General features: G+C 44.6%; 2 protein-coding genes, 4 long non-coding RNA genes, 4 other non-coding genes and 1 pseudogene across 16 annotated transcripts; 5 read left to right on the top strand and 6 right to left on the bottom strand.

The window, feature by feature from the left end:
- Positions 1-78,260: 78,260 nt before the first annotated feature.
- On the bottom strand, positions 78,261-78,425 carry LOC116661796. The gene has a single exon (XR_004317760.1). It is a non-coding gene; the product is annotated as a U1 spliceosomal RNA (small nuclear RNA).
- A 54,783-nt stretch (positions 78,426-133,208) lies between these two features.
- LOC102518678 lies at positions 133,209-134,228 on the bottom strand (annotated as a pseudogene).
- A 50,343-nt stretch (positions 134,229-184,571) lies between these two features.
- Positions 184,572-1,129,412, top strand: CTNNA2 (catenin alpha 2). Of its 5 annotated transcripts, XM_032474172.1 has the most exons (19): positions 184,572-184,753; positions 294,752-294,858; positions 366,004-366,199; positions 444,192-444,358; positions 455,205-455,324; positions 459,489-459,755; positions 484,408-484,611; positions 895,143-895,223; positions 918,861-919,013; positions 1,035,452-1,035,544; positions 1,036,133-1,036,289; positions 1,043,444-1,043,644; positions 1,061,382-1,061,533; positions 1,069,597-1,069,710; positions 1,078,221-1,078,402; positions 1,087,497-1,087,602; positions 1,091,100-1,091,234; positions 1,125,131-1,125,247; positions 1,128,203-1,129,412. In XM_032474172.1, the coding sequence occupies exons 2-19, from the start codon at positions 294,757-294,759 to the stop codon at positions 1,128,488-1,128,490; spliced, it is 2,835 nt and encodes a 944-aa protein (XP_032330063.1). In that variant the 5' UTR covers positions 184,572-184,753; positions 294,752-294,756; the 3' UTR covers positions 1,128,491-1,129,412. The 5 variants fall into 5 exon arrangements, with proteins under 5 accessions (XP_032330063.1, XP_032330061.1, XP_032330062.1 ...); XM_032474170.1 differs by lacking the exon at positions 1,125,131-1,125,247; XM_032474171.1 differs by lacking the exons at positions 184,572-184,753; positions 294,752-294,858; positions 366,004-366,199; ... (2 more) ...; positions 459,489-459,755; positions 1,125,131-1,125,247 and adding an exon at positions 477,132-477,143.
- On the bottom strand, positions 283,219-283,321 carry LOC116661801. The gene has a single exon (XR_004317764.1). It is a non-coding gene; the product is annotated as a U6 spliceosomal RNA (small nuclear RNA).
- On the bottom strand, positions 382,530-382,636 carry LOC116661800. The gene has a single exon (XR_004317763.1). It is a non-coding gene; the product is annotated as a U6 spliceosomal RNA (small nuclear RNA).
- LOC116661667 lies at positions 529,421-550,247 on the bottom strand. The gene is made up of 3 exons (XR_004317596.1): positions 550,045-550,247; positions 541,242-541,246; positions 529,421-529,432 (listed from the first exon to the last, which is right to left on the bottom strand). It is a non-coding gene; the product is annotated as an uncharacterized LOC116661667 (long non-coding RNA).
- On the top strand, positions 531,659-534,136 carry LOC116661669. The gene is made up of 2 exons (XR_004317598.1): positions 531,659-532,935; positions 533,853-534,136. It is a non-coding gene; the product is annotated as an uncharacterized LOC116661669 (long non-coding RNA).
- LOC116661670 lies at positions 642,059-659,381 on the top strand. The gene is made up of 3 exons (XR_004317599.1): positions 642,059-642,290; positions 644,747-644,755; positions 659,371-659,381. It is a non-coding gene; the product is annotated as an uncharacterized LOC116661670 (long non-coding RNA).
- TRNAA-CGC lies at positions 657,463-657,534 on the top strand. The gene has a single exon. It is a non-coding gene; the product is annotated as a tRNA-Ala (tRNA).
- On the bottom strand, positions 809,396-812,269 carry LRRTM1 (leucine rich repeat transmembrane neuronal 1). Of its 3 annotated transcripts, none has more exons than XM_006195995.3 (2): positions 811,678-812,269; positions 809,396-811,404 (listed from the first exon to the last, which is right to left on the bottom strand). In XM_006195995.3, exon 2 carries the CDS (start codon positions 811,343-811,345, stop codon positions 809,777-809,779), a length of 1,569 nt encoding a protein of 522 aa, XP_006196057.3. In that variant the 5' UTR covers positions 811,346-811,404; positions 811,678-812,269; the 3' UTR covers positions 809,396-809,776. The 3 variants fall into 3 exon arrangements, with proteins under 3 accessions (XP_006196057.3, XP_032330064.1, XP_032330065.1); XM_032474173.1 differs by having other exon boundaries at positions 811,523-812,096; XM_032474174.1 differs by having other exon boundaries at positions 811,674-812,096.
- Positions 1,103,585-1,117,726, top strand: LOC116661668. The gene is made up of 3 exons (XR_004317597.1): positions 1,103,585-1,103,594; positions 1,104,953-1,104,956; positions 1,117,040-1,117,726. It is a non-coding gene; the product is annotated as an uncharacterized LOC116661668 (long non-coding RNA).
- Positions 1,129,413-1,153,433: the final 24,021 nt, after the last annotated feature.

Genomic DNA, 1,153,433 nt, shown 5'->3' with positions numbered 1-1,153,433 from the left:
ATAAAGATGGAATTAAATAATGAATACAGAGAGCTTAAAGTATTGTGGTCCCAGTGTCCTCTTCATGTGCCTTTTTAACCGTGTCTTCTCTCACACTTCAAGCTTCCAAGGCGTCCCCACTCTTCTTGCCTACTTCTCTGCCATTTTGATTGTCCCCCGAATATCCACTTCTTCCTCTTCTTTCTGTAGCAAATTTGCTACATAAATGGCGATAATAATGCCTCCAGCTTCAAGGGGACTCTAACTGAACTAAATTAGCCACAGCAATTGAATCTTCCAGACACAGTGATAAATTCAGTGGATACTGGAGGAAGCATTCTTGTCTCCAAAAGTGTGAGCAAGGAAAACTAGTACCACTTACTTTTAGCACCCATCTCATAAAGCTGGCTGGAAGATGAGGCCAACACACTGAAAAGAGCAAAGTTAAGAAAATAAGAGAGAACAAAGACAGGGTCCTCGTCAAACTAGCCTTGAAGGCTACCCTAGTCCCTGGGTTTTTCAGTTATGTGATCACTCACTGAGTATGTTAGTAAGAGTTGTACCTTCTTTTCCTAGCAACCAAAAGTATCCTCGGAGTCAGTGATGGTGTCACATCTCTCCCCTTGCAAGGTGCACGTGGGTTCCAGTCTGGTAACACGACACAGCACGTTGTTGGAACCAACCCTCTGACAGAAAACAACTAAAAATGGCAAATAATATATTAAAAATATCTTTCTAAAAGCATCAAGCAGATTACAAAATAATTTTTTTAAATCATTAGGACAAAATCTAAGTGAAATCTGAAACCTGAGCATTAAGCCGTTTTTGTCCTGAAAGCATTTGCAAAACAGGGAAAACACAGAATGCACTTTGAATACTTCTTTGGGCCTCTGGGCATGACCACAAAATTCATGAAGGTCGAATAAGCTCTTCAAAGTCAAGGGCCCCTTCCAGGTGGGGGTCTAAGAGGAGATTCAATTCTTCAGTGATGGAGCCCCATACACCTACCCCTTAAGGTAAAAGAGAGCCATAAGTCAACCCTCAGTCCCTTTCCACCCTGCGGAAATTGCAACAATAAAAAATAAATTAAAAAAAAAGTTCTTTAGCATTGAACAGAATGGGAATATGCCATTTGCTGAGAAGCTGGGAACGGAGTCGGCCCTCATTTGGATCTGCAGCCCAAATTTCTCATCACTGGGGTTACCCCCTCCCAAAGAAACCGAGACAACTTCCCACAGCTTTCTAGACTAGAACGAGCTAGTAGGGAAGACAGCTAAGCAGGAACACTGGTGAAGAAAGTGGCTTCTGACCTGGGCACGAAGAACAAGTCGTGGTGGCCGGGGCCTCTTACAGAAAAATGGCTCTAGCAGAGCAGACCTGGTGTGGTCGGTCAGTGTGTGACGGGCAAACTTCCCGTTCTTGTCCAACTTGCAGGCCGCTGCACCTCTCTGATGTCTCAGCGAGCGTGGGAAACGACTGGCCGTGAGGACCAGTCTGCCCCGACATGTTCCAAGGTGAGACCAGCCTTCGCTCTCCATCCATGCTCACGCCCATGAATTTGTGGATGACACGAACGACTCCCTTGTGCCCAACCTCTGTAAACCTTCAGGTCCCTTTCCTCTTGTTTAAAATGCTCGTCAGTAATGACCTTTCCTCCTCTCCCAATAACCTGAATAAAATAATCTTTTTGATTATGCAGTGCATCCTGTCTTTCACAAGTGGCAAGCAGACTGTCTCTACCATAGATGCAAATAAAAGGTATTTGGATTTTTGAAACATACTGTAAGATTCTCAAAAAGATGGGCTCATAGCTGGGAATGAAGTGGATCTTGCCTGGATGGGAAAGGACATGCTTGCTAGAGGTGGACTGACCTGATCAGGACGACAAGTCTTTCAACAAAACCTGCATTCCAGTGGGTGTGAAATGAAAGAGGGGGGACAGAGTGCAAGAGATGAACTGGGACGTGCGTGCACTTGGGATCAGGCCAGCTTCTGAAGCCAGGCTCCGCAGCTGCCCAGCGTGCTTTTCTTCATCTGGTTGAATCCTGGCTGTCAGCCGAGGCACACGTCTCCTCCTTTTAGGCTCTTTCTGTGTCAGTGGGTGAATCTGGTTGCAGTCCAGACCCTCTCCGTTTCTCCTTCTCGGTGCGGCTGTGAGTAAGCTGTCATGATCTGCCGCTGAAACCCGTGCTGTGACAGTGAATTATTTCAAGTTTAATTCGTGAACGCAGGGAAGCGGAAACACACGGTCTTCTTGGGAGTGAGTGACCTTATATGAGTCTTGCTCTTTTCCTTGACAGAGAGATGAGATGGGTAAACAGAGACATGTGGCAAAAACAGGGGCCTCGCCCTCATTAAGGTATTTGGCCATGATACCGTGGGCGTGATGGAAATGCACAGGATGGGTGGGGATAAACTTAAGTAGACGTGAACTAACAGTAAACATCCTGAAAAGATACTAATATAAGATGTGTTTCGATTGAAAGCTAGGCAATGTCTACACATGGCACATCTGTGTTATCCACAAGTGATAAAACCCTTCTGGGTTATCAGGCTGTCCTGTCTTCAGGCCATTTTATCGCTCTTTATAAGTGGCTGGGCATGCAAGTTCTGTCTTCTCCAGCAGAATTTTGACTGACTTCCCTTCTTCTGGTGGAAAAGAACAGTTTTGCCTCCGCTTACAACTCAGTTCCTTCACTCCATATGCATTTGCCCTTTTTATCTTTTCCTCTGGACTGATTATAACATCTGTCTGGTTCTCGCTCATTAAATTAGTAAAATATTAGCTTTCAGTACGTGTTCATTTTTATATCAGGTTGAACGTCGTGATTTTGCCTTTTTCTGAAAATTATCTTTTAACACTAATGAGAACTAAAACCAATGATATTATTATTAAATATTATTGGAACCAAGAAATATTTTCTTGTGTCTGTGGTCAATGAGCTATGTCCGAAAATACCTGTTCCTGGAATATAATTAATATTGCTTATTTATCAAGGCTCACAGACTTCTTTAAGCATCTCCGTTGAAGACCCCCGACCCACCAGCCCACCAATTTATACTGTCCAACTACGTCAGCTCCCTGCCCTTCTAGACGTTTGACTGCAGAAAATCCAGCCTTAAAAATCTCATAAGCACCCTTTCCTACATTCTTCCTTTTGAGAAACCACTGGTTCTGCTAAAGAGATGCTCTCCCTTGCCACAGCAGGTTTTAAACCTCTCTTTTGCCTACTTAACAGATTTTCTTTGTAGTCCGCGTGCATGCATGTGTGTGGCAGGGTGGAGGAGACTGACAACAGGAATTACAACCATCAGCTGCTTCTTCCAGATGACACGTGCTAGTGCCCACTTTGGGGTTATGGCGTCAACTTGCCTCTTTTTTATTTACTCATTTATTTTTCAAGCAGAAGTCGTGTCCGGTCTACACTCCGCGCTGGAGATCCAGATCAGGATTTGTCCACATGGCGGGAAGTGCTGCACCTACATTAGGTGCCCCCAAATGTAATTAGTTGTTTGAAAGTAATTTGAGAACAAGTTGAAATAAAAGAAAACAATCAGAGGCACAGTGTTGCAGGAATACAAAATAGATATGTGTTAGAGTCGCAAATGTATTCAGTGCATTTAAACGTGCAGAGGAAAGAGAGTTCTTTCACGTCTTTCTAACTGAAATGATTTGATCTTTCTCTTGAGTGCCCCCCGCCACGGGGTGCAGGAAAGAGGTGGGGAGAGAGACTGGGCTTGATGCGTTCACCTTAGTCCAGCCCCATAAACTGAACCTCGTCTTTAAAGTAACTCAGTCCCTTTGGGGTTGGTGTTTACGGGATGGGAGGAGAGGGATTCTGTTTCTGTGGCAGCAGTTCTGTGTCTCCCTTGCAGAGTGGCTAGCCTTGGCGACGCGACGAGACAGGCACCACGTTTGCCGCTCCAGCTCCCATCACCGAGAGCCAGGGGTCACATGCAACCTCTCCCCTCAAGGCCCCGGGAAGCGCCCCCCACCTCGCCCCCCAGTATTCTTGGGGGAAAAGCCACTTGCCCCCAAGCTCTCTTCCCTCCGATGCTAACCCTAGGTCCTCTGTCTGCGCTTTGAGGGTCCTGGCTGAAGAGGAGGGGAGGGGTCCGCAGCTTTGCCTCCTCAGCCCTTCCATTTTCTTCCCCAGTTAGCAGCGCTCAGGAGGCTCTGCTTCCACTTCCCATCAACCCAGGACTCCCCTGATGGGAAATCTAAGAACAAATTTAAAACTGGGGGTGTGCAAAGGCTTTTCCAGAGCACACGGAGGCAGAGTCTTTGAGAGAATAAATTTCTCTCTTTTAGGTAATCTTGTCACATGTGACCTGCCTAAGGATGTGCCAATGATTTTTTTTTTTCATCTCATCCAATGCACTTTCTTCTCTCATTTCAGTCAAGAAAACCATTCATTTCCCCACCAATAACCTTACCATTGCTTTCTATGTGAAAGTCTCCAACACACTGAACTAAGAGTGGGTTACAACCGACTGGGCTGAGACAGACTCTATTTCAGAAGGTGTTTGTAGGGTAATCAGAAGATAAAAAGGGAAAGAAAAAGACCTTAGAGGACCCGACACCTAGAGCTACACAATATTAAACACAGCCTAGTTCCTGGCCAGATAACATGAAATCTCCCACGTGCTCGCGGAAAGGAGAAGAAAGACGATTATGTGTTGATTAAATGAACATCTGCGTAAAAGCCACTGAAAAAAACCAACTTTCTTCCATGATTCAGGTGCTTTACATAAATTACTGTAATCCCACAGCAGTCTGCCCCATGTACCCCTTATTTTAGAAATCAGAAAACTGAAGCCAGGGAACACAGGGCAGAAGATGAGAAGTCGGAAGGGCTCTGAGCCCAGGCAAGCTGGCCGGCTCCGCCTAAGCAAGCTGCCCCCATGGTCTGAGGCCTCTCTCCCCCAGCCTGATGGGGGGCGTGGGGGGACAGAAGTGAGGGCAGGCGAGTCTGAGCTTCCTGCTCTAAACCGGATACCGGAGTCTTTGTGAATCTCAACCAGTTTCTGTAAGCGCCAGTGAGAATGTTTACAATTAAGGAGCAGCCACAGGGACCCAGAGAGGTTAGTTCTCATTCAGAACATTCCTGACCCACGTGAAGTGCTTTACTGATTCGCTTCCTTCCATGAATGAATGAATGTAACACTGAGTTCAGCTGTTAAACAGGTGCAAGACTTCAGGGAGAACCCGGAGAGCACTCAGCTGCCCCCTTAGACCTGAGCAACATGGTGCAAACTGTGGATCTCAAAACGGCCTCGGTGACCAGAAGTATGTGAATGGTTTACGGGTATGAGTGTTTATATGCATGTACAAAACTTCCTAAGAGCAAACACTTTAAAGTTTTTTTTTTTTAAATTGAACTCCCTGAGTCTTCCTATTCATTTTAGATTTTGCTCAAGTTTAAAAAGTTCTACATTATTATTTTTGTTTTTTAATTGAAGTAGAGTTGATTTACAATATTAAATTAGTTTCAGGTGCACAACATAGTGATTCAACATTTTCACAGATTATACTCCGTTTAACGTTCCTGTAAAATGTTGTCTTTATTGTCTGTTATGCACAATATACCCCTGTAGCTTATTTATCTTATACATAGTAACTCTCAGCAATCTACCCTCATTTCACCCCTCTCCCTTTCCCTTGCCTTACTGGTAACCACTAGTAGCCACTAGCTTGTTCTCTTTGTGAGTCTGTTTCTGTTTTGTTATATTCATTCTTTTCTTTTTCTTTTTTTTTTTTGACACCACATAGAAGTGATAACATACAGACAGACTACCTTCACTAAGCAGAATGCCCTCGAGGGCCATCCCTGTTGTTACAAATGGCAAAACTGAGTTCTTCTCATGGCTGAGTCTCACGCGTGTGTATCACGTCTTCTCTGTCCAGTCATCTGTTGGTGGACACTTAGTCCTACCAACAAAGCACGAGGGGTCCCTTTCCCCCACGTCCTCGCCAGCCTTTGTTGCTTGTGGCCTTTTTCACGGTAGCCATCCCCACGTGAGCAAGGTGACACCTCACTGCGTTGTTAACAAGCGTTTCCCTGATGCTTAGTGAGGCTGAGCATCTTTCGTGTGCCAGTTGGCCATCCGTCTGTCTTCTTTGGAAAAACGCCTATTCAGGTCCTCTGGCCCCTTTTTAATCAGGTTGTTTGTTTCTTTGATACTGAGTTGTGTGAGCTGTTTATGTATTTTGAAGCTATAATGCTTACATATCCCTTATCAATCATATCGCTTAGAAATATTTTCTCCCATTCCACAGGTTGTCTTTTCATTTTCTCAGTGGTTTCCTTTGCTGTGCAAAAGCTTTTAAATTTAAGTAGATCCCACTGGTTTATTTTTAACTTTGTTCCTTTTGTCTAAGGAGACAGATCCAAAAAATATTGTTACTATTTATGTCAAAGAGTGTCCTGCTTATGGGAAACATTTTCAGGTCTTACATTTAGGTCTTTAATCCATTTTGAGTTTAGAAATATACATGTGTATACACAGACAGACAGACACACACACACACACACACTTTCCCTTTTTATTTCTTTAAAATTATACCATAAGCATTCTCCCACACTGTAAGAAAATACTGTTTTTAATGACTGTGTAGTATTTCAGGATACATTTATATCTCAATTCAGATGACCAAAATTTGCTAGACATTTAAAAAATTTCACCCTTGTTTGGCGTTATAAATAATGGGAAGAATCATCATTCTCTAAAACTTCCTAATTTTTGAATTGAAAAAAAAACTAATTTTAAAAATTATAGAAAAAAAATTCTTGATAATGGAAATGTGGCATTCTGCACTGTCCAGTAGCGTATCCACGAGCCACATGTGGCTGCTGGATTCTCAGTATGTGATTGATGCCACTGAGGAACTGGAGTCCTCATTTTACTGAATTTTAAGAAGTTTACGTTGAAGTCCCCATTGTGACCTTCGTGGTCAAAGCAGACCTTGAGGAGTTCAAACGCCACCTTATTTGTTTGTGTGCAGGAAGACCGCCATCTGGTGGCCTTGAAGAATACTGCCTGTGAACGTTTTTTGAAACCAAGTTGTTTTCGCAACTGTAAGCACACTTTGTAGTTGGAATGGCATGATGCCCCCCCGGTAGTTTATATAAAGTGCCTGCAGGTTTCTATTGGTGTGGCTAAAACATAGTCAACTGAATTCACAGGGCTGAGAATGAGCACCTTTGGGATGCTCACCCTTGTGGCTGGTCCCTTAATAGACAACTGACATCTCTAGGAGTTACTGACTCCAGAACTAGGCCCTCCGTTTGCTCTGCTGATCAAAGCTCTCTTGGTTTTAAAACGTGTTTCAAAATGTTTATTCTTTCAGGAGCTCCCTCTATTTGTCATCACATATGCCCCCTGACAGCGCTTGCTCTCAGCATTTTTGTTCTAAAATTCATATTGTAGATTCTTGTATATTTGTCCTATAACCACCCCCCGATTCGGCTCTTACCCCTTCCCTCACATCTAGCATGTAATTCCCAAAATTGGTTTGAAATGTGCGTACATCTTTTGAATATATACATTAGCTATCAGTGACTTAAAGGGGGGCAAAATTAGATTCCTCCTTTACCCAACTAAGTTTGTAAGTAAGTAACAGATGGACAGTGGTGGGAAACGCGTGAAGACCAACATGTCAGCTTTATTACTGAAAGAACTGTTTTAAAATGCGGCTTTGTGGTACAGCAATGTTGAGAATTCTAATATTGAGCCGCAGAATTAAACTTTTCTACCGACGCACCAGCAGGTCCAGAAAACCCACTAATGAAAGATTCCTGTGAAAATTCAGGACATCCAGTCAGACCAGAGGGGTACATACTCTGGGCAGCGGGCCCGAGAGGGAAGAGGTGGGTGGAGGCTGGAGGCCGGAGGCTGGAGAGAGGATGGGTGGAGGGGGTCTGCTATGAGCAGGGTGGGTATCCCACATCCTCTAAGTTATAATTTATTCCTCTTCGGTAGAAAGACTTCAAGGATGTGCAGATTGTTTCGGGGAACTCCCTCCGCAAAGAAACCGGAAGACCGAGGCAAAGTGTTCACACGAATGGAAATGAGTAAGTGATACTCCAGCACGATGTCAGCGAAAACCTGAGCTGTTTGACAAAGTAATTTCAGCGTCACCTGAAAGCCGTTTGGGAAGAACAGGTACTTAGTCATCTTTGCACGACTCCGCACATGGCTGTTCATCTTTTTCAACCCGAAGCGATCAAAAATTAGGTGACTGCAGTCAATGGCTCTAAAACGGAGACAAACTGATGACAGATTCACTCCTCTTAAAATGCTGCTTCCGTTTGTCTGGGCGACTTTGAAAACTCACCGGTGTCTTCCAGCTCGAAAACAAAAGAACTAGTTCAAAAACCATTATATTATAAAGTTGTTCAAACGGCCTTCAGTTACAATCAGAAGAGTAAACCTCAATCACTGTGCGAACAGCACTGCAGCAACCTACGACATGCAATAAAATCTCTCGTTCACAATAGCAATAAAAACAGAAAATGCTCACTGTAGGAATTCACCCTAAGGGCATATACTTGCATTTGAACCTAACAGTTTATCGTGGGAATATTCGTCGCAGAAGTGTTGACAATCATTCATATAAAATGATGGTGATAGTCGCTGTTTCTAAATGTGCTGACTTGGCAGCATTTTAAAACGCTCCGGCACCTGTGCGTTGTCCCCGACGCCGAAGACTCACCAGTCCAGGAAACAATAAATCCGCAAACAACCCTGGTTCGAGCTGTGTCTGCTAAGTCACCCTAGGAGCCGGCATCGGGGTAACAGTTCGCATCTACGTGGGCAGCAGGCAACCGAGCAGGGAGTCCCCCCTGGTGAGCAGGGGCGTCAAGGGACGCCCTCCGCCTGGAGCCCCCGCGGGACAGCCCCTCCCGGGCCCCGTCGTCGCCGAGGACGGCGCTTCGGGGTGCGGGGCGGGGGGGCGGGGGGCGGCCGCGGCTCACAGAGGGGCTGAGCAGGCCTCTCCGGGCCGAGGGGCTGCGCCGGGCAGGCGGGGGCGCCCCTTCCGGGGAGGGATCTGGGGCCGCGCGCCGGGTCGGGGCTGCTCCGGCCAGGCAGGCGTGTGCCGGGCTGGCTGCACACCGGGGGGCAGTGCTGGCCGCGAGGCGCGCGGGCGCCAAGCAAAGCGCTCGGGGGGGGCCCGGGCTTGGCCCGCCGCCGCCCGCCCGCCCTGCGGCCCCAGGCTGCTCGGTGCGGCGCGTTCGCCCTGCCCCGAGGGGTCACGCCGGCAGCAGGCGGGGCCTGCGCCCCACGGGCCGGCTCCGCGCGCGGCGAGCCCGGCGCCGACAGCGACGCCACGCGGCGGTGAGGCGCGGTGCAGCGTGACTCGGTGCGGCTCCAGCAGGTGCAGGAATGTCTACGGAGGCAGCAGGTGGGGGACCTGGAAACTAACCAGGAAAACGCTAGAGAGAGCGATGTGCAGTGTGGGTGTGCAGCACCCATATCGCTTCCAGCTGTTCCTTTCACCTCCTCTCTCTCCCTCCCTCCTCTTCCCCTCCCTCCTCCCTCCCTCCCTCCCTTAATCTCTCTCTCTCTCCCTCCCTCCCTTCCTCCCTCCATTTCTCTCCCTCCCTCTCTCCCTCTCTCTGTCTCTGTCTCTCTCTCGCTCTCTCTCTCTCCCCTTTCCCCCTCATCAGTTTGTGAACTTTCACAGGGTACGTTATACCTCCCTTCTCAGACTGGAGATTCAGCAGCGTGGACACAAAGTAGTTAATAAGTGTGGGAATTCCGTCTCTCTCGTGTTTCTAAATTACTTCCCACAGGCACATGCTATTCAGCACATCCATGGATCAGAAAACACTCCAAGGACAGAACTCTTTCTGCAAACTGCCCCTGTGTCCACCCGTTTCTCTCCGTTCTATTTCCATGGCCCATTTTCCCACACCCAGAGATATAAATACAGTATTATTGACTGGTACATGAGCTACGCTGACAGTTGGTGGCACTGCTTCTCAACCAAAATTCAAAATTCCTAATGCGTAAGCATAAGAAATTGTATCTCTTTATTTGCCGTCAGAAGTGATCTAAGCTCTAAGGACAAAGAATTGCTAGGGAAACAGATTTCTGAACCCAACGCCTTAGAGACAAACGGAGTACGTCTTGGAATCTGCAGGTTTAGTGCTGCAAATGATTCCAACTCAGTTCCTAAATCATGTTATGGGAAGTGGAGACACGGGATGGCAGGGCTTCAAACTCAAGAAAAGGAGGGGATCAAGTTTCCTCCAACATGTCCTTCTTATCCGGGGGGCTTGCCAAAGTCTGCAGTGACACCGTGCTGCTTTCAGCGTCATGCGCACTCACATATGTTACAATGTACATCTGTATTATATATATTTATATCATAAGGGGTTATTGATCATCAATCTCAATTCTCTTTAAGATTCCTTCCCCATTCACAAGCAAGATCAAAAGTAATCTGTTAACTCCACCAAACTAATGAATAGCTGAGATTTTTTTCTTGTATCTGTGTTTACTGACTTTCTAACACTTAATTATGAGCACTCTAAATCACAGAAAAACTGAGACAATTTTATCATGAAGACCCAAATGCCTGTCACCTGGACTCTGCAGTTCATATTTTACTACCCTGGTTTCACCAGTTATCTCTGCATGTATGCATCCCTCTGTTATCCATCAGTGCATTCTATTGTTTTGATACAGCTTATTTCAATGCAGGTTGGAGGCACTAGTCAGTCTGCATCTTATTAACTAGAGCTCAAGATTTGTTTACGGTTTTCGTGTAAAATTAACGTACAAAGAAATGCATATATCTTTGGAATATCATTCAGTGAGTTCAGACAATCACATTCACCTGGGGTTCATAGGTGATAAGGTTTTGGGGGACTGCCAGAGTTCTGTCCAAAATTGTCCTAAATCTGGGGAAGCTTCCAATGACCCAGATGCACCTGTCCCCACATGAGGATGACACTGGAGGTTGGAACACTTTGGATCTCGCATTCTTTGTTTCTCCCCCAGTCATCCTCTCTAGGAACCCTGGCTCTGCCATCCAACTCCTTCTGTTTTGACCTTCTGTCTTGTTGTCCTGCCAGCTTTCCTGTTCTTAAATTTTCTGGGCTTCAGCCAGCTTAGTCCCATTTGGTAAGGCATTTTTTGCACCCAGACAATTTAATAATAAGAGTTGTTCCTCATTCCCAGTAGGATTTTAGAATTTCCATACTCCGTGAACTACTCTCACGGGAAACTCAGCTTGATCAATATTTTCTGTCACCTTTAATAATAGCTCCTGTAATTGAATACTTTTTAAACACCGGGCACCATGCTCAGATTTTCACAAAATATTGCATTTATTTCTTAACAGCAATAACAGCCTGAGATAAATGTCAGAATTTATTAGACCCGTATGTCCATTGAGGAAACCAAAGCAGGGGTGACAATGGGATGAGAGGCAGTGTGGGGAGGGTGTCACAGTTAGGGGATTATGATTAAGTCTGATAACAGACTGACAGTCAAAAAAAAATAACAACAATTAAACTTACGTAGGCAGAATGCTGTCAACATGGAATGAGTTCCAGAGAGGAAGAATCAAGTTGGTAAAAGGACCTAAAAATCAATGTATGTAAAGAAAAGTAAAAGAACAAAGAATAGATAACCTGGAAGATTCAGGAGAAAGTAGGTCTCTGTTTCCCAGTAATGAAGGGGTTATCATATGATGGGAAAGATTCCATTCAACTGTATTCTGGAATGTGGGTCAGGACCTAAAAGTTACAGGGAGGTAGTTTTCAATCCAATATAATAAAAAAAAAAAAAGTTTCTAATCAATTGAACTGTCTGAAGATGGACTATTCTGCTCCATCAATGTATGTTACTAAAGGTACTCGAGAAATGACTATATGACCACTTATCCGAAATTTGTAGACCAGATTCTTGCATGGGGTGGAAAATTGCATCAGTTCTGCTACTAGCAAAGCTAGGGTTAGGGTTACGACCGAATGACACCTAGTAAAGTAGCACTGAATCCCTGCATGTGATTTCGTTTTTCTTTTTCTTCTAGTCTTTTCCATTCCTGCCAGGCAGAATCTCTAACTGGTACTGATGTACCTCAAATCCACCTATTTTATATTTATTCCAGATTATTACATAATTTTTTAATTTCTCAAGATCCTAAATTCTCTGCTTGTTGCAGCTACTAACTCTTCTTCATGAAGTTTATTTCCTTATGCAGTCTACAGGTTTTTTGTGTTTTTTTTAATACGAAGTCAGCTTTAGGGAGACACAGTCTCGCAGAGATATGATCGTGTCTCCACAAGAATGCCTTGGGAAAGCTTTCTGCAGGTGAGCTAAGGATTCCTCTGGCTCAGGCTTTGGGATTTTTGGTTGTTTCATTGTTTTTTGTCCACTTGTTGGTAAACTTATGAACTTACGCTTCACGGACCACGCAGTACTATAACTCGGACTGGGATTATAATTTCTTTCTGGCATTAGTTTTTCCTCAGGTGAAGGCAAGTTTCCTGCCGCCGAACCACGCAAAGCTTGGGGATTTTTTTTCAAGTGTGTGAGACTAGGAAACTATCTGAAATTGCAGCCTTTAAACTGGTCATTGACTTCTGGGCTTCCGTTTTCTTAGATGCCAGCCTGGTTCCTAGAGGTTAGATCTTGCAAACCCGCAATGCCAGTCCCTTTTACGTCTCCAGCTGTGACTTTTCTCTCTGATTCTCACACATGGAGACTTTCTTTTCTTTTCTTGAGCTGGCCACATAATCAATGTGTTCAGGTACCCTTTACCCGGTATTCCTACGTGTTTTTCAAGGGAAGAAGGGAGGTGCTCACTGATCTGTCATTAATACACCTCTATTTTTTAAAAGAGGGTACAGCTTAGGGTCACACACTTTGGCGTGGAATCGCTTCTCGCTAAAATTTCATAACTTTGTTTTCATTTTCATTTATCGTTACAATATCTTTTGATTTGTGAACTATGTCGGTTTTTTGTTGTTGTTATAGCAGTTTTATTGAAATCCAGTTCCCATCCCAGACAATTTGCCCATTTAAAATACACAATTCAATGGTTTTTAATATATTCCGAGTTACTCATCTACCACCACAATCAATTTTAGAACTTTTTCATCACTCCAGAAAGAGGCTCTGAACACATTAGTACAGCCCCCTTGTCTTCTCATTCTCTCCCCCACAGCCTTAAGCAGCCACAGAACTGCCTTCTGCCTCGCTAGATTTGCCTACTCTGTTTATTTCAAATAAAGGGACCTGTATCATGTGTGCTTTTTTGTGACTGGCTGCTTTCACTGAGCATAAGATTTTCAAGGCTCACCCGTGTTGTAGCGTGGATGGACACTTTATTCCTTGTCATGGCCTAATTGTATTCCATTATATGACTAGACCACGTGTTCGTTCATTCATCAGCTGATGGACATCTGGAACCGCTTCCACCTTTTGGCTACTATGAGTAATGCTGCTGTAAACACTCATGTACAGGTTTTCTTGAAAACATATGTGTTCCTTTCTCTTGGAGATATACATAGAGAGAGAGAGAGGGAGTGGAATTGTCAGGTCAAACGGTAACTCTGTGTTTAATCATTTGAGGAACGGGCAGATTGTCTTCCAAAGCAGCGGTGCTGTTTTAAATTGTCACCAGTAGTGTAAAAGGGTCCCATTTGTCCACGCCCTCGCCAGCGCTTGCTAGCGTCTGTCCCGAGGGCAGCTGTGCTGATGGCTGTGACGTGGTATTTCACTGGGGTTTTGGTTTGTGTTTACCTGATGGTCAATGAATTGAGTCTCTTTTTTGTGCTTATTGGCCTTTTGTATGTTTTCCTTAAAGAAATGTTTAATCCAATCCTTTGTCCATTCTTAAACGGGGCCGTTTACTTTTGTTGTTGGGTTTACCTGTTTTCCATGTGTCCTGGATGAAGTTCTTAATCAGATACACGATTTACAGATATTCCCTCCCATGCTGTGGGTAAGTTATCTTTCCTCTCTGTTGATAATATCCTTTGATGCATCAAAGTTTTCAGTTCTGATAAAGTCTAACTGTCTGTTTCTTTTTGTTGCTTGTGCTTTTGGCGTCATATTATGAAATCATCGTCAAATCCAAGCTCACAAAATTTACCCCTTTGTTTTCTTCTAAGAGCTGTAGAGTTTTATCTCCTGAATTTAGGTCTATGACTTGTTTTGAGTTAATTTTTGTATACGGCATGAGGAAGAGGTGTGTTGGTAGTTTTAAATGACAATAGCATTAGAGAGATTGTTTTTAAAATTAACTTACGTAAGTAAAAATGTGGCATATTTAAAGGAAAATATGAAGTATATAATAACGCATGCTTATGTGAATATGGCAAAAATTGTGAAGTGATGTGTGGCTAATTGAACTAATGACCCTGAGATCCCGCCTCACATTGATAAATAGTAAATTATACTCTGAATGGGAACAGAGTAATCATCAAAACATTTCTTTTTCCACAAATTTTTATTCTGAAAATTTTCAAACCTCCCAAAACTAATACCTCAATGAATATTCGACTTCTTTCACCTGAGTTCACCAGCGACTTACCTTTTATCCATTCTCTTTATCCTCCCGCGGGGCAAGGCAGCTGACCTCATGCAAAGAGAAGTCTGGTCTTTGTCAGGACCCCTGGGACTTAACCGTAAAGCGTCTGGAGTTTCCTGAGGGATGGAAATGTCTTTGCTATTCGTGGCAGGCCCCCAGGATCATACCCACAGTTTGTGCTAGTAAGTTGGCTCCCTATCGGGGTGTCCACCCCAGAAAGGCCGGCTGCGTCGTGGAGGCGTGGGGGACTGGAGCTTCCGGCCATGTAGCACCAGCCCCACACCTGGCAGGTGAGGCGGGCAGGGAAGGTGGGAAACAGGGTGGGAGGTGTCGCCAAAGATGAAGCTCAACCGTATGAGCAATAAGTCATCAATCTTGACGATGTAATGCAGTCTCAGTAAACATGCTTGGCATTTAAGCCTGGACGAGCTTCTCTGGTTGGCAGTAACGTATGCATAATGGCGTATGTTAACACCAGGAGGTAATAAGTCCCAAGAATGATGGGAGCTTCGCTTCCGGAACCCGCCCAGACCAAGCCCCGTGCTTCTCTCCCTTTGGTTGCACCCAGTGTGTACCCTCCTCATATGAAACTCTGATCATATTACAGGGTTCTCCTGAGTTCTGTGAGTCTTTCCAGTGAATTATCAAACCTGGGGCGGTTTGGGGAAAACTGCTAACTTTCAGTTGTAAAATGAGGGCCGTCATGTGGGGCCTATTCTGGGTGCTCTCTGAAAATAAAACACCAACATCCCTCACTTCTCTCCTCTCTTGCAAGCAAGACGAGAAAGTCCTCCGTAACCACGATAATAAAAAAACATATATTACCCAACATGAAATCTTTTGTGGATTTTTGTTGTTGTGTGAAGTACGACGTGTTCGTTTCCGGTGCACAGCACAACGCCCCAGTCATGCATATACACACACATGCTTCTTTTCATGTTCGTTTTCATTAAAGGTTACTACAGGATATTGAATATAGTTCCCTGTGCTGTGCAGAAGAAAGGTTTTTAGTCTATTTTTATATATAGTGGCTAACATTTGCAAATCTCAAAATCTATATTCAAATTTCCCCAATTTTCCATAAAGATATTTTAGAAGCAATTCTGTTTGGTTTCCAAGATGTTAATATTAATGATCAAATTGAGGCTCAGAAATAACCTTCTGCCTTCTTTTTTATTCTCTGTCTGATCTGATGAGAAAACTCCCAGACAAAAGACATGCAGGCAAGAGACCCAAAAATTATCAGTTTGGAGCACAGTTTTGAGGAAGAAAACATTGTGAGAATCCTTGCAGTCGGAGCCGCTGACCGTAGGTGGGTTGTGGGTGAAAAAGCTGCTCATTAAGGCAGAGGAAACCATGATGAAGGGAAACCACGGAACCGCGGCGTGAGCTTTTGAATGTGAATGGTCTCAGCTTGTAATAAAAGATTCCTTTTCCACGCAGCTCACTTTACCGTAGCGGGCTCGCCGTGGGCTAGTGAAACTCAACAAAAAGCTACAGATTTGTTGTCCTGATACGACAGAAAGGGACTGGCGCTGTCTAGAGGGAGGGACGGTGGGACCTGTTTCTTCCCTTCACCTGTCTTGTCATTTAACCATTTTATGCAACCGATTTTGTTGAGCCCTCATCATGTGCCAGACACTGGCAGGCGTCAGAGTTGTGGTAAAAACACAGAGAAGGTTCTTCTTGAAAATCACATTCAAGCAAAGGAAAAAGATGCTGACTAGGTAATTAGAACTATCAATAGTTGTTTGAAAGAGAAACACGGAGAACTATAGTTGCTTTTAACCAAGATCTTAATGAGGACCAGAGCAAGGCTTCCCAGGGAAGCAACCCTTAAGCTGAAGCCCCGAAAGTTAAGACGAACCTGGAGAAGGAAGGAGGGGTAAGGAACAGAAAACGGGAAGAGGGAACAGCATAAGAGAAAAACAAGATGAGGCGGGAAAGAACCTTTTCCCGGAGGAGGACAGATGTTTGAAATGGTCAGTTTCTTCTTTGTTGCTCACATGTCTGCTTCCCTTTGTCAGTTTGCTGCGTATCTCCCTTTCCTATTTTTTTCCTTCCAAATTAACTCTTTTCCTTGTTTCTGAAATCTTAGGCAAGTGAGGAGATCAGAAAGCAAGGTCTGATATTTCAGGGAAAGACTTAGGTATAACCAACCGCCTACCACCCCCACCGACCCAGGACTACCTTAATCTCAGATCTACGCCCACTCTTCGCTCCGCTGAGTCTGTCCCTGCCTTTCTCCACTTTGGAGAATGATTCATCGGCTCTGGGTCTCATCTTCTGTGTGGGCTTTGCAGACTCTGTCTTGCCTTTGTTTCTCCTCCTGAGAACTTCCACCCAGAACGTCATCTTCCATTTAACACCCTCTCTCCTGGGCTCCATCAGTCTCGTTTCTGTTGTGTGGGCGAGGGTTTCATGATGTGCGTACACACCCAAACAATGTTTTTGGTGCAGCGTTTGCTCCAACACTGTGAGAGCCTCCCTGGGATGCTAGTCACACACATACACAAATAACTGGCTTGGCTTTTATTTTGGTTCTGGTTTTCCCTATGTGGTTTGGCTCTGGCTTCATTTGGCTAGTTTGATTCAGGCACAGGACCCAGTTCATGTAAATTCGTTTTCAGGATGTTTGTACAGCTACCCAGGTAAGCTCTGGGGAGGAAAGGAGGAGGTCCTAGCACAGTAACTCTGCAGAAAAACAGTTATTGCATTCACAGGGCTCATGCAAAGCTGAACAACCTGTTAATTTTAACAACAGACTGCAGACCTTTCCAACGCAAGCTCCAGGATAGCAGGAAGTTTGTCGATTTTGTTCACGGCCGACTCTTGCAAACATAGCAGTGTCCACCACGTTGTAGTAACTTAGTGACTTTCTGCAGACAATCTGCAAAGAAATCCGTGTACAAACTATGCAGGGTTTCTTCTCCTAAAGAGATTCATTAGATTTTAGCATATGTGATTATTTATTTACAATGGGTCATGAGCTCTGCAGCTTCCCAAGGACGGATCTGGACTCAGACCCTCCCAGGACAGTGGTGTCTGGGGATTGTTCAAGAACCAGCGTTAACTCTGAGGTGGTGCGTTTGGTGTCAGAATCAAACTGCTTGAATTCGGTGTCAGACTCATCACTGGGCATGAAGTTTGGGGGGCTTTTTTCTGTGCCTTTGGCTTCTGTCCTTGGAATTGTTGTGGAAATGTTCGTTGATTGCACTGACCTGCTAAGTGACTTTTTAGTGTGGGGTGAACTCAGCTGGGTTGGTTGGTTGGTCTCAGCCCCAAATGTCTTTCCTAAAGTGCTGGGCTCCATGCTGTGTCTCTTCTCCCTGCAGCGAGTGTGGCACAGGGAGTAAGCAAAAAGAAACAGGTGAAATGATTGTTGATAATATATTTTATATAACTTAATATACTCAAGTATTATCATTTTGATACACCCAAAACATTGACAAGTGATCAATCTAAAGATAATTAATGAGACACTTTACATCCTTTTTCTCATAAATCTTAGAAATCTGGTGGCATTTGCACTTCCAGCACATTTCGCTTGGGACCAACCGCCTTTCCCGTGCTCAGTAGTGACACAGCAAGGTCTAGAAAGCGCCGGGTCGGGTTCTGATCCAGGGTCAGTGCTCAGTGAGTAAATACTGGCTGCTATGTACAAACCTGGGACAACCCCACTGACTTCACAGGCTTGTTGCCCACAATAAATGAGATGATGCACGAAAGGACTTGACGGAGCGGCTCCTGGTACATGATCAGCGAATAGCGGTCATCATCATCAGAGACACTGTGAATTCCTACCACCGTGTCTGAAACTCTGTGTTTTAAGGGGCTCAAAACTCCAGCTTCCCCTTGCTCTTGTCCGACCTGGAGCCCAATGCCTGTTGCCAGGGGCGATGTTGTAACAGAAGAATTAGCCCGGTGGGAAGCGACAGAAGACACGCACTCGGGGGATCAGAAAAGACGGGTTTGTTCTGCACCGCCGCTGGCCCAGCGGGGTCACCCCCAAAGGCTGGGCCCCGAGCCTGGGGTCTGATTGTCTCCTAAGCTTGTAACACTTCCGGGTGCGTGGGACTTTCCAGCTTAGGAGCAGTCCGTTTCCACTCGACTGTCGCAGGAAGCAGTGGCTTACACGAGCAGAAGTCAGCTAAGGTGGCAGGGGCCGCGGGGAGGGGTGCCTTGTCTGAGGTTTTCCTCCTCAGCGTTACCCTCTCTCATCAGGCGCTGCATGTCTCCCACAGCATCGGCATCTCCTGGCTGGCCTTTCCCGTCCCCAGCCTCAGCTCCACTAGCCGGGACCACGGTGGGCTCATCTCATTCCAGGTGTGAATTAGGGCTGGCCTTCCGTTTACTGCCCATGAGCCCTGGCAATGCTAGACAATGACCGATTGATTCAGGAAGCTGGGTTCCACTGACTGCTTTGTACAAATCGAGCAAGAATGCGGCTATATGAAGGAGACACTTACACCAAGGTTTGTCTTTTTCTTGTCGCCTTAAATTTTTTAGAATGATTTTAGCACCTTGTTGTCTACTGTTTCCAAACCAGTTCTCCAACAGAGTCACCTTGACAGGCCTAAGACTGGAACGTCTGGAAATAACACAGGGACCAATCAGGCCTGTGTTCCAATGTGACTCTGTTAATTCCATAGACTTTGGAGCCAGACAGACCTAATTCAAAGCCTCAGCTTTTCTGTTCACTAGCTACGAATCATTGGAAAAGTTACTTAATCTTTCCAAGATTAAATTTCTGCATCTTTAAAATAGCAAATAATGAGACAGGGGAATTAAATAATGAATGCAAACTGCCTACACACATTCAGTGTATGTCTAATAAAATTAGCTATCATTGCAAGTTTTTTTTTAATGAACGAATCTGATTTTTGATTCCTGTATTCCTAAGATTTCAATTTCCACCACCTCTACCATTTCCCCCAACGTGCTAGGAACCTGGCATCATTTGGAATTTTTGTCCGTGGGGCTGGTTTTAGTTCTTGGACTATAAACTTGGGGTCAGTTTCCACTGGAGCCAAGTAAGTTCTCACATGACCTCAGAATGTATCAAATCAACTAGACGTTGTCGACTGAAATGAAATCCCACAATGTGAGAGTCGTGGGTTAAGTTTTATTTGGGGCAAAATGAGGACAAAAGCCCTGGAGACAGCGTCCCGGAAAGCGCTGAGGGGCTGCTCCAGAGAGGCAGGGGGGACACTCAGCATTATACGTCATTTTAGTGAAGGGGGGCCCGTGCGGTCAGGCACGCAGTTAGGCAGAGGCTGCTGCTGGCCACGAGGAGCAGACGTCCCTGCTAATGATTTCAGTGCTTTTCTAGATAGGAGGAGATGCAAGAATTTGGGCTCATAAAATCTTCCCTTGAAAATATCTAACTGTCTAAAAGCCTGTTCTGCCAGTTTTCCCAGAACAGAGTGCCTCACTCCTGACCTCCGTCCTGAACTCCTCTCAGGGTGCGCTGAAGGTCAGTGGCTGCGGCAACCCATGATTTAATCCAAGCAGAGGTAGCTGGCAAGCGCCGACGTGATCCGGTCCTTGTAGCCGCAGGTGCCAAGTGCCAGTTTTTAGCAGCTTTGATCAAGTGATGTAATTTCGTGACTCAATATTGTAACTCAAATCTTTAGGAAGATTTCCAACCTTCCTTGGGCATGCCTTTGGAGAAGCTAGAATGGAATGGGACTCCTACCTGAGCCGCCTCCTCGGCCTAACCTTGAGCCTCCTCCAGCCCTCACCCCTCTGCCAGTCCCTTCCTCTGGCGCAAGGATGCTTTGACCTTGCACAGCAACTTAGTAAAACCCATTGGAGCTGGAGCATTTGTTTGTAGAAGAGCTTGGAGTTACAGAGAGTCTGTGTATCTCTGGAGTAGAGAGTCCTCTCTCTGCACAGGGCTTTTTCCCCATTTTATTTATTACACCATTGGAGCATTAGCTCTTCCTCTTCCATGGCTTCCGACAGCTTTTCCCTTAGATGTCTGGCCCCTCTGCAGGACAAGGCTCTCACCTCTGCCTTCTGCCTGGTGCTCTGTGCCCCTGATACCCCTCTAACGTTTGCCTTCCCTTCCCTGTTAGGTCGCTGCTTTGTCCCACGCCTGGCCTTCTGGCTGCAAATCCGCACGTGCGCATGTATCGCTGGGAACCACCAGTGCCCGGCACCTAAGTTTTCCCTATCAGCTGCGTTTGCCGCTGCTCTCCTCCACTTCCCCAGGCCAATTACTGAAGTTTTCTTGAGCGGGCGGCATCGTGTTGACAGCACTGATGGCAGCCAGCCAGCCAGCGCTGCCGAGGACTGCCCGCCATCGTCTCCTTGGCGCTCTGTGTGGGCGCTCTGTGATGGAGGCAAAGCGCGTCGCAGCCCCGAGCCCATCGAAGCCATTTTAGCAGGGAACGGCGTGCTGTCTGCAGCCTATTTAAGCTCCTTCACTGTGCGGGCGGCTTTTAAGGGGCCTAAGGAAAACCTCAAAAAGCAAACGCCTTCCTAGTCGGGCTGCAGCACATCCTCGGCCAGGAGGCCCTGGACAGCCTGCTGGTCTGGTCCTCCTATGTCCAGGCCGCCCTGATATACATGCACGGGAGGCTGCCTGGCCCACCGCAGACGCACAAACCTCCTGCCCTAGGTTGTCACTGCTGAGGTTCACTCCCAGAGGGCTCGGCCAGCAGAGGCGCTAGGATGAGCAATGATACCGACATTTCAGGCTTCTTTTACGCAAAGAGACTTGGACTCAGAGTTCGGGGGCCTGAGTTCCAGCCACAGCCCAGCTGTAGCCTTGAGCAAGGCCTGCGTCTCCTCTGGACCTGCAATCGGCCGCCTTGTCTGGAAGCTCTGTTGGAGGGTCGCTTGATACACGGTTTATGAATTTCGTTCTGCCTCCCGGTCTGCAGGCTCGCATTTTGACAGTCCCCAGACAGAACTCACCTCACAGCCGTGTTTCCGTTGGCATGCACAGGCTTTGTTCTGAATTGAATTCAGGTGTCTAATTTCCAACACCACAAGCAGTTTTGCAATGCCAGCTGGGTATCCTACAGTTTAACTTGTTTCCGATACAATCTACCTGACGATGGTGTTAGATTCCACAGACTAAGGGTCCATCTTACAAGGCCCCCCTCCTCCACTCCCACCCCTTCAGAGGCCAATCACAAGGCCAGGCTGTTACCCATACTTTGGATCAATCAGCTGTATATCAGAGGTTCCCTTAACTCCTCAGGTCCAGTTAATTTGCAGGAGCCACTCACAGAACTCAAGAGAACATTTACTCACTAGATTACCAGTTCATTACAAAAGGACATAACTCAGGAAGAGCCGGGTGGGAGAGGTGCAGAGGGCGAGGTATATGAAAAGGGGCACAGAGCTCCCGTGCTCTCTCTCAGCATGCTGCGGTCCTCGCACCGCCACAGTTTCATCACCTCAGAAGCCCTCTGAACCCTGCCCTTTTGGGTTTCATCACCTGGGCAAGACTGGGGATCACTGGGCCCTGGTGATTGACAATCTCCCGCCCCTCTCCTTTCCTCAAGGTCCGGGGATGGAGCTGAAAGTTCCAGCCCTCCCACCACAGGGACTGTCCAAAAGTCACTTCATTAACATCAAGTCAGGTGTGGTCGAAAGGGGCTGGTTATGACTTAAAAAAACATTCTTTACACCTTTATTACTCTTATCACTTCGGAAATGGCAAGGGTTTTAGGAGCTCTGTGCCAGAAAAGATCGAACACATATTTCTTATTACAAATCCAAGATCACAGGGTGCCTCAGCCAACCGTCCCTCCCTGCACCCACAGCCCTACCACCCCGCCTTGTCGTCCGCCTGGCCCAGTTCGCACACTTGGTCCTGGAGGCACCTGAATGTTTGCCTTTCGGGTCCAGCCTGTGTGGACATTGCCCCCCAGGGTTTGTGAAAAGTGAAACAATCACCCCAGACTCATTTCCCAAGTGAAAGTGGACATATTAGGGGAAGAAATGATTCTCTCTGAAATTGAAGAAATACGTCTGTGTAGCAACGGTTAAAGTCAGGCAATTCTTACAATCTCTGTGCGCTGCCGTCCGCTTTACGACAGCGAGCCAACAGCCCAGCTCAGCTCTGCTCCTCGGCAAAGCCACCCAGACCCCGGAAGCCAGTTGCTGGGATGTGGTCAGTGCGAAAATGCTGAGATTTACATAACTGCATTTTACCTGCAGCTCAGAGGCAGGCTGACGCCAGCTCCTGGTTATGCTCGGTTACTGGTCTGTGACGCGAAGAGCCTCCTCTTTCTTCTGCAGGGCCTCCCTGCCCGCCTGGGAGCAGGTGGGCACAGCGTGGGCCAGAGAGAGCACGGTGGGAGGGGTGCTCAGAGGACAAGGACTGTGGCAGCAAATAGCCTCTAAGGTGGCCCCTCGCATCCCAGTTCCTGGTACGGACGCCCATGTGCGATCCCCATGCCTCTAAGTCGGGGCTGGATTTAGTAACTCAGCAGTAAACAGCAAAAGGGATAGACTGTCACTTCACAGACTAAGTCACAAGGAAACGTTGGGCTCTCAGATTCCTTGCTCTGGGGAAAGCCAGCGGCCATACTGAGATCAACCCAAGCCCATGGCCAGGAACTGATGAAACTCTGAGGTCTGAACAGCCCTGCCCACAGCTTGGAAGCGGGCCCCCCGCCCCCTGAGGCCCTGAGACGACTACAGCTCTGGCCACACCGCAGCAGAGAGAGAGACGCGGGCGGAGCGTGTCAGCTTTAAGACAACGCATATTATAATGCCTTTCCTTGGTGCCCCTGTCACAGGAGGACATTCTTCCTTGGTGATTCCTGAGGTGCGGATTCTGGGACTGTGACTTAGGGCCATTTACTGAGCTTACCTGTCCCAGCTTCCCAAGCTGCAAACCAAGGTGGTTGGTCAGATGGTTTACAAGGTCCCACACGTGTCTGGTGACTCCTCTAATATCAGTGTATTAGAAACAGACGTCTGAGACACAGTGTGCTCCTTGGGTTTGGCTGGGTCAAAGGGGGAGAGTCAATCCGTGTGCAGCGTGGGAATATTTACCAAAGTTAGCAAGAAATGAGCTTCGAACACATTGAGGAACACACAGGGTTTTTATGTATTTATGCAAATCGGGCTCATTAGCGTGGGCAAACAAGGAAGAGCGGTCCAGGGAAGGCCCGTGTTTCTTTTCTCTCACTGGTGCGTGTTAATGATCTAACTAAGATTTGCAAATTGGCCTGCATCTGCTTTCCAAGGTTAATACTGTAATTTGGTGAGCTTTCAAGCAGCTTGACTTGTATCTCTGCGCTGGCAGGCCGCCAGAACCCCAGATCAGCTCACCAATGTCTAGGCATTTCGTACATGACGGATGGACTTGGTTGCCCACGGGGCATTCTGATCAAGGGAAAGAGAGAGACAGAAGGGCGGGAGACGCTCTCTTCCCTTCACGTTGCAGATTTTAACTTTGTTTAAGTCCGTTTTTTTCAAACTCTCTTATGGCAGAGGTGGTATCCGCTTTTACTGGGAGCTCTCATGAGCAGAGGTAACAAGCATCCCCGACCATTTTGCTACTTGGCTGTCTTGGAAGAGCAGAAGCCTATGTGTGTTTATTATGGAGTTTGGAGCTGAGGTTGACAAAGAGTTTGCTGTCGGTTGTCAATGCCTGCTTGGCTGTCCTGTGGGAGAAGGAGCACATTTTTAGTTTGTGGCTCCTTTAGGGGGTTGACTAGGACCAAGAGATGGAAGTTTCAGAGAAGACAGGCTCTTGGCTTAACTTCAGTAAACGCGATCAAGCAGCTGGTGGGTGACCACTCGCTGTAAATGCCAAAGAGGACCCTCTCAAGGTTCACAAAGGGGCCTTCCAGACCAGACCCTGTGTGACTGTCTCACTCCCTGTCCTACAGGGAGTGAGCTGCACTTGGACTGACTCTGTGAGGTGCTGTGTCAGTGCCCTGGAGCAAGGAGTGTCTGCTGCAGAAACAAGGGCAGGGAGCGGGCCAGTGGCCAAATCCACGTGGAGCCCTAAAGGCAAAGTTATTCATCAGGACATAGTAAGACCGCCTACCTTTACTAAAGTGACTAGTGCCTGTAAAGACGGGGGAATTCTTTGCAGTTTCACAACTCCTAGAAAGAGTTCCCAGTCTAGAAGGGAACCTCGTAGGATGCAGGGCGGGGGTGAGGAAATTGCGTTAGACCCGTGACTCCTTAACAGTGGTCCAAGGCTCGGCTGAAGTACAGTCACCCCGGCGTATCCTGAGGCCTTACCAGGACCTAAGAGAAGAATATTGGCATTCATATGCTGAATAAACTTCCCAAGGGATTTCATGTCTACCCAGTTTTAGGAACCTCTGTTTTAGATGGCCTCAAATTTTCTTAAAACTCTTAAAACCCAAGATAATTTTAAGTAGAAAACATTTTGTCTTTTATACAGGTAGCATTTCACTATAGGAGCTCCGTTTAAAATGCGACTTTTTATAATCAACCCGTTAGAATTAGCTGAGCATCTTCATTCGTAATAAGGATGATTTTCACTCAGGGCTTTGCAAATGGTTCGTAGCTACTTGCCATAACTCGGCACTGACTGCATACTTAGATGCCAACTCAGAGCTCCCAACTCTAAACTCCCTAAGTGGAAGGTAAATTGTAGGTGACACATTATTGGTACCTCTGAGAGGATGGAATTGTGACATCGGCTTTCCGATGTCACATTTTCACAGAGTAAACAAAAATGAAGCAAATAAGGACAACACAGCTGGGCAGAGTTATGACTCGGGCACGTGTACTGGGCTGGGCACAAGGAGAGGGCAGACTGCAAGTTGTCGTGGTCAGTGTGTCCAGGAACAAGAGAGCTGGGCATTGAAAGAGTGGGTGCATGACAAAAGAAGGGAGGTGGGAAGATTAATCCTGGAAAAGGGGAAACTGCAGGGAGAGGCTGGAACAGCCTGCCCCAAGCTGGAGTCTGCAAAGGAGTCTAACTGCTACAATATCTTACATAAAGGAGCTGTGTTTAAATCCTCCGTTGCTCAACATCAAACATACATAAATATCGTGGGAATTGACAAGCGATCATGTCCACATGATTGATTGAAGGTTGTTACTCAGCTTCATCCCACCCTCCACCTAGTCTGGGACCTAACGCTGGTCAAAGTTAAGAGCAAATTAATTTTCCAGACAAGCCTGTTGTAGGAGCTAAGAAGGAAGGCTCTGGAGACAAATGGCTGAGCCCCATATTCCGTTGTTTTCAATTTTCTCTACTTGAGTCCCATAAATTGTAAAATGGAGATAATGCATCCAGTTACTTCAACAGAGTTATTATGAGGATTAAATAAGTAAGCTGAGACAAGCGACTGCCGCGTCGGCGCCTTGTCCTCGGGGCTGGTGTTGTGAAGGGAGACGAACGAGGTGAGGGATGGAGGAGACCTGCTGGGACACTGCATGTCCGACGGTGCAGGGACCCTGGGCGAGGGAGATGCAGCTGGTCTAGGTGAGGCTCTTTCCAACCACTTCACCCTCTCACTGTAACTAGTGAATATGCACGTTTCTCTGCCTTCAGTGTTCAGCCACGGACAAGTTTTAAGTAAATGTACAACTCAGTCCCTCTTCCAAGTCAAGGGCTGTCCTGTATGTCTGTGTCCCCAGTGCCTGCCTCATAGCAGACAGCCAGTAATGACCATGGAGTGAATGAAGGAGCAAATGGATGAGTGAAAAGACGATGAAGCACCGCGATTAAGCCAAATTATTTTACCTACGAATGCTGTCTTCTGATGTTAGCTATTAGGGTGCATTTGACCTGGAAGTAACATTGCAACAAGTTGTTACAGACTTCGTCCAACACATGCTCAGGAAGGCATCTCTGTCCGAGCTCCCCCGGGAGCAGCTGAGCCGACACTCAGTGTGGAGTTCTGGAAGGAGCCTGGCACCCAGAGGCAGCAACCTGGGCTCTAGAAACGCCTCTGTCACTGCCCACCTCTTCAACCCTGGGCGAGAAGTCAGTCTGTCTGAACTCCGGTTCCCTCATTCATAAAATAGGGATGATAATAATAAGAATTTTTTTAAAGTTTGAGGATAAAATGAGCTATAGTGCTTAGCACTTAGTGCTCAGCACAGAGTGTGTGCTTAGAAAATATTATTGTATTGCATTTTTTTATAATTATCATTTTTAACTATCATTCATATGAAAAAGCACACAAACTACAAAAAATTTAAAAAAAGAAGCACTTATGAAATAAGGGACATTTTAAACACTGTCTGGATAGTTGATGACATAAGAAATTTCTGTTTATTTATTTATTTATTTAGCCTGAACAACAGAATTCTATTTCCTAATAGTCCTAGAGGTTAAAAGTCTGAGATGAAGGTATTAGCAGTTTTGGTTTTATCTGATGCCTCTCTCTTTGGCTTGGAGGTGGCTGCCTTCTCCCTGTGTTCTCACATGATTGCCCCTAAATTTTTTTGTCCAGTGTTCTTTTTTTTTTAAATTGAATTATAGTCAATTTACAATGTTGTGTCAATTTCTGGTGTACAGCATACTGTTTCAGTTATACATGCATATATCATTTTATATTCTTTTTCATTATGTTACAAGAAGATATTGAATATAGTTCCCTGTGCTCTACAGTTTAAACCTGTTTTATTACTTTAGATGTGGTGATGATACTGTACTTAAATCTTTACAGAGAAGCCCTTATTTGATAGAGATACAAGCTGACAAATTTACTGATGGAATAATAGGGATCTACTTCAAAATAATCTGGGCTGGGGACAAGAAGGGTCAAAGATGACACAAGACTGGTCATAAAGTAACAACTGACTGTTCTAGCAACTCCGATATGAGTATTCACTTTACTACCCTCTTCACTTTTGCATATGTTTGAACACTTCCATTATAAAAGTTAAAAAATAACCAGTGTTACACACACATCTAGGAAGACAATGATAGCCCGCTGAAATTTCTGGTTCCTAAGCAAACCGATCCTCTTGGTCTGCACTTTGCTCTGCTGGTTCCTCACCAGGCACTTTACTCAACGCCAGAAGATACATACAGAACGTGTTTCAACAGTAGCCCAGCTTCTGTTACTTTGTTCACTGGTTGGTTTCTTTTGAGAAGGTAGGGGCTCACAGCTAATGTTTGAGTACAGTTCCCGTCATGATCATCGTAAGTGCCTTGACAGTGGGACACATGACAAGAAGGGGCAGAGCAGGGGAGAGGCAGTCAGAGAAACCTAAAGGGGAAGGGGGAAATTTAAATAGGGTATTGAGAAATAGGTAGGGTTTCAAAAGAAGTCATAGAGGGGAGGAAAAGGTGGATGAAACACACCACGCCAAGAACATCTCAAAGCGAGCCTGCGCCAAAAGGTAAAAAGGGATTTAAGAAGATTAAAGGGACAAGTGACTTAGAAAAAGAAGAACTATGTAGTGGTTCGAATTATTCTGAACCATCACAGGGAGGATCTTGTACGATGCCTGGTCAGGTTCCTAGGGCTGCCGTTATAAAGCACACAACGGGTTGGCTTACAACAACAGAAATTTATTTTCTCGCAGGTCAAGGGGCTAGAAGGTCAAAGTCAAGGTGTCGGAAGAGACACGCTCCCTCTGAAACCCGCAGTGAAACCCCTCTCTGCCTCGTCATAGCTTCTGATGACTTCCTGGCACTCTTGCATCCCTTGGCTCCCAGCTGTGGACGCCAGTCTCTGCCGTCATCATCATGTGGCCTTCTCTGTGAGTCCCCGTCTACACGTGGCCATGTTCTTACAAGGACACCAGTCATACTGAATTAGGGGCCATCCCGACAACAGTGTAGCCTCATCATGACTTAGCTAATTGCATCTGCAATGACTCTGTTTCCACGTAAGATCACATTTTGAAGCAATGGAGTGAGGGTTTCAATATATCCTTCTTTGGGTAGGGGAGAGGGAATAATTCAACCCATAACCACACCAAAACGGGGACCTTTCTGAGAGTAAGAGTGTGTTCTAGAACTGGTCTCCTGAAGCACTGGGGATATTTGGGTTCTAGTCTTGATTTGTCTATTTCTTACCCACGTGACCTTGGGCAGTTTCCCTCAAGTTCTCTGAACGTGTGGACTAGGGCTGCCTACTTCATACAACTGACAGTGTTCTTGGAAGGTGAAGTAAAGGGATGGTGTAAAAGCACTTCGGAAATCTCAGAGCCCTGGACCTGAACTCTGTTATTACTGGTCCTTCCATCCATACGTCATTCACTAGCCCCGTACAGATGAGACTGGAAATCCCGACAATTGGGACCATTTTCTCTGCATGAAAGCTTTGTCTCTAGAGCATCCTTGGTAAAGTAGAAGACTGCTGTTTCAAAGAGGGAGGCTCGATCGCTTGATGGAAGGTACCAAGCAGTGGCAGTCCAGGAGGTTTGAAGAAATAGTAAAATCAAGTACAATGCTGTCGAGAAAAGGCCATTATTCCTCCTCCAAGACCTCCAATTTCCATGAAGAAGGGCCTTGTGCAGCTTTGCCCGCAAGAGGGGAAGTCCAGACGGCTCCCTTAGTGCCCAGCTCAACTCCACTACACACAGCGACCATTAACTTGAGTGGTTAGAATTTCAGATGGTCAATGACTTTCATTTTTCCTAACCAGTGATAACTTAGCTCTATATTTTGATCCTTTGTTCCCTTTATCATGCCAGTTAGAGGTGTAGAAAGGCAGGCTGATGACGCTGACAGCTTGCCACGCAGCGCAGGGTTCTCCAGACAACCCCGCTATCTAAATAGGGTAAGTCTTAAGTTTGGGAGATGGGGGAAGAAGGGTCAGATCCCTGCTTCTAGAAAGTCAGCCGTGCCAGAGCGCGTGCATCCTGTCAGTCACGAGCACTTGCCGGGCCAATAAATAAACCTAGTGCATCGATACCCTTTGACCATACGCTCTTTGTTCTTATTCTATCGCTTAGATTTCTGTGCAGAGGCGGGGTGAGCATCAGCCGGCTTCACTCCCCCAGCTCCTCGCAGTACACACTCACCTCCTCAACATCCAAATAATGAAGACTGAGCTGAGCTAGACAAGGAAAGCTTTACAAGATCACAGCACTCAGGGCAACTAGGGACAGAGCCCGTCTCAAGAAGGACTCAGTAGAAAGAACGAGTTTTGGGATGGCCAGGAGAATGGGTCCAAGGCGAGTCAGCTCTGGCGTGGTGGGTTGCCTTTAAAGAAGCAGCGATCCCACCAGCCAGGAGCTTGGAAGGCACCCACAGCTGGAAATGCGCTTATTGCCAGAATGCCCAGGAGTCTGAAGGGGGTGGGATGTGGGGCAAGAATGAGTCGGGGGCCAGGGTGTGAGTTGGAGGATGCAGGGCCTGGGAGCAGGGCTATGAGGATGCTGTGCAAGCTGTGTGCCTGCAGCATCTCCCACCCCACTGACTGTCAGGGTGACATAGTGAAGGGCAGCCGCTGTGAGAGACTGGGAGGAAACACGGGGACGCACGAAAACACCGAAATGCTCTGGGAACAGACCGGGCGCTTTCAACAAGCGATGGTCTGGGCCCGCGGTTTACACGCGGAGGCAGGAGATAGAGCTGTGATGAAAAGCCTTTATTTGGTCAATTTTGAGGCCAGAAATAATCAAATTAGGATTAGACATATTTTGCAAAGTGAGAAAGTAAAGATATAAAGAAAGAGGGGATGACACCTAGGAATTTCTCCATTTGCCAATATTCCTGGTGGATTTCCTCACCTAGTCATTCTGCCTTATTAATGTGAGGTTCCCCCAGATAAACCACAGAACAAGACGAGCCATTCACCAGAGCCTCTCTTCCCCTTAGGCTGGCCTGGCAGCCATGGGTGTTGCATGGAAATCTTCCGAGTGCAAATTTGGTCAAGCCTGGTAACCAAGGGAGGCATTGCCTGCCTCTCAGCTCAAGAAAAGGTGCTCCCATGATCTCCCTCCACTCAGAGGCCCCCTCCTTCCTTCCTCCCTCTGCAAGATGAAGCGAATCTGTCGGTTGTCTGGTAGGGGCCACAACACATGAGCCATTCGGTAAAAAGAGTGGGTGTTGTCTTCAAGCGAAGTAAACTCTTCTGTCTCTGCTGGAGATCAGTCTAAAATTACTCCAGCAGTGTCTGAGCAAATCTGGGTTTTCTCTCTGCCTTGGTTACTCATTGCTTCTTTTCTTAGTCACTTGGACCTATTGAGCTGAGAAAAGTTGCTAAGTAGAAAGACAGGCTGGAACTATGATAAGATTTTTTTTTTAATTTATCCAAGATGATCCCAGAGTCACAGGATTATGAAACAATTTTGCAACTTTTTTTTTTTTTTTGGTGATGCTGGCTGTTTCGTTTTGTTTTTGTTTTTGTTTTTGTTTTTCACTGAACATCATATTCATCGAAAAGCCCAGAAAGTTTGTCTCCAGGGTCTCACATTCTGACTCTGATTAAAGGAATTTCTGGTGCCCTGAGTGATTAGAGTCAAACTGACGGGGTCAGATGCACCGTGCGTTGTGCTGATAAGCAGTACTGGCCAGAAACTTCCCCAAAATCCAGTTACAGGGTGAGCTCCAACCTCAGTCCCCACCGTGGTTGTAACCGAGCCTTAGTGCCCCCACAAGACTGAACCTCAAGCCAAGTCGCAGAGAGTGGGCAGACATTCAAATTATGATGGCGGTGCTGTACGTGTGTCTAATTTATTCTCCCCGACATTTCCCTGTAGAGCCTGTGAAGACTTGGCAAGGAGCAGTGATAATGCCAATCTGCGGGAAAATTTGCTCTAACTACATCTCGACAGCAGGACCGAGGGAAAAGGTAGTTCGTTAAATATCTAGACTTGTCAGTGTAGAGGCAGGAATGGGCTTCAATCAAGCCTGTTGTAGGTCCTGATAAAGTCTCCAGAGACGCCACCACTCAGGTCCTCTACAGCCCGCCACCACAGGCAGAGCCACGCTCCAGGGCACTCGGGGCTGTGGACTCCTCATCCACACCCCTGATCCCACCAACACTTTTTGGTTTTCGTCCATCTGGAAAACCAGCTCTCAGAAGCACGACAGTGCGGAGGAAGGTGATAGAAGGGCACGGGTCGTGCGGCAGGATGTGTGGTTCCCAGGAGATAAAGGGGAGAAGTCAGCGATATTCCCCCTGCCTGATGATTCCCAGGCTCAGGAGCGTGGCTGCCCTGGACCTGAGTAGGCGTCACTCCAGTTTAGGATTAGCTACAGGGGTTTTAAAATCACTCAGGTAATCGAAGAGAAAAAGCACTCTCACTCAGCATCCGTGGGCCTGCGTAGAGGGAGGTGTCCTCGCCGGAATGTGGAAAAAAGGGAAACAGAAAACAAACATGAGGTCTGTGGGACGATTCCTCCGTGCGGAAGAATGACCTCTACACGCAGGGGGACAGCACAGCCACGCAAAGGATTTTAGAATGAAACTGGTTTTCTCGGTGAAATTCTGGAAAACATGGGCTAGAACAGGAAAGAGATCGACAAACACCAGGTTGAAATTTTAACTTTAAATTAAATCGTGTCAATAATGTGGATCTAAAACCTCAAAGATTAAAAAAAAAAAGTAGCAGGATGAGAGAACTTTAGATTCTACACAACTTTCCCTTTAAATATGCAGAAATCAAGTTATGACCTTATTCTTAAATCTGAAAAGTCCAGAAAAAAATATCTAGGCCTGGGAATTTTACAAAACCTACAGACAACCTTCAGCCCAGCAGTTCTTAACGTGCGGGCTCCAGACCATCAGCACCAGCATCACGGGGGATCCGGTTAAAAATGCAGCTTCTCAGGTCCTGCTGCAGGGCTACGGAATAAGAAACCTGAGAGTGGGGCCCGGCAACCTGCAGTCAAGGAGCCCTCCAGGTGATTCCGATGCATCTTGAGATTTGAGAACCACTGCTCTAGTAGAATGTGTAGCGCCTTCAAATTCACCAGGTAAATTCAACCTAAAAAAAAAATAAGCCGTAGCAGAGAAGGTATTCATTACTCCATTCAGTCACTCAACAAACATTTACGAGTTAAAGCCCATGTCCATCCATACCACAGTTCTAGGTGCTGGAAATACAACAGTCAGCACTCCGGGCACAGTGTAGTCTATAAGCTATATGGAAACATTTAAACAATGAAAGACCAAGGGCATATGAAAGATACAATACATGAAACAGACAGCACACACATAAACAAATTATTACAATAAATATAAATAGCCTACAGTTAAAAAAATTGGAACACAGTGATTCTCAGATCGGATAAAAACAAAATGTAACGTTCACTATTTAAGAAGGCTATGCCTGATATCAGGAAGTCTCTAATAATAATAATAGTATGATAATAATAATAATAATATAATTGTTATGATTATGATTAAAGATTTTATAGGCAAACGCAATGAAAAATAGTGGATGGAACATTAATTATTTCAGAGAAAATATAACTCAGGACCAAAATAACACATGTGGAATACAGAAAGGAAACAGAGGTCACACTTGGAATAGTCAGTGTGGTACAGAGTTGGCTTTCAGGGCTTATGGCGTGTGATGTGATGGGGTGAGGGCCGGTTTCATCTAAAGGGCTAAGGACCATGTCAGGAGAACTAAATACACTGTGTCTTTCATACTGCTGCAGGTAGATGTAGCTGGTGTCCAGGTTCTTGTCCCGTCCTAGAAAGAATTCAGAGATAAGACCCGGAGGTTGAGAAAGTAAGGTGGGGGTTTATTAAGGGGTGGACAGGACACCCTCAAGGGGAGGGCGGGCAGGCTCAGGGGAGCGGCCGCCCTGAGTTTCTTTGGCAAGTTGGTCACATAGGGTGTAAAAATGAATGGGTGGAATATTCACTGGGGAGGGATGGGTTTGGGGTCATATTCCCTGATTTTGACCCAAACACCACCTTCCTGAAGGGAGGAGAGATTTTTGTCCTCATTAAGTCTGGATCAGAAGTGTCAGTGCATGATGGGTACTTCTGATCTGCAAGGCTAATTTTATTGAAATGAGGGCAGAATGAGCAAAAGATTACATTTGGACCCTGGAGATCCCTGCCTTTTCCCTTTTCTTTTCTTTTTTTTTTTTTTTTTTTTTTTTTTTTTGTGAGCCTCCAGGCTGCTTGTCACCCCCAAAAGGTGTGACCACTTATCAGCCCAGAGGTTCCTGATTTTCTTCCTCTGCCCAGGGACCCCTGGTGCTTATATGATGTGTGGTTTCCTGCATTTGGCCTGGGCCCCTCCTTTCTGCCCAGGTCCTGCCACGTGGCCTGTGTCCCCCTTCCTCTGCTCACGTCTAGCTCTCTGCCTGCTCTGACAATACCACTGGTAGAACAAATGATCATTTAAATGGTACATGCAAAGTATTTTAAAAATATGCATTTACTTTAATGGAAAGATAATTAGCTCAGACAGCCTGTGGTTTGATGACTATTATTGTTTAGAATAAGGCAAAAATTTTTTAAAAGTTAAAGAAATTATTGATAAAATGATATATTCGTATAACTCCTTCTGAATATAAGAGATAATCAAATATGAAAGTGATGCATTAAAAAAAAAAAAACCCTGGAGTTTAGGTAGTAGTGTGATAATTGAGGTAAAATCACCCCCATTGAATAGAATTTATCCATTACTGATCACTCAGTTCTTTAAAGGCATAGAACAAAATTTTCCATTATTATCTCCTCAGGAGTCAGAACAGTGAATTTTTTCAGATCCTTTAGGACTGAAGGAGCCCTGGGCCTCATACTCCCTGCTTTACTGCCACTTAATTTTGCTTTGAAATTAGCACTGTGTTGTGTTCTGTGATTGCCTGCATGGTAACACCATTGCAAAGAGAGAGTGTTTCTGAAGAACCTGCTAGAACCTATCCCACCAATTCAAGTTCAGTGCAGTTAAGCAAGGAAAAGGAGTTCCAAACAGCTCTCCATCAGATACTGCCTCCTCGCCTGTGAAAGGCCCTCTTTTGCATACAGTGCAGCAGCTCCATCCCTGGTCCTCTGGCCCGTCTGCTCTGCTCCTACCCAGCCCTCACGCTGCACTTTGCATTAGCTTTTTAAAGAATCTACAATAACAGGATAGGGAAGGCTTGTCCTCCCACCCATATGAAAATGCTCCAGGCATAGCATTATTGAACTTTGGGGAATTGTTCTAAGAATCACAACCCCAATTTTAATCAGAACTCCTTAAATCTCTGCCCTAAATTGCCAGTTGGAGGCAAATTGACCAGTCACCAGAAATATTAGCAGCAGATAACACACAACATATGGAGGAGAGCCAGACTATTTCGCAAATCTGAGTCAGGCGGCTCCAGTAATTAGTGAAGCATAATATATTTTCACCCCCAGAGCTGAACTGGAATGAGATGCTCAAGGAGGGAACTAGAAAACAGCTCCATATGGTGCGAAGATAGCCTGTGGGGACTGCTGGAGAGATGGAAATTCTCTGTCTATTGCTGCCCCAAAATCATTGAATTAAGGAATGTTATCCCTCCAAAGTATCTTAGATGCATCTTGAAAATGAGAACACTGTGATAAATGCCTTGTTAAAGTTAAGACAAGCCTAGATCCAGGATTTGTGAGGCTTTTTTCATCTTCCTACCAAATGCTACTACTCTTTCGGAGAAGAGCGACATGAATACAAACGTCAAAGAGACTCGAAGCAGACAGATTTTATCCCAAAGCTAAGGATCTCGTTGAATATATATGATTACAGAATTTTAAGTGTTCAGATTAAATGTGACCATATAGAGATAGTGAGGGAAAATAATTTCAGTAGTTATGATGAGACAAGAGGGAAGGGGACAGCGCACAACCATTGAAGCAATTAAGGAGAGAAAGCGAACTGGTTAGAACCAAGATGGCAGAAGATTTGACCTCTAGCAGACCTTGAGCCTCATGGCACACCCACGGGCGCCATGACAGTTCCCAGGAGGACCATAAATGGTCCAAAAGTGGGCGGGCCCAACTCCTGGAAATCTCCACCCCTTCTGTGACATAGTTGGAAATAATCTCCCCACTCATTAGCATGCGAAATTACCAGGCCCATGAAAACTAACCACCCCCACGCCTTCTGGCCGCTCTCTCTTCTGAGTGAGAGGGACTGCGTTCTGTCCGTGGCACGTGTACCTCCTAGGGCCTCTTTGCCTCCTGAGATGGAGCACACTCTGCCTATGGAGTGCGTATCTCCCCAGTTAGACTGACTTGCACTTCACTGTGCCCAGCTCTTGAATTCTCTCCTGTGCAAGACAAGAGCATGTTCTCCAGCAACAATGATGAATACGACTTTTGTTTTTTATTGTATGACTCCTGGAGTTGTACATCAGAGAGATTTTTAAGATAGTCTGTCCAGACTTTAGCAGTTTCTTAGGAGATCCTTATAACAACAACAACAAAGATTAAAAATAGAATAGGCGTTGTGCTGCACACCAGAAACTGACACAACATGGTAAACTGACTATAACTCGATAAAAACAAATAAATAGAAGTCAAGTTCCAAACAAACCAAAAAAAAAAAAAAACATTTTTATGAGTTGACAATTTTCCAGAATATGGTTATAGAAAAGCACAACTCTAACTTTATAGTTATGTTTTAGAAAGAACCCATTTTAAAATACAAATGTAAGAATTTTTTTTTAAATAGAATAGATATGAAAGGGAGCAGGACCCTGTGCCCTACCCCCCACCCCCCACCTCTTGTTTATAGAAAACCTGACGTCTCCCCGGCCTCCCTGAGTCACAGAAGAGCAGCCTCCAGCCGTTGGTTAGGACAAGCCTGCAGGCGCTGAGGGATGGCAATGACTCGGACCCCCTATCTCAATGATTAACTGAAATTATTCCTTCATTTCCCTTTAAAACTTTCATGGCTGAAAAGAATCTTTGGAGATAGTTTTTAGGGGGAGGATGCTGGGTCCGTTAAATTGCAGGCATTCCGATTAAAAGCAACTTTCCTTTTTGTTACTTGTGGGACACAGTGGCAGCCAGTTGGTGACATGGTGACACATTGGTTGGTAAAAGAATTTACCGGAGATAAAGTATGAGAGTAGAAGAGGAGTTGACTAGGGTTGTGCTGCCCAGACAGCAGGGGGCCACGCAGATGAGGGTGCCTGTGTGGGCACCGAGGGCCGGGTGGTGGCGTCTTCTATAAGGTCGGCTCACAAGGTGCCTGATCGGCTTGTGAGCAAGTCTCTGGTTGGTTGTAGGTGAGGTAGGAGGTTTAGGGCCCATGAGGGGTGGTGGGGTTTATGACTGATAAGGGGGGGCTGAAACAAGCCAGCCAGGGCTATTGTGAGATTAGACGTTTCCCAGAGCTGTTAGCTCGTTGCTGGGCAAGCAAGCCCAGTCAGGAATGTTGAGGGATCACAGGCAGACATCTGAGAGCCCAGGAATGGGGGTCGCTGGCTTTTGGAGGCCATCAGATGGCCCCACAGTTACCAAGGCTGTTGTGCCCCAGATCACACCCCTGCCCCTCCCTCAGATAGAAACCAACTAATCTTATTTAAGTCTCAGGGGGATCAGCTACTGAGAAGAAACAAGAACTGGTTAGAACAGAGTCCAAGATGGTGGAGGGTTTGACTTCCAGGAGACCTTGCCCCTCCTTATAGGCCCTCACACTGTAATGCGTCACCATGCTTAATGACACACCCACCAGCGCCATGACAGTTGGTGGTTGCCATGATGACAGCCGGAAGCATCTATACAAGGGCTGAAAACCTCGAACAAGGACTGACTGGCTCCATCACACCCGGAAGGAGGACATGATGGCAGAACCCCCCATAGAAGTCGACGTGGCCCGACCCGGGATGGAGCTGTCTCTACCGACGGCCCCCTGCTCGGACACCTTTTCCTTGCTCAAGCTTTTTTTCTCTCTTCTCCTGCTTGAGCATTTCCCTTCCGTTTCCCCTTCAGAGCAACAAAGTGGCTGTTTACTTTGTCCCTCTGCCTCTTCCACAGGCGGCAGCAAGAACCCACACATTGGTGGGCCTCCTAGTTTAAGGTGCACCTCCATCTGCCAACAGGTCCACGTACAGTCAGTGAGAGCAATTTTTATTTTGTTTTGTGTGTGTGTATTTGTTGTGCAACTGAAGTTCCTGTGCCCAATGCACCTGAAGCCAAAGAAACCAAAATGCCAGACTCTGGAGCAGAGAAAGGTTTGTTTTGCAAGGGTCAAGCCAGGAGAACGGTCACCTCATGCTCAAAAGACTCAAACTCCCCGGTGGTTTTCAGTGAAGAGCTTCTAATGGCGACATTTGGGGTGAGGGCTGCAGGGTGTGTGACTTTCTTCTGATTGGTTGGTGATGAGGTAACAGGGTAGCGTCCCAGGAATCTCAAACATCAGCCTTCTGGTTCCCACCAGGCTAGGTTCTCAGCACGTGCTCACCCTCCTCCACCTGAGTGCGAGCCTTCGTTCAACTTAAAGATCTGCGTCAGATTACATGTAACCCACGAGGTGGAACTAAGGCTCTGTTTTCCCGCTGTCCTACTGTTTCTTGACTGCTTCTCCTTTGTTTCTTTCATATAGATCACAGGATTCCAGACTGAGATGGACCTGGTGGCCACTCTTAACTGTCAAAGGTGAAGAACACATTATCGCTATGGCAGAGGGCAAAGTCAGGACGGCTGACAGGCGTCTCTGCTCCACAGGGATCTGTGGCAGCGGCGCGTAGGCTTGGCGTTCCCAGCAATGAGATCGATGGGCAGCCAGAGTCTTGGGTGACTCGTTCATCCAAAAAAAGATCAATATCTGTTGAGTCGAAGGTGAATGTTGGCTGCCAACAGGACAAGTCACAATTCCTCGCCTGGTTTCCAGTCCCCAGACTCAGAGTCTACCGATTAAAGGGTCCTCTGAGTCTCCTTGAGAAACGACCCTCTAACGGCACGGAAATAATGCAACAGAGATTCTCACAATACTTTCCCAAACAGACTCCCAGCCATTCAGCAGCATAACAGCTTCCTGGGAAAGGGGGGGAGATTCAGCTCTTCCAAAGGCTGTTGGACATACAACCTAATTTGACATTTGTGTCAGAGGATGTACATGGTACAAGGTAATAAATACAGTCCAGTGAAAAGGCTGGTCCATGGCACCCGACTTCATGGATATCACAGGGCCCAAGGCGTCCTCACGTCCCTCGTCATTCAACGAGATAAGACATGAGACAATGATGGGGCAGGGAGGAGCATGTCTGGAACATGTAGAATTCCTTGGGATACCCTTTTGATGTTTCCTTGTTCATTGGTAACTGGAAATGGGCAATTGCCATAATCACAACCTAATACAAGTGTCAGAGCCCGCAGGGTTATCTCGACAAGTCTGGGTTATCCTGAACAAGCAACAGAAACCAGCAGACGTACGGTCTAAGCATAAGGGAGAGAAGGGAATTCAAAAATGGTCTGTGGAAGAGTCGTATGAGAAACGTCGATTATGACTTTGGGGCAGCAGGAAATTAGCTTGTCCCATTAATCATGAACATGTAACTAATCTGCCATGGCTAATATATGACATCTTTATATGTAGGTTTATACAGAAAGATGTCAACCACATGACAACAAGCAGAATCTACCTTGAAGAGTCAGGGACAAGACAGATCTACGTTATTGAAAAGCGTGAGTGGACAGAGCGAGACGTCTCCTCCTCAGCGCTCCTGGCTGTCTCTTCACTCTCTCACCTTTGCTCACCCCTAATCTTGGCCTGATTTGGCATCTTTGCCCCGTTTTTGTTTTCGTATTGAAAAGAGACAATTTTCGCATTAAGGAAATAAGTTCCAAGTTAGCAATACCCAGACAAGGGAGAGAGCAACTGAACTGGCTCCTGGTGCCCCTAGAGAAGGACAGCTGCAAACCCCGAGGCCCTGATGCGCCCGCTCCGCTGCCCAGGGGCTTTTGCCGGGCGGTTGGAGTACATTTACCCGTGGCAGAAGTGGACGTCCAGCCAACGCGGCCCGGTAGTTTAAGCTCCACTGTGCGCGGGCTTGTCCCTCACCTCCTTACGTGTTGAACCTGAGCATCTCCAGCCGCCTCGGGAGACCACGTCTTGACTGCGGCGCCGCCCATGCGCTGTGTTAGAAGTGCCTGCTGGACGGCTCGGGACAAAAACACTCTTTCTGAGCTTCCTCCAGCTCGAATGTGTCACAAAGGGAGCCACAGCCTCCTGGCTACCCACAGCGGGAGGCCGGCGGAGAGCTTCGGCCCCTGAGCAGTGCGCGCAGATCCCACAGCAAAGGCTGTGAGAGCGGCCAGCCCAGGCCTGGGGCTCAGCGGCGGTCACGGCTGACAGCTGGCGGTTGCAGGACCAGGCGGAAGCAGGCCCCAGTCCGTAAGGAAGGACGGCTGAGCCTGACCAAACTGAAGGAAGCCCCACCATGCTCACCAGCTACAGGCCTCGGCCTCAGCCATCAGCCACGCTCCCCGTGACCAGTCGAGAAGGGACATTTCCCAGAGGCCGGCGGGACCTTTCCCTCCTTGTAAAACCTACTGTGTGCCACCTTCTGCCCGAGTTCTGCAGTTGCATCTTCCTGGGCCTCATTCTGCTTTGCTGGCTCCTGAAAGGTTTTCCAAGGGTGCTTCCTCATCCCACCTGCAGGGGGCAGCCTCACCTGGGGTACCTGGTAGAATGCAGACTCTGAGGCCCCCTTCCACATACCTACAGGCAGAATATCCGAAGGGGCAGCCTTGGCACCTGTACTTTTGAAAACAAGATGCTCCGTGAACGGTAACTATATTCTCCTTTGTTTATTCTTCTAGTAAGAAATAAACCACTCCCCGGTTAGCTTGGCTATTAGACTTTTTCTTATTACACCATCACGGTAACAGAGCCACGAGAGGGGGGACCTCTGCATGGATTATAGGAGCATAACTGGATCCTGCAGCTGCTGCTCCCCGGAGATGGTTTTCTCCTGCTGGGCACGGGGAGGTCGGAACCCAAGCACCAGAGCTTTCGTGACATAACAGGTGAGGGCATCAGGGAGTTCCTGGAGAGACGGATAGCGAGCAAGCCGTTTACTGACCACAGCACAGGGAGAGGAGAGGGGGAGTCAAAGCAGAGAGGAAGTAACAATTTATTCCTCAGAAGTGCTTAATGTGATTAGCTTCTCCGTCTGTGTGTGCGGAGAGGCGAGCAGCTGGAGAGGCTTTTGATCTCCGGCAGCCTGGCGGGAGAATCACAACAGTGGGTGGAGGCAGCCCTCAGATCTCCCGCTCCGGGCACGGAGCCTGGAGCTTTGAAGTGCCCCCCTTTCCACCTTTCCTGCTAACTGACGGGCAAGAAGGAGGCCATGTCCCCAGAGCAGCGGGCAGGCCTTGAAGTTTCCCAAGTCTCGGAGTGAACAGAGATGAGCCAAGTTGCCAGTGATTCAGCCTGAATTTCAATGTCTCTCCATCCCTCCTTGGCACCATCTCCATCCCAGGCAAATAGCACAGATGTTTATCTGCTCTTCCAGGGAGCCCTCAAAAACCCGGATCATACTCTATGCCATAGCTGTCCTCCCCCATCAAAACTGGCCTGAACCAATTTTCTCAGGACCTTCGTGTTAAATGAATTCATCCTGGGCACCAATAACGTACAATAATAATACCTAACACTGTCAAAACCTCCTACACTGCTGGTGGGAATGCAGGTTGGTGCAGCCACTGTGGAAAACAGTATGGAGATTCCTCAAAAGACTAGGTATAGACTTACCATATGTCCCAGGAATCCCACTCCTGGGCTTATATCCAGAAGGAACCCTACTTCAGGATGACACCTGCACCCCAATGTTCATAGCAGCACTATTTACAATAGCCAAGACATGGAAGCAGCCTAGATGCCCATCAACAGATGACTGGATAAAGAAGATGTGCTATATTTACACAATGGAATACTATTCGGGCATAAAAATGACAATATAATGCCATTTTCAGCAACTTGGATGTTCCTGGAGAATGTCATTCTAAGTGAAGTAATACAGAAGGAGAAAGAAAAATGCCATATGAGGTCACGCAAATGTGGAATCTAAAAAAAAAAACAAATACAAAATAGAAACAGACTCATAGACATAGAATACAAACTTGTGGTTGCCAAGGGGGCGGGGGGTGGGAAGGGACAGACTGGGATTTCAAAATGTAGAATAGATAAACAAGATTATACTGTATAGCACAGGGAAATATACACAAGATCTTGTGGTGGCTCACAGTGAAAAAGAATGCGACAATGAATATATGTACGTTCCTGTATAACTGAAAAGTTGTGCTCTACACTGGAACTTGACACATTGTAAGCTGACTATAACCCAATAAAAAAATTAATAGCAATAATATCTAACACTATCAAGGACAGCTGCCTGATACTCATAGTAACCCTGTTACAGGGTTGACAGTCTTACTTGTTCAAATCATCTAATGGAAGCAACTTACTACTTTGCTAAAGGATAACTCATTTGGTGGCCAAGAGAATTATAATAATTATCTGAAAATGCCAGCCTCGCTTTCCCCATCTGAGATCTCTTTCCAGAACTTTCTTAAATTGTCCTTGTTTATGTGTTTATAAAAAAAAAAGAGTGAAATTTAAAAAACAATTATATTAGCTCCCTCTTGAAAACTTTGATAAATCAAAAATCATAACAACACAAAACAAAAACAAAATACAGTTGATAATTCAAAATTATTTCTGTATAGTACATAACACAATGTCCCTACTTCAGTTTGGCTTCTTTTTATCCAAAGATTTTTTTCAGAGCAAGAAGAAACATACCACCAATGATATTTATTGTTGTTGTGCTAGACCCAGTCCTGGGGCCGGGGTAGACAATGGATGGCCAAGGCAGCCTCGGTGTCTGCCCTCAAGGAACTTACAATGTAGGTAAGACAGCTTTGAGAGGACTTGATAATTCCTTTGCTATTTTTTCACTGAGGAATCAGTGACGGGTAACATGATGTCAGTTTCAAGTGCACAGCATAGTGGGTCCACATTGGTGTATGTTGTCAAATGGTTATCACCAGTTTCATTAACATCTCTCACCATACGGTTACAAAATATTTTCCTTGCGATAAAAGTTAGATCTACTCTTTTAGCAACTTTCAAACGTGCAAGAGGGTGTTATTAACTGCAGTCGTCATGCTGCACATTCACCCCCAAGACTTCTTGACAGTATAACTGGAAGTTTGTACTTTTGGGCCCCCTTCACCAGTTTTGCCCACCCCCACCCCAGCCTCTGGCAACCACTAATATGGGTCTATGACCTCTTTTTTTTTTTTTTAAGATTCTGCACATAAGTGAAATTATATGGTATTTGTCTTTCTCTGTCTGACTTACTTCGTGTAGCACAGTGCCCACGAGGTCCAACCGTGCTGCAAATGGCAAGCTATTCCTCATCTTGCACGGCTGAATGATTGTGCATTGTACACATATGTACCACATTGTCTTTATAGCTTCAGCCCTCAGCGGACACTTAGGTTGTTTCCGTATCCTGCTGCTGTGAATGATGTTGGAATGAACACGGATTGCTGGCTCACGTGGCAGTTCCATTTTCAGTATCTTGAGGAAACGTCATACTGTTTTCCATGTGGTTGCACCAATTTGCATCCCTATCAGGCGTGCACAAGGGCTCCCTTTTCTCCCCATCCCCCTCGACATTTGTTCTCTCTTGTTCTTCGAACGGTGGCTCTTCTAACACGGGTGAGGTGCTATCTCATTGTGGCTGGGATTCACGTTTCTCTGATAGGCAGTGGTGTTGGGCACCTTTTCATGTACCTATTGGCTATTTTTTTGTCTTCTTTGGAAAAATGTCTATTCCGTTTCTCTGCCAGTTCTTAATTGGATAATTTTTTTGCTATGAAGTTGTACCAGTTCTTTGTTTACTTTGAACATAGACCCCTTATCAAGTATGTGATTTACACATTTTCCCCCCATTTTATAGGCTGCCTTTTCATTTGTTGATGCAGTCTCACTTGTTGATCTTAGCTTTTGTTGCCTTTGTTTTGGGTGCCAGACACAGTATAAGGGGCCCCTGAGACAGTATCAGAGTGACATTCACATTATACAGGTCCCAGACGAAGAAAAGAGAGAGAGAGATAGAGAAAAGGGCCGAAATATACCTGATGAAAGCAGGGCTGAAACTTCCTGAAACTGAAGGAGGAAACAGATATCCAGGTCCAGGAAACACAGAGGTCTCCAAACAAGATGAGTCCAAACAGACCCACACCAAGACGCAGCCTAATTAAAATGGCACAAGTTAAAGACAAAGAGAGAATTCTACAGGCAACTGGAGCAAAACAAACAGTCATGTACAGGGAACCCTGACCACACTTCAATAGAAAAAAAAAAGGAAAAGGAGAAAATATCTCGTCCCACCTGTCTTTCCCTATCAGTAAGAGAGAATGCCATCTATGAAGGATAAGATTTTTTCCCTGTTTTAACTTTTTCACTGTGGTCATCACAAACCGTATTCATACACTTACCATCTGAGCCTATGTATTCACACACATGCATGCACATGTGTGGACGCACACACACACACACACACACACACACACACACACACTGCTCGCGTCTGCTGTTTTACACAGCTAGAGTTTAACCCACCCTCCCAGTTCTTTGCTTTGGTAAGAGTGGGTCTTTGGGTCTCAGACCAGACAATCAGGGAGGAGACTGCTCAAAAGACAAACAGCAGGGTCCCTCCAAAATCCTCTGTTCCTGGGATGACTCAAAGCTAAGCTCGCTCTTCCCGCCTCAGCTTGCAACAAGACTGCAACAGTAGCAGCCCAGAGAGATGTCGGGCGCTTTAAAGGAAATTGTATGCAGTCGAATATTCCTTTTTTTTTTTATTAAAGCTCTTTATCATTCTTATCTTGTTGAACATGTGGGCTGCTTCTGGCTTGCCTTTTTGAATCCACACGGTTGATAGGATCTCCATCTCACTGTGCTTGCTTATTATTAAAAGCCCACCCCCAGCATCAGCCACGGTGATGCTCGCAGTGGAAGTCCGAGTCCTGCATGGAAGTCACGTGAGGAGGTCAGGACAGGGTCTGAGGAGAGCCACGCACCGTGAGGTCCCGGGTGCCTGGGACCCCTCGTTAGCAGCTTTCTCAAGGAGACCAGAGCTTCCTCTCTCTCTCTCCACCAAGCTCTGTCCTATTTATATTATTTAATCTTTGCAAAAGCCCTGTGGCATAGACATTATCATCCTCATTTACACATAAGACAGTGAGTCTCAAAGATGCCCCATTCGAGTCAGCTACAGGCAGAGCCAGGATCCAGACCTACGTAGGTCTGACCTCAAAACTTGCTCCCTTCCCTAATGAGGCTTTTAAGAACAGGAGAAAAAATTAGTGGACTGGGGCCATCACCATTCAGTAGCTACAGACATTCTGCTTTTGAGCTTCCATGACCTCAGGATGACTTTTTTCACCCCAGCACGGTCCTTCATCCCCATCTGAAATAAGAAGTTCGCTGGATTTGGAATTGGAAGACCAGGCCTCTATAACGCGGAAGCTCTGTGATTTTTGAGCAAGTTACCAAGACCTGTACTTTCTTTGTCTGTGAAATGGAAGGTTTGGCCCAATCAGTGGTTTCCTATCCGTAGACCTCTGGAGGCTGGAGGTGTGGATGAGAGGCAGCTCAGATGGCAACTACTTAAATAAGCTTGCGCGGAGATTAAAACACACACACACACAAACGCAGAATCAACTGCAACTACAGTAAACAGTGAAGGGATAAACATAAAGATGCAAAACACGACATCGAAACCACAAAACGTGGGGGAGGAAAAAAGAAGTCTGTCTTTTAGAATGTGTTGAAATTAAATGGCTACCAGTTTAAAACAAACATATATAATTATAGATCTATATATATATATATATATAACCTACGGTAATGACAAATCAAAACCCACAATAAAGAAAAAAAAACCCCTGCAATAGACACACAAAAACTAGAGGGAAAGTGACACTAGTGTGTCACTAAGGATGTCAGCAAACCCGAAGGGCAGAAACTAAAAGAAAACCAAGACAGAGAGCGACAACTACAAGAAAACAAAACAAAAACAAAAAAAACAAGTAACAAGATGGCAATAAGCAGATACTGATCAATAATCACGTCACACGTCAGTGTACGAAATGCTCCAGACAAAAGACATAGGGTGGCTTATTGAATTAAAAAAAAAAGACCCAACGTATATTGCCTACAAGGGACTCACTTTAGAGCTAAAGAAACACAGACTGAGAGTGAGGGGACAGAAGAAGATATTTCATGCAAATAAAAATGACAAGACAGCTGGGTGGCAATCCTCATACCAGGCAAAATAGACTCTAAAGAAAAGTGTATAACAAAATACAGAGAAGGATGTGATTTAATGATAGAGAAGCCAATACAAGAAGAGGAGGTAATGCTGGTTTTCATTCAGGCACCGAATACAGGAGCACCCAAACTAGACAACACAAATATTAAGGGACATAAAGGGAGCAAATGACACTCACACAACAGGCCGTGGGGGAGTCAGCACCCCGCTTACATCAGTGGACAGAGAGTCAGTCGGGAAACAGTCGTCTCAGAAGAAGTCCTGACTGTGTACAAACAAAGAGAACTTAAAGGAACATTTAAACGGGGTGCACTGAGTCCCTCCAAACGAAATGACTGCCTCCGGGCCATTCCGGTCCCTCGATTCTCTGACGTTCTCACTGGCGTCCCTGCCACCCTGAAGGCGGTGAAACTGGTGGTCGCCCGCGTAGAGGACGTGCACTGAGCATGAGCCGAGGTCACTGCACCAGGACCTGGTGGCATAAAAGTGACACCGTATGCGGCGAAACTCACCCGTCAGCTCAAGGCTTCCTCTTCAGGCCGTGACCGCCCACTGATAAGCAGCCACGCAGCCCCCTCCTCCACACCCGCTGCAGTGACTGCTCTCTGAAGCGAATTTGTTCAATTCTCTTACCCACAGAATGGGAACACCAGGAGGCAGGGCTCTGTCTGCCTTAAGCCCCACACATCAACCATTCCTGTTTCAGAGGGGGTCCCTGGATTCGTTTGCAAGGCCGCCGTGACAAAGTACCGCGAGCTGGGTGGCCTAACCAGCTGAAATGCGCCTCCCCCGGCTCTGCAGGTGGGAAGCCCAGGTCCACAGGGTCAGCAGGGCTGGCTCCTTCTCTCCTTGGCTTGAGGTGGTCTTCGCCCTTTGTCGTCCCACGGTCTTCCTTCCATATGTGTCTGTTCAAATTTTCTCTTCTTACAAGGACACCAGTCATGCCGTATTAGGACCCACTCTAACCATCTCTTTTTAACATAACTGCCTCTTGATAGACCCTGTCTTCAAAGACAGTCCCATTCAGAGGTGCTAGAGGTTAGAGCTTCAATGTATGAGTCTGGCGGGGACACAACCCAGCCCAGAAAAGTCCCCAATAAATATTTGTTAAATAATCAATGAACGCATGGAGAGACGGGTGAGGTGTCCTGAAGGGACTCGAGAAGAAGATGATAATGCCTTCTCTAAATCTCCTTTAAAATGACCTAAGAGGACGATGACAGAGGGAAGGAGGTGTCAACGCTAGTCAAGGAGGCCAGTCAGCACCAGCCTCTCACGTCTCAGGCCAGCCCTGCAGGAGGCACAGAAGGAACCACAGACCTCCTGTGAGGCCGAGTCCAGCTTGTCATGGGAAGGGGCCACACCCACACACGGGCTCAGGCTCAGACTGAGAGGTTTCAGCTCCGTTGTCACCTTTGTCTGTCACTTCTTCCTCTTTCTCGCTCTCTAGATTTTTTTCTAAGGAGAGTTTCATTTTCATAAAGCTGAACTAATTAGGGAAAAGAAATGGCTAAATACCGGTGAACAGAGACCTGGTCCTTTAGGTTGGTTGTCAGGGTTTGATCAGAGACCAAGAAAGAGAGAAAGAAAGAGAGAAGGAGAGAAAGAGAGGGAGAAAGAGAGGAAGAAAGAAAGGAAGGAAGGAGGGAAGGAGGGAAGGAGGGAGGGAAGGAAGGAAGGAAGGAAGGAAGGAAGGAAGGAAGGAAGGAAGGAAGGAAGAAAGAAAGAAAGAAAGAAAGAAAGAAAGAAAGAAAGAAAGAAAGAAAGAGACCAAAAACTTTAAATTGGAAAAAGCAACCTATTTCCCTGCATTTGACAACTTTCCTCCTGTACTTCTCATTGAAATAACAAAAGAAATATAAAAATAGGGGAAAACCATGAAATGGTGCTTCACACACGTAGGAAACTGCAGAGATGGTTACAAGATAAAGGAGGAGAGACAAGACCGAGAGAACTGCTGGATTTACCAGCACGGTGGAAGAGACCACCTGGAGAGTGGTGCCCCCGTACCCTGGGGGACCCCCTCTATAAACCGTTGGAGCCCCAGGGGTACAGACAAGGGTGACCTACAGAGCAACTGATGGAGGATAAATTCAGGTCACATAACTGCACCAAGGAAACGGAGGGAGGTTTTATTTCCTGTCCCTCACAGATCAGATTTATTTATGTTTCTGTCATGTGGACCAATTTTATCCCTGTCTGACTCGTAACTTCACTCCTGTCACCCAGCAAGTAACAGAGGGACTTCAGCTGCCCGCAGAGCCCGACTCATGATCGTCTCTCTTTCCCGCACACAGGGCCGGCTCCAGGGGCATGGAACCCGTGCTGTCCCGGCTCAGATGGGCCCCACACTTGGAAGTTAATGCTCTGCATTCACTAGCTTGAAATTCTCAACAATTTTATTTTTAAACTTGAGGATTGTGAGCAAATCCAACTAGACCAGGAATCACATCGTGGGACCTTGGGGCAGTGGCTTACATGCAGCCCCTCTTCCAGCCACCTCCCCACCTTCCCAGGACAGGTTCTCAGCTGCCAGTTCCTCTGTCCCCAGTGCCCTGCCTGGTCACCCCCCCCCCCACCATTGCCATGTCCAGCAATGATTGCAGACATTTGTCTCTGGTGGGAGGTTTCCCGTGCAGGTACAGAGGGGATCAGGGGCGAGCATACACGGCATCTCTAGGTGGGGCATGACAATGACTGTCCCGCCCTGGGCTGGCAGTTCCCTGGTGCCTCAGGCAGATCTGGCAGAAGGAAACTTCCCTCCACCACTGATGCACATATCAGCGCTTTCTGGGGCTGACGATGCAACCCCTTGAGGGCGGCCTCTCTGCAGTGGTGCCCCCTCTGGAGCACAGTGCATTGTTCTGGCAACTGGCTGGCAGGAGAGGAAGCCCCTGAGTCAGGGGCGGAGCCTCGGGTGCCGGTGAAGAAGTCCTGCGCTCATCTCGCTGGGACTTGCTGCAGGTGTGCGCTTAAGTAGCAAATAAACCCATGTGACCGGCTGAGATGGAGACCTCGGAAGAAAGGCACCTTCACCAGCACCGTTTTTCCTGCTTTTTGAACAAAAGGCCCCACACTTTCATTTTGCGCTAAGGTGGGCAATTATGTACCCAGTTCCACCTGCAGGTGTGTGGAATTTATGGGAAGAAAAAATACGATGTTTCCTTTTGTTTGGGAACCCCTGTTTCCTTTCCTTCCCCAAGACTCTCCTGTGAGCCCACTTTCCCAGAGTATTTCCTCGAATGACAATCTGTCAGGACATGAAACGCTCAAGGTTAATTCTCCTTCTTTGCTGTTTTCCCTCCTTAAAGTGTATTTAACTCTGCTAAGAATGTGATGTTAAAATTTTGCACGCTCTTTTCACGCATCTGTTTTTTGCACTAAAACCATCATTTGAAACTGGTCTGTACTGCACCGAAGGTTACGATTTCCCAAACTTTTCCTTCCTCCCCCCATCAGTATTCTAAGGCTAAAAATTTTCCCCAAGGTGACCAAAAACTACAGACATTCAGTTATAAAATAAATAAGTCCTAGGGGTGTAATGGACAGCATGGTGACTACAGTTAATAATCCTGTATTTTTTATTTGAAAGTTGTTGGGAGTAGATCTTAAAAGTTCTCATCACAAGGAAAAAAACCTTTGGTACTGGATGCTTTCCAGACTGGTTGTGGTGATCACAATATATAATATTGTGCAACTGAAACTTATATAATGTTAAATGTCAACTAGATCTCAATAAAAAAGAACAAAAAAAACCTTCACTGCCACTTGTTTCAAGAAGGGTGAAAGAATGGCCCATTTCTCCTTCTCATGTATCCATACGTATCTGCCTCTTGTGGTAAGATTTACGCCCATTGTTTTTTTAACTGAAGTACAGTCAGTTACAATGTGTCAATTTCTGGTGCGCAGCACAATGTGCCTGTCATACATATATGTACATATGTTCATCTTCATATTCATTTTTCATTAAAGGTTATTACAAGATATTGAATATAGTTCCCTATGCTTTACAGAAGAAATTCGCTTTTTATCTATTTTTATACATAGTGATTAACCTTTGCAAATCTCAAACTCCCAAATTTATCCCTTCCCACCCTGTTTTCCTCCAGTAATGAAATTGTTTACTGTGTCTGCGAGTCTGCTTCTGTTTTGTAGATGAGTTCATTAGTGTCCTTTTTTTCTTTTCTTTTTTTTTTTTTAGATTCTGGAAAAACACCACACGACATCACTCATATGCCCCACCTTAAACAGCTTCTTGGATCCCACCTGGGACCCGTACTCTCATTCTTGCCGTGCGGGAGCCACCAGCCGCGTGGAGGGTGGAAGGTTGCTCCTCGCTCTTTAGAAGAATCTGACAGCTGGAATGTGTTGTCAGAACGTAGCAGTGTCTACCCTACAGCACAGGCTTGACTGCCCTCGGCCAGAACAACTAGGCATTTCTGTGAACAAAAGACAAATTAAATATACAATCAGCCAAGCCAGTTGCTTTGAGATATAATGAAAAAAAAATCACTGGACCAGCAGGTCCTGGTCCCGTCATTAGACCAATGACAAGATACTGAAAAATCCCTGGGCTTGACCTGGGGTGATAAAGATCGTAATCTCATAAAGCAGTTCAAGTGTTACAGTGGACATGTCACTGCATTTAGCTGCCTGACTTCTGTCCCTTGTGTTTTAATTTTCCTTTGAAGGGGTGTAGCTTCCACATCAGACCACATTTTATCCTTTCTTGGGCTTCACTCCATGCCCCCTTGTGCAGCTCTTTGAATGACTGCCCTTGCTCTATGGGTCCAGCAGCACCCTCTGCCTCACACACCCACACGGGGGAACGTGCCTGCAGATGTACAAGCCCCCTTCCCAGAGAAAGCCCATAGCCCATGAGGACAGGTACAGAGCTGTGGAAGCCCGCTGGGGTCACTGGGAGACCCCACGGACGTCCCGGGGCTCCCCTGCGGGGCCAGGCGGAAGCCACCCTGGGCGTGATTTCCTCGGGCTCCCAGTCCTGGCTGACCTTCCCCCTCCTCACATCCCTGTGCGTTGCCCCCCGGGAGACCTGAAAGCATCATCTGCTCACAAATCCCCACCCTCCATCCGTGCTCGTAGGATGTCTTGCTGCAGCAGCCGGGTGCTCTGTGCTCCACCGGCCACAGGCAGCCTGTGAGCCGAAGGGCCCCTCAGATCCTCTCACCTGGGAATCTGCATCTTGCTCGGGTGACTCCGAACAAGAAGTTGGTCATGCAAAGACACTAGCCCCTTATCCCTACTTCCACGTCTCCAGACTGCGCTGACCCCCGTCCTGTCACAAGCTCCCTTTTCCCCAGCGTTCTCCATTTCTGTGAGCTGACCTATATTCTTAGAATAAATTATTTTTTTGTATTGCATTACCGAGAGTTGCTTGTGATTAAATAACCCTGACACAGAAATCAAACAAAATACAAAGCACTGCTCTGTCAACGGTGAGTACTGCTCTGAAGTCACCCGCTGCTATCGCGTGAGCAGCCCCACTTCGTGCTCTTCGGTGGCTCACCGCGTTGCTTACTTGACGTCAACCCGGAACACCTGTATTTGACGTTTCCCGGCTTTTGTTGTGCGTCCCAGCGTCAGTAGTTGACAACAGAACTTTCCGAAACTGCCGAACACAACAGCACACACTCGGTCAGCATTTTTATTTCTACCCAGTCAGTATTAGCATCTCCTAGAAACAGAATAAGGTAATTTCAGACATCTGTGCTTTCTGTCTGTGAATTTGTCTATTTTTGGCGTCGTTTCCAGGAACACTTTGGTTCTCAAAGCAGAGACGACTGATACAACTTGGTAGCTATATATCCAGGGAGTCACAATGACCTATTTCCTAACTATTTCCACAAACCAAGCCCAACTTCTGGCTTTGCAAACAAGTGCAATTTACAGCAGGCATCTGTCAATAAAAACATGGGTGGTAAATTACGGGTGCTTTGAAGCTTACCGTCTGATTTTTAGGCTGATCCCTGAGGAAGCTTTGTGAGATTAGCTTTAATTGAGATTTTTTCAGATGAGAAAAATAGGCTAAGAAAACTTAAGTCATTTTTAAATGCTCTGCCGTTATCAACTGACACCATGTTTTCACCTTCTCCGCCCTTCCTGGGTGTACCATCTATCCGTGCCATCTCTTCCCGCATAAAGCACAACTCCAAACCTAAAGCTTAAAACTAAGATGTGTCAGGATCCCGCACGGTTCTGCGATGCTCCCCACGTGGAGCCTCCCCCGTGGCTGCCGTCAGACGGCGGCTTTAGGGCTCTGCCTGCGTCAGCTCAGGCTCCTGTGGTGGAATACCGCACGCTGAGTGCTTTAAACAACGGACACTTACTTCCTCTGGTTCCGAAGGTGGAGACATCCGGGATCAAGGAGCTGGCAGATCTGGACCTTGATGGGAACCCCCTTCCTGGCTTGTAGACGGCCACCTTCGCTTCGGCCTGTGTGCTCACAGGCTCCTCCCTTGGTGCAGGAATACGGGGCCAGAGGGAGCTCTTTTCTTCTTAGAAGGACCCCACCCGTAAACTAATTAACTTAATCCATCACCTGGATTAGCCCAGCCTTAATTACGTCCAAAATGTCCACCTCCGATTGTCATCACCCTGGGAGCTGGGGCTTCAGCGCATGAGTTTGGGGAGCTCACGAACACCGTTTGCAGCAGGTTCCAAGCGCTAGTGTTCTCAGGCAGAAGAAGGGGAAGCTTCTGGTCTCTTGGTCTTGAGCCTGGAACGGGACCCAGTGCGACCACCACTGCATTCTGTTTGTCAGAACAGTCGCAGCGTTTGCCCGGGTTCAAAGCCCAAGGATCTAGGTGCCGTCTCTGAGTGGGAGGAGGCTCAACAGTCTGCAGCTTTCCTTAATCGGACACATTATCTCAGACTCCATCACTGGGATTTAAACTCAGGCAGCAGTTTCACAAGAATATGGCAAAGCTAAACATGAATTGATAAATTTTGCAAAACTGAAACAGAAAAGAGGAAGTAATTCATTTCTCTGAAAATCACTTTTTTGTTTTTCCTGCTGTAGGTAGTGTGTCTTTCGTCCTGACACAGCAAAATACCAGTTAATGGATTTTCTTTCCGTTTTCCTGTAGGGTGTTAGGGTGTGGTCTACAAACGACGTGGCTCTAGCCGATGTAGTGAGTCAGAAACTCGGGCTGACTCACACTTCCCTGGGATGGCATGTGGCGTCTGAAGCATCAAGGGAATCTGTTTGCTTCCACATCAGGCCTCTGCCTCTCAGTGTCTGTCATGACTGCCGATGTGATGCAGGAGGCTGGACGGACGATGCATCCCACCTCCTCAGCCTCACGGAGCTGCACTGGGGAGGTGATTTCCCAGAGTCAAGTCGCTGTTTCCCCTCCTGTTCCTCTTTGGGGGGCTGTTTCATTTTGCTTTGTTTCTGTGAGCAGCTGGCATAATTTCCATAAGGCAAATACAGATTTCATGATGAAGATGATAAAGGACGTGGGTTGGTTAATAAGAATGGAAATTACACTCTCTGTCTAGTTTCCTATCGATAAATGGGACACGTGGTGAGCTAAGGAGTTGATCAGAATTCAGCCAAAGTTATTCGTTTAACTCCTTAGTGATCCTGATCCAGGAAAACGTGGGGCAAGAGAAGGGCCGTGTCCCAGGTCTCGGCTGAGCCCCTGGGATGCCCCCCGCCAAGCGTGGGTCCTTGGCTTCGCGCAGGAAAGAATTCAAGAGCGAGCCGCAGTTGAGTGACGGTGGATTTATCCGGAGATATACACACGCCATAGAGTGCAGGCTGTTTTAGAAGGCAAGAGAAAGGCCACGAGGAGTGGGGGTTGGATGCTTCGTTTAAAATAAAAGTAGTTACACACTCCACGGTCCACCTCACTCAGAAGGGAGAGCGGCCACGGGGCCCAGCGTTGCTCGTTTTTATGGGCTCGGTAGCTTCACACTGCTAACAAATGGGACAATTATTCCGACTACTCTGGGGAAGGGGGTGGGATGCCCAGGAATTGGGCCATCTCCTACTTTTTGATCTTTTATGGCCAGCCTGGAAACGGTATGGCACTTGTGGGCATGCCAGTTACCATGCTAACATCTTACAATGAGCATATAATGAAGGTCAAGGTCCACTGGAAGTCAAATCTCCTGCCATCTTGGACTTCAAGGTCTACGGGGAGTTGAATCTTCCATCATCTTGGTGTTAATTGCTGTGTCCTTCTTTGCATGGCCGTGCCCTGCCCCCTCCTTCCTGTCTCAGTCCTGTTGGTTGAAGGGGCTATTGTAGCATTAAACACAACGCGTGAGTTAGGAGTGAGGGCTCGAGAGCCAGACTGCTGTCTGATTGCACTGCTTGCTAGCTGTGTATCCAGCCTCTCTGTGCCTCTGTTTCCTCTTCTGCAAAGTGGAGCTATGCAGTACCTCTGTCAGAGGTCATAAGATTAAATATGGTGCCCCACGTAGGATGCTCAGAGAAATGCAGTGCTTTCGTAAGCCCTCAGGAAACATCAGCAGGTATTTGAGTTGACAATCATTCTGTCCCCTGGCTTCAGGCTTCCCCTAACTCCTTCCGTATATTGATGACTGACTTCCTTCAAAGGCTAAACTCTGACCTGACTAGAAGCTGATCGCCGACTGAAAGATTAGTCACAGGAAAACCAGGTGAGTGTAAGGGTGGACCAGAGGTGTCTTTGTCATGCAGGAGGCACAGTTCAGTGGAACCTTCCTGAGCCTGGAAGGAGAGTGGAGGTAACTCCTCAACACTTCAGCCTTAATCAGTCATTGATCTGGCTTTAGGATGACCCAACTCTCCTTGGCCAATAATGCAATAGAATCTATTTAAGCTCTATCTCCCACTAAGTGGAATTGTTTTTGAGACTAGAAAGGGTCTGGTGTCTATCACAGATTCGGAGTCTGAAAAAGATTTAATGATCCCTCCGTATCAACCAGCCACTTCTGTTTGGTTTTGACTTCCCCTTGGTTTTCCTTTTGTTGGGAAATGTCAATACAAGTGGCACCTTTCATTTGTCGAGCCCGCAAGTTTAATTCCGGGCCAGGCGTATGACAGAGATGAAGTGAACACCCCATCCATGAGCTGGTGGAGGCTCTGACTTGTCCCCTCTGCCCTGTGTCCTAAGGACAGCAGCAAACGTTGCCGGGGAGGACAGAAGTTATTTCAATCAAGCACAATCTTAGGCTTCTTTTGGTAAACAACAGCAGACACCAGGAAGAGTCTGAGACAGGCGAAGACGAGCTGCTCGCCTGCTCCCTGCTAGCTTATACCAGCATGCCCCCCAACCTTGCCATCTGATTATTAAAAAAAAAAAATGAAAGCTCAGACAAAAACCTAACAGCATACAGACATGTATGCAGGCACAGAACAGTTCATAGAAACTGACCCCTACATTGGATGGGGTTCCAATTCCATGTCCTTCCAAATGTTCTGGCCCCATGTTACTTGAAGGATTCAACTGTAGCAGACACAACAACTTCCCAGAGACAGGACTTGGTGCCTTAGAGCAGCATCAGACAGACAGGAAGACTTCTAAGCAAATGGCTGACCAGGCTAGGGACCAGGGTGAGGCAAGCCAGGCACGTATAGGGAGTCACTCACTCTCAGGTGCCCGCCCTGCACTTCCAAGACCCTGAGGGTGAGCATCTCCTTAAGTTTTGCACCCTGGTCTCTTGGCTTGCCCAGATGTGAGACAGGAGGGGAGAGGGCAGGGCACAACCATTCAAAGAATGACTCAGCATTTAGCACCAAGATGGCGGAACACTCAACTCCCAGGAGACCTTGCACTTCATTATACGCTCACTGTAACACAGTAGCACGCTAGAGGGCTCTCCCACTGGTGCCATGATGGTCCTGAGGCTGACCATAAAAGGTCAGAAAGTGGTCTACTTCCTGGGAATCCCAGCCCTTTCCCCCAAGTGGTTGGGATAATCTTCCCACTTGTTAGCATATGAAGTTACTGAGCCCATAAAAACTAAGGACCCCTACACTTTGTGGCCAATCTGATCTCATTTTTCCTAGCTGACCCAATGCTCTCAGGCCCCTGCTCCCTTTTCTGAGTGATACAGACCACACTCTGCCTATGGGTTGTGAATCACTTCTACTTTAACCACCACCACCCCCTGGGGCCACTCTACCTTCTGAGATGGACCACATTCTGTCTATGGAATGCATTCTCTCTCTATATAGACCTGCTTCCACTTCACTATGGCTCGCTCTTGAGTTCTTTCCTGTGCGAAGTCAAGAACCCTCACTCGGTGGGGCACGTCCCAGGGACTCAACTGAGATCAGGACATGGCCATCCCGTTGAACCCCATTTTCCTGTATCAGAACCACAGGTTTAAGAAAGCCTTTCCCATTACAGACTGTAAATGACTTGCGCCCTAAGATTTGAAAACCCCCCACTTCCTTAGATGTGTGGCTACCAGCCCCTTCTTTTGCCCTTAATTCCAATCTTTCTCCCAAGGAAGTAAACACACAAAGGCTCACTAATTTGTCAAGTGGTCTGACTGTATCATTTGTGACTATTTCCCTCCCAAGTCAGTGACTTGGACACCAGGGGGGAGCTGGCCCGTGAGTCATCTGCATTTCTTTTCATGTCCTTACACACTTTTTCAAAGAGAAAACTGTTTACCTGCGCACTGCCATGGTTTCCATTGCCATGGCAGCCGAGATCTTGTATTGCAAAGACTACAGACAGAAAGAGGAGAGAGGCGGAGAGAGAGGAAGAGATGAACCAGAGAGACAAAGAAAGAGAGAGAAACAAGAGGGAGAGAAGAGAGTTGATTAGCAACAGAATTGAAGAGGAAATTCACGGGCCCCCGAACAACATTTCAGATAACCAGGGCTTTTGGTAGACAGAGCTCACCTGCGGGGGCGGTGGATTGGCTCAGTGTCTCAGCTCATCTTGAAGAGAAACAAGGAGACAAGATTAAAATCTGGAAAAGGTAATTAGTGTTCAACAGGAGTTCGGCTCTCATCTTTCTTGGTTGGTGCCCTTTAAAAAAAATTATGGTTCTCTATGTGTTTAATTAAAGCTTAGGAGTGGCTGTTCGCCTCCATAAATCATTTCCGTTGCCCAAGGAATCAATGGTTGTGATGGCGGTGAGGGGTAACTAGGGGTACACTGAATTCCCTGGGGCTGAAAATGAAAAGCTATTTATTGGAGCAGTGGAAGAACATTTTCTGTGCTGAGAGCTGTATTTCACTCACTCTGCAGTGGCTGAGAGCTGAGAGCTCCAGCCGACACTTTAACTGGCGGTTTCCTTTGAAAGGCGAGCTGGCAGGCATGCGCACGCAGAGACCAAGGAGTCATCACCTGGGCGATCGGCTGTGATTCCAGGTTGTCCCTGAGGGACTGAAAGACGATGCTCTTTTAAATTTCCCTGTGAATTTTCCCAGTGTGTCTTTAGAAGCAGGGGTGTGGTACGTACAAGCACCCCATTTCCCAGGGCAGGTCACTGAGGCCTCGATGCAAAGGGATGTTTTCAGAATTACATGGAAAATGAATGATGGAAACGAAAAGAAAAAATGTCCTGAATTGTGGATGAATTGAGGATCAGAGTTAACAAACTGAGCTTTTATTCCCTGAGCAACTCTGGCTTCAGTGCAAGAATTTAACAAAAACCTATTGGCTCCCGTAATCAGTTCCCTTTGTGCCGCTGGAACATTTCTGAGCGGGGACAATGCCCTCGGCCTGGTCAGTATCACACTGGGCTGAGCAGTGGCTTCTCTTTGGAACTCTCTAGTACAATAAGCTTTGCTTTTCTCTCACAGAGGTGGTGGAATATTAAGGCCCCACAACATTGCCTGCTTTCTGCAACAACTCAAATGTCACCACTTACCTGCCTGAGCTCTTTGTCACCTTCCTTCCCACTTTGATGGATCCCCCAAAGCTTTCTCCCAGGCCACTTGGCAGCGTTCCCTCACTCACCGAAATCTGGTGGGCCTTTCCCGAGTGAGTTCTCGGAGCTGACCTCCTTTTCGAGACGTCTATTTGCATGCATGAGGCCACCGATGACATCAGTGGCTTTGCAGCATTCGGCCACATTTGGGGTTTTACCTAGAAGACGCGCAGAATATAGATGTTTTCGCGAGGTGCGTGAGCCGATTTCTGATTCAGGAAGTGAAAAGTTGCAAATGAAAAAAATTGAGGGACATAAACTGGCTGCTTGGTTTCTGTGGGCATTTTCATTCTTTTATTTAATGTGAACGTGTTAAAACAAAATGTGAAAAACAGTTTTGGTGCTGAGCAGACAACTCTACAGTCCCTCTCCACCGGAAGCTTACTCTCCAGCGAGGAGGAAAAGCAATTTGGGGCAAATACAGTATGAGTCAAATAAGTAATACGGACAGGAAAGGAGTCTATACAGGAGATCAAAGGCGCAGAGAGTGGAAAGGTTGGTGAAGACTTTGTAGAGCGAATTGCCATCCGCTGAAGGTAAACTCAAAGGACATAGAATTAACATAGGCCATTTATGTAAATTAAAATCACACCTACAAAATGACACTATTTTTCAAGGACACACGGATTTAGTCACTCACAACAACAAACGTGTTAGCAGGGGTGCCTTTGCGTGGGGAGAAAACAGAGCAGAGCTGAGGGGTAGATGGAAAACAAAGGAAAAGGAAGGCTTGGCTCAACTCGGCGATTATAATGTGCTATGAAATGCAAATAACTCACTTCCCCGCTTCATTTTCATTTCAATAGGACGAAGAAAGGGAAGATGGAAAAATAAATAAATAAACCCTGAAAGTCCTGGAGCAAAGAGTCTTTGAAGGAGTGAACAGTGCTTTGTATAAACGTGATCTGGGGGACTGACTGGAGAGGGTCACCGCAGCCTTCAAATGGCCCGTGGTCCGAGGCCGTTGTTCTAGAACAAAGTGTCCAGTTGAAGCAGCGCTTTATTTCACTGGATGACTATGTTCTGAGCGTAATGAAATTCCTCCAAGACCCTGTGGAGGGGATCATTAACGAAACCAGGCACGTGTGTTGTGTCCCAAAGACACGAAGAGGGAAACACCTGGCTTGTACACGGATGCCTTCCAACTGGGTCTGATGGGGAAAGAGCTGCCTCCTCAAGGCGGCTGCCCTGTCTGTGTCTTCAGAGCCCCCAAGGGTCTCGTGCTCACCACAGTGGACGAAACTTCCTAAAGCAGCCGTCTGATCAGAAGGCGAAGTACTTGCCCGCTTTCGTGAGGCCAAGAAATACTGAGGAGGCTTACTGATGTCTTACAGGCCAGAAGAAGACAGGCGTGAAAAGCAAACGCCCTGGTTGAGAAAATGCACAAGTAATTCATAGAAACATCAGTGGGGCTACTTTCAGAGCCCTTCGTAAAGGTACCTCTTGATTAGACGAGGGAAAATTCTCCAGAGAAGCAGAACCAACTGGATGGATGGATGGATGGATAGATAGACAGATAGATAGATAGATAATTGATTGATAGATAATTGATAGGTAGGTAGATAGATAATTGATAGATAGTTATATAATAGATAATTGATAGGTAGGTAGGTAGGTAGGTAGGTAGGTAGCTAGATAGATAGATAGATAGATAGATAGATAGATAGATAGATAGATAATTGATAGAGATAGATAATAGATAGATGATAGATAGACAAACATCTATGCATCTGTGTTTATATGTGTGTGTGTATACATATGTATATGTATATGTGTATATATATTCATTAATTATAAGGAATTGGTTCACCCAGTTATGGAGGCTGACTGATCCCAAGATCTGCAGTTGGAAAGCTGAAAACCCAGGAGAACTGAGGGCCCAGCTCCAGTCCAAGTCTTCAGGACTGAGATTCAGAAGAGATGATTCAGTCCAAATGCCAGAGGCTTAAGGCCAAGGAGAAGCTAGTGTTTCCTTTGAAGCCCGAAGACAGGAGGAAACCGATGTCCCAGCCCAAGGCAGTCAGGCAGGAGGAGCTCTCCCTTGCCCCCAGGAGTCAGCCTTTTTGTTCTGTTGAGACCTTCAACTGATTGGATGAGACCCACCCACAGGAGGGAAAGCAATCTGCTTTACTCGGGGGGGGGGGGGGGAGGGTGCTGATTCAAATGTTAATCTCACCCAGAAACACCCCCACAGACTCATTCAGAATAATGTTTGGCTAAATGTCTGCGCATTCCATGGCCCAGTCAAGTTGGCACAGGAAACAAACCATAACAAGTCCATTCCTTGTCAACCTGGTTCTTATGAGCATCTCCTTAAATCATCCTTAATCTCCAAGTAAAAAATGCTAACAGTGTCATCACAAAAGAGAAAAAAAAGGGCATTTAAGGACTAGGTAATCAAAAGATATGGGAAATTCAAAGGGAAATGTATTAAAAGGTAAAAAAGAGGTCAAGGAGGACCTGAAATAACGTATGAATTATTCTGCTAAAGACAGGCAAATCTGTTGGAGGCCACCAGTGCCCAAAGAAGGCACATCTCTGGGAAGTCCTGCCTTTTACTGTGGGTCAGCTTAGAAAGAGCTTGATCTTAGAGACTCATGGACCTGGGTGTCAAACTCACCTTCAGCCTTTATCAGGAATGTGACTTGGGAGAAGTCTGTACATCATTGCCTTCGGTACAGAACCATGGTCTCATCTGTACAATGAGAATAATCATATGTTCCTTTCAGAGTTGTTTGCAGAGCTGAATGAAGCAATGTATGAAAAATACTGTCTTATTCCGCTTGGGCTGTCATAACAAAATGCCCTAGACCAAGCGGCTTACACAACAGAAATGTCTTTCTCACAGTTCTGGAGGCCGGGAGCTCCAAGACCAAGATGCTGTCTCTCTTTCTGGCTGTCAGATGGCTGCCTTCTAACTGTACCTTAACAGGGTGGAGAGAGAGGAGGAGATCGGGGTGGTGGGGAGAGGGACAGACAGACAGACAGATGCCAGCTCTCCGGTTCTCCTCTAATAAGGATACTCACACTGTCATCAAGGTCTCACCTTTATGAGCTTGTTTAACCGTAATTGCCTTGTAAGCCCCATCTCTGAATGCAGTCACACTGGGGGTTAGGATTTGAACACACTATTTTAGGGGGAGACATAATTCAGTCCACAGCAAAGGCTTAGCACAGCTCTGAAAAGAGAGCAAATACTCAGTGTGTTCTCTGTTCCCCAAAGTATCCGTTTCCTATGCTGGCTCTTTTTTTCCATAGTATTAAGCCAGGAACAGGATATCAAATAGAGACCTCGAATTTAAAAGGTAGCTGACAATACTTATTTTATAGACTATTGGAAGGATTCAGTTTGGTAACGTGTTTGAAAGTTGCATAAAATTTCACTTAACGTTTACACTTTGCTCACAACCTGCATTTTTTATTCAACATGTTGTCAGTCACTTCCTGTTTCATTAAACGTAAGACTAGATAACTGTCGTTGGTGCGTATTATTGTAATCTATTTCAGGGTTATTCTGTAATTAGTTTAACTGCTCCCTCTTCAAGGACATGCCACGTATCTTTCGTTGCTGTATACAACGCCGTGATGAACAACCTCATACCCTTGCCCTTGTCCACCTGTCTTTGCTCACATTCATCTTCAGGTTTGATGCAACTGACTAAAAGGCCACCCCAAAAATTAATTGGGCTCAATATTTTGACAGTTCTCAATTTATTTTGTTTCATGTTCTTTACTGTTCAATTCTTGCTTCCTTCTCAGGGCAGAGCCCACGTGCACTCTCTCCCCGGCATTTATTTCTGCAGACAACCTTGGTGTTTACCTCGCCATATTCTGCAAAGCCACTTATTCAACTTGCAAGCTTTCTTTTTTTTTAATTAAACACCCTGAATTGGGAGAATCAGGTTGCAGCATTAGATTTCATGTACTAATAAAATTCAAATTAAATGCCAGCTCTGGGCCAGAAGTAAAAGGCCACGGACACAAGAAATGGTGCCAATTTTCTCTTTCAATCAATGGAAAATGTGCTTTTCTCCACTAGGCTGGCTTTTGTGTCTTTGGGTTCCAGCCTCTACACACACACACACACACACACACACACACACACGCCTTTTTTTCTAACTGTATCTTTTTTCTACTCCTTCCCAGGTGTTGCACAAAGTGACTTCTTAAAAAGCTCTTAAACAAGGAAATGCTGAGGAATGGAATTAAACAACAAATAATGGACTTTAGAGAATATTATGGGGAAACGACCCTCCATCCCCACTACCAATTTTTTTGACGATATCCTTTCAAGCATCACTCTTCCTCCTCCGTTGTACCCCTGAGGTGCTACCTGGACTGCTAAGGTGCAAACTGAGTATTTGGTTATAGACTTTGCTGAACGTTTCCAGGATGGGAATCTTGTTTCCTCCAACAAAACAGCAAGTTTCCTAAGGCAGGAATTTTGACTTCTCTCTTGTTCTGCCTCCCCTTGTACTACACTTAAAAATAGTAAACAGTGCAACTTCCATAAACACTTGTTAATAGGTTGCTGGCCATAGTGGGGAGCTAGAGAGGAAAGTGTTGACCCAGGTTCCCTAAATTCATCCCCAGATTCTGTAAAATCAAACAGGGGATTCAAGATCCAAACACATACAACTTCAAAGAACATTCACCAAAACAGAGACAAGTAATCAAACTGTCTGTATGTAGCTACAGAAAGGAGACTCCGAATTACCTGGCTTCCTGAATCCCTGTGCTCATCCCTCTGAACTTTTTTAATTTATACAGCACTGTTACCTTTTCAAACTTTCGAAGCATTTCCAGCAGCACACATTACGGGTCAAGAAAGAATTAAGGACTTTAAAAGTCCTTTCTTCTGGGATCACAGAGGCTCAGTGGGAGCTGTGAGACGTGCTTAACAAGCACAGTTGCTCTTCTTCATTTACAGCTCTTACGTGTTCTTACATTTATCTAACGTGCGCCTGAGCACCTACTAGGTGCCAGATACTGTGCTAGGCATTGAGGACACTGCAATAAGGCAGACAGACCAGGTGGGAGGGTGTAGCTCAGAGGCAGAGCACATGCTTGGCATGCATGAGGTCCTGGGTTCAATCCCCAGGACATCCATTAAAATGTATTTTTTTTTTAAAAGACAGACGAGAAATTTACGTTCTTGGAGCTCTTTGCGCTGGAAAGTTGAATGATAAATGGGAAGCACGTATGAAAGTAAGGACTTCCTCTCCGCCCCCCACTCCCCGCTGGGTAAAGTAATACTTCCTTTGCAGCTCTTTGTTCAGAGGGGTTTTCCAAGCCACAGGACCAAGCGACTCCTGGAGGCTTGCAAAGCATTAACCTCTTAAGTCCCAAACCAGTACTAACAGTGTCTCTCAATTTGCTTTCTGTTTTGTCTTCTCAGTTGGTGTCTGTTCAAAATTCCTCCTCCCATGAGCCTCAGAGGCATGGGTAGGTCTCTTACCTCCTTCTTGCTCAGCATTGCTACTTCCAAAACAAGGTTTTAATCACGCCTTGAACATCTGCTTTGCTGTATGCCATTCAACCGTTTCCTTTTCTGCCCGCAGTTCTCACTTGGCATCGGTCTCTGCCCCTTTTCCCCCCCTCACTGAGGATGTGGGCGTCCAGTGCTTGGAAATCCCCTCTTCCCCTAATCCTGCCTTCTCCTGAATGTGTTCGGTGTTTTCGAGGACAACCTGTCCTCAGTCCCATCTTAAAAATGCTTTGAGGGACCTTTGTCACCTGTCTACTGCAGCCACCCACGTCCATTGTATTTTGGATCTGGTCATCGCCTAGAAACTTTTCACGTCTGAAATCTCAACCCTACTACCACCTTCTGCCCCTTTTATGTCTAAACAAGAATTCTGGAGGAAATTCCTGAAACACCAACTTTGCAACCCTATCAGGACCTGCAGGTTCCAGATTACTTCAGTGTCCCATCCAACATCACTTTCTCTTGTCTTCCACTAGACCTCATGGTTCGTTTCATTATTCCTTCTCCTCTACCCTTAAAGCCCTCTGTCACCTGTCCTGCCACCACGACTTGAGTTAATACAACCATTTAGTTTCTCCACACCTGTTTCCACACTGCCGAGGAGATTCATTCAACCATGTAGCTCAGAGACAGTACAAATTCATCCGCTCCCCAAATCAATCAACCGATCTCCCTATCTCCCTATCTGTCTATCTATCTCTCCCTCTATCTATCTCTCTATCTACCTATCTGTCTTTTATCTACTTATTGCTTTACAATAACCCCTTTCTCTGATTTTCACTCTTCCTTTCACTTTTCCCCCCCTTATAACCAAATCCTGAGACAGACTGTCCACACTTACTGGAAACAAATAAGTAACTGGACGTACTCACTCATCCGTTTTCCATTTGGTCTCCAAATCGCTACAATCTGTTTTCAGCACCTTTCACTTCACGCAACTACTTCCCCCGAAGTTACTCACACTCACGATCCCCATTCTCCCCAAGCCAGTCTGTCATCATCGTTCTTGTGCTGCTACAACATTTGATCACTCCGCCCGCCCCTCCGAAAGAAAGAGTCTGCCTTACTTGATGTCGCTCCTCTGTTCCCCCTAACTCTGGCTGTTCCGTCTCAGTTTCTCCTCAGGGTCTTTTTCCTGTTCTTCCTCTGATTATCTTCCCAACATAAGTGCTCCCCAAGTTCCCCCTCTGCTCATTCTTCTCCTCTCTGTACAGAGTCTCTCTTTCACGTGCAAAGGCCCAACTCCCCTTTAGATGCTGACGTTCCCAAACCCTGTATCTAAGTCAAAACTCTCCCCAGAGCTTCAGCCCCGTCTGCCTGCTGGGCATCCCCACCGAGATATACTATCAGCATTTCAAGCTCCAAACATCCCAAACCAAATACACCTTCTCTTCCTTCAAATGCCCTCTCCACAAATCTGTGCCTGGTGCACAGTTGGTGGAACAAAGATATTGCAGGTGAGTAGAGAGAACTCTGGACTTGGAATCACTGGGTGACTTATCCAACGTAACATCTCCTGACCACCTACAGATCTCAGAAGCTAGATCTTCCTGTGAAGAGCCATTCATCGTTCATTCTTTAACAGCTTCTTAAAGGTTTAGGACTTAAAGGGTTAACGGCTCTGCAACCTTCATTCTTAGTCATTCCGTCCCCTTCTTTAGCAGCTTCTCCAGCAGCTTTGTTGACAAGCCTGCCTCTGAGATGGGGTTTGTGGTGCAGGGTCTCCAGGCTGGAGCGCAAGAATATGGCGACGTCCCCACGTGAACCCAGGAAGGCAGGTGTGGAGCAGGCGACACAGCTGATCTGAGGACTCAGGCGTCCCGCAGGGCGTGACGGCCAGTCTACACCGCCCTCCAGCCTTGCTTCTGGCCCTCGCAGGTCGGGTTAATTGGGATGTCCTTAGCAAGTGACGGGAGGAGCCAGTCCTTGGATGTTCCCCGTTAGTTTGTTCAGCCCGTCAGCATGAGTTTGATTGTTTAGTGCCGTCGTCACAGGTTGCAAGAGGCCAAACAGGCGAAGCGGCTAATAAGTTAAGAACACTTTGAGTTCCATGAGGATGCAACGCGCATTGTGCAGGTTAATTGAATTTTTATAGATTAGTTCGCTTTTCTGGATTCTAAGAGGCTGCTCTGTTTCAGAGCCGGCTGCCAAACCAGTGATGGGAGAAATTAGAAATCCTAAACTAAATAAATTGCCCCTGCTTTTCACCGTGGGGGTCATTATGCACAAAGCAGCAAACGTGAAATGAGCAGGGAAGAAGTTACAACGGAATTCTCGGGGACAGGGGACGTGTCAACAGCAATGCGAGGAAAACTTGTGATCGTACAGTAAACGATCAGACGGAGGGACTTGCTCGCTGCAATGTTTGGAGTTTCCCACAACTGAAGCAAAATGCCAGATAATCGGCGCTGTCCGCGTCCCCAGTCAGCACATGGCGAGGCAGCGCCCCGAAGAGCTCAGTCGCGCTGGGTAGCTGAGGCTGCTCTACGCTAAAGGCTTTCAGAAAGTACGTATCTTTTCATGAATAGACTTTGGGTTTCAGAGTAAGTGTGGGCTTATGGAAACTTGAGCAGAAAGTATAGAGAGTTATATGCCCCTCCTCACTCCCTGCCCCGCCACACACACACACACACACACACAGTTTACACTAATAGCAACACCTTGCATTGGTGTTGTACACTTGTTACAACTTGTTGAGCCACTGTTGATATATAATTATTAAGCGAAGCCCACAGTTTGTACTCGGGTTGACTCTGTGCTGTGCCTTCTACGGGTTTTAACACATGCGCAACAGCATCCCTCTACCACTGCAGTGTCATACATAATAGTTCCACTGTCCTCAGATTCTCTTGTGTCCCACCGATTTACCTCTTCCTCCCTCCGCCCGGCCCCTGGCAACCACTGAACTTTTCACTGCATCCGTAGTTGTGCCTTTTCCAGAACGCCATGAAGCTACAGTCATGCAGGCACGCAGCCTTTGCTACATGCTGATGCGTGACTTACCTCGCTTAAGGTCACTCCGAGAATTTTGATGGCTCGATAGCACGTTTCTGTTTACTGTTGAATAAGATTCCATTTTATGGATGTCGAAATATGTATTTTTAACAACAGACCATAGAACCCCCCAGAGCTCGGGAGCTGAATCCAGGAAGTCGCCCCTCTTTCTGTCTCCAGTGGGAAAGGACCGTGTAGAATTCACTCGTCGTGGGAAGACGGAATTGTATGTGGCAACCACATCAGGAGATGGTCAGAGTCCTTTCTGTGTTCCCTACTTCAGCTGAAGTGCCATTGCAAACCCCTTCCAACCAGTTACCCCAAGCCTGAAGAGTTTCCCTCTTAAATGCCTTAAGTTTTATTAGTCATTCAGGGCTTCCCCATCTTTCAAATTCTCCTACCTACAACTTGTTCAGAACTTCCTCGTTCTCCACGAACTCCTGCAATAACCTGCCCGTTCTCTCTGCTTTCCGTCTGTGCTCTCCCTCCTTCCCCTTCTGCGCAACCGTGTTAAGTCCTCTGTTCTGAGTTGCAATACACCTCGCGCGTATTTCTCGTTGTGTGCCTGCCTTATTGTGGCTTATAAGGTTATCTGTTTCCATATTGGCATTCCACACTAGACTGTAAGATTCGTGAGGACAAGGAATCAGCCATAAATCCACTACCCCTGGCATAGAGGTTGGTGCATAACACAGTTTATAGATGTTATTTAAATGAATGAACGAGTAGGTGCCCTACGCCAAGCTGACTCCTGGCCGGGCGCTGAGTAGAGCCCTTGAGGACAGCATCACAGAAGATGGTCAGAGCTGACCCAGCCCACAGTCCTGGGCAGGAGAGCCTGGAATGGACCACAGGAGCCCGGATAAGGATCCGAATGTTCTCGGTTCCTTTTTCTTCCTGCTAATGTCTTTGAACTCCACTGCCACACCTAGAGGTTAATTCTCTCTCTGCTCTGAGCTCTGAGCGTGGCAGAGACAACATTGTCCCACTGCTCCGTCCCGTCTCCCCAGGTCCCCCTTTACAGTCAGGATGTAATGCCTGTTTAGCTGCTGGCTGGCAGGAGACACCTGGGGTCATCCTTCAGTGGGATGTCTTGGGAGTCAGGGGAGCAAGGTGTGGACTTTCTCATCAATTAATAATTAATAATTAGCTTTCCTTTGACCGGGGAACTGATTGGAAAAGACTTAGTGAGATCAAAGCCTAACCCACCTCTGAGCGCATCATCATGACAACACCCACCTCTTGTGTTCCCCCGTCCTCTCCACCCTCCCCCGCTGGCTCCAGGCCCTCCTATTCATTGGCTCCTGAGCAACGAGCAACGCAGAGGGGACCGCGGCTCCTCTTTCTCTGGGAGAGGCTGTCTGCTCTTCTCAGCGTTTAAGGTCAAGCCAGGCTGGGCTGTGTTCCCCCCTGAAACAAAATATCAGACTCCTCTTTCCCCTCTGCCACTAGACTGAAGGGTGTCTGCAGGGGTGTGGACCGAGCAGAGGACGGCTCTGATGTGCGTATCTCGTTCTTCAGTCTCGTTGGAGAGTCAGGGTCATCTTTCTCGTGTCAGGGAATATTAGCTGTCTTCTCACGGAAGATGGATGAGACGTCTGTCTAAAAAAATTTCTGACCAAAGTGTTTATGCAATTCCTCAGGACAAGCGAACTGTCGCTGCTTTGTTTTGCTTTGTTTGTGATAGCTCCCTTTCAAGACCTGTGCAAATTAGACCCGCCTTTACTGGATGCCAAGAAAAGAAGTGGACTCATATTAACTGAGTGTCTACCCGAATCTAGACATAAAGCTCAGGGACTTGCATAAACAGCTATCATTTCAATTTTCACAACAACCATAATAATAATTTTGCCAACATTTATGGAGCTCTAATTATGTGTCAGGCCCTCTGTTAACAAGTTTATTTGAGCTATCTCATTTCAGCCTCACAATCGCGCATTAATACAGGCATTTGTAAATTACCCTTGCTTTGCAGATAAGAATAAAACATAAAGAGAGGTGAATCAACTTGTCCAGGACAACATAATAAAGCAGGTCTGAGAAATGACTCCAGGACCAAGCAAATCTGTGCCCAAACTCGTAGATACGGCGCTGCAGGGCTGTTCTGGCCACGTAAGGTAAGAATTATTATTACAGCGCAAGAATGCAACTTGAAAACAGAGGGAAAGCCAGGCTGGAAAATCGGTTTGGTCTCACCATCGACTCCAGCTCTTGTGTTAGAGACTAGAGGTCCTGATCCGGAATGGGGTCCTGTTCATACAGGACTTTGTGGATGAGATGTAGGAGGGGAGGCAGGAGGGCAGGCTCTCCCGCTTCCCCCCTCCCCAGGCCACTTCACGTCTTCACAGTAGATGCTAGTCCAGAAAACAGGTAGGGAAACTGGCACCGCCATCCCACAACAGAATGCAGATCCTCTAAATTTGTTTGGATAACAGAAAAAGAAAGTGGGTTTCAATGCAGGTTGCACTGTGATGTTTCCACTCACATGAAGGGGTTACATTTCCCAGGCTTGCTGAGGTGAGGCAGGCTGCTGCTTCCCGAGGAAGACATCCGCGGTGGGAACAGCTTACCCAGGTGGACAGGTGTGCTTTGATCGAGGATTCATAAACCTAAAGGATTCAGCACCTCCTATAAAAAAGGGAAATGATTTTCCCCCCAGTGGTTCTTTTTTCAATAGATGGCATTATTTTAAGAACTCAAAAAAAAAAAAAAACCTGTATTAAGAAGTCACTAAAATATATTGCAGTTATAAATATCAAAGATTGAACCAAACCCAGTTAAGGACAAACTTTGAGTCAGAAGTTGTCAGAGCTTCATCTGCAGGGAAGATCTGTAAACGAAACAGATACAGGCGTTTTTTAAGGTGGCCCCTGAGCTCACGGGCAGTCTGAGCAGGGAGGCACTGAGAAGTGAGCGGCTGGCTGAGTGTAGGTTCCGCCGAAGTATCGACTGGTCTTATCTGAGATCCACACAAGTGAACGGTGGAGTAAAACGCTCAGTGAGACCGCCAGCTTGGCAGAGAAGCTCAGAGCATCCTGAGCAGGACAAGCCACGCTGACAAGGAACGGCGACACCAGGATGTTGTTGTGCTGAGTGTGTGAGACTGGGGCACACCGGTACCCGGGAGCGTCCATGTGGGCAGGTGCAGAGCAGAAGGACTGAGGGAGAAAATGTGAAATCATTTTAAAACAAAAACAGAAGTAGATTTAATTGAAAAATGAACCCATCCTTATGTGACACAATATCTACACATGCAGGGATGTATGTAAATTCAGATGTGCAGATGTGGGTTTACGCCTGGTCCTCAGTTTCGGTGACTCATCTTAGCTGGTCTGCGCTTGGTCTCTCGTCTGTGTTTTGCTACATTCTCCACTCTTTCTGTTTTCAGTCTCACCCCCCATAAGTACTCACTCTTACGTCATTACCTTATTGGTATTGAGCTACACAATGAATTGTACTTTTAAGGTTTCAAAGTGACAATTTTCCTGAGATCTATACACGTTGCTACTATCTATGTAAGACCAATTTATAGCTGGACAGAAATCTGTAACTTTTTTTAGCTTATGCATAACACTCCATACCTCCCAGATAACACACTTTTGATGGACACTTGAGCGGTTTCAGATTTTTAGCGCCTGCAAGCAATGCTGCGATGAATAGCCTTGCCCTTTCATTCACATTTCTGTGCGTCTGTGTGAGAAATTATCCAAGTTCCATATCCAGGCTTAGATACGCACATACTTAATCTGATCAAGTGCTTCCAACTCATTTCAGAGCAGCTGGACTGGTTTACAGCTCCTGCTTTCACGTCCTCACCAGAACATGATTTTATCTGACTTTGATTTTTGCCAATCAGATGGGTAGAAGGTAGTGTCATCACTGTTGCTTTAATTTGCATTTATCTGGTAACTATGAGATTGGGCATCTCTTTACACGCGCATTGGCAATTTTGGGTTTTGCCTTTTGTGCATGGCCTATTCATATTTTGAATATTCAATTTCCTATTGCGATCACTATCTCTTTTCTGCTGATTTGCAGATATCCTATATATTCATCCCTTATTATCTGTATACATTAGCTAAGGTTAATCCTTCATTAGTTACATATACACACATGAATATTTATTCTCTCATGCTGTCATAAATTTACAACCTAATCTTGACATATTCAGATCCATTAAACATTTCCTCTCATTGTGTTTGCTTTTGGAGTCATTTAAGAAAGTTTTGCCTTTTCTTATCCTATCACGTCACCAATGGTTTTCTAGATTTACTCATAATGTTTTCACTTTTAATCTACATGGAAATTACTTCGGTTTACTATTTGAAGTGTAACGCAGTCTTATTTTGCTTCACGTTGTAAACAAAGTTCTCCATGTCATTTTTCAAACAGTCCCTCCCCCCTGCTGCTCCATGTTGTCTCAATTATGAAAATGGGAAGTTTTATATATACACATATAGGTATAATTTCTGAACATTCCAGACTGCTCTCTCAGTCTGTTGTTTTTCTTGAGTCATTCCTACACTGTCTTATTGCTCCGGCTTTGTAACACAGTGCAGTGTAACACGGCGTTCATTCCTTTGAGAACTTTTTTTTCTCTCTCTTCTTCAAACTTCATTTTTCCCATGTGCATTTGGTAACCAGATTACCTACTGTCACCTCAATGTCCAGATTTCAACTGGAACTGCATTATATTTTTGTATTAACTCAGGGAAAACTGACATCTTTACAATATTAAATCCTCATTTCCCCAGATCTGGTGCATCTCTCCATTCTTTCAGCTTTTTCTGTTCTTCAATAACATTTGATAATTTAATTCATAAAATGTGCACACTTCCATGGCCTGAGTCCTTTATGCTCCACATTTTTATTGTTGTAAATGCTCTCTTCTTCCTCAGTTACATTTTCTGATCAGTAATTGCCAGTTTAAATATTATCATTGATTTGTATATGTTGGTCTTTTACCTGATAATCTTTTATCTAACACACCTAATAGTCTGCTGATGCTCTTGAGTTTTCCGTGTGAAGGGTCATAATATATGTAAAGCACAAGAGTTTTGTTCCTTCCTTTCAAATGCTGTTTGTCATTTTTAGGAGGTCATACTGTGTTGGTCAGAAATGGCAACATTATGCTTTAGCACAGTGGTGATTGAACGGTTGTCTTCTTGTTCATCTTAAGGAAAGTCTCTAAGTTTCCTTTTATGATGTTTGCTGTTGGTTTTTGCAACCGTTTTCGGACTAGTAAGTTTACTTCTAAGATTTTCAGAGCGCTTTTGTTTTGAAATCACAAATAAGCACTGAATTATATCGTGTGCTTTTTCTACATGTGTTTAAACCATCCTTGCATTTCTGCCATAAATGCAAATCATTGTGTAACGTAAGATGCTTCTCAGGTTACTGAGGAAATACTGTCCGTGCTTGTGCATTTAGTGGGTCTTGCTGGCCGTGTGGGAAATGAGAGGTGAGGAAAACCATCTAAAGAAGCCTGGATAATGGAATTCATTCTTATAAAAGATTTCTTTTTTCCCTCTAAAGAGAAAAATCAATACATACAGTGAGAAACTTGAGATGGTAAAGACCAACCTAGCCTGGGGCCAAAGGAGATTAGAGACAGAGGAGGAGACGTGGGAGTGGGGATGGGGGGCAGGTGCACCGTGATAAGTGAGACTTTGAGAAAAGTACTCTTAGAAAGATGGTCTGACTGGGACAAGGGTCTTTTCCTGAATAACTGACAAATATCAGTTGTTGATCACTTCCCTCTGGTTTTTAGGCCTGTGTGCTCCTTTAGAGCGGCCGTCTGTGCTGAGACTGGCCACGGGCAGCTCAGGCTCCCGTAGCTGACCCCTCAGCTTGGAAATACTCAGTTTCATACCTGTGGATTTGGGGGATTAAAGCAGGCAGAGGAATTCTAACTTGGATAAGCGGGTTCATCGACAAAGCCCTTCAGCAGGGGGTTCTGTCCATCAGCTACGTGTGTATGACGTGATCCAATGACTTACTGCGGCTGTGAAATGATGTGGTTCATTTAGATAATCCCCAGGGACTTGTGTGGCGCTGAGTTCTATAATTACCTCTCATTAGTCTTCAGAAGGTGGAATGGTGACACCAGATGAAGACTCGTTGTACCTGAAGGCAAGACTCTGTCCCAGCTGGCTGTGAGTCATTAAGAAGCCAGCAACCTCCTCCACACGTCTGATCTCCATTTCAGTCACTCCCCTCTCCTCTTTGGGACCTTGTTGCCCGCACGCTGTCCTTGAGCTGCTACAAGCCCCCACTCAGTGCTCCGCCTGTTAAGTCCTCCCACCTAGACCCCACGGTGGGCATCCCGTCGCCCTTCCTCCAGCAAATCTGCTCTGTGAGCTTTCCCCTTTGCAGAAGCAGCCTTCAGCCCCTTGGCATGCGGAGTAAGTCTGGTAAGTCTTTTCCCATAGAGGTATTTACACCTGAGTTACATCCATGCGTTATTTCCCAAGGGCAGCGTTATTCTAACCAGACATAAGGTTTTAATCAAAATGTAAAGCTTTAGTCAATTGAAAGAAATACGAGTAGAAATATGCATTTGGCCAACCCTCCTTCTGGAGAATTTTCAAATAATATGACATGCTCAGTTCTTCTTTGCTTACCTAGGAGCTGGATTCTGCAGGCTTTCGTTCTTGTGTGAAATCTACCTTCCGATCCTTCTTAGAATATACGCTTTGTTTTCCCCCAGCAGCACAGGTCCAGGCTGAGAGCTACGCTCCATTTGTCTCCTTCATTCATTCAACAAGGATTCATGCAACAGGAATTAAGCTAAGCAACTTGTAGGGGTTAGACTCTGTTGAAAATTCAAACAATAGTTAAGGTGAGGAAATTGTTTTCTTTTTCGGTTGTCGGGTTTTGTTTGTTTGTTTACTAGATTTGAGGGGGTCCATATGTGAAGGTCAGATCAGGGTGGAAGCTGAAATCCAAAAATTATAGTTAAAGCCTTTGGCAAAATCCATGTTTCTCACCCAGCTTAAATCTAACTCTTGACCTTCATCCATGGTGCAGAGTAGTTGGCTGGATGTCTGTCACAATTCTAATATCACTGCAAAGATGAAATGCAGGAATCATGTAGAAATCTCATCAAAAGCTAACGAAACAAGGGTATGTTTTTATCCTGATGGATTTTCCTAGCTTAAACCCTATCACCCTCATTCCTTCATCCTCCTTTCTAAGAAATGAGTTCCTTCTTTTTTTTTCCTTCTGTTCAAAGCTAGCTGGCTTCTTAACATGCCATGAATAGCTAGTATTAAACACTATCTCTCTGTAATTAGTGTTTGTGCATAGAGCAATCAATTAGCTTACAGTATTAGCCACGTTTCTCCCGCACTCAAGGAACTGAAGGGCCAAAATGCTGATGTCTAGAGAAAAATTACTTCAATGGCTTTGATTAATTTTCAATACACCATCCTCAAGCACTTCAACAGAGGCAATACTTTATGCCTTCACCTCTCTTCTGCATTTTGTAGCTGGGGCGGGGCCTGGGCAGGCGTCATGTGTGTGTATAATTGCTTCTGAGCGGAGGGACCAGTGTCACCATTTGGCCTGACCACTCCAGTCTGGTTTCAGAGCTTCCTATAAATGTATCAGTCCAGTTACTTACCACCATATCTGTGTGTGTGTGTGTGTGTGTGTGTGTGTGTGTGTGTTTATTTTCAGCTGCTGATCTTTTAAGTTCAGTTGCATTTTAACAACCCTGCTTTTTCACTCATCCAGAGTGTTTTATAGATTGGTTTATAGTCGTTCTGGTGCTAACAATTGCAAAGAGGTCTCCAGTCACAGAGCATCTCATGTTGGGTTTTTCTGGGACACAAATTAACATGGAAATAAGCATGCCCTCTTGGGAGCTGAGTATTCACCCTGTGCCCAAGGATAGACTGATTATAACCAGACCAAATGTCTCCCCTGTGCCAAGCCAGGCAATGGTCCATAAATACTCCCCAAGGTGCCAGTCCTGTGCCTCTGCCTTCGTGTTAAGCACACCTGCAGTATCTTTTCCTTCTGTGGGTGTCAACACCGTTATGGAGGGAAATTTGGCAATTTATGTCCTAACAGGATTCACTTGTTTAGACCTGCTAATTCTAAGAATTTATCCTGGGAAAATAAATATACACCCAGATTGATGTACAAGGTGGTTCATTACAGTATGTTCACATTTATTTTACAACTTAAATTTATTGCAAATGAATATAGAATAAATTATGATAACCTATAATGACACAGCAGTCACTAAAATTATGTATTTGAAAAAATTAATGACAGAAAATTCTTCTAATGCAATATAAATGGAGAAAAAATAGGTATATGTAATCGTAAGTGTTAAAAAGAAATACACCTTTAAGCATAAAATATGACATACCCATGAATATGATGTATGTAGGGAAAGATAATGAACTTTTTCACTTCAGGTGTGGAAAGTGTCCAACCTGCAGAGAAACCCTGTGGGCTGGACTCTGTTCTAAAGGAACAAAGTACTGCCTGCAGGGATAAAATTGTACAATCCAAGGTGGATTGTTTCATGTGCCCTGTATTTTTACAACTTCTGGAAATAGCATATCGATTTTCCTGTCCCAGATACAACTTCCCCACTGTGGGCAATCCTGATAGGTACCCACTTCTTCCTGGTCAAGGCGGCAGGCACATGACCCAGTCCAGACCAGACTGGATTCGCTGTCTCTCAGGGATATGAATCAAGGAAACAGGAATAAAAAGTATTAATATTGACCTGACCCCTGTAACAGTGACCTGAAGAGATAGACCGTTATTTATTATGACTAAAATCCCTGTTGCCACTCTCTCTCCATTTTTTCTGAACTTAATTCTCAGCTGTTCCTTTAATTCTCAACCTGCTATTTAAGCTTCTGATAAATGTATTTTTGTTAAAGTTAACCAGAGTTGGAATATGTGTCTTATAACCAAAGAATCATAAATTAATACAGTAAAAATAAAATCATGTGCTCTTTAAAAGGGAACCCTCCAACACTGCTGGTGGGAATGATTGGTGTAGCCGTTATAGAAAGCAGTATGGAAATTCCTCAAAAGACTAGGAATAGACTTACCATATGACCCAGGAATCCCACTCCTGGGCATATATCCAGAAGGAATTATTCAAAATGACACCAGCACCCCAATGTTCATAGCAGCACTATTTACAATAGCCAAGACATGGAAGCAGCCTAAATGTCCATCAACGGATGACTGGATAAAGAAGATGTGGTATATTTATACGGTGGAATACTACTCAGCCATAAAAACTGACAACATAACACCATTTGCAGCAACATGGATGTCCCTGGAGAATGTCATTCTAAGTAAAGTAAGCCAGAAAGAAAGAAAAATACCATATGAGATCGCTCATACGTGGAATCTAAAAAAAAAAAAGAAAAAAAAAAAAGAAGTCAGATGAACTTAAATATAAAAGAGAAACAGACTCACAGACATAGAATACAAACTTGTGGTTGCCAAGAGGAGGAAGGGGTGGGAAGGGGCAGACTGGGAGTTCAAAATTTGTAGATACTGACAGGCATATGCAGAATAGATAAACAAGATTACACTGTGTAGCACAGGGAAATATATACAAGATCTGTGGTAGCTCACGGTGAAAAAGAATGTGACAATGAATATATGTATGTTCATATATGACTGAAAAATTGTGCTCTACACTGGAAATTGGCACAACATCGTAAACTGACTATAACTCAATAAAATAATTTTTTTTAAAAAAACCGTGTGCTCTTTATGTGGTTGGGATCCCAGATCCAAGGCCTGCGAGGTTCCTGAGCACATCCCAGTATGTGACCTCCCTTGCCTCTGGGTCTACAAGCCCCCTCTTCATTCCTTGTTGCAAGTGGCCGATGCTGAGATGCTGTTGGTGAAATTCAGCTGCCTTGTACTTGTTTTCTAGCAGGTACACTGTCCGGAGGGGCAGTCCTTTCCCAGAGAGCTGGCAAAGGGACCCCGTCTGCACGGCTCTGTGTGGCAGCCTCCCAGATGCCCCTGCGCTGATGGCCTGCAGTGGGTGGCGTTGCCATCAGAAAGCCAGGGAATGGTCTTCTGGAATTCTTTTTTTTTTTTTTTTTTATTTCAGTGCAAGAATCATTTGATGCTCATGTAAGATGAATTGATTTTTTTTTTCCTGGTGGCAATTATTGCTCCAGTGGTTGGCATTTTCTACTCACGTGGCTTAAATTCAGGGATATTACAATCTCTGAATAACCGGAAGTCTCAGCTTGACTTTTGTAATTTTTTTCCCCTGTGGAAAAGTTTGCCACAATAGGTCTTAAATTATACAAGAGCACGTTGAAGCAGTAATGAAACACTATAGGATCCTACCAGGTGAAGGTGTTACAAGGTAACTAAATGCTCCCTCAATGCTTCTGCCAGGAATGTTTCCCCTCAGCCTTCCCTTCCATGCTTACTCTAAACCTAGCTCAAAATTCAGCCCTTCTAGATTAAATCTGACCCAGGATAACGTTTAAAAAAAATCATCTTGTTTCAGGTAGACAGAACCAGAGTGGATATTTGCTCAGTCTCTTGCAAACTGTGTGATTTTTATCAAGTTGTATGATCTCTCTGAGAATCGCTTTTCAGGCATCTAAGTATCTATCGACCTATTTATTGACATATCTGTATAGAGCCATGTAAATTTCTGTGAAAATTAAATATGGTAATGTGTGTAAAGTACCCGGTATATGGAAAGGTGTGCAAGTATCCTGCCCCTAATGACACCCACCTGTCTGGTGGGGCCGTTATTCTGGACAGGATACTTGCCACAGCCCATCCCAGCCAGGGTCCACACACGGAACAGTGGTCACTGGGAGGACTTTGTGTATGAAGCCGGGAAGCAAGGGGAGGAGAAAGGCAGGGCTGCCTCAGGACACCGCCGAGATACAGTCAGGAGGGAGAAAATGTCACAGGCAACATGGAATGAACCCCGTTGGCAGAACCAATAAACGAAAATGCAGAACTACTCACTTTGGGCCCCTATAAAAATAGGGACTCTGTTAACGAGTGCTCCATTTTTTTAGCCGCTATGCTTACTGTTTCACGAGCATCGCCTCATTTATTCTTCATAAAAATCCTATGCGGTAGATATTGGTCCATTTTTCAGATGGGGGAACTGAGGCTTGGAATGGCTCAATTGTCCAGTCAAATTCTCAGTGTTCAGAAGTGGCTGAGTTGTTACGGGAAACCAGTTGCCTGATCTAAAATACACAGAGATCAAAACCTGAGGCTGGAGTCCCTCGGAGAACTCCCTGAAACCTAAATTTTCAGGAAAAAAAGGAGACCGCTGGAGCCGGAGAGACCTGGGGGGCTGCAAGATGTGAAGGCAGTAACAAGGGGGCCTTGAGTGTGCCTCCTCTCAGCATTTCCAATAGCGTGGCCCGAGCCGAAACCCGTGGGGACGCGCCGGGTTTCCACCCAATGTGAACTAGGGCACAGAGTTAACTACTTGGGTCCCAAATATTTCCATTTAAATATTCGGATAAGTGAGGGAAAAGTACTTCTGTGTGCGTTACTCCGATAACGATTTCCATTTGCCTCTAGCCTCTCCAGACAGGGGTCTTCCCTTGGTCCTTTTTTTAAGGGAATCTCTGTACTCTGAACACTTCATTTGCTTCTCACCCTGCTTCTCACTCTCCTTAACTTGGTCTTGGTTAGTACGAGGCAGCTGCTACCTGTGACCCTGCCACTCCCCTCACTGTGCGGCACATTGGGTTTCTGTAGGTCACCAATACAACTGGCACTGGCAGAGGCAAATCACTTGTCAAAGATCACTGAGTGTCAGTGCAGTATTGACACAAAAGTACGACACGCAAAACGGAAACTCCGTTTGGCAGTGTTAACCGATGGCCTTGTCCACAGGTGGATGCATCGCGCATACTGACGGTGTAGGCTCTTCTGCTTAGTCTGGCTGAACAGTGGGTGGAACAGAAGGAACACACAGGGCGTTGCATCAACAGGGAATGAGTTTGGGAAGAGCACATCAAAGGAGTTCATTCAATCAGGTGTGTAGTCATTCGCCTCTCAACAAATATTTACTAAGTACCTCTAATATTAACAGTGTTCAGCAGTGTTTCTTCAAGTTCTGTAGCTCATGGCTTTCAGACACCGTGGCATTTGTTAAACGCACTTTTCTTGGTTTCAACCTAGAATTTTTTTTTCCCCAGGGTTAAGCGTGAACACAGTCCCCCACGACCACAAATTACTTGCAGTCACGTTTCCCACGTTTGGGGAGATCACAGGGGTCAGCACACCCAGAGTGCAACAGGTGAGCCTCGCCCTGGGAAAGCCACCTTCGTGATCATGGCATCTCCCTGCCAGGTGATCAGCCTGGAATTTTTATCAAGAGTCTCTGGGGTTAGAGCCGGTGAATTACCTTAGGTGATTCTGACTCACTCTTCATCATTGTGCGACGTGCTGGAGGCAAGAAAAGCAAACTGTTCTGACTGTGAAGGAGGAGTTGAGCTGATTAAAGACACAAGCTATTTACAAGTCCAAAGATGATTAAAATTCTACGGATGTGAGTGTAACAGTCAACAACAGCTCTTGGAAATCGGAGCAAGGAGGTTAGCAGAAAGTTTGACTAAATCAGGAAAGCACCAAATCTGGACAAAATATAACCAAAAAAAAAAAAAAAAAAACCACACATATGTTTGAAGACATCTGAGTTCTGATAAAGGAGCCAAGAAGTGAGGAATCAAATTCTAGAAAGAAGGGAAGCCCGCTGAGGTGTGGCATGCAGCTTCCCTGTTGCTTTTATCACCGAGATAGTTGCTGAATCTTTTTCAAATTGAGGTCAGATTTATAGAACCTAAAATTAATTAACCCTTTTAAAGGGTACAATTCAGTGGAATTTAGTATGTTTACAATGTTATGGGACTGTCATTTATATTGAATTCCAAAATATTTCCATCATTGCCAGACAGATCTTGTACAAATTCCTCACTCCCCAGCCCCAGCCCCAGCCCCTGGCAACCACTAAGCTACTCTCTGTCTGTATAGATTTTACTTATCATGGATATTTTAAGTTAATGGACTCATACAGCATGTGTCCTTTTTGTGTCTGGCTTCTTTTACTGAGCAGAACGTTTTTAAGGTTATCCATGTTGTAACACGTATCAGTACATCTTTCCTTTTGTAACTGGATACTGTTTCATCATATGGATACAGCGCATTTTGTTTATCCATTCCCCAGGTGGGTATCTGGGTTGTTTCTACCTCTTTTGACTATTGTCGGTAGCGCTGCTGTAAACATTTGTACACAAGTATTTCTTTTAATACCTGTTTTCAATTACTTGGGGGTTTATACCTCAGAGAGGAGTTGCTGGGCCATATGGTAATCTTCTATTTTACTTTTTGTTGAACTACCAAACTGTCTTCCAAAGTGGCTGCACCATTTTACATCCCCACTAACAACTTCTCCACATCCTTACCAGCATTTGTTATTTTTCTTTTTTGATTAATAGCCATAATGATGGGTGTTATGTGGTAATTGTGGTTTTCATTGCATTCCCCTAATGACTAATGATCTCGAGCTTCGTTTCATGTGCTTATTGGTCATTTATATATCTTCTTTGGAGAATGACTTATTCAAGTACTCTGCCCATTTTTTAAAATATATTTTTATTGAAGTATATTCAGTTTACAATGTTGTGTCAATTTCTGGTGTGCAGCACAGTGCACCAGTCACACAGGAACATACATATATTTGTTCTCACGTTCTTCTTCACCATAAGTTACTGCAAGATATTGAATATGGTTCCCTGAGCTCTACAGTATAAACTTGCTGTTTATCAGATTTTGTGAGAATCCTCCTATATTTCAAAATGAGAGATACTCTGCCAGAGTTCAGTAGGTGTTCTGTGTGATTCAGTGGGTTTGTAGATGTAATTCTCAGTGTATTTGTGGGAGAGGGCGAGCTGTGAGTCTCTCTACTCCACCATCTTGGCTCTGCCCCCCTCTGCCCATTTTTTAGTTGAGCTTTTTATCTTTTTCTTGCCGAATTGTAATAATTATACATTCTGGATACTAGACCCTTTCAGATAGATGAATTGCAGATATGTTCTCCTGTTCCATAGTTACATTTTCACTTTCTTAATAGTATCCTTTGATGCACAAATATTTTTATTTTGATGATGTTCAATTTTTTCTTTTGTGGATGGTTTCTGGTGTCTCCCGTGTGTTCATTCTTAACATAAGGCAAGTGGCTGGGATGCAAGGTAAAAGCAGCTGAAAAAGTGAAGCTGAGGTTTTGTGTTCTTGCTGCTCGAGAGAAAAAAAGCTAAAAGAAGAACCCCCACGAAGGAAGTTATTAATTTGGGGCCAAAAAAAAAAAAAAAAGAATTAGATCAAGATAGACAAAGACAGCCTCTAGTCAGCTCCAGCCCTGACTGGCTAAGGTGAGGAGCCCCACTGGGGCCGCCGGAATCCTGTCTCCAGGAAGGTACTGCCACACAGAATGCCACCTCCCACCCGGGACAAGCAGACTGTAGAAAATTGCCATGAATTCTGAGAAACAGAACCAGAAGTTAAAAACCAAAAATAGAACCGACCCATGGATATTCTAGGTAAACGCTATTAGATAGAGAGTTGAACATGATTGTGATGAAACATTCAAGAAATTGGGTGACAAGATGGAGAGTTTCACTGGAGAACTAGAATCTAATTTTTAAAAATCAAATGGAAATTCTACACAGACATAGAATACAGACTTGTGGTTGCCAAGGGGGCGGAGGGTGGGAACGGATAGATGGGATTTCAAAACTGTAGAAAAGATAAACAAGATTATACTGTACAGCACAGGGAAATATACACAAGATCTTGTGGGAGCTCACAGAGAGAAAAATGTGACAATGAATATATATATGTTCATGTATAACTGAAAAATTGTGCTCTACACTGGAATTTGACACAACATTGTAAAATGATTATAAGTCAATAAAAAATGGTAAAAAGTGAAAATTCTAGAACTAAAGAACATGAAAGCTGTAACTAAGAACTCAACAGATTCATAGAAAAAGCAGATTGAATGCAACTAAGAACACAATCTGTGAACTAGAAGACAGGTCAGTCGAACATTCTCAGACTGAATCATAACAAAAAATTATGGAAAATTCAGAAAAGAGCATAAAAGACATTTAGGACAACGTGAAACAATCTTAACGTAAAGGTGATTAGCGTCTCAGATGAGAAAGAGAGAGGATGGGCAGGGGCAATGTTTGAGGAGATAATGACCAAGAATTTCCCCCAAGTTGAACAACATCAAATCAGAGTCAAGAGTCAGTATAAACCTAAGCAGAATAACAGACCAAGAAAACCGCCCCAGGCTCATCAGAGCGAATCTGCAGAGAAGCAGAGACAAAAGAGCAATCTTAGAAGCATCCAGAAACCAAAGAGATATCTGCTCTCCCACGTTCACTCCAAGTTATCCTCAAAAGCCAAATAAGGAAAGAACGTTAAGTGTCCATTAATGGATGCACGGATAAAGAAAATAGATAGACGGGCAGACAGATAGATAATCATAAATATTCTCACCCAAAAAGGTAAGCGTGTGAGGTAAAGGGTATGACAATTAACTAGATGGGGAAAACCCTTTCACAATGTATACTTATCTCCAATCATCATGATACACTCTTTAAATATCTTAAAATTTTGTCACTATGCCTCAATAAAGCTGAAAAAGAAAGCAACCAGAGGGAAAATGCACAATGTCATCAAAAGAGCAAGAACAGGACTGACAGTTAATTTCTGAAAAAAAAAGGAAGTCAGGAAAAAGGAAGTGTGAACACCATAAAATTGGAAGTCTGCGATCCAGCAAGAAGATCCTTAGAAAGAGTCGATTTGAAACCCCCTGGAACTGCCTGCACAGATACAGTTTCTCCTTTGCTGCAACGCGGAACCCTGCCCTTTGTCTTGATGACAGATCAAGACCCTTCTTTTATTTCCTCTTCCACTGGGTGTCATTATCGTGGAGACATAATACTCCCAAGGAGCAAAGACAGAACTAAATTTAATGAGGGCAAAACACGTTTTTCTTCCCCTCAAGAGATAACCTTTGAAATTGTCAATTCTGTATTAAATACTCCAACCTGGAGTATGATCTTACTCCAAAATAGCTGGAAGTTCTTTGTGTCTGGAGGGGAGGGGGCAGAAAGCACTTTGTTGAAAATTTTCTCTTAAAAAAACAAACAAACAGGTAAAAGGAGGAGATGTCACATAGGATTGGTAGAGAACTTAAACAGAAAGCTTTGAAGGCCAAGGGCCAAAGCATTCATTTCATGAGATCAAAGTGGTAGCACATTTATATCTAAATACTCTACAATATGACTATAAACAGCTTCGTTTTATAGATGAGTAAACAGAAGCTCAGAGAATTTCAATAACATATTCGAGGTCATTCCGCTATGAAGCAGCAGAAGAGGAGTGGCAGGGAAAACCAAGGATGTGAGATGAGATCGTGAGAATGACCATGAGGGTTCATTGCACAGATGAGAGAAAAAATGAAACTTCACTCTATAGCAACTAGAAATTTTTAACAAGCCATCAAATTTGTAGAGTCTTCTCTAGTTACAGAAATAATTTGGGGCATGAGTAAAGATTTTTAAGGGAATGTATAAAAAGTCGTAGGGAAATGCAGAAAGGGGAATTAAGAAATACCCCCAAGAACTAAGAGTCAAGCTCCGTCTCTGATCCTGACCAGCTGTCGGACCCTAAACGAGTATCTGTCCCTCCCTGGATGTCGGATGGCCATAATGCCCACCTAATTCCCAAAGCTGCTTTGAAAATAAAGTGAGTGGGTAAGCAGCAGTCAAGCTTTGAACATTATAAGGTGATGTATAAAGGTGCAGGATGTTCAGCTGCCAGAGTCTGGGGTGTCAGTCTCAGGAAAGGCGCTGACATAACTTGAGACGATGGAAGCCAATATAAACATGCACGGACCTGAGGAAACCACAAGACCCTTTTTGCTTTTCCAGGGGAGACAGGGGAACAACCTTTCTGAACATCATGACTTCCTTGGGAAGATCTTGGTTTAAATATATATATATATTTTTATATATCTGACTTGTCTAGACCCTATATTGAGATCTACAGCAGAATGAGTAGCTTTGCCCCTTAAGAAATCCCTCCCTCTAATTTTACTTTGTTAATTGGCTATTTTTAATCGATGAAACACACACATGGGGATGATTTAGATAAGCAAACAAAGAGTATGTCATTAAAAGTATTATTAATTCAAGGGTAAATCTAATTTGGTAGAGAAGTTACACTTTATCAGAATGAAATCCAATGAGAAGTCTCCTCTTGGGCAGAACGAAAGGTCACAACATGAGAGGGAGGAAGGGCAAACGTACATGGAACTATGGTCACGGTTCACGGAGACCTTCCAACATCTCTTCATGGGATGACTTCTTCCTGCCTTTGTCGAGGAAGGATCGTAGGATACGGAATTTGGAAAGAAGTTAGCTGGTCATACTCAAGGTGTTCCCTGACTACCCAAAGGGACCTTTAAGAACCAAAAACTGCACGCAGAATGGCAGCATGGGGGTCAGCAGATGTCGCATTCCGAGCTTGCTCGAGCCTCTCAAACTAAGCAACGACTACAGCAGGCCTTCCATGGTCCAGCCAGGTCCTGCATTCTCCTCCTTGACGGAACCCATGACCTAGTCTTGGCAAAGTCATCCAACATCTGTTGCCAAATGCGCCCACAAATATTTCAAATCACAGTCATAGCTTTTGAGCATCCAGTGATCACCTAACTATTCTGATAAATTTTCCAAGATCAAATATCAGTCAAAGCGGACTGAGGGGTTGCAGCCAGCAGCAGGTGAATTCACCTTTGTCATTCTAGACTTAGAAGCTCCATGGGGTTTTTCATGCCGCCAGAGAATTGTAGTCATCACCAGTGCTTCTTACCAACTATCCCCAGTATTTTTTCCTATGTGATGGTAAGAGTGCACCCCCCACGTCCTAGGCATGGCCGTGAAATGTGAGCCAGAGATGCATGGATTCATTCTGGGCAAAAGCTGTCAAGCCACGTGTGTGACGTAGCACAGCTCTTCCCCCCTCTGCCGTGGTGGGTACCAAATTCCACACGGTGGTAGCACCACCAGCCTGGATCCTTGACTAAGGATGACGGAGCACAACGTCCAGCTGGTAGGTCAGCATCAACATGAGCTTGTGGAGAAATAAGTCTGTTCACTGACTGTTACCACAGCATAGCCTAGCTTGGCCTGTCAGACTGACGGGGCGGGGGTGGGGGGGAGGGCAGGAGGCAAAGGCATTGCCGGGGGAAAGCAGAACAAGAATGGCTACGGTCAAGTGGGAAAATAACCCAGGACTTGGCATCAGACAAACTTAAGTTTCCTGGCTGTGTGACCTTGGGAATGCTGCTTAACCCCTCTGAGCCTGTTTCTTCATCAGTTGCTTTAATAAATGAATTAATATAAATACAGTGCTTGGCCCAGTATCGATCACATTGCCAGTATTCATTACATTTAATTGAACCTTCTATGCCCTCTCCTGCCAACCCACACGCACCCTAAGATGACACCACAACAAAATGGAACCCTCCGCTATTGTTTGTAACTGGCCATGGTTGAAATTCCCCCTCTGGCTGGGTGAGGAACCATCTCTGGAATAAGGATTCTCCTTTGCTGTTCACAATGCTTTAGAGCCTAGGTATCTAGACAGATAGCTGTGTGCACTCTGTAAGCCAAGCCGTCACAAGCCTAGCGCGCAGAAGAATGTTACAGTACAGCGTTGCCCCTGAGCCAGCCCCAAGCGACACGCGGCCCTGGACAGGCACGCCCTCTCCTCGGGCCGGGCGAGGGTGCCAATGAGGGGCGGAGCGGCAGGTCAAAGAGCACTGAGTGGCGCTGAGAAAGTCGTTGAAATCAGCCGACTCCTCACCAGATCAGAGTTTCAACTCCTCATGTGACTTTGAACCGGAAAGGAAGCATGAAGTCGTCGGGCACCTTGAACGTGCATGGGCACCACCCCGCCACGACGAATCATGGACGTTGAAGTCTTTCATAGAGTAAGGTCTTGGGGAAGAAAAGGAAAAGAAACTACCAGGAAACAGTTATTAAGGGAGGCGGATGAGCTAAGCTGACTGGTAATAAAGAAGCGTGCATAGGGCGTGTCCCAGCCATTCCACAGGGAGACGATTAGACGCCCACCAAGACAGGGGTTTCTGATGGTTCATAGCTGTGTGTTCCCTTAGGCTTGCAGAGTAACGGATGAGATGCTTTTTTTATTCCCAAACATAGATTCAATGACAGTAACTTGTAATACGTTTGCTTTAAGTTCCTGCAAGTCTGCTGTCACTACTAGGGCCAGTCTTGTATGTAGGGGGTCTGCAGACATGTTGTAATTTGTAGGATTCTAGCAAAGCCTGCTAGTTCAGAATATACACTTTATCTTTTGTTACTCAGCCTAGTGTTAGTTTATGAACATCTTTGGGTGAAATAATGTTCTTTTCACCCTGCAAGGAAGTGATACATTAAACCAAGTCACCACCTTGGTGGGAAATTTGGGTTGCCTTTTGGAGAGACGCTGCAAAACTCTCAGTTGCTTTAAGTTAAATGAAATCTGGAGGTAAAAATTTCAGACACTTCACTTCACTAGGACCCAGCTACGACTGAGAGGATGTAGCCTCACCTCCATCAACCTCATTTTATGTCACATGTAAACTAACAAGTGAACTTGTTTCATTTCGTTGCTTGCAAAGTACACGACTGTAGCCTTTCTCTTCAAAATCACCTTGACGTCTTGAAACTTGTGTCGGGTTTATATTGCAACATTCCTTGGTGTGGGGAAAATGAAGGTTTGCCGCCTGCAAATGAGAGCTCAGAAAATGAGAAAATGATTCCAGTTCTTTTGCAATTGGAAGTAAGAAAGAAAATGAGATGGCTCCTTTGTGGTTCTTTCAGCCATAGCTGTGTTTTGCTTTGTCCCCACTGTCCCCACTGTCCCCTACCAAGAGGGCCCAGGGAAGGTAATGTTTCCTGGGTCCTGTGAAACGTTTCAGTAATGGCCGCTGTAATTCACACGTTGATTTGTCCTGGGTCACTGGCAAGTGTGATGGATTGTGATGGCTGTACATTCAAAGGCTTTCCCAAGGTTGCCTCGTGAGGGCTAATGCTCTGTTCAACCCCAGCACTTATGCGGCGGAGCAGGAAGCATCTATGAGGTGTTCTGCAGCCTTAACCACAGTGAAGACAGCCTGTGATCTCAGGAGAAGCCCTGTAATCTGCTGGAGGGCAGGGGCTACGTTTGGCTTATACATGGTCAGTGTCCCAGGGAGGGCAGGCAAGGGAATTCCTCAAACCCTTGACTTACTTAAGAGCTATGCAACGTGGGCAGAAGCTGTGCCATCTGCAAAAAAAAAAAAGGGGGGGGGGACAGATTTCTAAAAGGCACACATCTTCCCACAATGTTCAGAATTAAATTAATTCAATTAATTATGATGTTTTTACACTCATGGATCACAGCCTGGCTAGAAACAGGGAACTTCTTCCTTATAGGAGGAACAATGACCTAGTTTTCTGTGTTGGTGTGGCCTGTCATTTCCTAATTATGCTCTTTTGTTGGGTTTTTCTCTGCCAGAGCCCAGTGAATGCCAAAGGGGAGGAGAAGACGGGAGGGCTGCTCCTCAGCGGGAGCAGAATTTATAACTCATGTTCATTTTGGCCATAGGCTGGCTGGTTCTGGCTTGTCTAATTTGTGGAGGGTTTCTGAAGGGAAACTGGAAGCAGTACGTTGCCCTTCAGTACAGGGATATGATTCTAGTGTCGTGGAGGAGCCATTAGAAGTCAAAGCACATGAAGGGTTCATTCATTCAACATTCAACACTGATTGGGAGAACTCAGTACGGACTGGGTACAGAGAAGGACACTCTGCCTTGGCATAAAACCTCTATCAGGGAGGGGAGATGAACAGCAAGGTTTTCTCGTCCATGTGAAATACATAGTATGTCACAATGAGAAGGGTGAGTCATGTTGGGCAAGCGGGGATGGTCTGGGAAGGTCTCGTTGAGACGTTTAAGCAAAAAGTCCTAACAGAAATGAGAGAAAAGAACACGCAAATAAAGAGAAAGTGTTCCTGGCAGAGGCAATGGCAAGTGCAAAGGCCCTGAGGTGACAATGTGCTCCATTTTCAAGTGACTTGCAGGGGGGGGTCTCCAGATTTGTTGGCACAAAGTACGAGATGACTTCGAAACCTACTGGGGCAGGGAGGTTATGCCAGGCTGTGTAAACCACTGCACACCTGTGGCAGAAGAGTGCCAGGGTCTGACTTCTGTAACTGCTCAGCCGAGCATCCACCAGAAGAGGGCACAGGGATGCAGAGCAACTTCTACAAGACCGTTTCCACAATCCAGGCAAGAGACAGGTGGGCACTGCTCTGGCCATTAGAATTTAGGGGCAGTGGGCAAGAGCACAGAGAGGACAAGCAGTTTGCATGAATTATCTCAACTATACTGCTATTATAATCGGCAGCGTTGCTTCTGAGCTGCTTTTTTTGTTGAATTGTAGTCAGTTACACTGTGTCGATTTCTGGTGTGTAGCATAATGTTTCAGTCATACATACACATGCATATGTTTTCATATTTGTTTTTATTACAGGCTACTGCAAGATACTGAATACAGTGCTTACATAGGTACTGAGAAAAATAATACTGCCCACCTTGCAGAGCTGTGGTGAAGACAAAGTACAATAACTCTGACGCAGGGCGTGTGCTCCGTAAGGAATGACGATGGTAATTAGCGTAGGGTTCAATTAGGAGAGGCAAAATTTTGTCCACACCTTACCTACCTGCGAATGTAGATTGATGAAGCTGGTGCTCTCCATCATCCACTTCGTTTAATTTCTTTTTCATAACCAAGCTATTGGTTTATTCTGGCATTATTCTTTTCACTTAAAAAATGAAGTTTGGATAGAGTTTTTTTTGTTTCTGTTTTCTTTTTCATATTCTTTTTCATTATAGGTTACTACAAGATATTGAATATAGTTCCCCATGCTATACAGTGGAAACTGGTTGGTTTTAAATCAAGGTTCTCTAATCAGGAGAAAGAATTAACACAAATCTGAAAAGCAGACTTTCTATGTTAAATAAAAGACTCCTTTTGACAAGTCTTTCCATGGCCCTTGCCGAGAGCGGCTCGCACGTACATTTATCTGTCCTGGCATTTTTCTCCTATTCTTATTTCTTGCCCAGGGCTGTTTCTTTCCAATCCAAATCCTGTTTCTTCTCATTCTTCTGGGGTAAATTTTATGGTCTTTCCACACTGCTCAGAATTCTCTCCTGCAGTAAAGCCTTTTTGTGGTATCAGCCCATCTTGTCCAGGGCACCATCCCAGCATCCCCAGTCCTTAGCTGCTCCCTAGCTGGGCACTGTCAAGATTTCCTTTTTTCTTTTTTTTTTTTTTTTTTCGTATTTGTTGATATATTTAGAATGGGCTCCATATTTTTGTAGAAGAGATTGATTCTCCTTCCACACTGCAACGGGCTCCCTGAACTTGGCAATGAGGAGACATCTGAGACCCACCGCAGGCTCGTAGGCAGGGAGGCAGCTCACCCACAGAGCTGCCAGGAATGAAGCTCCACACCCTCCCCTCCACCCTGAAATGGGGCGCGGTGCTGATGGACCCTCCAGGTAAAGCAGTCTGCTTAGAAAAATCTCACCATTCAGCGCCTCCTTAACAACAACAACTAAAGCTGTTGTGTATGCAGCCACGTGTGCCACGGGTACAGGCAAGCTAGAGCTTCTGTTTAGATAAGTTTCTTATGAACTAAGGGCAAAATGTTTTGTTTGATTTTGGCTTTTTGCTTTTCCTCTAAAAAGGCTGGGGGACATTACACTTGAAAACTAAAATCCTTTCCTGCCAGTTTCTTCCCTAATCTCAGGTGGGGGTGACCTCTAACCCTGCCTATTGAAGTTCCAGCACGGAGGCTGGCTGGCCTCTAATGCACCCGCAGCGCAGCCAAAGAGTCTTCCTTAATGACGGGGCGCCTCCGTTAGATGTCGGTGGGAATTAGGGAGTCAGAAGAAAGAATGAGGTGGCTCTCCGCCAGCCACTCCTCTGGTCATCAGCCCTACAAATAGATAAAATACAGGGATCAGGAGCGTCTTTAGATTCAGGATCTCCTCGGGGAGAGCAGAGATTCCAACTGCAAACTTCAGACATCAGCAGAGAACAGTGCCCCCTTAAGGTTCGTCAACAGCACGCACCATGAGCTTTCTCCCCCGTCCCCAAGCATTGCCGGCCGCTGCTACAGCAAATTCCAGCGTGTTTCGGCCTCTTCCCTCTGTTCCTGATGCTCTCTGGGTCTTGATCAAGGCCCACTCACATGACTACAGCAGCATCCGAGCCTCGGGTCCACATGGACACTGCGCTCCGTCCTTGCCTCTCCCTGCTCAATAGTCTAAAACAGCAGTTTCCCCAGGCAAGTGGACCTGCTGCCATGGACGTTCCCCGACTCCCCCAGAGGACCCTCTGCTCTTGTCAGCCAGGCCAGTCTGTCCTCCTCCTAACGGTCTCCTCAGCCCCACCTCCAACCTTTGTCCATATCGCTCCCATCCACCTGCACTTGGGGGTGCCTTCCATTCACCACTCTTTAAATTCAGGACACAGTTTAAGTCCCGCCTCCTCCACGCAGCCTCTGGGCTCACTCCAGTCCTCAGGGTTACTACAGTCGCACTCTGTACCGTATGGACATGGTGTAATTATAATTGCTACCTTGCAGTTTAGCAATTAACTGCCTCCTCCTTGTCTGAATCTTATCTAAAAGCTTGTCAGATACTTGAGGGGAAAACACAGGCATTTTGCTACTGCTGAGCTCAATTCTGGGCACAGAACAGATGCCCGACTTTGTGGCCGTACAATTGGGCCAATCAATACCTTAGACAGCACAAACCAGAGAGCAGGCTCTTGGCCTCAGTGTTACAGAACCCAGAGACATTCTGCGGTCCTCCTCCCATCCTTCTGAGAGTCCGGATTCCCTCCACAGAAAGAAAGAATTCGGCTCTCTAGTTTTGTTAGTTAGAATTACGGAAGAATCCTGACTCTGCTCTGTGTGAGGTACAGGCTGCGTGGGTTTCAGAACTGAACAATGGTTCAGAGGTTATAAACTGCAGACTGGAGAGAACCAGGTCCGAGGCCTTTAGAATTCCCAGCTGGAATTCCTGGGTGAGTCTCCACACATTGGCCCTTCCCGTTTCTGCCTTTGGAGTCCGGGTGGTAACAGGAGGAAATAGTTCGAAAAGTGCTCTGTGAGTGTTTTCTACACCCGGGCTCTGTACTAGGGCTTGTGAGACCAAAGAGAAAAGGAGAGAAAAATAACATGAATTCAACTTTATACTCAGAACTCCAGGGCTCTTTGCATTCTTTTCTGAAGCAATGTCCTTACCCTTTTTGTGTGTGTGTGTGTGTTTTTGAGTCATAGAATCCACTATGATGAGAGAATTAAGTCCCAGTCTTAGGAAAATGCATATACGTGCAAACCAACTACATTGTACCTAATTTCATGGTTTTTCAGTGCCTTGGACCTCTGGGTAATAGCCCCTTTTCTTAAAACGTGGAAAGAGTTCTCTCAGCACCTTAAAGGCAGAGTCATGGTTTTATAATTTTGTCATTTACAGAGTTCAGGCGCTAAGCCTCGCCTGTGCCTCCCAGGTTTGGGGAGCGGAGGGAAGTCTGCGATCACAGCCTCACCTCCTCCCTAAATGCATGAGCAATTCCCTGAGCATCGCACCCCCGGTACTCCAGACGCTGCACTAGGTGGATGGCTCGCCCGGGTCCAGCTCGGCGCTGACCAGCTTCTCTGTGCCTTGCCCTCGCCACTCAGAGTCCCCTCCTCACCACTCTGCCTGTCCACACTCCAACGAGGGACCTGAGAGCAAAATAAGTTCTTGCATCCTTTGGGCAGGGCTGGAGAGGAGAGGAGGGGGCCGGTCCTCAGATAACGGTGCCAAGCACCTTGGGGGTTTAAATGGCGGCTCTGGACTGAGACATGGGATGGAAGGAGCGTCTCTCTCCGCAGCCATCTATCATGGAACGTCTCCAAGCAGAAGAAAGTGAGAAACAGATGGCGATGAACAGGCAAATGAACCTCAGGGACGGAGCTTGAGTGGGAGGGTGTGAGGAGGCAGCAGCCGACAGAGGGGAAAGGCTGCACCGTGGAACCCGCACACGGAGAGTCAGAGTGGGAGACAGCAGAGGGACCACATGGCACGGGGCCAGTGCTCAGGACACGTGCAGCCGAGGGCAGGGCCAGCCTCCTCCCCGGGCAGACGGGAGAACTCCTCCCCCATCTCCCTGCTGGAGGCTCGTTTGTGCACCTGAGAAGATGAGGCCTTCTAGAAAGGTTAACGTAGTAGTTTCCACCCACACTGTGCATAATAATCACATGAGAAACATGATAAAAAAAAAAACAAAAAACCTAGGGTCTTCCTGGAGTGACCAAATGTCCTGGGTTGCCCAGGACTTTCCTGGTCTTAACACTGAAATTCCTAAAATAATTGCCCCTCAGTCCCGGGCAAACTGGAACAACCAGGGGCCCTGTGGCACCTCCAGTTATTCGGATTCTTTAGTCCGGGAGGAGACCTCGGACTCTGACTCTCTACCCAGCACCTACTTCTGGGTGATTCTGACGCTGGGGCACCAGGAGGTCGGTGCCCTGACATAAGCGGCCAAGTAGGTCTGTAAGAGAGAAGAATTAAAAAGAGGAAGGAAAGCAAACAGCTGACTGTTTCTGAAAATTCTCAACCAGATGTTCTCAGTCCTTTGAATCACATGGAAAACGTATAAAGCCACTGATGCCTGTCCGGACAACGGCGTCAGGTTCTACGAGGGAGGGAGGACCACTGTACGGAGTGGCTCTGTGATTTCCTGATTGATGGCATCTGGTGCCAGGCAGGACGGAGAACTACTGAGTGCCACCTGGACAGCACGGCACTGCTCCCCAGCTGACGGGAGGCGGGAGGTCCCTCTTAAGTGCAATGTCTGCTCCTTGGGGTCACTGCCCAGGAAAGAAGCCATTAATTGATGGGAACCATCCCAGATAATATTAAATATACCTTTAACCCTCTCCTCCAAGAATTACCCCAAAACTGAGGCCCATTTGAGTGGTCTGCAGGGAGTGTGTCCAGGTCCCCTCCATGCCTGAGGTAGTTGCATACCATGGGTATAACCTACCCATGCTTCCATCATCGAGAAAAACCAGAAAAATCAGGCATCCACTTCTTTCCCTTCTGTGGCTAATAAGAGAAGAAAAAAAAAGTCATTTCTGGAAAGAGAGGAAAGAAATAAGAGATTCTGAGGCAGGAAAGGGGAATCCAAACTAGCGACAGACTATGACAAGGAAGAGAAGGAAAAGGGAGGGTCAAATTGGCAACAGGAAGGGTGCATTTCAGGGCCAAGCCTATCAACCAAGACCGCCTTACAACATGAAGAGTTTCAAACGCAAAACCCCGGAAAATGACAGAACTGTTATTTTGCCCAGAATAAATGGACGTATTATCTGGTGTTGATTTTAGCCAAAGTCCGTGAGGCAATTGAATCCTAAACTGTCAGAGGCCAAGAGAAAGCGTCCCGTCTTCTCGAGGGGCCTGCGTGGGAAAGATGGAGAGGCCAAAACTTAAACTTGCACTTCATCCACTTCCAAAGGTTTTCAGAAGACGAATGACCCGTCAGTTGAAACAACCGGGAAAGGCAGATCCTTGCAAATGGACAACCACATGGCATAGAAACTTAATAAGGAAGAATAAAGAGAATACAAAGCACAGGGTGGTCCTTGGAAAACTCTATAGCAATGCGAAATGCTTTATAATAAATGGTTGGCACTTGGAATTAGAATAGCAAATGCTTTGTTATTGAGTACCTGCATTTTATTTTTTAATCTATCAGCATATCAAAACCAAATCTAGGCTTGAGACTTTTATGGCACCTTCTGGCTAAGAGATTTCACCCTCAGTATCGGAGCGATTTTTATCAGATTTTTTTATTACGTCTTTATCTGTAGTTGGCTCTGCACAATGTACAGACTTAAATAAATAAAACGTCTTTAAAGAAGTTCTTCCTCAAAGGCGTTACACGGCTTGGTACGTACATAGTCCTACTGAAACACACAGAATGCAGTTAAGGTTAGTGATTCGTACGTGAAGAAGACAAATATGGCCGCGTCAGCAGCAGGAAGATACCCGCATGATGATGGACCTGGAATCGATTACCATTAACATCAGCCTGCATTTCTCAAGCACCCAGTGAGCACAGGGCAGAAAGGGACAGGAAACAAGTACAAAAGTTGGACCCTTCCCTAAATGAGCCTGCGATCTAGTTGGAGGGAGAGGAGGCAAACCCACCCAAAAAGGTGCATAATTCCTACCTATCATCTTTCTAAGTGGGCAGTGAGTGGCCCAGACCCTAAATGCAGCGGTAGCTTGGAGGAGGCTGCAATCACCGAAGCAGAGCTTTTTGGCAAAGTAAGTGATGTACATTAAACCTTACAGGGATGACTTAGTAATAACGAGCTTTTGCATTTGCTTTATAGTGTCCAACCACACCCATTATTGAATTTACCTCTTAGAGTGCCCTGTTGACATGAACGTAATAATCTCCATCTTTCAGATGAAGAAGCCGAGACTCAGAGAAGTTAAGCAGCTTCCCTGAGGCCACACAGCTTTAAATCTCAGAGCCAGGACTCAGGGTCAGTACCAGCGGAAACACACTTTAATAGTGAAGTCCAGAATGAACATCTTCAGAAGCAGCCTGGCCACAGCAGGATACTGTCTGTAAATATCTCCTGGCTGAACCTAAAGGCGAGACTCTTTGAGTTTATCTTGCTTCAACCTTGTTCTTCATCTTGTTTTGCTAAGATCATTGGGATGATCTATTGCTCATAATAAGATTTGCCACTTTCCCTACTTGCCAAGTCCCCGATGATTCAGCTGCAGCAAAAAAAATATTGGGAAGACTACTTGTCAAATAAAATTTTATGGGGAAGCCCAATGCATAAAGTTGCATGCCTTCTCCTGTCTCCAGCCCTTCTGTTTTCTGGGATTAACGTTTCTGAAAGAGTATAAAAAGATGTGCAAAGAGGGATCCATTCAGTATTTTGGCTCCTACAAAATGAGCACACACACAGTAAAGGGGTGATTGCACACTTACTTTGGTTGTTGCAAAGTCTGACGCTCTGATGTACAGACTGAGTGCAGGGAGGAATAAAGCATTTTCGTATCCCAGTTCCAGGAGAAAGGCTTCCTCAGTTTCCTGGGAGCAAGCATTGTTAGACTAACAATATTTTTTTTCTATTGTGCTTTATTGGTCCTACATTGAGTCAGCATCCTCTGATTCTGGCAGTAGGTTCTTTTCAGGTTTTTGTTTCTGGAGATGATGTGTGTTTTTGTCTTTTTCTGTGTCTTCATTGAGATTTTATTAGAAATTTGGGAGGTGATGCTCAGCGGCAACTAGCCAAGCAAGATTTCAAACCAGAATCCAATGGAAATGGCATTTGATTGCACCACAGATGCCAACTGCATGCGATTTTTTTTTCCTCCCATCAAGTGCCTCTCTCCTCCCAATTAGGCAGTATTTGGGTAGTACAAATGAGTGGCTTGACTAGAAGCAGAAAGACATTCATTCCATTCCAATTTTGAATATGACAGTTGTGAAGTCAGACTCCGGACCTGTGTGCCAATTTGCAACCCAATAAAAATTTAAATGCTTGAATTATTAACAGAGAGTGAGGGATGGAGGCTGGAATGGAGACGTCTATAATGAGGCGGCGAGTCCCAGCATAACAGAGTTGCTGGCTTTAGCATCATCCTGCATGCGTACTCCCTGTAGCTTTCCTGGCCTGTGCATTGTTTGTTGCTGGGACTCATTCTGAATTCTCTTTACTATTTCATTCTCATCTGCATCAGCAGTCAGGGCAGCTATGGATAGCCCCATAGTGTGATTTAAAAATAAAAGAAAGAAACTCAAGTAAAGCTTAAGCTCTAGAGTCAGACACACCCAGATACAAATTCCAGAACTGACTTTTCCTTACATTGTGAGAGTTGAAGCAGCCAGCCCACAGCAACAGAATTACTTAGGTTGAGCAGATACTACATTGCTCACCTTCTAGCATCCAAAACCCACTTGCTTTCCTGTCCTGGTTGTTTCATTCTGTAAGCATCCTTTTCTTTGTTTTGAATTACAGAAGTAATACAGATTAAAGTTATGTATATTTAACTACAGATAAGCCAAAAGGGAGAAGGGCCAAGGATGGCTACAGTTAATCTGAGAATTTTTCTATATATATTTAACTATACATGAATATGTTCTATAATGTATAAAAATGAATCCTACTGCACGGACTTTGTGATGGTTTGATTTTTTTTTCACTTAATATATTATGAACACTGTTCCGTGAGAATAGATAAATGGTTACTTGCATCATGGTTGCATAATATTCCATGATATGAACACACAATCATTTTATTTGTTAGTTATTTAATGTAAAACATATCTGGAAATCACGTAAAAGCCTTAAGGTTCTGGACCCAATTCCAATGTATGTGTTTGGGGAGAGGCTCCCCACACCAACAGTTCTCCAACACCACCTGCTTGTCCTACACTTCAACTCAATTATGATGCTCTTTGCCCAGAGGTAACGTCAGATCCCATGGGTTAAGTGTTCGGTCACGCAAGACTGCCCCCACGCGCAACTTCAGAGGCCAGTCACAAGTCCAGCTTGTCACCTGTGTTTCTGACCCACTGGCTATAGATTGGAGGTTCCAACGACCCCTTCTTCGGGTTTGATTAATTCCCTCAAGCAGCTCACAGAACTCAGAAAAATATTTTACTTACTAGATCCCCAGTTTATTCTAAAAGGATTGTTTAAAAGCAAGACAAAAGGCCCAAGATGCAGTTGCTGTGCAAAGCCCCAAATCACCAAACCAATGGAGACTTCAGCACAGTTTCTGATCCCCCAGAAATGGGATCTTAAGCCAGTCAGTCAGGAGTCGCCTGATCAGCCCTCGTTGGGTAATCTGCCCGTGGACCCCTGCCATCCTCTAGAGGAAAGTAACCTTGCAACAGCCAACCAGCATGTGCCTAGTGCAACTTCCTTGTCCCTGCCCCCTCTGCCCACAGGAGTCTCCGTCTTGCACCACTGCTTGGAATGCCTTGCTTTCTGCTAAATGGGGCGCTGCCCAATTTAAATCAATTTTTGCTCCAAGAAACTCTTGACTCTTTTTGTTTGGCATTTCTTTTTTTTTTTAATTGAAGTACAGTCAGTTACAATGTGTCAGTTTCTGGTGTACAGCATCATATCCTACATTTTCATATACATTTTCATTAAGGCTTATTGTAATATATTGAATATAGTTCCTTCTGCTATACAGAAGAATTTTGCTTTTTATCTATTTTTATATAGAGATGTTATCATTTGCAAATCTCAGACTCCCAAATGTATCCCTTCCCATCCCCTTTCCCCTGGTAACCGTAAGATTGTTTACTATGTCTGCAAATCTGTTTCTGTTTTGCAGGTGAGTTCATAAGTGTCCTCTTTTTTTTTTTTTTTTTTAGATTCCACATATAAGTGACATCATATGGTGTTTTTCTTTCTCTTTCTGGCTTACTTCACTTAGAATGACAATCTCTATGTCCATCCATGTTGCTGCAAATGGCATTATTTTATTATTTTTTGTGGCTGAGTAGAATTCCATTGTATAACTATAACACAGCTTCTTTATCCAGTCATCTGTTGATGGACATTTAGGTTGCTTCCATGTCTTGGCTATTGTGTACAATGTTGCTATGAACAGTTGGGGTGCATGTATCTTTTTGAATTAGAGTTCCCTCTGGATATATGCCCAGGAGTGGGATTGCTGGATCATATGGTAAGTCTATTTTTAGTTTTTTGAGGAATCTCCATACTGTTTTCCATAATGGCTGCACCAAACTCCATTAAACTCTTAACATTTTTAATATGCCTTAGCTTATCTTTTAACAGGACATAACTTAGGAACAGCCAGATGGGAGAGATTTACAGGGCAAGGTAAACCAGAAGGGCACAGAGCTCCTAGACCATCTCTGAGCACACAGTCCTTCTAGCACCCTCGTGTATTCATCAACCCAGTAGCTCCTCTTCCAGCCCCATCCTTTTTCTATGGAGAATTCATTAGCCACTGGTGATTGATGAAGCCTCCAGCCCCACTCCCCTCTCTCAAAGGTCAAGGGAGTAAGATTGAAAATTCCAACTCTCTAATTATTGGTTGTCTCCACAGGCAACCAGCCCTCAGATTCAGTGCCTTCCAGAAGTCACCTCATTAACATAACAAAAGACACCTTTATCTTCTCTCATCATTTAGGAAATCCCAAAGGTTTTGGGAGTTCTGTGCCAAAAAAAGGAGACAAAGACCAAACACATGTGTCTGATTGTAAGTCAGAACATCTCCAAGCCTTTATGGTACACTCAACCTTGGTCTTTGCCAAGTGGCCATTCTCCGAGTCCCCGTCGTACCTCAAGGGCGTCCATCACAGCGCTTGTGCTCTGTGATCACCTAGCCCTTGCTTCCTTACACCTGTGTCTTCTTAGCTTACTTAAAAAACAAATTCCAATACCTAGCCAGTTAATGACACACAGAGGATTTTTTTTTAACATATTTGTTGAGCTGAATTGAACAACGTGGCTGCGGTTAAGATCCTCGTACACACACTGTTTTCACGCTTGGCAAGCAGTCTACTTGAGCCGGCTCCTTGGAGTGGAGCAGCTGAGTCACACCCGTGCAAACAGTGAAGGCTCCGACTCACAGAACGTGCTCGTTCATGTCGCTCTTTCTGGGCAGGATGAACCATCCCTGGTTTCTCTGCTGAGAAAAAAAGAAAAGATGCATCTGAGAAAGGAAATAGATAGCTTCCTACAGTCCCATTCTCAGCTCTACGTCCACAGTAAACATAAACTCAATCCTGTAAGTTAGAAACACTCGTCCTCGAAACACCCAGCTTTACAGACCCCCCCCCAGGGTCCCTTAATTTCCACACCTGGGACAGCTCTGCTAATGGCGTTTATAAATGTGTGCTGTTGCAATTTTATTGCATCATTTTGTTTTGTCCAGGGAGAGATTACTAAAAAGCTTCTCATAATCTCAGAACTGGACAGAAAGTTTGCTGTAAAATGATAGAGAGTGGAAATACTATACAGCACCTCCCAGGCACTCGTGCCGGAGAGTCTTGTTGAGAGAAATGGGTATTGCAGGAAATAAAACTGCAATCAGGCTGAAAACTTTCTGTTATTTTCGCCTTTTTTTCCCCCCTTTTTTTTCCATGACTGAGGATGAACAAGCTGCCCCAGGTTGCTCAGGGACAAGAGGTTTCACTGTTACAATAGTGATGCAACCCTGAAGGCAGCAGCGTTCCTCTGCCTTTTATGCCCCTGCCTCTTCCACTTTATGAAAATGGAAAATTTTGTGTCTTTGGCACGCATTTGCCTGTCACACTAACTGGGGCCTAAAGAGAGACAATCGCATGTGGCGGCTTCTTCCGACCCAAAATCATACAGCACAGAACATGTGATGGGCCAGTAATTAGTTTGCTGAATTCAGTTGCTCTAAGCAGTCTAAGTGCGTGTTTCCAGCTTTGATTACCCCTCCATCAAGGGTTTTATCTTTTCTTCCCTTTAATTAGGCAAGCAACTATTTTTAAAAAAGCAGGATTTTAAAGGTTCCTAACACCTGGATAATGGCGATGAGACGTGGCGTCAGAGAGAGAGAGATGGGTGTCCATGGTAAGAACTCTGGTACATAGAACAAGTAAATTGGAAGATGGTTTTAACATTAACAAAGAATTCACTGTTTTGTAAAAACTATTCACTGTTTTGCATTGTTTAGTGGTGGTTTAGCAGAAGAAATTCTGAACTAGAACTCAGTATATCTGATGTATGCGATAAGGGAGTTGCAATGTTCAAGGCTCCTTTGAATTTAAATTATATGTGAAATACACTACACAGAGGCTGACACAGGAATTGAGTCAAATCTGGGGGAGATTCTAGTAATTGGGAAACCTCAGAATTTGGGAAAAACAAGTAAGCATTGAAGTTAGCCGATCACAGTAAGTTTATTTTATTTGGTTTTCATAGAATTTTTCTGGGACAGATTGATAATATCAATTAAGGCAACAATCGACATGTTGCTTTATTTTTTCAACAAGATGTTGGAGAACTTTTCTAAGAAACCAGAGGGAGTAAATAGAAGATCTCAGAAGAGTGCTCAGTGATGGAAAATGCTAGAGCTGCAGGCAGCTTTGGTGGTCACCCACTCCAGCGTCCTCACTTTATAACTGAATAAACTCAGACCCACACGCCCAGTAACTTACACAGGTTAATAGCAAACCAAGCCTGGAGACCAGCTCTGGCCAGACGTCAGGGCCATGCTCTTTCCCGCTCGATACGTCCTTAGTCAATGAAAACGGTTTTTACCTCCGGTAAGATTTGCACTGTAGTTTTCACAGTCTTCGCTGATGCATTTTCTCCTTCACAGCACTGACTCCATTGGCCAAAAGCCATCGAGTCAACTTTAAATACACTTGGGTTCCATCTAACCATTTAATGCCAAGGCTTTATAACAGCGCCTGCTGGTTAAATCCAGGCAACTGCTGCTCATGCATCAGTGAAGATTTCCAGGTCGAGTAGAGAAGACTACACTGGGGACATTTTACAGAAGTTCATACCTCAGTAGAGAAATAGGCCAAGGTTTTTTCCTGAGAGGTTCCTCTTTATCCTGGAGCTCCAGCACTATGTGACTCCCCTCTGACTACAGAACAGTTGACACTCCAGGGTTCCCCGCTATCTGCAGCCTTAAAGGCTGCTCAACAAGCATCTTTTGGTTTGAGCTGAAGTTCTTGTTTGATGGAGGTGTTGAGTTGGAGTCACCTGATTGCAAAGATAATTGCTTCTTCCTCAGCTGGTAGGTTCCATTCTGAATAAACTGACGATGCATGCGTCTTTGCGTACAAATATGTCAAAGAGTGTTACAAAGAAGAAAGACTCAACCTATGTCATTTCTGAAAGCAGAATTAGGCCAATGAATGGAAGTTACCGGAGAATAGCTTACGCCATCATTAGGAAGAATTGTATAACATTTAAAGCTGTCCAAAAATGCAATGAACTGTTCTGATGTCTAATAAACTCTTTTTCTTTGGAAACGTTGAAGCAGTGCCTGGAGGCCCACCTGTCAGGGATGTTGTAGAGATGGAAAGAGAAGTAACAGATTAATTGAGAGATCCCACTCAACTTCCTAACTCTGATATGCTAGCATTCTATGAGTTTTTCTATTTTTGAAAAGTTGCATACCAAAATATCAAGTCTTTTCACAAGCATCTGTGACCTTCCTTTGGTGAGTCTACCTACAGGAGTAAACACAGCAGAAGACAGAGTTGGTTTCAGAGCAGAGCTTTTGTTAATACTTAGGAGACACGGAAAACTCGCCTAAAATTCTATATTATCTATAAATTATCTATATCCATTACCTATAATTATCTGTGTATTATCCATAAATTCTAGAAGATCTGGGGAAGCAGGGAAATAATTGAATGGAGAGGTTGGGTTTTAGGATCAACCAAAAGAATGGATAGAATTTAAATTTAGAGGGAATTATTGGGGGACATTAAAGATAAGAAAGGAGGCATGAACTGCTGCACAGAAACTAGGATCTGCATGCAGAAAGAGGATTTGGGGGCAGGACAAGTTTACTTTCTAATGTTTTATCACATAACATGAAACACAGAAAATGGATGTTAAAAAAAAAAATTCCTGAGCTAGTTTGCCCTGCTGTCTTTTTTTTTTTTTTCTCTTACTTTATTGAGGAATAATTGACAAATCCAACCGAATATATTTAAAGTGTACAAGGCGGTGACTTGACGTACACACACACTTGGAATGATTATAACACACCCGTCCGCCCGCCCTGCGATGTCAGGTCCTCAGTGCCGCCTTGGGCTTTAACATGTGGTGCAAGTAAGTGGATTCGGCAGCCATAGCAACGTCGTACTCACTTCGGTGCCGGGAACCGTCTCTTGGATTCCATCTGATTTGAAAAACAGTCTCTGGTCAATCAAATACCGCCAGTCCCTTGCTGAAGGCGGGCGCGTGGGGGCTGTCTGCCTTTCTGGGTGCAGCCAGAGGCACACAGAAAAGCTTTCTTGTGTCTGCACGGCGCCCCTGCTTTCGGTGGTAACAAGCAACTGTTACCTTTTAAAGTAGGACAGAGAGGGAGAGGCGAGACCAGGCACTGTCGTCCGGGCCTGTTCATAATCGCGGCCGTCCTGGGAGTGGGAAGGACACAGAGGAACCGGATGGCTCTCAGAGGCGACGCGTGACAACGACCGGGAAACACTGAGCACCGAGATCGGCCCCGGGAACGGAGCGCTTGTCTCCGCAGCCTCCCCAGGGATTACGGGAGTTGGGAATGAGTCAGTGACGGAAACAATCAGAGAAAATTACCCAGCCGTCTTCCGCGCTGCTTTAATTAAAAAGCCTTTCATTGTCTTCAGCTTAAACGTCTCTTTCCTCAGTCTCAAAAGTAACTACGGAATCTTCTAGTGCTTTTTCGCATTGGTAGTTGGGAGAATTTGGGTTTTGTTTCCAGGCATCACAAGGAAAGCAGTTCATACACTTTCCCCGGCTATTTGAATGAATACTTCTCCTTCCTCTTTTACCTCTTTCTGTAGTAACGCACGTCAGTTTGGGTTATTCAAAACCAGCTAGAATGTCAAACACTTTGAAATAAAGGTTATAAGGAACGTGGATGTCAGAGAGTCTCTGACAGACACCAAACGAGATGAATATAAACAATGGATGCACTAGGAGGCACGTAGGGTGTTAGGTGCTCAAGACAACTGAGAGGAAAGTACTTTGATGTCCTTAAAGGCAGAGTCAGTGTGACTGCAAGGCTGTGCACTCTCTCCACTCGCTCCTGTATCCTCTTGGTGCATTTGCCTGAACTAACCCCACTGCTCACAATCCGTCCTTCCCGACCTCTCCTTGTCAAAATCCTACTGAGTTTCAAGTCCAGCCACCTTGTCTCTGCGATCTCTAACCTCGCTACTCACCAAAGACCAGACCAGATGACATGCGTACAGGTTTGTGTCCTAAGTGTGGTCCAGTGTCACATAAAAGCCACACGAAAAAGCCTTTGTTATCAAAAAGAATAAGGATGTTGGTGCCACAAAGGTCACAGGGCGATCTCATTTCCTGGGTCTCAGATGCAATTATGGGGGAGTGTTCATCACATAAAGGGACTTTGGGATAAGGTAGCAGTTATTTGCACAGGCATGGGGTTTCTATTACCTGTTTATATTGTGCTTTTTTTTTTTTTAACCACGATTTGCTCATTTTATGGAAACTCATTATGTTTCCATCTTCCTTCACGAGATAGGAGGTGTGCGGGAAAGCTGAGCTCGTGGTATGTTGGTGCTGGGTCTCGGGGCCAGTGTCGCCGTGTAGCTCTGCACGGCTCCCTGATGAACATCAAGGAGACACTACGAGGGGAGGCCTGAGCCAGGCTACTTGTGGGCTGCTACCAGCCATGAAGGCTGCCCTCTCACTTCAGAGCAACTGATACACGTAATTCACCTTTCCCCTCACGCCCCCTCTCCTAGCTGTGTTCCAGCCACAAATAGGCTGCTCGGGTGAAAACCAAATATCAGAAACTGCTCCTCTGGAGGAGCCGGCATGCGTATCCTGGTCCCTAAAGCTGGCTGTCTGGCAGCATCCTGTGATGAGTCTGGTTGCCCCATGTCTGAGCGTTCTTCCCCTGACTAGGGATGACCTTTGCTGGAGCACAGACATTCTGGTTAACACAGAAGAGTCAAAGTGAGATGCTTATGTTCTCAGCCTCCCTTGCTGCCAGCCACCACACCCACCCTAGACTGAATCTGGGTTTTTGAGAAGGAAGGAAGAAAGGGATGTTTGGAGTGCCCCGGGTGTCAGTGAGAGGCATGGGGCTCATGGTCTGTGGTGTCACGGCAAAGGAGCAGCGGGGACAGTTCTGAGCTACGGTTCAGGGTGTTTTTGCAGCCGCCCTCTGAGCTGCAATGTTACGAGCACACAGTGTATTTTTTAAACTACTTTTTGAGGTATAATTTACAAACCATATAAGGTTTATGGAGTCGTGTGTTCACCACCTGAATGCACATTTCCATCACCTGAGATAATCTCTTATGCCCGTTGGCAGCTCACCCTGGTTCTAACTTCCAGCCTTAGGCAGCTATTAAGTTCCAGCCCATCTTTATAGATTTGCCTTTTCCGGATATTTCCCATAAATGCAATCTTGCAATATGTGGTGTTTTGCCTCCGACCTTTTTCACTGACTAATCACGTTTGAAGTCTATCTGTGTGTGTGTCAGAACCTTGATTCTTTTACTGTTAAGTGGTATCCCACTGATGGCTTTCGTGTGTTCATACGATAGGTTTTGGACATTCGGGGTGCTTTTACTTTGGGGCTGCTATGAATGACGCTGCCTTTACACAGGGCTTCCAATCACATGTCTTCTTTGTGCCTCTGGAGGAGATTTCGTTCCTTGCAACGAGATTCCTAATGGGTTGGGGAAACTTTCAAAAGTGCGATTCCCTGGAATCCACTGGAACTGCTAAACCACAATCTTCACGTCTGAGACCCAGGAATCGTTTAATAAGCAGCGCGCGTGACCCGACTGTGTGAGACAACGTCTGAGAGCCGCTGGTGGAAGAGAGAGGCTTTTCCCTGCCTGTGTGCTTTTGATTATACTTTTCCTCCACCCAGAATACCTTTCCACAATATCCTTCTCCTAAAAGCTCAGGACCTTAAATGTTCCTTTAAATAAAAGTAGCATATTCCCTTAATTTGAAATAAGAATTCCCTCTCCGCAGTCCCATCTCACGCTCCGTCTTAGTTACCAAAGCTTGACTTATTTAATGTTTTCTCACATTTGACATTTTCCCCCTCCTTTCATGTTGAAACCTAAAAGCTTCAAGACAAAGCGTGCTCCCAGAGAAATATTTTCGCCTTTAAATGTGCTGTACACTCGATTCCCACCTGCGTGTTCGCTAACCTCAATTTATCTAATCACTTCTTGTGTTTCTTTCTGTCTCCCCTGTTTGGTTTTAGGCTTCTTGACAAAGGGGACCATATCTTTCTTAGTGGGCAGTAAAATTGTCTGGGTTTTTTTTTATTTAAGAGATCCATTTATTCATATTGCCAGCACCCCTCCCCTGCTGACACTGAGGCAACCGATGTGTGGTTAACACTGGGAGAAACACTGGTCTCAAGAAAATGGTGGGGTCAAAAATCACATGCTTCCTGAAAGGCTGTCTCTGTTTTAGTTTTTATTTTTAATTTTCCTTTCAAAATAATTCACCTGCTTTTATCTTGAGGCCTTCCCTGAGTTCCCTGGAGGTCTGAAGAATCGAGTCTTAGCTCCTACCCGAGTGTTCCAAGCGCCTACACCTGTCCTGGGTTACCTTGCTGGGCTCTGGGCAAGGGGTTTGGTCAACCTCCCTCTTAATTCTGAGCATTTAAAGCCTGAGGTTTTTGTTCTCTTTTTCTCTTCTGACCTTGTTATTAATGCTCTTCTGTTGAGCTACTTAATAAGCTCTCTACCTGCCGTTCTGCTCATCAGGGGTTCCCGTCTCCATTCTGAACTTGCTTCTGAGTCACCGTGGGTCACGTTTTAACCATAAGGAGCCAGCGTGAGAGAAGAGAGAGCCAAGAGCCAAGATCCCACCCAGAGCGGAGCACCACGGTGAAGTCAGCGTTTGGAAAACGGATGTCGCTTCAGCACTTGGGTCTAGAGGCACAGCTGCAAGGGCCAGATGTCAAGGCCAAGGGGGCACCAGCTTCACGGTCTGGGCTGCAGCACGCGTGGTGGGCACGGATGCTTCCAACCAGGCGTGTGGCCCAGCCAAGAATCAGACAGGCCGCCAGTGGTAAGGTTGGAACCTCTGTCCAAAGGAAGCAGAACTTCAAAGACCTGGACTGATGAGATGGGTCGAGGTCTAGACCGGCCGTGGTGAAGGCAGCCAGTGGGGCTCACTGATGTTGGAGTAGACTTTCTGGGAAGGCGCTGGTTCCAGAAAAGAGCTGGGCTGGTAGAACACCACTGGAAACTAAAGATCGTAGCAAATCTGCAGAAGGAGCCACAGCCAGGTATGGGGTGGGGGGAGAGAACATAAGTACCTGCTATAACCAGAAAGCCAAGTGGAACAGACATTGCAGGTGGCGACAATAAGCCATCAGATTCCCCATCTTCCTTTTTTTTTTTTTCGTTTTTTTTAAAGTCCCCAAACCTAGGGAGCTGGGTCTTTCTTTCTTTCTTATTTACAATGTTGTATTCGTTTCTGGTGTACAGCATAGTGATTCAGTTACATACACACACACACACACACACACACACACACACATTCTTTTCCATATTCTTTTTATTATGAGTTACTACAAGCCACTGAATATAGTTCTCTGTGCTACACAATAGGACTCTGTTGTTGTCTATTCTTTACATAATAGTTTACGTCAGCCAATCTTGAAACTCCCAGTTTATCCCTCCCTCTCCCCTTTTCCCCAGTAATGACGTTTGTTTTCTATCCATATCTTGAAGCAGGACTTAATACCTCACTCTTTTGGAAGGGAGAATGAGGCTGTTAAAATCATGTTCCAACTCAGGTCAGAACTGGCCTAGAAAGTTGAAAACCCAAAAACATAATTGAGGTGTGTATTTCATGCTTGATGACAAAGGTTATGCTGGTAGACACCGACCCCAAGACCTCAGTAGTTTAGATCTCACAGAGATTTATTTGTAATTCACACCACATATCGGCTGCATTTTGGAGGGAGGCTGGTGATCTTGCTGCCTCAGGAGCCCAGCCCAGTGGAGCAGGTCGCCGTTTCGGAGGGGAGGAGACTTCCAGGAGGCCTTGAATTAGCAATTAATGGCCCCATCTAGAATGTACAGCAATTCTCCCCTTTATGACTTACTGGCCAGAACTGGTTCCATAGCCTCATTCCAACTGCAAGGAAACCAGAACTTGCACAGAAGGTTTAGAACCAGAAATATTTGCTGAAGAGCATTATTGATTACATATGTCTTTCATTTTTGGAAATTACTTGTAGATTAAAAAAATAATGAATATGAACCAAGGCTTCAAATACAAACAAATACGATGCATCTCTTCTTTCGGTCACGTCAGGGTATCTGCGTGTAACCCCACTGCACCACGGTGCCCAGTCTACATCCTCGCCCTGCCCTACTCCCACGCCATGTCACTGGGCTCTGGTCTGTCGGCAAAGATTCGATTAGGGCAGAGGCAGCTCATAACTGCTTCATTTCCTGATCTCATCAGCTCACAGCTGGGTCCACAGTCGCTCTCCTTCCTCCCCTCCCCTCATTCCTTTGCTACCTCCTCCCCATCTCTAACCACTATCATACAAACACTTCATAATTTGGGCTTCATCTCAACAATACTTCTTCCTGCAAAATAAAAAAGTGCACCTGCATTTAATCGTAAGTAATGATTGGCTCCAGACAGGCTGGACACTACCAAATTTAACCTTGTTTATAGCGCAGGGGGTTATACAATACATAGATGCACAGAAAGACCAGAATTAAAAGAATAATCTTACTTGGAAATTCTCCAGTTTATTACATAGAAATGTCTTAAAACCGTTCTATTTTAAAGAAGAATTTACGAGAACATATGGATACCAAAGTAATACAAAAGTGTGTATTTTGTTTAAAAAAAATCACCATAATGGTTAACATTATTTATCTTAAGTACAAATCTGACTTGCCATATAAGCTTTCCAATTGGATATACAATTTTTGTTCATCATATAACTCAAAGAAATAGAAAAATAAGCCAAAATTTGATAGATCCAGGGGCTGTGTACAGCCTGATAGAAACAGAAATAAAATAGAAAATCACACACTTAGGTCCTGTACCCTTAAATTTTCATGAGACAAGAAATATGCAAATGAGCCACCGCACTTCACAGGTAAAAAACCTGGGGGAGGACCTGCAGTGCTAAGGAGTGTTCAGAAACAAGACAAAAGAGACTTTTGCACATTTTATAAATGAAAAACACAGTTCTGCCTGGTAAGTGTATGTTTTGTTAAAGGTGAATTCTTGTCATCTTCCGTCTCATAGAGAAAAAGCAAGGGTAAATTTATTCAATAGAAGTTCTGTTTCCTCCCACACGTGTGTGTGTCATACACAGAAAATGAGAAAGCTGACCTTGGTCGACGTCATCACTTACACAATGTGAAGGAGCTGGCTTGGGGATTTTTTCAACATCAGAGAAAGTGTGGCATGAATTAAAATGTTTCCAGCCTTTCGTTGGGGTTCAGTGATGTGTCTCGTGTTCCCTTGTGTTTTGTATGAAGCTAACTTAGAAAAAGGCATGTTTTATCATCCACAGAGTAATAATCAAGGGTACGCTTTCTATTATTACACAATTATATCGTCAACTGATAATCACTGTGTAAAGCAGTTAATTCTTTTCGTGATTACCTCCAAGTCAACATTCTAGGAAACTGCAGCCACTCCAACCACTTCCTTAAAATGCATCAAAGTCTAACTTGGTAAACTATCAACAAAACCTCTTCTTTTTTCTCTAAACTCTGGGAAGTTCACCTGTTCGTCTTTGCCCTCTGAGGACCTGCTTCAACTTAGTCGTCCCCCATTCTTCACACTGACGGGGGCCGTAAAGAAAGGCAGCCGGAGACCTGAGTGAGAGGTGTCTGCCTGGGAACTAATTAAGCTTGATTTATCCCCTTTGGCATCACTCTGCATTTCTCTTTCCATGTTTTATTTAAACTTTGATGGTTTAAATAGCAATAAACAAGCCACTAAGCAGAGCCCAGCTGATAATTAGATTGATTTTCATCCATTTATAAGCAACTGGAAACATTAGCCCCGGCACCCTGAACCTGACTATCCTTTAAATGTCATTTAAATTTCCTTCCTGGCACCAGACGTAGGAGACGCCTGCTTTTCAGATTAGGGAAACAAAATTAGAGTTCTCTTCTCTTCCTTCAAATTATAGTTTCAATCCCACCTCCTCCATTAAGCTTTCTGTGATTACTTCATTCAGATGAGATTTTTTTTCTCTCTACCTTAAACCCCAGCAAGGAGTTTAGAGCTTTCTCGTAGCAGTGGCACACGTGGCTTAATATGGCCACTGCTTGGGTAACACTTGGACGCGGTTCAGTGGAGTCAGAGTAAGTCACCACCCAAGAAACCCCTGCCAGTGTTTATGTGGTTAGCCGTGGTCCTCTGCTATGGCAAGTGGGATGATAGCAGTTTTGTGTATCTTCCAGGACTGTTGTGCCATCCGAACATGATGATGCACACAACAGACCTTCCTACCACTGGATGCTCGTGCAGAGACCATTCTTGTGTCTTTACCGTATCATCCCTGTCTCCTCCAAGGAAACTGGTGCATCAGAAACTTTAATGAATAAGTGAAAGAACATATGATTGAGCTAATTGCTTGATGAATTCATCGATGAAAGAAACAGAAGTTGCTAAGGAGTGGGTGAGAGAGGAAACCAGTGACTAAAAGAGTAGAAGAAAGAGAGGGAAATGGAAGTGCAGAGGAAGAGAGCCCTGATTCCCCACATGAGTCCTCGCCGCTGCGCACATGTCCCACTCCTCTCCCTCCCTTCAGCGCCTGCTACCTTTTCTACAGATGCTGTAGGCATCTCTGCCTGGCATCGCTGTTGTCATTTCTGCCAACCTTTCCCAAGTCTTTACAATGGGTTCTTTTATTCAACTGTCTCAATATATATAATAAACTTGCCAAAAGTTGTCAAGTAGAACGCGGGTTTCCAATGCCAGCAACCTGACACAAGACCCCACATTCCTGTCTCTGCCACTCCTCTGCACCTACCACGCCCTGCCTTGCTTCGTCATGAACTTTGCACATGGCTGGACCTTTTCGGACACTACGCTCTCATCTTCCTAAAGGATGGATCTGCGTTTTCTCGCACAGTTTGTATTAGTTTGTGAGGGCTGCTGTAACAAGACACCACAGAGTGTGTGGCTTAAACGACAGGAATTTCTTCCCTCACAATTCTGGAGGTTAGAAGTCCAAGATCAAAGTGTCAGCAGGTTTGCTTTTCCCGAGGCCTCTCTCCTTGGCTTGCAACGGCCGTCTGCTGTTTGTGTCCTCACGTGCTCCTTCCTGTGTGCACGCATATCCGGAGCATCCCTCTGCATGTCCAAACTTCCTCTTCTTACAAGATTGCATTAGAGCCCATGCCTATGACCTTCTTGAACCTCGATCACCACTTTAAAGGCTACATTAACTTTGAAGTTAGGGTTTTCACGTGTGAATTTGGCATGAGGGGAGGCAGGCAATTCAATCCATGGCAGTGCCTTTTCCAGAAGGGTTGCTGAGCAACACTTGCTCAGGGGATGGAGGAAGGTTTTGGTCAGGGGAATGGGAGTGGTTCTCACTGCTTCAGTGTGGCTGAGATGCACTAAAGTGTCCATAAACATCACAGATGTCCAAGTTCCCACACCTCAGAATCCTAATCCAGTAGCTCTAGAGTGAAGCAGAAGACTACATGATTTTTAAGAAGCATCCCCAAGGCAGGGGATCTTCAAAAAAGCTCAAAACTACAATAAAGCAGAGGAGAGGTAAAATCTGAGAAAAGGCTTCACCTCTTGTCTGAAATCCTGGTTTACTATTTTTTGAGTCGCTGTTTCAGTTTGCTTAAGTAAACCAGGACATCTTGCTAAGCGATCTGTCATCATTTGACCAGATGTCAGGCCTTTTTGTTTGCTTGTTAATTGACTTGCCCCAAATGTAAACAGAAATATTTTTTATCTTTATTTTCCTAAATTTTTAGTTCCTCTTTTCATATTTTTCCCCTTTGGAAAGAAATCTGCTTTCCCAGGTGATTTTCCTGATTCCATCCAATTGTTCTAGAACACGGTGGAAATCTCAGATGATGGTGACCTTTCCGCTCATATTTCCAATCCTTTCTTTCCTTATTATCTTTAATGATAGTCTAGGCAGCAGAACTTCACTTTCATAACTTTCTGAAAGATGAAATCATCAGTAATGCAGATCAGTTTTTTATCCAAATAAACACCTTTTCGTTAAATGGCATTTTGAGGAATTTCCAGATGATTGAAACCCACTCTGAATTCATTTCATCTCTTTTTGAGCTTTGTAAATTTAAACAGGAAAACCTCACATACTTCTTACAGATCTCTTAATGAAAATCCTGACCCTACCTTTGAAATACAGGAGAGCAATTTGGATATGGATATGATCAAAACTTGGGAAAGCCTTGTTCTAGGTCAAAAGCTCACTGAGGAAAACTTACTTTTAAGGGTGGGACCAGTAAGAAGGTAGTACTGGTCACAAGCTTGCCTGAAGCACAACCCGGTCCCAGTTAGGTGAGTCAAAGGAGGCCACTCATGAGACGAGAGCACCAGATTGTAGCATCAATATCAAAAAATCTCAATGGATTTTATTCTATGTCCTGTCATTGTCAGCAGAAAAAGACCTGGAAACCAAAACTAGAGCAGAGATCTGCAATCTAGAGCCTAGGGGACCCAATTCAGACTATTACCTGTGTTTTAAATAAAGTATAATCAGACACAATTCATTTGTTCATGTATTGCCCGTGTCCTCCTCTCATGCTACAGCAGCGACACTGAGTCGCCATGCGGAAACTGTACAAACACAGGGCCTAAACCATGCACTTCCCGGCCCTTTACAGAAAAAGTTTGGCAGCCCCTCATCTAGCGTAAGTTCCTCCGACAGTATGAAATGTGCACCTGGGCAGTGGTGGGGCGGGAGGAGATGCTCACTGATGAGGAGAAGCTGCTCCTCCAGGCTCTGGATTTCCAGTAATACGCTAGAGGGGGCGACCAGCAGGGAGCACGGACGTACCTTGTGGTTTTCCTTTGCTGAAGGAACTGCGATTCTCCCACCCATGGGACTGGCTGTTTTAGATCAGAAACTGGTTTAAATGAACGTAAAGCCCTGCTCCCTGCAGGGCTACCTCCCATGTCGTGCTTTTTCCTTTAATTCCCCGACTTCTGTCCGACCCTGCTGGGCTGCCCGGACTCCCAGGCACCGCCTTCTCTGCTCAGGGCTGTTCACCCCCTCTTGGCTCCAGTCCTAACGAAGGGGAAACGCTGACCTGTGTCATGCGGCTCAGCTGCTGACCAAAATCTCCTTACCCTAGTGCCGCTTTCCATTGTGGTCTCGACATGCAGGCGCACAGCTTTGCGCCCACGATCACCATGGCGGCCGGGCCGTCACGGCCACTCACGCGTGGGGAGCTCCGCTGGAGGTATAACCCTCACGTGCATGATGCCTGCACCCAGGGCCGGGCTCTGGACACATTATCCGTTCTGGGTTTGGGTTTTTGCATTTCCCTCTGACAGTCGCTGTGCGTCTTCTGTGCTCGTTCACTGTGGCCTGAAGGGGGACCTCAGGCAGAGGGCCCGCGCCTCGCAGCTGGCTGCCCTGCGTTTCACATCAGCAGTGAATTTTCAATGACGTAAAATGATGAGAGCTCCTTCTAAGGTAAACTCTTAAAAACAAGGCCCATCTGCTGTCAAACCAGCTAATGTTTGCTGATTGAACAGGTGACAGAAACCTAACAAGCTACATCATTAAAAAGTGTGGGGAAGGAACACACGCTTTGAAAAGTGTCTCGGCCTTGCATTGGTTCAGGAAAACCTAAACCTAGAGGTGGCGTTCATGCCTCACACGGGGATCAAGCACACCCTCTGCCGAGGGGCGGAGACTGGGGAACCAGACCCCTTACCTCACTCTCCCTGGCACGACACCCAGCAGCACGCACATCCTGCCCCTGCGGTCAGAGACTGCCCGTCTGCGCAGCTCATCAAACGTCTGGGTTAGCACAGAAGACTGAACAAGACTCTCTGGCCTCGAACCTCAGTCCAAATACGCACCGCCCGCCACTCGTTTCAGTAACGCCCAAACGGGCACTGTGAGCGGGTGAGGGTCACTGTGGGCCACGTGTGAAGGTTGTATGTGTTTGTGCATAAAATCCTGTGATGAAGATGATGACGACAGCACTGATGCCATGACGGTCACCGGTGACTGACCGTTCGCCTCTGTGTGCTGCCTACTGTGGTACTCACCATCCCCTCAATGTAGGTAATGTCAATAACTCCCAAATTACAGAACGCTGCATCCTTCCTTGTATACTTTTTTTATCCTTTTCCACAGCTTTCCTTTGCAGATAAAATATCGACCGTTGCATTCAAAGTGCCAGAAGAAGAGATTTTTCCAGTGATACCTTAATATCTCAGAAAAATTAGAATCTCGTACGTCACTTCTCTGCTTATATTCCAAGTGCATTCCAGGAGTAAGACTCTTGGCGCATCCAGAGAAAAAGTCCACCGTCTCTCTCCAGCTATGCTGTTAATAATAATAAAGAGGCGTTAAAAGGAAAAGGCCAGCCGCTCTGGAAAGGTGGAAGCATGGCTATCTGAGGGACTAGAAATATGTCCTCCTACGAGCGCTAATAAGACACAGTAAGGGGTTTGTGCTGTTTCAATATACAGGCTTCTACCATGTATATACACCAAAAATAAAAATTTCAGAAACCAAGTGTATCACGATTCTAAAGCCTTCAGATCTTTGGTAGTGTAATCATAAATTACATAGGCTGTGATATAAGGCAAAATAAGGTGGAGTCCTGACACTAGACTACTTGCTCCCCAATGGCCTTGGGTAAACCTGTGATCTCCCTGATTCTCAGTCTTCCCATCTGTGAAATGGGTGACATCTACCTGCCATGCTTCCATGTGCTAACACGAGTAACAGCCTTAACACAAGCCCCAGCATATAGTAGGGACTCACTTAACTGTGGTCATTAATTTAACCAAGAGTTATTATTATGCTTCATATTTGCAATCTACCTTAACATTGTTCGTTTGTTTTCTGTTTTCTAAAATGTCATATTACGTATGCATGAATTTTTAGTTTAACCAGATTAGAGTTTGTTGCGTGTTGTTTTGCTTTTTTGTTTAACGTCATTCTGAAATATCCGAGGTCTTTTTCTGCCCGAGTGAGTTTTTCAGCCTCAGTACATAATTTAATCTTCCTTTGATCACTGACTTTCTCACAGTTCCCTGGGGACATTCATTTGAGCTTCATTTCTCATTCTTGCACACTGGAGAACGCTGTCGTGGATACAGAAGATTACGTTTGATTAGTTTCCAACCTAACACAAAATCACTGAATTTTACTCCTCTAGTTAAAACCTCAAAGTAGACTTGTTGTCACTTGAACCAATTCAGCAAGTATTTGAAGAGTGTTTCGTATGTCTTTAGGCCATCCCAGTGCCATGACTAGTAAGAATAACAATAAATATTATATATAATTTCTGCCTGGAAGAACTCTGAGTTTAGGTTGATATGTTTTCCCTCAATTGATGAGAGTGAACATTCATAACAAACCACTGAATCATCTCATCCTCATTAAGGAGGTTATTCTGCACGAGGTCACAAGATTCCCCGTGGATGACCTCTGTGAGCCTAGGGGTGGAATTCATTATAACCATGCTTCTCCATCTTGAGTGTGTATCAGAATCCCCTGGAGGGCTTGTTAAAAATCGTACTTCTGGGCCTCACCCCCAGACTTCTGATTCACTAGATTATGGTAAGAATTTCTATCCCTAACAAGTCCCCAGATACGCTGAAATTGCTGGTCCAGGACCACATTTCGAGAACATCCCCATTCTCTGAAGAGATGACGTGGTCTCAGCCCTGCAGGATGTATCTTCCACAAGAACTACCCCTTTAACCCCCAGGTGGGGTTTTGCTTTTCAATAGAATCTGTTCTTTATCCTCTGAAGTGTGAGCGTTCCCTGGGGCTCATTCTTTGTATCTTCTTACTTCCCTTCTCTCTTGCAGGGCAGCGTCCCGTCTTCCGTGTACATCTCGATGCAATTGGCTCTCCAGTCTCTTTCCAATTCCCCCATCTCCTTTGAGATCTCGGCTCAGAACTCCACATGTTCTTTTCCAACAAGAATTGATGGAACAAGTGAATGAAAGGATGGATGCGTGAGTATGCAACGCCTCAGAGCTAACTAAAGAAACAGAATGCGTCGGCGTGACGTCCTCGTGGCTCTAAATCCCTGCCACTCATTCCAAATTAACTGTAGAAAGATGTACTTTAGAATTCTCTATGATATTTAATGGAAATAAGGAGATGGAGAAATAGTTGGGGAAGACTGAAGCTGAGCTGTAGTTGCTGTAATTGCAATGAAGATTTGGAAAACAAGCAGGCCTGTGACATTGAAAAAGTGCCACAGTGGGGAAATGGGTGAACTATAGGAAGTTCTGATCGGTCTCTGCCTTTTCCCAGCAATTACTTTGACTTCCCGCAGCAGCTGAAGTTTGTATGAACCGTTTGCCTCAAAACACACTTTTTCTCATTTCTGTTACTTCCTGGAGGAATTAACAAGGATTACTGCTATTATTAAAAATTTTTTAATGTGGGTCTGATGGTTCATATCACATGCCCATTAAATTCGTTCTTCACATCTCTCCTTTGTGCCTCAGAGTTATATTAACTTACCTGGCCTCAGTCATAATATAGTTCTAAAGGACCCTGATGGCTTTTTTTGGGTTTTTTTTTAATATATTTTTATTGAAGTATAGCAGTTTACAATATTGTGTTAATTTCTGGTGCACAGCACAATACTTCAGTCATATAGGAACATACATATATTCGTTTCATATTCTTTTCACCATAAGTTACTACAAGACATTAAATATGGTTGCCTGTGCTGTACAGTATAAACTTGTTTATCTATTTTATATATATATTAGTTAGTATCTGCAGATCTCAAACTCCCAATTTATCCCTTCCCACCCTCTTCCCCCTCTATTAATCATGAGTTCATTTTCTATGTCTGTGAGTCTGTTTCTGTTTCATATATAAGTTCATTTGTCTTTTTTTTTTTTTCAAGATTCTACATGTAAGTGATCTCATATGGTATTTTTTCTTTCTCTTTCTGGCTTACTTCACTTAGAATGACAGTCTCCATCCATGTTGCTACAAATGGCATTATTTTATTATTTTTTATGGCTGAGTAGTACTCCATTGTGTAAATATACCACAGCTGCTTTATCCAGTCATCTGTCAATGGACATTTACTTGTTTCCATGTTTTGATTACTGTAAATAGTGCTGCTGTGAACATTGGGGTGCATGTGTCTTTTTGAATTAAGGTTCCCTCTGGATGTATGCCCAGGAGTAGGATTACTGGATCATATAGTAAGTCTATTTTTAGTTTTTTGAGGAATCTTCATACTGTTTTCCATAATGGCTGCACCAGACTACATTAAAGTCTTAACATTTTTAACATGCCTTAGCTTATCTTTTAATAAGACATAACTCAGGAACAGCCAGAGGGGAGAGGTTTACAGGTATACCACGACTGGGGCCTTCCATGACATTTAAGCCAGAAGTGATAATAAAATAGGAAACTCACCTTAAATAGGTCACGTATCCAACTTTTGACTCCTGTGTACAATTCATCCGTTTTGTTGAGCGTTCTCAGGTCCTTATTTTTCCTGTTTTATAGAGAGTTTTTCATTTTAATAAGTAAGGGAAACACACTTTATAGGCCAACTCCAGCTTGGTCAGAACTGGAGGCTATAAGTATTTTTTTTTATATAGCATTTTAAGGAATCAATTATCTTTTCACCTGTGATTTGTTGAGAGTTAAGTGGAGATGTTTATCTAAAACCTTTTTGATTGGTCAGTGGGCGTCGGAAAGGACGAGAAGAAAATTCATTTGATTCATGGAATTGCAGCCATGTGTATGTGCATTTAATTTAAGTTTAGTACCTTCCACCTCAGGAATGAGAACTTAATGGAAGCTTCTACTGGACAGCCATCTTTGAAGTGGTGAGAAGTGTGAGGCAGCTGTAAACTAGAGGCATCAGTCGGTTCTGGGGGCATCAGGAGGACACTAAACAAGGAGCTATGGAAGAGTTATCACATGTAATCTTCCCCTGGCCGTGGGCGCTGGGAACCAGGCTGCGTACAAAGTAGTGACCCAGAGTGCGTAGGAATCTGGTCTTGCTATGTTAAGCACTGAAGCTTCTGCTTTCCTGCGTCAGGGGTTTACACGAGTTCTATATCTCCACCCAGGAGGAGAATTTGTTTTTTCATCTTGAATTCTAATCAAGGAGTTACTACCTTTGCTAAAGCAGAGGCTCTAACAAGGGATGACAGTGTCCCTAGACACATTGCACAGCATCTAAACACACCAGGCACAACGGGAGAGGGGAGTTCTGCCCACACCTAGTGTGGAGAGCCCAGCGATGCAGCTAAACATGTTGCAATGCCCAGGACAACGCTGCACAAAAATCTTCATCCAGCCCAAAATGTTAATAATGTCAAGATGGAGAAAACTTCTGCTCGCGTGAACAGCATTCAATCTCCACAGACACAGCTGTCAGAGAACCAACAAAATAAAATACATAAGATAGTCTAGAAAAGACAAAGCTACAGAGACAATGAAAGATCTGTGGTTTCCCGGGGTTATGGGCCAAGATGAATAGGCAGAGTGTAGAGAAATTTTAGGGCAGTAAAGATAGTCTGTAAGATATTATGATGATGGATATATGCCATTATACACGTCTCCAAATCCAGAAGGTGTGCAATATCAAAAGTGGATCCTAACATAAACTATGGACTTTGGGCGATGATGGTGAGCCAATGTTTGCCCATTCTTGGTAAAAAATGTACCATTCTGGTGAGTGATGTTGATAGTGTGAAAGGTTACATATACGTAGGGACAGGAGGTAGATGGGAAATTTCTGTGCCTTTCTCTCAATTTTGTTGTAAACCTAAAATTGCCCTCAAAAGTAAAATCTTGAAACACAAAAGAACAAAGTAGGAAGCATATAACTTAAAGAGCTCCAATAAGAACAGATAAGGGCAGAATTCCCAGGAACTCAAAGCGGGAAGCCAGCACAGAGTGTGTTGGAAAGAAACAAAATCTCTGCAGAAAGTACTGTAATTACTGTAAGGTGAATGTCGAGCACATGTAAAGGATAATTTTAATTTTCTGCAAAACATAAAGACAGCATGACACAAAAGTGACATCCTATAATAAGTAGGTGTGAAACAGGTGCCACATGGGGAGAAAAACCTGCAGAATTTGACAGATCAGGAAGAGGACACATGGCCAGCCAAATCATCATTTTTCTGTAGGAGGATGGGACTGACAGTGAGAGCTGCAGTTTATTGTATGTATTTTTGTGTGCGTTCCCATAGACTTCCACTGTGGAAGATTAAAGATGATCACAAATTCTTCGACGCTCCTTCCATGTAGAGGTGGGCTCATGTCAGTTCCACCGGAAATTCAGAGGCCTCTGTGATTGTTTGACCAGTGAAATACAGCTTTTGGGTCCAGCCCGTCAAAGACTGGCCGCTTCCACTTCCTTCATCCTGGAACACTCTTTCTGAGAGACTGAAACAGCCATGAACAAATTCTAATTTACCCTGAGACGGCCATACTGAAAAAGGCACAGGCAGGTACTCTGGTCGATGTCTCTGAATGAGCCAGTCTTCCGCCCATCCCTGCCAGGTGGCAGAGATGAGAATGGAGCCATCTTGGTCCCTCAAGACCAACGTGTCTGTCAGTTGGCACCAGGCAGTGACCTTTGTAGACACCACACGGAAAGAATTGCTCAGATGAGCACTGCCCAAATTCCTGATCTACAAAACTGGGGGGCTACAATAAAATACGTATATGTTAAGCCATTAGGCTTTGGGGTGTTTGTTATGCAGCCATAAATAAATAGAAAATTCCTTTTGGTATATTTATACAATAGCATGTTGAAGAGTCCCTCTGAAGGCATCGATACAGACAGATACAAACATTGAAAGGACTCTACCTGTAAGAAAGCTTTGTGCTGAGAAAGCAAAGGACAGGTAAACATTCCACCTTTTAGGTTATTTCGACTGAGGGGGGCCGGGGACTGTAGAATGGCAGCATGGCTTGTGGCAAGGGAGATAGCTCTGACTTTCACAAATGACTGGAAAAGAGAGTTAACTACCCACCAAGTACAGAAACACTGCAAGCTTAAGTCAGTTTGGGGTTAGAATCCTTTGTATCTCTCTCTCTCTTTATTTTAATGAAAATGTAGTTGCTGTGCAGTATTATGTTAGTTTCAGGTGTGCTGCGTAGCGCTGTGACATTTGCATCCATTATTAAATGATCGCCGTGGCAAGTCTAGCAAGCATCTGCTCACCATGCGACGTTGTGAGTGTCATCGACCACATTCCTCACGCTGTCTGTCGGCGGCCTCGCTGCGGCTTATTTATTTCATAACCGGCAGTTTGTATCTCTAAACCCACTTTGCCTGCTCTGCCCTCCTAATCCCCTCCCCTCGGGCAAAAACGCATTCGTTCCTTGTATCTATTGATGCTGAGTATTTTTTCATGAGTTGGTTGGCCCTCTGTATGTCTTCTTGGAAAAACATCTTTTCAGATCCTCTGTCCATTTGCTCCTCAGGTTGTTTTTGTTTTATGTTGAGTTACATGAGTTCTTTTTGTATTTTGGATATTAACCTCTTAACAGATATAGTGTTTGCAAATGTCTTGTCCCATTCAGTTGGATGCCTTCATTTAGTTTGTTGAGAGTGTTCCCTCCTCTTTAATTTTTTGGAATAGTTTGGAAAGGAGGCATGTTGACTCTTCTTTCAGCATTTGGTGGAATTCACCTCTGATGACATACGGTCCTGGACTTGTGTTTGTTGGGAGGTTTTTCTTTTTAATTACTGATTCAATTTTGACTAGCAACTGGTCGGTTTATATTTTCTATTTCTTCCTGATTCAGTCTTGGGAGAGTGTATATGCTCCTAGGAATTAATCTATTTGTCCCAGGTTGTCCATTTTGTTGGCATATAATTGTCCATACCAGTCTCATATGAGCCTTTATATTCATGCGGTGTCATTTGTAACGTCTCCTCTTTCATATCTGACTTTATTTATTCGGTCCCTCTCTCTTTTTTTTCTCGATGAATCTGGCTGAAAGCTTGTTGATCTTGTTTACCTTCTCAAAGATTTAGCTTTTAGTTTCATTGATGTTTTCTGTCATATTTTTTTTTTCTTTTTGCCTCTATTTCATTTATTTCTGCTCTGATATTTATGGTTTCTTTCCATGTGTTAACTTTGGGTTTTGTTTGTCCTTCTTTTTCAAGTTCCTTTAGGTGTCAATTTAGACTGTTTATTTGAGATTTTTCTTGTCTTCTGAGGTTGGCTTGCATCACTAAACTTCTCTCTTAAAACTGCCTTTGCTGCTTCCCAGGGATTTTAGATCACTTTGTTTCTGTTTTCATTTGTCTCTGGGTGTTTTTTTCTTTCCTCTTTGATTTCTTCAGTGACCCAACTAGTAGTTTAATTTAGTAGCATATGTTTTAGCCTCTACTTGTTTGTGTTTGCGTAGGTTTTTTTCTTTTACTTGATTTCTAGTCTTATAGCATCATGACCAGAAAAGATGTTTGATATCATTTCAATCTTCCTAAATTTATTGAGACTGGTTTTGTGACCTAGCATGTGATATATCCTGGAGTATGTTCCATGTACACATGAAAAAAAAATGTATATTCTACAGTTTTTTGATAAAATGTTTTTTATATACAGTTGACCCATGAATAACATGGGTTAGAACTGTGCAGGTTTCAGTAAACATATAGGAAAAATATTTGGAGATTTGCAGCAATTTGAAAACACAGACAAACTGAGTAACCAAGAAATAGCAAAAAATATTAATAACTGGTTAGGTATGTTATGAATGCATAAAAATATATAGGTACTAGTCTATCATTTAATACATTAAAATATACACAAATCTATTATAAGACGTTAAAATCATCAAAATATACACATTCAAACACTTATCATAATGACACCATTTACAGCAGAAAGAAATGCAAACAAACTTAAAAATGCAGTATTAAATCATACCCGCATAAAATAAACCGCAGCACATGCTGTGCTATTGTAAATTTTTAGCAGCCTCCTGCTGCTGTTGTGTGAGTATCCACTTAACGTGCGTGTGACGCTGATCATCTGCACACGAGGAGTTCATCTCTCCTGTAAATCGCGGATCTCAGTAAAAAACGATCTTCTGCAATTCTCACATTACTTTTCGCCATGTTTAGCGCGATACCATAAATGTTGAATAACACCATGGGACCCATACAAAGTGTCACCAGTGATGCTGGAAGTGCTCTGAAGAAGCAGAGAAAATTCATGACGCCACAAGAGAAAGCTGAATTGCTATATACATACCGTAGATTGAGGTCTGCAACTCTGGTGCCTGCAGCTCTGGTTGCCTGCCACTGCAAGATAAATGAATGCAGCATGAAGACTGTCATGGAAAAAGGAAAGGAAATGTGTGAAGCCATCACTGCAGCTCTGCCCACAGGTGCAAAACCCGTGCAGAGAAGAATCAGCCAACTCCACTCTTCTGTTCAAACGCAGTCAGTTTTATGATGAGTTCTGCTCCTACCTATAAGCTGCTAACCCCCTCACCTGACTGCAACGAAACAAAGCAGAACAAACAAAACCTGTCTTTTTATACATTCCCGGGGGTTGTGATTTATTCAAAAAAGTGGTGTTTTCCTAGCTTGTCTGTGCTGATGAGGGACTCGACTGTACTCTGGGATAGCAAGAAGGAGCCGATGACGGAGCCCGGGGCGAGGTGAGGAGGCTGGGGCAGCTAGAGAGGCAGAGCTGTGAAGCCACTCAGGGCTGCTAGTCTTTTCTGGCTTTGGTCTGCCCCTTGCATTAACCCCATGTCTGTAACATAGTCTACTTTAACCCACTGTGGACGTCCAGAGTAAGTGTATTCTCTTTTCTTCCTATAAGATGTTCGGAATCGTATTCTCCCTAGATTTTCTCTCTCTAGGCAAAACATTCTTGGTTCCTTGAATTATTCTTTATGTACCTTAATATTTCAATTATCATTTTATTTTTTAAGCATGAAGTTCAGTACTAAATTGATCAGTATACAGCAGAGCAGTATTTCCATTTTCAATGTTTTTGGCCACAATACACTGTTTAATGCAATGTAAAATTACACTTTATATTGAATGAGCGACTCTTAACCAATAATAAATGAAAGTTACCATATGCCTTTATGCTCATTATATTTTCCTTCAATACATATGCAGGAACCTGAAAAAATATTTGGGTAAGTGAGTACTTTGTTCCGAGAAGTGTTTTTGGAGGCCAGTGTGTAGGGGGAAAGACCAAATTCAATCCTCGACACTCAGTTCTGAGGAAAAGATCTGACTGCTTCAAGCAGGATAGTTCTTTCTGCACCATGACTGTCAGGTGAGTCAAAGATACAAAACGAATAAATAAAAATAGAATTAGCATCCATGTGATCTTAAGTAGCCATGTCTAGTGGCAGCTAGATTTTTGCTTAATTAATGTAGAATTCAGTTTGCAGAAAAAGAAATGGAGAAATGTATAGGTTGGCTTTAGTGACATGTGTTCTTTATAGACCCAAACATGTCAGCATCCAGACAAAATGAGGACTTCTTGCCTTAGTAAAGTGAGAAGTTGATTGTAAAATGAAATCTTATTTCTCTTGCCATGTTTAGATCTGTTAAGCAGAGGGAGGGAAGAAAAAGCAGACTTACTCTTTATACACACACACACACACACACACACACACACACACGTATATGTATGTGTATATTTATGTGTGTATATATATGAATTTATTACTATGTATATGATAAGAAATTCTGTTGCTGCCACTTTAACTCCTAAGCCAAATATGGAAGAAAAAATTTTAAATGAAACTGTAGGCTAACATGGATAGGAATGGATGACTGATCAGCAATTGTCTAAAAGGACCCAAAGGCTCTTTAACCAGCAGGACGGCGAAGAAGGACAGTTTCTTTGTGTACCTACATATGCATGTATGTTAATTGTTGGTGTCCACCAGGAATTGAAAACATTTGTTGAAATTCCACCATCATGAGTGAAAATCCTCTAACACTGGGAACTTACTTGCACAATTGTCTTCTCTACGAAATCTTGCTGCATCTACAGAGTATCGTTGCCTTTTAAAACCACCCCTGCAATATCACTATTGAAATGAGGAATAAAGACATTTTCCTTCCTCAAGAGCCTTCACTGAACTGTTTCTAGCTTCTAATAGAAACTGTAGGTCCCCATTAAAGGAACAATACATTCGTGGATTGACAACAGACAAATTAGCACAGGGAAAACTGATGGAATGGTTATAATGTATATATGGGAGAGTTTTAATTTTGGTCTTTTAACGAACATTGTAAAACTAAAAACTTCAAATGGATGTTAAGCCTTTCAACAGTAACCAAGTGTATCCAGTGAGGCCACCGTGTCCTAACACATTTTGTGAAATATACTCATAAAATATTAAGAGTCTTCTGGACAACCTCAATGGAATCCCACTACTTTTGAAGGGGCGAAAAGTCTTTGGAGCTTATTTGAGTAAATATAATGGTTATCAGCTTGAGTTGTGATGCTTGGGGTGTAGACCCTGAAGAAGTTTAATTCTGTGTGACTATTTAACTGATTTTAAAGGCAACTCAAAGAGAGACATTCAAAATATACTTGAACAATGGTGACATCATTTGAACGTGTCTTGCTTTCATGGACTAACAATTTATGTGGCTATATTCTGAACGTCTGAAAAATTGCCATTATTTTCGAGCAGTTTCTAAGTATACTTCAGACTCATAATTGTCAAAGCCCAACCCATATATTTCTATTAAAAACCCTGTAGTGCCAGATGGCACAGACAGTTAGGAACAGGCAGTCCATTAAACATGCATTAAGGAAAATAATCTCTATGTTCAATGAATAAACCACTGCATTATCAGCCTTGATGCCAGGTTACGGATATCTGCTCCTGTGTGGTGCAATTATTTTCCCTTTCTGTTGCCTGTAACGTTATTTTGTCTCTCTTGTTCCATTAAGTAACACGTCTTAAGGTCTGTAACTTCTGTAGCTTTATAATTTCATTCATCCAGGTCAATGACTTTTTATAGAGCATGTGCTGTCAGTCACTGCTGTGGTTTCCAGACACATAGCAATGAGCTATACGTATATAAGGTCTTGCCCTTAAGGAGATTAAGTGTTAGCAGTAGGATTCAGTCAACAGGCAACTGAGCAAGGCAACCTCATACTATGAAAAGTGCATGAAAGAAATAAACATTATGCCCTTAAAGAGAATAACGGTGGATGCCAACCACTCAGTGCTCTGTGTGTGATGTTACATGAATGTTGAATTCCTACGCCCTGTCCTGGGGGTATATCATCCTGCTGGAAATTCGCTCTCAGCAATAGCATAAATGGGAGGTTGTGGGGTTTTTTGTAATCTGTCTTCAAGTCTTCGGATGTATTGCTAAAATCTCACTCATTTCCTTTAATACATTTTAATACCTTTTAATAACACTTACTAACTTCTGATTGATATTCTCTGAATGAATCTACTCCATCTGTGTACTTCCTGATCGTCACTCTATCTGAAGCCCTTTTTCTTTCTGTTCTCTATCAGATCGGTGATCTATGAAAGCCAGATAACCTCAGGTCCTTCAGCCTTCTGAGAACATGGTTTTCTTTAATACTTTTTTTTAAATGAGTCCAGTCCCCTAATAACCGACCCCGTGGGGAACCTGAGTCTCCTCCCAGACCTTCTCATTATCCCCAGGAGGTCTTAGGTGCCCTCGTTGTCATTTGCCTGCTCATCCTCTGCGTTCCAGAGTTCTCTCCATCTTCTGCCATCTTTCCATTCCCTTCTTTTCATCTTTCACCTTGTCTGCAAGGGTGGGTGGTCTGCTTTTCCCCATAACAGAGTCCTTTTCTTATTCCTAAAGGAAGAGCTAACCCAGAGCTGATACTGGCACTGATTAGTAAGTCATTGCTGGATTGTTGAGAAGGAAACGAAGGGAAATTACAGAGCAGGGTAGCTGTCAATCCGACGTCATTGGCCTTAAGTGCTGTCAGCCTCACCCTGCCAATTTTTTTTTTAATACACTGCCTTTCCAGCTCTTCCTTCCTCAAAAATTATGAGAACTCCTTCATAGTTTTGCTTTTTCTTAGACTTAAATTCCTCTTAAGGCAGAGTGTTTCTGGTCTGTCCTCAAAACCCCAAGGATCATTTTCTATCAGGTCAAACTCTGCTTTGTTATGCAGAACAGTTTAGTTTCCTTTGCTTTCCTTGATCAAAAACCTTCACAAATGTTTTCCTCAATAAGAGAGTAAACTGAGCTGATGTAAGTTCTGGAGCTTCCCTGGAATATGAAAATGTCACCAGTTAATTGTTTTTATCATTTCAAATAGTGATTTTTTTTTTCCTGCTACATACTTGAGAATGCTTCTCTGCTTTAGACACCTCTGTGGTCTTTTCTTCTAGTGCTTCCCCCAGGAGGTGAGAAAACAAGGGGCGAGCCAGAAAGTGAGCTGGGACCTCTGGCAGTCGCTGCGGCCACACCCCAGACACTCCCGTTTAGCAGGGCTCCAGCTGCGGTCACAGATCGCGCTCCAGCCACGGAACCTCTGTCCTGGGGCCACAGATTGGAAAGCACAGGTCGAAACAGTAGAGTCATTCCAAAAGGGTCTGAGACGAGAGAGCAACATGCAGACAAAGGGCCACGCCCTGGGCAAGTGGAGTCCAGAGGGACGACAGGAGAGCACGCCCCAGCATGGCACGCAGCTGGTCCCCCCCCCCCCCCAGATGGCACAGCCGGGAGAGGAGTTGGGGAAAAAATACCCGCTAGACCTGTCCATAAGCAGGTTAGTGGGTAACTATCCCCCCACAGGGACCGTCTGCACGTACCTGCAGTGCTCAGCAGACAAAAACGCCACCCCTGAATGTGCTGGGGGCGGCCGTGCCCGAGCCTGCCCGTTAGTGGAGTGTGAGTGGGTGAGCGAGCCAGCCCTTCACGGGCCCCAGGGAGAGAGGGGGCCAGCGGCAGGGGCCAGATGCTCCCACTGAGCAGCTAGGGCCGGGGCTCACTTAGGTAAACTCCTGACCTTCCGTCCCGCCTGAGAGGTCTAATTGTTTCCAGCTGTTTTCACTCAGTTGCCTCCGAGGGTCCTTGCTCATGATTCCTAATCACAATAGACTCTCAAGGTTGAGCAATCATTCCTTTCCTCAGATTGGCCCTTTGAGACTTCGAGGGATGCTTCATTGTCTATACAGTCAAAGCAAAACATTTTAAGTGGCTATTAGGTTTGGGATGTTTTAAGCAAAAAGCAATGTAGGCATGTGGACGTTTTTAATCTATTAACTTGCTGAAGAGCCTGATTTTTCCAGGTTTTGGATCTGTGACTATTGTAAATAGACCTCAGTGCCCTCATCTATAAGATATGGACACAATCGTATCCAGCTCAGAAGGCTTTGGTGAAAATAAATAAGATAAAATGTTTAAACTGACAGCCAGCCCAGTGCTGACATGTAGTTCGTAGTCAATAAATATTAGCTTTCATCAGAATCGTCCTACTGTGTCGCTTTTACTGTTGTTCATTTAATTTAACTAGACACCCCTGGTCTTCCCCAGTGAAAAACTAGAAATAATCATTCATTCTGCAATGACACAAGGATTCCAAATTAAATAGAATAGTAAACTGTTCACTGTGGATGAAACCATCCTTGTAAAACTCAAGGATATTAGGAAGCCACAGGCATAGATTTTGGGCAGTGGGAAATACGCAGATTTAAATTAAACAAGAGATTTCAAGTAAAACATCAAGGCCAAATGTGATTTTATCCCAGAGGAAGACCTGAAAAATTAAATCATAATCCAATAATAAAGCTGGATCAGTAAAAAGAAAATTGAGTATCTGAAGTTCAACAAAACAGGCATTAAAATGGGCATCTTACAACCAGGCCTGCATGCCTTAAAATTACACCTAACGTCTATTTAGAAATCCAAGTCATTTTTATTCCAAAAAGTATTATTTAACCTCTTTAAGAATGCTATTACTTGCAGAAGGCTTTACACTATTTTTCTACATTTTTCTCAAACAGCAAATACAAGAGGAAGAAAACGTGATTTTTCATCAAAGGAAATGTAAGGAGAGGGAGGTCAAGTGACACCCACGGGGTCACAGGGCTGGAGAAAGGCAAGATTTGAAGCCCCCAAGGCTGGGACATCATTAGCTCATGTCTTCATCCTATAAGTCATAGTCTCCGCCTCTGTGAGTGATGATGATTTAAACTACACACAAAGGGCTGCAATTCAGGGAGGTTGTCCAAGTGCTCTTGCTTCAAAGGCTCGGGGGATAAAGGGAAAATAATTTTTTCTGAAACTGAAATGCATCACACATCAGGGCTTCTTATCACTGTCCAATCATTTACAAGCTCTCATTTTTCAAGAGTTGGTAAATTTGCTGGAGAAATCCAGGACATTCTGTCAGAAGAGAAAATTTGTTATTATACCTGGAAGGGCTGGTCTTAAGAGAAGGCAAAAACTGGTAATGGTCTGAGCTTAAGACAGCACCTTCAAAAACCAAACGAAAACTGTGCAGCAATCAAAGCAACACCACCAGCTACAACTTCACCATTAGAGGCTCATTTATTTGGGTTTTAGATATTTGTGGCTGTATTGAGTGTCAACTATATGCCAAGTGTTTTTCTAGAACTTTTGAATATGCTACCGTCACATTTCCATTTTATATATGGAGAAAATGAGGCAAGGAGAGGTTACTTGGTTCGCCTAAGGCCACAAAAATCCCTACGCTTATAAAAATGCCCATAAATGTACTATTCCTTCTTAACTAACTCAGTAATTATGCCCACACTACTTACCAAGATTCAAAGGATAGGCATGTTCCGGGAAAGAAAGGCTGTAAAGGAATTGACTCCATTATACTGTGTATGATACTTTACTGTAAATAAAGAACATTGCCAGCCATGTCAGTAAACAAAGGGTGCTGTGGCCATCAAGTCATCAGCTGCTGCCACCAACCCCCTGACAGTGAGTGGAGGGAACTCAGGACGCAGACCAGCAGGCAGCCCGGCCTCTGCCGCCACCCCCAGCGGTGCCCCTGCGGGAACTCAGGCTGTGAAAGAACAGGCAACTGGCCCCAGACGGCTGGGTGCACATCACAGGAAAGATTCCAGCGAGCCCAGACCTTTGCACCTTCCCACACACAGAAAAATGCTAAATTCCTTAATTTGAGCTATCTGGTTTTTTTAATTAGCAGTAATCTTTTGATGTTCCGACTACCGGGTCTTTGTTGCAAAAACTCCTGTGTATCCCGGCTTCTACCTCGTTGCTTTGCAGCAACCTGAGAGGCTGCACCCCGGGCTCGAGTCCCCAGAAAGCCCACCGACCATAACATAACTCTCAGCCTTTAGGCTGCGCTCTTTATTCCAGTTGGCATTACACGTGTGTTCGATGCATTAAAATGGGAAACTTAAATTGCTATGCTCGTTATCCTATTTTTATCATTTGTGTGACTATTTCTGTGTTTTCACCTCTGTGGAAAGGAAGGCAAAGACGGCTCGAAGGTTGAGACTGTCCTTAGCATGAATGACCAGGGACACGAGTGCCCAGGCAGGACACTGGAATTATGAGGAGAGTGCTGTGCAGGTGGGAGCGCAGACTGAGCCTCTTTGAGGATGGACTTTGGGGAGTTCGAGTAAGTAGGTACATACTCTCTACTTTGTAGGCTGAAACTCGCACCCACCACTTTGACCTAACACACATTACTGAGCCCGCATTGTGTGTCAGACACGGTTCTAGAAACTGCCGAATGATGCTGTCTTGTCTGATGTGCAGGGTAGCCTCAATTACTGTTATCACTCAGCTTAATCATTGAGGTAGGAAAAAAAAAACCAATTTAGTAACATATAACAATAAAGCTTTCTTTTTTATTCTGCTGTGGACCTGCTGCAGATCAGCTGTAGCTCTGGCCCGTGTTTTTTGTTGCTGTTCTGGAATCTAGACTGAGTGTTCTAGAATGGAGGCAGAGAGAACTGCTTCTGGCCAGAAAACCGCAGAGGAGACAGAGGCATGGGAAATATGCGTTGGTTCTTAAACTGCTGCTCATACAGGACATGTTACTTCTGCCTTCATTTCAGGGGGCAAATAAGTCAGGCAGTCTCTCCTAAGTCCTGTAGGGAGAAGCATGACCCTTCTGCAGGGAAGGCCAGAGAGGGGGAAATGGAGTCCATGGTCAACAGAAGGACAACCGGCAGCGCACTCAGTACTTGGCTCCCCCCCACCCCCCGCCACAAGCAAGACACGCCTCTCTCCCTAGGAGACAGCCTGGAAGTCCCACGCTGGCACCACTACCAGCTTAAAGCACAGGACATCTCTGTGATGCACAAGTTTCTCACCACAGTTTCCTTTCGTGAATATTATCTTTCCTTACACACACAATACGCAATGATGGGACAAAGAGAGATTGACTGCAACAAAACCTCCCATGAGAAAAGGTGAAAATGTAAGGCTCGTAGAATTAACTGGTTCGTCAGTGATGCCGACACAGCTCTAGGACGTTGTTGTGAGGGAACTTTAACGTGGAGATGTGAAATGTTCTTGAGTAGGTCTGCCTCCGAACTCAAGTTCGACTGTCCACCGCTCAAAAATCAAAAATCAGTACTCGAGAGGGGCAACATTGATAGAAAGGAAAGTTGCTTTTATTCAGAATGACAGCAATCTGGGGAGACGGCGGACTCAGTGTCCCCCAAAGACCGTCTTCGAAGATTCTGTTCAGTCATGAAAGCTTTGAAGGGCAAACAGGAAGTAATCTCAGTTATCCATTGAGACAGCAGGTCAGAGTCATCACCATCCTCCACTGCACGCAGGCTTGCCGACCTCTTGAGATCTGCTCTCCGGATTCTGTCTTGTTCACACAGTTTGTCCGTGATAATACAGAAGGGGAAGCCAGGGAAGAGACCTGGCCATCTGTTAACTGCTTATTCTTCATTCCTACTTCTTTGATCTACAGAAAGAACCAACAGGTTAGGCGAGGTGTTGTGTGATCAAAAGATTGGGAAGATGTGCTGAGACCAGAGATGAGTGGAGCATGGGGCTGCCTGGTTTCAGGTTGGTGACAAGACAAAAGTGACCTCCCACAGAGAGCTCTTTCCTGCCAAAAGCTGCTCACAGGTCCTGATTCCATATTTTAGCACTTTTATTTTTGTTAGCAGCCCCAACGTCTCTTACGCATTTCTCTCTTTGCACTATGGACTATTTTTTGCTCTGGTAATAGCTTCAAAGGTCTCCAGAGATGGCTTGTAACGCTGGGTATGGAACAGAATGCCAAGTGGAATGCTTGACGAATAGGACGGTGATCCACCACAGCTGAAATATAGTACAAATTGTTATCATGACCAAGCGAGGCTGAGAACTGGCTGTGAACTACGCCCTTTAAGGTTAGACCAGAACCAGTGTTCCAGCCCTAATCTGCCCGGCCCCAAACTCTGGGTCTGTTCCACAACGTAATGTTTCACCTGCAGGGACAAATGGCAACAGTTACAAGGGGAGAAGTTCCTTGGCGCCCTCTGGAGTGAGCCGCCAGTTGGCTGTGGGCTCCTTCATGGTGCTTGTTGGAGTTAGTCTTCTAAATTTATGTCATTGTTCCTTTTTTATCCCCTCGTTCTTTGGTGATGTGTTGTTTGAATGCTTTGACCTCACCTTAGTGATATTTTCATGGTATTTCTGTGGGTTTGTTTTTTTTTTCACGTACCTGTTTTTGTGCCAGAGCATTAAAAAACAAGCATTGTATCCTCCCCAAGGGGAGGAGACTGGAAGCCATACTCAGTGAGAGTTCACAAAGGGTAAGTCTGGGAACGTCTCAGAGGCAAAGGTCAGCTGCACCCCTCCGCCACAGGTTCCCATTTTGGTGCCAGCTTTGGATGTCTGCAGGTTTATTTTCACTTGGGAAGGCTGCGCGGCTGCCAGAAAGTCATCAAAGAGACACTTCTCTGTCATCGTTTTATCAGGGGCAGCTCTGATACTCACTCAGAGGTTTTCCTCACTTTCATCTAGGCCCCAGAGAGAGAGGCTCTCTTGGACCGATTTAATCTTCAGCAGAAAAATCATATGCCTGTTTAAGCGGGCCTCCAAGCCAACCTAATTGGTCTATGAGAAACAAATGGCAAAGTTGGATAAAGACAACCTGGATTGTTCCTTTTTGTCAGCAAGGCTGTTTTCAAAGAGTCATTGGAGTAAATGCTTCAGCTGCAGCTTCCACAGAGGCCGATGCCAGCATGTGACAGCCGGGAACTGGAGCCAGCTTTCCCGGGACTGTTCCAATGGCTGGGTTCCATCCCCCCGCTCACAGCTCAGCCTCCTGAGCACCAGCCTGATGTTTTCAAAGAGCTTTCTGCTTGCTTCTCACTTTGATAGAATTTCCAAATCTAGAAACTCTTTCTGATCATTGTTTCAGTTTCAGAAAAGCAATGTGTCCTTAGTAGATCTAACTTCTTTCCTTTATATTCAGGGGAACAGGAACAAGTCTGGAAGGAACTGTTCCTGAGTCTCCCATGGAAGGTTCACTCACAGAGTAAGATTTTGGCTCCAGCAGATAATACGCAGGGCCCCCTCGAAGCTCACTCCTACTTTGCACCTAACAGAGAAGGCTAATTAGGGGCTGATGTTTGCTGCTTTGTTTATTCTGAAACTGCTTATAGACCTTCAGGCCTGTGATAAAAAGCTTCCTATGGTGCTGTTTGAGCCCAGTGAGCCAAACGTTGTACTTCTGTGGCTTGTTCCATTCCTCTGTACTGGAAAATCATTGCCAAAATGAGCTCACTCTACGCCTCAGAAGGAAAAAAAAAAAAAAAAAAAAAACACTTGCCCCAAGAAGAGAACAAAAATTGATGCCAGAAGAAAAAAAAAATCGATGCCAGAACATAGAAAACTTGCAACCAGAAACTTGTACTATTATTGGGGAAACAAGAAAACCATTAAAAAGCAAACAAAACTTTGAGAGCCAACAGAAGGTAGGTGTTTTAACCCGGTGAGCCTGACTGTCCCTAGTAACAACAAATACTGCAGGGACCTGGGGCCGGAAGTAGCACCCAGCAAGTCTGTTTGAGGGGACGCGCAGCCGTGAAGAAGGCGGAGGGTTGCCTCGGGCCTCGGCTTTTGCCCGGGCAGCGCAGATCACTCTCTCTCGTCTCTTCTGAGTCAGCTGACAACACACTCCGCTTACCTGTTCTTGTGCCAGAGCGTTGACAGGAAAGCTCTGACTCCTCCCCAAGGGGAGGAGCTCGGAGGCACTGATCAGTGAGAGTTCACAAAGGTGAGGCTGGGGACGTTTCAGAGGCAAAGATGAACTGCCCCGCCCCCCCCAGCAGTAGGTCCCCATTTTAATGCACAGCCCTTGCTTCATGTGCTTGAGAAGAACATTTCCTAGGTACTAAGTTCACTACAGGTTCAGTAAGGCTGGGGGAGAGGACAGAGGTATTCCAGGTCTAGGTCGGAGGTGCCCTGTCACGCGCATCACAGCATCACAGGTTCCTGAGCACACCCAAAAGTTCCTGGTTCACTCGGTCTGTGGTGGCGTCTGGAGTCCACGCTTTTAAGAAGCACCACACGTGATTCTGAAGTGGCCCAGCCTCCAGTCGGATTCACGCTGGTCATGGATGTTAAAGGTGACGCTGCCTTCCACCTGCCTTGAAACCAAGAAAGCAGACTTGGAGGAGAGTTTAAGGAGCCAGAGCAGATTATCAAACAGGAGGGAGGCAGATGGTGTGACTCAAAGTTCGAAACAAGTGGTTGGAAATCTGGACCAGAAGCAAGACGACTGGTGGAGGAGCTGAGCAGATTTTCCTGGCAGAGAACCTTAAGTTGGCTGGTGGTGCCTGTGTCTTGAAGGTTAAATGTGTTGGGGGGGGGGGTTGACTGTATTTAAAACAACCTGGGGGGTTCAAAACATGGCCACCTAGAGATTCCAAAAACACTGCGTCCTAACAGCAGAGGTTCTGGTTTAATCAGCCTGGAGTGTGTCCTGGGGAGGGGTGTTACTGGAGAGTAGGTTCTCATCTTGTCACAGAAAGGATCCATAGACAAGACCCAAAGGTCAAGAAAATAAAGTGGGGATTTATTAAATAATAGTAAGCTCTTAAGGGGTGAGCGGGCAGACTCATGTGTGTAGCTGCAATGAGTTTCTGTGCCAGGCTGATTACATGGGCTGCAAATGTGAGCGAGTGGGATATTCACTGGGGAGGGAGTGGTTTGATGCTGTATTTCGTGATTTTTATCCCAGGTCCACCTTCCTGAGGGAAGAGGGATTTGGGGTCCTTAGTTAGACTTTTTTTAAGGCCAAACAATTTTTATTTTCAAAAATGACTTTATTTATGACACATTTAAAAATAAAAATAAAAACCTCCCACCCCCTGCAAATGAGCTAAAAAATAAACAACATCCACCTCTCACATCCTTGTTCCCATTTCCTCACATTCCCTCCAAATAAAAGGATAAGAAAAGACAAAGGAAAACAAAACAAAAAACTGAAAAATGAAAAACTGCCCCCAAACCACCCGTCAAAAACAAGGTAGTGCATTTCCCCAGGGGGGAGGGGAGGTGACCCCACAGCCACGGGGAGGAGAACAGAGATCAGCCAGCGACAGAAACTGCAAAGAAAGACACTCGGAACAGAGCGAGAAACACAAAAGGAAGCCAAATAGATCACCGGGCAACCCGGAGGTTCCAGGAGCCAGGAAGGAGGGGCGGGGTGGCTGGTAGGCCTGGCAGGACGGGAGCCGGCAGGAGGGGACTGTGAAAGTTAGGGAGAAGCTGCAGAACGGCTTGGTGTCCTTGCACAGCCCTCGGTTAGGGGCAAGAAACCCTCCCACCTGCCCTTGAGCAGCACCCCGAGAGGGGAGGAGGAAACGGGAGCAGCTTGAGCAGCTGAGGCACACTCGCGGCGAGTCCCCAGGGTGAGGGAGCAGCCCCTGCCCACTCTCCGGGCCCCCCCGGGCCCCCAAGCAGGTCGCTCCTCACCCGTTAGTCATGGGATTCTCCCCCCTTCCACAGCGTATCTTTTTTTTTTAGTTTTTTCCCATCAAGGGTATCTTCTGTTTTCATTTTCTTTTAGTTCTTATTTTACCCCTTCTTTCCTCTTTTTTTTTTTCCCTCTCTCTCCTCTACTTTTTTCTTAGTAAGGGGAATACCTTGTTGGTCTAGCCCGGCCCCTGAAGACCCGGCCCTAGGGCCTGCTGTCTAAACCAGTGTAGACCTGAGAGCAGGAACTGTTGAAGCTGGCGGTCTGGGCACAGTGTCAGGCCTGTGGGAAGCCCCAGCCTGTGGTGCTGGTGCCTGCCTGGTCTGTCGGGTCGTGTTGGGATCACCTTGATTTGTCTTCCTCTATATAGGGGCTCATCTAAGGACCAAGAAGTCCTCACCGGCTCTTTGTCTGAGAACTCGATACATGCCAACCCTTCGGGATGGCCACTAAATTTGTCACAGAGTGTCTAGTGACCTGGCTGACTGAACTCCAGCCAGGAAAGCATGCTTCCAGCTCTTCTGCTGTTGCACCATAGTCCACTTCGCCGACACAAAGGGGCCAGGCGTCAGCCTCCGTGTCCTCCTCAATGGATGTGATCCTGGACCAGCGTTGCTGGGGGCGGACTCACGTTCATCTCTAGCTCCTGTAGCTTCCCAGCTTCTTCCTCCATCTCCCTGACTCAAGCTTTGATCGCTGCTAGCTCTGGTCCTCAGTGGTGCCATCTCCCGGGTCACCCTCAACCAGTCCTGGCTTCTCCTCTTCCTCCTGGCTGCCAGGGGCCCCTGAGCCAGGCTCTGGTCCCATGAGATGGTGGGGGGAGGGGGCTGCGGGCTGGGAAACTTCCCCGTCAGGCGCCAGCCTCATCTTCTCAGGCTCCAGGTCCTCAGACTCCAAGCTGTTCTCGTAGTTCCCTCCCCCCAACCCCACCTGGGGCCCCCTACTCCCTATTTAGCTTTGATCGGAAGTGTCATGGCATTGGTGCATGATGGGCACTTCTCATCTGCAAGGCTCATTTCACTGTAATTAGGGCAGAATGAGCAAACGGTTACAGTTGGGCACCAGAGAGTCTCGCCCTTCCCCACATTTCTTTATGAGTCTCCAGGTTGCTTGTCCACCCAAAATTTCTCTCAGTCTGGTGGTTTCTGCTTTTCTTTATCTGCCCAAGGACCCCTGTGACCCAAGATGCATGGCTTCCTGCCATCTGGCCCGCTTCCCCCTTCTCCGCTCATGTCTGCTTGCTCTAACAGGAGGACTTCCCAGATCAGATAATTCTAAAGTGTATCCACCTTTGGTTTAGAGGGTCAGCAGGAGTAAGGGCACCTGGATCAAATAATCTTGCCAGCACTTCTGAAATGTTAAAGCACACGCAGTTCCGTCGGGGTATTGTCAGAATGCAGGTTCTGTTTCAGCCGGCCCGAGAGTCTTCACTCCTCTCAGCTCCCGGGCAGCGTTACTGCCGCTGGCCTGGGCTCCACACTCTGAGCAGCAAGCATCGGGAAGGCCAGAGGCTCTCACTCTGCTCCAGGGCTGGGAACCTGTTAGAAATGTAATTCTCAGCTTTCACCCTCCATCCAAGGCGTCCGAAGCCTGGAGGGCGGCGCTGTGTTTGAACAAGTCCGGCAGCTGGTTCTGCTCCACGCTCAAGGTCAAGAACCCGCGCTCTGTTCCAAAACAGAACCGTCTGTCGCTGTTGAACCTGGCCGAGCTGGGTCACGCACACTGCGTTCTCTAAATGTGACTGGGCCTTCCCCAGTGGGGCACCTCGGATTTACAAGCAGAAGGTTTTTGTTTCTCTTTCTCCATCCTGATGACTAAAGGGCATTATCCTCATGTGACCCACACATGGTAACGACTCCAGCACGCTGCTCTCTATTCAAGCACCCGGTCGCACAGGCTCTAAGAAATGAGGGGTTGAACATGACCTCCAGGATCTGTTCTGCTTCTGACAGTCGGTGACCCTGCCCTTCTCCAAGCAGAGAGGCTGTGACGGTTTCCATGCCTGTGTCCCTGGACTCCACTCAGCCAACCAGTGCTGTACTGTTTCTATTATTATACTTCTTTTTAAAGAAAGAAGGAAAGGAGCAAAGCCGTCAGCGAGTCTCCAACGTGGGCAGCAGCCATGAGGCTCCTGTGAAGCCGGTAACTGCTGACAGTGGGGCCCCGCTCACGGTACACGCAGACACAGAGGCAGGAGTCTCTGCAAAGCCCTGCCTCCCTGCCGGGCCCTGGCTGGGAGGAAGCACCCTGAGACTTAGAGTGTGCCTTTCCAGCTCCCCTGCCTGTATTGCAGCTCTCTTGCATCCAACAGTGTTAAAATCTGAGAGCCGAGAATGACCACAGCCCTGGGAGGCAGGGTGGCCAGCCATCCTGGTTTGCCAGCAGTGGTCCCATGTTTAGCACTGAAAGCCTCACATCTTGGGAAACACCTCAGTCCCTGGCAAAGGGGATGGTGGGCTACCTTAGATCAAGGTTTGTTTGTTTGTTTTAATGTCACTATTTACTTTTTTGGTTTGGATAATTCTTTCTTGTGAGGGTCCATCCTGTGTGTTGCAGGATGGTTAGTAGCCTCTCTGGCCTCTCTCCACTTGTTGACAGTGGGATCCCCCAGTTGTGACAACAAAAAATGTCTCTTGAAGTTGCCAAATGTCCCCTGCGGGGGGTGGGGGGTGCATAAAATCATCCCCTGTTGAGAGCCACTGTCCTAGATGTAAGTGACTGTTTAATCTGAAGCACCTCCCAGGGGAGCATTTCGCAAATGTTAATGCACATGAGAATCACTTGGGGTTTAAATAGACATTTCCCCAAAGAATACATAAAATGGCTAGAAAAAACATAAAAAGATGCCCAAACTCATAGATATTTAGGGAAATGTAAATTAAAACCAAAATGAGATACTGCTTCACATGTACTAGCATGGCTAAAATGAAAAAGACAGACAATTATAAATGTTGATAAAGATGTAAAGAAATTGCAACACTTATGCATTCTTAATAGGATTGTTAACTAGTGGAGCCAATTTGGAAAATAGTTTGGAAGGTTCTCAAAATGTTAAACACAGAGGTATCATATGACCCAGCAATCCCACTCCTAGGTACGTACCCAAAATAATTGAAAACAAACGTCCAGACAAAATCTGTAAACAAATGCTCATAGCAGTATTACTTATAGCAGCCAAAAGTGGAAATAATCCTTAAGTCCATCAGCAGATAAACAAAGGTGGTATTTCCATACAATGGAATATTATGCGCCCATAAAAAGGAATGAAGTATTTGATACATGATACGGCATGGATTCACCTTTAAAACATTAATATAAGAGATAGAAACCAGATACAAAAGACCCCATAATGAATGATTTCATTTATATGAAATGCCCACAATAGGCAAATTCATAAAAACAGAGTAAATCTTTGATTTCCAGATTTACTGGTCTAGGAGGGGGAGATGGGGTATGGTGTGTGGCTGGTGTTGGGTATGAGGTTTCCTTTGAGAATTATGAAAGTGTTCTAAAATTAGATAGCGGTAATAGTTGCACATTTCTGTAAATATACTAAAACCCACTGAATTATACATTTTTGAATGGATGAATTGTATGGCATATGAATTATCAACCAAGCTGTTATATTTTAAAAAGAATTACTTTATTGTCTTGTTAAAATATGCATTCTGATTTTCTGGGGAACACATTTTGAGAAACCAATCCCAAGATCAAGGGTTCTTAAAGCATGTTCCCTGACTGGCAGGATCACGTTTATACTTACTAGAAATATAGATCCTCAGACTTTACCCCAAACCTACTACATCAGAAGCTGTGGAGGTAGAGTCCAGCAGTTGGTCTTAATATGCTATCTAGGATATTTTGATGTATGCTAATATTCGAAAACCACTCCCCACACCATCCCCACCCTGGCTGGCTCTCTTCACGTTGTATGCAAACATACTTTGGGGTAAATATTTGATTTTTACTGAGAAAAAATATTATTTAAATAAATCATTAAGTTTAGTAAAAGTCATATTACTTGAAAGAAATAAGCCTCATAACTGAAGAAACTTTAGTATAAAGGTATTTTAACTTTGTTGTTTGGGGATCCCAGGCTGGACCCGTAACACTCTGGGTTTTTTATGTAGTATAAGGATCCATTAAAAGCTACAACTACCTTGCTTCAAATGTGCTAACTGAGAAAGCATGCTTGACTTCCTCTTTGCATGTTTGTATGCATGTTCTAACACCACACATGTGATATCCATCTATGACAGGCTGCTTGGCATGAAGAGGGAAAAAGAAATGGATGGAGAGGGAGTGCACCAAGGAAGAGAGAGGAGTGCGAATCTTTGGGGAGACGAGTGAGAGACTGAGACCCTGATCTCTCTCTGGGACACATTCCCAGCTCTGGAGCCTGGGAACTGGAGAGTCTTACCTCTTTGCCAGATTATCTTTTCTGTGTGGGATGGCTTAGTACTAGATTGTTCCTTTCTTGGGAGGAAAAAAAAATTCTATTTCTATTGTTCGATACACTGTCATTTTCATTACAAGAAGAAAAAACATTGTGTCTGTTTGTTATCTGTCTGTTTTCCTATTTGGGGCTGTTACACAATTAGCGAGTACACGGGGATTCAATTCTACAGAGCCTAAAACACCTGGAATCTCAATAACAGTCATCCGCGCACCCAAGTGCCCTCACAGCTTAAACAAGGCGTGCACTTCATTAAGTCATCCTGAGTTCTTTATTCACTAAAGATGCTTCTCCTGCTCTGGAGAGTGGATCTGCTCCCCTGCATCCCTAATTTGTTGCCAGAGAAGAGCTTGAGTCTTGGGAAGATTCAGACCTTTCCACTGATCACTGACTGACAGCCCCCCAAATTGGATGGAACTCCGTGACACACGGCCAGTTGTCTCCGGCAGCCAGCTTCATGCCTTGTCTGCCCCTCCTAGTCTCTTGGATTTCCTTGAAAGCATCATAATGAGATTCATATTTTCCACCTCATTGAAACACAAACTGCCATCCTTTAATTCATTCAGACAAACTATTTGTACAAGTTACGGCGAGAAGTGGTGTAGAGCCAAGCAGTGCTCTCCTTAGAACCATCTCTGAAGAAAGGACTCCAGGGACTGACTGTTGTAAAAGCATTCACGCACCCCAGAAGGGGTCAGTTCACTTCCTGAGAAATGCTTGCTCGTCCAGTGAGCTGAATAACTTAAATATACGTATTAGATTGTCCCACACAAGGAATGTTACTCCTCCTGTTGCCCGTGAGGCATCTATGACTAAGACCACTTCCTTCAGAAACTCAGCCAGGTTCAACTTTGCCAATTATCTGATATGTATGACCTCTGCAACTCAAAACACTTCCATGATTCTTGTGTCTTTATGGCTTTATGCAGAGTGGAATATTTATATTGTAAAATCATTGCCCATTATCTGATATGTATGACCTCTGCAACTCAAAACACTTCCATGATTCTTGTGTCTTTATAGCCTTATGCAGAGTGGAATATTTATATTGTAAAGTCATTAACATAATAGATCTAAACTCCTAATATTCCTCCACCGTACACGTAGCTCCATCTCGGCAAATGGTGCTCATACACCGAGGTACTAAAGCGTAAAACCTGGGAACAAGGTTTTGACTTTTTCCTTTGCATCATTCATAACACCACCCAGTCTTATTAGTTCTACTTCTGAACAAATTTTGGATCTATCCCTGCTCTTTCTTCCACAGCCACCATCACCACCTAATCTAAACCACCTGCCATCTTTTGCCTGGACACCTTCTGTGGCCAGGTACATGATCCTCCTTCTTGGTCCCCTTTTAATCTGTTTTCTGCACAAAGAATGAAGTTATCTTTTTAAAATATACATCAGGTAGCTCTGACTTACCACTGTACTTGGAGTAAAATTCAAAATATTTAATACGACCTGAAAGACAACGTCAGAGCTGTCTCTAACCATGGTCTCCTGCTAATTGTGGATCTAAAGGTCACACTGGTCTTCTTTTCCATTCCTAGAACAAGTCAACTGTTGCCCATACAAGCGTCTACCTTCACTGTTCCATCTCCATTAAACACCATTCCCATCATTCTCATATGGCTTCTCATCTTTCAGTGCTCAGCCTAAAAGTCAGCCCTTCAAGATGTCAAATAAAGCTGTAAATCGGTTTTGAAGATACTAGACAGGCACAGCTAACAGATGCATCAGATGTATGGTGCTTTGTATCACTTCAATTTCCAGCATGATTCTTTAATACCCCCTCCCCCACCTCCCAGGTCTTTTGGAGATTAAGGAGTTTCCAAAGAGTCTGAAATACAAGCCAGAAAGTTTTGACTTGCAAAGGACACGGGGAGTTTACCAAGGAGCCTGGCTTTTCCAACTGGGTCAATTTACAAGATGCACTATCCTCAAAGTACAGAAGTCAGAAGGATCTAAGTTTGCAGAGCTCTGATCTCGCCTCTGACACTGACGCTTTACCTGGCCTGGGGCCAGATGTGAAACCTCCCGCGGTTCTTCGCCTACTTACCTGTGAAATGGAGATGAAGATTCTGAGCTTCAGAGGGATTCGGTGGGAATTAAACAGTATGTCAAAGCGCTTTGAAAGAGTGACGTGGTAAGTGTGGCCTTCTAGCTTCCCTCAGATGTTACACAATTTCCCAAGTAGATGAAAATTAACTTCAATGTCATACTTCAGTTCTGACCTGATCATCTGTTGACTAGTGGTCCTAAAAATTCAACTGCGAGGCGTCTGAAACAGCAGAGGTGAGTGACCACAGTACTATCCTGAGCATCCTGGGGTAAAACTGATAAGACTGGACTCTGATGGCATCCTCTCCCAGAGTCCTTTGCACAGCTCCCGTCCTCCCGAGCAGATGTCACACGGAGCTTGACAGAAATTTAAAATATCATCCTCCTTGTAATTTGATTGCTTCTAGGCAAATATAGAATATTGATTTTGACGTTTCCATTAACAACATAAAATAAAAGAAGAGCAATTATGTCTCCTCATAGCCTTTTTTCTTCAAATAATTATTTTTATTTACGTTGTTGAATAATTAATTCCTGCCCAGCGGGACAAGGAAATTTGTTAAATGCCTGAGAACAGCCCACAGGCAAACTCACAAAGGAGCTTAGAAGGGCTTCCGGAGAAGGTGAAGCTCTGACATCACTTGAAAACAGCATGGCGGAGCAGGCAAGCGTTCGCTTCCTGAGGTCAGGCTCAGACCGAGCGTCGTTCCCGGGTCAGTCAGTTACAGGCCAAGTTACATGGACAAAGGAGTCTTGGGTTTTTATTTTCTTCCTTTCTATAGAGAGTTTCCTGAGGTCAGTAACATGTGTTATCTGCTGTTATATTTGAAGCACGTGATATAACACATATTTGAGGCTTGATAAATATTTGAAGTATATATTAGATCAGTAAATTAAAGACTGGGCTGCTTGACAATATTCTTAGAAAAGAGTGGGCCAACTTGAACCCCCAGAAGAGTGCCCTATGGTGACCCCACGTTGAAGGTTGGAAAAGGGAAAGACGGCTCTCCGAGGGTTTTCCCCAAATTCCACAGGGAGTTTTCTAAGCAATTGTGTCACCAGATTTAGAAGAAGCTTCTATTCAGAAGGCCCACTAGTGACAGGTGCAGAAGTGCTGCTGAGGAAATCCTGTGCCCCAGCAGAGGACGCCACGGCGGTCTCCTGCAAGCCAGCTTGCTTAGGGAAGCGCGGATCTCTCACACAGGAACAGAGGTACATGATCCTCCTTCTCACGCAAAACTTACGTATCAGCCAAGGCTGCCCAGCGCTCTTGCTGGCCTGTTCCTTTCAGTGATGGAGACTGGGTTCAACGTACCCACAGGCTGATGTAATATAACGTGACACTGACTTCCAGTGCTCAAAGGGACCCCAGCGCTCAGCCCCAAGAATGAGCTAAGTTAGAAAGGACAGTGTTACCTGGAAAACAAACCCAAAGCTGCGGTGCTCTGGCTGCTATAAAAAGTGAACTGGAATTTTGACCAATTAATCGTAAAGCTGTGGCAAAACCTCTAACACCAAATAAGCCCCATGCCGATAAGCAGACAGTGCTGTTAGATTTCCTTTAGTGTACTTTTTAAGCTACTGTTTTTTTTTCCTCCAAGTGAGATAAAAGAAAATCATCTGCTTGGTTACATGCTATCAAATCTATGTTTCAGCTCTGCAGTGGCTTTGAGAAATAATTGCCTGAAAATGTAGACGCTCGATTTTAAATAGGTGAGCCAACATAATCCTAGGAATCCACTTACACAAAGAGCAACGTGGGGTCAAGAAACCGAGGTTTGGGTCCTTGCATTGTTATTACCCAGTTAGACGGCTTTAGGGACTTCACTGCCCTTCTTCGGGCTTTGATTTTTCTCACGGGAAAAATGAAAAGGCTGCCCTAAGCTGACCAGATTATCATCACTGCTTCCTCCCAGCTATTCTTATAAACCCTCACCTGCCAAGGGGACATGTGCTTCATGCTGTAAAAGCAATTTTCCAGAGAAGTCTGCCTTCCGTCTCCATGCTCATTTCTGAAGGAAGGCAACTTCAGGAATGGTATTCCTGCCGTCTCCCCAAACACAAGGTAGTTCAACAGTAAGTATGTGGAGAAAGAAAACCAAACATGTGTTGGGCAGGGGGCCAGCGAAGAAACCGCCCCACGTACCAGGGCTAGAAAGCGGTCTAAAGTTAAGTGCATCGCCTTCTAATTAGTTCCTCAAATACCAAAATGGAGATGAGCAGTCAGTAATCGGCAGCTTTGGGTCATGATGATGACTATTCTGACACATCAAAGACAAGTATGGCTACCTCTTTTTAATTGAAGTACAGTTAATTACAACGTGTAAAATTCTGGTGTGCAGCACAATGTCCCAGTCACGCATATACATACATATATTCATTTCCATATTTTTTTCATTAAAGCTATTACAAAATATTGAATATAGTTCCCTGTGCTCTACAGAAGAAACTTTTTAAAATCCATTTTTACATATAGTAGCTAACAGTTGCAAATCTCAAGCTCCCAAATTTATCCCTTCCCACCCCCTTTCCCCGGTAACCATGAGATTGTTTACTATGTCTGCGAGTCTGTTTCTGTTTTGTAGATGAGTTCATTAGTGTCTTCTTTTTTCTTTTTCTTTTTGTTTTAGATTCCATATAAGAGTGATATCATATGGTATTTTTCTTTCTCTTTCTGGCTTACTTCACTTAGAATGACAATCTCTAGGTCCATCCATGTTGCTGCAAATGGTGTTATTTTATTCTTTTTATGGCTGAGTAGGATTCCATTGTATAAATATACCACAACTTCTTTATCCAGTCATCTGTCGATGAACATTTAGGTTGTTTCCATGTCTTGGCTGTTGTATATAGTGCTACTGTGAACACTGGGGTGCATGTATGTTTTCAAATTAGAGTTCCCTCCAGATATACGCCCAGGAAGTGGGATTGCTGGATCATACGGCAACTTTATTTTTAGGTTTTTGAGGAATCTCCATACTGTTTTCCATAATCACTGCACCAAACTGCATTCCCACCAGCAGTGTAGGAGGGCTCCCTTTTCTCCACAGCCTCTCCAGCATTTATTGTTTGTGGACTTTTGAATGATGGCCATTCTGACTGTTGTGAGGTGATACCTCATTGCAGTTTTGATGTGCACTTCTCTGATAATTAGTGATGCTGAGCATGTTTTCATGTGCCTGTTGGTCGTGTGCATGCCTTCCTTGGAGAACCGCTTGCCTAGGTCTTCTGTCTGTTTTGGGATGGGGTTGTCTGTCATATGGCTAACTTCTTGTGTTATGAGGAGTTGATATCCAAATGGTTCCTTGGAAATCATGACTTGAGCTTGAGAGCTCAAGTTCTATAAACTGTGTGGAGTCAGACTTGTCTGTTCACACTTTAAACAAAGTATTGAAGTGAGCCAAGTAGAAGTGTATATGTATCAATAATGGAAGGGCCTTGTGGGAATATATCCTAATGGAAGAAAGGCAAAAACATACTGTTTGACTCGCTGTCAGTTGACTCTGCTTGAAGCAGAGGGGCCACTTTTGAAACCAAATGATTCATTCTACTCACGTTGGCCCTCAAGATAGTTCCTGTGGCTCAGTGTCTCAGTATTTTGAGAAGACTACCAACAAAAACAAAGAAGAAGAAGAAAAATTTTAGAATGGAAGGTCCAGCACACAAAAACCTCTACAGAAAATCGGGGGTACAAGACAGCAGGATTTTGTGAGCCTTTCACTCAAGTGAAAGATCATTTTTGTCCCACTTCAGTGCAAGAGAACGGAAGCAATACAAAACTGAAAAGTACATCGCTCTTTGGAGTAGAAAAAAGGCAGAAGATCTTCTGTGTACCGGTAACAACATTCCCCAGGGAGCTTGGATAGAATGAGCCACGTGCCAACATCGGAAGCAAATTGGCGGTTCTGCGGACACCACCAGCAGGCTGAGATGACCTTATCCTCCGGCAGATGAGAACTGCGGTTGGTGAATCAAGTCTTTTTCTGTTGTAAGCGGGAGACATCCATTCAGACAAGCACAGGCAAGAGGAGGGGTGCATTGGCTGCTGCAAAGATAACCCATGAAAGGTAAGCAGAGGAAGTGCCACCGACATTTCCCGGATCGGGAAAGTGAAGGAGTTCAGAGGACAGTTCTCTTGTTTTTGCATTTCTTCCTCTCACTATGCTATGCTCTCATTGTCTCTGCAAGCCGGCCATTTCTGTTTCACCCAGAGCATTGTGGGAAGTGAGGACCACCTCCACATCAACATCACTTCCAGAGCCAATGATGCACCAGCATCCCAGTGGCCCCAGGTGAACATTCCTAGAAAACCTACCTGCGAGCGCAGACACTCCAACAAGTATCCACCCTATTTCCTATACTGGTTTCTTCTAATACCAGTTCAGAGAAAATTAAGGAGGAGGGAAAAAATCAGAGGCTTTGCAGTTCTGTGGGAGGTGTCTGACACTGAACACTAACTACCGTGACACTCTCATGCTGCCTGGAATGACAGTGCTTCAGAACACATGCCACAGAGCTTAGGGTCCAATGGAGGCAGAGATATTATCAAAATGTTCCCTTTTTATTATCATAAGTCAAAAAAGAAATTTGATACCTGTCTTGAAAAAGTCTAATATTTAGATATTAAAAGGTTACAGAAAGGAATGATTATCCAGTTCAACATTGAAGAATCATGCCACATTCCACTTGTGTGCAAGCCATACGTCATCAAGGGATTGCTCATGGACACCTGAGCAGCCCTCCCGTACTCTAGACGCCACTCCCCTGTACTTCTCGGGTCACCCATTATACATGTGACAGACCATGGTCTATTGTGGAACATAGTCATTCCCGTAGTGGCAAAAAAAGGTTCAGATTTTAAGTCTGAGAGAATGTGTATCACACAGCTGTTTCACAAAAGATAGCTCAGTTTTGCCAGATTGACTTTTCATTTGAATCAAGTTGAGGTAGAAATAATGAAGTTATCCTCAAATCGTGGAATACCATGTTGGAAGTGACTTGAAAGACAATATCTTCAAGTAATTGTCAAACTTGTTCGAATGCTCCTTTCTAAGATTAAAACAAAAAAGCCTTCTGGATGAGCAGATGCCGACCGCTTCAATTGACTGAGAAATTACATTATGAGAAATAGCCACTAAACACCAAGAAAAGCTTTTTGAGAATTTTTATTATATGAAATACACTGAGTATTTTGTTTAAGTGAGTAAATCACTAGACACTATAAATAAAACTTGGAATTCCTATTTGGAATTGAAGCCTTTTAAAAGTAACTTCACAGCTCTCAGGAACTCATGGCCCACAGGTTAGTAATCACTAGTGGGCTTTTTGTTTGTTTGTTATTTTTAATTGAGTAACAACTGTTTTTCACACACCTCATTTTTATAAATAAAGGAACTAGAGTAAAGAAAATGAAAAGATTTTCCTAAGGTCAAAAATTTGCATCATCAGTGGAAGAACCAGGCTTTGAATTCAATTCAATGGGCAAGATCTTGCCCATTGTTCAAGACTCTTCTATCTGATTCAAAGAATCAATTACTTCAATTCATTTTATCTTTAAATATCACTATTTGACTTGCATTGAAGAAGAAGGAGGAGGAGGAGAAGAAGGAGAGGAAGGAGAGGAAGGGGAGGAAAGGGAGGAGGAAGAGGAAGAAGACTTGCATCTCAAATACATACATTTCTAAGTTATCTATGTCAAATATATGTCAAACATATTTTTTCCACAATCCAAAACCACATAAGCATTTTCCAGTGAACAATATCCTAGTTCTCTGATAGCAAAATAGTTACATGAATAAAGCCTCAAACTTTAGAAGTGTTATTTCTTCTACTCCATATGGGGGCCCTTGGAAAACCCTCAGAACTGACTCCAAAGACGTAGCCCAACATTGTCAGAGTATTTCAACTTATTTTTTCTTAACATATTTTTCTGGCTAGCTGGATAACATTAAAAACATTTTATAAGACAATAAGAAAGCAAGTAAGAAAAAATCATGAATACCCTTATCACTCCCCCAGTGAGGTGAATGGGCAGTGAGACGTCAAAAGTGCTTTCCATCGAGACCTGAGTTTCATGTCAGTCTCTAAAATGAAGACCGACAGCCACAGTTCGGACAAACACACTTCGGTTGCTCCTCCAAACCTCAACCACTAGGTGTAATCCTCCAGCGAGATGCCACGGTTCCAACATCTCCAGCTTCCGCCTGCAGAAAAGAAATACCTCAGCCCAAAGCAATTTTTTTCCCTAGTGTTTATGGCCAAGGCACCTACACGCTGGTAAAATCAAACTATGACACATAATTTATCTCTGTAATGGAAATAATCGCCCGACTATGGTAACTGGAAGGACTTGCGTTTTTCTCTCCTTGCAAAATGAAAGTCAACATCTTGCGCCAATATTTTTAACCCCTCGTTACTAGTTGAACCAATTTTGCAAAAAGTCACGTCATCCTAGTCATTCACCGTTTGGTGAGCTGCACTCGTCTCTGCAGCCTCTTTTAAATGATAAGCCCCGTTCATGGCCTGTGTGAAGTGTCGCAGGGCCTTCAGACACCCGAAGGGCCGCGTGGCGAGGCTCGGCAGACTGAACGTCCTGTTGGTAAAGCTTCTGGCGCCTCGTTCATTATCATTCCAGTCACTCTTTGAGGTCGAGTATAACTCATATTGATTCCATTTCCTGAAGACAGACAAGTAATTAAGCAGTTTTTCAAAGGAGAAGCACTGTCACCAAAAATCGTTAAAGAAGAATAAGACACTTACCCTCCTCTCCCGGATCCAAACGAATTTGTAACTGACTCAAGAGTCAGCTTCCTGAAGGCATCAAAACTTGGAAAATTGGGAGAATTTGGAAATACATGAGTAACTGAAAGTGTTCTAAGGGTTGCCTGTATGTAGTCGTGATTTGGTGTGAATTCACGTCTGTCCTGGATACCAGCTACGTTCCAGAAATAAAGCTGCAGCTCTGTCATATCATTGAAAACGTGTACTTTAAAAATTAATGTCCTCTGTATATACTCGACTCACTGTGGGTGTGTTCTTACGGCAAAGGCACTGCTTTGTAGAAAACTGATGTTAGTGCTAAAGCTTTCAAACAACGTTGACTCGGGGGAGCCAGGAAAAAAAAAAGAGAGAGAGAGAGAGAAGAAGAAAAGGAAAGGAAAAGGAAAATATTTAGCTCCGTCTAAAAGGAATGGTGAGGTGGGCAGTGTGTTTTAAACAGAACGTTCAAATACAACCCCTGGCTCTGGAGTTTTAATTCAAGTAATTGGCATGCTATGACTGTGGCAAGGAAATGTGTAAACAGGAGCAGTAAAAATTTACAAGCTGCTAAGAACGTGTAGCGACAGATAAGCTAAAAATTATCCACCCTCTGTAGTCAGAGAACCCGACTGACCCAGAAGCAAACCCGCTGAGAGCAAGTCACATGTGACTCTAACAGATTAAGAACGACTGGCTTTCTATAAGTGGTAGGGGTTCGGGTGTTTCCCTTCTTCAGCTGTGGGCAGTAGTTTACAAGACTGATAACACCCTTTTTTAAAAAAAAAAAAAAAAAAAAAAACAAGAGGAAGGTGGGTCTCTAAGCAGGACGGAAGGCAAGCTTTCCAGTTAGTCAAGCCATTCTTGCTTTATCTCAAGAATCTTATACTGAAAAAATTTCTCAGATCATGGTTCAGTGATTTTCAAACTGTAATCTTTGGATGTTTATCCAGAGGCCATGGAAGCAGGGACAGGAGACTAGAGATAGTTAGAATAGGTAACTGCACCATGATTCAAAGAAGGTCAGTCGCCCATAAAGAGAGCAGAGGCAAACACAGGTTTGCAAATCGATTTTTATTCTCTCATGATAGACGAAACGTCACAGTTCTACAGGAAAGAAGCTGCACGAGGTCTATTCAATTATAAGAAACAGGATCAGGCACAGAGTCCAATGCTGAGTCATACAGGATGACGGAGATGGTGCAAGGCAGGCCTGTTACCTTTCAAGATCCTGTTAGTCCTTCATGACTAGAATACTCCTAGGAGGCAGTGATTTCCACCCAAATTCTCCCACGGCTCACAGTTTTCTTTGTTGTATTTTACATTTTGTCCTGTGAACAATTTCAATCTCATGTTCTGGTTTATGACTGAATTATGATTTATCATCCACAGTTTATGTCCTGAATGTCATGACACTGGGCATGTCTTAGCACATTTCCAGGACTTCTAATCTCCCTCTCCCCACTCCCTGCCTTTCTCTCTTACACACACACAAACACACACACACATTTTATAAGTTCATAACTCTCCTGTGCCTCCTTTCACTTTTCAAAGAACTCAGTTTTCATACTCCATCAGCCTCCTGCTGGACCCTGATGGACCACTGAAGGGTCAAGAAGGTAATTACACAAAAAGTCTTGCGTGCAGGTAATGGTCATCACAACTTCGGCCATTTCCTTGTATGGGCCCATAAAGATGCTCAAGGTTTGGGGCGACTGCTTTGCGTGTATAATATTTTACACTCTTAGATACTGTGACCCATGTTCTCACTATTGAACTTTGAAGTTTGGGGAAGTCAGGACACTCGGGGTACAGATTATGGATGTGTTAGGGATAATAGCCAGGGATTACTTCAAAATATAACAATTCAGGCTTGGAAATATTTGACAAAGCTTAAGGATATCTTGGTAAGGAATTACAATTTAAAAAGTAACTTTTTCCTTTTAAGGTCACAAAAATCACAATATTAGTCAGCCCACAACATCCCCTAAAACTGAAATTGTCTTTTGCTCACTGAAGACCCCTCTACAATGGCTAAAGAGAAGTTGAAATTCTGTGTCTAGTACAAAAGCTGTTCTTTTTTCTTCTATTAACAGTAATTAAACTTCTATAAAGTCAGAAGTGAATGTAATCCTTAAGTCCAGTGATTCATATTCTTGCAATAATTAAATACATAAACATTAAATGCAACTCTAAACCAATCAGAGTTGTTTTATGTGGTTGTGTTTTAAGAAGGTTTAAAACTTTACATCTCATTTGGTGTTGTATTAAAACAGAGGGAAGTTGGATATTGTTTGATAAGTTGACTTTAGTCTCTCCAAGGCCAATTGGCATCCGATTCTGTTGTATCTTACAAGAGGGACTCACTATTGTCCCAAATTCTGGCATATGTTTTGGGAAAGAGTTTTTGCCACTCTTGCAACAACGGCAATCTACAGAGTAGAAGGACACTTGCTTGGAAACGCTGAAATTGCTAACGCTGTGATCCCAGCACCAGAGGTCTGTCTACAAGAGAGCCATCTCACGTTTGGTCCCCCACCCTCAAACCACGGGGAAAGACGGAAAAGAAAAATCTAAATGTATGGTATGCAGATGGACAAAAAGCAGCTGGAGAGCTTCAAAGGGTTAAATAATAAGAATTCAAAGTGCACAGTTTAAACAAATGATTTTAGATTCACCGCATTCAAGGAGGAATAAGAGATGCCAAGAAATTTTGTCTCCCCCAAACCTGTAGCAAACACGTATGCGTAAGGTGTTTGTTTAAATTCTTACACTTATGAGGCCCATGGTTCACAGTGAAGAAAGATTGGATATATTTTTCTAACAGAAGAAAAGTGACCTTGATTTTCAAACATGAAAAGATGACTATAAATACAGGGAACTCAAATCCTGTGTGGAATAAAAAAGTTCACTGTATTTCATTGCAACTCTTGAACCACATGTCCAATTAAACCAAAGACAAGTATAAGGTTCTTAGGGGGAAAAAAAATGTGTGTTGAAGAAATGTGTGTTCTCCTGGAGAAATCACAAAACTTTTTTCCTATCTAACCTGTTTACTGAAGTGCTCTCACTGTTTTCTTAATGTAAAAAAAAAAAAAAGGAAAGAAAGAGAATGCAGTGGGTTGACCAAGTTTAAGAATATTATATTGTCCGTTGGGTTAGTGGAGAGAGAATTGATGCTATGAAAGCAAAACTTATAAACCCACGTGCTGGTTCTCTCCCTCCCTCTCTCGCACCCCTCCCTCCTTACACTGCCCACCAGCCGCTAATCTCGGAGCTGCGACCCTGACCTAAAAGCACCTGCAGTGCAAGGCCCAGACTAGATCCTGGCAAACAGGCTGTTTCTGGCACCAGTGCCCTTTCCTCACACTGAGGAGGAACCATGTAAAATTGGGTGGTAGGCTTGTGCTGGAAATTTCCGGAGCAAACCTTAAGCTCAGGAAACCCACTCTTAGCCACCACTGGTACCTAAGCCCTCCATGAGGTCTGAGCATCTCATTAGGGACTGGTTTTGAAGATCAGGACCAAAGCCTCAGCAGAAAACACAGGCTTCCTTTGCCCCATTATAGACGGTCCCTCCCAGATCCTCCGCGCTTTTGGATGTTGGGAATTGCTCGTGTCTTCACGTAATTTGAATATTCCTGTGTCCCCTGGAAAAATACTGAAACAGTATCATTTTATTTCTTATAATAGTCATGCTGTCTTCGCTTTAATGAAATGAGTGAATTTTGAAGGAAAGAAAAATAATTTCCCCAGTATAGCTTAACAGGGATGAATAGAGTGAACAGGTGTGAGTGGTCCGGCCCTTTCCTGGGCAGTGATTTGCTAGATAGCCGTTACCTGCATAAATGAGTGAGCTTCTTGTTAGAAAGCTCTTGAGGTGACATAACGAAATTCTTCTATTCACTTATTTTTTTTTCGTCACCGTAGTATTGTTCTAGTTCAACCTGGCGCAAACCCATCAAAAGGCACTTGACAAAGTGGAGAGCCGGCGTCCTCAAAAGTTCAAAAGGAAAAAAGATAAAGTTTATTGTACATTTTGCATGGCTTTATAGTCAAAACTTTCTAGGGAAAATGAATTGGGGCTATAAATTTACCCATTTTATTTTCCATCTCACACTGTGCAACAAATCCAAAAATTGTTTAGGCTTTCCTCCTGCTGAACTAAATTCTTTATCTATTGCACTGTGCTCAGAAAAAGATTAATAATCATGTTTTCAAAGTGATGCTGCCCACTGTGAAATTTGTTCCACTGCCATTTCTGAAAAAAAAAAAATGCATGTCACAGTAAAACTTCTGCCTGGCTTACAGCTAACTCAGAAAATAGCTATTCTGACACTATAATTCTTGCCTGTGAAAAAGAAATGGATGGAAGAGATTTGGCCTTAGTGCACACACAGACGCATTAACAGTATGAGTAAAACCTGACAGGATTTGAAATATAATTACATCTGAAGCGCATTCAAGATGAAAACATCTCACACTGATTCTATTCGAAGCTTCACAGAAAGGCAACTGGCTAATGAAAAATGAATCTGAGGCAAAAAATTACGAAGCTCAAATAATCTTCAAGATATCACATTCAACATTTAAGACAAGCAACTACGTTGTAAATAAAAATAATTCGGTGCCGTGAACTCCTGCTCATAGTTTCAGGAACAAAGTATAACCTCGTTTACTTTTAAGATTGTCCCAAGTGTACAGACAAATATTACTTTCTGTAGTTACAAAGAGAGGCATACCTAAGGATTGTGAGAAATAAAAAAAAAAATGTTCTTGTTTACACAGAGTGACATCGGAATGTATCCATTTTCATCGACGTGGCTTGAGGGACGAAGGCTTTCTTTGCCTGAGAAATGAGGTAGCTACGTTAACTTGAACAAAGAACATATGATTTTGAATCCCTTTAGAATGACTCAGTTTTACTCCCGGGGACATTTTGGGGAAGAAAGGTCAGAAGCGTGGTGAGATTTGTTTTAGAATCAGCAATCGGAGCGGCAAAGCCAGCCTTGCAGTGCTCACTCTGGCAGCTCTGATGGAAGCTGGGCAGAGCCGTGGCCCCTTGGACGGAATCGAGCGGAAAACTCACCGGTCGCTGGTGCCTTTAGTGCTGGTCCTTCCGCACACGCCGCCTTGACACTCGGATGCCTTCCGGCCCTTCATTTCCTTCAGTTACTTGGAGCTACTTCTCTTTCTTGGCTCCTTGCAAATGATTTTTCTCTGTTCATTCAACTTTTAAACGTTAGCATTTTTTTTTTAGGGAGTCTATTCTTGGCCTTTTTCACAACTTTCTGAAATTACATTACTCACACGTTTGTCTGTTTGGTTATTACTGGTTGATACGTCAGCTCCGTCAGAGTAAGAACCTGGCCTGTCTTTCCACTGTTACCTCCAATGCATGCAGGACAGCGCCTGGCATCTTCTGGTGGCTCTTTTCCAGATGTTACTAAGTCTATATCTTCACTTTAATCCTCTCTCTTAGACTCCAGAGGCTTGTATCTAATCTCCAACTGGATACCCCTGCCCGGGAGTCCTGTGTTTGTTTTGAACACACAGTGTCCAGAGAGAGTTTATTTTATTCCACATTCAGCCCTTCTTTCAACTTACTGCCTCAGTGACTTCCTTTTTTTTTCCCCGTATCTCTTTTGATTTTAATATCTGCTCTATCACATAGGCCAGAAACCAGAGGTCATTGTAAAATCACTTCATCTATTTCTCCTACAATCAGTTGGCTGCTGAAAAGTAAAACTAAGCAAATTAGACTACACCCAATAAAACGTTTCTGCACAACAGAGGTAACGATTACAGAACACAAAGGCCACCCACGGAGTGGGAGGAAATAGTTGTCAGCCGTATATGTGATAGGGGATTTTATCTACTAACCTTGTAAGGAACTTGGCATGGCGAGAATAGGTAATAATAAAGTATTCTATACCTGAAATTTGCCAAAAGAGCAGGAGACTCGGGCTCAGTATTCTTGCCCCCCCCCCCCCGGCCCACCACACACACGCAAGGGTAACTGCGGAAGAAGACGGGGTTGTCAGTTTGTGGTAATCATTTGACAATGGATAAATATATCAAAACACCCCATTTTTTAGAAAATACAATTTTTATTTGCCAGAAGTAAATAAATATATAAAAAGAAATTATGTGTGCCCGAAAACAATAGAGCAATACCATTACAATGATGAAAGGGAAAATAAAAATTTGCAACTAAGAATACTACACACAGCAAAACTATCTGTCAATAACGAAAACAAAGCAAAGACTTTTTCAGTAAAACAGGAACTGAGGAGATGTTTTGTCTGTGTAGTTGATTTGCGCTCCAAAAAAATGTTGAAGGTGAATCATCAGGCAGAAGCAATACAATATTAAATGAAAACTTGGATCCACTGAAAGAAATGACATGAAAGAAACGAAGTGTAAATCCTTTATTTTTCTTAATTTAAGGCTCAAAACAAACCCTATCCGGTAGAAGTTCCCAGAACGATGAGCTGTTTATTTCGGTGTTGTCATTAAGATTCGCCACATGTGGCTTTCGAACAACTGAAACGTGGTGAGCGTTACCGAGGCACTGAATTTTAAGTTTCATTGAACTTCTGCTAATTTAAATGTAGTCACATGTGGCTAGTGGCTACTTTATTAAACTTTGCAGTTTTAAAAAACTAGCATTGTCTAAAGCAAAAAAAGGAGCAAGACATACTATAGCATATATTAAACACCTGGTAACTAGCACAAATGATAGTTGGGAAAAATGGAAAATATAAAATTTGAAAAAAAAATGGAAACAATTCAAATGTTCCCTCAACTGGGCAATGAATAAACAAATGTAGTGCTTTTATACAATGGAATAGTGCTCAGCCATAAAAAAAGAATGCACTACTGAAGCAAACAATATCAGGATAATTCTCAAATACAACATACTAAATGGAATAAACCAAGTCAAAGGCTGCATATTATATGCTTCCATTTATATGCCATTCTGGAAAAGACAAAGTGTATGTACAGGAAAAAAAGTCTGTAGTTGCTCGGGGTGGTAGATGGGGAGGGCTTGAATACAAAGGGACACGGAGTTATATACAATTTACCAAAAGGTAAATATCATTGTACCTTAGTTATACTTTAGTTTAAAATGTGAAAAACCCTACTATCGCCAAAGTAGTAAGATTTATAGAATAGAATAACCATTACATTTAAATTTTAACGTATTTTAATGAAATGCCTTTTTAACGTCTTTAGTGTCTAAGATATAGTTCATTTCCAGAAGAAATTATTATGAATTGAGAATCAGGAGTATGGCTTAAAAACATTATTTTACATTTCCAGTTAAGGGATCCATCAGTCCCTTTTAGGTCGGCAAGCTATCCGCTCCTTCTCTTGCTGGTCTGTTCTTTCCCCCTTTTCTCCGCACCTTCCTTTTCTCCAGTTACTCTTCCCTGTCCCCAGCTCTTTCCAGTAGAGGGGCTGAGATTCCTGCAGCTCTCGGTGAGGAACGACACAGGAAGGAAAACCACATGCAGGCATATTCGGCCTCAAGGGGCCTCCTCTGTTTACCGGCAGGGATGAAAGCGTGTGAATGCAGCGCTGAGCAGAGGTGACCGCTACATCCAGCACAAACAAAGACTTCTAGGATTTCTTCTGTAAAGAAACATTTTTTATTTGGTTTGTCTCAGAGTTTCCCATAAACTTTTTCACGTTCAAATCTTTCCTCCAGCCAGCTTTTTTTTCCCTAAAGACTCTGTGGCACACATTCTAGGACATGCTTGTCCAAGTTGTGTTCTTTCCGTAAGTTGTGAGAAGAAAAACTCCAACTGGGGGAAAAGCAGGGCTGGAAAACTGTCTCCTGGATAGAGATGAGATTTTTTTCCCTTTGTCCTAAATACAAGTCCACAAAAAAAAAGGTAAGTGGGGCAGGAGGTGACAGCAATCTTTTTCTTTTTACCTTTAGGAAGGACATACTCAGTATTTCTTTTTTTATATATATTCAGTGTTTCTAATGAACTTTCACTTTGTGAGAGCATTGAATAAAGCCGATATGGTGCCTTCCTTTATGGAGCTTCCAGTTTAATTGGAAGCATTAAAGGAGAGGGACAAATCAAAATTGCAAATAAATATATACCACAAAACATCGTCAATATTATAAAAACTGTCCTTTGGTAAGAATATTGCCAATACCTTCCAAATGCTCTGATTTTGAACGTGCCTCATTTTTACAGTTGAGTATGTTTACTTTGCGTATCTTTAATTATATTCAGCAAAACCTCCTGCTTGTTCTAATTATTCGTCATTATGTACGTCAGTCAAAAAGCACCCGGAATGAGAGTGAATGCTAACAGTCCGTGATCTACCCTGCTGGCCCATTAGTAGGCTAGGTAATATATCTTTGAGGATACTGAGGTTCAAAAAGGAAAAGCTAAAATAAGATCGATGAAGGACGCTTGCCTAACCCTGAGCTGAATGCATTTTCTGAGTGCCACGTGGTGGCAAATTCATCTCTGTGAGGAAAAGCTTAATAGTTTAATTCAACAGCAATCGAGATTTCTGGAATGATGCCATTTATATTTATGGAATTAATATCAATCATTTTACCATAATTTCCAAATGTGCAGAGGGAATCAATGAGTGGGAACGAAGTCCAAGATGGCCCCGTTTCAAATGAGAAGTGAAGAAGCAAAGGTAATATGTTTTGGAAAAGTCAAGACCAAGATATGGAGTGGAGATGGCACGGAGGAGGAGTATGTTCAGGGCCAGAAGTACCATCCAGACCGTGCAAAGGTAACCAAGAAGAGGTCTCAGTTTTTCAGGAATACAAGACAGGAAGCTGGTAGACCCAGAAACCTGGACTATGGGTCCAGGCTTCTCCTCTGGTTGGATTTCTCTGTTCCTGCAGGAGAACTGGGCAGAGGAGAGCCTACGTCACAGCATGGGAGCCATTCGCCCATGTTTTTGTGAAAGCAGGCTGTCCCATTCATTTGGGCTCCTGTAACAAATACACCGTAGACGGGGTAGCTTGAACAGCAAACATTTGTTTCTCACAGGTCTGAAGGTCCAACACCAAGGTACTGGCAAATTCAGTGTCTGGTGAGGACCTGCCCCCTGTTCCTAGACACCTGTCTTCTCACTGGGTCTTCATGAGGCAGGAGGGGCAAGAGAACTCTCTGGTGTCTCTCACATAAGGCCACTAATCTTACTCAAGAGGGCTCCACCCTCATGAGCAAATAACCTCCCAAAGGCCCCACCTCCAAATACCATCATGTTGGGGATGAAGTTTCAATATGCGAACTCAGGGGAAACACAGCCATCCAGTCTATCCCAGGCTTTAGCCATTCACCAGCAGTAGCAATGAATTTTTTTTAGAACTCTGCTGATAAATTACACTTAAACCTAGGTGCCATACAAGGGCTAGAGAACTGGAGCAGGGGGTGTGGCTGGTCTACAGTGTTCTCATCTCTGTAAGGAAGTACATTATGCACACTTTTCCTTTGACCACCGCCGATTTGACTCTTGCCTCAGTTCTCTAGATCTTATCATTTCCTGAGAGCTCAGCCCATAGTCACGTCCCTGCTTTCAGCTTGTCCCCTCCCCTCCCTGAAGTTTCTGCTGCTAGAATCTCCTTGTCTTACCCTGTGACAGTGTTTTCTGGCTACTGGCAGTTTTCCTCAGTTACCTTCACATCAGTACACTCATCTGTACTTGACAAAACGCAGTGCCCCAGGACATAGCCGGCTGATCATGCCTAGAAACCCCACGAAGATGCCTTTACCAACTTCCCTATGACCTTGGCCATGGGTTCTTCTGCTAATCTGTTGCCTTCAACGTATGCCACATGAGAATACAGAACAAATGTTTTCTTTAAACTCATATCCCCTAAATATCAAAGGAAAATCTATCAGGATGTCCCCTTGACAGATTAATTATGGTGAGAAAACAGAGTTCCCTGAATTACTTCCAACTCCTTTTCTCACCTCCCAAATATCTGGTGTGCATGCGTGTGTGTGTGTGTGTGTGTGTGTGTGTGTGAAGGAGGAAAGAAAAAGAATGTCTTAGAAACGTGTTCTGCTTGTTTGCATTTCCGAGGCGTTCTTTGCTGTCTCACCGCTGGATAGTTCCTTTGGTGGCCCAGAAGTCAAGAATCTGTCATCTTTGATCATTGGCCTGTGGGCTTACAAGTCCCCCTGGAGTTAATTGAAGCCTGGGGCCTCCAGAAATGAATGGGCGTAGGCACAGGGAGAGGAGCAAGGTATGCCAGTCACTGTTCCAAGTGAATGAACAAGGATTTATGTAACCAGTACGCTAAACTAGCCCAACTCGTGGGATGCAGTCACCAGGCAATTTAATTTCGCTTTTTTTACTCTTCTTTAATTGCTCAGTGGGACTAGTTTTGCCCCAGCAATGAAAAGTCTGGCAGTTATGTATCTTTTATAGTTATTGGAAAGACTTGTAAATCCCTGACATTATTTCAAGACACAAATCATAATCTCAAATTGCTGCTTAGAATGCCCAATCCCATAAGTAAATATTCCAAATTCATTTAACGTTGCAGTTACTCTCTCGTCTTCAACTCAAGACTGCTGCAAGTGGAAAAAAAAAAGAAAGAAAGAAAGACAGGTTTCCACTCTAATTCCAAATTCCTCCTCTTCCAGTTTCCAACACTTTCAGCGCTAGGGCTTGGAGGCTATAGGTTAGAAGAAGCCAGCCAGATGCTCATGAAACCCATTTCTTCATCCTGGGCATCCTGCAGTGCCAACTGGTGCCTGGCGAGGCCCTGCGGCCCCCAAACTTCCAGTCCTTAGGAATCTGCCTGCTCCTCGTCAGAAGATAAACTCCTGATGGGTGTTTGCTGTAGCAGAACTAACAGCCCTGGGAAGTGACCGGCCTCACCACGGCTCAGGCAGACTTGTCTCAGCCCATGTTTCCTCTTCATTGGAATCATAAATTCCACTACCTTGATTGTGTCAGCTCATGTCTCCATCTTACTGGGGTCATAAATCCACTGTCCCCCTGTATACCAAAGCCCCGTACCTTACTTCTAGCCAATCAGAAATCTGTTCCCCCATCCTTTGTGTTCACAGCCCCTTCCTCATTAAAGACCCTGCATGTTCCCGCTGGTGGACATGCAGGCACCCCTTGCCTACGTGGCCCACTGTTGCCTCTAGCAGCATAACCATTAAACTTTCCTTTGTTCTTAAACTTTCCCTCGCCTTTGGTAAATTCTTCTTACCAACCCGCGTCACCGGCCCTGCCAGTGTCCCCCAACCCATGGCAATTCCCTTCATCTAGGTTGAGCCACGTGACTAGTGTTCCCTCATGGAATGCAAGTGGAGGTGATGGATCATTAGCAGTCTGGGGCAGACAAGATAGGAGTGTATTGGATGTATCTTCTCCACAATTTTCATCATCTCTTGGCCAGATGTAAAGAACCCAATGGGGCACTCCAAGGCAGAGCCATAAATTGAAAGGAGGCTGATTTTGGCAATCACCAGATGGAAGGCTGCAAACCTAACAACTCAACTGTGATAGGAATGAGAAATATGACATTGTGGTATTAAACCATTTAGGTTGGTAGTCATTTTTTATAATATCTAGGGTAACCTACCCTAATTAATACTTGAAGGGAGTAACAATAAAAAAGGAAGGGATATTTACATGCAGCTAGAAGAAATACGGTAGTTCATAGAACATACCCCTGCAACATTGCCTTATACTTCTCACTGGCAGTTTTCTTGACTTAGATGATACATTCTCATCTTCCTGATAACTTCCTTTGTCTACAGATTTTGGGAATCTGGCTTCACATTTAGCTTCTCCCTTCTTATCTTAGCCTTGTTATCTAAGAAAATGCCCATGCAGTTCTGTTTCATGCATGGTCCTTATCTGATCCAGTTGAAACATTCACACATCCTTTGCTCCAAAAAAGTCTGAGAGCACGGGTCGTCAGACAGCACGATCTTGCTTCCACTACCTTCATCCCCATCTTCAAAGCATCTTTCCAGCCTGCTTTTTCCTTTTGGATTTTCCAGGTAATAGTCAGACACTAGCTTAATTAATTCACATTAATGAACATATGGATTATGCATATGTAATATGTGTGTATGTATTTGTTTTAACAATATTTTTTGTACTGAGAACCCTTGGTCTTTAATTTCTCTTTTATCATGAGTGTCTGGTCATATTTCATTGATGCTATCTTCCTGAAGTTCATTGAAAAAATGCATGTAAAATATTACACATGACTTGTTTTCTGCATTCACTCTGTGTTCAGTGGTTTGTTGACCCTTCTCACTAGATTTGAGCTGAGGGACAGGATGCCATGGCCCAGGGCCCTTGAGGAGTGGGACTCACAGCACCTAAGGAGCTCCCTCCAAAAGGTCCTCTTCCTTTCACCATGCACCCTTACCCTCTTTAACTCGACATGAGGTGTTCAAGGGTTGTGGAAATATTTTTCTAGCTAAGTAATTTGAAAATTTCATTCCTAGTGATCAGTTTGTTCAAGTGGTCAGTTTCTTCCATTTGGATCTGGTATCTTTCTTTGGAATGTTCTATCTATTGTGTTTTACTACCTCAGAAGAAATTTCAGATATAAGCCATGACATTTACCAGTGTGTAGAACTCTAGAGCTTCCAGGGGGTTCACTCTCGGAACTTTTTAGACGTTGCTGGATTATTTTCCACCATTTTGTTTTGCAGATACGAAAACATGTTCCTGGTTGATTTTGAATCTTCTCTCTCTCTCCCCCTCTATTTCTATCTCTTTTCTCTTTTTCTCACTATGCGCATTTAATAGATTTATTTTTTTCCATAAAGATTCATAGACCTAATCTGAGTTTTCAACCCATCTTTCTTCAATTCAAGGAAGTTATCCTCTATTAAACTCTTTAAATTATTGATTCCATTGTATTCACGTTGTGCTGTCTTTCTGGAAATTCTTATACATGGATATCAAGACACTCAGATATATCTTCCATATTTCTTTTCTTTGTTTTTTACTTCATTTTATTATTCTTTTTGCATTCTTAGATAATTGCTCAAGTTAATTTACTAATCTCTTTGTTAGCAGCATCCATTCTGTTCATTGTGTGTGTTTCTGGTTAATTTCAGCAATAATGCTTCATACTAAACACTCTGATACTCCATTTCCTCCTTTTCTCATAGCAATTTGGTCTCTTCTAATGCAACAACCTCTTAAATTTCATTGAGAAAATGATTTTCAATTTTCTTGAAGTTTATCCTAGTTTATTGTGTTAATCCTGTCTTTCTGAGGGTCACTTGAACTTAGTGTTACATTGATCTCCTTTCGGCTGATAATTCTTTTCACTCTTATGATAAATATTTAATTCTCTGATTATACATCAACCTCCAAATTAATGTTTTTAATGCAGTTTTTTTCAAAAGCAGACCCAAGGCAAGTGGCTATCATCTTTTATTTCAATGGAAATATTATAACTAATTCCCAGAACTTCAAAAGTCATGCTAATTTTTCCCATGAATAAAAAATTTTTTAACTTAATTACAAATAAAGTGAACATTAAAGAGCACTTCCACCAGTCCCTAATTGAAATGCAATTATAATTCTATAATTGGAAAAAATTAGGTGAGCCGCACGAAATCATCCTGGGTAAAGTGCTTCTGAATGTTCCCTCGAGCAAAGTACATCCTACAAGTATGTTTTCTCTAATTGTATGCTAATGAAAAAACAACAACAAAAAATGCTCTGCTCCTCCTTAGTCCCTGTCCCTCTCCCTCTTGCTTTGTCATTTTCCAATGATGATGTGCTTTCAAAATGATGATAATCTGGAGTGGGCAACTTTTGCTTAGTCATGAAGAGACAAATCTAGGTGTACTGAGTCAGCAAGAGGAGACTGCGGGAAAAGTCTCTTTCCCTGAGATGATATAAGAGGTGAAAGAGTAGGCTAAGAACACTGTATTATGCACTTAAAAATTTGATAAGAAGATAGATCTTATGTTAAATGTTCTTACAATACACACATAGTTGCACACACTCACGAGGGCATGAGGAAATTTTTGGAGGTAATGGACATATTTATCACCTTGAGTGTGGGGATGTTTTCCTGGTGTCTGCATACACTCAAACTCATCAAATTGTATACATTAAATATGTGGGGGGGTGTATATCAGTTATACCTCAATAAAATTTTTGTAGATAGATAGACAGACAGACAGACAGACTTCATAAAACATAAAAAAGAAAAAAGAGGAGAAGGCTAAGTGGAAGAGGCAAGCAGTGAAGCTACTACTAACTCTGTCCTCTGAATACACCCTAGGGCTGTCTGTTGGATATGATAGATAGAAAGTTTAGAAGAGGAGGAGAAGGAACTGAAAAGTAGGCTGGTGTTTATTAAATGGAAAAGGCCAGATATACATATACAGATATACAGATAAATATAGATACAGACATAGAGATTTAGATATATAGATATATCGATAGAGATAGAGATGTATCTGGCAAAAAGATCGTACACACACACTTGACTAAACCCAACGTAAAAGGGACGCTTTCAGTGAGCTGAGATAAGTAGGTCTTGTTGTGGCATAGATTCAAGAGTATGATTTTCATTATTCTGCACAATTGAAAAATATTATATACTTATTAGGAAAGTGATAAGCTGCTATAGTAGATGCTATAGTGGATTTACATTTATGTTGCTTTTAGTTGAAGATTAAAAACAAAGAGACTATTTCCTAAATGGGAAGGTCATCAGGATTTTTAAATGAAGTGAACAAAAACTTGTCTTGTGATATTAGTGTCTCGCTGACATCAAAGTGTTACAGAACCAAACTTGGGTCCGCCTGCCCGTGAGCAGGAAAGCCGATCTACCAACACCAGGTTGTAGTGAAGGAAAGTACAGCGTTTATTGCAGGGTGCCAAGTAAGGAGTCCAGGGAAGCTAGTGTTTAAAAGGCTCAAATGCCCTGCAGGCTTTCAAGGAAAGGATTTTAAAGACAGGGAGAGAGACAGGGGCTGTGGGCTGTGTGATCACCTCATGGACATTCTTCTGATTGGTGGGTGGTGAGGTCATCAGGAGTCAACATCATCAACCTTCTGGTTCCAACCAGTCTGGGGTCTACATGCTTGTGGGCAGCATACAGTTAACTTCTTCCACCTGGTGGGGGTTTCAGGATCTGCAAAACAGCTCAAAGGGTTTGGCTCAGAATCTTACCTATAGCCCTTGAGGAGGCATTAAAGGTCCTTGACTTTGTTTAATGAATAAACTATTATTATTTTATCTTTCTTGACTGTTTTCTTTTCTTTCTGCATTTTCTCACTCCTCTGATTAAGTATGCTCTTTGGCATTGGGAGAAGCCTGGGAGATTAAAGGATGTCTACAGACAAGAGGCAGGTGAAGGACATGGGGTGGGGATCTGTCCAGGGAAGGCCCTATAGGGTCCTGCTTGGTTAAAAAAGGTCTCAAAGGCTTCGGAGCTGAAGATTAAAGGAGAAGTACATTTTGTGGGAGAGACGGCCTCACTTCCCTCCCCTACACGCAGCAGGTTGGAGGGTGCTTCCTCCTAATCTCAGATCTAGTGGGAAGTGATTCAGCTACAGCTCTCAGAGAGTTTGAACTGTGTACGAGGGAGGTGGAAACAGTAGGCTGGTTTTGTCTCAAGCCTGAGAAATGGAAAGGGTCAGGGATTGTGGCTGCTCAGCTGCTCTGGTGTTGGCGTGTTGAGATCACCCTGAACTACCAAATTTTACCCAAGCAAAATTGTTTCCTCTGAATCACATGTGGGTCACATGCTCAAGAACGCTAGCATCAAATTGTTCCAGTAGTCTCAGAGCTCTACTTGGAGACATAGAAAGACTGTGATGGAAAAAGAGCTTAAGAAGGAGTCATCAGCAACCAGCCAGAACAAATGGATTCATTGATGCCCAGAGAACTTCAGACATGGGGATCCTTGTCAGTCAGGATAGACTAGAACAGTAGCTCTCATCCAGGGAAGATTTCATCCCCCAGGGATATTAGGCCATGTCTGAAGGCAGGTGTGGTCATCACAGTTTTGGGAGATCAAGAAGTATGTGGGCAGTGCTGCTGGCATCCAGTGACCAGAGGCCAGGGATGCTGCTAAACGCCATGCACTGTACAGGACAGCCCCTTACAACAGAGAATCCAGCAAAATGCCAAGAATGCCAAGGTTGAGCAACCTGGGCTGGAGCATGCTGACTTAACAAGCAATCCCCAAATCTTAGCGGTCGATGACGAAAAGATTTATTTTCCATTTGTACTGCATGTCCATTGCAGACTGGCTGTGGCTCTGCCCCACGGATCTTCATGGTAGACACCAGCCTCCATCTGGAACGTCACCAGCCAACGTGGTAAAGCAAAAAGAGATGGATTAGCAACATACTAACTTTTAGAGCTTCTGGTCGAAAGGACAAACATCTTGCCGGAGCAAGTCCCCTTGCCCGCTGGCTATCTTTCACTGGGTAACAAATTACCCCTGAATTCAGTAGCTTAAAGCAACACACAATTACTGTCTGCTAGGTTTTGTAGGTCAGTAATCAAACACAGCTTAGCTAATTCCTCTTCATCAGGATCTCTTAAAAGCTCGGTCAACGTGATGTCAACTGGGACAGGAGCTGCTCTGGCGCTCACTTGGTGGTTCCTGGCAGGGATCAGCTCCTCGTGGGCTGTAGGACTGAAGATCTCTGTCCCTTGCTGACCAGCAGCTGGAGGTTGTCCTCAGTTCCTAGCCAGGTGCCCCAATCCACCAGAATAAGCATGAATGAAGAGCCGTAGAGAGAGTGCCAGCAAGCAGAAGCTTCCTTCATAACCTCATAATGGAGTAGCAGGGTGGGACACAGGCCTCTCACAGGAAGGGGCACCCCAGATGACCAACCTAAGAACGAGTAACACAACCTGCCTTTCTGAACATTTTCCTCTTTCTGACTTCATCAAGCTCCAACTGGGGAGAGGTGAAGTTCTACCTTTAAATCATGGCATGGCATTTTTTAATATTACATTGAACTGGATATATGAATTTCTGAACTGAGAGATAAAATGATGCTTTATGACTCGAGAGTAACCAGAGGACCTTTTATCACCTAAGAGTCATCTGAAGGGTTATAGGGGCCCCCACAAATTTCACTCAAGGGAATGAAATAAACCTACTCCGAGGGAGAAATTTATAGACGCAGTGGAAGGCAAGCATAAAGTTGCATCCTATCCCATGAGCCCACCTGTTCATTCCTTTACTCAACACTCTCTATTGGTCACCTACGATGTGCCAGGCTTATCTTAGGCATGAAAAAAAAAAACAAATAAATGAAAATTCCTGTCTTCATTGAGCTTACGTTCAAATGGAGTTGGGGAAGGTGATAGACAAAAGAAATAGTTTAGGTTTATAGTATTTTAGGTGATGGTTCATCCTTAGAGATACATGAAAGAGGGAAGGAGATGGGAAATGCTAAAATTTTCAGAAATAAAGAAAGTCTTCCCTAAAAAAGGTGACACCATGAGCCACGTGAATATCTGAAAAAAGGTCGTTCAATGTAATATTTATATGTTCTTCAGAGGAGCTGCAATAGAACAGGACCCTGTGGTGTCTTCCTGAGACAGACCCCGCCCCCATATCCTCCACTGCGGCTTCTTTCTGAAGGACCCGGATGATAGTATCTCATAGGTATTTCCTGAGTTTTTCAGATGCTAAAAACCACCACCACAGGGAAGAAACTGACTACTTGATGATCAGGAGCACAGGGCCCCCAGACCTCGTGGTGCCCAAGGGTTGATAGTGTTGATGGACCTGTCCTCCTGTCATCAACCAGTCAGAGGTTGTGCACGAGCTGATCATGTACCCCGTGACCCCTTTCCCTCACCTGGCCTCTAAATATGCTTTGCTGAAACTCTTCAGGGAGTTCGGGGTTTTCCCCATCCTCTTTGCTCAGTCATGCAATTAAACCTTTCTCTGCTCCAAACTCCAACGATTTGGTTTCTTTGGCCTCTCAGAGCATCGGGCACATGGACCTGCACTCGGTAACAGCCATTCTGAACATGTACATTAAACACCACAATGGTAGGTCCAGAAAGCAAGAGACTTGTGCATTTTAACGCAGACGTGCGGTTTGTTTGGAAACAGTGGCTGATCTGGTCTTCACGAGCAGTTAGATAGATTGCTGATACCTTTTTGCAGACCTCACCTTGACCTCAGAGCACAATGAGGTGGGGTCAGTGGTCTGACTCCTACCCCGAACCATGGAAGTTAAATACAGAATTCTTCCCTGAGTAGAGCTCAGAGCAATGAAGCTGTTTGTTTGTTTCTTTGTTTTAATGTTCCTTTTTTGGTTTCAACAGGACTAATCTTCCTCTCAGGGCACCAGCTAGAAGTAGGTGATCCATCTGGACTTCCTCTGAGAGAGTCAGCTGCCTAAGACAGAGCATGGAGAGACTTGCCCGCAGGTGTGTCGGGCAGGAACGCTCTCAGGGGCGTGCCCCCCGAGGCAGCTGGGGGCCGTGGGCTGTCCTCTGCCGCGCAGTCCACGGGAAGATTCTCTGGAGCCTGGCAGGCAGCGGTGGGTCTGTGGCACATCGCTTCCCCCTCCTCACCCCTCTTGGGTCATTCTTGCTTGAAAACCCTTTAAGATTTCCACGAGTTGCATACTAACCTTTATAGCTTCTACTAAAGAGAACAACATTTTTCTATTACCTGAGCTATGTTGTCAGGAATTTGCAGCATGAGGGAATTCTAACCCCTGCATAGTCCACACGCTGTCTCCAGAGCATGTTATGTTGCTGTATGAAAAGAGCTGGAGGTAAACCACATGCTGTGCGTCTCCGTCTCTGTCCCTGTCTGTGTGAAGATTCTAGACGGACACACAGAGAAACAGACCAAATGGCTAACCGTTGTTACTGTGTGTACTGAACTAACATGCTTCCTTTTTAGAAACTACTTGTACCTTTAAATGTTCCTACTAAGGTCAAGCAAGGTTTTTTATACTAAGAAAAAAACAACAAAATTTTTTCTTTTAACTCAAACAAATGATAGAATCTCAGCATGCAGCTTATCCAGGGACGGTGTAGCTAATTGAGGAGCTGTTTTAAACGAAGGGATAACAAGAACCCGGTAGCTATTGAAGATTCACGTTAAAGTGTTGCCATTCATGCTTAACAAAAAGGTTCCTATCTAGCAAATTAACACACAATGCACTGTGCACAATACAAATTTATTCACGGACAATCATAAGAAACTACATTTTTATAGTGCACTTAAGTTTGCCAACTGCCTTGACATTTTATTTCACTTGATTTCCTAATGACCACATTAAAACCAAGTCAGGTTTTATTAATCCCGTCTAGATGAGGGAAAAGAGACACAGAGCTTCCCATGAGGCACGTTGACAATAGCAAAGATCGACTACGAAGCCGTTGCTTTCTCTGCCTGATGACTTTGGCTTTTATGCCTGAGTGAGCTGGGTGATAGCGCTGGAGGAGGCAAAACTCCCCAGTAACACAGGTGGGGTCTCATCGCTCAGTACAGCCAGCATTCTTACCTTTATTTCAGTTTCAGGAATCTCTCTTCGGGGTCTGAAATGTGATTTTTACTGGAGAAGCGTCAGGCACAGTCCTCTCTCTAAATAAGAAATTCATCACTTTTTCATCCTGTATATCTCATAAACTATTTCCTAGAGGAAATAAATATTAAACTTAGAGAACCTGATGACTTTTGTTTTCGGTGACCCTGAGACAAGTAGAAAGTAGGGTAATTCTTGGTCATGGAAAACTAACGAATGGATTTAGAATCATTAACACTCAAAAGAAAAGCGCTTTTTAAAATAATCTGATTGTATGAATAGGCTGAAAATTCAGTCAAGCCTGACTTTATAATCGTGTTTACTATCAGTATGGTATTTAGGATTTCGAAGCTAGTATAAAACTTAAATAGCAATATTTTAAGCCTCATTTGTAGCACACTTTTCAAGAAAAGTATTTTAGCCAATCAAGCCAAAGCAAATCAAATACATGGGCAGCTATATATTTATATTGATACAGATTTATTTCATGGAGCTTCGGCTTAATTATCTAGGTTAATTGGAGGAAAATATATACATACATATACTACTATTTTTTTTCATTTTAGCCAAAATAATTAACAAATACACTAACATGGAACCAACTATCTTAACTCTTTGGGGACTTAACCAGTTTCTGTTTTCATGATTTGATGATTAATGTGAAATCAGCAAGAGGCCGACAGCAAGTCTAGAGGGAAGAAGGATCTGGAATAGTCTACACATTGCAAAGTTACTGTCTTTAGTACTTTAGTCTTAAGTCGTTGTCCCGAGAGGGACTCCATCAGGGCCTTCTTTCCCATACACACATGCTGCCTCTCACATAAGAAGCAGAGACTAATTCCATTAGCCCTGAATCAAGGGTGGCCTGAGTGGTTTGCTTGATGAGTAAACGCAGTGGGCGTTCTGGGACTCCTAAGTGTGGCTATCAAGAGGTCTCGTGGCTCCTTCTGGAGCCCCTTGGACCACTTACTTGTCACACTCCATCTAGGCACCCAGGTGACATGCTGGGAGAGGCTCAAACCACCCAGAGAGACAGTGTGCTCTGGAGGTCAGCCCCAGCTGAACTTTTAGCCCTCAGCCGGCATCACGTGAGTTGACCATCTTGGACGGTCTACCCATTTGGACCTTCAGATGACTCCAGCCGCAGCCACCCTCTCATGACAACTGCATGGACAAACCCTGAGTGAGAACTAACCAGCTGGGCTCAGTTAACCCAGAAAACCATGAGACGATAATAAATGGCTAATATGTCACCACGTTTGGGGGGTAAATTGTTATATAGAAATAAATGACTAAATGTGGTTTGAATGTTAACTAAATAACAAGTTAAAAACAAGAGCAACATCCTCATTTACCTGAGTGTCTACCAAGATTGTTAGGCCAGTAAACGATAGCATGTGTCAATGTAGACATTGCTCATTTGTAACAATTAGGTCGTTCAGAATCGTGTTGGATTCCACTACAGTTTTTGCATAATTATGATATTTTTACTGGCTGCTGCTTCTCAAACAATTCCTTGAAAGTCATTTTATTCCTATAATGTTCTTTCTTTGAGCCTACACTCATGCTATTGTTTTCATTACTTTCTTGTCCCTCCTCAAAAAATTTCTCCCTTTTCTTCTCCCACCAGTTTTTGGCCTCCATTTTCTTGTTTCAGTTCTGGTTATTACCTATTGTTTAAGCTTCCGTCATTCGACTGAAGTTCCATGCCCCAATTTATCCGCAACACTTTAGTGAAGGTGGGGAGGGTATGGCTCAGTGGTAGAGCACATGCCTAGCATAACGCTTCAGTTGCTAATCTAATTGGTCTTTCCTCTGTGTGCCTCTCCACTTTGCCTCTGTAGCGTGTAACCGAGTTGGCAGCTTCTTTATTCTTTATTCTCTCCTTTATTGATTTCCATGGTTCCTTGGGGCCCCTCTGCTTGTTCTGACTGGTTCTATTCCATTTTGTGCTCTGTCTCCTACTGCCCCCTTAAATGTTAGCATGTCTTCACGGTCTCCCTCTTTCTCTTATTCTCAGTCTGCTCTCTTTCCTGTTATTCGTTCTCATGATTTCCTTTATAAGGATCATGTTCCAGCTGAGATCATCTCCTGTCCACTTTCCTGATCTTTAGGCACAAAATATGTCCTGAAGTTACGTTTGACCACAAAAGATGAAGCCCTGTTATATGGTATTAATATGGTATCATTACCATCAGGACCCTGAGATGCCTGATTCTCTTTTTCATCTTAACCATCCTTCCTCTCCACGATTTCATAGGTTAAAGATATATTTATACAGGAGTAATGGCAAATGAGAAATAAGACATCACTTATCATGATCTCTCCTTGTACCCAGAGTCAGTGCAGTGCTTTCTGATAAAAAAGGCTTAGGGCTAAGGTCTAAGATAACACTAAATTTTAACATCCATCGATACCACCCATAAACAACGTTTTGTTTTGTTTTATTACAGAAGAGAAAATGTAAGACAGCTACATCTACTCCAAGGAGATAGATTTTGTCCCTGACTCTGTTGCGTGAATGAAAAGAAATGCCAGAAGCACAGGGAATTATATTCAATATCCTGTAACAACCTTAATGAAAAAGAATATGAAAATGAATATATGTTTGTATATGTAGGACGGGGGCATTGTGCTGTGCACCAGAAATTGACACACTGTAACTGACAGTACTTCAAAAAAAATTTTTAAAAAAGAAATTTGCAAAAAAAGAAAAGAAAAGAAAAGAAATGCCAGAGAATTAGAGGAAGAAAGGAAAACAGAGTGAGGCATGCCTACTTTTATGGACTTCTGAGGCACTGTGACCCAGTTTATAAGTAACTATAGCAAAATCATTATTCTGTCATCTGACCCAACTAGGTCCCTTTACCCAGAAGTGGGGGCATGTGGAGAGTGGGCAAGAGTAAGAAAGCAAGATCTTTTCCTGCCTCCTGGGCTTAGTTTCTTCTACAAGGGAGGCCCAGGTCTGCCCATCTCAGCAAGATCACAAGTTTCATTTTATGTGTTCACCCCTGCTCTGTACTCTGCCGTTCGCTTGCTCACTATTCTAGGACTGGAGAACAGCTCACTCATCTGGTGGCCTAGTTCTCGCCAATTTCATCAATGAAATATGCTCTGTCTCGTCTCCAACATTTCTAGCCACTCTTGGAGAGACATGCCTTGACATTCCCACATGTCAGTACTGCTCTGAATAACCACATATGGTATATTTACTTCTCACAACTCCTTGCTCTCTTACCCCTCCTAGAGAATCAGAATTCAGGCTGGCATGAAAATGCCAAAATTCGGCAAATTCATTAATCTTGTGTATTGAAACCCTTGTTTATCTTTGCTGTAGGTAATTCTGCACCTGGGTTGGGCTTTTGACTCTTCTCTGGAGAGCGGGGCTCTGCGACTTCTCCTTAGCCACCTGTCATCAGATGCCTCACGTCCAATCCTGAGTCAATGTGAGTCAGCAGGCCTGTGGGGACTCCCAGCAAAGAGCTTTTACCTTAAACTGCGTCAATATGTTACATGTTTAATATTTTGAGATTTTAGTCTCTCCCGCTTTCTACAATTTCTGCTGAAAACAGGACCATGCACACTTAGACAGCTAAGCAATGAAGCATCTATTGTCATATAGAAGGGCTATCACAACAAAATACAGGAGGAGGGAAAGACTACGGCCTTTGGTTATTGATATTACAGATATGCGAAGATTTAAAATTTTGGAGCTTCTTACACTTGGGCCTTAGGCTTTTTTAAAGTTCACGTCAGAAATAATACATTTTGAAAAAGACGTATCTATTCAATGTCTTTTATATTTCTGTAGGTCTTGAGAAAGGAGAAAAAGATGGCAGGAGAACCAAGATGATTAGGGAGTCCTTTAAGCGCAGGGGTTGGGGATGCGCTTCCCAGCAGAGTCCAGGAGAAAATAACTCCTGTGCGCCCCAACGCCCCAGTATGACAGGAGGACAGAGTGGTAGAAATGGGTGTATGAATTACCATGGCACACAGAACTTCTGTAAAACTGTACATAATTATTATCTCAGAGAGAGCTTCCCACCAAAGCACAGAAATAGGTGACGAAATTCCCAAAAGTGATAAAGGCAGGAGAAGGGATGTGGCAAAAATTTGGAGTTCACTAGCTCATCTTTCAGTAACATTTGTTATGTGCCTGGTCTGTGCACAGGTCAGAACTTCGCTTCTCATAAGTCTATTTTTTTATTCCAATTAGTACGGGTTTTATTTGTAGTTCAGTTTGCTGTTTTGAACCCCATGACAAAATGACTATAAAGAGGGATCGGTGTGACAATCTGGACCGTAGAAGAATTGTTCTGGTGTTCGCCATTCCAGGTCTCATATGCATCTGACATCCTTGGTTGTTAGTAATCAGGTAATTTGAACAGTATGTGCCATCTTTTTTGGGAAAACATCTTCGAAAACCAAGAAGATTTAGATTTGTGTAGCCACAGGTAACAGAACTCGAGTGTTAGAAACAGAAATTATGTTAAGCAAAAAAGGGATTTATTCCTACAGATTGAGCCTTTACGCCTCTTAGGCTTCATTGTCAGTGAGCAATACTGTTTTGAAAGGAATATTTGTTTTTGAGCAGTGGGTCACAAGAGGAAGGAAACTTCTCATCAAAATCCCGAGTCCCAGAGTTTATCACAAATCCAAAGTTCTGGCAATGCCAGCCACAGGTCCGCATGGATGGAGCCTGCGGGAGCTGAGGGGGCGGCCGTTTCTTTAACGAGTATGAGTTCTCCCTTTAGCATAGCCCTCAGCTCCTCTTTGTTTCCCCCAATCCATGGCTGGGTGTCAGGTGCCAGTTGCCATTTATCATCTTGCATTTCCTGCTTTGTTGATCCAGCTCCCCCCGGGCTTTTGGCCGTGTGTCCTGAGCGCTGGGCTCATCGCGTTGCTCTATCGGTTGCCACGTTGACGCTGACCCACTAAGATAGCTTTTGTTCTGCTGCTGCCACGTTCTGTATTACCTGTCATCCAGACTCACCAAATGGTTATTAGTTCTCTGTCTCTCCAATTCTCTGTTCTGCACAGAATGATGTCACATCAGATGATGTCAACCAAACTTTGCTTGACTTTAGATTTCTCAATGCCTTGTAAACTCACTCCCCTCAATGTCCCAAAGCTAACCTAGGCACACCCATGGCCTCTGATTCTTCTCTCACTGAAGTGGCATTAGGCTATGTTCCACTAGAAGACCCCACACTAAGTAAGGGAATGTAAGTATTCCAAATACTATTTAGTCTGCCTACAGTTCCTCATCCTTATCTTTGGCAAAGGACCACTTTACTTTCAGTTTCATCTCAGGAGGCATCTCTTCCAGGAAGTACACTCTGTAATAATCTGTATTTGCATGACATCCAGTTCTTAGCCTTGTATATCACTGTCAGGGCAAATTTGGATACAAGTAACAGAAAACCCACTCCAAACCTTCTTAAAGAACGAAGTAATGTATTGGCTTATACAAAACTACAGAGTGGGAAGTTTCCTTCGGTGGCCCTAGTTTTTTTTTGTTATTTTTGTTCTTTCAATCATTAAACTATGCTCCCTTTTTCTTTGACTTTGTCCTAAGGAGGTACTCCTCGTAGGGGCAAAATAGCCATAACAATTTCTGGTTTCACCTTCATCTACCATCACATCCATTAGAAGAAAACTAACACTTGAAAGTTAGAAAAAAATTTCCCCCAAATATCCGGCAAACCTCCACTTGTTCTCAAAGCTTGAATTGAGACACATGACCTTTTTTTTTAATTTTTGTGGCTAGAGGAAAGCTACATCTTTGTTATTACACCTAAGGATTTAAATCAATTGCTGTGGGAAGAGAGTAGAAATTACTCTTCTTTCGGTGATGACTACCTGGAGTTTGGGATGGAGATCACAGGTAGCGTATGGGCAGGGATGGACCCCTGAATGAAAATAGTCAGTGCTGTTAGGAAGAGAGAAGGGGAGACTGATAAACAGTAAGCACTCAGCAATATTAAAAACAACCCAATGTTTAACCACGAAATGTTCCCACATACCCTTCCTTCCATATATACACTTGCAAGAGTGTACATGCCCAAAGAGGACAACTGAAAATTCACCTGTTCTCTTGCCTTATATTCAGATGTAGCTTTTCATGGCTTGCTGATAGCATGCATTCCAGCATACTGTGGTGGTAAGGGAACTGGACGTCATTATTAAAACAAACAACAAAAACAACAAAAAATAAAACAAAATAAAGCTCTATTGAGAAAAGGGAATGGGTGGGGTAAGAAACACTGGTGCCACAGGCTGACAGCAGACATCTTGTGCTCTTTGACAGGAACACCAAGTGTCTCATGACCAGCAAGGGACGTGGGACCCCTGGTCAGGCAAAGTGACAGCACCTAGTTCCACCGGGGATGGGCTTCCTTTGCCCATTTTCCTCCTGAGGCATATTTAAAATGGACCTGGAAGAAAATGTCCTTTGTAATGACAGTGTGGTGTTTGCAGTCCCAGGTGATACAAATCTGTGGATCTGGAGATTATTCTGGTTTCGAAAAATTAAGGACTGCTTTTAATAGATACACTTTGCTACATGTAAAATAGATAAACCACAAGGACCTACTGTATAGCACAGGGAACTACATTCAATGTTTTGAATGAACTATAATGGAAAAGAGTCTGAAGAAAAAATATACATGTATATATATGTATAGCTGAATCACTTTGTTGTACACATGAAACTAGCATCATAAATTGACTGCCCATCAATAAAAATATAAGAATTAAATTTAAAAGACTGGTTTTAGCCTGGTCTGGAATTTCTTTAGCAGTACAGTTCCCTTAAAAAGTTAGTAATTTTTCATCTTTTGCTTGCAAAAATTTGCAAGCAAGGTAACTACACACAGTAATTTACTGGGTCAAAGTCTGATTCTGAACATTTCATTATCTTAGAAGCAGGCCTGTGTGCAATGCCCTTTCCCTTGGAAATTGAATGACACTTTCATTCTTGGCCTCTGTCTCACAGCAATTTACAAAGTAAACCGTACGAAAAAGGGCACCAAAACTTTCACAATTACCCCAGATTAAATTCCCACCTGTATCTTCACAATAACATGATTAACCACTTCATCAGTTGAAAATGCTCAGCAGAATTTGCTTGAGAGGGGTGTGAGGACTTAGGCTCATCTTGTCTCAATCTCGTCACCTCCTAGGTCTCCCACCTTCCTATTCTGTTATTCTATTAGCAAAAACCTTAGCTTGGGGGTGGAGACTTGGCATTCCCAGCCTTACCATGCTCCAGACTAATTGGCTTTGAAATAGTTCTACTTTTAGTCCACAGGCAGAAAAGAATGAAGTTTTCTTCCATTCTTACTCGCCTCTATTTTCAGAAAGTTCAATTTAAAGTAAGCCAGTATCTACCTGGTAGACCTCACTGGAGGCTGGATTACCCAATACAGCTTGAAATTCTGATTTTTTTTTTTTTTTTGCCTCAATCACCTTATATTTCACCCTCTGTGAGTAGATGGTCTTTTCCTAAGGTAGAAGAAGTATCATTTTAGTCAACTTGTTTCTATAATTGCATAACTAATATCACCAACTTCCTAGTCCAAGAGAGGGAGATTTTTGTTCATTGACCTCTTACCTTGATTCAGCATCATACACTTGGTACCAAATTTTGCATCAGCCAGAATCACCGTAGCTGCAAGTAACAGAAAATTCAGGTCAAGCTATCTTTAAAACACCACACAAAAAAATCAGATCATGTAACTCAAAGTCCAGAGGCAGGATGGACCTCACAAAGCAGCATATCTTGCCCAGACTGATACAATATCCTACCTTGTGTCTGTGCTTCTGAGTGAGCCCCCTAAGTCAATTCTCTATTTAGAACTTATAAGTGGACCTACTGAAAATAAAAATCAGGTTCTGTCACTCCCCTGACCGAAACACTTCAGGGGCTTCCCATCAAAATAAGAATAAAATCCTTAATCCTTTCCATAGCCTCAGGTGCTCTGTGCCATACGGCCTCACTGGACCTCTCCAGCTCTGTCTCCCGTTGCCTTTTTTCTAACTCACTCCACTCCTGCCATACACAATTCCATCTCTATGCTCTTTCGATGTGACAAGTGTGTCCCTACCTTAGGACCTTGGCATTTGCTACATCTTATGCCCAAAATGACTTGTAAGCATCGTTCATTGTATTGGTGAGGGTTCTCCAGAGAAATAGGACCAACAGGAGATATAAATATTATAGAGCATTGGCTCACACAATTTTGGTGGCTGGCAAGTCCAAAATCGGTAGTGTGGGGCAGCCAACAATCTGTTGGAGAATTTCTTCTTTCTCTGGGAAGCTGTTCTTTTTATTCTATTCATGTCTTCATTTGATAGGATGAGGCCCCCACACATGATGAAGGGCAATATTTTCTACTCAGAGTTCACCAGTTTAAATGTTAATCTCATCCTACAGCACCTTTCATGCTGATACATAAAGTTAACCATCACACTTAACAGACTTTTTCAGATCTGCGATCATCCATCACCTTCTCAGACAGAAATTCCCTGATGCTCCCATTAAAAGCCTCTGCCAATTCCTGTTTCTCTCCGTCCCTTTACCACACTTTACTTTTCTCTATGGCTTTTATCAAGACTGAAACGTGTACTACGTATTTATTCCTTATGTGCTTTCCACCAATCGCCATTTCTAGAGTGTCAATATTATTCTGATTTGTCACAGTTTCCAGGCAACTACAGACAACGGGTCCTATGTAATAGATGCGTAACAAACTTGAGTTCGATTTTTACATTCATGAGGACAAACCAGTCTTCCTTACCCAAAAGATGACTTATACACAGAAATAATTGTAAGATTTTTCTAAATCATATTGGTTGCGCAGTGTAGTGGTAATTATTCAAGCTAATAATGGATTCATTATACTATTCCTCTTACTTTGCATATTTTTGGACGTACCCATAATAAAATGAAAGAAAATAAGTTTTGGGGTGGCTGTCCTTTGTTCTCTGGGGTTGACGTTACAAAAAGCCAACTTTGAAATAAGCTCCCTGAGTTCAGTAGAAATAATGGGACTCCTGTGTGGCAGAAGCCAAGAGACACCTTGTGTACCTTGATGCTGCTTGATGGTCTGGTCTGTGGATGTCACCCACAGCCTCTCCAATGTTTAATCAATGGGCTTGTTTGCAAAGTAGCAGAGAGGTTTTGCAAGGGCTCAACGATATGGCCCTTCTTTTACAAAGACATCCCTGCTGAGTGCCCAGGAGTTTTTATACAGGGTCAGACTTAGACCCTGAAATGGCGTCATTCCTTGGAGAGACCAGCCAACTACCTGGTACCAGATTGATTGCTTTGGACTTCTTCCAGCTTGAAAGGGTGGATGACTTTGTCCTCAGTGGAGCAGAAACTTATTCTCGACATTGGATCTGCTTCTCCAGCTTCCAGTGCTCTTTCAGCACCAGTATCAGGACGCTTTTGGAGGGCCTAACTCCCCATCGAGATATTCCATACAATACTGCTTCCGACCAAAGAACTTATTTCAAAGCAAAAGGAAGCCAGCTATGGGGTCATAAAATTCACTGACTTTACCATATACTTCTTGGCTCAGAAGCAGCTGCCTTAACAGAAAAATAGAGTGTCTTGCTGGATTATTGGATATACGGTGCCAGGTGAGAGAGAATAATTTTTACATTGGGGTATTTTCCTACAGCATGTAGTATCAGCTTCTACTGGACACCACATATAAAATTGTTTTACTCTTAATCCATCAATTAAGAAGGGAAGTGGACCTCACTAATTATTTGCCCATACACACAACTTTGAGTTCTGTTGGTTAGAGATCTTAATTCCATAATGAAAATTGTCTTAACCAGGGGACATAATTCTTTCAATGGAATGGAAGTGAAGCCTGCCACCTGGAATACTGGGCTACTGTGATCTATGGCGTGATCACCAAGGAGATGTTGAGGTCCCCCCTCTAGAGGAGACAGGAAGATTATGTCTGGAACCAGGGCAGTTTCCGCCTTAGTACTTCAGTATCCAGTAGAAAAATTAATGGGAGTGTACACAACCCAAAGAAACAGCTCCGCTAAAAACACAGACCCTCAGGAATGAAACTTTGACTCACCTTCACCAGGCAAAGGAGCATATTAGCTGAGATGCTGTCTGCAGGCAAAGTAAACATGGAATAGGCAGTAGATAAAAGAAGCCACTTGTTATGTGAGCGCAGCCTACATGTGCATACTTTTCAACGTTAACTGATTTCCTTATTCTCTCCCTTTTAATGATGGAGTAATGATAGCGTCTACATTTATGACTAAATTTGAATTTAATATTTAATATTTAGGGAACAGACTATCCAAGTGGACTTGCGACTCTGAATGAAAGCTCACAAATCAGTCTGTAAGTGGTAGGATTTTGTGTTTTCCATTTTTAGGGAAAAGGAGAGTGAGCGTATCCCTCATTATGCAAAGAGTAGTTGCATCTCGATAAGGAGAAGCAGCACGCGATTGTCATTTTCTTCTTCTTCTTCCTTTTTTTTTTTTTTTCAGTTTTGATAAAACAACCTCTTCCCTGACTGTCCCTGCTCTGGCAATAGCAGATGCTTCCTGAAGTTGCTAAATCTTTGGTTTACTTCATTTTTTTTTTTTCTTCCACTATCTCAATCTTTCCAACACCTGTGTAATCAATTCCCTAAATTAAATACTCTCTGTTTGAACTATTTTTAGTGGTTTATTTTTCCTTCCTATACCTAAAAAGACTGTCGTTTCCTTACTTTACACCCATATGCCACTTAAAATCCAAAGAATAGTAGACATTTCTTCTATTGACTCTCTTGAAAGCAAAGTTATTTCTTGAAAGCCATTGGAAACTTCCTTTTGGTCCCATATGCACAAGTTCCGTCATGTGTTAGTTCCCAAATCAGACTCGATGGTCAGGGAACGAAATGGGACACTGAGCTTAGTCCTGGACTTTTGAACTAATGTCAGTGACAAGGTCAGCGGATTTCTCCGCTGGTCTCGGAGCCAGAGGTGAGGTTAACCTCAGCCTAAAGCACGTGGGCTGCACGGTGGAGGGGTATAGAGCTGTGGGAATGGAAACAGACTGGGATGGATACCAGGCAACCACAAAGAGTGTGCTCTGTAAGCTCTCAGTCCATTATACCGCACTCACCTCTTTGTCAGGTTGCTTCATTAAACTACGAGACCATTGATGGCTCAAACTGTGTCCTTCATCTAAAAACTCTACATTGAGAATTGTGACTGTCTCTTCACAGGCATGTGTCAAAAGTTCCTTGAATGGGTGAATAAATCAATGTGCCAAAGCTTTCGAATATTCGTTTTTTACAAAGATGAGTCTGAACCTTCAGTTAGAACATCATAATAATACACCCTTCAAACAGGCACTTGGAATAGCAGGATTTGTAGAATTGGAGGTCTGCTTGTTCCCTGGCCTTTATCGTTCTGATTGGCAGGGAACTTTTTCAAACAAAACAGGAAAAGTCACGTGTGCATGGGTGAGTGTGTTGGTATATTGAATAAGGTCTGCAGACTTTCCTCAGACAGTTTAAGTATTCTGTTTGATGGAGTATTTGTCATTTTATTTCTAAATTCCTAAAGCCCCTTTATAACATATTTTGGTGCATGTGTTACAAGTTAAAAAAAGAAATGAATCTGTTGCGGCCACCTTATCACTGAGCTAAGAACTTGGTGCTTTGAATTGTAGGAAGGAGGTTTTTTTTTTTCCTCCCATCAGTGGGGAGGGAGCAGAGCTTGTGAAGAGCGTTGTGGGCCCTGGAGCAAGACTGCATGGACGAAAAACTCACTTCCACCGCCTACCAACTCAATGACCTGGTGCAAGAATTCCACCCAGAGCCTTAAACATATGAGGCACCTTTCACGTCGCAGTCAGGGGGCAGCGCTTATTTAAAACATCCTGTGTCGCTGACTCCTCATCGGAAAAGTGTGGATAATATTAGTGATCTCCTCATAAGTCGACATGTGGGAAGTCCTCAACACAGCCCTCAGCGCGAGCACTGTCTGTAAGGGGTATCGTCCCGCATCATCAAACTACACTTGGAAATCAAAAGGGGGAAAGAGAAGTGAAGTCAGAGAATCCTGCTCCAACATGGTTCCCTCTGTGGCAATTAGGATTGTCTACCACGTATTCAGCTTCGTTGTCTTTGCAGGTTCGCGGTACTTTTGCACTACAGAGTCCCTTGCGGTGATGTGGGTAATGTGACAAGTCTCGGTCCAATGCACAAGTTATTCTTGGGTCAGACCAAATAATTGTTTTCTTTCCCAGTGTAATGATGCTGAATTAGAATCCAGGTAGTGGTTGTGCAGTTAGCTTGGGTCTCAAAAGGACAATTACACAAAACAGAGCTATCACGTGGCCCTCCAAGGGCTATTTGTTACCTCAGTGTAACCTAGTCCAGACGATTCATACAGTGATTGACCAGCTCCATGATTATGGGGGGGAAAGCACACTGAGTCTCAGTTTCTCCATCTGCAAAACATGGAAGCCGGAGAAGAAGAATTGTCACTAAAGTCCCTTTGAGTTTTAAAACTATATGTTCCTTGACAAGAATAAAAATGGCATTGATGATCAGACTTTTTAAAATCAAGGAAGAACAGAAATAAGCTCATTAAGAAGCTGTGAGAGTCAAAGAACCACAGAGCGAGGCGAAACCTAAGGTCAGCTTTTCCTGACGTGTATTTCTCAGAACCTCTAATCACAAGAGATGCTTTGGGTCAGGGTTCCCTGATCAAGTAAGTATGGGAAACACTACATATGATATCCTTCTCCTAAGTGAGCTTCATGCCCATTATCATATTCTAAGGATTCACAGAGGAAACCTTAAAAGTGCATTTTACCCAGCATCTACCAATAAAATATAACTGTGGAGATCACTGTAAAATAGCTTCCCAAGGCTGTGCTGGGCAGCGACACTTTTGGTTCATGAGGGAAGCTTCCCCACGCTGTTCCTCAAGGTCTTCTTGGTGTTTCTCCACCTGCACACAATCGCCGGAGTGGGCACGGGAACCGGGGGGTCCCACTCCTCTGGTCACAGTCATTGGTTCATAGATGAGCACAAGGCCAATCAGAGCCTTTGCCATGATTAGTATTTTTGATGAGCCCCCCCGAGTCACACCCTGGACTTCGCAGATACATGAGCCAGAATTTCCCTTTGGCTCAAACTAGTTGAAGTTGGATTGCAGTCATTTGCTATTGAAAGAATTCAGACTGAGACTCTTCCTCTTAGAACAGAATTTAGAAAAATGCTCTTGCAGGGTAACAGTGAACAGTAAGATGAGACAATTTTTGAAACTTATTAAGCAGTTGCCACAGCTTTCTCTAAGGGAACGTGTGTCTGTTACGGAATCTGAAGATGGGAGTGATGTATTTAGTTTAAGACTTATTACAGGCTATTTTTTTTTCCCTTTTAAATGATCATTTGGAAATAAAAGATGATGGAAACAGATCCAAAGTGGTCAAAATGTACCAAGGAGTAGTCTTATTTTAATGTCTGATTCATTTCCTCACTCATGTTAGGAATATTAATTAAAGAAAGAGCACATCTATTTATGGACAGTTATTTCTCACAGCAAAGTCAGGAGCACAGATAAAAATGGCCATCGTTTTCAGACTGTGGAACTAAGCTTGACCGACATTAAGCAACTTTGCCCAACATCACAAACTAAAATGTGGTTATGCTGCAACTTACAGGTACTAGTAAGTGCCATCCAATGAAGTTTCTTTCTCTCTCTCTTTTTTTTCTGCAGATAAAGTGGTTATAGAATCTTTCTGTATTAGTTTTCTATCTATTCTTTCTATTTCTATCAAATTCCTTAACAAATTCCCCCAAATTTAGCTGCTTAAGACACATTCATCTCACACGTCTGCAGTTCCGAAGTGAAGAGAGGTAGCTGATTCCTCCGCTTAGAGTCTCACAAGACCAATATCGAAGCTTTGGCAGGTCTGTGTTCCCTCCTGGAGGCCCTGATGAACAGTGATTGATTTCTAGGCTTGCTCAGGTTGCTGGCAGAATTCATTTCCCTGGGGTTGTAGGACTGAGGTCTGTTTCGTTGCCAGGTTGCTGTCCAGGGGTCGTTCTCAGCTTCCAGAAGCTGCCCTCAGTTCCTGGTTGACAGCCCCTTCAAATCCAGCAAAGCCGTTCAAGTTACTTTCATGCTTGGAATCTCTCTGATGTTTCGGCCCCATCTCCCATACCTTTTGACTCTAGCCAAGGAAATGTCCACTTTTAAGAGCACATGTGATTATATGGAACTCATCCAAAGAATCCTGGACCATCTCCCGTTGTTAAATCCCCTGACCTTAATAATATCTGTAAAGTTCCCTTTGCCATGTAATGTAACAGCTCACAGGTTCAAGGGAGCGGTGCGGGGAGATCTTCAGGGGTCCATCATTCTGCTTACCACATTCTATCTATATAATATTGCAGCTGAAAAGTTTCAAAATGCGAAAGGAAGAAATTTTATGCACGTGATTCCTAAAACACCCTTTGTATTTATTTGCAAACATAAAACATGCACACACAATTGCCTAGTGATATGAATAATAAATATGCTTGGAAAAAGGGAGTGGATAGAGTAGGTAGAAAACAAGGATTCTAAGACAAGTTATTTAGTGTTGTTGCTTTTTTTAATGAAAGGAGTAGATAAAAACAACAAAAGTGAGAGTTTCGCTGGCTAATATATTTTAGGCAAGAGAAGAAATCTGTGGCAAGGTTTGTGAGAACAGGCTGAATCATCTAAGAAGTTCTGGGGTGCTAATCACATGCAACAAGTACCACGACAAAGTCTGACGTACTTAGGAAGGTTATCAAAAAGGTAAAATTTCTATATTATTTTTATTCATAATTGCCAGCATTTGGAAGCATCCAAGATTTCCTTGAGTAGGTGAATGGATTAACAAACTGTGGTATATCCAGACAATGGAATATTATTATTCAGCACTAAAAAGAAATGAGCTATGAAGCCACGAAGACATGGAGGGAACTCAGATGAATATTGCTAAGTGGGGGAAGGCAATCTGAAAAGACGACATGCTGTATGCTTCCCACTATCTGCCACTCAGGAAAAGAGAAAATGGTGGATACAGCAAAAAGACCAGAGGTCACCAGGCCCTGGGGGGAGGGAAGGATGAAAAGACAGAGCATAGAAGATTTTTCGGGAAGTGAAATGATTCTGGGAAACACTGGTGGATACATGTCATTTATACATTTGTCGAAACCCACAGCAAGTTCAAGAGTGAACCATTGTGTAAACTGTGGACTTTGAGTGATAATGATATGTTAACGTAGGTTCATTGTTTGGTGTTTTAGTTTTTTTGTTGGGGGGGAGGTAACTAGGTTTATTAATTTTTACAGGAGGGACTGGGGATTGAACCCAGGACCTTGTGCACGCCAAGCACGTCCTCTACCACTTAAGCTGCACTACCACTTGAGCTATAGCCTCCCCACAGATTCACTGGTCTTCACAAGTGTAACACTGTGGCGCAGGATGTCAGCAGCGGGGGGAGGGTTGGTCTGGGTGGCTGCAGGACGTAAATGGACACTCTCTGTACCTTCTGCTCGATTTTGCTGTGAATTTAAACCACTGTAAAATATAAAGTCTATTAAAAAGTGAATTGCTCAGGAGGATTTGATAGAGAAATTTCAGGAACTGACAGACTGAATGAGGGGCCCAGTGTGTAGAGGCCTGATATTTAAATGTGTGAGCGCTGGGGAAAATTTTACCTAGGATTGCATATATTCGTTTGGAGTCTGTTCTAAAAATCTACATATGTCATATTATTGCAGGTTAAATAGTGTTTTAATTACATATAGTATTTTCCCCCACTGGTACAATAATGTACTTTTAACAATACTCTTTTTGTTTGTTATTTACCTTGGTGTAAATCCTTAATATGAATGGGGGAAGGGAAAAGCTGCTTGTTTTTCTTAGGGCTGTGTATGTTTGTGTCATTGAAATGAAGGACAACACTTAAATCAAGAAAATTGAAAACAGTCAGACTCACAAGCAGTCTCAAAACAAAAGAAATAAGGTTAAAAAATTATCCTCTTGGTTTGGAATGGGGACAAATAAAATTATAGCTTTTCAGTATCAAATGATAGCCATTATTTACACAAGAATGTTTAGACTCTTATCAGACAGAAATAAGTATGGCTAAAGTAATACCCAAATCGGATGTTTCCATAGGGTAGGTAGGGTTGGAGATTCCCCCTTCACTCAAAATATAAAAGTTAGCAAATTTTGGGAGGCAGAGAACAAAATTTTCAGCTGCCCATTTGCCTGCTGGTGACTTACATGCATCGCCTGAGTAATTTCTTATCATTATCTGACTCACAGACAATAGTTTGGTGCATTTTGAAGGAACAGTGAGGGAGACCAGGGTTCTGAGAAATAAGGGATAGCTTTTATGCGTTTTATTATTATTATTATTATTATTATTATTATTATTATTATTATTAACTCTAATTTAAAGTAACTGCATGGACAAACCCTTATAAATATCTTACAAATGACTTTTAAAGTTCTCTCAGTAATATCTAATCGTTTTGAAAGTCACTATGAAACAAGAACGAGGTGCATCTCATTTTGACAAGATAGCACCCTGTCTACGTTGGTTTTCTTCTTTCTCTGTCTGTCTACTGCCAATTAAAATATAGAATTAGAAATTCAGGCCCAATTCAAAACAATGCACAAAGCTATAAATGCATGCTCTCGACATTTAAAGAGAGGTCTGATAACCCTTCGGCCTGTATATTTTTTTAGTGTGTCCCCCACCAGCCTGACTAGATAATGAAGAAATCACAGTTAACAACAACAAAAACCTCCCTGAGAGAGTATTCTACTTCATGTACATAGAACCACTCTTACCCTTTCTATATGCTTGGACCGTTTAAAGTCAGAGGTGGCCTCCACCTGCAGGAAGATACTGTGTTGCAGTAGCATGAAGTATCCCCATTTTTATTCAAGCACATCCTTGGCTAAACTAACCCCAATCTTACCCATTCTTTATTCAAAGACTAGCGGGGCCTGCTTGCTTCCTACTTGCTCCAGTCCACGGTATGCTTTTTCCGTTTTCCACTCTGTTCCTATCTTTTGTCACATATCACTTGGCACTCGGCAATTACTTCCTGAAGCACTTCCTGTACCTTCTTTAGCATCCTTCTCATGATTCCATAGGCTGAGCCAAAGGGTAAAGCTCGCTGGGAGGAGCACGCGACAACGCTGTCCATGGTCCTGAAATATCTTTCTAGGCTAGTGGGTTTTTAAAGCCTGCATCTGGTGACTCTTGTCCACTTTCTCTCTGGAATTTTTAAATTGGCAAAGTGCTGGTGACAAGGACAAAGAAAGGCAAAAAGGTATTGGGAGAGAAAGAGTAACGGACAGAGATACTGGTCTATAGTCACTGGCTAGAGTGAATAAGACACATGAGTTTGACACAATCTTAAAACAATTGCAGATACCAGTTTGGGAATGAGACGGGGATGTAACAGCTGACGTTGCCAATAAGAATAAGTGTAAAAAATGCGTGTACCATGTGTCACAAAGCCGTGCAACTGTCAGCGTGACAAACACACTGATGCCGGTGGGGCGGAGGCCAGTTTGCATGTTGTGAATGTAGTATCACTTGTCATACCAAATTGCCAGAGGTTTGTTTGTTTTTATTTTTCTCTCTTGAAATTAAAAAAAAATTCACTTGGCACTGTGGCAGAACAAAGGTAACTGTCTCTTACGTTTCACATCTGATACAGCTGTGCTCCTTTTTCGGATCTAACACTTTTGTAACACTTACATTCCACCACCATCAAACCCCATTTGATGGTGGTAAACAGAGGATTCGCTCCCTGAAATCCCGGTGTAAGTTCCGTAACTGACATATAACCCCCGCGAGGACAAACGCCGTATACTAAACATTTCGGATATCTCAAAATGCCCGAGTGGAGTACCTGGTACAAATTAGGGGCTCAGCTATATTCCTTGATATAAACCACAATGCCCCCTACAGAGACAGCACTCAGTAAAGGCTTGCGAAACGAGCAAATGTTTCATTTGTTTTAACACTTCCATACCCTTCTAGGTCCTTTTTAAGTCCAACCCCCCTCCTCTCGGCGCCCCAGGTCCCAACAAACCTCCCTCCTCCGTCAGTCACCACCTCGGCTGCGCCAGGGCCCTGCCCTCCTCCTGCCACGCGCCCTCTTGGGCTCACCCTTTCTTCCTGCTCTGCAGCCCACGTCCCCTTCCCGCCCAGGACCGCTCCCGCTCTGGGTGTCCGGTCCTCGGGCGGCTCACCGCGGGCCCGCCCGCAGGGCAACGCGGTTGTCATGGACACGGCACCTGCGCCCTCCGGCCAGGCCCCTCCGCCGCCGGCCCCTCCCCCCACCTGCGGCGCGGCCGGCCTCGCCTCCCCAGCCCCGCCCCGCCCCGCCGGCTCCGAGCTCCCCAGGCCGCGTGCGCCCCCGCCCGCCCCCACCCCGGGCCTCCCCCAGCCCCGCGGAGCCGCGGGGGCCGCGGGGGCGCGCGAGCGAGCCGGCGGCCGCGCCTGCGCACTGGCTGCTTCCCCTAGCGGCGATCCGGGCCGCTGCCGCTCGCGCTTGGGCAGGACGCGGGGCGGGCGGGGGGAGGGGGGAGCGGCTGGCTCCCAGCCCTGAGTGAGGCGGAGACCCGGGCCGGCGGGCGGAGCAGGCGACGCCGCACCTCGGCCAGAGGCGGCTGCAGCAGCTGCTGCCCTCGTCCCCGCCGCCGCCTCGCCAGTCGCTTCTGTGGCTGCCCCTCCAGCTGCGGGGAACGGGCGAGAGAGAGGAGGAGAACGAGAAACTCCCACCGACCCACAGAGGTGAGTCCCGGGCAGAGCATCCTCCATCCTTGCCTGCCTGCCTCCCTCCCTCCCTCCCATCCTCGCCGTCCTCCCCTCCCTCTCCGCTCCCCAGCCCTCCCGCCCTCATCCTTCCCAACATCCCTCTCTCCTCTCCCCTCCTTTCTCCCTTGCAGCCTTTCTTTCATCCCTTTCTTCCTCTCTCCCAGCCCCACTTCCTTCCCACCCTTTCTTTCTTCCCTGTCTTCCTTGCATCCCCTTGCCTGAGAGCGCAGCAGCTCTGGCTCCCTTTCCTCTGGTCTCCATCTCTCTTTTCCCCCCTTTCTTTACCCTTTCCCCGGTAGGAGATCCCTTGCCTGGTACAATTGTCCGGATTCAGGGGCTTCCCCCTCCAAATTGGGCACAAATACTGAGAGACACACTCTTGTACAGTGGATGCCCTGTGGATCTCCGTGTTATTTGGATTAAGGGTCAAGTTGGACAGAGTACTGGGAACTGGAAGGAGAAGAGGGTCGAGGAAGAATCTATGGGTTGGTGCTGTATTAGGGTGGGGGCGGGGAGGGTTGTTACTTAGACATGTTGCCAGACCGCCCCCGCCCCCGCCCCATGCCCCTCTGTAGCAGTTTCCTTTTTTCCTTCCGGGAATTACATATTCCCAGTGTCTGTCTCACAAATTTAAAACCCAGCTTTCCCTGCTTTGATTGTCTCTGTGAGAAGCCACCAGGAAAAAAGAGAGGAAGAGAACAAGAGAGGAAGAGGGGAGGGGACGGAGGGCGGTGGCAGTGGACGCTTGTGTCCTTTCCCCCTAGGCCTCTTTGGGTTGATATTTTCAAACCACCCGCCTCACGTTTGGCTTGGGGTTGAACCTTTGTGTCCTTAGTCCTGTCACTGCCTACTTCGGAGGCGGAAACTCCCCAAACTTTAATGTGTGTGCACCACGGCATTATTTATGGAATGTTTTGGTCAGCATACAAAACACTAGGGTGGACTGACTTGGGAAAACAGAGAGCAGAAGGGTGGAGGGGACGCACCTTTGTTCATCGTGAGTTAACTTCTAGAGGAGGACAGTAGACAGTCTGGAGTGATGAGGTGATACTCCGCAGGCTTATAAATAGCCCATTTTGGTAGCATTCGCTGCATGGTAGCTGTCAACGGATACCCTTACCCCTTCTCTTCCACCTGACGGAAATCGGGAAGCTGTCTGAAGAGAAGCACACGGTGTGACTCTGTGGTTTGCATCAGTGGAGAAGCTGAATGAGCCCTGCGACCATTATTAACAATTTCAAGTTCCTGTTGGGTTTGCCCCACTTATTTTCACCAAAGGATGTAGTTCGCTTTGCTCTCTTTCGCTTGCCCTCTAGCCCCTTCTATTATATGTAAATGATAGTTTGACAGTGTTCCTTTTTTGCAAGCCTTGCTGCTGAAAACTTTATCCGTCCACGGCGGGACAGCCATGCCTCAGAGTGTTTAGTGTGTTCGTCATTTCTGAAAGATCTGAGAAACGGTATTACTCAGACACGGAGTATTTAGAAGCCTGTATTTTGTTCTATCTATAGGATCCTTTAAAAAAAAACAAAAAATGAGAAAAACCCTTCATATTTGTAGAATAGCTGTGTTTTATGTTTGATGAGTGTGTGGGGAGGGACAGAAATTAATGGCAGATTCAGTGAAGCTGCCAGTAAAAAAAACTATGCTGTGGGGTAAATTATTGATTTTTTTTCTCTTCATTTAAATTATTAGTATGCCAGCAGAGCAATATGCACGTTTGCGTTTTATGGGAATGTAAAGCAGGAGTTGAGATGAAGAGAATTACCTTCCAAAGTGATTGAGTGCTGATTTGATGAAGAGCTGACACAGTTAATCATCTGAATCAGTTGTGGGGAAGTGTGTGGTGTTAAGCATGATGGATCCACCCCCTGCCCCAACTGCCCTTGGTAGGGATGCAATTCCATTAATGGCCTGGCTGACGCTTAAGCCATGTGGCAGAGGCTTGGTTGAATTATCAGGGTTACCAACATCCGGATGCAGAATTACAGTCAACCGTGCCGTGTGTGGGTGGTTACATGGCTTAACAGTTGTCGGGGGGAGTGCTTTTTCGTGGTGGTGGTGGTGGTGGTCATTTACCTGGAACGCCATGAAGCCAGTGAAAGACGTTGGTAGTGATTGTATGTGAATATAATAGGATAGGTTTATACTCACTTCCTTTCACATGACTCTTCCCCAACACCTCTACTGCTTTTTCCTGGTGGCGCATCATGGTTGTGCGTGTGGGGAGGAGGCAGCCCCACAGTCAGCCCTGCTCCTCTTTGACTGCAGTTTGCTACACAGAGCCATGTGGGTGTATGCCTCTGTTTTTAATACTGTGCTTACTATGAAAAGTAAGATACTTTTCATTTGCCTTCTTTGTAAACATTCATCCACTTAGTGAAAACAAAATTTACGAGGTTATTAAAGAAGAGAAAGGAAGATAGCATTTGTTTACAGCAAGATCTTGGGAGAGACTTGAGTAAAATATGAAACAGAAGAAGAACCAGTGTCTTGAAAACACAGCCTGCTACTCTGATCATTATCCAGTTCACCGATTAAGACCGACTTCCTCTGAAGAATTTAAGTTCTAGAGGCTTCTGCCTTTAGTTGACTGGACCTTAAAGAATGTGTGGTACAGATAAAGACCCAATAGAACATCTTACAGACCCTGAAGGAAATATTTGGGGACATTCTCTGTGCCTTTTTCAGAGCTCTTAAAACTGCTCAACCTGAAGCTAAGTGTATGAAGTAGCCAAAGGAAGTACAAGACTCTCTCTTTGACCTTCGCTGACAGCCTAGTGGAGGAGAACAGGTATTTGTGTGAGGTCGTATTCCACAGTGGCAAAGAACAAGACCTTTGAAGAGAGGTTTAGATTCAGGTACCAGCCCTCCTTAAGGTGTAGAATGTTCTGCCCTTGTGTAGTATGTGAGTCTTTGAACTCATCTACAAAGTGGGAATTACGGTAGACCCCGATGCGTGGGATTGCTTCAAGGGTTAAATGCGTTCAGCACGGTAATTGGAGTAAGCAAAGGATGTATCAAGCATTATTATGATTAGGAGAAATGGCTTAGAAACAGCCCAAGACTGTATATGGTATTTAATGGAAAGACATGAAAAGTGAGCTAAGTGGTTAGGGGGATGCTGAAGAGGCAGATGTGTACGTAGCCAGAGGAAGACTGTCCTCAGGAGCAGCACCAGGGCTCAGACACGGCCTCCTGGGAGGGACTGCACGGGGTGTGGGTTCCACGGCTGGAACTGTCGCCGAAAGGGAAGAAGCACCACGTGTCTGGGAAGACGAATCACTGGAATCCTGGGGGGGGGGTGTTAAAGGCATGATACATGTACAGTTGGAATAATTACACTGTCACTTGGGACGAGACCACCTGTGTTGGAGGATCCACTTCATCATGGAGTGTGCAGCCACCTCGGGGACCTTGTTTGAGCTCTTTGTCTCACCCAAAGCCCCACATCAAGACACGGAATTCAGAGCCTGTGTCACCGTGAGGACCCAGAGCATTCTTTCTACCTTTTCTTCAAACTTCAAGACAAAGAGAAACTTGACCTTTCTAAACAATAAATGTTTAATATTATGATTGTCATGACCTTCTCTTGTTTTGCTTGAACCCATGAGTATTCCAGGACCGTATCTTGGAGAATAGTAACCAGGATGATTTTGTTTTGTTATATAGAAATCCAGTCATCGTTAGGACAATTGTATTTCCAGGGACTTTATTTTTGCTTCATTGTTGACTTTGCCTTGTTCCCGCAGTCTCTCTCTCTCTCTTTTTTTTTTTTTTGGTTGGTGTTCAAGATTATTAATGATTCCAAGAGTGTTATGCTCTTCCAGGTGTTACCAGGAGGCTAGAGCATGGTGACAACAGAGAATCTGTCTAGGATTGTGCGCTGAGCAAGTTAAATGTCTGCTCAGCGTGGGGTGATAGTTGCTCACTGGCTACGTCTGTTGATGTGCCTTTATTTATGGTTGGTGTTCGTTATCTATTTTGAAATGTATATCCATCAAATATTTATCCAGCAGCATAAATTATATTTGAATTGGGTTATTTTTATCAAAAAAGGATTTCCAGAAAAACCAACCTGCAAGTTACAAGAGTGTCTGTGGTGCTCACGTTTAATCCATTTTTTATAGATACACACAATTTCATTCCTTCCTCCAAAATAATAAAAATCCTCTTATAATTATATTGTAGTTCTAATGCTACACAAAGTTGGTCTCTTGAATATTATCTTAAGATGTATAATTGTGAACAATGGGTGTTTTTCCAGAAGCTAGAAGTTTAACAGACAATAGACTATAGCATTTTAATTTTCTGTTTTGAGAGTTTTCTCAATTTCTGATGTTTTTAAAGATGCAGCATATCTAAATAAAACATTTTCAAATGTCTCACTTCTAGTCAGTTTCATATGAAAGCATCAGTGATCTTTGACAGACTACTTTTAGACATTTTACTTTTCCTCATAAGTGAATTTTTACCTTGGAGATGAATTCTAACTCACCACAGATCTGCATTCTGCAATCTGTTTGAGATTATTACTTGTAATGCTTTATAAAAAACACAGTGATAGTCTGAACTTACAAAGCTTCGTTTTATAGGGCTTTTATTCCTTCTTATTTAAAGGCTGTATCTGTGTATACAATTCTTAGACTAATATTTTTCGGATGTGAAGACAATGTGCATTAACAGGAGTGAAAAATAAGCAATTGTATTTTCTATAAGTTAAGGTGATGACCTAAGGGAGAGGTAGAGTAAGGATGAGAGAAAATTAATTAATTTTGTTTCATCTATAGAGTTGAAACAGTTTTTAAAATATTCTATGTATGTATGTATGTATGTTTGGGGGGAGGTAATTAGGTTTATTTATTTATTTTTAATGGAGGTACTGGGGATTGAACCCAGGACCTCGTGCATGCTAAGCCTGCACTCAACTCCTGAGATATACCCTCCCCTCTGAGCTGAAAATATTAACTGCCCGTTCAATTACTAGGATACGTTTAACATTTTCATATGTATAAACATTTTTATGTTGTTCATTACACATCTGCAGTAAATCCAAGGATCTTTTTTTTTTGTTTTTAATGGTGCCTTGATATCTCACAACTGAAGCCAGGAATTCTTGATTAGGGGTATGTCAGTTCGCCCACAAACTACTCAGAAACCACAACGGCTCCATAAGTGACCAGAGGCTTTGATGTTCCCATAACCTAGCAAGTGGGCTTGCTGCCTGCTGTGCAACAGAAAGGCCAAATGCCAAGGCAATGGACTTGTTCAGAGAGAAGAGGCTTTATCGCAGGGTGGCCCACTAAGAAGATAGGAAGCAAAGATCAGATCCGTCTCCCCATCAACCTTTGAATTTTTCTTTTTTTTTTTTTTTGGAAATAGTGAGCAAGAGGGTGGGGAGAGGGTGTGGGAGGTGGGTGTAGATTTCAATGTAAGGTTCAGGAGTTCTCTGTGCAGCCCCTGTCCTTGATGCCTCTTCCTGGGTTGCACGTGTAAATTCCAGTGTCGGGGGAGTGGGGTTTCAGTACGTGACCTCTGGTGGGTTTTTGACCTGTGACATCCAAAGTTCGCTCTCAGGCGTTCTAGTCCTTCAGTGCGCCCGTGGGAGGGAGGGGCTGTTGGCAAGCTGTTCCCATATCTACGGTTTCTCTGACACATTGCCAAACGGTCTTGGTGTTCTCCGTGTGTCATTTTGTTTCTATCTTGTTTCTGCCTTATGAGCTTTGAGCTGTAAGGTACAGGATCCAGTTCATTCTCATCTGATTTTTATTGTGGCTAGACAATAGTTTGGTGAGAATCCAGTCTTCCGACTTTATCTTAAATTCATAGGGCTGGAAGCAGTTGTTAAACATCATTAGTGCATTTTTCAGTAAGGAGGTAGAAATGTCCCTTAACTACCTCGGAAAGAGCTAATTGTCCTCAGCTGTTTCTAGGAAGGGCGTCCCTCAATCCTTGAGAGTTAACCACTTGTCCTCCATACCCTTCTTCAGGCATTGATGCCTCCCCAGAGTCATTTCACAAAATATGTTTTTCCCCCTCTCTAAAATGCAGAAATGGCATAAAAAGTACATACAGAACTCATTGGGAAAAGTGCCTGCAACTAAATTTATCCCTCTATTCACTTACGCTTCTGTGTATTTTTAAAATCACATTACCTAACATGAATTCATTCAACAGGCTTTTTTTTTTTTTTTTAAATGCCTGCTCCATGCAGAGCATTGGGCTAGAAAGTATAAGTTTATAACAGAACTGAATGAGAAATCAGGACACCTGGGTCCTTTCGCAAGGTTTTTACCCCCCTAATTATATGACTAAACAAGCCTCCAAGGCTTATTTATTTAATCAGTATTTTAATTGACTTGGACTAGATGATTCAGTGTCTTCTAGCTATAAAATCCTATAATTCTGCTTGTGTTACTGTGTCCAAACTCGTTCTGCCTGCTGCCCGACAGGCCAATAAATCCGGAGACGAGGTGTTGGGGCAAGGAATAGCAACTTTATTTGGAAAGCTGGCAGACCGAGAAGATAGCAGACTAATGTCCTGGAGAACCATCTTCCCCAAGTCAGAAATGCAGGCTCCTTTATAGCTAAAAAGGGGGAGGGTGTGTGGTCGGCTGTTGCAAACTTCTTGCTGTAGGAATTCTTTGTTCCTGCAGCTGTCCACGTGGGTCAGGTCATGGTGCCCCTGTAAAACCTCCAACAAAACAAATGTTATTTTCTGTTCTGCAACTTGTCATCTTTTTATAAGTGCAAAAGTGTTCATAGCCTTTAAGGTCAGAGTCTTGAGAACAGGCTCTCCTGTCTAGTTTCAGGCTAAAGGCAACATTATTTTACAGAAGGTGCAGGACCAGCAAGACTGAGCCTAGAAAACAGGGCGCAGGGTTGAAGCCAAAGGAACGGATCTAATGTGGAGTCAGATTTGTTCTTTTCTGTTACACTTGTGAGTTTTCCTTAAAATTTCAGGGTATAATGATTTATTTCTTACAGTGTCCCATTTTTTTTTTTTTCTTTTGAGACATAAACTACTGCTGCATGAGGAGAACCTTCACCTTCAGTGGCATGTGCTTTCCCTTCTCCAAGAAACCTGCAAATTTAGTTTCACTGAGTCTCTGGGCCAAGGGGGAACTAAAGAACCCATCCCTTTCTTACCTCCCCAGCCTCACCTCTCTCTTCTTTTTAAAATCATTCCTGGACGGGGGATAAAGTCAGTGGCTACCTCCATGTAGGGACTAGCCCAGCATACGTTTGTCTTGTTTGAATAATGCTACTGTCTTTGAAACACTATGTGGCACTAATGAATTTGGAATTAGGCAATGTATATTTATTTAAGAAGTTATACATACTTGAAGGTTAAGAATGTCTTGCTTATTCCCTAAATCTCATCCCATAGGACTGTGCAGGCACCTGTCTTACACCCAATCCAGCTCCAGATTCCCATTACATTTTTAATAAACAAGTTTGTTGAGGTGTATTTCATATGTATCATAAAGTACACGCATTTTAAATACTGTTGTGTTGGTAAATGTACCTGTGTAACCACCACTGTAATCAAGGTACAGAGTATTTCCATTTTCCTAAAAAATGCCCTTCTACTTAATCTGTTTCTTGCCTCTGGAGGTTAGTTTTTCCTGTTCCTGAAGTGATTATAGATTGAATCATAGAAGTGTACTCATTTTTGTCTCCTTTTTTCCTTGTGTATGTGTTTGAGATTTGTCTGTAAATTTTGAGTATATAAACTTCTAAAAGAAATTATAGGAGGAAATCTTTGTGATTTGGGGTTAGGCAAAGATGTCTTAAATAGTACCCAGCAAGCACTAATCATGCAATTAAAAGCGAAAGATAAACTAGACTTTATCAAAATTAAAAAAAAAAAACTTTTGTTCTTCAGAAGACACAGGATTTGCTGCATTTGTGTATCTATCTCTATATAGCTGCGAACGGACTAATTGTTCTAATTGTGCAGAGAATTCTTGCATCTCAATAAGGCAAACAATCCAACTGAAAAATGAATAAAAGATCTGAAGAAATATTTAATGAAAGATATATGAATAGCCAATAAGCACATGAAAAGGTGATTAAATCTATTATTCACCCAAATAATGAAATTTAAAACCCCCCAAATGATGCGATGGCACAAACACTAAAATGGCTAAGTTTTAAAAGACTGACAGTATCGAGGGAACTGAAGCCCTCACACGTTGCTGGTGGGAATATAACGTTTTTCTCCTAATGTTAAAACTACTTCTGCTGTACAAACCTGAAATTCCACTGCCAGGTGAAGTGAAAACACAAAGACATTTATGTGAACATTTAGCAGCTTTACTCAAAGTAGCTTCAAACTAAAAACAACCCAAATATCCCATGAAGCCCTATCTTAAAATTGCTTTTTTGAAGTAGGAAGCAAAGGTGCTGTAATCGTTTATTCAGACACGTGCTGTTCGTTCTGTGTAACCTGGCAGCAGAGCAGAGGAGATGCGTTCAGAAAGATTTGTAACAGTGACAGGAAGTCCAGAGGGTGGGCGGCTCCAGGTGTCCGACCTCAGCTCAGCCTCCCCTGTCTGTCCTTCTCTCTCCCCGCTTCTGTGTCCGGACCTCATGCTCAGCGTGTCTGGGGTGGCTGCTGCAGTTCTGAGCACCCCATCATGCAGCAGTGACGTCCCTTCCAGAAAAACAAACAAACAAACAAACAAAAAAGAGGAAACTTCTGCTGAAAGTCCTCCATCACGACTGATGTCACTGGCCAGCATTAGGTCCCCAGTCCCTCAGCAGAAGAAGGAAAGGAGTGCCGTGTATGACAGGTGTAGACTGAGGCAGATCCCCTGCTGGGCTGGGCTGGGGTCAGCATCCCCTGAAGCCCCTGGCTGTGTGGAGGGGACTTAGCACATAGCTGGGCTGAGTGGCAGTTCAGTGAAGGAAAAGGGCAACGGATGTTGGTCAGCAGGCAGCAGTGTTTTGTTATGATTTGTTTAGAGGCCTCCATGATGTTCTCTGATGTTCTCAGTCTTGAGAACGTGGGGAAGAGGCTGAAGCAGAAAACTAAGACCGTAGTCACCGTTTCTGTTGCTGTGGGGATGTGTGCAAGCACAGGTGACAGACGTATCCCAGGAAAAGAGGGAGGAGGAACTCGGATCCTAGCTCACAGCGCGAATGGAAAGGCAGGGAGTCTAGATCCGAGGGAGTCGTTTGCAGTGGGCGAGCACACCCACAGCGGCGGGCAGAGCCAGGCACACCGGGGCCCGCGGAGCTGGGACAGGAGGCAGAATCAGTGCTGGCAGTAGTCTGGAATCCAGGCAGGCAGACTCGACTGCAGTTTGCCCATCTGTGAAGTCAGGGCCTCCGGCAAGAAGATTTTTCATGTTTTGCTTGTTAAGGCAGAAGCTAAAACAGTAATTATTGTCCATTTTTTCTTAAAGGTGTTCCCAGCCTCTTTAGATTCTGTGTCAAGGATAGGAGCTACGCCTTGGTTTTATTTTATTTTTTTCTAATATTTCCTCCCTGTTACAAACCTGGGCCCCCATTAGGGCCTGACTAAATGCTCACTGATTGAATTAAGTCCCCAAACTCACTCTGTCTTTGAACGAATCCTACAGGATTCTGTTTAACAAAATGTTGCAGTCACTCATCAGATACTTTCTTACAAATTATTCAGAATGCTCTTCTGGGGTCCACAGTCCTGGGTCCATATGTAAGTAAGATACAGTACTTGGCCCTGTGAGTTGACAGTCTAGTAAAGGGGTGAAAAGCACCTGAATGGGTTTACTTCCAGAGTGTGACAGCGTGTGCATTACAGTGCGGTACTGACTTCTCGGCGGCTTGGGCCAGAAGCCCAGGCAGACGCACGACTGGAAACGTTGCTGGAGTGAGGGATGGGAGACGGGTGGAGGAGGGGGTGACCTTGCATTCATGCTTTTAAATCAGTCCTGCCTTGCTCTGGGAACTGGGACAGGGGCTGAGCCAGCAGGGAGATGGGATCGAAGAGCACAGCAGAAGGAGAGGGGAAGTCACGTCCAGGAGAACGGGAACTGGGGTGCTGGTCACCGCTGAGTTTGGCAGCTGGGAAGTGGGACTGAAGTGAGGAGGAGGGGCTGGGGGTCGAGAAATATTTTGGCATTATCTGTGTAAAAGTATCTCAAGAATGTGATAACAGAGGATACAGTTTCAAAAAGAACTTGTTTTGCCATTGACACTTCAACAATACACGCCTATTGTAGAACACTTAGAAAGCAGCCAGAAAAAAAAACTTGAAAATAAAAATTACTGCCGTCCAACTATCTAGTGAACATTTGGTGAAGTTCTAGTTTTTTTTTTTTCCCTGTTGAGTATATCTGAATTTATCGCACAGAGGTCTTTTTAAAGCATAGCTGAAATCTAATTTTGTGTTCTAATTTTTTTTAACTAAGCCTATCTAAGTATTTACTGGGATAATACAGATTGTCCCTCCGCATTAATTTCTATGTGATGGTGTACTGGAATTTAAGTCTTCAGTTTTGGGCTATCAGCCGAGGTGAAATGTTTGCATCAATCTGCCTTCAGACATGGGCCGTGTCATGGGCAGGAGGCTGACTTGGGGAGTCATGAAAGTGCCTTGAAGATATAGATGGTCAGCGTCTGTGTAGTGAGAGAGATGTGTATTTTATACTTACTTAAATGGTCACATGATACTGTACACCTCATTTTTACTTCACATACAGCTTAGCTGGTAATATGAATTATCACCATTTTTTTTCTCTGCTGCGTACTATTTTGTAGTGTGATTATGCCGTGCTTTATTGAATCCTTATGTTTTCATAGGCATTTCCTTTGTTCCTGCTATTTTGCTATTTCAGACAATGCTGGGGTGAACATCCTTATATCAGTTTCTTGCCCACGTAAACTAGTGTTTATTTTTCCGAAGGACAGATTGATAACTGTAATTTTGGGTCATGAGATATGTGTCTTGTCGATTTTAATAGTGGGTGCCTAACTGCTCTTCAAAATAGTACTAATTTATTTTCCATCAGCAGATATGAAAGTGCGTATTTCCTGCTCTTTGACTAATACATGATAATTTTAAACTTGGAAACACTTATCAATGAATAGGAAAGAGTGGTAGCTCTTTGTCATGTGAGTTTGCTTCGCTGATTTCTAGGAAGGTTGTTTATCTTTTGTTTTTTGGACTAATGGCCTCCTGTTTTGCTTCTGCTGTGACGAGTGTGTTCATATCTCTGCCTGTGTTTTTCTCGTGGATTATTTACCTTATTTTAATTTATAAGGCTTGTTTATTCTCGGGGTATAAAAACTTCTATTGTTGTTAAGCTGTTATAACTACTCTTGCTTAGAATATGTTGTGATAGCCATTAAGTGATGGTTTTCTGTTTTCCAAAGTTCCTCATCTTTTTTTTTGATGGGAGGGGTAATTAGATAGATAGATTGATTGGTTGATTGATTTTAATGAAGGTACCGGGGACTGAACCCAGGAACTCCTGCATGCTAAGCATGCACTCTACCACTGAGCTACGTCCTACCCCCCCCCTTATCTATTTTTGTATATTTTCTTCAGAAGGATGTAATAACCAGGTTTTCAAGTTTCTAAATAACATCTTTGCTATTTAAATGGATATTGTATTTAATTTAAGTCAATTTGAAGGGGAAGTGACAACTGTCTAATTCAGTCTTTCTTTTGCCATGCCTCTTCATTTGTCACAGTCTTCTTTTGTGTGTCCCACAGTATTACAGATTGTTTTCTTTGTAGGGAAAAGTCTTTCTCATTCTGTCCTATGTTTATTGCCATCTTGTTTGTAGTTTCTCTTGTTGTTGGGGAAAGTTTTCTTTTCCTTTTTCATTTCCTGAAAGAGTGGTGTAGAAATTACCCCTTTTGCTTTTTGTAATTGGCTTTAAATCCAGTCGCCTTATTGAAACACTTTATTAGTTCAAGAAATTTGTTCTTTGTCTTGTGTTTTTCTTACCAATTTGTATGACCTTTTTATATGTTATGATAGCAGTTTATGGTTCACATATATATATATGAAAATTAAAACATATTAATACTCACAATTTTCTTTTAGTTTTTTTCCTAATTTTAAATAAAAATACCTTTTAAAGCTAGATTTAGTATGAATGAGTCGTTCTTCATATATGAAATACTTTGCACTGTAGTCTAAACACCCTTTTTTGTTTTTAAAATTATTCTCAACATTTGTATCTTCCATAGTAACCCAGATACATTATTATATTTACACCACCATCAGTATATTTTTTTAACCTTCCTGTACATGTAAAGTGTATACATGGATGTCATGTACTCACTTCCAAACATTCACTTAGTAATTTTCTAGGTCTTTGTGAGTATTTCTGTGTGTGACCCTTCAAATACATCAGTTACGTCTTTTCCAGATCTTAGACTAGGTCGAGTGAGCCGTGTTCTGGTGATGATAACACGCTTATGAGATTGCTCACGATATTGAACTTTTAGAAATGTGTCAAAATGACTGTTCTTTGGCTGTCTGATATCTTAAAGACCATCTTGCCAGCATTTCCACATTGAAGCTTCATGCTGCACACCACAGCCATCCTGCAATCAGCATTGCTTTCTTAGAAATGCGTTAAGTATTAAGACAGTGGCCGGTTCAGTAACACTAAGGAGCTTTGGAAGTCTCTAATTCTTGCCCAGAATTTAATTTTTTGGCACTGGATCTTTTTCAAACCTCAGGGGAAGCTTAACTTTGGTTTTATTTTCATGATCTTCTTTTATGGTGAAAAATTACTGTTTTGAATGGAAACACTTCACTGATTCTGCAAATTGAGAAAATGGGCAAATTGCCTTGGATTGTAATTATTCATCTGGTCTAGGCTTTATGCATACATATCAGTATTGACTTATCATTAAAGAACCCATCACCTAAAATCCTGTGGGCCACACTGAGATACTGTAAATAGATGAGGTAACTTTACTGTTGAAAACTGGGACTTTTCTCTGTAGAGTGTGGAGTACAGATGTGAAATTAGGAGCAAGTGCCAGTTGATTCACAGAGTTGTAAGATATTTGTATTAATGCTAAATCACTAAACCTAGTTCTCAGAAATGTCATTAACTTTATAATAGTTCTGTTTGTTCCTAAAGAATTACACAAGAAGTGTGCGTTACAGTGTAATTAGTATCATAGGTTTGAATAAAGATATCACTGAACAGAATATACCTGTTCTGTGTTCTAGCCTGCTTGAGTAATTTGAGATAGATCTGTTTCTCTGGTGAAATTTTCTTGCTGCCTGGCTGCCTGTGGAAAGAATTTTGTGTTTCTGTTATGAATAGCTAATCTCTGAAATCCAGATATATTATGTTTTACTTTTGCTCACCTTAACAGTTGCAGAATTGTCCTTAACAAAACGAGTTAATGTACAAAAGTAAATACTTCTTTTTGAGCATTTATTTAACATATTTTATATCCAAATTGTAAATATGTGACATCATTAAAAGTTGTATTAGGTAGAATGTTAACTTTGAACAGATTTCATTTCTATATTAACTATAGCTATAAAAGCAACTTATACTGTTACTATTTTGCCTTTTATTCAAGCAAGTGCAAACATGTGGTAATATGAAAATATCAAAGACTTGTAGACTGAAAATTCTAACCCCTAAACTAAAAGAACATGAAAACCTAAATAAATGGAAAGGCATCCACGTTCACAGATCGGAAGACTTAATATGGTAGTGTTCCCCAAATTCATCTACAGAGTCAATGCTGTTGCTGTCGAAATCCCAGCTGCCTTTTTTCCTGAAATCTACAGACAATCCTAAAATTCAAGGGGAAAACAAGAACAGCCAAAAATAGTTTTTAAAAGGAGGAACGAAATTTGGGGACTCACTCTTCTCAATTTCCAAACCGACTGTAAAGCTGCAGTCATGCAGGCGGAGTGGCGCTGGTGTGAGCGTTGGGCGTGCAGATCCGTGGACTGTACCCAAGAGAAAGGAAACGTCAGTCCACACAGAGCCCTGTACACCGACATTCGTAGCGTTATCTGTTACAGCCAGAAAGCGGAACACACTGATGGGCATCAGCTGAAGGATGGATAAACGAGGTAGTATGTCCAGGCACTGGGATGATGCTCAGTCATGAGCAGGAGTAATACTGATGTGTGTGAAAATGTGAAGAACCTTGAAGACATTATGTTAAGTGAAACAGAACATCACATACTATATGATTCCATTGAAATGAAATGTCCAGAACAGACAAATCTCTATGGACAAGAAATAAGAGTAGTGGTTACCAGGGCTAGGGAAGGGAGGAGTTCTGAGTGAATACCAATGGGTGTGAGTTTTCTTTTTGAGCTGATGGAAGTTCTGGATGGCTTCACCTACTGGTTGTGCATACACCAAAACAAAACAAAACAAAACAGAAAAAGCCCTGACTTTTACACTTTAAAATGGTGAACATTATGGCATGTGAATTATGTGTCAATAAAAAATGTAAGGCTAACATGTCAAATAATTATTTGTGTTTTTTTTTTCCATTTGGAAATTAGAAAGTACTCCTTGTCATAATTTTAAATCATACATTTTTCACAAGAGATGAACTGAAAGCTAATACACATCATAGAATCGAATGTTATTGTTTTCCTGTAATGAGGAGAAGGAAAGTTTGGCTTTGAAAGTGGTATTTAACTACTACGCTCACATTGAGCCATAACATAGCTGAAAAAGCATTTTTAACTTGCCTTTCTTAGATAAGACACCCCGTTTAGAATACCAAGATGAATAAGACATGGCTTCAACCCTTAGGACACCCAATGGTATAGCACGACAGAGGCCATAAATAAATAGCCAGAGAATGTGGCAAGGAGTAGAGGTGTGGGCAGCACTCTGGATTGAAATAATGAAGGAGTATTTAAGGTCAAACAAAATTAGAAAAAAGGTGAAGAAGTTTCACATTTGAACGGGAACTTGGCAGAACGTGTAGACGTTTCTCAGAAAAATCAGGAAGTATCATCCAGGCTAAAGAGAAAGGATGAGGTAGGATTGCAGTTTTAGGGACCAACAAATAATATGGTTGCCGGGTGCTTAGGTGCTTAGAGGTGATGGGAAAGGTGGGGAGAACAGCCCTGGTTGTATAGGCGTCAGAGGGCTTAGGAGCCATCAGGATGCGAGAGACTGAGGGCAAAGGCAAAGGTAAAGGTAACTCAGATTTTTATCGCTTGTCCTCCTGGTCTAAAACATAGCTTGGGAGTCCGCTGATGTTTGGTTTGGGTGCCGTTAAATTGGAGGAGCTTACAGATGCGAGTTTTCAGTAGACATTTATGTGTAAGGTACTGGACTTCTGAGTTGTGGGCATTCAAGTTAGAAATTTTGGAGCGAAGACGGAGGTGGCAGTTTAAAGAAGTCGGCGACGTGTCCAGAGGTTGTCCAAGTGCTGTGAGAAGGTGGACTCTGCATCCCCCAGGACGCCAGTCACTTCAGGGAAGATCAAAGAATGAAAAGCATTTGATGAGAAAGAAAGTGAAGCATCCTGTGATGGTGTTGACAAGGAAGTCAAGAAATCAGCAAAGTGCAGGGTGAAACAAAAGCACGGCAGAGAGAGAAACGTTACTCTCCCTTCAAACGCTTGGTTCTGTTTTTCACCCAGAACGTACAGCGGCGAGGAGAGGCAGATCGTAAAATCAGATCTTGTTTCTGTTCGTTGCTTCCACCCCTGAGGTGTCTGGGTTTGACAGCCAGTGGAAGGAAGGAGGGGATGGGATGGCGCAGCCGGCTGGGAGGCTCTGCTGTGGCCAGAGCTGTGGCCGCCCTGCCGCCCGGTCTGCGGGGTGCCCGGAGCTCAGTGGTGATGACAGGAGGCAGGAGGAAGTGGCCAGCTCAGCGGCCAGACCGTGACCCCGTGCCCAGTGCACAGTCAGCTTCGAAGGCCGCCTGTGCCGTTGGAGTTGGTTTCCCTTCATCCTGATTTCTGATACTTAAGCCGGCAGGATTTTCCTTCTAGTTGCGTTTTCATCACCACACTCAACTGGTCGATTATTGGCACGGGTAACGTTTTAAAAATGCAGCTTGCTAAATGAAACTGTAACTCTCACGAGTTTATTGGTTTGTGCAAAATATGCTTTCAGTAAAGGAGGGAAGAGCCGTATCTCTCGTTTACCAGTGTGCCTTGGGGCTCCAGCAAAAAAAATTAAAATAGTATTTTACTAATGGTGCCCGTGTAACTAGCAGAAATACTTTTATTGGCAAAGAGGAAACATGTTTCAGGATATGTGGCCTCTGCCAAGTTGTTTTCACACCGTTGTTCTGTGCGCAGACAGAGTGGTCATGATTTTAGTGTCGGAGGAGGTGGAGGTGAGCCCTCCGTGAACTGGTTTTCTCAACTTTTTCTCAGATGGGAAGAAAGAGGTTCCCAAGTGTGCCGTGTTTCCAGGGGGGAAGGGTAATGAGATGCTGTCCCGAGACCAGGGAGGGTCAGGACTAAACAGAGGCTGCTGTATTTGTTCAGTAAGAAGTGGATCCCATGTTGACCTTTGCCAAAGTAGTTTCAGGAAAATGACCCGCTGAGAAATCGGAAACAGCGCTGAACTGAAGAATGACCGAGAAGAGCGGAGCTGGAAGTTCTGCTTCTCGAGCTGTTTGACAGCGTTGGGCGCTGAACGGCAGGGGAGGAGGGGAGGTGTAGAGGGAAAGTTCAGTTTAGTTTGTTGGTTTTAAATGGAGCAGCTGGAGCATGGGAAGACATCCTGGTAGGGGCTTCACTGGCAAAGCAGTGTCCTAACGTAGGTGAAGAGCAGAGAGTTGGAGAGTGTTGCCACTTTTTCAAAATGTTGTGCTTTATCCGCACAATGTCTGTTATTGCTGCCTGATTGCAAAGCCCAGAACTTGGTGGAGGGTTAGAATGAAGCTGTTAGTTTTGCTTTGCTTTATGTGACAGAGAAATTGCTGCAGTTTAGTTTTGTGATTATCATCCCCTTCTGTCAATCATAGCCATGAAGGAGGTTTATGATTTAAAGAAATCCTTTTGTAAAGTTAATGCCACGACTTGTGGCATTTCTACTTGCTAGTAAATAGACATTTTCCTGCAGTTGAAGGAGAAGTCTTGATGACTTACATATGCTTTTTGTTCCATTCTCTCATTTCTCTTGTGTGTAACAAATCAATTTATAAACACTAAATGTAAGACAAGCTGAGTTCTTAATTCGTACTTTTAAAAAAAGTGTTGAAAGCATTAGGAGTTGGTCCTCAGACATGAGCAATAGACTTATCAAACTTGGAAAATAATCAAATGTTATGGTTTTGCATTTATATACCTACTAATTAGGAAATTAAATGGCATTTCCATAGCAACAGAAGCAGTCTCCTTGCACACTTGTTTTATGCCTGCAGTGACGCACCACAGGGGGCCCAGGAACAGCAGCTGAAGAGCCTAGACAGGCGAGGTGTGTAGGTACTGATACAGGAGTGCACACGCAAGGGAGTGTTACTGCATTTCTGAAAGATAATGTTTGAGTTGCTAAAATCATGTCAGCAAATGTTCTCCATGTCAACCCACCAAATGGGCACTGACACTGAAAAGACCTAAAGGACGTTTCTGAAATGTGTCATGTACACAGGGATTTGGGAAGTACTTTCTCCAGAATTGTCAAGAATTCTACAGCCAGGTCACGGTGTGCTTGAAGATGCTGAAGTGACTAGTTTCTGTTCCACGTCCTTGAAATGGACACGGTTAATGGGTGAACCAGTGTTGCCCTCTCAGCCTACTTTGTCTCAGGAAGCGAAGTGACAGAGGTGGACCCAGACCCCAGTCCCTAGGGAGTGATTCCGCCCTAGGGCTTTGGGAGTGACTTCACAGGTGCTTAAATAAGCTTTTTGAGGCTCTCTGACCCCAGGGAATTTAGGCAGGTGAGAAAGAATGCTCTCTTGTCTTACTTCCTTGTAGCCTTTGTCCCAGATGTGTATGATGAGTGTGTTATTTTGCAATAGTACTATTGTGATAGAACTAAATTTAAAGATGATGATAGATGGATTCGTGAGTGTACTTCAGTCCTTTGAAAGTTTCCTTCCTGACCACATCCCTCTGGTTAAGTAATTGATTTCTTTTCACCATCATTTGACTGTTCTTGACATATGAACTTTCTAAACTCCCTTCTCTTGCTGGTTTCCGATAACAGATTTTGAACCACCCCAAAACCTCCAGGCTTAATTCTGTACCGTCTGCCTGTCACATAATTTCATCTCCTCTCTTTCTCCCTCCCCGCCAACCCTCTCTTTCTCTCTCTTTTCCTGAGTGTCACATCGCCCAGTCTTGATACACACCTGCACCAGATTAGTTTTTCATAGTTCGAATTTTCCTCGCTGAAAAATATTTGGTGCGTTTCTGTGGCTACCAAATTAAATCTGAGTACCTCCGCCTGCCGCTCAGAGCTCCCATGATCCAAGGGCAAGCTCATATTCCAGAAAGAAGTTCTCTGCTCCTCCCTGTGAACCCACTGCGCTCGTTACTCTCCCATGTGCCCCTTTTCTCCATCGCGGGCCCCTCAGACCCATTTTCTACCCAGGAGACATCCTGTGTGTTCTGTAGGTCCATCTAGTATGCATCCTCCCCTCCTATGGCCTTGTGTCTGAGGCCTTCCGTGATTCCGTCTCGCTCTCCTCCTTTCTGGTGCCCCACTTGGGTTGTACCTTGCTGCCCTGGATCCGTCCACATCCCACTGCACAGCCCACACACTAGGCTGTAAGTGTCTTTTAAGCTGGGACAACTTATATTCATCTAAGGATCCTTTGCAATCTGTGTCAACAACTTAGTATATGTTCAGTAAATGTGGGAGTAATTCAGTAGACTTATTCAACTTAAATATATTTATCCTTTTCAGACGTGAAGTGGATGGAAGGTTGTATCCATTTGAGGGTCTTTGGAAATGTCAACTTACAATATCTAAAAGGTTGACGGTTATTTCTTTGAGAATTAGGAAAAAAAAAAAAAACTCAGTGAGTTCCCGTGAGCTATTGTGTTGTGGAGTCTTAGATAATTTTTCTAAGATCATAACCTTTGCATTTTGTCAATCAGTATATTAAAGAATACACAATTTGGTAATTATGGTATAGATTATGCGTGACAGAAGGAGCCCCTAAAATGATTAGTATCTTAATAATGTCATATGTTTGTAATGGCTTGGGAGTGCCTGGAGGAGCATGAAGAATGTGTCTTCTGTGCGAGACTAGTCCTTAACAATGCTTCATTCAAAGCAAGTTCCGTAGGCCAGGAAACTTGGAAGTGATTTGTTTATTCATTTGTTTGTTTGTTTTAATAGTGTTTGAGAGTTTCTGTCATTAAGCAAGCAAACAGACCCAAAAACAAACAACAAAACATCTTTGGACTGCATTTAAATATCAGACATCCGGACACCTATATGCATTTGGCTAAATACCCCAAAAAACTAAAAAAAAAACCAAAAAACAACCCTCTAAATCCTGCCTTTCTCTGCACAGTCCTGCTGTAGTAACTGGCACCCTGCAGAATACACCAGAGGAAGTACTGATCAGAGGCATTTACAAAGCTTTCTATTAATTATTTTTATTGCACAAGTAATATTATAGTCAGGGAACGTTTTCTGGAAAGAGAAATTGTAACCCTTGTGTGCCACCACTGTGGCAAATGTTGTTTGCACCTCTGTGTTGCCCTTCAGGCTTGTGTGTGTGCATTTTCAGCATGATTGTAACCATAGTAGGCGTGTGGTTTTGTGTTACTTCTAAAATTGACAAGTAGTTTCCAATTGTGATATACATTTTGTAATTATCTTGTAATGGCCACATACTTCATTGCATTTGAAAAATATTGAGATGATTTCTGATTCTCATTTGCAGACATTTTAGAGACGAACACCTCTGTGTGCATACCTGTCTATTTAGAAAATCAGCGTGAAGATTTCAGGGCTACGTAGACTGAGTTGAAGGCTCGAGTGGGTGCGGCCGTGTTGTTTGCTGCAACTGTTGGGTCATTTCTGAAGCCTCCTGCCGCGTCTGGCCGTGCCCACGCCCTCTGCCGTCATGCTACCAACAGACACTCCATTCAGTTACTTCTGTTTAAGAAGTAATTCTAATTCAAGATACTTCTATTTAATCGACATGAAATAGAAGTTTGTGAACAGGCATTATGATTCTACAAGCTGATACAGGTGAAAATCGGTTTATTATAAAAGTAATTCACGGGTAACTTTTTGCTGCTCTTAACTCATGACCCTCTAGATGAAGATGTGCTTGTTTTAGTGCTAACAGTGCTTTTGGCCTGAGCTGCTCTTTTTCATTGTTGACATCCTGCTTGTTTCCTCCGGTTTCTCAAATACAGCATTGTTCCCGGCTTTGTGATAACGTCTCAATTGTATTCTAGGTAGCTTTACATTTGTGTCATTACTGGCTCCTCTTTAAAAAAACTATCAAGTTTTGGGAGAATGCTTTTTTTCCATTTCTGGATTGTTTCTGTTACCTCATTATAGGCAGTTCATTGGTAAGAATTAGTTGAAAAAAACAATTTGTGAAAAATTCCTACAAGAATAACTTAGGAAGAAATATATATGACTGTTTATTTGATAGGAAGTAGGGAAGAAAGACCTTTCTAAGGATAAAAAAGGAAAGAATTTAAAAGTAAACAATTGATAGATTAAATATGACATTCATTTTTAAATAGTAAAAAAAAACATAAAGTAGTAAACTGCCTGTGCAAAAATTTTGAAGTATATGATGCACAAAGTCTTAATCTGTTTCACAGTTAATGACCTCTTACAGATCAGTAAGTTAAAAGCCTCAAATAATTCTCGCGGAAAAAAGATAAGCTTTTTCTTCCCAGTGAGCATGTTTTGCCTTTATAATCAGGAAAAAAGCAAATTTATAATCAGGAAAATGTTATGATAAATAAATAAACATGAAGCTGGGCATTTTGCAGCTGTGCACCTTTCTAAGTCATTTATTCTTACTGTATCATGACGCAATCTTATGTATATTTATTTTTTAAAACAATCGCATCAGATATGAATGCTAGCAGAGTTTGAGTTTCAAGAGATTGATCAAATATTGTCACTGAGTCCAGACTCGTTCTGCTCACCACACAACAGGCTAATAAATCGGGAGATAAGCTGTTGGGGCAAGGAATAATGACTATTCGGAAGCCAGCAGACTGAAAAGGTGGCAGACTAATGTCCTGGAGAACCATCTTCCCCAAGTCAGAAATGAGGCTCCTTTTATACTAAAAAGGGGGTGGGGGTGTGGTTGGCTGTTGCAAACTTCTTGGTGTTGGAATCCTTTGTTCCTGCAGCTGTCCACGTGGGTCAGGCCATGGTGTCCCTATAAACCTCCAACAAAACAAATGACATTTTCTGTTCTGCGAGGTTTTATCTTTATATAAATGGAAAGATGTTAATACTCCTAAAGGCCAGAGCCCCGACAACAGGCTCTCCTGTATATTTCAGGCTGTAGGCAACCTTCTTTTACAGAAGGTTCAGAGCCAGTCCAGGCAACAAAGCACAGGGTTAGAGCCAGAGGAGCAGATCTAACGTGGAGTCAGATTTGTTCTTTTCTGTTACGCTTTGTCATCGTTGGCTCAACTGGCCATTCTTCCCTGCAGTGTCTTTCCCTTTTCATGTGTTGAGGGCTCAACTCTTCCCCCCCCACCAAACATGGTTGTGTTGGTGAATTGGGAAAGTAATTCCTCACCAAGTGATTTGATCTGCTTGACCCACCAACCTGCCTTGCCATGAAATGACCACCATTTCTGGAAATTAGAGTCCAGTGCAGAGAAGCGTCCTTTGTTTCTCAATGCTTTCCTCCAGATTTTTGTCATCTCGTCTCTCGGAAAGCCCTGCCCGTGCTCTGTTCTTGCCTCCTTGTCACTTCCTGCTGTTTCTTACGTCTGTGTATTGCGTTTAATCCTTTTATCCTTTTGTTCTTCGGGTTCCAATGTCTATATTTGGGATTTTTTCCTACATTTTCCAGTAGTGAGAGGAGTCACATATCTGACCTTAGGAGAACCCAACTTGAGTAGAAGGGAACTGGCTTCCTGGTGGGGCAACTTGAAGTGTTTTTCCGTTACGAACCAAATCCGTCTTGGTCACTGGGAATCATTCTTGCTCAAATTCAAGACTTCCCCCAGCAGCACAGACTATTTGCTACCCACGCGGCTTGAAAATAGAACTTGGGAACCATCAGAACCGCTTTTTTCCTTTTATACCATAAATATCACGTCATTACATTTACATCCTAGAAGAATATCATTTTGTTCAACACGTTTATTGAATAACCCGCTGTGTCTCTTTTTTCCTCTCAAGAGGAAGTTATGTACGCATCTTATTTGGACACCACTAAGGTTTTAGATTATAGGGTTTTGTAATTTTATAACCCAAATTTTAAATCTAGGTCCACTTTACATATGCATGGTTTCGTTCAGCTTCATTTAATGACTCAACTTTTGGTAGAAAAATGGGTAACCATGTTCATGCTAAGAGAGAGGATTGCTATTTGAACTCTGTTTATTCCGTATACAGGTAGAAGACTGGGGTCACAAACGCATCCTTTAAACCACCAAGATAATTGGAAAACAACCTAATAAGGGAGAATGCAAATTAAAAAAATTTTTTCAAACTCTGTAACCTAAAAATTGCGGCCATATCAGCTTCTGGAAGGATGGAGGTGCAGCAGTAGTTACTGAACAATTAATGTCACTTAGGGGAAAAAAAACCCAATTCCTGTGTACTTTTCACCACAATGTGTCAAAAAGAGGTATCTTTGCGAACCTTATATTTACTAGGTATAAAAGTACTTACTTTACTTTTATATGGTCTGAACTTCTATGTTTTCCCCTAACCCCAACCCCCCTTTTTCTAGAACTTGAACAAGCTGGTCCTGGTTCTTCCAGACCTGGCATTCAGCGAGCCTTAGACTTCTTGAGAAACTACTGGGTTTTCCGACAGTGGTACGAAATATTGTGGAGGCACAGTGGATGGGAGGAAGACACGCTGAATGGGGTGAATTTGAGAAAATATGGGATATGGCCTTAATAGTGAGAAGCTTTTGAGAGTAGAAATAGGAGGTGGGGTGGGAATGGTGGAGAGCTCCGGACAAATGGAGGGTGTGGACAGGCCCTGAGGAGGTCAGGGAATGTTGTGGAGAGGTGAGGCGTCTTGTGTGCATGGCACTTAGGTCACAGGAGGTCAGAGCTTGGTGGGGAAGAGGTTGGGAGCAGACTGTAGAGGTTTCTGAACACTATCCTAAGGGATTTGGGCTTCGCTTTTCTGCAAGGGGAAGCTGTCTAATTAATGTGTTCTAATGTCTGAAGTATGATATGATGACTGTGGAAAGAGAGGATCTCAGCTGGGAAAGGTGATGGCAGAGAAATCAACCAGGTGGCTGGGCAGTAAGTCACGTGAAGCCTTCTGGGGACGCGAAGGAGGACCACGGGCTTGAGAAAGGCGTCATCCGGAGACGTGGTCCGCTAAAACCAAACTCAGGATCGGTAAGGAGAAATCCAGGCTTCTTGTAGGCATGAAAACACCCAAATAATTGCGCAGATCACGGTTAAGAAAAGACTAACCAGGCAGGCACAAGTACAGCAGTCAGAGACCTGGGAGTCCAGGAGGACCATATGGTGGATGTGAGTCAGCAGTGTTATGCTGTTATTAAAAAACCAGAACCCACACTATTGGGGAATATATTAATAGGAGTGAGGCATGCGAATGGCAGGAGGTGGCCTGTCTGCCGTATGCAGAATTGTTCAAGCTTCTACTTTTCATGTGGACTCTGTTGGTCTTCACATGTCTAGGGGGTGTTTAGGAAGAGTGTGGAGGCCTGGAGAAGGCCATTTCAAATGCTAGAGGTGACAGAAGGTTCTGGGTCCTTGGGCTAAAGTTTGTAAAAGCTAATTCACAGTAAACCCTTTTTTTTTTTTTTTTTTGCCTCAAGAGACGCATTGGTGCCATGGAAGTCGTCAGTGTGAATTCTAACACTTGAAAGAATTAAGCTCTCATGAAAGGCTCTCTTCCGGACACAGCGTTATTCACAATTGCCTCCCATTTTTATCCCTGTCATCATAGATTGGGGCTTTATTAGGAGAGGCAGAGGCGAGGTCTCGAGGTGCTACGTTTATTCCCACCTGGAACTATGATTGCCCTCGGTTGTCTGATCCTGTCACCTCCTCATAGTTTCATGGACCCATCAGCTAGGCAGGCCTTGGAAGCCCCTGCAATGGGGGTTGGAGCTCCCTGTCCTCTCACTCCCGATCAGTGAACCCCTCAGCTGGCCTCAGCTGCATGGAAATTAGCGGGACTGTACATTTCCAGCTCCCCCACTTCTTCATCGGGTTAATGACGGCCTACTTCGAGCTCCTGCCTAGTGTCACTTTTCAGGGAAACCTTCTCTGACTGCCCAGGCTGTCTCAGGTTCCTTGTCACACGCTTTGAGAGAACCTGGCCTTTTTCTCATGGCACTTACCCTAATTAGCAATTACACACTCATTGATGTAATGATTCTGAAATGCCCATCGTCCCCACCGGGTTCCATGAGAACAGAAACAATGCCTCTGTCACAAAAGGGCGTGAGGAAGACAAGGAGAGAATGCACAGATGCACTCACATCTTCGGGGCAGGTTTGGACCATTCACAGGGAAGCAGTACCTCTCAGTGGTCACAGTTGTGGACTCTGGGTCCAAATCCTGGGTCAGACACTTATTTTCTTGGGCTGATTACTGAACCTCTCTGTGCGCAATTGTCTCGTGTGTAAAACGGAGGTGATAATATTACTCACCTTTTGAGAGTTGCTGTGAGAGTCAAAAGCTTGATATTTGTAAAGCACCTAAAACAGTGCTTGGCTCAGAGGAAGTGTGATGTATGTCCCTAAAATGAATAGAACAGAAGCAAAGTTTCGCTGCTTGAGCTGACTCCATCTCTGTTTGGACTATCTGCTCTCTAAAGTCTCCCCACCCGAAGTTACAAGAGTATTCATTGCATTCTTTTTTTTATAAACATTATTTATTATTATTATTATTATTTTAATGGAAGCATAGTTACAGAGTGTCAGCAACAATAGGTCCGTTTCTGGTGCATAGCATAGTGTTTCAGTCATACAAAAGCATACATATATTTATTTTCATATACTTTTTCACTGTAAGTTACTATATGATATTGAATATAGTTCCCTGTCTATACACTATGAACTTGTTGTTTATCTGTTTTATATATATATACATAATAATTAGTATGTGCAAATCTTGAACTCCCAGTTTATCTCTTTCCTCCCAGGTAACCATAAGTTTGTTTTCTACGTCTATGAGTCTGTTTCTGTTTTGTAAATAAGTTTGTTTGTATTTTTTTTTTTAGAATTCACATATAAGTGATGTCATATGGTATTTTCCTTTCTCTTTCTGGCTTACTTCACTTAGAATGACAATCTCCAGGTCAATTCATGTTGCTGCCAATGGCATTATTTTATTCTTTTTTATGGCTGAGTAGTATTCCATTGTATAAATATACCACAACTTCTTTATCCAGTCCTCTGTTGATGGATATTTAGGTTGTTTCCATGTCTTGGCTTTTGTAAATAGTGCTGCTATGAACATTTGTGCATGTATCTTTTTGAATTAAGGTTCCCTCTGGATATATGCCCAGGAGTGGGATTACTGGATTATATGGTAAGTCTATTTTTAGTCTTTTAAGGAATTCCGTACTGTTTTCTATAACGGCTGCACCAAACTGCATTCCCACCAGCAGTGTAGGAGGGTTCCCTTTTCTCCACACCCTCTCCAGCATTTATCATTTGTGGACTTTTGAATGATGGCCGTTCTGACTGGTGTGAGGTGATACCTCATTGTAGTTTTGATTTGCATTTCTCTGATAATTAGTGATACTGAGCATTTTTTCATGTGCCTGTGGACATACTACTTGTATGTCTTCAATGGAGAATTGCTTGCTTAGGCCTTCTGCCCATTTTTGGATTGGGTGGTTTGTTTTTTTCTTACTAAGTTGCATGAGCTATTTATATATTCTGGAAATGAAGTCCTTGTCAGCCTCATCTTTTGCAAATATTTTCTCCCATTCGGTAGGTTGTCTTTTAATTTTGCTTATGGTTTCCTTTGCTGTGCAAAAGCTTGTAAGTATAATTAGGTCCCATTTGTTAATTTTTGCTTTTACTTCTACTGCCTGGGTAGACTGCCCTAGGAGAACATTGCTAAGATTTATGGCAGATAATGTTTTGCCTCTGTTTTCTCCTAAGAGATTTAGAGTATCTTTTGTTATAATACTGATTACTACAACATATTGAATATAGCTCCCTGTGTATATAAAACAAATTTTTTGTCTATTTTTATATATAACAGTTAATATTAGTTCAAACTCCCAATTTGTCCCTTCCCACACCTTTTCCCCCCAGTAACCTTAAGATTGCTTACGATATCTGTGAGTCTGTTGCTGTTTTGTAGATGAGTTCATCAGTGTCATCTTTTTTTCCCAATGCATTCTTGTTGTAATCTTTTACCTTGGAGTCTCCTAACGTATGTCACGAATGCCACTTGCTTTATACAGTGCAGCTTTCCATTATTTTAACTAATCCATAGGATAAAAACATTTTAAAATAATAGGTATGTGTTCATAGCTAGTACATTAAATAGATGATTTCATTACAGTGAAGCTAAAGTAAATATTTTTTGTGCTAAATATATAAATGAGTCAAATGGGACTCGATTTTCTTAAATATTAATGAAGTCACTTCAAATTAGAAAAAGAAGAGATTTGATTCTGCGAGGTTGCTTTGTGTAGTTCCTGGACATCATTTAAGTTGTCAAGGATTTATTTATTTTTCTGAATATTTTTTAGTATTGACAGTTTGTCCTGCTTACCACAGGTTTGACCAAAGAAGCATCTTAATGCTGTCTGGAGAGTAGGAATTTGGTGCTTGTTACTCAGTAGCTTTCTGATTGGTGTGATTAAATGTGTAATTTTAATGTTGTATTGATCAAAGGGTTTTGGATTGTTTGCTGTAATTCGGCGTTTTGTACATTGTCAAGTGCTCATGTGACATGGCCTAAGGGAATATTTCTTTGTTAGGTTTTGAATCTAAAATGGTAATTGCGTTTACCTATGTGTGTTTTCTCAACACTTTCAACTTTGGGAGTTTACGCCAGACAGTATGCTTGGTAACAGAGTGGATGTGTGCCTAGTCCAAACTCCTAGGGCTTATGAGTCCATTAAACAGGTAATTTACAGTCCTTAGTGCCTGCTTACTAGAACGGTACCTTTGAGAACATCTGAAGTTTGCGTTTTCCCAGTCTTCATCATTTTTATGGAATATTTGACCTGATCTTTGTGGTGATAGTTTTTAAATGTTAGAAAACTAATAATGCTATGCAACTGAAAGCTTTCTGGCCTTCTAATTTCTTTTTTACTTAGCTAGGGGGAAAAAAAAAAGAATGTTTTATATTTCTCCAACTGAAATGCACCGAGCCTTTTAGACTCAAAGAACTCTATATTGTGTGAGCATTCTCAGGGCTGTGGGACACGCCTTGAGGACCGGAAGGGCTTTCTTTCTAGCTGCTGTCATTTCCTGCTGCCAGCGTTAGCGCCCATTTTTCATCCCCCCTGTATGGGGTGTTGTCATCAGCCTTTTAATGTTGAAAGAAAGAAATTTTGCATTACAAAATGTACTCTCATGTTATCTGACATTAAAAGGAAAAGATTCATTCAAAAATCACTGTTCTGTGTAGAATTCTCTATGTTGAGTTTTGCAAACTTAAGCAGCAGAACTTTTCCTGTTTGTGTTTATTCTTTGAGGGTTGTTGTTGTTGTTGTTGTTGTTGTTCCTGTGAATTAAATGTTTGAAATTAAGTTGCACACTTTTAAACAGAATATCTCCATTTTTTTTTGTATGTGTTGAGCTTTGGACCAAAACTCCTAGACTCAAATCTTATCTCTGTTGTGCAGTAGCCCTGGGTAAATTTAATGAGCATTTCTGAGCCCCAGTGACTTATCTGTAGAATGAGGTAATCGTGCCCACCTGCAGAGTTGTAAGGATTAGGGATAATGCATATAAAATTCATAGCATAGCGGTGAGGGTACAGCTCAAGTGGTAGAGCACATACTTAGCAGGCACGAGGTCCCAGGTTCAGTCCCCAGTACTGTCTCTAAAAATGAATAAATCAATAAACCTAATTACCCCCCCCAGATTAAATAAATAAATAATTTAAAAATTAAATTAAAAAGAATTTTAAAAATAAATAAAATTCATAGCATAGTACTTGAAGCATTATTATAAATTATTCATAAATTACTGTCTTACGTATGTTAGAATAGAATAGGGCTGTTTTAACTTTGAATATCTTACACACACACATTAATTCTAAAAAGGCAATTTCACTATCTGCTAGTGAATTGGTCAAAACTCAAAAAGGAACATTTCTTTTATAATTTATTGTCTTTTTTACCATGATAAACACTTAATGCAATATGCTATTAAGAAATGTTAACAAATAGTCAAAATTTAGAGGAGTTTAGTAAATTTAATGAATATCAAAATAGTTTTATGTGTCTTCTACCATTTTAAGTATAGAATTTTTTTTCTTAATTTCTAATTCCTTTTCAACCATTTATAAATGTCCTTTTTAAATTTATGGGCCATTATTTTGGCCACCTTGTATTGACCGTTTTCGCTCTGCCAACTTTTCTTCAATAATTCAACTGCTTCTGTCAACCTGGTTGGACTTGTTTTTAAATGCAGTGGTTTTATATTTGACTAGCAAATAAACATCACTTTATTGATGACCATATTTGAACATGGGATTTTATTTTTTTAATTTTTTTATTGAAGTATAGTCAGTTTACGGTGTGTCATTTTCTGGTGCACAGCACAATGTCCCAGTCATGCATATACACACATATTTTTGTTTTCATATTCTTTTTCATTAAAGGTTATTGCAAGACATTGAATTTGGTTCCCTGTGCTGTATAGAAGAAACTTTTTTTAAAAATCCATTATTATATATAGTGACTAACATTTGCAAATCTCAAACTCCCAAATTTATCCCTTCCTACTCCATTTCCCTGGTAACCATAAGATTGTTTACTATGTCTTTGAGTCTTTATTTTGTAGATGAGTTCATGGTGGCCTTTTTTCTTTTCTTTTAGATTCTGCATATGAGTGATATTATATGGTATTTTTCTTTCTCTTTCTGGCTTACTTCACTTAGAATGACAATCTTCAGGTCCATCCATGTTGCTGTTAATGGCATTATTCTTTTTTATGGCTGAGTAGTATTCCATTGTATAAATACACCACAACTTCTTTATCCAGTCCTCTGTTGATGGACATTTAGGTTGCTTCCATGAACATGGGATTTTATAACACAGATCATTTCATAAGCTACACAACAGTGCAGAACTGTCTGGAAACAGTCCATGGTATCTATCTGCTTTACCAAGTCGAGTCCATACCTTCATCATGAAATGAGAATTTCATTAACATCAATTTGGAGATAGTAAGGAATAAAGAAAAGACTTCTTGATTTAAATTTCTTGCTATAAAATTATTAGAGTAGAAAATGGCTGTAGTCATTGTAGAACATCAGGTGAGTTTGTAGGTCGAGTCCAGAAAAGTCAGTCCATAACCTCCTGAGACGGAGACCTAGCACACAGTGACTTTCTTTGCATGAGAACCTGTACATATTACCTCCTTTCCTGTAAGCGAAGCAGTTGAAACAAATTCGTTTGGATAAAGGGAATGGGTTAAAGTTGAATTTAGCATTTCCATCAAGTAGGGAGATTTCTGATGTTAGAAGGTAACTCCACTGGTTTGTATATTGGACGCCAGGACAAAGTCCTTCTCTGGCCCAGCAGATTCAGACAAGGTCCACTGGCTTTGCTGGTGAGCAGTTTTGGACAGTTCAGGGACGCAGCTGGACTAGGCTTCAGTGACTTGGTAGGAACATACAATAACGCCAGAGCTATTTCATGGTGACACCAAGAAGGTGGATTTGTCATGGGGTGCAGGCTGGAGATGGGTCCCTTCTTAGATTCTGTCGGTCACACAAGGAAGATGCTTATCAAGTATTTAGAGTCCACGTGGCCTTACAGAAATATCTCCTTGGCTTTCTTCTTGCCTTGAGTTCTGAGGCTCCCAAGCTCACAGGGGCAGACACTGGAATAGGAAGCAAGTAGCTGTCAAATAGAAGACTGCATTCAGGAACATCAGTTTGCTCTACAGGGTGGGGCCAAAAGATAGAACCATGATCTTATGCTCCAACTGGAGTGTAAATGGCTAAGGTAACTCAGCTAGTTAGGGGAAGAGGTGGAGTTTTAACCTGGATAGTCAGGCTCAAGTCTCTACTCTTAATTATGTTTTTTTTTTCAATAAAGATAAAAGACTAACTTGAGAATGATGGGGGAGGAGGGGTGGAAGCCTATACAATGTTGTGTTTATCACATGAGCACAATTACTGTACATACTATCCAGGTACATATTCCAAGTCAAGCGACACCTTTCCCTGAACTCCCATTGTTTCTTCTGGGTCCCAAGTTACATCGAATTCCTGGGTTCTTAAATTCTCAGGAGTTTTCAAACTATGTCTCGAGGAGTAGCACTCTGACTCCTATGAAATGTCTCAAGGCGGGAGCAGTCCAGCGAACCATTGCATGTTAACTCTGTGGAATGTTAGCTTCCTTCCTGTATTGCAAGAACTGTGTACAATTCTTGGTCTTCTCAGCAACAGCACTCCCCATAGTAGCATTTTTATTTATTTATCTTCCTGAAGAAGATAATGAACCTGGGTCATCTCTCAACAATAACTTGCCTACGGAATAGTTCCTTTTCAGATTTAAGCCTTAAGGCTTGATCAAGAATGCTTCTAGGCCAGCAGCCTGAAGTGTCTATCAACAGAGGACTGGATAAAGAAGGTATCTGTGTGTGACTGAGGGCATAGGAAAGAATGCAATCTTGCCACTTGTAGCAACGTGGCTGGACTTGGAGGGTCTTATGCTAAGTGAAATAGATCAGATAGAGAAAGACAAGTAGCACATGATCTCACTCATATGTGGAATGTAACAGAAAAAGCAAAACAGACAAGCAAACAAAACCAAACAGAAGCAGACTTAACAGCAAGTCAACTGGTGGTTGCCAGAGAGAAGAAGGTGAACGGTTGGGCATTTATGTGAAAGGGATTAAGAGGTACCAAATTCCAGTTATAAAATAAGTAAGTCATGAGAATGTGGTATGCAGAATGAGGAATATAGTTAATACTACTGTAATAATTTTGTGTGATGACAGGTGATCACTAAACTTAATGTGGTGATCATTTCTCAATGTCGTTAAATGCTGAATCGCTATGTTGTACGCCTGAAATTAACATAACACATGTCAACTGTGCATCAGCTAAAAAATCTTCCAGCCCAATTACTTTTGTATAAATTAATGGAATTTTTGAAAAGAAGGAAATCCAATGTATGTGTTTACTGACATGTAGTGTTTGTATGTGTGTGTGTGTGTACGTGTGTGTGTGTGTGCGCGTGCGCCGGGGGTGGGGGGTTCTCCCCAGGACCATGCACAGAAGGGTTAATAACATGATTTATTGATTTAAATATTTCTCCAAAGCTGAGATTTACAGAGCTTCTCTCCAAAATAATTTCTTTGATACAAAACAAAGTAAAGTGATTGGTGACTCATTTTTTATATTTGTTCAATTAATAAGTTTTCTTTAATATGACTCTTCTGATACCCTAATAACATTAAAGCCATTAATGAGAGTAAACAAAATAGGGCGTTCTGGCTGAAGATAATTCCGCAGTGATTACATGTTCTTTCAGTGTACGTTCTGTGATGCTTAATAAGGTTTTCTTATGGATGCAGTCTTTCTAACATTGACATCATTCATATAGCTGCTCTCCATATGAATTTTATGGTGCAAAGTAAAGGCAGAAACTCTGGCTGAAGAATTTTCCACGATGATGGCATTCATTTAATTTCTCTCCTGCATGGCTTCTCTGATGTGAAAAAAGGTGACAGTTTCAACCATACTATTTCCCATAATCTTTTCACTCATGGTCCGTTCAGTTGTGAATTCTGTCATGCATAATGAGATGAGATCTCTGGCTTTAAGACCTTCTACATTCAGTTCATTCATAGAGGCCTTTCTTATATAGGGGTTCTCTGATACACAGTGAGGTGGATGTTCTGTCTGAAAGATTTTCCACACTCCAGGCTTCCATAGGGTTTCTCTCCGGTATGAGTTATTCTATGTCTGAGAAACCTGTAGTCATGAAAGAAATGTCTTCCTACACTGAGTACATGTATGCAGTTTGTCGCCAGTATGAATTCTCCAATGTGCAAAAAAAAAAAGAAAGAAAAATATTGATAAAAGCAACTAAAAATTTGTCTACATTATTTACATTCATAGGTTCCTCACCACTATGATTGATGTGACGTCAGCGTAGTGAGAATTCTAGCAGCGTATGGGCATTCCTCATTTTTTCATGCTTCTCTGTGTTGTGGTTTTTTGTTTTGTTTTGTTTTTGTTTTTACAAATTGAACATGTGTGGCAACCCTGCGTCGAGGAAGTCTGTCAGTGCTATCTTTCCAACAGCATTTGCTCACTTCCTGTCTCTGTGTCACATGTTGGTTAATTTTCAAAATATTTCAGACCCTCCACCAGCAAGAAAAAAATATGACTTCCTGAAGCCTCAGATGGTGCTTAGCGCTTTAAGCAATAAAATATTTTTTAATTAAGCTATGTCTGTTGTTTTTCAGACAAAATGCTATCACGCACTTAATAGACACAGTCTGTTACTATCACGTAAACGTGACTTTCATACGCACTGGGAAACCAAAAAAAAAATGTGACTTGCATGTGGTGACATTTGCTTGTTTGCAGTGGTCTGGAGCTAAACCTGTAAAGTCTCTGAGGTGTGTATCTCTGTATTCTTTACATTCAAGGGGCTTGTGTTTTTGTTTATACACTCAGATGTACCAACGGATGTACCATGAGTTAGAGAGTTATCACTCTTTTGTACAATTAACTCCTGCGGGAGTTCTCGCAAATTGAGCAGAGTGGCAGTTCTAATGAAAAGTTTGTATTTATCTTACTAACGTAGCCTTCCCGTTGTACATAGCTTTCCTGATGTCCGCTAAACTTAATTGTGCTTTAAACTTTTAACACATGAGTCATATTTACAGACCTACTCCGTACGCATAGCGAAGCAGGAGGAATGTGATCTCAGTACTTACCATTTCCACAGTGACTTTGCTTGGAGTGAATGCAGCCTGCATCACATATTTCTCCCCATTCTCCCGATAATTGCTCAGCTCGCCTGTACACGTCCAGACTCTCAGTGACAGTTACCAGAAATTGCTTCCCACCACGTCTCCCGTTGAAACGTCCCAGAACTGTTTACCTTCAGAAGTGTTCCTGTTGAAACTTGATGATTTAGTTTCAACTGCAGTCCGTGAACCCGGCCAGGTCTGTGGGTGACTTTGTCCACCAGCCTCCGTGGTTATGCATTTTCCAAATGGAGGACTTACATCTGTTTGGAAAGCTGGTGCCCCAAGGAGAGCAGGTTTTATAGTTCTCAAGCATCGCATTTTTGTGCACAACCAGCTGAGCGTGTGCGGCAGTTTTTGCTCTGCTGGGTGGAGTTCCCAGCCACGTCCCTGAGGGTCACCTATCTCTGCAACTGGACAGCTAATAATTCAGCTTCTGTGCCCCTCCTCTTTCTTGATGGAGATTTCTTGAAGAAAAGTGGGGAGACCAGAATGGGGCACATTTCCCATCAGGCAGGTGCACTTTGTCTTGGCCGGTACCTGCGGCGCCGCCGCCTCTCGACCCGACTCACGTGTACCATGACCCAGCTAGTCTATGTCCCCTCCCTACCCCCCTCCCAGGTGCTGGGAGTGTTGGGCTGACCCATGCCCAGTGCTGCATCCTGCATAGAAATGCCTCTTAAAGAAAGGGCTCTACATTCTGATGAAGGTCTGTTGTAATATAAAGATTCTGTGTCCACAGGGCACGTAAAATATAATATTTTAGAACTCAGGTCTGCTTCTGATTATCCATATAAACTAGTGATTTAAAATTTTCCCCTTTAGTATCTGTTTACTAATTTAAAAAATAGGACATTGTAACATAAGGATTAGAAGTCTGCGTCAGCCCACAGAGTGGTTTGAAACACAGTGACCTTACATGTCTTTGTGTGGAGTTTTATTAACTGGTTTCTCTGGTTGCCACAGCTACCATGCCGCGTGACACGTGGGTCAGGGCAGGATTGGTAAGCGTGGAATACGCTGCCTGTAGAGCGCAAAGCATTCTTCTTCCTGCTCATCTGGTCTGATTAACTTAATTTCAGTGACACAGGGGACAAACGTCATGCTTTTCAGAACATTGAGATGGTTCAGATGTCTTCAGACTTTTCTCTGTGACAGAGGACAGGAGAGTTAATGTAACCCCAGTGCAAGACCATAAATGCACGGTGTTTTTCCTTCCCACGTAGATACGAATGGCTTCTCAACAGACTTTTTAATGCAGTTAGAAAAGGATCGATTCACTAGTTCAATGCATACATGAGTCTGCGTTAATCTAGTCTAGTAAAAAAGCCCACATTCCGCCCTGCAGCTGCAGCTGAGGCTACATCTTGAGTGTATCTGTGGCCGTTTACGGCCCTCCTCCAGGACCACATGGTTTTTGCAGAGGTTGCTCTGGTAAAAACCAGAGGTAGGGACAAGATGGGGACCACCGCCCGGGGTCCTTTAGGTCTTAATGGTTCGCACTAAGTTTTGCTGTTCCCCCTTCAGTGGACGCTGTGTTTTTTATATACTATCTGGGAAGGACGAGGTAGAGAGTGGTATCTGAGACTTCTCCTGGGCCTTTCCTTGTCTGATGTTTTATTTTAAAGGACAATGAACCAAACTGGGAGCTGTGCTTGTTCAGTTAGGGTTTCAGGGACCGCTGACCCTGACCCCTGGCTGGGTCCCTAGACCCAGTGGACCTGCCGGGGCCCAGACTTGGGCTGGAACCTGACGCCCGTACATCCCCCCTCTAATGGGGGCAGGGTGTAGTGATGCCTCCAGTCCCTGGGTAGCAATGTCAGTTCATACGCTGCGTCTAGAACTTCTCAAAATGTCTAGTTTCCCCCTTTGTATGCGGTGTGGTTGCCTTTATAAATGACGGATCGTCGGCTGATCCCACCGGGGGTTCTGAAGTTGGAACGGTCCCTCAGAGCTGTTCGGTTTGCGGTCAGAGGACCCCATCCTTGGACTCCTAGGTGGACCAGTCACTGAAAGCAGTCTTTCTCTGGGGAGAAGGCACAACCTTGGCGAGGCATCTTCCTACAGGCAAAGGCAATTTCCAGAGAGGGACTCAGGTGTAAGCCACCGATAGACGTCTCTCCTGCTTTCTGAAGAAATGAGTATTTTGGCCCTGAGAAGGGGATCTCGGCAGCACAGCACAGTGTGCACTCCGAAACCGTGGCCAAATCAAGTAGCAGAATGCGATGGAATGTAAGAAAAGAAATACAAGGTAGTTAGGAAGACCAGCTATCCAGGTGTTCAGGATTCACCCTCTAGTGTTGCCATGACATCTTCGAACACGATATCCGCTCATTCAGTAACCGTTCACGCCAAATCCCGCACGTGTGCGCAAGGCTGGGCATCCTCGCGTTGTTGGGTCCTGACTGTGTCCTAGGGAAGAGCCCTTAGTCCTCACAGCGTGAGTCAAATGAGGCGCATCCAGGGGAGCTGCCCACAGCCACGGGCCTGTAGGTGGGAGTGACGGCTAGAGCCCGGGTCTGCTCCCAAGGGCTGTGGTCCCCACTAAACCCACAGCTCTTTATAGGGTAACTCCCAAAAAGCGGGGAAACTGAGTGCACTGGATCTGTGACAGCGAGATGATTCAAGTCAGGAGGGGATGTTTCAATAAACAGGAATTACGGTTACTTGGGGAAGTGAGGACAGTTTGCAGCTTGTTCGTATGGTTGTGTGTGTGTGTGAGAATATTATACGCTGTCTGTCAATGCATGTCTTCAAATAGATTTTGGCTGTTGAATGGTTATACTGGATCTGCTGTCTTATTCTCCAGTGTGACACACTGTCTTGGTTTTTTTTTTTAATTCTTTTTTTTCCTTTTTCAGTTTTATTATGTGGAATTATTACCGTCCGACTGCACATACACGTTATATTGAGTGTAAATACATATATACAGTATACGGCACATTTTTTTTAGTTTACATGTATGCACTGATCATTGTTTCTAAGAACAGATCAGAGCCTCAGCTTTTTAAACTGACATTGTTATCAAAGGAATAAAGCCAGCCACCAAATAAGAAGCAACAGAATGTGGTGATCCAATCAGAAAGGACAGGCAGGTGTGCTGACGCGTACTGAGGAGCACACTGTTAATGGAAAGCTTTTGCCGCGTTTAGCCAAGGTGGATGCAGGCTGGCTTGTCACTCATAAGCTGGGCCTTCTTCATAAACAGCGCTGTCTGATGGGACAGGAAATTTCGTTGGCTTGAATGGCTGAGAATCTATATTAGATACAGTATTAGTAGCTTCCGCTATGTTGAAGTGAACCATTGCAGCATCATTTGAGGAAAATCACTCAGCATTAGTTTGCATTAATTGCTGGAAATACCTCCTTTAAGATTGTGTAGGGGAAAAAGTTTTGGGTTTTTCTGGGTTATTTTTTTGGGGGGGGGAGCGTAATTAGGTTTATTTACTTCCTTATTTTTAATGGAGGTGCTGGGGATTGAACCCAGGACCTTATGCTTGCTAAGCATGGGCTCTGCCACTGAGCTCTACCCTCCCGCCCAGGGCAAAGAGTATGTATGGAGAGCCTTAACATTTTGAGAGGACACATGCCACATAATGTTAAAATATACTTTTGTGCACTGTATTTCAGAGAGCACTGCAGTCAGCCCGGCGGTGATTCTAGATGGTGCCTTCCAGTGGGACTGACACATTTAGTTATTGAGGTAGTTTCAATACCCCAGAATCAAACAGCCCAGTGCTTCTGGATCCAACTTCTGCTAAGGTGTCAAGGTTTCTCTGTAAAAAATAAAAATAGGTCATTAGGGAAGGAGGCTCGGCTCATAGAAAGCGTCAGATTGCACTAGACATTCTATTTCTCGAAAGGAATGCTCTTCTCAAAACGGCCCCACAAAAAAGAGGTTATGGTTCTTACTTCATAACTGAGGAAAATGGTGATATTTCCATGGTCTTGGTTTCCTTCATCTTTTTTTTTTTTTTTCCTCTTGTGGCTTTGCCTTGACCTGTTTTAAAGAGGAAAGAAAAAGAAAATCCAGAGAACAGCCAACTTACTGATATTTGGTATCAGGGTGTTTTAAAGACCACTTAAAAATCCCATGCAGCTGACCCTTGAGCAGCACAGGTTTGGACTGCGTGGGCTCCCTTACACGTGGACTTATGTTGGCACATTCATACCGTGGTGCCACGAGATGGACGGTCAGCTGAATCCTCGGGTGTGGAGCTGCGGATAGGGGGGCTGGCTCCGAAGTTACACAGAGGTGTTCACTGCGTTGGTGGGGGCGGGTTGGGTCCGTGCTCCCAACCCCTGCACCGTTCCTGGGTCAGCTGTGGTTGCCTTTCCTCATTTTAAAGCTGGAACCCAGAGGGGCCCTGCAGAGGCCGAGGCCGGGTGTCGCTCGGCTGCTTAGGAGCTGAGTGTAGCGGTCTTGCAGACTTCGCGCCCGTTCCTTTGTGGGTTGTATTTTTGCGTGCAAGTTGGACTGCCGAGTAAGACAGTGCTTTACTCTATGTAGATGACGAAAAAAGAAAACAAATAAAAAATCCCCAAAGCTGTTTCTCTTTTCTTCTTTTTTGGCAAATTTACTCTTGCCTTTTCAGGAGCAAAATGAGAAAACCGTTATTCACGGGCATGCTTTGCAGTGTAGATTGGCTGAGCAAGCCGCCAGCACCCTCACCCCGGGGCCCCTCCCTCCAGTGTGCCCCCCTGAATGCGGAGGTGAGTCCTGGGAGGGCGAGGTGAAGCTGAAACCAGCGTCACACGAAGCAATGAAAGAGAGTTTTAGGTCAACGCTCCCATTCATCTTGGAAGCTTCAATAATTAATATGGGTTTATTACTGATTTAGGAAAGGCAATCAGCCGTCTCATTTAAGAAGTTACTTGTTTTAACCTTTCATCTGCTCTGTTTCGTGTGAATTGTGTCTGAATATATAATTTTATTTTGATACCTTCAATAGTATTTCTTTCCATGTAAGAAAACAGATTTGTATCAAACCATGTTTTCTATTATGGACAGAATTCTGACCAGAGCATTGACTCTCATTGTTGATTATGTGTCGTTTCCACTTGGCAACAGTGTTTCACATTAGGCTTTGCCAAGGTCAACTAATACAATAATATAATAATCACTCAGAAGGTAAGAGAATCGCACGTTCTTCAAGCGCAGCTCACTGGCCTTGACTAAGGAAAGACTTGGTACATTTCCTTTCAAAGAGTGACTCAGTAGGTAAACAGATGTGAGAAATGTAAACGTTTTCATTGACTGTTCTGAGGATTTACTTTCTCGTTGAAATTTAAGAAATCCACTTGCTCTGACACCTCTCTGAGTCTGTAAATTTGGTCCATTACAATTTTTGCGAAGGCCTCTTTTTTTTTAAATCCAATTATTGTCAAAATGCGTTAACCTCAAGTTTCAAAGAAAATCGGCCTGGGGTCCTTGTCGTTTTATTGACCATCGCCTTATTATTCTGATTAAGTAGAGCAGTGTCCTTTATATAAATGAGAAACTCTCCTGACTTCATCATTAACAGGACAGGTTCTAAGGGTTAATTTTCTAAAAGTCATGGTAGATGCTCTGGTCTGAAGGTTTGTGTCCCCCTAAAATGCCTGTGTTGACATCCTAAAGCCCAGTGTAGTAGCATTAGAGGGTGGGGGCCTTTGGGAGGGGATTAGGTCAGGAGTGCAGAGTCCTCTTGAATGAGATTCATGTCCTCATGAGAGAGGCTCCAGAAAGCTGGCATGTACGTCCCATCGTGTGAGGACACAGAGGGACGCCAGCAGCCTGTGACCCAGAGGAGGCCTTCGCCAGAACCCGACCACGCTGACTCCCTGATCTCGGGCGTCCAGCCTCCAGAACCGTGAGAACTAAATCTCCATCGTCGATAAGCTACCCGGGCTGTGATGTTTGTTACAGCATCCTGAGTGGACTGAGACGCTAGGCTGCTGTGGGGTTGTCCCAGGTCCCTCATTTAATGTGACCCGCCCCCACTGATGGGGTTTTATGCGTTTGCTTAGAAACTGGGCAGGGTTGCAGATGAGCCCATGGCTCATAGATTAGAGAGAGCTTCGTCCGTGTAATTCTGTCCAGTTCACAGCAGATCTGCAGGGGCAACCTTGACCTCCCCGGCAGGATGTACCACTGTGTGTGCTGACCCGACTCGTCATTTTATTCTTGGTTCACCGTGCATCGGAAAAGTACGAGGCGTGGCTGACATTTTGGTTTAGAGCACCTTCGAACAGACATGATAATGATGGCTTCTTGTGCTTGAAATCAAACCAGCCTCCTGATATATTCCTAGTTCCACTGCTGTGTGTAGACGGCACTCAGATGATGTGTGATGGGTCCGTGTTCTCCAGTGCTCACACCTGCCCCTCTGAAACGCAGCCTTTGACACCCTAGCTATTTGCCAACGCAAAAGAAGCCAAGTGCTAACATCCCCTGTTCTCTTCCGGATAGGGAAGTGCAGTGACATGGGATTTGAAGCCAGACAAACCTGGCTTGAAATACTGACTCCACTAATTATGTTAATTATGTAACTTCGCTTTGAGTTTCAGTTTTTGAATCTGTAAATAGGATTATATATACATTTATATGTATATATGTATGCATATCTCATAGATTTGGTCTTAAGGATTAAATGATAAAGCAAGTATTTGGAAACATTTTTATTGGAGGAAGTCAAAAGAGTTTTCTTGACCTAGTTTTTCAAACTATAAAATAAAATCAGAAGGACCTCCAGGGAGTCACTGAATTTACCTATCTTTATCTTCTGGGTTAAGTCGCCTTGTCTCCATGTATTGTCCTCGGCTGATTGTCAGTGAGAAGCACTTTGTTTCAGAAACTGGGAGCGGAATGTGTTGGGTGAGGTCTCAATGTTGGAAGGTGTCAGTATCCAGGAGAGAGATCTTGGGGAGCTAGTAGCAATGCATGTTTGAAAATTAAATGTAATTCAATTTTTAGGTTGCCTTAGTTCAAAAAAAATGACCTATGTTTTCAACTGCCTGTTTAGTTTTCAACTCATTGCCTTTTCTAATGATCTCATTTGTATCTTATTACCTAACATTTGAACCTCTTCTTCTCTGGGTTTGAAAGGCTCTTTTAGGACATATTAAGCCCTTGGAAGTTTATGTTAGGTTCTGTAGTTTGGCCATCGTTTTGTGTTTAAAATGGTGGTTCCCAATGTGGTGCCATATTCCACGTGAACTTGTTTGACCATAAAATCCATCATGGAATTGATTTCTTGTCACCCTGTGTTCATATGTGCAGGTTAACTGGCTGCCCTGTGTGGGGTTCTCTTCCTCAGAAGGCATTCACACCTTTTATTTTTGTCAGTGCACGCCTGCGGTATGAACTTCATTAAGTAAAAACTTTCTGTTCAGTAGAATTACCTGTTTAGCTGTGCGTAGAATTTTCCTGCTGAGGCTTGGACTGGATTTTGTTTTATTTTGTTTTGAAGCATGAAGCTCTGTTTGCAGCACTGCACGGAAGCACCAGAGTGTTTACGCATATACAGATGTACACACACGTCAACATTCACACAGACACTCCCACATCTCAGGCCAGAATATAACTATTAGCATATTCTGGTTTTGTATAGGTTTTCCTTAAGAAGTTTAGATAATGTTCTTGGTATGTTTAGATAGTTTCTTAGGTTAGTAAAAGCTTAGCTTGCAATCAGACATGCACGTAATTGTTACTCACTCACTGCTCAACATGGCAACATTATGCAGAGTGATCCAGCCATTTAATGATGAGAAAATGATTCTATCTATGTCATTATTAACTGTAACTTAATCAGCTATGATTTTCCATTGATAATGTCACTTTAGTGAGTTCTTTCTCTTCTGTTAAGCCTCTGCATAGGTACCAGAGTTCAGTTTGTTAATTAAAATGTATTTCTGGGTTACAGTAGGATTCAATGAAAGATCCAGTATGAATCCTGCCCTAAAGTGGCTTTTGATGTCACAGGAAAGACAATAGATAGGAAATACCTGTGATACAGGGTGGGAGGTGCTCCGCACCACACAGAGCTGTAGGAGCTTGGGGTGACAGGCAGAACGGATTTCCTGTTTGGGGCGTCAGCAAGGGCCCAGCTGGGACAGAAAGGATGACAGAGTGGGGCACAGTGAAATGGAGTAGTGTGGGGAGACGCTCAACCAAAGAGCAAACTGGAAGCTGAAGTCTGTATGCAGTTTTTGTGGAAACTGTGGGAGCGCTTCATTTTGACTGGAGCTTGGGAAAGTGATCAGTAAGCTTGATGCCTGACAGTGGAGGCTGTGGACGTGACGCTACGAAGTCGGAGAATTAGGTACAATTGCAGGTTCTTTGCTTAGCACGTTGGGAGTATGGAATAGACGCCTGTATACTTTGTCTCTCTCTGTCCTCCCACCCCAGCCTCTACCTCTGTCTCTCTGCCTTTAGACTGTTAGATCCTCAGAGGTTTAATCTTTGTTTTGATAGGTGCAATGATAGCTCTGCACCTATCATTGGAGACGCTGAAACATTTTGATGAGTGAATGTTGAGTAATTAAGAGGGAACTTTGTAGAAAGTCAAGAGAGAGAGCATGTTTTAGGCTAGTACTTTGGGAAGCACAAAATCTGAGAAAAATAAAAGCTGGCATGATTGGGTAAGAAGAAACGTTGGAAAGAGCTGATGCTGGAGTCAGACGGTCAGAGGCTGCTTCCCCAGTACACGCCACTAACTTCCACATCTGGCGGTTTACGCTAATCAGCTGGAGACCGTTCAGCCTGATCAATTTCTAAGCTCTACTCTCTGGAGGTTATGACTTGGTAGGTGTGGGGTGGTGCCAAGGATCTGGATTTGGTCGTGATATTTTGCCAGGTCTGGGAACCACTGATAATAGGTGGCATATAATGAGGGCCTGGCCTCATTTCCCTGTGGAAGTTGAGGATGGGGATGTACTGAGGAAATGTCACAGAAATGCAGTTGAGTAAACTTGGGAACAGACACTTTGTTTGGAAGAAAGGACAGTACAGATATGGGGATGGTGAGGTTAAAGTTGATTCTTAAAGAAGTGTGGAATAATAGTGATTATGCTAATAATGAAAATATAAATGCTGCTAATCATGTTTTTTCCTTTTTCAGTTTAATTATGTAGAACCATTACAGTTCGACTGCACATACACATTGTATTGCATGTAAATACACATATACAGCATACTTTTTTTAGTTTACGTATATGTACTGATTATTGTTTCTAAGAACAGATTAGATCTTTAGCTTTTTAAACACATAGTTACCAAAGGAATAAAGCCAACCACAAAATAAGAATCAACAGATTATTAAAATTACCACTCTTGTAGCAGGCTCTGGCTAAGAAATTTATGTACAGCGTCTGATATCGTCCTGGCAAAAACTCTGGCAATCCTCAATTTACAGAAAAAAACAATTGGGACTTGGAGAATTTAGTTTGTCTCTGATCAAACAACTAGTGATTGTGTGACATACATGTTTTTATGACTCCAAAAAAAAAAAAAATCTTCGTGCCAAAGCAACAAAATAGTGAAGGAAAATCAGCTACAGAATTCTTTTGGACTTACTTGAAAGAGAAAATGACAGTTTAGAGAAAGTGGTTTTTTAAACAGCAGTTGCTACCGAGAAGTAAATTTGTGTCGGAACTTGAGAAAATCTGCTGGCTTTGGCAATTTGGAGATCGTTAGCAACCTCTGGGGTTAGAGGCATAGAGGCTGAAGGAGACAGATGACAAGGTTTAGAAGTCTGTCTTCTGAGACCAGGACAGGTTGACTGCAGTTGCTCCATCAGCGTGTTGGCGTTTATGGAAGAGAAAGGAGAGAGACTCTGTTCGATGTTCAGGGTGAACATGTTCTTGCACTTTTAAAATACAGAAATAGACTCGGAGGAATCTGACTGTTGTGTAACTGTGAAAGTGTCATTGAGATTGGCTTTAATTCAGGCTGCTGGCTTCTAAGAGCAGGAAAAATAATTGGAGACTGTTGAGAGTGTGGATAGCTGGATGGATAATGATGTGAATTTGTCTTTTATACTTTTGCTTTTAAGAAGAAAAAGAGGATGGGTATTGGAAAGGCAAAAAGAATGCCTTTTCCTAGAAAAGGCAGCTCTCTTAAGCTTCTTGGTACCAGGGAATAGAATTTGAATATGGTGGAAAAACAAAAAAACAAAAACAGTTGGCACAAAATTGTCCGAAGAGGTATGGACAGAAGCTGAGTTGTGCCCGTGCCCCCAAAGTGATTGAGATGGAAGGAAATGCTCACAACGAGCGTTTACTCAGTCTTTATTCCATCCCAAGGCTGCACAGTCATGGAGAAAGATCCCAGATTTCACCTCCTGTATTTTTTCTCCAAATTTTACCGTTTTTATACTACTTTTTTCTCATTTTTAATTAAAGTATATAACTACCAAACCATAAAATTCACCCTTTTAAAATGTACAGTAAAGCAGTGTTGGAATCTTAGCAAAGTTTCAGAACCATCACCACTGTCTAATTCCAGAACATCTTCGTCATCCCCAGAAGAGACCGCATTCTCACTCACAGTCACGGTCCAGTTCTCCTCCATTCAGCCCCACTCGTGTTTCCATAGATTTGCCTGTTCGAGACATTGTATTTAAATGGGGTCATACAACATGTGACCTCTAGTGTCAGACGCCTTTTCCTTCCCACGCTGTTTTCAAGGTTCATCCATGTTGTATCATTTATCTGCACTTCATTCCTATTGATGGATGAACAGTGTTCTATTTTATGGAGATACTACATTTTATTTATCCATTTTTCAGTTGATGGACATTTGGGTTATTTCCACTTAAAGGTTTATTATGAATAATGCTACTATGAACATTTGTCTCTGCTCACTGACATATTTTAATAGAGGTTCCTTAGGAGATAGACAGAATATTTTAAGCTAGGAGAAGTGAAGATGTTGAATTTTATTTTTAATTTTTTAAAATTTTTTAATAATTTTTTTTTATTGAGGTATAGTCAGTTTACCATGTGCCAATTTCTGGTGCACAGCACAGTGCCCCAGCCATACATGAACATACATATATTTGTTTTCATACTCTTTTCCACTGCAAAGCTACTATAAGATACCAAATTTAGTTCCCTGTGCTATGGGGTGGGAGGGGACAAACTGGGAGTTCGAGATTTGCAGACACTGACCAGTATATACAAAATAGATAAACAAGCTGATACTGAATTTTATTTTTAAATGGGGGAGTGTTCACATTCTCAGCTTAGTTTAGAGACGCTACTCGGCAGACTGTGCATATCTGCATTGATTTTCGTGGGACAAAAGTGAAATTGGTTCACACCCCATTGCGTTAGTGTAATTTATAACACCTTTGTATTTATTGCACATTAAGGTTTTTTTAAAATGGTGAGCTTACATTTTTTTCACAAGTGTGCCTAAATTTTGTTTACTCTGTGGGGCAAAGAGTAGAAAGGATGGCCTGTCCTTACTTCTTTGTTCCTTAAAATTTAGACTAATTTTTTTTTTCTCTTTTGCTCTGGGGTTCAAGCATCACGCTGGTGATATTAACAGGTGGCATCCTTCCTTCCAGCTCTTCATGTGTTTATTTGAGTTGAGAGGTTTTGATCAAGTGCTATTTTATTTGCTTGTTTTTTGTTTGTCTTCTGCGTCTCCCACTAAAATAGCAAACTCCACATGGACAGGGACTTACAGTGATCACAAAGGACCTGGCAGATCATACTAAAGTGTAAACCTTCATCTTGTGGGCAGTGGGAGAGAGCAAGGGTTTAAGCGGGGGAATGACTTAAGCCGATTTGCATCTTAGTTTAAAAACAGCTAGAGTTCAGAGCAGGATCATGGTGGCCTGGTGGTGGGAGCACGTCTGGAGGTGGGGAGAGGACTTGAGCTGACGCTGTAAGAGATGACGATGGCCTGATTTAAGATATCGGTAGTGATTGGAAAGTCATGGAATAACGGAAGTGATTGATTGATGTGCTTGGTGAGGGGAAGGGAGAGTCCAGGATCGTCCTCAGGACTTCTTTTTGGGCAAGCAGTGGAGTCATGCGTGGCGACAAAGAAGTATTTTTTATAAAACACAAGGAGTTTGTGTCATGTGAAGTACCTGAAGACCTTCAAGAAGAAATAGCCAGTTGATTCTTGGCGATAAGAATCTAGAACTCATGGAAGAGATTTGTGCTGTGGGTAACAGAGTTTTAGTTCATCTAAGCGTATAAGTGGCTATTGAAGCTGTCATTAGGGAAATTTTCCAGAAAAAATATAAAAAGAAGAATGGAGGACTGGGGGTTGAGCTCTGTGGGTTATTGACGTTTATTCCATCCCGGAGCCCAAGGAGACAGAATGAGTAGCAGCCAGAGAAGTAAGTAGAGAACCAGACGTGTGATGCGCCATGAAAAGAACATTATCGGGGAGTTTGTGGGGAAATCTATTAGACATTTATTGAAACAGCATTTATCGGGGACCTAAAAATGTGAGTATGGTCTTCAGACAATCCCAGTTAATGCTTGCCACCAGCTTGCAAAGTATTTTATTTTTAAAAAATTGCCACAATTAATTCTTGATAATCTCATACAGGTTGTGCCTTCTGACTGTTTCCACCCCTTTTTTATTTTAATTTTTCTAATTTTTCTTTTTTATTGAATTACAGTTGATTTACAAAGTTGTGTTAATTTCCGGTGTACAGTATGGTGATTCAGTTATGTGTTTCTACGTTCTTTTTTATAGTCCTTTTCATTATAGGTTATTACAAGATATTGGGACTAGCAGATACAAACTACTGTACATAAAATAGACTGTTTCCATCCTTAAAAGGCCTTTCCCATGTTGCAAGGAAAAAAGAAAAAGATAAATGAAGGGCCATCTTTTCTGAATTCGGGTCCAAGTGTATGATTCATGTGAAAACACATTCTTTCCGATGAAGAATAATTTCATTCATTAAGAGAAAAATGGAAATGTTCATAATGTTGCCAGAGTGGTTTTCCACTTTTGTTTTCAGTGAAGCCAAATCTGCTGCCTATTGGAATTGTATCTTGATATGCCGATGAGAGATGAAATGCTGACACGCTTAACTGGTTTCTTTCATTTCACTTTCTTGATGTTGGCTGTGCCCATAGACAGGCAGACAGTCACATGAGATAGTTATGATCATTTGGATGAAAGAAAATGTAATATTTTACATAAAATGATGAGAAACTGTAACTGGGAAAACTGTAGGGTAAAGTGGAAATCCAGTCCTAGGGTTATTTCCTTCTCTTTAGTTTGTTATTCAGTGTACAGTTCATACCTGTCCCCTGTGATGACACGAAATACTTCTAAGTTGCGTTGTATTTGGAAATCGAACTTCACTTTTAATTTCTTACCATGAGAATTCTTTCTGTACTTCTTACCCAAATGATACGTTAAAAACTGAATAGCACATTTATGATTTGTTTCAGTCAACGAAACACATAATAAAATGTCAAATGCTTAATATTGACAAGGATTTGAATGAAAAGAAGATGCTATACCCAACGGACATTTGGATAAACATGTAAAAAAGGCGTAACAAATTCAATAAAGTAGATAATTTTTGAACTAGAATTTAGGGAGAAAGTGACTCATTTTGTAGACAAGAAAGCTGAGTTGGAGGAAGGAAATCTATTTGACTAAAGGTACCTTGACACGTAACTCAAATAGGCTTGAAATTGCATGAGGCCAATTTCAGGAAGCCCTGCAGCTCCTTTTCCCTTAAGTTGTTATCATTTGTAACGCATTCTCTTTGCCAAATGGATGTCATCTCTTTTCTCTAAAAGGAGGAATTTTCCTTGATTTTCTTATAAACTTTAATCTGGCACTCGTGGACATCTTACAGCATGTTTAATGTTTCCACACTTATGGGATATGTGATCGAGTGTGGCGACAGCAGGTAACCCTGCTTGACTTTACCTGCACAGCCCTTCGGCTTCTTGTTTTATACCAGTGCTCAAGCAGAAAGGCCCGTCTACCGTCTTTACCTTACTTTTTCCACCTGCCCCAGAACGTTTAAGAACCAATCAGTTGCTGTGGTCTCTGTATAGCCTTCACTCTCATCCTAGTCAGACTGAGTTATGCCTTCCTCTTCATTCTGGCTTGACGAGTCCGCCTTCCCAGTCCAGCACAGGCAGAGCTGTTGCATGAACTCCTGGGAATTGTGATCTGCTCAGCTGGCCATTGCTTATAGGGAGGCTCGAGAGGTGAAACACGAATGTGTTTTACAAGACAGCATCCTGGGAAGAAGCCCAAATCAGGCAATGACTCATCAAGCCCGCATGGTTAGGCTTCGAGGGTTGGTGCAAACTGGAGGCTCCAATCAGAACAGGACACATGGTTTGAAACTGAGCAGAGAGATGGCACCTGAAAAAAAAAATCAGTGAACCAGAGAATACTGGACTGTTTTTAGAAGACGCCTGCAGACTTGGTGGGCCAGAAGGTAGGCATTAAAGACACTGACCTGAGGAGGACATCAGATCTTTTTTTCAGGCATCATATAACACTCATAATATATACCATTTACATATAGTAGGTTGGTAAATTATTATCTCATCTGATAAATGTACATGCCTTCATAGTCATGTTTCTGTCATATTCTTTATGTCTGTTGTTCACTAAGTACAATGTCTGACACATTATATGTGCTTAAGTAAATATTTGTTTCATTTATTGAGTTAATTGTTGAACCCATTGTGTATTTAAGTATGACATGTTGACATTTCCAATTTTATGCCCATTCATTTAATCATTCATTCATTTAAAAAAAAAACCTACTAACTGTATCTTGGGAATTTATTTGGAGAGGCAACATTATTGCTTATTTCCCCATCTAAGGGAAAAAGCAAACAGTAAATGGTTACAGAGTTGCATTAGGTGTGGGGACAGGTTACTGCATGGGCATTAAAGGAGCCCTTCTGGAATTAGCTGTACTCTCAGGGAGAGGTTAAGGAGTCCGTTTCAGCCCTATGGGTGAATGAGCAGGAGTCAGCCAGGAGGGTCATAGGGCATGGATACCTGTGGATGGAGGGAAATGGTTCAGTAGGTAAGGGTACTGGGGATTGGAAAAAGATAGGAGAGGGCAAATGCAAAGAGAGGTCAGCTCATGGAGTCATTCTATATTAACAGGCACATCAAAAAATACTCAACATGGCTAATTATGAGAGAAATGCAAATCAAAACTACAATGAAGTATCACCTCACAGTAGGCAGATGGCCGTCATTTGGAAGTCTACAAAGGATAAATGTTGGAGAGGGTGTGGAGAAAAGGGAACCCTCCTACACCGTTGGTGGGAATGTAGTTTGGAGCAGCCACTGTGGAAAACAGTATGGATACTGTTTAGACTTTCAAAAGACTAAAAATAGACTTACCATATGATCCAGCACCCCCACTCCTGGGCATGTATCTTGAAGAAACTCTAATTTGAAAAGATACATGCACCCCAATGTTCACAGCATACAATAGCCAAGATGTGGAAGCTACCTAAATGTCCATCGACAGATGACTGGATAAAGAAGTTGTGGTATATGTATATAATGGAATACTACTCAGCCATAAAAAGAACAAAATAATGGCATTTGCAGCAACATGGATGGGCTTGGAGATCGTCATTCTAAGTGAAGTAAGCCAGACAGAGAAAGAAAAATACCATATGGTATCACTTATATGTGGAATCTAAAAAAAGAAAAAGGAAGATACTAATGAACTCATCTACAGAGAATAGAAACAGACTTGCAGACACAGTAAATAAACTTACAGTTATTGGGGGGAAAAGGGGTGGGAAGGGATAGATTTGGGAGTTCAAAATTTACAGATATTAATTACTATATATAAAAATAGATTTAAAAAATCCAAACTTCTTCTTTATAGCAAGGGAACCGTATTCAATATCTTGTAGTAACTTTTAGTGAAAAAATCTGAAAACAAATATATGTATATTTATGTATGACTGGGACATTATACTGTATACCAGAAACTGACACACTGTAACTGACTATAGTTCAATTAAAAAAAAAAAAGAAAAAAAATCTGAACTTTATTCTGTCTTAAGCACTGAAGGACAATAAAGGGATTCAAAGTGCATTTCTTTTGTTCTCCTCTGCTTCAGTTGCCACCTAATTGTTGATGTTCTATGTCACATGTGCTTCTAGGCATCCATTAGGTCTTAGAACATTAAGCCATCCAGGAATTGACGGAGGACTTGATACCACTGTCACAAATATAATCACCAAAGTCGCTTAATGGTGGTGTCTGCACTGGAAACACCACTTCCCTATTTAATCCCGTCCTTAGCAAAATTTAAATTCACTACCAGGCTGAAGCAACATATGTAGACTGAGACTTAAGAAAAAAATCTATTAAGGTACAAATAAAACATTACAATTACTTCTCAAGCCAAAGCTCTTTTGGAATTGAATGTATTGATATTTATTGTGGGGATAACCAGGCCATAAATTCTAGGAACACATTTTATTACTTTCTAAATTAACACAGCTGAACTAAAATGAGACCATGGTTTATAATGACTGGTTAAATTGCAATAATGTCCTCTTGAACCCAGTAAATTGGAATCATTATGTACAATCCTCACATTATAGCAGCATTACCTTAAATACTGAGAGAATTTATTCTATTTCTTGACTTGTAAATGTATTAAACCAGGGCTTTCAAGTGATGGATGAATTTAAATCCTCATGTGTCAATGATACTGCTGTTTATAGACAAAGGAGAGAACTTCAGGAAGGATCATTTTCACAGCTATCATTTGCTCCTAAAGCCAAAGAAAGATGACCTTACTCTACTATTCATTGGTATTCTGCAGATTTTATTCTTCAGAAGTTTTTAATGAGCTAGAATTATATAATAAACCTTGATATATTTGTTTTAAATGATAACAGATAGATGTCCAAGTAACCCAGAGCAGAGTTGTCTGTCCTAAAATATTACTTCTTTATGTGTGTGTGTGTGTGTGTATATATATACACATATATGTGCATGTGTATTTTTTATTGAAGTACAGTCAGTGTACAATGTTGTGTCAATTTCTGGTGCACAGCACAGTGCTTCAGTCATATAGGAACATACATATATGCATATTCGTTTTCATACTCTTTTCCAACAGAGGTTACTATAAGAAATCGAATATAGTTCCCTGTGTTACTCATATAAACTTGTCGTTTATCTGATTTGATGGGACTCCTCCCGTATTCCGAAAAGAGAGACACTCTGCGAGCGTTCAGCAGGTGTCCTGTGGGATTCAGTGGGCTTGCAGAGGTAACTCTCGGTGTATTTGTGGGAGAGGGCGAGCTGTGAGTCTCTCTACTTTGCCATCTTGGCTCGACCCTAAATTATTATTTCCTGAAAGATCTTCAGGAATGTAGCTCCAGCACTCTGTTCAGTGGATCAGTTCAGTGTTGTTGTCTCCTAGTAGTCAGTTTTATTTCTGACGAGATGATAATTAGGATCTCTTAAGTATCCTTGGGCAAGGTCTTAAGCTCACAATCCCAGTGTTTAGCAGATCCTAGGAGTAACTTTTTTCGTCTACACATTTCTGAGCGATAAGTTGAGACACTCTTGTTGGAGCCTTTGTTAACCTGGAAAAGAATTTCTTACAAATAACTGTTGTTTAAAAACTGGACAACCCAGTTTAGATAAAGGAATTCAGAACCTGACGATGAACTTTGCTGATGGTAACCTGTCAGCGTAGGAGAGGGTGACCGCACTTGAAGGTCACGCTGGGAATACTTGAGGCTAGATGTAGAATTCAAGGCACTTTTATAAATTAAAAAAGAGATGAGAAAATGTGATAGTAAATTTCACTGGGGGCATGCTCAGGGACCTACACTTCGGAATAATAAGAAGCTATAAAATGTGTAAGATGAGAATGACTCACTTTAAGTCTAATAAGTGAAAAAAGATCTGGAGATAATAGTGGACTGAAATCGAACATGAATTAGTCACTCTTGCATAGAATTGTAGATTAGGAGCTCTGCAGAGTTACAGAGAAAATGAAGCAACAGAAGGCTGCCCTCCGGAGACCGATGAACTAATGAAAAAATAAATAAACGTGAAAAAGCCGAAGTACAAAGTGTGTATGTTGTTCTCATTCATACTCAGAGGTAATTTGCCTACTGTTGAGAGCCTCTGCGACGGGTGGAAAGGAGCAAATGTTAAATGATTTTGCACTATTTTCTGTCGGCACTGGTAACAAGCCAGTTCACTTTCTTCTGAGCTGTGTCCTTGACGTCTGTAGCCTGGGAAAATGCGGGTCATTAAATCATTAGGAGCACTTGACTCTAGAAGATTAGGTACTTGCATTTTTTGGCTGCAGTTATTTCAGCCTTTTAAAAGGGGTGGGCTGCTTTTTATTTCTCTTCTGGAACGGTCAGTAAGAGATGTCTCACCTTGGAAGTGATAGCCATCATTCCTGCCGTCACCCAAGCCTTGAACTTTTAGTTTGTGTTTGGCTCCCAACCACCCCGACTCCTTATCAGCGTGTTCAGTGTGTCGCATAGAATTGTAGTTTCAGGACTGGAGGGGGACCTCAGATGTCCTACAGTTCAGTCATCATCTGAGATACGGATCCTCTTTGCAGGATCTCTGATAAAATATCCAGACTGTGTTTCCAGTATTTGGAATGACAGGTAACCTTCTAATTCCATTCAAACCTTCCTTCGTGATCTTATCATCTTTTTTTGTTCTTTCAGCTTTTAACTCGGTTTTGATCGTTGTCATGCCTGGATGTCTGCAAATAGCCTCCTAACTGATCTTTCTCTAATTTTTCTTTCTGACAATGGCTTTGCACCCCTGTTAAGAGGAAAATTCCTGAAATACTTTGATCATCTTGCTACCTTGGCTCAGAAATGTTCAGCAATTCCCTGTAGCCTGCAGGATGAAGTCAGAACTCATTAACTTGAAATAACCCAACTCAACATGTATTTCTGGCTTCCGCGTCACCTTTCTCAGCTTCCTCAGCCCCCTGGTCTCCTTACTCACGTGGGCTGAAATTGTGTGTTCTTTCCCGTCCAGTGCAGCTCTGGTGCTCCTTCCTTCACCTCTTCCTGTTCCACTCCTACTCTCTTATTATTTCAATACCACTCATGTTTTTTAAAATTTTACTTTATTTTATTGACTTATAGTCAGTTTACAATGTTGTGTCAATTTCCAGTGTAGAGCACAGTTTCTCAGTCATGCATGAAAATATGTATATATTCATTGTCACATTCTTTTTCACCGTGAGCGACCCCAAGATCTTGTATATATGTCCCTGTGCTGTACAGTATAACCGTGTTTATCTATTCTGTGTATAACTGTCAGTATCTACAAATTCCAGACTCCCAGTCTGTCCCTTCCCACTCCTCTCCCCTCCTGGCAACCACATGTTTGTATTCTATGTCTATGAGTATGTTTCTGTTTTATATTTAAGTTCATTATCTTCTTTTTTTTTTTTTTTTAGATTCCACACATGAGCGATCTCATATGGTATTTTTCTTTCTCTTTCTGGCTTACTTCACTTAGAATGACATTCTCCAGGGACATCCATGTTGCTGCAAATGGCATTATGTTGTCAGTTTTTATGGCTGAGTAGTATTCCATTGTATAAATATACCACCTGTTCTTTGTCCAGTCATCTGTTGATGGACATTTAGGCTGCTTCCATGTCTTGGCTATTGTAAATAGTGCTGCTGTGAACATTGGGGTGCAGGTATCATCCTGAAGTAGGGTTCCTTCTGGATATATGCCCAGGAGCAGGATTCCTGGGTCATATGGTAAGTGTATTCCTAGTCTTTTGAGGAATCTCCATCTACTGTTTTCCACAGTGGTTGCACCAAACTGCATTCCCACCAGCAGTGTCGGAGGGTCCCCCTTTTCTCCACAGCCTCTCCAGCATTTGTCATTTGTGGATTTTTGCATGATGGCCGTTCTGACTGACACCACTCATATTTTAACCCCCAAGGCAGTCCTTCTCTTTGGTACTGACTCCGGCCCGCCGCCAGCATACTGTGATGCTCCTTCTCTGAGCTGCAAGAGGGCCCATTTCAGCCTCAGCCGTTTGGTGCTTAATCACAGGCTAGCTTGTGACAGTTCTTCATTTTGTTCTATTGAACCGTAATTTGTCTTTTGTGTCGATGTTTAAATGCTTTCACATTTTAAAACTTGGCTTTCTTCCAGATTTATTTTATGAGTTGACATGGTGTAGAGATAATGGCTTTCAAACTGTATTCCACCGAACCTTAGGGATTCCTGAAAACGTGACAGCGGAGGGAGGGTGAGCAGCCTGGGACTTGTGGTTCCCTGACAGCTTCCGTCCAGACACCTCTGGTTTGATTGTTTTTATATCGAATTTCTGCATTTGATTACTTTTGGGAAAAGCATCAAGACTAAAGATATTTGAAAACTGTGGATGAGTTTTCCCAGAAAACTTGGAGAGGAACCCAGACTCAGAGGAAAGAGAGTGGATTTGATGCCCAGTTTTAACTCCTTAGTGTCCTCTGCTTTAGTTTCCTCATGAAAAAAACTAAGGTCAATATACATAAGCTTATATCTCTTCTACTGTAAGTCTCTGATGCTAAGAAAATTGGCTTTGTTAAAATAGAATGACTTATTTTTATTTTTAAAAAACGTTTATGGGGAGTGTCTATTTAGATCTGTTATGGTGTTACTTGCAGTGTTTAGTTACTGTTATGGCCAGAATATTCCACATATGGCACATTCATTACAGGCTAATTAAATGCAAAAAAGGCAAATTATTTTTTTACTCTTTCCTTTTGATCAAAACATTATGTATGACATCCACATGCCTTTTGCTCCTTGGCACTACTTGCAAAGACCAGAAATCCTCATGTAAACTTTAAAACTTTAAGAACATTATCTTCAGAAACTAGGGAATTAAAAAAAAAAGATGACTGTTGAATGTACAAGCAGTTTAAAAAGCATGAAGGCTTGAAGGCGAAATCTGTGTATATTTACGGAATGCCATTCCTTAGATCAGTCTTCTTTTCCAGTATCTCTTTCAAAGTAGGAGTCCACCATGAAGATAGGAAACAGGTGTAAGGCAGAGGAAAGATACCTCAGTCTTGCTTGTTTTGCTTATCCTGAACCTCATACCTACAAGTATTTAAGGACACCAACAGTAGGCATCACCAGAGTATTCAGTTTGAAAAGTGGACAGATTTCAAGCCTGCAATTCACCTAGTCTGAGGTCTTGCCAAGAGGTTACCGCTTAACTCAAATCACAGCCACGGTCAAGCAGGTCAAAGCCTGACACGTGCAGATACTGGCGTTGTGTTAACTCGGTAAGTTTCAGCCCCAAACCAAAGTCTGTGGACGAGGGACTAAGATTTCCAAGAAGTGAAGCGTAGAACCAGGATTTTTCTAATTCTTGTTTTAAGCCTCTATTTTAAGGAATGAAACAGAAAGCGATTAAAAACACAACACGATGCTAGAAAAGCAAGTCCTCCGTGCATCACGGTAGCGTAAGGTGCTTAGCACCGTCATGAACGCCTCGCAAAGCAAGGTGGGTGTTCCGCGCTGATGGTCCGGGAAGCACTAGTGTAGGGGCTTCTGCGGCTGGTCCTGGAGTTTGTCAGCAGCAGAAGAAGGTACTGAACTCCGCTGGGAGTTTTTGGATGTCTCTTAAGCAGTGAGGATCCCTTTCAAATTCTAAGAAGTCATCTATGGTGCTCACCCATTTGCACTTTCTCCTCAAGCAAGTCTGTCTTGTTTCGGAAGAGAATTAGGGCAGCATTGCTGAAAACCCGATCACTGACAGTTGTTTCAAAAAGGCTCGCAGATTCTGTAAGGAACTGGTCACCTATCTTCCATACCATCTGGTCAGACCCACCCGAGGAAGTAAAGGGACCTTGATGTCATGCTCTGAAAGGAAACCTTCAAGCCAACATTTTCTTTTTGATCTGTGACCACCTACCTGAGACATTTTGCAGGAAACACATGGAGTTGCAAAATTGTATTTAGGAATATTTTGCCGGGTGTTCTAGAAAGCAAAATATCTACTTGTGATGGAAGGTACCTGGCTCTTTGAGCTTATCTCTTCTCAAGGAAATACTTTACAGATTCACCCAGCTGAAATTGTCCATGCTTGTCGTATGCCCATCTGCCCATTGTGATCTCACAGCAGAAAAATAATGAAAAAACAAATTCAGAAACCAGCATTCTCAGGATTCCTTGGGCTGCCACGGGTGGCTGGGTGTCAGCTGTCATCGTCTAGGCTTCACTGAGTTGGTTGAATTACCTCCTCAGGGAATATGAAGCTTCTCTTGAAATCTAACAGCACCTGTGTCCCTTTGCTCATGTTGCTGGAGACAGTGGGGTGGAAATCCTCACGGGCGCTGCTTAAAGTCCTGCCCACGGATAACCCGCGTTGGCTTCAGGAAGGTGGGCCGGCTGCCCTGGTCGGCTCCCGATGTCAGGATTCCTCACCAGCTGCTTCACGTGGGCCTGACCTTTCCCAGGACGGACACTTGTCCGTCCCCTTGGACTTCTGCTGCTGCCTGGCCTGGCCTGCATCTCCGCACCACTGGGTGGGTGTCCTGACAGCAGAGACACAGGGAGAGGAAGTCCTGCTGTTCCGGTTTTCACTCTAAATGATGTCAACCACCGCACAGCGTCTGCTTGGGGCGTCGTACCAGAGCCTCTGCTTTGGAGTCAAAGAGCTGAACTTGAATCCTGGATCTACAAATGCGGGAACCTGGCCACATGACTTGACTTGACTGAATCTCGATTTCCTCATTTCCAAAATAAAGATAACCATAACCGTTATCTCAGGGTTGCTGTGAACAGCAAGTGAACACAAATGGGCCTGCAGTGGTTAGCCCAGGGCCTGGCGCTTAGGTATCTGGACTGGTAGCTCCCTGTTCTGTAACTACCTGTTTTTAAGACTTACTTATAAGTGAGTTGAGTCTTTTTTCCTCAATAATCAAACACTTATAAGTTTGTCACTATTCAGGCTCTGAAAACATTCATAAATTAGATTAAAAATTTATTAGTAGTGGCAATTTCAATGCAACAAATTGCCAGTTGAGATGTTTAGATGTCTGGTTCTACTTGCGTTGTTGAAAAAAAAAATCAACCGTATTTACCTGGCGTGGGGAGGAGAGGAATTTATTAGGAAGAGGTGAAAGGGGTTTATGGGAGATGGAATTTCTCTCCATTTTTAAGTATTTTGTTTTGGGTGGCAGTTACATCAGTGTATACAGTTTTCAAAACAAAATATGCTAAATGTATCTGTGCTCTGTTTGTTATACCTAAGTTTTAAAAGGCACCCACATTAATTATATAGTATCCAACAATGTTCTACTTCGGCGTGACTCCATCTAAAGAGGCCGGAGCAAGGATCTCATCACCTTGTTAGTCAAGGCCCATGTGTTTGCGTGTCGCCCGTAAGGTTGGGTATGAGTATGTCTGGGGTGAAGTTTATGGGGCCCGCACGCTCCTGGGCGGATGGCGTCATTCATTTTTAGCGTTCGCCTTCGCTAGCTCTTGAACCTACAGCTTCACTGGGCTTTGCGCCTGTTGCGAAGTACGTGGGCCGGTTACTTACAGGGCTTAAATTAATTGCCTTATGCATTTGAACCTGGCATTAAAATACAGTATTTCATTCATAAATGAAGAAAGTCAGAGCTTTCCTTGTTTTCTGAAATGGTGTTCTTTCATGACGCATCATTTAGGAAAGAAATATCTTCTAAAAACGATTAAAATAATTTCCACTTTAACATTAATTCATTTTTCTTGTTCACTCATCTGAAAATGTGCGCATGTGAGTTTGCAGCCATGTTTGTCATGTAGGTTTTACATCTTAAGCCTTCTTTCAGTTTGATTTCATGAATTTTCTCTTTGATCTTAGTGTGTTTCAAATGTTCGTATGAGAACCATGATTCAAACACATAAGGACTGTGTTTTAGATGGTGTTAAGATACCATGGCCACCTGTGAGTTCTTATATTTTGACTTCATTGTAGGATTGTTGCTTCCCACCCCAAGGAGTTCAGAATGTTTAATGCTTTCTTCATTCTTTGAAGCAGTGGTGCATTTTTAATTTAATTCCATTTTTTCAGATAAAATTTTCCAATATTACACTAAATGATATTTAACTACATTCAAAATATATTTAGAAAAAAATTTTGATTCATATCCGACAAAGACATAGTCCTCATTTAGAAGTGTTATTTTGGGTCATTTTGCAGTGATAATGACAAGTTACTAGAAAATCAGTGACATTGCCCTTTCAAGCTGTAGGAAGATGGTTACAAATTATTTCAGGCTTCAAGAAGTTACAAAAGATAAATTATTTAATATTTTGATTGGCAGGAGAATTCCCTTCATCCTTTATAAATCATGTATTGTAAATAGCCTAACATTTGTTTAAAAACATTAGTTAGTTTGGTGCTTCAAAATAACACTGACTTTTTCCCCACAATTTTGAAATCCAATTAGGTCAAGTGTACGAAAGTCAGTGGTACTTTGAGGCGTTACCAAGTCAATAGAGCTGGAACTCCGCCGGTGTTTATGATGGTTTTGCTTCATGCAGTCCCTCAGAGCTGAAAACATTTGCTGTTCTGAAAATGAGGGAATCTAAGTTTAATTTAGTCCCTACATTTGGGAAGGTGGTATTGTGTCCTTTTTAATCTGATCCTTTGATGTAAATAACGTTTTATGAATTCACTTGATAAAGGTAAGTGGAAATGGATGATTTAAATGAAGCTCGGCGTCCAGCCTCAGCACTGCCTCTAATCGGTAGCCGTTGAGGTATGAGTAGCTACCGTGTGGAAATCCTCCTGTGGACCCGTGAGCCCGGCCGCCCAGCATCTGAAGGGGGGCTGTAAATGAGGGACGGCTACCCCAGCCCTTAGCAGCAGCATCGCAGTAGTTCCATAATTAGAAGTGCGAATTTTATTACGTATTTTGCTTGTTAAATGTCCTGTTTGGATATTTTGGCCTTTTTTCTCTTTTCATTTGTCCTTTTCTTATTAATATGTGGAATTTCATTCTATTTTCAAGATAATATTCCTTTGTCTGTTGTACAAAGTTCAAATATCTTCTCCCAGCGAGGAGCCTGCCGCTTTATTATTTCATGGGGCCTTTTGGCGCTAATACTTTTAAGACAGGTCGTTTGTCATGGTTTTAACTTACGCTTTGTGGGTTTTTCAGGGGAGGGCATCCTAGTTTAAGAATTCTTTCCTAATCTGAAGGACAGAAAAATACTCTCCTATATTTTCTTCTTAGCGTTTAAAAATTTTCATATTATACTCAAATCTATCATTCATCTAGAAGGCATTTTTTATGTATGGGTCAGGTGAGAATCTCATTACGGTTTTCGCTATGTGGATAAGTGACCAGTTCCCCCAGCAGTATTTGTAGTCATTTGTAGTCTTGTGTTCTCTAGGCGCACCTGCCAGGCACCCTGTCTGGACTGACCTTCCGTATAGCAGCGGGCTGCTCAGGGTGCTCAGCTCCGTCCTAGTCTGTTGGAGCATCTCCAGGCAGTACATTTTGTCTTAATTGCCAGTTTATATGCAGCCCTACTATCTAGCCAGATAAGTATTGGACCTGATCTTCCACATGGTGTATGTTTTCCTTCCTTTCAGTCTCTTTGTGCTTTAAATATATTTCCTGTCAGTGCCATGTGTCTGTGCACTGGCTTGCTTGGCTTTTTCGTTATTGCCGTCGTCCGCTTTCATTTTGTTCAGGGTTCCTGTCGTGTTTGACGTTACTGCTTGTATCCTATGCTATACTTGTCTTTGATGCCGTCTTTTTTTATTTTCGCCCTTTTAATTTTCTCTAGAATTCCATTTGTTTTGTAATCAGGCACCAGGCCAGGTTCTAAGCCAAATGTAGAAATGCTGCTATGTCTCCCTCGTGGCCATGGATCACTGCTTTTTCAAGGTCTCATCAAAGATTTAATCCTGTGTTTAAAGGGGCTCACAGGGCCTCTGAGGCACCTGAACTCTCTCCAGCAGTGGGTCTGTTTAATACAATCCTTCCTCACGCCTCCTTTTGTCATCACATTAAATATGGGTAATACCTGGGCTTTTAAAATAGAGCCCTGTTTACTTGGGGTGAAGTCAGGACAATGTGGTTTAGCCCCCAGGTCTTTGGCTCATCTCAGCACAAAGGACAGATACTTCTTCTGAACAGAGTTCCCACAGACTTGCGAGCGGTTTGACACTGAACACAGAAAATTTAATGACAAATGTTCTGCTCTCAAATGTTACTATAAATGTTAACCATTATTTCAGGAAAGGCAAGTAGGTCTGAATTGGACCTTTTGTCAAGAGATGCCCATCTTAGCTACCCTGTCTGCTGATTAGATTTGGGAAACCTGTGTTTTTAGGATCTGCTTCTTGATGTTAAAAATGGAGAAATTTCAGAAACCCAACAGATCATCTGTTACCTTTCTTTCAAGGTATCCGTGAATTATCTTTATTTTGTCTTTGAGTTTATCAAATCCCGATATCCAGAAGTATGCCTGGCTCCCAGGAGTCATTAAATAAATGTTTGTTGAAAAAGTAAAAAGGGAAGTGGGATGGAATGCTAACTGGAAGACATCTAAGTGACAAAAATTAGGCAGAACTGAAAATAATTTTACCCTTCCACCTTTAGAGGGAGAAAAGTACCACCACGATAATGGAATTTTATACATAACTACGTTGGTAATTTCCCAGTGATGTTAATTTTAGGAACACACACCTACTTTAATTGTTGGCTGCTGTTCGTCTCATAGAAGAGGTTCATTTAGAAACTGATGTTTCAATTTGCAGGAATGCCAGAGAGATGGAACTCTGGCAGCTGTGAAATAACTTTCCATACCAGTTCATGAGAATCTTAGCAGGCAGTGAATTAAGTGATAATTTCAATGTTTCAAGAAAGGTAGTGGCAGCTGTGCCTTTCCGTAGCATAGACTTATGAGGATCAACTAAAGCAACATTCTTCTTTGTATTTGCATGAAATTTTGTAATACTTAACATTTTATGGTGATCAGAAGTCTGGAATTGACCACAATCGCCTATCTCTTTGGTTACTTTTTAAAGAGAAGTAATGCAGGTGAAAAGATTCGGAAAAAATTCAGTGATTGAAGCTGGCTCCACCATCCACTGCCTTGGTTACCTGCTCTCTGTATTTATTACCAGTTGCTTGATGAATGTAGCCGAGGCAAGGATGTCTGAAAATTTATACTGAGGAAGCAGAAAGTTAACTCAAATTTGGGTGTTGTGTTATCAGAGGGTGTGCTAAGCAGTTTAACCATCTCTCAAGACGTCCGCAGTCTCATGCCCAGAACCTGTGAGTACGTTCTCTTACACGGCAGAGGGGACCTTGCAGATGCGATCAAGGTTAGAGACCGTGAGTTGGGGAAATAATCCTGGATGATATGGGTGGATCCAGTCTAATCACGGGAGCCCTGAAAAGCAGAGAAGCTTTCCTGGTTGTCCTTAGAAATGTAGTGAGAGAAAAGGGGGCAAAGAGGTGGATGCAATGTGAACGGAGTCCAGCTGCAGTTCTGGCTTAGAAAACGGAGGAAAGGAGCAGTGAACCAAGGACGCAGTGGCACCTGACGCTGGGAGCGGCCCTCAGCAGACAGCCGGCGAGAAGATGCAGACAGTTCTGCGACCTCCAGGAACTGAATGCAGGCGACAGCCCCGAAGAGCAGGGGTACGGGTTCTTATCTAGAGCCTTTTGAAGGATGCAGCTCTGCTGACACCTTGATTTTTGTCTTTCGAGACTCATTTTGGACTTCTGACCTGCCACTCTTCAAGATTATAAATTTGTGTTTGCTTAACCCGCTACATTGGTGGCCATCTGTGACAGCAGTGATAGAAAAATGAATCCGAAGGGTGACGGAGTTTTCCCTTAAAAATGGTCATGGATACAAAGGAGAAATCTTATAAAATTTATGAAGACAGCTGGTTCTTAAATAAAACATTTTTCTTAACTGAAAAAGGACAAAGTGTTGGCTAATTTATGTAATATGAACTAAATAATTTTTTTTTCCTGGAGTGTATTTCCTGATGAGTGGATAATGTTGACACATTGCTACTTGGTATATAAACATAGGGGGAGAAAACATCAGAGCCCTCCATTCAAATCAAAATTCATTTATAGTCAGTTTTGTTGCTGAGTGACTTGATTTTACCACTACGGTTCCTTTCAAAAAGGAGTTGTATTTAACTTCCCAAAGTGTTAATTGGGAACTTTTTGATAGCCGCTCTGAAAAGCAAAGTGCTGTTAGGATCACCCCACATTATTGCCTAGATCAGGGCATCTTGGCTAAACTTCATGTGCAAGTTAAATCCCTCCACAGTCTTGTTTTTAAATATTCCTCTTGGAGATGTACCTCAAAGAAGGATCACACATACAACCCTGTGGTTATTTTTAACTTCCCGTCGGTGGAGAGAAATCCAGAAAGGAAAACATTAGTCTTTGCTATGGCTTTGATTTTGCTAGACTTTAGAGTTTAATTTTTCCCAAGGATGAAAAAGACGAGAGGAAATGAGAGTCCGTGGATCGACAAGTTCTTTGCCATTTTCCCTTTCTTCACCGGACAGCGATGAGCCGTATCTCTACTAAAACATGTCACTAAATGCTCACGAGCCTGTTCAGGGTAGTTCTGTGGTGCACTGTACCTCCTAGTTTCAGTAACAGAAGAAGAAGGCGGATGGAAAAATGGAATTGCAGGTGTACGTATGAAACTGGAAAGGGACCAGCGGAGTAAGCAGCTTTATCATTTACTAAATCATTCTCCTGGCAAAAACACATACAGTGGTGCAAATGGATTTATCTTATTCCAAATTATGTACTGAATTAACGTTCACATTTTGTTTCTTCTATAATCTAACTAGGTCTGTTGTTACAATTTAGAGAATTGCAGATGGCATGGTTTCTCTACTTTGGTGTGAAATTACAGGATTCAAACAAATTATGAGCATGATGCTATCCCGTGAGATCATCCCGTCTCTTCTAATTCTCGTGTCTCCAGGTGCTTTGTCCTAACTGTGTTGGATCGCGCTCCCAAGGCGATGTTAAGTGTGTCGTGGCGGTGATAGTGGACGTGTATTTCTTATTCCCGAGTCTGCTGGCGATATTTCTGGCTTTTCCCCGTTAAGTGAGAGTCGGCTTTTAATGTTGCATTACTATAATGTGTGAAGAATGGAAACGGGGCTTGCTTTATTACATGGTGCCGGCTCAGGCCTGGCCGGCGGCTACAAATGGCATTTTAATGAGGATCTGTGTCAGTGATGTGGTTTGTTCCTTCTGGGCTCCTGGTGCAGCAGGGGTGCACCGGCACGGCTGCGCTCTGTGCGCCCCCCGGCCCCTGCTCCGTCGGGCAGCAGGGCCGCCCCCGCCTTAGGGGTCAGTCCTCATCATCCCTTCCCCTCAGCCTACCTCCTGGTTTTCTTGCCCTAAAAGAGACTCAGAAAACAGCACATGGAAGTGCATCTGTGAGGGAAGCTCATGCCCAAACAAAACCCCTCAGCTTTCAGAGTAAAGCAGAGCCCTGGATGGGAATGGAACCCCTGCAGTGATCGCTGGCCCTTGGGCATCCCGTGTCCCCACTTTCTCGCTCACTGTCGTCGGCGTGGGGTGCTGCGATGTGGCGGCCCTCTGCACAGCCCTGCCTTCTCCGCTCCTCTGCTGTGTAATAAATCTTCACGTGTTACCTGACTGTCAAGAGGACAGCATTCCTTTAATTATTTTCTGTCAAGAATGTCACCTCCTAAAACCATGGCCTTCCTTCTTATTTATGATCGTCAGTGCTGTCAGCCTTGTGGTCAGACGTCTTCTGTCTTGGAGCCTGGCCTCTGCTTCCTGCCAGTGGCCAGTTCCCTATTTTTCTTTTTAAATGGAGTTACTGGAGATTGAACCCAGGACCTCATGCTTGCTAAGCACACACTCTACCACTGAGCTATCCCTTCCCCCAAGTTCCCTATTTTTTCACCATATAACATAATGGTGTTTTATCCCTTCTTTTCAATGTTTATAGTTTTTGTTTTCCACAAACTCTTCCCCTTTTTAGTTTTTTTTTTTCCCAGCACTTTCCTTTTTTGTTAATTTTCAAAAATTTAAATATGAATGCTCACTCGGACAAGCCTTTATTATCTTGTTCATCATCTTTTATAATTTCACTTCTTACCACTAAATTCGTGTAAGCAGATTTTTAGCTTTGGTTTGAGCTTCCTAGTTAAAGATATCTTTGCATTTTATCTTTGCATCTTTGTATTCATTTTTATCAGAAAATCTATCTTGAGTTCCTGCTGTTCTCAATTATCTTGCAATTAAAGGGAAACTTTGAAGTCGATAATCCTTTCCAAAAATTGACAAAAATATGGCCTCTTATAGGAATGGGAAAAAAATGTTTTCTGATACGGATTTTATGCAATAAGTAATGGTACAGAAAATGTACTGAGAAAAAAAGTTGTGTAGCTATCCTGAAAGGGTATGAGATGGTTACCACCATCCTATTCAACAAATATTTAGTTTCCTGTACTGTGGAACACTCTGGATGCACAAGGCCAGAATGCTCTTGGGGCAACAGTATACTTAAGGCTGACACACAAAATATTGGAAAATAATAATAAATGCCACCTGAGAGGTACAGAGAATAACATACATAAAACCTTTTAGCCTTGGATGATTCAGATATGTTAATAAGAAGAAAGTAACAGTACTTTCCTCATGGGGTGTTTGGAGGGCTCAGTGGGCCGTGGGTGGAGGGCTCAGCAAACGGAGAGCCCATAGTGATGGCTCGATAAGTGTTAGCGGTCCGTATCGCTAAGGATCAGTGGGTCTGAAATACCCCAAGCTCTGTGTTACTAGCTCTGCATTTTAAAGTGTTAGCTGGAAGGAATGACATTCTGCCCCCAAAACTGAAGCACCTGAGCAGGACACATGCCTGAGTAGAAGGCCATTGTATTTTCTTCCAGAGTGAGCCACGGCCATGCCTCCAGCTAGCCAGGGTCACTCTCTGGAAGCAGCTGTAGGTCTGTGCCACTGCTTGGAACGGCGACGACAGAGTCATTGACTAATAAAATATACCTTATATAATTTTAGCCTGGAAAAAAAATCTTTTTTTAGTTTAAAAAGAAATAATTGCTTGGCTTTCCTCATCGCAATATCCATTGGCTTATAAATTAGAAGTGTGTGTGTTTTCTGTCCTAAATCCTATCTTTGTATACTCAGTGAAATGGTCTGAATTGTCCCCACTATTGTCCACTTTTTTCCCCATAGTGAAGTTCATTAACACCCATTACCGTTAGAAGGTAGGAGACACGTCATTGGGAATAACCATGTTTAAGACTTTTCCTAGACCAAATGCAGCCAAGAAAATGAAAAGTTGGGAACTCGACTTGACATTATAAAGACGGAAGCGAAATGTATACTAAACAGCACCCTTGTCGATTACGGAGAGAGTGATGTTCATCCCGAGTCACGGTGGTTTCTCTGCAGCAATTTCCATGCTTTTCCCTGAGAAACCGGCTCACTCCTCAGAGTATCAGGGAAGCGTGGAGACAACGTGATGACGATTGAAGGCTTAAATCAAATTGACAGAGTTCCCTGTCTCACTGAGCTGCGGGTGTCTTCTGATGTCTCTCTAGGAATTTGAAGACTGATCTTGGCAAGAACAAAAACGGGTTCAGTCTTCAAATTTAATTAGGAAGCACAGCTTGTAAGTCCCTCTTGTAGGTCCACACTATCAGAGGCAGTATTCTCATTACAGATGACACTTCGTTATCTATAATGTCTGAGTGCTTAACTCGACGTTCCCCTCACCCCCGGTGGTTACAAGTTCGACTGCAAAGGAATCAGAAGGTAAAGGTTTCGTTCAGTCCTGGTGAAAACAGGTTTCACGTTACACCTGCTCTAACTGCTCCTTTGAGGAGACTTGTGAGCGTTTTTCCCAGATACCTTCTGAAACATGTATGTTTAATCATGCTATGCTGTGTGCGTATTTTGCAAACCTGTAGGTGTGTGTGAAAGGACTTATATTTTTGTCTCTAGGTTTCCTTGTAGTACTTCTCAGGGAACACAGAGACTATTGTATTTTAAGTTAGTTTGTCAGTTCCCGTCCTTATTTATTGAAACCTACTGCAGCTTCGTTTATTGAATGTCTTCACATATTCAGGAGCCGGGCGGTATTTTCTAACCAACGGGGGAGATGCTTCATATAATATATTGATGTGAACTTTGCATTCCAGAGGAATTACTGGGTGGCAAAGTATCTGTCCTTTATCCTTTTCTACCATTTTCTTAATCTGAGATGTTTTCATAAACACATTATACTTCTGTTTTAAAACTTACGCTTTTGTTCCTTAAAAACAAACAAACAAACTCCAACATTCCATTGGCTCATTCAGGACAAGACTTTCTATAGCTGATAGAGGTTTGTTTGTCTGGAGTGTGTGACCCTTTCACTTTTTTCTTGATACAGAATAATTAGGGCTACAATAAACATTATTTTCTTGCAGTGTCAGTAGTTTGCTTTTTAAAACCTTACCAGAGGAAGGGAAAGCTGTATTTTATTTGAAAAGTAAATGGAAGATGAACTACTGTCTAAACCTTTTAATGTGCAAAGTGGCTGAATTTTTGGTCATTTCAGATGGAATCGGCTCTTCCTGAGGAGTCAGTTGCACCGTTTGGTTTTGCTCTAAGCACAGGGACTGAACACAGTGTGTTGTTTTATCTTCTCCTTCTCTGTGCTCCTGTAGTGTGTTTGTATTGCTCTGGGAGATTTATGCTGGTGTATAAATTCAAAATGGTGTATAAATACAAATTTAGCGTAAGAATTAAATGTAATAACTGAGGCTCTTCTTGTTTAAAAGAAGCAAACTGTTATAAAATTCTGCCATGGATAAATGTGGTCATTTGACTTTTTCCCATGAAACTTTAATTTGAATCACCTCGCGTTGGATCACTGGACCAGTTTATAAACCAGAACACTATTTGGGAATGACTGGATCACATGAGACAAGTGATGTGACAGTGGCTTGTCAATAGGATGTGTTTATAAATGTTATTTTGAGGAAATTTTCACCATGACTTAGAAAAACACCTTGAAAGGGGTGGTTTGATGGGACGTTTCCGACGTTTATGGAGCCCTCACCCCCAGTGGCACGGCTGACTGTCTGTTAGGCACGTTTGTCAAGAAGGACACCCGGCAGGGGGCAGAACAGCAGAGTGTGTCATAAGACTCAGCTTTAATTATTTGAGCGTCACATCGTATTTGCTCTGCATTTATTTGTACAGACACCTTCCAGCGCCGTTTCTTTGTACAGGCTCCCCTGCCATCCGCACGTAGAGTGTCGCTGTGAACTCTTTGACAAGCCAAAGCGGCATAAAGCAAAGAAGCAATTACTTTAGGACACAACTTACTGTGACCTGTTTAGCTTTTCGCTTTTGTTCGTGAAAGCGAGAACCCTCCTCAGAGCTCTTCCCGTTAGCAAAGGTGGGAGCTGGCGGAGGCCGTCCGCGAGCGTCCGGTGGCGGGAAGCGGGCCTTCGGAAAGCGGGGGGGACCTGAAGCGAGGCTGCGGGAAGCGGGGGGGACCCGCGCCGTGCTCCTCCGCGTCGGGTCGCGGGCAGGCAGCCCTCTGCGCGGACAGCTCGCCGGCGGGTCCGGCTTCCGTCTTGTCCTGACTCCGCCGATCCTTCTGCGCGTGAGAGACCAGCAGTTCTGCGTGGATCCCGACCTCCGGACGGAGACTTTTAGATGCTAGTGTGGCTTTATGAAGACGTACCTGCATTTGACACACGAGTGGCCTGTTCTCTCGGGATGTTGAATAGAAAGGGTTTCTTTTATTGGTTGTTTCTTTCAATGTTGGGTAACTTGTTTGTTTCCTTTTTAACCTCCTTTACTTCTTCCTTCCTTCCTTCCTTCCTTCCTTCCTTCTTCCTTCCTTCCTTCCTTCCTTCTTCTCTTTCTTTCCTCCTTCCTTTCCTCCTTCCTTTCCTTCCTTCCTTTCCTTCCTTCCCTTTCTTTCTTTCTTTCTTTCTTTCTTCTTTCTTTCTTTCTTTCTTCTTTCTTTCTTCTTTCCTTCTTTCCTTTCTTCCTCTTTCTTTCTTTCTTCTCTTTCTTTCTTTCTTTCTTTCTTTCTTTCTTTCCTTCTTTCTTTCTTCCTCTTTCTTTCTTTCTCTTTCTTTCTTTCTTTCTTTCTTTCTTTTCTTTCTTTCTTTCTTTCTTTCTTTCTTCTTTCTTTCTTTCTTTCTTTCTTTCTCTTCCTTCCTTCCTTCCTTCCTTCCTTCCTTCCTCTCTCTCTCTTTCTTTCTTTTCTTTCTTTCTCCCCAAAGGTGGTCATTAGAGCTGGTTTTAACATATTTCTTCTCTGGATTAGAAAAGTTAAATCGTTTCTCTTTCTCCCTCTCAATCACTCATTTCTCTTTTCTGCTCTCTCTGGAAGGAGTGAGAACCAGTGAGCTGCTTTTTGCAGCAGTGCCAGGCGAGCAGTGGGTCATCTGCTTGGGGAAGTTCCTTTTTCATGTGGGAGACAGTTTTGAGATTAGAGTTGTTTGACTTTTTTAAAGTTTGTTTAATTTCCTGATCTTCCATGTTTCCAAAAAATAACATCACACACACACATACCACGCAAACTCTTGCCTTTATAAGTCAACAGTGCTTTTTTTTTTTTTAATGCAAAAAAGGGATTTTTGTTAGCTTTTGTATCCACAGTGGCCAAGGGCTGCGTGGCTTTGAACATGGCTGAACCCAGGTCTGTTTCCACCTCTTGGCCTTGCTTTCTTCTCTGTTGCCTTCATTCTCAGGCTCTCTTCTCAACCCATCATTCCGCTCCTGGTTCTCTTCCTTCCTCGCTCCCGGATGACCCTCCCTCTGGCAGTTCAGCTGAACTGCTGACTCAACATCTTCCTGGTGTCCCTTACCTCCCCTGCTTTACAGCACAACTCCAACACCTAACAGTGCTTCCTCTCCCTGGCCTCTGGTACCCGCATGACCAGCACTTCTGAGGAAATACACAGCAATACAGGTTGGCTTCCCCGCAAGTTCACGGTCATCCGCTGCAGCTGAGGTCCACTGCTGCCCTTCTTTATTATTATTTTGCTGCCTTTTTTTTTCCTGTCCTGAGACCTATTTGTTTCATTCAAAATTTAATTTAATTTAAATTTAATTTAATTTTGGTAAGAGCACAGAATGAGATACGTTCTCAAAATGTTAAGTGTGCGTCGTTGTTGACTGTGGGTACCGTGTTGTACAGCAGATCTACAGAGGTTGTTCATCTTGCTTGACTGACACTTGATGCCCATTGATTTAGTTACTCTCCATGTCTCCCTCCTCCTGCTCTGACACCACCATTTCACTCTTTGATCCTGTGAATCTGACTGTTTCAGATTTCTCTGATGCGTAGAATCGTGCAGTATTTGTCTTGCAATGACTGGCTTATTTAACATAATGTCCTCAGGGTTAATCCATGTTGCCACATTTTGCAGAATGTCCTTCTTTTTAAAGGATGAATAGTGTTCTATTGGGTGTATATATTTTCTTTATCTATTCATTTCTCAGTGGCCATTTAGGTTGTTCCTTCATCTTGGCTCTTGTGAATAATGCTTCAGTGAACGTAAGAGTGCTAATATCTCTTTGAGATCCTGATTTCAGGGATTTTTTTCTTTTTGCATAAACACCCAGAAGTGGGACTGATGGGTCATATGGTAGTTCTAGTTTTAATATCTTGAGGAACCTCCACACTGTTTCCCATAGCGGCTGCAGCATTTTGCTATTCCATCAACAGGGCACAAGGGTTCCAATTTTCCCACATCTTTGACAGCACCTGCTGTCTTTTGTTTTTTGGTAACAGTTATTCTGACAGGTGTGATATGTTACCTCATCGCGATTTTGACTTGCATTGCCCTGGTGATTAGTATTGAGCACTTTTCATATACCTGTTTGTCATTTGTGTATCTTCTTTGCAGACATGTTCAAGTCCTTATTCCATTTTTAATCAGGTTATTATTATTATTTTTACTGTTGAGTTATAGGGGTTCTTTATATATTGTGGATATTAAGCCCTTACCAGTTACATGGTTTGCACCTATTTCCTTCCATTCTGTAGGTAGTTTTTTCATTCTTTGAAATGATTGTTTCCTTTATTGTGTAGAAGCTTCTTTATGTTTTTAACCCCCTGACATGATTTGAAATTAATTTTTTTCTCTTGAATCTACCTTTGGACTTGCTATGTAAACCCTTAATGATACTAGAATCCTACAATCAAAGAGAGGAAGCAGTAATTTTTTTTAAAAGAGAAGGTTAAGCAAATAGAGGGAGAGGTACAAATTAGGGCTTAATCCGTGACTTAGGGGGATGTTTCCAAGTTGGTTTGAGTGAAACACCCTCTTGGTAATAGTTGTGGCCTCAGAGCTGTTGGGGCGATTAAGCAGCTTTTCAGCCTGATGTGGTCCCAGCTGCTCACTTTTGCTGTCGTTGCTCTTGCTTTTGGATCATTTTCACAAAATCTTTGCCAAGACCGATGTGGTAACACTTTCTCTCTGCGTTTTTTCCTAGGAGTTTTACGGTTTCAGGTTTTTATGCTTTAGTCTTTAATCCATTTCTCTCTCTCTCTCTCTTATTTGTTGCTTATTGGTCTGTGCCAGCTCATTTCCTGTGGCTTTTCCCCTCCAATCCTTCTACCGATCTCCGTCTCCTCCCACTTGCTACCTGATTGTTCAGAGCAGCGGGGTAGGAGAGAGGCTAGGAGCAGGGACTCACCACCTAGACGGGGCTCACGTCCTGGGTAAATAATTTGACGTCTCTTTGCTCTTTTTCTTCAGCTGTAAAATGGGGATAATAATGGCATCCATCTGCTAGAGTTGTTAGAAGGATCAAATGCGTTAATGTTGGTAAAAAGCACTTAAACCAGGAACTATGCGAGTGTTGGTTATTTACCACTGGTTACATGGAGGCTTTGAAGCCTCGTATCTGTGTTTCCATCCTCCATACCTATGATTTTTGTCAACAGCACGTCCACTCTTATTGCATTTTCTTCATTCTCAGAAATAGCGCATTAAAAGATCATCCTTCTCGTTTCTTCCTGCCTCTGGCCTAGGTTTCATGTTTATCTCTCTCTTTTTTCCACATCTTAAATCTATTCCTTGATGCCAAATCCATATCCTCAGCCTATAAGTTTACTAAAATCCCTCCCATTCTGAAAACAATAAAAACTTTATCACTATCATCATCACCATCTGTATCAGAAAAAAAAATGATAAATAAAAGGCGTCTTCCTCTGATAATTCCTCGTATTCCCAGGGCCTTTCTTCTTCTCTTCTGTCACATAGATTTGGGGGAAAAGACGAATCTTTCCCTCCTCACTGCCCTGCCTTCTGGCTCTAACTGCAATTTGCTGATACTGACAAGGAAGCCGATGATTAGCTGTTTGTCACATTCAAAGATTCACTCTCGATCCTTGGTCTACTCTGACCCTCTTGTGGATGTCACGCTGTTAGCCAGTTTTGACTTTCATGTCATAAGCTCTCAGGCTCAGCCGTCCCAGCCTCACCTGGTTCTGCTCCAGGTCTGACTCCCTCCTTGTCTCTTTTCTCTGGTCTTTCTCACGCTTCCTAAATATACGCTTTCCCCCACGCCCCATTTCTCACCCTGATCCTTACTCTCTGTGTGTTCCCCAGGCAATTTAACCTGTTCCATGATTTATATACTGCTTACCGGATATGCTGGTGACCCTCAAATCTCTATTTCTAGCCCCAAACTCTTTCCTGAGCTTTCAGACCTTTTCCCAGCTACTTCATAGATGTGAACACCCCTGGGCATCCCAAATTCAGTACATCTAAAATTCAAGTCTTCATGTTCCCGACTGGGACATTGTTCCTGTGCTTCTGTCTTAGAGGACGGCTTCGCCATCAACCCTGAAGAGCCCGGGCCAGAACCCAGGTGCTGCTCTTACAGTCCTTCCCCTCCGTATATTCGGCGTACAAGCCCCTATTTATGTCATGATACTTAAAGCTGTGTCTCATGTGTCTCTTTCTCAGTCTTGCCAGAGGCCTTCATTCTCCTTTGCCGAGTTATTTGAGAGTCTTTGAATGGCTTTTTCTCCTGATGTCACCTGCTGTCTAATCTCTCCTACGTGCAGTTGACAGTCATACATCTAGAACATTCACCTGACCGTGTGCTGCTTGGCTTACATGTCTTAGATGGTTCCCCATTGCCTGTGTTTTAGGATCTAGCTCTTGTGATAGTCTTCACCGTCCAGCCCCACCCTTTCTCCCCGAGGTCAGTTCCGGTCAGAACCCCGTAATGAACAGGTGGAACAGATCCGTTCCTCCGTATGCGGCTCTCTCTGAAATGCCCATATTCCTTGTCTTTGACTATGCTAGGCTTACCTCTGGAAACCTTTATTCTTCCGGAGCAAACCCAGTTGCTGTCTTTGGGGAGACCTTTTGCAAATCATTCATGCATTGCAAACATTAATTGACTCTCTTTTACTTTTCATAGTGTTTTGTAGATGGCAGTCAGCACACTGTCCTGGAACTCTTTGAGTTCCCAAAGGGTTCTGTGCCTGTATTGTTAACAGCCAGGACACTCCCTGGAACTTAGTAGGTGCTTCGTGAATGTTTAAATGAAATTTAAAACTAAGTACCTTACAAAGATGAAGGAGATAATTTGTCTCTGTAGCTCAGAGTGTAGATAGAAAAAATGGCAGCGTGAGAAGGGTGTCCAAGGAAGACACCCTTGGTAAAGGGTGGTAAAGGTTCCTCGTGGAGAAGAAAAGAAGAAGGTATGAAGAAACAGATCTCAGGAACAGGAGGACAACGGGGATGAATCTACAAAGGGAAGAAAGGGAGACCATTGAAGTGCTGCAGACCGGTCCACCAGGAGAATAATGGGGAAGGAACGGCAGCAGAAGGAAAAGGGCGGCCTTGTAGGAGAGAGACCTCAGCGGCAGAAGCATCAGAGAGCACCTGGGGATGAAAGGAGCCTTCCCTGCAGCTGCTTGGTGTGCCTCTGCTGACTAATGATGCTTAGAGGCCAGAGACTTCCCTAGTGCTCTCCAAAACACACGATCAAAGAGCCCTGAGCTCAGGCTGCATCCTTTGTGGCCTGCTCTTGGCTGCCTGGAAAGCATTCTTGACCTCCAGCCAGTCTTCAGTGCTCTGTTCTTCAAGGCTTTTCTTGCAGAAAACAAATGGACAAACAAAACCGAAGTGATGTTTTATGGAATTGTGGAGCGTTCTTGTTTCCTGAAGGATACTTGGGAGTGTAAGTCTCGGAGGATCATGACAGTCCCTCTGCCCGGGGTCTGTAAAGTGTAGCTGGGCAGTCCTGTTCAGCACGGTGTGGCAGAGGACGCCACTGTTCCACAAACGTGGCCTCCGAGGTACGGGTCAGTTACAAACAGCATTAACTATTCATAAAATAAACTACATGTATGTATACATACATGTTTGTGTGTGTCTGTGTATGTGTGAGGAAGACTGAAAACCTATATTTAAATCGAACAGAAGTTTTATAAGACCTTCATGAAAAACATTTTGAAACCTTATTAAAAGAGATAGAGGAAGAGATAAAGAAGCAAGGAATTTACATAATGTTTGGGAATGAGAGGAATAGTTTAGCAATTATATCAGTTCTCCAAGGATTAATCCATAAATTCAATGTTGTTTCAATAAAAACCCCAAACAGATGGTTCATCGAATGTGGTAAATTGACCCAGAAATTCCCGTAGAAGTGACAGTTCCCCAGATCGTCAAGATTTGCTCTTCTAGTGCTGGAACTTTATTTTAATGCTTTAGTAGTTGAGGCAGTGGGACACTAGTGTAGGAGTTAGTCAAACAGACTAAATGGGAAAAAGAGCCAAGGAACGGATCAGCTATGAATGTGTGACATTACATGGGATGGAAAACGTGCTTGAGTAAATGATCCAGGGACTTTTGGCCGTCCTTACGGAAAAGACAGTTTAGCTCTGCCACACATCAAAAGTTGATTGTAGATGGATTAAAGACCTAACACTAAATGTAAACATTTTTGTGCTTTATTTTTAAATTTTAAAATATTTTAAATAAAGTGTAGTTGACTTACAATATTATATTAGTTTCAGGTGTACCGCATAGTGATTCAATATTTTTATAAATCATGTACCGTATGGAGTTATTACAACTTTACTGATTATATTTACTGATTATATTTACTGATTATATTAAATTATATTATATTTACTGTACATTACATCCCTGTGACATATTTATTTTATAAATGGTTGTAACACTTTTCCTATTTTGCGCATCCCTTCACCCCGTTCCCTCTGCAAACCACTAGTTTGTTCTTTACATCTGTGAGACTGTTTCAGTTTTTTTTATATTTATTTGTTTGTTTTGTTTTTTAGGTTCCACATGTAAGTTTTGGTCTTTCTCTGACTTATTTCACTTAGCATAATACCCTCCAGGTCCATCTGTGTGGTCACAAATGGTAAGATTTTATTGTTTTTTTTTATGGCTGAGCAATAGTTCATTCTATGTGTATATATATGTGTGTGTATATATATATATACACACACACACACACATTTACACATACACACACTTATACACACACATATATATACACACACATATATATATACACATACATATATATACACACACACATATATACACACACATATATATACACACACATACACACACAGACACACACACACGTATGGTGTGTGTATATCATATCTTCTTTATCCATTCGTTAAACAGAAACACTAACTTAGATAGACAGATGCACCTTAATGTTCATTGCAGCATTACTTACAAAAGTAAACATTTTAAAGAAACCTTTGAAGATGGCCTTCAGGTCCTGAACTAGGGAAAGATTTCTTACAGAAGACAAAACAAAATTATAAAGGAGAAAATGATGTATTAAAGTATTTTAAAATTTAAAACTTCCAAATGACAAAAACTGCAATTCAAAAATTAAGTGAGAAAAAAAGCTTCAGGTACGGAGAAGATATTTGAAAAACATACAACTCACAATGGATTATCAATCATCTTGTATGAAGAATTCCAAATGATCCTGGAAGCAATCTAAAAAAAAATAGGCTAAGGTTTTAAATAGGCAACTTTCAGAGGAAGAAATCCCAATATATATTAAACCAACTGAAAATCTGGACAATGCAGATTGCAAATTAGTATAAACTAATAAGAATGTTGATGACAAGTTGATGAACATGTTGGGAACATTGATTTCCTTAAGTTAGTAGTGGCAACGTAGATGTACAGCTGACTTGGAGAACAGTTTTTCAGTAGACTGAAGATGTATGGACCCTATGATCCTAAAATTCAAGTCTTAGTCATGTACGAACGAGACAGGAGCCAGAAAGACACATATATGCATGTTGATTGCCAGCACCATTTTTTTGTTTTGTTTTTTTGCAGCACCATTTTTAGCAGTGAAAATAAACCATGTTCTCATTTGGCAGAACTGGAGGATTACCCAGTAGGGATTGCCACTTCTGTTCAAGATGGAGTGACAGAGACCAGATTTAGCTCTGGCTTTAAAATATGCAAAACAGCAGATTTCAAGGCAGTGGCCATTAGGCATCAGGGTACGGTGATCCTTGAGAGATGGGCAGTCAAAAAGAATGAGCCATAACATTGTCCATATGTCTGCATCGGCAGGGGGTTTTTTTCAGAGCACAGTGGAGGAAGATGAAACCAGTCACGCCTTGGTGGGTTTCCAGAGCTGAGGAACCCGAGCTGTGATTATGAGGAACCTGAGGTGCCTTGAGTTTGTAGGACAGAATGAGGAGAGAGCAGCAGAGAGAAAACTCTGGAAATCTTCAGAGAGTTCCTTTCTTGAAATCAGCTGAGTCCTGATGCGTAAATGCATGTGAGGAAAAGACCTGAGGCTGGAGGGAGAACCACCAGAAGGATGAGAAGGAAGTGTGTTTAGAACTCACACACATTCAGGGGTGGCAGGTGGTTTACAGCCCGACTGGAAAAGTCTCGTGAGCTGTGAAGCACTGGTTGTAGAACTCAAGAGGGACTTACCTCAGGATTGAGGAATAATGAATTGATCACAATTTGGGACTGCCTAATAACTCTTGAAAGCAAGACCCAAAAAAGGCTGAGATGGTTTCAAGGAACTTAAATGTGTCCCAGTACAAAGCCCAAGAACGTATGTACAGATACGGAAACAGCCAGCACCCAGCAAGGTAGAGTTCACAGTGTCTGACGTGTAATCGCAAATCAAAAGGCGAGCAGAGAATTAGGGGTAGAAAAATAGAGCTCTTAATGGGGTCAAAAATTCATCAACCAAAACTGACTTAGGACTAAATTCGTTGAATTAAAACTGATATTAGAAGCAGCAGACACAGGTGTGCCTAACAGTACTTCAGATGCTGAAATAGTTAAGTAGACAGAGTGAAGAAATTGAAAACTTCTAGAGGTGAGAACTCTGGTGAATGAGATGAAAAATACACTGAACGGTATGAATGGTAGATTAGCCATGACAGGAAAAAAAGCTTTGTGAACTTCAAGACAGAGCAATAGAAACGTTTTATAATGGAACAGGAAAAAAGTGGTCAGAGGAAAGAAAGACACATGACATGCAGTGTGACAAAGACAAGGATGACAGCATATTTCTCATTTGAAACAACACAGAAGACAGTGCAATGATGCCTTTAAAGTGATAATAGGGGAAAAAAAAGAATTCAACCTAGACTTTTATACCCTTCTTCTATACGTCTTCTTCTTAGAAGAAACATGCTTTAAGACAAAATAGTTTTTTAAATGAGGGCAAAAAAAAAAAAAAGCCGTTTTTGTTTACAGATGTACAAAGCTGAAAGAAATCAACATTTGGCTCGTCACTAAAGACATGTCAAATATATACTCAGCATGAAGGGAAAAACACCAGAAAAAATTATGCACCAGCACAAATAAAGGACATGGAAAATGATAGCTCTAAGGGTGATTATGTAAGAAGTTTTTCTTATTAAATCTCTTCAAAATATTATTGAATGTTTAAGAAATGATTGAAACAATGTAGTATAATTATTAAATATGTAAAAGTAAAATGTATGCCAATTGCATAGAGTCCCTGAGAATTGAAATATGTAGTGTTTTATATATATATAATATATATATGTATATGTGTGTGTGTGTGTGTGTGTGTGTGTGTGTGTGTATATATATATATATATATACTATTGTAAGATTCTAATCCTATGTGCGGAATTATGTAGTATCTCTTGCATGTGGACTGTGATAAGTTAAAAGAGAGATACCAAATATCCTGAAACAGTCATTCAGATAATCAAACAGTGCTAACAAGCCAATGAAGAAAATAAAGTAGAATCATAAACAGTAGTTATTCAGTGCAGAAAAAAGTCTTAAAAATAACTTCTGAGGGGGAAAGGAACAAAGAATGAATGGGACAAAAAAGAAAACAAATGGCCAGAAGACAGACTAAATTTAATCATATCAACAATGACACTGAATAGAAATAGTTTTATATTCCCCAATTAAAAGGGGAAAACTATCAGATTATATATTAAAATAAGACTTAATTTGCTTCATACAAGAAACATACTTTAAAGACACAGCTATTGGGAGACGAAATATAAATCTAAATAATCTATATGTCTTATGGACGTTGAAAAAATGTTTTAAAGTGAATAAAATGAAAGCACAACATAGGAAAATGTGTGGCATTCCTCTAAAATCATACTTAGAGGGTGAATTCACAGCGCTCCACACATATCAGAGCAGTATCTCAAATTAATGTCCTCAGTTTGCAATTTAAGGAACTAAGGAAAAGGCGCAAAGTAAACCCAGTGTAGGCAAAAGACACGAAATAAGAAAGATCAGAATGCATGTCAGTGAAACGGAGAACAAAAGTAATAGAGAAAACCAATGGAAGCAAAAGCAGGTTCTTTGAAAAGTTTGATAAACGTGCAGATCTCCAGCCAGGCTTAACAGGAAAAATACAAACGATGTAAATTCGTATAGCAGGCATTAGAGTGGCTTCACTGCTAATGGATTTATAGGTATAAAATGATACTTAGGAAATATTTCGAACAATTTCATGCCAATACGTTGGACAACTTAGATCAAATGGATGAATTCCCTGAAGGACACAAACTACCAAAGCTCACTTAATTAAGAAGAAACGGATAACTTGAAAAGCCTTCTATTAAAAATTTTAATTTATAACTAGAGATTTTTCCACAAAATATCTCCAGGCCCTCTGGCTTTGTTCTTGAAACCTAGCACACATGGAAGGAAGAAATGTGCACCAGTTCTGCACACCTCTCCCAGAAAGTTGAAGGGCAGCAGCTCTTTGGAGAATGGACAGTCTTTTCAAAAAATGGTGCCAGAACATTTAGAAATTTGCATACCAAAATATCTTCAGTCCGTGGAACATGCACCATGTAACAAAATTAACTCAAAATGGAATAGAGCCTGAATGTAAAACTCAAAACTCTAAGACTTCTAGAAGGAAACCAGAGAAAATCTTTGTGAACTTAGATACAACACAAAAAGTGCAGCCCATGCAAAGATCAATAAATTGGGAATTCGTCAAAAGTAACATTTTTAAGAAGAAATTGTCATGACTGCCAGCCATATACTGGAAGAAAATCTTTGCAAAGTACATGTCTGACAATGGATATGGACCCCAGATATATTAGGAACTCTCGATTATAAGAAATAATAGTGAAACAAATCGATTTAAAATACAGACAAAAAAATGTGAACAGACTTCGCCAAAGAAGATGTAAGAATGGCAGATAAGCACATGAAAATAAATTCAACATTTTTGTCATGAGGGATGTACTAATCAGAATCACAATGTGATACATACTGTTCAGGTAGGTGAAATAAAAACACTGATCATACGGAGTTTTTGTAAAGATGTGGAAGACTGGAACTCTTATGCACTGCTGCTGGGAAAGTAAAATGGTAAAAATATTTCAAAAAATGTTGGCCAGCTTCTTAAAAAGTTAAACATACATTTACCATGTGTATGCAAAGACTTGCACATGAATGTGTATTGCAGATTTTTCTGTAATGGCCCAAATTGGAAATAACCTCAATGTCCATCAATAGGGGAACGGTCAGACCAACTGCGGTCTATGCCTGTGATGGAGTACTACTCAGCAGTGATTATGCAGGAACCAAGGTGCAGACACCACGGATGAAGCTCAGGATAATCGTGCAGCATGAAAAGACTGAAAAGAACACACTGTGTGCTGCCGTGTACATAAGATTCTAGAAATTGTAAAGTAACATTTGACAGAACATGTGCCAGTGATGGTCTCCGTAGAGGGACGGGAATGCAAGTAGGAGGGAGGGAGGAAGTTACAAAGGCACTGAAGAACGTTGGGGAGGTGATGGCTGTGTTTACAATCTTGCTTGTGGTTATGGTTTCACACATGCCACAACTTAGCAAATTATACACTTTGAACATTTATACCTGAATAAAGCTGTTAAAAATAAAATAACATGAAAAATGGTGAATAGAGTGTGATTCTCAAGAACCAAAGGCACCTGCCCATGAAACAATAAACTGGATTTATACGTATCCAACACAGATAGATCTGCAAAATAGAATAAATGCAAATGAATACTTATGGTCTACCATGTATGTAAGTGTCAGTTAAGCAGCATGCCTAGTGAGTACGTGTCTGTTGTGTTCTGGAAATCATTTGCCATAAAACATGGGGTTGATACGCACCAGCTGAAGAGGCTGGTCACTCTTGGGAAGGAGTGAGAAGAGATGGGATGAAGCTTTATTTGTTTGGAAATAATTCTTTCTAAAAAAATACATTAAAAATTTTGGATTGCTGTTTATTGCTGTTCAGAGGGGGGGAACGTAGATAAGCTTCTATTATGTTAACGTCCATTCTTTTTGTAAGCCTGGTTTGGTTCACAGTTTATAGTCATCCAACAGCTTAGATGGGGACCTGTGGGAGGAGGGTCCCTTTGCCGGGAGAGCTGGTACCCAGTGAAGAAAGGAGGTGCTCTTCTAGGGAGGGGAAAGACACTAGGCACAGACTTAAACACATCTATTGCATTAAACTTGTGAAACGTGCTATGAAAGTGAAGTACAGGTGTCACGAGATTACATGTTGGGGGTAGCTAATGTCCAGAGGTCAGAAAATCTGTGAAATGGCAGGAGGTCCACAGTGAGATAAGGCGGAAGAGGCTTAGGTGGTGGGGCTGCAGTGAGATACGCGGCCCGAAGTCCAGGAGAGAGTTTACAGAGGGAATTGCAGCGTGTGTTCATGCACAGAACCGTTTCCATGGTTAGCATTTTTTTTTCAATCATTTAATTGACTGTGGTAGAAGCATAAACCTTGATGTTACTAAGAATGTATTTTCCATTTTTTTTTCAGTTGAATTGTATAAATCAATGATCTAAATAACTATTCACACTTTTAGGTCAATTCAGGTTTTTGTCATTATGAATTAGTCTTGGGTTAAGAGTCAGTGTATTGAACAGTTTGTAGCCTTTTCAGACTGGCTTCTTTCATTTAGTAATACGTCTTTTAAGTGCAAACTGTACGATTGCAACCGAATGACATTCTGGAAAAGGCACAGCTACAGGAACAATAAAAAGATCGTGGCTTCCAGGGGTCTGGGGGGAGGGAGGGAGGGAGGGATGAACAGATGGAGCACAAGGAATTTTTAGGGCAGTGAAATTACTCTGTAGGATACTATAGTGGTGGCTGCGTGCCATTATGCATTTGTCAAACCCCATAGAACATCAAGAGTGAACCCTAACGTAAACTATGGACTTTGGCTGATAATAATGTGTCCATGTTCGTTCATCGATGGCACCAAATATGCCACACTGATGAGGGATGCTGAGGGGAGGAGAGTGTATATGTGTGCGTGGGGAGGGCTATGTGCGAACTCTCTATTTTCTGCTCAATTCTGCTGTAAACCTGAAACTGCTCTAAAAAAATAAAGTCTATTAAAAAATTAAAATTAAAAAAAAATCAGTATATTGACATGGGAAGGCTGTTGGTTTAAGTGTCACTTCTCTGCCATCTGGTAGACCTTTTAGACACCAACGTTTAAACGGGTTGCTTGAACCCTGCAGAGCCAGTGACGTTTTTGCCTACAATGCAGGAAATGTTGTTCTGGAATGTTCTGCAGTCAGCATATTTTCCACTGTGCCGATGTGGTGATTTAAGCAACTCTTTGATTATTTCAGAAACATGTTTATGGTTGAGTAGACACTACTGGTAGGAGAGCTGAGTCCTGAGTGCAGTATTCCATATGTCAGGCTGGCCCCAGTGGGCATTGTGCCCTGTATGCCTTCTGGATAATCCACTGCAGACCAAGGTATACAGTGTAGCACGCAATTCGAATTTGCTTTACTGGTCGCTCACGGGAAGCTATTTGAATTTTAATAAATGCTGACCTCAAATACTTTTGGACAGCAGTTTCTCAGTCAGAATGCCTGGCTTGTTCTTGTGGGGGATACAGATTTTTTTTTACTGTTAGTAGACTATTTTAAAAAACCAGCGTATGAGCACCTGCTTTATAAATCTTCCCTCATTAATATAGAAGCAACCCACACTTTGTAGTACCAGTGATTCACTATTAGAATACAATACAGTATACATTCTTTAAAAAGATGTTTCTTTTGCATGAGTGAGGATTGCGCATTGAGTGTTAACCTACAGTTGTTTTAGGGAAAAAAATTTAGATTACTCTCCAACAAGTCCTGTTGCTTGACTTCAGTTAGTGGGGATGAGAGCACGGAAGAAAGAAAGCGTTTGCTTGATTTTTAGAAATAGTTTAGCCCTAATATCAATAGAGAAATAACTTTGCTATTCAAAGAATGAATCAAATTTGGAAAATGTCCAGAAAACCTGATAGATTGTAAGTGTCACCACAGAAAATTGTGATTTAAGTTTTCTTTTGTTACATTTGCTGTGAAGCATTTAAATTGAAGTCATGGATCTAGGATTTAAAAGTGAACATTTAAATCCTTGGGTCAGAGAAGTTAATCTTCATATTGTTAAAGGTTTGTGAGAATGGCAGATTTCTATTTGTAGGGTTTGTGTAGTATTGTTCTCCTAAATTTGTAAGGATAGCCAAAGAATGAAAAATATCCATATTTAAGAAACATTCTTACCTAAAAATTAATAAATTTCATTGGACTACAATGGCATTTGTTAGTGATTCAAATTAATTTTGCATGGTTTTGCACCTTTAAACCATTTACCATATATTACTCTTTTGCTTGGGCGTTGATTTTGATAGATTTTGTCAAAACTAAATTCTGAAAGCTATTTTGGCAATGCCAGTTTTGCTCATTGGTCAGCCAGTTTTGCTAAGGTGGAAGCGTCCACCATCAGGCTAACACCGTCTGATATTTAGAGCAAAAAAATGCTTAATTACACACATGCTGAGCCATCTCTCCTTGACTCAGCATTAGGAATTGCAAGTTAAAATGCGTAGTCAAGCTTCAGCCTAAGGGAGGTCTATCAGTCTTACAAATCTGGGGCTTAATTATCACATTGCTGTTTGCAGTAAGACTATCAACAAACTTTCAGAATGTGTGCATAACATAGTCTTTGTTTGAGGTGTCACCATCGTTTTTTTTTCTAAACAGGAAGAGACAGCTACAAGTTTTAGAGGTAATTCTAATACCCTTAGTCAACAGCCTGTAATTCTTGGTGTAAAAAAAAAAATAATATGATAATAGTTGAATCAAATCTACTGTGTTCAAAGCAAACTTTCTGTTCTTGCTTCCCTATGTTGCAGATAATGCATCATGTGGTTGGCTTTTTACTTTAAATGCTTTAGGTAACAATTAAATACCAGATGATAGAGAGGGATTATGACTGATAATAGCAAGTGTTAATATTTATCAGGGGTTTACTAGGCACCCTATCAGTTTTTAAGCGATACACTTGGATTACCCGATTGGATCTCCACACCGCCTCATGAAATTGGCAGTATTACTTCCACTCTTATTTTATCATCAGGAAATGAAACATAGTCAGGTTAAAAATTTGCTCTAGATTGGCGAGCTTGCACATGCAGGACATGGATTCAAACCAGAGCAGGCAGGCTGATTGCACAGCCTACCCACTTACACTGGGACGTGCTGCTGCTGACCAGCACCTTGGTTTTATGAAGCTCTAGTACTGAGCAAACTGAGATGTTCTCTTTAAAATACACTGAGTTCATTAAATAGACATTATTGTAATCGAGACGACTGGGAGGCTAGATGTACGCTCTAGCCCACTTTTTGCCGATCCGTATTTTTGCATTTTCATGGGAAGTATAGGATAGAGAATCCCATTTACTCAAAATCTTATGAGAATAGAATGAACAAAATAGAGAGCTACTAAATTCAATTTAGCAAGCAATCTGCTCTTGAAATTGCTGTTTTGGGAGACTTAGGAATTCTTCCAGAAGATCTGACCAAAGAGGAAATGCACAGAGATTGAAAATGAAATATATGATTGTGTAGTTGTGAGGCTGACGGTGGATGTATAGCATTAAAAAGTAGGCTGATCGCTAAAAGTGATGTCTTTTCTACTCATCTTTTATGTGTAGTATTATTTATTTTTACTGAGTCATAAAATATAAGGATAACCTGATATTAAAAAACAAGATAATCTCCCTCAACTATTTCATTCCTCCTCCCACTCTCTTCCCCACTGGCAACCCCGTTTGTTCTCTGTATCTATACCTGTTTCTGTTCTGGGTGTTTGTTCATTTGTTTTGTTTTGTTTTGTTTTTAGATTCCACATATAAGTGAAATGATGTAGTCTTTATGTTTTTCTGACTTATTTCACTTAGCATCATACCCTCTAGATACATCCATGTTGTAGAAAATGGGAAATTTTCATCCTTTTTTATGGCTGAATAATATTCCATTATATATGTATATATGTGTATAATGTATGTATATATAATGAATATATATATACACATATATAATGCACCACATCTTCTTTATCCATTTATTAATGGGCACTTAGTCTTAACTATTGTTAATAAACTAACCATTGTATATAACACTGCAATGAACATAGGAGTGCATAGATCTTTTTGAATTAGTGTTTATGTTTTCTGCCAGTAAATCCCCAGGAGTGGAATTGCTGGATCATGAGTTAGTTTTATTTTTGATTTTTTGAGGACTCTCCATACTGTCGTCCCTAGTGGCTGCACCAGTTTGCATTCCCATCAGCAGTGCACAAGGGTTCCGTTTTTCTCCACATCCTCTCCAGCGCTTGTTATTTGTTGTCTCTTTGGTAATAGCCATTCTTACAGGTGTGAGGTGGTAATCTCATTGTGGTTCTGATTTGCGTTTCCCTGATCATTAGTGATGTTGAGCATCTTTTCATGTGCCTGTTGCCCCTCTATATGTCTCCTTCAGAAAATGTCAGTTCAGATCCTCTGCCCATTTTTTAGTAGGGTTGTGTGTTCATTTGAAGGTGAGTTCTATGAGTTCTATGTACACTTTGGATATTAACCTGTTACTGGATACATCATTTGCAGATACTTTATCCCATTCAGTAGGTTTTGCCTTTTTGTTTTATTGATAGTTGCCTTCCCTGTGCAAAAGCGTTTTAGCTTCCTGAGTCCCATTCGTTCACGTTTGCTTTTGCTTCCCTTGCCTGAAGAGACATATCCAAAAAAATGTATTACTAAGTCTGATGCCAAAGGGTTTACGGCCTGTGTTTTCTTCTACAAGTTTTATGATTCCGGGTCTTCTGTTTAAGTTTTTAATCCATTTTGAATTTATTTTTGTGCATCCAGTTTGATTCTCTTGCATGTAGCTGTCCAGTTTTCCCAACACCATTTGCTAAAGAGTTTGTCTTTTCCTCATCGTGTGTTCTCATCTCTGTTGTCATAGATTAGTTGCCTGTGTACGTGTGCATTCGTTTTTGGGCTCAGAGGTATTTTTGCGTGTCTGTTAACTGACCCGACTAGACAGCACTATGCATTATACTACAGATATTCATTGTTCTGAAATGTCGTCAAAACCTCTTAGTCCAAAGATGTAAAAATCCCGTTTTAATACTTGCAAGCCTTTTTTCTAGGAAGTGATTGGTTAAAACCAATTCTCTCTCTGGGAAAGATCCAGGTTGTGTGGGTCCTGGAAAATACTCAATTTGGGGCCCTCATTACTCAAGAAAATGAGTAAGCATTAGGAATATGAAAACAGATAGAAGTGTGAATATTTATTTAGAATGAGAAGAAGCCATCCCCTAATACAAATTTTAAAAGACTGATGTATTTATCACAATGTCACAAAATTCAGCCAGCTTAAGTATTCTTGTTAACTACCTAACTGATTAATATTTTACTTTTCTCTACATTTTTTCGCTGCATACTCTTTGACAACCTCTTCATGTGCACAATTTTATAATATTTTCTATAGAAAAAATACAGCGAAAATTCAGTCTTTCTTCCAATATGGTTGATTTTGTGTGTGTGTGTGTGTGTAATTATTAGCAGTTTAGAAAGGTATCTTTTAGCTCTATGACTAATTATTGATAATGTTACATGTAAATTTATGAGATTGTTCTCAAATTTGGGTAAACCTCTATCAGGTTTATTTCACGTGTGAGCTCTTAGATTTCAGGAGATTTCAGTGACTCATCCTAAAAACTGATTGTATGACACTCATTAGCCAGCTTGTGGCTGAAGAGAAAGAGTGTTTAGTGTTTTCTATAATATTTGTTGATGTCAATATTTTGTGTAAAATTATCGAGACATTTAATGTTTTTCCAGCATAGTTCAGTCCTCTTCTTTGATTGGATTCTCTGATAATCAAAGTACCTAGTAATTTCTTTTTTTGAATCTTTCTATTAGTTTTGCTCAGTATTTTCTTTACTGAAGTATAGTTGATTTACCATGTTGTGTTAAGTTCTGGTGTGCAGCATATTGTTATACAAATATATATACATTCCTTTCCATAATCTTAGTCGGGAGTGGGTATAGCTCAAGTGGTGGAGCGCATGCTTAGCATGCATAAGGTTCTGGGTTCAATCCCCAGCACCTCCTCTAAGAATAAATAAAACAAATAAGCTAATTATCTCTCCCCACCAAAAAAGCCCTTTCATATCCTTTTAAATTATAGGCTATTACAAGGTATTAAGTATAATTCCCTGTGCTATCCAGGAGGACTTTGTAGCTTATCTATTTTATATATAGTAGTTAGTATTAGTTTTTATTTGAAATTTTTTTCTCAGAATAAATTCAGCTTACGATAATCTGACCAAGTTTGATATAATTTATTTCTAAATGTCAGGATAATTTTTGACTTGATTGCTTTGCTTATGTTTATCTCATTTGTCTCATACCCATTTGGTTTTTTCCTGAAAATTCTTTCAGTTTTTCAAAAAAACGCATCTAAAGATGACTTCAAGAGTTGACTGTTCTCTACAAATGAGTTGAGCCCACATGGTCCTCTGGCTTTACTGAAATATTCCAGAATTTAATTTACAATGGAATACTTGGGCTTTGTTAAATATTTTATTTCTGTCAAAAAGTAACACAAACATAGTGCATTTTCAATTGTACGTGCTATGTTATAGACTATGTTCCTGACACTCCGCCCTTGACAGGAGGCAGAAGTGAAAACTGGTCCTCTGCACACGGTTTTACACATCTGACGTCTGGAGGAATGGCACATTATGAACTTTGTTTTCCCTCCATTATACACATATGCCCACTTCTAGGCGCTAGGTGTACACACTTCTGGGCACGGTGCACATGCTTCCGTAAAGGCAAGTCCGTTATCACTTCAGGACCTCTGGCCTTGTGCCCTTCTTGTCCCAGCACCGTTGAGCTCACCAGGTGGGTGGGAGAATTCCTCGCCTCTGCACCGGGAACAGGGACGTGCAGTGATGCCTCACAGTCACGCGGTGGGACATGCCGGTGACGCTGAACCGTGCAAATATATCCTGTGACCCCCAAACTCACTTCATCCCCGCCCCAACCTCCCTTGCCCACGTGCCGAGACACCTGGCCTTGCCCTGCCCGCCCCTGCTGAGAAGGGAAGAGGGACAGAGGGGAGGGGACAGCTGGGTGCAAAGAGACAAACGGACGGACTGTGGTTGCATTTGTGCTATGGTGTCACGGGCGACAAGTTGCAATAGAGACTGTGTCTCACAAAGTCAGAAGAATTTACCACCTGGACCTTGACAGAAAGAGCTGGGTGACCCTGCCCTGCACTATGCACTCATTCCAAAATGGTAAGCTAGAACAGCAACTTAGACTTGTGGACTTGTCTTTGCTATCTTGTTACACTAAGGACCATCATTAGTTGTGCAGTACGCATAATGGCGATGTTTTGGAATACCCTCTTCATCCCCAAATCAGGGTGTATTATTTACGACTGGGTAAGGAGAGCCAGGTCTGGGAGTGCGTACAGCGGAACGCTAACAGTTTGATGATGCGCGTGAGATTTCAAGAATGGCAGGTACGTTTTTATTAACTCTTTAGTTTCTGAATGCAATGTCCATTGTGTTCAGTGGTTGATTTTTGCTTCAATGAATGTACATTAGTATTAGAGTTTAAAGTGAGTTAGAATTGATTAAAAATAAACTCCTGCAATTGTTAAAAAGCCACAACAAAACTATTACTGTCTGTCTTCTCTGCAATCTCTACCCAGTGTCTACTTGCCCACCTGTTTCTGTCTACCCGCATTTCATAGTTTCCTGCATCCCAAACCCTTCTCTCGATTCTGAATACGTCAGTGAGAGTCTTTGTGCTTCCAGAAAGGCCTTAGTTTTTCTGTCACTCCAGAATGAGAAGTTAATGCATTAGTGGAATTCTAGACGGTGGTTAATCCCCAGTGTAATTTGTAGTCGTTCTGTTGTCCTGTGGAATGTGGTGATTCCTCCTGCTTCCTTCCAAACAGCGTCGAGTATTTTTTCTGTTTTCCTTGATACTCTGAGGTTCCCACGTCCTCTGTCCGTGAGTGAAAACGTTCTCGTTCTCATCTGTCACAGTGAGTCAGTAACCTTCTCCGCCATTGTCTCTTCAGGAAGTGCTCCACCCGTATTTCCTTCTTAGCTGTTGGAACACCTGCGAGGGTTATACTGGAGCTACTTCATGCATTGTTTTTATAATTTCTCTATCTTATTTTCCATAGGTTGAGCTTTCTGAGCTTTTTTTCTTCGTTGACATTCTCTTTAGTTTGGTGTTTATCCAGTCCACTTCCTTAAGGTTTACATTTTTCACATTGAGACTCCTGTTTGCTTATGTTCAGTGCATACCTGCATCTGATTCATATTAACCAGCCTGCTACCTTTCTGACGGCTTTACACACGCTGTGTAAGTTGGGGTGCGTTTACAGGTAACAGAGACCTTGACCAATGGTGACAAGATTGCGAAGCTTTATTGTCTGCAGGTGAGGAGTCTGAAGACCCGCAGGTCACTTCAGAGCGGTGGTTCCTCTCAGGGTCCAAAAATGCGTGTTACAGCTCCTCTCCTGCTCGCGTAGGAAAGTTGGTGCCAAGCAGTCAGTCAGGAGGCTGGTGGCAAAAAGTGTGATTTTTTCTCCAGCCAGAGAGGACAGTCTCTCCAGTTTTAGGCCCCAGTAAATCCACTGTCATATCCCGTTGATCAGAGCAAGGCCTGCACACTCACACACACACACACACACACAAAACCTTAGACCAGTGATTGGCAAGCAGGAAGGGGTTAAGCCTGGAGAGATGTATGGAGTCTGGGCAGCTAGTGTCCTGGATGGACGGGGAGGCAAGGGGTGTGCTCTTGGGGCAGCAGCAATATGCCTGCCATGTGCTTGCTTTAAAATCTTTTTCAGAAGACCCTCTTTCGTTTGCATTTCCTCCGAGGTGAGTTTTCCCAACATGTATTACAGTTTTGGCTTAGGTCTTGTCATATTTGCTTTCCCTGCCAGCATTCCTCTCTGTTTGATGATTCAAGGGTTGCCTCTGTCTGGCCTCATGTTTAGACCCAGTTCTTAGGGTGATGGTTTGAGGTTATTTTGGAGGTATTAAAATTTAATTCCTATGCCAGTGGGAGGTTTCCTTTGCTGAGGACAAAAAAGAAAGAGAGAGAGAAAAAAAACAAAAAAGCCTGCGATAATCCTCTTAAACCTTGAAGACAGCGCCTGCTCTTAAATGTTCTCTAAAGTAAGTTCTGTAACATATGTTGCCTGATTGGGTCCCTCAGCTTCTTGTTTTTCTTCCCCAAGTCTCTAGGACACCTCTCTCCCTCTCTCTCTCTCCCTCTCTCTGTCTCTCTGTCTCTCTGTCTCTCCCTCTCTCTGTCTCTCTGTCTCTCTGTCTCTCCCTCTCTCTCTCTCTCTGTCTCTCTCTCTCTCTCCCCTCTTACTTCTGGAATCCGAAGTCGCCATTCAGCAAATGAAGCTGTGAAGGAAATTGGAGCAAGATATGTATCAGGGCCCATGCCTGTGTCGAACACTGTGGAAGGCCCCGAGTGCTGCCATCAGGGGCTAGGCTCCCAGAGGTTTTGCTTTCCCTTGGAGATAAAGGATGTGCACACAGACCCAGGCGTGTGAGCATCCGGTTCAGAGCGCCGGCTGCTGTGGTCCCTCAGCTCTGAGGAGCGTGAGCCCATTCTCCCCGCGCCGGGGGTGGGAATTACAGAAGCAGGAGACCCCTGCAGTGCCCGGTCCCACACCGAGGGGTAACTGGGTGCCAGCTCCGGCCGTCCAGGGTTGCGCCCACGCCAGCAGTGCTGGCGGGACGTCTGATCCCACGGCCTTAGTACTTCCTCAAGGACGGACCGTTTAACCTTGGGTGCGGTGGCCCTGCCGACATTATTTACTGCGGTTTTCTAATTTTATTACTTCTTCTACCTTCCCAGTCGTGATTTCTGCTCTACACCTGGACTTGTTTTGACACAAGATTTGAATCTCCAGATTTTAAAACAACCTCCCTTGAGGCGCCTTGATGTTGGGAGTGAGTGGTTGTCATTAAGAACGTGTCTGCATGTCGCATCACATTTCAAGAGGTGTGTCGTGAAAAATAACCCTGCAGCCGCTGCCTGCCCCACTGATATGAAGTGGCTCGGACAGATTCTGCATCTCATAATCTCACTAACTTACAAGCGAATGCATCTTATGTGAGAGCCAGAAAATCTGCAGAGCAGCAGAGCATTTAAAGGCACACTTGAGCATTTTCTCTGTTACAGACAGGAAGTCTCCTTATAAAGAAAGGAACATAAAATTGTCTTTTTTACTGACACTTGATTTTCAGATTTTTTAAAGCTCTTTTTTATTTTTGCAATTTGAATTGTAACAATGCACAATAAGTAACATGAGTATGACACTATACTATGGTTTTTTTTTTTTCTTTTGCCTAGTAAGTAAAAAAAATTTTTTTTTGCAGTGTTCTAAGTTGGCTACGTCGTGGTCAGTAACCACAGCAGCAAAATGTCTATAGCCGGGATTTGCAGAAAATCTCCTTATGTCATTGCGTGGCTGTTTTCACCGTAGCTTCCGTCACCCATTGGTAATTTACACAGTCCTGGTCGCAGCTGCCAAGCCCGTTCATCCCAGCCCCCTCTGGCTCTCTAACTTGTCTCGGTTGAGCCGAGGTCATGGCTGTGCCTTTGTCCCTGACCCAGGCCCTCCCTGAAAGCTGTGACGTGAGGCCACTGAAGTACACCGCTGCTGGCCGTGCCTACCAAAAATACATTGTCTGCCTGTTGCGTTGCAGTGCACGAGAGGAATATGGAATATTTACATCACTAGATTTTTTTTCTCATGTTAGACTTGAGTTATGGGTTTGGGTGAGGAAGGCCACAGATGGATAAGAGTTAGTCTAAAATCATGTCTATTTAATATAGATGAAGGTGGTTCCATATAGAAATGGTTATGGACATGTGTTAATACCCGGGTTAGTATGCACGTGCCCTTTGCCACGTCCTGACAGCTGAGAGGGCTTAGAAACAGTGAACACACCTAGCGTTCAGAACTTGATTTCTAACACCATCCTTCATACCACCCTCCAGTCAAAGGAACCAGACGTCCTTGGAGAAGTGGCTGATTCTAGGTTTCAGCCAGAAATAGGCAACGTGAGCCAAGATTATCTTAAAGTGCCAGAAAGTAGAGGAAAAACTCAAACAAGAACACAGTGATGGGGACACACGTGACAGGGACACAGGAGCCAACTGAACGGACTGCCTGTGGCCACGTTGGGACAGCTGGAGCTACAGAGTAGTAGAGTGTTGTCGTATAACACGAAGTATAAAATGCCCACGAGTCCACACCGATGTAAGTACACAATTGGATAAATAAATACATGGAGGAGAACAGACAGATTTCCCACGCAGGAAGATTTCCAACAATTTACGTAGCGCAACTCTCCACTCCTTAAGCGTGGGCTGCACGCAGAGAGCTCCTTAGAGACTGCAGCACGGAAGAGGGGCGGGCTTGTGCAGTGGGGAAAATGACCAGATACCACCTCAGCCAGGTGACCAAGTTCAGCGTAAATGGTGATGTCGTGTTGATGGCTTATGCGATGAGAATGGCACATTACATCCAGGGTCATCTCCAAAACCCCTAACCCCAGTCTAATCATGAGAAGATATCAGAAAGACCTTAGATGAGGGGCAATCTGCAACATTCCCGGCCGGTACTCAAAAGTGTCCAAGTCACCAAAGAACAAGGCGTATCTGAGAAGCTGTCATGGCCCGGAAAACCCTAAGGAGATACGACAACTAAATGTAGTGTGCTCTCCTGGGTGGGATCTGGGAACTGAAGGGCGGCATTAGGTCAAAACTGAAGAAATCTGAATAAAGTATGTTTTTAGTTAAAACAAACAAACAAAAAAGGCTCCTTAAACCTGGAAAGTCTTTTTTAATTCTCTCTAATCTTCACGAATGTTTAGTATGAATTTGAAGAATGAATCTACCTCAGTATTTAAGAAATTATTAGTTGACCCAGTGGCTAGAATTTATTTCATTTTCTTAAATTTTCTGCTTTGTTTATGACATTTCCCTGTGTATTACTCCTTTTTTTGGCTGAAACCTCCAGACTTTCCAGGCTGGATGCGTTCAGCTCTGAAAACAAGATACATCAATTACGTAACAGCTCTTCAGGGAAGGAGAAAGCATTTGTTACCTGATCATTTAAACTGGGATGAATATATGGATGTTTGATAAATGACATTTTCAACATCCCTCCTAGCAAAGAAAACAAACAAACAAAAAACACATTTATCCTAATAACAATGATAAGAAAACATTGTTTTTCACCTGGCCTATTAGGGAAAGCTAAATGCTTAACAAACACTCCCCACTCCTTGTTTCAGTGTGTTTCACTGCGGGCAGAGTTCAGCACAAGCGTTTGGGTTTGGATGACTGTTTATCAGGGTGATTCAGAGACCTCGACACTTTCAGTGTCATGGCTGGGGAGTCCAGCCTGACTGAGAAAGACAGAGACAGAGAAGAGGGGAGGTGGGGGAGGCATGAGAGAGACTTTTGGTAGCCAGGTCTGTAGGAAACACCTCACTACCACGCACATAAACTAAAAAAATAGTTCTTTGAATAATAGACGGAAACTAATTTTTAATGAGACATTATCCTTTCTTGGAGTAGCATCTTTTTATGTCTGCCCACTAATTCTGTAACTCACAAGAGCTAGGACTAACACTGGAGTTCAGTAAATATTGTTGCAAAACCCTCTTCGTAGGTTTTTATTGTTTCAAAATAAACAGGCTTTTAGGGGTAATTGTTAGGAGAGCGATGTTCATGAATCATAGTCTGTCAGCGTTTTGTTTTTGTTGTTCCAAGAGAAGCCTTGGTTGTCCTTGAGCTGATAATGGCGTGCTAGCTGTTACGGGCAGAAAGGATGCTCTGAACCTTGTGTGTGTGCTGGACACTTCCCTGATGAGCGTGGGAAACGTGTGCTCGCCCGTTTTCCGTGCAGTTGTGATGGCTGCATTTCCCGGGAGGCAGGCCGGTGCTCTCTGCAGACTTGAGCGCGTAGTGTACCTGCAAGGGCCAGCAGCCCATGAAGACTTTAAACCAGGGTCTTGGGAAAGGAAACAATAAGCCAGACTAATCAGCCGTCGGTGCTTCCAGGCGCTTGTAAGAGTCGCTCCCATCACAGCCCATCCATTCCTTACAATCCAAGTAAATGCTCATGAGCGTATCGTTCTGAAATTCCATAAGCCTGAAATTTGCGTGAATCTGGACCTAAGATGTCTTACAGTCGTTACGGATTAAACAGGCTCTTTTATATGTGCCTCTTAGACTCAACATGGGGTTAGAGAAATTATGAAAACGATTAGAATGTAGACCTTCAATCTTAAATAACTCAGTTCAACCACTGCAGACAACCATGCAAAAAAAAAAAATCAGATGCATGTATATGTTCTATAAATAAACATTGTTTTTATGCAAGAAGTTGAATTTTTCATGACTGACAATAAACGGAAGGAAAGGAAATTCAGTCTAGGTTGAAAGAGATAGAAGATTCATTTCACCATGTTTTTACTTCGTTTCCAATTTTGCTATAAAGGTTATTAGAGCTTTGGAAGAAACTGGCCAGTCCTTTATCTCCGGCACATTCTTAGTAGCATCTCCATAATTGGACGTTCATCAGACTTTCCTGAGCCACGTGGGCGCGATCTCTCTCCCTCTCCCCCCTTCTCCCCTCACCCGCCCCCTTCTTGCTTTCCTTATTTTTCTTCCACTCCTTTTCAGGGGAACTCCCAAAATATGTTTTAGTAATTTTTTTTTTCATAACAAATGTGAGGGAAGCTCTAGGCAAATCTGGTTTAAAAAAAGAAAGATTATTTCTTGATTTCCAGGGGCGGAAAGATAGTTTTAAACAGAAACAAGAAAAGAGATCAGGGATTCAGCTGGATATGAAAATAGCTGTATTCATTAAGTAGAGCCATGCAAACAGCTGTAAATTTGGATAATAAGCAAGGAAAGATATTTGAATTTCATTAGGCTCTTTTCCTCTATAGTTAGCAAATGTCTCACCTTCTAAAATTACTTCAATTGTGATTCACCACAATAAGCGTGTCATTGACACTGAAGAGTGTTCACCAGGTGAGAGAAGTTGATGAAACAAGCCAGGAGAGGGGACTGGAAAGTGTGAGAAGGAACACATTCCAATTGGGAAGGTATTTTCGGAGACGTAATATGGGGGAGGATTTCAATCGATGAGGTGATGCGGGTTCAAGTCTCGCGTGCGGAAGCGAAGTCACCAGGATGTTTTTCAGTCATGGACATTCATCCATTAATTAAATCATTATTGATTGGACACCTGTTGTGTTTTGGCTTCTGGACCAGATCCTGGGAGAATTGTTGCTCGGAACGCAGTTTCTGGATTCAAACATTACATACTCTAGAAGGTGAGAGAAGAATAAAATGTAATGAGCTCTAATTACAGGGAGAAGTAGAGGTACTGTGGGCATTGCTGTGTAGGGCGTGGGGTGGGGGAAGGGGTCTGTGACCCAGGCTGGGCATAGGCTCAGCTCCATGGCCTTTGTTCTTGCTTGGGTTGCTGGCTCTGCAAGCAGTTACAGTGGAGCATAATTATGGCCCTTATGGCAAGATGTGCCGAATACTCTGCTCCATGGGGTGTACACCAGGCACGTTTATTCATTCTAAATGGATGTGCCAGGGAAGGCGCAAGGAAGGAGAACTAGAAACCAAGTCCAGAACAGTTAGCGGGGGTCTGCAAGTTGAAATATTTAGGGAGACCGTCCGTGATTCTTCTGAGTAGAGTGTCAAAAGGTGGGAAAGAAATTTAGGTGAACTGAGCATTGCTGGAGCTGAACTGTTGGTGGAGTCGTGTTATAAAATGAGATACAGAGAAACAGAGAGGATGATCAACAGAGGGTCCTTTGGATCCTACATAGAGGCTCAATGAATATTTGATGAATGAGTCTTAGATTGTGATGCGGTAATTGCTGTAACTGAGAACTAGATCATGGCTGTTAATAGTTGTAAGTGAGATATTTACACCTCTTTAATGAAGTATCAGTGTTTTTCCACCTGAGGGGGTATATCCATGTCACTGGGCTGTGCAGTCACTATCCTGGAGCCTGGTGAGTGATTGAAAAATACAGTGAAGTGGAAAAGAGCATCTGACAAAGAGCGTGAAAGCAAAGAGTAAACTGGGGCAATATTTGCAACACATGAAGCCGGGGCACGCTAGTGCCTTCCTGTTACTGCCTTATATTCTGCAAAGCAGAAAAAAAAAATCGGTTGGCTCAAATCTGAAAAGCTGAAGTGCTGTTTGCTGGTTTACTAGATGTCTACACCACTTATTCCATCATCCTCCTGGTCTCGCTGGAGCAGCTCCTCGGCCTGACTGTCCCCGTTGTTAGTTTTGCAACGTATTGACTGAAAGAACACTTTCAGGTGAGTTACGCGTCCTAGGACCTAGGGTAGGTTCCAGTGAGGGTAGATTTGTTTATGTCCTCTGAATTGTTTTTATGAATGCAATTCCCTGTATTTTCAGGCCCCTGCAGTTTTCATGCTCTGCTGACTGTAGAGTCAAGGGCAGAGAGAGTCCTTGATTGTTAAACAGCTTGTGGTTTCAGATGCATAGACATTTCCTTCAAATTCAGATCTTCATACTGAGGCTAATTTAGTTCCCTACAATAAAATATTTTAAGGTCTTTTTTTTTTCATTAGAGCAGGAGTTAGAATAATTATCATTGTTTAGAAAATACTGCTTAATATAAAAGGAACTCCAAAGAAATTATAATCACTCTGTAAAATGGAAAGTAGAAAGCACTAAAAAATTCATGAATATGAGAAAAATATGCTTCAATAAAAATGTGTGTGGAGCCAAGTTGTGTTTTAGAATAGAACTTGGAGTGTTGTGTTTGCATCAAAATGAGCCCCCAAAATAGAAAATTCTGATTAGAAAAAATCCTCTAAAGTAATGATAAATATATTTCCTATAATTGAACAGCAAATTCCTAATATGGATCAATAGTGTGTATGGTACCAGATTCTCGTTTGCTGTTTGCCTACGCTGGTGAACGTAGCCCCACTTCTAGGTATAATGTAAAAAGTTCATGTGCCCCAAGCCATGGCGTAGAGTGAAGGTTATTACAGCTGTGAGTAGTGTTTCTCAACAGGATCATTTTTGGTATTTTGGGTGGGGGTGCCCTTTGTAGCGTGGGATTTTAACACTGCACGACGTTAATCAGCCCTGGCCCCACAGAACTTCACGATGATCGGAACATCCGAACTGGCCTCTAGAAAAGATTATCTAGTGATACAGCTTTCCGCTCAGATCAACTGATGTGGAATAGGGGCTGGCGACCTTTTTCTGTGAAGAGCCAGGTACTAAATACTTTCAGGTCTGTGAGCCAAGCACTCTCTGTTACAACTACTCAGTATTACTATTGGAGCAAGAAAGCAACCATAAGCAACAGGAAAAAGAGTGGCTGTGTTTCAATAAAACTTTCTTTACAAAAGCAGCTGGTTGACGGGATTCACCTGTGGGCTGCAGTTTGCCAGCCCCGCTGTATGTGCTGCAAGTCTGCCAATTTCAACATCAGGGAAGTTACTTGGAAACAAGTAGTAATAGGTCAGTTAGGAGGGTTTTGAGCTGCAAGTAATATGAAATCGTATCTACCATTTCTAAAGGCAGGGTGGTTTCAGTCTTGGCCAGCGGAATGTATTACCGTCATGAAAGACCCAAGGGCCTTCCTTCTTTCTGCTTTGTTATTCTCAGCTGTTGGAGGCTACCAAGTGGACGCAGCAGTGTCCCGTGCTGTTACAGCAGTGCACAGGGAGGAATAACGTGCCTGTCTGTCCCCTAGGAAAACCTTCCCCAGAAGTCCTTAGCTGACCTGCTGTCAGATCCCAACTTAAGCTAAAAGGGCAAAGTGGAAATTCCAGTTATGTGGAATTCCACTTAATTGAGCAGGACCCAGCCCTGACCCAAAGCTGTGGATACACAGTATTTGGGTGAACTGAGATTGTATTTAAGAGGAAGAGCCCCAGGCTTTGTGGGGTTAGTGGAGGACCATGTCTGAGATGCAGTATTTTCCTTGCCAGTTACATTATAGTTTAAACCTAATCTGTACTCAGTGCTGTTTGAGGCCCTTTGTTTTCCGTTGTTCCTCATCTGTTCAGAGGGAGGGTTCATGCATGCCTGTTTGGGGGCAGAGGAGAGAGAGGAGGCTGGGTCAAGGTTCTACCCACTGATTGTGGGTAATTTCTCTCTAATACTGAAGAGCCACCTGTCGTGAGGTCAGAAACACCAGTGTGTGACAGACCACGTTTAAATTTGGTTAACAAAGATTACTTGGTGGTCCTTGCAGAATATTTTAAATAAGCCCCAGATAATCACACGTAGTTACCATATCATTTGGTTTGCATTATAAGAACTGAATATCATTGGTTGAAAGGCACTCCCACTGAAATGTTGTAAGAGTGCACTTCAGTGTCAAATGCGAATGCAGAAGACCATCTGGTTCTTCCAGGCTCATCAAGGTTCTGCCCTGTAATTTCAGATAAAGCGGGTGACTTGCTTGCCGAGAGAGTCACTTCGGTGTCTGAAAAATACAGATATAAGCAAAGACTGGTTTTCCCACTGCGTGTGCTGTGTTCCCTGCGTTATGTCCTGACCCTCCTGGAGCGGAGTGCCTTCTCAGAAGACCAGAAGCTTGTCAGTAGGGATGGCTCTAATTCGAGTTCTAAATTTTTTCCTGGAGTTGCTCCAGAATCTTGAGCTCTTGAAGCTGTCGGCATTGGGGTTGAACAACTTCCTTTAGATGCGCCCGTGTTTACTTTAGTGAAGAATGACACTGTCTTGTGGGTAGATTTGTTCAGGAGGCCTTGTTTTGCATCCTTTTGATGTCTTCGCATTACATCAGCCTCTTTTATGCTAATTGTTTATGTATGTGTTTATTAAAAATACTGAATTCGCAGTATTGTCCTCAAGGATTCCAACATTCCAGCGTGATGGAGACAAATGAGTGAACAATTGAAATGGAGTGTGACTGGGGCTCACTGAGAGGAAGCAGGGTGTGCTCTGAGAGCAAGGCTGGGTCTAAGACGTTCAAGAAATGACGTGTTTCAGAGGATAATGGAGAGTAAGGCAAGTGAAGAAAACAGGGAGACGCTCCCCTGTGGGAGGAAAGACACGGTCAGAGGCTGAGAGGTGCCAGGATGTGGCGTGTTCCGAGGACAAGGCGCGCTGCGCTAAATCTTGAGTTCACGGAGACTTGAGATGCGAGCCGGATGGATGCTACGTAATGAATCAATACTGAAGGCCAGCAGATATAATTGGAACTTTATTCTTCTGCCGTGGAAGTCAGCAGAGGCTTTTCAACAGAGAGTGACATGGTGTAGTTTTTACTTTGGGGGAAAAATTAAAGCCCTGCAGCACAGAGGAGGAATCAGAGCAGGGGCTAAGACCGAAGGCAACATGACTGGTCCAGAGACTTTTCAATAATCCGAGGAAGAAATAATGACAGCCTTGATTAAGGCAGTAGTGATAGAGAAAAAAAAAAAGTGATGCTTATGAAATATCAGAGAATTTTTTTGACCTAATGAACATTTTGATGCAGGAGGTAAGGGAAAGGAAAGGAATTGAAATGACTCCTACATTTCAGACGGGGCTTGACGGATACACAGTGGTTCTGCTCAGATGACACAGGAGTTGGACCAATTTGGAGGAAAAGGTGATGAGTTCACTCTTACGCAGGTTTACTTTGAAGGGTTTGGAAAACTAGTAAATGATTGCTTCCAGGGGGCTGGAACCCAGGCGGGAGCCCTGAGCTGGAGAAATAGATTTGGGAGTTTTCAACAGAATATAAGCTACAGACATGAATGGCACCAGCCAGATACTGTGTTTAGGGCAGGGAAGGACTGAGAACAGGATGCCAGGAGGGTAGAGGAAGAGCAGGAGAGAATGGTGTCTTTGAAACCATGGACAGAGCACCATATTAATATTGTCAAATACTGCTGAGAATTCAAGTTAAATAACTGAAAAGGAGGCCACTGGCTATTTTGAGGTGATAGATTTATCTATATTTAAATAAGGTATATGTGATCATTATATAAGTTGAATATATATATATGTTGACTATATATATTTAACTTACATAATGATCTATATATAGTGAAAATATGTGTTTAGTGAAAAGTATATATAATAATGTATAATTTAAGAATTTCCATAAATCCCACCACCCAGCATAACTATTGTTAACATTTTGATGCGTATTTTTCCAGAGTTTTTCTATATGTAAATGTATTCTCTATCTAGCTATATCTAGATATATGTCTATATGTAACAGAAGAGTTCCTACTCTAAAAATATGAGACGCTGCATGAATTTGCTTGTCATTCTTGCCCAAAGACCACGATCACCTTCTCCACATCCTTCCAGTTTTAGTATATAAGCTGGGGAAGCACATGGCGTCCACTGCATCAAGCAACTAGGAGACCATTTGTAACTTTGCAAGGCTAATTTCGGTGGAATGGTGAGGGTGGGAGCCAGATTGTGTGGGGTGGGGAACGGGTAGGCAGCGAGGAAACAGAACAAACATTAGAGCCTGCCCTCTCAAAGAAACAGGCTGTGAAGGGAAAGAGAAAAAGAAGATGTCAAGAAAGGAGTAGGATGGAGAGCGTTTATTTTTTCTTTTATATTTTCGTTGTTTAGTTGGACAGGACTTCCCACTGACTAGAAGGAGCCAGCAAAGGGAGATGAAATGAGGATACAATGGAGAGGCTGTGATTGATGGATCTGGGAGTCAGGAAGGGATGGGGCAGAGGAAACAGAACCAAATTCCATCTTCCAAGAAGGCCAGTAGGAAGGAGGTGAAGATGGGAAGAGATGCTGCTACGTTTGGGGATGGGTCACCTGAGGTGATTCCGGTCACCTCAGAACGAAGACGGCTGGTACCCACATGTAGTCAGTTGTTTGATGAAGTCTTTCTGAACGTGTGTGAAACAAAGGGCTGCCATATTTGATACGATCCATTATCTGTCCCCTCGTATTCTGAGAGTGGTGCCAAGAGACGTATGTTAGAAAGGTCTAGCCTTCTCTGACAAAATGAAACCTCGGGAACGGTCCCCAAATGCTTTGGTTACCTTAAATAACCCACGAAGGAGTTATTGTCCACCTATTTCTGTCAAGCTACATGAAGCTGTGTGTTTTGTTTTTGTTTTTGTTTTTGTTTTTGTTTTTGTTTTTACTTGTCTTCCCTCCAAGACATACTAACCATGAAGTAAATGGTTAAGTAACCATTTAACCAAGGGAAGTTGCATTGTACAGTGAGGAAAACGGATTTGAAACAAATCTGGTTGAATTCCATTCACTTTGAGGAAATAACGTCCCTGTGCTTTGGTTGTCTTCTCTTGTGAGATTGGGATCCTGTCGTGTTGACCTCGTAGCAGACAGGAGGTAGCATAAGGTAATGACGGTGTTAGTGTCCCCACAGGTGGCTGTCCCATACGCATCTTGTCACTCCGTGTTTGAAGGCTCCCTTTCAGTCCTGCACACCAGGACTTGCTGATAGAAGCAGGGAGCTCATAATAATGATAATAAACTGGCCAGTGACCAAGAAAATCTTTGTTGTTGTGAATATGATGAACCAGGTGGAAAGGACTACCCCCTGGACACGCAGACTTCGCAGAGCCCGTCTGCATGTCCTGAGGGCCGTGGTACGTTTCATGTTTGTATTTTACAAAAGCGTTGTCACCTAAGGTACCTTTTGTCTCCTAAGCACCAAGTTAAATGCCACAGAGGACCAGAAGGAAACCTGGGTTATTGTTTCTCTTTTCACATGTGAATTTCCATGACAACACGCTTAATAAGGTGATTTACCAGCAGGCATGTATGGCTGGGTAGCGCTGGTGCTAAAATGTCAGTCCTCCCCACAAAAGACTCCGAAGCAAATATAATTGCTATAATGTGTTATGACTTTTCAAGGCTAGTCATTCAATTGAAAGGGGCGAGGGTAACACAAGGCAGGTGAATTATCTCCCGTTTACTAAGCTGCCACCAGACGGCCAGCTGCACCTGCACGTTCTACCCGGTGAACGAGCCACTTTAAAATGGGAGAGGGGCGCTCAGAGAGGCAGCGGTGTTCGGCTTAAATCAGTTCTCGAGTTTCTGCAGCTTAACTCCTTGTTAACTTGCCAGAACCTGTATGGATTTAACTTTGACTTTAAAGATAAGAACTTGCTTAAAAGAATCCAAATCCCTTTGTAGTCCGGCGGCCTCAGAAGCGGGTGTGCAGGGTACCCACTGGGTCCGTGGCTTGGCGGCAAAACGCGCTTGGGAGGTCGAGGGGCGAAGGGTAGGGCCAGGCTGGGGGCGCCCTTATCCGTGTACAGCGATGATGACGGCCACCGCGAGGATGGTCCCGAGCACACGGCTGCTGTGCCCACCGCCAGGGAGATGGAGGAGAAGTTCCGGGCCTCGAGTGAAGCGGGGTCCCGGCTGACACCAGGTCTCCGCGGGCCAAGGCCGCGGGTACCTGAGCGGGAGGGTGAGAGAGAGCGGGTCAGAGAGCTGCGTCCTCGGCCACAGGCCTCAGCCTTCCTCTAAGATGCTCCCCAAACGTCCAGCATTCCCTGGGCATAAGAAGGACTCCTCTGCACACCCCGCCTCCATTCCCTCCCCCAGCCCCCCAGCCCTGCACCTCCTTGAGGATGGCAATGATGCCCGCGGGCCACAAGCGGCAGCCGGAGGGCCGCACCGCGATGCGCACGAGGCGGTGCAGCGCGCGCCGGGGCTCCAGCAGGGCCGGCCCGGGGCCCCGGGAGGCCGGCGGAGCCTGGACTTCCCTCGGGTTCCCCCCGGGGGCCAGTCTGCACAGGGCTGTGGAAGGAGGGTGGTGGGGAGAGGCCGTCACTCTTAGGCTCGCTGAGCCCACCAGCTTCACATGTCTGGCCGAGACAAAGCTGTTTCCTTCTTCCAAACCTCCTCTGGGCTTGCAGGGCCTGATCTTCGACGCCGACGGACCGCTGGACACTGCCCTCCCCCTCCCGAGGCCTTTCCCCTCGTCCCTCCCTCCCCGTGGCCCCAGAATGGCGCCTGGCCCCCTACCCCGCCAGCCCACAGCGCGTCCCCATTTCCCCTCCACTCCTCGGCCAGGCCCGTCTGCCGGCGCGCGGCGGGGGGGGGGGTCCAGCGGGGACCCGGCAGGTGGGCGGGGCCGGGCGGCAGCCGTGGGCGGGGTCTGCAGCCCCCAGCGCAGCGCGCCCCGCGCAGCGTGTGCGTGGGGCGGGCCGAGCACTGTGCGGCGTGGGGGGCAGGGGCAGGGGCAGGGGCGGGCCGGGGCTTGAGCCGGCGGGTTGGTCCCTGGCAGCGAGTCTCCTGCAGGTGAGGGTCGGGTGGCCTGCCGGGCAGGACGAGGTAGCCGCCGGGCGGGGTCGGGCGTGGTGTGGGGGGCTCGGCAAGGTGGCGGGGACCGGGGACCCATACTCAGCGGTGGCCCCCGAAGCCAGGCCCTGTGCCCCTCAGCGCAGGCGGGTGGCGGTGGTGGCAGTGGTGGTGGCGGCAGTAAGGGTGCAAAGAAGGGGCTGCCTGTTGGGGCAGCGTGGGAGGTTGGGCTGGGGGGCATTGTAGAAAAAAAACCTAAAACAAAAAATGAAACAAATGAATAGAGTAAGACACAGACTCATAAATACAGAGAACAAATCAGTGGTTACCTGTGGGGAGAGGGGTGTGGGGAAGGGCAAGATAGGGCAAGGGGCATAAGAGGCACACACTGCTAGGTATAAAATAAGAAAGATGCGGCGATGTAATGTACAGCACCGGGAATATGGCCAATGTCGTATAACTTTGAATGGAATATAATGAATAAAATACCAAGTCACTATGTTGTACACCTGAACTATTCTTCAATATAAATACAGTTAATTTTTTCACTGCTGTATACTGTTTCATGATATCAGTAGAATATTATTTATTTATCATTCATTGTTGACAGATGTTTGCATGTTTACGTTTTTTATCTACAGTGAGCAGTGCCCCCATAACCATTCTTTCCTGCTGTTAAATCGCACGTGCAGGAGTGTTTCTAGGTTGTGTACGTACCATTGGAATCACCAGATCATAGGTTATGCCCAAGTTCAACTTTGCTAGGTGGTCCCAACTCGGGTTTCTTTTTATTTCTTTTTTTTTCCAAATTAGTTTGACCAGTTGATAGCTGCTTCTGTAGTGTGCGAACGTTTCCATTGCTCCTCGTGCTCACCAATACTTGCTGTTAACTTGAAACGCCTGCTGACATGGTCTGTGTGAAATGGCATGTCTTTGTGCTTTTAGTCTACATTTCCCTAATAACTGAGATTGAAGCTATTTTAATATGTTTGGGAGCCATCTGGGCCGGTTCTTTGGTTAAAATTTTTTTGTTTCTTTTGCCGATCTTGAGTTATCTTTTCATATCGATTTATAAGTGTTGTTTATATAATCTTGGTATTAAGTCTTTATCATTAGTATGCATTTCCTAGCTTATAGTTTGTCTATGTTGCTTTTGGATAACATATTTTATACTTTTTAATATAGTTGAATGCCAATCTTGGGTTTTGCTTTGTGAGATTTGATTTTTTATTTTTTCCGCTTTATGGAATTATAATTGACAAATAAAATTGTAATGTATTTTTAAAAATACAGATCCTTTAGTACTAATTAACTAAATATTCTTACAGTCACTTAATTTAAAACAGGTCTTACATAAATAGCTGCATTTATTTCTTTAAATTATATCTTAATACTCTGACTACTTTGTCTTCTTGACTCTCCATCGTGGGGTTACTTGAATGCTTTTTCATACTCACTTTTGTTTTTGGCCTTTTTCTGGCAGCAATTCAAAAGGGCATTGAATATTTCTTTGTCATTCTGCTGCACAAACTGCTCACTATCACTCCACCAGTGCATGTGAAATTTGAAGGTATTCTTGGTTACCTATCACTTGACCTAAACACCCTGGTGAAATGAAAGGATACTGGCCCCACAGATGCCCCTGCCTGGCTGAGCTCACTCTCTGAACTCTCCTCCCTCACTGAATGGTTCTTGCTTTTGCAGTCTGATGAGTCAGAGGCGGTCTCATCTCGCCAGTCAGCATTAACAAGTCTGATACACCTCGATGTTTCATACAGCGCCTGCCTGGGCCTCGCATGCTTTGCGTGGTCAGTGCATTTGCCCTGATTAACTGGATGGATGGATAAATGAAGGAAGGAAGGAAAGAAGAAATGGAACATACAGTATTCGACTTTTCTGTTAGAATATTGAAGGCATTCTGTGGGAGGAAAACCACTTTTTGTTTTGTTTTTTCAGATAAATGGCATCGAAAGTGGTTCATTCTGATTTAAAAATCTCCTTTTTGCATAAGAGTCTTAGTATTGTATTTTTTTATTGAGTTATAGTCAGTTTATAATGTGTCAATTTCCAGTGTACAGCATGATTTTTCAGTTATACTTGAACGTACATATATTCGTTGTCACATTCTTTTTCACCATGAGCTACCACAAGATCTTATATATATTTCCCTGTGCTGTACAGTATAATCTTGTTTATCTATTCTATATATACCTGTCAGTATCTACAAATTTCAAACTCCCTGTCTTTCCCTTCCCACCCCCCTCCCCCAAGGCAACCACAAGCTTGTAATCTATGTCTATGAGTCTGTTTAGTATTTATGTTCATTTGTCTCTTTCTTTCTTTCTTTCTTTTTAGATCCACATATGAGCGATCTCGTATGATATTTTTCTTTCTCTTTCTGGCTTACTTCACTTAGAATGACATTCTCCAGGGACATCCATGTTGCTGCAAATGGCATGTTGTCATTTTTATGGCTGAATAGTATTCCATTATATAAATATACCACATCTTTATCCATTCATCTGCTGATGGACATTTAGGCTGTTTCCATGTCTTGGGTATTGTAAATAGTGCTGCTGTGAACATTGGGGTGTAGGTGTCTTTTTGAAGTAGGGTTCCTTCTGGATATATGCCCAGGAGCGGGATTCCTGGGTCATATGGTAATTCTATTCATAATCTTTTGAGGAATCTTCATACTGTTTTCCACAGTTGGTGTTGTATTTTAACTGTATGTGTGTGTGTGTGTGATTGTGAGACTTGAATGTGGCAAAGAATGAAGTTCACAAATGCTCGTAACATTTTTGTTAAATGCTCAGTACTGTGCTAATCACTGCGAAGAGGGCCGAGTCCCTGTCCCTGAGTGTATTTGAGAGGACAAAATTTATATAAAGCAAACAGAGAGCAACAGAAGACGATTTGTATTCAAATTAAATGTTATGTGGTACTTGTTCTAATTAGTGGGATAGCGATGGAATTCAGAGAAAGGAGGAGTCATTGGGCCTTGGGGACAAAAGGCAATTTGGGTCACTGAGGAGAAGGAAGACACTTCCCAGAGGGCGTTGTGGGCCAACTTGTAGCTTACACTGTTCTTCACAAAGAGACCCTCGTGTGGGTCTCAGCAGTGAGTCAGATACCAAGGCAGACCTCACTAGTTTGCTGAAGGAAGCCCCGAGGTTACTTTTTTCCTGAACAAAAATGACACCCAGATTTAACACATTAAATAAAAACTAATGATCCAGTTAAAATACATAGTGAAACTACATATTTTTAAAACATGTGAATAAAAAGAAACCTAAATATAAATTGTGTTCTCTGAGCCATACCAAGGTATCCTTTGTTTTAGGTCTCTAGGAAGTAACGACCAAAGAATATGTCTAAACAATATGTCCGAAAGATATTTTTAAAATTATTCCTCTCTAGGAGATGGATTCTACTATTGAAAAGATGAAAAGTTGATACTTGAAAAAAATCAGATAAATATTTGGATCATGTTTTATGTATGCATACGTAAAACATTTATGACAGACCTACTAACCTATTATAATGATTATAGACAAAGATAAAAAAACTTGATTTGTGCCCTAATGAGTTTGTAATCTGGTGGGTTATCTAAAACTAATGTCAATTTCTCAACAATGAGCCAGTTTAAAAAAAATTAAGATCATCCGTTACTGACTGTAAATCCGTAGCAATGCAAGGTGTGTGGAGAAGCTGCAATGGGAAGATGTCAGCAGTTGGATTTTGGGGGATGCGGAGGACTGTGTTCCAGGTGGGGACTTTGGGAAGTGACATGAACCCTCTGTTATGAGGTGGTCCGTACCTGATTGGAACAGAAGACATATTAAAGAAATAAGATCCAGGGGACCATGGTCAGAAAGTGGAGTGACAGCCTTGTTACAAAGACTTGGGACTTGGCTGGAGAAGAGAGTTAAGCAGTTACTTTGTCCTAGAAAAAGGCATGTTTCAGAAAATTAGTTGGGCTGAATTATACAGCAGGATGAAAGATAAGGAGAGCAGTTTGTGGTTATTTTGCTGTAATCTGAATATGAAATGTTGAGATCCTCGTGAGGATTAAAGTTATATAATCATTGCATGTGGAATTCTAATTTACAGAAGGTTAGAAGGACACAGAATAAATTCATTGCCAATTAAATAATGCCTTCCTCTTACATAATCTGAGATTGCTTTTGGGCTATAAAGATAACTTCTCAAAATACGTTGTCTGAAATACTAACGGTTCTTATTTTCGGTTTTTGGAATCTGTTGCACAAATCAGAATTGCAATGCTGCTGAAGGATGTTAGGTAGAACAGGGTTAACCTTTGGTCAGATACACTTTGTTTAGGAAAACTGAGTCCTTGATGGGACTTTGGAGACGTAACTTCGCAAATGGAGTAGGCACGGCTCACCTGGATATCACACACGCTCAAATCCAAATGGAAGACAAGCCATAATTTAGGAGTAGATTGAGCCTGTTTATGCTCCAAAATGAATTTAAATGATGAGGCTATGAATGTAGTGAGAAGCAAGGAAATGAAATTGACAGATAGTAGCTTTCATTTTGAATTTCAGATCACTGGCTTTCTATTCGCATACTCCGGGAGTAGCAAATTTCTATTAAGTTGGCACATAGATTTAGATTTTATGAATATGCTATTGTAGGTATAAAAACTCATTTCAGTGAGCTATGGACATAGTGATTTCTTTCCTAAATCAGGAAGCTGTAGGCTATATATTATTAGTCTAAACTTGTCACCCTGAAAGCCTGCAGGCTGTGGAACTTTCTTCATATATTCTTTTTGTTTTTGTTGATTTGGGTAGAACAACTGAGCGGCTCTAAAGAGAATATAATCGTTTAATTCTTATTTAATATGTGTTTAAAAATATTAAAGTATTTTAGTAGACATTTATGCCTAGACATGAAGTGTTGTTACAACCTTTTGAAATGACGAGAATGACAGTTCTGTCCCGCAGCTGTCCTCGGGGTGTTTGGCTAGAAGGCCTGGGCTCGCCGCGGCTAGAGGTCTCACAGGTCCTGTAGCACGTGAGGGCGGCGGGCACTTTGCTCTGACAGCCACATGGAGAGCTGCCCCGCCCACCTCTGCTGCAAATAGCAGAGAACAGGTGGACATTAATCGCTTCAGCTCTGAATCTAAACGGCGATGCATCCTCTGATTGCAGCGGCGACGTGCATCGTGGGCCCATGGTCAGTTCCCTGAGCCGGAGCTTTGGATGGTTCTGTAGGGGACAGGGATGGGCGATACGCTGCCTCCTTATAGTCAAAGGAAGAGAAAGTGAGCTTAAAGTGAGTGACGTTGATGGAGAAAAATCAACAGCAGGACTTTCCCATCGCTAGGCCATGAGGCCAGGCCATCTCCAAACCCAGGGTACCACCAGGAAGAGAGCCGAATCTCCCTCACCCTTTTTAGACCTGGTGCGGGTGCAGGTGCCAACCAGGGTGCCTTTTACTTTCTAGGGATGTTTGAAGTGTAATCAGATGCCTCCTCTGTTTTTATATCTCAGCCTCTACTCCTGCCTGTGATGCACATACACACGTCAAGTTCTCGACTCCCTAGAAAAGCCCCTCTCCCAGGAGGGGGCCTGAATATTAGAGGTTCCTTCCTTTATTAACAGCAGAAAATTAGGACACTTACCCCTTGGCGGCTCGTAAGGAAGCTCGTGTTACTCTGGAATGTCTTTTTGTCAGGTTTTGCTTTTTCTGTCGTGAGTGACGAATGGCTCTGGCAGATCCTGGCGCATGTCTCTTCCTCACCTCCCTGAAGAGTCTGAATTTGTGAGGTATTACCGTGTAGGATGTTTTGTCACCTTCCCTGGATATGCAGCTTGATACCTTTCAAGAAGAAAGTCTTCTCAGAAATTAAGTAAATTGCTAAGAGCTTGTTCTTAGACTTGTGCAGTTACGATGCATGGAGGAAGACAACCGGTTATCTTCCATTTTTTTACAGCCCCTGTTTTTCTCTTTCATTGTGTCTAGTCAGCATTCTAAGTTTCTACCAAAAGCAAGTGAAATATGTACTTTTTCCTTTGAACTTAAATCATTGACCAAAAAGATGTATTTTCTTTATGCAGAATTCTTTGTGGGCACCGCAGACTGCGTTCATTGTGCAGATGTGCAGTGTGGATTTGAGAGCTGTTCCTTCGACACGTGAGAGGCCGGTGTGTGTGACTACACACTTCACTTGTTCTCCCGGCCTCTTGTCTGAGTCAGTTTGCTTGTTCCACACGGAGGAGCATGTCTCTATGACTGGGTTTTTCCCTTCAAGAAATTAATACCGTACGACCTTGCCTTGCCTTTTGCCATTGACTTTTACCTGTGTCCTCAGAAGTGGCTGAAAAGATTGATCCCCAAAGGAATGAATTAAGTCAAGTGATTTGCTCGGTGACTCTTGTCCTTCCATTTTTAGTTTTATAAGTTCCCTGTGACCTTCAGGATGCAAGGCCCTGTTCCATCTAACTCTGCTTGTTGGCTCATAGTTGGGTTGAGGTCTTTGTTCAAGGTCTCCCATTTCTTCTTTTTTTTTTTATAATTTTTATGGGGGAAGGGAATTAGGTTTATTCATTTATTTTTAGCGGTGGTAACTGAGGATTGAACCCAGGACCTCGTGCACGCTAGGCATGCACTCTCCCATTTCTTCTTGATGTAGGCTGGATTCGTGTCTCTGTTACGGTTGTCCCAGCATTCTTGTTTCTCACCTCAGCATTGTTTGAGTGCCATTTCTGTACATCAGTGGGTGGGAACATCAGTAAAAGAGTTTGTGTGCCTGCCTTGGTGGGCCGGCTTCGCCTGCGTAACAGGGGTGATTCTGTTCACAGTCCAACTCAGTACCTTTCACTGGTGATTCTGTTCACAGTCCAACTCAGTACCTTTCACTGCCGTGTGAAAATGACCTCACTGCCTGACTGTTCGTTACCCAGCTTGCTTCCCTCCGGGGCCTCCCTGTGCATCATTGTTACTGTGCCACTCGCTAGTCCGTCAGAGCTTGACAAGGGTGCTCAGAGTTCGCAACCATTGTGTCCTCAGTGCTGGGTTACTGAGGCGGGTCTGGCTCCAGCAGGGATGCAGGCGGCCTGTGTGGAGAGAAAGCATCTGGTCTCTCCATCCTGCCACAGCGCGGGAAGGTGTGTTGCCTGGCGGCAGAGTTCTGCGCACGTCGGAGCTGCTGGCGGCAGTTGGCGGTGTGAACGGGAGATGCGTAAAGTGTTTTCAGGTTTTTGGAGGACAGGCAGCATATCCTTGCCAAGTATTGTTGTTGTGAAGGAACCCAAATCTAAATCGCGCTGTGTGGCTGGATCGCTGAGCTTCGTTTATTTAAAACACGGCATTTGGAGAGAGTTAAATACCAGCACACTGTGTCTTCGCCTGGTTTTTTTTTTTTTTTTTTTTTCCTCTGAAGCAAATTTGTTGGGTGTGTTTGCCAAAGGCTTAGCAGGAGCAGGGCAGTGAAGGAGCATGTGCCTAATGTGATAGGCCTTCTTGGCCGGGTTAATTCTAACAGAAGTAATCATCTACATTGATTTATAAGAGTGGAATTGAGTGGGGACATTGATTCAAAATAAGAGAACGGCTGTGAACAGTTTGATTTATGAGGGTATTAAAGCAGATGATTCAGATTTCACTTTGTACGATCTAAGGTGGCTGGCCCAGTGGTTAGTTGTCAAAGTACATTCAGCAAAGAGCAGTCGGTTTCGCAATGAGAAACACACCCCTGATAGAATGTATAATTTACTCCTTTGAGGCCAGGACCACATTGTGTGCTTATACGGGCATGCGAGGCTGTTACCTACGTATCTGTGGGAGAAGATTGCTTCAGAGTGAGATAAATAACCTTATCAGACGCTCACGGAACAAGAATATGAGTGCAGGGAGTGATCAGAGGGCTTGCAAATAGCTGCAAGCTGATTTTCAGAGCCGTGGCCACTCGTTTTGCAAGGTACCTTTCCCGTTTAAGAGAATGAAACTTGGCTCTCCTGGGGAGCGGAGTGTCCTCAGGGCTCAGTTATGATGGGGGAAAAAAAACCAAAGAAGCCTTTTTTGTTGGGACGTGCGGCCCCTCCTCCGGTGATCATGAGGGGTTTGCTGTGCTTCCTGGAAGCCATTGTTGGGCTCCCCAGAACCCTTCGGTGTTTTCCCCTCGGGTCTCCCAAACCCCTCTCTGATTCCGTGATCACAGCACGGGTCCTGAAACCGTCAGCTACTCAAGGCCACGGTCCAAGTCCTTCCCAGCAGGTAGCAGCTGGATACAGACACCACACACTGAGTAAGCGATGTATTTCAGTGTCAGTTGGGTCCCAAGAGTTTGCTAAGGAATACAGGTGCCCTCAGGAAACATCCATTTTTTTAATCTGATCCGTCATCACCAACTCAGTTCTGCTTCTGATTTCCCCGTCTCTGACTTGACGAGGCTGGACCAGGCTTGGTGACATGTTTGTTTTGAGCCCCCAAGCTCACAGACTGTTTCCATTATTTCTGACTGACGATGTGTGTCTCTGCAGGGAGCATGACCTCGGCAACTTCGCCTATCATATTAAAATGGGACCCCAAAAGTTTGGAAATCCGGACGCTGACCGTGGAGAGGCTCTTGGAGCCGCTTGTCACACAGGTAAGAGCTGCTTTGAAATGCTTTGTGACATGTGTGTTTCTACTGGGATTGTATCATGACTTTCCAGAGAACTTAGAAATCCTTCAGAGTGAGTAAATCCCGTTATAACGCTGATTACTGAGTATGCTTTCCTGCCTGAGCTGTGGACAGTTTTTTTTTTTTTTCGCCCAGTAAGGTTTGCAGTGCCTTTGAAGAAAACTCTTCATGGGACTTTTGAAATTAAGTTGATGAGATAATTAAAGGGGGTGCTTTGGTGAAGGGCACTCTCATTTGCAGTAATGGATTCGCAGTCTAAATAAACCGTTCCACCTTACTTTCAGATGCTAATGCAGTCAGGAAGAACTGCACTGACGATTTAAGAGCAAAGTGTATTTATTGAGTTACTTTTTTTCTTTGGTTTACAAGGGGAAATCCATCATTTTGAAATGATGAAAGGTTCCACTTTTATGTTGTCACAGTTGTCACATTTCCGCAAGACGACTGTTAGCAGGGAAACACTCTTAGGATTTTTAAAGTTGTAAAACCTAATTTTTGCATCTTGTGAAGCATATTCTTTGCTGTATTAACTAAGAATTTCATGGAATGTGAAAATTCAAGATTTTTTTATGGCGTATGTATAGAGAAGTATGATGTCAAATTAAGTAGGGGGCACCGAGGTTGGTTTCTTCCAGCTGCTGTGGCAAATTACTGTAAACGTAGTGGCTGGAAGCCTCCCCGATTTATTACCTCGTGGTTCTAGAGGTCAGAACTTCTGACGTCAGGGTGTTGGCAGAGGTGTGCTCGTTTTGGAGGCTTTCGCAGAAAATCCTTTTTTTTTTTTTTTTTTTTTTAATTTGCTTTTCCATGTTCTAAAGGCTGCTCCCTTCTCGGCCCCTTCCTCCATGTTGGAAGCCAGCAGTGTGGTGTCCTCAGATCTCTCTCTGACTCTGCCCTCTGCTCCTGCCCTCGCATCACCCTGTCTCCCTCTTATAAGGACCCTTAGGATTACATTGCGCCCACTCGGATACTTGAGAATAATCTGATCTCGAGAGCCATGGCCAGATCACATCTGAAGAGGCTCTTCTGGCATTTAAGGGGACATACTGAGTTTCCAGGAATTAGAACATGGACGTCTCTGGGGGTCATTGTTAGCCTGCCATAGTCCCCCCTCCGGCCACCCTCCCCTACAGTTCACATCCTTCCTATACAAAACACATTCACTACGTCTCTAGAGCCTCAGTAGACTCAACCCATTACAGTATCATCTCAAGACCAAAACCCCGCCTGGAATTCATCAGTTTTTAAACTCCAGGTTTTTAAATTCCAAATCTCATCCTCTAAACCGTCTAAATTAGGTATGGGTAAGATTCTAGTTATAAGCCATCCTCAAGCAGAATTTCTCACCATCCATGTACCTGTGAAAATAAGAAAATAAACATTATGTTCTCAAAATGCATTAGTGGCCCAGGCATAAGGTAACATTTCTAGGCATTTCTGTTTAAAAGGTGAGACGGGAAGGAAAAAAGAGTTACTGACCTCAAGCAATTTAGAGAGCCAGCGAGGCACTCGGACTTCAGTGCCCGGGAATAAACTGTGGTTCGAGGCTCTTCTGCCCTCCAGGCCTGGTTCTTCACCCAAGAAATCCCTTTTTCATGAAGGACAGCACATATTCTCAGCTGAATCTTTTTTTTAATCAGCCCTGCCTGTATAATTTTGAGAGTCCAACAGTTTATTTGAATTTCATCTTTCTCTGGGTTTTTTTCACTCCACATTGGCAGTGTTTGTACTGATAACAACAGTCTTGAGAAACTTGTGGTTCTCTCTTGTAATGTCTCTGGGGCTCCCCCTGTGAGAACACAGGCTGCTTCTCCGGTCTTTCCTGGGTAAGTCGTCTCTGTGCTTGGCCTCTGTGAAACGACTGAGGGGTCCATGAACCCCATGCCTGATCTCATCAAGGGCTCCCTGGGTCTCCATCCTCCCAGGGCACGAGCTGAAGGTTTCACAGGCACACGGTTGACTTTTTCTCCAGAGCACACTTTCCTGAGAGCAAGTCTTCTAATTGTAGCATCTCTTATAGTCTGCTAGGCAAGTCATCACGTCCTCTTTTTTTTTTTTTTTTAGCTTAACAGTTCTATCTCCATTTGCTTCATTTCTCTCACACGTTGCTGTAAGCAAGAAACCGGGCCACGTCTTCAGCACTTGGCTTGGAAATTTCCTCAGTTGAATATCCATCACTTATGATTCTGATTTCTGCGTAACTGTAGGAAACAATTCAGCCAAGCTTCCTGCCAGCCGATAGCAAACACACCTTTTCCTCCAATTTCCAACAACACATTCCTCGTGTCCTTCTGAGCCCTCACCAGCATCTCCTTTCACAGTCTGTTCGTAATGATTGATATTCTCAAAGACGATAAAGGATTTCTCTGCCACGCTCCTCTCCTCCTTCTGAGTCCCCACCAGCTGGGCCTTCAACATCCATATTTTTGGTAGCAGTCTGTTCAAAGCAGTCTAGGCCTTTCCTATTATAGTCCTCAAAATTTTTCCAGCCTCTGTCCATTATTAGTTCCAAAGCAACTTCCACATTTTTAGGTATTTGTTACAGCAGCACTGCACCCTGGAACCCAAATCTGTGTTTCCAGTTGCTGCTGTAACAAATTACCACAATCTCAGTTGCTTGAAACAGCACACATTTATCATCAGATGATTCTTAGGGTCAGAAGCCCTGAAATCAAAGTGCTGGCAGGGCTGTGCTCCTTAGGGAGGAAGGTCCTTCTCGCTGTTAGCATCTGGAGGGCGCCTGCATTCCCTGCTTTTGGCGGTTTCCCGTCTGCGAAGCCAGCAGCAGAGCACCCTCACATCTCCCCCTCTGATTGCAGCCTCTTCCAGCACATCTCCTCTGACTTCAGCCCTCCTGCCTCACTCTTAAAAGAACCTCTGGTGATTGTATTGGGGCCAGCCAGATACTCTAAAATAACCTCTCCATCTTGAGATCTTTAACCTCATCCCGTCTGCAGAGTCCCTTCGGCCGTATGAGACGGCACATCCACAAGTCCTAGGATTGGGATGCAGACGTCTTTGTTTGGGGCTGTTGAAACGTTTTGTGAGATGTAAGCCCCCTTTCCACTGGGCCATGCTTGTTAGCACCGTGCAGCTTTCTTCAGGAAACACCTCATACGGACAGGCTTTTAGATTTGGGAGCACGTTGGCTGCTGAGATTGTGGTCTGTGGACGAAGGCTGATGCATGAATTATTTGTTCCTGGTCTGCAGTAAGCGCAGAAATGGAGAGTTAAGTGCTTTGAGAAATTCATGGCCACTTTACGGGGTCACGTTATGTCTGTGGAATCTAATAAGAACTTGGGGCTCATTGAATATTTAAAGGTTTTTGAATTATTAATTTTGTTGTACTGTACAAAAGCGTTGGTTTGTGACCCTTTGGAGTAACAAATACGTGGCCTGTTATCACAGATAGCTTGAGAAGGGCTGGTTTAGGAGACGTCTTGGAGTCAGTCTGCTTGGAATGCAGTTCTCTCAGCTGAGATATAAAACGCAGGTCGCCTTTTCCAAGCCTTGGAGTTTGTACTTCTGGGTACATATCGATACATTTAACCCTTATCGTACGGATGAAGTGAAACAGTAATTAGAACATGGTGCCTGGTGTAAAGGAAATGTTGGTGAAATGCAGTCGCCATTTTTCTTTTTTTGATGGAAAATACATTCAGGCTCATACTAGCCATTAACCAGTACGGTATAAGCCAGTGAGAAGGACGTGGGTGAATCCAGCATGGACAGACACAGTAATAGACATAAACTGTCTTTTATTTCTTAAATTTTTCAGATCTTTACATTTTGCACCTGTATTTGGCTTATCTGAAGAATACCACTTCTACGATTACCATTAAAAATGGGCTTTTCCACATATCTTTCAGTCCAGTTATTTAGAATTCTGTCAGATAAAGGCAACGGATTATTTACTAAAAATACAGTCAACTGCTTATTCTTATTTGTTCACTTAATACATTTGAACACTTAAAACGCTTGTGGAATTTCACACAATGATGTAGCGCTGTAACTAATCTTAACATCCTTCTAGTGTCTCCTCGTGTCTAAACAGTTACCCTTTCTTGCTAATGTTCTTACTCTGATTTAAAAAAAAAAAAGATTCTCTCAAAAAACGTGACTTTTAAGACAGGCTTTTCTATATTTTTTTGCCGTGATATTACGGCTGTGTCGTCAGGACTCACCGTCGCCTCCCTTGGAGTGAAACCTTAATGATCGGACTGATGTGACGTGTGAGGAGGGCATGTGGATAAGTAAGGAGATGAGGAAATGTCAGGTATAAACTCAGCCTCTACAGCAAAAGGCAGAGCTAAGCGAGAAAACTACACAAAGGCCCCATGTGAGTCCAGCACACACAGCTTTATGACTTGAATAAAATTCATCGCAAATATGCAGTGAAACAGTCTGCCCTACAGTTTCTGATGAGGGTGGACAGGGACGAGAGAAACAGCAGGAGTCAAGGAGTTTTCAGTAAAATTCATTCCCTGTCATAAGAAAATGACATTAGGAACTTACTGTTGATAAGTATTTAAGTCGGTCAACAAAACTTCACCTCATTTCAGTCATCATGTGTATGAGGTGGCATATCTATCTTCCAGTGTTGAAATGGCAAGATTTTTTTTGGAGAATTCTTACATTATGTAAATCATGCCATTTCGAATGAAAAGACTCGTCTTAGCAAGTTTAGACCTTGAAAAAGATGCCTGAACTTTTTATAAATTCAGGAAAACAGATCTTTAATAGGCCCCATTCTGTGGTACTAAGCTTTATTAGGAAACAAAACAACTATATTAGGCAAGTTTATTAGGAAAGTAAAAAAATTATTAGGAAATTAAACACTCCTAGATAACTCTTAAAACCAAAGGGAAGTTACAAACTATATATATGAGATAATGAAAAAGATGATCCCTTCTTAATAAAATTTACACATGTAGTAAAAGCTGTGCTGAGTGAAGAATTTTAGCATTAAATGTTTTTTTTTATTAAAGGAAATTATAAAAATAAACTAAGTGCTGATCTTAAGAAATTAGAAAAAGAACATCAAAAGAAACTAGGAATACAGAATTTAATACCAATAAAAAGCTAGAATCACTAAAATAGGATACAAAAGTTAAAGGGTTAAATGAATTTAAAATTTCATTTTTCTTTGAAATGGTCAAGGGTAAAATCCCTCAAGGCACAAATTACAGAAAATACGCAGAGAAAGGATCTATAAGGTAATGAATGAGGAAGCAGAAAGAACTCCAGGGTCAGGAGAGGTTAAGAAGCATAGCAGAGTATTACATGCATCTCCAATGCCTCTGAAACCTGAAAGCCTGGGAGAAGGGAATACGTTCCTAGAAAGACTTAAATTAACAAAATTAATCCAAGAGGAAGTGGAGACCTAGAACAAGCCAGGTAAATCCTGGAAAGCGGCTTCCAGATCTAAGCAGAACCGGTGGGTGCCTGCCTGAGTGCCGGCAGGTGTTTAAAGAAAGAAAAGATGAACAACTCTTCAATAATTAAAAAAATTTTTAATGTTAAAAATCCAAGACACTTTAAAATAACTTTTTTTTTTTAAAAAAAAGGGCAATGGTAATTTTATCTTATTTCTGAATTTAAGTGCAAAAAACAAACCTACATGAAGTACAGAAAGTAACATCTAGCAGCATATCAGATCTGCATAAGTGTAACAGAATTGGGCTTTTTTAGGAAAACAACAGCCTATTATCAGGAAACAAATAAAAACTAACAGTAGCTCAATAGATTATACCCTGAGACACCGAAAAGACATCTGATACAATTTTACAGTTATTTCTAATAAAAACTCTGAAAAGGAATAAGAGCAAGCTTTTAAAATAAAGGAATGCACCATGTGAACATAGGAATAGGGCAGATAAAAAGACCCTTCCTTTTCCTGTATGGCTGTGTACCGTCACAGGTGATATGACCATAGGGCTAGGTGGCTAGATATAGGATAAATATACAAAAATAACTAGTTTTATCTGTTCACAACACCTGAAAATCAAAACAGGACCATGTTCTGTGTATAATTAAAAATCTATAAGGCCAGTTGCTGTTCCTGTTTGAAATGCACATTAACTTTGTAGATGTACGATTTTGCACCTATTTTCACACCACTGAAGTCGTGAGTATGTGCACACAGGCTTGCCTGCGAGTCTGGTATATATATCTATATTTTGGTATACATGTTAATACCTTGAATAAATTACTCTCTCCTCAAACATCAATTACAGATCAAAGTAATTCGTACCTCTAGGACTATGAAAGTGATGCATGAAGTGGTTGGTGAAGTGTCTGATGGCATTCTAGTAGGAATACGGATTTACTTTCAGTGATAAGTTCTTTGCTACTTGATGGTAATGGCTTCCCAGCTACTAGAAAATGTGCCAGTACAAAATAGGGATTCACTGGATCTTTTCTTTAGAAAAAATACTTTCTTGTAGATTTAGAAGAAGAACGATTCGTGCCTTGCATTTAGTCAGAGATAATGGAAGCAGAAACCTCTGAAATTATTGGAAACGCAGCCTTCCCCATTTCAGGAAGCGAATGAAGCGCAGGCCATCACAGTGGGACAGACTGGAATTTGCTGGGTGGTGTTCCCTGCTTCTCTGTAGAGAGATTCATATGCGGCTTGAAGAAGCTAATGGTATGAAAGAGTGCCACTGATGCTTAAGGAGCTCTTCTGCACCGGCCTGATCGGGAGGGAGCCTCCTGGGAAGAGGCGTGCTCCTTAATCGTCACCAGCGTTATTTTCAGGAGCATCCACGGGGCCCTGTTCGGTCAAGCTCCAGTGCCTTCTCTAGGTCTTTTTCAGTTCTACTCAAAAAGTTAATACTTTCCTCAAGAGCTAAACAATTAGAATATCATGTACTTAAAATATTGCTTCAAAATTTAAAAATTTCAGTTTTACACCTAAAAAAATACTTGAGGGGGAGGGTATAGCTCAGTGGTAGAGCGCATGCTGAGCATTCCCAAGGTCCTGGGTTCAATCCCCAGCACCTCCATTAAAACAAGCAAACAAACAAACAAACAAACTGAATCATCTCCCCCTGCCCCCCCCCCCCCCCACAAATACTTGATTTTCTCGCCTTTTTGATACGAAGCCCTTACAGGGGAGTTGCCTCTGCGTGGCTCACAGCAATAGTTAAACTCGTTGGTGCGTTTAAAATCACAGGCTTTAAAGCTGAAAGTGATTCCGGAAATGAGCCGACACCCAGACATGAAGTATCTTTTGAGAATTCAGCCAGCGAGTGCCTTGTCATGGTACGCCGTGCACTCTCTTACACCGTTGACAACGTGCTTTGTGTATGAATTTACCTGAAGAATCAAAATATAAAATGAAGTCTCACTGTGCCCTTTTCCATCTGTTCAGAGAATATCACTAATGAAAGCTACCTTAATTCATGGTTTATTCATGAGATTCAAGGATTAATACATTTGGGTGGTTTCCATGGTGATACTACAATGTTGCAACAAGTTGCTCATTCATCTTTGTCAGAGGATTAACATTGTGTGAACAGTAAAAGATGTACTAAAAGCAAATGATGGTAAATCCAAAAAGCTTGTTTATTTGATCAGTTTTAGGTATAGTATGGTTAACTTGTTCCCAAGTATTTTTCTTTTTTTATTTTTGTTACATTCATACCAATCCCCATTTTAACTTTTGTATGATATTTTTCTTGCCTTGAAAAATGTTTCAGTTTATCTGTCTATAATAGAAGTTTTTGATGGTGAAAAATGACCTGAAACACCATAACTTTATTTAGAACCTCTGTATCTTTCCTTGTGAAAGACAAAAGTAACACATATTAAAAACAGAATTTGAATACAATGAAGTTATGATTTGGGAATTTACCTTTATGACATTACTTGAAAGACTATAAAATATTGTTTTACAAATATGATTTTATCCCCTAATATTAACATTTCTTGAATTCTGCGGGTTTTTTTTTTATGTTTGATGTGCATGTACCCAAAATAGTTAATTATGTTGGAAGTACTTCTTTGAATTGATGGTGGATTACTTGGCAGTTACTGTGTTTGCCACTTCTGAAATCGGAGTTTAATAGACTAGTATATAGTCTGGAGTTAGGTTAGTTTCTGCTTTGGGATGATGTGTAACATTTTGATGTCTGCCACCAGATGGGAGCGATGTTCTTTTTGTTGTGAAGCCAGCTGTGTTGGCCAAATTTTGAAACTTGAGTAATGTTTGGAGCCCTTTTAAACCCAAAACCCAAACCCAGAACAAACAAACAAAATCCTCCCAAATCCTAGAATGGACGTAGTATGAATGTGGAATTATGTACACACGTTTTTATTCATAAACACATTTACAAAGTAAGTAGCAAAACATAAAAACACAAAATTAAAACTGACAGTAATTGAATGGATGGTGTTTTGCTGACATGAAATCATTGCACATGGCATGTATGTGGTGGTGACGGCTCCAGCTCAGGGTCTTCTGTGTTTGGCAGACACTCACACCGTGTGCCGTGTGATGACATGATAACGTCAGCCCCCTCCACACCTGGGACCGGTTACTGCAAATCACAACTATGAGTGCACCCTGGCATCATTTCAGCTTTCTCTCTCTTTTTTTTTTAGCATAAATATACTCACAGTTAACAGGAGGCGTCTGCCTCTGGTCCCTTCTCCTTTGCCTGGCGTAATGCAAGTTAAGTAGTAAGACATGGTGATGCTTTTAGAACCGGCCCTAACTATGTTGAGATGTTAAGAATGACACAGCTGACTTGTCTTCCATCAAAAATACTCACTTTCAAAAATTTCCAGTTTAAACCCAGTGATTATTGTATGAATGCTAATGAAAGAAATCCCATTTGGTAGAAGAGAAGAGGGAAGTTTTAGGGACTATGAAGTGGGTGCTGTACAGGCTGCCTCAGTTTATTAATTTCTTGTTCTTAATGGAAAGGAGCTTTGAGGCTTCTTCTCGCTGCTCACCAGTCGTGGCTCCTTCTACGTGCAGTTCTTTGGGGGTCACCGTAAAGGTGGTCCGAGCAGTTGAACTAAACTTTCCCAACTACTTTCATTAGAACCTTCTTTGCTTGGAACAACCCTCACTGCTCTGGTCTTAGTCAAAGCCTTTCTCCATTAGAATGGAAGTGACCACAGATAATAATCCAGAACCTCTAACAAGAAAGGGGGAAAGGCTCTAATGTGTCTTGAGTGGTTACCGTGTGCCTGACGCCATCCTGGCTGTTTCCAGGAGACTTCATGGCTCCTTGTGCCAGCGTGGTCAAGTCAGTATTACTTTCTGCACCTTGCAGATAAAGGGGAGACTTAGACCACATCATAAAAGACCTAAGGTGAAGTAAACAGGCCGTGTGAATCCGCAGCTCCTGAGGGAAACATTAGCTGAAGATACTGAAATGTAAACTGCTCGTCCATCAGCCAGCCACGAAGAATGTGCAGAGCGAAAAGGGAGGAGAGGGAAGGAATAAACTGAAGGTGTGGGAAGGGAAGAAGAACTCCCAACATTAGACAGACAGAGGGAAAGGAGCAGGCAGAAGATAACTGAATACACGTTTACAGTCAGGCATTTGTTCCTTTGTTCCTGAACTGCATCAGCTGATTCTTCCCTGTACCAGCTGTTTCCTGACCCGCAAGAACGACGCAGACAAATTCCTGAACGCTGCAGTGAATACGTGAAACTAAAGCCCATTTTCCCTCTTAAGTGGTTAATGCGTGTGACAGCCTAAACTTACTAATAATTCTTTTATTTTGTTTGGCCATAACCTCAAGCCTTAAAAGAATTTTTTTTTTCTTGAGTTTTCCATTTCAGTGAATACTCACAGCCATGTTAAATGGGAAAATGGAAATTAAAGCTAAATTTAAAAAGTAATGTCATGGAAGAATAATGATTTTTATGTTCTTGAAACAGGACAATTAATGAAATCTTATGCATATTAATTCAAGGAGAAATTGTAGGAGGGAAAGATGGCAGGAGGCTAACTAACAAAATTACTCATGACTAGTTCGAACACAGTGGAATTGCTATCTAAGCTGGAGACCGAAGAAACCAACTGCACCCAAGGACGGGCGCTCCTGTGAGGTCCCAGAACTGCATTTGCTCAGGAAGCCCTCAATGAGCAAACTGATCACAGCTTGTCAGGGAGCTGAGGTGAAGGATTGGGGCGTGTGAACACACCTGCTTTTCCATTTCTTGTCGTCCTGTTGACAGCACAGAAGGTGTGCTTCGTTTCCACACAATTGAGAAGCAAGAAGGCTGTCCTCAGACCTGCCTCCCTCTCTCCAGCTCTTGCTGCTGAAGTCCTGATTCCAAACCCACGTCCCTTCTCACGAGGACCAGTGTAGTCACTTCCTGAATAATCCACGAGTCCCACTTCTGCTCAATCCCTCTGTACCCTCTAAACAACAATCAGAGTGATCATTGAGAGTGATGTAGGATCTGAACATAATATTCCCCTGCGTAAGAATGTGCCATTGTTTCCATAGCATTGTAGCGTAAAATTAAAACTTCTTACCATGTCTTTACATGCCCCCCGCTACAAGCTAGTGCTGTAAACTGCTGTATCTAGTACCGGTGGACCTCTAATTACCGTGCTCAAGCCATGGAGCCCTTCTTTCAGCTGCTTGGAGGGCCTGAGTTCTCCTTGGCCTCAGGGCCTTTGCACACGCTGTTCCTTCCCCATAGGATGACGCCAACCTTCTGACGCTCCAACTGGCTTCCTTGCATCTTTCAGCTCCTGTTTTATCATTTCTCTGATGTTGCAGAGGACTTTCCTATCTTTTTTTTTTTTTTAAAGTACATGCCTCTTGCCCTACCTTCTCTGTGCTTTATCTGTTCCTTCCCAGAGCATTTACCACTATTTCTGATCGTCTTACGTGTTTATTTGTGTGTGTTTTGTCTGACTCCTCCGCTAGGTGGGACACTCCATGACAATGGGGATGATGTCCGTCTGGTTCACACATACAATCCCAGTACCTTGGAAATAGAAAATACTTGATAAATATTTGTTGAATGACTAAACAAACACTCCTCCTTCAAAAGAAATGCACTTTGTGTATATTTTTTGCCTGCCTTATTCTTCTAACTGAAATTAGTTATTAGTGAAATGTAATTATGTGTTGCAGGGGTTTTATGAAGATGTTGACAACTATAACAATTATTATTATGGGATTATTATTATGGATGAAAATACGCATTAGCTTTTTAACAATATGTATCAATGTTTTGATACCTAGTGACCAAATTAAGAAACAATGTTTTGTTTTTTTGTATTGAAATTTATAATATTTTATCTTTATAATAAAAGGCATAGTGTAAATATATATAACTTATATATTGTAATGTGTATTTATATATGTACCTGTAGAGAAAATGACTGTCTTTCACGTGTACTAGAAATGAATTTTTGTATTTTCTTTAGCAAAATAATTTTTCTTGACCTTTTATTCAGGTTAAACCCACCGTTTCAGTTATCAGTGTTCAGACAGATTCAGGGGCTTTAAATATAATGTCGCGCAAAATGGTCTTTATTAGAATTTCTCAAAACATTGCAAACTTCCTGTTATTCAAACTGGCCTGGAATGTAGGTGCTGCACACAGCCAGCATCATTCTTGGGCCGCTTTAAGTTGACTTTCCACGTAAGTCGTCCCTTGACCACCTGCTGACCATGGCTGCCCACTTTAATAAATAAAAGTTTAAGACACCCAGGTCAGTTTGAGTTTCAGATAAACAACAAATCATTGTGTAGTCTTATGTCCCATGAAATACTTGAGACATGCTTAAGCTAAAAATGTTTGTTGTTGTTATTCTGAAACAAGAATCGATTTCACTGCTTATTTGTAAATTCTAGATGAGGTCAGTCTTAGTGCCTCAAGTTACGACGTTAGCAGTGTAGGAAAGAGTGAGCAGAGTTGGTCAGTCCTGTTTCCTAGAGCAGGTTTTGACCCCTTCACTTTGGATTAAGTACAGATTCTTCTACAAGACCTTTTCTTGTTTGTCTTTTTTGTTTCCTTCCTCATCCCTCCTGTCTCTGTTTCTACCTGCCGTCCACAAAGACCTCCTCTCAATCTCTAGAACTCCGTGGCGTCTCATGTCACGTGTGCTTGGACAGTCTCTTCCCTTGGACGGGCTGGTACCCATGCGTCGTTCAGTTCGTGTGCTAGAGGTTGCCTTCTTCAGCGTTTTGGTTACACACCAGACTGAGCTCAGTCTCCTTCCCAGAGCATCCTCTCCTCCCCCTGCCGCGGGCCATCCTGCAGTGTTGCAATCCCTGGTTGTGTGTGTGTGTGTGTGTGTGTGTGTGTGTGTGTGTGTGTGTGTGTGTGTGTGTGTGTGTGTGTGTGTGTTTTAGCATGCACGCGTGCTTGCGTGGGTTATATTTGTCACTCACAAGACCGTAAGTCCCGTTCTCTGCGTATCCTCGTCTTGGCCTGGCGTGCGGCGGTGATTTGGTAAATTTGTGTTGAGTGACTGGAAGAGCGATGGTCTCTTGGCTGACGCAGTGGGGGCCCTCCTTCCTGACTGAGACTCTCTTCCTCTCTCACTCTTCACTAAGACACGACTCCAGGCTGAGGGGAGCTAGACACAGTTTTCTGGAGCAACTCAGTTGTAATTGTGCATTAGCTTATACTGTCTTTTGAAAGTATAGTTTACAAAACGAATGGGCTGGGGGAGGGTGCAGCTCAAATGGTCGAGCACAGGCTCAGCATGCACAAGGCCCTGGGCTCAGTCCTCGGCACCTCCATGAATAATAACAGTGATAAATGAGCAGACCTAATGACTCCTCCCCCCAAACTTTTTTTTTAAAAACATGAATAGGCTTAGAAGAATGGTATTTCTACTGGTCCGTCTATTTCTAGTAATTGTGTGCTTTATCATTCTAAGAGTATTGGTAACTGTGGCCGTATTATTTTCTGGGCTTTGAAAAATGAATGGGAAGGTAGAAAATATGCTTGATTTTTTTAAAGATCTGCAGCATGGTAGTTCAGTTTAAAAAAAAAGTATGAATTACTTCAATATGGTGTTATTACAAAACATAGCCGTTGTAAGTGTTCTGTGGGACCCTGTGGTAGTGGCTGAAATGGTCCCTTCACCCCAATCTGAGGCTTTCAATGGCTAATTTAACAAGAATTTACACTGTGGACTGAAACTTTTCCAGCTTGTTTCCATCCCCGAGGGGAATTTTATAAAGAGATGAGACCACATTCCCTTCAGCTGACTCGTTCAGGCGTGGTAAAGCACGGTAACACTGCCTTTCTCCCACGTATTAAACCTTTCAGAGTTTCTTGGTGGCTAGAGCATGTTTATGTGGTTCCCAAACTTTACCCTGCACAGAGAGCATGTTTCCTTGGAAAGGACAGGGGCAGTTGGTAGGCAGGCAGTTTAATGAAGCATTCTGAGATTTAAAGCCGGGGAGCATCGGAGGGAGCGGAAATGTTAGCTGCGCCGCATCCATCGCGCCTGACGCCCGCCGCCCTGGTAGGCGGGCGCCGGCAGGTGGCAGGTCTGCTTTGCTTTCCTCTGTCAGCGGCTCTGTTGTCAGTCGGCGGGGAGCTAATACCAGAACTAGGGACTGACTTTGACTTCACAGGCTGCTCTTAATACTCGAATTTCTGTATTTTTTGTCTTCGTTCTGCTCATCATCAGCTTCCCCCTGGTCTCTTGGATTCCTGTGAACCATGAGCACCTGCTGTCGCCCTTTGTCGGCTTCCTGGACTTGTCATCGCTGTCCAGAAGGGCGTGAATGATTGACAGCACGCGCAGGATGGTGCTCAGTGACTGCTGAGACGGAGGGTTGTTGGGTGTTGCTTTAAAATTCTTTACTCAGGGGACTAGCAAGGGGGCCGATTAAAGGATATTCCAAGATCTGGCTGGGGGTGAGGTGCCTTCAGGAGTCAGAAATACTAGATAATAGAATTAAAAAAAGTCTACTTTGCTAAGATGTCTTTAAAACAGGTCCTGTGTGATTGGGATGTTGTGGAAGATCGCAGGGCGCTGTCCACACACCTGTGCTTCTCCTCTCTGCTCGCCTTGACCCCCCCCCCCAGGCTCACTGGGACGGGGCGTAGCGTGGAATGTGAGTGGAGGGGCTCGTGCCTCTCCAGTCCTGCCCGGTACAGCCTCCCCGGTGTCTCCGTGGCTCTTCCCCTTTGTGAGGCTGGACGCAGGTGAGTCCACTGACCGTGGAGACCACGTGGGGAAGCTGGAGAACCTGGGAGATGGAAGGATGCTAGAGCTCCAGATGGCTGCTTGGAGTGCCCACGCCAGACAGGGACCTGGATGGGAGCAGGGAGGGGCGGCCACTTCAGACCTGCCATTCAAAATTCTATCGTGTTAAGCTGCCACAGTGTGGAATATATTTGTTACAGCAGCTGCATTCGCTGCCCTAGCTTCTTCAGTGCTATAACGTACAGCTTAATAACCATCTCGTACTTGAGGCAGATACTTACTTCTTACTTACGTGAAAGTCTGAAGCTGACCACCCAGGAGGTGCGGATGCAGGGAGCTACCGTGTTGCTCAGACATCCTGCCAGCCACCTGTCATTCCCTGGGGTTTGTTCCTTGTGGAGCGCCCGTCGCCACCATGGCCATGTTTCGGCTAATCAAGGAGGGGGTGGGGAAGGAGTACAGAGCGTGTTCTTACGTTTAGGGTGGGATCTCGCTATCGCATGCACCTTGTCCACGCGCGTCTCAGCAGGGACGCAGTCGCGTAGCTTCCAGAACGGCGTGCACTTGATGGTTCTGTCCCCCCGTGGAGGAAGGCAGAACGGGTGGCGTGGGGCTTTTAGCCACGTCTGTTGCATCCGTGCTTGCAACTGGTATCTGAGGACGTGACACCTGTGGGCTGATGGCATCAAACTTTTCTTTGGCCGCTCAACCCCGAGGCCCATCCAGCAGTGCTCAGTACCTCATTAGCCACATTCACTTCCTGCGTGTTCCGTCTAGACCTCACTCCCATCCTGAGAGTCTCAGTGACCTGGTTGTGGCTGTGCGGTGAAAGCAAATGTCACCACTGATTTTAAAGTGCACACGTGGGGAAAACTGTTTGCCCCAGATCGGACACACACATACAACCTGTAAGAGTATTTTCTTGTGGTTGCCCTTTACGTGTTCATCTGTCTCCTGAAATGAGCTGAAGCAGCTTTGAAAGGCTCTGAGGATAAGAATTGTTTTTGGAGGGGACACTCCAACATTAGGCTTTTTTCTGTTAAGAATATTTATTAATTTCATGTAATTCATAACGGCCAAAGAAAAAAATGAGGAGTTGCAATCTCTCCAGATTAAAATCTTCTGGTATGCTGACCACCTTGGATTTAGGCTTCCTGCATTTGGATGAAAAAGGATGGTTCATTTATTTCTTTTATTCTGCCAGTAATTCTAAAAGATTGGAAGGTGGTAAAGTGATGAGTAGCCTGGGACTGGTCGTAAGGAAATGCTGTGGGAACACAGGAGGGGAGGTTAACATTTGTTGCAGGCTTAGATTTAAAGCAGAAGAGAATTTTAAGGCTGTCTTTTCTCGTGTGCTCTGATAGTTTGATGGGCCTTATTTCATCCAGCAGAAATATTTTATCACAGGTTAGGACTGATGGTGGAGAATATTTTATTCTTAAAGTCGGCACCTGTGAATTAGAATTATAACTCCCCATTTTTTGAAAAAGCACCCGTGTGAACATCTGTGCAGCCTTTCTTTCCTGCTCTTTGTGTCTGACCAGGCTTGCTTCGCTTCATTCAGTTTGCCTTTCTTTTCCCCAGGCCTGGCTTACAACGCAGCGCACTTCAGAACCCCGTCCGTAGGGGTGGGTTCTTAACCGCCACCCAGGTTCTGATGACCAGTTGTGCTGGGATTTCCCCAAAGCACAGTCCTGCCGTCCTGTTCTAACCCCACCGGTGTTCCACACACAGCCACGGCGAGACGCTAGAGTTCGCTGAGTCCGCTCTCATGGGAAGTAACTGTTTCTCTGAAATGTACTTGTGTAGATAAGATGATGAACTGGGTACCAAACGTGGTCCATGAGCTGGAGGCATCACAAACCAGGGCACAGAACGTTCTGGAGAGGCGCCCTCCGCAGGAGGGGTGTGCATCACGGTCTCTGTGTTTACTCTCTGCTAATCAACTTGTGACCTTTGGAAAGTTACTCAGGCTTTTTTAATATGAAATGAGAGTATTACATATTTCCCATATAGTGTCTGATGATTTCCACAGTGGTGTAGCTCAAAACGTGCTAACTCTAATGGTCGCTTTTGTGTTTTAGAGTAGTTCCTCTTGGGCCTTTATAAATGTTTTTGGCCTTTTGTATACTTGTGGGAGATTATTAACGCAGGAACATTTGACTTTTTCTTCCCTTTTTCTTTTTAAATTTAAAAAAATTTTCCTGCTGTGTCTTTATGTTCATACTCAGAGAATGAGAGTTTATGTTTCAAGTGAATTTCCAATAGTTTGCCTTTTCCTAGAGGGTTTTTATTTTTTTTTCTTCTCGTCATTTAGCATTTATTTGGAGTTCTTTTGAATAAATAGTCCTTCCTTTGAAACCCTGGGATGGGAGCTTGTTGACTTGTAACTGAGAACCTATAGTTCTGTACCTAATAGAATCTGGCGGAAATGGGTTCAGTGCATCCCAGGAAGGGATACAAAAGGTAAATTCTCAGGGTGGATCTACAGTTTCCCATATATGCCATGTTCTTCTGTAACATGAGTTGCACCCTTGTGTGCGAATAGCAAGCTCTTTTATTACCAGCTATTTGTGTGGAAGTGCAGTCAGTCTTAGCATACTGAGTGGTTCCTGGATGTTGAGTTATTTCCAGAAGACACAGATGAATGTACTCAGGTTTGCACAGCAAATTAAGCACATCCATGAAAACCGTAGAAGGGAGGGATTAAACTTTTATGCATGATTTGTAGAATTTCAACTCACCATACGTTATTCTGAAATTCTTCACTGACTAAAATTCATATTAGTAAAACTTTGAATGTCTTTCTCTTTTCTCTCAGTTTAGAAAAACATGGACCCTCTTTCCCTTGTTCGTTTCTAGCCAGGTGGACTTTTAGCAGTTTAGTGATACAAGCCATTTCAGATGAGCTTTTTAAATTGTCTGTTAGTTAGAAAAGGTTCCTAACTTCTATTTATGCTCCTACATCAGTGAATAAGAGTGTCAGGTTTCTCACTGACATTCAGCCACGACTTTGAATCCAGGTCCCAGGGAGTAAGAACCAACTCCTTGAATGTTCCTTTATTTACTCATTAAAATGTTCCACTTAGTCTTCTCACGAAGGACATGCATCTTTTGGAGCTAGTGAGCCTTCCCATTGTTACCATGTTCCCCTCCCGTGACCTCACCTTCTCATCAAAAATAAATAAACAAAAACATTTGCCATTGACAATAAACAACACAGTGTTACCAGGTTGAGTGACAGAAATACAGACACAGTATATAGCTGTTTCAGAACATAGATGCAGCCACAATCTGCACATGGAGCGTTTGTTTTTGGAGCATGAGACGTGGCACCTTGGTACCACCATTTGTTGTGATGTTCTATATCTGTGCATAGCGCCGTATTGTCATTTAAGCCGAAGTCCCCAGCGAGGTGGTGGGAGGGGCGCAGGAGCTCTGACCGTGGGGACTAGGTCGTCACATCGAGGCGGGGGTGGGGTGCAGCGGTGTGTGACCCCGGCCTTCAGCCCCCGTCTGGTGATCTCAGCACACCGGCCGCGATGCGCAGGTGGTACCTGACACTGGGGTCTGCAGGCAGATCCTGATGCCATTTGGAAGTACTGATACATTCTGAAATAGTTAATACTTTCATCTTATCTTAGATACAAGCCCACTTGCAGAATATTGTTAAGCATGGCATAACGAGACCACTATGATAATAATTCTTAAGCTTGTTAAAAGGACAGCAACAGAAGAATATTTGGTTAGCAGAGTCAAATATCTAGTAGTTGAAACCATCAAGTGCAAATGTTTTATGTGCCCCTCTCTTACCTTCCACTCTACTGTAGTTCGTTGGAAGAAAACAGAATGTGGTCTTTTGAGTTGGTCTCATCTCTTAGTGGTCCGTATAAATACATCAATGAACATAGTGCCTTCGCAGTAACTGTGTCTCCCCGGTTCTGGGGCCTTACTTTTCCCACCTGTGAGTGCTGTAGTAGATATTTTAAAATTTCTCAGTATCTATATAATCTTAATTTTAAAAATAGTAATTAATATCTGTATTTTTGGTAAAAATGATTTGACACAACGGATTTTTTTCCTCCTTTTTCAGTTTTATTAGGTAGAATTCCCACAGTCTGACTGCACATACGCATTATATTACATGTAAATACATATAGACAGTGTATGGCCCTTTTTTTTTGTTTACATATATGACACAGTGGTTTTTGACAATTTGAATTTGGTTAATCAGAGCCAAGATTTGCGGTTAGTGCTTTTGGCCTCAAATCTTCTATTTATTTGGGACTTCATCATGTTCTGTCTGCTTATATTTTGAGATTAATTTTGATTTCAAGATGTCTCATGTTTACTTCCTGCCTTAGTTTGTAGTTCCTGTTTCTTTTTCTACACCAACATGAAGACTGTAAACAAGGATTTTTTTTTTCGTATTTTTTGGCAACATTTTAAACGACACAGCAATAGATGCAGCTGAAAATGGAATCGTGTGTAATTGCGACCTGCTCCCCCCTGCTCGCACCCCCTGAGAAGTAGAAACTTCACTGCTGGCCGCTCACAGCACAGACTGAGGTGGTGAATGAACAGGGCTGCGGCGAAGCCTGTGGGAGAGATGGTGCCTTGAGAGGTGCTGCCCCGTGAGGTCTGTCCTCTGGGAGCGGGTGTTGTTGCCCGGGTGATAAGCACGTCTTTATACTGTTGACCTGAAATAATAATAAACTGCCAGACACTGCTCTAGCGAAGATGAGGTCAGCAGAGAAGTGCATTGGGGTCTGCAGCCATGGCAGGCCAAGTGGAAGTCCCCCCAGGGCAGGGGAGGGAGAACCCTTTTATACGGGGGGGAAGGCAGTCGGGAGGGCGGCAGTGAACTGTCTTTGCCAGGGGTTAGAAAGGGGTCTTTCTCCTTCCTGCTGGGCTGTGTTACCATCACAGGTAACTAGAGCTCCCCCTTCTGGTCTCCCGACTCTATTAAACTGATGTTTCTGTTTATTAATTTTACAGCATTTACTGTGTTAAAATGCCATGTCAGGGAGAAGGAGATTTTCCTCCACCCTTTAGGTTCGCTTGGCTGGTCTAAGAATGAAAATGACGCGAGACAGATTAACCGGAGAAAATCAAACAAAAGTTTAATAACATATACACACGGCAGAGACCCAGGAGTACTGGGACTCAGGAGTAACTTGCCCAGATGGCCAAAACCCTTGCCATAAACACCAGCTTCCGCTGAAAACGAAAGAGGATGTTGGGGGTAGTAGTTTGAGACTTCAGAGGGGAGGAAGGCAGTTCACGTGGAGATGGAAAAGCAGCTGTCCCATGAGCAGATGTTTGCTGGGCCGAGCAGAGTCGAGGGGACACAGAGTGGTCTCTGGTCTTCAGCGGCCACCCAGAGCTTCCCCCAGCACGCCCAGCCCACGTTCTCTGCAGATGTCTCTGGCGACAGCCCCATTCCAGGAACAGGCCTTCCGTCTGAATTCCTCTAGGCCGTCGGGGACGGTCAGAGTTTCTGCCTGAGTCTTTTGAGCCTTGACTGTTTTTACCTCAAAATAATCCACACGCCAGAGAGATGTTTTGGGGTGGCAAATTCTGTTCCCCTAAAGCCGCAAGGAGCAGGAAGCCGAATGCAGTGCAGCCCCCATGGGGGCCAAGGCTAGATTACATGGTCAATATTTTTATTATGTTCAGCTCGGTGTAGCTCTGACAAGCGATGGCCTGGAGAGCATTCTGTACTTTCACACTAGTCCCATGTTCAAGTCCCTGAGCGCTAGAACCTGAAAAGAAATATATATAAATATGTACATGTATGTGGGTGTATATCTGAATCACTAAGCTGTACACTAGAAACTAACACGTTATAAACCGACCTACTTCAATTAAAAAAAAAGTCAGAGTCCTTTTTTCCCATTCGCTGTGCCAGTGGAGACGCCTTTCCACTCATGTGTCTGTCTTGAAAAACGTCTGAGAAGATGACAAGAAGCTCTGGTCAATAAAGCACGTGGTTTTGAGTTAGATATTTTCAGAGAAGAAAGAAGAGACAAAATTCTGAAGAAAGCAGGAAGTCAAGGTTAAACTTTAAAATTTATCTTTGAAAAAGGAACGGGTTTGCAGCCCTTTTGAGTGCCAGGAGAAGCAGTGGGAAACAAGCGTGGTGATGGCTTGGAACCTCGTAGTGCTTGGCACGTGGTGAATGCGTGCTGCAGCTTTGCTGCTGTCAGGAGAAGAAATGCGTGTGATTTCTAGTGTGCGTTTAGGATAAATGAGATCCAAGGGCAACGTGAGAGGCACCAGGTTTTCACAAACCTGATTCCTGGACGACTCTCCTCTTAGGCACTGAGAGATGGAACTTCGTGTAGTGTGTAGGGGTCACATGTGAGGTAGATGATTCTGTCATATAAAGAGAAGATGCTTTCATTTTTGTGGGCAAACTAACCACACATGTGTGCATAGCGGGCGATAAATGAGCACAAAGCTGCAGAGTTAATTTACAGCTCAAAAGAGCAAATTCAGTTTTCTCTACATGCACATTTTATGAGCTGAGCAAATAGTTATTTTCTACAACAAGCAAAACATGTTTTACAAGGTGATGGGCATCAGAAGCCTCTGGCCAAGATTATACTCCTCGGAGGTTAATAAAATCCTTGGCCCCTGTTGGGTTCTTGAGGTAAGCAGTTAATGTATCCGTTAGCCCTGGTGCGGTGAAAAGTTGGTAGGAAATATATTTCTGCAGAAAAAAACCAAACCAGAGTTTTAGAAACCATTCCTGAACATTAACAATAATCACCAAAATTAAACCAAATGTGGTCAAGTTAAATAGAACAGAATAGGAACAGAAAAGGCCTTTTTACTTCATTCTAAGAAAACGGCCATTTTTATAGATACAGCATGAGTAAAGAAAAAAAGGCCTCATGATGGAAAATGAACTTTTTGAAAAATAGAAGCAGAACATTATTATCCTGTATTTTTATATATTTGTTTTCATCATTATTAGTAAATACACATTTGAAAAAGTTGAAAATCCAAAACAATTCATTAAGAATAGGAAATAAGGTAACTAATTGAAATTTGATTCATCCTAGTGTTTTCTTACATAAAACTTCAGTGTGACTGAGGTGAAAAATTCTGCTTTATGTCATCTGTATTTACCCATGCCATTAAACATTCTTCTGTCTGACTTTTCATGGCTTCATGTTCCCGTGTTGGGTTGGTCTTTGAAGATTTTGCCTAACTAGCTTTTTATTGTTCGTGTCTTTAGGTTTTTTCCCAGTCTTTCTCTACTACAAATTGTTACTACTGTTTTAACAGCATATCGTAAAAGGTTACCTGTATCCTTTTTCCTTAGTGTAAGCCTAGATTTGCATGTATTTGCATGGCTTAAAGAACACAAACACATGGTAGCTCTTTAAGGGGACTCACGTTGAATGTACTGCATCAGGGGTATAAGGCATGTCGGGGAAATGCAGATCAAAACCACAGTGGATGTCGCCTCACACACGTTAGGACGGCTGTTACCAAAAAAAAACCCCCAAAAACAAAAGATGACATCTTTTGGCCCAGAAGTGGAGAAAGGGGCACCCTTGTACCTTGTTGGTGGGACCACTGTGGCAGACAGTGTGGAGGGTCCTCAAGAAAATTGAAAGTAGAATTACCGTATGACCCAGCAGTTCCTCGTGTGGGTGTATATACAGAGGAAGTGAAGTCAGTGCCTCAAAGAGAGCACCCCTCCCATGTTCACTGCAGCTTTATTCACAGTAGCCGAGATACGGAAACAACCCAAGTGTTCACGGATGATGGATAAAGAAGATGTGGGGTGTGTGTGTGTGTGTGTGTGTTTGTGTGTGTGTGTATATGACTCAGCCTTAAAAAGAAGGCTGTGTGAGTAACAACCCCTGTGAGCCTGGAGGATATTCTGCCAAGTGAAATAAACCGGGGAGAAGAAAAATGCTCCCTGACCTCACTCAGTTATGTGGAATCTAAAAGGCTGAGCACGTAGAGGCAGAACTTGAAATGGTGCTCAGCAGGGGCAGGGAGGTGGGGAGACTTTGGTCAAAGGGTGCAAAGGTGCAGTTACATTAAATAAGTAGGTTCTAGGAGTTAAATGTGGAGCATGATGATTATAATTAATACTATATTTTATACTGGAAATTTGCCAGAAGAGTAGATTTCAGGTGCTCTTGAAACACACACACACACACACACACACACACATTAACTATGAGGAGACAGATTCCATTAGCTTGACTGCAGTGACCATTATGCAGAGGTGTGTATATGGAAATCCAAGCATCGTGTCCTGTACCTTACATATATATAACTTTTTATTATAAAAAAATAAAAGAAAGGCTGTCAGGTGAAAAAATTCTGGGGATTTAGTTCTTTAAAAAGTTGACCTTGGCTGGAAAGGACTGTTTTGTTTGTTTTCCTTGGCGGGTACAAAATATGAAAACGTTCTCTTCAACTGTCCTTTTCAACATTTTTTAGGCAGAATGTTTGTGAACTTGTTAAAATAAAGGAATGACTCTTTGCCTTTTGTGATAGAAAACACTCATCTTTTATCTTAACAGTTAATCATTTCTGTGTGTTGCGGCAGTCTCTCTGAGCATCTGGTCACTTCTGTGGTCCTGTTTTTGGTTTGCTTGCCATCATTTCGTTCTTCTGTGTTCACTTGCTCTGTTCCCTGAGACCGCGTCTACCTCTGTTCAGTGTTTCGTTTCCTCATAAGCCACGTTCACACTTCATGTTCGTGTTTTCCCTTCTGAATATATTCTTCTGTCCTGTGGCCCCAAATTAGACTCAGTCCCTGTTTGCTGAACTGCGCATAGAGCTGTGTTGGAAGCTGTGGGCAGCGGTTCATAAGCTTTAGTCTGCAAGGAGATCACTCTGCAAACTCATTTAAATTGCAGGGCACCATGTCTTGAGTTTCAGATTTGGAAGGTCTGGGGCGATACCTGGGAACTTGTGTTTTCACAAATTGACCTGATGCACGTGATTCCTGAATCGCGCCCTGACAGACGGTGCGGATCCTCCTTGACTTGCGATGGAGTTACGCCCGTAAACGCGTTACACGTCGAAAGCGCACTGAACACACCCAGCCTGCCACGCAGCGTCGCTTCGTGGCCTGCCTTACACACGCCCAGAGCACTTCCGTTAGCCTGCAGGTGGGCGAAGGCATTCAACACAAAGCCTGTTTTGTAGTGAAGCGCTCCCTGTCTCGTGTACTTTATTGAAAACTGCGCTGACAGTGAAGAAAGGCGTGGTGGTTTTAAGCATATGGGGGGTTTCACCTGCTGATGGCGGGGTCACGGGCTGACCAGGAGCTCTGATCGCCGTCCAACCACGAGAGCAGAGTTCAAAGCACGGTTTCTAACTGAGCGTGTATCACTTCGCACCATCGTAAAGTTGAAAAACCCCAAGTCGAGCCCTCGTGAGGTGGGGGCTGTCAGTGCTCTCAGTGAGCCAGACGCCAGGCTTCCACGTGGTTTTCGGAAATGTCAGCGCCCTGTTTGGGGGGAGCTTCTTGAAGGAAGTGAATGTTGAGCAGGCACCTGAGAATTTGGTTGGTCCGAGAGGCGGCAGTTCATTTCAAGGAGAGACACAGGCTGCGTTCCAGACCCTCTCACCTGCCATCCTCCCCGCCTGCTGCCACCTGTGCAGCTTTATGTGCGTCGTATTGTCTGCCTTGTCTGCTGTCGCCTGGCCCAAGATTGTGACACTCTTCGAAAAACTCACAGGATGAGGAATTGCTAAGTGACACAGCCCCATAGTAAGCTGTCATAAAAAACAAGAACAGCACGTTGGATGGTGTTCTGTGTAGCCAGTGGTTGTACCCACTTCTGACTCACCATGATCTCCTGTTTACTTCGAATATATATATATATACACACACATATATATGTGTATATGTATGTATGTGTGTGTATATATATATGAAGCAGCTAATGAAATAAGACTTGAAGTTGGTTAAGGCCACCAGAATACTCGTTAAGTACACTAAGCCATTTTCACGTGACACTTGTTTTTATTATCGGCAACCTCAACTGAAATTCAGGAAAAATCCCCCATCTCTAAAAGCACTTGCTTCTGAACGCGGTTTTCTGGGCTTCCTGTATTTCATTGCCAATTGAATTTAAGTTCCATCTCGAATTGCCCTGGGAAACGTTGACCAGGTGCCCTCTGCTAACGCTGTTGTGGATAATTCTGCTTGTTGACAGGGTGTATTGGCACTGGTTCTCCAGTTTTTAATTATCTTGTATGGGACAGTAGTTGTATGTTTAAAAAATAAGTTGGGACACCATTAGTGAATTGTTTTTAGTTGTGTATCCTTTGGATTGGCTGACGTAAGGAGCACCTGTTCTGTGATGGGAAGTGTGGGAATCGGATACCTGTCGGGAGTGAAAGCACCCAGACTGAACTGACGTCCTCACAGTTGACGTCCAGCTGAAGAAACATGGGAGCAGTGGGTACCTAATGCTTGACTGGGAGCCACTGTAATAAAGAAGACCTGTAGGTGTATAATTGGTATTGATTCGAGCTGTGAGAAACCAGTGCCACCTAATTTTATGGCTGTGGATAATGCATAGTTTTTCTTAAAATAGTAAAAGGCTTAGGATTCTGGTCAAGAGGGTAAAGAAAGCACTAGGTAAAGTTGAAATAAGGCACTCAGTCTTCTGTTAGGAAAAGACACGTTCTGTATCTGACTTGGAAAAGCTGTTTGGGACTCAGGGATTGTATCATTGCTTTGTGGCTGATAAAAAACAAGTATGTAGCTTTTATCTGATTGCTGAAACAGATGCATAGAATGCAGCTTTGACTAGATCCAGTTTTGTTTTCAGATTGTTTTTAAGCATTGAGTACTTCTTATTGGTAAAAACATTCAATTACGTTATGAAAGGTGCGGCACATCTTGAGATTCGTTGGTGCAGACGCTGGGTGGACGTCAGCAGACTTGGATGTGTGGTTGATTTCGTCCCACTGTCTTTAGTGACTTTGGCACACAGTAGTTAATAAGAATTTCTAAGAAGAATGAATGAATGAATATTTATGATTCTGCTACTTTTGTAAGGATATGAAAAATGCAACCTCGTTTTTCTGTAACTAAATTTAACTTCAGTTTTAAGCCCTTACTCTGTTCGGGAGAAAGAAACGTATTCTCAGTCAATTTCTAGGACCCTCCTCTATGTTCCCTTGGACCCAGGTTCTGGGGGGAGGGGTGGTTATGTAGTTTACTGCCAGCACACGGGGCCCGCTGTCTAACCCTCCTGGTCACTTGTACGTGAGCCCCAGACCCCGACCCTGTGCGGGACCCGCTGGCCAGCTGCTCTCCAGCTCTTGGCACGGACAGGTCCCTGCCAAGTTGGATCTTGGCTTTCATTTCACATTGGCAGGTTGAGCACGTGCTACAGCCTCTGTCTCCTGCATCAAAATCCTGGAAGTGATAGAAAAGGTATTTTAACTGAATAAATCACAGGGATTATTAAATAGCTGAGCTCAGAGGCATGTTTGAAAACTTTCGGTGGAGCCAGAATTAGGAAGAATCCACAAAAGACAGGACTGGCTGAAGGAAACCACAGCTCAGGACTTCTGTGGATGCCTCCTGCCGGAGAACACGGTCGTGGTACTAAATTCCCATCCAAAAGTGGACGGAACCGAGAGCAGAGGTGGTTGGCCCAGGCCAGGGGCGGCGAGGGGCCCCTTCGTGGGAGTAGGAAGCCAGTTCATACTGCATATCTCACACCCGTCCTTTGACCCTACGTACGAACTGTGGTTCCTGTGTCCATTTAAGAGCATCAAGTCCGGGAACCTGGTTTCAGGGAGCCAGGGGGGTCTCCAGGGTGGGCGGACGCAGCCTGCAGGGACTAGGAGACACCCAGTCCGGTGGGAAGCCGGGGAGTGCCTGCCCGCGTCAGCGCTCCGCCGTCCTCACTGAGGGTCTTCAGGTGCCGGCTCAGGTGCACAGACAGACGCGGCGCCTGTGGCAAAAGGGGATTTCAGCTCTGAATCTGAGCACGCAGTCGAGACTCAGCGGACATTTGAGGGAAACCTACACTATAAACAGATAAACATGGTGAAGTATAAAATACCAGACCCAGTGCCATTTCAGGGTGGAAAGGATTCATTCCAACTACACCCACTCCCCAGGCTCACTGTTTCTTTTTTTTTTTTAAACCCCTTGGTTGTGCTATGGTTCCTGTACAGTAAACTACACATGTTTCAGATGAACAATGTGATGAGTTTTGATAGATGTAGACACCATGAAACCACCACCACAATCAAGACAGCTGACATTCCATCCCTCCCCAAGAGGTGCGGAGTTGGAACTCCCAGTTCATCCCTTCCCACCCTCCTTGCCCACCTGGTAACCCCAGGGCTTTGCTGAGGAATGAGCACCGCTGTCTTCTGCCTTTTCAGGAAGGTTCTCTTGCCCTCTCGTCCCCAAAGCCAGGGTGATCCTCCCTCGGCTTTGCCCAGGACAGTCTGTTCCCACCTGTTTTTATGTAATTATTTACGGTGTCCCTTGGATAGATGTGATTTTTTTCACTCTTCTCAAGGATTATCTGGGGAGCAGGGGACAGGATCTAGGGTCTGTCTCCTCAGGGTCCTGAGGTTGTCTGCCTACCCACTGCTTCCTCCCCAGACACTCCTCCTCCCTCCAGACTGTGGTCTCCTGTGTAGGGGCTGGTGAGGCATGTGCCAGTGACCTAGTTCTTCTTCGTCAGGTCATCTGCCACGTCTGCTCTCTGTTTTGCGAAGTCCTGTCCTGGGGCTCTTTTTTCCCCCTATGTTTTCTGCTAAAGCTTCCCTAATCCTAAGCAAGAAAATCCAAATGGTGTCAGTGGTCAAATGAGGGGGAACAAGTAGATAAAAACAAGAGTGTAACATACACACAACTCTCTGTCTCTCACACACACACAGGTTAGTATTTTAACGCTGTCCCACGACGTCACAGAATACCCCTGTGGTCTTTGGGAAAATGACTTAAATGCCCTGAGCCTTTGTGTCCTAATCTGAAAAGTGCCAGAACGTTGAGATTTCTTCTAATTCCCATGACAAAATCACCAAGCTTAGAATTGGTCGGAGCTTTGGGCATCAATTAGCCCAGCTCTCCACCATCCAGACCTTCTCTGCACGTATCTCTGCCATGTGATTATCCAGCCACCGTAAGAATACTTTAAGGAATGAAATAAATAGAGGAGATAAAAATAGCCCTAATTGCTAAAAGTTAAAATTGTGAGGTGTGTTTGACAGAAAAGAAACGAATTCAGAAGCCACTGAAGGCTGCGGAAAATGACAAGGTGCCCCCGAGTGGCCAGACTTTTGGACTGTTTATAACATGGGCGTATCCAGTCCCCAGGAAAGGCAGTTAAGATCTGGTGTCGCTCAGTGAAGAATACACAACATTAAAAACACTGCCAATGACAAAAAGCTTGACCTGGCGCCGGGCTCACCGTAAGTTCATAGCAGATGGTGGCTTGTTTTTAGTTTGGCTGCAGTGGTCACAGTTGGGATGGTTCTTGGGGATCAGGGAAGGGGATAGTTTACATAAAGCAAATCATACAGAGAAGGCAGAGAGGTATTGTCAGAGTCTGCTGCGTTGTACGCAGAGCTGTCCCCTGGCTCTCCTGGCGATGGACGGCGGTCCCCAGCTGATCGGCGCCCAGAGTGAACGCTCCACTTTCAAGCCTCATCACGCTTGAAGGTAGAAGAGCCTCATTCTCTGTAGCTTTCCCCTCCTCAGGCCCCAGCAGTAGGACGTGTCCCTGTGAGTCCCCTTCGTTCCTGTGTCCACCTCCTCCAGCTGCAGACCCGTCATGTCTGACCGGTTCACCTCCTGGGCTCCTTGCATTTTTACTTATTTATTAGTTTTTTTTACAGAAGTGTAGTCAGTTACAGTGTCAGTTTCTGGTGCACAGCACAGTGTACCAGTCATGCATATGTATACATATATTTGTTTTCTATTCTTTTTCATTAAAGGTTCTTACAAAATATTGAATATAGTTCCCTGTGCTATACAGAGAAAAAATTGTTTTTTATCTGTTTTTATATAGTGGTCAAACTTAGCAAATCTCAGACTCCCAGATTTATCCCTTCCCTCCCCGTTTCCCCCACCGGCAACCGATAATGCTGTTGACTGTGTCGGTGAGTCTGTTTCTGTTTTTCTAGATGAGCTCATTAGTGTCCTCTTTTTCCTTTTTTCTTTCTGCTTGCATCTTCCAAAGCAGAATTGCGGCCTCAGTTGTCTTGGGGGGTCGTGTTGAATCCCATTCTCCAGATTTTCCAAACTTCCTATTTTTCTTAGACTTTTCGGGTCCTCTTGGAAACACCCACTTGCTCTGTCCTCCGCTATCAACGCAAAAGCCTCTCTGTTAAAGACAGCACCTCAGTCACAACGCACAGCCCGTTGAAATCTACAGATCCTCCCGGGCACCTTCTGATTCTGTGGAGGGCTGCTCCTGCCACCACCGCCTGCACGGCTCTCCCTCTCCTGTTCAGGTTTTTATTTGTTTTTAGTTCAGATGTATTCGTGTATGTATGAAATAACCTGTACCTGTGTGGCCTACTTTGCAGAAAATTAAAGACCAAAAAATGCACACTTCCAAAACAGACCACTTAGGAGGTGATTACCAGCATTATGAAAGAGGTTTTTGCTTCCCAGCACATTTGTGGTAATTTACTTTTAACAGTTTCCCTGGAGTATTTAAAATACAGTTGAACCTTCTCTAAGTGATTGGTTTAACACCTAGAAGAGAATATACTGAATGAGTGGAATGACTTCTTTTCTTTTCAGACGGGCACGTGGGCCGTAACCGCCTGAGAGAGAGAATGAAAGGCCTGTCTTAATAAAGCGCCCCCACCCCTCCCCACCCCGGCCGAGCTGGCCCTCAGGCCCCCCCCCCTTGTCCCCACCGCACCCCCACGCCCTCCCCCTGCGGACCCAGGGACCCAGGGACCTCACAGGCTCACGGGGGTGGGGGGCAGGCGCTAAGGGACCTCCTGCTCCGGCCTCTGCCCCGCGGGGTGACCTTCCCCTCGGCGGGGTGACCTTCCCCTGGGGGGCGCCCCGCCCGCCCCTGCGGCCCGTGGCGCGCAGCCTGCCCTCCCCGCGTATGTCCCTCCCGCTGGGCTCTGTGTCTGTGTCCCGCTGCGCAGGCCGGCTCGGGTGCCTCCCTCCCTCCTGTCTTCCTGGTGCTTCCGCTCCGTAAATGCCGGGCAGCCTCCCGCTGCGGCCCCTCCTGTGAGGTGACACAGTGTACCCCCCCCCCCCAAGCCCTTCTCAGAACTCGGACATCGTCGACGTGGGGCCCTCCCAGCCCACATCGCAGCCTTGGCATCCAGATTGAGCTCTTTATTTTCCGTTTTTTAATTTTTATTTATTTAGTTAGTTTATTTGAGGGGGGAGGTAATTAGGTTTATTTATTTATATTAATGTTTAATTTTTTTGTAGTGGAGGCCCTGGGGATTGAACCCAGGACCTCTGCATGCTAAGCACACACTCCACCCCTGAGCCACAGCCTCCTGCTGCTCGCAGCCCCACGCCCCTCACTAGGCTCCTTCTGCACTCGCTGTCAGAGCTTGGAGGTGCCTCTGGGATTCACTTGAGGAACTGGAACTGTTTTAGAGCAAATTGGGACGGGGGACGGGCAGCTGGAGTAGAAGAGAAAGCAGTGCTAAAACATTCCTATTCTGAAATTTTTGCTTTCACTCTTTTTTTTTTTTTGGACTGACCCTTATGGCCGCTTGGCAGCAGCTTCTCCCGTGAAAGTCCTCGGCGTTGGTGTTGTTTTCAACTAGGCATCAAGTGAAGGAAGCAGAAGGTCTCGGGGATCTAGAGGTTTACCTTCCCTTAGGACCTCTTCCCTCTCATGAATATTTACACTGTGGATCCAGCTAATTCCTTTCTACTGAAGAGATAGGTTATTTGAATGTTATTTTTAGTTCAAGGCCAATCAGCAGAGGACACTTCCTGCTGTAGGCGATCTTGCCCTGTCAGTGACCTCGCAGGAGGGGAGGCGACAGTCTTACAGATGTACTTGCGTTTCTCATCTTATTTTCCCACGTTGAAAACAGTTCACAGACATTAAAAAAAAAAAGTAATAGACAAAAAAAAATGGACTGTGTATATAAAATGAAGACTTGTTCTTAAGTGTATCGTACTGGAATTCTAACCTGGAAGGCAGGGCTTTGTCTCCAGAGCCTTAAAATTTTTTTGTTTTAATTTTTCTGTTTTTATTTATTTTTGTTTAAAAAAATGAAGTATTGTCAGTTTACAGTTTTGTGTCAATGTCTGGTGTACAGTGTAATGTTCCAGTCATACAAGCACATACATACACTCCTTTTCATATGACTTTTCATTACAGGTTGCCGTAAGATACTGAATCTGGTTCCCTGTGCTCTACATTAGGAACTTGTTGCTTACCTATTTCATATACAGTAGTGAGTGTCCAGAGCTTTCGGAAGTCTTGTAGTGCTGGGAGCACCATGAGGCATCAGAGAGACCGCTGATGTAGAATCCATCAAATACGTGTTACTGACTTGGAACAGTTCCAGGAAAATATGACATTAAGACATTCTTGATGTGAGTGTTTCACCCACAGGTGTCTTCAGTCATGTGAAGAGGCAACATAAATGTGAAGTATTGTTCCTTTGGTCGCCAGGGGATCTTTGCAAAATTCTGAAAAGAGGGAAAGTGACTTTTTTTTGCGCATATGCTCCCACTCCCACCTGTTCTCAGGTGCGGCCGCTGCAGTGCGGAGCTGGGTGCTTTGGCCCCGCAGAGCTTCAGGACAGCAGCAGGAGACGGGTCACTGGAGAAGTTAAAAAGAAAAAAAAGTACAATTTTTGTATCATCCTGCCTGACACTTCCCTGTCAGTTTTTATACGGTGATATTCTCTCCTGCCCCCTGCCCCAAAGCGCAGTTCTTGGAGACATTTCTTTCTGAAGATCCCCCCACTTTTGCAAAGCCTTCCTTTCTCTTGACAGAGGGGCCTCCAGCTAGACCACATCGGCATAACCATTAATGACACAGATGTTGGCGTCACACTGACATGTGTTCAGATCCAAGCTCTGCCACTTCCAAGCCCTGGATTTCTGCACCTGTTACTGAATCTTCGTAGGCCTCTCTTTCCTTTCCTGTAACTCGGGGATGCTGGTACAGTAAGGGGGTTTAGGAGAGAGAAATGAGACAAGCAAAAAGAGCTATCTGTAAGTGTCCACGAGAGTTGTTAGTGTATTATTAGCAAAAGGGAACCTTCATCTGGCCCATTCACACAAGTCAGCTTCAAAATCATTTGCCTCGCATTTCCTGTTATTTCAGACGAAAGCATCTCCAGACATAATTGCAAGGTTCTGAACCTTCATTTTCTACTTTAATTCTCTAATACAGATTTGGTTTGCCTGCAGATGAGTAGATCCAGTGTGTACAGGTAACATGGAATGTGGCACAGAAAATTAACTGTTTTAAAGAGAAGAAGAGGATTATGTTGGGGACCCTGTCTAATTTGACCACGTAGTCACTGGATCATCCATCGCCTGGCTCTTTATTTGGACTGCTTGTCCCGGAGACCCCAAATGGTAATGACTTTGGACGTATCAAGAGAAAATTCTTAAAAACTCCTCAGTGGATTCCAAAAGGCATCTTTGCGGTAAAACAGATCTTTGCTGGTAAGAGGTTCCACTCGACAACTGATTTCTTTCTAGGAAGTGATATTGCTTCCCTATTTGATGAGATTCAAATTAATAAATGTAGATGAGCAAAAATGTTTGAGGGTTGGTTTTCTCTGGGTTAATCTACTCTCTGTTTGTCAAGTGAAACAGTTTTTCTTTAAAATTTTTAGGCTAAATGTAAGCTAAGAATTTGCATTAAAAATCTGCACCTAGATTGGTTTGAATTGGAGTAATCTGGTTCCCTTCTTTTGGCAAGACTCAGATTTAAAACCTGAACAAAAGGTCCTGCTGCTTTTCATGACTGATAAAATGCTCACAAAACCTCATAACATAAGTAAAACTTTTAAAAACGTTCTAACTGTAAATGAGTCATAAAGTTATACTGGAGCTTTCTTGAGGTTATTCCAGAGATAAGTTAAATAACTAAAACAGTTTATAAAGTGTGTGCTCGTATGTTTTTTGTTTGGTTTTGTTGTAGGAAAAACAGCTATGTAGATGTGTTTTGTGATTTTTAATTGTTCACTTAAATCTCCATAAATTATTGTGAACTCTCTGTGGATATGGGCCTAAACCTTATAAAAACAAACAAACAAACAAAAACAACCAAACTTTGGAATCACTAGTAAGAGAAATACTAGTTTTCTTACTTGTATTGTAAATATTGTATTACTTTGTCAATACGTGTAGCGCGGTGATTTTTGGAATGACTTGGCTCTTCACAGTTCAGTAACTCTGTCCTTACTTAACTGCATTTTGGTGAAAAATCTGCAGCCCTGGAACCTAGCATCTTCTGTGGGAGTCAGACCTCCAGCGCACACTCACTGCCTGCCTAGGACCAGGCCCATCCCCACAGCCCAGGAAGCTCTGGTTGGGGTGGTCAAGGCCCCTCTTGGAGAAAATCTAGTTCAGAGATTAGATCTACTCATCTCGGTAGATTCTTCTTGGTCCTCCTTCTTCTGGGACTCAGTTATTTAGAATTAAAGTTACATGATTTAAGTGTACAAAAACAATAGCACTGTACTTGTCCTGCTTCCGTTCCCCTAAAGCAGTCGGTCTTCAGGAGCCAGAGAGGCAATAGTTTGTGATACCAAGTTGGTGTAAGCACCGACACAGGTGCTGGCCCCTTGGGTTTGGTGTCTGTATCGCATGTCACTGTTCTCGCGCCTTCTTCTGGGGGGTTATGTGGTGGGTTTTCCTTGTTCTAATAGGAAGTAGATCGCTGGCACATACTAGCTAGCGGCAGGGAGCCTCCCTCCCAGATTGCCAAGGGGCTCTCCCACCAGGGGCCCTTCCTTGGCCATGTCAGTTTCACCTCTGTCACTCTCAATCTAGGGCTGACTATTTAAAAATACTTTTTTAATTAATATGATTTTTAAAGATGACACTCCATTTACAGTTATTACAAAATATTGGCTATATTGCCCATGTTGTCCAATACATCCTTGTGGCCTGTCTTACTCCCACTAGTCTGTACCTCCCACTCTCCTGCCCCTTTCCTGCCCCTCCCCACCTCTCCCCAGTGGTAACCACTGTTTTGTTCTCTGTATCTGTGAGTCAGGTTCTTCTTTTGTTATATGCACTACTTGGTTGTTTTTTTTTAGATTCCATGTATAAGTGATATCATACAGTTTTTGTCTTTCTCCAACTTATTTCACTTAGCATAATGCCCTCCTTGTTCATCCATGTTGCTGCAAATGGCAAAATTCCGTTCTTTTTCATGGCTGAGTAATATTCCATTGTATATATGCCACAGCTTCTTTATCCCTTCATCTGTTGATGGACACTTACGTTGCTTCCAAATCTTGGCAATGGTAAATTATGCAGCTGTGAACATTGAGGTGCAGGCATCTTTTCAGATTAGTGTTTTTGTTTTTTTTTTTAATATTTACCACGGGAATGGAATTGCTGGATCCTTTGGAAATTGTATTTTTAGTTTTGTGAGAAACCTCCGTACTGTTTTCCACAGTGGCTGCACCAATCACATTACACACAACAGTGCACAAGGGTTCCCTTTTCACCACATCCTCACCAGCATTTGTTATTTGTGGACATTTTGGTGACAGCCATTCTGACAGGTGGAGGTGATACCTCTTTGTGGTTTTGATTTGCATTTCCCTGCTGACTAACAATGCAGAGCATCTTTTCATGTGCCTGTTGGCCATCTGCATTTCCTCTGTAGAAAAATGTCTGTTCATTTCTTCTGCCCATTTTTTAATTGGGTTGTTTATTTTTTAAGATATTAAGCTCTATGAGCTATTTGTATATTTTGGATATTAATCTCTGATAGGTCATATCGTTTGCAAGTATTTTGTCCCATTCAGTAGTTTGCCTTTTCCTTTTATTGATGGTTTCCTTTGCTGTGCAAAAGCCTTTAATTTTAATTAGGTCCCATTTGTTATATATTTTGCTTCTATTCCCTTTACTTTAGGAGATGAATCCAAAAAGATATTGTTGAGATTTATGTCAAAGAGTGTTCTGCCTATGTTTTCCTCAAGGAGTTTTATAATATCCAGTCTTACATTTAGATCTTTAATCTTTTTGTATGTGCTGGTAGAGAATGTCCTAACTGCAGTCTTCTGCATGTAGCTGTCCAGTTTTCCCAGCACCACTTATTGAGGATACTGTCTTTTCTCCATTGTATAGTCTCACCTCCTTTGTCATAGATTAACTGGCCGTAAGCGCGTGGGTTTATTTTAGCACTCTCTATCCTGTGCCGTTGATCTCTGTGTCTGTCTTTGTGCCAGTACCTCACTGCTTTGATTACTGTAGCTTTGTAGTGTAGTCTGAGGTCAATGATTCCTCCAGCTCCATTCTTCCTTCTCAAGATGGTTTTGGCTATTTCAAATTGAAGTTCGCACAGCGGGAGAGGTTCCTCGCCGGCCGCAGGCACTGCACGTGCTGGGGGAAGTGCACCCACAACCCCAGCACATACGATCAAAAGTAATCATTCATGCGGTATGGTGGCTGAGAGAGCCAGGATCAGGATTTAAAAAGCGTTTGGATCTTTGTGCTCCCAGGTGCACAACCTGAGCTCCTGTTTCTACATTTGAGGAACAGTAGGTGGCCCCAGAGAAATGGAACTTGCCGTCACTGAAGGAAGGGCTCCCTCACAGGCACTCTGTTCCAGAGCTGATCTTTCCTACTTCAGACCACTCAGGGACGGGTGCCATTCTGAATCCGGGGTGTGACGATCCAGTGGGGCTCAGGGCTGGACAGGATGGAGGGAAATAGAAGAGCCAGGAATGTAAGCAGGTGAGAGCAAACTGAAGCTGTGCAGCCAAGGGTCGGGAGGGGGACCTTAGAAGGACGCAGTTCCAGCCTTTGGGATGTATTTTTGAAGATTATACATATTTGTATATATTTTTAATCAGAGTAAAGCTTTCCATGAAATATCATTTATGCATACTTCAGGCACTGCTTTCTGGTAATTTCTCTTTCCTCTGCCTTGCCCTATTGTAATGTAATTTATTCTATAAAACTTTTAAAAAAGTGTCTGACCTCAAATCATTAAGTTGATTTAGAAACCCACTAATGGGTCACGACTTGTCATTTAAAACACTGGAGTCTAGTTTTAACATGTTTATATAACAGTTAAGTAAACATAACGTAGCAGTTGGGGTCTGCTGGATTGTTTTTAAACAGACGTCAGAGATAACGTATGTGAAGTACTTAGCAAGGACTCTGACATACAGTGCAAAGTCATTCAGTACTGACACCTCCACCATTGAGAAGGTGAACAGAGAGTCCCGGACAGGTGTCCTTGAGATGACCCCAAAATTGCACGTGAGCCTGCTGCTCAAATCCCACAGCCACGCTTAGTTGCAGGGGACGGTGGGACATGCACTCTGTGTTGGACAGACACCCCGCTAAACTGTGGGTGCTATAAGGAAGAAAGGAGGAATGGAGAAAGGAAGGAAGTCAGCGTTCTCTGCGGAAAGCTCTGGAGGGGTCAGCAGTGAGGAGCCGGCTGGAGAATGCGGGGGATGGGAGTGAGTGTGCCAGTGAACCTGCAGCCTGTGGGAGGATAGGGAGAAGCAAACAGATTTTGTAACAAAGTGTCAAAAATGCAGTGAGAGGCGTGCACAGAGCTCCGAGCCCCGAAGGCCCCCAGTGAGGGGTATGCAGCCCAGACTTGAAGGTAGAATCAGAAAGGCTTCCCATCCGGGTGGAGATCTGAATCGTGAAGTTAGCTACCAGATGATAGTTGGGTGGGATGCTCAGGGCAGAGGAAGCATGAAATTCCAAGGCCCTGACACGAGCATGCGCACGGAGTGATTAAGAAACGGAAAGAAGTTCAGTCTGGCAGGGAGGCGCAGGGAGGGCAAGGGGAGACAAGAAATGGGGCTCTGGGAAGTGAGCTGGGGGCAGGTGATGCTTCACTGTACGTTAAGGAGACTGAACTGTGTCCTCAAGGCGAGAGTTCAGTTAAGGAGATGGATGGATGCATTACTATAAACCCAGCCTGAATTATTGCTGCCACGCTAATCCCCGGAGCCAAAGGAGGAAGGTGCAAAGCATGAAAAGTTCCTGCTCAGTCTTTGAGAGTAAACCTCATATAAATGTTTCCAGTATGGCTCAGTGTGATTTTCATATAGCATGATTTAGCTGCAAAATACTTTTTGTGGGTACTGATAATTGAGTTTCTATTCTGTGTCTTACCCATTGACTGAAGTGGGTTAGGGGTGTACGCTGAGAAACAAATCAAAGAGTCAGGCTACAGTGAACACAAACTAGAATTCCTCTGCATTATAAACAGGTTGATCAACAGAATGAGAAAGGGAAGTAAGAACCAGAAAGGGAGGTGTCGTAGACATTTAACAAAACAGCCAGCCGGACAGTGGAGGACACAAACGTGTGGCAGTGGTGCCTGCTGGTGTCATCCTAGCGCTGCCTCGCCAGCTTTCCCACCAAAGCAGCTCTGGGAATCTGGTGATTAAGCCGCGGGAGGTTGGTAGCAAGTGACAAGGTTTCTTAAAAATTTCAATTTCAGTTTTAAGATGAATAAAATTTTGTAGAACATATTTATGCTTCTTTTAATAAGGAAAAAAAAAAAACTGTCTTTTCCTCTGTTTCTGTTAAACACTGTTCCAGGAGTTTGTCCTGTACTTTTCACATACTGTGGTACTGCACCGTGCGTCCCTGATAATATGGAAATCTGGATTTGAAAAATACCGATCTGGTCAACGTCTAGACTGAGAGGGGGCTGAGAGACAGTTAAAATTCATGAATGAGCCAGGGGGTCACCTGAAATGCCACTCTGTTAGTTCAATTTGGGAGTCTGAGATTTGCAAATGATAACCACTATATATATATATAAATAGATAAAAAAGACAAATTTCTTCTGTATAGCACAGGAGACTATATTCAATATCTTGTAATAACCTTTAATGAAAAATAATATTAAAACAAATAGATGTATATATATGTGTATATATATGTATACACACACACACACACACATATGACTGGGACATTATGCTGTACGCCAGAAGTTGACACATTGTAACTGACTGTACTTCAATTAAAAAAAAAAAAGTGAGGATCGAAATGTTACACCCAGCGGAAATGTTCCTGTCAGCGTAATCAGCTTATGTTCCTCTCTAGCTAAGCTATAAGGGAAGCCAGGTCACAGCCAGACATCACTTTATTGATTTACCAAGAGAAATGACTGGAACCTGGACTGGAAACAGTCCTGTCGGCGTGAGCAGCATCCTCTCTGCTCACAGACAGGCTTACGTGGGAATCAGGAGGTTGCTGGGTGAGCAGGGAATCGAGAGTTTCAGGTGAATGAAATAGAAGGATCCCCTGCTGGGACAGCGGGATGCCCCAGCTCACTTCAGATCCAAGTGTTAAATTTTAGTTTAGCTTTCAAATAGTCATCTTGTATCTCTCATGTTCAACGTTTTAGGGACCCAGTCACCCTCCAGTGTTTATCAGCCTGCAGAAGAGAATCTGAGTTAAGAACAGAAATAGTTTCGGTAGTATAGTGTTAAGCAGCAGCAAGAAGCCACAACATGTAATTCGGACCTTTTTTTTTTTTTTTTTTTTTTTTTTGCACTACCAGATGCTTTTTCTTACCAGCTTTCACTTTTATTTGCACTGGCAAGAGAGAACAGACTGGCCTCTCTCAGGGCTGAACCCACCTTGTGGTGTTTGCTTTGCGGTACACTTTTCTAACTGGGCATATCACATGAAAATCCCTTGTAAGTCTGGGTTCCTGGCTGCCGTCGTGAAGGCATGCACAGAGTTGGCTGGGTGTCGCAGTGATTCTCCTAATGCCTCTAACTGAGATGCCAGACAGGATGTAAAGCATCCTTCAGATGACCTGGGGGAACAGTGACAAGTCCCAGAATGCTGAAAAAAGAAGAGAAAACGGCAAGCTTGAAAGGTGGGTGCCCCAACTAGACTTCACCCTTCAGCTGTATGTGAAGGCGCAATTTCATTTTCTGCTAAAGGAGGCACAGCCCAGAGTAGACAGGATGTGAAGTCCGTGTTCTGCTGGAGCTGGAGCTGGAGAGCAGGAGAGGAGCCTCCCCTCAGTGGGAAACCGAAGGACAACAGCCACCTGGAAGCAAGCTCAGTCCACAAAGAGTGAAGCCATCTTGTCTTCGTTAACCTGAGCCTGGGTAGAGAAGAAAAAAAGGTTCCCTTGAAAATCTGAGTTGGCCTTAAACAGGTTTTGCAAGTAGAATTCATGCTATCTGTGCGGTCAAACCCCAGATGGAGAATTTAATGTAAGATGGTCCCAGGAAGACAGAGAACTAGGTGAGCAATTGGCAGAAACAGATTTTTTGAAAATATGAAACTTCACATAAGGAGTAAATAATTTCCAAGATATTTTTCAAGATATAGTTCAAAAAATGATGTGTTTAAGGCAAAGTAATTTATCGATATATACCAGAAGTGAGAGCCAGTAAAATAAACAGAAGACACAGGAGAGTCACAGCCATAAAAGCTACAGATACTGGAATTATCAGACATAAATATAAAAAATAATTTTGTGTGATATGTTTTAAGAGTTAAGAAAGGCTTGAAAAATGTTAGCAATGAAAAAGATATTAAAAACAGCACAATTTAAAGTGACCCAAATACCTACTATATATAAAGTAGATAAACAGCAAGTTTCTTCTGTATAGCACAGGGAATTACATTCAATATCTTGTAATAACCTATAATGAAAAAGAATATGAAAAGGATATACATATATATAACTGAATCACTATGCTGTATACCAGAAACTAATACAGCATTGTTAATCAACTGTACTTCAATAATAAAAAAAAAAAACACACACATGCACACACAAAATAAAATAAAATGCCCCGAATAGAACTTTTAGGAATTAAAAGTATATGTGGGGATGTGCGAGTAGTGATTTAAATTAAGTCAGTGGGGTAGGTTGGCAGGTGCTCCCAAAAGGGAGAATTAAGTAGTTTCAGATGAACCCTCCCAACCAAGAATGGCTGAAATCCTAAAAAGCACTAGAAAAGTGCTAAGTGAGCAAGCCCTGCAGGGGTCAGACTTTGGAAAGAGGGGAAGTCTGGAAGTGTGAACATCTGCCAGTGACAAAGCAGTGCAGAAGGTGACGGGGAGCTGAGCCAAGCTTCTGGTTGTTTCCCTGGCCGGGGGACAGAAATCAAAGTTCGGGAACAAAAGGCCTGGAAGGCACCTGTCCTCGTTCCTATGGCTGCACGTGTATCGTCCCAGATCGGGGTTGCTCAGAGATTTTTATAAATCTCAGAGATTCTGAGGTTCATGCATTCAGTGAGGTTGCAGCAGAGCGCCTTGTCTTTGCTGCATCGTGTTTGGAGCTTCAACTGGGAAGATCCAAAGGCGGAGGGTAGCATAATGTCTGGGGAATGGAATCGCCTGGAGGAGGCTTCGCACATAATGTACAGGAATCCATGCTGGCTGTCAGCCGGGACCCCAGCTGAGGGTGTCATCCCAAACACAGGGTGGAGCCTGTTCATTTAGTGTCTCCGAATTTTCTAGCGTGGGCTTGCTCACAGCACTGTGGCTGGGTTTCAAGAATGAGAATCTCAAAGAAACAGAGGCAAAAATGCAAGACATGTTTATGACCTATAGTTGGAAATCACATGCTGGAATAAATCACCCTGCTGTGTTGATAAGGTTATCGCAGAGGCATGCCCAAGGTCAAGAGAGACGGACATCGACCGTTAAAACCATCTTTGGAAGACACAGTCTGCCGTGACACTCACATTTCGATCTGGACTCCGGAATGAGTGATGTGTAGGGATCAGACCTTACAAAGACCATAACGCCCAGTTTCAGATCTGCTCAGTCTCTTACTTGATTAAGATGATCTGTCTCTACCATAATCGTCTGCTCACAACCAAACTCATTTCTCTCTGGAGGAACACACCGTTGTGTGTGACTTCTTACACACTCTCCATATATAGGAATATAGTATGTGAGTATGTGGTACATGTAACACAAGTTGTGACATAGATTAAAAATAACAAGGCTTGAAGAAAATGGACCGAAACATGGAAAAATACAACAAAAGAGTAATCCACAGAAGATACAAATATTAGAATTATCAAACAGGGATATTAAAGTATTGTAAGTTAATGTATTTAGGAAACTAAATGACAGGATGGAGAATGATAGCAGAGGCAGGGAACTATAAAAAAATAAAATAGAAATTCTATAATTGAAAGTTGAAATAACTGAAATGAATTCGGTAGCTTTAATAACTTTAGCAGAAGACACATTAGACAATCCTGAAGAAAGAATTTGTGCACTGAAAGATAAGTCAGAGTTAATATCCAGAATAAAATACAGAGACAAAAGGTTGAAAAATGTGAAAGTTGATATATAATCACGAATTCTCCAAGACTGATGAGAGACAATGCACAGTCAAGAAGTGCCAGGCACTTGAAGAAAAGTGTACATAGTTATTTCATAATAAAACCAAAAAATCAAAGATAAGATAAAGAGGACCTTTTCAGAGCACTCAGAGAAAAAAGATATGTTACCTTAATGAGATCAAAATAAGGTTCCACTGACTTAGTACCAGTGGAATCCAAAATTAATGGACTGGCCTAATCAGAGTATTGAAAGAAACGTCTATAATTTTTTATCAGCAACTTATTGTTCAAAAATAAAGTTGAAATAAATGCATTTTCATGTAAACAAAAATTGAGAATTTATCAACGGCAGATCCACACTCGAAGGGAATACTTGAGTGTTTTTCATGCAGAAGGAAAATGATCCTAGATGGAAACACAGAGAGAAAGAATACGGAACAGTATATTTGTGGGTAAATCCAAATGAATGTTGACTGTGTGAAACTAGAGTAATAGTGAGGTGAAACATGCAAAAGTTAAAATATATGCCAGTAATAGCGCACACGCGCACGCAACACACACACACACACACACACACACACACACACGAGGGTGGAGTCAGCAGTAAACAGAAGTTAGCTAGTCTAAGACTGTTGCATTGTCCAGACCGTGGTAAAAGTAGTGATTTGTCCCATTTTTCCCCATTGCTTTCTTTTCTATTATTTAATGACTGACTAGTCAGTTAGCCCTGGGTTAGCTTGTTATTTACACGTTATTTCCCCTCGCTTCCTGTTTTGTGCCATAGAGGCTGTCCCGTGCAGTCGGCTACCCAGAGCAACACTAAGATACACGGTAGTCACGGTGTAACAGTAGTGATTAACGCAAGAAGACTAAGTACTCCAATTAAAAGACAGAAACATTCAGCCTGGATCAAAAAAAAGGCCTATATGATGTGATACGAGATATGACTTATTTAAAAAGATACAGAAAATTTGGACATAAAGAGATGGAAAGACATCACGTGCTTTTCACAATGAGAAAGTGAAATCAAAGTCAAAGCATGTAGGCAAAGCTTTTGCAGGAGCTTGGGAAACGAAGAGATGAGTGGTACCAGAAGTGGGTGAGGGTTTTTTTTTAAGTTGGGGGAAATTAGACTATGATTTTTAATACTATTTTATTATGGATTTTTCCCCCACGTACAGAAGAGTTGAGGGAATGTAGCAGCTGAGTGCTTATAGCCCTGCCACCTGGATTCTGTGCATTTTGCTACATTTGCTTTGTTGCGATCTGTTCATTCATCCTTTCATCATTTCATCTACTTTTAAAAAATTAATTTACAATTAAACTGCTGACATCAGTGAACACAGTATGTTTTTACACCAATAGGGATGATTCAGAAGAGAGGATAAAAAAATGATGATCCCGAGAGAATAATACAATTCAAGGACAATGTCCTTGAGTAGTCGAGATGGGCTTGGGTCAAGCAAGAAAACAAAGCTGTTTACCAGCAATAGGTGGAAATACGAGGACTTCATGCATAGGAGGAAAGTCGGAGTACAAGGTGTAGGGGCACGTGTGGGTAGAGGTGACGGTGGGACGTAGGTTATCTTCTCATCACTTGTATGTTTTTCCAGAAATACTGAACAAGGGACAAGGAGGTTGTCAGCTGAAAATGAAGTAGAAGACAGAATTGGACTGAGGATTGAGAAAAAGATACGAAGTGATCATTGGGGTAATGAGAGTAGGATTTTAGAGCATCCTTAAGGGCTTCCTTGAGGTTTGTGGTTATGAGTAGTTTCTGATGGGATCAGTGTGGAGAGATTAGGGAGGACTGAGGGCAGTGCTTTCTCTAGATACCATCAGATCAGGCATGTAAAGTTTTCACGTACCAACAGAAATAAGCGTTCGTGAACATTATTCAAAGACACAGACAGCGGCCCCTTCTCCCCACTCAGACAATCTCACAGCAGCCACAGACTCAGTTCTTCTATAGCTCTGTCAAATCACCTCACCTCATGTAGAAATGTTACACTTAAAACTTGAATTTTAAAAATTCAGTTTGAAGGAAGACATTAAGTGGCTGTTTGTCAGGAAAACTATTTGTAACATTTTTTTTTTAATGCCGAGTAAAGTTCAAAAAGAAAAACATTTTAGATTGTACAACAAAGAAAAATACACTATGAAAGAAAATGTTCAACCATTTAATTTTCTGTAGTTGGTTGCTTGGACAGCATTATCACTGCAACGAATTTCCAGCTCTGTGTTTTAGAGGAATTTATTTTAAACTGAGAAAGGGTGAGGAGCGTGTTGCACTTTTTTTGGTCAATCCTTAGAATAACTCTGTATTCTATAAAACCTAAGGTTTAAGCCTCATTTCTGTTCTTTTACACTGAGAGAGGATTTCACATTGTGAATAGAGGACGTCAGAAAAGTAACAAATTATATAGCCTTGGAGTATGTCTGGTGATTCTGCGAGCGCTGGATGTTAACGAGGACTTTTGGGGGGAAAGTCTCTTTTTCTGCTGTGTCAGTTTAAATCAGTCATTGTTCTGAATTCTTCCATGTCCACCCATAAAGGACTAAAAGGCATTTTAATGGAAAGTGCTGTTGACAACACATGGCTTTCTGAAAACTCATTCTGCCTTTAAGAAATAGTGAATTAACAATGGCAGGGAGTCAAGAGAGGAACACATTCTCATTTGCTTGGCTGTGAATTCTGCAGTGATTCATGGAGAACTCAAGAAATAAAACGGAAAGCATCTGTTGTTGTTAAAGGAAAATTACCCACTTTATATCCGCCTAAAGCAGCATCGTTTGGAAGAATCTCCAGGGCCGTATTAAACCGTGCTGTCCTCCTTTGTTTGGTAATTCAGGCCCCCCCAAAAACCTTTTTCTACATTGTCTTTTTTTTTTTTTTAAGGAAAAACTGCCATTGGAAAAAGCACTGAGTGCATTAGCATTTTAACAACTGCCAAGCTCAGTTCTGTTGTTTTGAAGGTCATGGATTCTCTCCCATTTACTTACAAATACTTGAGGTGAGGGCAGAGTTGTCACCGTGACCACACTAGTACACGCAACTACTGACCTGAATAATTTAAAATAATTCTAGAATCAAACTTAAATTCTGGGAATTGCCTTTTGTAGGAAGACTTTTCTTACGTAACTTAACTTTGGTGAGTCAGTCTGGTCTTCGAGCTGAGAACAGCAGGTTCCAGCACGGCTCAGACTTCTCCAAGGTGAGACGAGCGCCCAAGAGAAGCTCATTGCTCTCTTTTCTAAGCTGTTTTATGTGTAAAATCATAGATCCAGAGTTCCAGAGAGGGAGGGTCGGAGACGGTTAAGTCTGAATCCTCATTTTAGCAGTGAGGAAATCAGGGGCCAGAGAACTGGTTTGCCCGAGGTCACATAGCCAATTAGTGAATTCTTAGTCATGTTTAGAGCAGAGGGATGTGTCAGTGTGCTTCTTAATAATTTAAAGGGTTTCATCTGAACTCTAAAAAAAAAAAACAAAAACAAAAACTGGCCTCACCAAGTTGTTAGTCTAGCTGGAGCGTGGAAATGGTCTCCCCAGCTACGCAGTGCCGCTCCTGACAAGCTCTGTAGGACCCCAGCGTGAAGTCAGTCGCTGCTGCTGTAAATTTCCATGCATTAAAAACAGAGTCAGCGGTGCGACTCCATTTCTCGTGTGTTACACGCCCACGTGTTCTCCTGGAAGCTCTGCCGTCCGGACACCGTGTCAGCACAACCCAGTCCAGTCCAGTCCCTTGCAGTTTCCTGAGTACCAAGCACATGCAACTAGAAACGACATCTCTGAGTGCGTAGCCTTTTCAGAAGTGTCGGGAATGAAATAAGAGGATAATTGTCTGCTGTGCAACGTGAGTGTTTGACCACATCGCGGACCCCCCCACCCCGCCGCCTGCCTTTATGAACGTCTCTCTCTTTTGGCGTCAAGCCAAGAGTGCCAGGTGAGCCTCCTTTCGCGCTCGTCCCCGCCTCCTTGAAGTCTTCTGGAGCACACTGTTGAAACAGATTAGGACTTTATGTTACCTTGGAGCATGTGGAAAGCAGGCGTCTGGAGTATGTTTTGAGTGTCTTCACTTGTGCTTCTTTAAAATCAGAGAATCACAGAAATGAGGGGATTTTCAGCAGTGCTGTCTCCACACCCTCGAAGCAGAGCCCTGCACTTTGTTTGTGTTGTTTGTTTGTATCATAATGGGTGATGTTTTCTTGAGGGAAAAAGACCCTCGTGCTCAAAAGAATGAAAAACCTCTGATCTGGACCAGTGGTTCTCAACCCGGGGCAGTCCCTGGTGCAGGGGATATTTGTCAATGTCTAGAGACATTTTTGGGTGGTACATCTGCATGGATGCTACGAGCATCCAGTGGGTATCGGTCAGGGATGTGCTGAACATCCTTCAGGCACTGAACAGTCCCCTCCTCGCCCTCCCCACAAACAGAATGATCTGTCCCACAATGTCAGTAAAGCCAAGTTCTAGACCAATCCCTGATTTTACTAATAAGGAAACTGCAGACAGTGAGGTGGGAGATCCATTCAGAGCCACGCAGTTTATTTCATGCCTGAGTCTAAGTCTTAATTTTCTGTATTTTTTTGTCCTTTGCCTGAGGGTCCATATGAAATGGCAATATAGGAAGAAAAATAGCACCAAAATATAGAAGAACAACATTTTAATTGTGCATAAACTTTAGGTCACATTTGTAGTTAAATTTGTAATTAGTAGAAGGTTGATAAACAAACACTTGGTAAAATAAATTAGATATGACACCTGTATGTGCATACAGGTGTATACAGAACAATATAAATACATTGATAGTGAAGCATGTGTGCTTCATTGAAATATGTATTCCTCTATTATCCAGCACACTGTCTGTAATGAAGATGAAAAAGACAGCATCCCAGTTGGCAGAGAGCGATCCAGCTGGGACGGTGGGCTGAGAGATGAGTAGTGATGAACCAAGAAGACGTATACTAACCTGTGAAGTGCTACGCGAATGCAGGTGGGGGGCAGCCCTTAAGCCTGGAGGTGGTCTGGAGGGAACAGAGAGGAGGGCAGCAGGGTCCTGAGGAATGGACAGCAGTGTGTCAGGCGGGAAGGAGGAGGGAGAGAGGGCATTCTGGGTGGAGATGACACTGTGCCGAAGGCGTGGGGGGTCAGAGTGCCCGAGGGTATTCTGGTTAAAAACCAGCAGGATCAAACTGGCCATTTGCCCAGTTGGGGCTATTTAAGGGCAAAGGACAGGTGGCGGGGTCGGGGGACATACCTGTTACCCACCGAGATCCCCACCCATGTGCTGTGGTACTGGCATTTTCACTGTGAGAAGTCCTCTCCATTTGGTTTTAAGAACTGCCCTTTCCCTGCCATCATCTGTAGAGAGGAAATGTATGTCCGGCCACAGGATGTCTCCCAAGGGCCTTCAGGGAACAGAGTTTATCCAGCTGCTTCTCTTTGGAAAAATAAGATTGGCAGGGAGGGTACAGCTCAGTGACAGAAGGTGTGCTTAGCATGCACGAGGTCCTGGGTTCAATCCCCAGTATGTCCACTTAAAAATAAACAAATAAATCTAATTACCTCCCCTGACCCCTGGAAAATTTTTTTTTCAAATCACATACAGAAAAACCCTGATTCACTTGGAAATAGGGGTTCCAGATGGTTGAGGAGGTGAGAGGTACCATCAGGGACTCGAGGAAACAAGAAAATTTGGGATGGTGGGCACGTACCCACGTCACAGCGTGCCTGACTCCTTGTTCCACACAGACTGACTGGATACTCCTGTGGTGTTTTCAACCAGCCTTCTTGTAATTTTGGAGTTGTGTATTCTAATTTTATTGTTAGTGTTATTGTTACACCCATGTTGATTGCCTAGACCGGTGTAGGCACCCTTCGCAATCTGGTAAGGGGTGTGGCTTACCTGGTCTGGTCCTGCAGCCACGGCATCCCGGCTGCACAGAGCCTGTCCGTCAGCGGCAACTTGGTTTTTGTATCTATTTGATGTATGATCCTGGAGGCAGTCCCTAATTTGAACTTTATAAAATGCAGGAAGGACCAGGGCCACCATTAGCCCATCTGGGGCATTTTTATAAACTACACGAAGGGCCGGAAGGCTACTTGGAGAGGCACCTTTTTCGCTTTGCCCGGGACGTGCTTTGTCGACTGCCGGGACGACTGGCCATGACCGCTGGCCTGGTGAGGGGGAGGTGAGCTGGATTTCAGGCTCGCTTGCTCCCCTCCTCCCGGCGCCTTTGAAGAGACCAGTAAGCTGTATGTTGCACGCAGGGGCTCTGAAAAGCTGAGCTGAGAGCCATGATCCGTGTGGCAGGTGAGTGATACGCACTTAGCACAAGTGCTCATACAGGAAGGGTGCATACGTGTATGTCTGTGCATGTGTTTGTGTGTCCACGTGTGTTTGTAGAACCGTGTCTGCTATTAACCTGTCCCTCCACCTCCTTAAGAAGGTGGAAGGTGTGCTTTGGGAAACTCCTCCATCCTGGTCTGTGTGCCCCCTGTGTTGTGTGCCTTGCTGCTGGAAGTGGGGCTATTGTTACTGCCCAGAGGAATTCCTTCAACTCTGCAGTCTCATTCTGTGCAGTGTCTTCATCAGTCGCAAGTCTGGGCCAACCCCGGGCACTTAACCCGTTCTTCTCCTTCAGCGCTCTCTCTGAGAACTGCGGGCTCTGTCCGCACACGCACCTTGCAGGCCGCCTGGGTCTCCTCCACGCCACACCAGCCCAGTGTCCCCCACCTGAGGTCGTGGGAGTAGATAACGGTGCTTCCAACCCCTCCTGACTGGTCAAGAGGGTTTCCGTCTTCACTGGGGCCGGTAGACGGCTTCTCAAGTTGTTCCAGTGATGTTGAGCTCTGGGCCCTGCGCCGGGGTTTCTGCTCCAAACACACGGTCATCCCCCAAGGCGTTGGGAGCTTACTTTCTCAGTGAACATCACTGTGTGTCAAGTCTCGGGCTGGCGTCCTAGTGTCTGACTTTTCCTGGACATCCTGTGTAGTTCCTCACAACAGGCAAATAGGGTGAAGATAAGAAATCACATTTAAATCCCAGAAACCATATAGCCAGCTCTGTTCCGACCTCAGAATTAGCGATGTGCAGACCTTTCTCTCCTGTGCAGGTTCGCAGTGATATAATATCAAAAACCTCAGACACCGGTCGCCGCGGTAGTGCGCACTGCCCGTTGTCAGATCAAGAGGCTGTCCAGGGAGCTAACGTGCTGCCGCTGCTGCCCTGGCCAGGGGCTTATTTGATGCGTCCTGTGGTTTCTGTGGGTCACGCTTGTCCTAGCACCTGGCACTGCGCTCGTGCAAAGCTGGGACAAGTGTTCCCCAAGCTGGGCTTCGCCTCCTGATCGTGCCCTGTTGACGAGCCCCACCCTCGAAGTATGTACGACCGTCCGTGGGGTTATTTTTCTCTCCACCTGATTTATGTCATTTTGCTCTTTCTTTAATGTTGAGCAAGAACTTTATTTCTGTTTTTATGTTATTCAGTTTCTCCCTTTATATAAGCTGTGTGCTCCGGTGTCTCAGTTTTCACACCCTGTTCAGCTATTTTAAATGTCTTAAAACCTTTCATCTTTGCTCACATTAACATTCACAAAGATTAAAAAATCAAAGAACATAAAATGCTTTAAGAATTAAACAAATTCATCCATTTTTTGTATGACTGTGTACTATACTAATTTCAGAATATGTGACTTAAGTGTAATTTTATACGTGTAAGATATTTTAAGGATAATAAGAATAATTTTGCAAAGAATAAGAAAGTGTATCTTCAGAAAAGCAGTGTTTTTGACAACAGGCATCAGCTGCCTGTCATTTCGGTGGTAACTTTTGTAAATCAGCATTTATGGAATTCATCTTAATCAAATATCCTTATGTAGGAAGACTGTTGCTTGACATCAGTCCTCCTCTGTAGGAGATGGCAGGACAGGTTTAGAAATTACTGCAGCCTCCCTGGCCAGAGGTAGTCACGTGCTACTTAACATTGGGCAAAATGGTCTTTCTTTTTTCAAACTGAGTGAAGATGGCAAGAGAGTCCTTGATATTCTTGACCTGTTACAGTTTTAAATGTTTAGTCTGAGGATTTCCATTTCAATCAGGCAGCTAGAGTGGAATAAAATTGACAAGCAAGAAGAATTATATTTTCTTCACTGGCTTTTACACGTTCGAGCAGGAGCCTTTAATTTACCATGTGGGCTGGTGAAGGGCCGTCTTTGTCTTGAATCAAGAAGGTGTGGACCCCAGGGAAGGTGACACCTCTTACGTTTGAACCTGGCACTGGACGAGTCCTCATAGTTAATCAAAAGCCATTTTATCTGAAGATGAAGAATTTTAACAAAAAAGTTATAACATCATCCGCCTTAAGGTTATTACCAGAAGAGGCAGAGGTGAAGAGAGACGGTTACTTAATTTAATAACTATGCAAAGAATCTGAGCCTATAGAAGGCGTTATACCAGGGACTAAGGGCCGTGGAAAGTCACCAGACTCCCCTGAGCTTGGCTCTTCCTGTCGGTAAAATGTGGGTGAGATGCACGTCTTACAGGGCGGCTTGAGAGATAAGGAGTAATGTATTAAAAATCCTTGGCACTCCCAACCCTAAAAGGTCACTGTGACTGTGACTGAGATGTTTCCCCAGTGTTTAAATCATCTAGGTCGTCATGCAGACTAATAAATGTGAACAGGAGAGGAAATATTATTACTATTAATAATAATAATAATAATATTAATAATAGTAGTAGTAGTAGTAGTAGTAAAAAAGTAATGGATGTAGCTAAGGAGCTTGCACTTTTTTGCAGGCACTGGGGTCTCGTTGAAGGTTTAGTGCAGGAGTAGCTGCCACACTGTTGCCAAAGCCCAGCTGCCTTGGGACTAGCTTCTGGGGGCAGAAACAAGAGTTAGGAGGACAGGCTGGAAGGACTGCGATTGCTGTGCTCTTCCGGGGCAGAAGTGGCCGTGGAAGCTTGAACAGGATGGAGGGGAGGGTGGAGCTGTGGAGGTGGACTGAAGAAAGGAAGGGTGCAAGAGGTGGTAAGGCCGTGGAGTCAAAGGCGTCACTGCGTCCACGTTTGCAGGGCCAAGGAACAGAAGACACCAGCTCGAGGGCGGGTGGGCATTCAGGTCCAGGGAGAAAACAGAGCAAGTTCTGCTGTGGACAGACCGAGTTGGAAGTTCCGTCACGGCGCCCCCTGGCTGTTGACACTGGACAGGTCATTTTCTCCAGGGAAGAGCTTTGTCGGGAAAGAATTCCTGCCTTTATCTCTCATGAAGTCAGACCTGTGCACAGTGAGAGAGAAGGTGTTTTTGGGTCGCTTTGCAGAGCTGGGTAGACGGCAGGGACTCTGAGTCAGGTAGCTTCTTCCTGAGAAGCTCTGAGAGGTTGTGTTTCTTACAAGGGATGAGGCCTCACGGTTGCTGTGTCCCGCGAAGAAACAAAAGACAAATTTTCTTAATGGTGATACTGCTTATCTTGAAATACTGTTATTTCTGATGTGCTTACCCTGAGTTACTGGGTCAAACCACATTGAGAAAATACTCAAAACCTACTTTGAGAACCTGTCTAGGAACACGTGAAGGGCAGGTCCTTCTGTATATAGGAAACACTATTATATTTGTTACACTTATTATTATATTATATTAGAGAGAAGGTGGGAATGGATGCGTTTGTCAGTGGAGCATGTTTTGAGTGGTGAGAGATACAGTGAACACAGTGAGAACATTTAGTTCAAACATCCTTTCATGATCTCAGTTGCTTTTTCTGAGATGCCACAGAGGTGTCTGCTTGTGAGTTAATTTCAGCCACAGCCCATCAGCTTGTAAATACGACAACACCGAGAAGACAGGATGCGCGCATGTGTCTGTGTTTGTGTTGTGTGCACACGCGAGTCTGTCTGTGAAGACACGCATTCTCACTTAGTCATGCCCACAGCCTTCGTTTCAGAGAACAGTCTAGGGAGACTTAAAAGCCCACATCAGTGGTCCCATTAGTTTTGTTTTCCTTTTCAGTTGGAGCTGTCATGTATCCACAGTCTTCATGGGCTGGATGTACCCCGAGATATTTTTAGCAAAGGATACCTTTTGCTTCAAACACAGTCATATACACAGCTTCCAGCTGAACAGAAGGGAAGAAGGAATTCTTGGGGTGTTAGTCAAATACTCTCATTTTTGCCTTGTTATTTTAAAGCCTAGACGTAGTTTCCAAACAGCATTGAGCAAAAGTAGACTCTCAGGACACTCGCTTGCGTTCGCAGCAATGTGGACGGACCTGGAGAATGTCATTCGAAGTGAAGTCAGCCAGAAAGAGAAAGAAAGCTACCATGCAATACCACTCATATGTGGAATCTTAAAAAAAAAGAAAAAAGAGGACCCTAAGGAACTCATCTGCAGAATGGAAACAGACTCACAGACAGTAAACCATATTATGGTTACCCAGGGAAAAGGGGCGGGAAGGGATAAATTTGGGAGTTTGAGATTTGCAAATGTTAACCATTATATATAAAGATAGATAAAAAGCAAATTTCTTCTGTACAGTACAGGGAACTATATTCAATATCTTATGATATTCAATATCTTAATGAAAAAGAATATGAAAATGAATATATGTATATGTATATATATGCATGACTGGGACATTGTACTGCGCACCAGAAATTGACACATTGTAACTGATTATACTTCAATTTAAAATAAATAAATAAATAGATTAGGAAAAAAAAAAAAAGGAAACTTGCTGTGGACTGTGGGTGGCTATAAAGCAGAATAATTCCAGCATAGTTTTACCTTTGTTTGAAATGAGAAACCCTATGGCAGTCTCTCAGCCGCTCTTACCTGATTTACCCTTTATTTCTCTGTCTGGTGGGCAAGGAGAATAGACTGAAGACAGAGCGGCTCAAGGACTGTTGTTGACGGCGCATTTAGCTGCAGCGTGTTGCTCCTGCCATTCCTTTTCTTGGATTCCAGAGAGGCTGCGGAAGGGGAGCGTCTCTGGCCCCTGAGCTGCCATCTGATGACTCGCACTGGAGCTCGAGCTGGCCTAATTTCTTTCTTCCTCTCTTTCTGCCCCCACCTTCCTCTCTGAGGCAAAAGGAGGGGGGACTTGAGATAAAAACGAAAGACAAACAGGGTGCCACAGGCCTTCAGAACTTTTCCTGACAATGGCAAACTGTTTGGTCATCCTATTCCCTGATTTTCCTATAAAGAAGAGGTAAAATGAGTAGCTACATACAGGAGACAGAAATGAAAAGAAATCCTGACTCACGGACAGCTCGTCGGAAACCTTGAGCTTGAAAGTGAAGAACAAAGGTTAGGGAACCTTTTCTTTAAAGGGCCAGAGAGTCAGTCCTTTGGGCCCCGTGGACCACAGGGTATTCAGATTCATAACGGCTACTGAATTACGCCTTTGTGGTGAGAAGGCAGCCTTAGACAACATGGAAACAAACGTGTCTGTGTTCCCACAAAGTGTATTTATGGAAAATTAATTAGAATTTTATAGATTTTCATGTATCATGAGTCATGATCTGTTCGATTTTTAAAACCATTGAAAGATGTAGGTATCAGTCTTTGTTCGCGGGCCCTGAGAAACAATTGGTGGGTCGGACGTGGCTCGTGAACCGTAGGCTGCCAACCCCAGGATGAGGAGGAGAATGTGTGCTGTTCATGGGACATTGATAGCAATAGCAACAGCGCCCATTAATTGAGCACTTACTGTATACAAGGCATTGTGCCAAGCACTTTACCGTGTCACCTTGTTTAATCCGTAAGGCCGTTCTATGTGAGGTGTTCTCAGTTCAAGTCTCAGAACCAGTTTGGGCTCAGAAAATTTAGGAAGCTCTCCCGGCGTCTCCTTGTCGGTAACTCAGAAAGCTTGTGCTCAGCTCTCACGAGGCAGTGCAGCCATGGGAGAAACTCTCTGCGTCTTGGAATTTTCTACCCCTCATTTGTAAAATCTTAGGTGTTATTCCAACTCTCTCGTTGTCTTGTGCTGGTTGTAAGGCACCTGCAGTTCGGACAGCTCTGAAGAGCTGTGCGGCGTCAGGGAGTTAGCACTCAGACTGTTGGCCTCGGGGGTAGAGCGCAGGCTTCGCCTGCCCGAGGTCTTGGGCTCAGTCCCCAGCACCTCCATCAAGGGAGTAAATAAAGAAATACACCTAATTCCCCACCCCAGAAAAATAAAACAGAACAAAGAGTATTGGAACGAAGTACGAAGTTGTTCTTCCCTCCAGCTCTATAGTCCTGCCTATAGCCACTAGCAACGTACTATAATTAAAGAAAAAAAAATTAGTCCCCCAGTCTCGTGGGATTAGTGATAAGGCGGTATGGCGACAAATGACAGAGTGTAATTAAACGGTGATACCGTCGGTAAGGGGAGATACGGTAAAGGAGAGGCAGCAGAGAACAGCGCAAATGAGGGGAGAATTCCCTGGACGGGTAAGATGCAGACTAGCTTTGAAAGGGTAGCGTAGACTGAACTTTGCCAAAGGGTGTCAATATGTATTCAAGAATTACAAATACTCGTCACTGCAAGTTTCCATCACTGACACGAGTGATTGAGTCAATGCGATGTACTCAAATTGTTGCATTTTAAAAGAATGTATGAAAAAAGATAATGTTTAAGAAGTCATAAATTGTGCATAGACAGAAAAAAAAAACCCTCTAGTTCTGCAATAATGTTCACAAAAGGGGAATATGCTGGTTCTAGAAACGCAGCGTGAGAAGCCGAAGTAGGGTGCCGAGCAATATTCTAGAACAGATTTTTGAGCAGCAGGTAGGTGAGTCCTTAGAGAAGAAAACACTGGTATCCTGCCAAGGTTTTTGAAAGGAAGGAAGGAACGAGGTCAATTCAGGTTAAAATTAATTCATTTTTAAATTGGACTTTAAAAATATCCCCCCTGAATCATGAGTTCAGTCTGTAAATACTGGTTAAGAACCTGCTCAGTCTTGGGAACTGTTCTGATGGCTTGGACTCTGTTGATAAACAAAACTGACCAAGACCCCTGCCCTTCAGGGGCTTATATCCCTGCAGCGGTGGGGGGGGAGGTCCCCGGGCTCCCGGCTCTGCTAGGATCCCCCGCTGCCTTTGTCCCTCGTCGCTGCTCAGGGCATCCCACGTGGCCTGGAGACAAAGGGGGTAGGGAGGCAGAGAATGTTCCCATTTCCGGCTCTGTTCACTTAGATTTGTCCCCATCACCGTGGACGCGCTTGTCAGGCTTCACAGAAGTGCTGGCTTAACTGAAGAAAATGAAGTGGGACGGGAAGACCATGAAATGATATGACTAATGTCTAAGTCAAAATGAAAAGCTCCCAAGAATTTAAACTCTACCTAGGGGCCCCCCGTCGATTTCTTGACGTCTCCTCGCTCCCCCGCCTTGACCCTGCAGGAGGACCAGCGCTGACTCAGGACAACCCGTGTGTGAACAGAAGAAGCTGCCCTGTCCCCCTGGGTGGCCACTGGGGTTTAGGAAGCGGAGCGAGGGCTGGGCTGGACCCTGCTTGCCCCTGCGTCCAGTGCCTGTGTGCAGGGCACAGCCTGCCCCACCGTTGATGGCTGACTCCCCCTTCCTCCACAAGAGCATGTTTCCAAGTGTGAGCCATGCGGTCGGACACTGTGCCCCAGGGTCCCAGATGACCTTTGGCCAGACAGACTCAAAAAGCTGCCCAGGGCAGCTCTGGAGATCTGAAGCATCAGCATGTTCACAGAATCAACGCCGCTGTACTGAGCCCTTAAAAATGGTTTTAGGTGGTAGATTTTAGGTTATGTGTGTTTTACCACAATTTTTAAAAACTCTGTCCAGGGCAAGTAGGGGTGCAAGGCGGTGCCCCCTCACTGCAGAACTGCAGGCGTCTGTTTGTTCCCGGAGCCGTTTTGCTGATATTAATTGTACGAGACACGAGCTGACCTCCCAGTCACCAACCATGACTGTTGTAGATGGTGCTGGCTCAGCACACGAGGGAAGTAACTTTCCAACCGCCTGCTTCCCCGTCAGTGTGCAAGGAAGTACACCCTTGGCAGGTAACTGCGTGATCTGCTTTATTCACTGACGCAATGTTTGTTACTTCTCACGTGAGATTAGCGAGTGCATTTCCTGACGTATCTGACCCAGCTTCATGGTAGGAGAATTGCCTCTTTCTCTGTAATAAAACCCAGTAGAGGCTTGAGGAATCACACCCTGTGAGACACCCACCCAGTACTGGGGGTGCACGAGAGGCCTATGCCTGCCGTAAAGCTGGACACTATTAATAAATTAACTGTCAATGAAATTGGCTCATTAATTGTGAAAATCTCAAATTTCCCCCGAGTCAGGTAGTTAACAGGGATAAAAAATGATCAGTCCCCACTCTGTCCTGCTTTAGAATTCCTGCTGCCTTTATCCATTAGTTTGATGTGGAAAGTGAGCGCATGTAATTCAGGCTGTGACTGAAAGATGAAGCCCCCGGGAATGCATCGCACCTGAAAGTTAGACCTCACTTCACTTCTTCAGGAGACATCCAGCTCTTTCCCCTTAGAGATTACTTTCATCGCCTACTTTCTGGCTTAGTAAAAAGACAGATAATGTAGCGCACACACATACGAAGAGCAGCTATGATGACTGTCCTTAAGTGATTACACCACCTGTCTTGCATGAGTTTTTGTCTGAAATGTCTGATGCTTTCAGTGGGAAAGCTAGTATAAACGGCAGCATATTTTTAGGGCAACTTTGTTACCCTTCTTTTAACTCTGTACAAGACCTAGGGAAGAAATGCCACGTGGAATAGCATATCTGCATGTGTTTTGTGATGGGAAAGCCATCTATAAACTAACATGGGATTTAAGAGTCAACATATATAATTTAACTTCTCATTGGTTCAAAAAACTGTGATTTATATACCACACTGTACTTTAACTGAGCCGAAGGTCTCAGTCACTTAACCCCAGTTCCCGTGTTTCGTAGTCTGATACGTTCTCCGTTCCGTGTCTGGAGGTTTCCGCTCTATGTGTGAGATCCTGTGCCGCACCTGCTTTTCCAAACAAATTGCTTGTGGGCAGGAATGGTGTTATCTATACACAAACACATGGATTTACTCCCCAAATGTTATCTGGTCAGAGAGCGTTCTGTGTAATCATAGGTACTAAGTAATTTTGAATGCTAACAGAGAATATCAAAACCTTTCCATGTTGTACCTCTTCTATCGAATATATTCAAACGTGGTGCTCGAATCCCAGAAAATCCTCATTATTAGGAAAAACAGGCTGTCACCGTTGTATGTTCTAGTCTTCAAATTAACGTATTGGAGTGAGGACGGGAAGCAATCCCAGCTTTGTTGGGGCCGCGTTCTGTAATACAAAGGAAAGTGTTTTCTGTTTCTACAGTAGCACTGTACATGCACTGAAGATGGGCTGAGATTTAACTAAATCAGAAAAGAGATCAGAAACAGAGTGTTTACAAGAACATTTATTAATATTGCATCCTGTTCAAATGGACTTTCTGCAGCAGTCTTTTCTATTTGAATTTGATTCTGTTTTCTAAAATGTGAATGACACGGATATTTAGTAGGAGCAGCTGTAATCATTTATTCATTCAACTTGCATTTTTGAAGACCCACCTCAGCCACGCTGTCTGTGAGTTCTGGGCACATAATGGTGAGCAACAGAGGTGCGGGCTCATTGCCAGTGAGAAGGAAGAAGGTATTGACCACATTTAATAAAGCCAGCGAGTGGGTGAGGGGTGAGCTGGGCTGGATTTTACCTGTCTGAGGTGGAGCCTTGGTTGGATGGATAGGGACCTTCACGCTCCTGAAAACGTGCATGGAGTTAACACACAGGCCGTTAGTGGAAGTGCTGACTGAGCGTCTAGGGTGGTTAATCGTTAGAAGAGAGTTTTCCACAATTATCCTGACTCGCTGTGTCAGCATCAGGTGGTCCTCAGATCACAGAATCCGTCTCCAAAATCATCCAGCCTCACTCCGCAGTCTCTCCCGACCGCCCACCTGAGGAGCCCACCCCCCTTCATTCCACCTCAGAGCAAGCCGTCCGTTTCCTATATCTCACCGTGCAAGCTTTGTCTTGTGTCCTTACTGCATTTACTCCTTCGGTGTTTTTGTCCCCCCACCACTCGATTCTGATGCCACGAGGACACGGCCAATGTCTGTTTCCCTCACCTGGGTGTATCCGTTGCTCAGTATCCTGAATGGCACGGAGACTGTGGCTCAGTAAATCCTCGTTGCAGCTGAAAAACGAGCTGCTAAGTTTGAACACCCACTTTGTGGCTGATCATGATCACGCGGTTGAGAGTAATGTCATTCTGAAGTGTGATTCTGGTTTTTTTTTTTCCCCTCTGCAAACTTTAACCTTTCTACAAAGTTGGAACTGCCTTTTATTTTTATTTTGAAAGAGGTCATGTGTAAGTATCAAGGGCAATGAAAGGAAGTAACTTTGATGAAGTAAGAAAGTCAAAGAATAGACAAGTAGGATGCTGTAACATTCCTAAAGGCCCTTTGCATTTTTGCTTTCTGCTTTGGTATTTTCAAAGTTGTAAGGAAAAGGTTTCTGCCATAAAGCCAAGAGGAGTTAGATGGCTGCTGTCCCCACTCCCTGAAGACGCACACGGCCCGTCGTCTCACTCCTTTGCGAGTCCTCTTGGTCTTGTGAAGGGCGGGTGGCTTTTTCTTTTAAGCCAGATTTGGAGTAGGGCTCTCTTGAGACCCCGCCGCCTTCTTTGGCAACCGTTTCTCCTGTCTTGTGAAAAGAATCTTTTCGGTTGCATCGTTTACCAAAAGTCATTTCTAAACATAGATCGCCTTTCCCCCACTGGCGTCAGTGCGGCTGTTGAGAGTTCAAACAGGGGGGATGCGTTCTGAGAAAGAGAGAATGAACTGGGGAGAAGGCCACGTAGTTACATTTTATCTGCCAGGTTAGAATTTTAATTTTTTACCCGTTGTTTGAACGACTGTATGATCCAAATATATATAAATGTGGCCTGTGTGCATACCACTCCCTCGTCAGCTAGGCGTGGCGTGAATTGTTCCCAGGACGTGGCTGCGTTGCTCGGTCCGAGGCCCCGCCTGGATACACGCTGGTTCCGTGCGGGGGTCTGGGTGCGTTTGTAACAGGAAGGTACCCGGGCTGGTTCAAAGGGGAACGCGTGCGAGAACCCCGGGCCCGTCCAGTCTCCAGGGCGGTCGTGACGCGAGCAGGAAGCTTTCCTGAAGCATAATTCCTGCCTTACAGCTCGTGAAGCTGCGTCCTGGCCTCGTGTGGTACATGCACACCCGCTTTGTGTCCAGGAGGTGAACACGTGTGAGCATCCCCCACCCACCCCAGGCCGGCCTTGTTCCCTTGTGCTGCACTTCACTGAGCTTCGTAGATACTGGGGCGTGTTTTGTTTTGTTTTGTTCACACAAACTGCAGGTTTGTGACAACTCTGCGTTGTCAGAGGACAGTTAGCATTTTTTTATCAATAAAATTTAATTTTCAGGTTAAGGCAGGTGCACTGTGTTTTAGAGCTCGTTACTGTTGCAGACTTTGACGGACTGCAGTGTGATGTGAACATGACTCTGTGTGGCCGGGAAGCCGGGGAGCGCGTGTGAGTCGCCGTGCGTCCCGCGCCCCACCTGCCGCGTCTCTGCGGGCGGCTGTCTGTTGATTCGGTGTTTAGGGCTGATCTTTTGATGGGTTTCCCTCACCTCTTCTCTCTCGGTGCTGGGGTCCTTCTCTGTCGTAAAGCCCAGTGAGTAGCATGGGGACTGCATCGCTGCCGAGCTCCTGGCTCTCGTATCTCCTGGCTGAGTTCAAAGGCCTGAATCCCGTCTCCAGACCCCTCAGCCGCTGCCTACGCGTTGCCTCAGGAGGGACAGGTTGCTCCGACCCACGTCGACATCAGCCCAGAACCCCCACTGCCGCCTCCCGCCCCGCCCGCCGGGGCTGCCCCCTGGGTGTTGCCTGCGTCACCGGCCCAGCAGGAAGCACCGTAGCACCTGCTGGCCTCGGGGGGGCCCTGGCCTGTCTCTGCAGTTGGCTCCTCTGCTTCTCTTGCTCCTTCTCCTCTCAGTTAGCTCTGGGTTCCGTCTGATGTGCCCACACGTATCGTGACAGTGGCAACTCTTAGGGGAGGAAGGCGCAGGATGGGGAGGCGAGGGGTCCTCACGTTTGTTTGGGATTTGATGCCCTGTGACTCCCCGGGAACGTGCCCCTTCGCTTTCCCGCTTTAGCTGGTGTCTCCTCTAGAAACCTCCCTGAGAACACGGGGAGCCTCCGCTTCTCTTAGACCCCGTGTTGCTCACTGGAGATGTCCGCGTTCAGTGCTAGCATCACTGTAGAGGAATAATGAGTCAGTGTGAGTGAGTAGCTTGTCTGCACCGCACACCCGCCCTGGGGCACCCGCTCCCTGGTCACCGTGCCGTCCTGACTGCTTGCCGAGCGGCTCGGGGTGACGGCACAGCGCAGCTAGACGGGGCCTGCAGAAGGGCCTCGGCCCAGGGCTCTTGCTGCATCCGTCTCACATTTCACAGAATTTGGGCCTGGAGCCTGAACTGCGTACGCCCTCGTTGTCGTTAGGAGCTGTGATTCTCATGCCATGACGATACATGCCTTTCATGTTTAGCATGTCACAGTGCTCGCTTCATGTGAATTTCATCTGAATTTAAATTATAAAATGGAACGTCTCTAAATTGCCCAAGTCCATCTTGCGAGGCAAACGTGAAATGAAGGATGATCAGGCGAGGATGGCGACGAGAGGGAGTCAGGTCTGGCTGCGAGGCTGGACCGCGCCCCTGACTTCTGTGTGACCGTAAGCAAGTACCCACCTGATGTCGCTTCTCTCTGGCAGGAGAGTCGTGTCATCATTCCATGTATTTGTGCAGATTCGTTGAGAGGAAGCATCGTAAGTACCCAGCAAAAAAAGCTTTTGCGGAGCACACGTTCCAGGCACGTACTTTCCTTCCTTCCTGGCAGGAGGGCCAGTTGGTGACTGTTGGTCTAACATTTTTCTAATGTCCTGAGGTTGGTAATAAATAGGTAACATCATGTGCGTGTTAGTTAAGTTCTGAGACCTCCTCCTGGGGTCTCATACCTCTGCTTATCCAGGTACCGAAGGAAATCTGATCATCCCATCACTGCAAAAGACTGTCGTCTCTTGTTCATCCTTTACTTTTCTTTTCCTTTTTCAATTGTTGGTGTTGTGGGATGTAATTACCACCTGATGGAATTGTCTGTGTGTGACGAAACGCCTTCCCCCCTTAATGCTTTGAAGGCTCTCCTGTTCTTGCCTACGAAATCCCTGCCACCCGCAGATTCACCACACACCTTTCACGGCCCCTCTTTCCCTGGCGCTGCCTGGGAGGCGCTCTCCCAGCCCAGGAGGAAGCAGTAAGAACACAGCGGGCGAATGATGAGGGGCCACGTCGCTGCTGAGAAAATGCGTGTGAATCGTCTGCTTGGGCGTTTGTCCACGTGCCGGGCATCCCGTGGTTTGCGGGTCTCCGAGTGCAGGTGTGAGATTGTGTGCGTGTGGGCTTTAGGTGCATAAACCGTAGAAACTTCAGCCAGCAGTTCGCAGAGGTGTGTATATGCACACACACACACACATTTATGTGTTCTCCCTCGTTTTCATACACACAGCTCAAGAGCATATGAACAGTGCTCGAAAAGGAGTGGGATTTGTCGTGCAGTCTGGTGACTTCAAGTTGAACTTTGGGGACGTCCTCTGTCCTACAGGGAGGGAAGGAAGCAGCATGAGAAGCAAGTACGCTTCGTCCTTCTCCATCTGAAGTCTGATAACACGAGCTTTATAGCCAGTTGGCTTCAGTGTTTATAGTGCTAACGAGGCCAGTCTTCTCAGACTTGATCCCTAGGCCAGCTAAGTGTATTGATTTTTCTTAAGAGCGAGTCGCGCAGGAGAAGAGACACCGTGAGAGCAGTAGACTGTGCGGCTTTCTGTCCTTTATACATGGAGCACATTTTATTACTCTTACCCCCTGTGCTCATGTTAAAGTACCACGGAAAAAGTCAGATTTAACCAATGGTGCTTAGAACAAGAAGAAAAATAGGTAAGACTTGAGACCACATATTATGTTTTGAACTTGTAATTTTGAGTTCAAAAAAAAATTTCCTTAGCTATAAAAAGTGAGTGGGTTTTAAATAGTCTAATCAGGCAATCACCTGTTGCTCACCTGCGTTTACAAAGAGCAAAGGGAGAACCAGAAGTGTTCTGTACGTGTTGCTTAATTAGTCCGATTAAACACCTGCCTGAGACATCCTGGCTCAGCAGGTCCCCCTTCTCAGAGTCACTAGCACATGGCTAAAAATACAATTTTTCAAAATGTAAATATTTAATTTTAAAAATTGTTGAACTATTCCCCATACTGTGTATGAAAAAAATGTATATGAATTATGCATTGCTTACAACACACAAAAAATAGACTCTGCAATTAAGCTCATTTAATGGTGCTATATACAGGAATATTCAGTTCACAAGCTTATAAAAACATAACAAAAAAAAGTAAGGTGTATATCTAAAGAAAATTATGAGGAATTTCACAAAATACTTGGGTGAAAAACTGAAGTGGGCCCCCAGGGGGCAGCAGGACCCCCTATAAGCCCCAGAATGCTTCGGGTAAAGCACCCAAATTATTTTGAAAGATCCCCAAAAAGGAGATTTCTGATACTCCTTTGTTAACCCCTCTAAATTTTGGCCTCAGAAAATTCATTGTTAAATTAATATTCTCCCAATTGTGTAGTGTATCTCAGTGGATACAGAGAATAGATTTCAGATACTTATGCCCCAAATTTACCATCATGAACCACAAGTCAAGAACTGAATTTCGTTAACATATGGAATATAGGAATTTGAAGTCACTTAAGGATAATTTTTAATTTTGAGCCGAGAAAAAAAAAAAAAAAGACAGATTAATTGTCCTGAGTATTTCACAGGTAGTGAGTGGGTGGGGCTCAAGTTCAAGTACTCTGGCTCTTCCCTCTCACACATGTGCTCATATTGTTCTTGGGACCCCTCCTTTGTTGCAGAGCTGAGGGCTTTAAGCTGTCATATTTAAACTTCACAACATCCCTGTGAGGTATATAATGTTGCCCTCGTTTTTCAAAAGAGGAAGCCAAGTCTCCGATGCAGTAATTTCTCATCCAGATAAGACCTGGCAGCTCCGCAGTGTTGCTTCGGTCCCAATCCTCTACACCTATTCTGCAGTTTCAGAAATGCTCATCCACTTTTTTTTTTAAATCCATGGTTTTTATTTTGCCAGTATCTCCACAACATAATTTGTAACTTTTTATTTAAATTTATATTTTTTAAAATTGAAGTATATTTAGTTACAATGTGTCAATTTCTGGTGCGCAGCATAATGTCCCAGTCATGCATTTATATATATGCATATGTTCCTTTTCATAAAAGGTTATTATAAGATGTTGAGTATAGTTCCCTGTGCTATACAGAATAAATTTGCTTTTTATCTATTTATATATATAGTGGCTAACATTTGCAAATCTCAAACTCCCAAATTTATCCCTTCCCACCTCCTTTCCCTGGGTAACCATAAGATTGTTTGCTATGTCTGCAAGTCTGTGTTTTGTAAATGAGTTCATTAGTGTCCTCTTTTTTTTTTTCAGATACCACATATGAATGCTATCATATGGTGTATTTCTTTCTCTTTCTGCCTTATTTCACTTAGAATGATAATTTCCAGGACCATCCATGTTGCTGCAAATGGCATTATTTTACTCTTTTTTATGGCTGAATAGTATTCCATTGTATAAGTATACCACACTTCTTTATCCAGGCATCTGTCACTGGACATTTAGGTTGTTTCTGTGTCTTGGCTATTGTAAATAGTGCTGCTGTGAACACTGGGGTGCATGTGTCTCTTCAAATTAGAGTTCCCTCTGGATATATGCCCATGGTCGGGATTGCTGGATCATTTGGTAAGTCTATTTTTAGTTTTTTAAGGAATTTCCATACTGTTTTCCATAATGGCTGCACCAAACTACATTCCCACCAGCAGTGTAGGAGACTTTTTAAAGAGAAATGATATTTGGAATTAGAAAATGAGATGCTTTCTTTTTTTGTGAGTTGTCCAAATACATGTTCACGAGCAGAATCTTGACAGGGTAATTACATCTTCCCATTTCCCCCTTTACAATCTCCTAGAACCTTGAAGCCTTTGAGAAGTGATGCTTAAGGAGTGCAGCTAGACAACACGCTTGTGCACTCCAGTGCAGGGCTGGCACTCCGTCCGTAACGAGATGACCCTGCAGTGAAATGTCAGTGTGGTCTTTATTCAAGCCATTGGCATTCTACCAGATGTTTGGAGCTTAATGAGAGGATAATAATGTACTCTTACATATCAAGATTCAGGAAATGTCAGTGGATGATGTAATTGTCTCTTTGGGGGAAAAAAGAGGTGCTGTTTCGGTATGTCATGCACACTGTAGTGAAACTGTGTAGCCACATCCATTTTCTGCCCATAAAGTACAGTTGGTTTTGGTCTTAGAAATTTGTACTGTGTGTAAACTGAGGCAGGTGTGTGTTGAGCATTATCTTAGGGGAAGAAACTGCCAGACAAAGTAACACCTGAAATCTCCATGCTTGGTGGTGTTATCTGAGTCAGAGAGAGAACACTTTGTTTCCGCATTCAAGCAGACACGTGTGGTGTGTGTAAGGAGCTGGGCGTATCTGGGGGGCATTTACTGTTTAGGGGTCTGTTAAGGAAAGAATAAGGTGGCATCGTCCGCCATGATTAATTTGGGTTCCAGAGCAGAGACTAATCCACAAAAGAATGAGGTTTTGGTGGGGTTGTTCTGCTTGTTGTTTTGGAAGAAACTTTTTAAATATGGTAGTGGGGAAATGTAGTTTTTTCCCCCCAAACTCAGTAGGTTTTATGTTAAATCCCCCTGTGGCTTGCAATTATCATCCCCTGTACCTGAGCCGAGTGATGTCAGTTCTGTTCCAAGAAGTGCTAATGGCGTCTATGGTTTTCTTTTCGGTGTTAATTCCAGCTATGATTTTTTTTTTGAGTTCACCAAGAATCTAGAGCTCCTAATTAGTACTTGTGAATGATGGCTTGAAATTTACATCTCAAATATACTATAGTTAGCAGCATCTGGAATTTGACAGTATTTTAAAAATATGTGTCATTTGAAAAAAACCGTGAAAGTCGAAGTAGTGTGGTAAGCATTGCAGCCTGTGTCTTCTTTTCTGTGCGTGTGTGTTGAGAGTGCACTTGTGCGCACGCAAGGGAGGGGGGAGGGAAAGTAAGGACACACTGAGTGGCTGCTGCAAAATAATGAGAAAACGAACAAATCATTTTTATTTCATAAGATGAAGTTTCTATCCCCTACTTTCCTGCTGGATTAGAAGTTTTGATCAACTGAATCTTTTAGCTAACCTGGCGCTGATTGGAAACTATTTTTTTATTTATTGCCGTCTCAGATTTGTGTCTCCTCTTTCTTGTAACAGTCTCGTTTTATTTTGTTTCATTTTATTTCAGCCTACATAAATCCAAAATAGTGACTCATTAACATAGTTTAGTCATTTTTCAATTGTTAGGGACATTGAAAACAGCATTGGGTTTCCTCAGATGGGCACTGATGGTTAGAACAATTCAGGGGTTTTAAAAACAGAAACATTTTCTCACTCACTTAAAGTCCCTGCTTCTAAGCCGTTGCTCCTTCAGTGAATTCTGCCATTGCTTTTGTGTCTTAATTTTGAGTATCTTTTCTCATCGCCCTAAGAGTAGACATTGCACGTTGTGCAGATTCTAGGAAAATCTAGTAGGTTTTTAGTAGATTCTGTAAACAAGTTTATTTCTTGTGATTGTTTGATTTGCCATGTTCCATGGTATTATGGATCTTCCTTGACTTGTAATGGGGTTGTGTCCCAATAAATCATCGTTTAAGCTGAAAATATCGTAAGGGGCAAATTCATTTACTATCACTACCCTACTGAATGTCATAGCTTACTGCCGTCTGCCTTAAATGTGCTCCGAGCAGAGCTTACCGTTGGGCAAATTATCTGGCACAAAGCTGTGAAGTGTCGAAGAGCTCATTGAATCCTGTGCTGAAAGTGAAAAACAGAGTGGTTGTGTGAGTACAGAACGGTGGCAAGGGTCCCTGTCCTCTCCCCTGCGCTCCCGTCGCTGAGCGGGAGCTGTGGCCGGCGCTGCGCGGCATCGTGAGAGAGAGAGCACCACACCCTACCCCGTAGCGCTGGCCTGGGAAACGGTCAGAAATCAGAATTCAGAGTGCAGTTTCTACTGAATGCATATGGCTTTCTCACCACTGTAAAGTCGGAAAATCAGGTAAGTCTAAATCTATCTGTATGTTCTTCAAGATAAAGCATTTGGGAAGCATATACCAAAGCAACCGAGAGAAGGCTCGCCTTGGACCTCACTGAACAGGTCAGGGTGAGTCTGATAATAATAATAATAATAATAATAATAATAATAATAATAATAATAATAATAATAATAATAATAATAACAATAACAACAACAACAACAACAATAACAATAACAACAACAAAACAACAACAATAACAATAACAATAATAATAATAATAATATAACAACTTAAACAGCATACGTCGTGTATAGGCTCTCTTTACAGCCATCTGTAACCAGCACCATTTCAGATTAAATAATAAAACCTTGTCTTCAGAGCTGAAGAATGCCCGCCTGCAGGACTTGGGAGTCAATGAACATACATCCTGATCTGCACTGTCAGTGTCAGACACCTGGGAGGAAATTTCAAAGGCAAAGAGGATAATTCCGATTTCTGCCTTCTGTAAATTGCCAGTGCATCATTAAAAGATCGTTTCTTTGTTTTTTGTTTTGTTTTGTTTTTTGATTCTTAGTTTTAAAGCTGTGGAAGGATCAATAACCAGTTCTTGCGATGTACTTCTTTTTGTCTGAAATGGGATGTGGAGCTTTGTCTGGGAAGAAAGACCAGTTCAGTAGGAAATGCTGGCGCCATCGTTTCAGCCACACGGAAGTCTTACTTCAGCGACTGTGAGGCCGCGGAAATCTGCGTTTTCGCCTCCCTTCGCTCACGCACTGGTGTCACTGCACTGCTCTTTTTCCCTCCAAGTGCACCACATGCGTGTGTCTTAGATGTCATGGAAAGTCCACCCGTGGGTTATCCCACAAGGGGAGCATTCGCCTGCTCATGTGTTTTGCAAGGAAAAGCACAGGCCGCATCTCTGCTGACCGTGTGACTGCTGGGTGACCAGATCGGGCTGTCGAGGAGCAATTCAAGGGAGACGTCATTTTGACGCATTGCTTGGCACTTGTTTAAGTTGGCAGTTCTTAATACCTGACTTAAGATTTCTCCTTGAGGCTTCGTGTTATCAAATATATTCCCCTTGGAGCATTTAACTCTTTTCTATCTTAAGTTAGAAGAGTTTTCCTCTTTAAGGAATTTTTGAATTTATCTACCGTTGCTCTTGGAATAGAAGAATTTGTTTTTGATCATTTTGTTTTCAAATATTCACCTCACAGTGCTCTTGATTTTTTTTTCTTTTTTAAGCTGCAGCAGTAATCAGAGCCCTCTGTTCCATTAGCTGAGTGATTATGACAAATGAAATGCTTCAGAGCCGGGCAACAGTGGGATTCACAAAGGCTTCCTACTCACATCTGCCAAGTGCGTGAATCTAGCAAAACGGTGCTCAGGGTTATCAATGTTTTAGTTTTTAGCTCTTGCTTCTCTTTTAGTGGCTTTCTGGGGAGCTCAAATAATGGTTCTATTCGCAGCAGTCACATCTGTGTACTCTTGCTTCTGCCAGTGCCTTCTGGCTGCCTGGTAGAGGGGGTGCCTTTCGACGACTTGACCAGTGCATCAGCGGGTTGTTTTTGAGGACACGTGATATGTGATGGCACCTGAAATAAGAGGAAAAGTTTGCCTTTAGAAAATCACTGCTCTGTCTCTCTCACTTTCTTTTGCTTCAGCTAGACTGCTGTTTCTGAAAGTAAATCCATAAACCGTGTATATCCTAGTTCCCTGAGATTGGACGTGAGATGCCCTGGCAGAGACCTCCCTGGGCAGGAGCACCATAAGGTCTACAGGTCTGCCTTCTGACAGGCATCTTGGTGATTCTGAGATGCGATGCCGTCTGATGATCGTGGTCCTAGAATTCGGTGCTTCTCAGATTTTAATGTGCATATGAATTACTTAGGGATCTCGTTAAAATGCAGACTCTCTTTTAGTAGGTCTGGAGTGGGGCCTGAGAGTCTGCATTTTCTGGCAAGCCCCAGGTGATAGTGATGTCTGCAGAGCTTGCCTTCAGTTGACTGCCCTCTGGGTAGAGCTTAGACAAACTGCCCTGCTGCTGGCTCTGAGCAGATGGGACAGAGTGACCGAGACCAAGGCCTTGGTGCCCTCGCTGTTGCTTGTTGTTTTGGAAGAAGTCTTCCCTGTCTGTTGAGCGTGTGTGTCTGGAAGCAAAGAACTGATCCCGTGGAAGAGACATGGTCAGATAAATTGTCTTAAAAACACGTAAGAGAAAGAAAGGAGTGAAATGGTGCTGGCTGCTGCATTCCTGACTGCCACCGTGCAGGAACGGGGCTCTGCTCCTAGGACATCAGGTGACGCATCGTCTGCACCAGCCTGTGCCTCATGGGTTTACACTCAGATCCCACCATCACAGTGTCTGAGAGCAGCGGTGCCCACCCTCTGGCTGTCACTGAGACTTTCCCATTGGCCGGGGTCCACTGGGACCCTCATTATATCCTGGTCCTAGGACCGCGGACCGCTTACACTCTTATCTGTGAGCTACAGAATTTCTTCTCTTCTTTGATGCGAGGTGGAGACATTGAGGCAATATTTGAGGTGGAACTGGAGAAAATCAAGCATCGTTTTAAGCTAAGGCTGACGGGGCCTACAGAGAAGGGGCCGTGTTGAAGGTTTAGAGAGAAATTGGCACAGCTAATGCCTCTGAATGATGTGGTCAGACGATCGGGGTGATTTAAAAGGGCGGTGGTAGCAGCATGCCTTTCCTGGTGTAGGAGGGGGAAGAAAAACACGGGCACAGAGAGAAGTGAGTTTGATGGTCCTTTTGAAAGCTACCGGAGTTTAGAGAAGGAAAAGATTGTTACTAAGAGAATTAACCAGGAGGTGTTTCCCGGGAAAGGAGAGTTGATGAGACAGAGCAGCATGATAAGATAAAAATGACTTGATTTTGGGAACTTATCAATTCCCTCAGAGATCAGTTTAAGAGGACTCTGCTCCAGGAGGTGTGGAGATGAAAGCACGATTTCTGAGAAGTGAATGAATAGAGAAAATGGACACTTTAACACGTGCACTTCTATTTAAAAAAATTTTTTGGCAGTGGCTAGTAGGATCTAAACCCCTCAGCTCAGCTCTCAGAGGCCCCAGAGGCTTTGCTCTGCTGTGTCTGTCCGACCTCGTCTCCTGCGCCGTGTCCGAGTTCACACTGTTGCCCTTGTCTCTGTGGCTGGAACGTTGTGTTTTCCTCTTTTCTCTGCCGCACAGCAGATGGGCTCGCAGATCGTTAGCAAAGGAGAGTGTGTGGGTCTTGAATGACATTTGCCTTGGGTGGCATTTGGTGTGGGGACTGGGGAGAGAGCCTGGATAGGGTAAGGGGAGACGTACCATTCAACCAGGAGTTTCTGCAGAATAACCGCCTTTTAAAAGTTTGCCAGCGAGCTGCCCTAGGCATTTAAAGGTCTGTAAGCACCGTCTCCCCAAGATGCAGCGTCACCCCGGACGTCAGACCTGGACGCAGACAGCCAGCCTTCGCAGCTCACTGGGGTGTCCCTCTGCTGTTAAGACGGTCCTCTGTGTTCTCCCTTGCAGTGGTAATTTTCCTCACGCAGCAGTCTCTACCTTGTGTGGCGGTTATCTCTGATAGTATGAGTGTGTGGTGATGGGATGTTTACAACTGGATTTTTCACTGGGACTGCTGCTCTGTTAGGTTTGTACTGTTTAAATCTAATGTTTAGCCACCCAGCTCTTTGCTCCTGGAGTGGTTGTAATAGTTTGTCTTTGAACTCTTCTGCGTTTTCTTGATGCAGTCACGTTTTCTGCAAGGAATGAAGAATAACTTAGTCTCGACCATTCTAGTGCTTGTATCTCGTCCTTCTCTTTTCTTGTCTAATTTGTTGACTTTGTCCTTCAACGAAACACTGAATAGCAACGGGGAGAATGAACAACTATTTCCTTATTCTAAACTGATTAAGGCGTGAGCGTTAATGGGGCCTCGTAACGTTCCTTCTGTTCTTCTCTCTCACATCCCTTTACGCTCCGCCACACGTGGAGCCGAGAGCTCTTCCTAACAGAGGACTGAATTGATTTGCTTCATTTGAAAGTCATCACATGTTTCTTAGGACCTTCCTGGTCATGTTCCATCTTTATTTCTTCTCACATAACTGATAGCTTCTTACCGGCTTGTTATTATGAGCGTTGCCTGAATTGTGCTTAATAGAGTAATGCGCCGTGAGATAACAGAGAAAATTGAACTTTGTTTGCCTTGACAGCAGACGAACCACGGTGTGGCCGTTTAGCTCTTTTGGTAGATTCTGCATCAGCTTCCACTCCCCAAATTGTCGATATGCTGGAAACGAACAGCTCCCCTCCCCATCAATTTTTTTTTTTTCTATTTTGAGAGCACTAAAAAACGAGATCATAGAACTTCTCAGAATTGTACATAAAATGAGAACAAACCGGGTATCAGCGAGAAGAGGAATGCTTCCCTCGGATGCAGAGCCCAGGGAGAGAGCTGCTGCACAGGGTGGTGAACACGGACACCAGGGCTGTCCCGCAGCCTTGTAGAGGGAGGCAGGCGCCGGATATCGGTGCGGCGGTCCCCTGTCACAACGTGCGCACGTGTCAGAATCGCACTGTACACGCCCACGTGTCAGATTGACACATCCTACACCTTAAACTCCCACAGTGTTAGCTGCGGAATATATTTGACTGAAAAATAAATAAATCAATAAAAATGAGAGATGCTGGAGCTGTTTGCTGTGTCTGTGGAGGGGCTCCAGTGCCTGCTTCCGGGCGGTGGTTCTTTGCAGGAGTGGGGGCTCCTGGAAGAGAACTGTGCTTCTGTGTTGGGGGAAATTCTCCTTAGGGAGAGCACTCTTGTACCCCAGAAAAGCAGCTTCTGTGAAGCCGGTCTTGCTTCTGGTGGTGGCCTCGGGGGTGGAGCGGAAGAGCCACCACATGTCACTGGCCGAGTGCACGTTTACAGCTCACTGCTGCTTTCTGGCAGTCTCATTCTCAATGATTTTATCTTTTTTTTTCTTTGTCTAGTGTTCTTACTTAAATGTGCTTACAGAATCCATCTTCAATTCACTGCGTCTAGCTATTTAGCCGTCTAGAGAAACGGGCTGGCGCCGCTCGCAACACTGTGCTGACCGTGTCTTAGTAATGACCCTACTGTGCTCGTCGTCTCGGCCCACGTTCATTCAAGATGTTCTGTCTTCTGGTGCTCTCTCGTGCCCCGTAAACGCGCTAGACGTTCATTGTGACTTTAGTCACTTCGCTTGCTCTCGGATCTGAAGTCAAGAGCATAAACTACAGCATTTGGAGCTTCGCTGGGGACTGACTTTCTTGGTAACCTCCAAAAAAAGCTTTAGTCGGCTCTCCAGGACGCGTGCCGGTGACAGTGACCGCAGCACCCGCGTTCTTACGAAGCGGATTAAAAAGCGCAGAGGTGTTGGGGGCTTGGTGAACAGAATGTGGAGCCATTGCGTTCACTTCCCTCTCGGACTTCTCACTGGCAGAAAATAAAGGTTCAGAAGTCCGTAGGAGATAAGTTCTTTGTAAGATAGTAAAAGCTGTGTTACAAGATTAAGCAGCTCTAGATACAGAGCAGAAGGAGGTTTGGCAACTGAGATCTGTATCCAAATTATAATGCTTGGTCAAGGGGTGAAAAAGTCAATCTGATTTCAGCTCTCGAAGCTTTAGCTGGTTAACGAAATCCGAGTACTGCGTCATTCAGCCCCTTCAAATCAAATTCACTGTTTTGATTTTATAAGATGGAATTCAGAGATAGCAGAAGTCTTCCCGAAGTCCTTGGTGACTGACCCATGAGCAGAGAGCATCGATGGCCCACCGTGTGTCGACCCCTCGCTCACCTCCGCCCTGACTCTGAGGCTCGGGATTGGGTACTGGTTCTCCTCACGCAAGGCTCAGAGGCGGTCCCACGTTGTGTTCTGTTGTATCTCCTCCCTGAGGCTGGCTGCCCTGACCAGCACTGCACGGGTCAGTCTGCGAAGGCGCAGCCTCCAGTTGGCTGGAAACTTTGAGCTACTGGCACGTCTGCCCTTCGTCCTGATGACCTGAGGTCATCTGTGTGAGGTGAATAGCTGTTCGTTTGCACGCGAGTCCGTGTGCTTCCACGTCTTCCAGAGGATGAGGCTGTGTGATGTGTGTGCACGATGTCATGAGCGAAGGCTGTGTAAAAATGGCGAGATGACAGTGCTGTTTCTTGGCAGTTAATTTCACAGTTGTCCTTTTACGTTTAAGGTGACGACCCTTGTCAACACAAGCAGCAAAGGCCCATCTGGTAAGAAGAAGGGGAGGTCAAAGAAGGCCCACGTGCTGGCCGCGTCTGTGGAGCAGGCCACTCAGAACTTCCTGGAAAAGGGCGAGCAGATCGCCAAGGAGAGTCAGGATCTCAAGGAGGAGCTGGTCGCTGCCGTGGAAGATGTGCGCAAGCAAGGTGGGCCGATGGTGCTGCTCCGCGGTGGGGGGAGGCTGGGGTGGGGGCAGGGGACTTTTCTCTAGGGAAACAAGGCTGCTCAAAGCAGTGGCCTTCTTCCTTTTTCGTCTCCGTCTGCACCTGTCGGTTTTCATCTGGGCTGGAGCTGGGTGCAGCAGACAGGCGGAGACTTTTTTATATTGTGCCGCTGAATCTAGCGCAGCCACGAACACGCCACGTCTGCTGCTGCTTCAGGCCCTTGAAGCTGTTTTCTGAGTGATGAAACCAGACACCTGTGTCAAGCTCAGGCTTTCGGGAGTTTCGTGTGAGAAGACTTTTTATTAGAGTCCCTGGAAATCCAAGATTTTAAGGATGCAGGGAGGAGACAGATGTGAAGTAGTGTAATAGCATTATTGCTGCTTTGTGTGATTCCCATGATTTGTATTTTCAGTTCGTAGCTTTCCTCAAAAATCCACCCAGCCAGCTAGCTGTCGGCAAAGCAGTCAATTACACAGCTAGAGAGTTAGCTCTGAGACTGTTTAATTCAGTGTGTTTTAAATTTTCAAGTGGTGAAATGCATGTAACATAAAATGCATCATCTCGCCCATGTTTAAGCGTACAGCTCAGCGATGTAAAGTGTGCTCACCTGGTTGAGCAGCCAAGCTCCAGAATGACTGCATCTTGCAGAACGGAAATTCTGTGCCTGTTAAACGGCCCCGGTTTCGCCCTCCCCCAACCCCTGGAGACCACTGCTTGACTTTCTTTTTCTATGAGTTTCACGACTCCAGTGCCTCATGTACGTGGAATCATGCAGCGTTTGCCTTCTTGTGACTGGCTTGTTTCGCTTAGCGTGATGTCCTCCCGGCTTCTCGTGCTGTAGCACGTGTCAGAGCATCCTTCCTTCGGGGGCTGAGTAATATTCTGCTGTGTCTTTATACCACATTTTCCTTATCCTTCCATCCGCTGGTGCACATTTGTGTTCCTTTCGCCTTTTGGCTATTGTGAATGATTCTGGTATGAACATGGGTGTACAAATGTCTCTTCAGGACTCTGCGTTCAATTCTTTTGGATTTATATCCAGAAGCGGGACTGCTGGATCACGTGGTGGCCCTATTTTTAATTTTCAGAGGAATCTCCATGCTGTTTTCCATGGCAGTTGTCCCATTTCACACATCCACTAACAGTGTACAGGGGTTCCAGTCTCCCGACATCCTTGGGGGTACCTGTTACTTCCTGGGGTTCTTTTTATCGCAGTCATCATAACAGGGGTGAGGTTATGTCTCATTGTGGTTTTGATTTTCATTCTCCAGTGATCAGTTATCCTGAGCTTCGTTTCACGTGCTCCTCGGCCACATCTGTATCTTCTTTGGAGAAACACGTTTTCAAGCCCTTTGCCCACTCTTTACTCAGGTTGTTTGTCTTTATTGTGGTTGCTGTGGTTGAGCTGTAAGAGTTCTCGGTATTAAAGCCCTTATCAGATACTGTTTTGCAAATGTTTTCTCCCATTCTGTAGGCTCCTTTCACTCTGTTGATTGTGCCCTTCGATACAGAGAAGCTTTTAACTTTGATGTAGTGTTGTTCAGCAGCTTGAGTTGAAAATTCTAAGACATTGTGAAATTAGAACAAACACCTCCCCCGCAGCCTGGTTTCCCGCCGCCATTTTCTGAGTGAATGCCCCGCGGACATGTTCAATTGCATAAATCTTGGTATCCTTCTTCCTGCTTCCCTCTCCTTCCAGATGCCGTCTGTTACAAAGACAAGTAGGTTTTAAGTCCTGAATATCTCTTACATGGACCAGTTTCTGGTTCAGTTATTCCAAAGCACCGTGTTTTACCTGCCGCAGGGCCTTTACACACGCTGTCCCCTCTCACGCAGTTAAGGATGACTCATTCTGCACATGCCAGCTCAGGAACACCTTCCCGGGGGAAGCTTCCCTGACACTCCTGTCACACTTTCTCATGGATCTTTTCCTTGTGGGAATATTAGTCATTATTAAGGTGACTTGACTGATAGCTTTTTTCCTCTGCCGCACTAGAAGTTAATGAAGGTGGAGACCACACCGTGGCTCTTTGTGATCATGGATTTGTAATGCTTAGTACTCGTAAGGTGTAAATCAGCATTTGTCTAATGAATGAAGTAGATGGATGAATGCTTTGTCCCCTTTCTCCTTGCCAACCTGCCACTTTCTAAATTCACAATGGGTATTTAGTCCTGGGAGAGACCAGCCACCCATACCAGCAGCCACCCTTCCTCCTGCTGCCTTCTTCTCATTCTCTTCTTCCCCCTAAAAGTTATTTTTTTTTTAGCATTACACTGATGTCAATTGTTGCCTTCATTTGAAATGTTAAATCTTACATATTTTATCTCATGTGGATGGAGGGTATTTGTGTGTGTGTTTCAGCGACAAGAATGTTCTCAAGTTTCCAAGCTTGAACACTGGTGTTCTTGCTTTCCTGCAGATGGACACTTGTGTTCATACATCTGTATGTAGCCTGGATACTTTTTCTTCCCCCTTATTTTTATGTTGACTGATAGATAATAAATTTTATATGTTTAAAGTGTACAATTTGGTAAGTTTTGACAGGTGTGTCCACCGTGAACCCGTCACCGCCGTCAAGATGGTGCACCTCTCCCCCGTGTGGAGAGTTTCGATTAACTGGCCCCCAGGCCATTTTCTCGGAGGTTTGTCTGTTATGTTCTTACATTTTTCCATTTAGTTTCCTCAGCAACCTCTTAGCTCTCCTTTATTTTTCCCTTAGAAGTTAGTTTCCACACCTGCTGTAGAAATTAATATGGTAGATTTCTCCAATCTTACAGGAAATGATGCTTTGTGGGCATAATGTAGTAAACAACATAGTTCTTGGCCAGACTGTCCTGGGATTTTAGGGTGAGAGATTTTAAAGATGCTAATTTAAGCTTCTCGTGGTTATTCTTCTAGAGGATGTTTTAAATTTCTGTTTTATTACCCATTTCTTGTTGCAGAATAATTAGGCATAAGAAACAATGCTTACATTTAAAGCCCGACTGCCACGTGTCCCTTTTTCTGAACAGGGTCGAATTCCAGGAAACACTGCTGTACGAGCAAAATACAAATTTTACTGGCAAAGCCTTTGAAATTCTCCTTTTGCGTCTCTCATATTCAGAAGCCCCCGCTGTCCGGTGCACTGCGGGTGTCTGGCCTGCGTGGGGCGCCTCTCCTCCCGGGCAGCAGGTCCTTAGCTCCTCCTCACGTTCTGTGCCCACAGGCTCTCTTAGCTGCTCGGGTCCCCGACTCAGTTCTGTAGTGTGTGAGCTCCTTGGCCCGTCTGGCTTTACCCGCATTTTCTGTTTGCCCATTACCCAGATTTTATTCACAAATGCGAGCCTGAGTTGATTTTCAGAGAGAGTTGGGAAGAACAAGAGTTTGAGGAGAGCAAGTGAGGATTAGGGCAGAAGTACTGTTCCTGAAAAACCAGCCTCTCCAACAGCCAGATTGAGACCCGGAGGCGGAGTTCTGGGAGATGGAGGAAAGAACAGCTCCACGGCTTTGCCCGGCAAAGGGGTCACGGCGGGCTCGTGCCTCAGAGACTGGGAGCCCTCTTGGGGCTGGCGTCTTGAGGTCTGATAGAAGAGCTGGGTGGGGCAGAAAGGCAACAACAAACAGGGCGTTTTTCCAGGGTGCTCTATTCTTCTTAGTCTTGACGAATCCACCTGGAGTCACGGGGAGACTCCGGAGGGTCTGGTAACTCCTCTGAGGTTGTCAGCCCGTGGCCTCCTTCCTGGAGCACAGCTCCTGGGTCAAGGGATAAGGGATTCTGGGTAAAGAATGTCTGGCGAGTGGAGAGTGTAAGGGGAAGGTTGGGGGCTGTTTAGCACAAAAATAGTGGAGCAAGTGAAGCCAAGGTGGGGGTTTGTTAGAGAAAAGAGAAAAACAAGTTGCAGGAATTTTAGGTCAGAGCGAATCAGCAAAAAACTTCAGCATCAGGGAAGCTGTCTTGCTAGTTAGTTTCCCAGTCTTTTCAGTATTTAGTCCTTGGACTTTTAAAACATAGAATCTTTCCTTCCAATATAGCAGTCTACTTCCTAATACATAAGGCGACATTCAGAAGCTGTGAGAACACAGACATTTGGGAAAAAAAGTCCTCCTTTAAAGTGGCTCTAGCATCCATCCGTGCCTGCTTATTAAGTGACGTATAGTTTAGGAATTATGCCTGTTAAAGATAATCTTTCACTATTGAGTTGTTTTGCCTTGTTTAAAAATCGAATGGTGAAAAGGCTCGCCACGCTTAAAGAACATTTCCAGCACGAGTACATGCCTGAAGTCTGAGTGCTATACATCTCCATTTTCACATTTTTTAATACAGAACCATTTACTGTTGTTCCTTTGAAGTTTCATAACATTCATGATTATAATTACTGTAATCTGCCAAGATTATATATGAAATTATCTATTTAACTATGTCATTATTGTATCTCATGGTTAAACTCAGCGTTGTATGAATTTATCATTTAAAAAATACATCTTTTAATCCTAGACTGCCAGGATTTTTTAAGTGCTCAGTATGTGTGGTGACAGTATTTTTACCCTACACTGTTTCAGCAGGAGGGTTCCCTGTGCTTTTAAGTTATAAACTAAAAAAAAAAAAAAAAATTAAAATAGGCTTGTGACAGCATTTATATTAAAAAAAGTAACAAAAATAAATTACCAAAATATATATAAAGAAGAGAAATTGTACTCAAAGCTTAAAACACTGGGGAAGGCTAGTGGAGAAAACAGTCTGATTTTAAAAGGCAAAGCGATAATGACATTGGTAACTGGGGGACAGATCCAGAAGCTCTGAGTTGATGAGAGGTTTTATGTTCAGGCATAGTTAGAAATACGGTAAGGTGACGGAAAGGGACCAGATTGGGGAAAGTTCAGGAGCTGGGTTTCATGCAGACAACATAATGAAGGAGAGACAGGAAAAAAAAATGCTTTGGTTTCTACCCATTTAAGTGATGTTTTAGAAAGATTCTTTTGGCAACTTCATGCAGCGTTGACTAAATCAGAGAAAGACTAGACTCAAGTTGCTTAGGTGTTATTGTAATATGGCAGAGAAAACAAAACAAGAAAGAAACGCTTTGAGAGTCTGGAATTGGAGTCATGGTCCTGGGAATAAAGATAAAAAAGTAGATGTTACAGACATTGCCAAAAAAGAATAAAAGAGTCACCACTTGTTGAAAGGAAGAGACAAAACTCTATATTTATTCTATGTTTTTGGCCCTAGGCAACTTGATTCGGACATCTTAAGGGCTGACGGGTGGGGGAGAGGATCCCTTGGATTTCAAACATTGATGGAGAAGGGGACCCTGCCTATCAGATGGTTAATGCTACGGAAATGGAACTTTGGGGCAACAAAAATGTGCAAGTTTTTGGAGCTGATAGATAAAGCTTTCAGAACTAGAACTTTCTTTGATTACTTGCCAATTGGTAAAGAAGAGAAGAGGTTTTGTTTTGAAAGAAAGGCCGAATTAGGATTAGAAATTGGAATAGAAATGAGTCTGAGAGGGAAGCCTTGCCTTGAAATGGGACCAGAGAGCAACTGAAATCCAAGAGAACAGGATATTCTGCAAGAAAGACATTGATCAGCCTAGCCTCTCGAATGTTGTTGCAATCGTGTCAAACTCTCCTGAGATCGTGGAGGATGAAGAATGAGAGAACTCCCTGGATTTGCCAGAAAGGTGTCATTAATTATATTTAAAGTACGTTTTCAGAAAGCTGCAAGGATGATCGTTAAATAAAAAAGACGCTGAAAGAAGAGAGTAGATGGTGACATAAAGGATGTAGGCAGGAAAGCTACCCACCCCCTTTTTTGGTCCTCACTGCAGCATATGCTGCACATACTTCTTTTTGCTCCTGAAGATAGTCTGGGACTCAAACGTGGGGCCCTGTGTTACTATTTTGTGTAATGTCTGGAGCCTGGGACAGTGCCTTGCCCATGTGGGCACTTAATGCACGATTCAGAAGACTGTCACAGGAGGGAAGGAGAGAAATAGAGGAGTAATTGGAGAAAACGTTCAGGGCAAGCAAAAAATATAATTACTTGTTTGCTTGTGTGCTTATTTTGTTCAGCGCAATTCAGAATTTTCAGAACATACGTCAAGAGAGGGAGCCAGTGGTGAGACCCAGTGTGGATAAGAAGGGACAAAATGCAGATTGGTCGCAGGAGGTGACACAGATGGGACATTTCTCTATGTAGAAAGCTGGTAGGGAAGAGGGACACAGCCCGCAGTGGTTTTACAGAAAACCCGAGCACGGAAGCAGAGTGGACGAAATGATCTCAATTGTTTTGAATAAGAGAGGGGGGCAGTTTTAACGGACCGTGGAGATGTGATGTGAGACCACTGTTGTGGATGTGTGCGTGTTTTTGCCTGTTGCTGGCATCTGCGTGGATCTCGTATGTTTCAAAGGATTTTATTTATTGAACACTTGTCCCTTGGATGCAGCTAAAATGGCCAATTTATAACAGGCTTAATTGTCTGAGAACTTTTTACGTGATGTGTTTTTTTGGAGTGTAACAGCGTCTGCTAGCGACGGGAGGCTCACCCACCGTCTGCGAATCTTCTTAGATTTGAAATAGGTCCGGAAGCCGTCCTTTGAAAGGAAGGCGCTGCCCTTCGTGTTTGCTCAGTCAGGGGACCCGTTCACTGGTGGGATGCAGCCCTGGTTCCCGTGCTGCTCCGCAGGCCTTGGGGCCGTTGCCTGGGTTTTCTGTCTTCAGGCAACAGCCCACTCTCTGTCTGGGACCCATCGAAACAGGTAAGACCTGGCCCGGCTGAGAAGCTGTGCCAGGCGAGGGTGTGGACAGAAATGTGCGTGGCCTTAACCCAGTTCTAAGAGGGGGTCACACAGCAAAATGACCAGAGGTACAGACAAAAGAAGTGGCTTCTTCATGGAGCCATTTCCTGAATCAAAGAGCTGCTCTAAGCTTTCGCTGCTCACTTAGGATTGTCTTTGTTTTGATACAGCGTCAGATGTGGAGTGACGCGCTGACGTCAGCTGTCCCATCGCTGTTACCTTCTCACTCAGTCAGTATTTACCGAGTCGCTGATGACCACTGGGCAGAGACAGACAAGACTGAGGCAGAGCTGTAGACAGAGGGAGAAAGGTGGCCTCACCTCTCTGAGGTGAGTGGGTGGCCTGGCGGCTTTCTCCTCCCCACCCACTCTGGGGTTGGGATGCGGCGCTGGTGGAAAGCGTTATCCAGCAGAAACCCCAGGGTCTGCCAGCTGCGTGACGCCCCAGCTGAGAGCTGGTGCAGGCCGTCCGTCCGTGGACGAGAAGCTCCCGATGCTAAGTGGCCCTGCCTCTCCTCCTCCCGCCGCCCTCTGATATGGAAAGCAGCGCGGTGGGGGAGGGAGGACGGCTGTGTCCTCTTCCTTGCCCCACTTTCCAGAGTCAGTCTCTCTAAGGAGGAGGAGCAGCGGGGGTGCTTTTGCAAGGATTCCAGAGTCCCCCACTTGTCTTCTTTCTCAGGACCCTTTGCTGTGGGACCCTGCTCTTTGCTTCCTGAATCCTCACGACTCCTAGAGCTACCGAGCTTCCTTGTCTGCGCTGGGCTGCTGGCTGGCTGCCCTTCGGTGGGTGGCACTTCCTGTGTTGGGACATGCGGTCCTGTTGTCCTCGGCTGAGACTTCGCTCCTGTGTGGTGGGAGGGCTAGGGGCGCAGCTTCAGAGAAGGAGCAAATTCCAGGACAGAAAAATGGAGATTTGAGAGGGAAGACTAGGTAAGAAAGAGGACTCGCCTCTCTCTGCCCGTCTTACTTCTTCCAGCCTGGACTCGGCTGCTTGCTTTACAAAACAATAGTACCGAGTAATACTGTTAATAGAGTGCATGTTTATTAGATCAAGGAGGGGCAGGCCTTGACGTTGGCCCGGGGGGGCGTGTCTTCAGTCTCGGGGTGCCGCGCGGTCAGGGGTCTGGGGACAGTCCCTGTGTCCACACGCTGCTGTTCACTGTCCCTCCCCGGGCGCCTCCTCTCCTTTATAGAGGCGTCTTTCACAGGCAATTCTCGGAAGTTCACAGACCACCTGGCTCAGAATCCCCCGGGTGAGGATGGGAGAGGTCCATAGAAATTCTTGTTCTTGGGTCTAGCCTCAAACCTAGATTCAGTGTGGCTGGAGTGACCACCGGGAAGCCGTGTTTCCAGGCAGCACTGCAGGTGAATCTTGTGCCTCCAAAACTTGAGAACCGCTTACAGCTTAAGCTTATCACGTCTTTATGCATACCACCTTTAATCACTTTAAGTCTTTTTTCCATTGAAAATCATGCTATCCAGGAATGACATAAATTTTCTGAAATTTTGATATCGGAAGTTTAAAGAATACTAAAAAACCTGGAGATACAGACAATGACAAAAATGATTAAAATGAAGAAAAAACACATAAATGTGAAAACGCATACATCTTAGAATTCATCTTGTGCAGATTTTAACGTTTGCAGTGGTTTTACCTGTTGCATATTTTGTTAAATAAAACACACCTCTGTGCCGAAGTTTGCAGCAGGCGAGGGACCAGAAGCATTTCACGTCAGCCTGGAGCCCTGTCTATGGCCCTTGTTACAACGTCCTGGGAGACAGTGGGAGACAGTTCTTCCGTCTCACCCCTCTTTCTGGAGCCCGTGGTTTCTGAAAAAGCCATAATCTTTCAGCAAGAATAACAAACAAACACCAGGTTCCATTTATCGGTTGTTGCTCCATTTGGAATACACTTCGTGTATATTCTCTCTGCGTCATTCTGTTGGGCATCCAAGTGCGTTTACCCGTGTTTTACATAAGATGGTAAGATGCCGCAAGAGCTGCGTGTGCATCAACTGACTAATCCGACTGGACATTTATTGAGCATCTGTTACGCGCATGAGCTTTTGGGGGCTGCAGGACATAAAACGCAGAAGAAAGGAAACGCGTTCTCTGCCTGTAGGAACGCTGCATTCTGACACGACACAGACCATATGAAACAAACCAAGCAGGGCTTATCGAAGTGCAGCTTAAAAATGGAACTACCAAAAGCATAGTCAATAGAAGAGAAATTTGATTAAGTTGAACTATGATTAAAACCTTTTTCTTTGTGAGAGAAAATGGGAAGAAAAACCATAGACAGGGAGAAAGTATTTGTCAGTTACATATCTGATAAAAGACTTGGATCTAGAATATATAAAGAGCTCTTAAAATTTAACAATAAGAAAAGGAACCACTAGGTTCCAAAATGGGCAAGCGACTTGGGCAGACAGGTCCGCAGTGAAGAGATACAGATGGCAAATACTGCACATGAAACAGTGTTCAGCATCACTTGTCATTGGGGAGGTGTAAATTAAGACAAGAAAGAGATTTCACTATGTGCCTCCCAGAACTGATGACGTCCCCAAATTAACAGCAAACGCTGGTGAGGAGGACGTGGAACAGTAAGAATTCTTATTCATTCAGACGCAAAGTGGTGTAGCCACTTTGGAAGCCAGTTCGGTGTTTTGTTTTGTTTTGTTCTGTTTTTTGTGAAAACTAAACATAGAATTTCCATACAACCCATGAGTCTCAGTCCTAGGGATTTACCCCGCTGATTTGAAACTCCTATCTCTAGAAAATCACCAAACCTTGTTGCATTTATTAAAAATGTATGCTTTTTATTTCAGAATAATTTTAGATTTACAGAAAATTTGCAAAGGTAATACAGAAAATGTCCATAACCCTACACCTGGTTTTGCCTGTTACTAACATCTGATGTTATTTTGGTACATTTCTAACAATTAATGAACCAGTGTGATACATCATTAGTTGAGCTGAGCGCAATAGTGAAAAAATACATAATAATAAGCCCTTATGCATGTGTGCTTAGCAAAAGCGGGAAGGACCAATTCAGTGTGGATGCTGAAATATTCTTAAACTGCCTTGCAAAGAGTGGTAAATTATACATCTGCATGAATAAAATGGGAAATATAGTTTAAAAGATTGCCAGCTCAAGACTATTGACTTTAATACCTTTTATTGATGTCCACCCTCAGTAAAACTGTTCCTGCCTTTCACAGAAAAGATTTCAAGAGGCTTGCAAGGATACACAAAACACAGTAAGAAAGAAAATAGAAATCCGTGGAAAAGAAGGAAAAAAACAATGTCAGTGATTCGAGAGGAGCCAGGAAAATGGCTCATGCACCTACACGTGGGTGCCCAGGTGTGCCGTTCATCCTGAGCCACCCCAGGGTGAGGCAGGCGGCAGGAAGGGGCGTGGCGGGAGGTGGGGGCGAGGGACTTTGCAGAGGACTGAGAGTTCAGTTCCAGCTCTGCCATCTTCATGCCGCATGCGCCGTGTGACGTGGGGGCAGGTTACTCATCCTCTCTGCTCCAGGGTTTGCATCGGGCACGGGGAGCTCATCATACACACTCTTCCAGGACTGTTGTCGTGAGCACATGACAGGCTGCGTCGAAGGTGCTTAGCACCAGACGGAGCAGCTGCAGGCTCTGAAAGCCTGGCGGCCAGGGCCTTCATTGTAACATCAGCCCTCCGCTTCTTGCTACAACTGCACGGCAAAGTGGGCTCTTAGGTTTAGCGCAGACCAGTTTTTTTTTTTTTTTTTTAATTGAAGTGTAGTTGATTTGCAATGTCAGTTTCAGGTGTACAGCAGAGTGATTCAGTTACACATATACATACATATATGTTTTTTCTTTTCAGATTCTTTCCCATTGTATGTTATTACAAGAAATTGGATGTGGTTCCCTGTGCTCTACAGTAGGTCCTTGTTGTTTATCTATTTTATATGTAGTAATGAGTGTCTGTTAATCCTCAACTGCTAATTTATCCCTCCCCACCCTCTCCCCTTTGGTAACCATTGTTTGTTTTCTACGTCTGTGAGTCTGTTTTTGGTTTGTAAATATAATTTGTGTCATTTTTTTATTTAGAGTCCACATATAAGCAATAAATGATACTTATCTTTCTCTGTCTGACTCACTTCACTTAATATGATAGTTTCCAGGTCCATCCATTGTAACAGGCCAGTTTTAAATGTAATATTTTATGTTATTTTCATTATAAAATTTTAAAAACTCTTTCAGGAAGATCACTAAGTAAACTCCATTTCATCTGAATTTCTGACCCCAACTACGCCTAAAGGAAATACTCCCCATTACCACACACAGACGAGGAAGGCTGGTTAGCAAGCATTTCCCCTCTAATAGCTAAGTCTGTAATTCAATCAAAAAGGCATTTGACATTAACGTCTTGAGTAACAACAGGGTAAAATTGTCCCAAATGAAGCTGATTCAGAGATGCAGCCTTAATTACGGTACATGCCAGCAGCTTGATGCTGCCCAGGCCGACCTCATTAACAGTGGATCCCTCTGAAGCTGAGACTGAGCGAGCACGCTTTTGGAAAAGAAAGTAAATGGGAAGGCAAACAGCTGCTCAAGCCGCGCAGAATCCTGCCAAGTGCACGCCCTCTGCAGGGACACACCAGGCAACGTGGAGAAACCAGACCTCACGCTAAATCGTGGCGATGCGGCCCCGTCATGGCGAGGCTAAGCGGACGGACAGCTTCGTCCTTAGCAGCTGATAACGGACTTCCTGTTAAATTGGAGAGAAAAGCAGCAGGTGAGGGACTTCTTTCTAAGAGTCACTGCTTGATACTGTTTACCTGTCTTTTGTTCCCGTGAGTCAAAAACTCATCTCCAAAGCCTCGTGCCTCCACCAGAGCTCGTGGTTCCTGCCCTGTCACCCTCTGGGGGACTTGACTTGGGTGGTCATCCCACTCTGGAGTGACCAGCTTCTTCCTTTCTACTGCAACAGTCCAAATGACAAGCCAATCTCACAATCGGGTAAGAAACACACAGAAAGTCTCACCTAGTTGCAGACCCCCTCCAACCACCACCCCGTTATTCTGCTTTTTTTTAAACAAAACTTCTCGAAGAGTAATTCACACCCACCCATTCAGTTTCCTTCCCCCCTGGTCAGTTTTCTTCTCACTGTGCAATGTGATATGGACAGAAGCACGTGGGGACTAACAGGAGCCCCGTGCGCCGACCCCTCCGCTTGGGAAACGACACGTCCGCGCAGTCGAGCTGCCTTGGTCGGCCTTGGAGTCCGTGTCTCCTTCCCCTCCTGCTCCCGCTGCTTGGCGTGGCCAGGGAGCCACAGTCCTGAATTTGATGGCCATATTTCCCATGCGTTCCCCCCATCATTTCCTTATGAAAACGTTCACGTAGAGCAAAGGCGAACAGTTGCACAGGGAGTCCCTGCACCCGTGAAGCCACTGCCTCAGTCCGCCGTGGACGTGTTGCTGTTCTCTCTCTGTCACCAGTCTCTTTCCCATGGATGTTTTTTGGTCAGTTTACCACGTTGTGTAAATGTCTAGTGCACAGCATAATGCTTCAGTCATACATTGCCTGTATATGTTCCTTTCCATATTCTTTTTCATTATAAGTTGCTATAAGATATTTAATTCAATTCCCTGTGCTCTACTGTAGAAACTTGTTTACTTCCTGTGAATTTTTATAATAAATTTGCTGTCTCTGAGTGTTCTCCTTCTCGCCTGCACCTTTCTGGCTCTCAGGCTGACCGCCCCATGGGACCTGCTTTGGTCAGTCATCGGGTGTGGCCGCGTCTGGCCGTCTCTCTCTGCAGCTTTGCCCTGCCTCCCAGTAGCATCATCTGAAGTTGACGGCCACCCCTCCCTCCGGGGCCACCCCTAGTCTCTCACTGCCCTTGGCCTCACAGCATCTCCTTTCCTCCATCCCTTTCTGGTTCCACGTCTGCTTAAGATTCTAAATTTTGGCGTATCCCAGGGCCCAGGCCCGGGCTCTCTTTTCTTCTCTCCTTGTCAGCCCACTCTGTGTGCTCTGTGTGACTCTAAACCTTTTATCTCTGGGCCTTGGCTGAAGACACATCTCTGTAATACTACTCCCACTCAAACCAAGCACAGCCTTCTTTAATTCCCCCCACCCCTCATTTAGACGTGGGACTAACAACTCAGTTGCTTAAGTCAGTGGCATGCATTCTGCTTTGTCCCTCCCCCTCTGTCTCACATCTGAAGCCATAGTTTAGCTTTAGCAGCCTGACTCCAAAACACACACTACACTCACCCGTTCTAAGGCAGCACAGCACCGCTGCTACGGAGGCTGGCTGCTGACTGTGTGATGTCAGTAAATCTCCCATAGGCCTCAGTTTCCTCATCTGTGCAATGGGAATAATGCTTGTACCTATTTTATGTGGTAGTTGCTACTATAGGCAAAGTGTTTAGATCAATGACCGACACACAGTAAGCATTATGTAAATGCTAATTTAAAACACTCGTTCAGAAAGGCCTTTCTCCCAACCCCGCCATAAAGAGCACAGTAGCACACACACGCGCACACACACGCATGCACACGCATGCACACATACATATTTGGTGGGTGGGGGGCATCCATAAGCCAAGTAAAAGAGAGGGTACGCTTATCAGGAAGGGTTCTGCTGAGAAACAGAACCAGTAGGATATGTATGTACATATATTAAGAGATTTATTTTAAGGAATTGGGTCACATGATTGTGGGGACTGGCATGCGGGCCAGGCTAGCAGGCCGGGAACTCAGACAGGAGTCTTGAGGCAGAATTCCTCCTCCTTCAGCAGTTCGTGGTCTTTGCTGTTAACGTCTTCCAGCTGATTGGATGAGGCCACCCACATTACCAAGGGTGATGTCCTTTACTTAGAGTAAACTGATTGTCAGTTTTCACACATCTGCCAAATGCCTTGACCCCAGAAGCCCACATTAGTACTTGATTAAATATCTGGGTGCTGTATCTTGGCTGTGATGATAGATCAGTGTGATCATTGACACGTTAGACTAATGCAAACTGATACATGAGACTAATCGTTACTGTGGGCAACAGTTGCCAAATGATTCTTTGCGAATTTGAAACAATTACATGTAGATGTGAGTTCGTGTGTCTTCCTTAGAACCTCCATGTTACGCAGTGTTTATGAACTTTCTTTTGGAACCATGTTCCCCCTTGGTGCTGAATTTCTCTTGAAAGACCCTTAACCTACCAGATGGGGCTCAGTGTTACCGACGCCGGATGGAGGTGTCCTGTGGCTTCTCATATGTGCTTGGGGGGCCGGGGTGGGGCTACTTCTGCCAGAAGCCACCTGGTACAACCAGCCATTGTGTGTCAGAATTCTTGTTTGTCAAACATTGATACCAGTCCCATCTAATCCCAAAATTTTAAGAATTAGATAAATGCCAAAATCACAGAATTTATGGACACATGGAACACTTTTCAAACTGAATGTGACTCTTCAACTGCTTTTTAAAGACATGGCTTTTAAAAATATGAAACTAAAGATAAGCTGAAAAGCTGTATATTCTAAATAAATAATTAGGTACATTTTTCTGTTTTTGGTTAAATCCATGCTTTCGGGTTATATTTCTTATTTCAGTGTGAATGATCATAAGGATTTAATGAACTGTTGGCATGAAATCATTTGAAAATGCTACTTAAAAAAAATGCTTCTAAAAACCAAAAAGAACAACTCAAATTTGTTGGTGCTATTAAGCCAACCTGGCCTTCTGTTCTGAATTTCTAAAGATAATTGTTGCTGTGTAAGTCCGTGCATACTGTTGAAATAATGTATTTCAGTGTTTTTGCCATTTTTTTTTGTACTCTTTGTGCTCTCATGGATGGAATAAAATCCGAGCTCAAGTATGATTGTCTTTTTAAAGCATAAAAGTACTTAACAGCATTGCCTTTTAAAAAGCCCTTAAAATGTGCACTCTGTTTCAGTGGGCTGCAATTTGTTGCTTCTTATGATAATTATAAAGTTCGTATGAGAGTATTTAAGGGATGAAAGATCAATACATTCATTAGAATATGATCTTTTTTTTTAGTATAGGCAGAGAAAAAAACTAACTGGTTTGCATCCGATTGTAGGCTTTATGAACTTACTGCTTTGGTAATTTATTAAATATCACAATGAAAAAATACTGACCTAGCTTTGTGTGGGCTTCCATTGAAATAGCAGGAGTCATTGTAATATTACATAATGAAGCTGAAATACGTTGTTGAAAATATAAATGTCACTGTTACAACTAGTGTGTCTCCATCCCATGCTGCAAGCGCTGAACGACGGGGTGGCTCTTGGCGCGGTGAACGCCTGAGCGCTCCAGCGCGTTCTGCTTGTTTTCCTCGAGAGAAAGGCAGCAGGATGGCATCATCGCTAATTAAGCTGTGTTTCTTTCTTTCATCTCAGGTCTTAATTTCTCATCTAAGAAGCAGTATCTTCAAATGAGTTATTCTCTAGTATCTCGTATATTTTGATCTTGTTGTTTGAGAAAAAAAGGGGAAGAAGAATTAAGACTACGTACGCACAGCCCTGTGTTGGGTTTTTTAAAAACATTTTCCCGGCTTTATTGAGACATCATTGGCATGTAACATTGTGTAAGTTTAAGGTACACAGTGTCAAGGTTTGATACACACATACTGTAAAATGTTTATCAAGATAGAGTTAGTTAACACATCCCTCACCTCATATGATTAGCGTTTTGTTATTTTTGTTGTGGTGAGAATATTGAACATCTGCTCTCTTAGCACCTTTGACATATGCAATACAGTGTTGACTGCAGTCACCACGTGGTACCTGACATCCCCAGAATGCATTCCTCTTACGACCAGAAGTTGGACCTTCTCAGCAACATACCCTTATTTCCACCACCCTTGGCAACCATTAATCTACTTGCAATGAGTTCGGCTTTCCTAGAATCCACACGTAAGTGAGATCATACAGTGTTTGTCTTTCTCTGTCTGACTTACTTCACTTCATGGATGCCCTCAGAGTTCATCCATGTTGTTGCAAATGGTAGGATTTCCTTTTTTTAAGAATGAATACTATTCCGTCATAGATTGGTCCTTGCCAGCACTGATCTCTTGGCTGTTTGATAACAGACGTCCTGAGAAGGGCGAGGTGATGTCTTATTGTGGTTTTGGTTTGCCTGATGTTAGTGATATCGAGCATCTTTTCATGCACTTGTTGACCATCTGTATGTCTTCCTTGTAAAAATACCTATTCAGGACCTGTGCACATTTTTAACTGGATTATTTGGTGTTTTTGCTATTGAATTATATGAGTTCCTTGTATAATTAGTTTAATTTTTTTAATTGATGTATATTCAGTTTACAATGTGTTAATTTCTGGTGTACAGCATAGTGATTGAGGTATATATATATATATATACACACATACATATATATATATATATATTCTTTTTCATATTATTTTTCATTAAAGGCTATTACAAGGTATTGAATATAGTTCCCTGTGCTTTACAGAGGACCTTGTCTGTCTATTCTATATACAGAGTTTGTATCTGTTAATCCCCCCAAAGCATGGAACGCTTCACAAACGTGCATGCCGTCCTTGTGCAGGGACCACGCTAACCTTCTCTGTGTCCGTCCAGTGTTAGTGGGTGTGCTGCCAGAGCGAGCACCTTGTGTATTTCCGATATTAACCGCTTGTCAGGTGTACAGTTTGCGAATGTTTCCTCCCATTCTCTAGGACGCCTTTTCATCTTGTCGATCGCCTGCGTTGGCTTTTGATTAACCACCCCCGACATGATTAGACCCCGACAAGCTTCCTTTCTAGTTGTGAAGACAAGGCAAGTACCAGGGAAAACTCTGGTGGGGGGAAATGCCGAGGAAGAAGCGTTTGCAAGAAAAAAGTCTTTTAAGTCAAAATTGGGAAACAGATCTTTACACTGTTTAGGGCTTGTTATCTGAGGCAACAGACAGATTTCATGATTTTTATTTTTTTTTTCAATTCAGGATAAGGTACGGTCTGCATAGAGTGTTCTGAAGCTTGGACAGTAGAGCTAAAAGAACTATTAAAAATAGCTTGACAGGAACTGACCTCCTTATTGCAGCTTTCAGACAGGACCTGGTTAAGAACCAGCGTCTTTAGCTCGTATTTACACTTCGTCAGTGGTGCTCTCACTCGAGCAAATGGAGATAATCACTGAAGTAGACTGTATTCTGCTCTCTCTACCCCCACGTTCAGCATTTAAGCAAAAGATAATCCTGACACGTGCAGTTCCGTGAAGTTAATAATAAAGATCTTACATCCATGTAACGTAGGGATGATAAAGATCTTACGTCTGTTATAGTGATGGTCTGCGGTCTAGTTCTGATGCAGTTCAGTTGTCTGTAACTCATGTATCCACACCATTTTATGTTGTTTGTTTTGACTCTAAAGGACTCTCTCCTGCTCCAAGAGGGCCAGGCTATGTTAGAAATGCTTTCAAAGATTGGAACAAACTCTTTTTGCAGGATTAGCCGTTAGTTTCCTAGAACTTTAAACTAGTGCTTCTGTCCCCGTCGTCTGCGCAGTCTTACTCGCATTAGTTTTTCTATCTTTCCGTTGTTTCTAAACAGTCCTATTCGACAGTTTTGAGATGGAAAATTTAGATAAAAATCCGCCTCTTCTTTTCTCTTTCCATCTTCATCAAAACTATACCCCTAATATTTTTGGTATGTTTTCTTTATCATGTTCACTTTATATTTCTTTATAGGAAAATAAGTTATCAGCTCAAGCAGCTTTTCTGGGTGTGGAATAAGATTGATGCTGCAATGCTTCCTCCTTGTTTTGTTGAATAATTCAGCTTTATAGTCATCTTGCACAGACCCTGACATTTTTCTTTCACGCAGGAGAGATTGATTTGAATTTATCACACGCTTTGACCCCCAGCTTCTTTCTGTGCAGCTTCTCCTCTGTTGCTTTTTCCATCCAGGAAAATAACTATTTTGGTATTTATTACTTGTGTGGTTTTTTTCACCTTGACTATCAATGTTGTCTGTTTATATCCACTCTTTCCCCTTTATCTTGAAGGGCATTGCAAGGTAAAAAGTAAGTGATGCATTAGACATACTGAACCGCTTATTATTTCTTACATAGTTTTCTAACATCTCTGCACAGAAGCATCATTTTCCCATTTCTGTGCAGGTCATCATCAAACCCAACATGATCGAATACCATCCATCTGTGTCACAATAAAGCCACGGTCGCAGAGTCATGTAATGTTTGATCGGAAAAGGAACTTGAAGGTTGCGTTGTTTCCTGGTGCTCTAGAGATGAGGAATCTGACCCCTCGGTATTGCCGCCTAAGACGTGCGTTAGATTTCACGACGCATGAGAGCAGGATCAGGGCTAGAGGATGGGTTCTCAGGTGGGACACTCTTTGCTCTGTACTGTTTAGTATGAAGTAATCAAATTGATGTAATTCGTATTTAAAAGCTTCAGTTGGCTGTGTGGTTCCTGGGAATGCATCAGGGCGCAGATTAAGGCGGCATCTCACTCCATCCACTCCCCGTCCCCTTAAAGAATAGGACTAGTGAGGTGGTTCAAGGATGTGTGGGTCAATGGCATCCTTGGGGACACACAGTTACACAGTTTCATGACAGTCCTAGTGGGTCCACACAGGAGGGACCAAGGACACTTTAACTTAAACTCCCAGTTCCCGCTGTCCAGTGGGGAAGGTGTAATTCAGTGTTGTCAAATACTGGAGAGGAATTCATTGAACAATTTATAATAAATGCTGGTTAGCAACATATATGAATCACCCTTAATAAACAAGGTTTCGTGTTAAATTTCTTATCTTTGAAACTTAAAGATAACAGTAACCTTGGCTTTAACTTGTTTTAGCCACGTTTCCAGTTGTTTCAGTAGCTCTGGCAACATATTACCAATGAAGTAATCGTTCAACCAACAAAAATATTTTGTGTGTGTTACATGAGCAACAAGTATGTGGAGTCATATTCGAACTGCAGTGGACATGTATACATACATTGAAGTCTAATTACTGAACAATTTAGGCCAAAAATGCTATTGGAAAGTTATGTATCACTAGTATGATTCAGACAACCCACAGCAGACTAACTTGATAATGAAGTGGGTAAAGGAACAGTGATTTATACTTAAGATGCATAACAGCAGCCTTCAGTACTGATGGCATTCAACAACAGGGTCCTGCTGTAGAGCACAGGGAGCTGTATTCAGCGTTTGTAGTAACCTGTGATGAAAAAGAATATGAAACGGAGTATATGTGTGTATATGTGTGATGGAAACATTATGCTGTGCACCCGAAATTGACACAATGTTACAAACTTGATTACACATCAGTTTATAAATAAATAAACGTGTACACTAAAAAATAGATAAATAAATGCTGCTGACATTCAGCGGCAGACTCTGCTCGCCGAGCTGTTTTGTTTTCCTCCTGGCGTAAAAGTAAGCTGCACTTACCACCTTGTTCTGCAGGCAGCTTGAGGACGTGAGACGGGGCTCTGGTCAGCGGAGTTCTGACAGACACAATGCGTAGCATTTCCATTCCTGGCCCCTGAAGCCCTTGTGCCATCCGCTGCCTTCCAGCCTCCTTGTTGGAGGATGAAGAGAAGCCAGTGTGAGGCTCTGAGGATACAGGTGTCTGGGTCCTTAAACCATTAGGTCTCCCCATCCCCGCACGTGTCCCTCGTTGGACTGCGACTGCGGCAGGAGACAGAAGTAAACCTTTGTCGTGTTAAATGACTGAAGTTTTGGGTGGTGGCTTAGCCCTGATGGGCTGAATATTACAATGGAAGTTCAGAAAGTTGCGTCTGTAAGAACCAAAAAGAATTCATCTGTAAGAAACAAAGACCGGATTTGCATTCTTGAATGAGTCTGAGGGCCCATCAAGGAAAGCCTTACTGGTTCTTCAGAGCAGGCTCTGGGGACGGAGAGGGTCCAGGGAGAGGAGAAGGAAGTGAGCGGGTTAGACAGCCCCTTCCTGGAACTGAAGACCAGGATGTTAGCAGAGCCTTTTCCCAGAAGGTGGTCCTAGAGGTAAGGGCACGAGGTGACCAGAGAGTCTGTCTAGGCTAAAGGGTAACAGAAAGGCTAACGTGTGGTCCCCCAAGCCAAGAAGAGATGTGCCCCCAAACTGGAGCAGAAACCGGGTGGCTTTGCTTTGAGGTCCTCTTGTGGTGTCTCTGGTGTCTAGTAGGCATGTGTATAAAAGCAGGAATAATTAGAGGTTATGGCAGAGGGTAGAAAAAAGAATTGGAAATTAAGGATCAGAACTATTTCTTCCATCGTCCTTCAACAAGAAGACTTAACGGGCTTTTAGTTTACCCTCAGAGATACGCTTGTGCACAGTGTGGTGAAGACGAAATGAAGACATACATGTGCAAGTACCTAGCTCAGTGTTTAGTCTCAATGAACGTTTGTTGATCATTGGCTGAAATGATGTTTATTTTCTTTAAAAATTACAGAAGAAAAGAGTACCTCACCTCTTTGTTACTCATGTTCAGAGACATGTCACTTTTTTTTCCCCCAAAACCATCTTGCAAATTAGCTGCATTCCCTGACTCCATATTTTCATAGATTCTTTTACAGAAGTGGTTTTCAAACTCCAGTATGCATTAAAAATTGCCTGGGGAACTTGTTAAAATATGAATTCCATATGCACACTGAGTAAGAGTCTTGTATGTAAGAGAAAGAGAGAGAGATGCGTAGAGCCGTTACTTAGCTCCTAGGCTGCCTGTCCAGTGAGATCTGTCCCTGCATCCGAGCGTGTGCCGCGCGCTGAAGAACAGCCGCCATCTCTTCCGCGTTAAAGGCCGGCTTTGGCTGCCAGCAGCATTTCCTTCCCACAGGAGTGTGGTGGCATCCTGCCTCATCCTCACCGTGTGCTTTAAAGACCGCCTCCAGAGCAACTTCTGAATGTCCGCAGTGAGATGCGAGCTTCCTCTCTGGGCCCAGCTGAGACACTTGTAGCTCTGACAGTGTGCATTCTGTCCCGTTGGTGTTATGTTTCTGGCATACGTGCTCATTTTTGCCCTTCTAACATTCCCCAGATTATAATTACTCTGAGAATGTTCTTATTTGTGTACATTTCCAATGCCCAGTACATGCGTTCTTACGTTCAATAGGAACTTATTTTTTTTTAATGAATTTCATTACTGAGACCTAATCCAGCCTTAAGCCTTATGTCAGACAGGTCGATATTCAATAACTACTTTCTGAATCAGTGAGTTTGCAGTAGCGTCACGTGCCTAAAATTGTCAGCCATGAAAGGAAGTATCATTTGCTTCAATTTGGGGATTAAGGCTTGAGAGAGACCATTAGTGATGTTCCCAGGAGATTCAGCCAATGTGAAGCCTTAGACACAGAAAGACACAGCCCCCAACGCACACACGCGTGCACACACACACGTGTGCGCACACGCGCACAATCTGCACACACACATACACGCGCGCACACACACATACACGGGCACACACACACATGCACACACATGCATACACACATGCACGCACACATGCACACACATTCACATACACACACACGAGTCACACGCAGCCAGTGAGAGCCCAGCTCAGGCTTTTGTGAAGCTGGACATACCTAGGTCATGTGAATGTTCTGAAAGGTTCTTTCGTAGGATCCTTTTTTCCCTTTAATGAGCACCCCATAATCTTTTTTTTTTTTTTAACATTTTTTATTGATTTAAAATCATTTTACAATGTGTCAAATTCCAGTGTTCAGCACAATTTTTCAGTCATTCATGGACATATACACACTCATTGTCACATTTTTTTCTCTGTGAGTTATATAACATTTTGTGTATATTTCCCTGTGCTATACAGTGTAAACTTGTTTATCTATTCTACAGTTTTGAAATCCCAGGCTATCCCTTCCCACCCTCCACCCCCTGGTAACCACAAGTCTGTATTCTCTGTCTGTGAGTCTATTTCTGTCCTGTATTTATGCTTTGTTTTTGTTTGTTTCTTTTTGTTTTTTAGATTCCACATATGAGCGATCTCATATGGTATTTTTCTTTTCTCTTTCTGGCTTACTTCACTTAGAATGACATTCTCCAGGAGCATCCATGTTGCTGCAAATGGCATTATGTTGTCGGTTTTTATGGCTGAGTAGTATTCCATTATATAAATATACCACATCTTCTTTATCCAGTCACCTACTGATGGACATTTAGGCTGTTTCCATGTTTTGGCTATTGTAAATAGTGCTGCTATGAACATTGGGGTGCAGGTGTCATCCTGAAGTAGATTTCCTTCTGGATACAAGCCCAGGAGTGGGATTCCTGGGTCATATGGTAAGTCTATTCCTAGTCTTTTGAGGAATCTCCACACTGTTTTCCATAGTGGCTGCACCAAACTGCATTCCCACCAGCAGTGTAGGAGGGTTCCCCTTTCTCCACAGCCTCTCCAGCATTTGTCATTTGTGGATTTTTGAATGACGGCCATTCTGACTGGTGTGAGGTGATACCTCATTGTAGTTTTGATTTGCATTTCTCTGATAATTAGTGATATTGAGCATTTTTTCATGTGCTTTTTGATCATTTGTATGTCTTCCTTGGAGAATTGCTTGTTTAGGTCTTCTGCCCATTTTTGGATTGGGTTGTTTATTTTTTTCTTATTGAGTCGTATGAGCTGCTTATATATTCTGGAGATCAAGCCTTTGTCGGTTTCACTTGCAAAAATTTTCTCCCATTCCGTAGGTTTTCTTCTTGTTTTACTTCTGGTTTCCTTTGCTGTGCAGAAGCTTGTAAGTTTCATTAGGTCCCATTTGTTTATTCTTGCTTTTATTTCTTCTAGGAGAAAATTTTTGAAATGTATGTCAGATAATGTTTTGCCTATGTTTTCCTCTAGGAGGTTTATTGTATCATGTCTTATGTTTAAGTCTTTAATCCATTTTGAGTTGATTTTTGTATATGGTGTAAGGGAGTGTTCTAGCTTCATTGTTTTACATGCTGCTGTCCAGTTTTCCCAGCACCATTTGCTGAAGAGACTGTCTTTATTCCAATGTATATTCTTGCCTCCTTTGTCTAAGATGAGTTGACCAAAAGTTTGTGGGTTCATTTCTGGGCTCTCTATTCTGTTCCATTGGTCTATATGTCTGTTTTGGTACCAATACCATGCTGTCTTGATGACTGTAGCTCTATAGTATTGTCTGAAGTCTGGGAGAGTTATTCCTCCAGCCTCTTTCTTTCTCTTCAGTAATGCTTTGGCAATTCTAGGTCTTTGATGGTTCCATATAAATTTTATTATGATTTCTTCTAGTTCTGTGAAATATGTCCTGGGTAATTGGATAGGGATTGCATTAAATCTGTAGATTGCCTTGGGCAGTGTGACCATTTTAACAATATTGATTCTTCCAATCCAAGAGCATGGGATATCTTTCCATTTTTTAAAGTCTTCTTTAAATTCCTTCATCAATGGTTTATAGTTTTCTGTGTATAATTCTTTCACCTCCTTGGTTAGATTTATTCCCAGATATTTTATTACTTTGGGTGCTATTTTAAAGGGGATTGTTTCCTTACTTTCTTCTTCTGTTGATTTATCGTTAGTGTAAAGAAATGCAACTGATTTTTGAACGTTAATTTTGTAACCTGCTACTTTGCTGAATTCTTCAATCAGCTCTAGTAGCTTTTGTGTGGACCTTTTAGGGTTTTCTATATATAGTAACATGTCGTCAGCATATAATGACACTTTTACCTCTTCTTTTCCAATATGGGTCCCTTTTATTTCTTTCTCTTGCCTGACTGCTGTGGCTAGGACTTCCAGGACTATGTTGAATAGGAGTGGTGATAGTGGGCATCCTTGTCTTGTCCCAGATTTTAGTGGGAAGCTTTTGAGTTTTTCACCGTTGAGTACTAGGCTGGCTGTAGGTTTGTCATATATAGCTTTTATTATGTTGAGATATGTTCCCTCTATACCCACTTTGGCGAGAGTTTTTATCATAAATGGGTGTTGAATTTTATCAAATGCTTTTTCTGCATTGATTGAGATGATCATGTGGTTTTTGTCCTTTCTCTTGTTGATGTGATGTATTACATTGATTGATTTGCGTATGTTGAACCAGCCTTGTGTCCCTGGGATGAACCCCACTTGGTCATGATGTATAATCTTTTTTATGTGTTGTTGGATTCTGTTTGCTAAAATTTTGGTGAGGATTTTGGCGTCTATGTTCATCAGTGATATTGGCCTATAATTCTCTTTTTTTTGTAGTGTCTTTGCCTGGTTTTGGTATCAGGGTGATGGTGGCTTCATAGAATGAGTTTGGGGGTAATCCCTCCTTTTCAATTGTCTGGAAGAGGTTGAGAAGGACTGGTATGAGTTCTTCTTTGTATGTTTGGTAGAATTCCCCGGTGAAGATGTCCGGTCCTGGACTTTTATTTGTAGGGAGGTTTTTAATTGCTATTTCTATTTCCTTTCTAGTGATCGGATTGTTCAAGTGTTCAGATTCTTCTTGATTCAGTTTTGGTGGACAGTATGTTTCCAGAAACTTGTCCATCTCCTCTAGGTTATCCAGTTTGGTTCCATATAGTTTTTCATAATAGTCTCGTATGATATTCTGTATTTCTATTTTGTTTGTTGTAATTTCTCCATTTTCCTTTCTTATTTTGCTAATTTGTGCTCTCTCTTTTTTCTTCTTTGTGAGTTTGGCCAGAGGTTTGTCGATTTTATTTACTTTTTCAAAAAACCAGCTTTTGGTTTGGTTGATTTTTTTCTATGGTCTTGTTAATCTCTATTGTATTTAATTCCCCTCTGATCTTTATTATTTCCTTCCTTCTGCTGCTTTTTGGGGCTTTTTGTTCTTCTTTTTCTAATTCATTCAGGTGGTGGGTTAAATTGTTTATTTGAGATTGTTCTTCTTTTTTGAGGAAGGCCTGTATCGCTAAAAACTTCCCTCTTAGCACTGCCTTTGCTGTGTCCCATAGGTTTTGAGTGGTTGTGCTTTCATTCTCATTTGTCTCAAGGTATTTTTTAATTTCAGCTTTGATTTCCTCATTGATCCATTGTTTTTTCAATAACATATTGTTTAATCTCCATGCTTTCCTTTTTTTCTCCTTTGTTTCTCTGTTGTTAATTTCCAGTTTCATGGCATTGTGGTCAGTAAAGATGCTTGAGATAATTTCTATCTTCTTAAAATTGTTGAGGTTTTTTTTGTGCCCAAGTACATGATCGATCCTGGAAAATGTTCCATGTGCACTTGAAAAGAATGTATGTCCTATTTTTGGGGGGTGTAATGCTCTGAAAATATCCACCAAAGCTAGTTTTTCTATTGTAGTATTTAATTTCTCTGTTGCCTTGTTTATTTTCTGTCTGGAAGATCTGTCTAGTGATGTTAACAGTGTTAAAATCTCCAACTATGATTGTATTCCCATCAATATCCCCCTTTATCTCTGTTAGTAATTCTTGTATGTACTTAGGTGCTCCTATATTGGGTGCATATATATTAACGAGTGTAATATCCTCATCTTGTATCACTCCTTTAATCATTATAAAATGTCCTTCTTTATCTTTCTTTATGGCCTTTGTTTTAAAGTCTATTTTGTCTGAAATCAGTACTGCAACACCTGCTTTTTTGGCTTTTCCATTTGCATGGAATATCCTTTTCCATCCTTTCACTCTCAATCTATATGTGTCCTTCTCCCTAAAGTGGGTCTCTTGTATGCAGCATATTGAAGGTTCTTGCTTTATTATCCAGTCTGCCACTCTGTGTCTTTTGACTGGAGCATTTAGTCCATTAACATTTACAGTAATTAATGATAGATGTGAGTTTATTGCCATTTTGAACTTATCTTTGCAGTTGAATTGGTATATCCTCTTTGTTCCTTTCTTTTTCCTTTTGTGGTTTGGTAATTTTCCTTTGTATTTTCATGGATTTTATTTAATTTTTGTGACTCCTTTGTAAATTTTTGGCTTGTGGTTACCCTTTTTTGTAAATCTATCAACCCATTACTATAACTGTTTTTATTAAACTGATAGTAACATGATCTCAAACCCATCCTACTGTTAAAAAAATTTAAAAAAGAAAGAAAAAGATATTCTATATATCCCTGCCTCCCTCTCCCACTCTCAGTGATTTGTATGTCTTCTTTTATAATTTCATGTTTACTTTATTTGTAATTCATGAGTTATCACCTTTCCAGTTGTGTGTTTCTCATTTCTGTAGCATCCTGCTGCTTTTCTATTTAGAATAGCCCTTTCAATATTTCTTTTAGCATGGGTTTAGTGTTGCTAAACTCCTGCAGCTTTTTTTTTGTCTGTGAAACTCTTTATTTCTCCTTCTATCCTAAAGGATAGCCTTGCTGGATAAAGGATCCTAGGCTGCATCTTTTTTTCATTCAGGGCTTTGAATATATCTTGCCACTCCCTTCTGGCCTGTAGTGTTTGTGTAGAGAAATCAGCTGAGAGCCTTATGGGGAGTCCCTTGTAACTTACTCTTTGCTTTTCTCTTGCTGCCTTTAGAATCATTTCTTTATCCTTGACTCTGGCCATCTTGATTATGATATGTCTTGGTGTGGGTCTATTTGGGTTCTTCCTGTTTGGGACCCTCTGAGCTTCCTGTACTTGGATATCTGATTCCTTCTTTAAGTTTGGGAAGTTTTCAGTCATGATTTCTTCAAAAACCTTTTCAATCCCCTTTGATCTTTCTTCTCCTTCTGGGACCCCTATTATGCGAAGATTGGGATGCTTTATATTATCCCATAGGTCCCTTATGCTATTTTCATTATTTTTTATTTGCTTCTCTTGTAGTTCTTCTGAATGGGTGCTTTCTATTGCCCTGTCTTCTAGATCACTAATTCGTTCCTCTGCATTATCTAGTCGGCTTTGCACAGCTATTAGATCATTCCTCATCTCTGTCAATGAGTTTACCCATTCTACTTGGCTCTTCTTTATAGCTTCAATTTCATTTTTGACATATTTTATATCTCTAAACACTATCCCTTTTAATTCCTTCAGCAATTCGATCACTCCTTTTTTGAAATCTTGATCTAGTAGGCTATCGATGTCTATTTCGTTGATCTTTCTTTCAGGGGATTTCTCTTGTTCTTTTAATTGGGAAAGGTTTTTCTGCTTCTTCATCTTGCTCATACCTCTTTGGCACTGTGGTTTATGGAGTATCAGTTGTTTATTTTGGTCCTTAAGGATTTTATCTATCTGATGCCTATTTAGGAATAGAACTTAGGAAAAAAAGAAAAAAAAATAAGAGAGAGAGAAAGAATTTTGAAAGAAGGGAGAAAGAGGGTTTGAAAACAGTGTATAATGAATAATAGAAGAGTGAGTTGAAGCAGAGTATTAATCGGGTTGAGACGTCCTTTTGAAACCTTTACCAAAAAAGGGGGGGGGGGAAGATGAATAGATGTATTTGAAACCTGTGTCTAATCAATAGCAGGACATCAAAACCCAAGAGAAATAGAAATGAATTAAGAAGTAAAAATTAAGAGAGTAATAGAAAATAGAACAGGTAAAAAGATTTAAAAAAAGGGGGGGTGGTTGTCGGTGTTCTCCTGGAGTCTGTGTGCTTTTAATGTGAAGTCTTTGTGTCTTCGTCCTGTTTTGGAAGCTCAGCTTGCTGTTTTCAGAGGCCCTCCGTTGGCGCCCTCTTCTGTGCTGCTCCCAGCACCTGTCGGCAAGCCGATCGCTCCTCCTCCTAACACTGGGTCAGGTGCAGCTCTCTGCTGTGGGCGGGCGGGTCGCTGCCCCTCCGGATGCCGCAGTCAGATGTTGCAGACTGGCCAGATAGGAGGGCGGGTCGTGCCCCTCCCAGCACCTCGGTTAGGGGCTGTGTTCCTGCCTGAAAGGCGGGGCGCCGCTCTCGCTCTACCTGCGCCGCCGCCGGTAGCTCCGCTGCTCTGTGCGGCTGCGCGCTCCGCCCTGGTCGGGGCGGCGCCCTGCGGGTGGGCTCGGGGAAGACCGAGGGACAGCCCTGTCCCTGCTCCGAGCCAGAACCCAGCTCCTTGTTTGTCTTTGCGGAGCAAGTTCTCTGAGGGACCAGGATGGAAGGATCCTATCTGCCCCGGGCTGCAGGCCAGTCTCAGTCTGGCCTTTGAGGCTGCCAAGCCCTTCGGTGCGGAAGCCGGTTTCGCCCCCGCCCCCGCCTGGGTGCTCAGCGCGGAGAATATGGCGGCTGTGCCTGAGCCCCGCCTCTCTTCCCCCGAAAACTTTCAGCGGGATTTCAGAGATGGGGGTGTGCACCCTTCCCCCGAGAGCACATCAACCTTGCTGTTTTATGGAGGGCCCAGGTTGTTCTGCCCTGTGCAGCCCACAGCCACGGCGCGCAGCCCCTTGCGTTCCCCCGGGGCTGCCCCCGTGCAGCCGCCCCCGTCCTCCGCCCGGCTTGTGCAGCCTGGCCCTGCCCGCGGCTGCTGGCCCGCGTCTCAGGCTGGGTGTCGGGGGGACGCTCTGTGCCCGTTTAACTTAGTTCTGTCAGTCAAGGGCTGCTCTGTACAGATCCGAGCCTCGGAGGCTCCCCCTCCATCCCGCTGGCCTCTCAGTTGGAGAGGGGAGACCCAGCGAGCGAGCGCCAGTCCTCCTTTGCTGCTCCCTCCCCGCGGGACCCGTCCCGCGCTGCTTTGCCTTTTATTCTTTCTTTTTTCCTTTTCTCCTACCAGATTTTTGGCGTCTTTATCTTTTGAAGAGGGCGATGTTCTGTCGGAGTTCCACAGGTGCTCTGGTTGGCTGAGTGGGTCTGTAGATGTGGGTCTTGGTGTATTTGTGGGAGAGGGTGACCTGCGAGCGTCCTTCTACTCCGCCATCTTCTCCGTCTCACCCATAATCTTGATTTGTATCTGTTCGGGTCCTCTGGATTGTTAAACGAGGCCTTGTGTGATCTCGCCAGTTTGAGGGCACATTTGATCTTGAAACTGGAGGGTCCTTTAATCAATAAATGTCCCTTGGGCCAGCTGGCTGGGATGCTCAAAGGACTGGGGTGATGGAAGCTGGCCGCCCCTGTGGGCCACTTCTGATTCTGTGGAAGTGAGACCCTCCATAAGGTCAATTGATTATTTTCATCCTGCGGTTGTTTTAACAACATGGTCTTAAACGAGGTCAAGACTGCAGACGTTCCTGGATTACATGCCTGTTTAGATTCTTTCCACGCTCCTTCCTCAACCAGCTGTTAGTGGAGGTTAACCAGCCCATCACTGTGCCTCCTCTAGTGATGGTTTTGTTTGCAGTTTTCCTTAAGCGCTGGTTACATTTTGAACTGCTAGGAGTAAGCTCCTTAGAAACGCTTACCCATGGGTGAGTTGAGGAAGCCTTTAAGGACGGAACTAAATTTGAACTGATCTTTTAAATAATTAGAAGTTCCCTGGAGGAGGAGATCCTGGAATACTGGTGCCATTATTATTTATTTCCTTTGTTATTTTTCGTTTTTTGTCATAGCCTTTTATTTTCAGCAGTTCTGCAGTGACGGAAACGTTTTCTATCTGTCCTGTCAGATGCAGTCACCACTTAGCCACCTGCGGCCACTGAGCACTTAAAATGTGACTAGTGTGAGTGAGGAACTAGAATTTTAAGTTCCTTTAATTTAACTTAATTTTGAATAGTCTCCTTATTGGACAGAATAGGTCTGGGTAGTGGGCGGGTCTGCCCCTCCCCCCCCCCAGACGTGCGCAGTGTCTGGAGGTGTTTCTGGCTGTCACGGCTGGAGGGGGCGCTGCTCACACCCAGCGGGTGGCGAGCGGGGGTGCCACTGAGCTTCCTGCAGCGCACACAGGGCAGCCTGCACATCACAGGACGATCTGGTCCAAAGTATCAAGGATGCTGAATCGGAGCAGCCCTGTCTGGAGTCTGAGGTTTTTCAGAGGAGAATGGTTTCATCCTCTGAGTGCCTAACAATTTGTCGTTATGTTTGTTCATGGCCTCTAAACTGCAGAAAAAGAAATAGAAGAGACCAATTTGTCAATACCAAAAGCATTGGAAGCACATCATTTTGGGAAAAAAAAAAAAAAATAGAGACAGTCGAGTGCTTAGGAGACACACACAGTGCAGGTTACAGTCCTTGTAAGCTGGCCGAAGCAGTGAGCTCCCCCAAGGACGGGATGACGCTGAAGGTGGACAGGCAGCATCGGAACGCTGTGTGCAGGCAGAAGGGCATAGTCAGTGTCCAAAAATCTGCTCCATGTTACCAGGGCAGATATTAATGTTAACATTTATTGTTTTCAAAATATGAGCAATGTGTTTTAAATTAATATAGAGAAAACGAAAATAATCAAACATTACTCATTCTATTTCTGATTACCAAAAGCGATAAATTTGCCCTTTTCTGCACCTCTTGGTTAGTTTAGTAACATGGGCCTTATTTTGTAGTTGAGAGCGGCAACCTCAGAGAACTTACCCGCCAGGGTTACGATGGCTGGTCACCTGCAGCTTCTGGTTTCAAACCTAGTTCTCACTCTAAAGTAAGTGGATATGTCCCTAGCTTGTGAGCATCTACCCTGCTGTGTTTTCAAGTGAAGAAGCCAGTGGCCGAGCATTCAGGAGGGTGACTGAGTACAATATTAGCTGCTGGGCAAAGCAGGGATAGGATCCAGCTTGCGCTGAGTGACTTCAAACGCTGTGAAATTTCTAATCATAGCCAACTTCTTGTCATTGAAAACCAGGACTGCTTTTGTTTGTTTCTCCAAATAAAGCCACCTATTAGGTGGTGAATTCTGGTGGGAAGGTATATGGATTGTACCTGTTTCTTTGTAAGACTTTATTTTTTAGGGCAGTTTTAGGTTTACACTAAAATTGAGAGGGAGGCACAGAGATTTCTCATGGAACCCCTGGCCCCCCACATGCACCCCCCCCCCCCATTATCAACATCACTCACCAGAATGGTAGGTACCTTTGTAACCAAGGGTGAACCTGCACGGAGCCGTCATGAGCACCCCAAGTCCGAGGCTCACAGTTCACATTAGGATTCACTCTTGGTGTTGTACCTCCTTCGGATTTGGGCAAATATATAATAACATATATTCATCATTATAACACCATTCAGAGTATTTCACAGCCCTGAAAATCCTCTGTGTTCCGCTGACATCTCTCGCCTCCCTCCTCAGTGACCACTGATACTTTTATTGTCTCTGCAGTCTTGCCTTTTCCAAAATGTCCTACAGTTGGAATCAGACAGGATGTAGCCTTTTCAGATTGTCTTCATTTGCTTTCATACACATTTAAAGTTCCTCCGTGTCTCTTCACGGCTTGATAGCTCGTTTCTTTTTAGTGTTGAACAGTATTCCAGTGTCTGGATGGACCACAGTTGATTTATTCATTTGCCTACCGTTTGGTTACTTCCTTGTCCCGGTTTTTGTGTGGACACAAGTTTTCAGCTCCTCTGGGTAAATACCAAGGAGTGTCAGATAAAACCTAGTTTAAAAATTGATCCTGTTCTCTCAAACTCATTTCTCATAGGTGGCCTCTGACTTTTCATGTCCTAAAAAGTCAGCATTCATTAAGCTAACAGTAGAAACTTAGAGCGTAAAAGCGCCATGTATACTGGGAGTTATTATCTTGCTAGTTGACACGGCATGCTGCTCTAAACGGAATTCTCTTTGAGCCTTTTTTCACATAAACTAAGTACCTGTAATGAATTTTATGAATATTATCACATTCTTATAAAAATACTACATTAGAAGATGCAACAATTTCATAGGTTTTGTCTTACAATGAGCTGTTGCCTGAGTGGATGATGATGGTGGTGATAATAATAGTTTGTTGTTTTTTGGTGGCGGGGGTGGGGAGGGGGGCAGAGAACACTCGCTGTCCTCTGAGATGCTGGGACTCCTCTCTGTCCTTCCCTTCCTTTTATGACCCTTCCCTCCCTCTCTTCCTTTCTCCTTTCTTTTTGCTAATGTTTATTAACTGTCTACAAGATTTCAGATGCTGGGGTAAATAAACCCTGGGGATGCAAAGGGAAAAGACAGGGACCTTAATCAGTTTGATATTAAGGAAACTACACTTACCAGGTCCCCTCACACCTTGAACCCCTCCTTGTGAAGGATCAGCCCTCCAGATACCTGCGTTCCCACAGCTCGTCATGTCACAGTACAGTTGGCCCTTGAACAGCGTGGGTTTAAACTGATGGGTCCACTAACGGATTTTTTTTTTTTTTTGGTAAGTACTGTGGTATGACGTGATCCATGGCTGGTTGAATCCACGGATGTGGAACTGTGGATATGAATGTGGAAGGCAACTTGGGGCTTGAGCATCTGTGGATTTTGGTGCCCTCAGCGCATCCTAGAAGCAACCCTCCATGGGTACTTAGGGACCGCTGTTGTTAATATTCAATGTGCTAGGCTGCTGTAACCAGAAGATGCAGAAGTCCAGTGCCCTAAACAGCCAGCCAGGCAGCTGCTTTCTCTCTCAGGTAACAGTGCAGAGAGGGTGAGGGTCGAGGTCTGGCGGCAGCTCTGCCGTCCTCAGCGTGAGGCTTACACCTCCTGGTCCAGGTGGCTGCCCCTTCCTCTCTCAGCAGTGCACCTCAGAAATGAGGGACAAGGGCCAGGAGAAGATGGACCTAGTAGTCTTAAGGGCACACGTCTCAGCCACTCATACCCCGTTGTTCAGAACCGAATGACAGGATTACAGAAGGGCAGAGGACGCTGGGAAGTGAAGGCTTGGCTGTGGCCACGTGTCCAGGTGATGCTCTCAAAGGATGGAGGTGGCAGAGAGTGACCTTACGGACCAGCTGCCAATTGGCTGCATACCTGTTCCAGCAATTAATTCTTTGGTGTTTATACACGACACACGTGTGCTTACGCGCACTCTACCTTGATTATGAGCATCATGCCGGCCTGGAATGTCTGGTTGTTTTTATGTACCCAATGAACAGCACCCACGCAGACTCCTGTTAGACCATCGGTAACATAGGATGAATTCTGTGAAAATGTTCAGAAACCTACATGTAGCATTTTTCGTGGGTCTATCAAACATAAAGTACTGTTTTAGGAACTTTCTCTTACTCTGGGATTACGTGGGCTTGGAGCTTGCTTACTTAACGCTTTTCTTTCCCATAAGCCTTCCAACGCCATTTGCTTCCAGAAAATAAATTGGAACATTTTTTTAAAAGGCATCCAGTGAGTTGGAAACAGCCAAGAAAACTAGAAAAATCAGAGTGAACAGCACTATGTTATAAACTGAAAATGCCATGAATATATTGATCATAAATATAGATAAACATATATATCTGCATACGACACACACATATATATGTATATCTGTCTGGGTTAAACTTTTTTTAAATATTTTAATTTTAACCTTTTGGTTTTTTTGGTTTTTGTTTTTCTTTCTTTTTTCTTTTTTTTGGAGAGGGAGGTCATTAGGTTTATTTATCTATTTATTTATTTAATTAAAAAAAAATGGAAGTGCAGGGGATGGAGCCCAGGACCTCGTGCCTGCTAAGTATGCATGCTGCCACTGAGCTATACCCTCCCCACATTTAAAGGTTGTTTTTTAGGTACATGTGACAGAAATCCAATCCAGATTAGGTTCAGCAAGAGGGGAAGGTGTCCTATGGATAAGGAGGATCTTAAGGCACCCAGGGGAAGCTGGGGATAAAAACTGAGATGCCCTGAGTCTCCCTCTGTATCTCAGCCTAGTCCCTTTATGATCTGCGCCGTGTTTTTTTTTCATACTCATAACCCTCTTTTGTTTTTCTGTCCACAAAGCGCTAACGAGGTGGATGCAATCTGAGTTTGCACAGAGAGAGGCAGTGTTGCTGCACGACCTTGGATGAGTTAGGACATGGTCTGAGCCGCTGTGATGAGGCGCACCTTGGGTGAGGTGCCAGCCCCTTGATTGTTGTTTTCAAAGGTGGCCGGGCCCAGTCCTTCCTTGTTCCTTTGCAGGGTGGCTCCTCTGCATCTGTCACCGAGAGGTGGAGTCTGTTTTCCCCACCCCTGGAATCCGGGATTACTTTGTGACTTGCTTTGACTGGCACATTGTGGCCGAAGTGACGGTGAGTGAGTTTTGCGCTCAGGTCTGCAGACGCTCTGTAGCTTTCCGTTCTGTCCTGTCATAATGCTGGCCTTAGAGGACCAAGGCACGAAGGCCCGCTAGGTGAAAGACTAAACAGGAAAAGGAGGGAGCCATCCCAGCCGACCCTGGTCCCCAGCCGACCTTGGCCCCCAGCCGACCCTGGCCCCCACCCGACCCTGGCCCCCAGCCGACCCTGGTCCCCAGCCAGCAGCCAGTGCCGATTGCTAAACATGAGTGAGGGCGTTTTCAGCCTCCAGCACAGCGGGTCCTGTGGTTGAATGTGACCATGTGTAAGTTCAGGGGACCCTTACCACTCCCCACCCCAAGTCATGGAAAATAAAAATGGGTTTTTTGTGTGTGTGTTGGTTTTTGATGCAGCAGGAAGTAACTGGGACAACCTTGTTCTAGTCATTGTGTGTCGAGGACGGAGTCACACAGGAACTTGGGGTCTGAGTAATCAGTGTGAGTAGAATTGGTTGAAGGCACCACTCCTAAGAGAGCTTCGGGAAGTGGCTCTGAGAATAAGGTGTGGTTATAGGAGCAAACAGGGCACTAAGACTGAATTTTAAAATATGTATTAAATCATCGAATATCCACAAAATAGGGACGTTTGTTTTTTTTGAAATGCACCCACCAAAACAATATTCAATTTGCGTAAAGTCTGTGACATCCAATTTCAGGTATTCTGTACCTTATTCTGTCCTTCACTCTCACCCTGCTTTACTAAGAAGGGATTGGTCCCTGAGCTTCTGTGGCATGGGTAACATTTCCTCTTACCTTGGACATTTGTGACTTTCAGAGGTGAATTACTCCCTGTGGTTCAGCTGGCATCAGTCACATGGGCCATGAAGTGTGTCATCGATGCATCTCTCAGAGCCGTCCCTTGTGGCAGGACTATGTCTTTAGTACTGCCAGGCCGTCTAGGTGGAGCTCTGCTTGCGACGGGGCAATGCTCTTAGGAGAGACCTAATGATGGCGGCAGCTGCTGACAGATGGACGGTGCTGGGTTCCAGCCATTTGGTCTGGTCGACGAGGCACGAATGACACTTTAGGAAGCAGATCTGAGAACAGCTAAAGACCTGGATCATTTAATATTCTGTTTTAAAGATTCTGCATTTTTATGGAATTGTGGTGATAGAGGATGCAGACCATTATGTCTATCTAAATTTTTTATCTGCCCTCTGTTTGAATTTGTCTTCTTTCAGCCATGCTGCTGGAATAGAGTGACTGCCTTAGACTGTGGACATCACTGGTATTAGCATTTCTCAAGGGGCTGAAACCAAAATTGGCAAATACAAAGAATCAAATCGTACTGGAATTTAAGGGGAAGTTCTAGTATTTTTAAAAAATCAAACTTGAGGCCCGTTAAGGTACAGCAGAGAGGGAGAAAGCATGTGGAACGGTTTTCGTATTTTGAAAACAAACAAATGTCATTTTCTATTGTTCTTTTCATTATCTTCACCCTTGAGTGTTTCCACTTGGTGTTACATGTACTACGGGATTCCCAGCACCACTGCCCCCGACAGGAGCCGTGGGCTGCTCTAGAATAATAGGAAGAACTTTACGTCTTAGTGTAGTTTCTAAATTTGCTAGATAAATCTCCTAAATTCTCCTTCTAACTGTGGAAATAAGGAAATACCTGAACTCGTAACTCAGAATTCTCTCAAAGGTTGGCAAGGATATAACTAAGCGAGAGGTGACCCTGAGAGTTACTCATTAATTATTAATAGGCAAGGGTCATACGATTATATTGCTATCTGTCTATCTGTCTGTCTATCTAAAATTAAAGTATATTGTTGTGTCAGTTTCTGGTGTACAGCACAGTGTTTCAGTCATACATATACATTATATATATGTTTTCATATTCTTTTTCATTATAGGTTACTACAAGATATTGAATATAGTTCCATGTGCTCTACACAAGAAACTTGTTGTTTATCTATTTTACATATAGTAGTATCTGCAAATCTCGAACTCCCAATTTATCCCTTCCCACCCACTTTGACCCTGGTAACCTTAAGTTTCTTTTCTGTGTCTGTGAGTCGGTTTCTGTTTTGCAAATAAGTTCATCTGTGTCAAGAGAGTCATCTTAAAATAAATCTTAGCCTCCTTCACAATTTACCTAAACTCTAGTGCAGAAATTACAATGCATAATCAGATTTTATCCTTGCAGAAGAGTTCCCTATTCTTCATTTTTGTTTTCATCTCTTTTTCCAAGCTCTCCCCAGTACCTTACCCACCCCCTCTCCCCGGCACACACAAAGGAGATAGAACATGCAAGAAAGGAGGGAAGAAAACAAAGGTGGAGGCTTGGAGGACAAAGGAAGTAAGACTTCAGAGACAGATAAACGGGGAGGCAGACCTGGGGCTTTCATTTCAGCGCGGCCTCAGGCGTCTGAGAGACGGGAGCGCTCGATGCTAACGTCAGAGCGAACGTTTCAGTGGGGTTCTGGCCCGTGAGGAGGAGTAAGTGTGTGCATGGGGCCAAGTCATCGTGGGTCGGATATGTCTGCCTTGTTTAAGACCTAAGTCTTATCTCTCTTCACACGTATCATTGGCTTCACCGTCCTACCGTCAGCTCCTTCTTCTGTTGACCGTTAGGCTGGCACGAATGGGTCCCGTGTGGCTGCTTTGACTTCCTGCAGTGAAACGGGACAGGCTCTTAGTGTTTGTGGCCCCGGAGCAGGCGTTCACTGGAGGCTTACCTGCCCTGTGTCTAGACACTAAAGTTGTGAATCAGGCTGACAAACTACCCATTAAAACGTGCATGCTCTGCCCTCCCGTCTTGACAAACATTTTTCAGCTTCACAGTTGGTGAAAGATACAGGCAGTGCTAGATTATTTTATGATGCAAAGTCAGCAAAATTTCCAGGTCAACTGACTTCAGATACTGCTGCTCAGTTGGATGTTCTGTTGATGGGCCGCATACATAATACAATAAAGTCATGTGTACAAACTATGGTATATTTTTGCATAAAATTTGTTTTCTTGCCTTCATTTCAGCACAATCACAAATTATGTTATTATAGTAAAGATTTTCACATACTTTGTGTTAAGAGTGATCTAAATGATAGAAAAATGTAATAATAATCAAATACACAAAATCTACATGTGTTTTTTTCAAAAATTAAAATGGAACAATGTAAAAAGTATAAAATATTTTGCATAGATGATTTAAAAAGTTACTTTTCCTCTGATATATTCAAATGTAGCTTCTAAAGTTAAAGGGCACAATAGATATATAATAATAATGACTATTATATTTTTAATCAGTTTTAAAATAATCAAGCTGATAATTTTAGATAATATTTTTAAAAAATTAAATTACTTCTCACTAAATTTGTTTATGAAAAGAAATTACTAGCAATTGTTCTGTTCAGTGGCTTTCTAGTTGCCAAAATAAAAACCTGTATCATGATTGACACATGCTACACTGGGACCTAAATTTCTGCAAATTTAAGGGCGATATAAATTGCTTAATATTATATTTATCTGCCCCCATGTGCAGCTGGTGTGCAGATCATGGTATTTTGTGTGTGACTCAGAACCGCAATTTGAAACAGGAAGAGAAGGAGAAAGTAGTCACTGAACAGCACTGTGGAGGAATACGTCTCTGTGCAACAATCTGGTGTGTTGATTGATGCTCTCTTGGGGGAAGGATTCGTTACCTAATTTGTCTTATTAGTGAAATAAATACTCTTCTCTTCAGACGTCCTGTTCTCAGGGGAAGTACCTGTTTCTGACAGCACAGGAGAGTTCGTAGCGTATGGGCGGGTGCCCTTTGCTTTTGAGGACATTGGGCAATCGGTATGGCAAAGGGTTTCTCTGGGCCCTAAAAAGTCCCTGATGTTAGCGGATGGGGGGGCCCCGAGGTGAGGAGGCCCCCAGAGCATGGGCCCTTGCCTGCCAGCGGGAAGGGTTCACAGCTGAGACAGAGGGGCAGAGTGAAAGCCGCTTTTATCCCTCCAAAGAGGAGAAGGAAGGAAAGCGCTCGAGCGGGGAGAAGGAAAGGAAAAGTGCTGGAGTGAGGACGAGGCTCTGGGGTCGGGGGCCGTCAGCCCAGACGGGCCGCAGGGACAGCCCAGGTGGACTTTACGGGAGACTTCTGCCGCCAGGCCCTCCTTGCGGCTGTGCTGGAGCCACCAGCCCTTGCACGGGGCTTTCAGTGTCTGTGTGGGCCCTTTCGGTGGTCATGGCGGCCGGCAGAGGTCACAGGCGCTGGCGGGTGTGTCACTCAGCAGAAGGATGCATTGCAGTGAGAGCGCGGAGGCCCAGGGTCCGCTGGCAGTCACTCCCTGCACCATCCTGGGCTCCCTCGGCTCTCCTTTCTCCTCTGCGGCTGCCTCCTGAGACTTAGAGCAGAGTAATTGGTTTCTGTTCAACGGAGGAGCAGGGGTGTGATCCTGGGGGCAACCAGCCTTGGTAACAAAAAGAAAGGTTGCTTTTCAGCCAGAATGCTGGCCATCTGGTGGACTCAGTGTTCCCCAGAGAGCGGTCTCTGAAGGTTCTGCTTAGAGGAGGGGGCCAAGGCGGGGGGCCTTAGTTCCTGCGGAGGAACTTAAAGATACTGTTACGTATATTCCTTCAGGAGGAGCCAGGACCCTGCTCCCTTCCCTGAACAGCAGCTGTTGGGATCTGCCCTTTGGAACTCAGGGAAGGTCAAGGAGGCTGCGTGAAGCTAGCTCCTACAAAAGAGAAATGGGGGACACAACGGATTTGCATCAGGGAGGCCCGCAGGGTCCTGTTCCCTTTAGTGAGAATGGATGTTTAGGGATGCAGGTTTCACAGCACCAGGTCCCAGGAGGCAGGGCTGTCCGTCGTTCTTTAATGCACTTGTATTTTGTGTGTTTGTGACATCTGAGGCCTTCCAAGGGGACCCTGAGCCAGGACCCTGCTCACCACTGTAAGAACAGAGGCAGACCTTGTAAAATAGGAAGAAAACTAAATAGGAGACTTTTCTGGAACCAAAGAAAGCTTTTAACATTATAATCTTCTCAACAGCTATTTTGAAATTCTTTAAACTTTGCCCAGGTTGGTGATAAACTTAATAGAAAAACAAATGCCTCTCCTTTCCTTGGAAAAAACAGAAACAAAAAACAAAACCAACACACACATGCAGTGATAACTAACTCCTGGCTTCCACCCAGTTAGAGTTCCTTAAAATACCACGAGGGCCAGCAGCATCCAACAAAGCAGAGATGGAGCCCGCTGGGAAGCGACAGACGGACCTGCCAGAGCTGGTGGCCTTTGCAGGTCCAGGGTTTCAAGCCAAGTAAGAGAATCAGGTTGGGAAGGAAAAAATACGTTTAGCAGCATCAGTTAGGTAATGAACAAATGGCAACAGTGTGATGAGAGTAGGTTACCAGAGATGCAGATGCAAGATTCTCCCCCGTAGGAGCTCAAAGCAGGCAGCCCGCCCAGCGTGTGTTCTGCGTTCCCATGGTGGCCCGGGTTCCCTGCTGGCCTTCCTGGTGATGTAATCGGGAGGGTGAGACGCAGGTGACACGCGAGGCTCGCGGTCTAGGTATGCACGTCAAGCGGATGACTTTCAGTGTGATTTGCACAGAGCATCAAAGGAAGGACCTTCTTCCCTTCTTCCTCTTTCGTTTCTAGCTCTGTTGCCAAAATTCTCATTAAGATGATTACTGTATGTCTTTAAGAGGTACCTTTCAAAATGCAAATGATGTATCAAATGTGTAGCACATTGCCAGTCCAGGCTGGGAATGCGAGATTTCTATGAGAGGGGCTTTTTGTTTTTGTTCTGCAAAATGCAGGAAAGCCTAGAATGAGGAAACAACCAGGTAGTCACCTGCCTGAAGCTCACTTGGAGGATGGACAGGATGTGCTGGAAGGTGGGGAGGTCAGCCAGAGCCCAGGCTCTCCAGGCCAGGTGGTCACCTAAAAGGACATAATACTGGTCTTTCTTTCTCTTGTTTAAATGGGAGACCTAACCTTTGTTAGAAGAAAGAGTGGCTTCAGCTAAAGTCGCCTCTGGCCGTTTCTCTTGTGTTTAGAAATTTAAATTTACAAATTTAATTTACAAATTTCTGTCAGTTTGACTTACAAAAAGAATCTGTGATGAGGAGTTAAAAGATTTTTAAAGTTTGAGGTAAATATGTTCTACTTTCCCTATTTGTGAACATAAGGGGGAAAACGTTTCCATTTTTAAAAATTAATGGTTCGTCTCTAGATGCTTTAGAGGATTGCTTTGCTCTGTGGTGTGAACTTCATGAAATGAAACATCCTTAATCGTTTGTTCTTCTTTGTATTTATACCAGTTTTATGTGAAGTATTTCTGCATCCCCCCTCACTGTTACTAATATATCCTTCTTCAGAGAGCGACCTGTCTGTCTATATTCAATATTTATAAGTAGGTATTATATTCCCTGAGACAAAGGAGATCTCTGTCATTTACTGGTCTGGTGGGCCTCAGTGTGGTCCCAACACCTGCAGGATCGGCCTCACCTGGGAACTTGTTAGGGCTGCGTATCCTCCACCCCCGACCTGACCTGCTCAGTCACTCTGGGGTGGGGCCCAGTGATCGGTGTCGGAATTTGACTTCAGGGGATTCTGATCCATTAGTCTGGTCTCGCTCTTATGGTTCCAGCTCAGGAAACAGGTATGAAGAAAGGTGGGACTGAGCCCCTGGCCTTCGGAATCCTGCTCCAAGGCTTTTATCGTTATTCTGAGCTTCACATGAAGAACATGACTGTTAGTGTCCTGGTGGGTCCTGGGCTTTTGGAAACTCAGTGCTTCCAAATCTATCAGAACTTTCTAAGAGTATGTTCTGTGCCAATTTCAGCCTATGAGTAACCAGTGTTGTGGGCAGACTGGTCATTGCGGTTTTTACTATAATTGCAAGTTGCTCTTCCGCAGTAACCATCAGGAAACTGAAAAAAGCAAAAGGCTTATGACTTACAGGACCTGGAAATGACACAGCACACTTGGGGCCCCACAGCAAGGTTGCTGGAGAGAGAGAGAGCACTCGTGGGCCTGGGGTTCTGTTTTTTAGGGGTCAAGGTGGGGCCTGGGGTTTCGAGGACTCCCTCTTTATTGGTGAATTTAAAACAAATGAGTGGGAATTTCAAGCACAGGAAGGGGGGGAAAATAGCCCAAATGGTCAGTTACTGAAATCAGCTAAGACCTCTAAAACAGAGAGGCCTCAGGTGAGGGAGGTGGCCCTTAGCTGGTCCCAGGCTGGCAGTGCACTGACCTGAGGTAATATTTAAAGTGGATGCCTCTTTCAAATGCATGGCTGGCAGCCAAAGCTTAAGTCAGGCACTTGCATCACAAAAAAGAAAGAAAGAAAGAAAAAACAAACCCATCAGGACTACAGTATATAGTCTAACAGAACATTGCTTCCCTTTTGAATCAGTTAGATTAAAAAAATTTTTTTTTCTTGAAAATTTAAAATCTTTTTAACACAAAATGCAGAATAGAAGATGAAGCCCTGGGTGAAACAGGTTCTAGTAAGAAATCAACTAATTTATATAATAAGGTGAACTTTTTTTTACAAAAATTAAGCTGTTCTTGAAAAAAAAAAAAGCAAGTTAATGTAAGGCATCCAGTAATTATGATGTGACCAAGCGGAGACTTCGAAGGGGGCTCAGACGAACTGGGTCTCAGTAACTGAAGGGAGGGGACAGACACTTGAATACCTGAATGTGAGAATCGGTTTGGAAGATGGAGGCTTTGGACAAGACTTTGAGGACGTCGCTGTAGAGCAGGTCCTCCCCAGGACCGTGGTGTCATTTGTTTTCACTCCCAGAAAATATGAGGAGCAGAAGACTGGGGTCCTTGATGTATCTCTGAATCTCTCAAGACATTGAGGGGGCAGTTGGCATGCTAGCGTTAAAAACGGCTCATCTGATGTATTCTTGCGGGAAAGTGGATGGATGTCTGTTATGAAGACCTTTCTCATTCTCTTTTCTTGCTCCCTCTGGTGAGCCGGAGCCTGCGTTTGACATCTAGCCAGTTGAGATTAGAGGACGTAAGGGAAACTTGTGGGCAGCTCCTGCCTGTGGTTTTGGGGAAATAAAACCATTGCTCGGGACGGAGCTTGCAGGTGAGAGTGCAGTGTAATGTCAGGCCTTATTCTGGGCCCTGCCAGCCCTCATTCCCCCTTTCCTGATGTACGCGTCTCCACATCTGAACGCTGTATCCATGCGCATCGCCACGTGTGTCCAGGTGTTTTCATCTTGTCTCTGGTCAGGCTTCCTGCGGTACTGACCCTCCATCGCCTTGGCCTCCGCAGAGGCCTCCAAAAGCTTTCCTTGTCTTCTTATCCGGAAAGGTGTGAATGGACAACATTGCCGGCCATATCCATAAACAAAGGACGCTGTGGCCATCGAGTCATCAGCCGCTACCGCCACCCCCGACGCGGTGCCCCTGCGGGAACTCAGGGTGTGGAGGAACAGGGCACTGGCCCCAGACAGCTAGGTGCACATCAAAAGAGTGATTTCAGTGAGCCCAGGCCTTTGCACCGTCCCACACAGAGAAGAGCTGAATTCCTTACCTTGAGACGTCTGGTTTCCTTTAATTTACAGAAATCTTTCGGTGTTCCCACTATCAGGTCTTTGTTGCGAAAACCTCCCCTATCCTGGCTTCTCCCTCACCACTCTGGAACGGCCTCTTAGAGGATCTGAGAGGCTGTTTCCCAGGCTTACGTCCTCAGGAAATCCGCTGAATAAAACATACTCCCAACTTTTAGGTTGTGCGTTTTGCTTCAGCCGACAGAGGCAGGTAGAAGTAAGCTGTGTGGAAGACACTGTGCGGTAATTTCATTTTATTCAGCCCGCAGAGGCCGCTGCAGAAGTGCAGAGCGCCCACTGTTTTACTGCACGTAGCAAGGACTCGGCGGTATTAGCTGCGCCGATGTGTCTTTGGAACAACTAACGAAGCTTAGAAGGGGAGAGGGCGAGAGAACTTCTACTGCAGCTTTTAAATTTTTTTCTTAAAATTGTTTAGCATCATTGAACTGAAAGGAGCCTCAGATTTGCGATCTTAATGTCACATTAGCATAATTCTTTTCATTTCATAAACTATATTTAATTTTATTTTTCCACAGGGTTATGTTAGCGCTCATTATGAAAACATATTTTTTTCAATCTGTCATAAAGGAAGCAACATCTCAGCCGCAGAAGCAGGTCAGAGGTCATAGCGGTAACTGCCTCCATGGAATGATGCGATAATGTCGATTTTTCTAAGGAGGGACTGTTTCAGGAATGCGCAGCTGAGCATTGAAGGAGAATTAGTCACATGGTCCGAAAGGCCAAAGGACGGACACAATTTTCCGGATGTTGTACAGGCTTGTTTTCTGTGGAATTTCACATCCTCGTGTGGACTAAACTCCGATTTCTGTCAACATTTCAGATTTGGCTGAATGTCATTCCTTTGTCAAATAAAATGCGAGGGAACTTGCATTTGGAATCCAAATTTGGAAAGAAAAAATATTTTTATAATAGGAGATTTTAAAGTAGTTTGGAAAGGTGGATAGTTTTCAGTAATTTGGAGAAGCTTGAGTGATTATGGTTACACCTTGGAACTGTTGACTGGAATAAATGCGCAGCCTAGAAGTTGAGAGTGGTTTTATTTGGCGGGAGGACTCAAGCTGGGATGACAGCCTCTCAGATGGCCCTGAGGGACTGCTCCGAAGAGGTAGGGGAGGGGCTGGGATATACAGGAGCTTTACAGCAAAGACCAGGGTAGTTGGAACAATAAAAGATGACTTGTTATCTAAAGAAAACCAGGCATCTCAAGTTAAAGAATTTAGCGCTTTTCTGTATATGGGAGGAAGCAAGCATTTGGGCTCATCGAATCCATTCCTTTGACAGGCACCGAGCTGTCTAGGACCAGTGTCCTGTCCTTTCTTGTTCTGAGTCCCTCAGGGGGCACCGTGCTGAGTGGCTGCAGAGGCCGGGCCACGGGCTGGTCCTCACCGGGGGGTGGGGCAGCCGCTGATGGCTTGATGGCTTCAGCGTTCTCTGTTTACTGATGTGGTTTGCAGTATTTTTCATTCATAGAACCTTGAAAAATATTCAGGTGTTGCTTCAAGGTTAATGTATCAGGGAAACTTTGGATTATGAAAGAAGAGAAGTCTGTGCTTTCGGGGCGCACGCTGTGCCTTGCTTTTGCTAAACACGAAGGATGAGATGGGCCCTTCCCTTACGGAGCTCCTGTTGAATCAACCAAAGCCTTTCCATTGGCTGCCCTGCGTCATAACCCCCTGGCTCTCACCTCTGTTCTAAACTCCAGGCAAGTGTCCACTGCATTTAGACGTGGGCCTCTCACCTCAGGCTCAGTTCTGATTCACTCTCTGAGCGAACGCGGACTCCCTTGTTGGTTCCCGTTTGCAGTTAGTTTGACCTCCGCTTGTCAGGATCTCCACAAGGTGTCCCCAGTATCGGAAACTAAAGCCAGCGCCCAGCTCCAGGAGTCAGCTCAGGTATCTTGACAGCGGCTCCTCTCTTAGGTGTCTTGGGGAGATAGTCAAAACCAGATCACTCTCACCTGCAGAAAAAGGCACCTGCCAAGAGGGGTGGCAAGGAGGGAGGGCCTTCAGATCTAGGAAGGCGTGTTGCCGGAAATCCACCAAGGGCTCGCTGAATTGAGGCAGGAGGAGAAGAGAGAGTGTTGGGTAGTCCGTGCGTTTCCTGATAAACTGCAGTCTCATGCATGCTTGTTTGTGAGATTTCGCAGGTGGTAGCTAATTGTTATTTGGTGACAATGTGGTGCTGACCATTGGTTGTTTGCATCCGGTCAGAAAGGCACAGATCATTTAGATACGGTATAAAAGGGTTGTGGGGATGGGCTTAAAAGAACTGCTCCTTGGAACCTTGAAAAATACCCAGTGTTGCTTCTGGATTAATACACAGGGAAGCTGTAAACACGTTTTTATCCAGCAGTGCCTGACATCCAGATTTGTGCTTTTTGTCATCCAAGCAAAAGTAACAGTGAGCAGTTCATTTGCGAATTAAAATCTCCTAAGAAAAGCTGGAAAGGGTTTGAGAATGGTTTCTCCACCTTTTAACTTACCGTAGATGGCGAACTGCTTTAGAAGAAGTTGGGAGAATATGCTAGAAATCGCTCGTTCACGACTTCATAGACTTTAGTCCCTGGGGTGACCGGCTCCCCAGGGATGTAACTTAGCCTCTGGCTCAGCTGCGTCCACTTTCTCTTGCTTTCTGCCCGAGGACACATTTCTGTCACAGATTTCCTGAACTCTTGGGGGAAACCATCTAGACACTGAGTCCTGTATAAATGTTGAGTTTTGGGTCATTGACCCTCGTACAGGTGGAGGCACTGGGCCAGTGGGTACCTGCTTCTTTTTCCCACCCTGGGCAGGCATCGACGAGGTCCGTTCGATGTCCGTTCGAGTCCGTCCATGCCTCTGCAGACTGCCCAGCAGCACTGAGGCCCACATCCCTACGCGGGGAGTCAGCTTGAACCTACACCACTGGGTTGGTTTTTCCCTTTTACTCTGTTTCTCTTTCCATAATTATTCACTTTCCCTACTTATTCTGGGGATTGCTTCCCAAATTAGCAACATGAGACTTTTCTTAAGGGTCCCGTTTGCAGAAACTCAGACTAAGATACCTGGTACTAGAAACAGCCCTAGATAGCACGCCTTCAGGGGGAGATTCTGAAATTATGCGAAAGAGATGCTTCCACTGGTGTGTTGGGTAGGAGAGTGGTAACCCTTGGCCTTCGGAAGCATCATGTTTGCTTTAATTGCCTCACAGTTCGTCTAGGGGTTCACAGACCCACTCTGTGCTAATCTCCTTGGTTCTTGCGTACCACGTTTGGATGGATACTCTTGAGTAGGGGGTGGAACCCTCAAATTAACCCTCTGACCTGTGGAAGCAAAAGTCAGTACAACAGGAAAGAGCAGGTGGAAGCTTCTGACCCCTCCTTCCTGGATGAGATAAATCAGAACCAGCACTGCGTCCCAGGAGGGCTTGCGTAGATGAGCGCCGCCTGCAAAGACGCTGAGACACACAGGACTCGGGACTCCCATTCATCTTGCCATTCATTTCACCTGCATCACCCCCTGAAACAACCAGAGGGATCCTGACAAATCTGTCACTCAGGCCATGTAACCCCCAGATTCAGCAGTGCCAAGAGTTGTGTGATGGGTAGGGAAGGGCTGGGGGTTCACTGATAAGCTCCAGGAGGAGAATCGCAGTGCCGGCCCCGCTGGCGCTGGTGCACACCACTGCCTTCTGCAGCGTGGAACCTGCCCGGGCCACGGCGGACACATGGCCCCAGAGGGGCGAGAACAGAGAGGGAAGTGCAGCATGGTAGCGAGGGAAGGGCTGACGCGTTGAAGGCACGCGGTCAGAGAGAACACTGCCGAAGGCTGCAGACCTCAGTGTCTGTCTCTGGGCTGTTAATACTCCTTGATAGATTATAATGAGATGCTCTGTGTGAGGGGCCGGACTTGTGCCTGGTACCAAAATGGTGCTCAGCAAATACTGGTTCTTATTATGACAAATTAGGCTGAGTGTCTTTCATGGGAAATAATAATAAGTATTGGGACAAGTTCTGTTCTAAATGGTCACCTTCAGCAGCAGGGGTCGCAGTAAGTCGTTGAGAAAGATGTTACAGACTCCCTGATGGAATGTTCTTCCCAGGCACAGAGGGACAGTGTCTTAAAGGTAACAGATTGCAACACCAGTCACGTTCTCACGTGGAATATTCCTTCCTCTGTTTGCAAAGTCAAGCCATAGGCGTTCATCAGTTCAGGAAGATGGTGATGTTGCTAACTGGCAACATCGCATAATTGAGGGATTTTAGCCCATTGTGCCGAATCTTACCTTTGCTGGTTTTATGACTCTTCTTGGAGCTTTGGTGACGCTCATTCCGGGGCTGAGCAGTGTCGAGGGGTCCTGAGGGACGGAGCTGCTTGTCCCCACTGTTCTGGTTGTGCAGCTGGATTGTGGGTCTGTTCCTACCCAGGAGGGTCTCTGAACAAAATGATAAGAAAGACTGTTATCATAGGAGCAGTTATGGATTTGGAATGAAGCAAGGACAGACACTCAAATGGTGGCAGGAAAGAGTCTTGGAAGATCACTTGTTTGATAAAATGTCTTGGTTACATGCCTCTTCATGTGTTCCTGTTTATGACATGTTTCTGGTGACAAATGCTTTTCAAGTTACTTTTGAATGTCTTATCTTTCCTCTTTTTGTTCTTAATGTGCAAGAACAGGAAAAGCAAAATTATGTTGTTACACCAACTAAATGAGATGAAATGCAATAATGGCTTTGAAACATTTTGAAAAGTTAAAAGCTATATGAAAGCAAGTTCAGTATAAATTTAATATTGCATATAATGTAGTGATGAAACGCATGCTTTGTTGGTAATAGTGTTATTAAGTTGGTATTTATTTACACTGTTTTTCATGGAAATTTTTACATTATATATTGTTAACATCGTTTTCAAAGACTTAAATCTCCCTTAAATTGTCTCCCTCACACATAGTTGATTTTATGTTCTTCATTTGTGCTCTTTTTTTTTGCAAGTCTTAAAAATAGTGTGCTTGTTAAATGCCCACAGCTATGGCACGGTCCCTTAGAGTTCAGTTGATCTGGCTATAGAAAACTCAGACAAATTGCTTACAAGCATGTGTCTAAGTTTTATTACAGTTTGCATGCAAGAGAAAACACTCTAGTAGGTTAATTCGAAGAGCCATTCTTGGTAGGGACATTTTACAAATCAGGAAAATGATTAGATAATAATTATTACACTGGTAGAAAAATAAAAAGAAAGTCTGGAATAAAGTGGAGGCAGCTGACATATGGTAGTTGAATCACTGGTTTCCCAAACCAAGTTTTGAATCAATTATAGTTCATCAGAAAGTTGTTTCAAAAATGCTTATTTCTTCCCAAAGGAGGTTGAAAATTGCAATCTTAATGTTTCTAGATATGGGATATTTTTCTTTTACATACCTGATTTTTCAGTGTATTTCTTCTTTTTGTCAAATAGTGACTATTCAGTCCTTACATAAACTATATTGATATATTGCCAGTTTTTTAAATCCTAAAAAAGTATGTTTATTTTTTTAACATGTGCTGAATTTCTAGGAAAAAAAAATCTACCAGATGAATAAAAACACTAGCTGATTTTGTTTTGTTCTGGCCAGAATCACAGTTACACAGCCACAATTTACTATGTTTATACCATGGTTTTTTTTTTTTTTTTTTTGAGCAAAATGAAAATAATTAGAGCAATAGAAATATAATAAAAGAAAACATATAGTTCTTATTTAGAGTAGTTGAATTTCTACAGCAGTGACCAATTCTTTCTGATATTCAAGGACAAAGCGAATCTTGAGGTTAAGAACTACAGTGGGAAAAGCATTGGAATTTATAGTTTGACTTTAATCCATGTCATGAAACATGAAAGTAGATTATTCTAAGAAGGATTGTAACCAACTCCGGCTATTTTTCTGTGTACTTAAAGAATAAAACAAGAAAAATATGCATAAGTTAAGATGGGTATTAAGAAGACATCATTGTTAAAATTTAGACTGTGAGAAATATCGTCTTTGAAAATGCTAAAAAATTAAAACGCAAGTTCTAGCATATTTAGAATGGTGGAGAAAGGGTTGTTTTTAAAGGTTATTCAAGAAAATACCAGAAATGCTTCAAAAATCACAGTTCTAAGCAGCAGAATTGTCAAAGAAACCATTTAAGGAGAGTTGGCGCCTGTGAAGGGTCCTGAAGAATAAGAATGAGCCGATCATTTGGGGAGGGAGGAGGGCGAGATCAGTATGACCAAAGGTGCTGGGTAATATGTTTCATGAGAAGTACACTGTAAACTGAGCATAAAGTACATTTTATGGTATGGCTTAGAAGAAGCTTATTGATCAAAAACAAACAGACTGCCAGATATTTCTCTAGCTAAGATGGATTTATTCGGGATCAACAGAGAATTGCAAATCAGGGTCTGCAGCCATGACAAGCCACGTGCAAGTTCCCCATGGCAAGGGTAGGAAAATACTTTTTGTTAAGGGAAAAAGGGAGTTGGGAGGGCTACAGTTAACAGTGTCCATGGCTTTTTATTGGCTGAATCCTTGTCAGAAAAAAAGATGAGTCTTTTTCCTTCCTTTGGGCTCTGCTGTGATCACAGGGTGTGAGAGCTCTCCATTCTGGTCTCCCAATTCTTTTTTAAATTAATTTTAACTTTATTTTTGATTTTTTACTTGAAGTATGGTTGACTTATAGTTTTAGTATGTGTGCTGCCGAAGCGAGCACTGGTTGACTTACAAAGTTGTGTTAGTTTCTGGTTATTAAGGTTTCTGTTCATTAACTTTTTTACGTTTCCCCCTTTTGATCAAGATTTTTCTCAGAGCATTGCTGATCAAGAGTCAGGTTTTCTCGTTTCAGCAGCTTTTTGTCCCTCAGTGCTGGGAGGGAGCTTTCCTGGGTCTAGGGTCTCACATTGGAGGGAAAGCACACAGATTGGAAACCTCCTGAGATCATGTGCAAGTAATGAGGAGGGTAGGGTGCAGAACTCTCAGGCATTTTTATCTGAGGTCCATAATTATCAAGATCATAGACACTGGAGCGTTACATCATTAACAAAGTTTTGGCAATAAAATTCCAACATAATTTGTTCCTATATCTTGGGAAAGCTGTTTCGCTGGATGCCATCTGCTTCAATTCTGGGAAATCTTTACTCTCAAGTTAACGGATGTCATGCCAGTCCAGTCAGGGCTCGGTGCATTCTTTAGGTACATCAGGTGGATCCAAGAACCTGTTCCTTGGAGTTTGACAGCACAAAGGCTGGTTCACAGTAACTGACAGGGCCTCTCCAGTGAGGTTAAAGAGAGTTCTTCTAGAGGTGTCTTTTCCAGTAGATAACATCTTCAGGTTGCAGCTTGGATGCTTACGGTCTTTGTCTTTTGGGAGTACACTGTGAAAAGATTGCTGTATCAAAACACGGCTATTTTTAATAAAAACAGTTAGGCCTTTGTGCTATTGGATTATCTTTCCTTTTATCAGTTGTGAGTCAAAAGAAGCAGGAGCCAAGGACATTGGGTGTCCTGTGACTGTCTGAAAGGGTGGGAGTTCATGAGTTCTAAAAGGAGTGGCTCTGAGATTTAAAAAGTCCAGTGGCATCGTAAAACCAAAATATGGAATATTTCCTACACTCCAGAAGTTTTCCTCACGCCTCTGTGTAGTGAATCTCCTCACCTAAGCCCAAACCTTGACAACCACTAATCTGATTATTTTTTTCCCCAGAATGTTATATAAATGGACTCATATAGTATATAGGCTTTTGTGTCTATTTCTTTCACTTACTATTGCCTTTGAGATCCATTTGTATTGTTGCAGGTCTCAGTATACTATTTATTTCTTTTGACCACTGAGTAAGACCCCATTGAATATTTGTCTCTGTGCTCACCAGATATGAACATTTGGGTTGTTTCCAGTTTGAGGCCATTATGAATAAAGCTGCTGTAAACATTTATGGACAGGGTTTTGTGTTGACATATGTTTTCATTTCTTTTGGGTAAATACCTATCAACTTTATGCCAAATAATTCTCCGAGGTGACCGTGCAGTGTTCACCAGCAATGTGTGAGAGTTCCAGCGGTCTTTCATCTTTGCTGGCACGTGGTGTGCACACCTTTAGTTGTTGCCATTCTAGCAGGTGTGCAGTGGTATCTGTTTGTTTCCCTGCTGACTAATGATTTTGTGCATCTTTTTATGTACTTTTTTTCCATCCCTGTATCTTCTTTGTTTAGAAATCCAGTTTTTTGCCTGACTTTCAATGGGTTTCTCATCTTCTTTATAACTCAGTTATAAGAGTCCAAGTATACTCTTTAAACATAGAAAACATATATTATTTTAATACATACGTACGTAGTAAAAGTCTAAAACATGCATGCGTGGATTGAGTTGGATGTACACCAACTTCAGGTAGTGGTTACCTTGGAGAATGAATATAGAGTTAAAGACAAGAAGGCTTGGGTGGTATCTGTATCACTCTTTTGTTTAAAAAAGAAAGGATTCGAAACAAATACTGTACAATATTAATACTCATTAAATGAGGGAGTGGGTTCATAGGTCATTCTCTGTACTTTTCTGTATACGTAAAATAGATTTCTTCTTTTTTTTAAATAGTGAATTACTTCTTTTTAAAATTACTGTGTGCCAGGCATTGGAAGTACAGAGATAAGCAGGCAGAGTCCTTGTTCCCATTCTGCTGACAGCATTTTGTAGTGTGTTCCTCAGAACACTGGTTTTAGGAATGTTAACAGGTGCTGTGGGAAGAAAAGATTTTGTAGTCAGATAAGATTGGGAATCTCTATGACCTCAAGCCTAAGATAAACAAAGTAAAAAGCTGTTATTATTTCAGAACTTTTTGGAAATTTTAGTAACGTATTTTCCTTTATGAACTCCAAGAGGAAGATTAACGTCCATTATTTCCCAAACTTATTTCTGTTGGGAGTGTCTGTTTGTTTTATTTTTTCTTTGTGTGTGTGTGTGTGTGTGTGTGTGTGTATTTCTTGAAGTATATAGTCAGTTTACAATGTTGTGTCAATTTCTGGTGCACAGCACAATGCTTCAGTAATCCATGAACATACATATATTCATTTTCATATTCTTTTTCACCATAAGTTACTACAAGATATTGAATATAGTTCCCTGTGCTGTACAGTATGAACTTGTTGTTTATTATATATATATGAGTTAGTATCTGCAAATCTCGAACTCCCAGTTTATCCCTTCCCACCCCTTTCCCTCCCTGGTAACCATAAGTTTGTTTTCTATGTCTGTGAGTCTGTTTCTGTTTTGTAGATAAGTTCATTTGTCTTTTTTTTTTTAGATTCTACATATGAGTGATATGATATGGTATTTTTCTTTCTCTTTCTGGCTTACTTCACTTAGAATGATGATCTCCAGGTCCATCTATGTTGCTGCAAATGGCATTATTTTATTCTTTTTTATGACTGAGTAGTATTCCATTGTATGAATATACCACATCTTCTTTATCCAGTCATCTGTCAGTGGACGTTTAGGTTGTTTCCATGTCTTGGCTGTTGTAAATAGTGCTGCTATGAACATTGGGGTGCAGGTGTCTTTTCAAATTAAAGTTCCCTTGGAATATGTGCCCAGGGTGGGATTGCTGGGTCACATGGTAAGTCTGTCTTTCAGTCCGTTCACACCTCAGTCTGCTTCTCTGCACTAGCAGGTGGCCTGAGGATGCCATGCACTTACCCTCTCCACGCAGTCACCCGCATCCTCACCCCCAGCTCTTCCTTTGCCCTTGTTCTGTTGAAACTTGCTCCCACTTTGATCTCCAAAGAACACATTTTGACACTAATATTTATTACTTTGTTCATCTTTTTTGTTAGACTTGAAATACTATTCTTCCTGTATTTCTTCATTTTCCTCTTTTCTGCAGATACATGGCTTTCATTCTTTAATATTCTTGCCTCCCTTTTTCTAAAAAGACTACTGGCTAAGCTCCTCTTTCCTTTACCCTATAATGTTGAAAAGTGATGTTTAGAGAAGGTTAAAATCAAACATACAGTTTGTTGAGTTGTTGCCAAATCAGCCTTTTGTCATAATCTGATTTTTGCATATTAAAAACAATTTTCTCATCTTAATTTTAAGCATTTGTTTCTGCTTAGAAAAAATTTAAATTGTTCCTTGTGATTGAAAACATGTTCTATTAAATTTCATTTGACTTAATGCAGTGTTAATTTAATTCTCACAGACTTACTGCATTTATTTTATTTCGTTCAGTGTTCAAGCAATATATTAGTTCCTTGAAGGTTGTTAAAGTTTCTTCTCAAAAAGTGAATTAAAGTGCTTACACTGAGTGAACAACAGTTACATTATCCATTTAAGGAACAAAAGTGCTGATGTATTTAAAATGTTTCATTGAAGTTACAGCTGCCCCTCTTGGTTGTAAAAAACACAGTGCTATTATGTGAATTGCAAATACCAAGATACTGTTCTGGGAAAGAGAAAGCTAAAAATGTTAGTAGGAAATTGTACTTTTCTAGTATGGTAACTGGATTTCCTGTTCTTATGCATTTATGAAACTTCTTACTTTACTGCCGTGAGAATTATACGTAGATAACCCAAACCTGCAAAATACAGCACTTTGCAGGCTTTTTTAAGTAGCTTATTGCTGCTATTAGCTTCCTTTAAGGATGTTCACCATGATCTATGGTATCAAAACTGCTTTTAAAAAATTACTTTTTACATGACACTTGTGAAATGTACTGTTTGTAATTGAAATGCTGATGGGCGTGATTTAAAGTATCTCAGAACGCCTTCTCCCTAGGGGATAGGTCTCCAGATTCTTGCCTTGGCTTACAGTGCCCTCCCTAAGTGACTGAGGCCTCGGTTACTGTGCCAGTTTGGGTCCTCTGGAGTTAGAAATGCAAAAAAAAAAAATTAAAATAAAAAAAAAAAATAAAGACTGCATGTATGAAAGATAATAGGAGCGGGAACAGGAGTAGGAGTAGAAGGAGGGGAGGAGGGTTGGGCAGGAAGAGCCTTGGACCGCGCTGCAGCTCTGAAGACATCTTGGCGTAGCCTGTGGGAAACCGCAGTGCCTCTTCAGAGGCATTACTCACCGAGCAGAGATGATCAGGCCCCCGTCGTTGGTGAACCTGCTTGAGGAAAGTGTGTCTTTGGCTTGAAAGCTGCACTGGGTCTCAAAGACTCTGCCGCTGGAGGATGCCACTGATTTCTGCCTCACCTTTTCATTTTCTTCACAGTGCCTCTCAAAGAGGAGACATTTTTGTTTTGATAAAGTCCAGTTTGTCAATTTTAATTCTATTATGGATCATGATTTTGGTTTTGTATTTAAGAAATCTTTGCCTAACCCAGGGTCACATCAGTTTTATCCTCCCCCCCCCTTTTTTATAAGAAGATTTATACTTTAAGGCTTTACATTTGGGTCTTTAATTCACTTTGAGCTGATCTGCATATATGGGCGAGGTGGAAATCAAGGTTTTTTTTTTTAAACATATGGATCCCCGTTTGTGCCAGCACCATTTTTTTAAAAGACTGTCCTTTCCCCATGGCATTGCCTTTGCACCTGTGACAAAAATCAGTTAATCATGTATGTGTGGTATGTGTCTGTATGCAGTGATACCACATTATATTGATTCTTGTATCTTTGTAACAAATCTTGATATCAAATAGTGTGAATTTTCCAATTTTATCTATTTTTCAAATTTTTTGGATATTTAAGTTCCTTTATTTTTCTGTATAATTTTTTGAATCAGCTTTTTAAATTAAAAATATATTTTTGCTGGAATTCAGACTGGGATTGTGTTGAATCTGTGGGTATTTTGGGTAGAACTGGCATCTTAACATTATTGAGACTTCCAGCCTATGAAACAGTATATTTATCAATTTACTTAGATCTTTTAAAATCTCTCATCAGTTTTCAACATATAGATCTTGTATGTATTTCATTATATTTATCCCTAAGTATTTTTTCATGCTCATTGAAAAATGGTACTTTTAAAACGTTTCATTTTCCAGTTGTTCATTGCTGTTGTAGATTTGTGTGTGTGTGTTTGTGAATTGACCTTACATCCTGTGACCTACTAAACTCATTCATTAGTTCTAGCAGACACCTATGTTTTATTTGAATAGACATAGTTTTATTTATGCCTTCTGTATTCTTTTCTGTTCTTTTTCTTGCCTTATTGCACTGGCTAGGACTTCTGTTATGATGGTGAATAGGGGAGACAAGCGAAGTCATCTTTGCCCTGTTCCTGATGTTAGGGGAAAAGCATTCAGTCTGTTGGCCAGAGGGAAATAGGATGGGTTGGTCACCCTAAGCTTCGCAAGCCAGCTCCTCTGTCTCCAAAATCGCTTTTCACTCCTTTCCCCACCAGTGCTGATTCTGAGAGCACTCAGTGCCTAACTTCCTTCATGCTAACCTCTCTCCCGGCACCTTACCGCATCAATGAATGAGAAGATGCAGGGGGCCAGCCTGGGAGGCAATCTCCCTTACTCCACGAGAGATACAAGAGTGGCAGGCCTAGGGTGGTGAGAGCAGAGGGGGAAGAGAAGTAGATGCCATCATGATTTATTTTAGAGGTTGGGCTAACAGCTCAATGATGGATGGAGTTATGGCTCACTGGGGCCTTCTCAGTGTTGGGTTGAACAGCTAAGTGAATTGTGGCACCATTTAATGAATGAGGGAGGTAATGATAATTCAGTATGTCCTCCACTCAGCATGGGATATGTGAGCAGAGATTTCAAGTAGGCATAAAATTCCAGAGCTCTGGAGAAGCCTGGGTAAGTGTCCAGGCTTGAGAAACAGAGACACCCCGGCCCAGCCAAAGCCCCAGGAGTAGGTGGGATCCCCAGAGGAGAGGGTGGGGAACAGTTGGGGCTGAAGCTTTCCTGGGCTTCAAGCCCCTCTGAGACTCTGATGAGGCTTAAAACTCTCTTTTTAGGAAAAAGCACGTTCTTACAGATACTTCTGTGTTAGTTTCTTAGGGCTTCTGTGACAAAGTGACACAAACCGGGTGGCTTAGAACAGCAGAGGTACGTGGTCTCTAGTTCTGGAGGCTGGCAGTGCGAAATCAAGGTGTTGGCGGGGCCGTGTTCCCTCTGAGATCTTCACAGGAAGCTACTCCCAGGCCGCTTCTGCCTTGCGGTAGCTGTCAGGCCTGGACATCCTTTGGCTTATGACCACATCGCTCCTGTGTCTGCTGCGGTTGTCACACGTGTTCTGCTCTGTGTGACTCTGTCCCTTTGTTCTCATGACATTAGTCACATTGATTAAGGCCCCCCCCTGCTCTGGTATGACCTTAGCTTAGCTAATAATGTCTGCAGTAACTTTTTAATAAAGCCACATACTGAGGAGGCTTGGCTTCAACATGCTTTTTGGGTTTTTTTTGGTGGGACACAAACCATAATAGCTTCAGACCCTTGTGAGGATTCAAAAATCGCTTGGCGCCTAGCCTCCAGGGTTATTTCAACGGAGGACTCACCGACATTTGGAGCACGGGCTCAGGAAGGGACGGGGCGAAGAGTGCGAGGAGAGACAGTGAGCGGAGCCTGTGTCCCCTTTCAAGGAGGCCAGGGAAAAGGAGAGCGACACAGCCTTGCCAGGAAGGCTCTAGAAAGAGCCCCCTGGCAGCCAGCGAGCGTGCGTGCTCGCCCACAGCAGCGCCCGGCGCCGCCGATGATGGTAGCAGTAGGGTCACGTTCCGGGCGTGTTGGGACGTCAGGCACTTTTCTGAGCACCTTTCATGCACCGTGCCATTGCGTCCTCGCAGCCGTTGTCTCATTATCTCCGTCTTATAAAGGAAGAAACTGGAGTTAAAATAGCGTCCTTCCTGTGACACACGTAGCGGGTGGAAGAAACCCGAAACCGACACGTGTATGAGTCATGACTTTCGTCTCTCCCTGTTGTCTGCACCGCCCTGTTCTTCTCTGCTTCAGTCATTAAGTAAATCCTCGTGTCATTTGAGTGCTTTTTTAAAAATGAAATCAGATCATCTCTTCATCTCATTTCATGGATTAAGTGGATTCATATTCCTGATGATCCAAACCAGGAAATGGAGAGGCAGCCTTTTTTGCCGTTTTTAAAGTTAAATCGGTGACCAAATGTCGGTCTAAAATCTGCCGGTGGTCCTGCCCCGCCCATGGGACGGGAAGGGCTGTGATCAGGCTGCTGGCGACACTCTCAGCCTCGTCTCCTGCGGTGCCCGTGCTGCACGTTGCTCCTCTGGCAGTACCGTAACCACAGCGGACCGCGTCCTGGGTCTCGCCCCTTCCCTGTGCTCTGTCTGCGATGGGTTTTCCTCTTGGTGATGGGTGACCTCCCTTGTACTTCAGCACCCAACTCACAGTCACCGTCTCCTGTGAGATATTTTATGAGGTTGTGTGTGAACCACCAAAGGCAAAACCAAAATGAGCAGGACCTGAGCTTTGCCTTCAACATGCATTTGATTTTGTTGAGGTCTGAGGATGTGAAAGGGCCAGGAGGCAGACAGGTAACTTGAATAAAGGACAGAGTGATGCTGACAACGGATTGTTACAGGGTTTAAAGAAAGGAGAGAAAGCATCCAGCTGGAGGGCCATTCACTCAGAATGATATTACACTGTCAATATAAATCGCCCTTTCTCTCATGAAGGGAACTTCTGAAGATACGTGACAAAGAATCTCACTGTTCTGCTAGAGTCACATTTACCCTCTTGCGTTTCTGGCTTCAGGTTTTAATTTGCTCTTTTCCGTAAGCCTCGTGAGCTCCTAGGTTATTTATATAGTTCTTGGCTGCTCTTTATTTTCCTGAGTGCAGTTTACCTTACAAACAATGCCTGCAATCATAGAACCAGAGCAGACGACAACAGATTTCATTAAGAAGTTCACTTTTTGTTTACTTTCGCATTATTTATTTTTTTCATAATTTAGTAGTACTTAAGATAGATTTTAAATACCCAAATTATCATATTTGGTGTTTTTCTTGAATAGATATTGTGAGTTTTTTTTTCTAAATGACTGTTAATGATGTGATTTGAGGTAACACCAGGGACCCCCCTCTCCCCGAACTCTAGAATCTTGAAATTTTAGTACCTTCGTTGTTCGCGTTCTCCTTGAGGCAGGTTATTTGAAAGGTTTTTGTTTGTTTGTTTGTAGGTTTTGTTAACAGCTTTGCTGCAAATTTTGTGTCACATACTGGAGGATTTGAAATACAGTGACAGATATAGATAGACAGATAGATACATAGATACATAGATAGACAGACAGACAGATAGAGAGCATTGATTGCAAGCCAACTCAATAAACAAAGTGCTGACTACAAACAAAACAAAACAAAAAGCCGAGCACTGTTTTGGTTCTGTCTCCTATTTGTCCTCCGTCTTCATAACTGCACAGAACTCGGTCTCCTGTGCTCCGTGGCTTCCTGTGTGTACTGCTGTTAGGCCAACAGAGACGGTCTCTTATAATTATTTACTTCATTGTTCCCTTCTCTGCCCCCTCCCCCTAAGCCCTAGAATGCGGAAACCACCTGTATTTTTGTTACGTGCTTAGCCCTGTGCTCAGGAATGACCAGGCTCGAGCCCGTGAATACCTGGGGTTCTTGCTATGTTGTGTCTCTTAAAGACTGGAGTATCTATGTGGGTTAAGAACATCAGAAAAAATGACAGCTTCCATTGAGGTTTTAAGAACTTCAAACGGAAGACAAAACACTTCCAAAACTAAAATGGAATTCAGTCGGAAAAGTCGTTAAAATGCCACACAGTTGGTCAAAGGCCGTCGATTGCTTCCAGCAGTGAAGGCCGATGCCGCTGGCCCGTGGTGTGTCACTTCCTTTCTTCCACATGCAGTGCCACTCTGTGAACTCGCTGGGAAATCTGATTCACGTGTTATGTGTACATTTCTCTTTTTCTCAGCACATCTGGAATGTTCATCTTGATTCACACGTTGCACACAAATGAGGTTTATTTCCCAAAGTGGAAGTTCAGTTACCAGGAGGCACGAGGCCTGTAGCAGGCACCAGGCTCAAACGTGACAGACGGAAGGTGCAGATTTCCCACTTGGCTGAAGTCCTCATCTTGGGAATGTCTTTCAGTTTGCTCCTAATGGTTGAAAACATCTGAATCTTTTAGTGCCAGCTTCCCTGGAGTCACGGTGATGTGTGTGTTTTAAATTTTCAATATATGCATATATAAACTCAACAAATTATAGCCATTGTTCTCGTAATGTTATTATTAAGGGAAGGAGGAGAAAGGAAGGGAAGTTTTGAAATTCATTGTATTTATTGTGAAGCATATCTGAGAAGTTTATATACACTCCTCTGTGAACATCCATAAATCTCAAGTTGTTCAAAATGCGATGACTTGTGCTGGGAGATCCTGCTTAGCTGCAAAGCTGTAATTTAGACACAGACCCCTCTTCCCCCATTCAGTATTTATTTATCTTTATTTCCCAGTATCGACGGCAGTCCTGGGTTATGAACGCAGGTGTCCTGCCGAGGACGAGGGGACCCAGGTAACTGGCACCTGCAGAAGCTGATGCTAGGATTCCCAGCTCAAAATACGCTTCCCTTAAAATCACACGAGAAAGGATTTTTCCAAACGGAAACCCTGTAGAAAATTGTCAGTGGTATTATTGTATCTTATGTATTTCCTAGAGCGTCGGTTCCATTTCGGTTATTCAGTTTGTGTCTTCACAGGGTTCTCCTAGCAGTAATAGAACACGAGCAAAACAAATCTCATAGAAATGGTGCAAAAACTGGAAACTGAACATTTTAAGGATACCCCATACTGTTCTTTAACTTGTCGTATTAAGAAAAAAACACAAATACAAGTCGGTGTGAACCAGTAAACACCCTGTAAGGTGAAGAAAGTCCATTTATCCATCCACCTGTTGTGCTTTGATTGTCTTTAGATGCGGAATCACCTTGTGCATGAAACTCGTTGAACAGGAGATGTAAAAAAAATGAGGAATAAAAGAAAGTAGAAGGTGCATGCTATGCTGCATGCCGGATACTGGGGAAGGAAGCGATGTGTGTCGTCTTCCTGGAGGGACGCATTGTGCATGTTGTCATCGACAGAGGTAACAGATGCGAGGGACAGAGAGGAACCCAGAGGGCTTGTCCTGATACAGGACAACGGGGCACGGGAGGGTGGCCGTGTCCCGGGTCTTGGGCACGTCCCTGCGATGCGACCCATTGGGGAGAGCCCCTGTCACCGGTGGAGTTCAAGGGCGAGCCACAGTAGAGTAGAAGGAGAGCTTCTCAGAGAGATGCCCGCTCCGTGGGAGTGTGGGGAGGCCGCGAGGTGTGGGGCTGGCGTTTCGTTTAAGGTAAAGGTAGATGCACCCTCCATAGACCGAGCGTGGGCCCCCTCGCTCAGGTGGGAGAGCGGCCACGAGGTGTGGGGCTGGGGGCTTCCTGTGCTGACACGTCGGAGGATTATTCCAACCATTTGGGGGAAGGGGCGAGGAGTTCCAGAAACTGGGCCTCACCCCCTTTTGGCTGTTTATGGTCAACCTCGGAACTGTCATGGCAGCGGTGGGAGTGTCGCTGGCCCTGCGGATGTGTCACAGTGAGAGCATCACGACGCTCCAGGCCCACTGGGAGCCAAATCCCCGGCCGTCTCGGGCCTCAAGGTCTCTCGGGAGTTGGACTCTCCGCCGTCGTGGTGCCATTGCAGCATCACGCCTTTACCGCGGTGGCCGGCCCCCTTCCTTCCTGTCTCAGCGCTGTCGCAGCACCAGAGCCTGGCGCGGGCACCTCTTACCTGGTGTTTCTTCCACACCTGCTACGTGGGAGGGTAACTTGGTGTCTGCTAGACTTGGGAGCCGAGAGCTCTGTTATATTTTACAAACTAAAACATAGGCCAAGGACAGCTTGGTTTACTAAAATCTTGAAGCAGAGTGCTTTCTTTCCCCTTTTTTCATTAATTCAATTATGACTTATTCTGCATGAAAGAGTGTGATGCTCTTGCCAGCCTGGCTGCTCAGATGTGACGCTTCAGAACAAGCGATCTGCCCGTCCCCTGGCAGCTTTATCTCTGAACGTTACAGTCACGCTGGCAGGAATTCTTTTGCCAATTAGTTGGGAGTTGGTATTTGAGTCCAGTGTTTCTTTTTCTTGGTCCGTGATTAATAAAAACTTCATGTTTAAGAAACTAATATTACGTTATATTAATTCCCTACATGTAATAGAAATTTACTGCTTTTTTTTTTCTCCACAAAGTTATTGCAGTAAACTCACTGCGTGTTTTCCTGCTAATTTAGTTTAGAGGACAGTTTTTTTTTTTTTATTAATTGAAAACTCTTCTTTATTTGAAGGAAAGGGATTTGAGACTAAGGAAGTACTTCTTTCCACTGTGCAAATCTAAGCATTCACCTTTAGCATAAACATCTCGTGGTGTAGCTCCGTGTCAGCCTACAGTTTACACCTTGATCTGTTACTGAAGTGGAGTCCGTGTTAAATGGTGTGACGGATATAGTAACACAGGGGACGTGCTCCACGTCGTCCTCTACGCTGATGCCCACTTTACCCCTAGGTCTGGCTCATTTTGCCCCTAATAGCCCTCGACTCGTTCTGCTTTTGTCCACCCTCAGCAGATTTGGATCTGGTTCCAAACCATGGCTTGCTCCCTGGTCGCTGCAGGGCCCCTCCCAGGGCTGCCCACCCTCTGCTCGAGCCCCTGTGCTCCTCCCAGTGCACATTCCCCGTTACCTGGGCTCCTGATTTAAAACATGCCGGGGACTGTCTGCACTTTTAGGTTGGAGACAGAACTCCTGAGTGTGGCCTGTAAGGCCGTGTGCGACCCTCCTCCTCCCCGTTCCCTGGGACGCATTTCATGCCCTCTCTCGTCGCTCTGCGCGCCGTCATCCCTGCTCAGACCATGATCACACGCATCTTCAGTCCCGTGACCGTGGCGGGCTCTCCTCTGCCACAGGCTGGCCTTCTGCCTCCTCCAGTTTTCTCCTCCTCGAGTTTTAGGTGTCAGTGAAATGTCATTTCCTCAGTGAAGACTTTCTTGATTAACTTGACCCCAGTCAAGGCTTCCTTGATGCCGTGACTCCTCCCATGATAGCGTCCGAGCAGGGCAGCATGTCTGCACTGACTCGCTCCATTGGTCAGGGCCTGAGCCGTGTCTGTCTGATTATTTTTTTGCCTGAGTGTTGGAAACAGTCAGAAGGATAACAGGCCATCAGTAAATATCTGTTACGTCTGCAAATAATGAGAAGGCCGTACGTTTTAAACCTTATGAATAGGAGCTACTTAAAAGACAGAACGAAGCCATCTCATGGAGAACATGTGTGGTCTGTCTCTCTCAGTCAGAGAGACAGAGATAAAAGCTTAAATATTCCTGGATTCTGTGGTCAAACTCCTGTTCAGTTGTAACCCTAAAGAATTTTGTCATTTAACCAGAAATTAATCATACTTGCCTAGCCGTAATAGTGTTGAGATGCTGTTGTGTATCACAGTATCAGCTACAGAAAATAACTACGGAAAATCACATGGAGAATAAAGTTGCTTATCATTTTCAAATGTCCTTCCCCACCCCCGCCCCCCAAATGCCACCAGTTGCTCTGGGTAGATGACAACCCTAGGCCCTGGGTATACTTAGTCTTAGGTAGAGAGAATGAAGGTTGTTTATGCCGGAGGATTAAATACATAAAGACTTTCTAAGAAGCTAAGATAGTGGTGAATCCAGGGAGCTGCGTCTGCTCAGGAGAGAAGACAGAAACTGCACTTAAAAGAGGGAGAGGAAATGAGATGAGATCTTGCAGAGCATGTGGGCAGAAATGAAAACAGGCAGAGCCCAGTCTTTATCTTTTCAAGCAATCTGCTGTGCTCCAGCTTCTGAACATCTGAGAGCCCGAGTAACAGCCCCCGCCTCACATCAGCCCCGGAGTCCAGCTTTGATACCGATAAATGTGGTTTTCACCGCTTACTGGTGCCAGATACAGTCTCTCTGAATTACCCGGAGGCCAAACACCATCCTCCTTTCTTCTTTTCTTTCCAGTTTATTTTGTAGTTATCGTGCCTCAAAGCGTGGGTCACTCTAGTTGGAAATAATCTTCAGTAGCTTCATGAGCCAATAAATGAGGGCGCCCATGGGCTGCTTTGGGGTCGTAGGGTGATTTTCCAGAGCATCACGATGCATCTTAGAGTGAAACGTCACTTCGAGAACAGTGCAAACCATGTTGCATGTTTCCAGGTCCGAGGTGTGCTCTCCTGTGTTACTGCATGATCGCGATGAGAAGAGGGGCGGAGTTGCTTTTCAGGCAGAAAAAGAGCCTGAGCAGTAAAAGTCTTGAGGAGGAAGGCGCTTGGTCAGCTCCAGTAAGTGAAGTAGGGCTCCCGCAGCTGCAGTTGGAGAGACAGCAAGACAGAAACAGAGCGCGGCGGAGGCAGGCAACCGGAACCGAGTCGCGCACCCGGCAAGACAAGTGCTCAGGCGGAGTCCAGTGGGAGGCGTTGCAGGACTTTAGCGTGAGGATGCTCTAAAATCCCAGAGGTTGTTCTGCCTGCCGTGTTGACAGACGGGTTGGGGAAGACGTGGTGAAGCAACCGTTGGAATTTTTAATGCGCTGAGGGAGAGGGGAGGTGGTTCAAGATGATGGCAGAGGTGATTAGGGGAAGTCCGGTGTCCACGGAATATGAGTGTGGAGAGCAGAGGAAAGTAAAAGGTGTTTCCCAGTTACCTGGCTTGAGCAACTGAAGGAGATGGTTGCGCCGTTACTGAAAGGAGGAAGGCAAGGTGTGGGTTAAACTGAGCAGTAGGGGAGAGGGTGGAATGGAGAATTCAGTTTGGGATTAAGCTGACTCTGACACAAAAACGGGGTTATAAAAACGTCATTGGAACTAAGAATTTGGAATTAACAGACAGGGTAAAGGCTGGAGAGGAAAACTTAGGAGGTATCAGATGAAGATATTAGGGTCACAGGGATGGCCAGGTTGAGCTCGGAAAAGAATGTGGACAGGGAGAGGTGAAGACACTTGGACCATACGCTGAGTGTCTCCAGCATGTAGAGGAAGACACAGATGCCCATTTCGCATTACTCTGGATGAATGAGCGATCGCTTTATCACAACGTAATGCTGAAAATACCAGCATATCATTAAATACTACAGTGATGCTGTGTATTACGTGGTGTTGTAACATTAGGCTGAGGTGGAAGAGCCATAGATGCCGTTCCCCACCTCTGTCGTTTTGTTTGGGTCTCTGGATGGAACTCGCTTTCCCTAAATATTAAGATAAAAGGTATTATGGAATATATCCTAGACACATATAAAAAAGTGACATAGATGGTAGCAATGGAAATAATTAGGTGTTGGAAATGCCGGCCCATGTGCTACTCTGAATGTTAGTATCGCCCAGTACAAGGTAAAAAGAAAAAAACACAAAAAACCAGTAATTAGTTGAGTCACTCAGGTTTCCTAGGGGACCACTTACACAGCACATTTCTTCTTTCATAAGTACTATTTTGAGAAATGAAGAATGGAAAACTAAGGGACATGCATGCCCACAGGAACACTTAATAATGGCCAGGTAAAATTATCCAGATGCAGAAAGAGAAGTGATGTGTTGGATCAGAGACACGTGTCTGGACTTTGTCAGAGACAATGTCATGAGAAGGCATTTGTCCTCCCTTGTGGCCCAGATTCCCCTGCAGGTGCACAGTCCTGGTACGTGGTGTAGGGGGCAGTCACACGGATCTAAGACGTGGCGGTTTGGCCTCAGCCAGACCTAGTGCTCAGGCCCCCTGGAGCATGTGGGGCCACCGTCGTCTTTCCACCCGGGTGTCTTCTGGGACCCAGCACGAAGCAGCGCTCAGAGCGCCCCTCGCTGCCACAAGCCATAACGCCGAGGAGCAGGACACTGTGCGTGTGTGCGCGTGCTCCCGTGAGAGGTTCGTGAGACAAATGTGCGCTGTGCCCATGGTCTGCCCGTGAGGGCTCTGCGCCCATGCTCCTTTCTGACTTCACAGGTACGATCACCTTTAAACACGGTCACAAGGACACGGAATAGAGGCTTACTGCGACAAGCTTCCAGCTGGGCGTCGAGTAGCACAGTTCCACGAGAGGAGCTGGATCCCCTCCAGACTCAGGAAGACAATGAGGAGTCAGTAAATTGGCTTCAGGCACCGTTCACTTAATTAAAGACTTCCAGGCTTGTGGCGAAAGCCACATGTCGTTTTTCAAGGCAATTATGTATTTTTTGAGTGTAGGAAAATGAAGCTCAGACTGTTCTGCTAGCTTTAAAATATTTAGTCAACAATTAGATTTTAATTGTTTAAAAAGGCAAATAACCAATCAGGACGTTTGGTTGAACACAGCTGTCCAGCAAAGTTGGACAGAGCCTGCGTGGCCGGCAGGTGGAAAAACCCACAGGGGGCCCTGCGGGAGGCTTCGCGGGCGCAGGAGTGTGAGGAGCCGTCTCTCTGAGACCAAAATACAAACTGCCAGACGTCTCACACGAAGGGCAGTGAACTTGCACCTGAATAATGACCCCGTCGTGTGCCGGGTGGAACGGTGTGTCGTGTACCCGAAGAGCCGGCTGCAGTCAGAAGCGGTCTTCACAGCCAGCGGTCCACATACGCCCCTCGTCTAAAGAGGCAACTCTGTTGATGGCCCGGAAAGGAATGTTGTTCTATACTTTTGGGCATAACTGTGTGATTTTTTGAGCCTTACATTTTAACAAGAGATACAATACTTCATAGAAGCCGAGGAATAAGGGGGGAAGAAAGGCTCTCCATCCTGTCCTCCATATGGCTGCACCAATTTACAGCCCCCCCAGCAGTGCACGAGGGTGCCCTTTTGTCCACACCCTCCTCAGCGTTCTTACCTGTCGCGTTGTCTTTTTGGTAACAGCCATTCTGACAGACGCCAGGTGATGCCTCACTGTGGTTTTGACTTCCATTTCCCCGATGTTAGCGACATTGAGCATCTTTTCGTGTGCCTGTTGTCCACCTGTATGTCTTTTTTTGGGAAAATACCTTCAAAGGCAAAGAAACAGACAAAGTCATAGAAAAAGAGATCAGACTTGTGGTTGCCAGGGGTGGGGGATGGAGCGGGAATTGGGCAAAAGCAGCTAGAAGCTTCCAGTTATAAACTAGACATGAGGTGTGCAGTGTACAACATGAGGAATGTAATTAAACCTGCTGCATATTGACACGTGGCAGTTGTTCAGAGAGTAAATCCCAGGAGTTCTCATCGCTGACTCACTGATGTGCTTAAGCGACGTGTTTAGGATGCCCGGCCCGCTGAGCTCTCTGAGAGGTCAGTTTCTGCTTGAAGAAACTCGAGATCTGACCACTTCAAAAGTGAGACGTTATTCTTCTAAGTTTAAGTAACTGAACCTTACGTTGGGCGATGGTCCGAGGTGGCTTTGTAGGAGGACGGTGGGAAGCCACGTACTCCTCACATACAAAATGCCTCAGAGTCACCTCCTAATTCGTGTCTATTTTTAAAAAGGGCAGTTTGTATCCTTGTGGGTGGATGTCTTAAGATACCAGCTATTCAAAAACAGGTAAGACATGTTGGCCTAAAAGCAGGGTAGGGTGTAAGTGGCCTTGTTCCACCGTTTAATGGCCCCGGGTGGTGATGGGACTCTGTCTGTTTCAGCGCCCCCTGACGATCGTTGACTTTGTGAGTAAAGGATTCCAAAGCACAAGTCCTTCATTCAGGAGACAAGCCCAGGAAGCATCAGTGGGGAATGGGACGCAGAGACGGGCGAGGGCAGGGAGCCAGCCCCAGCTCCTGTTGTCTGGGAGCCTCTGGGACGCGGTGTGGACCCCGTCTCGGAGGTGCCCTGCTGGGAGGCCTAAGGCAAGCGGGGTGTTTGTCCAGGGTGTTACCAGTTTCTCTCCGTCACTGGTTATAGGCTGGTAGAGGTTGGCTTTATTCCACCTGAAATCCAGAGAAGGCCCAGGGCAAGAGGCCTGGGGCTGACCCGGGAGCGGCACACAGGGCTGGAAGCTTTCAGGACAGACACGGGCCGGGCTCTGCAGCGTCTGGTGGGCCGTAGAGGGTGAGCGAGTCGGTGGGGGGCAGGCCAGTCCCCTAAAAGGGGAAGTGGGGTAGACTCTCCAAAAAACCCGAATCAAAACCAAAAACGGAATCTTGGGACTCCCTAGGGGAAACTGCCTGCTCCCCAGTGCCGTCGGGCGTGATCCTGGCTCTCCTGATCCAGGAGCATTTATTTAATGTTCACCTGCGCTTGTCACGGTCGTCCACCCCAGGACGGTAATGACAGCAATATGGCTCCTGGCCTGAGGTGTCTGACAAGCTGGTCTGGAAGCGGGAAGCAGAAAGCTCCAGCTCCGGGCTTCCGTTCAGAATGACAAACGCAGGCAGTGCAAGGCGGGACCCTGGTGTTCCTGGAGGCTGCAGACTAGATGCAGCCTGCCCAGGTTTGATCTGATGCCATTCCTGTGACCGGGACTGGCGCTTCCCAGACACTTAGCAAGGGTGTTTTAATAGTGTGAGTTTCCAGAGTTATTTTAATATTCTACCCTGCCAGAATAGCATGCTTGGTATATTTTTATATGTATAAAATATATTTGTATTTTATTTTTTATATATAAATGTGTATGTATGCAATTTTATATGTAAACTTTATATAAATATATAAATTTGTTTATATATTTACATATAATAGTTGTGTATTTTTTTAAATACTAGAATTATTAATTCATGGTCATTGAAAAAGGTGCTCATGGTGACCGGCTTGTCTTGAATACTTTTAAGTCACACGTGTGACCTGCCGCCCCTCCTCCCCTCCTCCTTTTGCTCTGTTAAATGTGCAGTGTTGAAAATCATAAATCACTCTGTCCTTTGGATCCATATGAACCTAACAGGCCAGATGGCTGCACTTTGCTGAATTATTTTATAAAAAAATAAAATTCTGTTTTCTCCTTACAAACTAATGTGCAAGTTTCTCACCGTAAATTTAGAAGAGCTGTGAACTTTGGTTTCAGTCCTTAGACAAAAAAAAAAAAAAAAAATAAATTTGGGAATAAGTGAAATAAGAAAAACATCTATTTTTTTCTCCTTGAAGCGCATCACAGTTACTTTTTAAATGGTTTTTCGTTTTTAATTCCCTTGAGCCGCCTCCAGTGTGATCATACTTACCCTGTTCCCCTTGTAACGCTTTGTATCATTCAGCTGCTTAACTGGAACAGCCCGGATTCCTTTTCAAATTCAAATCTCTCTTTGTCTCAATCTCTCCCCCCCCCTTTCTTTTTTTCCAGTGTTTTGGATAAATAAGGTATTTTCTGCCTGTGTTGCTTCGCATAGCTTGGGAGGCCCTGAATGCTTCCCGTATTTTTCTCTTAATACAGTTTGACTCCAGAGTCGTCTGGGGAAGCACGGTAACTCGCGGGGCCGTCGCGGGCTTCCCTCTGAGAGGCTGTGGCGAGACGGCTGGTGATGCAGCTGTTGGCGGTGCCTCTTCCCCCGGTTCCTCCTGTCCCTTCACTGGATGGAGTCTTTGGTCCCCCTTATTCATCCCCTGAGAATATACATTTTTAAAATCGTCACCGGAGAGATTTCAACCTTCTAACCTCCAATTAAAAAAAAAAAAAGTTGGCATTCTGACGTTTCTTTTCGTTCCCTCCTTCCTTCTTGTCGCCTCTGATTCATTTCAGATATCCCAGTAAATTTCAGGCAGATGGCTAACAATCTCTGCATTTTGTTTGCTTTCGGTTTCTTGTTGACATTTGACATTTCTGGGTTTTTATTTTTTTTTCCAATAATCTCAGGCATATGAAAGGAAATTGTAGTTCACTCAATCCTGAAAGCCATTGGCTTTTCCTCAAGATTTGGCCCTCAAATAAAGTGCTTAGAGTCATTTTCCTGTTAAGCTTTTCGGTTTGGGTCTGTACCCCCTCACCCTGTGACAGCCTCCGCGTCAAGCCATTTATCAGACACGCAGGATGGGTTTCTGAAAGGACGGCCTGCGCTGCCCCTGGCCAAGCTCAAGGTGCAGCAGCTGGTGAGAGGAGGCACTCCCGCCCTGCCTGGGGGTCGTGCTTCCGCCCTGCCCGGGGGAAGTGCTCCCGCCCTGCCTGGGGGAAGTGCTCCAGGGCTGTTACCTGAGACAGTGCGTGATTAGGCCCCTGTGGGGAACCCGCTGCCTCGGGTCTAGGCCGCCTTGATTTCTGTAAAGCATTGACTAATCCAGTGCTCTCAACTGCCTGGCAGATTTGTCACATTCACCAAGCGTTGCACGTGCTTTTTCCTTAACGACCGCCGGAGGAACTGGTTTCTGTGGCAGCTAAATTACAAACACGCTTTCTGTCTTCGATATTACTCCATTTACATCGATGCGGCCCATCTTGTGTCTCCCCCTACCTGCCACGAACCTGGCAGCTTCTGGCCATTATGTTTATACAGATAATTGAGGCATTGGCTGCATCATGCGTTGTTTTGCTGGAAGAGACCTTGAGAGGCACTGGGCCTTGGCCCTTTGTCTTCATAGGCATCTGAACAAAAGCAGGCCTGTGTGCGATGTCATTTCAGCCTCCAGTCACAGCACGTGCATCCCTGGGTCAGTGAACATTAAAGGGGGGAACGCTTGTCCAGGGCACCGTGTGTGCCCGCACCGGGCCTCACTCACGGTGCTGGTTCAGCAGCTCCGGTGCCAGGTGTGACCGTGTCAGCAGTGTGTCCGCCATTTCTCCATCAGCCATCGTGTTTTCACTCTCCTTGTGAATTTTAAATCTTTTTTTGTCCTTTTATTGCTGCTGATGGTAGCCATCCCGTTTTCCTTGTTTTGCTCTTGGGAAATAAAGCCGACTTAAACGTTAGCCAACATTAAACCCTGAGTGTTGCGGGTGATTAGGTTCTTGTCCCGTCCCAGAAAGAATTCAGGGACGAGACGCACAGGTGAAGAAAGTAAAGTGAGGATTTATTAAGGGATGGACAGGACACTCTCAAGGGGAGGGCGGGCGGGCTCAGGGGAGCGGCTGCCCTGAGTTTCTTTGGCAAGTTGGTCACAGAGGGTGTAAAAATGAATGGGTGGAATATTCATTGGGGAGAGATGGGTTTGGGGTCATATTCCCTGATTTTCATCCCAACTGCACCTTCCCAAAGGGGGGAGGGACTTTTGTCCTTATTTCGTCTGGATCGGAAGTGTCATGGCGTCGGTGCACGATGGGTGCTTCTGATCTGCAAGGCTGATTTTATTGAAATGAGGGCATGATGAGCAAAAGGTCACATTTGGACTCTTGAGCTTCCTGCATTTTCCCACCTCTTTTTGTTGGCCTCCAGGCCACTCATCACCCCAAAATGTGTGGCCCCTTATCAGCCCAGAGGTTCCTGCTTTTCTTTCTCTGCCCAGGGACCCCTGGTGCTCACACGATGTGTGGTTTCCTGCATTTGGCCTGTGCGCCTCCTTTCTGCCCAATTCCTGCCGTTTGGCCTGTGCCCCCCTTTCTCTGCTCGTATCTAGCTCTCTACCTGCTCTAACGTATTGAGAATATTATTTGCAACTAGCATATTTTAAAAAATAATTTTGCGTTATCTTTGCTGACATGTGAGGGACCCTACCTTACTTTGCTTGTGGTCATGGGTCACGTTTCCAGTGGAATGGGAGGAAAGGCTAACATTCATTGACTTCCCGTAGTCATCATCCTTTCATTTTTCTCTCTATACTTGCCTTCAATTTCAGGAAACCGATGTGGTAAGATGGGGTCTCCTTCATTTAGGGCTTGATGTCATGGGATTAGAGGGGCCCTGAAATCTCTCTGCTGACCAGACTCACCCACTGCGGGGCTGAGGAGCTAACTGATGGTGAAGAGCGTGTTCATCTTGGACATTCTCGTCTGCACTCCTTGTTCTTTAGAACCCTAACAGGGAAGTGGTGGAGAAGAGGGTCAGCAGTGTGCAGCTGGTCTCTGCCACCCTGCAGAGCCATGGCTGAAAGCTATACACTGCAGGGACAAAGAAAGGAAACCTCATCTTTCTCTCTCGGTGTGGATACAGGTGCACGTACACACACGTCCTTCTTGACCACTCTCACGTATTATTAGATCTTCGGAAGCGTCCCCCACACACTCACGGTCCCCAGCTCCCTGAAGCGCAGATCCTTCTTCCTTGAACTGAATGCCTGATCAGTGGGGGTCTCTCTGTAGGTGTTCTGTAGATGACCCTTGTTAGCGAGTCTTCCCAAAAGACAGGGTGCTGGTAAGTAGAGGGTGAGAATCATGACTTCGTCCTGAATATCCAGAACCTAGCAAGTATCTGCCACACAGCAGGTGCTTAATAAGTGCTTACTGAATGAATAAACGGATGAGTGAAATGAGATGTAACTCTTTATCCACGTGACGCACATTTATAGATACGGTCATGCCATCAGCCCTACAGACTTAAGACCGTGCAGACAGCACGGTTGCTCTCCTGCCTCCGACTACCCACATTCTCCTCACCCTTAAGACCGCGTGCCACCCTGTGCGACATCTTCCCCTCTCCAGGTTGATGTTTGTTTTAACCTTATTTCACTTATTTTTAAAATGTGCTTTTGAGTTGGAAGGAGGCAGGGCTGTCTGACATCCATCAAGACCCTAGCGACAAGCTGTCGATCACACAACTGAAGAAAGCTTTGATGAGCACGTTTTGGCAGTCTGTCTGTCTGAATGTAGGGTTTGGAGTTATCTTAAATCTGTTCGTTACCTATTGCTACATCCTCCCACCGAACAAATCTGTTTTTGTTGGCTGTGTTTTGTGCCAGTTGATACACTGGTGTTGATTTAGACGTGGTCCTTCTGTGAGCTCTCTTAATATTGGAGCCAGAACGATGGTGACACAGATGCCTCCCGTCAGTTCAGCAGGGAAGACACATGGCTATAATTGCATTGAAGAAACTGCCATTTCTCTGTGATGACTGCAAAATCAATGGCAGTTCAGAGAATAAAGCAAAGACTGCCACTTCCACCCTAGAATCTGATCATTCTGGGTTTTTTCGTTTTTTTTTTTTTTTTACCCTCAAACTAGTGAAGAAAATCAGTTTTCTCCATGGTGTATTTTAAAATAGAGCTGAATTAAGCTGTAGTTTTATTGCGATGTTTACCACGTTCGTGATACCAATTACTTGGAACATCTTTTTGTTTTGTTTCTAATTTTGAAATGTTATCGGTAGTTTTCTATCCTTAATCCACTTTTCTCATTATGAGAATTGCTCCTGCGCTTTGTTTAACCAAAAAGACTCCTTCAGAAGAAGTTAGGTTGGCTTGTTACTTTGCAGTGCAGCAATTTCAAGCGTAGTTCATTTGTCTGCAGCCTGTAAGATGCAAATTACATAATTTTGTGCCCTTTTTTTAAATACTTCCTGTTTGCTTTTTTTTGTATTTATATCTAAGCTGGTTGAAATCAGAGGTGCAAGTATTGTCCAGTTGTACTAATGACACTGTACCAATGACAAAGATGCCGTGGGAACTTACAAGTATGTTTGCACCTGAGCATAATATCAAGACATCCAAACTGGTATAAAAAGGCTTAAATTACACGGACTGACTTGGGGACAGTCTGTTGTGAATTTGTGAAACCACACAAAAATAGAAGGTTTCTGAAGAAATATACTACAAGGGTAAGTCGCACATTTAAACTCAGAGTCGAGACCTCCTTCTGGCCTAGACTCTGGGGTGCATCAGCTGTGTGACCTTGAGCAAGCCACGTATGGTCCTTGATACTTTTTCTTTTCTCCCCTGAGACTAAGAAGTTGGGTTCCACCAATGAGCTCACACTCAGTCTCTTTCAAATGTACCTAGTAATTTAGGTCTTGAAATAGATCCCAGTGGCTTGTTATCAGTTGCTCTCTGTCTCATCAGTTTGTTTTCACAGCATGCCAGAAACCAGATTTGTTCCTCCAGAGGTGATGGGCAGTGGTTTTCTTTTTTTTTAATGTTTACTCTACTCCTTTGCCTTAAAGTTTGTAAAAGGCGAACACGTCATCCCAACCTGGATGACTAGTGAAGCAGTTTGCAGAAGGAGGCGGAGCTGCTTGCCCATTTCTGTGGGTTGCCGTGTTCGTAGTCTGGCGGCGGCGCTGGTTCTCAGGCAATGGCCGATGGATGCTTGCTTTGTTACTTCCTTTCTCCTTGAAGGACATTTAAAAAAAAAACTCTCGAGGTTTATCCTGTCGAAGAGGGGATTTGATTTTTATGTGTGCTTCAAGAGAACATACGGAAGACTAAAATAGTTGAAGAAAAATATTTTAACAATCAGAGCTATCTCAAATTGGCATGGCTTCCTAGGGAGGCAGAGGGTTCCTGCCTCAGAGGGCACACCGGGATTTTGCATCTGCTAAGATTTAGGCTGCATAATGTCCCCAAAGTATTTTTGAAAATTTCCAGAATAAAAGAAGATTTTTAAAAATGAGAGTTTTTGTCTTGATAGTGTTTCCATTTTTTTAATGAAGACACCCAAGCAGAAAAATATAATTTTCTGATGGACTGTTAATTGTTAACTTAAATCTTACAACAGTTACTTAGAAACTGACAAAGAAAAATAGTTTTTAAAATACTGTACAAATTACTGAATGTTCCTGTATCAATAAAAGATCACTGAAAATTGGAATTTTAAGCCCAAAGCAGAAAACTTTGATAAACTTCAGTTCAATTCTAGGTAGGAGTTTGGCTCTGGACTCAGCCAATTCTAGGTTTGTATCTTATTTCTGCCCTTTTCCATCCTTCATGAATTTGGACGTTCATTCCTCAGCCTACCACCAGTTTCCTAGTCTGCCTTTTTTTACACAGCATCTTAATTAGCAAGAGGAAACCAAGGTGTCCTCTGTCTTTGCATGTTGAGACGGTGAGCCGTCTCATTCAGAGTTAGATGACAGCATTTTTGACGATCATATTATCTCTGCTGTTCAGTCTAGGTTCCAGTTGTGACAGTTTTTCTTTGCTCAACACATTAAAAGGTTTTTGAAATCACATTTTAACTACCAGGTGCCACGTTCTCAGTCTGCTCACATTTCAGTGGGCTTTGATTTGTAGTCATGGTTGTACTAGAATAAAGATACTGATCAATAGAAGCATTTATTGACTTACAGATATAAAGAGGTCAATGGTCTGCTTTTGATAGAAAGACTTGCCTTGCAGATACAGGGGTTATTGAAATTTTGAATTTATAGAAAAGATAATTTACTGAGTGCTTATTTGCTTTACAAGCTAACTAGTTATTTCAGAAACACTTTCACTGCGCAGTGCAATTTACATGTTCATCAATTTGTTTTCTCTTTATTTTTATATACGTATTAAGTGACACTGGATTCAGCATTGATCCTCTGCACTCCGTTTTTCTTATAAGCTTAGCCATCACTGTTTACTGTTCCCAAGTTTATGGTTTTCTGCTGCCTTTGAGCAAGACAGTAATTACCATTGTATGCAGTGTGGCTCTTGCTACGTTTAACAGGTCCTTGCAAGGGTCCCGAGACCTTTGCATAAGAACCAGAACTAGTGCCAATTTGAAAAACCAAGCACCAGCACCATTTTTGGGGAGGGTCGGGTGTACATTCTGCCTTAGAACAATGTTTTTTTTATTAGGCAAATGTTTTCTTGCTTCTACATTATTATGTACACAAGCACTGAAGTCAACCACAAAATGGACTTCCAAACCTTTGACCAGGAGTTCTCCCACCATTACTGTCGTGTTGGAGAGGATCTCGGTGACAGTGGTAGCGGTGGGTAATGGTGATGACGGGTGGAGCCCATTTGCTCGTAAGGTCTTGTGCTGGGCACCTTGAGTGGATTATTTCATTCATTTTAACCCTAATGACAGTCTGCCAGGTAGCCATCACTGTGTTCACCCCTCTTTTACACTTGAGGGGACTAAAACACGGAAGTTAGATAATCACCGGTCTCTCATATTTCATAACAGTTGGGGAGGAGTCGGGATGTGATCCGTGGTGTCTGTGACTTTGAAGGTGTAACTGCTCTGTTAACCCATGGGTTGATATGTGTAACGCTTTTAGAAGCACTCTTACGTAATTAAACCTTCATACAGAAGCACTGTGTGTACCCGTTAACTATTCCTGGTTCCCCTAAGTCACTTATGTGGAGCTGTTTCTTTCCAGCAGGTGGTAGTGGCTTGAGAGGGTCAAAGGCTTGATCACAGAAACCCTGCTCTGAGCTTAAGTCTGTAGCCAAGTTAACGAGCTTGAACACATACGCTTGTATGTAAAAAAGCCGGGTGGCTCTGTTGTCCTCTCTTCCCTGCCCCCTCCCCTCTCCGGCACATGCACGCTGGTTCTTAGCTGAACATTTTAGTCTTATAGAAAAAGCAGCTCCCTGGGGAAGTAACTGGTTCTGTTCTGATAAACCCGCTTATCATTTTGTAATATAGGTTTCCGTTTTATTTTGGTAATCCTAAAACTACAGGGATATCAAAACGCATTACAGTTAGAGCTGACTTCAGATTGCCTTTTTCCCTGGGAATCTTTAATACCATGAAATCATTGGTTATCTGCTTCAACTGAGCTTTTAGTCTGAATTTAAATTGGATTACATCGTCTCTTATTTATCTTAGGATAATCTCAGAACGTGGCATGAGATTTCCACTGGCAGAGGCTCACCTGCTAAGGTGGACCTGCCTCTGTCCCTGCCTCATTCTCCTCCTCCTGGGCGTCTCCTGAGCCCCTTCCAGTAGTGCCCGCTGTGTCCCCCACGCTGAATAGCTCCACCTGCGAGCCCCGTGCTGTCGTATGTCCTCCACGGGCTTTGAAGCAGTACTGCTGACCGCGTAGTCAGCATCTGGGTGACGTGCCATTATGCGGCCCCCCGTATGAAAACCTGATGCTGAAAATCAATGTGATTAAGTGTGGTTTCCCCATGTGGTGGAAGGGGGTGCGACTGAGCTCTCCTCTTAGGGCCCCTTTCCCCCGCTGAGAACAGCCCTACCCGAGGAGCCTGCTGTTACTCATGAGACATGGCGCACACCAACTCAGCCTGAAGAATTTGGGGTCAACCGCGTGGCTCCCTAGGTTTACAGAAGAACTTCCCCCCTGCCTTGAGTCAGTGGATCCGTGCCAACAGCAGCTGATTTACCTGTCAACGCTGTATGTTACCAAGTTTTAAGCTCACTCCGCTCGCCACAGGACAGGCCAGTAAATCAGGGGATGAGGTGTTGGGGCAGGAATAGCGACTTTATTTGGAAAGCTGGCAGACCGAGAAGATGGGGGACTAATGTCCTGGAGAACCATCTCCCTCCCAGTTAGAGTTCATGCTCTTTTTATACTGAAAAGGGGAGGACGTGTGCTTGTTGCAAACTTCTCGGTGTTGGAATCCTTTGTTCTTGCAGCCGTCCACGTGGGTCAGGTCACGGTATCCCTGTAAACCTCCAGTGAAATATGTTATTTTCTATTCTGCAACTTTTTAATCTCTATATGGATGCAGAAGTGTTATGCCCTAAAAACGTCAGAGCCTTGAGAACAGGCTCTCCTGCGTATGTCAGGCTCTAGGCAACATTTCGTTTACAAAAGGTGCAGAACCAGCAAGACGAAGCCCAGGGAACAGGGTGCAGGCTTAGAGCCAAAGGAACAGATCTAACATGGAGTCGGATTTGTTCTCTTCTGTTACCCGTGTACAAGTGCATCCATTCTTTATCTGTGTGACCCTCTCAGTGTTTCGTCGGATTCACCTTGGTGTGAAAGGTCCTCTCTCGCCGCACTCCACAGGGTGAGGACGAGGTGGCTTCCCCGCACCGCACAGGTGTCTGCTGCTGGGTCTTCTCTGGGGGCTGGGCGGTGGCAGAGGGGAGGCTGGGTAAGCCTGTGGCACGGGTGGGACCCTTGGGTTGAACATGTGTCTCCTAACTGCCAGCCTCTGCCTTAAAGTTTATTTACTCCTCCAGGGATGCGCATCTTGAGAATTCACCGCGGTGCCAGCCCAAAGATGAATTTTAGAATTTCTCGCAGGCTGTCTGTTGCCGTGTGTGGAGCTGTTCACGCCTGGGTGCGAAGGCAGAGCTGGCTGGCATGTAACGTGCTTACCATAGATGGTGGCCGCTCTGAAAATCCAACAGCACGATGTGTTTCCATACACAGCCGCCCTTCCTAAGTGTAAAAAGGATCACTGTTAGGGTTTAAGTAACTTCACACGGAGGGAATTACATTATATTGTGACCTGCCTGGAAAATGGTGAGAAGTTTTTTTTTTTTTCTTTTAATTTTCCCTTGGATCTTAGGATAATTTACAGGAGGCACAGGTTTTTAGTGATGTAACTGACTTTATTTAAATGGACTCGGTTTTGATGAATAGATGAGAAGTTGTCACTTGATACATGATATCTTGAATGAATTGTGTCGCCCTGAATTAAGTAACCGGTCCGATTAACTCTGAAAGTCAGGTGTATGGAAACTGTGTTTGCTCCGCGGTGCGAAGCTTCCTTACGCTTTTTCCTGGTCCTCTGCCCCCCCACCCCCAGTGGCTGTTCACCCCGTTGATAAGAGGCCAGCCTCTGTGGTTAACGAGCTCTCTCTGTTTCTCGCTCCGGGATCCCTTTGGGCAAATGTGCACCTGTCTTTTGTGTTGTGTCCATACCCGCCATCCTGGGTTCCGTACCTGATCAACCCCAGATCCGCGCATCTCAATAATGCCCCTTCCCCTCTGTACCCCGGTCCACGTCCTCACGACCGCCGTCTCCGATAGTAACCACATTTGCCTGTTTTCTCGCACTAGTCTTGTCCTTTCCAGTTTGTTTTATGTAATGCGGCCAAAATAAAAACCTGTTAGTCATTTCCATCCCTGCCGAGGACACGGTCCGAACCTCCTCCACGGGGTCCCAGCCCCGGCGCCCCTTCCCCCACGCCCCTCCCTGGCTGTGACCCCCAGTGGCGCAGTTCCCTGCCCACCCCGGCGCCCGGCGCCCAGCTCTAGAGCCGCGTGGTGTTCCCGCCGCCCTGGGCGCCTTTCCCACCTCTGTCTTCCTGGTGGACGCCGTTTGGTTTTTCAAAGCCCGTCAGTGTTGACAGCTTCCCGCCAGCCTCACACTAAATGAGTAAATCACTTCCTTCTCTCCTTCGCCTGCAATTCTTAATCCTGTATCCATTTTGGCACATAATCACCGCATGATGAGTGCGTGTTTACAACGTGTTTCCTCTTTAGGTTGTGAGCTCTCTGAGGTCAGGGCGTTCTTAGTCACCTTCTGTGACTTTGCAAAATTGAAATCTTTGCGATTCCAGAGCGTCGGTAGAGACTCTGACACCAGTATGTGCTTAATAAGCGTTTGTTGAATCAGTTCAGCTGTCTTGTAAATACTCTCTATTATTATATTGGAGAATAGCTCCCTAGCAGTGTTACCAGACCTGGAGTAGCTCCATAGTCTGTTGCTGCCTGATTAGCTCAATTAAGAGTGCAGTGTTTGCCCCCAAGGGCTTGCGTTGCATTCCCCTGTGGAGCAGTTACCTTCTTTCTTGAACCATCAGAAAGCAGCTAGCCTAGTGAGCAGCATCATTGGTTCCCAGCGACATGCAGAGTGAGGATGATTAAGGTCAGGCAAATTCAGCTCAACTCTTGGACAGGCTAAACTCAGCGTGCCCCTTATCGATGCTAAGAGCATCGCTTCATGCCTCGTGTTGACCCCTGCACCTGTCTGTGTGCACTGATGCGCCTGACCAGAAGGGTTCTGCTGCCCTGAGGGAGCCGGAAGCACCCCCCCACCCTGTCATGGAGGTTTCGCAGCGAGAGCAGCAGTCACCCGGCCACGGGTCTTTGCGGTCGCCAGCCTCCGAGCCTCCCGTCTACCCACGTGCGTCTCCCTGTCTGTCTTCCAGGTGAGACCATGCGCATCGCCTCGTCGGAGTTTGCGGACGACCCGTGCTCATCCGTGAAGCGTGGCACCATGGTGCGGGCGGCCAGGGCCCTGCTCTCGGCGGTCACACGCCTGCTCATCCTGGCGGACATGGCGGACGTCATGAGGCTCTTGTCGCATCTGAAAATTGTACGTATGTAGAAACTTACCAAAACCTGCTTTGCCGGGGTGCCGACATTGGCCATGGGTGTGGCAGCACTGATCGCTACTGGAGACGTTTCACTGCTCACCAGATCACTTGGTTACTCACCCAAGGGGTGTCCCCCAGTTTTTCTAATACCAACATAGTATCTAATGATTTGCTTTAAAAAGTCAGAAGATTCCCTGAAATTGTTTTCTTCCTCTCAGAACGGAGTCTGGATTCCTCTCTACTCCCTGGAGACAGAACAGTGCGTCTGTCAGGCTGCAGAGGGCCTGCGTGGTGCACCTGCCTTGGCCTTGTCCTGAGACTCGGGGCAGTGCTGGCCCGTGCGGTGACCCGGCTCGTATGGGGAGCTGGCCGTGCTGACCGCCTCTGCCCACCTTGATGTAGATCCTTCGCGGAATTACATTTTATTAACTGTCCCAGCCTTGCCCTTTTGTAGAATTATATGCTTTGAACCTACCTTAGTCTGGCAGCAAAGAGCAGCCCTGCCCACAGCACTGATGACAAGGGTCAGTCTTGTTGCACCAAGCCTGGCACTGGGTCTCTGGGCTCATATGGGACCCACCGGCCCCTAGGACCCTGTTACGTGTGCTCTGCTTGTCAAGGTGCCTTGATTCCTTTTTTTCCTTTTAATTCTTGAGGTTTCATTTATCTAAATTTAAAAAATTGTATTAGATACAGTTTGAGAAACCATGGAGTTTGGTTCCTTCTAATGCCTTTGTTTCTTTTTTAAAAATTTAATTTAATTTTAGTTTAGTTTAGTTTTATTGAAATACAATCAGTTTCTGGTGTGCAGCATAATGTCGCAGTCATGCATATACATACATATATTCGTTTTCATATTCTTTTTGTTTTTGTTTTTATTGAGTTATAGTCAGTTTACAATGTTGTGTCAATTTCTGGTGCACAGCACAATTTTTCAGTCATACATTAATATACATACATTCATTTTCATATTCTTTTTCACCATGAGCTACTAAAAGATCTTGAATATATTTCCCTGTGCTGTGCAGTATACACTTGTCTATTTTATTACATACCAGTCAGTACCCACAAGTCTCGAACTCCCAGTCTGTCCCCTCCCACCCCTGCCCGTGCTACGATTTGTCTTGGTTTGGTGTCCCCTGGCCAGCCCCCCACAGCCCACCGCCAGGAGCGTCTCAGACGGCAGCTCACCTGTCACTGTGGGGCTCATGACAGCCCAGCCCCGGAGCGCGGGCAGGTTTAAGCGGGAGAACCCTAGAAAGCGTTCATCGCACAGCCCTGCCCCTAACACGCACCTGTCAGCCGCAGGTGGCTTCCTGCTCACGTGTGTTGGAGAAAAAAGTTCGGGTACCTTTCTCTCACGGCCTGCTGAGTCTTCAAAGGCATCATTTTCAGGAAGCTCTTCCCCCAGATGGAAACCTTCCTCCACCAGGAGGAGAACAGGGCTGAACCTCAGGAAGCGAACTTCCCACCTTGCGTGTTCTTGCTGCCTGGGCCCTGGAAGCGTGTTCAGCGCCCCCTGGGCAGTGAGGAAGGCCCGTGTTCGCCGGACCGCCCACGCACGGCGGGTGCCGCTGGCATCTGGGCCCTAAGGTGGTGCGTGGGGCCGCGCCCTGCCTCTCCACCCGCCTGTTTCCACCAGTGCTGTGAGCTGGTCCCATCCCCGCAGCGCGCCCTAACGTGGCCTCGAGGGTATGTGTATTCCCTTCCCGACACGGCAGATTAAGGGAATTAAAAAGAAAAAAAGGATTTAGCACAAAATATGGAAAGGTCAGCCCAGCAATATTAAGTAGTCCTGTCAGACTGTCAGTAACATTAAAAATGATCGTAGACTGAGTAACACATCTGTTCTTAGAGCGCAGCAGGTTCAGGGAGCAGCGGTGGTGGACGGCCGCCCTCTCGTGGAGGAAATGGGGAACTGCGGTTTCTGGTGCTGTCGCTGGGTGACTCGAGGGGTGGCCTGGGTCACACTTGGGTTCAGGTCGCTCAGGGTTTCATAGGATAGGACTATTGCAATCCCGCCCCAAGACAATGTATCAACAATTTTTTGCCAATCAACATGGTATATGATTCGACTTAACAGCATTTTTATTCTTTTCCATGGAAGCACATCCTCTCCTATACAAACAGGTGTTTTTTTCAGCATCTGTTTGTGTTTTTAACTCAAGATGAAGGAAGAAATCTTTATGTATTCTGATAAATCAGGTTAGAAATTATCCCCTAGACTTTTGTCGAGGCTTCTTCCAAATGATGAAAGCGTTTCTTCACCACATGGACAGAACGTAAATGAGAAAGAGTGACAGGCGCTTTCTGAGGATGATAAAGTCGCGACTTGATTTTCTGTTGGGTCGGAGCGTTGATTCATATCCTGTCCAGTTTCGTAGTTTCCTGCCGTGTCAACCACTATGTCGCTGTTTTACCTTTAAGTGTTAAAAGATAATATGTTACTTTTCATCTTTCAGGCTGTCTGCCAAGATCTCACTGCTCTTCTTTGCAGATACTGACTTTTCTCATCTATGAGTCATTTACAGGAACACAGAGGGAGTTGCCTTCTTATCAGCAACTTATTTTCTTGTTTTTCCATCAGTAATTCACCAAGTAGATGAAGGAGAGTCATTTTGTTCTCCTAAGATACCCGCCTTCGTTTTCGGCCCTGTCCCCTCCAGGTAGTTGTTGGCAAAGTGAGTAATTGCGAACAAGTATCATCCAGCCTCTAAAACGCGTGAGCAGCTGGGGTCCTGCAGACACGGGATGGTTTGGTAGCATATCGGTGTTTGCATGTTTGCATTCTCCGACCTTAGAATTATGTTTGTAAACTTGAGCTTATAGGACTCTGAAGAGTCCGTCCTTTCCCACAGCACACAGATCCTCGAGTTGCTCGTTTAAGCTCTACGTTATGCGGGGTTTCGCATGCGCTTGGCTGTTGAGCTCCCTGTTGAATGTGTCATATTACGGATTCCGATGACCGCAAGGGGTTTTTGCTACTGCGGCTACTTTGAATTCAGGACGACGGTGATGGAATAGTGAGTGACATGTAGTTCAAAGCCGAGTTATCATCAGAGTGGGAATTGGATGTTCCTGAGCGAAGCTGAAGGAGGCGTTTGCACATCAGACATCTTTAAGAGCTCCTGAATTGCAATCACTCGCTTTGTTGAAGTCGCTGGTGACTGCCTCCCTGCGGACACCTGGCGTTTCCTGCAATCAGGCGACGTTGTCAGTGTGTTAGGCTGAGACGGGACCCTTCGCACGTGTAAAGGAATCCTGCCTTACAGCCCGCGATCAGGGAGGGCGATGTTTATTTCCCCCGTGCTCTGAATTAATGTAATCAGGCTGCATTGTCGTTTCTTTGCGCTGGTGACGGCATCACACACACACGCACCTGACCTCTGTGTGCCGGGGAAGCGGTCCCTCTCTTCCTGTGCCCAGGCTAAGTCCTGGAATAATGATGTTCTCGGTTTCCTCAGCATTTCTCTCTGGAAAGTCAACAACAAAATAAAAACCACAACCCTTTAGTCAGCGTCTCAGGAAATTCTGATTATTTTCGAGGCTACCAGGGGCCAGATCTAACGCTGCTGCCCCGGTGTCTGGAGGGTGAGTCTAATATTGACCTGTGCTTTTTGTGGCGCTGGCGTCACATGGTCTAGTGAGTCCTCAATGGCGTGACTTCTCAGTCGTCTGCTGTTCAGTCCTGCAGCTCTAATGTGGCTCTTACGTTTGAGTAACAGCCATCAATTGTCATAAAATACCCTTGCCTCTGGTTATAAAGGGAGAAATCACTGCCAGGGTTCTTAGCATATCTTCTTTGTCAGACCGATCGTGGCATTTACTTCATGCAGCTGGGCTGTTTGGAATTTATCTATTAGTTGTTCTTTCAAGAGGTAACTTACTGGATGCCTCCTACGTGCAAGACGTGGTGCCAAGATATACGTAACTTCAGGGTAAACAAGACTCAGCTCCTGCCTTTGAAATTTTATAGGCTTTCAGGGGAGACATTAAGTGCAATGCATGTTGGCACAATGTGCATACTGCTGTGGGAGGAAAACATAATCATTAGGACGTTTTCTGTTTTAAATAACAGAAACCCAGCTCAACTTGGTCTTTCAAAAAGGGAATATGTTAGCTCATCAACTGAAAGTCCAGAACGAATGAGCTTCAGGCAAGGCTTGATCAAGGTATAAAAACGTGACAAGGACCAGGTTTCTATCTCTTTTTCCTCTAAGGGCCCTCTTCTCTGTGGGCCCTTTTCTCATCGTCTCAAGGTGAGGCCTGCTAAACCTTCTCAAGGTACATGCTTCTAGACTAAAGACAGCAGAAAGAAGAAATTCTGTTCCCTGACAGCGCAAATGAAAGTTCCACAAGCTTGTTAGTCCTCCTGGCTTCTACCTAAGTACATGTCTCTGAGTTAATTATTTAGAGGAGGAATGAGATGTGCTGATGTCTTGGTTTGGTCATTCCTCTCCCCCACCAGCCCCCAAGCTGAAGATGGGATCAGTTCACCCAGCTGTACTGCTGGGCGACGCAGGGTACTGTGAAGGAGGGTGATGTGGCTGGGTGCGGGAGGGCTCGGGGATGCGTCTCATTGGACTGAATGAGGCTTGTCTTTCCCTGAGCTAATTGCTTGGACCGGATTGAACAGGCTGGGGTCACAGGCCTGAAGCTGGGGGCTGAGAGTGGAGGGTGATTGGAAGGAGGTTGGTCCGTCCAAGGAGCTGGGGGCAGGTACCACTCTGTCCAACAGTGAGAGCGAAACTGCACGGTAATTTGAGCAGGGAAAGTGCAATATAAAGACTTATTAAGTCGAACACAGATGACAGGAGCAAGGGGTTAGCTAGCAAGAAGTAAAGAGCGTGCTAAGGAGTGCAGGAGTGACAGAGGGGCAGCCGTCACCCCGGGCTGCGAGGGAACTCTCCACGCGAACCCCCGCCTGACCAGGACCAGGACCCAGGCGTTCCTAGTCCCCTGGGTGACGTGGACGTCACCAGGTACCACACAAGCTAATGGAACTTTCTGGAAATCTCCCTTTGGGGTTCATGGAGAGGTGTCTCACGGGAGGCGCTCCACTACAAGATCACCCTCGCTGAGGGGCGCCGCTGGCCGCCGGGCGTTGGAAAAGCAATATTTAAAGTGCCCAGCTGCGTTTCCACAGGGCAGGTGGAGAGCAGGTGTTTGGATTTGATAACCAGCCAGGGCGGCGGGGTTTACTGTTCACGGCCGGGGCGCTCTTGCCATAGGATGGATTTGGGGGTGGCCAGAGGGTTCGCCTACAGAGCCTCACAAACCGAGGGAAGAACGAGGGTGTGAGGATGTTACTGAGTCCAAGCTCGCTCTTCTTGCTGCACGACAGGCCAGTAAGTCAGGAGACGAGGTGCTGGGGCAAGGAACAGCGACTTTATTTGGAAAGAGAGCAGACCATGAAGATGGGGGACTGGTGTCCTGGAGAACCATCTTCCCCAAGTCAGAATTCAGGCTCCTTTCATGGTAAAAAGGGGTGGGGGTGTGGTTGGCTGTTGCAAACTTCTTGGTGTCAGAATCCTTTGTTCTTGCAGCTGTCCACGTGGGTCAGGTCATGGTGCCCCTGTAAACCTCCCACAAGATAAATATTATTTTTTCTTCTGCAATTTTTTACCTATATATAAATGGAAAAGTGGAAAAAATGGGGGGAAAAAAGACCTTAAAGGTCAGATCCTTGAGAATGGGCTCTCTGTATATTTCAGGCTAAAGGCAACATCCTTTTACAAAAGGTGCAGAACCAGCATGACTGAGCCCAGGAAACAGAGGCCAGGGCTAGAGCCGAAGGAGCAGATCTAATGTGTAGTCAGACTTGTTCTTCCCTAGCGCAAGGGGAAGACAGGGACTTGGAACGCTCACAGTAATAGGACAGGTTCTGTGTTGTTGGAGCGCGGAGGGTCAGGTGCAGCGTGTGAGAGGCAGTGACAGAGTCGCACGGCAGAATGTCTTGGTTATCGCAATAATCGATTTGAACTCCACCAGTTTGTTTAGACTCCAGGTAGAGGCTACGGGGAGCCGTTGAGGAGCTGTGAGCATTAGAACCAGATTCGGGATTAGGCACAGAATTCTGGTAGCGTGTGGAGAAGGAATTAGGAGAAAGGTGAGCCCATGCAAGGGGGCGGATTAAGAGGTAACTGAGTGGTATCACACGGTATTTTTCTTTCTCTTTCTGGCTTATGTGGAATCAAAGAAAAGAAGAAGAAAAGACATGAATGGACTTATCTATAAAACAGAAACGGGCTCACAGACATAGTAAACAAACTGCGGTTACTGCGGGGAAAGAGTGTGGGAAGGCGTAAATTGGGAAGTATGAGGTTTGCAAATATTAGCTAGTGTATATAAGATAGATAAACAGCAGGTTTCTACTGTGTAGCACAGGGAACTGTCTGCAGTATCTTGTAGTGACCCATAATGAGAAAGAATGTGAAAAGGAATCTGTGTATGTATGTGTATGACCGAAACATCGTGCGGTACACCAGAAGCTGACACAACGTTGTAACTGACTACACTTCAATTAAAAACAAAACAAAACACAGAGAGATCATTGAGATTATCCAGCCGGTGCGGGAAAGGAAAGCCGAGTGGAGGCCATGGCGGTGCCGTGGGAGGGGGCAGACGCTAGAGACGTTGAAGGGGTAGGATGGTGAGAACCTGGACACCCACCGGCTGCGGCCGGGCTCCACATGCTTCTTCATGATCAGCTGGTCAGTGTAATCCCAGCCCGACTCACAGCCCGGGATCAACGCCTGGTCTCTGGAACAGACCACGTGGCTCAGGTCCAGGCTCCCACTCTCACTCGCTGTCAGACCTCTCAGGCTGGCGTGCGTGTAACCCCCTGGCCTCAGCGTCTCTCTCTCCTCTGTGAAGTCGAAACAAGAAAACTGTCAACCTCAAAGAGGTGTTTTTCGGGACCAGATTAGATACCTGCAGGCCATGAGAACAAAGTGGATTCTAAGTACTTACTGGCGAGGGCTGTTTACTTACACAAGCTGAAAATACCTTTGCAGCTCTGGCGGGCTGTGTTATTGCTGTGCTGTGCAAAACACGGCACTTTAAGAATAAATGGCATTAGCGTTTAGTCCTTCTTGCTTTTTGGTGAGATCATTGTGTTCACTTGTGAACATAAAACCAGAAGGTTTACTCAGGGAGGCCAGCTTACCCTGAGGAGGCAGAAAGATAAAGTGTGATAGTGCTGAGATCCCCAGGGCCACACCAGAGCGCATGGCCAGACAAGTGAAGGAGTTAAATGTGGAATCTTATACGCATTCATTCATTCACTTAGCCACCTCCTGTTTGCAAGACAACATTTTTAATTTAGCTGTAAATCCAGATCCTGACGAGAGAGTTATCGGGCAACCTATGAGATCATTTCATCAATGTCACTTAAAATCTACTCAACTGGGTATCAAGGGGAGGACCCTGGAACAAGGTCAGTGTGTCCAAACAGAAAAGGTGATCTTAACAATGTTGATTCATAGCACCGGTGTGGGCAGTGAGTGTGCACAGGAGAACCAGGTCACACGGTCCAGGAGGGTGGGGTCAGATCCTTGTTCCACACCATTGCCATCCCCATATGCCTGCCTAGCTCCTAGTAGGTGCTTAATAAGTATTTAGTGAATAAATGAATTCTCAGACTACTTTTTTTATTCAGGTACAGTCAGTTATAATGTGTCAATTTCTGGTGCACAGCCAGTCATGCATATATATACATATATTCGTTTTCATATTCTTTTTCATTAAAGGTTATTACAAGATACAGAGTAAATTTCCCTGTGCTACAGAGAAGAAATTTGATTTTTTAACTATTTTTATATACAGTGATTAGCCTTTGCAAATCTCGAACTCCCAAATTTATCCCTTCCCACCGCCTTTCCCCTGTAACTATAAAATTGTTTACGTATGTCTGCCAGTCTGTTTCTGTTTTGTAGATGAGTTCATTAGTGTCCTCTTTTTTTCTTTTTTTTTAGGTTCTACATATGAGTGGTATCATATGGAATTTTTCTTTCTCTTTCTGGCTTGCTTCACTCAGAATGACAATCTCCAGGTCCATCCATGTTGCTGCCAATTATTTTATTCTTTTTTATGGCTGAGTAGTATTCCACTGTATAAATATACCACAGCTTCTTTATCCAGTCATCTGTCAATGGACATTTTGGTTGCTTCCATATCTTGGCTATTGTAAATAATGCTGCTATGAACATTGGGTGCATGTATCTTTTTGAATTAGCGTTCCCTCCAGATATATGCTCATGAGTGGGACTGCTGGATCATATGGTAGGTCTGTTTTTACTTTTTTGATACACAGACACTTTCACTGGTGTTTCTGTTCCAAAGAACTTCATTGAATCAGAAACATAGATTCAGACCAGTATCTGGATTCTTCCAAGAAAGCCAATGAGAAAGGAAGTTATGTGTAACAGAATGAAATAAATATTCCAAATTGTTCTGATTAACAACTGACAATGTTAGTATATGTAACTTTATATACATATGTGTATATAATAAAACAAACCCAGGATTTAGCTCCCTCTGAGGTAATTATTTTGCTCTTCCGTGGGACCCAATTTTATGTCCTGAGAAAAGACTTACAGCTCAAATCAGCAGTAGGAACAAATTAACTGCCAAGAGCTGCCCTCTCAGTGTGGCGTTGATGGCCACGGTGAAACGATTATAAATCTATTAGAAAGTGAGACATCCCTGATTTGTTTTAAAGATTTGAGGTTTGAGATTCTCCTTAAACCATGGAAATGTTTTAAGTGGACCGTTTTATACCATAAAATGTCATGTGACCCGAGTGCCTGAAAACATCCTGACACAGCCGTTCTTTTTTCATCTATGCTTCTGTCTTTGCCTTGAGCAGGATTACAGCCTGGATAGCAATTGGAAAGACTAAAATTGAGGAGTCAATTTATTTTATGTTTTCACAATTGAGAAGAAAAAAAAAAAGATGCAGAATTTCCAGAGAAGATGAGAATGGGAACAGTTTTATCTGGTGTCTGGGCAGAGCCCCCAGCACCGTCATTCTGAATGGCCTCCCTGCTGGCTGCAGGGCTCTCCTTCATGAGATGAGTTAGCTTATTTAGTCAACAGAACAGTGTTATCCTATCTGTGGAGGAAAACATTTGATGATATCCGTGGTCACTGGTTTATATACACTATTCCTCCACTTGGTGAAACTTGGCGAGGAAATTGGATCAGGCTAACCTTTGTGGTGGTGGCAAGTTTCAACAGAGGTGTATCCCTGTATCTCAGTACTGTGTTAATCTGTGCCCTTTTCTAGCCGTTTAGTGGTCATTTGAACTTGCACACAGTATGAAGATTCATCAAAAACTAAAAATAGACTTACCATATGACCCAGCAGTCCCACTCCTGGGCATGTGTCCAGAGGGAACTCTAAGTCAAAAAGATACATGCACCCCAGTGTTTATAGCAACACTATTTACAATAGCCAAGACATGGAAGCAACCTAAATGTCCATGCACAGATGACTGGATAAAGAAGCTGTGGTATATTTATACAGTGGAATACTACTCAGCGATAAAAAAGAATAAAATAATGCCATTGGCAGCAACACATGGATGGACCTAGAGATCATCATTCTAAGTGAAGTAAGTCAGAAAGACAAAGAAAATACCATATCATAACACTCATATGTGGAATCTGAAAAAAAAAAGTGAGGGGGAAGGACAGTATGAACTCATCTGCAAAACAGAAACAGACTTGGAGACATAGGCAACAATCTTATGGTTACGGGGAAAGGTGGTGGGAAGGGATACATTTGGGAGTTTGAGATTTGCAAATGTTAGCTACGATACATAAAAATGGATTTTATAAAGTTTCTTCTGCATAGCACAGGGAGCTGCATTCAGTATCTTGTAATAACGTTTGATGAAGAAGAATATGAAAATGAATATATGTATGTATGTGCCTGACTGGGACATCGTGATGCACACCAGAAATTGACACATTGTAACTGACTGTACGTCAATTAAAAAAAAAAAAAGCTGTCTATTCACTGTCCTTTGATTTGGTCTCAGCTAGCAGAGCCAGTTGGAATTCTGCAGTGGGTCCCTGCATCCTCTGTACCTCTCATCACTCAGAGCCGTCTCTCCTGTTCTGCTGCCCCTCTCAGGAGCCTGTTCTGGTTGAGAATCAGGCTCCCCTCAAAACTAAGAACCTTTGCTTTTGCAAGCATGGTTCTGCCTTATGCCTTATTTGCTCAGAATCGTGTTCTTGGCTGTTTCGGCTGATTGTTATTCCTTCCTCCCTGGTTGAGACCCACCTTCCGTGGCAACAAAACTTACAATCCACTTGCTTCTCGAGGCTTAGTGTGTTCTCTCTCCATTGGATGACAAGGTGTATACTCTGCTTAAAATTTACAGTCCCATTAGTCCCAGATTTAGAGATGTTGCCCAGAAGACTGGTTGCAGATTTAAATCTCTCAAAGGTTTAGCAGCCCAGGACCCCCAGTTTTCACTTGCAAAGCACTTCCCCCTCTGAAGATTTCTAGAATTTGTTTTTCAATTCCATATTTCTTCTTAAGTATATTTTTCTACTTGAAATCAGAAGTCTACTTTACTTATCAAAATCATAACTCAAAATTCAATGTTGTATTGTATACAAGAGTTCAGCAGTCATGATCTTTTATATACAAAATATCCTGTAAATCTTGAACAAATATTTATTCTGATTAGAAATACTCATTGGGGTACTTTTCTCCATTATTTATTTAAATGTTAATGTATGAATTTTTTTTACAGACTAACATTTCTAACATGTTTACTGATATTTAAATACTATCCAGTTATAAAGATTTTTTTTTTTTTATCATTTCAGGTGGAGGAGGCCTTGGAAGCTGTCAAAAATGCTACAAATGAGCAAGACCTTGCAAATCGCTTTAAGGAATTTGGAAAAGAGATGGTGAAACTGAACTATGTAGCTGCGAGAAGACAACAGGTGGGGAAGGTTTTGGAAATCGAGGGGAGGAAATGAGTAACTGTAAGGAACCTTGTAGTTTTGTGGGTCTGAGTGATGGATGAGCTGCATCTGCTGGCGACCAGGTCATCAGTGCCTGAGAGCCTGAGCCACAAAAGTGGCTTCCTGCCTGGGCCAGGCCAGGCATCACCGTGCAGGGCTGGGACTCCCTGGGGGACTCGCCGGCCCAGCATCCGTAGTCGGTCCCAGGCCACCTGCTGCACTGGTGGGAACCACGCTGCCGCGTCCCCCCGCCCCCAGGAATCTTTTATTCACCCTAGAAAAAGCTCCCAGGGCAAAATTTTAAAACACCACGCTGTGGTGTGGCGCCGTGGCGCTTTCTGGGCACTGCCCTTTGCCTGCGGACAGCACCGTGCATACGCACACCCCAAGTGTGCGGCTTCATGAAACTGAGACTTGCGTGAACGAGAGAGAAGGCTGGGGTGAAACTTACGACAGAGGAGATTAGCGCGTGGCGTGCAGTGAACCTTCTGTGAAGCCTTGATGAAAAAGGTTAAGTAAAGAAGGGAAGAGGCAGAGGAGAGGCAGAGACAGAGAGGCAGCACGGAGGGAAAGCGAGAGGGAGAGGCGAGGGGGGAGGGAGGGATGGGGGCGGGGCCGGGAGCACAGGGGTGAGTCCCTTTGAGGGTGGTCGTTGGCCTGGGGTTCCTCTGCCTCCTCTTGGTCTGAAGACGCCACCCTCAGTTGCAGCCAGCTCTGTTTGTTCATTAGGTATCATTTGAATTTTCTTCCCAAAGGGTGCGTTTTTTTTCTTCCTAGAAAAAAAAAAAACTTAAGATACGGGGGAGGGGGTGGGGGTTAGTTAAAATCCTTTTCACCCATCGTCTTGGCTGCTCCCAGGATTCTTCAACATTTTGGGCAATTCCTAGTGACTTTTTCTAAGATTCTCTGTGACCATCAGGGAAATTGTGGTCAACACTGTTGGTCATCTGTGCCAGGCTGAAGTGACACTGATACTAGAAACCTGACCAAGCTCTCGTCCTTTCCCCTAAAGAGCCCCCAGTGTCCTTTGTGATAAGCACACGGACATGATTTTCACGTACATAATTATTTTAAGTATTTTGTATCAGCGGAATCCTTTGTCCAAGTGGTGTCTTGTGTGGCAGCCCATCTGCAATCTGCTTAGGAGCAGAGTTACTCTGAAGCACAGGTTTGAGGCCAGAAAGCCACACAGCACGTTTAAGCACCTGATCTCAGGAAACCAAGGGGGAGGCTGGGGAGGGAGACAGGGGCCCGGACGCTCACAGTGTTTGGGTTCTTTGTAAGGGAAGGGGCGTTAGCTGAATAGCTCATAGTTTGGCATCACAGCCCCAGATTCGTATTTTAGTATTAGTCTAATTAAGTCGCAAAGAAGAGAGTTGAGTGGAAGAGAAGGTGGTGGTCGCAGTTGGGAGGGGGCTGAAGGGGTCTCGGTGAGGGGTGGTGGTGGTGGTCTCCACTGTACACGTGGAAAAGCATAGGGAGCCTGCGTTTACGTGGAAAAGAGAAACTCAGGACCTGCTGTTGGGTTGGATGTGGCAGCTTAGGGAGCGACAGCCACCAGTTCTCATCTGAGGTTCTGTCTGAGCAAGGGGGTGGATGGCGGTGAATTTACTGAGATCGAGAAAGCCTGGAGAGGGGCCAGAGAGGGTTATTAGAAACCTAGGTTTCATACTTAGATACGTTTTGAGATGCGTGTAGGATGCCCACGTCGAAGAGAGACGTGGGCTGGAGAGGAGAACGTGGGCTGTCTGCACGAAGCTGGCATTAACATCCACGTGTATGTGTGAGAAATGTACATGAGGATGCTCGTTAATATAATTTATTTTTATTTCATTCCTGGTTTTAATTAATTACTGCTTCAGACTCTTTCAAGAAAATTTAGAAAGAAAGAATTAAAAGAAGAAAAAAACAACATTCTCCCAGCAGCAACACCGTGTGCTGTTCTTTTTGGGGTGTTGCCTTTCAGTTGTTGTAACATAGTCACCATCATACCCTGCATGTAAGTGTGCGCGCTGTGTTTTTTATTTATCTCATAAACAGTGTCCATGTTAACACATTTATGGAAACTTATTTAATAGCCACATAGAGTCCGTCAGATGGAAGCCTCAGTGGTTTCCTTACCCAGTTCTCCATAAATCAGCACTTACACTGTTTACAGTTTTTTTCATGTGATTAAGAATGTTTCTAAAATTATCTTTATGGAAAAAACTACCCACCCCCCCTTTTTCTCACTTTCATATTTAGGTTTTTTGGGTTTTTTTTTTAGCATAGATAGCCCAGAATGGAATATGAAGTTTCCGGACCAGGTGTCCTGGAGGTTGATAAGACCCTTCATGACGAGTTGGGGGAGACTTGTATCTGCCCCACCTAGATTGTTACCTGCGTAGAGGATGCCCTCACGTGTTGGGTCCCTCCTTATCTGTGCTGATCTTTAGGGCTAAGCATAATTCACCCCAGTTTAGAAATTGTGTTGGCTGGCGTGGATCTGTTAGTGCTTAAGCAAAGGAGAATGGATGGGCCAGACAGTTGTTCATTACTTACTGTCAGCTTGTCTTGACAATGCTGGACACCACATACTGTAATGTGCTTATCTCAGGATTATTTTGACCCACAAGAGAGAGATGTAGTTCACTTTTTCCAGGTCATCCATCTTTCATGTACCAAGTGAGCAAGGAGGAATAGAACCCCAGTGGTTCACATAGCCATTAGTGATACCGTTTGAGGTTAGAGAAAGGTTCTCCCGGAGACACTCAGCTGGCAGTGCCACGTGGCGCCCAGAGAGCAGCCCTGCCTTCAGCACGTCCAGAAATGACGTGAGTGTTTTCTTAACAATACTCTTTAAAGCTGAGAATAGACTCCCCAGGGGTATTATCTTGGCGTCCAAAATTAGGAAAGCGAATCATCCTTGATCTGTATGCATATATATATTTTTTTATTATTCCCTAAACTCAGTGACTGATGTGCCTTCAAAGATAGTTTTTTTTTTTTTTTTTTTTTTTTAGAAAAATGAACTCTGTTCTGAAAATGATAATAGAGTGGCAGTGATGCACTGAGCAGGGTCGGGGAGTTTGACTCCCTGTGCCTGTGATTGTGACTGAATGTGGAGGCGAGCGCGTATCAGAGGACGGGAGCTTGGGTCTTCCGTCTGCTGGTGACGGACTCGGACCCGTGCGAGCCACTGGCCTCTCCGGTGCCTCAGCTTTCACGCCCCTGCAGCAGTGTTGACTGAAGGCATCTGTGGGCCACACACTGTGCGGTTGACTGAACGGTCCCTGAGCAAGGTGGCGAGCGCTCTGTTCTCTCATCAGACGTACCTTTTAGGAGAGAGACGTAAACTTAAAGAAGTAAATACAATACAGCGTGAAGCGTGTTAATGATAATGTTACCAAATGCAAGTTCATGTGCCCGACGCACCACGAGGCCAAACAAACCGAAACATTGGAGTGTGGAGCAGAGAAGGGTTTATTTCAGGGCCGAGTAAGGAGGACGGGGTGGCTCGTGCCCAATAAAACCCCCAACTCCCTGAAGGGTTTCAGCAAAGCATATTTTAAGGCCAGATAAGGGAAGGGCGGGGTCGCAGGATACGGGATCAGCTTGTGCGCAATCTCTGGCTGACGTTTAGGGAACAGGGTGGTCAACGCCGTCAACCCCCAGGCGCCAGAAGGTCTGGGGGCCACGTGCTCTCCATCAAGTAGTTCACTCCTTCCCTTTGGTGGTGGTTTTTAGCTTCTGGAAAACTCAGGACATATGCATGAGATACTACGCTCTGGGTGCTTCAGAGAGGAGCTGCCGCAGAGGACACGGGGGAGGGGTCTGAGCCTGGAACATCCCGCAGGGTCCTGCCGGGTTATGAGAGGGAAGCGGGTCCTGTGGGAGCAGATAGAAGGGGCGTATCTGGATGGAGAGTGGGTTCTCAGAGGACCAGCCCCATCAGGGCAAAGGAGAGGGTGGGAGAGGCACGCTCAGACCCTTCACACAGAAAGAGCGGCACACGGGACGTGGTGGCAACTTCAGCGAACACGAGGGGCAGGAGATGGTTTCTGAAGTTCACGTGGTTCTGTAGGCCTGTGACTTCAGGCTCTGCTGCAGACACTTCCATGGCCAGCTTCATGCAAGTGACAGGTTTGTGCTTTGCACCCGCAGGAGCTGAAGGACCCCCACTGTCGGGATGAGATGGCAGCCGCCCGCGGGGCTCTGAAGAAGAACGCCACCATGCTGTACACCGCCTCCCAGGCCTTCCTCCGCCACCCGGACGTGGCCGCCACCAGGGCCAACCGAGATTACGTGTTCAAACAAGTCCAGGAGGCCATCGCCGGCATCTCCAATGCTGCTCAAGCTACCTCGCCCACCGATGAAGCCAAAGGCCACACGGGCATCGGGGAGCTGGCCGCGGCTCTGAATGAGTTTGACGTAAGCAGCCGGGTGATGGGCACGGTTGTGGGGTGGGGGGGGGCGGTGTGTGCTTCCAGGGGAGAAATGCACTGGGGATGAAAGGCCACCGAGATAGAACACCTTGCTTTACCCCATTGGAGGCTTTGGTAGCAAGATAAATGGCCCGATGTGTCACTGTTACTAGGAATCCAGCGTGTTGGCAGAACCTGCTTGCCAGTCTTTAAAGGAGCTGACGAGTGTGTTCAAGAGGGCCCGACCCCACGCAGGTGAAGCCCTGCACACTGTGACTTCCTTACCTCCCGGGCTGTCCTAGGGACGGCTGACCACTGGTGTGATCACCTTTGGTATTCGAGAGGCGGATGTCATGGGCAGCCTGAGTGTAGTTGCCTCTGAGTTACGTTGTGTCTGGGTGAAAACTGCTCTCAGTTCTTCATGTTAAGTCAGCGGCAAGTGGACTTCGCCGCCCTCCCGTCCCACACGAGATGCCGGTCTTCCTGGCATCGGCCCCGCCGTGGGGCATCTCTGTACCTCCGTGAGTGATCCGCGTTCCGCACCTGCTGTTTCCAGGGGTGTGTCCCAGTGAGGGCAGCAGAGGAAGGGAGGCTCACTGTGCTCGGCCATATTTAAGGCAAGGGAGTGAGCGGGAAGGACGCGTGTCATCAACAGCCCAGGATGACAGCCCTCACGTCCGCGGGGTCAGGATCTGGGACCACCTGTGAGAAGGTTCTGCCCTTGTTCGGTGAAAGTCTGCATGTGTTGTGAGCTCCAGAAATATTTAAATAATCAGCGTCTGCTTTCAAGCATTCTGTTTTCCTGTCGGGGAGATAAAGGAAGCAGAATGTACTGAAGGCTCTTTAGGTGATAAAATGCAATGTTAACAGGAATTCATAGGAGAGAGATCTGTGACTTCCCAGCTGTGGAGAAGGATGAGCTTGCTTTTGGGTGTGTTGACATGAGTATTTGGCAGGAGGTGAGGGCTGTCTGCTAGAAAAGAGACCCAGAGCAAATGACTGTTAAGGGCGTGGAGGTGGGTGATACGAAGGACGGGTCATTATCAAGCTCTACACACGTAATTCTTTAGTTTTCACAGGCGTTTCTTTCCCTTGTTTTTTGCATTAGTCTATATATATATATATATATATATATATATATATATATATATTCTATATGTCTGTCTACATACATATGTGTATAGATAGAGAAATAGAAAGAACTCAGACCATATATTATTTCCAAAGTGTTTTATATGGATTAAATAAGATAAATTTAAAGTATTTGCCACGGAAATGGGGCCTTAATATGTAATGTATTCACAATGATTTAGGAGACACCAGAAAATTCATTGGAAGTAATAAGATAACTTCAGTTGTCAATTTTAAAATAAACATACAGAAGTCACTAGATTTCCATAATGCAGAAGAAGAAAGAATAATGGAAAAGAGATCCTGCTCACAAAGGAAACAATAAAAATAATTTGTTGGCTCTATGTCACTGCTTGATTTAATTTCATATTGTTATATGTGTTAGAGATAATCCTGACAGAGATGTGGGGGACCTAAGAGGGGAAATTATGTGGCACTTTACGAGGGGTAAGTTTTTGGTAAATGATGTCATGACCCCAGGTAGGGAAACCATTGACCCTATCAAGTTCTATAATATTGAGACTATCCCTGTAAAAATTCTAGGAGAGCTCTTTTGGAACTTGACAGAGTGATGATAAAATTTTTTTTTTCCCCTCTTTTTTCTTTTTTCTGGAATGAGAATGGATGGGCCCATAATTTAAAGAAACAAAAATGAGCAGGTCATGCACTCATGGTGTTTTTTAAAATTAAGAATAGCCAGACGCTTTAGTCACATTTTGACAATTGCACTGTTATAAGCAGGGTTCATTTAATAATCAAAAAGTAAACAATAAAACCTAAGTGAGGACCTGGTAACAGAGCTGGAGTGTGGCCTAGAGAGGATGCTCTTGAAGGATAGTTGAGACAGTTCAGCTGCTGCCACCTTCTGCCCAGGAGTGATGACTGCAGCTTCCCACTCTGTCAGTAAAAGGAGCTTTTACCAGCAGTGGGTTTAACAGCTGGGACATCCCTGGAGTATTAGGGCTTTGGATTCCTGAAATAAAACTCAAGGCCACATGGGGGAGGTCTGCTGGCAAAGTATGTCAGTGTATTTTTCAGCCATTCTAATGGAGTGGTATCTTCTCATGCTGGACAAGTGAGGTGTTAGGGAGATAACATATGAATATAACAATCAGATGTTTTTATAGAAAAATGGCATATTAACTAAGTAATTCACTGACTGCATTTTATTAATTTATATATTATTATTCAATAGTTATATAATATATAGCAATAATTGATAAATATGTTGTTATATATTGTATATATTAATTGAGTTTTATTACTTACATTAACTGAATATATTACATGTTAACTAAGTAATTATGTATATTAGCTAAGTATATTAACCAAGTAATATTTTGTTATTAAATGTATATTAGTTCTCGAGCTATGTAAATTGTGTAAAGCCTCATCTGATGTTTAAAAATTTATTTCTCCGAAGTTGGCGAATCAGCATTTGGAGCTGTCTCAGCTGGCAAGTCATGGGTAGTAATTCCATTTGGTGTGGTTCCCTAAAAACAGTTGTTTAGTAAATGCAATTAATTTCGGTACTTTCTCAAAAGTTGTAATGCTAGGAAAATATTATAGAACCTTAAAACATATAAGATAATTAGCCAGTTGTAGATTTTGTGTCCTTTCTGATACCAGCACACCTAGGCAGTCCTTAACGATACTTGAAATTTTCTCTTAAAAATAATGTTCCACTTTTTTTACTTTGAAACAGAATTATAGATTTCTGTTTTATATTTGCATAATGAGTGCTTCGGTATTTTTTTTTTATTTCCCAGGCAAATTGACTTGAAATTGATTTAGAATTCACAGGCATCTGTCCTGAATCCTAAATGCGATTCTCAGATATTAAACGAATTGATATTACATCGGGTGGGAAACTGACTCAAACTTCCTGTGATTTACTTCTTGTGATACTGTTTCCTGATGCTTGGTTTAATGGCTTGCCAAGGATTTGAAAAAGTAAAGCATCTTTGAGATTCTGAAGTGGAAGGAACCGTAGAAATATGAGGTGTTTTTTCAGTCAGCATAGCCAGCGTCCCCTAATGTTGCATTTGAAGTCCGTCTCATAATAATAGTCATCATTATGTCAAACCCCGTTTTGTGGGAGGTTTGATGCAGAAGTGGCTTAGAGTTTCATAGTTGATTGAGAACAAGGCAAAAATTAGTATGTTTGTCTTTTACATTCATTTGCCTGAAATTACAGGGTCGATTTCTACCTGAGTAGCTATAACTGGGGCTCAGCGCTTGGTGACCTGTTTCGGGGCACTGTTACTCTGCCTACGGGAAGAGCTGATGCAGCGCTGTATTAAGTAAAAGACTGAGGGGAAAAAGGCAGTATTTTAACAACTCGAAACTGTCAAGAGAGTCTGTAATGATACAGTAGCAGAAAGTAAAATGATTGCTAATCATTGGGAAAATCCACCTCTGTTTAAAAGTGTGGCAGCTTGAGGTAGTTAATTTTATCTCGTGAAACTGTCTACTAAGGAATACCGAGAAGAATTTAAACAAGTGTTAATGACTGCCCGGAGGTACCTCATGTTACAACGTCAGCTTTGACTGCTGGGGAACTTTTCAGAGTGGGAGAGAGGAAAATTAAAGTTATTCCTACAGAACTTCTTTATTTTAGTAAAGAGAAGAGACTGTACCATACCGTGTTTTTTGAAGCTTCTTTCGAGGACGAACATACTTTGGAAAAATGGAAATGGACACCAGTCGCAGCCCAGTCTTCATAATCGATAGCCATTTCCCTTTTAAAGTTACTGTTTTCTTTTAAATCAGACAACTTCTCTAATCTTAATCTCAAATCCCTCCAAACTGAAGTGTTTTCCTTCTGGTTTGGCTTCTTTCTTTTCCTGTTTCCCTTGGGAATTTGCTTGATCGGTAATTCTTTTTCTTGTATATTCAGTTTCGCCTTCCCGCCTTGCTCGGTCCCCTCAGCCTACAGAGAAATGCACTTGTCTTCTACAACTTAAAAATAAAATGAAATAAAATGTTTGACTACCATGCTTACCATAGTCTCATATTTCACTGTTTTTTTTCCCCTTAAAGAATTCTGTAAGAAGTAGATTCTGATCTAATCTAAGGCTCTGACTGCTTTTGTCTTGTCATCTGCCCTCTGCTCCCGCCCCCACTCTGTGTCTGAGGGTCTCCAGGGACCCCTCACTCATTAGCCCCTAGTTCTCAGCTGCTTCCACTTTGGAAGGGGGGACATTTAGTATTATCTGCACCCTCTCTTTCATGGCACCACTTCTCACTCTCCGGGTTTCAGTATCTGGCCCTAAGAAGTAAGGACCATCTGGTCTCAACTAGTTGAGCTGCAGTGTCGCCGTGCCGTGCCGGCTCCGCCCAAGTCACCCTTTTCATTCCTGCCTCATGTTTGTGCCTCCCCTCCACCTCCTTGGCTTTTCTTCCTTGCTTCTCCTTCTTGTCTTTGCACAGATTTCCTTTTCTTGGATCTGGCTTTAACCCCCTCACTGACCTGGCGTTCGGTGGGCGGGAGTGTTGGAATGGGAGGGTCAGGAATGATGCGACAGCTACGTCGCGGGCCAATGAGGACGGCGAGGGTCTGTAATCCAGCGGTGTTGCGGGGCCGAGGCTGCCCGCAGCGGTGAGGGAACTTGCCCTGGGGAGCGCCTCCGTGCTCCGGGGCTCATTCCCTAGGGTTGTTCCAGCGGTGAGCTCTTCTCAGGCGTGCATTGTGTTCCAGAAGCTCTCGGCCAGAGACAGAGGTGAAGCAGCAGGAGTCACCCAGGTGGGAGAGGTCGCTTCCCAGCAGAACCCCAGCCCGTTTCTGGGAGGTGGGGGCGAGTTTTCTGGGTACCCAGGAGGATGAACATCCGTGGACGAGGGCTTGAGATCGTGTTGGAAGACAGCTCAGTAAAGAGCTGGAGGGCCACGTGGGCCACTTAGGTCAGAGGCCCAAGCATGTGACCTCAGAGATCCACCCTGAAGGAGCCTGGAGAAGGAGGAGTTTTCCAGCTGACTGTCTTCTCCAAATATCACTCACCTTTTTGAGTAGGAAATAATAGTTTCTTATCATCCTGACTAGCCCAAATAGATGCCCGTGTGGAAGTCCTGGTCCCGTAAGGAGTCATGAAACGGAATTCTGGCTGGCTCAGGGATTCTTTCAAGAGATCCTACTGGCTCGTGGGCTCCACTGCATCTGGGAAGGAGGAAGGCCTCCTTGGAGAAATACGTTATCACAGAACGCCTTGTTCGGTCCCTCCCCAGGCCTAACCCTCCCTTTTGCTGTGGAAATCAGCAGAGTTATTTATCAGAGAGGCTTACCCCTTCTTTGATGTTCCCCAGAGTCATTCTGACTGCATACATCTGGGAACTCCCATATGGGGTTAAGAAGATCATACGTTTTCTATGCACTTCATTCCATTAGTGTGAGGGCAGAGAGAGGAGAGGGCCTATCAGAATGCTGTAAACACACTGGTAAGGAAAATGCAATTTGTAGCTGGTCTTTTAAAGCAATTAGGAAGGTAGACGCCAAATGCATAGAAATGAAAGCCAGTTAGGCAGGACCATTTAGCATTTGGAAAGCAATTTCAGGTTTCTATTTCAGGCACTAAAAAGATGGAGCCGGCAAACTCAGCAGTTTGCTGCCCGTCTGAGTCTGAGCCAGTGTTTCTGAAGGCTTAACATCTGTACTGTTATGTCTCTTATTCTTTGATGCTTTTATGAGTATTCCTTAATAATGTTCTCTGCTGTATTCCTATGGAGCGGTTCTGACAGTGGTTCTTGGCCGTTGGAAGTAGCCTGGGACACTGGGGAGAGCCCAGAACTTGGATTCAGGTGTCTGGCTGCTACTTCAAGCTCTGTACATAACTGTAAAGATGTGTGACCTGGAGTTACTGAGATAGCCTCTCTAGGCCTTGGAATAAAGTTTAAGCATAGCTGAGAGCGTTCCTTAAGTGCTTAAAGCATGCCACGTGAGATGTTAGAATGAAAGTTGACGGGGTATGAAGAAGAAATGCTTACTAAACAGCTTTAGTTACTGCAGTGCCTAAGTGTGCGGTGTGCGTCTATGTACATAATATGCACCTCACCGTCTGTGGGGGGGGGGTGGTGAGATTAGGGACAGTGAAATCACGGAAGACTTCCTGGAAGAGGTGGCACACACGTAGGCGTTAGCATGATGAGTGTGAATGAGAGTGCTTCTCAGACAGAGAGAACATCATTGCACGCAGAGGCGTGGTGGGCAGGACCGTTCGGTTCTGGAGCCCAGGGAGAAATCTGGCTGAGTCCGCGAGCTGCAGGAAGGTTCCAGAGCTGTGTTGGTCTTGCAGGGGGCTGGGCTTCAACCTGATGGTGTTAGCAAGTTGCTGGTGATCTCAGCGGGGGAACGCATGGTCACATTTGTGTTTTTATTTTTCTTTCTTTCTTTTTCTTTCGTTGCATTTGTGTTTTTATTTATTCATATTTTTTTCTTTCTTTTTAAAATTTAGTTTAGATTTGTGTTTTTAAAGATCCATCTGGAGAGGCTGGAGAATGGATTCGAACAAGGCGAAGCTTCCGCCCAGAGAGGGTGACTAGGGTGGGGGGTAACGAACGTCCGAGCAGCTCCCAGGAGCAGCGCGTGCGTGGCCCAAACCACGTGGAGGAAGCGGGATTGCCAGGCGGCAGGAACCACGCTTCCGACCCTCATGTATCAAAAGGGTTGATGTTTGTGCAGGAGGCTCTAATTAATGAAAAAAATGTTTTTTGCAATTCCGATGAGGAAATCTTGAGAACTTTCAGTCGTTTGTGGAATCCTTGATCTTTTGCCAAATACAACTTTCTTGTATGGTTTTCTTTTTTTCTGGCTCTTAGTTTACTTACTTACATTCCCACCAGTGTGGTTATTCAACGCCCGGTAATGTGTGGATCTGTATTTTGAACGTTGCTCGTCCACATTCTTCAGCGTCTTGGATTTTTCTAACTTAGCTTAAGTTACTTAACGTTGAATTGACCTCCTATCAGTATGTACTTACGAATGCTCATTTTACTACAAAAAAAAAAAAAACCCACTTCTAGACACACTCTTTTAAAAAGCAGAGACAGATTTTCCCATGCTGTAGGCTGTCATGTCAGTACCTGGGGGTCAGTAGGGCCCAGCAGTTCTCATGTCTTCTTCCAACGGACTGCCTCTGAATGTGTCTGCTCTTTTTTTTTTACTCTGGCAAATTAAACTCATCAAAATGTCCTTTTTTTTCAGGTTTAAAAAAATTATTTTTCTTTGAAGTATAGTCGGTTTACAATATTGTGTTAGTTTCTGGTGTACAGCATAGTGATTCAGTTTTTTAATATATATATATATATATTCCTTTCCATATTATATTTCATTATAGGCTATTACAAAGTATTGAATATAGTTCCTTATGCTGTACAGTAGGACCTTCTTGTTTATCTAATTTTTATATAGTAAGTAGTTAGTAACTGCAAATCACGAACTCCCGATGTATCCCTTCCCACTCCCTTCCCCGCCCCCTGGTAACCGTAAGTTTGGTTTCTATGTCTGTGAGTCTGTTTCTGTTTTGTAAATAAGTTCATTTGTCTCATACTTTTAGACTCCACGTATGAGTGATGTCATACGGTACTTTTCTGACTTGCTTCACTTAAAAAGAGAATCTCCATGTCCTCTTAATCCTGCGGGAGTCTAGCTGAGAACCGGCAGCGGTGTTTGGGCATTCTTCATCAGACACTGACATCTGGTGGCCAAACGGAACGTTAAGGAATCCTCCAGTGGGTTTCCATCGCCCTGTCAGCCCTGCACAACCTGAGTGCTCCTCTCTGTGTGCAAACTCAGGGGATGCAGACCTGGACGGGGCGTTGCCTGCCTTCAGAGAACTCTTAGTCGTACCACACCCTTGTGTACAGTGATGTTATGCACTGGAAGTCGCATTAATCCTTTTTGGAAATGTTTGTAGCCCTGGGAAGGTGGTAAATGTGGATACAGATGAGTTTTGGGGAAGAGACGCTCCAGGCAGGGGGGAGAGATGAAGGTGGTTCTGCTGGTGGAGTGGGAGACAGTCGCGAGCATCTGGGCAAGCTGTTCTCTGCTTTTTGAGCCATGCCACATCCTTGCCAGGACCCGTTTATCCCTTATCATCATTTATTCTGGACGACTCACACCTCCCGTATCTTCTTGCTGCCAAGAAGCTTTCGTTTCTTCAGGTGTTATAAACCTAGCAGAGTTTCCTGACTGTATCATTTACTTTTCTATCATATTTTATTATAATTACCAGGGAAATACCCCAAGACAATTTGATTTCTCTTCAACGTTTCAATTAGTAAATGTGGAGCTATAAAAAAAAATTATCAGGGAAATGACAATTCTGAGATTTGAAATACCGTTTTTGAAAATTATGTTTCAAATTCTCATTTATCTGCCTCCCTGACATCTTTAGTCAACAGCATTGTATTTCCAATCGTTTCCTTTCTTCTCACAAGGGAAAATGTGAGAATCTGTATTTTCCCCATGATAATAACTTTCTTTTTTAAGAATATTGACTTATTCTGTGATTCTGAGTTCACTGTTATTTCAGGTGATTAGTACTAACAGTGAACATTGACATAATTGATTATCGTATTCTTAATTGTCTAAACACGTGATGGCAAACAGCGTTTTGCTTGTCATGTACTTATGAGTCATGCTTTAAAATTTGGGACCCAAACGAGTCCTTTTATCTAGTGAATTATTCGTGAGAAGTGTAGTTTATTTAAAATGTTTACCTCCGTATTCTTGTTTCTTTCATGATTTCTTGTGTTAGAAGTGTTTGCCTTTACTTAGCGCTCCCTTCTTGTGTGTTTCCCATGGCACAGTAATGAGTGCAGGGTACAGATTTATAGGGTACGATTTACTCAGATTTTGTGATGAAGTAAACATGCACACGCACATGTGCACACACACACACACACACACGCGTGCGCACGCGCGCGCGCGCGCACACACACACACACACACACACACACACACAAGCAAACTCTACTTACACCAGAGAGTTTGAGCGTCCCACTCACTTCAGGTAGATCAGCCGCTGTTTACGGGCCTGGAAGCAGAGGAAGCCTTTGGTCCTTGCCGTTCCGGTGGGGCTGTCCTGTTGCCTCCTGGCCTTGCCTGGTGACCGAGTAGCTCTGTAAGCTTTCTTTTCCCATAGGTGACGTGGGTCTAATGTGGCCGTATATATAGATTTGCTGTGAGAGTTAAAATCTTTTACAGAAACACTTCGTGGGGTGGCTGACCCAACACTAAATACCCATTAGCGCTGGTGCTGGTGAGAAATGGGTGCTTTTCTATTACTGCATTTTTCACTAAAAAAAAATGCAGTATATATTTTTTAACCTTGATGTATTTATCTTTAGAAAGTGATCTAAATTTTGCCTCTTAGGTTGAAAGTTAAAAAGATGAAGTTTCAAAACGTGTTACTTTAACAAAGTTTATACTGTAAATTTAGTTAATATTGACCAACCCCTCAAAATAGACTTTAAACTTTAGACATTTATGATCGTAAGTAATGGTCAGATTGCCACAAGCCTGAAAAAGTAAATAAAGGGTTCTTTACTGGCAAATGGGATCCTAGGAAATAAGGTATAAACCGTGTGTATCAGTCTTTGGCCCCAAACCTTCAAACAAATCGCCTTCTAATTCCTCACTTGGATGTGCCACCTGCTGCTTTTGCTCATGCCAATAGTTCTAATTCAGCAGCGTGCTCTTTATTGTCACTTTTTGTTCACAACTGTGCATTTATAATTATGCAGAAACCACTTGTACTAGATTCATTTTATCTGAGAGTAATTGCCACGCATTATAAAATGGTCACTCCTAGGTGACCACGGCTCACGCCCCTGTGTGAGGAGTCGTGGGTTTAACATCAGCGCTCGGCGTGGATGTCTGTGTTCAGGGATGGGCTGGCGGCGGGGACACCCGTTGTCAGGCCCTAGCCGCTTTCCGGCTCTGGACTCCGCTTAGCTAAGCTTGGCACAGCCTTGTGTATCGTAGTGAGGAGAGGCTGCTTCTCTGCCAGACCGGAGCAGAGCAGCGCTTCGGGAGAGACCACGCCCGCTGTCACTGGTTTAAACTCGAGCGGTTCAGACCCGGGGCCCTGCGACGGGGCCTCACACGGGCGCGTGTGCAGCGTGGACGGGAGGGCGGGAGGGGTGGGCCAGCAGGTCTCCCAGTGACGGGGATTCTGGCGAGGGTGGGGCCTGGGGGGCAGAAAGCAGAACAGGAAGGGGTCTCAGCTGCAAAAACCGCAACAGCTCAGGTCGAGGGGGAAGAGCCAAAGGGGGGAGACCACGAGGGGCGCGCCGACTGCCGCGGCGGGCGCAGCCGGTGCGCCAGGTTCTCGTCCCGCCGTCCCCGAAGGAACTCAGAGACAAGACGTAGTGGTTAAAAAAGCAAAGTGAGGATTTATTAGAGGATGGACAGGACACACTCAGGGGGAGGGTGGGCGGGCTCAGGGGAGCGGCTGCCCTGAGTTTCTTTGGCAAGTTGGTCACAGAGGATGTAAAAATGAATGGGCAGAATATTTATTAGGGAGGGAGGGGTTTGGGGTCATATTCCCTGATTATCATCCCAGCTCCACCTTCCTGGAGGGAGGAGGGATTTTTGTCCATATTTAGCCTGGATCAAAAGTCTCATGGAGTCGGTGCAGGATGGGTACTTCTGATCTGCAAGGCTGATTTTATTGAAATGAGGGCATAATGGACAAAAGGTCACATTCGGACCCTGGAGATTCCTGCCTTTCCCCACCTTTCTTTGTCAGACTCCAGACTGCTCATCACCCCAAAAGGTGTGGCCCCTTATCAGCCCAGAGGTTCCTGCTTTTCTTTCTCTGCCCAGGGACCCCTGGTGCTCACACGATGTGTGGTTTCCTGCATTTGGCCTGAGCCCTACCTTTCTGCCCAGGTCCTGCGCTGTGGCCTGCGTCCCCCTCTCTCTGCTCAGACCTAGCTGTCTGCCTGCTCTGACGTGACCACTAGTCCTGAAGACGCAGGTGGAGAGTGGATGGCACTTACTTAGGCCAGGGAGCTAGCAGAGGGGGCAGGCTGCTCACGAGCGGCAGCGCTGGCAGCGCTCCTGTCTCGCAACAAGTCCATGACTCTCCACGTGGAGTTTCCATGAACAGTAAACAAGAGGGAACAGATGCGTTGTGTTTCATGTGTTTTAATTCATAGCCTTTTAATTCATTTGCCTTTAAAAAAAAGTGTGGTAGCAGTTTTACTTCTGGCGCCCAACAAAGCCTGGTGCAGAGTGAGCTCTCCGTAAGCATTTGTTGAATGAAAGAAAGAACGCATGACAGGGTCTCCTGGAGAGCAGTTTAAGCAAGATGGGTTGGCCACTTTAGTCGAAGGGTTATAATTACTGTTAAAACTTACTTACATTTAAGGAGGGAGAAAAGGCATTTTTTGATAGTGCAAAGCTGTTGATAAGAACAAAGATAATACAATAGTGCATCTTTGACCTTGCCGTGTGCTTCAGCTCCTAAGTTTAAATCAATATATCTTGGATTTTGGCAAACTTAAATAAAAGTCATCAAGCCTTCTGTCTTAGAAAGCTGCCCTTTGTGGAGGCTTACCTCCTCCGCTGACTGTCGTCATGCTGATGGTACCCAGGGCAAGTTCACGTGCCCACCACACTGCGAGGCCAAACAAGCCGAAATATCAGAGTTTGGAGCAGAGAAAGGTTTATTCCAGGGCTGAGCAAGGAAGATGGGGTGGCTTGTGCCCAAGAAAACCCCAAATTCCCCAAAGGGTTTCAGCAAAGCGTATTTGAAGTCCAGGTAGGGGAGGGGGTCGCAGGATGTGTGATCAGCTCGTGCACCGTCCTCTGATTGGCTGGTGTCGGGGGAACAGAGTGGTCAACGCTCTCCACCCCTGGGCACCACAGGACCTGGGGCCCACATGCTCACAGTCATCAAGTAGTTAATGTCTTCCCTTTGGTGGTGGGTTTTAGCATCTGAAAAACTCAGGAAACATGCATGAGGCACTATTACAGGGGTGCTTCAGAGAGGAGCTGCCGCAGGGGACACGGGACGGGTCTGAGCCTGGAAGGCCCCGCAGGGTCCTGCCCCGTTGCACTGAGGCGTCTCTTTCCTCAAACTGCTTTGTTCTTCAAGGTCGCATTCCCTTCAGCTTCTGAGAATGACTGCATTGCACTTTGGATTTTTTTCTACCTCTTTGATCGTCACGCTCTCCGTCTCCGGGACTTGCTTCCTCCCCTGCCCCCTAACTGTGGCTTTTCTCTTGAGTTCTGTCCTCTGCCCTACTCAGTTCTCACTAAAGGGCCTCCCTTGTTGGGACCACACATACCGCACGTCTGTTTCTCTGGTCCCAGCTCCTCTCCGGAGCTCCAGGCCTGGGTCCACCTGGATGTGTGACGTGTTAGCTCAGATGACTTCTAAGCATCTAACATGTTCTCAGACTAAGTCTGGTGTTTTATCTCTGTCAAGCCTAACCTTCCTTTTGGGATGTCTTCTTTTAGATAAAGAGATGACCTGTTTGAAGGTGGCCACTGAATCCAGAACGCTGAGAGCCTCACCCACTCCCCTCTCCAGTTAATCTCAGAATCCTCTGAGTTCGGTTCCTTTTGCATCTTTGACGTGGTCCTCTCACCTTCTCGTTTATGACCACCGTGTATCCAGGCCCATGCTTTGGCCCGAATCATTGAAACAACTTCCTAACTGGCTGCTCTGCCTGCTCCCAACCCTTCCCCCCTCCCTCTCATCACCTCTGCCAGCCTAGCTTTGCCAAAAATGCAAGTCAGGTATTATCTTTTATTTACCAGTGAAATTCTATCTTCAGGATAAACTTTAAAGCGCTCAGCATGGCATCAGGTCATTTCAGTAGGACCCTGACTGCCCCTTTCATCTCACATCCTCCTTTCTGTCACATTCCATTCTATGTTCTGTCATAATTACCTGTTTATTACTCTTCGGATGGACACTTGCTCTTTTAGTCACACGTTCCTTCTCGTGATGTTTCCTCTGTCTGAACTTCCTTTTCGTTTTCTTTTCTAATCAGTTTATACTCATTCTTACCAAGATGCCCTATTTTTTGAAACTGTCTCCAGTTCTCCTAGCAGCCAAACCACTGCTTCCTTCTACGTCACAACTGTACTTTGTGCATATTAATATTAAACATATTATTCTGTTTCCAGTTCTGTCTCTCCAACTGTGAGCCCTGGAAGGAAGGAGACCAGGTCCGATTCATACTCTCCTCAGTACGGTTAGCACAAAGACAGAAAGTAACTTTGTTGAACGGAGACAGAAGTGGATATGCTTACTGTTTTGGTCTTAGTGGCGTTCTGGTTTATCCACCCGTGATTCCTTCTCATCCCTGTGGGTGGTGCCATCTGCCTTGTCAGCTTCCCCGCGACAGACATGACCCACCTTAATCAGCATTCTGCTGTGTTCCAGTGGGCGTCCATTATCTTCCTTGCTGGGTTAAACCTCTTCGGGTGTCTGTGTTCCAGTGTCACCCAAAGACTCTGTATGATTTAAATTATCATCAACAGATGAACATCAGAATTCAGAGTCTGGGGGAGAACATGACATCCTCATTAAGCACAAAGAGTACTTCTCAAGCCATGCTATGTTTCTTGAGAAGCAATTAACATATCGCACATTATTCCTGTGAGACACAAACTGTTTCTTTCCCGTCTTAATTTGCCTGCTTAAAAACAGACAGAAGAAGATCGATGAGTTCACACTCAAGGTGTGTGCATTTCCCTTGTGGCCAATGAACCAATTTCCTTTGCATATTTGCAGAATATGGATACAGTTACCCTTTCATCAGACATGAAATCTGAGTGTCTGACCAGTTTGTGGAAATCACCTAGTAATTTATTAGGTTGATAATGCCAATTAAGTCATAATTGCTTCTGAGAAATATAATTTGACTTTCTGTCTTAAAGGGACAATTTAACATTCCAAACCACAGACCTAGAGTGTAACTAATTTGGGGGTTAAGAAGTTTATTTTTCCTATTATTAAACTTACAAAAATTTAAACCGTTGATAATCCAGTAACTAATTATTCAGTTGCTGGATTATTGGGTTCATGTCGTATCTTTATCTTTGTCTCTGGTTGCTTATCTTTTTTTTTTTTTTTTAACTATTTAAAGATGTAATGAAGGAGAGGATTTTAGACAGAAATGTAACATGTTGGTAGGCCTGTGGTATTTCTTTTTTCTACTATTTATTTATCTATCTATCTGTCTGTCTGTCTATCTATCTATTTATTTTAAATTGACATACAGCCAGTTACAATGTGTCAATTTCTGGTGTACAGCATAATGTCCCAGTCATGTGTATATATACATATATTCATTTTCATATTCTTTTTCATTAAAGGTTATTACAAGATATTAAATATAGTTCCCTGTGCTGTACAGAAGAAACCTGTTTTTTTTAAATCTACTTTTATGTGTAGTGGTTAACCTTTGCAAATCTCAAACTCCCAAATTTATCCCTTCCCACCCTTCCCCCCCCCCCCCCCCGGTTAATCATAAGGTTGTTTACTATGTCTACAAGTCTGTCAACTGTTTTAAAACATCTTTCTTAACTTGTCAACCATACAAAAATGGAGAGCAGGCTTAATTTGGCCCATAAGCCATTGTTTACTGACCTTGGTTTAATCAAACCTTCACATGAGACTTTCAAACGTTTGTGGAATTTTTATGTCAGTGACAGAGCTGCTTTCAATAACAGTCTCCTGTTTGCAGTACACATACTCTGTACTTCACGCACACACTGTGAATGCCTATTGGCTTCGTTGACAATGTGTGGAAACAAACTAGTTCCTTTTTCTGGATGGATCAGGATCAAGGATTTTACAGTAGCAGTCTGCCAGCCAAGCGATTTGGCAGCCTCAGCCCGCCCGCCTCACACTGCAGGCAGAACTAACATTTGTTACCACGCGTGGTGATGTGCCTCCGCCCCGGTAATCTGGAATCTCAAGCTCACTGAGCCACGTCAGACATCAGTGCAAACCAAAATACGCATGTCCAGCTGGACGGCTGCCCGTGTGTGTTCATCTGCAGTGATGGATTCACTGGGTGCCCCCTTGTGTTCCAGGAGCCTTTTGATAGAAGTTGGGAAAAGGATGTAATTGGCTCACGACCTCTCAGTCGGCTAACTGGCAGCTATGTATCAACTACTAATGTGCAGGGCACTCAGCTGGGTGCAGCAGAAGAAACCAAATGTAAGACTCACCCTAAGTGCGGGCAAGGCTTAGTCTGAGGCTTGGATGGCAGATCGAGTCAGGCGCCACACTGAGGTCGCAGAGGACGGCAGCCGGGCAGACAGATGGTCAACAGGATAGACAGAGAGGGGGAATGAAGTCACACGGTGACCATGTGTTCACTCAGAAGCAGTCAGTTTTACTTTTTGACCCTTTAAAGACTCGATTTTATTGAGTGCGTTTTGAATATTTGCTTTCTGATCAATCCATGATGTGAAGCCAAGGATGATGCCCTTTGCCCTGCTTTCCTGGGGTGAGCAGACGAGGGAACTAGGGAGGCGAAACCGGCTTCCCCGAGATGACAGCATCCAGAAGGAGCAGTTCGCCGCTGGGCCACCTCGGGCCGCTCTTCTTAGCTGTTACCTTTGCTAAATAGACTCTGTCCTCCTGAGAATCAGCGTCTCTACGTAAATAACAAGGACCTCCTGTAGAGCACTGGGAACTATATTCAATATTTTGTAATAAGCGATAAGGGAAAATAATTTGAGAAAGCATGTATGTACTGAGTCACTTTGCTGTACTCCAGAAACTAACACAGCATTGTGAATCAACTATACTTCAATTTAAAAAAAAAATTGAAAATAGCTTCTCTCTCAAATGAAATTAATGTAGGCTTAGATTTCTGGGTTTTTTTAAAGCATTAAATATCAAAGAATAAAATGTGTTGTATAATTATCAAGTCATTATCTTTGTCATTTATTTCCAATTAAAGTGAGCTGTTTAATTGCAGATAATATCTTAAGTCTGTTAAAAATGGCATAATTAGTTTATCTTTAAGTATATGCCGGAGAAGAAAGAATAGAAGGTCCGTGAGACACCGTGCAGTTTTAAATGGAGGCAAGTCCAAAATGGAGCTTAATGTTTCTCTGTAGCTTAATACAAAGAAAGATGATCAAAAGTTAGTATCTTTAGTAGTTTCCATTTCAAATGTTACCCCAGTTAGGCCAAAAGAAACAATTTATGTGCAGGTGGGAAGATTCTCACTGGGAGAGAGCTTGGCACAGAATGAAAAAGATGAAAATGTATCTGTGTTAATTATTGATACACCATAGGGAGAATGAGTGTTGAAAACAGAACAAATAACACGCTTTTGGTTTAGACACCTCGGTTAATTTATTAAAATGGTCTTGATTTATGCTTTTATCTCAGACTTCAGTCTTTAAAAGAAGTATTTAAAGCATTCAGAGCCAGAATTATGATCATGCCTCATTGTCTGTAAGATGTCTTTCATTCTTAATTCTCAGGGCTATAAAATTCCTTTTTTCTGCCTCTATCTATAGGCATTTTGATGGGAAACTGGGAGACACTGCCTCGGGGGTTACTAGTCAAATAGTTTAAACTGGATAACAGGCATGTAAAAAGTAACACTGTAGAATGTTACTGGAGAATGGACCTGGAGATCGTCATTCTAAGTGAAGGAAGCCAGAAAGAGAAGGAAAAATACCATATGAGATCACTCATATGTGGAATCTAAAAAAAAAGACAAATGAACTTATATATAAAACAGAAACAGACTCACAGACATAGAGAACAGACGTGTGGTTGCCAACGGGGAGGCAGGTGGGAAGGGATAAATTAGGAGTTTGAGATCTGCAGATACCAGTATACATAAAATAGATAAACAACAAGTTTTTACTGTACAGCACAGGGAACTATATTCAGTATCTTGTATTCTTAACCTATGCTTAAAAAATATGAAAAGGAATATATGTATGTTCCTGTATGACTGAAGGACTGTGCTGCACACCAGAAATTGACACAACATTGTAAACTGACTCTATCTCAATTAAAAAAAATTTAAAAAAATTAAAAATAAAAGTAATAAACACGCAGAGGTAAACAGGAGGATGGGGTGATGATAAAGGTGCCAAAGGAAGGAAGTAAAGATAAGCAAATTGTGGCCTCTTCCAGGGAAAAGCTCAGAATCACTGAAGGCGAACTGTTCCCCCCCTAAACACGCATTGTCCTGTAGGTTTTCTGATTTCCGTTGCTGTAATTACCCCACATCAGAATGCCCTGTTCTTGTAGAAGAATGAGTTTGAGTAATGTCACTTTCCTCTTTGGGAACTATTTTTTTAACATCTTTAAAAAATGGAAGTGAATGGCTGTGTAAGGGCATGTTGACATTTATTCCTTCTTCTGCTTGTTTGATTTGAGATAGTTGTGTTGGACAGCAGGCGGTGAGGGGCTGGAGTTGATCAGGTAGAGCAGGGCGGTTTATTACTTTCCATACCTTGAACTGTGAAGGTAGTGAAAATCCGGGATGCATTGATCTTCCAGGGTTGTCGCAGACAGCAAGGAAAACTATGGGACACGCTCTTACTCCTGGCATTTGCTTTTTCCATGGGATCAGATTCAGGAAGACAGTGGATCAGATCAGTCCCTACTTTATATTAGCAAATGGTTTTCTTTGCTGTCTTTTGTGGCATTTTGAAAATCTTACATACATTTGAGATGACTCAGTAGCTGTCTAAAGAGTCTAGTTACTACTGAAAGCTAGAAAATCTTAAGGTAATAAATAAGATTTTCTCCCAGTCTTTAATAAACAGTTTCTTGACTACTGAAGAAAAAAAAACCTTCACCTTCCTCCACTGTGCATCAAAAATCTTGGGAACTTACTGTTTGGGTATAAAACCACTCTGTTAGCGTTCTGTGCATGCTAAAGCCTTTCTGCTGACATGACCGTAATTAAATGTAATTTTACACTCCAGATCTTACCAGGTAAGGCCAGTGCTGCTCAGTGACGGCTCTGAGTGCAGTCAGATACGAATTCAGCTTTAAGATGGTGGCTTTGTAGCTCAAGAAAGACTCAGAAATACTTGTGTTTTCGCTCGTGGTAGAAAAAGTATTTTATGATACCTGCTGAGCCGTTTGAAACAGGTCACAAATGAAAAGCAGGGAGAAGTAGCAGTTTAAGAGCTTTTGTCTCTGATCGCTGTCCACTGTTCCGTACCTTCCTCGAGCGGAAAGAATCGTGTGCTACTGTTACTTCCCTGTCTGAAGTGGAGAAGTGGCTGTTGCGTGAGTTTCCTCCTGGTGACTGGCGGCGTGCGTGCAGAAGGATACCCCAGGGAAACGGTGCAGGGGCGAGGCTCGATCGCAGAGTCTGGGGCCAGAAGGCGGGCGGCCCATTCCGGCTCTGCCCTGTATTCAGAGCCTGTGCCGGGACAACTAGTCACCTCTTCTCAGCACATTTCTTACTGTACCTAGTTGACATCTTGGTGCTTTTCTGTGTGTTTTGTTTTCTGATTCTTTTTAAAAAAAATTTTTGTTGAGGTATAGTCAGTTCACAATGCTGTGTCAATTTCTGGTGCGCAGCACAGTGCTTCAGTCATACATGAACATACATATATTCCTTTTCATATTCTTTTTCCCCGTGACCGTCTGTAAGATACTGAATATATTCCCCTGTGCTGTACAGTATAGAGTTGTCTGTTTTATACATACCAGTCAGTATCTGCAAATCTCAAATTCCCAGTTTATCCCTTCCCACCCCCCTCCCCCTGGCAACCACAAGTCTGTATTCTATGCCTGTGAGTCTGTTTCTGTGTTATATGTAAGTTCATTCCAGTGCACCTCCTGTAATTCCCTTTGCATCCTGTGCCCTGCTTCACCTCCAGGCATTTGTTCCCACCTCTTACTCTGTCCGCATCACCTCCTTCTGCCCCTGACTTTGCTTGGTCCACTGCTTTTTACTCTTTAAGTCTCAGCCGAGGAGTAACCTCCTCCAGAAAGACTTCTGTGACTGCCTCCCGCCTCCCAGCAGCACACGTTCCCATCACTCAGTCATTTTTTTTTTTTAACATCGTCAGTATATCCCAAATTACAATTGGTTGTACATCTTTTTGTTTTTACTAGACAGTGAACCTCTTGAAAGAAAGGATTCTTTAGGCTCTGCCCTCAGACACCCACAGTAACTGGCACCCATTTGTTGAATGAATGGCTATACTTCAGGCTATTCATTAGAAGGGGAAGTGGACCCAGATGACTTAAAAGAAGACAGATGGAGGCGGGGAGGGTATTGGTCAGTGGGGGAGCGCATGCCTAACATGCATGAGGTCCTGGGCTCAATCCCCAGTACCTCTGTTAAATAAATAAATAAACCCAGTAACCCTAATTATTAGCCCCCTCCAAAAAAAAAGTGACAGATGATACATGTGCCATTATGTTTGGTTTAGGAGAATTTCATGCTTTTTAAAAATAAGAAATACAGTTTTATAATTATGATTTGTTGGACTCATTTCAGCTGAATATGGGCAGTCTGATACAGTGGCGGGAACGCTGGGCTTCAAGTCAAAGGTCCTGTGTTCAATTCCAGGTGTCCCCCTTTCCTAGACCCCACGGGTGGCCACGGGGAACATCTCTGGCATCGTTCTCTTCTTCAGTAAGATGGAGCGAGCAGCATCGTGACCCTGTCAAACCATGTGCGATGCGTTCCGCGTCCTGCTGGGGCAGAGGCCTCTCTGCTGCGTCCTGCGGTGTGGGAGCCTACAGCAAGGGTAGCGCAGTGTCCCTAGACTGAACTGCGATTTTAGATCACAGGACTCCTTAGAGAGAAAGGATGACAGGTGCCATTTAAAAGCAGTGCCCTTCCCACCACTGTATGTGAATGTAGGCAAATGTATGATTCTGGGAAGCAGTTCTGAACTCTCTGGTCCCCAGAATTATTTGCAAGTTAAAGTTTTTACAGAGTTCAACGTTGGAAAAATAGATCAATTATGTGGGACAAGAGAGGCCGTTACAGCACCAGCTTGATGGCGGAAGGGGACCCTAGCCTCCTCTGCTTGGGAGTGAGTTACTGCAGCTGCTGTCTTTATGGCCATGCTTTCTAACTGCCGCTCCATAACTGTAGGAATGGAAACAATAATTTTTAAAGTAAACATGTTTAAAAAAATAAAATCAGTAAAAATCACAAGGCGCCAAAATATTATGTAAGTCAAATAAAGGGAATGAAAATAGATAAGCTAGAAAGAAAATAAGGTTTATTTAAAAAGAAGAAGAAGATAAAGTAGGAAATACAGCCCCACAATTTTAAAATGAACTAAAATGACAATGTAAGAGGAACAAAAGATCAAAAGGATAAGATTAGATGAGCTTTAAGAATGCAAACAAGAGACTTAGACATTTAAAATGTAAAAACCTCAGTGGACTTAAGAGCGTAAAACCCTCCTGCAGGGGCACACCTCTGTCCTAAAGGGAGACAGGAAAGCCTCGGCCTTGCCTTTTTCCGTCTGGGGCTTGCACGTTAAAGCGAGGTGCTCCCTGCGTTACCAGGGAGCGGGGTTTTGCTGACGGCTGCTGCCGCGCCCCTGCCGGCCAGTAGGGGGCAGCCGCACGGAAGGGCGCGGACGCCCGAGCAGGCGCTGGGGGCTGAGCTGTTTGCTGATGGGGAAGGACCCTGAAGGCTGCTAGCAAAGAGAAGCTGCCCAGCTGTTTCTTTTTTTTAAGTCACTCCCAAATACTGCAGAAGCAATACTCCTCCTCCACTCCGCTTGGGCTTCAGTCTCTGTCCTTCTTGCTCACGGTTCAGCTCCAGGTGTTTGCTGTTTTCCTGCTACTTTAGCGACTAGTCTGTTTTGCTCTAGTCCCTAAGTCCCTGGCTTCCTTTGGTTCTTTTTTTTTTTTTTTTTTTTCCTTCTGAATTTCTAAACCTGTTTGAGAGCTCTTCAGTTCTCTGAAAATACACGCATACACACACACCACCCACCCACCCCCCTCCTCCGCCCACGTGCACACAGCGGGAACCCACCTACTCATGGATGAACACACACAGCCGATCCACACACACGCGCACGTGCCCCGATGCACGTGCACGCGGGTGCGCGCGCTGCCCCTTTACCTTCACGCCCCGTCTCTCGCCTGCGTGGCTTCCCGCCCCCGGAGACGCCTCTCCAGCTGGCTGTTCCCACCCATCATGGCAATGCTCCCCATCTCCGCCACGGTATAGATTAGAGTATTGTAAATTTATTCTTTCCCAGGGAGGTTTTTTGTTTGTTTGTTTTTTTAAAGCTTTTCCCCTGTGATCTATAAATAATGAATAATTCCATTAACAATGTGATGAATAGTGTAACTTTTATGCAGAGGTTTTCAAGCTCCATGTTTCAGCGCCTTTACTTTCGAGACAGCCCCGGGCCGCGGCAGGTAGGAAGCTCGTCCCGCCGACGCTGCAGGTTCGCTCGTGCCCCGTTTCCCAGAGTGTGTTCCGCAGGTTCTGCTAGTTCGTGCCTCCTGCAATTTTGTTGTTTTATTTTTCTAGCATCATGACACTGCTGACCTGAAAGTATGAGTTAGGGAATCACCAATGCCATTTATTTATTTATTTAACATTTATTATTTTTTTAAATTTCAGTGTAGTGCCTGGCTTCCTTCTTCTTCTTCTTTTTTTTTTTTTTTTCTTTTTCTCGTCTGATTTTATAAAGCCTGTTTAAGATCTCTTCAGTTCTCTGGAAATACACACATATATACACACAAACAACCCATACCCCGCTCTCTGTGCTGATAGGTTTGAGGAATGTAGCAATACACTGACTCCTTTAATGCAGAACTCCCCAAAGCATTTCATGTGCTAATTTTCTCTGGGCCATGCAGTGTTTCCAAAACATATTTGGCCAGGGAAAGGCATTTCTTCATCAAAACATTACCTCTCTAAAACTAGTGTTCCATGGAAAATAATTTAAGACATAATGCTATCATGACAATAATACATTTTCCTCGTTCGGCAGAGAAACTGTTTCACAATTACTCTTATTGCAGAGTTCACCTCAGTATATTTCCATCAAGTCGGCATTTCTGAATATTTTTACTCCAAAAGTATCATAAAAATCTATCCTTGAGCCCATATATGACTCTGAAGGTCTCCTGAACTTCAAAGCAGAGTAAACACTTTTCACTGTTTTATGTTCATATGGGTTTCTGTAAAAGAGTTCTTTGAAAATCAGTAATCTTTGTAAAGGAAAATAGTCTAATTAGATTTTGATCGAGTGTTGCTTTAATTACAGTATCAGTACTTAATGCATGTTACATGGTAAAAAGATTATTGGAAATGCATCAACTGAAGAGCAGTAGAAGGAAAGAGTGAGCAAGAAAGAGAGACTTCAGATGGGCCCCAGTGGGAGGAAGAGTCATTGAAGACACAGCGACACAGCTCTGGTACCGGTGGCAGGTGGGGCAGGGCACCCACGGCCCCCCATTTCAGTTTTCCTTCAGGAATCTCACCTGTATGATAAACCCAGCAAAGCCATCCTCTGTGTAATTTTTGGACACCATTTGGAGGGTTCCTAGGGCACAAGGGACAGGATCTGCGTAACACTATTCTGAGTTCAGTAAAAATTGTCCTTTCCCTAAGATCTAAGAAAGTGCCAATGTGAAGGTGGACTTTCTGCCGAAAGCTGCCACAGAATAACTTCTCTTCTTGTTGCACAATCTCATGCATTTACCCTCTAAACTGAAGAGAGAGCATTTTTCAATGAGTAATTTCCTAGAAAATTCACAGTTCCGGGGGACCACAGACCTGGTCTGTGCTGAGTGGGTGCTGAGTGGGTGCTTCTTTCTGAGACACCACCTGCTTCACTCATTTCTCAGGACCCCATTTTTTTTTTTTGCTGGAACGATCTCTGTTCTGTGGAGATGTGCATTTGAGCGGGAATCAGAGAATCGCAGCCACTGATCTTGGAGCACAACTTTCAGTACGTATCTTTGGATGCTTTGTTTAAGAGCGAACTTTCCCAGAGCACAGACTCAGACTTAATTTGCCATAACTAAGTTATTTTTTATCCTGTTAGAAAAGAAAATTCACACACATGTCCTTTACACTCCTCACTGTCTTTTTGGCCCTAAGCATTGTAGCAGGCACATAGTAGGTACTCAGCGGGTGGCAGGTGGGGCAGTGGTATAATCACCTACTCTCATTTGCCTGTCTTACCATATTTATAGATCTGGTAAAGTGTGTTTTCTAGTGAGGTATATATATATATATATATATATATACACACAGTTTTAATATGAACTTCAAAGGAAAGAGGAATGGAATGGCATTCCCACCGAAGGATCCTGGGGTTGGAAGGCCGTTTGCTCCATCACCACCACGCTGGTCCTTGGACCTCTGAGTGTTCACCTCCGGTGAAGATGAGCGTACCATTTCTGCAGCAGGTCATTCCACTTTGGTTAACGTTGTTGGAATGATCTTCCAGAAAAGGGTCCCCAGTGGAAACCAGCGGTTGGCAGAGTCAGGGTTGCCTGTCCACATCCTGCAGGGTAGTGACTACACCCTCTGTCAGTCTCTCTGCCCCCTTGGCTTGCTGGAAATCCTATTCTCCAGGTTCTGCTCCTTGCCCTCTGACTGCATTTTCCATCTTCTTTTTTGACTCTCATCTTCCTGTAGACCCTTGGAAATTGGGATTCACTTGGCCTTCTCTGGTCTGCTCTTACTCTGCTCACTTTGCCAGTCTGCCGTTCATGACCTGGTGTCGGTGTAGCCCTGATGATTCCGTGTGCCCACGTAGGCTGACGCATCCCTTGAATTCCGGATGCACATGCCTGTCCACCTCTAGGCACCTCCACCTGCAGGTTTACAGGGTCCTCAGACTTAGCAGTGGCCAAACTCAGCTTAAATTCCTTGTGACCCCTTCCTTCTAGGAAACATCTCCATCTTCTCCTCCTTCGAAACACATTAGTGCCTTTATCAGGAGACTGCCAGCTACCTGCGACAAATCGCGCACACGTTGTGAGCCTTCTAGAACACTAGCTTTTTGTACAAAACAGACTCCTCCTAGTGGGAAGTGGCCTGTGCTGCGTGTGCCTGTTGGGTGCTGTTTGCTCACGTTTCAGAAGGCGTCCTGGCGTGAGACTCCCTGCTTCTGGCGGGGAGGAGGCAGTGTGTACACTGCTTACCGCTAACGCCTCCTTAAGCAGATTATTGGTCACACATCATGCTCCAGTCCGGAGGCTCTAAAATCTACCCAGAGCCCCCCAGAGTGCGCCTCTGAAACGTGCTCTCTTTGAAGGCTACCGTTAAAAAAAAAAAAAAAAAGTCAAGCCAGTGTCACAATCTCATTTGAAAACCCTTCTGTTGAAATAGCCGTTGCCAAGAACGCATGCTTGAAACAAAATGTGGCGTTTTCTCCTGGAAGATTAGATTTCAGGACGGAATGCGGGCGAGGCAGAGAGCGCCGAGGCTGCCAAGGCCGCTTTCCTGCCCCGGCCTCGGAGACTGCTGGGTCAGAGAGCAGGGCGCAGAGGCCCGTCTCCTCGCTGGCTTTATTTATTTCTTTACTTCTTTTTTTTCCCCCCCGCTTGCCCTGCCTGCAGAACAAGATCATCCTGGACCCCCTAACGTTCAGCGAGGCCCGCTTCCGGCCGTCGCTGGAGGAGCGGCTGGAGAGCATCATCAGCGGCGCGGCGCTCATGGCTGACTCGTCGTGCACGCGCGACGACCGGCGCGAGCGCATCGTGGCCGAGTGCAACGCGGTGCGCCAGGCGCTGCAGGACCTGCTCAGCGAGTACATGAACAACGTAAGTGCGGGCGTCGCCGGGGACGCCCCCCCGCGGGCGCCGCGGGCCCGCTGGCCCGGCTCGGCTCGGAAGCGCGGTGGTTTGGCGGCGCCCGGGCCGAACGCGTCTCGCGGGAGGGCCGTGGCTTCTCGCTGCGGTGGTTTCTGAGTCGCCTTAGCGGCTGCCTCTGGTTTAGGGAGGATCCCGGCGGGTGAAGGTCGGGCGGCTGATGGGAGCGACCGAGGAGCCCGGGGTCCTCAAGGCCGGGCGCTGGCAGAGCCGAGCGCGGCCGCAGGCGCTGGTCTTCGTCCCTCAGAGGCGTCAGCGAGCGGAGTCGGTTTCAGTGTTTGCGCAGAAGTGGTTGCGGTGGAGACGTCTCACTGCAGTGAAGCTTGGAGAGCTTCACTGATTCGCTGTGCGTTTAGAAGCTCTCGTGGGAATGAGTGTCCACGTTTTCACACGGGTGGCAGTGGTATCTCGTGATACAGCGGCTCGCACAGCCCCTGTTCCTCCCCCAGGTGTGAAACGCGGTGCTTCTCGTGCACCTGCAAACTCACAGGCGGGAGATGGAGTCCCTGTTCTTTGTTTCGCCAGGCACTGAATTATGTTTGTGCTGACTGGCTACATGCATTCAGCAGAGGTGGTGGTGGTGGCCTCCAGGCCTTACAGCCATGAATGATCTGGTGTTCCTCCCCTCCTGCGCTCCTGGGTTTGAGAGAATTCTGCCCAAGCTGGGAACGTGTAGTGGGGCCTTGACATTGCGTGTTGAAGGAATGCGCTGTGACGTTGTCAGGCAGGGAATGGGGATACTGAGACTCTGCTCCCAGCTTTGGAACCCCAGGCAGGGTCCTGTTAGAACAGCCTGAGGCATCGCTGGGACAGAGCAGCCAGCCCACGCCCCTCCCACCAGCCCGATTCCTCTCACCTCTTCCCATCCCTAGCCCACGTGAAGCCCCCACGGGTCAAGCCACGGGGCAGCACTGATGGGCACAGCGCTGCTCCGGCCAGACCTTTGACCTAGGAAAGGAAAAGATACAGAGCGCCCTACTAAGAGCCCAAATCTGTTTCCTCTCCGCACACCTTCAGATTCTTTGATTGTGGAAGATGGGCGCGTTTTCAGCACACCACGACTAAGGTGTGGATGTCTCCCGTGGCGCCCAGCTGCCCATGAGGACTCACGTGTAGCCCCTGGATGGCCAGCACTTTCTGTGACTTTGGTACTATGCCCGGTAAAGCTAGAAAAACGTTGACCACCGCTGTCTCCGACCCTGTGTGACTCTTTGGAATGACAGATTGAGCAGGAGAGAGATGCTTATAGAACCTGGGATTCTGTTTGCTCACTGTTTTAAACGGAGTGGCAGCAGGCTGGCGGTCTGTACATGGAATCTGGCTTTCTATGAAGGCGTGCTGGCACTTCCTGGCAGTGAAGGATTGCTGCCAGAGGAGGAAATGGAAATGACAGAGATCAGAGTGATGGTTAAGATCTCGATATAAATAAATCAGAAAAAGAAGTGCGTTCCTGTGTCCTTTTAATCACAGAATGTGATTAAAGGAGAATTGATGGAGGTGTGGTACGTAATTTTCAGTTTGTTGTCTAGAATCCTACCAAGCAGAAGTTTTTTGGGTTTTTTTTTTTTCCTTTTGATATAAACCCATTCAGATCAGCAGAGCTGATGGATTTTTCTGTTTTATTGACTCCAGGTGCTCGTCTTTCTGTTTGCAGGCTTGTGACGCAGGGATGTTTTATATTTTTATTGAAAACTTGGTTGTTTCTACTTTTGATATGGTTATAGATAACACATAGGTGGGTAGAATGCTTGAACTTTAAAGTGTGCAAATTCATCTCACTTTGAACCACCAGCATCAAAGTCTGAAATAAAACACCTCCTATTGATTTTTATATAAAGTGTATAAAATTTACTTGGACTTCACACTTCCTTGGTGATTTCAAGGTGGGATTGGATGCAGCTGAACCAGCTCCGTAATTTCTGTCTAGTGCTCTCATTTCTGCTGTCACAGTACCAACTTATATATATTTTGATATAGCATACATTAATTAAAAAGCCACTACACACTTGTGCCTTGGTTAAAAAGTCTGCTGTCGTTAACAGCAGCCAGTAAATTAGTCAGCTGTGACTAGGCTGCTGTAAGATACTTCTTTCTTAATTTTGTGAGCTCTGGGAATAAAGGTGTTATTAAATTATCACTCTGCAGATTTTCCTCCTAATGTGATAGGCAGTATCGTTAGGCTAAAGAAGTGATTACATTGAGAGAAAAACATTTAAAAATTGGCATTATCGACACTTTTGGATTCTAAAAATCTGATCAGTTCCTAATGAAGATCCAGCTTGTAATGCTCACTTGGAGGTGATGCTGTTCTGAAATCGTTCACATACGTGCCAAGTGCTGTGGAATGGAGGGAGGAGGGTGTTGGGGAAAAGAGTTGTGCACTCACTGATCAGGAAAAAGTCGGCTGCGTGGGGCATGCGCCATGGCTTGGACACGTGGATGCGCTGAGCTCAACAAGTTATCAGTTGTCTGTTACGTATTTCCAAAGAGGTATACTCAGTTTAATGAATGTGTGGGTGATTTGAAGATGTCACAGAATTGTGCACTCAAAGGAAATTGTGGCTTGAGAAAAAAGGGCAGAGTGAACAGAAGCACGTGGCAAAATGTATGATCGCAGAGAGTGTCAGTGCTAGGAAAGACGGCTGGAACGGTTTTAGGAAAGCCCTCGGTGGCCTTATTTTTTTAATCAAGTTTACAGTATAACCCAGAGGAGATTCGTAAAAATAACTCCTCTTAAAACAGAGCATAATTATTATATATATGTGTGCAGCCTAGTGGGAGGAGCAGGGACTCTTTTTCTAAAGAGTGTGTGGCCTTTGGGTTTGCGTCATCAGGGTGGTTGTCGGAGTGTTATGCTGAGCACTACAAATAGTTCCAAATTATAACGAACACATCAACTTGTGTCCAGAACTTATCATTTTATACAGATTTTTTTCCCCTATGGCAGTAAAAATATTTTTTCATCAAAAAAAAAACCCTTAAAAATGACCCCATGATAGAAAATAATCAAACATGGTATTTTATTGATAAGAATTTCGTGATAGATTTGAATTTACAATGTGGTATTCATTTAACGGATATGTGTTGTAAGTCTGGCTACTTTGTACCAGATGCTGTCCTGGGATTCTGGGGATACAGAAGGGAAAAAATGGACACAGGTCTCTGCTCTCCTGGAGCTTACAGTCCTGCTGGGGGAGACAGACAGTCAATCAGTCAGCTTGAGCACGAGTTCTCTCCGAGGGTGGTACGTGGAATGGGGATTATAAAACCTGGGAGGCAGGCAGCGTGGAGTGAAGAGAATCGGGTGGCGTCAAGTCGTGCCTCTCTGGTCTCAGCTGTGTTAATAAGAGGCAGGTTATTTCTCAATCGTATTTTTATGAATAATTAACGTTATATATTTTTACAAAATTATTTGAATCTAACATTTTTCCCCAAGTCTCTGGACACACCTAAGTGAATCCCTGGGGACAGTTTGTAAACCACGTGTGATGGTTTGCACGTGTTAAAAGCACATGAGGACAAATAGCTGTGGCAACATGTGTACATCTTACAAGTGCCTGAAGGGCCATTGTCACAGCACTTGCTCTAGAGTGGAATTTAACATCAAGGAGGTTCCTGATGGATCCTGCTTGTGAGGGGTTGAGGTCTGAAATGAGATCGGAAAGCTCGTTTCCATCTGGATCTGGGCCCGTACCTGGCCGAGGCTCCAGCGTACAGCACTCCGTGAGGAACATGTAGGGGTGACACCCATGGTCTGGGGTGCTCTGAAAACAGTGGGCTTTCCGCTGTTGTTTTTTTTTTAATTGGCACAAAAGAAATATATGTTCATTGTAAAGAATACAAAACAAAGATTGAAGAAAGGAATTATTTGTAATCTCATCCCTTAAAGGTAATCCTTGCTGATAATTTTGTACATGTGTTTGCAGTGCTTTTAAACCTACATCAGTGGTGCATTTGTACACACACAGGCACACATTGCTTATGCCCTGAGTTTTAGAAAAATGGATTCATTATAAGTGATGATTTGTCCTCTATTTTCTTTACTTCATATGTTGTGAGTATGTTACCAGATCAATAAACATTCTCAAACCTTATGTTGGCTGGCTACGTGGCATTTTATTATACAGATATGCGATAATTCACTTAGAAGCAATTCATTTTTGAGAGCATTTTTTTTTACAGAAAAGTGTTAAAGATAAGCAGACAAGACTTCTGGTGCTGGCAGTGGAGGGGTGTGATTTAGATCCAAAGCATGACTGAGGAACAGAGTGGGAAAGCAGGGGGGGGCACAGCTTTACAGTTTTCATGCTTACGGGGCTCCCTGAAAATTTTGTGCAGTGAACATTTTGTAAGTAAAGAAAATTTAAATGCCTCTGAGGGTCTATTTAACATGATCTTAGGTGTCTTTTTCTGTACTTTATTGCTTTTCTGTATGCATTTGATTTTCATTTCTCAGGCTTTCTGTCAGTTGACTGTGTGTTGTGCTGAGAGGAGCTCAGAACAATGAGCGGACAAGTTCAACAGTTGGATTTAACCCAGACCCCAGAGAAGGCATGAAAAGCTTCTGGAGGGAGTGTCCTCAGAAAGATAACTTTGTCAGAGAAGTTGTTAGAATGTCAGGTTTCTCCCCAGTGGGAAGTGGGAGAAAGGCTGAGTGGTTGTTACCACCTAAGAACAAGGCTAACTGCTGATCGGACAGAAAATCTGTTTCCATCATGAGCTAGACCTTCTCATTTCTCTCCTTCCTGTGATCACGGACATTCACACAGGCCCCTTTGGCCAATTGTAAGTTTCTCTGCTGAGAGCTTTGGCTTAAAATAGAGTAGAAAGTGAAGTTTAAAAATGTTTGTGGGCCATATATGACCTAATGTTGTCCATATCTCCTCATAACAGCCCTCCAGTTTCAGGGGAAGTTGAGAGTTACCTTAATGGGATTGGAGCTTCGCTCAAGGGAAAGATTCCTCCTGTCCCACGTTTGGCGCCTGTAGTGAGGTTTTCCTTGCCTTTTCCTTATCTGAAACGTTTCTCCTCCCCCTTTCCTTCTCTCTGCCTTCAGATATATTCAGTGCCTACATCTCTGTTCGTTCTGAGCTTTAAATTCCTCTGTGCAGGTGTGCTTTGCATGTAAAATCTTGGCTTCTACAAAGAGCCAGGTTTTAAATTCCTTTTCAGCTGGCAGTTCTTGCTCAGATATTGAAAGAGTGCACTTAGCTTACCAGCCCTTTCTCTGAGCTCTAAAACTGCGCTTTGAAGCGACTCTTCGAACAGAATACGGTTGGGATGGGAAGTCACTGGGCTCGTGTGCGAGGCTTCCATCCTGGAAAGACGGCTTTGGCAATGCCATTTGTCTGCATTTCCAGGCAGTTTTCAGTGTGACTCCTCAAGGTCTCCTGACACTCTTACAGGGTCTGGCACATCTTAAATCGTTCCTTCCTTCCTTCTTCTTCTGTTGTCACTGGACGCCTTTGTTGCAGTGGGGGGAGGGACTTGCTGGGTGATTCTCACTCAGGCGCAGGTGGTGGGAGATGTCTGGCTATGCTGGTGGGACATACTCCTTGGAAGGGAATGATGCAGGTGAGACTGTAAGAGATACTGTGCATGAGTTAAGCATCCTACAGAGCACGAGGATGTTCTGAGAGGCTTCAGGAGGAGATCCAGACTGGCTGGTGGTGGGTGGCCTGGGGGTGGCCTGGGCACAGGTCCACTGTAGCTGGGGAGCACGGGTGTCGGTAACATCTCGTCCCTGTGGGGACATGGTGGGTCTCTTTGCTCTTAAAGGACCCAAAGTATGGGACAGTCATCCCGGTGGGGGACTCAGGCCCTTTGGAAAGTACAGCCTGCCACACACAGCTGTCATCAGCTCACGACGTACAGTTAAATGACTCACGGGACCCCAGGACAGGTGGTCTACTCAGGTTCGTTTCACTTAGCTCATCGAGGTCAGTTCTCAGTTCCATCTCACACACCATCTCCTTGGCCAGGAAAAGTACTTCCAACGTCAAACCCTCCTTCATTCCCCACCGTGGATAGTTCAGCAAAGTTGAAAACAGACAGCCTTCCCATCAAAATGAGGCTGCCAGTCCTAGTTCTAGAAGGAAGGAAGGAAGGAAGGAAGTCTGTGCCGTGGAGGTCAGGACGGCTCGGCGCTCACCGCTGACTCCTCTGTGCAGGAGAAGCAGTTCTGAGCGATCGGTGCCCCTCTCGTGGAGGCAGTCAGAGGGAGCCAGGCCAAGAAAACGGTAAACCAGAGGCAAGCCTGCAGATCCCCCCGGCCTAGACTTGGGTTCCGGTGGGGCAACGTGTGAAGACCAGGAGGCGAAGCCCGTGACCCAGCGGGTGGCGGGTCAGACGGCAGATCTTCGCATAAAGCCTGGGGTCTCAGACGGCGACAGCACCGGGGCAGGGGCTGAGACAACAAAGCATTTATACAGAGGGAAGTGGTAGACATGCTTGCCGTCTTGCTTTTGAAAAAGCAGGTAAAAAGAACCCCTCCTCTGTCGTCAAGAATTTCTAACCATGATTTCAAACTCACTCGGTCTGGGGACCAGAGTCTGTAGTCTGGGGCAGCCCAGACTATACAGTTTTATTCAAAATTTCCTTTTAAGGCATTCTAGGTGGTGGGTTGCCAGGTACCGGGCAGAAGCAAGTACCAGTCCTCTCTAGAAGAGCACACTCGAAACAGAAGCCTCAAAGGATTTCCCCAGATGAAGTTCCAAGAAGCAGAATGTAACTTCCAGAATCACTGAAAACAAAGTGAAACACAGTTGGCAAAAGCAATGCATCCTAGATCAGAGCTACAGGGACTGCAGGTTTGCAGTTATGGGATGCGGGTTGCAGATTCTCTTCAAAGAAATTAAAGAGGGCATTGCAATAGATGTGATGATGGAGCTGGAGAATGGGCTGGCCAGACCTGGAGCACAGGCCTGGGAGTGACGGGGGCGGGGGTGGACATGGGGTTACTTGAGGGGCTGGGACAGGAGGTTCCTGGTTGCCACCAGCCTGGGAGAATAAAGAAAGAGCACGTGGTGACTGAGGGCGTGTTCAGAGTGGCACCGCTCGTAATGTCTGGGCAGGAGCTGGTTACCTCCCGTAGCAGCCTCCTGGGCCGCTGTCAGTCACCTTTGTACGGTGGGTTTCTGTAAGGAACTCTTCCTGGTGACAAACAGAAAAAAAAATCTGACATGAAACAGGAGATGAAAACAAAAATCTGCTTTAACAGCAGAATGAAGTCCCACCGTTAGAATTCTCACTGGCTTCCCTCCTTATCAAACGCACCGCTTCACCAAGTCCTTGAAAGTGGTTCTGAATCGTACAAGGTCAGTCAATATGATGAGGAGGAACCAGGGATGTTATGAGGCAGGAAGGGGCTGTCTCTGGCTCAGTCAGTGGGCAGAGATTGCTGACAGAGTTGATGGCCAAGCTGTCAGATTCGGCCATCCCCGTCAGGACAGCCTGGGCAGCGCAATCCATCAGCTGATCTGGGGGGAGAGCCTTCCTGGTGTGGCAGGGAAGACCTCACAGAGCTGTCAGGGAGAGCCGCGGGCTGTCCCCTGCCACCAGACCCATGAGGCTGGATGAGCCTCTCCTTTGTGTTTCAAGGGACGTGGGAAGCCCTCCGGAGATGAACTCGCAAGGGTCTGCTGCTGCCTTGAGCCCATCCCTGAGGACTTCCTCTTGATTCAGTTAGGCTAGTGTTGCACTCCAGGAGCTAAGCGTTTCGCTGGTGGTGGCGCCATCCTGTGCTTCAGACACACCACGCTCTTTGCTGCTTCGGCGACGTCACACTTGCCCTCCCTCTGACTGGAATGTTCTTTCTCAAAACTTGGTGTGGATGGCTCTTCTTTCCAGTTCCACTTCCATTGTGTCGTCCTGAATCACCCCAATGTGTTAACTTCTGTGACAGCACCTGCCATGCCTCTGAAGTGACAGCGTCTCTGTGTGTGTGCGGTGAGAGCCGGCACGTCCGCTGGCGTTTCAGCTCCCAGGAGAGGGGTGCTGTCTCACTCACAGCTCCCCCAGGACCTAGCGAATCTAGCCTGGAATCGCAAATAAGTGTTTTTGGAAGGAATAAGTGAGTTCCCTCTCATCCACCTCTTCTGATGATTACGATCATCAGAAGGAGAAGAGGAAGAGGAGGAGGAGGAAGGAGGGGGCAGTGAGGGAGAAGCAGCTGTGGCGTCGCCAACATCACGCATATATTCTGAGTCTTGAATCCCAAGCTTTGGAACAAAATGATTCACCTGTTTTTCTTGTTTGTTTGTTTGTTTTGCTCCTCCACCTAGATAAAACCGTAAGTCAATTAGCTGAGGTTAAGTATTCTTGGCTTCTTCATGACCCCCCTGGAAGTGCCCAGACATTTCCCTGTGGTTAAGGCTATAGTTAAGGCCCCCGTCATTTCTTTCTAGAAGGCTCACAAGATCTTCGTAACGATCAACAAAGACATGGTATGAAGTGTGCTGCTTGCTTTTCAGTTCAAGGAGCTCCACCCAGCAGCTCACCCTTAATTCTGCCACTTGAAGTGCGTCCTGCAGGGTGACTGGTTTGGGCGTGAGTTCTTGGGGGATGTCTGGGAGGGGCTGAGGCACTTTTAGTTCTGCAGAACTGCAGGCTGGACTGGGAGCTCTGGAAATGACTTAACGCATCACTGCCCCAAAGGCTCAAAAGGGCTTGTGTACGTGCAGAAGACATAAGTCACTGGAAGAGAAGCGTCATAATTCAGCTGCTGAAAATGAGATGTTCTGTCTCGAGAGGGCCAGCCCAGAGCGCATTGACAATCTCTACGTTTAGCAAGTGTCCCCAAGCGGTTTCTGTGAGCAGGCAAGTTAGGGAGCCCCTGATGCAGGAAGTTACTGGATTAAACCGAGAGTTGATTTAATACAGACTGGGTTTTAAATGGGTTTCTTTTTGTGAAGGGGGATAAATACTCTTGTAAGAAGGCAGCGAGTGAAATCTCTCCTGGGCAGCCTTACTGAGCTGTCTGTTACTCAGCCTGGACGTTGAGGAGCTCAGAGGAGACTTGTGAAGCTGGGTGGCTAATGTTGACTTCTTTGGAAACAGACAGGCAGAGCTGAGCCAGCCTCTCAGTTGTGAGCGATTAATTGAAGGGTAGCTGTTTTTGTTTTTTTTCAAAGCGCACCTCCCTGAAATACACCTCTTGCTACACATCCGCTCCCTCATTTGTAAAAAGACCGTTTATCATCCTTGGCCGGACTCTGCTCTCCGTAAATGCCAGAAGTAAAATATCCAGCCTCATGGATTATTCAAAATCCTGTTTCTTAACAAGGGCTTAATTGCTGGCTTCAGTTTCTATGAAGTCTGCGGGCAGGGCTGCCGCTGACAGATGTACTGCATCAGCCACGAGTTTCGCCTCTGCCAGTTCACACGCTGAATTGAGCTCTGGCTCTGGGTCCTTGGGGGACCATCCTAGGACACTGTATCCACCGGGAAGCATCATTCTGCCTGACTGCCCTAGTGATTCTTAGATCTATCTGCCTGTCAGAACCACACAGGGAGACTTTGAAAAACACATATTCTAGGGCCCCGCCAGTTCTAAAACAACAGAATCTCCGAGGATGGGACTTGAGAATCTGTATTTTTAGCAAGTTTCCCAGGGGATTCTCATGTCTCCAGCCCCGTGCCAGCCTTGGACTAGACCAGCCTTGGCGGCATCAGCCAACTTAGTCAACATCGTTAGATTCAGAGACAGGAACCATCACTTTCCTTCTCCTTGGTTTTCCCAATAACGTCTTCAAAGTGCTATTTATTATTATTTGTACTCACCCCTGCCATCCCCCTCTGCCACCCCCTGCCCTGGAACCAGGGCAGACTTTCACAGGCATCTGCGTTCCCTTCCTCTCTTCCCCCTAAAGTGCCCCAAGAATCCAGCACTGGCATACCGTGTGGATTTCATCTCGACGAAAAGAAGAAGACAGCGCTGGCCTTTTTATTATTCAGTCTGCATACTTGGGGGTGAGGAGGAATCACTTAAGTGTCCTGCCGTCTGGTGGCTGATTTCACACTTTTCATCCCTGCAAAATAGACACACAGATCCTTTGGGAAAGGTTTTTTTTTTTTCTCTCTGTATCCTTGAGACATTGACAAATAAAAAAATTCTCTGAACTTTATCTTATTACAAATACTGCGTCTTTTCTCACCATTGGCCTAATTTTATGCTGGTTATCTTTTCTGTTTGCTCCTTTCCCTCTTCTATTAGTTTTTTTCCCACTGTTTTTAAAACCTGTAAAACCACATTCTTCTTACTTTTTCTTCTTTTTTTAGTTTTCCTAGGATTCTTGAGGATTACCATCCATCTTCCGAAAGCCCCTGTTTTCTGACTTCAGGCCATTTAGATGAAATTGGGCAACAAGATCTGCAGAAAATCAGATGTTTAAGGACGTGTTCAAGGGAACACAGACAGAACTGGAACCGGAATTCAGGGCTTCTGGTTTCTTTATTCCCAGTCTTGGATTCTTTTCATTACTGCGTGTTTTGTATTTTAGTGTGTGTGGACCTAACACTGGAGTTTTGATACTCTTTTTTCCCCATTTAAAGCCTTTTACCATGACATACACTCATCTTTTCTTGAATGTTCCTTCTGATTTCTCAGGGTTCGTTAGCTGGTGGACTCCCAACAAACCTTCCTTGTTGCAAGCATCTGTAGGTCGTACCGGAGCCCTGTCAGAGTCCCAGATAGACAGCGGACAACAGCAGCCTTGTGGGACAGCCACCAGAACTCCCCACGGGGGAGGAGAAGGGAGCCTTTGTTGGCGGGAGTGGGGTGTTAAGGGAACAGACAGTCGAATCTGATTATTTTTTTTTCAACAGTGAAGCCTCTCTTGGCTTCAGTCTCGAGGACGAGGCTGCAGACCTTGCAGGTCCGACAGCAGGGGTGGCAGTAGCTGCAGAAGCCAGCACTGACCGTCAGTGTGCCCTTCCGCTGCCCAGGGGGTCCGTGTGGTAGCTCTGTTCTCGATTAGCCATGTCTGGCCTAAGACTCGTCTTTTACTTTTTTTTTCTGAAAATAAACTTCTGGTTGCCTGCAGCTTGGCTTAGGAGAAAAGATCTAAGGCTTTAACTGCTTTTTCAGTGGAGTTTCAAGCCATCATCTTGCTTTTAACCTCACCGTTCTCCTCCTGTTCCTCCAAAAGAAGCTGATGCCTCCGGTACCTGTGTCACTGAGGGCTTTGCAGCTTGACTTGGGCTGTTCTGAGCCGGACCTCTCGTGGGCTTGGAATTCAGCTTCCTCGGACCTGCTGGACGAGTTGGCACACTTGCCCCCAGTACTTTGGGAATACCGCTGCCGCTGTGTCCTCCTGGTTGTCTCTGTCCTTAGGGCTGATGCCTGTGGCAGAAAATTGCCTTATGGTCATTCTGATGGGGCTTCAGAAAGAGGATGAAAGTGTGTGCCTCGTCTGGCATGTTCGGCCACACCTCACTTGAATTTAAGGGGGATTGCAGGGTCCTTCCATACCTGTGCCCAGCGTCCACGTTGTTTGCCGCTTCTAACTTGACCAAGGAAATGAATGGAGCTAAGATGGTCAAAACACATTTTCCAAGTGAGCCGAGAGATTTTGGATCAAAGCAGAGGTGAGACGTAGCATCTGGAACAACGCTTAGGTAGGGGGAGCTGTTTCATCCAGACACTCTGCTGCATTTCAGGGTCATGCTGTCCCTCACACCAGCATGATGTATGTCGGTTCCAATTTGGACCTTGGAGATAGTATGGTGGTGACCACCCGTCTTTGCTGTTCATGTGGGCGATTATAGAAGCAGGGTATGTGTCACATGATGACGAAGAACGTTTCAGAGACTTGCATTGATCTTTACATCTGCTGGAGGCTCTGTTCCTCTTGGCTACTGACTGACAGCAGTGGCACAAACGATGCTACAACGTGACCCATTCATTGCCTCAGGCTAAGGGAGCGTTAAGTCCAGTGTTAGTATCTCAGCCATTTTCTTCGACTTGATTAATTCTATTGTTTCTCCCAAAATTCTTAGCAGCACCAACTTTATCCATTGGAACATCTTTGTAAATGGAGTATTCTCATAGATTCCTTTGTCTTCCAACGGTTACTTGAAGTCAGTTAAGTTTATCTTTTGTATTATTAGCTTTTTCCCCCTGTAATGTTATTGTATACGTGACTCGGGCACATACATTTTCATATCTGTAGAACTTTTATGAGACACATGGCATAATGATTCAGTTTTTTTAAATGAGTCAGTTTATAAACAGCCACACTGATTATTTTTATCAATTCATATTGTTATATAAAATCCATATTCAGCTGCCAAAGGCAGTGGTAAGGGAAGGAAACATGACATATTTAACATTCTAGACAATCATTCAAGGAGTTCTTGTGAGCGGTCCCTAACACATTGTGATGATTAGTGTGGCCCCTGATTAAATTTTCCCTGCAGAGTAAATACATCCACCAAATGATTCTCACTAAACCAAAGACTATTGACTAGCAAATCACATGTAGTTTGACACGTCTGTATGTTTAAAGGGTAAGAAAAAACAAAAACCATTTAGGTGGTTTATCACTTCTGAGGCTGCGTTTCCTGGAGCCGTAGGTGGTTCAGGGCTCCCAGGGGTGGGGGTGCTAGAAATGAGCGTGACTCGCTCTCAGGTCCCACCACTCCCTGCCCCATGCCTGCTTCTCCCTGAGAAGTCGTGATGCTGATGGGATTTAATATTTGGTTTTCATATGAAATTTAATTTGGGGAAAAAGAACAAACAGATCTCCTTGATAAGACAGATGTTGAAAAATAATGATGGGCTTTGTTTAGACCCTGAAGACATTTGTCTGAAGTCACCACAGAATTGACAGGAAAGTTCCTTGTGAGGCATGGATTATTTCGTACCTGATGAATGTGAGATTATACTCATGGATCTGAAGATTATGGTAAAACAGAGAAGCCCAGCCCTTTGCAGACAGGCAGGCACGTCCCGAAGCATCCAGATGACTGCAAATTCTGTGCTTTCCGTCACATTCTGGCTGTTAGTTTATCCTAGCAGTACAAAGTTTACCCAAACAAGTGAGAATGGGTTGGGCCACCTCCCTCTCTTGGCCCTGAGTTTCTCAGCAGCCCCTGGTCCCATCTGCCACTCCGTGGACGTTCATCGCTGGCCACAGACGCCACACCACGCCCTGTAAGCCGAGAACAGCACGCAGATTACAAGGTGTGACGCCAGGACTCTTGGCTTTCACGCTTCTCATCATTTCCTTTAGAGATTGTCAGGATTTTCAGTTTTTAGCATAACAGAAACATAATATCTGTAGCAAAAATAAGTTAGAATGCTCTAAACCATCTTCAAAACATTTTATTTATCTATTTTCATTAGAGTGTATCATTTTCTTCCATAACAGCTACAGAGAAATTGGAGGCTGATTCTTGCGCGGTAAAGGTAAACTGAATCATACCAGTTCAGTTTGGCAGGACTGACGCTACTCCACTTGCTGGGTAAGTCAGTGAATCTGTTTTTTTTTCAACAGAAAAAGAAAATGATAATAACCATGAGGATAATGTTTTAAATGTACATGAAGTTATTACCGTAACAGAAAAGGCTTGCTGAAGGGCTACTCACTGGCAAGTGTGAGGGAAATTTTATTTCTTTAAAAAGAAAATTTAGGGGGCAGGGTAATAGGTCAGTTGGTAGCATGTGTGCCTAGCATGCACAAGGTCCTGGGTTCAGTCCCCAGTACCTCCATTAAGAAGTAAATAAATAAACATTTTTAACAAGAAAAATAAAATTCTGACTGAGCATCTAAAACTGGAAAAACATTATTAAGGATTTACTGAGTCTCTGTTATGTTTTGAGAGTTGTTCCAGGATGCAGGAATATTGAGTCACGTGCAGTGGAACTGGTGACTTTTCTTAGAGCTCTTTAGTGTTGTAAAACTATTAAATCCCTTCCAAATAATAATAAAAAGCGGACTGCAAGATGGAAATAGGTAGATGCACATCACGTTTAAAGAAAGACAGCTGGGCGGAGAACGGTGACTCCTGACAGAGGCGACCCTTGAGCCGTCTGGAAGGTGTGTCAGAATAAGGGACGTCGAAGACGGAGAGGCTGCGGGGTGTGAGGAGGGAGCCAAGGTGAGATGCGTTATCTGAGCGTGCGTGGTGCACTCTGAGTGTGGTGAGTGGTCCAGCCTGATTCGATAAAAGGACTTTAAGTAGAGAAAAAAAGGTTTGCCCGGAAAGGTAGAGATTAGATTACAAGGACGAGAATTCCAGCGTAGGACGTGCGTCGTGGGTTTTGGTAAGGGAGTGCTGGCTGCAGGTCTGCTCGTTTGGGTTTGGTTTGATTTGGTTTTAGTGTGGGAGGGACCGGGTGACCTGCGCAGTGCTTGGAAACCGCCACCTCCAGTGTGCAGAGTGGCTTCTGAGAGTGCGTCCCCTGGAGGCCGGAGATGGGAAGACGCATTAGTGGACTCCTAAGAAAGTCCAGACAGAAAACGATAGAGTCTGAATGAGGGAGAGGACAGTGGGAGTCACAAGGACAAAAACAGGTTCATGGAGAAGGATTAGAAGGAGCTTGATAACTACTTTTTGTTTGTTTCGGAGGAGAGGATGGGGGAGGAAACAAAAACGTTTCTTTTATGTCTCATGAGACATATCTATTAGTTATTCATTGGGCTAACCTGTCTCTAAGTTGGCGATGATCAAATTCATCGATATTATTTATCCCCCTAGAAAGAGCATTTAACGGTATTTAAAAGTCTGCCGCGTGTTGGTTTTGATCATGTGATGTCACTAGGTAAATACGTGTCTTTATTTACTCCTTATGATATTCATACAGCAGGCCGTCAGGGTCTTTTGATTAACATTTACAGCTGCCAAAAGTTCACGGTGCGAAGCCTGCTGTGGTCCCAGGGAGTCCTGGGTTTGGCTCTCAGATCCCAGGGTCCGTCGCAGGTTAGGTCTCTTGGCCACTGACTGACCTCGTGAGCAGGTCATTCTTGACCGGCATCTGCCCCTCAGCTGGTCATTCTTGGTGCAATGAAAAACATTATCTCTTTGTTTAAAAAAAAAAAGTGGCCTCAAAAGATCATACTTACGTTTGTCTTGGGTTTATTGAATCTGAAGGGGTCATTTAACTTTATCGGATATTCTTTAGTTGTATGTCGAACATTGCGTGTTAGCAAAGGATCGTGTGTGGGGGATTTCACAACAGTTTCAGGACACACCCCTTGAGAAACTCAAGGGTACCCCGTAAGGGGGTCTGCAGCCGGGGGTTTCCCTGGAGAGCGCTCTCTGCCCGATGACAGCTGCGGTTTCGTTGCTATGCAGTTGGTTGAGTTACGGTTGAGTTAAGATGGTATTTCTGTTCGTCAGCAGTGTTCACGTATATTTTTGGTACCGGTTATGAGCAGATCACTCTCCTACACACCAGGAGGAATACAAAGTTGAGTAAAAGAACCACTGTGTGTAGCTTCAAGGAAGTCGTACCTTGTAACGTCCCGAAACACACTGCTCATGATCTCTGATTTCACATTGCTACATTTAGAACTTCGGGCTTATTCATGACAGGATGGGAAATGAAGTATTGCGTTGATTAAAATGTATCTGCTTCAGATGAAACTTGATACATTATTTTCCAAGAAAGAGCCTGTTACCTCCCGCGGGAAAACTGATGTATTTGCCCACTTTCCAACCAGACTGAGGCCGATTTCATTGAGCGCAGGTGAGATAGTTGATAGAGACGTCTCCTGTGGAAGGGCTTCGTGTACGTGCAGATTTACTTGATAGGATCAACCCCATCTTCATGTAATCTGAAATCTCACTGGGAAATGCACTTTCTCCCTTGACACCTTGTCAAAGGATGCAGTCCTGCCAGTGCTGGACACACAAAAAAGGCAGTGGGTACCATTTCACTGGCCTTGGAGTGTATATTACCTCTTTCATAATAGTAATAGAAAAGATTGTAGAACATGTTATTAAAAGGATGACCTGTGAGTTCATAGGTGAAAAAGTCTGATTACTACAACCCTAGATGAATTTACTAAATGCAGACCATCTAAGGGTAACTTTATGTCTTCCTTGGTAGTGAGAGACTCCGGGTACTGGGGTTCCAGCGAAGCATTTAAAGCATTTTTAATGTCTTTCTGAATAGCTCTCCAGGCATCTTGGTGGGTTAGAAACTGATTAAATCATTGCATCCAGAAGTGGCTAGTGGACTGATTGCAGAGAAAGATTGATGGCAGTAATCTCCAAAAAGTAATCAGACGGCGGAGACTCAAAGCAGTGAGGCTGGAGGATACTTTGATTAGGAAAGACAGTGGGAAGAGGAGAGCTGTCTTCAAATATTTGGAGAATTATTATGCAAAAGAAAGAGAGACTTATTCTGTATGAGTCCGAAAGTACATCTGAGACAACGAAGAGAGAGTCAGGCTCAGTATGAGACAGACGCGTTTGAGGAGCCCAGCTCGCCAGCCAGTCCTGTGCCCGGAGCGCCCGGGGCTGAGCCGCCTCACAGCCGGCGGGTGGGCCGCGTGGCCGGCCGCTCAGCGCGGATGCTGCCCAGGGGGCTCAGACACGAGGCTGACCTCCACAGCCCCCCGACCCTGCAGTGCTCGCGTCTGTGTTTCTGCAGGGCTTAGGTTGTCCCCGCCACCAAGGCAAGTCATCTGCCCCTTGGACGCCACTTGCCTGGCTTTTCTTACACACCAGGCTAGTTTAAACAAACGTGACGGGGCTTTGGGCTCTGAAGGAGGGGAACGGAAGTGACACTCAGCTCCGTGTTCCGTTTGCGTCACCTTCTGACACAAAAAACTTCGCAGTTTCCTCTGTGTCTGACCGAGTCGGCAGAAGAGACCTGGCTGGCATTTAGCAAAGATGAGGACCGCCGTCCCTTGCCGTAGAGAAGACGTCCACCGCGTCCTCCGTCCCTGGGAAGGACTCCCGGGCGAGCCTTCGCCGACACACCGGGGGCTCTCCCGAGATTGCATTTGTTCCCGGAGACAGTGAAGGCTGCTCGGGGTCGGTGCAGCTGGGGGAACCTGGAACCTTTGTCAAACAGGGATTTTATGACCGTGAAGCCTCCACGCCCGGATGTCTGTTTTGGGTTTCTGCTGTGTACTCTGGGTCTGGCCGCTGCTGCAGACTTCCTGGAGGCCAAAGGCCATTTGATTGTCAGTGAGTGGGAGTGGCCCTGCGCAGGTTTCCTCCTAAGGCTCCTCCGGCAGTTTGTCTTCTGAGGTTGCACCAGTAAAATCAGGTGGGTCCACCCCTCTCTGGAGGTCAACTCTGGTGTGATTCTTTTTCAAGCATCAAATTAACTGGTATTTCATTTGAAAGATACATGAAGTGTGTTCCTGTTGCAGGTGGAACTCTAGACAGGACTTTGGGACACCCCTGGTCTGTTAAGAATCCCACAGCAGTAAGCATCACTTAGCCATGCGAAGCGAATCTTAGCTCCTGCTTTGGGACAGAGCAGTGAGACTTGGAATTTGCCTTGTTATTCAATATTCATGTGGTTTGACTTGTTAACTGCAAAAATCGTACATGATTTTTTTTTAATATCTGGTGATTTTGATCACATAATTATTTATGAAATTGAGTGAAAAATTTCAGTATTGTGTACAATGCAGCCCTGTATAACGTAGACAGAAATAATCAACAGTCTAGCAGGACTGGAATGGAGCTTTGTCTGAGTCTGAGGACTAGAGCCAGGGAGACGACCTGTCAGATAACCCAGAGGAACTGCTCCGGAGAAGCATGGATCTCAGCACAGCTTTACGTCTTATCAGAACAGAGAACATCAGACAGGTCAGAGCTGTATTTTGTCAGTATTACAAATCAAAAAAGAAAACTGAGCAGCGTGTACGTAGCAAGCCAGTGTGGCCTCGGCACCTGGGAACGGAGTCGTGTCATCAGAGGAGGACCCGCACGGGCGTCCCAGGAACGGAGGCATTTCATCTTTATTTTTAACATGGACATTTTCTACTTCTGGTCAGTGCACTCTTTTCTTTAATGATTAAAACAAATGTACAGTGTATCTTTGGTAGGCCGCAAACAGGCTGTTACAGTTAGCATAAAATTCAAGTTAAATTGACTGACTTCTCTGTACCTCAATATGTGAAAATTTTTTCCATAACTTCCCCGTTTTGACTGTAAATCTTTCAATAAAAAGCATTGATGATCAAAACACTTGTCCCTCAGTGTCCCTCACTGCCTGCCCAGCGTCCATCGTGTCTCTTGGTGCCAGGCCTCCTTGTATTTTTATTGTTATTTTTGTTCATATACGTATAGAGATTTGCCTAGTTGTCCACATTAAGGGGAAACGAGTCAGATACAATGAGCAAGCAGAGAGAGACGCTAACGGAGAAGAGTTTTACAGGCTGTGCATTTTATCGGTTATATTGACTTGCCTAACATTGCACGTGTGCTTTTAACAACAGGCTTAAAGCACGCGTGGTCCATGCCATGAGCAGCTTGATTCCTAGGAAAAGAAGGATCCTGCATCTCGTGACAGTTACAATTGCCTGTAAAGCAAAGTGGACGTAATTGTCTGTTCCTGAGGGGGTACCAACTGAACAGACCATGTAGAGGGTGGGTTTTTGTTGCGTCGTGTAACCATGTTGCCTCTGGGAGGGGTTTTCTAGGCACGTCTCAACTTCTCCGGAGTTACTGACGCGAGTGTGACGAGCAGTGCGCGTGACGGCGCCGGCGGCTCCCTGTTTAAGCAGCAGGAAAGGCTGCCCTTCACCTGCTGTCACTTGGGCTGAGGGGTCTAGGGGTGTCTGCTTACTGCAGTGTTCTTTGCGGTCTCCTCGGCCATCTGACCAGTGGTGGCTGGTAGATTTGTAACCGTCCCCCTTTTTACGCGTTCTCCCACGTTAGGAACAAGAGTCAAAAGCTTTCACCACCAGGTGTCTTGGCCTCTTGCTAACGTGCGTCTCTTGACTCTGATGAGGAGAGAAGGCAGTTCATCCATTTCCTTATGTACAGACTGATGGGGAACACGATGCCCCAGCAAGCGTGAGCCTTGTGTTTGCTGGCTGTGAGGACACGTATGTGTCCATCCCAGGGACCACGTGTGGGGACAGCGCTTGAGGGAGCCCAGGTGATGCCTCCGGCGTGCTCTCACTGACGAGCTCACTAACTGGAAGTTTTGTCGGCACGGTGTAAACTGCGCCTCACATCATTCTTGAAGAGTTCGCTTGAGGGTTTTTTAGCCCATTTATATCTATTTGACTACTTGTGAAAATGTCGTCATGCCAAGTTAATTTTCTTCTTGACAGATCTGGTGACAGAGATGACGTGAGCTTGCTGGCTTTTAGGGAGCCTGGGTGAAATGGAAGTGTTAACTTAGTGCCGATGCCTCTTACAGACGTGTCTGTGGGGATGAAACGACTTAAATGCGTTTCATTCATGAAAGATTAATCCTAGATCCCATGATCCTTTAAAATTTTGGGTTAGTTTTTTGTTACATTTAAAAATACTGTATTTGGAAGCACTTGCTTTTAAGTCAGTTAAATAGAGCTCTTTTACAAGTTAATTTTGATAAAATCATCCAAAGGTAGAGACATAGGGTAACATACACAGCGGCAAACATTCAGATAGAGACCGAGGTCTCATGGTTTCCCTGCTTGAGTTTTAAAAGGCTTCTTTCCCCTCCTCCTTTTTTTTTTTTTTCCACTAGTTTTAAGTTCTACTAAGTGAGCCTAGACTGTAATCTCAGGGACTGTGGGCTGCGTTTGCATTTCAAGGATGTGATAAGAACTGTAGCTTCAAGCTTTCTCCTAGGAGTACTGTTGTTCTCTGACGGTCAGAATTTTGAAAAAAGATGTTTTTATGAAGCCAGCTCTATGTTTACCTGCATGTGCGCAGAGAACAGTTTGGGAATGTCGAAGGAGCCCCAGCCTGGCCGTCCCAGGGCGAGGTGAGCACTCGCAGCATCGCTGTGCATGACGCCGGCTGAACTTCCAGTGGGTGGCATCCTGTCCGGGAGCCGGTCGGCTTTTGAAGCACAATTTCCTGCTTGCTTTTAGTTTTGTTTCATTATCAGGTACAAATCTTTCCAATTTTAAGACTCTTAAGGAAAAAAAAAAAAGGTCAGCTAACCCAGTTGACCCCAAAATCCCTTCTAGGCCTTCTGCTCTAGGTCCTCTGCTGAGAACGTCCCCGTCACCTCGGAGATGCACGGCACCCCCTTCAGGCTCCAGCTCTTAAGGTAACAGCTCAACTAAGAGTCGTGGCCTGTGACTTAACACAAGGAGCCCCAGGTGTCAGGAAAGCCTCCCAAAGCTCCTGAAGGGGGCCCTGAAACCAGACTGGGGGTCACTCCAGGGGCCTGTGCTTGGGGCTGAGCCCTGGTCCAGAGCAGACTCCAGGTGTCCCCAGCTGGGTTTTCTGATACCCTGCTGATGGCACCAATGGGAAAGTAATCAGTAAACAGTCTACAGTAGGAACAGAAACGAGTTTTATTTGAGCCAAACTGAGGACTGTCGCCCTGAAGACAGCCTCTCAGGTAGCTCTGAGGAACTGCCCCAGAGAAGAGGCAGGGCTCTCAGCCCAGTCTTATGTCTTGTCAGAACCACGAGCGACGGATGCCCAGACCGCAAAGCGCGGGAGCGGTGGCTGCCGTCTGGGCCTGCCTTCTCCACTCTCTGCCCCCAGCAATCCCCTTGCTCTGAAAAGGTGCTGCCTCGTTGCCGCGCTACAGTGACGGAGAAGCACAGCGATGGAAGAAAAGAGAAAACAGCTGGAAAGGGGGGAGCAGGGCAAAAGCCGAGCTCCGTGCTGTGCAAGCGGGGGTGGCTGAGTGAACTCGGCGTTTGAAGACACGTGAGCGATTGCTGAAAACCTGAAAGACTTTGCTCCTAACCGTGGGCACCTGTCGGCCACCTGCGCTGAAGTGTCTGTGTGTGAGATTCTTTCTTTCCTTTTCCCTGTTTCCTTAGTTCTAGAGTAATTGAGATGAACCTTTAATTTTGATATTTGTTTTAAAAATGTTGTTCCAGCTTGAAGTAGTGGTGTAAGTGGGCCACTTACTGGAGTGCACTGTGGCTGTGGGCGCCATGAACCACACTGATGAAAATAAATAATTCTCAGCATCGAGTGTGAGTAAAGCAAGTGACTCTCATTGCACATAATTGCTGTTTTGAGAACACTGGAGGTCACGTTAAGTTGAACCAGGCCCATTTTGTATAGAACAGCTGATAACCTGGATCATCAGAGTTCTCATTAGATGCACTGAGTTACAAGCTTCACGAGTCACTCTGCCTTCAGCCCCGCGTTTTTACCGTTTCACGTCACATTTCATCCTGTGCGCATGGGAAGTTCCCTGCCCAGACGCAGGAGCCTTGAACGCGTCCCCTGTAACAGTGTGCACTGGTCCCCACGGTCTCCGAGAGAGCGGGTGTGTCTCACTGGTCGTTCATATGTTATTTTTAAGGTACAGGTGTCACTTCAGGTTAGTTCTCTGCTACCGAAGAGGATTCCATGCATGCGTGTTTGATTAGCTCTAATCAGAGATTTCTGCTTCTGGGTATCTTTAATATAATTATTATTATATTGATAATATAATTAGCTACCTTTTCTCACTTCATAGGGCTTTTGGTTCCCATGTGAGCATCACCACCAGCATCCCCATCACATGTTAGTATTTAGAGAATCACTTCTATGTAAGGATTCATAGCCACGAGAGAGAAAAGGAGTGGGGCGAGGGACTCACATTCACTGCATCCCTGGTGGGGAGAGTGTTCCATGCTGCCGCACTCAGCCTCCCTGAGAACGCTGTAGACTGGGGTCTGTATCTTCATTTTCTCGGTGAGAAGATTGAATTCCACGGAAGTTAAGCCGCTAGCCTGAATGATGAGGCTGGAATCCAGACCCAGGTCTTGGGGTTCTGGGACATGTATTCTTTTTTTTTTTTTTCATTCTGTTTTCCTTCTTTGAATTTATTTTTTTAAATTTTTTATTGAAGTGTATCTGATTTACACTGTGTTAGTTTCAGGTGTACAGCATAGTGCTTCAGCTATACATACATACCTTTTCAGATTCTTTTCCATTTTAAGTTATTACAAGATATTGAATATAGTCTCCTGTGCTATATGGTAGGTCCCTGTTGTTTATCTATTTTGTATATAGTAGTGTATCTGTTAATCCCAGACTCCTAATTTATTCTTCCCTCCCTTTGCCCTTTGGTTTGTTTTCTATGTCTGTGAGTCTATTTCTGTTTTGTAAACAAGTTCATTTGTATTATTTTTTTAGATTCCACTTGTAAGTGGTATCATTTGATATTTGTCTGTCTGTCTGACTTACTTCTTTAGGTCCACCCATGTTGCTGCTGATGTTATCAATTCATTCTTTTTCATGGCTGAATAATACTCCATGGTGTATACACACCGCATCTTCTTTATCTGGTCATCAGTTGATGGACATTTAGGCTGTTTCCATGTCTTGGCTATTGTAAACAGTGCTGCTGTGAACATTGGGGTGCAGGTGTCTTTTTTAATTAGTATTTTTATCTTTTCTGGATATATACCCAGGAGTGGGATTGCTGGATCATATGGGAACTCTATTTTTAGTTTTTTTAAGGAATGTCCACACTGTTCTCCATAGTGGCCGCACTAATTTACCTTCTTGCCAACAGTGTAGGAGTGGAGCCCTGTTCTTTACATAGTCCCTCAACCCACTGACTTTTAAGCATGTTTAAAATGTTTTTCTACTTTATACTGTGTACTTTATAATTTATGCAGTTTTCATCCTTGAACTGTATTAACGTTTTACGTGGTTTTAGTTCTTTAGTATTTATGAGAATTATGACAGCTCGAACTTATCTCCAGATAGCATTGTACATGAAGCATTTAAAGATCAGTAATAAATATAAAATAAAATTTAAGAAAGTCACATGAAGCAGTAGGAGGCACACCGCAATGAAAAAAAGAAGGTCTGTGTTTGAGGTTCAGGTCTGAAGCTGACTGTAAATTTTGACACATATTTTATTTAATCTGTGAAATGAGAAGGCAAAGCTACGTAAATTCTGAGGTCTGACTTTAAAATTATATCAATCTATACTAAATCTTTAAAAAACAGTCTTGAACTATTTTCATTTTACCTATTATCAAAAAACATTTTTAAAAAGAGAATCTTCCTTCTCTGACTTTGGGTGGGTTTGGATGAAGAAGATGAAGATAAACGTGTCCTGACGGCATGACTTCACAATCACAGTGTCAGCCACAGCAGAACACCAGTAGCAGGGTCACTGTGCTCACTGTGCAAATGGTACATGAGCTTTACCCCTGCAGCTCTGACCAGCTGCTGCATTGTCTGTCATGGAATGAGTGTTTGTGTCCCCCTAAAATCCTATGCTGACATCTCATACCCCAGTGTGATGATGTTAGAGGCTGGGGACTTTGGGAGGGGGGACACAGTAAGATTCGATGAGGTCATGAGGGTGGTGCCCTCGCGAGTAGAGTTGGTGCCCTTGTGGGAGACAGGAGGGCGCTGCTTCCTGTCTCTGCCACGTGAGGACACGAGGAGGCAGCAGTCCTGCAGCCCAGGGGAGTGCCCTCCCCAGAACCCAGCCAGGCTGTCCCCCTCATCTCAGACTCCCTGCCTCCAGGATTGAGGAACTGAATTTCCTTCGTTTCTAAGCCCCCCTTGTTAAAGCAGCCGGAAGAGACGAAGATACTGTCTCCACTTTACAGAGGAGGGAATTGATGGCCAAATACGTTAATTTGATTAGTCACAGACATGGTACAGGTGGACCTGAGTCTAAACCCAGGTTTCCTGGAATTCTGAAGCCACTCTCCCTACATCATTTCGGCCCACCGCACACAGCCCCGAGTTTCTCTGTAGGAGGGCACGTAGCCCGGGGGCTGGCCGCCGCTTCCCTGGGGAAAGCTTGTCCAGCCCCTGCAGCTGCGGCTTAGACACCGGCAGACACAACACTGTAGAGGGGAGCACGGGGGACGCTTCCTCGTTCCACCCCAGAAAAGACATGGGATGTTTTGGTGGCAGGCGTGGAAGGGTCCAGCCCAGTGGTTTAAGTCCTGTCCTGTATTCTAAACATACTTACTGCTCCTGAAAAGAGAGAGATTTAAACTAAATGCCACAACTTTTCACGTGAAAAGACGAGTAGAAGATTTGGGGTGGTTTTCCTAAGCGGTGCTTTAGGGTGAAGGATAAAAAGCCTCCCAGATGATCTGGACGAGGTCGTGGGCTGCAGGGATCCTTAACAAGTCCTGAACCGGCACGTCCTGTGCTCAGTGTTCGCCAGAGCCCGGGAGCCGAGTCAGCACAGCTCCTTGTTGGAAACTGACCTCCTTCGCAGCTGCTAGTAACAGCTGTGAAAATGACGGTAACCACCGGCACTTTATTGACAGGCCGCTCGGATGCCAGCCGTGGTGTGAGGGGCTTTGTGCCTGTTCCTTCTTTTAATTTTGCTTCCAGCCCTACTAGGCAGTGGCCTTATTTCTCGTCTCTGTATGTTCTCAGATTTGCCTGTGAACGTGTTCCCCCATTTCAGGGCCCACACACCCCATTATCCTGCCTCCTGGCAAAGAGAGTCCAACGCTTATTTTCCGAGTCCTGGATCGAGCTGATCTCACGCTCAGCCCTCTGGGGCCGCCTTGTTCAGTGTCCTAGTGAAATTCTAAACGTCAGCCTGTCTTTAAATGGAAGAATCAGTGGTACATTCTAGTTATGCAGAAACTTATGCATGAGACTCATAAGTGTTTCTGAAGTAGGAAATGACCACCTTTTGAAAATTGCTCTGTTAAAATGTGTTTGGTTTTGCTGATCACTTTTCAAAGGATATTGATAAAAGACTGGCTCTGATGAAGAACGCATCTTACGGGGTACTTTTGCCTTACCGAGGTTTCCTTTTGAGTAGCATTTTTTTCTTTTTAGGCTTGTTTATTTACAGAATTGTTGAGGTAGAAATTAATGTGAGTCACAAAGAAAGAAAAATACCATATGATATCACTCATATGTGGAATCTAAAAAAAAAAAAGACAAATGAACTGATATATAAAACAGAAACAGACTCACAGACATAGAATACAGACTTGTGGTTGTCGGGGGGAGGGGGGTGGGAAGGGATAAACTGGGAGTTCGAGATTTGCAGATACTGACTGGCATGTATAAAATAGATAAACAAGATTATACTGTACAGCACAGGGAAATATATTCAATATCTCATAGTAGCTTACAGTGGAAAAGAATATGAAGATGAACATATGTATGTTCACGTATGACTGAAGCATGTGCTATGCACCGGAAGTTGGCACAGCATTGTACACTGACTGTACCTCAGTTAGAAAAATAAAATAATGCGCATCACAGTTCTGTGGACTTTCCAAGGAAGCGCCCAGAAGAGGGCAGACTTGCGTGATGTAACTGTTCCCCGCGTAATGAAGCCATCTGCGTGCTGACGCTGTGCACCAGCAATGAGGAGAGATTTAATAATAAATAAAATGGAAAGCTTGTTTTTATTTGGTACAGGATTTCTAATAAGACATCAGATTCAAAAGGTTTACAAGAACAATACACACCAGTCAGCGTATTCTAAATGCAAAGAAAACACTTGTGTGAATCTCTTTCCTTCCCAACCAAGGCAGCACTAGTTTCCTCAGTATTTACGAAGTTTAAAAAATTTTTTTCCCCCCGTGCTGGTGTCTTTCACCCTCCCCTGCCCCCTCGCATGTGGATTTCAGCGGGTAATGCTTTGGAAGGCAGAGAAATTATAAGGTAAAAACTTGATCTAGAGTTGACAGTATTATTGAATTTGCTTTGCTGCTAAAAGGAAGAATAGTGAAAATCCACCAGCAGTGAACCCACTTCTGGAACGTGCCGTATGGGCACGGAGTTGTGTACCACCCTGTCCCCTTGCCTGCCCCTGCCTGCAGCACCACCGTCTCCCCATCGCTTCTGCCCACCTGACACCCTCACTCGCCCCTCTGCTGGCACCACCTAGTGGCTGTCTCAGGAACTCCAAGCATCTCTTTCCCAGCATCATTCATCTCGTCTCAGGTTTCAACATCCTTAATTAGTTTTGTTTAGGGAAATATTATATTGTGATAAATAGTATGGCATATATATTTAGTCTTCATCCCTGTTTCTGGCAGAGAGCCTCTGAAACCCTTGGAATCTCCTAAGTGGTGTGATCCCGCAAAGGTGTCTATTGTGTCAATGAGGTGATTAGGGGACCTCACCAAAGGGTGGGAGTGGTTGCCCAGAGGAGGAGCCAGCCACGCGTTTGGAGGGTTGGCATTTCCAGTCCCCACCACCCCCTGGCCTCCAGAGTGGGGAGAGGGGCTGGAGACTGTCTCATCACCAGTGATCAGTGATTCAGTCAGTTGTGCCTTGTAAGGAGGCCTCCACAAACCCCAGAAGGTCAGGGTTTGGGGAGCTTCTGGGTTGGAGAACCTGTGGAGGTGCCGGGACAGTGGCCCCTCAGAGAGGAACTGGAAGCTCAGTGCCCTTTCTCCATCCCTTGCCTGTGTACCTCTTCCATCTGGTTGTTTCTGAGTTAAATCCTTTTATAAGAAAACTGGTGATCTAGTCAGTAAAATGCTCCTCTGAGTTCTGTGAGCCACCCCAGCAAGTGCACCGACTCCCAGGGAGTGGTGGTTGGAGCCTACAACCTATAGCCAGTGGGTGAGAAGCGCAGGTGACAACCTGGACTTGGAACTGGCGTCTGAAGTGTGTGTGTTGCGGGGAGAGGGCAGTCTTGTGAGACTGGACCCTAAATTCTGGATTCGATGTTACCTCTGGGTACATAATGCCACAATTGGGTTGAATTGTAGGGTACCCAGATGGTGCCCGGAACATTGTTGATGTGGGGACCCCCGACACACACACACACACACACACACACACACACACACTCACACACTCACACTCACACACACACACACACACAGTGGAATCATCCCGTAGGAAACGTTTCTTGGGGACCCTGCCATCACCGTTTCCCTCACCTTCCCCCGTCTGGCTTGTTACGTTAGGAAGTCCCACAGTGTCTCCAAGGGAAGATGTCTCAGGTTTATACTTTGGGGGCATCAAATAACAGAACCAAAGCAATTTAGTGACCAGTTTGATGTCCTTTATTTAAGGGGGGAACAGCCCATGGATTAGGGGAGAACGGTGCCTTATAAGCAGATTTGGGGCCACAGTGAGTTCTAAGAGGCTAGAAGAGGCCACTTGGCAGCCGGGCATGCTGGCTGGGGGGTCGAGGGTCCCTGAGAAGGTGAGGGGGCCCCGCTTGCTGGGGACGGTGGGCTGGAGGAAGTGGACTTGGAGGACTGTGGCTGGGCTGTGTTAGGTGTCCCCCCCAAGCACAGGCTGACCTCGGTCTGGATTTGGGATGTGGGCCGGGTCACAGGGGCAGCCTCCACTTGTGGAATTAACTTTGTCAGGGGTCGTTGTTCAAAGAAGAATACAAACAAGTGCAAAAGGAACACGACAATATGAATAAATATTAGGCTTTGCGGGGGGGGGGGGGTGCAGGTAAGGAGCCCTGAAGCTTAAAACCCATTAGCTTTTTCCTCCATTTTAAAATTTGTTTATTGAAGTATAGTTGATTTACAAAAAAAAAAAAAAATCCATTAGCTTTTATTCTCTCTTTCTTACCCCCACTGCACTCACCTGTTTTCCTTCTGTCGCATTAGGAACCCATTTGTTCCTTACATGAGCTAAAAAGTAGCCACTGAAAAGACACCCTGGTTATTCTGGTTGCTAAGCCTTGGCCTGAAAGAATTCTGTGGCGTTTTGAGATGGACTTAGATGTGCACTAAACGGTGCTGCTGAAATGAGATACAGCAAACCACGCCACTGACCGCAGCGGTGTTCCCACGATCTCTCTCTCGCTCTCGGTTAAATCGGACCCCCTCCCCACGAACACACGTGCAGAATGAGGATGAGGGTTTTTCTTTCGTTCAGTTTGCTGTCGGCTCTGCCTGCTTACCAGCATTATGTAGCAGTGTTAGGGTGCACGATTTTCCTTTCAAATACATGCCAGTTCCGCTGTCTCTGCGAGGGCTTTCTGGGCCTGACGGCGAAAACTAAGCACCACGTAAAGCACGGGTGGAAAGGAGTTCCCAGTAAGGAGCTGAGAACCGGGACTGGAGGAAACAAGCCGCTTGTAAGCTCGGCCGTGTGCCTGACCTGGGAGGCAATCTGGGGTCTCCCTCTGCGCTCTCGGTGGGCCGTCCCAGCCTCCGGGCGCTGGTCTTCACTCCAGTTATGTCTTGCCCCATCTGCACACCGCCCCCCACCGTTACTTGATATTTCTCTAAAATTCGTCGCTTTAAAAATCATACGTAAATCACAAGGTTAATGGTATATTACAGAGCTTTCAAAAGAACATCCGTGTCGTTTGTCACCAAGCGCAAGGTAAGCACAAAGATAAACACGGTGGAATTAAGTGCTGAGCAGATTTCTGAAGCTGGCCTGCGGCCTGCTCGCTCTGTGACAAGAACGGTTAGAAAACGCTGGAGAGGCTGGACGCGACCAGTCAGAAATGAAGACTTTATTCTAGACCCAGTCAGAAGGCTCCAAGGAGAATTAAAAGGGGACTGCGTTTCCCTCTGAGTGATTCAGGGGCGCTTCGTGACTCTCCGGGTTCTGCGTGAGATCGCCTGGCGTTCACTTCTGTGCGCGCTCCTCACGTCCTGGGACGTGCGTTCCGAAAGCCTGTTGCTGGATGGAACTGTATGTCATAAAGGCATTGAGCACGCTCCATGTTTCTGCCCTATTTTTAAGTCATATTTTTACTTTTTTTTTTTAAACTTTTTACCTGCCTGCCAGGATTATTGTGTTAAATAAGATCCACGTATGTGACAATTCATGCCTGGCCTTCAAGAATGGCAGTGCCCTCTATTCTGTTCCCTCTTCCAACCAAGGAGGAAGGAGCTGGCAAGTAAGAGGGGGCGGGTATCCGCGCACTGCCCTCTGTTTCACTGTGCGGAGTCACTGTGTTACCCGAGGCCAGTTCATGCGCCCGACACACCGCGAGGCCAAACTGAAACGTTGGAGTTTGGAGCAGAAAAAGGTTTATTTCCAGGCAGAGCTAGGAGGACGGGGTGGCTCACGTCCAAGAAAACCCCGAACTCCCTGAAGGGTTTCAGCAAAGCGTATTTAAAGGCAGGTGAGGGAGGGGGGTCGCAGAGCATGTGATCAGCTCGTGCACAGTCTCTGGCTGATGTGGAGAGAACAGGGTGGGGTTCAACACCATCAACCCCCACGCGCCAGAAGGTCTGGGGGCCACATGCTCTCCATCATCAAGTAGTTCATTCCTTCCCTTTGGTGGTGGTTTTTGGCATCTGAAAAACTCAGGAAATAAGCATGAGATACTGTTATGGGGGTGCTTCAGAGAGGAGCTGCCGCAGAGGACATGGGGGAGGGGTCTGAGCCTGGAAGGCCCCCAGGGTCCTGCTCGGTTACAGCTGTACCTGTTCACGACCTGTGTGTCGTCTTTTTCACAGCGAATAGTCACTGTGTATGTCGTGTATTTCTCTGTGTATAAATCTCATCTATTTCACTGTGTGTTGTGCTGAACTAACAGGAGCCCTCTGTTTTTATCCATGTGTAATGATATGAATAGAAGTAAACATTTTAGAGCTGGATTTTAAGGAACTGAATTAGTGTCAACATTACATGATTTTTTTTTTTCTCAGCCCAAGAAAATAGAGTATGCGAAACACAGCAGTATGGATTTTTGGGGGGCTGACGTTCTAAACAAAATGTTTTCTCAGTGTAACATTCATATATATATATATATACATATATCCACAATTTGGAAGATTTTAAAAGATTTCTCTGCATGTGTGTGTTGTGCTTGTATGTGTTGGAGGAATGTGTAGCTGTCAGATTTTATTATCTGATGTTTTAAAAAAATGAATCCAAATTTAAGAAAAGCAACAATCTAGTCGATTTATGCACATAAATTATAACTAAAATCACAAGTGTGAAACTGTAGTATGTACTTTTTGCATAAGGACAAAGCATTTGTTCTTCAGATAAGACGGACGCAGCCTCAAAGAGCTTGCTGTGGCTTTAAGTGGCACTTGCCAATTTTTGCAAGTATAGTCTAGAACACCTTAAGGCACAATGTGTAGTAATGTAGTTACTGCCAGGCTGTTAGACTCATTGCCAAAGAGCGTTCAGAGTCCAAAGATCAGATATATTGGATTTTAATTGGGTTTTAAAGCTAAGGTGAGTTAAGTAGATAAGGTAGAATGAGTCAGAAACCTTCTAATGTAATGACGCCTTTGGTTCCGCACGGCTCTCGCATTGAAGGCCAGCAGCAGCTCTCACTGACAGGTGATATCATGGAGCGGCCCCAGGGACGCTGACGTCGATGGCGGGGGGCGCAGGGGCCCGGCGTGACCCTATTGCCTGGAGCAGCGGAAAACCAGAAGCCTGGCCTCAGCCCTTAGTTGTGCTGCGGAATTCTGAACAGGAAATGCAGTCTCACCAAGCAGATAAGACTTTTCAAACGTAGAATTTATTATTTTTGTTAGTAATTTTTGAAACAAAAATCGAAGGCCCAGCACCAAAAGCCGTTTGCGTCTGAGTGTGTTGGGTGCCTGACTGTGGAGAGTCTAGACAGTGCAAATCCTTACAGCCTCTGACTCCAAACCTAGGCTTACGTCCAGCTACCTTTGGAGGTAAGCTCGGTCACCTTCAGCCCCTCTCTCTTCCCCTCTCCATTTACGTTGGGATGAATAGACTGAAACGGTGGTTTTCGTAATACGGTTATAAAATACAACGCTGAAATCATTTAAAAATATACCCTCTTAATATTTATAGAGTCTTCTTTTAAATGCTTTCATTACTTTTCCCCTTAAATACGCTGTTTGCTTTGGGAGTTTCATTTTTCTTTTGCTTGTTTTTAGATCTCTTAATTATCTATTTTAGGATTGGCCGTTTGTCAACAAATTCAATTCGAAACTATTGGAGTGAAAAATTTAGTAGCACGTCCAGGTAGAGGTGTAAAGAAATGGATGATTATATATGAGCCACGATCAGTTACAAAATATAAAGAGAGATCATTTCCATTTACAGAACTTTAAAGCCATGAGTTTCGTGCAGACACACGTGCGTACTGGTTGGTGCAACACATTTCAACAAAGGTAAATATTAGGCCTTTTTCTCCTCCTTGAGTTAGAAATTGCATCATGTTTTAAGTATTCAGGAGTATGAGCTTGAAGAATCTAAGAATCTTTTTTAGTTTTTTTTTTCAAAATTTCTAATGAAAGTAATAGCCTTTCTAGACATGTTTTGGAATATTTCTGGAGCCTTCTGACAAGTGTTTTTTTTTTTTTTTTTTAAAGATAATTGAGAAGTGCTCACTACAAATGTAAAAGCGCAGATAAGTTCCCCTTTGATCCTGTGGAACTAACTTGCTTCGAAATTGTCATTATTACTGCTGTAATCCAGCACGCCATCCCCACTTCTTCTGTCAAGTTCTTCCTTAGCCTGGCAGTCTGAAAAAGGGTGGCAGTCAGCCAGCCACCTCTGGAGTGACGGCAGGCAGCAGGTGAAGCTTGCCGTGAGAACCCTGAGTGTCAGGGCAGCAGCATTCCTGGTGTATGTGGACCTGTCGGGATTCTCCGTGTCTCCAGCATCCTGCTTCGTTCCTCTGAGACACTTCTATGTAGGGGAGCAAAATTTGCCACCCCCAGAATGTCTCTTTGGCAATGCAGGTTATTTGAGCTGAAAACGGTCACTGCCCAAAAGACTCAAGAAGAAACTTTGTCCTTGCCCTTAACTGCCCAAAAGATTTTAGATAGGAGACCTGTTCCCAGAATAGAGCTCTCACTGAGGTATCAGCAAAGAATATGGGCCAGGTGTGCAGGGAGGAAATGGAGGCGTAGAGATCAGAGTCCACTCTGTGTGCCGCTGTCTCTGCACGACCCGGCAAACGTTTGTTTATTGGACATTTGCTGTTCCATCCCCCTGTGAGTTGCATTTCTCCCCCTTTGAAGTCTCAAACCACTACCCCCAACGTCCTTTTTATTGTTAGTGGAAGATGGTATTTAAAGTGAGGGGTTTGGCCGTTTTGGTGAGTTGCTCAGGCTTCCTCGGTCTCTCCTGTGTGTACATGTGATTAAACTTTGGTTTGATTTGTTCTTATTTATTGTTCCACGTCAGTTTAATTCCTAGAGCAGCCAGAAGAACCTAGAAGGGTAGAGGAAAATGTCTTTCCCTCTGACTTCCTCTCACATGTTTAAGTGTGTTTCATTAGAGCACCTTACCGTCTGGGCCAAGGTTCCAGGGTTAATCCCAGTTTGGCTCAGTGAATGACTCTCTCGGCTGTGCCCCCGTCCCAGGCTCCAGTTCTGGAAACAAAGCAAGAAAATCCATCTCCAGTTCTGAAGAAACATGCGGTGGCCCAGGTCAGCCAAATGTTAGGTGAGTCTCTTGCACTCACTCATTTATTGAGCCCCTACTTTTTGCAGGATATCCAAAGATCGGTCCCCAAGCTGCTTGCAGTCTATTAGAGGAGAGAAGAGATAGTTGATAAAACCCTGCTATTGGAGAAGTGAAGATAAGGCACTTATGTATTTGAAAGAAGAGAAAAATAATTTCCAACCTAGGGGGTTCTCTCCACATTGCCAGTGTCCAACACACACGTCTTCTGCGTGCAAGAATATCTCACTCCGTGCATATGGTAACTCTTACTAATCTTAGCAGCATGATAAATATTCATTATATCTGAGGCCCCGGCCCCAAATCAACACCCTGTTATTTTCCTACAAAACGTGTAGGCTGATAAGAAACTCACACCCACGCAGTAGTCGATGGACAGTGTACAGGGAAGGCTTATTAACTTGAGGTGACACAGTGGTGCTTCATGCAGAGGGTTTACTTCTTTACTTACGAGCCACCAAGCCGGACAGATAAGCCTGAACTCGTCTCATCTCATCTGTGCAACTCTGATCTTCAGGCAAATTACTTAGCAAAGAAAGTAAGATCGTTAAGTGACAAAATTTAAAGGACTCTTTTATTTGAGCTGCTCCCCCGAACAGGTATGCCTGAAAGCCTTGAAACTCAGGGATGTGTGCACTTTGCAAAGAGTGGAAGCATCGTTATGGCTGCACAAAGATCTTAATATGCAGACTTTTAATCGTGTTAATGTTACCATCCGACTGGCGATGTAATGTTTAATTTATTTTTCCTCTCCAGTAGCAATGACGGTTTTCAATGGTCCAATCCCCAACCTTTGACAGAATTCCCATTGTAACCTTTGTATGGGGTTCCATGTACTTTTGGCGGGGAGGGGAGTCTTTATTGGTGAATAGATTACAGTGAAATAGATAGAGTGATGGTTTTTAGGGGGATAAAAATGCAGAATCTTAGTCTCTCTCATCCGCCTCTAGCTCTCAGCTTCTGCCTTCTTACTGGCCACTTGGGACGATGAGGACTTGATGGGAACACCAGGCCTTCTCAGGCCCTTGGGGGCCTCTGCCTTTCTGGCCAGTGGTGCCGACTCCATCTTTGACCCATTACCTTTGGGAGGAGCAGGGGCCTTGGCCCCTCCTCAGCCCCATTGTTCCCCATCCCACGGACTAAGAAGAATTGAAACAGTCACACTCAGTGCTGCATATAAATGTGCAGGTCACGCGCACCTTGAGTGGATTTTTAACTATCTCCACGATATTCACATGGCGACTTGGAACCCTCTCGCTGTCACCTGCCTGTTTAAGCATCCTCTGTGCCGCCCACACCTGTCCTGTCCTCTCACCATGACCTTAGGCTCTTCTGCCGTTTGTTCAGAATCTCGGTTTCCCTGCTCGACTCTCAGAACTCTCCCATTCAGTGAGGAGATAAACAAATGTGTGTTAATTTGGCCTGTTAGTGGGTAGTCCTCTTAAGCTACACATTTGCATTTTAAAAAGGGTTTTGGAAGTGCTGTATCCCAAAGGAGTGATCTTTATAGGAAGACTCTGAGAAGCCACAGCAAGCCCTCACAAGGGACGCATGTTTTGGACCGGCAGCCTTGAGCGTCTGTGTTTGTAACCAGCAGGGCAGCTGCCGGGTGCACTTTGCAAGGGTCCAGTAGATCTCAGCATTGTTCTCAGGCTTGACGTTTAGACCCGTGCATGTTTTGTGTGTGTGTGTGCAGTGGTATTCAAAAATTAACGTCGATTTGGTTAGCCTGTTTCTCAGCAACAGCTTCCATTTCCCCGGGGCTTGTGTCTGAAAGTTGGCCTTTCAGCGTGGTAGTCCACTCCGTTATCTCAGTCGCCCTGTTCTCGTCAGCACCATCCCAGAATAGGCTGCATCGTCCCTGCTTCTGGTTCTCTCTCTGCTTTTCCTGTTTCGCTCTGGCTTGGCAGAACCGTCCAGCACAACAGAAGTCATGACTCCTCTTCTGGATGGTGGACTGCGCTCTGAGACACCTGACTGCTGCTTTATAATAAATGACGCATAAATCTCACAAACGGCACTGATCCACAGGTAACAGGACTCCCACGGAGTGGGAATGGGTGTACGGGTGGCGAGAGCTGGATGGTGTCTGGTTTTAAACCACCTTTACGTAGTACAAGGAGGGGAAAGTACTTTCTAAAAAGACCTGCAGAGGTTCTTAGAGATCCTACAGTCCAACCTCTCATGTTGGAATTAATAAGAAAACAGTTCATGACGACAACCTTAGCATCCTTACTTAGTGCTTATGTTCTCGGCGTAAGTTCTTTGTATCAGTGATCTCATGTCATTGTCACCTCAACGAAGGGAGGAGGGGCCGTTATTATGGAATCCCACGTGGGTGGACGCTGAGCAGGAGAGATGGTCCTTGCCCTGCCCAGTGTCCCGAGGCCGGCAAGTGCCAGGATCCAGACCCAGGAAGACTGACTCCAGATTCTGACAGACCAGGCAACCTAGACCCAGAAAGGCGGTGCTTTGCCCAGAGGTCACACATCTGTCTAGTCCGGGGCCGCCCTGCTCCAAGTCATCAGGCCCAGGGACTCCAAGTCAAGGGCACGGCCGTCCAGCAAGCCTACCCCAGTGAAATTCCAGAGTTCGTTTTGTGAAGGGGTGGTTCTCAGTTTTCACAAAGAAAAACAAAGGGACAGCATGAATGTAGAAGGTATTACTGAAAGGAGCAGAAATACAGTGAGCCCTGAACCCTAAAATGGACGGATTCTGCCAGGCCAGGCACCCTGCTGGTGGGAACGGAAGGCCGGGCGAGGGGTCCTGGCAGCAACGCACCTGATCACGGCTGCCGCTGCCTGTTCCCACACGTGGAGTCCCCAGCCCCGGGACTGCTGTTCAGGTTATTGTCCCCAGGAAGTGGTGGGGTCAGGATTAATCAGGCTGTCTCTCTGTCGGTCTGCGATTCCTGCTTGTGTTCACATTCTGTCCTTGCGTGGAGGAAAATCATACAAAATGCAGTGTGGACGTGAAAAAAACTTCATGTGCTGAAAACATGACGTTCTCTTTATGGACCTAAGGCCTCACTGAAGCTTGGCTTTGGGGAAGCCGTTCAGAACACAGAGCTCACGCAACAGCTTTTTAGAGGAGGAATTAAAAAAAAAAAAAAAAAAAAGACGATTCTCCAGCAAAATCACCCCAGAAGACAAGCATCTGTTAGGGACTACAGGCACAAATGACAGTGGCTTCAGACGGTCAGGTGTTTATCTGTATTTCATGTAAAACAGATGTCCAGCCGCGGGCATTCTGTGACGTCAGTGGTGTCCCAGGCTCCTCCTGTCTCTCAGCTCTGACTTTTTTGCTCCGACTTCAGTGTTCTAGGTGGTCTCATAGACCAGCTCCAGCCGTCTCAGCCCCCTTCCAGGCAGGAGAGGCGAGAGAGTGCCAGCCAGCTCTGGCCCCGCCCTGCAGAGTTTGCCCACAGCACCGTGAGGTGCCTTTGCCACACACTGGCTGTTTCTTTCTGTAAAGAAAGCTGAAAATAATAGGTGTAATTTTTGATCTGGGCACCTGCCTCCTGCAAACAATTTAGAGGCTTTATAGATGAAGAAGGGCCTGGAATGGATGTTTTAGAAGCATGGAGCTTCTAAAAAAGGTGTTCAAAAATTAAAATAACTAAAAATGGATAATTCTGGCATAATTACTATATAATATGCTTACAATAAGTGATAACATGTTATAATATAATACATAGCTTATGTTAATTCTGATGTAAAATCCTTGATGATTAGAGATTTTTGAGAATTGATTCACTGATTAACTAATAATATACCAATTTTCTTTCCATATATCTGTTTCTAAATTAGAATGCTATAGCCTGAAATGGCTTAAAACAGAGGGAACAATTCATAGGGATGTCAACATTCTCCCATCTCCAGTCAGTATTTATTGAAACCCCTTTAGTTGCCAGGCACAGGGCTGCGCAGGAGGGGCCCCTGGGAACAAGGCGAACACAGACCTTACCCGTCAACTCTGCCTGGTTCAGTCACTTAGCTGACAGACCTCATCCTGACACCTGGAAATGGCCCACCGGACCTAGCCAGCATTCCTGCACGAAGATGCTGTACTTCATTTACGGTGCAAAGCCAGGGAACTGGATACTCGGATCATGTAGTCAGCAAGACGTAAGTACCCGGCGTATGCTCAGAGCGGGGTCTGGGCTTACTGGCGCTGACCCCGACAGGACGTCTGCCCTTCCCGCTTACGGGCCCCGGAGCGGGCAGCTGGTGACAGACCGCCGGGTCACTGCGGTGTGGTGCCACACTCCCGACACTGGGTCACGGCACAGAAATCAGAGCCTACAAAGAACAGTCGAGGGGAAACCTGAAAACTTAAGCTTGTGGTTTGCAACAGAGGGCCCAGCATGGACAATCCAGGAGCCCACCTTTGAAATATGCCAGTGTCGTCAGTGTGTGAAGAAAATTCTAGAGGAGAAGAGAAAACCACTTCAAATTATATGCATTCGTCGTAAGAAGCTGTCATGTTCAATGAACATAGAAGGAGAAGGGCTCACACATGGTGACAGCGTTTGTTTTAACCATTTCACTCAGCCTAGTAAGGATTCATTAAAGACAGTCTGCAGCACATGCTTTATTCAGGGCAGTGCGCTTTATGTACCAGATTTGCTCGTAAGCATGTATATCACCATTCTCAGAAGAGCAGAGGGCAAATGACGTCACTCAGTGCTTTTACTTTTTCTCAAAAATAAATGCATTGGTTTTTTTAAAAAATCATTTGATTCTTAAAAGTAACACATATTTCTTGTATTGGAAAATACAAAATAAATCAGGGCAGGAAAAAGAAAAAAACATGCTATATTGTTTCATCACCCAACACAATTACTTTTACCATTTCATGTCAATCTTGCCAGTATTTTTCCATTTGAAGGCTTTCATGTTCTTTTTGTGTCGTTAGCATCTTGTGTGTTCAATGTGGTCAGTTTTCTATCTATTTTTTTTACGTGACAGTTTAGCTTTCCACGTCAAATCAGCGAGCGTGAGATGTTTTAACTTGTTTGAGTTATATCAGTTTATTTCTTTGAGTAACTGGTATGTGCCAAGTACCCTGGAGACGAAGAGCTAAATAAGTCATCAGCTCTGACCCTTGGGATTGTAGAGTAATTCATTTATTCAGGAGATATGTAGTTGAGTGCCCACTATGTCCGCACGCAGTGCTGGGCACCACAGATCCAGTGGTCCAGACAGTCTGTTAGGGCAGACTCCCCAGTGATCCAGGGATGCCTCTGCTGTGTGCTGGACCTGGGACGGAGCTGCGCACAGGCTGCTCTGGAAGCAGGACGGGACTCCTCAATTAAACCTGGGGAATTAGGGGTAAAACGGTTCAAGGACAGGTGATGTTTGGGCTGGTTTTTAAAGGAGTTTGATGAAAAGGGAGGAAAGGATATTCTAGGCAGACGGAAGTCCGTGGCAAAGAAAGGACATAAAAATCAGGCATCATCAGAATGGGCGGAGCCTTCTGCACCCATCCAGTCTACTCCCTCCCCTCCCAGATGGGAACTGAGGTGCAGAGAGGGTAATGGACTGAAGTTCACACAACCAGCGGAAGCCCAGTGGCAGCCAGAGCCACGCCTCTGAGCTCCGCCACATCCGAGCGTGTGCTGTGGCCAGAAATGAAAGCTCAGGTGAGCCTCCCCACTGCGGTTCGTCTTCAACACCAGATGACAGGAATGACCAAGGACACTTCACAGTGATACAGGTATTTGGGGATCCTTCGGCTCACTGTGTTAATTATACCAACGTCTGTCTGACCTTAGAGTCTATGACTTTGAATTAAAAACCGACTCTAATAAAACCTAGGCCAATAAAAGAGTTTTTTTTTTTCAAGCAGTATTTTTCTTAAATTCGCATATCAAAATACGTATCTCAGTGTCATCAAGATAAATGCCTGGCACAGTCCAGTATTAAATACAGCGAAAACTTCCGTTAGCCGGGGCCCCACCGCCCTCCACTGTAATGTGATCTTGCCTTTGCTTTCAGAGAGGAAATTGTGAGACAATTCAGACGCTGCGTTCTGAACCCCCACGGTGGGCTCCCCACTGTTGAGAGCTCTGTTACCTTCAGTAAGAAGGGCGCCCTTTGGGAGCTTGTAGTTGAAGTGAACCAAGAGAGATTTGTTTCAGAAAGCACTTCCAGGGCCAGTGCACGACGAGCTGAGACTTCTGTGGTTGGGCGGAAAGACCAGGAAGAGCATTTGCAGCCATGGACCTCGCGGAGGGAACATACCTTCGGAGGCAGATAGACTATGTTTTGCTGACCTGGAGGGAAAGGGGAGAATCGAGCTATAAATAATCAAATAACCAGGTCCCCATGACCTAAGAATTCTAAAGTGTGGATTTTCTAACATGTGTAAATTGTATTTTCACACTGGTTATATTATCCAAGGCTTAATATACCATCCTTGTTATGTTTTAGATCCTGCATAAGCAGAGGCCCCTTTCAGATTTCTGGGGTAATATTTGGTTTGTTAAAATAAATTGCAGTCATTCATGGAAAGGTTTATCATCAGTTCCAATGGAGAACTGACTCCTTAATGAGGGTTTCCTGTTTTTCACTGAAGTCCTTCACTAACGGTGATTGGGAAGGCTTCTCTTACACAAGATGGGTAACATTTCGTCCTAGTTAAGTTTTAAGAGATTGAGTATCCAGCTTGGTCTAGGATTTATTTTCCTGTTTTTTTTCCCTGGAATTGGAGGCTTGGAGTTCTCATTTGTTTTTTCTAAGGATTTAGAAACAACACCCTACCATTGCCGTGATGCAGAGAAGCACTGATGTCACAGACGTTTTTATAAAGCACTGTCTCCCTTGTAACACAGTGGCCTCAGGAGGAAAACAGATTTAGGTTTTGCTTCGTTGCGGAACTCCCAGGTCACTTGGCTGGTTTCAGTGTAGGTGCGTTTCTTTCAGCCAGAAGTTAACACGGTTAGTATTTCTTGGGTGTTAGGTACGTGGGGAGTGCTGGGGAAGGAGAGGCGCAAAAGCCTTTCAGGACCCAGGCTCTGCTGGCGTGTCTATCAGACTAGCACACGAAGGCCGTGTGACGAGGTGGTGTAAGTGTCCTGACAGAGGGAAAAAGGAAAAACAGGTAAAAGGGCCCAGAAGGACTTCATGATGGAAGCAAAGTTTGCTGAGGACACGAGGAGGCAGTGTGATAAGGCTGTCCGGAGGGAAGGCGGCGAACAGGAGGGCATTTGAAAGGAAGGCAGCAGTGAGGGACTTGGGGAGGAGCTGGGATGACTGAAGCACCCGTGGTCCCCACCCCTTACCTGTGGGAAGGGCGTGCCTGGCTCCTGCAGCGGTCCCCACGGCATCTTCATCCCACAGCACCGTTCCTTCTCCGCAGTAAAGGCTCGGTAAATATGTGTTAGATAAATGAAGGGAGGTCCGTAATCAAACCAGCGACCCGCCCTGCATTTCGTTCATCCTCCCCCACTGTACGGGCGGGGTCCTGCCATACAGTCTGGTCTGCCAGCTGCCGGGGCTCCCTGTCCCCCACCAAGTTCATCTAACTAGTGAAATGGCTCTGTCTTGTGTTGCCCTGCGAGGAAGAGGAACGCCGCGGGATTAACAGGGCAGTGTAACCTCCTGGCTCATAAGCGATGCTCCAGGGTGGGGTTGCTTGGCTTCAGCCTCAGCCTCACCGGGTGTGAGCGGCCAGTCTGGGTTTATTCCTCTGTAAAGTGGACACAGTGCTATTACATAACTTTGCAGTTGTGACAGTGAAATGAATTAATCCAAGGACTTCGCAGCCAACAGTGCCTGGCACACGGTGTTACTATTTTTTGTGTGTGTCTGTTTCCAGAAAATACTGAATGACCAATAAACACTTTTAATTTAACCTATCGGTCTGATCATCCCTATCAAGTTGATTTTAAATATGAGCTGTAGAAGTTTGGAGATTTTTATCTGCACGAGAAGGTGTCATGCAAATGTTAAAATGCAGATACCTTTGAAGGAAACAGTAAACACAATTAAAGAATCTTTGCTTGGCATTGGAAGCCGCAGTAGGACACCATGCACGCTTCATATTCTATTCATATTCTAAGCTGCGAGTATATTACGCCCCCAAGGCCTCGTTTAGATTTTATAAGGGGATGATAAGGGTGGGTTTATTGACTATAATTGTGTAAACTTCTTTCGTATTTGAAAATACTTTAGATGAAATTGGAAAGTTCCAGACCGACTGCTTTATGTGGAAAATGTGAATCCTGTGCATGTGTTATATGGAAGACCGTTTTAACTTTCAGAACTGGTTATTTATTCAGAGTTCAGGATAATAGGGTTTATTAAAAAAAGAAAAGATCCGCTAACTTTTAAAATATCTGATAATGTGAAAAACAAAGTAAGACTTCCAGATGCTGAGTTTTCCATTTTCCCCGGGTTCTATGTGCTTATTTGAACATTATAGGCCAGATGGTTTTTTAAAAATATATTAACTATAACGGTAGGATGATTGATTTTTCTAAACTTCTACAGAAATATTTTCAGAAGATAGAGTCTTAGGTGCCTCTTAAAATGACTTAGTTATATGACTGAAAACGTAAGTAAAAAAGCAAGCGTGTGCTTCATAATTACCGAGCGAAGGAATATTTAGACTCAGCTAAAATATAACTTGGCACCACATGTAAGCACTGGCATTATTACTTAAGATCAATAAAGATTTTGTGAAAGAAAACATGATTTAGTGGTCGTTTCAAGGAAACTGTAGCGACATGAGGAGAAGGCGTTCTGTGTGAGGGAAAAAAAATGCGCTCATTATGAACAAGAAACACACCTGCAAGTATGTGTTCCTTTCTGTAAATTTCACATTGACCCTCTGGGGAGTGCTATAGTGTGGTGTATGTCATTTGTCGTTCTTTACAATTACGGGCTAAATAAATGAAGCCTAAAGGGAGTGCGCCTATTTGATTTTCAAATTTGCACACTTAGAATCCAATCAGGCCAACTGTTCAGATTGTTATTAGGTATGAAATACATGAGTGGGTTCGAGCCCGCGCTGTGTATGGAAAGAACGTAGCTGATCTTACGGCGAGCCTCCGCCATGGGGTCCAGGCCCACCCCTGTGAAGAGTGTTTGCTGACTCCTTGAGCTGCTTCCATCTCACACCCTTCGAGTCTCAGTAACCAGTGTTTTATAGGCCGGCAGATTGCTTTTGATTTTTGAGAATTTGTGGTAACATATTGAGCTTAACAGATTTATGCAGGAATGTAAAATAAAAATAGTGTAGTGGGCGCTTGGGATTTTAGAACACGGAGGGGGATCAGGTTTGCAGATGGCCGGGACAGATAATGGCACTGAGTGATTTAGCTGCGTAAGGTAATCTGTTGTTGACAGAATACATTAACATTTACCCAGCGTGTACAGGTGTTTGGGTGGTGCGGCGCGCACGACTCAGAGCAGGCAGTGTCATGCGTGGGTCCAAAGTTTGAAATTTCTAAAACATGCCTGGGTTTCGGGATTCAGTTGAGAGAGAGATTCTAAGAACTTGCTCCCTTCCCTCTCTTGTGAGTCAAGATCTTTTTCCCCTTCATGTAATTTAATGTGATAAACTTTAGAACCCAGGTAAAGTCAGAGCAGCCAAGGAGCGTGCCTGTGCTTTGCTTCTGCGGTGCTCCAGGAAAGATCTGGAAAGAGTGGGAGGAGATGACCTCTTGGTCCATCGTGCTTGGTGAGACCCGTGTCCTGATTGCACCCATCGGGATAGGGAGGACCGCAGTTCTAGGAGCGATGGAAATGCAGCTGATTCTGGCCCTCACCTGCTCACTCAGGGCTTCCACCCCCTGCAGTATGCCTGCAGACATTTCGGGAGGCCCCAGGGGACGGTCACGAGCTCACCGGCAGTGCAGCTCTTGCAGGAGTCACCTCCCCTCTGCTAGGAGTTGCTGAGCACACCAGCCGTCCGTCGTCATCTCGTGCCAGGCACCTGCGAGAGCGGCGGTCTTGGGACGATGCCTGCACACCAGCCTCCTTCTGGGAGGTGAGAGGGGATGCTCTCGCCCCCCCCGGATTATATCCTCAGAGAGACCCTCTCACCAGTTTGCCAAAATAAGAGGACATGTGTAATTCCTAATCACACTCAAACTGCTACGTAGCTTCAGGCTAGTGACTGAATATAAAACCAGGGCATAATGGTTTCAATCCGTGAAGCAGAAGCGCCCAGGGGCTGTCAGGGAGGGAGGCTGTGAGAGGCGGCATGGATGCCCCTCTGCCCACTCCATGCCTGCACATCCAGAGGGGTTGGCTTGTATCCCTTTTGTACACTGAGGCTCCAGAAAATTTTGCTCAAAATGTTGCTTCTGCTCTAATCAGTTAGTTTACATTGATATTTCATGACTCGTGTTTTAGCCTCCCGCAAAATGTTTTCCTTTGGCAGAATACCTAAGAGTCTGTGCTATTATAAAAGTGACCCTCTGATACCTTGGGGCTATATTTATGTTTAAAGACAACACGCTGTAATTGTATATTGAAAGTGATGGGAAAATGGACTTGGAGAAGGAAAAAGTACTTTCATGCTGTTTTCAAGAGCCATACCGTATGTAATATAAAGTACTCCTTTATTTATTTGAAGATTTAGGCAAAAGAAACAGGGAAGGCTACTTTGTAATTATTTCCAATCTCTAGGGTTTATTAATGACCATAAAATTTTTGAACAGTGTAATTTTTAAAACGGTAAAGCACTTGCCAAACTTTTTTTCCCCCAACTGTCAGAACCAGCTTCCTTGGAAGTCTCAGTTCATCCAATTTCAATGCATATCTCGGAATACTCCCCGACCCCTCTCATGGATGGAAGGACAGACGGACAAGAACCGGTGTTGCAGAGACAGAATGAGTAATGCCCTGCCTTATCCAGAGAGTCTGCAGAATCTTGACTGGTTTTCATCCACCTGGAGTCCCTGTACTTTCTGCAGGGTTTAAAGCTGTTTAAGGTAGTTAGATCTGAACGGAAATGGAAAAATCAGGTGGATCTAGCGGAAGAGGGCGAGTGTGGAATCACAGAGTCGGAACGTTCCAGAATGTGAGAAAAGTGGCAAAGTCTCATCCGAACCCTCTTCACAAATACGACTCCCCTTTCAGCATCTCCAGCTCCTCCTACAAAACCCCAGTGACAGAGACGGGCCGTGCACTGTCGTGGGACATGCTGAGCGCTGGGTGATTCCGAGGCCGGGTCTGTGTCCTGGCCCTGCGAGACCCTGAGGGAACTAGTTAGCCTCTCCACGTCCTGATGATGGTCTTCGTTTGTAAAAGAAACGGAGTAGTGCTGTGGTGGTCATTCTCCTTTCCCCCTCCTGCTCTATCCATTCTTCACCGTTTTCCATCCTACTCTGTGCCCTGGAAGGCGGACCCTTCAGAAAGCATCTTCCCTGCCCTCTTTCCTACCAGCATGCTACGGGGCTGGACCAGTGAGAGGGGCACCAGCAGGAGATGGAGGCGGGCGAGGGGAGAGCGGGCAGGTACCTCCTCCCTGCTCTCTGACTGCTCTGGGCTGCCTGTTCTGACTGCACCCCTCCCGGTCCACTCTGTCTCTCGCTGGCCCGTGCAGTTCTCGCCCTGCTCCATGCACTCGAGGGCTGTTACTTGAGACTTCCGCTTCCTGCTGTGGCAGTCTCCGTGAGTCTCAGTGTCCCCTGTTAGTTCCCTTAACCCTGCCCTTGCCCCTCTGTGAGCCGTCCCTTTACCACCGTGTCTTGTACCACCTGCACTGGATTTTGTCTTTCTGCCCAGTACCTGTGGTGGATCTCAGATGTGCTGAGACGTTCATATGCAACAATGCACGAAATTAAAGCATTTTATTCATTCTACGGGGTGATGCCAAGTTTGTTCTCAGCTTTACTGCCCCAAACTACCCATTCCTTTTTCACTTGGCTCTAATTGTTACTATCTTCAGCTAAAAGGTGTTTGTTTCTTAATTCCTTTAATGATGACCTGTCCCCCCGTCACGTTAAGGAGGAAATACAATCCCTGACAGCTCTTCATATCCTTGAAGGGGGTTCGTTTGCACGCAGGCCTTTTCTTCTCTGAGTTGATCAGTCTGAATTGTTTCAAATGTTATTCACGTGACTTGGGAGTAAGTTTCTCCTCCATCCTGATCACACTTTTGAACAGATTCCTAGTCAAGATTGTTCCTCTTTGACTGTAAATTCAGAACTTAACTCAGTATTCCAGGTTTCATTTCACCAGACCAAAGTTAACCTTGTTTGTTTCTTTCTTTGTCTTCCACTAGCTTTTTCTCCTTTTCTCTTCTGCAGATTTTTTTTTTTTGTGGGGGAGAGGGGTGGGTAATTAGGTTTATTTATTTATTTTGATGGAGACACTGGGGATTGAACCCAGGACCTCGTGCCTGCTGAGCATGTGCTCTACCGCTGAGCTGTACCCTCTCCCTTCTTTTCTCTCTTAAACTTGTGTGTTAGGCAGAATAATGACTTCCCTGAAGATGTCCACATGCTCGTCCCTGGGACCTGGGAATGTGTTACCTTACGTGTTTCAAGGGACTTTCCAGATATGATTTAATTAAGGACCTTGTCCAGATGGGCTCAGTGTGATCATGATGGGCCTCAAAAGTGGGTGAGGGCAGCAGAAGAGGCGGGCAGAGCCAGACTTGCTGTCACTGACTGTGAAGAGGGGAGAAGGGGCCAAGACCCAAGGGATGGGGAAGGCTTCTCGGAGCTACAGAAGGCAAAGAAGCAGATTTTCCCCTGCAGCCTCCAGAAGGGAATGATGGCCTGCGGACACCTGAGCTTTGGTCTAGCAAGGCGTCTGTCAACTTTTGACCTACAGACGGATAATAAACTTTTGTTTTTTTCAAGCCGCTGAGTTCATGGTAATTTGTGTCAGTGCACGAGGACATGAGTGCAGTTTGTGTGGAACGCTGGTCTCGTTTTTCCTTCTCTTTTCAGACTTGTCTCATCATTCCAGGACGTTGAGAAAATCGTCAGTCACGTTTGCATCATCTAGGGTGTTAGCTTTCCGTGTAAGGTTCATTCACTCCTAAATTCCTTCACCCAACAAGGACCTACCATCCAGCACAGGGAACTATATACTCCGTATCCTGTAATACCCTGTAATGGAAAAGACTCTGAAAAAGAATATATATGTAACCAAATCATGGGACATTTCACATGGTAAATTAACTATACTTCAATAAAAAAAATGGTTAACAAAAAATATATATATACAGGCATGTAACTCCTAAAAAAATTGTTCAGCATGGTAACCACATTGCTAATGTAGATTTGGCCACGTCAGGATCCCATGAAAGTCCAGAGATGTGACATTTAATGCTTTTCCCCCACTTAACACATAGATAATCAGCACCACTGGTGACCCTCCCCAGCTGTGTCATTATCTGGCTATGGCTCATCTGTCTGTCTGACCTACTAAACAATCAGGACAGAGTTGCTGAGTAGCCTTTTTGAAAGAATCGGAAGCACACTTAGAGAAATTTACACCCCCCCAAGCCCCCCACGTCTACCACTTCACTAATTCGATCAAAAATTGGTAATAGAATAAGCTGCTGAGAAATGTGGAATGCAATTGAGAGAGGTTAAGTAATCAAACATCCCAATCCCATTGTCATGACCATGTTGATAATTCATGTAAAGAAGATGAATGAGTGTCATGACTTCATTGTTCTTTTACATCCTCCGTTTCGGTGGCTGCCGTGGACTGTCTTAGGCCGCTTTTGCTGCCTGGCCTCGCGGAGATGCAGGACTCCTGAAAGGGTCAGGCCTCTGGGAACTTGCAGAAAGAACTCCGTGTACTCATGGCCATCCAGGAAACAGCTCGCTGCCTTGTTACCAGTGCTGTGGGGGAAACCCTTGACTCTCCCCTGTGCTCCTTCGCTTCGGACAAGAGTGGGCTTGTGCCCCTTCTAAGCCATTTTCACGAGCAGGAGTGGCGACATTTGCTCTTTGCTGGATTGTATTTCTCCTTGCAGAGAAAGCCTGGCAGGATTTTCTTCTAGGCACTTGGCTGGAATGGGACCCTTGTTAATTTGTCTCAGCTGCTGAGCGGTACTTACCACGCTAGCCCAGGAGCCATTAAGTTCTGTTCATAGTAAGTAGGTGAACCACCTTCTCAAACCTCTTTCTTGCGTAACTGAATTCAATGCAGAATATTCAGATTGGCTACATGGTGATGCTAATTCATGTTGAAAAGGTTTTGAGTTTCGGTGACCAGCCCTCAGTGTATAACAGGACAGAGAGGTTTATGAGAAAAGATACATTCATCAGTGAAATAAGTTGAAGAACTTAATTTTAGTTTAATTCTAATATTTAGTATCTTCATAGTTACTTCTTAAAATCCACTGGAGGAAATCTACTAAAGTCATATTTCCAAGATCCTGACGTAAGAAAAAGCCATTCTCCTGAAGGTTGTGGGAAAGATTGTCTTGCAGTTCTGCTGACTCAACTGCAAAGTTACAATGAGTACAACTCATGCACATGAGGAGTGGCTAGTAGTAAGGGATTTGATGGTTGAACTGTTTAATCTAATTCACACACATGTGCAAATTCAGGCAAATGCAATATAGCTCATAATAAAAGCCCTCCACTTTTTTTCAAGTTGCTGCCTTCGTCTGGTAACAACTGACTACCATGTGCTAATGAGGAGAAAACACTTGCAAACTATATCCTTGTCCTGCAATTGATTCTCCTTTGGCTGTGCTTGTTCAGGTAGGAAAACCATTAGCAACTTCTTGATAGTTTTTATGATTGGACTTAGCACCTCGTATCGAGCTCGCACTGAGGAATGCATCTTCCCTTAAAAGGTTGATTTATTAGTTTATATGTAAAAGGACACTGGAGCTTATAAAGGTAACAAAGACCTTAAACATTACATCAATTTTTTTTTCCCCAGAGCTTTTTTTCCTTCTTGTTTTATTGCAGGGTAATAAAATTTCACTAGACCCACTGGATCCATAAAATCTGAAGTACAACCACCAACTGATAGAAATGAAATTGTTCGACTGGCGCGATCAGCAAGGACCCGGCTTTGAACCCTGAGCAGGATAGGTCGTTCCGTGGCCTGCGGGTGAATGACAGCCTGCTGCGCGCTAAGGGACAAGCGTGTGTTTGCAGGGGCTCCCGATTCAGTACTCGCCGGGTGACGCGGTGACCTTTACACAGCCATCGTGGCCTCAGAAGGAGGATCTTTAGAAATGGAAAATCAACACCAGTCCTTTTTGATAGAACTTAGATTTTCCCTTGTTTGAATTAAGTTGTGGATATAAGATATTTGATTCTGGAGTAAAAAGTAGAATAGAAAATGAGAAATTCTATTTGCAGATCTCAAGGTACGTTATCTCTAAAATAGGGAGCTTTTAAAAAAATGATGAGGAGCTGTAGGCTCATCATAGTGCACTGCACTATGTGTGCTGTGCTGGACTGGAATTTTCTCAGCGTCTGTTCTGTGCCGGGCACTTACCTGTGCAAACTCTTGACATGTGAACTATCAGTTAGTTGCCGAATCCCGGCCTCTGTGCCCTGACACTGAATTGGAACCTGGAGACAGGATTTTGGGTGAAACAGAAAAGAACAGCTTTATTTCTTGCCTAGGCAGAGGGGGACACTTGGGGCTGATGCCTCAGGACTGCGAGCCGGATTTGGGGAGGGGCAGCAGGGAGTTTTATGATGCGAGTCCAAGGGGTAGAGCTTCTGATAAACATCTGAGAACGTGCAGGGGCTGCGTTCTTTCCTCCCTGACGCAGCTGCATCGGCTGTCGGTGGGGCCTCCGTTTCTGTGGTTGTCAGACCGTGTCCTCCCCCTCCGGTGGGCCTCGGTCTGGTGTTTGGCTTCTGCACAGGAGGTTAACAGTCCCGTCTCTGGACATTTCTGTGCCTGGAACAAAGGGCGCTTAAGCGGGAGGGTGAGTGCTCTGAGGAAGAGAGAAACACGTGCCATATAGAGTCAGGCTAGAATTTGCTTTAGCATGAGGGAAGCCATTTTTGGTTACTTTTATCTGGGAGCTTCAGAGAGGAGCTACAGCGGGGGATTTGGGGGAGGGTCTGGCCCGGGGAGGCCCCACAGGGTCCTGCTCGGTTACAAGTTCATGCTACCTTTGTCTCTCTCTGGCCCCAGCCTTGCCCCTTGCAGCTCCAGGCACTGTTCCCTCATGGCCTGAGGCGAGGCTCCCCGTCCCCAGTCAAGCATCGTAGAGGGCTGTCCTGGGAAAGAGCTCCGTGACCCCACGCCGAGTGAGGTTTCTGATTTCAGTGGCAAGGGCTTGAGAACAAGATGCAAATCAGGGGGCAGGTGGACAGGGTCTACCTGAGAGCTGCCCTGCTGCCTTTCTTGGGGGTTGACATGGACGGGATTAGACTGGAAGGTCCCTGATCAGCTAGAAAGCTGTTTGATTAGCCCCGCCATCTGACCTGGAGTCTCAGCGGCTGTAATTTAAAGGTACCTGTGAGCGTGCTCTCGCACCTGGGGGGCTTGGGTGGGGGTGAGCTCACAGTAGTGCGCTTTCGGTCTGTTTCTGTCAGAAAGTGGGCAGTGCTGAAGCCACTGAGGCCTCGATAGATCAGAGCCACATCCTAGACAAACAGCTTTCTTCCAAAAGTGCATCTTAAATTTTTTTTATTTTAATTTATTTGTATTTTTAAATTATTTTTTATTCTTTGTTAAAAAAATTTTTTTAACAAAGGTGCATCTTCAGTCATTTATTTTTTGGAGTCTGGGTTGGAGCTGTCTACATTTTCTGTCGTTTTTCCCTGTTCATCAAAAACCAAGTTGCACTCATTGGTCAGTACCCAGACTCAGTTGTTCTGTTCTGTTTTGTTTTAGGGCTTTCGTGTTGCTTATTAAATGCTTCATGACCCCCAGCGCAGATGAAAGGCAGCTGTGCTGGCGAGGAGGTGGGCCGCAGTGGCAGAGTGGCAGTGGGCAGGCCCCTCACGCCGTCTGGAGCACGCGGCCCCAGCTGCAGGGCGCCGGCTGCTCTTGCAGTAAGCGTTGGCAAGGGTTTTATATTTCACACAGTGCCTGGAAGCTTGTGCTCTAAGTGAATACCTGACAGCGTCTGATTTACATTTGGAAATAAAACACCCCGCAGCCCCCCGTCTCCTAAAGCATGTGTGTGCTCGTTTCTGTTGTGTGACCGCCACCCTGATGTAAGTGTGGTGGATACGTGTCTGTGTCCACATCCAACGCCTGTGCGGTCCATCCTCGCACCAGGCTGGGGCGCTGCTGACGGAGGGCCAATTCCAGGACCACTGTCCAGGTCAGCCTTGCACAGTAGGGGCCCTAAACCAGGGGGGGACAGATGTGGTGTGCTCATGCTGTCCCTTCCCGTTTCAGCAGCCCTGCCAGACATCACTAATTGATTACAGCTTTTTCAGTCAAACCACAGAATACAGCTCAGCACCAAATTCCAGACAGCCACCGTCAGTCACTCATCGCTGTCATGCGAGTAGGAACCCAGCTGCTTTTTGTCACCCTTACCCCAGAAGGTCACTGCAATGGCCGTTGGACAGACGTGTCTTTGCTGCCAAGAGAAATAGCCATGGCTGTCATGTGGGCCACAGGACACACACCACACACGCGAGCCCTGCCATGTTATGCCCCCAAAACAGTGGGCTAAGTAACTCCCTTGCCACAAGATGCCCATTTCCCCTGTGACTGAATCAGGGCTAAATGCATCTTGCCTTCCCTCATAGAAATGACCTAAATGATACAGTGGCGCACAGACAACCCCTGCCAGGAGGACTGCTGGAAATGTGATCACTTATCTTCCTGACTGATGTCTAGCCATGTTTCTATTTCTGTATCCGTCTAGAGCGGTGCCTGTCTAAACCTTTGTTATTGCCGGTGATTCCAGGGAGGTGGGAATCAGCCTTTGAATGCAGTAGAAGGTAGCGTCAAGCTGGTGAGAAATACCCCTGGGTGTCCCTGGGGCCGTCAGCTGTGAGTCTGTTCACTCTGCAGACAGAAAATGACCCAGAACACTTGCATGGCAAGTGGATTCATCCAGAAGTCCCACCTCTGTCTGGATTTTCCCTTATCTTCTGTTCTTTTCTCCCTCAAATTAAGTTGATTTTATGGAAAGAGAAGGGGAAATTAACAAGAGGAATGAACCCTCTGCCACATGTCAGGATCTTCTAATCAATACAATGAGCCTGAGACACAGACATTATTAGCTCATTTTTCAGATGAGGCAACTAAGGCTCATTGGGTTTAAGGCATTTACCCATGATCTTCACATTACCACTCAGATTTATTAATGGCAGAGCCAACATTCAGATTGAGGTTTGAAAAAAAATTACGTTTGAAAAGCAAGGTATATTACTTTTCCTCTTTTAACAACTCATGAGGACAAAAGAAAATTATTAAGTTTTTCTTTGAAAAATGTTATCAAAATCTTTTGCTCTAACAGCCCAAACGTCCATGGGTTCTGATTTATGAAAGAACATGTGACTTGCTCCATGACTTTCTGCTGAAGAATGCATTGGAGAGAGTTAAGGTCATTCTCTGCATGATGCAGTCAGACAAACTGGAGGTTACTGGGGAAACATGCAGATGTTAACAAACAGCATTGTTGTGCAGACTGACTTGGGGCAACGTCATCCTGTTCACGCGATGTCACCGAGTCCAAACTCGTTCTGCTCACCATATGTCAGGTCAGTAAATCGGGAGATGAGGCATTGGGGCAAAGAATAACGACTTTATTTGGAAAGTCAGCAGACTGAGAAGATGGCAGACTAATGTCCTGGAGAGCCATCTTCCGCAAGTCAGAATTCAGGCTCCTTTTAAAAGAAGAGGGTGTGTGATTGGTTGTTGCAAACTTCTTGGTGTTGAAATCCTTTGTTCTTGCAGCTGTGCGTGTAGGTCAGGTCATGATGCTCCTGCAAACCTCCAACAAGGCAAATGCTGTTCTCTGTTCTGCAACATTTTATCTCTGTATGAATGGAAAAGTGTTATACCCTTAAAGATCAGAGCCTTAAGAATGGGCTACCCTGTGTATTTCAGGCTATAGGCAACATTCTTTCATAAAAGTTGCAGAACCAGCATGACTCAGCACAGGAACCAGGGAGCACAGGGTTAGCACTAAAGGAACGGATCTAGTATGGAGTCAGATTTTTTTCTTCCCTATCACAACAGGGCCATCCCTCATCCCTCCTATCCCCACTAAGCTCATCTCTCCTCTTCATTTCACCTGACCATTCTCAGAAAAAGGTGAGAATCAGATGCATGAAACCTACATGATGACCAGAGGGGCTCTTCCTCCCAGTCTGTCTAATCTAAAATAAATGACCTGATCTGACTTACCCTACATATGGGAGGGGTGCCAATATTTGACCTCAGCAAGCCACATTAGGTGGCAGGGGACACTTGACTGTCCCTTTAAGTGTGACTTTTTAGAAACTGGCAGAACCAAATCCCTGAGCTTGAATGACATTTCGAAGCATTGTTAATTTCAAGACGTCCCCAAGCCCTCTGTTCAAGTCACTCTTTGAGGAGTCATTTTCATTTGCCTGTCTGTTCACGATTTTATGGCATGTAAGTGACAGGCACTTTCTGTACCACGATGTGGGAGGGCACCCGCTAAAAGAGAGCTCCAGCTGAATGACATTGGATGTGAAATGCGACCTTTTTCTGCCAGGCTGTGTGATCTTTAGCATGCCTTGACATATGCTAAGCTACAAAATTTTGAAATGATCAGAATTGCCTTGGGAATTGTTACATGGAATATGTGGCTCAGAATTCTCTCACGATTAGTTTAAAAACCTGAAACATTTCCCACAATTTCAAATCATTATTTTATGTGAACTCTACCATATGGATGTGACATATTGAACATGACTTTATAGTCTTAGGTAATGCTTTAACTATTGAGGAGAGCCATCTATGGTGCATGTTCCTAATACATGCTGAATATTGAAACCGACTTACAATGGTTTTAATAATGAAGCTATTAGTATCTTGAAGCATCTAAAAATAAAAGAATTAGTGGAAATAGGTAATGAGATCATATATGCTTATATATATATTTCTTCTTGCCTGTGGAATTCTAGGCACATTACTATTTGTAGCTGTTCACATCCAAGACAGGCATTAGTAAGTTACTAACTTTGCTATAGTTATTTTCAAATCACTCATTCAGATTTGGGGACATGTTCAGAAGGACATGTGTTTTATTTTTGCTTTTAATCTGGGTATTTGGTGTTTTCCCTTTTTGTAACGTATATACACTTCCTTTGTCTTTTTGAAACAGATTCCTTATTAAACAACAGATGGTAATGTTGCTTTAAAAAAATCTTTTTGAGTTACAAACTCCTTCTAAAAAGAACACTCTTCTGATTTTTTAGGTGCTTTCAATGTATTAAAGAAAGGGTTGCCTAGTCAAATTAAGCCCTCAGAGACAGGTTCTGTGATTATCCTCATTTTGCTGATGATGAAGTAGGCTCAGGGAGGTTAAGTAGTTTGTCCACGGTCACACTATTAAGTGACAGAACTGGGTGTGGAATTCAGACTGTTGACTTCAGGAACCAAGTCTAATGACTGCATTATCCTGGCTTTCCTTGTACATCAAAGACAACAAATGTTAAATCCAGTTTAACCCACTAAATGAACAAAACCCAGAATTCTGATGTGAAGAAGGGCACACATTTATTGGGCATCTGGCTATGAATGGAGCTGGGTATTTTAAGGAACAGCAAACTAAACAACCGTCTCTCAAGCTTCTTCTATGAGCTGCATGCTCTAAAGATAACTCTTTTGAAATTCGAGGACAGCAAATTATATCCATTTTTTCTTGATTAAACTAATTAACCACTTGGCATAAAAAAAAGTGGCTAAGGAGAGGACTGTCCCTCTATCCACTCCATTTCAATAGAGATGTCAAAAGAAAGATGTCAGAAATAAAGAAATTATAGGTTTCTTTTATCCTCCTTCTCAAATCTTTATTCCAGACAAAGAAATGCTTCCAAATAAATTGAGAGACGACTGTAAGTAAATTACTCAGAGGTGGACGTTTAAGGAGACCACAGAGAGGCAGGTAAAGGCACTTCAGTTGATTTGCTAGCCTGGAGCCTCGACATCTTGGTACAGGTTTCCCGAGGCTCCCAGGAACCTGCCTCTTCTGTGCTCTCACCCTGCCTGCCTGCCTTCCTGTTTCTTCCCCTTTCACTTGTTATTAGAATGGGAGAGACAGGAAAGATCAGATGCAGCTCAACAGCAGAGTCAAGTTTTATTTGGAAAAACCCGCAGAAGGGTCTGCAATCAGACTGGGGCCCACTCTCTGGGTACCGACTTGGTTATTTTACGCCTGAGGGTAGGAGCTGATTGGTGGGTTCGTATGCAAATGAGGGGGGGGTGCTGAGCGGTAAGTTCTGATTGGTGGGTTTTTATGTAGATAAGACATGCTGAAGGATAAATGCTGATTGGTGGGTTTTGAAAGGGGCGTGCCTGAAAAGGAGCGGGGCGTGTCGGTGAACTTTCCCACCAGTAGTTCCCACTCTGGTCCAGGGAGGGTTTTACAGGCGGAAAGTGGAAGTTGTTCCTTGACGTCAGCCCGGCTTGTCCCGAAATAGTGGCGGATCGCCAAAGCGGAGTCGGTCGTCTATCACTCGTGTCTAGTGATTATTGAAAACACGGTATTCATCTCTGTTTCCAGTCAACTAAAATGTGACAGATGTTCAAGGTTTAAAAATCAGCGCAAGGTATTGTCCTGGCTTTACGGTTTCCAAGATTACACACCATGCCAAATTGTGGTTTTACTGACAGGTGCGTACATTTATTTGGCATGAGCAAGAATTAGCCTCAGAGTAGGTGGAAATAACTTACTAACTGGAAAGTGACTGGTATTCTGCTGCGACTTTGTCTGAGTTTGTGAAAGGTTTGGGTTTCTACAGCAAATATGAATGCTCCTCAAAGTGGCAAGAGTTTAGGCCCTCCTGAACGAAGTCCCTTCATGGGGCTTGGTGAATGAATGATGCTTCTAGTAAAAGCAGCCCAGAGAAAGAATTCGGGTGAGAGAGGGGACTGCCAGGAACAGGAGGAAGGCGGTGAGGGGAGGCAAGGTGGAAAGGCTCCCCCAACAACCAGTGGGCTTCACAGCCATGCCAGCATCTTGCCGGACCATGGGTGAACTTCCATTCTATTGACATGAGGCTGCTGGAGACCTCTTTTCAGAAATGCTTTGGGGAAGAAATTCTATCCATGCTTACTGTATTCGAGTACCTGTCTTTCTTCTGGAACACAATTCCAAACATACCTGGTCTTCTAGGGTGCATGTTGTAATGTAGTCAGTAAACACTCGGCCTCTTAGTCTCCTCTTCTCTACCCTGAATGGACCAAGGTGGCCATCACTGCTGCCTGCAGGGCTGGATGTTTTGCTGCTTATAGAGAAAAGGAAAATTATTCCTGGATTCACAACATCTAAGTTAAGTATATCATCACCTTCTATTTGCAACTGGGAGAGTTTCCCTAGGAATTCTATTCTGTTAGGTATTAGATGCAAAAATAATAAGTGGCAGGCCATGCTGGAGAATTGAGGGTTCCGGTAAATTACTGTGAGCAAAGCAATTTGACATCCTTTCATCCTTTGATGAAAGCTAAATGTGAAATGTAAGTGTCAACATCTAAAAAAACTGAAAGTCACACATGGGGGGGGGGTGCCTGGGAGTGTGGCAGGAATTGCCCCTCGGCGAGGGGAAGACTCGAGGTGGTTGTGTGATTTAACAGTGCGATTTCTCCCCGAGGCTAATGCATCTGTGGTCGTTCTTGGACTTCTTCCTGGATTCTATCAATTTAGCAAGGACATTTGCACATGTGGCTTCTGGGGTCTGACTGATACTGGGCTGGGAGCACTGGCCCAATATTTCAAGTTTCTTCTGTTTGAAAACGTGTGAGATGCTGGGGACTTTAGGCCGCCCCACGTGGAGTTCCTTCACGTGTTATTATCCGTTGGTTGAAGACTGACTAATAAGAATGACAGATGTGACTTTTACTCCTCTGTGCCTTTGATGAGCATTTTTTGCTAAATTCAAAAAGAAATGCAGTAACTTATAATGAAAAAGAATCATAGGTATATGTACAGATGACTGAAGCATTATGCTGTTCACCAGAAATTGACACAAAATTGTCAACTGACTAGTCTTCAATTAAAAAAAGGAAAAAAAAAAAAAAAAAAAAAGAAGTGCATAGGTATGGTCCTCCCCTCCCCTTCCACTTGGAAATAGGCTTTCTTGGACCTCATCTTGTCCCTTCCACAAGGCACACGTGTAAAATTGTATCACCATGAATGTGATAATCCTCTCTTATAATATTCTTTGTTTTGCACATATATGCCTTGCTTCCTGGATTCAGTGGCATTTTACTCGAAAGTGCACTTCTGTTAGGTCCATAATGCCTAGGAGAACAGGGTTCGTGCTAGTCCGTGTCCGCTGCACGGTTAGCCTTGGGTAGGAGCGTGTCTAGGACTTCACACGAGTGCCCTCGATGACCCCTCCCCCTCCGCCGCCAAGGAATTCGGTGCTACTGTTCCCCTCCTTTTCCGGCGTGGGAGATGGGGCTTTAATATTCTGCCCTACATCACACCGAAGGAAGGCAGGAGGGCTCTGAACCCAGGTTTGTCTTCCTGCACGTCTTCCTCACTAATAAATGCGTGATACTCCTGGTCCCGTCGTTTCATGAAACACACTTTCCCCAAACTTAAAATAACCACAGCTCTGCAGTTTGGAGAGCGGTTGGCGGGGACAGTTCATCTGTGTGTCAGTCAGGGCAGCACTGCTGGGCCCAGGGTCCCCATCCAAGGTGACCTTGCCTCCATGGCTGGAAGGTGGCTGTGGCCGCTGGCTTAGTTCTCACCTGGGGCTGTTGGTTGGTGGCCTCAGTGCTCCCTACGTAGCCTCTCCCCAGGGCTAGTCTGGGCTTCTTAAAGCATAAAGGCAGGGGACACCAGGACTTCTTAAGGTGGAGGCTCCAAACTGGCGCAGCACGACTTCCAAATTGTCCTTTGGTTAAAGCAGGTGACGGGACTGGCCAGAGTCAAGGGAGGGGACCGCCTGTGGGTGGGAATGCTAGCAGGCACGGTTCGCAGGGATGATTTGAAGTTAAGAATCTACCACAAAAAGACAGCAAAACATTTTTTAATGTGTTTTACAATCGTCAAAGAGTAGATGAAGTGTACATGTCACCATCTCTTCAGCAGTGTAGTCGAGACGGAGAAGATACAGCTCCTGCTTCTGCTCTGCAGTGGCACCTGTTTCCCCCGAAGTTCAGACAGAAACAAACATAAAAACAAAGCCAAGCTGACCGGCGAGAGTGGTGGACAGAAACACACCACACATTGGGCGAGTTGGCTGTTCACGCTGTGGGTATTTTTAAGAGCTTCCATGACCAAAGTACACTCCTTTCTAATTTCTGGGATGCACACTTCTTTATTTTAGGCACTTTGACTTACATGCTTTCCGCAGCATAGGGAGAGGGTGCTCACACACACACACATCCTTACCTTTGGGTGCTAATGAAGGAGTAGAAATTGGATATGGGGGGTTAGGTTACACGTGGAGTGAGAGCTGGGGCTGTCTAGGTTAACACGGGAGTTCATTCCGAGAGGCATGTGAAAAAGAGTCATGTACCTTTTTATTACATGCAGGGCGTCCACTTAGGAAAGTGGATCTTCAGGTTTTGTTTCCAAAATAGATCGTGTATTTTCAGTGCCCACTGAAAGAAACAAGGGAGAGTGGGTGAGAGGGTGCAATGGTCGCCTTTGCTATCTATAGCCCGTGATGCTGTTAGTGTTCACCCCGCGGAGAACTGAATCACATCTAAGCCCATCATTTCCATATCTTTGGAAAGCTTTGAGCTCCTCACTGCCTGTTGGCATGGTAACATGACAGGATTTATGATGTCAAAGCCACATGAACTCATGATTGATCTAAAATTATTTGGGAAACTTTCCCATTTCAAATTTCCATTGAGAGAAAGAGAGAGAGAACGAATGAGAGGCCACGTGGCAGCTTAATTCAAAAGAGAAAAAAAAATCTTTTTTTTTTAATTGCCCTAAAATAAAGTCTCTATTTTCCTTTTCATGTAAATGCTAAAAGATTACTGTCCTTCTTATGTTTTTGGCACTTTCTTTCAAATTCAGATATTTTCATCTCCCTTTCTCTTTTTAAATGTATTTTCCCTGTTCTGATTGAAATCCGGGGTGGAAGCTAGCCCTCGCTTTAGGCTGCATATGCAAAGGGGGGCAGGCATGAGGCTGTTGCCTGTGCTCTGGAAGGGGCAGGTGTCTCCTGAAGTGAAGGTGGCCTTGAGGAAGCGCTGAGAGCTGCAGAGACACCAGCAGGTACTAAGAGCTGCTATCTTTCGGGTGTTTCCAAGCTGTAGTTGCTGCTGGGCCTTCCATGTTGAGGCGCAGACAAAAGGGTCACGAAGATGAAATAAGTTGCTTGAGGCCAGATGGTGAGAAAGTGGCAGAACCGAGATTTATTTATTTTTTTATTTTTTTAAATCTGAGCTTGTTAACAAGAGTCGTTCTATACTCAGATGAAAATAAGTAAAAATTATAAAGCTTTATCACTTTGGGAAATTTATTTAAGCTGGTTTCTTTATCACGCCCTCAGTTTACCAATCTGTAAATGGGGATAATGATAGAAACCTGCCTGTGAAGGTGAACTAGAAGAACTGACTAAAGATAGAGCCCAGTCCTTGCATGAAGAAGACCACATGCTGGTTGCCCCGTAGCTGCAAATAGATTTCTGTGGACTTTCCAAGTACAGAGGGATCAACACATTCTTATTTCGGGTACCACTTTCTTTGTGCCTTAAGACATAGAACTTGACCATAATGCTGGCCCTTGGCATGCCTACTTCTGCTACCAAAATGATTTCTTGTCTCTAACCAAATCTCAGACTGGCCACGCTTAAATTAAATTCTTATTCCTCTACACAATTAATTCACAGCCAAAGGAGAGTTGGAAGTTGGAAGGAGTTATTTTTTTCTGAGTAATGTTATTTATCAGACTTAATTCACTTGTGTTTTTGAACAGATGGTAATTGAAGGCCTACTCTGTGTCAAGCACTCTTTCAGGCAGAAGCTGAACAAAATGGACAAAAATTCCTATTGTCGGGAGCTTCTGTTTCAGTGTGGGAAACGAATGAGGAAAAATACAAAGAAGTGCGACACCTGTAGTGTCATATAGTAAAATGACTAAGGAGAAACAAAGCCGGAAAGGAGCCACACTGAGCACACAGGGCGTCAGGACTGAAGCTGCGATTCAGGTCCCGTAGCTCCGAAAGGCAGCGCTGGGGCGACCTTGCATGCAGATGTCTGGGCGGGGGGGCGTCAGGGCAGGCAGAGGGGACGGCAGGTGCCAAGGCCCTGAGGCCCAGGGTGCTCAGGAGCAGCAGGAAGTCCGGTGAGGCTGCAGCAGAGTGAGTGAAGAGGAGGGTGTGGGCGATGCCTTATTTTCTATCCTTAGAGCACCCCGCAGGAGATACAGAGCACACATGTGAATCGTCTGCAATAAGTAAGAAGTCACTTCCCTAAGGGAACAAACTGAGTCTGAGTTTGACCCAGACGGGGGCCTCCGCCCCGGCTTCATTCCCCTGGAGCCGGGTTCTAAGCAGTTCTTCACCACTGAGTCATTCCGAGTGTTGCTGTTCGCCCTTCCGATGCGCGAGGGGAAACTGTGTAAGGCTTACTCGGCTGTGAGCGTGTTTCTTTCATCATTCCGGGTACGTATGATGAATGCGTTATCTCTGGTGTAACAAGGCTTTTTGCTCGCTGCTCCTCACTAAAGCTGGAGAAGAAAGTCCGGCCAGCTGCGCGAGAGATGGACGGTGAGTGAACAGGACTTAAACCGCAGACGCCTGCACCCTGGGAACTGAGTCAGGACCGAGCGCGCACCGCCCGGCGCCGCGGAGGGCGCCGTCGTGGTTGCTGAGCTGAGAGTAGGCGTGTCTGCGTTCAGGAGAGCCCCCTCTTGCTCTGTCGGACGACAGACGTGCCGCTTCAGGTCTCTTCATCAGCACAAGTTCAAGAACTAGTTGGCCGGTGGATGAGCACTTTCTTGTATTCTTTTGTCCCGTCCATGCATTTTCAACGTCATAAGCATTTACTGAGTGTTCTGTATCAGGCACAGGTCCAGGGTCAGGACATGTTAACCTAACACTGACCCTGAGAAGAATCTTACCCCAGTTCGCAGAGAGTAAAGCTCTGAAGGTCTAGCAGATTATTTCCGAAGGTGAAATGCGCCACGGAAGAGCCGACAACCCCCGGGGGGCGGGGAGGGCGCTCGCTTGTAGGCGCAGAGTGTGCGGTCAGCGCGCGCGCCCCTCGGGCGACGGCAGCGCGCCGCAGAGGTCAGCCTCGCTTGTCCTCTTGAAGGAAAAAAGGCAAAGGCTTCCCGGCCAGTGCTGCACTGGGCACTGTGGCTTCCTGCCTTGCGCTGGGACCAGACTGCTGCTTACACACGCCATGGTTCCCTTGGTTACACACCGGCTCCTCTGCTGGTCCGCTGTGGAGGAACCAGAGTTTTGCTCCGCCCTGTGGTTTTGGCGTTCTGATGCGCACAGTAGAAGTGCGTGGCCTTTCGGTGCTCTCGGTGCGTTTAAAGCAATGTTTTCCGGAACTTTATTACTAGAAGGCACTGATTAAATAATTGGGGATAACTTATCCGCTAATTTATTTAACTCTATAAACGCATGAGCGGTGAGCACGCCGTCACGCACACACAGACACGCTCCGCTTCCTGCCCTCCTTTGATGTGAGTGATGGAATTGTCATGTAGACCCGGGGGCAGCTGGGCATCTCAGGGGACGTCTGGCGATGTCGGGAGGTAGATTTGGTTCCAGATGGAGGGGGGAGGAGCACTTCTGGCGCCTCGTGGACAGAGACGAGGGATGCTGCTGAGCACCCCACAGAGTGTGAGAGCCCCACAACGGGCCACAGTATCAACAGGCCGCATCTAGTTGTGTCTGTTTTTTTAATTGCAATATAGTAGGTTTGCAATGTCGTGTTAGTTTCTGGGGTACAGCATAGTGACTCAGCTCTACATGTATATATATTCTTTTTCATTATGGGCTATTACAAGATACTAAATACAGTTCCCTGTGCTCTACAGTAGGATTTTCTTGTTTTATCTGTTTTATATATACTGGTTAGTTTCTGCAAATCCCGAATTCCCAATTTATCCCTCAACCCTCCCCTTTCCTCTTTGTAACCATAAGTTTGTTTTCTGTGTCTGTGAGTCTGTCTGTGTTTTATAAATAAGTTCATTTGTGTCAGTTTTTTTGATTCCACATATAATTGATATCATATGGTATTTTCCTCTCTCTTTCTGGCTTACTTCACTTCGTATGACAACCTCCAGATCCATCTGTGTTGCTGCAATGGCATTATTCCATTCTTTTTTATGGCTGAGTAGTATTCCACTGTATATATATATGCCACTGCTTCTTTATCCATTCATCTGTCAGTGGACACAGGTTGCTTCCATTAGATGTGTCTGTTTTTAGCATTACCATATATATACTATAAAACTGGATTTGGGATCATTCTTTCCTTAGAGAAAATAATTTTGTTCTAACATCAATAATTTTTTAAACTATATGCATTATCGCTAGTAATAATACAAGGAGACTCACACCTGTTGGGGAAATAAGTGTAGGTTTTTCTCTGTTGGAAACCTAAAATATAGCCCTTTTTAAAAATGTTAAAATTCTTTGTGTCTTCCTAGGTTATTTTTCTTTTCTTTTGATTTCTCTTTATACTTTTCTGTGCTTTCAGACTCAGTTAGCTTTGCCAGCCTGTGAAAAACTATCTGGTCAGAAGGAGTTGTGTCCATTCAGCCCTGATTCAGCTTATCTACAGGTCTTTACCAGGCACCTGCCAAGTGCTCAGCCCTGGGTGAGTGCAGGGGAGGGAAGGGGTGCATACAAGGAGTCCCCAGCTGACAGTACAATGAAACACGGCAGGAGGTGACTCAGGCCCAAACTAAAGAATGTCAAGTCCCCTCTGATTCCTTGTTCCATGTGAACAAGTCCTCATTGAAGTTCATATCAGGTTAACGATTATACCACTGAGACTATTTATTTTTATTTTTTAATTTTTATTTTTTAACGACGTGTAGTTGATTTACAATGTTAGTTTCAGGTGTACACCAGAGGGATTCAGTTATACACATACATACATGTTTTCAGATTCTTTTCCATTATAGTCTACCACAAGAAATTGAATATAGTTGTTGTGCTATACAGTAGGTCCATGTTATTTACCTACTTTTTATATAATAATGTGTATCTGTTAATCCGAGACCCCTGATTTATCCCTCCCACGCCCTTTCCCCTTTGGTAACCACACAGATAAATCCCCTGCAGTGAAAACAGTCCTTCTCTTCCAGAAAGAAGTGCACCACCGAGACTCATTTTGTTTGTCCTTCTGGAAGAGAAGGACTGTTTTCATTGCAGGGAGTTTATTTGTATTCATTTCTTAACAGTGAGACTCAGGTAACCAGACCATACATTTTGATTGTATATTTGTCCTGCATAGATTTCTTGAGTCAGAGTTGGGTGGGAGGAGCCCCACCACAGCTATTTATCAGGGTGCCCTGGACTTCCCGGTATCTGCGACCCTTCCCACTTCCTTTTTTGGGGATTTGTTAGCGACTTGAGGGTTGAGCCAATTTTATCTGTCACCTTTGATGGTCAGAGGTTTGCATCTGAGCTGTGTTGGGAGGACTGGATTGTTCTCTGGCCGTGAATCCTGTAGAGCAATGACTCTCATCAGGGGACACTGCCCCTACCCTCATCAGTCCTCCTGAGGCTCAAGCCATCCAAAGCCTTAATAACTAGGTACCTGTATATATATATATATTTTTTTTTTTTGGCTCGGGTGCAATAGGTATCAATCTGTTACCAGTCTAGTAGGGCTTATGTGGGACATTAGGGAAGACAAAATTTGGTTTCAAATCTGGGCATTTGCTTCCGGGTCTTGCCTGCCCAGCAGATCACAGATGCTGGTGGAGCAGTTACTGTAGGGGAGCAGTTGGGGAAATGCCGCTGGGTCCTATAGAAAAGTGCTACTAATTTTGGTGTCTCCCATTCTTCATCTTTTCATGATGTCTCATTATCTTTTGTCTCTCTCTTTCTCTCTCTCTCCGTCTCTCCCCACAGGACTACTTTAGAGAGTTTAGAGAGTATCCTGAGAGCAAGGGCAAGCTATTTCTGAGGGCTTTTGAGACAGGGGTGCAGGGGGCACCGATCAGTCTTCACTGTGTAGAAAGTGGGTTGGAGGAAGGCAGGACTAGGGGCTGCTGCAGGAATCCAGGTGAGAGTCAGTGGTGGCCAGAACTGCAGCAAGGACTGGAGGACACGGGTGGAACTGAGTGGTGTTTAGCTTCGATGCTGGACTCAAGAGGGTATCAAAGAAACACAGCTGGACCTTAGCTAAAGTGGTGAAAACAGATTTGATTCAGTGACTGACAGTGGGGAAAGCACTGAGCCTCATTCTGACTTGTGCAGAGGTGACTGGTGTTTAAATGAGGGAGCAAGGAGGGGAAATGGCGGGGACTGGAGTGGAGTCAGGGAAGCAGAAAATTATGCAAGGTGCGAAGAGGGCATTGGTCCATGTGAAACCATCTGGATTTGCTAACTGGGGCTTGTCAAAGTTAGTCTTTTACCCTCCTACGGAGGCTGGGAGACTGGGCCCTGTGTCCAGATGTAGCCTGGGACAGTCAGTTCTTTCGGCAGCCTTCAACTCTTCTGAGTCTACATGAGTGTTTGTTCAAGTCTCTATCAGCCAAGGTGGAAGCCTCGGCGAGGAGAGGGCTCAGAGGAGCCTGGCTGGAGTTTGGTCAAGGAGAGACTCTTGTCAAGGCTTTGATGAGTGGCTGTCGCATATCATGGGCAGGGGAGGAAGAGGAAGAGGCAGGAGTGACTCCCAGGTTTCCCACGGGGCAGCCGAGTGGGTGGGGTGTTGTTACCATTCACTGAGACAGAGAAAATAGACAGAAGCCAACACTGATAGAGATGGTGAAATCAGTTCTGAACATGGCGAGGCGGAGTGCCTAGGGGTCAGGTGCCCAGTGGAGGTGGGTTAGTGGGTGGCTTGATGTTAAGGTCCAGACTCAGGAGGGATGTCTGGGCTAGAGCGTCTCTCTACAAATACCAACTGAAGGCACATGAGTGAGTTGCTGGAGGCTGCTGGTAGATGCAGGATGAAAGAGAAAGACCCGAGACATAATCTACTGACAGTGGGAGCTAACATTTATTGAGCAGTGCCAGGCACCATTTTACATACTTTGTTCTATTATCTCATGTAATATTCCCCAAATAAGAACTCTCCATTTGTCATTATGCTCATTTGACACGTGAAGTTCAATTAATTTGCTCAAGGTCAAGGATTCTGTAAATGGTTTGATTTACCAGTTTGAAGCTAGGGAATCCATCTCTAGATTCTTCTCACTTCTTGCTTATTGATTATTTTATGTTACATCCCTGAGTGTTGCAGAAAAAATGTGTTACAGCTCAGTGTTATAATTCCGTGTTACAGCTCAGTGTGACAGCAACCTGGATCCAGGCAAGAGACCAAGCAGCACTCCGAGAGTTGGAGAACTCAGGTTTATTACGCTGGCGGGCCCAGAGGTGTTAACACTCCGAGCTCTGGACCCCATCTGTAGGTTTACACAGGCTTTTACAGGCTGCCAGTTTACACTTTGCAACATCATATGCAAATAAGGTATAACAAAAGTTGACTAATTAGGAAGAAGCTTTGTAGAAATGGACCAATCAGGAGAGAAATAACCGATCAAGAGTGAGGGAAATGGGCCAATCAGGAGTGAGAGAAATGACCAATCAGGAGTGAGCTCAGGGAACCAATAGAACTTTAGGGATAAGTAAGCCATTTTAGAGGCAAAAAGTGAGATAGAGCCTCTGGGCCAGGGAACCGGATGGTGCTGGCAGGAGAGTAGTGGCCCTGCCTGGTCCTGCCCGTCTTTTTATGGGGCTTCCCGCCTCATGAGGGATGTGTCTTGGATGAAAGCAGTGTCTCTAGAAAAACTCTGAAAAAGTGGGTATGTGAGTTATAAGCTGGTAGCTCATCATCACGATGTCCTGATACAGGACTGAGCTCTGTCTGATTGATTGCTTTACAGCGACTCATACGTAGGAGCAAGTTATTTTGCAGTCAACCTTGATACCTAAAATGTTTAGTCTTCTTATTGCCTGGAAAAACATTCCCTAGAGTGTCAAAATTGAAAGGGGCCTTTGAAAGTATGTAATTTCATTTGTTAATTTATTAACAACTACCCAATTATAGGCAACGTTTGAAGTGGTTTATAATGAAACGGAAGAATAAGACAAAAAAGAAGTGAGAAAGCTCAGGAAAGGGACATAAGCATTTGAATAAAAACTAAGGTAGAGCCAAATACATGATGCTTTAAGGTCCTGCACATCTACAAACTCTAGGTCACTTATTTAAAGATTGATTACTGGCAACCAAGGCAAAGAAGGGAGCTTGGATGAATGCTGGTTAACAACATGGAAGCAACCCCCTTGGCCCAATAGGAACTAAACTAGGAAGCTGAAGAAGTCTCAGAACTTGACTTCAGCCTTTGTGTCGTCCTCCACAGCTAGAGGTGCAACATTTGTTGATCTCTGAATTCTTCTCCATCTCCTGAGTGTCCAGGGACCTACGCCTCACTCGTACTTAATGCACACCTTCCAATTTTTAATGGGAAAATTACTTGTGTTTTCTTAGATTTGTATTTTTTTTTCCCTTCCGAATTCCCTGACCTCTTAGAACAAGTAAATCTTGTTGCTCTATGATTGAGAAAACTGTCTGTTTTTGGTCATTAGACCCAATAAAGAATTCATATTACAAAAATAATGAAGTGAAATGTCCTTCCTGGAGTAAGAAAAAAAATCTTTGGGTTCATTTGTTTCATTATGCAGTAAAGATCTATCAGAAATCAGGATAAAGCACCTCAGATATGATAAAGGAATGAATAGCGCATTTTTATACAGTCTACTCAGACTTAGTTTGCAACTTTTGGAAGTCTAGCTATCGCTCAGAGGTAGGTCCCCATGTCTGAAGACATTGATAGCAGAGCTGTGAATGTGCAGGAGGTGTTAGAGTCAGTAGGAGAGGTTGTGCTGCAGGCACAGCTGAAATCTTGATGGATTCATCGACGAAGTTTATTTCTTCCTGACGAATTTTTTCTGCAGGTCCTGGGAGGAGACTGTCTAGATAGCTGTTTACCCGGCTGATTCAGTGTGGTGGCTCCACCGTCTCAAAACAGGGCTTCCACATTCCCCTGCAGGACAGGGCTTCACACTGCCTTGGTCCTGAAGTGACATCGTTATCTTCGTTCATTTTTCATAGACCAGAACGGGTCACATGACCTTGTCTGGTTTGTTTGTTTGTTTTGTTTTGATTCCTCAGAAAAGCTAGGGGAGTATTATACTTACTAGAACTAGCAATGCCTCCCTCATTGATCTAAATGTTTTTAGCCCCAAAGCTCTGTAATAGCACAAGTTAGGCTTCTAATGACTCATTCTCTCTGAAATTGTAGGGGCTTTTACTGAGATTTCTGATCATTTTTATCAATTTTAAAATTAAGCTTTAAGGACTCATTTATAGTAATCATTCACATTTATGTATATAAACAGCATTATAATTAGGTAAACATCCTTAAGTTATTTTAAATATTTTTAGGTAAAATATAACGTTAAGCAAAGAGGGGGTAAGTCTGAATTTGTCTTATGCACATTATATATTTATGTGTGTGTGTGTATATATATATACACACACACTTCGCTAATTTCTGTAGATTTAAAGTTTTCACACTGCCTGTTTTAGAAAAAAATAAGCAATTAGAAATTAATTTAGAAATAAAGGCTGCATAATCATCGTTTTGTAGTGGTGCTTGGGTAAGTAAGTAATTAACTGAGAGCTGTAAGTTGCAATGTAACTCATTTTCCATCTTGCTCATTTTTTACAAATCAACAAAGAATCAGTCCTTCCCTTTTACTAACCGTCAAGCACCCGTGCTGTCTTCCTCGTTCTGTTCTGAATGGGCTCACTTGCGATCACTGGTCTTGGCTTGGTATTAGAATTTGCATTTGGTGTGGCTCATTTATCAGCCAAGTATGGAGAGATTCTGAAGGATGTTTTGTCATTTTCCACTGTCAAAATGATGCGTTCGTTTACGTCCTGGTTTCTTTGAAAGAGCTTGAGTTGCACTTATTTTGTAGAGTGAAAGCATGAGAATAAATGATACAAAACTAAGTAAACAGAGAAAAAAAGAAAAAAACACAGCGCTCAGAAACCTAAAATCCAGGGGGCTTCATTTTTAAGTACACATTTTTAGAGATCAAACAACATGCCCAGAGCTACCTTTTCTGGTTTGATCTATCACCTGCTTGCATTCTGTGACACCCGATACCACAATTCTTGTGGACAGGGATGTGGAAACAGAAGCTGCTTCCTTTGTTCATTGATTCCTTCAGGCTCCATCTACAAGAGGGCAGTATGCCAGCCCTGGTGAGGACATACCACTGTGCAAAGTTGTTTTGTAGTTAAAATTACTCTCGCAGACCCTAGAATAACTGGATAGTATTATAATTAAAAGCAGTTTTTATTAAGCAAAAGTTTACTTTTTTAAAAAGAAAATTATCCAGTCAAACTTGCTCATTGCTTATTCTGTAAATTTTGATGTTGATGTTTATAAGTAAACACATCTGATATATTTCCTTCCTGGAGAAATGTCAGAAAAAAATCCTTTGATTCAAATCTGGATCCATAATTCAGAATGTTCTTTGCTTTAAATTATTGAACTTTGAATTTCAGTTTCCTCTGTTGGAAAAATAAGGATAATATAATATGAGCCTCGAAAGATTGTTGTAAGAATTAAATATAGGAACACTTGGCAAAGTCTCTTGCTCTCGGGACATTTTCAATAAATGTCATTCTCATTGTTCTTTGCTTCCTGTTAGCATGGTTTTCTCTGCTCAGCACAAAATACACATTGAATCACAACCCTGCACTGTGCCAGTGGTGCCCCCTAGAGGCCAATGACAATATTTTGGTCTTTTTCAGAGCTTCCCTTTTCCCTCTTTGGGAGGTTTTGCTTCCGCCCATCATTTGCCCCATTTTTATGCTTTTAATAGACATCCAGTCCATTGAGCCAGCATTATACTCTCTCTTTCGTCGATACATGCATACGCTTTATGTAAAACCTACTTCCCTCTACTTCTCTCTCCCCGCCCTTGACCATTATTCTGTTACTGAGGGACCGAGTTATTTGTGTTGATCAATAAACATTAAGAAAATGGTTCTTTTTTTTTTTTTTTTGTGAGTCATGCTCTTTTTTTTGTGAGTCATGAGAAAATGGTTCTTAGCCTGGGTGTCTATCAAATCATGGGTGGGTAGTGGGTTTTGGAATGAAACAATTGGAGAAAATTAGAAATTATATTAGAGAAAAGAAAGAAATCTTAAAAATAATGAAATAAAGAAACTTTGGAGGGTCCATTCAACAGTAGAATATTTAATTGAACAACTTACCAGGATAAGGGGCCCAGGGTGAGGTTCCAGATGCTGACTGGGGCAGGAAGGGTCTCCGCTACATATTCATGGAGGGCCCTAAGGGGCCTTGATGATAAAGATTTAGACACTTAAAAATCTCTTGGAAATGTGTTCCTGACTGATAGATCAGCAGGTATCAAGGCCTGGTGGCAAGGACAAGCTTGTAGTCTTCATAGAATAAAGCAAGAAGGCTGATGCATCTGGGATCTAATGAATGACCGGGGAACAGGGGAGAGTGTAACTAAAGGAAATCTCAAAATGAATCCTCTCTTTTATTTTCTTCAACTCCCTGTTTTTAAGAGAAAATAAAAAAAAAAAATCATTTTCTAATCTTAATTTCTTTTGATTTGCTTAGTTACTAAGACTGCAAAGCCATTGCCTCCTACTGTTTTCATTTTTCTTTTGTTTTAAATAAGCTTTTGAAGGGTTAGCCTGGGAACTAACCCACATTTTTGCCATGTTTCTGGGGGAAAGTGTTATTCAGATTGCACAGAGAAACTTGGAACACGGTTCTTTTAAAAAATGGGGACATCCTGCATTGGAGGGTCTTAAAGCAGGTCCTCATTTTATCAAAGAACCTCATGACTCCAAAACCGTGGTTTCTACTTGGGCTGCCCTGAGGATTATGTTTGTCCCATTATGAAGACTTAGTGCAGGAGTCCCTGTAACAAAGATTTAGAGTTGGCACATTCAGTTGAATTCCGGTTTGTGGAAACTTCAACGTATTACTGCAGGTGGGTGTTGTTAATGACCACAGGATGTGTGTGTTCATGAAAGCAGGACTGGCAGAGCCTGTTTGGAAACCCTCTTCAGAAGGATGCGCAAGGAGGGTTGGTTTTGTTGTTTCTGTTATTGTTCTTTCTTATCTCCTCACTTAGCAAATTGGTTTTATCCTGAAAAGAGAGAGGACTCAGTCACTGATGAGGGCATTGGTCCAAGTCCTCCGTCTCACTTCAGTATTACAAGAAAAAAAGGCTGATGGTGCTCATTTATCATGGCAGCCCCTGTGCTGCCTTCATCAAACCCTGATTTTCCTCATTTTCCTTTGCAAGCCGTCCTTTACATCTCCTACCCACCGTCCGATTTGCAAGTTATCTTTGTGCTGGTCCATCCTTAATTTAGCAGGCATCGTTGTCAGCGTGCACCTTAGGAAACGCGTCTGGGTTCAGAATGATGCCTTTGGTTGTATAACTTGAGGCTGGAGCGTGGCTATGAGTCGATGCCCTGAGAGGAGAGGGCACTGTGCAAATGACGTGTACCAGGGCCTTAGACCCACAGAGCATCGTCTGTCAGAAGCACAAAGGCCTGTCCTCATCGTCTCCCAATCAGCCCCTCTGCCTCTCACCTTTCCCTCCAGTGTATACTCCAAGCAGTAGCACCGTGACCTATGTAACATCCTCATTGTCAGGTCAGTTCTTGCTTAACCCTTACGGGGCTTCCCATCGCCTGCAGCAGAAAGCAGCAAGCTCAGTGTGGGTCAGTGCATCCCCCTGCCTGGTTCTGTCGCTGAAGTCTGGCCGGAGCGCAGCCACGCCCACTCATGACATGCGGCCCGGGCCGCTTTCGCCCTGTAAGGGCGGGGTGGGGTAGGTGCTGCAGAGATGGCGTGGCTGGAAATACTTGCTCCTGCTTCTGTGCGGGACCTGCTCGTTGACCCCCAGCCTGCATGGTCAAGTTCAGACCCCAGTGCAGCCCTTCCCAGGCCGCTTTGCTTGTCCTGCAGGCTCGTCTGTACCCAGCTCCTCCAGGGCCCCCTCGCCCTGAGCCATTGCGGTGACTCACTGTTCCTGTTCAGATGCTGCGTATCCCACACCTCTGCGCTCGCGGTCTGGACTGTCTGGGGTTCCTAACAGCACCTCCTCAGCCCCAGCGACTCTCAAGCGTCCTCCTTCCCACGGACGCCTCACCCTCCTGCGCTTCTGTCCCAGCCCTTTAGCGTTGCTCGGGCCACCTGCCTCCAGACATCCTCCCTTGCCTGTTTCCCCTGGGGGCGAACCCTGCCTCCACGGTCAGAGCAGAAGCCCCCTTGAGTGGCTTGCACACCTTCCCCGGAGTCGAGTTCAGACCTCAGCACACAGTAGGTGCTCAGTAAGTAGGTGTTTAATTGATAGTAAAGAAGTGAAGCGCCCTCCTGCACGTAAGTAGAACAAAGGACGTGTTGGGGTAAAGCAAGTACGTTGTCCAGGCGTCACATTCATCCATGTATTAACGCTACTCGTGAAGCAAGCTGTCTACTCTGTATGTTAACTTCAGGGGAGACAGAAAGTATTAAACAGAAGCAGCAGGCAGCGGGCTCAGCACCAGGGAGGCCCGAGCATAGACTTCCCTGGCCTCTAGAGAGCTGACAGCCAGCCTCCAGCTTCTTGAGCATCTCCTGGAAGACCCGGAACCAAGAGGGCGGGAGCAAGTTCCAGGTTGCAGGCCAGGCCAGGTGCACACACACGTGTGAGTTCCAGGTGTCTGTCAGAAACCGAACAGCTGCCCTCCGTCTCTCCTGGGGGCCCTTTGCCCGCACCTCCAGAGAGCGCAGGAGTGGACCTTGGCTTTCTGGTTGAGCCTGCCCCAGAGCCCCGCCTCTGTTTTAACACGTCTCTGGAGGTACATGGGTTGGAGGGGATCTTCTTTAAAGGACGCATTTTGACTCCATTGGTACCAAAGCCTTTTGCCAAAATATTCACGTCTAACTTTAACGTATCACGGTACATGATGGTAAAAGCCGTCAAGACCTCCTTAAACACTCAGCGAAGGCCAGCGCCCGCTCAGACACCGGGCGGCCGCGGTGCCTTCTGCGCGCTCGCTGTGCAGGGGCGGGAGTGTTGCCTTGGCTTCTTCCTCTGAGAACACGGAGTCCCCAGCAGCTGCCTGGAGGGTCTTCCTCCCCCCGTGTAACCACCGCTTGCCGCCCACCTCTGCTGCGAGCCTTGTTCCCCGCACCCCCATTGTTATTACCTCGTCGTACTTTTATTCTGGCCTCTGCCGAGCTGGGGGGTGGGACCACTGACAGTCTCTCGGTGAATTTCCATGGTTGTAATGAGCTTCATAAAGAATTCGTTTCATGGGATCAAATAATCCTGCGTCCCCCACCCGCTCTGCCCTTATGGGTGCCGCAGACATTACTTTTCTGGGAACAACGTGCAGGCGGGTTTGGGGTGGGGAAAGCCCGCTGCTGCTGTCCCTCCACCCAGGCCTGATGACAGTCCTGCTCACTGAAAACTTGCATTCCGCTGTTCCATTCGCCTCTTCCCCCAGGCCCTTTCCCAGAAAGGCTGAGAGGGGGAGAAGAAGATGGAGAAGAATTAAAGGAAGAGGAGGTGAGCTGGATGAGACGTGGCAGGGGTCTCAGCACCCATTTGCGCAAGGAGGCAGGGAGGTAACCCAATCTGCTCCGGAAAGAAGCTTCCTCCGGCTTCTGTCCACATTCTGTCTTCAAGGATTTATTTCATTTCAAACATAGCAGGTGCCCTGGGCTGCCCTGAATCCGCAGGCAGAACCGGAAAGCCAAGGGCCACTCCCACTCCCTCTGGAGCCGTGAGCAAGGGGCCCCCAAGAGAGAAGACGGGCAGCTGTTCGGTTTCTGGCGGGCACCTGGGACTCACACGTGTGTGTGCACCTGGCCTGGCCTGTGGCCTGGAAGTTGTTCCCCACTCTCTCGGTTTGAGGTCTTCCGGGAGATGCTCAGGAGGTTGGAGGCAGGCTGTTCGCTCTCTAGAGACCAGACAAGGCCTTGCTCAGGCCTCCCTGGTGCTGCGCCCGCTGCCTGCTGCTTCCGTTTCTGGTACTAAACACAGGATTCAGTCCTGTTGCCTCCAGGTGCAAGCTGTGAGGGGTGGGGTCGGGCCGTGGGTGCTGCCCTGAATGTTGGCTCCAGGCCCAGAGTTATGTGGTGTTTCGTGTCTCCGGGAACCCACTTCTTTCTCCCCTGTAGGCTGTCACTCTTCCAAAACTCAAGTCCGTGATTTCCCCCCCAAAAATCAAGACTAGCACCAGCCTCTGCTTGTCAGGGCGTGAGCTCTGAGACCCCCCCAACTCTGTTCTCAGGGTGCGCACCGCATCCTGGGGTGAAGTGCTCGGAAACCTTCAGAGTCCACCATGACAATCAGACGTTCTGTTTCTATTCAGATCCCCGTTTGTCTCCGTCTTCCTCTCTGTCTTGATTTCCTGGCATCTTGCTGAAGCAGCTGGATGTGATAGAAGGTGGTGCTAAAGGCAAGTCCGTGTGCCCGATGCACCGCAAGGCCAAACAGGCTGTAACATCGGAGTTCAGAGCAGAGAAAGGTTTATTGCAGGGCCGAGCAAGGAGGACGGGGTGGCTTGTGCCCAAGAAAACCCCAGACTCCCCGAAGGGTTTCAGCAAAGCGTATTTAAAGGCCAGGTGAGGGAGGGGAGGTGGGTCGCAGAGCATGTGATCAGCTCGTGCACAATCTCTGACTGGTTGATGTTGAGGGAACACGGTGGTCAAGACCCTCAACCCCGCCAGGCGCCAGAAGGTCTGGGGGCCATGTGCTCTCCATCATCAAGTAGTTAATGTCTTCCCTTTGGTGGTGGTTTTTAGCATCTGAAAAACTCAGGACAGATGCATGAGCTATCTGGGTGCTTCAGAGAGGAGCTGCCGCAGAGGACACGGGGGAGGGGTCTTTCCTGGGAAGGCCCCCTGGGGCCCTGCTTGGTTACAGAAGGACTGTGTGGAGGTTTTGAATTCAGGCGGAACTGGGTGCAAATCCCACCTCTGCTTCTCACCGTGACCTTGGGAAAGTTACTTAATCTTCTGCAGCCTCTATTTCATTCATCTGTAAAAGGGAAGGTAATAGTATTTAACTCATCCAGTGGCTGTAAGGACTAAAAGTAACTTTGCCCTCAGGGTTAAAGGTAACTCGGACACACAGTAGGACCTCCATAAGTGAAAGCTGCAAATCACAGGTACTGAGAGCCTCACTGACTTGTCTGACTCAAGACCATTCGTGGTACAAGTAAATAGACGAACCAGCTGTCAGTGTCCTCCTCCGTGCTTGTGACAGTGGGGATGCTGGAAGGTACTTATTTCAACGTGCACTCTCCTTAGTGTTTTTGAAGAGAGTACTTCTACCACAGCCACGTCAAAGGCGGGGAGCCGGGGGTGCCCACCGGGAAGCACTCGGGGATGAGTGGCTCTGAGTGCAGAACGGAGAGCACGCCGTGACGCCAGTCCTTCTTATGCTGTTTTTAAAATTGGTTCAGATTCAGAGGCAGCAATTCCTGGGTGCCTAAAATACGTGTTCTTAGAGCATATGGTTTGGTTCTCAAAACAACCCTGCTTTGAAGGATGTCCAGTCACCCATGCTGAGCGGGGCTCACCACTCTGACACCTGAGAGATGACAAAAGGTGGACTTCCTTGGTTTTCGTTTGAGTCCCCCCGGGCCTCTGTCACCTGGACGACTGGACTATGGGCAGGTCAGAGGAGCATTTCATTTTGTGAAGGTTGAGAGTGTGAGCTGTGGAGTCAGACTCCCTGGGGTCCAGCCCCAAACACCAGCTGTGCGACCACGGCAGGTCATCTGAACAATCCAGGCGTCCATGTTCTCATCTGTAAAGTTGGGCGATGTCGGTCCTTCTATCACAGGGTACAGGCAAGCGCTGAGAATCGTGCCAGCATCATCAGCAGCGCTATGGCAGCCAGAATCCTGTGTACTATCTCTGAATTTATAGCAGTTGAGTTTTTTTCCTAATTGAAGTACAGTCGGTTACAATGTGTCAGTTTCTCATGTACAGCGTAAGGTCCCTGTCATGCATCTATACACACATATATACGTATATTCATTTTCATATTCTTTTCCATTAAAGGTTATTACAAGATACTGAATATAGTTTCCTGTGCTACACAGAAGAAATTTGTTTTTTTTAATCTATGTTTATATATAGTGGTGAGCCTTTATAGCAGCTGACTTTTAAGCTCTACATGCCCTTTGATCAATCACAGATCATTAAGTGGCCACATCAGAAAAAAAAAAGATTTAGCTTTCTTTGTATTACTGCTCTATATGAATTATATATGTTCATGTATGCACATCAGCTGTCCGTTTGGAGAGCCGTCCTCCATGCTGGGCCCTACGCTAAGAGCCCTGCGCCTGTGTTTTTATTTCACCTGAATCATCCTGTGAGAATCTGGGGTCCTTTTGTAGCTCATTTCAGAAAGGAAGATGCTAAGGCTCACTGAGGAAAGTAACTTTCCCACAGAAGTGGGATTCTAATGTCCATGCATCTAGCAAACTAAAAAAAAGAAAAGGTATATGTAATTGGTCTGCTCATTTCAGTGACTCTAAGGAATGCAGATTGGTTCATGAGCCTAAGCCTAGGACAAAGTCGTACATCCAAGAAAGTTTCTCAGTGTAAAACATTGCATATCTGGAGCTCGTGAGTCAAGATGAGAAAGTAAAACCCTAACTACACATTGCAGAGAAGTGTCTGTTGTTGAGCTGCATTGTGCTGAATGTTCATGTTCTCCTCGCTGCGGGACTTGTGCTGAGGATTTAATCATGGGAACGCTTTTGCCTCTGACTGTGGGTCGGTGTTTGGCAAATGTCTAGTGGACTGACATTTCCCAGCATGTTGCACAAACCTAGTACTTCCTTACTAATTTGGGCCAAAGAAGCCAGCCTGCTGGAAGTGTCTGGGATGCCTGTCAATCCAGCTATGCGATGATGGTGAAATATTCTTCAAAGAAACCCTTGAACACTGAGGGTTTTGTAGTCCAAATGCACAAAACAACACCACCACCAACAACATAGGAACATTTCAGAGGAGGACAGTCTTGTTGGGTTTATTCTCCACGCACGTTTCTAGACTCAGCCTGCTCCTGGCTTGGAGATGGGAGTCCTGCTCCCTGTTCCGTGGAAAACACTTCAAAACTGAAGTGTTAGTGACTGAGGAGTGCCTCTGTCTGAGAGTTTTTGAGCCATTAACCCCTCTGGGCTTGGTTTCCTCTCAGTTTGCTGTGGAAGCTGGAGTCAAATCAAAGTTCTGTCCTGGACAGCGTGGAGGGTGTCCAGGAGATGTGTTGGTGACACCATGACACCAGTGACACCGAACCTCATCTCCTGGTGATTCGATAGCTCCCTAAGTTGGGTGGAAGCAGGGACCGATCTGCCTTGGTTGAAATGTTAATGAGGGCAAGGCAAAATCTCAAGTTTTATCTTCCTGTTTGTGGTGCCAATGGGTGCCTGCCAAGGCTCCGTAACCCCCTCCCCAAACTTCTAGCCCTTGGACATCTCTGCCTGCCTCTTTAGAAAATGAAGTGCATCCTTTTCTGATGTGTGTTTGCCCTGGCAGAATCAGTAGCCCTGGGTGATGTCTAAACGCTCAATGAGAAGTTCCAGACCAGCTGGTCTACCTCAACCCCATGTCTCCATCTTCCCAGAGTCATAAATCCCAGTGCCCCTCACAGACCCTCTGACTTCACCCACAGCCAGTCGAAAACTCGTGCACGTGCTGATCATGTAGCCCCTGTGTTCACCAAACCCTTCCCAGTAAAAGACCCTGGGTGCTCCCTCCAGCACTCACACAGGCCCCTCCTGTCTGTGTGGCCCCTGTTGCCTAGAGCAGCGTACCCGGTAAACTTTTGCCTTGTCTCTTAAACTTCTCTTTGTCTCTGGTAGCTCTTTTTCTGCCTATGCATGGGCCTGCCTTATTCCCCAGCACTGTTCGTGTCCCCAGCCTCTGACAGGGACTTGAACTTGGAGGTTGAATTCATGAAGGATAGCCCCCAAGAGTAGGATCGTCCTAGATGTGGGCAGACACAGAGCAAGACTGGATGCTGGTGTGCTCCTGAGAAGAAGCTCTGTGCCCTTGGTGCATGCAGGCTGAGGACTGGGAATGGAGTAGCAGGATCTTGGGTAGATTTGGCAGGACACGTGGCTCATTCTTTAGGGAGACTTCAGGGAATGGTGACTTCAGGTATGCCATCAAGGTGTGCCTGAGGCAGCCTTCCAGAGCTCCCGTGTCCATAAAGTGCAAGGGGATATAATGACTTGTGTGCACGCAAGCGTAGGATGGAAGTGGCCAGGATCCTAGAGAGCCACACCGGGTTTTCTGTGGCCCTATTGAGACAAGGAAGAATGCAGTAAATGCAGATGTTAGAGAAAGTTGGATCAAGGGAATTGTGCTGATATGCTGGTGATTAAGAAAACAGACATTGGGGCCAGATTATTGCTGCTCAGAACCCCACTCCTCCACTTACGACCCTGCATAGCAGTGGGCAAATCAGCCTCTCTGTGCCTCAGTCTCCTCCCCTGTGAAGTGGGGAGAAAATAATAAAGTGTTAAGAATGGAACCTAACACTGTCGATGGGAATGTAGTTTAGTGCAGCCACTATGGAAAACAGTATGGAGACTCCTTAAAAAAGTAAAAGTGGACTTACCATATGATCCAGCAGTCCCACTCCTGGGCGTATATCCAGAGAAAACTCTTAATTTGAAAAGACACCTGCACCCCAATGTTCACAGAAGCACTTTTTACAACTGCCAAGACATGGAAGCAACATAAATGTCCATTGACAGATGACTGGATAAAGAAGATGTGGTATATTTATACAATGGAATACTACTTAGCCATAAAAAGGAATGAAATAATGTCATTTGCAGCAACATGGATGAACCTAGAGATGATCATACTAAGTGAAGTAAGTCAGACAGAGAAAGACAAACACCATATGACATCACTTATATGTGGAATCTAAAAAATGATACAAATGAACTTATTTACAAAATAGCAACAGACTCACAGACATAGAAAACAAACTTACGGTTACCAAAGGAGAAGGTGGCAGGGGAGGATAAGTTAGGAGGTTAGCACTAGCAGATGCAAACACTGTATATAAAGTAGGCGAACAATAAGGTGCTACCATATAGTAGCATTCAGTATCCTCTAACAACCTAGATGAAAAACCTCTCATCAGAATCACTGTGGTGTGCTCCAGAGACCAACACAACAGTGTAAATCAACCATACTTTAATTAAAAAAGAAGAAGAAGAAAGCCCAGCCAAGAATGAGTGCTTCGTGAGTATTTGCTATTATTGTTACCATTGAGTTGTATAAGAAGAAAGAAAAGTGCATTTTTTTCAGGCACCTGTTTGGGGATGGGAGACTAGAACCTAGAGTCTCCTGATACTCAAACTTGAAGGATAAAAAGGAATTACAGTCAGTGGAATTTAAGTGTTGCACTCAGTGTCATTAGATCCGCGCCCTCCAGCCCCGGGCCCCTTGTTTTCTTATGAGCCTTTCTTCATTTACTGATTCAAGTGCTTCTTTTGTCGTGTGGACTGTCCTTAAAACCTTGGGCAAGTGGTATAATTCCTCCAGGACTCAGTTTCCTCCTCTGTGAAATGGACAGCTGAGCAAAACTCGAAGGGTTGTGAGTTCTAAACAGATGCACCCACATAACACATATGCAGCAGCGAGCGTCGTGCTTGTGTGTTTGTGTTGTCATCGTCAGGGGTCAGCTTAATTCCTATTTTGCCGTTAAAAACTGGCAACAATTAGAAGACCAAATCTAAAACAGGGAAAGTTGCCTTAAGCGATCGTGATCAGTGGACTCCTCTGGCGGCCGCCATGCTGTTGATCAGCTCTGGCTGGAAGCCTTCAGTGTGTTTGAAAGTCAACTGCCTGTGACTTGTCAGTATCAGGATGATTTGAGGAGTCCTGCCGTCTGCTTGTGGATGACAACTGTAGATTTGCCAACTCCGTGTGTAATTAAATCCTGCCAAGGCCTCAGGTATGTTCTTAGCCAGACCTGATTTATTTAGATGTTTGTCTTTAGAATGAATGCCAGGGTAAAATTTGTTTTGTTTCTTCCTCTCCATCAATGCCTTAAAAGTCCAATCTCTATGTCAGTGACAAGTATTGATATACTTTGTCAAACAAGAAATATCTTCAGCTTCTAGAACTAAAAACTCAGTAATTTTCAGCAGACTTTCCTAAGATAATAATGTAATTTATCTTTCACAGAGTATTAAAGGCAAGCCTTGAAGGAGAGGGCAAAAAGCCCATTTATGCCTCAAATTAGAAAGATAATTTACAGGGAATAGCATTTATATTCATTTGAATTTAACAACCTGAAATGGCAGGGTTCACACTGGTGATGATTTCCACCCGAGATTTTCATTGACAAAAGGAATAATTGTATGTTCTGCTTTGGGAGTTAGACATACTTAATGTTGCGTACGGTGAAATGGAGGCAGTAAAACCCCAAGGGGTCGAAATCTGTGAGGAATGAGATATTCTGGTTAATTGAATTTTGGGGTGGTTGTATCTAAGCAGATGGTGGATTTACAATGAGAGGTACGAGAATCTTTCTAAAATGTCTGAATCTAACCTCCTGTCTCAGTTTTGTGTGATCTGCTAGGGTCGTCGCTGGGGTAAGATGTGGAGAAGGTTTGGGGCTGAATAGGGTTTCTGCTAGGATTCCCTCTTGTTAGCGTTTTACTGCCGTGGTGATTGCTGGTGGGTCTTTGCTTTACTTTATGCTTAGAGCTTCTGTGTTTGTGACTTGCTTTCTTCTCACATTTATGCATGTCACAGAGATCCACAGCACTGGGCTCGTGGACATCACTCAGCTAGCTTGAACTGTTGACAAAGCTCTTTGGATTTGGGTCTGTTGAAGAGGGAACGTGTGACCAGAACTGAATAGTGTCTTGCGGTCCTTCCCCTCCAAGGGGGTCTGGTGACATGGACGAGGGTCCCAGCCAAATGGTGAAATTGGCAAGACGTAATGTCACAGCGTCTCCCCCCGGCCCCTCCTTCTGGGTTCTTTGCTTCTCCCCACTTGTGTAGAACAGACACTCAAGCCTTTTTTGCAGTTTATTAGAGGAGACGGTCAGGAAGAAAGTATTAAACTTGTGTATAAGTAGCACAGTGGTTACCTTCTGGCTGCTACGTCTGCAGCTTTAGATCCCCAGAGGTCGATGCATTTCGTTTAAGAAATGTGCTTGGAAAGGATGGGAATAGCTCAGTGGTGGAGTGTGCGCTTAGCATGCATGAGGTTCAATCCCCAGTGCCTCCATTAAAAAAAAAAAAGAAGAAATAAATAAACCTAATTACCTCCCCCCAAAAGAGAGAAACTTACCCTTAAATGAATTCCCTGTCCCCTAGAAACATACGGTAGTTAGCATCGTGGTTAAGTTGTCTTTGAAGCTGTCCTGGAACTCCAGTGACTTTCCAAGGCACAGTGCTGGCCCTGAAGTCACTGCGCTGCCCATTGGCCTGTCCTCTGTCCATCTCATTGTCCCTGTTCCTTGGGGCCCCACATACCACATGCTCCAGGCTGAGCCACAGCTCTTGGTAGGTCTCCAGACTTTGGTTGGTTCATTACCAAGAGCTGAAACTGGCTCAGGAATCTTCCATTCGCTGTCCTCGGGCGCCGTCCGGTCTCAGCAGAGATGCAGCGCACAGTCACATGAAGAAATGGAATAACAACAAAGGTAGTAAAGGATTGGGTGACGAGATGACGAATGTCTCAGGAAACCGAAATAGGAAGGCAGTGCCACTGGCTGGGAGTGGGAGCCTGCACGGGAGCCTCCAGACCAGGCAGTGTCTTTAAGGAGGGAACAGACAGACTGAGAAAAGGAAGATTTGAGAGTCAAAATACCCAGAAATTCGGGAGATCGAGGGGCATGGTTAGCATGGTTAGAATAAAACAAACAAATAAAAAAACCCCAAAAACGTGGTATAAGACCTCTGCCACCCACTAGAATTACAACCTACAGAGTTAAATAAGCACAAGGAGAGAGGCTACCATGGCTTAACAGTAACCCAGCGCCCTTCTCGAGGGCACAGGTCTGTCCTCGGGAGCAGTCAGTAGACAGCCTTGCTGTTGAACATGGTGAAACCGAGGTGACGCTATTCAAATGCAACGTTCTCAGTTTACCTGCTGGACTCTGTCGCTCCCTTCCTCTTGTTCCCCTGGTCACAGACACTCGTACACACACTGTCACCCTCAGAGAGGGGCTTTCTGGAAGCGACTTTGTGGCGGCCCCGCACTGCCTCGGGTGGCCGGCTTGCCTCTCGCCCGCGCGGCGGTGGGAGCCCCGGCGTGGCCGCGCACTGCAGGCAGGCACTGCTTCCAGTCTCTTTCTGTCCATTAGAAAGAGATGAGAAGGCTTACAGGGAGTGGGAGGTAGCATAGAAGGAAAAGATGACTAAATTCAGAAAGTAGGGAATTAACCTTTATTTCCAGAAATGAGAGCAGCTCCAAAGAAAAATGCAAAAGAAGGGCTTTGGTGTGTTTTCCAGACATGACTTCACTATTTTTTTTTACTGAAGTAGAGTCCGTTTACAATGTTGTGTCAGTTTCTGGTGTGCAGCACGGTGCTCCAGTCATACGTACACATGCATGTGTTCCTTTTCATATTCTTTTAAGTTGTAGGTCACTACAAGATAGTGAATATGGTTCCCCGTGCTCTACAGTAGAAGGTTGTTGTTTATCTGTTTTATATTTAGTAGTTAGTGTCTGCAAATCTCAAACTCCCTGTGTACCCCTTCCCTCCCGCTTTCCCCCCGGTACGCATCAGTGTGTTCTCTATGTCTGTGAGTCTCTCTCTGTTTTGTACATAAGTTCATTTGTGTCTTTTTTTTTTTTTTTAAGATTCCACTGTAAGTGACATCATACAGTCTGGATTCGCTCTTATTTGCAGTCTGTGCTTGTTGCTCTTGTGCTTAATTGCTTTTCTCAGATGATTTTCTTGTTCCAGCTCTTGACTCTGGAGACACAGGGCCCTGGTCTCCACTCCATTGCTCTCCACCCCCCAGCCCCACCCCGACCCCGTCCTCAGTGAACCAGAGCTGTACCAGGAAGCCCCCAGGACATGACAGCAGCTCCTCAGCCTGGGCTTCCTCACTGATTCTGCAGAGAAGCCTCAGAAGATGTACTGGAGCAGAGGGGATGTGGTCAGCCGTGTCCATTGGGCACCACAATATGGGGGGGGGCTGATTCTCAGCATAACTTGAGGCCATTATTACATCAAATAATGCAGGTTTAGAGGACAAAGCTCAGGGCCCCGAGTGGCATCTGGAGGCAGAGTCTGTTCGTCTCGGCAGCACAATTATCTCAGCTTGCTTCAGTCAGCTGAGAGGCTGCAACAATATTTCAACCAGCGTTCCGTCACATTAAAATATTCTGATACCTGTTTGAATCGTATTGCTTTAATGTTAATAAATCCATAATGGTCACAGCGGCAGGGCTGGTGGATGAATCGCTCTGGAAGGCGTGCGCATTAACCAGCTCCTTGGGGCTCGATTCTTTCTGCATCCCCTCCTAGGCTTTGGCGTCTGTGAGGAAGGACACTAGCCCTGTGCAGTCATCTAACATCCATATTCTAGAATCGCTTCCCTCTGTGATGGTCACATCCAGGTGGTCTGCCCAGAGGAGTGAAACCCAACACACGGGTAATCCAGTGTGATTCAGAATATTTTACAAAACTGTCTTGCTTTGGAATGTGTCCTGTATTCAAATACAGGAGCAGCCACGATTCGATTAGATGAATTCACATCACCTAGAGGTAAAGCTCTGTGGTGAAGACTGTCCAGGAAGCTGCCAGTTTTTACTATTAATTTCTCATGCTCAACCCCTTTGCTACCAGTTCAAGATTCCTCTTTTTCAGGCTTATTCTGGAGTGGGCACTGAGCAGTGTTTTTGAAATCTTAAGGTCTCTTGGCTTCTAAGATACATGGAGAATATTGAGATGTCAACTAAATACGTGAGACTCTTATGCCCCAATTGTCAAGTTCCCATTGTCCCTTAATAAGCCTCACAATATTATTTGCTAAAGTCGAAAGAATTTACTGTATACTGAGCTCCCCCTGGCTCATTGGTATGTGAGCTCCGTGTAAAGTAATTTCTCTAAACGTGCCCTTCAGACATGAGACAGATTGTATTATTGGACCCAGAGCATACGTAGCATCCTAGTGAGTTTGTCCTTTATGCAAATTGATAGTTGATATTTGACCTCTTCCCTATGAATTACCTTCACTAATGACTAAATGAGAAGACTCAACATAATGCATATTTGTAAAAAAAAAAAAAAATAAGGCATATTTGAAAGCCGTGAGAAGTCCTGTACCTGCCTGGAGGTCTGATGATGGTGCAGGATATGGCAAGTGGAGGTGACCGTCGATCAAGATTCTCAGCTCTCTTTAGAAATGTTGAATCAAATAGAAGGGTTCTTTGTTTGTCTTGTTTCAAGCTTGTTTGGCCTTTAGCAGAAAGCAGCTCTGTGCAGAAAGCGATCATTTCGAGTCACTGTAGAACTCTGATCTAAAGGAGAGATTTTACTCACTTAGCCATGGCTTTAGCCTTTATTGAAAGTCCTTGAAGACCATGATGGTTCTAAATCCTCACTGTTCTCTCCACCAGTACTCACCTGGCACCTACAGTGCCGTGGGTACCAGGCATAGGGCGTGGCGATTGTAGAAACGCTGCCGAGAACTTGCTGCCCCGAGGTGCTTAGAGCAACAGGACACCTGCTCGGAGACTGTCCGCGGAGGGCTGACCTGTGGCCTGCTCTGCCCGTATGTGCTGCCTGAGCTCGGCGGGGCGAGAGTCACACTCACCGGAGTGGCTTTGAGATGATTGTGCAGGGTAGGTGGTGAGGACCTGAACCCTGGTAGACGGGAAGGAAGGACAGACGTGATGGGGGTCAGAGTAAGAATGGGACCAAAATGCATCCAACAGCTTTTACCCGTCTTTCTCCTTTCCGTCTCCATGACTGTCCAGTGCATCACCAATTCTTTGCTCACAGGGCCCCTTGCAAAATCCCCCTGTTGGTACCTCACTGCCATCACCTTGGTCCGAGACCTTACTGCCTCCTGATTGGACAGCGCCAAAGCCATCATCCTTTCTCCAGCTGCACTGTTGAGTACCAAATCGTGTTTCTCAAAACACCTTCTCCAACCTGCTTATTTCTGCTAAGGAAGCAAAACCAAAAAAAAAAAAAGAAAACAGCCCTGCAGGCCTTCCCTGCTCCTCCGGGGCCTGGCACGCCTTGCAGGCGGGCACTCCAGCTGTGGTCTGCTCCTCTTGGTGTCCTCGAAGCTTCTTCGGCACAGATTTTTCACTCCCCACCTTTTTGTGTTCTTAGTTTCCTTTTCTGGAAATAGAATTCTCTCATCCTCACCATAGGGTGGCAGCTGTTTTGGGTCAAAATACAGAAGACATTGCCTCTCAACTCTTCCCAGCTTTGCTGGACTCTTCTCTGTGCTGGTTATAAAGCAGGTACCATTGACGTGGCCTGGGTCCCTTTTCATGTTGACCACGTCGGGCGCTGTTGGCTGTGGAGGATTAAGGGACATCTAATGCGGTGATTACCCCATGTCTGGGACTTGTTAGGCACCTCCCTGCTGGGTGGCCGTGTCCGACCTAGAGCGCTGAGCCTAAGAGCTAGTCCTGGTCCCCCGCCTCAGTGAGAGGTGGGGGCAAAGCTGCAAGTAGACAGCAGCGCGGGTGATGAACAGTTAAATCGAGACTTTCAGTGAGCACTAAATTCCTAATTAAATATGATTTAATTCTGCTTATAGTGGCAGAAAAAAGGTCCTTACAGTTCTTTTGTCTGATTACATCACTTGCTACATTAAGTTCATTAGGAAGATCAGGCAATGAATAAAGGCCAAAGGAAATGAGCCATTTTTAATGAATGAAGAACAGTATGGCGGCCACTTACCAGCCAAGATGAATAGTAGCGATAAACTGTGGATTCATCTCTTTGACACTCTGTTTAAACGCATGCCTGTCGCCTGCTCTGTTCAGAAGCATGGATTGGGCAGGGAATGAGATTCACAGTGGTATTTGGAACCACTTTTTGGGGGGGAGGGAAACGCTCTAGTTAATTATCTGAAAAGTCTTAAATGATGGGCTGTGAATAGCGTTTTGAGAGCTCAGCCTTCTCCTCTGGTAGGGGAGAGGGGGATATTTCATGCATCTGTTCGTTTCATCTAGATAACTGGGTGGCTTCGCTCAGAACTGGAAGGGGCTCATTCCAGTCCAGCTGCCTTCCAGAAACCCAGGCAAAGCCTTTGCCACACCACTGCCTTGGAGCCCGGGCTCCCGCAGCCAGAGGCTTTTGCATAGATTTGTGACAGTGAAAGATCAGATCTTCCCAAAGTTTAAAATTCTGCAACATTTCCAAAGAGGTAGCCACTGCACTTTTGTAGGAAATTTTAATTGAACAGAGAAATAAAAGGAAAGCAGTCATATCTTTCCATCATTGCCTGACCCTTTTAAAAGTATATATTAAAATTCATATCATTTGGATATTCACGCCTATGGCCATCAAAACCTTTTCTTTAATCCACTCCCCTTGCCAACCCCCGGGAGAAACCACAGCGCGGATAGCAATTAAGAGACAGCTGGTATCTTCCACAAAATGGGCTTTTTTTTTTTAAGTGCCTTTTAAAGCACTCTTCTTGTAGGGGGCTCTCCTCCTTGGCACTTCTGCCTTCTCCATAGGGCACACAGTCACCGGGACACTAGTGACTAACGGCAGCAGGAGCGTGCTGAGCCAGGATGTGTTCTTGCTAGCTTTCAGCTGTCAAGAGTCAAATTATTTCTACCTTCAATGTTATTAAAAAAAAAAAAAAAAAAGGACAAAAGACACGAAGGACATCTGAGTCTTGGCCTTTGGCAGAATCTGAGAGGCTGAGTCTAAGGGATGGTGTCACTTCCCCGTCAGCCCACCAGTTCCGCCTGGGAATTCTGTCTTAAACTCATCCCTTCCCTACGTCATCCTGGTGCATGCCCAGGGTAGCCTCACCTGTCCTGTTGTGAGCCCCACCCCCGCCCGTCTGACACCTGCAGGCAGCCTCTTCTGCTCCAGGGTCTTCCCACCACAGTCGATACCTAACTGGTCAGCCACGGGCGTCTCTCCCAAACAAGACTCAGAGTGGAGTATTCCCCCCTTGCCTACAGTTTCAATTAAAATTCCTCCAAAAGTGCAGTGGCTGCCTCTTTGGAAACATTGCAGAATTTTAAACTTTGGGAAGATTTGATCTTTCACAGTCGCAAATCTGTGTAAAAGCCTCTGTCTGCGGGAGCCCGGGCTCCAAGGCAGTGGTGTGGCAAAGGCTTTGCCTGGGGTTTTGAAAGGTAGCTGGATTTCCCCGGGGGCATACGTGAGCTTTCCATGGCTTGCCCTGACCTTTCATGGTTGGGAGATGAGGACGGACTAGCACAAGGAGACCAACAGAGAAAAAAGGGAAGGGGATGAACATGGAATGAAGCTTGCCGTGTGCTTGGCTTTTTCAGGTGTGCTACTCTAGTTCATACTGCGAACAAGCCATTTAAGGGGATATTATTCATCCAGATCCAACCCAACCATCCACCTGCTGCTGGAGAACAGGTTCTTGCCCCGTGCAGGAAAGAATTCAAGAGCTAGGCACGGTAAAGTGAAAGCAAGTTTATTTAGAGAGATACCCGTTCCATGGACAGAGGGCGGGCCATCTCAGAAGGCAAGAGGGTGCCCACAGGGTACAGGGCTGTCAGCTTTCATGGGCTCGGTAACTGCATATGCTAACAAGTAGGAGGGTTATTCTAACTACTTGAGGAAGAGGCAGGGATTTCCAGGCATTGGTCCCCTCCCCACTTTTTGACCTTTTATGGTCGGTCTAGCACCTGTCATGGCACCTGTGGGTGTGCCATGAGGCTCAAGGTCCACTGGAAGTTGAACTTTCTGCCATCTTGGTTCTCACCAGTTTGTTTTGTCCTCAATTACTCTCCTTCAGTGGTTGTGCCCTGCCCCCTCCCCTCCTGTCTCACATCCATCCATCCATCCATCTATACATCCAACTATTCATCCATTTCCTTCTGTCTCACATCCATCCATCCATCCATCCATCTATCTATACATCCAACTATTCATCCATTTTCACTTACTTATTCTTTCAACAAATACTTTTAGCACCATGACCAGCACAGTTCATAATCAAAGCCCCTGCTCTCGGGTAGCTTACTTTCGTTAAACCAATCTTGTTATCTGCAGCTTGTCATGTAAGTCTCCTGAGGGCAAAGGGACCACAGGACATTTGTCCCTCATGCACTAACGTGCTCACAGTGGAGCTTAAGAAATTTCAACTCAGCAGAGTGTCTAGAGTAGAGTGCGCTGGGGACACAAGGCAGGTAGGGCACTGCTGTAACCCAGGCGAGAGGTGACATGGGCCTGGAGAAGGCCAAGGCTGGGGAAATTATAAGGATGGATATTAGAATATTTATGGATGGAGAATCCTTGGTTCGTGGCCACTGGTGTGGATGTGGGGAGCAAAACTGGAGGGAACTCAGCAGTGACTCTGCAGTTTTAAGTTTAGAGAACTGGGTGTCCGAAGTTCCTTTAAGAACATATTTTGGAGAACTGTGGGAAATGGCAAAAAAGATGATTTCTCTGCAGTCATATTGATGTACAAGCATCACATAATTAGCAAGACACAGCTGTATCACGGCACACTGGTCTGTAGCGCTGTTTGAAGGCATTAAATGAGTGTTTGCTGTTTCTGACAATGCAAAGAGCCTTTGATGCAAAGGTGAATTCATATCTGCTGGGGGTGGTGGGAGATGATGAAGAACAAACGAGCAAACAAAACAGCGATCACTGCAGAAATCTAGAATTAATAGAGCTAACTCTTTTAATATTTAGGGACAGCATTTTAAAAAGCTCTTTCTGTTTGCAGTTTCTGATAGTTTTTGCCTTGTTCTGTTTGGCCTCCGCCGCAAGCCACTTCATCCCAATTAACATTCCCTTCAGAGTGATAATTACTGTATTATCAATGCAATAGATAGGGATAAAGAGACAAGCCTTTCTGTTTCCCCAAAGCTCAAGGTCACAAATCCGTGGGGTGGGGGTGGTTGGGGGGGATGGGCAGGGGGTGAGGGGAGGCTGACGGGTGAGCTTGAGTTCTCCAAGAAAACGAGCAGTGCTCATTCTCAGTGGGGACCCTCTTGACTGCAGCTCCCTTCCTGCTGAGGCATTTGTGGCAAATTGTGGAAAGAGAACCTCGGCAGAGCTTGAAGGGAGAAGGGGTGTGCGGTGGGGAGAGGCGGTGAGTAGGCCGCTAACGTAGGTGTGCCAGCTGAGGTTCCGGCAGGTCCCCGCAATGCTCCCATCCACACGTGGGCAGCTGCCACCCGGGCTCACGGTGCGTGCTTCCAGCCGGAAAGGGAACGGCGCTTCCGGAGAGGACCTAAATGTCGTATTCCAGAAGACCGTAGCCAAAGCCCTGCCTTTGCACCTGGCCTGAGCTCCTTGTCTTGGTCTGAGCTTTTTCCTGTTTACACAGCTTCCTTTTGCGTGTGTGTTTATGTGTAGAGAGGATGTCGACGGTCAGTCGGTGGTGGTGCTTCGTCCCCAGAGTCTGCATCACACCGTGGACCTCGGCATTAGTCATCACTGCCCCTCCAGCCGGCCAAGTACTCAGTGAAGGTTCCCTAAATGAAGTACCCCTCTGAGGTTGTGGCCCAACCTCAGGATAGTTTTTCTTCCTCTCTCCCTTTCTATGCTAATACTCAGGCTTACCATTCTGTTATTTCCCTTTGAAGGTTGCTCTGAATTAACTGTGTGGCCAACAACGTTGTACATTTATCTCAATGTTAGAGTGTAAAAAAAATGGCATTTAAAAATCTACTTTGATTCTGAACAAATCTTTGGAGTGTAAAAAATATATATATTTTTATTTCTCTATGTTTTATAGGCGAAGAAATGGAAGCTGGTGATTTAGGTGATTTTTCTGTTGGGGATCAGGCTAGTAACTGGCAGAGACAGGGTGGAAGGCCAGGGCATCGCATGCTTAACTTTCCAGCCCATGGTAAAGGGAGAGAGGTGGACGAGCCCAGCCGTTTGCCGTCTGAGTTGCACAGGTCGCTGATGTGAAGGGAAAGTGCCTTGAGGATGAAGGATGCGGAAGAGGCCGGGTGGACACAGCCTCAGTGTCCTTCCCCAGTGATACCAGGGCAGCTCTGGTCTCTGCAGCCATCTGCCTTATATATTGTGACTCCACATACAATTTCATTTGGAAAAAAAACCTAAAACGTACTGTTACAGCTTTAGTTTAAAAACCACTGTATTTTAGGATACTGTTCGTTTTTTTTACCTTCTAAAGCTTTGAGCATCTGATTCTCCATCATTAAATAACTCAGCATTTACTCATTTGTGAACATTTCTCTCTTTACTTCTAAGCTGTTGACCCCACACAGAAATGTTAAGGCTTTGAACGATGTTGGTTTTGAATGTGCTTCGTGACAACCCTAACCTGTTCCAAAGTGGCTTCATGGTTCAGACAGACTTTTAATTAATTAATTAATTAATTAATTAATCATTTTTAAATTGAAGTATAGGTGGTTTACAATGTTGTGTTAATTTCTGGTGTACAGCACAGTGATTCAGTTATGCACACGTACGCACACACATATATATATATATATATTTCATATTATTATTTATTATAGGCTATTACAAGATACTGAACATAGCTCCCTGTGCTGTACAGTAGGACCTTGTTGTTCGTCTGTTTTACATCAGGCAGACTTTGTAGTGTGTGTTTGTGGGGAAGTCCGTGGGTTGATCCTTTGCATTTGAGGTCTCCCCACCTAGGATCACCTCCCTAGTTGTCTAGCTGGAACGCTCTTGAGAGCTACCTTTCAGTGCCTAGGCATTGGTCTGGGGAGTACGGGGCGCGGTGCCCCCGGGAGTGGTCTGAAGCTGAGAGCCGTGGGAGTTTCGATTCCACTAAAGCCCTGGCCCGAGTCACGGGAGACTCAGGCCTAGTCAGGTCTCAGGGAAGCTCCGTCAAAGTGAGTTTGGCCACGTGGAAAATGGATGCTGTGAATCATTGTCTGTAGTATTTCCCCGGCCTCTAGGTCAAACACGTACATGATTACTCTTCATGAAACCCTGGGAGGTGATTTCACAGAAGCACTTAATTCCGAACCTCAGGCTGTGCAATCAGAAGCGGTGGGGGTGGGGGGGGGAGCAAGGAACAGAGGGATGGACAGGTTAGGGTTAGGGGTAGAGGCTTTAGTGGGGAGAATTCTGCACTAGAAACAGGGAAAGCCGGGCTCTTGCTTGGATGCTCAGACCAGTGAGCTGCGCTGTATCCGTTTAATCCCAGCTCTGCTCCTCTGCCCCCGTGTGTGCTCCTGGCCTCAGTCTCTGCAGGGCTGTGCCCCCACCCTCCTCCTGCAGTGCCTCTACCTGTAGGAGGCTGTCAGGCCCCGTCAGACCGGTGCGTACCCCCGTTTGGCCTCCTTTCCCTGTACTTCTGCATCTAACCACACAGGGCTAACTGCCCCTTCTGCCTGCGTCTCTTTGCACACGCTGGGGTGCTTGTCCCCAAGTGGCAGCGTTTCCCTCATCAGTAATGTTTCCACATTGGTTAGACGTTCTCCACTCCTTCGGGCTACATGGTGAAGCATGTTTTAAATCTCCTGGTGATTAGTGGTGATCAGTGTGTTGGTGCCACCAGGGACGGCCGTGTCTGTGTGAAGAGAAGTCTTGTCACCATCGCTGTCTTGCCCCCGATGCCACCAGCTCAGGTGTGTCTTGAAGACGCCATGCTGGGGTTGACTCTAAGCGCAGAGCTGTGCTGGCCTTTCAGGGAGAGTCGTCTTTGTCTTGTCGGTTTCACTTTATCTCACTGTCTCGTAACCACACAATCACGCTTGCCTTTCCTCAATTCCATTCCTGATCTTGAAGCTGGGACGGACCTCTGTGAGCTGTCAGGGGCAAAGAGAAACACCTGCCGAGACACTGGATGCCAGAATCAATGCCACTCTTGAAGACTCCACTCAAATCCATTCAAGAACATAGCCTCGCCTGGCACCCAGGTTCCCTTGGACCTAAGGACTAGGCACCGTGCCTTGAAAATGTGGGGCCATAATCAGGGCATCCTTTCTATCAGCAGAGAGAAAAGCTGAAGCCATGATTCCATTTTGCATCTTTTCTCACCTTGTAGCTGTCACCCAGGACGAGAGGGTAGGTAGAATTCCGTGTTTATCGCACATTTTAAGAATTCTGCGCGACTCAGAGAAGCGCTGCATTTGGAAATGCTTCCGCCCACACTGCAGTCGGTGTATGGTTATTTAGTCCCGACCACAGAAGCTGCAGTTTTCTTACCTGTAAAATAAAGATGATAGAACTCCTCATGCCTTCCGGGCTCCAGTGAGAGAAGGTGTGTTGATGGGTTCCTAACTGCGCTCAGTAGGTCCCTAAGCTTCCATGGGAGCCCCTGGAAGGCAGCTTTGGGAAAACCGGGGAAGGATGAGAGTGTGAGACTCGGACATCACCCCTCTCTCCACCCCCAAGAACCCAGCAGCTCCCCTGGATTCAAAAATAGGGCAGAACTTGCCAAAGTGTGATATGAAACATTAGTTCTTTGGACTCAATATATTTTACACTAAACTAGGTTTCTTTTCTTAAAAATGGTGAGAAAATTGAGATTTAAAATGTTTGAAAGATATTTTTTTAAACTGCAGGACTTTTCAGAGCCTTTACTATGCTTAAGTGTTTTGTGATCTCCAAGAGGAGAGAGAAAATGTGCAATCCTTCCAAACTTTTCTGAATATAGTGACCTTTTTGGAGGAGCATTTCATAGGACTAATATTCCTTGCAGACTTTGTCACTAGGAAATAGTAAGACAGGATAATTCAGTGCTGACTGTATGGGGTGCATGCCATAAGTGATCGGAAAGTCTAGAGTAGCTTAGTGGAGAAAGGGACTGGTCCTCAAAGGACCTGTGGATTTTGGAAGGGTGGATGGTCGTGAGCAAGTCAGGGATAGCTGTGACAAAGGAGAAGATGAGACTACTGGTAGCAGTATCTACTGTGCATTTTTTATAGGCCAGCCAGGTGGGTCAGTGCTTTACCTGCATTTTCTTACTTGATCTTCTTGAGACAGGGGCTGCCATCATCACCACGTTACAGAGGAGGGAAAGAGAGGTTGGGAATCCGGTGAGCATCACGCAGCCACCAGGAAGTGAAGCCGGTGTTTAACTCAGGGCATCTGATCCCAGAGCTCCTGCTCTTTATTATAAGGCCCCTGCCCAGGAAGGTGGTGGTGGGCAGGCGCGGGGGGCTGCCTGGTAGGTGTGAGTGGTGCGGGTTGCAAGTAATGCTGGGAAGACTGGGCAGAGCTTGATTGGAGATGGCCTTGAGTCTCTGGGACGGAGCTCAGACTCACTATGCGTAGGGCCGCTGCATACAGTTGTGTATGCATGTAGCTGTGTAGGGGTACCCCGTGCAAGATGCCCTATGGAGGGCACACACAGGGGCTACATCAATCTAGAAGGGTCACATTTTTTAAAATTTCATACAAATGCCATAGGGGGATAGGAGAGGCACTAGTTATGTTGAGTAAGAGAAAGCCTTTTAAATCCCTAGACCACCGTCTCCTCCAGTGAATTTGCAGCATGGAAGTTTGTCATGGTGAGCTTGAAAGAGACATATTTAAGAAGAAAGCACTTAAGAATACTTCTTGGCAGCTAGCGATGTCTGCGCTTCATTTTTTTCACTCACCTGCTATGGTGGAAATCACTGGCATTGTCATTCAGTGGTGTGGACAGCACGGGCATCCAACGGCTGCTGAGGGAAGAGAAAACTCTAGAAAGCTAAAGCCACAGGTTGGCTTTGGAAAAGAAAGAGTTGTTCTACTTACGGATTTAAAACATTTTATTAATAGGCCACCTGCCTGCTCAATTTATTTGTTCATCTTATGTTTTTAGAAATAAATCCCAACAACTCAGATTTATCAGTATGTTTGTTTATTTCATCTTAGCAAGGACAGCTAAAGAATGAGGCAGTTTTTAGAGCAGTGGTTTTCAAACTAGTTCAGGTGGCAGGGCATCTGGGGGGAAATACAATATTGAGATATTTCATTTTTTTTTATAGTGAGCTCCATAAACGAGGGCTATGTGTTACAGTGAAACTGTGGTTACATCATACAAAAAAATTGTACCCATGAACATTCATGTCCTCTAGACAAGCTTCCATGATCACCTGCACTTCAAACATTTCTCTATTATGTGTCTGTTACTCATCACTTTTTAAACACAGTGGCCTCACAGGTAATGTTGAAGGTGGCTAATATATGTTTAATTATGGACTGAAAAAATGTTTCTGACTATATGTAATTGCTATGATTTGGGGAGAGGCCAAACATGTCAGCAATATAGCCTGGATGTCTCACCTGGATGTACTTTGGGAATGAGAATCTTAGCTTGGGATAGTTTCTTAATCCACTGGGGCTGCTGTAACAAAGTACCGCAGAGTGGGCGTCTTCCAAACAAGAATTCACCGCTCAACGTTCTGGAGGCTGGAAAGTAAGATGAAGGAGCCAGCAAGGTGGTTGCCTTCTGGAAGGGGCCGCCTTCTTGGTTCATAGCTGGCACCTTCTCGCTGTGTCCCTACTTGGTGGGGAGGGCCAGGGGTCTCCCTGGGGCCTCGTGTATTTGGCACTAATCCCATTCGTGAGAGTTCCAACCTCATGACTTAAATACCTCCCAAGGCCTACCTCCTAAAACTGTCATCATTGGTGGTTAGGATTTCAACATGAATTTAGGGTGGACACAAACTGTCAGACCATAGCAATGTGCTATTTGCAAGAAGTGTTCCAGATCCGTTCTGTCGACATTCATACTATTGGTTAAGTGCCTAAGGTGTGCCAGCTTTTACACGTATCATTTCAGAATCATCACAACATCCTTATGAGATAGACAATGCACGAGGGAACTGAGGCACAGAGAGGTCAAGTAACTTGTCGAGGACCCAACAGCTAATTCGTAAGAGAGCCATGCTCCAAATCAAGGCCTCAGAGACCACGCTCGTTTTCACCACGGCGCTTTTGGGTTCAGTTCCATCTGCTGCAGCCTGTGCGAATTTCCGCGTCGCCAAGTGATGATCCCAGGGATGGAATGTCTAATGGTGGAGTTTCCAGGATGGACGTGGGTGCTGAGGCTTGGCAACTGGGCATCTTACATCCTGCCTGTTCTCCTTATGGGCACTACTCTGGTTATCAGAATTATGAAAAGTTCAGGGCGTCTTGGTGAATTGCTTTAAAATATTCTCTGTTCCCATTCATCACCCCCTCTCCATTTTTACCTTCCTTATACTGTCCCACTCTGTTCTCACTGGAATCCCCATTCAAACCTTTCTCCTCTAGCATGTCCCTCAACAGTGGAGCCAGGGACACATGAATCCTGAATTCGTATGTCAGTTTAACATCTCATTTGAGCCTGTCATTTATCTCTCTGAGCCTCACTTCGCTACTCTGTACAATGGGGGTGGTTACATCGAGCCTAAAGGGATTGTGGTGAGGACAAAGGATATCTGAGAGACAATCCTGATTGTAAATGAATTATGCTTCATTTTTCAAGTCTTTTCCTTTTCCAGTTCTATGAAGTCTTTACCAACCACTCTAACTGGAAGGGATCATAAATACCCCTGTGTTTTATCAGTAGGAAGAACCAGGGAATGAGGTGACGTGGCTTGCCTTAAATCTGGTTAGTAGCAGAACCAGAAGGAAAGCCACATTTCCTGAGTCTCAGTCTAATGACTTAGGGGGAGATCGACTTTTCTGTATTCTTCAAAATATGCCTTGGAGGCGTGTTTCCACTCTTGCCTACTCTGTGTGGTTGGGGGGTGTTAGGGAAAGGAGACAGGGCCTCCCTCCCTCTCCCAAGCCTTTAGGAAGATGCCTTTGAAAGCTCTTTGAGATCGGGCAGTCTTCTGTCTCTAGTAAAAATCTTTGGGTCTATATCAGCCTTCTTTAATGACATTTATTAGAGATCAGATTCGCGGGGTGGGGGGTCCATATGATTCTCTGCCAGGAGTCGGGGGAGAGGGTCACTAACAGAATCCTACGAGGACCAGTGCACCAACTCTTCCCACTAAAATCGAAGGAGGTAAAGATGGCGCAAGGACCACCCTACTTACAGTCAGAGCAGGGGTTCAAGTCGCTTGTACGCTGGGAGGCTCTTGGTTCTTACCCCGGGAATCTAGAACCGCACACCCACTCACTAACTTGCAGGGTTCAAAAGAGGCGTAAAAGCGTTCACTTGAGGAAGCCGGAGAAGCTGTAAAACTCGACGGAGCCCCCAGGGACGTTTGCGACTGTGGGGCTCTGTGACCCGTTCCCGCGCGGCTGGAGGTCAAGTTCCTGCTTCCCTTCTTGCTGTCCCAGGAGCACATGCGGAACCAGAGTCCTTCCGACTTGCCCTGACTGCGCGGTCTGGGTAGGAGGCTTCCGCGCGTCTCCAGCTCCTCGGGAAGGACAGGTGTGGTGGAGACCAGGGCGGTGAGAAAGCACACTCGTTACTTGTGTTTCCTTATCTCTCCCACGGTCGCCCCACTGTGCTTCTAAGCAGGGTTGGGGAGGGAAAGCTGCACCCCCGCGGTGAGGAGTAATGAGTTTCCCGAGCTTTTCCGTGAACCAGCTCTTTGGAAAGCTAACCTTCTCCCCAGGCGCTCCCCGCTAATTAAGAGGAGGGGAGGTGCAGTGCTGGTAGACGGCTGCTGAAGCAGTTCTCTGGAATTTGTTTTTTTTTTTTCATCACTTGCACATCAACTCCTCTTTCTCTTCTTCAGTCTCCTGTGAATAGTCATGCGTGCGAGGAGAACCCTGATTCCTGGAAAGGGCGACGGAGCTGTTGGAATCAGCTTCCCTCCACGGTTAGCTGCAGGCTCTGCCGCCAGAGTGCCTGGGTGTGAGCTCCAGCCCTGCTGCAGGTGTCTCTGGACACATCACTGGCCCTCTTTCATACCCAGCTTCACCACCTGTAAAATGGACCGAGCAGTATCTCCATCTCCGGGGCTGTCATGAGACTTTGTAAATGACAGCATGCTTGTTGCAAAATCGCCTCTCAGTAACCGGCCGCTGTAGAGATTGCAGTCAGTCCCCGTATTTAGCAGACAGTGATGGACCACTTACTTTGTGCAGGATGAGGCGTTAAGAGTGGAAGATCTCCTGGAAAATACTCCAGGCTTTCAGAGACATGAAAATGCGAGGGGGCGCCACCTCTGTTTCAAACCAAAGCGAAAGCTCCATCTGCAGGCTGTGCACGGGAGAAGGCGACTGGGGTGGGCTGGAAGATGTCTTCTTCCATCCTGCAGAGTGCTAGAGCTTAGACAACTGAACGAAGAAGGCGGTGCGGGAAACCACGTGATCACAGCCTTGTCCCAGGACAGGGCTGGGCCCTCTTGCAGCCGCGTTTCCCTGCAGGATCTCTTGCAAGTCTAAGGAACAGAAGAGGAGACCTGGATCTCCTCACACCTCCGGCTCTCTACCTGGGACTTCAGCGATGATTTCATGCTGCAAACTGCAGCCTTCTATTTTGCGTCCCTCTGACATCATTTTAAAACTTGGCCTTCCGAGCTCCATTCCTCTTCTGGAGCCGACGCGTTTTTTACAGTTGGAGTTAGCTGCAGTGTCTTTCACAGCTCGCAAGTCATTGGGAAGATTTGATGTTCGTTCTGCTAAAATATTGCTGCCTGAAGACTCAACTGTGAAATGCAGTTGTCTTGTGTGTTTGCACTGAGCAACACTCCCAAGGTGCACAGGCTCGCACATGCACACACACACACACACACACATGCATGTTATAAATGAAACAAACTAGAAAATAAGTGCGTGTTTACTACGTGAGGAGGTTCTGCCTGATTTTAGGTATCATTTACCCTAAGCAGTTTTGAAGCTACCGTAGCCAAGGAGGATCTGGGCTGCACACAGTTGATTTGTGTGTGTGTGTGTGTGCACGTGTGTGTGTGTGTGTGTGTGCACGTGCGTGTGTGTGTGCACGTGTGTGTGTGAGAGGGATTGGAGACACAGTCTCATCTGAGCAGATTTTTTTGCAGCTTAATTTCTTAAGTCGTGCTCTCTGCATTGGGTAGTTGGAAGTGCTTGATAAAAGAGATGCTACAGAGGACCGACTTTGGAAATAGTCCTGGATTCAAATGCTGGCTTTGTCAGTTTGCAGGTTGCATGAACTTGAGCAAGTGACTTAGACTCATCAAGGTATACTAACTCATTTATCAAACTGCCCCTCCCTCCCATAGCCTTTGCTAGAGCTAAATGTGATCGTGTAAATGACACGTTCTTTGCACAGTGTCTGACAAACACTGAGAAATAATATTTCCCCACCCTTCTCTTCCACCAGTGGGGATTCATGGAAGCAGATAATGAGATTCTTCTCACCCTTCTCACACATTCCCTCGGGGAGCCATGGGGTTTTCTGATTTTAATCTGACTTGCGCTTCCCAGGACACCTCTTAGGAGAACGAGACAGAGCTCAAGGTTACTCTTCAGCCACCCTCGTTAGCTAGCCTGGAGGCCAACTGCGTTAGGTGATTTTTAAATGTGCAGTAATTCCCAGAAGTTTTGAAATGGTGACACGTGCTCAAGATGGTCTTATAAAGCAGCCTTGTGAAGAAAATTCTTCCCGCTTTGTTTTAGCATGCCCTCTTGGTCGCAGGAATACATTTCACAACCGCTTCAAGGATCTTTGCTCCCACCCAAAATTCACAAAGAAATTGCAGATCATCACGGTCGCTGCAGAATTGCTTCTCTCCTTGTGTAGATTTTCAAGTGTGGAATCAATGGCTTCATCGGGGTACAGGCTCAAGCGGAGTGTTAGCACTGTCATCCTTGCCACAGATCAGACTGCAGGATCAAGAACATGGGGTTTGCTGCCTTTTCACAAGGGGAGTCTCCCCATCCCAAACAGGAGAAATAAACCTCCTACAGACTCACTCCTGTACCCCACAAGAGGAAAAAGTCTGTGCCCATTAAAAAAAAACAAAACCCTAGAATCCTTACGAAATTTAATACGTTGCAGAAACCTTCATATCATGGCTAATACCAAGAGAATCAGATAGGCATTTTCAGTCAAAGTCAGAGCATGATACAGTGCTACCATTCACAGACTTCTTGTGCTCTGTTCTCCTTTTTCAAACAAAGTCGTGGGCGGGGCCCAAACATACAGACGCATAACAGGTAATTTACGAGTTGCTCTTGTTGAAGCTGGGGCTTGGCTCCCCGCCAGCTTGGCCTGTTTCTTGCTGCCTGTACCTCCTTCACCATCCATGCCCGAGCCTCCACTTCACAGCATGCGGGCTGCAACCAAAGCAGTTGGAAGCACTAGCGCAGCGCAAAGAGAACCAGCTATAAACCCAGCACCGGCTGCCAGGGCTCGTTCAGCCGGTGTCTAGGTGGGCGACGTGGGGCAGTCACCACACCTTCCCAGGCCCGTTTTCCTGCCCAGATATGGAGCGATTCTGACTTCCTGTTGTTTTGTTTTAACTGGTTGGTTGCCATCGAGCCTGCATCCTTGGTAGCTGCATGTGAGCGGTGTGGTCCTGCAGCATGCCTCCTTCCTGTCCCCACGTATGCCTTCAGCAAGTATTGACTCAGCTGTTACGATGTTCCAGGCTCTGTGTTAGGTGCTAAAAATAATTGTCTTATTTATTTTATTTAAAAACTTTTTTTGAAGTACAGTTGATTTATAGTGTTTCAGGTGTACAACAAAATGATTCAGTTTTATATATGTGTGTGTGTGTGTGTGTGTATATATATATATATTCTTTTTCAGATTCTTTTCCATGATAGGTTTTTACAAGATACTAAATATCATTCCCTGTGCTATATCATAGGTCTTTATTTATCTGTCTTATATATAGCAGTGTGTATCTGTTAAGCCCAAATTCCCAGTTTATCCCTCCCCTCCTTGGCCCTTTGGTATCCATAAGTTTGTTTTCTATGTCTGTGAGTCTCTTTCTGTTTTGTAAATAAGTTCATTTGTGTCTTTTTTTTGTGGAGTCCACATATAAACAATATCACTTAATATTTGTCTTTCTTTATCTGACTTACTTCACTTAGTGTGATAATCTCTAGGTCCATTCATGTTGCTGCAAATGGCATTATTTCATTCTTAAAAATAATTATTAGAAAAAAAACCCGTTCATTGTTTTCATTTTAAAGTGTTTGAAGATGTGGTTAGCATGATCTTTACCTGCTCCGCGCAGAAGTGCTGTGTTTGGGTAAGACGGACCATGGGGTTGGCCACAGATGATGGAGTATTTGAGTCCAACTGAAACAGCCACATTTATGTTTCCCAGAGTGGGGCGAGGACTGGACGCTGAGGAAATGCCTGGAGCAGGTGTATCTTACACAGGTCCCTGTCACTGTAACCGGCGTGCTGCATTCCAGCGGTGAGATTTTCGGAGGCAGGCAGGGTCTCATTGACCTCTGGGCTCTCACTGCCTGACTTGGCGCCGGGCAGAGAGAAGGTGCTTTGTTCATGTTTGATGAACAGACGGGGGTTGTGATGGGAGGAAACCAGCAGTTGGTTTCCAGTTCGAAAGCCCCTCCCATTGCCACACGCGTTCCTCTTTGGAATGCGTTTTGTCACGTTAATGATTCGTTTGGAGCAGATGAAGAAGAACTGTGCTAATTACAGAGGCTAATCTTACTGAGCAGCGTCTTGCCGCCTCTTGGAAGAAGGGTCTCCCTTTTCTGAGACTTGAGTCAGGCTGTCAAAGGCATTTTCTCACCAAAGTAGCTTCCTGTCCCGGGAGTCAAGGAACATTTTTCTGTAAAGGGTTAGACAGTAAACATGTTTAGCATCACGGAGCATTTGGTCTCTGGCACAGCGGCTGCAGCCTGAAAGCAGCCTTCGGTCTGTAGGTGGACGCCCACAGCTGTGTTCCAATAAAACTTTATTTGCAAAATCAAATCAAGGCCAAGTTTGTAGTTTGCTGGTCCGTGTCCTAGCTTATGATACGGAAGTCTCACAAAGTTTTCATAAATTTCAGCACATTCTTTCTTTACCTGCCACTCATGAAAATGGATAAAATAAATGAGCACTGGAGATTTCTTGGCCTTATGAGAGTAGATGGTCTTCCTGTTCCATGCTCCTTGAAAGTCTAAATCACCCTCAAAGAGATCTTGTAATCTCCTGGTGGTTTATATTCTCAAGGTTATCTCTGCTGGCACGTTCAGATCCAGATTTGAATTTTAACCCACTTTATGATTTCCATAAACCAGCAATCCAAAGCACTAGCAATCAAACTTGGTCAAAGCGTGAGTGTATCACTCCTTACTGAAGGCTTAGAGGAGAAAAGAGGAAGTTATATTGCAAAATTGCAGGTAACTTCTAACTGAGCGTTACGCACTCCCAATTTGTAAATGTCTTTCTAAGCCATCCCCAAGCTAGCAGGTCCCCATGGTCAGTTCTCCAGCATAGCCCTGTGCTTACATGAATCTGCTTTCTCTCTCTTTCTTCCTCAGCAATTCAGATGTAAAACCCAAGCCTTCAGGGCGCTGCCTGCAGAGCAGCTTTGGTCGCCTTGGCTCTTGAAACAGGTCTACTGCCACGTTGCTACCAAACTCAGGCTTGGCTGCTCACTGCTCAAAAGCCAGTAATTGAGAGGCAAAGGCTGGTAGAAAGGGAAGTGGCTTTAGTCAGAAAGCCTGCAATCTGGGGAGAAGGCGGACTCACGTCCCGAGACCAGCTTCTAAGATTCTGCTCAGCCACGGCAGTTTTCAGAGGGAAGACAGGGAGTCAATCAGCAAGGTAGGAGGTCAGGTTCTCCAGCATTTTCCCCCGGCAGACAGACCTGCTGACTTCTCCTCCTCTTCCTTTGGGTGCTGTCCTGCCTACGACACCTGCCTGCAATGGGATGCTGTCTTGCCTGCATGGTCCACCTGCACACTTGCTAAGGGGGATGCTGGGAGTGGAGAGTCAGTCATTATTTAACTCCTTAATTCTTCCTTCTTACTCCTTTTACTCCAAAAAATGAAACAACAGGTTAGGCAAGGCATTGTGTATACAATACAGCATAAGTCAGGAGTTAGGTTAAAGGTTAGCTGGTGATCTCGTTTTTATAATTAAGGTTTAAGGGGAACAGAAATAGACAAACAGGAAAGAGGCAACAGAGCTGCTTACAGATCCCCACTTCTCAGACGTCATTCCTTTTCTGTGGGGTTGGGGTGAAGGTCCGTCTCCTGTAACTTCTTCACGCTGACGTGGAAGATGTCAACGTGGGTCTAGAGCACCCCTTTGCTGCCAGTTTAGCCGTGCACTTTCATATACGGACAGAGAAAGCTGCAATTATTTTGATGTCCACAAAGATGTAGATTATTATGAGCAAAATCGTTGATTCCGTTCTCCCAAGGCCAGTTCTTGGAACTGTGCTGGCCGCAGACTCAGTCCTGCAGGCTGGAGCAGTTTACATCGTGGCTGCTGTCTGGCCGTCACGAGTCAGCCTTTCCCCTCCGGTGGTGGTTACAGTGTCTGTAAAGCAGCTCAGGAGTGTCGTCAGGTGCTGAGAGGTTCTGTGACTCTGTCATCTTCATCATTAGATGCTTGAGCCTGCTGTTTTGTGACTCAGGGAGATTTGAGGCACTTCACCTTTCCTGCACACATGAGGCGGGGCACACAGAGGGGACTTTGCACCTGAGGGGCATGGGGCGTGGGGTTCTGCTTCGTCTCAGTGTTCTCCTCTTCCACCCCATGCCACCTGCCCAGGCTTTCTACCGAACTGAAATGGTCCCCCTGACGTGGAATTTGAGGGAGATGGGTCAGACATTTTCCCCTGTGTTACATTCACAAGCTGTTGTCCAGGCGCTGGCATCCAGCATCCCATTTGCCCATCAGAGTCAAAGCCAAAAGTGACTGGGACTTCATAAGTGTTACCTCTAGAAAAGAATCTTTCTGCTGGCTGTTCCTGAAGTAGCATCTGATCACAGGTCAGTACCGTCCAGTACAATCTCTTTGTCTCCAGAGGAGATACGTGAAGCGCAGCAAGGAGAAATGACTTGCTTAAAGTCCAATGAGGATTTAAGACATAAGACTAGAACCCAAGTCTAGAAATGGTCGTCACAGAAGAGGGCAAGTGTCTATCAGGTTATATACAAAATCACTATATACCATTATTATTTTTTAATAATGTTTAAAACTTTTTTTTAGTATTTCATTTTTGTTTTTAAGTGAAGATACTGGGGATTGAATCCAAGACCTTGTGCATGTTAAGCATGTGCTCTGCCCCCCCCCCATTATTATTTTTCAACGCAGATTTGTTTATAACTAGTTAGGACTTTTAGTAAATCACTGCACTCATTATGTTTGTCGGTAATTAATTCTTCTAGTGATCAATTCTCTGATAGTTCCTGTAATAGGATAATAAAAGTGTGTAAGGAGAAGCTACGGGAGGGACGTAAGCAGGTGTCTTTCGTTCTGGATCGGCAGAGGGCGTGGTTCTGGAGGGGCGCTGTGAATGGGGAAGGGGAGAGCTCTCATAAAAGTATTTCATTCTGTGATCTCCCATTTTTTAAAGCTTTCGTCCTTGTCTCTTGAGACATATATTTCCTATCATAAAGCCTTATGCTTATGTAACTTTTTATGTTTTTCAAAGTGCTGTCATATATCATTAAATATCATATGCTCCTCCCCGAAGACCTAGAACCATAGTGAATGGACCAAGCTCTAAGTCACCTTAGAAGACCAGCTTGCCTTAATGACGCCCAGACTGTGCCCTGCGGGTTCTTTCTAACTTAAACACATTACGAAGACACAGAGCCAGTCTCTCATTCTCTTTCTCTCTTTCCTTCTCCCACTCTTTCTCCGTCTCTTTCATAAATACTGGTCAACGGTGATGAAAAGAAAAAAATTGCAGACTCTGTCTGACTTCAGAGTGCCCCTTTCTGCAAATAGATGCACTGAATGAGATAACAGCTTTGGAATTATCTTCGACTGACATCAAATTATTCAGCAAACATGGACATGCTGCTCATGCTGAGAATCTCTGAAAGACAGGGCTGCAATGGTAAGAGGAGGCATCTAGAAACCCCGGGTGTGGGGTCTTCCAAAGTGTTCCTAGGAAGGAGTTTTTTTTTTTTTTTTTTTTTTTTTTTTTTAACTGTCCTTCACCTGTCTGGACCAAAAGCTGTTCAAGAAATCAATCAACTATCCTACCGTCTGGGTGTGTATTTAATTTTTATAAGCAGTGTATAATGGATGGACACTAACAGCATGCTTTCTCGCTGGTTTATAACAAATAATCAATTCATTTTTTTTTCATTCTCACACCTTTTTAATGCCTGAGTTTCCCTCTGTTACCCCAAAAAGGAGAAGGGAAAATACCCCAGTTCTTCTCATACCTGAGAGAGAAGAATTCAGACGGGAGATGGAGCGTCGCATAGCGAAAGAGTTTAAGGAATTTGTTTAGCAAAGGGAAAGTGCACCTCCAAGGACGGGAGGCGGGCTGATCCGAGGGGGGAGAAACCAGTGGTCTTTGTTTGCCCCTCCTCTTATACCCTCGCTTAGAGGTGGTCTTTTGATTGATTGATGGCTCTTGTCCCTGGAATGCGTCATCATGTCTGGCCCCTCTGCCCATGTCCTTACCCGTGGTGCACACAGAAAAACCCATGGAGGGGGTCCTAAACCGCAATGCTCATTGTATTACAGTGAGCGTTGCGTCATGTTTGGTGAGGTCCTTGTCGCTGCCACCTGTCGTGGCTGCCAGGCTCTAACTGGTTTCCTGCTGGCACTCCTTTAGAGGAGGTGAAGCCCCTCTATGCTGAAGGCAGGCATCCCGCCATCTTCCAGACCATCCTCCCTCTCCTCCACCTTATCTGCCCGGTGCCCCCACTTGTCTTGCTACCTAACGCTTCCCTGTGTGCTGTGAAAAAGCATGTTTTATGCCGCCCTGAAATCCCACAATACCCGTTTCTTTAAGTCTGTTTGTGTACCTGTTCTCTTTGCGCTTGAAATTAAACCAGCCCAACGTTCTAATTGAAACAGAAAGAGCTTCAGCTTTAATCACTCTCAGGAATAGACGTGGCAATAAGCCGGGCTCATTCGCAGCCGCTGCATCAAGGAACAGAGTCGTCAGGAAGCTGGTCCTGACACCTTGAGAGCTGTCACCCTGAAGTGCGCTCTGTCAGGGACGCTCGCCGCCCCACATCATGGCTGATTCTCCATCATCCATACTCGAGAGGAGGGGGAGGAACGAGTGCCTCCGTGGAGCTCACACAGTGTGATGTGGTCAAGAAAGTAAAAGATGGCGAATCGGGAGACTTGAGTTTGCCTGCTGGCTCCCGCCTTCACTGGCTGCAGGACACTGGCCGAGTAACCCTCTGTTCCTCAATGTTCTTGTCTGTGAAGCAAGGATGGTAATTCGCATCACGCCTAACTGAGCAGTTTTTATGAGCGCTCAGCACTGCAGGGTTGAAGGCGGTTAGGCGACTTTGCTAACCAAACTGCTGCCTTGGCTGAATGGAAGTACGCATTCAGTGTGAGCTCTGTCTGATTCTCAGACCCCTCGTCTGATGGCATCAGACGGCCGGAAGAAAAACAGAAGGGGTGAGAGAGCCGTATCGGGAAAGACTAACCTCCATCTGTGCTGATCCGTGTCCACAGAACCCGTATCTGCCTCAGTGGATGGGCTCCTGCTGGGGAAAGTGCAGGATGGCGCCCCTCAGCAATTCAGAGTCATTTTAGCATCCGGAAGTCTCCGCCAACAGCAAGCACGTTGGGGATTTCATACCTCCTGCCTGCCCCCCCCTTATTTTTAATGAAAAGAGATTGTGTTGGTTAAGAAAGAAAAGGTGAGGATTTTGTGGCCACAGAAAACTTCCGCCTTGTGGAGGAGCAGTGTTCACATTCAGTGTTAAAGAAATCACTAATTTATTCATCGACCCTTCGGGGGCACCAGTGAAGTGCTGTGTACTGGCCTTGACCTTAGATGACAAGGCACTCCCGTTGCCCCAGGGAGTCTGTCAGGGAGAGGGTTCTGGAGGCCAAGGGGCAGCGCTGGCCGTCGAGTCACTGTGGAGTGCAGCGCTGCTCAGAGGGGAGGGGAGGGAGGTCCCGAGACCCTCGGCTGTGGAGGGAGGAACCTTCCACACATGCCAAGCGAGGGGCTGAGAAAGTGGAAGGAAGCAGGGCCACGTGTCAGGGAAAGAGGCTGATTTCTGGAGTGTGGTATGTGGTCATCTGTTTGATTAATGGCTCTTGAAGAGATATTGTTAACTGTGTGAGCAAATCGGTCCTGAAAAGTGAGTTTGCTTCCTGACCAGTGGGAATAAATATAGATTTCTTTCCATGTGGTTGAATTAAGGGATCAGGGAATTAAGAAATCTCTATCTCTTAGTAGAAATTAACTTGAAAGAATAACTCACTCCTCTTATGCATTTACTGGGATTTCTTGGTGCCTTTTCATTGGTTTGTTTTTTACTAATTCATGTTTAATGGGGGCCCAGAGAGACATCTGCAGCTGAATTTGTTAGGAGCCACTTTCAATTAAAGTTCATTTGTGATGGAGATAAATGATAATCTGAGTTAATAGGAAAGCAGTGGCAGTGTTGCCGTAAAGATGATTTACACAAAATAATTTAGGAGACTTTCCAGTGCAGAAATTAAGGTACCTCTATGATTAAGCCCCAAACTACTAAAGCCTCTCTCTGAATTTGATGTGCAGGGTGAAAATAATGAAAAGGGTCCTTGTCCTATTTGAAAATGACTCCCTGTGAAAGTCTGCAAGGCACTGACCTTGGGCCAACCAGGAGAGAACAAGGCGCTTGCTGCTGGAGTTTCTACCTTTTGTTACATTGTCCTCCCAGCCTCCAGCTTTCCTAGTGGGTAAACTCTTCGGGAATACAAGTTTCATTAGAGTGGAGGGTGAGCGAGTGGAATCCTGTCTCTGTGCTGTAGCCACACACAGCATTGGAAGTAGTTCCTGGCACTAATGGGTCAGTGTGCAACCGTACTCAGTGTGTGATCGGAGGGATGGAGGAGTGTATGAATGTGATAAACAAGTGAAAGAATAAACTGGTTGTTCTCTCTGAACACACTTTTAATATATATATTTTTTCATTGAAGTATAGTCAGTTTACAGTGTGTTAATTTCTGGTGTACAGCACAGTGCTTCAGTCATACATGAACATACATGTATTTGTTTTCATATTCTTTTTCACCATAAGTTTCTACAAGATACTGAATATAGTTCCCTGTGCTGTACAGCATGAACTTGTTTCTCTGAACATATTCATTTAACTCTGTAAATAAACTGGTGGAAACTCTAAAAAAAATGTTGAGACCTGAATCTCCCGTCCCAGACGCTTCTTATGTAATTGGTCTAGGGTGTGACCCAGAGGGGTTGAGATTTTAAATCTTCCCACATGGTTCTGTTTTGCAGGTACAGATGGAATCAAGGTGGTGGCCCTGCCTCAGAGGGCTTGGGACCTCTTGTTTCTGCTCCTTGTCATCCCAGACACTGCCTTTCCACTGGGTTCCAACAGTGATGCTCTTGAGAAGACGTATCAGTTCTGTTTTCTGATTCCCTCCTGTCACTGTCACCGTAGGCCAGGGACTCATTTCATCTACATTGTGAAATCGTGCAAGTCACTTAACTTACTCGAACCTCAGAATTTGGATCTGTAAAACCGGTATCATGATCTCTGCCTTTGCCCATCTCACCAAGTTTTTGAGACATAACAGTTAAAATAGGAAATGCAGAAATGTTTTGAAAACTGTAAGTGTTTTAGAATGGAAACAGTTGTTTATTACAGAAAAGCAGAACTATTTTACTAATCAATTTGTAATTTTAAGGGCGTGGAGTTTGAAAGTACTTTAGAATGGCATGGGATGTGGTTTCAGAAAACAAGAGATGTGTCCCAGATTCCCAGATCTGTTATCTACTCTTCTTAGTAGACAGAACCGCGGAAACTCTTTGAGCTTCAGTCTCAGGGATACCACCCCTCTCAGGAGGCTGCGGGAACTGGATGAGCGCATGTGTGAGAAGCGCGTTGTGAGCTGCGGAGCGCTGTGTCCGTGTTTGTTCTGTTGCCGCGGCAATCATGTCTCCTGCTTCTAGAGCTGGCTTCCATTAGCTCAGGACTGATCAACCAGCTCAGTTGATTTGGGGCATCTCGTCCCGACTCCTGATTCAGTGAGTTGAGATCGGCCGTGGCAGGCGTATCTCTACCACGGAAGTCAGTACATGGTACTGATTCGAGCTTTCTTTTTGTTTCTCTGTTCTTTTCTTTTCTTTTTTTTTTCTTTTGAGATCCAGTTTACCAGCACACCACTACTTGTATCTAAAGATATGTGACATTATGAGTCAAAAAGTAGATCCTCAGTTAATCCTGGGTGCCTTGAGTAAGTGAAGCTGAGGCGTGGTGGAAACCAAGAAGACAGCAGTGGGTGTAGTCCTCGCAATACCAAGTATCTGTTTATGGAGAAGAAATTGTAGTTGCTTAATGGAGACGGAAAGCAAACATTGTTTCTCTCTGACCTATTCAGACACCATGAAGCGAGTACCATCGGCTACAATAAACTGAGAATCCCCCAGTGCGTCAGTTCCCTGAAGCCGACCAGTCAGCTTGGATTTCTCAAGCCAAAATGAGATTTGTTTTCTCTTTAGAAAATCTCTTCTGTCCTAAGGAAGTTCTTATTTTCTTGACAGGACATTTATTTTTGTTCGTCGCTGACTGGTTGCAGTCTCTGTCAACCATCACGCCGATGACAACTGGGCCTCTCTTGCCCGGAGAACCGGCTCAGAGATTCCTCCTGTCCTTGTCATCGGCACCGAGGGGTGGCGCATCCTGAGCTAGCCCTGCTGAGTCCAAGGCTGCTCTCCACTTCTGTCCTCCCTTGCTTGTTCTGACCTAACCAAGTGACGTGTCTAATTGGGTCCAAACACAGGACATTTCACAGACCAGCTAGAGCCTTTGTGAGGCCAGGCAGTTAGCACCCTGTCATTCTGCATCTTCTTATCCTTGAAGGACCTCACCATTTCCTGAAAACGTGGTTGTTACAAGTGGCTCATCCGGGCACGGGCCACGCACTGTTAACAACAGCAAGTTAAAAAAAGAGCGAGACGCCGCTCTCCCTGCTAGAAATTAGCCAGGTGCGCCATTATGCAAGGAGCTCAAGCTAGAGAGCACAGTAATTAAAATGACAATGGAATGGTGTCTTACGCAGCACTCTGCAAATATGATATTTTCATTTGTGGTATTGTACCAGCCAAGCATTTCAGGCAGAAATGGTAATGGGATTTGCAGAAAGGCCCAGGGGAAGCAAATGAGGACACTGGAATGGAGATGTTCTGGAGCCTCCTCCTGCTGCGCCAGTCGAAGGCCTCTTGTGCACGAGGGGGGTCGAGGCAGGTGGAGGCGTCTGGCTGCCTTCTGTCTCCTGGAATGTTGCAGGTCAGCGGCGTTCACAGCACGTGGTCTAGGGAGGGAAAGTAGAGGAAGAAAGATTGTCCATTGGCAGTGGTGTTGAATATAGAGTTTTCATTGGCAAGCCCCTGTATGATTTCTTTTTTTCAGTTCACTCAGAACTGATCAGATGGAAAAGCCAGAATTATGATTACCAGGCTCACAGGGGATTGATTATTCAATGATTATCCATATTATATTTAAGTAATTGACAATAAGGTGATGTTCACTGTTCCACTAATTACTCTTCTCTATGTTGCAGGGAACCCCTTTTCAGGTAGTAAGATAAGAATAATCCATTTTGAAGTCAAAAGTTTCTCGTGTCTCTGTTTTTCTATTTTTTTCTTCTCAACTTGCCCGTTTCCATTCTGAATTTGGCATGTTCTGCTTTGCCACATGGACCATGCACCTTCTAAAAAAAATTAGAGGAAAAGGAATTTGGGAAGTGTGAACACAGTGTTTCCATTTGTCTATGAATTTTATTTCTGTTTGCTATTTGCCTTGGTATCCTGTGGACCGACCGAAGTGAGGCAGCCTCCCCAGGGCACCTGAGCAAGTCCTTCAAGGGCTCACTTCCCTGTGGTCAGAAGTGTGGGAATGAGCAGTGCCCCGTCCTTACCTAAGAATATGTAGACATGATACAAGAGCTTTCATGTTGGGACTGGAATCGTTTGATCAGTGACCTGTGACTGTGTTGATTGCTGATGCCTGGTGGGATGGCTAGTGGTCCCGCAGATGAATGGGTTAGGATTTGGAGTCTTAATAAACTCTTTCCCCAAAGACCACCGTATGGCACACTCTAGTAGCTGCCAGTGGAAATGACTGTCCACGGCCACATGGTCTAAGTAACTGAATTATTTCATCTGTGCCATACACCCACCAAAAATGTTCACCTCACATTAAAATAAATTATTTACTGACGTTTGAAGGCGGTACTAGTTTTGCAGTGGCGAGCGAACTGTTCCTTACCTTTTTTCCCAGAAGAAATGTCTGTAGTTACGTCCTTCCCGATCTGCCACCTCTCTCCTGTCTTGTCGAGTGAAAAGTAGGCAGATTAATAAAGTGTGACATTTCAAAGTGTAAGTGTGACGAGATCTACCAGTTCAGCGTTCAAACCCTGGTCACTGACAATTAATGATGCGGGTTTGTATGGCCCTCATTCATTTATTCAGTATTTGTTTAATTGAGCGCCCACCACGTGGCAGGCGTGGATCTAGGCTCTGGGGACACAAGGCTGAGTCAGAGAAGACATGATCGTGTCCGTGGGGAGCTTAATGCCAAGTGCAGAAGCAGCCATCGCTGTCATAACCTCATATGCAGGACGTAACGCTTGCAAGGAAATTTAAGAGAGAGAATTCAAGTACAAGCTGGGATAAGGCAGGATTTGATCTGGGGCCAAAAGGACAAATAAGAATCAGCTGGTTGAATGGAAATGGGGAAGGGAGAGGAAGGGAAAAATTCCAGTGAGGAGACCACGGGAGGTGCTTCTTTCTAGGAAGGGAGAGCGCTAGCGTGACGGTGAGGCATCTAGAGGCGGGCAAGACAGACGAGGTCCAGGTGATGCTGACGTTTGCAGGCCTTTTAAACAATTTTGGTTTTTATTCTTCTAACAAAGTCTTAAAGGTTTTAGAGGGACATCATCCCTCTGGGGTTATTGGGACCTTAAAGGAGTCCATGGCGCCCCTGAAGTGGAAAGACAGTTCTGGAGTCTTGTTATGACCCAGAGACTGCTAGATCCTGTCCACTGGTAGGTGCCAAAGGCACTAAGGGGCATTGTCCCTAATCCAGGTCTCTCAATTTAGAAAATGGGGCATCATGAACATCTTTTGGGGAGAAATGGTCCAAAACTTTCACTGAATCCTCAGAAGGGTACATGACTCAGGAAAAAAAAAATTAGAGCCGTTGTCTAAAGGAACTCACAAACGTAATATGGTTCAACATTTTACATCTCCTGTAATTTTATTTTTTCTTGGTTTTGTGATAAAATTTTACTATTTCTAATATTCAAAAGGAATACTGGCTAATTACTTAGGAAGTTGTTGGTTGTCACCAGAGTTAATGAATTTAGTAAGCACCCAAAATGTTCTCTGAGTTCCATCCTGTAACATGTGTGTGCATTGTTTTTCTGTGATTACTTCTTAATGAAAGTTTCTTCTGGCCAAAGGGCAGGTGACTACTCCCTTCAGCTGTGGATCCAGACTCTTTTTTTTTTTTTTTCCAGGGCTTCTGACTGTAGACTGGCCCCTTCTGCCCTGTGAGCGACCAAACCAAACTTGCCTCAGTTTTTAATGCCAGAGTCTCATCCCTGTTTAGTTCCATGACAGGGGCACAGTGTCCATTAAGATGCTGGCTTCTTGAAGGTCGTGTTCTAAGCTGCACCATTTATAGCCGTGATTAGGACTGGAATGCAGAGTGGTTTGGGAGGACTCAATGTCTCTCTCTCGCTTGCTCGCTCGCTCGCTCTTACTATATTTCCAAATGGCTTCAGGCTTTTAGGGGATATTTCTTGCAGATAAAATACTTTCTAATGTCATATGACCCATTAATCAGTTACACAATGACTCTGGATGGCTATGGCAACACTTTTGGGCAAATTACTGTACCAAGAAGTCCAGGACCTGCAATCTGCACCCTCAGAAATGTGTCTCGGTCTCCTACTATGTGTCAGACATTGGAGATACAGAATTATAACTCACAGTCCCTGTCCCCAGGGGTCTTACAGTCTCCTTCGGTGTGAATGGACGTATTTTATAAATGATTAAAATGGAATATGTTAATGAATGTCATAGATACATATGATCTCACCCGATCAATATTTACTGATTGTTATAGACAATATAAAGTTGGGTAAGAGGAGAATGCTGGGGGCACCTGAAGAGGCCTTTTCAATAAAATGTGACAAGTACTTGGATGTGAATCTGCAGGCAGAAGAGAGCCTCACTTAGCACAGAGCTGGGAAAGCGCACGCCCGCTTTAAGTCTTGCGGAGGAGAAGCAGAGGAGGCCCAGGGCAGTGCCGCCCGGGCCCCGCCAAAGCACGGGCGTGCAGGAGTGACAGCACGTGGCGGGGGACGCAGGAACTCAGAGGGAGGGGGGGCTGCGTCCTCTTCCATCAAAGCAAGTTTCTCAAAGATGCCGGTGGAATTGTCCTTATTGGCGAGATGTGGGAAGCCATTCCAGGAGGAGGGAGCAGCTGTTGCAAAGTCATGAGACAGAGAAGACAAGGCGTGTTCAGGGGGGCGGCAGGTGGTTTCCCGCCGCGTGGCGGGGGCCGGGAGGGGTGGGTAGGGTGGAGCCGGGTGAGGAATCAGCATTCTCAAACACGTGGGAGTCGTTCTGTTGGTGAAAAGTTGTATCTTGGAGTAATGTAGTAAGTAGCAGTGGGGACGGCTCCTGCTCTCGGGCATATGAGGGGGCACAGAGATGAGAGATGCCGTGACCAGGAAGTCACACAACAATGTGTCCCCCCCGCCACCCCCCCGACAGCTGTTGACTGATCTGCTCTGCCGGCCCCGTTCACAGGTACTGGGGATTCAGCAGTGGAGGGAACGAGCAAAAATCTCATTCTCCTGGAGCTTGCATCCAAGTTGGGGTGGAGACACGGTGACCAGCCTGAGTGAGCAAGTGTGCAGCGTGTCCCTCAGCAGTACGTGCACAGGAGCACGCGGAGCGGGCGAGGACGTGGGAAGTCAGCTGGCGGTATGCTGGCGGTGTAGACCAGCTGTCTAGGGAAGGTCTCACCAAGGAGGTGACAATGAGTGAAGACCCGGAGGAGGTGAGGGCACAAGCCAGGAGGACCAACCCGGGAAAGAGCATTCCAGGCGGAAGGAAAGAAGCAGGTACAAAACCTGGAGGGCAGAGCATCTGGGTCCTTTTACAGATAACAGTGCGGCCGGACTGAGGAAAGAGGGGACTGAGTTGGGGTGGATTCATTTGCAAGGAAATGAAATGGGCAACAGAGGTTCATTGATCCAAAGATTCATTATCCAAGCGTCTGGGGGTGGAAGGCGGCGTAACAGGTGCCGAGAAATGAAACCTGCCATTTATTTTATGGTCTGTGGTGCTCAGAACTAACCTCCTGGTCTTGTGGGAAATACGTATGTATTTGTACTGCTGGACAGTTCGCCTGATCTCTGACCCCAGGTGCACTGCTGCTGGCTGTCGAGAGATTTGGGGGAAACAGAGAGAGCTGCAGATACAGGGTTAAGGGAGAACTACCCCTGTAGACGAGTCGGACTGGAATGAGTCCTTTTTAAAGTAATGGAGTGGACACTGCTCTGCTTAGTAACGGTCCTTTTAAAACTCAATGTTCTTTTTTTTATTTGGGTCATAATCACGGAACTGTAAGTACTTAGAAGAGCCTGATTTGTCATCTAATTCAACTCATTTTACAGAAGAGGAAACAGGTTCAAAGTGGAAATGAAATGCCATTATCAGTGCATCTGTTTACTATTTAAGACAGGATTCTGGTGAAAATTCTACTGAAAAATAAATCTGTCTCCTCAACGGATGTGCTCAAAAGTATTTATGGAGTCCCTGTGATGTATTTGACACTACGCTGGTGTCTGGGGCTGTAGCCACAAGTAAGACCAGTTTGATCCCTACTTAATTAGAAAATTGTGCTTGTGGGAAGGGAGGCTGGGAGGGCGGTGCAGACAGCAAGGCAGTACGCTAACAAGTTGCAGACGGACATAAGTGATGTAAAGTCAGTAAAGGTGTGATGGGTTAGAAGTCCCAGAGGTACAGGTGAGGGCGTCCTTCAGAGTGAGGCGTCCACATGCTGCTCAGAGGAGCTGGACTTTGATCAGAGATGACACAGGCATGCGGGGCCGGCCACACAGAGACCGGGGACCAGGTTTTCTGCGCAGAGGGAACAGCCAGTGCAAAGTCCCGAGCTTGGTGTGTTCAGTGAACAGACAGAAAACCGTGTGGTTGGGACGCGATGAATGTCAAGGGGTGACAGATGAGGGTGATGAGGTGCGTGGGGGCAGCTCACGTGGGGGCTTTCTGAGACTGTGGTCAGAGTCCAACTTTACTCTTCCGCTGAGAAAACGTCAGAAAGCTTTCAACAGGGGTGTGTTGCGATCCGACTTAAACTTTCAGATGATCATTTGGCCTCTGTGTAGAGAAGGGACTGTGTTGGGACGAGAGAGGCATCCAGGACACCACATGGGAGAGTGTTTCAGCCGCTCGGGGAAGGGCTGGGGGCTTGGGCGCGGGTGGCATCGGACGTGGGAAGGGGGCCGCAGGCTGGGTCTCACCTATCAGCCTTGATCTCATCAGCCGTATAAATCAACAGGGAAACATAAAAAAAGAGATGCGGACTGTGCTAGGGACCTCGTGCAAGGTGACGCGAGGCTCAGAAGGCGGTGAGTGGCTTTTAGGAACACAATAAAGCCACGTGCCGAGAAGCCAGGACGTCCAGGCTGGCCCCCGGACCGCGCCTGGAGCTGGCTGGCTGTCGGCTACAGCCGAGGCATCGCTCCTCTGCGCCCCCTCCAGCTCCGTACTAACCTGGTCTTTTTATTTTCTCCTTTGTCCCGTATGCCTTGTTGCCAGCTGACACACACCTTTAATTACCTCCAACAGTTGCTTCCCCCGTGAGCCTCGATGCTGACGAGAACACAGTCGCCCCCAGCTGCAAACAAAGGCCACCAGGACCTTCCTTTTTGAGTTCCTGAGGAGGGGAAGTCAGAGCGACACAAGCTTCAAACATGGAGACTTCTGGAAGCTTTAATACGTTTTTCTGAGTTTCCATGCTCCCCGATCTTGGTGAATGTGTTTTAATTTTTCCTTATTCATTCCCAGGGGGAATGCTGGCTACGAGGGGCAGAGTAATGTCCCCTCAAAGATGTCCACATCCCTGTTACTCAGAACCTGTGAGTCTGTCATGTTACGTGACAGGGGACTTCGGCCTGCAGACTCAGTGAAACAGCTGAGTTTAAAATAGAGATTATCCTGGGTTTTCAGGATGGGCACAGCTTAATCACAAGGGTCCTTGATCGCCACTCAGTGCCTTTCACTGTTGTCAGAGCCCGTGTCCTCTGTATTTTACAAAAGAGGAAACTGAGGCAGGATTAGCCCCTGGGCTGGGATTCTGGCCCCGGTAGTGCGACAGCAGCTTCTAAGCATACGCTGACGTCTTCCTCCGTGACGGTCTCCCTGGTCAGCGCCTGGCAGGTGCAGGGAGGGTGGAAAGGAGGGTGTGAACTAATCTGTGTGCCCCCGGGTTCATTGGCATCACTTATAGATTTACATGCCTATGGACCTTCCACTGCCACTCATCTCAGGGGCCTCCAAGCTGCTTCATGACAGAAAAAGAACTTCTGGACTTTCCTCAGAGTTAAAAAAAAAAGTTAATTAACATTTAGGACCAAGGGTCAAGTTTCAGTGCACATTTCTTGATGAAGGGCTCACTGTGTTGCAAAAGCTAATGGGAAGTAGAAAGATAGTAATGAAAAAAAAACACTTACGACAAGACAGCTCGACATTTATTTTTCCAGTTCACAAACTGCGATCTGTGAAGATTCTACTGAGCGTCTCACCTGGGCTGGGAGGCCTTGTGTGAGGTCGGGAGTGAGGGCTCTGCTCTGTTTATAGAATAGTGTCACATGGGTGCACGTGAACAGAGCATGAGAACACGCCGCAACACGCAACTAGCCACAGGTGAGAGCGCGGTTAACCATCAGGGGCCTCAGGGATGCAGATTTGCCCAACCGTGAGGCCCTGGGCCGCAGCCCCACTTGGCAAAGGTGTCCTCACAAAGGGGAGGAGGCGCTGAGCCGCCCTGTGACTGTGATGTAAGAACTTCGTGTCGCTCTTGACCTTGGCCAGTGGGAAGGGCATAAGAAAGGAAATAATTGAGTCCAGTCCCCAGGACACATGCAGAAAAAGTGCCCAGTTTTTGGAAGACAAGATTGGAAAACACAAACTGGAAAGAGTATGCTTTTTGGTAAAAGAAGCTTGAAAAACTTAAAAGAGAAAGACATATAAGTGGAAAACAAAACCAGAAAGAAAACCTGAATTAACTAAATGTAGTTGTTATTTATTTAGCACTTTCATTAATAATGATTGTGCGGTTTCCCATCCAAAAACACACATTTTTGAGATGATAATTTTGAAGAAGAAGGAGGAGGAGGGGGAAGAGGAAGAGGAGGCGGAGGAGGGGAGAGAGGGAGGAAGGAAAGGAAAGGAAAAGGAAGGGAAGGGAAGGGAAGGGAAGGGAAGGGAAGGGAAGAGAAGAGAAGGGAAGGGAAGGAAAGGGAAGGGAGGGGAAAAGGAATCTAAACTGTCTTGCAGAATGTGCCAGGGCCAGCTGCCATTTCCAGTTCTCCCTAACTTTGGACACAGAAGGCGTGTAATCTGCATGACGGCCCCACACAATCTGAAGTCAGCAGAGGAGGGCTCATATTTGATGACTGTACTGATGGGGAAAGTGTGCATGAGTGACGTTTCAAGCCCTTGAGGAAGATTTTCAGCAGTAACGAAGGGCTTGTGGGCAATAGCGCTCTCACCACCTTGGGGGTTCTGGGGATCTGGGCTCTGCTTCAGTGTCCTCAGTCCTCAAAGCCGGGAGCTCAAGGCTGGATGCAGACACCATGGGCAGAAGCATTTACCAGGAATAGCTGTATTTTTTTCTCTTAATTAAACAATAAACAGATAAATGCACTGAACCCAGAAGCCAAAATATAAAGATGCAGTGTTTGACTTCATAAAAATGAAAACCTTCAGTATCATGAATTTAAGGTGAAAAACTGAGGGATGGGCTGGGAGGAATTATTCGTAACGTATGTAGCAGACACATGATTCATCTCCAGTGTGTGCAAAGAGCTCGTACAAATCAAGGAAAATTTGAAAAATGAACAAAAGATATGAAAACATACCTAGGAGAGAAATAAAAATGATCAATAGACATGAAAAAATGTGTTCAACTTCAATAATAATAGAGGAAATGAAAACTAAAATAGTAACAAAAAATAAAGAAATTTATGATGTCCAGTTATGGCAAGAATATGGAAAAATAGCTGTTTTCATGATAGCAAGCTTCATTATTACAGCTTTTCTGGAGCCTGTGACAATATCTATAAAAAAATTTACGTGTGTCCGTCTTTTACCCTAATCATGCCATTTATAAGCATCTGCCCCACAGACACACAGATGTGCACAATGATGTTTGCACTCCTTAGATCTTATATCTGTTAAAAAAAATATACGTCATGAGTGAAATAAGCCAGAAAGAAAAAGAAAAATACCATATGATATCACTCATATATAGAATCCAAAAAAAAAAAAAAAAAAAAGAAAGGACACTAATGAACTCATCTTTAAAACAGAAACAGACTTGTAGACATAGTAAACAATCTTATGGTTACTTGGGGTGGGAGGAGGGATAAATTTGAGAGTTTGAGATTTGCAAATGTTAACCACTATATACAAAAATAGGTTAAAAAAACCAAATTCCTTCTGTATAGCACAGGGAATTATATTCACTATCTTGTAATAAACTTTAATGAAAAAAATATGAAAAAATATACACATATATATACACACACACATGACTGGGACATTATGCTGTACATCAGAACTTGACACATTGTATCTGACTGCACTTCAATAAAAAATATATACATGATACAAACGTATGAAAGTGCTGAAGAATGGAGCCTTAAAAAATACACGGCAGGTCCTTAACAGTGTTCGCTCTGGAGAGGAGAGTAAATGGCAGATAAACAAAGAAGGGAGATTGCCCTTTTTATTTAATCATTTCTAAATTGTTTACATTTCTACAGTGAAAATATTTACATTGATTACTGTATAATTCAACATGTATTGCCATGAATATAGTTTTTTAAAAACTGTTAGAAAATTGTTATGTTTGAGTGATTCTGATGGGTATGGTGGCAGCTATGTTCAGATGGTGACTAAGGGCACTCTAGAATAGAGGTGCAAGGAACATGTGAATGATGACGGTGAGTCCACATACAATTGTGAGAGTGGAAAACGGACCACGCTTGTTCTAAATGCAGAGGAGTAGACCTTGAGGATATTTGCTTTGAGGGTGGCTGCGTGTGACATTTCTCTTCTTCTCTTAGAAATCACACAAACATAAGAAGAAGAAGGAAAAAATGTTAATCTCTTTTTCCTTGACGTTGCCTCAATTCGGTAGACTTCATAAGTACCTCATAGGGAAGGTCAAAGCTGAGATGGAGCCGGACTTGCCGAGGAGGCAGAGGGGGAGGACGTGAGGGTGTCATAGCACATCTCAGACAGCGCCACGAGAATGCCCTTTCTGCAGGTCTCACCCCCCGTGCCAGCCTGTAACTGCTGTGACCACAGTCTTACTTACGGAAACTCTTACGAAAACCTTTCATAGAATATGACTGAGCAGAAAGGAGTCACCAAGTGAAGGAGTAATACTTTTTGATGAGTTGGGGTTTATTGGGATGATACAAAGTCATTGCACTTATAAAAGGTAAAACGGTCCTGTGATCAATCATCTCCACAGATCCTGAAACAAATATTTATCAGAATTCAGCAATCATTCTTGATTTGAAAAAAGCACACACTCAAAATGAAAATACATGGATACATTTCTTTTTTATTATTTATTTCTACTGAAGTATAGTCAGTTTACAATGTGTCAATGTCTAGGTGTACAGCACAATACTTCATTCATATAGGAAGATGCTTTTCTAGTGTGATAAAATGTAGCAGTCTTGGCTCCAAAACTAATACTTGAACAATTACTAGAAAATACAAAATTCAGTGAAGAGCTAGTATATGAAATGAATGTGCAGAAATCAATAACCTCCGTTAAATAGCTGGTTAGAAAACATCATTTTGAAAAAGCAACGTACAAAAAAATGGAAATATTCCAAAATAAACATTTTATTCTGCATGACCCCCTATAAAGAAACTTTCCACCACTTCTGAAAACCACAGAGGACGTCTGGAACTAGTGAAAGGACGCACCACATGCTCGGAGAAGATGACGTAATAGTATAAAGATGGCGGATGTCACTAAGTCAATTACAAATGTAACGTGATGTCAGTAAAGCAGCACCACATTTGTAGAATCAGACGTGTCTATTCTAACATTCATGTGCAGAAATAAACTAGTCATAAAATGTACGAATACCAAAAACGAAAATCAATGGAAGTGTGTAGGAACAGCTGAGAAGATAGCATAGCTGAGGAGATTTCTGGGAAAGAATGACAATCACAGACAGTAGATCCAAATGCATTTGGAGATTCATTGTATGCAAAATGCACCATTTCACATCAGTGAGAAAACAAGATCATTCAATAAATAGGATAGTAGCCTAAAACAATGACATACAATTAGAGTAGGAGTGACATCTCAAACCACTTGTCAGTATAAATTACAAACAAGTCAAACCTATCAGTGTAGAAAATGAAACCAAAAAAACACTAAAGGAAACACATGGACAAACCCCTTTATAATCTTGGAGTTGAAAGGCTTTTAAATTATGACTTAAGATCCACTAGTCATTAAAAGAAAAAAAAGATAAATCCAGCCATATGAAAACAAAAAACCTTCTGCATGGGGAAAATTTTAAAAGACCAATAATAAACTGGGAGAAGTATTTCCATCTCATGTTAACAGGCAAAGGCCAAATGCCCTCATATAAAAAGAGGGTCTGGAAATTTTGAAGGAAAAAAACCTTTGACCCAAAAGAAAAACTGGTAAAGAATATAAATAAGTAGTCACTGACAAGAAAATGCAAAGATAAAAATTGCTGAATCTCATTCTTAATAAAAAAGATGCAAATTAAAATGGAGTTGAGATACTGTCTTTCCCCCTACCTATCAGAATGGCGGAAATCCAGGATTTGATGGCACAGTCTGTCGGTGAGGCCATGAGGAAATGAACATTCTCATACAGTGCTGAGGGAGCATAAATTTTACAGCTCCTATGAAAATCTATTTGAAAGATAACTACACTGACAAGTAACATTATTTAATAAGTATTGCAGTAAACATTCCTTACAGGTACCATTTATTTAAAGACAATTTTCTTAGTTTGCTCCAAAGTTAAAAGTAATGAACTGGCCAAGCATTATTATTACACTGGTCTAAAAACCATTGTATCCTTTATTTTCCAAATCCCAGCTTGATCCGTGAATACTCTGGGATGATGTAAAGCAGATAGGAATGTGTATGTATACATTTGTTGCGCACTTGCACATCACATGGATGTACCTAGTATAGTAGGTGGTCCTTTTGTGACGTCTCTTTGGTCTATTCTGAGTAGCTGCAGAGCTTTCTTAGGGAAATGACAGGGCAAAGCTGTTTCTCTGTTGGCTTTGGGCTGTATGTGTGCACTAAATCTTTATCCTAAGTGATAAGTGGAAACTTCTCTTTGATTTTTTTAAAATGAGAGTTTTCATTTACAGCTATATTAGCATCTTCATGATAAAAATTATTTAAAAACCGAAAAATAATAAAAATAACTACGAAAATTATACACTTTCAAATGCATAGATCACTCTGAGAAAATAGAGAAATTCTATGCTTGGAATTTATTCTTTACATTATGTGAAATAATATGTAAAAGTTTATTATGGTAGCTTTTTCTTTTTAATAGAGGAAATTAGGGGGAAAGCCGATGTTCGTCATTAGGGGAGTGGTTAAGTGAAGTGTGGCCCAGCCGCACAAATTAATATTATGTAACTGGAAAAACAAACAAACATGTCCACTCTCTACGTGCCGTTTTGCAGAGATCACCAGACACACCGCTCAGAGAAAACACAGTAAGAAGAGGAGTGCGTGTAGCAGGCTGCCTTTTGTGTTAAAAAGGGAAAATAATGACATACGTTCATATTTGCAGGTTTCCAGTTCTGCCTCCAGCAGCTGCCTCTGGGCAAGTTGGGGCAAGTTATGTATTATGTCTGGGCTTCAGTGGCGTTACCTGAGAATGTAGGGAAGCACTGCCACCTAAAAAGGTTTCACAAGAATTAAGTTTGAAAAAGACACATGAAGCATCTAGCAAGACATTTGGTTCATAATAAGTGTTCCAAAAAGCGTAGTTACTAGTATTAGAAGGGGCTCCGCCTTCACTATGTAAACTTTAGGAAACAGTCTGACAGCCCAGCACCTACTATTATTTCTTATTTCTTACTGAGACTCACCCGGTGTACTTATACGTATATATTATACCATATAATATGTTATATATCTCATTAACAAAGTACCAAACTGCCTGGAGATTGAAGGAAGGTAACATTATAATTCAAACATTAAGAAATACAGACCATTAAGGCTCCATCTGAAATCACGTATCTTGAAAAAAAGAAAAGCAACAAGGAAGTAAAATCCGATTTGCATAAAATTTAATTGCACAAGTTCTAGGAGAAGCAGCCACTGGGTAAAGTGACTTCCACCCGTATTGATTCATGAGTCACCTTCATTTCCTAGGAAGACACCAAAACACAGTATCTGGCAATCAACTTTCCATCTCTCGGTGAAGCCTGAGGAACTGAGTGGAAACCAGCTGGTATTGTAAAAAGGAAATCGTGTGGGCCAATTCAGTTTCCTCCTATGACAGAATGGCAGGTCGCAGAGATAGGAGGAAAGCAATAGATGTAATCTCTCCACGAGCCACAGCAGGTCTTTTGATTCTGTCCCACGTGACAGTCTCATCAGAGCACTCTGAGGACTGGGTCTAAATCAGGGTCTGAGGGGCGGCTGGCCCCTCCCACCCCTTCTTGGGTCATCCAGTCCCAGCAGAATGCCTGATAAAGCCCATGTGACAGTCTGCCAGGAGACGGAAGCTTCTGGGGAATGGTGGGGAATGCAGAGGAGACAGACGGAGGTGGAAATTAACGCAGACCCAGAGGCAGAGGGAAAGGCGCAGAGACAGAGAGAATGTATGTCCATCTCTAGGATTAGGGGAGTACCTAGTGTAAACACTCACGGGAAGTGAGCATGAGTTAGGACAACCTGCTTGACGGAAAGCAGCCTCTCATGGTTAGATCTTGCTGGGAGGACTGTGTCATCTGTGACACACGGAAATCTGCAGACAAAGGAGAATGGCATTGTGTGGTTTTAAGTGTGTGTGCTCATGCACGTGTGTGTGTGTGTGTCTGTGAGCAAGAGAGAGCTTACTTTGGGGCTTTGTGTAAAAAATCCATCGGGTTTGAAAGATGGAAGGGCAGACCCAGCCGACTGCAGAGTCAAAGGCTTGAGTGTGAAGGTGGAGGCTGGACGGGGGCGTTTCCCTGTGGATAGCTCTCCTGGCTGCGACTCCGTACCTATTGTAGAAACACTGAGGGGTGGGGGTAGAGGGCACACGTTCACTTTGACTTCAGTTTGGACCATCTTGCAGTAATCAGGGGAGCCTTCTGGTATAAAGAAGACAGTGGTCTTCTCCCATCCCAGGGAAGCCATAATCTTGTTCTTAACATAATAAGGTAAATTTTCTCATTAGAAAGTTCTTCATTTGTCTTGTCGGTAACCATGTCCTCTTAACTGTGGTGTTGTCGGTTCTCTTAAAAAAAAGTCCTCTGTTCCGAACTCATCCTTGGTTACTGCACCATCATAATAGCTTGGTGATGTTATTCCTGCTCTAGGGCAAGTGATTCTTCTTCTGTTGACCACTGCAGGAGGAGCTGTTAATGGCATTAATAAGATGATAATGTGACAGAGAACTCTGGGTCATGTCTGTCTCTGTGTGGTTTTTCTGGAGAAGCAAGTACAGTTGCTAGAAAGAGACAGCAGCACCGTGGTTTCATGGGATGCCCTGACACTCAGCTCTGAGGTCGCTGTGAAGGTTAAATTAGGCCATGTATGTACAAGGACAGGCTATATCGTCATGGTTTAATAAATGCTTTTTTTTTTTAAAGTCTAACTTAAACATGGATTACGATCTTCTTTATATACTGTTGTTTGATGACTCAGGAAATAATGATTTATCTTATGGAACACTGGACACAAAGGAAGCACTTGACAAATTCATTCTTGATACCAATGAAATCAGAATAAATAAATGAGAAGCATTCATTATAACAGAATAAGCCTTTCTGATGATATTAAATGGGCTTAGCACAGTGTCTGGAAAATAATGGATTTTTTATTAAATGTTTGTTGGTATTACGTTATCGTTAGGAGGGCTGGGCGGAAGACAGTGGGGGAGATGAAATGCATCAACTTGACACATGACATTGACTCGTCCTCACTGATGCAGGTCGGTCTTGAGAATCCAGATAGAAACTAACTCCTGATTCTGCACACAGGCTTCAAAATTTGCATCTTCTCCCCCAGAGAAACCGGTCTGGGGGAGATGGACCATGTCCAAGGCTGTCAGTGGCCCTCCAGAGGGTCCAGACCCTGCTAACATGAGGCCAGCATACCATGTCTGTCCTTTAGAAGCAGACACGTTGCCTGCAAGGTAGTCTTCTTGTCAAAAGGGAGATTTAAAAAGGGGCAGAGGGGTAGGGCTTTTCATAACTGAAAGAAACAAAGACTCATTTTCCTTCTTAGCCCCGGACTCCCGGGCTCTGAGGATGCCAGCATCAGGGGCGTGTTGGGGAATCACAGCTCTCCAGCTGATTCTGCATATTCAGAAATGCCTAAAGTAAGAAATGTTTGCATTATTTTACCAACACATTAAAGCCAAAGTCTCTGTACTGTGAAGGGGTAGCCTCAAGGCTGGAAAGAACGTGGAGAAGCATGTTGGGAGAAAAAAAAATCAGGGTAGCTGAGCCAGAGGGAATCGGAACCATGCATGTGGGAGGAGGGTGTCGAGGGCCATAGCGGAACCAGAGATGGTGAATGATGCCGGAGGGAAGGAGGGTAGGCGGGTGCAGGATGCCTTCCTGGGTGGGTTTGGAGGGTAGAGTTCTAGGCAATGGCTCATGCAGGGCTACTTGTAAAAGCTTTGCTGTGGGGGACCGTTCAGGAAGCCCAGGGTAGGTGGGGAGTGGGGAGTAAGGCTGCCCATTGTTTTGCTGGACAAGTAGGCAGAAGGCTCCCCCAGCCTCTGTGTGTGCAGCTGCTGCTCTGGAAGCAGGGCAGGTGCCCAGGGCACTGGGCGACAGTGGAGGTGTCCACGTGGCTGGGCCGTCTAGACAAGCAGGACTTGACTTTGGCTAAAAGCAAGAATGGCCGGGGAGTGCTGCGTCACAGAGGCTGTTACTTCCAGTGTCTTTTTTATCCATCAGCTCCTGGTGTGGTTCCCTGGGGAGGTGTGCTTGCTCAGAAGGTGACCTCAGAAGAAAGCTGGGGTCCCAGTCAGACACTCTCCTGACTTGCACACTGGACAAAACTGGGGGCAAAAGCCTTGTCGAAAGGATGCAAGGACCTGGGAGGGACGGCTGCCCTGCCAGCCCTCTTTTATCTGGCTTGAATGGGGCTAGATCTAAGGGATGGGTCCTGACCTCTGAGACTCCTGCTTTGGCCTCTAATGGGGTCTCCGAACAGATCTCTTGATCTTCCTTTTGGATTTTATTCCTGTGTTCCTTGTCTTCTGTCACTTCTCTGCTGGGAAGATGTGTTTTCTTCTGCACTATAGTCTGAGCCTGAAGACGGAAGGACACCAGAGAGTCAGAAGCTTCTTTTCATCTCAATTCAGGAAACCACGTTAGCATAATCGTTGGCCTGAAGTGGCCAGGAGAACAAAGCATGCATTTGTTTGGTATTTTCATAGATCCATCTCATTTTAAAAAGTTTTTAAATTTAAATTAAATTTATTTATTTATTTGTTTGTTAGTTTTTTGTGGAACAGCATGTTGCTGCATTCCAAACACATCACTAGCACCCCCCAGGCCAGGGTAGGGGTGAAAATCACTCCAGGCCTCTCTGTGAATGGCCCCGTGCTTTTTCACATATAGCACCAGGATTTTGAAATCTCGGCAGTTTTATGTGGGATAGTTTGAATAAAGTTTTACGAGTCAATGTGTACGCCCTGTAACCCAGCAACTTGACTTCTAGGAATTTACTTTAGGACATAATACAGATAGTGAGGCAAAGATATAGGCACCAAAAAAAAAAAAAAAAAAAAAAAAGATGCACTAACAAGGATATTTATGATAAAAAAAATCAATATGATATTATGATAAAAATAAATTGAAAAAAATTAAAAAACCTTAGCTAAAGGTCCAGAAATTGGTTGAATGAATGATGGTCAGTCCATACAATGGGATATTGTACAGTTTTTTAAATGGCTCTCTAGAGCTGGGTTCATCCGCAAGGAAGAGCTCCACAGGTATTTTGTAAAATGGGAAAAAATACCATTAACAATATGATGGGGGGGAGGGTATGGCTCCAGTGGTAGAGCGCATGCTTAGCATGCCCCAGGTCCTGGGTTCAATCACCAGTACCTCCTCCTAATTTAAATGAATAAACAAACAAACAAACAAACAAATAAAATTACTTCCTCCCTTAAAAAAAGAAAACAATATGATGTATTTAGAGTATATAAAATTTGCTAGTGTAAGTGATACTTGTATCTGGGTGATAGGATTGTGAGTGATTTAAATTTTCTTCCCAATAATTTTTAGTATTTTTCATTATTCGGAGTAGACATTTATGTTCTGTATCCTCATGGAAAAGGGTAAGGAAGGGACAGAGTAATTTTCTTTTTTCACGTTAAGCAGCTAGATGGTGCATTTCCAAGTTAAATGTTCTCTTCGTGGAAGTGGTGTGAAAAAAGAATATTTGATCCTCTTGAAGTGTTCAGGACTGAGGCTTGTTTAATGGACTTCTGTATAGACAGAGATCTGTTGGCTTTGTTCTCTTCACTGGGCCTGGGGTGGGAACACCCAGCGTAAGTGTTGCATTATGATAATGCGTCTGCTTGTATATGAAGGCATTACCTAGCAAAAATCCGAAATGACTCTTCCCCTGACATGACTAATGTTATTGCTGTTAATTAAGTGGTTGTTTGGAGGAACAGAGTAATTGTGAAATATTTTCAGGACATTCTTGTCTTTGAAGAGGAATGAGTTCCCATAGTAATAGTGTGCATTTATAGAATGGATAGTACATAAAACAAATTAGAAGCAAAACAGTATACTCAAAGCACTGTTTTGATCTTTAATAAGACAGTTCCAACCCCCTGGAAAATATTTATAACTGAAGCATTTCTCTTAGAAATACTAGAACAGAGAGATTAATACCAAGGCGGTCCCTGGGAGAGATAATAAAGAGTCCTTGGATTCGGAGAAAAACTTGCCAGTTCTCTCGTGGATTAGAAATAATAGCAGTGAGTTGTTTGATAATCTCTCAGTGGTCTTTTCTTAGGAGTGATCTGGTAGAGGAAGGGGGGATTGCCCCAAGGAGCCCCATGAATGCCCTTGAAGGCCAAGTTTAAGAGTGTTGCCACAGCCACCTGACTGACAGAGGGGATGCACTTATCCAAGAGAAACACCCGTAAGGAGGGAGGAGATTGCACCGAAACGAACCTTCGGACACCTTCACCAGAAAGAGGGATCACGAGGCTTCTTCTCAAGGGTCAATTCTAATCAGTTAATCAGTGGGTTGAGAAGGATCCTGAGGCTGCCTTCCGCCTCTGTAGGGAGGCAGACCGCGGCCAATGAGGGATGTCCGCCACAGTTAGGTATGGGAGAGCCTGCGATGTCCATCTGGCAGTCTTCAACTCAGATTCAAGAAAACTCACTTCGTGGATGCTAGCTGTGTGGGGTTAGAGGAACTCGTGATGCGTTATAATGACTTTGGGGTTATTACAAGCTCTTGGCTTCATTGGTCCAATCTCTCTGGCTGAAATCCTTGTTTATGGAACATTAGGGGATGTGAAATGCCCTATAGCTTTGGATAAATCGGGATCAGTTTGGGACTGGGGTTGGGACTGAAAACTCTGTGATGTAACAATATGGAAGCCAAGAAATTCGCTCTGTCGTCATGTTCCCTTGAGATGTCCCTCACATGTTCTCTCAGTAAAGCTTGGACCTAGAGTACTCGTGGGCTGAATGCAGAGCCTCCATGCGTAATGGAACTGATTTCTTAAGACCTCTCTGAACAAGAAGTTGATGGTTTTGTGGGTGCGTTAATATTAGCAAAGGTAATGTCCCACATGATCACATCTGACCTTCACGGCACCCTCTGATGCTTAAGATGGGCTGTTCAGCCTGTTGGTAAAGGAGTGGAAGCCTGAGAAATGAACTTGATGTCACATAGTCTGTCAGTCATAGACGCCAGATGCAAACCGAGGCCATTTCCCCATCCCATATTCCGACACTGATGGGAGAGACAGTTAAACAAGTGTCCCCTAGTATTCAAAAGGCAGTGACTCTCAGAGTCACAGTGCTTCCATTGAGTGCTGAGCAGAATTTCGTGTACCAACTGGAATGTGGTGTGAGTGTGTGTGTGTGTGAGAGGAGAGAGGGCGGGGTAGGGAGTCGTCTGTGCACAGGGCACCCAGCACACATCTGAGCACACAGAACTCCCTTTAAATGTTAACTACTGTATATGATAGATAAGCAGATTTCTTCTGTAGAGCACAGGGAACTATATTCAATATCCTACAGTAACATGTAATGAGAAAGAATATGAAAACGAATATATGTATGCATATATATGGCTGAAACAGTTATGCTGCACACCAGAAATTGATACATTGTAACTGACTATACTTCAATTAAAAAAAATAACTCCCTTTAAATGGAAATGAGTGGGAGGATAAAGACAGCAAATAAGTAGAGCTATCAGCCCAGCCTTAAAAAATACTTCCAATATATGTGCATTTGACACGACCCCACAGGCTTTTTCAAAAGGAACAGAATTATGGACTCTATTTAAAACTTGTCAAGAAGACATTTATTATTGACATTTTTTAAAAAAACAAGTGGTAAAGGAGAGACTGCTATATTAGTATGTAATTTAAAACACTTTTGGCAAAACTATGGTATTTTCTGTAAGGTAGGAAGAGGAGATAACCACATGCTTTTCACACTCCACGGGCCCTCCTGTGGTTTTATTTTTGTTTTTTTGAACTGCAGGCTTTGCTATATAATGCAAAGGGCATCACTTTGCAAAAACTATTTGCATTTATGGGTATGCAAATGATACTTTCTCGGAGAAAATCAAGTGCCAAATGCATGCAGAATGCTGATGAGTTAAGATATTCACATGATTTTATAAAGCAAATAATCATCCAAAATACATCCTATTATAAAAAAAATACAGAAGTTAAAATCATCTTATTTTCTACTAATTACAAAATGAAGCCAGTATGGTCCTCAGAGAAGCAGATAGCAACCCCTAGGCTGTCCCCTCCCTTTTCTGGGACTGTCTGCAGCTGCCCTGCTGCTTGCGATGCCTTCTATTCTGGGATCCTCTCAGACTTTTCATATCCTCCTATTACGAAGCTTCTGGTTCTGGGTCATAATATTTCCCGCAAGACTGAGCTCTTTGCAGGCAGGCGTGTTTTCTCACCCATTTTTTCTTCTTCGGCATTGGAATGTGCACCATAATTGTTCCAGACACCCAGGCAGTGTTTGCCACATGTGTGAAAGAGATCAGGGACCTTTGCTCTATGTGTTAGGGTCCCGGAAAGCTCTGTCCATAGCTTAACTCAGCCTCTAATGGAGGACTTCTGGCTTGGGGCTGGGAGAGTGAATACTAACCACAGCAGAGTCAGGCTATTGGAAAGGCACCTTGCAGCAGGGCTGGGGGGGGGGGTTTCGGGGGCATCCCACCCAGGCTGAGTCACAGTCAGGAGGAGGACAGCAATGTAGTGAACCAGATCTTACATCCCCATCACTCAGTCGTAGGTACTGTTTAATCTAGACTTTTGGAAGTTTTGGAACCGAACCGTACACCCCCATCACTCAAGTTCAGTTACCGCTTAATCTAGATGCTTGAGCCTCTGCTAACTGTGAGTCCACAGTACACTGCTGTTTTGATGCCCCAGTTACAAACAGCACATGGTGAGCTCTGGATGCTGGCCTGAGCATTTTAAGTTACTTTAAGTTCTTTCATATTTGGAGATTCTTTTTTTTCTAATCTGTCTAAAGGAGCTCATTGTCCATTTAGAGAAAACCTGGGCCCAGTTCTGGGCAAATTTAATACCTATTTCTGTTACTCTTTCTGCTAAACAAATTGCACCCCTCCCCCCAAACCTAGAGGCGTGAAGCCACACCCGTCTTATTTGGCTCACAGTGTTGGAGGTAACCTGTTTGGAAAGCGCTCACTGCACATTTCTTGTTTGGGGTGTCTCCTGACTTGCAGGCAGGTGTCAGCTGGGACTAGAGCCATCTGGATGCTCACATAGGCTGAGTACCCAGGATGGCTCATTCCCGTGGTGGGCACCTTACCTGTCTGCCAGCTGGGAGCACCGCCGGGCTGTGGACCAGAGCACCTGCCTGGCCTCCCCAGCCTGGTGGTTTCAGGGTGGTTGGACTTTATAAATGGTGGCTGGCTGGCTTCCCCAGGGCAGGCATCCCAAGGGAACCAGGCAGAAGCCTTTTATAACCAGCCTTGGAAGTTGGACAGGGTCCCTTCTGCCATATCTATTGGCCACCACTGTCATACAGATACCCAAGGGGACCCTGTCAATGGGAGAACTTTAAAAAATACATAGATCATGTTTTAAAAGTTCCATAATCTTTTCTTAAGTATCTGTTATTTCTACTATTTTTATTTTTAGTTGCAACAGCTTATTATAGTTTGGTTGATTTCCCCGTTTCTTAAGCTTACCCAAAGTACCACAAGGTTCTCTTTTACTGCTTTCTTTAATAGATGTATATTACATCTCCAATATATATACCCTGAGGGTTTTGCCAGAAACGCACCACACCAGTTAAATAATTGGGCCAGCCTGCAAGCTACTGTCAAATCATCGCCAACAACCAGTACTGAAATCAAGAGTGCGTTTCCCCCCATGCACGTCATAAACTCTTCGATCCCAAGCTGCTCTCTTCCCTCGAATTCCTAATGCTGATTTTCACTGACTGTGTCCAGAAAAGCAGTGCCATGCTTTAGAACAGCAGCGCAAGAAGCACACGTCTGATTTCACTCTGAGACGCACCATCTGGACTGGGGGCTTAGAAATACATCCAAGTGAAATTTCACAAAAAACGGGCCATTGGGAAAAAAATGTGTATTGTTAATCTTTGGGGAAACAATAGAATGGAAATAAAGATGGCATATTTTTCCAGCGTAATGAACCTCAACAACTTCCATTGTGGCTGCCGGAGCGGGCTTGGTTGCCAGTTGTTAAATGAGCCTGCATGTCGGAAAGTGGGTGTAGATCACTCAGACAGATGATGTTTGCTTTAAAGAGAGAGATGACACCATTGCAATTATCATTAAGGGCAGTTTCACAAAGGCCAGTGTCCCGCTGTGTGCCCAGGCAGCAGGTTGAATCTGCCCTTTCCTCCCGTTCTTGTTTTCAAAGAGTTTTGCAGAAGAGCAGGTCCCAAAGGGGGCCCTCATCCACAAGTATAAAGACGGGGATCCCAAATGGAGCACTTGGGAGCGACTGGGGAAGTCGCTGAGAAGCCGTGCCCTCTTCTCTGATTTTCGAGTAAGCCTTGACTCCATCACTTGCTCTTGGAAAATTCTCTGGCCACTTGCCCAGGAGAGGTTAACTGCCTAAAAATGCCTTAATCAAGCTACTCACGCTCTCAAGGTGTACGTGTCTCCGCCCACAGGAAGGAGAAATCACAGAGACCATTGATAGGCTCTGAGCAGGTGGCACTTCCTACGTGGTGAAATTGAAGAGGGGGTGAAACATAAGTATTCCCTGCAGTTTTTTTTTCCTGTGTCCAGTTCCCAAAATTAGAATCACTGGTGGTGGTCCAACACTGTGGTGTTCCAGCTTTTTACAGAATTCTGTGTCCAGACAAAATCCTATTTGGTGGCCTAACATATATAAAGCAGCTAAAAACTGGAGTTGCTCCAACAGACTCAGGAGACCATTCAGATCCACCCACACCCCGGGCAGCCAAGGTCTAATTTGTTCTCCAAAAGCCCCAAAGAAGATGCTCTCAGAGTTTTATCAGTTGAGCAGGTTCAATAATAAACTTTCACCATTATTCATATTAATTAATTATTACTATACCATCATTATTATAATGATAATATAATTACCGTTAATATTAATATTAATTAACATTAATATTGTTTCAAATAATATTATTATTTTCATTCAGTTTACAGACATTTCATGTAATTTCCAGTCCTCATAACCAGCCTGTAATATGAGTATTATCAACACCATGTTTTAAAAAAACTGTGTCTCAAGAGAGTAATATCCATTGAGAGATATATGGATAAGGAGAATGTGCTATGTGCATACCATAGAATATTTTTCAGCCTTAAAAAAAGAAGTGAATTGTGCAGCATGGGACACCATGGAGGAATCTTGAGGACAGGATGCTAAGTGGAAGGCCGGAAGGGGAAATACTGTTTGAGCCTACTGATAGGGAATATCTAAAATAGTCAAATTCGTACAACTGAAGAGGAGAATGGTAGTTGCCGGGGCTGGGGGAGTGAAGACATGGGGAGCTATTAATCCATGGGCTTAAAGTTTCAGTTAAGCAAGAGAAGGTCTGGAGATCTGTTGCCAAACAGTGTACCCTAGTCAAAAATATTGTACGCTTAATAATTTGCTGAGAGAATTGACCTGCTGTTAAATGTTCTTACCACAATAAAATAAATTAAAAAAAAATAAAAAGAGTAGCCATTTGCCACGCTAGGAGGTATAGCAGGGGCTGAAGTCTAGATCCTCCTGGCTTTCAAGTCTGAATCCCTGACGCTCTGGGGAGAAACGAGGGACAGAACATGTCACGCGACAGGCCTGCCCTCAGGTGACCTGCCTCCCGCCCTGACGCTGCCACTCCCAGCTGTGTGATGCAGGCAAGCCCCTGCACCTCTGTTTCTGTTTGTTTCTTTTAATTTTTAACCTTCACTTTATTTTATGTATTGAATTAGAATGTATTTGAAGGTGCATTTTAAATACAACTATAATTGTAGTAATTTTGAAGTATAAGACATACTCAGCCTTTTAAAGGGTGCGAGTGTTTTGTTTTTTGTCTGTTTGTTTGTTTTTAGTATTGTGTAATCATCAATACCATCAAATTTTAGAACAGCGTATCACCGAAAAGAGACCTCGTGGATGTTAGTAGTCACTCCTTCCTCTTCCCTTTCCCCGGCCCCTGGCAGTCACTCATCTACTTTCTGTCTCTGTGTTTGCCTTTTGTGGACATTTCATACAAGTGGGATCATCCAGTATGTGGCCTTTTGTGTCTGGCTTCTTTCACGTAGCATAAGGTACCTAACCTCTTAGGCCTCGATTTCCCATCTGTAAAACGGGCGTAAAGACAGCTACCTTGAAAGATAGTTGTAAAGCTAAGGTAATTCACAAAAAAGCATTTAACCCAATAATCAGGGCATGATAAGTCCAAGAAAAGGAAACACACCAGTCAGAACAACAATAATAATTGGATTAATAGAACTAAGGATTCTAGGAAAGGATAATGACAAAATCTGGAGATTAAAGGGAATGGGGGCCCCGAGAAGAAGGTGGGGACCGACTGAGAAAGGTTTTGTGTCTGTGTTACCTCATTTATTCTTTTGCCTCAGTCAGGGTTTCTCAGCCTTGGCTTTATTGCCATTTTGAGCTGAATAATTACTTTCTGTGGGAGGTTGACCTGTGCACTTTCTAAGTACGTTTAGCAGCATCCATGGCTTCACTTACTAGATGCTGGTAGCCCTCCACCTCCAGCTGTGACAACTGAAAATGTCTCTAGACATTGCCAAACATCCCTGAGGGCAAAGTCAGCCCCAGAAGACAATCTCTGACGTAGACCTTGCCCCAAACTGTAGAAGTGATTGTCTTCCCTAAACAAAATGTCTTCAGTTTTTATAGTCAGTTTAATGCTATTGGTCTGCACTGTCCAACACAGTAGCCTCTAGACACAGGTAACTATTTACACTTAAAACGATTAAAATTAAAGAAAATTTAAAAATCAGTCACGCTAACCACATGTTGGCAGGCTCCACATAGCCACGTGCAGGTCACCACAATGTCATGGCCACCATGTATATTGTATCGTAGGTGACGGCTACCATGTTGGGCAGCACAGAATGAAATGCTTCCGAAACCACAGAATGTACTGTCGCAGAGCACGCTAACAGACAAAATCCTTCTCACTCACAAGTGAGTTTCTTGGTCTTTGGAAATAAGAGATTGATCACTTGTGATTCTCTAGGCGTCAGGAGAGAAGGCGGTCCCTGAAACGCTCACTGGGCTGACTCTCTCGGCAACGAGCAAGCCTCCCCTCCCTGAATATTCTCCCGTGTGTGCAGGTGGGGAGCAGTGTCTGGTCCCAGGGTCTGCCCCACGGTTTTCCTGAAGGAAGGAAAGATGTACACGGGACCCCTTGAATGAAGACCACAGACCTATCCATAGTGGTTTGAAGGTCAGAGATCAGCCGGTTTGCGACCCACAGGGGAAGCGCGCAGAGTAAGGACTCCTGGGCTAGCTGGAACTGGGGAGGTTTCCTAGAGAGCCTGGGAAGGGGCTGACAGGATCCAGGAGGACATGCAGAAGATGCGCGAGGTCAGATCTAAAGGGCGCTGGGATGGCGCCTGAAGGAGTCATTTAACATCAGGGCTCATCTGCAAGATGACGCAACAGAGCACACCTTATAGGGATTCGTGAGTTTTAAATAAAAAGACATGTGTATAAAATGCTTGGCATAAAGTGCCTGACAGCTCTCAACAAATAAAAATGATCATGAATTTAGATGGAAGTAATTAATCGTTCTCACAGTTTTTACCCACAGTTCTTATGTGTCATTACTGACTGAAGACCCCCAGTCCCCTTAGACATTCTGACAGCTCTTCCTGGAAGCCCGGGGGCCCCGTGTTCACATCTGGTGCGCTCCTGCCGCATGCCGGGCTCGGCAGTACCGTTTCTTCCCGCATCACGGTCTGCTCTTTGTTGGGCAAAGGAGGCTCCTTGGCATCTGCCGAGGGCACGGTTGTGGTCCTGGCCTCCTGAGGATCCAGAACTGTGCCCTTGTCTCCGTCCGAGCGTGTCCTGTCCTGAGTGCCTTCCAGCGTTTGAGGCAGTCGCTCCTTCTGAATTTTTTTCCCCTTTTCTGCTCTCTATACAACTTAGATATGTGTCTGTTGGGAGCTTGGCAGAGAGAACCACTCTGTCTTCATAACTGCCCCTCCCCTCCAGGGACCACAGCTCGAATGGCTCTGGGCTTGTGGCCCCAACCTGGCTTGTCCCAAGAGGCTCCTCCATCACCTGATGCAAGGAGCCATTCCTCCCCTGCTGTGTCTTCTAAATAGGATTTTTCTCTGCAAGTAGAGGTGTCCATTTGAATTACTATAGTGAGGAGCTGAGTATTGCCACAGAGGGCTTGTGGGGATGGAGGGAACTTGAATAAAGTTTAAAAATCTGATGGAAAAAATGCTACGAATTCTATTTACAAACCAAAAACAGACTCACTGACATAGAAAACAAACTGGTTACCAAAGGGGAAAGGGTGGGGAGGGTAAATTAGGGGTTGGGGATTAACAGACACATGTTACTGTATACAAAATAGGTAACAACAAGGACCCACTGTACAGCACAGGGAACTATATTCAATATCTTGTAACCTATAATGGAAAAGAATCTAAAAAGAAAACATATATATGTATGTATATGTATAACTGTACCACTCTGCTGGACACCTGAAACTAACACTGTAAATCACTTATGCTTGAACAAATTTCTTTTTGGGAAAAAAGGGAAAAAAATCTGATGGAGAACTTCCACGCCACTTTTCTAAGCCATGAGGTTGTAAGTTAGGCGTTACAAGTGAAGCTGCGCTCAACCTGAATGTGAGCAGGGTCGCCCTGTCTTTCTCTCACGTGAGCTAGTGAGTGTGTCCCTTCCTCGATTTCTGAGACAGCCCACAGGCTCGGCGTCTTTTCCTTCCAGCTGACCAGTAAATCACAGACATATGAGGCTCACCGTGTTTCTCTGGCAGCGTATTTGCAGAGTCAGCCCACCACATGTCCTCGCGTTGTGTTCCTTGCTGCGGTGAACGCGCCATCTGCTGAGACCCAGGCCCTCCTTCCCTGCCCTGGGTATGTAGTGCATGCAGGGAGGCCCGCCCACACCCTGAGCAAGAATGAACAGAGTCCCCTGGACGGAGACGCCAGATGGGGCCACAAGTCACAGAGGCTCTGGGCGTTCAAGACAGTGGTCCCAAACCCTTACTAAATAGAAACCTTGATACAAACTTCTAATAGAAAATCTGACCCTTTGGTAAGTCTTTTCTCAACATACGTAATGCTATGCGGAAAGCTGCTCACAGTTCCTCTAGTAGCAAATATATTTAGTAAAAAGCATGAGTTAGCAAGGTTTGGAGATTTTACGAACCTTCTAAGATCTCGTAGGATTGATAGTGACATCTTTAGTCATGAGAACATCTCTATTTTCAGGTCAGATGTGTTGTTTCACAATTTTTGGATGGAATTCTCAGCCACAGGTCAAACCGTAATGGCTAACCTAATTCTGTTTTCTGAATTCTGTTGTTCTGTGTAACCTCTAGGGGAAGAACGAATGGGACACGTTTCCTCTGATTTCTGAACACACACAGAGTCAGACAAATGGTAACACCAGGGAGTTAGGTGAATCTTACTCTGCCCAATGGATCATTTATATATGAGGGCTTACTGTTTATCCCATTTTTTTTAATTGAAGTCTAGTTGATTTACAATGTCATGTTGATTTCTGGTATGTGGCATAGTGATTCAGTTTATATATAGAGAGATTCCTTTTCATATTATTTTTCATTATAGGCTATTATAAGGTATTGAATCTAGTTCCCTATGCGATGCAAATTCTTCAGCAAAGCAGACAAGAATTCTCACTGCAAAATCCTCAACACCTGCACATTTGTCTGTAAATTTATAGTTTTGCATATTAGCAAAATTGCAAGGGAGAGATGGAAGAGATCCACAAAATGAATTTGAAAAATGACCATAAAAACGGACGGAGGGCCAGCTTAGGGAGTGAAGTAGTGAAGCGAGGAGGCGGTAAGGAAGGGAGCTCTCTCCACTCAGAGACCGTTGCTCAATTCACGCCACCATTGCTCCATGAAGGACAGAGGAAACTGAACAGAGAGTGACTGGATCTCCAGAGGAGCTCTGAACCCCCAGGAACAGGCAGTGATGTGCGGGAAAAACCCATCCCACAGAGGCGTTGACGCATCTCAGACACGGAAAAATGCTCTTACTTTATTATTTATTGAAAAGTTCATTAATTGCAGTGTGTCTCCCCTATACAAAGCTGTTTTCAGCGAATCGTATTCGTAAGACAAGTAGGCATTTTAATGAGTTTACACGTCCTATTGACTTTAAGGGCAATGAGGATGTGTCAGAGGCAGAGAAGGGTATTCAACTAGCACGTGATCTAAAAAGCCAAACATCATGGGCGTTTGACTTGTTTTGAGGTTTTAAGTATCATCTCAAATACTGACATTTTTCGGTGGAGGAGACCAAGGTTGAGACAGTTGAGATAATTTGTTTGAAGCTTATGACCGTCTCTGAAAACAAGAGCAGTAGGCAAGATAATAAAACCACCACATGTCTTAAATCTTAAGAAGAATGTATCCTAAATTACAATGGATAGCAGTAGACAGACATCATTCAGTTTATAGATATTCATTGTTCACAGTTGCACAGCAGGGATGTGTTTAGCTAAGCGGACCGTGCACCCAGCACTGTTCTGCAGAAGCCTTGCATCCCTTGTGACTGAAAACCAGAGGTACAAAGAGAATGAAAAGTGCCTGCTTCCTCCTTACATTCTGTGCTTTTGCTCTGTTTATGCAACTAAATTGGGACTTGATCGGCTCGAAGGGCCTGGTGTCCATCCATGGCTCCACCGTAGGGAGCTGTATCTCAAGCCCTAGCCTTGGGGAGCATTTCACTTCACTACAATAAAAACAACCCCAGCAGGGCTTTGCATTAGGATTTGTGTTTGTCACAAATTCCTAGAGACCCTAAACTTGGAGTTCAAACCTATTTATGAGTGGGTTCTGAGAGCAGCTCAAGCTAAGGGAGTTTCAGGCTGCTAGAGAGTGAATTGTATCCAGACTAAAAATTTCAGAAACGCTGTGACTCCTCAACCCTGCAGCCGGGCCGAGCATTGCCAGCTGCGTAGTGATACCTCTGGTGGTATTTCTCGGCAGGGAGGATCCGAGGTGGGGAGGTTAATTGCTGAAGAGGAGTGTGAGGTGTGGAGCGGGAGTGAGATGGATGCGGTGGTTTCTGGCAGACAGCCGAGCCCCACATCTCCATCTCTTAGAGGCCAGGGCCAGTGGGCAGGTGTGTAATTAAGATCACAAGGAGATGTTGCAATCAGGGACCCTGCTGCCCTTGAAAATGAGGTAAGGAACTTTCCAGAAATGAGAGACCTCGGGCTCCAGTCCCTAGTCCGCAGCTGCCAGGAATGCAGTGTACTGGGGACAGAAGAGATTATATATTATCTAGCCATAGATGGCTGTTACTAACACACCAAGTGACATGAATGGAGAGGGTTAAATCTGTCTTCAAGACAGTGCATCTGAAGTTTCTCAGTCTTAAATTTCATCTTAATGGAGGCTGGGATGGCGTAGTGGCGCTATTTTTACAGTATCTGAAGTTAAATAAAACTTTACTTATATTTCATAATTTATGAACCTGATTTTTAGGGACTTTTGACATTTACATCACATTTTTAACAGTTTAAATTCCCATACAGTAAAGGTGTTTTTTTTTTTTTTCTTTTTTTTTTTTCATTGGGAGCATATGCACCAAGCCGTCAGCTAACAACCCCTGCTTAGAACTAGTTGTGAACTGCTGGCCATGGGCCACATCTTGACCAAGCCAAGTTTTATTGGGCTCACGGAGTTTTTAATTCTTTTATTTTAATTCAGTTGCTAACATTTGAAAATTGAGTGTTGTCCTCTGAAAATCCAGATTTCCAATGACTCGAGATGGGAAACCTTAAGATGGGAAGACTTGTCATTCTGGGGTCTGAGTGGAAGCATGGCTGCCAGGGACAGGGACTTGGGAGCGGCTCTCTGCTTCAGGCTGGGAACACATCTCCAAGTTTGCTGCAGATCCGATCCCTCACAGGGCCAGCCCTCTCCTTTCTCTGATGCACTCTGCCTGGTACCCACATTTGAGTTTGTGACCTCCATGCAGAACAGCCTTTGCAAAAGTTTGAGACCATGTGCATATGCCCAGGGGAAGTTCGATGTGGCAGATAACTTTCCTGGGAGCTGAGGGTACCCCAGACTTCACAGGTACACTTGCATAACCATGTTACTGGCTTCTGATCTCAACCTTGTAAGCCAGAGAATTAGGTACGTTACTAAACGTACGTTGGGGGTACACTGAAGCTCTCTGGAAGGAAGAGTTTAGTAAGAGAGGTTATGATTAGCTGTGGGTGGCTGAAAATTCAAAATAATAGTGGTTTAAGCAACAGGGTGATGTATTGTTGCCTGGCATAGAAGTCTGAACAGGTGGTTCCCAGTTGGGATGGGACGACCGTTGGAGACTCAGGATCCTCAACGTGAGGCTTCCACTTTTTGAACTGAGCTCTGCAAAGAAACTGCATGTATCACTTCTTTCTATATCCCATTGGCCAGAATTAAGTCACATGGTGACATCTAGCAGCAAGGAAGGCTCGAAAAAGGTCTTTATCCTGGGCAACTTTGTTCCCAGCAAAGGATCAGCAAGGGGAGAACCATTTCTGCAAGAACTACGTAGTTCTAAAACTTCGCAGAGAGTTGCGCGTGGTGGGCTTTGAGGCAAATACCGTAAGAGAAAGGGAGAGGACGCATCAGACATCAGCAGCCCCTGCTGTTCAACTCCCGATTACCCGCATGCCCGTGACCTTCCCATGGACTTCCCTCACTTCATCACAGACTTTTCAAGCCTTATTTCTATGCATTTTGCTTTGCTTTATTTACCCCCAGTGGTAAATCAACCGAGTGTTGAAATCCCATGCAAGGTGCTACGGGAGAACCGAGGAACAGCGTGGTGCTTTCTTACATGAAAAGGCAACTGTCTCTTTGTAACTTTTTCCCACACGGGAAGTGCAGGTTCCCAAGCTTATGAGCAAGCCTGACGCTAGACTTTACCGCGTCTTGCGGTATTTACATTAACCTACGTGGTAAAGTCTGTCTTGGCGCTGTTGGAGGAGTCACAGCGCTCAGCCCAGCCCTCTTCAGGGACATGGTCCCCTCCCAGCCCATGAGCACAGACACGGTTCCTCCTACAGCTAATTGTCGTATGAAAACACAAATTTTGCAAGCCTAGTTCTAAGAATAGGTGCTTGTCTAGGTGTGTGTGTGCTCATGGTAGAAAATAAATTCTTGTTTCTCACCAAAGATTAAGTGTGAGGTCCCACGCTGTGCACAACAGTCCACAGAAGTTGAATTTATATAAAGCTTTTTCAACTTTAAACTTTTTGAAGCTTTACTGTAAAAAATAAATGTATAGGATAAAAAGAACCCTTCCAAAAGGTATCTGTTAAGGAAAACTGACATGTAACTCTGGAGATTCAAGGTTACATCTTCCTTCCCGATAGTTACTTTGTTCGGATTCTTGAAAATGCATCTGATGGATTATTTCCCAGGTGGGGACAGGGGATGCCGCCTTCATCTTGTTATTGAATAAAAGTATTGTATAATTTTCCCTGAATTAAGATGTACTGTGTATACAAAAAACAAAAACGCATACTTAGGGTCTAATTGCTAATTAAGGGAGGGGTTCTCTCAGGTTCTGGGGAGCAGATACTTGAGGGTGGCACATCGGGAGGTGACCCAGGCTTTGGTGGTGACAGTGAGAATGTCCCCACGTGGCATCTGTGCCCTGTGCATCCGTCCCTCCTTTGAATGCTGAGCCCCACTTCCAGGCTCTGCTCTGATGGCTGAATCAGGGGGCCCAAGGATTGCAGGGCAGGTGATGCAGGGCAGGTGCTGAGTCCTGCTCTCCTCTGTCTCCACATCATTTCACCCTTTATCAGCCTCTCCCAGCAAAGGAAAGGACCCAGACTTAGAATTAGACTTCAGATGACTCAATTAAAAAAAAATAAATAAAGGTTAAAAAAAAAGAACTAGACTTCAGCCCTCAGGAAAACTACATTTTGGAAAAAAAAAAAAACGGTAGGGGTTTGTTCTACGTGTTTGGAGGGGCTAGGATACTTTTATGCTGTGACCCCAGCATGGGACCATGTGATCTGAGGGTCACCTCCCTGCAAGAGCTGATGCCATTCTGGGTTGTAAAGAAACAAAGAGGGAGGAGGGCGCAGCTCAGCAGTAGCCTGCGGGCATGGTGTGCACAAGGTCCTGGGTTCAGTGCCTGGCACCTCCACTGAAAATAATTGTTAAGTAAACCTAATTGCCACCCCCTCGAAGAAAAGGTAAATAAAAATTTTTTAAAAGAAACAAAAAACAACACCTTTCATACTAAAAATGGAAAAAAAAGACTAGCTAGGAAAAAAAAAATCAACCCACAGCCATTCCCAGAAAGATATTTATTCGTCCACTTATTAAAAAAGAAAGCTGATGAAGTATGTGCTGAGGGGTCTCGAGAAGCAGTAGTTTAATTTCCTCCCTGTTTCGCAGCGTCTGTAAGAGTAACGTCGTCCTTCTCAACGTCTGCTCTGTAGGTTCTCTCGAGAGCTGTAACGGAACACGGGGCTTTCTTATTCTGTGAAATAAGTTATTCTGAAGGAAGAAGATTAAGGGCGCTCCACAGAATGTAGTGCTGCCAGAAGAGTTCTTTTTAAGATTTAGGTTTTAAAATCTCATACAGTATTCAGTACTCCCGATTTGCAGAAGAGAAAACTGAGGGCGGGACGGTGTTGGTGGCCGGCTCAGGGTCGCGTGGACCGTGGTGATGGGGGTAGGACCCCTCATTTCTGACGCAGGGCTCTCTGCCGTCCCAGGCGAACAGTCCTGCCATACTGTTTTGGTGTCTCGGGTTATTCTGAGAGTTGGCCGCAGACAGGAAAGTGGGAAAGAGAAACATTACCAGTGACTTTTGCCCTGAAGGAGTCCACGTGACTGCCAGGGCAGCAAGGTGCATCTCTTCCAGGCGTGGAAACATTCGTACCTTTTAGCTACTTGCTAATGACCATCCAGCTGTTTTGTAAGGGAATGAGGTCCTTGGGAGCTCTTCGGGTAGAGGATGTGAGTTTAAGTGCTGGGGAACCTTAGACGACAATGAGAAATGGAGTTCTTCCAAAGCAAGCCCTGATTTCACAAATGAAACCGTGGCCACGGAGGTGCGATCACCTGCCCCGGGCCCCACGGCCGAGCACCGCGCCGAGCCCTGTTCTGGGCTGCGTCTCTGTGCTTCAGCAGGCACTCCCTGCTTAGAGGAACACTGATGGGTATGTGTTGTGGGATTCGGTGGGCCGGTGTGTTGGCAGTAAAAGAATTTACTGAAGACAAAGGATGAAGGTCGAAAAGGAATTTATTCCTGTTCCTATAGGCAGCAGCGGGCCACAGACAGGGGTGTCTGTGCCCCAAGGGTCGTTTTTTGAGGGTAACCTTTAACTCCGTGTGCTTATGTGCCGTCGGGCACAGAAGGGGTCGTGGGGTACATGATCAGCTCGTGCACAAGTGTCTGACTGGATGTGGGCGGGGTCCTGAAAGGGTGGGGCTACGGATTTGGGCTGGGGGCTGTGACCGGTCCGGGTGGCCAGGCTTCTGGGCGCCGTGCAGGGGATATTATCTCGGCGAAGGCGGCCATGTATCAGGAAAGGGGTGTTCTTGTTGTCCTTAAAGGGCGGCAGCCTGAGGGGCCTTGGAGACAGGGGCCTTGGAGCAGGGATCTGCCAGGTATCTGTGGACCCCAGAGCACGTCATCCACAAAATGCGTCTCAGGCAGGTATGTTTGACCTCTCACCTTATGTAATACCTGGAAAGGATTTTCAGTTAGCAGCTGAACAGCGTTCTAATCGGTGTAATCCACGCAGTAGACCTCCTCTTTCTCCTTTTTCCCCCTTTTTGTTCTTTAAAGCACCTCTGAAGTGTCCCGACAGTCTTTTTAAAGCATCTGCTGAGAAGCATCGTGCACTGTGTGTGTGCAAAGCTGCAACCCAGACCTTTGCACTCAGAAACGCAGCCCTGCTAGGCTGGCTCATTCCCATCCAAGCAGGGCTCGCTGGTCTTCAGGCCACCCTGTATTTTGTGGCACACAAACCGCTCGCCCTTGCCAGGTTTCCTGGCCACAAACTGCAGCAAATCCCTCCTGCACGGCGCAGTCTGAGCACACCTGCCTCACTTGGCATGACGGGAGAAAAAGAGGTGCTTACAACATCCTGGACCTACAATGGTGTCTGACACCCACTGCCTGATACATATTTTTGAATAAACACATGAACATCGCAGCCTCCCTTTGGCAGGGTTTTGACTCGCTGAATCAGAGTCAACAGCATCTGAGCCTCGCCGACTAAGCCCTTGGTACCTGGCTTCCTGTACAAGTGCCAGGTTCACGAGCGTCTCCTGGATTCTCTCAGCTTGTCAAGGAATATTTTCGTTGCCTGGATACCAGCAAGCTGCTATGGTTGGTGATCTGTATCGCTGATTCCGTAATGATTCAGAGAGATTCAGAGCCATTTCTGCCCATCAGCCTGTGAGTGTACCTCTAAATAAACTTCCTAGCATCAAGACAATTGCTACACCCGCGCGCAAATTCCTTCTCTTCTCGTCACCATGGCAACCCACTGGCTCTGTTGCCAGCCCCACCCTGTTCCCAATCAGCACGGAGCCCCTGACTTAATAAGGCCTGACAACCTTAAACAATGGGGATTTCTCGCCTCAAGGCCAAGATCTTTATTAATTCATGACCCCAGCGGCCCAGAGCTGTGTGTTGCTGTCTCACTGACCCTGCTTGGCATTCAGGAAAACAGCTTACCACCGTGGTGCATTTCTAGTGACTATTCTCAGCTCAGCTCTTCCCTTTCCAAAAGTCGATTAGCCAGTCAATTGATCAATTGGGAGAAGAAATGAAAAGATTTGGATACTAAGCAGGAAGCTGCTTTCTAGACCAGGGTTTCTGTATGCTGGCCAGCCCACGTGGGGTGGGGGGGGAGCAAGGAGGCATCACGCCAAAGCAAGGGTGCGGTTCCCCTCTGCCTCTGTCAGAGCAGGCAGACGGCTAGATGTGAGCAGAGAGAGGGGCACACAGGCCACATGGCAGGAACTGGGCAGAAAGGAGGGGGCCCAGGCCAAATGCAGGAAACCACACATCATGTGAGCACCAGGGGTCCCTGGGCAGAGAAAGGAAAGCAGGAATCTCTGGGCTGATAAGTGTCACACCTTTTAGGGTGATGAGTGGCCTGGAGAACAACAAAGAAAGATGAAAATAGGCAGGAATCTCCAGGGTCTGAATGTGACCTTTTTGCTCATTATGCCTTCATTTCAATAACATTAGCCTTGCAGATTAGAGGTACCCATCATGCACCGACACCATGACACTTCTGCTCCAGACTAAATAAGGACAAAAATCCCTCCTCCCTTGGGAAGGTGGAGTTGGGATGAAAATCAGGAAATATGACCCCAAACCCTTTCTTCCCCAATGAATATCCCACCCATTTATTTCTACACCCTATGTAACTAACTTGCCAAAGAAACTCAGGTTGGCTGCTCCCCTGAGCCTGCCCGCTCTCCCCTTTAGAGTGTGCTGTCCATCCCTTAATAAGCCCTCACTTTACTTTCTTAATCTCCATGTCTTGTCTCTGAGTTCTTCCTGGGGCGGGACGAGAACCAGGACCCCGGTTACACCTACCCGCAGCACCTCCAGTTGGAGCATGTGGTATGTTTACCGATGGCCTCCTGCCCGGGCCTCCACTGCCAAGGCCCCCTCCCTGGCCTCAGTGAACCCAGTTGTAGCCCCGTAACTGTTTCCCCAAAAGATAAAGGTCCCAGTTCTTGTCACGCCTGAAAGACAAGTTTACAGTCGGGAGACAGTGCGTTGTGTAGAGAAAGATTTTAAAAGATTTATTTAAGAGGAAAGAAAAAGTGCGCCCCCAGGAAATGGAGGCAGGCTGAGCCAAGGGAAGGGAAGTGGCAGGCTTTGTCTCCCTCCGTCTCTCATAGCCTCCCCCAGAGGCAGGTGGTCTTTTGATTGATGGACAGCTCTTGTCCCTGGAGGGCTTGGTGATGTTTGGGCCCTGTGTGCGTGTCCTTACCTGGGGTGCACACAGAAAAGCCCATGGTTGGCGGAGGGGTCAGGGGGAGCCTAAACCGCAGTGTTAATTAATACAATGAACATCGGTTCATGTTTGGTTAAGTCCTTTCTGCTTCCACTCAGTCATGGCTGTCAGGGTCAAACCAGCTTCTTGCTGGCACTCATTTAGAAGAATTGAAGTCCCTTTATGCTGGAGGCAGGGACGGCACCATCTTCTGGACCCTCCTCCCTCTTCTCCACCTGTCTGCCCGGTGCCCCCACTTATCCACCTCCCTAACACAACAACTGCTCATGTTGACAGTGGGAAAAGAGGTGAGCTGAGCCTGGAGGCTCTTTGCCTTGGGCTGGACTCTCACTGTAGTTGGATACAGGCAGACGCAGCTGGAGAGGTCCCTGCAAATTGTGGCTGTGACAAAGGATCCCAGAGTAGTGGTGTCCCTTCCAGGCCTCCCTGCCTGGCGCTGAGATAGAATGTCAAGCCCCTGAGCAGAAGCTTCTCTTTCTGTTCATCCTCAGAATACACCCTAAATGTCCAACAGCAGGACGGTGGATAAATGAGTCATAGTATGTGGCAGGTGCAGGTGGTACATGACCCCTACTCAGGGCCAGAGTGTTGCAGGAAATGGGGCTCAACAGGGAGGTCCCGTCCCAGGCCTCGGGCGCACCTCTGGGGCACACCCCGCCAAGTGAGGGTCCTTGGCTACGTGCAGGAAGGAATTCAGGAGAGAGCGACTGTAAAGTGAAGCAGGTTGACTGAGAGAGACCCACGTTCCACAGACAGAACGTGGTCCACCTCGGAAAGTGCGAGCGGCCGGGGGTGCGGGGTGCGCAGTTTCTGTGCGCTCGGTGACTTCGTGCGCTAGCACGTAGGAGGGTTATTGCAACCATTTCGGGCAAAAGGGCAGGGGTTTCCCGGAATTGGGCCACCGCCCACTTTTCAGCCTTTTCTGGTCCCGCTGGAGCTGCGCTCGCACCGTGGGCGTGTCGTTCAGCGTGCTGAGTGTGCACTGAGGCCCCAGGTCCACTGGAAGGCAGGTCTCCGCCATCTTGGGCCTGGTTGGTTCTAGCCAGCATTTGTCCTCTCCCCAGTGGCTGTGCCATTCTTGTAATGGTTGTGTGCTGCCCCGTCCCTTCCTGTCTGAAAAGCGCTCATCTCCCACGTGCCCGGAGTGTTGGCCACTGATGGCTCACAGCTGGGTCCCTCTGCTGTGAAAGCCTTGGGTTGAAGGAAGCTGCTTTACCCAGGGTTGTATCAGCTGACATCCAGCGACCGGCTCATGCAAGGATGCAGAGGCTTGGGCCCTTTGCGTCTGTTTGGGGCAACCCTGAAAGGCCATCTCAGCCAAAAAGCTCTTCCTGGGATGGGCCGAGGCTCCGCTTTCCAGGCTCCTTCTCTGCCCAGCCCTGCTCCCCTCAGTCCCTTATAGGCAGCCTTCTGAGAGCCGTCCCAGCAAAACTCCAGCATGCGGTCCTCTATCTGAGTCTGTTTTCCAGGCAACCGTATGACAGGGCAATTCTGGGATGAAAGGATACATCATCGTTAAAATGTGTCAGTTATGTGTTGGAGGACGGTTTATGACATAGGAAACGGCTCAAGTTAGTGAAGTAAATACAGAAACAAGAGGCAGGATGCAGTGTGTTCCTGAGAACGTAAGAATCTAATGATGGAAGGAGAGAATGAGAGCAAAAAGGGGATAAAAACTTTCAGGAAGAGTTACTCATAAAATAGAATTCAAATAGTGTCCACCTGTGGAATTTTGTTTCAGTTTTGTTGGCTTTAAATATTCTACAGCGAGCAAGTCATCATTAGAAAACCTAAGTAAGGCACTTAACGGTGAAGTGAAGTAAAATTCTAAACCAACCCCAAGAGCACAAAACACAAAAAGGAAAGTGTACTGAGCCCATCCTTCGAGGGCGAATGGAAAGCGTCACCTTCCCGAGTCCCTCTCGTGCCTGTCCCCTCCAGAATCCGTGGAGCGGAATACTTCCTTTGTTGCACAGATCTGCCTCTCTCTCTATGCCTCTAGCCTGACCCTTAACCACACGGTATCGCAAGCATTTAAATTTATCTCTTGTGTTACACTGAGAGTCCCCACGAGGGCAGAAGATCCTGTCCCCGTGCCTAGGACGTGGCCTCTGCAGTGTGACTACTCAATGCATTTTACCAAACGAACAAATGAATAAATGAAGTCGTATTTGGAGCGGAGACTTGAAGAATCAAATTGCATTTGATTGGCATGGGGACCAACGACTGGAAGTGAGGGAAAGGATGTAGAAAGACGCACTGAAAGCCTGAGTAACGTTTCTAACTGCATCAGGATGGGAGATTGTGAAGTTGGAGGCCCTGGGCCGCCCACCCGTGCTTCCCCGCTCTGTGCTTCACAAAGAAGCTGCAAGGACTGACTTTGCCGCTGCGGCTTGGAGGCTTTCAAGATCGGCATCAGTTTGATTTCAGAAGGAAAATGAGGATGCCACTCAGTGCGGAGCGTTGTGTTCAGCTTTACAGTGATCGCTTTTCCCCCCGAATCATTCAACAAAAAGCGCTAATGTTCTTTCTGGACCATTTTTGCATTTCTTCAAGTTAAATTTGGAAAGTTGCATTGAAAATGTTCTGGCAGTACCTTATTTTCTGCTATTTCACTCTCTCACTACAATTACTAAAAAGTCTTGTCTTTTTTTTTTTTTTCTAAATGGAGGTACTGGAATTGAATCCATGGCTTCCTGCATGCTAAGCAGACGTTGCATCACTGAGCTACCCACATCCCCTGTTTTTTTCCTTAATTGATGTAAAATTCACTTACAGAAAATTCAGGACTCTAACCGTTTTAAAGTGTACAAGTCAGTTCTGCCTTTTCATCCCCAGTTTCGCTTCTTTCCTAAAGTGACAAGTAGCCAATCTTTACAAAGATATTAACTGGTTCTGTAGAGCTGCCATTGCAGTAAGATGCCTGGGTAAAGCATTTACATTTAAATAAGGGTATTGATACATTAACTCAAGGAATTAACTCCAAGTGGGAGGGGGCAGCTCAGTGGTAGAGGGCGTACTGAGCATGCACGAGGTCCTGGCTTCAATCCCCAGTACCTCCATCAAACGTAAATAAACCTAATTACACCCCCTTACCCCAAAAATGAATAAAGGTTTAACAAATAAAACAAAATACAGTAACTAACTCTATTCTTCCCTGGCTCCCTGTCACCTGCAGGACACGGGTGAAATTCAGCGATGTACGTAAGAATCTTCTTAGACTGGCTCCTGCTTGATCAGCCCTTCTCCGCTTCCTCTCCCCTTCTGCGCTGTGAGCCCCAGGTGTGCTCAAATATTTGCACTTCCTTAAGTGAGCCACATTCTTTCCAAGCTTTTTTGGACAGTTCTTTTTCCTGTTTGGCAGATGCTTTGTGTCTTTCCTTGAGATGAAGCACCGACACTGGGTGCCTGGGAAACTTTCTCTGTTCTCCCCAGGCAGGGCTGAGAGGGGGCACTCTCCTCATTCTGTCTCTCTCTCTCCCTCCTGTTCTCTAAGCAACTTTACCTACCCTCAGTTAAACATTTTCCATATGGGTTTGTAACCTTTAATTCTGTTTATTTTCCTAAGAAGACTGCAAATGCTTTGAGCCTAGAGATTGTTGACCTGTCTCCACTGTTCAATGATCTTGAAATATTGTAGATGCTCAAAAGTCGTTACTGAATACAGAAAAAAATACTTACCTTGTAATAACCTTTAATGGAAAAGACTATGAGAAGGAATATATGTATACATATGTATGACTGGGGCATTGTGCTGTGCACCAGAAATGGACACATTGTAACTGACTGTGCTTTAATTTGAAAAAAAGAGAGAGAGTCTCTGGCAGGCTGGTCGAGAACTGTTCTCGGTGGGATGTGCCTCTGGGTGCCCTTCAGATGGACGTCTGCTCGAGTTAGCTCTGTACCTGTTGAACAGCAGTTGTCATAGTTGAAGTTGTCGTAGGGGTGGGAAGCCAGAACGCTCACACCCCTGGAAATCTTTGAAACTCCTTAGAGAAAGATGCAAACTATCGATTAGATACACATCATGACAACATGTATCTTCCAGCGCTGATCAGCCTGAACATTCATTCCAGCCTGTTCTATCCTTGTTTCTCTTGAGTTCCCACACAGAATTTGTATTTGTAACACCTGCTGTTTGCATCCCAGGATAATAGACTACTTAGCATTCCATCATTTTCCAAGTATAGGAATTCACGCTCTGCCCACTCCTAGTTGTCTGATACAGACCTCTTCTGAGGGCGCTCCGCAGATCATCTGCAGCCTAGGCTGCATAAGGGAGGGATGGGGAGAGAGAAGGAGGAAGGAAAAGGGAAAAAAAATCTCCCTAATTTGCAAACTCCTTGCCTCAATCTTCCAGGCAGAGCCTTCCACAGTCTAAGCCGACAGGTGCTCCCTGACCCCTGCAATGGAATGTGAGGGCTGGGCTAGCAGATGTTCATGTGCAGAACAGTCACCTGGGGACTTGTTTAAAATGACGGGCTCCTGAAACGAAATCATTACCTCAAAGAGCTATCTGTGCTTTCATGCTCATTATGGCACTATTCACAATAGCCAAGGCATGGACACAAGCTAAGTGTTTAGGGGAAGATATTGAAAATACAACTCACACACAGAATGGACTATTTTTCAGCCTTTAAAAAGAAGGAAATTCTGTTATCTATGACAACATGGATGAATCTGGAGAGCATTATGCTGAGTGAAATAAGCTAGACAGAGAAAGACAAACACTGCAGCCTATCACTTATGTGTGGAATAAAAATAAAATGTTCAACTCAGAAATAGAGAGTGGAGTGGTGTCTGCCTTGGGCTGGGGGAGTGGGAGAAACCGAGGGAGGTTGGTAAATGGATATAAGCCTTCAGTGGTAAGACAATAAAATACATAAAAGAAATGAATAAAATAGTGAATTTAAAAATAAAATAAAAATAGTGAAATGAAATAAAATGGAATAAGTAAAATAAAATAAAAAGTAAAATAAAATAAAATAAAACAGGGTTAAAGGCAAAGGAGCAGATCTAACATGGAATCGGATTTGTTCTTTTCTGTGACAGTATCCAGACTCTTGTGTCAAATTCCTCCCACATTCAGCAGGTCTCATCTGTGTGACCAAACGAGTGATCGGTTACCAAACCAAATGACGAGGCGTGAAAGGCGGCTTTGACGCTGGGTCATAAAGGACGTGCGGTCTTGACCTTGCTCTCTCGGATCCGTCACTGGGGCGAGCCCACTGCCACACTGCGAGGCCGCTCAAGCAAACCTGTGGCAGCTTCCAGGTGTCGGGAACCTGGGGCCTCTTGTCAACAGCGGGTGCAGACTTGCCAGCTACGTGCGTGAGCCGGCTGGGAAGTGACTGTTCCAGCTCCGCTCGGGCTTGGAGGTGACTGCCGCCCCAGCTGACACCTTGACCGTGACCTCACGGGGGGCCTCCAGCCCCAAGCACCCAGTGGAGCTGCTCTCAGGTTCCTCCACCGGAACCATGTGAGACAGTAAGTGTCTGCTGTGGCTTCTGGCCTGAGCTGCCCTGCGACTTGTTATGCGACGGTGGGAACCTGATACAGCTCTTCTGCTGAGGCGGGGAGAGAGCCCAGGTGGAAGGAGGGACACGGGAGGGGCGCCCTGGGAGCGCAGCCTTGCCACGCAGCTTGTGGGCTCAGTGCTGCTGGTGGTTTTCTGGAAGAGAGGCAGCGGGATGGAGAGTGCCAGGCGCTCTGAAGCGCCCAGAGCCCCGAGGGGAGCGGCGCTGGGTGACCGGGAGGCTGCGCTTCCCCCTTCGTCATCTCTGCCGTGACCGTGACCGGAGCGGGCGCTTTATGGGAAACATGCAAATGGCTTAAAATGGAGTTGAACTCCCTCCATGTCTCTCTAACTGGAAATGTAACTGCGGCTCCTTGCGCATTGCTGTGATTTTTTTTTTAATCCTGTCACACTTTGTTGGCTCGCTGCTTTTCATCTTACTGTTTATTAAAATAGCCCGCGTCCTCTTTGGTGCCGAAAAGCCCAAGTATGTGATCGGAGGCTACGGCCAAATTACAGCTCAGTTTTATTTGATGCTAAGGTTCTTGACTTAGTTCATTTTTAACTTTTTTTTTTTTTAAACTTTGGAGTTGGGGAAAGGAGGAAAGTGAGTGGCCAGCTGGAACCCTGGCCTGGGCTCAGGAGTCTAGCAGCTGTTGCCAGAGCATCCCCACGAACATTTCATTTGTTCTTCTGTGTGACTTCGTCCCTGTACCATTGATTAGTGGCAGGTAGAATGAGCCACGATCCACGGATGAAACACTGTTACGTCTTCCTGCTAGGGTGGCTGATGACTTAGCCACAGGCTTGTTTAACCCTTTGGAGTGTCAGCCGAGCTAATTCTAATTTGCTTTAATTGATTTTGCAGTGAAATCGAGATGGGCACTCCAGTCCTCCTGACAAGGTAATTTTGCATTTTAAGCCGATGCTGCAAACAAAGCCGATGCTCAGGTGGAAATGCTTCCTGGACGGTTTCCAAAAACACCCTGTGTAAGGAGGTTGTGGCTGAGGGGTGTGTTAGTTTCCTTTGCATCTGTAACCAGTCACCATGCATACACTTGGCTGCTTAAAACAACGAAGTGTCTCCTTTCACTGTCCTGAAGTTCAGAAGGGCCGAGTCAGTTTCACTGCGCTGACGTCGCGGTGCCCACGGGCTTGCATGCCCACTAAATGCTCTCATGGAAAAATCCGCTCCTTGCTCCTTGCAGCGCTGATGGCTGTGGACACTCCTTGGCCACATCACTCCAATCTCTGTCCCCATGGTCCCATTGCCTTCTCCTCTTCTGTCCGTTGGTCTCTGTCAAATTTCCCTCTGCCTTCTTCATGAGGATACATGTGGTTGCATTGGGGGCCCAACCAGACAATCCAGGATGAAGGCTCTGTGTCAAGATCCTTGACTTAATGAAATCTGCAAAGACCCCTTCGCCAAACAAGGTGACATTTGGAGGTTCCAGGGACTGGGATCAGATAGCTTTGGGGGTCGTGACTGCACCTTCTACAAGAAGCCCTATATCGTTTCATCCCCAGAGCTTTTCTCTAAGAAAAAAAATTGTTTTCTTGCTGGTGGTGTAGGCCTCTTTGTTAGTGCATCACAGAATGGAGAAATAGCTCCCACCTCCTTTGAAAAACTCCAGGATGAAACATATCAGATGGAAGGACCGTAGGAAGGAAGGAGGGAGAGGCGGCAAAGAAAGTTTTGCGGAAGCAAAGCACCCCAAGTCTGTGCTGTCAGTTGTGGAATCTGGTCCCTGCTGAATGCCTTCCTAAGTTTTTGCAATATAGAAGGTTCCCCTTTCAAAACTGCCATCTCACACACTGCAATCAAGACCATGTTTGTCACCGTCGCCCACTGCAAAGTTCTATTCACCCTGGAGGGAATTCCCTGCTCCACTCCCACCATGGGCTGCCTTACGTGGTGTGTGGACCTGAGATGAAAACCACTTGATGTGTGGTTGGAGGGTAATAGACTTCGCTCGCCCAGACTCATAAGTCATTCCTGGCCCGTGCGTTCAGTAAATCTGAGCTGGGTCCCGGCTTGCGGGTGGGGTGGGTGGGCGTGAGAGGAGGAGTGGTTCTTTCCTAAAGTGCTGTTCAGCCTCGGACAATGTGCTGCTTGGTGACGGAACACGGGCAGGGGTGGGGCGATGGCTGTGGAAGTGACTGTGCACTTGGTCACTTGGTCTCAAAGGCAGGAAGTGGTACATGAGTTCTCTGATCCAGAGAGTGCGCGGGGGGTTCCTGGACTGGAGGAGGACCTGCAAATGAAAGTGATGAAGTTAGGCTCCTGAAAATTTTGGGGAGAAGAGAGAGAGAAAGCCGTTCAGACTCAGACTCAGGAGAAGGGTGCTCTGAACGCTTTGGCAAGGGAACCGTGTGTGTTGGCGGAGTTCGACCCTTTCCAGAGTCATGCAATGTATCTTAAACTGGAGTCTGCAGAGAGACACCGAGGGCTTTACCAGTTCTCAATTAGAGAAACTCCGGCTTGAAAGACAGTGCAAAACATTAACCTGCTGTCTTCGTCTTTTCCTAATCTGACTCCATCTGCCTCTCTCAGTCTGCTTTTCATTCCTCCCACTGGTTTTCCAATTAAGCTGGGCTACTCAGAGCTCCCCAGACTTCTCAGATTTGTGGCCTTGCACAGATCACATCCCTCCTCTCAGGCGTCACCTGCCCCTTCTCCTCTTGCCCTGTCCCTCCCCGACAGCATGCCCCCTGCCGAGGGTTCCTGGGCTCTGCTTGGCTCCTGCCTGGTGCCCGGTCCCTGGATGCTTAGGCTCCTGGTGGTCCCTCCTCTGCGATTTCTGTAGCATTTGAAAAGTGCCTTCTTGGGTATCCTGATGCTCTGTATTGCTTCTGTTTTTAATTCATTTTATCTTTTGGACAAGAATGTTTGGCTTTTTAAAAAATTTTATTTTTTGTTGAAATGCAATTATTTACAATGTTAGTTTCAGGTGTTTGGCAAAGCGATTCAGTTGTGCATATCACATATGCGGATATCTATTTTCAGATTCTTTTCCATTAGAGCTTATTATAAGGAGTTGAACATAGTTCCCTGTGCTCTGCAGTAGGTGCTTGTTGCTTATCTGTTTTATATACAGTCGTGTGTGTCTGTTAATCCCAAACTCTCAATTTATCCCTCCCCCGCTTTTCCCCTTTGGTAACCATAGTTTATTTTCTATGTGTATGAGTCTATTTCTGGTTTGTAAATTAAGTTTATCTCTTTTTTAGATTCCACATATAAGTGAGTTATATCACATGATATTTGTCTTTATCTGACTTACTTCACTTAGTACGATAATCTCTGGGTGCATCCATGCTGCTGCAAGAGGCATTATTTTACCCTTTTTCTATGGCTGAGTAATATTTTAGTGTGTGTGTGTGTGTGTGTGTATATATATATCACGTCTTCTTTATCCATTTATCTGTCAAGAATGTTTGGCTTTGCAGAGAGGGTACAGCTCAGTAGGTAGAGCGCGTGCCTAACATGCACAAGGTCCTGGGTTAAAACGAGATGAATAAATAAACCTAATTACCCCTCCTCCCCCCAGAACAGTGTTTGGCTTTAAGATTGCGGGTCTCTTTCTCCTGTCTTCAAAAACCAGAAGGCTTGCTGTAAATAAGTAAAAAGATCCCCATTTCTCTCTTTCAAAGTTGCAAAACCAACCACTCAGTGATGCTGCTGAGAACACGCCCTTCTACCTGCCGTTCTGACCCTCAGGCCCAGTGCCGGCCTGACCACTCCCAGCCCAAGCTGCCTGTGAGCAGCGAGTTGCTGTGGGTGAGGTGGAGGGAGAAGAGACGGTGGACAGAGGGAAATGAGAGAGCAGGGAGGGTGACGGGCCAGCGAGCAACCTGGGGTGGAAGGGTCTCTGCGACACCCTTCCAAGAACAGCAGTGCCTGGCAGTTCAAGTGCGTGTTATTGCAGAACACCCTCCAGCCCAGCATCGACCTCTGGTTAAGTCTGTTTCACGTATGGTTGTCTGAGTGCATTTGTCCGTGGAAGATGAAGGGAAGAGACTGATTTTCATATTTAAATCGATTAAAGTGAGGTGATGACTGCGAGGCTCCCTACAAAGGAAGGTGAAAATGAAACAGGAAGCACTGAGAGTATTTGGAGAAATGTGGGCTGGTGATGAGTTTGCAGCCGATCTTCTCTGGGTCTCATGGAAATAGGAGACGTCAGGTGGCTGTGAGGGGATCCAAGGGACTTGGGGGGCTAAGCAAAGGACAGAGGTATGGCCACAAGGTGGCAGTAGCACTCACACATGCTGTATTGGGCACTTGGAGGGCGGCTTGGCCTGGGGAGTTCTCTTAGCAAGAGTCCTGGGCAGCAACTCAGAAGGGGAGGAGGGCAGGGGAGACTCCTGAGGAAAGAGGGGTCAGGAGGGAGCTTACCAACTGGGTGATGCGCTCAGCAGCCTGGGGGAGGCTCTGGGTCAGTCAGAAAGCTCCGACGGGCAGCAGTGGCTCGGGGTCTGCGATGCTGGGCTTACCTGTGGCTACAGATGTTGGGCGCAGCTGCATGGAAAATGCAAAGCAGGCCGGCTCAGAATGGCTAAAAATCTGCTTGTTTGGGCTACGATGAAAATAATTTCATGTATAAAAATTTCACTTTGGTGCCATTGGACTTTTGAGCTAATGCGTCTCAGCTACAGGGAAGAAACACACAACTGAGGGACTGAGATGCAGAGGCCGTCTCGGGTTCATTCGGTGACAGACATCTCTCACACACACACAGACACACGCGCACACACACACACACGCACACGCACACGTTTTCTTCCGGGGCCAGAGTCATACCATACACGGCATTCTGTAGCTTTCACAGTAATCTCTTAAGTATTTTTCCATGTCAGTAAAAATTCTTCTAAAACATTGTTTTCAATGGCTGCATGTTGTTTCATCATGAGCTTTTTCTATGACTGACCAATCCCTTGTTTCTAATATTTTCCTACAAGCAGCGTAATGTTTCTGATGTTGGCCTACAGATACGCAGTGATGGCGCGCAGACAGTTTTGCCTTCAAATCGGTTGCTGATTCTTAACTCTGCTGAGCTCATGGTTGAGCTGGGGAATCATCCAGTGATTTGGAAAGTAATATTGGGAAGAGATTTTATTCAGATTTCAAAATATGTACTTATGCATTTATTTATTTAACAGTATGATTAATGGCCTAAGCTTGCAAAGATACGTTTTAATCAAAAAGCAACCGTAAGCGTATTACACAGAAAGCACACTCCATCTATCGGGCTCCGGAAGAACCCTAGCTTTAATGACCAGACCTCATCTGGTTAACGTGTCACCAACTGTGTCAAATCGTCGTGACAGAAAACACTTAAAGAGATAGTAACCTGATTAGGAATGGCATTTCCCCATCTTCGATGAGGGAAGTAAAATGCTAGTCCAAAATCTTGACATTGGTTTGCAAAGAGCGCCTGAGCCAGAGAAGGCGGCGTGTTGAGACCATGGGGGCATGACGCCTGCCTTCCTCGCTGTGTGTCTGTGTGCTGGGCGGGGGGAGGGCGCAGATGTGCTGTGAGGACACAACCACGTCCAGCAGCCTGGCTGCTGCACTTCTGAGGAAACCGCAGTGTTGAGTAGACATTCTTAGGGTTCCCACTCTGTGACCATTTATGTCACAGACGCTGCTTGGGGCGGAGGACATAGCTCAGTGGTAGGGTGCATGCCTAGCATGCACAAGGTCCTGGGTTCAATCCCCAGTCCCTCCGCTAAAGATAGATAACTAGATAGATAAACAAAAACAAACAAACATACCTCACCCCAAACCAGAAAAAAAATGGATTAAAGACAGATGCTGCTTGAATCTAATGGGAAAAAAGGAGGGGGAAAAATGAGGTTTATGGACTAGTTGATGGCAAGCAATTTGCAAGAAACATTTCTCTATACAATTTTTTTTCCGAATCACTTTGTAAATTTTAGTTTCTAGTTTTAATTTAATTTTTATTGACGTAGAGTTTCCTTACCAGATTATGTTAGTTTCAGGTGTCCAGCAGAGTGATTCAGTATTTTTGCAGATTGTATTTCATTATAAGATATTAAGAGGTGGTGGTTGTAATTCCCTGTGCTGTACGGCGTATCCTTGTTGCTTATCTATTTTATGTATAGCAGTTTGTGTCTGGTAACTCCGTGCCCCGATGTGTCCCTCTCCCGCTTTGGTAACCACAAGTTTATATTCTGTGTCTGTGAGCCGGTGCTCCGTATGCACATTCATCGGTATTACCTTTTAGATTCCACATGTAAGTGACATCATACAGTATCTGTCTTTCTCTGCCTGACTGACTTCACCCAGCAGTAACGTTCTCTAGGTCCACCCACGTTGCTGCCAATCGCAGTGTCTCATTCCTTTCATGGCTGAGTGATACTCCACTGTGTGTGTAGGTATAGCCACCGCATCTTCTCACTGCAGCCTTCTGTTAATGGGCCCTTGGGCTGCTTCCATGTCTTGGCTGTTGTAAATAGGGCTGCCGTGAACATTGGGGTGCAGGTGTCTTTTTGAATTAGAGTTTTCGTCTTTTCCGAGCGTGCTGAATGTGCCCAGGAGTGGGACTGCCGGATCATGTGGTAGCTCTGTGTTAGTTTTTAAAGGAAACTTCGTATTGTCCTCCACAGTGGCTGCACCAGTTTACGTCCCCACCAGCAGTGCATGAGGGCTCCCTTTTCTCCACGTCCTGCATAACATTTGTTATTTGTAGACTTTATGAAGATAGCCTTTCTAGCAAGTGTGAGGTGTAGTTCTGATTTGTGTTTCTCTAGTAATTAGCTGTGTTGCACACCTTTTCGTGTGCCTGTTAGCTGTCTGTATGTCATTGGGAAAATGCCTTTTCAAGTCTTCTGCCCATTTTTTTTGATTGGATTTTTTTAATATTGAGATGTCTGAGCTGTTTGTATAGTTTGGATATTAACCCCTGGTTGCTCACATCATTTGCAATTATTTTTCTCCCATTCCAGAGGTTGCCTTTCGCTGTGTTGATGGAATCTCCAGAATCTATCTTGCAGATTGTGTGTCTCCAGTGTTCAGATTAGGATGCTGATCTCACAGATATTTCCCTGGATCTTGCAGACCCCCGCCTGAACCACACTTGAACCCAGATCTGAAGCCCTGCAAAATCTGTCTATCAGATTGTACAGAGTTTCGATATCCAGGAGAGTCCATTAAAACTGCTGTGTAGACGGACAACATTTGTCCTTGATTCTCCTCCACTGCCCCGTCCATGTCCCTTTTCTCACAGTTTCGTCCCTCCTTTTGGCTTTGCACTTCCAGAAGTTCCTGAGATAGGTCTGTGGACATAACTCAACTGTCCTCCATTTCCTGTGCCAGAACACCTGTGCTCCTGTCCCTAAACTGCCCACCTGGAACCATGCAAGAGATTAACCAGTGTTAATGAGAAGAGTTACTGTGGCTATAATCATCATCACACTTTTCCCACCAAATAACTAATTTCTAACAGTGGACAACTCGACGCTTTGCAGGTTGCTGGGGCCCAGTGGCTTCTGGCATCTCAGCTCAGAGCACGGCAGTCAAAGGCCAGAGTTTTGGAGTCTGGCTGATTGAATTCTGATTTTGACGTCTCAACTTACTGTTTTACTCGCGGCAGTTCACTCTCTGTGTCTCATTTTCCTCTACTGCGAAATGAAGGTGATGATATTATCTGCCTCCTAGGGCTGCGTGAGGGTTACATGACATACGGCATGTTAACTTGCCCAGCAAAGTGTATGTGGCACATAACTCGCAAAACATAACTGCTATGAAAATAATATGTATAAATTAGTTATTTTCTGCTGATGCCGCCGGTGCATTTGGCCAACATTCAGCATACTTCACCGACTGTGCCGTGTTTGCTCATCACCAGTTACACGCGAGGCCAGAGACACATGGGGACAGGGGCACTAGGCAGTTTAAGGGCTTGGCTTTCCATTAGCATATGACTCACTTAAGGACAATAAGAAAGAGATACAGGAGTTTTCTCTGTTTCCTTCCTATCTATGGTTCCCTAGTAAGGAATTAGCAAGCCATCATTTAAAACAGCCTCAATGCAACAAAGCGTTCCGTACCCTTAACAAGGAAGTCAGTAAGTGGTTGTTGAGGACCCTTCCTTGCTCAGCCCTGGACCAGTCTAGGGATGGAATTGGCTTCCAGGAGTGTGTGGGTTCCCTGCCCCTCAGCTTCCCTATGGACTTTCCAGCTTTAAACTGAGTTTCAGTCCACACCTTTATTTATTTCTCAGTCATGGTCCCCTTAGACTTGACCACCTGTGCCTCACTTTGCCTCTCCCGTTCATTACTTCTGACTTGGGTCCTGTCCATCCTGGCATCCTGCTAGATAATACAAGAGCCGTACAGCCAACTAACAGCCCCTCTGTACGGCATGTGTGCAGCTCCCATAGGCAGCAGAACGCACAGCAAGGAGATACAGAGAGGCCAGAAAGGTAAATAAAGGAAGCTTGAAAAAGTTACAGACCCACTGAAGTGCCTAAAATTACAGAGCTTGATAATGCCAAGCGCTGGAGAGGATATGGAGGCCTTGCAGGACGTTTGGTCCCGTCCCAAACATCCACAGGACATTTGGTCCCCGAGACATTTGCTCTGTGCAGAAACCATTCGGCGTGGGCCAAGTGTGCTCATGGATGCTTTGGGTAGGACCAAGTTTCAAGGACCTTTGGGCATGGACCACATGTCTTATGGACGTTTGGGACAGGACTCATGTCTGCTAACATACAGAACGAATATGACGCCTACATATGTCTTCAAGGAACGTGAAATCATACAAGCACCTTAGGAAACACTTTGGCGGTTTCTTTGTTAAACATACACCTACCGTACAAGCTAACCAAGGTATTTCTTGAATTCTATTCAAGTAAAATGAAACTGTATCTATACAAAGACTTATACACTAATTTTCATAGCACCTTTATTCATAATAGCTCCAAGCTGGAAACAACCCATATGTCTGTGAACAAGGGCTAATGGTTAAACACATGACATTATATTTGCCAGATGGAATACTACTCAACATTAAAAAAAAAACTGATACACATAACAAGACAGGTGAATCTCAATATTTTGCTGAGCTCAACAAGACGGCCTTAAAACAAGGCTTACTGTATGATTTAATGTACAGAAAATAAAAAACATCCAAACTGATACAGGGTGATGGAGTGTAAGTGAGTGACTGCCTGGCAACTGGGAATGAAAAGAGCGTTGACTGAGACGAGGCACAAGGGACCCCTTTGGGGTGATGGAAATGTTCTGTATCCTGATTGCAGGGAGTTACAAAGGCGTGCAAGTTTTTCAGAACTTTTTGAATGTGCATTTAAAGTGAGTACAGTATATAATTCGCTAACATGGTATATGTTTTACGTTATATAGTATGTAAAATACACATTTCTATAGTATGTAAAATGATTTTAAAAAGTGAAGGGGAGAGATTTCAGTTGTCACACAGCAAAGCTGTCCAGGGACATAACTGCATTGCTGATGAATCTATTTAATGTTTACTGGGCACGTTTATTCCTTCGCTCTATCAATTATTTATCTGACCATTCATTAAGCGCTGATTGCATGCTAGGTCAAGCGTTGAGTACGTGGCCCACGGAGATCAAAGGCGACTGTAACCACAACACGTCTGCAGTTTTGACAACCAGACCAACGTGAAAATGATTGCCATGGAGGATTTCAACTGGGAGGGTCAGTGAAAGTTCCTGGCATGAGGTGATGTCTGATCTGAGTCCTTGGAAGGGAAGGGGGTGCAGATGCTCCAGGCGGAAGGAATAACATTTGCAAAGCCGCGGCAGGGGTGCCTCCTCGGTCTGACGTGAAGGATGTAGACGTGTGAGTGTGACCAGCAAGGGGCAGGGAAGAGGGCGCGGACCGTGTGGCGAAGGACTTCGGGTCTTTGTCCATTTTCTGTTTCATGTAAGTGAAGGACTTTAAGCAGAAGAATGGCCTGCCTCCATCATGCTGTGCGCCAGCCACGCTCGCCTCACTGTGGTGCACCGATCGAGGGGGTCGAGAATCGGCAGACGGGCCAGCTAGGGAGTCGCGAGAGCAGTCTGGTCAGGGCGGGTTCTTGCCTCGTGCAGGGAAGGATTCAAGAGGCAGGCATGGGCAAGCGAAAGCAGGTTTATCTGGGGGGGACGGACTCTCCGTCGTCAGCGTGGGGTCCACCTCACCCAGAAGGGAAAGCGAGTTAGCGGACACACACTCCGCAGGCAGAATGCAGGCCGTCTCACAAGGCGAGAGGGAGAGAGACCAAGAGGTGTGGGTGTGTTTAGTTTGAAGTAAAAGCAGTGAACCCTCCACAGGCACAGTGTGGGCCGTCTCAGAAGGTGAGAGCGAGCGACCGCGAGGTGTGGGGTGTCGGTTTCCACGGGCTCAGTCATCTCATAGTCTAATGAGCAGGAGGGTTAACCCGGCTACTCTGGGGAAGGGGCGGGAGACTGCCAGGAATGGGGTCCCCCAGTCCACCTTTTGACCTTTAATGGTCAGTCTGGGATCTGTCGTGGCGCCTGTGCGTGTCCCGTGAGGCTCAAGGTCTCCTGGAAGTCGAGTCTTCCGCCATCTTGGTTCTAGCCAGCCTGTCCTGTCCTCAGTGGCCGTGTCCTTCCTTCAGTGGCTGTGCCCTGTCCCCTCCCTCCTGTCTCAGTGGTAAGAGAGTGGGCCTGACCCCCTCCAACTCTTCATAATATCTTAACAAACGGCTTCCAGTTCCTTTTGGTTTTGCCAGTCAAAAGGTGTTGCCTTGTGATTTTGGTTTGGTTTTGTTTCTAGTGTGTGTTTAGTTTGGCCAAGGGCCCTTGGTGCTCCCCCTTCCCCCGGATGCTTTGTGAAGCACGTCCTATCCTGAGGCGTCTCCGTTCCTTTTTATCTTTTCTTAAACACAAACTAGGGGGAAGCCATGGTTTCCTTTGAGGTCTTGTAGGAAATATGAGTCCTGTTTGATTTTGCCTCTGAAAGGGTCACTGCCACTGGATGATTTCCCCCACTGACATGCTGAAACTAAGGCTCCGTGTCTGCCTCAAAAGGGCGTTTGCAACAGAAAGGGTACCTGCTCTCTAAATGACTCGTGTTTACTGGGTGTCTGCTCTGTGTCCCCGACTCTGGTGGGTCTGCCGACGGGCTTGCTGGGGGACCCAGCACCTCGCCCCAGCCCACCGTGCTCCTCACTGCAAGAGTGTTACTCTCTGGCACAAATGTTGTGGAGATACTCGGAAATATAGAAGGTGGTCTCTCCCCTCACCTGGCGTACAATTTTGACGGGAAGAAAAGTGGCAATCAAGGTGAGGTAAAATGGGAAAGGCAGTAAAAACGAGGGAGGGGGAGGTGGGTGGAGGATTAAAAGCGAGGGAGGGTGCTCCCCCAGGAGCAGGGAGCACACTGGTGTTGGCTGTTTCCTGCAGAGAAAAGTTCCCCCAGATGTCATGTGAACCCTTCCTGGGGGCCAGACACCCTGTGATGTGCTGGCAGTACTGGTGGGAGGAGAGCAGGCCCTGTCCCCAGGGTCTCCGGGAGGCAGGTCAGTCTGTGAAGCGGGGTCGTCCTTTCCATGTGTTATTACTGCTTTCTTCCTTCATCTTTGCAAAGACCCCTCTGCTCCGTGGAATCAGAGTTTGATTATAACAGTGACTTTTAGAAGAGTCCCACGTGTCACTGGGCCTTTATCATTGCACCATGTCAAGGGCCTTTCTCCCTCGTCCAGGTGAGCCTGGAGGTTCAGGTGCGGGGACCTGTTCACCCAGTGCTTCCAGGCCCCGTCTCCAGTGTGCTGAGCACAGAGACGCTGTGAAAGGAGGTGCTGAAACAAATCGATCTTGAATTTTACCTGGAGAGGCAAAATAAAATAAATAAATAAAATTATTAAAGTAACCTTTGAAAAGGAAAACAAAGTTGGGGGACTCATCCTACCTGACTTTAAAACTTACTGTGAAGTTGCAGTCGTCAAGATGGTGTGACGTTGGTGGAAGGAGAGACAACTGGGTCCGTGGGAAGGTACAGAGAACAGATAGGAAGGTTCCCACACACGTGGTCAAGTGATCTTCAACAAGGAGTCCAAACAATTCAATCGGGAAACTGCCCTGACCCTCACCGGACTCCATCCATGCACAAAAGTCAATTTGAGATGAATTATAACCCCAGACATAGACAGTAAACCTGCAAAATTCGTAGTTAGTTACTCCTGTGAAGTTAATGGTCAGTATTGGAGAAGAGCGTTGTGACACTGGGGCAAGCGAGGGTTTCTCAGGGACAACCCTGAGCGCGTGAACTTTAAAGGGTGTTTGGGCTTCCCCGCTTGGAGAAAGCTTGTGCTGGGACCCCTGAAGATGCACCTTTCATTGGGAGACCTGGGTCCGTGACTTACTTTCTGCTCCATCTATGCATAACATGCTAAACTCATAGGCGTGGCCCCGGGGAATTTTGTCTTAAAAGCAAGAACTGAATTGCGACATTGAAGACAAATCAGACACAGCCCTCCAGATATTTCTGGAGTCTAATCTTCAGTATCCATCAAGCTGTGTTATAATTAAAGTCTCTCGCATCAGGACACTGCAATTGAGTTGTGATACACACCGTCAGAGAGAAACACTCAGAGGCCACACCCCCTCCCACAAAAACGGGCCAGGCCAGCCGCGCTGCAATTACGTGGGACGTATTTTATACGTGTGGAACCAGTTATAGAAACGCCATCAGAGGAGGGAAGCAATAAAAACAGTACATTAATATTTTAAATGTTGGTTTAAAAAAAAAATAAGCGTGGCCGGGTGAGGAGCAAATGCTTAAAGAACTTCCCTCAAATAAAAGCGACATTCTCGGTTATATGACCCGCAGCAAATCGGCTTCAGCTGCGTTTTTATTTACCAATTTGTGTTTGGTGTTGCCACTTGGAGAGGCTCCCCTATTCCGGTTTATGGCAGCTTTTACATAAATTGCGAGGAGGATTGGGGTGTAAAACTGTCAGTTCCCGGCAGCTCATAAACTAATGAATTTAAATTTCAAATGGGGGGCTTTAAAACAGGCGGGGGCTGTTTTCCTTGTCTGATAGTATCTCCAGAGGTAAGTGGCGGTCTGTAAACGCTGGGGACGGCTCCCTTCAGCAACTTGTAAGAAGGAAATTCTCTCCCCTCCCTCCCTCTTTTCTTTCTCACTCTGTTCCTTTCCTGTAAAATATCAAACTCTGGTGAATTTCACCTTTGCAAAAGGCATGACATAAGTTGTTTTAAAAACTGATTTGAACCAGAGAGACTTTATTCACCCTCATCAATCTCTTCCCCACTCTCCCCGTTGTGTCGTGACTGCCACTCAGGTCTCTCCTCTGTTCTTCGTCCAGGTTTGTTACTCCTGTAAGGCAGACGGACACACAGACACACACACACACTCATGCACGCGCCCACCCACTTTTAAGAACCATCAGCGTAACCAAGCAACCTGTATAGAGGTACTTTCACTTGCTAAGGAAATAAGTAAGTTTGGATTTGAAAATCTATTAGGTCCTTGCTAGATTCAAAATCAACCAGCCTTACCAATAATGCTTAAGGAGGAAAAAAACCCCAAAACACTGACCAATCAAATACTGCCAATCTGATGGTCAGAGGAGCACATTGTCTCCCTCTCTCTCTCTCTTTTTTTTTTCCTCCCTCTGGAACTACTTGCTTCCCATTACTGTTCCTTCTGCAGTAACTAAAGGGTTGCAAAGAAATGCGAGAAACCAACTATATGAGGTTTCTTGTTTAGCCCGATGTCTGGTTTCCTTTGGATTCTATGTGATTTTATTGCTGTCTTGGTGTCTTGGGGACCTAGAGCTAGGAACTGAGGCATATTTCTCTTGAAGGTTCCAGGGGATGGTTGGTCCAAAGATTTAGTGTAAGTATCAAACCAGCTGATGCTGCTGTTCCAACCACGTTTCATTACCTGACGCCATTTTGTTCTCGTTCAGTTTTAGAGAATTAATGGGATTTCTTTTCTTTTTTTACAAGTAGTTCACAAAGTTTTTGGAGGTTCTGTTTTTTTATTTTGTGTTCGTTTAAGCAGTGTCCTAAGAGTGACGCTGAGGAGAGCCAGTCTTGGCTCCTTTGACCTTGTTTGCCCGCACAACGGGGCAGAGCTTACGGTATGCACTTCATATTGTTTTGCTCAAAGAACAAATAAATAAAACACAGCAAATCCCACCAAGGAATTTACACTCTTAAAAAAAAAATGCAAAGGATTTGCGAGGAAGGCCTTCTGACCTCTGTTTTCACAGCCCGGAGCCACTGCTTCTTACCTTCATGCTCCTGGGTCCGCTCTGGGCAGGTGAGGCCACTGGTCTGGTGACTCCAAATGAGATGGTCATCTGTTTGGATTAGGTTCATGAGTGTCTTACAATTCAGAATTCATAGATGCATTTTATTTTCTTCAAAACTGTTTCTATCTCCAAACAGGGGGAAAAGTTGGAGATTAAATGTTCCTTTATTAGATGAGCAGAGTCTTGTTTCTCTGCCAGGATCAAATCGTACTCTTACTTCTCGGCATCTTCTAGTTTAAAGTCCCTTTTAAGCAAGGGAGTTTCCACTGTGTCACCCGGGAGATAATACTTTCTAACCAGTAGCCTAATTGGATCATTTCTGGAACAGGATGTAGAGGGCTGTACCGGATTGCTCCCTGTGGTCTCTTGTGCTGAGAAGGTAACTGCCCGTGCTCCCCGTTTAATTGCATTATAATCATGACTGGGTTATCCCTGCCTAATGGGAAAGGGAGGAATGCCTTCTGTTTGAGGAAGTGATTTGACTTCTCCATCCCTGAAGAAATACCAGGTTTTAGCTCCTCTCTCTCCTTTTGATCTCATGCGGGAAATGCACTCAGAACTTGGCCATTTGAGACACAATTTGCTTTGGTTTTTCTAGACTTTTTTTAACATGGATAGACAAGGGCCGCACAGTCATTGACAAAATTTAATTTGATGTGTATCCTGCGGTCCTACCTGTAGCCATGTAAGTGGCCACTGGGAATTTTAAAGCTAGTTCCATCAGTACCAGTTTTGAAATTCCCAAGTCAGGATGCAGGCGTTCAGTGAATGCAACAGCCCTGTGACATCCTAGGGTCTGTTAACAGCCTCTGTAGGCTGCTTGGCCCCCAGGCTAGCAACCTGAGGACGGGTCTTAGTGGCTCTGGGTCACAGATGTGCACAGAAGAGAGACAGAACCAGTGGAATCTCTCTAGTTACCTGCAGCGTGTAGGGCCAGGCGGAAGCTGGGGCTGGGAAATCCCAGGTACCTGGAGCAGTTTGAACAGTTTGGGGGCGAGGGGAAGTCAGAGAGGCATGGACGAAGAAATGGTCCTTGAGTTCTCTCACCTTCCGTGAGGATGTTCTGGAACAGTCATTCCTGGGAGCTCTGCCAGAGTCGCCCGCCTTGCTAGGATGGGCTTGCCTCCCTCCAGGTGTAATTCACTGTGGTATCATTAGCGTCAGGGACCTCGCCTTTTCTCACTTCCCAGGTTATACCGGGCTTCTTGACCAAAATCTGTGCTGTATTTTTTCATGGCGGGTAAAAGGCAATATGTTTGTGAATTTTTAATATCCCTGTCAAGATCTTACAAGGAGAAATGACTCTGGGAGGAATATAAGGATGCTAGCAGTAGAATGGAAAGTGGATCATAATCTCAAAATAGTAAATGCGAGCTCAGTGGCTTTCCCACAGAGAGGTAATGTATCTCGGTGAGACAAGAGAGCACTTGGGGAAGAGGGTCTATTTGCAGCGTTCCAGCAGCTCCCTTCTCCTGCGCCAGCCCAATCTCCTGGGCTCCTCTTAAATCACATGTGTAAGTGCCTCTTCAGGTGGCCCCGCATTGCCACGGACAGGATGAAGCCCTCTTTCTTGGCCCCTAATCTATGCTCTGTAATGGGGTTTAGGAGCAAGCCAGACGGGAATGGCAGGAAATATGGAGAGGTAGACACAAGGAAATGGGAGAAATAAAATCACAGATGCGAAAAGCAGAAAGACACCAGAGCAGTCACCCGGCAGGAATACCACGCGGGCTGGAGCTGTGTGTGCGACGTCCCTGATAGATGTGTCCTGTGCGAGACGTTTCCATCGATCCGGGGCACACGCCGTGCTTTCTGTAGGCAGGGTGTTCCTTTGTGGGGGGAGATCCTGTTGTTATAAAGCCCTTTTTAAAAATTTTTAATTGACTCCAAATCACTCTTTGAGGAACGTCCGACACATTGGGTCTGGGTCATTATACATGACAGTCCTTTTCTAAGAACTGACACGCCCAACTGCAACTCACGTTGAATTTGCCAAAGACAACTTCAGGAGTCATAATGAGTGGTTATTACACCACTTACTGAATTAACTAAAGGGAGCAGGACTTCTAGCGCAACGATGCTTCTCATACACTCGAGTCAGCGTGGAGCAGGGCTGCATGGAGCGTGTCCGTTAACTGCTTCCGACACTTCCTCTCTGGCGTGGTTTATTTTGCATGCTCTTCGGTTGGCGGTTCCTGAGGCACTTATGTATATGGATGAAGCAGAGGAAACCATCAGGGGAAAAACTACCCGTACTTCACTTCCACCTGTGATGTTTTGGATGCAGGAATGAAGTTGAGGAAACAGGAGGCATAAGCAGCTCCTCAGCCGTGGTCCTCAGCTCAGTGCCCGACAGAAACGGGATTTCGAGGTGCCGTTCAGAAGAGCTGGGTCCCTGGAAGAAGCAGACAGAACTACCTGAGCGGTGGTGATAAATCCCAAGTCAAGTTAGAGAAGATTTTAATATCAGAAGGGGAGTTTAGTGCTTTTTCTGAGCAGGGAGAAGCCATCGGTCATTCCAGAAGTATTGGCAAGGACAGGCCAGGTTGGCCTGAGGTGACCAGCATCCTGCCCCGCATCTCAGCGTCTTGGTGCAACGACTGTTTTCTCATCATTCATCCTCCATAACGAACGTGGGTGGGCGGGGTCTCTGCTCATCATAGTCACTGAGGGGCCCGGGGTGGTCATGTGTCCTTCCTGACACATGGTTTCTAAAAGTCACGGGAGAAGGGCATGTGGCAGGTAACACGCAGGCTCCTAGAGCTTTGGCCTGAGGGTGGCAGATGTCTCTTCTAGTCACATTTCATTGGCCAAAGCAAGTCACGTTGCTGTTGCCATGCCAGACTGAAAAGGGGGCGACGGCATTCGATCTCACAAAGGGTGCAAAAAGCGAGCTGGGTCATTTCGGAACAGCTCTACTAATGTCCACTTCAGATCACGAGAGGAAAATGATGGCTTAAAAATTATGCCGGGGGTGGCACCCAGGAAACCTTCTTGAGTCCTGTATCATGGTTGACTTCTAAAGGCTGGGTGATTTTGAAAAGGCACAGTTTGCTTAAAAGTTTAGAGGGATTTACTGAAGACATCATGTCACTCCCCTCTTTTTTTTTTTTTTTTTGCATCTTGCTTGTGGCTCCTTTTTGAAGCTGTCACGTTTCACGTGTGTTGATGAATTACCTTGGAGACACGTGGAGAGAAGCCTCTTATGAAGAGGCGTGGGGCTTCCTCCTGGGGTCAGTTTTGCTCAGTATTTTTATTAATGACTTGGATTAAACAGGAAGAAAAAGAGAGGAGGTGGGAGAGGGGCAATGTTGACTGAATCTGCATGAGGCAAAGAGCCGGCAGAGGGTTGACGGAACGAGCAGAGAATTCAAGTGAGCCTTGGTGGGCGCAGGTAGACCTCCGGGGTAAACTTAAGAGAAAGAAATAGCTCTTTAAGTAGGTGTTTTTTTAAAATCACCTTTATGTGCAGGGGTTTGTGAATATCTGACTTGAAATCAATGATTTCAAATCTTTCCCAGAGCTTTTAACTTGTCGCAAGTGATGTAAGCCATTAATAGTATTGGCTATCTAAAAACGCACTATTCACTGGATCGATGACCGTGACCCAGATGCCCTGCTCTGGCATTTCTGAGCAGTCAAAAACATCTGTCCAATGAATGAATGAATTTAAAGAAAGGTAAGTGTTTCCTGGTTTTCCAAAAGTAACACCCACACACTGAGAAGGACCAAGTTCCCCCCTTTATAGGGAGTCCTAGGTTTGTTCTCCATAATCCAGAAGTGCATAGACACTCGTATTCCTATCTGTGCTGACTTGGACTCCTTCACAAAGTATAATGAGGAGTAGTAAGCATGCTAACGCGATGGCAAACCCGAGGGTCTTTAAAAGACCCAGTTAATGTGGTCCAGGCAGTTTTGGTTGGAGGCGTGACTGGACATCCGCGTGTGACGTGTGGAATCACCACTGGGAAAAAGGAATCTGACTGAGGAATCCAGCAACTGGGTTTGGTAGTGTCTCTACCATCTACCAGCCTTGAGACCCTGGACAGGTCATGACCCTCTAAGTTAAGACATTAACTTAACGTCAACCTACTTAGCTTGAGATTCTTCATCTGTGGGGAAAGGCTTGGAATGTACAGGTTGGGGTGCAGTTGCCCTGGCCACCTTAGGGAGGAAGCCAAGTGAAAGAATGTATGTAAAAGCTTTGGGTACATTGCAAAGTGTTTTATAAAGATGGTGACATTTTCCAAACGGCCTCAAGAAACTGATTTGGTTTTGCAACACAAACATACTCCTTGGTAGGCCAGGATTACCAGCGTGTCTATCAGAGACTTTTCAAAATAAATACAGTGACTCAAATGTATTTCCAGGTGATGCTCTGAGGATTACTAACAGAGCAGCCGTTAGAGCAGTCAGACCCACCGGCCGGTGCCCTAATCCTATTATGAGGCAGGCCAGACGCCCCTTACTTTGCCGTGTCAGCCTTCCTCCGGCGGATACCAACAACCGTTAGGCCCATTATAAAAGGCCCTCTGAACACTTGGGAAGTCATTTTTCACTGTGAGTCAGCAGTCGTAGCCCTGCAGACTCCCTTCAGGTTGTAAACAATTCTGTGGCTGGTTTACTACGTGCATCCTGAACCGAGTGCGGCAGTTACAAAACTGAAAACCTAAATGATGGAGGTACTGTGTGTTGCTCACGGTGCACAGAAAGTAAATGGGCAACACGTGGCAAACCGAATATTGTGTGCTGAGCAAACGGGCAGAGGAAGGGCGGCAGGGGTGAACTCTGCCCACTTCCAGTAAGAAATCCCATTTCAGGCCTGTTGCGAGGAAGCGGGGCTCAGCAGGCAGTGTTAACAGCATCGCACCCACAGCCAGCTGGGCAGCTTTGCATTGAGTTCCTGGGGGCTGTCTCTGTAGACGCAGGTCTGAGGCTCTCCGCTCTTCCTTCTGGTTGGAGGGCGCCCTCTCGGTGTGGGTAGGCTCCCTCCCACACGTGGGCTTCTCTCTGGAGTGATCAGAGTTGGCAACTGCAGGGGAAATGGAGGTGCTCTAAGGTAGCATTTTGCAAACATTAATGTGCATGTAAGTCACCTGGGAATCTTATTAAATTGTCGATTTTTTTTCAGTGGGTCTGGGCTGGGGCCCGACACCTGCACTTGTAACAGGCTCCACGGTGATTCCCAAATGGCTGGTTCCCAGCCCCCATCTGGAGTGGCAAAGGAACCCCCATAGTTTCAGTCCTGGCTAGAGGTACGAGGTTCTCTCTCTCTCTTTCTCTCTCCATAGCCATTCTGGCAACTGAAAAGAATTACTAGAGTTTTCAGAAGAGACAAAGGAATGGGTAGGAATCACTGCAGAGCCTGCTGGCCGCCCAGTTCTCCGGGGCGGTGGGCGACCATGTCTGAGACTTCTTTTCCACGGAAGGCCTCCGTCTCTTGGCTGTGGCTCTGCTGTCCCAGGAGCAGGAGAACTTTTAAACCACAGAAAGGACTGCTGAGTTCAGAGAAGCTCCCTGTTCAGACCGTCATCATCTTAGAAAAGAAGTAGAATTCCCAGTTTAAGCCAAAATTGACGTGCAGACCTGATAATAACGCTTGCCCTTTACTGAGCTTGCTCTGTCCTGTGTTTCATGGAAATCATCTTATTTAGTTCCTGTGTTAATCCTACAGCACAGATCCTGTAATTTCCATCCCTTACAGACAAGGACTCTAAGCTCGACGCCAAAGCCCAGTCTCTGATCCATCCTCGCGGTGATGGTCAGGCCAGCTTTTAACCTACGGGATGTTCTGTTTCTCCTTGATTATTTGCACAAGGACAGACGGGAGGATCAGCATATATTTGTGGAATTTGTGGGAGTAGAAATATTAAATCATCAAGTCTGTGCTGTATCGGTCTCAGTCCCTTTTGGCTGATAGAACAAAGCATTATAAACTAGGCATCTTATAAAAAAAAAAATAGGAATTTATAGCTCACTGTTCTTGGAACTTGGAAGTCCAAGAGCATGGCCCCAGCATGAGTGAGTTTGTATCCAGAACCTTCTTGCTTTATCTTCACTTGGTGGAAAGGGCTAGGGAGCCCTGAGGGACCTCTTTTATAAGATCCATGAGGGCTCTGCCCTCATGACTTAAGCACCTCCCATACAAGTTTTAGGATGATTTGTTCTAGTTCTGTGAAAAGTGTCCTGGGCAATTTGATAGGAATTGCATTAAATCTGTAGATTGCCTTGGGCAGTGTGACCATGTTAACAATGTTGATTCTTCTAATCCAAGAGCATGGGATGTCTTTCCATCTCTTTAAGTCATCTTAAATTTCCTTAATCAATGTCTTGTAGTTCTCTGTGTATGAGCCTTTCACCTCCTTGGTCAGATTCTCTCCTGAGTATTTTATTGTTGTGGCTGCAATTGTAAAAGGGATTGTTTCTTTATTCTCTTCTTCTGATATTTCATTGTTAGTGTAAATAAATGCAGCTGATTTCTGTATGTTGGTCTTGTATCCTGCTACCAGTGCTGAATTCTTTGATCAGCTCTAGTAGTCTCTGTGTGGAGCTTTTAGGGTTCTCTATATATAGTATCATGTCATCCGCGTATAGTGACAATTTTACCTCTTCTCTGCCAATTTGGATCCCTTTTCTTTCTTTCTTTGCCTGATTGCTGAGGCTAGGACTTCCAAAACTGTTGAATAGAAGCAGTGAGAGCGGGCATCCTTGTTTTGTTCCAGATTTCAGTGGGAAGGCGTTCAGTTTTTCACCGTTGAGTGTTATGCTGGCTGTGGCTTTGTCATAAATAGCTTTTATTATGTTGAGATATGTTCCCTCTATACTCATTTTGGTAAGAGTTTTACCATAAATGGGTGTTTTAAGCACCTCCCAGTGGCTCCACCTATTAATACCACCACCTTTAGGGGGTTAGGATTTCAACATATGAGCGTTGGGGAGACACAGATATTCAGACCATAGCAATATCTTTAAATGCAATCTGTTGCACTTGGAATAAATACAGCATAGTTTTTGTTTTGTTTTGTTTTTAAGAAAAAGGGCATAGCTAGGAGAGTGGATCTTGAAAATTCTCATCATAAGAAAAAAAAATTGTAACTGTGTGGTGATGGGTGTTAACTGGACTTCGTACACTTACCATCTTGCAATATATACAAATATTGAACCGTGATGTTGTACACCTGAAACCAATTTAGTGTTACGTCAGCTATACTTCAATTTATACAAGAGAGAGAGAGAAAGAAGAAAGGGTCCATTTGCCTCCAAAAGGTATTTTGGCTCTAATTTCGGTTTTGTTTTACATCAGGAACAGGGTTACTTGCACATAGATGCTCAGTTGGTATTTATTCAACCGTGGGAGAAAATAAAGAACGACTAGAGAGAGAAGTAGTGGAGGAAAGCGAGACCTGTCATTCAGATCATCCTAAGAGGACAGCGAGACCCAAACATGTTGGAGGGATCCTGAAGGGTTGCCTGCCTTACACAGCTGTCAGCTGAGGCCCTAAACAGCTGTCTGTCTCCGGTTAGTGTTCTTCTCGCTTTGGGCAGAGTTTCTGTGCACACGAGACCCCCCAGCCCCGCTTGGAGACTGACAACGGACACTAGCACACTGAAGATCCGAAGAGCTGAAGCCGTGAAAAGCCCACCCCGATCTGACCATGGAAACACTCTTCCTTGGAAGACCCCGTACCAGCCCCAGGAGGCCTGGGAATTGCTCTGTAGGGAACGCTTTTAAGGAGTTGGCACTTTCCCTCTGCTTAGCTGGCTTTTCCAAACTTGGCTTTCCTAGTAGAGGAATCCTGTAAATTCAAGGACTTCACAGTTTGGGCCAGTTCTTAAATTTTCTTCCCTAGGAATTGTAGGAGCAGAAGTGGAAAGCTGGTCTGAACAGGAAGGGCTGGCCCACCAGAGACAGCCTGTTTCTCACTCACACGGAGCCAAGAAAGGAGATTCTGACGAAGCCAGCACCTGGCCAGAGGCCGTCGGGGATCGGCCTCTCAGTCCCCGCCCCGGTGCTCTGCCCGCATCCCAGCAGCCAGCTTTGTTTTCCGTGGGGTCCTTTGCCTTTTGACCTGCCTGCTGACCTCAGTGTCCCCAGCTGTCCTTTTCTTGCTTTCACCAGGAAACGCCCCTGCACAGGCACTTTTCATTTTAAGGATTCCATTTCTCTCAACCACAAAAGAAATAATAAAATTTTTAAAAAGTTAGAAATTCCTCTCCAAGTGCCCAGATCTTTAGTTGCTGGCTCCATTTTGTAGTGAAAGCAACATTCGGCCTCCACTCATTGCTTTTTTTAAATTTTTTTTTTTTCAACTGAAGTACAGTCAGTTACAGTGTGTCAGTTTCTGGTGCACAGCACAGTGTCCCCGTCATGCACACACACACACACATACTCGTCAGCTGTTGCTTTTATTATGAGTGTGCTGTCAATAAGCAACCACCCCACTGTCTTCTTTTCCTTTTTCTTCATCAGACCTTGCTTTAGGGAAGATCTTAGGGACACTTTCTTCGAAATCTTGACCTTCCCAGCCAGGAGCTACGAACTTCACCAGATGAACAAAAGAGCGCTTTTTTGTCCAGTGAGATCTCTGGGGTCCTCCAAACTGGGGGACTTTCATTTCCCTGGGTCTCTGCTTTATCCCGTAATGAAGCCCTCAGACGTTATCTGTCACCCAGGCAGAGGGTTAAAACTATAAAACATTGTCGATCTGTAGGGAGGGACCTCTGGGGCGTCCTCAAGAGAGGTTTGTCAAATTGTAACTTAGAGGTTAAAGTGTAGAGATGGCAGTGACCATGGTGGGGGAAGAAGGGAAGTTCTCTGTGTTGGGAGTGTGTGCATTCTGCTGGTCGAACACACACTCAGTCCGCGTGCCTGTGTGTGTTTGCATGTGCTCAGCGTGTTGCTGTGTAGGCTGTTTGGCCTAGCAGAGAGGAGTCAGCTGCACAGAGAATCCACCTTGCCCTGCCTCCCCTACCCCGGCCGCCGTCAAAGGAGCGTAGCGCGAGGATCACAGGGGGTCTGGGACTGAACAAGTCGGAAGCACTGCCTCTGGCGGGTGCCTTTGGTAATAACTTGAAAGCTTGCTGTCGTGAATCTGTTCTGAGATCCAGGGCACGATGGCTCTTGTGAAGTGCGTAGCATGGGGCTCTCTGGGCTTTTGAAATTGATTGCAGCTGCGTGTTCAGTGCTTGAACCTAATCCTATGCGGTGTCTGTGTGTGTGTGAGGATAAGCTCAACGTTGTTATAAAACAAGTTTATGTAAGAATCCTCTTTGTTATTGTCAGGGATATGCAAAGATAGCATTGACAGCGCTCTGAGGCCGAAAATACCCGTGCGTAGGATGGATGCTTCCTCGACATGAATACAGTAGAGGTAATCCAAACATCAGATAATCAGGTGACCTTTTAAGGTCTTTTCCAGAGCTGAGATCCAGCTTGTATTTGCAACTGTCTCCTTGAGGTCGTCTTTCTGGACTGCTTTATGCTGGATTCCCCAGGATAAGATGAGTAGGGTATCAGTAATGGTCAAGGGAAGAATTACCTGCAGAAATTTTTTAAAATGGAAAATGTTGCTTTGTTTTCAAGGTGGGGTCTTATTTTGTGTCCTCACGGAGCTGAGGAATTGTTTTAACATAATGAGTGGCAGAGAGGCCTAATCTCATCCAAACTTCAGCAAGTCACTTCAAAGGTTTGATTAAACATACTTATAATAATGAGATTCAGAGCTTTTGGAATTCCAGCAGTTTTTTTTTTTTTTTTTTTGGAAGATTCAGCACCTAATAAAGTAAAATAAATTGCAGGCCTCCTGGTCAGTGCAGTAAGCACTTACGTAGCTTGGAGCTTCAGTTTATCAATAGGACTGGTTACGGTTCTGGTTAGACTTGTTTTCTGGCTTTCTTTGAAGGTTTAAGGGCTACTGTCCACCGACACTGTCACATTTAGTCACAGGCTATTATGAAAAGAAATAATTATTTTTCCAAGGTCTGCAGGCAGGACTGGATGCTTGTGTGGGAAAAGTAGCAGGCACGATGGTTTGTGGCCTACCCTCTCTTGTCAGAAACACTCAGATGTGTGAGGCAGAGAGAGGTTGCAAAAATGATTGGAGAACCTGGTGATCGCTGCAGGGATTTGGGCAAGAATCAGCATGCCTCTCCTTGTCAACAGTCTGGGCTAAATCAGGCCAGAACTGGACACCTGGGAGGGTGCTGGGACAGGGTCCTGGGGAGCAAGCCAGGCTGGGGAGGGGGGTTATGCCAGGCACATTAGAGGGAGATGCCAGAGGAGCAGTAAGAACGGCTTAGCCTACACCAGCTGGAAGCAAGGGGGAAGAGCAGAGAAGGAGCTGAGGGCGGCAGATGTCTGGGACAGTAGAAAGATGGAGAACAGACTACTTTGAGATCTAGGGGTTTGAGATGTGCCCGATGGGCACCATAAGAGACTGGCCTGGTGGAGCAGAAGCAGTCAGCTGATTTAAAGAAGCATGGATGGACAATCCAGGAGCATATCCAGACCAGTTGTTGCAAGACTTCAGCACAAGATTCTCCGGCCAGCGCAACTGTTGTTCTGAGTTGAACGTTTGTTACAAGAACGCACCCAACATACGTTATCATATAATGGATTAGAAATACCCCAGTGTTGGGGGGAAGGTATAGCTCAGTGGTAGAGCACATGCCTCGCATGCATGAGGTCCTGGGTTCAATCCCCAGTACCTCCATTAAATAAATAAACCTAATTAACCCCTCCCCCCCAATTTTTTAAAAACCCAGCGTTTGTTAACTTAATTTTCCTTTTTTAAAATCAGTGAAGAAGTTCTTGGTGCTCAGAAATGTGTCTGACTTGTTTTTGTGTCTCTACCAACCACCATGAATCCTCATTAGCAATAGATGTGTGTGCGTGTGTGTGCGCGTGCGTGTGAATTGTGTTCTACCCTGCATCTGGACTGACTCCCCTACTGCCTGCAATCCCCTTTAGTGGAGTTCCTCCAGTCGCTTCTCCCTCAGGCTCCTGGTCCCTGGAAACAATTAGGCAGTGGTTTCTTAGAATCCAGCAAGTTCTGCCCTCACAGGTCTGCAAAGGGGCAAATAAATAGTTGCATTGGAAATACTTGTTGGAGGAAAGAACTTGCATTCCTCATCAGCACCAAGCGTAAGAGACAGCGCCCCCTGTTGTGAGTAGCAGGTAGAAACAACAATCTGAATTCAGTAGAATGAAATTAGGCGTCCACCCATCGCCCCAGTCTCCTCATCCCCAGGATCCTGAAGCTTTCACGTGTTGTTTGACTTGAGGGAGGGGTTTAGGGTCCCAGGTGGGTTGTCTTTAGAGATGAACTGCTTAAGGTGAGAAACTGGCACTGACAGTCCCTGTTCGGTGACGTGAAGAAAGAACTGGTAAGAGCTCTGTTTCATTTCAACATACATTCATTCATTCATTCATTTTTTTATTATTTTTAAGTTTTTAAAATTTTATTATTTATTTTATTTTGTTTCGTTTTATTTTACTTTATTTTATTTTATTTTATTTTATTTTATTTTTCACCAGGGAAGACTGTGCCTCCCACCCCACTAACCCTTCCTGGAATCCAGGACCATCGCCATGGTTACAGACTGCTCCATCAGTAGTCCAGGGGACCACTCCTTACTGGTCTAGCTGACGTCAAGGTCTCTCACTGAGCAGACTGCATCTTCTGCTCTGGCTCCTCTGGTCAGGACAACTGCTGTCCCATCCTGAGATTCTCCTGGAGGGGACAAGATTAATTTAGAGGTTTTAAAGGACAGGCAACAAGAGCCAGAGGACCTATTTTTAAAATTAAATCTTCATTGAATTATGCGCATCTATATTTTATAAACCCTGATTTAAAACACTAACATCAGAGATAAGAAAAGTGCCTGTGTTACTTGTTATCCTTGAAGGAGTTGTTTGGAGGATTATGGTTGTCAGAAACCATAGGTTCACTCAGGAAGAAATTCTAAGCTGAGATCGTTTTCTTTTTCTACCAGTTTACTATTTACTAGCTGACTTGGACGTTACACAAAAAGCTAGTGAGATCTTGGATTGCATTGATCAGAGCAAGGGAACAGAAGGCCCTCTGCCTGCCTAGACCCAGTAAAGGAATGCTGCAGTCCCTGGAGCGTGTGCACCTTAAAGGAAGAGACTGATCACCCGGGAGGTTATAGGAAGACAGCGAGCAACGTTTCTGCAGAAAAATCAGCTGACAGCCTGATGGGGGTTCCCTAGTAACTGACTGTTTTTCTCTTGCTGCCTTTAGAGTTTCCTCTCTACCTTCCACTTTGGCCGTATTAGTTATAATACGTCTTGATGCAGGTCTGTTTAGGTTCATCTTGTTTGGGACCCTCTGTGCTTCTTCTGCCTCGGTATCTGTTTTCACCTTTAGATTTGGGAAATTTTTAGCCATAATTTCTTCAAATGTGTTTTCAATCCCCTTTTCTCTTTCTTCTCCTTCTGGAAGGAGATCTTAAAAACAAACAAACAAGAAAAACCAAAACAGTGGGGCACAAATGAACTTATTTACAAGACAGAAACAGACTCACAGATGTAGGGAAAAAACAACTCAGGGCTACCAGGGAGCCGACCGCAGCGGGTGGGAGGGATAAATCAGGAGTCTGGAAAAAGAAAAGAAGAAAGTGAGCGAAGGTGAGAGGTGGTTAGAAATCGTCTCCTGTGAGAAACAGTTGAAGCAATAGTTGAATTCATCCTGGAGATGAGTTTACTTGAGAGAACTGCGTTACCCTTGAACATTTACGAGACCGGCATGTGCACGAGTGAGGAAATATATGGGATCTCAGAGAGGAGAACTCCCACTGTGGTGTACGGTAATGAGCACAGATTTCAGATCAGTTTAAAGAACTTTCAGCAGAGTCATTCAGACTTCGTTTACTGGTGCCTCCACTGCAGTAACAGTTGCCAAGCTTAAGTTGGATGTAAACCTGCTTAGTCGAACTATGGGGACCACCTGCGTCTGAAGCATAGAGCTGGCCAGAGGGAAGGCACATATTCAGATTCCTGGGCCCAACCCTAGACCTACTGAATCAGTCTCAGGGCTTGTGGCCCTTGAATCTGCATTTTGAATAGGTTTTACTGATGTCGCTCAAGTTTTCAGACACGCCGTAGCTCAAACCCATCCTGAGTCTGACCAGCAGGTCTTTTGACAAATGCTGCCTTCATCCCTGGTTGAAGAACTGAGACGCTGGTTTCTAGAGTCTACATTCTTCACCAGTAGTTTCAAGGCCCTGAATTTGACAATCCTGCCTGTCTCAGCTTCAGCTTTTCTCTCCAGTCGCCGTTTCAGGAGCCCTCCAGGTCTCAGTGTCTTCATGGCTTCAGGCGCTCCCCGGCGGCTGTTTTCCCCTTTCATCACAAATCCTAACATCGTTACAGTCAGTACCATAGCACGACTCTTTTGCACAGTTTATGTTTCCCTGTCACTTACGCATTTGGGTCTTCTCTCCCCAGCAGGTAAGAAGGGGGTCTGAGGCCCTCGGCATGGTGCCCTGGCCAAGGAGTTCCGGGGTGTGGTGCTTCAAGGGGCAGTTTAGGTCATTTAGGTCAACTCGCCATCTGAGGCTTGAATCTCCTGCACCGAGTGGCTCAGCAGAGCCCAGCATCCCCAGCACCCCTGCTGGGAACTTACAGCCTTCCGGGCACACCTGCTCCACATCCCATCTTTGGGCAAGTTCGACTTCTTCATTACTTGGGGTGAATATCATTCCCTCTCTAACTTCTATTTGTCAGCTCAGGATTCTCCTTGAGTCTTCATAGAACAAACCCTGCAAAACACCTGCTGTAAAATCAGGTCCATCCCCATATCCCTTTGTTTTCCCCAGGCCTCACTGCAGTTTGCTCTCTTGATGTGTTTGTTTCCGGGACTTCTTGCTGAAGTAAGTCTGATTAGAAAGGAGAGTAGCATTTGATAGGAAATAAAATTATCGAAGTGAATTTACTTTTGAGAAATATCTGGAGAACATGCCTTAGCATATTAATGATCACAACAAAAAGGTCTTGAAGATGTCCATTTTGATGCATGTCCCTTTTAGAACATGTTCACGGTGAGCTTCTAAAGAGCTTTGTGATTGTCAGGTGACAGCCTCTCATTGTCAGAATAAATTCTGCAGATGCTGAATTGGTAACATTGAAACAGGTGACACTATACGTTACGATTTTAACTTGCCATACCGTCGCACACTAACTCATGAAATTACAAATAAATGTCACACCTGTGGCAGTTTTCACTTGAACTTCTTTTTTTTTTATTATCTTCTTCTGCAATTTTTATTCAGAGCCCTGAAAGGAATACATGTACTTAGCAAAGTGCCTGCCTGTAGCCTAATGCCAGTTCTCCTCCTAGCAGCAAAGGAGACATCACCGAAGTGACGCAGAAATGCATTATGGGTGGGACGGCTGCTCTGCACCCTGTCACCTGCAGCGGGGGTGGAGAATGGCAGGTGTCCATGTCATCTCTCTGGATCCTCCTGTGACCGGTGGTGTGTTTCAGAGGCAGCTGGGTGGGTTACGCATGCTTGCACTAGAGAAAGGGATCTACATTGTTCCTGAAGAGTTTCAAGTGCAGACTCACTACGTCTCTGTGCTGGGGGCTGCAGAGAGGGCTTCTGTTCACCTCTTCTTCACCGTGGTAATTAGGGAGGGAGTCCCAGCCTGAGGTTCCCGGGATGGATGAGCGTCCTAGACAAGGGAGGTGCTGCTGTTGTGGGCTCTTGCCGGACCACGCACCGTCGCTGCCTGTTTCCTGCTCACTGCCATTCATTATAAATGATTTCTGTGGTTATCTGATTCCTTTCTGTTTCCACTGATCAGCTCTCCAAAGGCAGGTGCAGTGTGAGTGGTTTTGCCCTCTCCTGAATTACAGCATCTCTGACAGCGCCGAGTGCCTGTGAGGAAGCCGGCAGTCAATGAATGTTGGTTGAATTAATGAAGGCATCCATTCAATAGTTACAGCTGCCATTTCCTTCATAATCTTTCTCCTGTCTTCCTTATCCCAGGGCCACTGTCCAGTTTACCTTCTGAGTGTGTCTCGACTTGTTTTGGTCCAGCCTCCGGAAGGCCACATGTCTGAGTCCCTCCCACCTCTGCCCTGTCCTGTAAGGTGCTTCCAGACTCATCGTCTCCAGGCTGTTCTGATCATGTCAGCCTGGCTGGCGCTTCATCCCTGCAAGTCCCTGTGCTCACAGACATTCTCACTTTGACTCCTCCTGAAGGCCTGCCCTGTTTCTCAGAGACCGAGCCCTCAGTCCACTGAAGAAATACCGAGAGCAGCTGCTGTGCGTCAGGGACAGTGAGAGGGGTGAACGGATGAATGAGGCGCAGTTTTTCCCTGTAGGAACACTCACAGTCAAGGGCAGGGGAAGCAGAGCTAGAAGCAGTCATGACGTGATGCAACACAAGTTCTTGCTCAGGGGAGACCGGTGCTACCGGGGGCAAAGGAGAGGAGGTGGGGGACTCCTGCTTCAGTGCTCGGTGCCCGCGTGTGGAGGCCGCTGGCCGTGCCCCTGCCCCGGCACTGACCTCCAGTCACATGTGACCGAGCTTCCTGTTTTTGAGTCTCAGCGTCCTTGCATAGACTCCCATGACACCGCGCCACAGACTGGGTGCCTCGAACAACAGACATTTATTTCCTCACGGCCCTGGAGGCTAGAGGTCTAAGATCGGGGCAGCAGAAATTTCAGTTTCCAGTGAGGGCTCTCTTCCTGGCCAGCAGGTGGCCACCTTCTCACCCTGTCCTCGCACGGCCTGCCTTTCGTGTGCAGGCACACAGAGAGAGCGAGCTCTCGTGTCCTCCTCTTGTGAGGGCACCCGTCCTGTTGGTTAAAGGCCCAGCCTATGACCTCACTTAACCTTTATCACCTCCTTCTCGGCCCTCTCTCTAAATACAGTGGGAGTGAGAGCTTTAACGTAAGAGTTTTGGGGATGGGTGAGGAAACTCAGTCCATAGCAGCCTCGGTGGGCTGCACCTGCCAGTTGCATCTCCCGGCCAGAGTCTGTCCCCACCTCGCCAACCCAGCGGCCCTTGGCTCACGTGTTCGTAGCGCTGAGCGTCGGCTTCCGATTTGCACATGGTGTTACTTTCACAGTGCAGGAGCTCACCTGAAGGTCGTCCACCCGGCCACAGTGTTGACTGTGACCCCGGGCAATTTACATAACCCTGCCAAGCCTTGGGTTTTTCACTGCAAACAGTGGTACCAGGTTGCTGACCTCACAGGCCTGTGGGGAGGATTGAAGGCAATAACACATGCCGAGCACCTAGCCCCGTTCGAGCGTCTACTCGGCACTGGGCGAAGGTCGGCTCCGCACTCCAGCCCCTGCCTCCACGGCTAACCCGCTGAGTCCCAGAGGCCGAGAATTATGTCTTCTCCTTCCTCTCTGTCTCCGAAGATAGAGCGCCAGGTGGAGTGCCTGACTGAAGCCACCACGCAGGGAACCTCTGTTGTCCAGGAAGTGCTGACAAGTCTATTTTGTGTTTGCTGCCAGGAACCCTAGAGAAACTTTTAGCCTAGAATAGGCCATTCCTAGTGGCAGAGAACAGTTGTGTCTGTCGTATACCACTCATTCACGAGGGATTATCTTTGCTTTGTGCTGGGTCATTTACCTTGAGTTGGAAAGATGCAAAATGAATTAGCCTGGAGGACAGGAGTCGGGGGTGATACGGTTTGTATTAGGACTTTTTGAAATACAATGTTGATATTCGGCCGTAATAACCAACACATTGAAAAGCTAATTCGGCAGGAGGAATTCTGAGAAGAAATGTAACTGTGTTTGTCACTAAGGAGGACTGCATAGCCAAGTGATTTTGTTATGCATTTTAAAGTGTTTGTAAACCCTTGGGTAGCTATAGTCAATTTTTAAACACGTTTCCTCATTAATTTTCAATTTGTAAATGTACATGGTACAGGAGTGTTTTAATCATCGGGGGAGGCTGCTTCACAGATGGCTCTTGTGTGACCTAAAATTTCAATGATTATAACGAAGCAGAATGGATGATGGTAAACTTGCCAGGAGATTTGCTGATTGTCAACAGTTTTCCAGTTTTGCTGCTGTTCTTAAGGATTTAGTGCTTCTTAAACATGAAAGGAAGACAGTTGTAATGGGGCTTTCAGGACCAGCAATTGCCTAATGAAATAATTTTTGGTCAGCTCCTTGCTATTCTGTGTGGAATTCTTGCCAGGGAAAACACACCAGCAGAATTATTGATCATGTTGAATCGAATATACACAGAAGACGTTTCATCGTCAGTTCTCCACGCCAGCACGTGGGAGGCAGTTTCACACCTCTGTCTTACACTGTGTGCTGAAGTCCCGATTAACATGTGAGAAGGTCTCTGAAACTAAATGCTGGTTTGATTCATTCATGCCAGTGTTCTTCTTTGGCACCAGGAGTTAAGAATTGCCTGGGGAGGGGATTTAGCAGGTGGAACTGTGAAGATCTGAACTTAAGATGCATCTGGAAACCCAGAGTCACAATCAGCAAATCCTTTTATTCGACCTCTGTTTCCGCTTCCCCATGTGCGGGTCACTTGTGTGTTGTAGCCCCGACCTTACCAGCTAATCAGCATTCAGGGCTGCACACAGGAAATAACAGAGTCTTGAAAGTTAAACCAAGTTCTCACTATCTCAGTGGCCACGAGGGAGATAGTTAGCCTTTCTGAATTTTGGTTTTCCGAAGAAGGGATAGTTAACCCTGCCAAAGGGAGAGGCTGTGCAGTGGGAGCAGCCCGTGTCGTCGTCCAGCCCGGGACGTGCTCCACAAATGACAGTTCTTTCTTGGAAACTTGCTCCCCTCTTTCTCTGTGATGGGTGGTTTCCACCCTTTGGCCCGACTGCGCATGCCTGGAGCCCACGCGTTCCTCCACTGTGAGCCCCTGTTTTCTCAGGGAGGCCTGGGCCCTGCCTTTAGCTGACAGACGCTTGCAACATCGGATTCCTAGCGATGCTGAGGATCTCAAGGGGGCTCCCGGAGAAGAGCCCAGAGCGAAGTGAGAGCAGAATATTCACTGTCAGGTCGTGAGAAGCACCCCGGTAAGCATCCCGGCACCGCAGTGGGACCTAGAACGCTTGTCCTGTGGGGGTTCTGGTCGGGAAGCGCCCCTTCCTGTCCCCTAGCTGGAGCGCGTGCCGATGTGGTAACCGTGCTGGGTGTGATACCCGGCGCCAGCCTGCTGGCCTCATCTTCAGCACTCATCCCCCGACCACGCAGCGTCCCCGGCAGTGCCATCTTCCCTCGCTGCCCGGTGCCTCACCTGCCGCCTTAGCGAATTCTGCCAGAGAGAAGAAAAGGAACGTTTCAGGAGCTTCCTGGGAGTGGGTTGGATGAGTTCCTCGTCCCAGAAGACTTTTCATTTTAATGAGGACCAAGCAGAGTGAGAAGCCAGAGGAAGGAAAGGTCTTCTGGCGAAGCATAAATATGTGGACCTGGGGCAGAGCAGCCCTGGAGCAGCTGTGGCTTCTCAGCGCAGAGACAGGTGATCTCCACTGACCTGGCGAGGAGAGGTCGACGGACATGAAAATGCACAGCCTAGAATTCTGCTGGGAGTTCTGTTTTATTCGGCGCACTTTCTGAGGACTCAAGCCCGGGAGGTGGCCTCTCAGATCGCTCCATGAGACTGTTCCACCAGGCCAGGGAGGGGCCAGGATATACAGGAGTTTGTTTGTTTGTTTGTTTTGTTTTTGTTTTTTTGTTTTTTGCAACAAAGACCAGGTAGTTGGAACATTACAATATTACTGTTAAAGAAAGCCAGACATCCCAAGTTAAGGAATTCAGCGCTTTTCTGTGTGTGGGACGGTGCAGAGGTCTGCGCTCACTGAACTCCCTCCTTTGATGTGCACCTGGCTGTCTAGGGCCAGTGTCTGTTCTTCCATATGCTGCGTTCCCTCGGGGGGCACCGCTGGGGGTGCGGCAGAGGCAGGCTCCCTGCTGGTCTGCATCCTGGGTGTCTGGGGCAGTGGTGGTGGCTGATGACTGGATGGCCACAGCATCCTTTGTTTATGGAGATGGCCGGCAATATTTTTCATTCCCAGCGGCTGTCACGTGGAACCTTCTTTGTTCCACGTGCATCAGACATGTGGGTAGAGACTAGCGTTTGAATATCAGAACCCACATGAACCAGAACACTCAGTGAACTCACCTCTCTGCCCGCTGCCTGTCTCCTCGGCACTTCGATGCAGGGAAAGCCCACTCTCAGCGGTGGTGGTGGGACCCCCTCTCCCTTGCTTGGCAGGCGCCGTTCCTGCTGAGCCCAGTCACAGCCTCGGGATCCTTCTCAGCGCAGCCTTGCTCCATCACATTTTACTCATGTGACGACATCTACTTGCCTTCCTAGGGCTGTGAGCGGCAGGTCCTAGACAGATCTGCAGGAAACAGTGCCCTCTCCCATTTTACTGACTAGAAGACTCCCGTTAGAGGGGTCACGTAGAGCTTCACCAGAGTCACTCAGATGGTTCCCTGCAGAAGGACAGCTCAGCATGGAGCCTGACTTTTCCAAACCCTGGGCTTTCCTGCTCCATCAAGCTGCTTCCCTGAAGCCAGAGTTTTAACTTTGTTTAGTTTAGTTTTTCACGTTCTTCAGAAGCTGTGAACACACAGCAGTAGTCTTCCGGTAAGGTTTTCAGTTTGATGCTTCTTTACTTAGCAGAGGGCTTGGAGGAACCTGAGTTGGACTCATCTGAGATACTTCACCTGCCTTCAGCCGCTGGGGACCCTGGTCAGTGAAATAAACAATTGGTTTCAGTGACAGCAGAGTCCAGGTGAACCCTGGTTTTAGGGTTGGCCCATGACTGGGCCTTTTCGTATGGCCTGCCATGTTGAGAGAGGATTCATGGCCAGTCACACTGACTCCTGGAGTCTTCCGTCACGTGGAGCCTCTGGCCCCCAGGCCACCACTGTATTGTGACTGGGGGGTGTAGGTGTACTTCCAGCATGTTTGGTCCCCTGAATTCCAGGAAGCGGCCAAGTGCAGCGTCATATTCTCTTCTCTTCCAGAACCTTCTGTTTGGCACAGAAATGCATGCTCTGCTCTGGACGGCAGGTTGGTCTGTGTGTGGCTCTTCACCCAAACAACCCACCGTGGGAGTATTCGCGGGGCGCTCTTCTGAGAACTGGGTTGGCGTTCAGAGCTGGGCCGACTCCCCGGAGCCCCCTGGCCACCCGCGCACAGGTCCAGCTAAATGCTTTCCTTACTTGCCTCACCACAGCTCCAGTTGTTACCCAGATAAAATCTCACTGAAGCCGTGTTGCCTGTGTGGCCGTCCCTGAGCAGCCGCGCCCATATTCATTTAGACGAGGGCCGCTTCGTGTGGTTGACTGTGTCACATTCACATGCTTGCCATTGTCGAGACGCCATTCACATGGTTGTCCCTGTAGGTTTTTCTAGTTGTTACCACCATGTTCCAGGATATGATAGCAAAGTGCCTTGAAGCAGGGGCGCTTTTTATTAAGTCACACAAAGGTGCCGTGCTGAATAATGGCAGAGCTACCTACCAATTCGTTGCCCAGACAAGCACCAACAAAAATCCGTGTTATTCTCCGTTACACAGTACACATCTTGGAGTCTAGAAGGAAGCAGTCGTTGACTGGGTGTCTCTTGAGCTGCCAGAAACTAGGCTGGGCAGTACGTTCTCCTTTAATTCCCATCATAACCACAAAGCGTAGGTATAATCTCATTTGAGAGATTGAACTGTAAGTCATTTGTACAAGGTCATGAAGTCGACGATAATGACAGACCAGTGATTTGGACGCTGATTGCCCGGATGCTGAGGTCGATGTTTTTCCTGTGTATCCCATTGGTCCCCAGGACCCACAGCTCAGGGCACATCCTGCCTAGGATGCTCAACAAACGCTGTGAGAATTAATTGGTTAAAGGAGAGGAGCCGAAAGCTGCTCATGAGGTTGTCAGGGTTTTGTTGCGTAGTCTGTGGAGTGTAGCGGCCCCTTCCCAGGGTGCAGGGGAGGGAGAAGCAGTGACATGGACCATACAGACCCGGAGCTGCTTGGGAGCATCAAGGTCAGAGCTGGCTCTCCATCCTTATGCCCCCAGAATCTGCCCACCTGCCTCTGTCTGGGGCAGCACGACCGTGGTGGTGTGGATGGTTGTCAGGAGTATGGCGGACGCCGACTGAGCCATCTTAGAAACTCCCTGGAGCCCAGTTTGGTTGGAACTGCTTGGAGGAAGGGCATATGGAGATCTTTTAACCTCTTTTAATATTCAGTATCTCACATGCAAATGTCTAGGCAACATGGTTCTGTGGAACACAGCCATGCTCAGTCAACGGCAGAGTTGAGTCATTGCAAGAGAGGATGTAAAATATTTACTATCTGACCTTTCACAGAAAAAGTCAGCTGATCCTTGCGACAGAGAGTAACGGGGCTATAATTTGACCAGGGCGGGTCTTCATTACTGTTGTCATCATTGGTATTTTTTATGTCTTCTAGCTGAGTAAGCCCTGATAAGCTACTTAGCCCATTGTCTCATTTGGACTGGATCAACTTTAAAGACCATTCTCATGCCATCCAAAATCACAACAGGATATGAGCTCACCCCTCACAGTATGACAGCAAAAAGACAAGAAATAACAAGTGTTGATGAGGGTGTGGGGAAAAGGGAGCCCTCACGCACTGTTGGTGGGATTGTAAATCGGTAACAGCCACTGTGGAAAACAGTATGGAGGTTCCTCAAAAAATTAAAAATAGAACTACCATACAATCCAGGAATTCCATTTCTGGATATTTATGCAAAGAAGACAAAAACACGAATTATAAAAGATGCACCCCAGTGTTCATGGCAGCACTATTTACAATAGCCAAGATGGAGAAGCAAAGCAACCTAAGAACCCATTGATAGATGAATGGATAAAGATGTATAGTGCAATAAAGAATATTCATTATATAATATAATGGAATATTATTCTGCCATTAAAAAGAATGAAACCTACTGGGGAAGGTATAGCTCAGTGGTAGAGCACGTGCTTAGCACGCATGAGGTTCTGGGTTCAATCCCCAGTATCTCTGTTAAAAATAAATAAGTCTAATTACCTGCCCCCCTGCCAAAAATAATAAAATAATGCAATAATAAGTCAATAAAAATTAAAAAATAAAATATTTTAAAATAAATAAATAATAAAAAGAGTAAAGCTTTGCCATTTGCAATGACATAGATTCACTTAGGTGCTAAGTGAAATAAATGAGACAGAGAAAGACAAATTGCATATGATTTCACTTGTATGTGGAATCTACAAAACAAATGAAAAAATGAAACAAAGCAGAAATTGACTTGTATGGAGAAGTAACTGGCAATTATCAGAGAGAAGGGTGGAGGAATGGGCAAAAAAAGTGAAGGGGATTAAGAGGTACAAACTTCAGTTATAAAATAAAAAATCACAGGGTTGTAGAGTGGAACATCATGGTGAATACAGTCAAAAATATTAAAATGACTTTGTATGCGGACAGATGGTCCACTAGACTTAACCATGGTGATCATTTTGAAACGTATAAACGTATCAAGTCACTATGTTGTACAACCTGAAACTAATATAATATTGCAAGTCAATTATATATACTTCAATTATTATTTTTAATTAAAAAATTGAATTTAGAAAACTTAAAATTTTTAAAAAGTGTAAAATAAAAACTATAAAAATTCCAGAAGATAAGGAAGGATAGGAGAAAATGTAAATGACCTTTGGTTTGACGATGACATTTTAGATAAAACATCTAAAGGATGGTCAATAAAATAATTTTAAGTTGGACTTAATTAAAAGAAAAAACTTCTGATCTGTGAGAGAGACTTTGAAAAGAATAAAACAAGCCACAGACTAGGGGAAAATATTTGCAAAAAGTACATTTCATAAAGGACTGTTATCCTAAATACACAAAGAACACTTAAAACTCAACACTAAGTAAACGAACAAACTGATTCTTTTTAAAATGGGTCAAAAACTTGAACACCTTACCAAAGAAAATTCACAAATGACCAATAAGTATATGAAGATGTGTTCAACATCATATGTTATCAGAGAAACACAAATGGAAAGAACAATGAGATCCCACTACACAGCTACTAAAATGACAAAAATCTAAACCACTGACAGTGTTGGTGGGAATGCAAAATTGTAAAGCCATTTGGGAAGATAGTCTGGCAATTCCTTACAAAACTAAACATACTTTACTTTTATGTTTCATGCTTTCACTGTATGATCCAGCAATCACGGTCCTTGGTATGTTCTCAAATAAGTTGAAAACTTATGTCCAACATAATAACCTGTGTACGGATATTTATAGCAGCTTTATTTATAATTGCCCCGAAATGGAAGCAACCAAAATATCCTTCAGTAGGCCAGTGGATAAATAAGCTATGGTACTTCTGCATAATGGAATAATGTTCAGTGCTAAAAATACATGCGCTATCAAGCCATAAAAAGACACGGAAGACTCTTAAATGCATTTACTCCATTTGCAATGTACGTACTGAAAGAAGCCAATCTCCATACCGTATGATTCCGAATATATGACGTTCTGGAAAAGGCAAAACTATGAAGACAGTAAAAGGATCAGTGGTTTCCAGGGGTTAGGGAAGAAAGAGGGGAGTAGGCAGAGCACATAGAATTTTTAGGGCAGAGAAACTATTCTGTAAAACTGTATAAATGATGGCTACATGTCGTTCTATATTTGTTAATACTCACAGAATGTACAGCCCCAAGAGTGAATCCTATTCTAAGCTATGGAGTTTGGATAATAGTGATGTGTCAGTGTAGTTCATCCACTGTAACAAATGTACCGCTCTGGTGGGAAAGGGTGATACTGGAGGAACTGGGGGCAGGAGGGAGGCAGGCAGGCAGGCAGGCAGTTCACGGCAACTTTCCACTTAAGTTTGATGTGAATATAAAAATGCTCTAAAAATAAAGTCTTTTTTTTTGAAAAGTAAAAAAATAAATGACAAAGGCCATTCCTACTTGATTTCATGACTCTCTGAATGGTACAGTCAAGTGTCTCTCTGTCAGTTACGTTTGTTCAGGTACTCACAGCAAGGTTTGTATCCGACCCAGCTTCTCTCTGCCCCCGACCCAGAGTCCTGTGCACCTCATTCCATCGTCAGATGGCATGTGCAAATGACTTGTGTTAGTCTAAGGAAAACATAATTATGAAGGTAAGACCCATACAAAATAAGGTCATTTACTGAACCAAATATGAATGATACTCGGATCACCTATTGTTTGGGATTTTCTGCCTCAGTGCTCCCCCCACTGGAGAAGCTGGCTGTGCCTGGGGCTGGAGCAGTAGCTTCCACGTGGGTTTGTAAAGGCTGCCTGGTGAAATAATTAGCCCGATGCCATCCATCCATCAGAGTCAGTCCCGTGCAGCTGTCACCCCCCAGTCCCGGGGTGTGCTTAACACAGATGTTGGAGCCTTTTCAGGCAGACTCCTGGAAGCATGTATCACATTTTATCCAAGAGGAAAAAAAAATTAAAAGTCAGAGAATAGTTTTTTAAAACTCAGGGAACATATGAATTGCATGTGACAATATGGAGCTGTAGCTTTCAGCCTTTGGGGAGTCAGTCTGATTTTGTCCAAAATCTTCACACAGAACTAAGTGTAGTTCAAGAGCAGATGACTGATAAAATAATTAATGGCAAGCAAAGCTATTTTTTAAAAGTGTGTTGATCACACTAGTATCGGCATACATTGTGAAAATAACAGTGCAGACATGCGAAGTTATCTTCATTCAGTAAACCGCTCTTGTGCACATAAGGATTTGGATACTCGCTTCTATAAATTACAGATTCCCCCAGGAGTGTGCAGCCCGTAGATTAGGAGTCATCCATCTGGATCAGGAGCTGACAAACTACAGCTCGAGGGCCAAATCTGGCCCTCCGCCTGTTTTGGTAAATAAAAGTTTTATTGAAACACAGCCACACTTGTCGTTGACTCACTGTGTCTGCTTTCACACTTGCAATGGCAGAGTTGAGTAGTTGTGACAGAAACGACCCATCACTCAACCCCAAAGCATTTGCTGTCTGGTTCATTTCTGAGAAAACATACTGACCCTTGCTGTAGATGACTGTTTTCCCAAGGACAAGGATGGTTTGCAGGTATTTAAAGCCCAGTGTGTCGTAAACATTTAAGTAGTAGCTGATGAGAAGTACGAAAATACGACAAAGCTATTTATGGGATTCTGGTGTATTAATTTTGGATATTGTGTCAAATTCTGGATTAAAAGAGCTCAGGGTTGTTTTGTTATTTGTACATATCACTCCTTCACCTCTAAGGCCAACCATTTATTCAACCTACTTAAAGGAACTTTTATTTTTTTCGGGGAAACTCTCCAAGTGTTTATCACTGTTTTACTGTCTGCATCATGAGATGTTTTTGAGTGCTTTCTGACGGGCACTTGGTGAGGATCCAAGAGCTTAAGAATTTGAACACACAGAAAACCCTCTCCTGTAAATGAGCTAAATTTATGCTCTTCTGTTCCCCAGGCATATCTTCTCCTTGTTGCTAAGAGAAGATGGACAATATTTAGCAACGTGATTTATTTGAAAACCATTTCAGATCTACCCTCTTTTATACAACAGGAAGTAGGTTCCTGAATGGGAAAGCCATGTTGATTTCAGGAAATCAAATCCAGAGTTTTATCCAAATACATAAAAAAAAAAAAAACCTGGGGCAAGTTTTTTGTTTGTTTGTTTGTTTGTTTTGATACTCATTTTCAAAAGATGAAAATGTAGCCTCAAATACATAGGTTTTGCTCGGTTTTATTTGCATGAAGTCAATTTTCTTTCTTTATTGTAAGCTTTTTACACAGCCTGTTTTCCAGCCCTGTGGCCACACCTCCTGTCCTTGTATTCTGCTGCCCGAAGATGTCCTCCCACGCAGCTTGGGCTTTGCACCGTTTTCCACCCAAAGTGTCGGTTTGTGTCCTCACCTCCGTAAGCGAAAGCTTGCAGGGGGAACGTGTAAGGGAGCTTTGTGGCTGACCCCCTGTGCTCCCGGGAACGACCCGTCTCAGAAGGCTGGCACCGCTGGGAGTTGTGTTCACAAGTCGGGAACTGGGCTTGTCCTTCCAGACCTGCCTGCAGAAGTGAGGTGGGGAGCGGCCGATGCGATGGGATCGGCGTTGTAGGCAGAAGTGGGCGTCTGGGGGCCAGTGATACTTACACAGGCGCTTTGTTAGATAATGTCGTGTAAGAGCTGAGGCCTGACTCAGGCGCCATGCTTTGTGGGCTGCCAGTTTCAGTGCTGTTTCTGTTTCTATCCAGGCCTCCCCGGCTGTGTGGGCCAGCCCTTGTTGGCCTGAGGAGCATTCATTCATCCCCTCTTTCATTCAGCAGTTGAGTCATTGCATTTGCGAGGTGTGGTCCTGTGTGCTGTGGGATATGATGTGAACTTGGGATAATTGGTTGAGACGGGGCAATCTACCCATCGAAGAAGACGTTATTTGCCTGACAGTTGAAAATATAGAGGGAGGCGGCAGTGAACTCCCATCTTCTGAAGACTGAGCTGTCAAGGAACTGAGAATTGGAAAGTTTTTCAAGACCATTATCTTCATTCCCTAATGGCTAGAACAGAAGATATTAAATTAACTGAACCAGTGAGAGCAAGACGGCAATCTTAAAACATGGTGGTGGGGGGAGCAGATAGAGACGGAAGTCAGCAACCACTCATGAATAACATGGTGTAGCCTGAACCCTGGGAGAATGGACACCTCACTAATGGTGTGCCCCACGGAGGAAGCTGCTCCAGGAGAGAGAACAGCGTGGGCAGAGCACAGCCACGTGAAAGGGCCGGGTTCTGGGGATGGATAATCGTTCCAGATTGTTGGGAAAGATGAAAAAGACAAGGGTGATTATAACACTTTAGAAAAAGAGGTCTGGACCCCCACGGACCAGAGTTTGAATCCACTTTATTGCTGCAGGACTTCTCTGTACAAGTAAACTTCACTTCTCGGTGCCTCTGTGTCTCCATCCAATAAGAATATGAAATAGGATCTCCATCCGCCTGAAGTAGTGGCTAACGCATATTAAGCCCTCAATTTGTATTTATGGTGATGGCGTTTGGACATGTTGTTAAAAAAAAAAAAGTCTCATGGTGTAGAACAGAGTTTAGTAAGCGTTTTTCTGTAAAAGGCCAGAGAGTGACTGTTTCAGGTCGTGGGTTACTCACAGCCCCTGTGGCCACTGCCCCGCTCTGCTGTGAGAGCCTGAAAGCAGCCAGACTGTGCGTGAGCAAGTGGGTGTGGCTGTGTTCCAGTGAAACTTTATTTACAAACATGGATTGTGGGCTGGGTTTGGTCTGTGAGCCCCAGTTTTACTGACCCCTGTTTTAGAGTGTGGAGTTTGTTCTGGACTTTATGGGTTCGTGTGTGTTGCAAGATTGGGTGCAGGGAATTCATTAACAAATCCTGCCGTAATTGCTAAGCTAGAGAGTGACCCAACTGGATTTCAGAATTGAGAAGAAAAGAAAGCTCTCGGGACAGAGTGGAGGAGCTTCCAAAGTGTGTGACTGTGTGTGTGTGTATAGTATGTGTGTTACTGAACGCAAGTTCATGCACTTGATGCACACTGAGGGCAAACAAACTGAAACATCTGAGTTTGGAGCAGAGAAAGGTTTATATTCAGGGCCGAGCAAGGAGGGACGAGGTGGCTTGTGCCCAAGAAAACCCCGAACTCCGTGAAGGGTTTCAGCAAAGCGTATTTAAAGACCAGGTAAGGGATGGGGTGGGGGGGATCTCAGGGTATGTGATTAGCTCCTGCACAATCTCTAATTGGTTGATGTTGAGGAAACAGGGCTGTCAAGACTATCAACCCCCCAGGCGCCAGAAGTTCTGGGGACCACGTGCTCTTGATCATCAAGTAGTTAATTTCTTCCATTTGCTGGTGGGTTTTAGCATCCGAACAACTCAGGAAATAGACACGAGATACTGTTATCTGGGTGCTTCAGAGGAGCTGCAGCAGAGGACGTGGGGGAGGGGTCTGTTCCGGGAAGGCCCCCCAGGGTCCTACTGTGACACACGCAATGTGTGTTAGTGTTACAAGAAGTGAGATGACCCTAAAGGCTGCTGAAATAGTCGAGAGACTGAGAGCCTGGGATCAGCTAGGTCCTGGAAGTAGAGAAGAGAGAACACTTAGATATTTTGGATGACAGCCAGGCTTCTTCCTGAGCGACTGAAAGAACAGCTGCTGGAGGAACGGGCTCGGGGAAGATGCCGCCTTCGGGTGAGGACAGGGTGAGGTTGGTGGGCCTGTGAAGTAAGCTTTCTTGTAGGCATCTTGAGGTTCAGAAGAGACAAAGTCTGTAGACACAAGGGTGGAAAGCATTGGTAAATTACTAATCCGATTTCAGAGAGGAGATGGGAAGGCAATATTGTGTGTGTGTGTGTGTGTGTGTGTGCAGACATATTTTAGCTCATGTATCCATGCATTAATGTTAAGATACCCAGACAGCCACGGCAGTGCTGGCGACCGGGAGAAAGAAAATTTTAAATGTTGGTTCGAACCTATCGGCACCAAAAACTCTTCAGAAGCGTTTTTCAAATGCAAGAATGTATTTCTGCTGTAAAGGTGTCTAGTTTTAGCTACAAGCTGTTTAATGGACTATCGGGAAGAATTTGGTCAAAGCTGAAGATTGCCAAGGAAGTATCTTTCTGTTGGACCCTCAGGCCGGGTCGGAGGGCCTTCTTCACGTGAACAAGTGGAGAGAAGTAGATAGAAAACAAGGCACAGAACGCTCAGATTGCATCTCTCCGTACGCTAATGAAGGGCTTCCACGGAGTAGCTCTATTTGCCTTGCCCAGGAAGGTACACATTTTGCACAAATACTGTTTGTATATGGGGGGTCCCACTGACACACCCACCTGAGATTTCCCTTGGCTGTTTATGAGTTCTCGTTTGGTGTTTTTTTCATCTAGTGTAAATGGCTCTGTGTGTGTGTGTGTGTGTGTGCGGGGTGTGTGTGCACACAATATGCCTCAGCAACTGATTCCAAAAATGACTTGCTGAAACGCACAGTTCTGCCGAGCTGGCACTGATGGACGCACGGATGTCGTGATGGAGGTAGATTTCTGCCGATTCATAGAGAGCTTCGCACCCCCCACCCCCTGTGGAGCCACAGCTCGCTTTCCCAGGCCAGTGGCTGGATGCACATGAGGGTACCCTCTGGGGCCTCGGGAAACAGTGTCACTGTTCCACCGAGGGGACTGAGTAAGCAGTGTTCATCGTGTAGGTAGTCGCTCTCGGTCTTCCAAGAAGGAACTTGGAAGTTAAGAGTTCAAAGGAGTCTTCAGCTCATAACCCCCTACTTCACGGAGCTCATAAGCCAGTGGTCCGTGTGCTATGGCAGTGTGTGTGTCTGCAGTCGTGCCTCTGCCTGCGGAGACAGGGACTAGTTGCATTTACCACTATTTGCCTGTCTTTACAGTGTCTAATCCTAGCCGTAGCCCTCTCTGGTGGCTGGTGTTTTTATCTGCCGTCACTGTTGAGGAAAGATGAAACATAGAAAGGGTGTTACAGAGCTTGTAAGTGGAAAGGCAAGCTATAGACAGAAGTTACAGCCCAGACTCTTCATCAGCGAGACAGGATCCTCTCCCTCGTTCTTAGCATTTCCATGTCATACAGGAATCTTCAGTGGGGAGGGTGTCGCTCAGTGGTAGACGGCGTGCTTGGCATGCACCAGCTCCTGGGTTCAATCCCCAGGACCAATAAATAAATAAAAATAAACCTAATTGCCTCCCCACAAAAAAATAAAAGGATTTTAAAATTGTTCCTTGTTTTGAGAATACACTGTTTTAAAATTGGTATTCTTTTACTGACCAAATCCCAAATTCAGGAGTTTCCTTTTACCACTATCTTGAAATTGCATCATTGAAACTAAATGGAGGGGAAAAAAGTCATAGAGACAGAAGCCTTCTAGGGCAAAGTGTGGTTGAAATGGAGGAAGTCTAGGCTTTCTGAGATGATTTGCTTTGAAAGAAAGTTTCTTTTTCAAATCGCTCCTTCCAAACTCTGCCGTTCCAAACAGCAGAAAGTGGAAAGTATATGAATTGGCCTTGCATTTGCGCTTCCTTAACTTCCATGAAGACATGATGTGTTTAGTTTAACAAGACCTTGACTGCAGGTGCCAGCACACCAGCATCGACTGAAACTGGGTTCCTTGTGGTAAAATGCAAGCTGTGTGAGATTCGTGGAAAATGCAGTTATGTTCTAATTTGCACAATGCCACTGGCTTTAATTAAAGTAGATTATATTTCAATGAGGTGAATTCATGTCCTCTTTAACAAAGGAAGCCGAAAGCGCAAGAAGGAAGTTCACTAGTTTTCCTTTGCGTAGTAACCCAGGGCGTGGTTGATCTGTAGCTGCTACCTAAGAAGGTAAAATCACCATCCCGAGCAGAGACCTGTGGGGCCCCTGCCAGGACAGCCTGGCTGCTAGGGGCCCCAGCAGAGCTTGATTCGAGGTCCCAGTGAGAGCATCTCTGTTCCTTACCTTTGTCTCCAGCTGATGGCCGCCAGCCATCTCACCTACCTCTCCCACCGAGTGTGTCCACTTCCCTGGGTGTGTAAGGGCAAAGGCTGAGTCACACGTACACTCAGCAGAGTGCCTGTATTGTCATCAGATCACATGCTTTAGGTGGCAGGCAGCCTGAAATCTGAAAGCAGGCAGGTCCAGGCTCGTTCAGTGCTGCTATCGGCCACCCACACTTCCTCCAGCCTCAGTTCACCTTGCCAGGGATTAGATTCTCGTCACAGGAAGGATTGAGACAAGACATGTAGGTTAACAGAGTACAGTGGGGATTCACTAAGGGGTGGACAGGACACGCTCTATGGGAGGGCGGGCAGGCTCAGAGGAGCGGCTGCCCTAAGTTTCTCTGGCAAGTTGGTTACATAGGGTATGAAAATGAATAGGCAGAATATTCACTGGGGAGGGAATGGTTTGGGGTCATATTCCCTGATTATCATCCCAGCTCCACCTTCCCAAAGGGAGGAGGGATTTTTGTCCTTATTTAGTCTGGATCAGAAGTGTCCTGGCGTCGGTGCAGGATGGGTACTTCTGATCTGCAAGGCTGATTTTATTGAAATGAGGGCATAATGAGCAAAAGGTCACATTCAGACCCTGGAGATTCCTGCCTTTTCCCACCTTTCTTTGTCAGCCTCCAGGCCACTTGTCACCCCCAAATGCATGACCCCTTATCAGCCCAGAGGTTCCCGCTTTCCTTTCTCTGCCCAGGGACCCCTGGTGTTGACATGACATAGGGTTTCCTGCCTTTGGCCCATGCCCCTCCTTTTGCCCAGTTCCCGCCCTTTGGCCCATGCCCCCCCTTTCTCTGCTCGTACCTAGCTGTCTGCTGCTCTGACATTCACAGGCTTGAGCCGTGGCTTTGGTTCCTCATGAAGGCAGAATGGCCAACCCTATTTGACAAAAAGGAACGTCCCCTGCTCTGCATCCACCAGGGAGGAAGTCCTCTCCTAGAATGTCTGGCTGTCCCCCCCTACACGTCCCATTAGCCTGGACTGGCTCACATGCTTGCGACGTGGCAGAGGAGTGAGGTGGGGGAGACGAATAACCGGCAGGTTCGTCTACTGAAGACGGCATCTTGGGGAGGAGGACGAGGTGGCTAGAGAATGGCTGTTGGAGAAGCCGACACCCGGGTCTGATGCCCCCCTCAGGGCTCATCGCTTGCTGAGATGTGTTCACGCAGGTGTGAAACTATTTGGAAAATGAACTTACAGGTCAAGATCACTAATCCTGTTAGCTTTAGAAACGGATCTGTTAGCTGACACTACTTAAATAAGGCACACAAAGAACACACAACGTAACGGTATTTGTTCCTTTCAGGGGTTCCTTAAGCCTTTATATTTGCTGATGCTCAATGTGAAATAATTCAGAATAATGTTTAAAAGAATTGGCGACAGGCAGACATCGATAACTAAATTTTTATATGCTGTAAGGGGAGGAGGAGTTAAAACTTCAGTCGTGGGAACACCATGATGACAATTCTTAACGATATCTCCAGTGGACCATGCAAGACAATGAATTTAAAATGCAACAATGGGTGCTAAACAAGGTTAGCATGTGGCAAAGGCTGACACGTTTTAATGTGCCAGAAGGAAATTAAAAGCCTCTGGTGCTCTGTAAAACACTAGCCTTTGGTTTTGACTGAAGTGCCCATTACCCACAAAAGGTTTAGTCAATCACTGTGCTGATAACACAGTGGGTAATTGCTAAGAGGCCCTGCATTGGTGAGGAGGGCCATTTTTCATTTCACTCTCTTTCCTGAACTGGAGTTCCTCGATGCTTTTTAAATAGTCGTTTTAATTTGTCTGATAATGTTTTACTTCCCTTTCACAACTAAACTGACTGATTACAGCCAGTTGACTTTCATTCATTAAGAGTTAAGAGCTTGGTTTAAGTCTGCTTGGCTAAGCATTCATAAATAATTTCTGTAAATAATTTTCAGTATAAATTCTGTGAGTTTGTGGGTGCAAGTCCACTGTTTTATTTCTGTTTTGAGAAATAAAATACTGTTTCTGGAGCGTGATCATCAGATTCTCCTGACGTACCCTGCAGATCTCCTTTGGGATACCTGTGGGCTGACAAGGATGTGGATGGATAGAAACAGAGGGAACCTTAGCTCTCTCTGGATCCTGCTCTTTCTTGTTAGAACTGATGAAATTGAGACTCAGGGAGGATTTTAAATTTGTTCCAAGACTGAGAGTTGCGTGGAGATTAGGCAGATGCCTTCTAACCAGCCCTTTCTGATTATCTCCCATGCCTGGCGTGAGGCTGTGGACGTGGCAGCTGCTCAGTGAACGTCTGCTGTTTGGGTGATGGGCTGTTTAAAGGTTTTTGTGTTTTCCTTCCTTGGGCTGCTGAGAAGTTATGGCCATGACTCAGGGGTCAGACTGGTCTTGAATCTCCATGGCAAGTAGGACAATGTCCACCTCCTATCCAGTGACTCTGTATTTCAGGGCTTTTTTAAAAAAAATTTTATTTTTCTGAGGTGCTCTAAAGGGCACATACCTAGACTTGTGTGTTGAATCAGGTTGTTTGTCACTGATTGCTGAAATGGTTGGTTCAGAAGCGGAGCCACTGGCCTTTGGTTTAATTGCCTTGGGACAGCCCTGTCCCACGTGCCTCAGAGATGGGCATCTTGGATGAAATGAAGGCGTCAGTGGAGATTGCAGTGGAGCCCGATGCCAGCTCTGGGTCCTCTCCACGTGGCCCAGCGTGGCTAACGAGGGCACCTGCTCGCTGGGGCACCTGGACATCCAGAAGGTGTGGCTTAAATTTGCAGAAAACGCCGGGGGAAATCATTTCGGAGTTCTCACTTGGTTTAAACATGGAGCTCTGCTTCAAGAGCTACTCTGAGTCAGTATTCATCTCTTATGTGAGAACAGCATTCTCTCCGAAGGCAAACCATTGGACACAGCGCCTGAGGTCAAAAGACTTCAGTGAGTGTGTAAGTTCCACACCTTGTTAGTTATGTGCCCTTGAACAAGCCACACACCCTCTCTGTGCCTCAAATTACTAATATGTATAGTGAGGATAATCATCGTTATTAATTCCACATGGTTTTTGAGGAGTGCGGTAATACAGGTGACGTTTTGGGGGAACAGTATAGCACTATGTACATCTATGGGATTATTATTAATACCTAGCAGAACTGCATAGCAAAAAAAAAAAAAATACCCCAAAACTAGTTATATCGGAAGGCAGTTTTCTATATAAGAGTCTTAGAATCATAGAAAGTGCTGACAGGGGTCTAGGAAGACCTGCAACAGTTCCCTCATTGTGAACGGATGCCCAGTGGTGTTCGCTGATTCTCCCAGCAGTGGCAGAACTGGAAGTTGGAGCCGCCCCTCTTTTCATGGCATATTCCCTCTTGATCACCAGGTTGCGTTTATGGAAGAGAACCTGTAGGGAAAGGGAGCGGCATAATTCTACAGTGAAAAAACCTCACCACGGTGAACCAACCCGTGGACGGTTCCTGAGTATCCAGCATCTGGTCAGCCTGGTGTAACGTCCACTGGGAAACAGTAGGTTCCTCCCTGCCTTGGAGCTGCTTCCAGGTCATGAGGAAGGTGAGACGTGCGCCTAGGACAGATGCCGATGACAGTAACAAAATCCAGGCTTCACACTAAGTCAGGCGCCGCAGGGCGGCGAGGCAGGGCGGGCCGACAGGCAAGGCGCCAGGGCAGGGGGCACTCAGTCCTGTGACCTTAGGGGAGTGGCTTACTCTTCCGGCTTAGCCCGCCAGGATAGTAGATAAAGTCACACCCTGCAAACCTTGCTTTTCCTAAGGAGTTCAGTGGGTCTGGCTTGAGGCTGAGAATCAATTTCTCTCTCTTTCTCTGTCTCCCTCCCTCCCTCCTCCCCCCTCAAAGTTTCTAAGTAATTCCTGCTTGCAGGCATGTTTAGGAAACACTTATTTACCTGACAGAATCCCACTGCAGAGTGAAGACTTGCACCCTAAGAGGGGTTGGAAGATGCAAGGGGAACGTGTCTGTTGGCTTCCTAAGCAGAGCCTGGAGTCAGCGTCTCAGCCATCGGTGTTGTCCATCATCCAGAAAAGGCAGAGCTCTGCACGGTGCCTGGGGAAACTGAACCAAAGCTGATCAGCTTCAAGTGGAACAGCCTGAGTGCTTCCGCCTCTCAGTGTGGTGTGGTGTGTGTCCCACCCCTGCTGCCCTTCTGGGGACAAGGCCAGCTTGCTCTCATTCAGTCTCCAGTCAGCACTTACTTATGGGGGGAAGAAAAGGAGGGAGAGGCTGGCCTCAGGACTGCCTCCTGCTTTCTGCTTAATTATTGGCTGGAATTCCCTTTATCTGCTAGAGGAACCCACTACTGGGCATTGCTTTCTTTCCTTGCTGTTTTGTGTCCCATCTGGAGGAAACGAGTTACCCTTATTACCTCCCTGGCAGAAAACAGTGCAGTGGAGCAGGTGAGTGACGGCTTACATAGTGGAGAAGGAGGCACTGTGGTTCCGAGATGACCAGACTGGGCTGCAGAAGCGGGGAGAGGACAAAGAAAGACACGGAGAACGTGTCCTTGACGAGACGGGGTAGTATTTGAATTGTTCAGAGGCACAGGAAGAAGTACTCCTGGTAGAAAAAAGAGATCTGAAAGAAAGAGGCATTAAGAAGCCAGGATGTTCAATGGGAGTTCTCTGGAAATTGGGCTGAGAATAGTTGAACGAAACTGGTAGCTCCGAACGTCTAAAGAATGTGTCAGTGAGCAGTGGTTCCTCAAATCAGATTTTCTCATTTCTTGTTCTGTATATATTGGCCTTGTCCTGCTCTCTTTCCTATTTTTATGACAAAAATACTCATAATAGATCTTGCAAAGAGCTTTGAAGGCTGACAGTGTAACGGGTACTAAAGTGGGACTTCACAGGGACATCACTGGACGCCTCTTGTCTGCAGACATCCGCACAGGACCCCCTGCAGCAGGGGGCTGGGGAGCGTGGCTGACTCGTCCATCATGCCAGTTAAGTGAAGACATCACCAGAAGGAAAAACAGATGAGCACAGAACCTTAACAGGCTGGTCAGCTGAATTCAGGACATGAAGGAGGCAGGAGTGGGGCTCAGGTTGGCCTCACTCATTCACACGCCTACTCTGACCAAGTACCCGGCCCAAGCCAGCAGTGACTCATCCTCCTTTACACACTGAGGTTGGTGGTTTCCAGACCGGCTGGAAGATGAATTAGACATCCAGAAGCAGACACAGTGCTTGTCACAAATTCCTCTGTCCTCTGCCTCTCGCCTCCATCAAGATATTTTAGATTTTTTGTTTAGAACCAGCCAGCCTGTAGCATAGGTCTTGCCCTGGGCAGGAAACATGTCATGGAGAGAAGTCTTGGTGAAATGTCGTGTTCCTTTTTGAGCCCGATGCCCCAGATCCATGCCCAGATTCTGTCCCCTCGTTTCCCAGTCTCTGCCTTCCGTCTCTGAAACTGTCCAGAGCATCCAGTCCCAGGAGCCATCTCTGCATCACAGTCATAACCTAGGGCCTCTGCTAGGTGCCCGTGAACTGTGTCTCCCTGAGTCCTCGTCACAATCTAAGGAGTTATTCTTATCATTTCCCTGCGCAGACGTCGGCGTGCTGAGGCCTTAAGCCAGTTTCACAAGCTCATATGTTAATAAAGAGACAGACATGAAAGTCAAGAAAGAAAGTCTGGGGTTTGTAGCCAAATATGACTTTATATCCTTTATTACATATATTCTCCATTAAAGCATCTTCCCTTTTCTTTCTCATTGCATAGTATACTAAATATTTTCCCAGACATAGTATAAAGAGAATGAAGTTTTCTGAAGACGTTCATTAGTATTTGCTTCTTACCCAAGGTTCTTGAGAACCAGATTCTACAGAGTTTAAGACACCTGGTCAAACTGAAAATTCAAGCTCAATACTTAACTGTACAGAGCTCCGGTGGATTACTTGTCCCAAGGGTTGACTCAGGGCTCCCTCTCCTCTTCTGAATAAACACACAGTTGTCAAGGGTCCTCGAAAGACCCCATCAAGCTTTGGCCATCCGCAAGAGAGGATGGGGAGCATGCCAAGGTCACTGGTAGTTTTGCGGAGGAAGTCAAACAAGGAAGTGATTTGACTTGGAGAGCAAACGGAGGGGCTAACGGAGGAGCAGCGGCCAAGGCAGAGGTGACAATTAGCATGGCCCATTCAAGGCACAGTCAGTGCTGGTTTGCGGGCCCGGGAGAGATTACCAGTACCCATTCATACACTTCACAGAATGTTTCAGGAAAGAACAGCAGTGAGCCACTTTGGATGAGAACCAAGTCTAGGTCTGGCCTGAAATGACTGAAGTAGGGCAAAGCTGGGGCATCGACATTCTGGAATTTTAGGTCCCGTGTCATTTGGCTCAGATGGCATTCTTTAGTAGAGGAAGCTGAAGTGTCACTGAGGGTGAAAAGGCAGAGCTAAATCCCAGGCTCCCACTCCTGACCCACTGCTCATTGCTCCTGGAACCTGAGCAGCACAGACAGCACCCGCAGCCTGGGCACCCGCAGAGGGGACAGGCGACGAGGACTGTGCCTGATGCAAAGATTTAAATGACCGGCAGACAGCTCTTAGATACGGGCAGACTCACTGCAGCAGATCACTCCACAGCCTGTCGGGAGGGTTAGTAACCCACGGGGCTGACCATTCATTCCGTCTCTTGCAGGAGAGGCAGCTCCCTGGGACACACGCAGCCTCTGTCGTCCTGTGCATAGAACAGGTGTCACTATCTAGACACTTCAATTTTCCCTACTCGTCCTGGTTGGCAAAAGAGTGCTTCTAATTAGAGCCTTTCTGGAAGCTGGCTTCAGGCAGTCGGAGTTGGCGTGGGCAGTGAAGTTGGAAGTATCTATTTGATATTCTTGATACAGGTGCCACCATCTCTGAGCTCTGCACCCGCCACACAGGAAATCTTTGTGAACCACAAAGTGAAGTCCACACACAGGCCAGTGATGCCGCTGAGATAGAACGGCGTGGCCATCCGCATACCTGCAGGCTGGGGGTCCCCAAAGCTAAAGGTCGGAAAGTGCGTGATACCGTAACTCATCCACGGTAAGCCGGCTAGCCACGGCACGCCCTCTTTTTTTTTGCCTGTTACAGAGATTTTCTCATCCTCCTGTTATCTGGTCAACAGTACTTGAATTCAGCATTTCATGAATGTTTGATTGGGTGGGTGGCTGTATGGCTGTAGAATGATCTGGTACAATCAGTCTACCCTCGTCTAAGAGCTGTCTGCAGGCTCATTTAGGTCTTTGCCTCAGGGACAGCCCTAGTCACCTGTCATCTCAGTGGGTCCCCAGGCCAGTGACACTCCCGGTGTTGCTCAGATGCCCGTTGGAGGGAGCAGTGGCTTGAGAGCTGGAGTCTGGGATTTAGCTGGTCCTTGAAACCCTCAAGAAGTTTTTAAAAGTCTGTTTTAAAGCGTTATTTGATAGACCCTCTTTTTACCCTAATGATTCTGCAACATGTGTGCAGAAAGCAGGCGATAAAGAGGGATCTCGCCAGTGTGATCACCTCTCCTTCCTCCTCTGTCTTCTCTTCTCGCTTCTCTTGGTTCCTAATTTACCTCCTACTCTTCCAGGCTCCTCTCTCTCTCTTTACTCCTCAGGTTCTCTCTCCTCTCCTTTCTTCCCTCCTTCCTTCCTCAACTCCCCGCCACCCCCGGCCCCAGCATCTAACACCTCTAGGTCCATCCTTCAGCGCCACCATTTGCCTCGGTGCCTGATTAAATCAGGACATTCCCCCCCCCCACCCCATTAAGAAAATCTCCTTGGGAGAAGGAGGTGTGGGAATGGGAGCCCTGTCCGTGTTTCCTTCAGCTGTTTTTCCTTTAAATAGCCACTCCTAGTCACACGTGTGGGATGTGGCTATGGTTCACAGCGTGGTTAACTGTGGCCTCTTCTGACCAAAGCCAGGAAACGTTTCCTTCCTGGAGAAAACAGAAATGAGAACTATATTCCATGCTTTGACCAGGCTGACCTTACAAAGTAGCCAGGTAAACAGGCACTTTCATTGTAGTTTAGGGAGCCCTGGACAGGCGTATCTGTCCCCAGATTCAATGTTTTAGCCTTTTTACCATCACTGTTTACTGCTTTCAATCAAAAAGCTCTTTTTGGTCTCCACAGGAAGCGGCAAATAAGAGATTGTTAAATGTTAGCTGATATATGCTTGTTATTAGCCAAACACCTTAGCTTATTATCCAGAGAGAGAGGGGAACTCTGTGCCTTTCAGAGCAATGAACGATGCCGTCAGGAGTAGAAATGAAAACCAACACAGAAGTGGCTAACACTGCGGCCTGACTTTACGTAGTTTTGAAATGATCAGCCCTACCTTCCAACCAGCATGAAAATCTGGTAGTCAGTTATGCACCGGGAAGCTAGGTGATGGCCAATCCTGTGTGCAGCATCTTTAAATATTGGACTCTCAGCACCCACCCTTTTCTTCTTGGCCCTGAAGAATGCAAATAGATAATACAATAGAAGTCCATGACTGCAAATTAGTAGCTGAGATGGTTCTCTCGCTGGGGTGGTTTTAAAAGGAAATTGGACTTGAGGGAGATAGAGTAAAAACATTAAGGCCAAATGTGTCATTCTGACCATTTACTGAAATGCAGCCCTCTAGAACTCTGGGCTGTCAATTAGTGTGGGATTTGCGGGATTGTTAGCCTACAAGAGGGACATTTTTATTAGGAGTAGAGGGCAGCTATTCTTGGCTTAATATGATCTCTGTGGGAGAGTTCTTATTGGTCAAAAATCTCTCATTAAATCCATTGATTTCCTAACATGTCAATTCCATTCAGTGATACTTTCTGCAAACTTTTGGAACCGGGCAACTGTCCGCTCTCTCTGCTCAGTGATTTTGATATAATACACTGATGAAAGTAGCCAGATTCTACTCAGGGGAAATGATCAAGAGGATAAGTTTTTGGGGGGAAGGAAGAAACTTGGGAAGCTACAGAAAAGAAATAATAAACGTCAGGGTATCAGCCATGAGCAGACATTATGGCTGGGTGTAAAATGTGTTTGATGATACAAAAGCCAGAGCCAGTTGGGCTGTGAAAACAGAAGCCTGGTTCTTCAGTGACAGAAAGTTTTAATTTCAGTGGCCCCAAATGTGCTGTCTACTCGTCTGAGTGGCTGGTGTTACATGGTTCTCGGCTCGGCAGCGGGAAAGGCGCTCAGCTCAGGGAATCAGCGTAGCTGAGACCTGCAGGAAGGTTCTCACCAGGCCTCTGCGAGCTCAGTCTGGTCCCTCCCACCTCTGGGCTACACCATCCCAATAAATAAGCCTGAGAGTGGTGTTCACCCCTCTGCAGCACAGGGGTGTTTTAAAGCACTGAAGTTAAGAGATGGGGACATAATGGACCAAATTTAAAGCTCTGTGCATGGTGTGTATAGCTTATAAGCCAATTCTGAGCATCAGAAATGTTACAGGAAATGGTGCTGCTAAAACCCAGGAAGATCAGAAGTCCAGGTACCAGGAGTAATCTGCAGAGAATGCATGGTCTCCTGTTCACGTTTGCTTCTGCTGTAGACTCAGGCAGTCCTGAGGCGGTGTCTTCTGGTATCTGATCTGTTCCCTCCGTGTGGCTTCAAAAGTGATTTCCGAAAACTGTCTATCTGTGGTGAGACCAGTCATGGATATAGGGGCCAGGAGCCATCGCCTGGCTATTTTCAAGTGGAAAAGGAGAATATTGCACAGCCAGAATGAGTTCCTTGAGAGCACTGGTCCACCCGGTAAGGCACTGTGCTAACTGACACGTGGGTGACGTCAGCTCATCCTTATCACAACCCTCTGCTGGAACGATGGTGCAAAGCTCCGTTTTGCTGATGAAACTCACGAGATAGGTAACGTGTTCAAAGTCACAGAGCTGTGAGTGGTGGCGATGCCGTCCAGACCCCAGTCAGCCTGGTCGCTTGACGACTCTACTGCGCTTGTGTCCCTGCAGTGCACATCTCCTGAGGACCTCTAGTGACCCTGGCGCTGTGCGAGGGGCTGGGGGTTTTGTCTTCATCAGGTGGACTGTTTTTCTCAAGGAACTCATTCTGGTGGCGCAACTGAGCTCTAAACCGAAAATTACGATACAGCTTAGTGTGAGAAGTGCCCAGAGCACTGAGATAAACTGGAGCTCAGTCCTGAAGGATGAGGAAGGTTACCCATCTAGTCAAAGAAAGAGGAGAAATCCGCATAGACCACCAGGCAGTGCCAGAGGGAGGGAACCCATGGCCCTTTCATGTGTTCAGAATTTCTATTCAGTGCCCTGATCAAGCGCTGCTGTTTTTTGTTTTATTTTTAAGAATTTTCTTCTTCTTCTTCTCCTTCCTTCTTTTTTGGGGGGAGGGGGGCAGGTAGGTCTATTTATTTATATATCTAACGGAGGTACTGGGAACGGAACCCAGGACCTGGTACATACTAAGCACGCACTCCATCACTGAGCTGTACCTTCTCGCCTCTAAGCCCTGTTATTTTAAGGTAAGATCTGGTTGCCTGGGAAGCTTATGTTTATTAAAATACCATTTAAAGCCGTAATATTGCATGGAGATCAATCACAAGGTATAGTTCAAATAACTACTACAAATAAAGTTTTGGCATTTCTGAAGGCTCTGCTGTTTCTTTAAATGGGAACATAATTCAAGGCGATTCCCTTTATGTTGCCGTCTGTCCTATATTCCAACTATTTTTTGTGAGTGGGAGAAAAAAGAGAGTTATGACTGGTGCTCTGGCAGTTGGAGTGGGGAGTGTCTCCTGCTCTCTGACTTGACTGTCATCTGCTATGTGTGTATCAGAGGGGGAAAATGGTTGAAAATCACTGCAGTGAAGAGTTAAGTCATGTATAGACCACAGGTGCATGTAACAGGTGAAAAAGATTAAATGGAAGGGAGCACCATCAGCCCGTGATGGTGGTTGTCTCTGAATGAATGCAGGGGAAGGGACCAGACCTAGAGTGAGGATGGAGAGTGCTTTAAACAAATATGTTAACAAATCAGCAATTTTGATTTGGGGTCCATGTTTATTATGTTGTTTCTTATATTCTTGGATATTTTCCAAATTTTCTCAATATGAAATTAGTTTTTAAATTGTTGATGGAAAAAGAAAAAGAATGCATGAAGCCCACATGAGGAAGGGATGGAAAATGAGGTTCACAAAACTGGGCCAATGCTGGGAAAATGGACAAATTCACCTTGTGATTAAAAAAATAACTAATAATGAATCCATGAGAGAACATTTCATAGACCACAAAAAAAGAATGCAATTAAAAGTTGGCAAAATCTTTTTTTAATTTTGGGGGGAGTTTTTTGTTTATTTGTTTGTTTTGGGGGGAGGTAATTAGGCTTATTTATTTATTTTAATGGAGGTACCAGGGATTTGAACCCATGACCTTATGCAGACTAGGCATGCACTCTACCACTGAGCTCTACAACCCTCCCCCCCAAAATTGGTGAAATCTTAAAAAGGTATATAGTTTAATTAATTGTATTGCGCCAATGTCAGTTTCCTGGTTTTGACAATGTGCTGTGCGTTCATGTAAGGGGTTCTCATGGAGGGGAACTGGGTGAGCCCACACAGGAACTCAATGCACTATTTTTGTAATTTCTGGTGGCTTTATATTATTTCAGAATACAAAGTTTAAAAATGGTAACGATGGGATGAAATGCAGGGCATTGACAAGACATTCCTGGTCTCACGGAGGACTTCTGTCATGACTGCGCTTTTACTAAAGTGGAGACAGTTTGTTTTAATTTTATCCCTGCATGGAGTTGGGAGCGGATGTCTCTCCTACGCAGGGCTTTGAAGGGTGGTAGGAACAAAACGGGCCCCCACCTGTTTCAAGACTCCTTTTGTGAGTCTTTTCCTCCAGATTAACGCCAGTTAAAATATACAGGGTACCTAGGGACAGATAAATTGACTCATTAGTACACATGTATGATATCCTAACCAAGAACAATATAAGTGCCTCTTGGAAGGGGCAATGTTAATATCTTACCATTGTTACTACCTTATCATGAATTAATTCCTTCAATCTATTTCAAGTAACAAGCAACTCTTGACAGCAAGAGATACCTAGCAGTTACATGGAATGGGAGGAGGAAGTCGTGGGTTGAGATCAGAATGCCTGTAAATCCAGTCTTCGGTGGGAGTCAGATAAGATTGGCAGAGCGTTGATCATTATTGGTTTTACTGTGATGTTATTGTAATGGATACACGGGGATCCATTGTGACGTTAATAATGTACCGCTGTGTCCTCTGTTTTGTTTATGTGTGTTTGACATTTTCTAAGGAAAAAAAAAGTTAAAAGAGGAAAAGGTAAGAAATTCTGTATTCCACTCTATTGTCAATGTCTATTAGATGTTATGATTTCCAAAAAAAAGTAAAATCATGGGTCTCATACAGCTGTGAAAAACGAACACATTATTATGGGTTGCATTGCGTTCCCTTAAAAGATATGTTGAATTTCCAGCCTCTGGTACCTGTGAACATGACCTTGTTTGGAAATAGGGTCTTTGCAGAAGTCATCAGGTTGAGATGAGGTCAGCAGAGTGGGCCCTAAACCAATATGACTGTTGTCCTAATAAGAAGAGGAAGATTTTAGACACAGACATCCAGGAAGAATGCCATGTGAAGGCAGAACACAGACACAAAGGGAAGGTGGCCATGTGACTGGAGGCAGAGACGGGAATTATGCTGCCACAGCCAAGGAATGCCTTGGGCCACCAGAGCTGGAAGGATCCTCCCAAAGAGGAATCCTAGGGAACATGGCCCTGAGGATGTCTTAATTTAGGTCTTCCCTCGCCCAGAAGCATGAGAGAATAAAGCCCTGTTGTGATAAGCCACTCATTTGGTGGTACTTTGTCATGGCACCCTGAGGGAGCTAATACACACATTAAAGATTTTATTTAAAAACTCATTAATGAGGAAACCCATGTGGTGTTAGAACCAGTTCAAAAAAAGGGCACATTTATATGGGCTAAAGGAAAGGACAGGTAAGCCAACTTGAACCTCTGCTGGAGGAACACAGTTTGCATGTGCATAGACAAACATGATTTTGCATTGCACTCTGTTTATCTAAATTTACAGAGTTCCAAAATAGTTCTCGTTGGCGTCAGTGTCAGATAACCTTGAGGGGTGTCTTCTAGACCATGGGTTGCTTTGGAATAAAACACAAAGATTTTCTTAAAAGACCAACAAAGCAAACACAAACAAACAAACAAACAAAACCCAATTTTAAAACCCTGAATACAAATGCTCATTTAAAAAAAGAAAAGGAAATAAAAATAATGGAAAATCAGATTTAAGACACACTCTATTGACTGGGTGATATTTTAGAAACTTAACCACACGGTGCCTCTCTTTCCTGTTTGTAAGATGGGAGGAATGCTAATAAAGCCACCCGTGAGGTCTGCAGGCGAGGGTTGAAGGAGATAACGCGTGCAGAGTACTTGGCAATGAGGGACTCGGAGCATTCAGTAAGTAATCTCCATTATGGCTATTATTAGCTTAGAGAGTGTGGGGAGAATTAACTTCGAGACTCAACGGGAGCTTTGTACATTATCAAGTATTAGGCAACCACAGATTAACTCCGCAATCATATTACTAACTCTAACATTGGACTCATTTTAGGATGAAAGTAAGGTGGGGCAGTTACAGGCTAGAGTCTGGGACAAGCTAGGCTAAGAGGAAGGCCATGGAGTAACACAAAAAAAGTGAGTGAGAGTCGGGCCCGGGAGGGAGGAGGCAGGGGGAGAGAGATTTGGGCCCAAGGTCAGTTGACGTTGCTCCAAACCCTTTGCTTGGTGTAATGACGGCCATGGTAGCTGCGAAACCCGCCAGTGACCCAGCTTTTAAGCCTTCCTGAGAGAGTCCTTCAGTGCACTCCAGTTCCTTCTGTTTCACCCAGAGACCTCACTTCCGAGGGGAGGGGAAGAAAGAGGGGTGGGGTGGGCATTATTCAGATGCTCAGGACAAAAAGGAGGAAAGCACGATTAGGGCTGGTTGCCCGCGCCGTCCCCTTTGTGAGGCTGGCCCGGCCTCTCAATGATCTCATTCAAAACACAACACTTTCAACACCCACCACCAGTTGCCTTTCTGGTTGGCGTTTCGGAGTTGTGTTTGTGTCGTCTGCTCTGGGCCTGAAACTGTTCCTCAGATTTCCTCCCCAAAGGAGTTTACAGACACTGTACAAAGAAATTAATTAAGTAGGTTTTTCCATTTGCACAGTTTTAATGAATAAATGATGTTCCTATTTGTTTATCGGCTTTCTAATTATAACATAATTCAAAACATCTTGGTTTCCCGAATTCCAACAATTGTTATTGTTATGGTGGCTTTATTGCTGCTCTCGCGGAGCAGGTGATACTATTTTTGTAGCTAGATGCCAGGTGCAGTATTCCATGTTTATTTATTGAAGTGTGATCTGCATATTTTTCTCTTTTCATGTTCCGCTTATCTGTACAAAAGCAGAACGTTAAATATAAGATTTTGCTTCAGAGAGCCTGGAAGCATTTCCCAGGCGGCCTGAGGATTTGTGGTCTGGCTGGGGGATCGGGCCTGGGTGATGTAGTTCACGACCACCAGAAAGAGGCCTGAGCCGCGGGCCCAGCGAGCAGGACCAACCCCCACTACTCCCAGCAGCCGACAGGCCATGAACTTGGCAGGAGGACTGATAGACGGGGTCCTGATGTCAGGGGCTCAAAGGCCACAGGTCAGGAGCTCCAGAAAAACAGCACAGAGACAGAGGGAGGAGGGCTCAGGAGAGGAGAGGAGGCTCTTCTTCCTCCATCCTGGAGTGTTCGCGATGCGCTGTCCAGAGACCGCAGGTGTCTGTTAGAGCCGGCGTCTGGAGGTCTGTCTGCAAGTAAACTCCGCCTTGACTGAGCTGTGAGCAGGGGTGCCAGCTCTGTCTCCACCCTCTCAGGGTGCAGGGGGACATCACTGTCGCTTTGCCCTTGGCCAGGGGAGGGTTGTGATCTGTAAATCTGTCCTGACCTCTGATAGGCATTTGGGTACCATCTGGTTTAACAGCTAGATGGTGAGCCATGTTGCGTCGCCCATGGGGCCAGGTGCTAGGAACACACCCTTGCCCTCCAGGAACTTCTACTCGAGATTCTGGAAACTGCCTTGGGATACTTCTGGTCCCAACAAACCACCTAACCTGGCCTGGAAGGGGTGCACGCCTGGTCTGCTGTAAAGGTCCGACGCCAGTTTCAGTATTGCTCGTGGAGAATGCAGCTCACCCGCCTTTTCTCCTTGTGCGTGACTCGGGACTCCGGGGTGGAGAGCCATGGCTCTCTGTCCATCTGATGATACTCCCTGCTCTTCTGAATCATTACGCTTTGCAGTTCATGCTACAAGGCAGTGTGGTCTAGAGGAAGGCAGATTTTGAGGGAGAACCATCCAGAATATGAATCCCAAATCTTCCCTTTCCTATTTATGGGATGCTGGGCAGGTGGCTGGTTACTGCTGTGCACGTGGAGAGATACCCCTTGGTTCTCCCTATGGCCGTCGTAGCATTTAGATGAGACAACAGTTATGAAGATCCTGGTCACTGCCCAGAAGTTAACAAAGGGCAACGTGCAGACCAGGGGAGGAGGCAAGAGTGCTGTGTAGCCATCCAGGATCTGGGGGGCTTTGCCGAACCCTGGCATTGTCAAAGTACTTCACCTCTGGCCTGCAACACCCTTGTTTGTGAAATGAGGGTTTGGGCTAGAGGAACCCTCAGGGCCCTTCTCGCAGGAAGATGCTGTGATTCATTGCCATGGGCATCCAGTGCCAATGCTGACTTTGGTGGCCCTTTCCTGTGGAGAGTCAATATGCACTGCTCTGAAATCTCCCTTCTTGCTATTCCCCACACGTGAGCTCTTGCACGGTTTTCTCCCAGCATCATAACCATCCTTTATCTTCACAACTAACCCTCTTCGGTGTTGGCTTCTGATCCTGGGTCTTCCTTCTCAGGGATTTTCCTGCTGTGGACATTTCTATCTTGCCTATGTTCTTTCCTGTTCTTTTCTTTGATAACTTTTTTTTTTTTTCGGTCTGTACTCCTTGGCTCCTTGTAAAAAGTGGGGCCAGTGATCTTTATATCCTTCCTATTTTATTTTCCTTCACCCTGTTAATTAAGTTGTACACTGGCCACCTACCATGTTTACTAATGAAGCTACTACTTAAGTGCGAATGAAGTCCAGTGTCATTGCCTTTATTGCTTCTGCTCAACTTCCCTGCTGGACAGAGGCCAGTTGAATGGGAGCCACTCTACTGTGTCATCGCTCCCCTCGCACCATGTTTGTTTCCTCTTTCTTTAAGTGGGTCTTTCTTCCTGGAAGGCCACCCCGATGTAATCCAGGCACAGCAGCGTCCAGTTGCCTTTTCTGTGCCAGGAATCGTGCTCGCTACTGGAGTTCAGAGAAAGACAAGACATGGCACCTGTCCTTGTGAAGCTTAGAGTTGACTGGAGGAGGCCAAGAAGCACACAGGGATTGTCTTGGTCTGTATGGGCTGCTGTAACAAAATATTACACACTGGGTGTCTTATCGACAACAGAAGTATGTTTCTCATTGGTCCGGAGGCTGGGAAAGCCAAGATCAGGGTGCTGGCATGTTCAGTGTCTGCTGAGGCCCACTTCCTGCTTCGGAACAGCTCTCTTCAGCTCAGCTGTAACCTCACATGATGGGGACAAGGGCGTTCTCTGGCCTCCTCTGGCAAGCGCACTGTCCCATTCATGGAGCCTCCATCCTTATGATCCAAGCACCTCCCAAAGTCCCCACATCCAAATACCATCACCTTGGTTTCAACATATGAACTTTGGGAGACACAGACATTCAGTTGATAGCCAGAAGTTGCGTATAATCTGACCTGTGAGCTCGTAAGGCTGAATACAGGTACTTTGAGAAACCTACCCTAGGCTCGGGGGGTAAAGGAAGGCTTTGTTCACCCTGCAGTGAATCTGATTTAGAGTTTTGTTCTGGGAGACTGCTGTTAGGGAGGTTATTGGCAACTGATTTTTGACCTAGTGTAAGGATGAGCTTTAAAACTGTTGAGAGTTGCTCAAATATTGAAGCTGTTTGGGGAAATGGTGAGATCGTGTCAAAAGAGATAATAAAATATTTGATGGGAGCATTTCCAGATTTATGAACTGAAAGTGAATTAGCAAGGTGAGCTGTCAAGCATCAAGTTCCTGAGAGACTTCGACCCCCTGGACTTGCATGTGATGGGAGTGATCCTTGGAGAAATGGAACCGGAAGTTCTCATTAACTAGGAAGGTGCTGGTTAGGCGGAGAACAGTGAGGCGGACCTCACAGGCAGTGGGGCAGAATGAGTTAGGGGCTTTGATACCGGATCTGGGGCCATGCACACAGGAATCCACAGGATGGATTTTGGAACACCTGGATCTTCTGCCTTGGTCCATTCTAAGTTCTCTGGCTGTTCAGATAAACTAGGGCATTTCTGTTGGGAGCTCTGTTTGTTTTCTGACACTTGAACATCCCAGGTGCTGGAGTGTAGACAGCAGAGGGTTGTGGACGGAGTGGTCTGGGCTCCAGCGTCTCATGGCGTTTTGCTGGGGACGCGTGCTCCACTCCGGCGTGGCCTGGTGATGGGAAGGAGTGGTTGTTGGAGCTACAGGGCACTCCTGGTGGCATGGGTATATGTTCAAACTTAGTTTTGTGGAATTCTTATAAGTGGAAGGATTAGGGGTGGTAAATACAGGAGAAGTCATACGGGATTCCACCCATCCTCCTGGAAGTGTGACAGTCCTTCCGTCCTTTGAACTCTATTAAAATGCATAAGTATCTTACACTGCAGAAGGGGAATGAAGCAATCCATTCCTCCCAGGGTCACCAGCGTGGCCTTAAAAAACTGGAATCTGAGCGACTGCTTTGCTTAAAATCCTTCCGCTTTCCCTGATCACCTTCCAGCTGACACCCAATTCCCTAGTGTGGAAAAGAAGACAGCTGAAGACTCTGCAGCACCGGCTCTAGAACCCTTCTGCCTGGGGAACAAGTGCTGATGTCGGAGCAGTTACGTTGCCTGTCTGTGCCTCCGTTTCCTCATCGGTTAAATGGTGATGGTGGTAATAACCCCGAGCTCTTCCAGTTGTTCTGAAGACGAGATGTGTCAACATGTGTATCAAGCGTGTAGGGCAGCGTCCGGCATGCTGACGGTGACAGTACTGGCTGTCTGCCCCGCCCCCCGCTCACTGGGAGCTTCTTGAGGACAGGACGTGTGCAATGTCAGTACCCGTCCCAGGACAGGCGTGATGCACAGCACGGGTGAGGTGTAGGAGCTCCGACTCCTTTGGCTCACATTCTGGTTCCGTTGTGGGGCCATCTGTGCGGTACTTAACGTCCTCATCCTCGGTTTTCTCATCTGTGAATCGAGGAGAGCCAATTCTGATAATACGTGCAAAGCATTTAATTGAACGCAGAGCCAGCCATTAAAACAGTTCGCTGACATTATCATTAGAGGTCAGTAGACGTTGGCATAATAAATATTCAAAACACTGATAGAAAATACCAGTGTGTGTTCACTTTCCCCTTGCCCCTGTCCCCCCCTCACGACCACCACAGCCAGTCAGTTCCCTGCACCTCAGTTTCCAGGTTGCGTATCTAGGGACAATGTGATGGAATGCCCGCTTCCCAAGAGGACCACGGAGATGGATGTTCATGTTTATAAAGTTGCTCTGAGCGACCTGAGGAAAATTACAGGTGAAAAGTACTGTTCTCACCCTGATTATTAATTGATGCCCCCAACCGCTCATCAGTTGGAATATGACTGATCCAGTGGCTCTGGAGGAAGATTGATCACCTGCCTCCCCAAACCTGGGGCTGCGCCTTTCATTAGTGCAATTATCTCCCAGCAAATGCGCACATCTTGAGTCCACTGCCTCAACCCTCTTTGCAGCGAGGAGCCGTCAAAAGCCACCTGATGGAAAATGGCCCTCGACTGGGACTTGGGTTTAATTATACAGTATCTACTCTTGGAGAGTTTCAAGGATGTTGTTCTGTTGTCTCTGCTTACTTACTGTTTTTCTTTTTTCTTTTCCTTCTTTTTTTAGCCCTGCTTTCCCTCCCTTGTTACTATTTTTGGATGTATCCTGCCTCTGTTGGGGTGGGCATCTCTGAGAGGAGGGGGGCAGAATTGGCCATGTGGAGGGATTGCTGTGTAGAGCTTTCCTTTCTTAGAATCTCCACCGTGAGAGAGTAACCCTGAAGAATGATCAGTCTCTGCTTCCTAGAATCCACAGTTCAGTTCCCTTGGAGGCATTGCCAGAGCACCTGTTCCGTCAGCTATAAACAGACTGAGCGAGGAGAAGCTCACGTGTAAGATCAGCAGGGTTCAAAGAAGCCGGCTAAGGGAAGCAAGACTGAGATAAACAACACAGTGGCGGATCCTTGGGACCCCCTGGGAGGGAAGAAGGGGCATTGGAGGGAGGAAGGAAACCCACCAAAGATTAAAATGTGCTTCTCCTGAGATTTGTCTCTGCCCAGCTTTAATGGGACTGGCTGGGAGAGCCAGCCTGGGTTGGGGCAGGCGGCATAAACCACATGAACAGCAGTTTCTGTGGCTTGAGTTCCACCAGCAGTAGAATATTTGAGGATGCCCTGGAAGGCCTAAGAATCAGGAACAAGGGTTCACCATCATCAGAGGAGAAAGCAGGTGCCAGTCCGTGGAATACCCCGTGTATCTGAGACATCGTCCTGAACTGCCACAACGGTAGAGTGACAGAGCGCAGTCGGATAGTCCCTTAGGTGTCCCATCCAGATTAATGGCACTTAGCAGTGCCTCGTTCTCCAGCGGCCCAGTCTTTGATTCCACGTGCTGATGCTGAGTGGCTGTGAAAGCTCTCGGATGTTAAGTCTCGGTGATTTTAACCCGCGGCTGTCCTTCCTCAGCGCATGTTCCCCAGTGTTTACTCCCAAGCAAAGAGAACATCAGCAAAGGGCAGTGAAGTGCCTTCTTGAGTGATCTGGGGTAGAAGATAGGTTTCATATCTCCGAACATCTGCTCTTCTATCCCTCTTTCAAGAAGAAGGAGGCAGTGAAAAAGAAATGGGAAAATCAGAGCCCAGCAGCCCGAGGTGTATCTTCAAACCGCTTAGGGGAGGGATCACATAACTGCAGTGAGAATCTGTCTTGCCAAATAGTCAAGTGGCAAAAAAAAGAAAAACAAATCAGTTCCAGGGACCTAGGAACTTCCTTGTCAAAACATGAATTCACATTTCACTTGATGGAGGAAAATTAGATTTTAAAACATATTGGCATGGCGCAGAAAGCAGTCGCCTGTCTCACTGAGTTTAGCTGCCATTAAGGATTGTCTGAAGTACTTAGGGCGAGGTGTTCGTGCCCAGTTAGAAGATGAGAAGACTGAGGCCAAAAGGGGTTCGGCTCCCTCTGTCCTTTCCATTTGGTGCTGCTGCTGCTTTAGTTTTCTGTCATTTTGGCAGCAGGCAGTTGGGGTTTTTTGTTTTTTGGTTTTTTTGAGCTCTCACTCAAGTGTCTCGTACTTGTAAGAATTTTAGAAGTCTTGGTGTATCGAGACAACGTGAGGTGGTCGTGATGTTCACTCAGGAGGTTATGCATCTAATCACCCAGCAAATGACAAAAATTTGAAGCCCTAAAGGAGAAGTCGGCAACATGGGATTGTAAGAGGCAAAAGATGTCTAACTGGGCTCCCAGGGCAGGCACTGCAGGTGTCCCATAGACTCGCCTGGTGGAGATACAGCATCCTCCTTAACAGTTCCAGAAGGGAACCATAGACCTTGTGAGTTTGTAAAAAATTTTTAAAAATGTATATATATATATATATATTTTTAAATACATATATATTTTTTCAAGATATCGAACCCATACTACAAAGTGAATTTTAAGTGCAAATTCAAGAACACAACACCTTGTAAGCCATGCGTCATCCCAGAGCTGTCCGCCAGCCTTTCCTTCCTTAATCATCACCGGACCCCTTACAGAGCAGTGCTGAGGGTCTTGTCCCTGTCCTGGACCTGAGCATCTCTTATTCTTGAATTTCCTCTTTTTTTTATCTAACATCCATTGTGACTTCTAAGTTTAACTCCGGCCAGGTAGTTCCTAATCCAGGTAGGTCTGTCTCTCTACCTGCAATTGACCAATAGTCCTGAGATATTTTGCCTTAATCACACAGTCTTCATTAACTGCATTTCTCCTGCTCTTCATTTGTTTCTTATTCATTCATTCGCCTCTCCTAAAAATATTTAGAGAATAGTTATTCTGTCAGGACTGTGTATGCGCAGCGCCATTAACTTTCTAAGCCAAATAATTCTCTGTTGTAGGAAACTGCCCTGTGCGTTGTAGGACGGGCGGCAGCATCCTTTGTCTTTACCCGCTAGATGTGAGTAACACCTCTCCCCCATCTGTGACAGCCAGAAGTGTCTCCAGATAGAGCCAACTATCCCCTGGGGGACCAGATCACCCTGGGGGTGAAAACCACTCCTTTTTGTCAATCACTCTCCTGTGACTGGATACAGAATCCAGGAGTGAACAAAATCTCAAAATCGTACAAACGCATACAGTGTGAAGTGTGGACAGAAGAACGTCTCCTTGGTTACTAGCCAACGTGTGCTGCCTGAGACGAACGACCTGTTAAAAAATCTTCATACTGGGAAGATATTACAGATCCACAAGGCTGTAGAAGGCAGCAAAAGGCATTTTCTGAATTAAGTTCTCCCTTGAAGATCCTTCTAGTCTGCCCTCAAAACGCTTTTCCTCCAGTCATTCATCCATTCATCCAACAAATATTTAATAGTCCACTGGGTCCCAGGCGTGTTACCATGGTGCTTTCCTTTTCTCGCTTTGTTTGGTTTTATCCATTACCTCCATCACTAACTGCTAGCCGCTGCTGGGGGAGGTTAAAAGCTGTTCATTTACAGAGCACCACGCTGCTCCCCAGAGCGTGTCTGTGTAACTGCCATGTGCCCACTCCATATGGAGTACACGAGAGGCTTAGAAATTCATGATCCAATTAAACAGGAACTTAATTAGTGGCTACTCTTTGTGAGGCCCACAGGGGAAAATAATGGGATGTATCCTTCACTTGACCAGGAGCCATTTTGGAAGTTGGGACATCCTGTTTCAGAAGCACTGGGAGCATTTTCCAGGCAGATCAAAGTCTGGAGCAGAGTCCCGTTCCTAGTGGTTGCCACAGAGACTCATCCCCGCGGATGCCATGTGTATGACTTTAGCGAGGGCGTTTCTTTTTTCTCTCCAAAATTCTTCATTTGTAACTTACACACTCTTAACCTGGTCTTAGTTGCTGCAGCGGATTAAAGATACTGGCAATTTATTTACCACTTCTCCCATTGAGAAGTGGGGTCTATTTCCTTTCCTCTTGCATCTCCTGGCTTGACCTGTAATACGACAGAAGTAAGCTGTGTAACTTCCAAGGCTGGGGTTTAAGAGCTCTGAAGCTGCTCCTTTCATCCCTTTGGGATGCTTTCCCTCAGAAGCCAGCTCCCATACAGTGGGAACCTCCAGACATGCAGAGGACAGAGGAGGCTCTCTGACTGACAGCTCTAGCCGAATCCTCCAACAACAGTGAGCCGCACCTGGCAGCCATGTGAGTGGCGCCGTCTTGGATCTCCCAGTGTCTCAGGGCCCCAGCCAGTACTTTGTGGAACACAGATGACCTGCTTCTGTTGGGCTTCCCCACATTGTGGAATTCTGAACAAATAATCCGTTTTGTTGTAAGCTGCAGAATTGTGGGGCTGATTGTTACTCATCAGTAAATTTACAGCTAACCAAGACAGTTTGTCCTGAAATTTTATTTCCTTGGAACTCTCTGCTCAGTAAGAAGTCAAAATGCCTATTGGCCTGGTTTACTGTCCCAAGTATGGGGTTTAAATTTAGCTTCTCAGTTCAAGTTTTTGTCTGTCATTCACGAATTGCAGTTCCCTTTGGGAAAGAAATGGATCAGCCTCCAGTACTTTCCAGCTCCTGGCTCTTGCTTGAATCTAGGTTTTGGCTTACAACCCCCCACTGTAACCAGTTAACCCAAAAGACTGAATTTCCTAGAATCAATTTCTAATAAAAACATTTAGAAATGGAAAAGAGAGCAGTCCTTGGTTTTTAATCACAGGGATGTGGCCAGCGTGCGGTAAAGAGTCAAGATAAAAATGGTAAATGGATACAGACTCCCCTGGTGGGAGCCGTGGTCCTAGCTGAGGGGCGTTAAGACCGGGAAACAACCACTCAGCAGCCACGATGCACTCCTGCAAGACTCCCTCTCAGACTTTCTCACAAAACGGCCCTCATACATCATTTTTAGGAGACTCTGGATCCCCAGCTTTCAGCCTCGCCCTGTTTCGGCACCATGCATGCTTTTCTTCTATGAAATATTTAACGGACAACCCGAGCTCCCTGCAGCAGGCTGATGCATCCTTGCTCCGGTTTTACTGGGGCTGTTTTGTGTTAGAGCCGTGGATACCACGCGGCGGACTTCTCAGCCCCTACTCCCCCCACCCAGTCCTGTTATGACGTTCATTTGTCACATGCAGTATGGGGTTCAGCTGGCAAACAGGATTGATATGCTGTCAAATTGCTCCTGACGGAGTGGTTTTAAAAGCTTTTAGAGAGGATGTACGGGGGAAGTTCTGTCTTCATGGAGTCAGTGTGGCTCATGTGTCTGCATTAAATGTCTAACAGTTACACTGAACAAGAAGAGGAAGCACGGCTTAACTTTTTAATGTCATTCTTCAGAGCCAAGGACTTGATTTTTTTTCTTTTTAGTTAATGTACATAGCTCAGTTTATAGCATAGGCTTTCTTTCTTTCTCCCCTCTTTCTTACTTTGTTAATGTCTGAACATCCCTGTTCTCGGCTGAGTTCGTGGGGTCTTTTCCAGTGGAGGTGTTTGGAGGTTTGCTTTTACCTTTGAAAGACATTGGCAGGCTTTTTCTCTGTGAGTGTGAAGGTAGCCAGTCGTGTCTGAATGCAGGGGCTGTGGAAGGTGGCCGCGGTGGCGGGAAAGGCTGGACAGGAAAGTTGGGAAGGGGAGTCATCACGTGAAACCCAGCAACTGGACATGGACAAGCCAGCCATCAGATGGCCCCTGATCCACGTGGTGGGCTCCAATCCTCGCAAAAAATCTGCCACCAGGAGGCCTCTAGGGCTGGAGGGGCAGAGTGCGGCAGGTGCTCACACATCTGGGGCACAGTCCTGGGACGAGGTGGTGGTGCAGGTGGGAGAGACTCAGAACAGCACCAGAAGCAAAGGGGGGCCTTCCCACCAAGCCGGCTTGGCCCGGTCCCTGGCTGTTTCTTTGTGAAACTTGCTTCTGGGTGGGCGTGGTTGGCCCAGGTCCTTCACCGAATTTGAGCTCTGTTTCTCTGAGGGTACGGAAGTCTGTGAAGGTGTGCTGTAGGTGTGGTAGTTTCATGAGGCTGCATGTGAGAAAACCGTCTTCCTTCTCAAAATAAACCCCAGAATCTCCGACGCAGTGGCCCTGGGAAGAGCATCTCCAGGTGAGCAGGGGGGGTGCCCCGATTTGGGCTTTCCACTTGCAGACCCTCTTCTCTGCTGAGCGCACACAAACCTCTTTCCTTTGATGCATCGTTAGCGCAGCTGAGCAAGCTGGGATTTACCAGATTAAAACACAAATAAATAAAAGGAAACCTCAGAAAAGTCTCAGCATCCCAACTCAGAAAATGTTCTGATCCTCTTAGCATTTATAACATAGACTTTTTGTTCTCTCTCTTCTTCTTTCCATTGCCGATGTCTCAGTGTCTCTAGTTTCAGTTTAGTTGGTGGAATCTCTTTCTCTGGAGATGTTAGAGATTTTTATTTATTCAGTTAGTTAATTTATTTTTTTAATTGAAGTCCAGTCAATTACAGCGTATCAGTTTCTGGTGTACAGCACGATGTCCCAGCCATGCATATACATACATACGTTTGTTTTCGTATTGGCTTTTTGTACTTACTTATTTTGTCTTGTCCTAGGACTCACTGCCTCTAGAGAGTGTACTGCTCACACTTTCATGAAGACTTTTGTCTCTGGAGAACGATGTGGACGCACACACCATAGCCATTCGACAGGGCTCAACTCAATGCTCAGATGTCACCTCCTCTGTTTTCCACACCCAGTTCTCACTCCTCCTTCCTCCATGTCAGGACTTTTCTCTAGTCTCAGACCCTGTGGTTCTCTAGGCATTAAGAATGGGAAGACCCCAGAATATGCACCACTCATGTCACCTGCCTCTGTAATGGCAGGCCTGGCAGCCTTAATCAAAGCCAGTGCCTGGGTGGGCGCTGGAATGTCAGGTGGCTGAGTCCTTCCCAGGTCATGTGGGTTAGCAGGGCCTGAGCATCTTCACCTCTAGGATCAGGGGATAATCAGCTAGATAGAATATCAGAATTAAAAATTTAAAAAAATACAATAGGAACACAATATATTTGCTTTATGAAAATTTATTAGGCAATGACTTAAGACACAGATGATGAATTAACGATTTTAAGACACAGTCTGGACTTGTGTCTGGCTGAAGGGTGAGTAGTGGAAGCCACCGTGTCCACCTGCAGGCCAGTTCATCGTCGTCCATACCCCCCCACCGTCCTGTTGATGTCTTCAGTCTTGTGCTGGTCACCCCCGGACTCCAGAGGGTCTCAGAACAACTGCTCGGGGCCCAATGATGCGATGAAGCGATTTCGGGACACATGGGGGAAGGCCTTTTCCCACGGAGGTGTAACTGTCATGCAGCATTACATTGCTCTCACGCACACAGCATCAGATTGATGTTTGTGTACGTTGCAGACTGGCCACCACTAGCCTGGTTACCACCCGTCACCATACAAAGTTACATTTTTTTTTCTCGTGTTGAAAACTTTTAAGATTTACTCTCTTGGCAGCTTTCAAATACGCACTCAGGCATTACTGACCGCGGCCACCATGCAGCGCGTTACACCCCGTGACTCACTTACTTTATAACTGGAAGTTTGCACCTCTTAACCTGCTTCACCCACTGTGACCGCCTCCTGTGCCCTCTCCCCTGTGGCAGCCACCATTTTGTTCTCTGTATCTGTGAGTTTGTTTGGCTTTGTCTGTCCCTTTGTTTTGTTTTTTAGATTCCGCAGAGCCCTTTCTGAGATGGCCGCACCTGTGGTGCTGCCTCCACCAGGGATGTATCACTGTGATGGTACCTTCTTTGGCTTGAACGTTAGGGAATTAATTACTCATCACCCGGGGCTAAGCTCAGTGTCTGCCTTTCTCCCCCCGACACCTCCCTCTCTTCTCATGATCTCTTCTCAAGTCACGTCTTGCTGACGTCTAAGTTGTACGTCAAACGCCCAGTCCTTGGAGACCTCAGCTGTGGCTCTCGGGCCTCAGGGTCACAGTCTGCTTGGTGCCATCTTTCTTCTTCAGCCTTGAGGCCAGCCCAGTCCGCCGGGTTGCTAACACACTGGCCTCACATCTTCCTGCTCAGGAAGTGATGGAAACTGAGGCTCCTGGGTTAGACCATTGGGCTCAGCCTGGGAGAACCTAGAATGCCACACCAAGGGATCGTGGCTTCTTTAAGCAATGCGGAATCTCTGTTAGTCATGTGTTTTCAATGCCAAGCTGTAGTTTTAAGGATTCTCAGATCTTGGAATCTCTGTGCTTTAGAAAAAGTGCTTACCATCTCTCGGGACCGTCTGGGAGAAAAAAAACCCACAAGGTATGTCGTTGCATTTAAATGAACACTGGTGTTGGTTCAGAGCACTCTGCCTGCAGTTGCCTGCTTAAAGCAGAATGCAGTACCGGCACAGAAATTGTGCCTTGTTTCCCTTTGTGGCTTCTGAAAAATGATATTAATACTGACACAGTATATTTTGTATTCAACTTGGAAAAACACACCACCCTTTCATTTTCATGCAGATCACGGAACTATTTGCTCTTTAATGTTGGATCTGATAGCAAGTGGGAAGCCTTCTGGGACAGCGCAGAGGAAACAGTCTCCCATTGGTCTTGCTTCTTAAAGAGCACCCGCCCTGGGAAAAAATGTAAAAAGGTGGGAGTGGGTCTGCTTCCTCTCTCTGTCATGCCCTTCTCTTCGCGCCTCCTTGCTGTGCAGTTTCCGCCCAGATTTGATGCCTTCAAGCTGCCCAGAAGCCCACGGATCATTCTGCTAGATCCACCTGTACTTCTCTGCCAAGCCAACACGCGGACCCTCTTTGCCTGCAGCCATGATACTGAGGATACGGGTACCTCATCCATCTCAGTTCAAGTTCGCACCAAACCAAGACACATATCTAGAAATGGCCTTCCGTCCTCCCGAGTGGACAGGCGTGCTTTCTCTAGGGCTACAGCCTGGGCTGGGGTGGACAGCAAGGGCTTTGGACCAGGAGCTCCGGCTATAAGATGATCGTGAAATACACAGCAGGAACCCCAAAGCTGAACGTCTCTACGGACGCGCCACCTGTCAGGCTTCCCAGGTAGCTCTGAGCATTTCCCGAGGTTTCTTGCACATACTACAGAACATACTCATGCTGGACACACAGCACCTCTCCCACTGGCTCGTTCCTTCTTGCTTCTTCTCACTGCGACCCGAGCTAACGCCCAACGTGGCAGCAAGGCCACCAGCATCCGTGGCACGCGTCACCGCTGGTGGCTGAGCTGCGCCACAGTCCGCGTGGCGCCTTCTGGCCCCCGTTTCTGTGTGATGGCTAGCGGCACCCGTGTTTTTGCCAAGGGGTCGCCGTGCCGGTGTCCGGGGTGCCATGGCCGCCCCCGGTGTTGCCAGCTCCACCCCTTTCATGCTTTTGCTGCTTCCGCCAACATTGCTGCCACTGCCACCAAAGCCCCCGATGCTGCTGGCGCTGTGACCTCGCTTCCGCTTGCTCTTTTCTTGCTGCGTTGCCCCAGGCATCGGGCGAGAGGACCGGGGGGCTGAGCCGGGGGGCGCTCTGACCCCTTGTGTGTTTCTCCCCCCCTGGAGGATGCAGGCTCTCCACGCGGGGGCGAGAGCAGAGGATGGAGCGCTCTAAAGGGCGGTGAGCCCCGGCGCAGGGAAAGTTGCCATGTGTATTTCTGGCCTTTCTAGGCAAGATGTTTTTGAAAGATGAATTAAGGGCTCTCCAATGTCCCTTCATATTTGTGCAGTCTGTGCATATTTTTGTTTGGAAACCTAGGACCTCTGAGTGGCTGGCCTAAGGCAGACGGCATAAGCTTGCGGCAGGTCCCAGAGGCGAACCCAGGTCTCCTGACATTTTGATCACGTGTGTGCACTTGAGCACGTGTTTGTGCATGGGGGGTGTGTGTGTGGTTTCTGCATCTCCTGTTAGCACTACAAGTTTTTCAGAGCGGGGGCTAGTGCTAATTGTAATTCCGTGAACCCCCAAGTAGGTACTCTGATGCCAAGCTGTGGGATTCCCTAAATGTTTGATGAAGAAATTCTTCCTTTAAGTTTTCCATTCAGAGCACTTTTCGTGATTAAAAGCTCTGAATGGTTAGGAACAAAGTGCTTAAAATCTCACAGCAACTCCCCCCACCCCAGTCAGCACAGCAAAACTTACCAGAAAGGACAAGAGAAACCAAAGAAATGCAAATGAATCTGACGTCCCCTGCTTTGCCTTTATTGTGCTTTAAAAAAAAAGAAAAGGAAAGACAGCTTTCCCTCTGCCACAAAATGGGTTTTGTTGTTCTCAAAATACCGGTGAGGTGGAGAGGAAGTTGGGACATATGTATCTCCCAGATCCCGGCTACTTTCCCTCTAGAATTCAGGAATCTTCGGGCATAACTGTTAAGAACTGGGTAGCAGTAAACCCCGAGTCACCTGTATTTGCCTTGTTTTTCCTGCACTTTCCCTTTGAGAACTGCAGCCCCCTGCAGCCTTCCCAAATTTCTGCAGAAGGCTCCAGCTTGGCCGAGCTGTGTTTCTAAAAGCAGCCGTTTGGACGACTGTGTCTCTTTGACCCTTCCCTCCTGCTCCCCCAGATCACTTCGGTGAAATCTCCAGGCACCCCCAGCATGGCGATTGGCAGCCAGGCCACTGATGCGCCCTGATGACACTGCCTTCGAGGCTCGTGCCCAGGAAAGGCAGCACTTCTGTGTGTTTAGGATGCGTCCCTGCGAAAGACGCCAGTGCCCGAGGCTGACGGCTGTCGTCTGATTCTGCCACTGTCCCCAGGGGCTCGCTCAGAGGGTTCTTTCCTTCCTGAGAGCAGCCTGTGTTCTTGTCCTTTCTAACTACTTGTCATCTGGCCCCTCCTGAGTGCCATTGCCCCCAAGGCTAAGGCAGAAGATGATTGGTGGTTTTAACTAGATGAAGCCGACCCCTCCTGGGGTATTACCCCCCGGGGCAGGACAGTTCCTCGCACTGGCTGAAGTGCGGTCAGTGACTGTGCCAGGTGTCCCCTCGTTTGGAGGAGGGGATCTGACCTTCCTGGAAACGGCAAGTGCTTGCTTCATCTGTGCAGCTTCTCCTGTTTTTCCTTCCTCCCTGCATCCCCCGACCCCGGATTTCCATGCCTGTGGACTAGATAGTGATCATGACACAGACCGTATGAATGAGGCTTTATCCTGAGGGTAAAGGGAGCGGATGAGGCAGGAACACGGAGAGGAGGGTCCAGGTGATTTAAAAGGGGAAGGAGAAGAAACAGAAACCTTGAGGGAGAAAACTTTGAAATTTTGGGGGCGTTGTTTGAGATTCAGAATCAATGTGAGAATAAGCAGGAGCGTAATTAAATTCAAATTGCATAGTCTTCCCTGAAATCTGAGAGGCAGTATAATGTAATGATAAGGACGCCAGTTCCCCCCTTGACTCTCTATTTCCTGGCTGTGCAACCTCGGACAAGTTACTCCGCCTCTCTGTGCTTCAGTCGCTACATCTGTAACATGGAGATGATACTGGCGTCTGTCTCACAGGATTATTAGGAAACTGTAAATGAAGGCAGGCCTAGAATTGTGCCTGACACATAGTTAGTGCTCGGTAAGCATTAGCCATGACTCTGAGATTTGCTATTATAATCATTATTATTTAGGTACCGCCACCCAGACTTACTTCTGCAGTGTCTTTGGTTTGATTTTGTTTTTCCTTTTCTGTAGACAAGGCCTGTGGCTTTTTGGCTATGAAGCTTTTTTTTTTTTCTGGTGGTATTTGAGAAAGATATAAAGTGACATCTCAGAAGGGCCTCTAGCTATTGGCAAGGTGAATTGCCCGGTGTTTTAATTAGAAGAGATATTTTCAGGTGCAGCCCTGGAAAATGAGATGATGCTTTTGAAGAGCTGTTACTAAGAAGGCGCTGTCTTGTCAAGGTGTGGGTTTCCACGGGGCCAGCAGCCACGTTCCAGGAATAAACGGACTGGGAAGTGTATTCTGAGCACCGAGTGTGGTTACGAGGGAAGGGGAGCCCGAAGGCACGTAATGTGAAAGTGATTTTCTTAGGGACAGAAAGTCCCGTCCTCTTAGCCTCTCTGGTCCTGGAAACCACTTCAAGCCTCCGTGGGTGCTTTGTGCATTTGTCAGGATAGGCCAGAGTACGCCGAGAAACCAACAGACCTCCAGGCCCAGTGACCTGATACCCTGGGGATTTATTTCCCGTCCAGTTACCTGTCAGGTGGGACTCACTCAGGGGTGGGTTCTGACGTCTCTCTTCCACACGCTAGCTCAGAGGTCTTGCCTGATGGAGCCTCCACCTGTGGTTCCACGGTGATTCTCAGGCTCTGTAAGACCCCTGGGCTCTTGCACATTCTTAGAGAAGATTGAGGGTCCCAAGGCACTTTTGTGTATGTGGGTTCTATTTATATCGATGTACCGCCTTATGCATTAAAACTGAGATTAAAGGTACATTTATAAGTTTATGTAAAAGTGATGAGAAGGTCCAGTGTTCTTGTCACCTCCTGTCTACCCTGTTGATGAAGGAGGGCTTCCCCTCGAGGTTCCTGGCGATGGTCCAACACTCATCACCTGACTCTGGGTGGATGAGGGTGACAGCAGTTTATCAGTCACACACACACACACACACACACACACACAGCCTGTGGGAGGAGGCTGCTCTGGAACAGAGCAGACAAGGTGCAAGGCAGGCTTGGTAGTACCGAGAGGGTGGAGTGACCACTGGTTCCTGTGGGAGGCTGGGACGGGCTTATGTGAACAATTCCATTAAGGGGGCAGAGAACTGAAACCACCACTCAGGGATAAGCAGGAACCGAACCTGGTTCCTTGATAAGGGGCATTATCCTCTGGAGCAGAGTAGGCAGGGGACTGGCGGTCAGGTAATTTGAGACCCTCCCAGTTTCCCCCAGATGTCAAGGTATCATATAAAACTGGGTGTCACATCATGCTGTGCACCAGAAATTGACACACTGTAACTGACTATACTTCAGCTAAAAAAAAAATACTGTCTATAAAACAGCTAAACAAGGTCCTCTGTATACAGGCAACTATATTCAATAGCTTGTAATATCCTATGGTGAAAAAAGATATGAAAAAGTATGTGTGTGTATGTGTGTATGTATATAAATAAATGAATCACTGTGCTGTACACCAGAGACTAACACAACATTGTCAATTAACTATTAATTTTAAAAAATGCTTAATAAAATAGGGATTTGTTTTATACTTATACTATAGTATTGCATGTTAATGTAAATAACCTTTTTATGGGAAACAAATGAACAAGAATACTGAGAAGAGTAGCTTTGTACCAATCTCTTTACTGCCTGGCTTCATAGAAGACGGCTGAGTCTCAGGGCCGCTTCTGCCGTCTGTCTGTGGCAATGCGCTGTTTTCCTTTAAGTATGTACAGAAAGGGTGGCCTCTTGCAGATACGCAGTTAGAAAAGAGAGGACTTTCCAGAACCTCCCCCGCAAGGGTCTTGAGGGATCCCGGGGGTCCTCAGATCACACTTGAAGGACTGCTGACCTAGAACGTCTCCCGTCACTGTGGCTGAGGACAACACAGATGGAGACTTATCCTCCAGCCCTTTAGTGCCTCGACTCGGCAAGGACCTGAGTCACTTACACATTACCCGTTGCATGGAACTCATAACAGATACTTAACTTTGAGGATGTCTGGGAAATACGAGAAAACAGATGGAATATTTGTCGGGAACCTCTGTCTCTGCCATGAAATTGTCAACTTGGTAATATTTCTTGCTGGCATTGTTTCCCTCCTTGCATGCTTGCAAATGACCTGTTCTTTTCCTGAAATGCTGGCCTGCAGGTAAGGGGATCAGACTCAGTGGGAGTTGGTTCAGAAGGTGGGATACCAGGCAGAGCTGAGGCCGGTGGCAAGACTTGAGCTGCCCTCAATGCCCCTGTGTGACTCTTCACTCTTGGTTCTTGTATCTTTCTCTTGCTCTCTCTCTGCTGTAGCTGTGCCCTTCTAGGATATTCTGAACCCTCCTAAAATTAAGAGTCTTGGTCCTGGATATCTTTTCCCTTCCATTTGGATCTAAAGTTCATGGTTTTCCAGCCAGCCCACTCATACAACCTGTTTCCTCAAAGCTCTTCTTGGTTGTCAGGTAGAGATGACGCACCTTGGGTTTCTGGAGCTGTCTGTGTCCATGCCTGCCTGGGAGCCTCTCCACCAGTCTTCTTCCATTCAATGCTTCAGGCCACTACTGGCCAAATTTTAGTGTCCATATGAATCACTTGGAGGGCTGCCTGGAAATGCTGCATTCTCACTTAGTAGGTCTGGGGGTTGCTGAGATTCTGCATTTCTGAGAGAAGCTTCAAAGTGATGCACGTGCTGCTGGTCCTGGACCACACCTTGAATGATAAGACTAAGCTTAATCACATATGCTCTGGGAGGACCATTCCTCTTGATGGTTTGTGTCTTATTTCAGAAGAGACTTTAGCCTCTCGTTTTCCTCCAGCCAGCTCTTCAAAACTCATTGTGAATCCTGTCCACTGCAAACTCTGTATCACCACCGTATCTGAAGATGTTAGTAATTCAAGATGTAAACGTGATGGCTTTCAGTTTTTCTTATAGCTTCCAAGCACCTGGAAGGATGAATCCCCCTTTCACAGTTGGAAATAACTCTTTTCACAGAATTCATCAGAGTCTGTAATTTTTCAGTTGCTTTCATTCACTTTTTAAGTTAAAACTTTGACTTCTAACCTTCTAAGATTCAGTCTTCCGTTTGCTTCAGAGCTGGTCATCTCTCCCCCAGGGCAGCTGAGGCTAGAGGAGGGGAAAGGGAAAAAAGGAGATTTTGGTTTGGCTCTTACATATCATGGCCCCTTTCAGTCCTGGTGCTGGTGGGCTGGGGAGAATGGAGAGGGAACAGAAGACAGAGACTTGTCACTTGCCCGGGCTGAGTTCCATGCTCTTGGTTGGCAGTGACTCTTGTGCGGGCTCACTGTCCAGGGACCCCGTGCAGATGGGTGGTGGGGACCGCGTGCCCTGCTGATGAGCGGTGCTTCTTCCTAGTTGTGCTAACCCCTCTGCCTGCACCCCCTAGTTGGTAGCGCCCCTCCTAACCCTGGAACTGCAGCTCTCTTGGAAGCAGTGAGGTCCCCAAAGTTCTCTGGCCTTTGAATCTAGGCAAGGTCTAGGGTTCCTGCCTCTCCAGAATGAGGAACTCAGCGGGAGGAGAGGGAGTCTGCGCTTCTTTGTCTGCGCCTCCCCACCACGTCTTCTGTCTCCAGTCCTGCTTTTCTCGTTCTGCGGGTGCAAGTGCGGGTGAGCGAGCCCGCTGGCTGAGCGGACATATAGCAAGAAGGGACTGAATGCACATCTGTCCTTGATGCAGTATTCCCAGGTGGTCCTCTTGGTCTCCGGGTAGGAAAACACGATCTTCCATTCCCCACAAGTCGGGAGGAGTGAAGCAAAGAGCTGCTTTTAATGAAAACCGCAATTTCCAAAAATGCTCCCACCTTTCTCCCCACTGGCATTTATGTGGAGCAGGAAGGCAGGAGGGCTGGTTTGTGTGAGGGGTGATTTGTGGGCAGGTCTCAGTAAGCCCAGCCGGCATGGGAAGGTCCCCTTGGTGGTGGGCCCCTGAACGTCATCATGGGACCTTAAACATGATTGTAAGACGACTTGAAAAACCCCAGGTGACCTCCCATTAGATGTGTCTGCAGTTGCATCAGATCGGGTCAGCAGGCAAGTGAAGATTCGTGACCATTTTTTTTGTGTGTTTGTTTATCAAAACCATATTGAGCAGAGCTTTGGGCAGATGAATGGTTTCTTTCCTTTTTTTTTTTTTTTTTTTTCTCAGCTTGTCCTGGTGACGTGGACACTGCCAGAATCAGGCCCAGGGAAGGTAATTCTTCTAATTTGCTAACACCTGCTGTGTCTGAAGATGTGTGATGCAACCACAGGGAGAAACGGACACTTTAAAAAGGAGAGGGTGCGACTGTGATGCTTGCTCTCACTTTATACCTTTGCTTTCACAGATGCACGTGTCCGCAGTCTCCTGGTACTTCCACCCCAGGGATGCAGCTGCCCGAGCTGATGAGTGTGGGGCTGTGCTGTCTCCGCCATGGGCATCCTTCCCTGATGGACTGCTCAGGCGCCTGAGACCGGGCAGAACGTTCAACAGTCTTTTTCTTTTTCTTCTTTTAATTGCCATTGCAATTCCGGCTCTCTTATAATCAGATTTATTTTTCTTTCTATGCTATGTAGTTTGCTGGACCTCTCATGAGATTTCAAATATGAGATGGGCCCATCAATCATTTAGTTAAAAAGCTAATTTTTTTTCTTTTTAAACTCAGCTACTTTATTCGGCATCTCTTCCCCGATGGACTTTTTTTAAATTGAAGTATAGTCAGTTCCAGTGTGTCACTTAGAGTCATGGATGTGAGATTAGAGGCTGCCTTCGAAAGTCATCTTTTTCAAAGGGGGAGCTTTGGTGCTTGGTTGGGGCTGTGTGTTACGCAGGTCTGTTGTCACACTCCGGGTGGTTGATCAGTCCTGACCTCCCTGCTGCTGCCTCCCCTACCTCCAGGGGGCGCCTTTACATAGACTGCAACCCCAATGGTGGCCCAGGCATTGGGCGGGTGGAGGGCCTGCCCCCTTCCCACGCTGAATGCCCGTGGATGCGCAGACACTGTTGATCCAGAAATGCCAACAGCCTCTCCCCCTCACACACATGCACACTTTTCCACTTGTCAGTAAGAGGTAGTCCTGATCTTGATTAAAATGACTGGAAGTTCTCATTTTACAGCCGTGGAAACTGAGGCCCAATCAAGAGGAGAAAATCAGAGGCAGAACGCGGTCTTTCCTGACGCCTGTGCCTAGTGTGATTTTACTGTAGCAAAATTATCGCCCATCTTTTTTTTTTTTTTTTTTTTGCCCTAGTCATAGTTGGTTTTGGCAACTAAGACGCAAGCACACCAAAACCATAAAAATACTGTGTACAAAAAAAAAAAGCTGCTTCTCCTGATTTTCCTCTTTGATAAATTCAGATTTCTGTGGCTGACGTTTTATTTTAACGGTCCTTATCTGTGCTTTGAGGGAAGGTAAGCTTGAAAGCCAACCTTCTGTTCAGTGCTGCTTCAGACAAGTTTCATTTAATGAGATACACATTCCTCAGTTGCTCACTGTAGCCTGATGCTGTTGGTAATATTTAATCTGCCAAAACGCGTTGTATATTATCACTCAGATACAAAATAACTTACGGCTTCAGCTCCCTGTGCATTTGTGCTGGAGTAAATCACTTGATATTTATAAGAAGATATGACTGTTGTTTAATTTTTTACTTTGCTTATTAGCTGTTTAAACATCAGTACAACTTCAGTGCTCATTTGCTTTAGAGTAACTTTGCAATTAAAAAATAAGATATGGAAGTGTGTGCTTCGTGGGTGTAGGACTGTGTGTGCAAAGGTATTACATGGGATACCCTTGGGGAGATCTTAAGTCATTAGCGCATCATCAGTTTGTGACCTTGTGCCTTATTTTTTGAAACAACCAAAAATCATTCAAGGCAAATTTTGTTGAATGAGATGGATAAGAAAATTGGATTTTACTATTTGAGGATTTAATAATAATAACAATAATACTATCCACCAAAATATTATTTTAAAAAAGTAATCTCAAAGGAAATTCTGCAAAACAAAACAAAAAAAAAAACCCTCAACTGTGACAGCTTCATGAGGAAAGAAGGCATAGAGTGGTTCGTTGTGATTTCTTTGAAGGAGACAGTCCTCCTTTGCCTTTGCACATTTTGTATTTGTTAGGAAATCAGCTGTATTAATTTCAGAATGTCATTGACAGAGACGTGCGTATTTATTTTTATTTATACGTTAATATAGTCATTAAGTGTGATAAAGAGATGATGATGATAATACTAACATTTAAACATGGATTATGTACCATCACGAACTCAGTGCTTCATAGTTATTCTAGCTTTTTTTCTTTTTTACAACATGAGACCATACAGTATTGAATCTTAGCTTCACTTGGCAGAGCAATTTCAATGACCTGCAAGGCTTGCATGAATCAGGGACCTATCAGATGGAAGAGCAGTCTTAATGAAATACAATTTCAATACTGTGTTTTGTATCAAAACTTAAACTGGTCTAAAGTGTGTGGACAAGAAGAGGTCTTTTGAGGACCTGCCTTAATGGATAGATTTCAGTTTGCAGTGAGAACCCCATGGATTGGGGTCTATCCAAAGTGCTTGAAAAACTTGCACCTCTCTTTCCCATGCTTTTGTTGGATAGACCCTTTCTCATGGAAAATGAAAAGATAAATCTCAGTTCAGTCATTTTAACTGAGTCTCAATTGAGTTCATATAATTTAAAGGCTTAAGTAATTTTTTTCTCTATTGCATTTAGGAAAGTCTGTTTCCCAGTCATTTGCTTTATTCCGTACATTTAAAAGGTATGTAAGAAGTAACCTTAAAAATCCCATCAGCACTTTCCAAAGTGAGTTTCCCATAGAGTAGTTCTACATGCTTTTGTGTTAGTTTTGCTAATTACTCTGTGAACCAGTTATCCCAACAAATTAGCTGTTTACAACAACGATGTTTATTATCTCAGAAGTTTCTGTGAATCACTTATCTGGATTCGGTGGCTCAAGGTGTTTCAAAAGGCTGCAAGCAAGGTCTTAGCTGGGGCTCCTGTCATCTTAAGGCTTGGCTTGGAGAGGACTCGCTTTCAAGTTCATTGATATGATTGTCGGCAGGCTCTAGTTCCCTGCTGACCACTGGCCAGAGGTATCTTTCAGTTCCTTGTCAGCTGGGCTGTTCCATAGGTCAGCCCACAACATGGTGCATGGCTTCATCAGACCGAGCAAGTAAGGAGGCAAGAAAGGGAGTACTCAGAAGATGGAAATATTTTTCTATGTCAGTTTTTTATTAGAATACCCATTTTCTCCAAAGGAGAGAAATTGACCAAGCAACAGTAATTAAAAAGTTGGTTGTTGTGACATTGATACAGAACGTCAGTTTTGGCAATATGCCTTTTTTTGTACAGCTGGGTCTACTTTAATTCTTTTCTTTGTCCTTACCTTTTGGCTCCCTTTGCCCATTTCTCCCACCATCCCTCCACCTCTGGCAATCACTAATCTGTTCTTCGTACCTGTGACTTTAGTAATTTATAACCTGATCTTGGAAGTGACACCCCATCGCTTTTGCCCTATTCTGTTCATTAGAAGCTAATCACCGGGGCCAGCCCTCACTCAAGGGGAGAGACTCCCCAAGTGCTTGCAAATCAGGAAGTGGGGAATCACTGAGAGATGCTCAGAAGTGCTCTCTCACAGGTAGGAATGTTGCGAGTTTGAAGATCAGAAAAGATTGCAAAATTCCAGTATCTGTTCAGGTTCCCACAGGACCTTTCAGCGTCTTGAGCATGTTAACTGCGTTGTGCATCTCCACGCCGGAAGGGAAGGGGGCGGGGAATACGGTGGGGGTGATTCTCAGTCCTGTTTGCCCACTGAGTCCTTCTTGTGGAAGAGCGGCCTGCTTGCCTGTCCTCCCTCAGAGTATTTGCAGAACTGTTGCCCCACGTCGTCGCTTGACACGCGATGCTACCGGGACTGGAGAGCTGCCTTGGGGTTGCTTGTAAAACGAGAGGCCACTGGGGCTGAAGCTCTGAGGCTCTTTCCACCTTGCTCAGTTGCCACGGGCTTGTTTACGCCACCGTGATGACTTCGGTTGGGTCACCTTCTGCATCATCTGCTGGAAGCGTAAGCTTTGTAAGTGAAAGTGTATGACTTCACGTTGAGTCCATCGGTAGTTGTGAGCCAGCCATCACGCGTATCAGCCCCTAGGTGGCGCTCTCCCTTCAGCCTCTGGGGATGGCAGAAACTGTTCCGCCACGTACATTCCTAGCACCCTTCCCGCATCCTTGGAGGAGCTGAAAGGTCACCGGGATCCACTTAACTCTAGAAAGAAAGACGTTAGACCCTTCACACATCACCTTTAAAAAGGCTGTCAACTCCTGCTGGAAACATCTTGACTCAAGGTTTTTTTGACTTTTTGCCCATGTCTCTCCTTTAAAAATAAATCTTAATGCTGTGTTGCAGCAGTTCATGTATGGAAGGACTACGTTACTATTCAGCTTCTTGTCTGGGCATTTAATAGCCTTCTCAGAGGCCTAGACATCACGTGTCTGCATATCCTTCTCCAGTGCCGTCGAATGCAGTGTCTGGTGCATCCTTCTAAACGGCTTCTGGCGCTTTGCGTTCTGAGTTGAATGTCACAGGCATGAAGGGCGGGAGGGCTTCGGCATAGTAATTGATAGGTTTTAGTTACATGTCTGAACACATTAAGAATGTTCTTTTGGGGAACCCTCCTACACTATTGGTGGGAATGTAATATGGAAATCAATACGGAAGTTCCTTAAAAAACTAAAAATGGGGTTACCATATGATCTCGCAATCCCACGCCTGGACATATACCTGGAACTCTTAACTTGAAAAGATGCATGCACCCCAGTGTTCATAGCAGCACCGTTTACAGCAGTCAAGACATAGAAGCAACCGAAATGTCCCTCAACAGATGACTGGATAAAGAAGATGTAGTCTACACACACACGTGTACACACACACACACACACACACACACACACACACAGAATACTACTCAGCCATAAAGAAGAATAAAAGAATGCCATTTGCAGTAACATGAATGGACCTAGAGATGATCATACTAAGTGAAGTAGGTCAGACAGAGAAAGACAAATATACGACATCACTTCTATGTGGACTTTAAAATATGATACAAATGAACTTATTTACAAAATAGAAATAAGCTCACATACATAGAAAGAAAAATTATGGTTACCAAAGGGGGAAAGGTTATGTAGGGATAAATTAGGAGTCTGGGATTAGCAGATACAAACTACTGTGTATAAAACAGATAAACAACAAGGACCCAATGTATAGCACAGGGAACTATATTCAATATCTTGTAATAACCTATAATGAAAAATAATAAAATATATATATATATGTGTATATGTGTGTATGTGTATGTATGTATATAGTAGTGGAATCACTTTGCTGGACACCAGAATCTAACACAACATTGTAAACCAACTATATTTCAATTAAAACAAAAAAAAAGAATGTTCATGTGTGTTTCAGCCTGAAAATTATTCACTCTGTCATTTTCTGCCACCTGTGAGAAGTATTTTAAGTGTCCCTAAAGATGAGGCAGAGGGGATAGAATGGAATATTCAGATGTTTCATATTTCTTTCATGCTGAACCTGCTTCTTTGCAGTCCCTGTGGATTAGGTTAAATCTTGTTTCATGTAAATGCACGTGTGTTTCATTTATTGACGTGTTTGTGCTTCTTCCTTCCTCATGCCTCCTGCAATTTTATTAGCCGTCCTTTCAGTAAAATGACTCCACCAGAAATCTAGAAAAAGATGGTTCTTGGTGGGGTATTTATTGCTTTAGTGCTAATTTATGGGAGGCTGGAGCACCCAGAATTTAACTAGATAAGGTACAGGAAACCACAGTGAATTACCAGGCTTGCTCCCAATGCTTTTGAAAATTATTTATCCATTAAAACCTTTGGAAGGTGAGCAGACGCCTCCATGTGCTCCTATGGGTTCATGGCCAATTGGTATTGCAGTCCACATATTTCTATAAATTACACGCCTCAGTGCATTAGAGAAAGTTAGAATAAAAACACCGGATCACTGACAGCAAACCGTATGCCTGGAGCTCCTGGTGACTTCAGCATTATCAGAATGTTGATAGCGTTACATCTGTTGTGTCTGAAAAGTGCCAGGATATGGTGCTAATTTATAATGGAGGAGGAGGAGGTGAGGAAAGATAAGGCAATGAAAAATAGTGCACAGTTCGGAGATAGTGGACTAAATGGTAATTTGTAAGTTTTATGCACTGCCGTGTGACAGAGTGCTGCCACAGACTTCTGGTTTGGTGTATAAATCAACCATGTGTGTTGCTCGTCCACACGTCACGTGGGCCTTTCCTTTCTGTCTTACAGAAGACGCTTTTGTGATGTGGTCTTAGTCCGGGGCTCTGGGTGCAGAGGTGGGATAAAATAAGGCTTCTGGCCCTATGAACTTTATAAGGCGAATGGCAGGGCATCAGGTAGAAAAGGAGAGGGAAAGAGCATCGCAGAGGAAGAACGGAGAGGAGGCAGGTGGCAGGGAACGGCAGAGAAAATGACGCTCACAGTTGTCACAGATGCCGCTCAATTTTTAACACCTTAAATACCTACATCTTTGAGAAATTTAAACACTAAAAAAAAAAAGGGGGGGGTTTCCTCTTCATTTTCATTCCTTTTGCTCCCCTCCCCACCCCACTACCAATATGTGTTTTCCCTCCTTCCCTAAGTTCTCATTGCCAATTTACATTATATGATTAAGACCACTAGCCTGGACAGAGCATGCTGTGGACACAAAAAGCAGCAAACATCTCCAGGATGTGCAGATGCAGCCTTAAGGACGGAGATCGTCCATACCTGTCTGTGTGGAATACTTTCAGTGTCCTGACAAGGCCCTCCGCCCCCACCCCTATTCTTTCTCCGTCACTGGCTGTACTTTGAGAACAAAATTTTGGAAGTTCACCTCTTATCCCAAAGCTTTGGTCCATGATACAGTGAAATTGCGTATTGGAAGCTGGTGTCAGTCATGCCTGTACTTATAATCCAGTGGGATTGTATCTTAGGCCCTTTTCTGAGCCTGAATATGTTGGTGTGAAATTCCTTGTGAGGCAGGAAAGTTGCAAACTAAGAAGTGAGTAAAGGAGACACCTCTGCGCAGTAGCCTGACAGTGTGCCGAGACCTGAGCACTTTGTGTCCCTAGACACGTCCAGCTGGTGGCTCTGTGTTCGTCTCCCACTGCTGCTGTCTCAAATTACCGCTAGCTTAGTGACTTCCAACAACACGAATTTAGTGCCATCCATTTCTGGAGATCGGAAGTCCAAGGTGAGTCTTATGGGGCTAAAATCAAGGTGTTGACAGGGCTGCAGTCCTTCTGGAGTCCCTGGGGAAGACCCCAGTCCTTTGCCTTTTCCAGCTTCATGAGGCCACCCACATTCCTTGACTCACGGCCCCCTTACCCCATCTTCAAAGCCCGCAGCCGTGGGCCAGGTCCTTCTCACTCTGCTGTCTCTGCAGCCGGGAAAGACACTGCGTCTTTCAGGATTCGTGGGGTTTAGATTGAGCCCACCTGGACAGGTGAGGTCACATCCTAGTGGGACGCCTTTAATTTAATCACCTCTGTTAATCCTTTCTGCCAGGTAAGGTGACACAGTCAGAAACTCCCCAGATTAGGATGGGGCCACCTTTGGGAGAAGGGGGACGATCATCCTGCCTACCACAGGCACTAACTAGAAAAGAAACTCTTTCCGAACTCATGTGTCCTGTGCTGGTGGTCACTGTCTATTAAACGGCCTCCGGTGAACAGCGCTACCAGGCCTGGTCAGATACTTCCACCAGCATGGAGCGCTGTTTCTCTGCTGTGACCAGTGGGAACCAGTTGCCTTGTCAGGTTTCACGGCCAGTTTCCAGCAGAGCTAGCCACAAGAGGAAGCTGAGTCCAGTCTTTGATTCCTTTCTGATGCTCATGAAATCTGGTCCCCTCACCCCCCAACACAAGCCCAGGAGATTTTCACAGCAATCATCAAGGCGGACCTCCAGGGGGCAGTAGCGTGTTAGCGTTCCAAGACTTTGAGCGGCCAGTTAGTTGTCCCTGTCTCTCCCTTTCCTAAAGAAGCAAAATCTAGGACACAGAGAAGGGAACTAATTTAGCAAAACTCATGCAAACCTGGGACCCACAGACTCCCAGGCCTGACCCTGGGCCTGTGTGGCGTAATTCCACCACACGGCGCCAAACTGGAGGTGACCTCAACTAGTAAACCACACGGACCTCCACCATGAAAGGCATCTTCACTTCTAGGCACATTTTCCAGATAGGAGTGTAAAGTCAAATAGCTTGGGAGCATTTGTACTACAAGAACTAAATAAGAAGTTTTTATTAATTATAAAAAAATTAATCCTTAATTAATCAGAAGATGTTGTAATGGGAACACGCCTTCATGAAAAGCATACACTGAGCTGGTAAGACCATGAGGTCAGAGGAACCACGGATGGGCAAATCCAGCCTCATCACTAATGCTTTTACGCCCTGGCCATAGAGATGCAGTTTCCACGTGACTCGTTAGTTTAACTGGCGAGGTCAGCGACAAGGGTCAGACCCAGGGTGCGCGGGCTTCGGGCCCAAGTGCGGTCTTCTGGGAAGCACTGCATCTGAATGCCCTGTGGCGTCTCTTCCTCCCAAAGACTCCCTTACGGTCCCTTAATTTCTAGATTATGGGAACCCCTTTGGCAGCGGTGATGTGCATCTCCGAGAAATCTGCTTGTCCAGTTGTGATCGCTGGTCGTTCTCTCATACATGAACGGGCCCAGGAGGAGGCAGAAGAAACCAGCCAGTTTCCATGACCCAGCATGCAGGTTGCTCCAACTCATTTAATTCAGGCTGCAACTGCTGTGGTGTATTGATTCGCTGGACTTTTAAATGCACAGGTGGCCTCAAAACTTTCTCTGGTGAGAGTCTTTTTCACAATCAGAGTTTACACCATTCGAAATGTTTTTTTTCTTTTTTTTTTTTTGACACATAGTCCTTTACAATGTGACGATTGAATCAGATTGTGTTTTCCTCAACTGCTATTCTGTGCAGTGAGCCCTCTTCTGCTTTCATGGTCCGAGGAAATACGCAGATTGCCATTATTTTTAAAGGGTAGAGACAAAAGTCATCAAAGAGGAAGATGGGAGACAGGCCACTAGCTTAGGAGAAAAAGAAACCTTGATAAGACTTGACTGACATTTCGTATCAAGATTCCAGCGAATCCCAGCATCAAATTGGATCCGTCTGCCTTGTTGGCTAAGTTTCTGGATTTAGAGCCGTCAGTCCCCCAACGAGCATTCATTCAGTCCTTACTGTGTGTCAGAAGTGGCGCTGAAGACAAGTGAGACATGGTCCCCGCAAGGCCCGTTACGGGGCTGAGTTCAGTTTGGAAGCGGAAGTGAGTCATGCGTCTCCCCATTCAGTTGCCCTCCTCTGACCCTCCTCCACCTTTCCCTTCACTCCTCATTGGGAGAACAGGAGAATGACCGATGCCAGCGTTGCTCGGCTTCAGACACATTCCCTTGATTTATCTCAGAGTTTAGACTAGGACACCAAGGACTGTTTGAAGAAACTTAGAAATATCAAGAGTAATAAAAATGTTCTTTTTGAACTAAAAATGTCTTACCAATACGTCTCTTTGTGGGAGGAGGCGTTACTATTGGGTGTCCTGCCATCCCAGTGTACAATTTGGTGACTAGGTGACACTCTGGTTAGGGTGTTTCAACTGCAAACAATACCTCCTTTGTCTTCTTGGGAACAACTCGGAGTTTAGAATGTGGTTAAATACATGCAAACGTGGACGTCTTTCACAGGGCGAGGCACAGAGTCAAGGCACAAGGAGAACATGATGAATTAAAAGTCAGGACCCCTTCTAGAAAGCACGAGGACCCCGTGAAAGGCTCTACCTTTATTCAACCTGGCCAGAGAAGCTTCCCTAAATTGGCACATTGGAGATACGGGGTTTCTCCCCTTCAGAAGGAAGTGATCTCTGTTTCCAGCAGTTGTGCACATCCACAGAGTCATGGAATTTCAAGAGCTACTTCGGGAGTAATCTGTGTCATTTCACACAGATGAGGAAGCTTCCTCATTTTCCAGAGAAGCATCAGAAGTTGTCAGCGTCTATCAAAGGTCATGCAGCTAAACGTGGGCAAGATTGAAGTTAGCAACGGGGCCCCCCTTCTTCTAATTCAAGGTGGTTTCCACGGTGGCCCAAGCTGTATGTTAACCAAAGCCTCCTTGTTATCCTCTGCAAAGGGAACCCTGCCGCGCAGTAAGCATCATAATTTAACTCCTTCCTGTTTTCCTCCCTCTCGTCTTCTGTCTTCCCTTTTGTCATGTACTGTCTCTACTGTCTCATTCCTGAGAAGAGCAGAAAAAACTTACAATTGGCTTCATGTATAGAACTTTTCTAAGAGTCCACCTCTTGTCTGCTGCTCTCAGAGGGATCACTTTCAAGAGCCCGTGGGGGCTTCAGCCACGCCTCCACGCAGCCTACAGTGATGCGAGTGACTTCGCTACTGTGGGGCGTGTGTGTGGGAGGCAGTGTGCAAGCAGGGATACGTGTGTGTTTGTACGTGCGTGGAGTGTACATAGGAGCATGTCGTTGACAAGGAGGAACTACTGAAATCCTGAAGTTACTGTCTGTTCCCCCACTCTTAGTGATCAGTTCTTCAGCTTTGTTTTCTTTCTGGGTGCATTAATATTCATGAAACGGATAAACAGAACCCCTGGACCTTTATCTTAAAGTCTTAGTGTTTTTAGTTGTAATAGTACATTGTGTAATTAGCAAATAGAGTTTTGATTCATACCAACCACTAGGAGATATGAATTCACAAGTATTCCTCGCAGGTTGATACCCTTCCACCCACACATACCCCAAATGTCCAGTGTGACTCGTGAGAGTGTGATGATCATCTCAGGGGTGGGGAGAAGGAAAACAGTGTCATAGAAAGAGACTTGGGCTTGGAATCTGGATGTTTGCATTCTGGTCTTGGGAAGTCTCCACCAAAAGAAAAAAAAAATCATCTTTTATTGAGCATGTGTGTAAATTCTCACTGACTTGTGAGCTTGGACTTCTTTCCATCTCCATTTTACAAACATAAAAACTGAGCCTCAGAGATCATACGTGGCCCGTACTTACTACCAGTAAGTACAAGAGACAGGATTCAGACCTAGATTTTCTGGCTCCAAATTTCAGGCCAGCATCTTCCCCGTTGGGCAGTGCTGCCTGTTTGCTCTGTGTCCTTGGAAAAATCACTCGGCCTTTCTGGGCCTTGGGCTTCCCCATCAATCAAACGGTGGAGTTGAGTTCTTGTAGTTTGTAGGATTCCTTATAGCTCCAGGGACTGGAAAAGGTCATTTTCCCTTCCCCCACCCCCCAGCCCACCCCTTGGGCATTTACTTGTCCCACCGCCAGCGCCTGATCCTTAAAGATGAGGATGGTACTCAAAGTAATGTCTGGCCAAGAAGACACGATCTGAATGTTTTCATCCTGACCTCTGAATCAGTCTGCACATCTTGCCTGTAGAGCAAAATCAAAGAGGGGGCAGAGGGAGGGACCAGGGACTTTAATTATATTTTTAAACAATGGATTTCCATTAAAATTGTATTTTTCTGCACCTCTGGAAAATTACATTGTAGATGAGATAAACGCAGCCTCGCATGTAAATTAAGGTTATCTTTAGGCCGGTAATTTCATTTGCTGTTTAGCAATTTTAATTCACGTCGAGGCAGTGTAATTAGTGCCCTCAGCCAATTGCCATTCCTCACTGCTTGGTGGCTGTATTTACTGCTGTTAAGACAGGACTGCTCGTGTGGAAAGTATGAGCCAGCACACTGAATTATTAAAGGAGGCACACATCGGCAGGCCCCCCACACATGCTGATGCTTCAGGCCACAAGTCCTTGCATCGTGGCGCCCGGGGAAGACTGGTGCCTTGGCTGGCCAAAGCGGAGCATCACTGTTTTCGGACAGAGAGACATCAACCTCTGTTCTGTTCTGTAGCAAATACACCAAGTTTAGCTGCATCTTAAAGCATCTTGAATTGGAGACGAGTCTAGCATAATTTTAAAATCTTATTTTGTGTTACGTGGCAGATTGCTTTTTCACATTAGGGTGTGCAGGTTGTGGTGGTGGGGGGTGGTAGGTGGGGGTGCCTGCAAGGCTGTATGTGTTTATGCTGTAGCTTAGAACTAGAGCCAGGCGTTTATCTACAGATGGTAAAAAAAAAATAAAAGATAAGGAAATTCATGAGTTGAGGGTCTCTTTATACTGTTGAGGTGACAAGCAACCTTTAGTTTATCTGAGGAAAAACACGCATTAATATACTGTTTATTAATACTAACTATGTAGATATTAATATACATTGTAATTGATGCATCAGTTTAACAGAAGTATACATTGTATATATGTGTTTATGTATTTATATATACATTACTTAACTTCAGATTCCTGCTTCGAGGAGTGACCTATATTCAAAATAATTTGAATTATTCAACGTAATTCAAACCTACTTCTCTTTTCTAGTACCTACTAATGGCTTTAATGCAAAAAATCTATATTTTATCTTGCTTTTTATATTTTAGTTCTTTGAGAACAAGAGCTTTATCAATTTGTATTCCTTGCAATAATTAGCAGACTTACTCGCAGACTCTTGGTAAACGTTTATTGAGCCCAGTTATGTAAAGGAACAGTTGACTGTTCTTGACGAAAGCTTTCTAATGTCTGAATTGCTCCCCTGGCTCCGTAGTCTGTGTATTGAATTCAGTATGTCTGCTTCTGTTTCTCCACTCCAGTAGGACCAGAAGCATGTTTACAGACAGACAGACAGACAACTCTGTTGCCTGTTTTGAAGAAAAGGATCTCACCTGGAACTGTCTTAGAGAAATGTTAGCAATGTAAATTTGATTTTCATGCCTTAGGGGAAGAAAATCTAACAGCATAGAATATATTCATGTGATCTTTAGGTTTGCGAATCTTGACCTAACAAATTTGGAAGGTAGACCTAAAGATTCCATTTGGACAAAGATAGAGCTTGTTTATTCTAACAGCGCATGTCAAAATTTACAGGCAGAGTCCTTCTGATTGGCCGTCAGTGACTTCTAGAGGTAATCCAATGTGATGGTCCATCTGAGCCCATAGTGGGAAACGAAAAAAAAAAAAATCCCCCCTTAGTATCTCATTACGATTTAGAAAATAAAAAATGGAGAAGAGGTCAGGGGAAAGTCCTTTGTTTTTGAAAGCAAACAAGCAAAGAAGGAGGCCTGCGTTTCTTTCCCCTCAGTATTAATGGAAGGACATGAGAGAGACTGCCCATTGTCCCGCTGGCTGACTGTAAGTAGCCCTGTGCTGGGAATAAGCCACCTTGAAACTGCATGGAAGACAAGGTCCAGACATGGTAACACCCAGAGCTCTCCACGTTCGTGAGAAATTGGATTTACATCATTATGAGACAGTGAATGACAGATCGCCATACTACTGAATATTAGTCGATGTGCTATTTGTGTCTGCACAGCAGGGTACTGAAGTTTATCTTTGTGCGTGTCTTTATGTTTTACCTGATCTTGCATCCTTTTTTTGGAAAATGTGTGTAATTAGAAAATTTCCTAACGAGGAGAGTGTTAAGAAGGCTCATCTGGATTAAAGTAACGAAGAGGAATAATGTGCCTTCTGTCTGCCTTGGGTCAGCCGGGTCCTCTGTTTTGCTTACGTTGCGTCTCCTGGCTGTCCCCTGCTGTCGGAAGCCAGTCCTATTCCTAGTTACAGGACGCTAAGTGAATCCCAAGCCATCACTTTAGATGATTCAGCGTAGGGTGAGCCTTATGATTTCGTGTGAACTCAGTGCCCCCTTCCAGTAACTTACATCCCGTCACGGGAACATGCACTTCACAACTAACCCCTATTTTGATCTCTTTGCACCGCCCCGGATTTAGTAGAGAGTGGAACCCCGCTTTGGTCTGACGCACACCGACTCCGCTGTGGCACTGAGGCCGATTTTCCAACAACCCCAGTGCCTGCTGTCTCTTGCTTTGATTTCCTCTTCCATTGCCTGACTTTGGGTGTCCTGGTGAGAAGTTTCATCCGGCTGCTGGAATAACCCGCGATCACGCCTTCCTGAGCTTCTCGGAAGCCACCTGCCACCACCGCCTCAGGCTAAGTCCCCATGATCGCTCTAACTGCTACAGCAATCTCTCTCTCTCCTTCCTCTTCCAACCATCCACCTCAACACCTTCCTCCAGCTTCTGGAAAAATCATTTAAATGCCTGGGCCTCATTCTCCCCAGCTCATTCCCTGTCTTACTCCCTGATTGCTTTCAACCCTCACAGCCATGGGCCTTTTTCTTGCAGCTTCTCTTGGTACACACAATGTTCCGTCTCTAAAGATGCCTTCCAAGGGAGCTCTGAGAATTGCTGCCTGATCATCTTGCAGGTCTCTGCGAGTGCGTTCTTTCCTTGGTACACGCTGTTGTTTTCTCTCTGAGGTTTCTATTCAAAGCACGTAGCACAACCTGTAATTAAACATTTATATGTGTGTTTCTTACTTAATGGCTGCTCAGTTGATGGAGTGTGTGAAGCCAGGGCCTTTGCTCACTACCAGACAACCCAAATCTTAGCAAATTGCCTCGCCTGGAGAGTAGATTAGTTTGTAAACTTCGTGTCTAAGTGACAAAATGAACAGATGATCTGCCCGGATCATAATACATTGAATCTTTCCCTCCTCTCCTAAAAATTTGTTGCAGTCAGTCTTCTGCACCGAGAAATCGGCATACGTTGCCCTGACTGCTCACAGTCCCAGTAGAAGGTAGATGTTATGATTCCCATGTTAAAAAACAAGAAGTGATTCGAGAAACACATAGTAATTTCTTCCAAGTTCCAAAACGAGTTAAATGAAGCCAGAATTCTACTCTGGGTCTGTTTTTCTCCGAAGCCTCACCATAAGGGGCTGTCCCTCAGAAAATTCATCATTTAGGGCTGAACTTGGTTCTCTCAGTAGATGTCTGCTGTTAAGCCTTCTCCAAGTGCCTGCCCGGCCCCTGATGGGTCCATCAGCCCTGCTGGGCCCAGTCTGCCTCCCTCTAGTCTCTCACTCCGACATGGAATTGTCTCTGGTAAAGAAAGTCCAGCAGCCAGTGCTCATGCTTGCTGTTTGTAGACCAGAGATGTACTGCCACTCTGTTTAGTTGGGCAGACCCGGGCCCCCCCTATTCTGGTTGTAGCTACGACCTAATTATACCTCTAATGTGGATGGGCTCAGGCTGTCCCACCCCTACCTGCATCCCACCCGGGCAACAGTTATGACTGTGGTGGTAATCACTCTGAAATACCAGGAAAGCTATGAGAAGGCATTCAGGGAAGGTGATATTTTCTACTACACAGTTTGGGAGTTTGAATAATAATTGCTCTGCCCCCTTATTGTTACCAGAGGGTAAGTTCTTGTCTTATTGCAGAAAGAATTCAGAGACGAGACAGGTCAGGAAAGTAAAGTGAAGATTTATTAAGGGATAGATAGGATGCTTTCAAGGGGACAGTGGGTGGACTCAGGTGAGTAGCTGCACTGAGTTTCTTTGGCCAGCTAATTATTGTGGTGTACAAATGAATGGGTAGAATATTTGTTGGAGAGGGAAGGGTTTGGGTTAATATTCCTTGATTTTCATCCCAGCTCCTCCTTCCCGAGGGAAAGGGGGATTTTTGTCCTTATTTAGTCTTGATCTGAAGTGTCATGGTGCCAGTGCATGATGGGTATTTCTCATCTTCAAGGCTAATTTTACTGTGATGAGGGCGTAATGAGCAAAAGGTTACATTCAGACATTGGAGAGTCTTGCCTTTTCCCACCTGTCTCTATTTGCCTCTAGGACACTTGTCACCCCGAAATGTGTGGTTTCTTATCAGTCCGGAGGTTCCTGCTTTTCTCTGTCTGTCTAAGGGCTCTTCTTCACAAGCTGTAGGGTTTCCTGTGCCCCCTTTTCCGGGCTCATATCGAGCTGTCTGCCCTCTCTAACATTATCACCACTCAAACACATGGATAAAGCTGCATAAAAACAATAAGCTAATGAAGATGTTGCTGGGGTGAGCCCATGACAGAATCACTGCTGTTAAAATTCAAGCATGATACCAGAACATCCACGACGCCTCAGGAAGTGAGCTCGCCAGTTACATCATGGCCGTGTTCTGCTCGTACCCTTCCTTGAGGTCTTTGCTCGTTCAGATTTATAGGAACGTGGGGACTTCAGAAAAGGGACTGCTTTCAAACTGATTAAATTCTGGACAATCACATCCATGAGGAGGTTAAAAAAAATTAGTATCAATGAGCCTAAATTAGTGAGGTGAGTGATAGCTGACCTCTGATAAAATATAAGTCATTATTACCTAGAGAATATGTCTTTGTTGGGTAGCTCCTTCCTCTGCTTAATTAGCCATAATGTTCACCTCTCTTCCCTTTATGAGATTTCCACTTAATCCGATTTTTTCCAACATTGCATTTTTCAGTTTTCAACGAGTGAGGCTGTTTTTAACCAATCAAATTAGAATCGAATTTGCAATTGAAATGCCACAAGACAGAGTGGTTTATTCCCTTTCAAAGCTGAAATATGAAACATCTTTCATTGCTGAATTCACTACTTTTATGATCCCCATCTCAAAGTGCTTGGAAGAGGATTTATGTTGAGTACATCCATGAGGCTTATTGCCCGTGATGTCATTGCTCATTATTGTGTTTACTGATTTATTTCTCATATGTCCAACGTCAGATTTTTTTCTTCCCTTCAATGAGTGAATTTGTCCTTTAGAACTATGTAGTCCCCAAGAGCAGGGCTAAACTCTTTCGTTTGGGAAAGTCAGGACATGGCTGCCAAGTTTTTTTAGCTGTCTAATCTGGCCCCGTGGCTAGCAACTCAGAGACATGATCCTGGAATTCGGCAGGAGTTAGGACTAAGAGAATGTTCAGGGGCTTCGTCATTGCTCCATTTAACATCCTTGTTAATGAGCAATTTAGCTGCCATTTCTCAGATCGTCTCTATCTGGAACACTTTAAGAAATGCAAATATTCCTGAGGGCAGTAACTTGTTAATAAGTCTCTGGTCATAAAGTTCTCAGATTAATGTATGAGCAGCAGCTGCACCTGGGAAATGAGAACAGAATGAGGGAATTGGCAGATGATTTCAAAAGAGAAAAGCAAAGGAAAACATCTGAAGAATGAAATGCTACTTGGACCATCTCGCTGGCCAATCTGAGTTTCGTGGTTGGGTCTCTGGAATCTCAAGTTGGAGATCTGTTTGGCCTTGGTCCTTTCTGGGACAGCGTGCTGCTCAGGAGAGTGGAAGGAGGTTGAATGTAGTATATATGTTCCCATAAGATGGGTCCTTCAACAGGAGGAAAGGGGGCTGTTGATTCTTGACTACTTAGAAAATGTATAGCAAAGTTGGCCCAGAGAATAGGTGAGCTCTGAGCAGGTGTTCGTCCCCTTACTGAGGACAATCTGAATGTTTTAAGTAAAGTGACAGCCAATTTGCTATCCCTGGCTACCTCCTTGGCTACATTTCGGGATAGAAATGATCCAGAAGAAAATTTAATCAGCACCACGCTCCCACTTTTGATCATGGAGAATGAAAGAAAGGCAATTAACATTTACTGAGCCTGTTTATACAATGAGCCACGTACTCTATACACATTATCTCCCAGCGATCTGTCCCATTGTCGCTGCCTTTCTGCAGATGAGAAGTAGAGGCATGTGGTGACAAATGCAAGTTTATGGGGTTCAGAAGGGGTGAAGCCAGAATGGGAAGACAAGCTCTTTAATTCCTAAATCTGGGTCCCTTCCCATTATCGTTATGCCATTCTGCATTGGTATCTGCAGTTCGTGAAAAATCATCCTGCCTAATTCCACTTTGTGCGAGAGTAGCGTGTGTGCGTGCGCATGTATTGTGTATCAGCCCAGGCATGGCTGTACTGAAATGAGTGACTGTTTTTCTATTAACCTTGGCTTTCCTTCCTGTACCTTCCCCAGTGTGCTCCTGGATGGGAGCCGTAATACCTGAAGACGTAACGAAAAAATTATGTTCCCAGAGAAGAAGAAGAAGGGAGGTATTTCTGTCCCAAACGTGGGCTTACTCAGCCTTTGCATTGAAGACTATTTGGACATGTTTTACCAGGTCCACAAGATTTCTTTTTCTAATCATAGCAAAGTGTTCAGCAAACATGCCAAATCCCCTAATATCCCAGCCTAGAGGACCGGTCTCGTGGTTAATGCAGAGTCGCTCTCTTCCTGAGCGTTTTTCCAGGAGATGTTTTTACCGAGTCGTTGTTTTTTCCCCCTAATTGCCCAATTTTCTTTTCTCTGTTAAACACTAATTAAAGAATAAACCCAGGACTGCCACCTTTCTGGAGGCGACATTAATTTCCTGCCCTCTCTACGTGTTAATGGGTCTAATTTATCCCTATTCTCTACTCCCTTCGCCACCCCAGCTAAGCGGAGCAAACACTCTCATCCCCTGCACCCTTCTCATCCTCCTCCTGCTCTTTTGCACCTGGTTTTCCCCACTGCGCGTGACCATGCGTGGTCTTACGTTTACTTTTCATCTCCAGCGGGGTCCGCACATCACCACCTGGCCTCCTCTTTTCCTCCCTCCTTCCCTGCTTGATGTGTTCTCCGTTACTTCTTTCTCCCTATCTCCGGTCCTCTACATGCCTGTGATCAGTTGATGGATTAATTAATCTACCAGACGTAACTCAGCACCTCCCCTGCTGACGTTGAAGCATGAATCCTGGTCTCCAGGAATTCACGGTCTGAAAATAGATAATTATAATAAAAATGCAGCACAGGCAAGAGTCCGGATGAGAAGAAGGAATTGCGGTAGGACGGGAGGAGAGGGGAGGCGCTCCCACGCCAGCCTGGGGGCGCAGAAGGCTTCCTGGGATGGCTGGCATTGGGAGCGATTGGCCGTAGGTAGTAGGTCAGCAAGCGGCTTGCGTCCCACAGTTCGTTTGCATTCATAGCACTTGATAATCAGTGATATTGACCTCTCTTGCCTCCCTTTTCTACGGCTAAGTAATGTTTCAATTAAAACATGTTACGAGGTACTTTGACATGCCCATGTGAGAAATAGTGTGTTAATTAAAATAGAGCAAAGCCCAGCTAATTAAGTCAGCCATTGAGTCTGGAGAAAAGGACTTGGCTTCTAAGTCACAAAGGAAGGAAGGAAGGGAGGGAGGGAGGGAGGGAGGAAGGAAGGAAGGAGCTGCCTACAAGCCCAGAGCTGATCGCATGCTTTTTGAAGAGTCCTGAAAGCCTCTTTCTCCAGAGTTTCTCACACCTAATTCAGACATTCATGTGTTTCTGACATCTTGGGCTGCCATCAGATCCAAACTAACCAGACCTAAAGGGCTGAGAGTTCTTTGAAGAGACATAGCCTCACCCCAGGGCAAAGTGATTCCCAATCCCTGAATAATGAACAAGGAAACAAACCAAAAGCATAACACCGTGGAAACCAGCAGACCTGGGGGTAGAAGTAGCCGTGGACGGCTGGCTCGGTCACTCCCACGGTCGCCCCTGCGTGCTGGCATTAACCTTAATGGCCAGAGTCAGCAGATAAAGGCCTTTTCTTTTAGATTCAGGGTGCTTTATTTCAGAAAGTAAGGAAGTTGCATAATTCATGGTAGAAAGATGTCCATAAAAACGAATATTTTGTAATAAGATAATTCTCTTCTTAGCAGAAGTGAACTTCAGTCAGCAGGCGACCACACGTGTTTAACACTCTTACACGCCCGTGGTTGGTGGTGGGTGATGATGACTTTCTGGGTTTCTTGTGTCAATTTACTGTCACTTTTACAGTTTCCCAGAAAGACAGAAAGTCATGGTTGTGACCCTTCTAGATTTCTTAATGCCCTCCTCAAGTAGAAGGTGGCCCTGATTGCTTCAAAAAGGAAAGCGGTTTCTTCTGTCAGCAGTATTTCCTTACCACTTTTTTTTGGTAACCTTCTAAGAAAGGTGAAATGCCCGTTTAAAAAGCAAAGTTCTGCCATCTTGAATACGAACAGTAACAGGCACTAGGAGTTTTCAAAATTGATTCAAGACAACGTGTTTGAAACATATTTATGAAGTGCTTTATCTGGGTCACCTAGTGGCTTTAAGATGTGGCCTTTCTCGTTATGATGAAGTATATTTTGTTCACCTTTCTTGTCGTGGTAATCCGTTTCCTTCCTACAATTACCATAATAATCTGACTCATCACTGCCTTTTCCCATAATTATTATCAGCATACTCCTCTTAATAATGCTGAAATCTGTTATTTCTCTGCCCACAGCATTACTGAATGCAGAGACGTAAGAATCTCAGAATTTCCAACCATGTCATTTCAGATGGAGATACGGATTCTTCAGAACAGAATGTGTATTCCTTGGAAATAGTATTGTGTCCTCGACCCCGGTCTAAACATCATTATCGCGTAGGCCCCAAGGAAGCCTTGACTTCGTGTGAAGTCTTCTTGGGGAGAGAGGCTCACACACTGGGATTTAGGACAATCTGAAGCACGGGCCAAACAGAATATGCTGCTGTGGAACTTGGAGGGAAGATCTTTGTATTTGTAAAATGCTGTCACATCACATTCAGTATTTTTTTTAAATGAATCCTGATCAGTTTTGAAATTCAAATATTTGATAGCCTTTCTTGGAGAGGCAATAAAAGTGTACGGTTTTTCACGGTGAAGAGAGAGAAGACGGACTGTATATACAGTGAGGGGCAGAGAGGAACAAGCGGTTTTTAAGTCGATGTTTTATCGTCTGTGTTACGTGGCCTTTGTGCTCATTCTGATTTTGGCTGTCACATTGCCCACATTTTGAATGCTCTCCAAAGTCTATCACATTTACTTGATACGATTTTTGTCTGGAAACATTAGAATTGATAGGCCATTTTGTGTTTTATTAATCACTAAATGCTTTCCTTGGTCATGATGGATTACTTCTAAATGCAGAATTCATTCCTTCTTTGCCAGCTGATACAGAAGCTGGCCTGGCGAAAAGTTGAGGCTTCCTCTGTAAGAGTTTCCCTCGTACTGATTTACAGTCAGAAGACGCGGTATTGGCATCTGAAGGCTTCTCTGTTGAAGGTTAGAGATTTGAAGGATCTGATTTTTGCTTCGTGGTGTACCCATCTGGCCACGGAATTTTTCTAAGATTTAGTTTCGTGACTTGTTAAGTGAAGGTTAAGTGAAGTTTGTTTTTGTTTTTGTTTTTGTTTTGCACAGGGCTCGTTCTGAAATGGACATGGAAAAATCAATGGGGAATTTTTTTTTTAATTGAAGTATGGTCAGTTTACAATATTGCATCAATTTCTGGTGTGTAGCATAATGTCTTAGTCATCCATATACATACATATATTCCTTTTCCTATTCTTTTTCACTCTGGGTTACTATAAGATATTGGATCTAGTTCCTTGCACTGTGCAGTAGAAACTTCTTGTTTCTCTGGCTTTGCAAGGATTTCCTTGTATTTCCGACTGTAAGGGGTGGCCTGCCGAAGCTCAGGAGGTACTCTGTGAGAACTGTTCTGTATGCAGGTGTCATTTTTGTGTATTCATGGAGGGGTGAGCTCTGCGTCCTTCTATTCCGCCATCTCGGCAATCTCAAATGGGGGGTATTTTTAAATATACTTTTTAAATTCACTAAAATAAGTTTTCATTATTCATTTGCCCCTTGCACAAAGAGTTATTAGAGATTTATTTATTTGAGTCTGTAGGGAGGGAAGGAGGTGGAATGGGGGAGGAATTCCAGATGGAGGGAAATGCAGATGATAGTACTATTTTAAGGCTTTCAGGGCCCTTGGCCTCCTTGCTAAAACGTTTGGAATTTATGCTGAAGGCAGTAGAGAGCTTAGAATTGATAATGCTTTAAGGACCCAACTGAGACAGTGTGGAGAATGGAGCAGGCAAGTGGAGATGTGGTAGGATGCTTTGTAATCATCCAGGGAAGAGGCAGTGCTTGCCTGAATAGGGTCTTGGCATTAAGGATGGGGAGGCAAGGAGATGTGTAAGGAACAGATGTGTAAGGTGCAGAAGTGGGTGCCTTCCTAGATGATGTGTCAGGTGAAGAAGACAGGAAAAGGTGCTAATTTCAGAGGGGGACAAGCTGAGTCTGAGGGCACACTGGCAGCGTTAACAGTTTTCTGTAAGTGTCTGCAGCATGAGAGGGGGTGAGGGGTGTAGCTATAGATCTGGAACTCAACAGCACACCGTGTGTAAGTCAGGCTGTTCGGGTTGTGGGGTTAATGAGACGGCCCAAGGAGAGAAAGGAGGAGAGCAGAGACTAGAACTCTGGGAAGGAGCGGAACTTAGGGAGCAAGTGAGAAAGGGAACCTAAGACGGAAACCGAGAAAGAACAGTCAGATGCTGAGAGGAGGAAACAAGAAGGGGGGAGTCGCAAGGAAAAAAACTTGTCAGCAGTAACGCATGGAGAGAGAGAGCAGATACAACAGAATGGGAGTCGTCCAGCTGTTTGTGGATTTGGATGAGGACGTGGGAAAGAAGCCAGATGTGTTTTCAGAAAATGTCTGCTGCTTAAAGCAAGGTCCATCCCTGTACAGGGGTGACCTGCCAAAGTTTCTGTGTTGACTTTAATTACAGAAAGATTACCCTTGTGCAAATACACATAGGTCAACCTGTCTCTATTACTCTGCCAAGATCATTATGACCTCGATTCTAATCTGCTTTATTTTGTTTTATTCTTAAATAGAAGTGTTGAAAGTTAATCTAACAAGCCAATTTGGTCATGTACAACTGCTTAGATTTATAGATCGATAGGTGGGTGGGGTGGATGGGTGGGTGGGTAGGTAGGTAGGTAGGTAGATGGATCGATCGATCAACAGACAGGCAGGAGCTACGAAACCGTTGGAGGCGTGAGAGCTTTAGCTACTCCCTAGCAATGCTGCTAACAGTTACCATCAAAGCAATTCTCAAATGTATTGAAAAATTCTGTCCTGGCACCGAGCTTTCAAGAACACCTTGAATGAAAGGTTCACCTGAAGTCAACATGGCAGCTTTGCAGAGACAGGACTGTTACCTCCCAGGAGTCAGCAAGGAAGCAGAACTCCTGCATCCTAGTCTCTGAGCGCGAAGCGTTTAGAGCTCGAGCCTCAGGTGTCATTTCTAAGAATCCGGTCCCCAGGCCTCGCTGTACGCTTGGTTGTTCCTACAGTTGTGAGCAGTGTCTGTAAAACACCTGAGCCGGTCCACAGTGCTTGAACACCAGTATTTTCAATGGTGGCTCGGCCATCGTGTTAGCTAACAAGCCCACCATTTACCAGGGGAAGCCGTGTCTACTGTTCGTCACAGGAAGCCCCTGGTGTTGACTGAGATACAGCCAGAAGCACTGACTGTGCCCACCTCTGGTGTGTGACCTTCTGTCGGGAGTGCGCGTGACCGCTCTGAGTGGTTGGATTCCTGATTAAGGTGACAGGCCACCCCGTGAGTGGAGCTTAAACTAAAGGACATGTGCAAAATCTCACCATCTTTGCGGAAGGGAATTCTAAAGTCAACGACACACTGTCGCCATGAGTAAGGAAGCCTGACACTTCATCGTCATGAAACACCAGCAACACCTTTGTGATGAACGAAATAATCGTTTGGAAAAATGATCTGTTTAACTGAGAACTGGCCTTTCAGGGCATTTTTGCCCACAGTTTTTTTTTGAGTTCTCTGTACAGCCAATATTCGGATCTCATTCTCACATGAACTTTTTTGTCATAGCCCACCCAGCAATGGTAAAAACTAGGTGATGGTCAAACTGCCTGGAGTTGACCATCAAAAATATTTCACATCTGTGGTTGCACGAAGGAAAATGTTCTACTGCTCTGGGGTACCTGCAAATGATTTTAATCCATGAGTTTCTTCAGCTAACAACATGGATAAAACTGCAGATGATAATGAAAAACACTGGAAGATCAGGATGCTAGCATGGGTATTTAATATTATGTCTTTATTGTTTTTCTAATTGCAAAAATATCAGTATACCTATTATATAAAATTAAACTGTTACAGAAAAATGTAATCCTGGAAATGAATATCTTCAGTAATTCTGTTCCAGAGGTAACTGTCATTAACTGCTCGCTGTGGTTTTGGGCAGAACTTTTCCCATGAAAGAATAAACACACATCAGTACATATTTTTAATAGGACCTTAAGCATGTATTTTGTTTCACAATTTTTCAGACAGTACATCCTGGCCATTTCTCCTCATCAGTGTGTACAGATTGGTTTTTTGTGTTTTGTTTTGTTTTGAGTGGGGTTACCAGGGTGGAGAGGAGGTGGGAAGGGATACATTGGGAGTTTGAGATTTGCAGGTGCTACTATATGTAAAATAGATAAACAACAGGTTTCTACTGTAGAGCACAGGGAACTATATTCAATATCTTGTAGTGACCTATAATGAAAAAGAATATGAAAAGGAATATATGTATGTATATGTATGACTGAACTATTATGCTGTACTCCAGAAACTGACACAACATTGTAAACTGACTAGACTTCAATTAAACAAAAATTGGGGTGGAGTTGGAAGTGTGGGAAAGCTGAGACGTCATGTTCTTCCCAATATCTCCTTTCATGGACTGTGGGAAACCTTCTCTCCCGCCTACCCATCACTCTGGCTCTGCCCACAGGGGAGCGAACTGTTTGGGGCTTCAAGAGGAAGAAGAGAAAAAGAAGGCTGTGGGTCTCTACCTGTGCCCCATCTTATGGGAAGAGGTGAAGGGCGATCAGTACTGGGGAGAGAGTTCTTACGGTGCCCGGAGTGCACAGGTCGTCGGGACAGCCTGTGTTAATTACACCAGTCTGGGGATTAATGCAAAGACCAAGCAGTCTACACTTAAAGGGGGTGCCCTCGGTGATCCAAGGCACGCAGTATAACGAAGTGGTTGAGGGGGAGAGCTCTGGACTCAGAAGAGCTTGGAGCTGAACTCTGAAATGATTAGCTCTGTGACCTTGAGCGAACCCCTTACCCTCTGTTAGACTCAGTTCTCTGGACCCTCTGTTAGACTCAGTTCTCTGGCCTGTAAAATGAGGAGAGTAGGAGTATTTACTCACGGGGTTGTTGTGAGATTTCAAAGACAAAATGCAGGCAAAGCCCCTTCGCCCCGGACCCGACACATAGTAAGGACTCGATGAGCAAAGCTATTAGCATTCATTTGGCTTCCTTAGACATTCAACTTCCTTTCCCATTGACGGGGTGAATATATATTTAAGAGTACTTAGTGTCATTGAATTAATACTGCAATTTCTTTAATGCTTGGAATCATCTGAGGTATAGGATGATACTTAGCAGAACTATTTAATTTTATCATTTAGTAACGGATGATCACACACATTAAAACTTGAATTTAATATTATGTCGGATCATATGCTAAGGATCCACAACTGAAGTGTCATCACCTCTGTATACCGCACGTAGGTTATCTGGCGGCGGCGGTAATTAATAGTGGGGATGGTGAGATCCATTCTCAGGAGCTCAAAGAAACACAACCAGATTGAACTTACACGACACCCTGCACCCTCGTCTTCTGTGACAGTATAATTTTGAATACATCGTCTACAATGCCGTTTTTGATTCCAGTAATTCTGTGCAGTAAACTTTGTTCAGTGTCCCAGTATTTCCCCACGATTCTGCCCAGAGAGAAAGGATTTAGCTGTATCCATTTAATGCACCCAAATTATTGGGCACCTACTGGGCTTGAGGCACTGTATTATTTATGTTTTAATATAAAATATTTCTGGGGTATTTGGTGGTAATTTTTAAGGAATTTTTATTTGATTGATTTGATTCAACCTCATTGAGTCCCTCTAAGTTAGCTGGGCAAGAATCAAAATGTTTATTGTATGTTACATTTGTTTTAAGCATGTGAAGTCTGAGATGCGAGTCTGAGTCAAAAAGACTCACCAGCCAGCAACCCACCCACATCCTTGATTGTGCCCGTTACATCGAAGAGTCAAAGCCTGTACTTTCCTCCTCTTCACTCATTGTGTATTCTTAATGCCTGGATTTAGAAAGAGGTTTGACTAACAGAAAATATCTCTACATAATAAGCATGAAGTTCATGACAAAGCCTTAATCTTTTAAGTGTCCATCAGCCTAGTTCTTATTTCTAGCCCTCTGGTTTCTTAACCAGTGCTGTTTTCATTTAACTCTTCTATTTTCTCTCCACTCAGTGTAACCCCTTCAAGATAGGTTTCTCTGTGCAACTTCATTTTTAATTACTTTGCATTTTATGTTATTTGTTTCCATTTTTATGATATAACAGATGTATGTTTATCCCTTGCATTACAGTACATTAAGTTGAAACAAAACAAAGCAACAACAACAACAAAAAAAAACCAGTCAACCAACAAAAAGAAAGTCTCCAAAACTGCATCACTTTAATACCTTGCCTTTGTTCTGACTGCTGAAGGTACATGCTGCAGTCTTTTTTGTAAAAATAATCTTTGTAAAAGTTCATCATTTAAACGGGAGGGTAGATCTCGAGGTAGAGTGCATGCTCAGCATGCAGGAGGTCCTGGCTTCAGTCCCCGGTGTCTCCTCTAAACTAAACAGAGAGATAGATAGATAGATGATAGACAGACAGATAGATAGATAGATAGATACCTAATTACCCCCCGAGAAAAAAACCCTAAAACAAAAATGTTGATCCTTTAAATAAGTTCCTTTTCCTTTTCCTCTAGCATCAAGACAGTAAGGCGTAAGTCTATGCCTGATACCTGGGAAAAAATTTCACTGTACTGCTGTCTTCTTAGCCTCTTGGAATCATATTAAGTATTTTTCACACATTCAAGAGGTCTACCATATATATACATACACACACATATATATATATGGTGTATATATAATATATATGAAATTGTATATATATGGTTAATCATATAATATTGAATATATTATATATTATATTAGAGATGCTAAGATAAATAGTAATATAAAAAATATATATATACACACACACACACACACACACACACGAGATTAATCAGCTTTCAAATGGCACCCGTCCCTTTTCCCTCCTTGGGGTGTCACGCGTGTTTCTGGGCACTGCTGTCACGGCCTCTACTGGTTTCTACCATGTTTGCTGCATCTCTTGGGCCTCCTGCTGCTGAATGCTGGAGCTCCCCACGTAGGTGCTGAAGCCCAGCTGTGAACGCCTCTCATCAAAGGTAGAAAGAAGAGCGGATCTCTATGGTTGCACGCTTTCCATACGAGAACCTCAGTATTGGTACCTTAAGGCTTTGTTAGCAACAGTGTCTCTTGCCGTTTGTTTTTCCTGAAGCCCACCAGGTCCCTACAGCTGCGGATCAATTTCATGGGGCCTGAACACTCACTGAGTGGAGTGACTGCTCTCTTTCAAGGACTGAGGCTTCCTCGCTGTGACCGGGTGGTCTGCCCAGAGCCCCTCCCTCCGCGTGGGCTCTCTCCAAGGCGCCTCTCTCCAGTCCCTTTTGCACGGAGACCGCTGTGGCGGCCTCCTGCACCGCCCTGGCAGGAACGCCCAGCACGACGGAATTCTACCAGCTCTCACCTAAGCTGAGGTGTCTTCAAGACGTCAGAAAAAAAAAATCCTTGTCTCAGGTTATTTTCGTCCAGTAGAGGAACAAAATAGGTACATAAGTGAGTGCAACACGAGGTAGATAAATACTCTAAGAGAGCTGGAGAGGTATGTCCATTCTCTCTTGATTTCCAAAGGTCAGAGATTATGGCCATCTTGGATGGAGGATCAGAGGGTCTGTCACTGAGACGGGCAAAGTGCCCTTTAAAAGATGGGTGTGAGTTAGATACGTATAAATATGAGGAGATGCACATGCCTGCTAAAGAGAACTGTATTAGCTGGAAGTTACATGTGAACGTCGTCTTGGATCCTGAAAGGAGAGAGGTCAAAGAAGGTTGACCACTGGGGTGGGAGGTGCATCCTGGAAGGCCCTCAGTGTCTGGTTAGGGAGTTTGAACTGCGTTTTGTAAGCCTGAGTTTTCTTAAGCATTTTTTAAAACCTCTGCACCTTTTATTAAAGTAAAATAAAATACAAAGAAACATATCTCGCCTTTGTAATGCAACTCAAGAGCATGGCCATCTTAGCTGAGTCTTCTCGTGGAAGGTTTTCAGACCAGGCATGACGGCACTGCTAGATCCAAGCCTCCCTCCCTTACCTCTCCTCCAGCCCCTTCACAGAAGGGGCTTGTGGGGGAGAGGGCCCCTTGACGCCCTGACCCCCCAGACACACACAGCTTACGTAACGCTAGCAGCTTTTGCTCTGCCGACGACTTTTCAAGACAAGTCCTCTGATCTGCATCGATCTTCCCACGAAGATCCCCTGAAGGAAATCTCAGTTAAATCTATGATCTTGCTATGCAAGCATTGTTTCAGGACATATTATTTGGGACCCCCCCACCCCACCCCTACTTGCCTCTCTTCAACTTAACTCCTACCTCTGAGCCCTATAGGGAAAAACCTGGAGCTTCTGTGGGCTCTTAATGGTTTTAAAAATAGAATGATACTGTATTTCATCAAATCTAAGGAACATCAATTGTAAGACGTTCTATTATCTTATGAAGAAAGATAAAACATATTGCCTGTAAGTGTTATAAGGCATCACTGATTATAATGTCTCCTCTTTCCTCTCCCCCACCTTACTGACTATTCATTTTTTTAGGGTTTCATTATTTTTAGGGATGGCTTGGTCTTAGATTGGCCATCAGAGCATTCTGTTTAGCACGCACGCTTCCCCATCAGCGTAGAAGGAGCTGACACTTCGGCTCTTTGCTCAGGGCTCCAATCTGTTTTCTCCTGCCATGGAGGCATGTAGGGTGGAGCTGGTATGGGGACCTCAGGCCAGCTTGCAGGTTGGACAGGAGTGTCTCACCATGCTCCCCTGCAGCTGGGGCTTACAGCTCTGCTCCGCTTCACGGGATCACTATATCCCAGGAACGGTTGAGTGGAAGGTGACTATTTGCCATTCCAGTGACTGTTAGAAAATGCAGGCTGAGTGCACATCCCCTCCTTCATAAGCCACTCATTCCTGCGAGGCTAGTTTCCTGGCCTTCAGCTTGCTTTCTTCCACCTGGACCTCTTCCCCTGAATCAACAAAAATTTCATGAAAGAAGGGAGAAACGGATCAGACACTGGGCTAGTGGGGTCTGATTCTCCTCGTCCTAGACGTCTTCTAGACCTCCCGAGCAATCGAGTGGATGAAATAAAGGGTGAAGTCGCGTCAGGCAGCTAAGTGCATTCAGATTAATGGTCAAAATGTGTGCAAGGCCAGTCCTTTTGTTGGATTGCTTGTCATAGGTTTTTATATCCTGGAATTTAATCACGCAGGTTTAATCACCCCTAGTTGTCTGGCTTTAAATTGAAGGTTTACTTTTTATCTAAATTGCCTTATAATAAAACCAGTGCTTTTTTAAATTTTAATTTTTATTGAAGTGTAGTTGATTTACAATGTTAGTTTGAGGTATACAGCCAAGTGATTCAATTTTACATATACGTGTGTGTGTGTGTGTGTGTGTGTGTGTGTGTGTGTATATAATTTTTTTTCAGATTCTTTTTCCATTATAACCCATCACAAGAAATTGAATATAGTTCCCTGGAACAAGTCCACTCCTAGAACTCCATCCTAATCATGGCTTCTGCTCGGAAAAAAAAATTTTAAATGTTTTCCTAAACAGTGGAAAAGGAGGACGCTGAGGCCGTTTGCCCAACTTTGTTCCTTTTAATCAAAGCCGCAAACACAAGTCACACTTTGTGGGGAGAAATCTCATTTGTGTCTCTGGGCACTGCTTTGAGGTTTGGAATTTAGGCTTCTTAAGATTTATGACTGACTGATGCTTTAAAATCGGTTGTTTCTAGCTGCAAATCATGAAATCAGTACTGAGTTGGCGATAAAAAATGAAGGTTTTATGGTAAGTGGTTTAAGAAAAATGCAGAATATGAGTCCTTTGCGATGTAGATGTTTTATAGCAGCAATTCCCTATTTTTAATTTTTTGGGAAAAAAAATCTCCATTGCTATGGAAGGAAAACATCTTGGAGTAACTTCAATGAAAACAGCTACGTATATAGAATAACATATAATGGCCCTGTCAGACTTACTCTCCCACTAACTGAGACATAAATCTAGGATGGTAATTTTTTTCCCTGCAGAATTAGATTTTATTAAAACAGTTACTTTGTATCCCATCCAGCTATGAGTCAAAGCAATGGGATCCTAGATAAATGAAATGTGTTGATCCTAGTGCAAGCTAGGGCAGAATCAATTTCAATCTCCTTTGGCTGTACTATGAGTGTTTATCTGATGGTGGATTCCTGTTGTTTTTAAGTAATAGCTCTAACAACAAAAAAAATACTGATTAGATTCTAAGAATCATTTTTTTTAATTGAAGTATGGTCGGTTTACAATGCTGTGTTAATTTCTGGTTTAGAGCATAGTGATTCATTTATGCACATAAATATATTCCTTTCCATATTCTTTTACATTAAGAGACCATTACAAGGTATTGAATATACTTCCCTGTGCTGTGTAATAGGACCTTGTTGGTCATCTATTTTATATATAGTAGTTTGTATCTACAAATCCTGAACTCCCAATTTTTTCCTCCCTATGCCCTTTCCCCTCTGGTAACTGTTAAGTTTGCTTTCTGTGTCTGTGAGTCTGTCTCTGTTTTGTAAATCAGTTCATTTGTCTGTTTTGTGTGTTTTTTTTTTTTTCAGATTCCACATATAAATGATATCATATATTTTTCTTTCTCTTTCTGGCTTAATTCACTTAGTATGACGATCTCCAGGTCCATCCATGTTGCTGCAAACGCTGCATGTCGTTCTATGGCTGAGCAATATTCCAGTGTGTGTGTGTGTGTGTGTGTGTGTGTGTGTGTGTGTGTACACCACAGCTTCTTTATCCAGTCATCTGTCGATGGACATTTAGGTGGCTATTCCATGTCTTGGCTATTGTAAATAGTGCTGCTATGAACATTGGGGTGCATGTACCTTTTCAAATTAGAGTTCCCTCTGGATATATGCCCAGGAGTGGGATTGCCTGGATCACAGGGTAAGTCTATTTTTAGTTTCTTTAAGGAAACTCCTTACTGTGTTCCACAGCGGCTGCATCAATCTACTTTCCTACCAACGTGTAGGAGGGTTCCCTTTTTCTCCGTAGCCTCTCCAGCATTTATTGTTTGTGGACTTTTTAATGATGCCCATTCTGACTGATGTGAGGTGGTAGATACCTCATTGTAATTTTGATTTGCATTTCTCTGATAATTAGGCATACTGATCCATTATTGATCTCAATTCAGAAAATGTGTTATTAACCTTTTCCTGTATAATGATTTTTTTTCTCTATTGTGGTTTTTAATTGATCATTCCCAGCATTAAGCCCTTCAAAAAACTGATTTTTTTCCTCTGCCGTCCATCATCAGATGAGGATTGAGATATTCCATCCTTATGATCACTTGCAATGGCTTCAGCTCATGGGAGCATGTGTTCCCTGGAACATGCCTAGATTGTAGGAAAAGCCAAACAGCTCCTTTGAGTAATTACAGTTGTTCTTTCCTGGTGGGTCTGTGATTTGACTCTAGGCCAATTAGGAGAATGAAGAACTATGACTTCATGACAAAGGGCAAAGGGCGTGGTTAGAATAGAACGCCCTGGAGGAGGTCACAGCCCATGATGAGCACTTACTGGAGGTCCGAGGTCACACGGCAGCCCTGAAGCTTGGGGTGCTGGTGTTCAGATGTGTTTGTTAGTGGCAGACACTGCTGGCCCAGGTGACGCACAGTGTCACTGACAGTTTACAGGACCTCTGTGTGTAATTTTGTGTATCCCGCCCGCTCCAGCTCAACAGGGGTACTGTTCACATACACTCTGGTTAGAACGGTCCTCCTGGGATGATGCAGTGCACCTCGCGCACAGTCGCAGACAGCAGACATGCTGCCTCCTGCCTTATTTTTCAGTCTCTCTCCACCCAGCTTTCTCCCCTGGGCTTGAATCCGGGGGCTTGCTGAGTGGCCCAGACTGACAAAATTGCCCAGAGATGCTGCATGACACTGGTGACCGAGGTGACCCGACATCACGTGAATGACTAAAATATGTGGTTGAAACATGTCCACTTCCTTCTCACATCCCACCCCGCCCCTCCCCCCGGACGCCTCACTTCCCGACTCGTCTCCACGTTGAAGAACATTTCTTCTCCTGCTCCGCCCCAAGCCCCACTCCATTTCACCTTTATTTCATTTAAAAATCAACCCTGGAAAATTCCGGCTTGCAGAAGTGAGTGTATATTATCACGGGTGCTAAACCGGGTTGGGAAGAGCTTCAGGAGATACCATGTGACATGCATGCACAGGGTGACACGTCACACATCACCCGTTTTTAGGATGACATGAAGACAGGGGTCGTTCACCCCGCACCTCCTCTTAAGGGTCCCTTTATTATTTCTTGGTGCCGAGTCAGTACAAGTTAGTTTAATTTCATAGCTCTGGGTGAATTGTCATAGCCCTGTGTTTTTAAGGAGGGACACTTTTGGGCATTAATTATCAAAATAATAAGCATGACTGTTTTTCTGAATGCTTGCCAGGTCAGGTGCTGAACGATTAATTTGGTTTTGTTTCCATTTTTTTTTTACATGAAGTATAGTCAGTTTACAGTGTTGCGTCAGCTTCTGGTGGACAACATCGTGTTTCAGTCACACGTCTACCTGCACACAGAGTGATCAATTTTTAATGATGTTTTCCTCATGGGGTACCGTCTGGGGGCTAATATCATCTTCGTTTTATAAGTGAACCCCTAGAAGCTTGTCCAAGTTTGGTCTGACTCCTAAGTTCAGGAGTGTTTGTCTCCTACTGCGATGCTCTGCGCCCCCGCCCAAGGACATTCAGCAGGCACTGACTCCTGCTATCAGATAATTACCCTTCGCAGCAGAAGCACACTCAGGAGCTGATTCTTGACTTTGCTGATGGTTCTTTGCATCCCCGGATGTGAGCCCAAGTTCTGCCTTCGGTGCTGATTATCCACGAACGCTGCCGGGGCCCTGGTCACGTAGGCGGGCAGCCTCTCCCACGTGCAGCTCGCCCACAGTGGTTCCGCTCCCCTGGACCCCAGATGCGGATGGGGTTGATGGATGAAGAAGCAGAGTGAAGACGACATTTATGACTTGTCTGAGAGAACCAAGAAAACCGTGGATGTTTGGCTGCTTACCGATCATGTAAAGACAAAATCCCAAAGATAGAGTGTCTGTTCCAGGACCCCCATAGAGAAGAACTCCATACTTTATTCAATTATGAAATTATTGTGTGGCTCAGATACTGGGAATCTTGAAAAACTTTCGAGAAAAGGAAGTTGCCTGGGGCGTCCCCCGCCCCCCGCAAAATATGCTTTTTGGGGCGGAGTTGGTGGTTTGGTGGTTCGTGCACAGAGCATCGTGCGTTTGGCCGCAGAGAAGGCCAAGCTGCTTTTCTGTCACATTCCTGACAGTGTGACCTCAGGGTGTTGGCTTTGCTCAAGATCATTTGAGGCCCCAGAGCAAGAGCTGATGGCGACACGCCAGGCAAGGAGGGGGCCGCTAGAGGTTTGAGCGCTTCCTGCACGGCCGGCTCCCACTCCGCGGTGGCAAAGAGCTGGCGTTGGCATGGAGTTGCAGTGTCCCCAGGACTTAATGGATGTAAGAACCTAGCATCAGAAGGAATTAATTAGAAGCCCTTGAGTCTTGATAAGCATTTGTTACAGACCGCTGTGCCTTTTCATTATGAAGCTGGGAAAGGACTGCAGAGGGAGAGGCATGGGAGATGCTTTGCAGGCAGACGCAGACGAGACCCTGCCGGCAGCGCGAGGAGGGAGGCCTCTGCAGAAGGAGATTCGCTCCGGGAAAATTCTGAGACTCCCATGAGCCCCGGGCTCTTGAGAAATAAGAACTTCCGGACAAGTCACTTGGCTCAGTTTTAAGAAAACGAGCCACTTAATTTATAGACCAGGCCCAGGGACTGACATCTGAGTTAAGAAGCACTTCAGCTCTAGAAGAGTAATGGGGAGATGGGAGTGGGGGTGGCGGAGCCGGGGGGTGGGGAGGAACACAGTCATCAGGAAAAGTGAAACGAGCCTCTGAGGCCACAAGGCAGGAAAGCAGCAGAAACGTGCAAAATCTCCAGGACCCACTCGGGGGAGTTCACCCCTCAGCCACGAATTGCAGGACTTAGTCCTGGCCCCCTGTGGGTGCTGTGTCCCTGGGAGCCTTAATAAAAGACCTTATTCACAACAGAAGCTAAGTGTTATAAAAATCTGAGTAAGAGGGGGTTTAAGGTATTTCCAGATTAGATGATCTTAAATATGAGCATAGTTGAATACGGTAACTCCTATGTCTTCAATCTATGTATGTACTTGGAGATTGCAATTAATATGCTATCTTTCAAATGGCTGTACTGGATACAATTCTTCTATGAGATCTTACTTTTGATGTAAATTGAAAAGAATGCTCTCATACTGGGAAAATCATCAACACGCTGAAAACAGCTTTCGGCTGGGAGCTGAAACTTGGGTGGCCATTCAGCTTAGTTATGCAAAAACTGGGTGATTGTCAGAAAAATAATTCATTTATTGTGCAAGGATATTTGCACAATAATTTGTGCAGTATTTGGGGGGGGCACATATGTATAAATATATTTCTTATATTAAAGCAATTACGGGTATTCATACATACTTTTCAGGAGTTATTGAAGGAACCTAACAATGAGTGTTTCTTGAACACCCTCAGTGAGCTGACTTCTGGTCCATCCCAGTGAGGGATATTAGAGAAGGTGGAACAAAGCCCCTCTCCAATCCAAAGGCGGAACCTAAGACTGCCTGAGGTAATGATCAACCATGTAACTCATCAAATGGCCTTGGCTTGAAGACATCTTAGGGAATACACACAATGACTTGAACCCACACTGGACTTGAGAACTTGTATGTGGTCAGTGCTTGGCAGCTTCCCAGCCGCACTGTCTCTAGTGATCTCCACTCACACAGCGCATCCTTCCTGCCCCCAGCCACACCCACTGATGTGCACACCCTAATCCGGCTCCTTCCCATGTCACTTGCACAACTTATCGCTTGACTGGGGTCCTGTATGATCTCTCTGGCTCACACACTCCATTAACATATATTCTTATGTATTCCATGGCCAGATTCTTATTTCTCTTTCCTCCCTACACAACATGAGATCTCATGAAAAAAAAAATTTCTTTTCTGTATTATACTCATGATTTTACTTTTCCTACTTCCTCATCATTAATACTAATGTCTTAGCCCCTTAGTGTAATTAATTTATAATATAGATGCCAGATAAGTTCATGTGGGAATGTGTGATCATTAAGGGATATGTATGTGTGTGTGTGTATGTGTGTGTGTGTGTGTGTGTATTATAAGGTAAGATTTATTTAATAATATAGGACTGTTAAGCTGGGTTAGTGATGCTCTGAGTTTATTGATCATAAGGCAGTTGGAACCAGACGTGAGTCCTAAAATTGGAGCCTAAAGATGCTGTTAACATTGCTCTAGATTAATGCCAGTTGCTCTTCAAGAATCAAAACTACTCTAGCATGATCTATTGATGATGGTTAAAATGTTTTGCCAATCAAGTCCTAGGAGTTATTCAAGACTCCTTTGTTCCAAGAGAAATTGTTGATCTAGTAACCACCAGCCAAAGACATTCATCAGAGCTGAAATCCATGGTGAGTGAATTATCATGCATCTTAAATTTCAGAAAGAATGAGAATGTTTTAGCAATATTGGGTGACAGAAGAAAAAAGGGTTGAAAGCTAAATCACCTTGAAACTGCAGCCAGCTCATTAGATTCTCTGAATGTCCTGTAAGACAGAAAAATACCAAGTTCAGTTGAGACGGGACGGTTTTATGGTAGAAATCTATCAGGCTCTTTTATTCTGGGACAAAACTCCAAACTTGAGAACTGAGTGTTTTCTCTCATGCACGTTGGATTTAAAGGCTATTGTAGCCAAGGATGTCCTCTGCCGCATAACTCTTGCTGTTTGCACAACCTACACATGATCCAAAGCCCAGAGTTATAATTAAAGACCTTGTTACACCAGTAAAAGATTTTCAAATTTTCATCTATGACAACCCACACAGCACTCAGGGCTTAAATACTTTATTGACCAGCCCGGCAGGCTGACTCCTCTTTTGGAGCTGGGAGAGCCCAGCTTCAATTTATCTCTCCCACACTATGTATTTGTAGTCATAAATCTTTTGCTAGGCTCTTTGAACATTAAAAATAGCTCAGCATTGCTGGCTTTTCTTCTGGTGCCATGAGAGTCAAATCAAAGTTGCCAGCCTCCCCGTGGCCCTGCCGTGTAGCACTGCGCAGGGAGCTTTTCCATCTGTCCTGGCCCTCTCGCTCCCAGTGTCAGGTCTAATGACAGTGCTTCCCATTCAGGGTCAGCTCCCTGATCTGGAGATTGAAGCTAAGGAGCAGCCTGGGCCCAGCTGGCTCTTCGCCAGGCCATACCTGTTCCCTCCTCTTGGTGGACGATGACTTTGGTGGGGTGTGTCTTCGTTCTGCAGGGGTCCCACTAGATGGAGCAGAATCACTGTGCTGCCACTAAAGCCTGGCCCGTGGGCTTCCGCCTGGACCCCCAGGAAGAGGGAGGCAGAGCAAGCAGCAAAGAGCAGGCAACAGGTTCTGAAAGTGCGAAGGAGAAACAATTCCAATATAGGCCCCTGAGCGGAGCAGAACTAGGCTCCAAACGAGGGAGTGAACCTACACGTCTGAGCTGGGCTGTTTGGAGAACAGACCAATGTGTTTCCACAGAATGTTATCTTATGAATGTCCTTCTTCTAGTGAGAATGTTGTTTGGGTTGGACTTTCATTTCAGTGGTGATTGGAAAGATGCTTTCTGGGAGTCCATCCCACAGCCACGATGAGGGTATTTCTGCGTCTCTCTCTTTTTCTTCTAAGCTCTTCCCTTGATCTTTTACAAAACCAGCTTTATTGAGGCATAATTGACATTCAATGAACTGTGCATATTTAAAGTGCACACTTTGGGTAAGTTTTTATAGGTATTCACCCAGGACACCATCACCACTGTCAAGATAATGAACGTATCCATTACCCCTTATAGTTTCCTGGTGGCGTCTGGACTCCCTCCGCCCTCCCCATCCCCATCCCCATCCCACTCCCATCTCCTGGGCAACCACCAGTCTGTTTCCTGTCACTGTATATTAGCCTTTATTTTCTAGATTTTTATATAAATGGCATCAAACAATATATGTTCTTCTGTTTAGCTTCTTTCCCTCAGCGTAAATGTTTTGAGATTTATCCATACTGCTTCACGTATGAACAGTTTGTTCTGTTTTACTGATGAGTACCGTCGCACCGTGTGGATGTACTGTAATCCACTCACCTCTCGATGGACATTTGAGTTGTTTTTAGTCTGGGGTGATTACCAGTAATGATGCAATGGACAAGTTTTTGAAAACTTTCATTTCTGTGGGGAAAATACCTGGGAATAGAATAGCTGGGTCATATTAAAATTTCTTAGCTTTTAAATAAACTAACAAGTTCTTTTCCAAAGAGACTATACCATTTATGTATATTCCCACCAGCCAAGAGTCCCCGTTTCTCCACATCTCAGTGACTTACTGCTGTCATCTCTGTTGTGAGACGTCTGACTAACCCCATGGCCGTCTGCATCACCTGAGGCTTCTTGTCTCTGGTCCCACATCATCAAAGAGTCAAAGTTTGGGCTGGACAAAGAAGGAAGGCACGGAACTCTGGGTATCCGTGACCTCACATTGGCAGAAACTGTTTGTTTTGTGAGATTCCAGAGAACTAAGGACCGTTTGCTCTATGGTCTTAGTCAGAATCATGGAGTAATAAATTAATACAGATTAAAATTCCTGACCACTATTCTGTAAGAAGAAAGGAAACGAAGTGTGTTTTGTCTTTCATTTTATGACATTCCGTCAGTAGTGTTTGCATACGGACTAGAACGTGATTCTCAGAGATAGAAAAATGTACTTTAGACTGCTCTTTGCTAAAAGAAACTGTTTCTGAGTGGGGCCACTTAGCTCAAATGCCCAGGGGAGAAATCCCTGGTACATCCTCTCTGAACTTCTGACCACAAGCTCACTACCTCCTGGAAAGATTTCTCTCTGAGGTCAAGCATTCTGTTCATGGACCAGATTTTCATCTAAGGAGTTAGGAGCTACTGGCCTGGGCACATGAGGTAATGCAGAATCAGACAGTCCATGCAGCACTGCTCCACTAGAGCAGGTTAACAGTATTGTGTGTGGAAGCCAAGGTAGGCTTCAGAAAATAGCATTGCTTCTGCTTCTCTTGCTTTGTACGTCTTAGACTCATACAGCCAGGTAGTGTCTTACAGCTCATATGGTCCAGCAACTCTCATATTGTATTCCTGGCACTCAGATTTGGAATTGGAGGGAGGGAGAAAATGAGAAAACCAGAGTTGTTTGTTCTTTGTCCATATGCTTTATGAATAGAAGGTCTCTGTAAGAGTTTCTTAAAATGAGAGTCCCACCACTTCAAAAAAATTGAAAACCATTGAGTGTGTCTAACTCTCATATAGTGGATGGGGAGCCCGAGACCTCAAGAGGAGATGTGATTTGCTGCTGCTTGAGGTCATACTGTTAGCAGTGGAGCTGGGGCTCGAACATGGGGCTTCTAGAAGCTGGATTACTGCTACTTTCATAGGCCCACGTCTCGTCTTCAATTTCCAGGCTAACAAAATAAAGAGAGGAGACCATGTGTGGTTGCATCTAAAACGTGTGCTGTTCTGTTGCTTATGTGACATTAGCCAGTCCCTCCGTGGATCACCGAAGGCACCACGACATACTAACATCAACATGAGAACACAAAGACAAGTATAACAACACAGCACTCAGCCAAACCATCTGCTCTGACATATTTACGCCCGTTCTGTCTACCTGTGATTTCTTTCCTCTGGTGCCTCCCGCTGAGTAAAGAGACCCAAGTCAGAGCAAATAATGAGAGTCACCACCAGGTCCTCTACGGTGATTAGATCACTCTGTATGTGTGTGTGTGTGTGTGTGAGTGTGTGTGTGTGATCTGAGGGTGCTATGGAGGTCTTCTTTGTGTTTCCTGCAGAGAGTATGGAAAAGATCTTTGAAAGATGAGAATGATGGTGTTGACAAATGCATCGTTCCTACTTACATTGAAGCAACATGGTGCAGGAGCAGAACAGGAAATAGCCATTCAATGGCAGAAAAGTTCAGTTGGCTGGAGCTGGTGAGACATCAGGTCCCTTCTGTTGGCTCTCGGGCACCGTGGTCAAGGTGGAGTGCCACGGTGTTGAGGTGACGTCAGGGACTAGGAACATGCCTCCAAGTGCAGGCATACCTCGTCTTACTGTGCTTCACTTTGTTGTGTTTTGCATATATTGAGTTTTTCCCCAATCTGAAGGTTTGTGGTATTATTGTGGTATTTGTAGTGGTAATCTGTGATCGGCAACCTTGGATGGTGCTGTTTTGGGGGTGCCACAAGCTACATCCATATAAGATAGCAAACTTAGTTAATAAATGTTGTGTGTGTTCCGGCTGCCCCACTGACTGGCATTCCTCCATCTCTCTCCCTCTCCTTGGGCCTCCCTATTCCCTGAGACACAACAATATTGGTATTAGGCCAGTTAGTAACCCTACAGTGGCCTCTTAAGGGTTCAAGTGAATGGAAGAATTGCATGTGTCTCACTTTAAGCCAAATGCTTGAAATGATTAAGCTCAGTGACGAAGGCATGTTGAAAGCCCAAACAGGCCAAAAGCCAGACCTCTGGAGCCATATAGTTAGTTGTGAATGCAAAGGGGCAGATCCTTGAGGGAAACTAAAGGTGTTACTCTAGTGAACACATGAATGATAAGAAAGCAAAACAACCTTCTGTGGATATGAAGGAAACTTCAGTGGTCTGGATAGAAGATCAGACAAGCCCACGACATTCTGTTAAGCCAAAGACGAATCCAGAGCTAGGTCCCAACTGTCTTCAATTCTTTGAAAGCCAAGAGGTGAGGAAGCTGCAGAAGAAAAGTTTGAAGGTAGCAGAGGTTGGTTCTTGAGGCTTAAGGAAAGAACCCGTCGCCGTCACATAATAGCGCAAAATGAAGCAGCAAGTGCTGTGTGGAAGCTGCAGCAAGTTATCCAGACAATCCAGCTTCAGAAAATTAATGAAAGCGGTTACATTAAACAACACGTTTTCAGCGTAAACAAAAAAGCCTTCTTTTGGAAGATGATACTATCTCGAGCTTTCATAGCTAGAGAGGAGAAGTCAATGCCTGGCTTCAAAGCTTCAAAGGACAGGCAACTCTCTTGTTCGGGGCTAATGCAGCTGGTGACTTTCAGCTGAAGCCAGTGATCATTTGCCGCTCTAAAACTCCTAGGGCCCTGAACAATTATGCTAACATCTGTTCCGCCTGTGCTCTATAAATGGTTCAGTGGAGCCTGGATGACAGCACACCCATTTACAATATGGTTTACTGAAAATTTTAAGCCCACCTTTGAGACCTACTGCTCAGAAACAAAGATTCTTTTCAAAGTGTTACTGCTCACTGACAACGCACCTGGCTACCCTAATCTGATGGAGGTGAGCAAAGAGATTAATGTTGTTTTCACACCCACTACCACAACATTCATTCTGCAGCCCATAGATGGAGGAGTAATTTCACTTCCAAGATGTATTCTTTAAGAAATACATTTTTTAAAGGCTATAACTGCCATCGATAGTGATTCCTGTGATGGATCTGGGCAACGTCAATTGAAAACTTTCTGGGAAGGATTTCCCATCCTAGATGTCATGAAGAACATTCGTGATTCATGGAAAGCGGCCAAAATATTGACATTAACAGGAATTTGGAAGAAGTTTATTTCAGCTCTCATGGATGCCTTTGAGGGGCTCAAGAGGTCAGTGGAGGAAGTCACAGCAGATGTGGGGGAAACAGCATGAGAACCAGAGTTAGACGCGGAGCCTGAAGGTGGGGCTGAGCTGCTGAGACCTCATGGCGGAACTCTAAGGGATGAGGAGTGCTTCTCATGCACGAGCAGAGAAAGTGGTTTCTTGAGACGGAATCTACTTCTCGTGAAGAGGCCGTGAAGACTGTTACAGCGGCAACAAAGCATTTAGAATATTCCATGAACTCAGCTGATAAAGCAGAGGTGGGCTTGAGCGGATTGACTCCAATTTTGAAAGAAGTTGTCTTCCTTTAGGCAATTGCCACAGGCACCCTAAGCTTCAGCAACCACCGCCCTGATCAGTCCGCAGCCCTCAGCACGGAGGCAAGACCTTCCATTAGCAAAGGGATTGCAACTCTGAAAACTCAGATGATGGTTAATATTTTTTAGCAGTAAAGTGTTTAAATTGAGGTACCTACGTTATTTTTTCAGACATCATGGTATTGCACACTTAACAGACTACAGTGTAGTATAAACAGACCATTAATATACATTGGGAAGCTAAACATTTTGTGTGACCTGCTTAATTGCAGTATTCGCTTTATTGTGGTGGTCTGGAACCAAGCCCACGATACCTCTGAGGTATGCCTGTATCTTACAGAAACCTCCTTATTTTTTCCCCAATCTGCTATCACTCACACATTTATATAAACAAAGTTTGTCCAAGATATGAGCAAAGCACTGAGTAAAATATTTTGCAGAATTCCATAGGCAACTCTAACCAAGTATTAAGGTATTTATATATTATTTAATCTACATATCTTATTGGATTAAGTGATATCATCCTTAAAATTATATTTTATTAACTCGTAAGTGATGACATCATGAAAATTACATGCTTTGCTAAAGCTCTAAGGTGATGTTCAGACCACAGGCACACAAAGTCATTTTAAATAAATGTCCACAGAGAAAGGCGTATAGAAAGGGGGTGAGTATTTATTGCCAGGCACTCTATTAAGTAAAGTTATTTTGTAATTTATCTGATTGAATCTGATTTTCAATCCTATGCCATAGTATGATTATTTCCACTCTGCAGACAGAATGAAAGAACTTTCCCAACGTCCTAAATCTAGGCTATGATTTTGTCCCGGGTCTAACTTCAAGGCCCAGGCTGTTTCTGGTACCCACGCCAACAATTTTAGACACTTCGTGTTAAAATCTGGGGAAATAATGACAGAAAGAGGGAGGCCCCAGTTCTGTATATAAAACGTTGGTTCTGCCTCCCTGGTCAGTGGTCTTCACAATGAACCTCCAGAAGCCTGTTGTCCCAAAGCTAAACCAGATGGGATGTTCGTGGGATGGAAAGAGAGTTGAACCCAAGAAGATGTGAGGGCCACTGGAATCTCAGCAACGTACCTCAACTCTGCCCGCCACCCCGTGAAGAACCAGCGGCCCCCAACGTGGCGCTCGTGGAGAAATACCGTAAGGTCCTCTTTGCGGACCGCATCGCTCATCTCAGCAGACAAGTGGGGACGTCTTCGCGGAGAACCTAGCGTGCCTGCGACGGGAGCCAGGTGGAGGACTTGACCTGCCCCCGGAACTCGGCTGTGTGCCTGAGACAAAGCAGACGTTTTTACCATCCGGAGAGTAAAGCAAACAGAAAATTATAAAGCTCGCAAAGGGATTTTCCACATTGCCGAGCCCTGCACAGTGTTCACACTTGAGTTCCCCGTTTGGAATTCATTATCTCAGGGCGGCATTTGGCTTCGACAGCCAAGGCGGCTGAGCTGAAAATGTGCGGTTGCTGGGGGTAACCTGCCGCGGCCGCGGCGTCCAGAGCAAGCTGTGCCTCTTCGCACGTTCTTCGTCGACGACCTCTGCCTCTTTTAGGCCACTGGCCAATGGGGAGCTCTTATATAGAATATTAATTTGGGGCCCATTCCCGGCCATTTGTTTTGTTACATGTGTTCTCGGAAAGCTCCCTTTATCTGAAGGCACTTTGTTAGCACTTTTCCTAACCTGTATCACCTGCATTTACGCAGTCTTTAATTTGAAGGGTTTTAATCCTGCATGAATGTCTGGATCACGCCCACAAAAAAAATCCATCCACGACCACTGTTCTGGTAAATCCTTTCCTCATAGTCCCGCAGACGTGTGATTCCTCCTGTCTCCTGAGCCTTTACTCACATGTTTTTATTTTCTCCATCCCAGTCCTGCTTGCCATTTAGCATCTGAATTCCTTCTCTTTCTCTAGCCCTTATGAAACCACTGGAGCCGAACGAGACCTCTTTTTACCCTGACTCTGTTAGTTGTGTTTGGTTCTACTCATCCAACAGCTAATCAATGCTTTATAACATCTCTTCTTCTTTTTTTTTTTTTTAATCTTGGATAGTACTTTAGAATTGTTACCACTATTTAACTTTTTACCTATTTATCTCTGGCCTCCTGAAGTAAGGCAGGCACCCCTTCAGACCTATGGGGTACCTGTCACAGCCCCGCACCCCTTCAGGTCACGGGCCCCACGGTCGCCTGCTGGGTGCCTGTCACAGCCCCACATGCTTGTTTTCCCACCAGATGGGCCTTGTGGAAGGATTTCTTGACTTGATTAATCGATTAATTGATTTAAAAAACACACGACTGAATAATCAGTTGCTAAAAGTGAGGCATGCACTTGAGCTCATTGCTTCCCCTTTCCCAACAGCTGCCCCACAACTGGCTAAATGAAGTCCTGGCAAGAGGGCTGATCTCAGCGGGGAGGGTAGAGCTCAGTGGTAGATCGCATGCCTAACGTGCACGAGGTCCTGCGTTCAATCCCCAGTACTGCCATTAAAAAAAAAAAAAAGAAAAGGAAGTAAAAGAGGGCAGATTTCAAGCCCCAGTTCATGAATACACTCACAAGAGCTCGTTCAGGGAGGCTAGGAAATGAGGGAGTTACGAAAGCAGGAATAAATTGCTGTTAACTGCTCTTGTTTGCAATTTGCTCCTGGAAGTAGCAAGCCTCATTTTAGTGCACATATATAATACAGTTGTATCGATTGAACTGTCTTTTTCAAAGTTACTGGTGCAATTAAATTGACCTTTTGCCAGTACAGAAACAACTTGTTTAATAAAGACTGAACAAATGAATTGAGCATAACTTTAAATCAGCGGATAAGCAAATCCTTGTTTGGAAGGCCTTTGTAACATCACTGCAAAGGCAGCGTGTGGACCCCATGGATAGTTTTGTGCCCAAATGAATAAAGAGTTCTTAGGAAGCCAACACCAGAAGATAGGCGGTCGTGATGTCATAACACCAAAGGATGTGTCATAAGTGTGATGTTCCTCTCTGAAATCCACCCAGCATTGGGGAATCCACTTGGGTGCGTTGGGCGTGGTGCTGGATCCTGAATCCCTTTGCAAACAGTAAGCACTATGAGAAGACAAGGGGTGTTCAGGCACCACTTCTGGGCATCTGCACCTGTTTCCCAGCCCAGCCTCTGGGCCACTGGACACTAAGATGTAGATGACAGGACTACTGAGAGCCTGAAGCCCAGGTCATCTAGGTCAAGAACCAAGTCCTCTGGAACCTTAGCATGTCCTCTGAAACACAGTTCCACTGAGCCCTGCACAGGATCTGATATTCCAAAGGGGAAGCACCTCGCTGGACACACAGGATCTTCTGGAGATCTTTGAGAGAACCGTCACTTGGTGTGCTCTGCATGGTGTCCGGCACCCTGACCAGGAGGGACAAAGAAACATAAGGCAGAGCCATTTACCTTGCGACACACTCACACTCTGTGGCACAGCTTAAAACAACTTAAAATATCCGTTCTCTTCAAATCTGTGAGTCCTTCCGAATCCGAACCTCCTGGAAGTGCAGATCAAAATACAGGCTTCAGCACCTCCCCTGTCTGTTGAATCACTGAAATCTCTGGAGGTGGAAAGGCTGGATGGAGATTCAAAATCTGTATTTGAATACAGCACTTAAGTGGTTCTTATAAAATTGAAGCGTGGGAACTGTTCTAATGAGGGTTACCGGTTTGGTCCATGACGGGAGAAAGCACAGAACATTGAATGTATTTCGTATTCTCTTGTGAGACAGGTCGGTCAGGTGTGGCCACAAGAGGAGACAGACAGGGAGGGCGAGGAAAACAAAGTTTATCAGACTCACGGGGCGTAGAGACAGGAGGCACGGAACACCGCATGGGACCTTGTGGGAAAGAGAGCGAGGGGACCAGGAGGCAGAGGACGGGAAGGAAGGGGAGATTTTGTCCAGAGCCTTTACTTCTGTATCTCGGAAGCAGCAAGGTAGAGGCTGGGCAGGGTGAGAAGTTTGGGGTTGGGCGGTTTGAGTAATTTGGGGTGGCTTCAGGCTGTAACCATCTTCAGCTGACCAGTTAGTCTCTAGCTCTTGGCCCCAGGACGATGGAGGCAGAGGACTATTTCCTCCAGGGCTCCTGGCCAGACGGAAGTGATGTGGCCCTGGGCTGCTCAGTCTGCAAGCCACAGACGTGCGCCCCGCTGGCTCCTTTGCTGTCTCTCGGAGTTAACTAGCTCTGGGAGGGGCACTCTCTCCCCAGCTAGGGAGGCTGTGTTTTTGTTTTTGTTTTTTAAGATTACTTTTTTTTTTTTTTTTTTTTTTTTTGGTGGGGAGAGGTAATTAGGGTTATTTATTTATTCTTAGAGGAGGTGCTGGGGATTGAACCCAGGACCTCATGCATGCTAAGCATGCGCTCTACTGCTTGAGCTGTACACTTCCCCCCTCCTTTTTTAAGATATCAGAATATCCTAATAATAAAGAAAGTCAATAAATAAATGTTTCATATATTTCATAGATTTATAATATGTATTTTAGGCGATCTGTAGACAGAATGGCCCTTGTCTGCCGGTGTGTCAGTCTGTGAATGGAGTGAGGAGTTACCTCAGGGAGATTAGTAGGCACACAGGTTAGATGCCCACTCCTCTTGCCTCGAGTTGGAACCTGAAATCTGTCTGCACTCTGGGAGCCAGAAACATAGGTTTTTTTTTTTTTTTGTAATTTCTTAGCTTAAGTGTAGTGTATGTATCAAGAGAGATGAGAGAGATGAGAAGCTGAAGGATGGGAGCCTGGAAGTCATGCACATTTTAAGGGACAGGTTTAGGGGGAAGCAAAGGAGAGGAGGAGGTGGCCAAAGTCAGAAGGAAAACCGAGAGCTAGAGGGACGCACTGCAAGGGGAGGACGGAGGAAGCCTGAAGGTCTTGCTGGAGTTCACGGGCTCTGTGACAAGGGGCAGACCGTTCAGATAACATGGGGACGAGAATGAAGCGCGGGTGCTGACGCCTGGCGGGTTCAGTAGGGACGGGAGCTTTAAGCTGGGAAACCTGGGGCGCTCGGTTGCCAATAGCAACCATAGTGACTGAGTTTTTGCTACGTAACGTCGACCAATAGACTTGGGCTTATTTTCCGCGCCCATTAAATGAGGAGGCTGGAGACTTGACCTCTCGGACACCTGCAAGCCTCACCGTTTTCTGATCATCTCCCGCCATCTGATCAGTCACATCTCCCTTCTGTGAACCTCCCCCACCTGCCTGATTGCGGAGCTGTCCGTCACTCCCAGACCTGACAGTGCCAGTTAGTCTGTCCAGCGCCACACCCTGAGCAGGTCCACCTTATGTGACTAGGCAGACAGCTCAGAGTTTCTTTGCTTTTATCTTGTTCCCTTCCAATCACACTGTTCTGGTTCCTCAAGTCCTACCCCCCCCCCCCCCATTTTAGAATTCTCCACGCTATCCTTCCTCCGTCACGTACACCCAGCCTTCTGGTCCCTTATAAATACATTTTCTTTGGCATGTACAGAACCCTCACCCTTAAGCCTGTGTAATATATCATGTAAGGGGATATCCAAGATTTAATAAGGCCTGAAGTCTAGAGGAAAAGAAAATTAGAAAAGCTAAATTGATTCTTATATTGGTTGGATACCAGAAACTCAGAACAGATATCCCAGGTGGTCTCACTCTGCAGGTTATTGGAATCTAGAATTTTTCACTGAAGCAATCTGCGTGTTGTTAGGATGGTAAAAGTCCTTTAAAGTGGGCACAAATGTTTTTTTTCTTTTACGGGGGGGGGGGGCTTGACTTTTTGGGACTTGGGACTTCTTCTTGGGAACCAGGGCTGTGCCGTGGCCTCGTTATCCCTTAAAGGTGTTGACTGGCCAGTCAGTGCCTCCTGTCCGCCTTTATTATTTCAGAGCATCTCTCACCATTTCTGTCATAGCCTCCTTTTCGCCCAGCCTACTGAGCAGGGGTTCACCCTTCAGTCGGTTAGCAAGTTCTCGTCAAGATGGATGGAATTCTAGACTTATTCTGAAGTGAAGCGTCTCTCCATCTGCTTTGGAAACAGCTCACAGGTTCTCCTTGTTGATTCAGATGCGATCATCAATCTCCTGCCAGAGGAAATTAAGAACTGATATTTGTTTGTTGGGTAGAAGAGGTTCTGGAGTTCTGACCCCTGATTTGTTTCTCATCCTCGCCCATAGTGTCTGACTAAGGGTTTACAGAGGCTTTTCATTTCTTGAGACTTATTGCCTAAAAATTTGTTTTGTTCCATGATGGTCCCGTTTCGCCAAGTGTATCAGAAAACAAACTCTGTAGCCTGGTTCTTGTTGGCCGTCTTCCAGCCGCAGGAGGGCATCGCAGGCTGGTTCCCTGAAGACCTGCCCCAGGGGAGGCCCCATGTTGCTCGGTGGAGGTGGTCGCGACTGGCAGGCTCGCTTCCCACCTCCCGTGGTGGTGAGTACGCCCTTAGAACACAGGATGTTGTCCCCTAGAAGGAAGAGAAACGGCTAAAACCTATCTCAGGCCCAGTTTCTGGAGTAAAGCAACAAGGTTTCTTTAAGTAATTAAAAACAAATTATTTAATGAGTAAAATGTCTGAACGTTGGACCTCACCAGCATTGCTACTGATGAGGAAGTAACAGAGGCAAAGGGGGGCTGCCTGACAGAAGAGGAAATCCGCATCACTGATCGTGCTGACGCTCTGACTGTACCGGCGGGTGGCGGGGGCCCCCGGTGCCGTCCCCTCCCCATCGCCGGGGGCTCCTTGGGCAGAGAGGGTGATGGCGTGGTTCCGCTTCCGTGGCAGATTCTTGTTCCCGCAGAGGAGCCCGGCAGGCAGGGCAAACCTAAGCCCAGAGAGAATGTGTTAGAGGCCGAGTTTAGCATCATGATTCCTTGCTTCCTGTGTCTTTCCTCGTGTGCCTTTCCGCCACAGTAGAATCTTAAAGAACCTGTGAGAACATTGAGACTTGCTCGCTCCTCTTTGCACCGGGCGCACACGTGTTACCCGAGATCACAGAGCTCACGATTGTCAGACCCAGAGCCAGACACCAGGCCTCCTGACTCCCCACCCGAGCTCCCGCGCCGTATTTCTGTGCAGAGGAAGCCCTTGGGGAATGGGACACAGGTGACTGACAGGATGCTGTTTATCCGGGAGGTGATGGTGTGATCATCGTTCCTGCCGGCTGAGCATGTCCTGTGTGCCTGGCACTTTTCTAAAGCTTGCAAGTCGTTTTAATTTAATCATCACCAACAAACTCTTGAGTGGGAATCATTATTATCATTACTTTACAAAAAAGGAAATTGATCTAAAAAAAATTCTATAAATGTAGGTATGTGTATAACCGAATCGCCTTGCTGTACACCTGAAACTAGCATTGTAAACTGACTTCACATTAATAAAAAACACAATTTAAAAAACGAAAGTACAGTGGGCTTGATAGCTGACTCCAGCTCACGTGGTTAAGCCGTGGATCACGAATTCAAATCTGGGTCCGTGGATTTTAAAATGCACGTTCTTCCTGTGCTGTGCTGCGGACAGACATCCGTGCGTGTTGTGCATAGTTGTGCCCGTTTGTGCATGCCATTCGGCAGCCTGCTTTTTTCATGAGGCATTGCTTGTTATCAACAACCATAAGCATCCTCATTAAAAATTCTTCATAATCACTGTATTAATAGCCTATAGTCTTACCTCTGTCATCTTGCTCTGTGGGGTCTGTTGTTCCTGTTGCTTTGATGTTCTCCTTCTCTGCTTTTCCCTCTGTGTATTCTGTTGTGTTTCTGTCACTTTCTGGAGCAATCTGCAGTTAGACATCTTGATTTTGTCATTGCGAGTTGTTGGCATGCCTCTTTAAACTTATACTCAACTAATTGTTCTGGCCGAAATTGAACAACGTTCTAGCTCCGCTTCCTGGCACATAAGATGAATAGTTTAGTTCCTTCTATATCTCAGGTTCTTTCTTAGTTTCTGTGTATTTAACTTGAGGTTCAAAAACATTTTTTACAACTATATTATTTCTATCACAGGGCACAATCTCTCTTTCTCTCTCCATCCATGTACCTACAAGGGTGTGTGTGGAGGGGTGTGTAGATGTGTCTTCTAAGAAGTTTGTAACATGTTAGATTTGAGTGACTTTAGAGAGCATGTGGGGATGTCCGGGGGTGGAGGAGAGTCGGGCCCGCATCTCTGGAGTCCCATCTGGCATATAGACACTGCGTTAGGAATCATGAACACACCCCCCATAGGGGAAGGCTGCAGAGATGCAGGGACGTCCCTGGAAGTAAGTGTAAAGACGGACGAGCAGCTGACTGAAGATGAGACTGTACTGAACACTGGTGTTGCAGGGGCCCAGTGGCAGAGAGTAAGGAAAAGTGGCTGGAATAGTCAGGAGGAAGATTGAGAGCAAGGAGCCATGGCATTCAATGGAGTTTCAGGAAGCTGGGATGCTTTGGAGAATGTGCTGGGAAAGTGTCCCCTAGATCTGACGCTTCAGGCCAGCGGGGATCCTAAGAAGTGCGATGCCACTGGGATAATCAGCATGCAGGATGCAGGGGCGTGGCTGAGGACCAAATGCAAGGTGCAGGGGCAGCCGGCTCCTTCCCGCTGTGACATGGGTAGGCTGAGCCAGCGCCCACCCGAGCCCGTCAGCTCTGCCGGGGGCACTGCTCAGACTCCGCAAGGACCGCTCAGGAACTAAGGCTCGGAAGGGCTACGGCGTGCTTCCCGAGGCGAAACCCCCAGTGAGAAGCGCTCAGTCCTTCTGGGCCTCCATTCCGGGGGCTGGACCGTTGAGAGGAGCAGATGGCGTCACGTCCGGAACGCTCTCCAGTTCTACTGCCGTGTGTGCGAGGCTGCCCGGGGGCGGTAGGCTGCCCCCAGCCAGGCAAGACAGACACTTCAAGGGGACCAGTGACCCTAAAGTGCCTCTCAGATTGTGAGCCAGCGGAGTCGGAGGGGAGGTCGGGTATGGGTTCCTGAGCATTGCTGTTGACATCCGGCAGTTTGATGAAAGGTTAGTAAACGGTAAGCACTGCAGCTTTTCACTATCTCGTCAGAAGTGCCTCTTCCCATCCGCTGACAGAGAGGTCTAAGCGAGTCCTCAGGAGCAGGGATCACTAGAACCTACATCTGGGAATGATCTTGATTGGGTACCTGCTCTGTGTGGCTTCCAGCACACGCCTTAAACTTTGTATCTTGCAATTTGTTAAAAAAAAAAAAAAAAAAAAGAAAAAAAAAGATTGTAACAGCCGTCCAGTTGGCACCACAAAGGTTTGCTGAGAGTTCAGCACCTTGACACCCGCTCCTTTTTGGTGGGCTGCTGTGGCCGGTGGGTGCAGCCAGTGTTCAGGCTCTTGTCCCGTCCCAGAAGGAATTCAGAGACAAGATGTAGTGGTTAAAAAAGTAAAGTGAGAATATATTAAAGGATGCATAGTGCCCTCTCAAGGGGAGAGGCGGGCAGGCTCAGGGGAGCGGCTGCCCTGAGTTTCTTTGGCAAGTTGGTCACAAAGGGTGTAGAAGTGAGTGGGTGGAATATTCACTGGGAAGGGAAGGGCTTGGGGTCATATTCCCTGATTATCATCCCAACTGCACCTTCCCAAAGGGAGGAGGGACTTTTGTCCTTATTTAGTCTGGATCAGAAGTGTCATGGTGTCGGTGCAGGATGGGTACTTCTGACCTGAGAGGCTAATTTTATTGAAATGAGGGCATAATGAGCAAAAGGTCACATCGGACACTGGAAATTCCTGCCTTTTCCCACCTTTCTTTGTTGGTCTCCAGGCCTCTCATCACCCCAGAATGTGTGACCCCTTATCAGCCCAGAGGTTCCTGCTTTTCTTTCTCTGCCCAGGGACCCCTGGTGCTCACATGATGTGTGGTTTCCTGCATTTGGCCTGTGCCCCTCCTTTCTGCCCAATTCCTGCCATGTGGCCTGCATCCCCCTCTCTCTGCTCATGTCTAGCTATCTGCCTGCTCTGATACTACCACTCCCATCACTGACCCTTATTCAGAAACCCCCAACTTCTCCAGTTTGAGAAATGGCGGCCACGCAGAGAAAGAAACCTTGGCTGAACCCCACTGAACTGCAGTGATAAATGGGGAAAGACCCAAGTGACTCCTGTTGAACCAGATGGACGAACTGCCCCCATCACATTCTTAAGAAAGCCAAGCAAACCAAAGCGGCGTTCTGCAGGTGATGTACCTTCCCCGACAGTCAGCCAGCATCTTCCGATCCAATTGGCTCTGTCCCTCTTTGTTACTGAATGATTGTTTATTTTTTTAATTCTGAGAAGGCTAAGAAGGAAAGGAAATACCAGAGAGCGAAACCTGCTTTGGGTTCTACATCAATCTAGTTACCTGGGGAATCTCACATTACCTGGAAACATTTAAGAGTCATTAAAGATAACAGCTTTTGCTTTTCGGTTTGAGAATAGCCACCATTCATGAGAAAATTGCCTTCACATTTTTAAAGTGCTCTCCTATTAATAAACTCACAGATAAAATGTCAAAATTATAAATGGCTTAGGCTTTTCATCTTTTTAATTAATTTTCAGTCAAAAGAATGCAATTCCATCCACATCTTTGCTTATAATTTGCAAGATTTTGTTTATGTAATAATGAGACTTGAACTTTTAAAACAAAAATTGGGGGTGGAGATATAATTAGATTTACTTACATATTTCTTTTTAATGGAGGTACTGGGGATTGAACCCAGGACCTCGTGCATGCTAAGCATGTGCCCTACCACTGAGCTAGACCCTCCCCTCGACGTGAACTTTCTTGAATCAATTGCCCTGAGCATCTCTAGCACATCATTTGGGCCACTGGCCCCTATGATACTTAAAATGTCCCTCTGTACGTTACAGTAATTAATGTACACCTTTCCATCCCCCACTATTTTGGGAGCTCTTGAAGATAAGGGACTAAGTGTTGCTTATTTATCATTTTTACCTGTTACTATCTAGAACAGTACTCTGTATATCAGAACCACTCAGTAAATAGTGGCTGGATTGCTCAACTCGGAGGAGTCAGTATTAAGATAATTTAAATGCTTGCTCATTTGGCGATACGCCCGTTCTTTCTGCCTTTACTTCTCTGTTAGTGACACCCCGTTCTCCCTAGTTTCTGAAGTGCTAGCTAGAATCTTTGCTGTGTAAGGCTTAGTCCTTTAGAAATCAAAGCTCTTGGCTCAGCCCCTTGGGCCGTCCTGCCTTTTATGGGGGCTGTAAATTTGATCACCATCAAGGGCTGTTAAACAACATACAGTGATAAAAATAGTTCCCTTTGCTGACATTGGGTGTTTTCTAAAACAGCTCGATAAATTCTGGTCAACAGAAACTCTGTGAGATTTCAGAAGTCAGAAAGCGAGCTGGCGACACGTATCTGGGCAGACAGGAGAAAGAAAAGGCTCTCTGCTGCTCAGAGGTACGCCCGCGGTGCTTTTCACTGCGTCTCGCGGCTGACTTTGCCTTCGCTCTCCGGTGCTCTCATGGAGCTTATGCAAGCTCACGGGGGCACAGGAGGCCCTGTGGGAGGTGACTTGTCTGCAAGGTGACGTCTCTGCCGGAGGCGTGATGGGCAGGGTGGGTGGCAAAGGTAAGTCGGTGGCTTTTGCAAAGAAGAGATTTCAGCTGTATCTCTCAGGTTCTGGGGAAGAAGTGCAGGGTGACTAGGAGGATGCCCTGGCCTTGCGAGACCTGGAAGCGAGAACAGCTGACGTGCTTGTCTCCTTCTGTTCACGCTCTACCCCACCTGTTCCCGAATGTGGTCTCAAACACCATTGCCTCAAACTACACTTCTGCACTGTCATTCTCCTTATTGCTGAGTGTACTGAACCCAGTCCAACTCAAAACACGCCAGACTGGAAGTGAAGAGGCCAGGCACCCAGTCTCCCTCCGTGTCTCCCCAGACAGGTAAACCCAGAGCGTTGCACAGCCCTTCTGGGGCCGTTGTCTGTCCTTGAAAAGAAACAGGATTGCACGTGATCTTGAAGGTCCTTCTGCCCGTCAGTCTACTCAGACACCTCGATTAGTTTGCAAACCCTGCCGATCCCTGGACTTCCCTGCTTTTCTAGCCTGATTTCCCATCAGCACGGGTCCTTCTGTACCTGCAGGGTGTTTCTGAAGTTAACTCTGGGATCCTTTTCGGGAGAGTGGGCTCTCCCACCCCACACTCTCTCACCTTGCATGCCCCCCATTTTCCTCACCTTCCAGGGTGGGGTTGAGTCTGCGCGTCCACCTGCGCGCTCTCCTTTTGCGCTTGCCTCGTTTTCACGTACAGCTCCTTCCCCATCCCTCAGACTTCTCCGCCCTCTCTCCTCAGCCTCTTTTCTCTGCAGCCTTCCTCAGCTAATATCTCTTCTTCCAAAATCCGATTCAGTTACGTCTCTTTCAAAACCTCATGGAAGAGTCTGGAAGCATCATTGTAAATAGTTTCTGCGATAATATTGACTGCGTCTTTGCTCACATAGGTGTTTGGTTGTAGACTTTGAGTCACCACACAGGTACGTCTTGTTGTTGTTGTTGTTGTTTGGGGCGCAGGGAGTTAGTTTTTTTTATTTATTTTTTTAATGGAGGCACCGGGGATTGAACCCAGGACCTCCTGCCTGCTAGGCATGCGCTCTACCCCTGAGCTATCGGCCTCTCCCCTGCAAGCATCACTGTGGACTGAGCTTCATAAAGGGCTTCAGTGACCGTCCAGAGCTGTGGGGCTCTAGTCCCAGCTCTGCTCTGACCACGAGGCTGTTGGGCACTTTGGGCCTCTCTTTCCTCCTCCTGTCTGATGCTTGCTGACTGGGGCGGGGACCAAGCACGTCAGAGAACGTGGTCCCAGCCGTCTTCGTGAGCAGGTGGAGGCTGTGACACTGGAGCAGGCCGGGGGGAAGATCACAGGGGCTGGTGGAGACTGAGATTAACAGGAGAGCTGTTCCATTACTTCTCTTTTAAAGTAACTAGCATGAGACACCAAACAGGCGCGCCAGCCGAATTCAAACACTAGGCCACTGAGTCCAGGGGCCTCTGCGGTGCCTTTCAAGCTCCAGGGGCTGCTCTCTGAATATCGGTTCTCTTCTCTGACTGTGCTGTGTCCCTGCTAGGCGTTCTGTGGTGTGTGTGCTGCGGTGTTCCTTTGTACGATTTTTCGTGAACTTCTCTATCTGTCTTGACTCTCGACTCAAGTATATTACTGGCATGCATTATTCATTTTATAAGCCCCGGTAACGCCTACCACAGGCTTCTGCCCATATTGATTCTCCGTAGAAGGCTTGCTGAAGTTTGCATTGAAGGTGCCTAGAAGTTGAGAGTTGAGAAAACTGTAGAAACAATGGAGAAAAAGTATTTAAAACAGAGTAAGACGCCACTGTAATAGGCCAGGGTACGCGGTAGCTGGTGCCTGGTGCTACACTGAGTCAGCCCTTTGATTTCACAGAACACAGATTTCCAGAGCTGAGCTGGTGAGAGTCTGACCCAGTGTTTCCCCAGACGGGGAGCCGAGGAGGTAGATGGCACCTGTTTACTATAATACCTGTGTATCTTATTATGTGTTGGAAATGTTTCTGTGTATTTTAATTGTGTGTTAGAAGGGCACTAATTTCTCATTTACAGAAGTAATAGGGTCCTGTTAAACTTAGAAGAGTATTCATTAAGTGCTAGGATGGATAGTCTTTGGATTTAGGAAAAATCAGGAAGGTATTATTCAAATTACAAGGGTTTTCAGAAATCCCTTTGTTTTTCAAAGGAAGAAATTGACCTGGTAAAGGTCACACCGTCAGCGATGGGCAGAGTTAGGCTAAAGCCCAGGTGCAGTAGAAAGGGCCTGGGTACCAGGTGCCGTGAGTCTCCCTACGACTCGGGCTGGTTTTACGTTCCTCCTCTTACTTCGGCTGTTCCTGTGGAAAATGGACATGAGCCCAGACTCCCAGGGATGTGAAACAGCCCAGACACATGGCGGGAGCTTCATAAATACACGTCCCCCTTCCCCCGACACCAGCCTTCCTGAGTCACAACTCAGTTTTCTTTCCCATGTTCTGTTTGAGCACACCGATTTCCCAGTGGTTTCATGACTTACAGAATATTCAGATACATCTTACATTGGTGTTGCTGTTTCAAGATAATTTCACTTACAGTTTCAGTGTGAACCCAGAAGATTAGGAGCAGGAGAGCATTGTTTTTGTTTTCTTTTGTTTTAATTTTTTTTTTTCATAGACGTATAGTCAGTTACCGTGTGTTAATTCCTGGTGCACAGCACAGTGTCCCGGTCATACAGATACATACACATATTCATTTTCATGTTCTTTCTCATTAAAGGTTATTATAAGATATTGAATATAGTTCCCGGTGCTCCACAGAAGAAATCTGATTTTTGTCTATTTTTATCTATAGCAGTTAACATTTGCAAATCTGAAACTCCCATATTTATCCCTTTCCACCCCCTTTCCCCAGTAACCAAAAGATTGTTTATTATGTCTGTGAGTCTGTTTCTGTTTTGTAGATGAGTTCGTTAGTGTCTTTTTTCTTTTTTTCTTTTTCTTTTTTTTTTTGGATTTCACATATGAGTGATATCGTATGGTATTTTTCTTTCTCTTTCTGGCTCACTTCACTTAGAATGATGATTTTCAGGTCCATCCACCTTGCTGCAAGTGGCATTATTTTATTCCTTTTTACGGCTGAGTAGTATTCCATTGTATAAATATACCACAGCTTCTTTGTCCAGTCATCTGTCCATGGACATTTAGGTTGCGTCCATGTCTTGGCTATTGTAAACTGTAAAAATGCTATTGCTGTTGTAAATGCTATGCTATTGTGAAAATGCCCCTGTGAACATTGTGGGGCGTGTCTCTTTTGGAATTAATATGTGTACTTCTCCTGTTGCTAAGGCGCTCCCAGGCACCATCCTCTTGGGACCACAGGATGATCCGTTGGTGTTAGAATTCCAAGCCATGAATTCACTCTCTTTTCTTTTCTCTCTCTCTTTTTTTTTCTCTGTTTCCTCTCTGTTGCATCCATGTCTTGGCTGTTGTGTATATGCCGTTGTATGTGTGCTGCTGTGAACCCTGGGGTGCGTGCAAGACAGCATTCTCACCCCCCTTGTCTGCACAAAGATAGCCAAAGCCCCGTGGACACATAGCCTGGAGCTTCTCTCTCACATCCGACTGCTGTTCCTTCTCTTTTTCCCTTTCTCTCAGAAGGAGAAATACAGACCAATCTAAATGAAGCCTAATTGCTGGGTTTCAGCCCTGTATTTATACTTTATAATGCTGATTTCTTTTTTAAAAAAATTGACTTTCTGCGCCTTGTTCATAATGAAATGGTCCCGGGAGACAAATGACTCACTTGTGTCAAAAAGAAAATTTGTCCGCCAGACTCTCGTGCTTTTTCTTGAGATTCAGTCCTTCTCCCGCCAGCCCCTCCCCTCTCACATTTTGTCATGTCTGAGTGAAATGACTCACATTTCCCTGAGAGGAAAACGATGCTTTTAAAAGGAAAAGCTACCTTGGCAATAACTGAAGGGGTTCACGGCTGTTCCAGGAAAGGGTGGGTTTGTTCAGCCCCGGTGTGTATGTATGTGTATATACACTGTATTTACCACGTGTAGGTGTTTGGGTTGTATGCGTGTATACGACATGCGGGGTTTCACATTTCTCACCTCCACTGGCATTAGCTGAAGTGACAGACGTCTGTCATTGTCTTTTAGCAGCCAGGACAGCGCTAAGACTGGGTTTCATGCATGAGATACAAGTCTTTTTAAGACTGCACCTGCCGCCACCCCTCCCCAAGCAGGCGGCATGTTCCCAAGGGCTCAGACTCCGGCTTCTGCCCGCTTGGAGCACCTTTGTGTCAGCAGGAGCACTGCTGTGAAGTGAAGCTGTGTCGGTGTGGACGGGCACGCAGGTAAGTGCAGCAAGCTTTCTAACCACTGCGCGCTGGCGCGGGCCTGCTCTCGGTGGCCGGGTACCAGGGCATCCTCGCCCGAGGCAAGGGAGGCAGTGTTTTCAGAGCCCCATCAGGTGGCACCGCCCTCCGCCACGCAGTGCGAATGACGTTTCCATCCTCTGTGTCAGGAGACGTTCTTGTCAGGACGAGGCGCGTGGGTTCTGTCCAGCCGGCACCACTCTGCCACTGGCTCTGCCTCTGAGGTCCTGCACCCGAGGCCGTTTGCCCAGGGATGTTTTACTGGCTCCTCGAGGCTGCTTTCATCTCCCTGGAAGTTTGGACAGCTGCAGCACGTGGAAAGACAGACTCACTAGAAACTAAGAGAAGATGGCAAAAAGGAGCCTCTCTTGCCCTGAAAGCGTCCAGGGTCCTAGGAAACTCCTGGAAACTCTGTTGCTGACACCTTTATTACCCCATTTACAAGAAATCATTGCCTAGTCAAGAATGCACTCAACTTCCACGTGGGCCACCCCTAGAAAGTGCTTACTCAGCCTTTTTTTTTTTTAACTTATGAAATAAATTTTATTTTTAGGTCATATCATTGTTTTTCCTATTCCTACATTTATTAGTATGTAATTGACATGTAACATTGTGTCAGTTTGATGCATAAAGTGATGATCTAATACATGTGTTTGTTGTGAAAATGATTACTGCAGTGAGGTTAGTTAACACACCCACCTCATCACATAATTACAGTGCACTTTTTTTTCTAGTGAGATTATCATGGTTTTTAAGATAAATTTATTCTTCCGTATTTTTAATGCCAAATAGTGTGGATCATAGGATACGGGAGGGAGGAGTAGCTTAGTTCAAATCTTGAGCAGTCATATGAAAAAGAGGTACCCTCGTGCTTCCTTGAACAACTTCACTGAAGCAGAACCATCCGGGTGCGGAGAAAGGCCAAGTCCGTCATCGGAAGCGCAGAATGTGAGACACACGCTTCTCTGTTAAGCAGAAACTTCATGCTGAAGTCACGCGGGGCGGACTCCTGTGCAGCTGTGGGCGAATGGCTAGTCTGCAAGGTGAGCAGCACTGAGCGCAAGAAGCCGACCTGTGCGTGAACGGCACCGTTGGCCGTTCTCTCCTGGGCTCTCAGTGGAAGGTGCCCATCCGTCTAGAATGCCCAGTTTGCTCAAGGAGGGTTCTGTTCAACATTTTATTGAGGCTTTTTGTGCCAAGGATGACCTCAGTCAAGTAGAACCTATGGCCGTGACCCAGTGTTTCCTCTTTCGTTTAAGGGGACATATCGTGTTGAAAGACAGACCATTTATATACTCTGGGACGCTCTGCGGAGTCAGACATACCAGAAGGGGCTCATTTTATTCTTCACGGCAGTCTTGGGATAGGTGGTTATAAGTTTAAAAGCATATAAAATACATACGTATATATGAATATATAAATATAAATGTGTGTATATATACACACACACGTGATAATTTGGAGTCAGAACAGTTAATGGTTGGACATAAAGCTGCCCTGTTTTGGTTATGTTATTGCCAGAAAGTCATTTACCTAAGCTTTACAGTGAGAAAATTAATGAGCCCTCCCGCAGAGCATCACCACAGGGAACAAATTTTAAGACGATACACATGGTGAAATGACTTTTAAAAATACCAAGAATCTGGTGAATGTTAATGGTGATCTTTTTGCTATAGGAGAAAGCAGATAAAAAAGAGGACCCTTCATCATATTCCGTGGCCTGAGTGTAGCCACCCGATGAATGCAGTGCAGGGAGAGAAAGCAAAAGGTAGATCTTCAAAGAGGCGTTTCAGTCAGTATGTGATGCATAGATCCCGGCTGTCAGGGAATGTACCCAGATTTGAATGCAGGAGGGGATCCAGGCTGAAGTCCATGCTTACCCCAACCCAGCCAGCCAGTTTCTGGACAGAGAGTTACTGTGCACCATGCAGCTTGGTCTTTTTCTTTTTTTCTTTTTTTAATTAAAGTCTGATCAGTTTACAATATCGTGTCAATTTCTGGTGTGCAGAATAATAGTTCAGTCATATATGTACGTACATATATTCCTTTTCATATTCTTTTTCATTATAGGTTACTATAAGATATTGAATATAGTTCCCTGTGCTACACAGAAGAAAATTGTTTATCTATTTTATATATAGTAGTCCTAAGTGAATCACATGGATCTGTCTTCTCCTCCAGCATCCACACTCTTGGGTGTGGTCAAGTCCACATCCTAGCAATCACCAACGTGATTAACTGCAACTTGCATTCTAAATGTTATTTGCATCCAGACAGCAAGACAGGAGCCCCAAGAGGCAGTAATCCTTTCTGTGGTAAAGCTTAGTGGTGGGTGTCATATCCAGTTGTACAGGTTGTACACTGCACAAGGTTAGGGTGTATCAGGCACACCATAGATATCAGAGATTCGTGGAGTTATCGTGACGGTTTTCCTAAAGTGTCTTTTTCTAGGAATCCAACATTTCATAACATGTTTCTAATAGTTGGAAGTAAAGTGATGTGCTGTATGGGCCAGCTGAAAGAACACATTTCTCTCACTTTAGAGTTTCACTGCTCTTCCTGTGAGCCCTGTATGCGAGCTCTTCCTACCTTGGGCAGAGTGGTGGTCCACTCTTCTTAGACTGAAGTGAGCAAAACTTCCTTGTGAAAATCTTCCATGGAGAATCTTCAGGTTATTTCTATACATGGGAAGCTATTCCTAAATAAAAGTATATATCCAGAAGGAACCTTAATTCAGAAAGACACCTGTACCCCAATGTTCATAGCAGCACTAATTACAATAGCCAGGACATGGAAACAGCCTAACTCCATCGACAGATGACTGGATAAAGAAGTTGTGATATATTTATATAATGGTATACTACTCAGTCATAAAAAATTGACAACATAACGTCATTTGCAGCAACATGGATGTCCCTGGAGAATGTCATTCTAAGTGAAGTAAGCCAGAAAGAGAAAGAAAAATACCATACAAGATTGCTCATATGTGGAATCTTAAAAAAAAAAAAGACAAATGAACTTAAATATAAAACAGAAACAGACTCACAGACATAGAATACAAACTTGTGGTTGCCAGGGACGAGGGGCGTGAGAAGGGACAGACTGGGATTTCGAGATTTGTTGATACTGACAGGTATATATAGAATAAATAAACAAGATTATACTGTGTAGCACAGGGAAATATATACAAGATCTTACTGGTAGCTCACAGAGAAAAAAATGTGACAGTGAATATATACATGTTCATGTATAACTGAAAATTTGTGCTCTACACTGGAGTTTGACACATTGTAAAGTGATTATAAATCAATAAAAAATGTTAAAAAAAAAGAATATGAAAATGAATCTATGCATATTCACGTATGACTGAAAAACTGTGCTGTACCCCAGAAATTGACACAACATTGTAAACTGACTATAACTCAATAAATTAAATAAATTAAATAAATAAATAAATAAATAAATAAATAAATAAATAAATAAATAAATAAATAAAGAGACAGATGCAAGTAGATGGAATATTTTAAAAAAAGAAAGTATTATCTATTCCTAAATGAAAGGAAATTCCTAAATAAAAGTAAATTCAGTGCCTGAAAAGTCAACTCAATTTGTTCAGCCTGTGCCGGCAGAGCCCCGTTCTTAGGGAAGTGGAGCAGGGTCCCCGGACGTACAGCAGCACAAAGCAGAATGCAGCTCAGGGCTTTGCTGAGCGTCCGGGACTGTGAGTGGCGTGGTGGAGTTTACAGACGGCGGAGGTGATGGTGTGTGCCCTGGAGGGGCTGAGGTAGACTTGATCAGGGAGGGGGGAGTCTCACTGAGTCATCTGTGACACATAGACCCTCCCTCAGTTTCCAGACCACCTTGGGAGGAGCCCTGAAACACGTGGTTCTCCGTCTGAGGACTGCTTCCACTGAAGCGTCTTCAGGGCACGTTTTGCAGGCATCACAGCCACGGCCTGGAGGGACGGCAGCGGGAGTCACCAGCAGAGCCCGGATTCCCCCACCGAGTACGAGGACACGCGTTAAGTTGGACAGGGCTGGCCTGCGGGGTCGGGGTGGAAAGCATCTGCTGTGGCTTCCCGCTCCCTAGAGGCCATCAGCACTAACTGAGACTGCTGTTAGCATCAGGGTGGAGTCCACTGCTGCGGAGCAGGAGGTCAGTGGAGGAGGAGAAGGCTCTGACTGATGTCCGGTGAGCGGCGTTGTGAGTGTCCGCGCCTGAGCTGGCTGGGATGCAGGGTCTGAAACCCCATCTCGGCCTCTGTGCTGCCCCGAGAGATTCTCTAGCTGCTCCAGGTGTGGCTGGCTCAATGCCCAGTTAGACCTTCTCCATTCAGGCAAGAGCCCTGACTCCTGATTTCCGTGCCCAGCAGTGTCTAGACACTGGGTAGCATTATACAGATTGGACCGGCCCATTCGAGGATGCTTTCCAACTCAGACATCATCCCTAACATTGACCCTATTTACTCCACTGCTCACTGAATGTCAGGGTTCTGAGAAGATGCAAGCAGACATGGTGAGAGGGAGGGCTGGAACTGCCCTGAGTAACTGAGGCTTGTGATGTCTGCAAAACCGCACTCTCTGCGGTTCCTTTGATTCTGCCTGGATCTTGCCCAGCCACTGAGGGTGCACTGAAGGTGGTCACGGGGCCCGTGGGCTGCCTTGGGTAGCGATCCGCCGTGCACTCCTCTTTACAATGGCCTTCCATTCTCTCCCACGGGCTCCTGGCCCAGGAAGGGGCTGCATGGGGTCCAAAGTGCCCAGCTCTGCCCCTCTGCCAGAAGGTTCGGCCCACCCAGGTTCCCTGTGGCTCCCACAGGACGTTCCCGAGACACACCGAAACCCAGAATCTCCTTTGCTACCATTTTGTCTCAAACAAGCCATAGAATCGAACTTGTTACACTTCACTTGTCTTCAGCGTCGTGTGGCAGAGAGAGGGGCTGAGCCATGATGTCGAAGATGCCGGCTTCGAGCTCCGTGCCTCAGCTAAGTTACTAGGTAACAAGCGACAAAGGGTTCAATTCTTTGTCTTTACTAATACTTCTCGTGGCTAAATGAGAGAGCTGATGGGAGCATTCAGTGAGATCAGGGCTGTGCACTTGGCTTGAAAGTCAAAAAGCCGTGTTTCTGTTACCTTGAACCACAGGTCAATATGTAGACAATCAGAATAGTAACAGTGGCCCACTCTGGGGCCCTTAATACGCTCCCGGTGCTGTGCTGAGTGCTTCTCACACTCTCTCTCTTTTAATCTTCACTGTAACCTAGGGAGCTTGGTGCAGTTTTACTCCATTTTTATGGAGACTTCTAATAGTTGGCAATGTTTCCTAGCCTTCCAGTCCTCTGATAGAGCCAGTTTTCAAGTCTGGGCCCAGGCCTGAGCCCGTGCTCTTAACCATCTCACTATGCTATTTCTCAATAATAAAGCAATTAATAATAATATTAGTAATTAAACATCTACCTGAAAGATGAATGTTCTGTTAACCTGACAATGAAGGGAAATGATGGAGGGTTAACCGTCCGTGTGTATTTTGTAGAAGTTGTTTCTGGGCCCTTAGCACTGACATTCCCGAGAACTTGACTATCTGAATAGACCGCATTTGCTGGTGTCCAGGGCTCTTCTCTGCCTGGAGGCTCTGGAATGGACTGGCTGACACGGGGTTGGGTCTTTTCTAGTCCTAACGATTCCTGGAAAGTATTGTCACAAAGCAGAGGCTACATCTGTTTGTTTCCACTCATTGAAGAAAATTCATGTCTTTGCTTGGTTCTTTGGTTTGGTTTAATTTGGTTTCAGAAGGGAGCTTTTAAAGTAACGGCTGTGACCTCACTCACATAAACCAATGGAAGAAGTCGAGGGAACCAAGACTCAGGAAGGGGCCAGGGGTTGGGAAACTGCTATCAGGTTCTCAGAGCAGGAAAGGTAAGTCACGTGTGCAGGAGAGCAGAGAGCAGAGCCACCCACACCACACGTGGTGATACGCGCCATTCTGTCTATTTAGTGGGAATCCCCAGGGTTGAGAAAGGAGGCTTACTTAATAATTGGTAATTGAATTAAGGATCTAAAGATAGACACCTCACCTTTTGGGTTGCCTCTTTTCCTGATGTCCTCCCAGGCATCTCTTCCAAAATATTTAGTGACCTTCGTCACCTGCCCTGGCCCAGTGCAGGTACTGGGGACCAGCTGTTGAAGGGCAGACCCCATCTCTGCTCGTGGTGCCGACGGTCCAGTGTTTCACCCGAGCACCTGGTGGCACCACAGGGGCACCGTTCTAAACATTTGCAGTGTTTGCTTTCCAAACCTTGCTCGAATTGCTTGGCTTTATGTTAATTGTCCAAAGCAGGATGCAGTAGTTACTTCTCGGCTCACGTATAAATACGGCTCTCCGCAGATGGCATAAGCACCTATAGAGTTAGCAGCAAATTTAGATGTCCATTTGCCGACTTTACTTCTGTGTATGTGCAGCAAGTGTCAGTTCAGGTTTTGCTGGTCAAACGCACCTTGTAATGGGCTTTGGTAATTTAACTCCTAGGGATGGCTTGGTTACAGAACCCCATAAAAGTTTATTGGCTTCTGCTTGCTGACTTAGGTTGTAGGTTCGAATGTACCTCAGAAATTAGCTTCACTCCGTTTAATGGCTTCATTGCAGAGCGGCTTGCATGTTCTCCAGCACTTTAATATATTTTTAACAGCAGTTTCTAGTTCTTGTGAGCTATTTCTATGTAGTAGGAGAGGCAGGTTGGCCCCATTAAATGGCCAAGATTTAAAAAAGAAAGTCCCTGAAATGGATTTCCCCTGTAGCGTCCAGGTGGTTGGGGACCTTTGCTGGTAATATGGCTAGAGATAACTCTTTGCATACTTCAGCAGCCACCTTCAGAGCTGTAAACAGATCACTGTGTTAGTCACTGCTTTTTCTAAGGGCGGATAAAGAGTGAGTGCTCATAGCCATTTGAAAATGATACTTATGGTTTACATAGATCCAAAGACAGTTGATGTTGATGAAAACTTATAGCCATTTGTTAGTATGTATCAGTCATCAGATGAACCCAGTTTTCTCCCTGTGCCTAAGTGGGGTGCTTTAGACAGACTGTGAACCACTGTGTGGTTACCCAAGATTTGTTACTACACCGACCACCCAGCTCTGCACAGCGTGGCGGCTAAGCTAACCACTTACTGTTCTGTTGTTGCACCGGAACCTTCAGCTTCTTAAAGGGTGATTTTCAAATAAGATGAATAATTTTTCTTGTAATTACCAATACATGGTAATTTCGAAAAATATATATTAATATGTGAATAGATACCAAAATATTAATAGTAATTATCTCCAGGTGATAGGAATGTGGGACTGTAATGAATTAATTTTTTTAAATATGTCTAGTTTTAGAATATATATATATATATAATATGCACTGTATACATTTGTAGAGAGAGAGAGAGATCATATTCCTCAATGTGTATTTTCACTTATTTTATACTGTGTATGATAAATTTTTAAATATTTTTGTTTTCCTATTCGTCCTGAATACAAGTTTTTTTGGCTGCCTTGTTCCGTTCTGTAGATTTCGCTATTAACCCGTTCCTCATCATTAGGCGCAGGGATAGCTTCCCAGCTTTCGCGACTGTGACAATGCTTGTGCGGCGCGGTTCGGCATGTCTGTTCCCTCTGCAAGCTCCGCAGCATCTGGGACTTTCAGCACCGTCCCTGCTCTCTTGGCAGCGAGGCCGTACGTTGTCCCCGCTAATTATTTGCATGCCCTTAGCTCAAGCCTCCAAAAGGTTCTTAAGAACAAAAAATTCAGATCCTTTACAGAATTTTCAAAACCCAACGAAAAGACTGCCTAGCCTGTCCACAGCAATGATATTGACAAAATGTTTAAATTAGAGGCATAATGACAGCTAACAGAAGTTCCGACGCTCCAGGCCTGCTTTATCTAACATGCCCCATGAGAAAGGAATTTCCTTAGAAAGTAATTTCAGAATACCCGTTTGACGGGGGGCAGGGTGCGTGCGCGTAACTGCTTAATCGTTTTCTCGATCCCAGTAGAATGTCCTTATTGATTTGTATTTGTTTTCTGTTTTACTTGATGGTGGGGGGAGGTGGCGGGAAGAATTTAAAATCTATAAATCCCCAGACCAGTTAGATATTGTTTTGTTAAATACACTGAGAACTGGAAAGATTAGTAGACATTCACCGTACTTTTGTGTGAATTGCATGTTAAGGGGTGAGCCTGAGCAGTCTTCAGTACGTATGCCATCCGCTAGTCACAGCAGACTAGATTTAAATTCATAATTTAAATGAAATCGAATTTAAAATTCCATTCCTTAGTCATTCTAGCCACTTAAAAAGTGTTTTATGACCACATGTGGCTAATGGCTACCACATTGTTAGAGAAATTGCTGCAGAATGTTATAGAACATTTCTATCATTGCAGAAAATTCTACCGGGCAGCTCGACTGTTTAACCTACAATCTAACACTAATTCCTCTCTGCAGTCTCTGCTGAAGCATTTTTTCACAGCCACAGAATGCCTTCCAGAGCAACCTGGCTTCTTGTAAGTTTGTATGCGGACCTTTTAAAAGCAATGCGTTATTGCATTCTTAAGCCACGCCTAGGATTACTGAAGCATATTGTAATGTCACTGTGCTTAAATTATCCACACGGGATGCGTAATTACCACCTTAGGTCTTTTAATATACAAGTCCTTTAATTTTGCATTTTTCTTTAACATATCAATTTGCACTTAAGCATAAATAATGGAGTGCTGAGCTCATGCATATCAATGAGAATCCCCTTCAGAAGTGAAAGATGGCTTGCGTAATACCAAAGAGTATTTTGGAGAACATCTAATCCCTTGACAGATGCTTGTTGCCACAAGGATTTATTTTCTTCTGCTCGTAGCTCAAATAGCATCAGTTGCATTTTGCTTTTGAACGATATCGGAGGAGAAGGGTACAGCAAAGTGATTTGCAAATCGCAACTGCATTTCCCAGATTACCTCTTTCCATAAATTAGTCCAAACACTTAATCTGGATCCGGCTACCAGGCCTGCCAGTATCAGTAGCTGTACGTTCACCAACCCCACAAGAAGGCGTTTGCCTCGGCTCCCGGTAAAAACGCGTCGGAAGTGTTTGATGCCCTGACACTCACCTCTTTCCCACTTGATTTTGACTCCATCCACTGGCAGCAGAGATGTTTGTCCAGAAGGTGTGGTTTTAGTGGCTTGGTTGCCCAACAGCATCTTCATTGTTGGTTGATGCTGGCAATGCCTTCAATTTCCATTTCTTGAACTTTTCTTCCTGTTAACATGAGGATGTCTCTGGAGTAGGGTGATATCATTCACAGAAGATGGCATTTCAGCGGGGACTTGAAGGATACGTGTTGTTTTCTAAATGGAAATTAGGAAGAGAGGACAGAGAGGCAAGAAAAGCATTCTGCATGGAGGAAACACATGTGCAAAGACCCAGTGATCTTCTGGGGGACAGCAACTTCTGTGGAACTCGAGGCGTGAAGAGGACAGCTCTGAAAATGAAATTAAAGAAATAACCCAGAGACGCATTAAGAAGGGCCCTGATTGCATTTATAAGGCTTTGGGGCTTTCATTTATAAATAGGAAGGGCGTTGTAAGAGTTTTCAGCAGAGGAGCACCATGAAAACATTGTACATGTGAAAGGTTTCTCCAGCAACAGTACGAAGGAGAGACGGGAGAACAGTGGTTCCGAGGCAAGGAATGCCAGTTAGGCGTTTGCCGGTAAAACCAGAGCAAGAGATTTCAAAGGTTGGAACGCAGATGGTGGCCATGGATTGGAAATGGGAAAATGCACAGGGATTCAAGAGACATTTGGAAGTTACCCAGCCTTCCCTCTTCACGTGTTTGAATAGATGTGCTTCAGGGTCCAGTCGCTGAGCCCTTTGCCCAGACGTGCACGGTGGCACAGAGCATCCTTCTCTTCCTACATGTGGGTTGACCGCTGCTCCCCACCTCCCTTCTCCAACCCAGCCGGCAAGCAGGATTCTGCGCTGGGCCCTACCTTTCCTCCCGCACGTGCCTGGTCCCCTCCGCAGGTACAGAGGCTTCTAGTAGTCGGAGACCTCAGGGACCTCCCTCTAGCATCCTCTAGGGACACAGGTAACAGTTGATATGACAAGTCTGAGATTGTGCTTCCCAAATCTGACAGGTCAGATGGGAGCTTTTGAGAAATTAAGGCTCTTTGTTCCCAGTTTTGGTGCTTTGGGTTGAGCGGCTCTAGGAGGGGGTCTGGCTTTTTGTTTTGTTTTTTATAAACTTTCAGCTGATTCTGATGGCCAGCCTGGTCTTTTAAACTCTGGGCAGAGTTCCTAAATCTGACTCTGATCTTGTCTGACCCCATGGTATCCATCAAGGCGCTGAACTTTCAGGGTCTCAAATGTCCTCATTTGAAAAATCACAGTATTGAAGGAGGAGGTGCCAAGGCTGCGTCCATCCGTCACGGGGTTATACCTCAATGAGGATGCTTCCGGGGACGTAACTAACCCCTCATCCTGGGAGCTGAGTGTGTATTACTGTCTTTTCCTGAAGGTATTGCCCTGCAGGCCTTCGTGCTGGGGTCCCTGCCACACTCCCTGGCGGGGGCGGTCCTCCTGCCTGGGGATTCTCCCTGTGCGGGGGCTGCATGGGCACACAGCCAGGGAGAACTGATGTCTGATGCCATCGCCCACAGACATGCGTGGTCGAGAGGCCTCAGCGCAGCACAGATGGTGGTAGGTGGCCAAGGGTGTGTGTGGGGGGCCCTTCAGAAGCCCGTGGGCCAACATCAGCTGTGCCCCTGCCTCTTGCCAGCTTTTCGCCCACGGCGCCTGCTTGGTGCCTGGCCCCCGCCTCAGGTGTGCTACCAGCCCGGTGACTCATCGCGCAGTTTTGCTGTGCCTCCTCTTCGATCGGGAGCTAGTAGGCATTCTCCTGTGCCAGCTCGACAGCCAGCTCCTTCTTATTAACCACTGCAGATAAAGAGTCACTGATGCTTAGTATTTAAAAAAATTTTTTTTTAAATCTGCTTTGCCTTCCTGACTGTAATTCAGGGGAAAAGTTTCTCGTGGAGCTGTTGGTGCTGAACTGGGCTGCAAAGTAAACCGGCGGGTGGAACACTGATCCGAAATGAGAGACCCAGGGGCCCAGCGCCCCAGTAAGGGCGGCATCCTGCCACCTGCTCCCATAACAGAGCAGGGTCTTCCTAGCCCCCTGGATGTCCTGCCTTCTGAGCGGCAGTGCTCCCCTGGGACTCTGCAAGACAGTTGAGGTGCCTTGAGGCATCCATCGGGTGTAAGGGGTTCGCTTCTCCTGATGCCTCTGTGTGAGTGAGTCAGCTTCTTTTCTGTTATGTTCCCCTGCTACCATCCCTGGGAGAATGGAGAGTCACTCAAATCTCTACATGTTCTGAGGATCAAGGAGGAACCCAGCTGAGGCAGAGGTCTGTCTGGGCCCCCAGGGCCCTGAGGGACACCACCTTAGGCCACTGTTCCCTGAGGGCTAGAGTCCTGCCTTCATCCACGCTCCTGGACTGATCCTCCCGACAGCACCCTGTCCCCTCCATCCCTCCTTCTCCCCTCCCCTGACATACTCACCCCAGCCTCTCCCCACGAGTTCTCAGAGGACGCCCCGTGCAGGGAGGGGGAGACCTTTAATAAATCTGTTAAACCCTCTGAACAGCAGTCCCAGAATACGGGAGGTATAGCAGGGTGGAGAGTAGAAAGAGGGGTGAAAAACTAAAAGGAAGGGCTGAGAAACAGGATGGAGAGCAAGACCGGCTTATACTGACAAAGAGCCAAATGCTGGCCCCAGTATGTGACGCCCTTCCTGCCCAGCGGCCGAACTGGGCTTGGCGTGATGTCACTCTCATACTGGGAGCACTGCTGGCATCTGAGGCTGTAACGCCGAGGCAGAAGCGGCCCCTGCCCTCGCGGGGCTTGCAGTCTCATAGGAACACAGAGGCAGCCTTACCGATGACCAGGTGTGCTGGAGGGGAGAGTTCCAGCTGCTGTGAGGCCAGAAGGTGGGGTTCCTGGGCTAGTCTGGGGAACCTGGAAGAGCCTTCCTGAGAAAGGTGCATTTGAGGAGCGACCGGAAGGATGAGCAGATACACACTAGACCCGAGGACCAAGGTGGGAGCTGAAATAGTCCCAGGGGAGTGAACAGGAAGGACACTGAGTAAGTGGGTTTTTCAGGGAGAGGCCAGGAGGGGTTGGAGGGAGGGCAAGGTTGCTGCGTCTTGCGTTTCCTCTCGTGGTCGGAAGGAATGTGCCAAATGGAGGCTGCCTTAATGATGCTCATCAAACCCAGGTAAACATGGAACTGAGCTTATGCTTGGAAGTGGCTGCTCTGGAAAACGGGCAGGAGGCCAGCGTCTGGGCAAAGCTGTAAGCCCACAGAGCCCAGCTCCTGCTTTTCTGGAAAATTCTACCCCAGGTGAGAGTTGGAGTGGCAGCTGCTGCCCTGAAGATGGCACCCAGGCCAGGCCCAGTTATCCTGATGGCCCTGGACCCCAACTGCAAGCAAGCACAGATGGGCACAATTTTCAAGCAAAATTACAACCCAAGAATGGAGAGTGGAGGGGTGGGTGTCGAATGCTATCAGTTCTAAAGAGATCTGTGCCTCCTTTTGTAGTGTTTTAAAATCCGCAGACCTGTTCTACATCTATTTTTATGTCATTTGATGGCTACACACCATCTCCCTTTTACAGGAGATAAAACCATGTTACGGAGAAATTAAATGACTTATCAGAGTTCGCAGCCCATACATCGGTTTTCCTGTTTTCCTTGCTAATTCTTATTCAGGACTAAGCCTCTAATGAGGACCCAGACCTTCCATTTGGAGGAAAATGGCAAGAAAAGGGAAATCAGAAAACTCAGAAAGACAAATTGAAGACGAGCTTTGGTCTAATTTCTTACACGTTTTTCTCCCATCTCAGCTCCTATGTAATGAAAATTTATACTCTTCAGAATAATCCCATGCTGCCTTGTAAATCATGGGAGAAAGATTTAATTTAGCTCACGCCCATTAAGGGTGTTTTATTGCACTCTGAATCATGGGTATGGGTGCATATGACAACTCTTAGGAGGCTAGACCATCACAATAAAAAGAAAAATCAATGTTTCAGCTTTTTTATGTAAACTGGTGACCACTGCACTAGTCCCACGCCAGAAATTGATAAAACACACCCGGAAGCAGTCCAGGTGTTGGAAATGCCAGGGGCTCCTTGACTCGCCTGCAACCCTCTGTTGAAAATGAGGACTTTTCTAGCCCATCTTTCAAGCAGGAGAGTCCACGGGAGCGCGCGGTCTATGTGTTTCCATGCAGCAGTGGGAGAGCTCGCTCTCTCCTAACACAGCAAGCAGATTTTCGTGACTGTCACGTACCATGAAGGCTTGACAGATTGCGTCGTCCCTTTTGCTGCTGGAACTTGGGGCTTTATATTCAATGCACACCTGAGTTTTAATTGCCTAACTGCTCCCACAATTAGTTCTTCCTTGAAAAAGTGTATCGTTCTCTATCATTCAGACAAAACAAGAAAGTAATTGTTTTCATCGAACACAAGCCCAACAGATTTAACTATGAAATTTCTCTATTCACTTCAGAAACAGAAATATGTTTATTTATAAGGACCGTTTACAGTCTGACTACGAAATGGTCCTTCTACTCTGAACTGCAAAATTCCGAGTACTCTTCCCTCCGGCAATACGGCGCAGATTGGTGGTTTTTCCGCTCATTCTTGTTAATATTAATGTATTATGATTAAGCTACTTTTAAAAACTAAATCAGAAGTTTCTTGTAAATTATTTTTGTATCTCGAAATGCCTCTAGAATTTTCTTCGAGTGCTGCAGGCGCCATCCGTGTCTGACTTTCCAGCAACCAAGGCGGCTTTGACAAACTTAGCTTAGCAAGAGCCCCCACCTAAGAAATCAGGGATTGTAGACAAGAGGCTACAACCAGGGCCATAAACCGGGGGTTATAAAGCTGACTACAAGGGGAACAAGTGCAGGTGCTTGTTTCGCTAATATAGTTTTTATTTAGATATGAAGGTGAACTCCTCAGGGGAAACGGTTCCCTTTTTGCCGCAGGCTCCACCATTCCCTATTGTTTCCATTTGCCTTGTCATCCCTTTATCCTTCCTGCTTGGACACCGGAGTTTGTGATTCTTGTACTTTTGTTGCTGTTGTTAATAAGTTCAAACTACACTAAAACCCTACAGTTTTGTGTCCTAAAAATTGCTTTGGATGATACAAAAGAGAAGAGTTAGAGATTTCTCCCGGTATCTCAAGACCACGGGGGGAGTACGGAGCTTGACCATCTCTCCAACTTGGCGAGGAAGGAACCGATCATCTTTTGCGTGATCAACTGTGGGCCACCAGCCTGTGAAATAACTCATCCAAGCTCCAACCGCAGTGAAGACATTTGCGGGTGAGGGGGTGGGGGGCACGGAAATTTAATAAAAGTCTAGCTGATGTCTTCATAGGGCCCTTGCTGGTTTGCTTCGACAGGTCACAGACTCTCCAAGTCACTGTTTTTGAGTCTGACGAGAATTGGTATGTGAGAAATAGTGCTGTCATTTTCTTGGGTGATATACTTTTTAACTCAGGTAATTCCAGCCTTTGACAACTCAATATTGCCTATGATGTAACAGGTTTTCATGGAGAGGACTTCCTTAAGAAAGTATAATTTACAGAACTCAAACAGAATACGGAGGGAGTATATTTACATGACCACAGTTCATTCTGCTTACCAAAGGGCTTAATAATTAAACACCAGCCCCCCTGGTATATTTAGATGGTTGTTAATGAGACTTTTGGCAATTTGAGAATTGGAGTGAGTGGTTAAGTAGAGGGCACAGATATGCACATGCAAGCTACTGCCAAGAAAAATTTCCTTTGAAAATATGAAGTGCCCTCCCCCAAGAAACACAAACTCATAATTACACGCAGGTTCTCAGCCCCAGTCTGTCCTGTAACGTCAGGTGCCCCTCTAGGGACAGAGATTTCAATGTGATGGAAAGCATAACTCTACAGAAATGAGTTTGTATCCAACAGCAAGAACTGCTCTCCAGTCCCCCTTTGCCCGTGTAAGTCTGACAACTGTATGTTTAGAGTTCACAGTGGTGATGGTGCGTGTGGGATGTGTGTATGTTTACACTGAGGTTGGGAAGGGCCTCCCGTTAGTTAGATCCGATTATATAAAGTCGTGATGAGACGGGTCTTCCAAACACCAGTTATAAGACAACAGACAAGTTTCTTTATCCTCGGAGCGTCGCTTTGCTTCTTCATAAAATGGTGATATGAGGATGACCGTCTCAGAGGGTTGTCTCGAGAGGTAAATAACCCAGGTCTGTATAGTAAACACTAAGTAAATATCTGGGAGAAAATCGCATTTAAGGATTGGATTAAAATGGAACTGTTTAAAGCCTTGGAGGGTCTCATCTGGCAAATGTTTTATTTTTATTCACTTATTTATTTTTATTGAAGTATAGTCAATTACATTGTGTCAGCGTCTGGTGTACGGCACAATGTTTCAGTCATACATGTACATACGTATATTCATTTTCATATTCTTTTTCAGTATAGGTTACTACAAGATGTTGAATATGGTTCCCTGTGCTCTACAGAAGAAATTGTGTATCAATTTTTATATACTAGTTAATACTTGCAAATCTTGCACCTAATGGGGATTGAACCCTGGACCTTGCGCATACCAGCCACAGGCTCTCCCACCGAGCTCTACCCCCGACCCTGGCAAATGCCTTACATCAAACCGATCTGCACAGGAACCTTTCTGTGAGTGCTCTCTGCCGTGTAGATGGAGGGACTGGATCCCACTGTGATGCGAATCACAGAGGACCACTGGGGAAAAGACTGCTTGAGATAGCACCAGTTAGATCTTATCAGCAAGCGGTGTGCCGATGTATAATTACTTGTCATGACCACAATGCACCATCTCAAAAAGTATTTCCCAACTGCTTCTTTCCCCCTTATAAATGTATTATTCGTATCTGTGTAAATAACAGTTGACTGAATTCACTTAAAGAAATCCATTGATTCGAGTAAGCTGTTAGACACATGTGACTGTCACTCAGGCAATGATCGTGAGACGCCCCACTCAGGATGTCTGGAAACTGACTCCAGGGATAAAGGATGAACAGAAATACCATCCCATCTGTTAGCCAAACTGACTGCACCAAATAATTTGGAACTTAATTACAGAGTTGGTTACGTTTTCAAAATGTGATTTCCGAAGGCTGAAAGTTTTATTTAAATCTCTCCATGTTTATTTCCTCCAAGGAACATCGGTGGTGATTACATATTGCAGTCTTAGAACCACTGGCTGCTACAGGTCTAAGGGTTAAGATTCGGGGTAAAGTGAAAATGGGAAAAGCTGTCATCTCCATCCTCTCACCGCCTTTTCTCTCCTCCTTCTTCGGTCCTGAACTAGCTGTGAACAACTCCAATGTTTTCACTTCCAAATAGACTGTTAGGTAGAACCTCAGACCCCCAGTTGCATAGGAACTTCAGGTGAACAACAGTTTTTGGTTTGTTTGTTTTAGTGTAAGTATATCCCATACAAAACTTGAGACATACTTAACACTGAAAATAATCCATTGTTTATCTGAAACTCAAATTGAGCTGGATGTTCTGCATTTGAATCTACTAAATCTGGCCACCCAACCTGCAAGACAACTATTTTGTCAAGATACGTGTTTGAAAAAATAGTATCAGAGTTACTCTTCCCATAGTCACTGTTATTTTAATTAAAAAGTCCTAAAGACCAAACTCTTTAAGGCCTCCAAAAATGAGCCTCTTCTGGTGGAATTTTGGGCACATTTCACGGATGGTTAGAGAGATGTTTCCAGTTGGGAAAGCCCTTCTGTGGTACCCAAGTGTAGAGCATGGAGGTGGTGCTGCTTCCTTGCACTCACCAGCCTGATAGAGGGGAAGAAAGAGGAGGGAAGGAAGGGTAAACACAGTGACTGTTGTATGCTATTTTATTTTCTACTTTTAAACATCAATATTAACAGCGTGGGTGGAGAGGGAAGAAGGTTAACTTGCCGACTGACCCCTTTGGTTACTGAAGCCAAAATTCCTGGAATCGTTCTTGACGCCTCCATTTCTCTCACATTCCAAATCCAATCCAATAGTAAATGATGTCAACTCTACCTTCAAAATAGAGCCAGAACCTGTCCGCTTCCTGCAACCTCTGCTGCCAACAGTTTGGTCCAGGATGTTGTGATTTCTTCCCTGAATTACTTCAGTAGCCTTCTGCCCGCTTTCTATCTCTCTTCCGCCATTGCCCTTCTCAGTTTACTCTCTACACAGCCTCCTGATGGATCTTGTGGGAACCCAAGTCTGAGATGTCACTTCAAGGCCTTCAACAGTGCCTGTCTCATTCAGGTCGGGTCCTAACAGTGCAGGACCAGCCCCACACTCCTCCGTGGTACCCCACTGAGCTCAGCTCCTCCAGTGCCTCCCGTCACCCTTTTCCTGCCACACAGGTCCTCCACTGTATCAGACACAGCCCTGCCAAGGGAGCTTTGCAGCTGTGTCCCCTCTGCCTGCCGCCGGCATCTGCATGGTTTGTTCCATCACCTCCAAGCTTTCATTCCATTGCCTCGTTCGCAGTCGTTGCAACCCTCCCCACCCACTTTCTTTCTTTGCTCTTCTCTTCATGGCATGTACCACTGCCTGACTCTGTCTTTTCCTTCTTGATCTTCTTATTGCTTGCCTCTTCCCCTAGAATGTAAGCTCTGTGAAGATGCTGGATTTTCACTGTTGCTCTTGTGTATTTTGGTTGTTGCTGTATCCCAGTGCGTCGTGCTTGGCTCGTGGAAACTGCCCATAAATATTTGTTGGATGAATGAGTGAGCCAGTAACAGTTTTTAACAAATTTTCTGTATGGATTGGATACCTGTCTGCAGAGAGCAGGATCTTGGGAGAATGAGATTGAGGACTGGTGCATCGTGATGGCAGGGTCTCATTCTGCAGAAGGTCCAGGCGTCATGGCAGGAGATGTTAAAGGGCAAGACAGTAAGGAGACAGGTGGCTAGGCAGGTCAACGTGAGGACTTTGGATGCCCGGGGAAGTGATAGAGGCACTTCACAACTTGGCCAAGTCTTGTCGTTTTTCAAGATTGGATTCCAGAAGTATCCATTTGTCTCGTAACTATGAATTACGCATCAGTAGTCTCCACTCTGGGGCTCCCTTGTCGTCACCAGGATGTAGGAAGACATTACGATCATTAAAATGCAGTCTTGGTGTCTGGGCTGTGGTGTCACTGCCGCCTTGTCCGGTGGCGGCTAGGTTCCTGCGCGTCTTCCTATCATGCGTCTTCTCTCTCTTCTCTTCCCCTCTGTGCTCAGTTCTCAATTCCCAGGCCTCTTGAGGACACTGATTCCAAGAAGAGCCTCATGAGAAACAAATCAAGCCGCATCACCATCCAGCTGGTAGACTGCCGTTTCTCCCTGCAGCTGGGGCTGCAGTCCACCTCACCTGCTTCCCTGTCCGCTTGCCCTTCTGTCCTTCCTGCAGGCCAGCCGCCCTGAGCGTCTGCTCCGCTTGCGGGTCCTTTTACCTGTCCTGGAATAGGCTTCGTTGCCTCGAGAACTTCTCAGCTCTCAAAACTCAGCTCACGTGGAACTGCCCTAGTGAATTAGACAGATGTCTCCCGGGAGCATTTACTAGTGTTTCCCTGAGGAGCTCACGACACCTTTACACAGACAGCGGGCCCAGCACTTACCGCGTGATGATGCTTTGTTGGTGTATCTGTCTCCCCTGGAAGACCGGGAGAGACGCTTCGCATCTCTGCCACCGGGTACAGCGTACAGAAGGTATACAGTAAGTGCATATTAGGTGAGTTATTTTGGAAACTTCAGAGACTTGCTCCTTGACATAGAGTTCTCGGGAGCTTTACTTGGTCCTTCACAAGAACCTCCCCCAAATCAAACCCCATGACCCTTTCTTGTTCGTGAGCACATGTGTCGGGGGGACCCTGCCCCAAAGCGGGAAGAGGCAAAGCGTTTTTCTCACGGTAGCTCTTCTGCTGATGAAACCAAAAGGCAAGATAATCGTCAACCTTCTGCTTACTCTCAGGATTGGCCACATCGGTCAAATCGCGTCATTCCCTGTTGTCAAGCTTTGAGAGAAGGCATCCTTCGTTTTAATTTTTTGCATGATTAAAGTCATTCAGTTACCATGCAATTTAATTAAATGGCTTTTATGATTTAATTTTAGTGAGGGGAAAAAATGATCAGTCATTAAAATGATGATTGAATGATGATTTTTTTTTCTTTTTATTATTGCCGTCGATAACAGGAAAGAGCTTTTGAGATAAGTTTTGTAATAAAAAAGTCCTTCTGGTAGTCAGTAAAATGTGTTATCAGTAATGAAAAAAGCGTTGTTGATATTGTTAATTAATAAGTGATGAATTAGCATAGAACCTGACACCTCATTTACCCCAGTAACGCTACCCCGGGAAATTGCAGAGAATGTTAGGCTGTCACTCCATACAGAATTTTTCCTTGAGAGAGTAAGAGATTGAGAGAGAGCGCTAGAAACGGAGAGGGAGCGAGAGCGTAAGAGAGTGAATGAATAACGATGTGTAAGCTTTGAAAGTAAAAGTTCTGAATTGTACTTTCGCACTCAGGCAAAACTAATCTGTTAAAGAAAATCCATGGTCTACATGATGACATGTTGTAGAAATATCAGAATTTACTTAATAGCATATGTTTTTCTTTTTCAAAATTAAGAATTGATACTTTAAGTTGTATGTCATAATATTTTCTTCCGAGTGAATTTCATCAGGAGATTTTTTTTTCATTTCTATCAGCAACATTCTTTGGGATGCTAAGGACTAACTTGATAATAGAGGAAAAATTGGGGGCAATTAATGTTGGGATTCTTTTTTTAAAAGAAAACCGTTCTAAGTGTGTGTATTTTTAATACAGCTCATTGGAATGTTTATTTTTCTAATCCTGGAAGACATAGTGTAATACCCAGGAGATGCTTGGTTTTTTGGCTTACGGTTCTGACCCTAATTCTCTGACGCTGAGTATTCTGCAATTGCATTCACTTCTGACATTACCTGGAGACCCCAAGTTGAGGGCAAAGTCCTTCACAAGACTGCCTTCACTTCAGACCCCACCTGCAAGTCTCAGGTCCCCCTGTACTTCTGACCAACTGGCTAAAACATCGCACATTCCCACAACTTCCTTGGGGCAGTTATTTGCTAGAACAACTCACAGGATGCATTGAAAGTGCTGTACTTAAGAGGACTGTTTTGTTATAAAGGATACACCACGGAAACTGACTCACAGGCGTAGTTAACAAACGTACGGTTACCAGAGGGGAAAGGGAGGGGTTGGGGGGATAAATTCAGAGCCTAGGATTTGCACATACACACTACTATATATAAAATAGATAAACAACAAGGTCCTACTGTACAGCACAGGGAACTATATTCAATATCTTGTAGTGACCTGTAAGGAGGAAGAATATGGGAAGGAATGTGTGTAACTGAATCACTATGCTGTGCACCAGAAATTAACACATTGTAAACCAACTATACCTCAATTAAAAAAAAACAAGAAAAGAGAAAGAGAGATACATCTTAAGAACAACCAAATGGAGGAAATGCAGAGGACAAGGTCTGAGAGAGGTGGGGACCCAGAGCTTCCCGCCGCCTCCTCTTGATGACCTGGGCACATCATTCTCCCAGCACATCAGTGTGTTCACCAGCCAGGAAGCTCTTGGTGTCCCGAGTTTTTTCTGGGATTTTATTACACAGGCACGATAAATTAAATCATTGGCCATGTGCTTGAATCCATTCTCCAGTCCCTCTTCCCTCCTTGGGGGTCTAGGGGCCCAAAGTTCCAACCCTCTAATCGTGTGATTGGTGTCTTTGATCACCCACCCCCATCCTGAGACTCTCAGGAGCCCCACCCAGAGTTGCCTCATTAGCATAATAAAGGCAGCCTATCACTCAGGACATTCCAAGGGTTTCCGAAGCCCTTAGCCAGAAACCAGGGACAAAGACCAGATACCTTTTTTTTTTTTTTAATACCACAGACTTATTTTATAAAAGTGTCTTGGCTTGGGCTTTTGGGGTGGCTAATAAATCAGTTGAAGAGATATGCTCTAGGCATCTTGTATGTGCTTATCACCAGCCTTGGGAGGAGATGGGGTCCTGGAAGTGTAAGGCACGGCGCCTGCTTCAAGGTCTGTTTCAGGAAACCAGGTCGACACCATTTGGTGAAACACTGTAACACTAGGAACTACCCAGCTGGAGCGCTGGGCGCATGTGTTCTCACTGTCTCCCCATAACAGCCTCATACAGTAGTCCAGAGGGTAAGTGAAAACACACTGTTAGATTCACGTGCAGGTCTGTCCATTTCCAAAACTAATTGTCCACCGCTCCACATTCTAAACGCAGACTGGAATCGAGTCATATCGACAGAAGAGGGCACTGGTACGACTGGTGCGAGTTCTGAGAAAGGGAGCTCAGTGGGGTGGGGAGAGTCAGCAGAGGCTTTGTGGAAAAGGGGTGGACTCCAACAAGGTCTTGAAGAGGAGAGAGCAGAGTGCCTCCTTGATGAGAAGAACAAAATGAGTAAATATGAGGCAGAAAGAAGTTGGAGATGTTCGTGGATGGATTAAATTTCTTTCCTTGAGTATCTGGGTGCAGGGAACTCATCTTACCTTGAATGCACCTGTTCCATTCTGCATCGCTCCTTTAGGACAAGAATCTTTCTTGCTGCCAGTCAGAAACCGATACCTTCTCCTCAGAGTTCTCAGTTTTCTCCTCCATAAGACAGTCTCCAGAAGAGGGAAAGTTTCTCCCCTGGCCTCTGAGAGTCTGCTTTCCACAGGGTAAACCAAGTCAATCCTTGCCCACATTCTTCAGAGCATGTGGTTCCGAGATCCTCTGTCACTGAAATCGTCTGTCTGCATTGGAAGGTGGTGAAGAGAATCTGTTGTGACATCACAGAGACTGGGATTGGAAGTGCTACTTGCCGTTTACTAGGTATGGAGGTGAAGTCGCCTCCTTGAACCTCAGCTTCCTCCTCTATAAAGTGGGGATATTAAGAACTCCCCCAGAGATGGTGAAATTCATATGAAGTAGGACAGTGCTCCCAATAGAACAAGTATTTATTTATATGATATATTATCAGGGTACTTTATCTGTAAGCATTTGCTGTACAAACAAAACAAAACAAAATCCTTTAATAGCTTAAATTTAAAAAAAAAAAAAAAGCAAGTTATTATCTCACTGTTGTGTGTGCTGGCCCCGTGGGCTGGGCTCTCCCTGACGGTTCTGATGCTCCTGGGTGGGCTCCCTCGTGCGCTTGCCATCTGCCATTGACTGAACGTCTCACCCATGTGCTTGGTGGGTGACTGGCTGCAGGCTGTGGTTCTGGCCAGGTGTTCGTCTTAACCATCAAGCCAGCTTGCGCTAGTTCACATGGTGGCGGCCTCGGGGTTCCCAGGACCAGCAAAGGGACATGTCCTATGGGGCAAGTGCTTTCTATGTCTCCACTGGTGCCATGTTTGCTGCTGTCCCATTGGCCAAAGGGAGTCCTGAGCTGGTGTGGATCAGAAATGCCACGGGTCAAGGATGAAGGAAAAATTGAGGCTAATCTTACCTACCCTAGACTAAAATCCTCTTTCTAAGAAACCATTCTGAAGGCAGTAGTGAAGGGTAGATGACTCCATCAGAGACTGCATTTGTGTTTATCTCTTGGCACATTAGTGACTTTGTATTTTATTGCATATATGTGTGTGTGTGTAGTTGGATGTGTCGAGAGCAGTTGTTTGTATACCTAAGAGAGAGAGAGAGATGAAGGAGATGGGAAGCTGACAGGCAACGAGGCTGTCCAATCTGGGAAAAAGGTCGCTGATTCAAGCATCCTTGGTAGCCTCATGCCCCATCCGGGCAAGAGGAGCAGAGGACGGCCTCCAGCTCAGGCCCGCCTACTCCACCCCACTCCGTGTCCCGGTGATGTGACGCAGGTCAAGGGTGCCAGCTTGTCCCAGAGAGTTAGATTTCTTCCATTTGTCTCTTCATACTGCAAATGTATGTTCAGTACTATCTCCAGGGTACCTACTGGCTTGCACACTGAGTGCTGAGCACTGGCACTTTGCACAATTGCAAAGGTGTTGCCGCGGTTTTCAGTTCTAAGCCCTGTTCGGAGTAGTTTCTCCAGCTTCTCCTCTCTCATGACTGAACCTGAGCAGCACAGAAGTGGCGGCCACTCCCCTCTCCACTGCTGTGCAACCATCAACACCATCCCTTCCATCAACTCTGACCTTCAGTCGCCTTACCATCTCTGAGAATCCGCCAAAGTCCTCACAGAGTCAGAGGGAGATGCGTCCCTGTCCCCTGAAGGACATTGTTTTCTCCGGCTCCTTAAGACATTAGCCTTATGGCTTTAGCTTTTCAGTCTTCCCAGTCTCTACCCCATTCCATCTAGAATCCTGTTGTATCAGATAAGATGCTTAGGGTTGCCAGTAATAGAATCACTCGCTTCCCAGTGACTTGAAAAACGACTGTTTATTATCTCACACAACGGATGGTCTACGTTCCTTAGCCTAGACCCTGGGGCACAGCAGTGTCATCAGGGATCCGGTCTCCTCCCGTTTCTCAGCCCTGGTGCCTCATCTAGTCCACATGCTTGTTCATTGCAGGATTCAGGATGGCTGTCCATGGTCCAAAAAGAGAGGGATAGTTCCTTCTACATGCCCCCACCTTTTTTTTTTTAGTAATAAAATATCACTGAGAGGTTCCCCACCAGACATCTGTCCTGCTGGTGAGCCATGACCTGGCTTCACGGAAGCTGGCAAAACCAGCCCACGCCTGTTTTAGCCTTTGTCACGGTGACAGATTCTTCCATCATGGACAAAGAAGATGGGGGATGGCTGTTGAACAGGTTGCCAACAGCTTCTTCCACACTGGTCTCTCTCCTATTGTGATTTTCATTCTCCCCTGGGTCTGGGGACACTGAAGAGGCCATCCAGTGTCAGCTTCAAAAGTGTCCGTTCCTGATGAGTCAACCGATGCCTTAAGTCAAGCCCAGGTGTCTTCACACCACACCTCAGAGTGATTTATCCTTCCTTCCAGGGCACTCGTGGAGAGGCTGACGGTCACTTTTCCTTCTGGTCTTTGTACAAGAGTCATAGTCTATGGACCAGTCAACAGTCCCTATTTTTGCCCCAGTGGGTACTCATACCAATAGTTAAAGCTCAGACAGCAGAGGCAAGACTCCCAGTGTGACTGCAAATTAGGGTTGTCTCAAGGAAGTTTAGGACACACTTAAAGTCTGATACGGAATTAAACGGTCTCCTGACTATTGAGCCTCCAAATGTGAATTTCTGAAGAATACCAGGAACACTTCAGCGCCTCTGTTTGCATGGTTCCCACAGGCGTAGCTGGTGTGATAAAGGACAGTGTAATGGATATGCACTTGACAACAAAAATGAAAATGTCTCACATGGCTTTTGTTTTCTTTTAAATTTGCATCTAATCTACTTGGAGCTTTCTCTCTTACCAAGGAGATTAACTGTCCATTGCTATAAGGATTCTTGCACCGTATCAACCCGTCCTGATTACACGGAGGTCCTAGAGGCCCCGTATTGATCCAGAGCTCTCAGGAATGGTGCTCTGACCCTCGGAGCAGGGGGCATCCACTTGCCTGATCAGTGTCTGTATTCACGTGGTCCCTGAAAAGCAGGTGGATCTGCTGTTTCTGCCATGCTTTGTCCCTGGATCTTTTCTGAGGATGGACCCACTGTGTGCCCATGACCCAGTCTCTTTAGGAGCCACCCACATAGCCATTCTCCCGTAGGAGCCTGCCGCATCCTCAGATCCCTGCTGCTTGTAGCCATGGTACCCTTCCAATCTTAGAAGACATTCTCTAAAACCTCTGTCTGCTCTGAGTGTTCCAATGTCCCCTTTCCAATATTTGCTTCTGTTTAATAATTAATGAGATGATTTTGCAGAACCTCCCTTCAAGAAGCCTTAGGAAACTCCTCTCTGGACTCTCTCCTACTTCTAGCAATGCGAACAGGGGAAGACATGAGAGTGGTTAGTTCTCTTCTCACTAACTCATCCTGCGATCAGTAGGATGTGTTCCTTGCTGAAATGGAACAAAATTCGATTCTAGATGGTTGCGCTGATTGAGTATCTGCTTATAACAAATCAAATCATGATGGTGTTGTGAAGTGCCTTGCCGGTGCATTTGGCTCATGCCTCCCTTTCAGCTGCCCGCCTCCATCCTGCTGCGCACAGTGGCTTGTTCTCTTGGCAGACCCATTCCTTCCATTCTGCATGTCAGATCCCACCCAGCTACCTAGACCTAGTGCAGTCTGCCTTCTTTATCAAGACCTCTTCTACCTCCAACCCCATTTCCTGAGTTAGGACAACCCTCTCTTTGCTGTGTCCTCAGAAGACTGTGAGACACCTGTGTTACAGTACGCGTCCTTCGCCACCTCTGGGTGTCCTTGTGTGTGTGGGCCCTGTATCTGTATCAGCCCATTTGAGAGCAGGGCCATGTCTTGCTCTCTTCACTTTGATCGTGCGTAGAAACTGACTACATGGAATTAATGCAAATACGTTGACTCCTGACCATAATTAGCGTATAATGAGACACAAATCATATATGCGTGCTATATGGTAAATTAATAACATAGACAATGAACAGGAGACATCCTGGGGCAATCCAGACTGGTAAACATGGTGCTAAGGTCAGTGAAGATTCCAGCACCTTCTGGTGGTGAGATAGAGAACGACAGTGAGCTGATGACATTGGGGATGGCTTCTTAAATATCTTCAGAACCTCAAATGAGTGTTGTATCATCGTGAAAATTTGAATCGCTGGAAAGAAAAGGACAGAACAGAGAAGCCATGGGCATGGGGAGGAAGATGGATATGACTTTAGCATCTGTGGGTTGGTTTGGAAACATCTGGAAGACCCCCTACAAGGGTGGCTTCTGTTTTCATCAAGCCTCACGACTTATAAAGTGCTGTCATGTGTATCATTTTATGTGATTCCATCTAGGGATATTCCGAGGCTGAATATTCCACTCGGTTGCAAATAGCACTGGGAAGGAGATGCACTGTGTACAAAGTCAAAATGTAACTCAGTGGTAACAGACACGTCTGGTACCCAGCGTAATGATGATGAGGGGGATAATGATGAAGAGGATTCTGATGATGCTAACCATGCTTACTGAACGCTCTCTCTGTGCCCAGCATGTGCAAAATGTTCTCCATGCATTAAAACTACTCTTCCCCAAAACTTCAAGGGAGAAATTTGAAACCATCCGTCTAATGGAGACTGAGTTGCTTGTCCCGTATCACTCACCTGGGGGATGGTGGGGCCGGGACTCAAGTCTAGGCGTCATTTATTCCAAAACCCAGTCATGTTCCATCCTAGAGCCCTCAAGGCTGAGGGCAAAGCAAACACAACCAAAAGAAGAACACAAACTTTATTTCATGATATGTGCTTAAACCCACACCTCTGATAGGGTGTACCTGTCACCTGTGGTAACCAGGTCAGAGTTCAGTACGGGATAAAGGCATTTCATCTGCTTAGTGCTGCTTCCCGTTTGAGAACACAGCTCTGTGGGCTTAGGCAGTGATTTTCTTAGTTAGTGACTTAATTACCTGCTCAAGATTTGGCCTTGAAACTCAAACCATCTCCCCACCCAGCCCGTTTATGTCCGAAACCTAAGAGCTCGTGCTCAGGTTTCTGCCCCGAGTTGCTGCCCAGGGTCCCCCAGTGACCGTGTCCCGAGTGAGGGCTACTTACCTGAAGGTGAGACAAATAGGTGAAACCCCGTGGCCTCCTTGGCACAGAGATTGAAAAAACCCTCTTCCCAATCACCGCAAATTTGTGTTTGCCATCGGAAAATTGCTTTGGGAAATGATGTGGATCAGAGAAGTAAATTTTCTGTCAAGATAAACTTTAGTAGTGAGCAAAGCGAAATCTGGAAAAGGAAAAAGATCCCAAGGTGTTTCATCTCATTTTTATTAACGTGCTTTAATATTTACCGCCGTCCTACTCGGTGAGCCAAACTGTCAGTGGAAGCGTTGAGCTACCGAGAAGATTTGGGAATTTCTCTGGAGGGGATACCTTCGGTCTCATTTTGCAAACAGAAGCTGTCGATAACAGATGTGCTTCAAAGAGCTGGCAGTTTCCTAAGAAATAAGGGGAAAAGTGAAATCCCTGAAGCCCCACCACACAGATACCAGGAGTCCAGCGCCTCTGGTCTGGCCTGACTTCTCGGCGTGTTTGCAGAAGTTGCTGTTTTGCAGTGTGCACAGGCGGTGGAGTGCTTGGGCTAGCGAGGGAGGGGAGGAGGGTTGGCAGGGCACCAGCTCCGAGCGAGAGTCTTCTTTTCTTTTTCCTGAAGAGCTGAAAAATAAAAACACAAACAGACCCTTCCCCTCCTCCCCCAGCTGCCTTCATCCCTGTTCTTTGGGGTCCGTAGCCCCGGGCCAGCCGGTGGAGCCCCGCAGGCTGCAGGCTGCTGGGTCTGAGGCTGGGTTTTGCTGCCCTTTGGGGCTGCTTGGCCGTGATGTCCAGAGACGCTGAGTCTCACCGGCCAGCAGATTCAGGACCACGGCCAGAGCCCGCGTGCAGTTTTGAGTTTGACAGCACGGGAGCATGCGGTAAGTGATGAGAATCGAACGAAGGTGCGTGGGACTTCTGTTCCCCCTTCTTCCTGAAGTCTCTGTTTAAGTTCTTAGGAGATCAAGCAGGTGTATGGCTCTGGGGAGGGGTCAGCTCGGAGAGAGGGGACTGGGGATTGGCTCTGTTGACAGAACTGGAAAGCATCGTTATATCAAAAAAAAAAAAAAAAGAAAGTAAGAAAGAAAGAAACAATAAAAGCAATCACCAGTGGCAACTTTGCAGCACCCGTGTGAGGGAGCTTGTAACCTCCTTGACAGGATTCCAGCTGAGCCTGACTGACAGTGTGTTCTCTCGCTTGCTTCCCACTTACTGTAAATAAGTCCCCCACCTTTCCCCTCCATGGAGATCAGTTTTTTTTTTTTTTGTCTTACTAATATTTAATGTCCTCTTTAAATGAACCTCTTACAGCCACCTCTTAGAATCCATTTCTAGAAACGAGTTGTTCTGTCGGCCCTCCACTCTCCTCTGGTCTGTTTGTATAAATGCACCGTGTGACCATACAGTGGTGACACAGGGTAGGAACCAGTGTCACCTGAGGACTTACCATCAGCTGTATACATGATCCCTGATCATCTTCCCAAGAACCTGCAGGCGTGTCCTGGAACCACTGGTGTGTCCATTCTAGAGATGTGGATGGCATAGTTCTTAAATCTCAAGTGATGACCTGTCCAAAGGCCATGAGACCCACCTGGGTCAGGCTCTGTGCTCCATGGTGAGCGGCAAAGTCAACTGAAAGGATGGGCCGTCCCTTAAGAAGCAAACAGTCTTTTGTTGCTTCCCTGGTAAACATGCTCTCAACAGAGGAGTCAAGAGGGACTCAATTCAGAGCGGTGACAAACAGGAGCAATTCCACTCCGTGTGGGGGACAGTCTGAAGCTTGTGGCCCTCTCAAGTCACACTGTGGGTAGCCAGCCACATGTCACCACCCTCCTCCATCCACTGCTTTAAATCTTTGCGTAATGTCGTTCTCAAAGTGGACGCTTACATCATCATCCCCTGTGACCCTTACCAGATCCTTAGGAAACAGGCTGAGCGGGGGTTCGTTTCTGAGTTTTATACCCAAGGACTTAAAGCCCAGAGAGGAGATGGTGTCTCTAAGTCCCTCAGCAACAGAGCCAGGACCAGCGCTCTGTCTGTTAACTCCACGCCTGGAGTGTGTTCTACATCGTGAAACCTCCAAGGAAGGACAGCTCTGGGCGATGTTGAGTGTAGGGGGCAGCGCTGATAAGACCCCAAGTGAAACCTTGGCTGTTCAAACAAGCTCTGAATTCCAGTTTTCAACATCAGAGAACCAGGTCCCCCTCTGACCTTCTCAAAATCTCTGCTGGTGACCTGCCATGATGCTTTACCGTCTCGGTGTTTTCTCTTCCCCATGTCGATCATGGTCTATTGTAGCATTTCTCAAATGTCTTTTCCATTCTCTCCCCTCTAAAGAGACTTTTTGGGCTTTCCCCCCACCAAACGTCCCCTCGCTCTGAAGTTTTAATACCGCAGATGTTATATGACTGTTTATTATTATATACCATGTGTGTATGTCTGTGCTTTAGATACACAGCTAGTAAGATTTGTTTAAATCCCCTCAAGAGTCAGTTCTGAATCCTTTGATTCAGTATTGCCCTCACTGAGAATGCATACTGTCGCTCATAACTATGAATTGAGTAAACAGTGTTTTAAAAAAAGAAGACGGAGGAAAGAAGAAAGGGAGGGAGGGAACAGAAAACAAAACAACAAACGGTAAAACAAGTTTGCAAAGACACAAAACCTTGAACTGAAGATGGTCCTCAATTCTCCACTAGCTACAGCTTTCCCTGGTGGGAAAGCTCCATGTGTTGGGGTTTCACTCTGGCCAAAGTCTTTGCAACATGTCGGTCCAAAGCTGGGGCAGAGCATTCTTCAGTCATTCTGCGAGTGGATCACAGGGAACAGGCTTGGAACAGACTCATCTTTGAGGAGCTAGGGAATTCTAGGAGCGGCGCAGAGCGTTTCCCCTGGCCAGGCAGGCGCTCTGTGCGTGGGGTTGGGCAGGACCCTTCCCTAGGGGGAGTCTGCTGAATCCGCAGCGTCACCTGTGGGCAAGCAGCAGCGAAGGCGAATGTGTGCGAAATCACTTCCGCTTCCCTCTCCCTCCTCCATACCCTGCCTCCCAGATCAGAGACGAGAAGGAACGCCCCAAATCCCCAAGACAGAGGAGAAGAGAGAAGCCTGGATGGGCGGGCACTCACTCGCCCTTGAAGCTGGGCCTTGGACTCTGCCTCTTAACGCAGGGAGCTCCTCTCCCAGAAGAGAGTCCACCTCAGACGTGCTCTCCCTTTGTTACACCTGCTCGAGCGGCGTCAGACTGTGGCTGTCAGTAGGCAGAGAAGAAACAGCTTTAAGTAAACACCGGCAAACCTGTCGCAGCCGAAGGCGCAGGCTCAGCGTCTCTGGGTCAGTGTGATGTAATGCTGTCGATCTGAGATGAGAGTTTGGGAGCTGGGTGACAATCGCAGGCAGTGTGGTGGCCTTCCACCTGCAGGAACTGGCTGCAGAGAGCAAACAGCTCAGATGTGGAAATGGGATTTGCTGTGTTGCCAGAGAGCCCCGGGAATGACCCTGCCTTCAGCTGGCCTCCAGACCTCACACTTTGCCTCCTTAACTTCTGGTTTTGGACCCGGTGCTTGCAGGAACTCAGGTTTTTGGACAGCATCCTGTCACAGGAGAAAGCTGGGGCAGTGTGGCTTTGGTGTCCCTGTGGTGCTCAGCCTCCCCCTGGCTGTGTGTGACCTTAGTGCATTTTTCTTTTATTAAAACAAACAAAGCCTCCACTTACTTAGCACCTACCAGGTACCAGGCACCGTTCTAAGCACTTGGCAAAGACTATCTCACTTCATTCTCGCTAAGAATTTATTTCATTCTCCGAACAGCCCTGTCTGCAGTTTACAGGAGGGACTGAGTGTCAGAAAGTTTCAGTTAACTGGCCAGAGGCACTCAGCCCAGGTGAACCCAAGCATTTTGTCTCCAGAGACAGTGCTTGGCGCCCTCACTGTGGTGAGTGACCTTGGGCAAGCCATCGAACCTCGGGAACCTCAGTTTACCGACCTATAAAATGAGGATGCTAGCGCTCCCCTGGACAAACAGCAACGACGGTTTGTTGCAGGGTTTGCACGAGGAGAGGTTAAGGATGCAGCAGGCTGTCGGGCACCTAGCAGACAGACCAGGTAGTGAGCACTGCCATGGGGGTGGCTGTCGTTCGTAAGTGGACCAGGCTGAAGTGGAGGCCTCTCCGTTACACACTCACGGCGAGCCTGGGGGACCTGGACTCTTGGCGCCGTCCTCTTGCTCATCCTCACCTTCGAGTTAACTTGGTCTCTGGTTCATTCAACAAATATCTACTTAATCCCGGAACAAGGAATGTGACGTCCCTTTGACTGAATGGCTTGACCAGTATAATTAGGGCTAAAAAGCCCGAGCAACCTGTTCCCTTCAGTTGCATCTCAGTTAGAACGTGGCTCCTCCTCCTCTTCTTCGCAGCGTGCTTGTTCTTTTCTTTTTGTGCCTTTCTGCTTTTTGAAATAGCGTGCAAGGAAGGATTAATATGAGAAACTCCGATACAAATGACCTGGACAAGCAGTAAAAGAGTGAGGCAGAATTCCAAGAAGGCCCATTATTTTTAGAATAAAACACACACACACACACACACACACACACGGACTCAGTGCAGGAAAATATAGATTTCACGGGAGATGCAATCACTGTGGAGCAGACCGTGAGACAGAATCACAGGATGCGTGGCGGTTCTGCAGCTGAGGGACAAATGACAGGACTGCTTTGGTCAGCTGAAGACCAATGGCTGCATCGTTCCAGTAATTGTGTGTAGCTTGGCTTTTCCGGACCTTTCTGTGGCGGATTCATCCAGCTCTCCTGTTCCGCTGACTGAGCCTTCACACTTTCATCCAAGGCTGCCCAGAGCTGGAGGTCCCTGCGATACGTAGTTAGCAAGACTGAGAATTCTTAACTGAAGGTAAACACACTGACGGTCAACGGCTAATAATCCGTGATTTCTGAAGCGGACGTTGGTTTAGGGAGACAAAATATGCTTGGGAGATCCGATCTTCATCCTGGCTTTATTTTAAGCCCTATACACTGGTGGCAGATGTGATCTTAAACGTGACCAATAGCGTGTGTTGTTTCACTGGAGAGGGACAAGGAAGACTTTCCTGTCCAAATGCGCATCACCCAGCTCTTCAGCACCTAAAGTTCTAGCATTAGAACAGCTTCTAGGTCATTGCCCCTCCAGAGATCTTTTTTGGAGCTGCAGAAACCTCTGGGTAAACCTGTTACCACCAGCCGCGCATCAGTGTTCCGCTAGGACACAGGTTTCACGTTCTTTAAGCAGTTGCTGCTGGTAAAGGGGTTGCTGGCAGTAGGCGGAAAGGAAAGGGGGCGTTCTGACGTGAAGTATCAGGGAAGAGTTGGCATCTACGTGGCCGTCTCTGAAGTATCGTGGAGACTCCTGGAAAGGGGTGTCAGGCGTGGGGTGGGGCGGGGGCACGAAAGAGGCCGTGGTGCGTGCCAGCCTTTGCCGCTGCCACGCTCCGGCTGGAGGAGGAGGGGGTGCGGGAGTGTGTGCACGATTGTCCAGAACGCCTTCTGTAAGGCTTAGCGACTTCCGTGTCCTGCGCAAGGCCAGCCCTGCTTCGTAACGACACAGCCAACCAGACACGGAGAGGCAGGTGGACACGGAATTTGGGAGCTCGGCGTGGGGGGTGGCGTGGGCCTACTGCCCTCTCCTGGGCTGAGTCTTCTCGTCTAAACAATGGCGCAAGTTTGTGTCTGCCTTCTGAGACTGTCGGGAGAATCAAAAATACATGAAACAACTGTAAAGAGGCCCGGGTAAGCTCCCGGGCGCCCAGAGACGGATTCCAGGCGCGTCTGTGCGTGTGCGTCTTTCCCACAATGTCGGCCACCAGGTGGCGTCGGCGAGGCCGGGGCCGCCTCAGCACTGACCGCCCCCCCCCCCCCCATCCAGCCCAGCCGCCGCCCGGCGGCCACCAGGCCGCCTTGAAGGGCGGCGGCCGGACGTCAGACGCGTGGCTCCTGTAGGCTGCTAAGCTGCGGGGCTGGTGATTCCCGTGACGCAGTGTTTCGCAGCCTTGCCTGAATTTTACCATCACCCGGGGAAGTCTTAAGACATCTCACCCAGCGTTAGCTCTCTTGATTGTGGCGGTGGTTTCAAGGGTGCAGACATCTATCGAAATTCATCCAGTGGTACCCCTGAAATATGAGTTGTTTACTGTGTAGGAGTCTCACCGCAATGAATGCTGTTAATGAAAAAGATCTCCTCGCCAAGGGCACATTCCAGCTCAATTAAACCCCAGTCTCGCGGGGAGGGACCCAGGCATCCGCTGGTTTTGAAGCCCCCGGTGGTTTCAGTGCGCAGCCAGGGCTGAGAAGCACCTTCCTAGCTGAGCCCAAGAAGGGAGGAAGCAGCTAGAAAATATATTTTTCCCCCCATAAAGCCGGGAGAAAAATGGCTTCTCAGTTTTATATTGAGAAGAAGCAGATAGCCAACCTAGGAGATCAGAATAAGGCAAGAAAGGACTAAGAAGTGTTGCAGCGTCGGGCTGGTGGACCACAGCTGCTTGTGATGGTTATTTGATCAATGTAAAGCACAAATCTTGAATCGCCCCCCCTTCTCTCCCTTGCTCCACCCCTCCCCCTTCCTGCCATCTTCCTGGAGGGCTCTGAACTGCTAATATTAATTGTAGCCACGTGCTCAGACCCATTAAGTTCTTTCAGGAGTCCTGGACAAATGTTTGTCTGTGTTTTCTCCCTGCCCCCACCCAGCCCCGCCCCCACCGCGGTGGCATCCGTCAGTCTTTGAATAAAAAGGAGGCGGCTTCATAACAGACCCCTGTGGGTGCGTGTGAGTTGAATGTGTCCTCTCTAGGGTTTCCTTTCATCTTTTCCTGTACTTTCTAAAACCCCTATTTTCCACCCACACATGCCTGTTCGTTCTCATCTGTTTTCCAGCATCCCCACCTCCCTCTGCAAGGAATTCTCTTTGTGACTTTTTTTTAAATCTACCTTTTCTCCTTCGTATGCAGGCAAGCCTGATGAGTCAGAGTATCTGGGGAATGGGAGTGCAGGGGGATTTCCGTTTTCTGGTTAGGTGCACGAGCTGCAGAACCACTTTCTGTTCTGTTTCAGCGTGGGGGGAGAATGGTGAACTGGAAGCCCGGAGCTGAAAGGGTCCGTAGGGAATCCCTGCATGAATCCTCCTAGAGGCAGAGAGAAAGGTGCTCATGCAGTAAAGATGATCGCCAGGTGACCCCGAGGCCGAGGAGTCCCAGCACCAGGGCTAAAGGCCGTTTCTCCTGACTTCGAGACCCTGTTTCTTCCAGAGCGCTCTCTCCACCTAGACTGCAGAATTAACCAGGGCCGGTCACAACTAAATGGCATTTTTCAGATGAACTCTTCTGTTCTCTCCTAATGTTATACGCCCATGAACTCACCCATCTTGTTGGGGGAGAAGAGGTTCTTGCCTCGCACAGGGAAGAATTCAAGAGTGAGGCGTGGGAAAGTGAGCGCAGGTTTGTTTAGGGAGGTGCGCCCTCCATGGACAGAGGGGGTCCGTCGCACTCAGAAGGGAAGACGGCTCAGGAGACACGTATCCCACGGGCAGAGTGTGGGCCGTCTCAGAAAGGCGGGAGGGAGAGAGGCTGAGAGGTGTGCGGGTGTTTAGTTTAAAGTAAAAGTAGATACACGCGCCGTAGACACAGTGTGGGCCGTCTCGGAAGACGAGGAGAGCGGCCGCGAGGTGTGCGCGTGTTGGTTTTCATGGGCTCAGTCATCTCGTGGTCTAACGAGCAGGAGGGTTATTCCAACTACTTTGGGGAAGGGGATGGGATTTCCAGGAATGGCGTCCCCCAGGCCACCTTTTGACCTTTTATGGCCAGCCTAGGTACTGTCATGGTGCCTGTGGGCGCACGGTGAGGCTCACGGTCTACTGGAAGTCGAACCTTCCGCCATCTTGGTTCTCACCGCAACGGCTGTGTCCTTCCTTCAGTGGTTGTGCCCTGCCCCCCTCCCTCCCTCCCTCCCTCCCACGTCCATCAGTGTTGCCTGCCTGGCCCCAAATGCCCTTCATCTTGCGATGCCTGTAGCTCTAGTCCCTCCTGCTTCTAAGGCCTGAGGTCATTTCCCTGATTGCTGTGCTCACCACTCACTGGACGAAGCACACGGATTGTTTTGAGGGGAGATAAGTAGGCTGATTTATTTATTTGATGGAGGTCCTGGGGATTGAACCCAGGCCCTGCTGCGTGCGGAGCATGCAGTCTGACCCTGAGCGACGCCCTCCCCCCAGCACACTGACGTTTAAACGCAGCGCCCGCGCCCACTGCAGAGGCCTCCCCGGCGTGTTTGGAGAAGGGGAAGGCACCGGCAGAGGGGCTGAATTTGTTCAAGTATCAGAACTCCTGCTGGAAGGAATATTAAGTTTCTCATCTTCCTTCTTGTTAATTAAATATCCACTGCTAACTTGATTTTCCCCCCTGTTTCCTAAATGAGGTGTTGCGAGAGGAAAAGTGGGTCAATGGAGGGTTCTGACAAGTTTCGTCCCAGTTAATTTCGGTGCTTGCCATATGCTGTTCTTTGAGACGCGTGTGCCAACTGCAGGTCCTCGCGCAGATTAGCAACCAACCTGAGGGGTCTTAATTTAGCCTTCCAGCTCTCTCGCAGGGGAGAGGAGGATGAACAGGGAGTGGATGGAGGCGAACCAAACCCTGACGCGCCAGGAAGCCCCCCCGAGCAGAGCTGGCGCGCGGCGCGCTGGGGCAGGCGGTCGCAACGCTTCATCGCAGGGTGTGGGGTTTCTCACCCTCCACACCCTTACCGGTTTAGGGTAAGAAATTCCTTGTTGAAGGCGGCTTCCTGGGCGTGGTGGGGTATTCAGGAGGATCCATGACTTCTGCCCACGGAAGGCTGGTGACTTCCCACCTCCACGCATGGAAATCACAAATATTTCCAGACAACGAAAGGGTGGGAAACGAACAAGATGGCTGCTGCGTTGCTCACGCCTGTGCTTCTCGCTGACTTGATCTTGTGACTAACACGCCCCCTGCCCTGTGCACTCTTTTCTTAGAATCACTTCTCCTTTTGCCCTTCTTGAAAGAAGGTCATGGGCTGAACCTCAAGAAAATGAGTAAAACCCTCCAAAATTCCTCCCTAAAGATTCCCGAGCAAGTTCCTTATCAAGACGACGGGAACGCAGCCCTGCTCACACCCTGGTGGTTGGCACCCCCTGTTCCCATTCTTCTGTAGAAGCCCACGACCCTTCCCCCAGGGCGGCTCACAGTCCTCAGGGCGTCAACCTGCTGTGGCTCCCTCTGCCGGGCAAAGTGGTACAGCTGCTCTTTTTGATTCTCCCAGAACTCTGCCTCCAACTCTCAGTTCGGCTCTCAGGGTACAGGGGCTGGTTTTTCGGCAACGACTTTACCAGTTATTGGTTGGGTAGCAGACTTGCCCCAGAGTGAGAACCACCACCATGGAGACATAGTCCAGTGAATGAGCAAGAAAGGAAGGTGACTGAATCCCCAGCAGTGATCTATAGATGCTCATACGTCATTCTCTCCGAGTCCAGAATCCTCCAGTGAGAGGTTGGACTGGATGGTTACCTGGACTTTCCACTGCTGGAAGCCTCTGAGAGGTCCGCTCTGTCGGCAGAGTCCTGGCCTTCCCCTTTACCAGAGGTCGGGGCAAACGGAGTCATGATGAAAATGCTTGGATTCGAGCATTGCACTGTGTCGTCCGAGAAGAAGGTGGTGAGGCGGTCCCAGTGGCCCAGCCATGCCCTAGGGTCTTTGCTGGGCACAGGAGGGAGGGAGGTAACCATTCAAGGAAGTCAGGAGCAGGGTGGAGTGGAAGGGCCACCAGACTGACTAGCCTGTGCTTCCAATTACCAGCTGGGCGACTTTGCACAAAGGGCTCAACATCTGTCAGCCACAGTTTCCTCACGTGAAGAAAGGATCTAGAAAGGCTCCCATACCACGTAACAACTCAATAAACACCTTTCCTCCATCTCATTCACATCTCCGACTGAGCCTTAAGTATGTGATGGCCTTTTGCTTTGAGCCAAAAGCCAGAAACTGTGTCCTGACTGCGGAAGGGCAGGGGATGGAGCCCGGTCAGGAGGATGAATTTTGCCTCCCGGATCCCCGCGGGGGGCGGGGCACAGAGCAGAGCGTCTTGCAGTGGAGAAGTGTTCCCGGGCCGGGTGCAGCTTAGCCTTGGGTGCACGCCCTCCCAAGCGTGCTTTGCTGGCTCCCACCACTAGGTCGCAGGCGTTCACTCTCCTCTGGCAGGAGCCTCTGCAAAGGCTCCACCAACAGTGACTGCTGCCTGAAAGTACCCCCAGCCACCTCAGCCCTCTGCGCCTGAATGGTGGCTGGCTTTTCCAGATCCTTTCCTGGGTAATAATTAGATCATGGAAGAAGAAAGTTGGAGCGTGATGAATGCCGCAGGGCAGCTCTGTCACGCGGTCACACGCGTGGTTGCAGTATCTGACAACAGACCATGTGTGTGTGATTATTATGTGTCATGCTGTGTCACGTACATATCTGTGTGTGTGTGTGTGTGTGTGCGCCCCTAACTTCTCCCAAAATATATTTCAGGAGCCTGAGTAATAGTGTAATAGTCACATTCCAGCTAATTCCTTGCTGTTTGACATTCCATCCATGGCGAACCCAAATCAACCAACATAGCCACCTATCTAGAGGCGATGATGGATGTTTATTGGCTCTACCCCCAAACAGTACAACACCTGCTCTCCAAAGCAGATCTAAATTCTGGCCTTTGGCTAATGTTCCCTGAGAGGGGTGTCTTAGGCCTTCCATTTCACCAGGACGTGTGACCCACCAGTGACCCACCAGTGGCCCCCCCCCATGGCTCTGCCAGGCAGAACAGGGGCCACACCTGCTGACAAGTCGACACATATAACCCGGAAGCACAGGACGCACCCTGAGCCCTCCAGTGATCTGTGTGCAGCTGCTCCGGAAACTTGAGACGAATAACAAGTGGTGTTTGCCCTTCTAATTACTTACACATCCTTGTAAATGTGTTGTTGACGCTAAGTCGTACCAAATGTCTCCTTCCCAAAGGCAGGGAGAAAGGGGTAAGGCTCTCTGACACTTTGAAGAGCTGGAGAGAATATTCAAAGTGAATTTTAAAAGGTTCCTTTTATGGGAACCACCTTTTCTTTGCGATGGCAACTTGGCAGTCTTGTGAGTCTGGGTCTCAACTCTCGGGGCTGGAGTCTGAGCACCAGGGCCTGCCTCTGCCCCAGGTAAAAGCCAAAGGATGGGTTTCCTTCAGCCTGCTCCCTCTGGCACCACCTTAAAAAACTCCTGGGGCTAAGACTGGTCTGAGAATGTCATTTGTCATTTGAAAAGACTTTTTTTCCCTATATAAATATTCCAAAAACCTCTGTACCAGGCCTGAACTTTAATCAGCTGGGAAGGTACTGCAGATGGAGGGTTAATCCATCATGGTGTCCAAGAAGAGACATGAATCGTGGCCTTAAATTCTTCCCAGACAGTGCAGGACAATGAGATGAGCATCTTCTGTGGGAAGGGGAAAAAAAGATGCTACACCTTTAAAACTTAGATTCTCTTTTCAACGCTCAGGAGTTGTTAGAGGGGGTCAGAGCAAGTTTCTTGAAGCTTAAAGATCAATTAATTTAAGAAAAAAAAGGATTTCAAGTGTCATAAAACCTTAGTTAAAACTGACCAGGTTTCCCTTTTTCTCGCCTCCTCCCTCCCCCTCCCATTCCCCAAAGCAAGAGGCAGGCACAGGAGCCTGAAATGACGTGAGCTAAATTCCTCTGTTTGTGCAGAAGACGTATTTGCTCGCTGACAGAGACACACGACCCAGAGACAACCACACACACGTACACACAAAGTTAGAGCACAGCTTTCCATGGCCGTCATTTGCATCGCAGAGTCCTCTTTCCAATAATCTTTCACTAGATTTACGTGGACTTCAGATCTTCTCCACAACGTGGTGTTGAGTCATATGGGGGCGGGGGCAGCAGCATGTAACAAAGCAAGATTATTCTCTGACTTTTTGTCATCGCCACATTTAAAACAAGAAGAACGAAGGGGAGGAAAGTCCTGGGGACAGGAGAGAAGTTCCCTGGGTTCCAGTGTTCATGTGTCCAGGGAGCAGGTGGATCTGGGCTTCGGCTGTGCGCCAGGAAGGCTTTGCTTCTGGAAGCCTGCCCTGTAGGCACGGCAGTTCAGCCCTTAATGCACCGAGCAGCTTTCGGTGCTGGGTTCCAGGAGGCTTCCTGTGAGGAGATCAAATCAGTGGAATCCAAGGATTGACTTGAATCCTTCAACTGCACAATTTGGGGATTTTTCTCCCCAGAAAAGGTCTTCTAGAGGAGGTCTTTTTAGTGGGGTTTAATTACAGGTGCTCCTGCAACCCCTGGCCTCCCAATGATATGCTGTTTACAGTGGCCTCCCCGAATGATCATTCTGAGACTAAATCCAAAACGCCCTCCTCAGAGTTGTCAGCGCATCTCTCTTCTAGAACATTATGAGTCTCAGTGGGTGTTGCGTGCATGGTGTGTGTTCTAATGTCCTGCCTAATTATAAACAAGATAGGGTGAAGTTTCCTGGCCGGGAAGAACGAGTTTGTGTGTGTGTGTGTGTGTGAAAGAAACTCCCCCCCAAGGCTCAACTGTCTTAGAGACATTTGCAAAACCTTTCTCTTGCAGGAGCCTCTTGCAAGCAATATTCTTAGGCACGTTGGCTTCTCCATAGGTGGGAGAGAAGTCTGCTCCCAGTCCTCAGCTTAAGTAAACCTCCTGGTGATGCCATTTCAAACAGCTGAGTGGGCCTCTTTAGATAAGAGGCCGGAGGTATTTGCATATGGGGAGAGGGTGGTAGTCGCTTTTTTTGCCCCCGCCCCTCCCCCGCTGTTTGGACTTCCCTCTTACAACAGAAAAAGGAAAAAGAAAATTCCAGTCTGTAGGACCCTCCTAAGGGATGGGCACCTGAGCCTGAGAAAGGCTTCCGGCCATGGACAACACGAGTTCACCGGCTGTCATCCGTGGCGGTGCGTTTCCATCATGCACTGGCTTAAGTTGTGACCTAGGGAAAGACCCCTCCCCTCCCCCACATACTCCTCCCCCTTTCCCTTCCCCACACCCACCAGCTGCTATTACTGCTTAATTCAAGAAACAGCCTACGTCTCCATAGACCTGGAAACCTATGAAGGCTGGGAAGGGGCAGCCACTGACTCCCATACAGAAAAAAAAAAAAAACAAAACACACACAGGGAAAGCAAGCATGACACAAAAGGGTTAGGGTGATATGCGGGCAGTCTGTCCCGGGTTAACAAATTATTCCTGTCTCACCAATACTCCGAACACAGGATCCAGAGCTGATTTCCCCCCCCCCCCCCCCCCATTACTTCTGGATGGCGTCTGCCCTGAAGCCCACTGCCGCAAGCAGCACCCAGCGAGAGGGTCTTCCCGGGGCGGGGCTCCCCCACTGCGCCCCTCAGTAACCAGGAGCGCGCTGTCGCTGCTGAGAGCCGAAGCCTGCTGCAGTCTAGCAGCGCGCTCCAGAAGGCACAGCTTTCCTCACCAAGCATTCGGATTCTGCTTCCGTTCCCTCCGCCAGACCACAGGGAGCAGGAGCTGAGGGTCGTTCGCTTGGGACAGGCTGGAAAAGGGCACCAGGGCTACAAAGTTTGGTGAATCAGAGACATCCGAGAATAATAAACCGGTGGCGTTTGGGGGTGAGATTCTCAATTGATTTGAAAGATCCTTGTATTAAGTGCAAAAAAAAGTCTCTTGTTCATGGGAAAACCAGTCTGGCACTGCCTTTTAAAAAGCATTTGCAGTGATCTCTGCCTTAAAGGCTGAGCTGTGATGGTCAATCCTCAGCCCACCTTTCACTTGCTTCAAAGTGGCTGGATTGCACTGCAACCCCCTCTAAAAATAATATAAAGGGTCTCGCTTTTTTCAGTCCTTCCAGGTGGGATACATCCCCCTGATAAGCTGCGTTTGCCCTTCTTAATGTTTCAAAATCAGCCTGGCTACTTCGCTCCTGAATTTCTGGATTTTCCCTCTGGCCAGTACATCCCCCTACACACACAGACACACACACACACACACACACACACACAGACACAGACACACACACACAGGGAAGAAAAATTTAACTGTTGCTTCCCTTTCAACATAGGTCACAGTTCATTTAGGTTCCACCAGTCTGTAAAAACTGTAAATGCTATTTTATTTTAAACATTTTTAGTTTACAAAAAAAAATCAATGAGTGGTACCTTTTTTTTTTTTAACACTCTCAGATTCCTGAATATGGGCAGATCTTCAAAGGGAGGAAGGAGTTCTCATATGAAATTTAAGACAGACTGTCCTGAAGGTTGTGGGGTGGGGTTTTGTTGTGTTTGATCTCTTTTTTTGTTTGTTTTTAAGACACAATAAAGCTAAAATGGCAAGTCTCTGGGAGAGATCACCTTAGAGTTTCAGTCAAGGAGCACAGCAGAGCACAGACAGGGGACCCCAGCTGGGCGCTCGCCGGCCGCCCCGGCTGCCCAGGCGTATTTGGTAGCGCACGGGTTGAGAGCCGCTGGGGCAGTCACACCTCGCATTCCCTGGCGGGCTGCTGGTGGCAGGTGCACGAGCCGTATTCGTTGATGATGACCAGGGCGCCCTCAATGTGGTTCGGTTTGTAATCAACGTAGTATTCCTGGGCAGACATGGCAGCCATCTGATGCATGGTCTGTTTCTGCTTCTGCTTCCTGCGCTGCGTGACAAAGCACTGTCTGAGCTGCCTGAGGCTGGCTGGGAAACACTTCCAGGAGACGTAGAGCACCAGGACCACGATGAGGAAGGAGAAGATGAGGGCCATGGTGCCGGTGACCACCTTGTGGATCTGCACAGCGTTCTCGGCGTGCTCGCCGCCGGGGAGGGCCACGGTAGCCGGCTCGGGCGAGCCGTCCGGCTGCCCCTCCTTGCCGTCGGCGAGCGTGGCGGCCGGGCTGGCGGGGGGCCCCAGGTCGCTGCGGTTGGTGACGGCCGAGAACAGGTGGCCGCTGGTGGGCTCGGCCCCCTCCTCGCACAGGTGGAAGGCGTACACGGCGTCCAGGACGTCCTCGCCCTGCGCGTACTCGGGGCTGGCGCACTGCAAGTTGCCATCGTAGCGCCCCTGGAAGTTGCTGAGCCACGAGGCCAGGGCGCACACGTTGCGCCCACAGTCCCACAGGTTCCCGGCCAGGGTGATGCTCGCCAGCGACTTCCAGGAGTTGAGGATGCGGGGCTCGATGTAGGTGAGGCGGTTGGAGTCCAGCTGCAGGGACTGCAGGTGCGGCACGGTCTCGAACACGTGGGGCTCCATGTACTCGATCTCGTTGCCCGACAGGTCCATTTTCTCCAGGTTCCACACCCAGTCCAGCGAGCTGACCACGATGGCCACCTTGTTCCGCCGCAGGCAGAGCGAGTGCAGGGAGACGAGGCGCGGGAAGTGCGCGAAGTTCACCTTCACCAAGTCGTTGTGCTCCAGGTGCAGCTCGGTGAGCTTGAACAAGCCGGCGAAGGAGTTGCGCGCCAGGCTCTTGAGCTGATTGTATCCGATGTCGAGAAACTTGAGGCTGCGGCAGTCCTGGAAGATGCGCACGGGCACGAACTGGATGGCGTTGGCCCGCATGTGCAGCGCGGTGAGCTTCCGCAGCCCGTGGAAGAGGTCGGGCGCCAGCGCCTGCAGCTTGTTGTAGGAGAGGTCCACGCTGCGCAGGTTGGGCATGGGCCGGAAGGTGGTGTTGGCCAGCTGGGTGATCTGGTTGGAACTCAGGGTGAGTTCCTTAACCCGGCGCAGTTTCTGAAAGGCGTCCCCCTGCACCGAGCAGATGTGGTTGTGGTCCAGATAGAGCCACGTGAGCTGCATTAACCCCGTGAACTGGCCGGCGCGCAGCTCCGGGAGGCGGTTGTGGCGCAGGGACAGGCCCAGCAGGCCCGACAGGTTGTGCGGCGCCTCGGTGAGGTTGAGCGCCTCGCAGTACAGCAGCCGCCCCTCGCACCGGCACAGCTGCGGGCACCCGCTGGGGGCGGCGGGCAGCATCTGAAAGCAGGCCCCCAGCAAACACAAGACCACCCCCGAGGGCGTCCTCAGCAGCCAGTGTAGACAGAGACCGAGCAGCAGGAAATCCATTAGCGAGAATCTTTCCAGAGAGGCTGGAGAATGTCCATTGGAAGCGCTCGGTCAGAAATCTACATCATATTTTATTCCGAGGGAGGGGGGAGCGGGGGAGGGGGAGAAAAGGGCAAAAATCAAATAAATACATTGCAAGAAGGAAGGACCCCCCCCTCCCCAAAGCCACACGTTCACCTCTAAGCATGCAGAAAGCTGAGCAGCATAGAAAGTTCACAGCCACGGAAAGATCAAAGAGATGGTGATTTGGTCCATGTTAGATACTGCAGCAAAGAAAAGGGAGGGGAAAAAAATCTTCGGGAAAGAATTTAATTAAAAAGTGTCTTACCCACCCTTTTCCAGAGAGTGACAACCTCCATTCAGCTGCTCCCTTTGTGTGCAGGCTAATTATATGCAGGGCGAGAGAAGACCCCTCTGTGTTTCCGAGGCAGTCCCGGACCGCGGCCGGCGGATCTGGCAGGCGCACAATGTCTCACTTTGCTGCTCGGCTCGGGGCTGCAAGGGCGGCCGGCGAGGCGGGGAGGCGACTTCTAGGACCCGCAAGTTTCCCAACTACGTGCGGGAGCCGGGCTTCGCCTTCCTGCCGCTCTGTCCTTTCCCTCTGCAGTTCGGACTGTGACGTTGTGGGGAGGGAGAGAAAAAGAAAAAAACCGAACTCGGGGCTCGCGGCTCCCCAGGATTTGACAGCCCGGCTAATAATGTCCGTCATTGGAAAGGACCGCTGGCCGGCGCCACCTTTTGCTCCGCGGGGACCGCCGGCCACGCGCGCCCGGGGCGGCTGCGGGGCGCGGGCTCGCTCGTGCCGCGCGGGCGGCGGGGCGGCGCGGGCGGCGGCGGCGGCGGCGGCGCGGGGCGCGGGGCGCGGCGCCCGGGCTCCTTCCCTCCGCCAGGCGGTGTGCGGCGCGAGCCTGCACCGGCACCTACTGCTCACTGAGTGTCGTAAGCTGCTCACGATTGTGCGTCGTCCCGGAGCACCTCCGACACGGGCAGACTGAAAAGGGGGTGGGCATAAAACCAGCATTTTACCGAGCCACCGAAGTAATGTATGTGCTCTGATGAAATGGCAAACACTTGCAGCTTTTTGGTCCTTATTTCAGAAAAAAATAAAGGAGATGGAGGTGGCGGGGGGAGGGGAGCATCAGCACGACAAGACATTTCCAAGTGGGAGACTGAAATATTCTGTTCCGCCCCCCTTCCCTTTGGGGGACGTTGCCCCCTCCCCCTTGAAAGCTGTCTACGTGTGAGATACGTAGGAATCTGTAGAGAAAATCAACATTTGGTCCTTTGCTTTAGAAAAGCAACTTGAGAGGAGAGGAAGGCAATGACTGTGGGGGCTTAGTGGCTCAGATTTTTTTTTTTTTTTTTCTTTTCTTTTCCTTTCGGGCACCGGAGTTCTGCAGGCAGCCGGCCCTTTTAGGTGGTGGATGGCGGAGGCTTTCCAAACTCAGCGGATTTGGGAAGCCATCCCGGTTCCGGCGGGAGGAGACCCAGGGTGGCAGAAATGTATGTCTGGGCACAAGGAGTCTTTTCTTGCCCGCGATCCCGCCGGGGCTTCACCATAGATGTCTGTGGGGTCCCCGGTGGATTAAAGAAAGATCCTGCTGCCTGACACTGGGAGGGCTGCCCCTGAGGTGCTGCTCATGGTGATCACAGAGCCCCGCAGTGCACTGCACTCCAGGAGGGTGTGCGAGAGAATGAGCACAGAACGGGTGGCTTAAACCCTAGTGGATTCTACCCCCTTCCACACACATGCCCCTATTTCAGCTTTGAGACTGTCCCTAAATTGTGTCTTCTGAGTATGAAGACGAGTCTTTGATTATTTCCGTGAACAACCATCTACCCATGGGCTCCTTAAGCATCTTGCAATGAGCTCTGTCTTGTTCCAGCTGGTCTGGAGAGGGTCTGCATTGCTATTGTCAGGGACCTGTTGGACATCTGCTTTAAAAACAAACAAACAAAAAAGATGACAGAGAAACCTCCTGGAAGTGAGTGTGGACAAGTCCACCTTGTTGACAAAGATACCCAAGGAGGTGACAGGGAGAATCAAATGTGAATCTCCGCTCCTCTCTTTGGATTCCCGTCATTTCTGACTCTTAGGAGCTGATAGTAAGTGGGCATTATCTGTGGGTTGCACTCATGCTGACACAAATGAGGTGGATTGCCAAAGCTTCCAGGCTGGCTGGGCTTTGGACAAGTAATTACATCCAAGCTGAAGACACCAACCAGTGGAATCAAAGTCACCAAAGTCTGGTGGCACTTTTCAGGAAAAGCCATAGGAACAGGGGCATGAATCATTCCGTTCTGTATTCATCTGAGCTCCGCCCTGGTCGTTCATCTCTGAGATGCAGCATTTAATTGGAAAACAATAATCTGAAATGCCCTAGACGTCACATGCCGTCTTAGGGGCTAAAAGAGACATTAGAAGACCATCCCCATTAATTTTGCATGTGGTGGAGCTGAGGCACAGAGACATTGGGTGATTATCCAAGGTCTTAGCTTGTTCCTGGGACAGATAGGTTTTTTCCTATCCCACACCGAAGTGGTGGTCTTCCTTTCCCATTTGTGGGGCAGTAATTAGGTTTATCTGTTTAATTGCTTTTTTGATGGAGATACTGGGGATTGAACCCAGGACCTCGCGCATGGTATGCGCTCTACCCCTTGAGCTATATGCCCTGCCCCCCTTCCTTTCCCATTCCTGATGTTTGCCTCTCTTGTCACTCTTGCCTCCTTCCTCACTCTGGCCGGGGCACCTGCAGGCTTTGTCCTGGCACCTCCAAGGTGCTGCAGAGCACTGTAACAGACAAACGGTTTTGCCATCAAGTGTTTTCACCTTTTGCCAAGACAGTTACTCCTGACAGCGGGCTGGCTGATTGAGCCATAAACGCTAAAGGGTTGGGGAGCTGGGGCAGGCGGGGGTGAACACTGGCCAACCATTCAGCAAGTGTTATCTGGACAAGCCACCCAATCGCCATGGATGCGGGGAAGAAAATTCTCCTAATGCAGGCAGCTTGGCAAAGTGGTGCTGGAGCCTGCCAAATGGGCAAGAAGAGGACCCACTTTGGATGTCACTTGATTTGTAGGGCTGGTACAGAGAGGCAGAAAAGAGTTGAGTGTTGGCAAGAAGGAGAGAGAATAAAATTAAATTCACTGCATTTATATGTGAGTTTTCATCTAAGTATGCTACTCAAAACGTAGAAGATGTGTCTAGGATGTAATTAAAAATATATATATGTATATATATATATTGCTTTTCACATTATTATCCTGCAGATCATCTCATCTGGATGGTATCTTTAAACCTTTCCCACTTCTAATGTGGCAAGTTTGAATCTTTTCTACGGTTTTAAACCCCTTGGCAGAACCGTATACATTAACAGATTGAAATGAGCTTTATTGAAATTTAGCTATTCTAAGTCATCTAAGTTGCAGAATCCCAATTTATTATGTATTTAAAGCATACCATCCCTGATTAAATCAATGCAAATTAGGTTAAAGCAGAACAACATGAATCAAGGGTTTCAGCAAAGTTGAGTCGAGAAACGACAACTTTTGAGTCACCACAGCAGTTAAAACAGTTAACACGGCTGTTTTTCACTAGTTTTAATCTCATGCCTCTTAGGGTCCAACACACTGAAAAATGAAAAAAAAAAAAAAAAAAAAGGAAAGAGATCACCTAAATTTCTCTCTTTCCTCATGTTTGATCTTTCGTATCTCTTGACCTGTCTTGTGAGAACATCTGATTTACCAGGTTGCACACGTGGAAAACACCGTTGACATTTCCGTGTTTGTATAGGGAATGAGACAGAGCCTGTCTTGCTGAACCACCATATAGTAGTTGGGCATCAAAAAAAACAAAAACACCATAAGCCATCAGCTAGCATGTGATTGGGAACTGGGGGAAGAAAGGATAGGAATCTTGAAAATGTGGATTCAGCAAACGGGAAGGAACTCTGGGTACATGAAGTATGAGTCTGATTGCCAAAACACAATCTGGCACCAAAGAGGAGGTAGAAGAGGAAGCTTGGTGCAGCTGGAGAAGCCAGAAGTATGACTTGGAGGAGGGGGAGGTACCCCATTCCTCCTCCCCTGAACCTTACACATTACCCTTCGCATGACTAGCCCTGTTGCTTTTCCTTCATACTTTGTGTTGTAATGAGGTTGAAGGAGGGGGCGGTCCCATACAGGGTTGTGTGTGTGTTTTTTTAATGTGTTATACCTCTTCCCATTTCATCTCAACTGAAGGCCACCTCCAGTTTGTTCACCTTCGTCAAAATAGTTTGTGAACCAAGAGGTGCAAAGTGAAAACCCTCTGAAATGCACACGCATTCTGGGGGCTGGCCTTCCATCAGCAGTCTTTGGCAGCGCTCAAGGAAAGAGAAATTCAAGTGGTGATTTTAATGTTCTCTCAGCCTGGACCTTGATCTTTATGTGGTTGCCTTTAATTTTCAGCAGCAATGAGCCATGGCTTTTCTTTAAAAGGAAACATTTAGAGGTAGGGGAGGACAGTGGGAGACAATTTCAAAAGAAGAGAATTAACGCTGTTGTTTCTGTGGGCACACAGCATACAGCTGGCATCTTACAGAGTGCCTCTGTGGACGCACAAGGGGCCAAAGGATGAGGGCAGTGAGGCTTCTCTTGGGAGAGCTACTTATCAGGAACCCTTTAAAAAAAGAAATTTGGGTTTGCAGATATAATTACTGTATATAAAACAGATAAACAATGAGGTCCTGCTGTATAGCACAGGGAACCATATTCAATACCTTGGCTCATGATGAAAAAGAATATGAAAAGGAATGTGTGTGTGTGTGTGTGTGTGTGTGTAAATGTATCACTATCCTATACACCAGAAATTAACGCAACATTGTAAGTTGACAATACTTCAATTTAAAAAGAAAAAAATTAATTTATAAAAGGTCATTTTTCTTAATCAAACTGTATCCTCCTCTTAGAACAGAACAATAACATGGATGGCACTGAGGCAGCGCCTACTATGTTTAATGTATGATGTCAAGTAATGAGAGTAAAGAAATGCAGTGACTCCATGCTTTCCTCCTGCAACTTCAGGTAGGAGAGAGGAGCAGAGGCCGAGGGGCTTATTTATATATTGTTTAGAATACGTGATATTTAATTAATGTAAGTAATACATTGAAAAATCTTTTTGAGAAGCAGTCTATTGGAGCCCTCAGAAATCCTAGCCTGAAAAAGTAAGCCAGGTGTCGTTCATTTCCGAGTTTTAAAACTGAGGCATTGGAGGGCCAGAAACGTTGGGCCAGGATTGCCCAAGAACTTGGACAAAAAGCTCCCTTCTTCTGAATCTTGTTCTCTGTCCTATTAGATCTCAGACACACAGAATGCAAAGCCTGCGTCTGTCCCAGTACCTCGCACTTAGTGGGGCTCTTAATGAAGTGTGGACTTGCCATCAGTGCGGGAGTCAAACACAGAGCCCTTGTGCGTGCTGGCTTTAGGCATCTCCTGGCTCTATATTATACCTCATGTTTCTTAACACAGCCACTCTGTGTGCATTTCTCATGAGTGTTGAAGGTTTACCCTTATATTACAGAAAAAGAAAAAAAAAATTTTAATTTAAAATGAAATTTGTCACCTAAAATTCAACCACTCGGAGATAAACTATTAAGTCTGGAGTACATATTCTCTTAGAATTTGTATCTCACATATATTTATATTTTCTGAAAATATATTGTGCATATTACTTTGTAACTTTTTTTATTGTCAACATTTTCCGATATCCAGAATAGAAATGGATAGGATCATCTTCAGTGGCTACAAACCATTCTATTTATCTGATCCACCTCCTCTTTTTTACCAGTTAGGTTTTTTTTTCTGATTTTTAGCCATTATAAAATGACTGGGATGAACACCCTCATGCATACACCGCTGTAGACGATGCTTATGTCCCCCAGAGTTCACTGATTGAAAACTAGCCCCGAGGGGATGGCACCTGGAGGCGGGGCCTCCCAGGGTGAGGCCGTGAGAGCGGAGCCCTCGTGAATGGGATTCTCAGCCACAAAAAGAGACCCCAGAGAGTTCTCCGGCCCCTCCTGCCCTGTGGGGACGCGGTGAGAAGGCGGATGTCTGTGGACTGAGACGTGGGCGCTCTCACCAGACACTGAATGTGCAGGCGCCTTGATTCGAGGCTTCCAAGCCTCCAGGACTGTGAGAAATAAATGTTTGCTGCTTAAGCCGCGCTGGCTACGGTGGTTTATTGCAGCCGCCTGAGCAGCCCGAGACGGGCACCCTTGTGCATGTGGGCAACTGCGTCTGGGACTTTTAAAAGCCCTGTCTGTCAATGCATAAGGCCAAACTGTCCTCATGAAGGACTGTACAGGTGTCACCCTTAATACCTTGTTTGGTACTTTCTTCTTCTTGAGAAACTCCACCACACCACAAACAGAAGCACGGAAGCATCTCCTGGTCCCCTCGCCTTCATCTGGCTGGGGCACCGACTGAGATCCCTGCCTGAATCTGTCCCTCATGCCTTGGAACCATCCTTCCTTCCCATTCCTTCTTCCTCACCCCTCCCTGGAGAGGCAGACGGAGGGCTGGGCTTTGGGGTCTTCAGTGTTCCTTCTGGGAGCTCAGGAGTGCTTCACCTCCGTATCTTGTCAAGGGGCAGGCCAGCCAAGTTATTTTCACAGAGGTGTTACTGTCCAGAAATAGTTGGATGCAGGGCTCCGTAAAAATGCACGTGGAGGGAAGAATGTTTAAATATACTTGTGAAATGCGCTGCATTCCGCTGTGTTCTCTGCAGTTCGCAGTACTATTTATCTCAATCACGAGAAATCTTGTTCTTTCACAGTTTCACCCCCTTATTTGGGACATCTGTTAACACCAAACCAATGTGCCAGGACAGCTTTGGAAGCATTCCTCAGACTGTAGTCCGCAGGCACCGCCGACTCTCACTTGGCTCTCAGCACACCAAGAAGTGATTCTGAGGTCTGGGTTTCAGACACAGTCGCAGGATGCTGGTGCGGGGACCTGTTGCTGTCAGGCCCTAGGAATTTATGGGGCCAGCTGGATAACTACCGCTGTCCTGCTTGGTATCAGCCAGACTCACCTCCTCATCCTGGCCACAAATAGTGGAACCAGTTTAATTCTGGAGGAAGTTCTGCCTCTGATACCTCCTGACATTTAATTATCTTGTTCTATAGAATTTTCCGGGTGTGGCTAACTTTGTCCTTGCAGGTAAAATGAAACTCCCTAAGGACAGACTTGCTCTCTTCCTGCTCTTAGGACCCTCTAATATCTACCTCTAAAGGTGTGGGAGATGATCAGATAGGAGAGACTACAGATAAAGAGCGCTGGCATTGCCACATAGCACTGACAAGCATGTCCCCTGTCCCCTCGGTGCAGTCTGGCACAGCAGAGATTCTCGCTGAATTGACTTTATTAACTGGTTTGAATTCTTGCCTAATCCACAGCCTGGGGAATGTAAGCTGCGTATAAAAGGTCCTTATATTACGTTGACATAGAGGCACAGATTATTAAACCAAGGAGATCCAACCCTTTGGAGCTGAAGTCACACGGATTAATGCCATTTATATGTGGCTTCCTTTCACGGATCTGTTTTGTGTAGGAGATCCCCCCGCTGTCCACAGGCAGCGAGCCTTCTGCAGGCAAGGAACCTGCCAAGTGGGATGCGTTGTGTCTTTGTCCAAATCATCTCCTGTTCTCTGGAACCACTTCTGAATCTCTCACTGGCACCTTGAGAATGCCTTTGAGTTATTTAGCATGAATCTCTGTGGTTCTTCTTTTCTCTCTCTCTTTTTTTTTTTTTTTTTTTTTTTTTTTTGTTAAAGCCAAATGGAGGTTCCGCTGATGAGGTTGAGTTAGATAAAATGTGGGCCCTGCCTTGAGTATTCTTAGATCTGGGGTGCAGGTGGGTAACAAAGCAGTGTGAGTCATTCTATGGCAGAGAAATAAACAGGGACTGTGGATGGAGAGATTTCTCTGGCTAATTGAGCAAGGACAGTCCGAGGAGCTAGGAGGCAAGGAGGAGGGTTTGACCAGATAGATGGAGGGAGGCCACTGCCAATCTGTAGGCAAAATCTGTGAAAAAAATATTACAAGGGTTTTTGAGATGCTTAGGGTGTCCAGAGCACAGGCAAGAAAGAGAGAGAGGAATGAGGAGAGATGAGACTGGAGTGTTTGCTCAGAGCCAGGGTGGGAAGACTTTCAACCTGGATTTTGATAAATGTGGGTAGGAGGGATAAAATTCTGATGATGGTCTTGAACATGAAGGGCAGGGAAGAGGCTGCTGAAAGCACGGAGCGCAGCTGGGGGCCCCACACCCACCCAAGGGAGACACTGCGTGCAACTGTCTGTGTTAGCACTGGAGACGGACAGGCCAGGGCGAGTGCGATAGTAGTTCTATAAGGGGGTTGACGATCTTTCCGATGGTACTTTTCCCCAAGAAATAACTGAAGATGATTTCAGGTGAATGGACTGATTTGGGGTAGATGGGAGGTAAAGAAGAAGAAGATGTGAGAGAAAAAGCTAACAGAACTGAGAGGAACCAGTAAAAGATGTGGACAGAGGTCACACCTGGACTTGGAGATCAGAGACTCCCTTGTGTTTGGTCATTAGGGTGGTGGCAGTGGATGCAAATCCTCAGAGAGACAGGTTAGAATCGAGCTGATGCACGATCAGAAGTCTCCGTGGTCTGGTTTAGTAACGTGGACGTGGGAAGCGGCTAGTGGACTGGCAGTATGTGGCCTGGCTATCTGCAGAGTGCACGGTTCTATTAAAGGCTTCCAGACGTTCGCTGATTTTTTAAGAATCCTACTCTATTGGTAAGGAAGCGAGCATGCAGACCTTTTTCAGCTTGTGGAATACCAGTTTGGAAAAGCTCCTTTTCAAATGATGCCTCCCAACTTGGAAGAACAGGAGGGAGCAGAAGAGGTGAAGATCCCCTCAACAGCAGCCACAGAGTGAGGACCCCTGGCCCCATCCCTGGTGGGCAGCCATGACCATGTAGTCACGGCCGTGAGACTGTGAGTAATAGGTACTTCACGTGGCCGTGAAAAAGAAACAATATGGTTGCAATTGATAGGATTTGAGAGAAGCCCAGATGGTCAAGGACCACCAAGAGTGGGAGAGGCTGCCCAGCAGTGGGGAAACTCGCAAAGGAGAAGCCCAGCGAGGCGCTGTCGGTCTGAGGCCTCTGGGGCCACGACTGCCTGCTGTTGCGTGTATCCACCCCCGAGAGCGTTTGCCACTGGCCTCTCCTGTCAAGTGTAAGGTCATCCCTTTGTAAGTGGGCCTTGCGTTACCCTCTTGAACCTGAAACAAGGTGACCCCTGGAGAGCATGTCCTTCCGAATGTAATGCTGCATCTGCATTTTTGCAGAAGAATCTGAGACACTGAGTAATGTACTGCGAGGAGCTGTTGAACATGTCTGACTCTGTGGTGAGCTGAAAAGTGTCCCGCCATTTACCAGCTGCGTGACCTGGGCAAGTGACTTAAATTCGAAGCAGTATTCAACATAGCGAAATCAAGGCTAAAAATACATTTGATTAGAATAATGGAAAAAGTTCAAATCCTATTACAATAACTATGTATATCATTTACATGATTAGACACGTTTTGTTTAATGTTATTTATATGTTATTTTCATACAATGTATACTAATAAATTCACACGTATCATGTCTATTATATAAGGCTAAAATTCTACCGCCTAGAGAGAAGACAAGAACGGAAAGGAATTATAAGCACAGAGGGCTTCATGCACCTCTGACTTAAACGCTTACTGCTCCTTCTGAAGTATCAGTTCAGATTTTAGAGGCTGCATGAAAACAAAACAAACAAAAACCTTGGTGGTTAAAACAACATCATTTTGTTTAGTGCCAGGTCCTGTGTATTGGGTCAGGAGATTGTCTGTGTGGGCCAGCGGGCTGTTGGCGGGGGCCAGCTGACTACAGGTTGGGGCACCTGGCTTCTCTTCCGTGTCCCAGCTCCCGCCCTCCCCCTCCAGCAGGTGGCCCGGGTGCAGCCGTGTGGTAACTGCGGGGTTCTCAGAGCAGCAGGCCAGACGTGTCTCAGTGCACAAGCACCTTTAAGGTCTCAGCTCCTGCCAAACTGCTCTTACCTGTTGACCAAAGCTTGTCCCCGTGCTCATCCTGACTCGGGGAGTGGAGAAGAGGCTCCCTCTCCACGTGCGAGGGGAAGAATTTGTGATTTTTGCAGGTTAAATAAAATGTGACTATGACTGTAAGTGCTAAGTGCTCTAAAGTGATTTTTATGTTTCCACCCACGTGACCCAAACAACACCCTCTATAAACCCCAAGGGCCAGCAGCACAGGCATCACCTGGAGCTCGTTACATGTGCAAACTCTCCGTCTCTACCTAAGATACACTTGAACCAGAATCTACATTTTGACAAGATCCCCAGGTGATTCATAAGCCCTAGAAGGCTTCAGAAGCACTGAGTCTTTTCTCTGTTCTTCATAATTCCCTCTTCGCAGTTGCTCTGTTCTCCTGTTGAGCGATAGATCTTTGATTTTTTTTAAAGGTGCCAGAACTGTTTCCTCTGCACAATTGAAACAGAACAAACACAGGTTTCAACAGTAAAACAGGTTGCTTCACAGCGTGAACAGCGAGACAGAGAGAGGGTATAACATTTTTCCGCTCAGTTGTCCTTTGCCTATGAAAATAGACATTGCAAATGAAAATAACAGTACATAAATACTAGAGAACATGGTATTTAACGAGGAAGCCCCATTCAGGTGTGGGGGCAATTTTTAAAGCAGAGATAGCTTTGCACGTACTGACTTAAACTGACCGTTGGCATCCTGAACGGTTGCTGAACTGGACCTTGCTTTTCTGAAGGTGGAAAGATTGATGCTCCGATCTTCAGACCACAGGTTAAATATCTCCAGAACGTGTCCTGGTCCCTCGGTACTTTTAGGCCTTTATACAAGTAATAAGACCGACAGAGCTTATTTGGCATCAAGTACGTACACGCCGCTGGTCTAAATTTGTAGGAAATTATGTGCGCTGGCAATTTGCCGGATTCCCTTCATTTCGACCCCAGAAGTGAGAAGGGAAGGGAGAAGCCAAGGCTGAGCTTTCCACAGTGCCATTCACCAGCTGAGGACAAACAGGGGCTCTAAAGGGACTGAGCTTTTCTCAGTTGTTGACTTTCTTTTAAGTGAAGGAACCTGGTTACAACGTCCAAGACGCTCCTCTGCTTGGCCTCTCACCGCAAGGCTGAACGGGAGGGAAAAGAGAGAGGAAGAAATTTTGCCTCAAAACCCACTGCTGTCATTCCTGATTGGGGTTTGGGTTGTCTTTTTTCAGAACAGGATAACTTCTTCTCTGAAGCATAACTGACACAATTTTAAACATATATGCTTCACGGTCCTGTTCTTGTCTATCAATCAGCCCGCCAGTCAGGGGTTACGAAGTGCCTGCTGAGCACTTCATCTGTGCAGGCGTGTTCTCATCTGTGAACAAGACTGAGTAACTTTGGGTGCAGCCACTATGGAAAACAGTATGGAGCTTCCTTAAAAAACTAAAAATAGAGTTACCATATGATCCAGCAATCCCACTCCTGGGCATACATGTCTGGAGGAAACTCTAATTCAAAAAGACAGATGCACCCCAATATTCATAGCAGCACTATTTACAGTAGCCAAGACATGGAGACAGCCTAAATGTCCATCAACAGACGACTGGATAAAGAAGTTGTGGGGTATATATATATACACACACACATTCCAATATATTAATTCCATTTATTCTTAAATTTCTATGAGATCCTATCACTTTCCCAATATATTCATGGAAATCAAGGCATCGAAAATCTAAGCCACCCACCTGAACACAGCTGGTCCTGGTGATGAGAGCTGCTTCCACGTGCCCTAGGTCCAGGTATGGGGCAGCTAAGATCTATGGGACGGCTGGATGCCAGTCAGCCATTTGGCTGTGGAAAAGCCAAACTGGATTCCTCTACAACCACCCCTTTCCCCAGGGGAGTAGATCCAGCCAAAGAGAGGATGGGACCATTTAAACTTTCCTCCTGGATTCCCACCCCTCACGGCCCCTCCGACCATCTGTTGCTGTTTGCGCAGAGAAAGAACAGAACGGAATAGCGACAACCACACACATTCAGAAATCCCATTTTGTCTGTGGGAGTCTGGATTCCTCAACAAGTTCCTTAAACGCTCCGCGCGCTTACACCACCAGTCTAAACATAATCCGGTGAAGTCATGAGACTAGGTGACGCTCCGCTGTGTGAGGCTGCGACGCAGTGTCTAAATTCATCGTGTGCTGCTTCCTCGTAAGCGTCTTCTGCTTCAGGTCGGGTGTTTTTTCCAACATCCTTTGAGTATATAAGGCTCTCTTCCGTATTTTATAACCTCTACATTGTCCCTCTTATCCTCACCCCTGTTGAACCCCACCTCCTTTGCAAGGGCTTCCGCCCTCCAGACTACTCACTTATCCAGCCACAAATCCCTGTAGCCACGCATCCATTCAACAGCCACCTGGTGGGTACGTACTCTGTTCCATTACTGGTGCTAAGTACCAGGACACGTAAACGATTTTGGAAAGTACTTCATCCTTTGGAGAGCTCCTTCATTAGTGGGGAGTCACACTTCCAGAAGTCCGTATTAATCCCTCCTTTCTTTGAATGGCTTACCCCTCTGCTATAATGCTGTCTGAAATTTTAAAGATAGGCAATTCTCGGAAAGAATTTAATTTCATCTACTTGGCTTCAGTATAATTGGTGTTTGAAGGACGTTTGGAATTTGGAATGTTTTTCATGGAATTCAACAACTTCCTTTCAATATAATTGCCTAACAAGGGTGGGCGGATACCAACCAGTTTCTTGTTGTTTTTGTTTCAAACAGCTAAACAGTTGTTCGAAAAAATGAATCTGGCATATGGCCAAACTTGCCACATCTCTTTGAACCCAAAGTTTGTTTCATTACGTAATATGGTGAACAGCACATCTCTCCTAGAGTCATTATGAACACTGCAAAGGCTTCAGAGGTCTTTTTGAGATCCAAGTGTACCGCTCAGGGTATTATTCAACCAAGGTGGAAAGCAAAGGACTGTTTACTTTGATGGTTTTTTTGCTCTTCCAGAATCCCTGAGGGCTGAAAAAGAAAAGCAATACTGTGTGACTTTGGTGATGTGGATTTAGCAAGGCTGTATCTGGGTCTCCAGTTCCAGAATTCTCTCCACTCTGATTCCACTGCCACCTAGAACATCATCCCGGCTGTCATAAGCCTTCTTGATTTATAAACTAGATGGCATTTACCACCCACCTGACTGCAGTTGGTGTCAGGAGGGTTAAAATGAAACATATTCAGAAGCCTTCCAGATTTCTTGATGTTCTGGATGAAGACAGTAACAACTCATGAACTGAGTCCCTTTTGTAGCAGGGAGAGTGTCTTCCTGTAGCCTGCTGGTAAGAAAGGAGGCAAGGTTCCCCCCACCCCACCCCCGCCCCAGCTGTTTCAGGAACAGACAAGGGAGGAAATGCATGTTATAAAGGAATAATCAGAATGTCAGGGAATCATTTTGCTTTGATTCTGAGATTTAGCTACTGTGTCAATCTTGGTAATTACTTTTCATCCATTTAATAATTTTAAACAACTCAAAGACACGTGTATATATTAATGATCAGGACCTGTTTCTCCATTTATAAAGTGGGATTAATATTCTTGCTTTATAAAATGACTTTTAAAAAATAAACTTGCTGATCCATATACAGTTCATTTTAAAGTTGCATTCTACACCTGGTCCTGGTGATAAGAGATGTTCGTACATGCCCTAGATCCAGGTATGGGGCAACTAACGTCTGTGAGGGCTGGATACCAGTCAATGGCTGTGGAAAAGCCAAACTGGATTTTTCTACAGCCATCCTTTTCTCCAGGGTAGACTCAGCCAAAGGGATGTGGGGCAATTCAAACTTTCCTCCCGGATTCCCACTGCTCGCAGCCCCTCTGACCATCTGTTGTCATTATCATTGTCATTTTTCTGGCATTTAGCATTGTCATTCCCTTCTTTGCCCAACGGGCCATTTCCCAGCAAAGTGGGGGATGTATATTGGAAGAAAGCATCAGTGTGCTGAAGTTTACCAGCTGTTTTTCTCCTTTGACTCCAGCAGCCCTGGTACCTACCTCTAGGACCGAACTACGGGTTTCCTTCTATAAATTGTGAAACAGCTGTTTGCCTCACTGAGTGGTTAAGGAACAGACAGAATATTTGAGGTCACCCCCAGGTAACTGCCATGTGGAGGTATGGTCCAGACTTACTTTCACTTATTATTATTATTTTATTCCTTATCGAGTGTGGTGTGCAGAGAGGCTACTAAACAATTACTTGATTAAACTCAGACTGAATTATTAACATTAGGCTTAACAGTTATTAATGTCTTGCCACTTCTGCACGATCATTTTTGAGTATTTTAAAGTCAATCACACATCTCACAAATGTTTACTCCTGAACATTTTTTAGTAGCTGCCTCAAAAAAAGGAATTTTTTTAAATAACCATAATACCATTATCACACCTTAGCAAATGGAAGATAATTCCCTAATATTACTAAAATACACAGTCCATATTTGGATATCTCCAATTATTCCTCAAATTCCTTTCTTTTCTTTTCTTCTCTCTCTCTCTCTTTTTTTTTTTTTTAAAGTAGATTAGTTTGAATCAGGATCCAAAACATGGCTCCACATTTCATTTCATTAGGGAGGTGATGTCTCTGAGGGGGCAGAGAGGGGGGATAATGGTTGGAATTCCTCTGAGTCCACCAGCATGTGCCACCATCAATATTCATCCACTCATTCAAATATTTAATTATGATTTTTTATGTGCTAGCCTCTGTGGCAGGTATAAAGATACATTTGGCATAGTAGGTTTTTTTTTTTTTTAACATACTCACGTATGAAAATGAATAAAAGAAACAATTTAAGAAACCCACCAAGTGAACTATTTACCAAGGTTAGAACAGAATAAAAAGGACTCCTGGAACAACAAGGGAGCAGGGCTTGAATCCAGGGTTTGGTGATTCCACATGGTGGGGGAGTGCAGGCGATGGCACTAGAGAAAACAAATTACGATGGTTCTCCAGGCACGGCTGGAGGTGAGGAGGTCCTGGACCACGTCTGACTGGTGGGAGCAGAAGTATTCCCAGCAGAGTATTAACTGGATAAAGTAGAGATGCTGGGGGACGTGCATAGAGAGAGAAAGTGAAAGAAGGGTGTTAGAACCGAGTGGTGTCTTTTGAGTATGTTTCTTTATTAAACAACATATTTTAAAATAATTTGTGACATATAATGATTCATACAATTTATGCAAATAGACTACAAGCAAGGATAAAGTACGGACTTCATCTTTTTTCGACTACATCTCTTTTTAAAGCATATGATAGCAGACTTTTAAAAATCTGTCTTTTTTAATATATAGAAGTCTACATATTCCAGATCTTCACTGTGGTGAGGCTTGTTGTTTATAAATGTGTGTCTACATGCACTGGTAGGCTCTGATGGATAATAAAATTCTAAATCACCAGTGGTGGGAAATATTAATTTATGTTTAGTGTTTATTATGCCTGTATTTAATCGATAGCTTACTTCTGCTAACATGCTTTGCGAGTCTGGCTCTAACATGGGAGGAAGTCTGTACTCTAGGAAAACCTGTAGCCCTTCTGAAGGTGCTCTACATTTTATATTCTCCTTTTTGGAAAGCTGTAGCAGGCTCCAGAGAATGTGAGCATTCCTCTTGGTTAGGGAGCAACAGCAGAACAAATCATGATTTTCTATGTGGCTTCTGTGTCTTTTTTTGAAGATGATGCTTGAGACATTCCTGGTATGTGTAGCATTTCACAGAACCACTGTATCAGAACACTGAACTCTTTTCTTTCTTTCTTTTTTCTCTCTAGAGAGCAAATTAACACCTGCTAAGCATGCTTCATTCTCTTCTTCCTACTACCAGGCTTTTAAAAATTATTACTCGCTGGAGGAGCAGGAAAATGCCCAGAGGCTAAAACCAAGTATTCCAGGGGCTTCGGGAAGCCCCTGGTTTTCTGCGATGTGAAAGCAGACCCATGAATGGGCACGTGTGTTCTGGGACTGGAGGGCGATTGTGCCTGCCGCAGCCCGCACGGCACGTAGCCACTCGCTCAGAGCCCGGGAACCTACTTACCACTGTCATAGTAACACACAGTCCGGGCCCGCGTCGGCTGAGTCCCGGGCGGCAGGCCGCACGCCGACCCGGGCCCCCGGGCCCAGCGCGCCAGGCGGGCCCCCGCGCAGCCGCGCTTCCTCCGCCGCATCCCGGCGCGGCGCGCGTTACCATGGCGACCGGAGATGCGTGTCAGGCCAGCCGCCTGCCGCCTCGTCGGGTTTCTGGGCTTGCTTCTCAGCAAGCAGGCGGGACTCTGACCACCCCCTGCCCACTGGGGGCCGAAGTCCAAAACCACCCTGGGCCCCTCGCCGTCCTGGTTCCCTGCACCTCCCCCCGCCCCCCGCAGCGGGCAGACGGCACGCCCAAGGGCTTCCCTCCGTGGTGCCCATCCATCCGCCACTGCAAACGCCGCCGCAGGGCGTGCGATGTGGGAGCGGGCGAAGCTGGGGCCACTTCTATCAGGAGGACGACCCTGGGGGGAGGGTATAGCTCAAATGGTAGAGCGCATGCTTAACATGCATGAGGTTCGATCCCCAGCACCTCTGCCAAAACAAAACAAAACCAACAACAGCAACCAAAAAACAACCTAATAATAAGGATACCCTGGTTCTTGAAGACGAGCCACCTGCTTGAGAAGTGGGTGCCGCGTCCAGGCTCCGCGCAGGCAGCAGCCCCGCTGCCGCCCGCCGGTCGCATCTTCCCTGTCTTCGCCTTAGCGTGGCCCCACGTCTACCTGCACATCAGTGTCGGCTTCGTGGGGCTTCGGGGGCTGAGTTCCGTTAGATTCCGGGGCTACCACCCAACCCCTCCGCCAGCTTCTGATATAACAGAGCGAGGAGCGGGCCTGGGAACCTGCATTTTGAGGCGGATTCCCCAGGTTGATTCTTACACTCGTGCAAATTTCGGAATAATTGCCTGGATCTCCTTCCTTTCTTTCTCTTCGTTTCGAGCTTTTCCCCTTGTCTCTTTCCTTCTGGCTTGCCTGCTGTCTCTCAAATTCACCTCCTCTTTTCTCTCCCCATGGCTCTCTGTCTCTCTCTGCCTGCCTGTCTCCCCTCCCCACCCGCAACCCCGTTTCTCTTCCTCCCGCCCTTGTGTGCCAGGCAGTCCTACATGGGAGGTTGTGACCTCTGCCTTCGTACAGCATCAGGGGTCTCTCATCTGTGACCTCTTTCTTGCCATTCGCCACACCTGCCAGCTCCTTTCTTTCTTTCCTTTCTTTCTCCCTTCCTTCCTTCCTTTTTCTTCTCTTTTTCTTTTTCTCTTTTCTCTTTTAGTGAATCCGTCTGTACTTCTAGCCTCCCAGATATCACGTAGGGTTAAAAAGGTGCTGGCATCTACCTGGGCTTCCAGGACGCAGGTCCCTCCTGTCACAGCTTAGAGGCCCTCTTTAGACCATGACAGGCCAGGTAGATGGAGAACGATGATTCCCTCCCTCCCCAATGTTTTGCTAATTACTTGGGATTTGCCTTTTCTAGAGCTCGAGGTGAAGGATAAGTCGGGTTATTCTCAGCTAACATTAGAAGCATTCTACTTTTCATAATGTTTAAGGGCCTCTTTATTGTACTTGCTCCCTTAAAGCTTAAAGCTGCAATTAAAGATGGCTCTCCAGTCAAATGAAAAGCATATACAAGTGGGGCTTGCATTAAAAGAGAAAATGGGGAATAACCTCTGAATTAACCCCTCCCCCCACCGTTCAGGCTGCTGTTTTACACAAAGATATTCTTTTAAGCAGGCTCACCATGAGTTGTTACGGATTTACATGCCCCAAAGTTTCAACTGTAGCTCTGTGTGACACTTGAGAACCTCTCTTCAAAGTTAGAGGATTCACTTTGCTCTGGAGGAGTCAACAGAGATGCTCCCTTCATTCCTAACGGGCTGCGTGGAGCAGCGTGAGGCATTGTCACGCGTCTGGGCTGCGAGTCATAGGCTGTGTGTGAGGGCAGCTGCCTCCAGGCTGAGCGCATTTCCTCAGCCTTCCTCTGGATTGGAGGTAAGGGCTGCAATCACCCTGACCTCTGACTGTCCTGGGCTGAAGTCTTTACTCAAGGAATTCACTAAGATATATTTCATGTTGTTATTACCCAACCAGTCAGCCAATCAGCAGCTCTTTACTTAAAAGCCTTCTATGTGCAAAGATTTTGGCCACCTAGGAGATGTGAGATATTTAAAAAATACATATTTTTTAAAGTAAGATGTTAATCCTTGGAGGTGGGGAAGACTGATTTAGCTGCAAAGAGATCTCAGTTCTTTGCTTTGTTCTCCAGAATGCTTGGAATCAAATCTACATTTCTCAACATGACCTTGAGGTCCCCAATCATCCAGATATTGCCCACCTCCCTCACCTCATCCTTTGCCACTATCCCTCTGGTTTTAAAAAAATTTAAATATAGTCAGTTACAATGTATCAGTTTCTGGTATACAGCACAATGTCCCAGTCATGCATATATGTATATTTATATATATATATATATCTCACATAGATTTTTTATTTTCATATTTTTCATTAAAGTTTATTACAAGACATTGAATATAGTTCCCTGTGCTATACAGAAGACATTTTTTTATCTATTTCTATATAGAGAGGTTAACATTTGCAAATCTCTACCCCTCTTGTTGATTTTATTTCCCGCCTCCCTTCTTCCTCTGATTTCTCCCCCAAATGCCAATCTCTGCCGTTTCAGGAAGAGCCATCTCCTTGCCACTTAGCGGGCTCTTCCTCAGAGAAGTCCTTATCGACACTCAATTTGAAAAAGGCTTCAGATCATTTTCCCACCACCTTGTTCTAATGACCTTCCAGGGCACGTACTACAATTGGGTATTTTCCTATTTAGATATGTTTCTCCCCATCTCCCATTAAAATATAATCTTCCATGAAAACAGGTCTTAACTCTTCTGTTCCACATAAAAGAATGCAAGGCATCAAGAATTTGTTCATTAAATACTTGTCGAATGAATACATGAATGAAAAGCTGTCTATGTTCCTTGCTAAGTGAGGGATTCGAATCTTAACCACTGGTGTTTCCAGAGAAGGGAAGAGTCACTCCAGGAGGAGAGGACATCTGACTTGGTTTGCAGGATTTAGAGCTTCGAAAAGAAGGGTGGATTTGTTTCAGGTTAGGAAGAATTGGCCAGTTGCAGGACCTAATCCATTTTGGCCCCAAACCTGTCTGGATGAGTCTCTGAATCTCAAGGTTCCACTTCTGATCTTCGACGTTGCTTGCTGTCCTAACTCTGTGGTTCTTAAAGCTGTTTTCCTTTCCTCATCAGGGAACTTGTTTCCCTGGTACTGCTGTAACAAGAACAATATTGGAGAAAGCAAGTTTAAGTAACTGACTCTCTACACTATGAAAAGGGGGAAAACATTTTTCCTTTCATTGATAAAGAAGATGGTTTTGGCTGATTAATCAACCATTAGATACTGTTTTGCTGCGTTCAGCAGAAGCGATGATGAGAATTTAGACTGAATATTCACGTTACAAGTGCTACAGGAGTTTGGAATGCTTACGGAGTCACAGACTCTGAGAGCTAAAAGGGACCTCAGAGATCATTTAAACTCTGCCACCCATCCTCCACATCATTTATAATTTTACAGCTTAAAATACCAAGGTCCAGAGTAATGAAGTGACTGGCTTACAAATCCACTGGTAGCTGGTGGGTAAACTGAGATTATCCACCTGCCCCTCCTGACTCCCAGTCCAGTGCTCTTTCTAGTGAACTCAAGTGAGTTTCATGCATTTGGGCCATGTTACATAAGCAGAAAGAAAATCTGGAAGCAATGACTAGGCATACTTATAGAAGAAACCCCATCATCAATTTTATTTTCAAAGTCGCAGTGGTGAAAGTGAGAAATACATGATGAAGGAACAAGCTGGCATTTGAGAGTATAAAGCGATATTCATCATCCCTTTTAAGAGCATGCAGGGTGCAAGGGAGGGGAAGAGTGCTATTGTTCGACTTCCCCCATATATTTCCTACATTATTCAGAAACTCCCAGGCTGAAATAATCACACCCCCTTCCGAATTTTTTTTTTTTTTTTTATCCTTTAACTGGCAGTACATAGTACTTGGAGATTTACTGGTTTGACTCATGAGCTTAGCTTTGCTGTTGCAAATAGTTGAGTGTCAAATGTCATTCTTCCCATCCTCCAGCAGATGGCAACTCTAGTCTTCACGTCATTTTATCTGCTTCTACGCTCAGATTTTGTCCTCCTCCACCCCCACTCCCCTGCCCCCTCTTGCCTCTCCTTCAGTTCATCTTCGAGCACTGCTGCGGGTTTTAGGGACACGTGACTCCATTCCTTTTCGTTTAGAATCACCACCTTTAGCATCTGACACTAATGGCCAATCTAAATGTGCCCAGAAATAGCAAAAAAAATCACAAATTAGTCAACAGTTCTAATTTTTTTTCTAAATGGGAAAAAAGAGAAGATAAAGTCAGAGATTCTAAAATAAGATATACCAGAGAAAACTTTCCATTTAAGGAAACAAAGTAGCTTCTTAAAAAGAAAGGAAAAAAATGTCAATTTCTTCAGGTCTAGCTTTTGAAGGAGGATCGTTTTGATTAAATTCTCCTTGGTGATTGGTTAAAAAGTTATAAATATCTCCCAGATAACACCCTACAGTGATACTGTATCAAATTTCTCATGACTGTGTTTTTTTAGTCTCCAACAGTCTTGCCGCTTCCATTTTTCCCTCCCATTTACACACACCCTTTCATTCAGTAATCAAAACTGCTGAATCCAGCTTCCATAATTCTTTCCGTTTTAGAAGTCCAGTTTCTCTCAATTCCTAAGCATTGCTGATAAAGACCTTCATTTATCTCCTTCTGTCTTTGCCCCCGACCCCCACCCCTCCCACGACTGCGGGTACTCTGATGACTCTTGCAGGTCTGCAGAAGTTAAAACACACGCCGTGCACTGCTTGTAAGCCTGAGGCCAGCGGTAAGAAATCAACAGACGGACAGCTACTCTTTTTTTTTTTTTTTTTAAGGTAGAAATTAATGATCAAAGGCCTGATCAAATGGGTCCTATCACCAATTCCTCATTAGAAAGCTGTCTACAAGTTTCCAGACCAGGCTTCCCACCTAGATGTGCTGCTGGAATTGGGAATGCCTGAGCTGGGAAAGAGGCAGGACACAGGAAGGAAGTCAGGAAGTCGTTTGTAAAATGGATATCGTGGGCTACAGATGCTTCATGCCGAGATTTCTTGCCTAGCTCATCCTCTTCCAAAGAACCTAGCCATTTTGTATTCAAAGTTGAAGGAAAGCTGTTGCCCGGATATACCAAAAACCAGGCAGAAGCTCAAATCTCACGGAAGGAAATAATAGCAGTAACATACCTCTTGTTGGAAAAAAAAAAAAAAAGGCATTTTTAGCTTCAGTGAATATGTGTTCCTGGATGATTACTGTCATCACGTGAGAATATGGGCTGACGTTGCAAGTTCAGTCCTTGGACAAAACAAGGGTTACTTGTGGAAACCCAAGTCTGTTATCATTCACGGACAGCCTCTAACGAAGACAGGGGAGCTTACTTCAAGCCAACAAATAGTTAGCACTGACAGTAGACGCCTAAACAGTCTTAATTAATTAATCCCCTAATTGTCCTGCTGTATTATCTGCACCCAGGGTTGGACTTCAGCTGTAACACATGCCCGAGACTTGTTTCTCTCAACTTTGTGATCATCACGTGCCCGTGTGCTCTGCGTGGGCAGCCGTCTGGGCTGGCCGTCTCCCTCCCTTTCACACACGCAGACGGCTTCAGCCTTTGTTCCTCCCTCTGTTTCCTCACAGCTCTGACGCCGGGGAATGTTTCCTTGTTGGTATGGGGTGCTTGTCTGGCACCCACTGTCAGATGCCTTTCAGCGTTAATATGATGGGAAATGATCAGCGCGTGATTCTGGTGTAATGAGGAGAACTCGCTGCACTCTCCGTTCTGCTTTTTGTGACCAAAAACCTCTTAGCTGTCCCTGTGCCCTGGCTCACCCATACCCCAGTCCCAGGAATCAGGACAGCAGATGGATTGCTTTTTTGGTTTTTTGGTCGCTGTCCACGTTCCTCCGGGAAGGATGATCAGTTCCTCATTAGAGTTCCAATGACGATTCTGTCTTTTTTCTCTTCTGAATGAAGAGGCAATGATGGCAGCTTCCATGTGGTGAATTCAAGTTGTGTGAAGTTAAAGGAAGGTGCATGTTTGTGTATTGCAGAGACATGCCAGTCTATGGAGGGAGGGCTGGGCTGGGGGCCAGACTGAAAGACCCAGGAAGCAGGAGGAACAGAGCAGAGGGAAATGGGTTGGGAGCAGTCAACTGGAGAAGCACTTCTCCCAGAGAATCAGCACTCGTGGCTGGGCTGGAAGGTGGGTCAGCTTTGATTCTGCTACCAAGAGTTTAGACTCTTTCCCAAGCAACTTCGACTGGTCCGGGCAGCCCTGGTTCACAAGAGCTGATTACAGTCAGAATTTAAATCAGATCCTGGGGGAGCATATAGTTCAGTGGTAGAGTGCATGCTTAGCATACGCAAGGTCCTGTATTCAATCCCTTGTAACTCCCTTAAAAAATAAATAAATAAACCTAATTATCCCCCCAAAAAATTTTTTTAAAAAAGAAATCAGATCCTGCTTAGGAATCCTGCCTCTAAGAATGGCTAGAAGGAGATATCCCCTGACTGTGTGCATGTACATGTGAGTATGTGCCTGTATTTAATGTGTATGCTACTTTGTATATGCATACATGCCTTAATATTCCTTCTGAATCCCTTGCATATCAGAGTTCTTATAAATGTTTGTGGAAAGTTGATGAGAATCACATAAAGACCATTTGTCAATACAGTGTGAACCAGGTACCTGCTGACTTCCTTTTACCCTTTATTTCATAGGTGTTTGTTGGGTCATATGGGTTTATTTGATAGGTGTTTGCTGGGTCATATGGGTTTATTTGATAGGTGTTTGCTGGGTCATATGGGTTTATTTGATAGGTGTTTGCTGGGTCATATGGGTTTATTTGATAGGTGTTTGTTGGGTCATATGTGTCCAATCCTTGGAGGATATGCACCAAGAAGAAGTTCCTGCTTTGGTGAAGTAATGTTTCCTTTGAGGAAACAAGATATATACATTATAAACAATGAGAGAAATCTTCATATGAAGCAAATATAAGAAATAGAAATCTTCACATAGAAGCAAATGAAAAGGTGCGATAGAGATTGAGAAGAGATGGAGAATTGTCCCATTGCACTAGGACTCACTCTCCCTCTCTCATTTAATGAATGAGGAAGGTGTAAAGATTATTTCAGGATTAAAGAATGTGTAGAAATTAGATTGGCAGAGACAAGCCGAAAGAGCAAGGATGGGGGAATGAAAAAGTCGTCCTGTGGTCACAGAGAACGTTAGGGACAAGTGGGACAGACAGAAATGGAACGGCTGTGTCAGGGCAGTGGGTGGTAAGGAGGAAAATGTTAGAACAGGCTGCCTCTCCAGGCACACGTTTACTTCCTCTAATTAGATAGATTCTCTAGAGACATGCTTTAAAAAAAATAAATAAATTAATGGCGGTACTGGGGCTTGAACTCAAGCTGTCATCCTGAGCATGCTCTGTATCCGTGAGCTACGCCCCAGCTTCCCCTAGAGACATGCTTTGATTTTTTATTTGACTTTACCCGCCTAGACACAGATTATACCCTGGAAACCCCAGAGGAAACCTTCCAATCTGCGTGTTAAAGCTGAGGATTGCTTAGCAAGGCCAGCTCCCTGGGTCTGGCTCTTTATAAAGGCCCCCTTGCATTTTCGAGGTGTCCCGTCTCCCTCTGTGCCACGTTCTACCCTGTCACCGTCTCTTGACCTCCCTGGACCTGGCGCCTCCTGCCAGAACCACAGCAGCTGGCAGATCTCTTCAGTTTGGCTGGATTTTTTCGTTGAAATCTCTTCTTGTGGCCTTTCCACCAGTGGCCTTGTATCAGCAATTTATTCTGATTTTGTTGTGGAAGAGTCTCAGTGCCGAGCAAGGTGCCGAAAGCGTTACACAGCCCAGCTCTCCTAATCTTTGTAACAGTCCTTGAAAGTAGGTCCATTTAACGCCTAGTTAATGAGCATGTTTCACATGATGTGGCACGTGGGGACGTAACAATGATGACATGGGCCCGGCTCCACAGATGACACGTGTGTAGCCAAAAACATTCTATTCCTGGCAGAGAGTGAGTCCTGAGGAGGGAATAAAATTTGTCCAGGATTTGAAATTTGAATCTAGATTGTTCTGATCCCAAAATTATCACTGTTTTTTTTTTTAAATTCCCCCACTGTATTTGCCTGCTCCCTTTTTAAATTTTTTCTAAATCAAAATTAATTTAAAACCAACTATTCTCAGCAAATTGTTCATTTGAAGGCGAGCTGACAATCAGACCATTTAAGCCCGAGTAATTCTTCGGTGACAAATTATGGCATAAAACCATGAAGTCTCTTTTGGACGTCGCAGTCTGCTCTGCAGGGAGAGTTCAGCCCTTCAGAAGCTGCCTCCCAGGGTTTCTGCAGGGCCAGGGGGCCATTGCCACCAAGTGGCATGTTGCTCATTACTGTGTTGAGTACCGTAGCAACGACTCCACCAGTGTCTTTATTAAAACTTGCTCGAGGCCAGCATTTTCCCCCGGGTCAGTAATGAGTTTAGAGGAATGGATGTGGAAATGAGATTTGTTCTCACCAATGGAGTGAATTATGTCTTGTTGGGGCCCCCAGGCTAATATTTCGAATTTGCCACAAGCTACTTCATCAAAAATTCTATTTTGGTTCCAAAAGGACCATGCATGCCTATTAGCAAATTCAGAGCGTGCCTTTAAAACCTTTTTTTTTTTTTCCCTCCTTCCCCTGGCTCTGTCTGCTGAAGACTTTCAGAATTAGCAGTTGGAGAAAATGGGCCATTTCCAGAGGCCAGTGAAAGGTGCATGGGAGAAATACAGCCGTTTTATCCAACAAATCTGAGCCTGTGACAGACAGCTGAGGTGAATCAAATGCATGACAGCCACAAGTGCGTCAACACATTAGGCGTGTATCCTCAATCTGCATCCTTCGGGACCACACCAGACACACTCGTGGGGCGGGATTCGTCTTTGCTGCCTTTAAATCCAGTGCCTCAGTTTGGTTGTCAGGGCTCTTTCTAATGCCGTTGAGACCTGTGGATTGAAATGCTCTCCAGCTGGACCTGCAGCATTCCAAAGAAGCCAGCTGCAGGTCTGTTAGGAAATAGGGCTACGCATCGAGCATTTGTTCTCCAATAGGAGAGACCCCCAGAAGCCCTAGGTTGTTGGTTAGCAGACCGAAGCTCCTGGTCATCTTCACAGGTCTTCTGTGTGGTGGGAAAGGGGGTGACGGGACCTTTCAAGATGCCCACTAGGCTCCTACCCCTCCTCCCCCCTCCACCATTTCTTTTGTCTCCCAGATAAAGCCTCATATTCCAGAACAATGGTGACCATTTTTTGGTGTCAAAGACTAGAAGGTCAGGGACATCCCTACCTTCTGACAGGCTGAACATGGGACTGGCTTGAGAGGAGAGCCAGTGTCCCCATCTTTCTTCCTAGTCCCTGTTCTATTCACAGCATCGAGAGCTGCTGTCCTCCAAAATCTTGGCATAAGTGTCATGAGTTACACCTAGCCTCGATCTGGGGGGAAAATGGTTTCATGGATTCTCTTCCAGTTCTTCTGCTTGCTGAGTCAAATTTTCTATCATTTTTTTAAGCTGCGCGTATCCTTAATTTGAGGTGCTGCTCCCAGACAGAAATACTCCAGGCAGGAGGAAGGTGGCTGCTGGACATGAGCTCATTCTGCAGAAGCACATTTGGTGAGATGCATTTTAGAGAGGGCTTCCTGCCTTGGTCGAATTGCTCTATAATGAAACAAGCAGGTATGGTTGTCACTCTCTTTCTCACATGCATGTCTTAGTTTAGTTTTAGAAATGATCACACATATAGAACAGTATTTCTCTTTAAACGAAGAAACAAACAAATTGTATTTCTGGCCAGTGTAGCATTTCAGATGCCACTGGACAGGCGTTAATATATTAAATCCCGTGCACACTGTTAGCGTTTTAATCCGGCTCCTACCACCCATGAAGCTGGCAGTGTGGATCTCTGGGTTGTCTGTTTTTACTGGCTGATCATTGTTAATAGATTTCCAGGTGTAGGTCATGCTGTGTAGGCATCAATCCTTCGTGTAGGAAGGGCCGAGGCTGTCCATGGTTATGAAAAGGCAAGGGAGAAACAAAACCTGGAGACATCTCTGTGTCCTCACTAAAAACGTCAAACCCAGTGATGCTCCTGGTAGTAAAAGTGAAATTTATTAGTCAGAGAACAAGCTCGCACAATAAAAAGGAAGAGTTAAGTGGAGAAAGCAAAGAGAGACAGAAAGCCCCCAAAGAAGGTTGAAGAAAAGGAAACCGTTTAAGAAATCAGAGCCATTTTTAAAAGATGGGCTAGAGATTAGGCACCGTAGGTCTGTGAATGTGTCCCTTGTTCTCGCGACGCGGAGGAAGGGGAAGCGTTCGGGGTGAACGTGCTCATCATTCTCCGTGAGAACGCGTCTGATGTGAGGCTGTGCTGTCCCCCACGTGAGGGACACGGAGGTGCGGGCCCAGGGTGGGGCACACGTCAGCCCAGAGCCACGCTCAGGCTCTGCCTGTTTCTATAGGACCCGCAAGCCAAGAATGGTTCTACACTTTTCCATGGATGGAAAAAATCGAAAGAAAAGTAATATTTGGTGGCATGAAAATTACATGAAATTCAAATTTCAGTAGCCATAAATTAAGTCTCCTTGGAACACAGCCACGCCCATGTGTTTACACACTGTCTGGGCAACGCGTTGAAACTGCAGAGGAGGCAAGTTGCCGCAGACGCTGTGTGACCCGCAGAGCGTGAAATGTGTGCTGTTGGCCCCCGACAGAAGTGGTCTGCGGGCCCTTGGAGCGGGGTGCTCAGTCAGAAACTGCCGGGGAGCCCGTTTATACCGCGTTTTCGCCATCTCACTCTTCTGTGTCCGGTCTTTGGCTACCTGCCCATTTGTCCAGCTGCTTCCAAGACTTTGCAGTCTGGCCTCTGCTCGTGTGGATTTACGGTCCGGCTGGGGTGTGTCGGGGAAGAGCAAGGTGAAACCTGCGCATAAGTAAGACACCTGCATGATGAAATGAATGGTAGGGGTTGATACGTATTATGTGAGTATTTCAGGAATGATGACATGAGATTCTGAACCTCCTTCTGATTCCCTGTCCCGAAATGGCACCGTCGTCCAGCCAGCAGATCCTACCAGAAAGCTGGCCGTCGTCTCCTTCTGCCTCTGCCGACAACGCTCGAATTGCGGGGTAGCCGGCGGGGTCTTCCACGCAGGTACACCCGGAGTCCGTTCTGCCCACGTGGCCGGTCGTGGCAGCCCTGACTCTCCCACGCCCTAGGCCTTTCAGCCATCATTCCTCCTAAACGTCTCTTGAACTATCCACGGAGCTCCGTTCCTGAGGCTCCCGCCCTCATCCAGGCCACGGTCACCTCTGGCCCAGGTCACGGTCAGCACTCCGCTGAGTGGGCCCTTCACGACCACCCTTGGGTTTGCTCTGTTTAACATTTACACGTGATCACTGCCTTTCCTCTCTCTATGACTCTTCCCTGTTTCCATATTTCTTTTTTTTTTAATTAATTTTAAAAATTTTATTGAAATGTAGCTGACCCACAATGCCAGCTTCAGGTGCATCGTTTTTTAAAGTGTTGAAATATAGTAATATTACAGTATTAGTGTCAGGTGTATGCATATTTCTTAGGATAACATCCCCAATTTTTGGTATCCCCCTCGAGACCCTGACATCTCGGCTGCCTCATCCCTTGGGTCCCTCTGTTCCGGCCGCAGGGACATCTTACAGTTTCTCTGGGGTGAATACATAGGTCATTTCTCAAACCAAGACACTTGTGACAGTGAAAGCTGTCACGATGAATAATTAGGCCGGGCCAATAGTCTGTCACCAGGACAGTCCCCGGCAAACCAGGACATACGGTCGCCCCAGCTCTCTCAGGCCTGCCACGTTGTTTCCCACCGCGGAGCCTTTGAGTGTGGTTTTTCTTTCCTGGAATTCCCTCCTAATCCTCATTCCTTAAACGTCAGCTCACAGACCCATCTCTTCCAAGGACCCTTCTCTGGCTGCACGGGTCAAGCGGGGTCCCCGCTCGGAGCAAGTTTGCAGCCCTTGTAACTGCATTATACTTACGTGGTCATGTATGCGGCAGACTAAGGGGACGCCTGCCTTGCTCGGCCTAGGGCAGGAGGGCCTTCCCAGGACACGGGGGGGCTTTAGCTGCACTGTGAGCCGCGGACAAAGTGCGTTGCAGGAGGGGAGGAGACGCCCCTGGTGGCTCTCGTCTTTCCACTGTTAAGTGTCGTCTGGGAAGGGTTTGGGGGGCATCGCTGGCCCTGAATGTGTGCCCCCCAAGTTCCTGCATTACATCCTAACGCCCCCTGTGAAGGTGGTGGGTGGCAGGGCGGTGGGGGTGATTAGGTCATGAGGGTGCAGCCCTCAAGCAGGAGACCAGTGCCCTTACAGGAGAGACCCCAGAAAGCCCCCCAACCTCTCCCACAACGTAAGGGCACGGGGACAGGTGGGCACCCGTGTGCCAGGAGGCCGGGCTCCTCACACGCTGACTCTGCCGGCGCCTTGATCCTGGATTCCCGGCCTCCAGGACCGTGAGAGCTACGTGTCTGTCGTGCCTAAGCCACCCAGTCTAAGTCACTCTGTTCCTGCCGCCCAGACAGATGCAGGGAGTCACTGACGGCGCGGTGCGAACAGCCGCCACGGTCGGATGTGTTACCCGCTCCAGGGATAGTTGCGTTTTTAATAAGACACATAGTCTTCCGGGGTGGGGGGTAGAGCCCAGTGGTAGAGTACATGCTTAGCATGCACGAGGGCCTGGGTTCAATCCCCAGTACTTCTGTTAAAAAAAATAATGATAAATAAATAAACCTAATTACCTCCCCCCTAAAGAAAAAGAAACATAGTCTTCAGTCAAATGATTAGCTCGTATGACAGGTATTTTGGCCTGGGAATGGGGGATACGGCTGAAGAGGAAGGCTCACGTCCAGATGGCCCCAAATAGTCACCCCATAGGTGGTGACCTGTTCTGCCTGGATGCGGGATTCCAGGGCTGTGGGCTCTGAAAGGCCAACGAGGTGTGCGATCACATCAAAACTGTTTGGGTGGAACACGGTGGGACAGCAGTGTGATGATTTTTTCTCAGATTACCCAGCCCAGTCTTTACTCAGCCCCAGCTTTGGAGAGGTTATTCCCATCCAGATTCTGGCATCCACGCTTGGCACCAGATGAGAAGTCTGCACTGGGAGAGATGAAACGATCAGAAAGGCACATTAGAGCTTTCCAACTGGGAAAATGTTGGATAATACGATTTTCAGTGTTTCCTTTGGATTACACAGATTCAATAAATGAGAGCCCGAGAGTCCTATGAGTTGAAGGCTTCTAACCAATGGATCCGTGCTTGTTTCATAAGATAATAGATTATTAGACCCAAAAAAAGCCACAGCTAAGATTCTCATTTTGTAGATAGGGAGACGGAAATCCTTTAAAGTTTAAAGGCTTGACCGCATTTTATAGCCACACTGGGACCTGGACCCCAGTCTCCCAGCTCCAAGCCCTGTGCATTCCTGCTCCCACATCTGCTTTCTATTATGGAAACATTTTGACGTACAGAAAAGTTGAAGAAACGGTACAATGAGCACCGTATACCCCTCAAGTTTACAATGACCACTTTGCTCTGTTTGCTCAATCACGTATCTGCTCATCCTGTTTTTGAAGCATTTCAAAGTCAGTTGCAGACGTCTGTAGACTGCACCCTTGAATACCTCAGCATGCAAATCATTATCTAGAGTTTGATATTTGTTTACCATTATTTTTTGTGTGTAAAATGTATCCCCAGTGAAATGAACATGGGTTTTAACATTTGCACACACCTGTGTATCCCAAACCCCTACGTGCTTTGCTTTTTCCATTTCAAAGATTTGAAAATGTGTAGCATTTTGCTTAAAGAATCATTTTTAAATAATTTGTTCCAGAAGATGTACTTGCTTATTTAGAAAACATTTTTACAGGAAACGGATTTGTGTCTCATCACATCATCAAGCCGTAGGGTTTTGTTTTGTTTTGTTTTTTAATTGAAGTGTAGTCGATTTACAGTGTTATTTTCAGGTGTATAACAAAGCACAGGGAATTATATTCAGTTCCTTATAATAAGCTGTAATGGGAAAGAATCTGAAACTATATATATGTGTGTAGAAATACATGTATGTATATGGATAACTGAATCACTAGGCTGTACTTTTAAAATCAGGTTTCAAAAGGTGCTGTGTTCAAGTCCTTGCTAAGAGGCGAATCTGTGCACATTTTAATTTATGAGCGATGAAGTCTGAAAGTCAAGAAGATGCTCCAGAGTGGGAGTGGAATGGAGATAGTCAAACAGAATACCTGAGAGTCACAGAGCTTATGGAACACTTAGCACTGTTCCCAATTCAGCACGTCCCTGTGCACACCCCATCCCCATCCTCACACCCTGCATCCCAAAGGGGCACATTACCTAGAAATTTCCAACTAGGTGGGGAGCGGGCATAAGAGAAGAGACAAAAAGTGTCATCAGTTCTTTGGCTTCTGCTGTAGGAATGCTCTATTTGACTACTTTTTTTTCTTCCTTTTTTGCTCCTATGGGAACAAATCAGAAAAACTAGCGCAGTTTTGAGAGACAGATGCTAAAGAGTGGTACTCCACTTCCTGGCTCCCTTCTGACATCCTGCAGAGTGGGCGAGGTGCATTCGTGTACACACACACACACACATGTCCTGATCATTCTCTGTCTCTTTGATTAGGACACTTTTGATGGCTGAAAATTCAGTAGTATCTCCAGGCGTGATGGGGACTGCGTACCAAGAGCTGGGAGAAACTTGAAGCGTTCTAACCGCCAAGCCCTCGTGTCCCAAGGTAGAGATGAATCGTAGGAGGACTTGGTGCCGCCCCTTCCAATAACAGGGCTCACCCCGCCGCGGGGGGTCTGCGGCCAGAACAGGGGGCAGCAGCGAGCTCGGGGAAGCCGAAGTTCTGCTCCCCACCTGGCTTCATGGCAGAGTTCATGGGCAGCAGTAAAACTGGAAAGATAAGATAGCCTGATTTTCAAGCAAAGAAAGGGGAGGGAGAAAGGAATGGGAAGGGAATATTCTGGAAGTCTTTCTGTGGGAGATCCAGAAAACCATCTTAGGGGGAAAAAAAAAAACAGAACAGTTCAGAAACAGCTGGGCCTTCAGCCAAGGCAGATGGTCCAAAATGAGGAATGGTGGAGCCGTGCAAATAAAACCACGTTGCTGGCTGCAGAGGCCACATACGAAGGTGGTGGTGGCTGTGTTAGGTGGGAGTGCACCAGGGCTGACCTTGCATTTCAGAAGCACACATTTAGGCCTTCTCTCTTGGCATCTGAGCCCGGACACCTCCAGAGACGAGCATTCACCACTGGATGGGGTGGAAATGAGATTCTTTTTTTCCTGAAGAGGTCCAAATGCCCTAATAAACACTCTCAATGATCAACAAACAGGAGCGAGCGAGTGGTGCCAACTTGCTGCAGTCTGGGTGGTTTGCCTAATGATTTGAGAGAGCTAAGCTTGTGATTAGAATTCAAACTACCAGGCAGGATTGGGTAGGGCAGGGTCCAATGGCTTAAGAACGACAAAGGAAAGAAAAGAATTAAATGAAACAGAACATTGACATGGACAGGAATGCACATTCTCTCCCTGATCACAGTCAGAGCTGGCTATCATCAGCGTGTTTCTGATGGGTCTACTTCACTGCACTTTTTGCCAGAATGAATGGAATTTGCTCACGATCGGCCCGTAGCTAAAGAGTTAAGTCTCCACAGAAGTGTCTGTGCAGGAGCTCCGGGGCTGACACATGGGAGATTTTTTTTTCTCATCTACAAAACACAAATCACTTTTACTAATAACGTAAGTGTGTGCACAGGTGCGTGTGCACACACACGTGTGTATCACACACATCAGTGGAGTTTCTCTAATCAAATCTGTGTCCCAGAAGCCAGGGGTAAAATATTTCATGATCCAACAGTCATCCCCAGACCGTGACTTAGACACTCTGAGGTATGACTAGGTTGAGCCATGGCTCTGAGATGCAGTGAGCGCTGATGAGAGCTCAGGCTTCAGCAGACAGAAGACGTGATTTTTACTGGAGATGGGTTTGGGTGGGGGAGGGGGTATCTCTGACTCAACCATGGAAGAAAAAATCAGATACCATCAACTAGTTGCACAAAGCTGTTCTACCTCAAGGGACGCAAATGCCTTGATGCCTTTTATCCCCACTCCACAGCAAAAACTAGAATGACCTCTTCCGGTACGCGTTTAAAAGTGGCCGTTTTCTCCAAGAATCAGTTACAGATTTCCCTTTAGAACCTTATGTGACGTTCAGTGAGCTAGATTTTCACCTCCTCCTTCCACTCGTTGGCTCCTGTGGATCAAATGCCCACGATGGGCCAGGTGCTACTGGAGGTACAGAGAAGGGTGGGGCTGAAGTCTGTCTTCAAGAAGTTGACGATCTGGTTTTTTTTTTTTTTTAAGGAATGCAATTTATTTATTTAAATGGAGGGACTGGGGATTGATATCAGAACCTCATGCATGCGAGGCATGTGCTCTACCACAGAGCTATTACCCTCCCCTCCGAGGAGCTGATGATCTTAATAATCTTATAAGGACAGGGAAGAAAAGTGTAAGAAACAAACCATTTCACTAAGAATCAAGAATCAGACAAGGGATACATGTGGGCTGGCGGAGGTTACTTGGGTTGGAGAAGCTCTAAGATGTTTGACTTCGGTGTTTTCTATCAGCATGAGCTTCAGGGACTCATTTATGTCCTGGGGAGCTGATTCCTAAACCATTATTAATTAAGGATGATGCCTTTAAACACTGGGCCTCCGCTGAGTCATTGAAGCAGCTTCTTGTCTACGTCAGCTGTCGTGCTTACAAAGTCTGTGACACTTTTTCATCAAACATACAGGTCATTTAAGAGAAAATGAATGCATTAAAAAAAATCTTTGCCTTCTCCTTTTGACTGACAGCGTTAATCTGTTTGATACAGTCTTCATCATTTAAAGTCAGGCTGCACCTGTCGGTGGTTGCTCGCTCCCTCATGGACATGGATAATAACTGTAATCCACAGAGCGGCCTGTGGTGAGGTCAACGCAACCTGCAATTCCCAAGGCCTGTCCCGCATCGGCGTCTCCTGGAGGAGGATCTCCGGGTACCTGCTCCTCCGTGAGTGTCAGTCAGGATAACGTGCAGTGACACCTCCCGTGGCCTTCCACTGTCTGCAGCTTTACGGTTTTAAGAAAGAGGCCATTGGCAAAAGTTCTGATGACTGTGGATGCGCTTTAAGGATGGTTCCCTTTTCAAAGGGTTTTTATATTCATAATTTTCTTTGATCTGCATAATTCTCCACTGGAAAGAGGCAAATTGAATCTCTTCCCGTTTTTATCTCTTTTTCCATTTTTGCCTCAAAAGAGAGCCAACGAGCAGAGTTGACGTTACCAAATTGATATACAACCCCACTTCCTGACCGCGAGCTTAGACTCTCATTCGGTCTCTGGTGCAGTCTGGTGAAACTCGGCTGAGCCCTTTGCTCTTGCTGAGAACTGGATATAGGATTTGGGAGTCACATTGCAAATGCTTGACTTTTGGGTTAGCAGTGATTAAGAAGATAAATGGAGCATCTTAAAGACGATCAGTAGACCTCCTCCCTCCCTTATGCCATGTGCAAAGTTAACTCAGAATGGGTCATCGACCTAAACGTGGGAGTTAAAGCTATAAAACTTATAGGAAAAAAAAAATAGGAGTAAACCTTTGTGACTTTGAGTGAGGACTTGGTTTCTCAGATATACCAAAAGCATGCATGACTTTTTTGCTTCCGAACAAATTATGCTCAGAGACTGAGGTCATCGTTGCCAATATTTTATTTCACTTGGGTTCACTGCAGGAATTATAATAATTTCACAAGCCAATAGCATAAAAGATAATGTCTTTTCATAAGTCAATAAAGAAATAACACACTCCAAGTCAGTGATAGATTAATCACGCTACTGTTCCAGGCAAGAGGAGATGATCGAAATAAAGTCCAAATTTAGTTGAGTTGGTTCTCGGGAGAGGCAGCTTAACCAACCGGGGGCTGCCGTCCAGCTGCCTGCATGAACAAAAGTCCCTTGTTGCCGGAGCACGTTGCTAGGGAGCAAAGGTGCTGGTGGGCAGGATGATCTTGGAGAAGCATTAGCATGGCTTTTACCACTGCTGGTAAAAGAGGTGCCTTGACCTCAGCAGAAGCTAATGCTCCCAAGGTCTTCAGAGAGCTGTTTAGGTAGCAGAGGGTAGCCTTGCCCAGACTAAACACTCTCAGGTTGTCCTCACAAACCCTGAGTATTTATAGTCCAAATGCATCCTCTCCCAAGTTGCTTCTTCATACACTTGTTAATAAGTCCCCAGCGGTGCCACTTTGCGGCTGAGCGGCGGAGAGCTTATCGGTAACCACAGATGTGGGTGATGGCATCCTGCCACACAATTTCACTTCGATATCAAAACAAAAACTTCATTCTTAGAAACAACTTTCATCTTCAAGACAACTTTATTTTTATCATAAACAAGTGGACTCAAAATCAGATCAAACCACTACACGACAGTGACAAAAGAAGAAAAAGATAAATCAGACTTCATCAAAGTCAGGGACTTCTGTGCTTCGGATGATGACATCCAGAGAGTGAAAGCGACCCACTCAACGGGAGAAAATATTTGCATCTTTGCATACCTGATAACAGACTTGCATCTAGAATACATAAAGGACTGTACAAACTCAATCATGAAAAGACAAATAACACAATTATAAAATGGGGAAAGACTTTGGGGCTGTTTTCCATCAAGCAGTTCTCCAGGTCTCTGACACCAACTGGGTATCCAACCATTCACTTCACTTTTGTCACTGTCTACTTGGAGTTAGCACCGGATCCCACAGAACTGTCCCCACTTCAGACACTAATCACAGGTCCTGGGCCACCTGAGTTCACAGGCTCTGTTCAATCGGCTATAAATTGGGAGTTCCCACGGATTTGATAATTTGCTAGGACGGCTCACAGAACTTAGCACGGCATTTTTAAAAAATATTTACCAGTTTATTATAAAGGATGCAAATAAGCAGCTGGTTGAAAAAGTTCCTGGGAAAAGATCCCAAAAGGTACTGAGCATAAGAACGTCTAGCCTCATGTGGACTTGGGGTACACCACCCTCCTGGCACATGGTTGTGTTCCCCAACTCAGAAGCTCTCTGAACCCCACTGTTAAGGGGGTTTTTATGGAGGTTACATGACATAGGCATGATTCATTAAATCATTAGGAACTCAACCTTTAGCCCCTCTCCCTTCCCAGGAGGTCAAGACAGGGCTGAAAATTCCAATCTTCTAATTATGCTTTGGTCTTTTATTGGGATTGGCCCCATCCTGAAGCTATTTAAGGGGTCCTTGCCTTCAGTCATCTCATTAGCGCACGATAATCCTCATCACTGTAGAGATTCAATGGGTTTTCGTAGCTGTGTGCCAAGAACTGGAGACAAAGGCCACTCTATTTTAATACCACGAATTTGAATGGACATTTGTCCAAGAAGACCTGCAAGAGGTATATAAGCACTTGGAAAGATGGTCCGCATCACCAGGCACCAGGGAAATGCGGATCAAAGCCACAGTGAGATGCTGCTTCGCACCCACTAGGATGGCTGCACTCAAAAGATGGATAATGATAAGTGTTGGAAAGGGTACGAACAAATTGGAACCCTCATTCTTTGCTGATGAGAATGTAAAATGGTGCGGTTACTTCGGAAAATAGTTCGGTAGTTCAATTGCTAAATATAGTTTACATAGGACCCAGTAATTCCACACCTAGGGATAATCCAAGAAAAATGAAAGTATACATCCACATAAAGATTTGTAGATAGACGTTCATAGCAGCATTATTAGCAATAACCCAAAACGGTAAAGAACACAGATGTCCATAAACTGATGAATAGATATATAAATGTGGTAAGTCCATGCAATGGAATATTTGTCAATAAAACAGAATGAAGTACCGATGCATGCTACAACATGCATGAACCTTAAAAACATGCTATACAGATGGCCAAGAGGCTTGTGGAAAGATGCTCAACATTGCTAATTATTAGAAAAATGCAAATCAAAACCACAGTGTGGTGTCACTTCACACAGGTCAGAATGGCCATCATCAAAAAGTCTATAAATAATAAATGCTGGAGAGGGTGTGGGGAAAAGGGAACCCTCCTACACTGTTGGCGGGAATGTAAATTGGTGCAGCCACTGTGGAGGACAGTATCGCGGCTTCTTAAAAAACTAAAAATAGATTTAACATATGATCTAGCAATCCCACTCTTTGGCGTATATCCGGAGGGAACTTTAATTCAAAAAGATACATGTACCCCAACATTCATAGCAGCATTATTTATAATATACAAGATGTGGAAGCAACCTAAATGTCCATCAACAGATAATTGGATAAATATGTTATGGTATATGTGGGCAATGGAATATTACTCAGCCATACAAAAGAATAAAACCATGCCATTTACAGCAACATGGGATGGACCTGGAGATTGTCAGAATATTCTAAGTGAAGTAACTCAGAAAGAGAAAGACAAATATCATATGATATCACTTATATGTGGAATCTGACAAAATGATACAAATGAACTTATTTACAAAACAGAAATAGAGTCACAGACATAGAAAACAAACATGGCTACCAAAGGGGAAGAGTGGGATAAATTTGGAATTAACAGATACACACTATTGTATATAAAATAGATAAACAACAGGGACCTACTGTATAGCATAGGGAACTATGTTCAATATCTTATAATAACCTATAATTGAAGAGAATCTGATAAAGAATACCTGTTTATATTTATATGTTCACTGAGTCACTTTGCTGTACACTTGAAACACTGTAAATCAACTATAGTTCAATAAAAAAAAATAAAATCTAAAAAAAATTATGTTAAATGGAAAAAGCTACTCAAAAAAGACCACGTATTGTATGATTCCACTTCAAGGAATTATCCAGAAGAAGCACACCTAAGGGACAGAAAGTAGCTTAGCAGCCGCCTACGGCTGGAGCAAGGGGAGAGGTGGGGAGTCACTGCTGGGTCAGGGCCATCTTTCGGAGGTGATAAGAGTGTTCCGAGCTTAGGTTGTGCTGATAGTTACCTAACTCTGTGAACATTCTGAAAACCACTGAATTGTACACTTTGGGTGAATTTTATGGTATGTGAATTTCATCTCTAGAAGAATTAAAAAAAAAAAAAAAAAAAGGCTACCTCCTGGAGTTTGGCCATCCGGACAATAGACAAGTACATCTAAAACGAAATCTCCAAGCACGGCGGTTCTCTTTTGCCCTCTGATGACCTTGGTGACCTGGCACTTGAAGTCAGCTTGTAAATAACAAGACTGCTGCTGGAGGTGCTGACTGACAGCATTGCCGAACTTGACTTTGCCAGGGAGCAGGCGGTCAGGGCGATCCTGAAATTAACAGCCAAAATATGATGACAAATTTTATTCAAAAAGTTTTTTTTTTCCTGCTTATATAAATAGTTCATTTTTATCTCCCCAATCTGAAGTGCTCCAGGCCTCAGTCTTTGGACCTTTATTTACTGCTACACCCACTCCCTTTGAGATCTTTCCAAGGGGTCAACTGAAACAAAATGCACAATGTAAAAGTTGAGAATTAAGTTTTATTTGGCGGACATTTCTGAGGACTTAAGCCCGGGTTGACAGCCTTTAAGGTCACTCTGAGGGACTGCTCCAAGGTGGCGAGGTAGCAGCCCGGCTATGTAAGTTTTTGCAACAAAGACCAGGTAGTCATAACATCAAAAGTACTGTTAATTAAAGGAAAAGACATCTCAAGATACAGGAATTTAGCGCTTTTCTATGTATGGGAAGGTGCAAAGGTCTGGGCTCGTTGAAATCATTCCTTTGATGTGCACCTGGCTGTCTAGGGCCAATGCCCTGTGCTTCCACATCCTGGGTTCCCTCAGGTGCAACCCTGGGGGTGACATTAGAGGCCAGGCTGCCTGCTCTTCTGCGTCCTTAGTTCCCTCCACTCACTGTCCGGAGGATGGTGGTGGTGGCTGATGACCTGACTGGCCGCAGCATCCTTTGTTTACTGATATGGCTGGCAATATTTGTCATTCCCAAGGGTCAAGCCTTAAGTATCATCTGTATGCATTCTGACTCCCAAATTTCTATCTTGAGCTCAGACCCTCCCCTTGAACTTCACAATCCTGTGTCCAGCCACCCACTGAACACCAACACTCGAATATTTCGTTGGCTTCTCCAACTTCACCATTTCAAAACTGAAATCTCAATCAACCCTCTCTTCTGAATTTTTCAGCATCCATCAAAGGCAACCCCATTCTCCTAGTGCTTCACTTAAAAAACCTGAACGTTCTCTTTCTCATCCATTCTGTCTATGACCCATTAGCAAATCCCGTTGGCTCTTCACCAAAATACATCTAGAAAGTAACTGCTTCTCACCGTCTCCCATCACTACTGAGTTTCCCTCATTTCTCAGCTGAATTTTTACCCAAACCTCCTAATGGCTCTTCCTACGTCTGCCTTTCGCCAAATCTCATCTCAGCCCCACAGCCGGGATGGTCCTGGAAACACGTCAGTCAGAGTGAGTCACTGCCTTCTCAGAGCCCGCCAGTGGTTTCCCACCTTCTCTCCAGTAAAAGCGGAAATCATTCCAGTGATCACACGCGGCCGCCTCCCCCTCATCTCTCTGAATTCCGTGCCTGCCAGGCGTGCTTCTGCCTCAGGGTCTTTTATATCTGTGTTGACCTCCGTCTGGAGAATTCTTGCCCCATATATGTTCATGGCTTGTTCCCCTAACCCCTCTAGTCTTTGCTCAAATGGCACTGACCAGGTGAGGTCTACCCTGCCGGTACGGTTATAAATGACATCTGTCAAACGCAGGCGTTCGCGGGTCCTGTTCTCTGCTGTACTTCCCCCCGTGGCGGCACTGCCGTCAGCCATGCTGTCTCTTTTACTTATTTTATTAACTGTTGCTGTTGGCATCTCACCTCTCCCCACCCTCGACCCCGGGAGGAGCGTAAGCCTGTGGGAGACAGATATTTCTCTGCTCCTGCTTCACGAGTTTTCTTTGCTCACTTTGCTACGGGGGCCTCATTTATACTCACCCTGCCAGGGTAGCTTTAGAAAGGTGAAAGCCAGTTCTTTTTGTTTGTTTATTTGTTTTTTTGTGTTTTTTGAGGGAAACTTTGTAGCTTTTGACCCATACCCCCAGCACACACATGCACATCTTGAGATCTTCCACTTGGGTTTCTCTTTTCTTTTCTCGATGTATTTCATTAACTTTCATAAACCTTAAAGAGGAAATGGCCCCGAGATCATAATTTGGGAGGAGGCTTGTGTAGAGGGCCAGAAGTGAGAGCGTTTTAATTCCTGCTTCTCCCATTTAAAGCTTTGCCTTCATCCCCTAAGTAGGCACCTTCGTGGGTCGGACGAAACGGTGCGTTGGTTGCTGGGACGTTCTGTGATCGCAGAATCTTGCCCTCAGCACTTCCCAAGGACAGTGGCCCCTGTGAATCCAGGATTTACAGGTGGCCATGTTTCTGTTGGAAGGATTTTGGAGATCTGGGCTTCCATGCTGGGATCCCGGCTTGATTAAAGGTGGCCGAGACGCTGATGCAGTAAATAGTCTTTGCTATCAGTGGACTCGTTTTTCCTGCTAGAGATAAACCAAGCCTTGTGCTATAAAGCAATCGGTGAGCCTGCAGTGGCTGGTTCAGCTCCCTGCCCTCGACCGTGCTGGCTCCTTCCATTGGAAATGGCCTCAAAATCATAATAAATGTTGTTCAATTCACAGATACAGGATATGGGGATGCCTGAAATCTATGATTGATTAGTTCCTTTATGTAAACATCCATTACTTTCCCCACCTTACATTATTTAAAAAAAAACCCATAGTTTTATTTCTCTGAAACTTCACTGATGCCATTTACCTGGAAATCCAGCTAAAGCTCTGGGAGAAGTGGGCGGATTTCTCAGAAACCTTGTCTGGGCTGCCCTGGCAGAGAGCGTGAGTTCCACGTATAACAACCTGCAGACGTCAGCACCACGGGAGGGGGCAGTTGCAGGAACCATCCAACCCAGTCCATTTATGTTTGACTTTGAAATTCATCACGTGTTTGACATTCGTGCTTATCTTTAGTGGTAAAATTTTTCAGAGGGAGTGATGTAAGAGAAGGATGTTCTTTGAGCTCCTGTTGCACAAGAGAAATAAGTAACCAGTGTGTCTTCCAGTCCACGTGGGTACTAAGCAGTAAACACTCTCAGTTTAGAGCTTGCTGCTCAAAGTGTGGTCCTAGACAGGAGCATCAGAATTCCCTGGGAGCTTTTTGGAAGGTAAATTCTGGAGTCCTGCCCTGCACCCAACGCCTCAGAATCCGCAGCTTAACAAGATCCTCAGGTGATTCATCTGTGCATTAATTTTTATTTTTTTTTCCCAGAAGCAGTGGTTCAAACTCTGGTTCCCAAACATGACTTTCTTTGGAATCACCTGGGAAGTTTTAAAAAGACTGAGACCTGGGTCCTTCTGCCAGAGAACCTGATTTTACTCACAAGGGGTCCAGTTCCGTCTTGGGGCACTTTCAGAGTTCCCAGGTAGTTGTAAGGTGAGGAGGTTTGCAGTCCCCTGGTTTAGAGCAGAACGCGAATGCATCTGCAGCACACGTGGGTGACCGAGTGGATGATTTTCACAACAGACTTCCAGCGAGTTACCCGGCACTCTCCAGCCACAGGTTTCCCTTTGAGTTTATCTGTTTCTAGTCTTAGCTGTCTTCTGAGTCATCAAAGAAAAGTCGTCATTTCTTTAGTTTGCCACTTTATCTATCTTATCTACTTCTTTGAAAATGGACAGATTCATTTTGCTTTATAGGGTTACTCTAGAATAGTCAAAAGATTTCTTTAATCTGAATCTCATTTTCGAATATGCTTTTAAAAGGAAAGGGTGTAGTCTAAAGAGAGTCATTTAAGGTTTCCACCAATGCTGTGTAGCAATTGTTCCTATCTCTCTTGAAGAAGCAAAAACTGTGGTTTTTAAATGGTGAGTAACAGTCCAAAATGGACAGCTGGCCGCTGGAAAAGCCGTGGTTTGAATCTGACATTTGAATGGGCTTTATCTGATTCTTAAATGCCATACTTTTCTACTTCACCCGGTTGTTTCCCCCCCAAAAAACCTCAACAGTGTAATGATTAATAGCAACTTTAAAAAAAAGCAATTTGGATTTTTTTTTTTTAATTTTGAGGGTAGCCTTTTTTATATGTAGCTTTTAAAATTTCATGTAAGCCATTCCACTAACCATTCCTGAGTAAAGGTAGTGTGTGCCCCATGGCTCTGATTGAAAATGGTAACAAACGAACAAGGAGGGGAACTGAGGGCGGTTGAGCAGCACAGGGTTTTGAGATGTTTGTCAGGTGGCCTAGAAGGTTCCCAAGAAGCAGATGCTTTACAGAAAGCTGCTGCTCTGGTCAGACGGGGGGAAGGGCAGAGAAGGACAAGCTCTAAGGAAGACAAGCTGCTCTAGAAAATACTAAAAGGTGTTTGGGTTTATACAGAGCATCAGATGACACAGTGGAAGGGACAAACAGATGAACTGGCTGGAGTTTTTTGGGTGTCCACCCCCATAGCCAACCGTAAAAGGCACCTGGATCGCCTGGGAAAGCATCGAGTTTGTTAAACGGTAACTTCCGGAGCCTGCCATCTGCGGTCCCTGCCTGTGCTTACCGCCTGATGAAGACTGGACTTGCTCCGCCTGAAAAAGCAGAGTCTTTCCTCTGCTTGTTTTTTCGTATTCTTTTGAATTCTTTTTGGAGGTGGAATTTGCATACGTCTGAGAAAGAGCTTGCCTCCAGAAGCATTTTGCTGTCGATGGTCTCGGCATGTCCCCGCAGCATGGCACAGGGCGACCGCCAGCGGGCAGGCAGCTCTGTTGAGTGGTTGATTCGCTTCCTTATTGGGAATGCGTGTCTTCTGACCCTGTGTTAGACTCCAAACATTACACCCAAGTCCTAGGAGAGGAAAAACGTTGATCCTGGTAGGTGAGCTTCTGCCCCGCTTTCTAATCACCATGTCTCCTCTCAGTCGCCTTGGTCACCAAAATACAGATGCAGAGGTCTCCCCACCTCCCCCCTTCCTCCTGCTTGTCCCCGTTCAGTCTTCCTGGATTTCTCTAGCTTCCATTGCCTCTCACTTTATCTCACTGGTCATCTTGATTAAATCTCTAAGACGCTATCCTCTCTCCTGCTCACTTTTTCCTCTCCCATCCCCTCCCACACCTGAACCCCCAAATTACCACTCTTCCCCATCATCTTTTTTGATGAAGAACCTTTCTTTCAATGCTATTCAAAACGGTGATGATTAATTAGGCCAGGGGCTAAACTGAAGTTTATTTTTATAGAGTGAATTTATAAAAGATTTGCTAAGATATTTCGTTAACAACAACAATGAATTCTAGGAGGATATTTAAAGCATAATAGAGTGCGAATAGATCTTCAATTCTATAGGCGCATCACTTAGATTTAAATATAACTGCAGAGTAAGAGGAGGGCACTCTTTAAACTAGCAGAGCTGTGGGAGTCGATAAAGAAGTATGACAGATGACTGGGGCTTTGCAGGAAGTTTGGACTCCTTGGCCCTGCCCACTAAAGGCCAGTGGTGGCAACAGTCATTTGGCAAACCAAGGACATTCATACAGATTTCCAAATGAGACAATAAGGCTTATTATAGCGTAGCAGTCTTACTCATTAAGGTCTTTAAAACTATACCCTCATCTAGATAGATACCCTTAGAATTCATTCAGATTTCTTATGGTTATTGCAAAATAATTATATGTATGCACGAACATTCTGTGTTGAAGACCAAGTACCAGGCTGTTGCTTCCAGAAATGGCACATAAAACATTTCTTCATTCGGCTTAAAAGCAAAAGGACTCGTCTTGGTTACACAGACATCCTCTTCTCATTCTCCCACTGAGCCATCGAAGCAAACTCCACAGTTTGTTCCCTGCAGTGGCGTATAATGTAAAGGGTGTTTTCCCACCTGAGAGTTTTCATGAAAACTAGTAAGTGAATGTATTAAAGCAGTTGAAGCCAGTTTGAACCCTGGCAACATCTTGATGCTATCTGGAAGATAAGCACTGACCCTGCCCCAGTGTGCCAGCAGCCACGTGGCAATGAGGACGTTCATGCACGTAAGAAGCTGAACCCCTCTGTGAACATCCATGGTGGCCTCGACCATGACAAAGGTCTTCCAGATGTTTGAATGTAACACTTTGGCATTTCAATACAAGGGGCTTAAGTTTAGCCAGCACTCATATAGGGCTGCTTCTGGAAACATCTCGAATGTAACATTTTTGTACTGCAACACAAAGGACTTAAGTTTAGCCAACACTCTCATATAAGGATGGTTCTGGAAACATCTCCAAATAAGGCACAATACAAAAGGGTTTAAACTAACAAACACTTCAGATGACCTGAAGCCTAAACTGAAGAAAAAAGTGAGTTTGATCATTATCCTTTCTTGTAATGAACGCCAACAGTTATTTATACCCATTCTGTTGGAACTCACACCACCCTTGAGAAGAGAATAAAAGAATAAAAGGAAGTTGATTTCTATCACAGCAACTGGGATTCAGGATAAAAATGAAACACACACACACATGTACAAAACCCAGATGCAAGTGTAGTTGCATTAGACGAAAATGGGGACCACAAGTGATTTATTTCCCCACGTACATGAGATTGGCTTTTGAACTAGGAAATGTTTTGCCATCAGGGGAATAGAGCCTAAATGTGGCGCTGGCTACAGCCCGGGGAAGGACTCCATGCCCAGCCGGGGGTCAGCCTGCTGTCCCCCTCTGTGACTGGGCTGCAGGTGGGAGTGAAGTCCCTCGCTGTCATGAGATGAGTCAGCCTAGGCTCACAGCGGCTGCGTTCCCGGGAAAGCAAGGTGTCAGGAGAAGTTATTAGAGAGGACCGTGTTTGGTACCGGTGCTGCCCAGTTGGTGAATTATGTTTTTCGAGCAATCGGCTTGAATCCCAGAGACTGAAATTGTGCTGCTCACTGACTGCCTGGGTGATTTGGCATGAAATTTAATTTGCTCAACCACGCATGGGGGGTAAGCGTCAGGGTATTAATTTCACATTGGAGAGTTGCTGTTATTACTCCGGAAATAACTAAAATATTAGTGTAAGAGTTTGCTTTCGTTTTCCTTTTTCAAAACAGGCACGGTGCTCCAGCCAAACTCAGTTCTCTAGTCCACTAGTCAGGACAAATTTCTCTTTCCCCTGTGGTGATCATTCTCTCTCACCTTGACGTTAGTGTTAATTGAGCACTTACCACGTGCCACGCACGTAATTGATCATCTAATCAACGTCCAGCACAGTCAGCACCCCAGTTTCATAGTTAAGGCAAGTTGATGTCTCCTGACACTTCCCCCCCAACTTTCCCTGTATTTTCAGGGGCACAAGGGACAGCTCCTCTCTCAGGGCCCCTCGTCTTTTTCTTTCATGTCTGCCTTCTGTTTTACCCTTGATCGGAACCCTGATCCACGGTGAATGAGCCTAGTTGCAAGCAAGAATTTGGGGAATCAAGGGATCTATTTTTAAATTTTACTGTGTCGGGACTCAGCTTTCAAAACATAAGTTGGTCCTCAAAGACATGTCACCTTGAAGTTTTTTATTCGATGGGAATAAGTTAAGGCTGAGCTAAGCCCCAAATTTGCAGGCTGATAACAACAGTGATAAAGTATTGCCGATAAATCGATGTCTTGAACCCACCTGGAGAGGGAAGATCTAGAAATGAGTACTTTGATGTGCATAAGGCTAGTGAAATGGAATGAATATCAAAAATGTGGAAGCCACAGGTCTGCCCTGACCTGCCGAGAAGTCTGTAAGTAAAATGCCCACTGTTTGGAGTACATCTCTATGTGAGCTGACTCCACCTGGTCACTGCTGCCTAGCAGGAGCCCCTGGTTCACACAGTGGGTATTTTGTTTGGCAATTCCTGGGCTCTGCAGACCTGAATTAAATTCGAACTGTGCTGGTAGTAAGTGTTTAGTAAAGTGTTCCCACGCCTTCAACAGTCAACATTTCTTCACTGGGGTCTTTCAGGAGATACTTTCCTAGTCACAACTGTTAAGGAGTGTTTGCTCCCCACCCCGCCCCCCCCACCAAGGATCCTCTCTTGCTTCACCACTTCGCGTGTTTACTGGATGCTGCCATGATTTATAATTTAATAGGTTATGGAAATATGCCATTTCTTAAAATGATAGTTAATAAGAACCATAAAGAACCTCAGGAGAACTATGTGCGTCACCTAATTAAGCTGTTTGAGTTTATTGTAAGACAAATGGATCCTCAGTTGTCGTTATTGCACGGAATTCCAGGCAGTGGGGGATTTTTAACTTCTTTCCGCCATATATGTTCCCCAACTCTAATTTCCCACAAGTGATAGCAGATTTAGAGGTTGTTTTTTTTTTTTTTTTTAAGATTCCAACAAAGATGTTCCCACTGGGGAAAGTAAGTTCATTCTTCTGCTAGGACAGTACACCTATCATTGCTCAAGAAGTTAAAATCTCCTAAGTGAGTGTTCAGGAGGGTTTACATGTTAGCGTGTCCTCCCTGAAGGAGTTTGGTTCATCTCGTTCCACCGGAGTGCTCGGGTCCTGAAGTCTCCTTATCATGGCCAGCCTCACGCCCCTCCCCTGTCATCCTTGCCACGCCTTCTCCACTTAGACTCTCAAGTCTCTGATAAAGACCAAAATAAGCAGTCAGGGGGGCAGTGGTTTAATTTTTAAGGAGTAAGGAACAAAATTCAGCCATGAAAATCAAGGAGCAGACAAAACAACTCCCCAACAGATACTACAATTTTCTGTCTCAGTCAAACCATGCGGTAGTTTGCCATAGATGTAATAAAAGTACAACTGTCTTCTTCTAAATAAAAATATTTAACATCTACTGGTTAGAATCTTGACTGCGCTCTCCTTTCTGGGATAGCCTCGTCGTGTATTGGCGTCTAGGATGCCCAGCCGCGGTGAATACATTTCTTTCTTTTTTTTCCCTATTTTTTTTACATTGAATACATTTAAATGACAATATCTGTAATACAAAGATCATGTGTCCTGTAATAGAAACTCTTTATGTTTTTCATGTCACAGTGGGAAAAATCCTGAGTGAGTGGTTAGGAGACAGATGCTCCAGGCCCACCTCTGCCTCTAACCCAGTTACCAGATGACCTCAGAACAGGGGTGTCAGCATCATTACAAAACAGTAGTCATGCCCCGGCCCCGCCTGGTGCGCTGTTGCCGAGATCCCACGGGATAACCTCAGTGGAAGAGCTTTGTGAACTCTAGTGGCGTTATGCTTTGAAAGAGTGGCATTATTTACTGTCCTGGAGCAGCAAGGTGCTAAATAATATCTCAGCGGCTTGAATTAATACGGCTTCCAAATGAGCCTAATTTAGGAAATGGCTTGAACAGGAAAGCACTTCATCCCCCAGGCACTGTGCGGCGGCCCCTCTGTGCTCCGGGAGGCCGCCTAACCCGAAGAAAGGGGGGCGGTGGTCGGCAGGCGGAAGCGGGTACGTGAGAGAAAGGGCTTCCGCTGCGGAGAGCGGCCACTGGAGCAGTCAGCCGCTCAGCCCTCAGCCGCCTCCTCCTCTTCCTCACCTTGGATGAGAGTCCTTCCCTCCTCTTCAGTTTGTGCCTCCCTCGAGGAGTATTTCTACCAAAACACTTCCTTGAAAGAACCAGGAACAAAAAGGCCATGTGGAGGACACAGAGGATCGAATTCCAGAAGGGAAGGTGTATGGAGGGGGGACAGTGGGTGAGGCTGGGAGTCCATCACAGAGAAGAGGAGGACAGAGGATATAATTACGGTGCTTGATTTGAAAAGGCTTTTTGTCCAGTGTCATCGTGACCAAACCACTCGTCCGCTGCAAACTGCAAAAGCTGCCAACTGAAGAAGGCCACGTGTCACGCGACTCCCTTGTTCACGACTACAAACACACAGCATCTCGAGTGCCATGGGGATTTCCAGGGACAGACGTTTAAGGGGGCAAAGCCACACAAAACACAAACAGAGTCACCAGTGTTGTGAGGGCTGTGAAAGTAGATGGGTTGAGGAGTCTTTGGGGGGGGTTTTAAAAAAGAAGCCTTAAGGAGGATAGAATTTCTGTCGTTCAAGTATTTGAACTTGGCGGGGAAGGGACAGTGCAGTGGTAGAGTGTGTGCCTAGGACGCACAAGGTCCTGGGTCCAGTCCCCAGTGCCTCCATTAAATAAATACATAAATAAACCTGATTACCTATAGCTCCCCACTTCCCCCAAAAGCCAAGTATGTGAACTCATGCCTTGGGCGTGTGTAGAGTCTCATGGAAATGTATCTGCAAGGCGGCATGTGGAAGGTCTCTTCTGGTAAACGGCTGTCCTGTGGAAGCGGTGAGGTGCAGGTCCGTGTCCCACATGCAGGCACTGATGCTCCTTGTGCGGGGCCACACCCTGGGCGGTGAGAGCCTGGACGGCACCTGACACCCACGGGAGGACTTCAGTTCTTTGCAAGAGGACGAACTACTAGGGGTGAGAGCCGGGGCTCGCTGCCCTGGATGGGAAGGAGGGCAGAGAGGCCCAGAGGTTTCTTTCCAGCTCGGAACCTAAGTCTGCCACCCTGGGCCTCACGGGTATTAACGTGTTGCCCCCTCTATCCAGGTGGTCAGTGTGCTCAGCTCAAAAAGAGTTGACTTTCTAGACTTCCTGGCTGCTAGGAGTTGCCTCATGGCATACGTCTGGCTGATAAGATGTAAGCAGACACCTTCTGGGAGAGAGTTTTTTTTTTTTTTTTTTGACAGAAAGCCAACATGCTCTTTTTGCTCTTCCCTTGTCCTCTTCTTGCCTGGAATATGGACGCAGTGGCTGGAGGTTCGGCAGCTCCTTTGTGATGGTGAGGATTAGAGCTATGTTCTGAGGATTATGGAGACTTTGATTTCCCTCAGCTGCTCTATTACCCCTGAACAACTTCTTGCTAAGTGAGAAGTATAAACCTCAGACTTTTTATGCCGCTCTTTGGTGGATTTCCACCGCATGCTGCTAGACGTAGCCCTGACGAATATTCTAGCCATCGTCCTGCCCTGGTCACTCGAGTTTCAGCAACTGAACATCCTGAGTTGTCATCAGCAAAGATGCTCTTTTATGTATGGTGATGGACTTCCTTTATTTTTTCACATTGGACATTTTTTTCCTTTCTTTTTTGAACTCCATATGATTTTTTAAAGACTTGTTTTCAGGGAACATTAAAGCGACAGTTCTAATTAGGCTGAACAATTGGTACTGTCGTGAAGTTAAAATACATGACATCCAAAAAAGTGACTGTTTGCTTTCCACGGTCTGTAATACTGTGTAAATAGCACAGACACGTTGTTCCCTTTTTTCCCCCCCCAAATGATTCCATTTCTTAGTCTCCATCCATTTCGTTCTTCAGGATAATCACTGTCCTCCACCGGCACCCTCTTTAGCCTTCGTAACTCTCTCATGGCAATTATGTAACAGTTTGGCCCTTTTCAGCTTTTGTTTCACTTGCCTACTTTTTTTTTTCTGTGCAAAGCAGCCTGCAGAGCAATAAGATAGGGAACATGCCTGCTGAGCCTGGTTTTCTTCTCCAAAATAGCTTCGGCCGCTGGGTAGTGATAACATGAGTTGGCTCGCTGCAGAAGCCAAAAGCCAGCCGGGTAAGCGGGTTTAGCCTCATACTGGTGCAGAGGTGACTGCACAGGGAAGGGGGCAGCAGACGTGGTGGAAACATCCCCATACCGGAGTCAGTGGCCAGGGCCTCCAGGCTGCTGAATCCACCTGCTACTGCTGCAGGTGGCGTGGTCCTGGGTCAATCTCTCAGCCCCTCTGGACCTCATTTATAAATGGAGCCATCTCCAAGATTTCTTCCGGCTCAAACATCTTGAGATACTCTGGTCTGATAAACATTTTTCATGCACCAGTGATGGGCCAGGCATCGTCCTGGTGATGGAGACCCAGCGGGGGACAGTGCAGAGAGACTAAGGCACCAAGGTTTAGGAGTCCAGAGAATGGCAGAGAACAGAAGGGAGACCGTCATGAGGGAAAAGGATGAGAAAGGGAGGTGCGGGGCCGAGGCGGGAAATGGAAGCAGTAAGTAACATCAGCCCAGATCCCAGGTGGTCAGTGAAGCCTCCTTGGACCGCGGCACTCATCCCTGCTCTCACCTTCCAGGGACTCAAGATTGCTGTTGGCGTCATTTCCAGCTCTGTAATCAGTCACCTGTATTCGGAAATCTCTTCCTGAGCATTTTTCTTGTCTTCTCCGTCAGGCTGAGAACTCTTAGCGATCAGATATTTCTGAAGTAATAAAGAAACCCAGCAAGGGCTTTGGGGCTCCTCGAAAGGCTCAAAGGCATGGCAAGAAGTGATGAAGTATTTATGGAATGAGCTGAGATCACGGGAAGGTGGGAGTGATGTAAGTCAGCCAGGAATGCTCATTTCAGACTGGCTGACCAACCACAGACAGGCACCACCCAGAAGTCACCCATAACCCCCGCGAGTGCAAACCCTGTCAAAATGAAAGGTCACTTGATGGTCATCTTAAAGGACAGTGTTTTTCGTTTACTTAATCCATGGTATGCAGTTATCTCCAGGGATCATTGACGGTTAACCTTAAAGTTGCCCTGCAAGGAAGCATTTGGAGAAATTCATTTTTGGCAGGAAAGAAGGAAAAAGAGCAAGGAAGGAGGAGCGAGGGGATGAAAGAAAGTGGCGTGGTGCCCTGTAGGTAGGTATCAACCATCTCACAGTCTGTCTGTATTTGGCATTTTCTGTTCCGATTGCCCCCTCTCCTTGCAGGTCCTCTGAGGGCAGGAAGCCTTACTTATCTCTTAGCCTCTCACAGTAGCTGTCCTTGACTTGGGCACAGAGGAGAGGTCTCCAAAAACAGGACTGACTTGAGGGATGGATGGAGACAATGCCTCTTTCTTCCTCCCCGACTCCACCTGGCACCGGAAGATGTAGTGGCAGAAGAGAGAAAAAGGAGAATCTCATGTTCTTATTTCTTGATGTTTACATCCTGAAGACAGAAGGCCCAGTGGGATCCTTCCAACGTAGTCCTCCTGTTTTGCACTCAAGCACTGAGAACGAAAGGCAGGGCTTCGGGTGGATTCCTGGCTCCAGGCCTTGGACAGAATCATGTTAGATTCCTACAGATCATGCCATCAAATGTTTACCTGCGCAGGTTGTGGACCGCCACCATCTGACCCAGGACTCTGCTGGGAGAAGCCATCTCTAGTGCTGATTTTCTATTGGTCCGTGGTAGTGCAGGGGACTCTTAGGACACGGGAGGGCAGAAGTGAAACTTACCTTCATGCATGACACCTGTAGATGGATGAAAAGAGACTGGGCTGCTTGACTCCTCATCGTCAGGGATACAGGCTCTGGGAGGGCCCGTCGTGTTTATTCCTTAGCTGTATGGACTGAGGACACAGCCCTAACCTTTCTGTGCCTCGGCTTTGTCACCCATGAAATGCAGACACAATGGTACGGAGGGGAGATGAGGAGGAATTCAGTTAAAGCTTACAAAGCGCCTAGGACACGTGCAGCATGTAGTAAACATTTAATGAATGTTAACCATTGCGTGCTATTTTCAAACGCTCTCTTTGGCACATAATAGGGACTCAGAAGAGACTTTTTTATAGCACTTTTTTGGGGTTGTTGTTTGGGGGCGGGGGCCAGAGAGGTGATTAGGTTTGTTTGTTTGTTTGTTTGTTTGTTTGTTTGTTTTAATGGAGGTACCAGGGATTGAACCCAGGACTTCTGCACAGTAAGTATGCGCTCTACCACCGAGCTATAGCCTTTCCCCCAATAGGTGTTCAAAATATTTTTGCTAAATGAATGTATGCATGAGGAGGATTTCATCAACAGTCCTTACTTTTTTGTTGAGCTTGTGATCCCTTGAAGCATTTTTGGAAACGTATGTGTTTCCTTTTATCTCTCTAAGTAGCCGTCCACCGTGTTTACGCTAAGGCTAATCAGCGCAGAGGATGTAGCTCCCATGTTCTGTGGATGTTGGCGCTGTAAAGTAAACTCCCGCCATCACTCTTTAAATCCGTCTAATGAAACCACAGTGTCACCATCCCACCCACGGAAAACATGACATTTTCACCTGTTGGGTCATTTCTTTTCCTCTTTGGACTGGGGTTCCTGTTCTGTCCTGTCAGAAATTGGTGCTGTAACAACTTCTGTTTAGGCTTGAAATTTTTAACTGATTTTTTTTTAACCCCCTGTTAGTCTAGGGCCCACTTACTGAACAGAACTTTCTGTACTGAGTTGCTTTGATACTGTTACTAAAGATAAAGTGACCCCATGTGTGCAGGTCCCTTTCTGCCCGCTACGTGTTTCTGCCGACGTTTCCATCTATATTTACGCCAACACCACACAATCATAATTATTATAGTTTTACGGTAAGTTTTGAAATCGTATGGCGTAAATGTTTCAACTTTATTCTTTGAAATAACCTTGGCTCTTCTATTCTTTTGTCTTGGCATGTAAGCCTAGAATCAGATGATCAGTTTCTACCAAAACGACAACCACCAACTGCCGTGATTTTGATTGGGATTACGTTCAATCTGTAGATAAACTTTGGGAGAACTGATATCTTAATAATATCGAGTCTTTTTGTGTATTAATAGTATGTGTCTCTCCAAGTTTTGTAGTGTCTTTATATATATATACTCACATACTTATACACACATACAAGTACATGTATATATATATACTCTTTCTTTTTTAAACGCAACAGATACTATCTTTAAATTTTATTATTTGCTTATTGGGGAGGTAATTAAGTTTAGTTATTTATTTTTAGAGGAGGCACTGGGGATCGCACCCAGGACCTTGTGCACGCCAAGCATGTGCCCTACTACTTGAGCTAGTTTTTAAAGTAGTGGACTGAATGTTTTATTCCTAGGTACATATGTGATCTTTTTGAAGCTACTGGGGGAGGTAGCAGAACAAAGTATTTAAATTGTTCCATTTTTTTTCCTGGTGAACCATAAGGCTATATGCTAAAAAGCATATTCTGGTTTGTGCTTTGATTACAACAGTTATTAACACATAATTTATCAAAACAACAAATACTAGGACTTTTGATGAATAATTATGAAACAAAATATATTTTGTTATTATAGAGTAATGATAACTGTTATGACTTATGATTGTTTGAGTAAAATAACTTTCCCTGGGGGGAGGGAATAGCTCCAGGGTAGAGTGTGTGCTTAGCGTGCACGAGGTCCTGAGTTCAATCCCCAGCACCTCCATTAAAATAAATAAATGAGTAAACTTAATAACCCCTCCAAAAAAAAAAAAACCCAACAAAATAAAATAACTGTCCCTTATCTTAGCACACTAGAAATTTTTACACCTCAGAATAATAGACTTTAGTAAGGCGCAAAATGGGTGAGAAATGTGCCTTTCTTAAGTAACATGGGAGAGTGGTAGGAGGGAAAATAAAAAAGAAGGAGAACTTCAACCATGGGCGTGTCTCAAACAGCCCGGGTTAGGTAAGAATATAGGTGAGAACACATATGGTTAGACCGAGTTAGGTAAGAATAATGTATGGGGTCCAAGGATCTGGAAAGTGCTCAGCTTGACATATTTTTAGAGGTACGTATTCTTGTCCCTGCTTGAAAACCTCTCATCTAGGACAGACGTGCAGGTGAATGTAAGTGCTGGTATTTGCAAAAGCTGCGCTTTAAAAAATGAAGCGTTCACCTGTAATAACGGCGTCCTGGCTTATTCGCTTCCTCATGTGATTTCTCACGTCGTGGGGCTGGATGCAGAACCCCCGTCTGCCTGTGCGGGTCACTAATTTGAATGTGCTGCTAGCACTCATCATTCCATTCAGACTCGCTGTTGATGAATTAGCATTCATTACACATTATTGAATTTATTGTAATGATTTTTTTTTTTTTATGGTGGACTTGCCAAAACTTGACTATGCCCTGAGAGCGGATGGTAATGTGCGTATCATGTGAGCCAGGCCCTCCCCTTCCATGCCTGGATGGCCTTCAGTGCATGAGAGTCCTTTGTTTTGTACCCCGTAAGGACCTATGCAATGCCAATTTGTGTAGGCCCCTAACTGGTTTTCTAGCAGATAGGAGATCTGCCTGAAGAAGGAATGAGTGTTTATTAACCAAAATGTGGCAAATATTCAGGCCTCCCCAATAACTCACAAGAATATCTGAGTCCCTATGAAGAAATATTTTTTTAATTGAAATACAGTTGATTTACAATGTTGTGTTAGTTTCCTATGTACAGACAGTGATTCAGTTATATATACACACCTACATATATATGTAGATATGTATTTCTTTACGTGTTCTTTTCTGTTCTAGGCTATTACAAAATCTTGATTATAGCTCCCTGTGCTATACAGGAGGACCCTGTTGTTTATGTATTTTATATACAGTAGTTTGTATCTGCTGATCCCAGACTCCTAATTTATCCCATCCCCAACCCTTTCCCCTTTGGTAACTATAAGTTTGTGTTCTATGTCTCTGAGTCTGTTTCTGTTTTGTAAATAGGTTCATTTGTGTCATAGTTTAGATCCCACTTGTAAGTGCTATCATATGGTAACAAATGCATTTCTTAATAGTAACAAGTGGTTTGAAAACACAGTAGCAAGAATCGTATTTCCATTTGTCTCTCATGGGGCCTCTGCATTATCCTGGATCTTAGTGTGGGTTCTCAAGGGACTGAATATGGTCTCACTCGGTTTTGAATAATATGGACTTACAAGTGGAGTAGATCTTGTTCCAGAGAGCAGAGTTGATCCTGAGGAAAATGCTTAAAGCAAATGCTCCTAAGCCAAATGCAATTTCCGACAAGGTATATCCTTATTCATAAGACCACACATTAATAGTTCGACTTCCATTCAGTTGACACAATCGTGCCAGTTCCCAAAGAAAGACATTTTCAAAGTCAGGATGTAACGTGGGCCCAGGCGGAGGGATACGCAGGACGAATGGCTGTGATGTTCAAGGTGGGGGTGGGGGCAGCAGATGGATGCAGGCCTGGCCTGAATCCCGACTCTGTTAAACGTTTATCATACGTGTCACTATTGGGGAAATGAAATATAACTAAAACCAAAATCTTCTCCCAACTCGGAATCCTCTCCACAAAGGTAGAAGGGAAGGAAAATCGTTTTGCTGTTGAATAAGCATTAAACCAGGCCAGGGGCTAAGAGAGTGCAGAGACGGGAGGCAGTCTCACCCTTCCGGCAGCCAGGCCAGTAACCCCCCACCCCACACGTGCTCTCAGGATGAACAGTTCTAGTGCTCAAGTAAGGGAGCCCTTTGTCACACGCGGTCCGTCCTGGAGCTGCCTGGTGCCTGGGATGACTATCTGAGTTAGCTCACTGGCTTTATCCAAAGGAAAAATAAACCCATATCTTTAGGACATGATAGTTTAGCAGCTTGGAAGGAGGACCTGGCAGAAGTTGGGTCCCTGCCCCACCACAGACACTGTGTCTCTCTTGATGACGGCAATACAGAGACATAGTGCCCGGGTCCTTGAGAAAGACACCCTAGAATTGTAAAGCTGGCTTATTTAGCTTTTGAAAAGATTTGTGTATGTTTCAAAGAGGCAGAAGAAGAATCACAAGGTTTTTAAAATAAATGCTCCAAGAAAAAGGTAGGGGTACGGGAGAGAGTCTTCCCTTAGTTTTTAAGAGGAAGATTTTTTTTTCCTTTTAAAAATTGTATCTCTTTACCTTGACACCCTTCAGGAAGTCACTCAGTTTCCCTGAAGCGCTGGTTCTGCGTGTGGAGGGAGGGAGCAATAACACCAGTAACACTTCTCTCTTTCACAAAGGGCTTAAACAAACCAACTGGGCACAACTTGCCATTTTTAAATGATGAAATTAGTAGAAAGTCCATATCTTTCCTGATATTAGATTTACATGCAAGCAGTTACTCTAATATTTAATGGGGACTTACAGTTTTTAAAGAGTTTCTTAAGGCCAAGAATTCTTTTAAAACAAACATTTGTCAGCTCCACATTTATGTGTTGGATTTGAGCATTTAACCTCTCTCATCGCGTCTTACCCATATACCAGTTTTTATAAATTTTGTCCACCAGTTTTCTTGTTATCAGTGTGTTCAAGGCCATTTTATGGTTAAAAATAAATATCCCAGTAAATTCAAAGCTAGTTTAACCTCTATTAAGTTAATCATCCAGATAACACGTCTATTTTTAAGGAAATACATTTTAAAAATACAGATTCTAAACAATTATGTTGTTTTTAAAATGCTGCAGGGGACACCATTTCAATACAAAAATCAATTTAAGTACAAGTGAGGTTTAGCTATGATGAAAAATAAGCAAAGAAATACCATTTTCTGGTAAGTGCTTTTAAAAAAAAATTAAAAAAAAAAAAACACTGGTACCATTACTTGAGTCCTGAGTTAACTTCAGTTTGTTATCTCTGACATTTCATGGGCTGAAATATGAGCAGAGCAAACATGACGAAGAATAACTCCATGATAACGCTAAGAATTAAACTGAATAGTCAAGGAGTCGCAAGCATGCCACTGCGGGTGCTCTCAGGTGAAGCCAGGCGGGGGGACCGCTCCGTCGGCTGAAACCCAGCACTGAGCTGGGGCTTTGTTCTTGTGACACCAAACTCCCCACCTGGTTATGAAATCATTGGCATGTCCAAAATGATCTAAATAGTATGTCAGATCTGCCTTACCCTCTCCCTCTCATATGAGGGGTTCTGTACCAAGAATTGGGTCCTGTCGCATTTTTATGATGCTGCAGGCAAGTGGGTTGGGGTACACACCCATAAATGATGTGGCTGGTATGGGTTCTGGAAATTACAATGCAAGTTAGAAGTTATTCTGAACGGAATAAAATATTTTAAAAACCCTGTTATAAATCTTAGCCAGGAAATAAATTTTCATGAGACCAGTGATTAACCCAATAACAAAATGGAATTTATATCAACCGTTCATTAATCCCATTTCCCTTCTCCCAACACCATTAATTAAGTGTCTGCTCAATTCCCATTCCTGTGCTGTTCTCCAGTCGCTTACCCAATTACAGCTAATTTTCTTGTCTCCGACGGGAGCGGTAATAGCCACTAACAGTGGTTGAAATGTGGTTTCCAGCGCTTACTGCGGTGTGTCATCCTTAAATATTCCGCAACACGTTTTCTGGTTCTGTTTTTTAAAATCGAGTTTGTTGGGGGAGGATTGGGTTGAACACAGTTAAGTGGGTGGTTCCCTTCCTTTCAGGTCCTCGGAGAGAGACCCTTATCTGATTTGCGTTGTACCAGAGAAAGCTGGCTAAAAATAACCGTTCTCCTTGTCTTGACTCCGGGAGAAAAGGGTCTTTTCAAATAATGATGGTGTGTCTTATAAACTGCATCTGCCTGATCACTTCGAGTTCAACACGAAGGGTCAGTTTGATTTGTTAATTAAAGTTTCTGGGACTGGACCCTCCTCGTTTCTTTCTCTCTGTAAAAATGGAGATGGTGAAGTCTGCAAACGTTAAACGTAGTACATGTTTTTGCCTTGATTCAGTTATTCCTGAAAATATGGGCGTTCATTCCGTATTTGTGTTTGAAAATTAAGTTCTGCTTGGACTTCTACATTATTTGGGAGGAAAGAAACAGATATTCTGTTTTCAGACTGACCTTCATTTGTCAGTGGCTCCTAGTAATTTAGCTGAAAAAGTATCTTCTCCAGGATAGTCGCCACGTCCTACCCTCACCCCCAACATAACTGATGCTCTGTAAGTAAACACCGAGCTCACTATTTAAAATCAGCCGGCAGAGAATCCTTCATGAAGCAGATAATCCTTTTATAATCACCCCTGCTTGTCTGCACGGATTTTAGTCTACCAGTCTTTTCTCAAAGCAGAAAGTGTTTTATCTTTTCCCATCAAGTGAAAGAACCTCTTGAAGTAAAGTCAGGCTCGGGGAGCAGGAGCAGGCAAGAGCTGGGGTTTCGGTCAGTGGCGGGGCTACTCGTCGTTTGACTTCAAGGCATCAGCTTGAACGTGCAGCCACGTACCGTCATCCCAAATCATCTGTGAGTTTTAGCCTCTTTATAGCATGACTTCTTCCCTCTTATCTGCATACACGGCCTTTTGTCTCTTTGATTTCCCCTATAATTGGAAACTGTTACCAAACCCAACTTGGGTCCACTCGCCTGCGCGCGGTAAAGCCAAGCGTCTCATGCTGGGCTGCGGTGAAGGAAACTGCAGGGTGGACTGCAGGTGCCAAGCGAAGAGTCCAGGACAGCTAGTGCTCAGAACATCCGAACTCCCTGGTGGGTTTCAGCCAAGTATTTTTAAAAGCCCAGCAAGGGAGGGGCGTCCCAGGGTCTGTGATCAGCTCATGCACAGTTCTCTGACTGGCTGATGGTGACATGACAAGGAGATGTCACAGGGGTTAACGTTATCAATCCTTAGGCACCAGCAGGTTAGGGGCCATGTGCTCGTGACCATCAAGTAGCTGACTTCTTCCGTTTGCTGAGGGTTTTCGCAGCTGTAAAGCAGCTCAGGAAAGGCGCATCAGATACTGTCACCTGGGTGCTTCAGAGAGGAGCTGTAGAGAGGGTGTCGGGGAGGGGCCGTCCAGGGAAGGTCCCCATAAGGTCTCGCTCGATTGCAAAATGACATCCCTTTTTGGTGACTGTTTTCATCTTTTTTGTTTCTGGTCAGGAATTAATTATCTATCTACAAACATGAAATGGTTTAAAGAAAATCTGTGAAATTTCAATTGACTCAACTCAGCCCTTTGTTTCTAACGTATGAAATTCAAGGGACCACGTCAAAGCCAGTCGGAGAGCAGCTTTCTGTCAACGACTTTTTTCTGTTTCGTTTGCGCTGCCAGCACGTGTGTGAACGGAGCAGAACTCCTTGCCCTCTGAGAGCTTGCATTTTAGTGGTTGTGAAAAAAATCTTGTCAAATTTGGCAGTAGTTTTTTTTTTTTTAAATGATTTTTACATCATTTTTTCAAAGTGTGCTCACCAAAATGACTGAGTGCTACACATAAGCGCCCTCCTTTCACATTTTAGCAAAAACATTTCATTGAATCTTTTGTCTGCATCGTGGTAGTCTTTTTTTTAATCTTTAATTTATTATCGTCTTCATAGAGTTTCTAATTTCTAAGATTGTTTTGGCCTGTTGATACTTTAAAAAAAAAAAAAGCTCTCTAAATATGATGAACGTAAGATTGCAAAACTGCTTTCCTAAATGAAAAACTTATACTTTACCATTGTAATCTGAGAGGAAATAATGGTTTAATTGGTTTTTCGATGAAAAGATTTCTGCAATCAGCCTGTGTTTGTAATGGCATTTATAAAACAATTTTCCCCCTCCAGCAGCATTGTAATTAAGACTTTGAACAAAATTGTCAGACAGGAGGAGTTCATCGTTCCCTGTGGCCCACTGTGCTGGCCTCCCCCTCGGGGCTCCGTGTCACGGCACCAGCCTTGCACTGATGCCCGCTAATTGTGTTTCGCTTCCTTCAATTAAGCTGACAGGGAACTTGAATTGCTGTCACTTACCTCATTGATCTGAAAGGTGACAGGATTAGAGTGTGGCATTTTTGTACAGAGCACTTCACATCCCAAGCAGATACCCCACTGCAGGGAAGACTGTTAGCCCTGCAGGGGAGGCCCGGAGACTTCCCTGTTCTGGCCTCACCTCCCAGGCAGTGGAAGGCCTGAGTCAGAAAGGTCACAGAGAACAGCCTGCTCGGGGATGGCTTCCTCGTGGGCTTCTCTGAACGGCTGTTCCTCGAGATGTGAAGGCGTCTGATGGTGGAAAGGTGTTTTTGCAGGTCCATAGATGTTGGAGAAGCAGGGTTGAATCAAGTTATGCAGGTTTCTTTAAGTGGCACTCAGTGACTTCATTCTTTCATTGTAATTAAGAAACAAAAAACAGTGTGGTTATGATGGATGTGTGCAGGGGGCAGTGTTATGAAGTATTTCACAAACACATTAGAGAATTTTGGAGGTGAATCCTAGGCATGGTAACTGCAGCCACCTTTGGACATTTGTAGATCTAGACATTGAGGACCAGCCTACACTGAGGGTGACTCTCAACCCTGGTGGTAGTGATGGAACCACTAGCATTACGTGGGATTACCTAAGGGTGGATCGGCCTTTAAAAACACCTCTTCAAGTCTCCTTCTTTGTCCCTCTGTAAGCAGCTAGGGTAGGGCATCCCTGGAGAAGAAGGAACCAGCCATGACTTTCTTGACATAAGAGAAGCCATTTTTGGCTTACACCGTTTGGTGATCTAAGCCTGGCCCCAGCACTTGCCTTGAACAGGTCTCAGTAATTAATGATCTTAAGGGAACAAAAGAACACATGACTGCTATCAGGCAAGAGGAGTAACAAGATCAAAGATGATGTGTCAGTGGTAAAGTCTCCCAGTTCTGTGTCAGTGGTAAAGATGGGCCTGAAGTGCTCAGCCACCAGGTCACCCGGAACCTGAGGGCTGATGATGTTGACTTTTTCTGACCCCTGTGACTTCAGTCAATGAAAGCTTGGACTCTGTCCACCACCCAGGCCCCTTCATGAGTATGCATTATACCTTTAGCTTAAACTTTCCCCACATTAGCTGTTCAGGGAGACGCCGCTTTGGGTAAGATCTCCGGCATTCTCCTTACTTGCTGCAAATAATAATAAGTCCTTTCTTCTCCCAGTCTTTGGCTTGCTTGTGTCTCAGGGCAAGAGCATGAAACCCTGGTGAACCGGGGAATCCACAGGCTTACCTGGGTGTCAGAGCTTCCACTGACCAGTCTCAGGAACAGAGGCAAATTTCACACAGCCTCTGAAATGTCCACGTATGCAGCAAAAAGGAGCTAGAAGGTACCTTGGTTCAGGATTATTGTGGAAGTGAGAGGTCAGCTATGCGAGTCACCTGGACCGTAGCAGACACACATTTAATGGCAGCACTTTTTTTTTATTATTATTTTAAGATTTTTAAAACTTTATTACATTTTCTTTGCCAGCAACTACACTCTGACCAATATCTAGATGCAAACTGGAAAAATCATCTGAGCATTCATCTGTTTACAAACAGCTTAACGCTTGGTAAGAGCCAGCATTATGATCAACGGCATTTTTTTTTCACTTTCATCTCCCACTTGGGGAGCTGTGAAAAAGGTTTTGGGGTGCTGGAATGATACAGGGCTTTTTCACAAAGAGGTAAAGATGCAGCATCAATCAGACCCTTCAACCAAACGGGAATAATATTCTCTTCTCTGAGTTTTTTCATCCTTCAGCTGAGTAGGATGTAGGAAATTGTAGCATCTGCTCTACTGGGTTTCCCACCAACTTGTTGAGATGGGATTGTGTTTAAACGTGACTTTTAGCCGTTGAGTTCCAAGGTATTTATCAGTTTACTCAGACTGTCATCATCATAACTTGAATTCCAGGTTACCGCATAAATTCATGCAAAGTTGACTTCTAAAGACTTGACACTTCATGGAAAGCCATATTCCTGTGGGCAGATTTCACTCAGTATCATTTTAGAGTTTGAACCTCAGGGGCCATATCAATGTCACAGGCGTATATTTTTATTTAAATCCTGAATGTCCCATGCCCTGTCTGCATGATCTGTACCCTTTTGGACCTTTAGCATCTGCAAAGAGATTTGTTACAGGTTGTTCCCAGGATTCAACTGAAATAATGCACAGAAAAGGATTTCATAACCTGTGAGACACTCCCCATGTTTCTGTTAGTTTGATTATAAATCAGTAGTAGTAACAGGGTGTACTCAGAGAGCAGGAGCTGTATCACACTGTACTTCTAATCTCCCATCGTGTCGTCTTCTTTCTATAAATTTTCATATGAATGTGCTAAGATTGGAGAATTTACAACACTGTACACAGATCCTACTTTTTAAACCACTTTGTGTCAATTTAGCAAGCAGGCTAATTTGGGGGTAAAAAGTAAACAAAAACAAAAAAAGGGCTTCTGAAAGTATCGATCAGCGTGACGGCCTATTTCAGGCAAGGATTTGTTTTTTTAAGGCACTTCCATGATCCAGATGGTTTGGGTGATGTCAGATTCTCCTCTGGGGACAGCAAACTCCAAATTTAGGGGCATTTTCCAAGTTTCACTAACTCTCCTTAGCAGCCTGTTTTGAATTGGTGACTGCCTGATGGCTTGCCAGAGCTGGGGGCAAGAATTGGGAACTTCGATCGATCGATCGATCAATCAACAGATAGATACTGATGTATCAACTCCAGAACAGAGAGCGATGGTAGGAGAACTAGCAGAATATTATTACCAATAATTTATGTGCAGGAAGGATTTTGTGTGCGTGTGTGTGTTTGGAGCATAAGGGACTCTTTCCTATTTTACTTTATTTGACCTGTTCAAAATATTTAACTAACATACTATCTTGCAATTTAAAAAACTATTTGTAGAAATGTTGAGAAAGAAATATATCCATGCTAAGGTTCAGTCAATGCTGATTCACTGACAATTAGTCAGAAGGCTGGTATGTTACCTTAAACAAGGATGACTTACAGTTGGAGGGGAAAAAAGAAACTTAGAAATTATCTAGTCTTGACATCTTGCTTTAGAGATAAGAAGGCTGGGATCTAACACAGTTCATGGACCTGCTTGGTCTCCCAGAAGGACAAAGAAGCAACATGAGAAATAAGATGCAGATAACCTGACTTCTCACTGTGCCTTGCAGTCCCTGACTTGTGCGGATTACAAAGCAAAAGGAATGTGATAGGCACTCAGTAATTCCTATTGCTCATCCAAAATGTGGCCAGTTCTGATTTCAGCAGTCATCGGTGGTGGTCATTCATCAGCAAATACCTATCAAGTATCAACTGAGTACCAGGGAGCGCAAGCAGTCACGATACAGAGATAAGGGTGACTTTCTTGTAGTATGAGTGGCACAGACGCACAAACCCACAACTTTAGGTTGGAAAGAACCATTAGTAGAAGGACGGTGACGTGCAGTGTGAGCACATGCAGACACGAGCAGCTGATGTCTGAGGGCATCAGGGGTTCTTTAGAGGAGATGACATTTGAGGGGCGTCTTCATTTGGCAAGTGAAGAGCACAGGGGAGGGTGTTGCGAGGCTTATCGCGGTGATCAATGTCACCGAACAGAATGTTGGAAGGAATATAGGCATTGAGAATGCCACGTGGGAGAGCCCAGAGGCATGAACGCATGGTTGGTTCCAGGAACATTGACTAATACGTGAGGTTGTGTTGGGAGTAGGAGATAAGATTGGAGAGCCAAAGTGGGGTCAAATTGGCCAGGACCTTCTTGGACATTATCTTATAAGTGTTAGGTTGACATGAGATTTTTGGCAGTAACGCGTGCATTACTAAATATCACAAGCAGATAATGCCTTGGGTTTTCACACAGCGAATCTGATGGTATAAAATGACATAGAGTAGCTGGCCTGGTAACTTTTCAGCTCAGGACATAACGGGACTACTAATAAGGGGGTTGTAAAACTTGTCATCCAAATTGGGGCACTTTGGAGAGTAAAGGGAGACGTTTTTATGAATTATGCTGGGACAGTGGAAGCAAACTGGAAGGTACCATCACACTTGCTGTGAATCGTGAGGTGAGCTGCCTCGTTCTACGGATGGCAGTGAGTTGGCAGGTAGGTGAAGGGGCAGCCCTGGAGGCCAGGCCAGCCTGCAGACTCATGATGGCAGGACGGACGCTGCAGAATCCCAGAGCCTCTCCGGTAGAACCCCTATGCACTGCTCTAAACCAGGTTCCAAGTTAAATTGTTTCAGTGGTGCATTTACTTAGCGTCTCCAACTGTGAGTCCCAAATATGAGTTGTGTTTTGTTATTGCTGTTCTCTTAATCTCTGAGTACGTTAGCCCTCATGGAGCGAAATTTTCTCTTTCTTCAAATGTCTCCATTCCTAAAGGATTAGCCAGACCTGGAGGTGGGGGGAGAGGAGGATAAGTTAGGAGTTTGGGATTAACATATACACACTACTGTACATAAAATATATAAACAACAAGGACCTGCTGTAGAGCACGGGGAACGAGATTCAATATTTTGCAATAATCTATGATGGAAAAGAATTTGAAAAAGAATCTATATCTGTCTCTCTCTCTATATGTATAAATGAATCACTTTGCTGTAGACTTGAAACTAGTACAACACTGTAAATCAATTATATTTCAATAAAAAAAGCAAAAAAAAAAGAATTAGTGGGTGGGGGGGATAAATTGGGATACACACTACTATATATAGAACAGATAAACAACAGGGTCCTACTGTAGAGTACAGGGAGCTAAATTTAATATCTTATAATGGCCTTTAATGAAAAAGAATATGAAAAGGAATATATATGTGTATAAATGAATCACTATGCTGTACACCAGAAATTAACACAACTTTGCAGATCGACTATACTTCAATTAAAAAAATTTTTTTTAATATAGCAAAGAAAAAATTAAGAATTAGCCAGACTTGAGTTTACATCCCAGGTCAGACCCTGAAACTCCTATCCTGCTCTCGAAACACTGAACAAACTTATTTCTAAGTGTCTTTGAGCACGTCTGTAAAGGGGTCCACATAAGGGCCTTCTGTAAAGAATAAATAAGCAAGCAAAGTCTAGTGTTTAACACAGAGTAGAAACCGAGTAAGTAATTATAGTGTGCCTTTGTTTTATATCTCTTCGTTGAGAAAGCAGTTTCGTTTGTTTTTCTTTTTACCACCGCCCCTCGGTGTATTTGGGTCCCGTCACGTGCACTGCGTCTGGACCAAAGCACTTCCCTTCTTTGCATGGTAACGGCTTATAGAGTGACCCCTCTTACTCCGTGGGCCGGTAGTACTCAGTGGGGGCCGTTTCCTCCCCCTTGTCCAGGGTGCCAGTGTCTGGGGATGTTTCTGGTTGTCACAGCTGAAGGAGGTGTCACCACTGGCATCTAGCTGGTAGAGGCCAAGGTTGCTGCTGTGAACGAAAAATACTGCAAAGCGCATCAGCAAACAGCGCTGAAGCCATCACGCCATCAGCGGCTGCCCCACCCCCCAGGGAAGACCAGCCCGCAGCCCGGCCTCTGCAGCCACTCACAGTGGTGCCCCCTGAGGGGACTCAGAACGAGAAAGGACAGGACACTGGCCCTAGACAGCTCGGTGCTTGTCAAAGGAATGGATTCAACGAGCCCAAATGTTTGCTCCCTCTGATACATAGAAAAGCGCTGAAGTCTTTAACTTGAGATGCCTGGTTTTCTCTAGATAACAGGTCATCTTTTATTGTTCCAACTCCCTGGTCTTTGCTGCAAAGCTCCTGTATATCCCAGCCCTTCCCCTACCTTTTGGGAGCAGTCCCTCAGGGCCATCTGAGAGGCCGTCATTCGGCTCAAGTCCTCCCGCCAAATAAAACATAACTCTCAACTTTTAGGCTGCGCATTTACCCCCGTCGACACCGCGAGGTCCCCTACAAAGCACAGGGCAGACTTCGCAGCTAGAATGCACTGGCCCTCGATGAAGACAGCGCTTTGGGTAGGGAGCCGTCCTCTGGACTGTAGCTCTGGAGGCAGTGAGCACGGCCGCTGTGTGCCCGCGCCCGGGCCTGTGGCCGCCATGTGCATCGCGATGTTAACTGGTGGAGGCACTGCATCGGCCTGAAAGTTCCCTCCCTCCTTTTAGTCGGTGGCCTGCTTGAAGTCCTCACTACGTTAAACTGGAACACTGAGAGGGACGCCCGCAAAAAAAAAAAAAGGTTAGCAATAAAGGAATAGGCATCATACAGCTACTTAAATATTTTATTTAGGCTTCTTAATCAAGAGCACCTGCGAGCTCTCATTTCGAGGACAAAGTTACCTTTTTATCTGAATGAACTGCGAGAGCATGAGACTAGATTGGCTGTTTTGTAAAATGGAAATGGGCAACGGCCCACCAGGAAGATGGCCTGACTTGGGTTATTTCTCTCTCTTTTGCTCTATTTTTGCATCTGATCGCTGCCAGTTTTTAACAAGAGCTTCAGGACTCTTCTGTCAGAGCAGGCAGACAGCTAGATGTGAGCAGAGAGAGGGGGAATGCAGACCAAATGGCAGGAATTGGGCAGAAAGGCAGGGCACAGGCCAAATGCAGGAAACCACACATCGTGTGAGCACCAGGGGTCCCTGGGCAGAGAAGGAAAAGCAGGAACCTCTGGGCTGATAAGTAGTCACACCTTTTGGGGGTGATGAGTGGCTTGGAGACCAACAAAGAAAGGTGGGAAAAGGCAGGAGTTTCTGGTGTCCGAATGTAACCTTTTGCTCATTATTTCAATAAAATCAGCCTTGCAGAGTAGAAGTACCCATCATGCACCTACGCCAGGACACTTCTGATCCAGACTAAATAAGGACAAAATCCCTCCTCCCTCCAGGAAGGTGGAGCTGGGATGATAATCAGGGAATATGAACTCAAACCCGTCCCTCCCCAGTGAATATTCCACCCATTCATTTTTATACCCTATGTAACCAACTTGCCAAAGAAACTCAGGGCAGCCGCTCCCCTGAGCCTGCCTGCTCTCCCCTTGAGAGTGTCCTGTCCACCCCTTAATAAATCCCCACTTTACTTTGTTAACCACAGTGTCTTGTCTCTGAATTCTTTCTGGGACGGCGGGACGAGAACCTGGAGCACCAGTTGCATCCACCAGCAACACTTAGAGGAGCTTGGGGAAAAAAAAAAAAGCTGAGAAAGCCCTGCTGATGTTCAGAGCAAGAGTTCTGCTCTGAGACGGAAGCCCGTTTTCCAGCTGTTGGGTGAGACAAGGCTCTTTCCTTCATCAGACGAACTGATGGGGATCAGCCTTGTGCTGTGAAGACGGAAGCGCGTTCTGAGAAATCGGTTAGGGTTTCTGGGCATAGTCACATCTTCCCTTCGGCCCTCAGCTCAGCTCCCTTGGACTTTCTGTTAGCCTGAGGCAGTAATTATTTTCATAGGAAGTCAAAACCCTCAACAAGTTATTACTTCGCTGTTTTCTGTGGCTCCTTGTGTCTGTTTGCTGGGGCCGCCATTGCAGAGGACGTCAGACTGGGATTTGAACAGTGGAAATTTATTGTCTCACAGTTCTGGAGACTAGACGTCTGAGATCAAGGTGTCTGCAGGGTGGGTTTGTCCTGAGGCCCTGTGGCTGAAAGATTGGCGTCCCCAATGAGCCAAATAACCCAGAGACAAGGTCTCGGAGCTTAGAAGAAAAGAGGCAGCTTTATTGCTTCACCGGGCAAAGTGGACTCACAGCAGGCGAGTGCCTTCCAAACTGTGAGCCCCCCTTGGGGATGGGGTGGGGTGGTTCTACAGCCAGAGCTCAGACAAAAAGGCGTTGAAAACAATCAACAGAATCATCTTCTGATCAGAAGACCCAGAATGACGTCATGATGCCCCAGGCGACCCATTATATAGAGGCCAGTGGTGGTCACTTTTTTCATCTCTTTGTCTCCTGAGCTCTCAAGGCGTGGCCTTCCTGGTACTTAGCTTACCGTGTAAGGTTACGGTTCTGAGACCTTCTCCCTGGAGATCGACTCAGAGACCAAGCATGATTGTAGCTTTTGATTCCTGGAATAAAGTACTGTCGGCTGGAATAAATGCACAGCCTGCAAGTTGAGAGTTGCGTCTTATTCGGTGGACAATTCTGAAGACCCGAACCCCTTCGAGCCGGGATGACAGCCCCTCAGATCGCTCTGAGGGGCTGCTCCCAAGAGGCAGGGGAGGGGCTGGGATACACAGGAGCTTTACAACACAGACCAGGGAGTTGGAACATTAAAAGGTTACTTGTTATCTAAAGAACACCAGGCATCTCAAGTTAAAGAATTTAGCGCTTTTCTTCGTATGGGAGGAAGCAAACATTTGGGCTCACTGAATCCATTCCTTTGACCAGCACCGAGCTGCCTAGGGCCAGAGTCCTGTCCTTTCTTGTTCTGAGTCGCCTCAGGGGGCACCGTGGTGAGGGGCTGCAGAGGCCGGGCTGCGGGCTGGTCTTCCCGGGGGGGAGGGGCAGCCGCTGATGGCATGATGGCTCCAGCGCTCTCTGTTTACTGATGTGCTTTGCAGTATTTTTTGTTCACAGTAGAAACAGTAAGAGCAATAGCTTTAGTTTTAACAGTGAACCTGGACCTGTGAGTAGCAACTGGGCAGTCAGCTCAGTTGACCCTTTTCAGGGCGAGCAGAAGAAGAAGCAATCTGTTAGCCTAAGTGTGGCCATTTTATTAATCCTCCTCCGAGGCCTTTCTCTCTGGCTTCTCCCTCATCCTCTTCCCTGTGTTTTTCTGCATTCTAATCTCTTCTTTAAAGACGCCGATCGTTTGCATTAGGGCTCACTCTAATGACCTCACTTAACCTTAATTCTCTCTTCAAAGATCCTCTCAAAATACCGTCCCCTTCTGAGGTACTAGAGGGTCAGGACCGCAACATGCCACCGAAGGCAGTTCATGTGCCCACAGGACACGGAGGCCAAACAAACCCAAACGTCAGAGTTTGCAGCAGAGAAAGGTTTATTGCAGGGCTGAGCAAGGAAGATGGGGTGGCTTGTGCCCAAGAAAACCCTGAAGTCCTCCAAGGGCTTCAGCAAAGCGTATTTAATGGGCAGGTGAGGGAGGGGGCCGCAGGGGATGGGATCAGCTGGAGCACAATCTCTGATTTGTTGATGTGGAGGGAACAGGGTGGTCAACATTCTTAACCCCCAGGCGCCAGAAGGTCTGGGGGCCACACGCTCTCCATCATTAAGTAGTTAATGTCTTCCCTTTGGTGGTGGTTTAGCATCTGAAACACTCAGGAAACATGCATGAGATAGTATTATCTGGATGCTTCAGAGACAAGGTGCAGCGGAGGACACGGGGGGGGGGGGGGGGGGGGGTCCTGACCCTGGAAGGCCCCCCAGGGTCCTGCTCGGTTACAAACGTAAGAATTTCTTCTTCTTCTTCTTCTTCCTCTTCCTCCTCTTCCTCCTCCTCCTCCTCCTCTTCTTCTTCTCCTTCTTCTTCTCCTTCTTCTTCTCCTTCTTCTTCTTCTTCTTTCTTCTTCTTCCTTTCTTCTTCGTTTTTGGTTGGAGGTCGGGGACATAATTCAGCTCATATCACACCTATACAGGGCTCAACATCAAATAGGTCCTCAGGAAATACTTGTTTTTTTGACAGAGTGATCTGTTGTTTGAAGTCAGATGTGGTGGCCGAGCCCGGGGCACCAGAGATCACAGGTCGCCCGGGCTGGTGTGATCTGCAGCACGCAGAGTCCACCCCGGCTCCAGCCACCACAGATGGAAGCCTTCTCTCCACCTGCTCTCCAGTGCCCACGGGTGTTACTCCTGGAATCACTGAGTTTAAGAAGCCAAAGTCAGGCTGATTTATATTGTCTTTCATGCTGATCACCTTGTTAGTTCTTCCCTTTGTTTGCTCCTTCTTTTCCACTTAGCAGGTCTTATTAATCTCAAGGGAAAGAAGGCCAGGAAAGGGTCGGGATGGCCCTGGAGAGAGGGCTCCGGTGGAAAGCCCTTCCAGGACGCTCGGGGGCCCAAGGAGCTTTCTGCACAGGGAGGAAGAGAGGGGACAGCTGGGTGCCCAGCCCGGGGTGGTGGGCCCAGCCTGTGCTTGTTTGCACGGAGGTGGGGGGGCGGGGCAGACCACCCCGGCCGCTGTGAGTTGAGCACCAGTCTGCCTTCTGCGCAGGGATGAGCAGGACTGGAGAAGCCGTAACCGGTGACTCACCCCCAAGTCAGACTTGGTGCTGCTTCACTCCAGATTGGACCCCCTCTTCTGAGCCCTGTCCCTGACTTCTTTGACTACGTCCACGTCAGTAACAGTGCCTGCATAATAGTAACGGGGCCCCTGGCGCGTTATTCTGTTCCTTCCGCGGGTCCTGCTTTGGATCCAACGCACTGTGTGGTCCCCAAGCTCTGGGGTAAGGACTCAGCTATGTAAACATTTTGTTTTTCTTCTTCCTTTATCTTTTTTTTTGCCTCTCCTGTGTCATTTGATTTCCACACCCCCCCCTCTGTTTTTCGTTTAGTGCTGTGGATATGTATATCTTCTAATCCCAAATTCCAGATCGCTGGGTTTCCCGTGGGACCTGAGTTCACTTTTTAACTCTGGTCTCCCTCCTCCAAACACTCCGCAGAGGTTTCTAGGCTACTTTGTGTCCCGTTTAGAGATCAGTTTTCTATTTTCCAGAATGACAGTCAGTTTATGTCATTGCTTCATTGACAACCTGTGTGCCGGGTCCTGGACTTGGCAAAGCACTTGTACAAGTAAACCAGACAGACGGAATTACTAATCCTATAACCAAGCAGGACCCTGGGAGGCCTTCCAGGGACAGACCCCTCCTCCAGGTCCTCTGCGGCAGCCTCTCTGAAGCACCCAGATAATAGTATCTCGTGCATATTTCCTGAGTTTTTCAGATGCTAAAACCCACCACCAAAGGGAAGACATTAACTACTTGATGATGGAGAGTGCGTGGCCCCCAGACCTTCTAGGGTGTTGACCTCCCTGTTCCCTCGACATCAGCCAGTCAGAGGACTGTGCACGAGCTGATCACACACCCTGAGACGCCCCCTCCCTGACCTGGCCTTTAAATACGCTTTGCTGAACCCTTCACAGAGTTTGGGGTTTTCTTGGGCACGAGCCACCCCGTCCTCCTTGCTCGGCCCTGCCATAAGCCTTTCTCTGCTCCACATTCTGTTTTGGTTTCTTTGGCCTCTCGGTGCATTGGGCCCACGAGCTTGCCTTTGGTAACAGGCCCATGAAGTTTACAGTCTAATGGGAGAAACAGATGAACGGCCGGTAAGCAGATCATATACCTAAAGTCTTTCTCAATTTTCTTAGTATTTTAGCGGGGGAAGTCTAGAGTCATTTTTCTTTTTCCTTCTTTTCTTTTCGTTTCATTTTCATGAAAGCTTGGAAGTCAGGGGGCAGCTACAGCCAAATCTGACTGTGGGACATAGGGCGAGTGTGTGTGTGTGTGTGTGTGTGTGTGTGTGTGTGTGTGTGTGTGTGTCCTTGCAAATTTGTAAAGCTCTCTGTGCTTTAGTAAGATCAGCAGCCTCCTTTATTTCCGCGTCCCTTGTACCTAGCAGCCGTATTTTGCTGTCTCCATGTAGATGTGACGATGGCAGGAAAAGAGGGGAAGCTGGTTTAACTCTCTTCCCCTTTGTGCAGGGACTTTTTCTGAAATGACCTAGCAGGCTGCGTCTCTTCTGTGTTGTGCGATTTCTCAAGCGGTACAACTTTCCTCTTTGAATTCAGTGGACTGGTTTAGAAGCCTATGTTTTTCAAACAGAGTGGCTAATTCATTGGGAATTAAGCAGATTTGCCTTAACTGAGAATCCTTGATCCTACTTCAGGTTTACCACCAGTAAATTGTTGCAAAACTTGTCCCAAAGTTAGGCTGATCCACAGAATTTCGTGGAAATCTGAAAGCGCAGGATCTTGGGTATTTAATTGGAAAGATTTTGATTAACAAAATCAAATTTGTATTTCCAGAGCTTGTCTGTAATTTTGAAAATGCTTATTAAAAATGCAGATTTCCTGAGAGCTTGGGATTTGCAGATACTCACTACCATATAGTAAAATAGATAAACAGCAAGGTCGTCCTGTCTAGCACAGGGAACTATAGTCAATATCTTGTAATGGCCTATAATGAAGAAGAATAGGAAAAGGAATATAAATATATATGTGTAGCTGAATCACTGTGCTGTACAGCAGAAATTAACACCACATTGTAAGCTAACTATACCTCAATAAGAACAATAACAATAATTTAAAAGAGAATCAGGCTAAAAAAAAATTCCAACTTACTCCAGAGCTACGGAATGGAATTTCTCGGTCGAGGGACCCAGGGATCTTCATTTGTAACAATTACCTCACATTGCCAGTTTCCAGCCTGGACTCATTGAGCCGAAGGCTCTCCTAGGTACCTGCTCACTTCCAGCCACCGTTTAGCATCATTTCGCCGGCCACCCCCCCGGGACTCAGTTCACCTGAAAGCCCCCATCGGCAGCCTGTCACCACAGCCACAGCCCTGCAGTGTCGGGGGCATGTGCGTGGGAGCAAAATGCAGCGCCCCTGGCTCTGCGAGCAGGCAGGGACGAGCAACTGGGAAACCCTCTCGGCCGCCACGCCAGGGCTCCGAGGAGGTCAGGGGCCTGGGACGGAGGTTAAATCTCACCCAAGACGTTCTAGGTTTTGACTCTTCACCCGCCTTACCCTACGGGCGAGGACTTCGCATTGTCACGAGGAACCGGGGAAGCGCGCGGTGCGCACACAGCTGAGAACGCACGAGACGCTAGGGTTACAGGCCAGGCAAGGGTTTTGGCTGCGTGTATGTCCTTTCGGTTTCTGTTTTCCGGCCGCTGGTCTGGAGAGAGCGCGATGCGCTTCGTGGAGCTCCAGGCGGACCTCGCGAGCTTCCCGGTGGGGTCCCGTGGGGTCCCGGCGCCGGAGGAGAGCGACCCCGGCGCCTGGCGGGCCGTGCGCGGCGCGTTCCCAGCCCCCGCTTCGCAGACGCGGCGCGCGCTGCGGGGAGCGAGGTGTCATTTTAAGAACCTTGTAATTCTTGACAAATTAGCGCAGCAGATGGTGTGGACGGGAGCCACGTCGTGAGGAGTATCTGGGACGATGTGGGACGTGTTCTAGGGTTTCGGCCTGCTTTCTCCTTAGTTTAGTTTTTAACTCTTATGGTACAAAACTGCTGTTTGCCTCACGAAGTTTTCATGGGCTCCCTTGGTGATGCCTGCGGCCAGTCAAAACTTGGGCACGAGCTGGTCACACGGCCCCCCGTGTCCGCCTGCCCCTTCCCCAAAGGATGCTCACCCTCGCTGCTCACGCAGGCACCTCTGGTCAGTGTGGCCCGTTGCTGCCTGTAGTGGCGCATCTCTTAAACTTCTCTTTGTCTCTTAAACTTTTCTTTGTCTTTGGTAAATTCTTTTCTCACCCACGTCCCCGGCCCAACACCCGTGAGGGGTTGCTTTCCAGACAGCGCTGGCCTTCGGCGGAGGAGCGTGAGAGGAAGGAGAAAGGGTCGTGGTATAGACTGGGTGGTGGTGGTGCTGAGAAGATGGGCAGAGGCGGTCCTTGGAGGCTTTGCAAGGACCAAGAGAGGCCAGATTTGATTTGGCTGGGAAAAAAAAAAAGTCTAGGTTCTGAAGAGGGTGGGGAAATCTCTTTAGGGTCCCCTGGGCCTCTTCCCAGTGATGCCGAGGAAACGCCTTCATTTCCTTCTGCTGTCAGGTCGGCAAACAGAAGAGTCGCAGGTGCTCTCTGGGGTGACCTCCTGGTCCCAGTCAGGGCTCTGCCGTTTCACCAAACCCAGTCCTTTCTGGTCTCCAGTGTCCTCCAGCTTATCTAACCCCGCCTCTCACTGTGTTGAAGGAAAAATTTGGTGAAAGTGTTGTCCTATTTCTATGTTTCTCCTCCCAAGTGCGTGTCCGTGTTAATCCTCTGAGTGCGGTCGAAGGCTGTGATTTCCATCGTCTTGCTCAGCTGAGATGCTGAATGAGTGTAGAAAGAGAGCGCGCAACGCTTTGACTCCACCGTTGCCGAGGCCGCGGCTCCTCTTCACCTCTGCACACAGCATCCTTGTCCCCAAAGACCCACGGCATGGAATTGTGTCAAACAGCCAGAAATTACCGTGTTTATTCTCATTCCATACATATCCGTACGTACGTCTCGTTGCCTATTTCTAACTTGCATGGTACCTAGTCCGTGCAGGGAACTGTGCAAGAAGCTTCAGCTTCAAGGCAGTGTAACTGGCTGACGCCCTCCCGTCTGTGTGGACTGCTGGGTCCCTCAGAGTCCGCCTGTCAAAGCCCTCACCCCCGGTGGGATGGCTTCTGGAGACGGGCCCTTTGCAGGGAGTTAGGGTTAGGAAGTGATGAGAGTGGGGCCCTCACAAGGCGATCAGTGCCCTTCGGGGAGGGACACTCGGGAGCTTGCTTGCTCTCTCTCTCCACCGTATCTGTGAGCCAGGGGGAGAGCTCTGGCCAGAAACCAACCCCACTGGACCTTGACCTTGGCCGTCTAGCCTCCAGAATGGCAAGAAACTAAATTCATTTTGTCTAAGCCACCCAGTCTGCAGTATTGGATTATGTCATCCTGAGCTGACCAATACACTGTCCTTAAGCTTCTGTACTTCTAATTGGGAAGAAGGGACATAGAATCACGACAAATTTCCGAACAATACAGGGTTGTAATCGTGCATCCTGTACATCTGTGTTTTTAGCTTGAGAGTGCGACACCTGAAATTCAGTTAGCAAAGCAAGAGACTTGCACGACACCTAATTGTGGCCTGAATGCAAACAGGCAACAAATGCATGATTCAGAGGCCGCAGGTACTCGGGGAGGGTGGTTGCTGTGAACCGGGAGGGCAGGAAGCTGGGATGAAGGAATCACAAGATGAACTGGCCCCTGGTCTAAGGGCAGATGGGGCACAGGAAGGCCAAGGCCTGGGGTCCCCACCCAGGCAGACTTTCCATAAACCGAGGTAACCCTCTCCTGAGTGTTTTCGGATTTCGGTGAACTCTTAGCAACGTAGACCCAGTTACTGACCTCTTTATGAGATGGTGGAAAATGCCAGACCCTGGGGATCCTTTAAATGTTGATACCTTTAACTGTAACTGAGTGGTTTGGGGAATATGCAGTTTGAAATGGAAGTTTAAATTTCGCTGAAATTTAAATCGTCTTTGCAGTGTGGGTGTGTATGTGTTTGTGTGTGCGTATAAAATCAATGGAAATTTGCACTTCGCCTTGGCTACTTTCATCTCAACTGTAAAGATAAAATGGCATTTTTAGCAGTTTGCTCAGTTCATGGTCCCTCACAGGCTTCAAAGGAATGTGTGGTTAATTAACCCTGGCTCCCAGCAATCACCCAAACTTGGGAGCTGGGGAAGGCGAGCTCTGATGAATGCTGTCTTCCAGGCAGGGTTGCCTGACAGATAATCACCGCGAACTACACCTGTGTTGATAAAGTAAATCAAGGAGCAAGAATTGTAACATCACACAGGTGCCAACCGCTTCCTATGGCTTTGATCAGCAAACTGTGAAGTAGGTGAAATTTATTTTTAGGACCTCACATTTTCCAAATCATTTATCCCCTTCATGCCTCCCTCCTGTCCCCAGGTGCCTACGTGGACTGCCTGTTCTTCTATCCATCAACAGGTATTTCTGGAGCACTTCCTAGGAATTTCATGCCAAGTCCGCCAGGAGGAAATCATAGCATCTGCCACCCACAAAAACGTGGGTTCTACTCTGCAGCAACGTGAAAACGTGGTGAATAATGCAGGATGGTCTGTTGTTAACATCTGCATTATTTATTTGGCACAGGACCTAATCGAAGGATCTCAATCAGGTCAGAGGAGAAGGTCTTCAAGGGCTTGATCAGTCCAGAAACACTCCTTGGAGGGAGATTTTTGAGCTGCTCCTTGAAGGGGTAGAACCTGGTTAGGCAGATGGTTGAAGGGAGGATGACCCTTTCAGCCAGGCACCAGCACGAGGCAGGAAGTGTGCGGGTCCTTGAGAAGGAACAGGCTGGTTAGAGACGTGGGCAATTACAAGAGGGAGATCCAGTCGTGAGGTCTTAAAAATACCGGCTCCAGAGTGTCGTCGGAAGTCGGGATGCAGTAAGAACTAAATGGGAACCGGTGAGTGTTGAGCCAAGGAAGTGAATGTGTGGTCTTGACTGTCCACGGGGAGGAGGATGAGGGAGGGAGATCAACAAAGGATGGCGGAAGAGCAGGAAACTAACTAAATGGCTTCCCTGATGCTGAAGCTGTTTCCTGATTCATTCTGACTTAAAATTCTTGCACCTTGTTTTCCCCTTTTCTCTGACAAACCCCCACCTCTGCTTCACTTGCTCTTTTGCGCTAAACAGCCCCCAACCTTTCCATGACCCTCCCCACTCGCTAGACATTCTTCACCCAGAAGAGCTTATCCCTTAACCCCGGAGCTGTGCTCCAGGAAGGTGGTCACGGGCTGACAGCCTCAGAAGAATGAACAGACCCTCTGGAGCTTCTCCTTGACAGCAGGCGGATTCATCAAGATTTAAGTTTATAGCATCCCAGAAAGGAAAATGCCCTGATTGTTGTCGCCTTTCTGTTCCGTTCGGTTTTTCTATAAAACCTCAGGACACCAACCCCAAGGGGGAGTCACAGTCTCTGAGGCATGACCCCCCGTGACTCCCCGTTGCCGGGCAAAGCAGTAAAGCTGCTCTTTTCTAACTTCCCCCAAACCCTGCCTCCCAGCCTCACTTTGGCCCTCAGGTTACAGAGGTGGGCTTTTCGGGAGCAGTGGTGCGATGCTGGAGGTCTGCGCTGGGGTGGCCGGGGGTCACGGCAGAGGGATTTGTGGAAAAGCCAGAATCCCAGAGACATTTTGACAGACAGAGTCTCAAGTTTAGTGAATAACTGGATTCAGGGGAGAAATACGGGATATAGGCCTTAGAGCTCGGGCAGTGATTAGCGCTGGGACGGCCCTGTGGGGGAAACAAAGGCCTGAGCCCCCGGAGTGCTCTGCACTCTGTCTGTTGTGCTGGGTCCTCCCTCTTTGCCGTGCTGCCTTCAACTCTTTTTGGTCTGGTAGTTTAAGGTCTCTAATTTCGTCAGACATTTTTGGTTGTAAGTGACAGAAATCCAACATCAGTAAACATGGGAGAATTTGTTAACTCGTGACACTGGAAAATCCACTGATAGATACCAATGGATTTAGGCAGAGGTGGATTCAGGAACCAATGTGTCTCACTCATTGACATAATGAAATTTATTGAGTGCCCATTATTATGTGGCAGGCAAAGCTCCAAGCTGCCAGGATATAATGGTAAGTGAAACAAACATGGTACCCTCACGGAATTGTATCCAGATATAGTGTATAATGGAAATTAGGAACTATTTTGATTTGATTCCAAAAGCGACTTCCCTTTCCTTCTCTTCCCTTCCTTTCCCTTTCCTTCCGTCTTCTTTCCTTAGATCCTCATCTCTTTTCTGCCCCTAAATTAGTCTTCAATCTGTCTCTCTCCCTGCAACTACCCGCCTCCCCAGCCTCCCAGCTAAACCTTCCTTCTGTGACATCTATTTACAAAGACTCCTTTAGTAACTCAAGGTGTATCTGCTCCCAGTTTATCAATCCTAGTGGGGAAAAAACATGCCTCCTTCACAAGAATTCCACCTACACCCTTACAGCTGAATCTCACTGGTTTGACTGTTATCATGAGTTCATCCCCTGGGCCGGAATTCCTTGGTTGAGAGTCAGAAGGAACAATTAGAGGATTTACCAAAAGAACGTGAAGGGTTGTTGGGAGGATGAAAACACACAGTGATGTGCCCTGACCTCCCTGAGTCTGGCCTTATTCCTGCATCGCTGGATGTGCAGACGAGCATTGCTGTGCTGGGAGGTGGGGTCTGGAGGTTTCACAGGTAAGGCCATTCTGATGTCCTGACCTTTCCTATTGATGGCTTTCTCATTGAGCATTGGTGAGGTCTGGCAGAGAAGGGTCAGATACCTTTTTGCCCTAACAGTTTACCATCTGTTTCTCCCCTTCTACCTTTATCCTCCCAGCCCCATCGCGGAGTCCAGGAAAGCTGGGCGTTTACGTGGTCAGACTAGCCTGATCGTGGGTTTGATTTGTGGCCAGTGCTAAACTTTCATCCATTCTAAAGAGACATTGCCCATTTCTTCTCTAAGAGAAATGTCCCTAGTGAGCGAAAAGGAAATATTTAGAAAAGCTCACATTCTCAAGAGTGTGATTTACACATAATATAAAGGCATTATGAAGTGTTCAAGATTCTCTAAATAATGGTGCTATTTGTAATAAGAATATGATTTCTGTACGCAGCGTTTGAGGGTAGATGGGCCACCCTCCAAATATGGTAGGGTGACTGCCAGATTAATAGATAATTTTCTTCTCCTCCCTCCTGTGGTCTAGATCATAGGTTTAAATGACAGGAAAATGTGTTGGAAATAGAGTGCATGTCACTTGATTGCTCTCTGCCGTCCTGATGATTTTGACTTCCATCTCTTTCAAATGACAACAATTTGAAGACGGGGCATTTGATGAGCTCCCCCCACATTCAATATGTTAGTGTCCCTGCTGTACAGTATTTTGAAGATTTCTCATCCATTCAGTCCAGTGTGCAGGTACGGTTGAGGGAAAGGAAAAGAGCAGACCGCACAGCCGTTTCCCACATCCTGAGGCTGTGCCCTGAAACGAACCTGAAACCACGCGTCTGATGGACGCCCTGAGATGTATGTTCTCAGAGCCCCCGTGAGTGACCTCTTTCTGTGTTTAGGGTGGGATGAGGGGCTGCAGTGAGGAAGGGCCTTTGAACAAATATTCAGTCAACTTCATAAATTTCAAAATTACCCTTCCTTACTTTTTTGTTTTATAACTTAGAGGGGTGTGAAATATTCAGCATATAATATAAATGTGTCGCATACCTCTTCAGTGTTTCAGAAGGGGTGATGGACATTTGGTGGTTAAAAAAAAAAAGAGAGAGAGAGAGAAAGAAGGACAAGGAATGCCCTCTTTGGATAAGTAGAGGGGATTTTTATTTCCCTAAAGGACAAAGGGTAGTATTAAAAAAAAAAAAAAGAACTAAAATATTGTCTTTTTCCTGAAGAGTGATTGTGAAAAATCAAAATTTCATTTACCAGCCCCAGTCGTTGTTGTGTAGGATTAAACTGAAACAATGGAAGTCTCCTTGACAGCATCTGATACTTTGGCAGACTGGCCTTGAATTTAGAGCCAGAGGATGGGAGAATGAAGGCTCCCTTATAAAGAGCCAAATCAGGAAATTCATTCCCTTCCCTTCCCTCTCCTCAATTCAAGCTGCAGATCCACCCCACATGTGTTTTGTAAAATAAAGCCCAAAGACTAAAACAAATAAAGTTTCATAAACATGCACCTCCCTAGCACAACAGATGGCAGCTAGGAAAGCCGCCTGAAGCGATGTGAGGGCTTGCTCCCCCGCCTGCCATTTTTTTTTTAAATAACGGTATTTATTAAATGGCTATCTCGATTGCAGACTCGTTCGCTGCAGGTAAAGATAAAGAAGGCGAGTGGGGAGCCAGCCGAGAAGGGCATGCAGGGTCCACAGACAACATGTGATAGAGCGGGTACACCTCCAACGGAGATTTTTTTGTTTTTTTGATAGCCTTTGAAAAGAAATGCCATAAAATCACTGAATCCTAGAACTTCCGAGATGGGAGACGGTTTAGACATGGAATGAACAGGGTCTTGGGCTGAAGGTCCAGGGGCCATGGTTAGATACAAGTTAGCCACGTGACCAGAATCAGTGATGGCATCTCTCTGGACCTTGCCCTTCTCATCTTTGAGGGGAGTGAGGAGGGAGGAAGGAGAGGAAATTGATTGAGTCCCCTCGGCTGGGTCAGGCATTGAGTTACATGTTCCAGATCTTATCTCTTTTAATGTCCACAGTCATCCCACAAAGCAAGCTTTTCTCCACATTTTAGAGATAAGAAAACTCTTCCTGACAGCCAATTCCAGCTCTTTTTTTTTTTTTTTCACTTTGGATTCTTTATTACATTTTCAGTTTTTTTTTTTTATCAAAGTGTAGTTGATTTACAATGTTAGTTGCAGGTGTACAGTAGAGCGATTCATATATACTTATACATACGTATAGGTAGATATATTTTCAGATTCCTTTGCATTATAGGTTATAACAAGAAATTGAATATAGTTCCCTGTGCTGTACAGTAGGTCCTTGTTTATCTGTTTTGTATATAGTAGCGTGTGTCTGTTAACCCCAAACTCCCAGTCTGTCCCTCCCCTGTCCTTTCTCCTTTGGTCGTGGTTACACGTTCTTGACGGGTTTTCTGCTGCCCCATTTCCTGGGCTCTCTCACCCATCTCTGGCTCCTCCCTTGGACAGATGATAAGTCAGTCTGGAGTGGAGAGAAACTGCCGGAAGAGTTAGGTAGTTACTGGCAGAGGGTGCCTACAGATACTTTTTGTTTCCTTCTGTTCAGCAAAGGCAGGGAGTAAGTGGATGACTGGCTGAAGACCACACGCTTTTGTTTAATTACTAGGTGATGCTGTCAAAAGGAAGACCTACATCTCCTTTCACTCAAGTTAAGCTAGTTTTAGTTTCCAGAGCTTGGAGGGTCGGGGAGGGCGAGGTGGGTGAGGCCTCTGATCGATTCCCCGGGAACTAGAATTGGCTCACGATGGTCAAATCTTTAGTTAGTTAACACATTTATCCAAGAGCCTACCGTGTAAAGGCGTTCATCTGGAGTCTCTGAACCTTCTTTCATCTCTTTGAAATATCGCAGACTAGTTATTGAAAATGAACTGCCCCAGATATTCCTTCCTTAAACAGAAATAACTCTTCCTCTAGGAATTCTGGTTTTTGGCAGAGTTTTCGTATACTATCCACCGGGGTGGACAAAGGAGAGGTCCAGGTGATTAAAAATAGTTTCTGTGTAGTTTTCCAAAGCAACACTTTCACTTTTTTTTCCCCACAGCAGAAATACTTTCCTAATTATCTCCAACGCTGTTAATGCCTCTTACTGTTTCCAGCACATCGACACCATGATTGAGTGTCTGCTAACCTGGTGAAGGACACACGGCATAGTTTACGCTGTCCACTGTGCTTATGAGACCACTCAGACGTGAAAAATGAGCAAATGCTTGGTCCAAGATCGCAGAACCCGATAACGAAGGGCTGACACTGGGAGGCAGGGGTCTTCTTTTGTGTGTGTCTTTCTCGGTGATTGGCTTCCTGTCCAATTTAGGTTGATAATTTAAAAGCATTTCTAGCTGGGGTCATAGCAGAGTGCAGGAAAACATGGAGTGTGGCCTGCTAGTCCCCATTTGCTGTGTAAATCTGAGCATCGAGGGGGTTACTGCCTTTATTCCTGCATGCATATCTTTTTTTTAATTGAGTTACAGTCAGTTTACAATGTTGTGTCAGTGTCTGGTGTACAGCAGAGTTTTTCAGTCCTACATGAATATACGTATATTCGTTTTCATATTCTCTTCACCATGAGCTACTACAAGATCTTGATTATCACCCATATCTTATTTAAAGAAATTAGTGTAATAAAAGGGCTGGTAGATGGACGACTTCAGCTGGTGGCCCCAGTTTCCTCAGTTCTTGCCCTTGATTGACCGCTTTTCAGCCTCTCCAAGCTGTGAGAACAAATATGGCACCCACGTCAACTGCAGAGTTTTGAATTACTGTCATCCAAAGACTTGAAAGCTGGAGAAACCAGGACTGCAAATATTATACAGAGAGAGTTCCAACAACACAGGGACGGGAAAGGCTAGTGCCATCGGCGATCCTCTGAGCTGGCAGACCAAACCCTAGTTGGCTGTAATCAACAGCTATAAAGAAGCTCTTGTGGAAGGAGCTTGTCTCTATAGCCAGTCAAGCCTGTCTGTCCTCATCGTGGGGAAAAGGCTGACTCATTCCGCTCACCGCCCTCCCACTACGCGCCTTGCTGCTTCTCGTCTGGCCCTCCCTCTTTCCTGTTCAGATTTTACCCAGGATTTAAGGTCCAGCTAAGTCCTCCCACCTGTCAGATTACTTGAATTCCCAAATGCAGCATCTTCTTCCTCTTCTGAGCAACCCCTTCAGCCCCGTGAGGGAGCTGGTCTCTCTGCAGCGTTGTTAGGGTTATTGGTCTCATGTTGGGGTCACTCCCTGGGTTAGGAGCTCCTTCAGCGGGAGGACGTGACTCACTCTTTGCATGTCCCCTCCAGTGACCAGCATGATGCTCACACCACAGGGACCTGCGCTTCATAGTTGCAGGTTACTGATGCCGGACGGGATTCAGGGTCCCAAGTTGCCCACCTATTCACAGAATGACACAACAGAGCCTCCCCTCAATTGTCTATAACCATCCTATTTACAATCTTGAGCATCACTATTACCCCTGGGGCTAAGGTTGCTGGATTTGGCACATAAAATTACAGGACACCCAGTTAAGTTTGATTTTTAGGTAAACAATTCCTTTTTTCTTTTTTTAGTATAAATCCATCCCCTAATTTTTTAAAGTTTAAAATTAAAAAAAGTATTGTCTGACATGTACTTGCATGAAACACCTCATTGGCCTCACCCTAATCCTGGCCCTGTCAGATCTTAGCTTTATTTAAAATTTTGATATTAGTCCCACATAGATTGTTTGTTTATTTATGTATTTATTGGGGTTTCCTGGGGTTGAACCCAGGACCTCGTGCACCCTAAGCATGTGCTGAACCGTTGAGGTACACCCACCACCCACCACCATGGATTTTTTTGGCATTCATTTTGATTTTTGAAACTGTTGCATTGTTGCATTCAGCTGTTGTTTACCTTGATTCCTGAGGTCACTGATGATCCCTTACATTTCATACCTGCGGCGAGTGCCTGGCTTCCCTCCTCCTGGTCCCAGGTCTGCTCTCCTCCTCGGGATCCCATTTGTAAAGTGGTGGTAATGATGTGTTGCGGCAGGATGCAGTAAGCCCTCTGTCTGACACGTTGCATTTATTCAGTACTAATCATTTTGTGCATTCACGTTATCTTGGATTTTTTACGTTGAATAGTTCAGTGATCCGTTCTCCTCTCACAGCCACACTTGAAACCAAACTCACAATTGTCCATCTTTCAAAGTAAGTTTTAATTATTTTCATAAATGGAATGGGGCTTAAAGAAGCCTGCAGATCTCGGAATGGCCATGGGGGTCCAGACCTCCTTAAAAGGGCCCGTGTTTTGAAGGCAGACATCCGGTTTGCAAGGAGAGGACCAAAGGGGAGGGAAAACAGCTCCCGCTGCTGAGCTGGTGTCACGCCTGACCGCGGAGCGCCAGGGCGCCGCCGTCACTCTCGCCGCGCGACAGCTGCCCTCGAAAGACAGAGCAGCGCGTTGCTTTTCTACGTACACTTTTCTTTCCTCGACCTAATGGCATGCTGATGTGTCAAGGTGGTAAAGCGGTCGTCACTCTCTTTTAAGCTCTTTGCGCTCAGAAGACTTCAGAGCGTTCATCTGAGGGGGTCAGCATTTGAGTTTAGGGAATGGAAAAGGGTGGTGGGGGCTGTAGGATTTTAGATGAAAAAATACACACACATGCCCTGGTTTTGGCTTTTTAATGACAATCCTGCAGGGTTACGCATCAGACCTTTGTTTAGAAAAAAATGATTCATTAAGCAAATTGCGGAAAGGAGCGACCACTCTGCACCTAGCTCTGTGTAGACCTGACGTGTGTGTACAAGCCTCACGCGGCCAGGATTTTGTCACGGAAGAGAACATTGAGAAGCCTGTTGGATGTTCATTTCTGTGGATGCTCAAAGCATGCTCTCCTGTTAGGCACCGCGGGTGACCCGGGACCTGCCTCCATCACATACACCAGTTACTACAGAGACCTACGCGATTTTGCAGAGACTGAGTGTGGGACAGAGACTAGCCTGCCACTAGAACCATAAATATGTAAACCTGGAGGGTGTTTGACTAACGTTTAAATGATTAATAGGTTTGACAAACCTCTTGAAAACAATTTTCTTTTCTTTTAAATTTTTTTACTTAAAAAAGAATTTGGAGGGAGGTAATTAGGTATTTATTTAGCTGTTTACTTAATGGAGGTGCTGGGGGTTGAACCCAGGACCTCATGCACACTAAGCGTGTGCTCTACCACTGAGCCCCACCCTCCCCTGCTGAGAACAATTTTCTCTTCAAAGGAAGATCATTCCATCCATAAAGTTACGGCTGAGTTTTTTTAATCCATGAGAATCTTGTTGCTGTTGTGGTTTTAAAAAGATAACGGAGATTCTGTTTGGTTTGGTTTGAACTGCGTTACTGCAACAATGGAAAAAATAGAAAAGAAAGGAAAACAGAAACTAGTCAAACTTCCAAGTGAATAATTTATCAAAGAAGATGATTATTATTATTTTTTGCCTTTGCTTCTGCTTGTTACCATCATAAGGGAAACATTCCTCATGACCTCAGGCTGTGGGTTCCTTGTTACCACATTTAGCATTCTAGCGCCCGGCGGAACAGAGATTAGAAACACTATGCTTTCTCACAAAGCATCTCTTTTGATTTTGATACAGAAGTTACACAGAGGCCTGAGATACGTTGGTATAAAATTCTGAGTTCTGATCATTTAGCTCAAGTTTCTTTTTTAATTTAGCTTTTATCATCTCAAGCGCACACATTTGTATTTGAAGGCAGTAACAAAACATCCTTGTGTTTACTTAACCTCTGAGTATCTGGAGAAGGGAAGAAAACATAGATTTGCATGGAGTTGACTATGAACATACGTGTAACCATCTTGAGAATGTATTGATGTTCATCAGCTTCTATTTTTTTTTTAATTTTAGAGAAAACCAACTTTAGAGATCAAATGATGTCAGCTGTGTACTGGAAAACTCTAAAACTCAAGTGTGTTCCTGAATTTTTTTTTTAAACTGTCATGTCACTAATATTGAATTTTCTAAAGCAGAAATTATTTCTCTTTTCTTAATAGACCGGAAGGAAAGAAAAAGGAGACCCTCTAAACATTGCAATTGATAAGATGACCAAGAAAACAAGAGACCTAAGGAGACAGGTACTGTTTTTTTGTTTTCATTTTAAGTGCATGGTACTTGGTGGTGGCTTCCGGGCATTCCTCTTTCAGGCGCTGTCTTAGGGCTGATGCTCAAGTTGCTGTTCTTTATGACATCCACGTGTACGCAGAAGCTTTTCTTCAAGAAGGTGGTCTGCTGAGCAGACGGATGTGACAGATGCAAAGGGTGTGGCGATGGAAGTAACCTCTGCAGGGTTTGGGGGAGCCGATCACTGCCAAGACACACTCTTCCCAGGTGGAGAGTTGATGAATTCTTTGCCTTCTACATCTGGTTTTCAGTTTTTCAGACCCCGGTATGCAAAGAACCAGTCTCTGGTTTCTGCTGGTTCTTACGTAGACTCCCAAGGCAATGGATGAATAAACAAGAATGCTGATGCTTCGTGAGAAATGCAGCTCTTAATCTGACAGGCTCATTAAGGTCTCCGACCCAGTGTACCCCCTTGGGGGCATAAATCTAGGCGGAAAGGTTGCTTATCAGATGGTTATCTGGGAAGCAGGGAACCGAAGCAAGGAAAGGTGATTGGACGATTTAAATGGCTATTGGCATCGTTAGTCTGAAGGGTTAGGAATCTGGTCAGAGCCGCTCTTCATCTCGTGAGTGCTGTGTGAGCGCCGGCGCATGCTGTCCCATGAGCCTTACTTTCTGTGTTGGCATGTGAGCTCCACTTTCCTGTGTGCTGTTCTTTCTCTAGAAGAGACGCGAGCACCCGTTGCGTTCCCGTACAATCCCTTCATGCTGTCTGGCTGAGAGGCATCCTGTCTCCTGCTGGTAGCCTTTGCATATATCCATCTCATGCGCTAAGCGTTGACTGTGTGGGTCACCTGGGACCGACCAGCCACTGCCCTGGGGCAACACCTGCTTTGCTTTCTGCAGCTGGAGCAGCTAGACTGGCACGGCTGCATCAGGTAGCACTCAGCAGGGTGTCAGGTATGGACAAGAATAGCGAGGTACCTGGGCTAGAATAGCCAAGGAGCATCTTAAAAATGGTTAGAGGGAAAGGAAGACACCACTTCAGCTCACTGCTGGGCTGTCTTCAGGAGCTCACCAGAGGGTACAGACACACTTGAGCTAACGTCCCCCAGAAGATACCACAGTTAGTTCTGGGATATGAGGATTCTAGTTTGAAGCCCTTCTGGGGAAAGCATTTTCTTTTTGTTTTACCTTGAAATAAGGGAGAATAAAACAATGTCTTCTTCGGCATTAGTAAGTGGTAACTACCAATGTAGCTTACCAGATGGAAGTTGCCAGCAATAACCAACCAGATGCATGGCCAGGTCCGTCTCTCCTAGCCCTCTTAGACCATCCCTCCGTACAAAGCCCCATCTGACATGAAAGTATATGGGTAGTGGGAATTGGGATTGGGGTTAGTGGAAAACGATGCCCGGAAAACAGGTGTCTGGAGTCCAGGATTTGAATAAGCTGGCAGTGCATCCGTGGATCCTTCATCTCTTGGTCTTCTTCAGGAGATCTGTAAAAGCAAGGAGCCAGACTAGATCTGCAAGCTATCTTTGCATGAGTCCCTTCATTTCCTGTGCCCGAGGTCCTAATGTCTGATGATCATGGACTTTAAAAGCAGTGAGAGGGCAACAGGCATCTTCTCTAGGGTTTGCCTTTGGCTGGATCGTCAACCAGGCAAAGTCCATGAATTGAGTCTGAACCTCCCCCTCTGGGTCTTAGTAAGGACCATTCTTTCACATCCAGGAGCCAGCACCCTAAGTTCTCTGCACTCACGGACCTATCACAGCAATTTTTTGTCTTACTTACCAGGAAGGAGTGGATAAAGTAGTTTTTACTTTACAATTCTCAGAAAAGTGTGGACTCCTTTTAGCTGCAGGCAGTGGTAAAATTTGAAGGTGGACTTCATGGTGGAATTTTAAATGCTTCGGTGTCCAGATCCTTGGAGAGCTTCTGTCAGGGTGGCAGTGGAAGGAATATGTCATCCTCTCAAATCATTCAGTGTGTAAGATTTTTCTCTTTGTCTGCTCACCTTTCTCAAAGCTTGAATAAGGGTAAGAGAGAGTTGCTTTATGACATTAAGATCCAACAGTTATGGACAGCATTAATTTCACACTGCCTCCCTGAATTTGGTTCAGACATCCTCCTCTTTGCTAGTATGCCTTTCTAGGATAAGATGGTCCCCATCTGTCAGCTCCATCCTTATCCGTATGTTGGGATATTTTCATCTTCTTTTCCATCTCTCCTGTTTCACCATGTACACCTGTAGTGGTACAGAAACGTCTCTGATCCAAATAGACGCTACCTAGCATTTCTGCGGGTGGAATACACAAAGACTCTGATCAGCCTGGCTCAGGGAAATCTTCAGATTATTTTTTTTAAACATACTTAATTATTTTTTAAAGTATTTTTAATGGAGGTACTGGGGATCGAACCTAGGACCCTGTGCATACTAAGCATGTGTGCTACCACTGAGCTATACCCTCTCCCCTATTAGGTTTATTTTAAAAAATTAATTATTATTTCTCATAGGTCTTCAGTTTAGATTTGGGTGGCTAGTTAATTGGATTAACAAGGCTTTAGCTGAATCTCTGATAGGAGCTTTGTAGTGGCCGAGTGAATGCCAGTGGTTCACATAAATGTCTCCCCGTTGCTGGGACACGTTCGGTTCTGTCAGTGATAGACACACCTTTGTTAGAAAAGATTCTAGATGAGAGCCATCAGCTGTCCATGCTCACCTATATTCCTTTATACAACATTTAGAGAAATAAAATCACATAGAGGGAAGAAAGCTGAAATCAACGAAAAATATTTCTCGTGGCTTTCGTGAGCTCCCACCCTTTCAGTCTCCTGCCTCCTCGTAGCCCCGCAGTTGGGCGGCGTCCTTCAGAAGGTGACAGGGGAGTCTTGCAAAGTTCTAGCCACCAAATTAAAAAGAAATAAAGTGAATAGTAACCTTTGGACTTCCCGCATAAAAGAAAGTGGACTTATGTTTGTAGACATGTGAAAAAAATCGAGTAATTGAATAGAAAAGGATTTCTAAGAACAATTTCCAAGTAAGTAGAACTCCCTTTTTTCGGGCAGTATGCCCCCAAGGAACTGGGGAGCCAGAAACTGTGAAAAAGGCCACAGGAACCCAAGGGTGACATTTAAACCGGTTGGCATGGATCCATCTTGCCAATTAAACCCAGGAGAGCGGGCAGTGGTGGAACAGAAGCCTTTGGGAGTGTTTTGTTTGGGAATTAAAAGTGGATTTAGGGGACCGTAACTGCCAGCCTCGAGCATTATGTTTTAATTTTAGAGCTGCGGGCACTGTATGCCCCACGTCTGTGCCATTGTCACTGCTGTGGTTTTGGCTGACTCCCTGCCTGAGTACCTCGTAGCCCACACGGCCTGCCCATCCCTTTGAGAGGGCCTAGCTGGGGTCTGCCAGCGGCCCCACCATGTCCGCCTTCTGTGTGCCACCTGTCAACCGTTCTAGGCATGGCCTCTTGATTTTCCTCAAGCTTACGGTGATGCCAGTTTATGCAGATTATTACTTTGGTCCTTGTATTAGTCCTTTATTTTTCTCCTGCAAGTTGATAAGCAAATCAGGACCTAAATATTTCCCTATGAGAAGCTAATAGTCATCATAACAAGCTAGGGTGTTGCTAAACTTAGCAACTCTCTTTCATTCCCCAAAACCAATCAATGGCCTGATTCTGATTCCTTCACCCTTAACCGCCAATCACAGTAATTCCAGCAATGAGACTCAGCAAGTGTCGCCTTGACAGAAGTGTCAGTTTTGCTATCACAATCAAAACACTTTCAACAGACAACAAAAACCATGCATCGGATGCTCTTACATTGAGATGCGTACTTCATAGAATGGATTATATCACGAAGGATTAAAAGCAAACAAGCAAGACATGTCCCTGGATAGACCGTTAAAGGTCAATTTATCAAGACCCTGCCTTCCTCCAGGACTTCAGAAAACGCTTCCAAGGTTAATAAGAACTAATTACAGCTGAATATTCTTCAGCTGTCCCCTTGGTGACCCAGTTCCTTATATAAGAACTGCGACTGCAGGTCATCGGTGAGAGCTTATAAAATCACTGTCCACAGAAACGTAAACTAAATTACAGCAGTCGTGTAACTGAGTCCTTACAATGCGCCAGGCACTATTCTAAGCTCTTTCCATGAGTGGACCACGTTTGATCCTCATGCTGGCTCTGTGAGATGGAAAAGGTTGCCACCATGCCCATTTTACAGATGAATACGTGAAGCCAAGCGATGCGTGCATGGCCACACAAAGCGTGGGTGCATGAGGTCCCAGCCCAGACAGTCTGGCTGTGGGGGTCTTTTCTCGTAACCCTTCCCCATCCTGCCAATCCACAGAACCAGAGGATGCAGGTGGGTCACCTGTATACGAATCTCCTTGCGGGGGATGCAACTGGGGGGAAAAGGAGGATTCACATAATAGGTAGAGCTGCTTTGTGGTTTCCAGCAGCATATTTGCTGCCCTGGGGTTGGGGATGGGCAACATGCATGTATTTAAGACAGAAAAAAAATGAGTGGTGCGTGTCAGAAACCTGGTTCTTGTTTGTGATAGGATGTCATCTCTCAGGTCTGCAGCTGTCATGGTCCATTGGATCCTCCTTTTTAAAAAAAATGCCATTATGTTCGAGTAGCCAGCTTCTCACAGCCTGAATTACAGACTTTTCAAAACATTTACAGAAAAAAAAGGACTATTAAAGCATTCAGTTCTTTTTCTCACATCTGCTCATGATGGGGCCAATTATTTTTAGATTCATTGTAAGAAAACATTTTGAAATCCTTTATTTCCAGACTTGAAGCTGCTTTTCCTCATAAAGATGGGAAGCAATCTTTATGGCTCCAATAAAAGTACTTGTAAAACAAAATACTGATTTCCTCCAAATCGGTTAAAGGTTTGTGTTCTTCACACGGAAAACCTGTGTCAGAGCGAATATCCCTGGCGTTTGGTCCCGGGGTCAGAGTGCCAGGACGCTGCAGGAATATGGGGACCAGAAAATGACCACACAGCAGTTGGGGTTTGAGATACAGAACGTAAGCAACTCTGAGACACAAATGGCCTCAGAAACACCGAAGATCAGAATCAAAAAGGCCGGAAGGAGAGGGCAGAGGGAGGAAGGGGCCCAAGGGTACTGCGAAAGGCCATCTTTGAACGTACCCCTTGCTTGCGGGTTGTATATTCAAGCTGCCTCTTCCGTAGGAAAATCCTGACCCAGCGGCCCTGAATGTCAGGCCACCGCCTACTTACTCATCTCCCGGCAAACGTTCATTAGGCCAAGTTCAAGGCACATGATCATATCAGCTGGAAACAGTTCCTGAAATACCGCCGTGGGCAAGCTCTTCCCTTAGAGCTTAGAGACTTGAAATCGTGGTGCAGTTTCATTGACCCCCGTGAGCCAGCATGTGGTTGACGGTTCACACATGAGAGCAAACTTGCGGAGGACACTAGACTTGACCTCTTCCTCTCGCTAGCGAGAGATCAGTAGCTTGATCAATATTGATTCGTCAAATTGTTACCCAACAAAACTCTGTGTGCCCGATGCACGGGGAGGCCAAGGGAATGAAACAGGTGAAATCTCAGAGTTTGGAGCAGGGAAAGGCTTGTTGCAGGGCCGAGCAAGGAGAACAGGGGCCTGGCGCTCAGAACAAAACCCCAAACCCCCTAGTAGTTTTCGGGGGAAATCTTTACAGGCCAGATTTGGAGCGGGGGCTATGTGACTTTCTTCTGGTTGGTTGGTGGGGAGGGTAACGGGGACTCCAGGGCTCAGCCTGAAGTTGCCATCCTCCACCTGAGGGGGGGCCGGAGTTTCGGCAGGAGAACTCAAGGGTACTGTTACGCATATTCCTTGAGAGGGACCCAGGACCCTGCCCCACGGCTGCACTGTTGTTTCTTGACTGTTCCTCCCCTGAATCTGCATTCCCTCCCTTCCCTGATTAGCAGCTGTTTGAATCTGCTCTTTGGAGCTCAGGGAACTTCAAGGAGGCTGCATGAAGCCTATTTCCTACAAACAAGAAATGGGAGACAGAAAGGATTTGGACCAGGGAGGACCACACAGGGTCCTGCTCCATTTCAAGATAACATTGCTATGCCGAGCAAAGGCAGCTGCGACAGATGTATGAATGGAAACTGCTCGATCAAGTGGAAGCTCCAGCTTCTGGTTTGTTCTCTTCCGCGGATCGCTCCGGGCCCCAGAAGTCGAGGAGGAGTGGGATGGGGAGGGAGAAACCGCGATGCCTGAGCCTCACAGCAGTCAAGGGAACGCCTGCTTTTGGTCCTGCCTCTGACACCTCCTGTTCTAGGCAATGAAAACACCGTTCAGAATCTTGATCCTGACACTGGAAGATCCATCATAATTTTTAAAAATTCTATCATATTTTCCAGGATGAAATTCCTAAATAGGAATACATGGAAAATGATGATTTAAAAAATAAGGTTTTTTATTCATTAATCTATTTTTAGAATGTCCTAATGTTAGGTAGGTAGATACATGAGGGCATGAGGCAGACAGGTGGAGGAGAGGGAGGGTGGTCTGTATGCCCACCTCCAGCCTGAAGGGGCTTTACTTCTTCTAAATGAGTGCCAGCAAGAATCCGGTTAGAACCCAAGAGCCACGACTGCACGGTAGCGAGAAGGATCTAACTGGACGTGACCCAGTGTTCATTGTAATATAATTGGCATTGCGGTTTAGGACCCCCCCATGGATTTTTCTGTGTGCGTCATGGGTAAGGGTATGCACAAAAGGGACAAACATGACTACGCCCTCCAGGACAAGAGCATCAATCAATCAAGAGACCACCTCTAAGCGAGGGTGTAAGAGAAGCGGCAAAAAAAGACCACCGCTTTTTCCTCGCTTGGATCAGCCCGCCTCCCATTCTTGGAGGTGTATGTGACGTTTTGCTACATAGCGCTCCGTCTCCTCTCTGAATTCTTACCTTTCGGGGATGACAAGAACTGGGGTCTTTTCCCCTCCTCTTTTTGGGGTGACACTTACAGCTTACCGAAACACTCATTTCAGAACACCCATCCTGGCTTGAGCAAGGTTGGCCCATATTTAACTGTTGGAGGCCATGTTTAGGCTGGGGTTTGTTATCTGAGACAGTCCCAGAACGGGAGATAGTTTTAAAGTGTGTTCTGCAGGAGTTTTGTCACCACGGCCTGAACTGAGTTCTTTCTAGCACTGATGGTCGTCTTGACTCCGACAGCGTCTTCAGTGGATCTTTGCAGCCAGCTTGTGGCCAAATATTTCTTGTTCCATGTGACCTCCTCCCTTTTATTACCTGAAATGGCTTCGGCATCAGTTTTCCCAGGGGAAATTTCTATCAGCACAGCTGAGTTTTCTTTATCTCCCTATTTCCCAAGAAGGCTGGATAAATCCGAGATTTGGGAAGTGAGTCATCTTCCTGCAGGCTCTGCCTCTCCTGCTAGTGGAAGCCCTGATTCACTCCAGGATCGCAGCACTCTGTGCCTTCCTGGCTCCCGTGCGTGTCATTGATGGCTGAGAGAATCCACCATTGCTCTTTGCTTGGGCAGAACACTGATAAAGGTGATCGTGGTTGTAATACCCATCTGATGCAGGAAAAAATGGGCAGGGGCAGCATGAGAGGATGGCCATGTCCCAGGTCTTGGTCAAGTCCCTGGGACACACCCTGCCAAGTGAGGGTCCTTGGCTTCACGCAGGAAATAATTCAAGAGCGATCCACAGTTGAATAACAGTAGATTTATTCAGAGAGGTGTACACCCCACAGACAGGGTGCAGGTCATCTCAGAGGCAGGAGAAAGCTTGAGGCATGAGGCGTGGGGGGGTCGGTTAAAGTTGAAGTAAGCACACCCTCCACAGAGTGCGGAGCACCCCAGAAGGTAAGAGGGAGCGCGGGGCTGTGAGGCGTGGTGTTGCTAGTTTCTATGTGCTAACGCGTGAGCGGATTATTCCAGCTGCTTTGGGGACGGGCCGGGGACTCCCAGGACGTGGGTCACTGCCCTCTCTTTGACCTTTCACGGCTAGCCTCAGAGCTGCCGTGGCGCCTGTGGGTGTGTCATTCCCCGTGCCAGTACCTCCCATCATGAATCACGTAACGCTAGGTCCACTGGAGGTTGACTCTCCCGCCATCTTGGGCTTCAAGGTCTACTGGGAGCTGACTCTTCCACCGTCTTGGTGCTAATTGCCTCCAGTCTCACATCTGTTTGCTTTATGTGTCCTTAGCCAATCACTGTCCTCCTTGTCCGAATGAAATTCCACAATACCTTAAAGCCAGACCCTTACCCAGCCCTACACAACCGCATGCCTTCCACTTTGATCAGCTTTCCAGCAGTGTTACAACCCTGTGCAGCTCCTTCCAGTGTCGATCTTTAAGTTCCCATCAGCCATGTAGTCCAGTTGATTCTACCTCCTAACTGTGTTTCGAGTGCCTTCCTTCCTCTCAGCTCCCATTGGCACCACTTAATTGCTTTTCATGGGAATGATGGCCGCAGCCTCATAACCAGTGCCTTCCGCTCGCTCAGTGTCGCTCCAGCAGTCTTACAAGCCAGTGTTCATTCGCCCATTCTCATGCCTTTGCACTTGCGGTTACTTCTGCCAAGAATGCCCTCTTTCCCTCCCTTTCTTTTTTCCTTCCAGGAAAGTTTACAGCTTTTCCAAATGTCATCCCTTATTCCGTTTTATTTTTCCTCTTAGGAAAATTCACTATTTTTCCTACAAGGCATAGCTTAAATGTCACCTTATCATCACAACTTTACCCAATTCTTATAAACAGGGTTTATCCAATTCTTATAAACAGGGTTTATCCTAAAGCCTTTAAAAATAGCTTTATTATGACACTTTTTGCAGTAGATTTAAGTTGTTTATGTGTTTTTCCCTGTGCCCTAATAGTCTTTGTTTCTTCACAACATATCTTACTGCCCAAAATAAAGTAAACCACAGGTGTTGAAAGAATAAAGAATCCTCTGTATGCAGCCCACCCACTGAAAATATCTCAGTCGTCAACTTCCTTCCATTCTAAACTCTCATGTCTTTGGTTCCATTGTTTCAAGAACAAGATTTGTTAGCTTCAACAGCCCATTTTTACTGTGATAATAACAGCCTTTTTTCCATTTTGAGGGAGAGCTTCTGTGCCTTAACCCAGGAGTTTCCTGTCGCTGGGATGGCTTTAGGAAAGTCAGCTCAAGAACCTGCCGAAACGCAGGTGCAGGTTTACCCCACTTTTTGAAAGTTCATTTTGTGCCATTTTGCTTGGAGGAAAGTCCTACCTTTGTTCCTCTTTTTGCTAGCTGAAAGAAATCTGGAGGGTATTTCCTTTTGCACAAAAGGGGGAAAAGTGAAAATACTATTCAGCTCTTACAGAGGCAGAAGACACCCCAGGCAGCAAGAGTGGCCCCACCAAGCTCCTTCCTCGAGAACTGTACACATCCCACAGCTCAGCATGCAGCCCATGGCTTTGAACTGTGTCTGTGATTTATCTTGATTTATTTTGTGCATCGGTTAGCAAGATGCGTCCGAAGGTAATTGCTTCTTCATTTTACACCATTTCGGCTTGTGAAAAGGTTTCATAGGAATGCCCTACTTTCGGATAGTGGGGGAAACATGTATATGGCTCCATCTTGGTAAATTCTGATTTCATGTACATTTGGTGGCAGCTTAAACTCTGTATCGTAAAATGCTTTCCAGGTAATTTGTGATGTTCTGGCAGGTTGGAATTCCACTGCCTTTGTTTCTGATGGTGGGAGCTTTTAGATCTCATCACAGTGCTTTGGAGGATTTACTTGAAGGTTGGTTAAGCCTCCAACTCCTCTCCAATCCATTTGGCCTCTACTAGACCTCCCCGCTTCATGGAAACAGTATGTGTTTTGAGGGAGGGAGAATCCATGCTTGAACCTCCTCTCCCCATGGGCCAAGATTAGAAATGGATGGTCTGACTGTTCACTGTGCTGTGTTGAAGGGCTTGGCAAGTTCTGTGCTTCCTGGGGCAGGGCCAAGAGGAGGGTGAGGGGAACGAGGCACTCGCCTCTGGCACAAGATATTAGGGAGAACTAAAAAGCTCAGTAATCAAGATAAATCATATTTTTTATGTGGTATTTTAGGAAATTGAAATAAATGCAAAAAGATTTCGTGACGAGCGACCCATCAACCTTGTAAATAAAGACAGGATCAGTAACAGGGCAGTGCTGCGCAAGCTTGAAGCCTGAAGCAAAAGGAAAAAGAATCCAGTAACACTGATCCGGTTTTGACTCACAGCGCTGCTGTTCTGTTTATGATGTGCGACTCTTTCCCTGAGCCTTGGCCCCGCGCCACAGCATCTATCCGTTCAAGGCTTCACTGCACCTGCTCTGTGAGCAAGTTTCTCCCCGAAGTCTCGGTGTCAGGCGGCTTCCTTTTCTTCGCCTACATTAGTGGCGACTTTTAAATTTTATGATGAGATGCTACTTTGGACTCCAGATCTGAAGACCTGTTTGAATTGTGGTGTCCTTCAGGTTGTGTGGCTCCAAATGCATTTCTTTCCGATGTTTATCACAGTGACACGAGCCTTTTTATGGCGCTCTGAAGTGCTTCAGAGAAAATGGGAGAGCGTTTTAATACTGCTGATTTATTCTTTCAGGTCTACAGTAATTTCCTTACTGCCCAATTATAAGGCTCTGCTTAATTTACTCCACACATAATGTTTACTGATGCACATATGGTGCCACATTTCAGGAAACTGTACCCAGGACAGGTATTTTTGTCAGGCTGGAGCATGGAAAATTTCCTTCACATACAGAAAAAAAAATGCTAAGAAACTGAACCATCTCAACAAAGAATATCCCCCAGTGAGAGGGAGAAAAAAAATCACACTTATCTTTAACTTCAGAAAGTTGCAGTCTCTTTAGATGTTTATTTTAAAAGATGAGTGGTGATTATGTGATTACATGTGTATGAAGATTTCCAGTTACCCCAAAATCAGAGCAGGATAGGAGTCAGGGAAAAGGAGAGGTAGGAAGGGAAGGCATTAGTATCTTCTGGGCTTATTTCTCAACCAGCTTTGAAAAGAGAAAATATGGATTCAGTAATTATGGATTCCTAAACTCTTAGAAATAGAAGGGCCTCTAAGGTCTTCTCTCGGGGCAAAAGGTCTTTCTTCAGCATCCTTAAAATCCTCTGCAACAGCCTCTGCCTTAGAGATGGGAGCCTGTCCCTTCCCCAGCAGTGGGTACCATTGCTGGGCAATTTTAGTGGTTAGAAAATGGAATTCAGATCACTGATTTTGTAATTATCAACCACTGATGTTGGTTTTGTGCTGCAGAACTAATGTGTTGTTGCTTTTATTTTTTTCCCCTCTACTTAGTCTAAGTTTAAGGCACAGATAAAAGCTTCAGTAAAGAAGTTTGTGTAGAGTCCCTACAGGTAGTGACTATCATTGCATATGAATTCACAGCTTCACAAACAATTGGCTTGCTTTTCCAGAGCTCTGAGCACTAAGAGTGGTTAGGCTTAGGAACTGAGCAGCTGTCTCATCATGGAGACGGCTGAAGTAGCCAAACCCCCTTAATCATCTGAGGGCCCCTTTTTGTAGCTGATTATGTATGAAGGTCAAAAAAGCAAAGCTGAAACCCACTGAAAATGTTTGACATTTGTTTAGCAAGTGTCCATTCTTTCCTGGACACTTTATCTACAATTCAATTCAACAACCTATTAATATCAAAAAGATTTTATTTTCACAGAGTAGAGTTTTGGAGTTCTGACTGTGAGATCAAATTTCTTGCCAATAGAAAGCTTGGAAGTTAGTGAACCCACATGGGCTGGTTCTGAAGCTTGTCCTTTTAATGACTGTAGTTGTTAAAGTTGATGCACTTTTGTCTCAGTTTATAGCTTTTATTAAAATTCCATTAACAGGAAGAATATAAAGTAAATATCAATTAATAACATCTTGAGAGCTTCCATAATAATCAAAATAATAGCCTTCCCATTTAATACTGCCGCTTTTTCCCTTCCCTAAACCATCCATGCCTGTGCAAGACATTGAACCATGAGTGAGATTTTGATCATAACTTTTCTAATTAATCATAGGGGGAAAAGTCAAGGACTTTCATTTTCGCTGGGGGAGGCGGATGGATAGCTGATTGAATGCAGATTGAGAGACTAGCACACCTGCCTGGTATTTTCCGGGAGAAAAAGCTAGCTGGATTGTGCCCTCGTGTTCCAGGATTGGAGAAGAACCATTTGTCCTGAGGACTTTGGTGATAAGAGGGTGTCTTCTGTCGGATCCAGCCATAAGTGCTTGTCAGAAGTTTGGCTGAATAACCAGTCTCAGCACTTCCTCTCTCATCCCATGGTTTCTTGGTAGCGCATGAATCCTGTTAACTCTAAGCTGAGAAACTTCTATATCTTTATGTGATTCCTTCAATTTCAGTGAGGACCAAGCTGTCTTAAATAGCTGCAGGTGGAGTCGCAGCTGCCTAAAGGGGCCGACCAAGAAGGTGATGAGCACCTGTGGTCGAAGCAAGCCGAGGGGTCTGGGCAGCTGGACCCGGGATAGGGGGGAGAAGGGGCGTGGGGGTAGGAAGAAGTCAGCAGTCAGGAACCACGCCTGATGAGCAGGGCTCCCTCAGCCTCTCCTTTGAAATGTGAAGGCTTAGATCAGTGTGGTCCTGAGGCTGTATCTATAGATGCCACCATCACCAGTGACAACTGGATTACCCATGACTGATCCACTTTCATTGCGTCCGTGTGTCACCGTAGAAACCAGCTTGCCCGGGGCTCTCGGCGTGTGTTCCCTATGTTTTTGGCCAGTCTCTGGAAGTACATGCAATTCTTTGGCCAAATTAGGAAGAAATATCAGAATTTGGAGTCTAGGCTGTATCAAGATTGACCAGAGACCCTCCTAATCCACAAAATTTTTTAGGAAAAGTCAGCAGCTTCTGCTCTACACCTAACCCTTCCTCCTTGTTCTTTGCCTCAAAGCTTCTCCTAGAGAGGAACTTGCTTCGACACCACTGGAATAACCTTTGTTTTCTAGTGGAGTGTGAGGCGAAGAGAATAAAAGTCAACTTGGTCAAACATTAGCAGTCAGACTAGCCCCGGCGGGGCTCTTGGGGCCATCTCCAGCCTCCTCAGGTCTCTTCTTGAGTGGATAGCTGCTGGGTACCATGGATACTCAGTTTTAAGTAAATAGTGGGTGAGTGGAGCTTGAAAAACAGCCAGGGGATTGCAGTGGCGAAGCAACAGAGCAACGTGGACAGAGTGATAAGGCCACAAGACTTAAAAATCCACAGATGAAACCGTGTTAAACAGGTGCCTGTGAACCTTTGGTCCAAATCTGGACCTCTGCCTGTTTACGTAATAAGTTGTATTGTCGGCTTTTGCTGGACAAAAGTAGAGCCGAGTGGCTGTGGCAGAGCTCAACTGGCTGCAAAAGGCTCTGTTATATACTGTCTGGCCCTTTGGAGGAAAACTAGGCCAGGTCATGCTCTAGAAGCAAGAGTCTGCTTGAGATAAAACAAATGTGGAATAAGAGTCCAGATTCCCTGAAAAAGTGAGGGACCTTAAACCTGGCCGTCTCCTGCCTGTACCTTACACAGTCATAGTAGCGGTCATATTACGGGATTCCCACAAACTTGGAAATGTGGAGTCATCATGAGGCCTCTGTCTGTAATGAAGCCCCTCGAGGGAAGAATTCAGCAGCTGGTGGACACGCAGCACTGTGCAGTAGTTACAGACAGGAAGGGAAGAGGTACAGCACACGGGGGTGGCTGGACCCCCGGAGAGAGACGTCAGCTCAGAGGTACATGGTTATCTGTCACTGTGATACAGCAGGGGGCCACAGAGAAATGTTTTCCGTTTTAGAAAATGTGATGTGATCTTTAAGGAACCACAGATGATCAGACGCGTTAGAGGTTCATTTATAAGTGATAACTGTAGCAACAAGTGGGCGCCCCTCATCCGTCCTCCTTACCTGGCTGCATCTTCTTCCCCTAAGCTTCCCGTCCTGCTCAAGTGACTTGAAGTGTCACTCATCTGACACCTGGAGTGGGGAACTGGGAAGTTTGGGGTGGGGTCCTCCCAGAGGCTCTTGTGTTTACAATGGGGATTCTTCTGAGACCCACTGGACTTGTGTTGTGGTGTGGAATGGCCAGAAATATGGAAGTACAGGGCCAGATGACTCCACCTGGCGTAAATCCTGCCCCACTGTGACAGGTGTGTAGATGGACCCCACCAGAAAGAAAGATGGTTTTAGGAGCTGTTCCCTTCTGTATGTTCCTCTTTACGTGCTTTTTATAGGCTTCTACTGTCAGCCTTCTGTGAAGCCCATTCGTTCAGTGGTGTCTGTCCCAGTGGCTGGTGCAGTGGGCAGGAGGTGGAGGGGCAGGGCGGTGTCAGATCTTTCTCTGAGCGGTTTTCACTGGCTTCCTAAGGGTCCTTGCCGGAGTTAACTTCTCCGGTGCAACTCTTGAGTCACACTGGATTCAAGCACCTGCTGTCCATGCAATGCCAGTTAATCCGTGGCAGATGATAGATCCTCAGAACGAGGTACCCAGGTAACTAAACTGAGATCCCCTTGTGTGGTGAGCAGCGCCCGAGGGGACAGAATGCTGGGGGTGAGTGGTTGACTAGGCGTGGGAGTGAAGGATGGAAGGAAAGATGATTGTGGTCCAATTGGGATTTGTGAATTTGAGCAGCCAGATTCCTAAACACACGCACCTCAAGCAAAATAACACTATCCTTGGATCCCGAAGACCTGACTCTGTCATTTCTGCAGCCAGTGGACCCTCCCTTTCCTCATCTGTGTAACAAAGAAAATGCTGCTTCACCTGCAAACCGCACCTTTCCCTATACCGTCACACTGCAAGGAAGGTGTGCTGAAGCAATGTTTGGGAAGGATCTCTGCAAGCTGTGAAAACAGACACACACAGGGCCGACAGTAAGGGCAGTAAGCTGCTGGAAACTGAGGAGGCCTTCCAGACGCAGAGACGAATCGGTCTGGGTTAAGGGCTCGGAGCCAGGTGGTCACCCTAGAAGTGTCTTTTCCCCCTTCCCTTGCGCTACCTTAAATTCCACCCTTTTGAAAAGCCAAATCTTCCGGGCCAGCTGGGAATTTGGAAGTACATCTGTTCTGATGGAGATGTGGGAGAGCCCTGAGAGGGAAGAAATCTTTCGTAATATGATGTGAAGGGAATGTAACAGATCTGGACTTTTCTGGAGGGTTCCCTGGGCCTGCCTCTCACTCACTGAGCAGGAGGAATGCATGCCGGCCTCTACGCCGCGTCGTTACGAGGCCAGTCAAGCACGTGTGGTCAGGTTCATCACTGCAGCTTTTTTAGTAACTGGGAGTCCACCCAGTAGAGGACTTCCCAGCAGTGAGTGAGAGTGGATGGTCTGTCTTATTTTCCTGTGTCCCTGATCAAACCCAGTGCTTGGTACACCGGGAACTCTTCAGATGCTAGCAGAGGGAGTGAGTGAGTGAACACCAGTTACTAAGCAGGGAGAGTGGAATAAAGCAATAAAAAGATAAAGCATATTTTCCCTCTCTGTGAACTACTTCTATTCTTGCATTAAGGTCCTTGCCTCCTTTGAGCTGGCTGCATTACTAATTACCCCATTTTATTTTTTGTGCTTTTAATCTCATCTCTTTTCTTTGGCCTAACATTTAAATGTCTTTAATACTAATGCAGCATTTGTGTAGATTTTTCTTCGTGGGTCCTTTTCTTCCCCTGTGAAATCAAGAAGATTTTGAAATGCACAATTGAAGACAAATAATTAAGGGACGTTTATTACTTTTACAAGAAAATTGTAGAATAGACTACACTGTATAGCACAGGGAAATATACACAAAATGTTATGATAACTCACAGAGAAAAAATGTTACAATAAGTGTGTATATGTCCATGAATAACTGAAAAATTGTGCTGAACACTAGAATTTGACACAACATTGTAAAATGATTATAAATCAATAAAAAATGTTAAAAAAAAAAAAATGAAGTCCTAGAGTCAAGAATGTTAATGGGAGTGACCTATAATGAAAAAAAGAAAGAAAGGGAATATATGTATGCGCATGTATGACTGAGACGTGAAGCTGTACACCAGAAATTGACACAGCATCATAAACTGACTACACATCAATAATAAAGAAAAGAATGTATAATGGGGAAAGCATAGTTTCTTTAATAAATGTTGTTAGGAAAACTGAATATCCACATGCAGAAGAACGACATGGGACTTCTATCCCACACTGTACACAAAAATCAAGTCAAAGTGGATTAAAGACTTGAACATAAGACCTGAAACCATGGATGCCTTGGCAGTGTTCTCAGCAATGAGTTTTTGGATTTGACACCAAAAGCAAAGGCAGCAAAAGCAAAAACAAAGAAACAAAGAAGTGGGATTACACGAAACTAAAAGCTTCTGCACAGCACAGGGGACAACCCACAGGATGACAAAGCAGCTCATGGAATGTGAGAAAATATTTGCAAATCATACATCTGATAAGAGGTTAATATCCAGAATAGCCAAGGAACTCATACAACTCAGCAGCAAAAAAGAAGATAGATAGGAAGGAAGAAAGGAAGGAAGGAAGGAAGGAAGGAAGGAAGGAAGGAAGGAAGGAAGGAAGGAAGGAAGGAAGGATGGAAGGAAGGAAGGATGGAAGGGAAGAAAGGAAAGGAAAGGAAGGAGGAGTTCAATTAAAAAATGGGCAGAGAACCCGAATAGTCATTTCTCTACCAAAGATGTACAGATGGTCAACAGGTACATGAAAACATGCTCTGCATCACTAATCATCAGGGAGATGCAAATCAAACCACAGTGAGATACCTGTTAGGATGGCTGTTACCAAAAGGACAAAAGAGAACACGTGTGGGTGTGGGCATGGAGAAAAGAAAGCCCTCGTGCACCATTGGCGGGAATATAAGCTGGTGCAGCCGTGCTGGAGAACAGCATGAAAGTTCCTCAAAAAATTAAAACTAGAACTACCATATGATCCAGCTGGTCCACTTCTGGGAATGTGTCCGAAGGAAATGAAAACAGGATATCAAACAAATATCTGACCTCCCGTGTCCGGGCATCATTACTGACAACAGTCAAGATACGGAAGCAACCTAAGTGCCCATCAGCAGATGGATGGGTAACGAAGATGTGAGGTATCTGTGAAATAAATCCACACACACACAAGGGAATACTATTCAGCCTTGAGGAAGAAGGAAATGTTGCCATTTGCGACAATGTGGGTGAGTTTTGAGGGCGTTATGCTAGGTGACATAAGCCAAACAGAAAAAGACAAATACGCAGGGTATCACTTATATGTGGAATCTCAAAAAAATAAAAGTCAAACTTAAAACAAAAACAGAGAGTAGAAAAGCGGTTGCAAGGGGCTGAGGGTGGGAGAGCTTAGTAAAGGGTGCAGACCTTCAGCTGTGAGATGCATGAGGTCTGAGGACCCCATGGGAAACATAGAGACCATAGGTGATAGCACTGCACTGTAGCATTGAAGTCTGCTAAGAGGGTGGAACTTAAAGTTTTCACCAATAATAATAATGATAAAGTGAGGTGATGGATATGTTAATTAACTAAAAGGAAGCAAATCCTTTCACAATGTATATCAAATCACCATGATGTACACTTTAAATATCTTACAATTTTATTTCAATCTCAATTTTATCTCAGTAAAACTGAAACGAGAGAAAGAATGAATTTTCATCCATTGAAAAGGATCACACAGGTATCCTTCCATTGGTTAGATTAAAATTGGACACGTGGCCTTCCGACCTTCAGAGCCTCACCCAAGTTTAAGCTTCTGTGGTTCTGGCTGGCTGGGAAGAGCCATGTTTTGTTGAGCTGTCTTTTTCAGGGAACTGTTTCATATTCATCGCGTGGTTGCAGATTTTTAGACTTTGTTACAAAACGCTTCTGCAGGATCTGTGTGAAGCTGGCTCAGTACACATCACACACTTCTTGTGTCCCATGCCCTGGGCAGACCATTTCTGGTCATTTTTGAGACAGTTCATTCTTCTTGAGTTTGTACGTTAAAATATACCTCTCCTTTGATCACTCTGCCTTCCCATGAAGTAAAAAAGTATATTGTTTAGAATCGTCATGATCCCTGGACTGTACCCCTTTGCCTTAATGAGGAAAATGTACTTATTTACGTTGATGAATAGCCTTAATTGGGGAAAATAGACGGGTAGTGCTAAGCTAATACCTTCAAATGTCTTGTCCTACGCAATTAATGTTCCCTTGTCGCACATACATTTCAACAGTTGGAAGAAAGCCTTGTGTTCTTGACTCCTGTCAGACTTAACGAATGATTTTTGTCAAGTCATTCCTTTCTGCCCTGCTTGATTGATGGCTAAATTTTAGTCTTCCAGCTTATGTAAAAAGTGTTAACTATGCCTTTCAGCTTGTAGGCAAGGGCATTTAAACCATTCTAATAGTCAATTTACAGAGGAATTACATCGCCTGTTTACTGGAGGGGTCAAAAAAATGTGCCCCTATCCATCAGGGACACAAATCACAGGGCCCATGAGCTAATGAAGGCAGCATTTATGAGTCCCTGCACTTGCTGGATGGTACCAAGTTCAAGGTGTCCCTGTCCTGGCTGCTTAGGACTCTGACTCTCAATTTTGGATATGCCTGAGCTCATGGACTGTGGATAGGTAGATAGATTTAGGATGAATATGGTTTGATCCTAAAGCTCTTAAGAATGAGGAAAAAAAAACTAGAATGCTAGATTGTCACACACTTCATCTGCACCTTTCAAAGATCTCTGTCATAAGGCATGTCCCCTCTAACCTTTGTCACCCCCTGGCTCACAGGTTCTCAAACATGCCGTAATTACCAATTCAAGATGGCAGAAGGTGGGAAGTGGGTCCCGGTTATCTCTGGGAGGGGTCTCAGCTCCACTGTCTTGAGCCTTTGTTGAAAGTCTCACAACTTACTGTTCTAAAACACTTTGACCAACAAGTTATAATAAGATAGTTACATAAAAGCAAGTATAACCCATTGGTAACGTTTTTGCAGAAGACACATCTTGACCCATGAGTCCTCCATTTTTTTTAAGACTCCTAAAACCCCAGGAAGTCACAGAATCTCATAGTTTCAGCTCCTAGGAGGAGGGTTCACTAGGATTCAACATCACTTCTGTCTCTGGAGGGATGACTGATTCCCTCAGAAATTTATTTAGACGGCGTTTCCCTCAAACGATGGTGTAGTGACCACAGAAAGGCATTCTAATTAAACACGCATTTTATCAGTTACCTTTTGTTACAACAGCGCAGTGAACATCCCAGCGACAGGCAGTAGTAGCACCTGTTGCTCGCTGGTCGGGGGTGGTCCCCCTGGGCAGGCCCTCTCATGTGCATGGGCTCAGGTGCTCTTGTCTGTCCTAAGATGGCCTTGTTGGGGATGACTGAGGTGACTTAGTTCTGTTCCACATTTGCCTCCCTCTTCCTAGGACAAGCAGTCTAACCTGGGCATGTCCTTCTCACGAGAATGGCAGAGAACCAGACCAAGCAAGCCCAGGGGTGACGGGGCCCTTCACACGCCTGCATGCATCGTGGTGGCCAACATCCGTTGACCCTAAGCATGCCACACGGCCCATCCTAAAGCCAGAAAGGGCAGGCAATACAGTTATATGGCGGTGGGCTTGGACACGAAGAGAGGTGAAGAATGGGGTCGTTCATATAACAAATCTACTACAGTTACCTAAATTTGCCTCAGTGATTTTTACTCCATCAGCAGGTTGGGTACCAACTTTTATCTTGACTGCATCAGCACGCCTGGAGGAAAAATCTGGAGGGCAAGGACTGTTTATCTGGCTAAACTAAACCATCACATGTTTGCTATTTGGGGCCATGTACATTGGCCCCCAATGTGCTTTGAATTGATCCAGCAGAGCCTGAACTGGGGAGGGGGGCGGTGTATGGAGCAAAGCATGAAGCCTGATGAACTGCTCCTTTTCTTTTCTTTTTTTTTTTTTTTCTCTTTCTTTTCTTTTTAGAAGTAATTGGTTCCATTAAGTAAAGAAGCTAGTATCCCAATTAAAATGATTTTGCTTCAGAGAAGGTAGTCAGCGCCATCCAGATAATGAATAGAATAGCCAAAGACTTTTGTGTGTTTCTTATAAAGAAAACAAAATAAAGCAAAAACAGTGATTATCCTCTTATGGCACAAGCTTCATAGACACGGCTCTGCTCCCCGCCATCTGCCCCCACCCCCAGCCCAAACTATGAGCAGCGCTGTCATTAACAGTGGACTCTCTGCATTGCTGGCACCTTAGCTAATAAAAGTGGCTGTGGGTGGATTCCTGCACTGCCTGATCTCCTTAATTGGCCTTCCGACTGGCTGCAATTTGCCTGCCTTAATGAGGCTCAATTCTTGTCAAGCCCTCTAGGCTAGATGGCTCCTGGCCCAGACACTTTGTTGCTTAGATTTTTCATTTTTAATAACAATTACACCCCAAAGCACAAGGAAATATGGTAAGAAATGTCAGTAACTGTGAAGAGCCTGGAGCAGCTGTCTCCATGGAAAGATGAAAGTTTCAAAGTTTTGAGCCTGGTTTAAAATTACCCTCTACCCTGAATTTGACCTTGATCGGTGTGTCTTACGTCACTGAAGCAAAGAAGTTAGCACTGTTATTCTTAACAGGATTTTTCTAAACATCTGTCTAAATGAAAAGGCATGTTAACTGGTCAGCCATTTGCTAAACACCATCAACCCAGCCTAGACTTGGGTGTTAACTTCTGTTTCCGAAAATCAAGATGGTGCTGAATTGCTCGGCCGCACAGAGATAATTTTGCCTACAGACCGGCATGCAAAAACACTTAAATTGCAGGTAACGTTCAGCAGACAGAGAAATAGGATTGACCATTGGTAGCTACCGGGAACACTGTGTTGAGAAGGATCAATCATGCCTGGTGTGGGCACAGACAGGACCTGTTGTCAGGTGTGTGCCATTCCTGTCATAGTCCACAGTTTCTAATCTTGTCCCTTGTAAGCAACCCTTCACCTTTATTGTTTCCTGATAAATATATCTATTTTTTTTAACCTTCCACCCATACTTGAGTACCTAGATTATTGTTTTACTAGATCCATTAGTTATTGGCCATTTTCTGTTTTGGTGCCAGCATCTGAATTCCTCTCCTGCGTTTAGGGGATTCCTCATTATGTGAATTTTGGTCTAAGAAACTAAAATGGCCAGAACAGTTGTTTGTACAAAACACTTTCCCCTCCACACCTTCCTCCTTCACCCTTGCAGCTAGATTTTGATGCATGACCCTGACTTTGGATCTGTGTTTCACCTAGTTAAAAATCAGGTTCATTTGCCTGACTTTGAATCAGAAGTTAATGACGTGAAGACACAGTGTCCTGACATTTCTGAGTTATTCTTAACAATAATAGGAGAAGTTCCTTCTTTGAACTAATAGAAGTTTTCTGCTTAAGCCTTCCAGAATTAGTTTCCAATGCTTGCAGCTAAGAACTTGACCGATGCGGTGGGCGTCCAGGACGCTGCTCTTTAAACTTCGTTGTTTGTTGGAGTCGCCTAGGCACTGGATGAAAATGCAGATTCTGATTGAAACGGAGGGCTGGGATGGGGCCCGGGGTTTGCTTTTCTAGCAAGCTCCCAGAAAACGATAGAGAGGCTGGCCTGTGGTCCACCTTTGAAGTAGGAAGGATGCAGAGGAGGAAAGCAGCCTGAAAGAAGGCAAAATTCGTGGGAAAAAAGAAGAAGTCTGTTTCAACGTGTTTTAGTTAGGTTAGGGCAGACCGACAGCTATAACTAATAAGCTTCAAGGTGTGCAATAGCGCCAACAAACTAGAATTGTATGTTTTTAATTGCAGTATAGTCAGTTTACAATGTGTCGGTTTCTGGGGTACAGCATTGTGTTTCAGTCATGCATACATGTATTCGTTTTCGTATTCTTTTTCATTATAGGTGACTATGAGATATTGAATATAGTTCCCTGTGCTACACAGAAGAAACTTATTGTTTATCTATTTTATATATACTACTAATATTTGCAAATCTTGAACTCCCAATTTATTCCTTCCCACCCCCTTTCCTCTCAGTAACTATAAGATTATATAACAATATCTGTGATTCTGTTTCTGTTTTGTAGATAAGTTCATTAGTGTCTTTTTTCTTTTTTTAGATTCTATATATGAGTGATAGCATATGGTATTTTTCTTTCTCTTTCTGGCTTACTTCACTTAGAATGATGATCTCTAGGTCTATCCATGTTACTTCAGATGGCATTATTTTATTCTTTTTTATGGCTGAGTAGTATTCCATTGTATAAATATACCACAGCTTCTTTATTCAGTTCTCTGTCATTGGAGATTTAAGTTGTTTCCACGTCTTGATTACTGTATATAGTGCAGGCAAGTGATTTAACTTTTCCAACTCCCATTTTCTTCATTTGGAAAACTGAGATGAGAAGCCTCCCTGTCTTGCAGTGTGGTTGTGGGGATTAAGTGACATAATATGTAAAGATCTTGGTGGATCTTAGCTATCTATCACATCGTATAGATGCAGAATATATGTACTCACCCATAAAAATAGTATTCCTGCAAAGACATTTAACACACCTGGCTAAAGAATAACTAATTAAGGTAAATTTTCCATAGGCTTTGTTATATTTTATATGGTGAAATGTCCAACTGAGCCCAGATTGAAGCCAAACGAAGTTACATCTACACATGTGCACGCCTTATGGTAACTAGTGCAAAAAGGAACTGAGATTTGTGCAAAGTTCTCCTTCCTCTGACCAACGATAAATGTGTATGTATCACCCTATCAAACCTTTGGCCTGAGCACTCCTGAATGGGAATATTTGTTTGGAAAATATGCACATTGTTCATCATTTTCTCTTGTGTTTGTCTGTGTTGGGCGTGTGTTCTCCCTGTGTACGTTCTGACAATTATGAGCGAAGCAGCACTAAGGTGACTGTTGGGTGCAGTTTCGTTTCCTTTTCCTGCCGCTGCCCTGCTTCCCACTTGAATAGTGTAGGGACAATGTGTCATTATGCATTGTTAGAGGTTTGAGTGCGTTTATTCCTACTTACCTTGAAGAACAAGCCTCAGGACTTCCTTCTGGAGCGCAGCAACTGTATCATCGCATCACCTGGGCGGACACATTTTTGAGACTGTTAGCTGTTTATGTTTCCACCTCCATCAGGTACAAATAATGTTTCTAGAAAGGGCAGGAGACTGCACAGCAGCAAGTTCTGCATCTCAAGTTCTCCCCACCTGCTGACTGACGTCTAGATTTCTCCTTTTTTTTTTTTTTTAAGAGCTTGAGTTCTTGAAGTGAATCACAATCTGAAACCCAAAGGGAGACATCTGGGCCACTGAAGGATGAGAGCAGACCTTTGCTGAGGAGAGCCTATCACGTGTTGAACTGTAGGCCATATGTGTCACTTTTCAAGTCGGCATATAACACAGTTAACTCAGAACCATCCATCAAGCATATCTCTTTGTCTTCCTTTGATACGATAAGCAGCGGGAAAATTAATAAGAGAGTTTGAACATTATGTCTGTGGATAATGAGAGCTGGAGTTTTAGGAGAACTCTTCCCAGATTTAATTCACATTGCTAAATGAGAAGTACGCTCCAATAGAAAATTCCTCTCTTCCTTAATTGTGTGTGTTCTTTTTTTTTTTTTTTTCCGTAGCTTCGGAAAGCAGTGATGGATCACATATCTGACTCTTTCTTGGAAACCAACGTCCCTTTGCTAGTTCTCATTGAGGCTGCAAAGAGTGGGAATGAGAAGGAAGTGAAGGAATATGCCCAGGTTTTCCGGGAGCACGCCAACAAGCTGGTGGAGGTAAGTCAGGAGGAGCCCGAGGCTAGAATTGACCAGTGGGTTCAATCTCTACCTGTGGCTCCTGGAATTTCAACAGATCACCCTTCTGTGGTCTTCCTGGATCTTCCTTTTGTCTTCTGATGACTCCACCCCTTGCTAAGGAAACAGGTGATCAGTAATTTCTCCTCTCTCCATCTCATGACTCTAAACGTGTTCTGAAACGTGTCTGCTAATTTTCCTGAACAATATGCAGAGGCTGAAACAGGACCCAGAGAAGGGCCACCCCAGAGTGCTGAAGACCAGCTTTGATTCGGGGGAGTAGAATTTAATCTGCTAAATGGAGATTTCAACGCTGTTCCCTTTTCTTCCCCCACATCCCCGTCTCCATTCCACCTACCTAAACCTGCTTTAGCCGGCCGCATGATGAACCGGGGGAAAAACCAACCCCATCTCCCTCACAGAGATGTGTGCTCTGCAGGTGCAGGATCCCAGGGCGGCGGTAGGAGGGCAAGTTCAGGGTCCTTCGTATGTACTGTGTGTTAGGGGCTCTGTGGGAGTTGCTTTATAAATGCAACATTGTGCTGTGTAATTTTGAGAAAAATACTGTTCATGGAAAACAAAATAATGAAATGATAACCAGACTGCCTGAATCTAGGCGTTGCAAGCCAACAGCTTGGCGCAAGTTGGATTGAGTTATGTGGGGCTAAGTCGAAAATAGAGATGTTGAACAGGCAACGTGTGCTGGAGAAAAAAAGTCCAGGAGGGCACTGATCCAGGCAAATTTAGGGAGTGGTTACCAGGGAGAGGTTAAAACTTTTGCATAACTTCGAAACAACCACAAAAACAGTGACAAAACTCTGGTATACCCCCACTTCCACTGAACATAAAGTTACTCAAAACTACAGACAACTTAAAAGCAAGCTAAACATGAAAAGAGTTACTTTTTGGTTTTCTTTGGAAGGCAGAGTTAAATTCTGAACAAGTTCACCAGATGAGAAATGCTCTGCATTTTTCTTGCAGCAAGCAAGGGGGTTGTGCTCCAGTTTAACTGTGCCCTAAGCACCTGCTCGGTTTGCGCTTTGGTGAATCTGCCAGTGCTGTTGCCAGCAGGAAGTCCTCCATGAAGCCCAGAGGAGGCCCCTGGTCCTCGGGGCCACAGGCTGAGCCATCATGCCTGACAGCAGTCAGCAACTTGACCGCGCAAAAGCTGCGGCTACCGTAACAAAACCCCCAAACTTCCTACTGTAGCCCCAGCGTCTTGAGATGACACCAGACTAGAACTAAAAACTAGGGCAGTCTTTCTGGCTGTGTCCCCACGTACAGGGCAAGGACCCCATCACCCCTCACGTTCCATCTGCATATTCCTAGAGTCTCTCTGGCCACTGAGGAATCCACAGTCTTTCTAGGGCTGGCCTTGGGTGTCCTGGCCACGTCCATGTTTTCAGAAAGAGCAGGTGAGTAAGGAGCAGGGGCCTGGGGGCGCGGGGAGGAAGTGGAGGGAAAGGAAGAAGGCCGAATGAGTGCTCCAAAAGTTTTAAATATTCGTATGTGATAAAATGATAGTATTCACATACAGATACATCATCTCATTTATGTAATCATAGTATTTATAATCGCAGAATTTATAGAAAATGTTAATTAATGGTGTGTTGTAGGTATTAAGGACAAAGAAAGGGGCATGAGTTTATTTTTAAATTGAAGCAGAGTCAGTTTGCAATGTTGTGCCGATTTCTGGTGTACACCGTCACGTTTCAGTCATATGTACACACATGTATTCGTTTTCATATTCTTTTTCATTATAGGTTATTGCAAGATACTGAATGTAGCTCCCTGTGCTATATAGAAGAAACTTGTATGTCTATTTTTTAACTATTTTGTTGGAGTCTAGTCAGTGTACAATGCTGTGTCAGTTTCTGCTGTGCAGAGCAGTGCTTCAGTCACACACATGCATACATTCATTGTCATATTCTGGGACATGAGTTTAAAGTTGTGTGATAAACACCTCCTACTTTGAATCCTGTCAGTGTCTGTCTGCCATTCTGTGTGCAGCCTCATTGGCAGATAATATATGAAGTTCAAGCTTGATGCCCTGTGTAGAGGTGAGGCCAGGGCCAAGCAGCCCTCTGGTCTAGTCTTTCCCCCCCCTCCTGTGACAGACCCGGGACACACCCAGAACTTCCCTTCAGCCCATCTGTAGGTCTAACGTAGGGGAATCCAGCCACTCCGGGTGATCCTTGACCCTCAGCTTGTGCCAGAAGCAGATGTTCAGGTCATTCAGACCCCTTCATTGTTCCTTTTTCTTACCCTGCATGGTCACTGCAGCATTTTAGAATGTCTTTTTGTTTTAATAATTTTTTGAGGGGGAGGTAACTTTTTTAGAGGGAGGTACTGGGGCCTCATGCATGCTAAGCATGCGCTCTACCCCTTGAGCTACACCCTCGCCCTAAAATGTCTTGGTGCCCAGGAAGCGTAGGGTCTAAATTGCGCTCTGGCCTCTATTTGATGACAAGTGACCTGGAATCGAAACCATTTCTGCAGCCTGTGTACTTCAAACAAGTGCTTGACTGCTGGGGCATCCCTGTAAGAAAGCTCGTGCCCTGGGCTGAGAGTCACCCTTTTTTCAATTTGAAGTTGTCATGTTGGACGTGGGCACTTTTCTGAGCCTTAGTTTCTGTGTCTATAATATGAAAACTTTGGTTGATATCTTGATTTTATATCCATTGACCTTGATACATTCACTTGCTAATGCCAAATTTTGACTCTATCCTTTGGGATTTTCTGCATACACAGTCATGCTGTCTGCAAATTATGACAGTTGTATTTCGTCTTTTCCAGTCCTTACGTCTTGTTTTTGCCTCGCTTTATTGCACGAGTCAGACCTTCAGTTCAATATTGTGGTGGTAGATATTTTTGTTATTTCCATATCTCAGCGAGAAAATTTAAATATTTTGCCACTAATTGTACTGTTGGTTCTACACCTCTGGCAGATACTCTGATGAGATTAATTTAGTCCTCTTCTATTACTCCTTCACTAAGATTTTTAGAAATCATGAATAAATGTAGAATTGTATCAACGTTTTCTGCACATTTTGGGACAAATGTATGATTTTTGTCTCCTTTATTCTCCTTCAGAGGCATCAAAATTATGCTTTCCCTCAAAAAACAAATAGGAAAATTTTCCTTCTATTTTTCTGGGAGTGAATGAATGTGTAAAGACGGACATCATGTAATTTTTAAATATTTGGAGAAATTCACTGATGCAGCAATCTGAGCCTTTTTTTTTTGAGGAAGGGTTTAAACATTACAGATTAAATTTTTTATTTTAAGCATAAGACTGTTTAAATTTTTGATTTCGTTTTGGGTCAGCTTTGGCAAATTGTTTTCTGGGAATTGGTTATTATCATTTAAGGTTTCTGTCATTAAGTTCAAGGTTTTTGTCATAAAATTGCCCATGTCTTTTTATCATTTTTTTTTTTTACGTGTGAGGGTCTGCACTGCAATTCCTTTCTATTTTTTCTCCGATCCCTCATGTGGCTAGTTGGCGTCTTCTTTCTTTTTTCAAGACTAGTTTTATAAGAGGTTTATCAATGTCATCATCCTCCCTAACTATATTCAGTTTCTTGTAGTAACTTACGGGGAAAAAGAATATGAAAATGAATATATGTATGTTCATGGATGACTGAAGCCTTGTCCTGTAGACCAGAAGTTGACACGTTGTAAACTGACGATACTTCAGTTAAAAATATATATAAATAAATAAATTGAAAAATATCTTCTCTAGAACAGATTTCAGCCTCATAGGGTTTGTTCTTTTATTTGGATATTTCTTTTTCCGCCCCTGCTTTCTTCTGGTATAACTTACTGTTCTTTTTCTAACTTTTTGAAATGAATAATCACATCAATGAATTTTAGCCTTTCTTATTTTAGGAATATATGTACTTAAGGCTATAAATTTTCCCCTATGCTCATGTCTGGTTATTTTCCACTGACCTAATTTTTAGCTCACTCATCCTGTCTCCATCTGTGTCCAATATGCTTGAGACTGATCTATTGCGTTCAATTTTTTAGAAAGTATTTCTAGTTGATTCTTTTTTTAATGATTGATTCCAGTATAATGCGTTATCAGATCATGTCCTTTTAAGAACTATTATTAATCAGAGTTATTTTAAAAACCCACGTCAAAGAACTCCAGTATTTTGGATCAGTTTTGCTTCTGTTTTGTGGCTGCCCCGCAGAGGGCAGCTTTTCCCTGCCCCCCCCCCCCCCCGCAAAATCGGCTTGGATTTCAAGACTGACGATGCAGCAGCCACCTCCAAGAGGGTACGAGCAGCTTTATCACCCACGTAATGGGACCTTCCTGGGAGGGCAGAGCAGGAGCCCAAGCCCGCACAGTGGCTTCAGCAGAGAGAAGTGGTCTTGGTTTGATGCTCAGGATGTCCATGTCGGGGCTGGGGTTGGAATGGCTCAAACTTCCCTACTGGCACCAAAACAAAACAGACAAAACTCAAAAGGTGGGCTTTATTATCAGTTTACCCAGTTCTGGAGCAAGAGGGAAAGGGGGAGGAGTGGGGCTTAAATGCGGCCAGACATTCAAAGTGGGGTAAGACTCTCGTGTTTGACTGACGGCTGGACTGTGCCGTGTGTCCTTTCATTGCATTTGTACCTGTTTAAGGCAGTGACTTTAAAGCCCTATGAGACTTTCAAAATGCAGACTGTATTGGGGGTCTGTTTTTATTTAATTTAATCTTGACAATTTATTTTCGTTATGTCGGGTAATTTTTGATTGAACAGCAAGCATTTGTAGGGAAAAATCTACAGGGTCTGTGTCTTGGTCTATTCAGGCTGCAGTAGCAAATACCACAAAATGGATGGCCCATGAACAACAGAAATCTATTTCTCCCACTTCTGGAGGCTGGGAGATCCAAGGTCAGAGTTTCAGGACAGGTGCGTTCTGGTGAAGGCCCTCTTCCTGGTTCACAGCTGACACCGTCTTGCGGTGTTCTCGCATGGTGGAAGGGGAGAGAGAGCTCTGTGAGGTCTCTTTTATAAGAACGTTAATCCCATCATAAGGACTCCACTGTCATGACCTAAGAAGCTCTCAAGGCGTCACCTCCTGATGCCCTCCCTTTGGGCGTTAGGATTTCAGTGTATGAATTTGTGGAGGAGGCATAAGCATTCAGACCAGAGGAGTCTGGGTGATGATTCTTCACTCCAGGGAGACTTCATCCTGTCCTCTGCGGGGCAGCAGCGGCAAGCCATCTCAATCCAATCAAAGACTTGAGGCTCGTCTGTAGTCTTTCTAAGGTATAGTCTACCTTTCCTTTACCCTGGTCCTATGAGATTGTCTCCCCGAGTACCAACAGCGGGTCGCCTGTGTTATTTAGAATCTCACTTTATTTATGAAGCATTGACTCCAAGTTTTGTTTTCCCATCATCATGAGATGGGTGTAAACTTTGATTTTTTTACGCCTTCAATTTGCTTCTTGACTGTTGCTGTTTGTAACGTCATAGACAAAAACTGTGGGAGGAAACTCATGATAAAATGCCAGTCTTTGTTTTGTGTTATTTTTTTTAATTGAAGTATAGTCAATTACAGTGTATCAATGTCTGGTGCATAGCACAATGTCCCAGCCTTGTGTATACATACATATATTTCTTTTCATATTTTTTTCCATTAAAGGTTATTATAAGATATTAAGCATAGTTCTCTGTGCTATACAAAAGAAACTTTTTTTAAAATCTATTTTTATATATAGTGGCTAACATTTGTAAATGTCAAACTCCCAAATTTATCCCCTCCCACCGCCTTTCCCCAGTAACCATGATTGTTTACTAAGTCTGGGAGTCTGTTTCTATTTTGTAGGTGAGTTCATAGTGTCCTTTTTTTTTTTTTTTAAGATTCCACGTATGAGTGATATCATATGGTATTTTTCTTTCTTTTTCTGGCTTACTTCACTTAGAATGATGATCTCTTTGTCTATCCATGCTGCTGCAAATGGTATTTTATTTTTTATGGCTGAGTAGTATTCCACTGTATAAATATACCACAACTTCTTTATCCAGTCCTCTGTCGATGGACATTTAGGTTGCTTCCATGTCTTGGCTGTTGTAAGTAGTGCTGCTATGAACATTGGGTGCATGTATCTTTTTGAATTAGCGTTCCCTCCAGATATATGCTCATGAGTGGGACTGCTGGATCATATGTAAAATGCCAGTCTTTGAATCGCCCTTGTCTGTGGGACTTTAGTTCCAGGCTGCTTCTTTGGCTGTCCTGGACTCCAGTTCTTGCCTCCCCAGCCCTATGAGATTATTGGAGATGCTAAAGAATTACCGACCTCTCCTCAGTTACCTTCTATCTATCTATCAGTTACCTCAGTTATCTTCTATCAGTTTCTCTCTCCGCACTAAAAATTAGCCAATCCTGGAGAGGAAAAGTGAACTGCAGAAAGCTGGGCCTCCCTGAAGGAGCATCTTTTCCATCTAGTCCAAGTTTTGACTCCTTTGGTCGCTGTCCCACACTATCTAGCAAATTTTTATTCTGCATTTCTAGTTGCTCTCCAAAGGAAAGTGAGCCTCTTACTGGCTACTCCTTCGTGGCCGGAGGTGGAAATCTCCAAGAGAGCTGACGGAGAGAAGTTTGTGGGGTGGTTTTGATTGGTGTTGATACTTGTAGTCAGATTTCTTTATGCAGTGGAATACCATACCTCAGATAAACACATAATCAGTAAACCCAGTTTGGACTGCACTGAAATAATGAACGTGGTGCTCCGTCCGTCTCCAGCAGCTCCTTCACTTTCAATGTCCTCCTTTCGCCAAACACAGCCTCATGATCCTTCCAGGACACATCTGATCCCCAGTTGGGAACCTCTGGTGAATCTCTTAAGTTGCTATTAATGTAAATCATATAGGAATTACATATCAGGTAACTCTGAATGAAGAATGCATGAATACATGAAATTATCAATCTGTAAATCGATGATGGCAGTCCTCATCTTTCGACTATTGAGTTTCATGACAGTGCATTCAATCTTCCACCTATTTTTATGTTTTTTTCCCCTGTGTTTGGGTGCCGTTTTCTCCCATTTTCTCCCAGTTTGGTGTTTGCTCTTCAGAGATTAAAGTGATGAAGTGAATGGAGGTTGTCACCACCTATTATGTAATGTTATGGTTTTTAGAAACTCCTCAACAAGGAGAGATTTAGTGCAAATAAAATACTAGCAAAATATGAATAGGGAAAAAAATAATTTGGACTTTCAAAATTGCCTTAACAAGTGAAATTTGGACGGTTTTGCCTCCCCCCGCAAGGTTTGTAACATTTAACAGAGATGAGGTGAGTTTGTGCCAGAGTTTGTGGATTAAGGGGACATAACACGTCAGCAGTGATGCTATGTCAGCTGTAGTGTCAGCCGCTCTGGGAAGTATCACCAGTAAAACTGAATTTTTATTTTTTATTTTTATTCATTTTTTGTTTTTTGGGAGGAGGCCATTAGGTTTATTTATTCATTTAATTTTGTTTTAATGGAGGTCCTGGGGCTCGCGCCCAGGGGCTCGTCCATGCTAAGCACGCGCTCTACCACTGAGCGACACCCTCCCCCGAGAACTGAGTTTTTAAACGTTTTAGTCATTTTTCCTCATCTCCAGAATCCAGCTAAGTCATCCTCCCCGGAGGAGCTGAGGGCTTCCGGGCAGGGCGGCTCCGAGGGGGTGCTGAGCTGACCCGACGACACCTGTCGCACCTCACTTCCAAGCCTTTGGGAGAGATGGGATGCAAATTCTGGCAACTCAGCGCCAAAGTAACGTGGTCTGGGGGGTGGGGGGAGTGGATGGAAAGTGGGGGCACAGGATGCACTGAAGCAAAGAAAATAAAAGCCCATCTGGAAAATGAGGTGCAAAGTCGATCTAGCTGTGCTCAGAGCCTCCAGACTGGAACGTTTCTTCCATCGCTTTCCTCTCAGCCAGTCTGCCTGCTCTCCTGTCTGCTCCCCCGTCTCTCCCGTGGATGCTCTGTGTAAGCTGCGTGTTCTGCGTCTGGGGAAAGGCAGTGTCCTTCCTGCGGGCCTCTCCCATCTGCCTGGTCCTCCTTCATCCCTTCTGCCCCCAACAGCCAGCGTGAACTTCTGAAAAGGCAGATCAGATCCGGCGGTTTCCCTACCTGACACCGTGCAGACTCTTCCTCTGGTTCTCAGGTTGAAGACCCACATTTGAAGGGAGCCTGCAAGGCCTGCCCCTCCTGGCCCCCTCTTCAGCCTCCAGGCTCCCTTTCCGGCCCCTCCCGCTTCCTTTCAGGGCATCGGGCACTCGGGCCACCTTCCGTTTGTTGGATGGGACGGTCCCTCCACCCTGGGCGGGTGCCTCTGTTGTCCCTTTGCTGACAGACGCCACCCGACCCCCCGTCTCCTTTCTGATCGTTCAGCCTTCAGCTCAAACACCACGTCCCTCAGTGGGATCAGTTCCTTGTGTTTTTCACTCTTGTGGAACCCCATTTTTTTTTAAACAACAAATATTTAAAAACTCACAGGTTTTAAAAAAATCTCTTCTCCCAGCTTTATTGAGATATAATTTATATATTACACTGTACCTTTTTTTTTTTTGGTTCTTTTTTTCCTTCCTGTTTTAGTGAGATAAAATTGACTCCCAGCATGGCGTAAGTTTGATATACAGCGTAAGGGTTTGATACACATCCATCATGAAGTGATTATTATCGTAACTTAAGTGAACATCCATCATCTAATATAGATACGCAATTAGAAAAATAGAAAGACTAATTTTTTTCTTGTGATGAGAACCCCATTTACTTTCTTCTTTTTATTGAATATAGTTGCCTGTGCTGTACTGTAGAAACTTGTTGCTTATCTATTTTATATATAGCGGTTAGTATCTGCAAATCTCAAACTGCCAATTTATCCTTTTGCACCCCCATTACCCCCTGATAGCCATGAGGTTGTTTTCTGTGTCTGTGAGTCCTATTTCCATTTGGTTCCATAATGCACCACCGAGGAGGAGTTACAGATCCCAGAACTAAGGTGGAGAACGCCTGTTTCTACCGAGCAGAAAAACCTGGCTCCTTGGAGACTCCTGAGCAGTTGAACTAACTCCGTGAGGATGCTCCTGAGCTAATGCCTAACTCCGCAGTCATTTCTTCCTCCTCCTCCTCCTCCCGAGCAGGCAGTTGTCCTTATTCTTGGTGACAGAGGACTGAGAGAGGCAGCTGGTTCCGTCTGACAAACTGAGTTGTGTAACTGAGGCCATAACAGAGATGAGTGACACGAGGGAATCTCGGTTCTCTGCTCCGTCCTGTTGACTCGGCTCCTTCTGTAGCGGTGCCCCACGCCGCGTAGGAAGCTGCATCTGTTAGAAAATGCAAGGCTGGAAAGTCAGGGCCAGACCCTGAGGTCCAGAATCACTAACGCGATCATCCGTGAGGCACAGGCTGCCTTCGTCCCAGCCTTGGGTAACCGGCTTAGCTCAGTTGAGCCCTCCCCTTGCACAGAAGATGCGTTCAGCCACCCGCGTCGACTGGGTGGCTGCTGTGTGCTGACCGTTGCAGGCAGTGGAACCATGAACAAAACAAGGGCTTCTGCTCTCACGGGGCACACATTCGGTTGGGAAAGGTAAAGAGTGAGATAAAGGTGTAACATGCGACGTGGAACTGTGTGTTGTGGAGCAGGTAAAGCAGCTCCGGGGGCTGGCGAGTGACGAAGGGCATGTGCGGTCAGAAAGGCTTGTCTCTGAAGATGACCATGAAACAGGGACTGAAAGAAGTGAAGAACATTCCAGATTGTGGACCAGAAACGGCAAAGCCCCCCCACCCCCACCAAGGCAACCGTGGGCTTGGCCTGTTTGATAAAGAACAAAGAGGCCAGTGTGACTGCCGTTGAGAGGACACATTCCACGGACGGAACTGAGGGCTGGGCGTGAAGACCTTACGTTTTACTCAGATACCTGACTCCATGGAAGGCCTTGAGCAAAGGCACGGAGCGATGTGACTTCCATTTTTGAAAGAATCCGTCTGCAGCTCTACGGAAAATACACAGATGCGTGACAAAAATAGGATGTTGCAGTGGATGTTGCAGTGGTCCAGCAGGGGGCCGGTGCTCCGACTCGAGCAGGGGCAGCGGAGGCGGGAGGAGGTGGTTGGATCCGGGGCTGGCAAATTGGAGGTTAAGATGCGAGACAGAGAAGCCTGGGATGACTCTGCCCCGACCTGCTCAGGAGTGAAATCACTTGGAACTGTTAAAAAACACAGCCTTCCCTCTGAGACGGTTTCTTATCGGCTTTAGCTGTTTGGTGGGTGTGATCCTGGCCAACCCGACAGAGATGTCTTGGGTTGAAATAAACATAACAGAGCTTTGTCAGTTCCGGGGTCTTGATTGAAATCATGCACCAAAAAGAAAATCTAGAAAAGCTGCATCTGAAGCTTCATGGATGGAACTGGGTCTCCGGGCCTTTTAAAAAGTGCAAACTGAACGCTCTCCTCTTTTCCCCAGTGCTGCCCCCCTACCCCCACCCAATCCAGTTACGTGACCTGGAAATGAATTTTTGGAATTTCTCAAGTAACTGAGTCACCACAAGTCTGGACATCACAGTATTTCACGAAGAGCTATTTTGTTCGGGTCAAGCACATGTTAAACTTATGCTAAGTTTATTCCTATCCTTTAAGAAGTATATATTCTCATACCACCCCTCCCCAACCCCCTAATTCCTAAACTCTACCAAATTTTATAATTTTTCCTGTAACATACAATAAAGCATTCAGCGAAGTTCAAGGATTCACCTTCAGCTGTAAGTAACTATTTAACATGGCCTTCACTGTGAGGTCTTTATCACCTTTTAAAATGCTTCTGGCAACCTTATGAAGGAGCCACTATTTTTGACTCCATTTTACAGATGAGAAAACTGAGGTTTCAGGACGTTAAATACCTTGCCCAGTGTCACGCACATACAAAGAGGCTGAATGCACACACAGGCCCGGGTGTCCCCGACCGCGGAGACCACGCTGTCCGACGCTGTGGCACGCTGTCCCCAGGCTCTTGTCCTGGGTGCGCATGGTGCCTGGCGTCCGATCATTCGTGGAAGCATTTGGTACGGGGCCTGGCCCCACAGTAATTGCTCAAAAATGTTAGCGGTTTCTGTTGCTCCTATTGTACAGGTGTTGAGTTCCATGTCTCTCAAACCACATTTCAGAGAAGAGTGGTGCTGACAGCGCACATCCCTGGGAGCAGCTCGCATCGCGGCCGGAGAACCCCTGTGCCCCTAATGGAGCGGGTCATCCAGGCTGCTTTTTGGCACCGCTGTTGGGCATGAGCTAAACTCACTTGTTTCACGAAGCTTCATCTGCACAGTCTGCCTGGTTCGCAGCTGTTCCAATTTCTTTTTTAAATATTTTTTTGGGGTAATTAGGCTTATTTATTTTTTTGTCTTAATAGAGGCACTGGAGATGGAACCCAGGACCTTGCGCGTGCTCAGTACACACTCCCCCCCCCCCCAGAAACCCAGTTTCTAAATGCCATGGACTTTCGGGGCTGCTTGTAAACAGTGGATTCTAAGGCAATTAAATCCTTCATGTCAGAAGTCTGCTGTGCTACTTGAATTAACTGTGCACATAATGTAAAGACGTCCAGGTTGCAATTCGGTTTTTACAGCATAATCAATATGCCAAGTGCAGGGTCATATTATGAAAGCAATTATTTTTTTCAGGTGTGAGAAGGACTGACTATTAATTTCCATGATAACTTGCTTTGCTGGTGTCTGGAGGAAAACATACCCCAGCGTGACCTAGCCCCAAAATTCAGCCAGTGGGTGACTTACGCACGCTTATGAAGACACATCCAGGAAAGAGAGGGCGGTTAGCTCTGTTGCCCACACCTGAGCAGCAGAGGGGGCGCTCTGGGGCCACACGTAGCTCCCTCTGTACGCTCGGCAGTACGCTGTGCTTCACACATTTTCTCTTTTAATCCTCTTAACGAGTAAGTGCCTTAATCATCAGTATCAGAATTTTGCAGAATAAGGAACTGAGGCCCAAGGAAACTAAATGTAGCCTGACCCAAATCCGAGCTGATGGGTGAGTCTCCAAAGCTGAGAGAAAGAGTGGCGCTGTGTCCTGGAAAGACCGCAGGGCACCTGGGCTCCAGGCTTCATGCGTGGTGCTGCCAAATCAGGCTTTAGAGGTCACATCCGTGTGGTTTCTGCAGACAACACGATGTATTTGGTCTCTCCTTTGTTTTTTTTCTAACTAAATAATTCGTTTTACTGTCCCGTCAGCTGCATGAGGAGTGACTGTGCTCTGTGTGTTTTCTCCCGTGGTTTGTGTGTTCTGCGACTGGTGTGTGTACTTTGGCTCGGCAAACACACAAACTTTGCCATGTGGCATAACCTTACATTTGTCAGGTCGGAGCCCTTCAACGCAAAAAGGAAAAACTGAGCCCTGTGAAAAATGATGTTTGTTTAAGAGCAAGAAGGTTTTAATTGTCAAGGGAAAAAAAAAAAAAACCCTCTGATGCTCATGCGCTCAATCTTTGCTGGCTGTGTGGGTTTTATGTCAGAAAGCTCCCCAGCCAGCCTGAAGCCGTAGTTTGAGAGCGATCGTGTGTTGAGATACTGCTCTTTTGAACTAAAAACAAGTTTTCAGATGACCCTTGACTCTGGTAGCTTCAGAAGGGGTTAGAGTTGAACTTCACAGAGCCGCATGGCTGGCCTGAGGCTCGGTGGGTATGTACGTTCAACCCTTTCCTGAAAAAGCGAGTCTTTTGCTTTGGACCCGATGGGTCTTTTGTGCCCGATGACGAGGATCGCGTTGGCGGTGTAAGGATCTACCCGGTCACTGGGTGCCGTCCACTTCTGACATTCCGCAAGCTAAGGGCCTTGCTTGGCTTCAGACCCTAGGAGGAGCGAAGGCCCAAAAAATTGTCTCATTCTAGAACACATTTGTGCTTGAAGCTGGAACTTAGGGACCCCCAGAGGGGCAGGTCACTCCAATGGTCTCCTGGTGCCCTGGTGCCTCCCATGAAGAGGGAACGGAATCTTGGGGTCGAGTTGGTGGCGAAGCTGTTCCAGAACACAAAGTGACCAAAAATACAGGTTCCATCACTTTTTATCGTACGCCCCTGGCTTTCGCCTGTGATTGACCCAGTGTCGGAAAGACAAGTTTGATTGGCTCTTCATCACCTTGGTGATGACATACGTGGGAACCAAAGAGAGAAGAAACATCAGTCCTGCCGTAGAGAAAAGTCTACATGTTAGCTACATTGTTAACTGAGATCGTTTATAGATGACTCAAGAGCATCCACTTTCTTTCCTTTTTCTGCAAGCTCGCTCGTGCCTGCTGGTAAAGCCAACAGTTGCGCGTAGCTGCGGTGCGCGGGGTGGCCGGCGACATGGCCATCTTTAGCCCCAATCCCCCAAAAGCGTTCTCTGCCACTCAAAGCCACTCTATTATGGGTGAGGGTGGGGCTGCGTGGATCACACGTGTACATACATTCTTGGATCTAAACAGCAAAGATTTTCTCAATCATACATCAAATAAATTATGAGCGTCTTTAGAAAAACATTTGGTGTTTTAATCGACCTTTAATATAAAATCTAAGTAAAACCTGTAATACAAATGCACCTCCAAAAATTTCCCCATTTCCACTTCCAACCAGATTGCTGCCCTCAGCTGCTCCTATTTAGACGTATGGAGCTGCCACGGAGTGTGAATCTCACACATCCAAGGTGCCTGGGAGTTGAGTCAATGTTTCCACATAACGCCACTTGCCATCAAAATATCGTCACTTACTTGGAATGACGAGTTGTTATTCTTTTAGGCTAAAACAATAGGAGCCCATGACTTATCCTTCCTAAATCTTTTCTTGGAAGATTGAAAAAGATTTTTTTCCAAGTCTCTACAATACCCCAAGTGAATGATTCTCTTACCGAGTTTATGTGAAAGGATGCAAGACGTCACCTTCGCCACCGTCCTTCACCCACGCAGGCAGTTTTTCTTGGTTTTTTTCCCCTCCTTTTAGATTTTCTGAACGAGTGGTTTATAACGCATTTTAAAGCACAAAATGCTTTGATGGTGACGCCCCTAACGTGGAGACAAAAATGCATTTCCGGCTGCCTGTATGAGGAATGCTGCAGCACTTTTTCTGTAAAATGTCATGACAGGTTCTACACGGAGGCTGAAGCCTTGGAGGTTGTTAAAGGCAGTGGGGCAGCAGAGTTTCTTACAGATCAGTAGTTTTACAGACTAAAAATAGGCAGTGATTCGACCTATCCCAGCACAACACTCAGCTAAACAGGCTCTTTTGATCCCCATAATCAAGTATCTCAAAAAGTCAAGCCCTTTCAAGTAGGTGCCTTCAAGTATTTCTGTTACACAGAGCTTTAAAAAAACCCCACACATTTGCCATTTACACTCAGGTTGGTGTATTTTTCTTGGGACTGTTTTATAAATGGGACACCAGGCAGGTGTCTGTCCCCATCAGAGTACCTCTGCCGTCTTCATCTCACAGCCGTCTGGGGAAAAGGCTGAGGCGGACCTGCCCCTGCTCACTGTGGGGGGTGAACTGTTCTCACCCAGGTCAAGTCCAGACAGACAGCCAAAGCCTCCTTCAGTGGCGCGGTCAGGAGCCAAAGACGGGCCGTGTTCTTGCAGAGGAGGCTGGAGATGTATTTAGGAAGAGTGCGTGTGCTGTGACTCTGGTTGCCAAGGGAAGATCAGAAGTTCAGGGACAAAGAAAACTGGTGAGTTCATGTTGGAGGAAAGAGGTGTGGATGAAGAAGATTGCTAGCCATCTCCATAAAGAAAGGACGCTGTGGCCATCAAGTCATCCTCCCTGACGGTGAACGGAGGGAACTCAGGACGCTGACCAGCGGGCAGCCCGGCCTCTGCCGCCGCCCCCCGCCATGCCCCTGAGGGAACTCAGGGTGTGGAGGAACAGGACCCTGGCCCTGGACGGCTGGGTGCACATCAAAGGAGTGATTTCACTGAGACCAGACCTTTGCACCTTCCCACACACAGAAAAGCGCTGAATTCCTTACCCTGAGACGTCTGGTTTTCTTTAATTAGCAGTAATCTTTTGATGTTTTGACCACCTGGTCTTGGTGGCAAAAGCTCATCCATCCTGGCTTCTATCTCGCCCCTTGGGAGCAGCCTCTTAGAGCGATCGGAGATGCTGTGTCCTGGGCTGAATCCTCAGAAACTTTGCCGAATAAAACATGTCTCAACTTTGAGGTTGTACATTTTATTTCAGTTGACGGAGGGAGAAGGAAGGTCTGACAGACAGGCAGGGAAGCCTGGGAATCTGGTTGCCACTGCTGACGGCTCTACTCGTGTAGTTTTGATCCATAAGTTGGACCCTTGCTGTTTCTCTGCCCTTGAATTTTCCCCTGAGGACCACTTTCCCTTTTCATTGATTTTATAGGCTCTGTCTGACCCGTGTTCCCTCTCCCTGGGGTCCTCCTGTCACCACAAACCTTTCAGTCGGGCCCTCAGTGTAATTTGTAGGTTTCAGCGCCTTGTATGCCCACACATCCTGGTTATATTATGTTCATTATTTTCGCTGCTTGTTTTTGTTTTTTGGGGGGAAAAAATCTGACATCCAATAAGTTCTCTTTGTTAGATTTTTTTCCCCTGGAATTTGGAGGGTCACAATTGCTTTTCTCAGAATGAAAACAATTCATCCTCTGTCCCCGTTGCTTAACTCAAGTTTTGGAAGCAGGGCATTTTGCTCAAATACCACCGGTAAGTGGCGGCCTCAGAATTCTGAATAGTTTCTCACGGTCGCAAAGGACTGATGACATTTGTAGGCGTGATTTTCTTGCCCTGGAACGTCCAAGTATAAATCCACAAAGAGAGCCCTGAGGCGACTTCTCCTCCAGCCTTTCTTGGAGAACTTCAGCTCGGTGTGAAATGACTGTTTTCATCACAAGTGTTCCTGGAAGGACGCCGTTAAGCGAGGTTTTCGTTTTCCCATTGTTGCTTGTCCTTCCCTAGCTACAAGAACTGAAGTTACTAAGATAACAGTAAGTTCTTTTCTATAGTGGCTTTCAAAAGAGTCAGCTCTTGGTTTTGTTCAAAGAAATGTATGATGTTTGCAGAAATGTGATGCGTTGCCAGCTGTCACGGTGGCGTCGTGGAAGCTGTACTTATGATTGCTTACCACTCCTGAGCATCATGGTGGGCGATCAGGATGTTGAAAGAGCTGACCTCCTGTGCATTGAGTGAAACTTTGCACACGGGTAGAGATTATGAAGATCGAAGTATTTATTCCATAAAACACAACTGCCTTCTAACAGGGTTTTGCAGCCTCCTCACTACGGACGTTTCAGGCTCGTAAGTCTCTGTGGTGGGGGGCCGTCCTGTGCGCTGTGGGATGATCAGCAGCATCCTTGGATGGTCTCCATCAGATGCCAGTAGCACCCTGCCCTCAAGTTGTGACAACCAAAAATGGTACAGAAATCACCGGAGGCCCACCAGGGGAGAAACTGTCCCTCATTGAGACCACGTCTCTACAATCTTTAAGTAAAATAAATATAGATGTCATGAAATTTAAATTATGTGCATCCAGTCCCCGATACCTGGTTGGTTAATTTGTAACACACGTTATTTGATCTGAATAAAGTGACCAGATAACAGGGGAAATAGGAAAAGTTCTAGCTCTTTGTTGAAATTATCTCTGACATTGCTGCTACTCACAACTCACCAGTTTCTCTCCCCATAAGTGTTTGGTGGAAACCCTTTGTCCCCAGATGATCTCCTTAAGATCTTTAATGTTTCCTAAAATCTGACTGTCTACAGCATGTCTTAATATTCTGAAACTGCTTCCAGGAGGGGCATTTACTCACTGTTGCCCAAATAGAAATATTTAATTGGGATCTCTCACTGATTTCTTCTAAGGCAGCACTGAAATGAGGCAGCTCTGAAGAAGGAGGGCAGGAGCAGGTATTAGAGAAGAAGAAAGGCAGATAAGAAAAAGAGAATGTTGGAAAAGATGTGCACAGACAAGAGAATAAAGATGACAAAAGTCCATCCTCATTCACATCACCGATGAAATTCAGGACCAGTTATTAAATGAGACTGTGGGACAGACATCGCGCATCCTCATCAGATGCTTATTAGTTGAGAATTCATTTGAGGTTGGAATTCCCTGGATTGACCTGGTTGCGATCTACCTTTGTAGTCTGACTTTTCTATTAATTTCTTAAAAAGAAAAGGAAAAAAAAAAAAAACCCTCCAACTTTCATGGAGTTACCAGCTTTCCTTAGTGCCCGGGTATCATCTGAAACTTGCTTCCTCTGAGCCCTAACTCTGCCATGTGCTCAGCCGGAATGTCTTCCCCATTTCTTTGCCTAGTGATGTCTTGCATTATTTTTTTCACGAAAAGATAGGAAGAATGCAGGATAGTTTTCAAGCAGTTAAGAGGAGATACGTGCTGTGGATCTGGCACATAAGCCACGTTCAAGGTGAAGGCAGTGCACAGAGCCAGGAAGAGCACCGCCATCCCCAGGTCACGGTCGTGGGCCTTGGGCACACGCCACCCCCAGGGCACACGGGCACTGACTGCAGGAAGCACAAGACCTCACTGCTGTAGGCGCGGTCCCTGGACCAACAGCGTCTTCCTTACCTGGAAGCTCGTTGGAAATTCAGGATTTCAGGCTCACCCCTGAACTCAGTCTGCATTCTAACAGCATTCCCATGGTGAGTCCTTTGACCTGCAAGTTTCTGTAGCCATGGCATAAGGGACATTATTTTCCAGGCTGTGTTTCCATGAGATTCTCTCTGTTAAAAAAGGTAGGGGGAAGTTATAGGAGCATCAGAGACATATTTTGAAAGCTGCGTATAACATAGCTACTTTTTAGAGATCCACAGTGTCATGGACGCTGAGGAAGACACTTTGGAAATTCCAAATTATAGCATCAGGCCTTGGGGTTGGGGAGAGGCTTGACTCCCAGACATTTTATAATTCAGATTCGGTTACAGGAAGCAACCCAAGGAACCGACATGATGAAACTGATGTTTTGGGTGATTATTTTGAATCCAACGTATTGGATTTTAACGCTAAAATGTGGGTAAATTTTTCAAATGTCTTGACAGTCAGCTTGCTGAATACCATTAGCTTCCAAATTACCTTGTCAAAGGCAGTCCAGAAACGCATAATTACCAGTAAGTCAATGCTTATTTCCCACGTCTAATTGGTTATTTAGTTGGCAATTATTATTATTTTTTCTAGCCTTTATTCCAAATCGATTTGGAAAATCAGGACAACTTTATGTCCAATTAAAATGTGGGCAATTCTAAGGTAGCGGTGCTGTATTCATTTGGTAGGGCTGACGTAGCAAAGTACCAGATACTAGATGTCTTCAACAGCAGGCGCGTTCTCTCCCCACACTTCTGGGGGCTGGGAGTTCAAGACCCAGGTGTTGGCGGATCTGGTGTGTCCGGAGGCCGCTCTCCTTGGTCTGCAGATGGCTGCCTTCCCCTCGTGTCCTCACACGGTCTTCCTTCTGCGCGCACATCCCTGGCGTCTCCTTGTGTGTCCAGATTTCTTTTTCTTACAAGGACATCAGTCAGGTTGGATTAGGACCCATTCAGCCAATCCTATTTTGACTGCATCCTCTCTTCGAAGGCCCTAGCTCCAGAGAGTCTGAGGCTCTGGGGGTTAGGGCTTCAACACATGAGTTTAGGGGACACAATCCAGTTAATAAAAGATACTGATTGGTTTTCTTTGTGGGAAAGAAAGAAGGCAGAAATATTTACTTCTCTACGTCTGTTTTGAAGGCTTTATGTTTTAATTTTCTCGTTGTTCAAGCCAAGGATTGCCTACCTCAGAGATGGATTTCATAGTGTTCTCATTCATCCGGAGTTCTTTTCTCTCTGACGGGGATTTCTGCACCTTAAAAAATCATCCTCAGCCTTTGCAAGTGTGTTACACAGGGAAGCCTGACTGCCCAAGGAAGCTCCTCAGACTTACATCTGGCTCAGGCTGGGGCAGTCAGCCACCATCCAGCTCATGGTGTCCTTCATTCTATCCATTGCGTTATGCACCCGCAACAGGTTTGCGTGCGGTTTTCACTCGGCTGCACTTTATCCACCAATGCCCCAGTTCTCTCCTTCCAGGATTCATTGCTAACTCCTAACCCACGGAGCCACTGTGTTTTTTGCTTGTTTGTTTGTTTGTCCCACCACACATTTCTTTTCTTGAATTTTTCATTGAAGTGTAGTTGACTTACAATGTTAGTTTCAGGTGTGCAGCAAAGTGATTCAGTTGCAGGTACACACGCATACTTATTTTTTCTTTTCAGGTTCTTTTCCATTATAGGTTATTACCAGAAATGGAATATAGTTCCCTCTGCTATACAGTAGGTCCTTGTTGTTTACCTCTTTTATATACAGTAATGTGTGTGTGTTAATCTCCAACCCCTGCTTTTTCCCCTTTGTTAACCATAGTTTGCTTTCTATGTTGGTGAGTCTGTTTTGGGTTGGTAAATAGGATTTGTATCTTATTTTTTTTTTAGATTCCACTTGTAAGTCCCATCCCATGTTTCTTACACATCCATAACAAGGTAGTCAACCTGCAACCTGAAACACCTCTTTTGAAGGTGTGCTCTGAACAGCTGAGAAACCACACACGACTGAAGGGCTCAGGGAGGGTGAAGGATGGTTCCTCTGCTGACCACCGCCGCCTGTGCTCCACCTGGGACTATCATTTCCTTGCTGCAACAGCTGCCGCTCTCTGATTCAGGCTGTTGCCACTGCTGCCTGGGGAATATGTATTTTTAAAATATTTTTCTCTTTTGGAAAACAAGAAATAAAGTTCATAAATTTTCCACTGAAAATTATATGAGTAAACACAGCCAGGTTGGGAAGCGAGGACAATAATGATATTGAATACATCATGCAATTATGAGCTAGACTCTCCCGAGTCTAAATAATTCCTTGCCTGGTTTTGGGCCCTTTGCCAGCTGCATGAACTGCAGCCTGGGTATCTTATCGTAGCCAGTGATTTCCCCTAGCAACAAAGACAGGCATGAAAATTTCATGATCAATTTATTTTTCATTTTTACCAATGAATTCTAATGTTAAGATATTTGCAAAATAAAGGGTAGAATTCATATGACTAAATGAAGCACTGTAAGCAGCTGTACTTGACAATAACATCTATTCTTCTTATGTCATTTTAATATTTTTATGTTTTATATTTTTCAAAAAGACTTCATCAATGTATATTTGATTCTTGAAACAGCCCACTGAGGAACATAAAGCAAATTGCTTTCCCAAGAGATGCCAGTTGGTAACAGACATGATTCTAGAGTCCAAATTTCCATCATCCTAACTTCAATTCCATTCAGTCAGTATTAATTGACCACCCTACTATGTGCTAGTCACTGTTCTGAACATGGCAGTAAACAAAACAGAGATCTCCACCCTTGGGTAACTTAAGTGTAATTGTAGAAGACAGACAATAAATGATTGACAACATAAATGTACAGCGCATGTAATAATTAGAAGATGACAAGTACTACGGAAGAAGGACAGTAGTGCAGGAAGGGAGAGCGGAAGTAGGGGGTTAAAATTCTAGAGTTGTCCATGGTGAGGATGTGACATTTGAGCAAAATCTGGAAAAATGTGATTTGGGTATTCAGTAATTTTTCCACTGTGCCTTCCTTCCACTTGGACATTGGCTGCAGCATGAAATTACCCAAAAAACCTGCAGATATTTTCTTAGAAACCTCAATGACCATGGAGTGATGAGAAAGAACAGTGGGCTTTGGCCTTCACTTCTAAGAACTGACAGTGTGGAACGAAGGGCGAGCCAGCCCTCTTCTCCCATGGGGTCCTGGTGAGCACGAACTGGCAAGGCCTTCTATTTTGTTCAACTTCACTGAGGAATAGTTGACAAATATAATTACATAAGTGTACATGTGATGACTGGACATTCCATATACATTGTGGAATGATTACCAAGATCAAGATAATGAATACAACCGTCACCTCATGTAGTTAAATCTTTTTTTGTGTGCGTGTGGTGAGGACACGTAAAATCTCCTTTAGGCAACTTCCCAGTGTACAATGCCTATTATTGACTGTAGTTACCACGCTGTACATTAGATCCTCAGAACTTACTCTTACTCTTTGTGCCCTTTGAATTGTATCTCCCCATCTCCCTCTCCCCCAGCCCCCAGCAACAACCATTTTCATCTCCGTTTTTATGAAATTGGCTTCTTTGTTTTAGATACCACATAGAAATGATGCTCTGTTGTTTTTGTCTTTCTCTGTCTGGCTTATTTCACTTATCACAAGGCTCTCCAGTTTTATCCAAATTGTAGCAAGTGGGAAAATGTCCTTTTTAATGGCTTTATAGAAATATATACATATACACACTATATATATTTATATAGTTACAGGCATATTAATTTGTAAATATGTGCATTTTCTTTATCCATTCATCCATCAAAGGACACTTAGGTTGTTTCCATATCTTGGCTGTTGTGAATGACGGTGAACGTGGGAATGCAGCTATCTCTTTGAGATACTGATTTCATTTTTTTCTGTGTATATCCAGAAGTGGGATTCCTGGATCATATGGTAGTTTTACTTTCAACTGTTGGAAGACCGCCCCCCCCATACCTTTTCCCATAATGGCTGTACCAGTTCACATGCACAAGTGGTCCCTTTTCTCCACATCCTTACCAGTGCTCGCTATCTCTTGTCTTTTTTTATATTGCATAGTATAGACATTTCACCTTCTTGGTTAAGTTTATTCCTAAGTATTTCATTGTTCTTGATGCTATTGTAAATGTGATTGTTTTCTTAATTCCTCTTTCAGATATATTGTTTTTGTATAGAAATGCAACTGATTTCTGTACATCGAGTGTGCATTTTTCATCTTTACTGAATTCATTTAGTAGTTCTAACAGTTTTTTTTGGTGAAATCCTTAGGGGTTTTTATATATAAGATGTCATCTGCAAACATAATTTTCACATCATGCTTGCAGGTCAGATGCCTTTTATTTTTTAAATTCTTGCCTAATTGCTATAGCTAGGACCTGCAGCACTATGGTGAATAGAAGTGGTAATATTTGACCTGTTTGTCTTGTTCCTCATCTAAGAAGAAAAGTTTAACTTTTTACCATTGAGTGTGCTGTTAGCTGTGGGCTTGTCATTTATGGCCTTTGTCATGTTGAGGTACGTTCCTTCTATAGCTAATTGATTGAGTTTTTTTTTTTTTTCACGAAAGGATGTTGAATTTTGTCAAGTACTTTTTCTTGCATCTCCTAAGAAGGGCTCATGAGGGTGGAAAAGTCTGACAAATGTGATAGGTTAGATGAGCAATGGAGTTAGTTATGAAACGGAGACAGAACTGGGAAGCACAAAGGCCACACAAGAAGTAAGTTGAGCCTACAGAAGAAGTAAGATGAGAGAGGACAAGCAGGTCTCGAAGGCCTGATTCAGAAGAGGCAAGAGATGGGGAGCTCAGGCAGCGGCCCTGAGGAGCAGGAGATGCCCGTGTGAGCTTTCCCTCGGGCGGAAATGAGACCAGAACTTGCAGGTGGTCGGCCAGCCAGAAATGGGCTTAGCTAATTCTGCCTTCTTTCCAGGAGGCTGCCTACCTGTCTTTAGCCACACTGGGGGTGGAGGAACCTAGATATCTTTATTTAAATCAGGCCTTTAGGGAAGTCCAAAAATACAGATTTTTGAAAATGACTGAAGTCTTAATCTGAAGACAGTGATAGGTAGTTTATATTTGTATTTTTTACCCAAATACAAGTGGACTTTCTTGGTCTGGCTCCAAGACCAGCCTCTGCAGGGGTGACATATCCCAAAATAAGTATATGCCTGCCTTAAAAAGCCTTGCAGAAGAGCATGGATCTGCCCTAAAGTTTTGACTCAGTGTGTGTAAGGGGGAGAACGGTTTACACAGCCAACATTTGCTTTAAAAATCTCTTTATTAAGTTCGTCCTTTCCTCACATGTCCTTTTCTGTGTGACTGCTCCTGGCTCCTCGGATGTGGTAAAGTGACTAATGGCAGACATGGGATTCCAACTGCCTGGCTTGAATCTTGGTTCTACCACTTGTTAGCTGGGCTGTTCTTAAGGCATTTAACTCTGAATGTATCTGCTTATATGTAGACCAGGAATCACGATACGGTGGTTGTGAGCGTGACTTAGCTGATACGTAACAAACCTGAAACAGGACAAGGCACCTGCAAGTTCTAGTGAAGCATTGGCTGTTCTCATACTCAGAGAACCCCACCTCTACAACCTTTCTTCCCCACTCCCCCTCCTTCTCTCTTCTGACTTCTGTTTCTTTCTCTTAATCTTCTGCTTGCCCATGGCTTCTTCATTCCTGCATTTTTGTCATTCCATCTCCAGCTTGGCCTCCTTGAAAGGTGGGAGAGCAGAAAAGCTTGTAAATACATGCTTAATAACTTGTTTTGTCCCAATTCCGCAACCAACAAACTCTAAAGGCTACGTGATGACCTAAATGACCAATTTGCCTCCCTTCCTTTATAGAAACTGCTAATAACTCCAGCAGTGTGTCTACAGCTATGTATGGCCAGGATTTTGACAAGCCCATAAACTCTCCCTTTGGCTGCTCCATCAGTGCTGGAATTCTCAGTTCTTCACTCAAAGCTGTAATGATCAGTCGCTGAGAATTGTGCCCCAGGCTTCTCACCTGCAGTATAAGGACAATGATCACATGGACTCTGTAGGCTTTTGCAAGGAATGAGTGGAGAATATCATGTAAATTCATAGAACCACTTTTGGTGACTAGTAAGTACCCTGTAAACTTTACCATCATCATCACTGTGGTTATTACTGTTTATAATAATTCTTTTTTTAAAAATCTTTTATTTATTTATTGTAGTGTTTAATTATTTTATTTTACTCGGGGGGAGGTAATTAGATTTATTTATTTTTAGAAGAGGCACTGGGGATTGAACCCAGGATCTTGTGCACACTAAGCATGTGCTCTACCACCTGAGCTCTACGCTCCCCCCCAGTATTCTTTTTGATATTGTGGCTGTTATTCTAGAAGCTGCAGCTCAGAGTTATATCTCTTTTAGTTACACCATCAGCCAGAGAACAAGGCAGGACTAGCAAGAATAAACACCATCACTGATTAAGGACCAAAGGGAGACACCAGTCATGCGGGCAGTCTTCGGGGAGGGAGGTGGCCTTATCCTTCTCTGCATCTTTCTAAGGACCTCAGAGGACCCCCGGCAAGAGGGCTAGTAGCCTGCAGAGGAAGCTTGCAGATTCTTGCTACAGGTTCACAAATATCACAACCATTACTTGTTTACTTGTCTGGAAAGCAAATAAAGAAGCACGTGTTTGTGTGGTTCACCCTTGCGTGTCTCCTCCACTCGTCAAACCACACCCACGCCTCAGCCTCTGCAGTCATGCTTTTCAGACCCCTCTTTATGGGACAGTATTGTGATGCAGTCAGGGGACATTAATGAGCCCATCTCTCACAGCCGCCAGGTCACTGAGGTGCACTTATCGGTGCAGTCCAGGAGGGCGGAGCAGTAGATTTTAGTGTCCTGTTTGTTTCAGCGTCTTGCCATCAGACCACACGGGGAGCCTCTGTCAGAGTCACAGGACTGCAGGCTAAATGCTAAACTCCAGACCTACCGTAAGCCACGCACTGAGTTCTCATAACTCGAACCCCCTCCACACATACACACTAACCCCCGACCCAGTGGAACCCTGACTACATTTTGCTTTTTCTTCTTTATTTTTCTTATTGAAGTTTAGTCAGTTTACAATGTTGCATCCATTTCTGAAGTACAGCATCATGGTTCAGGCATACATACACATACGTATATTCATTTTCATATTTTTTTCATTATAAATTACCACAAGATATTAAATATAGTTCCCTGTGCTCTACAGTATAAACTTGTTATCTATCTATTTTATATGTAGCCGTTAGTATCTGTAAATCCCAAACTCCCAATTTGTCCCTCCACACCCCACCCTTTTCCCTTTTGGTAACCAAAAGTTTGTTTTCTGTGTCTATGAGTTTATTTCTGTTTTGCACATAAGTTCATTTGTGTCATTTTTTATATTGAATATTTATATTTTAAGTGATATCATAGGGTATTTTTTTTCTCTTTCTGGCTTACTTCGCTTAGAATGACGATCTCCAGGTCCATCCATGTTGGTGCAAATGGCATTATTTTATTATTTTTTATGGCTGGGTAGTATTCTATTGTATAAATATACCACAGCTTCCTTATCCAGTCATCTGTTGATGGACATTTATGTTGTTTCCATGTCTTGACTATTGTAAATAGTGCTTCTCTGAACATTGGGTACATGTCTCTTTTGGAATTAATATCTGTACTTCTCCTGTTTCTAAGGCGCTCCCAGGCACCATCCTCTTGGGACCACAGGATGATCCGTTGGTGTTAGAATTCCAAGCCATGAATCCACTCTCTCTTTTCTTTTCTTTTCTCTCTGTTTCCTCTCTCTTAAATGGAGATCCTTGCACCTGCCCCTTCTCTGGAAGACAAGAGAAGAATTTGATGAGTTTAGGTCTTTCAACCTCTCCTCTTGCCAAACACAACACAACTAGGAGTGGCTTCCGAGAAAAACCTAGACGAGAGCCCACATCGTATCTACTGTCCTTCACATCTTATTTTCTCTTACTAATTAGTCCCCAGATATCTCAGAACAGAAAACAGTTACCTGAGCTCTGACAGGGTCAAGAATTTCCACTTCACATTCCCAGCACGCCTGAGGCTGGCAGTGAGAGAGGCCCGCAGTAAGGAACTGAAGCCCACACTTTTCTTTGCACCTGTTGACCTGTTTTCATCTTCCTTTGGGACCTGAAGTTGGGGGCAACAATGAATTTGTCACCTAGAAGTATTATTAACCAGATGGAACAAAGGTAGCCTTCCCGTGGAACCTGGGTTTATTTCGTCGTGCTTTGGACCTGTGTGTACACCAGCGGTGCTCTTTAGTGTCGACTCAGAGAGACATCGCCTGCTTTTACAAGATCAGAAGACAATCGTGGAGGCTGAACTAGCCTCCTTCCTCCTAGCTGTGTAGGGGAGCTTTAGAAGGGAGAGCAAGGTGTACTTTTCACTCCATAATGGGGTTAATGGAAACTGACAGAGTGAGGAAATTAGTTTTTCAGGTTGCCATTCATTCCTTTTCTCTATCAGTCAATCAAAAAAAAAAAAAATACTTACTGAGCGCCGTCTATGAGCTCTGCTTTGAAAGGGAAACAGAAAAAGCCAAGTGGTGGCTCCTTCTACCGTTGACAGTTTTCTTGGGGGAACCAAGTCCGCACCCGTGGTCCAGCAGAACTCTTAACGTGGAGTCAGGAGACTCACGGACTTGTCACAGTTTGTTGAGCAGTGTAGTATGTGGTTCAGGAAGAGTGTCCAGAACGTGGGATCTCCAAGCTGTAACATCGGCTGTCATTAACTAGCAGGGGAACCTTGGAAAATTCCACACTTCTCATCAATCCTCTCATCTCTGAGAATGAAGTTAATAATAGTGTCCGACTCAGAGTCCTGGAGACCTTCGAGTTAAAACTTGACTCGCATCACATTTAGGACACGTTGAGCATGAGGTATTTTTAGTTTGATATTTCAGGCAAGCCTTTGAAAGCCTCTGGGAAAGAAAAGGGACCTGCAATGTGTTGCGTGCTTCCTGTTCCTCCAACACCACGTGGCTCACATCACATATGCTTTTTTTTTTAATTGAAGTATGGTCAATTACAATGTGTCCATTTCTGATGTGCAGCATAACGTCCCAGTCCTGCATATATGTTATATACATCCTCATGGATGCTTTGTGAAGTCAGTATGGGAGACTCAAAACTGCTAAAACTGTCCAGGGAAGGACAAAGCTGGGGTTCAGACCTCTGATCTGTCTGCATCCAAAGCCCGGGCACTTTCTACTCCCCTACACCTTCTCTGAGCCTCAGCTTCTCTGCCTTAGAACACTTTTGGCTGGACCAGAAGGTCTCTGAATTCAGCTGCAAATTTTATGATTCCTGGTCATCTGACCTTCTCGTGAAACTTAACTTTAGGTGAAGGGAGCATTCACAGAAACATTTTTAGATATATTGGCACATGAAGAAATAATGGAATTTGGCTCTGTGGGAGGTAGGAAAGAGGATAATTGAGCAAGGCTTAAATACTCGAACAATGGTGGCATGGTAGGAATGATACTCAGGGACGAGGATGAAAAAGTCATCCCTACCCCTCTTGGGCCTGCTACTGGGGAATCACCACTAGATTCTAGACACCAGTAGCATATCACCAAATGTGACAACCAAAAACATCTCAAGACACTTCCCAGTGTCACTCGGGAAGATCACCCCTACTTGGGAACCACTGCCTTAACCATCTCCTTTAGATCATAATCTACAGGTAGAGAAATTAACTCGGTCATCAGTGAGTTTAACCTTGCTGCCTTGAGCTTATGGTTACCTGATGCAGTGGTCCTCAAACTTTGCCGTGCATAACAGTCCCCTCGGGGAACATGGGGAATTCAGATCCTTGCTTTTTTTTCTCCACTGAAAACTCGGTGCAGCAGGTCTGGGTTAGAACCCAAGAATCTGATTTTCACCCAGCCCCTGTTTCCCATTCCTTCCCCAAGTGGATTCTGACACAGTCCAGAGGCCCCATTTTGAAAAACACTGACCCAGTTGCTATAGTCAGGGTCAGCCTCCGTCCTGTTTGTCTGGGAGGAAGACTTGGGAACCAGAAATTGTAGCTTTAAACCTTTTCTTCATGCCTTGACTGTCTCTTTCCTTCCTCCCTTCCTCCCTTCCTTCCTTCCTTCTTTCCTTCCTTCTCTTTTCTTTCTTCTTTTCTTTTCTTTCCAACATAAATTTATTATCTTGCAGTCTAGAGAACTGAAGACCAAAATGCATTTATTTAACTGGACTGAAATCAAGGAAGGTGTCAGCAGGACTGCATTCCTTCTGGAGGCTCCAGGAGAAGAATCTGTTCCTTGTCGTTTCCAGCTTGTAGAGGCTGATTGCCCTTCTTTGGCTGGTGCCCCTTTTCCAGGTTCCCAGCCAGCAACTGCTTCACTTAGACTTCTGCTTGTATTGTCACGTCTCCTATTCTCTCTCTGACCCTCCGGCCTTCCTTTGATGAGAGCCCTTGTGGATACTTTAAGCCCATGCAGAAATCTAGGGTAATTTCCCATTCTTTCTTTAAATTTTTAAAAATCTATTTATTTTCTTGAAGTATAGTCAATTTACAATGTTGTGTAAACAACCCAATCCAAAAATGGGCAGAAGACCTAAATAAACATTTCTCCCATGAAGGCCAATAGGCACATAAAAGAATGCTCAGTATCGCTACTTATCATAGAAATGCAAATCAAAACTACAATGAGGTACCACCTCGCACCAGTCAGAATGGCCATCATTCAAAAGTCCACAAATGATAAATGCTGGAGAGGGTGTGCAGAAAAGGGAGCCCTCCTACACTGCTTGTGGGAATGTAATTTGGTGCAGCCATTCTGGAAAACAGTATGGAAGTTTACTTAAAAAACTAAAAATAGACTTACCATATGATCCAGTAATCCCACTCCTGGGCATACATCTGGAGGAAGCTCTAATTTGAAAAGAAACATGCACCCCAGTTTTCATAGCAGCACTGTGTACAATAGCCAAGACATGGAAGCATCCGGAATGTCCATCGACAGATGACTGGATAGAGAAGTTGTGGTGGGTGTACACACACACACACACACACACACACACACACACACACAGAGACACTTGAATACTCTTCAGCCATAAAAAAAGAATAAAATAATGCCATTTGCAGCAACATGGATGGACCTGGAGAATGTCATTCTAAGCGAAGTAAGCCAGAACGAGAGAGACAAATACCATATGAGATCACTTAAATGTGGAATGTGAAAAATGACACAAATGAACTTACTTACACAGAAACAGACTCACAGACATAGAAAACAAACTTTTGGTTACCAGAGGGGAAAGGCGGGGCATGGAGGGGCAAACTGGGATCTCAGGATTTGCAGATACTAACTATGTACAAAACAGGTAGACAACAAGGTCCTACTGTGTAGCACAGGGAACTATATTCAATGTCTTGTAATAGCCTGTAATGAAAAAGCGTATGAAAAGGAATATATGTATATGGGTATATATGTATGTATGTGTATATATAACCTTTACTTCTTCATTTACTTGCAGTTTGATAGCAGTCTGGTTAGGCATGTAGTGTCTGAAGTCGCACGCCCTGGTTTCAAAGCCTGGCGTCATCACTTACAGGATGCGTCACGTTGGGTAAATCAGAATTCTCTGAACGCACCTCCCTATTGATAGAAGGGAGAATATTGTTAGCACCTGCCCCGTAAGTTGGCATTATATATGAATGGATACCTGAAAAGCCTTTCCAATTGTTCCTGCAAAAGTGCTCAATAAATGTTTAGAGGTAGGGGCAAAGGTTAATTAAAAATAAAAAGTGCAGAATTTTGCCGTCACAGCATTGCTAGAGCATGCTTGAGCTCTTTTAGAATCCATGGTGCACTTAGAACAGGGTTTTCTCACATCAGAGTCACCTGGGAAATTTGAAAAATGCAAGTTCCTGAACGCCACCCCGCCTCCCTCCAAGGCAGTTTAACTCCGTGTGTCTCAGATGAGGTCTAAGAATTTGCATTTTTGGTAAAATTATGCAGGGAAGTGTCATGCCGCCAACTCAGGGACCACACTTGGAAACTCACTGTCTTGGCGGGAACAGCCTGTCCTTTGTACAAACTGGGTCTCCTCTTTACATTGACCCGCTCCGAGAAATGGACCGTATTCTGGGACGTGACCTTAAATCTGTTCTCCAGTAAGAGCTGCATATAGTCATGATTACAAAGCACTGTATGATTTTTCTGTTTTGTTTTTGTACTTCATACTTATCTTTCTTTTTTTTTTAGTTTCTTGTTTTCTTTGATTTACTTGGAAATTTTTACCAAATTGATTGTAGTCTGAAAAAAAAAAAGGTAAGGATTTTTTTAAAAGGGGAGGAAGCATACACATTGGCAAGGCCGTCATCTAGACTTAAAACTGCTTTCAGCAGGACATTTCAATATGTTGAGTTTTGAACTTGAGAAATTTCTTAGACATTCTAAAAGCAACCCAGATCCTCACAAGTGAGAATCTGGTCACATGAAATTTTAAAGGCCTGTCAGTATCTGTTTTCATTTTGCCTTCATTCCTAGTCTTTGGTGAAAATTAAAAAAAAAATTTGAATAGAAAAGAATTTCTCCATAGGGTACTTTCAGGGGAAACAAGGATTTTGCTTGTTGAAAAAAAAAAAAAAAGGCAAATGTATTCTGATTGCACCAACTTTTCTTAACGTGCACTCAAAGCTCTCCAGCGTTTTTCTACAAAAACCTGATGAAAATCATGACCGTCAAGAGTATGTTCACTGTCAAAATCAAAGACATTGCTGAACGTAGATGGACGTCAAGCGTTCTTCAGGTTAAATTGGTGCGTCTTATCTCTATGTTTGGTGTCATTTTTCTGCTTAAAGTAGTGGAATATTTTAGGAAGGAATGGTTGGTGGTCCAGATTTTCATGTCCAAGAATTCAGAGACCCTGGTATAGTGTTTCTCCTGTAGCACATTTTCTCAAATGAACCGAATTCCTCCAGAGTTAGTTAATCCATCAGCTCCTCCCTCTGCAACATCTCTTGGGGCACATGCGTCATTGATACGTGTTTACTCTATGAAGCTCATTAACAAGATTATCACCTGTTTTTATTTTTCTAAGGCAAGTAAATATGACCAGCCCTTCCCAAGAGTTCTGGGGATCGTATGGAAGTCTCGAAGAGAGTTTTTCCGTGTGAAATTGTTGTTCTTTTATTTCTCTTTGCTCTAGGCCCACATAGGACACATCCACTCCATGCATATCAGATTATGTACAAGATATTGCAGAATTCCGTATATGCACGGACGCCCTGATACCCCCTGGTATATGTTAGTTCCGATGGAGGGAAAGCGACTGGTGGAATTTTTCTTTTTCTACCCCCACCGGTCAGGCCTCTCCCTTCCATCTCCTCCCACTCTGGGAGTTTGTAAGTGAGCCTCGCTTACTAAAGAAAGACACCACTTCCTTCCCCAGCCTGGGCTTGCTCGGCAAGGGGGGAAGCGGGCACTTTAAGGCCATGTTCAGCACTAAGGGTGGTTATACTCAGTTTCATGCCGAGTCAGCTCTAATCTGAAAATCTTCAAATCATCCAGGAAATGAAACTACTCTTGTTTCTGAAGAGCCTTCAGCAAAATTGAAAAGTCAGTTGGATTTGCTTCTAATTCCTGTGTTACATTACAGCCAGAATGTTTCTAAATCCTGAGTACGCAGTAGCACCACCTGGGAAACCTCAGAAACTCCAAACCCGGACCCCGTGCCTAGAGATTCTAGTTCAATTGCTCTGGGATGGGGCCCGAGCGTCACTCAGGCCAGAGGTCCCCAGGTGATGTCAGCGTGCCGCCAGGTCTGAGAACTGCAGCTGAGCGATTTGCGCAGACCTCCTTTATTGTCAGCCTTTTTTTTTTTTTTTTTTTTTTTTCTTAAAGCCTACCTGTCCAGGGACTGGTTTTCATAAGGTCATGCTCTTAGTTGTCAGGGAGCCGATAAGGTCTGATGTGTCTCAGGGGCCTTTGCATTTAGCAGTTTCCAGGAAACCAGGAGCCCAAATCAGGATGCTGAACTTGTGGACTGATGGGACAGAATGCTTTCATTTCACCCCATTTCCCTTCCCTTCCTCCCTTTCTCTCCATCCCTTCTTTTCTTCCATTAATTTCTACAAGCAATTCTTCAGGGAGTCACACTCAAATTCCTGCCACGTGTTTGATCATCTACCTGCACAGGCCTTCCGAAGGCACAGTCCCACTTCCAAACATTGATGATTTTGGTTTGCACTTCATCCAGAATGTGTGATTAGCCACCCACAAGGAGGGTTTTCAAATCAGTAGAAGCTTGCTTAAGGACTCAGAAGACTTAAAAAGTAAATTCTTGTTGGTCTGTTTTTTATGGCAACAATAATACCTATTCATTGCAAAAACCTAGAAACTACAGATAAGTTAGAACAAAGCAGGAATCACCTGTAATCCTGCGTGGCCATATGCTTTGACTTATCTCTGGCATTCCTTCTGTCCCTCTTCTCTGTTTTCAAATAACGTCCTATACTTAACACACTTTCTAATGGATCTGTCTCCTGGTACATTTTAAAATAGAGCTTCTGACTAAGGCCGGAACATTTAAGACTTTCAACTAACTTTCTACCTTTGAATTCAAAACTCTTGGTTTCTTGGCACTTCAGACATTAGAATGACTGTAGAATTTGTCTGGTGGTGGATAAAGATACTGAGTCTCAGAGAGATTAAGGAGCTTAACCCAGGACAAGTCGGTGACAGATTTAGACATAAAATCCAGGGCCACTCAGTCCTAGGGGGTCATGTGCCCTTCTGGTTTTATCCCCAGCTCTGACCTTGGTGTGTAGGGTCTGCTGATGGTAAACGATGCTTCCGAAAGGATTTGTGTCTGTGTCAGACACAGACAACTAAGAGAAATGAGAGTAAACAGTGTTATTGGTATTAGCTAAGAAATAAAGTGACTGTGGTTGAATTTCCTGGATGTTTCAGAGGAAGAATAGATTGATTGTCGAGAGTACGCATCAGGGGTATGTCTGATCTCCTCCTAACGCAGACCTGTGAAGTTGGGAACGTACGAAGACTCGAATCCCAGAAACAGAAGTTAAGCCAGCATGTCACATGGTTTGAAGAGCATTGTTCCTTGAGATGTTCGTAGATGTTTCCTGGATTGAACCAATTTAAACAAGTAGTTTCCATGTAGTAGGAGTTCTCCAGGTCTGTAATGTCCTTATGGGCGTTGTAACTGCCTGCGTGAGACACAGTATGTAAATTTCCTAGTTGTAGCAAGAACAGGTTTTATTTCCTTATTTTTTTATGACCCCTTTTAAGTGTTCATTTATTAATGAACTTGATCAACTAGTCTTGTGGCCCCAAGTTAAGAACATGCTGATTTAATATAATTAGGCTTTGTGTACTGGGAATCAGGGAACATCAAGGGATTAAGACGTGCTGAGACCATAGGGTTAAGCTGTTGTTACTGCGTCCATGAAACAAAAGCAAATTTGCCGTTTATTCTCAAGAAAGTCTTCTTATGGTCATTATCCTGGCCTTACTCCCCTTAAGCCTCCAGGGGCATCTTTTTCTTTGGTTCGTGTATTTTCTGGAAGTCCAAACTTTGAAAAAGCAGAACATCACCCCGACTTTTTGCAAAACCGACAGAAGAAACATTTTTCTGGTGCTTCCTTGTATCTCTAGGTTTCCAGGCTGGACAGCCTTAAAAAATTTTCAGAGGTGTCCAAAGTAATCAAAGTCTCCTGCTCAGGGCACTTGTTGGTGGCAGATCTGTATGAGTCCATGGTTTATGGTGATTAAAATTTGATACGGCACAGGAAGGCAATAGAATCGCAGGGCTGGGTGGTAATTTGGTGCAATGGAACCTGAGAGGAGCATTTCTATTTCTTTTTTACAGTCTTTTTGTCTATCTGTCTTACCCAAGTCTTCATTAATAGCCTCCTGGCCATTAAGATGTCAATGTTTGGGGAAAAAAAAAACAAAAAGAACCAAAACCGATTTTCCCCCTTCCCACTTTGGAAGAAATCTTTACACCCCACTTATCTTTGAAAATGCGTGAGTCATTGTCCTTTGCCTGGCCTTCTCACCCTCTTGTGTCGTTAGGTGCCACTGTGAGTAGGTGTGTAGGAAGCCCATCTCATGACGCAGACCCCGGAGCTCACATCCACACCGTATGGCAGTTGCTACCATGTTCGGATTTGATTGGACCCCAGTCAAGAGACCGAGTGCTGTGAGTCACTGCACTGGAATGCATGCTTAACATACGGTCCGATCCTTTAATTTGGAACTCCTGCTCTCTCGGATTGGTCATAACTCAAATTGGATTAAGTAAAATGTTTGCTATAATTTTAGGAGGTGGGAAATTTTTTAGGATCTTACTTGTGAGTTAAGGAAAACCCCAGCCCAATCTAGAAGAGGTTTACAATCCAAATCCAAGAATTAGATATTCCTTCCTGTGGCTGTTAGTGTCTCAGTCCAACAATCACTCTTGAACGGGAAAAAAAAATTTTTTTTTAATGTATATTTAAAACAACATGTGCCAGATTGGGTTTAAGTTAAGCATAAAGAGGATGGCGAAAAATGGAATTTGGACATGGACAAAACTTCAAGATCAATAATATGAGGGTAGTTATAGATCAGAGTGTATTTGATATGTGGCTAATTATAACAAGGTTTTAAACTGTATTTGGTGCTTACATATTCCAGAGACTGTATTAGGAATATAACAACCATCCCATGAGATTCCACAAATACATATGTAAGTTTTCTAGGACCACCATCGCAGCGACCACAGAAGGGGTGGCGTAAGCCAAGGGGAGGCTTGAAGTCTAAGGTCAAGGTGTCAGCAGAGTTGACTTCATTCTGAGGCCTCTCCTTGGCTTAAGGATGGCCATCTTCTCCCTTTGTCTTTGCATGGCCTTTCTGTGTCAAATCAGATTAGAGTCCATTTTTACCTTTATTACCTCTTAAAGGTCTATTCTCCAAATACAGCCACATTCTGAGGTGCTAGGGGTTAGGACTTCAACACATGAAATTTGGGGGATCCCCTCCTGCTCATAACCAATACTATTACTTCCATTTTATAGCTGAGCCAGCTGAAGTTGAGTTATAGTCTTTTTTTCCCCCCAAAATAGAAGTGCTGGGGATTGAACCCAGGGCCTCGTGCATGTTAAGCATGTGCTCTACCACTGAGCTATGCCCGCCCCCCTCAGTTACATTCTTTGCCCATGGTCATGCAGCAGGTGCACAGAACAAACAGGATTCAAATCTGTTTCATTGCAGAGCCTGCTCACAGACACTGTGCACTCCTGTGGACCTCAGTTCACCCATCCATCCATCAGCGAGTGCACCTCATGGGTCTCCTGTCTGCCAGGCACGGTGCTAGGTGCTGTAAATAAACATTGGTGAGGAAAACAGACGCAATCCCTGCTTTCGAGGCACTGGCCGTCATCCAGCCGGCTATGCGCTCAATGGCTTTAAACCCAATGGTCCATCAGATTCCATCTGTCTCCCAAATCATTCGGTTCTCATGGGGCCGATTGCCCAAATGGGTGAGTTTCTCTGGGCATCTGTCACCGTGCTAACATCTCAGGCAGAGCTGACCCAGAGCCCGAGTCACGCACTGTACCCATGATTTGGGTCAGTTCCCCCACAAAGGCATGGAGCCCATGGAGGAGGGGCGGCCCTGGTGGTCGTGGGTGCTCCTCGCAGAGTGGGCGGGGGAAAACCAACTTAGACGAAACATTCTGGAGAAAGCCAAATGTTCAAAGCATCGAGTTTGATCAGAGCAGATCTGGTTGCATATGATAAGAATCTGTCTTTCACTTTATTTTTAAAATTCTCAAAAAAATTTGCATTCTTTTTTATCGAAGTGTAGTCAGTTTACAATGCTATGTCAGTTTCTGGTGTACAGTGTCATGTTTCAGTCCCATCAACATACATATATTCATTTTCATATTCTTTTTCATTCGGTTAGTACAAGATATTGAATATAGCTCCCTGTGCTGCACAGAAGAAACTGGTTTATCTATTTTATGCATAGTAGTATCTGCAAATCTTGAACTTCCAGTTTGTCCCTTCCTGCCCCCTATCTAAAAGAACCCATCTTCTAGATCAGGGAGATTTGTTCTTGGGATAGAGCGAGCGCATCCAGCCTCTTGGGAAGGTGTCAGCTAGAATGAAACAGAGGCATCAGAGCCTTGCACCCAGCTCACGGTGGGGGAGGGCAGGATGAAGGTGTGGGGTGGCTTCCATCCCTGGAGGAGCCACAGTTGAAATTGAAAGCCTGTTTGAAGGCCAAGGAGGCAGACTGTCTACACTCCATGGGTATTAGTTAAGGGGCTGTTGCCCAATGTTCCTACGGGCACTTTGGGCTAAATCTCCAGCGTGAGGACATCAAATTGATTTCCCATCCCAAATCTGGATCTCCTAACATGCCCCCTGCCCAGCTTTCTCTGGCTCAGGGTCTGTGCAAGGTTGAGGAGGCCAAGGGCAGGTCATTAATGGCCTTGGCTACCTCTGGCCCAGGCTGGTGGAGCTTGACAGCGACCTCCCTCCCGCTCATGAGCCACCCCCAAAGGAGCGGTGGTGTCAGGAGTGTCACTCTGAGGGCGGCACGTGGATTTGCCGTGTTGGCGCCAGTCTTCACCGTGGAGGCAGCCCGTGGGTGGATTCTTGTATGGCACTTTCAAAACAGGCCTTCTCTGCTGGCTTTAGGAACGGCTTCAAGACTGATGAGTTTCCCATGTGTGAGCTGTGCTCAGTTAATTCTGTTTGGGTCCACAGACACTGTTAAAAAAAAAAAACAAAAAACACCCAAACCAAACAGGAAAACAAGACAGAGAAGAGAAACCATCACAGAGGTAGCAACTTGCTTGAATAAGAAACATCTCCAAACGCAGCTCTGTTGAGGGGCACGGCGAGGTCTCACAGAACAAGAGTTGCGTGGGAGGCTGTGAGGACGGCTGGGGTAACGACATGATGTAATTTCAATCAGAATGATTTGATCCTCTGACCTGAATGTAAATCAAAAGATATGTTTGTCTTTTCCGCCCCCTTGCTTTCCTGGGTGGTGATTTCCAATGAATGTCGAGCTTTTGTGTAATGAAATAATACCAATTCTGTGGGCACCGTTACCAGCTGTCCTAAGTCCTGCAAGAATGTTCCTTGCCTGGAATAATAATGCATTACTTCAATCATTTAGGAATTAGCTGTACGGTTGTCAAAGCTCTGGTTTCTATTTAACATGCGGCTGGAGGGAAGTGAAAGGGCGAAGAGGGACAGAGGAAGACATACCGAGCCGCCATCAAATTGGCAGGGGAGGCTGGGAGGCACAGCCGCGTGGTTTACTGTTACCTGCTCTAACTGTTCTTTATTTTAAAATACTACAATTGGTTGGACTGAGCGTCTTTATCCACGTGGGGAGAAGATCAGACAGAAGAAAACGGGAGACGGGGCTGAGGAGGCTGTTACAGGAAGGTAGGCTTGGCCTCCGGGCAGGGAAGAGCCTTTCCTTTAAGGTGAGCACGAGCTGCTCTGGGAGGCCCTGAGCGGCAGGACAGTTCAGAGGTCCCCTCGCTCAGCTCTGGGGTCCGAGGGTCCGGGTGTGACTTAGCATCTCCCAAAACGCTTCACATCTCCCACGTGCGCGGAACGGGGGAATCACAGCGCCACCTTCAGGTGCTATTTTGCAGATGAGGGAGGTGGTACGTGCCTGGCGTGTGGTCATATCGTCATTTGTGACTACCTTGTCACCACAGATGTTCAGGTGTCTGGGGTTCTTGGGAGCCCTATTCAGCTCAGAGATTGGGTCCTTAGATTCTGCGGGGGAGATGAGCAGATAAGCAGGACCCATCGAGGCTGACGGAGGGCAAGCACCCCGGGCCCTGGGTCCCTGCCGGGTAGCCCTGCAGGGCAGTGTGCGGCACCCTGGGTGTCCGCCGGTCTCCATCTGCAGCCTCTCAGACGGTGTGTTGAGCTGGCACATGGCGCAAGGCCAGCCCTGGGCGTCTGACCATCCTCAGCCTCCCAGCGGAGTCTGCCCAGAGCACGGCTGGTCGGCGGGGGGGGGGGGGGGGCAGGCCGTCAGCGCTGCCCTCTCTGATGACAGGCTAGCCCCGGGAAGGCTGGCAGCCCAACAAAGGTCAGAAGGAAAAGAGGGGTGCTGTGGAACCCAGTCGGAGGCTGTCCGTGCCGGAAGGGGGCCGGGAGTCCACTGGGGCTCAGGTGACGGGGCAGCGGCAGGGCCTGGTGCAAAGACACGCCTCCTTCTTCAGGTCAGCGGTTGCCCTGTTTCGACTCACTGGCCGTCAGGCCTGGCAAGTGAGTGGCAAAATGTTTGGGGTGATGCGGTGGCCGGGGTGTACGAGGCAGCCTTCTCACACCTATAAACGGAATCAGGAACCTGCAGCGGTGGGTGCCACGTGCTCACATCAAAAGGGAAGCTGAGCCCAGCGGTCTGGAGTAGGGCCGCAGGGCAGGGGCAGCCGTAAAGGCACAGAGGGGAGCCATCGCCCAGTTAGTTAGTGACTGCAGGGTTGAACGGGCAACGTGGGAGGGCCGTCTGTCTACGCGGATGGTTGGGAAGGACTTGGAACCAACGTGAGGAGCGTGGGAAGCAGAGTTAGCAAGAGTTATCTTGTTGGGGAGCTTAGGACAGAGAGGTGTGAAGCCAGCATCAGGGCCTCCCGGGGACTGGGGCCCCACAGAACCACCAAGTTAGCGGAACCGCGTGTTTCAGCCCTTCGGCCCACTTCCCCTTGCGCATCTGTAGCTCCTCTTCCGTATCTTCCACTTGTGGGGAGAGGTATGCTCTGACATGTCCTTTCTTCACCAAAGTGAAAAAACAATACGACAGACTAATTCACACTAAAGTGCTGGTGGCTGATGCGTGCTGGCCACCTGAGCTCTGAATTTTAAATGGAGATCGGAGGAGAGGGCCGATACTTTCCAGCGAGCACAGAATCTCTTAAGAGCAGAATGTCAGACGTGCAGAGGAGGAATTGTGTGGCTGGAGGTGTCCTCTGTGCCAAGTCTAGTTCTAAGGACCCTGATGCATTTAGTCAGCAAAACAAACCTGTTCTGACCTGTGGCGCAGGGTCACATGTGGAAGGTCACGTGGCTAGGAAGAGAACTTTGGACCTGAGCTTGAACAGGCTGGGTCAAGAGCATCTAATAGCTCCTTTTATTACGAAATACTGATTATGTGAGCAGTTACTTTGTTTCCCTATTTATAACGTAATTTTCCTGAGGGCTGTGAAGATTTTGATTTGGAGAGACAGTTCCTTATTTCGAAGGAAGGATGTGGGCACCAGCTGGGTTTCCAGTCTCTACCACTGGACCAGAAGCTGGACAACTGAGCCAGCGGGGACATCCTGCCTGCTCTGTGTTGTAGACTGGTCCTATGTGTAATTATATCTAGTTTGGTTTTTTGGAGGGAGGCAACAGAGGAGCCTCTCCTTTCAATGTGGCCACTTGAGTATCCCCTGCACTTTGGATTATCCGGCATTGTTGCAGATTCTGTGGGCTCAGAAGCAGCCCTAATGCCATCCAGGGAATCACCAGCCATGCTCAGACTGGTGTAGCCTCGGTCACGCAGGCAGAAGTGCGGGTGGGGGGTGCTGGTGGGTCACGGAGGGAGCAGGCGGGGATGTTTAGAACCCAGAGCAAGGACACTTTGTATGACCTTCAGTTAGAATGTAGACTCTGTGATTTTTCAAAGCTGCTTATGTCACCATTGTAAAGTTATCTCTTGGTTTCTCAATATCTTACAAACAATTAAATGCAGTTAAGTGTTTAAGACTCAGAGTTTAAAGAGTAGGTTAAATCTACTTTTGGAAACCCAGCCGTTTAATTCTAGCTGGATGGCCTCAGACAAAGAACTTAAACACTTTGCGCCTCAGTTTCCTGAACTTTAAAATGGAAATAAATAATAGATATTAGGTGCCTGAAGGAACGTGGTGAGAAAATGCATGTGAAAGCTTTTTTAGTACAAGTGCGGACCAAGTACACAATACATTGCATTTATTATTACTGTTAGCGCTGGTATCACTAATAATGGAAAAATACCAACTCCTTATCTGGCTTACTAAGATTCGTGATTTGCCCCAGAATTCCCTTTCCAGAGTCATCACTGCATCTCTTCCAAAGCTTTACACATGGTAGAACCAGAATAAACGTCTGATGGATGAATTCATACTCCTTTTCATCCTCTTTTCTCTTGAGAACAAACCTTCATGTGATGATGCTCTAAGTTTTATTTTCATTTTTTCAGAGTGTTTAACACTGGTTCTCCCTCTGTATCTCCCTTGGTTTGTCTCCACTTCCTTCTAGCGTCCGAGCTGGGCTGCACACAATGAGGGCAAGAAGGAATCTCTCTTCCTATTTCTGTGGAATTGCCAGGAAACTCAGGAATGGCCGCTGCAGAAATGTGCACTTTGTCTAACTTCATTCTAAGCCTTCAAAGGGATAAGTAAGGCTTCCGTTTTTTTCTTAGGAGTATTTAGGGTAATTCTATTTAGGCCAGTTGATAAGTTACCTCTGGTAGAACCACGGGACTGTTTGCAAAACTGCGATGCTTCAATTATTCATATAGTGATGTATTTTGTAGTTAATATGGCTCAGGGTCTATTCATCAGATGTGGGCTGCTGGAACCTAATTTATTCCTAGTTAAAGGAGTTAGGTAAAGTTTGAGAAGTAGATTGTGTCAAATTATAGAGCTGATTTTCTGGACTCTCGAGACTAATAAAAAAATTAATTTGTATAAAAAAAGCAAAGTAAGATTCTCCAAAATACTAGATCATCCACATAACTACAAAATACATATTTATATTGATGCTTGGGTGGGTGGACTTGCCTAGAAAGAAGGCTCAATTTTTTATTCATTTTGCCGAAGGCTTTCTCTTTAACCTTGAAGAAGCCTTTCCACTGCTATTTGTGAAAAACCATTTCTGCAGCCAGCTGCTGTCTGAAAATCACTGACCCTTGTCCTGTTTCTGAAGAACCTGGACGTTCACCTCTTTGACCCCCCCCATCAGAAGCTCCAATCTTCCTGCTAGCGACTTGGATAATACCCAGTTCAGCTGTTGTCTATCTTGGGTTTATGTTAGACTCTTCTGGAAACTTAAAGAAATTACAAATGCCCAGGCCTGCCCCCCAATCCCCTCCAGTCCCTGCCTTCTAACAATTTTGACGGAATTGGTCTGAGGAGGGGCTCTGGCATTGGCATTGAGGAAGCTCCCCAGGTGCTTCTAAGTGCTCCCAGGCTGAGAACCACTGAAGGAGTTGACCTGCCCTGTTGTGTGCTGAGGGGAGAGGGCTGGTTGGCAAAAAAAACCCCACAGGCTTCTCTGACATTTGATCAAATTAAAAGAAAGATGTGCGCGAGCTATTCAAATCGGAGGCGTTCAAGACATCATGTCTTTTTTTTTTTTTTTTTTTAGTTTCAATAAGAAAGGGACAGTCACTGCTTCTCCTACGGGGATTTCAGAGAACATGTGCCCAAGCAGGAGGCAGGGAGGAAATGCCTTGCAAAAACATTGAGGCGTTAAGGAAGATTGTTGAAAGTGGCAGCTTCACTCCCTTGCTAAATGCTCATAACCTAGAAGGCACTGTCTGTGCCAGGACACCTCGTGCAGACACATACTGGATCTTATTTCTTTTTCCTCCTGCTTTTCTGTGCTTTTGACTGTCGCCTTCTTTCTTCACTAACAGAGTCTGCTTTGGGTATTTTATGCTGACCTCCCTTGGCCACTTCGTTCTGATTCCCGTAAGAGAGAGACCTCTCAGTTCCCACTGAAGGGTACTGAAGTCTTTGCAGGTCTGGCTGCACATGGTGGTCAGGGCGTGAGAGCTGGTTAGGCAGTAAAGGCATGGGGCATTCTCATAGCTGGCTGAGAGGGTGGGCTGGTTCAAAACTTACTGGGACTTCCTCCAGCCAGAGTTGACTCGGGAAATCTCCAAATTTCCCAAAGATGAGGCTGTCAAAGCATTGAACGCAAATGACTTCTCCCTTACAACTCAGTCTGGTTAAGACGCCATGGATAAGTCAGGTATATGGCTCCACTAAGGAGGCAAGTTTGAGTTCAGTTAACTTCTTTGTGTTTTGTCCATAGAAGAAAAAAAAGAAATACTCTTTATGAATGTCTCCCTGGCAAACCGCTGTCAATCCATAGCCTGCCTTTCTCTGCAAATGCAGAAACCAACATAGCTCGTCCCCAGTCTTGACTGACAGCCATTTAGTGGACAGACATTTCTAGGGTCTTTGGAGAATCATAACACGTACTAAGCATGCCTATATTTTGTTCATTTCTGCTACACACACTCACAGGCAGTGCTTTTTGGACCTTCACATGAAGCTTCCAGAAGAAAAAGAAACTCACAAAAGAGTAAAAGATCCAGAAGGAATGCAGGGTTGGCTTTACATAAAAGCTAGAGCGTGAGAAAAGCAGTTAGTAATGAGTTCTACTCATGTTAAGAGTTATCACATCTTTTATTCTACACACTTTAGTTCAACTAGAAACGTGTCTTATTTGTTGCAACTTGCCTGCCTTATTTAACGTATCCAGAACATTCCTATTCTAGGTAAATGGAGGACACCGCTCTAACTCAGTTGTTCTCGGACTTTAGCATGCATCCGAGTCACCTGGAGGACTTATTTAAAATACAGATTGTTGGGCCTCATTTCCCCAGAATTTCCGATTCAGTAGATCTGGGGGGGGGGCCAAGAACGTGCATGTCTAACAAGTGCCCAGGCAATGCTGACACTGCCGTTCCAGGGACACGCTGTGAGAAAGACTTTTCTAACTCATTCTGTTTGGTAGCTGTGTCGTCTTTAACGATAGTGTTATGACACATACAATCATTTTTACCTCTACATTCAGTGGAGCGATAAATATTCTTACACTGCTGTCCACAGGTGCCAGTACTTTTACTTTGATAGGATTCAGGGCTTTTTGAAAATGTTTCCTGAACTAGGTCATGGGTCGCAAGAGAAAATCAGTCTCACCGTGTTGTGGTTCAGCTAGACCTTCTTCCCCAGACTTGAGTCCAAACGATGCTGACTTTTTCCAGAAGTCGGTCCCCTCCTCAGAAGGATATTTCCCACCTTTGTCCATCATCAAAGGAATGTGTCCTGAGCTCCTACCAGCTGTCCTGGAAGATGGGCTTCAGTGGAGAGAATGGCCAGCATGGTTGGTTGAGTTTTGTGCACAGCCTTCCTGGGGATCTACTTTGCAAGAAACACCATCCACTGTTCGATAAAAGGTTTGGTGATGATTTTTTATTGTGCTTTAAAAATCAGTCAGCTTGTTTTATATTTGCCACTCACATAGGTGCCTTAAGGCCAGTCTTAGAAACGTGGGGAATGAACACTGCTAGCTGAGGGTCTGGTGAGTCCCAGACACTGTAAAAATAAGGTCTCATTAGGAAAGCGAGCCTGGGAGATCTTCAGAAGATCATTTCGTCTTGTTATTGAGGAAAATGAGTCTCGGGCTGGTACAGACCCTCTTCTAAGCCTGCACATGCCAGGGTGTGGCCAGGCTGAGACAGGGACTTGAACTTTCTGGCTTCAAATTTTTTTTTTTTTCTCGAAACATTATGTGACCTCATTTGAGGGGGCTTGAGGGTTGCCAATGGACTATCTATCCAGGCTCCAATGCTGGAGTTTGAGATGATACACATAGGGATACATTTTTTAAGCCTCTGTTTCTTGAGTTATTCTGTTACGGGCAACATCGATTTCCCATTCAGTTTTGGGGAATAATCATGACTGGATTAGTCATTTGATTTTCCAGTTGATGCCAGCTTCATCGATGTCCAGTTGTCTCTCTCTCTCTCTCCTTTTTCTTTCCTTTCCTTCTTTCTTTTTATGAATGAAGAGCTGCTGGGTCAATTTTCAAGCTAAAAAGTCACCATTGTTGAGAGGAGTTTTCATGGTGGAAAAAACACGTAGACATGAGTGGCAGGCATCCAACAACTGGAGAGCATACATTCCTTGGATTTTATCCTCAACAATGTCTCTTCTGTGATCATTTTACTTTCTTGTCATGGAGCCACAATTTTACCCTTTTATAAACTCCCCAACCTCCCCTTTTCACCCTAGTTTTCTTTTGATGTCTTGCAGCTTACTTCTCGGGGAAGTGTTTGACCCCTGCGTCATTCTACTTCTCCCTCCCCCTCGGCTGGCACAGTAATTATTCCGAATTCTGTGGCTCCCATCCCAGATCCTCTCAGGCTTTCTCATCTTTGCTCCGCCTCTCCCTGAGTTGGTGCTGCGAGGTGATGCCTGCCTGAGGGTCTGTGCCTTCATCGCTGACCCCTGTTCCAGCACCTTTCCTAGCGCTGCTGACAGCACCTGCTAGCCAGTCTGCTGTTCAGTTCATCGTCTGTCTCAGGGCCCCCTCAACGCTTGCTTTGTCTTGTGTTCCTTTTAAGTCCCTGTTGTCTTCACTTCTTGGTTCAGTAGCAGAGACACATGAGCACGGGAGGAGAAAAATCAGACAACCCACTTAATAGCCAGCAGAACCAGCTCTGAATTGCCTTGGTGGAGGCAGTGTTTGTTGGTGTAATTCCCTACTACAAAATTGTCAGTTACAGAACCGTTGCAGATGGGGTTGGATGACAAAAGACGTAAGTGACTGCAGAGTAAAGAAATTTGGCCCATACAGCCAGGAGCAGGTACCTCGTTGGGTACCGTGGAGGGTCTGAAGACGGCCGACAGAAAGCGTCTTCCTCTCCCTTCAGATGCTCCTCCTAAGCTTCCAGATTAGCTGGCGCCTTCGGAACCCAAAGCAGCCCTTCCATAGAGGCCAAATTCTGAGAAAAGTTCTTCCTTCCTTCCTCTTGCTCTCCCCCTGAGGCCTCCTTCCCTTTTTTTTCTAACTTCTTCTTTGTTTCTTTTAGGTAGGGGATTTAGAAAAGATATTAAACCAAAGAATTTCATTTTTATAATTTTATTTTCATTTTACGATGCAGTTCGAATGAGCTCTTCATTTGTTTAATAAGCCCAAACCTTCACTAATGTGTTCCTGAATGTTCTATTCTGTTCTAATACGGTGTGATGGTTTTTATTTTCTTTCCCTAAAAGTGAAGCGAGCACCTCCGTTCTAGTATGAAATATTAATACTGCGTCTCACGTGGTTGTTTAGTGCTGTGTCTTAATCATCGGCATGTAGGGCCACAAGTCATCTTCTGCCTCCATTTGTATGAGTTTTTTCCCCCTCTTTCTTGCTCCTGCCTGCCCTTTTCCTCTCAAAGTAGAGTAAGAAAGCCACTTCTTATGTCTCCTTCCTCTGTACCGTATATTTTAATTGCCGCATTTCTGTTGTATTATTGATTTGGAAACCTCATTGGCGTTCCAGTGTATAAAGTAATAGAAATCTGAATCCTGCTAGCAGGAGTTATTTAGTCTTTATTGAGGTGATGTACAAAGAGCTTTCCATCCAAATAAAATGCTCAGAGACAAAAGGGAGATGTACTGAAATAAAATCCTGCCTGTCTTCTGGGCAACACCAAGGGTACAGAGATTCTGTCGTTCTGTTTTTTTTTTTTTTTTTTTTCATTTTTTTTCCTTCCTTAATTTTATGAATAAATAACGAAGTAAGTAAATGTGCACTATGTTTGTGTTACTGGAAGTGACGGATAATGTATAAACCAGCAAGGTCCATTTTTTTTAACATATCAAATAATTTGAAATGTACTAGAAGAGCCTCTAAATGTGGCAGGAATCATGTTTTTGCAAAAGAAAGAAACCTTTTTCGCAGTAAGCATTCCTTTTTAATTCTTTTGTCTACGTAGATTTTTCAGAAACTCTTACTTTGACTTGCAACGTTCAGATAGAGATGGAAAAAGTGCATTTGATTGATTCATGAAAAGTGCTCACAGTTCCCAAAGCATTTGTCTGTGAGTTCAGCCAGTAGGTTATTTCTGTTCGATGCTCTTGCTTAGGTCCCAGCAGGATTCCCATCAAAGAGCTCAATGGAAATAAGATTATAAATTTGGAGTTCTCCAGGAAGGACGTAATTTAGATAAGAAGGAGAGGTTGCCGTTGGTGTAAGGGATACACTGCGTGTCTCGCCTCCAAGTAAATCAGCAAATACCCTTTACGTAGCTGATACTCATGGCGCTGCACCACTGCAAGTTGTGTCTCCAAGCCAACGTGATGGCAAGTTCTAGGTCGCACAAAACATCCATTTAGCCAGGGAGCTTCATCTGTGGCCAGGCACTTCCTGAACACTCGTTACCTCATCATCAGTGTCTTCAGATACCCTAACACAAAGAGATGTCTAGCAGGGAGAGAGAAAAAATTACCCCAGAGAGGTTGTAAGTCCTACAGTAGGAAAGCGGTAGAGCTGTGATTCAAACTTAACCTCGCTTACTTCGCATTCCATGCCCTTTCCCACTCTAAAACTCCGTACCTCCGTCCACAAAGACATTAAAAAAAAAGAAGAAGAAAGAGAGAGAGAGGAAGGGATGGGGTGAGAACAAAGTACGGAGGTATGGATCAGAAGAGCTTACATAGGCAAAGAAGAAAGCACTCACCAACGAAAAAGAAAGAAGAAAAGAGAAAGAAAAAGCCCTAGCTACAGTAGACCCTCCGCATACGAGCCCGAACAGCCCGCCCCATCCCGCCCTCAGACCGACGAAAACGAAAAAACGCAGAAAGAAAGCAAGAAAGAATATATGCTATTATTAATGAAAACCAAGTAAAGTAAATGCATTAATTACAGTTTTTTATAAGATGCCACCACTCATACAAGGTTTTTTGTTTGTTTGTTTGTTTTAAACTGCCTTCCCTTTAATAATCTAGGGTACTCTGTCTGCAGTCCATTGTATCTGAGAAATCAGAGTTCAGTGACAACCAGAAGTTGAAACTACAATGTAACACTAACACGCCTTTTCTTTTTTTAAAAACAAACATACTAGAATATATTCGTCAAAATAAGTATTAAAGTCCCCATGGAAAGCTTTGCCCTTGTCTCAGTCAATATTTCATTGTTACCAGTGTCCGTGACGCTCCTTTAGGAGGAGGTTCTGGAAGTGCTTATGGTCTATTCTTTTGACTATTTCCAGTATATAGGATGTTATGCTTTGAAGACAGGTTTGGTTTTTGGAAAATCCAAGGATCTGGGGCAAAATCTGGTGAATAAATAAAAATAAACCAAGTGGAATGTATTGTCCACATAGCACAAAAATGTGGACCCTGTTGAAAACAGAGTAACAGCAGCAAGAAAACCATGTTAAATGCAGTGTTAGTGACACGTCTAAACAGGAAGAGAGCCTTGCATGACCAAGAGGCGGGAAGACTGAGGCTTTCGAGGTGGATTTTACACTTTTCTGTGTTTAAGACTAGAGCCCGTCTCTGTGGACTCAGATTTCAGTATCATATTGAGGCCGTGCGTATCGAGTGCTTAGCACAGGACCTGGATTGGTGATACACGACCAGTTAGAATCCGGCAGCTTTAACCGTGATGGGGGTGATGATAATGAAGATGAAGATGACGAGTTTTGCCCTTAGACGAACGCCTTCCTTTTTCTGAGCCGGTTTTTTTTTATTTATTTATTTTTTTTTCGGTCAAACACAAGGCACAGGAATTGAATGAGATGAGAGCTCACTTTTCCGCCCTTTTAATTCAGCGACTTAGCGACTTGTCCTTTGGTGCAAGTGCCAAGAGACAAGGTATGGAGGGCTACAGGTGAGACCAGGTAGATGTGCTGTTTTTCAGGTGGTGTGATGCCCAAAAGGAGTCTTTGAGGGGAGGGAATTAGGGTTATTTATTTATTTATTTACTTGCTTACTTATTTAATGGAGGTACTGGGGGTTGAACCCAGGACCTCGTGTACACTGAGCATGCGCTCTACCACCGAGCTGTACCCTCCCTACCTTGAAAGAAGTGTTATTTGGGCAGTTTCGATTCTCCCCCTCAATTTATCTCAGAGCAAGACCTTTCTCCTCTCTTTTCCTTAGATTCTGGGGTTTTGATCATTTTACTAACATCTCCAGGCTGCGCTGAGATATATTCTGTCTTAGAAACGGCGTAGAAAAAAATACCCAAGTGGTTCAATCCTGTTTCCGAACATCCGGAACCATCAGGTAATAGATAATTAATTGTTTGATAAGTAGATCCGTGTCTCCCAGGGTGGCTGGTGGAAGCCGTGTTTCTGGCAGGCCAGTGGACAACGAATAGCAGTTGCTTGAAAGGTAGACAGGCTTTTCCAGCTGGGGAAAAAGATAGTTCCGATATGAGAGAGTTCATTGCATCTGGCCCGTGATATCTGACACTCATCCGCCGACTGATCGATTAGAGAAATATCTGCAAAGAGCAGCTTCTGAAGAGTCGACACCAGTAGCTTCTTGGTGAACACAGACTGACGAGCCCCAAACTAGTAGGAGTTTGGCTTCTTGGTGTCTGAGATGTGGCTTTCAGGGGCGGTGCCTGCGTTTCCTTTCGGGGTTCAGTGTGTCTGCCAGTGGGGCTCGGGCCATGGACATGGGCAAACTTGGGCATCACTGGGTGAAGCCTGAGCCCGGGGACAGGCGAGCCTGGAGCCATCATGCTTTCACTGACTTCTCTACGTAGCTCAGTGTCTTATTTTTGGCTTCAAAATACCTTTTCATCATATTCTTGGCAGTGGCCATGTCAATGCACCTTTAGAAAGAGGCTGTATGACCCTTAGACGTGAGCAGCAGGGGCCTCTCCCCTGAGCTCTCTGCTTCAGAGGACTCTCCTGTGGCCCTCCTCCAGCACCACCCTGCCCACAGGGAGGGGAGTCACTGAGGCCAGGGGGCCATGCCCATCCAAAGCCCACACCTTCTGCCATTTTTTTTCTTCCTGCTGCTTTGAAATCCGCACAAGCTCTAAGTTTTCTCCTCTAATTATGCTGCTCAAGATCCTTGCAAGCCTCTCCCTTCTGCCACTTAGACCACCCCCAGATCCCTGCCAAATAACCTAGACCCCATTCTGGGACCTGCCTGGGCCTCTTTCCTAGTCCGTTCCCTTGAGGGAAGATGGAGTTGCTGCTGGGAACACCTCTGAGCGACGGGGTGGCCGGGCAAGGCTGCTGGGAGGACGTTTGAGGCGCCCTTCCCTGGACAAGACAGAATTGAGGGCAGAGAGGGCAGAAGAGGGTCAGACCACGGTTGGGGACCACGAGTCCGATGTCTGCTTCCTTGACGTTCTGGCACAGAGCTTCAAGGAATCAGAGAATTCCAAATGTGAATTCTAAGCTTGGAGTCTTGCTACAGACTCCGGAGTGCTAGGATTAGGCCTGGGGAAAGCAACGGTGGGGCCCCTGGCTCAGCTGCCCTCCTGTCCAGGCCTTACCCCAGTCTACAGCTCGCTGGGCTGCACCTGGCAAAGAGCACAGGAGGAAGGGCAGCTATCACTGTCCGTTCATTCACTGACAAAGCACTTACGGAACGCCCCCGCTGCACCTGGCTCTCCAGCGGGCCCTGGGGAGACACTGGCCAAGACAGACACGCTCTCTACGTCATGAAACTTGGGAGGTAGAGCGAATGTATAAGATAAACTAGTAAAAACAGACAAATTAATAACTACCCTCCAGTTGTGACAAAACTGTGAAACAAGCAGATGGAGTGCAGAGACAGGGAAAACACGGGAGAGGAATTAATTCGAAATGCGCTGTTGGAGTCGAGTCTCTCCGAACGAGTGACATTTAAGCAGAGCCCTGGAGGGAGAAGGAGCCAGCCATGCACGAGTGGAGTCATGCCGGGGAGGAGGGCTCCAGCCCAGGGGAACTTGCACTGATGCACAGGGTCAGACCAGGAAGACGCTTGCAAGGAGTCCATGATTAGGGGTTTGTGTTTTACTGGTATTGCAGTGGGAGGCCACGGAGGTCTTAAGCATAATACGATTTACATCTTTTAAAGAGCACGCGGTTGCCTGTGTGGAGATTGTCAGGAAGAATGGGACAGGAGGAGTAATTGGGGAGGGCTGTGTAAGAATTCAAGCAAGAGATGACGATGACGAGTCTTATCCATGAGAAAGCCAGGATGCTTCCACACCAAGGTGTCTTACTTTGTGCAAAATGGAGCGCACGGAATCATAAAGACTGGAACCCTTACTCTCTTTGAGAGGAAGAGGAGCATTCACCTAATGCTCCTTTTATTCGTTCATCCATCGCATGCCCGTTAAGCACACACACACTGTGTCAAGCCCACTTTAGGACTGGGGAGCTGGAGGTGGAGGAGGCATAGTCCCTGGTTTTAGGATCCCTGGAAAGATCTTTGCCGTTTAGAGGCAGGAGCTGGTGGGAGGGAAGGGCTGGGCGGGAGCTGGGGAAGGGACCAAGGTGGGGTAGCCATGACTGAGGAGAGCAGAATAAAACAAAGGTTTACCTAATTTTCCAGTTTAGCTCATGGATATGGCTCTGTGGTACGTTCTCCCAATAGCCAGTTATTTTTGTATTGCTGGATTCTGAATGATTTTTATTTTATTTTATTTTTATTGAAGTATAGGCAGTTTACAATGTTGTGTCAATTTCTGGTGTACAGCATAATATTTACAGTCCTACATATACATACATGTATTTCTTTTTGTGTTCTATTTCATTATAGGTTACTACAAGGTACTGCATGTAATTCCCTGTGTCATACAGTATAAACTTGTTTATCTATTTTATATATAGTAGTTAGTATCTGCAAACCCCAAACTCCCAATTTATCCCTTCCCACCCCCTTCCCTTCCACCTGCCCCAGTAACCGTAAGTTTGTTTTCTGTATCTATGAATCTGTTTCTGTTTTGTTAATAAGTTCATTTGTCATTTTAAAAAACCCACATATGAATGATATTATATGGTATTTTTCTTTCTCTTTCTGGCTTACTTCACTTAGAATGACGATCTCCAGGTCCATCCATGTTGCTGCAAATGGCATTATTTTATTCTTTTTTATGGTTGAGTAGTATTCCACTGTACAAATATACCTCTACTTCTTTATCTACTCCTCTGTGACTTTTAGATTGTTTCCATGTCTTGGCTATTGTAAATAGTGCTGCTGTGAACATTAAGGTACATGTATCTTTTTGAATTATCTCTCTGGATATATGTCCAGGAGTGGGATTGCTGGATCGTATGATAAGTCTATTTTTAGTTTTTTGAGGAATCTCCATACTGTTTTCCGTAATGGCTTCACCAAACTACATTCCCAACAGCAGTAAGAGGGTTCCCTTTTCTTCACATCCTCTCCAGCATTTATTGTTTGTGGACTTCTGAATGATGGCCATTTTGACTGGTGTTTTTGTTTTGCATTTCTCTGATATTTAACGATACTGAGAATTTTTTCATATGCCTGTTGGCCATTTGTATGTCTTCATTGGAGAATTGCTTGTTTAGGTCTTCTGCCCATTTTTGGATTGGGTTGTTCGTTTTTTTTAATTATTAAGTTTTATAAGCTGTTTATCTATTCTGGAAATGAAGCCCTTGTCAGTCTCATTTTTTTTGCAAATATTATATTGGTGATATATTTACTTGGATCTCCTATAATGAATGAATAAAAAGAGAAGGTAGATTAGAATTAAATATTTTGGGGGTAGAAGGGCTCCCTCCTCTTCAGTTATTTTTTTAAAATATGTAAAAATGGTTAAAAGAGTTTCAGAACTGGGAAGCTAGAAGACCAACAGATAAGAGCGGGCTTTGGGGAGAGGTGGATGGAAGGAAAGAATGGCCATGTGAGGGATTATCTGAGGGGCTTGGCAGCTGCAGTGGCACCAAAAAGGCCACACACAAACTTCGTGGACTGCCACGGCTAAAGAAAGAGTGATCTTTCATTTCTCACAGTCAGATGAGAGAAGGAGGCCGAACAAGGATTGTGGGCTAAGTGGGCAGGGGGTTCGCTGGCACATTGTTCTGCTGGAACTGGCTTGGGTTTTCAATGCACAGCCTTCCCATAATTGCCACATGCAGCCAGGAAAACATGAGATCTGACTCACTCCTTATCTTCTTCTTCGGTTTGTCAGTCAAAATGTTTTTAAGCACCTCCTGGGTGTCCAGTCCTCTGATGGACCCCTTAAAGGCACTGCCCAGCCACCAAGCCAGTGTATACAAGTGCTTACAATTTAAGGAGATAGAATTGAAGCAGCTTGTACTGTTTGAGAACAAAAAAAAGTAGACAACAGCCGAGCTGCTATCTGAATGCCGGAGAAGGCTGTGCGGCTCAGAGTCTGGGATTCAGTGTAGACAGAGTCAAGACCCAGGCGCCTCGGGCCTCAGGATCTGCAGCTGTTGAGCTGGGTGCCAGATCTTTCCAGGTGAGGGGAACAGAGGAGCAAGAGACCAAGGTCCCGTTACGGCACCTCCGGCTCCTAGCACATTGCCAAGTGTGTTTGACCGCATGGAGTATATAGCATGAGCTACTGTTTGTAAGAAACATGTCTGTGTGATGCAAGGGCTTTCCCCAAAACGCTGGTTGTCTTTCGGGGTGCAGATAAGAGGTCATTTCTAGGTTTTTCTTTTTCTTTCTTTTTCTTTATTTTTTTTAACCTTTCCCTGTCTATTCTAATTTTCCTAAAAAGAAGATACATGATTTTTGTAAGGTTTTTTACAAAATATAGGCACTTCATTCATGAACACCTGAGGAGTGGAGAGGCTATAGTCGCCGCTCTCCCTGGAGCCCACCTTACCGGCGGAAGCTGACTTTATGGTGAATCATGAGGGCGAAGGTTCTAATTTGATGTGTGTTGGGGGAGGACTCTCTCCACTTTTAGGAGATGAAGTCAAGTGTAGGAAACCAAGGCAGTGGTATCAGGGTCATAGAGGTTTGGGTATAAAAATGTTAGAAAGTTGCTGTGAAAGCCAGCCCCAGGCCCAGGCATGTCCAAGGCCTCCCGGCCATCAGTTTCAGCTTTTACCAAACCTTCTCCACCCGCGTTCCCGGAGCAGCGGAGTGTTTTCACACTCATGACCATGGGGTACTTGAACATCCATCCTAATGACCCAAAATGTTTCTAAATAACAAGGCAGATGCTGCAGGGGAGGACCTTCGGGTCTTCTAATCTGAGGGTCCCTGACTTGTGGCTCACTGATGTGGGTTTATGGTTTTGTTTGGTTTTGTCCAGTTCCTGCCCATTGTAGAATTTTGAGAAATTGAGCCAACGTTAAGAATCAAGCATTTACACAGAAACTCTGAATCCTTGTTTTTCTCTTTAAGATCTCAGGTATTCTCTACCTCCTGGCTCGCGTTCCTGCTGCCTCTGCTCAGCTCCATCCTTCGGATGGTTATTTCTCTGTGGTCCCCTCTATCCCCTTTTTTCCCCAACCTAAGGCCAAAGGCAGTTGCCATTTATAATTTTTTATAAATTTATCTGTGTTTCTAGCAAAGGTAAAAAGTAAAAAGTTATATCAGAGGACCATATATCAAGAAGAAAAAGAGAAAGAACATATTTCCTTTTGGAAAGTGAAGAACATTCAGGTGCAGGCAGATACCCTTGTGATATTGTTGGCTTCTACTGCCATTGAGTTTTTGACTCTTGCCCTAAGCTTTAAGATCCTCCTACGTAAAGAAGACATGGTGTATACACACACACACACACACATATATATATATGTGTGTGTGTGTGTATAAAATTTTTTCCATCCAATGGAATACTACTCAGCCATAAAAAAGAATGAAATAATGCCATTTGCCGCAACAAGGATGGACCTAGAAATTATCATACTAATTGAAGTGAATCAGAGAAAGACAAATATATGATATCACTTATATGTGGAATCTAAAATAAAGATACAAACTTTATTTACAAACCAGAAATAGAGTCACAGACATAGAAAACAAACTATGGTTTCCAAAAGGGAAAGAGGGGAGAGGAATCAGTCAGGAGTTTGGGTTTAACTGGTATGCACTACTGTATATAAAACAGGTAAACAACAAGGACCTACTGTATAGCACAGGGAACTATATTCAGTTTCTTATAATAAACTATAATGGAAAAGGAAAAAAAGTGAGATATTGAAATCCACTCCCCCACCAAAAAAAAAAAAGATCTTCCTCATGGGCTGAAGTGCCAGCAAAGAAGGTCTTAAGGAGAGGGTGGGGGTGAGCATTCTATATTCATAGATTTCTCCTCCATTCAAGGACCACCTTCACCTCCACCATACCTATCCCACCCCCCAAAACAACAAAACAACCACAAAACAAGAGTTGAGAAGTTCCTGGCTTGCAATACTAAGAGGTAAGGTTTGGGATTGCCTACTGGCTGTTACCTATACTGTGCCTACATTTTCCAACACAGATTGAACTATTTCCTTCCAATGTTTATTATAAAGAAGTAAAAATGCAAAGTCCTTATATTATCTAAATAATGACTGGCTAGAAAACCAAACGGCCTTCCCCAGTGCTCTTTATTGAAATTTCCCAGGGGAGCCATGAGTTCTCTGTTATTAGGGTAAATATCAACAGAAGACAGGCGGGTTAGACAGCTACTTGGAAGTTTCAGCAGGAAATTAAATTTGCAAAACAGGAGTAAAAGCACGGTAGCATTTTTGTATATGGGGACAAAAGCAAGGAAATTGAATATTGAGATTTTTGTAGCATTCTTCCCTGGTGGGATAGAATGGGAGAGTGCATAGTTTGCCATTGATCAGGAGGTCAAACCTAAGATGACTTAGCAAAATGTTCATCCTAAAGACCAAAAAAATCATCTGACAGCCCCAAATCTCAAAGATATAGAAGCCTCAGCAAATGGGATATCTCTGATGTTTTTCCTCGGCATGTTTATTATTTATTTGCAATTTTTAGAGCAGATGCTCTCAGTTCTTTACTATATGAAGTCACTCTGGGATATCTGCCCCCTTTTTCTAAGTAACTGTGATCGGTGTTTCCTCAAGTAAATTGATGATTTTATTCACGAGTTCTGTGGTGTTAATAATAAATACATCATAAATACATGTGCCAATGAGTGGAATAGTCTAACAGAAAAGTTGTATCTGTGCTTTTTAAGCTAACAAGAACTGGAACATATCAGAATTTGGAGAGGGGTGCAATTTTCTTTTCTTCTCTTTGGTGGTAATTTCTGTTGATAAATGTGCTGGCAGCCGCACATTTAATAAAGAAATGGTGAGGTGGAGGAGGGTGCAACAAGACATTCGGAATTTATTTTAAAAAGACTAATAGCCATACATTTATTTATTTACTTATTTTAGATAAGAAAAGGACTGGAACTCTTAACTGCAAATTCGAGGGGAAGTGATGGAAAGTAAAAAGCTCTGGTGGGAGGGTCAGGAAGTCCTCGGTCCCGCCACCAGACCCCCGTGAAACCCTGTGAAGTGAAGGTGGGAGACTGAGTGTCTTTGGGGTCATTTCAGGATCCGTTATTCTCCGATGCGATGACTTTGTTGAGATGTGCCTGAAGCAGAACTGCCTTAAGCTTGAGCGAATCATCCAGTTTCCTAATTGTCAAACCTTCTAGGAGAGGTCTCTGACTGCCAGGCTGGGGACTGCGTAAGGCCTGTCTGAGAAATAGGTGATGGCCACATGGTATTGACACATATGCTATTTGGGAGGAAAACATGGAGTTTGTTGGATATAGGTAACCACTTAAGAGATCCTAGGAGGAGGGGGAGGGTATAGCTCAGTGATAGAGTGCATGCCTAGCGTGCGCAAGGTCTTGGTTTCAATCCCCAGTACCTCCACCAAAGGAAAAAAAAACTTAATTACCTTACCCCAAAATAGTTAAAAAAAAAAAAGATATCCTAAAAGGAAAAAAAATTTTTTTGTAATTTTCTTTAAAAAATCAGCTTTGGCACTCCTGGGCCTCATTCTTACAGACTGGAACAATAATGTGAGGGCAGAGATGGGGGCCCCTCCAGGGAGCAAGGGACAGACACCCTTCTTAAGTCACCAGCCCTGTGATCCTACGGCCATGTCGGTTGCCACCTTTCTGTTCCTTGACTTACATTACCTGCCTTGTGAGAACTGAGCTAAATGTCACTCATGAGCCCAGCAACTGTGTGTCCTTTAAATTAGCTGAACCCGTGACCACAGACGACGTTGGACTCACTCCCAAGGATGCAGAAGGAAATGTGTTGAGATGGCTGGGAAGTCAGGCTGGAGCTTTTTCCCTTGGAAACAGAATACTAGCTGTCACCTTCAAGTCAGATGGAATACATCCTGTCGGAAACACATCTCACGCACTCCTCACAACCCAGATACCGGGTGACCATTACGACATTCCCAATTTCTTCTCTTCCTCAGCTTCCTTCTCTAAGAAACAAGACGAAAGGATGATTCAGTGCACTAGTTATAGGAAACTGGGGTTTGATTCAGAGCGTGATGTTAGTGAATTCCAAGAAAACAAAAAGCCAAAGAAATAATTCAGCATCAAGAAGTAAAAAGATTTTTTTCCCCACAAGTAACTGTTTTACGACTAAATTATTTGCATGTATCGAGGGAGTTCAGAGGTAGTAAATGTGTTTCTCTCCGTTAGTTCAGTCTTTCACATTTCTCCCATTTATCAGACATGAAACCCAAGAAGACAGCCACCAGGCAGGTAGACGCACAGATGGGTTTATTGAAAACACTGCCACACCGCTGCCTTCCCTCTAAATTTTTGGCCTCAGACAAAATAGACAGTGCCTCTTCGGGGGTTAAGTGGGAGCATTATGGACTGAAAAAAAAAATATGCTCTCCAAAAATGAAATTCAGCTAATTATATGTTATTCACCTGCCCAGCTTCAGAGGGTGGACTTGTGATTTGCACTTGTTCAAGAAGAAAATTGCTTGATCGCAGTGGCCGTGCTGTCAGGATTCATAAGAGGATGATGATTATCTGTTAATTTTGGAGTAAGGAGTCCTTTCACCACCAGGCAAAAAACGAAGCAAAAACCAGGCATTTCTCACAGGCAAAAAAAAGAAATTACTTGTTTTGATGGAATAATTACTATTTAAACCGTCTTAGGTTGGACTTGTAAAATGCCTAGTCTAGAGTTTATGGGTATCATTATCCATCTGGGGAATTCAGGAAGGAAAATGTAGATGTTTTGATGCTGATAAGGAATAGACTATATTGGTGTCTGTGTGGCGTATAAGCATGTATACTATTTAGGAAGAAAGTAGGCTTTGAAAAGTCAATATATTTTTAAGACTTTTTTTTTTTTTTTGGAGCAGTTTTAGGTTCACAGCAACATTGAGAGGAGAGTACATTTTCCATATTCCGTCCTGCCCCTACTCCCCCACTGTCAGCATCTCCCACCAGAATGGTACATCTGTCACAATAAATGAACCTTCACTAGCACAACATCATCACCCAGAGCCCAGAGTTTCCATTAGTGTCCAACCCTCAATGTCGCACATTCTGTGGATCTGGGTGGGTGCTGTGATCCCACCATTATAGTATCATACAGGGTATGTTCGCTGGCCTAAGAATTCTCTGTGCTCCCCCTCCTCACCGCTCCCTCCCCCCATCTGATCTTTTTTACTGTCTCCATAGTTTTGCCTTTTCCAGAATGTCATATAATTGGAACCATACAGCATGTAACCTTTTCAGACTCCAAGCCACATACACTCTTACCATATGACCCAGCCTTCCTTAGTAGCCAAAGGATTTGAAAACTTACGTCCACCCCAAAAGCTGCGCACGCTGTTCATAGCAGCTTTATTCATAACTGCCAAAACGTTGAAGCCAGCAAGATCTCTCCTTCAGTAGGTGAATAGATGAGTATATCGTGGTACGTCCAACAATGGAATATTATTTGGTGCTGAAAAATGAGCTATCAAGGGATGAACAGACATGGAGGAAACGGATACGCATAGCACCTGTTCTTGATTCTGAGTATTTTAAGTGGCTTTAATAATGGTTAATAAAAACTGATTTCTGTCTTTAGTCTGTCCCAGGTAAATAGAAGTTAGTTTTAATTTGGGAACTCTTTCATTATTTATTATTTCTGGCCATAGTTAGGATAAGTACATTTTATTGTACTTACTCTTAAGATACCTTAATAACAGTGGTTATTAATCAGAAGCAATTTTAACCCCTTGGGGGCGTTTGAGAACATATGAGGATATTTAGTTGTGACAGTGCATGGAAGGAAGATATTTCTGGTGTCTACTGGGTAGATACCAAGGATGCTGATAACTATGCTGCAGTGCATCAGACAGCCTCTCAAAACAAAGAATTATCTGGCCGAAAATGTTAATAATTCTGAGGCTGACAAACCCTGCAGGGAACGGTTGAAGGGAGGGGATGCTTCGCACGATGAAGAGATGACAAAGGAGAGACCTGATGGCTACGTTCAAGTTTCTGGAGGGCTCTTAGGTGTGGGGAGCGTAAGAGTGCCTTCCCTGCTCTTTGCTGGGCACTTGAACCATCGAGTGGAGTCTGCGGAGGCTGATGACGGAGGGAAAAGCTTTGTAAGAGGTCTCTAACAGGCTGGAATGTGCTGCCTCGAGAACCGGTGAATTGCTCGTCCGTAGGTGACTAAAACAGAAAGTGGACTGTCACTGGAAAGCGACGTCCAATACCTAATTATGCAGAATTGGCTTATTGGAAAGAATTTCATTCCAGATGATGTGCGAGGGGTTCAGAGGCCAGTACTGCAGAGCTCTTTAAATAAAATCATCTAAGGCACCACTTGCAGATGCAAAACCTGAACGATTCCATTCTTGCTAATTTTGGAGAAGGTTTGGCTCTGTATGTAGCTTTATAAATATACATAGGTAGCATCTGAGAACGATACATAGACATTTCAGCATACCTTTTACTTCTGTAACGTTTCAGAAGTAGATGGAATAACTTCATACCTTGCCTGTGTAACTTCCTAAATTAGCAGCCTCCAAATTTAATTGATCATATAACCAATGTAAAAATTTTAATCCATGCACATTATTTGCATATATATGTAGTTTTAAATGTGTATTCTCACCAATAGAAATTTCAAAAGATGAAGAAAAGAAAATCTGTATTTATTTTTTTCACATGGAATTGACCAAAGGGCTCTAAATTAATCCTTCTCACCTATGAGAAGTGAAGGACCATTGTTTTAATTTTAAAATTTAAAAAAATATATAATTTCCAGTTTATTGTAAAATCCAAATGAATAGCTAATAAAATACACTTTAAAAAGTCCCACCAATGAAATAAAGCCCCAATTTTTAAAATTAGGTTCAACAGGCGTAGAATTATCCTCTCAGTTTCCTGTGAGAGTTTCTCAACGCTGACTCTGCATTTCTGTGTTTGCCTCATCAGGGACTGGTTGTGGTCTTGTCGGCTGGCTCCCTTCAGCAAGCCACGCTGAGTGCACTTTCGAAAACAATCATGAGAAGTTCATATTGTTGCCCATAGGAAAACTGAGGCCAGAACTAAACGACGTGAGCCTCTTAGAGAAAAATCCCATAATCTTAGATTGGTATCTGGAATTTTCAGTGCAGGCCTATGTGTGATGTGTAATAGTTCAGAACCCTTCCATCTAAAAACAGGAGGCTTGATGGGGAATTAGGAGTCCGAGCTTCCACTGCTTAGTTTTTACCCTAATTATCACATGCCAGCAAACAGTCAGCTTATCCCTTCTGTAGCTTGTTTTCCCATCTGCCAAATGGGCGTGAAAGCACCTTCCAGCCTTCCCTGACAAGATGCTGACACCCCCAGCCATCACAGCCTGCCGGAATGACAGCCACTGGTGGCCGAGTTAGACCAAGGGTGTAGTTCAGATGTGGGAATAATCTCTCTTCTTTTGTGCCTCCTTCTAGTCGAATCATATTTAAATGTCTGGTGGAGGAGAAGCCGTGGGACAAACACATCTCTTCGTATTTCTTTGGGATGTTACATACTTTTTGTTCACATCTTGTTCCCGAGAAGCTCATTTGTAAATTAGAATGACAGTACCCGCTTCATAGGGTCATTGTTAAGGAATAAATTAGATTATTCAGGTAGGCACTTAAAATGCAGGGCACAAAATTTATTGAGAGGGGCTCAATAAATGACTATTATTATTATTATTATTATTATTATTATTATTATTATTATTATTATTATTAGCAGCGTTCCTTTTAACAGAAGTGCGTGATCACTCAGGGTACATAGCGCTTCTTAGCAAGCAGTGCGATCACTCGGTAAAGATGGACCGGCTGGGAGCTAGAGGGATGCTAAGCTTGACCTTTGACCCTGCCAATCAAAGGCCCTCAGTGTTTTCACTCTGCTCTACTTCCTGGTGCAGAGGCCCTCATCTTTCTGAGGGACACACAGCAACAGCCTGTTCTGAACTACTACACACTTGTTGAGCTTTTGCTTCACAGCTCCCGTGGGTCAAGGACTAGAATTAAAAAGCCTCCTGTTAAGTGTGTAATTGTGTGAGAGAGAAAAATCAGGAGGAAAAAAAAATGGTGCTATCAAAAAACATCACACCTTCCGCAAACCCTGGAGGCAAACAGGCGTTTACTTGTTGGAAAAAAACACTGCAAATTCTAATGTGTCTGATGGAGAACCAAGCTTGGATCGCAGTATTGAGAATATTATACACCCCCCCATGTAGATCTTACCTGCTGTGATCTGCATGGACATTTAATAACAACACACAAAATATTAAGACTTAGAATTACATTTGCCAAGATCTTTTCTTAATTCAGTTGAATTCACTAAAATAGGATTCTTTAGAAATAAAGGTCATAGTCTTCTATCATTCCGATGTTGGGTCCCTCTGTTTCTCACATAGGCTTGTGGGACACCTGTCCTGACCAGAATTGTTTGGGGACCATGTTGAAATCTAAGTGTCTGGGTGTGGGCTTCACGGAATCCCTCCAGTGAGGAAGCTCTCATTCTCAGAGAGGGTCTCCTTGCCATGCGTGGGAGGGAGAGCAGTTCCTGGCACTGGAAAAGGAATATTTAGAGCAGGGCTCAGCTAACTTTCTGTAAAGGGTCATATCGTGAATATTTTAGGCTTCATGGGCCAGATGACTCAGTTTTGCCATTGTAATGCACAAGTGACCGCAGATAATACATAAAAGCAATGAGCGTGGCTGTGTTCCAAGACAACTGTATTTACAGAAAGAGGCAGTGGGTTGGCTTTGATCCACCAGCCTTTGCAGAGAAAGAATTGCTGGTTCAAAGGCCACCAGCTGGCAGCCGCTGGCCAAATCCAGGTGAAAGGTTTTTTTTTGACTCCCCAGCATTTTTCTGCAGGGTTGTTTTTTTTTTTTCCTGTTAGTTGCCAATATTTAAAAATCAGATTTCTACATACTAATATGGAATCTGACATCCGAACAGCAAAGATGTGGTAACACTCCTCGGTCTTCCTTTGTTCAGAAATTCAGACTCACTTCTGTCATTTACGTGGCCTGTCTTGCCCTTGCTCTGCCCCTGGAAGGATTTGACTCTGTGGACACTTTCTAGTAGATCCTCTCTCTTCCTTCTTTACTTTCCGTTCCTGAAAGCTATCTCGTTTTGGTTGACTGAGGCTGAGAGTCAGGGGTACCATTACCAACTGATACATGGATATGCAACACGGTCAGCATCTCCGAGGGAGCCGGGGAGCTGAACTTCAGAAGTGGTGGAACTGCAGCTCACTTCCTGAGTCCAGCTTAAAACAGCATCTCAGGTTTCATGTCTCGCCTTTCCCCTCTTTCTCACCCACATGCAATGGCCCAGAAAGAGGGTAGGTTTTTCTGTTTAGTATGTTCACTGGCTGAGTGTTCTGTCTTCTTGTCCATCTAAAGAATTCTGTTTATTGTATTGTATTTTTTTTTCAATAAAAGTGGCCATTTACTGTGCATCAGCAATGCTCACGTCTGCACTGGAGGTAGGACTGTTAATTACATTATCTAGTTAACTTCATTTAATTCATTTCGTATTTACCACGTAAGTCTCCTTTTCCATCTAAAGAATCCTGTTTATTGTATTGTATTTTTTTTTCAATAAAAGTAGCTGTTCACTGTGCATCAGCAATGCTCACGTCTGCACTGGGGGTACGATTGTTAATTACACCATCTAGTTAATTTCATTTACCTCATTTGGTACTTTCCATGTACCAGGCACCTTGCCCGGCATCAGTGTCATGGAGCAGGAAGCAGGTAAGCGTGAGACTTCCAAAGGGAGGATCTTATCTTACAGAGATCGTGGAAAGTGTAAGGAAGCCCGCTCGTGCACTAAGGAGAACAGTGGAAAACACAACTATTTATCAAAACTGTTTTTTCTTTAATAAACGCTGAGTTTATTTAGCCCAGGAAACAAAGTTTTGGGATAAATGGAAAATTCTGTGGGTTGGCAAATGAAATCAGTATTGTTTTATTTAACATCTGCAAAACTAATCCGTACTTGCAAATACATAGTGAGACTTGAGTATCTTTTAAAGACTTACACGAGGTTACAGGATAGCTGGGTGCCAAGCAGATAAAAATATACTAAAGAATAACTTAGAGTTGGAGATTTGCAGATACTACCTACCATCTATAAAATAGATAAACAACAAATTTCTTCTGTGTATCACAGGGAACTATATTATCTTGTAGTAACCTAGAAGGGAAAAGAATATGAAAAGGAATATATGTATGTATATATATGACTGAAACATTATGTTGTACACCAGTAAACTGACTATACTTCAAAAAAAAATTTTTTTTTAAAAAAAAGAATAACTTACAGAGATGTGCAAGGCAAGAAATGAACTTCCTCATGGGTCATTGCAAAGTAGCTACTTCTTGAAGGAAAAATAATATAATTATCCTTTGTCTCATCAAGGGGAAGTGAAGGGGAGAGAGGGATGGAAATCTGGCAAATTGCAGTAGGAAAGATACAAGGAAGCACTACTTTGATACCATAGAATGAACATGAAACTCATTGTTCTGTGCTAATCTACATACTTACAACGACTGAAAGTTTGAAACCAAACCAACAGACGAATAGACGCATGAACAATTCCTGAAAATGCTTCACTCCTTTTTTTGCATAGAATGTAATAACTGTGTCTGTTTGTATTTTCCCAAGCTCTTAAAATACAAAAGGAATGTGTATGTAGATTCTATTCTTATTCATCTGCTGTCAACACAGTTTCTGTGAAATCCCCCAGGAATCTTTTATTAGCTTATATGTTTTGGGAAAGTAGATGACATCATTCCTCTTTTTAAAACTTTTTTTTAATGTTTCTTTTTTATTGAAGTAGAGTCAGTTACAACGTGTCAGTCTCTGGGGCGCAGCACAATGTCCCAGTCGTGCACATACATACATATATTCACTTTCATATTTTCATTGAAGGTTATTATAAGGTATTGAATATAGTTTCCTGTGCTATGGAGATTCCTCAAAAACCTCAAAAAACTAAAAATAGACTTACCCTATGATCCAGCAATCCCACTCCTGGGCATATATATCCAGAGGGAACTCTAATTTGAAAAGGTACGTGCACCCCGGTGTTCATAGCAGCGCTGTATACAACAGCCAAGACATGGAAGCGCCCAAATGTCCACTGACATTCCTCTTTTTGACCCAACTATAGTCATCACTCCTTGCCAGGAAGGAGAAAAAACAATACCTTTCCTCTTGCACTGAACCTTCCAAGAACCATCCTTCCGATGCCCCATGCAGGGTTTCTCTGGACCTCTCCGTTCATTTGCATTCCTGAAGATTTGAGATCCTCTTTAGTGGCTGGATTTTTTTCACCTTGGAGCCTGGAACCAAGACCTCCAGCCTGACGACCCCGTTAAACATCTTGTGAACGGGAATAATGAGTGAAAAGGACAGACAGTCCATTTAAGTCCTAACATTTTTCAGATTTCAAGACGCTGTAGTGTTGTGACAGAATCCGTATGTGTTTCAGGAGAGCAAGAATGAAAGGAAGGTTTTAACCTTTAGTTTTAATAAATATTTTCCAATAAAACATTGAAACATTTTGGTGTTTTAATCAATGAACTGAAAACAACAACTTAAAACAAACAAACAAACGAATAAACCAGCCAGCGCATTTTCTAGTTTCACAGAATTGGAGAAAAGCAATTGAAACAAACATCAGCCAACATGCATTCAATCACTATCTATTATTTAGAGCAGCGGGTTTGGGTTTTGTTTTAATGGTATTTTATTTTGCGTTTCATGAGGGTATTTCGCCAAGCAAGGTAAGCTTTAGGAGTTTGAAATTTGATTTTAATTTGTGTGTGTGTGCTTGTGAGGCCCTATTCATGTTGAATTCAGTTCCATTCTTTTTCTAGTTCCTAATTGCACCCTCCGACTTAGTAAACATACATTTGTTCCTAAGTGCAATCAGGAAGCATATTAGAAATCAGCTGTACATAGTTAAGCTCTTATAAATGGAAAGTCTATTACATTTGTGTTAGAAACAGAATGTTCGTAGTGGAATTCAATTGTGGTTGATAGACACATATCGATTGCCCAGGGCATGCTAAGTGCTGCACTGGACAGTGTGGTGAATACAGTGATAAATAAAACACCGTCCCAGGGAGCCCAGGGTCCAGAGGCAGCGTCCCGGAGTGACTGATGGTCAGACTCTGCAATTAGGGCTGATGTTCCAATCTTGTTTTGTTTTACTACCTGCAGGCTCTAAAATACAGTGTTCTTCTTTCCTAAATGGGAACAGCAGTAACCACGGAAACATGTTTATTATACTGTATATTTCAGATTATAAAGGTTTACCTGTCCATTGTTAAAAATTCAATTATGATAGAAATAAATAAAATGAAATAAGAGAACGTTCCCTGCCAGCTCATCTCCAGTCCTGAAATAACCCCTCTGTGAGTTTGATGTACATATTCCAAGAAGGGTTCCCTTTGTATATACTTACATACTATTAATTTTTGTGTACATTTTATTTTTATTATCCATTCTATTTAGGAATTTGCTTTTTTTTTAAAAATAAACTCTTAACTTGGGGATGATTTTAGATTTACATAAAAGTTGCAAAAATAGTGCAGAGTTCCATTTACCCTTTGTCCAACTTCCTATAGATAGAGAGAGAGGATATATATCATATATAATAATAATATAATATAATATGATATATATATAACCTGTATATTTACCAAAACCTGTAATCATAACCTGTATATTTACCCAAACAAGTAAGTTAACATTAATACATTACTCTTAAGTAAATTCTAGACTCTGGATTTCCCCAGTTCTTCCACTAATGACTTCTGATCTTGCGTTCAGAGCAGGCTCTCACATTGCATTTAGTGCTGGTTTGACTTTATCTAACAAAGCATTCTGGACATCTTTTCATATCTGTACGCAGAGTCCTGCCCCGTGGTTTTCAGTGAGAGCATAGTTTTAATCAGTTTCGTCCACGTGGTATAATTTATGTAACCCTCCATTGTGTGTTGATGTTTTTCCATTTAAACCTTAAAGGGCGCCTACGTGTGTCAGGACATTCCATGCATTACATGATGTACTTCCACCGCAACCTGTACCTTTAGGGTGCCAGACCGAGGCTTTTTCATCCACCTTGCACTGGTTTCCTGTGTAGTAAGTGCCACTTTGTTATTTTTGATGCATTTTTCGTCTTTTGAGCTCTTTTTCCAAATGCGCTCATTTTCATTCCATAGAAGTTTTTATTTTTTGCATGATCCAGTTTGCAGATCTTTTCATTTGGGATGACTCTCGCTGCTTTTCAGCTGAGGGAATTACCTGGCTAGCCCGGTTTTAATGGCTAAGACAAGTGTCTGGAGTCCTGCGCCTTGTTTCTGGTTTTCCAGTCGTTGGGTGAATACAGCCGTGATCCTCCGCTGAGCAGTGAATTAGTTCTTAGATAATGGTCAAAACAATGAGTCATCAGTGATGGCTGTACCCGCTCTGGCTTTACCAGCACAAGGTTATAAACTGGGGGGTTCTGTTCCCCCAAAGACTGTTTTAATCCTATAAATCCATAAAGTAACAAAAAGTGAGCGTGGGTTTTTTGTTCTTTTTTGCGTCTGGCCGGGCAGTAAGGTTTGTGTCTGGTTGTTGGCACTTGCGAGTAGGAAGGGACAATTCCCCATGCCCCTCAGTTTATTGCAGTCGATGCAGTCTTTGGGGGATCACTTCATGGCAGGTACTGTCAATACAATGAGATAGAGTAAAACCAAGGAGAAGGGGAAATGGACCCGCATTAGCTGTGACTGTGTGTCTCATGTCCACTGGAGGGTAGGCAGGGGGTTAAAGTCGGCCCTGCTTCCCACGCGGATGAGCATCACTGGGCAGGAGTCTGCAGGAGCCACCCCTGGGCTCCTTATTGTTATTCAGCTTCCATTCGAATGCAGTTTCTTCCTTGCTCAATATCAGGGAACGTAAAAGCATGTTACACGTCCACTGACCCCAGATAACTAAATAAATCCCAGCTTGTAGTCACAGAACGAAGTCCCAGTTCGTGTCTGTACAAATGCCTGCAGACGGTGGATACAATGAATTCAAAATAAATCAACTGTTAAATCCACGCATCTTAGTGGAATACGAGCAGGAAGGCGCGTTCCAGCTCACGCACCCGCCACCCCTCCACCATCCAGTGTGGTGCATTATTCATTTTCTTTGCTGGATGCACATTCTGGTTTGGGTTTCCTTTCGGGGACCAAAGATTTATGCAGAGTTGGTTATGGGGTTTGGAGTCTCGGACCCCAGAAAAAGGCATGGACCTTTGTGATACGTACCTTTGTGATGTGTCTCTGATCATTTTATGCTAGTCAGATCGCCTATTTGGATGCAGTGGTAATATTAGGCAAGCTATAAGTCCCTAAGATGGATGCTTCTGCAATTTTTTTCCATACATTTCCCCCGGAAATCTTTTAAATCATGTTCACAATGAAGCTTAAAGTGACTGCTTTCTCAAAAAAAAAAGAAGGATATGATCCAGGGGGTTTATAAGCTGCATTTGATAGAAATCTTTGGCAAGAAAGTAAAAATCAGTTCATTTCAATGATTAGCAATCAAAAATGATAAAGTATCATCAAACTCTATGAAGATCTGGTGTATTAAATCTGGGGGAGGGGGGAACCACAGACACCACCTTATAGATGCAGAGCAGACTAATACATTCTAGGTTCCTTCTTTTTCAGTCCTTCATTCTGAACATATTGGCCCCAGGTTGCTGGAAATGAAAATAATGGCATGGTGATTGTGAAGGGACCATGTTATATAAGAGGGTTCTGATATTTAAATGAATACTTCATTTCTTGTTTCTGAAAGTGAATATTGGTAGGTTGGCTTCGAATGTGTTTTGAGTATTTTACTAGAACTGGATTCTATCAAGGAGGAAATAAAAGTATCTCTGAGGCGGGTGCCACTCCTTGGTTGTAAACCTTCTCAGCAGCCTCAGTTCAAAACGTATTCCCATTGAAAGAAATTTTATTTGAATGTTGTAACATGCGGTTGGTGGAAACAGTGCAGGAATTCAACCTAAGGGCTCAACCTGGCAGCAAGAGGAATGTATCCTGTGTTTTATGTTAAAAACATTAAAAAGATGATCTGTTTTGGAAGATAAATTAGTACTGAGTGTAGAGTACACGCAGAGACTGAATGTGAGGTCACGCAGGTCCCAGTGTCTTCTTAGCAGTGACAGGGAATAGGTCCAGGGAGCCTGGCGAGGGACTGTGAGTGAGGCCTAGGTTAAAGGTAATCTTTCTGAGAGCTATAAAAAATTGCGAAACAAAATCATCATGCGAATGACAAGGCATAAGATATTCTCTTTAGTAAACCCACTGCTTCAGACCCTTGTGCAGCGGCCATTTCTGGAGACACCAGTTAGGCTGTCAATCACAAATCATCCTTATCTTTTCATCACATGGGACCAGGGAGGAGTTGCATAAGTTATTTGAAAGCAATTAAATTCTTAATCTGAAACTTTAGAGTTGGGGTTGGCAAGTGTTTTCTATAAAGTTCCAGATAGTAAATATTGTCCGCTCTGCAGGCAAAATCAGTGCAAAAACAGCCACAGACAACGTGTAAAGGAAAGAGCGTGGCCGTGTTCCGATATAATTTTATTTGTGGACATTGATGGTTGTTATTTCATATAATTTTCATTCATCACAAAACATTCTTATTTTGATTTTTTTTCCCCATTATTTAAAAATGTAAAACTGCCCTTAGTTTACCAGACCACAAAAACAGACTGCAGGCAGGATTCAACTAGCTGGCTGAGTTTGCTGACTGGTGTTTTAATAATTCAAGGCAATCACGAATTCAGGCTGCTTTTCATTTTGGTGTAAAGACTCATCTATAGGTTCTTTCTTTTAATATATCATTTCTAAGGAAAAAGTGGATGATTTTTTTTAAGGGGAAGAATATTGTCTTCCAAAAAATAATTTTTCCCCAGCAATTCTTTCCTTCCTTGCTACCAACCTGATTTGTTGGGAGTAAAGCTACCCCTTTGTGCTAACTTCTCTTCTGAAATCCCACTACTAGAAATCGATGTATTTGGTTTTATGTGGAATTGCAAATACTTGATGAACTACCATTGAAGGGAGAGTCGAAGAAATGGATAGCCCAGAGAGGGGCATAGCTTCAAGGAGGCAGCCGAGAGATAAATTGTCTCTGAAATCTAGTGTTTTGTCTTAAAATATGTCATTTCTGCATTCTGTTCCACCATACTGCTCTGTTTCTTTTAATGTACACAAAGTGTTAAATATACTGACCAGTTTACTTACTCTATCCACAACCTTTGAATGAATGTGCAGTTCTCCAGTGGCCCTCATTCCAGGAGCACATCTCTGCCACCTGGCCACACCCCCAAGGGCTGGCCACACCCCGAGGGCTGGCCACACCCCTGATTGGTGGCCACACCCCTGAGGACTGGCCACACCCCCGAGGGCTGGCCACACCCCTGATTGGTGGCCACACCCCTGAGGGCTGGCCACACCCCGGAGGGCTGGCCACACCTTCGCTGAAGAAATGCATCACTGAGTCGAACCTGTTGTCCATCAGCCCCCATGCAGTGGCGTTCTGAGCACAGTGCTCCAAGAGGTGCAAAGAGAAGCCCAGATGAGAATCTTGCTTGTCCTGTGTAGTGACCAGAATGGTCCCCATTCCCTCGACCTCTGTGGCTTCTGACTGCAGAGCTAGAGCTGTGGGAGAGCCCAGGGTGGTAGCAGGGCGTGCTCACCATCTTTGAAAACAGACAAACATGCTTTAAATTCTGACTGTTCCGTGAATAGTTGGGCCAGTGAATTAATTTTCCTTGTCTTAAGAGGGAGAATTGATGATGGTTCTTTCATTACAAGCAGAGACACTGGGTAATATAATCCCAAAGGGAGACACCAGGGAGCCAGGGGAAGGCATTCGGCACCGAAGGAGGCGTTAACGTACCTGTTGGAGGGAAAGCAGAAACACCGGCCACCAGCTTTCTGGGGCTGAGACTGTGGTCAAGGAGCCGCCGACCTCCGTTTGCCCGGAAGGGCGCTGGTTGACACCTGCTGCCCTGGCGCGATTATCCGGGCTCCCTTTTCGCTCTTGAACGTGTGCTGTTGACCAATTCCACGGCCACCTGGACGGAGCCAACAGCTTATTATCACTTCTGACTGGCAGCGGGCCCTGCTCTTCCTCACGTTTCAAACCTTGCTCTTGTTCACTCTGGCCAAGGCTGAGGATCAATTCTACATTATTCTGGGGCCACCTTTCGGGTTCTGGTTGAACCGTCCACCGGGAATTAAAAGGAGCGGTGGAGAAGTGGGCAAAACTGACGGCCATGCGATCAGTCTCAGGTCTTTTTTTTTTTTTTTTTTTTTCTTTAATGTATTTATTTTGTTTGTTTTTAGAGGCTTTGGTGGGGGGGCGCTGGTAATTAGGTTTATTATTTATTGGTTTTTAATGGAAGTCCCGGGGATTTGAACCCAGGACCTTGTGCAGGCCACGCATGCGTTTTACCGCTGAGCGCTCCCCTCCTGCCCGGTCCTGGACTTCGGTGCTCTGCCTGTCTGGGACGGGGGTTAGCTAGGACGGGTCTGCCGTGCCGACACCCTTCACTCTCCCTGACACTCGCAGTCTCGCTCCCCGGAGCTGCCCTTCTTGCGCTGAATCTCCGTACTGTCCCTGGAGATGGCGTTCTGAAACACGATTCTCTCCAAAACCCCTCTGACTCCTGATTTATTTAGCTTGCCACAGAAAGCTCGTGAGGCACTAGCTCCTACCTTTTTACCCACAGGTCCCCGAGCCCGGCGATTCACCCCGGATCCAGCCTCCTGAAGCCCCTCTGCTCTGGGGCGCTCTCACTCTCTTGCGTCCGGGCACCTGTTTCCTGTTTCCTCTGCCTGCACCAGAACTGCACTGAGTTTTCCTTCCAGAATCAAAGCAAGAGGTTGCCTTCCACCTCTAACTAACCCTCCTCTCTCTTCTAGGATGGTTATCCCTTCCTTTCGCTCCCCTAATTCCTTAAGGACACTTTGATCCTAAAATTTCAGGCCCTGAATTTCTTTGGAGGTTCGCTTGCCTTTGTCCCTCTTGGGTTACTGGTTCCTTGGAGGCCGAGACCATACTTTTTACCTCTGCCAACAGTGCAGAGTCTGTAAGTTGGATGCAAGTTGGAGGAACGAATCAGTAGTCGACATGAGAAAGGAGTATTATTTCTGGGAGGAGAAATATAAACACGCAGAGGATGGCGCACAGATTTTAGACAGACATAGAAAACCCTGTTGAAGGCATTCTAACTTCACTTACATTTATACGGGGCCAAATCAGTGTGCGTCCCTGTGTCCCAATGACAGCTGCTCATCCCAGCAGTAGGACTTTCTAGGGCCACCAAAAGAGGTTCTTACCTTGTTGTCAGGATGTGACCTTATTTGGAAATAGGGCTGTTGCTGATGTCATTAGTTCCATGAGGTCATAGTGGAGTGGGGTGGGGCCCTCGTCTGATATGACTGTGGGCCTCAGAAGAAGATGGGCATCTGAGGACAGGGACACGGAGGGAAAGTGACATGTGAGGATGAAGGCAGAGATTAGGGTCGTGGACCCACAAGCCAGGGAACACCAAAGGTTATGGGAAGACCACTAAAAGCACAGAAGGATTCCCCCACAGGGGAACACGGCTCTGCCCACACCTTGATGTTGGACTTCTAGCCTCCGGGATCGTGAGACAATAAATTTCAGTTGTTTTAAGCCACTGAGTTTGTGGTGCTCTGTTACAGCAGCTGCAGGAAGCTGATACAGAGATGCAGACAAACCTCTGTGGCGTGGGTGGGGACTCCGTGTATCACTCTAAGTGTGATGTGCTATTCACATATGCTGCCTGGAAAATATAAGGCAGCTTACGTGTAAATTGCTACACATTAGTCCCCCCCACCATCTCTTTCTTTTTTTTTTTTTTTAATCTTAGTACTTTTAATTCTTGAATGAAGTGATTACAGTACTGTATCGTAATGCAAGAAGCATGAATTGGAATCACATCTGAGTTTAAATCACAGCTCCACTGTGAGCTACGTTTTCTCTCTGAGCTTTAATCTTCACCTATGGAGAATGTGGATGATAAAAACCGTCTTTCTGCTCACAGCAAAGATGAGAAACCATGGCGGCTACAGATCACTTGTTACACGGCAGGCACCCGATACGTAGTGACTCATCGTTTTATTCTTCTTGTGTGATTATTCTTCTTAGTTTTTCACGAATTGCATCACTGCTGGAGAGTTATTTATTCTTCTGTTTGCCCAAATGCTTGACACCGTCATCATCATGGCCTAGAAGTGACAAAGAGAAATCTGACGACTTTTAAAGAATCTCTTCATACCCTGGACATTTTGAGACTTGAGAAATTAGTGGTTTCCACTTTTATTTTTGAATGGTTACTAACTTTAGAGGACTGTTAATCCCCCACGTGTGTGACTCACCAGTTCATCACCAACACCGTGCCTTTTAAAGCCACGTGTGACTCAGGAGAAGTATGAACCGAGAACCTGAGAGCACTTGGGGGTGGAGATGCTTGTGTTGGGGGTGGAGCAGGGGTGTTTAAGTCTCTTTCCCCTTTGAAAGTGGAGGCTGGAAAGTTTTGCTGAAGATAAAGTTATGGAGCACGTCTTTGGAGTCGGATTCTTTAATTCACAGTGGGTTTTAAACTTGGTTGTTCCAGCTCGCCTCGTTGTCACACAAGCTGTCAGCAGGCATGCCAGACAACACTGCCACTGATTTAATTGTTTCTGACTTAGCTTTTCTCTCTACCATCCCACATTATCTAAACAGTCAGTTCTCTATATGCATCAGTAAGAGACAGTGGACAGAGTTACCGCAAATTAGCTTAGCTGAGGACTTTACGAAAGCACAGGTGAATCCAGGGCCAAAGACTCCGAGCAAGTGATAGGAATTGGACAAGATTCTTTTAAAACATAATTTTAAAAAATCGCTGACTGGCCATGTAGAGCAAAAGCAGTCTTATTGGCCTCAGTCTTAACTGAATATACCCCCACCTAAGTGTATAAAGATGGCCCCAAGTCTTCAAGAAAATGACGCATTATATTGACCCCGGGTAAGGAGGAAGGAACGCGTGTAAAGCAGTTCAGGGATTAATTTAAAAATGTGTTGTTTTCCTTTTTTAGGTGTGAACGTCAAAAGCAGTTGGTTTTCATGGTCAGAAACATTTATTCAAATGAAATTCCATATTCGTCATACCCCACTCTAGTATAAATAGTGCCCCGAGGGATTAGGGAAGGTCCATATGAAAGCCATTCCTTACTTCCTTGCCGTCACCTTATCCCTCCTAAGGCAGGCGCAGGGTAGCTCTTGACTCCTTCCCTTAGATGCCGTCTTCTAGAGCTTGGTGGACGGACGAGTGGGGCTTGGTGACAAGCTCTGAAGGCAGTTTCTCTAGTTAAACACATGAAGAATGGGGCTGGATGGCAGGAGGCCACCGGGAATGGCTCACCACTAAACTACTATGTGTGTGAAGGGTGTCCAGTCCACGGGGAGTTGTGGCTACCATCATGACCCGCTTGGGTGTTCTTGTGTACGTGTATGTGTGCATGCAGGGGTGGGGACTAGGGAGCGTGAGTTTTTCATTCAACAGGCACTTACTGAACAGCTAAACTGTGCAAGCACAGGGGAGTCGGGGACAGTAAGGAAATGCTCCTTGGAGACTAATTTTCCGAAGTACCAGAGAGGCTGCGTTTCTGAGCGGTTAATGCAAGGGAGAGAAATCCGCCTGTGACTGGGCAAGAACGGCAAGAAGCTAGTTCCCTTCTTAGCACCAGAAATCTCGAAGAGACTCTTCCACAGGGTCAGGGTTAACGTTCCCCCTTTCTGAAGCTGCACGCGGAACACCGTGGCTATGGTCGCGGGCAGAGGTCACACGGATCTCCCCACTCCAGGAGACGGGCATTCTTCTGTGGAGTCCAAGTAGGCTGCAACTACCACGTGACAGGGGAAGTCTGAGGTGGCTCCCGAGATTCCTGTCTCCTGCTGTGTACACATCACGCAGGGTGTGTGCAGCAGGACACTCTCCCATTGGGCATGGGCAGGACGTGTGACTGTGAGGGTGTAGTTGCTCCCTTGATTATGCTATGTTGTATTAAACATCTTAGCAGACTGGGAGAGAGAAGGAGACTTGCTGGTCTTGAAGGAGCGAACTGGTACGCGTGGAGAGGGCCTTAGGGCAGGGAACAGAGGAAGGCGGCTAAGAGCTAACAACGGCCGCTGATCGACAGCCAGCAAGAAAATGGGAACCTTGGTCCTACATGTGCAGGGAACAGAATTCTGTCAACAACCAGTGAAACCGGAACAGGTCTCGGTTGGGATCAGACCCCAACAGACACTGTAATTTCAGCCTGGTGAAACCCAGAGCAGGGAGCCCACCCACTCTGTGCTGAACCCCTAGTGCATGGAAGCTGTGAGGTAATAAACGTGTGTTATTCTAAGCCACTAGCTTTGTGGTTATTTGTTTATGCATCAGTGGAAAAGGTAATACAGTTTTGATTTCCAGATGTGGGGTCTCTAGTCTCTGAGTAACTTGATAAGCAAGAAAAACACTCTTTGTGCAACCACATCACCAGGCTCTCTTTGTTTAAAGTAATTCACAAAGCATTCCTCTTCCTCCCGTTAGCATAGCCATTTACAGAACAGCGACAGCCTTTACAGTTTGGACTTTGTTATGATCTACATGACATTACAGATGAGTACCTGAGTTTTGCCAACTTAGCAGAGCCATCATTTTGGGTAATAACGTGTGATGGACTGAATACCTGTTGTTGTACACTTTTGTTATATGTCCTTATAAATGATTTTTTAAATTAACTTAATTAATTAATTAATTTCAGTGGAGGTACTGGGAATTGAACCCAGGACCTGGTACATGCTAAGCACGCACTCTACCACTGAGCCATTTCCCTCCCCCCATAAATGATTTTCCTAAGGCAAACTGCAATCTTCTATTTGTCCCCCATCAAGAAAAAAATACCTTGATCTTGAAGCTTTCTCTTTTTCACACTGCTCCCTCCTTTCTCCCAAGTGTGCATTCTCAAGGGCCCTTTCAGGTTAATGGTAATTTGGAGCGAATGCATGAAGATGATTTTTTTTTAATGGGTGCTGAGAAGGGGAGAGGACCATCTAGTCAAAATTTCATACTGGTTTCCCATCCAGAAAGAAGTAGATCTCACGCAGAAGACTAGACATCACCGAGGACAGCCTGGTGTACCTGCCGACGTTTCGACAACCTGAGCCTCATCTCTCTCTGAACTGAGAAGACGTTTTCACTGATTTCTTGATATATTTGAATTCATGTTTTCCACGGCACTCCAAATATGTCGGATATGTTTGCGGGTGTGAATTTGACTGTGTAACACTTTTCTTGCTAAGTCGCAAGTGTTTTTTGTTTTTTGTTTGTGTGTGTGTGTGTGTGTGATTTGGCTTCTGACTTACAGACCTGTATTTACAGCTCTGTGAGGTCTGTAAATTCACGACTTAAAAGAACACCCGTCCCAGTCTTTCAGGTTAGTCAGTTTGCATTCAGACAGAAGCCAAATGCTCTTAAAATAAAGGTGTCCATCAGGCATAAAGTTAGGCGATTTCTCAGTTGCTTTTTCTCTATGGAAACAAGTCTATGTGGAGCCATTTTTCAAGATGGCTGGGAAGGACTGTCTCCACAATGACGGCCAATATTCCTTAATAATTATGATGAGTCCTTTGGCCCCTATAAAAATGAAAGTAAGCCTGGGGAAGGTGTAACCCAGGGTAAACCCAATCTGAGAAACGGGGAACCAAGTCACCCTGTTTTTCAATTCTCGGGGACACAGTTCTCACGTTATTCTGTGTGAATAGTGCCCCCTGGTGCTATGTAACACCCGTGCTGCAATGATGCATTCTCCAGATTATGGGATTGTTTTTTTAAGAAGCTCAAGCATTACTCAAGTTTTAAAAAAAAAATTGTGTGATTCAGTTGAGTTCTATTAATCTTTGTGTTTCCTTGGAAATGAACTTACCAATTCCGCTCTTGAGAACATGTTTGATCAGAAAGAGGGCAGCAATCTGAATGGCAGCGGATATTGAGGGGCGGACTCTGGGAGGAGGCTTCCTCCACCTTTTTGTTGGGAGCTCGTCCCTGCTACTACTTCATTCAGCATCTCCCCACCCTAATCCATTCTGGCTTCCATCCTTCCATTATCCATCTCCTCACATCCAGCCATCCACCAGTCCAGCCTCCTGGTCATCCGTTCACCCTTCATCTATATATCCATCGATCCAGCAGACACTGATTAAGTGCCTGTCATTCGTCAAGCATCGATGGGCGACCCAACAGCCAATGTGAATTTCTGGACTTTATACCAGACTTCAATGCGCAGAGAGAAGAACTGTTAAAACTTGGCCATTATCTGTCATTAAGAAATTGGAGAGGGATGTGCAGCTGATACACCTAAACCTTTGAAAATAGCTTTTGCGATTGTACCTCTTCCGTCTTTCCTCATAACACACCCAAAGGGTCCAAAGCTCGGTGATGATGGGTATGAGTGCATGGGTTGTAGTTTCAAGGTATGCAGTGTGGCCTTGCAGACTTCACAAACTGGTTTATGGTATAATCTTTAAATTTTATTTTATTTTATTTTGGAGGGGGAGGTAATTAGGTTTTATTAATTACTTTATTTTTCAGTGGATGTACTGGGGATTGAACCCAGGACCTTGTGCATGCTAAGCATCTGCTCTACCACTGAGCTACACCCCCCTCCAGTATAAATTTTTGTTTGTTTCTTTTATCTTCACAAAGCATTTTCCATTAAAACTTAAAAGTTTATTCTCTCCTCCCAGAGGCTCATTTTCTAACAAGGTTAAATATTTTTTTCTTCTTCTTCTTTTCTTCTTTACTTATTTATAGATAAAAGGACTGAAAGTCTATATTCTTAGTCAGATTCACTTTGATTCCTTCTTTCCAAGATGAATTCAAATGTAATGAATCTCTTAAGCCAGACAAGGATCCTTGTTAAATATCACATCCTCTATTTCAGTTTAGTCTTCTACTTAATGGAAAACTGAACAGGTCCAAAGACTGCAATTTCTGCTTTATTTGGAGTAATGCCGATACAAAGATCAATTACATCTTGATTATTACATCCTTTATACACTTGATTGCTTAGGCGAGTATCAGTCCCATCATTTGAAGCAATCAGAATGCTTTCCCCATCTCAGAAGGAGAATAACTTGGTTCTGCACAATCAGATATATGTCATTGTAACTCTTCCCTTCTGAAAGATAGAGCTCTATTCTCTTGACCACATAACTGAAATGAGAAAGGCTGACATTGTGTTATTAACCAGCCCCCTAGACATTTGCTTAGAATTAAGTGTGACACATTGAAAGACGTGGTGAGAGAACTGCTTTAGTTCTCTACCAGCTCGAGAGCATAAACAATGTGAACCGGGGCTAGAAGCTCCCTCAAGTATTGATGGAAGAGAAATTCATTAAATCAGGTAAAATGGAGAGAAAGCTGCAGTGCCACTCGTTTCAAATGCTCTCATCAAGTTGTATGTTGGTGTCTCCAAGAAGCAGCCCTAAGTCAAGGAGTTGGATGCAAGGGTTTTTTTTTTTTTATGAAAATGCTTTCAAAAGGAACCCCAAGGGAGTAGGAAAAGCAAAACCAGAAGGGGGAATAGGTCAAGCCAGGGTGAGATTTTTACCCAAACTCAGCCTGGAACTGAAAGCAAGCTCTGGAGCGTAAGTTACACCAGACCATCCTCAGAGGGTTGCAGGTACCAAGCACACATACATTGGGTGATGAACACAGGAAGCTCGGAAAGGAAGCTGCAGGGACTGGGGATTTGAGTGGCGTACCATCAGCGTCCACGGCTCTCAGATGCTCAAGCTGAGACTGGAGAGCTTTTTTAGAGGTTGGTTTCTGTGAAATTGTCCAAGTTGATCATAACTCATTTTTTTCCTGAGGCTCTTAAGAGGACTAGTACAAAGGAAAGCATGACTGTGGGGTCACAGACCCCAAGGTTTGAATCCTGACCCTGTCACTTACCAGTAAGAGGACACGCCTGGCCTGGAGTAAACTGCACTACCCCTAAATACACACGTGGACCCGCGCTCAGCACCACTTCACAGGAACATCTGCCTCCTGGGAGGTGTGACCTGTGGCACTTTCCCACCACACGTCCTTTGAACCTCAGTTTTGGACTTCGCTTCTCCAGGAATATTTTAATTGCTAAATATATCTCATTGCAAAATGATGGGATTTAGCTCAATTTCAAGGGATTCCTGGCATCAGACAAATGGTCACAGGATGCTTATTAGTGGAAACAGAAAGTCCTTCTTCTTCCCCAAATCCTCTCTACGGATGCACCTGCCCCTTCAGCCTGCCCACCGTGCTGGCCCCTTTTCATACCCCCTTGGAAGAAGACTCTCCAAGGAAGCCTAAAGTCAAAGACAAATTATAAGACACTGCATTTATTTTCATTTTTTTTCTATCAAACACCTGACCTAACAATTATTATTTTGTTTAATCTTCTTCCATGAAGCTGATTTTAGTTTTCCCACTGCAACCCCTGATCCTAGGGGATTTGGCAGTTAGAGGCCAGCAGCCTGCCACGTGGGTCAGGGTCCAGGTTACCCCAGGACCTCTCTGCTGAGTCCTCCGCATGTGCTCTGGTGGCTGTGGAAGGAAGGCAAATGGCCTTCTGGGGACCAGGCAGCCAGATGGAAGGGGATGGCTCTTCTTGGTCTTGAATAGGTGAGAGTCTTTTTCCGGAGTCGGTCATTAGCTCATCAGGTCAAGAAATTCTGCCAACGGCAAAATGTCAGACTTCAGAATCTTTCAATCATAGGATATTATAGCTGGAAGGGTCTTTAGAAATTATCTTTTGCAATCTACTCATTTCAGGAAAAAAAAAATGGACTGAAGCCCACATGGCTTAAATGTTTTTCTCATGATCACGTGGTACACAGAGCTGGGACCACCCTTTATGTCACCAGTGGTTGCCAAACTTTTATTTATTTATTAGCGTTATAACTTTTGTTTTGAACAAAATTGTGCTGTTAAGTATTCTGGTTGAAGCTAATCTGTACAGGGCTGGGGACGGAGAAATTGGAACCTTATTTACATCCTTTTCTCCCTTTTTTCGGCTCTGTACCCAACCCCACAGACAAACAAGCCAACAAAACCCTCTGGTAGCCTGTAGAGACATTAGATCTATTCACGATGTTGTTTAGAAAGTTCTGCCTTCAACACACATTTCCACCTTGGAATGGCCCCTTCCGAAAGGGAAGCCCTGGCCGCGCAGTTCAGTGCCAGGACTGGGTTGGGAGCCTGGAGGGAGGACAAGAGAAGCAGGAGGAAGAGCCACGTAGGGGCTGATTGGAGCCCAGCTCTCCCGAGCCTGGAAGCCGGAGTCCCAGGGGTCGTCTGCAAGGCCAAGCGGACGTGGCCGAACTGAAGTCGGGAGGCTGGAATGAGGGTCAGGAGCTGGGCGGGGTCTGGATGGAAGGAGAGGTAGGGAAGTTGTACTAGCTTTCTATTGATGATTGTTTGGTTCAGATTATACAGTCACTCAAATGGCTAGAAACTCTGGCTTGAAACAATACAAGTTTATTATATCAAAGTTTCTATAAGTCAACAGTCTGGCCATGGTTGAGCTGGGTTCTTTGCTCAGGGCCTCCCAAGGGCTTAAACCAAGGTGTTGGCCAGGCTGAGTTCCTTTCTGGAGCTCAGGGTCGTCATCCAAGCCCATGTGGTTGCTGGTAGAATTCAGAACCTTGTGGTGGCAGACCTGATGTTTCTGCTTCCTTGCTGTCCACCAGCCAGGGGCCATTCTCAGCTCCCAGAAGTCACCCGCTATTCCCTGACCCATGGCCCTCTCTACAACACGGCAGTTTTCTTCTTCCTTAAGGTCATCAGGAGAGCATGTCTTTGATGCTTTACATTCTTTGAAAGACCTCAACTGATTACGTCAGGCTTACCCAGAAAAAAAACTCTTAAAAAAAATTTAACACCTATATTAGGATATGATTCCTGTACAGTAAACTATAAGTATTTCAGATGTACAATTTGGTGAACTTTGATAGATGTCTACACCCACGAAACCACCACCACAGTCAAGACAGCAAACGTTCCCATCCCTCCCCAAGAGGCGCATATTTCGAATTCCCAGTTCATCCGTTCCCACCCCCTTTACCTCCTGGTAACCATGTTTGTTCTCTGAGAGTCTGTTTCTGCAGAAAAACCTCTTTTGATGAACTCAAAGTCAACTCCTGAGGAACCTAGCATGAGAGTGTCAGTCGCATCGTAGTCACTCAAGGGGAGGGGGCTATGAAGGGGGCGTACATCAGAGTTTGGAATCTTGGGGCCATTTTCGTATTCTGCCTACAGCAAGAACAAGCAAGTGGAGGTAAGGACAGCCTTCTGGTTTCAAATCCAGGCTCCACCACACACAACCTGGAAGACCTTGATGATGGCACTGTCTTTAGCTCTCCTCTATTTCTCACCAGTAAGATGGGGCTAGTGATCATGCTTACATCTGGGGGTTATGGTGTAGATTCAATAGAATTATATGCAGAAACCCATCGATCAGTGCCTGGCCAGGACCACTGCTTAATGAATGCCAGCTTTTCAAGCAAGTGGCCCATGGCCAACCTTCTCTGAACCGTCAGTGCTCTGCGGGGTGCACTGGGTTAAGGCTCCAGAGTCAGGGCAGAAATGGGAGGTCATACAGCAGCTCAGAGCCCTGTTGGGGGAATACGACTCGCAGGGCTGGTGTCCCTGATGCCCCACCAGCCCTCGAAAAGGATGCACTGAGTCCTTGTCTGCCGGCTTGTCCTGGGTGGATGCCTCATGGAGCTTGGGGGCAAAGCAAAAGATGCAGTCCCAGCCCCAAGCCAAGCAGGGAGCATCAGGGTTGGTGCGGGGTTCGTGATGACATGATGTTTGAGCTGAGACCCGAAAGCAGGCAGGTGGGATGTGGACTGTCAGGGAGGCAGGTAGGAGGTGTTCTTGATGCCTGATGGAAAGCTCCAGCCTAGCACCTGGCCTGTCTCATGCACTGAAGAATGGCTTGTTTTTCTCTTCTCACACCTAGGGGAGCAAGGAACTAACATATATTGTGTCAAGATCCTATCGCGTTTGCAAAATTAAATGAAACCTAATTATCTCATTTGAATATCCTTTAAGTCTGCTCATGGTCTCTAATGTGTACACACCAGAGTTAAACAAAGTGCAAATGGAGAGGGGAGGACGTAGCTCAAACGGCAGAGCGCATGCTTAGCATGCACAAGGTCCTGGGTTCAGTCCCCGGCACCTCCTCTGAAAAATAAATAACTAAGTAAATTTAATTACCCACCCTGCAAAAAAAAAAAAAAAATTCAAAGTGCAAATGGAGACCAAGCATATCAATGGCAGTCACCCCTTTTCTCCAAAATGATACTATATGTCTTTCTCACCTGGACTCAAGGCTGTGTGTTCATTCGGTGTGGAGGACGAGGATAATATGAATGGAAGTGATACCTCAAGCCGCCTAGCAGCGGGCCTGTGTGCACCTGCAGTGTGGCAGAAGGCAGTTCCCGTGTCTGTGGAGCCCAGTAAGCCACGCACATTTCCACTTGTTGCACAAAATGCAGCTGCACAACTTCGCCGATCTCTTGCGAACTCACTTCCCACCCCACAAACGTACATCCTGGCTGTGAGGATTTCCAGGTGCTTGCTTTCTTTGGCTATGTGTGCTGTGAAAAATCAGTTAAAAAGTTAAGGGCTCTACCTTGTTTTTTGAGAATGCTGCAGCTGTTAGAGCCAGTTATAAAAGATCTGGAAAGCGGTCTCAAGGGGTAGGTGGAGAATTTTCATCAGCTAGGTGATTTGTAGTTCTGTTTAGTTCCTACCAGATGTCACGTATTCACAAAAAAAGTGACACCAGCGTCAGCTCCAGCCTTATTATTAGCGCACCACTGGAAACATCTTGGAAACAAAGAGCCAGCAAAAGATTCAGTGGGATTTACAGGTACGTGAACCAGCTCTGCGGAACAGCTAGCACGGGAGCATCAGTGGTCGCCGAAGGGCGTCCTCTCCTCTGAGGGACCAGCGGAGTCAGGCAGACCGCTGTCAGCAGCAGTTACCAGTCACAGGAGCCCGGGGAGGCTTCCTGGAGGAGTCAGCACTTGAGCTGGCTTCTTAAAGGACGAGGAGAAGCCAGACACAGTGGAAGCCGATCCTGGGGAAATTCATCCCCCACGGGAAGACGAGTGTGAACACAAGCGCTCAGGCAGGAAGCAGAGTGTAAGCGGGCGCTTTCAGAGGTTCAGAGTCGTTGGAGGCTGATCAGCGAGGACGTGAGAGAGGCGTGTGGGGAGGAGAGGGCAAAGGAGGAGCCGAGGGCTGGGTAGATCATGACTGGCCTTGCGGGGGACTTTAAGGCGTTCGGACCTTTGCTGCGGGGACGGGGAATGGGGAGTGACTGAAGGGTCTGGGGCAGGGCAGTGTTCAAGGTAGGCCCGCCTTTAAGGTGGGTCCTGAGTGGGATCTATCGCACATGCTCACTGCGCGGGGAAGGACTCAGAGGGCAAGACGAGCCGGAGGCCAATAAGGAGGCGGCGGAAGTAACTTAGGCTGCCGCTGAGTAAGTTCTAAGGAGGTCTAACGTGGAGAGAGGCGGACAAGGGTTCAGACACAGCTTTTTCACTGGTTTCCTTTGCATGGAAAGGACGATAGCATACCAGGTGCAAAAATGGGTGCAGAAGCCAGTTTTCCCCAGTTCATGTCCTAGCTCCTTGGCTGCCCACGTGACCCGTGCAAACGTCTCAGCCTCTTGGTGCCTTAATTCCCTCCTCTGTAAAATAAAGATGAGGTTACAACGCGATCACATCTGTTAAGACACACGAAAGCCCGTAGGCGAGTAAGAAGAGCGTCTGGTACATCGTAAATGCTCAGCATGTGTTAGTGATCATTTCTAGGAAAGCGTTTAGCCTAGGAACTTGCATTTCCCAGCTGGACTCTGTGAGCTGGAATCCTGGCCCAGATACGTGTTCCGTCACCATGGCAACTTAGCCACTCTGCACTTCAGTTTCTCCATCTGTAAGTGCAGGTTTACAGTATTATCTACCTCTTAGGGTTGGTGTAAGGATTAAACATGGAAATATGCGGTAAGCACTTAAGAAGTGCCTGGGACGTAACAAGTGCCAATGACTTTTTTAAAAAATTATCATCATCATCTAGGCAACCCTTTCATTTTGTCTTTTTCCCCTTATGGGCAGTAGATTGAGAACTGATGTTTACTGATTCTATGTAAACTGAAATAGTGCCCACATACGTTGATTTTCTTGTATATTTTGAAAAGTTCTCATAATATAAAACTACTTTGCCTGCTAAGTTTGTCTTAATGTTTCTATAAAAAAAAAAGTCTGTAACAAGTTTACTAATCTTATTATTTCCTATCTGCGTATCACCTTTGACCCATACAAAAGGGAGGTGCAGTGTTTTCCTAATTCTGGCCAAAGTTTTACTGAAAAATACCACTTGGCTCTGGTATTCGCATAATCTATTTTGTAGGAAATGTCACTGCTGTCCTCCAGGAGGGTTGCTAACTGCCAGGACCTGGGGGACAGCCTGGAATTTGGCATTTGGGCTGGGTCTTCAAATTTTAATGGAAAGCACTCAATTTATTTCTACTTGCCTCAGTAGAAAATACTCAGGCAATGTTACGAAGCTACTGGGTTGCCAGCTCTGGGTTACGTGTTATGAAGATGGAAACAAATGTGACTCAAAGAGCTTGTTGTCCAGGCAGGAAGACCTAGCTGGTAGTGATGGGGTGATGAGCGAGCACCCCATCCTGTGAGTGACCATAGAGTGCTATGATTGCCCAGAGCTGCGGGAACAAGTAGTTCACTGCACCCGAGCGAGGGCCACACCTGGGTCAGCCCTGGCCACAAAGGCTTTTGCTTCCTGCCTCTTTAGAGAAGACATTTCCCATCTGGTGGCCTCAGTTTTTTCTTTTTAATTGAAGTATAGTTGATTTACAATGTTGAGTTAGTTTCTGATGTACAGCATAGTGATTCAGTCATACACACACACACGTATATTCTTTTTCATATTTTTTTCATTTTAGATTATAAGATTTTGAATATAGTTCCCAGTGCTATACTGTAGGACCTTGTTTATTTTATATATAGTAGTTTGTATCTGCTGATTCCAAACTCCTAATTTATCTCTCCCCTCTCTTCCCCTTTGGTAACCATAAGTCTATTTTCTATGTCTGTGAGTCTTTTCTGTTTTGTAAATAAGTTCATTTGTCTCATTTTTTTTTAGACTCCAAATATAAGTGATATCATGTGATATTTGTCTTTCTTGTCTTTCTCTGTCTGACTTACTTCAATTAATATCATAATCTCTAGTTTCATCCATGTTGCTGCAAACGGCAATATTTCGTTCTTTTTTATGGCTGAGTAATACTCTGTTGTGTGTATGAACCACATAGTCTTAAAGCAATTGCCTGTTGATGGGCACTTGGGATGTTTCCATGTCTTGGTTATTGTAAACAGTGCTGCTCTGAACATTGAGGTGCATGTATCTTTTCAAATTAGTTTTTTTTTTCATTTTGTTAATGGTTTCCTTTGCTGTGCAAAAGCTTTTAAGTTTAATTAGGTCCCATTAGTTTATTTTGGCTTTAATTTCTTTTGCCTTGGGAGACTGCTCTAGGAGAACATTGCTACATTATGTCAGAGAATGTTTTGCCTGTGTTCTCTTCTAGGAGATTTATGGTGTCCTGTCTTATGTTTACATCTTTAAGCCATTTTGAGTTAATTTTTCTGTACAGTGCGAGGGAGCGTTCTAACTTCATTGGTTTACATGTAGCTGTCTAGCTTTCCCAGCACCACTTGCTGAAGAGATTGTCTTTTCTCCATTGTATATTTTTGCCTCCTTTGTCAAAGATTAATTGACCATAGGTGAGTAGGTTTATTACTGAGCTGTTCATTCTGTTCCATTGGTCCATGTGTCTTTTCTTGTGTCAATACTGTGTTGTTTTAATTACCGGAGTTTTGTAGTATTGTCTGAAGTCTGGGAGGGTTATGCCTCCAGCTTCATTCTTTTTCTTCAGTATTGCTTTGGCAATTCTGGATCTTTGTCATTCTATAAAAATTTTAGGATCATTTGTTCTAGTTCTGTGAAAAATGTCCTGGGTAATTTGATAGGGATCGCATTAAATCTGTAGATGGCTTTGGGTAGTATGGCCACTTTAACAATGTTAATTCTTCGAATTCGAGAACACGGGCTATCTTTCCATTTCTTTGAATTATCTTTGATTTCTTTTACCAATGTTTTATACTTCTCAGTGTTGAAGTCTTTCACTTCCTTGGTCAGATTTATTTCTATGTATTTTTTTTTTGACACAATTTTAAAAGGGATTTTGTTTTTTAACTTTCCTTTCCTGATATTTCATTGTTAGTGTAAATAAATGCAACAGATTTCTGTATGTTAATCTTGTATCCTACTAGCTTGCTGAATTCTTTTATCAGCTCTAGTAGTTTTGGGTGGCACCTTTAGGATTTTCTATACTTAGTATCACATCATCTGCACATAGTGACAGTTTTACCTTTTTCCTTCCAATTTGGATCGCTTCTATTTCTTCTTCTTGTCTGATTGCTATGGCTAGGACTTCCAAAACTGTGCTGAATAGAAGTGGTGAGAGTGGGCATCCTGGTTTCAGTTTTGTTTTTAGTCAAGTGGGAGAGACAGTAAATGGTATCTAAGTCCACGCCCAACTTCTACACTTGTTGATTAAATGTGAGCTGAAGACTTTCTAGAAGCTTTCTAAAGAAGTGAGACTTCAGCACATGAAGATTTTTTTTTTGCACGTTTCATATCTTTACCCTAAAATATGAACTTTCCATGCTCCATATTTTATCTGTGGATCAGCTGATCAAACCATGATTTCTAGGTCCTCTATGGAATAGACTTCTTTGAGTTGAGCTATGGGAGTTATACTAAGAAACCCAAGATTGCATTTATGGTGGAATGTAGGGGAGGAAACCACTGAGTTCTTCACACTGAGTTCCCTTCATGAAACATTTCCCCTTAGGGACTTTTTTCTTGCTGTCAATGACAAGCTTGTGTTTGACCTGCTCCCCCTTGACTTTGCATGCTGGGAAGCTCAGGGCCAGACTGGTGACTCAACATGCTCATGGGTGATACACCCACATTTTGATGTTCCTCTTTACTTTCATTTTCTGATCTTTGTTTTTGCCTCTTGTTGCTTTTCCATGTCATTACATACATGCCTCTAATCCACCTTTAATTATCTGTAGATCAAACTAAGCAGTCGTGTGTGGTAAAAAGAAGATTCAGGTGCCAACCACACGGAGTCTGTGCTCAGGAGACTCTTCACTCTTCTGTGATAAAAATAACACCTCACGTGGGTATAGCTCATTTCAATTCACAAAGCTCCTCGAATTGTCATTGCTACTTTGTGAAATGGGTGGGGATGGTCTTTATTTTCCTCATTCTTCAGATGCAAAAACTGAAGCTTGAAGAGGTCAAGTGATTTGTCTCATGTTGCTTGGTGTGACAAGTGTGTAGGGTCAGGGTTTAGGGACACTTTAGTGGGGACATTTGTCAGACAAGGTTCAGGAAGAGGAGGCTCACTGTCCCTAGTCCCTCATTATCTCTCAGAGAGGCGTGCTGAGTCTAGAATGAAGCTGACACCACGCAGTAAGACCCTAAGGGTGGGACAGTGTCCTGTTGACGCTGTCTTCTTGTGGCATAAGTATGGGAGTAGTCTTCCATAGGGAAGTCGACCTACTGGGGAAAAATCAGACTGAATGCAGAAATCTTCTGTTCAAGAGAATGCTAGGAGATACCAGCTGCTTGGCACCTGAAAACCTTGGGGCCCCTGGGGGTTTGAAGCCATGGTCAGCATGAGCCTTGAATGGGGGAAGGGAGAGCTCAGGCTCCTGGGAAGATGTGGTCCCTCCTCCTGGGAGAATGGACGACACGAGGTCCATCTAGCTTATGGACGGGCACCACACAGGACATACCAGGCCAATTCCTGGGCAGTCCTACTTGTCTCCACATGTAGACAGTAGGGACTGGAATCCAGGCCTTCTGACTCAGAGTCACTCTTCTGCCACCATCACAATACTTTGGTTACAGGGCTGGGGCTATGCAGGCTGAAGAGCAGCAATTCCCACGGAGCTTCTCAGGACAGAAGTAATGGCTTCCTCTGTTCTGCTCATTGCACTGAATCCTTCACTCCATTAGATTTGTTGACCCACCTGTGTTTCCTCCCCCTCCATCCCTGACGACTCTATTGTGAGTCTCTACAGGGCAATGTCTATGTACTACTAATTTTAGTAGACTTCAGGATTTAACATAGTTTATGACACACAATAGACACAATAAAAATATTTACCTTATGAATTAATTAGCCTCATTAGCTTTTTAATGAATTCCTCAGTATGCTTAAATTTGTATATGTGTCTGTCCAGTTACTGATTGATTTTTATTACAAACTGCCCCCCCAAAACTGGATATATCTTACTGATGATGGAGACCTATTGAGATGCTCTTCCAATTACCTTGTGAAGCTACCCCCTTCTCTATAATCCCTTTTACTTCACAGCTCATCATCTTTCATTTGAAATACTACACTATTATCTAGTTTCCCTGTTTATCTCTCTCCTGTTCCAACTGTTCCTGTCTTCCACCTTGTTTCCCACTGCTACTGACCTACCTGTCAGACCCTAAATACATCTGATGGAGTATTTCCAGTCATTCCTCAAGACTCAACTCAAACATCAAGGAGCCTTCACCTTGTGTACCAGACATGTCAGTGGTTTTCTGTTCTCTCCTAGGAGGAGGTATGGGCTTTAATTTTTGCTTCTGTGCATCTGCTGTAAAATTGGTCAGATCCTCTGCAGTTTATTGATGATCATTAGTTATGATGGCCTTTGGGTCATTGAAAATAAATTGACTTTCAGGCAAGAAACCTGAGACAGAATAACTTTTAGGGTCCAGGACAAGGATATGGGGCTATTATGGCATAAGAGATACAAAATGAAACAGTAGCATCTGTAATCCTGGAACTAGTCCTGGATTTCTGCTCAGTGTTCACGTGTGTCTCTACCATGTTGTTCCCTATTATGCTCTCTGTGTCCCTAGCAGAAGACTCTGGTCTGTATGGTCTTTATCAGATCCACTCATAGAAATGAATCTGCTAGTGGTTATGCATGTCTTTGTTAGCAAAGAGCCACTGTGTTGTCTTTCCCAAGACACACCTGCATTTTAGTCTCATCCCTCATCATGGAAGGAAAGGTTTGATGGCTACTCATAGAAGTCAGTTTCAGAGATGGAAAGCTGTTAGAGATCTTTCTTCCAGGATAAATTTTACCTTGTCTACTAATATCAGTTGTATGGTTTGAGGGCTTTTATTCAAAATGATTGTGAAGCCACATCTAGGCACCATGAGCAAGGTTCTGGGGTTGTTAGCTTGTCTGCCACAGTCATAGGTGAGTGCAAAGCATACCTCCGTATCTCATACAACTTCTTCCCAGGGCAGGGAGCACCTCTTCAAACAGGTGGTATACTCTTACCACTTTCTTAATACATCTATGGGCCAAGCCTCTCTCTTTTATAACATGGGCTGTGGCATTGTATATTAACTCTCTCTCTCTCTCTCTCTCTCTCTCCATATATATATATATATATATATATATATATATATATATATATATATATATATATATATATATATATATATATATATAAAATTGTCAAATTTCTTAAACCTCTTCTGTCCACTTTTGATTGAGTTGTTTGTGTGTTTGATTGTTTTTTGATATCTCATGGTATGAGCAATTTGTATACTTTGGATATTAACCCCTTGTCAGTTGCATCCTTTTCAAATATTTTCTCACATTCCATAGGTTGTCTTTTCATTCTGTTGATGGTTTCCTTTGCTGTGCAAAAGCTTTTAAGTTTGATTAGGTCCCACTTGTTTATTTTTTATTTTATTTCCTTTGCCTTGGGAGACTGATATAAGAAAATATTGCTACGAGTTATGTCCAAGAATGTTTTGCCTATGTTTTTTTTCTGGCAGAAGACCTAAATAGACATCTCTCTAAAGATTACATACAGATGACCATTGGGCACATGAAAAGATGTTCAGCTTCACTAATTATCAGAGAAATGCAAATCAAAACTACAATGATGTATCACTTCACACTGGTCAGAATGACCATCTTCAAAAAGTCTACAAATAATAAATGCTGGGGAGGGTGTGGAGAAGAGGGAACCCCTCCACACTGTTGGCGGGAATGTAAATTGGTGCAGCCACTACTGAAAACAGTATGGCAGTTCCATTAAAAACTAAAAATAGAGCTACCATATGATCCAGCAATCCCACTCCTGGGCATATACCCTGAAAAGATGAACACTTTAATTTGAAAAGATACATGCACCCCAGTGTTCACAGCAGCACTATTTACTACAATAGCCAAGACATGGAAACAACCCAAGTGCCCACTGACAAACAATTGGTTTAAGAAGATGTAGTAGATACATACAATGGAATAGTACTGAGAAATAAAAATAGAATGAAATATTGCCATTTGCAGCAACATGGATGGACCTATAGAATATCATACTAAATTAAGTGAGTCAGACAGAGAAAGACTAATATCACATGATATCACTTTTCCTGGAATCTAAAAAAATAATACAATGAATCCATATACAAAACAGAGACAGAATTACAGATAAAACAAATTTATGGTACCCAAAGGGGACAGGGAGAGGGGAAGGGATAAATTAGGAGTATGGGATCACAGATACAAACATAAAATAGATAAGCAAAGAGGATTTACTGGACAGCACAGCAAACTATATTCAGTATCGTGTAATACTGTAATGGAAATACATATACAACTGAATCACTTTGCTGGAGCCAGAAACTATCACAATGTTGTAAATCAACTATATTTCAATCAAAAAGTTCTTAAACTTCAATATGGGAACAAACTGAATAAAATCTGAGTAAGGGCTAAAAGGAAAGTTGATCAGTTGTTGTCTGTAGTCCCTCAACCTGGTAGGGGATAGACTACCAAACTCTTAGTACAAATTACAGAATTGTGACTAAGGTCAAATTTAATGGTGATAGTATATTTCAGCGTCTCCTTTACCAACTGTATATCCATATCTTTTAGGAATATAGTACCTACTACAATCTAGAATGATTTTTACCAAAACGTCTGTGTTGAGAGTAGGTAGGAAGTCACAACGGTGACTTTTGCTGTGGATTTCCTTCTCATCTGTTAGATAATGTTGGAATTAAAAGTAAATAAAGACCCTTGGCAAAATCTGACTGTAACCTCTTGGAATTCTTAATAGTGAAGGAAAGGAAAATAGGACATAGAACCCTATGTATGGAAGTGTTCCCAAAAGCAAGTTTAAAAATAAAAGTTCAAAGGAAAAAACGGTAATAATTCCATGGCCAAGGCTCTGTAGGTTCAGAATATAAACTTCTGGACTACATGGCTGCAGAGAGTCTGAATGAGGGCAAGTAAGGTAGACAGTCTTTGATGAGCTTCTAGGGCAGGCATAGAAGATACAGGAGAAGGGGCTGATGGTTCTTTCCCACAAAGGCTCAGAGTAAATTTTAAGTTGTCTTTCATTCTAGATGCCAATTCAGAGTGACCTGGTTTGACATACACACATTGTCTGCTTTGGTGCGTGTATCTGGCTATAAATATTTATCTTGATCATTTTCCCCTTATGCTGATTTTTTTTCTCTGAAAATCACCCATCATTTGCTCTCCTATGCTAGTGTTTCTTAACCTTTTATTATTTATTATTAGTATTACTATTCATTATTATTCCCCTTGGGCACATTTTTAAAACCTTCTTTTCCCTAGTTACCTCCTACACATCATGTTAATAGCACAGACATTCATGTATCTGTCTATGCACTGTGACCTTTTGGAAGGCTGTGTACTGTTGTAATGTCTGATAATTTTTTTGACCCCACCCCACCAGGAAGCAATTTTCGACCCCTTGGGAATGCGTGACTTCTGCCACAACTGTTTTCTTCTGCAGACAACGTATAGATCTGAGCTCCTGGGGGGCGTTTTTCTCTTTCTCTGACATTTTGTTTCTTAGCTCCCTTGTTAACCTAAGAGAAGTACCCACGGTGCTCCCTTTTTGGTTAGCTGAAGATGCATCCTTTGCTTTGCAGTACCCTGTGCTTGCTACCATATGATCTCATCCGCGTAACTATGGACACCCCCTTAGCTCCTCTTCCAGGAACACACATGTAAAGCAGAGAGAGAAACAATACCATCTGGCTGCTTCTCTTCCTTCGGTGTTCTTCTCAACACTTAATTCTAAGAGGTGCAGCCCAGGTTTCTTTCTTTGTTTTTCTGAGGATGACAGTTGTTTAGCTGTGCTTTAGCAAATGTTGGTGAGCTCATTCTTGGCAGATTCTCTGCACCACCTCAGGTATATACTGAGGGAGACAAGAATTCCTATTGGACACAGTATCAGTTTTGCATATGATTTCTTCTGTTTTCCTCCAGAGAGATTCGTTGGACACTGTACAGCTTTGTTATTTCTTTTGTTGAATCTGTGGTTGTGTATCAGTCAGAATAAGTCAGGTTGTGCTGCATTAACGAAACTCCCTCCAAAATCTCAATGCCATTCTGTCCAAAACTGTTGCTTGCACTAGAGGAAAAGCCAGCTGTAGAGGATCTTACTTTCAGCACAGAAATTATAGTTGTAACTTCCATTCTCAACTCATTCCTCAGAGTTAATCACATGCCGCCATCCAACCACAAGAAAGGAGGCACTGTGACCCTCCTTTATTCTAAGGGACAGTTCAGATCTTGGTGAGCAGAACTAATGAGTACCCTAGGGTGGGACCAGGATTTTCTCTATTTTCTGGAACTTTCTCCTCCATACATAGATGGGTGTTTTTTCAGTATTTTTTTGGGGGGGTGGTAATTAGGTTTATGTATGTATGCATGTATGTATTTATATATTTATTTATTCAGTGGAGGTACTGGGGCTAGAACCTAGGACCTTGTGCATGCTAAGCACGCACTCTACCACTGAGCTATACCTTCCCCCACTTCTTCAGTATTTATAATTTATTTATAATTATTTCATAATACAAAGCCGCCTTCCCTCTCTTTCCTCCTGAATCGTGTTTTTATTTTTTCCTCATCAACTTCTGGCCCCTTGATTATAATTTTTCTTTTCTTCTTCGTAATCTTCATTTCTGTTTTGTTTGTTTCTGTGAATTTATACTTGAACTCCCAGCCAGATTGTGAGTTTCTAGCCCCCATTTTAACACTCGCTCTGTTGGGTGAGCAGTTCATGGACAGAAGTGCCCCAAGTCCTTTGATTTCTCCTTCTGCGGGGAGATTTGTAGCACACGTTCTTGGGGGAACTAAAAGGCTTCAAGCATAAGAAATGAATCTCATGGTATCTATAATTTCTAGGTGAACTGACTTTCTTTTTGCTATTTCCACTTGGAAACTGCTCATTTTCAGACCCATTCTGATGAGTTTCAAACAGGCTTCTTCCGCAGAATTCTACCGACGGCTCCTCCCTGCAACAAGAGAATGGCCAGCTCTGTTCTTCTCTGATAGAAACTTCTCCTTTTGTGTCTTAGAGCTTCAAGTGTGAAAAAAGTGATAAGGTGATAAAGTAATTGCTGATGGGAAAGAACAAAAGGGAGATTTTAATAGTCTCTTCTTTTGTACCTTTGGATGGGTCAGAAAAGCGTAATAGTACTTCTGATGCAGAACCTAGAGCTGAGGCTCAAACAGCAACCCCAGGCCTCAGGTAACTTTCTGACTCCAATATCATGGCCTCTGCATTTCTCTAGAAATTGATTATTTCCATTGCCAAGGGCTGACATTGGAATCTTTTTCTCTTAAGCTGCATCATGAGAAAGCACTTATCTCTCTCTAATTCTGAAAAGAAACTTTTGTTACGTATTCTTTAGATCTGCAATGTGCCTTTCATTACTCACTGCATGAGCTCCTATTTGTAAAGAAACATAGCTCCTGAAGACCCAATCTACTCCTTGTTCCGCTTTGCGGGAAACAAAGCCGAAAAGGATAATAGCCAAGGTATTGTGGCTTTAGCCGAAATCAGTGGAGGCTCCAGATTCCGTCTGAATGACAATAACCTTGGCGTCCCTGAAACGCGCCTCTGTTGATTTCATCCTTGCAGCCTGGCAGGAGCACATTTCCCAGTCAACATAAAAGGAGCCAGACTGGACTTTTTTTTTTTTTTTTCTGAGATCTGGGTATGTTTTCTCTTTCTTCACCTCACTTTCCACTTTTCTCTGTCTTCTCTCTCCTCCTCCTCCTCCTTGCTGGGCTCCTTTTGGGTCAGGTGTTTGGATGACGTCCGTCCTCACTCGAGACAGCCAGTGGGATTCGTCCCCCAGAGCACACTCCACGAGACAGAGTGCCAGCCACCTTAGTGTAACCTCTCTAGGGTGGGATGGGGTTTGACTTTCTCCCCCCAGCACCGCCGTGCTCAAAAAAGCAGTTTCCACACTGAGCCGATTGGCTAATACATCCCTTTTTGGTCACTTGAGACCATGGATATCTGCGCAACACTAGAGTATTTTCACAGAGCAGGAGCAGATAGAGTGGAAAACAACAGGAGGTGCTGGACGCCTGTTTGGAAGACGCCTTTTCAGTAAAAGCAGCACGGGCCACGTGACCTGGACACCGGCTTGGCTTCCTTTACCGTTCTGTCTCAGCTCTGCCCCTGTGGTGGGCGAGGGCAGGGCGGCTCTCTGCTGTGCCTTCCTGCTTGTCTCGTCCCACACAGCTCTGTCCCGTCCCATCAAGCGGGCCCTCTGGTCCTAACAGCTCCTCCAGGATGTCCACTCCTAACTCTGGCCGACTGGAGTTGGTCATTGGTCACATACAGCGGAGCAGGTGGTGGGCACAGCCATTCTTTCTCAGGGATGTGGGAGCTTTTTTCGTGTTCAATACTAGTTGAAGAAATTTATCTTTATTGAAAAGTTAGTTTATGTGATTAACCATATTGAGTTCTGATCATGCGTATTTAAGTTCCCTCTGCGGTCTTTGGAAGTTATCTGCCAAGGACAGAATGTGGTCTCAAGTGAGCAAGAAATACAGGCAAATTAGGCGCCGAATTCCACTTGTCTAAAAATGGTAAATTAATAGCCCTTATCTAATGGCGTTCTTTTCCTTGAGTTAAGGCATAACTGAAATTTTCTCATCCATGTGAAAGCAGAAGAGATTTTTATTTCTTCGCTCCATTCCCCTCAGGAGGGGTGCGCTAAGTTTTGTTTCCAGTAGAAAACCCCAGCTTTCCAGTGGTTCTCTTTGTCTCAGGCCAGCCCCTCCCTAAAAGCAATCCTCCCTTCAGTCTACCAGCTCCGTGCTGCTTGGGAAGGTGAAGGGGGGTGGATGGGAGCATCTGTTTCTGACCGTCAGTGAGAGAATTCTGTCCGTTAGGCTCTATGAATTCGTTTTCTGCGAATGGGAGAGCAGAAACGTTCTCCATCAGGATAGAGAAAGCATCTGCACCCGAAATACACAGAAAATCAATCAATCAAGTTAATTTCTAGCCGTCAGCCTTGGAGGCTCACCTCCCATCAGCCACATCAGGAGGCAAAAGGGCAGTTAACTTGTAACGACTGGGGAAGCTGGGGAGCCCTGAAGACTCGCGCACCAGCGCTGGGAAAGGGCGCCTTCCTGTCGCTGTGCCTGTCAAGAGTTTGCTTTGTCTGTAATCACAGTATCCAGTGCTGCCGTGGAGGGAGGCGGTCAGATGCCCCGGGGCCCAGATGCTCACTGGTCCACTGCCCCAGTCCTTAAATTGCAGACAGGGGTTACTCCTTTGAGCTAAAGAGTGAGAAGAAATACGCACAGGCACCTCTTTATCCTCGAACTGGCCCGTCATCAGGCGAAGGCCCCTCGGGGATGCGTGATGTCAGGTAAGTTTGTTGAGAAGATGTCTCTGGCCGAGGGTTGCGCTGGGGAATCCTGCCACAAACAGCCACTTAGGATGGCCCTGGGTCCCAGAACTCCACGTTATTCATAAGGGTGGGAGTTTTTTGCTTTGCATCAACACTGAGGCATTTCCTGGACAATATTCCTCTTCCTCTTTGTTGCCTAAAATTGGTCCTGGAGAGCCACATTACATACCCCAGTAACTAAACTCTTTTATGATCAGGGTGTCCTGTGACATTTGGCTTATCTGTGTGGATCATACTAACTAGACAGTTGCCAGGATTCACATCCTTAAAGTATGTTATTTCTGGGAAGTACAAGTAGAATGCCGTCAGGCATTAGGACAGTGAATGAGTCAATTGGCTCTAGGGCAGGACAGTCGAGAAAGGTTTAGACAGTGGAGCTAAAAATGCTGCACTTCACTTAGAGACGTTTATATCAAAAATACTGACCTGCGGGTTGATAGTTGGATGACTGTGGTGACTCTTGAAGAATGTCTTGCATATTTAGTTTAATGATGAAATAACCTTCAGTGAAAGGTGCTGTGAGCTGGTGATATCTGAGTAGGTGTGGAATGTCATGATGGGATAATTGGACCAATCTGGTCTCCTGGTTTGGGAACATCATTTTCCCAATCTGTCAAATTCTCCCCCTCTTCCGACACCCACAGAAGCACAGATTTTGGTTATGACACTGGGAAGTCTCCAGCTGTCCAAGAACATTCCATGCCCATCTTGTCCTTCTGGATGGAGGATAGTACCCCTGCGCTAACACATCCTCCATGACTGTCAGACATGTTGAAATTTACAGAAGCTACTCTTGATGAAGTTTCTGCCTCAGCCCTGAGCTTGGCTGGCTCTGCTTCCTGGCTGTATTTCCTACTCGGTCTTAGATGGTGTGCAGTGTCCAGCCTTTGGTTATCACTGTTGGTGACAGTAATATCAATAATCATTATCTGCAGTGGAATGTTTTTGTCTGCAGAAAAAAACATACTTATTAGGGTTTTTCTGTTAGATCCTTAACCAGCCTTGCTTTGACTATATATGTGAGTAAATGCTGTTTAGTTTCGCGAGAAGTTTGGTTTGTGAAGTTGAATCTATAAGCATCTTTAAAAAAATTATCCAACCCAGTATTTGCCTTTTTTGGCCTTAGTTCTCAAGAAACTAAATCTGAGTTTAGTGCCCGGTTGTAGGCGATAGCCTTATCTGGGCTTACTCTTACTGGGCTTTGTTCATTTCTGCCCCTGGGTCATTGAGAAGGTCCGATAATTTACCCGCTAGCATAAATAGAAATGGGTCTTTCTCTTGAGCCCATCAGCATCATTTCTTGTCACTCAGGAGAGAGAAGGGAACTCAAACTTAGTACATTCTCGGGGGCAGTGGGCAATATGGAAGATGCACCCGGAGCTTGGTTCTAGGAGGGACCACGGGAAGTAGACACGGCCGGGAAGGCTAAGGGAGGGCAGGTGCAGAAGGAAAACAAAACAGCGTCGTGAAGACCGAGAAACCTTTTTCAAGTGCCGCCCTCCATTGTGCTTTGTGCTCATGAAACAAGAAAACACAGAAACCTACTGGCAAATCCAGACTGAAGCAGTGGCAGGTCATCAGATTAGTAGCCGGGGTGCCTGCTTTCGCGTCCTGCCTCGGCCTCTTTGCAAAAATCACACTCTCTCTCAGTCTTCCTTTCTTCATCTTAACATTAGACGTGTAGGCTGGATGCTCTCGAAGTCTCCTTCTCAGCTTTAACATCATGAGGCATTTAAAAAATGCTTCTGTATTTCACGAGTGTTGGGAACAGCATTGTCACTCCCCAGCATGCGGCCCAACGGCAGCTCTGAGCTGCAGATAATAATAGGTTGGAACCAATCCCTTGACCTGATCTGTTCTGACCTCCCCTGGACTCTGTGTCCCAGAAACTTTTATACTAATTCAAAGGGTGACTTATCTGTTTGGTAAAATTTCCTTTAAATTGCAGGAAGCCACTGCATGCTGGTATCTTTCCTGTCCTGCAGAAATAGACCAGAGCTCAGTCGTCTCAGAAGAGCTTTTATGGGTCTATTAAAATAACTGAGTCCCAAGAGTCCCAGCTGCTCATCGAACCCAAACCCCTAAAGGACCATGTCCTCACCTGAGGGAACTGACACCCACAGACCACCCTAAAGAATAACGTACAAAGGATCCTCCAGGAGATCGGTCATGTCTGTCATTCACTGTCATTCACATTCTTTCTAAGATGGGGTCTCATTATTGAGCCACTATTGTCCAGAAATCCTTTCCCCTCACTCCACCTAGGGGGACCGTTCCATGATTTCCTCATCCTTCCCCCAGTAGGAATACTAATGGAATACAAATTTCAGCCATCAGTTCCAAACGGAGGTGCAGGACCAAGAGGTGTGCTTTTCTGAGCAGCTGATTGAAAGCTGGTTTACAGACTCTTAATACCCTCCCCCACTCTGGAGGCATAAAGAGATGGCTACATTGGTATTAGGGGGAAGGCATTTTTGGAGAGGGCTGCTGGTGTGCTGTGCCAGCCCGTCTTTAGCAAAGGGAAACAGGCTCTGACAGAAGCACTGGGAGAGCTAGATAAGTCCTCCACGTGCCAGTGAACAACGCAGAGGGATGGGGGCCCCATCAGGTTGGGAGAATCTGAAGAGTGAGCCTTAAGCTGCAGTTGCTTCTGTCAGGAAGCAGAGAACAGTTGGCTGCACTGGAATTGGCCAGAGTTTACCCATGAAAAGGACTGGTATTTCCTGTGGGTGAAGAGGTTCCGTCTGGAGTGAGCCAAGGTCCTATTCAAGATGGCGGCTTGGAGAGTGAATTAACCTCAGTGCAAAAACTGGAGGTATAATTGGCCCCTGAGGGACTGACGGAGGGGTAAAGGACCAGTTGGGGGAAGATGCAGTGGCCCCCAGCAAGGGGAACCACTGGTGACAGAGCCCACTGTGAACACCTGCCAACCCCAGCCAGCACCTGTGTTGGGACAGCATTTCTGTGCGGTGAGCAAAGACGTTCCTGTTCCCCTTTTCTCTTCTACCATCCACTGCCCTGCCTTGGAGGTCTTGAAAGCCCCTGTTAGCAAGTTGTGGGAGCAGGAGTGGAAGCTGCGCAGTGAAGGAGCAGAAGAGAAACCAAGCAGGTGCCTCCTCACTTACAGCGGTCCCATCAGGGGATGGAGAGAAGCCTTAACTTTAAGGCAAGATGTAAGCTTTAACTCTTAGGTAGAGCTTTATGTGGTAAGAAGAATACTGCCTTCCCCTCCAAGATGTCCATGTCCTAATCCTTGTACTTTGTAAAAAGGTGTGATGCATGACAGAGGGGGCTTAAGGTGGGAGGTGGAATGAAGTTTGCTAATCAGCTGAGTTTAAGATGAGATTATCCTGGATATTCTGGGTGGTCCCAGAATAATCACAAGGGTCCCTATAAATAAAAGAGGGAGAAAGGAGAGTTGGAGTCAGAAGGATGCGATGTGAGAAAAACTTGACTGGGTCTTGCTGGGTTTGACGATGGAAAGGAACCATAAGCCATTAACGTGAGCAGCCCCTGGAAGGCAGAGAAGGCAGACGAATGCATTCTCCCCTGAAGCCTCGAGGAAAGAGCCCAGACCCTCGGGCTCCTTCATGGTAGCCCAGTGAGCTCCATTTCAAACTTCCTACCTTCAGAAATGTAGAATAATAAATTTGCATTGTTTAAAGCCCCTCATTTTGTGGTAAAATTTTCCAGCAGCAATAAAAAAATAATACATTGAAGAAGCGAATTGAGGCTGACTTACTTCAGAATGACCGGAAAAGTCATGGAGAAGAACTAGCCCCAGGGAATAAATTAAACAAAGAGAAGGAAACCAAAAAATACGAATCTGTGCCCCACGACACAGCAGTTACATTTCTAAATTGGGTCATCAAGCGGTCTTTCTTACTGGAAGTTCCCAACACGGCAGGTCTGGAACCGGGTTCTGTGTTTCTGTAAAATGAGTCACGCATTTCCTGGTTCTGAACAGAGTCGCCTCTGAAATCTGAATCCAGAGACCCTGGCTTTTTGTGGGGCTCCGCTCCGTTGCAGAAACAGTCTGCTCCATTTAGGGGGCCTGGGTTTTTTGATGAGCCTTAGCTGTTTTTCAAGCATTCTTGAAACGGGGCTGAAAAGGCAGGTCTCAGGGAAGGCTGTCTTCTTTTGAAGCATGAGGATGGGGCTGTGAACGGATGTCGTGAGGACTGGGGTGTGATCGGATGCAGTGAGGGTCTAAAGCTGGGGGTCTAGGTTGGGACCAGCTTTGGGGGACTCTGGATACTGCAAGGAATGGGTCACACTTTGTCCCAGTAATGAGAGTTGATAAAGATGTGAACTTGGGCAGTGGCAAAGGAATTAGACAGGAAGCAGCTTGGAGACAGTTTGCTGTTAAAGGTGACAGAATTTGTGTATAAACTGAATAAGAATCTTAGTTTTCTCTCCTGGGTAATTAAAAGACTGGGCATGTCATTAGCTGACAGTGAAACTGAGCAGAAAAAAAAATGGGAGGGGAGCCTATTTTTTGGTGGAATCATACCTTGGACATGATTGAGGGCCACCCTTTTGGTGTCATTTGACCAACTCAGAAAGTTACACTGAGAAAGTAAGAAAGAAGTCAGAGATTGGGATGATGGCTGATTTGGGTATTTTCAACTCAAAGGTGAAAGCAGCTAAGATCACAGGAATGAATGAAATCGTCTAAGAGGAGGTTGTTGAGAATCATTTAGACACTATACCTATGCAGGAGTAGGAAGAGCTTTTTCATGAAAAAACCATTGCTAGGAATCTCGACCACCTCAAGGAGGCTGAAGGGGAGAGCAGAATTCAGAGCGACTGGTGAGCAGAAACAAAAGCTAAGGTGTAAGCGTGCAAAGGCTGAGCAAATATTAGGTTGGTTGCAGGGAGCAGAGAGAAGCGACTCTCTTAAGAGTCCAAAAAGATGTATAAATCGGAGCTGCCAACTGAGAGGAGAAACTCCGTGTGAATGACCGGAGCGTGGGAAAGAGAAGCAAAAGGGGGAAAATGGTAGTGATTTGGTGATAATGGCAGGGCTGCGTGAAGATAAAGATGAGAGAGGATGCTAGGGGATGTCCATTTCTATTGCTGACGTTAAACTTCAATGACAGTGTTCATGCCACAGCAGGGCTTTTTGTCCTGCAGTTCTCAGTGCACCAAGGGTCTGAGCTCCAAGGTGAGTTCCTGTCCCCTGCTGTGAGGGTGTGAGTGGCACAAGGGCGGATAGCCAGATGCTCGCACACAGGCAGGCTTTGTACCTATGGTGTCGTCAGCATCATATTTCATGCTGAGGTCAGTACAGCGGAGAGAGGGGCTGGCCCCTGCCTTTGAGAATCAGATGGTATAACTGGGAAGGCAAGCTCTTCCCAGAGGAGAGCATTTTTAGTATAATCAAATTTTACACATTTAGTTTTTAAAACTAATAAAAAATATTGTAGGATTTCAGAGTAAAGGAAGATCCTATTAGCCTATATGGGATTGGTGAGAAAAGGCTCCGTGGATCATTGAACTTGACCTGTGGCGAGGTGGAGAGAGAGATGGAGTTGGGTAAGCAAAAGCATTCAATAGAGCCTTTTGACCTTGGCCCCCAGGTATTGCCAGTCCCCATCTGTGCTGTCTCAACACAAGGACAATTGTTGGTGGGGACCGCAGGCCTTCCGGGGGAGATGGAGTGGCAGAGAAACAGACCATGGATTGGTCCTGGCTCTCAGTCTGACCAACTGGATGATTATGGGAGACGAGCTTAACCTCTCGACTTTCAATGTCCTCATCTGTAAAACAGGGATCACAACATTCATGCGTGCCCCTTGTTCTCTCTTACCTTGTAGACAGTAGGATCTGATTCTATAGGCAGACCCCTGCTCCGTCTCATTCTCCTCCATTTCCTCCTCCAAACAGATGTCCACGTGCTCTTCCTAAAAACATCTGTGCGGTCATCACTCACTTGCTTAAAGCTCTCTCCATGGCCTACAGGGAAAGCAAAAGGGATTCCATCTCTGGTGCTGACTTCGTCTCCAGCTGTGTCACCTGCTGACCCTCTCCTCACATGGCCTTCACGAACCCCACGACCATTTCCCAATACCCCAGGCTCCTTGGACCCGGCTCACAGTTGGACCTTCTTCCTGGAATGCCGACCCTGGGCCCCCAGCCTCTGCCCTTGCCCTTTCCTTGTTCCCCACCTTAATGTCTACCTTTTAAAAACATATATACATATACACTGAAGTATAGTGGATTTAGTGTGTGTAAGTTTCAGGCGTACAGCAGTTATCCATATACGTATATATTCTTTTTCAGCTTCTTTTCCTTTAGAGATTATTACAAGATATTGAATACAGTTCCTGGTGCCATAGTGTAGGTCCTTGCGCGCCTGCCTTGTGTAAGACTTTGGACTTGTTGTAACACCTCCTGAGTAACCCCTACTTCTCCAAGTCCTGCCACAAAAAAAGTCTCCCCTGACTTTGCGCTTCCACTCCAGCTCGCAGAGGCTTCTGCAACACGGTTTATATTCCACTGCAATTGCTCCGCTATTGGCTGGCTCGTCCAATGAGATCTAGGGTTGCTCCGCTATTGGCTGGCTCGTCCAATGAGATTTAGAGTTGCTCTGTTATTGGCTGGCTCGTCCAATGAGATTTAGGGTTGCTTTCTTTTCCTCTGCTCGACGACTGTGGTGGTTAATGAATGTGTTAAGCAGGTGAAAGGAGCCGAAGGCAGACGGCACCCTGTAACTTACTCTCCTCTTCCGGCCGCTGGTCAGGCTGGGGCCGGCCTGCGCTGCTGGACTGTTCAGAGCGGCTTTTGCGGTCTTTGTTCTCTTCCCTTGGAGGCAAGAGGTAGGAAACCGGGCGGAGGCCTGCCTCTGCGCTTCCTGCCCGGCGTGGCCAGGCGGCGCGCTTGCCCCCGGAGAGCCCTGCCTGCAGCTGCGGGCTGGTGGGGCGGGTTTCTGGAGGCCTCGTTGGGGACTAGACTGGGCAGTGCCTTTTCCGGTCTGAGCGAGCTGGACTCGGGCCGGTCTGTCCCTCCGGCTTGGCGACCCCAGTTCTCATGTCTGCGAAGTGAGAGGGAAATAATTGATACTGTGGTCAAGGTAAGGGACTCGACTGCCCTTGGGTCTGGGAAAGTTGTGCAGGGAAAGCACTGAAGGCAGCGCAGCCCGACCTCCGGTCCCCCTCTCTCCGCGGCGCCCGCCAGCCCCAGCACCGCATCCTGTTTGCTCCGGCCGCAGCCTGCTGCTTGTGAAGTGCATTTGCTGCTAGAGGTCTTAATCTGGAGGAGCAGCCGTCACCCTCATCACGACAGCTTTCCTGAGTCCCTCTGAAAGGGACCCGAACTTGAAGTCGGAAGGCTGCCTCACTGGCTCTCGGTTACCTGTAAGGATAACGACTGCCTTTCCCGTTGGCAAGACTGCAGGGCGAACAACTGTGGTGTATATTTTATATACACGTAGTGTGTGGGCGTGAACAGATAGGTTCACCGCCACACACACGTGGGGCCTGGAAGCAGACTCCAGGTTCAAATCTGGGCTCTGTCATTATTAGCCATGTGACCTAGGCAAGACACTTATTCTCTCTCTTAGCTTCTTACCATCATTCTTCATCATCTGTAAAATGGAAATAAATTGTTACTTGTTTGTCAAGTTTGTGGTGGGCAGTCAGCAAGCATCACGTCGGGTTTTGTTGAATGTGCTCTGCGGGAGTTCGAACCTGGCTTTTCCGCACACTATTGTGTGACCACCAGGAAGCGACTGCGCCTCCCTGTGCCTCAGTTTCCTCATCTATAAAATGGGAATGACGGCAGTACCTCCCTCATAAGGTTTTAGGAGGATATCATGAGAAAATGCATATAAATCTTAAGAAAGTGCACAATTAATCCGCACATTTTAATTCTTCTTGTATTGGCTTTTGTGAGCATTAAATGATATTAGTAATCTTGGAAGTGTCTTAAAGATTATGAAGGTATCCAGGCGTCCCTTGAATGTAAATTTCTATAAGCATCCTGAGAGTAAGGAACCATATGGGTCTTTATCTTCCTCTCGTCACCCTTGTAACATTTGCGGGGAGGGTAATACAAGACAATTGTGTGCACCCATGTCTGCATTTCAGGGGTAAAAGAATCAGAGAGCAATATGACCTACTTGGTTTCACCACCCTGAGTGGCCAAGAAAATGTGTTTTGGTGTCAAATCACAGGGTCTCAAAAAGTTTTTATTAATTAAAATTGGTCCCCCCCAAAAATCACAGAGTCTCATACCCAGAATACTCATGAATAATGATAGTAATTTGTCCTCTCTAGAAGTATTTTTTAAAAAAACCCAAACTATTTATTTCTATAGATGTGCAAAAAGTGATGATATGGGGAGATTTTACATATATATATATACATATATATATGTATATATATATGTGTATATATATATACACACACATATATATATATTACACACACACATTTTTTTTTAAAGAAGACAAACAAGTGTATGCGCCTGTGGACAATGGTTTGTGTAGCAAAGCTCTGCTCCACAGTCTTTCACTCCAGAACAGTGAGGCAGACTTCACGTCTCAGGCCTCGCTGTGGACCTAGTGCATCCCGGCGCAGACGAGGTACAACCCCCATATGGAACATATTCATTCAAAAGAGGGCCGTTTTCTTCAAAGTAGACCCTTGGGGCGCTTTGTCCATATTCTAGAGATACTGCCTCCAACATGCTCTTTTGCACTGCCTTGTTGCGAATTCCCTTAAAAGTCTTGTACCTCCTCTTTGGAACATCCTCAAATTCAGCAGCTCTTTAGTCCCTGAGGGTGGATTGGATTTTTGGAAAAGTGCTATCTGGTGAAATGATGAATGATGTTTAGGGAAATATAAATAAATGAAAGGAGGAGGAATGAAAGGTCCTTGCCTTTGAAGACCATCCCCAGGGAAGAGCTCGGGGAGTGGTAGGCGTGCAGAGGGCTTCACTGAATGGAGGCAAAGACTCTCAGGATGGGGGCACTTGGCACAATTCCCATCCTGGTCTATAAGCAGGCAGACACTAGAATATGTACCATATTCCAGAGGTTAGCAAACTTTTATTGGGTACTAAATATTGTATGCTTTATAGGTCACATGGTGTTTGTGTGTGTGTGTGTGTGTGTGTGTGTGTGTGTGTATTAACCACCCTTTATAAATGTGAAAACCATATAAAAACAAGCCACTGGCTATGGGCTTAGATTATGACTCACATTCATCATTAAATAATGCCTATGAAAAAATATACGTCGAGGTATCTGAATGTGTAATATATTCTATTGTGAAATAATACGTATGAAGCCCTTCGAAAGTTAGAAATGTGCTGAGGCTTCAGGTGATTTTAAAATAATAACTATCACTTACTTAACCAGGAGTGTCTATATTGAAGAAGAATCCCGAATATCTTCATCGCTCTCTCGCTCTCTTTCTCTCTGTGTCCACACACAACATTATCAGTGTCCCCACAGTGGGTATGTTTGCTAAACCTGGATGCCATGGGGAAAAAATGTGGAGACTATTTGAGGCAAAAGGCCACAGTTAAATAAATGGCTAGCTTGGAGAGCACGCAGCTGAGCAGAAACAAAATGCATGGGATTTCCTTGTCACTTGCTTCTCTCTGGGGCTGCCGGGCAGAAGGCTGTCTTTAGCTTTATTACGTAGCAGATGGAAGGGTCAAGCTGACTGGCCTTACACCCAGATGCCTGATGCAACTGAGGGAAGACGTGAGACCACTGAGGTGGCAGCAGAAACAGTTCTCTTGGAGAAGGCCGCCAAGCTGCCGCACGTGGGAAGGACAAGGCGGGACCCTTCCTGTCCCTCTGAGCACCGCTTATAAGCATAACCTTGGCTGGAAGTTGACATGTGCTTTTGCGAGCGCAGCTGTTTCGTCCGTCTACACGTGGCCGTGGTCTCCTGAGGGCCAGCAGATGGAGCCAGGATGCATCTGGGGCCCACGCCTGGCCGCGGCGCTGGACGGTGATGGCTGCATCTGGTACCCAGCGAGCTGGAGGTGGCTGCTTGAAGGTCACCCTGGAAGAAAAGGGGCTCTTTGTGGCAGGGCCCTTTCAGAGATGGGTCCCAGGTTGCGTGAAATAACTGTGCTGTTCACCCTCTGGCAGACCTCTGCCTGTTCTCTGAGCATCACCCAAAGGTGTTTGACTTCAAAGCTGCGCAAGGCACTGGTATATTCACAGGCATCCTATGGCTTGAGGCTTATGGAAGGAAAAGGATCCAGGGCACTCAACAGGGAGTCTCCACCTTGAGAGAGACTCGTAGAAGCTTAGGTTATCAGTGAAGTTAGGACCCTGTCTGTGTGTGTGTCACGGGGACAGAGGTGAGGAAAATTGTCGTGGCCACAGGTGGGATGGAAGTGAGGGACGCCGCACCCACTGGGCTAACGGTGTTAGCCAGCCAGAAGAAGGTGCTCAGAGGTGCTGCTCTGCAGGGGAGAACCTGAAACCAGCATTGGGAAGCAGAGCATGGAGGCAGAGAAAGAAAATACAACCAGCAGTGGGGGAGGGTAGAGCTCAGTGGTGAAGCGCATGCTTAGCGTGCACGAGGTCCTGGGTTCAAGCCCCAGTGCCTGCATTTAAGTCAGGAGCGTCTATATTGAAGAAGAACCCCAGATATCTTCATAGCTCGCTCGCTCTCTTTCTCTGTGTATCCACACACAATGTTATCGGTGTCAATCGATCAATCAAACCCCCCCAAGTTAATAAATAAACAAACCTAATTACCCCTCCCCCCAAAAAACCCTAAAAATAAATGGAACGATAAAAATAAATAAATAAATAAGGGGGGGAACCCTGAAATGCTTTAAAAATAAAAATAAGCAGCGCAGGGAACGGCGTGCGCCGTCTTGCAGTAACATAGGATGAAAGATCATAGCGAAAGGAATGTATGTGTGCGTGTGGATGATTGAAACGCTGCGCTGTACACCGGAAACTGACACAGCATTGTGGCCTGACTATACATCAATAAAAAAAATTTTTTTTAATTAAAAAAAGGAAAGCAGAACAAGGACGAGCATAAACACGTGGGGGGGGGGGTGCATCAGGGACCGTCAGAGTGAGCTGCTGCACGTGGGGGGCTCTGTCTGCATTGCTCACCGAGCCCGAGGTCAAGCAGACCTCAAGAGCTCTGTGTCTTCTTCCCTCTGATGACTGAGGGGCCTGGGTTACCACCTGGTTCGGGCGTGGAAATAGATGGGGGGGGCCTTGTAGAAGGAGAGCTGTGATCTGCATGCAGACGAGCTGGGGGAACTCAGACGCTGAGGGAAGAACTGGAAACTTCATGAGAGAACTTAGGGAAGAATCCAAGCCCACATGGTACGTTTCGTCCTCCTTCTGGCTGACTTCACTTGGAATGACGATCTCCAGGTCCATCCATGTTGCTGCAGATGCCACCGTTTTATTTGTTTTAATGGCTGAGTAGTACTCCATTCTATATATGTACCACAGTCATCTGTCAGTTGACATTTAGGTTGCTAGGAAGGCAAGCACAGAGCTAAAAGGAGAGAGGAAGAGTCGACACAGAGCACAGCTGAAACAGAGCAAGCAGATTTGAGGGACTGAGCCTGGGAAGCCTTTGGGAGACAACGAAGACAGGAGAGGGAAGGATTTGTATAGGTACTTGAGGGGAGGGAGGGAGCTGCTGAGGGTATGGGGCTGGTTTGAAGGTCCTTTCTTCAGTCTCTTCCTGTGTGTAGCCTAGGGTCAGAGTCCGGTCCTCTCCCCCATCCCCATACACCATTGCTGTCGTGTACTTAGGAGCCCTTGGACGTTGTGAGACAGACCTCCAGGCACTGCCCACTGCGGCGACCGGGCACAGGTTTCTGCCATGGAGCCCCATGGGGCGACCACCACTTTCCGTTAGATATACTCTGGGTCTTAGTCCTGGGCTGCCCGTGCAGATGGGTGGAGCCTGGGGTGAAAACTTGCAAAGGATTAGGTGCAGCAGGGAGCGGTGAATGGTGAAGTGGTTATTCAAGAAGAACGTACGTATAGGTGAGAGGCTGCAAAGAGGATTGTCTTGGTTAATTCAAAGAAGCCCAGAGAGTGGAGAGCGATCCTCCAGCTTCAGGAAGGGATGGTTGATGGGGCTACAGCGGGAGGCAAGCCACATGGCATCACTGGCTCGTATTGGCTTCTCTTGACTCTGCTCCCCAGCATACGTGGTGCGGGTAGTGGAGAGCATCCCAGAAGTCCTTCTGGTCCCTCTCTATCCAGCTCCCTGTTCTCTTTTTATTTTTATTGTGTTTTATTTTTTGTCACAGACCTGGTTCAATGGACCTGGGAGGGGCACATGTCTTACAGGCTGTGGGTATGTGCGCCTTCCTACTTAATCTGGTTGATGGCCCTTGTGTCATAAATAGGACTGTTAGGTAGCTTTCTGATTTCCTGTTAGGAAGATGCTTTGCATATTTGACAGGTCTGATAAGACTGACTGGTCGTTTCTGCCCAAGTTTTCACCTAAACTAAGACATTGCAATCATTCTAGACAGTGAATATTCTTGGCTTGTGGGTCCTCTGGTCTCTGTTGTAACTACTCAACTCTGCCCTTTCAGTGCAAAAGCAGCCACAGGTTATATGTAGGATGAAGGGGCAAAGATGTGCTACCATAAGATAAAGATGACGGAGCTGAGAGAAAGCGCCCTATCCTCAAAGATTTCTCCAGCAGCTACCTGGGGAGCCTGCAGGTCTACGTTGTACAGGTGTCCGCGAACAGCTTAACTGGGTTAAGGTGCTATGTTAGGAGGAATACATTAGAGAATGTTTTCTCTGCGAGGAAGAGAAAATATTACTTTAGTGAGTAGTTACTTCAGCCAATCAGCATCCTTGGCTGGGTGAACAGTGACAAGAAGGAAGCGCAGGTGGTGGCATGAGCTAAGAAAACATCCAGGATGTCTTGGAAGATGTCTGATTGCCTTCGAACCACATGTATACCTGTTGTGTGCAAGATCTTGTGAGGGGGAGCCGTGAGGGCCACATGGATGGATAAAACATAACCATTATTCTCCAGGAGGCTGAAATTGAATTGAAGATGCATGAGCGCTCTGTGTATCCAATTCTGTATGTACGTATCCATCCACCCATCCTTCCACGCATGCCACAAATAATGAACGAAACAGCAGTGGGTAGCTGCCAGTCGGGCAGGTAGGAGCCCAAAGAGGTTTAGAAGAGAGATCAAGTTTTATTGTCCAGTGTGAATGGGACGTCTTGAGGGATGTGACCTTGAGTGGAACCTTGGCCGATTGCTAAGTATTTAATTGACGGCCCTCGCCCCACCAAAATAAACAAACCAACAAACCCTGGGGCATGATGTGGAGGAAGCAGGCACTTCTCTCTCCCTCATCGGGATTCTGTCCGAGGGGCTGACGTCACAGGTTCATTAGGATGGGAGAGTCCCTCCCCCGCTGCAGTTATGGCCTTGAGTTCACACCTCTACGTGTCGGCTTGACATGTGTACGAGCGGACAGTGGAGAGGAGCTGCGCTCACTTAGTGTCTGGATCCTCCTCACACACTCCCTGGCTTCTGCTGAGCGCCAGGCGCTGGGCGGTCCAGTGCATCCCTTCTCCACGGCTAAAGCCGGCACTTGGCGCTTTGGTCCCACTAACAGGCAGCAGGCGGTTCATCTCACATATATGCAGGTCGACATGTTTTCTTCACTGGAAATAAGTTAAGACTGTATTTACTTGCATGGGACTCTGAGGCCAAATCATAGTGCAGAGTAATAATTTAGTTCCTCAATGAACGGATGGAGAAAACAAAACCCCAGAAGACCTAGAGCCATTAAACAGAGCATTGTAACCATTGCGTGGTTTTAGATAACGCGTGCAGAGTCTCTCCTGCCCTTTCTCACGCAACCACATTGTTGGTGAACAGGCATCGAGAAGGCATTAGGTGATGCTTGATTGCATTATCTTAAGCCACTGCGGTTTTTGTGTGTGAAGGGTACAGATTTATGCTGAGGGGTTCAGCTCGGGAGCAGGCACGTCAGTTTGTTCATGAATGCAAACTGGTGATTACCCTCATTAACGTCACCAGGGCAGACTGATCACTTTAATTCAGGCGGAGGCATGCACGCAGCATTCGCTAGTGCTGTGCGTGTACCTGGGAGCACAGGCTGTGCCGTGTCCCCGAGGGGCCCCAGGCATGCAGATTTGTGTTCTCAGTGATGTCTAAGGACCGGCGAAGGTGCAAAGACCGGAGGGACCAGGAAAAGATTGCTTCCTAGCACTGCATGGAAAGATGTTGTATAAGTTTCATTTGGTCTTAGCTGCTGAATGCGGATTGGATGACAAACTGCATTAAGGATGGCACGGAGAACGTACACTTGTCCCAACTCCAGATCATAGAACCTGGGGCCCTCCTAGGTCTGACTAGGTGGTGACAAGTTGAATGACGGCCTCCTTATGGAGCATGAAGGGAATTTGTGGGGCTTAGTGAACTCAGAGCATTTGTATTGAGTACCCATGATCCCAGCTATGTGCCAGGGGAGTGAAATCCTCTGTCCTGCAAGAATTCACAGTCTAGGTGGAAGTGACTTTTTAAGCAATGCTGATGTGCACTTGTGGTTTGTAGAAGGAAGGTTGGAAAGAGATTCAGATGAGGCGGTGGCTGGAAAGGCAAAGAGAAACAGTGTCACGGTGAATGTGGGACATAACACTGTTGACACTGGAGAATTGGTCATTCACGCGTTGCTGGGAACCATTCAGCAAGCACGTGGCTGTAAGTAAACAAGCGCCAGAACCTTCCCCTGACCCGGAAAGTCCACTTCTGACAGCAGCCAACACTGGATGCCTAAAGATGCCTGCGACTTTGTTTTTGGTAATACCAAACATCAGAGACTCCTTTAAATGGATGGCAACAGGGAATTGACTTGCCAAATAATAAAGTAAAAAACATTTGGGAACCTTATTCAATTATAAAAAAAAAATTAATTACAACTATATAGGGAATCTGGAAAATATTTGCAACGTAAGAGATGAAGTAGCGACAAAAGGTACATATAGAGATTGTAAGTTTGTAACAGTTGTCCCTGAAGGAAGCAATGACCGCAGGGAAAGCTGACCTCCCCTCTTCACTCTCTATCCTGCCTCTGTTTTACTTCCTTTGTAGTAATCATCACAGTGTGAGCTCTAACAATGCATTTACTTGTTTAATTTAAATATAAGCTCTTCTCTAGGGAACATAAACAACATCTAACTCGGTCACCTCTGTATCTTCAATATATGGCATGTGTTAGGCGCTCAGTATCGGAATGGCTGAATACATCAGCGATGGGGGATTATTAATACAGTTATGTTTACAGCGACCTTTCAAGAAAATGCACAATATGAAAATAACACTTGTCCAGCCCTTACTGGGCGCTGGGTTAAGACCTCTAGCCATCTCTCGTTTCCATCTTGTCACAGTTTGTCTCTGAGTTGAAGGAACTGAGGCTCACAGTGGTGAAGCACCTTGTCTGGCCTGCAAGGGCAAACCTCAGGCTGCACGCCTCCAGAGCCCAGACTCTTGATCATAATATGATTTTAAAAAATAAAATATATAGAATAATCAGGAGTGTCAGATGCTGGCGGGGAGGGTGCTTAGTGTGCGGCAGGTCCTGGGTTCAATCCCAAGAGCCTCCATTAAAATAAATTAAAAAGTAAATAAACCTAATTACCACCTCCCCCCTAAAGAAAAGTGTCGGATGCCTTAGTGAGGTCATTTAAAACAAGAGCAAGAAAAAGCGTCTCTCATTTCCCCCTCCCCAGTGTCTTCAGCTGCCCCCAGCTGCCAACCTGTCCCAAGCAATCCTTCCGTGACCAGATTATCCCCGTGTGTAAGTCTCCTCAGTCCTTCAGAACCTCGGTGACTGGTCATCAGATTGGTAAACTGCTCTTGGTCTGAGGCACCTGCGTTTTAAAAGGATTTCATAACACCTAGCATGACAGAGAGACCCTGCTGAAAATATGTTCCGGGGCAGGCAGTCCTCTGGGGCCCTCCACGAGCCAGGCGCTGAAGACGGTCACGAAGCCTGTACTTCTGCCCATCTCTCTGGAAGTCCACTGTCTTCTTTGGGGGGGGGGACTGCTCTGTCTTAACATCAGCTGCTTGTGTCTTGCCTCTCAGAGAGTCCAGGGCAGCGCACTGTTTGGTTTCTCGCTGAACTGGCAACCCGCACCTGTAGGGAAGGACGTACGTGCTGTGGCACCTTCACCTTCTCTGTGCGGCGGGCGTGCACACGTTAGCCCTGCCTGTGTGCCGGTAACTCCTCCGCTGGAGGCCACAGCCCTCTTCATTGCCGTGGCCGAGAGTAGCCCTCTGCCTGGAGCTGGCGCTGTCGTCTCGTCTCTTTATGGTCTCCATGACTAGGCGACGGTGGTGACTGGAAATTCCATAAACTCCCTTGTAATACCCAGCAAGTTCGTTTTGTCTCCGAGGTACGATGGGAATGAAATGTGAACACAAGAAGCAAGCGCTTTATAAACCTCCGGATTGCTCTTTGGCTCTATTCAATCGTATGTTCTTCTTTAAACACCCGTATGTACCTGCAGCCGTAAAAATTAATGAAATGATAAAGTGTTTTGGGGTTGAGTGCACTGAATATGTGCTGGTGTTTGGAATTGAGCAGAATTATAAATATTAAAAAGAAGTGTGATTTGATTGCCAGGACCAGAAAAGAAGAAAATGTTCATTGTCTTTCTTATGCGCCTCACATCACTTTGAAGTTAAATGCCTAAATACTTCATTAGCAGAGATTTTTAATGTCTGATTGAGAAGCAGCCTTCCATATAGTTTGGTTTTTCTTGCCAGTGTTCAAACAGGTGATGGCATCTTCTGAGGCAGAGCTGCTTTCTGCAGTGATGTCTGCACAAAACCGACTTTGACGGTCATGATGTTCTGTTCGCCAGGTGGTTTGAGTTGTGCAGATTTGTGTGTGTGTGTGGGGGGGCTGATTAAATACATCTTGCATTTTAAATGGTCACAGTATATTTTTACGAGGGCTCCACACATTTCTGATTTTGTCCGTTCTAACTCTGCTCTTCGTCTGCCTGGCGTATCTCCAGCTCGGTGTGTGGTCAGCTCACGTGACTAAGGTTCAGGAAGGGACGCCAGGTGTACAAGGTTCGGCTCAAGGAGCAAGTTGCTTCCTATAAGAATCAGCACCAGCTCTCCTTCCTCGTTGCTTTCTAAACCTGCTAATGACACTACTGTTTGCTTCACCTATTTACGCGGGATGCCCCTGGAGGAACAAAAAAATACCACCATCTTTGTGCATCCAGAAAGCTGTGCTGATCAGCCAGTGGGAAGAGTACTGTAGGATGACCATCTTACCTCTCACTGATGCGTCTGCCGATCCCCACCCCCAAGTTCTGCGCACGTCTTTTCTGAACTCTTAAAGCCCTTGTGGGCAGCAGCGCATGGTTTAGCGAAGGCTGCTAAGCGTCCTCCTTCTCCCACAAGGCAACCAGTGCTGAAGACAGCAAGTCAGAGATAGAAGCCTTGGCCCCACCTTTCCAGCTTTGACTCCCTCCAATCCGTTATGCTCGCGGAAGTCCCGGAGCAAGGCTTCCTATCACCCAGGGCGTGGTTGGGAATTCCGTGCGATTGGCTCCCCGGGGACCTGTGCCACCTTGACTCATGGCTTACTCTCTTTGGAAAATCACAAGCCAATCTAAATAGCCCGACATTTCATAGTTAATGAGATACTTTATTGTTTTCTAAGCTTCCAGGAAGGCAAATGTCCCTTGTTGCAAGTTGCAAACCATTCAGGAGTAAAGAAAGCAGAGGCCAGAACCAGCCTGTAAAAATGTTACCTGCCCAGTTGATGCAAGCAGGTTTCAAAATTCCAGTAACTATAATCATGTCGCTCAGCATCTTTTGGTTCGCAGCCTGGGGACACTAATCTGTTCATGATCTATTGATTAATTTTTTTCAAATGTCTAATGCTTCTAATCCACCACTTCCACGCCCCGCCCCCCACCCCCACATTAGGAAGACTGTCATGCTAGATTGGTTTTTAAAACAACAGGAGAAAATATTGTGATTTGAAAAATAGGACATTGTATTTTACCAGAGAGTTTCTGACATCATCACATAAGAGCTGTAGTGGAAGAACACGTCGTTGAAATCAATTATTAAGCGCCTGCTGTGTGCGGCAGTCTTGGACTGGCATGGAAATGTTTGCTGGCGTTTCAAGCTGCACTGCTGATTGGGAGCTGCCTCTAGACTGAGATTTAGCGTTGCGTGCCAGAGCTCTCAAAATAACCATACATAAAACCACGTTCAGAGTCAGCACGATGTCAGTGGGTCCAGCGAGGAGGGCAGAGACAAGCCAGAGGAATATAAGGCAGATAGGACCACTTTAAAAATACACGAGCCTGCCTTTGGAGAGAGTGACATCTTAGCATCCTGCTGGAAACATTGTCAGAGTGCTTTAAAATACAATCCGAGGGAAATGAAATTCTGGGGTTTTTTTTTAAGTGGACTTAAACAGCAGGAGTACAGTGCAGAGTGGAGGCTGCCAGACTTCGGGATCTGTGGGTCAGGAAATTAAAGAGAACAAATAGTTGAAGAACTAATGGGAATTTCCAGCTGTTTGCTTTGCGAGCACTGTTCCCCCTGCAAAGACTGTCGGGCAGCGGTGCGCTCCCACATCAGATCCACGCTGTAAGGGAGTTTGTGGAGCAAAGGTGAAGCAGCACTGCAAAAGATGCACAAGGGAAAGTTGCTTTGTGTTTGTGTTTGTGTTTGTTTTTGTTTTTGTTTTAATCGGTGTGGAAGTTTCTGTTTGGCGTCTCCCTGACACAGGAGTCCAGTTCTCAGGCCCAACGTTCCCAGGATCAGCTCCTGCCTGGGGACCTTGGGCTAGCATGTGTGGTCTGGAGAGCCACCTCTGTGGCTCAGTCGTTGGCTTTTGCTTTTAATGGGGGTACTGGGGCTTGAACCCAGGACCCCGTGCATGCTAAGCACGTGCTCTACCACTGAGCCGTAGCCTCCCCCCCCCTCGCCCATGACAGTATCCCCTTCTGTGCTCAGCTGGAACTCTTCTGTTGTCCGCAAGCCTTAGCTCCAGATCACACTCAAGCTTCTCCCTGACTTATCCTGGGCTCCCTGGAGACTCAGACAAGTGCAAGAAAGTATTTTACCAGGGCTGGTTATATAATAGAATGTAGTTACTACCTAAAAAAAAAAAAACTTTGCTACGGAAAGTGTCAATCATATCCAAAAGGGTGGCATGGATAATGAACCATCAGAGGTTATCACGGAGGTAACGTCACATGGGGAAATCACACAGCATCTCACCCGCATCTAGAGATAAATATATCTAAAAGCTGTGGATATTAATTAAAACAACTGAAGTATTACTTGCATGCTTTATAATATTAACTCCTTCATATCATCACATAGTCAACAGTTAGATTTACTTGTTTCACAGTGTACTTTTATTTATATACATTAATTCGTTGCCATATTTATAGCTGTCGATGTAACAGTTTCTTTGTTCTATTCGGGTTCCAAAGAGCTCTGACTTTTTTCCCACTGGTTGTCGCCGTCACGGTCTTCCTGACCTCACCCATGAAGTTTCATTTGACATGTTTGTCTCTTGAATTTTCTGGAAATTGAGACTTGATCCTAAGGCTGTTTATTTCCAGGTTTTGCTTTTGTTACTGTTGTTGTTGGTTCGGCAAGAACATTACACAGGTAGTGTTACATCATTCCACCAAAAGATACGTCGTATCTGCTGCTCTTTCTTATTTATAAATATTTTTTATGTCAACAGCCCTGTATGCTTGCTTGGTCTAGAGTCTTATCTCCCTGAGAATGGTGGTAATTTATTATTTTTCATCTTTCAAAGATGCAAGCAGATATTACCCAAGACCTGATCCCTGCAACATTTTAAAGTTTTCATGTTGTCCTTATAGGCTCATATGCCAAGCCCTTTGGCAACGGTTCAGTGCTACGCACAAGTGTGACCTCAAGTGTCTGTCCCACGGCAAGCAAGGAGGATAAAGGGCAAACACAACCGTCATCTGCAATCGTCATTTTGTAAAAAGAAAGGTTGTTCAACAGCATAAAGGGGAAGAATGTTAACATGAGGCCAAAAGACAGAGTTATAAATTAAATACATATTTCTTTCTGGAAAATTCACCACACCGTCCTGATCTGTCATGCCACCATGGACAGGGGACACGGCATTCTGGACTCAAACAATGGACCACAATGGATGCACCATTGTTGCACACCGTGGTGTTGGTCAATATCTGCCAGAAAGTAATGTGAAAATTTGTCTAGCCAAATTAAAGGTCTGCCAGCTTTATTGCTGAGAGTCTCTTTGACCTATGATGTATTCCAAATCATTACATGCAATTTTAAAAAGCTATTCTTTAATTCTTTAAACAGGAACTGAGCACCAATTCTATGTCCTATTCTTAATCTGGGGTTTGGAATAGAAAATAGACGGGAATACAAATATAACAAAAATTAATAAAAACTCGGAGTGGAGACAATGATACAACAAAAAAGAAACTGAGAACTTGCACTGTTAGTTCTTGCCCTGCCTCCACGGAGTCTCACAGCCCTGGGCGTCTCATCGTCTCTGAGTGAATACAAGAAGGCATATTTGTCCTCCGCTTTGAAAATTAAGTAACATAATGAAAATTAGCTGAAGAATCAAAGGAAAACTTGGAAATGTAAGAAACAAAGCAATAATTTTTGGAACTCCATCTGGTTTCTCATGGTACCTGTTCTCACTGCAGTAGACGATGTGTTCTTCCTCAAAAGCCTCAAAACAAGATCCCTTGCACTTAGGATTTGTTGAAGTGGTCTTCCTTGTCTCCCCATCCACCCAACTCCTGCTAAGGAAACAGTGCTCCGAACCGGAAGTGACTTACATAAGTGGCTAGCTGTCGAGCCTCCTGGTCTCCAGTTCTGCACTCCTTCCTACTGCTCCGTACTGTCTGGGGTTCCTTCTGCACTAGGCACTCTGCACACGTGTGGTGTATTTTAATATTTCAGGGCACTGAGGCACAGGAGGGACGTAATCTGGTTTTGGAGAGCAGATGTGAGCTGGATTCAAAACGGCAGTGGCCACGGGGCTCCCGGGGACCCTCTCTCTGCTAATCACTTGCTCTCGTTGCCCTCCTGCTCCTGGCCTGGCAGCCCCTCTCCTCTCCTTTGCCCCTTCTAGTCCCCACCCTCCTGTCCTCTTGACATCAGCCTGAGGGCACTGATCCGTGTTTTCAGTGCTGGCTTTGTGTGCTGTTGACCTTGGCCAGTCAGTCTGACCGTGGGTTACCAATTCTCACTCCTTGAAGACAAGGAATAGCACACATTGAAATGCTTTACCTGGAAAGCTGAATTCAGTTCAGCTATTTCGGCTGGTATAGGATGTTTAAAAAAGTCAAATTTGAATGCCTTTATTTATTCATTTTTAATTGAAGTACAGTCAGTTTACAATGTTGCATCAGTTTCTAGTATACAGCATAATGTTTCATACACATACATATATATATATATTCTTTTTCATATTCTTTTCCCTTATAGGTTACGACAAGATATTGAATATAGTTCCCTGAGCTCTACAGTAGGACCTTGTTGTTTATCTATTTTATATATAGTAGTGTGTATCTGCAAATCTCAAACTCCCAATTTAACCTTTCCCACCCTATTTCCCCACTGGTAGCCATGAGTTTGTTTCCTATGTCTGTGCGTCTGTTTCTGTTTTGTTTTGTAAATAAGTTCATTGGTGTCTTTTTTTTTTAGATTCCACATATGAGCGATCTCATATGGTGTTTTTCTTTCTCTGTCTGGCTCACTTCACTTAGAATGACGATCTCCAGGTCCATCCGTGTTGCTGCAAATGGCATTATTTTCTGAATGTCTTTTTACCAGACCTGCACGTTCTCATTTGCCGTGCACTCTCCCATGGCCTCGTGGACTACGCGAGCCTTTTCTGCCCACTTCTCAGATCTGCCTGAAAGCATTTGCGTTGACTACCCTGGCCTGGCGTCTTCCCGACGGACTGTGACAGGCAGATCGCGGGTTCTTTCGGGGAGCAGACTCTGCTTTCCAGTTTACTAGGAGTCTCTTTTAAATCCAAAGCATTACCTGTGGCCTCTCTCTCGCTGGTCAGAGTTTAGTCTTGGCATGGCCAAGGTCGTAGTGTTGTGCACTCAGGGATGAGTCTTAGGGAGTTCGGGGGAGCGTGTGTGGGTGGGTCAGGGCGGTCCACGGGGGAAAAGCGTTCAGAGCAACGCAGGTAGAACGCATCACTGTGATTATCGTGTGTGCCTGAGAATCGTGAAGCAGTGCTTTGCAATTAACACCGTGTTCTTTGGGCAGAGATGCTGACTCACAAAAGATCCAGTAATATCTGCTGTCACACAGAAGGGCGCCCTCACTGCATTTGCGAACGGATTTTCCGGGAGGTGGCGCCCTGCGGAGAAGGCGAAGGGCCACGAGGCAGGGTGCGCTCCCCGCGGCTGCAGCGCGATTTTCACTTAAATCCCCTTCGATGCAGGTTGCCAATTTGGCCTGCTCCATCTCCAACAACGAGGAGGGGGTGAAACTGGTTCGGATGGCGGCCACGCAGATCGACAGCCTGTGTCCCCAGGTAAGCCCCTCCTGCGCTTCGGTTCAGCGGCGGGCTCCTTGGGGTCCGCTGCGCTCGGGGCCTCGTGTCCTGCCCTCTCGCCTCTCCCTGGGAGGTGCTGCCCTCCCTCCCGGGCCATTTCAAGTTCTGCCTTCCTCAGAAGGAGCGACCTCCTCCAGTCTCTTCAGGCTTTCTGGGGCGATTTTTCTCTTTCCCACTCGTACAGACTTCGTCCTGCTTGTTCTGGGCTGGTATTCAAATGCTCCCTTATCTATGCACCTTGTCTCAACAGCTAAATTATACACCTGCACGTGTAGAACAGGAGTTATATTCCCGCCACATCCGTGCTAAGTAAGACTTGTCTGGCAAACGCTTTTGAAACCTGAGGCTAACGACTGTAACTTAAAAAAAAGAAGAAGAAGAAGAAAAGCAAACAAAAACTAATCGTAGTCTGCTGCATCTTTTGTGTTTTGTTTGTCCTTCTGAACGCTGCGAACTGGCTTCTTTGTAGAAGCTTAGGGACCAGGGTTTCAACAAGGTCTTATACTTGCTTGCTCCTCTTTTGAAAGAGTGTGGTCAGCGCATCCCCGGCTTGTTTCTAACAAACAGGTCATCAACGCTGCTCTCACGCTGGCTGCCCGGCCGCAGAGCAAAGTCGCTCAGGACAACATGGACGTCTTCAAAGACCAGTGGGAAAAGCAGGTCCGAGTGCTGACGGAGGCCGTGGACGACATCACCTCCGTGGACGACTTCCTCTCCGTCTCAGGTAATCACTCACGGGCCCTTTGCAAGGCAGCTGAAGGAGCAGAGCAGGACGAGGAGCATCCTGCAGATGTCACGGGTCTGTGTGTTAAGTGCTCTCCTTGCCCTTTTGAGCTTTCAGCCATCCCTGCAGACGTGGTGGGCGTCTCTCTCTTGAAATTCTTCTCTGTTGTGCACGTTATTTCGAGACGCTGAGTCTGAGCATTGGGGGGGGGGGGCGGGGAAACACAACTTTCCGATCAAGATGTTAGAAACCTGAAGAGATTATTTAACTAGACTTAGGTTCCTTTTTAGTACCTGGAGTTTTTGTTTGTTTGTTTGTTTGTTTTTAATAGAATGGCCTTTGATGCATCTGAATCACCCATCTGAAAAGGTATGGGATATGAGATTGGTTATGTTTAAATATCAAAAAATCAACTAGTTATTCCAATTTGGCTGTGTTAAGGGGTTTTCTTGTTTTGTTTGTTTTTTTCCCCAATAAGTGCAGTTACCCGGATCTGTGATAAGCCAGGAGGAAATGTTAGCCACAGAATGAACCCATTTGAAGGCACCTGGTAGCTCTTGAGGCTTTGAGCCTTTGTCCGTAAGGCTGTGTTAAGGAAGTGAGAGAAAGTAAACAGAACTAGTCAGCCCAGGGGACTGTGTTCCATATCTTGTAATAACCCTTAATGAAAAAGAATATGAAAACGAATATATGTGTGTATATCTGCATGACTGGGACACTGTGCTGCACACCAGAAACTGACACATTGTAACTGACTATACTTCAATTTAAGTAATTAATGAATTTTAAAAAAGAAGAAATTGGAACTTTCTTCCTTATAAATGAAGCCAGACCGAAAGATGATAGTGCATTTGAATAACGGTGCAGTCAGTTTGACCTTTAACCGGACTCATCAGTGCTGTTTCAACATTGGGCTACCAGCCAGCTAATGGGCCTTTTTCCAAACACATTTGACCAAACACATTTGGCCCAGTTCACCTAGAAGAGTTTCTTTGGGAGAAGTCGGGGAGGAGGTCGCTGGAAACATCAACCTCTTTGCAAGGCATTAAAATAACCCAATGACCCTTGAAAATTCAAATTGGCCAGGTGTTGACTCTACCCGCAGGTGCATGGAATGCAGACCTGCCAACTCAGGTGTGCCCCGGCCTGGACAGGGACCTCCTGAGGTCTGAGCGGGAGGGGCTGTGGCACTATTTGGTGGATCCAGGCAGACAGGGCCTTTCGCTGCAACAGCGTGGTTGGGGTTTCTGCGGGGATGGTTAATCTATTTGGAAACTTTTTTCTGGTTGTAGTCTTTATTTTCATGAAGAAACAGGTAATGGATTCCCACTGGGGGCCTGTGTTTAAAGCTTGTCTGAGAGTCTGTAGACCTGATGGATGATGAAAAAGCCAACTTTGAAATCATGGAGGGCAAGGCAAGCTAGACGGGAAGCAATGAGGGAGCAGGTGCTCAGTGTCTCATTTGCCTGACCCTCTGCTGTTTGCTTTAATTCTCACCAAAGTTCTGTCAGATAGGCGTCACTGTTCTGAGTCTTCTTTGAGAAAAGTAGATCACTCAGAGGGTAGATAACTTGGCAGAGTTGCTCTTAAAATCGAGATTATCCTCTTTTCAAAATCAGTATGGTTCTCAGTAAGTCAAGACAGAAGGGCATTTTCCTCTGTTGCTTCCAGGTTTCGTGACAGCTCCCTTGTCCCCCACCCCGCTCTGGCCCCTTCATTCCACTCTCTCATCCTTTCCAGAAACCTGTCTTGTTCTTCACTCCCAAAGGGCTCGGTTTTTTGACGACCTGTCAAAGAAGCTGTTCCTTTCAACACACCCGTTTCTAGGGATTGGCTGATGAAGATCTCAGGACGATGCCATTCTTGGGACTCTTGCCTCCCTGATGGCTGAGTCCTAACGACTTAAAAGATACCCGAGAAATGCATCTCTCATGAGGGGATTGGAAACTGGATAGGCTTGCTGGGGATTCGGGTGGTGGGGACAGAAGGATTGCCGCCAGGACTGGGCATCTAGTAAGTGGTCAGTCCTTGCTGGGATGGTGAGAGGGGTCCCCAGCAATGGGTAGGGGAACTCTCTAACCAGCCTCGCCTCTCACACAGCCATCCTAATAGCCCCTGGAAATCTTACTCTTGCCGCCCTTCTGTTTACAAATGAGTAGAAAACACCCATATACTACCTTTTTCAAAGCAGAATCATCTCAGAACTTAAAACTTCCCCAATTCATCCTTTTCTTGAAATGCATGTAGGAAAATTTCCGAGGGTAGAGAAAAGAGAGGTGAGGCCGTCTTATCTCAGACTGTTTCAATAGCACAAAGCTTTTCTTAATTTTTTCCACCGGGCCTGCCTCTCTGCCATCTTTCTCCCTGCCATCCCTTTGTGCATCTCATTATTACCAGCAACAAGAAATGGCTGTGGCTTCCGCTGATAACACTGCGCCGTCCAACCCCAGTGGTACAGGTGCCATGGCATGCCATGACGGGGAAATGAACAGGCACTGTCAGGGAGCCAGTCTTGGCAGGGCCCGCCGAAGCTTGCCTTTGGAGTTGACAGTCAGAGGCGGCAGGCACCTTTCCACAGATGGGCTTGACAAATAACGGCACAGCCCGCTCCGTCCTGCTGGTAGACCGTGGACACGGACCAATCTTTGGGGAAACTCCTCATTGCCACTCTGAGCTGGAGCCAAAACATTTGCATCAGTAAATTGCAAGTTTGGCCCAGGAGATATTTTGGAATGGCACTAATGACATTTTATGTCTCAGTTTCTTCTTAAGGGAATATCTATTCTGGCAGGAAACTCTATTTTGAAAACAAAAAAAGTTTTGTTTTGTTTTTTTAAAGAATTTCTCTCTTTTTTTTTTCTTTTTTCATGCTACCTGAACATGTATGTCTGAGTCCTTAATTTGTCCATATGAAATGCAACAAGTCTGGGGAGCGATGATGCTATTAACGTTACAGGAGCAAATCCAATTTTCAGATGTGGTCTGCGCTCATAAAAATGTGAAATGGCTGTGTTAGAACACTTAAAGTTTTCCCAGTGGGCAAAAACTACAATTTTTAATAGTGTCTTAAAATGAGCATCTTGGCATTAACCACATGACAGTTTAATTCTTGGGCTTGGCTCAGAAAATAGCAAGCATCTAAGATCTGAAAAAGCTATTAACTCCATCCCATAATGTCTAAAAATTTTTTTTTGTCTGCCTTTTCCCTTTTTTTTTTTTTTTTTTGACTCCAGGGTCTTGAGTTAGTTTCCTTAAAAAATTCACAGAATGAACTTTGTTTCTGAATTTAAAAACCATAGCTTTATAGCTTATAAGGACTAAGTAGTTTGGTCATTAGTGACTTTTTAACAAAACTGCATCTTTTCTTTTGAGATAGTAAGGTTGCAAAACTCCAAGGAAGTTTATCACAAAAAACGTTGCAGTCAAATGTTTCATGATGATTAAATACCGGACTTCACATCTGGGCATCACGTCCAAAGTATCTAAGTGGTTTATGCCAACGACAGAATCATCTCTGGAATACACATGCTTTTTATTATTACTCTCTCATTTATGTTATTTTCTACTTGGAACAGCATTCCTGTCTCTTTACTTAATGAATTCTTTCTCTTGAGAATACCCGAGGATAAAAATATGTAGCTGATTATTCCTCTTCAATGGACATGTTTATTTAGAATTTCTTCTTTGATTCTTCTGCCGTGTGCAAGGTGCTGTCAGATATGAAAGTATGAATCCAGTGTGGATTCTGCCTTCAAATTACTTGCTGCCCTTTTTGCTAGATAGGAGACAAGAGCGCTTCTAAACCTGTGAGCCCCAGACCTCAGGGTGTAGAGACCAGAAGTGGAGAAGTTATTACAAGGGGTCTAGGAATCCATATGTTACAGCAAAGTGTGTTACAGCTCAGTGTGACAGCAACCTGGATGCTGGCGAGAGACCAAGCAGCACTCGAAGGGTTGGAGAACTCAGGTTTATTATGCCAATGGGCCCAGAGGAGTTAACACTCCAAGCTCTAGACCCCATCTGTAGGTTTACACGGGCTTTTATAGGCTACCAGTCAAGACTTTGCAACATTTTGCAACATCATATGCAAATAAGGTATAACAAAGTGGACCAATCAAGAATGAGCTTTATGCAAATGAGGTGTTAGAAATGGACCATTCAGGAGTGATAGAAATGGACCAATCAGGAGTGAGCTTTGGGAACAAATAGAATCTTAGGGGTAAGTTCCGCTTTCCTAGAAGCAAGCTGTTTTACAGAAGCAAAAAAAAAAAAACTAGATAATGGCACCAGTGGGAAAGTAGTGGCCCTGGCTGGGGGTCCTGCCAGTCTTTTCATGGGGCTTCCCACCTCATATATACATACCAAGTGTGATTTTGTGATCAAATAATATGTCTACAAAAACAGGTCTAGCTCTTTTTCAGATACATTGTTGGTACTTAGGTTAATAAAATGCAAATCTGTGTAAAAACATTCTTGATCGTAGTGGCTTTTACATATATGTACTAACCATTGGTATAACTACTGTCATGAGAGAATTTTGATTCCTTTTTTTTGTGAAAGGGGCACCTCTAATTGGGGAAAGCTGGGAAAGGCTGAGTAAACTAGCTCAACATTTCAAAAGAAAAAGTTGATTCAGAAAACTGAGTCAGTGAGTAAACTGTAAATTAGTAAAATTAATACTTTACTCACTGATGATCAACCTGAATAACCATTGAGGAGATTAGTTGACAATTTGATTAAAAGCAATGCTATTAATATCATGGCCTCCTTCAAATATGTCTCCATTGACCCTTGAAAACCTTGGAGGTGAGGGGCACTAACGTTTCTTTACACAGTCGAAAATCTGCATGTAACTCTACAGTCAGCCCTGCTTATCTGAGGTTCATCTGTGGATTCAACTGGGCTCCACAGTATTGAGGTATTTGCCTTTGAAAAAATCTGCATATAAGAGGACCAGCACACTTCAAACTCCTGTTATTCAAGGGTCAACTGTCATCACACATATCAAAGCATATTCTTTTTCTTGCTTTCTTATTAAATTAGTTGCATATTTAAATTTGGGAAAGAGTTTTTAAAAAACTATCATTTCGTTTTAAGATATTAGGTCGCAAATTGGCTTCTTAATTTTTAAATTTTGTTAACTCCAGAGACATTAGTATCTAAGATCATGAGCACATTCCTCTGTTTTGCATTCAGTTCCAAAATCCCATCTTTTTAAACTATGCACAGCAAAGTGCGACCTCTGCCTATTCTTATATCTTGTTATTCAGAGAAAATGGCACTTGGTTGCTACTTTTGATGTGAAGACCTTTTCGGTTGCTCAGTTTCAGGGACCAGGGATTATTTTATTGTCTGGAGGAACGCAGCAGGGCAGTAAGGGAGTCCTATTGGTTTGTTAATTTATTAATTTAATTAGTTATTTTTTTGGTGGGAGTACCAGGGATTGAACCTAGGACCTTGTGCACGCTAAGCACACACTGCCACTGAGCTACCCCCTCTCCCCTAGGGAGCCCTACTGAAATTAACATTTTGTATTTAAAATCCTGTGCCGTTTCATTTGCGTAAACCTTTTTTCTCTCAGGTGCTCTTTTAGGTGAGTTTGCGTGATCCAATCCAAGACCTCGCAAAGGGGTGCTTTCCAAAAGTTCCTTAGTAAAAATGAAAACTTCCAAGTCTCTGTTTTCACAACCGTTTTTCTCTTTTACTCAGAACAATATCAGCGTTCAGAAAGTACCACTTCTTGTGAATTTAAGAGAACTAAATATTAACATGTAAACATTCCGTTTATTTTTTCTATTCTAATTTCTATTTGAAATGAAAGACCTAGAGGAGGAAGGAATCAGAAATGGATAAATAGTTGAGTGAGGAAATCGTATTGTCTGGGGTCCTTTAAGGAACATCTGTTATACTTTGCAATTTTCTTTCCAGTGTCCCCTAAGAACGAACGTTCCCTCTGAGTGGTTGGTTTAATGTAAGTAGGAGAGATGCGCAGGGACTGGGATTTTCTGAGAGTATCCTCCCAGCTCTCTTTCCTTAGGAATTTAAAAATCAGAACTAGCTCTGGAAACTTCTTAAAAGGGTAATCATTTCTTTTAATCCTTTATTAAGTGTTCATTGACTTTGGTAGTTATAATTTCTTAAGTGTTACTGGATTACTTAAGACTACTTCCAAATTGGTTCTGTTTGTTAGTGGGGGGGTGTGCATGTGTGTGTGTATTTTCAGCTTTAGTTCTTTTCTTTATTCAGAGCACTAAACTTTTTGATCATTTCCTTAGAATGCTGTCTCTAAAGAATGGTTAAGGGACATAATCACAGATCTCGCATTGGACATGAGAAAGACAAAATTGCACACTTGCAAAGCTGTGAGGGGCCAGATTGCATGTTTTCTCTAGGCTGGTGGAGAGGGAAGCCTCTCACCTTGCCTACTTGGATTCTACTTTGGACAACGGTGGAGCGTGGTCCCTGACCTTGACTCCAGTCTGAGGGAACCAGCTGCAGAATGGACTGCATTTCAGTCATGAGGAACTCTGCGACCCTCTTCACCTGACCAGTTTCCCATTGCATGTACCGTGTGCATGACACGGTATTAGAAGACTGATGGGCTGATGTGTGTTCATTTTACAGTTTCCGTTAAATGCTTCCTTAATAAAAAAACATGATCCAACTAACATCAGCCAAGTGTGACTCTGGCCACATCTAGAAACATTTCTGCTTTGTCAGGGTGGCTTCCTGTTCGTCTCTACAATCACTCTTAAAAGACTTTTTCACGCAATAAACCTGAAACATTGAAACAAAGAAAGGGGTTGTTTTTTAATTTAGTGCTTCTCAATATGTGGTTCCCCAAACTGGCAGCAGTAGCATCACCTGGGAACTTAGTAGAAATGCAATTTCTTGGGCCCCAGACCTAGTGAATCAGAAACCCTGGAATTGGAGACCAGCAGTTTCTATGACGTTGCAAGTCTTCCAGTTGATGTTCAAGTTTGAGAACCACTATTGTAACTACAAAGTACGGTTTAAAAATACAATTTCCATGTTATTAGGCATGTCTTGAGATGTGCGAGGGGACGGCTTATGAGGGTTAATGACCCTTCGATTGGTTTTTAAGTGTGTGAGTGGGGTAAAGTCATATAAATGTGTGTGCGTCCTCTCCACAGAAAACCACATCTTGGAGGATGTGAACAAGTGTGTGATCGCCCTTCAGGAGGGCGACGTGGACACCCTGGACAGGACCGCGGGGGCCATCAGGGGCCGGGCCGCTCGCGTGATTCACATCATCAATGCGGAGATGGAGAACTACGAAGCCGGCGTTTACACTGAGAAGGTGCTGGAAGCTACGAAACTGCTCTCGGAGACAGGTAACCATGGATGTTAGATTTGGCCAAAATGTCAGGACCGTGATTAAATTCTGTACCTGAATAAATCTGCTTCATTGTTTTTCCATAGGTCTTTCTGCTGCTGAATTACACATGATCACAAAAGGGGTGCTCTTTATTTTTTGAGTTTGAATTGAAATACTTTAGCCGATAACAATGTATTGTTTTGCGTGTATGTACTGCTCTGTGACTTTTATGCATTATCATTTGATTCTCACAAGGACCTTACAAAGTAGGCAGAGTTTTATGAGCTCTCATTACAGGTGTGAAAATGGAGTTTTGAATCAGTCAAGAGACTGGAAAAGAATCACAACTCTTAAAAAAATACATAGTGGATATGTGATTGGCACTTGGAATCTTGAACTTGAAAAACATTTCTCCATCTATTTCTGGAGAAGAGAAAAATTTTTTTAGTAGTTTTTCCTCTTGACAAGTGTCTCTTGGCTTCAGACCCTTCCTAAGGTCCCTCACGCCTTGTGCCATTTGTGTATGTCGGGGAATGAGAGGAAAGAGGAGGTCCAGGAAAGGAGAGAAAAACCAAAGGCTAGAGAAAGAGAATTTAACTCTACATTGGATGGAGTTATGAATGGATAATGAATCGAGTCCTGTGTATTCACAGAAGGAACTCTCCTCAAATTTGGAGGGCGGTTCTTCTCAGGTCTGGCCGTGGACTTTGGAACCCACTGGGCTTTTAAAAAATAGACATGGTCTCTGTAAGGTCAGAAATGGCAGGGTTTCAAGTTCTACATGCTAAGACATGCTGTAGAAACACGTTTCCTTCTCCAGAGGAAAGGTTATTGACAAAGACTTCTGTTAACATTGGTTAGTCTAGAACAGCAAGGGAAGACAACAGATACACAGACTGGTTGCTCTCTCTGACATCTAAGCAGAAAAGGAAGAGTGTCATGTCACACAGTAAACAGCACGTCTAGTGATTGTCCCTCTTGAGAATCCTCACGGACTTAGAATGAGACGTAATCACCGTAACAGTAATAATAAGACACATCCACATTTTAATTGGCTGAAATTCGGCACTGTTTGCTTTCAAATAGGCTTGCCCTTAGCACTCACTAAGGCAATACAATGCAAGCCACACAGTATTTCTCTTCTCATTTGGAAGAATTAGAAACCCGTATTTTACTGTCCAATTTAAGGACTTTTTTTTTTTTTTTTTTACCCTTAAGAAGAATCTCTCACATTTCTGGATCTCTCAGTTCCTAGCCCATTACTTTTTTTTTTTAATTGAGTTATAGTCAGGTTACAATGTCATGTCAATTTCTGGGGTACAGCACAATTTTTCAGTCATACATAAATATACATATATTCTTTATATTCTTTTTCACCATGAGCTAGTACAAGATCTTGTATATATTTCCCGGTGCTATGCAGTATAAACTTGTTTATCTATTCTATATATACCTGTCAGTATCTACAAATCTCAAACTCCCAGTCAGTCCCTTCCCACCCCCCCTCCCCCCTGGCAACCACAAGCTTGTCTTCTATGGCTGTGAGTCTGTTTCTGTTTTATATTTAAGTTCATTATCTTCTTCTTCTTTTTTATTTTAGATTCCACATATGAGCGATCTCATATGGTATTTTTCTTTCTCTTTCTGGCTTACTTCACTTAGAATGACCCTCTCCAGGGACATCCATGTTGCTGCAAATCGCATTGTGTTGTCATTTTTCATGGCTGAATAATAGTCCATCGTATAAATATACCACTTCTTCTTTATCCAGTCATCCGTTGATGGACATTTAGGCTGTTCCCATGTCTTGACTATTGTAAATAGTGCTGCTATGAACATTGGGGTGCAGGTGTCATCCTGAAGTAGGGTTCCTTCTGGATATATGCCCAGGAGTGGGATTCCTGGGTCATAGGGTAAGTCTATTCCTAGTCTTTTGAGGAATCTCCACACTGTCCTCCACAGTGGCTGCACCAAGCTGCATTCCCACCAGCAGTGCAGGAGGCCCCCCTTTCCCCACGGCCTCTCTGGCATGTGTCACGTGTGGACTTGTGAACGATCCTAGCCCACTACTTTCATTTTGTTGCAAAGTTGCAGCTTCCCCTGGTGCCTCTGACACTCAGCAGCACTTCTTTGGGCCAGACCCTGGGTAAGTCGTGTCAGAGCTGCGGGGAGGACACAGGGACAGAGCTCTCCGCTCAGGCCTGCTCATGGCCTGTCGGAAGGGTAACCGTGGCCAATGAGCCACAGAGCACGTTGCCAATCTGCAGGGTGACTTTGTGCACACAGAGAAGTCAGGCAGCGTTCAAAAGGCATTATGGAATTTTTTTCTTACTGCATCTTGGGGGGCCTTGATGAACAGGAGGAGGGGTACCCATTGGCTTGAAATCTATGTAAAGGCAAGGACAGTGTGCTTAGTTGATTGAATTTTTGTGACATAATTTTCACCTGAAGTCCTTTTTACTTATTTATTTAATTTATTTATATTGAAGTACAGTCAGTTTACAACGTTGTGTTAATTTCTGGGGTGCAGCATGATGATTCAGTTTTATGTGTTTCTTTTCCTCTTCTTCTTCACCACAGGCCATTACAAGGTATTGAACAGAGCCCCCTGGGCTACACAGTAGGGCCCTGCTGTTTCTCTGTGTTACACACAGTACTTAGTATCTACATTCCTGAACTCCCGATTTATCCCTCCACCCCCGCGCCCCCTCTGCCTCCCCCCTCTTCTGCCTCCCCCCACCCCCGTAACCACAAGTTTGTTTTCTATGGCTGTAAGTCTGTTTCTGTTTTGTAAATAAGTCACCTAAAGTCTTAAAAATGTAAATAATATTCTGGCAGAATTTTTTTTAACTAAAAACAAAAAAATCAGTGAAACAGAGCAATCCATCCTGGATGGCTGTTGCTAATCAAGAGTTTGTTCTTGTATATTAATTGTCAAAGCTTTTAAAATTCTCCTCCCAGCCCTTCCTGGCCGTGACTGAATACTCTGGGCACAGAACTAAAGGCACCTTCATGACTCTGAGGTCCACATCCAATTCTTATTTGAGCAGCGAAGATGAGCAAGACATTTGGATCCTTCCTATCTTTCAGGATCTGTGGACGATAACTAGGGAAGCAGCCAGGTAAAAGCGACTGACATAGGCAGTTTGTAAATAGCTAGCAGGAAATGCCGGAACGCCCGTCGGGGGAAAGTGGATGTTAGTGGGCTAACAACTGGAACATACAAGGCGTATCAGTTATGCTGCTTCTGTCCGCAGTTGTTCTTTATCCTAAACAAGAACAATATTGGTTCTTTATGGGTAACTGGAGAGGCTGTCAAAGAAATGAAGGCAGAAAAACTTTAGCTGTTAACACACTGATTGCTAATTAAAATTTCTGGAGGGTGTCCTAGACACAGGGAGTTTGAGGAAGAACCTAAGATCAGTTCTGTGACTGTGGGTTCCCGAGTTTTGTCGTTTATATAGATTTTACAGACTGGGTCAGCCCCCTTGTTGGGGTCTGTCTGTGAGAAGGAGGCCCACATCCTCAAAATAAAACCCCCCTAGACGTATCACTAATACCCAGATTTCTACCTTTGGGCTCATGTTTTGCTCCTGGTTTTTTTCAAAAAACAATCTTAGAGCACCATAGAATTGGTCCCTTTTTTTATATATAAGCTTATCACACTTTGTCCTGAGAATACATTTTCTTTTGGGGAGAACACAGGGCGGTGGGCAAGGAGCGGACGGTGCCAAGAAGAAGGATGAGGAAAAAAGAAAAAGAGTCGAGGACATGGGAGACAAAATGTCGTGTTTTCGTTTGCCTTGTCACACCAGCCTGCCAGGTTCTTTCCAGTTTTGTATCTGAGTTGTTAGATTCAACTCTGAGGCAGAAGCTCGCAAAGTCTGTATCACTGACACCTGGGTCTTGTGAATTCTTTCTTGGGGTGGAGGAGGCGACCCTGTGCGTTACAGGGCACGTGGCAGCCTCCCTGGCCTCACCCTGCCGGCGTCTTGTGGGACCTCTTCCCTTTCTCACTCCAAGTTGTAACCATCAAGGTGTCTCTAGATGTTGCTAGATGTCCTTGGGGTGGATAAAATAAACTCCACTGAAAGTAACTGCCACAAGGGAAAGAAATTGTCCAAAATAGGAGCAAGTTTAAACAAGGCAAAATTGAGCCCATACACTATGGCCACAGGGTCTGGTGAAGGGAGTGGAATGAGAGCCTATTACAAAAAAGCAGCAAAAAAAAAAAAAATTTTTAAATAAAAAGAATGGAAAAAGGCAGCATGCTCAACAAGTCTTGACTAGACCAGACTTTGCTGCTAAAGGAGTTTGCAAACACAGGCCAGCTCCTGTTTGAACATCTAAACGAGGCAAGGGGAGAGCGGTCCCTACTCTCCCACCTGACTACCTTCGCAGAGTGCCTGCAAGCTGAGCGGGACCCAGACAGTGACAAGACTGTCTGTAGTTTATTCTCCATCAGTCATTTGACTTAGTAGAGAGTAAGTGCATTTTGTTAAAGAGTGCTGTTTTTGTTGCTAAGAATGCTGATTTACATTTGAAAAAAACAGTTTTGTAGATTATTAGTATGCTCAACATTCTAGGCCAACATTATATAAAAGTGTACCTATTTATTTTTTATAAAACGCATCCGGGCTGATGGAAACGCAGTAAACTTGAAGTACAACGGAGCCATTAAATAACTGACATATTAGATGGGCTCTCCAGTAAAGCCTGAATTATAACCAATTGCCAACAGCTTGGGAGTGAGCGCGCCCCTGCTGACACCCACCCTCTGAGAGATCTCGTTTACAAAGTCAGGTCGCGGTGGAACGTTGAGGAGGGGAGAAGGGACATTCAGTGGTATTACATTTAGATATACAGAGAGTAGCTCATTCTTCACTGAATGGGTTATATTGCAATGCCATTCTTGTAAAATTTGATAGCTGATGCAAGTTGGTGTCATCGTGAACGTGATCAGGTTGAGAGAGAGATCTTTGAGACGGTGCCCGCAATTCCCTTTTTAGATGGGATGAAAAAAGAACAGAAAAAAAATAAAGGATTTTTAATGAGGATGTTGATATTGAGCCCTTTGTGTGTGGAGATAAATTTCCAGTGTTGCAGAGAACACATGAGCCAAACAGATGGTATAATTTTTTTATTAAGACTTTTTTTTTAAAAGAATAATTTAATGTTCATAGCAAAACTGAGGGAAAGGTACAGAGAATTCTCATAGTCCCCTAGACTCTGTACACACTTAGCCTCCTCCGTTATCAGCCTCCCCCACCAGAGTGGCTCATTTGTTACCATTGATGAACCTACACTGACACGTTCCAATCACCCAAGTCCACAGCTAAGATGACGATTAACTCTTGGTGTATATTCTGGTGCATTTGGACTAACGCTTGATGACACGTATCCATCATTAAGGTATCACGCAGTGTATTTTTCACTGTCCTAGAAATTCATTATACTCCATCTATTCATCCTTCTCCCCCCAACCCCCTGGCAACCACTGATCTTTTCACTGTCTCCATAGTTTCGCCATTTCTAGAAGGTCATATGGTGGGAATCATAGAGTACATAGCTTTTTGAGATTGCCTTCTTTCACTTAGTAGAGATGGTGTAATTTTTCCTTTCATGCTTCTGTAATGTAAAGTTTTCATAAAGGAGATTTTTTTAATATCAGTCCTGTATATTTTGTGTAAGTGTAAGAGGGTCAGCAAATAGAGAGCACCCAACCTGGAAGTAATAAATAGGGGAGCCGTGTGTCGGTACAACGTGGTAGAACAAACCCAGCTACAGAACCAGAAGGACTGAATTCCTCGACTTCTGCCAGCTGAGTGTGGCCTCACACAAATTAGTTAGTGCCCCCGAGCCTCAGCATCTCACGTACTGCCTGAGGTTTTGTCATCCAAGTATGGCCAATAGGATTAGTCTTGGGATGTACGTTGCACTGTTTCTTGGCTTCCTGATGACTGCGCTCAAGTGGACAGTCATTGCTCACGAGTCTTCTGTATAAATAAACCCTCTGCTCCGGGTGGACAGGTGCGCTCATGATTCTGCAGGCAAAACACATGCAGGCTGTTCCCACTTTCCGTCCTGTCGTCTCTGCCACGTCTCCCTCCTCCTCTACATCTGTGTGTTGAATTTATCCTTTAAGATCTGACTCAGGTCTCGGCTGGAGACAACAAGGATGTATGTCTTTGAGTCTTTGGACATTTAGTGGGTCCACAATGAGACTGTCGGCTCCTAGAGGAAAGTGTGTCTGTAGTAAGTGCCCAGGGTCCACAGCAGTGTTATCACATCATTAGCTTTTAGTATGTAGACATTGGTTTAATGAATATAAAAACTTAGGATATGATTTTTTTTTCAGTAGAGCATACCACTAACAGTCTCAGGCCTACAGCTCAAGAGCTCAAGATTCCAAGATAAATAGAGAGAGTTCTTCTCTTATTTCCTATGCATCAGTAGAGAGCAATCTTAGGGTATGCTTATCCCACTGGACCAATGTCTCTTGTTAGTGGGGTCAAGTTTAAAGACTGGACAGGTCTGGGGGAATGGCTCATTCCTGTGGCTGGAGGTGGGAGGTGCAGACAGAAGTAAGATCATTACCAGAAGTAGGTGGTAGGAACAGATTATTGGGAAGACAAATACATATATATATTATAGACAGGAAGGACTGTTACAGTCCATTACTTCTCCATGACTGACCTTGAAATTAGATTATGAAAGTAAGGAATTTCAACAGAAGCTGTAATGACAGATTATTTAGCCTAGATCTCCTAATATATTTTAAATGTATTTTAGTATAACCCTTGGCTATTTGCGTAAAAAGCATTTTATTTCTCTCTGAAAGGTCAGAATGATTACCATATGGCAGAAAAGTCTTACTTGTTGGTGGCTGTGGTCTTCAGCAGAGGTGGGAAGTCAGAAGTGTAGGAAGAACGAGAAGGAAATTGCATTCACGTAGTAGCCCTTAAGTAGGCAGTGTGCAGTTTGTCTCAAAGCCTCTTCCATACGACTGAAACCTACATGCTTCGTATACTGTAGGCATCTGGCTGATGGTTGTTGATATGTATATTTATTCATTTTATCCTGAAAGCAAATGCTCAGGGCAGTGGGACGCGGGCAGAAGAATTCTGAGAAAACACGGCTTGAGAAAGCGAGAGAAACAATTTTAGCCTAATAATAAACCTCTAACGTGGAAGAGGGGATGGGACAAGGTGGGCAAAGGAAGGCTCACAGTTACACATTTATGTGCCATCAGTTTGGAGCAACGCCGTGGAAGAACGAGCATTTTTCTAGGACCCGGTTGTCAAAGTCAAACCAAAAAGAAGGCATGAATTTCCAGCGGGGCATGAGGCACATCTCAGACTCAGAATCCCGGAGACCGAAGAGGACATGCTACTTCCTTCTCACTTTGAGGCCGTCGGGGACCAGCATCCACGGCAGTGGCAGTGGAGGAGCAGGAGGGCCTGTGTCTTTTGTCTGGGAGGGCCAGAGCTGGAGCCCACGGGACCTGGTGGCCGGGATGTACTAACTGTGCACAACTGAGACGGTCGTCAGTTCCTTTGACCCAGAACCCCTCCCGCGTCAGTAATGGATGTTTGAATCAAAGGAAGGAGGAATATGCCAACAGTTACTTGTTTGGGGGCACACGCAGCACAGCATTAGAATCGTCCTGGAATAGTTTTTTTAAGGAAAAATAAGACGCTTTCTTGTAGCTAGAGGACCTGAAATAACAGATGGCTGTAAGACCCAGAAGAATTCTGTGTATTCTGGTCAAAGTGACCCCCGAATGACCTCCCTGCCTGATTTTCCTTTCTGTGTTTTACATTCTCCAGCACGAGCGGGTTTCTTCCTAGAGGAGAAGTCTTCTCTCTGACCATACAGGCCAATCCCACTCCTCTGTGCTCTGTTTTCCATCGTCACCCAGTAGGCGCCTACCATGTACTGCCCTGTGTGGCACACTCTGTGTTTGCCCGCGTGTCTGTCTTAATGCATCTATTTTCTCTGTCTGCTTTCTACTTTTTATCTAGAGGGGTGTGTGTGTGTGTGTGTGTGTGTGTGTGTGTGTGTTGCTTCCTAATTTAATATTAACCCCTTGAGATCGGCGACTACCTTTTCATTTCCTCCAGCCTTGATTAGAGCTGAAGCTCAAAGCTGTTTATTAATGTAAATGAAAAACAACTGATGCAATATAATACCTTATTTTAGGATTTTTTTTTAAATCACATGCTTAATGATCAAGATCAGAATCTTTTAGATCAAGAGCAGTAAATGCCTAGCGATTATTTTATTATATCTTAATTTTTTAAACCTCACGGATGCCAAAATTAACTATTTACCAAGCTTGGTTTCCACAAATACTGTCAGCTAAATAGGGCGTCATGTTCAATTCTTTACTCCTTCCTTAAGTTTCAGAATTAAATGTGCCATCCTTTCCTCTTAACTTATAAGCCATTTGTGATTATTTTTGAAATGCTTATTTTAAAATATAGGAACTTTCCAAGCCAGCATTTTCTTTCCCTGGGGAAAGGCATTTGTGTCTAGACAAAAGCAGATGGATGCTGCCCGAGTCTCTTAGGGTAGGTACCGTGGATGGAATTTAGAGGATTTTTTTCTCTTCTTCTAAGCAGTCCTTTTTCATCTTTCATCAGACAATTCAGCTCATGGGTTATGTATGGCCTTCTGGAACTTGAATTTGATTTTGGTGTTTGAAATGTACATGATAATTTTCCAAACATGAATTTATGAAAATGGCAGCCTGTAGGAACTCCAGCGGAGGGAGCAGATGACTGGCTCTGACGAAAGAGAAGTCCAAGAATGCACATGGTATGGATCAGGACTTGCCAGGAAGATGCTGACGGTTGCAGAGGTAGTAACAGCTGACGTGTCGTTACCAGGGAATGGGGGGAAAAGCAAGCTGTATTTCTTTTGTCCTGGCTCCTGGCTTCCAGGACTCACATCTAACTTGATTAATAGTTACCAAGAGAAAGTACAGTAAAGCTAGCGCATCACTGGACTAGACAGAATATGATTTAAATTTAAAGAACTTAAATATTATTTCTCCACTCCACCCTTCACATTAAAAAAAACACTTGAGGACCCTTTAATCAAGATTCAAATTCAGTCAATCAGCTAATATAAAAATAGTGGTGTATGTTTGAGAAAGAAGGAAAACACTTTCTCAAGAATATTAGGTTAAGCTGGGAGGTTTTTTAGAAAGAGTCTCTAATTTGAGCTATGGAAGCTGGGTTTGTTTTTTTTTTTTTTTTCAGTTATGAACTTTCTGGTAAATTCTCTTAACTTTTAAAGATTTCCTTTCCTTGTGGATCTGGCAAGGTCATAATGGAATACAGTGTTAAACACTGGCTTAAAGATAAAATGAAAATTCTAGGAGTGAGTTTATAAAATCTTGTCCTCAGGGCAGATTTCATAGGAAATTCATTATTAAAAATGCAAAGCCATCAGAGGGATGATGTGGTCCCACCAAGGAGAGAGAAGGGCATCGAAGGAGGGAAACTCAGTTTTCGAGATTAATTGTACCAACGTTCTAATTTTCAGAGTTTTCGGCACTCATTTGTGTGCTATGTTCAGTTTACTTCACTCCCACAAGACCCACATTTTGCTGATGAATCGTGTAGCTGTATCTCCAGGCTCCATGGAAAGGAGACAAGGAGATGGGGTGGTTTTGCCTGCTGTAGACAAAGAAAAGGATGAATGGATAGATACCGAGGGTCACGGTGTGAAGATGACAATTAACAAGACCCTTTTACTGAATTTTCTGTGCTAGACACAATGGTAAGCATCCTACATACGTCCCACACTTTTTGTCCCTTGAAGGTAAGATCATGTATATTTTGTCCCTTTATTCCCGGTGGCTAAGTACTGCCTATGCTTGTTCATAAAACTGTCCGCAAAATTTATTGAATGTGCTATTTTTAAACCTTACCTAAAACCTGAAGTCCAGCTGTTTTACACTTGAGTAAACTGAGGTTCAATTTGGCTAACTTGTAAATAAATATAATCAAATATCAAGGTTCAGTTATGCTTCTGCCTCGGTGTAATAAATATAGCAGAAACCTAGATCAGCATACCTGCTCCAAACGAACAGACAGTTTTAATATGTCTTGCTAATTATTCTTACTGGTATGTCTACTTCTGGCATAGCATATTCTATTAGTTAGCTACTGCTGTGTAACAAATGACCCAAAGCTTAATAGAATAACATTCCAAACATTTACTGTCTCATAGTTTCCGTGAGTCAGGAGACCGGCATAGCTTAGCTGGGGTACCATTGCCTCAGGGTCTCCTGCAAGAATGCAGTTGAGGTATTTTACCATCTCAGGGACCAACTGGTGAAAGATCTATTTCTAAGCCCACTTGTGGTTGTTGGCCTCCATCTCTCATTTGTTGTTGAATGTAAGGCCCCACTCAGTTCCTTACTGGCTGTTGACCAGAGGCCTCCCTCCATTACTTGCATTGGAAGCTGGCTTCCATCCGAGTAAGCAAGTGAGAGAGCAATCAAAGGCAAGCAGGATGGGGAGCCAGCACATTTTCGTAACCTCATCTCAGAATAACACCTCATCCCCTTTGCTATATTCTGTTGGTTAGAAGCAAGCCACTAGTTCCAGCCCACCCTCAGGATGAGAAGATCACACAAGGGCATGAATGCCAGGAAAGAGGGGTCCATCTCAGAGGCCGACCACCACACACACATAGTTGTAAATGCAGGAAGGCAATAAAGGTGATGACTGGCATCATTAGGAGAGAAGATTAAGACACGTGGACAGATCCCACAGTATGGATTTGGTAGAGACATATTTAACTTCTGGCACCATGTACTTACGTCCTTGTCCTGTGACTTCCAAAACCCAAAAGATCCATTGAATCAAGACAGAGTTACACAGTGTCTGGCCAGGAGTGGAGAGGACAATAGCGGATCTAGAGAGTGAGGAAGGAAAGGCCAAGATTGGCACAAGGTGACTGGAGAGAGGAACTGGAAGAGAAGAGGACAGATTTGAGAAAGTGCATAGAGAAACAAGACAGAGCTAGCTACTAGTAATTCAAAGACAACAGTGCACACGTCAGAGGGAAGAAGAAAACTGATGATGTAACTAGGGAGCATTTCATTTGACTTAGGATCAAAGAATCAAACATTAATCTCAGAAGAAGCTGAGTGGTGATGAAAATTATGACCCATATTAGAGCAAGCGTTCAAAATTAACGTCAGAAGTAAAGGCGTGGATGACACAGGAAATCCCAGCCAAGTGCTTCAACAAGATTATGGCCACTCTTGTACTTATAAGAAAGCCTCTACTTCTGCTAAGAGTACACAGGTCTATAAATCACATGCAGTAATGAAAGGGCCACTGTTCATGAGGTAGACTTAGAGATCCATGTGATTATTTACTTCTTGTCCAGTATGTAGAAACCTAAGCAGCCCTAAAAAAAGATTCTGAGTTCAGGATTTTGAAAGGCCCCTGTTTGGGATTGAGGCGGGGGTTCCCCTAGAATATCCTCTAATGACTTAATTAAAGATCTTGAAGTTCTTTACTCAAGTGACTGAGTCAACGTGAATTGATGGCTAGATGCTACGGTCTGTCCTCCATCATTCTTGAGTGGTACCAAGGCAACACATGTGTTGCTACAGCTTCAGTCTGTGTTAGTTCTTGCTTCTACAACTGAACGTGGCTTGGAGCTTCAGCCTCAAACAGGCTCCTCACTCTCTGATGATGCTTCATGGGTGTGCTGAGCTGTCAGAGTACGCACAGAGTCTTTGTAAATGTCAGTCAGACTTTCTGTGGGCAAATTCAGGCCCCCAGTGGCTGCCAGCATTCTCTCTTTTATGTCCTCTTCTCCTATTAACCCCCACATCTAATCGGGGGGCGGGGGGCACTGGAAGAAAAATTCCTCAGCAGGGTCTGATAGAAACCATTTTTAGGAAAAAGTGCATTACTTACAAAGAACATCATCAAGTCGTACTTTCCTGATGGAGGGGGATACTGGAACTGCCACCCCTCCAAGAGTCCCCACATCAGTACTTTCTGGCTCCAGTTACTCTCATAACAGCTAAATTCATGACCTAACTTCCGCTCTTAAAATGAAGGCATAGCGCCTGTCTGTGATGGGAGCAAGGGTACGATCTACGGGTCCCAGCACTGGAACTGGCCACAACTCAATCCCGGTCCTGATACATTATTAGCTTTCTAGATTTTTTTTTCAAATACTCTTATTTTTTATATTAACACATACTAGATTAGTTATTTCTATAGATCAGGGGCCTGGTCTTGGTCTGTTTTCTCTTCTCTGTCCCAATAATAAAACGTATGTGAGGAACATACTCAAGGGACTGTGCTGTTGGACTTCACCGCAATCGGGTGACCCCTGTGCGTGCAGATACGATAGTCTGGGCTCAGTGAACCTGTCAAGGGGACAACAATGAGCCTTTCTCCATGCTCAGTGGTGAAGAACCTACTTAAGCAGCCCTGAAAGGTTTCTGAAGGATCCCTCGAGACCAAGCCAAGAATGTCCACTCATAACTGGGTTAATGACTCATGAAACCCTTTAATAAAATTAGTGGACTAATAGAAAATGATGGGCAGAAAGAGAGAGACTTAATAGGGGAAATGTGACACTGCTCTTTTTGTCTCTGAAGTGCTTGATGACAAATGACTTCCTCCTTACACCCCCTTCTTTCCATTCCCATTCTCCTCCCCGCTGGGTGGGTGAGCTGTGCTAGAAGCAAAATGAGGGCTGAAGATGCAATCAGTGAAGAAGAGATGGTCGCTGCCAGAAAGTGATTCCCATGTGAAACATGAACCCAAACAACCCGAATGCAGTGTACTAAATATTATAATAGCGCATGCATAATTAGGGTGCCGTGCAGTGGTGGAGAACCACCAACTTCGGAGTGATGGTCAATCCTAAACTGGGAATTGACGATTGAGGAGGTATTCACCAGGGCCAAAGAAAGAAGGACACGTTGGTATGAGAGAAAAAACCAGTCACGGACGTGTTGGCATGACATGGAAGAGGTCCCTGACACATCTGAAGACATAAATAATTCAGCCTAATTGGAACACTTGAGTATGTGTAGGAGTAGGTGTGGAGACAGAGACAGACAGGAATTAGAGGCAGGTGTCAGATGTTTGAGTTTGTATCTTGATAAAGAACTTTTCTAGTCCCCTCTCTGTCAGAGGGAAGCATGGATAGGCAACAAGGTCCTGCTGTGTAGCAGAGGGGGCTGTGTTCAGTGCCTTGCGATGGGCTATAACGGAGAAGAATGAGAAGAGAATCTGTAGACAGGGTAACTGAATCACTGTGCTGTGAAACCCTGTGCTCTGAAACCCACCTCTGAAGTCTCTCAGGAGGATTCGGTCCAGATCTTCCTCACCTCTGGTTTAGGATCTCGATCCGCGCTAGAACGGGGCAACCTTGATATTTATCTGCTCGCTGAACTCTGATTTCATTACTCCTGGAATGTCATCATCCTGTGGCCTCGTGTGCACTCCGCATACAAAAGTATCGCGAGAATTTAAAAGTTTATTTCCAACTTTGATCACCCTTTCAGGGCATAAGCTATGAAGAGCGATCCAGGATTTCTGACAAATAGCAGTAAAGTGTGTCTACATTTTTGGATGAAATTCAGAAAGTAGAAAGAAGCTTCTATTTATATAACCCTGTATCAGAAACTCTGTTAATATATAATGTGTGAATCACAAAGGCGATGCTGTGTTTTGTCTTAATTAGGGAGAGGCAGGATCGGCAACCTATTTGAAGTCCTTTGAGAAGTTTTCTTTCTCAGTGTTACTTGGGGAGTGTTTACCTTTTTCACGGTTCAAGTGTTGGGAGCAGTCGTAGTGAGACTAACGTCTTAGGTTCTGTCAAGACGGATCATTGTCCTACAAACTTTTGTTCTGCTGTCTGTCTTACCACTTTGAAAACTAAACAGGCTACAACTGAAACGGGAAAGAGAGCAGCAAAATGTGGGGGGCAAAGGTATGTTGGTTAAGGAGCAGTGGCAGTTGACTAAGCCCTAAATAGATCAGCACTGAGCACTGAGGAGTGGAGCGTGGAGGAGGAGCTTCTTAAGGGTCAGATCCAGAAAAACACTGACTTGTGGTAAGAGAACTGGGCGTCTTGTCAGTTATAATAAGTATCAAACTGAATGTGTTCAAGTTCTAGGTTTTACCGTCTTGGGGAGCATAATAAAGTCATTGGGATATTAATGCTATCTTGCCCTCTGAGTTCCTCTTTGAAAAGTAAAGATTCCACACCTCTTCCTCTAACGTTTTCCCCTCCTTGGAAGGATGATGGCGTTTTCTGTCCCGGCCTCTTGTTTCTGCCTCTTCCGACGATGCCGTGTCCACAGCACTTGTTCCTGCCAAGTGCTGCTCGTGCCAAAACCCCACCTCCTGAATCTCCAGATTCTCTACACCATGCTGGACGCCCTTCTCCAAACCCGGGGTTTCAGAGCAACAGTGGATGTGTTTGGGGCCCCAGAGCGTCCCTTAGGGAAATGGTCCCTTTCGAGCTTGGCTTTCTTCTGTCTCCCTTGGGCACAGAGTCAGGGCTTGAGGCAGGTGGAGAAAGACAGCATGGGACCTCCTGCATTTCCCTTCTTGCCTGGTCTTCCCCAGGGTGACCTTGCAGAAACAAAACAAAGCAACACAGCTCCGCTCCCCCTTTAGCCTCCACCAAAGGTCTTCACGCAGAGGGTCCAGCGGGCAGGGGGCGGTGGGTACTAGACCCAGCATTCCAGCTGACAGTTCTTAAGGTTGACTATCAAGCATTCGCTCACAGGCACAGTTTCTGAGGGGCTGCCTCACTCGTGGCTGTTGGTCACATTGGTTTCTGTTACGTTCTGGGCCGTGAGCTAGGACTTTATTTTCCCAGAGCCTTGTTCTATAAGGTGGGGTACAGCCTTTAGGATAATACGTTGATCTCTTACTAAATCATCTGAGTCTTGAAAAGATTCAAAGAAACGAAAGGAACAGAGACGACTATGACTGCCGCCCCCACGTGCAACGAATATTAACATTTGCCCATACCTGCCTCCCATTATTATTTATTTCAGAATTAAGATTCACTGGAGGCCTCCTTAGGACGTCTGCCTTAATCCCACTCTCAGTGATAACCACCGTAACGTAAGGTTGCATCTCTCCTTTCAGAGCGTGTGTAATAAAGATGCATGGATGTTTAATTATGCACAGTACTCTTGTGCATTTAAAAATTTCTTGCAAATGACATCTCTTTTCAGTTTGCTGTTCCTAGTCAATGCTTGATGTCAGGGCTTATTCGTTATAATATATTGTCTATTTCCTAGTTTATGTCCTTAAGTTCATTTTATCCCATCCAGATGTATTATCTGTGAACCTGGGGTGAGCAGGTGACAGTCCTGAGTTAGAGGGCTCTGAGTAGGTCTGGGTTAGAGCCAGTTGAAAGAACTCCCTTAACGTAACTATTATTCCCAAGTTTAATATAACTCTTGTTATTATTAACTCTTGGAAAAGTCAACCTCACAAGAAACAAATCTAACTGTAGAGACACAAAGACATTCCTGGGTCCCCAGTGTCCTCAGGCTCCTAACCAGGATCTCCTCCAAGCCCTAGCTAATGTCTCAACTGACTGGAAAATTACATTTTACTAGAGTTTGACAAAGCATTTGCCAAAATGGCGCGTTTCCGTTTTCACTCCATCTATAGTAGAAGGGTTCCTTTTTAATTTTCCCCACGTGCTCAGTAAGATGGATATTCTAAGCTTTAACTTGTCTGCCCATTCCCCCAACAGGCTTGAAATGATATCTCATTGTTCACACTGTGATTTTTTCCAGTCATTGGTGAACTCAAACATCTTATGTATTTATCAATAATACGGGATTTCCTTTTTGTGAACTGCCTTTCTAATCTTTTGTCTGTTTTTCTATTTTTTCCCTAATTGACTTAAAGGACTATTGGTCTTACCTACATGTGGGAGTACCAATCATTTGTCAGTTATACGAAAGGGATGAAACTTTGCGCAGCTTAGTGCCATCATATAAATCTGTAAAATCGTTGATGGTCATGATGGCAGCTTAGACAGCAAATGGAATTAATATTATTTAGAATGTTCAGTTTGAGAAAAGAAATGAATTTTTGATTTCATTTAAGAAAAGTACTCAGACGAAAATGTCAAACACATCCAAAAATGTTTTCACGTTTAAGGAAGTAGATTTCAGCTCTCTGGATCATGTAGCATGTGAAACAGTCTATTCCCATCACAAGTGGATAGCTGAAATGGTCTGAGTTTAATGTGGTGGTTTTTAGAAATATATTTTTATTTGATTCATATCTGCAGCAATATGGCTCGGTATCTCCAAACTCCTTTTATATAAAATGCAATTCAAAGGCCCAAAGGAAAAATTCAAATAGCACAGAGAGCCAGTCTCAGTAATTTACTCACAGGAGGAAATTCACCTCTTGCCATGCTTTCGTTTTGACCATTTCTATTGAAAGACGGGTTACTCCATTTTCCTCCAGCCCTTCTTTTTTAAAAAAATAATGTTTGACTTTTCCTAGCAGAAATACATTTTTCTAGGAATGTTTTATATCTTGAATATTCTGACCCTAGGGAGTAAAGTAATTTAGCAGAGTTTCTCACAATCGGGGTTAAAACGGATGTTAACGTATCCTTGGAGGATGAAAATGACTATACCAACGAATCAGGCATGAAAGTTTAAAACTGGAAATAGATGAATGATGTTTCTCTCTGATTGTCCTTGTAAACAAAATGAATCGTGTTTTTGGCTTCCATTTGCCATATGGATTGACTATTACAACATAACAGCTGAAAGACTGAATTTTCATTTTTGAGCGTCAGTAAATCAGCAGTATTTTTAAAGTAGCCAGTGGAAGTATTCCAGATATTGCACTGGGTTTTCTTTCCGCCGTCTTCCAGTGTGTCCTTGCTGAAAGAGGAGTCCGCATTTTAAATATATTTTTAATTTTAATTTAATATTTAAATAAATAATTCAAATACGTTTCAAAATGTGTGTATATATGTGTACGTTTTATCTTGCAATCAACAAACCTGGTAAAATGGAACAAAATCAAATTTATCTTTGAGTCCGTTGATCTCTTTTCATAGCCTTTCTGCTGGAAAATCCTGGGGTTTCCCCTCTCCCCTCTTAGGCAGTCTTTCCACAAGGTGTGCCTTTCAGACCGAAATGGAGTGGATCGGGTCATCTCGTTCACTCTTTACTGTGTGTAGAGTAACGTCTGCTGCTCAGTGGCTACGACTTTGGCACCTGGTGTCAGTTGCTTGTTTACTGAGGCTTCTAAGGGCCAGGCACCATCCAATGCATTTGTGTGCATGAGCCCATTAAATCCCAATTTTATAGACAGAGAAACAGATTTAGAAGGGTTCAGGAGACTTGGCCAAGGTTTCACGGCTAGGAACTAGCAGAAGTTGAACTCAGCTCAGGTTAGGGTAACATGAAATCCGGACTCACGCAGGGTATTTATTACCACACTACCTTGCGCAGGCTTCAGAAACTTGCTCTGTTGCATACCGTCTCCATTCAGGGAGCAGCGGTTTGCTTCCCCTGCTGCAGGTGAGTAGCACAAAGACCACTAAATTGGATCCACCCCAAACTGGACAGGTGGGCACCCGGCTCCACTGAAATGTTGGAATGTCCACAGCCTGCCACCTTCCCTAGGGGCCGACACAAGGGAGCATGGAAGGACGGTTACCTAATCCACTGCTTTTCACTTTGTTCAACCCAGTGATGCCGCGCTTTGCTGAGCAAGTGGAGGTTGCCATCGAAGCCCTGAGTGCCAGCGTCCCTCAACCGTTTGAGGAGAATGAGTTCATCGACGCCTCCCGCCTGGTGTACGACGGCGTTCGGGACATCAGGAAGGCCGTGCTGATGATCAGGGTATGTGCGCCTCTGGAGCTCAGAGCTGGTTGGAGCTTCGAGTAAGGACCCCGGAGAATTTACTGTTTGTGTTTTAAATATTTAGTTTTACGTGGTAAATTAGCTCAGGGGCGCCTCTGCCGTTCTCCACATGCTCCTCTTGCTAACGCTATTTCCCACGAGGATAAGAAAGCCACAGAATGGAAAGAGATGAGATTGCTCCACTTAGTAGCAGTGACAATAATGATAGTAATGGTGATGATGATGGTGACAATAAGGCGATTCCTGGCTACATTCTCCTTGTAAAAGATAATTCAGACACTATAAATAAAGCTAAATAACCTTCAGCAAACCTCTCCCTGTCGCCTACTCCACCAGCTTCCCAACCTCAGTCTTCTGTTGTCAGGTAGATCTGAGCCTCCCAAACCATAGTTTTTCCCATTATACGTAGACACACGCTAGAAAACGTAATACAGGAGACTTTAAAACTCATTTAAGTGTTAGTTGCAACTTGCTTTGCTCACTCACAGTGTGCCTTCATCTCTATTCAGACATGTAGCTTACCGCATTCCATTTAACTGCCGTGTAATATTCCATAATAAGAGAAGAATTTTTTTTTCTCCTTGCCTTATCAATAGTTTGTCATAATAGTTTTTGAACAGTTTTTTAAGCCACAGAATTATTTCTTCAAATAAACTTCAATGTTCAAAAACATAATCGATGACACAGAGGCGGACACGATGCTTCAGCAGTGCTAATCCTAAAGCATGTTGTCCAACAGAAATATCATGGGAGCCATGTTCATAATTTGGTATTTTCTAGTAGACACGTTGACAAAGCAAAAAAACAGCTGAAATTAATTTTAATAATATATTTTATGTAACTGAGTGTGTCCAAAACTATCATTTCAACGTGTGGCACTAGCCACAGTTAAAGTGCTCAGTAGCTCCATGTGGCTGGTGGCTGCCATATTGGATGAGGCAGCCCTGGGCTGTATCCCCATCCTCAGCCTCCAGAGTCATCATCTCGGAGGCAGCTCAGCAGAATCACAAGTTATCTTCTGAGTGCATCTTGAAAAACTTTCCCTAACATCCCTTCAAATACTGCAAAACAATAAATAATTCATCTTCTGTGTGTGGTCCCTCAGATGTTTCAAGAAGTATCTGTAATACATGGTTCTCATCAGACAATACACACCAAGTTCTGCAAGGATTTTATATATGGCATTAATTCTTCCCCCAAATCCTGGTATCTTTGAAGTCAATAAACCTATGCCTGGTCCTCTTCAGCTGTGGTACCCAGAACACAACATGATGCTTCCAAGGTGACCTGAGCAGGTGGAGGAGAGCATCACCAGAAAGAGTCTCTCTTCCCTTTTTGTTGACATTAGAGCTTGTCCTGAAACATCCACTGAACTTCTTCACTTGGGAGCACAAATAGCATCTGCTGATCTCATCCTTAAGCAGCTTGACTGTTTTCAAATTAAATACGTCTTTCTTTCATAATAACTCCATGATTAATTCAGAGCCTTGCATAAATCGTGTCAGACAATGCTAATTAACTGTAACAATGTGACGTTCAACTTTGGACTTTGGAGACTGTCAGATATATTTCCTGTTCTTCTAACTTGCCCATTTTTGATCTGTCAGACTCAACCATGTTTAAAGACCTGTTTCAAATCTTCTTTCCCTAAATTTTCTCCCTCCAAAATATTGACCCTATTCTTTAACTCCTTGTAACTCCTTCTGCTTATGATAGTATTTATTACGCTATTTCCTTGTATGTCTGTTACCTTCTTTAGACTGATATTTGGGAAAGCAAAGGCTGTCTTTTTTTTTTTTTTTTCCTTCACTATGGTGTGTTGTCTGGCAGTGTTTAATACTATGTGTGTTGGGGGAAAAGAAAAGCAGTTACCTATAGAGATAGGAAGGTGACAGAAAAGATATGAGAACTGGAGGAGAAGGTAGTCAGCCTTTTAAGCACATAACAAATTACATCATTTTTTCCATTATATAGTAACTTGTGAAATAAGGTAATAGACCATGAGAGTTATGTTTTCAAGGCATTTGGCACTAAATGCCACTATAATCCTCAAGACATATTCCCTCTTTTGCCATTTTTCTGCTTTGTTAGCCTTCACATTTTTGTGACAACTATTCATCTGGGAGGCTGAGGAAGTTCATAGCCATCATTCATTTATTCATTCACGAGCTGTAAAAAAAACATAATTTTAGATAAAAATGCCGTATCTTTGTTACATGAAGTGTCGTCCCTCCATCTCAGCATTTCCAGTGATTTGATCGGACGGATTTCACACCACTTTCAAAACTGAGGAAGGGGGAAAAGTACAGCAGGTGAAAATTGTTATTTTTAAAATCTTTCTCCACTCAGCACCCAGTGGCTTCATTTTGTACTGAAATTCTTGGTTTACTTCTGAGTATAATGATTAAGTCTACTTAAAAAAAAAAAAATTGCACTAAATCAGAAAGAAAGATAAGTAGAGCTCTTTCCCAGCAGAACTAGCCTTGCCTCCTTCCCTCCCAAAGTGTTGATTATGCTTTGGAAAAGTAAGAAAAAAAAATTTGTTTTTTGCAAAAATAAATGCAGAAAGGACCTTGAACGGTCAGATCCTTCATCAACCTGCCTCTCAGCAATCAGTGCATATTTAATGGCAATGTGAGTATCTAGACACTGCAGGCCAGCTCCAGGCAACCCTCTGAAGCAGGCAGAACTTGTCCTTCCTGTGTTCCAGCCTCACCTTCAGGACCCTACTTCTCTCTGGGAACAGGTCTGCTCCGTGTCTCTTCCATAAGACTAGTTTTTGCTTGCGTCTTACTAAAGCTTGTCCTTGGTGATCTATCAGCCTCATCAGAATTTTCTGATCACCCCAATGTGATCAGAAGGAAACAGGAAGTCTGGCACAACAGCATGCACTGGCTTCCCGCTGTTCGCCGTCGTTACAGTCGGCGATGTTGCTGTGAACCCTGACCTGGAGAGTTCTGAAACATCGCTCCTCGGGGAAATGCAGGGTTAGGTTCCTGTGAGCCTCCCTTGGGCCACGTTTCCATCAACTGATGAATATGTTAGTTTGTTTCGTGTGTGTTTCTGTCTAAAGACACTTTATTTAATATGTATTATTGATACATTAACGTGGAACGCACGGCCAACCGTAACTCATGCATGAGGCAAACTTATCTAAGAAGTGAATTTTTTTCTGGAACATCACAACCTTCTAACATTTAAGAACTCTAAACAACAGTTCAGAAGAACTACATTTGGAAGCATTTTAAGCAGAGAAATAACTATAAGAAAGCACAAAAATGGGGGAAAAAATGTGGCTCTAAATAGACGGCAGAAAGGATTCTTGCTTATAGGTTAAAAGTTGAAATAAGAAAGCAGAACGTTGCACTGTTTGACTTCAGCTGGGAATCTGCACATTCAGTGACTCAGAAACTTTGCCACATTGCACATGTTGGTGAATAACTGCAGAAAGATTGATTTGGGGATTACAGAGACACTTTGGTGAGTGGGCAGATTCACAAAGGATCTGCAAATAAGGAGGCGCAAGTGTGTAATCAAGGCACAGTGTTGAACATTTAATGTTGGAAATATAAGTAAGTAGGTAGGCTACAAGGCAGTAATATCTTGGTGTCAGTATATCCGTGTTCAACAAAACAGTAGTTGCTTTTCCTAGAGTGACCCTGAAAAAATCTATAATGATATCTATACACTAAAGTTTTATAATTGGAACCCATTAATTTGGTCGCATACGAAACTTTTGAAAGCACGGCAGAGAAACAGTAGGGCCTAGGGCAGGGTTCAGGGTTCAGATAAAGTTGTGCAGCTTAACTTCACATCTCCCAAACTGGGCGTGACGATGCCCTGGAGCATTGCAAGTTATTCCAAAATGTCAGGGGAAACACAGACATCTCTCAGATACCACGTGGAGTGTGAGCTGAAGGTAGTTCACAGTTCAGACGTTAGGTTGGTACGTTCCTTTTGGTGATATGTTGATCACATCACGTGTTTGTGATACAGGGTTTCTGGTGGTTGCTGTGATAAAAAGCAAGCGCCACGGACGTGCAGTTGTATTCCAAGGTTTGAGAAGTACTGTAACAGTGCAGCAGGTGCTAAGCTGTTACGGCCAAACAACTTAGTCCTCGTTTATGGTCCCACTGCTTAATCAGGAGCACTGTTAGTTTGTTTTGTTTTTTAGCCTAGAGACACCGTGGAAAAATTATGGAGACAATGCTTGAAGCAGTAAAGTTTGGGGACCTGTGGCTTAACCATTCTGGGGTCATCGACATGCTACTTTCCTTCTTGGCGCCTCAGTTTCCTGATCTGTAAATGGGGACAGATATGGCCATAAAGCTCTAGTACAGACCTGGCCCTAGTAGAGTCCCAGGAAATCTCTCCTTTTCTCATCCTGACAGGATGGAATTTATCTCCGTGCCGCCAATTAATGAAACAGAATTTGTTAAGTAAGTCAGCAATGTTACCAGAATTGCAAGGACTGGAGTCAGAATAGTTGGCATAGCTAGAAAATTAAGGGTTGAAGAGACTTCAGAAACACCTTAGGGGACAAAATCGATTTACCTATTACGGATTGCTGTTGTCAGCGTGGTCCCATGAGGTCACTAGCTTTGTTTTCTTAACTCAATTAGAAATAATTTAATATAGTTTTTAAAAAAAATTTTGGTACTTTGATGTTGGTTATTCATTTGTCAAATATTTGTTGAATGTTTACTAGATGCCCTGAAAACAGACATGAAGAAAATCACGGAAGTCGGTCCCAATCCTCAAGGAATTTATATTCCTTTGGTGGGAAACAGAAGAAACAAGTACGTGTAATATGCTAGTTACTGTGCCATGGAGACAGCCAAGGCGGTATGAAGGAGCCGGAGCACAGGATGGCTGTGGATTTAACGAAGGGTGGTCCCTGGATGACATTTAAGGGAAGACTTGGAGAAGGAGGAGGAAACAAGCCATACAAGTATTAGGGGACGTGTGTTCCAGGCAGAGAGGAGGGCACTGGTGCCCTAGAAACCACAATGAATGAGAGATGGGAGTCACTGAAGGGTTTGGAGCAGGAGAATCACAAGATCTGAGTTAGATATTAAACGGGCCATCCTGGTTATGCTGGTGAGAACAGAATGTGTGGGGCAAGGGCAGAAGCAAAGAGCTACGTAAGTTAGGAGGCCCCCAGGGCAATGAGGATAGAGATACCAGTGGCCAGTTGGTCCTTACTGGGGAGGTTTTGTTCTATACTGGCATTCCAGTGATGTAGAGATCTGCTGGGAAGTCCTTCTTCATGCATCTCCCAAACTCCTGTTGCAGTGACCAACTTACGTCCTCATCTGTCTGCTCCCAATGGGACTCACTTACATTTGAGCCATTCCTTTAAATGATCCTTAATACATTTTTCACACGTCCTGGTGAAGCGACTCTAAATTCTTTCGCCTTTTCTCACTTTGCTTCTTTTCAGAAGCTGTTGTGGAGAAGACTGAGAATTTGGCTAGGAACCAGGGCAGGTGATTGATCGTGTTCTGCAAATGATACGTGGTGTGGACCTTGTACAAGTCCCATGATGTTCTCGGGCCTCTCTGATAAGTGCAAATTAATCTGATAGACGCTTGGAAGGGAGAGACTTTAAAGGCCAAATAGCAGAGCCATGGAACCGAATGTAGCCCAAAGTGATTCTTTATTGTTGTAAAACGGCCGTCCCTGAGAGCACGTAAGGGCGGGACTGAGGCTTGCCCTTCAGTCTCCAGTCCTCCCGTCCAGTGAGCTGCACACTTTTTTTTCCTGTTGCTTTTGCCCTATGACATTATCTAATAATCTCCGGGCACATTTGCAGATCTTCACTATTTTTTCCACGTCTCTTTTAGTTTGAGGAGGTCTTGGCCAACCGAAAAATGACACCTCATTCTTAAATTTAAGATGAATAATTAAGAAAATCACAGCATGAACAGGCAACACACGTGCCATTAGGAAATGTCACGTGCACAGCGCTGTGGATGTGGGTGGCTTGAGCAGATTTGCTACATGGTTAAGGCACAAGAAAATATTTTAATCTCATCCTTTTGCCTGGTAGTATTTGTGTCGGTTAACATCTCTGGAACCGTTGACTTGGTAGACGTGGTACGTTGGAAGATTTACTTAACAACTCTGAACCTGTTTATATACACCTATAAAACTGGGATGAAATTTATTTCATTGGTTCGTGGTGGGGATTAAATCCTTTAGCTGAATGCCTGGCCCGTAGTGGGTGGTAAACACTGATGCTACGACGGTGATGATGATGATTGTAGTTGTTATTAGTTGCACATTTTTTTAGTGAACATAATAATCTCTGTAACTTATTACTTTACTTTTATTGTTTTCAAAGCATTTTCATTTGTATTTGATCCTAGAATGCTATGATGCAGACAGGGCAAGTCGCATTTATTGTCTCCATTTTATAGCGTGAGCAGACAGAGAAGCAGAAAAGCTTAAGTGACTTGTGAAAGACATACAGCCTGTCAGTGGCATTCAGGCCCCGTGGGTCCACATGCAGGGTTTTGGTTTTTTTTTTTTTTTTTTCATTTTTAAACTTTATTTTGGTTCCTGAGCCATAGCCACTCGAACACGAGCTCGTCATTATGAGCCTCATGCTGCCGGCTTGTGTTTGCCGTTGACTCATCTCTGAACGCGCCGAGCGCTGAAATGTTTGGACACAGTATTATAGGCACTGTCATTTTCTCCTTTTTCCTGTTGAGTGAGGTTTTCCATTTTCTGTTCTCTCTCCTTTTCAAAAACTAATGATGAAAAGTGTGTGCAATCTTGTCATCTCCTCTGTCAGCAGAATTTACCAACTCGCTGTAATTGTGCCTCTGCACACTCCAGGAGAGTGAGAAATGAGCCGAGACGCTTGTCTCTGTCCACAATGGAAACACCACCAGTGATGTGAACCAGGGTTTGCCCAGCGCGCCCCCTGCTTTAGTTAATAAAGCAGGGGAACAAAACCTCTGTCTTCCCTCTTTCTTTTAATATCCCTGTGCAAGAAACTTGAACCTCTGTAGATGACTGAGTGAATATTAATCAGGTTGATGGTGAGAGAGAAAGGAAACAAGAGTAATGTGCCAAAGCTTGGAAAATCCCTAGGCGTCATGTGATATTGGCACCAAGGACCCCATTTTATGCCTGTCTGACCAGTCTCGAGACTTCATCAATAACGTACTTGATTCATTACCCCGAGGCGGCCAAGGAAGCCAGCAGAATGGAAATGTGTCCTTTTAGGTGGGGAGTGGGCAACTGCATACTCAGTGCTGCGAGTGATCCGTCCCTTCCTTTTGAAAGACAGAGCCCTGGGAGGCGCTGCAACTGTGTGCCAAGAGGCCGGTCGTGGGTGACCGTCAGCTCTCAGACTAACGACAGCTGAGCTTAGAACCTCACACTGGCGCACTGTCTTCCCTTCCTGCACCATCCTTGCTGCCTCCTGAGTCCCTCCTCTTAGCATTAGCAGAGCACGGTAGTTTCGAGGGCGTGCTTCAGACTGCCCGCCTTAGAAGACTCTGAACGAGCTATAACCTCTCGTGCCTCGGCTTCCTTACGTGCGACTTGGAGAAAACACATCATAGGACTGTCAAGACAACTGTATGAGTCAGCGTACTTCAAGCACTTAGAAAACAGTGACTGGCACATGGAAAGCCATTAAAGCACATCATCTGTTATTATTAAATAGGCAGAGAGGCTCGCAGTTGGCCATGTGGTCATGGAGATAAACAGTCAGTCCGCTTAAGGCCATTGCATACCCAGGTAGCCATTCTATTTTACACTCTCAATAGAGTATTGAACGCATCACATGAGCTCGTCAACACGCTGTTATAAAACAGGCTCCGTGTTGGATGACTTCGCCCACCGGTAGGCGAACGGAAGTGTTCGGAGCACGTAGGCTAGGCCGAGCTTTGACGTTTGGTAGGCTGGTGTATTAAATGCATTTTTGACTTAATTTCAACTTATAGTGGGTTTGTTGGGACTTAACCCCGACGTAAGTCAAGGGAGAGCTGTGTGTTGATGTTTTCTCTTTCCCTCTGTATGTTTAGACCCCAGAAGAACTAGAGGACGATTCAGACTTTGAGCAGGAAGATTATGATGTGCGTAGCCGGACGAGTGTTCAGACTGAGGACGACCAGCTCATTGCCGGGCAGAGCGCACGGGTAAGTGGACACTCAGGACTTTGGTTTGGTGCACAGGGGCTGGGTTCACCAGACTGGTTCGAGGGGATTTCTGATTTCCAGGGAGGGAGTTGGAACCCTAGAGATACATGGCTCAGAATCCTGTGCTCTCATCTGGCGATCGGGGTTGTTTTTAGCAATTCATATTTTGCACAATGGACATCACCACCACTGATTCTGATTCTGTCTAACTCCATTCTCCATCACTCGAAACATAGCAGCCACATCAAAGCAAACACTTCTGCGTATAGTGGATTTTGTGGGGGTTGGAGATCATGCTTAGATGCTTTAATGACCAAGGGACACAGGAATGCTCAGGTCTTCCGTTGGCACAGACACCATGGTTCTGCTTGAAGTCTCCAAGCTTGTTAATGACACAAGAGACGATCACAGATGGAGAATTAAGAGTTCTGCTTTGTTATGAGTGGGGCTGTTGTTGCTCCACACTCTTGCCCCAGGGTCTCTGATAAACAAGACCACATGTTTTGAAATTGGTCAAGGCCATCAGAGTAGAGAGAGAACATCTCCACCTCCCAGTACCACGGCCAGCGCCGTAGCCCCAGATCCATCTGCCACGTGACAGGAAAAGAAATTATAGACACATACTAGAAATATACCAGCTTAAGCAACAGAAAGGTCATCACTCTGGCTAACATCTGAACACTCCTGAATGCTCTGTGACACTGTCCATCAACCCAAGTGTTCCAAAGAGGATCGTGGAATCCGACCAGTCCTGTTAGGGAGCTCCTGGAGGGCAGATGCAGGTAATCAAGGCAGGTGGCAGGAGATAAATCTCCTGGGGGTTGCAACAGGGGGCGAGACCCTCCTGCTTTAAAGGCTCGGTTTCCATAGGGCAAAAAATAATCTAATTATAGTAAAACTGAGAATCAGATATGCTAATTCTCTTTGTTAAGTTTTACTTGAGGAAAGATAATGAATAGGGAGGCATGAGGTTGAGAAAGAGATGGTGATTTAGGAGAGGGACGAGGAAGCCCCAGAAATCTCACGCTGGCTTAGGAATTGTGAGAAAGTAGGAAAGAACTAATCAGAGGTTAAAATAAAGAGAACTCAGTAAAGACCCAGCTTTCTCCTGAGTCAAGTCTTTATACTTAAAATCTCATTTCTCCTGATAGTCTCATCCAACAGTGAAATGATCCGGAAGATACAGATGGTCATTGATAGGGGAGATGAGAGCATAAAAGCCAGAGCATTGACGATGCGCGGGCTTTGATTTCAGACAGACTTGGTTTTGAATTATAAAGGGTAGAGTGAGGACCTTGCTCTGTTACGTGTTACTTAGTGTCCCTGAGCGTCTGTCCTATCGCCTGTAAAATGTGGATAATAGACTTGTTTAACAAGATTCTTCTGAGCTTTTAATTATTTTCTTTTAAATTTATGAAAGTGTAGTTGGTTTACAGTGTTAGTTTCAGGAGTAAAGTGATTCAGTTACACATATACAGACGTATATACTTTCTTTTCAGATTCTTTTCCATTCTATGTTATTACAAGAAATTACATATAGTTCCCTGTGCTCTATAGTAGGTCCTTGTTTATCTGTTTTATATATAGTAATGTATGTCTGTGAAACCCCAGCCCCTAATTTATCCCTCCCCACCCTTTGCTCTTTGGTAACCATAGTTTGTTTTCTACGTCCATGAGTCTGTTTTTGGTTTGTAAATAGAATTTGTATCATTTTTTTAGACTCTACATATAAGTGATAGCGTATGGTATTTGCCTTTCTCTGTCTGACTTACTTCACTCAACATGATCATCTCTAGGTTCATCCAGGTTGCTGCAAATGGCTTTATTCCATTATTCCATTCTTTTTTACAGCTAAGTAATATTCCATTATATATATATATATATATATATATATATATATATATATATATATATATACACATACACACACACACATACCACATCCAGTCATCTGTTGATGGACATTTAGGATTTTTCAATATTTTGGTTATTTAGTATTTGTAAAATAATGAGCATAACACCTGACATACATTAAGTGCTCAGTAAAGGATGACTCTGAAAATTGTCATCCTTTGGAAGAGAAATCTTTCCTAATCACAGGCTGGTGACAGCAGAAAAGTATGCAAGAGTACGAAGCCCCCTATTTTAAAAATACCTCGTAGATTCTGTTTACTCCTCTCAAAATGTTGAAAATAGGGAAGTTAAGCTGAGAGTCTTTTGAGCCAGTGTTGGCATAATACGAAACTAATTCATCTCTCAAGTCAATTCATCTTCAAAATTAAGTTAAAACCAGCATTTTTCCATCGATGACAAAGGGCAAGTTTGAGTCATTCACCCAACATTCATTAGTTCAAAGTCAATTTGAGTGACTGATTGCAGCTTAGTGTTGATAGAATCCAGCATCCATTGACTTGTCTTCTCAAAGACTAAGGCATATGGAACAACAACCCTTATCTTGTAATCTTTTAATCACCATCTTGGCAAAATGGCGTATTTAGTCCCACTTCCCACAAGGAAGAATACAGTCACATTGTACTTCCATTTCCTGCATGTCACTGACATCAGACATCAAGTCAGTGAAGACAGGTGGCACCTGTCTACACCATCTATGGTTTCTTCACTCAGGAGGTGGAAGGGCCGTGGCCTTTACTGAAAGGTTTTTCAGAGTGAATTATGAGCATGGGCCAGGACAGTAACAACAAGGTGCCCCTGTCATCCAGTCCCTGCTGATTTGCCTTTGAGACCTGTCGTGTGGGCATTACTTACTGAGTCAGCCTATTTAAGCCTATAATTAAATGATGACAAATCAGAGACATAGAATTATGGCTGTAATTTGGAAATAAGTGGGTGCATTGAATTGCTGAGATGACAGATGGTGGAACTTTTGACCATAGAAGTGTGTTAACTTGGTCAAAACTGTGAGGGAGGCAAAAGTTGTCTTTGACAAAGTCAGGGGCTCTTTGCGGCAGCCAGTCCTCCTCTGTTAATTCTTGTTTTCATTCAGAGAAATTCATCTCTGAAAATGGTAAATTAATGTAAAAGGAGTTTCGGGTGAGGGAAAAGAGTCCACTGTCCACTCCAGCATCGCTCTCAGATTCTGAACTTGGAGTGTTTGTTTTCTTCGTGGGACCCTGTCTGCTGCTTGTCTACAAGACTTGAGGAGAGAGGGGGCTTGGGGAGGTGGGAAGAATGAGAATGATCATTCTCTCTTCTGATAAAATGTAGAAATGATCAGACCCTTTGATCCTAAACGTGACATCTTATAAAGTCTTTCTTCACAGGCTGATATAGGTAAATTGGTCAGCATCAACTCTTGGACACTTAACCTTGGTGATAAAATATGTCATTTGGAGTCGCACAAACTTGATTTTAAATATGGGCTTGGCTGAGCTGTGTGGCTTTGGGGTAACTTTCTTAGCCTCTCCATGCCTCCTCTCCGTGTATGTGTGTGTGTATATATCCACATACAGCAGCCTAGTTCGTAATGCCATTAGAAGAACTGCATGATGAAATACATCACAAAAGTTATTACATAATGTTAAGTTGGTGAAGAAGGTGATGCTTGTAGCATAAGGCACGTTCCTTAGAGGGTCAACCAGTAATTTAGCCTGAAAGACCTGGATAATTTCGACCATCATGAAAGTTTTTACTTGAATTAATGGAGCAATAACCTCAATTGTCCAGCTCACCTCACAGCTGAGACAGGTGAAGGTGACCCACACCTTAATTACTCGCGTTTATTGTCCTGCTTTAAAACCAAGTGAGTAGAAATGGGCACATTGAATTTTAACCCTTTTAATCATTATTTATAAACGTTCATGTACTTGAAGGCTTAACGTTAGACTCTTGCTCTGTGCTTAAGAAACTAACCCTTGTCAGTTTGCACGTCCATAGACTTCAAAAGTCATTTTTCATTTTGAGATTTTAAAAATATAATCATTTTGCGACTGGAAGAAAAGCTCTTTGAGATTTAGATTGAAGACACGATTCTGGGCTGGTTCGTTGTTGGCTTGTGTCAGTAATTTGCATTTTCATTTAATAAGAAAAGTTTAGAACAATCTTCCCCAAATGATTGGACGTTCAGGAGAAAGGCTGGCAGCCTGGGGTGGAGGTGCTCAGAAACTCTGTGGATTCAAGTCTCTGATGCCACCAACTTGGGGCCCCAGGTCAGCAATCTGGACAGCTGTGCTCGGCTCCACGGCAAGCAGCAGAAAACCCCAGACAGCCCCAGGTCATCACATCACACAAACGGAAAAGTGGATTTGTTCTCTTCCCCCCACCCCGGCCATGAAAATCATTTTGTCCTCATGTTTCCTTAGTCTGAGGGAATGAAAAATTGCATGCTATGTATTTTGCAATCAACTTGATTTCAATGTAGCCGGCCTCTAATTTTTTTCTTTTTTCCTAGCTAGATCGGCTTTACTGTGTTAACATTTCAAACTGCTGAGTTCCATTGATAAGACCTAATTAAAACTCATGTGTTGAATTTTAATTTGATTAACTTGCAAATTTCACAGTTTGTGATCGACTGTTTATAGATAACCTTTTTTTAAATTCCAGTTTGAGAAAAGGTCAATGATGAATTTTTAAAAGCCAAGAGCATTTTAAGAATATTTAGGGAACGACTTCAGCTCATGGGGAGCAGATAGAAGCGGAAGCAAACGGAACGACTCTTAACACACAAGTCACGCGCCATTAAGTGCCTTATGCGGGTCAAGCACCCCTTAGAGTCAAAGTAACGTCTTCCCTTGCCAGTCTGCTTGGAAGGGGCCAGTGTTTCCTCAGACGTGTGCCCTTAGAAAATGTCTGTCAGTTCTGGTAACTCCTCTCAAACCACGTCAATGCAGTGAGTGGACAAATGCCTAAGCAGTCACTCCAAAGGTATTTATTTAACATCTACACTGTGCAGGATGAGGCCTCTGCCCTCAGGAAGCTCAGAGAAAAGACAGGGCATTAATAGAAATTAGAGGGTCCCAGCAAGGCAGTTAATCTTCCAACGCTAAGCTGCGCAACTGAAACTCCACGCGACGCAGTTGGCAGACATGTGTACACCCTTCAGTGCACAAATTAACCCTCCTGGGACAATGGTAGGTCTGTCGCTTCCTGTCTGGAGGTTGAATGTAGAGTCTGGAGGTCTGCCAGGCAGTTTTGTAGATTCTTTTTACAGAGAAACACCTAATGGATGCTTTAAACGATGCTGGTTAGGACGTGTGGGGTCTAAGTAAAACACGATCATCAATTTTGTATGAGGTGACAGATGAACCTAAGACTGCGTTGGAGCACCAGACAGGAATGCTTCAGGAACCTTTAGCAAATCCAGAGCTATCTCCCATGCATTGGAAGAGCTACCTTGGAATTAGTACAGGATTGCGTATGTGGGTTTACAACAGACCCTTCGGGACATTAACTATCTTTTCAAATACAGTTTTTAAAAGTACTTTAAAATATTTTTCAAATGATGGTATTTTAAATACTTAGCTATTGAATTTGCACCAGTCTGGCTTTTAAAATATGGATTGTAATTTTTGTACACACACGTATACATGCACACACATACTTGTGTACATGCATGTATGCATCAATCACTCTTATATAGAGTCACACACACGTGCATGGGATTTAGCAGACGTGGCTGTCTGTGTAAGAGGAAGCATCCTGGCAGCTGCTAGTCCACGGACGCCTTTATGCAAATCAAACAAAGGCATCCCTTGCCCTGGTGGATGAAGCCTCGTCTGCAGGATGCTCAGCCTGGCGGAGGAGCCTGCAGTTTCAGTGGCCTTGGCCCCACTGGGCGGGGGCCACTGTGCAGTGTCTAACCTGCACGGCCATACCTGGTGACGCAGGTGTGCACAGTGGTTAAGCGTGGTGTTAGCTGACCTGGGTTTGAATCCTTTTCTGACAGCTTATTAGTCTTGTGCTAGTAGGAATTTAATTAACTTCTTTGGGTCTTGGAATCATCATTAGTAAAACAGGGCTAGTCACAGTATTAATCTTGTAGAAAAAATGAACTAGATTAAATTTTTGACGTTCGTAAGTCTCTTCGCACAGTCCCCAGTATACATGCGTGTGCTCGAGGAACCTTACCCATTTATAGTCACACAATCTCTGGGCCCATCCCTTCTCTTCGATGGCAACTACTAATAAGCTTACTTAGTTGGAAGGAAAAAAAAACTAATACAGAAATAATGTTAATCTAATGTTAATAATAACCCCACACACACTTAATGTAACTGTTTTTCGGACAAACACATAACACATTTATTATTTCATTTGCGTTCCACTGTTAACGTCTCGAGGTCATTGTTTACTTCTGTTACATTATAGAAAGTTAAGGATCTGATCCAGGAGCAACGAGGTCCCAGCCCTTGTCAGTGACAGAGCCTGGCTGAGCCGTTTTTCTGGGGTTATAGCCACTGATATTTCTATTCGATATCAGCCACCTCTCCTTCGAACAATTCACTCACCTTGCAAGGGTAGAAAGCAGTTTTTGTTTTTCAGATCTATACTTATTAGTATGTTTTTTTGAAGTGTAGTCTGTTTACAGTGTTGTGTCAATCTCTGGTGTACAGCATGGTGCTTCAGTCATACATACACATGCATATATTCCTTTTCATATTCTTTTTCATTATAGGTTACCATAAGATATTGCATATAGTTCCCTGTGCTACACAGTAGAAACCTGGTGTTTATCTATTTTATACATAGTAGTGAGTATCTGTGAATCTCAAATCCCCAATTCATCCCTTCCCACCCCCTTCCCCTAGAAGCCGTTTTCATGTGTTATTTTACTGTTGCAAAAGGTGTAGCCACCCCAGATCATGCTCTCCTGGCCTCTCTTCTGGAGAATATGGGTCCCAGAACCAGAGGGGTGCCAGTGTTGACACACTGATGCATGTGCTCCTTTTAATGAAGCAGGTTGCAAATGGTCCTGTGAGGATGCAATGACGTGACGTCAAACATTTCGCTCAGGGCCTGTGACACAAATGGTGTTTAATAAATACAGTTGATTCTCTTTATTCGTGGCCTCTCTGTCCTGTAAAGTCACCGCAAATGCTTCATTAGCAACTACTGAATCGTTGCTCCCAGGGGAAATACAGGAGTAGGTGCCTGAGAGCTGCCAGTCTTAATGTTTCCTTCAGCCAATCAATCAACACATAATCTTGTTTAATGAGTGTTTCTATCTAGATGCTTTATTTGATAGTTTGGGTTCATTAACCTTGAACTCACAGCCGAGAACCCTTAAACTCATGCTTGAACGAAGTTTATCTAACATGCGGATTTTCTCCATTAGGTGCATCGCAGCCTTCTTGTGCTTAGAGACACTAGATGGCACACTTCAGCACTATGAATGTTAATTGGGCCACGTTAAACAGCAAAATCACCAACAGAAAGTACAAAGATGTGACTGAGTGGGTATAGCTCAGGGATAGAGCACATGCTTAGCATGCACAAGGCCCTGGGTTCAATCCGCGATACCTTCATTAAAAAAATAAAATTATTTTTTAAAGAAAAGTACAAAGACGTGGAAAACGTGGTATCGAATGGACTGCAGAAAGGACTCTTGTTTATAGTATGAGTGCTGAAACAAGAAGGCGGAGAAATCCTTGTTCAGGTTCATCTGGGAACGAGGATGTCCAATGACTCAAATTTGGGGCAGCTCTGCGCATGTCTGTGAATGACTGAAAGCATCACAAATATTGATTTAGGGGTTTCAAATAAATTTAGAGAGTAAGCAAATTTGCAAAAAAAAAAAATCTATGAATAGTGAGAATCAACTTTATAGTTCTTTCTTTTCTACAATCCCTTAGCTAGCAACTAATGAAAATCAACCTTTGCTTCCTAATCCTTTATCTTAACTCCATCACAACTTCTCTGCCTACGTAATTCTAGGCTCTACAGGGAGCCATGGTCGCCCCAGGATTTGCACAGCGGAGGGCTGGGATTAGGTATGCCATTCCTGAAGTGCCCTGGGTAGGGGATTTTTGTTTGGCAGCTAACCATGGACGACTCCATTAACATGCATAGACCGTCTCCCCACCCTACTTTGGGTGCTCAGGTAGTTTAAAATTATTTTCCCTTCCCAGAGACAAAAGGCCTTTTTTTCCCTTTTTCCCTTCCCTGAACAGATTTGAGTGTTGAAAGAGGTGCATTCTTTCATCTGGTAAAAGTTTCCCGAGACCAAGTATAAAAATTGTCAGGAATAGATTCTTTTGAACAAACATATGTCATCAAAGCGACAGAGAAGTTCTGTGACTGTGAATGTGCACATACTTTTGGATCCCTGCTTTTTTTTTTTTTTTTTTTTTTTTGGTATGTGGGAATGAGGACAGGGAATTTGGGGACCCTGCTGGTCTTTTCTGGGGATGGAGAACACGTACTCTCCAGAATGGTGGGACAGCCTAGAAGCCTTGTCGGGGTCTGGCTTTGCCATTAACTGGAGGAGGCAGAGCCACCTCCTGCCTGGGCTCCCTTTGTCACCAGGGGTCACACCTCTTCTGTAACCCACACAGGCCATCATGGCACAGCTGCCGCAGGAGGAGAAGGCAAAGATCGCTGAGCAGGTGGAGATTTTCCACCAAGAAAAGAGCAAGCTGGATGCGGAAGTGGCCAAGTGGGACGACAGTGGCAATGACATCATCGTGCTGGCCAAGCAGATGTGCATGATCATGATGGAGATGACGGACTTCACCAGGTGAGGCCTGGAGACGGGAAGGCAGAGGTCTCCTTGTTAAAAATAACAGAAGCGTGGCAGCACCTGTTAGCATGTGAAATGCCTGCTGAAAAATTAAAACACTACAGTCCAAGCGAGGGGATGGTATTATAGCCTGGACGTGGGTAAGTCCAGATCATCTGGACCAGATGCTTAGCAGCTCGGTCCTTTTGGTCAAAAAGAGCAGAGTCATCTTTGTAATTATCATTGTTTTAATTATCTATCCCCAGCTGATCATACAATCAAACCCCTGGGCCTTGGGTGACTCATTTTTGGTCTATGCTGTTCTATAGTCTGTTTAACTATTATTCTGAAGATAAGATGAATTATTTGCTGCTGTCTCTTTGGAGAATATATGCATCACATATATGTGTGTGGGCATGTAGACATGTAATGTATATATTATATATTATATAATATATATGTGGGCATGTAGACATGTTCTGTCCATATCATATAATTACATTTTATATGAAATATAGAATATAATATAATTACAAATAAAATCTATATTTTTAAAATAAATTTATTTAAAAATTAATATTTTAGTTTCAATATTTTAATTTAAATATTAATTTAATAATCAATAATAAAAAATAAATACTATTTTAAAATAAAATGTAAGTAAAATATAATATAATTATAAATAAAATAGATGTACATGTATAATTACAATATATATTTTATGTAACATAGGTCATGATCCAGCATACACTTCAGCTCACATTTTACCCTTACATGCAAAGAAGCAGGTTCAACAATCTGATTCTGTAGTTCTGACAGGGAAATGAAACACTGCGTAAGTTCTAGTCCCTTTTGCTCTGAGCAGTGCTTTTAATGAATCAAGAGGCCAGTCAGAATTTTGTCAGGAGCCCTCCTCTTCACCCGGGGTCACTGCTGGGTCTGCCGTTGCGTTTTCAGTCTCCTCTTTAAGGGGAGTGACCTGGCTGTCCTTCCTGCCACACAAAGGGCAAGCCAAGGGACAGCAAAGCTCGATGGAAAGAGCCCTGGATTTTTCATCCAAATACCGGGTGATTTTGGATCCATCTTTTACTGTCTTTATATGTGAAGTGGGGAAATAGAGAGTCTTCTTGCCAGCATCACAGGAGAGCTGGGAAGCTTTAAAAATCGAGAAAGGTAATGTCCGTGTAAATTATGCTGCCATCCGAATGAAAACTATCATTTTACTGTAGATTTTTTTTTTCTGGGAAACAGACACACAGACACACATGAGCAAAGATGTTCTTAACAATTCAACATGGTGTTTGTTATTAAAGCTATATAAGATACGTGGCAATGTCAAGACACTACCTTGGGGTGGTGATTTTTTAATGATTCTTGATTGTTTTTGATAAGAAAGGGCTACAACTGATTACAGGTTATAATAAAGCATAAAGTGTCCCTTTCTCACCCCCCTCCCTTTCCCTCCGGCCAGTGTGTACTCATGACATCGCTTGGCCCTTTCTCCAAGTATTTTAAAATTGTTTTTGACTTCAGTGGAATGCCTTGAATGTTATGAGGGTGACCTTCGAGATTCTAAATGTCATTGTATTCATTAGAAGTTCAAATCTGTACATTTGGCTAGCCTTCATTGGCGTCACTGATTTATTTCACATAAAAAAATTATAGTAGGAAGACGCAGTCCGAGCCATTATTTAAGTCTGAACTTCCTACAATCCAGACTATCATGGTAGCCTCACTCATTGCTTTTCAAGTCCTGTGATGACTTAATTTGCTGCATTTTAACATTGTATCAGTGCTTTATCTGATGGATATTATACAATGCACTAATAACATCACTTGAACAGATAATCTCATCAATTTAAAGAGAATGATGAGTCTCGTCAGGTTGCTGGTTTAGATCAGGGAAACATTTCCTAATGCTCAAGATTCTGCATCACTGTGCCAAGGGAGAGGGATGTTTGCGGGGGTCTCGTTAGATGATATTAAGTAAGACAGACTTTCTATTAATCAAAGTACAGTTTTGAACGTGAAAAGAAGGCCACTTCAATTCCCAAGGGATCTCAGATAATCATTTGATGTTGATTTGAATAATGAAATGTCTGGAATGCCATTGGTTATCATTTTCTCCCCACTGCCTGATGAGTAGGTTTGTGCTCCTTTGTGAAGGCAAACGGAGGGTTATAGATATTAGTAACTAGGGAAACAGAAGAGGGTGTGAGATGGAAATGGACCATTTGCTTTCTTTTTTTTAAACTGAAGTATAGCCAGTTTACAACGTTGTGTCAATTTCTGGTGAACAGCAAAATGTTTCAGTCATACATAGACATACGTATATTCCTTTTCATATTCTCTTTCGTTACAGGTCACTACAAGGTATTGAATACAGCTCCCTGTATTATACAGAAGAAACTTGTCATTTATCTATTTTATGTATAGTAGTTAGTATCTGCAAATCTCACACTTCCAAATTTATCCCTTCTACCCCATTTCCCCAGTAACCATAAGATTGTTTACTATGTGTTTCTGTTTTGTAGATGAGTTCATTAGTGTCCTCTTTTTTCTCTTTTTAGATTCTATATATAAGTGATATCATATGGTATTTTTCTTTCTCTTTCTGCCTTACTTCACTTAGAATGATGATCTCTAGTTCCATCCATGTTGCTGCAAGTGGCATTATTTTATTCTTTTTTATGGCTGAGTAGTATTCCATTATATAAATATACCACAACTTCTTTATCCAGTCATCTGTGGATGGACATTTAGGTTGCTTCCATGTCTTGGCTACTGTAAATAGTGCTGCTGTGAACACTGGGGTACATGTGTCTTTTCAAATTCGCAAAGAAATGGAGGTTTAGATGGGACACGGGAAGTGGAGGTTTAGATGGGACACAGGAAGTGGAGGTTTAGATGGGACACAGGAAGTGGAGGTTTTGCTGCTGCCTCCACCTGCAGAGCCTCTTCCTTTGCAAAGAGGAAGCTGATTTGAGCCTTTCATGGTGCCTCTCACCTGAGTTCACCACAGTTGACCACATGCATTATTATTATTGCCCTTGCATTTTCCACCTTAAGGAGGGATAATTTCAGCCCTGGACCTCTAATGACTCTTGTGTACTATTTTTGCTTATTTAAAGGAAAGTATAGAGCTGAGTAGGAGTTGAAACTTGACTGCTCTCCTCACATCATATGTTTAAAGGGTATTTGAGTGCAAAAAAAAAGCACAAACCTTTGCATTTCTTATCTTGTTGTTTTATTCTTATAGTAGCTAATTCATTAATTTGATTCAGTAATCTCAACGATACCCACTCCATTATTATTAAAATTGGAGAACTTCTGCCTCATTATTTGTGTAATAACTTCTTCATGGAGGATAAACCTGATTATGCCTCCTGTCTTTTTCCTGTTCAGTTCTTGACTTCCATCTCCTGGGCAATCGCAGAAGCTCTGTCCGGCAAAGGGTGAATCCATATTTCTCATGTTACTTTCAGAAAGAAATAGCTTGTGCCAGTCTTGTACCCCGATAACAAAACAAAGCCATGCAGAGGACAGCAGGTCAGGAAAGACAACAGCGCTTAATTGTATAGCAAGGGACAAAGCTGTCTTTTGAGAGCAACTGTCACTTCTGGTCTTGAAAGGAACTGGGTTCAGCGTTAAAAACAAAAACAAAAACAAAAACAAAAAACCAAACAAAAAACTTTCACGGTACAATCAACTATAAAATACTGAGCAATGGACTTTAAAAATATCATGTAATCACCCCACTCTTCCAAAACTTCATTCCTGCTTTAGTTCAGACCCTCAATACTTCAGTCCAGGTGACAGCCTGACTGGTCTTTCCGTTCCAACTCCTGACCCTTGTCCGTCCATGCCGCACCATGTCTGGCCATTCAGGGACATCCACCCAGCTCCCTTTGCACCAAAACTTTGCCTGACTCCTCTTTTCATAGAAGAAAATAAAAATCTTGAGTTTGCTATCCAAGGCTGACCTTTATGGACCCTTAGATTTCTTCTCATTTTTGTGCGTATCTGTACTTCAACTTCAAGACTATAACATAAATGTTATCTCCTTGAATAGTTCAACTCATCCTGCAGTCTCACCTGACTTCGCTTTAATCCCCAGATTAATTCAGCTTCTCTGCTGTGCTGTCTTTGTACGGCTTCAGCTGATCGGTGAAGTCTAGTTCCCAAGGATGTTTCATGGACCTCTGGTTCTGGAAGGAGGCTTCCACGATGCAGTACATTCACAGATAGACTCCATACTCACTCCGTCTTGTTATTGGAGAGTCACATCATATATTGATCAGTTAGAGGTACTGAGAAAGCGAGAGCAAATAAATGGTTTTAATTTGGACTAACTCAGAATGTAAGGATGCTGGGTACTGAGCACATTAACTCTGAATGCACTCACATATTGATTTTTCACATTAATACCTCCTACCTTTTCCTGAAATAAATATGAATCATTTGTTAAATTGTAGATAGCAGTGATGTGTTAATAGTTTTCCATGACTCTTTTTTTTTTTTTTTGAAGTGACCACTTCCTGGGAAAGCTTCCAAATATTGGCCCCTGTATAAGAATCACCTGTTACCAAAATAGACAGGGTTACATGAATCTATATGATGGAGCCAGTTCTATGGCTAGATGTTTTCCCAAGAAAAGTGAAAACATGTTCCAAATAGAACAGTAAGATGGCTTCTGTCTTTAAGGTCACAAGGTTCCTCAAAGCACCTTCCAAGATGCCCAAAATAATCTGATGGAAGTTAGAGAAACACAAAGGGTATAAACCATCATTTTGAGACAGTCCCTTTGTTAGCACTGCTGTCGACCTATAGGAAGACCCAAATTTCTAATCTTCTCTTTTCTGGGCTGATACACACATTTTTTTTTTCTGTTGGCCATTTTGTTTGTTTGTTTGTTCGTTTCTGTAATGTAAGTACATTATTCCAATGACTGCTGTTCATTTAGACCTGTGCTGTCCACATACAGTAGCCACTAGCCACATTTGGTGGTTTAAATTAGTCATTTTTTTTATTGCGGTGAAAAATATATACAATAAAATTCACCATTGTAACCATTTTTAATTATACAGTCCTGTGACATTAAACACATTCACTTTGTTGTGCAGTCATCACCACCATCGATCTGTAGAATGTTTTCATCTTCCCCAGCAGTAACTCCGGCCATTGAACTTAACTCCTCATTCCCCTCCCCTCCTAGCCCCGGGCAACCACCGTTCTCCCTTCTGTCTCTATGAATTTGACTACTCTGAGTATCTCATATAAGTGGAAACGTACAGTATTCGTCTGTTCGTGACTGGCACATTTCACTTAGCGTGACGTTCTCAGGGTTCCTCCATGTTGTAGTTTGTGTCAGACTTGCATTCCTTCTTAAGGCTAAATAAATGTATATATCATATTTTGTTCATCCATTCGTCTATTCTTGGGCACTTGGATTGTGAATAATGTTGCTATGAACATGGGTCTACAAATACCTCTTTGAGACCCTGCTTTCATTTTTTGAGCGTATACCCAGAAGTGGAATTGCTGGATCATATGATAACGCTATGTTTAGTTTTTGGAGGAACCACTGTGCTGTTTCACACAGCAGCTGCATCATTTTACATCCCCATCAACAGTGCACAGAGGTTCCAACTTCTTCACATCCTTGCCAAGACTTCTTTTCTGTTTCTGTTTGTTTTTCTAGTAACCATCACACAGAGCGTGAGATGATATCTCGTTGTGGTTTTGATGTGCATTGTCCTAGTGATTAATGCTTGAACATCGTTTCATGCGCTGATTAGCCATTGTAGATCTTCTTTGGAGAAATGTATATTCAAGTCCTTTGCCCATTTTTAAGATCAAGTTGATTGATTTTAGTATCGAGTTGTAGGAGTTTTGATACATTCTCAATATTAACCTCTTGTCACAGAATTATAGAAAGTGTCCATCATTACCCAAGTTTCAGCATTCATTCCCAACCTATGCAATGATAGCATTAAACAAAAATGCTACCTTTGGTGCGTAGGCTGAGTTCAGCATCTTCTCTTTTAAAGATAATTCTGTTATTCAATAGTAATTATTCAATAGTTACTATTAGTCAGGGACAACCTGGCACTTGAGCTAACTCTCCAAAATAGCACAACTATTTTTTTTTTTTACATCTGCCTTCTCTTCTGTGTGTGATCTGGAGAAACTGGGTCATTTCACTAATTCTATATTCAAAGAAATCTGGGCCTTGAAACGCTCTTAGAAACATCTTGCGTGATTCTCAGAACCCTATGCCAGATATGCAGGATTTCAAGAAGATCTGAGTGATTTTCTTAATTCATCCTGATGAAGCCATGAAGGTACACACTTCAAGTACTTACGACCATCTAGACTCTTCGTTCGGCAGTTGACAATTTTTCTTGTTAATTAGAACGTTTCACGTTTTTATATTTACATTTTATTTTTCAGTCAGTATTTTTATATTTTGTGAAATGGTCACCACAGTAAGTCTAGTCAACAGCCATCACTGTGCGTGGGCGCATATTTGTTTTCTTCCTTTTCTAAATTCTGGAAGAGTTTAAATATATAGGGATTATCTTCTTTTTAAAGGGTTAGTAAATTCCCCTGAAAAACTCTCCGGATTTACTGATTTTTTTGATCAGCTTTCTCTCTGACAGTCTTATTTATTTCTTCCATGGAAATCAGACTCTGTTGATTTTTCAGAAGCTCCTTTTTGGTCAAAGTTGGTAAATTATATTTTGATAGAAAGTTATTTCATCCAGGTTCTCAAATTTATTTACATGCATTTGAGGAAAGTAGAGTTATGATACTTTCTATTTTCTCTTTTCTAAGTTTAGTTAAATGTTACCTTTTTTACTTTAATTTTTTTCCTTGGAATACTTTTAACATTTTTTAAAATTTAAAAAAAAATTTTATTAAAGTATAGTCAGTTGACAAACTTTTATTTTACTTTTGAATATTTGTTTTCTCCTTATTTTTCTTGATAACAAGCTAAGTATATTTTCTGCATCAGTTTTGCTTTTTTGGGGGGAGGAGAGCCAGTTTTCAGTTTATTTATTTTCATAAATAAATGGCTGCCATATGGGAGCCTGAGCCTCAGGGAAGTTCAGGTCTCTATCAATGTCCTTTACTGACTTAGCACAGTTTATTAGAATCAGTCAACTCTTGAAAGTGATCATGTAAGGTTCATGAGAGAGCATTTCCACAAACCCTTTGAAATTCTTGAATTCAACAAACACCAAGATTGTTACTAATGAAAAAATCATGCATAGTGCAGCCATTTGTGAATGAGTTAAGATGAAGGCAAAAAGTAACAGCAAATCTTGTGTCCTAGTAAAACTGCAAAAAAAAAAAAAAAAAAAAAAAAAAACCATTTTCTAAGGTTTGGAAGTGTTGGAGAAATAAATAATAATGAGAATATTATTAAATATTGAAAGATTCTAATCTAAATTTTCCTTTCAAATAGAAACCCAAACCAAAAGTTATTTATACATAATTTAAAAAATAATATTAGAGGGGAGAGGGTATAGCTCAGTGGTAGAGTGTGTGCCTAGCTTGCACGAGATCCTGGGTTCAGTCCCCAGCAACTCCACTAAACAGAAGTAAATAGAAAGCTAATTATCTCTCCCCTCAAAAAGAAAAATTAAAAAATGTTAGAGAATGGGAGCCATATTTTCATGGAATCTTTAATGCACCCAAATTATATAAAATTCATATGTAAAACCCCTGTCCACATTTAAAACTCTATACGCAACCGGAAAAGAAGTCAATGAACTTTTTTGTGGAAGAGTTCATGTTACCAGAGCAAAATGAAGTCTCTCAAGTTTTGAAGTCCCCTATGTACCTGTTTCAGCGATGACATGAACACAATATATTTTACTTTTAGTTACTGACGTTAAAAATGCCAGAAGGAAAATCAAGAGGGAATCACAATAAAATGCCCTTCATTTATGTTTATTTTCTAAAGTCATTTTACGCCTTTCGTTTTATAAAATGTTATTATATAACAATGACAGTCATTGCCTACTCTGTGTAGCCCTATGCGTTCTGAATAAATCACTTCTGAACAGTTTTGCTCTATATCTCACCACTGGTCTAACTAGTGGACTATAATTTTGTAGCCTTAAAAAAGGCATTGATTTTTAGATACATATAAGGAGACCAGTAACCGTGCTAAAAAATATAATAATAAATGTATTTAATCTATTATTTTATGTGCTGCTCAAGAAAAGAGTTGAAAAGTTATATCATATGCAACATTTTGTTTAAAGATTTATGACGCAGCCTAGTTTCCTTTTCCTTGCTAAGAAATATTTAAAAGACATGTAATATTAAACAGTTCACCTAATTGAAAACTTTATATGAAAATATTGGGGCAATGGTTTGGCAGCAGAAAGACATCGACTATCGCTGAGTGTTTTGTGTGTTCCTTTGTAAGTCAGTCCCAGAAGTGCAGAAACCAGCAAGAATAAGAGCTCAACAGATTCCTGAAATTCTGGCCAAACAGTTCTCAGTTACGTGCAAGAAACAGTGGTTTCTCGAAGTGGACTTAAAAATGTAATTCATGTAATAATAGTGCTGGGCATGCTATGAAAGACAACGTTTGCTCATTTATTTTGGCTAGACTCAGATTTAAATTTAGAATTTATCACTTATGATTTGCATAAACTTAGATGAGTTGACCATTTCAGTCAATTCTTCTCTTCTCTAAGATGAGAATGATGATGCCTCTTTGTTAGGGTTGTTATGAAGACAAATACATACACAAGCACAGGCACGTGGTCAGCATTTACATGGGAAATCCCCATTGCCTTTGTGGCGGTCATCTTTGTTAACGGACCACTGTTTCAAAATATAGCAATTAAGGTCAAGAATAAAATGTGAGCATGCACATCAAAATAGGGGAAAATAGCCACTAAAAATCAATGGAAGAAATGTGGATTATTCACCTGGAAATCAAAGTGAATCAAGAAAACATTTGCATTCCTTCTACCGTGGCCAGAGCCAAATCAAACACAAGAGCAGCGTCCCAGACAAACAGCACGGTAGGTCTGTCTGTTTCCTGCCATGAAGTGGATCACTAATTATGCTGTGTATGTTGTTTCAGAGGCAAAGGCCCATTGAAAAATACGTCTGATGTCATTAACGCCGCCAAGAAAATTGCCGAAGCAGGTTCTCGAATGGACAAATTAGCCCGCGCTGTGGCTGATCAGGTAGAAGGAGGGGGGAGGGGGAGGCACATGCCGAGTGGAATCGTTAACTAGCACTTGGGTTCTGGATGGGTTTTATGCGCCCTATAAAATGCCCCTGAAGAACACTGAACTGTAGAGAATCGCTAACATGTTATAAACTGGCCTCTAACTTTGCTGGGATTGCATTGACGGCAAAGGTAGATTCCGTTAAGGAGGGTCTTGTAAATCTAGCGATCAAAATTCCTTGAGAAACAAGAGTACCCACTATCTGAGAGACATAAGCCCCGAAGAATCATGGATTATCCAGCTGTCCTCCTTCAGAAAGTCAATCACACGGCACCAGGGGGAAGAAAAACAAAGAACTTCACTCCTTTAATATTGATCTCACTACAGTGGTGCTCTGTATAGTTCATAATCAATGCCCTGGCATTAATGGGATTGTCCACCCGAATCAGGAACATCTAGAGTTCAGCTTTGTTTCCATCCAGACTCAACGGGATCAGAGATTAATGAAATTCTCAGAGTATCTTTTATACTTTCAGACGGAACCAAGATACACGTGAAAATACTTGTCAGTTTCACTCTGGATGTTTCCTTTTATTTCCACACTTTTCATTTAATTTTGCTGACCTGGAACCCTCAAAGCCTGTTCTAAATATTCTTGTTGCAGTAACGTTCCATCTCTTGTAAGGAGACTTTCAGCAGTAGATTTTTCCAGATAACTCCTCCTTGTCTCTTTCAGCAACAGCGGCTTATAACTTGAACCATTTTATAAAGGAAAATGTCTTAAAATGTAAATTAAGATTCCAAAATAGAAAATATTACATAAACAGTAATTTACATGACTTTGTTTGCTAGACTACAGTCATGCACTCTGGAGACACGGAAAGATACAGAACCATTTCCTTCTCCATAGATGGCCCTGGTCTCCTGTGATTCTTGAGTTGCTTTTTATAGTTTTCCTCCCTCATTCCTTAACATTAGGCTGTTCCTCTAAATACTGATTCTATAATCCTTAAATTCAGTACCAAATTCACTCTTCTTGCAAAGTCTGAAAAGAAAAACTTAAGATTAAACTATAAGGATTACATTTAAAGTAAACGCATGGATTGCCTCACTTTAATTTTTTTGCAACTATGATGGCTAATCCGAGGGAATGTTTTTTGCTTGCTTTTGAATTTTTGAGAAAGATAATTCATTAAATATCAACGTAATTTGAGAATCCCCTGAAATCTGTAGGGATTGAAGACCATCATTAAATCGCTAGTTTCAGGGCAATACCAACTGCCAGGCTTCTTGAGTTTGCCGAAGGTTGAGTTCCTCTCTCCAGAGTTCCAGGTGGATCCCCAAAAGTTCATGCAAAGGAGAGGAGAGACAGTGAATTTTCTTGAGAATGTGCATGCACGCACGCAAACACACCTACAAGAGTGCTTCATTCTTTTCTGCAAGTGTTGGGATGAATGGAGTGACCAGAGATTTATGGGCAATTCTGAAATGAGTTTTGTTAGCATGGACTTCTTCCTGGGGGTGAAAAATGGGTGGCTTTTGGATTGCTTTTCCATTAGACCCTGAATATCACTGGCGGAAACTGTTTCTCAGAATATTTAGGCTCCTTGAGTTCAATATTTTTTATTGTGGTTCTTGTTTCTAATTTTGTAATTTTGGATCCTTATTTCCAACAACTGTGCAACAGGGAGGCTAGTCCCGAAGAGTTTTGATACCTGGAAAACACACCACATGCACACATACACAAATCCCAGGGTTCTAGATCTATTTCGAGATTGTGACAAAGAATTAAAATGCTATTTAAGGATGACTTTAAAGAAAAAAACAGATGAAGTTTTAAACATAGCCCTCTCTTTGTGGCATTCTTCCTGCCGTCAGTTGTGGAGCAACTTGTGATTTTTGCTAATGTTTTGCCTGAGTGGGGCATCTCTTTCTCAATTCTGTACGAGTTATTTTTCTTGGTCCATCATGCCTTGATGTGTGTTTTAAATACTTCAAATAACTGACTAGAATGAGCATTTCCAAAGAATGGAAAGGTCGCCTGTATTTTGCCTGAAAATATTTTTATGGAGATTTGAGATATGCACACAGTATAAACTCTTTATGGACTGTTGCATTTTTAATTACCGTTCCTTTGAGATAGAACTTTCATTTTAATTTGCTGCAGGATATTTGTATCGAAAGCCTTGTCAGCCCTCTGGGGAGACATCATTTAAAAGTTAATTCCTTTCCCTATATGAGTCTCTGGAGTAGGATAAATATTACAGTGTTAAGTACTTGCAGAAAGCGAAAAACAGTCTCTGTGGGATTCTTTCTTGATAAATGCAGTTAGTGAAAAAAAGACCACAGTGGTAAGTGTTATGTGTAAAAAAAGACCCCCTTGTCATTTATTAAATAAATGGCTGTGGCCAATGACTAGCTTACAGTATTAATGAAAGAATTCTCTTTCTTGAGCTTGAAGGAAACTTAGCTGGAATCTTTCTCTCATACTCTTTTTCTAAATAAGACACTTCGGTTTTGGCTGGAAGTAGTCATTTCTTAAACTGTTCCATTGAGGCTCTGGTGATCTGATGTTTTTCACAAATGCCAGACTGAAGTGGAACAACACAAAGTCCTGGAGAATTTTGAGCTAAGCTTTCAGTAACAATGGAAATGCATTTCAATTACGGAATAGCCGTTGGCATTGAAGCTTTGGAAATGCTTTAGGGCATCATGTAAATGTCTGTGGAAGTGTTCAGCGAAGCTCAGTGTGTATTTGATGGGCATCTACCCACTCAAGTTACAGAGGGAATTCAGAATCCCTGGCCACAGTTGACTCTGGTGCATCCTTGGAACGGTTCTGTTTTTACTCTTATGAGTGTGTTTCAATTGGCTTCAAATTAATTTTACTCAAATCTGTTTCTTTTACAGTGGTCGTGGCCCTTCTCAGAGTCTCTTGTTTAAAGGAACTTTATCACGTTGCTAAAATTTCGATAAATATAGAAATCCAAAAAGTGCCGTAGAGTTGCTTTAAGGAATGATGCATTTCCTAGAAAGCTAAAGGAAGCAAGTGATCCCCTCCCCTCCCCAACTAATTGAATTGAAACTCTACTCTATATTATGGCAAAGAGACAGCCGCAAAGAATGACTCCCATCTAGGGTCTGTCGCTTTGTATTAAAGTAGCTTTGCATGCAGTGAACACTGAAGGGGCCACCTAGGGAAGACCCTGCAGCATATTTGGTTTTCTGAGTCGCTTAGAGGATCCCTGGTGGAACACTCATCAGTGTGCACAGAAGTCCCAAAAAGACTTCCCGCGAGATCTTCAATATTCTTCTTATAGAATTTTATCAAAGTAAGGCTGACCATTCTAACCTGCACCCTCCCTAACACGCACTATAAAAACGTCAAGTTGGATGGATGTAACTCAGGTATTTGACACTGAAACCTTGTCTTCTCAGAGCTCTTATTCAGCAAGTGTTAGAAGCTGAAAAGTCCTTACTAACTGAGATCACTTTTGTTTAATGTTTTGCAGTGCCCTGATTCGGCGTGTAAGCAGGACCTGCTAGCCTACCTTCAGCGAATTGCCTTGTATTGCCATCAGCTCAATATCTGCAGCAAGGTGAAGGCAGAAGTCCAGAACCTGGGAGGAGAGCTCATTGTGTCAGGGGTAAGCTGGGCTTTGGGCTTCAGAATCTGAGCTCCCACTGCTGTGCTTCCGAGGCAAGCATTCTTGGCAACAGTACTGCTAAAAACACCGAACTGCAGTGATTCATAGGGAGGTTTTTTGTTTTTTTTTTTTAAATAAATGTTATCACCATTATTCCAGACCTTACAATAACTCACAAAGAGCAATTTGATTTTCCAATTACCCCGTGTTTATACTGGCCTTGTAAAATCTCCATTCTTCACAAGAAAACTAATTTCGTAGTCTGGAAACTCATGGCCAAGCTGCGACTATTATAATTATTTGGGGCTTTGTATATTTACTCATTGTAAGTCAACGTTCCTCTGTTAGTCCTAGTAATTTTCATTCTCTGTTCAGGAGCCAGCCTCTCCATGTGTGGATTGTGTCCACATGTTAGAGATGATCAAAACAATAGGAATTCCACTCATCAGGTTCCAATGCATACTAGGTTATCAGGAACCCTAAAAAGCCAGAAAATGTTTGAATTTAATACAGGTTGATGTGCTGTTGCCAAAAACTAACAGAGTTGTCAAACACTAACAATTATATATTTCTTTGTTCAATCACTTCAGTGCGTCCCTTCTCATGGAAATGTAAATATCCAGTCCATTTTCATCAAATGCAAAGAAAGACGTTCAGGGAACAGAAGAATCATGATTTCTTGGCAAGATTTCCAAATGCATGTGTTGAGGTTCTTCATCTTGGCTTCTTCTCCTCCCTCAGTCCCTTTCTTTTCAACACGAGGTGCCATCGATTGTAAATTATTTGCAAATTCCAAAGTGTGGCTCTGCCACCTAAAGTTCTTTTCCCAGTCACCCGTCATGCTGCCATTTGAAGTGTGGCATTACCAGGAGAATAACATTATCAACATGGTGAATGCCTTGGGAATACCAGACTGGTCATGAAGTTCAATTCTTCGCCTAAGTCATTTCCAGAAATTCAGCAGGTTGACCTTTTGGTTAAAATATATATATATATATGGAAAAATCATTCTTGAACCCAAAGGTTTCAGTTCCTATATTGTTTGGCTTGCAGAAGACAGCTGGGAAAAGAGCTGATCTGGCTTGCATGGAGATGCCATTGGGGAAGCCTGTTCCACAGAGTCTCACCCGGAGCCCAGTAAATTCTGTGCCTCTTCCCAAAGCATAGTCACCTCTTTGCATTTCCAAAATGATCCTGCTTCAACATTCTTCCACAACCAAGAGCAATCTGTCTTGCAATGTGTCCTTCCCGCCAAGTCGGTAATTACCAAGATCCTCTCTGCCAGGAAGTGATCGAAACATTGCATCTCCCTTGCTTCCTTTCTGATCTTCAGCCTCAGCGGTAGCATCTCCCATACCATTCAGCTTTCATGTCCGTCTGTATCTGGCACCTGTGGAACCGAGTGCTTTTTGTTTCGCTTGCCTCGTGTGCTTTTCATTTGTCACTTTCCAGATCTTATTATTTACGAGCATCCCTGTGACTCTCAGGCCCCACAGCCTCCTCTAAGCCAGGTTCCCTGGCAGCGTTGCTCTCCGCCATCCTCTCATTGTCCGTCACTGCCAGAGCATCACTTGCATTGTCTTCTCCTCATGTAGCTGTAGTCCGAACCATCACTGGCTTTCATCACTAGCACTGTTGGCATTTACAGAGGTTGTTTGAGATTGAGAGCACCGTCAAGAAGCCTGTTTCCTTCTTTGAGTCTTGTTGGCAATGTTCGTAAATCCTTGCATGGGAGAAGGCTTCTTTCAGAGGAATGTCAAACAACTTTATAATAATTCTGAGTCCAACGCATTATAAAGGTTTGCTTATATTGCTCAGTTATGGGCCTGCTCTTGGCCTCGTCATGATTTGTCCCAAGCTTGTTGCTATTTGGGGCCATAACTGCATCTGTAGTCTGCTACCTTTGCCACTTCTGCCTCCGTCTTCTTCTCCATCCTCCTTCACTGTTGGCCAATGGAGAAAAAAAATAATATGTTTATTTCGAAAAACAGCCACAAATGACCACCTTCAAAGTCCTGCAAGAGTCAAGGATGTAAGACCCCTTACACACAGACTTGCAATGATTTTGCCAAGAAAGTGCAGCCAGGCTTTGGGCTCCATTTATTTTGTTGTCTGGCATGACAAAGTTGCTGTATTTTTAAGGAGACGCTATTCTAGTATAAAATGCAATCAAGAAAAGAAATAGTTGAATCTTCCTTCCTTTTTCCCTGTGTCTTTATGTTTGTGGGATTCAACGCTGTGGCTTCTTTTCTGAAATACATGAAAGCCTCAGGAAGATATATTTCCTGTACTAAGACAGAAGGGGTTTTTGGATAGATTATTTCCACTTTGCCAAGAAAAACGATTTGGATGTCAAAACCGAGCACCATGTTTTGTAGTCTCATGCTGGCATGATGAACACATGTTAAACAGTGTGCACTGGAGGACAGTGATGTTCCGTGTCAGCGTGTATATGTTTTATGTGATCCTATGTGTACAAACTGGGGAAGGCTTCTTCTGTTGCATCTACCTTTGGCTTGAGACGTAGTTCAGGAAATCTCAACAGATCAAGGGGACAATGGGTGCAAAAACTCTTCATGAGTCATGATGGGGAACTAGAAAAAAAATCTAAGGTATAAGCCTAAGGATGCTCATGCACGCAGCTGCTGTCTGAGAAGCACCATTAGCTTTTTGGCTGGCAATCAGTTTTCTAAAGTCATTCGCTTAAACTTTCCCAACCGCGGAAAGTTGCCGTGCGTATTACATCTCAAAGTAGAAGCTGCGTGTTTGTGAGCCAGTTCAGCTCCACCTGGTCGCTGAGTGGGGAATGGGAAAGAGAGATTAAAGCAAGGCAAAACCGAACCTGACAGAGTGATAGGACTGTTAGAGTGAAAGTAGGGGAAACTGAAGTCCAGGCAGTTAAACAGCCTGATTGATGATATCCTGGCTCTATTCGCTGGTTTCGTGTTTGTTTCATCTCTTAAGCTAGTTTTCATGTTTTGTGGGAAAAGGTCTGTTGAAGGAAGAAGACAGACGAATTGAGGGAGGGTAGGAGGGGAGAGGCAGGAAAGAAGGAAGAAGAGAAAACAAAGGAAAGAGAACCTTAACCCCAGCATATTACAAATTAGTTTAGTGCAGGGAGTAGCCATTAAACGTGACAGCATTCAGTTCATCCTGGGAGGAAAGTTGAGACACTTTTTTTTTCAGGGTGTAAATATATTTGAATACAAATAAGTCCCAATGTCACGCTATGAAAATCACCTGTATATTTGATTGCCATGTTTTTAATTAATTCACTAGGTTGCAGAGGATTTAAGAGGTTCTTTTAAATTTAGAAACAGATAATACACATGGATCTGGAGAAATAAAAACCATTTAATACCCTTTGATTATCTTTAACCATCCACAGAGTTACACTTTGTGCATCATTCTGAATGAGCTTGGAATGACCCATGTAGGGTTTTAGAATATAGAGTGAATATCAAGCATTGTGATAAAACCAAAGCATTTCACCTGAATTATTTTTTTCTAAGTTTAAATACAACAGAAGCCCGTTATAACAATGGAGCCAGAACACAAGGGCAATCATGCCCTGGGCAGGAATTTGATGTTCAGGTCAGAGGTGAAGGAGCACCGATGTAACTTACAGCTGACTCCACACGAAAATGCTACAAATTTAATAGGTTATATTGAATCTAAATGTCTTTTTTTCATACAAACAAGTAACAGGGACAGAGTTTAGAGGTGAGGAATGTCATCCCTTAGTCCTCAGGCGGCTGAATAGAGGCCTGACCTACTCCTGAGGGACTGAGCAACTTGCCCTAATGTGCACTTTTGTTCATTTCCATTTCCATCTCTCCTTTCCAAATTTGAATTCTTCTCAATTGGGTTATGAAGAGAAGTTTGTCAAGGTGAGCCAGTAGAATTTGCAACCCTGGTAGGATCTGAATCGGTAAAGACAAAATTGGAGAATAAGGGGTCCATTCTAATGATTCTTATTGCCTTTGTTTCGTATTATTAAAAAAAAAATGGGCTCAATTAAAATTAACATAAGACTCATTGTGATAAGTCAAAAATAGTCATAAAAATACTCGGAACTGATAACATTCAAATCAATCCTACCTGACACTGGCATAAAATCAAAGACACGTACGTGTGTGTACACACACGTTTACCCACAGCAAATGCACCTGACTTGTCGCCTACTTCCTTACCCCCTGAATAAGAGTAATCAGGAACTGAACAAATGATTGACAACTGTGGCGTATCTGATTCAAAACAATAAAACTTGGGGTGGGGTAGATGTGGGATTTATTTGTACAATGCAATATATGTGTGTATATATATATATATATATATATACACTCATATATATGATTGTGGTTTGCTGAGATGATATTTGAAAATTTCTGTACTCCTTCTATTAAAAAGAAAAGTATCAGTATTTTGTGATGGGGTCAAACAGTCGCTGAAACAAGCATTGTACCTAGATGTGTAGACTTGTACTTTAAGCAACCCTGTTTGGGAAAGAGTGTTTTTTTTTTTTATCCATCTGGTTCTGTCTATTGTCAATTTTTGATTATCTCCACTGATCAAAGTATAGTAGTCATGGAAAAAACACTTAAATTGCTAGTTGTTTCAGTCTGGGTCTGGAATGCATATCTGTGCTTTATTTAAGCAAAAGGGTTTGTGTTCAGAGGATTCACAGCAGTTCTGAAGAATTTTATACAAACCTTCCAGAGGGTAAGCCACTGAGTATTTAGGCGGACAGGACTTTGTCTGATCTGGGGAGAGTAGGAGAATCTAGAACCAAGGAAACGAAGATTAAAACAAACTTCAGATTATGAATCTGAATGGTGAGATGGTGGAGATGCTCTGTAACAATAAAAAAATTAAACAAGTATTTATCATTTGCAGAAAGGTGGTAGTTCTTTGCACATAATTTGCTAGTATGTCAGGGTGCTGCATAATTCAAACTTTCTCCCCAAATCCTATCCCCTAATCTGTTATGATAGCAAAACAATAACCACTTAAATTCCAATTCGTGCATTAAATCTTCTTTAGTTACTTCCATATCAGTGTGCATGGTCATTGATTTTTTGCACAACTCAAATTATGCAAACTTTCAGAGAAAACTAATCCTTAAGTGTTTTTTTTTTTCAGTGCAGATTCATTCTCCCAGTGTTATAAAAGTGACATTTAACAAACTCAAGGCATTATTTTTGGAAGAAATTGGAAATAAGAATTTGTATAAGAAAAGTAGAAAATCTCCTTGGGTGTCAGGCATCCTAAGAAGCTTTCTGTCTGTCACTCCACGCCTCTAGAGCTGCCTCCCTGAATTCAGATAACCTTGTGCAAAGGAGGATGGTGTACCTCTCTGCTATACGCAGGGACCCTTCAGTTACATACTCCAAGATACTGATTCGAAACTTATCAATATAATCAATTCCGTTCATTGAAAAAAATCAGTTATTCACTGATGAAATTAAACCAGTTGGCTGTCTTGCTGAACTGTTTCGTGCGTAGAAAAAGTCTTTACATTCTAATGCTCTCATTCTAAAATAAGGAACCAGACTATTGTGGCAACCCTGGGATGTGAACCACGCCGATAACTCTTTTTACCTTCGCTGCAGACATGGATTGACCTAACTTGGACCTCCTTGGTGGATTAATTTGACTGCATCCCCTGAACTTGTGAGCTGAGGTGTTCCTATTTTAGTCTGAGGGCATTGCTGCTTGTAGGAGAAGGAGGAGTTCGTGGCTTTAAGGAGAGAGCGTCTGCGTCAGAAATGTCAGTGCCATTTACCTGTCATTTAAGCTTTCATTCCTTCGGGCTTTAGAAGTTTTGAAAATTTTGAAAGCCTCTAATTAAAAGTAGGAAGGCAAATGCTTCATACCTTTATTAATAATGATTGCCTTAGACTTTTAGTTAATATTTGGAGGATTATTTGGCATCAAATGAATAGTAGTACTTTGTGAAAACTTGGAAATTAGACACATGGGAGGTGGGAGGTACGTAGATGAGGAACAGTGATTTGCATCTATTTTTTGATATCTGTGAAACACAGGCAAACCTGTCGGAGGTGTACTGGTTTATACCATTTTCCCATGAGACATGTTCCAGTTTTGACATACTGTCTGTATGTGATAATTGTCTGAGTTTATTCTAGAATGTTCTTTATCAATATGTTTCAACAATTAATGTCTATAGTTTGTCTTAGGAGCTGCCTCCCCCCCATTTTAACTAGTTTTGCATGTGTGAGAGCAACGCGACTGCCCGTTCCCTGCAGTTGAACCAAGGAATTATGGGAAACTGAAGCATTGGGTGGATACACTTACTTAAAACCAGTATCTGTAATTCAGTTCCTCCCTTTTGATTTTCGATTCATTAGCTCTGGTCGAGAAATACATTATTTAGAATGGGTTACCTCAATCTATGATGATGTTTTTGCTTGTTCTTCCTTGGACATGCCTCACGAGCAGTTAAAATGTGAACAAGTTGATATAAAAATATAAATAAGTAAAAAAAGGAGAGTGAATATTGAAACCAAGTACTAAGTATCATGTGAGGATTTCATTATTGATTTTGCACAAATGTCCATTACCTCCGATGACGCAAAGTAGCAGAAATAAAGAGACCCCCCCCCAAGTCAAACTGAGATGGGATTTTTTTGGTGGTGTTCAATACTGGATTTGATAACATTTTGATTGCAGTGTTTTTCTAGGAAAGATCAGTGTTTCCATAAACGGTTCCTAATTTCTAACAAACTAACAATCAGAGCTTCAAAGAATTGTATTTGTTGCTCATTCTCATAAGAATATTTTAATACATTGAATTCAACTGCTTGCCAACTATTACGTAAAAGGCACAGTGCTACGTATTGGTTGGGTAAGAGCATTCAAAGTTCCATATCTCTAATAGCATATAATTTTCATGAAAAGGATTAATTTTTCTGTCCATTGTGCTTTGTTTTTAATAGATGGTGTAGTCTCCTTTTTCCCCCACTTTTAGCTTCTCATCTTACTGTTCAGCATCCCTAGCTAGAAGAGCAGGGTGTCTGTTGAGCTATCTCTGTGTATTCACTGTTTTTTCTTGGTTTACTATCTTCTAGAAATAAAACTGTGTTTAACTTACCATCATCTACATTCTGTCCCTACAGATTAGTTTGTCAAATGTTTTCTCCAGCTTAATTTAAATGATTTATAAAATACGGCTTTGATCATAGCCCTTTAAAGAGAAAAATGTGCCATGTTGTGGCCCATGTGTCTTACAAATGGGGAAGACTTCTGGATGGGCAATGTGGAGGTTTTTTAGTTCAGATTTCTTTTACTGCTTCAGAACACATTGTCTTACTCAATCTCAAACAGTCATTTTCCTTCTGGACAATAAATGTATTTCAAATATTTCATCCTACCCTATTTTCTTGAAAGCAAGCTTTCTTAATTCAGACTTTAATCTTTTCTTTCATCATCAATACTGTATCTTATTTTATTGCTTTTCTCTGAATACCTTCATCTGTAGAGATGCCTTGCTGATAATAAACTTGAGTAGAAGTCTGGCTAGGTGGTCTATCCAGTCTGCAGTCTGTCTCTTGACCTCTTCTATCTGCTTCCTTCTGCAAATCTATTTTTCACCTGAGAGAATATCCTGGAGGAGTTCCAGTCAGCATCATCTTCTAAGAACCACGTGCTCTTCTAAGCCCGGGGCTCTGTACGTGAGACACCATCGCAAGACAAACTCAGAACATGATCTCTTTGTCTAGGGACTCCCAATTCAAACCTGTCACTATCAAAGTCAATCGTATTCTCTCTTGTCGAGATATTTCTCTTTAATAATAACATTTCGGTCACATTGCATGCCAACGGCCTGATCATGTCTTTCATGATAAATTACTTGATAAATACATCTGCGGACTCTTCTTTTGGGCTGTACAAATTGTTCCTCCTGGCTTTTCTCAATCTTTGCACTAGGAAGTTAAATAAAAACTTTTTTTTTTTCCCAACACACAAACAAAAATTTGAAACCAACTTTCCATCTCTCTGGTCAGAATAAAATGATCACCGTGACTTCAGTCCTGAGGTCTGTTGAATGAAATCTTGCAGTCACTTCTTGTCTTGTCTTGAAGGGCTAACTCATCCATTTATACGATGTCACAGGAAGTCTGCATCAAGTCCATAATTGCAGTAAAACCGTTGTTTCCATGAACAGCATCAAGAGGCTAGATCGTTAAGAAGAGTTGAAAGTGATCTGATCCTGGCATTACTGTATTCTGTGTCAAAGAAAATGATTTGATCCTGGCATTACTGCATTCTGTGTCAAAGAAAATTCTGTTATTTTAACCAATACAACTAAAGACATCACTGCAATCGGTCATACTAAATTCAGCACAGTTCACTGCTTTGCATCCATTTGATGCAGCCTAGTTTTGCATTGGGTTCCTGAAGTCATGCTCCATTTCCAGACAAGCAATAGATACGTAATTAGAAATACCAACATATTATAGTCTAAGCCCAGTTTGTTTTATTTCAATATTTTAAAAAGTGTTTAACTCCAGTTTTTTCCCTAATATCTTAATGTTGGCAGAAGTGTACCTTCTTTGTTGGGTAGTAAAGAAAAAATCTTAAGGTATTTATTGGAAGAATGGACAACTGAATCATTAATCTTAAAGTAATGACCTTTACATTTTGAATGAAAGGTGAGATGACACAAAGAAGTTGCTACTATGTAATAATCATTTTTGAAGCTGAGAAACAAAGGTAAAAGAATGACACATTCCCATCAGTGGGAAAAAAGCAGGAGATGGCTGATTTCTAAAACCAAACAGGATTGTTCTAATGCTTTATAACCAAAAAACGCAAAGATAAGCCAACTAGTCAATGATCCAATATGTAAAAACTGGAAGCAAATAGCTTTATAGGGCCATTAATTGTGAATGTCACACGATAAAAGCTGTTAAATACAGAACTTGAACTTAGAATTATTGAAAATAGAAGTAGAATATTGCAGCAAGGAAGACACAGGCAGAGAATCACTGGTTCTTCATACAAGTGCTAAAATGCTTAAATATGGGAAAACTTCAGTTTCATTCTTTTTTCTCATATGCCAGTTTTTTCCCTTTTTAAAAATTGTCTTTAATTCTTTAAATTTTTTAAATGCCTTTAGCATTTATTTTGACGTAAAAGATGGGAGTGATGTTGCCAAATCCATAATCGGTTTGAATTCAGTAGTTTACAGGTTGCAAAATGCTCCCTAATCTACTAATTTTGCTTAGTCTAAAACTGTGATTATTTAATGCCCGTAGGCATTTAGGGAGCTAAGAATGACAGGACTAGAAATGGAACTACGTTGGCTTAAAATACCAGGAAAGAAATTCCAAATCAGGAATTTTGTTTATCCGTGTACAGCTCTGGGCTGTACCCACTGATGATGCTGTGAATTGCAAGCTATTATTCTGAGTCTTTACTAAAATATTTCCTGTGGAAATAGATTCACTTTTCATATATTCCACTGGGAAGATAAATAGCCAGCTTCCATGTGGATGGTTTCAAGACTTGCTTGCTCTGATTTTTTTTTTTGGTCTTAATACTCACTTGACAACTTTGAGTAGCTCTGTTTTTAAATTTCTAAGTCTACATTTGAAAAGAAAAAAAAAAAAAACCTTAGCGCCCTCCACATTCCCATCTTGCCTGATTTTTTTTAAAAAAATTAAATTATTAAAAAAAAGGACTCAGGTGTTACACAAAGCTGTAACTATATGACTCTTAGCAGAACTGCATGTGACAAAAATGGTCACCGAGCATCACTGGGTCGCTTAAACTTGACCTCTGAAAGTGGCAGTGCAGGGGACCTTGTGATGGTAGAAATACTGCCATTTGATTTTTCTGCAGGTTTGCAGGTCAGCTCGAGTTACCCCTTTTAGAAGTGTGTTACGCTGGCACACACAGACGAACGTAGTCAAGGTTGGCAGTAACATGCTAGGTCAGAGGTAACATCTGAAGACGTAGAAGTTCCCAAGGTCACTGGTTACTGGCTTATCTTTTAAATCGTGCCTGTCACCCTGCCCGCCCTTGACGGTACAAAGGAGGAGTAAAAAAGAGCTGCCGTTCTAGCAGCTGTGAGTGTCCTGAGCCCTCAGTGAACCCGGGGCGGGGGGTAAGTACCCCTTTAGCTCCGTGTCCTGGCTGGGCGTGCAGAGGCCGAGAGCTTGACGAAGGTCACACCGCAGGGCAATGGAACTTGCGAGAAAGACATCGGCCGTGCCCCCCGTATCGTTCCAGGCGTTAAGAGCTTCAGCCTTGCTTTCCCTCTTGGTGATCTTCAGTGCTTTAAGCAGGGGGTTCACCCCCTTTGAGCCCCATGATGCCTGTCCCATACAGCCCCTGACCAAGCGGGCTGCTGCTTTGCCCCCCTTCGCCCAGATGGTCCTTGATCCGATCCAGGGAGCCAGCGAGGAGTCCGAATGGCGGGGCCGCTTAGCATCGCGGAGGCCTGCCCGTGTCTCTTCCACGCCTGATGCCTTCACAGGCCTCCTCTCCCGAACCCCTTCCCAATAGGGTGTGTGTTTTTTTCTCTCGCTCGCTCTCTCACGCTCTCTTTTCTGTATCTCTCGGAAATCAGACAGGAGTTCAGAGCTCTTTCGCTACCTTTTATGAGGTAGATTGTGATGTCATAGGTGGGGGCAGGGCTAGCCAGCTTTCCACCCACCTCCCAGCCTGTGCAGAGGGAGCTCCGATCGGGAGTGGAAGCGGTGATTCCTCCATGGTGAGTAACTTTGCTTTCTAATCTAACCTGTCTCATTGTAAACATTCATTGTGAAAGCAGCAGAGGGAGGGGGTTTCAAGGAAGTAAGGATGTGACCACTGAAGCCCTCTGGGCAAAGGGTCTACTTACGTATTCTTTACCTAAGTCAAGAATTCCACAAGGCAGATAACGTTCTTCAAGCATGATCTAAACTTGAGAAGTTGAAAACGCTATTTGCATTCCTTCACTTCTCAGTCTTTCTCCCCCATTGGGACTGAAAGTCATTGCATACGTGGAATGAATCCATTCGGTAGTCTCTGAGTGAGCATCTCCAAGGAAGGCCAGTTAGGAGAATGTATTCTTCATTTGAAGGATTTCGGGATCACAGAATATCCCTTACTGATGTTTGGCCAGAGAATCAGTCTGTTCTTCTGAAATTGTAGAGTAAAACTGAAGAAACTGATACGTAAGAATTATCAACAAACCTGGGTTTGATGTCAACAAATGAAAACGTTCTAATGCAAAAGCTAAATTATTTATTTGGAAAAGAAGAGTCACCACTCTTGCAAGGTTAAGGGTCTGGCCATTTCAATGTGTCACAACCGAGTCTGCTGCCTTTTGTTGCATGTCATGATGCTGGTGCTATTTTGTAGGAGTTCTTGGCAGTTAAGAGCCATGAAAAGCTGCTGTTCTTTGTTTTGTTTGCGTTTCTATTTCTGCTGATTAACTCTTAAATGCCTTAGTGTTTAGAAAGCCAAGATTGACTGGAATAAGCATGTTTCTCCACCTTCCTTGTTCTCTCCTGGGTACCTATTCAAGCTGCCAAGATGTCAGCTTTTATATTAAAGGGCAAAGGAAGTTCGTGGAGATAGTTAAGTTTTTGAGGGATGTCAAAGCATCAGGGTGGGTGTTTTTAAAAAGATCTGACCATCAGAATGTGAGGCCCTGTTACGTTTCATGGGGTGGGATAAAAAGCATTCTGGTTTGAATCATAGTTACTATGAAATATGTTAAGCAGGCATCACTCATTTATTCAAATCCCCGTGTAACTAACTTTGTGCCGACCTTGGCGTTGGGGAATTGGGGCGGTTGGAAGCAGGAGTCCCTTCTCATCAGTGTGCAGCTGCTCTTACCCATCGCCTCCAGCAAGTTGTGCACTTTGATGGCTCAAAAGCACAGATACATCGTTTTTCATTATCTGGGGTGGCACAGTGTGATGACTGCCAAAGTACTCTCCCACCTAAACTTTCTAACCTAAAGAAGGAACTGTCATGGTAGAAACTTCAGGCACAGTAAGGGGAAACAGAGGCAGAAGTGGCCCCTAGGAAGACCTAGGCAATAATCACCTGCAGTCAACTTCATCCTGCCATGTGGGAAGCAACGCCAAAGTCTCATAGGTTGGGTGGGCCCTTTCAAGTCTCTGGCCTGCCTTCCGTTGAAAAGTGCTAGACTCCAGAACTCCGGTAGAAGGAAACCTTCAGTGCCGGGAAAATCTGATGTCTGATCATAGCTCAAGTTTTTAATGTCTTTTATCAACCCCTCATACAGCTGCCAGGTAAGCAATGCTCATACTTTACAAACCCTTGGAATACAATCACCTTTAAACTTCGTGAGTTAAGGATGGTCGTGCCGTGTGCTTTGTGCCAGATTCAGAGGCTCGGTCGTGGAATGCCTTGTGCGTGCACTTGTCGACCCTCGTGTGCACGTGCTCATTTACAGTGCTGCTCAGTGTGTCTACATCCATTTTTGTATGTATTTAAATTATAATTTAAAAATACATACATACAGAGTGCTCTAAACAAAACGGTGAAATGTGGCAGACGTTGCATTAATCCGGGGTCAGAACACTGGGGTTCCCGTCCTGTTTCTGTCGGTCACTAATTAGGGAACTCGAAGCAAATTACTCACATCTCGTGGGCCTCAGTTTTCTCATCTCTAAAGTGATGATCGATGATTTAAAGGAAATAGCCTAAAGTAACCTGGCTCTAAAATTCTACTGTTTTATAATATATTTTTGAGTAACTGGCTTATGAGAAAAAGATTGTACAGTTGGTGAGACCTAGTTTTTGTATGAGACATACAGTTATTCAAACCAGAAAAAGAATTTCAGTCCAAACTAGATTTCAAAGTGTACCCCGTATCTGATGTGGTGTTGTTTGGTTCATGACAGAAGTGGGCCCTATTTTAAATGGACAGTGTGAACTCCTTGATAATTAGCTCTGTGTTGATTTGGAAGACTGACTGGTTTTTAACTCCATAATTTTGTGTTATTCTGATTACCCTCATCCACTAGGTAAGGGGCTGGTCCCCTGGGAGTCTACAATTAAAGTTACTTACGCAGAATTGCAGGAGTTGCCTTGTGGTGTCGGGAGGGGTCGATGAGTAGGGAATTGGTGGGTACTGAGCGACCTGCTGTGAGGGATAAAAGACACGCAACCCCTGGCTCCTAATCTCGGGGAACGTGCAACCTTTTTGGGAGCCTAGACACATGCCAAGTGTCAACTTAGAGGTGAAGACAGTAAGTGTCAAATGACTAAGAAACATCTCTGTGGTCTGGGGGGAGGCTGGGTTGCACTGGGAAGGCTTTGTGAGGAGCTGAGGCCTTCAGCCCCCCCCCCAGGAACAGAGTGGTTTCGGTCTGTGTCCTTGTGCTTGACGAGCGCAGGGGGGGATTTCAGCTCAGCAAGCCCGCAGAATTGTCAGTGTTGCAGGGGGCGTCCTGTGTTTCGATACGCCATGTCTCAAAACCCGGAGTCTCTGCGCAGCGTCCAGCCCCTTACTTCTCCTGAGCCCCCTTCCCCTTGTTCACAGGCTGACTTCACGACACAGGAAGAAGAGGCAGCAGGGCGTGACTGGCGCTGATTACTTACTAAAATACCATCAAGCAGCTGCTTTCTCAGTTACGCAGAAGGTCGCACGATCACGCACAGCCGCACTGCGGGAAAGAGAAAGGACAGGGCGGAAGCAGGGACAGAAGGGGACTCTAGCTCTGGGACAGTCCGGTCTCCCGACAGAGGTGGAGAGGGACTGTCGGTGACACGGGTAGACATGTCGGGTGGTCACGGAAATGCCCGCCGGCTAGCGAGCGCCCACGGAGCCAGGGGGATCTTCTGAAGCAGTCGGAAGTTGCTTTGTCCACTGGACAGGAGTCACGCCAGACTCTGCTCTCAAACAGCCAACGATGACGCAAGTCTCTTTCCCGAATACACTTGGAAAGAGGTGATTGGTCTGGGAGTGATTTACCCACTTTGACAAAGAAGCGCACTTAGGTCTGAAGGCCCCTCTGTTGCTGTCGATTCGTGGATGGTTTTCAGGGTGTATTCAGCATCACTTCGAGGGCACTGGTTTTGTATTTCCTGCCATCCGAGTTACTACTTCGGCCTTCCTCGCAGGCAGCAATTCCGCGAGTAGAACTCCTTTGTTACCTGTCCCAGATTCTAAGGACTTGGTTGACGTCACCCAGTGAAATGTTTCTTAATTTTCTGTCATGACATAAAAATGACTTTCTGGAATATATTATCCCCGGAAAGCACTTTCAAAAGCGAAGCTTGTCTGCAGGGGAGGAACGAAGTGGTACCATCAGTCAGTTTTACAAAGCAGGGAATGTTCTCTTAGAACTAATTTGCCCCCAAAAAGTTCAAGTAAGACTTCACATAGAATTTTGTGGCACAATCTAGACTATTAAAGGAATTTAAAGATAGAATTAGGTCTGTCTCACGAGAACAATAAAGGTGACAACTCTTTCTCACCTCCCCCCAAATGTCCCTCGGGGCAACTTTAGACATAGAGGTTCAGCTAGGTTTATAATTCCGCAAACATTTATTGAGTGAATAACATGTGATATTCATTGTCCTATGAATGGACATGGAAGTAGCGTGGAAAAGAGACACATGATCACTAACTGTGATAGATTATAATAATCACTCTTAACAGAGATACGTACGAAGGGATATGAGCGTTCCTGTGGAGAAAAGGAAGAGGAATCTTCATAAATGGGATAATACTTTTTGAGTCTTCATACGTAAGTGGATAGGAGTTTTCCAGGCAAAGGAGGAGAGAGAAAGGATTGGCCCAGGAGAGAAACAGAGTGTCCATAATACTGGGGTATAGATGTATTCTGGGCTGATCGGATCTGAGGATGTCAGAGACAGCTGGAAAGATGCGAAAAGTGAAAGGTGAAGTTAGGAAGGTAGGTGGGCACTGAATATCCAAGAAACGTTTCCGATCTGTTCTTATTTTAATGGGTCCCTCAAAATGGTCAGAGGATCATCCACATGCCAAATGCAGAAAGAGGTGGGAGGCGACTGTTAAAACGCAGGCCCCCGGGCCAGCCTGCAGGCCTCCCGAAGCAGGAGTGTTGCGAGAATGTAGGGCTTGCAGTCTGTAATTAACTACCGCACCCCGCCCTCAGCACCTGCCAGGTGATTCATTTTCACACCAGAGTTTCAGAATCTCTACAAGGCAACAAAACTGACTCATTGTTTCTATGTTCTTGGAAGAAGATTCAGAAAGAGAAAAAAAAAAAGAAAGAAAAGTTTAAATGTTAAGGAAAAAAGATTGGGGAAAAGAGGATAAAAGTAATGTAAGAATATTCTTGAGAAAATTGGTTTAAATTTCGGTTAACTGTAAAAAGTAACTTTCTAAGAATGGTGCTTATTAAGTATAAAGAAGTAGTAAGGGAGGCTATTAAATGTCCTTCATAAAGTAAGAAAAGGCACGGGACCACATATTTAAGGGACCATCTTGTATCTTTCCTCGTCATGCTCCAGTACAAGCAGTTAATCAGCTCAGAGCGAAGTTGTTCTGTAGCTCCCAACGTGTGCCCAGATAAGGAATGGAGGCAACAGAGCAGAGCAATATTTATTTCTGCTTGGTCTTCTTTGGTAAAGCTGTTTGGGTATTTTTTAATTTTAATTAGGTGAGCTTCACTGAAAAAAAAATGTATTAGCTTTCCCGTCACGCCTAGAAAAATCAAGCTCTTCTGCCAATGTCGGGCTACCGCCTTTATTGGAAAACGTTCATTACATAACCATAGACTGGAATCAGCGATCATTTAGAAGTGTTTTTTTTTTTTCCTATATTTTTTCTTCATGGACAACAGCTATAATCTTATACCCGTCGGTCTGTGTAGAAAGTTGTGCAAGTGTTCAGAGAAGAGAGAGGCACTAGAGAGGCATTTTCCGTTTGACTAAGACATATGAGAATGAACCTTGGTCTCGAAGAAGGTGGCCCTCAGGTCACGGCAGGGAGGTCAGTTCTGGATTCAATCCACTAAATGCCCTGCGTACGGTTCTCCTGTTGCAGATTGCGAGAGCCTTGTATGTTTTCAGCTGAGAATTTCTTGGCTTAGAAGTCAAGCGGTGATGGGGGCCTTGCTCCTGAATGTTCATCTCTGTACAAGTGACAGCAAAGCCGCTTTGGCAGAGACGGTGACACTGTCACATCCTAGAGCAGTTGACTGGTGGGACACCAGAGCCTGCCGTTAATTGAGCACGTTAATTTCAGCATGTTGATCTAAAAAAAATTTTTTTTTTAATTCTTACAGACTTTTTTTTAAACCAATGATGTGTAGCTCTGTCATTGTGCCTTCACGGCCCCGGCCCAGGCAAACATAACCTTGGGTGGTTCTTAGAAATGTACCAGGCAAAATTATTCAGCTTAAGGCCGAGCATTTTATCTGAATAAAAGCCAAGCAGAGATCAGTAACAACCACATGGCTTTTTTAGTGTCAGAGATCTGAAAAATAAGGTAGAGGGTATCATGTCCTCTTAAGGTAGATGCTAAAATTATATAAGCGAGGTGTTGCTGTTAGATGTGAATTTGGACACCAACTCTGTCTCTTATAATCTGGGTGATCTTGGGTTACACTTTTAATCTCTAAGCTTTTACTTTTAATTTATAAATTGGAATAGTAATTAGAGGGTCAACAGGACAACTGGATGCAGTAAATGACAATTACTACTATACTCGTTAAGGTGCACTGGGGGCTCGGGATGGTCCAGGCACTGTGCTGAGCATTTTAAATGCACTTTGCAATCAGTTTTCAGACTCATCCTATGGAGGAGATACTGTTGTCTTCATGAAAAATATTAGTAAAATGAGGTTCAGAGAATTTAAGTAACTTCCTGAAGGTCACGAAGTTAGTGGCTGGTATGCTGTGGTGTTTCCAGGAAGACCCCTTGATACCCTCACATAGCGTGGTGTTCGCTCTGTCGTTCCTGGTATGACGCTGCCAGGTAGGAACTTATTTAATGATATTTCTCCCAGCTGGTCTGGGAGTTGTGTTAGGACAGAGAATGTATCTGAATGTTCTTAATTTCTTCCCCTGGTTCCTTGTACAATGATCACGTAACGTGTGCTTTATATGTTCGCTTCTTTGTCATTCCTAGTTCCATGGTAGTAAGTAGTCACACTGAAAAATCCCAGTAAGAGGTTCTGTAATCTATCATTCATTCATTCTAGCATTCATTTATTCCTCCATGAAAGCACTTCACTTTAAGTCCTAGATTTCAAAGTGCATTGTTTACCTAAGGTTTGGGGCCCAAAATCAAGTAATTAATTTTTTTAAGCTAATTGAATTTCTTTGTAATTTATTTTGTTAAATTTTTCTGCTACATTAAGTCGACTTTTTTTTTTTAAGATTATGGTATGGAAATATATAGAGTTTCTTCCAAAAGAGCTGAAAGAATCAAATCATTTATTTTAAAAAAGGAATTTGAAGGAAGGGCCAAAGTGACATGTCGGCTTCATGGTCACCCTCCCATATGAAGGTTATGATATATTAAAATGCTAATTATATTTACATGTGAAATATCACTTTCTAATTAAGTCTCCTAAATTATTAATGTCCAATAATAGTATTTACAATTCATGTGTTTTGATTAAATTTAGATTTGGCCACATATGCTAAAACATCCAAAAAGAGTTATTTCTGTCTCACAGAGAATAAGTCTGCAGGTGGCTCAGGGCTGGTGTAGTGAACCCAGAGTGACCGAGCACCCAGACTCCGTCCGACTTTACAGTCTTGGTCTGAGGCTTCTGTTCTCAAGTTCATCTCCTGGTCCAAGTGGACTGCCAGTGCTCCATCTTTCCATCTTCCGTACAAGAGGGAGAAGAGATGCCAGAGGGCAGAGTGCTGGGCTTCCTAGCTGTGTCAGCACCCTTTAAGGAGACTTCCCAGGGAGGGGAGGCCATAGCTCAGTGGTAGAGCGCCTGCTCAGCACGCATGAGGTCCTGGGTTCAGTCCCCAGTCCCTCCATTAATAAATAAATAAACCTAATTACGTCTCCCAACAAAAACAAAAAATTCCCAGGAACGTCTGTACGCCTCCTCCGGCAACGACTACTTACATCATATCAGGAATCTGAAAAAAACGGGAGTAATTAGTCCTGGAGTGGCGCTTCGCACTCGCGCTACCCTAAGTGGAACCCAGGTTGAATTCTGACCTCCATTAGTTGCTATGCAACCGTCAAAAAAAAAAAAAAAAGTTGCCTCACCCGACTGAGTTTTTTTTCAAGTGTAGGTATGAGTACCTACTCTGTTGTACTGCTTCGAGGACTGAACGCATTAATGTGTGCCCCAGGCTTAGCAGAACGTTCTGGATGTAGAAGTACCAAATAAACAGGACTTCATCGTTCATTATCTTGTTTCTCCCAAAAGATGATGGCTTTTTTGACGATGTAGGCGCCCTCTTGTCCTCTGTCACCGTGTCTACCAGTCAAACTATCTGACATACAATCGTGAACAACCGGCCAAAGTTTCTGCCCTCAAAGAAATTGCGTTTTTCCACTGGGAGTTCTCACTACAGAGAGGTGATAGTTGAAAATACAGAAGGGGATGGCTTCAGCAGGGAAGTGGAGGAGTGATTCTCATTGTCCAACCTGTGGAAGAATCACATGGGTAGCAAATAAAAATGGGGATTCGTAGGGTCTCCCTTCACAGCCCAGAAACTCGTGTCTAAATGTTCTGGATGCCAATACTCATGGATCACATTCTGAAAAATAATGGTCTAGGAAGAAGGGACGAGAGCTCATAGGTGGGGCTAGAGCTTCCCAGGACTTGAAGTCAGTTCTGCCCCTTTCCTAGGAGCCCTCAGGGCTTGCTCCAGTGGGCTATTTCCGTCGCGCCTTGGTCTAGGTAATTCGTGGTCGTGGGAAGCTTTTTGTGGTTGTCCGTTGTATACAATGCTTAGCAACATCACCGGCATCTCCCCGCTGGGTGCTTGTAGCCCCCTGTCTTCCCCAGTAGTAACAATCACATGTCTCTAATCATTGCCAAATATATCCTGGGGTGGGGGGAACAAAACTGCCCCTGGATGAGGACCATAGGTCTGGCTGAAATCTTGCCCTTTTACCTAGAACATACGTACTGTCTGAAATGGGGCTTTTTATCCCTTCCCTCTGGAAGGGTAGAAGGCGGCAGATACAACGGTTCCAGAGCCATGTGCCAAATGCCCATTCCCGGTCTAGCATCGAGGTATGGAAGTGCACTTTTCTAGAAGCAAGACTTCTGAGAACCCATCACAGCCATCCTTTGGCCATGACCTTCATACATCTTTGAAAGGTCTCCGTCCATCTCCCTTCTTGGTTACACCAAATATGCCAGGCTTGGAGGTGCAGGCACTTCTCCTCTCAAAGGCAGTTAAAGACTTGGGTGAGAATGTTGTTTAAAAGAAAGTTAAGTAAAATGACTTCCGTATCTTGCTTTTAACAAACAAGGGTCTTGAGTTTAGAACAACTCCATTGTTTTTAACACTTTTTTTTTTTAAAAAAAAAAGAATCGCTTTCACCTATCATTACATAGTGCTTTAGCTATTCTCTCCATTTTTTTTAATCTTTATATGAAGAGATAGATAATAAGTACATTTTTAACAATAAGAAGAAAAAGTGGTAGTTTATTTTTTCTTTAAAAATAATATTAAGAAATGCATCAGGCAGATTGTCTCCCTGAGATTCAAATTACTCATGGGGGTGTTTTTGAGATCATACTTTCTGATGAGTAACTCTGCAGTGCTGAAATGTGTGCTGGGCGAGCCCTTAAAACCAAGCAGATTGTAGGTAGACGTTGACTGTGGTTCATAGCTGAGCATTCATTCTTTTTAAAGAGAAATTTGGAGAGCTATAACAGATAGTGACTTCAGGTAAAACAGAGCTCCCTCTTTCCTTCAGAGATGGAGCTGTAGTGTATTTGAAATATTTGCCTTGGCACTTCTTAGCGTATCAGGTAGAGAAATAATGAGGTACCCTTTACATCTTATAATAAATATGGAGGTGATTTAACTTTGTCAAAGGCAAGATTCACAGGGACTTCAAGATACGGATTGTACCTTGAGGAAACTTTCATCTTAATATTAAGTATGATTTTCAGCAGGGGCAAGATACTGTATAAGACTCTCTCCAGCCCTTCAATGTTTATCTATGTTCGCTGGTTAAAAGTTGTCATTTCCTTGGAAGCTAACAAAGTGCTTATTTTTTTTTTTCTCAGAGAAGTTTTCCAATTTCATAGAGTTGAGGCTTTCTTTCAAAGGAACCACTAATATTTTTTCCTATGATTTCTGGCAATACTGCTATGCATTTTGAGTCTTCTGAGGATGCTTTGTCCTTTCATCTGTGGTTTTGACATTTTCTTGTTAAGCTTAACCTGTTTAGCAAGAGAACAGACAATATGTTGTCCATCCATAGCGGTTCTTCGTTGGACCAAAGAAATAGTGTTTCCAGCTTTAGAGGGAAGGGAACCCTCTGGTGCTTTAGCTGTGTTCTCCCTAAAGCAGTTATTCCCAGAGACACAGAATGCAAGGTTCCAAACCAGGCCAAGCCCCGGCAGGCACCTGTAAGGGGACATATCTTGGCCTCTCGGGGGAACAACATTAAATGCCCTTGATTTTTTATTTTATTCGAAAGCGGCTGGAGGTGCAGAATATTGTTAAGTACACTATACCTGGAAACAGAAGGCATGCACTTGAATTCCTGGTAATTGTCTTGCTTCCTTTTGGAAGTACCTTGTTCTTGTCTTGCTAAGGATTATGGAACCAACCCTCAGCCTGGGAATCTATTAGAATACCCTTCCCTGTGTGGTTTCTGGGCCTGAGTTACCCAGGTGGTCCAATAAATTATGATCAATATACCACACTGCTGGTGGGAATGTAGTTTGGTGCAGCCATTATGGGAAACAGTATGGAGATTCCTCAAAAAACTAAAAATAGACTTACCATATGATCCAGCAATCCCACCCCTGGGCATATATCCAGGGGAAGCTCCAAATCAAAAAGATACATGCACCCCAATGTTCAGAGCAGCACTGTTTACAACAGCCAAGACATGGAAACAACCTAAATGTCCATCAACAGATGACTGGATAAGGAAGTTGTGGTATATTTATACAATGGAATACTACTCAGCCATGAAAAAGAATAAAATAATGCCACTTGCAGCAAGATGGATGGACCTGGAGATTTTCATCCTAAGTGAAGTAAGCCAGAAAGAGAAAGAAAAATGCCATATGAAATCACTTATATGTGGAATCTAAAAAACAAAAAGGTGATGAATTTATGGTTACTGGGGAGAAAGGGGGTGGTGGGGAGGGATAAACTGGGAGTCTGGGACTGTAGATACTAACTACTATATATAAAATAAACAGCAAGGTCCTACTGTGTAGCACAGGGAACTATATTCAATACCTTGTAATGGCCTACAATGGAAAAAGAATATGAAAAGGAATACACACACACACACACACACACACACACATATATATCAGTATGCTATATGCCAGTAATTAACACAACATTGTGAATTGGCTATACTTCAATCAATCAGTCGACTCCCAAAAGGTACCCAGAAGTTACATAATAATTTTTTTGTTATGACATACTTATTTAAAAGTTTAAAAGTGCTTCAATTGACCTTCTCACTCAGACCCAATATCTGCTGGAAGTATATTGGTATTAGTCACCCATTTTGTACTTGAAGAAATAGAAACGCAGAGGTCGCAAGAGCGTCTCAGACTTTCACAGTCGGTACCTGGCACAGCCAGGATTAGAGCCAGCTTTCCTTTGTGCAGCTGCGCTTTGTGCATTTTAAGGATGTTGCTGGTCTTGTCCCCCATAGACTAGACGGTGAATAAGAAATACAGATTATACAGAGCAGATGGTAACAACTAATGTACTTTGGGTTCTTAAAAACTGTGTCGGTCTTCCATCATATCATGGTGCCCACTGTATGGCTGAGTAAAAGGCTATGTCGTAGAAATGTAGAATAAAGTTTTTTCATAATGTTTGGATAAACAGCAAGCAGTAGATGTGTTGGCTAAGAGGAAGGGGAATTCGATGCTGTATTTGACCGAGTTTTCTTTGAACATGTAGATGTTTTTTCGTTGCGGCAAGAAAATGAGTGAGTGGAAGATGATGTCCCTGCAATGTGCCTACTTCACATCTCATGTGAATCATGGTTGCAAGACTGGAAGTTGGTGTGACCTTTTCTTCTTGGTGGCTTAAGGAAATTCACCTCATTCCTGCTTGGGCACATGATTCACACTTGTCAATAGTCAAATTCACCGTGGCTCATCCTGAGCTCCAGATAAACCGCACCAAGTGCCCAGAGCACAGAGTTCAGAGCAGGTGAATCTTCCTGGTCAAGGAAGGTTGCGTGTCATGTGCCATGTGATTTGAAGCTGAGCTCTACCCGATGTAAACGTGTGACTCCAAGCTCACAAAGAACTTAGCTTTTCCCCATTTGTTTCTTCATATGTAAAGAACAGATGATCTTATGTACCTTAAATGTCTTTTGAAGATTAGAGATCATTTATTGAGCCACCTAGCAAACACAGCTCAGTGCCTCCCAGATAATGGTCCTGTTAGTGAGGGAGGTGGTTCTCAAAGAAAGATCAGCGTTTCATACACAGAAAGCGATAAACACAAACAACTGAACTGCGGATGTTTCCTGAGCAAAGGCTGTTCCTGAAGCCGTGTACTGCGGGTACAGTGAGAGGAAGAGGGCACAGGATTCGCACTGTGGCCGGCCAGCACTTATCTCCTATATCATGTCCCTAAATTCCACTCTCCTGTCAGTATTATGCCTTTGGGGACTATTCCATGGAAGAACAAACAGGTCGAAAGCATGGGAGACTGACCGCTGGACTAGCCATTTTCGTTTTGGGACAAGCTTTGTCATCTCCGATTTCCTCCTCCGTAAAGTTGCAATTTTTCAACAGCATTCAGCAGATATTCATGGCAGACCCATATGCCAGACACTGTTTTAGGTGTTTGGGATATTATAGCAGGGTGAGGGACAATAAACTCATGAAGAAAATATTTGTCAGATGATGATGAGTGTATGAAAAAATCATTAAAATGGAAAAAGGATAGCAAATCGAGGGGTTAAGGGTAGGAACGGAGTTGCAATTTAAAAAGGGAAGTTTTCACTAGGAAGTTTTACTGGTTATTTGATTAAAGAGCTAATGGCGTTTCTGGGGGAAGAACATTCTAGGCAGAAGAAATGGCCCTGAGATGTGGGCATGACTGCTCTGTCTGAGCAGTAGCGGCGGGAGTCAGTATTGAGTCGGGTGAACAAGGGAGAAATTGGAATGTTGGGGACCGATTATACGACCTTGAAGGCTACTTCGGTAGCTTTGGATTTTACTCAGACCGAGATGGGGAACCACTGGATGATGCTGAGAAGAAAAGCTGACATTATTTGAGTCCATTTAACAGGACCATTCTAACTCCTGTTTAAGGATATACTGAAGGGAGGAAAGGGGAGGGAGCAAGGAAATCAGTTAGGGGGAGGTATTGCAACAGTCTAATAAGAGATTCTAACGGGATCTGGCCATGGAGGTAACTGCAGAAGGTGAGAAAAAGGTAAGATACTGGGTGTATTTCAAAGATGCTGTTGACAGGATGTGATGGCGGATTGGATGATGGGTCAGAGAGAACAAGGCAGAGCGTAAGATTCTGGATGTTTAGCAAACAGTTGGAGGAACTATGTTGCCAACAATGAGGCTAAGAGGACTGGGGAGAGTGGTAGCTCTACCTTGTCTCTAGAATGGCGAGAAGAATCATCAAGAAAAGTCTAGAGAAGCTTAGGTCTTTCTATAAATGTCAAGAGGCCTTTGTGAAAGTAATAACTCTTGTAAGAACGTGAAGTAGGATGTAGATGGAAGTTAAATACGTAACGCTTACCACTCACTGCGTTGTGTTCTCAGTTAAAGATAGGAAGCCTCTGTCTGAATCTGTGATGGTGCCCAGTGAACACCTGGAAATTAATTGAGTAGGTGATGGTGTTGGCAGTGGGTTTACATCTCACACTGAGAAAAGCAGTGACCAGGAAGAAAGAAAATGCTTTGGAGGCATTATTCTGTGTCTACTCAAAGAATGTTCCAAAGTACAGAAAAACGCATCAGTTATAAAAAGCCGTGGATCAACTGCTCAAATGTAAAACTAATTTAATTAAAATTACTGGCTTTAAGGGGTGCATTCTGCTGAAGGCCTCTTACGAGCCCTTTTCTTCTTGTTGTAATTCTCATTTCTGTAATAAAAGAAGAGTTGAAATTTTAGGTTAATGTAGTGAATTATTTTATAGACGTACATATGTGCCTAACATTGCACTTCAGTTTTCTGCACTATATTTAAGAGATCATTGTTTATGAATTATGTGAGGAGAAAAATACGATGATGAGGGAGAAATGATATTAATATTCACAGTTAATCAAAGCACAGGCTTTGTGGGGGAAGGTCAGAAGGCCCACGGTGGATATAGTAAATGGGTTTAATCTCGATGGCTAACTCTCATCAGATGCTAGTGACTGGCTGGGCTATGTTTTGAGACATTCTGGGACCACGTCTAGGACCCACAGTGCAAAGGAGTGTTATATTGGTACCTGCCAGCGGTACCAAGCAAGAAATGGTAGCAGGTGTGACACACATCAACCATCCTTGCTTTACTGGTTCTGGAAGAGGCTCAAGTACTGACAAGTATGGTTTGTTTAAAGGTTGTCCATTCTGTAGTTTTTTTGTTTTTGTTTTTGTTTTTGTTTTTGTTTTTGTACCTGTTCTACTTCTTAATATATCCTGGCCTTTCCGGGCCATGGTGTAACGTCTTCTCTTTATATTCCGACTTCTAATTATCCAGGATTTCCTGGTTAGAGAGTCTGTTCTCAAGCCCTGCCCTTTGCTAATAAATTAATAAACATGAGCACAGTACGACCAAAGGCAGCAGGACTGATGATGCTCACGTTCTGGGAAGCTGGATGGATGAGAATTTCAAGCGCCCCTGAAGGACAGGTAGATTCAATCCTGGGAGTCTATTGGTGGATTAAGATAATGAGATGGGTTGATCTTAGTTGGAGGTGGCAGGTGTGAGATTCAAAGGGCTAAAGAGTGAAAAAAAGCCCATTTTGTAGGAAAATAGATTTAAGACTTTTGGAAACAAATCTAGGGACCCGACTGTGTTTTGATGGAGATGAAACACAGGGCTTGGGAGACTGATCTCCAGCGTCGGACGGGCCCCCCTGGGACAGAAGGGGCGCCATGTGTGGGGTGCCTAGGGCCCTCAGCTGGGTTCTGAGAACAGGGTGGACGTTGAAAGAAGTAGGCTGTTAAACTTCCCAGGCAACGCTATTTGCTCTTTTGGTAAGAAATATCTAGAAATAATATGTTAACCATAATGAAGAGGCTGGATTTTTGGAATTTAAGTGATACAAGTGATAAAACATTTTATACTATTTCTCTTGATGCCTCTCAAGTCAAATCTTTAAACATTTCTTTCCCAGACCCGATTGTCTTCCTTCCATCTCTGACTAGAGCCATCTTGACCTTTTTTTTTTTAATTATTATCATCTTTCTCCAACCCCTGCAAACCCTAAATGTTCTTAGATATAAACCCACCCATGTTTCCTTGCACTGAGTCTTGAGCCCACCTTCCCTCCATCTAAAGGACGCAGTAATGCTAGAAAAGGTCCATGTTTTGGTGTCATTCTGTTCCCCTGGGGGACTTCTCTATGCCTTCAGCCCTAACACAGTAAAACTGTAATGATCAGGCATTGAGACCAAGCCGAGGGGGGGGGGGCAGCTTCAGGAGGAAGAGGGTTAGAGAGCCCAGAACTCTGGATTGAGAAGAGAAGCCTTGAAAGAAGAAAGTAAAGAGGTGGAAGTGGAGATTACTCTAACGGTGATTTAAGGAGAGACGATCACAGTCAGAACAAAAGCTTAAGATTTTCCAAGGGCCTCTGTGTGCCAGGCGCTCAGCTTTCAGGGCATTATCTCATTTAATAGTAGTAATTCTAGAAAGTGCATTTTTAACTTCCGATTCAGATAAAGCTAAGGTAAAGGACTTCAGGAAGAGCTAGGTTAAGCAGCTCTCTCGAGATCACGTAGCCTGTGGTTAGTCCCATCAGGGCTTGAACTCAGGCTCTGGGGGCAGAGCCCATGCTTTCCTTCACTCTAAGAAAAGACAGAAAGGGGAGGAGCAACCAGGAGAGCAGGAGGCAGAGCATGACATGTGAGAGTGTCTTGCCAGAGGGGAGCGAATGCACAGGACTTGGAAGAACGCAGCGGGAGAGGGGACTCCGATCCTGAGGAGAGGCAGCAAACACAAAGGACGGGGAGGAGTAGTCCGGGCTTCCAGACTATGTGCACCTCCAGGCACAGTCCCCCATCACCTCCAGCACCTACACCTGGGGTCCCTGATCTTATGATCTATTTTCCACTTAGTGGTTGCACATTGCGTGCTGGAGCCTAGGAGACATTTTGTCAGGCATTACGTCGCCGTCATCACTTATAAACAGATAGACCAAAACCGTACAGAGTGAGGCACTTCTGAGAGTACTGGGTCCATTGGTGGCTCTTTGATTTGTTTCATGAAGACTTACTTCTCTTGTATTCTTGGGCAATGGCCTATCTTAGATTTGTCTCCTAGTCATTCTAGTAAGGCATGGGAGGGAGGGTGGAATGAGGAAGTGAAGGCATCCAAGGTGGTGATCTTCCACTGACTGGCTGTCCTATAGGAAGGGCCAAAAAAGGAGTTTTAGCCCATTGAAGGTCTGAACCTTGGATAGTGAAGACGTGCTGATTGTCATAATCAGAGGTGACAAGGTCAGCCGTCAGTGCGTGGCACACACGTACATTCACTGGCATTTCTCTTGTATTTATTTCCTGTGGTTCTGTTGCTGTGTGTAAACAACCCAGAGAAGACCTCTGGGCCAGGGGATCCTGGTGTGAAAGGAAAAGGAAAGGGAAGGTACGGGAAGGAAGGAATACAGAAAGGGGAGGTGGGGACTGCCCGGAGGAACAGAGACGCCTGTTCATGACTTTCCGAGGGGTAACCCATCTCAGTAGTCCCGTTTCTCCTTGGGATTCCAAGGTCAGCAAGGACGCCTTGTTTGGGGTTGAGCAAGAACTGTTCTGCCTGCAATGGTGAAGGAAAAAATGGCTTTAAACCATATTTAGGAAATTTGTTGACTGTAATTAAGCCTTCATGGGAATCCCCAAGGTTTACTTACCTGTAATTGAAAAAATGCAAATGAAGACAGTTAATCAGTGGGCTGGCTGCCTACCCACCTGAATGAATTAGAAAAGACGACACAGATTTGTCCGGCAGAGAAGGCTACCTGAGAGCCAACGGGTAAATTTCTCAGTGACACTGTGGAGACTGGTTTTTTTCTTAGCCTGGCTGGGATTGCAGTGCTTTTCTGCTAAGGCCTTTGCCAACTTCGTCTTGAACCCATGACACACAGATTTCCTAACGACTGGCCTTCAGCATTGGTGGAGCACCCGCTCCTCTCTGGCGGCACTCAGGGAAGCCCTGCAGGAAAAAGGGCAGACCTCTTGTCTTCCTTTCCGGTGTGATTGACCCACTGCTCAAAGCTGTGAAACATTTGCTTCCCAAGGTACTGAAATCAAATGGGAATTCCCGTGGGATGAGGGCAACGCTTAAGGAGTTAGCCTACAGCATTTTTGCCATCAATGTTCAAGGATCAGTACGTGCTCTAATATTAATAGCTTGAATGCAACTTTTTTATTTTTTAATGATAATCAGAGCATACCTGTGATGGTCATTTGCACTTCAGACATCATGCTTGTTAATATATTCCACTAATTTTTATCATCTGATTGAAAATCATCCCCCAGATGCTTTGCACCTCTGTTCCTACCTATGTCTTCTGCTTAATGATTTCATTAATTAGCAACTTAGATTCTCATAACAGTACAAAGGTCACAATTTGTCCCTAAAAATTAACTATGGGAAGGAAAGTGTTAACACATCTTTTTTTTTTTTTTTGCAAGAGAGATTATTTTTATTTAAAGAAAACTGAAACAAATATATACACTGAACATATCAACCTTTTTAAAAAGAGCAATCAATACGTTTCATAAAGGAGGGTGACGTTTAAGGAAATCAAGTCGGCACTAAGTTAACAATCTCCGTTATTGACATTCCTGACATCTGTGGTCAGATTTCTGACTTGTCCCTGATCGTGGGTGTCCAGAGCAAAAAAAAGGTTTGAGAGGAGAGGAGAAGGGGCCGCAGCGTCATTTAGGCAAAAATATTTGTCAGTGGTCTGATTGGTAATAACACAAAGTATTCAATTAAATATTAATTGCTATTTAATAATGTAAATATCTATGTTTAAATGGAAGTAGAGATACAGTGGTTAATGTATCTGTGTTAGAAACTGTATCACGTTGTTTCTGACACTGCTGTCAAAGTACGACCTCTTGGAGAAGGAAGGTACAGAGGTTTCCTGCCCCACGCCACTGAGCGGATTCCGAGGGTGCAAAGTGCTACAATTGATTAGTAATGCCTGCCGTGGACACCTTGGGGGTGAGTGGCAAATTGCTGCCCCATGATCACCACCGTCATCGTCTTAACAGGAAGGAGTCAGCGTTGATAGCTTACTTTACTACATGTTTGACGAGGAGGAGCGAGAACACTGAATGGAGGGCTTGCCACCCAGGACTCGCCTTTTTTTTGCAGGCATAGAAACATCCAGAAGTGGGGAAAGATGCGATTCGGCTGAACCTTTTCACCGCATCTTTGTTTGCTTCAGTTACTTATTACCCTTGATTTGGCGAGTGTTTGTAAAAAGTGTTATTGATATAGACTCTGGAAAAAGTAGGCAGGTATTTCAAGGTATTTCAAATGTATCACAGTTTCTAAGGAGATCAAATATCACTTCAAAGCCTCATGGATTTTCTAAACATGAAATGTTCTTCTTGGCAGATAATAGGGCTCCAGTCCCCAGGTTCCTAACCTCCCATTCGTTAACAGCAAAGCTGACTTAGAGCAAAGTCTTTTTTTTTTTTTTCCCCCTGCAAGCAATTTGTGACTCCTTTTGGGGCGGTAACTCTGCAAATATAAATAAAGTCCAGGTTTCTCCAGCTGTTGACTTTCAGTTTGTTGTCAATGCTCCCATCACTACATCCCCCACTCAAAACACTACCCCAGCCCTGAATATGTATAGTACAGCCCCATTAAAAGACTTCTTCTTATATGTGAAACACTAGGTTATTCCCATGAAAAGATCTTGCCAGTGTCTAAAATGGATTCTACCCATTTTAGCCTCCTCGGGAGTCATTAGCACTATGAACTCTGACTTGAGAAAATTAGAATAAAATCTCCTAGACCCAAATGAGACTGGGCTGCCTCTGCCAGGCGTTTCTAAGCTTCTTGTGGTAATCACTCCTCAGTTTTTATATTTCAGAAATCACCTTCAAATGGATTTGGTTTATTTATTCCACTTACCTTAGCTGGTAGTCCCATGACATCTGCATTATTTTTAATGCAAGGACAGATCCTACTTGGGGTTGCCATGCGCCGCCATTTATGGTTCATTATTTTGAGGTCATACATAACCAGCTTTTTTGAAAATAGAGTCACTTCCAGGTTATATTTTGATCTCTACACGCATATTTTAAACAGATTAATGTAGAACACAGTGAAATCCTAATTCTCTTCTGTAACTCTATGCCCGACCCTCACGAATTATCATCCCAAGGTATTTGCTGTGTCACATGCCGTCAAGCCAATGACTTTCTCTCCACCTCCTTCACAATGTTCCTTTTGACAATGTTATGTTTATTGGGGGTGGATGTGTGTGTCTTTACAGTCAGCTTTTAATTCTAAACTGCATTTGCTTTACTGCTGGTCGGCCCCAGGAAGTTCACCATTATTATCAAGGATGAAGGATTGTTAATTACTTAACAGAATAGAAAGTGGCCTTGGCTGTCAAGGGAATAGCTAGGATTTTTTCTGATGATGTTGTGTCTTAGGTTATTGAAAGAACACGGATTTTCATTTTGGAAGTATGATGCTGAGAAAAATTTTAGTGGATCTATTGAGCTTTTTGACCTGCAGGAGGAAGATGGATTTAGTATTCCATTCCTCGTTCGATTATGCCTCTCTGTAGAAAACACTAAATAAGGAATATGAAGGGATGAAGAAATCAGACAGAACTGACAAAAATTATATAATTGTAGTATGCACAACACTGCTCATGAAACAACTGGAAAGACCAATAGAAACAGAACAGTGTGGTTTCTTACTCCTAGCTCCCTGAACTTCACTCCCGTAATTTCAACCCTTCCTTTAGTAACTCATTCTGCCTACAGGTAGCACACACACCTCACACTCAGTGTGTCCAAAGTTACCATTTTATTTCTTATTCTTATTCTATCATCTGGATTAAGACCATCGATATTACCCAGTTGTACCAGCTCGGAATTTCAGAACTGTGCTTTCTTCATTGCTCTTAACCATCCAGGCACCAACTTTCTATTTAATCCATTAAAGTGAGTTTAGATAAGAGGCCCACCATGCAGGTTTATTGTCCTGTCCTGTCCTTAACTGAGTCAAGAGAGATCCCCTGGTCTCTCTGTTCCTTTAGTGCCTCACATCCCCTAAGGCACTTATCACAGAGCGTGGAAGCTTTTGGCTTAATGTTTGTGTAGCCCAGCAGGACCCTAGTGTCATCGGTGACCATCTGATATCAGCAATGAAGTTTGTAGCTCCTTAACTGTATCATGGGTTAGAGGGTCTTTTTCTATGCTGCTGCTGACCAGGGTTAGGCTGGGAAGGAGGGAGGCTTGGGTGGTCCGCCCAGCCCCCTTGTGGTGCTGGTGCTGTGTGCAGGGATCACGCTCAGTGCCCTGCTCCTGACCCCAGTGCCCTCCTCTTGACCCTGTGTGGTTCCCTTTTATCCTGTTGTTCCAGGTACAGGCCTCAGTCGGCCACAGGAGGTCCCAGGCCTCAGCCTGCTTAAGAGGCTAAAAGCATTTATCAACCTGACTTTAAACTGAGCACATTTCCTCTAGAGCTCTTTTCCATGGAGCCCCTTCCTACACATCTATTGTTCTAGGTACGAGAACATTAAGAGAGTCTCAAAGCTGGAGGTGAACTTCATGCCCAGCAGGGGGAAGGGGACCCCTGAATCTGCAAAAACAAGAACAGCTTTGTAGCAATCTGTTACCCCGTAAGGGATCTCTATGGAAACCAGGTCTGCCCCTTGAACTCTTGCTATAAAACCCCCTGCCTTCTCTCCCCAGCAGCCTCGCATCTTAGAGGCATTAGCCCACTGTGACCTCCTTGGCCTGGCAAATAAATGAAGCTGCCTTTTCTACTTTATCCAGAACTCTGTCCTTGAGTCTCAATTCAGTAAGCAGGGTACGGAAGCCACATTTTGGCAACGTTTGTATTCCCAACACTTAAGCACAGTGGTTGGCATGGAACAGATACACAGTAGGGCTGAAGAAATACTTGCATATGTAGAGGTGCAAGTAAAAGGGTGGAGAGACGGACTGCAGGGTACAGAGCAAACGCTGACTCAGTGTCTCAAGAAATGTAGTTGCCCTTTGATTGGTAAGAGTGCGACTTGAGTCGTGCAGTCCCGTTTGTGTCGTTTTCTGTTTCTACTGAAACTGAACACGTCCGGCAGAGTAAAACCCCGTTAATGAAATCGCATGAAACTTAACGACGTGGGGTTGCAGACATCTTCAGATGATCAGGTCACATTCAAGAGTCATTTCAAGCACTTTTCACAGGTGCCTCTGGCTCTGACGTCAGGAGGTCGTCGGGACAATGATCGATCAATGGAAGAATCACAATCCAAGGGTCTTCCCTTTGGTATTTCTCCCCATTCAAAACGCAGAATGAGGAAGGTGCAGGGGAAGAGAAATCTGTCTTTCAGAAGTTGAGTGAGGTTAAGAAGAATAGAGTGGTAATGGAGGCAGGAAAAAAAAAAAGCGCCAGAAAAACCCTGTAGAAAAGGCTGTCAACCAGCTCTCCCGCCCTTCTTCGCTGTTCATGGACTATAATAGAACAAGATGTGAGGCAACATCTGTTGCCTTTTTAAAATAGCACCTTGATATTTTAAAAAGAATAATGACAGAATTAGGAGAAACCTAATTTCCATGGCTGGGGACGGCAGACCCCTATGGCACGGAACGGAATTAGTCCAGCACGGCCTGACCAGTCTGGGGGCTGTGGGTCCGGCTGCCGTGCGCGGCTCTGGGAGGCGGCTTGGAGCAACGGCCGGAGCGCGGGCTCTGGAGCTGGGCTTCCCGGGTTTAAATCTCGGCTTCGTGACTTGCTGGCGGCGTACTGCAGGGCAAGCCGTGTGGCTTCTCTCAGTCCCCGCTGCACATGGTAGTATTCCCGGTCTCCGGGCGGTTGTGAGATGGATGAGAGAAAGGAAACTTGAGAAGCCGGTCCAGAGACTGGCTCGTGGTCGCACCTGCTAAGTGTAGGGTGTTATTATTATTATTATTATTATTATTATTATTATTATTATTATTATTATTATTATTATATATTTTTAAGTAGTCACTTCTCTTAGACCAGATGTAGGAACTTGATGGGACATCCAATAGGAGCAGAACGGCCCTCAAGCAGAAAAAGATGCGAGTCTCTTTCTGTGAATAAGTCTGGTCGTCCAGCTTGAGGAACGGCTGAGGTTCCTCCTTTGAGATGCAAGAAGCCAGCAAGGCCAGCCCAGATCGAGACTTAGAACGCTAATCAGAGCCGCCAAGCCCTGCCCAAGGGTAGTCAGTCGTCACAGCTGTATATTGAACGTGCTTCCGAGAACTGAGCAAGTGCAAGGAAAGTCCGCAGGGATCAGATCCCAGGCACGGCCGCCAGCCGCGTGAATCCAAACCAGGAGACGAGCCAGAAGCCAGGAAGGGTCACGAGGCAGGAGCACACCCGGCAGATCTAGGTGGAGGGACTTCAGGCTCTGAGGCTGAGGCCAGACACCCCAGATCACGTGAGCTGGAGGCTCTCACTAGGCTCGGTCGTGGTGCTCCTAGGATGCCCAGACAAGGGTCAACAACTGAGACAGGTGCATTCTGAATGGTAGGCCGTCACTGGAAACAAGACCCCGGAGATTAAGGGCTGCTTCGGAGAAGCAGTGCAGCATGGTGGTTCCGATGACGGACTGGGAGAGAGACAGTCCCGGTCCTAAATCCTGCCTGGCCAATTCCTGCAGCGATAATTTGTTTTATCTCGCTACGCTCCCATTTCCTCATCTGTACAATGGAGGCAACAGTTTCTACTTTAAGGACTTTTGAAACTGAAATCATGCAATTTAATTAAAACGGCTAAAGCAATGCCAAGCACCTAATAAGTGCTTAATTAATGTTGGCTGTTAGTATTAGAAATTCATTTACACGTACTCACTGGTCTGTCTTGTTTCAGAGCGCCATAATCACAGTGTACATCGCAGAATAGAATGCAGTTATGTGAAATGACTTCCCCTAAAACTTTCCACTAAAAAACCTTCTTGCCATGTAGCTTTTCTCTTTTTAATGTATTTTCTTTAGGAAGTGAATTTTTAGCAAAATGTGCCACTTGGAAACCAGATCTGAGTGCTATTTTGGACAAGCATAAAGGAGACCCGTTTTTAAATCAAACAAATTATGATTGTGTTGAAGATGATCTGAATCATTACAGCGGGTGTAGGGCAAAGGGCAAAATTTATCCTTGGGGGAACTCACATTTTAAGAGAAAGTCAAATTTTGTATTCATTTTAGACTGGCCTTCTTGCCTGGGAGTATATTTGCTCAGGCTTAGCTGGCCCTCACCGCCTCCGCCCTTCCCCTAACCATAAATTCCACATCTGCCCTACTAGGTGCCTTGAACTAAATCATTGGCTTCAAACTTCAGAGCTGTCTCATTCTTAACCAATGTGTTAGGTTTATTCACAGGATTCCTGCTTCGGGCTGGGAGAGCCAAGGGGTTCTGGAGACGAGACAGGCTATCACATTTTTGCAACAGAATTAGACACCATCTACCTGAAAATGGAATCAGTGGTAAAAATCTCCAAATTACTGTGATCTTTCTCTTGGGACCCACTGAATTCTCCCAAGATTTGTTTTTGGGGAACTGTTTAATAATACACTAGATGTATCTTGTCCTATTTACTTTCTACTAATTCTGTTGCCCCAAAGCAAATCAACAGAACAGTCTCTGATATAATACCATTCTGCCCCCCCTCTGCCGATAGCATACGACGAAGACTAACTCTGTGAAAGACTGTCACTCATGTTTTGAAACCTGACAGATTTTAACAGGGAACTGTCGATTGGCCAAGATGCAGGGTACCTAACTCCTAAGGAAACCGTGACGGATACCCTTATTGTCCCCAGATTTTGCTCTTTTATATCTCTTTCCTCCATTGTTTATACTTCTACCTGGCGGGGGGCGGGGGGGAAATTGGAAAGACAAAGAAATAAGTGGAACTCAGTCAGATAACTGGCTACAATGTTACCAAACTTGTGGCTGGTGAAGTCCTCAAATCATTGGATGACATAAGCCTTCAGACAGTCTTTGGGTTTCACTGGTCCAGTGGTGCTCAGCCTTTGGCATGCACCAGAACCCCCAGGACTGCAAGTTTTTGATTGAGAAATGTGGGGGCTTGTCCTGAGAGACTGCGTTTCCCACGGGTTCCCAGGCGGGGCTGATGATGCTGGTCAGAGCACGTACTGTGAGAATCACTTCACTAACCTGTGCTTGGCCTCCCTTCTGTTAACGCGAATAATCTGGAATTTGCTTGTCCTTAGCTGGCTTCAGAAATCTGTGCTCTATAAAGTAAGCATTGTGGGGTGAAGAGTTATTTTGGTGTCTGTACACCTCGTTGAGTGTAGTAGGGTTGGTCAAGTAAGCCGTGACTCTATCCACTTGGCTGATTGAATGGGCAGAGCAGTCAGTATATATTTGCTGAGTCACGGCTCTAATCCGCAAACCTCTGCTTCTCTGTATCATTGTGGAGTCAATGGAATACTGACCTTTAATCAATTCGTGTGTGTGTGTGTGTGTGTGTGCGCGCGCGTGGTAAAGCCTCAGTTTTATGGGACTGCAAGAAATTCATACATAGAAAACTTCTTCCTCCATTGTTTTCTCCAATGATCTGATTTTATGAGCCTTTTTGGTGGCAGAAGAATTGAGTTCATTTGTTGTAGAATTTTTTTTTTAAACTCAGAATAATGTTTATTGAGCTTTGTTAAGGGTATGGAACAGGGAAGAGCCAGGACAACATCATAGAAGAGGTACACAGTTGTAACTTCTGCTGTCCCCTCTGCCCACTGCTTGGGACATGTTTTGGTCACAAGAAATGACAAGAAGTTATTTCACTTAGTCACTTAAATGTTAAGTGAATTAATTTAACTAAATTTAACTGCATTTATTAAATTAATTTAAATTAAATTAAATTAAATTAAATGTGAAGTGAAACGTTTCACTTAAATATTTGCTTTAAGTGAACGCAGGGCACATCACATCGGGGAGTCACAATGTTGGGGTCCCCGGGCGTGAGCACTTTGTTAGTTACCTCCCACCCAGAAGGCTGTGTACCTCACTCCCGCTCCACAACGCAGCTACAGTCCATCGATCACAAGGTCCACAGCAATCTCCCAGCAACTGGGAGCAACATTACTTAGGAGCATCCTTGGAGCCCTTATTTAACCACAATGGGTACATGTCTTCAGTTGCTATTGCAAGTTTGATGACCAGATGATGTTCAAGTGTCCCCGAGGCAGGGGTCAAATGTACCGTGCGGCTGTTAATTCTTTGCTTGCACCAGCTGGAATCCTGGCTGCAAAGGAGTCTGGAAAGTGAAGTTTTGAACTTTTTTCCAGCTTTTGTGGCCCAGGAAGAAGTTCAAAACAGATAGTGAATGGGTCTGGTAGACAATTTGTACCACACTGTCTAACCAGTTAAAACCTGAGAAGAGGTAACTTCAAAAATCCCTGGCCTTCAAGTCTGGAGATGAACTTCGAAACCCTCTCTGCTCCAAGTTGTGACTGTCACAGCGATTCTAAAGCCATCCTACCCAACAGGGTGACAGATGGTACAGTGGTAGCGTCTTTAGGCATGCTATCACGTAAGCTGTGCAAACCTGGGAAAATTACTGGACTTCTGCATGCACCAAACCTCTCGCCATGTCCTGGCGATGACGGTGATACCTGCTTCCCAAGGTGGTTGTGAGACTTCAGTGGGGAAACGAAGTTCTTAAAATAGCATCTGGCACCTCTGAAGAAATCAGTATTTCATTAGCACGTGAATGGGGGGGTCTCACTGAATGCTTTCTGGACTACACAGGCGGCACCCAATATGGATATTTTTATAGGATTTTATGTTTATTTTATATGTATTTTTATATATTTAAGGCCTGGGGATAGTCAGATACTCCCACATGATAAACAAGTAAAAGTCGTGCATGCATGGAAAGGGGTTCCTTTCCTTAGCTGCCTGCGTCTCTAACCAGTCCTGAGCTCAGGATGGAAAAATAGCCTGTAAATACTTCCACTGGGAAGACGCTTCCACGGGGAGGGCCATAAAATTGAGAAGTAATCCCTTATAGCTTTTTATTCTTCAGTGCCTGCCAAATGCTTTTCAGACATTTGAGTAATTGTCTTCATTACCAGTCAGCCTAATGAAATAACAGGAGATGCTCCACTTGGAGAAGGTTTGTTCTGCAGGAATTCTTCCAGGCCAGAAAAAGGGTTTTGTCTTTAGAGGTACTGGGATTTTAGAAAGCTGTGTATCATGAAGTATCCTTTTTTTCTTTTTCCATCTTGGGATTAGGGATAAAAGACAGGTGGCCGCTTGTAACCTATTCACCTCCTCCTGTAATAATTTGCTCTTCTTTTGGCAACGCTGTATACTTGTGCAAACACAACATCGTTTTAACTGTGAAATTGCACCTCCGTCTTACAAATGTCCCACCGTGACTAATCCAGGGGTATCTCGTTCTCCTTCCACTCTAGCTGGACAGTGCCACATCGCTCATCCAGGCAGCTAAAAACCTGATGAATGCTGTTGTCCTCACGGTCAAAGCATCCTATGTGGCCTCAACAAAATACCAGAAGGTCTATGGGACAGCGGCTGTCAACTCACCCGTCGTGTCTTGGAAGATGAAGGCTCCGGAGAAGAAGCCCCTTGTCAAGAGAGAAAAACCTGAAGAATTCCAGACGCGAGTCCGACGAGGTTCTCAGAAGAAACACATTTCGCCTGTACAGGCTTTAAGTGAATTCAAAGCAATGGATTCCTTCTAGGATGACAGGCTTTAGCAAGAAAGCTTTTTCTTTCTTCTTCTTTTTTTTTTTCCTTTTCTTTTCCTTTCTTTTTAATTCCAGTTTTGTATGCGTACCTGCTGACTCGTATGCCTCTGGCGTGGGGAAATTAAGGAAGCAGTGTTTGCATGTCAGATCAGATGTGATCAATACCACGGATCCATCTGTAGCCTGGGGAGGGGACAGGGAATTCCTGTCCCGAGGTGGCACAGAGCTGTCCTTTGCAACATTCTCATAAAATTGGGCAAAGTGTTTGCATTGCAGTGTTTACCGGGAGTGGGGGGGGATGGGGGAAAAATAAACTTAACTCTACAAAAGCAAACTCTAATGCATGCAAGAATCATTAGGTTGGCAGGTATATTAATCAGTGAAATATCTGGAAGTGTCACGGTAGAACATAAAGCTTGTACTGCTTCTGTTCCAGTGTGAAAAATGTCTTAGCCAATACGCTGAAGTGTGTGGCCCACAAACTGAACAATTTACCTTTGGCATCATATCCATGAGATGATGTGCATTTTTTCTTTAACTAAGGGGAAACTAACTCGTCCAGCCTAAAATGCTTCTTTTAATCTGTATTCTGTTCTTTTCTCTTCTAGTTGTGCCATGACCTGTGCTTATGTTATCAATTCCCCCCCTTTCCTGAAAATAATAAACATTTCTTTACAAGAATTATAATCCTTCTGGGGGCACTGGACATACAGTGTGGTGGTCATCTTACTTTTACTTAAAAAAAAAATTGAACTATGATTTTGCTAGAAATAGGAGGCCCAGTGGTGGAATGTTAGAGGAATGGAAACCGACCATGTGTGAGGGTTTAGAGGCAGATACGTAGGTGTAGCTTGGAGTGCTGGTATCTGATCTACCGTTGTATCCACTAACTCAAAATAAACACATTTAATCTTGACACTGGAAGAATGTTCTTTCTTTGAATGCATACTTGAGATTAGAGCATCTCCATTGAAAACTGGTTAAAAATACTTTGTGTTCATTTTCAGAAGTCGGAGGTAAAGTAGGTAGGTGATATATAAAGAAAACTCTGGGTCATCTTTATAGTCCGGGAATTGCTTTTTTGGTGTGTTTTTCCCATGTGTTTATATTCACTTTTAAACTGAATCTAAAATGAGAAAGTCATGTGTTAGAAGTTTCTGGGCCAAACTTAAGAAACTTCATGGGTTCTTAGAAACTGAATCAAAAAAAAATTTGAGAGGCCTGTTCATTTCAAAATATTTTATTCATTTCAAAATATTTTTTCTCTAAACTGTAGAAAGAGGGACTCTATCCTATTATTAAGAAAGAGAGGGTGTAGACTTTTAGCTATAGCTTGAAGAGTGAGGGAAACAAAAATATTCATTTGAGTGCTTCAGACTCCTCCCAGAATGATCCCTACAAGTTAGCAAATGAAAGGGTGTGTCCAGAAGACGCCTGATAGAACGTGTGCGTTAGTTAGCAGTGTGATAACATAGGGGGGGGACGCGGACACCTATGCTTTGTGTTAGTTCAGATGCAAAGTCCTAAAGAGAAGAGACTTAGATGTGGAAGAAGAGGCTCTTAGTCCAGAGTCTTATTTAGATGCGGTTCTGCTCAAACCTCTGCTACTACCACGAGGTGATGGAAACACTGCCCAGGCTGGGAATGATTTGTTTATGGAGGAGCCACCATTAAAGCTGCAGAGCGGTTTGCAACAGTAATCATTAAGCCACTATTTCAGCTAGCCCGCCCCCTTAATTCACGTCAACACCGTTGACATTGATTCACAACTGTTTATGGGCTGCGTTCTCTGAGCCAGGTCCTGAGTTGAGCACATCACTCTGTGAGCTTATTGGCAGCTTCTCCTTGTCAACATTTGAGTGTGGGTTTATGCATTAATTCTATGATTTAATGGGTTGAAAGAAGTATTCTTCAGACTAGCCAAGAAACTTTTAAAATTCGAGAGCTTCTTGGCAGATCCTGAAAAATAGTCAGCGGGCATCAGAGGAGCATCTAGAGTTAGCCTTTGACGTGGCCCTTAAATTTGAGTTAAATGTTTTAATACATGGCGTCTGAGCTATATGTTATGTGTGTGGCTTCCGAAAAATCAGTCCTGGATTTTACCAAAGCTTATTGAGCAAACATCGTCCCTAGCCATCATTTCTCTTGTGGTCAAGAAGAATAATAACTACCCAGAAAGATAATTAAATAATATAAACACTGTGCTGTGAGCACTACGGCAATAAAACAGCTTATGGTTTGCTCACTGTCCTCGAGAAACCTACAGTCTGGTTGGGAACATATGATATAGACGGGAAAAGCTAGATAAACAAGCCAAGAAATCATACTCACTATGCCAAGTGAACAAGGTAAGGAAATGACCACGGTGTAGGACAAAGGGGGTCAGAATACACTGGGGACTAAAGTATTTGGGGAAGAATTAATGGAAGAGAGAAAATTTGGAGATGAGTAGGCAATAATTACATATATTCTACATGAATGAAGATATAAATGAGTAAGTTTGGTGAGGGGATTACTGGGGTGAGCATTCAAGGGAGAAAGAACAGCATAGTTTAAGGTCTGAAAACGAGGACAGTCACAGGGAGCATGGGATTCATGATGTGGACTAAGGGGAAATGAATGTGGAGATGGAGTATAAGGGTAAACTATGCAGGGTCATGAAGGAATATGACCATTGTCCAGTAGGAACTGTGGAGTGTTTAAGTGGAATGGTGACACAAACAAAGCAGCAGCTTCATAAGATGAAACTGATAATGTGGAGGAGGTAAGAGCTGAACGGGGCTGATGTTGGTTAGAAGGGGCACGTGACATAGAAATGTAAGAAGGAATTGCAGTTACTTTTTGAGTACTAGATGAGAAGTAAGAATGATTAAAGTATACATAACTTACTCAGGGAGACTAATGAGTCAGAAAACTGAAAAATAGCTACAAAGCAGTATATGAACATGGGCTGGAACAAACTGAATATATGGTACATTTGAGAAGACAAAGAATTGGTTACTAATCCCAAGCAAATGCAGTTACGTGGGGTATTTCCGACAAAAGCAGCACCCTGGGATAAAGGAGGATGAATACTCCTGATGGGTGGAAATTAAATAAATCTCAACTTCCTTTAGCTCTCTGTGCTAGGATGGATGGTTCAAAAGATAAAATCCTCGTATTCTTCTAAGGACCTAAATTAGCCTCAGGAACATAGATTATCTTCAGAAGATCTGTGGTTTTTTTCTCCATTAAGTGTTGAAGAATAAGAAATCAACTTTGATTTTAGAAGTCAGCTTTTTTAACCAGCTGGGTCATGGTTTTAGCTTGTGGAGAAATATGCCATGTAAGTGTCATGGTGAGGACAGGATCATTTTTGAGCATCAGTTTTATGCAGGGCAACTTTCAGACACTTGAGATGTGAAGATCTATAAAACACCGCATACAGCTAAATCGTCAAGCAAAACAAGCAACTGAAACACCGTGACTTGATAAACGTCAGTCAGTAATTTGCCAGTAGTAAAGCCATTTGATCGCTGCCACTGCCTCTTAACCAAACCAAAGAGGTGTGTACTTATTCTTCACTTGAAGACTGTGGAATTTTTTAAGTTAATTGAAGGAAATGAATTAACTACAGAAGGTTAATAATAATAATAAATATTAGTGCTGAGATGTGCCAACAGCAAGTGACAGACGAGGAGGCACCAGGCCCTTGTTCATCCATGGAAACACAAACAACGAAACGCTGGCTGGAGGAGCTTTGTGGGAACTCTAGACACCAGTTACAGATTTGTAGTAGCCATACAAATGCTGAACCAAGAAAAAGCCACACTCATTATGGAAGAAAACTTGCGAGTGTTTTTGTTCCCCATATCTTGCCTCTTCCCTAGTAAAGCATGGTCTGGAGGAAGTTGTCCAACCCCTGGTTCCTCCCATGCAAATGAAAGAAAAGAGTCAAGATTGTCTGCATTGTTGTGCCCTGTCTGGGGCTTTCTAAAGGATGGGTTTCTGTTTTGCTTAATAAGGAGCTGTGATGGAAATGGTAGCGTTGTTTGGATGTCAAATTGGAGGCCACTGAAAGCACTGGCAGGCACCATGGCACCTAAGAGCTGTAGAGGGGCTGCAAGTCTCTGAGCTCCTGGAGGCAAGAAATTGTGGGCAGAGGAATACAATGGAGCATCTGAGACCCTGAGAAACAGCAGAGGTGAGACTCTTAGGGAATATAAGACATTTAAAGGCAACCATGTAAATGGGAATACTGGGGCAAAAAAGCACATACACACACACACACACACACACACACACACACACACACACACAGGCCCTGGACACAGGCATGCTTAGAAAGGCCTTTATGCCAGGTTGATCAGCGAAAGCCTTTCCCTTCACAGAGCCAGTCTGTAAAGACTGGGAGAGGTGGCTATTTTTCCAAATATTCAGCTATGTGTTGTCTAGAAGTGACTCACATTAGCTCTAAAGAAACACATGGGTTGAAAGTGAAAGGATGAGGAAAATATTCCATGTAAATAATAATCAGATGAGAGTAAGTGGGGCTCTCAGACATTTTGTCAAAACTGTTACTAGATATGAAGAAAGACACTATATAATGATAAAAAAAAAGTCAGTGGATCAAGAAAATACAGTAATTATAAACATCTATTCACCAAACATCAAAGTTCCTAAATACATAAGGTGAACATTGACAGAACTAAAGTGAGAAATAGTTTTTGAATAATAGTTGGAAATGTCAATACCCCGCTTTCAATAATGAGTAGAAGAGTTAGACAGAAGGTTAATAAAGAAATAGAAAATTTAAGCAACACTATTAGACCAATTAATCCTAATATACATATACAGAACATCCTACCCAACAACAAAAGTATGCATGTTTTTCTCAAGGGCACATGGAACATTCTCCAGGATAGAAAATACGTTAGACATAAAACAAGGTTTAATAAACTTTCAAAGACTGAAATTATACAAATTATCTTTTCTGATACAATGAAATAAAACCAGAATCAATAGCAGAAGACCTTGAAAAATCCTCAACTATGCTGGAAATTAAATACTCTAAAATAACCGATGGATTAAAGAAAAAAAATCACAAGGGAAATTTTAAAATATTTTGAGACAAATAAAAATAAAAATGCAAGATAACAAAACATGGGATGCAGGGAAAGCAGTGCCAAGGGGGAAATTTATAGCTGCAAATGCCTACAGTAAAAAAAAGTCTCATATCACCAACCTAAACCTACACCTCACTTAATTTCATAGAGATGGAGGAAAGTCAGCAAAATGCAAAGAAAATGGAATTTGTCTCAATTGAAAGAGTGAGAGAAAACAACAAATGAAACTAATAAAATACCAGATAAAGATTTCAAACCATTAGTCATAAGATTGCTCACTGAGTTAGGGAAAACAGGCAATGAATACAGTGACAATTGTAGCAAGGAACTAGAAAAATAAAAGAACCAGTCAGAATTGAAGAAGACTACAGTAACTTAAATGAAAAACTCACCCTAAAAAGAATGAACAGCAGATTGGTGATTCAGAAGAGTGAATCAGTGATCTGGAAGAGAGAATAATGGAAATCACCTGATCAGGACAGCAAAAAGACACTCCAATTAAAAAAAATAAAATTAAAACGGCTTAAAGGATCTTCGGGGTAACATTAAGCATGCCAACATTAGCATTGTATAGGGGTCCCAGAAGGAAAAGGGAGAAAGAAGGGGCAGAAAGTATATATAATAAAAGTATGGCTGAGAAATCCCTAAGCCTGAAGAAGGAAACAGGTACAGAAAGCAGAGAAGTTCCCAAACAGGTGAACCAAAGAGACCCACCCCAAGTTGCACCATAATTAAAATGGCGAAAAGTTAAAGAGAGAATTCTAAAGGCAGCAAGAAGAAAAAACACAGATTCATATATAAGGGAACGTCCATATTGCTATCAGCTGATTTTTCTGCAGGAACTTTGCAGGTCAGAAGGGAGCGACATGATACATTTAAAGCGCTGAAAGGGAAAAATCTGCAGCCTGGGATGCTCTACCCAGCAAGACTACAATTTAGAATTGAAGGAGAAATAAAGAACTTCTCAGACAAGCAAAAATTGAAAGCGTCCATCAATGCTAACTAACCCTAAAAGAAATGCTAAAGGGTCTTCTCTAAGTGGAAACAAAAAGGCTGTAACAGTAGTATCAGTCAGAAAGAAAAAAAATCCCACTAGTAAAGGTAGATATAATAAAGACTGAGGATCAACCACTGAAATAAACCAGTAAAAGGATTAAAAGAAAAAAATTCGTAAAATCAACTGTAATTATAATAATCAGTAAAGGGATAAAAATGAAGATGTAAAATATGACATCATAAACAAAAGTATGGGGTAAGGGAGCAAAAAGGTAGATCTTTTGGAATGCAGTCGAACTTAAAAGATTACCTATTTAAAACAAGTAGATATAGTGGTATCTCACAGTGAAAAAAAATTTGACAATGAATATATGTATGTTCATGTATAACTGAAAAATTGTGCTCTACACCGGAATTTGACACAACATTGTAAAATGACTATAACTCAATAAAAAAAGTTAAAAAAAGAAAAAAAAAAACAAGTAGATATTGTTACAGGTTAACATATATGAGCCCCATGGTAACCACAAATCAAAAACCTACAGTAGACACACAAAAACTAGAAAGGAACACAAGCATACTACTAAAGAAAATCATTAAACCACAGGGGAAGAAACTAAAAGAAGGAAAGAACAGAGAAGAACTACGAAAACACCCTGAAAACAAGTAATAAAATGGCAATGAGTACATAACTATCCATAATTACTTTAAACATCAATGGACTAAGTGCTCCAATCAAAAAAACCTAGGGTAGCTAACGGGCAAAAAACAAAACAAAACAAAACAAAAACCTGAGATGGTCTATATGCTGCTTATAAGAGACTCACTTAAGAGCTAAAGATACACAAAGACCAAAAGTAAGGCGACGGAAAAGATTCTTCATGCAAACGGAAATGATAAGAAAGCAGGGTAGCAATGCATTCCAAGGATGCAGGGATGGCTCAATATCCACAAATCAATCAATGTGATACACCACATGAACAAAAAGAAGGATAAAAGTCACATGATCACCTCATTAGATGCAGGAATAAACAGATGACAAAATTTAACATCCATTCATGACAAAAGCTCTCATCAAAGCTGGTATAGAGCATTACACTTAGTCAAAAGAGAAAGACAAATACTGTATGTCATCGCTTGTATGTGGAATTTAAAAAATAAAATAAATGAATGAATATAACAAAACAGAAACAAACTCACAGATACAGAGAACAAACTACTGGTTACCAGTTGGGAAAGGGAGGGGAAGAGGGATGTGATAGGGGTAGCATATTAAGAGACACAAATTACTATGTATAAAATAAGTAAGCAAAAAAGATACATTACGTAACACAGGGAAATATAGCTATTATTATGTAATAACTTTAAGTGTTGTAGTCTATAAAATGAAATATAATCTATAAAAAATTGGATCACTATTTTGTGTAACCAAAACTAATATAATATCCTTAATCAACTATATTTCAATATAAAAAAGAGTACTGGAAAAACTGTACACCAATGGATTGGATAACTTAGATGAGATGGATAATGTCCTAAAAACACACATCCTAAGAATACTGAATCATGAGGAAACTTGAAAATAGCAGATCTGAAACCAATAGAGATTGAATCAGTAATCAAAAAAATCCCAATAAAGGACAGCCCAGGGTCACATGGCTTCACTGGTGAATTCTACCAAATATTTAAAGACAAGTTAATACCAGTCCTCCTCAAACTCTTCCAACACATTGAAAAGTTAGGAACACTTCTACACACATTCTGTGAGGCCAGCATTACCCTGATACTAAAGCCAGAGAAAGGTGCTCCAAGATAAAGCTACAGACCAATATCCCCGATGAATACTGACACAAAAATCACCCACAGAATTCTAGCAAACAGATTTCAATAGCACATTAGAACAACATACCATGACTAGGTGGGATTTATTCCAGGTCTGCAAGAATGTTGCAACATACGAAAATCCATCCGTGTGATACACCATATTAACAGAATGTAATAAAAAAAAAAAACACGTAAATGATTGTATTAAGAATCAGCATTTGACAAAATTCAATACTCTCATGATAAAAACGCTGAAAAAGCCAGGAATAGAAAGAAATCACCTCAAAATATTAAACAACATAAATGAAAAGCCCATAGTTAATGTCTTAGCAATGGTCAAAAAAAAGCTTTTTCTCTAAGGAAGAAGACTCAGATGTCAATGTTTACCTTTTTCTCTACAACATAGTATTTGAAGTCTTAGAGCAATTAGGCAAGAAAAATAAATGGAAAGTATCCAAATTGGAAATGAAGAAATCATATATATTTTATCTGTGTAAAGGGGAAACGTTCTTATATGTAGAAAATACTAAAGATCCCCCCTCCAACGTTTAAAATTATTGAACAAATTCACCAAAGTTGCAGGATACAAAATCAGCATACAAAAATGTGTTGCTTTTCTACATGCTAGCTATGAACAATAGTAAAAAAAACAAAAGAACTTAAGAAACAATTTCATTTACAATAGCAGCAAAAAGAAAATACTTGGGAATAAACTTAAACAAGGAAACAAAAGACTTGTGCACTGAAAACTACACAACATCATTGAAAAAAAAATTGAAGATGACATAAATAAATGGAAACACATTTAGTGTTCATGGATTAGAGGCAGTTAACATTGTTAAGATGTTGATATGACCTAAGGTGATCTACAGATCCAATGCAATTTCTGTCAAAATCGCAGTAGCCTTATTTGCAGAAATAGAAAAATCCACCCCCAATTTCATATACACTCTCAAAGGGCCCTAGAGCAGCCAAAACAATCCTGAAAAGAACAAAGTCGAGGGCCTCACATGCTCTGATTTCAAAACTTATTACAGAGCTACAGTAATCAAAACACTGTGATACTGGCATGAAGATAGACATATAGACAATAAAATAGAATAGAGAATTCAGAAGAAAAACTCTCACATATAAAGTCAAATGAATTTCAGCTAGGATGCCAAGACCATTAAACGGGGAAAGGACGGTTTTTTTTTTTTTTTCAACAAATGATCCTGGGGGAAAATGAATATCCACATGCAAAAGAAAGAATTGAGATTCTTATATTGTACTACATATAAAAATTAACTGAACATAAATCAAAGACAAAAAACCAAAACTATAAAAATCTTACAAGAAACATAGGGGAAATCTTCATACTGTTGTAATGACTTGAATATGACACCAAGAGCAAAGGCATTCTTACTTGGAGCTACTGATCTTCCATGGCATCAGGGAAGGCCTTGGGTCAAGGGAAAGCTGTGCGTCCTTGAAGCAGGTCTCCATCAGCAAAAAAAAGAGAATACGAACTCATAATGAGCCCCAGAGTGGTGGATAAATCAGAATGTCCATCAACACAGGACTAGATAAAGAAGCTGTGGTATATTTATACAATGGAACACTACTCAGCCATAAAAAATAATGAAATAATGCCATTTGCAGCAACATGGATGGACCAAGAGATCATCATTCTAAGTGAAGTAAGCCAGAAAGAGAAATAAAAATACCATATGGCATCACTCATATGTCGAATATAAAAAAAATGAAAAAAGAAGACACTAATGAACTCATCTACAAAACAGAAACAGACTTGCAGACATAGTAAATACTCTTATGGTTGCCAGGGGAAAGGGGGTGGGAAGAGATAAATTTGAGGGTTTGAGATTTGCAAATGTTAGCCACTATGTATAAAACTAGATTAAAAAACAAATTTCGTCTGTATAGCTCAGGGAACTATATTCAATATCTTGTAATAATCTTTAATGAAAAAGAATATGAAAAGGAATATATGTTTTTATATGAATGACTAGGGTAATTATCTGATTCAATTTATAATTGAAAATTATTTTCCGAGATCCAATCACCTCCTGCGTGGGTCAAGCAGGCAGGTTCAAAGAGGATGTGGTAAAACTCACCACCCCTGTTTGTAACGGTGATCCTATTTTCTTTAATTTTTTTCAGCATTGCATTTTTGACTTGGATTTACTGTTTTGGAATGGAGGGGAAGTCCCTTGCATTCCACCTGGTCCTTTTTTATTTGCTCCAGTATGCCCCACATTCATTGATCAGTGAACCTATGTGGCAATTCAATTGTAGGATGTGTTTGTACCCACCGTGCATTAAAAATTGGAGGGGAAAAAAAATCATACAGTGGGTTGCAGAAACACCGTACTCATTCAGAGCTACTTTTAGGCCAAATTTCCATTTTTTACTAGATCTTCATCAAGCCTGACCCTTGCCAGAGGAGCATGGTATCATTTCAGGTCTCCACTATTAGCATCAGCCAAGAGTTGGTGGCTAACAGTTCCTGAATTATCTGAAAATTTCTCTTTGGCCAGTGCTCAGATAGCCTCCTTATGACACAGATCTCTTTTGACAGACTTTTGAGGATGATCAACAGTATATAGTTGTGGCACTGTCTTACGTTCCTTCCTCCGGGATCCTCGCTATGTCTTCATTGAGAGGAATCCAAGTCTGAAATGACTTTGCTCTGGGAACAAGCTGAGAAGTATGACACCCGATTGTGTAAATTCACGTCTTGTCTCTATTTACCAGATCTAAAGGTTTGGGTTTTTTTTCCCCTTCTGATTTTATAGATCAAATAATACTTTGGTAGGAGATCTGTCTATTTTATTCCTAGGGACACCATGATAAGTTAGCCAACATAAAATATCTCAAGGTGATGATCACTCACTCAGACCCTGTCCCACCTTACAGCAACTGCAATCACCTTATATCTGACAATTAAGCAGGGAGCCGGGATCTCTGCCAGCGTGCTATTCCATTATTCCCACTGAAGTCAGGAAGCCTCTTTCAATATTGCCATCCTCAATTATCATCCCAGCATATGGAGGAAAGCCAGCACTAAGCTTTATAAGGACGCTGGTGTGTTTCTCTCATGGATGCGACTTCGGTTGTCTTAGTGAAATGAATCGCCTTCTGGGCTATCAGGGAACATGCTGGAGAACGAGGGGAGAGAAGGCGGACAGGTTGCTCCATGAAAAATCAACGGCAATATTTCTGTCTCCTTACATGTTAGGATTCCTTCCTTCTATCTGTTCTCTCTGTCGACTCTGGTATCTAAATTTCATAGACGATAAGTTACCACTGACTTGAAGCTTTTCTCAACCAACCAAGAAAACTGTTAGAACTGTTTTGAACTCTTCAGGCTAATACATTGAGCCCATCAGCTCCAGTGAGTACCTACATCCTTGTCAACATTATAGCTCAGATCTAACATTATTCTTTTCCTCTTTGGTGGACTATTGTTAAAATTAATTTTCACACATTATATCGTATTTTTTCTTTATATAACTTAGCAAAGACCCTGCTGTTCTTTAAGTGCATAAACCATCTTCTCCAGGTTAAATCCCCCCCCCCCTTTTTTTCCCCGTGAAGCACAATGGGGTCTGACCCCAGTCGGTCTAAGCACAGTCAGGAGTAGTTATGAAAAGAGTCAGCATCTCCTTCGGAGACAGCTGCCTCAGGTGAGGTGACTACAGGGAGGCTAGTTTCATCAGAAAGAAAAGGAAAGATGAGCTCCTCTGGAAAGTGGGGCTCAAGGGGGTTCAGGGACACAAGGTTGTTGAGTTTATCTAAGTGCAGCTAAGTATCTTGACTTCAAATGTCAGGTCCCTTTCTGGTCACACAGCACACTAAACGCGAGAGGTTTGGTAAAGATGTCAATTCAATCTAAATCACAGGAACAATTTCGGTTCTTATTTTCAACAATATCAATTCTATCTATAAAAGGAAAAAATTATTATTTGGGGATCATTAGAGAATATATCCAGTTCTATGTCTTGAGAATTTAGGGCCCTGGACCTGCCGTTTCTTTCTGTAATTTCTCCAATATGGTAAGAAATGTCCAGTTAGTCACATGGTCCTTTTTGTAATCATTACTACTCTCATGGTCAAGTGCCTTTGCCTTACCTTTGTTTGTTTTTTTAATTTAAAAAATTTTAGCTTTGTTGAGGTATAATTAACAAATTTAAAATGTATGTATTTAAGTTATACAATGTGATGGTTTGATATAATGTACATTGTGAAATGATGGCCACAACCAAGTTAATTCACACATTTATCACCTCATACAGTTACTTTTTTTTTCCCCAGTGTGCTGAGAACACTTAAGATCTGCTCTCTTACCTTCAAGTTGTGCTTTATTTCAAGCCACCACTGATGATAACTTAAGTACTTGGAATGCCATGACTGTCTTTGGATTCTCAAAAACCCCATTTACCGATGTCAATGAAGTCACTTCTACTTACAAATCCAATGAGATAAGATAACCAATCCCACTTTCCAATATGTGAGAGTCAGTCATCTGGCACCATCCCAGTTTCAGTCTGGATCCAAGCAGGAACATATGTTCTTATATTCTATAGTACGAAGAGGACCGTTCATGTCAACCATCGTTTACAAAAACAAGGGGGAAAGAAGAGGAGAAAAATAATCTCTCTAGATCAAGTGATACAGTCGCCGGGTCGCCACCTGTAAGCCTCGCTGTTGGAGCTGCAAGAATCACTGTCACGCTGCTGCGACCTCAGGCTCCCCGTGCGCTCCCCGCCGGATGAGGTCAGACAGCTTAGGAGCCAGGAGCAGAAGCCTCTCCCCGCCTCCTGCCTTCTCACCCCCTAGAGGTGTGTCCCACAAGAAGTGAGGGGTTAAGAGTCTGGGAAATGTACTTTTCAATACCCCAGTCTCCACAGTTCAGGTCAGAGTTTAGAAGAGTGGGAGTGAGGCTGAGCCACAAGCATTGAATAATTGACAGATTTAAGCCTTAAATACGTGATTTAACAGAACAGAGCTTATTATTAGAATGTGAAGTCAAAGGATATGATTTTCTGTAGGACATACGGATTAAGCATGTTAGCTCTCAGACCGATGGGTTAAAGTTCTGATTACCTTATACATCTAGTTTGTGACTTCCAACTTGATATTGTAAAGAACGTTGTTGTTAACAGCAGGGTGTATATATCTTCTCGAATTAATTCTTATTTTGTGGTTGGCTTTATTCTTTTGACAACTATGTAAGTTTAAAAAGCTAAAGCTCTAAACGTTCTCAGGAACAATGCACAGTACATATATGTAAATTGTTAAAAACATGTGCAGTACATTGTGTATATGTATTTACATGCCATATATTGCATATGTGCTGTCACACTGTAACAATTCTACCTAATAAAATAGAAAAATTTAAAAAATACTCTTTGAAGAATGAAAGAAAAACTAAAATTAATTTCTAAATAGTAGATAAAGGAAAAAAAATTATGAAGTATTAATGTCCATCCTCCACTACAGGTTTGTAATCTTTCCAGATAGTCTACACGCTAATAAAATTCGGTCCAGTGCAGGTGGCAAGCCTTCAACACGCAGCCATTGGCACAGTTGTCACGAAGGCTGATACGGACGTCTAACAGCCACACCAAAGCTGCGAATTACCAAAGCTCTGTCATCAGAAGCAGCATGACTTTCTTTCCTTGAAGAGGGAGTGAAAATCACAGAAATGGTGCATTCCAAATGTGGACTTTCTCAAGAACCATAAAGATTCTACATCTGAAAACCCAGAGTGCGAGGAACAGAAGTAATGTCCCTTGGCGGAGAATGCGATGGGCTCATTTTGATCCAGACATTGCCACTCTGGTATCCTTCGCTGGATTTTTATTTAATTTAGCCCTTACAGCTTCCTTTGAAGTCATGTTTGCTCAGCTCGGGGATCCTGCGAGCAGCAATGCCTGATCATTAGCGGTCTTTTTAGGGCTGTCTCACAACAATGTGGATCTCTGAGCTTGTCTGTTTCCATTTGTAAGTCAATTCCTGCCTCCACATCAGTCAACACGTAATTTCTTCTTTTTCTTCCACGGACCCTGTGGGGAAAAAAGAAAGAGGCAACATTGCCTGCCACTTAAAACAGAGTAGTCAGGCAGAAAAAAAGAAAACGCTGTTTCACTTACTCTCTTTCGCCCTGGCCAAAATCTTGTGGGAAATTCAGCTCTGATTGAAAGAATTTAGGTAAAAACACAGTAACAGAATCAAAACTATACACTACGCACATCCAGTCACAAGGAAACATAACAAGTTTATACATGTCGTGTAACACGTTACCTTAAAAAATGTGTGTGTGTGTGTGTGTGTGTGTGTGTGTAAAACGAAGTATTTCTCACTTTCCTAGGTGGAGCTCATAGGAAACCCAGAGGAACTTTGCCCCTTTTAAATAAACAAACAAAAAGCTGTTTGTCATACCCTTGATAGCTTCCAGATCATTGAAAAAAAGGATTTTTAAGTCAACACATCAGTTTCCTAAGGTAGAATTTTAAAAGTTCGTTCATATTAGAGTGGGCTTGAACCTTGGGGCACAAAGTTCCGTAATTCCTCACATTTCCACCTCTGCACAGTTGCCAGGCTGTGAAGACATGCCATGGCTTTACGGAATGAAGAAAGAAATAGAACCTTAGAGAATTCTTAGACCTCTGGGAGGAAAGTATGACAGAGAAAAATTAAGAAGGAACTCTGTGCTGAACAAGACATTCCTCTAGGTGGTTAGACGGGGCATTAGAGTATGTTTAGAAACTTAAGTTATGAACAGTCATCTGCTGCTTGATTCTTGTAAGACGACCCTGCATGCCCAGCGTCATTGGTTTTGGCTTTGGTGATGGTAATGGCTTGTGCTGAAGGGGCAGAGAACTCGTGGTTTCTGCTGCTGAGTGAAGGGAAGTGTAGCTCGGAAGTGGTAGGCTGGAAAATGCTTAACAGCTAACTCACTGTCTGGAAAAAAACAAAAACACAGTTTGTAGCGTTTGCTCATGTCCTGGGCACAAATGCTCCCATCCTGGCTGATTTCAAGCTGCCACGTGACACCACTGAAAGCAGCCTTGAGAAGAGAAACACACCATCGGCTTTTGTGAGTCAATATGAGTTAGTGCCGATGCACCACTGGGGCTTGGTCAGGGAGGGGCTGGACTGGGTTGAAAATCACCTTGAAAGGCCCCCCCCCAAAAAAAAAACTGAACGAACAAAAAAACCCAAACCAAAAAACAAACCCCAAATCCCAGCGAACAACAGAAAACACTTTCAGTGCTACTCCTGCCCCAACCCTCCTGCAGAGCTGAAGCCAGCTTTCAGTCTGAGCCTAGTGGCTTTTCTTTCTTCTGACTGACGGGTGCATATGCTGCCCCCATACACACAGGTTAAGCCCTAACGCCCACTGTGAGGGTACAGACGGCAGGGGCCTTTAGGAAGTGATTCGATCATAAGATTAGGGCCCTTTATAAAGGGACCCACTGAGTTTCCTGGTTGTCCCTTCCACCATATGAAGATACAACACAGCAAAAAATGGCCGTCTTTTAGAACCAGGAGGTGGGCCTTCACCAGACACAAAATCTGCTGGAAACTGGATCTTGGATTTCCCAGCCTCCAGACCCAGGAGAAACACACTGCTGTTGTCTCTAAGCTGCCCAGTTTACCACATGTTGTTATAGCAGCCCAAACAGGTGAAGACAACTGGGTAGCACTCACTCAGCACTCAGCCAGGAACCAGTCTGACGTGGGACACGCAGGGGCGGCCCGATAATAAGCGGTGCCACAGGTCGTACAAATTCAAGTTCAGAATAAACACCAAGGCTTTTCTATCCCGCCTCTTCAGACATAACGTCTATGAGATGTAGGACTTGGTGTCAACACAGCTCAGGGGAAATACTGAAAGGCGGCTGGGAAAGCCCTTGGTCATGGCCTCTTCGTGACTGGTTTCTGTCTCTGAATAGAGTCCGGTCAGCACATCGCCTGCTTGTCATGGTGCTGTGTCTAGGCGACACGAGAGCAAGAACGCCTCCCAGAAGTTTGGAGGACACGAGAATGCAAACGGATCAGGGCAGTCCCTCCCCAGGGCTGGCGCCTCAGTACACGGCCATCATTCATCAGGGATGTGACCTAATTCAATACGCATGCTTAATTCTACGTTTAGGAGAATTAAATATTTTAATATTTATTTTATTTTTTTAAAATTTTATTTTATTGAGTTATAGTCAGTTTACAGTGTTGTAATTTCCAGTGTAGAGCACAATTTTTCAGTTACACATGAACATACATATATTCATTTTCATACTCTTTTTCACCATGAGCTACCACAAGATCTTGCATACATTTCCCTGTACTACACAGTATAATCTCGTTTATCTATTCTATATATACCTGTCAGTATCTACAAATTTCGAACTCCCAGTCTGCACATATTTTAAAATAATCCTATCTTGTATATGTGTCTGATTACATCACATATATGTATATGTAAGATTTGATCCATCAACTACCAAACTTTTTCTTTCTTTTTCTTTTTTTTAATTGGGGTATAGCAGATTTAGAATGTTGTGTTAACTTCTGGTGTACAGCATAGTGATTCATTTATACATAAATATATATTCCTTTTCATATTCTTTTTCATTATAGGCCATTACAAGGTATTGGATATAGTTCCCTGTGCTGTACAGGAGGACCTTGCTGTTTACCTGTTTTATATATAGAAGTTCATCAACTTTTTGTAGCTCCTTAGTAAACACATTTTTCTAACATGAAACATAAGGGAAAATAAGTTATTTTTAAAATTGGATGAGCTTATGTTTGTGACGTCTGAAATAACCTAAATATTTTAGATAACCAAAATAGTGGGCTAAGCTGGGAGAAAGATATCCTATTTTCTTGTCGATATTCTGTATCATATATTGGGCAGTTCTCAAGGGAGAGGGTAATTCTCCCTTAGTCAAGGCTAGACTCTGGGTAACTGTGAGTAATTTTTTCTTCAAATTGCTTGGTGTGTAGAAGTTTTAAACCTGTCTTTCTAAGTCCCAAGTATATCTCTCAGTTTCTAATTCATTTAAACAAAGTTTTTTTTTTTTTCATTGTAACTTCTAGGTATATTTGAAATTCCCACAAGAAAGTACAAAAAGGAATCAGACACCATTTCCAGACGTGAACATAACACTTACGACCAGAATCAGGGAACCTACGCACCAACAGACACAATTGTGACAGGAACCTCTCGTCTCTGATAAACTTTCAGTTACCAGAAACTACCATAGAGAAAGCTTCCCTCGCCGCTTCCCCGGCTACCTTTCTGATGAAGAAGGAAGGAGCAAAAGATGGCCAAGCGCGCCGCGATGACAGATTTCTGATTGGAAAGTAAGTTCACTAATGTGTCTCCCTCCTGCTCGGTCCACGGTGACCCTGGCTCCTAGGAGGCGTGTCGCACTGCTTCCGTGCTTCAGTTTTCCTCTGTGGATGATGCTTGAATCCTTCCTAGCCATTCATAGATGGTGATTTTACACACTCCTTCCACTCCTCAGTCGTGGGGAGTGAGAAGTAAGACTCAGATTGATGGACACCAAGTCGCGTGGAGGTCCAGACCCTCCCCAGATGCCCTAAAGCTCAGGCAGGAAGCCTTCTCATAACCATCCTAGTGAAAGGACTGTTCTTGTTGTTGATCCCTCTCTGCAGTTCTCAACAGACTTGCTGAGTAACTGTGTTCTTGTGAAAATTAATCCCTAACGTCAGGAATTCAGGTCGGGGGGAGGAGAGAAGCAATTTTTCATCTGGAAACCAATGACTGATGGCCTGAGTGGAATCGGTGTTTCTGCCATAAATGAACGTTGTGATTTGGGAAAAGGGACTTTACCTTTAAATGTCTTTTCTCATAAAAAGTAAGAATAATAATGAGCACCTCCGAGTATCGTCATGGAAGTCAGATCACACAAGGTGTGCGAAGAATCCAGCGGTCTCTGACTCAGGCCACCGGGGAAGATGGGTGCAGAACTTGGAGGTGAAAGCTTCCAACCACAACAGGGAGCTGTCTCTGATTTCACGGGCAAGATTGGCTTCATTCCTGTGAAGGTACCTGTCTCACCTTCCTGTTCCTGTCCAGTTAATCATTTCAGGGGATGGGAAGAGAGATACACACCCAGACACAGAAATCCTTGTCCTGTGAGGAAACACCATGGGTTTTCCTCCAGCTTCTCATCTCTAATTAAAAATATTTATTTTTAGATTTTTACTTAAAAAATTTTAATGCAAATTTTAAACCTTAAGATCCATTTATAGTTATTACAAAATATTGGCTCTATTCCCCATGTTGTACATTGCATTCTTGTAGCCTGTCTAACACTCAGTAGATCCTACCTCCCGTTCCCCAAGGCCTGTATTTCCCATGCCCCCTCCCCACTGGTAACCACTACTTTGTTCTCTACATCTGTGAGTCTGCTTCTGTTTTGTTATATTCCCTAGTTTGCTCTATTTTTTTTAGATTCCACATATGAGTGATATTATACAGTATTTGTCTTTTTCCGTCTGACTTACATCATTTAGCATAATGCCCTCCAGGTCCATCCACGTTGCTGCAAATGGCAAGATTTTGTTCTTTTTGATGACTGAGTAGCATTCCATTGTATATGCATACACTACATCTTTATCTGTTGATAGACTCTTAGGCTGCTTTCATATCTTGGCAATGCAGATTTGCAAATATTAACTACAATTTATAAAATAGAATAAAAAACAACTTTCTTCTGTGTAACACAGGGACCTGTATTCAGTATCTTGTAGTAACCTATAATGAAAAAGAACATGAAAACGAATATATGTATGTGTTATGTGTGACCGAAACATTATGCTGTGCACCAGAAAGTGACACACTGTGACTGCCTGTACTTCAGTTAAAACAAGAAAAAATAAAATAAAATGACAATATGAAAAACATTATATTTAAATGAAAAATAACTAAACAGTTTGCTGAAGGAAACAATTAGTGTTACAGTTTATGATTTCCTGTAAACATGGGAAAATGTGAACATTTAAATAAAATTGTTTGCAATTCACTGACAAATGGACCATAGAAGAAAGACTACTGGGCTTTGTAAAGGATCACTTTGCTGTGGGAAGGAGTGAGTGTAGTTCAGTTCACCCTCTTCTGCCAGGTTCCTCTTGTGACTTGGTTAAAATTTATAGGGTAGATTTTAAGATTGAAAGTCTGCATCAGTCTCTACTTCGGGTTAAGGGTCTGCCAGTGAGGCATGGGAGCAATTCTCAGGTCCTCCAAAGTGATCCAGCTGTATTCTCTCATCCCAGAAAGTCACAACCCTCAAGCTACATGGTAGCCTGAGCAGTCTCCCCCCTTGATATAGACACACAATCCACGCTCCCTCCCTGTGGTATTCAGTGATCTGGCCTGTAGTTGAAGCTCCAGAAAAAGAGTCCACGCCAAAACCCTTAATACATCTCTCACGGCCATCTTTTTTATGGTTACCTGCAATATCGTCTCCAAAAAAAAAAAAAAAATCCTCTTCCCACCTGTGTAGTTAGAGGTGTCCAAGTGGAGTGCCAGGAGTCTCATCTCCGCCCTGGGTCAGTACCACTGTGTGCCGTTCATTCCTGTATTCAATATATGCAAAGTTCCCTACTTCCTCCTTCCTCCGCACAAGATATGCTGGTCAAGGGGTCTAGATATGTATATTTTTCAAGTATTTCTAGGTGACTGTTCATATACTCAAAGTTTGAGCACCACTGCTATATTGCAAAATGTCCCACAAGAAAAAACATTTCTAGGTGATACACACACGCACATACATGCACACACACCAAAAGGTGGGAACCACTGCCAATGTTGTGCCAAAAAAAAAAAAAAAATCATTGAAAAATTCTTGTGCCTCAGTGTTTTGTTTTTAAAGGATTTGTAGTTTCCCCCCAATTTTATTGAGATATAATTGACATGTAACATTGTGCAAGTTTAAGGTGTGCACGTGATGATTTGGTAAACATGTGTATCGCAAGATGAATTCCCACCATAGATTCTGTACCTCGGTTTCCTTATCTGAAAAAATAGGGTTAATGAAGGGGTTTCAAGAGGACTAGACTAGGAAAAGAGATCCGGCACAAAGCGGGGGTCCTCTGCACGGTGCTTCTTCCTCTAATTTTTGTCAGTATGAGAAATGTCAGTGATACAGGCTAAGCAAACGCAGGGTCATCCCAGATACATAAAGGACAGGAGGATGCAAGTGTACGCACAGGTTCCAGCAAGTTGCTCTGGATGCAGAGTGTGTCTGAGGGTCAGCTGACTTCTGGACTGAGGCGTTTATAGAAAGACACGCTGTCTTGATTACAGGGGTCTGTGGAACTCATCTGCTCTAGCCTCCTCTCCCCTGCACCTTTTAAGCTATGGTACCTGGAGCCCTGGACCAACAGCCTCTCCCAGAGATGACCCGGGGGGGTCTCTCTCCCCTTTTATTTATTAGTTCAGCCAAACACAGCTCGATGTGTTTCAAGACAGATATGCCAGCAATGCAACAGGGATGTGAAGAAGCCAACTGCTCAGCCTTGCAACCGTCCGTGATCATATTTAACAATAGGATTTGACCCTGGTGAATGTTATCAGAGAAACCAGTTGCACTCTTAAGTGATACCTTGTGGAGGTGTTCCCTTCCGCATCCATAAAGCCAAAGGCCATGCGTTTTTAAGGACCCTATTCTTTCCATACTAAAACATGGCATCCTGATAGAATGATCCTGATAGAATCTGCTTTGTTGTTTACTGAGAAGTGCACATGTCTAATGGAAGCTGAGTGCACCTCCTTTCCACGGTAGCCGTAAGTAATCCCCAATGTGATTGAAAATATGTAGTAAAAATAAGATTTTTTTTGGCCCCAAACACCTATGCAAGAGGTTCTGTTTGCCCCCACACAAGGGAAGGAACAAAGGATGTCTTTAATACCAGCTTTGATTCAATCCTGGCTCTGCCCTTTAGCAACTGTAAGACAAGAAGCAAATTGTTAAACCCCTGTAAGCCTCAGTTTCCTCATCTGTAAAGTGGGGATAATAATAGTAGCTGAGAAAGTGACATAGAATTAAATGGGATAATTTATGTAAATACTATCTGGTCCAAAATACTGAATAAACTTTGCTATTAAAAATGATCCACTAAGTAAATAAGGTGGTGGTGTTGTTTTTAAATGACAGCCAGCCCTTTATGGCTGCAGGCACCGCATCCTTCCGCAGGGGTGGCCAACTGTACCACACCATTATATATAAGGGACTTGAGCATTGGAGGATTTTGGTATTTGCAGCGGACCTGGAACCAATTCCCCATGACTGTCTCCTATGCATTTATTCTGCCTTCTTGTTTAGACTGTCTGCTGGCCATATATTCTGCAAGGAACGCGGAGAGACTGCAATCTCGCAGCCCTGCTGTGGGAGCCCAGATAGCAAAGCCTAGCGAGCCTTTAAGGGGAAGCAAGACATAAATTCAAGAGATTGCAGAAGGATCTCACTGAACTGAGCCTGGAATTACATGAAAAGAAACTTTTAAGAGTTATTTCCTATTCAAAAAGGACTCGCTGCATTATTAAATTCCACCATACCGGGAGCTGTGCTCCCTCACATTTGTGCTTTCAAATCTTACTTATTACAGCTCCAGCCTAGATGGGGTGAAGGAAGCTGGGGAGGGATCCGCTGGGCAATAGATCAGAAAGCAGGTATTTGTAGAGTTGAGAATGGCTCCAGCTTTCCACCTACGTTTGTGAGTTGCTTTTAACTTTTCGAAACACTTTCATTTCTCCCTTCTATTGGGGTTGGTAGCAAGGAGCTTGGCAGACAGTGAACCAGGACCCCTAGATGTAAATCTCCTAGGTAATGAAACATCGATGACTCTGCGTACTCATCTCACCCCATAAAAACCTTCCAAATAGTATGAATACTGTGATGATTTTATAACAGCACATTCATTTATTGGGTATCCACCACGTGCATAATATATGCAGAAATTTAACACCAAAACTCATGTTTTAGTGACTCTCCTAAAATCCAGAAGATTTAGTCCTATGCTTGGAAATAAACGAAGGGACAGAAACAGGTGGAAGCTTCTACCCTGAGCTGCCTTAAGAGAGCAGACCCTTGGAAAGAGAATGGCATTTTACTGTCAGTGTATATTTAAATGGCTAAAGCCCCTTCCAAGAGACAAAGAGGGCAGAGAAGCTTGGAAAAGAGTGACTTTTAAGGACCCACAGGGGTGGAAGCAAATACAGCTGAGCACGTGGAGGACAGAGAGACAGTATTAGCTGGTGCCGCCAGCTGTGTGCTCGGAGGTGGGAGGGGGGGCTGTGGAGAAAGAAGGAACCTCAGTAAAATTTAATTCGAGCCCTGTTTCTGTGACCCCATATCTTGCTGAGTTAAACAGATCTCAGTCCCTGCCGGCTGGCACTCGTTTGGAAAAACGAACAAACAAAGACGTAACCGTTAATGAGTCACTTCTAAATTTGTAGAGTCCTTCAGCGGGAAGAGATTTCAGAGTAGGATGAAGAAGAAATAGAGAAATGAGGAAGAGGCAGGCAGAAATGTTAGCTGATCTGCCCAAGGTTAACATTCCTTCTGGGGCCAGCTCCGATTGCCTGGTACGTTGCTTTTTGTCCTAACCGTCCTAGAATTCACCAAAGGGAACAGGTGTTCTCTTAAGTAAAACATTCTCATTTGCTTATTATCGTTTGACTCACTGGCCCAGAGCAATGAGAATCCTTTATGGAAATGGGCGTGGCATAGGGGACCGGTGGCTTCTCCCCAGACCTGGGTTATGAAGAGTCACCTGCCACCCTTCCTCGGCTGCTTTCTGATGTTTCTGTCCTGATGGGACACATTTTGATACTGTCTGCCCTCTTCTCATCTGGGTTTCATGTTTCCTCTCTTGTGCCTCTTCCTAAATTGTTCCTCTCTCTCAAAGTTGTGCTCCCGTCCCACCGGCCCTGCGTCTTCTCTACATGGGGCCCAGCCTGCCCGTCCGAGCTGACCTGCTCTTCATCACAGTGTTGATGCAAGTCTTATCTCCCCAACAAGACAATGACCCCCATGGAGGGTAGTAACTTGTGCTTCCCCTCAACCCCTCAATAGCACATCAAGGGTCTTCAATAAACCTTGCTGAGTGAACACAGCATTGGCATTACCTCAACAAAAATTGTTCAGAAATTTTCAAATTTTTTTTTTTATTGAAATGTAGTTGATTGACATCATATTAGCTTCAGTTGTAGAACATAGCGATTCAGTATTTTTATAGATTATATCCCACTTAAAGTTATTATAAAATATTGGCTATATTCCCTGTGTTGTACAATATATCCTTTTAGCTTATTTACTTTATACACAGTAAGTTGTACCTCTTAATTCCATACCCCATTTGCCCCTCTCCCTTTGCTCTCCTCATTGATAACCACAAATCTGTTCTCTATATCTGTGTCTGTTTCTTTTTTGCTATATTCACGTTTGTTTTAATTTTCAAATTACACATATAAGAAATATCATACAGTGTTTGTCTTTCTCTGTCTGATTTATTTCACCAAGTATAATACCCTTTAGGTTCATTCTTTTTCTTGCAAATGGCAAGATTTCATTCTTTTTTTCTGGCTGAGTAATATTCCATCACATATATACCACTTCTTTATCCATTCATCTGCTGATGGACACTTAGGTTGCTTCTATGTCTTAGCTGTTACAAATAATACTGCTATGAACATTGGGGTGCAAGTATATTTTCAAATCAGGGTTTTTGATTTCTTTGGATATACACCCAGGAGTGGAATTGCTGGGTCATATGGTAGTTCTACTTTTAGTTTTTTGAGGAAACTTCATGCTGTTCTCATAGTGTTTGCACCAAATTACATTCCCACCCTCAGTGTGCTGGGGCTCCCTTTTCCATGTCCTTGCCAACATTTGTTGTTTGCAGTCTTTTTACGATAGCCATTCTGACAGGTGTGAGGGGATATCTCATTGTGGTTCAGATTTACATTTCTCTGATTATTATGATGTTGAGGATAATTTCATGTGCCTATTGTCCATTTATCTGCCATTTTGCTATTTGCGTTCTTTATGTCTTCCTTATTTTGTATTATTATGTTCCCAATTGACTGATCTCTTTTGTGATAAACACTTTTTTAGTGCAAAAAAAAGTAAACAAAATTGTATGCTAGAATTACAACTATAAAAACAGGTATACATTTGGACAAAGTATGCATGAGACTATATGAAATTAAATAGCTGTTTCAGAGTGATGGAATTATGGATAATTTTTTTTCTTCAAAATGTTCTGTAATGTTATATTGTTTTTGTAATACAAATACTGTGCCTAAGAAAAGAATGATCATGAATAAAGCAATCAGAGATTGTCTTGAAAAAAAAACAGTAACATGAAATCAAGACAACCCAGACAAGAGATGTAGCACATTTTTTGGGATCACTTGAAGCACAAGACATTTCCTGTTAGCCTAAGACGGCGGCTTAACCACAGAGTGTCGACAGCAAGAGAGCGGGGAGAGAGACGGGAGAGGGGGTTTGAGGGCGACAGTCCTGCCACAGACACCTTTTAAGACTGTTTCTCCTTCCTTTCTTCTGACTTCAACTTTGATTCATGTTGCTTTGCACACTGTCAGCACACTTTTCCAGCTCTCTGCGCTTCCACCGGCCTCTCAGATCCATATAGCAAATGACTCTGCAGCTCCCCCCAAACCACCTAAGGATAATCAGTTACACTGGGGTGAAATGCCAGGAAGGAGGCTCCTGTCCAGCCTTTTAGAGCAGTTTTGTATTGTGATGTATCGAAACACGTGGAGAGCGGCCAGCCGGAGAATGAGGGGACAAGGGAGGGTTTCTTTGTGGTTGGCGCTAATAGGTGACGTTTCAGTGCCCACACTTAAATCCCAGTAAGGGACAGGACTGGATTCTGATTGTCTCTGTTTATCACTCTCCTCTGATGTTTTGTGAAATTTGAATAAACGGGCATAATACAACAGTAAGACA

Source organism: Camelus ferus, chromosome 36, assembly GCF_009834535.1.
Source record: "Camelus ferus isolate YT-003-E chromosome 36, BCGSAC_Cfer_1.0, whole genome shotgun sequence".
NCBI lineage: Eukaryota > Metazoa > Chordata > Mammalia > Artiodactyla > Camelidae > Camelus > Camelus ferus.
This window is presented reverse-complemented; position numbering and strand designations above follow the sequence as displayed.

What these genes read in the sequence shown, in the direction of transcription:
- LRRTM1 (XM_006195995.3), bottom strand. Translation starts at nt 811,345, where the DNA reads ATGGATTTCCTGCTGCTCGGTCTCTGTCTACACTGGCTGCTGAGGACG.
- CTNNA2 (XM_032474172.1), top strand. Translation starts at nt 294,757, where the DNA reads ATGACCTCGGCAACTTCGCCTATCATATTAAAATGGGACCCCAAAAGT. An exon ending in TGGAGCCGCTTGTCACACAG is followed by an intron (nt 294,859 to 366,003) that starts GTAAGAGCTGCT and finishes TTTACGTTTAAG; the next exon opens with GTGACGACCCTTGTCAACAC. An exon ending in ACCTGAAAATGGAATCAGTG is followed by an intron (nt 1,125,248 to 1,128,202) that starts GTAAAAATCTCC and finishes CTTCCACTCTAG; the next exon opens with CTGGACAGTGCCACATCGCT.